Source organism: Dendrobates tinctorius, unplaced genomic scaffold, assembly GCF_039654945.1.
Source record: "Dendrobates tinctorius isolate UK_male_01 unplaced genomic scaffold, ASM3965494v1 ptg000032l, whole genome shotgun sequence".
NCBI lineage: Eukaryota > Metazoa > Chordata > Amphibia > Anura > Dendrobatidae > Dendrobates > Dendrobates tinctorius.
The window spans coordinates 17,640,420-18,695,921 of NW_027361700.1; the positions used below are offsets into that span (position 1 = coordinate 17,640,420).

A 1,055,502-nucleotide genomic window follows, 5' to 3' on the forward strand; every position below is an offset into this window, starting at 1 on the left:
ACGTCTGAGTCTTCACAGGTCTTCCGCCTCTAGTTATCCAAAATTCTAAAATAGCATGGTCGCTACCTCCTAGGGTCCCAGCCACTTTTACCTCCTCAACCATTTCCTCCCTGTTTATAAGGATTAGATCCAAGGTAGCAGTTCCCCTTGTTTTCTCCTTTACCTTTTGGAAGATAAAGTTGTCAGCAAGAGAGGATAAGAATTTCCTTGACCTGTTAGTTTTGCCTGAGAGAGATTCCCAACAAATGTCTGGATAGTTGAAATCTCCCATGACAACTATGTCATATTTTTTGGAGAACTTGGCCATTTGATGCATAAAGAGTTCATCCATATCTTCAGCTTGCACAGGCGGCCTGTAGTAAATGCCTACAATGGTGTCCTTTCCATTGTTCTGTCCTTGTATTCTTACCCAAACAGTTTCCACAGAACTCCCAGTCTCTGAAGCTTCAATCTCTGTGCAGATATACGCATTTCTAACATACAATGCGACACCCCCTCCTCGTTTATCAAGTCTGTTTCTTGCAAATAAGTTGTATCCTTCTAGTCTTGTATTCCAATCATGTGTATTGTCCCACCAAGTTTCAGTGATTCCAATGACATCATATTTCTTTTCCTGTGTTAGTAGTTCCAATTCTCCTTGTTTGTTGCCCATGCTTTGTGCATTAGTATAGAAACATTTTAGTTTGTGATTGGTTTCTCTTTCTCCAATATTTTTTTTAATTAGATTCTTTCGTCTTTGTTCTTCCTTTCCACTTCTAATAGCAGAGTTCTCAGTAGCATTTGTCAGGTGTATGGCTTTTTCTGGTCTTTTGCTTCCCTTCCCATGTTGTTCTAGTTTAAAGCTCTCCTTACAAGTGTAGCAAGGCGACTTCCAAATACCTGCTTTCCAGTCTTCGTAAGGTGCACCCCATCTCTAGCAAGTAGTCCATCGTATAAGTAGTTCACTCCGTGATCCAGAAATCCAAATCGTTGCTGACGGCACCATCGACGTAGCCAGTTGTTCACCTGCAGAATCTTATTCCACCTCCTTGTTCCATGGCCATCCACTGGGAGGATGGAAGAGAAGACCACCTGCGCTCCCAGTTCTTTCACTTTCTTGCCTAAGTCTTCAAAGTCTCTGCAGATGGTTTCCAGGTCGTTTCTTGCGGTGTCATTTGTCCCCACATGTAGTAGCAGGAATGGGTAGTCATCTGTAGGTCTGAAGAGTCCTGATATCCTGTCAGACACATCTTTAATTTTTGCACCTGGAAGACAGCACATTTCTCTTGAAGTTATATCCGGTCTGCAGATAGCGGCCTCTGTTCCTCTCAACAGGGAATCCCCCATGACCACCACTCTCCGTTTCTTCTTCACAACATTTTTCTTTCTCCATCCAGGAGGACTCTGAAGGCGTACAAGGTTGCTGTTTGTTGGCAAAGTCTTATCCTGATGTATTTCTTCATCGTTTTCCTGCGTGAGAGCCTGGTACTGGTTTCTGAGCAGTATGGGTGCTGACTGCCTCCTGATCCTCCTGCTTCTCTGGGTCACATGTCTCCAATCCTCTGTTTCTTCAGGTGCACTTCGAATTTCTTCTCTTTCTGTAACATGAAGAGATAATTCTGCTCTGTCCAAGAACTCTTCACCTTCCTTAATGATCTTCAACGTAGCTAACCTCTCTTCGAGATTTTGCAACTTTTCCTCCAACAGGGTCACAAGCTTGCATTTGTGGCATGTGAAGTTTGGCTTTTCCACTGGTAAATCTGTGAACATGTAGCAAGAAATGCAGCTCACCAAATGGCTCCTGGCCTCTTCCATCTTGAGATTTCTTAAAAAGATGAAAGATGAGCCAAAATTCGCGCGCCGATAGGCGCGCGGTTTCTCCGGTTTCCTCTTTTCAGCTGCAACGACACTTATCCCAGAAGGCACTGGGAATATGCAAATGATCTCCTCAAGACTCTTCCCCTGGTTTCTCCGATTTCCTCTTTTCAGCAACCCTCTAGAACGAGAACAGGGTTTAGACAGAGAACAAGTCCCACAGGACAGTACAAAAGTCCTGACGTCACGAGATAAGGCAGGCCACCAAAAGGACCGACTCACCAAATCTCTGGTACCAAAAATACCTGGATGACCAGCCAATGCAGAGCAATGAATTTCAGACATCACTCTCTTTCTCCACTGGTCGGGAACATACAATTTTCCCATAGGGCAACGCTCAGGTTTATCCTCCTGAAATTCCTCCAGGGCGCGTCTCAAATCGGGCGAAATGGCAGAAAGAACTACCCCCTCACCTAGGATGGTAGTAGGCTTGGTCACACTAAGAGAATCGGCAAAGAAACTCCTAGAAAGGGCGTCTGCCTTAACATTCTTAGTGCCCGGAAGAAAAGAGACCACAAAATTAAAACGCGTAAAAAAACAAGGCCCATCTAGCATGTCTAGGATTCAAGAGTTTGGCCGACTCCAGATAAATCAAATTCTTGTGATTGGTGAGGACCACAACTTGATGTCTAGCTCCCTCCAACCAATGTCTCCACTCCTCAAATGCCCACTTCATGGCCAACAATTCCCGAATCCCCACGTCATAGTTGCGTTCAGATGGGGAGAACTTTCGAGAAAAGAAGGCACAGGGATTCATCTTAGAAGTCACAGGGTCTTTTTGGGACAAAACAGCTCCTGCACCAATCTCAGAAGCATCTACCTCCACCTGAAATGGAAGTGAGACATCAGGTTGCTGTAAAACTGAAGCTGAAGTAAATCTCTGCTTAAGCTCCTGAAATAGCCTCAGGAGACCAATTCAGCACATCAGCGCCCTTCTTGGTCAGATCAGTCAGTGGTTTGACAATATCAGAAAAATTACCTATAAATTTACGATAGAAATTAGCAAAACCCAAAAACTTCTGGAGGGCCTTTAAAGAAGTAGGCTGAATCCAATCATAAATGGCCTGTACCTTGGCCGGGTCCATTTCAATAGTCGATGGAGATAAGATAACTCCCAAAAATTAAATCCTCTGTACACCAAAGAGGCATTTCGATCCCTTAACAAACAGGGAATTCTCTCTCAAAATCCAAAACACAGTCCGGACGTGTTCCACATGAGAATCCCAATCACTAGATAAGATCAAAATATCATCCAGATAGATGATCAAAAACTTATCCACAAAGTCATGGAAAATATCATTCATAAAGGACTGGAAGACAGAAGGGGCATTAGTGAGCCCAAAACGCATCACCAGGTACTCAAAATGTCCCTCCGGAGTATTATACGCCATCTTCCATTCATCCCCGTGCTTGATGCGAATAAGATTATACGCCCCCCTGAGGTCAAGCTTAGTAAACCAGCAGGCACTCATCTCTGGAGAATAAATCAGACATCAGAGGTAATGGGTACTGATATTTAACAGTCATCTTGTTAAGGGAACGATAATCAATACACGGTCTTAATGAACCATCTTTCTTGGCCACAAAAAAACCCAGCACCTAAAGGTGACGAGGATGGTCTAATATGACCCTTCTCCAATGACTCCTTAATATAGGATCGCATAGCATCATGTTCGGGTACTGATAAGTTGAAAAGCCAACCCTTGGGAAATTTACACCCATGCATCAACTCAATTGCACAGTCATAACTCCTATGAGGAGGCAAAGACGCAGACTTGCTCTCACTAAATACATCAGAAAAATCGGCTAGATAATCAGGAATATCATGAGACTGAGGAGAGGTGGAGAAAACAGGAGCATCTAAAAGAACACACTGACAACCCCAACTCACCACAGACCCAGATTCCCAATCCAAAACTGGATTATGAGTTTGCAGCAAAGTAAAACCCAGAACAATAGTATCATGCAAATTATGCAGCACCAAAAATGTACAATTTTCTTGGTGGTCTGGGGCAACCCGCATCGTCACCTGGGTCCAAAACTGAGGTTTATTCTCCGCCAAAGGAGTAGCATCAATACCCCTCAAAGGAATAGGCGTCCGCAGAGGCGTCATGGAAAAACCACAACGTTTAGCAAAATCCAAATCCATCAGATTCAACGCTGCTCCTGAATCCACAAAAGCCTTCGTGGAAAATGTGGATAAGGAGCAGATCAGTGTAATTGCCAAAAGAAACTTAGGTTGTATACTGCCCACAGCAAATGTGTGTGCAAAACGTCTCTCTCGTTTTGGGAAGACAGAAATAGTATGAGAGACGTCTCCACAGAAAAAACACAGCTTATTACGCCTTCTAAACTCCTGACGTTGCGCCCTAGACAAAACTCTATCACATTGCATAGGTTCAGACATTTGTCCAAAAGATGGCAACTCCTCTCGTGTAGTTTTGCATTCACGTAAACGCCGATCAATTTTAATGGCTAATGACATAGAATCGTCAAGACCAGAGGGAACAGGAAATCCCACCATAGTATCTTTTACGGTTTCTGACAAACCCTTCCGAAAGAGAGCTGCCAAGGCACCATCATTCCAGGTAGTAAGGACCGCCCACTTTCGGAATTTTTGACAGTATAACTCTGCAGAATCCTGACCCTGGTTCAATGCCAATAGGCCTTTCTCAGCTTGATCAATAACATTAGGTTCATCATACAACAACCCCAAGGCTTGAAAAAATGCATCCACATTAGTCAGAATAGGATCTTCAGCTGTCAAAGAAAACGCCCAATCCTGGGGATCGCCGTGCAGCAAAGAGATGACAATTTTAACCTGCTGTGCAGAGCTCCCCGATGAATTAGGCTTCAAGGCAAGAAATAATTTACAATTATTCTTAATTCAAAAATTTAGACCCATCCCCAAAAAACACATCAGGAGTAGGGATCCTTGGTTCAGCAGCATGTGAATGAGCGAGATAGGTGGAAATTCCCCGCACTTCAGCAGTGAGCTGCTCCACACGATCAGACAATTGCTTAATCTCCATTTAAAAAAAGAGAAAAAAAATCCTCCTACAGCCCCAGAGGAAAATTTTATAATATATATATATATATATATATATATATATATATATAAAAATTGACACTTTTTTTTTTTCTACAACTCTTTCCTGCTTTTGAGTACCCTAGAATCTGCGGTATGGCTGGTGATTCTGTTATGAATGGGTCACCGAGGAGAAAAACGCAAAACAAGCTAAGCCACAGAAAACCAGAGTGGTTGGTAACTATGCAGATTGCAGATCCCTGATTTTACCACACAACTAGCAATAGCCGTGGAGCGTGCCTACGATAAACCTAGACGCCTCGTCACGGCCGAAGGACTACATAAGCCTAAAGCAAGAAAAGGGAAAACTAACTGCCCCAGAGCAGACCCCAAAGGAATAGATAGCCCCCACACATATATTGACGGTGAAACAAGATGAAGGCACAAACACAGGCAGGAAAATAGGCTGAACAAATGATGGGGCCCAAACTAACAGGAAAGGAAAGTGAAGACACTATCTGCAACCTGCAAAAAACCCTACAAAAATAATGTCCAACACTTCTGATAGCAAAATTAACCCTGAAGTCACTAGACTTCTCCCACTAGATCATCACTCTGAAATATTCTGAGACAGAGCAAAAAGAGACCGAACTAGTAAGGAACAAAAAGCCAATTGGCAAAATACTAATAAATAAGAGTGGAAATTCAGCTCAGCCCCCAGCCGGGGCCGGCAGACCACACAAAAAACTGAATAGACCAACAAAATCAAGTGTGAACATTAGCAGAAAAACATCGCTTTAGATGACTGGAACAGAGCTGAAAACCAAGAGCTGACAAGCCAGAAGTAATCACCAGCAACTGAATAGGGCGTCGGCTGTCTTAAATCCAATCTGAGAATCCTGAGATCCAATCGTCATCCTCATTCTCAGGTGGCAGATCTCCACTGGTCAAACCAGCCGCACCACCTCCCGTCACCACCAGAGGGAGTCCAGAAAGGGAACTCACAACACATGGCTGAGCAGAGGGAGGGAGACCATGGGGCCTGAAGAGCTGCTCTTTTTCCTTTGGGGAGAAAGACCCTCTCTTTGCAGGTATTGAAAAGCAAGCCAAGGAATTTCAGATGCTGGGAAGTGACTAGACAGGATTTTGACCTTTTGACTATCCAGCTGAGCCGAGACAGGGTATCGAGAGTGATGGACAGGCTTTCCAGGGCTAGGGAAAAAGACAGAGCCTTGACGAGGATATCGTCAAGGTAAGGTATGACCATAAGACCTCTGATCTGTAGGATGGCCATTACTGCTAACATTATCTTTGTGAAGACCCTGGGAGCACTTGTAAGACCAAAGGGTAGGGCAACGAACTGAAAGTGGTCCTGCCGTACCGCAAAACGCCGGAATCTGTTGCCCTGGAAAAATTGGAACATGGAGAAAGACATCTTTGATATCTACCGAGCACAGGAACTCCTGATTCCATGGAGGCTATTACTGAGCGCAGGGATTCAATCCCGAAATGGCATGGCTGAACCCTTTTTTTCAGTAACTTGAGATCCATCCTTCTTTGGAACCACAAAGGAGTTAGAATAGAAACCTGCAAAAACGTTTCGGAGGTGGAACGGGAACGATGACGCCTGAATTGAGGAGAGAGGTGATGGCTGTGAAAAATCCCAGAATTAGAGGGGTCTCTCGGGGGGCGAGATTCGAAGAACCGATTTTGGGGGCTTGAGGTGAATTCTGTTTTGTATCTGACAAAGGTGTCCTCTACAAAGGCGAGCCAAGCATCCGTGAAAAACAGGAGATGACTGCCCACTCTGGGAGATCTATGGGCAGCGGGAAAACGTCATGCAGAGGAAAACCTGCCAGCTCTGCTGCTGGAGGATCTGTGTTGCGAGGACACCAGGAGGGTGTGTTTAAAGGTGGCCCTTTTTTCTTTCCTGTCGAGCCTGCAGCCTCTCCTGGTGGGGTAAACTTCTGCACACGTGAAGCGTTGAAAAGGCCGAAAGGGCAGAATCTTACGCTCCAGGGGAGGAAGCCGAGGTTTTGCCTGAGGAAGGAGAGAACTCATCCCACCAGTGGCCTCTTTTGTAATTTGGTTCAGCCTGGTTCCAACCAGTTTTGATCCCTGTAAGGGCAAATTGGTGAGAGATTTCTTAGAATAGAAATCCGCCTAACACGCCTTTAGCCAGATGGTTCTGAAGATGGCCACTATGATACTGGACACCTGAGCAGCACGAGGCCGCTTCGGGGGAGGCAGATACTACATAGTACTTTCCTGCATGAGATATCTGGTTTACTAGATCAGCTAAATCGGCAGGAGGAGCTCCAGGGAGGATGCCTTGTCGGAATTGTTTAGCCCATGCAGATATTGACTTTAACACCCATGTGGTAGCAAAGGCAGGGCATAATGAATAGCCTGTTGCGTTAAAGTCCGACTTAGCAAACGACTCTGAGTGTGGCATTGGAGTCCTAGAGGGATGCACCCTCCGTAAGTGGAAGGACTGTACTAGTGGATAACCTGGAGACTGGAAGATCCACCGTAGGGGAAATGGTCCAGTTTTCAGTTAGATCAGAGGCAAAAGGATACAGGATACGGAGTTGCTTCCCTCTCTGCAAACGTCTGTTAGGGTTTTCTATGGAGATGACCTCCTGAAATTCCTTATGGTAGGGCAAACACCCTAGGAGTTGGTCTTAATCAGTGTTTCTCAACTCCAGTTCTCAAGACCCACCAACAGGTCATGTTTTCAGGATTTCCTTAGTATTGCACAGGTGATAATTTCATCACCTGCTCAAGCATTAATTCCATCACCTATACAATACTAAGGAAACACTGGTCTCGATCGTCTGAAGGACACCGCCTGTTCTGCATGTTCCGTAGAAGTATCTTTGATTTTAAAGGTCTGGTTGACAGCCACAATAAGACTATGGACCATGTCTCCCATATTAGAGGCTTGATTAAAATCCAGGTCTGAGCCAGACTCGGAAATCGCATCCAAATCTGGCTCTGTTGGCAAGTCTGGGGAGGATGAACGGGAGGAAGTTGCCCGCCGAGAGGGGCTGGGAGGGGATCTGGAGTGGGAGGAGGACCTTGAGCGACTTTCCTGCCTAGTTCTCTTACGGCGATTTTTGGTAAAGTTAGACGGCGTATCCTGAGATACGTACGTAGCTGCAGAGGGAGCGTTAGGCAACCTGTTCAGCATGGATACCAGGGACTGGGATACCTTGGTAAGATCCGTAACAGATTGCGACAGAGGTCACACACGCTGGGATAAGGGGGGCACTCTCCCCAGAAGCGGTGGAGGACTCCTGGGTAATAAGAACAGGGGGGTTACTGCAGTCCTGACCTGAGGGAAGAAGACTGACCTAAGGGGAGTCTGCATCTCCAAGAGGAGCAAACAAAGTGTTTGACAAGTGTAGTAGAGGAAGGAGGGTGAGTGTGCTCTTCTTTAGGATTAGACATGACCAAGGTTATGTAGACTCACTAACAATTGCCAGAGGTAAAGGAACAGCAAGGAGAACTGCTGGGGAGAATTTCAGACTGCAAAGCAGAGCTTGCCCCCAGGAAAGATGAGGTTCTGAAGTCTGCTCCCCGAGAGCATGGACAAGAGGGATGGTTGGAGATGCTGCTGGGCTGGAGAGGCTACTGTCCTGATGCAGCAGTGTATGGATGCCAGAAAATGGAGACCGCAGGGAGGAACAGGCGGGCATCATGTGTGGAAAGGACACGCAGAGCTCAAGCCACTAGAAGAGGAACATAGGGCATGTCTGCGCAACCAGCACGATGACGCTGAGAGGGGGCAGAATTAAGCGCCGCGGCTAGGCTGTAAGGAAGCCGGGGCCTACATTAGTAAGTGAGGCTGGAAATGGAGGAAGGGGTGGTGTGGAGGCCTAGGAAAAAACAGGAAAGGCCTTGAGACTAAGTGATCCTGCTCACATATACACACACAAATAAAGGCCAGTAATATACCGATATAGAGAGTATATATCTATCTAATCTTCTTCTGTTCATTTTTCATCTTCTCTCTCTCTGGGATGTGATCTGGATGGGGAAGAAAAAAAAAAAAAAAGGAGTACCTCTCCATTCCTTTGAAGGACCGTCAGACGTCCGAGCCTTGTTGGATTGTGAGACGTCTGTTCCTCCTGAAACAGTCAAGTCTCTGGTGGGTGAACGGAGGGGGGGGGCAGGACCATTCTTCGGATCACCTAAACACTCTTCATGTGTTAGGGTCCTGCTGGATAGACAGATGAGGATACGAGGTGGCAGTTCACGCCGTACTCACCGTCTCTACGCATGAGAACAGTGTGACTATTCACATTGTTTCCCTCCAAAAGGTAGAGGAGAAGAAAATTCTGAAAAAATTTTAGAGAGGGGAAAAATTACTAGAAAACTACAAAAACTGAAGTAGATATGGATCTACTGAAAGATCCGTGTCCACCTCCTACTGACACTGAGATAAACTGATTATGGTAATCTAGTATCGGTCGGGTGTCAGCCTCCTAGTGGCAGCAGCATACACCTCCATTGTTTCCTGTGTCCCCCACCCAATTAAGCGATAGAGAAAGATATCTGCACAGAATTTTGGAACGATAAAAGATGGAAGATTTATATTAAATTCACAAATCATAACAGTACTGTATAACATCTTCTAAGAAGTGCTCACACGTTAGATTTTTCTTTTCACACAATGAACCATAATCAAATACACAAAAACAATTTTTATATATTTATTTATATTGACAGGTAGAGACACTCCACAACCCCAAAAATCCCACCCACCACAGGGACACAAAATGCTTGGTGGGCATCATATGAAATCTGGGGTTGGCGGACCCCGTTGTGCCATGTTATTGTGGTGCTACTGAGGGCACCTTGAAAAACATACATTCGATGGCGCAATAAGGAATGTTGCACCCCCCGGAGTGGATGTTGTACATAAATGCTAGCATTAAACAAGTCCTCCGGTCACATTACTGCTCAGGTCTTTCAAAGTTCACGCAAAGTAAATATCTTATACACCCGTCGAGGCCTGTTACCTTCATTCAGAGTACAAACGTGTAACAAAACTGGAATTAAGAACTCAACTGCTGTGGACTGGGCGGTGCTAAATTCATAAGAGAATGAAATAGACTCGTCCCAATCGCTTATAAATTATAAGAAAACATTACAAAAGATTTTAGGTATAAGGAGGGATTAAATTACTCTTGTCCATAGAAAATAAAAAAAAAGTTATTTTTTTTATAATATATACATATGTATAAAAGACTCTGGAATTAAAATTCTCAAGTGAGCGGGGGTCCAGGCACCCCATTGAGTGTAACTTTACGCCCTCGACTGGCAGAGTGCCCATTATGGATGGTGGATGGGGGAGCAAGTTCAGTGCTGGGATTTGGAGAGCCTTGGCATGGCGTGGCAGGGCTAGGAAGAGAAGAGGAGGTAGAAGGTATTGGCGCTGGGCTGCTGGCCTTGTCACTGGTCGATTCCCCCTCTGACGTTGTTCCACGGTTGGCTTCTTGCAGGCTCCTTGGACGACTGAATCGTAATCTCTTGCAGGTTGGTTGTACTCGATACTTGAGAGGTAGAGGACCAGTCTGACAAAAGAGGAGATATGTACAGGGATCAGATTCTTGGCACTGAATACTTGGTACCTTGGATTATTTTTGTTCCCTGTCTCAATGCCAAAGTTTGCCGTTAACCCACATAATGCCATAAGTGGAAATCCGTCTGTTTTTCATCTGAACCTGTCAACCCGCTAATGTATATGGAGGGGCCCTCCTGACTTCCTCTAATGGCAGAAGATAAGGACTGGATTACTATTGCCTGATCTTTTTATTCTCAGGAGAGATAGGTTGCTGCCAAAACATACTATGATAGCTGCATACTAACCCCCGGAGAACACGTTCACACTCAGCATGTGTATTTGGGTAGGTGTGAATGGTGAGAAAGTTAGCTGTCAGTCATGGATGAGCGGTCCGCTCATGGAAGTTCGGGTTCTGGTACCCGACCTGAATTTTATTCCAAAGTTCGGTTCGAGTAACAGAACCCTAACTCCATTGAAAACAGTAGGGACCCAAACTTTTGAGCAGGAAATCTCTCTCTCGGAACTCCAACCATTGCAACAACCTTTAGGGAGAAGTCCGTTTTTGGGGTTTAGCACCGAACACTAACTGTCCAGTACGAACACCAAACTTTTAAGTTTGGGTTCGCTCATCTCTATTAGCCTTACTGAGGATTTGACCAACAGCTGATATGTATGGACAGCCTCACACCATGGCAGATACCGGTTTAACATCACAATATTTCTTCCTTGAGGGCACCATAGCAGTAAAGAGGTCCAGAGGTGGACTCAGCGCAGTATAAAGTTGGGATATTTAGCTGACTGTCATCCATGCTTGGATTGGCTGAGTATTCATGTTTCTTGCAATAGGGAGAAGGTAAAAAGCATGCAGCAGTCACGAGGGCATGTTGAGATTTGAAGGGGACTAGTCCCCAGGATTGTCAGTGTGCACAAACAGTAACAGGCACATCATATGCCATGTTATAGCATAGCACTTACCCGCCCCCAGGGGTATATGTAAGCAATATCCATTAGTGTATAGTAGTCCTTCAGCAGCTCCTCCTCATACAGAATCTCAACCTGCAACCGAAAGTATAGGGTGAGACTTCACGCAAGGAATCAGGAACATAGCCATATCATGTAATATCCCAGAAGTCATAGTTTAGATAATTGTACTGCATTCTGTATTACCGAACTATTTAATATAAAGCTTTACATCCAATCACCAGACATACAGTATAATATAAGTACAGCTCTGTGCACTCGGACCTCCAAAGGTGGATAGGGCCTTTTCCATTTATTAATAGTCTGTAGTTAAGTGTTTCTACAAAGGTAAATTTGTTTTCCCACCTTAGAAAGTGATGGTGCAGCATTAGGATATAATGGTGGGGGTCCGACTGCACATACCCCTATCATTCCTGAGTCACCAGCAGCATCAACATGCTTAAGAGTCCCAATAGTTGATTCCTCATTGATGAGATATCCTAATAATCAGATTTACTCTCCTCAAAGCAGCCATTAGGTTTCTATTTTTGCCTTTACCTTATACTTGCTTGGGACGTCCATCTTGTTTCGCAAGAATTTAGCGAGGTGAGTTATAGTCATGGCTGCAGGACAGCGCAGGAAACGAAGACTGTTCCTCTATCAGGAGAGGGTGGAAAGTCAGCCATAAAAGCAAGTCCGCAAAATAATTCACATAGCACAGCTGTCATACAAGGGTCAGCTGGGTGACGACACATATATCCATGCCTTGCTGCTTACCTTCTCCAGATCTTCACTGTCTGCCAAGTCTTGTGTATCATCCCTGGTAGAATTAGAGATGGGACAACGGAATATTAGAACATAAGGACTGATGACAGCAACTACTCCACGCACAGTGTATTCTATATACCTTGCATCCTCGGAGAACTGGATTGATAGACTGATGCTCTCCTCCTCGTGTACCACCAGTTCTCCAGTCTCGGTGACTTTCTCCCCCTGCTCGGAGCTCGAGCCACTGTTAGCTGTAAAACATGCACAACCAACAGACTGATCAATAATGGCCGTGGTGTTATTCCATTAGATGGTCACAGAATCCCAACACATTTCGATGGTTAACCTATTAAAGCCAAAACGAAAAGTGGTACAAAAGAAGGATGCAATACAATAATATGGACCACACTAAACCAGCAAAAAAAAGTGAAACCTATCACAAGAGATATAGCCATAACTAGTGAATAAATATAAATTTTTATTTATGAAATGCAAGAAAATGTAAAAGATTTTTTTTTTTTTTTTTTACACAGGCACAGTGAGCTAGCACTAAGGTGAAAAAACAGCAGGAGATGAATGTGTTAATATTGTAAACAGCACATCAGGTAAATGAGTATATCAGAGCAGTATATAAGAGGATAATTATCCATACATCAATTGAGAAACCTGATGTACCAAAAATCTACATGGCTAAATATATAAGGCCTACAGTGTAAACGGATGCAGTGGATATAATATAAGAAATATAAACACTTGTAGTTCTCTCCTCCTGCTGGACTGGCACCAGATCCCAACATGTTTCGCATGTAGCCTTCGTCAGGGAGTGTGGCGTCAGACCAGCAGGAGGAGATGACTACAGGTACTTATATTTTCCTGCATTTGCTAAATAAAGATTTATATTTATTCACTAAATATGGCTATAACTCTTGTGAACAGGTTCTACATCTCGATGGTTGTGGTGTGTTACTGCATCCATTTTTTCTGTTTTGCTTGCACTCGGTCACATATATTTATTTCTGCATCCTACATTTTGAGAATGTTCGCAACATGTGAATTTCTCTTGCGGGAATGCTGAGTTTTAGGTGCGGCTTCCCCCCCCCCCCATTGCATTACATGAGGAAAATCCGCATGTAAAGAAATGCTTATGCGCTTCAGCTGCGTGCAGTCACTTTTTGTGTAATTTCAAATCTGTAGCATTGCAATTCTTTTAGAGCCTCTGCAGTGGTTTTCACCTATTCAAATGAATAGGAAAAATTGCAAGTAAAAACGTCCGCAGAAAAGGAGTAAAAAAAAAAATAAGAGCATATTCTAACCCTTGACAACATACAACGTACATTAACACGTCCGAGTCAGCGTCACAGCCAGCATTTTTCCCTGCGGATGACAGATAATCTAATCAGCTGCCGTGGCACATCATTACGATACTCCTGTGAACGGCATTCATAGGAGATTGTGATTTCTGCTATGCATAGCAGTGCTAAAGACTTGCTATGTATAGCACAGGCAATTGGACGATCGCAGCTTCAAGTCTACTAAGGAGACTATTAAAGGGATCTGTCACCACAAAACACGCTATTAACCTGCAGGTAGGTAGTTAATCTACAGATTAACAGGGTTACTAATCTGCCTGACGCTCGCACTTGCCCAAACGCTGCGGGGAGAAAACAAACATTCCACCCCGGCAGCGCCGATGCAGTCACTGCTCTGAGTATATAGAGCAGCTGCTGTAACTGCCCCCCCGTCCCTGACTGACACTGGCTCAGCATTGGGGACAGCTGGCATTCAGGGTCGGAGACACGGTTAGGCTATGTTCACATGTTACGTTTTTTTTTGTGCTGCTTTTATGCAAATTTTAAGTTGCATTTCACAGTACCAGCAAAACCTATGAGATTTCAGAAATCTCATGCACACATATTGTTATTTTTTCCTGACTGATTTGGAAAACTGCTTTGTTTTTTAAAATTGCAGAATGTCACTTCTTGCAGCGTTTTTTCACCCATAGAAAGCAATGAGTAAGTGCAAAAGTGCAGCAAAAAACACAAGTATCAGCCTTTGCTGAATTTTTGGAGCAAAAACCTTAAGGAAGTTGCATCATGATTTTTTTTTGGGGGGGACACTAAACTTTATCAGCATGCACAAGAGACAAGAAAAAAACGCAGCAAAAACAGCAAAACCTGCTTTTGGTAAGCAGACCTTATTGCCAAGGGAGCAGGTTTTACCTGCGGGAAAAAATACAGCAAAAAAAAACATGTGAACAAAGCCTTACAGGGCATAGCTGCCGGTTAATAGCATTTTTTTGTGGTGACAGGTTCCCTCTAAGTAAAAAAAAAAAAGATTTTAAAAATATGAAAAAATAATTTAAGAATTTAAAAAAAAAAAAAAATACACATTTGCTATGGCTATGTTCACAAATATCTGATCAAGATATAAAAGAAATTAATCATATCCGAAAACGGCGTAACGAGAAAGAAAGTAAAAACCAGAATGTCTTTCTTGCCCGCTGCAACCTTGTAATAAAATGCAACAAGAGGCGACAAAAACATCGCATATACCGCAAAATGATATCAATATCTCAGCTCAGGGAGCAAAAAATAACCCATTACCCAATCCCAGATCCCAAAAAATGGAGACGTTATGGGTCTCGGAAAATGGCGACAACCACAAAAACTTTTTTCATACAAATTTCAGATTTTTTTTCACCACTTAACCAACATATATAGTTTATTTTTTTATCTGCAAACTCATACTGACCTGGGGAATCATACTGACCATAGTGAACATGGTAAATAAAAAAAAATTTGTGAAACTGAAATTTTTTTGCAGTTTCACTGCACTGGGAATTTTTTGTTCTACCATATTCCGGTACACCATCTAGTAATATCAATGGTGCCAATCAAAACAACAACTCATCCCGCCAAAAAACAAACCCTCACATGGCTATATTGACTGAAATATAAAAAAAAAGTTATGTCTCTTGGCAAAAGAGGAGGAAAAAAGAAACAAACAAAAAAAGAAACAAACAGAAAATGGTCCAGGAGTGAAGGGGTAAGCAGCGGTTTCCCTGCCGACACTCTTGTTCTTGCAGCATAAAAATGTGCTGTAAATACGAAATGAGTGGTGACATTACTAACACGTGACACTATGTAGCAGAGCATTATCATGATATGTTGCATGCAAATATACTGTGAGAACACACAACGTTCCAGCTGTAGTAAATGACAACGTCATGAGAGCACGCACCTTCTTTACGAGCGTACGTGGAGTAGAACTCCCTTCTTCGCTTCATCTCACCTGTGGAGGAGACAATAAATGACCTTCAGATTTAACGGAGCAGCACATCACTACTATCAGTGTAAGTCTGCTCTTATAAGCTGTGCTTTTATTTCAGATTTAATCTTCTCAAAATTTGGAGCAGATCCCAGAGGATCTTGTTCTCCAGAAGGAAAAGAGTTTCCTACTTCTCTTTGATTGGATCCTGCACAGGCTGAAAATGTTATGTTCACTCATTAACCCCTTACCTACAATGGACGTAATATTCCGTCCATGTGACCCTGGACCTAATTCCCATGGACGGAATATTACGTCATAGCGATCAGCGGCGCCCACAAGGTGAGCGCCGCTGATCGCGGCCGGGTGTCAGCTGATTATCACAGCTGACACCCGGCACAATGTGTCAGGGGTGGTCACGGACCGCCCCCGACACATTAACCCCTTGCACACCACGATCAAACACAATCGCGGTGTACCGGGGGTTAAAGGGAAGCATCGGCAGGGAGGGGGCTCCCTCCTTGCTTCCCTGAGCCCCCCACAGCAGCGCAATGTGCAGCACACAGGCACTGCACAGGCTTTCCTCATGCCTGTGCTCTGCAGGCACTGAGGAAGCCAGCTCCCTGCAGGCCCCCGAAGGTCCCCGTCGCCATCTTGGATTCGGGGGCCTGCAGGGAGCTGGCTTCCTCAGTGCCTGCAGAGCGCAGGCATGAGGAAAGCCTGTGCAGTGCCTGTGACAGATCGCTGATCTGTCACAGTGATCTATGATGTGACAGATCAGCGATCTGTCACAGGACAGTGATGTCCCACCTGGGACAATGTAATAAAGTTAAAACAAAAAAAAAAGTGTAAAAATAATAAAAAAAAATAAATAAATTCCCAAATAAATTCATTTTTTGGAAATAAAAAAAAACAAAACAATAAAAGTACACATATTTGGTATCACCGCGCCCGTAACGACCTGCCCTATAAAACTGTCCCATTACTTAACCCCTTTAGCGAACCCCTTAAAAACTAAAAATAAAAAACGAAGCAAAAAAATAATGATTTATCATACCGCTGAACAAAAAGTGCAATAACGCGCGATCAAAAAGACGCATATAAATATCCATGGTACCGCTGAAAACGTCATCTTGACCCGCAAAAAACGAGCCACCATACAGCAAAAAAATAAAAAAGTTATAGCTCGCAGAATAAAGCGATGCAAAAATAATTATTTTTTATATAAAATTGTTTTCATTGCATGAAAGCGCCAAAACATAAAAAAACAACATAAATGAGGTATCGCTGTAACCGTACTGACCCGAAGAATAAAAGCGCTTTATCAATTTTACCGCATGCGGAACGGTGTAAACGCACCACCCAAAAGAAATTCATGAAACGCTGGTTTTTGTTCATTCTGCGTCCCAAAAATCGGAATAAAAAGCGATCAAAAAATGTCACGTGCCCGAAAATGATACCAATAAAAACGTCAACTCGTCCCGCATAAAATAAGACCTCGCATGACTCAGTGGGTCAAAATACGGAAAAATTATAGCTCTCAATATGTGGTGATGCAAAAACTATTTTTACAATAAAAAGCGTCTTTTAGCGTGCGACAGCTGCCAAACATAAAAACCGCCATAAATAGTAAATCAAACCCCCCGTTATCACCCCCTTAGTTAGGGAAAAATAATAAAATTAAAAAAAATGTATTTATTTCCATTTTCCCCATTAGGGTTAGTGCTAGGGTTAGGGCTGAGATTAGGGTTAGGGGTGTGTTGGGGTTAGGGTTGGAGTTATAATTGGGGGGTTTTCACTGTTTGGGCACATCAGGGGCTCTCCAAATGCAACATGGCGTCTGTTCTCAATTCCAGCCAATTCTGCGTTGAAAAAGTCAAATGGTGCTCCTTCCCTTCCAAGCTCTGCCATGCGCCCAAACAGTGGTTTACCCCCACATATAGGGTATCAGCCTACTCAGGACAAATTGTAAAACAACTTTTGGGGTCCAATTTCTCCTGTTACCCTTAGGAAAATAAAAAATTGGGGGCAAAAATCATTTTTGTGGAAAAAAATATGATTTTTATTTTCACGCCCGGGCGTTATAAACTTCTGTGAAGCACTTGGGGGTTCAAAGTGCTCACCACACATCTAGATAAGTTCCGTGGGGGGTCTAGTTTCCAAAATGGGGTCACTTGTGGGGAGTTTCAATAGTTTAGGTACATCAGGGGCTCTCCAAATGCACATGACACCCGCAGACCATTCCATCAAAGTCTGCATTCCAAAACGTTACTACTTCCCTTCCAAGCCCTGACGTGTGCCCATACAGTAGTTTTCTCCCACATATGGGGTATCAGCGTACTCAGGACAAATTGGACAACAACTTTTGGGGTCCAATTTCTCCTGGTACCCTTGGGAAAATAAAAAAATTGGTGGCTAAATGATCATGTTTGTGGAAAAAATACGATTTTTTTATTTTCACGCCCGGGCGTTATAAACTTCTGTGAAGCACTGGGGGGTTCAAAGTGCTCACCACACATCTAGATATGTTCCTTGGGGGGTCTAGTTTCCAAAATGGTGTCATTTGTGGGGGGGTTTCCACTGTTTTGGTACATCAGGGGCTTTCCAAACGCGACATGGTGTCCGATCTCAATTCCAGCCAAAAATGTCAATTGGCGCTGCTTCCCTTCTGAGCTCTGCCATGCGCCCAAATAGTGGTTTACCCCCACATATGGGGTATCAGCGTACTCAGGACAAATTGCACAATAACTTTTAGGGTCCTGTTGCCCTTGGAAAAATAAGAATTGAGGGTGAAAAGATCATTTTTGTGGAAAAAATATGATTTTTTAATTGTACGGCTGTACGTTATAAACTTCTGTGAAGCCCTTGTGGGTTCAAAGTTCTCACCACACATCTAGATAAGTTCCTTGGGGGGGTCTAGTTTCCAAAATGGGGTCACTTGTAGGGGCTTTCCACTGTTTAGGTACATTAGGGGCTGAATTCCAGATAATTTTGCATTTAAAAAGTCAAACGACGCTCCTTCCCCTCTGAGCTCTGCCATGCGCCGAAACAGTGGTTCCCCCCCACATATCAGGTAACAGCGTACTCAGGAAAAACTGCACAATAACTTTTGCAGTCCAATTTCTCCTGTTACCCTTGGTAAAATAAAAAAATTGAACCTGAAGTATTTTTTTTGTGAAAAAAAGTTAAATGGTCATTTTTTTTTTAAGTATTCAAAAAAAATTCCTGTGACGCACCTGAAGGGTTAATAAACTTCTTGAATGTGGTTTTGAGCACCTTATGGGGTGCAGATTTTAGAATGGTGTCAATTTGGGTATTTTCTATCATATAGACCCCTCAAAGTGGCTTCAAATGTGATGTGGTCCGTAAAAATAAAATGGTGTTGCAAAAATGAGAAATCGCTGCTCAACTTTTAACCCTTATAACTTCCTAACAAAAAAAATTTTGTTTCCAAAATTGTGCTGATGTAAAGTAAACATGTGGGAAATGTTATTTATTAAGTTTTTTGTGTGCCGTATCTGTGATTTAAGGGCATAAAAATTCAAAGTTGGAAAATTGCGAAATTTTAAAAATTTTCGCCAAATTTCCGTTTTTCTCACAAATAAACACAAGTTATTTGAATTAAATTTTACGACTAACATGAAGTACAATATGTCACGAGAAAACAATGTCAGAATCACCGGGATCCATGGAAGCGTTTCAGAGTTATTACCTCATAAAGGGACAGTGGTCAGAATTGTAAAAATTGGCCCGGGAGTTAACGTGCAAAACACCCTTGGTAGTGAAGGGGTTAAAGTAAATGGACACCTTTGGAGACATTTTTTTAAAATTAATAAGTATTTTTTTTTTTATTTTTTTTTTTAGATAAGAAGCATTTTTGCAACAAGGCTGTATTAAAAATGTGCGACTGTTCCACAGCCTCTATTTATCACAGTACAGACCATGGAAAGAGTTAATAGTCTAATACTTCAGTGAGATCATCTCTTCTGCTGAACCATCTTCTAAGCACATCAAAGTATTCAATTAGTCATAAAAGAAGTTGTCCACTACTTGGACAACTTCTTCTCCTACCCCTTGCTTGTCCCCCATAAAATAATAAAGCCTATAATCCTCTCCAGTGCCGGCGCTGTTCCCGTGGTGTAGGCAACTCAGTCTCCCGAGGCTCCCGTGCTGTTGTTGTGACACGTCACGCCGGTGCCCAATCAGCGCTGGCGTCACCAGCCCCGTCTACTGTCAAATTGAGCAGGAAAAGGAAGTCGGAGATCAGCTGCAGCCTGGACTTCCTCTTCATGTTTGATTTGTCAGAAGAGGGAGACAGACACCAGTGCACAACACCGCACGAGAGACCCCGGGAAAAAAAAGAGTGTCGGCACTGCGGAAACGACGTCGGCACAGGAGGCGAGTATAGGCTTTATTATTTTATGAGGGTCAAACATTTTGATCAAGAAAGGGTTGTCCTAGTAGTGGATTTTCGGGAAAATACCTCTCCTCTGGCTTTGTTTTTACTCACCCTCTCCAGGTCCGGTGATGAGCCTCCACCGCTGCTCCGAGTGGTAGCTATTGTCTGCAGCGCTGACATTACATCAACAGCATTGCAGTAAGTAACAAAGCTCAGCGCCTCAGCCCAAGTTGATGACACAAGACACTCGAGCAGCTGAGCTCACTCATTGGCTTTTGCAATAGAGATGTGACATCAGCACTGCAGACAGTAGCAGCCCCCCAGGAGATGCGGTGGAGACTCAGCTCTGGACCTGGAGAGGGTGAGTAATGATAAGTTTGTTTTTTGGTCAACAAACTATAGCTGGAGGACACTGGTTTTCCGAAACTAAAAAAAAAAAAATGTAATGACGAGTTGATAGCAAATTCGTTGTTAACTCATTATGCAGTCCTGTATGTACTGTGATACAGAGAGGCTGTAGAAGTAAAATTCTCCAAATTGTTTAAAATATACTTTCGAGCGAACAAGTGCATTGAAGTAAAAACAGTGTCCTTTAAGATTGTCAGAAATCTGTAGGCTATTTCCAAAATATATGTAAACTGAGCTGACGTCAGGAAAAAAAATTTGATAAGAAGCCTGTATTTTCTGCTTCAATTCCTGTTTCCCCAGCTACTGAGATAACACGCGAGTCCTGCAGCCATCTGTGCTTATTATTGGTGGCATTAAGAAAGAGCTACCCGTGATTATGACCAGATATATAATTAACGCTTTTCTCCTCCCCTTATCGTTACCACGACCCTCTCTCGGGCTATATGGAGAGTATGTAACTTTTCGGTCTTCTAATGTGCCAGGCAAACTGCTAGTGGGTTCACAGGGGCAGTCTGCAACTCTGTGCCATCACTCCCTGATCAGGGGACCCAGCTCTCTGTCTTGGTGCGGGTGGATGGCCCTATTCATACCCACATGTGATTCTGTCGTGGCTCTTCATCTATATTGATGAACTCACTATTACAAAGTTGAAATCAGTAAGAAAAAGAACAGGGCTGGATCAATGCAGATCATATTCATGGTTTCCAGATGCTGTAGTCAGAAATGATCTTTGGGGGCTATTGCACAATTAGTGTGGTAATGTAAGGGTAATATCAGGAATTCCTGATAGTAGCTCAGAAGTAAAGGAGTGAAACTCTTAGGCCTTTTTCACACTTCCGTTTTTTGTCAGTCAAAATCTGCCAGTTTTAGAAAAAAACGGATCCGCCCCTTTATTAGCGGATCCGTGTTTTTCCCCCATAGACTTGCATTTGCGGCGGATATTGACTGACGGTTGTCCATTGCATCCGTTTTTGGACGGATCCGTTAGAATTGTAGCGGCAGACCCCTATTTGCAAGTGCGCATGCCCTGCAGATTTGCTCGGACAAGCATTTTAACCCTCAATCTCCCCCTCTCTCTCTCTCTCCCTCCCTTTATCCCTCCCTCTCCCGTCAAACTGATCCGTTGTAGCCGTTTGTTATCACGGAAACGGATCCATTTTTTAACTCTTTCACGGATTTCAGCTGACGTAAAAAAACTGAAACGTGAAAAAGGCCTTACATGAAACTGAACCAGGGGCATAATTAGTGCAACCTGTGCAGCCACACTGCGACCCTAGAGAAAAGGAGGCCATATCTACCTCCACAGCAGCTATTGACCCAAATATGGTTCATTCACAGGATCCCTGTACTGCCTCATATATAGAAATGAACGCTCAGTCAGTAGACAACTTTCTCTCCCAACCGCTGCCAAGCTAAGCGTGAATGTGTTCTGTATGGGGAGATGAGAGTAAGTCGCCACTGGACACTCCTGCCCGCGACTTCTCTTCCCTGACATTACCTGTCGGAGAACAGCTGGAAGACCCCATACACATTAAATGGATGTCTGGTCCATCTGATATCGGCTATCGGCACATTCAGCTGACCGTGCTCTGATGTGCATGCGGCATGTAAAGGAACAGTCAGCACCGAATGACTGATCAAACCAAGCACAGGCGCTTGGTGGATCACGGCGGCGCTAAACATTTAAATACACCTTCCCACCTGCTTGCTTTTCCTGATCTGCACCATTCTCTTTTTGTGATTGACAACTCTGTCTTTATAGAGCCAGAGAAGAGCGGCGATAGATTGAAACCAAGCAGGTGAGATGGTGTATAAATGATTGGCCCCACCATGATGCCCCAAGTGCCTGTACTTGGTTTGATCAGTCATTCTATGCTGACAGAGTACCTTTAAGTAAAAGCAGAGGCTGGGACATGCAGAGTGAATCAGGCGATGGGGTTTTAACTTCTTGCTCTGGTTGGCCTCCGAAGGTCGTTCTGAACAGCAAAGCTATGAATTAGAATACCTAGAGAATTGGTCTCCACTATGATCTCAGCTTTACACACAGCTCTGGTACAAACAACATTTCACTAACTATTTAGCAAAGACTGAAGATAAACTTTTCCAGCCATATTGGCATCTAATAAGCCCATTGGTGTCACAAAACGTAGCTAATAGGTGCCTTATAATGGTCAAAATGATCCATCTCCATTCTCTAATGTGTGGCCAGTAGACGGGCCGGCTAGGCTCTGGGTCTTCATACAATGTCTATTAGTGACTGCATGACAACAGTCTGAGCCTGGCCAAGGTTTCAGATATGGATTATTGCTAGTGTCCCTTTACCATGTGAAAAGAAAGACTAATGATTATATCCAGACTGTGGCGCTGTTGTCCATTTCCCATTGAGTGATAATGGATGTTACAGATGCCAGAGGGAAGAAAACCTATACAGTCAGCCCCAGCCCACACATAATGTGCTCTCACCTCTGAAGAGTCCTGGCACCAGCTTATATACAATGTCTTGTAGTGTTTTATCCGACCTAAACAAGAACATAATGTAAAGACATGCACAATCCAAACTGACACAGCGTGTACCATATTGTACAGAAAGTTATTTCATAGAATCAACATTTTTAAGTACTCCGAGGATAATTACGGTAATCATTTTACAGGGGGGTATAATATAGTTTTCGGTTTTCAACACAGCGATTTGCAATACAAATGTCACACCCTAAGATTTCATACACGGAAATACAGTAATAATAAATACATAATGATAGACAAACAACTTGGATAAGGATGATGGACCCTACATGAGCTGTGATGGTAGCCATGTCAGTCACACAGCTGTTCTGGACACACACCCTAATAGATGAAGGCCCACAAGTGACACTAGCCCTATGGCTATGTAGGAGCTGACTTTATTAGGATCTGTCACGGCTCGGATACTTTTGATGACCAGAACAGGACAGCAGACTAGAATACTCAAGCCATCAACCAGTCATGCCCAGGTAGCAGCAAGAAACATGGCAGCCCCCAGCTGTGACATCAGGGATACCAACCTGATGCTCAGCAGTGGGCGTCCTTTGTGCACCTGAGAGTCACACATGGGGCAGAATTTGTGGGCTTCTAAGTAGCGCAGGATGCATGTCTTGCAAACTGTGGAAGGACAAGAAAAAAAATGAGATATTATTAGCGTGGTGGCATCATGGGAACAGACCACTAGTCAGGGCTGACAGACCCCACACCAAGGAGGATGCAGTAAAGCCTTATTACCATTTCTGGCTTTTTTGGCTATAAAGAAATCACACTGCATCTATTTTCGAACTGACAGCCAAATGTAAGGCAACTGCCATAATCGTTATGTGCTGGTAGTGATGTTTGACTACTCACAGGAATGCAGGCACTCCACAATGGTGGCAGCGTCGATGAAGTACCCTCCACACAGTGCACACATAAGGTGCGGGTTGAGCTCCGTCATTTTGATCCGCATGGTCCGATGCATTGTGCAGCAGGGGGAAGGGGTGTGGGGAGGGGGGACTCTGCAGACACAGAAGAATATAGAATTTATTAAGCATATGCAAATCTAAGCCGCAAGCAGTAACCTAAGGGTTAACAGCGGTAAGCCCTATGTAAATAAACACCGTCATCGGAAAGAAGTGAGCGCAGACATCGCCTGTGTTATCACTAGGCCTTTTCTTTTAGAAATGGTTGGAAACACTGCCCCCTGGAGAATGTAGAAGTGAAGGGAGGGAGGATAGACAGGAGCCAGGTACGATTTCTGGCCTGATCAGGATACAGATTTCTGCTGCTCAGAGGTGAATCATTATGTGACAAAGAGCATCAGCCATTATTAAACTGACACCCCAGATGCTGACTACCTGCGGGCAGGCTGGCATTTTACACACTGGCGGTCTCAGTTATGCATCTCCCTATGGCACCGCTCACATGCTCAGTATTTGGTCAGTATTTTACCTCAGTATTTGGTCGGTATTTTACCTCATTATCTGTAAGTCCAAACCAGAGTGAGTGATACATACAGAAGTGGTGACGTGTTTCTATTATACTTTTCCCCTGATTGCTCCACTCCTGGTTTTGGCGTACAAATACTGAGGTAAAAAACTCACCGAATAATGACAGTGTGCACGTGGCCTAACAGTCCAATTACAAGACTCTATGACATGACAGAGACTAGCAACAATACAGAGTAAGGCTGTGTTCACACTGCATCTTTTTCAGCTTTCAAAAATGTTAGTTTTTCATTTTTCGGATGCCTTTTTACTGGTGGTTTCCAGACATGTTAACTTTTTTGAAGCAAAAATGCTGACAAGACACTCAAAGAGTTTAAACCTTCCTATTGACTTCAATTGTAAAGTATTGAGCATATTTCTAGAAAAAAAAATTACTAAAGAATGAACATTTGACGACTTTTAACTACTTGGCATCTTTGAAAGCCTGAAGAGTTTGACATGTCCCCAAAACCTACTAACTTGGAGATATAAGGCTAATCTGCAGGCTATCAGTGTTACAATGCTGCCCAGCCACCGTATGGCTACTGAGAGGAAATTAACTTTATTCTTCCCAGAAGCTGCCGGCTTTCAGTTATACATGCGTTCCGACTCAGCTTTGGTCACAGCTGACAGCACAGAAGAGCGGCAGCTGTAAGCACGCCCTGGGAATTTGATTGACAGTCGACTCCTAAAAGCCGCCAGTTTTTAGTCATACAGGCATTCCGTGCGGCTTCAGTCACCACTGACAGTACGTTGAGCGGCAGCTCTAAGCACATCCCGGGACTTGGACTGACAACTGACTCTGAGAAGATGTGATGCACAGCCAGCTGCCAATCAATGTGCTGGATTGAGTGCTGAGAGCTGCCACTCACAGTATAGTAAGCAGTACTGTGCGCAATGACTGACGCCGCTCCATGCATACTCCTATGACTGAAAGACGGAAACTCCTGGGAGTAATAAAGCTCATTTTCTCCCGGTACCGGGCTTTCAGTAAAGCCACAAGACAACATTATAATGGCATTAAAATGTAATTGTATTTTTTTTACTATGAGCCTAAAAATGAACTGGCAAGTAGTTGCTAACAGAGGCAACTTCCTGCCTGTTCAACCCGGCACTGAAACACAACAGCAATCATTGACCTCTCATGCCGGCGATTCTGCTGCTTCACATCAACAGAGAACCTCTTTCTCTTCCGTGCTGCTCTGTTGACAGGTTGTGACTGCCAATGTCGTGCTGATTGACAACCGGGTCCCCACAGTTATGCAACAGGTACGCGGATGTCAATCAGCATGAAGTTGGCAGTGGTCCCCCATCAATAGAGCAGAGCCCAAGAGAAGTCACTGCTCTGTCGACAGGACATGAGCAGAAGCTGCAGAATTACCAGCAGGAGCAGCTTGTGACCACTCAGAGCCAGCAGTGAGCAGACAGAATAGATAGGTAGTTAGCAGCTATCTGCCTGTTAGTTGTTAGGCCCACAGTACCAAAAACTAAATAGTCCTGGAAACCCCCTTTAACTTGCAGATTAACCCTATATCTGCAGGCAAATAGAATTTGAGGACATGACAGGTTCCCTTTACAAAATGTTGAAAAACCTGAACATTTGGATAATAAGTCTTTTCCTGTACAAAATAAAAGGATCATTTTATTTTATTCATTTTGCTGGGGCTCAAAAAACAGTGAAAAAAGCAGTGTGAACATACCCTACAGATCCAATCTCTATAACAGGCCAGTAAACCTATAGTTTTCCTCTTAAAGAAGTACATGCTTGGTGAACACAAAGGCCCTCATTCACATGTTGCATGCAGTACATGTATACGTCACATTGTTATACCCCAGGGAGTAAACCTGACATATACCTGTGAAGGACGGATCTAGCACAATTGATTGGTCCTGAGTCATATCTTATAACACTTATAGAACTTTGGCTTCTGTGCCCCTTTAAAACTGATATACCATCCTTGCCAGAACCCTTTAGACCTTGTTCACACAATGTGTTTGCAAAACTTTTTTTTGCCACACTTTCTAAAAACACAAGACAATTTGCAGCATATTCTCTGAGGAAAAAAAAAGCATTGAGAACGCATTGTGTGAACACAGCCTAATGTATTGCACTGCGACTACTCTCCTACAATCCTTCTCCTGTTACCAAGCAAAGAGCAGAGGAAATAATAACCAGTGCAGCAGTTAGTGGTTGATGCCACAATTGGGTTAGTGGTATTATGTGGGATTCCCTCCCGGGAACCCTACAGAAACAGAACGCTCAGCTGAGTAATCATAATAGTTGTGGGGTCTTAACCAGCGTGTGTGCCGCTCACCTCCTCATACCCATGCATCGGTGACGATATACCTATATGCAGACAACATACTGTGCCAAGGAGGAGGTCACCCTGCTGTCTGCTGACCACAAGTCACATTTATACCTGATCCTTTACAACCTTTTCTCCTGCATCAGTGGAATTCTGGTATTATACCTGAAGCAGGAAGCTCAGGATGAACAAATACTCCACATATGGGGAGAACAGTAATACCGTACTGTTTGGATAAGTCATTGCAGCCATAAATGTAAATGAATAGTTCTAGGAAATGTTCTTATGCCTGCTTATATGGGTGATGACCCACAAGAACAGAACCTGCCTTCTACACTAGTCTTTAATACCTGGTCACATAAACAGGAAACCTCTGGTGCTAGATCAGCTGGTGCAACAACCAGACAGCTACACACGCACACATAATATATATATATATATATATATATATATATATATATATATATATATATATATATACCTGGGGGTCTGGGTGATCCTGAGATCAACACCGAAACCTTGGAGGTAGGTGGGCATGCTTCACCTACACTCCTTTCACTGTCTATGGGGCTGCAGGAATTAGCAGTGCTCTTGGCCAATAGATAAGGATCTTGAACAGTTATCTCCCCTAATAAAGAGGTATACCCGTCTCAGATACTTATGGCATATCCACAGGACATCCCAGCACTGAGATGAGCACCTTCATTGAGATTGACGGTCCCTGACCCTCATCACGCAGCTGTTGCAAATAGGGAAATGGCCGCGCATCATCACTCAGCTCTAAGGAAACTCCCGGAGAGGTGGAAGGTGAGAGCCACCACTGATGAGAAATCCTGTGGGTACGCCAGAAATGTCTATGATGAGAATGCCCCTTTAAGGCTTCAGACATCCATGTTTCATGATTTTCACAGACAGGCCAGGGTCAGACTTGCGAGTGCAATGCGAGAAACTCGCATCAATACCCGGCACTGCCGCTGGCACTCGGCACCAGAGTGTGCGGATGCATGTATTTCTATGCAGCTGAACGCTACGGTACGAACCGTCGGCGGCATTGAAGTGCGAGTTTCTCACATTGCACTCGCAAGTGTGACACCGGCCATAGACTATAATGGGTACATGTGCTATGGGGCTGTTCACATGTCCATGTTTTTTGTTGATCATGCGTCTGTGCAAAAACCTCAAACACATGTCCATTTTTTTTTTTACCAGCATAACAGATGAAAATTACCCATACAAATCTATGGATTCATTAAAATGATGGACTCCCATAGACGGCATCAATGTGCTGTCTTTGATTAAGGTTGGGTTCATACTGCGCTATGACAGTCCGTTTAACGGACTGCGTTACACCACAGTATGACGCGGTGTAACGTAGTCCGTTAATGCTGCCATAGCCTCCCATTAAATAGCGCATCGCGACGTATGCCGTAAAGCAGCACGCGTTCGCAATGTGGCGTTAAGCACTGACGGAGCCTCGGACACGGCCTGCAGCGTCTGAGGCTCAGTCACCGCTAGCGGTATAACATAACGCATATCACGTTATACTATAGCGTTAACGCAGCCCGTCAACGCTATGCGTTGATAGGGCTAGTTAACTCTATGTGAACCTGGCCTTACACTGAAATGTACACTTGGAGATTTGTCATTTATTTATCCATAAGTGGAAATCACTGATGAAATTAGGATCCAAATCAATGGTGACACTTGTCCCACTTTTAGGTGTATGCGAGTAACAGACATCTGAACGAGGCCTTGCAGAAAACTAAGAAATAAACTGTCCCATTCATCATTTGAGGCTTTTTAGTCACAATGTTTGTTCAGAAAATTCTGGCATAAAAAAAAACAACTCACTCCAGAGAGGAGGAGGGGGACATTTGAGCCAAAAGTTTGCGACCTTTTGAAAACTTGCAAACGATTAAGCTGCCAAAAACATTTGGAAACCCCAAATCCTGGCCACAGGGACATACATTAAAAAGACAAATAGAATAGGGTTCTAAAAAGGCACAAATGAAAAAAATCAGGTGAAGTACACAAAAAAATCAATGTGAAAAAAAAAGTTGCATATGTGATAATGAATGAGGCCCACAGTTGATGAAAATGAGTTTTCTAAAGCAGACGAGTGCTGAAGACATATTGTGGTGTCCGCTCATATGTCAAGTTATCAGGATTTCCAGCTCAACGTCCCAGAGTAAAAAATCTTCTGTTTGGAGGACTAGGATACAGCTGAGTATTCGGGTACAACCTAAGTAATCACCTTTCAATCAGTTAATCAAGTGATCAATTAGGGGAATGCAGAGTTTAATTGCCTCTTTCTCCCATTCTGATACTACAGCTCCTCTAGGCGTTGTCACCCAGCTTTCCCAGCGTCCTGATCAGCAAATCTGCCTAGATCCATAGCGGTGTAACTCCGGGACGTATCATGACTTAGGGCCTTTGTGTAGTGCGGGCCGGATGAGTGACAATCCTTGTGGGAACTGCGGCTACGGGTTATCACACAGCTTTCGCATAAGCATAGGCAGGTAGGATGATCCAGATGTAGTCCTGGGTTTCCCACTTTCCAGGTACTTTAGAACAGACAGCTCGAGCAGCGCTCACACGCTAAAAGGTCATCGCTTGATAAGAATGTTCTCCACTCAAAAACAGAAGTCCTTGAGACGTCCTCTTCTGTCAGTCTGTTCTTCATTACATCTGATCCGGGGAAAGCTGGGTGACACTGCGTGCTAGGGAAGCCACACTGGTTGTCACCCAGATATGGATAGAGCCCATCAGATGGAAGATTTACCAACCTGATACAATTTGTCGATCCTTGGATTTAGGTTTTTAGATTTTTTGGGGCTAAAGTTTATGATGACGGCAAAGGGTGACTGAATTGTTGGGGGGTAAGTGTCACCTCATTATGGAGCAGCCCGTCCTCGGTGACAGTCACCGACATTATTTAGTACAGTCTGATTCCCCCTTTACTTATGAGATGATGGAAGAAATGCTGTCCATAGCTGGGGACCCCAAAACAGCGCCGGAGGGGACCGATCTATAGGCGGCCATATATGTATAGGTTTACGACATGACGCGGACCACCAGAGATAAATCCTAATAATTCATCATTGTACCCGCCATGTATACATCAAAAGTTTGCCACCCAGCGAAGGGCATGGCGGCACGGCGCGCTCGGACGTCATCCGCACAGGTGAGCGGTACATCAAGTTCCTGGGAAGAATTGTCTGGCTACACGAGGGGGGGCCCAGGATTATATAGGGGGGCACACATCACCATCCCCCACATCATAAGGCCAGACCTGGGGAGGGGGCAGGGAAACCAGCACAAGACCCCATCTAATGCCAGGACATATGGGGCCCCCCAAACCCCAGCTGTGCCCCCACAAGGCGCCCATCCTGCAGGGTCCGCCCCCGGTGCCCTTACCTGATGATGCTGCTCTCTCTGTGGTCCGCCTGTCTCCAGGATTCTCTCTCCAAATGGCTCTCCCCTCCCCCTATGAGCGCTCTGCTGCCTGTCTCCCCCTCCCTTTGTCTCCCCTTCCTCCCTTCTTCTTCTTCTCCTCTCTTCTTTTTTTTTACCTTCTCTCTCAAAATGGCTTTTTTTTTTTTTGCAGACAAGGACAGGCCCCGCCTCCCGGTCATGTGACCTCCTCCTCCTCCCTGGGGATTTGAGCAAAGGGGGAGGAGAAGGAATGGAAAACAGGAGCTGGGATGTGTGGTGAGGAGGACAAAGAGCCAGACACTGCCAGACTGTGTGTCTAGTGCTGCCATCCTGTGCCCTGGCACCCTGAGGCAGCAGCAGGGGGCGCTCACCCCTATATACACCCCTAGCATTACAGACCACCTAATGCAGACGCTGCCCCCCATTCATCATCCTCTGCGGTTTTTTCTTTTAAGTTACTTTTTTCTGTATTTACGTGGTGTACGTTGCCACTTTTATCGCTAAATTCTTCAAGATGGCGCACGCGGGGTTAATTTTTGCATCAAATCACACTTTTTTTTTTTTGTTCTTTTGCTTTTCTTATGAGATAAGAGTTGCAGGATCCTGCAATTGCGCAGAATTAAAATTAGATTTAGGACTTTACTAATTGCACAAACACATTGTGACATTGCGCAAATGACGAATTAGGATAAAACATCTGGAGAAAGAAATCCCCATCCATAACGGCAAATAAAGGAAAAAGGGTGAAAAGGCGCATATTAAATAATGAGGCGCAAACATGAGGCTCGCGGCGACTTAGGCAGCAGCCCTCACATGGCCGCAGGTCACTCGTAGTACCATAGAAAAGGGGCCTGTTACATCTTATGTAGACATAAGCTCCCTACACAATGCGGATACCGCTGCCCACCACAATAGCTGCAGCTCTGGATTTGGTCGCCCTCTTAAACATACCAAAGCTCGCAAAATCAACAGACAGCCCTGGCACACCTGTCTGACCAAAGAACTGAGGTGGGCTTCCAGGGCTGCTGAGCGGAGGTGGAAAAGATCCCACTCCAATGAGGACTTCATGGCATTAAACAGTCCCTCACTACTTTCAAGGCCACACTCGCTGCACCAAAACAAACCTACTTCTCATCTCTCATATCCTCCCTGTCTCACAACCCTAAACAGCTATTCAACACCTTCAATTCTCTCCTCTACCCACCCCAGCACCTCCTCCCTCCCCACTCATCTCAGCTGAAGACTATGCCTCATTTTTCAAGGAGCAGATTGATAACATCAGAGACAGTTTCCGTCAACAACCTCCAGAGCCCTTCCTCCTAACTGCCCTGCCCTCCTCCTCCTCCAAAACCAACATCTCCAAGATTACAGAAGATTGACTCTCCACTCTACTCTCAAGATCACATCTCACTACCTGTGCACTTGACCCGATCCCATCCCACTTCATCCCAAACCTCACCACAGTCTTCATCCCAACCCTAACCCACCTCTTCAACCTATCACTAACAACTGTTTTTTTTTCCCCTCAAGCTTTAACTCCTTCCTGACATCAGACGTACTATCCCGTCCATGGGCCCCGGGCCCCTATGCCCATGGACGGGATAGTTTGTCTACCGCGATCAGCGGCGCCCAGTTGGTGAGCGCTGCTGATCGCGGCCGGGTGTCAGCTGATTATCACAGCTGACACCCGGCACAATGTGTCAGGGGCGGTCACGGACCGCCCCCGACACGTTAACCCCTTGCACCGGGGGTTAAAGGGAAGCATCGGCAGGGAGGGGGCTCCCTCCGTGCTTCCCTGAGCCCCCCACGGCAGTGCAATATGCAGCGCTGCTGCGGGGGGCTCCTTTCCTGCAGGCCCCCGAATCCAAGATGGCGACGGAGGCCTGCAGGAAGCTGGCTTCCTCAGTGCCTGCAAAGCACAGGCATGAGGAAGCCTTCTGCACTGCCTGTGACAGATTGCTGATCGGTCACAGTGATCTGTGATGTGACAGATCAGCGATCTGTCACAGGACAGTGATGTCCCACCTGGGACTATTTAATAAAGTTAAAAAAAAAGTGTTAAAATAAATTAAAAAAAATCGCCAAATAAATTAGAAAAAAAAAAAAAAAAATATTCCCCCAATAAATCCATTTTTTGGAAATAAAAAAACAAAACAATAAAAGTACACATATTGGGTATCGCCGCATCCGTAACGACCTGCCCTATAAAACTGTCCCATTAGTTAACCCCTTTAGCGAACCCCTTAAAAAATAAAAATAAAAAACAAAGCAAAAAATAATGATTTATTATCATACCGCCAAACAAAAAGTGCAATAACGCGCGATCAAAAAGACGCATATAAATATCCATGGTACCGCTGAAAACGTCATCTTGTCCCGCAAAAAACGAGCCACCATACAGCATCATCAGCAAAAAAATAAAAAAGTTATAGCTCGCACAATAAAGCGATGCAAAAATAATTATTTTTTATATAAAATAGTTTTCATTGCATAAAACCGACAAAACATAAAAAAAGACCTAAATGAGGTATCGCTGTAACCGTACTGACCCGAAGAATAAAACCGCTTTATCAATTTTATCGCACGCGGAACGGTGTAAACGCACCCCCCCAAAAGAAATTCATGAAAAGCTGGTTTTTGTTCATTCTGCGTCCCAAAAATCGGAATAAAAAGCGATCAAAAAAATGTCACGTGCCCGAAAATGGTAGCAATAAAAACGTCAACTCGTCCCGCAAAAAATAAGACCTCACATGACTCGGTGGGTCAAAATACGGAAAAATTATAGCTCTCAATATGTGGTGATGCAAAAACTATTTTTACAATAAAAAGCGTCTTTTAGCGTGCGACAGCTGCCAAACATAAAAACCGCCATAAATAGTAAATCAAACCCCCCGTTATCACCCCCTTAGTTAGGGAAAAATAATAAAATAAAATATATTTATTTCCATTTTTCCATTAGGGTTAGGGCTAGGGTTAGGGCTGAGATCAGGGTTAGGGGTGTGTTGGGGTTCGGGTTGGAGTTAGAATTAGGGTTTCCACTGTTTGGGCACATCAGGGGCTCTCCAAATGCAACATGGTGTCTGATCTCAATTCCAGCCAATTCTGAGTTGAAAAAGTCAAATGGTGCTCCTTCCCTTCCAAGCTCTGCCATGCGCCCAAACAGTGTTTTACCCCCACATCAGCCTACTCAGGTCAAATTGCAAAACAATTTTTGGGGTCCAATTTCTCCTGTTACCCTTAGGAAAATAAAAAATTGGGGGCAAAAATATCATTTTTGTGAAAAAAAATGATTTTTTTATTTTCACGTCCGAGCGTTATAAACTTCTGTGAAGCACTTGGGGGTTCAAAGTGCTCACCACACATCTAGATAAGTTCCGTGGGGGGTCTAGTGTCCAAAATGGGGTCACTTGTGGGGAGTTTCAATAGTTTAGGTACATCAGGGGCTCTCCAAAGGCAACATGACACCCGCAGACCATTCCATCAGTCTGCATTCCAAAACGTCACTACTTCCCTTCCGAGCCCTGACGTGTGTCCATACAGTAGTTTTTTCCCACATATGGGGTGTCAGCGTACTCAGGACAAATTGGACAACAACTTTTGGGGTTCAATTTCTCCTGTTACCCTTGGGAAAATAAAAAAATTGGGGACTAATTGATCATGTTTGTGGAAAAATTACGATTTTTTTATTTTCATGCCCTGGCATTATAAACTTCTGTGAAGCCTTTGGGTGTTCAAAGTGCTCACCTCACATCTAGATAAGTTCCTTAGGGGGTCTAGTTTTCAAAATGGGGTCATTTGTGGGGGGTTTCCACTGTTTAGGTACATTAGGGGCTCTCCAAAGGCAACATGACACCCGCAGACCATTCCATCAAAGTCTGCATTCCAAAACGTCACTACTTCCCTTTCGAGCCCCGACGTGTGCCCATACAGTAGTTTTCTCCCACATATGGGGTATCAGCATACTCAGGACAAATTGGACAACAACTTTTGGGGTCCAATTTCTCCTGGTACCCTTGGGAAAATAAAAAATGGTGACTAAAAGATCATGTTTGTGGAAAAAATACGAATTTTTTATTTTCACGCCCGGGCGTTATAAACTTCTGTGAAGCACTGGGGGGTTCAAAGTGCTCACCACACATCTAGATAAGTTCCTTGGGGGGTCTAGTTTACAAAATGGTGTCATTTGTGGGGGGTTTCCACTGTTTAGGTACATCAGGGGTTTTCCAATCGCGACATGGTGTCCGATCTCAATTCCAGCCAAAAATGTCAAATGGCGCTGCTTCCCTTCCGAGCTCTGCCATGCGCCCAAATAGTGGTTTACCCCCACAGGTGGGGTATCTGCGTACTCAGGACAAATTGCACAATAACTTTTAGGGTCCTGTTACCCTTGGCAAAATAAGAATTGAGGGTGAAAAGATCATTTTTGTGGAAAAAATATGATTTTTTAATTGTACGGCTGTATGTTATAAACTTCTGTGAAGCCCTTGGGGGTTGAAAGTTCTCACCACACATCTAGATAAGTTCCTTAGGGGGTCTAGTTTCCAAAATGGTGTCATTTGTGGGGGGTTTCCACTGTTTTGGTACATCAGGGGTTTTCCAATCGCGACATGATGTCCGATCTCAATTCCAGCCAAAAACGTCAAATGGCGCAGCTTCCCTTCCGAGCTCTGCCATGCGCCCAAATAGTGGTTTACCCCCACATGTGGGGTATCAGCGTACTCAGGACAAATTGCACAATAACTTTTAGGGTCCTGTTACCCTTGGGAAAATAAAAATTGGGGTGAAAAGATCATTTTTGTAGAAAAAATATGATTTTTTAATTGTACCGCTGTACGTTATAAACTTCTGTAAAGCCCTTGTGGGTTCAAAGTTCTCACCACATATCTAGATAAGTTCCTTGGGGGGTCTAGTTTCCAAAATGGGGTCACTTGTAGGGGGTTTCCACTGTTTAGGTACATCAGGGACTCTCCAAACGTGACATGGCGTCCGATCTGAATTCCAGCCAATTTTGCATTGAAAAAGTCAAACGGCGCTCCTTCCATTCTGAGCTCTGCCATGCGCCGAAACAGTCGTTCCCCCCCCCCACATATCAGGTATCAGCGTACTCAGGACAAATTGCACAATAACTTTTGCAGTCCAATTTCTCCTGTTACCCTTGGTAAAATAAAAAAAATTGAACCTGAAGTATTTTTTTTGTGAAAAAAAGTTAGATGTTTATTTTTTTTTAAATATTCAAAAAAATTCCTGTGACGCACCTAAAGGGTTAATAAACTTCTTGAATGTGGTTTTGAGCACCTTAAGGGGAGCAGTTTTTAGAATGGTGTCACTTTTGGGTATTTTCTATCCTATAGACCCCTCAAAGTGGCTTCAAATGTGATGTGGTCCTAAAAATAAAATGGTGTTGTAAAAATGAGAAATCGCTGGTCAACTTTTAACCCTTATAACTTCCTAACAAAAAAAAATTTTGGTTCCAAAATTGTGCTGATGTAACGTAAACATGTGGGAAATGTTAGTTATCAAGTTTTTTGTGTGCCGTATCTTTGTGATTTAAGGGCATAAAAATTCAAAGTTGGAAAATTGCGAAATTTTCTAAATTTTCGCCAAATTTCCGTTTTTCTCACAAATAAACGCAAGTTATTTGAATGTAATTTTACCACTAACATGAAGTACAATATGTCACGAGAAAACAATCTCAGAATCACCGGGATCCATGGAAGCGTTCCAGAGTTATGACCTCATAAAGGGACAGTGGTCAGAATTGTAAAAATTGGCCCGGTCATGAACGTGCAAACCACCCTTGGGGGTGAAGGGGTTAAACATGCCTCAATCACACCTATCCTCAAAAAGCCCTCTCTTGACCCATCCTCTGTATCTAGCTATCGTCCTACATCACTTCTACCCTATGCCTCAAAACTACTGGAATAACACGTCCATCTTGAACTGTCCTCCCACCTCACTTCTTGCTCCCTCCTTGACCGATTACAATCTGGCTTCCGGCCACACCACTCCACTGAAACTGCCCTAACTAAGGTCACCTTGACCTACTAGCCGCCAAGCCCAAACGACACTACTCTGTCCTCCTCCTCCTGGACCCTGTCCTCTGCCTTTGACACAGTGGACCATTCCCTATTACTACAGACCCTCTCATCTCTTGGTATCCCAGATTTGGCCCAATCTAGGATTGCGTTATAGCTAACAGACTGGACATTCAGCGTCTCCCATTCACACACCACCTCCTCACCGCGCCCCCTATCCGTCGGAGTCCCGCAAGGTTCAGTCCTAGGGCCCCTGCTTTTCTTCATTTACACTTTTGGCCTTGAACAGCTCATAGAATCTCATGGCTTTCAGTATCACCTCTATGCTGATGACACACAGATCTACATCTCTGGACCAGATATCACCTCCTTACTAAACAGAATCCCTCAATGTCTGTCTGCTATTTCATCCTTCTTCTCTGCTAGATTTCTAAAACTTAATATGGACAAAACAGAATTAATCATCTTTCCCCCCATCTCACATGACCCCCCCAACAGACCTATCCATTAAAGTAAACGGCTGCCCACTCTCTCCAGTCCCACAAGCACGCTGCCTCGGGGTTATCCTTGACACTGATCTCTCTTTCAAACCACATATCCAAGCCCTTTCCACTTCCTGCCGACTTCAACTCAGAAATATTTCACGGATCCGTACATTCCTCAATCAAGAATCTGCAAAAACCCTAGTCCATGCCCTCATCATCTCCCGCCTTGACTACTGCAACCTCCTGCTCTGTGGCCTCCCCTCTAACACTCTTGCACCCCTCCAATCTAGTCTAAACTCTGCTGCCCGACTAATACTCCTGCCCCCCCGCTATTCCCCAGCCTCTCCCCTCTGTCAATCCCTGCACTGGCTTCCCATTACCCAAAGACTCCAGTTCAAAACCCTAACCATGACATACAAAGCCATCCACAACGTGAGTCCTCCATACATCTGTGACCTCATCTCCCAATACTTACCTGCACAAAACCTCCGATCCTCACAAGATCTCCTTCTGTACGCCCCTCTTATCTCCTCTTCCCACAATCGCATACAAGATTTCTCCTGCGCATCCCCCCTACTCTGGAACTCTCTACCACAACATATCAAACTCTCGCCTACCATGGAAATCTTCAAAAAGAACCCGAAGACCTACCTCTTCCGACAAGCCTGCAACCTGCAGTATCCACCGATCCGCCAAACCGCTGCATGACCAGCTCTACCCTCGCCTACTGTATTATCAGCCATCCCTTGTAGATTGTGAGCCCTCACGGGCAGGGTCCTCTCTCCTCCTGTACCAGTCGTGACTTGTATCGTTTAAGATTACTGTACTTGTATGAATTATGTATACCCCTCCTCACATGTAAAGCGCCATGGAATAAATGGCGCTATAATAATAAATAATAATAATAACAACATTGCAACACCTGTACTACCGCGACAGGGCGCAAAAAATCATGATCACGGCTGTACAGGGGTTGCCATGTGGCCCCATTCACTTCTATAGCAGCAGCACCGAGTCCGTGTAACCGTAGCCTAAAAGTCGCCATTAGGGCTCACACACAACCGTATATTTGGTCCTAGTTCTGTTAAATGCAAAGGAAAAATGCGCATAACATACGGACGAAAAAATGTGAATTTTATGCAGCGTTTTTCCTGTCAACACTGTTTCTTGCAGCAAACTCTACACCTGGGCTCATACTCCATAGGTATGATAGGTTCACAATGCATTGCTGCTGTATTTTGCCCAAGTTTTTTTTCCTTGTTTTTCCCGCGAACAACGCAGCATTTTCCTGTTCCAGCCAAGTGAATGACATGTCTGGAATCTCATGCACACGTTGCTTATTTCTCTCCTTTCAGATGTGGAGCAGTTTCGTACCGGCAGCAGGTCACTGATTTCAGCTTTTTTTTTTTTGCAGCGTTTTTCACCCATTCAAATGAATTAGGAAAAGAACGGAGCACAAATGTGCATATTTTGCGCAGCGTTTTTCTTGCCAGCACTCTAGATTTTGCAGCAGATTTTTCTGTGCACATGGCCTTAGGTGTAATGGAAGAAAAATCTGTTGCGTATAGGACCTGTGTGCACATATCCTATTATGGCTGTTTTCTGTGTGTGAAGATTTCTCAGCTCCTGTGTGAATTAGGTCCTGGCTGATATATGTAAAAGGGCACGGTGGTTGGCACTATGAGCATGTGGTGTCTGGCACAGAGATGGAGTTGGGAGTCCATGTTATTATGCCCATGATCCTATTTAGGGTCAGTGTCATACTGTACCCCCATGTGCCAACAACTTGATATGGGGTCATTCCAAGGTACAGTTGTGGCCAAAAGTATTGACACCCCTGCAATTTTGTCAGATAATACTCAGTTTCTTCCTGAATATGATTGCAAACACAAATTCTTTGGTATTATTATCTTCATTTAATTTGTCTTAAATGAAAAAGCACAAAAAGGATTGTCCTAAGGCCAAATTGGATATAATTCCACACCAAAAATGAAAAAGAGGGTGGACAAAAGTACTGGCACTGTTCGAAAAATCATGTGATGCTTCTCTAGTTTGTGTAATTAACAGCACATGTAACTTACCTGTGGCACCTAACAGGTGTTGGCAATAACTAATCACACTTTCAGCCAGTTGACATGGATTAAAGTTGACTCAACCTCTGTCCTGTGTCCTTGTGTGTACCACATTGAGCATGGAGAAAAGAAAGAAGACCAAAGAACTGTCTGAGGACTTGAGAAACCAAATTGTGAGGAAGCATGAGCAATCTCAAGGCTACAAGTCCATCTCCAAAGACCTGAATGTTCCTGTGTCTACCGTGCGCAGTGTCATCAAGAAGTTTAAAGCCCATGGCACTATGGCTAACCTCCCTAGATGTGGACGGAAAAGAAAAATTGACAAGAGATTTCAACGCAAGATTGTGCGGATGTTGGATAAAGAACCTCGACTAACATCCAAACAAGTTCTAGCTGCTCTGCAGTCCGAGGGTACAACAGTGTCAACCCGTACTATCCGTTGGCGTCTGAATGAAAAGGGACTGTATGGTAGGAGACCCAGGAAGACCCCACTTCTTACCCCGAGACATAAAAAAAGCCAGGCTGGAGTTTGCCAAAACTTACCTGAAAAAGCCTAAAAAGTTTTGGAAGAATGTTCTCTGGTCAGATGAGACAAAAGTAGAGCTTTTTGGGCAAAGGCATCAACATAGAGTTTACAGGAGAAAAAAGAAGCATTCAAAGAAAAAAACACGGTACCTACAGTGAAACATGGCAGAGGTTCCCTTATGTTTTGGGGTTGCTTTGCTGCCTCTGGCACTGGACTGCTTGACCGTGGGCATGGCATTATGAAGTCTGAAGACTACCAACAAATTTTGCAGCATAATGTAGGGCCCAGTGTGAGAAAGCTGGGTCTCCCTCAGAGGTCATGGGTCTTCCAGCAGGACAATGACCCAAAACACACTTCAAAAAGCACTAGAAAATGGTTTGAGAGAAAGCACTGGAGAATTCTAAGGTGGCCAGCAATGAGTCCAGACCTGAATCCCATAGAACACCTGTGGAGAGATCTAAAAATGGCAGTTTGGTGAAGGCACCCTTCTAATATCAGGGACCTGGAGCAGTTTGCCAAAGAAGAATGGTCTAAAATTCCAGCAGAGCATTGTAAGAAACTCTTTGATGGTTACCGTAAGCGGTTGGTCACAGTTATTTTGGCTAAAGGTTGTGCAACCAAGTATTAGGCTGAGGGTGCCAATACTTTTGTCTGGCCCATTTTTGGAGTTTTGTGTGAAATGATCAATGTTTTGCTTTTTGCTTCATTCTCTTTTGTGTTTTTTCATTTAAGACAAATGAAATAAAGATAATAATACCAAAGAATTTGTGTTTGCAATCATTTTCAGGAAGAAACTGAGTATTATCTGACAAAATTGCAGGGGTGTCAATACTTTGGGCCACACCTGTATGTAAATGAATGAAGATTTGCAGAATTACACGCCATATTACAGAGATATTCTCCCCTATAAGTATTGCTTCTATGGTATATGGGGCATGACGAGACATCAGATGGTGGCACAATATAGATCCATCCATATATAATTACCTTTAGCCTGAGGGCACCTGCTTACTGCCACAATACAGATCAAGAATGTGGCATCTGTATTTTGATCTAGCTCTATACTGTCTTTTTTGTAGCTTTTCAATCTAACCTTACCATGGATATGTGTGAAGAATATATTGCCCCCTGGAGGAACTATATGGCGGAGCAAAGACAACGTACAGATCCATAACACCTATAAAAATAAGTGTATAATACGCTGCCGATTTTGCAAGTTTTCCCACCTACAAAGAATTGAACGGTCTGTGATTTGTATCGCAGGTACACTTCAACTGTGCAAGATAGAATCTAAAAATAAAAAACAGAATATCACATTGTATGATTTTTACATAACTAATTTGCATTTTATTGCATGAAATAAACATTTGATACAATAGAAAAACAGAACTTAATATTTGTTACAGAAACCTTTGTTTGCAATTACAGAGGTCAGACGTTTCCTGTAGTTCTTGACCAAGTTTGCACACACTGCAGCAGAGATTTTGACCCACTCCTCCATACAGATCTTCTCCAGATCTTTCCGGTTTTGAGGCTGTCACTGGGCAACATTGAGTTTCAGCTCCGTCCAAAGATTTTCTATTGGGTTCTGGTGTGGAGACAGGCTAGGCCACTCCAGGACCTTGAAATGCTTGTTATGGAGCCACTCCTTAGTTGCCCTGGCTGTGTGTTTCTGGTCATTGTCATGCTGGAAGACTCAGCCACGACCCATCTTCAATGCTCTTACTAATTGAGAGAGGTTTGTTGGCCAAAATCTCAGGATACATGACCCAATCCATCCTCTCTTCAATACAGTGCAGTCGTTCTGTTCCTGTTTCAGAAAAGCATCCACAAAGTATGAGGTTTGTCCCACTATGCTTCATGGTTGGGAGGGTGTTCGTAGGGTTGTCCTCATCCTTTTTCTTCCTCCAAATGTGACGAGTGGATTTGATATAAAAAAATTCTATTTTGGTCTCATCTGACCTCATGAGCTTCCCCATGCCTCCTCTAAATCATCCAGATGGTCATTTGCAAACTTCAAACAGGCCTCAACATGTTCTGGGGTGAGCAGAGGGACCTTGCATGCCCTGCAGGATTTTAATCCATGACAGCGTAGTGTGCTGCTAATGGTAATGTTTGAGATTGTGGCCCCAGCTCTCTTCAGGTTATTAACCAGGTCCTCCTGTGTAGTTCTGGGATAATTCCTGACCTTTCTCAGAATCACCCTTACCCCGTGAGATGAGATCTTGCATGGAGCCCCAGACCGAGGAAGACTGACAGTCATCTTGTGTTTCTTCCATTTTTTAACAATTCTGCCATTGTGGAGAGGTTGGAGTGTGATTGATTGAGTTGTGGACAGGTGTCTTTTATACAGGTAACGTGTTCAAACAGGTGCAATTAACACAGGTAATGAGTGCAGAATGGGAGGGTTTCTTAACTTAATTATCACAGCTGACACCCGGCACTGTGTGTCAGGAGCGGTCACGGACCGCCCCCGGCACATTAACCCCTGGCACACTGCGATCAAACATGATCGCAGTGTACCAGGGGCATAGGAGAGAAGCGCGCAGGGAGGGGGCTCGCTGTATGCTTCCCTGCGACCCCCAGAGCAACGCGATGTGCAGCGTCGCTCCGAGAGTCCTCCTCCCTGCAGGCCCCCGGATCCAATATGGCTGCGGGGACCTTCGGGGTCCTGCAGGGAGGCGACTTCCTCACAGCCTGCTGAGAACAGGCAGGAGGACGCCTGCAGAGCGCCTGTCAGATCGCCGATCTGACACAGCGCTGTTCTAAGTTTCAGATCGGCGATCTGACAGTGATGTCCCCCCTGGAACAATATAATAAAGTAAAAAAAAACACGTGTAAAAATAATTTTTAAAAAATCACAAAATTAAAAAAAAAAAATATTCCCTAATAAATTCTGTTTTTTCTAAATATAAAAAAAACAATAAAAGTACACAAATTTAGTATTGCCGTGTCCATAACAACCCGCTCTATAAAATTATCCCACTAGTGTACGCCGGTTTCCAAGGTAAACAGTGGGTAGCTAAGAGCCGCAGCTCCTGGATACCCGATGTTTACATTAGAAACCAGCGTCCAGCTTCGCTGATCGCTGGTCTCTCGCTGCCACACGCAGCGATGCGTGCTGGCCAGCGGGAGACCAACAATGAAAAATGGCCCAGGCTGATCGAGCACGATCAGCGATACCCGGCGGGGGGCTGGTCGCTGATCCCCGTCACACACAGCGATCTCGCTGGTGAGATCGCTGTGGCGTCACAAAATCAGTGATCTCACTAGCGAGATCGCTGTGTGTGACGGCGCCTTTAGCCGAAGGTCGGGGCCAATTATGCTAATGACACTCGGCTCAAACTCTGCCAGAGTGTTATCTTACTGTATCCAAATCTCTCGCATGAGAAAATCGCAGCACAGGTGCGGAGAAGATGGAGAACTTAATTTCTCCATCTTCTACGTTGTCTCTGTCCGCAGATGTCAGACAGCACTCGGATGACATCGGAGTGCAGTCCGATTGTATGGGTGCAAGTGAATCAATTATCGGATGTACTCTTAGCTTGCTGCAATTGTTTTTTTCATAACTAATTCACATGAGAAAATAGTCACAGATCTGCACTGCCCCATATTATAACATTTGGGCCGAGTGCTATGCGATAAAACATCAGATAGTACTCGGCCATGTTATATGCTTGTGCGAGTGAGCCCTGAGGCTATGTGCACATGCTGCGGAATGGGGTGCGGATTTGGCCGCGTGGATTTTGTCAAATCCGCAGGTCAAAAGACCTGCGGTTTATCTGTGGATTATCCTGCGGTTTGGCCCTGCGGTTTCATCATCTCCACAATGGTGGAGATAGGAAACCGCTGCGGATTCCGCAGAAAGAATTGACATGTCAATTCTTTCTGCGGTTTCAAAACCGCAGGAAAACCGTGTGGAAAAATCTGCACTGCAGTTTTGTATTCCCATAGGGAATAATGGTACTGTACACCGCAGCAAAAACTGCTGCGGATCCGCAGCGGCACCGCAGCAGAATCCGCAGCGTGTGCACACACCCTAAGGGTATGTGCACACAATTAGTAATCACTGTGGGTTTGATGCTGAGAACTTGTGCAGCGTCCAACCTGCAGCGTCCAGATGTTACAGCATAGTGGATGGGATTTCATGAAATCCCATGCCCACTATGTGTGCATAGATGCCCGCGGCTCACCAGCGGAGACGGACATGTGTTGCGTCTCTCCATACCGCAGAATGTCAATTTCTCTTGTGGAGACGCTAATCTCTGTGTTCTATCCTGTATATTGCTTATATCTGGTTACAGCTGTGCGATTGGGGTGCAGGTCTGACACCCCACACTGATCCGATATTGATAACCTATCCCATGGAAAAGTTACAGCAATGTAAGTCCTAGGCAAAAGCTCTGACTCTTCTCCAGCAGGCAAGGGAAAGATTGGGCAGTTTGACATCATGTTCTATCCTTTTGTTTTCACTCATCTCTTGACATATGTGACTTGCACCTTCATTTATGACGTGTTTACACCATAAGTGGTGTGCAGGAGATGATAAATTGCCTCTGGTAAGTTCTAAAGTGCATGTGTAATATGCAGATAATGACATACCTTAATCAGCAGACCGGGACAATCCAAGTATCTAATAGTTGTACATTTCCAGTTTTCAGGTCAGATGTAGAGGAAGGAGCATGAGCCATGCCCAAAGCCGCCAGTAACCAGGGCAAAGTCTCCTGTGTGTCGGGCTTTCTAACCAATAGTGGGAGATTGGCGAGTAGCATGAATGCCGCAGCCGGCATACGTTCTATCATTTGGATCTGCACTGATGGAAGTGTAAATATTAAGCACCTCATGGACGTGTTCCAGAAGATGCCGCTGACCCAGATAAACCAGTTCGGCCTCCTTACTCATCGCTAGTTTGCACTAATTAATACATGAAAGACTTTACAATTCTGTACACATACTCATACATTAGTCAGATGAGAAGGTATTTTGGCCACTGGCAGATAACTTTATGCAATTCTTTACAAAAAGAGAAAGAAGAAAATGAATGAGGCAGACTGAGGATGGATGAGGCGACCAGGAGACAACAGGGGATGAATAAACATGTCATGGTCATTTACAATTACACCGATGGGCTTCATTGACAAGCAGAACGTCTCACTCTGGCGGATTCTGTCTGTGCATTTATTGCATGGATTGACAGTCACCTGAATAGTCACCAAGTAATACTTTGGGAGTCACTGTGGGGGACATCTTGGTGCTCTACTGCTTTCCCCCCAGATCAGGGGTGGGGAACCTTTGTTTTGCCAAGGGCCATGCACATATTTTTACCATTCTTCAGGGCCATACAAAATTGCGCACTAACTTTCCCCAAAAAGTACGTCCTGATACTGGCACTGGTGTCAGAACGTAATCTTTCATCGCACGCACCTTAGCAGTCAGTACTGAACACTGTAAGTGCAAGGCAAAATTAGAAGTCCGGTGGCCATCAAAATACACCTGCCGACCTAAGCACCGTGGACCTCAGGAATCAGCCTGGGGCCGGAGGAAAGGTCATCGCGGGCCGTAAATGGCTCAGGGCCTGAGATTCATCACCCCTGCCCTAAATCAACACTTCTTGCCCAGTGGCCTGGCAGTTTAGTGATAATATATTAGTTTTATGTGGATCAAAATTAGTCTATCAATGTCCATACATATACCGTAGACAAATATCTACTGGTGTTGGCTTTTCAATGTTTTTCATCATGCTGTTCTGTGGCTGTTACTGCTTGCTGAGCATAGAGGTGGCCCTGCCATGATCACTACCTGTGTCTATTGGGGTGGGGGTGCAATTATGAATATGGAGAACTTGGGAGATACCTACAGATGTAACTACTGGGCCAGAATTAGGGGCTGACATGACTACTGCAAAAGATTGCTGTCACTACAGTACTTCTGCCTACTGGGGAAGAGAAGTCTGCTATGACTCCTGTAGTGGGGATGCCTGTGTACCTACTAGTATGTGACAGGCTGTTGTGACCACAGGAAAGTGCCAGGTTGCTGTGCCTAAAAAATAGGCAGTGGTCACTACTGGGGAAAAGAGGTCTGCGATGATTAAAGGGGAAGATAAGGGGTGCCTGCTGTGACTATTGGGAAAGAGTGAAGCTGCTGGGAGATTGGATAAGGGGGTTTCTGTGACTACTGTAGAGGGGTTTACTAAAAGGCCGGGATCACACATGCGAGAAACTCGACCGAGTCTCGCATGGTAATACCCGGCACTGCCGCCGGCTCTTGGATCAGAGCGTGTGACCGCATAGCAATACATGGAGCTGCACGCTACGCTCCCGAGTGCCATCGGCAGTGCAGGGTATAAAAATGCGAGACTCGGCCGTATTCCTCGCATGTGTGATCACGGCCTAACTAGTAGAAAAGTTGTGTGGTGCCTTCTTTGAGTGCTAGGAAAGTTAGGAGTCTCTTCTAACTAGAGGAGAGAAAAAGTACAGGACCCAGTGCTTATTACCAGTGGTAATGTGACATACGTGTAACTACTGGAGATGAGATGGGGACTATATTTAGACTATTTGGGGGTATAACCTAAAATGAGTAGCCATTTTCATGCATACCATTCTTTAAAGCGAAGACGGCTGGCATAAGAACCTGGATAATGTGTCAACGTCTGATACGAAGCCATGAAAATAAATAATTACAGTAGTAGTTAGGCCACATTCGTAACAACTCAGGATGTAAAAAATGTCTCAGTAGTTAACCCCTATGGAAAATGCTATATTAAATTAAAAAAAGGTAGAGCTGCTGCTTTTTGTTAAAAAAAAGTTGGGATATAAAGCGATTAAAAAAATCACACATTGTACTTATCAACTCATACTGATGGTGAAAAAAATTAGAGTTATGGCTCTCTGGGAATGGAACATCATGAAAAATTACTGTTTCGTGACTATCACGTCAGATGAGGCTATTAACCTGTGGCTCCTGGGAGAAAATGACTTTTACTGACACTGCAGAGCCAGCTGTCAATCAAAGTGCCAGGGCGTACTTACACCCGCTGCTCACAGTATAATGAGCAGTGCTGTGAGTGGTGACTGTAGACGAACCGGCACATCTGTATAACTGAAAGCAGGCAGTTCCTGGGAGGAATAAAGACAATTTTTTTTCCCCGAGCTGCACTTTCAGTGCTGCATCTGGGCACTTTTTTTTAACACTATTAACCTGCAGATTATCCCTATAACTGCAGGTTAATAGCATTATCCAACATGACAATTTCCTTTTGAATCCTCCCCCATACACATCAGAGAGCTGTTGGCTGAAGGATGGAATCTCTCCAACTTCTCCTTAGGGTATGTGCACATGTTGTGGATTGATGTGCGGATTTTTAGGCGTGGAATCTGCTATTTTTGGCAGAATCCGCAGGTCAAAATCCGCGCGTTTTACCTGCGGATTTTGTGCAGATTTGCCATGCGTTTTTACACCTGCGGATTCCTAAAATGGAATGGGTGAAAAAACGCTGCGGAATCTGCACAAAGAATCGACATGCGGAAAATAAACCACTGTGTTTCCACGCTGATTTTTCCGCAGCAGGTGCACAGTGTTTTTTATTTCCCATAGATTTACATTGTACTGTAAATCACTAGGAAATCTGCAGGGGATCCGCAGCAAATCCGCAACGTGTGCACATACCTTTACTGTGCCAGCATCATTGTCAGACTGCTCTGGCAGCAGCTTATCTCACCAGCAATAAAAGAATCCTTCATACACATTACAGTATCAGCAGATATCAGTAGGTTTGCCCATTCTTAGAATATTGTGTTTGGGGGCCGAAGTAGCAGTTAAGTGCTTTAACCAGATTTCACATGGATACTGGCTATTGACCCCATTTAGTAAATTATCATAATAGGTGACAACTTGATAATAGCTGCTGGGCCCCACCAATCTTGGGAAGGTGCTCTGAAGCTCCCTGCTTTAATAGAGTGATGACTGCACATGCCATAGTAAGAGATACTCTCAAGTTTGGAAATTATCCCCTATCCATTGGATAACTTCCAGATCACTGAATCTGACCACTAGTAACCCTGCCAATCCTGAGAACTGGGGCTCTAAAGAGACCCGTGTGGAGGTTGATCATGCGCAGTGTCGCTTCATTCATTCTGAATGGTCTGATGGAGATAGTACAGTGCTGCACTCACCTGGTCTTTGGCACTAAATGGAGCAACATTGTGCATGATTGACTCCTTTTCCATCCACATGAAAACCTATATAAGGCCGGAGTCAGACATGCGAGAAACTCGCACAAGTCTCACATGTCAGTACTCAGCACTGCCGCCGGCACTTGGTCCAGAGCATTCACCTGCATAGAAATACTTGCAGCCGTACACTCTGGTCCCAAGTGCTGGCGGCAGAGCCTGGTATTGACATGCGAGACTTGTGCATATTTCTCGCATGTCTGACCCCAGCCTAAGGCCTAAAAAAACAAAACAAAGGGTCTTCCAAAAGCCAAGAAATACCAAAGAAATGGGAAGCCACAACAACCCAGGTAAGAAGGAGGTAACAAACTTTATTGATATGAAACATAATCAAATATGATAAAATAAATTAAAATCAGAGGGAAAGTAGAACAGCAGAAATCCCTTTAGTCCAAGGACAAAATATGCAGACAAATAATAATAATACCATGCACGACAGGGATGAAAATATAAGTAGCTGACATCCATGACAGATAAACTAAATAAGGCCAAAATATAAGTAAATAAATCAGGAGTGAAGCAAAATTCTATAGTGGTGGAATCAGGATAAAATAGAAAAGTAGAAATGTTGATAAGTAATGGTCAAAGTGGATCCAAATCATCCACAATAGGATATGGGACAGAGAAACAACAACATAATAAAATAGAAATATTGATAAGTAATTGTCGAAATGGACCCAGATTCATCCACAATAGGACAGAGAACCAACAACATAATAAGAATGCCCTCTAGTGGTCAATGTACATGGAAAACAAGTAACCTGCAAAAAATAGAATGAACCGGCACTACAAAAATATAGACGTTAGGACCAGGGCTGTGGAGTCGGTAAGCCAAACCTGCGACTCCGACTCCGACTCCTCAATTTCCCTTACTCCGACTCCAACTCCGACTCCACGACTCCGACTCCGACTCCCACACATATTGCTTATATTTAAGTGAAAAATTTATTGTAGTACAATGTGAACCTCAGACATTTAATCATTTTTATGATCCAATAATCAAGATATTTAGATAGAACAGAATATATATTGGTGTACTACCCGGTTTTCATTCTTTTTGGTACAGATACGATATGGATAGACAGATATGGATAAATGGATAGAGCAGATTTCTAATCTGCTTTTGCTATTGAAAACATTATCTATGAGCTCAAAAACCTTTCAGGTGATGCAGTTTTTTAAAAAGATGATCAGCTTTTGCAGCTGAAAAACGTATCCTCAAAAAACACAGGGAAAAACGCTGTGTGTGAATGTAGCCTTAGATCAGGAATATAACAGCCATTTATAGGACATTTCATAACTTTCCCAAACTCCTATGAAAAAATATTCAGCACATCCTGCATTGAATTACTGTACCCAATTTATTATATATTTTAGGAGTCGGAGTCGGTCCATTATATACCGACTCCAACTCCGACTCCGACTCCACCAAAATGAGCTCAGACTCCGACTCTGACTCCACGACTCCGACTCCACAGCCCTGGTTAGGACGGATGCCGTGCAAACATCTATAAACAATAATTATGAAGAATGAAACAGAAAAGATATCTAACAGTCACAAAACTTCACAAATGATGGAATATATACCATAATAGGATGGAAAGTTATGCACATAAAACCTTTATTGATACAAAGCACAAGCACTAGGATGCATATATAAAACCATTTAAAAACAAAAAAGGTGCAAAAAATGATTACCTTCCAATAAGGCATTTTTATCATGTCACCATAGGCAGGGTGAGAACAAAACAAGCCGCTCCCACAGAAAATAATTGGTGCTGTATGGAGATAGATCAAATTTACAGATGGCACCATAAAGCAATTAGTATATGCAAAAATGCATCTATGCCTGAAAGTGAATATATAGCACCGCAGAACAATTTCTATGTCCAGAAAATCCACCTACACCCACTGATTTCTATATGGTACGGTAAATATATGTGCATCTGTAGCAGCGGATGTAACAGCTCATAAAGATTATTACACAAACACCATGCATATACCAACACTATACATGTTAGTAAAGAACTATTACATCAGCCCAAACTGAATTATATGTCTGGGTGCCCATAACAATACTAAACACATGTAAGTAAAAAAAAAAGATCAAATTATGACATGTGGAGTATTAAGATATTAAAATAAGATGCCCGCAACGTAGGCTTGTAGGGGAGTCACAGACCCTAGGCGTTTCGCCACAGCCATGTGGCTTCTTCAGGGGTAACGCCGATTCACAGAATCCAGACTTTAACGATTTAGTGAAATGTCAGCGCTCGTGATCCACTTCTGCTCCATTAACCCCAGGGCTCTTTAGGATTCTGGTTCTCTGTGGGGGTCCAAGCAGTCGGACCCCCAGAGATCAGGGTCTTTTCCCATTGATAGGGGAAAATGTCCATGCTTGAGCCTATCCCTTTAACTAGTTGAAAGGAAACTAAGCCTTTAAGACCGTCTCCATGGAAGATCCAGGACCATACCCTATACTGAACTCGTTTGGGTGCAGTTTTTCTAATCTCCTGTACCTTTCATATAATAGTGCGCAAACTTGTCAGTGCAAAAGTGGGAGTGATGCCAACTACAGCCATAGGGGCCAACATTCCGTCTCACAGACAGAAGACTCTGTATATCTGATCCCAAATGATTATTTCATGAAATGTGTTCAATTACTATAGCAACCAGTCCTCGGTCCTCCAGCATCCCATCGTGCTGCTACTTCCGGCGCTCTACATCTGCTGAGTCCCACAATGCACCAGTTCTTCCGGCTCCCCCATCACGCATTACGGCGCTCTATGACTTCGCTTATTTCATTTATTCCCGCCTCTTTCAGACAACGCGACCAATCATTGTTGACTGACAGGACTGTAATCGAATCAGCGCACGGACTGACTGGTGAAGCCGCCTATCAGCATTCAGTGGGCGGAGCAGTGCGCCAAGCGGTGCAGGAACCGGGGTGCTGCTTTCGGTTTTGAATAGACGGGAGGAAGACGTACCGGAGTCACCATGGTAAGAGAGCGGGGGGCACAGGCAAAGCGTGTAGTGATGAGACTGGAAGCTGCGGAGCCGGCGTTGTGCAGACGTCACGTGGGACTGTTAGAGGCGATACTACAGCTGATACCCTGGAGTGGTGGTTGCATTGTTCTCTGTTATCAGCCATTTCAAGCCTCACTATGTGAAAGTGGAGATGCAGAGTGAGAGTGACGGCCTTTCTCACATGAGCCTTTATTTTCTCAGGAATCATTTGCTCCCTATAATGATGGCACGTCCCCCAGTCACATGACTGCACCATTCAGTGGCTTAGAAGGGTTTTCAACTTCCTGTACAGGCTGTTTTTAAATGCAGTAGACCAGCTTATGAAGTAAACACAGAACCTTGCCCAATGCATCATGGTCACATGACATTCCTATGGCACCTGGGCCCTGCAGCCAATCAGCGGTCACATCGCACAAGTGAGTGTGGTTCCATGATACCGCTCGGTGATTGGCTGCAGGGCTCACATGGCATAATGTCACATGATGCCCAGCGCCAACATTGCTGGAACAGTGTCGCTCTGCATGGTGAGTATCCGGTATTTGTGTTTTATAAATAATCCCCTTTAGAGTTGTTTTAATTTCAGTTGTCATAGGAGCAGAAAAATGTAAACCGTCAGGAGCAGAATCCATCCCATAATGGACATCAGCAGTGACAGATGGTCCAATGACCAGTAATGATGCCTGTGAAACTGTCTGCTGTAGGCCACCTCCCATAGATTATGATGAAATCTGTCACGCTGGCTCCTGCTGAATCTTCATGTGGATGGGAACTGGGCTTTAAAGGGGTTGTCCTTTGTCAATCACAGTGGATTCCCCCAGTTAAAGGGAATCTGTCACCTACTTTTGGCGGGCGATGAAAACGAGGTCAGTCCGGTCCGATGTTCCCGATGTGTGCCGCCTCCCATTCATTGGCCGCCGTCCGCAGTTTTTTGAGGAATAGGAGTAGGTCTCCGCCATTTGTTGCGCGTGCGCTAAGCATTCTTGGCTAGCGCACACGCAGTATGCTTTGCCCAACTACGGGAAAAGCCTGACTGCTCATGCGCCGGTTAACTAAGCCCTGGAAGTATTTTGCTGTGTTCCGGGGCTTAGTTAGCCGGCGCATGCGTAGTCAGGCTTTTCCCGCAGTTGGGCAAAGCATACTGCGCGTGTGCTAGCCAAGAATACTTAGTGCACGCACAACAAATGGCGGAGACCTACTCCTATTCCTCAAAGAACTGCGGACGGCGGCCAAGGATGGGGAGGTGGCGCCCATCGGACCGGACCGACCTCGTTTTCATTGCCCGCCAAAACCAGGTGACAGATTCCCTTTAAATAATCACACCTATACCCACCTCCTGTGTTTGCACTGGCTCACCCCTGCAGCCAATCGGCACTGGCTTCACTTTCCCCACCTTTAGACAAGTCAGACATCCGGAGGCAGGTAGAGCTGTGACTCTCATGTATTTTGGGTGTGTTAATTGGTCCAAAGGAGGGGACAGTGAAGCCAGTGCTGATTGGCTGCAGAGATTATGTCACGTGAGCCCCAGGAGAACCACTGCAGACACCGCTGGATCGGGTCGGCACCAGAGGTGAGTATAGGTGTTATTAATTTACTTAGAAATACATGTTGATTGACAAGAGAGTTGTCCAAGTAGTGGGGAACCCCATTAAAGAAGCACTCCACTCAAAAATGTTATCCTCCTTATACATTGTCATCATATTACATAGCAGTGTGTACTTACAAGTGACTCATCACTAGAACTACAATTCTACTAACTGCAAAGTCTCTGGTAGTGGAAGGAGCGGAGCAGCTGTGTCAGAAGCTGATGAGGGCGGTGACTCATACAAGGAACAAGGAAAAGAGACCTCCTGTTTCTACTTAGAGCTTAGAAGGACTCGGCTAGACTGCTATTAATTTACGTGATGTCATAGAACTAATTGAAAACAGAAGCATTAGCTGGGGAGAAAGACAACATGAGCAATTGTAAGTACACAGTGCTATGTAATATGATGACTTGGATACGTTACGAGGGTAACATTTTGTTGCAAGTGCTTTTTTTTAAAACAAAAGTTGCAAGGGAGTGTTGTGACCCATTGAATTTTCTTGACGTTGTGTTTTTTTTCTGCAGTCTATTATGTCATATAACGGAGGGGCCGTCATGGCCATGAGAGGGAAGAACTGTGTGGCCATTGCTGCCGATAAACGCTACGGAGTGCAAGCCCAGATGGTAACAACCGACTTCCAGAAAATCTTCCCCATGGGAGAGCGCTTGTACATTGGATTAGCCGGACTAGCCACTGATGTGCAGACAGTGTACGGTTTGCCTTCTGCTTACGTGATATTAATATCTATTATATTGTAACTAGCATGTCTCAGGAATCAACAGCATTGCAGCATATTACAGCAGTAGCCAGAAACAGTGCCACTCTTGTCTATAGGCTGTGCAAGGTATTACAGCTCAACTCCTTTCCCTTCACTGCTGCGGTATAAAACCCAGCCCAAAGACTGACATGGTAAAACCAATGACCCCCCCCCCTTTTTTTTTAGTTGACAGGTCTAAGAATAGGTTGATGGAGAGCGGTGTTTCTCATAGGTAATCAAAGTTATTGTGAGCTGCTCAATTTCTGCAGGAGTAATAACCATCATATTGTACTCTTTCAAAAGGAGTAATATACAGCTTAAATGGGTTCCTTGGAAATAGAAAAAGAAACCGTCCATATTAATAATTTCAAAATGCGTTTAATTAGCAAATTACACTCACTATGTCTAGGGAGGTAATTGCCATATAATCAAAATGTCCTGTTACACTGCCAGAAGTTGTCCTACAATGTTAATAAAACTGGAGCATGTGCAGTAGGAAGGTATGCCCCTCCCTTCATATGTAGGAATATGTAATTTAATACTGGAGATACCAGTGCTGCAGAGATAAGATGCCGCTCACACTGCTGTCCACCATCTGTCGATGTAATACTGGAGATGCCAGAGGTGCGGAAATAAGAGGCTGCTCACACTGCTGTGCACCCTGTCTTTCTGATCTAATACTGGAGTTACAAGGGGTGAGATAAGAAGACACCGCTCACACTGCTGTCCACTGTCTGGCTCATCTAATACTAGAGATACCTCGGGTGCTTTGTTAAGAAGAGGCTGCTCCCACTGCTGTCCACCATCTGTCTGATCTAATACTGCAGATACCAGGGTTGCTGAGATAAGAAGAGGCTGCTCACACTGCCGTCCACTCTGTGTGTCTGATCTAATACTGGAGATACCTCGGGTGCTTTGTTAAGAAGAGGCTGCTCACACTGTGGCTGTTGTGACCTAGAGATTTAACATTGCATAGCATAGGTTTCTCCAGGTCACAGCAGTGAAACGTCCTATTGCATACGCTCATAGTCACCTCTGTCCTCTTAATGCAGTTGTCCGTTTTGTTTTCTTTTCCCAATAAGCACAGATAACTATTAAAAAAAACCCATAAAACAAACAACTTTACGTTACTTGCCCTCCCCGCATCTATTTCTGTGCGTCTGCTCCTGCCGCCCTGTCTCTTTTGTTTGGCTATAGCTGTGATGTCATATTGACAGCGCTAAAGCCAATCACTAACCTCAATTACCTACCTGATCAGTATTTAGTTGTTTTTATCATTATTTAATGTAATACACTGTAGCCAGTCATGAGTTTGTCCAACCGCTTTGATGTCCTTTACTTATTGCTATAGTATTTACAAAATGAGAATTATTTGGTAATTAGGAATTTATACTGACATTTCTTTATTTGGCTATTCTTGGAGAACCACTTAGTGCTCTATTACACAGTTGCGTCATGGAGCAGGCTCAGGAGCTGAGCCCACAACACCCTGGCAGGTTATACAGCCAATCGTATGCTTCTAATAGTGGTGATCCCTGTTGTTTAACTGCTTAAATGCCATCTAGTTACACTCATTAACCACCCTGTTACACGGACACTTCTGCTCCTTCATTACTGTTACTGTTAGTGTACAGCTGACCATGTGTGAGCGCTCGGCGTTTGTTTGACAGTCAGCTCTCTCCCGATTACCCTATACATATGTTCTTGTGTTTTACAACGGGAAAAGGGGCGAAAACAAAAGGATCGGACATTGAAATTCTAGTGTGCCGATCTTTCCCTCCCTCGACTTAATCCGTTGGTGAGGTCCTCATACACATCTGATGATCTGCGGGGCCAGATGACTTTCATCTAATGTATATGGAGACCTTCGGGCTATGGCCCCCATATAGCAACCAAATTTAGATACAGAATCGATACGTACAACATGAGCCTTTTTTCAGCAGTGCCACAATCTTATTCTTTAAACACGAAGCGCCTTGAGGTTCTCATTTTTTACTATTAGTATTCATTATGTATTACTAGATCTCTTGTGTTCATTTTCCAGGTCTCAGCGACTGAAGTTCAGACTGAATTTGTACGAGTTAAAAGAAGGGCGTCAGATTAAACCTAAAACTTTCATGAGCATGGTGTCTAACTTGTTGTATGAGAGAAGGTGAGACCATGGGAATTTATCTTGGCTTTCCCATATTTGTCATGGAAAAAAATCTATCAAGAGTTTTGATCTACAAGTTCAGACAATTTACTCTAAAAACTGATGAATGCGCCTTACACCACATTAAGAATGTTTTCCGGTTTCAGAAAACCCGTCACCCGGCTACAGTTTGTTGTAAAATTTATTCTTTTCTCACCCTCCCCGGGTCGAATGTATGTTATTATTTGCAATGTCAAGTCCTAAATGGATCAACCAGGTGGAGAGGCATAAAAAAAAAAAACAAGGGAAAAATAGCACACGTAACATGCTTTAAAGGGAATCTGTTACCTGGTTTTGGCGGGCTATTTAAATGAGGTCTGTCCGGTCCGATGGGCGGTGTTTCAGATCTTTGCCGCCTCCCCATCCTTGGCCGCCGTCCGCAGTTTTTTCATGAATAGGAGTAGGTGTCCGCCATCTTTCGTGCGTGCGCTAAGCATTCTTGGCTCGCGCAGTATGCTTTGCCCAACTGCGGGCAAAGCCAAAAAGCCTTACTGCGCATGCGCCGGTTAACTAAGCCCCAGAAGTATTTTGCTGTGTTCCGGGGCCTAGTTAACCGGCTCATGTGCAGTAAGGCTTTTCGGCTTTGCCCGCAGTTGGGCAAAGCATACTGCGCAAGCCAAGAATGCTTAGCTCACGCGCGAAAGATGGCGGACACCTACTCCTATTCATGGAAAAAACTGCGGACGGCGGTCAAGGATGGGGAGGTGGCAAAGATCCGAAACACCGCCCATCGGACCGGACAGACCTCATTTAAATAGCCCGCCAAAACCAGGTAACCGATTCCCTTTAAAGCATTACACTTTTTTTCCTGTCCAGTCAAATGACAGGTATATGATCTATTTTTATTTGGGCATAAAGGTTCAATAATGTACATATTTGTTCTTGTTAGGTTTGGCCCTTACTATGTTGAACCAGTTATTGCAGGACTGGACCCCAAAACCTTTGAGCCATTTATCTGCTCCCTGGACCTTATTGGATGTCCCATGGTGACTGAAGACTTTGTAGTGAGCGGTACGTGTTCAGAGCAGATGTACGGCATGTGCGAGTCTCTCTGGGAACCAGACCTGGTGAGTATGGTGTTATCCTCCCTGGCTTCGGTAGCAATAGACAAAACAAGATCATGGTTCTTGGGTTTTTATTCTTCATATATTACTTCCAGCAATTATGACAGTGGTTAAAGATGTAACTTGCATTGGATCTGGATCTGTCCCATTTTGGATCCCTGTCACTTAACCCCAGAAGTTTTGTACTTTCTTTTAATTTGATGCACAGATAAAGCCTTACTTGAGGTTGGAGTGTGAAATCACATGACCTCTAGGGACTGGCGATGTTTCCTGTTTTTTAAGCTCCAAACCTCCTTTTTATTCTCTGCAATGGCACCATATGAAAAAACAGTAGCTGAGACTAAGGGGAAGTGGAGTAGAAGATGGTGTTAGGACTTGCAGTCTCGCAGCACATGCTTAAAAAAAATTGGAAAAAATGCAGATCTGCTGTGATATTGGGGAGCAGTGAGCTACCCCAGATGTGGGGTTCCCATCAGTGCAGTCAGACCAAGCGATCAGCAAATTGGACCTCTCTCCGCTTTCCTAGATGATATGCACAACAGGAGAAATATGTCAGTCTAGGGGAGAGAAGCCTAGGGGTTGTTGCCTCTTAGTGTGAACGTAGCCTATCAGTATTTGTAAGCCAAAATCAAGAGTGGGTGATAAATGCAGAAGTGGTACACATTAGTTATGAGCGCGCACGGTCGTGTGCTAAGTATCTTTAGCGTGTTCGAATACTATGTTCGAGGTGCCATGGCTGCATGTGTCACCGCTATTCAACAGCCGTAACACATGCAGGGATTGCCTAACATACAGCCGATGTCGAACAGGCTCGTGATATGCCTCCACGGCGACTCGAACATAGTATTCGAGCACGCCGAAGATACTCAACGCACGAGCGTGCTCTGATAACTTATCCGAGCACGTTCACTCATCATTAGTGCACGTTTGTATTCTACTTTTCCTTTGATTGTTCCTCACCTGGTTTTGGCTTACACATACTGTTGTAAAATACTGACCATATACTCATAGTCTGACCGTAACCTTAGACTAGTCATGCAAGATGAATTGTCCCTGGCTGACTTTTCTTTCAAATGCTCAATAACTTAGCCAGATTTATTCATGCAGCCCATAGTTTTGGCGGTATGAATTAGCTGAAAGGTTCCCTTTTACCCCTTCTACATGTAAGGTATAGGAGATCTTTCCATTTACTTGGATACTAGAAGAGAATAAATTTCCTAGAATGAGTTTATTCATTTCAGTGGAAAAAAAACCCAGCAGTACCCTTTCAGACTTATGTGACCTACTGTGCGAAATTTTTTTTTTTTTTTTTTTTTTTCATTCAATAGCCATCTTTTATGATTTGTTTCCCATAGACTTCAATGTTTAAAGAAAAACAAAATTGGATCTGTTTCCCTAGGGTTTTTTTTTTTTTGTTATAACTCCAGCTACTCCATCCTGTTTTAGACTATTTTATTTCCACTTTTTATAATCCTAAAATGGAAATAACTGCTGGATATGTGCACATAGCCTTAATGGTGTCAATCATTCACAGCTACCAAGTCATCTGGCAGAAAAGAAGCAATATTTACCTATAGAAAAAATTAAAGTTAGGCCTCTTAGACAAAGGGGAGGAATAAACTAAATGAAAATTGGCTCCAGCAGGAAGAAAGTATCACATTCATCATGCTCCAAAGTGTAACCTTTTTATTCTTTTTCTCCCCACAAAAGGAACCTGAAGACTTATTTGAAACCATTTCCCAGGCCATGCTGAATGCTGTGGACAGAGATGCAATTTCTGGAATGGGTGTTGTTGTGCACATCATGTAAGTACACCCCTTGGGTAATCTGAAAAGGAACCTGTCACAGTTTTTCGTTATTAGACTGATCACCGTGTGTTGTTAGTGATGCAACGTGCATCACTAACAAGTTGTTTTCAAACAAAATCGTGCAGTCTTCATTCCAAAAAAAATCACTTTGTATATATTTTTATATTGTATATTCTACCTGGGCTTTCGCTGGTTTCAGTCGCACTCGCACACTTTGATTGATCTGCAGTACTGTTCTAATGTCACAGGATTCTTCTCTGTAATCCCATGCTTGCGCAGTGATGAGCAGCTGCCTGGGCATGCACACTGAACCGGAGTGTACGTCCCCAGCTTCATTTACCGTGTGTGCTCTGGAGCTGGCTTTGTGACATCGCAAGTGTATGTGGTACAAAAGCGGGACGCACGCTGTCTCTCCTCCACACTGACTGTGTCTCCGCTGCTCAGGAGCGTGCGCACACAGTAAAAGCTGGGCATGTACCCCCAGATTCAGTGCCCATGCCCTCCGTCTGGGCTGCTAGTCACTGCGCTAGCACATGATGACAGAGAAGATTCTCATAAATGTTGGGTCAGTACTGCAGATCAAGCATCTTGCATGGATGTGGATAAGATGATGAGACCATGGCTAAAACCAACAGAAGCCCCCACCTCTTTGACTGAAAGGTGCTGCCATCCTACACTGAAGTCGGTGTCTGCAGTGAACGATCGTCCAAGCTAATTTTACATGTGTAAGAATTAATTTTATGGTTTCACGAGGAGTTCACATGTCCGGATTACTAACAGTAAACGGAGGTTGATTTCCCACTAAGCAGCTTGTAATTCTCTGCATTAAATAATTTGTAGGGTAAGTAATCGTGGCTGCTCAGGAAAGAAGCAGCAGATGGTAAACTAGATTAATTGGTCAGCGGCAGCTGTCATCGGGGCTTTGTTTTGCTGAGACCGTTCTTGTGATCTGCATGAGGTTGGACACAGCAGTAACAATGTAAACACTTGTCATTTCAGAGAAAAGGATAAAATTACTACCCGGACACTGAAGGCACGGATGGATTAACTCTTAACTGGAGACTCAGTGATGATCAATGTTACTTTTTTTTTAAATTAAAAAAAAATCTAATCACACCGGTTCAGTCTTTGATTTATTATTTGGGGGCATGTATTGTGTTGATGCTTTAAAACCTGAGAGCAGAATTAGCACTTAACCCCCGGGGCTTTTTTCGGTTTTGCGTTTTCGTTTTTCACTCCCCTCCTTTCCAGAGCCATAACTATATTTTTCCCTTCACCCATGACAGCACCACATGAGAGGGATCCGCCCCGCCAGGACAGGAACCTACTGAAACATAAGGGGCGGCACCTCTCCCCCGCTTCAGTTGGGTTCCTGTCCTGGAAAGGAATCCCTCTGACAGCGGCGGCGCCTGTCAGGATGAAAGACCCAGGGCCGTCCCGGCGTTTAAATTGCAGGGCTGACTTACCTGCGACGCCGGCCGTCGGCAGCTGGTAGCGCAGTCCCCGGGGTGTTGCCTGATCCGGGCCCCGGGTTCGTGCGGGCACGTCCCGATGTCCTCCCTTCGGAGGTTTCCTCCACGTGCCGCCCTCCCCCTGCGCGCGCGCCCGTCCTTCGCCTGCATGCAGGGGAAGCCGGGGGCGGAGACCGGCGTCCGACGTCAGCGGCGCAGAGTATTCTGGGAGCGCAACCGCTGACGTCATCAGGACGCGACGATCATGGCGCCGGGCGCGACGCCGGCCAGGAGAAGCGGCTGGCGGTCGCGGGGGGGAGGGGTAATGAGGGGCACTCATCGATAAAGAAGGAGCAGAAGCGGCTGCAGGGGTGACAATGGCGTCTCAGGACGATCGCTCACCGTCCCCATTGTCTCTGCCCCCATCACAAGCTTCTGGTCGCAAGAGCCGCTCGAGCTGCAAAAGCAGCAGCCGTCCAAGTCACCGATCGAGGGATTCCTCGAGGTCTAAAGAACGCAGAACGCACGCTCCTTCGCAGCCCCAGAGCCCGGTATCGGTCTTTCCTGGGTGGTGAGTGATCTCCGTGAAAGTTGACAATGTTGTAATAGGGCTTCCTATGTCTTTTCTTTTTTAGGGAGGCAAAAAAGCTATATGCAAAAAGAAAAATAAAGTATGTGCCATATTCCACAGCCCTTTAGCAAAAGACTACCAAAAGGACTTATGTGTCAGCTGTATCCAGCGGACTATGGCTGAAGAGGCACCGAGCCTGGCAACAAACCTCAGATCAATAATTAAGTCGGAGGTACAGGGCTCACTTAAAAAATTATTAAAAAAGAAAAGTAAGAGTAGGAAAGCCTCCCCGAGTTCCTCGTCAGGCTCCTCCTCTTCGGAGTATCAAGTTGAGCACGGGTCATCTTCATCCTCAGACAGTGATACGGGGGGCAGACCTTGCTTTCCCGTAGAAGATACGGACGCCCTCCTTAAGGCCATCAGGTCCACTATGGGCCTACAGGAGGAGAAAGTAGAGAGATCACTGGAGGATGTGATGTTTGGCGGCCTACAAGAAAGGAAAAAGCGTACCTTTCCGGTCAATGACAAGATTCAGGCCCTAATCGAAAGAGAGTGGAAGAAACCGGAGAAGTCAGGTAGCCTTCCCTCCTCTTCAAAGCAAAGATACCCCTTTGAGGCTAAGGACACGGACATCTGGGACAAGGTCCCAAAGATTGACGCTGCAGTGTCTAGGTCTTCCAAGAAATCGGCCCTGCCCCTGGAGGATTCAGGGGTTTTGAGAGATCCCTTGGATAAAAAAGCGGACTCATACCTAAGGCATACTTGGGAGGCAGCGGCAGGCGGTCTAAAACCAGCAATAGCCGGCACCTGCACAGCCCGGTCATTAATGGTCTGGTTGCAACAACTGGAAGAAAAATTGGTCTCCAAAATACCAAGAGAGAAAATTTTAGGTGAAATGTACCTACTACACGGAGCTGCCGCCTTCTTGGCAGATACCTCCGCCGACTCGATGAGGTTAACGGCAAGAGCAGCGGGGCTGTCGAACGCCGCAAGACGGGCGTTATGGCTCAAAGGCTGCCCTGGGGACATTCAATCTAAGGCAAAATTATGCTCGTTACCATGTGATGGGCAGTTCTTGTTTGGAAAAGACCTGGATGACATCCTGGAAAAAGCCGGTGATAAAAAAGAAGGGCTTCCCCAGATTCATGGGTGATCAAAGGAGACCGCCCTTTCGGAGGGGAAGGTTCAATCGAGGCCGTCCCCCGGGAGAACGGAAAAGGTGGGACGACAAGAGGAAAAAAGAACCAGGGTTTATGTTTGGGGGAAATACCGCAACCGCCAAAAAATCCCCGCAATGACACCAGCCCTCCTGTGGGGGGAAGATTGAGGCCCTTTTCTCAAGAATGGGACAAAATATCGGCCAACAATTGGATCCTGAAAATTATAAAGAATGGCCTAAAAATCCCCTTCTTCCAGTATCCAAGAGCTTCATTTGTGGTGACCCCCGTCAGGAAGGATCCAGGAGAGCAATCAGCCATAGAAACAGAAATCTTAGGACTATTGGAGAAACAAGTTCTGGTAGAGGTCCCGAAAGATCAAGAAAGAAGGGGGTTCTCTTCTCCCCTCTTCCTAATAAAAAAACCCGACCTTTCCTTCAGAACGATAATAAATCTCAGGCGCCTCAATCAATGGATCATGAACCAAACATTCAAAATGGAATCAGTGACTTCGGCCATAAAGCTGTTACACCACAACTGCTTCATGGCCGTAATAGATTTGAAGGATGCCTATTACCATATCCCGATGCACCAAGAGTACCAAAAATACCTGAGGGTAGCCCTATACATCCAGGGCGACCTCAGGCATTTTCAATTTACGGCTCTTCCGTTTGGCATCTCCATAGCGCCAAGGATTTTTACAAAAGTAATAGCGGAAATGACAGCTTTCCTTCGAATCCACAATGTGATTATGGTGCCTTACTTGGACGATCTTCTGGTCATTGGCAATTCAGAACATCACTGCGCACATCAGGTAGAAAAGATAACAGAGACCCTGCAAAGACTGGGTTGGATGGTAAACTTAAAAAAATCAAAACTTCAACCCCTAAGGAAACAAACGTTTCTAGGTTTCGTCTTGGACTCCGACCGTCAAGTTTGTCTCTTGCCAGAGAAAAAACTAGAGAAGGTGAGCGAAATGACCCTTACGGCAATACAGCATCCTCACATGACCCTAAGAAGGGCAATGTCCCTGTTGGGCACGCTAACAGCCTGTATCCCAGCGGTCAACTGGGCACAGTTTCATACCCGACAACTGCAGGCGGAAATCTTGTCAGCCCAGAGACGATTGAAAGGGCGTTTAGAAGGGAAGCTGGAACTTTCCGAAAGGGGGAAAAACTCTCTCACTTGGTGGCTAGACGACACAAATTTAGCAGGGGGAACTTTGTGGCACAGGCCCGTGTCCGATGTAATATTGACGGACGCAAGCTCCTCGGGATGGGGGGCACACCTGAGAGAACATATGGCCCAAGGGTCCTGGGGTCACATAGAGCAGAAGGCTTCCTCCAACTTAAGAGAGTTGAGAGCGATAAACAGAGCCCTAGAGGCATTCATTCCCATGTTACAGGGTCAAAACGTCCGAATTATGTCAGACAACAGGGTGGCAGTGGCGTATGTCAACCACCAGGGAGGGACAAGGTCAAACTCCCTAATGGACGAAGCCAAAAGAATCTTCCTCAAAGCAGAGCAACACCTAACCTCCCTAACAGCCCTACACATCAAAGGGACAGAAAATGTTCAAGCCGACTTTCTAAGCCGCAACAAGTTAAAACAGGGAGAGTGGGCCTTAAATCGGGTAATATTCCGCAAAATAGTACAGTTATGGGGACAGCCAGTAATCGACCTCTTTGCCACCAAAAGCAACCGGCAAGTGAGAAGGTTCTGCTCATTAAACCCAGGGGAAAACCCGTTGGCAGTAGACGCTCTACAAATCCCGTGGCGGTTCAAACTGAGCTATGCCTTTCCCCCAGTAGCGTTAATCCCGACAGTAGTAAAAAAGATAAGAGACGAGCAAGCCAGAGTAATCCTCATAGCCCCGTTCTGGCCAAAAAGACCGTGGTTTTCACTACTACAAATGATGTCTCTCTCGGACCCGTGGGTACTGCCAGAGATTCCAGATTTGTTAGCTCAGGGGCCGATATTCCACAAACAAGTCAAGGGGCTCCATCTGACGGCGTGGAATTTGAGAGGTCACTTTTGAGGAATAAAGGTTTTTCCCCGGGGTTGGTGACTACTCTAATGAAAAGTAGGAAACCAATAACAACCAACATATATGGCAGGACGTGGAAGAAATTCCTACAATTCCTGGGAAAACCGTTAGGTCAAGAACCCCCAATCGAGTCCATCTTGGAGTTCTTCCAGGCAGGCCTACAGCTAGGCCTGGCGGTTAATACCCTCAAGGTACAGGTTTCAGCGCTGGGTGCATTATACAATTGCAATATAGCAGCAAACAGATGGGTAGCCAGGTTTATAAAATCTTGCCACAGATCTAGGCCAGTTTCCTTACCGAAAATAGCTCCATGGGATCTAAATCTGGTGCTGGAAGCCCTCACGAAAGAGCCGTTTGAACCCATACAGCAGATTTCAACTAAAAATCTCACTCTAAAAACCATCATTTTGGTAGCTCTAACGTCGGCACGTAGAGTTAGTGACTTACAGGCCCTTTCAGTCAACCCACCATATACCCAGATATACCAGGATAGGGTGGTTATGAGAACAGACCCGGCTTACTTGCCGAAAGTAGTAACTAACTTTCACCGAAACCAAGAGATTGTCCTCCCTTCCTTTTGCGAGAATCCGAAAAACCCAGGGGAGGAGAAATTTCATAGCCTAGATGTTAAAAGAACCCTAGTAGAGTATATGTCTATAACCAGCCAGTGGAGGAGGTCCCAGTCCCTATTTGTAGCCTTCCAGGGTGCTAGGAAAGGTTATGGAGTGTCAAAGGGGACTATTGCCCGATGGATTAGGGAGGCCATTAGTGTAGCCTATTCAGCTAGTGGCGTCCTGGTTCCTGACGGCATCAAGGCTCATTCCACCAGAGCCGTGGCGACCTCCTGGGCTGAGAAGGCAGAGGTATCGATAGAGCAAATTTGTAAGGCCGCTACCTGGGCCTCACCCTCAACTTTCTTTAGACACTATAGACTAAATCTGTCCTCTGCTGACTTGACCTTTGGTAGAAGGGTGCTGCAAGCGGTGGTCCCTCCCTAAGGTGTTCGAAGTCTCCAGAATCTCTCATGTGGTGCTCTCATGGGTGAAGGGAAAACCACCATGGTTACTTACCGGTAGCCGGTTTTTCCGGAACCCATGACAGCACCCGTATATTTCCCCCCCTTTTTCACCGTTTGGGTGTGCACAATAGTCGGGTGTATTTGTGTGATGTGGTGTTGGATAAATATGTAACTAACCGGGAAGTCCTCTCAAGTGCTCTGTAATCCAACTGAAGCGGGGGAGAGGTGCCGCCCCTTATGTTTCAGTAGGTTCCTGTCCTGGCGAGGCGGATCCCTCTCATGTGGTGCTGTCATGGGTTCCGGAAAAAACGGCTACCGGTAAGTAACCATGGTGGTTTTCTGTCAATATGGCCATGTGATGGCTTCTTTTTTGCGGGACAAGTTGTACTTTTGAATGACTCCATTGGTTTTACCATGTCATACTAGAAAATATCTAAGCGGTGTGAAAAAATTCCAAACTTTGCTAAAAAAAAAATTGCCATTTTCCGAGACGTTTAGCATCTCCATTTTATTGTGATCCCGGGTTGGATGAGGGCTTATTTTTTGCGGGCCGAGCTGATGTTTTTAATGATACCATTTTGGTGCAGATACAATCTTTTGATTTCCCGTTATTGCATTTTAATGAAATGTTGCAGTGACCAAAAAAAAGTAATTCTGGCGTTTTAATTTTTTTTTTTGCTACGCCGTTTAGCAATCAGGTTACTCCTTTTTTTATTGATAGATCAGGCGATTATGAACTCGGCGATACCAAATAGATGTATGTTTGATTTTTGATTTCTTTTGAATGGGGTGAAAGGGGGGGCAATTTGAACTTTTTATACAGTACAGACCAAAAGTTTGGACATACCTTCTCATTCAAAGAGTTTTTCTTTTTTCATGACTGAAAATTGTAGATTCACTCTGAAGGCATCAAAACTATGAATTAACACATATGGAATTACAGTGGGGAAAAAAAGTATTTAGTCAGTCAGCAATAGTGCAAGTTCCACCACTTAAAAAGATGAGAGGCGTCTGTAATTTACATCATAGGTAGACCTCAACTATGGGAGACAAACTGAGAAAAAAAAATCCAGAAAATCACATTCTGTTTTTTTTTTTCATTTTATTTGCATATTATGGTGGAAAATAAGTATTTGGTCAGAAACAAAATTTCATCTCAATACTTTGTGATATATCCTTTGTTGGCAATGACAGAGGTCAAACGTTTTCTGTAAGTCTTCACAAGGTTGCCACACACTGTTGGTATGTTGGCCCATTCCTCCATGCAGATCTCCTCTAGAGCAGTGATGTTTTTGGCTTTTCGCTTGGCAACACGGACTTTCAACTCCCTCCAAAGGTTTTCTATAGGGTTGAGATCTGGAGACTGGCTAGGCCACTCCAGGACCTTGAAATGCTTCTTACGAAGCCACTCCTTCGTTGCCCTGGCGGTGTGCTTTGGATCATTGTCATGTTGAAAGACCCAGCCACGTTTCATCTTCAATGCCCTTGCTGATGGAAGGAGGTTTGCACTCAAAATCTCACGATACATGGCCCCATTCATTCTTTCATGTACCCGGATCAGTCGTCCTGGCCCCTTTGCAGAGAAACAGCCCCAAAGCATGATATTTCCACCACCATGCTTTACAGTAGGTATGGTGTTTGATGGATGCAACTCAGTATTCTTTTTCCTCCAAACACGACAAGTTGTGTTTCTACCAAACAGTTCCAGTTTGGTTTCATCAGACCATAGGACATTCTCCCAAAACTCCTCTGGATCATCCAAATGCTCTCTAGCAAACTTCAGACGGGCCCGGACATGTACAGGCTTAAGCAGTGGGACACGTCTGGCACTGCAGGATCTGAGTCCATGGTGGCGTAGTGTGTTACTTATGGTAGGCCTTGTTACATTGGTCCTAGCTCTCTGCAGTTCATTCACTAGGTCCCCCCGCGTGGTTCTGGGATTTTTGCCCACCGTTCTTGTGATCATTCTGACCCCACGGGGTGGGATTTTGCGTGGAGCACCAAATCGAGGGAGATTATCAGTGGTCTTGTATGTCTTCCATTTTCTAATTATTGCTCCCACAGTTGATTTCTTCACTCCAAGCTGGTTGGCTATTGCAGATTCAGTCTTCCCAGCCTGGTGCAGGGCTACAATTGTTTCTGGTGTCCTTTGACAGCTCTTTGGTCTTCACCATAGTGGAGTTTGGAGTCAGACTGTTTGAGGGTGTGCACAGGTGTCTTTTTATACTGATAAGTTTAAACAGGTGCCATTACTACAGGTATGCAAATTGCCTCTTCAGAAAGAAAGAGGACTTTTACTCTACAGCGCCACCTATTGGTAGTAGCGATCCTACAAGTCACAATCAACCCTTTAACGAGTCTTGTAGTATGACTTGGGATACAAGCCAAATCAGAATCTCAATTTGCAGACACGGTGTTTCGAGCTGTTGGCTCTCGTCAGTGCAAAGTATGAGATCTGATTTGGCAAGGTGAGAGGCACTGGACTAGGGTCTAAGAAGTAAGGTTTCTCCTTGCGGAGAGTGACATGCCAGCTGTGGCTTGTCATTACTACAGGTAATGAGTGGAGGAAAGAGGAGACTCTTAAAGAAGAAGTTACAGGTCTGTGAGAGCCAGAAATCTTGATTGCTTGTTTCTGACCAAATACTTATTTTCCACCATAATATGCAAATAAAATGAAAAAAAAACAGACCATGTGATTTTCTGGATTTTTTTTTTCTCAGTTTGTCTCCCATAGTTGAGGTCTACCTATGATGTAAATTACAGACGCCTCTCATCTTTTTAAGTGGTGGAACTTGCACTATTGCTGACTGACTAAATACTTTTTTTCCCCACTGTATATAATTAACAAAAGTGTGAAACAACTGAAAATATGTCTTATATTCTAGGTTCTTCAAAGTAGCCACCTTATGCTTTGATTACTGCTTTGCACACTCTTGGCATTCTCTTGATGAGCTTGAAGAGGTGGTCACCGGAAATGGTCTTCCAACAGTCTTGAAGGAGTTCCCAGAGATACTTAGCACTTGTTGGCCCTTTTGCTTAACTATGCGGTCCAGCTCACCCCAAACCATCTCGATTGGATCCAGGTCTGGTGACTGGAGGCCAGGTCATCTGGCGTAGCACCCCATCACTCTCCTTCTTGGTCAAATAGCCCTTACACAGTCTGGAGGTGTTTTTGAGGTCATTGTCCTGTTGAAAAATAAATGATGGTCCAACTAAACGCAAACCGGACAGAATAGCATGCCGCTGCAAGATGCTGTGGTAGCCATGCTCGTTCAGTATGCCTTCAATTTTGAATAAATCCCCAACAGTGTCACCAGCAAAGCACCCCCACCATCACATCTCCTCCTCCATGCTTCACGGTGGGAACCAGGCATGTAGAGTCCATCCGTTCACCTTTTCTGCGTCGCACAAAGACACAGTGGTTGGAACCAAAGATCTCAAATTTGGACTCCTCAGACGAAAGCACAGATTTCCACTGGTCTAATGTCCATTCCTTGTGTTCTTTAGCCCAAACAAGTCTCTTCTGCTTGTTGCCTGTCCTTAGCAGTGGTTTCCTAGCAGCTCTTTTACCATGAAGGCCTGCTGCAGAAAGTCTCCTCTTAACAGTTGTTGTAGAGATGTGTCTGCTGCTAGAACTCTGTGGCATTGACCTGGTCTCTAATGTGAGCTGTTGTTAACCTGCGATTTCTGAGGCTGGTGACTCGGATGAACTTATCCTCCGCAGCAGAGGTGACTCTTGGTCTTCCTTTCCTGGAGCGGTCCTCATGTGAGCCAGTTTCTTTGTAGCGCTTGATGGTTTTTGCCACTGCACTTGGGGACACTTTCAAAGTTTTCCCAATTTTTCAGACTGACTGACCTTCATTTCTTATAGTAATGATGGCCACTCATTTTTCTTAGCTGCTTTTTTCTTGCCATAATACAAATTCTAACAGTCTATTCAGTAGGACTATCAGCTGTGTATCCACCAGACTTCTGCACAACACAACTGATGGTCCCAACCCCATTTATAAGGCAAGAAATCTGACTTATTAAACCTGGCAGGGCACACCTGTGAAGTGAAAAAGATTTCCGGTGACTACCTCTTTAAGCTCATCAAGAGAATGCCAAGAGTGCAAAGCAGTAATCAAAGCAAAAGGTGGCGACTTTGAAGAACCTAGAATATAGGACACAGTATTTTCAGTTGTTTCACACTTTTTTGTTAACTATATAATTCCACGTGTTAATTCATAGTTTTGATGCTTTCAGAGTGAATCTACAATTTTCATAGTCCTGAAAATAAAGAAAATTCTTTGAGGTGTGTCCAAACTTTTGGTCTGTACTTTTTTCATTTTTATATATTTTTAACTCCTTAACCCCCAAGGGTGGTTTGCACGTTCATGACCGGGCCAATTTTTACAATTCTGACAACTGTCCCTTTATGAGGTAATAACTGTGAAACGCTTCCATGGATCCCGGTGATTCTGACATGTCACGAGAAAACAATATTGTACTTCATGTTAGTGGTAAAATTTCATTCAAATAATTTGCGTTTATTTGTGAAAAATATGGAAATTTGACGAAAATTTTGAAAACTTCGAAGTTTTCCAACTTTGTGATTTAAGGGCATAAAAATTCAGAGATATGGCACCAAAAAAACTTAATAAATAACATTTCACATATGTTTACTTTACATCAGCACAATTTTGGAACCAAATTTTTTTTTTTATTAGGAAGTTAAGGGTTAGCAGTTGACCAGCTATTTCTCATTTTTGCAACACCATTTTATTTTTACAGACCACGTCACATTTGAAGTCGCTTTGAGGGGTCTATATGATAGAAAATACCCAAAAGTGACACCATTCTAAAAACTGCACCCCCTCAAGGTGCTCAAAACCATATTCAAGAAGTTTATTAACCCTTCATGTGCTTCACAGGAATTTTTTGAATGTTTAAAAAAAGAACATTTAACTTTTTTTCACAAAAATAATTTCAGGTCCAATTTTTTTTATTTTACCAAGATAACAGGAGAAATTGGACTGCAGAAGTTATTGTGCAATTTGTCCTGAGTACGCTGATACCTGACACGTGGGGGGAACCATTGTTTCGGCACATGGCAGAGCTCAGAAGGGAAGGAGCGCCGTTTGACTTTTTCAATCCAAAATTGGCTGGAATTCAGATCGGACACCATGTCACGTTTGGAGAGCCCTTGATGTACCTAAACGGTGGAAACCCCCACACGTAACCCTATTTTGGAAACTAGACCCCCCCGAGGAACTTATCTAGATATGTGGTGAGAACTTTGAACCCACAAGGGCTTCACAGAAGTTTATAACATACAGCCGTACAATTAAAAAATATTTTTTCTACAAAAATGATCTTTACACCCTCAATTTTTATTTTTCCAAGGGTAACAGGACCTCAAAAGTTATTGTGCAATTTGTCCTGAGTACGCTGATACCCCATACGTGGGGGGTAAACCACTATTTGGGCGCATGGCAGAGCTTGGAAGGGAAGCAGCTCCATTTGACTTTTTTGGCTGGAATTGGGATTGGACGCCATGCTGTGTTTGGAAAGCCCCTGATGTGCCTAAACAGTGGAAACCCCCCCAAGTGACCCCATTTTGGAAACTAGACCCCCAAGGAACTTATCTAGATGTGTGGTGAGCACTTTGAACCCCCAAGGGCTTCACAGAAGTTTATAACGCCCGGGCGTGAAAATAAAAATCATGTTTTCCACAAACATGATCTTTTAGCCCCCAATTTTTTTATTTTCCCAATGTTAGCAGGAGAAATTGGACCCCAAAAGTTGTTCTCCAATTTGTCCTGAGTACGCTGATACCTCATATGTGGGAGAAAACTACTGTATGGGCACACGTCAGGGCTCGGAAGGGAAGTAGTGACGTTTTGGAATGCAGACTTTGATGGAATGGTCTGCGGGTGTCCTGTTGCCTTTGGAGAGCCCCTGATGTACCTAAACAGTGGAAACCCCCCACAAGTGACCCCATTTTGGAAACTAGACCCCCCCCCCCTACGGAACTTATCTAGACGTGTGGTGAGCACTTTGAACCCCCAAGTGCTTCACAGAAGTTTATAACGCCTGGGCGTGAAAATAAAGAAGAAAATTTTTTTCCACAAAAATGATATTTTTGCCCCCAATTTTTTATTTTCCTACGGGTAACAGGAGAAATTGGACCCCAAAAAGTTGTTTTGCAATTTGTCCTGAGTAGGCTGATACCCTATATGTGGGGGTAAAACACTGTTTGGGCGCATGGCAGAGCTTGGAAGGGAAGGAGCACCATTTGACTTTTTCAACGCAGAATTGGCTGGAATTGAGATCAGACGCCATGTTGCGTTTGGAGAGCACCTGATGTGCCCAAACAGTGGAAACCCCCCAATTCTAACTCCAACACACCCCTAATGGGAAAATGGAAATAAATACATTTTTTTAATTTTATTATTTTTCCCTAACTAAGGGGGTGATAAAGGGGGGTTTGATTTACTGTTTATGGCAGGTTTTATGTTTGGCAGCTGTCATACGCTAAAAGACGCTTTTTATTGTAAAAATAGTTTCTCTATTGCTTCATTGGGGAACACAGAGACCATGGGTGTATGCTGCTGCCACTATGCAAATAAGAAAGATAGCTCTTCCTACGCAATATACACCTCACCGACAGGAAGTAAGATATCCACTTTAGCTTAGTGTCAGTAGGAGGTGGACACGGGTCTTTCATTAGACCCATATCTACCTCGATGTGCGTCGTTTCAGGTTTTCCGGAGGGATACAGAGTGAACAGTCACATCTGTAGTCCCACAAAGAGAGTGTGTACGGCGTGTACTGCCACCCCGTATCCTCACAGCTCTCCGGAGCAGAACCAGCAGCCTTCCAGCCTTCGTGTCGGCGATTCAGATGGTCCTTGTCGTCCCTCTCCCACCCACTCGCCTACCAGAGCCTGTCTGTTTTATGAGGCGCGGACATACTTCAATCCAGGACAAGCCTTTATTCAGCAGGTTACATTTGGGTCCGGGACAGGGTAAGTATTGGGCCCAATTCGCCTCAGACGGCACGGCCGCAGCTTAAGCGTTTTCTTTGGAGCGTGGCTGCGGTAGCGCTGCGGGCCTCCACGGCCGTCCCGCGCCTCCAGGCAGCCACCGCATTTGCCCTACAGCCCGCTCCCTTCACCCCGGCCAGGATTCTCTCGGTAGCGTTCATGCTGCGTCAGCCCCGCGCCACCCCGTGCTGACAGGCGGCCGCCGCTATTAATTTAGGTTCCGGCTTCGCTTTGGGCCTACTACAGCGTCGCGGCCACGACCCCGCCGTCATTCTCAGGCGGGCTTCTCTCCCGCCCGTCCTAGGCGCGCCCACCGCCTCTCCTCCTGCTCCTAGCGCCCTGACATCCACAACGCAGCGCTCAGTCCACCTTTTCCAGCGGGCGGTACTTTTCTCAGCGTGGCGATTAGCTCCGTCCTTCGCCTTCTCTGAAAGAGCGCGCTTCTCCCTCAGTCTCCTCTGGCGGCCGCCATTTTCTCTGACCAGTCAGCCGGACTCTACACGCTGCTGTGACCCTGCAAATCCACAAGCTGCGCAGCATCGCTTGCTGGGGTTATCCACAGGACTACGGACTGTGAGTAGCTCTGCTTCTGCAGACTGACACCCTCCTCCCTGTCCCCCAATCTTCCGGCACTCCTTCAGTGACTGTCCCTTCATTATGTCTTGCTCTGCCTCGACTGCAGCAATTCCATTCAACCCGTCGCCCAGGAGCCCCCTATGGCTACCCGTAAGAGTGAACCCCCCCCATTCCTGGCTGGGCTTCTTCTCTTTCACAATCAGTGGCGGATCTTACTAAGGTGTCTCAATTCCTAGTTGCCGTTCTTGATAAGCTGCCCCTGGACACTTCTACAGTATCCAGCAGGGCACAAGAGGTTCCATCCGAGCCAGCTACCATGAGCCGCTAAGGTCCAGGCAGGATCTCCGGACGGAATCCTCCCCTCGCCCCATCTCTCCTCATAGTCCTTCCCAGCAGTCTCCTCATGCCTTCTCACCCGAATCAGGCGAGGCGTACTCGGATGCGCCATCCGAAGAGATTTTAGAGCTGGCTTCGGCCCAGGATGCGGACATGAAGGTTACGGTACAGAACCTCATTGCTGCGACTTACCACACTTTCGAAATCACGGACTCCCCTGCGAAACCCTCAGATCAGGAGGTTTCGTTCAGACGGGCAGAAACACCTTCCCGAGTCTTCGCCCCGCACTCTGAGTTTGGCAAGCTCTTTACCAGGGAGAGAGAAAATCCAACCAGGCGCTTTCAAAGAGGGAAGCGCCTCGGCGTGCTGTATCCATTTTCTAAAGGAGCTCACCGACAATTGGTCGGCGTCTCCCTCTATAGACGCTCCCGTGTCCAGACTATCTAACAACACGGTCATCCCGATTTCAGGTGTGGCGTCTCTGAAGGATTCTAATGATAGGATCATAGAATCCTTAGCAAAGTCAGCGTTCGAAGCGGCTGCAATGGCGCTGAGCCCTGCTTTCGCTTCAACTTGGGTAGCTAAAGCCATAGCTACTTGGGCGGTGGATCTCCGCCAGGGCTTTTTAGATAAAGCCCAACCAGAGCGTTTGGCTGAGCTAGCCAGCCAGATCTCCCATGCAGGGGATTATCTGGTCTTGGCCTCCTTGGATGCTGCATCTGGCGCAGCTCAAGCGGCCAGCAACGTGGTAGCAATCCAGCGTACAATTTGGCTCAAGGCTTGGCAGGCGGATTTGTCTTCAGAAAAGTCCCTTACCAATCTGCCTTTTCAGGGAGCGCATCTTTTCGGATCCCAGCTGGACCAGATTATTAAGGACGCCACTGGAGGCACAAGCTCTCTTCTCCCACAGTCGAAGCCTCGTAGACCTCCTCCAAGGCGTCAGTTTCGGCCCTTTCGGTCTTTCCGCTGCTTCGCGACGGCAGAAACCTTTTCCAGCCAACAAAGGCCGCAAACACGCCAGGATAGCAAGAAGGTCTCCTTTAGGCCCACTCCCTCCTGGCGATCTCACTCCTCCCAGGGCAGATCCTCCAGGTCTAGAACTGGACGGTCCACATCAGCATGACTATCAACGAAACCCCGAGGTGCCTTCACAACTGGGTGGTTGACTCGTTTTCTTCAGAGACGTCTAGCTTGCCTCAGTAGAAGACTCTTGGGTCAGGGATGTTGTATCCTCAGGATACAAGATAGAGTTCGCTTCTCGGCCCCGGGATCGTTTCATCGAGTCCCGACCTCCATAAGACCCTGCCTTAGTTCCGGGTATCTTTGCATCCATCGCCTCCCTCCTCAGTTCCGGGGTGATCGTGCCCGTTCCCTAGTCAGAACGTTTCACAGGGTTTTATTCACACCTGTTTGTAGTACCAAAAAAAAAAAAAAAAAGGGGGCGGCGCGGTCCGGCCCATCCTGGACCTCAAGTTACTGAACAGGAGAGTCTGCCTACGACATTTCAGGATGGAGTCACTTCGTTAGTAATCGCTTCCATGGAAGCGCAGGAATTTATGTGCTCAAAAGACATTCAACATGTCTATCTGCATGTGCCCATCCTTTCTGGGCATCTGAAATTCCTGCATTTCGCGTTTCACCAGGACCACTACCAGTTTGTCGCCCTGCCGTTCGGTCTCGTCACCGCACCCAGAGTATTTACAAAGATCATGGCGTTTATCGCCTTGTTGAGGATCAGAGGTCTCGCCCTCTTTCCGTACCTCGATGACATTCTAATCAAAGTTCCGTTTTTTTTCACCAGACTCGCCAAAGTCTTCCCATCGTTCTCGACACCCTGTCCAATTTCGGGTGGCTCGTCGACAAACGATGTCCTGCCTTGTTCCGACACAACGTCTTGTGTTTCTAGGCCTATTGTTCGACACCCGTCGATCGAGGGTTTTTCTTCCACTAGAGAAAATGATCTCTCTGCGGCGAGATGTACGATCACTGCAGAGCACACTGCTTCCATCTCTCCAGTCAGCCATGAAAGTCTTGGGAAAGATGGTGGCAACGGCCGAAGCGGTTCCCTTTGCCCAATTTCACTCAAGACCACTTCAACAAGCCATCCTGTCTCGGTAGAACAGGTCTGTCCTTTCCCTGGATCGGCCAATTCACCTTTCGCCCTGGGTCAAACAATCCCTCAATTGGTGGCTGACGGCACCTCTCTTTTCTCTGGGCAGGTCATTCCTTCCAATTCACTAGCAGATTGTGACAACGGATGCCAGTCTTCTTGGCTGGGGTGCAGTGTTTCGCAATCACGCTGTTCAGGGTCGGTGGTCGACTCAATACACAACTCTGCCTACCAACGTCCTCAAGATACGGGCGATTTATCTGTCTCTCGTTCACTGGGAAAAGCTTCTCGGGTCTGCAATCGGAATTCAGACAGACAATGCCACAGCGGTGGCATATATCAATCTCCAAGGGGGGACACTAAGTTCCTCAGCTCTAGCGGAAGTGTCCAAGATTCTTCACTGGGCCCCAGAGGTATCAGTCCCAGCGATTTCCGCGGTGCACATTACCGGCGTGGACAACTGGGCCGCCGTTTTTCTCAGCCGCGAGGTCTCGCAGCGGAAGAGTGGTCCTTACATCCGGACGTCTTTCATCAGCTTTGCCGTCGTTGGGGGACTCTGGACGTAGATCTGCTGGCGTCACGCCTAAACAGCAAAGTCCCACAGTTCGTATCCAGGGCCCGAGATCCTCTCGAAGTGAGCGCCGATGCTCTGAACATTCCCTGGTCTCAGTTCAAGCTCCCCTACCTTTTCCCTCCCCTTCCTCTTCTTCCCAAGTTGTTGAAGAAAATCAAGGCAGCAGGGGTTCCAGTCATCATCATCGCTCCGGGTTGGCCCAGAAGATCTTGGTTCGTGGACATAGTCAACCTGCTCGAGGACGCCCCCTGGAAGCTTCCAGACCGGGCAGATCTGCTGTCTCAGGGTCCGATTTGCCACCCTAATTCTCAGCCGCTCTATTTAACGGTGTGGCTGTTGAGACCGCGGTTTTGAAACGGTCAGGTTTTTCGGATCGGGTTATTCACACCATGATCCGGGCTAGAAAGCCTTCGTCTTCCAAAATTTATCATCGTACGTGGAAGGCCTATTTCACTTGGTGCGAGGCCAATAACATTCCGCCCATGTCCTTTTTCATTCCCTTCTGTCCTGGCGTTCCTCCAGACAGACCTTGATGCGGGCCTTGCCCTCAGCTCTTTAAAAGGTCAAGTCTTGGCGCTTTCCATTCTGTTCCAGAAGTCGTTGGCCTCCCATCCGCAGGTCAAGATCTTCCTTCAGAGGTGGCTCATGCGGCACCTCCGTACCGTGCACCTGTGGATCCATGGGACCTTAGTCTGGTTCTCGAGGTTCTGCAAGGTCCACCCTTCCAACCTCTCAGGGAAGTTTCCCTATCCCTTCTCTCCTGGAAAGTAGCCTTCCTGGTGGCCATTACCTCATAGAATCATAGAATCGTAGAGTTGGAAGGGACCTCCTGGGCCATCTGGTCCAACCCCCTGCTCAAAGCAGGATTCGCTAAATCATCCCAGTCAGATGTCTGTCCAGCCTCTGTTTGAAGACTTCCATTGAAGGAGAACTCACCACTTCTCGTGGCAGCCTGTTCCACTCATTGATCACTCTAACTGTCAAAAAGTTTTTTCTAATATCTAATCTGTGTCTCCTCCCATTCAGTTTCATCCCATTGCTTCTAGTCTTTCCTTGTGCAAATGAGAATAAAGTTGATCCTTCTACAATGTGACAGCCCTTTAGATATTTGTAGACAGCTATTAAGTCTCCTCTCAGTCTTCTCTTTTGCAAACTAAACATTCCCAAATCCTGCAACCTTTCCTCATAAGACAGGGTTTGCAGACCGGTCACCATTCTGGTCGCTCTTTTCTGAACTTGCTCCAGTTTGTTGATGTCTTTTTTAAAATGTGGTGCCCAAAACTGGACACAATATTCCAGATGAGGTCTGACCAAAGAGGAGTAGAGGGAAATAATGACTTCACGTGATCTAGACTGTATGCTTCTGTTAATACATCCTAGAATTGCATTTGCCTTTTTTGCTGCTGCATCACACTGTTGACTCATATTCAGTCTGTGATCTATTAGTATACCCAAGTCTTTTTCACATGTGCTGTCACTTAGCCCTATTCCTCCCATTCTATATATGCTTTTTCCATTTTTATTGCCCAGATGTAGTACTTTGCATTTCTCCCTGTTAAAAACCATTCTGTTTGTTGCTGCCCACTTCTCCAGTTTATTTAAATCTTTTTGAATCCTCTCTCTCTCTTCTCTAGTATTAGCTATCCCTCCTAGCTTTGTGTCATCAGCAAATTTAATCAGTTTACCCTCAATTCCTTCATCTAAATCGTTGATAAAGATGTTGAACAATACAGGGCCCAGGACAGAGCCCTGTGGTACCCCACTTGAGACATTCTTCCAACTGGATGTGCAGCCATTTACGACCACTCTTTGGGTCCGATCACTAAGCCAGTTATGAATCCACCTAACAGTTGCCTTGTCCATTCCATACTTAATCATTTTTTCAATAAGGATTGTATGAGAGACTTTGTCAAATGCTTTGCTGAAGTCAAGATATACTATATCTACAGCATTTCCTTGATCCACCCAATCAGTGATACCGTCATAGAAGGAAATTAAGTTAGTCTGACATGACTTATTAGTTACAAACCCATGCTGACTCTGTTTAATCACTTCATTCTTATCCAGGTATTGACATACATGTTGTTTAATAATTTGTTCAAAGATCTTTCCTGGTATAGAAGTCAGACTCACCGGCCTATAGTTACCTGGGTCCACCTTCTTCCCCTTTTTGAAGATAGGAACAACATTTGCTCTTCTCCAGTCTTCTGGCACTTCTCCTGTTCTCCAAGAATTTTCAAAGATTATAGAGAGGGGTTCAAAAATTTCTTCTGCTATCTCCTTCAGTACTCTGGGGTGTAATTCATCTGGACCTGGAGACTTGAATTCATTTAGGCTAGCTAAGTGTTTCCTCACTATCTTTCTGTTTATAGATATCCTGGATTCTTCTATTCCCTTAATAGGACAGTGAAGAACAGTTGATGTTACATTTCCTTTCTGAGAGAAAACAGATGCAAAATAGGAATTTAAAAGTTCAGCCTTCTCAACATCCTGTCTTACCATTTCATCGTTTTCATCCTGTAAAAATCCTATAGCATCTTTGACTTTTCTTTTACTTTTGACATATCCCCAAAATCCTTTATTATTGCTTTTGACATCTCTTGCAAGCCTCAATTCATTTTCAGCTTTAGCTAATCTGATTTGTGCCCTGCAGGTTCTGCAGACAGCATTATATTCTTCTTTAGATATGCCTCCCTCTTTCCATTTTATAAACATTTTTTTCTTCCTTTTTAGCATGTGCTTAAGTTCTGTGTTCATCCATCCTGGTTTCCTTAACTGCTTCCTATTCTTCCCTCTTTTCGGAATTGTTAACAACTGTGCTTTGAGAATTTCATTTTTCAAGATTTCCCATCCTTCCTGGACATTTTTGTCTTTAAGGATATCCAGCCATTGGATTCCTCCAATTCTCTTTCTGAATCCCTTAAAATCTGCCTTTCTGAAATCTAACCTTGACGTCTGAGTCTTCACAGTTCTTCCGCCTCTAGTTATCCAAAATTCTAAAATAGCATGGTCGCTACCTCCTAGGGTCCCAGCCACTTTTACCTCCTCAACCATTTCCTCCCTGTTTATAAGGATTAGATCCAAGGTAGCAGTTCCCCTTGTTTTCTCCCTTACCTTTTGGAAGATAAAGTTGTCAGCAAGAGAGGATAAGAATTTCCTTGACCTGTTAGTTTTGCCTGAGAGAGATTCCCAACAAATGTCTGGATAGTTGAAATCTCCCATGACAACTATGTCATATTTTTTGGAGAACTTGGCCATTTGATGTATAAAGAGTTCATCCATAGCTTCAGCTTGCACAGGCGGCCTGTAGTAAATGCCTACAATGGTGTCCTTTCCATTGTTCTGTCCTTGTATTCTTACCCAAACAGTTTCCACAGAACTCCCAGTCTCTGAAGCTTCAATCTCTGTGCAGATATACGCGTTTCTAACATACAATGCGACACCCCCTCCTCGTTTATCAAGTCTGTTTCTTGCAAATAAGTTGTATCCTTCTAGTCTTGTATTCCAATCATGTGTATTGTCCCACCAAGTTTCAGTGATTCCAATGACATCATATTTCTTTTCCTGTGTTAGTAGTTCCAATTCTCCTTGTTTGTTGCCCATGCTTTGTGCATTAGTATAGAAACATTTTAGTTTGTGATTGGTTTCTCTTTCTCCAATATTTTTATTAATTAGATTCTTTCGTCTTTGTTCTTCCTTTCCACTTCTAATAGCAGAGTTCTCAATAGCATTTGTCAGGTGTATGGCTTTTTCTGGTCTTTTGCTTCCCTTCCCATGTTGTTCTAGTTTAAAGCTCTCCTTACAAGTGTAGCAAGGCGACTTCCAAATACATGCTTACCAGTCTTCGTAAGGTGCACCCCATCTCTAGCAAGTAGTCCATCGTATAAGTAGTTCACTCCGTGATCCAGAAATCCAAATCGTTGCTGACGGCACCATCGACGTAGCCAGTTGTTCACCTGCAGAATCTTATTCCACCTCCTTGTTCCATGGCCATCCACTGGGAGGATGGAAGAGAAGACCACCTGCGCTCCCAGTTCTTTCACTTTCTTGCCTAAGTCTTCAAAGTCTCTGCAGATGGTTTCCAGGTCGTTTCTTGCAGTGTCATTTGTCCCCACATGTAGTAGCAGGAATGGGTAGTCATCTGTAGGTCTGAAGAGTCCTGATATCCTGTCAGACACATCTTTAATTTTTGCACCTGGAAGACAACACATTTCTCTTGAAGTAATATCCGGTCTGCAGATAGCGGCCTCAGTTCCTCTCAACAGGGAATCCCCCATGACCACCACTCTCCGTTTCTTCTTCACAACATTTTTCTTTCTCCATCCAGGAGGACTCTGAAGGCGTACAAGGTTGCTGCTTGTTGGTAAAGTCTTATCCTGATGTATTTCTTCATTGTTTTCCTGCGTGAGAGCCTGGTACTGGTTTCTGAGCAGTATGGGTGCTGACTGCCTCCTGATCCTCCTGCTTCTCTGGGTCACATGTCTCCATTCCTCTGTTTCTTCAGGTGCACTTCGAATTTCTTCTCTTTCTGTAACATGAAGAGATAATTCTGCTCTGTCCAAGAACTCTTCACCTTCCTTAATGATCTTCAACGTAGCTAACCTCTCTTCGAGATTTTGCAACTTTTCCTCCAACAGGGACACAAGCTTGCATTTGTGGCATGTGAAGTTTGGCTTTTCCACTGGTAAGTCTGTGAACATGTAGCAAGAAATGCAGCTCACCAAATGGCTCCTGGCCTCTTCCATCTTGAGATTTCTTAAAAACGATGAAAGATGAGCCCTATCGGCGCGCGGTTTTGATGCCATCCGGCGCGTGTCGGAATTGGCGGCCCTTTCTTGTCGCTCCCCTTTCTTGGTACCCCACCAGGATAAGGTGGTCCTGCGGCCTCCGCCCTCTTTCCTTCCTAAGGTGGTGTCCACTTTCCACCTGTATGAGGATATTGTTCTCCCGTCCTTTTGTCCGGGTCCAACTCATCCTCTTGAACGCTCCTTGAACAAGCTAGACCTGGTGAGGGCGATGAAACTCTACCTCTCTAGGATGACTCCCTTGCGGGAGATAGACTCTCTTCATCATTCCAGATGATGCGCGGAAAGGTCAGCCGGCCTTCAAGGCTACTATTGCTCGCTGGATCAGATCGGCAATTCTGGAAGCCTACCGGGTCAAGCATCGAGTGGTCCCTCTTGGAATTAGAGCTCACTCTACCTGGGCAGTGAGTGCCTCCTAGGCGGTGCACCACACAGCTTCAGCTTTGCAAAGCTGCAACCTGGTCATCTGTTCACACGTTTGTGAAATTCTACAGGGTCTACACCTACGCTTCGGTGGATGCCAGCCTAGGAAGAAGGATCCTGCAGGCAGCGGTGGTGAGTCCGCTGGCCTGATGGAAGTTTAATTTCCCTCCCCAGGGACTGCTTTGGGACATCCCATGGTTTGTGTGTCCCCCAATGAAGCGATAGAGAAAACAGGATTTTTGGGTTGCTTACCGTAAAATGTTTCTCGGAGCCTTCATTGGGGGACACAGCACCCTCCCATGTTTTACAACTCCTGTTATTTGCCATTTGTCTTATGGTTACAGTTGAGTTGTCTGTTTATTCTCTATTCTGTTGTTTCTCCTACTGCTTTCTCACTAACTGGATATCTTACTTCCTGTCGGTGAGGTGTATACTGCGGAGGAGCTAACTTTCTTATTTGCATAGTGTCAGCCTCCTAGTGGCAGCAGCATACACTCATGGTCTCTGTGTCCCCCAATGAAGGCTCCGAGAAACAGATTTTACGGTAAACAACCCAAAAATCCTGTTTTTTGCATCACCACATTTTGAGAGCTATAATTTTTCCATATTTTGACCACTGAGTCATGTGAGGTCTTATTTTTTGCGGGACGAGTTGATGTTTTTAATGGTACCATCTTCGGGCATGTGACATTTTTTGATCGCTTTTTATTCTGATTTTTGGGACGCTGAATGAACAAAAACCAGCATTTCAAGAATTTCTTTTGGGGGGTGCGTTTACACCATTCCACGAGCGGTAAAATTGATACGGTGGTTTTATTCTTTGGGTCAGTACGGTTACAGCGATACCTCATTCATGTTTTTTTTATGTTTTGGCGCTTTTATGCAATGAAAACAATTTTATATAAAAAAATAATTATTTTTGCAGCGCTTTATTCTGCGAGCTATAACTTTATTTTTTCGCTGATGACGCTGTGTGGCGGCTCGTTTGTTGCGGGACAAGATGACTATTTCAGCGGTACCATGGTTATTTATATGCGTCTTTTTGATCGCGCGTTATTGCACTTTTTGTTTGGCGGTATGATAAAGCTTTATTTTTTGTTTAGTTTTATTTTTTAAGGGGTTCGCTAAGGGGGTTAACTAATGGGACAGTTTTATAGGGTGGGTCGTTACGGACGCGGCAATACCAAATATGTGTACTTTGATTGTTGTTTTTTTTCCAAAAAATGAATTGGGGAATTTTTTTTTTTTTAAATTTAGTGATTTTTTTATAAATTATTTTTACTTTTTTTTTTTTTTTAACTTTATTACAATGTCCCAGGGTGGACATAACTGTCATGTGACAGATCGCTGATCTGTCACATCACAGATCGCTGTGACAGATCAGCGATTTGTCACAGGCACTGCTGAAGGCTTCCTCATGCCTGCGCTCTGCGGGCAGTGAGGAAGCCAGCTCCCTGCAGGCCCCCAAAGGTCCCCGTCGCCTTATTGGATCCGGGGACCTGCAGGGAGGGAGGCCCCCACAGCAGCGCTGCACATTGCACTGCTGCGGGGGTCGCAGGGAAGCACGGAAGGAGCCCCCTCCCTGCCGATGCTTCCTTTAACCCCCAGTACACCTCGATCAAGTTTGATCGTGGTGTGCCAGGGGTTAACGTGTCGGGGGCGGTCTAGGACCGCCCCTGACACACAGTGCCAGGTGTCAGCTGTGGTAATCAGCTGACACCCCGCCGCTGATCGCTATGACATACTATCCCGTCCCAGGGCACATGGACGGGATAGTACGTCATATGGCAGAAAGGGGTTAAACTTTTTTTTTTTCCCTTTTGCCATGATTCAATAGTCTCCATGTAGGAGACTAGAAGCTGGCACAATTCGATCGGCTCAGCCACATAGAGGCGATGAGCAGATCGCCTCTACGTCGCTGAATTACTGACTTGCTATGAGTGCCGACCACCGGGTAGCGCTCATAGCAACTTGGCACTGACAACTACGTGATGCGAGTTACCGATGTTCGTATTTCCGGCTTTAGGGTATGTGCACACTAGGGTGACCGCAAAAAATCGATGTCGGAATTTTGTCCGTCTGGACCCCACAAAACGATTCCCCTTTCCAGATACTGAGAGAGCCAAAATTTGAGCTCGATCAAACGACGTTAACCCGTGCCGCTCGTCGCTCAAAGTTTGAAAAAATCCAAATTGAGGTATTTTAAGATTTAGGTATTTTGCATAGTCTGTTAGACTATAAAGAATGTGACAACAACATTGCAGAAATAGCCCTGACCAAATTTTCGAACCATTTGTGGTATTTGAATGCAGAGTTGGTGGGATTATCGTTTTTTGATCCCACCATTACAGACAATGAAAAGTAGTTAATGGCTAATAAATTGCTCAGTAGCACAGATGAACCATCAGAGCACGCTAGGGTTGTAAATCCAAAAGTTAGGAAAGAAAAATTAAAAGAGGTAGGAAGTAACCGACTTTAACGACCTTCTGACGAAAGATGAAGAACAAAAGCAATATGTCCTGCAAGTTGTAAGCAAATGCCGAGCATTATATTCTGACGTTTCAAAAACTACTTTAACAAAAGCTCTAGAATAGATAAGATAACTATGTAAAATTATCAACTCATGTAGGTTAGTGTGCTCTGATGGTTCATATGTGCTACTGAGCAATTTATTAGCCATTAACAACTTTTCATTGTCTGTAATGGTGGGATCAAAAAACGATAATCCCACCAACTCTGCATTCAAATACTACAAATGGTTCGAAAATTTGGTCAGGGCTATTTCTGCAATGTTGTTGTCACATTCTTTATAGTCTAACAGACTATGCAAAATACCTAAATCTTAAAATACCTCAATTTGGATTTTTTCAAACTTTGAGCGACGAGCGGCACGGGTTAACGTCGTTTGATCGAGCTCAAATTTTGGCTATCTCAATATCTGGAAAGGGGAATCTTTTTGTGGGGTCCAGACGAACAAGATTCTGACATTTTTTTCCCCCCCATATGAGATGCGGTCACCCTAGTGCATACGCTGCGGATCCGCTGTGGATTTGGCCTCTGCAGATTCGCAGCAGTTCTGCAGACAGTGTACAGTACCATGTAAGTCTATGGGATTTATAATCCGCAGTGCACATGCTGCGTTTTTATCACTGCAGAAAAGCTGCGGTTTTAAATCCGCAGAAAGAATTGACATGTCAATTCTTTCTGTGGATTCCGCTGCGGTTTGCCACCTATTCAATTGTCCAGGTGTCAAACCGCAGGGGAAAACCACTGGCCAATCCGCATGAAATCCGCAGGTCAATTTACCTGTGAATCAGCACGGAAAAATCCGCTGGTGAATCCGCAGCGTGTGCACATAGCCTAATAAATGCCGCTGTCAGCGTTTGACAGCGGTATTTAACTAGTTAAGAGCGACGGGTGGATCGCGATTCCACCCGTGGCTACTGCGGGCACATGTCAGCTGTTCAAAACAGCTGAGATGTCCCGGGAAAGATGTGGGTTCACCGCGTAATAATGCGTCCGATGTCGGTAAGGGGTTAAAAAATAAATGCAGTCATGTAATTAGTTATTGGTGATTCGTGAAAACATTGTTTGGGCAAAGTTCCCACTAGATCGTAATTACGGTAAAACCTTTTCAAAATACCTTCTCCATATATTTTAAGTAATAAGACTAGTCCATACACTACATTCTGACCTTTCTTGCCCCGGCTCCAGCTATGCCTCCCTATGTGTTGCGATCAGATCTGCCCTTACACTCTTTTCCCTGATTTCTAAATCATACAGATGCTCGTGAACACGTGACTATGAGCATGTGCACTGGACCTCAAGCCTCTGGTACGTAAGTAGAGGTCCACTGCACACTGTGAAAGCTAGTGTCCATGAGCATCTGTGGGATTTAGAATTCAGGTACGAGTGTAAGGCAGATCTGGGATGTTATGAGTCAGTGGGCATGTGATCGGGAGACTTTGGAAGACTGGGCCATTAGAATATGCAGAGAAAGTTTGGGCAAAAAGTTCACACTATATAGCAATTCTCACTTATTAAACCAACAGGGCTTACGGAGATCAACTTTAAGACAAACACAGAAATAGTTAATCAGTGTCAATCCTGCTATCATGTTCCTTTTAAAGCTGGCCTATGAAAATTGTCTGGTCAATTGGGAGCCGATCCCAAAAGAGAGAAGGCAAGTTTATCTTTTCACAAACCTTGATTAACTGGCTAAATAAAATAACAAAAATTGCACTATGACTGCGGCTTTAGACTAACTTAAATATTAACTCATGACCAATATCACAAAAGTATCTCAAAGGCTATACACTTTTTGCTATAAATGTGTAAATAAAAATCCTGGCAGAACTATTGTGACATGGGGGAACAAAGTAGCCATGGCAGTAGGTTATTCCTGCGTATTCCTCAATAAACTAGGCAAGAAAAAGACTTTATGGGGAATGCTCCAAATATCCATGAATTCTGCTCTTAGCAAAGCCATAACGGCTATTATGGTTCTCTGACAGTGTCTTGGTGTCCGCCTCCAGTAAGCGAAGGAGGAGGAAAGAGCGTCACAATGACAGCAGATGTGTTTACAAGACAGTTCATTGAGCTTTTTGTGGACTGTGTACCATTATCATTATTTGCGCGACCAGCTTTTACAGCTCTTAATGGAGAAATGGCCCGCAAACTTGGTTTTTCTCTGGAAAGAAAACCTATTAGAAACTTAGTGATTGAAGAAGCCCTTAACCAAAAGGAACATCTTAAAAAGGCTTTGTGTTTCTTAAAATGGTTGCCTGCACACATCACAGAGTAAACTATTTTGCTATCAACGTTTGATATGTTTGTGACAACAAAAACAGGGATTTTTGTGTACTCACTGTAAAATCCTTTTCTCTGAACCACTCATTGGGGGACACAGGACCATGGGTGTGTGCTGCTGCCACTAAGTGAATACAAAGAAAGTTAGCTCCTCCACTGCAGTATACACCCACCACTGGCTCCAGCCCGAACCAGTTCAGTGACAAAGCAGTAGGAGATCATAAACATCAAATACAGGTACAACATGTCCAACCAAAGACAAATAGCTATCAGGCCAAAAAGGGTGGGTGCTGTGTCCCCCCCCCCCCCCCCCACAATGAGTGGCTCTGAGAAAAGGATTTTACAGTGAGTACACAAAAATCCCTGTTCCTCCTCCGCCTCATTGGGGGACACAGGACCATGGGACGTCCTAAAGCAGTCCCTGGGTGTAGAACAACATGACTGATCAAGCCGCACGTATCAGCTGACCAGATGGGCAAATGTTTCTATCTTCAAAAAGGGGAAGAAGGTGGACCCAGGCAACTATAGGCCGGTGAGTCTGACTTCTATACCAGGAAAGATCTTTGAACAAATTATTAAACAACATGTATGTAAGTACCTGGATAAGAATGAAGTGATTAAACAGAGTCAGCATGGGTTTGTAACTAATAAGTCATGTCAGACTAACTTAATTTCCTTCTATGATGGAATCACTGATTGGGTGGATCAAGGAAATGCTGTAGATATAGTATATCTTGACTTCAGCAAAGCATTTGACAAAGTCTCTCATACAATCCTTATTGAAAAAATGACTAAGTATGGAATGGACAAGGCAACTGTTAGGTGGATTCATAACTGGCTTAGTGATCGGACCCAAAGAGTGGTTGTAAATGGCTGCACATCCAGTTGGAAGAATGTCTCAAGTGGGGTACCACAGGGCTCTGTCCTGGGCCCTGTATTGTTCAACATCTTTATCAACGATTTAGATGAAGGAATTGAGGGTAAATTGATTAAATTTGCTGATGACGCAAAGCTAGGAGAGAGCTAACACTAGAGAAGAGAGAGAGAGGATTCAAAAAGATATAAATAAACTGGAGAAGTGGGCAGCAACTAACAGAATGGTTTTTAATAGGGAAAAATGCAAAGTACTACATCTGGGCAATAAAAATGAAAAAAGCATATACAGAATGGGAGGAATAGGGCTAAGCAACAGCACATGTGAAAAAGACTTGGGTATACTAATAGATCACAGACTGAATATGAGTCAACAGTGTGATGCAGCAGCAAAAAAGGCAAATGCAATTCTAGGATGTATTAACAGAAGCATACAGTCTAGATCACGTGAAGTCATTATTTCCCTCTACTCCTCTTTGGTCAGACCTCATCTGGAATAGTGTGTCCAGTTTTGGGCACCACATTTTAAAAAAGACATTAACAAACTGGAGCAAGTTCAGAAAAGAGCGACCAGAATGGTGACCGGTCTGCAAACCCTGTCTTATGAGGAAAGGTTGCAGGATATGGGAATGTTTAGTTTGCAAAAGAGAAGACTGAGAGGAGACTTAATAGCCGTCTACAAATATCTAAAGGGCTGTCACATTGTAGAAGGATCAACTTTATTCTCATTTGCACAAGGAAAGACGAGAAGCAATGGGATGAAACTGAATGGGAGGAGACAGATTAGATATTAGAAAAAACTTTTTGACAGAGTGATCAATGAGTGGAACAAGCTGCCACGAGAAGTGGTGAGTTCTCCTTCAATGGAAGTCTTCGAACAGAGGCTGTGAAAAATGAGGATGAATGAACTCATGGAGATCAACATCCAACACTGCGGAGACACCATCACGTTTCTCAACGCAGTGATTCTAGAGCAATGCTCCCATCCCTTATGGGAAATATGCAAAAACATGCAAAACACAAGCCGCGGAGACACCATCACGTGTTTCTCAACGCAAGCAATGACTAGCCAGGTCTTTCCCCGGGAAGGAACAACCACGGGAAGGGCAGTCTCCAATGAAGGAAACCACCTATGCCAAAACATGGTATCCATCCACAGACAGCTGTTTCGGAGTATTGCCCCTCATCAGTGTGGAGTAGGAAACTGGCTAGTAGGAGCAATGCCTAGTAAAAGACTGTGAAAAAATGAAAAAAGAGGATGAATGAACTCATGGAGATCAACATCCAACACTGCGGAGACACCATCACATGGTTGTTCCTTCCCGGGGAAAGACCTGGCTAGTCATTGCTTGCGTTGAGAAACACGTTATGGTGTCTCCGCGGCTTGTGTTTTGCATGTTTTTGCATATTTCCCATAAGGGATGGGAGCATTGCTCTAGAATCACTGCGTTGAGAAACGTGATGGTGTCTCCGCAGTGTTGGATGTTGATCTCCATGAGTTCATTCATCCTCATTTTTCACAGTCTTTTACTAGGCATTGCTCCTACTAGCCAGTTTCCTACTCCACACTGATGAGGGGAAATACCCCGAAACAGCTGTCTGTGGATGGATACCATGTTGTGGCATAGGTGGTTTCCTTCATTGGAGACTGCCCTTCCCGTGGTTGTTCCTTCCCGGGGAAAGACCTGGTCATTGCTTGCGTTGAGAAACACATGATGGTGTCTCCGCGGCTTGTGTTTTGCATGTTCAAACAGAGGCTGGACAGACATCTGACTGGGATGATTTAGCGAATCCTGCTTTGAGCAGGGGGTTGGACCAGATGGCCCAGGAGGTCCCTTCCAACTCTACGATTCTATGAACTGTGGAAACCTGAGTGTGGATATGATAGTGCATAGAGTGTGCAGATTGGATCCAGCTGCAACCTTACAAACCTGCTTCCGCCAACGCCTGGTGACGAATGGCCCAAGCAACGTCCACCGACCAAGTGGAGTGTGCTTTAATCCTTGCTGGGATAGGTTTGCTTCAGACACGGTAGGAATCATGAATTGCTAAGGGAATCTACCAGGCTATAATGGACTTCAGGCGCAAGATTAAGAAGGGAGTTTCTGAAGAACACCCAGGATAAGGTCCCATACATCCAACAAATTCCTATAAGGGGACCACATGACAGACCCCTTGAAAAAAAGTTAAACAGCAAAGAGCAGCTGACAGCACAACGGAGGGGTGGATGCCAGTTCAAAGGTTCATGGACCCAAATGAACAGTAGTCCAAACAAGGAAAAGGAACAGCATCCGGTCCAGGTGAAAAATTGTATCAAAAATTTATTCTGCCAGTACAAAATACAACGTTTCAGCCATATTGTGGCCTTTTTCAAGTATAACATAGCAGCACAAATGGTGGCCTTTTATAGTGTGGCACAGCCAATCACCATTTCGGTAACACCCATCACAGAAAATCCATACATAGAATACATATAAATACATCCATCAGATACATATATATTCAATAGCACAGTTTATCCAATCGTTAACAATAATGATCATATTTATATTAGAAATATTGCAAAAACATTTCATACATAAACAACAATCCCCAAATCAGCCCACCAATGATCATAAAGCATCAAAGGTATCCATAGAAATAACACACCAATCACTTGCAGTAATACATATCCATATATAAACCGCCAATCCCTAATCACATAGTGGTGGCGCCAACCCCAATGGACCAATCATGTGAGGACTCACAAATCCCTATATCGGCAGAGCTCCCTCTCCCTCTATGACACCATCAGCCAGAGCCAGGCTGTATCAGGAGCGCAGTCCAATGACGCGCACCACCAGGTCACGGCACGCGCGCCGCCCTCCACCGCAGGTCCGGTCACATGACGTCTCCGTCACAGAGCACCGCGCATGCGCGGTGCTGTGCAAGGGATCAGCCACACGAACCGCCCACCGGGGAGGACCGCGCACGCGCAGAGGCCCAGAGCACGCAATCATACACCACACTCCCTCACAAGCCCGCGCATGCGCTGATTGACAGAAAACAATGTATTACCACACTTGAATAAATGAGCACACAGATAAGCCAGAATGCTTCCAAACAACGCAGCATATATAAAAAAATTGGAATCCAGGAAACATATCCATAGTAACTTTAATAATATACCATACTTTACGAGAATCGCATACGTTGCACATTATGTAGGGAGCAAAACTGGAATAATTACAAAAAGGAAAAAAAGAGGAAAAGAGGGCTCGGGGAATGACAGGCAAGAAATAACGACAAAAATTCATAAAGGACAGCATCCTCTTCGTAATTCAGGACTGCGCAGTGCTCTGTGACGTAGACGTCATGTGACCGGACCTGCGGTGGTGGGCGGCGTGCGCGCCGTGACCTGGTGGTGCGCGTCATTGGACTGCGCTCCTGATACAGCCTGGCTCTGGCTGATGGTGTCATAGAGGGAGAGGGAGCTCTGCCGATATAGGGATTTGTGAGTCCTCACATGATTGGTCCATTGGGGTTGGCGCCACCACTATGTGATTAGGGATTGGCGGTTTATATATGGATATGTATTACTGCAAGTGATTGGTGTTATTTCTATGGATACCTTTGATGCTTTATGATCATTGGTGGGCTGATTTGGGGATTGTTGTTTATGTATGAATTGTTTTTGCAATATTTCTAATATAAATATGATCATTATTGTTAACGATTGGATAAACTGTGCTATTGAATATATATGTATCTGATGGATGTATTTATATGTATTCTATGTATGGATTTTCTGTGATGGGTGTTACCGAAATGGTGATTGGCTGTGCCACACTATAAAAGGCCACCATTTGTGCTGCTATGTTATACTTGAAAAAGGCCACAATATGGCCGAAACGTTGTATTTTGTACTGACAGAATAAATTTTTGATACAATTTTTCACCTGGACCGGATGCTGTTCCTTTTCCTTGTTTGGACTACTGTTCATTTGGGTCCATGAACCTTTGAACTGGCATCCACCCCTCCGTTGTGCTGTCAGTTGCTCTTTGCTGTTTATCGTTTGGACTCTGGCGGGCTTGCACCGGATTGAATATGGAAACTACTAATCCAGAGGTGGGTGAACTGGATACTGCCATGATTTTTTCCTATACAGAGGATGATGCGAAAAGGATTTTGTCTGGAGCCCGGACAGATATGTCCTTTTTAAACAAACCTACTGCTGATATGCTTAAAAAGAAATATGAAACAGAAGGAAATGCATATCGTATGAATTGCATGCTACCACATTATGTGAATACTATAAAGTCCGTAGGATTCCACGTGGCTTAAGACTGCATTTACGTCCTACATTGCTTGCAGATAATTCACAATTTTGCAGCAGGTTTGAGTCTATTACAAATAAGTTTGCATTTGATTTAATGCTTCTGAATGTTGAGTTTCTCCATATAGAGGTTGAATCTGTGAAGAGAAACATTGCCGATCTGGAGCAGCAATTGACAGCTGAATTGACAACACAGGAGGTGGACTTATTTAAATCTCAGTTGGAGGATAAGTTGGTGAAATACCGAGGTGATATAGAGAAAACGAAACGTACTAAATGGTTTCGTGATGCTGATGATTACAGATCTGGTCGTGTTTTCTCATGGCAAATGGGTCAGCAGAATACTCCATACCCTAGGAGAGATCGGCCTTTGCCAATGCGTAGAAGGAGACCACCAGTTAAGGATCAAAGATTTGGGTTCATTATTGCTGAGTCTGATTCAACGGATGACTAATATGGGTGCAGCATCTTCATCTTCTATTTTTTTTTAGGAAAAGACAAGATGGACAATATGATAAGAAAAGGAGGACCCGTCGAGGAGGCAGAAAGCACAGGAGAAAGAGGAATGTCACGCAAAGCACCAATGCGAACGAGGAATATGGAGGTGAAAAAGAGAACCCAGTAACACAGAGAGACTTGGTGGTAAATATCTCGTCATGTGTGTTATCTGAAATGGACTATAAAGTATTGTCTAAGGGACTGTCATTTTGTCCCACAAATTCCCCTGATTGGTTTGAAATCGAGTGTGATTTGTTCTCTTTTTTTAGGAGGTTACGATTGGCATCCTTTTTCTCTGATAAGGAAGAAAAATCATGTGCAATTAGTGATGATGATAAGTTCATTGGTTTCACGCTCCAAGGTGTTGAGGTGTTGGATTATACAGTAAGAGTAATTTTCAACCACCTGTTAGGAATAACTTTGTTGAATCATATATTCAGTTAGTTGAGAGAGATATTGCACAATTGAAGGGAGAGTTTCGGGGTCAACATAGGGGGAATCTTACATACTCTGAAAAACAGGCATTGGATAATCTTTCAAAAAATACTGCTATTACGATAAAAGCTGCAGATAAAGGTGGTGCGGTAGTTGTTATGGATACAGACAAATATAAGATGGAGATTCTTGGCCAACTTTCTGATACTGCAGTTTATGCTAGATTGACTGGTGACCCCACCCCCCGTTTCTTGAGTGAATTGCGGCTCTTGATAGATGAGTCCTTGCTCAATGGACTCATTGATCAGAAGCTATCTGAATATTTGGTGGTGGATGCTCCTCAGACACCAATATTATACACGTTACCGAAAATACATAAAAGTTTGGAGAATCCACCGGGGCGTCCCATAGTATCCGGGAGGGGGTCATTATGTAGTAAGGTTTCGATTTTTCTTGATAAAGTATTGCGACGTTTTGCTACCTCAGCACGGTCTTATATTATAGACACGAATGATTTTTTGCAGAAAATTAGTGACATCAAAGTTACTCCTCATATGATGCTTGCATCCTTTGATGTGGTTTCCCTATATACATCCATTGAGCATGATAGGGGTTTGGAGGCCGTCGATGTGGTGCTGACAGGCTCGGACATGGCGCCAGAGTGTGCACAACTGGTCCTAGCACTGTTAGGTTTCAACCTCAGGAGAAATTTTTTTCTCTTTGGGGATGATTATTACCTACAGTTGCGGGGTACCGCCATGGGGTCCAATGTGGCCCCAACCTATGCTAACATCTATATGGCGGTATTCGAGGACCGGTATGTGTACAATTCCACCTATTGGTGCCATGTCCGGGCCTGGTGGCGCTACATCGACGATATCTTCTGTATCTGGGATGGTAGTCTGGAGGATCTTCTTGATGTTCAAAATGAATTAAACAATGTATTCTCTGAGCTGAAGTTCACATTGACCTACTCTTATGATCAGGTCCAATTTTTGGACACGCTGGTCTATAAGAAAGATGAGTATCTGTATACCGATCTTTTTGTAAAAGAGACAGATAGGAATAGCCTTTTGGTGTATGATAGTAATCACCCGAGACGGATGGTGGAGTCACTTCCATGGAGTCATATGTTACGTGTACGGAGGATTGTTAAAGAGGATGATAAGTTGGATTTAAGATTGGACCAGATGTGTACAAAATTTGTCAATAGGGGTTACCCGATGGATCGAGTTAATTCTTATAGAGTTAAGGCTCAAAATATATCGGTGGAGGACTCTAGCCGTAAGCGAATTAAAGGGCCTAGGAGACGTGTTCCTTTTGTCTCAACATATTGTCCAGTTAGTGGCAGGATTGGAGGTATCCTGAACAAACATTGGGGCCTCTTACAAAAGGGTCTGCCTCAGATATCAGAATTTGTGGACAGGCCATTGCTTTCATATAGACGTGGATACAATCTTAAAGATAGATTGGTAAGGTCAGATATTGGATCGTCAAAAGTCAATGTACAAAGGACAATATGTCCTCCTAAGATGGGCAATTTCCCATGCTTGGGATGTGCCTGTTGTGGCAATATGCTAAAAGGTGATAGTTTTAATCATCCTCGAACCGGAAAAAAGTTTTCTATTAAAGAGAGGTATACGTGTTCGTCAAGTTTTGTGATTTACTTGATTTTGTGCCCATGTGGGCTTATGTATATAGGAGAGACCACTATGGAGATTAGGGCCCGTATTAGTAAGCATAAGAGTACAATTAGGACTAAACTTGTGGAGTTGCCTATTCTGAAGCATTTTTTAGAGTGCAGACACTCAGTGAACCAGTTACGATTTAGCGTGATAGATGGGGTTCCTGTATTGAGACGTGGGGGTGATAGGGTTAAGATGTTGAAGAAAAAGGAGTTGAGATGGATATCAATTCTCGATACATTGCAACCAAGGGGTTTGAACTTGGATTACAATTTACATACTTGTGTCACCTAATCCCTCACTTCATGTCATTATTCTTTGTTGTGGGTATATACTTTTCTATGTGGCCTTTATGGTCCTTTTATCAAATGTTTTTGTATTTTTCATTTATTTTTCATTTTTTGTGTTTATAGGTAAACACAAAAAATGAAAAATAAATGAAAAATACAAAAACATTTGGATACATTTGGATGGAGTGGAGGACACGGGGACTGAACAGTCCTGAATTATGAAGAGGATGCTGTCCTTTATGAATTTTTGTCGTTATTTCTTGCCTGTCATTCCCCGTGCCCTCTTTTCCTTTTTGTAATTATTCCAGTTTTGCTCCCTACATAATGTGCAACGTATGCGATTCTCGTAAAGTATGGAATATTAAAGTTACTATGGATATGGTTCCTGGATTCCAATGTTTTTTATATATGCTGCGTTGTTTGGAAGCATTCTGGCTTATCTGTGTGGACTCATTTATTCAAGTGTCGTAATACATTGTTTTCTGTCAATCAGCGCATGCGCGGGCTTGTGAGGGAGTGTGGTGTATGATTGCGTGCGCGGTCCTCCTCGGAGGGCGGTTCGTGTGGCTGATCCCTTGCACAGCACCGCGCATGCGTGGTGCTCTGTGACGGAGACGTCATGTGACCGGACCTGCGGTGGTGGGCGGCGCGCGCGCCGTGACCTGGTGGTGCGTGTCATTGGACTGCGCTCCTGATACAGCCTGGCTCTGGCTGATGGTGTCATAGAGGGAGAGGGAGCTCTGCCGATATAGGGATTTGTGAGTCCTCACATGATTGGTCCATTGGGGTTGGCGCCACCACTATGTGATTAGGGATTGGCGGTTTATATATGGATATGTATTACTGCAAGTGATTGGTGTGTTATTTCTATGGATACCTTTGATGCTTTATGATCATTGGTGGGCTGATTTGGGGATTGTTGTTTATGTATGAATTGTTTTTGCAATATTTCTAATATAAATATGATCATTATTGTTAACGATTGGATAAACTGTGCTATTGAATATACACTCACTGGCCACTTTATTAGGTACACCTGTCCAACTGTGTGTTAAGACTTAATTTCTAATCAGCCAATCACATGGCGGCAACTCAGTGCATGTAGACATGGTCAAGACAATCTCCTGCAGTTCAAACCGAGCATCAGTATGGGGAAGAAAGGTGATTTGAGTGCCTTTAAACGTGGCATGATTGTTGGTGCCAGAAGGGCTGGTCTGAGAATTTCAGAAACTGCTGATCTACTGGGATTTTCAAGCACAACCATCTCTAGGGTTTACAGAGAATGGTCCGAAAAAGAAAAAAAATCCAGTGAGCGGCAGTTCTGTGGCCGGAAATGCCATGTTGATGCCAGAGGTCAGAGGAGAATGGGCAGACTGGTTCGAGCTGATAGAAAGGCAACAGTGACTCAAATTTCCACCCGTTACAACCAAGGTAGGCAGAAGAGCATCTCTGAACGCACAGTGCGTCGAACTTTGAGGCAGATGGGCTACAGCAGCAGAAGACCACACTGGGTACCACTCCTCTCAGCTAAGAACAGGAAACTGAGGCTACAATTTGCACAAGCTCATCGAAATTGGACAGTAGAAGATTGGAAAAACGTTGCCTGGTCTGATGAGTCTCGATTTCTGCTGCGACATTCGGATGGTAGGGTCAGAATTTGGCGTAAACAACATGAAAGCATGGATCCATCCTGCCTTGTATCAACGGTTCAGGCTGGTGGTGGTGGTGTCATGGTGTGTGGAATTTTTTCTGGGCACTCTTTGGGCCCCTTGGTACCAATTGAGCATCGTTGCAACGCCACAGCCTACCTGAGTATTGTTGCTGACCATGTCCATCCCTTTATGACCACAATGTACCCAACATCTGATGGCTACTTTCAGCAGGATAATGCGCCATGTCATAAAGCTCGAATCATCTCAGATTGGTTTCTTGAACATGACAATGAGTTTACTGTACTCAAATGGCCTCCTCAGTCACCAGATCTCAATCCAATAGAGCATCTTTGGGATGTGGTGGAACGGGAGATTCGCATCAGGGATGTGCAGCCGACAAATCTGCGCCAACTGTGTGATGCCATCATGTCAATATGGTCCAAAATCTCTGAGGAATGCTTCCAGCACCTTGTTGAATCTCTGCCACGAAGAATTGAGGCAGTTCTGAAGGCAAAAGGGGGTCCAACCCCTTACTAGCATGGTGTACCTAATAAAGTGGCCAGTGAGTGTATATGTATCTGATGGATGTATTTATATGTATTCTATGTATGGATTTTCTGTGATGGGTGTTACCGAAATGGTGATTGGCTGTGCCACACTATAAAAGGCCACCATTTGTGCTGCTATGTTATACTTGAAAAAGGCCACAATATGGCCGAAATGTTGTATTTTGTACTGGCAGAATAAATTTGATACAATTTTTCACCTGGACCGGATGCTGTTCCTTTTCCTCCCTTGAAAAAAAGTTGTCACCGCAGATTGGAAACAATCCTGCGCAGAAATAAAACCAATAAAGCCAAGAGCTGACCTTCCAAAGAGCTAAGCGCCATGCCTGACTGCAGGCTGGCTTGGAGGAACTCCAAAATGGTAAGAATGGAGAAGACTATGGACATCTGGTGTCTGCACCCTGAGAAAAGTTTTCCCAGGTGTGGTGACAGATGCACACTGACACAGGCTTCTGGGCGCGAACCATGGTCGAAACCACGTGATGGGAGAACCCCACCTGAGTTAGGACCGAGGATTCAACTGCCAACCATTAAGTACAGGGCCCCTGAAATCTGGTGGTAAATCGGAGTCTGAGCGATCAGAACTGGTCGATCAAGTAGCCTCTAGGGAACGTCAGCGACAAGCTGTGGCCAATCTGGAGTGACTGATGACTGGAAACACTTTACGCTCTAATCTATCTGATCCTCTTTGGAAGTAACAGAAGAAGAGGAAACATGTACGGAAGATGAAAATCAGTGCGTCCGCTCCTAAGACTCTTGGATCCCGAGACCGAAGAATGTACCCAGTACAGGAGTGGAGTGCCCAGTGTCAGGCAGCTGCCGCCAAAGCAAATAGGGTCATGGGATGCATTAGAAGAGGTCTGGGGACACGAGATGAAAACATAATTCTCCCTCTGTACAAATCACTCGTCAGACCACACTTGGGAGTATTGTGTGCAATTTTGGATGCCGGTGCTCAAGAAAGACATTACTGAACTTGAAAGGGTTCAAAGGCGGGCTATTAAAATGATAACTGGAGTTGGTTCACTACAATACCCAGAAAGGTTGTCAAAATTAGGTCTATTTACTCTATAAAAGAGAAGACTTAGGGGAGACCTAATATATAAATAATAAATAATCTTTATTTTTATATAGCGCTAACATATTCCGCAGCGCTTTACAGTTTTGCACAATTATATATGTACAAGTATATCAGAGGGCAATACAGAGATCTCTCCAATGAACTGCTTGTACCAAGGACTGTGACAAGAACAAGGGGGCATTCTCTTCGCTTGGAGGAAAGACAATTTCTGCACCAGCATAGAAGAGGGTTCTTCACGGTAAGAGCAGTGAGGTTCTGGAATTCTCTTCCTGAGGAAGTGGTGATGGCCAACTCACTGAATGAATTTAAGAAAGGAATGGATGCTTTTCTTGTGAGTAACAGTATAGAAGGTTACGAATAACATAATATTATAGGTAGATGGTTGACCCAGCTCAGGGGAAGGAATTTTTTTCCCTATGGAGAAAATTGGCTTCTACTCTGGGTTTTTTGCCTTCCCCCAGGATCAACAATGCAGAACAGCTGCACTAAAATAGGCTGAACTAGATGGACATAAGGTCTTCCCTCAGCCTTCAAAACTATGTTACTCGGGATCTTTGTTATTTTACTCTTGAAGTCATGAGATCCACATCCGGAGTCCTCCGGCGATGACAGATCTGCTGGAAGACCTCCAGGTTAAGAGAACACTCTCCCAAGGAGAGACCCTGACAGCTGAGGGAGACTGCCGCCCAGTATTCCATGTCCGGAATATGGGCTGCTGAAATGACCGAGTGGTTCCCTCCAGCGGAGGATGTGAATCGCCTCGCGCATTGGCTGCCCTGCTGCGAGTGCCCCTTGATGACTAATGTATGCCACAGCTGTGGCGTTGTCCGATTGAATTCGGATGGGGCGACCCAGCAGGAGATGAGGAACGGCCGTAGAGATAACGAACGCTCGAATCTCCTGGATTTTGATCGGTAGGGGAGACTCCCGAGGGACCAATGCCTCTGGACACAGTGGTAACGGACGATAGCCACCGAACCAAGAAGGCTGGCATTAGTAGTGAATTCTAGCCAATGGACCGGAAGAAAAGCTCTCCCCTGGATGCAGGAAGACTCCAATGTCTACCACCTAAGTACCTGCTTGACTCGCTGAGGCAAGCGGCACAGCCGATCAAAAGGAAACAAGACTCCTGTTTGAGACTGCCTGCAGCGCATGATGCAGAGGACTGAGGTATAGCTGGGTGAAAAGAACAGCTTCCATCACTGCCACCATATTTTCCCAGTGCCCTTGTAAAGAATCGGGAGGAATGAGGAAATAGACAACCAAGAGTCCAGGTTCCCTGCTGAAGGGGCAAAGATCTTGTCTCGAGGGAGAATCACTGACATTTAAGAGGTGTCCAGGATCATCTCTAAAAAGGATGTTCACAGAGCTGAAGCTGGGGAACTGTTTTTTTTTTTTAAATATCAACCAGCCTCAGTGTGGAAGAACATTCCAAGGAATACGCACGCGCCCCGCGCAGGTGTTGGAAGGACGGTCCTCTGATTAGGAAGTCTTCTGAGTATGGCAACACGACCATGTCCCGAGAGTCCTTAATGGCTGTGTCAGCCGTCATGACATTCATCAGCACTCTGGGAGCGGTTGTGAACTGGAATTGTTCCTTGCGAACAGCAAAAAACAGGAACTTCTGGAGAGTGGTAAGGATGTGGGTGTGAAGCCAAGCATCCCGGATGTCGATGGGTGCTAGCAACTCCCCTTATCCTTAGGGGTGATCACAGCACAAAGGGACTCAGACCTGAAGAGCCAAACACTGCCAAAACTTGTTTAGAAATTTGGGGTCCAGGATTGGCCGCACTGAACCGTCCCTTTCTTGGGATCACGGACAGGTTTGAGTATCACTCCTGGAATCTTTTGTTTTCTGGAACGAGGAGAGAAGTATTTTATATCCAGAAGACACCGGCCCTGGAATCTTTTGTTTTCTAGAACGAGGAGGGAAGTATTTTATATTCAGAAGACACCGGGTCCCAGACCCCATTTGTTGTACACAACAGAAAGCCAGACCTGACATTTGTGGCCCACTGGAGGTCATTTTGCAGGGCTCTGGCTGTGCTCCTCCTTGCACAAAGGCTGAGGTAGCGGTCCTGCTGCTGGGTTGTTGCCCTCCTACGGCCCCCTCCATGTCTCCTGGTAGCGCCTCCAGCCTCTGGACACTACCCTGACAGACACAGCAAACCTTCTGGTCACAGCTCATATTGATGTGCCACCCTGGATGAGCTGCACTACCTGAGCCACGCGTGTGTTGTAGCGTCCATCTCATGCTACAAGTGAAAGCACAACCAACATTCAAAAGTGACCAAAACATCAGTCAGAAAGCATTGGTATTGAGATGTGGTCTGTGGTCCCCACCTGTAGAACCACTCCTTTACTGAGGGTGTCTTGATAATTGCCAATAATTTACTTCTGTTGTCTATTCCATTTTCACAACAGCATGTGAAAATGCTTATTGTCAATCAGTGTTGCTTCCTAAGTGGACAGTTTGATTTCACAGAAGTATGATTTACTTGGAGTTATATTCTTTTATGTAAGTGTTCCCTTTATTTTTTTGAGCAGTGTATATTTATATAGGGCGCTGTACAGGTCTTACCCCAGTCCAGAGGCTCCAATCCCAGTTACTCGCGATTATGTCGCAGGTGCCATCAGAAAAGATGGTCACTGAGGGACCAGGAAGTCTCGCCGCGCACAAGACTTTGTAGACGGTGACAGCACCATCTCCCCCCTGGATGCGACAGGAACCAAGATGGCCGCCGAGACTGATCCGGAGGAAGTCTCGTACGGAGTGAGATGCGTCCAGAAACTTCCAAAAAGATGGGCGGAGTGCCACCGCGGTGTCATGACAGGGGATGGAGGGGGGCGGAGATTCTTTAAGGTAGGCCCAAGCCGGGGCCTAAATTATTTCAAGCCGGCCAGAGAGCACCCAGGGGAGGGGAGCGCTTCCTCCGCTGGTGCTGGAACTCGCCACTGCCTCCACTTCCTCCGGTGGTGCTCCTACTTACCGGAGGTGTGCGTCCCGGTCTGAAGACCGCAGCAGCGTATCGCCTTCAGGTCAGCTGGAATATGAACAGTGCAGAGAGCCCTCAATCCACCATCCCTTCGATAGAGAGGTAGAGAGGGACCGATCGCCCTCCATTCGTTCCCGCTGTTCACTCAGTGGCGATTCAGTGTGGGCCACACGGATGCCATGAGAGCCTCTACATCCAAGGGGTTCAAACCCCTAGGATAGGACAGGGCTGTAGCCTGGCTTCAGAAGGTGGTACATGGAGGCAACACACCATGTTCCCGTTTGTTGCTGGTGTGGGGAGAGTGGTGCCCTTAAAAGAAAGCTCAGGATGTGATACGTGGAGGCGACACTCCACGTGCTCGCCTGTTGTTGGTTTGGGGAGATCAGACCCTTGAAAGGATCCGTCGCCCCTGTAATCCATGGAAAAATAGTAAATAGAATAAAATAAATGATCTGAAGACCAGACCCATGTGCCTCCTACAGACACTAAGCAAGAACTGGTTCCTGCTGGAGCCAGTGGTGGGTGTATACTGCAGAGGAGTAGCTAACTTTCTTTGTATTCACTTAGTGTCAGCCTCCTAGTGGCAGCAGCATACACCCATGGTCCTGTGTCCCCCAATGAGGCGAAGGAGAAAAATTGTTACGAAGACGCTGTTTGAAGTCTTCAAACAGAGGCTGGACAGACATCTGACTGGGATGATTTAGCGAATCCTGCTTTGAGCAGGGGGTTGGACCAGATGGCCCAGGAGGTCCCTTCCAACTCTACGATTCTATGATTCTATGACGCTGGCAGTTAAAGATACTAAAGTGCATCACAGCCAGTTTCTCCAGACCTTAGTGAAAAAACTTCTGCAAGATTATGAACTCACAAAAGAACAGGTTCTTGCTATAACTGATAATGCTTCAAACATAAGTACAATTAAACAGATGAATGAGTATAATGAAGGTGAACAGCAGCTAGAACATTTCACATTCAGTATGTTGGAAATGGAAGGACATAGTCCTGTTCCCGTAACGGAATTAGATGATCCTATTGAGGCTGCCTCACACCTCTTTCCTATTCATCACATGCACCGTGTTGTGCACACGCTGCAACTGCCAATAAGAGAGTCTGCAAGAGGGACATGCTGGAACTCTGATTAGCAAAGTGAGGAAATTGACTATTGCAGCCAGAACCCCTAAAATTGATTCCATCTTGAAGAGACATGCTGCAAAAGGGGCAATTGTGGTTCAAGCCACTGGGTGGGGCAGCACTTATTTAATGATTGAGCGATTGCATGAGCTGAAACCCTTCCATGTAAATATGGCCAACCCTCAGGTAACATTACATGAAGGTCAATGGACACAGGTGGCTGAATTGAAGGAGTTGCCTCATCACCCATTTACAGTAACTAAAAAGTTACAAGCTGAGGATTTAACTCCTGGCATTTTTTAAAAAGGAGTGGAAGAACTTGTTGTTTTGCCTGTCCCAAAGAGGAAGTCTAATTATAGATGGCATTGCTGCTATTATCAAATAAAATTCTTCTCCCAGCTGTTTATGTGGACCCGAGTCGTCGTGTATTGCTGGATGATCAACAGCTTACTAAAGGAAAAGAAGCTCTGATTGAGGTAACAGTTAGGATGAGTGGGCTACAGGACGGCCAAGAGCAAGAGGACTCGGGTCCTTCCAGTGCTGCTGCCGTTTCTTCATCCTCATAAGATGAGGAGTTGGATTTTGACAAGTATTAGGATGACATGGACCAGGCAAAGCGTTGCTGCAGGGAAAAATATTCCACTCCCATAGAAAACAGTGACTATATTTCGGCAACACTTTTCACTTGCTCTCAAAGTAGAAGAGTTCAATCGTTCATCAAAACTGATTGTGCACAAGACAATTCCTTTACACCCTGAGAGATGTTGCCCATGTGGTTACTGCTTTGCCACCAACTGAAGTTAATGTAGAGAGGTTGTTCTCTAGCCTTAAAATAATGAGGTCAGATTTGAGGTCATCTATGAAGGAGGATCTGATGGAGGCGATACTATGAACAAATTCATAGACTGCACAAATGTTATTCAGTACGTTTCTGTTAAACTGCTTTTTTTCCAATATATACGGTTCAAAAATAATAAAGGGAACACAAAAAGTTGGATCAGCCTGTAATTTGTTCCATTTTTTTTTTGAGCAGTATATTTTATGTTCTATCTGAATGGCTTGATTATAGCATCATAATAATGATTAAAAGCCTGCTGTTACCAGTTTACTACAGTTAATTTATCACTTAAACATGAGCCACGTATGAGTCATGGAGTCGGAGTCGTGGAAATTGAGGAGACGGAGACTTGACTTACCGACTCCACAGCCCTGTAATATAAAAAAAACACCACAAGTAACCAAGAACACTGACTTTTATTGACAAGTTTTACATTTGATGAAGGAAAACAAAAATTTGGCAAAACTTCCGTTTGTGGGAATATTAACTCCTTCCCTGTGAATACATGACAATATTGTCTGTGCAGGAGCTGGAAAATATTCCCACTAATCTCCAGTCAATTTTTGAGCAACTTTGAATTGGTCTATGTACTTTTTTTTTTTTTTTTTTATATCTCCTTCCCCACCCACCCGTTTAAAAGAATGCTAGGGAGGACATCGGCATTCAAACCACAGATCATAAAAAATAAAAAAAAAGTCAGACAACCATATATACCATGATTAATATTCTTAAATACATATGTTCAATGAATAAAAGATAACCTAATAGTATAAGATGAGCCTTGGCTCCCCGGACTGTCCAGACTACAGGATCCCACACACTGCATGGCAGAACACTGGGTGGGGTGTGTAATTTAGCAGTGGACGAGAACCATAGGCTGCCTGACCCAATACCTAAAAGAGAAATTGACCCGAGAAAAGAAAATCCCTTTTTTCGTTCTTAAAAAAAAAAAATTAAAACAAATGCATCGCATTAATAAAAGAATACTGTCAAAACAATTAGCATTTATAACAGAATGCTACCTCATATGTAAACAGATTACAGAACACTTCTATTAAACCAGGTTTAGATCTGAGGGTGGGGGGTGCTAGAAGACACACAGTTGATGGTAGGGGGTTATGGCAAGAACCTTAGCTGCCAGGCAGGTTAGCCGTAGTACACCGGCAACGGTAACAAAATGTATTATGGGATTATATGTAACATTTTTGGAATTGCTTATGGATTAAGTGCAGCCCAGGTTTGCATGGTCTTCTGCAGTTAGCAGCCACAGTCCACTAGGGTCCATTTGATTAATCTGTAGGAGACCTCCTTCATGAAGAATTGCTGTAAGAGACGCTGTAGCCTTGCACTACACAGGTGCCTATTGGTCTAAACATAAGTCCTATAAATGATCATTTTTTCAAGCAAAATAAATTGACTACTACTAGTGCCCCTTGCAGAATGAACCGGCTTAAAGGAATTGTCCAGGATTGGAAATATGGCTACATTCATTCAATAACGGCACTTTAGCCATCAATGAGTTGTGTCTATTATTGCAACTGAACTCCATTGAAGTGAATAGAGCTGAGCCGAAACCATCCATGACCTGTGGATGAAAGTCGCAGTGTTTGCTAATCCTGGAAAATCCCTTTAATTAAAAAGAGGTCGTATAAGCTAAAACAGGTCAGCTTGGCTCCAGTTGGTGGGTGTATCCTAATTCGTTGGAGCTCATTTTCATATTGCCTAGTGATTGCAGAGGCATACACCCATGGTTTCCCGTGTTCCCCCCTAAATTAAGCAATAGAGAAAACAATCTTACACCATAATGCGAACCACCCCAGGAAATGCTTCTTTTGTGTGGACAGGGGTAGAGAGAGTTTTTCCTAAAGTTTTAGAAGTTTTTCTTGTAGCTTTTGGATTGGATAGTGCCTTTTTTTGGCGTAGAGGTTCATCAGAATACAAAAAAAAAAAAATCTGAATAGCAAAGTAAATTTCCAAAAGAAACTGAAGTGTTTTCTAAAAATTTTTGAGGACTTGCTAAAAGAACAAAACACAACAAAAAACCTCTGAACATAGCCATGTTACCAGTAGGAGGCAGTAAACTAAAAACAAATCTTTAGTGGTAACTAGACAAGCTGGACTTATTCATGGTCACCTGTCATAGCAACTACCGGGATGCTGGCCGCCATCTCGCCTGCAGGTATGGACTACACTGACAGTTTGCAGAGTGAAGTGTATAGACCCTAGTGCAGAGCTGTGGAGGCTTTCGCACTGTAATTTTGGCTCAGTAATTTGTGCTTCTTTGCCTGCAGAGGATATGCATCATGGTAAATGCTTGGTGAGATCTGTTTCCTGGCCCAAATGTACTTCACCTGAATACTAGCGCTTATAAAAAGGCAGTACTAGCAGCACGCAAGGCTTTCACTAACGGACTACAGAAGAGGACTCGGACAAGGAGCAGTCACACAATACTGCTATTTGTGCCAATTAAAAAAAAAAATAAATAAAAATAATGACGCTCTGTCTTACCTCGACCGATCACCTGCAGTACTGGTTTCTAATGACAGTCTCTACACTTATTCTTAGGCCGGGATCACACATGCGAGGAATACGGCTGAGTCTCGCATCTTAATACCAGGCACTTGGATCGGAGCATGTGGCCGTATAGCAATACATGGAGCCACACACTCCGCTACTGAGTGCCGGCGGCAGTGCCAGGTATTAAGATGCGAGACTTGGCCGTATTCTTCGCCTGTTTCATCCCGACCATCCCGAAGGAGGATTAATCATGAGGCAGTGGGAGCCAAGAAGATGATATGAGGTTATAAAACAAATGTAACATCGGTACAGAATTAATACGTAACATAACTATCCTTACATCCTGAATATTAAGAGACTTTCCTGGATTGAACACCAAATATTAAGTGCAATGGGAAAAAGTCTGAAAACAAATAGGCCAGCTGCTATGCAGACCTATGTATTTCCATGGTAACAGACCACAAACAAACCCCGTGTGTAGCTGATGCAGACATGTTTTTCCCCAACTCCCTTGCTTCTGAACTTGAGAGGCAGCAGATGGAAAAGTAACAATATTAGACTAACTACATCAAGGTTTGTTTGCAGTCTGTAACAAAGGACAGTGTTGCATACTGCTTAGGCCTGTTTCAAACTTCAGTTTTTCGACGTCAGTCAAAATCCGCCAATTTTCGAAAAAAAAAAAATGGATCCGCCAAAAAAGGGGCTTGATCCGTTTTTTTCCCCCAGACTTACATTAGTGGCGGCTCTTGACTTGACGGTCGTCCGTCCCACCCGTTTTTTGACGGATCTGTCAAAATTTTAGCGTCTCCCGGGCGGATGAGACGGACTCTGCAACGTCTTTTCCGAGCGACGGTCCGCTAATTTATATTGCGCATGCCCGGCAGATTAGCTGGAGCAGGGCTTTTAACCCCTGACTAGCGTTCCGGAACAGCCGTGCAAAGAAACAAAAATTCTCTCAGTCCTAAACTACTAAAGCGGATCCTTCAAAAACCGGATCCGGTGGCATCTGTTTATGCCACAACGGAAACGGATCTGTTTTTTCACAACCTGGCGGATTTTGACTGACGTCAAATAACTGAAATGTGAAACAGGCCTTACACAAAAGTTCAAGATATTTTTATTGAAAGGGGTGGTCCAGCACCTGAGGCTATGTGCACACGTAGTTTTTGGTGCTGCGGATATGGGAAAAAGCCTGCGGTTTAGCCCTGCGGTTTCACACCTCTACAATGGAGAAGGTGTGAAACCGCAGCGGAATCCGCACAAAGAATTGACATGCTGTGGATTTAAATCAGCGCGGAAAAATCCACAGCATGTGCACAGCGTTTTCCAGTTTCCCATTAAAAACGATGGTACTGTACAACGCAGCTAAATCTGCTGCGGACCCGCAGCTCCTGAAACGATGCGGATCCGCAGCAGAATCTGCACCGTGTGCACATAGCCTAAAATATATTTTCTACCTATCCTTACACCCCAAACACTTTTGGAATTTGCCTTATTACACAATACCCTACCACTTTACTTAATCTCTAAATGTGTTTTTTTTTTTTTTTTTTTTTAACTGTACTTCCTGTGACATCTTGTATGAGGAGTCTCTAACGTGATGTTTCAGGAGGCTAGGGCTGCACTCATTTCCCGTAGAATCCACCGTCCTTCCTGGAACAGGATGTCGCGGGCAGTGCTACAGTTACTAGTTTCTTGCATCACTGTCCCCCTCTGAAGACCATTATTGGTGATGGACATTGTGGCTGATGCAAGTGAAACGCCAGCTCCCTATATTTGTCTCCACCGTCGCGTCTGTGAATGAAGACATCAGGGAGTGGAGCTCTAGTGAGTGTTCACAGGAAATATGATTCTTAAAACTTGACGTTTATGGAATTGCCCATATTTACATATCTTTGCTTTTTAATATGATGATCAAATAAACGTCAAGTTTTAAGAATCATATTTCCTGTGGTCGCTGGAGACAACTTTTCTTGCACATTGGATTTCCATACCGCCGGGACCAGGGCGGCTCCGTACGAGATGACCAGCCATGGAACCAGGACATAAACGGGGTGAGCTTTACTTTTTCTCTTTTATATACGCTAGTGAGCGTTGGTGTCACTCACTGCTTCTAGCTCTGCCCTTGATAATCTTAACAGAAGATACAGTGGCAGCAATAGAAGCAGAGAGCCGGCACTGCGCTCGCCTCTCCCCACAGTGTTTATCACCCAGGTTCCAAGATGTCTTCAAAGGGAGTGTAGATGCAAGAAACTAGTGAGTACCTGCAGCACTGCCCCCTGTGACGTCCTATTTCAGAAGGGGCAATAGATGCTGCGAGATAAAGTGCAGCCCCAACCTCCTGTGATGTCACGCTTGAGACTTCTCTCAAACAGAACATCACAGGAAGTACAGTTAGAAAAAACTCTACATACATTTAGGGATTAGGTAGATGGGGAAAAGTGTAGGGTATTGCGTAATAACGCAAATTACAAAAACATTCCGATGTAAGGACAGATGGTTAGAAAATACCTTTAGGTGCCAGACCACCCTGTTAAAATGTTTTGAGTTCACTTTTGTGCATGAAGCCTTATGCTTCTCGAGGACAGAATATAGCAACAATCAAAATTAAGATTTTACAGTTACATGGATAAAGCCATGATACGGTATTGGTCAACGTTAAAATCCATAATGCAAACCCACATGTATAAATACAAGTAGAGAGTTTTCTGACACATTTTGGAATGCTCTGTCCCATCATTAGAATAGCAGATCCTGAATCGCATTACTGTGCCCCACTACCCACATTTCTATTGTTTTGTGATGTACATTTCATTGTGGACCAAGAAAAGATCATGGCTTTAGCCATCTAAATGATTGCTGGACGTCCTTTTGATACATGCGGGATTCAGCGTGTATCTCATATGTTTTAAGACATAATGGAAATCCAGACAGCGCTCAACATTGGGACTAGTAAGGGACAAACTAACATCTGATGTAAAACGATTAATTCCGAAAGATGAAGCATTTAACAGCTGTGAAGAGACCATAGTCAAACGGAGAAATCTGCTTTATACAGGGTCTCGCCACCTTCATGGCAATAAATAGTGCATTAATGCTGAAGCTTGTAATACCGGAATGGCAGCTCATCAAAAGAGCTCTGTAACAGCGAGGTGTACGGTTCACCGAGCAGGAGCACAGTACAAAATACTTTAAAAAGGAGTGTAAGGTTGGGGTATGGATGGGGGGATTTAACGTGACATTCACTGTGACCTCTCAGTAACCAGTTCGTCTATGACCTTTATACTCAGTATTACAAATTTAAAATTGAGGAGAAGGAAAAAAGACACTGAATCTTTTAGCAAAATGGGAGGGAGGAGTACAAATAGGATGGGCATGCAGCACGGACCAGCTCACTCACACTCATGCAGACGCTTGGACACACGCACACTCACATACTGACACACCGGGAGCAGGAGGCTAATCTCTCTGGACACAGATAATGGGGGAAGTGCAGAGAGCTATGCAAGGATGTTCGACATGAACTCAATGAAGCGTTTGGAATACTGCTCCGGATTCACCGTGGAGATTTCTGCTCCGGCCTACAAGACAGAAAAATATTAGGTGGATTAGCAGGTGGTAAACAATCTTTAGCTTAGTTTAAGTAGACGTACTGCTCCACGCTTACCCCATGTTTGACCGTTTTGGCGGCATGCGCAGCTTTCTTCTTGGCATCGTATGGCGTCAATATGTCAATGATCGCCATAAAATAGACTTCTTTCTTAGGGGCACCTTTCAGGAGAAAAAACAAGTTATAGATTACTTTTTTTTCATTAAAAAGTTAATGTGTGAGCATTCTAACCAAAACAAATCCAAACAAGGTTATGTCTACAATGAGAAGCAGATCGCGGGGTGCGCTACCTGTTGAGACATCAGAAAAACTGTGGCAACAAATGGAACAGGACAAAACAGAAGCATTACTTACACAGTTACCATAGTCTGCATAAGGAAGAAATCAGGACTGTCAGCATGAACATAATGAAAATCACAGGGACTGTTTAGCTAAAAGTTCCTTAAAAGAGGACTTGTCACTTGATCAAAAAATTGTAGTTAAATAGCTTGTAAAAATTCCTGATCGCCCCTGATTCTGCCACTGTCTTTCGTGTTGCATTGCATCGCACCATTGCAGAGCTATTCACATACGTTGCTTTTGGAACTCAGTATGTGAAATCTCTGCTTGCAGCCAAATGGCCGTTTCTCCTCCGGGGAACTATGTTTCCATCCTGTCAGATGCTGCCAATGTAGCAGTCTCAGGCGCTGGTAAGGTGTGATATGCAGAAACTGGGAGGAATGAGTGGAAGTACACCCCCACCATCTCCCCCCCAGAGAAGAGGCTGAAGAAACACCTAGTTGCACTACAAGCAGAGATTTCACATACTGCACTGCCAAAGCAATAAATTTGAATCTCTCTGCAATAGAGCAACGGAAGGGCAAAATGGAAAAGAGTTCCAGCATCAGGGGAGCTAGGTAACTTTTAAAATGTACTTTTTTTGAGAAAGTGACTGGTCCTCTTAATTTTTACAGCAGCAGTCTAAATTTTAACATGTAATTTATAATACTAGTCTCCTATGTGGGAGAAGCAGTATTTGACCGCCTCAGGCACTATTTCCCAGGAGCAACCTGTCCACTTCATATTCACACAGTGACGTTGCTGCACTTTAATTCTTCTTACAAATATGTAATAGCCTTAATGTGTCCTGTCACATGAATATAAAAGACATTTCACTTGATTTATTTAAACTGAGCACCTCCTCCAATTGCCGCTGCGCCATATATTTTGTAGCAGCTGCTTTATTTTTCTTTTCCTTCTACGCTGTGCCCCTATGTTTCAAACTTTTGCTCCGTGATAATAAAAGCGACCAGTCTGCCAAATGCTCCCCTTCATCCACCCGGGTGTATACCGCAGAACTCCTCTATGATGCTGGCCAATAAAATACACTGTCACATCTTTAGAAAGGAGAGAGCAAAACGTCCATGAAGAAGGAAGGTCACAGCTGTTGCCCGGCTGAGGGAGTTCTCGCCGGTTTTGCAATTGGCGCACCGGAGGTGTGGAGCGCCAGAGAAAAGTAAGACAGGACATCACATACAGGGCCGGAGCTTCGGCTCTACAGTGCCGTCACTTTCTTGTGCTCTGGCACACCAAAAGCAGAAAGGGAAATATTTATCAATCTGTCCCATTTTGTTCACTTAGGCGGCTGTTGGGCCTCCTCGGACTCCATTGTCTTCACTGCAACCCTACAGTTATGCCTTAGGGTGTCATGTCTCTGATCTATTTAGTTTTATCAAATAATGACTTATTCTGATCTCTTTCTGCAAAGGGGGCTTTACACATATCGATATCGCTAGCAATATCGCTAAAGCGTCACCGATTTTGTGACGCAGCAGCGATATTGCTAGCGATATCGCTACATGTGATACTCACCTCCGACCGGCTCCCCCGCTGGTTATCGCGCGAGATCGGCCTGGTCCATTTCTCGTCGGACGTCATCATCGCCGCGTCTGACAGGTAAGTAACGACCGCTGCCGCGTCGCTGCTGATATCTGCCTGTGTGGCAGCTCACTAGCGACCATTTAGCGATGCACCAGCGATCCTGATCGGGTCATATCGTGGTCGGGATCACTGGTGCATCGCTAAATGTAACGGACCCTAACACTCCTGGCTCCAGGGGGAGGGATGCTCAGGAATGACTAACACTTTGGACCAAGTGGCATGGATGGTATATCCACTATTAACTCCTTTATCCCCCAAGCCTGTTTTCACCTTCCTTATCAGGCCAAATCTTGCAATTCTGACTTTATGTGGTAATAACGCTGGAACCCTGCAACCGATCCCACTGATTCTGAGACTGTTTTTTCGTGACATTTTGTACTTCATGATAGTGGTAAAATTTGGTCAATATGACTTGCGTTTATTTGTGAAAAGAAAAAATTCCATCTTTAATTTTCATGCTCTTAAATCAGAGCGTTGTGTCACACCACATAGGTAATAAATAACATTTCCCACATGTCTACTTTACATCAGCACTATTTTTGAAACTGACGGGCTAGAAAGTGACCAGCGATTTCTAATTTTTCCAGCAAAACTTACAAAACCATTGTTTTTTTAGGCACCACATTACATTTGAAGTGGAGGGTCTATATGCAGAAAATACCTAAAAGTGACAAAGTTCTGAAAGTTGTATCCCTCAAGGTGCTCAAAACCACATTTAAGAAGTTTATTAACCCTTCAGGTGCTTCACAGGAACTAAAGCAATGTGGAGAGAAAAATTAACTAACTTTTTTTCACAAAATTTTTTACTTTAGACGCCAATTTTTTATTTTCATAAAGGCAATAGGAGAAAACAGACCTCAAAAACTGTTGTGCCATTTCACTTGAGCACAAGAAACCCCGTATGTGGTGGAAATCTACTGTTTGACATTTTGAACGCAAAATTTGATGGAATTAAGAGGGGCCGCTGTGTTGCGTTTGGAGAGCCCCTGATGTACTTAAACAGTGGAACCCCTTAACCCCCCCACCCACACGAGTTACCCCATGTTTGAAACTAAACCCCGCCTACAAGGAATTTATTTAGATGTGTGGTGAGCACCTTGAACCTCTAGGTGCTTCAGAGAAATTTATCACGCTGAGCCGTGAAAATTAAAATCAAAACTTTTCTCCACAAAAATGCTTTTGCCCCCAAATTTTTTTATATTCACAAGGGTAAAGAAAATGGACTCCAAAATTTGTTTTGCAATTTCTCCTGAGTACGCAGTTACCCTAAATGTGGGAGAAAACCACTGTTTTAAGGTTGGCATACATGAGTTTTGTACATCAGGTTAGCATACGTGAGTTGTCCAAAGCAGAAATGAATTCAGTAGTCCATGGATGTGTGGAACAGTTTGAAGCATTCTTTAATACACAAATCAGGTTTGTCGTGGCATGTACATTGCATTGATAAGGTGTCCTTACGTATCCCCCTTCTGTAACACACTCTGCACTTCTTTTGCGACCTTCCTTTCTTTAAGGTTTGAGGGACCTCACTGAGGAAATGTTGTCCTGGTAAGATACGAGCACCTTCAGGTCTGGAAGTACTGGGGCCCGCTCCTTCCCGACAGCCAAATATTTGGACCTTAATCACTACCTCATGGAAGTGAAGGTACGTACCGGTCTGGCCTGCACATCGTGATAGCACAAAAGAGTTATACATTGCCATCTGGACGATGTGCACGGCCAGCTTCTTGTACCACACCAAGGGTTTTCTCATGGCACTGTATGGCTGGAGGACTTGATCAGAGATGAACTCCATCTTCATGTTCTTGTTGTACCCCAGTACAGTATAATTTGTGAAAATGTGTAGAGGTACCTTGTACAGTGGTGGGGGTGCTGCCATCTCCATGTATGGTGGTAAAGACATTCCTTTTGTCCTTGTACTTGATCACAGCATGTTGTCGCTATATTGGGAGACCTCTATGATTTTTGCAGGCAGTACTTGCATGCTGCAGTATCTTGCGGAGAGGGACTTGGATGATGGTATAAAAGTTCTCTGCGTAGATGTGATAATCTTGATCCAGCAGTGGGTGCAGCAAATGCAACACAATTTTCCTGCTCACTCCTAGGACAGCGGGGTTTTCAGGGGGTTAAATATGGGTGGCCTTCCCTTAATATTTATAAACCTGTGGGTGTGTACCTTGAGGTACTCTCGAACAACTTGGTACAATTTAATTCTGTACCTGGCCCTCTTACTGGGCAGGTATTGCCAGAATTTGAGCCTCTCCTTGAAATGTACTAGCGACTCATCCACGCAGATGTCTCTTTGGGGAATGTACCACCTCAGCAAACTTGTTGCTGAAGTGCTCAATGATCGTCCGAACTTTGAAAAATTGGTCATAGATGGGGTCTTCTCGGGGAGGACACCATGCACTATATCTTTGTAATGCAAAAATTTGTGGATGGCCTCAAATAGTTTACGGCAGAGGTCTCAAACACGTGGCCCACGGTGCACCACATGTCTCACTCCCTGAGGCGGGGGAAAGCACGCATTCAGGAGCGTGCGATACGCGATGGCCGTTTTGCGTGCACACTCTGCCCAGGACCTGGGATGAGCTCACAGGAGGGGGAGGAGTCAGGGGTCACATGATCAGGGGCCTCCGTGTATGCAAGACGCTGCTGTCTGTGCTGGTTGTCATGGTGCTGGATGAGGTAAAGTTTCTGTGTGGGGTCAGGAGGCGTTTACAGGGTGGACATAGCAGAGCTGTTTGTGTATGAGGTGTATGGAGCCATGTGTGTATGGAGCGGAGCTGTGTATACAAGGTGTATGGAGCAGAGCCATGCCGTGTGTGTACAGAGAAGCATGTGAACGAGGTGTACGGAGCGGAGCCGTGTGTGTACGAGGTGTACGGAGCCGAGCCGTGTGTGTACGAGGTGTACGGAGCCGAGCCGTGTGTGTACGAGGTGTACGGAGCCGAGCCGTGTGTGTACGAGGTGTACGGAGCCGAGCCGTGTGTGTACGAGGTGTACGGAGCCGAGCCGTGTGTGTACGAGGTGTACGGAGCCGAGCCGTGTGTGTACGAGGTGTACGGAGCCGAGCCGTGTGTGTACGAGGTGTACGGAGCCGAGCCGTGTGTGTACGAGGTGTACGGAGCCGAGCCGTGTGTGTACGAGGTGTACGGAGCCGAGCCGTGTGTGTACGAGGTGTACGGAGCCGAGCCGTGTGTGTACGAGGTGTACGGAGCCGAGCCGTGTGTGTACGAGGTGTACGGAGCCGAGCCGTGTGTGTACGAGGTGTACGGAGCCGAGCCGTGTGTGTACGAGGTGTACAGAGCCGAGCCGTGTGTGTACGAGGTGTACAGAGCCGAGCCGTGTGTGTACGAGGTGTACAGAGCCGAGCCGTGTGTGTACGAGGTGTACAGAGCCGAGCCGTGTGTGTACGAGGTGTACAGAGCCGAGCCGTGTGTGTACGAGGTGTACAGAGCCGAGCCGTGTGTGTACGAGGTGTACAGAGCCGAGCCGTGTGTGTACGAGGTGTACAGAGCCGAGCCGTGTGTGTACGAGGTGTACAGAGCCGAGCCGTGTGTGTACGAGGTGTACAGAGCCGAGCCGTGTGTGTACGAGGTGTACAGAGCCGAGCCGTGTGTGTACGAGGTGTACAGAGCCGAGCCGTGTGTGTACGAGGTGTACAGAGCCGAGCCGTGTGTGTACGAGGTGTACAGAGCCGAGCCGTGTGTGTACGAGGTGTACAGAGCCGTGTGTGTACGAGGTGTACAGAGCCGTGTGTGTACGAGGTGTACAGAGCCGTGTGTGTACGAGGTGTACAGAGCCGTGTGCGTACGAGGTGTATTAAGTTTGATAGGAATGCGGCCCCCCAGCTCAAATTTTTTTTTTAAAGTGCGGCCCACATACTCTGCCGGGTTATAGCTATGCGGAACAGTGGAGTGTTGTATAAAACGTCAACACTCTAATATAGTCAAAGTTCTAGCTTCTTCACTCAACCCAGGTGAAGAACAAGTCACAAAATGTCTTCATTTCTTCTGTGTCCTACAGGGGTCCAGTTAGAAAATGAAGTAGTGGTGTTTTGGGCCAAAATTTGCTGGGCGTACAAATTTGTCTTGGCCGCCAAGAGGTTTACAAAATTCTCACAGATAAAGATGAAGAAATACGTAAGCAGAGCACCATATAACACCCCCGCCCCAAAGCACGAGAATCCCGTTAACTGAAAATAAAGATTAAACAACCACAAGACGAATTTCATCATATTTTAATCAGTATAACGTCGCCAACCTGATACTGTCTGTAGGTTACACAGCACAATCCTGATGACAGGTTCCCTTTAACAGATGTCATTAAAAAAAATTAATCAGCGCCCAGCGCGATTAAAAAACGCATTGAAAACGCACCACACGTGTGAATTGCGATTAAATCGCAAGACTTCTCCTGGTCACAGGAAAGAGCATCAGGCATTAGCATTGGATGTCAAATTGATGCTTAGATGCGAATAAAATCGGTTCCTCGCCGGAAAATGGGATGACAAGACGGATCCCTGGACAAGAAATCTTTGTGCGATTTCGTACCGTTAAAATCGGACCGATTTTTTATTCGTTGTGACTCCAGCCTAACCCTGACAATATTCAGTAAAAGACACTATAGTAGTTGTCAATTAACTCAAACCAAAAAGTAATCCCAAAAAATACTTGTGTGTCACTTTAACACGAAAATCCGTCTGTACCACTAAATTTCCCCATAAGGGAAGTGGACAGAATCAACATAAACTTCTCAAAAATGTCATAGAAATAATTTATTGACAACAATTTAATCACTTTCCAAATCAATAGTAATCTCATACATTGAGGGACACATCATGCTACTTGCTCCATTAGTCATACTATCATATACAGTTGTGGCCAAAAGTATTGACACCCCTGCAATTCTGTCAGATAATACTCAGTTTCTTCCTGAAAATGATACCAAAGAATTTGTGTTTGCAATTATTATCTTCATTTAATTTGTCTTAAATGAAAAAAACACAAACGAGAATGAAGCAATAAGCAAACCATTGATCATTTCACACAAAACTCCAAAAATGGGCCAGACAAAAGTATTAGCACCCTCAGCCTAATACTTGGTTGCACAACCTTTAGCCAAAATAACTGCAACCAACCGCTTCCGGTAACCATCAATGAGTTTCTTACAATGCTCTGCTGGAATTTTAGACCATTCTTCTTTGGCAAACTGCTCCAGGTCCCTGATATTAGAAGGGTGCCTTCTCCAAACTGCCATTTTTAGATCTCTCCACAGGTGTTCTATGGGATTCAGGTCTGGACTCATTGCTGGCCACCTTAGAAGTCTCCAGTGCTTTCTCTCAAACCATTTTCTAGTGCTTTTTGAAGTGTGTTTTGGGTCACTGTCCTTCTGGAAGAGCCATGACCTCTGAGGGAGACCCAGCTTTCTCACACTGGGCCCTACATTATGCTGCAAAATTTGTTGGTAGTCTTCAGACTTCATAATGCCATGCACACAGTCAAGCAGTCCAGTGCCAGAGGCAGCAAAGCAACCCCAAAACATCAGGGAACCTCCGCCATGTTTGACTGTATGGACAGTGTTCTTTTCTTTGAATGCCTCTTTTTTTCTCCTGTAAACTCTATGTTGATGCCTTTGCCCAAAAAGCTCTACTTTTGTCTCATCTGACCAGAGAACATTCTTCCAAAACGTTTTAGGCTTTTTCGGGTAAGTTTTGGCAAACTCCAGCCTGGCTTTTTTATGTCTCGGGGTAAGAAGTGTGGTCTTCCTGGGTCTCCTACCATACAGTCCCTTTTCATTTAGACGCCGGATAGTACGGGTTGACGCTGTTGTACCCTCGGACTGCAGGGCAGCTCGAACTTGTTTGGATGTTAGTCGAGGTTCTTTATCCAACATCCGCACAATCTTGCGTTGAAATCTCTTGTCAATTTTTCTTTTCCGTCCACATCTAGGGAGGTTAGCCACAGTGCCATGAGCTTTAAACTTCTTGATGACACTGCGCACGGTAGACACAGGAACATTCAGGTCTTTGGAGATGGACTTGTAGCCTTGAGATTGCTCATGCTTCCTCACAATTTGGTTTCTCAAGTCCTCAGTCAGTTCTTTGGTCTTCTTTCTTTTCTCCATGCTCAATGTGGTACACACAAGTACACAGGACAGAGGTTGAGTCAACTTTAATCCATGTCAACTGGCTGCAAGTGTGATTTAATTATTGCCAACACCTGTTAGGTGCCACAGGTAAGTTGCAGGTGCTGTTAATTACACAAATTAGAGGAGCATCATATGATTTTTCAAACAGTGCCAATACTTTTGTCCACCCTCTTTTTATGTTTGGTGTGGAATTATATCCAATTTGGCTTTAGGACAATTCTTTTTGTGTTTTTTCATTTAAGACAAATTAAATGTAGATATAATAACAAAGAATTTGTGTTTGCTATCATTTTCAGGAAGAAACTGAGTATTATCTGACAGAATTGCAGGGGTGTCGATACTTTTGGCCACAACTGTAAGATATGCTATACTTATTAAGGCCCATATATAAACCTATTGAAGTGCAAAGTGCAGAGGGGAAATATTAAAAAGCAACTAATAACCAAGAATATCCTAAGATTACTCCATTATATTTGCTGATCCACCATCTATTGCACAATAGCCCATATACATAAAAAAATTGAGCCCTGCATATGCTAACTTGCACAGTATGTGGAGACCGTGCTGTGTCCCTCCACCCTGACACGCGTTTCATCCACACTTCATCAGGGGCGTGTCTGGGAAGACACGCCCCCGGACACGTACCGTACGTTTTAACCAATCGCTATCCAATGAACTCTGCACAAAGCAGTCACGTGTAACGCTGCAGCTGTCATAGAAACGCGGCGCACGGACTTCCTCCTCCCTCCCGGAAATGACCCGTCACATCCGGTCCTTGGAACGCAAGCAAGCAAATGTCCATAGTAACGGCCAGCATGCGTGCCATCATGTTCCGATATGCTGAATGTAGATAGGTCTGGGGGAGAAAAGAAAAATCTACGCGCTCTATCCATGACCATGCAGCAGTATCACATGTTTTTACTATATATCCACAAATGTGTCTAATAAATAACAATTAATAAATAACTGGATGAAATTGACTATGTGTATATGAAAGGTTATATGTATATAAGCACAATCTAAAATACAATACATACAAGATTATACAATTATAAATATAAATATTCAGTGATAAAATATTACATATATTATATCTTTAATCTCATTATAGTCTAGACTAAAGTGCCAAATAATTTAATAAATGTGCAAAATTGCAAAGTTATAACCCTAATTCAAAATTACATTATATATACTATATTATATTAAAGTGCCAAGTGTATCATAATATGAATAATTGCATAATATTAATTTCTATATATAATTTGTTACACAAACATAGTGATAATTAATAACCCTCAATAAATTCAGCCAGTTATACTAATAACCCTCAAAGAAACTTAGTAATAATTTTATAAATAAAAATAAAATACTATTATTTATAAAAAATTATTACTAAGATTCTTGTGTAACAAATTATATATAGAAATATTATGCTATTATTCATATTATGATACACTTGGCACTTTAATATTATTATTATGCATTTATATAGCGCCATTTATTCCATGGCGCTTTACATGTGAAAAGGGGAAATATAGACAAGTATAATAAACACATGTAAGACAAGGGACACACAAGTACATAAGGAGAGGGGACCCTGCCCACGAGGGCTCACAGTCTACAGTGATGGGTGAGGATACAGTAGGAGAGGGTAAAGCAGGTCTTGCCGTGGTTCAGTAGACAGAGGATCATTGCAGGCTGTAGGCTTGTCGGAACAGGTGGGTCGTCAGGTTCTTCTTGAAGGTTTCCGTTGATGGGGAGAGTCTGATGTGTTGCGGCAGGGAGTTCCAGAGTATGGGGGAAGCACGGGAGAAGTCTTGTATGCGGTTGTGGGAAGAAGGGGGGAGTAGAGAAGGAGATCTTGAGATGATCGAAGGTTGGGTGCGGGTAGGTACCTGGAGACCATGTCACGGATGTATGGAGGAGACAGGTTGTGGATGGCTTTGTATGTCATGGTTAGGGTTTTGAACTGGAGCCTCTGGGGAATAGGAAGCCAGTGAAGGGCCTGGCATAGGGGAGAGGCTGGGGAATAGCGGGGAGACAGGTGGATTAGTCGGGCAGCAGAGTGTAGGATGGACTGGAGCGGACCCAGAGTGCTAGAGGGGAGGCCAGAGAGTAGGAGGTTGCAGTAGTCGAAGCGGGAGATAAGAGCATGCACTAGTGTTTTTGTGGTTTCGTGGTTGAGGAATGAGCGGATCCGGGAAATATTTTTGAGTTTGAGGCGGCAGGAGGAGGCAAGGGCTTGGATATGTGGTTTGAAAGAGAGCGCAGAGTCTTTTTGAATTAGGGTTATAACTTTGCAATTTTGACCATTTATTAAATTATTTGGCACTTTAGTTTACACTATAATGAGATTAAAGATATAATATATGTAATATTCTCTCATTGAATATTTATATTATTTATAATTGTTTCTATAATTGGTATGTATTGTATTTTAGATTGTGTATATGAAAAGTTATATGTATATAAGCACACAGTCACTTTCATCCAGTTATTTATTAATTGTTATTTATTAGACACATTTGTGGATACAGTGCCTACAAGTAGTATTCAACCCCCTGCAGATTTAGCAGGTTTGATAAGATGCAAATAAGTTAGAGCCTTCAAACTTCACACAAGAGCAGGATTTATTAACAGATGCATAAATCTTACAAAACAAAAAGTTATGTTGCTCAGTTAAATTTTAATAAATTTTAAACATACAAGTGTGGGTCAATTATTATTCAACCCCTAGGTTTAATATTTTGTGGAATAACCCTTGTTTGCAATTACAGCTAATAATCGTCTTTTATAAGACCTGATCAGGCCGGCACAGGTCTCTGGAGTTATCTTGGCCCACTCCTCCATGCAGATCTTCTCCAAGTTATCTAGGTTCTTTGGGTGTCTCATGTGGACTTTAATCTTGAGCTCCTTCCACAAGTTTTCAATTGGGTTAAGGTCAGGAGACTGACTAGGCCACTCCAACACCTTGATTTTTTGCCTCTTGAACCAGGCCTTGGTTTTCTTGGCTGTGTGCTTTGGGTCATTGTCTTGTTGGAAGATGAAATGACGACCCATCTTAAGATCCTTGATGGAGGAGCGGAGGTTCTTGGCCAAAATCTCCAGGTAGGCCGTGCTATCCATCTTCCCATGGATGCGGACCAGATGGCCAGGCCCCTTGGCTGAGAAACAGCCCCACAGCATGATGCTGCCACCACCATGCTTGACTGTAGGGATGGTATTCTTGGGGTCGTATGCAGTGCCATCCAGTCTCCAAACGTCACGTGTGTGGTTGGCACCAAAGATCTCGATCTTGGTCTCATCAGACCAGAGAACCTTGAACCAGTCTGTCTCAGAGTCCTCCAAGTGATCATGAGCAAACTGTAGACGAGCCTTGACATGACGCTTTGAAAGTAAAGGTACCTTACGGGCTCGTCTGGAACGGAGACCATTGCGGTGGAGTACGTTACTTATGGAATTGACTGAAACCAATGTCCCCACTGCCATGAGATCTTCCCGGAGCTCCTTCCTTGTTGTCCTTGGGTTAGCCTTGACTCTTCGGACAAGCCTGGCCTCGGCACGGGAGGAAACTTTCAAAGGCTGTCCAGGCCGTGGAAGGCTAACAGTAGTTCCATAAGCCTTCCACTTCCGGATGATGCTCCCAACAGTGGAGACAGGTAGGCCCAACTCCTTGGAAAGGGTTTTGTACCCCTTGCCAGCCTTGTGACCCTCCACGATCTTGTCTCTGATGGCCTTGGAATGCTCCTTTGTCTTTCCCATGTTGACCATGTATGAGTGCTGTTCACAAGTTTGGGGAGGGTCTTAAATAGTCAGAAAAGGCTGGAAAAAGAGATAATTAATCCAAACATGTGAAGCTCATTGTTCTTTGTGCCTGAAATACTTCTTAATACTTTAGGGGAACCAAACAGAATTCTGGTGGTTTGAGGGGTTGAATAATAAATGACCCTCTGAATAAACTTTTCACAATTTAAAAAAAAATTAAACAAAGAAATAACATTCTTTTTTGCTGCAGTGCATTTCACACTTCCAGGCTGATCTACAGTCCAAATGTTACAATGCCAAGTTAATACCGAATCTGTAAACCTGCTAAATCTGCAGGGGGTTGAATACTACTTGTAGGCACTGTATATAGTATAAACATGTGATACCGCTGCATGATCATGGATAGAGGGCGTGGATTTTTCTTTTCTCCCCCAGACCTATCTACATCGGGCATATCGGAACATGCTGGCACGCATGATGGCCGTTACTATGGCTATCTGCTTGCTGGCGTTCCAAGGACCGGATGTGACGGGTCATTTCTGGGAGGGAGGAGGAAGAAGTCCGTGTGCCGCGTTTCTATGACACCTGTAGCGTTGCACGTGACGGCTTTGGTGCAGAGTTCACTGGATAGTGGTTGGTTAAAACGTCCGGTCTCCCTCTTCCCCGACACGCCCCCGGAAGTGTGGACGAAACGCGCGTCGGGGTGGAGGGACACGGCACGGTCTCCACATATGTAAGCCTGCAAGGACAGTGTCCTCACCCCTATGTACCAGTCCGTCATTGTATATTTGTTTACCTTTAACGATATCTATAACTTTGTATGTAACCCCCCCTTGCAATGTACAGCACCATGGAATTAATGGTGCTATATAAACAAATAATAATGCTGGGCTCAATTTTTTTATGTATATGGGCTATTGTGTAATAGATGGTGGATCAGCAAATAACGGAGTAATCTTAGGATATTCTGGGTTATTAGTTGCTTTTTACTATTTCCCCTCTGCACTTTGCACTTCAATAGGTTTATATATAGGCCTTAATAAGTATAACATACCTTATATGATAGTATGACTAATGGAGCAAGTAGCATGATGTGTCCCTCAATGAATGAGATTACTATTGATTTGGAAAGTGATTAAATTGTTGTCAATAAATTATTTCTATGACATTTTTGAGAAGCTTGTGCTGATTCTGTCCACTTCCCTTATGGGGAAATTTAGTGGTACAGACGGATTTTCTAGTTGCCAATTAATACAGTATATTTTTACTGTCCCTAATCTAGTCCTATCAACTAAATTATTTTATTCTGTTTTTAAAAAAAATAAAAACAACACAACTACCGGAGGTTGATCAGTGAGGTGTCGCTGATCAGCGCTTGATGGCTATAGGATGGCATGCACGGATGTTTTGGTTTTTTTTTGCGCCCTAACACCAATTCACTAAATCTAAATTCAGTAAAAAATATTGTAGTAGTCATTGATTACTACCGTATATTTTACTGCCTGTAATCTAGCCCTATCAAGTAGTCTAAATTAATTTTATTCAGGTTTTTTTTGCCACATTCGGCTTAGCTCCCTCACTTCCTCTCCATTGCGTGAGCTTTCCTCACACCTGGCGCTTTCACGCCCCCCTTTCTCCTCACTAGCATGGGAGACTGCAGCTTTTTTCCTCCTATAAGCCCATCCCTTCCTCCAGCGGCCACCATTTTCCGGTATTCGGCCAAAGGCATCATAAGAGCCTCTCTAGCCAGCCTTCAGACCTTCATTATTGCGGACCTCTGAGATAAAATTACAGTACATAACATTCCCAGTGGGTAAGCTCTGCTCTACACACTGACACTATCCTCAGCAGACTTCCTTTCTGTCAACTAGCCACTTGTTATTGAGTCTAGTTATCTAAGGACTTTCACACGTCCAGTCCCTGTCTCCGGTACGTATGGTGACAGTTTTCATACGTACCGGTGTCACTTACACACGTAGACTCATTCAAGTGAATGGGTCTGTGCACATGTCAGTGTGTTTCCACTGATGAAGGCCATCTTCAGCACCCAGGGCAGGGGAACCAGGGTTAATAATTGAACCACTACTTCTCAGGCGCTGCGAGTGTTGTACTGATGCGGCACAAGTTGCCGCAAGTACTATCTAATAGACCTGACAGAATAATAAATCTGCAGGTCGTCGGGCATTTAGGAAATAGCGACCACAATATTGTACAGTTTCACTTGTCTTTCGCTAGGAAGACTTGTCAGGGAGTCACAAAAACACTAAACTTTAAAAAGGCAAAGTTTGACCAGCTTAGAGATGCCCTTAATCTGGTTGACTGGGACAATTCCTCAGAAATCAGAGATAATAAATGGGAAATGTTTAAAGGGAATCTGTCACCTCTTTTTGGCCTACCAGCTAAAAATATCAGTTAATTGAGTGTCAGCTCTTCATTCCACAACTGCTTCTGAAACACCTCGACTCCCCATGTATCACCCATAAAAACCTTTTTTCTTGCTCCCGCGCTGTATGGTAATGTGTTCGGTCCAGTCCTATGGGCATTGCTTCGGTTCCATCACTCCACCCCTCCTCGGCTTACTGTACGCATTCCTTGCAGTAAATATCGCAGATCGCGTAGAGATTTTGCGTGTGCGCATTCAAATGGGATCTCGCATGGGCAAAGCCGAAAAGCAGTAGTGCGCATGCGCTGCATCACTCAGAAGCTCGCAGGCACTATCTGTAGGGAGAGGGGGAGACAATCTGAAGATATACCACTTACTAAAAGAACAATGGAGTCTCTACTGGCCTCTGAGGAAATCTCTGTAGGCTGACCTGAGGGTGATTGTGGAAGATCTTAAAGGGGAAATATCTCTGGGTGAACGCATAGACCACCTTGAATCCAAAATGGCTGAGCTCACTAAATCACTTATCAGCCTGACTGATGAGCATGAAGCCCTAAAAGAAGAGATGATTGTAAGCCCGGAATAAGAACTGGGATCTGGAAGATAGGTCCCGTAGGAATAATGTTATCTTTGATAAATTCCTGGGGGAATTGCTGCCAGAAATGGAGCCACATAAAATAGTTACACCCATTCACAGAATACCCAAACCAAAAACCTTAAACCCCAGTCTCCCAAGAGATGTTTTGGCAAGAATACACTTTGCGGGCACTAAAGAAGCCTTTATGAAAGCTCTAAGGAAAAGGCCTGCTATCCCAGAGGAGTTCCAGCGTCTCTCTGTTTTCCGCGACCTATCAGCCGGGACACTTGCCAAAAGAAGGGAATTCAAACCATGAACTTCGGCTCTAATGAAGGAGGGCATAAGATACAGATGGGGCTTCCCAGTAAAGCTGATAATCCACAGAGGAGAAAACACCCATGTCTGCTTATTCTCACCCCAGGCAGAGAAATTGCTACTCTCATGGGGAATCAGGAGCATCGGCGATCCCCAAATATCAACCATTCCCAGAAGAAGCTGAACCCAGAACGGGGCACGGTCTATTACCCACTCACTTGAATGGCATATGTGTGCTTGCACCTTGCTTTTTGCTTGTCATATGGAGCTGGGGATTTGTGCTCCACTTGGTTTGATTGACAGATCATTGTTTTGATCTTCCCCCAATATAAGGTTTACTTCTATTACTGAACCATTGAACTGTCCACTTAGGCTATGTGCACACGTAGTTTTTTTGGTGTGCGGATTTTGGAGAGAAAACCGCAGGTAAATCCGCAGTACAAAAGTCCTGTGGTTTATCTGCGGTTTTGCCTGCGGTTTTACACCTCATAATGGATGAGGTGCAAAACTGCAGCGTTTCTGCACCAAACAATTGACATGCCGCGGATTGTAAACCACAGCAAAACCGCGCGGAAAAATCCGCAGCATGTGCACAGCGTTTTTAAATTTCCATAGGAAATAAAGGTACTGTACAACGCAGCAGAATCTGCGGACCCGCAGCTGCAGAAACGTAGCAGAATCCGCACCGTGTGCACATACCCTTAGGAAGCAACACTGATTGACAATTTCACATGCTGTTGTGCAAATGGAATAGACAACAGATGGAAATTATTGGCAATTATCAAGACACCCTCAATAAAAGGAGTGGTTCTGCAGGTGGGGACCACAGACCACTTCTCAGTACCAATGCTTTCTGGCTGATGTTTTGGTCACTTTTGAATGTTGGTTGTGCTTTCACACTAGTGGTAGCATGAGACGGACTCTACAACCCACACAAGTGGCGCAGGTAGTGTAGCTCATCCAGGATGGCACATCAATATGAGCTGTGGCAAGAAGGTTTGCTGTGTCTGCCAGCGTAGTGTCCAGAGACTGGAGGCGCTACCAGGAGACAGGCCAGTACACCAGGAGACGTGGAGGGGGCCGTAGGAGGGCACCAACCCAGCAGCAGGACCGCTACTTCAGCCTTTGTGCAAGGAGGAACAGGAGGAGCGCTGCCAGAGCCCTGCAAAATGACCTCCAACAGGCCACAAATGTGCATGTGTCTGCACAAATGGTTAGAAAGAGACTCCATGAGGATGGTGTGAGTGCCCGACGTCCACAGGTTGGGTTTGTTCCGGGACAGCAGGCCAAAGATGGAGTCCGATGCATCGTTAATATTCTGGAAACACTGGAAAAGCTGGAAGAGAAAGGCGGACCTGGTGTTCTCCTGAAACTTGATGCCGAAAAGGCGTTTGACAGGGTTTTCTGGGGCTACCTGGAGGAGGTTTTAAAGAAGTTTGGTTTGATAGGTCCAACTAAAGATGCAACTCTTTCCCTGTACTCAAACCCAGTTGCATCAGCTAATGTGGCAGGTTTCCACTCTGGGAGGTTCTCCATATCGAACGGGACTCGTCAGGGGTGCCCACTTTCACCAGTAATATTTGCGCTGGTGATGGAACCCCTGGCATTGTCCATAAAATCCAACCCTAAAATTCATGGAATTCAGATAGCGACTGTGTCCCAAGAGGTTGGTCTTTATGCTGATGACGTTATCGCATGTGAAAATGTTAGAACCTCGCTAGAGGCCATTTTTGGAGAACCTCTTGGATTTCTCTAAGGTGTCGTATTATAAATTGAATGCCACAAAATCCACGGTATATAGAGTGGGGATAGAAAAGGACCTGCAATCTGAACTTCAACGTACTTTATTTAGAATGAAGAAAATATGGTGTACTTGGGGGATTAAACTAACCAAAACTAAAAAAAAAAAAAAAACTAGTACAACAGAAAGGCCTCCTTTAAACCGACAATCTTCTGGTGTCTTTGCAATGCGAAGGCCATTACTCCGGGAGTAGACCTAGCAGATTCTCTTCCACATGACGTTTCTTTGCCCCCCCCAGGGAGTTTCCCAGGGTGGACGGTCGTCTTCTGTTCTTCAGAGATACTTGGATCGCCTCTATCAAGGACACCCGTTTCAGAGAGGTGGTACTGTCAGGATACAAGATAGTATTCACCTCACTGCACAGAGATCGTTTCTTCGAATTACACCCCCTCACGGGTTCCAGGCTTTTTCGCAGCCGTCTCCTCTTTCCTCTGAACAGGCGTCATCGTTCCTGCTCCATCTAACGAACATTTTACAGATTTCTATTCAAAGCTCTTCGTAGTTCCAAAGAAGGACGTGTCGGTCATACCCATCCTTGATCTCAAGTTACTGAAAAGGAGGGTCTACCTACACCATTTCAGGATGGAATCACTCCGCTCCGTAATAGCCTCCATGGAATTACAAGAGTTCCTGTGTTTGGTGGGTATCCATGACACCCATCTGTGTCCCCATTTTTCCGGGTAATCAGAGATTCCTACGATTCGCGGCACAGCAGGACCATTTTCTGTTTGTCGCTATGCCATTAGGGCTGGCAACTGCACCTAGGATCTTTACAAAAGATAATGGAAGCGGTCATGGCCATTCTGCGGATCAGGGGTCTAGTGTTCATAGCTTACCTGGGTGATATCTTCGTCAAAGCTCAGTCCTTCTGTCACGCTCACCTCCCCGGCGCCGACTCGCCCTGCAGCTTTGGCGGCTGCTGCTCTGACCACCGCCGCCGCAGCTCTCCCTATTCAGGCTCCTGCCACCGCCGCTCTGTCAGTCTCTGCTGCAGCTCCCTCCGTCATGGCACCGGCGGTCCCCGCTGCCTCCCGTGCCTCCACGCTGCTCTGCTCTCGCTGGCACCTCCGGTCCTCTCGGCCCTCCCCCTCTGCTGGCGCCTGTCCATCTGGTGCTTCTCCTCCTGTCTTGCGGCCGCCCTCTGCTCCCTCCCAGGTACACAGGTGCACGCCCCCCTAGACCAGGCGCCCTCTCTCTTGGTTCTATGACTCTGCCGCACCCTGACCCGGAAGTTCTACACCGTGCCCTATATCAGGCAGCCTCTCACTATGCTTGCTACCTGACTATCAATTGTGTTTCACGTTCTGATATCGGGTCTATGCTTTCCTGCTTTCCTTCTGTCTCCTCGCTTCGTAGCGTTCCTGGTTTCCTGCTAGCTTCCCTCCTTGTTACCCTCGTGTTGCCTTCCAGGTCCAGTCCGTTCCTGCCTTCATCTGCCTGTTCCTGTGCCTCATCCGCTACCCATTCCTGCCGGCTCCCTGGTCGTCCACCACCACCCTCGCGGCTACAGCAGTCTCCCCTGTGGTCGTCTCCCGTCTGGCCGCCTGCACGTCCTCTGCCTGTGTCTCCCTCCGGTTGTCCCCAGGTATCAGCTTCCGCGGCGATAGTCTCCCCTGGGTCTGCCCCTGACGCTCCCTGTATAGGGGGTGGTACACCTGGTCAGCTCGCCCTAGGGAGGTTCGTTGTCGCGGTCCTCAGGGTTCAGCTCCCGGAGCTCTCCTTACACCTTCTTTCTAACCCAGGAAAGTCTTACCATCACTCGCAATACCTTGCCTGGGCTCAGCTGGATTGTCAGCTGGTCTCCAAAGGGTGATGGGGTTCGCTCCCTACAAGGCCCTCAGTCTCACTCCTTTCACTCGGCAGCTGTGGAAGTGATATCCTTCACTCAGTTCTGCACCAGGCCACTCAAGCAGGCTATTCTGTCCCAATGGGACAGGTTTGTTTTCTCGCTGTATCCTCCAGTTTGAATTTCATTGCAAATCATAGCGGCCCTAAACTAGTGGCTGTTCTCCCCCTTCGTTTGCCAGGGTCGGTCCTTCCTCGCTGTCCACTGGCAAGTGGTTACAACAAATGCCAGTTTCCTTAGCTGGGGAGCTGTCTTCTGCAACCTCACAGTCAGTCTAGGGCCGTTGATCGTCAGAGGAAGCTTTGCTGCTAATATAAGTTTTCGAGATCAGAGCAATTCTTCTGTCCTTTCTCCACTGGCAAGACCTTCTCAGGGGCCTTCCAGTTTGAGGCCAGACACACAACGCCATGGCAGCGAGATAAATCAACCAACAGGGAGGAACTTTTTGAGTCCTCTGGCCATGACCGAAGTCTCCAAGATTCTGGTCTGGGCAGAGACCAAGGTTCCAGCAGTGCACAATTCCGATGTAGACAATTGGGCCGCCTTCTTTCTCAGTCGCGAGGGTGTTGCAGCGGGAGAATGGTCCCTGCATCAGGCAGTTTTTCATAAAATTTGTCTACGATGGGGCACTCTGGATGTGGATCTCATGAAATCCAGGATGAACAAATATGTCCCTGTCTTCAGGTCCCGTGATCATCTTGCGGTGGGTATTGACACTCCGGCAACACCCTGGTAGCAGTTTGCCCTTCCTTATCTGTTCCCGCCTCTTCCCAGACTGTTGAAGATGATCAAAGCACAAGGGGTGCTGGTCATCCTAATAGCATTGGATTGGCCCAGGAGGGCCTGGTATGCAAAGTTTGTCAACTTACTTGCAGATGCCCTGTGGAGAATACCAGACACACCACACTTTCTCAAGGACCCCTCTTCCATTAGATTTCTCAGTCGCTCGATCTGACAGCGTGGCTGTTGAAGCTGCAGGTTTTAAGAGCTTCCGTGTTCTCAGAGCGTGTAATTCAGATGATAATCAGTGCTCAGAGGCCGGCATCATCTCGAGTCTGATATCGGACAAGGAAGGCTTTTTTCCGTGGGTGTGAGACTAATCACACTGTGCCTATGGTTTTCTCTCATCCTTCTCTTCTAGCCTTCCTTCAAGCAGGGCTTGATGCAGATCTAGCTCTCAGTTCTCTGAAGGGCCAAGTCTCTGTGTTATACAGTTAGGTCCATACATATTTGGACAGAGACAACATTTTTCTAATTTTGGTTCTAGACATTACCACAATGAATTTTAAATAAAACAATTCAGATGCAGTTGAAGTTCAGACTTTCAGCTTTCATTTGAGGGTATCAACATTAAAATTGGATGAAGGGTTTAGGAGTTTCAGCTCCTTAACATGTGCCACCCTGTTTTTAAAGGGACCAAAAGTAATTGGACAATTGACGCCAAGGCTATTTCATGGACAGATGTAGGCAATTCCCTTCGTTATGTCATTCTCAATTAAGCAGATAAAAGGCCTGGAGTTGATTTGAGGTGTGGTGCTTGCATTTGGAAGGTTTGCTGTGAAGGAAACTCGCGGTCAAAGGAGCTCTCCATGCAGGTGAAACAAGCCATCCTTAAGCTGTAAAAACAGAAAAAACCCATCCGAGAAATTGCTACAACATTATAAGTGGCAAAATCTACAGTTTGGTACATCCTGAGAAAGAAAGCAAGCACTGGTGAACTCATCAATACAAAAAGACCTGGGCGCCCACAGAAGACAACAGTGGTGGATGATCGCAGAGTAAGCGAAACCCCTTCACAACAGCCAACCAAGTAAACAACACTCTCCAGGAGGTAGGCGTATCAATATCCAAATCTACCATAGAGAGAAGACTGCATGAAAGTAAATACAGAGGGTTCACTGCACGGTGCAAGCCACTGATAAGCATCAAGAATCAAAAGGCTAGACTGGACTTTGCTAAAAAAAAATCTAAAAAAGCCAGCACAGTTCTGGAAGAACATTCTTTGGACAGATGAAACCAAGATCAACCTCTACCAGAATGATGGAAAGAGAAAAAGTATGGCGAAGGCGTGGTACAGATCATGATCCAAATCATACCACATCATCTGTAAAACACGGTGAAGGCAGTGTAATGGCTTGGGCATGCATGGCTGCCAGTGGTACTGGGTCACTAGTGTTTATTGATGATGTGACACAGGACAGAAGCAGCCGAATGAATTCTGAGGTATTCAGAGCCATACTGTGTGCTCAGATCCAGCCAAATGCAGCCAAACTGATTGGTCGTCGTTTCATACTACAGATGGACAATGACCCAAAACAAAGCCAAAGCAACCCAGGAGTTTATTAAAGCAAAGAAGTGGAATATTCTTGAATGGCCAAGTCATTCACCTGATCTCAACCCAATTGAGCATGCATTTCACTTGTTAAAGACTAAACTTCAGACAGAATGGCCCAAAAACAAACAGCAACTGAAAACCACCACAGTGAAGGCCTGGCAGAGCATCAAAAAGGAGGAAACACAGCGTCTGGTGATGTCCATGAGTTCAAGACTTCAGGCAGTCATTGCCAACAAAGGGTTTTCAACCAAGTACTAGAAATGAACATTTTATTTACAATTATTTAATCTGTCCAATTACTTTTGGTCCCTTTAAAAAACAGGGTGGCACATGTTAAGGAGCTGAAACTCCTAAACCCTTCGTCCAATTTAAGGCTATGTGCACACGTAGCAGAAAATTTCTGCTTAAAAACCTGACTCCCTTCCCAGAAACCGCGGGGGGGGGGGGGTTTTGCGCAAAAAATGGGCGGTTTTATGCGTTTTTTTCTGCGCGGTTCCTGACACATAGAAATAGCCAAAAATGCAGAAAAATCCGCGAAATTAATGAGCATGCTGCGTTTTTAACGCGAAGCGGTTTTTCCGAGGTAAAAAAACGCATCAATATGCACAAAAAGTGCAAAATGCATAGAAATGAATGGGAAGCTTATTTTTAGCGTTTCTATAGCGGATTTATTGGCAAATCCGCTAAAAAAAAGGCTAAAAAAGCTGTGTGCACACAGCCTTAATGTGGATACCCTCAAATGAAAGCTGAAAGTCTGAACTTCAACTGCATCTGAATGGTTTTGTTTAAAATTCATTGTGGTAATGTCTAGAACCAAAATAAGAAAAATGTTGTCTCTGTCCAAATATATATGGACCTAACTGTACATTTTTTCCTAAAAAAATGTAACTTCACGTCTTCAGGTCAGAACTTTGTTTCAGGGGGTAGGTCATGCAGCTCCTCGTTTTGACTGTCAGATCGCTGAGACCTCAATCTGGTTTTGGAGGCTCTCAGGAGTTCCCCCATTGAACCGCTCTGGGAGGTCTCCCTGCTTCTTCTATCTTGAAAGGTTATTTTTCTCCTGGCCATCACTTCCATCAGGCGGGTTTTGGAGATGGTGGCTTTTTCCTATCGCTCACCCATCCTTATCTTGCACCATGATAAGGTAGTTTTGTTTCCTATATTTTCTTTTCTCCCCAAGGCTGTCTCCCCTACCACAAGACCCAGCACAGCGCGACAGAACGACAATATGACCGCCTTACAAACGTCCGAAGCAAGAACGAGGATGTGCAGAATGGTCATACTGAAGTCAGATTGCCTCTGTGCACTCTGATTGGTGTAATCTGGCGATGATGCCGATTGCACCAATCAGAGCAGTGTCGACATGTGATGACGAGCCAGGTGCCCTGCTGTAAGAATCAGCAGGCACCTTAATGCAATCAGTGCGGTGCGGCATTTTAGCCATGACATACCTAGTACGTCCAAGGTTGGTAAGAACTTATCAACCATGACGTACTGGGGACGTCCAAGGTCTTGAAGGGGTTAAATATAATAAAAAAAAAAGTTTAAAAAAAAAAAAACAACCTCAGTGAAATCAAGACGTAAGAAATTACACGAATGTACTCACTGTCATGGCTCTTCATTGCATAAACATCCACGGATGGATCAAATTCACCAGGTCCAAAAAAGCGAGGACAATTTAGCAGATTTCCTGGACTATCTGGGGGAGTGCCATATGAACATATGGGGTTGCCAGTGCCATCTTCGCACTCCTCTTCTTCGGCTCGTTCCTCCACTTCCATCTCTTCCTGCTCTGCACGATCCACATCATGTAAGCCCACCAAGAGACTGTAATCCATTATCTTAAGTACAGACAGGAACTGCAAAAAAAAGTCATTAGAAATTAGACTTGGTCATCTATCACAAGTCATTTTTTGTGGCAAAAAATATGCAAAAAAAAAAGTTTTACAGTACCAGCAAAGTGAATAAAATTTCAGAAATATGAGGCATGCTACCAATATAGGCCAACTATCTTAGATCACGTTACGCACATCTTGTTTTGCAGCCTTTGGACACACAGCTCTGGCAAAAATTAAGAGAACATTGTAAAATTTTCATTTTGTCCGATATTTCTCTTTATAGGTATATATTTTTGAGTAAAATGTAAAAGAATGATTTTTGGTACTCACTGTAAAATCTTTCTTTGAGCCTTCATTGGGGGACACAGGTAACCATGGGTGTATGTTGCTGTCGCTAGGAGGCTGACACTATGCAAATAAAGCAAAAACTGGCTCCTCCTTCGTAGCATACACTCACTGACCGGCAGGAAGTACCTCAGTTAAGTGTTAAGGCAGTAGGAGAAGCAACCAATAAACTCCACTTATGTACCGGCTCAACAACCAAGGCACGTAGGCCCAAAACCAGTACAAACAAATAGGGAGGGAGCTGTGTTCCCCAATGAAGGCTCCAAGAAAGAGATTTTACGGTGAATACCAAAAATCATTCTCTCTCTATCGCTTCATCGGGGGACAGGTAACCATGGGACGTCCTAAAGCAGTCCCCAAGGGTGGGAACAGAAAGAATGCAGGGAAAAAAAGGACTGAGGCCGGTCGGTGCATCACCGCCGCCTGCAGCATCTTTCCTTCCTAGGCCTACGTCAGACAAGACATAAGTGTGATCTTCGTAAAACTCTGCAAGAATGTGCGGAGATGATTAGGTTGCGGTCCTGAAACCTCTAAAGTCTATGTCTAGCGACAAAGTGCTCCAGGAGCTATCCAGAGTACGGACCAGAGAGGGACAAGCGGGACCTAGAGAAGAACGGACAATGTCTGCACTAAAGTGGAATGAAAGGACACAAAGGACGGCAGGATAATGCTGCCAACTCAGAACTCCCCTGATTTCTCTTTTGGTAGCCATAAGGCTAACGGAACCAAATAGTTGTACTTACGCCACCTGAATCAGATCTTCAGAAACTGTAGTAACTGTAGTAGAAACATCAGTAACTGTAGTAGAAACCTGAGGATGCAGGTTTTCTCGTCCAAAGCAAGGTCAGAGTGACCTGATGGGAAAAAAAAAAAGCCCAGTCCCTCTCAGAGGTAGGCCTCAGAGGCCATGGAGTTAAACTGAAACGACTGAACTGTGGCGGAAGAGGGGCCTTGCGGAAGAATATCCGGACGGACTGGAAAGCCCCAGGAGGCGTCCATGAGTATGTATGCCAGCTCCGGGTACCAGGTCTGACTTATCAGCTTGTAGTTGTCAAAAGTACTTTTGACTCTTGTGAATAAGGGAAGAGGCGGGGGGAGAGAAAAGACATCTGAAACTGGGACCTAGGAATCACAAGTGCGTCGCAACCGACTGCCCTGGGATCCTGGGACCTGGTAACGTGCTGGGGAACCCTTTGGTTTGTTAGATAAGTCATTAGGTGGGCATACAGAATGCCCCACCTCTGACAAATGTAGTCGAAGACGTCAGAGTTGAGGTCTACTCGCCTGACGCGAACCCCCCGATGATACAAAAAAATGGACCTTCCAGTAGGCTACCCCTGGAATGTGGGCGGCTGATATGGCAGGGACATGGCCTTCCGCCCAACGCAGGATCAATGCTACCTCTACCTCGATCTGTGTGTTGTGAGTCCCGCCTTGGTGGTTTTCTTAAGCAACAGCTGTGACATAGTCCGACTGCCTGCGGACTGGCTTGCCTGCGAGAAGAAACTGCCAGTGGAGGGGGCAAGAAGGATTGCCCTGATTGCCAAGAGATTGAAGGGGAGGAGGGTCTCCTGAACGTTACAGCGACTCTGTGCTGTGAAATTGAAGAAGACCGCTCCCCAATCCTAAAGGCTGGCATCAATGTTGATGAACTGCCAACAGAGCTGGAGAAATGACCTCCTGCGCAGGGCAGAGACGGATAGTGTCTACCAAGAGAGGGACTGCTTCACAATGAGAAGAAAAAGCTCTGGCTGATCAGGGAAACAGTCCAGGGAAACAATTCTCTTATCCCAGGTAGACCGGAGGGCCAACCGAAGAGGGCGGGAGTGACACTGGGCATAAGGCACAGTTTCCATGACCGCCGCCCTGACCTTCGTGAAGACCCTGGTAGCGGACGCCAGGCTGACCTGGAGTGCCGTCAACTGGTAATGGCGCTCCTGTATCGCAAACCGAAGGAACCTCCGATGCTGTACACAAACGGAAAAGTGCAGGAAAGCATCCTGAATGTCCACAGAGCAAAGAAAATCCCCTGCTCCATGGATGGGATCACCAAGCTCCAGGATTCCGTTCTGAGGAGACGAAACCAAAGGTGGTGGCAATTCAACAGCTGGAGTTCTAAGATCAGGTTTTTTGTTTTTTTTTGGGTGGGGGGAGGTATGAAGAGGTTCGAGCAGAACCCAGAACAAAACTTGTTCGTGACAAGGAACGTGTACAATGACACCTGAGCTTAGGGAGGGACAAGACGGCTTGGAGGTCCCATGAGAGTGCTGAATTGGCGAGAAAATTCCATCCTGTAGCAAGGTGTGACGATCACCCTGACCTAGGCGTCGTCGACCTAGGGCAACCAAGTTTCCGTAAAAAGACGAAGAAGAAGAAAACTGCCTTCCACCCTGGAAAGGAACCCAGGTAGGGATGACCCGTCATTAGAGGAGAATCTGTGATAAGGGGTTCCGGAGGACTTAGAGACGGGTCCTAGGCCTCCAGTGAGGAATAGCTTGAAGGAAGGTTTCCCTCTTTCCGCTTGTACAGGATAACGGTCCTGCTGTAAGGAACCACCAGAGAAAAGGCAGAGGTGCTTTCACCTCTGGTGGCATCAGAAGTGATCTGGACCAGTTAGGTCCCAAAGAGCTAGATCTGCATGACGCCTCCAAGGCCGATACAGTTAAGGCCACCATCTGTCTGTCCATAGAGTCCTTGAGAGACGCCGCATCAGGACTGGACAGAACTGTTTGAGAGGCTAAGTGTGAAAAGGGCGGATCCACCTTAGGGGGATCAGACCATATATGATGACCAGGTCTGAACGAAAAAAGGGTTTAGAATGTCCAGACGTTTTTGTCTCGGGAAGCGTTTGCCGAGATGTTTCCAGTGTCTAGAGGTGGTAGCCTCAAACTCTTTGGGAAAAAATGCTGGGGGGATATTTCATACTGTGGTGTAGTGACCACTGTGTCCGCTAGGGGGTGCTGTGTGGATGTCCCAGGACGAGAGTATAAGCATTTCCAGTGTCCTAAATGATTGTAATGTGTCTTAAGCTGAATGACCGTTATGTATCTCAAGGTGGGTGGCCTTGAGATGGAGACGTGTGTGTTGATCAGCAGTGATACTGCTGAGGTGCTGTTTCAATGTGTCAGGGACTAGTTACCTACAAACCCACCCAGGGGGTTTGTTTAAGAACGCGAGTATAAAGTGTGTATGAATGGTTCAAGGACTTATCAGATATGAAAGCAGCATGCCTTGGAGTATTCAATTTGATGTTTATTAGCCCATCCGGCTATGTGCCCATACAGTGCGACGTTTCGGTCCAAAAAGGGTGCGGACCTTTCTCAAGCAAAGTTTGGTATATACCTGGAAGCGTGCACCCACTTTTTTCTTTTGTGCTGCTTTTTCATTGGTTCAAGGACCTGTGATGAGGTCATAGCCATGTGACCTGGTGGGCGTGGCTACGGACCATATAAGGTGGCCAGGGTAGGTCACATGGGGTGAATGCAGGGACCTGGTTGGTCTGTTTTGGAAGGCCCCGTCTGAGTGAGATGGGGGCTGTCTTCCTGACAGTAAGGAACGCTGTGTTGAATGACTGCACGTGCCTGATGATTCCCTGTAGGGAATGGACGTCTGCAGCATGATGAAGGAACTATGAGGAAACCCTGACATGGGTGAGATAACTGAGGCTGAAGAGCCTGTGTATGCATAACCTGTGTGACCACTGGGATTACAAAGCTGAACTCTGTCAGACGCTTTGCTGATGTTATGAAGTTTATGTTGCTGCTGTGGGTTTATGATGCTAAATAAACCGCATGGACTAGGATTGTTTATAGAAAACCTGTGCCGGATCTGGTTTTGTGGCTGCTAAGCGAGTATCCCCTACCTGAATAACAGCGCTAACTTACAATACGTTTGAATGAAACGGAGATGTCCTGAGCAGTCACATGCTCCACTACTACTTCGAGGGTTTGTACAATAGCTGAAATAAGGCTGCCATGTCCAGCGTCCCAGAAGTCTGATCCACCTCCGAGTCAGACTGACTAAGAAGCTACATCCGACCCGACGTCCGCCTCCGAGGAGGAGGAACGGGTAGAGAGGGGCATTCTGGATGCCGCAGAGGCGGCCCGGTGAACTGGATGAGGAGCCAGACAGAGTCCGCTTCCGAGATCATTCTCCTGATCTGTCCCTGTGCAGGTCGTGGTTGGGTGCATGCGAATCACCATGGGAGGTGTTCGTAGCACTGGTGGCGGCAGACAGATGCGGCATAGATTCCAGGACCTGTACCAGGGACTGTGAATTTTCTAGTCAGGTCCGAGACCGACAGACATGGCAACAGCCCCTCCGGAGGGAGGGGAGCGTTTTCATCCCGGAAATTGAACCTTCTGTCCGGTTGGGGACCGGCTGGGACATGGCAACAGCCCACTCCGGAGGGAGGGGAGCGCCGTCCCCCTGCGCAGATGCCGAGGGACCTGGTCTCGCTTCCCTTGTTACGTACCAGATATGTCCTTGTGAACATAGCGGACAGGTGCGTGCGAACCACCATAAAAGGTGTTCGAAGCACTGGTGGCAGTAGACGGAAACCAAAGGCGTTCCAGGACCTAGGTCGTTGACTATGGAACCTCTGTCAGGTCGGATAACGACTAAGACATGGGAACAGCCCTCTCCGGAGGGAGGGGAGTGTTTTCATCCCGAAAATTGAATCTTCTGTCCGGTTGGAGACCGGCCGGGACATGGTAAGGGCCCACTCTGGAGGGAGGGGTGCCGTCCCCCTGGGCAGATGCCGAGGGACCTGGTCTCGCTTCCCTTGTTCCGTACCAGATATGTCCTTGTGAACATAGCGGACAGGTGCGTGCGAACCACCATTAGAGGTGTTCGGAGCACTGGTGGCAGTAGACGGAAACAAAAAGGCGTTCGAGGACCTGGGTCATGGACTGAAACCTCTGTCAGGTCGGATAACGACTGAGACATGGCAGCAGTCCACTCCGGGGGGGGGGGCTGTTGTCCTGGGTGTTAGGGGATTGTTATAGGGCAGACACGGTGGAAGACCTGCAGTACGAGCATAAATAATGCAGACTGGTCAGAAAGCCACTGCCTTTATACAGATGGTGGCCAAAGAAGAGACAAAACTTTTAAGGAGAGACGAAGACTGCTGCCGGGGATAGATAAGCCCCTATGAGGTAGAAAAAACAACCAGCCTGGGCTGGTCCTACCTGAACCCGAGATGGCGCTGCTCAGGCTGGAGTGTCTCCCAGATCCGAAGCCAGATAGAGATGGATGCTTGCTACACGAATCTTCGTCCGCTGTTACAGACAGACACACCGCCTGCTGTGCCCTCTGGGTCCTGAGGCAGATGGTGACAGACAGTGCAGAAAACTACAGATAGTGCATGATCACAAACTTGCGGCCTGAGACCCTATACTGGGGCCGTGTCTCGAGTGACAGGGAGAGAGGGCTGGAGAAGCACACTCACACATTAAATAAAAATAGACGCGGCCATCGGAAGGGGACGTGGTTAAGCCTAAGGTGCACTCCGATCTGGCTTGTAATGCTCAGGGCGTGCACTGATTGGCCTGAGGCCGGTAAGAGGGCGTGGCTACGCAGGGAGAGACGGCCCAAAGCCGGGGGTTCAATTAGCCGAAGAACCCGATAAGCCGCGCCGTCTCAAGTTAATGTGCCGGCGAAAACAAGGAAAGGGAGCCGGAAGTGACCGGACCTGTAGAGCCAGGGAGAGAGGTACACGCCACTCTACGGAGTGGTGGGCGTGATCCGGCCGGAGCTGCGCTTGGGGGCATGTCCTGGACCTAACCAGGATTAACTGACCCAGCGCCGCATCCCATCGAAAGAACGCGAAAGGCGGAAGCTGCGGCCTGAAAGGCTGACAAGCGGAGGAGGCGTGTGTCCCCTGCAAATAGCCCAAACACCGCTGGGTGACGTGCAGATAGGGGGGCGTGCCCGGCAGTGGAAAAGGTGAAATAAGATGGCGCCGGAGGGTCGTGTCCGGCAAACTAAACACGCCAGTAGGGGGCGTGTCTTGACGATGAGTACGGCTGATAGGAGACATGCCGGAGAGGAGGGGGCGTGCTCCTGACGTAAAATGGCCGAAGGGAAGACGACAACCTGCCGGGGCCGCGCGCTATGTAAAAAAGGGTGTGAAAACTGAACCTGACTGATAGGAGGACCCGGGAGGAAAGTGGCCTAAAAAGGGCGTGAAAACTGAACCTGACTGATAGGAGGACCCAGGAGGAAAGTGGCCTATCAGTCAGGTTCAGTTTTCACACCCTTTTTAGGCCACTTTCCTCCCGGGTCCTCCTATCTACAGTCTATACACCGGTAAACGGGGAAGCTGTGCACGGGGGGAGCGGCTGCAGGGGGGGGGGGGGAGGGGCTCGCTGGCTTACCACCTGCTTGAATCCGGCTCCTCTTGATAGATGAGGATCGCATCAGGAGCCCTCAGGAGTGAGAGGGTCCTGGGAATGAGGATCCTCCTTCCCGCACCGTCTCCGGACGGTGCAGAAGACGGCATCAACCCCTTAGCCAGAAGGGGGAAGGCCACCACCGGTGACCACCATCTTCCTCTCAGCCCTCTCCGAGGAGAGGGATGAGGAGGGGATAAAGCAAGGACTGGCCACCGAGAGTCACCCTGAAACACCCCGAAAGGGGGACAGGGGACAAAGTCCTGCCAGAGGGTCCGAGTTTGGGCGATGTGGGTGATACCACACTGCTCTCTCGGTCGCTTAAATGTGGGAAAACAGGGTGAGAATTCTGCACCATGTTACCCGACGAGCTGTATCTGAAAAAGGGAAAAGGATTATTAAATTCACACAGAAACCTGTGAAAGAAAAAACACTGCGGATCTGGTGTTAGATCCAGGTCCGCCTCCTACAGACACTAAGCTTAAACTGAGGTACTTCCTGCCGGTCAGTGAGTGTATGCTACGAAGGAGGAGCCAGTTTTTCATTTATTTGCATAGTGTCAGCCTCCTAGCGACAGCAGCATACACCCATGGTTACCCCAATGAAGCGATAGAGAAATTGCTCTTTTATTCTATAAACTACTAACAACAGGTCTTAGAATTTCCATGCACCACATTTTGTATTTACGTTCAGAAAATGAAAAATTATCAAAATAAGAGTTCAGAAGTCAATATTTTGTGGAATAACCATGATTTTTAATCACAGCTTTCATGTGTCTTGGCATGCTTTCCACCAGTCTTTCACACTGCTTTTGGGTGACCTTATGCCATTCCTGGTACAAAAATTTAAAGGGAAGGTGCCGTGGTTTTTTATAATTACATGTCAAAGATAAAACAGTATAAAACAATGTTGTCCAGTAAGCTGCAGTACGGGGAGGGTGTTGTTCAGATAGTATACCTGAGGAATGCAGTGACTGGAGGCCTCCATGTTTTTTTTGTGGCTGGTGAAGGACACACCCCTCTGCCTCTTGACGGCAGCAGTGGGGCATAAGTGTAACGGTCGGCTCCCGACCTCGTGCTTCATTTACGGCAGACGCAGCAGCTGAAGGAATTTGCCGGGGGGAGAAGGAGGGCTATGTCGCAGCAGCTGAAGTTATCGTAAGTGCCGTCCGGGGGGGAGAGAGAGAGAGACTGCTGAGCTGTGTATCTAATCCTATCCTGCGTGATACTGACTGCTGAGCCGTGTATCTAATCCTATCCTGCGTGATACTGACTGCTGAGCCATGTATCTAATCCTATCCTGCGTGATACTGACTGCTGAGCCATGTATCTAATCCTATCCTGCGTGATACTGACTGCTGAGCCGTGTATATAATCCTATCCGGCGTGATACTGACTGCTGAGCCGTGTATCTAATCCTATCCTGCGTGATACTGACTGCTGAGCCGTGTATATAATCCTATCCGGCGTGATACTGACTGCTGAGCCGTGTATCTAATCCTATCCTGCATGATACTGACTGCTGAGCCGTGTATATAATCCTATCCTGTGTGATACTGACTGCTGAGCCGTGTATCTAATCCTATCCTGCGTGATACTGACTGCTGAGCCGTGTATCTAATCCTATCCTGCGTGATACTGACTGCTGAGCCGTGTATCTAATCCTATCCTGCGTGATACTGACTGCTGAGCCGTGTATATAATCCTATCCTGCGTGATACTGACTGCTGAGCTGTGTATATAATCCTATCCTGCGTGATACTGACTGCTGAGCCGTGTATCTAATCCTATCCTGCGTGATACTGACTGCTGAGCCGTGTATCTAATCCTATCCTGCGTGATACTGACTGCTGAGCCATGTATCTAATCCTATCCTGTGTGATACTGACTGCTGAGCCGTGTATCTAATCCTATCCCATGTGATACTGCTCTCCTGAAATACTCTGTGCTGCTTTCACCCTGCTGGTTTTATGTGTGATCTACATGGTTGTATTGTGTATGATCTATATGGCGGTATTATGTGTGAAGTATATGGCGGTATTGTGTGAGAACACTGGCAGTATTATCTGCTAAAAGGGGATCCATTCTAGGGTGGTTCTGGCTGAACACCTGCACACGGATCAGGGGTAATAGTTAGGTGCATTCAGGGGAGGGCTGGTGAGGCAGCTGAAGAGAGGGGTCTCATTTTTATCGTTACTGTATGGCTACATTTCCCCCATCCTGCTTCCCAGCGTCAACCCGGACTGCGCCTGTCGCCTCGCTTTCACACATCGCCAGGACAGGATCTGTGGAGGGGAATGGGGTCTTTGCCTGCAAAGTCTGGATCAGAACAGGCCATCAATCAGCAGTCTATGGGGGGCACAGAGGGAGATACATGGTGGAGGGAGCAGGGTTACAGCAGCACAGAGTATTTCAGGAGAGCAGTGTGCTGGTCTATGGCACCCTGTTCGGTTCCAGGGATTATACATAGAGCGCTGTGTTTTATACACATGGATGGACCGTCTACTTGTCTGCTCCACAGAACATCAGAAAAAAATTCTGCTGATTGGTGACCTGTTCTGATCCAGAAGCAAGCACCCAGAAGGGGAGGAGAGGAGACATCACACCATGTCAGCAGACTCCGCCCATAATTACTGCAGTGCAGTAATGTGAGCTAGTTGTACACTAGGTTTTTGTGCCAAATTTCAGTAGCTGCTCCCCCTAGTGTTAACAAGTGGAAATGCCAAACTTTTTAAAATTATTTTTCATATTTTGTAAAATTAAAAACAAATGATAATATTTTTTAAGAAAATGTAAACATTAATTCTTTACATTTTTTCAATTGCTGAAAAAAATTTTTTGGATGGCACCTTCCCTTTAAGCAGTTATTTGTTTGATGGCTTGTGACTATCCATCTTCCTCTTGATTACATTCCAGAGCTTTTCAATGTGGATCAGGTCTGGAGAATGGGCTGGCCATGACAGGGATTTGATGTGGCAGTCCGTCATCCACACATTGATTGACCTAGCTGTGTGGAATGGCTCATTGTCCTGCTGGAAAAAACAGTCCTCAGAGTTGGGGAACATTGCCTGAGCAGAAGGAAACCACTATTTTTCCAGGATAACCTTGTATGCGGCTTGATTCATACGGCCTTCGCAAAGATTAACCTGCCCAATTCCAGCCTTGCTGAAGCATCCTCAGATCATCACCGATCCTCCACCAAATTTCTCAGTGGGTACAAGACACTGTGGCTTGTACGCCTCTCCAGGTCTCCATCTAACCATTAGACGACCAGGTGTTGGGCAAAGCTGAAAATTAAACTCAACAGAGAAGATTACCTTACTCCAGTCCTCTATGGTCCAATCCTTATGGTCTTTGGCAAACTTCAGCCTGGCTCTCTTTTGCTTCTCATTGATGAAAGGCTTTTTTCTAGCTTTACATGACTTGAGCCCTGCCTCTAGGAGCCAGTTACAAACTGTTATTGCCGTGCAGTTCACGCCAGCTGCCATTTCCCATTCCTTTTGTAGGTCACAAAGTCATCCTGCGGTTGCTGAGTGACATTCGAATAAGAGGACGGTCATCCCGGTCAGTGGAGAGTTGTTGTCGCCCTGTGCCGGTCTGTAGCTTTGTTGTTCCCAATGTCTGCTGCTTGACCTTTGTTGTAATGGATTGCTGTCTTAGAAATTTTAAGGATGGAGGCAACAGTACGCTCACTGTACCACTCTGCTAAAGCCAGAATTGAGCCCTTCTTTTCCTCACTCAAGCCTTTTCTTATCAACTCCTTTGGCATGGTTATTTTTTCATTTCTATTACTTTTGGGACATTACTAGCACTTGTTTTGCCATCCAGCTTGTCCTATTGCAAGAGGATTGTGAACACCACAGCAGGGTTTTTTATACTTTCCTTCATTAAATAAGATTTGGTTCAGGTGATCACCTAATCAGAAGCACATTAAGTAGAATTGGAATTCAACTGACACTGGAATGATATGGCTGTCAGACATGTAGAGAAGCTGATTTTTATAAAACTGTGCAGTGGTCTCTTAATTTTTGCCAGAACTGTAAATGTATTTTAAGATACTGGATTGCCATTTATAAATTTAATGACTAAAATATCCTAATATCAGAGTTAGGCTGTGTGCCCACGTTGCGTTTTTTTTAAGCGTTTTCGCAGCATTTGTACCGGCTCAGACACTGCAGAAACGCTTAAAAGATGCTTCAAATTAATTTGCATGCGTTTTTGGCTTTTTGTGTCAATGCATGCGTTTTTAAGCACTCAGGAATCGCTTAGCGGCTAAAAATGCAGCATGCTCATTAATTTCCGCATTGCTGAGCGTTTTTAGCCTTCCCCATTGTTCCCAGAAAACGCGTGTCAAAAAACGCATCAAAAACGTGCGGCTTTTTTGCACAAAACACGCCAGAATCGCGTGGAAAAAAGACGCGTGTTTTCTGGGAAGGGGATCAGTTTCCTGAGCATTTAAAAACGCTAGCGTGGGCACATAGCCTTATAAAGATTTCCCTTTTAATGTGCAAGAATAGGTTCTTGTTTTCATGACTGCCGCGTACCTGTGTAGTGTATAGCAAATCATTCTACCGTGTTCACCTTTTCATTTATCATCGATACTTGTAAGCATCGAATCCAATGTTTAAAAGGCCATGCATGGTCCTCAGCTCCATCACAAACAACCCTTTGTTACCATTTAACCCTGAGGACCTGTTAAGAAAATGCACTTTGCTGGGTGGTCTGCACAACAAATACACCCCTCGACATTTAAATTGCAACACCAAGAAGGAAGAGCAGTGGACTTCTGGAAATCACAGGACTGATAGGTTAATGATATGAAAATTAAGAAAAAAATGGAAATATGTTTAAAAAATCTCAATTTACTTGCATTTACATGCCTTGGCTGCTATTGATGTTTATCTGAAGAATGTTCTGACAGGGTGAATGCACACGAGTACCCAAATCAAGATCCGCTGCTGGCAGCTCCCTTTGATTGATGGGAGACAAGTCCAGAGACGCTGCAGGCTATGGTAAAGCGCTTAGGTCACACAGGCTGCTCATAGTAACAAAAGCAACATGCCGGCTGATGTTGTTGGGCTGAAAAACGGCATTTGGAACACTTTGGAGAAATGGCTGCAACATTGGTTCCACAGCCAAATTAATGCAACACTGAGCTGTTAGTGTAGCTGGAATGAAGACTTGAGGGATCCAACTACCATAGATTAATGCTACCCCACATCATAATCCTGGCCTTTTCAGTGACATCCCACCACTGCTCTCTCAAAGTCTATCAAGGTACAGAGCAAGACAGAATGGAGGCTGGAATATAGGTCTATCCTCTTCAGTGATGAGTCTTACTTTTGTCTTGGGCACAATAATGGCTAGAGATTGGTCTGTAGACAAAGTGAGCACACCATCAAGAGGGCTCCAAGAGGTAACATCTATGAATAAGCGAATAGCTTCAGATAAGAGCTTATACGAATAGTTATAGCACTTACTGAATAGCTGCTTCGGGAACCCGGATACCTGGAGTGCTCCCGATGATCAGCTGTTCGGTGCTGCAGCTGCATGTGTCGCGGCTGTGTGATAGTCACAACACATGCATGGAGAGCCTGTTTGTTGGGCTCTCCACACATGTGTTGTGACAGTGAAACAGCCACTACACATGCAGCTGCGGCTCCGAACAGCTGATCATCGGGAGCACTCCAGGTATCCGGGTTCCCGAAGCAGCTATTCAGTAAGTGCTATAACTATTCGTATAAGCTCTTATCCGAAGCTATTCGCTCATCACAACAGTCCTAATGCCCGGATTATGGTGTGGGGTGGTGTAATGCAGGGGTCCCCAACTCCAGTCCTCAAGGCCCACCAACAGATCATGTTTTCAGGATTCCCTTTGTATTGCACAGGTGATGCAATTATCACCTCAGCAACACTAAGGAAATCCTGAAAACATGATCTGTTGGTGGGCCTTGAGGACTGGAGTTGGGGAACCCTGGCGTAATGGACTGTAGCTGGCTCCCTCTAGTCTTCATTCCACTAACAGCTTGGCGTTACATTGATTTGGCCATTGAACAAGTGGTACGGCTATTTCTCCAAGGTGTCCCAGGAGTTATTTTTCAACATAACGCCAGACCACACATTCCTCATGCTGTGAGCAGCCTACGTGGCCTAAACGTGCTACCATGTTCTGTCCTGCATCGCCTCCACACTTGTCTGCCACTAAGTACATTTGGGACATCACTGATTGGCTATTGCCTAGTGAGCTGCCAGCAGCGGATGGTTATCAGTGAGGTGAAGTGTGAATATTTCTGCACATGGGCTCATATGTGGTACTGAATAGATAAAGATGCTTTAGAAATATTTCCATTTATTCATCATTTGACTATCACTAACATGTGTATCAATCCTGAGAGTTCCATAATTCCACAACTCTTCCCGATAGCTGCCAATACATATAAGTGTGGGGATTTCTATGTGTGGCGCTCATATGCAAAACTGAATAAAGCGATATATCATACATCATTTGCATATCATTAACACGGATATCACTTTTCCTTCTTGGTGTTCTAGTTTCAATGTTGAAAGGTGTATAATGTACCATCAGCAGAGATGTGCTAATCTAGGATTAAATGGGTGTTCAAGCTCTGCTCAATCCCGCGTCGGTGCACGCCACCTAGCAGGCATCAGCAGATCTGACATCACCACCCTTGCTCACCCCCTATTCTCTTGATTAAGAGCTATTCGGCAGCTCTTGGCAGTGACCATTACAGTAGACAGAGCTGTGCTCTTCTGCTCCATTCACCATTTGCATCCAGCTGCTGCCAGAACTGATCAAAGGGGGTAAACTGTACCCCCATCAATCTGATATTGATTAACCAGCCTCTTTAGTGATTTCCAATGTTTTTTTCTAAGATTGAAGGAAAAAAATATGAGGGAATAGGATAGTCCTGCAATATCACATGACTGTAATGCATAGTTATAAAACTTTCAAAATGCGGTTGTACCTTAGATAGTTGTCGGCTGTCCATTTATTCAGGAAACAATGAGTCCCTCTCTGACTGTGGTTTTGCAGGGCATGCATTTGATTTCTATAGGGTGAGGGGAATAAACCACCACTAAATACCTCTGTTGGTGAATTATCTCCCATAAGAATAAGAAAGTGGCCATTCATATTAGATTGTGTTACAGTGCCTCACCGATTAAGATTTCCCTTTGAGTACAGGTGACTGGAAACACTTCTTTAAATCGAGAAGTGGAAAACCCATCCAGATCATGTTGAATTCAATTCATGATGCTGTCTCTAAATGCAATCAAGAATATTTCTGTCTACTTACAGTGAGTACAAATCCTGAGGCATTTATTTTAAAATGAAGAATATTCCAAAAACACTTTTCTATTTAACCCAAACCTGGATGGAATCAAAAGGCCCTAGTTAGAGCTTTTCTGGAACAGATTTTTGTTTGTTTTGTCTTTATTACGCCCTGTGTTTTTTCTATGGCATATCCATGGAAGTGGTAGTGCTCAAACTTACACACAGATGAAACCAGAGGTTTACATAAGCTTTATAAGAAGACACATATACATGTTTTTCTCAATATCTGATATAAAATCAGGATAGACCTTTCCCGTTTTAGGTCAGTTAGGACTACCATAATTATTAATACTTGCAAAATGCCAGAATAATATGAGAGAGAGAGAGAGAGAGAGAGAGAGAGAGAGAGAGAGAGAGAGAGAGAGAGAGAGAGAGAGAGAGAGAGAGAGAGAGAGAGAGAGAGAGAGAATGTTTTAAGGCATTTTTATTACTCACTGCAAAGTCAAGTTTCCATACATTTCATAAGTATTTGGTACCATTGCCCTTACACTGAATGACTTGGGTCAAACGATTGGGATATCTTTCCACAAACTTCTCACAATAGTTGGTCGGAATTAGGGCCCATTCCTCCTGACAAAACTGGAGTAACTGATCCAGGTTTATTTGTCACCTTTCTCGCACCAGCCTTTCCAGCTTTGCCCATAAATTTTCAATAGGACTGAGATCAGGGCTTTGTGGTGGCCACTCCAAAACATTTACTTTGCTATCCTCAAGCCACTTTGTTACCAATTTGGCAGTATGCTTGGGGTCATTGTCCATTTGGAAGACCCATTTCCACCAAAGCTTTAACTTTCTGGCTGATGTCTTGAGATGTTGCTTCAGTACTGCCACACAATCTTCTTTTCTCATGATGCCATCTATTTTGTGAAGTGCACCAGTCCCTCCTGCAGCAAAACAGCCCCACACCATGATGAGGCCACCCCGTGTTTCACAGTTGGGATGGTGTTCTTAGGCTTCCAAGCTTCTCCCTTTTTCCGCTAAACGTCACGATGGTCATTATGCCCAAAAAGTTCAATTTTAGTTTCATCAGACCACAGGACGTCTCCAAAAATTAAGGTCTTTGTTCCTGTGTGCATTTGCAAACATTAATCTGGCTTTTTATGTTTCTTTTTGAGTAATGGCTGCTTCCTGGCAGAGTGGCCATTCAGCCCATGTTGATACAGTACTCATTTCACTGCGGATATTGACACAATCTTACCAGCTTCCATCATCATCTTCACAAGGTCTTTTGTCCTTGGGATATGCACATGTCAGACCAAAGCACGTTCATCTCTGAGACACAGAACTCGTCTTCTTCCTAAGCGGTAGGATGGCTGGACAATCCCATCTTGTTTGTACTTGCGTGTAATTGTTTTTACAGAGGAACGAGGCACCTTCAAGTATCTTGAAATTGTACCCAAGGATGAGCCATACTTGTGCAAGTCCACAATTCTCTTCTCGATATCTTGGCTGATTTTTTTTTAGACTTTCCCATGATGCTACACAAAGCAGCAGTGTGTTTCCGGTGTGCAATATCCCCTTAATGACCAAAGCTTTTTTTGGTTTTGAGGGTTTTTTGCGCTCCCCTTCTTCCCAGAGCCATAACTTTTTTATTTTTCCGTCAATATGGCCATGTGAGAGCTTATTTTTTGCGGGACGAGTTGTACTTTTGAAAAATATCATTGGTTTTAGCATGTCGTGTACTCAAAAATGGGAAAAAAATTTCCAAGTGCGGTGAAATTGCAAAAAAGTGCAATCCCACACGTTTTTTGTTTGGCTTTTTTGCTAGGTTCACCAAATGCTAAAACTGACCTGCCATTATGATTCTACAGGCCATTATGAGTTCATAGACACCAAACATGTCTAGGTTCTTTTTTATGTAAGTGGTGAAAAAAAAAATCCAAAGTTAGCTAAAAAAAATAAATAAAATTGCGCCATTTTCCGATACCTGTAGAGTCTCCATTTTTCGTGATCTGGGATTGGGTGAAGGCTTATTTTTTTGTGTGCCGAGCTGATATTTTTAAGGCTACCATTTATGTGCAGATACGATCTTTTGATCACCCGTTATTGCATTTTAATGCAATGTCGCTGTGACCAAAAAAATGTAATTCTGGCATTTTGATTTTTTTTCCCGCTACACCGTTTAGTGATCGGGTTAATCTTTTTTCTTATTGATAGAACGGGCGATTCTGAACGTGGCGATACCTAATATGTGTATGTGTGATTTTGTTTTTAATTGTTTTACTTTGAATGGAGGCGAAAGGGGAGTGATTTAAACTTATTTTTTTTTCTTTTTTTTCATATTTTTTTAAAACTTTTTTTTTTAAATTTTGGCATGCTTCAATCGCCTCCATGGGAGGCTAGAAGATGCCATAGCCTGGTCGGCTCTGCTACATATAGGCGATGAGCAGATCGCCTATATGTAGCTGAATTACTGCATTGCTATGAGCGAAGACCACCGGGTGACCATTGGTTGTTATGCCAACACATCGTTGACCTCCGATCACGTGACGGGGGTCAGAGATGTGCGTATTTCCGGCCCGGCATTTATCTAGTTAATAGGCGCGGGTGGATCGCAATTCCACCTGCGCCTATTGCGGGAACATGTCAGGTGACACGTCCCGGCTTTGATGCGAGCTCACCGCCGGAGACCTCAAAGCGGGGCATCTGACCTTGGACGTACTATTGTCGAAGGTCAGAAAGGGGTTAAATACACCCACAGGTGTGTCGTTAATTAACTCAGATGTTGCCAAAAAAGAAGCAGCTTCCAAATACATTATTCTGGCATTTGGCAAATATTAAAATTTATGGTAAAAGTAATTGACCTGAAACAGGAAAGGTCTATTCTGATTTCATGTCAGATATTGAGAAAAACATTCATATGTGTGTTTTATATAATGTATGTAAACTTCTAGTTTCAACTGTATGAACAGAAACTTACAGAAGAGTTGTACAGAAAAATAAAATAGTAATCATCAACCTGAATATTCTTGACACAGCAGGGAGCAGGCAGCTCCGTATTGGGCACTTTTGTAGCAAAGGTTGGATTTTATTGTACAAAACGATGGTCTTTGCTATGACATTCATACAGCTAGACTTCATTCAACCCCATGAATCTAGAAATTGAATATCTGTAGTAGACGAACAATGTGAAGGGTCAAACACAATAGTTATTTTCTGGGAACTAACATGAATGGCTAATTCTTGAGGTAAGCCCATCAATTCGAGTCTGGGACCCTCGATGTCTGACCCCAACGCTATGTTGATGTTCCAGTTTTTAGATTGCAGCAGCCCCGTGTCACTGCAATCTTTGCACTGTTTTTCTGCAGAATCATTTACCGTACATACTCGAGAATAAGTCAAGATTTTCAGCCCATTTTTTAAGGCTGAAAGTCTCCCTCTCTGCTTATACTCGAGTTATGTACGCCAGGGGGTCGGCAGGGAAAAAGGAGCGGGGGTGTCAGATCATACTTATCCCCCTTGGCACGTCTCTGTAGCCCCCCGCTTCTTCCACGCCTTCCTTCAGCGGTCACGTGGTACCGCTCATTAAAGTCATGAATATGCACATATTCATGCCTTTAATAAGCGGTACCACGTGCCCGCTGAAGGAAGGAAGAGCTGCCGGAGAACGTGGGAGGAGCGGGGCTGCAGAGACCACGCCAGTAAGTATATGCAATATTCACCTGTCCCCGTTCCACCGCGGCGTGCCGCTCTGTCCTCCGCCTGACACATTCAGGTCAGAGGGCGCGATGACATACCGGTGGAACGGGGACAGGTGAATATCTCAGCAGTGACACCAGCACCTGTCCCCCATAGCGCGTCGGAGTCCCCGCCTGCTCAGGACACCGGCACCTGGCCCCCAGCAAGGAGGTGAGTGTCATTTTTTTTTTTTTATTTGCAGTAGCAGCATATGGGGCCTATTTTATGGGGCATAATCGATGGAGCAGCATATGGGGCCTAATCTATGGAGTATCTTATGGAGCAGCATAAGGGGCATAATCTATGGAGCATAATCTATGGAACATCTTATGGGGCCATAACATTTATGGAGCATATTATTCTATGGAGAATCTTATAGGGTCATTATTAACCATTGTGCAGCGTTATATGGGGTGCATTTTGTATGGAACATCTAATGGGGCCCATCATGAACAGTAGGGAGCATTATATGGGGCTCCTGATTCAATATGGATATTCAAAAACATTTAACCTACTGATGTCTCAATTAATTTTACTTTTATTGGCATCTATTTTTATTTTTGAAATTTACCAGCAGCTGCTGCATTTTCCACCCTAGGCTTATGCACGAGTCAATAAGTTTTTTCCCAGTTTTTTGTGGCAAAATTAGGGGGGGGGTGGGAGGGGGGTCGGCTTATACTCAAGTATATACGGTAACCCCTTCACGACGCAGCCCATTTTCATTTTTGCATTTGTTTCTCGCTCCCCTTCTTCTCAGAGCCATATCTTTTTTATTTTTCCGTCAATATGGCTCACTGCCAGAGCCCATATCAAAGGGAAGGAGTCTGACATCGACGTAATTATACGTCCGATGTCGGAAAGAGGTCAAAGAGAATTCAGACGGAATCTCTGGACGCACTGGAGAGATGCAGTGTGAACACAGGCTAATCTGTAACACCACACCTTAACAGTGGATAGATGTGGCATCATTTTTAAAAGAAAACAGCCAAGTAGTTCTAGCTCTGTACAACCCTTTAAAGACCTGGAGTTCCTTGGCTGGAATCCCATCTACAGACAAATCATTATGTTGTCATTTATGTCCTTTATCGAAGCAGACTTGTCCCCTTCAATTGTAACCAGGATGCCAGGGTATTGTTTCTTTCCTTGCTAATGGACTCTATGCCTCTCACCCACTTACTGGAACAGCAGATATACAGTCATGGCCAAAAGTATTGACACCCCTGCAATTCTGTCAGATAATATTCAGTTTCTTCCTGGAAATGATTGCAAACACAAATTCTTTGGTATTATTATCTTCATTTAATTTGTCTTAAATGAAAAAACACAAAAGAGAATGAAGCAAAAAGCAAAACATTGATCATTTCACACAAAACTCCAAAAATGGGCCGGACAAAAGTATTGGCACCCTCAGCCTAATACTTGGTTGCACAACCTTTAGCCAAAATAACTGCGACCAACCGCTTCCGGTAACCATCAATGAGTTTCTTACAATGCTCTGCTGGAATTTTAGACCATTCTTCTTTGGCAAACTACTCCAGGTCCCTGATATTTGAAGGGTGCCTTCTCCAAACTGCCATTTTTAGATCTCTCCACAGGTGTTCTATGGGATTCAGGTCTGGACTCATAGCTGGCCACCTTAGAAGTCTCCAGTGCTTTCTCTCAAACCATTTTCTAGTGCTTTTTGAAGTGTGTTTTGGGTTATTGTCCTGCTGGAAGACCCATGACCTCTGAGGTAGACCCAGCTTTCTCACACTCGGCCCTAAATTATGCTGCAAAATTTGTTGGTAGTCTTCTGACTTCATAATGCCATGCACACGGTCAAGCAGTCCAGTGCCAGAGGCAGCAAAGCAACCCCAAAACATCAGGGAACCTCCGCCATGTTTGACTGTAGGAACCGTGTACTTTTCTTTGAATGCCTCTTTTTTCTCCTGTAAAATCTATGTTGATGCTTTTGTGCTTTTGCCCTAAAAGCTCTACTTTTGTCTCATCTGACCAGAGAACATTTTTCCAAAATGTTTTAGGCTTTTTCAGGTAAGTTTTGACAAACTCCAGCCTGGCTTTTTTATGTCTCGGGGTAAGAAGTGGAGTCTTCCTGGGTCTCCTACCATACAGTCCCTTTTCATTCAGATGCCGACGGATAGTACGGGTTGACACCGTTGTACCCTCGGACTGCAGGGCAGCTTGAACTTGTTTGGATGTTAGTGGAGGTTCTTTATCCAACATCCGCACAATCTTGCGTTGAAATCTCTTGTCAATTTTTCTTTTCCGGCCACATCTAGGGAGGTTAGCCACAGTGCCATGGGCTTTAAACTTCTTGATGACACTGCGCACGGTAGACACAGGAACATTCAGGTCTTTGGAGATGGAGTTGTAGCCTTAAGATTGCTCATGCTTCCTCACAATTTGGTTTCTCAAGTCCTCAGACAGTTCTTTGGTCTTCTTTCTTTTCTCCATGCTCAATGTGGTGCACTCAAGGACACAGGACAGAGGTTGAGTTAACTTTAATCCATGTCAACTGGCTGCAAGTGTGAATTAGTTATTGCCAACACCTGTTAGGTGCCACAGGTAAGTTATAGGTGCTGTTAATTACACAAATTAGAGAAGCATCACATGATTTTTCGAACAGTGCCAATACTTTTGTCCACCCTCTTTGTTATGTTTGGTGTGGAATTATATCCAATTTGGCTTTAGGACAATTCTTTTTGTGTTTTTTCATTTAAGACAAATTAAATGAAGATAATAATACCAAAGAATTTGTGTTTGCAATCATTTTCAGGAAGAAACTGAGTATTATCTGACAGAATTGCAGGGGTGTCAATACTTTTGGCCATGACTGTATGCTGCTCATTTACCAGAAAAACTTATTTAGACCGCAGACGCATTTCAAGCAGTTTTCACGTCGCAGTAATGTGTGCCAGTTCTCACCTCCACATCTCTTTTCAGCTTCTCAAGGAAAATCTTCTTGTTCTCCTCGCCCACATGCAACTTATGCCCTTCATTCAAGAAATCGTTATCTTTTAACGTGGGTAGATCCTTGGCCTGTGGATTAAGGGGGAATTAGTAATTGAAGAATACTCAGGTACAAAATTCCCTAAAGAAAGAAAAAAACTTTGGGTAATAGATACAATTAGGTAAATAAAAAGTAATGACTAGCTAAAGGGAAATGTCAAAATGGGTATTTAGAGGGGTGCTCCAGAGTCTGAATATTCTTGGTGTCTCCTTAGGACAATCGCTAGTTCTCCAAACTTGCAGTAGCACTGTGCTGACTGGAGGGGGTCCTGGGAGTTGGTCCCCCACTGATAAAACACTGAAGGCTTATTGTAAGATATGGCCATGAGGGTTTAAAGTCCCTCATAGAAACTTTAAACCCATATAAGTATCATCATAAGGGATCAGTTGGCGGCACTCCTGGCCCAAGCGTGACTGCTGCACAGAAATATATGAAGCTGCCACATTCGAGTGGGGAGAGCCGCCAGCCAGTCCGAGCATTGCATTCCGATCTTGCTCCAATTTATACAGCCGTCTGACTACAGCCTAAGAATGGACCATATATCTGGCCTACAAATGCCATTACCAACCTTTTCTTTATCACTGGCTTCTCTGCATACAGTGGAGCCCTGGGAAGACAACCAAAGACACAGATGAAGACCTGACCACTACAAGTCACACGCATCTCTCACAATATATGACATGTACCTTTAAGTCATATTTGCGGTGGACTCCGAGACGGTGGCTGAACACATTCCTGGTGACCACCATGTAGGTCTCTACTCCATCTACTGTGAGTCGGTACATGCCAAGGAACTGAGGAAGTAGAGTGTTCCCATGACACTCCACAATAAACTGCAAGCAAAGAGATGGCTATTGGTGAGAAGATCTAAGTATGGAGACACAGAAGGGAATATGCAACAGAGAATGATGGGAGAATGCATTTCTGCAAAGGAGAGACTACACTTTTCTCTAATTTTGCACCATTTTCAATACCTCTGATTGCTGATAGTAAAACACAAATTTTTCCACTTACTACCAGAGGCTGAAAACCTGCCCTGATCATCTGCAAATGAGAATATATTTCATAAGTGGCAGAGACAGAAAACTGTGGGTAAACTTAAACATTAAAAGGCATCACGTATGAAAAACAGTCCAAATAATCAGAATAAAGTTCTATGGGTTTTGTTTTTAAAAACAGGTCCTGATCTTTCCCATACTTACAACAGTAATTATAGTACAGTCTGTAGTAGTATTATTACCATTATTTTGTAAAAGGGGTATTCTCAAGTTTGGAAGTTAAGATAACTTCCTGATTGCAGGAGGACGAGACCACTGGGACCCACTCTAATCCCGAGGACCAGGACTTTGAACCGCCCCCTTTTATTGGGGCAATGGTCAATCATGGACCCGCAAGCAATAGCTGAGCATTGCCCTCCACTGGTCTTTGGCACTCCCATGAGAATGAATGGAGCGGCAGCAATGGGCATGATTGACCACAACTCCATTCACATGGGGCTCTCCAGAGCAAGGTAAGTGGATTAGTGCACCACTAACAATTTTGAAGTTATACTCCATCACGTGTGCAATAGTACCTGCCATTATCCTTTGACTTAATGCTAGAGTAAACAGAACCCTTTGTGTGGTTTATCATCTAGTTTTAAACTTTGAGGAAATGTAAAAGATCGCGTGTGAAAAGTCTGTATCAAAGAGAATCTGTCAGCTCTATTTTTTGCTATGGAATCTGAGCACTGCATGATGTATGGGCAAAGACTAAATGCAGCGATGTGTCACTTACTGGGCTGCTTGCTGCGGTTTTGCTAGAATGGGGTTCCCCTGCTGTAGTTGTAGCAGTGGTCAATGCTGAATATAGCCCCGCCCACACCACTGATTGACAGCTTCCTATGTACACTGTACTTAGTCCACAAGAAGCCAATCAGTGGTAGGGGCGGGGTTACATAGATTATCCTGACTGGCCAGCACGTGAAACCTAGTTCAACAGTGATAATCTCATGCTGGTAAAACATTGATTGTATTGAAACTACAGCCCACAGCCTAATATGTGACATATCCCTGGATTCAGGCTCTCTCCCCCTAAACTGTGCTGCTGTCAGATTAAATAGTAAAAAGTTGTTGGTAGATTCCCTTTAGAAGGACTGATAATTAGCTGACTGAAGAGCCTCAGCGATCTAGAGCTTCCTCAGTCATCTGATCGATGTGGGTGCTGGGAGTCCCAAAAATAGGCCAGGATTGTCATTCTAAAGACAACAGATGAGTAGATAGCATACGGCAGACTTGGTGCAAACAAGTTTACCACAATGGCAGCTACCTGGTGGTATTTCTTCAGAATATTGTGCATCTCAGCCACATCTTCACCAGATATTGTCTTGATAACAAACCGCCTGTCAAAGGTGATCAGAAATCGTGATCCAAAACGTCCCTGGTTCTCACTGTTCACAGGTGCGCTGCGGGTCAATGAGTTCTAGAAGGAAAATAACCATAAATCCCATCTCAAATAGGTGTCCAGTTTAAACTTCCCTAAAATATGGTACCAAAAGTTCTTAACTTCTATTCAGGAGCCAACCACAACTGCTTGCTGGGGGGCTGTGTGCTCCTTCATTGACAGTTCAGGCCATGGCTCAGGTGTTGGCATGAACTATGCGCTCGCCCATGCTGCTAGCAGAGGGACTGTATCTTCACAGCATCGAAGGAGTGCAACAACACTGGAGCAGGCTAGATACAAATACAGACCATACAGCAGCACTTACAAGCTCTATAGCAGTGTCACTCAGCCCTCAAGGCCCACCAACAGGTCATGTTTTCAGGATTTCCTTAGTATTGCCCAGGTGATAATTTCATCAGCTGCGCAAGCATTAATTCCATTATCTATGCAATACTAAGAAAATCCTGAAAACGTGACCTGCTGGTGGGTCTTGAGGACTGGCGTTGAGAATCACTGATCTATAGCAAATAAGGCTTTTCATTGACCAACAAAACTGCAGAAGAGGCCAGTTACTGAAACAATCTAATATATAAAGCTCAAGTGTGCGTATGTATGTGTGTGTGTGTATGTGTGTGTGTGTGTGTGTGTGTGTGTGTCTCCGTCCGGGATTGGCATCCGCACCGTCGCAGCTACAGCCACAAAATTTGGCACAGTCACACGTCTGGACCCCGAGTGTCCTAGGCTATGTTGTGAGGCGAAATTTTAACCCCGCGCATTCCAATTCACCAAACAATTTTGCCCCTATCTACATAATGGGGAAAAAAGTGTGTGTATCAAGCCCCGCCCCTCGTTATGATGTCAATGGTTGCCATGGCGACGCTGATATCATAGGTTGCAAGCCCCGCCGCTCATTATAATGTCATAATGGTTGACTATGGGATGGAGGATGTGTGATGGGTATATGGGCACTAGACTATGGGATGGAGGATATGTATGATGGGTATATGGGCACGGGACTATGGAATGGCGGATATGTATGATGGGTATATGGGCACGGGACTATGGGATGGCAGATATGTATGATGGGTATATGGGCATGGGACTGTGGAATAGAGGATATGTATGATGGGTATATGGGCATGGGACTGTGGAATAGAGGATATGTATGATGGGTATATGGGCATGGGACTATGAGATGGAGGATGTGTGATGGGTATATGGGCACTCGACTATGGGATGGCGAATATGTATGATGGGTATATGGGCATGGGACTATGGGATGGAGGATGTGTGATGGGTATATGGGCATGGGACTATGGGATGGAGGATATGTATGATGGGTATATGGGCATGGGACTATGGGATGGAGGATATGTATGATGGGTATATGGGCACGGGACTATGGGATGGAGGATAATTATAATTTGCTATAACAAACCACAGTTAGTTACTATGCCCGGGCAGCGCCGGGCTCTTCAGCTAGTATGTATGTATGTATGTATGTGTGTATATATATATATATATATATATATATATATTAATGTATGTATGTGTGTATCACCAACCAATCACGAAGCTTCTTTCATTTCACCAGAGCTGTTCAAAAGAAGCTGAGCTGTGATTGGTTGCTATGAGCAACAGTTTTCCTTGCAACCAATCACTAAGCATCTCTCATTTCACCAGAGCCGGTTAAAAGTAGCTGAGCTGTGATTGGTTGCTATGAGCAAGTTTTCCCACTTGACAACACCTCAGCAGACACTGACATGGTGGAAGAAAACTAGCATCCCTCTTCCCTCCACATCTTCCCTCTTAAAGAGATCTCCGGTATGGAAGTCAGGGCAAATCCATCCAGTGCTTTGGTTTTGACCCCAGGCCTCTATTAAAGGGATTTCCGGTATGGAAGTTAGGACCGTTCCACTCAGCTCTGTGGTTCTGACCCCAATTTCTCTTAAAGGGATCATTGGTATGGAATTTAGGGCAAATCCACTCTGCGCTTTGGTACTGACCCCAGGCCTTTATTAAAGGGATCTCAAATATGGAAGTCAGGGCAATTGCCTTCAAATGCTCTGGTACTGACCCCAGGCTCTCTTAAAGGGATCTCCTGTACGGAAGTTAGGGCAAATCCCTCAGCGCTCCGATTCTGACCCCAGGGTTCTATTAACGGGATCATTGGTATGGAAGTCAGGGCAAATCCATCCAGCGCTCTGGTTCTGATCCCAGGCTTTCTTAAAGGGATCCCCGGTATGGAAGTGAGGGTTATTGCCTTCAAATGCTCTGGTACTGACCCCAGGCTCTCTTAAAGAGATCTCCTGTACGGAAGTTAGGGTAAATCCCTCAGCGCTCATATTCTCACCCCAGGCTTCTATTAAAGGGATCTTTGGTATGGAAGTCAGGGCAAATCCACTCAGTGCTCTGGTTCTGACGCCAGGCCTCTTTTAAAGGGATCCCCGGTATGGAAGTTAGGACCGTTCCACTCAGCTTTCTGGTTCTGACCCCAGGCTGATAGGACGATGTGGGATATTAGGGGTAGTAGTCTGGTGGCTCTGGCTGACGGGATGATGTGGGATATTAGGGGGGGAGTAGTCTGGTGGCTCTGGCTGACGGGATTATGTGGGATATTAGGGGTAGTAGTCTGGTGGCTCTGGCTGATGGGACAATGTGGGATATTAGGGGTAGTAGTCCAGCGGCTGTGACGGAATGATGTGGGATATTAGGGGTAGTAAACCAGTGGCTCTGACTGACGGGACGATGTGGGATATTAGGGGTTCCGGTGGCTCTGGCTGACGGGACAATGTGGGATATTAGAGGTACTAGTCCGGTGGCTCTGGCTGACGGGACGATGTGGGATATTAGGGGTAGTAGTCCAGCGGCTGTCCCGGAATGATGTGGGATACTAGGGGTAGTAGTCCTGTGGCTCTGGCTGACGGAACGATGTGGGATATTAGAGGTAGTAGTCCGGTAGCTCTGGCTGATGGGATGATGTGGGATATTATAGAAAATGGGGCTATGCGGAGTGGGCGGGGCTATACACTCAGAGATATATATATATATATATATATATATATATATATATACACATACACACACATACATATATACACACACACACAGTACAGACCAAAAGTTTGGACACACCTTCTCATTCAAAGTTTTCTTTATTTTCATGACTATGAAAATTGTAGATTCACTCTGAAGGCATCAATACTATGAAATAAAACATGTGGAATTATATAATTAACAAAAAAAGTGTGAAACAACTGAAAATATGTCTTATATTCTATGTTCTTCAAAGTAGCCACCTTTTGCATTGATTACTGCTTTGCGCACTCTTGGCATTCTCTTCATGCGCTTCAAGAGGTAGTCACTGGAAATGGTTTTCACTTCACAGGTGTGCCCTGTCTGGTTTAATAAATGGGATTTCTTGCCTTATAAATGGGGTTGGGACAATCAGTTATGTTGTGCAGAAGTCTGGTGGATACACAGCTGATAGTCCTACTGAATAGACTGCTATAATTTGTATTATGGCAAGAAAAAAGCAGCCAAGTAAAGAAAAACGAGTTACTTTAAGAAATGAAGATCAGTCAGTCCGAAAAATTGGGAAAACTTTGAAAGTGTCCCCAACTGCAATGGCAAAAAACATCAAGCGCTACAAAGAAACTGGCTCACATGAACACCGCCCCAGGAAAGGAAGACCAAGAGTCACCTCTGCTGCGGAGGATAAGTTCATCCAAAACACCAGCTTTAGAAATCGCAGGTTAACAGCAGCTCAGATTAGAGACCAGGTCAATGCCACACAGAGTTCTAGCAGCAGACACATCTCTACAACAACTGTTAAGAGGAGACTTTGTGCAGCAGGCCTTCATGGTAAAATAGCTGCTAGGAAACCACTGCTAAGGACAGGCATCAAGCAGAAGAGACTTGTTTGGGCTAGAGAACACAAGGAATAGACATTAGACCAGTGGAAATCTGTGCTTTCGTCTGATGAGTCCAAATTTGAGATCTTTGGATCCAACCACCGTGTCTTTGTGCGACGCAGAAAAGGTGAACGGATGGACTCTACATGCCTGGTTCACACCGTAAAGCATGGAGGAGGAGGTGTGATGGTGTGGGGGTGCTTTGCTGGTGACACTTTTGGTGATTTATTCAAAATTGAAGGCATACTGAACCAGCATGGCTACCATAGCATCTTGCAGCGGCATGCTATTCCATCCGGTTTGCGTTTAGTTGGACCATCATTTATTTTTCAACAGGACAACGACCCCAAACACACCTCCAGGCTGTGTAAGGGCTATTTGACCAAGGAGAGTGATGGGGTGCTATGCCAGATGACCTGGCCTCCACAGTCATCAGACCTGAACCCAATCGAGATGGTTTGGGGTGAGCTGGACCGCAGAGTGAAGGCAAAAGGGCCAACAAGTGCTAAGCATCTCTGGCAACTCCTTCAAGACTGTTGGAAGACCATTTCCGGTGACTACCTCTTGAAGCTCATCAAGAGAATGCCAAGAGTGTGCAAAGCAGTAATCAAAGAAAAAGGTGGCTACTTTGAAGAAACTAGAATATAAGACATTTTCAGTTGTTTCACACTTTTTTGTTAATTATATAATTCCACATGTGTTAATTCATAGTTTTGATGCCTTCAGAGTGAATCTACAATTTTGATAGTCATGAAAATAAAGAAAACTCATTGAATGAGAAGGTGTGTAAAAACTTTTGGTCTGTACTGTATATAGATATAATCATTATTTGTTCTAACTAAGTGTAGTTAGTTACTATGCCCGGGCAGCGCCGGGCTCTTCAGCTAGTGCAATTATAAAAGCCTCCATTCTTGGGAATGAAGAGTACGCGATTTTAACAGTTTATCACCATGAGAATAAACCGCATGTATATGGCAAATGTATGTGCTCACAACTTGTACAGTGGCATTCCAAGTCCCTAAAAGTTCACTACCATGTTCTAAGCTGTATTTAGAAATATAGTCATGTCTGGAAAAACACCTACAAAGTCTGGGGCCTACATAGCAGCACAGTATTATATTGCAGACCCTAGCATCGGTCTTTAAAGGGATCCTCACAACTAATACATATGCTGACCAATCTACGAGCCGCATGTATTAGACATTGGCTGTATAATCTCAGCCAGGTATGTGTGACTCTGAAACGCTGCCAAGGACGGACCCTTGCTGTAAACTAGTCGGACAGATGGGTCCCCGGCGTCTTCTCCCCACCCCCTGCCCTGGAGTGACAGGTCGATTTATGTGTGCATATAGGCAGAGACCAGTCACTCCAGGTCAGCAGGCGGGGAGAAACCACTGGGGACTAGAGATGAGTGAATTTGATCGGGTCTCTGCTTATTCGTCAAGCTATAGCTCTTACCGAATAAGCTGCAGAGGGAACCCAGATACATGGAGCTCACCGGCTGATCAGCTGGCCGGCTCCGCAGCTGCATGTGTCGTGGCTGTGTGACAGTCACAATACTCAGGCTCTCAATGCATGTGTTGTGACAGTGACACAGCTGCGAGATATGCTGCTGCGACGCCGGACTTCTGATCAGACGGTGAGCTCCATGTATCTGGGTTCCCTATGCAGCTTATTTGGTAAGCGCTATAGCTTGCCGAATAAGCAGAAACCCGATCAAATTCGCTCATCTCTACTGGGGACCCGCTTGTCCGGCTAGTTTGAGCATGGCTCAGGCCACGGCAGCGGTTTAGCGTCAAACATACCTGGCTGAGATTATACAGCCAATGTCTGATACATGTGGCTCGTACATTGGGCAGCATATGTATTAGCTGTTAGGATCACTTTAAAGACCGGTGCTAGGGACTGCAATACAATACTGTGCTGCTTTATAGGCCCCAGACTTTGGAGGTCTCAGGAGAATCGCCAGCACACCCCATCATCAAGACCGGCGTTAAAACATTGATACTGATGAATAGGGCCCATTCTCTAAAGGAAGAATCATGATACTCTGCATCCAATTGAGTATGAAAACCATCTTGGTACGACATCAGAAGTATACAAGAGGTAAGGAACGGACCAGCAGATGCACAATGGCTGCCATGTTACCACTCTAGACTTAGAACCTGTATGGAGCTGCATTATATGTATTTACCTGGTAATCTTGGTCATCGATTCCAAATCTTTCTCGCAGATTCCGGAAGACCATGGGACAATATTCCTTAAATTTAAAACGGCTCGGAAGGTTCTCTCTGGAAATAAGAATTGATTCTTTGTAGAGACATGAAACCAGGTTTATAGTTGCACATTTAGAGCACATTAAATGTTTAGGGTCTATTTATACGGCACCATGGATTCCATTTATTACAGGACTGATCCTAATGGCAACTGACAAGCCCCATTTACTTAGAAATGAGTTCTGTCAGGGGTTAGGCATCTTAATAGCAAAAAATAATAGACAAGGAAACATCAACAAAATGGCAAAGTGTGCACAAAGCCGAACACAAACCCTGAGAACCACCTCGGAGTCAGGAACAGGACAGCTTGCCCTACACTGAGGCCATATGTAATTCTATCAGCTACATGGAAATACTCCAGAACAAGTACTTTAGTAGTAATCCATATTATATTTATGCAAGTATCTATTACAGAAAAAGAAAAAAGGCATTTCTTAATAAGAACAGAGGAAACCTCAACCTGGAATGAAGCCTTCTACATCAGCAAAAAAAAGCGATGACAGAAACCTATAAAGCTGCCTGATAAGAGATAAACCGCACAAGAACTAATGCAGCGTCTTCCCCTATCAATCTCTGCTACTAGCAATGAGAGGAAGGCCGTCTCATTACAATGTGTCATAATGCCTCCTATGAATTGCAATGCAGAAACAGTAGGTCAGGTCTGGCCGCACATTAAAGGTCAATTCTGACGTGTGGAAAATGAGCTGCAGCAATTGTCTCCTGCCTGTCTGCCAGGGACTTTATAGAGAGGAGCAGGCAGTATTAGCAATGCCTCCATTACATTGCACTTCTTTGGGAAGAATGGCTGCTGTTATTGAAACTACCAATAATAACCACTCACCTGAAACCTTAGATTATCTTCTAAACTATGTGTTTAAAGACGTTTTTATAGTTTGTTTTTTTCTAACTGCTCCCCCCACCTCAATTTGCACTTCTCTTATACATTGTGCACTTCTTGCCAAATAGTTCAGCCTTCAGTTTTCTTCCCTTCAGCCTTTTGATGTCTAGCGCCCATCCTGTATGTTATTACCTTATGCCCCACTATCAATCCCATGTTGCATCTTGACAGCATCACGTGATCTATTTCAGATGGGCAACAGTGCTACTATCCTCTCCTCTATATTCTCCTAAATAAACTAAGATTAGAAGCATACAATCAGGTCATCTGCACTGTGATCTCCTAGAACTGTGTGTGACAGGCACTGTGCAGTAATCATCATTATCTTTGATAAGAGCTGCCATTCCTCCTTACTTCTGTGGAAAGCTTCAATGGTATAGCCCATGCAATTGCTTCATATAAGAGCTTATGCTGACTGAGATGGCGACAACCGGCACAGAACTTAAAAAGGAACATGTCAGTCAATTCACGCTGCTGAACCACAATTCAAGCCAGGCATGTTTCCCTTTGAAATACTCTTGACGTTTCAGAGAAAACATAGTCTAAAGATCCAGGTGGGGACCAAAGGGAAAGATTAGACTAGTCTAGCACTGCCCCATCCCCAGTACACTTTGATTGACAGGTAAAGAGAGAGACCTGGAGCAGTGGAGAAAAGGGAGAAGCCGGTCATGGAGGCACCAACTTGTCCATTCCCTCTCTATTGGCCCCGGTCAGATCTTTCAGCTATTTATTTCTGATCAGAAAAAAATTGTAGGATCCAGCAGGAACAAAGGATGCTAAAAATTCCAATGTTTATTAATCCATATTAAAAAATATAACTTTAGGTAAAGCATGTTATTAAAAAATTGGTTATATTACAGCATTAGGCACATAGAGCAGCATTTAAAGGGAATCTGTCACCCCATTTTTCGAGTATCAGCTGCCGGCACCGCCATCAGGGGCTTATCTACAGCATGCTGTAGATAAGCCCCCCCCCCGATGTAACCTGAAAGATAAGAAAAATTAGTTAGATTATACTCACCGGGGGGTGGTCCGGTCTTGGTCCGATGGGTGTTGCAGTCCGGGGCTTCCCATCTTCTAACGATGACGTCCTCTTCTTTGCTGCCTGCCGTGGCTCCTGTGCAGGTGCAGTGCGCCTGCACTGGAGCCATGACGGGCAGCAAAGAAGAGGACGTCACCGTTAGAAGATGGAAGGCACCGGACCGCCCCTGGGTGAGTATAATCTAACTAATTTTTCTTATCTTTCAGGTTACATCAGGGGCTTATTTACAGCATTACAGAATGCTGTAGATAAGCCCCTGATGGCGGTGCCGGCAGCTGATACTCAAAAAATGGGGTGACAGATTCCCTTTAACCAACCCGTTTCGACAGACGTCTTAGTTTTTTTTTTTTTTAAGAGAAAAAAAAAAATTGGATCCACTTCGGCTCTTGTAACAATAAAAGCCATTGCATTAGTTAAGAGGGCCTAGTTCTCTAACCATTTACTACACACATTTGTATGCTTATAATCAGATGATCAAGTAAGGTCCTCTTGTTTAAAGTCCAAACAAGGTCAGAACAGAATGTTGGCTTTCCGTCGGACGTCTGAAAGCAATATCAAAGAGTCCCATTATAATCTGCTGATACTAATCCATCATGTCAAAATACCTAATGGGGAATTTTAAAAATAATCAACATTTACCCTTAAAGGGAACCTGTCAGTAGACCCCTGCTCCGCCACCCGATGGTCTTCCAACTTCCTTAATACCTCACTGCACATGTGCCACCCTGGGAAAGAGCACACTTGCAAAAGTTCTCGGGTAGGGAAAGCAGGTAACAGAGAAGAGTGACCTGTTTGACACGGGAGGTTGGCAGTAGGCGGTGATCGAATGCAAAGAGGTGCAACAGCAGGACCAACTCTCCTGCAGTTACGGGACAATAGCTTAAAAATTGGACAAGGGAATACTCCAAAACTGTAACAGATTATTAAAATGAACGTATGGATTTTTCAGCATTGCAGCAACTTAAAGGGGCTGTCCACTACTCAGACAACCCCTTCTCAATCTATATGTTTCCCCCTTTTAAAATAACACCACTTATACTCTACCTATGGTGCTGGTGCCTTTCTGAGTGATGTCGACACGGTCTCTGCCGGTGACAGTGTGACATTACGTGAAACCATCAGTGGCCCCTTCACTCTCACGGCCTTTGCCATATCACATTCAACTGGAGGAAGAGAGAGCAACAGCGCTCGCTTCCTCCAGATGTAAGGGAACTGTCAGAAAGCAGGGAGATCGAAGGGGCGAGTGATTGGCCGCAGGGTTCACGTGATGTCACACAACCAGCGGCAGAAACAGTGACGACACCGCAGGAAAGGCGCTAGCACTGGTGGGGAGTATAAGTGGTGCTATTTTAAAAGGGGGAAACATGGAAACATACGATTGAGAAGAAGTTTTCAAAGTAGTGGACAACCTCTAACATACTGTAGATGTATACTAGTCTGGGGCTCTCTTTATTTGAAGTACCTTGTAACTAGGATTCGCCCAGGCCTTCTTTACAGAGGAGAGCTGTACTGTATGCTGCCAAGATAGGCCATAGGATCAGATAAAGGAGGACACTTACTTGTTGAACAGGTGGTTATCCACTTTGATCTTGCTGTAGGCTTTAAAGTCATCTGGCATCAGCATGACCGGGACAGGGACATTACTCAGCTCATTGATCTACAGACCAAAAGGGAAAAAAAGAACTTGGTACAACAATGATAACATCTACATCCCAGAAGACCAATAGCCCTAAAAGAGAGGGAGACAAGGTCCAGCATGAGGTAGGTAAATGGCAGAATGGGTATTTTCCAACATACAGAGAAAGGTTTATTATAGGTCACGTACACAGATCTTTGAAGGCTTCGGCGTCCAATATGTTGCAACATAATAATACACTCACTTATCGGTCCACCTACAATACTTCACGAGCATCCAACCAGTTTTCATACTTCTTGTTCTAGACAGATGGGCATGCAAAAGCTGTAGTTAATCAGTGACCGCTACAGGTAATCACTGGCCAAAGAGGTGATGTGTTGGCCGTAATGGTGGCCAACACATCACCTCTTTGGCCAGTGATTACCTGTAGCGGTCACACACTGGTTTGACTAAGAGTTATGGAGTGTAACGGTGAACCTAGACAGTGTTAGAGGAGTGGTAAGGAGAGTAATCTTTATTTTACTAAATTATAGGAAATGCAGGATGGTTTGGGGTTTTTTTTCAATAACATTTTGGCTGATTGGCGTGGAGACACTACATGGATGGACTGCAGCACCATCGCTATGCTGCAAGCTCCACCAGTCAGCAGCTGACCGTGGCCAAAATCCCACCATCACGTGGCTAACTTTAAGGCTATGTGTACACGTAGTTTTTTGGGTGTGCGGATTTTGGAGAGAAAACCGCAGGTAAATCCGCAGGACAAAAGTCCTGCGGTTTATCTGCGGTTTTACACCTCATAATGGATGAGGTGTAAAACTGCAGCGTTTCTGCAACAATTGACATGCTGCGGATTGTAAACCGCGCGGAAAAATCAGCAGCATGTACAACGCAGCAGATTTCACTACGTGTGCATATACCCTGGGTAACGCCTCAGTCTACCTACAAAACTGAACCGCTGAGTTTCTGCTGCAGAGTGGTGATGGGTACAGACGCCATGGTTCCTTTTGCTACAGGAGTGGATCTGCAGTAACCCAAATGTGTGTTTGTTGGGCTCCTCTGGACCTTCTGACTTGGATTCCATTCATTATTATTGTGTATAAACCACTGCTAAGCAACATATGATGAGGGCCATGTGTGAACATGGCAGATCTATGTGCTCCTACCCCACGACAAAGTGTTGGCAGGTCATATGTTTACTCCAGAACGTCTGATCTTTGTGGAAAGTGAAAGAAAAATTATCAGCACATCTAAAAATCAGTCTCACCATTGACATTGCACATTTTGGCCACAACATAAAGCAGACACTTTTGCCCTTGTTCTGCAGGTATACATACATGCCCACAATGACCAAACCGTCTGACATGTTGCCAAAGCGACCAATCACAGGGCACCTTTCATTTTCCCAGAGCCGTATAGAGTAGAAAAGCTAAACGCTAATTGCGCATTAAGGCCAACAATGGCACAGAAAACTCTGCATGTGAACACCCATAGCTAATTTTGATAAGCGAGGACCACCAGCTATGGCTCTGCATGTAAAAGGCAATAAACCACTAATTCCCTATGTGACTCCAACATGTTCTCTATGACAACTACAACTCAGGCTCGTATAGGCCTCGTTACCCATAGCAACCAGTCTCCATCATATAACCTGCGCACAGTAACCGCAGTGAGGTGATCAGTGCTACGAGAGGTGACTGTTCCCAGCAGCACTAGCAGTGACAAGAGCCTGGGGTGCGGAGAGCCATGGTATTAGCTCGATCCCACAGAAAACTGGGAAACAAGCAGCTATAGAGAGGAGAAAATACATAGGTGTGCTGGAGTATTACTGCATGGAAGCCCCCGCACAGCAGCAGAAAGGGGAGCACGAGGTAGATAGTCTACCCCCCTATTACTAGTGCATGCAGGTATAGTGATATATAGCACACCTAATAAGGCATGTGTGCCCTGACCGATAGGATAAGGAACAAGATAGACATATTGGGGCCTGGAAATACAGAAGAGACAAACCAGGAGATACAAGTAGTGGTGGCGGCAGAGCTGCATACATGCACTAGGAGTATATAACACACACCGGAATACACAGACTTATGGTATACAGCTGTATAGATACACTAGATGATCAGTGAATATAGTGTATGGTATATAATGGATGTATCTGCAGATAAAACTAAAGTCACTAATGACTTACTAACCGCCAAGAGCAAGCGACACTACTCTATCCTCCTCCTCCTGGACCTGTCCTCTGCCTTCGATACTGTAGACCACTCCCTCCTGCTACAGACTCGCTCATCTCTTGGCATCACAGACTTGGCTCTATCCTGGATCTCATCATACCTAACAGACCGAACATTAAGTGTCTCCCTCTCACACACCACCTCCTCACCTCGCCCCCTGTCTGTCGGTGTTCCTCAAGACTCAGTTCTAGGACCCCTACTATTCTCCATATACACCTTCGGCCTGGGACAGCTCATAGAATCCCACGGTTTGCAGTATCACCTCTATGCTGATGACACGCAGATCTACCTATCTGGACCCAACCTCACCTCCTTACTGATTGAAATCCCACAATGTCTGTCTGCTATCTCAGCCTTCTTTTCTGCTCGCTTTCTCAAACTGAACATGGACAAAACAGAATTCATCATCTTTCCCCCATCTCACTCTACCCCTCAACCAGACCTATCCATCAACGTCAATGGCTGCTCTCTTTCCCCAATTCCCGCACGCTCGGTGCCTTGGGGTGATCCTCGACTCTGCGCTCTCTTTCTAACCACATATCCAAGCCCTCGCCTCCTCCTGCCACCTCAAACTCAAAAATATTTCCCGGATCCGCTCAATCCTCAACCACAAAAACACTAGTGCATGCTCTTATCTCCCGCCTCGACTACTGCAACCTCCTACTCTCTGGCCTCCCCTCTAGCACTCTGGCTCCGCTCCAGTCCATCCTACACTCTGCTGCCCGACTAATCCACCTGTCTCCCACCTATGCCAGGCCCTTCACTGGCTTCCTATTGCCCAGAGACTCCAATTCAAAACCCTAACCATGACATACAATGCCATCCACAACCTGTCTCCTCCATACATCCGTGACATGGTCTCCAGGTACCTACCCGCACGCAACCTTCGATCATCTCAAGATCTCCTTCTCTACTCCCCCCTTATCTCGTCTTCCCACAACCGCATACAAGACTTCTCCCGTGCTTCCCCCATACTCTGGAACTCCCTGCCGCAACACATCAGACTCTCACCATCAACGGAAACCTTCAAGAAGAACCTGAAGACCCACCTGTTCCGACAAGCCTACAGCCTGCAATGATCCTCGGTCTACACTGAACCACCGCACAACCAGCTCTACCCTCTCCTACTGTATCCTCACCCATCCCTGTAGACTGTGAGCCCTCACGGGCAGGGTCCCCTCTCCTTATGTACTTGTGTGTCCCTTGTCATACACATGTTTATTGAACCTGTCTATATTTCCCCTTTTCACAAGTAAAGCGCCATGGAATAAATGGCGCCATATAAATGCATAATAATAATAAAGAGGGTATTGGAGTGTACACGATATACAACAGACACAAGGATATATATATTTACAATACAGAGCGGTATATACACGCCAGGTGAGCAATACAAACAGTACATGAGAGATATATATATATATATATATATACATAAATATCTAATATATAAAGCTCAAGTGTGTATGTAATGTATGTATGTATGTATGTATGTATGTGTGTATGTATGTCCGGGATTGGCATCCGCACCGTCGCAGCTACAGCCACAAAATTTGGCAAAGTCACACGTCTGGACCCCGAGAGTGTCCTAGGCTATGTCGTGAGGCGAAATTTTAACCCCGCGCGTTCCAATTCACCAAACCATTTTGGCCCCTATCTACATAATGTGGAAAGTGTGTGTGTATCAAGCCACACCCCTCGTTATGATGTCATAATGGTTGCCATGGCGACGCTGATGTCATCATAGGTTGCAAGCCCCGCCGCTCATTATGACGTTATAATGGTTGACTATGGGAAGGAGGATGTGTGATGGGTATATGGGCACTGGACTATGGGATGGAGGATATGTATGAAGGGTATATGGGCACGGGACTATGGGATGGAGGATGTGTGATGGATATATGGGCACGGGACTAGGGGATGGAGGATGTGTATGAGGGGTATATGGGCACGGGACTATGGGATGGAGGATGTGTGATGGATATATGGGCACGGGACTATGGGATGGAGGATGTGTATGAGGGGTATATGGGCACGGGACTATGGGATGGCGGATATGTATGATGGGTATATGGGCACGGGACTATGGGATGGAGGATGTGTATGAGGGGTATATGGGCACGGGACTATGGGATGGCGGATGTGTATGATGGGTATATGGGCATGGGACTATGAGATGAAGGATGTGTGATGGGTATATGGGCACTCGACTATGGGATGGCGAATATGTATGATGGGTATATGGGCATGGGACTATGGGATGGAGGATGTGTGATGGGTATATGGGCATGGGACTATGGGATGGAGGATGTGTGATGGGTATATGGGCACTGGACTATGGGATGGAGGATATGTATGACGGGTATATGGGCATGGGACTATGGGATGGAGGATGTGTGATGGGTATATGGGCACTCTACTATGGGATGGAGGATATGTATGATGGGTATATGGGCATGGGACTATGGGATGGAGGATGTGTGATGGGTATATGGGCACTCGACTATGGGATGGAGGATATGTATGATGGGTATATGGGCATGGGACTATGGGATGGAGGATAATTATAATTTGCTATTACTAACCACAGTCAGTTACTATGCCCGGGCAGCGCCGGGCTCTTCAGCTAGTATATATATATATATATATATAAAATCTTCATATAATACATGGTATATACAGGGGTGAATATATCATTGGTGTAGTTGGTGCAGAAGCAAGGCTCTCACTGTGCGGCTCTGAATATATTTATATACACACGCACACCAGACATATTTGGGCTCTCAGTGTGGAGTGCTATACATTTACATGTACGCATATAGTATAAACTGTATACACATCAGGGCTCTTACCATGTGGCTCAGTATCATATTTACATGCACTTATACAGTACACGGTATACGCCGATACATCAGGGCTCTCATATACACACACTGTACATAGTATACACCGGATACATCAGCGCTCTCAGTATACAGACACACCGAACACGGTATACACCGATACATCAGCGCTCTCAGTATACAGATACACCGTACACGGTATACACCGGATACATCAAGGCTCTCAGTATACAGACACACCGAACACGGTATACACCGATACATCAGCGCTCTCAGTATACAGACACACCGAACACGGTATACACCGATACATCAGGGCTCTCAGTATACAGACACACCGAACACGGTATACACCGATACATCAGCGCTCTCAGTATACAGACACACCGAACACGGTATACACCGATACATCAGCGCGCTCAGTATACAGATACACCGTACACGGTATACACCGGATACATCAAGGCTCTCAGTATACAGACACACCGAACACGGTATACACCGATACATCAGCGCTCTCAGTATACAGACACACCGAACACGGTATACACCGATACATCAGGGCTCTCAGTATACAGACACACCGAACACGGTATACACCGATACATCAGCGCTCTCAGTATACAGACACACCGAACACGGTATACACCGATACATCAGGGCTCTCAGTATACAGACACACCGAACACGGTATACACCGGATACATCAGGGCTCTCAGTATACAGACACACTGAACACGGTATACACCGATACATCAGGGCTCTCATTATATACACACACTGTACATAGTATACACTGGATACATCAGGGCTCTCAGTATATAGACACATCGTATACGGCATACATCGATACATCAGGGCTCTCATTATATACACACCGTACACACTGGATACATCAGGGCGCTCAGTATATAGACACACCGTACACGGCATACATCGATACATCAGGGCTCTCATTATATACACACCGTACACACTATATACATCTGGGCTCTTAGTGTATATATACACATATAGTACACCATATACATCAGGGGTCTCAGCATACAGATACACCGCACACACCGGATACATCAGGGGTCTCAGCATACATACACGTGCACACACCGTACACAGTATACACTGGATACATCAGGGCTCTTAGTATATATACACATATAGTACACAATATACATCAGCGCTCTCAGTATACAGACACACCGTACACAGTATACACAGATACATCAGGGCTCTTAGTATATATACACATATAGTACACAATATACATCAGGGCTCTTAGTATATATACACATAGTACACCATAGACATCAGGGGTCTCAGCATACAGATACACCGCACACACCGGATACATCAGAGCTCTTAGTATATATACACATATAGTACACCATATACATCAGTGCTCTCAGAATACAGATACACCGTACATGGTATACACCAGGGCTCTCATTATATACACCCACTGTACATAGTATACACTGGATACATCAGCGCTCTCAGTATACAGACACACCGTACACAGTATACACCGATACATCAGGGCTCTCAGTATACAGACACACCGTACACAGTATACACCGGATACATCAGGGCTCTTAGTATATATACACATATAGTACACCATATACATCAGTGCTCTCAGAATACAGATACACCGTACATGGTATACACCAGGGCTCTCATTATATACACCCACTGTACATAGTATACACCGGATACATCAGCGCTCTCAGTATAGACACACCGTGCACGGTATACACCGGATACATCAGGGGGCTCCGCATACATACACCGCACACACCGGATACATCAGGGGGCTCCGCATACACCGCACACACCGGATACATCAGGGGCTCCGCATACATACACCGCACACACCGGATACATCAGGGGGCTCCGCATACACCGCACACACCGGATACATCAGGGGGCTCCGCATACACCGCACACACCGGATACATCAGGGGCTCCGCATACACCGCACACACCGGATACATCAGGGGCTCTGCATACATACACCGCACACACCGGATACATCAGGGGCTCCGCATACATACACCGCACACACCGGATACATCAGGGGCTCCGCATACATACACCGCACACACCGGATACATCAGGGGCTCCGCATACATATACCGCACACACCGGATACATCAGGGGCTCCGCATACATACACCGCACACACCGGATACATCAGGGGCTCCGCATACACCGCACACACCGGATACATCAGGGGCTCCGCATACATACACCGCACACATCAGGGGCTCCGCATACATACACCGCACACACCGGATACATCAGGGGGCTCCGCATACACCGCACACACCGGATACATCAGGGGCTCCGCATACATACACCGCACACACCGGATACATCAGGGGCTCCGCATACACCGCACACACCGGATACATCAGGGGCTCCGCATACATACACCGCACACACCGGATACATCAGGGCCTCCGCATACATACACCGCACACACCGGATACATCAGGGCCTCCGCATACATACACCGCACACACCGGATACATCAGGGGCTCCGCATACACCGCACACACCGGATACATCAGGGGCTCCGCATACATACACCGCACACACCGGATACATCAGGGCCTCCGCATACATACACGCGCACACACTGGATACATCAGGGGGCTCCGCATACATACACCGCACACACCGGATACATCAGGGGGCTCCGCATACATACACCGCACACACCGGATACATCAGGGGCTCCGCATACACCGCACACACCGGATACATCAGGGGCTCCGCATACATACACCGCACACACCGGATACATCAGGGGGCTCCGCATACACCGCACACACCGGATACATCAGGGGCTCCGCATACATACACCGCACACACCGGATACATCAGGGGCTCCGCATACACCGCACACACCGGATACATCAGGGGCTCCGCATACATACACCGCACACACCGGATACATCAGGGGCTCCGCATACACCGCACACACCGGATACATCAGGGGCTCCGCATACATACACCGCACACACCGGATACATCAGGGGCTCCGCATACATACACGCGCACACACCGTACACCCTATACACCAGGTCTCACCGTGTGGTTCACCCCCCACATGAGGACGCTGAGGAGGGGCTCGCTGGCTCGGAAGAGCTTCACCTTCTGACACACAAAATGCTTCTTCTTGGTCTTGGTCTTGCTGGCGCTGCCCGCCACGGCGCTGCTGCAGTTGGAGGCCATGATCGCGGATCTGTGATGGAAGCTCAGCGGGGACTCCCGGGCCGCGGGCACAAATCTAGTTACCGGGATCCCCCTCCGGGGGCATTGGCCCCAGCTACCAGGGGTTCATGTTCTCCGCAGTCTTCCGGTCCGGCCGTAGCGATGTGACCGATAGGCGGCGCTGGCGGCGGTAGCTCCCGGTGTTCTCAGCGCAGCTCCCGGGCTGTCAGTCCGCTAATGCTGGCTATGGTCCGGCTGTTACTGTAAGCCATGCAATTCCCCCAAACACTGAGCTCAGGAGATCGCCCACCCGTAGCTCCACCCTCTTTAGGCCTTCGGGCTGGTCTCGGTCCGCTGCTCCCGGTAGAGCCGGCCCGGTCCCCACTCCGGACAAGATGGCTGCCTGCAGCGGGCGGTGCGGGCCAGATCATGTTGTGAGAGAAGTAGAGGGGAACGTAATCGTCAGCACTGCGGACATTAGTGGGAATAGGAGAATACACCCGGAATGTATCTGTTCTCATCACGTTCGTGTTTGATAGATCAGGACGATAGCAGATAAGCAGTGCAGGCTGGATGACACGCCTCGCGGAATGAGGCCAGTGCATCAGCGCCCCCCGAACCAGAATGGTATGTTCCAAGAGAGACTGACAGATTGTGCAGACTGCGGAGTACGTGAAGCTAGCAGTGTGGCTGTGGCTCCGAGGGGGACCTGAGCTGGCACATGGGGTAATGCGGCTCATGGGAATACTGAGAAAATTGGTATTTTTTTCTACGTTCGAAAAATTATACAAAACTACTGCCAATCCCTTTATAACCGGTTACTACATTTTCTTTGGGAGTCGGGGTCATCATCAGTCCCATGTCTGAGAATATTGAGAAATCAGACCAATCTGGACTCTGTAGGATTGTTGTCACCTATAGGTGCAGCGACCCCGGCCATTCCAATCCTCCATATTATGCCTGGTGAGGAGCCAAGTATTGGGAATAGTAATATCATAAATCAACAGTGCTCATGGAAAAGGGAAACATTGTAATATATCTTAACAGAGAAACCCGCTTTGGTCTCCTCCAGGACTGATCAATTCAGTCTCAATTCATAGGTAAAATGTGTACTCAGGTTCCCCCATTACAGCAATAGATGACAGTTGGTGCTCATAACAGTCTATGGAGCCAGGAGGAGGTAGAGGCCGACTCAGACATTCTGCTGCAAGTTCTCCTGAAACAGTGTAATCCTGGTGTTTTGTGGCAAATGACAAGCATCCTGCACGGTGTTGGTGTGTGAGCACAACCCCCATCTGTGGACATCAGACCATCCTCATGGAGTCGGTTTCTAACCATTTGTGCAGACACATGCACATTTGTGCCCTGTTTGAGGTCATTTTGCAGGGCTCTGGCAGTGCTGCTCCTGTTCCTCCTTGCACAAAGGCTGAGGTAGCAGTCCTGCTGCTAGGTTATTGCCCTCCTACGGCCCCCTCCACATCTCCTGGTGTAATGGCCTGTCTCCTGGTAGCGCCTCCAGCCTCTGGACACTACGCTGACAGACACAGCAAACCTTCTTGCCACAGCTCGCATTGATGTGCCAACCTGGATGAGCTGCACTACCTGAGCTACTTGTGTGTGTTGTAGAATCCGTCTCATGCTACCACGAGTGTGAAAGCACAACTTTCAAAAGTGACCAAAACATCAGCCAGGAAGCATTGGTACTGAGATGTGGTCCCCACCTGCAGAACCACGCCTTTATTGAGGGTGTCTAGATAATTGCCAATAATTTCCATCTGTTGTCTATTCCATTTGCACAACAGCAGGTGAAATTGATTGTCAATCAGTGTTGCTTCCTAAGTGGACAGTTTGATTTCACAGAAAAAACACAGTATAGCAAACGTGCAAAAATACTCTATTGTAAAAAATATAACAGTAAACAGCAAGTGCTAGTAAAAAGTTGATAACAAAAACAGGGTATTTAGGTGATACATTAAATAGGACTGCTCCAAGATGGGTATACCATGACATTGGTCGAGTGGCTTAGTATACATTATTTGCAAAAAATGTATTTAAAACCTGATCATGTGAACAGTACCTATATGAGCAGGATTCAGAAAGGCGCTGGCCGATGTGGACACGCTGTGCAAGACGGCTTTTTATGTGCGTGTCTCACAAGAGAGGGCCGGGAATCTCCCAAAACTTGCATAAACAAAAAACTAATGGATTTTTAATCTATGAGACATGCACAAACGTGAACAAATCAGTAGGACAGTGTTCACTCCACCCAAAGACTGAAACACAGAAAAAACACAGTATAACAAACATGCAAAAATACTCTGTTGTAAAAAATATATATATAACAGTAAACAGTAAGTGCTAGCAAAAAGATAACAAAAACAGGGTATTTAGTTGATACATTTTTTTGCAAAAAATTTATACTAAGCCACTTCACCAACGTCACGGTATACCCATCTCGGAGCAGTCCTATCTAATGTATTTAAAACTAACGTATCAACTAAATACCCTGTTTTGTTATCTTTTTACTAGCACTTGCTGTTTACTGTTATATATATTTTACAACAGAGTATTTTTGCATGTTTGTTATACTGTGTTTTTTCTGTGTTTCAGTCTTTAGGTGGTGTGAACACTGTCCTACCGACTTGTTCACTTTTGTGCATGTCTCGTGTTTTTAATTGATTTCACAGAAGTTTGATTTACTTGGAGTTATATTCTGTTGTTTGTTTTCTCTTTATTTTTTTGAGCAATGTAGTATAAGCTACAGGCGATATATACCGTCCCTGTTATGAATGGGTCACCGAGGAGAAAAAAAACAAAACAAGCTAAGCCACAGAAAACCAGAGAAGTTGGTAACTATGCAGATTGCAGATCCCTGATCTTACCACACAACTAGCAGTAGCCGTGGAGCATGCCTACAATTTTCCTAGACGCCTCGTCACGGCCGGAGGACTACATAAGCCTAAAGCAAGAAAAGGGAAAACTAACTGCCACAGAGCAGACCCTAAAGGAATAGATAGCCCCCACACAGGTATTGACGGTGAAACAAGATGAAGGCACAAACACAGGCAGGAAAATAGCCTGAGCAAATGATGGGGCCCAAACTAACTAGACAGGAAAGGAAAGGCAAGTCACTGTCTGCAACCTGCAAAAAACCCTACAAAAATAATGTCCAACACTTCTGATAGCAAAATTAACCCTGAAGTCACTAGACTTCTCCCACTATATCAGCACTCTGGAATATTCTGAGACAGAGCAAAAAGAGACCGAACTAGTAAGGGACAAAAAGCCAATTGGCAAAATACTGATAAATAAGAGTGGAAATTCAGCTCAGCCCCCAGCCGGGGCTGGCAGACCACACAAAAAAACTGAATAGACCAACAAAATCATGTGTGAACATTAGCAGAAAAACTTAGCTTTAGATGACTAGAACAGAGCTGAAAACCAAGAGCTGACAAGCCAGAAGGAATCACCAGCAACTGAATAGGGCGTCGGCTGTCTTAACTCCAATCTGAGAATCCTGAGATCCAATCGTCATCCTCATTCTCAGGTGGCAGATCTCCACCGATCAAACCAGCCGCACCACCTCCCGTCACCACCAGAGGGAGTCCAGAAGGGGAACTCACAACTGGTGAACCAGAGAATGAACTCACAACAGTACCCCCCCTTGAGGCGGGGTCACCGAACCCTCATCCACGCCACCAGGCCGATCGGGATGGGCCCGGTGAAAAGCACGAACCAATCTATTGGCATGAATATCAGAGGCAGAGACCCAAGAAGTCTCCTCCTGACCATAACCCTTACATTTGACCGAATACTGGAGTCTCCGTCTAACCAAACGAGAATCCAATATCTTCTCTACCTCATATTCCACATTGCCTTTGACTAACACAGGGTCAGGAGGTGCTGCCATAGGAACCACTGGCTCAACAAACCTCTTCAACAGAGATTTGTGAAATACGTTATGGATCTTGAACGTAACTGGAAGAGCCAATCGAAACGAAACAGGATTAAGAATTTCCAAAATCTTATAAGGACCAATAAATCTTGGCTTAAATTTAGGAGATGCAACCTTCATAGGAATATTCTTAGATGACAACCAAACCATATCACCCACTTTAAACCCGGGACCAATAGTCCTATGCCGGTTGGAAAATCGCTGGGCCTTTTCCTGAGAGAGTGACAACTTATCCACCACTTGGTCCCATATCTGCTGCATTCTCTTAACCACAGTGTCCACACCTGGGCAGGATGAAGATTCCACTTGCCCTGAAGAGAATTGAGGATGAAACCCAAAATTACAGAAATAGGGTGACATTAAAGTGGCAGAACTAGCTCTATTGTTCAGTGAGAATTCGGCCAAGGGCAAAAATGAGACCCAATCATCTTGATCAGCAGATATAAAACATCTCAAATAAGACTCCAAGGTCTGGTTTGTTCTCTCAGTCTGTCCATTGGTCTGGGGATGAAACGCGGAGGAGAAGGATAACTGAATTCCCAGATTGGAACAAAAGGCTTTCCAGAATCTGGAAACAAACTGGACTCCACTGTCGGACACAATGTTCTCAGGAATCCCATGTAACCGAACCACCTGTTGTAAAAACAAGGGCACCAACTCAGCGGAAGATGGCAACTTTGGGAGTGGTACAAGATGGACCATCTTCGAAAATCTATCACAAATCACCCAGATAAGTCATTCTCTGAGAGACAGGAAGATCAGAAATAAAATCCATTGAGATATGGGTCCATGGCCTCTTGGGCACCGGCAAGGGCATCAGCAACCCACAGCACAGGGTTTAGACCGAGAACAAGTCCCACAGGACTGTACAAAGTTCCTGACGTCACGAGATAAGGCAGGCCACCAAAAGGACCGACTCACCAAATCTCTGGTACCAAAAATACCTGGATGACCAGCCAATGCGGAGCAATGAATTTCAGACATCACTCTCTTTCTCCACTGGTCAGGAACATACAATTTTCCCATAGGGCAACGCTCAGGTTTATCCTCCTGAAATTCCTCCAAGGCACGTCTCAAATCGGGCGAAATGGCAGACAGAACTACTCCCTCACCTAGGATAGTAGTAGGCTCAGTCACACTAAGAGAATCGGCAAAGAAACTCCTAGAAAGGGCGTCTGCCTTAACATTCTTAGTGCCCGGAAGAAAAGAGACCACAAAATTAAAACGTGTGAAAAACAAGGCCCATCTAGCCTATCTAGGATTCAAGCGTTTAGCCGACTCCAGATAAATCAAATTCTTGTGATCGGTGAGGACCACAACTTGATGTCTAGCTCTCTCCAACTAATGTCTCCACTCCTCAAATGCCCACTTCATGGCCAACAATTCCTGATTCCCCACATCATAGTTTCGTTCAGATGAGGAGAACTTTCGAGAAAAGAAGGCACAGGGATTCATCTAAGAAGTCACAGGGTCTTTTTAGGACAAAACAGCTCCTGCACCAATCTCAGAAGCATCTACCTCCACCTGAAATGGAAGTGAGACATCAGGTTGCCGTAAAACTGGAGCTGAAGTAAATCTCTGCTTAAGCTCCTGAATTGCTGAGATAGCCTCAGGAGACCAATTCAGCACATCAGCGCCCTTCTTGGTCAGATCAGTCAGTGGTTTGACAATACCAGAAAAATTACCTATAAATTTACGATAGAAATTAGCAAAACCCAAAAACTTCTGGACGGCCTTCAAAGAAGTAGGCTGAACCCAATCATAAATGGACTGTACCTTGGCCGGGTCCATTTCAATAGTCAATGGAGATAAGATAAAGCCCAAAAATAAAAATCCTCTATACACCAAAGAGGCATTTCGATCCCTTAACAAACGGAATTCTCCCTCAAAATCCGGAACACAGTCCGGACGTGTTCCACATGAGAATCCCAATCACTAGAAAAGATCAAAATATCATCCAGATAATAAAAACTTATCCACAAAGTCACGGAAAATATCGTTCATAAAGGACTGGAAGACAGAAGGGGCATTAGTGAGCCCAAAAGGCATCAACAGGTACTCAAAATGTCCCTCCGAAGTATTAAACGCCGTCTTCCATTCATCCCCGTGCTTGATGCAAATAAGATTATACGCCCCCCTGAGGTCAAGCTTGGTAAACCAGCAGGCACTCTTAACTCTGGAGAATAAATCAGACATCAGAGGTAACGGGTACTGATATTTAACCGTCATCTTGTTAAGGGAACGATAATCAATACACGGTCTTAATGAACCATCTTTCTTGGCCACAAAAAGAAAAAAACAGCACCTAAAGGAGACGAGGAAGGTCTAATATGACCCTTCTCCAATGACTCCTTAATATAGGATCGCATAACATCATGTTCGGGTACGGATAAGTTGAAAAGCCGACCCTTGGGAAATTTACACCCAGGCATCAACTCAATTGCACAGTCATAACTCCTATGAGAAGGCAAAGACGCAGACTTGCTCTCACTAAATACATCAGAAAAATCGGCTAGATAATCAGGAATATCATGAGACTGAGGAGAGGTGGAGAAAACAGGAGTGTCCCTAAGAACACACTGACAACCCTAACTCACCACAGACCCAGATTTCCAATCCAAAACTGGATTATGAGTTTGCAACCAGGGAAAACCCAGAACAATAGTATCATGCAAATTATGCAGCACCAAAAATTTACAATTTTGTTGGTGGTCTGGGTCCAAAACTGGAGGTTTATTCTCCTCCAAAGGAGTAGCATCAGTACCCCTCAAAGGAAGAGGCGTCATGGAAAAACCACAAAGTTTAGCAAAGTCCAAATCCATCAGATTCAATGCTGCTCCTGAATCCACAAAAGCCTTCGTGGAAAATGTGGATAAAGGAGCAGATCAGAGTAATTGCCAAAAGAAACTTAGGTTGTATACTGCCCACAGCAAATGTGTGTGCAAAACGTTTCTCTCGTTTTGGACAGACAGAAATAGTATGAGAGACGTCTCCACAGAAAAAACACAGCTTATTACGCCTTCTAAACTCCTGACGTGTGCCCTAGACAAAACTATCACATTGCATAGATTCAGACATTTGTCCAAAAGGTGGCAGCGCCTCTTGTGTAGTTTTGCGTTCACGTAAACGCCGATCAATTTGAATGGCTAATGACATAGAATCGTCAAGACCAGAGGGAACAGGAAATCCCACCATAGTATCTTTTACGGTTTCTGACAAACCCTTCTGAAAGAGAGCTGCCAATGCACTATCATTCCATGTAGTAAGAACCGCCCACTTTCGGAATTTTTGACAGTATAACTCTGCAAAATCCTGACCCTGGTTCAATGCCAATAGGGCTTTCTCAGCTTGATCAATAACATTAGGTTCATCATACAACAACCCCAAGGCTTGAAAAAATGCATCCACATTAGTCAGAATAGGATCTTCAGGTGTCAAAGAAAACGCCCAATCCTGGGGATCGCCGCGCAGCAAAGAGAAGACAATTTTAACCTGCTGCGCAGAGCTCCCCGATGAGTTAGGTTTCAAGGCAAGAAATTTACAATTATTCTTAAAATTCAAAAATTTAGACCGATCCCCAAAAAACACATCAGGAGTAGGGATCTTTGGTTCAGCAGCATGTGAATGAGCGAGATAGGCAGAAATTCCCCGCACTTCAGCAGTGAGCTGCTCCACACGATCAGACAATTGCTTAATCTCCATTAAGACAAAAAAAAAAAAAATCCTCCTACGGCCCCAGAGAAAAAGAGGAAAAAATATACATATAAAAAAAATTGACTTTTTTTTTTTACAATTCTTTCCTGCTTTTGAGTACCCTAGAATCTGCGGTATGGCTGGTGATTCTGTTATGAATGGGTCACCGAGGAGAAAAAAAACAAAACAAGCTAAGCCACAGAAAACCAGAGAAGTTGGTAACTATGCAGATTGCAGATCCCTGATCTTACCACACAACTAGCAGTAGCCGTGGAGCGTGCCTACGATGATCCTAGACGCCTCGTCACGGCCGGAGGACTACATAAGCATAAAGCAAGAAAAGGGAAAACTAACTGCCCCAGAGCAGACCCCAAAGGAATAGATAGCCCCCACACATGTATTGACGGTGAAACAAGATGAAGGCACAAACACAGGCAGGAAAATAGGCTGAGCAAATGATGGGGCCCAATCTAACTAGACAGGAAAGGAAAGGCAAGTTACTGCAACCTGCAAAAAACCCTACAAAAATAATGTCCAACACTTCTGATAGCAAAATTAACCCTGAAGTCACTAGACTTCTCCCACTATATCAGCACTCTGGAATATTCTGAGACAGAGCAAAAAGAGACCGAACTAGTAAGGGACAAAAAGCCAATTGGCAAAATACTGATAAATAAGAGTGGAAATTCAGCTCAGCCCCCAGCCGAGGCTGGCAGACCACACAAAAAACTGAATAGACCAACAAAATCAAGCGTGAACATTAGCAGAAAAACTTAGCTTTAGATGACTGGAACAGAGCTGAAAACCAAGAGCTGACAAGCCAGAAGGAATCACCAGCAACTGAATAGGGCGTCGACTGTCTTAAATCCAATCTGAGAATCCTGAGATCCAATCATCATCCTCATTCTCAGGTGGCAGATCTCCACCGATCAAACCAGCCGCACCACCTCCCGTCACCACCAGAGGGAGTCCAGAAGGGGAACTCTCAACTGGTGAACCAGAGAATGAACTCACAACACATCCCGCTGTCCACTCGTAGTCCCGCTGTCCACTCGTAGTCCCGCTCTCTCCCCGCAGCCCCCCTCCGCAGCTCAGCTCTTCATCCACCATCACGCTCTCTCCTTCCGCAGCCCCACTCTCCACTCGACTTCCTGCATTCTCCCTCCACAGCCCTGCTCTCTCCCTCAGCAGCCCCCGTCTCCATTGGCCGTCCCGCTCTCTCCCTCCGCAGCCCCGCTCTCCACTCGCCGTCCTGCTCTCTCCCTCAACAGCCCAGCTCTCCACCTGCGTCTCGCTCTCTCCCTTAACAGCCCCGCTTTTCCACCCGCATCATGCTCTCCACCCGCCGTCCCACACTCTCCCTCTGCAGCCCCGCTCTTTATGCGCCATGCCGTTCTATCCCTCCGCAGCACCGCTCACCATCCGTATCCCACTCTCCCTCCACAGCCCCGCTCTCCAGCCGCATCCCGCACTTTCCCTCTGCAACCCCACCCCAGTGGGTGGGGCTATGTGAAGTGGGTGTGGCACTCATCTTTATATAGATAGTATAAAGTTGCTTATTTTCATGTGTACTATTGACTAACCAAACAAATTAAAATGACTGCAACTCTTTAACCCCTTTACCCCCCTCCCCGCCAGCCTGTTTTCACCTTAATGACCACAAAAAAGTCTACAATGACCCGTGTCACTTTATGAGGTAATAACCCTGGGACGATTCAACGTACCTCACTGATTCTGAGGTTGTTTTTTGTGACATATTGTATTTCATGACAGTGGTAAAATTTTCAGTATGACTTGCATTTATTTGTGAAATAAGAAAATTTTCCAATTTTCAAACTTTTGTGCCCTTAAATCAGATATGTCACAAAAAAGTTAATAAAAAACATTTCCCACATTACTACTTTTCATCAGCACAATTCTTTAAACTTTTTTTTTGTTAGGCTAGTTTCACATCAGCGTTTGGAGGCATAGCGGCCGCTCGCCGTGAAGCTCCGCCCCCTGCCGCGCCTCCTCCGGTCAGCTTCGCCTATGGGCGCATGCCGCTGCATGTGGCCTGCGTACCCTATCTTTAGCATTGGGTACGCAGGCTGTGCGCAGGTATGCCCTTGCCGCTGTGCGCAGGTATGCCCTTGCCGCCGCATGCGTCGTTTTGAGGGTGCAGCGACCGCACCAAAATGCAACATGTTGCGTTTGGCGCAGGTCGCTGCACCGTCAAAACAATGCATGCGGCGGCAAATGCATACCTGCGCACGGCCTGCGTACCCTATCTTTAGCATCGGCATGCGCCCATAGGCGGAGCTGACCGGAGGGGGGCGGAGCTTCACAGCGAGCGTCTGCTGCGCCTCCAAAAGCTAATGTGAAACCAGCCTTAGAAAAGTTAAAATTTGACCAGCAATTTCTAATTTTTCCAACAAAATTTACAAAACCATTTTTTTTAGGGACCACATCATATTTGAAAAGACTGAGGGGCCTATATGACAGAAAATACCCAAAAGTGACACCATTCGAAAAACTCCACACCTCAAGGTGCTCAAAACTACAGTCAAGATGTTTATTAACCCTTCAGGTGCTTCACAGGAATTAATGGAATGTGGAAGAAAAAAAATGAACATTTAACTTTTTTTCACAAACATTTTACTTTAGACCCACATTTCTTTATTTTCACAAGGAAAATAGGAGGGAATGGACCCCAAATATTGTTGTGCAATTTCTTCTGAGCACGCCAATACCTCATATGTGGGGGGAAAATACTGTTTTGGTGCATGGCAGAGCTTGGAATGGAAGGATCACCAATGCACAATTGACTGAAGATATTTCTGAATACCATGGCCAGTTTGGAGAGCCACTGATGTGCCTAAACAGTAGAAACTCCCCAAAACTGACCCCCAGTTTGGAAACTAGATCCTCTCAAGAAATATATCAAGATGTCTGGTGACCACCTTGGAAAAAAAAAAAAAAAAATCACATTTTCTTCACAAAGTTATTTTAGCCCCAATGTTTTTATCTTCAGTAGGGCAACAGGACAAATTGTACCATACAAATCGTTGAGCAAATTTCTCCTGAGCATGCCAATACCCCATAAGCGGGGGAAAACTACTGTTTGGGCACACGGCAGGGCTCAGAAAGGAAGGAGTGACAATTTGGAACACAGACTTTGATGGAATTGTGTGCGGAAGTCATATCGTGTTTGGAGAGCCTCTGGTGTGCTTAAACAGTGGAAAATCCCCACAATTGACCCCATTTTAGAAAGTAGACCCCTCAAGGAATGTATCTAGATGTGTGGTGAACACCTTGAATTCCCAAGGTGCTTCAAAGAATTTTATAACGATCTGTGAAAATGGAAAAAGCAAATACCACAAATCCCCTCCATGGGTGTTTTCAATAAACAAGCAGCAGTGGATGTTGAGGAGTAAATTGCAATTCTAGTGCCAAGTACGTTGTATTGTCCAGTACATTATGCCCACCTCATGTTTCTGGAGACTCGCACTTGTAAATTAGGCAGGCTTTCTTCACTACAGAATTTCCAAACATATGGACACCAAATGTGGTTTAGGCACACTGGGACTCAGAAGGGAGGGGGCATTTGGATTTTGGAGTGCAGAATTCGCTGGATTTCTTTTGCGTTGCGAGGAGCCATAGTGCATTTCCAAATCCTTTGTACTAGCAAAGTATAAAACATCACTTATCACTCGGCCCAGTGTTATACTATGGGGCAGCTCAAATCTGCGATTATCTTCTCATGCTGATTCGGCATGAGAAGACAATCGCAGCATGCTGCGATTGGCAGTGAGACTCAGCTTACTCGCACCCATGCAAGTCAATAGGTGCGAGTGAACATCGCATTGCACTCGGATATTACCCGAGAGCAGTGCGATTCCTGCCGGCAGCGGCTGGGCTACAATCTTGTCATGTGAGAGAATCATGACACTCGGCTCCCACTTGCAGCAGCAGAGCAGAAGTCAAGGGTTATTAGCATATCGCATTTGATGCTCTCGCATGAGGATGCGATTCAGATGAAACCTCCAAGGGATGCATTCACTATAATAATGAGGATGCAGAATTAATATGGACTCAGTCTGGCCTCTTTTCAGAAGTGCACACAACTGTGGCGGACAGCACTCTTATGCATGCCAAAAAAGACGGATACCGCCAAATCATAGGCCAGACGGCTTCCACAGTGCCTCCATCTGCCACATTATAGGGAATTTTCCGTCTGAATCACGTATTTCAGAGATGTACACGTACATGTAAGTGCTCAGCGCAGAGCGCAGGATAAATGTGCGCTGAGCCTTACTGAAATCTTTGGGAGGCAGAATGAAAAAATCAACAGCAGGTGAAAAATTGTTTTTATTTTTTACGTCATTCCTTGTGTATAAGTGATCAGACGACTTTATTCTTCGGGTTGGTGCGGTGATAGCGATACCAGATTTATATTATTTTGTAAGTTTGGCTGCGGACTCTTTATTGCAAAAACTAGTTTTTGCATCGCCATATTTTGATAGCTATATTCTTTCCATATTTCTGCTGACAGTCATGTTATGGGCTTGTTTTTTGCGGGACGAGCCGACATTTTTATTTATACCATTTTTGGTCACATAACGTTTTTTGATAGCTTTCTATTCCAATTTTTGGGAGGCAGAGTAACCAGAATCCAGCAACTCAGGAATTTTTTGTTGTTTTTTTTTAAGCCGTTCCGAGTGTGATAGAATTCATAAGGCAACTTTCTTTTTCAGGACAGTACGATTACAGTGATACCACATTCATATTGCTTTTTATATTTTGGTGCTTTTGCACAATAAAAAAACTTTTACATAAAAAAATAATTTTTGCCTCGCTTCATTCTGAGAGCTATAACTTATTTTTCCGCTGATGGAGGTGTATGGCAGATTGTTTTTTGCAGGACAAGATGACTTTTCAGTAATACCATTTTTATTTACATTTGTCTTTTGGATAGTGTTTCATTGCACGTTTTTTGTTTGTCGATATGATGATAAGCATAGTCTTTTGCTCTATTTTTTTACGGTGTTAACTAGTGGGACAGTTCATGTATACTTTTTTTTTTTCTTACACAAAAATTGAAATTCATCAGTAAAAAAAATATATATTCTGATTTCTAAAACAATAGGTTTTACAATTTCTTTTAAAACCTTTTTATTTTATCCCGCTAAGGGACTTTCACATTCAGCAGCCTGATCACACTGTTATAATCAATTGCAATACTTGTGCATTACAACTGTCAGTGCTGCACTGACAAAAGCCCCTCCTGAGACTGTGCTCTGCGCATGGTCTATGCAAAATTGCCGGGACGTACTCAGCACGTCCAAGATTGGCAAGTACCTACTGACCAAGACGTACTGAGTACGTCCAAATTTGTGAAGGGGTTAAGGAATAAAGAATATAAATTGCCTGCAAATCAGTAGGGGTCCAGGTTCTGAGACCCCCCCCCCACTGAGTGCTCAAAACTGGCTGAAAATTGCGCAGCTCGAGAAGCCGAAGCATACAGATGACAGTAGAAAGTCATTCAATGTAAAAGTTTGGGCACGCCTGGTCAAACTTACTGTTATTGTTAACTTGAAGATGACATCATCTCTAAAAGGCCTAAAGTTAAAGATGACACATTTCTTTTTGTATTTTTTAGACATAAAAAAGATTGTCTTTTTTTTTTTTTTTTAAATAACAAAAAGGGAAATAGGCCGATGGGCACCCTTGGAGATTTGTGTGCTCACATAACTTTGATTAAGGTTTCAGACCTTAATTAACCTGTCAGGATTATGGCTTGTTCACGATCATAGTCAGGAAAGGCCAGGTGATGACAATTTCCCAGCTTAGTAAAAACCCAGCCTCCTCTAATCTTGTGCTAAAAAACAGCAGACATGGGTTCTTCTAAGCAGCTGCTTAGCACTCTGAAAATGAAAATGGTGGAGGCCTACAAAGAAGGAGAAGGCTATAAAAAGATAGCAAAGTGTTTTCAAGTTGCCCTTTCCTCAGTTTGAAATGTAATTAAGAAATCACAGTTAACAGGATCAGTGGAGGTCAAGATACGGTCTGGAAGACCAAGCAAAATTTCAGTGAGAGCCGCTTGTAGAGAGGCAAATCAGAAACCCTGCTTGACTGCAAAAGACTGTCAGGAAGATTTAACAGACTCTGGAGTTGTGGTACATTGTTCTACTGTTCCAAGACACCTGCAAAAATATGGCCATGGAAGAATCATCAGAAGAAAACCTCTCTTGCGTCCTTAACATAAAATTCAACGACATAAGTATGCAAAAGAACATCTAAACAAGCCTGATACATTTTGGAAACAAGTCTTTTTGACCGATGAGGTTAAAGTAGAACTCTGGCCACAATGATCAAAGGTATGTATGGAGAAAAAAAGGCCACAACTTCAGGAAAAGAACATATCATCAAGCATTAAGCATCAGGGTGGATCAATTATGCTTTGGGGTTGTGTAGCAACCCATGGAATGGGGAACACTTCATGGGTAGAGGGAAGAATGGATTCAATAAAATATCAACAAATTCTTTTTTTAAACCAAAGATTTTTTATTATATTCAAATGTCGTTATAATTACATTTAGGCAAAGCTTTAAAATCATCTGCACTGCATACAGAAAAAAAAAAAAAGGAAACACGACATTCAATTTCCTCCCCGTCACAAAAGAAGAAAATAAAAAAACAGAACCAACCTCCTCCCTCCTCCCTCCCCCCCTTCCCAACTGCAATACAGGCTTTCTCAATGTGATTGTCTCGACTGTAACCACATGGCCCAGAGTTTTTCAAAGTGTGCCTCTTTATGTCGTTTTCTATAAATTCTCTCTTCCAATCGGATTACAATATTCACACGAGTGACAAACTCCCCAATCGTTGGGGGTACAACATCAATCCATTTTTGTGCGATCAGCTTACGGGCAGTATATAAGAGTTTTGCTATGATGGACTTATAGGCATTTCCCACCGACACCTCCTCCACATATCCCAACACACACGTGATTGGATCTCTTCCTATATCACATCGGTATATCTTCTCAACAAGCCCTATAACCTCTTCCCAGTATGACAAAAGTCTTGGACAGGACCAGAGCATATGAAGCAGTCCCGCAGGTTCGTACCCACATCTTGGACACTCCGCGTTGTCCTTCAAGCCCATTTTCCTCATAAGTTCTGGGGTCTTATAAGTTCTATGAATGATATATAGTTGAGATATCCTACCCGGCTCACTCAAAGAGAGTTTAGGTATATACTCTAAGATGGTCTCCCATGTCTCATCTACTATGTCCCCCACTTCTCTCTCCCATTTAGATTTTACTGTTAGAGGAAACCCAGCCAAGTAAGAGTATAATAGATCTCTATAAATGGTAGAGATAGCACCTCTGGTACCCCCGGGTGCACACACATAATCCAGCACCACATCCCTCTGTACCGTCATATTCGTTGTCAGTTTCTGTGCTTGAAATGCATGCCTAAGACCAAAATATCGAAATTCCCCACTACATGAGAGTCCAAACTCTTCTTTTAGAACAGAGAAAGGCTTGATCTCAGACCCCTGCAATAGTTGCCACACATATTGCAAACCTCTACTCTCCCAATCGATAAAGTCCTTCAGTTTATATAGTTCCGATAGATTCACATTATCCCAAATAGGTGTGTATATCGTCAGTTCCTCAACTCGTCTAAGAAGTTTGAAATGCTGCCATATCTTGTGCATTAGTCCAAATGTGGGTATATCCTTCCCAAGTCTCCCAAAACTTCCTGCTTCCAAACTTTGTACCAATGTTCTCTTGTTGGTCAGTTGGACCAAAATTTCCCCCAAAACGCTCAAGTTCCCCTCCTCTCGCCAGCCCCTAAAGTGCTGCCCCTGCGTTGCTACAAAGTATATCCATGGATTTGGCGCAAAATATCAACAAATTCTTGATGCAAACATAACACTATGTGTAAAAAATAAAAAGCCGAAGTTGAAAAGAGGATGGCTTCTACAAATGGATAATGATCATAAACACACATCATAATCCACAATAGACTACCTCAAAAGGTGCAAGCTGAAGGTTTTACAATGGCCCTCACAGTCCCCTGATTTGAACGTAATTGAAACTCACTGCCTAGACCACAAAATAGCAGTGCCTGCAAGACGACCCAGGAATCTCACGGAACTGGAAGGATTTTTCAAGGAAGAATGGATAAAAATACCTCAAACAAGAATTGAAAGACTCTTAGCTGGCTACAAAAAGTGTTCACAAGCTGATACTTGCAAAGGGAGTGCTGTTAAGTGCTAACCATGCAGGGTGCACATACTTTTGCATCGGCCCATTTTCCTTATTGTGAATTTTAAAATGTAAGATTTTTTTTGTTAACTAAAATACAAAATGTGTCCTCTTCTAACTTTAGGCCTTTTAAAGATCATTTAATCTTCAACTTGCTTAACTGTTCACAATAACAGTAATTTTGACCAGGGATGCTCAAACTTTTGCATGACACTGTATGCTTTCTACTGTCTCCATACACCTATTTGTGTACCCTGCTGCCTCCTCAAGCTGTACAATTTTTACCCGTCTCTTCTGTAGTCCGTGGAGGTCTCAGAACTGGGATCCCCACCAATCTGTAGGCATGGAATCTCGCTCCAAAAAACAAATTATATATGTTTTTATTGTATATAAGATTAGTCACACATTAAAGAAATCCTGAAGTAATGAGAAAAGAAAAACTAAGCAACAAAAAAAATGAAAACATTTTTCTTTATGTACATATCATACCTGTTGTATAAATTTTAGTGGTTTAGTCCCCAGAAAAAAAACAAAACAATGTAAATGCGGGTTCCAGTGCACGCTTGGCGTGGTTTAGGGCTCAGTGCACCACTGCGCCCCCTCAATCTGCATACCAAGCACTGTGTCATATCTTGATTGAGTGCTGTCAATCAGACACAGACACTGCAGAAGCCCAGCCATAATCGTTGTCAGTGTGCGCTCTTATCTGCAGTACAGTACCATGTGGCAGCGGCAGACAGGAGCCAGCGATGAGAGCACACACTGACACTAGGCGAGTGTGGCTGGGCTCCGGCTGTGTCTGTGCTGAGCCGCTGATTAAGCTCAAGCAGCACTCTCAATCAATGATACATCGCTCTGTATAGGGGTGTAATAGGGCACTGAGCCCTCGGCCATGCCAAGGGTGGACCAAAGCCCCCTTTATTTGCATACAAAATAGATAATTATTTGTGGCAACTAAATCAGTGATTAATAATTGCAAGAGAACAAGTTTGTTTAGTAACCCTTTAATTAGGTAAAAAATAAGGCCACCTATGCCGTACACTGAATGGGTGCAGCATCCAATATCACCTACTGGTTACTAAGGACCTGCTACCTAGCAACCACATTTAAAAAGCTTCAGGTCTTAGACAGCGTATCCATGGAAACCAGACTGTTGCTGTAACTCCGCTCTACAGCTGAGTGTTAGATTGCCACTGTGCCGACAGGAAAGGGAAGGCGTCAGTAGGGTTATGTCACCGCTGTTCTAACCCTGCTCCATTCTTATCTCATCTTTAGGAGACTATGAGCACATCTCTCGATTGTAACTGGTAAAGAATTGCCAATACATCACTGGTCTCACACCTCCCAACCTTCCCGGATCCAGCAAAACCGTGACAAATTTGGCGCGTTTTTGCTGAAGTTTGGGAGTTTGTCCGCACTTCCAACTTCATATGTGTCCTTGGAATACAGATACAGGTGAACACAATGGTGGAGCAAGGAGGCAAGAGATTCCTGCTTCTAAATTCCATCTCTGTAGACGCTGATGGTCCTTGTTAGGCTGTGTTCACACACAGCGTTGTTTTAGCGGTGTTTTTAGCGTTTTTTCCAATAAAACCGCTAAAAATAAGCTGCCCATTCATTTCTATGCATTTTGCACTTTTTGTACATACTGATGCGTTTTTTACAGCGAAAAAAACGCATCGCGGTAAAAAACGCAGCGTGCTCATTAATCTTGCGGTTTTTTCTGCGTTTCTGGCTATTTCTATGCGTTTTGAAACCGTGCGGAAAAAAACGCATAAAAACCACGCGTTTCTGGGAAGGGAGTCAGCTTTTTGAGCAGAAATTTTCTGCTATGTGTGCACGTAGCCTAATACCTTCCAGCACTTTCCAGTCTGACAGTGGAGATCAGTTCAGTAACACAGGAGCAGCCAGCTTGGATGTGATGGGCAAGTGTGATGCTCATTTGGGGGGCATCATACTGCGAGTGCGTGTAGTTGGGGGCCATCATACTGTGTGGCATCGTGATGTGTAAGTGGGATCACAGAGTGTGAGGAAGGACTGTGGGGACATTACACTGTGTGTGGGGTGAGTGGGACTGTGGTGGGTATTGTTCTGTGTAGGATGGCTGTGGGGGCATCATACTGTTGGACATATAAAGAACTGAGGGCGGTTAGGGAAGTGGCTTAGCATTCAATAGAAATGGCCACGGCGAGCTACGTTCCCCACAGTTTGTGTCCCTCTTTCCTATCTTCCAATATAATAGGAAACTACAAATCCCAGCATGCACTGGCAATATGTGGGAGTTACTGCCTGCTAGGACTCTATAGCCACCACTGGCAGATACAGCAATTCAGTATAACTAGTCAATGCTTTCTTTTATCAGCAGGAATATGAAGACAGGTCATTTATTTGGTATCCATGTGCAACCCATAATAATGATTTACAGGGGAGATTAAGGGCTTGTGCAGATGAGTATTTTTAGTCCAAATGCGATCCAACAAAACATCGTATTGCACTCGGACCAATATTATTCTACGGGGCCATGCACATGTCTGATTTTTTTTTTCCTTAGACAGGGTCTGTACGAGGAAAAAAAATCATGTCATGCCCAATTTGCATTCAATATTCAGATCACACTCTGCCAAGCAAGTCAAGGAGTCCGTCTAAAGAAAAAAAAAAAAGTCGTACTGCACTCGGATGTCATCCGACTGCAGTGTAATTTATCCCGGACTGACAGAATGGAGAAGAGGGAGAATTTTTATCAGTCTTCTCCACACACGAAAAAATTGAATCAGAATGTGATTAGCATGGTTGGACTGATTCTCTCAGATGAGAGAAAATAGTGGTGTGACTCTAGCCTAAAGCCCCCGTTACACACTGCGATATCGCTAGCAATATCGCTGTAAAGTCACCGATTTTGTGACGTTGCAGCGATATTGCTAGCGATATCGCTGCATGTGATACTTACCTCTGACCGGCTCCCCCGCTGGTTATCGCTGATCGCACGAGAAGCTCCTGGATCATTTCTCGTCGTCCGCTTCCTGCTGTGACGACGAGCGACGCGTGGTGCCGGGCGGGAGGACGCAGGATCTCCGCGTCTGACAGGTAAGTAGCGATCCCCGTCCCCAGCGATGTCGCTAGTGAGATCTGCCTGAGTGGCAGCTCACTAGCGACCACTTAGCGATGTACCAGCGATCCTGACTGCGTCATATCGCTAGTCGGGATCGCTGGTGCATCGCTAGGTGTAACGGTACCCTTAGAGGCAGTACTATCAGCGCCAACATCACTTTCAAGGAACGACAAGGAGGCAGTATTATGTATGACCGCATCACTTACAGGCAGACAGTCTATGCCTTCATGGTTTATAAGGGAAGACAAGCAATCAGTAGCATCTATGCCTACAGCCCATCAGAGTGTGTAGAATTGTCTTCCCCTTTATTTAATTGTATCACGCACACATTAGCTGGTAACAGAGAACAAACCCTGTAAATAAGCCGAATTACTTATCGGTAATGCTCTTTTAATGAGTCCACGACAGCACCCACTGGAGGTATCGGATCCGCCCATTTGGAACAGGAAACCCTACAGGAAAGATAAAAGGGGCGGTCCGCCTTTCCTCCTCAGTTTTACGTTTCAGAGTACCAGAAGGACCGCCAAGGATTAGGCAATGTTCTCTTATTTTAACATCTTTCTTATCCATTATTTGGTTGATATACTTTAACTATTGATATCTTTAGGGAGGGAAGTGAGCGGGTGCTGTCGTGGACTCATTAAAAGAGCATTACCGGTAAGTAATCCGGCTTTTTACTCTTCGCCACAACAGCACCCACTGGAGAGATTCCAGAGACCATCACCTGGGTGGGACCACCGTGCCAAGGACAGTCCTGCCAAAGCTTAAGTCAGAGGTTGATGAAAGATCAAGTCTATAGTGGTTATAGAAGGTAGAAGGGGATGACCAAACTGCCGCCTTACATATAGTTTCAATCGGAACATCTCCCTTTTCCGCCCAAGAAGTTGCCATTGCCCTGGTGGAATGCGCCTGATGTTCCCTGGAGGATCTTCGTTTTTTGCGGAGTAGGCTAAACGAATGGCCTCTCTGATCCACCGGGAAATGGTGCTCTTCGTGACTCCATACCCCTTCTTACAGCCCTGAAATGAAACAAATAGGGCCCTACTCTGCCTCCAACTGTTGGACCTCTCAATATATTTTAGGACAGTTCTTTTGACGTCCAGATTGGGATTATCGGAACTTCTGCTGTATGAGGTACTGTATGGAATTGAAGAAATTTTTTCCATATTCTAGTGTAAATTTGGGTTGTGGACTGTTTTCTACTTTGTAGTAGTGTAGTAATTAAAGACTCAGAGAATCCTCTTGTCCTCAATAACTGCCTCTCAAATTCCACGCCGTCAAGTGCAAGCTGACCACTTGAGGGTGGAAAAAGGGGCCTTGGGAGAGTAGGTTGGGAGTCGAAGGAAGGACCCAAGGATCTGTTATTGACATAATTTGCAGCCACGAAAACCACGGTCTTTTTGGCCAGAACGGTGCTATTAAGATTATCCTTGCTTTGTCGTCTCTGATCTTCCGAATTACTTGAGGTAGGAGGATCAATGGAGGGAACGCATACGCCAGGTTGAAATTCCATGGAGCTAGAAGGGCGTCTAGTATGTCTGGGTGATCTGATGGAGATAGGGAGGCAAATGTTTTTATCTGCCTGTTCTCCTTTGTGGCGAAAAGGTCCACCTCGGGTTGTCCCCATAGGGCTACTATGTCCCTGAAGACCTTCTGATTGAGGCACCACTCTCCTTGCCGTAGAGTGTGTCGGCTTAGGAAGTCTGCCTTTTGATTGCTCTTGCCTCTGATATGAAGGGCCGAGAGGGACAAAAAAAAGTTTTCTGCTAAGTTTAAAATTCTTGCCGCTGAAGACATCAGAGTCTCTGATCGAGTCCCTCCTTGTCTGTTTATATAGGCCACTGTGGTGGTGTTGTCCGATAGGATCCTGACATGCTTCTGTTGGAGCTGTGGAAGGAAGTTGTATAGAGCATAGAACACTGCAGTCAGTTCTTTTAAATTGGATGAGTACTCGCATTCCTCTCTATTCCACCTTCCCTGATGAAACCCATTCTCCATGTGGGCTCCCCAGCCCTGGGGACTGGCATCGGTGGTTACGATACAGGATGGAACTATAACCCATGGAACTCCTGAACATAAATGGTCATCATCTAACCACCACTCTAGAGAAGTCAAGACTTCTTGTGACAGGGTTATTTTGCTCTGTAAATGACCACTATGTCGCTTATCCTCTTGGAGGATCTGGTGTTGTAGCGTACGGACATGGTACTGGGCCCACCGGACTGCAAGAATTTAGTGATCCTAATAGTGACATTGCTCCTCTCAAGGACACACGTGGTCTATCTATAGCTGCTCGTATTTTTTGTTTCGTGAGGGTGATTTTTACCTGAGGTAGTAGACATCTCTGGGTCAAGCAATCTAGTTGAAATCCTAGAAATGTCTGGAGAGATTGTGGATCGAGTCTGGACTTTTGGATATTGATGATCCAGCCAAGGCTCTGAAAAGAGGAGATTGCGTCAGTCACGCGTTCGGTACATTGTTTGACTGAATTCCCAATTATTAGGAAGTCGTCTAAATACGGCACGATCAGTGTGTCCTTTTGGCGAAGGTAGGCCATCACTTCTGCCATCACCTTGGTAAATATTCTTGGTGCCGTGGAAAGCCCGAAGGGCATGGCCGCGTATTGGAAATGACGAATCCTGCCCTCGACTTCCACTGCGACTCTTAGGTATTTCTGGAATCTATTGTGAATAGGGAGATGATAATAAGCATCTTTTAAATCAATCCCTGCCATTACGCAATTTGGGAAAAGAAGCTTTATAGTGGATCTAATTGATTCCATTTTGAAGTTATAATTTTTTATAAATGAATTAAGCTTCTTTAAATTAATAATGGTTCTAAACGTACCGTCTGGTTTAGAAACCAAAAACAGGGGAGAGTAAAAGCCTCTACCCTCTTGTTCCTCTGGGACGTCAACTAAAACTTTTTTAGCTAGTAGGACTTGAATCTCGTCTTCGAGAGCCTTTTGCTGAACTGAGGAATTAAGGCGAGTTATAACAAAGAACTCATAAGGGATCTGAAGGAATTCAATCTTTATTCCTTCCTTGATTATGTTCAAAATCCATGGGCTTAACGTAATTTGTTCCCATTTGGTAACAAAAAATTTTAATCTACCCCCAACTGGTGGGTCTAAACTCTTAATTTTTATCTCTCCTATATGTTGGCCCTCTGAAGATTGTACCCTTCTGCTTTTCGTCTTTCGTGGCCCATCTATTCGTTCTGTCCGACTGTCTTCTTCTCCCGAATGGCCGTCTCTTAAAGGTTTTCCTATAAAACGGAATGGGAGAATCACTGAAGGCCTTTTTCCTCTCTTTTGCCTTGGCGAGAATTTCGTCTAAGGCTTTCCCGAAGAGGAACTCACCCTCGCATGGGGTTGCACTAATTTTGGATTTTGATTGTGCGTCCCCTTTCCAGCTTTTTATCCACAGCGCGCGTCTGGCGTTATTCACCAGGGCTGCCGACCTCGCTGCCAGTCTTAGGGTGTCCGCTGAAGCATCTGCCATAAAGGCAGCTGCACCTCTTATCAACGGGATGGCTGCACGCAGTTTCTCCCTTGACACTCTTTGCTCGATCTGCTGATCTAATTGATCTAGCCATACCAGCATTGATCTAGCAGTACATGTGCTGGCTATTGCGGGTTTGAATACCCCGGTGGTGGACTCCCAGGACCTTTTGAGCGAAGATTATGCCTTTCGGTCTAATGGGTCTGCTAACAATCCTGCGTCCTCGACCGGGATCGAGGTCTGTTTGGAAGTGGAGGCTATGACGGCATCCACCTTTGGTATTTTAGTCCATTTCAATAGGTCTTCATCAGTGAACGGATACTTCCGTTTTGAGGCTGATGGGAGAAAACCCCTCTGGTCGTGTTTTTCCCACTCTCTTTTGATGAGGTCCTTAATTGCCGGTATCACCGGAAATGATCTCCTCTTTTTTTCTGCCAATCCCGCAAACATAATGTCCTGCGCGGTTTGGGCTCCCCTTTCCTCTTCACACCCCATAGTATTTCTAACCGCTTTTACTAGGTTATCTACGCTGTCCAGTGGAAAACATGCGCGTCCTTCCATCTCCGAGGATGACGATGAGGACGTGAATGCGGAGCCTGAATTTAACTCCTGTTCTTCCTCTGACTCTGAACTAACAACGACCTGTTTCTTATGACTGGACTCTGAGGGAGTGCTGGCGCGGTTGATGGCTTGTATCTCCTCCCTAATTATGGCTCGGATATCTTTAGAAGATATCGTCGACCCCTGCCTGGTCTCTTTCATGCATTGTTTGCAGAGTTTTTTGGGGTAGGAGTCAGGGAGAGGCTCTGAACATAATGCGCATTCTTTATGTTTAGTTTTTTCTTTTTTCTTTGACTGAAGTGGGAGGTCAAAGGTAAAGGGGGGGGGGAGGAGGTTAGCTTAATAGGTAGAGTATATACTTTGCACACTCACCCAGTGAAGCTTAATACCGGGTCGGATGGCTGAGACGGTCTGGATCTGGTTTCTGCTGCCTCGCTCCTGCGGGCAGTCTCTGTCCTGGCGCTGCGGTCCCTGGTGGAATTGCTGGGGCCTGCGACTCCGTGGGGGACGAAATGGTTCCATCGTTGCAGCGCTACAGCGCTGTTTTATCTTCACTCCTGTCGTGCCCCCGGAAGTCGCCCTGTGTCAGGGCGCATGCGCCGCGTCATCGCCATCCTACCCCGGAAGTTCAACCATTACTTCCGGGGTATAGGAGCGTCGGGCGCCGGCCGGCTCCTGCGCCACCGCTACTCACACGCGCGGTTCGCGCGCTCATGGCTTCACCTCCCACGCTGTATCCCCACCGATGGGGGGGGGGGGGGGGGGGGGGGGGGTGTTCTGCCTCCGGATGCCAGACCGGCCCGCTCCCTGGTAAGACCGGGCGGCCCTCCCCGGACCCGGTCATCACCGTTATGCAACCAGACGAGGGGGGAGCCGTCAAACGGAATCTCCCCCGACGCTGCTTCCGGCCCGCAGCCCCTGCCGTTCCCGAGGAGACCGCACAGGCGGATGCATGGCCCAGGTAAGATCCTGCAGGATCCTGCTCCATTTGGAACAGGAAACCAAAACTGAGGAGGAAAGGCGGACCGCCCCTTTTATCTTTCCTGTAGGGTTTCCTGTTCCAAATGGGCGGATCCGATATCTCCAGTGGGTGCTGTCGTGGCGAAGAGTAAAACAACCACTTTTAGATCTTATTGCTCAAGGTGTACATATCCACAACAGCATGGTATACTAACCTGTTAATGCTTCCGGTTCCCTTCTACTTCATACTGTAGACAGATGACAGCTGAACACAACTGAATGGATCAATAACTAAAAATGCAAATCTTGATAAAAACAGAAACTGTTTAATAAAAAAAATGCAACAGTTAATTCTGAAGATCAAAGCTGAATACACATGGTCTGTCCCACATGGAAACAGAATATGGGGAAGGAGATTAGGCTTTCACATACAGCCAACCAGCGATATAAAACATATTGGGCCCGATTTAGCAAAGCTTTTTGGGCAGAGCAGGAGTAAGATGGGGAATGGCGACCGCCACTAGTCAAATTCATAACGAGCAGCGACGCTAGCTATGCCGCAAATCTTACTCCAGCAGGGACTGGAGTAGGATTTGTGACGAGTTGCACAAAGAGGTGTACGACACTCGAGATGCTCCTGATTTACAAAAAGGTGTATGCCTCTCCATGAATCTGGAGCGGCTGACTCCATCACATCTTTTCATCAAGGCTGGTGTGCAGTGTGAACGACGGTTTTGATGAATTGGGCCCTGTGTCTTCTTCCACAGAACACTGCAATATATGCATAGACCTAAAGTGTTACCAAGTCTATGAAACAATAGATTAACAATATCGACAATAAGAGCAGAGCTCTAACAGTTATTTCTGTGAGGATGCATGTATAGGAAGTGAAGCTGGCTTGACAAGTGCACATTATCGTCTGATGAGCATCCTTACAGTGTATGCAGATATTAATATGCGCTGAGATTTTAAGGGAACTGTCACTAGGTTTTCCTGATATAAGCTGTATCCACCAACTTGTTGGATAGCATTCCTGCAACCCTTTCATAAGGGCCTGGCTGGTCCACATACCCAGGAAATAGACCTTCAGAATTGACTGTATATGCTAATTGGTGCCCAAGGGTCTGATGGGCATCTCTGGACCAAGCTTCACCCCTCCTCTTACCCCTCAATCACCGCCTGTGCAGGCAAGAGAGTTGAGCAGTGTGTGTGGATGACGTGGGAGTCTTCATCCGTATCAATCAAGGCAGAAGAGGTGGCAGCGAGCATGGTCCAGAGACACCCATTGGACCGCCTGGTGCTGATTAGCATGTGGAGTGTGAAATTTATAAATGGCATTTTCCCAGTAATGTGGGGCAGTTGGGCTCTTATGAATGGGTTACAAGAATGCCATTGAAGAAGTCTACGGTTTATATAGGAAAAACCTAGTACCGGGTTTTCTTTAAAAGGGGTTTTGTGGTTTCAGAAAGTCACTTTTCTCCAAGTTTACTCCCCCTTCCTGGGTCCAACTCTGAGTCGCCACTGCTATTCCCAGTGTCTGTTATTGTCTGCAACGCTAACATTATGTTTACAGCGCTGCAGCCTGTAATTGAGCTCCGCAGCACTGCCCAAGTTGACAGCTCAAACCACTGAGCTCACTGATTGGCTTCCGCGACACAATGTCAGCACTGCAGACAATCAGAGTCTCCGGGAGTAGTGGAGGGCACTCAGCCGCTCGACACAGGGAGGTTGAATGAAGCACAATTTTATTAAAAAAAAAAAAACAAAAACAAATTCTGCCGTCAAGGAACAGGGATGGTTTCCAAAACCACAAATCTCCTTTAACATCCTAATTAGTGTGAAACGCAATGCAACTAATCTTAAAGTGGTTGTCCACTACTTTAACATTGATAACCTATTCTTAGTGCAACGGACAACCTATTTAAAGGATCTTTTCAACTCCCACTGCAGGAGAAATGATAAATGTTAGATTGGGGATCCAAGTACTGTAAGACTTACAGGAACCAGGTCCAGCACTTACCTATAGCTCCGTATAACTACTTCCTATTATCACCTGCAAAAGGGGAGGCAGGAATCCCTTATAGAAGAGATGTGTGGTGGTCCCAGCAGTCAGACCTCCAAGCACCGATCACCCAGTGGATCCTCACAGTGATTCGACACTTAAGTCTTTGCCTAGTCCGGACTGACTAAGACTAAATCATAGAGGTCCATTTCTACTCTTCTATAGTATTGGTAAAATGGGACAAAAGTGATGGAAGGTTGGATTATTCTAACATAAAAGATGAAATTTTACATATTCTCAAGACTCTTTATACAAATATAATAATTATTGTGGCACCAGGAGAACAGAATAATGTACAAATAAAGGACCGATTAGGAAGATTACTGTCTAAAAAAATACAAATACAATGGAAATGGTCTATGGTTACAATATTATCTTTTCATGAAGTTTTTCTCCAAGGCTGAGGAGGTTCGCTGAATGCCATGAATATTGCGCTTCACTCGGTCCTCCAGAGAAGAGGACGCTGCACTATCCAGCTTCATCTGACTGTAGAAAGGGGAAAAAAAGAATTCAGAAGGTTTCAACAGGCAAAATATAATGACAAAGGCTATGGCAAAACTTAAAAGGACTGAGCAGCGTTTCGGTACTATCCCATATACGTACTGTAAGAATTTGCTGTCTTTTCTGTGCTGGTCCTTCTTTTCATCATTCTCCTCTTCTTGTTTGTATCTGAGTACATTACTTTCCCTATCTTTCTCCCTCTGCCGGGCGTCCTCCATCATATCCATCCTGCGACGCTCTAGCTCTTCAGCAGAGAGCTTCCTGGAGCACAGAGAAGACTTGAATGGTAAATGTCCGCAGTATATAAAAGCATGACTACAAGTTAAACTGGACACACAATTTAATAGTGGCTGCAGAGCAGAATAAAGTTTTTTTAGTATTTTCTAATTTCACCTTTGTTTCAGAAACATTAGTAATCAAAGTATTTGGCACCTAATGTGTTAACTTTTGTTAAGTCCAAGTGGGTGTAGTCAGACAGTTACACTGAGGGCGCGTACTTAGTCTCCCTGTATGGTGCTGACCAATCATAAAGAGGCAGCAACATTCAAAAGAAAGAACACACCCCCAGCAAAGCTTAGAGCAGATATCTTAGTGAGCCAGATGTTATGATACAGCTCTGATCTCCTGGTCTACCGTCCCGCATCAGTCAGTGTGGGATAGCAGCAGTACAGCTGAGTTCAGTTGTGTCACATTTCATACCCTTCTATCAGCTCTCCTAGCACTGACAGCTCTGCTGTACTGTTACATCCCCCACACTACCTGGCCAGAGATGTGTTAGTAGTCACACTTATATCTGTTGTGCTCTGCAGTGAGATCACAGCATGGTGTCACATCTCATGCAAGAGTAGTCAAAACAGGCAGATTACGCCAGGTTACTCCTGTGCGAGACAGGACAGCCTTGATCTGAAAGCGGAGCAAGTACAATCAGCTTCAGCCAAATATACATAAGTTTACACGCTCAGTAATCAAGAGAGCGGATAGAAAGGTTTGTAATGTGACACCGCTAAACTCCGCTGCACTGCCCCTGTATAATTACATCTCATGCATGGGAAACTTGCAGTAAACTATGGTGCTGGCGTGTTCTTCTTTCACTTGAGTGTTACTGCCTGCTTATGATTGGTCAGCATCATACTGGGAGAAGTACATGTCCCCAGTGAAAAACTTTGACACCCACACCCACTTGGACTTTAACAAAAGTTAAAGGGATATCCCCATCTCCAAGATCCTATCCTAATATGTAGTATATGTAGTAGGTGTAATAATAATACTATTAGCAAATATCTCCAAATAGAAATATAGTATAGTAGTGGTTGTAACCATAGTTATTTAAGATACTGCAATGCCTGTACATTAGGAAAAAGACAGAATCAGAAAAACTAACCTTCAATTAGAAATGTAGTAATTTGCTAATATTATTATTTTTACACCTACTACATATTGGGCTAGGATCTTGGAGATGGGAATATCCCTTTAAATTTTAGGTGCTAAATACTTGGATTTTTAATATTTCCACAACGAAGAGGTGAGATTTTACAAAAATAAATTATTCCGCTCTGCAGCCACTATTACATTGTGTCTCCATAACAACATGAAAAATTTGGTGACTGTTCTCTTTAAGTTGTTCACAATTGGGGATAATTATTTTTTTCTTAATTAAATGCATGTATTTTTGCAATTGGGCTACTTTACAAAATGGTGCAGTTATCAGTCTATAAACTCTGCGTTGCACTATTGCTGGCTGCATAATGAGTTAAGAGACTGTCAGCCCATTCTGACAGGGAGTTTGTAACGCTTATCTTTTTATGAATTCCTCTCAGCAGATGTATAACCACAGGCCACATCAAAGTTGAATGTGCAGGAAATCAAAGAACCTGTAAAAGCCAAATGGCGTTACAATATTTAATTAAACCAAAGTGTAAAAATGATTTTTAGCCCCAAATGCCTGCATTTAAGCGAAAAACTGTCCTCAAAGATGGACAACCCCTTTAATCACTTCACCAGACGATTTTTCAAATTTGTGCTTTGGATTTTTGTTCTCCTTCTTCCAAGAACTATAACTATTTTGTACTTTTCCATCAATACAACTGTATGAGGGCTTATTTCTTGCTGAGCCAATTGCAGTTTTAAATGACACAATTCATTTTGCCGCATCATGTACTAAAAAAAAAATGGGGGAAAAAAAAAAATTCAAGTGGGATGAACCTGTGATAAACTGCAATTCTGTCTTTTTTTTCAGGCGTTCTATTTACAAAGTTTATTTTGTAGTAAAAATCACCTGGAAACATGTTTCTCGAGGTCGGATTGATTACAGCGATACCAAACTTGTATTCATTTTTTTTTTTAAAATTTAGTAAAAAAAAAATACTGAAATCTGCAAAAAAAAGAAAACTCAGCCTCCTCTAACCTTGTGCCAAAAAAACAGCATCCATGGGTTCTTCTAAGCAGCAGCTTAGCGCTCTGACAATGAAAATGATGGAGGCCCACAAAGCAGGAGAAGCCTATAAGAAGATAGCAAAGCGTTTTCCAGTTGCCCTTTCCTCAGTTTGAAATGTACCGTATTTGGTGGATTATTAGATGCACCCCAAATTTTGGAGAGGAAAATAGGGAAACATTTTTTTAATAAAATGGTGGTGCATTTTATATTCCACTTTTACGGTAGATTACCAGGGAAGGTGACTGCACTGGAGCGCGGTCCCAGGGGGCAGGGTCGCTGCTGCAGGAAAGCTGGGTGGCAGGAGTGGGGCGATGCTGCGAGCCCCGGGCTGTAAGAAGAGGGTGTACAGTGGTGCGAGGCTGCAAGAGGCTCCAGGCTACGTCATCCACACAGTCTCCCCGGCATCGCGCTCCTGCGGAGGCGTACTTCTCCGCCCAGAGTAAACTACTGCTGTACACATGCGTTGGGGCTCTTTGACCATTCCCAGCGCCAGGGCACTGCAGTACTTTGCTCTGCCCTCAATAGGGCAGAGTACATCTGGGCACGAGCGCAATGCCAGGGAGACTGTGTGGATGACGTAGGGATGTGTCATCCACACACAGCCAGAAGGAGGACAGCGCCGGACTAGGACCAGCGAAGCCCTCAGTCAGGATCCCCCAGCAGGTGAGTATAATTAAAAGCTTTTTTTTCTTGTCTTCCAGGTCAGCCTGAAAGGTGGTGGCCATATCTCATATTGGTCAAACCTGGTGACAGGTTTGCTTTAAACCTTTATTTTTTAAAAACTTTTTTTTGTAATCTTTAATATTATTCTTCAGTCCCCATAAGGAACTTTAACCTACAATTATTAGGTGGCTTATACTATCTGCTGCAATACCACAGGATAAATAGAAGTTTCCATTAAAGTCTAGCATATATAACATTTCAGCAGGCCCCCCCATAGTAACCCATCGGTCCCTCGCAATTAAAACGACCCCTTACACACCGTCGACCGTGCTATTTAAATGCCACCGTCAATATGTGACAGCGGCATTTAAATAGGTTAACAGCAGTGATCGTGGCTAGTGCTAACTGCTGCTGTTAGAGGCAGATGTCGGCTATGTATTACAGCCAGCTCCTGTGCCTGTACATGTACCGTAGGGTGTGCGAGGGTTTTCAGGACATCACATTGATCCAAACAACCACAAAAGATACTCAATCTATCGGTGATGAATATGAGGCCATTGATGTGAGTGATAATTTGGATCAACAGTATGTGGTTGTGACAATGCCACCATGGGGACACTGGAGCACAACAGCAATAGGGTTTAGAAAACCTCAGAAAGAGGAAAAAATCCTCCAAAAAAATCAAGATAAAACCAGACAGGCCTAAATACATCTGCACTCACCAGGGTGCAGCGGACCCAAGTAAAATGGCAACTGCACAGGTGCATAAATACCAAATGAAATAGCTAGCCTACAATCAGGGATTGGCCATGTGGTACACCAGTGCAGAAAAATAATCAGCATGTGGCAGTGTTCACACAGGGAATGCAGAGCTTCTGGTTCACAGCCTCTTAGTAACACCATATAGGGGGGCTGCCCAGTGCTAACTACAATGCATCCCGTGTGAACAGAGGCCACAGTTAGCAGAACCATTTGGGCCCAACTGCACCCTGAAAAAAATATACAGGCTGTGAACCAGAAGCCCTGCATTCCCTGTGTGAACACTGCCACATGCTGATTATTTTTCTGCACTGGTGTACCACACGGCCAATCCCTGATTGTAGGCTGGCTGTTTCATTTGGTATTATTGCACCTGTGCAGTTGCCATTTTACTTGGGTCCGCTGCACCCTGGTGAGTGCAAATGTATTTAGGCCTGTCTGGTTTTAGCTATAGGGTTTAGGCCTGACACTTCAATCACTGATATATGAAGCGCTTGAGTACCATTAGAGAAAAGCATATTTATATTGTACATGACCAACCAGTAATGTATATCAACTAAGTAACTAAATAACGCTAATGTATTGCCACTTTCACCAGGCAGCGTAAGTGAGGATCAGATGATTTCCTTTTAACCAACTGATCAAGTTGCAGATTATATGTACTCACCCAAAAAAATTATTTGATGGAACACACCACCTTCTCTCCATTAATTGGAGCAATAGCTCTATTTAATAATGCAGTGTTTAATTACATATTAAATAATTTATTATTAGGGAATAATGCTACTGGATCAACTAGAAATAGCACTGGGAGATTATGAACCATTGCCCATTATTACACCTAATGCTCCCACAAGCATTTAAATGGGTTGCCCCATGTTCTCAATCGGGAGTGCTCTACTCCTCCTGCTTTTCAGGGGCAGTGCGACCCATCGGCATCATCATGATAGGTCACGTACCTACAAGCAGCTGTGCCTATGCAGAATTGGAGGAGAGCAGAGAAACTGAAACTGGTGGAATCCTGATATCCAGCTGTTACGTGTTACAGAACCACTCAGCACCCAGAATATGTTGTGCAGTTATATGTATGTATAATAGGTTCTATGTGAGATGCATGTCCCTAATGCATCAGCCCACAGGCTGCGCCCCTGGGCAGAGGGGACACGATATTCTCCTTTTGTCCGCCCTCCCCCCACCTTTGTAATTCCCACAGTAAACATCGGCAGGCTCCGGCCACCTGCGGCTTTTGTAATGCATGTCTGGCCTGCCGCTTTTCTATTGGCCTGCCCTCTGTATCTGTGTGATATATTCTGTGTCCTGTGAGTAAAGTGTTGTCAGACTGGAAATACGTGGAGAAGCAGTGATCTTTTATATGCGCCCATGTAACCAAGGAATTCCAGCCAGCGTCATTCATTCAGACTCCAGCCAACGCAGGGCGGACCTCCGAAAACACGGGGTGGTACTGAAAGAGGTACCCCAGCTTGGGTAGACCCAGTTACACCAGCTTATTTCAGAACAGTGTTTACAAGGACTACTACAAGGAGCTTGAAGGTGCTGCACTCCTTAGACAGGAGACAGGCCAGCACTACTAATCTGCATCGGTAGTCAGCAACCTAGAAAACTAGCAGTAAAAAATAAAACCCCTTCGTTCTTGAGCACTTTGCAATTTTGACCAATGAGGAGAATAACCCTTTAAAGTGCACTTACTTTGTGTACCCCGATACTCTCTGTCTTCTATATTTTTCTTCCTTTTTTGGGGAAGGATTCCGCTTATAGTTTCGATCCTCCTTCGATTTCTCCCTGAAACATTAAGATGGACATAAATATAATATTTCGGTCCACCAAAACCTTCTATCTTGGGTTGGCTTTTCCCTTACTTGCTATAAATAACCTGGAATAGCAATTACAGTACCAAGAGTCCATATACAAAGCAGGTCTGGAGTCTCATGCACATAACTGTCAGCATTTGGTAACAGAAGGAGTGGCAGACATGGTATTAAAAAAGCTGATTATTAAAAGCATGCACAGTATTAAAATATCCAAGGCAGCACGGTGACTTAGAGGTAATCGCTGTTGCTTTTCTATACTGGGGTCCATATGCAAGGAGGTTGCATATTCTTTCCAATTTGCGGGGGGTTTCCTCCGGGTAATGTGGTTTCCTCCTACACTCCAAAGATGCATAGTAATTTGGATTGTGAGTCCAGGGGCATAACGATAACGGTCGCAGAGGGTGTGACCACGACCGGACCCGTGCTGGAGGAAGGCCCACTGATGCCAGCGCCTATTTCAGCTGGATGTGTGTCCAACAACGCACATTCAGCTGAAATGAATGTATTGTTACACAGGGGCCCACTGCCTCCATGCACTGCAATAAGAGCCGCCAGTCAGTCAGAGCCCTGTAGCTGATGTTGCAGTGTTTATCATTGGCGGTGCACCGGAATCAGCTGTTGGCTTCTACACCGGTTACAGAAGAGGAAACTGCACGGCGTGGGAGTGGAGGAAGGTAAGAAGATTTGTTCTTTTTTTTTTTTAAAGAGCAGCAGAACGGGGAACATTATACCACGATGGGGGACATAATTACTAGAAGGGTCCCGAGATAGAAGACACAATACCAGGAAGGGTTCCAGTAAAAGGGACATTATACGAGGAAGGAGCCTAGTAAGGGCCCAGGAAGCGGCACGTTATTACAGGATGGGAGACATTATTTAAAGGGGGTGAGGGGCAAACACTTATAAAGATAAGATCTAGAATGGTACAAAGGACAGTCATCAGACTAACATGCAGCTGAGAACAAAGGTCCAAATTTTGCACTGAGGCCCATCGTACTCTAGTTACGCCACTCAGTGAACCCCAATGGGGACAGTGCTGATAATGTCTAAAGCGTTGTGGAATTAATGGTTCTATTAAAGTAAGTATAATAAATATGAAAAAAAATCAGATACTCACTGCAGTCTGTCATTATGGGGACTTCTGGAGCGGCCTCTGTGTCTGTCCTGTCCTACTGGCAGATCTCTTTTGTTACTCCTACTGGAATCCCGGATCTAGGAAATGGATAAGGACCATAAAATATCCAGAAATACTTTCCTTTATCGTAACCTACAATATCTATGTATCATTCCACTAAATACAGAACTTCACATTTAACTGTTTCTTCTGGGCACCACACTTACCATATTATTTGGGTGAACATATCTTACTAAATCTAACCACAGATTTAAAACGGTTAATAACAGATTATGAGATCATATCTCAGATCAGTCATCTTTTAGTTCCAAAATCTTGATTGCCAACATGTGGCAAAAATAGTTTCAAGCTAGATTACCACGAATCTGGTACTGAGCAGGTAAATTGTGGGTCTTCTGTCTCTGTGAAAGCACCAGTGCTATGGCTGAAGCGCATGTTCCAGAACTGTGGCTACTAGCAAACCAGCACATCAACTTTCACGAGCCACCTTAGAAAAGCCAAGCCCACACGTGTGCATGTGCTTGCAATGGAGTGTAAGGATTGTGCATATCTAAAAATTATGGGCACCAGGTTTTTTAGAAATTTGCTGTATAAGCTGGAAGTAAAAGAAATTAGAGTAAAGTAAGCACCTGTAATCCGTAGCCCTCTGCCATCTGGTGAGGTGGACGGGATGGGGAATGTTGTCGGTGTTTGGAAGCACTAAAAGAACAGGAATAATATATTTCTGTGTGTTACAGTGATAGCAATGCCTTTTCCAGGAGCTGGGATTCATTTCTCACCTGCTTCTGGATCTGTCATCCTGATCACTATTACTGTCTGCATCACTACTGCTGCTAGGACTTGATCGTCTCTCTTTCTTTCTCTTCTTTTTTTCCTTCTTCTTTTTGCTCTTTTTATCCAGGCTTGTTTGGAGCTATAAACATATAATTACTTTCTATTACCCAAATGTTCATAATAGCAAACAAAAAGTCAGAGGACCTTAGCCTTTCAGCTTATTCTAAACCACATCATCTTCTCCAATGAAAATACCCTTGTTTTCCACATTCAAGGAAATGCCCCCTAGTGACTAGATGGTAGCAGGGAGTCCACGCAGGAACCCCATAATCAGCTGTTATCCACTGGCAACTGCTCACTTTCCTTGCAATAAATGCTCTCTCTTTTATAATGTCTATTTGTTTGATGCAGAGAATTCTGTGGCGTAATAGCTTTTTTTTTTCCTTTTATAGGTTCTAAATCACCATAATTTTTGGGGAAAGATGGGTCCCAGACATTAATCCCCCTCAAATTGCTGTGTATGGAAATAGGTTGATAACAGAAAGCCCTTTTAAAGAGGACCTATTAACTCCAAGAAGCAAAAGGAGACCAATATAAAACTTCGCAAAAATATATACAGTACTGTACAAATGTTTTAGGCAGGTGTGGGGGAAAAATGCTGCAAAGTAAGAATACTTTCAAAAATAGAAGTATTAATAGTTTATTTTTATCAATTAAAACAAATGTATGAACACAGAGTCTGTCTGGGATTACATGAAGAGACAAAATGTTATACGCAAGCCTACATTCACAGATCTGTGGTTAATTCTCCAAGGTATAGTATACAAATGCAGTAGCACCCAAGGGGATGATGGGGAGAAGGTAATATAAGCTGCTGGCAGATCCATGGGGCCTGTAAATGAGGAATAACTATGTTAAATGAATAAGTGATCCTGCTGCGCTAATAGATTGAAAGGATTAGAAAGTTGAGAATGGGAGCACACACAAAAGAAGTTAGTATATGTAGCACTTCTCTGTATGGGTGGAAATGCACAGTAAGAATGCACTTAAACTGTAAAATGGTACTTACTATAGAGACGACTAGGTAATTATACATACACAAAAGGAATAAGTAGATGTAGTGCTTCTCTATATAGTTTGAAATACGCTTAAAACAGTAAAATACACTGGAGCTATAAAATTGTACTTTGCATAACTCCAGATAGTCCATAGTAAGTAAAAGAGTAATAAATGGTACTTTGTATAGACATACAATTAGTAGGGATGGTCAATAACTCGGAGTTCCCGGTAGAGGGTACTGCCATCTCCACTGGGCGCGCTCCAGTACACACAGATTTCTACAGTCAAACTCAATCCTGACGCGCTGTAATGAAGCGAGAAGCTGTAGTCTACAGGGTGGTATGTTGAACCATTTTCAAATTATAAGACGTATTTTTTTCTCCAAATTTGGGAGGAAAATGGGGGAGCGTTTTGTAATCCAAAGTGAGCTTGCCGGGGGGCGAGTGGGGTCGCTGCTCCAGGAGGCAGTGGCTGGGGTGTCCCTTTTCCCATTCAGTTCACTGATGTGGGCTTTGGGAAATTGTCCACCGGAGGTGGCACATGTGCTGCCTCCGCATCTAAACACCTAAACACATGTGATCCTAAACACATGTGAAAAACCACAATAGACTACCTCAAAAGGCGCAAGCTGAAGATTTTTCAATGGCCCTCACAGTTCCCTGATCTGAACATCATTGAAAATCTGTGACTAAACCTCAAAATAGCAGCGCATGCAAGATGACCTGGGAATCTCACAAATCAGGAAGAAATTTTGAAGGAAGAATGTATTAAAATCCCTCAAACAAGAACTATAGATAGCTAAGAAAATCCCAGTTTGTAGCCAGCGCTCCCATATAGAGATTTGCATAGATGTTATACTATATATAAATATCTGCTTTATTGAGGTAATAAAAAAATTACAGGACAACGCGTTTCGACTCCTACACCTTGGAGTCGTCTTCAGGTCATTAAAAAATAAATAATACAAAAAGATCATCCATACTCTCTTTTTATACATTCAACTTCCAAAGGATCAAATAGGGCGGAGTACTGGAGGAGCTCTAAAGCCCCTCCCAGATAAATGAAAAAAACACCCTATACCAAAGGGACAAATCCTCCCAGGACATGTTCTCATTAATTAACTAATTTACTTGTGTCTGTATACACACTGTGTATAAGGAACTAACATATAAAATACCATAAAAATAAAAAGCCAAAAGAAAAACATTTTTCTCAAAAAAAAATTTTAAATCCCTCCCAAATTTTTTTTTCCTTTCTTTCACTCATCCCTTGTCTTTACTTTTCTCTTTTTCCTTCTTTCCTTTTTCTCTCTCCTTTCAATTTCTCAAAAACAATCAAATATTTATAATAACAAAAGTAATCATAAAAAAGTATTCAACCAATATCAAAACCATTATACTGTCCCTTCTACAATATTATTCAGACTTTCTCTACCACATCATTCAAACAATTGGCAAACAAAGTTTGGAGCTGATAAATCCAAAAAAATTATTTTTCCTGTTTAGCACTTGGTTCCGATTTGGAATATTTTCAGGAACATGTTCTATAGGAATCACCGTAATATTAAACTTTTTTTGATGTTTAATTAACAAGTGCCTAGATAAACTGTGTTGGACTAAGCCGACTTTAGTGTTGTAGCGATGTCCATTCAGTCTAGCATGTAGCTCTTGGGTCGTGGGGCCGACATTTATTTCCCTGTATTGATTTTATGTATTATTTATAAAGTTTTTCCATTAATATTGCACTATTTTGTGAAGGGTTCCATTTCTTTGTATCAGTTTTTTCATGTCATTGTGAAGCCTGGATTCCATAGGGTGTACCTTGGTTCATCTGGCAGTATAGCAAGTACAATTTTACAGTTTAAACGTATTTCCAACTATATAGTACAGCATTACATCTATCAATTCCTTTTCTGTATATATCATTAACTAGTGATGAGCGAACTGTTATCCAAGTATCTTGTGTGTGCTTGGATAATGTGTTTGTTTGAGTCCCTGTGGTTGCATGATTCGTGGCTGTTAGACAGCCGCAACACATGCGGAGATTGCCTGTTTGATAGGCAATCGTTACATGTGTTGCGGCTGTCTAAGGGTAGGTGCACACGATAAGTAAACGCTGCGGGTTGGAAGCGGAATACTTGTGCAGCGTCCAATCTGCAGGGTCCAGATGTTAAATCATAATGGATGGGATATCAAGAAATCCCCATGTCCACTACGTGTCCACAGAAGCCCGCGGCTCACCCATAGAGAAGGACATGCGGCGTGTCTTTCCAGACCGCAGCATGTCAATTTATCTTGAAGACTCGCATAAATGTCACCCATACAATGTATTGGATAAGGTAAATCCGCACGGTTCAGTGAACACATGCGGAATCCCCTGCGTTCAATAGCCAGCAGCACTTTGGATGCAGTGGACATGTGCTGCGTCTAAAGTGCTGCCAATTCCTGATCATCTGCACATACCCTAACAGCCGCAAAACATGCAGCCGCAGGGACTATAACATATTACATATAAATGTAGTATCATTTTACAGTTTAAGTACATTCTTCATGTGCATTTCCACCCATACATATACTAACTTCATTTGTGTGTGCTCCCATTCTTTACTTTCCGCCCCTTTCCGATCCATTAGCGCAAGGATCATGTATTCCTTTATCGTAGTTCTCCAAGATGTTTGGAACAACCTCCCTCCTGAGAGCCTTCAAAAACTGTGCAAGTGTATGTAGAAGAATTGCTGCTGTTCTACAGGCAAAAGGCGGTCACACCAAGTATCGATTTGGTTTAAAATTCTGGGTTTCTTTTAATTTAATTTGCATTTAGTTAATTGATAAACACACACTACTATCACTTCTATTTTTCAAAATATTCTTCCTTTTTTCTTTTTCACACCTGCCCAAAGGTTTTGCACAGTGCAATATTTTAAGAAAACTAAAAAGGCCTGTCTAATTTAGGGATAAAAGCGATCACCCTTTAAATGAGGAATGCTGATGTCGGGGTTCACTGCTGTCTCACCGTTGGACAGCTTCATGAGACTTCCTGTGTCAGAGCGGGGAGACTAGGATTGTGAAGTATGGAAATACACAAAGAAATGTGCTGTCAATTATTTCATTTAGGACATAGCTACAGTACGAGATATATAAACTACATTACTCAGTATTATAAAGCATCACTCGGAGAAGAAGGAAGCTAGAAGCTTAAAAAGGGTATCCGGGACTTTCCGAAAAACAAAATATGTACCTAAGCACTAACAGTCGGGTAATTGAAACTTACCTGCCTGTTGTGCAAAGCACAGTTCTCCTCCGGAACAGAGAGGTCACAGACACTCCTGCTGGGGATTCAGCTGCCTCTGCTGAAGCGACGGGGCAGGATTTCCGATGTCATTCTGACAGCCAGCTCCCCCAGTTAGACAGCGGGATCCAGCTGTCAATCAGAATGACGCCAGAAGTCCCAACCCATCAACAAAGCGGAGAAGAAGCCTCTGCTTAGTAGACGTGATGTGAGCAGAGGCTTCTGAATCCCCAGCAGAAACAACTGTGACCGCTCTGTGCCGGGTAAGAACAGCGCCGTGCACAAAAAACATGTAAGTTGCAAATACCTGCCGGTTAGTGCTTATTTTTTTATTTAGTCCTGGATTCTCCCTTTAACAACAAAGAATGTGTTTATTTCAAGTCTAAACTACGCCCCCCCTTCCCACCTTTATTATCCCAGTGCAGAGAAAAGGTAAGGGACCCTATGGTTTAGACTTCGGTCATGTTTACGATTCTCTTTTGGTGACTTTGTGAAAAAAAAAAAAAAAAAAATAGGTGACTCAATCCCATCATAATATTCTACCGGCAAGTCAACAAGACTGCAAATCAGGTAAAAACACTGCCAGATCTGAGCACTAGGCTCCATTTACCCTGAATCCGCTCCCCAATAGTTGGCAACTCCCAGGGAAGAAAATCTGCCCAAATTTTAATCTCACTCCATAAAAATGAAGGTAAAACTTGTGTTCTTGTAATACTGAGCAAAATCATCCGAGTCAAGAAAAAGTCTATTAACTTTGAAATTCTCTCACTTTATGCTTTTCTTATAAAAAATAAAAAAAATGAAAAGGTGCCCTTTAAGTGTGTATATAATAAATATTTCTACTAAATATTTCACTACCAAAGTCCTAAAAAGCAAAAAGATTTAGTACAGTGCATTTAAAGTAAGAAATGAGCTACTGTTGAAATAAGTCCTGATTAAAAATATGTTCACTGTTTTTTTATGACTGTTACTATTATCTGCTGTGGTTTAATCATAACGCTAATATGTTATTGCATATTCAAAAAGAAATATACAATAAAAAATCCCACCATTTTGGGTATACAGATCCTGTACAGAATAATGTGTTCCTATGGATACAGACCACAAACAAGCCATCTTAAGGCCACCACTGCAGTCATAGACTCCAACTCTCCGGGACTTTTGGCCAGGGCTGTGGAATCTGTAAGCCAAACTTTCAATTCTTCAACTTCCCTGACTTCTGACCCCACAGTACTGCCCCCTACTGAGCATGTACATAAAGTGCAGCACAGATTCATCTCAACTAAAAGCCGAGATCCTCAGAGCAGGGACAGAACAGACATTTGTAGGATATTTCAGAACTTTCCCAAATTCTTATGCAAACATGTACAGCACATCCTGCATTGTACTACTGTATCCAATTTATTATATATTTTAGTAGTCGGAGTCAACCCATTTTATACCGACTCCAACTCCACCAAATGGACGCCGACTCCACAGCCCTGCTTTTAGCTACCATATAGTTATGGGTTTTTTTTTAACTGGTTACATTGAGCATTATACAGCATAAAAAGATTACATCACAAAACAAAAGACATTTCTCAATGCTCATTAATATTGTCTGACAAAGATAACCTTGATCTTAACATGCCATGAGTCTAATATCTTAACCCCACCACAAGACACCCATCTCAGGCACCAAATATCACATACTTTATCATGAGACAACACTCCTCATCACCTGGGGACTAATGTGAGCCAAAGGGGAATCAAACAAAGGCTTCCATACCTTATCAAAATTTTCAGGACAATTTCTATTTTATATTACATGCTCTCATAGGGAGTTGCAGTATGAGGATATGAGAAAGTTCACAGTGTCTGGGAACTGGGTATTTAGGACATGTCTTACCTGCAGATACCTAAAGAAAACATGTCGGGTGGCTTAATAGAACTGATGTTATTGATCAAACGAAAAAAATCCAGGATATATGACTGTGCCAGTGTCTTGACCCCCATGTTCCACCAAAATTGAGCATCTTGGGCATGTAGTAATTTGGTAAGAGCACTGTTAAGCCATAAGGGACATTCTACGGTGTCTGGAATTGAAATATCTTTTCGGTACCTCTCCACACTTAAATCCAAGTCTGTGAATTGGCAAGGAGGAGCCTTAATATTGTCCTGGTGCCTCCAAGACCCCTCTGAAGACTCAAATATTGTACAAGGTGGTGTTCAGAATTAGGCAAATGATTATCTGCTATCCAGTGTTCTAGAAAGTGACGTTAGTCGGCTAAGTAGTATAAAAAGAAGTCTGGGAATGCTGCACCTGCCTCACATCAGGTCTCTGAAGAGTGCTCAGTTTCAGTCTGTGTCGGTTTGAGCCTCATATGAAGGCTGCTAAATGGGAGATGATCATGGGAAAGACCTTTTGTGGGACTATGGAGGCTGAATATTCCATATGTGTAATGGGAACAATACAGACATGATGGACATATAACCGGTGTAACGTCAGCACTAAGGTAAATAGCAGACTGGCGATTACATTTTAATCCTGGAATAAAACGTTTCACATACCAGTTCTCTAATCATCTTCATTTTTACAGGATTCTTTAGAACTTCTCTCCTTTTCTCATCTTCTCGTTTCCTGAAGATTAAAAAAAAAATAATGGTGTGATTAAAATGTATGAAAATGAAAGAAGACTTCCAACTTTCAGAAGGAGCCTATAAAATATACAGCTCTGGTAAAAATTAAGAGACCACCACATCAAAACCCTGTCATAGGCAGCCCATTCTCCAGACCTGAACCCCACTGAAAACCTCTGGAATGTAATCGAGACTATGATGGATAGTCACAAGCCATCACACAAAGAAGAACTGCTTAAATATTTGCGCCAGAAGCAGTGTGAAAGACTGGTGGAAAGCAGCCAAGACGCATGAAAGCTGGTTTTAAAAATCATGGCTATTCCACAAAATATTGATTTCTGAACTCTTCCTGAGGTAAAACATTAGTATTGTTGTTTCTAAATGATTATGAACTGGTTTTCTTTGCCGTATTTGAGGTCTGAAAGCACTGGGTTTTTTTTTTTAAATTTTGACCAATTTTCTTTGTCAGATAAAAATACAAAATGTATTGCTTGGAAATTCGGAGACACGTTGTCAGAAGTTTGTAGACTAAAAGAACAATTTACATTTTACTCAAAAATATATATAAAGAGAAAAAGCAGACAAAGTGAACATTTGGAAGTGGTCTCTTATTTTTTGCCAGAGCTGTATAGTGATAGCCTAACTATAGATCAGGACAGTATCACACAGTGCTGGATCTCTACAGTGGGTACAGAAAGTATTCAGACCACTTTAAATTTTTAACTCTTTGTTTAATTGTAGCCATTTGGTAAAGTCAAAAAAAAGATCATTTTTTTCTCATTAATGTACACTGTGCACCCCCATCTTGACTGAAGAAAACAGAAATGTAGAAATTTTTGCAAATTTAGACTGAAATATCACAGTCATAAGTATTCAGACCCTTTGCTCAGACACTCATATTTAAGTCCCATGCTGTCCATTTCCTTGTGATCCTCCTTGAGACGGTTCTACTCCTTCACTGAAGTCCAACTGCGTTTAATTAAACCGATAGGATTTGATTTGTAAAGGCACACACCTGTCTATATAAGACCTCACAGCTCACAGTGCATGTCAGACCAAATGACAATCATGAGACCAAAGGAACTGACCAATGAGCTCAGACAGAATTGTGGCAAGGCACAGATCTGGCCAAGGTTACAAAAGAATTTCTGCAGTACTCAAGGTTCCTAAGAGCACAGTGGCCTCCACAATCCTTAAATGGAAGAAGTTTGGGACCACCAGAAGTCTTCCTAGACCTGTCCGTCCAGCCAAACTGAGCAAACGTGGGAGAAGAGCCTTGGTGAGAGAGGTAAAGAAGAACCCCAATATCACTGTGGCTAAGCTCCACAGATGCAGTAGGATGATGGGAGAAAGTTCCACAAAGTCAACTATCACTGCAGCCCTCCACTAGTTGGGCCTTTATGGCCTGACGGAAGCCTCTCCTCAGTGAAACATGGTGTTGGCAGCATCATGCTATGGGGGTGTTTTTCAGCTGCAGGGACAGGATGACTGGTTGCAATTAAAGGAAACATGAATGCGGCCAAGTACAGAGATATCCTGGATGAAAACCTCTTCCAGAGTGCTCTGTACCTCAGACTTTGCCAAAGGTTCACCTTTCAACAAGACAATGACCCTAAGCACACCAAGCTAAAATAACAAAGGAGTGGCTTCAGAACAACTCTGTGACCATTCTTGACTGGCCCCGCCAGAGTCCTGACCTATACCCAATTGAGCATCTCTGGAGAGACCTGAAAATGGCTGTCCACCAACGTTCACCATCCAACCTGACGGAACTGGAGAAGGTCTGCAAGGAAGAATGGCAGAGGATCCCCAAATTCAGGTGTGAAAAACTTGTTGCATCATTCCCAAGAAGACTCAAGGTTGTACTAGCTCAAAAGGGTGTGTCTACTCAATACTGAGCAAAGGGTCTGAATACTTATGACCATGCGATATTTCTGTTTTTCTTTTTTAATAAATTTGCAAAAATTTCTACATTTCTGTTTTTTTTCAGTCAAGATGAGGTGCAGAGTGTACATTAATGAGAAAAAATATGAACTTTTTTGAATTTACCAAATGGCTACAATGAAACAAAGAGTGAAAAATTTAAAGGGGTCTGAATACTTTCCATACCCACTGTATATAATGTACAGTGATCTCTAACTATAGACCACCTGGACAAGGTCAAGCAGTGCTGGATCTTTATGTAATGTACAATGATCTCCTGATTGTAAATTACCAGTACAGGATCACACAGTGCTGGATCTCTATATAAAGTACAGTGATCTCCTGACAATAGAGTATCAGGACAGGATCAAACATTGTACAGTGATCTGACTGTAGGTTACTAGGACAGGATCACGCAGTGCTGGGTCTCCATATAATATACAGTGATCTACTGACTGATTATCAGGACATGATCACAAAGTGCTGGATCTCTTTATAATGTACAATGATTTCCTGTCTGTGGATTATCAGGATAGGATCACACATTGTACAGTGATGGGTCTCCATATAATATACAGTGATCTACTGACTGTAGATTATTAGGACAGGATCACACAGTGCTGGATCTCTATATAATGTACAGTGATCTCCTGACTGTAGATTATCAGGAAAGGATCACGCAGCTCTGGGTTCTGATAAATTCTAGAGGCACAGAATATTCCAAAAGCTAAAGTCACCTAATCATAAAGAGCGGATCCTCACGAATCTTGTTTGCAATATCCAAGGTTGATACAGCTCCAGGTTTACTGAATATTGATCCTGGAAGAAGTCCAGTCTCAGTAGAAGGACCCGATTCTGGATCTTCCATTTTATCAAGGATGAATTTGTCCACTGGGCGTCCAAGAAGGTATTCATCTCTGTTCAACATCCCACCTGGCCCTTGGTACATCCAATCCAACTTCTCATCTTTTTTTCTGAGAAAGCATTAATAACACAAATTAACAGGTACTGACAACAGGAAATACAAATGTAAATGTATATATAAAAATGTTGTGCAATGTTTAATACATATTGCTCATCTTTAAAGGCGTCGAGTGACTGCAGACTTGTGAATCCGCACATTGCTAGCACTGCGGACTGTCAGGATTCTCTGGTGTTGGTGGTCATGTGACCACAAGTATGCAATTTGCATTCCATACACATTGCGACTAGAGTGTATCCGGCCTCGCTCATATCACTTGAGGGAGGTTGTGTGCATCTAGTCGGCAAGTGACCACATGTATGCGAATCACACTCATTACGGACATGAACTCTAGATTGTCTGATCGCTTAAACTATATACTGCAACTATACAGTATTGCAGCATATAATAAAAATCACGATCTCCTATGACGGACAGCCACAGGTCTTCACAGAAGCACTTACATGGCTGGAATGGGGGCCTTCCGAATGCCCAAGGCTATCATAGCATCCCATTGGCACACCCTCACAATTACATCTGAGGCGTGTATGTGTATATTGCAACAAGAGAAGGAAAGGGCAAATTCTGCACATCTATGAAACAACATTAACTAGCTTATCATCTGTTGAAATGGTAGACATTGCAATGTTAAATTGTTCTCCAGCTTTTGTGTAGCAGCTACATGCATATCTGACATTTTCCATAACTAAATCTACACAAAAGGCAATAAAGATTGCAGTAAACGGATTATCAAGCAGAAAAGCAATGAGGATCATTAAATGTGGGTGGTTCTAATTAAATGGTTCTACCCACCATAGATATTTATAGCTTACTTACAGGATATGGTATAAATGTCTGATAGATAGAAATCCCACCTATAAGACATGAACCTCTCTCCAAATACTGTCGCTCTGATCACTGTGAATGATGTGGATGGCATGACTCTCTCATTCACTTTTTTAGGAGTTCTGCAGGTGTGAGTGTAAAGCTATGCTCATCTATCAGATTCCTTGTCTATCAGATATTTATGGCATATCCTATGGAAAAGACCCTCTAAACAGTAGTTGAAATGTATATGCACAAGAACTGCTACATCAAATGGGCACACAACCCCAAACGAAAGCCTCAGCCTGAAAGAGTCTGTCAACCCCATTCCCAAAAAAATAAAATTCAGCCAGTCATACATTCATCTAAGGGACGTAGCCCCTATATAAACATAGTAGTTGTGTAGATTTTATTATTTTGCATAAAAACAATTTTATAGGAAATGTAAATGATAGGTCCTTGATGCACCTTTGGGGTGGCCAAGGACTCGGTGCACCGTTCTACCCCATCGATTACAATCCTCTGCAACCGCCCTTATGTTTATTGAAAGCAGTCACTTAGCAGCACTGCCAGAAATGAATCCTCAGCCCTACACATAGTGACAAGGCATGAGCTACAAGCAAACAGTGTCAGTCCGAGCAGGTCCACTCTCACATCCCCCTCTCCTGTCTACAGTGGCCACTCGCTGCACATAAGATGACACAGTAGCGGGCGGCCAATGTTACCATGAGATGAGGATGAGAGCACACAGTTTATGACACTGTGTGTGCATGCTGTCATCCCCCTCTCCAGTCACCATCAGTTGCCCTTACTATGTGATCTTATGTGCAGCACAGGAGAAGAATGCACCTGCTCAGACACTGTGTGCGCTCAGCTCATGCCTTATAAGTGTGTGCAGGGCCGAGTCCTGTATATGAATGGATAAATGGTTTAATATGAGTTTTGGGGATGACAGACTGTCTTTAAGGGTACACAGTGTCTTCATAAGTTGTTGCCATAATTGGACATATTCTTAAAAAACTGCCAAACAAATGATTTCCAGATGACATCTAAGTTTTGAAACATCAAATATGGAAAGAAGTGCTGAGAATCACTGTTTGGCAGCTCTATTATACAACAGTTTGGAAGGGTAAGAATGATTTCTCACAGAGGAGACAGCATTCTCACTCATCACCGCCGCTCACTTCACAGCTCCCGTATCCTCCGCATATTTTTGCATTTCCTCTCGAGCCCTCTCCTCCCGCAGCTCCTTCTGAAGCTCTTCGATTTTCTTCTGTTCCGCCTCATGTCTTTGCTCGGCTTTCCACACTTTCTCCACATTGCGCAATGTCTGGGGATGCCAGCTCTTCTTCAGATTCTAAGGAAATAAACAGATTTGACGAGGTTTATTGATACACATCTGTCTGGGCTAATTTTTTGAACTGTTCGAGACTGATAAATGGTTCAGAAACCCTGAGCTCATTAGATAATTCTGCATTGAGCTGCCATATCAAGCATTTATAGCCAAGACTTTCCTCCAGGAGGGAAAAAGGTTCAATCCTCTGCCCTGGACTTGTGCCAAATAGCCTGGCCATGGCAAAGAGGATGGCTGGAGCATCTCTGCCCTGGCAATTGCCCACCCCTAGCTGTGACCTTGGCAATTGGCAGCCCTTTTAACAAAGCCGCCATTGGGGCAGGACAAAAACTACTATAATACATTTTACCAAAAATGATATATATCTTGCATGAAAAAGCAGCAGATCAGGTGGGTTTACACAGCACTTTTACCTGTTATTACGTGTTCTTGAAAACAGTCAGTGAGAGCAGCAGGGGAAAGCCAATGAAGGGATAGACCCAGTTTCATTAATGGATATAGTTGGAGAGCACTTGTGAAAACAATCAACTTTCCAAATTACAGTTTATTAAAATTCTGCTTTCATCCCATGCAGATTAGCTTTGCTTAATCTTATATTTACTGTTAGTTGCCTAGGTTACCAGCCACTTATGTAGTCTAGCAGTGGTGGCCAAACACACAAATTGCTTAACCCCTTCAAGCAAAAGGGGAGAAACTGTACATCCTGCACTAAGGTGACTGGCAATATTAGATATGCTATATCTTACTCTAACAGCCGTGGCTGGAGCCGAGTTCCAGGCGTAGCTGTTAACCATTTACATGAAGCTCTCAATCACCAACAGCAGTATTTAAAGGGGTTATCCAGTACTAGGACAACCCCTACTCATTCCTCATGTTTAGCTGCGTTAAAGTTAAAACACCTAAACTCCCCTCCAGTGCCAATCCTGTTCCAGCGGCGTCGGCACTTGTGTTCCTTGGGCTCACGTGACCCATACAACCAATCAGTGCTGGATTTACGGTCTTCGCTTTCGGACATATTGAACATCAACAGGTAGTTAGAGTTGCGGCTGATTTCCGACTTCCTCTTGACGTTCGATTTGTCTATTGGTGAGGACAGTGACGCCAGCGCTGATTGGGCACCGGGGTCACATGTCATAAAAATCTGACATCGCTGGAAGAGCACCAAAAGTGAGTATAGGTGGTTTTATTTTAACAGAGCCAAATGTGAGGAATGAGAATGGGCTGTCTAAGTAGTGGACAACGCCTTTAAACGACATCACTGGTAGTGCATGCCTGCTTCCATCAGTCCACACTTGGGGTGAACAGTGTGACAGGTTACCATGGAATCCTGGTGTCTTTTGAAGGCACTGTTGCTGCCATCTACTTCCTCCTCTGCAGCTTAGCAATAATCAAAGGAGACGGTGATTTATACTATATACCACAATACTGTGGCATTCCAGTTTATAGTGTAAGTGATCAGATGATGGCAGGTTCAGGTGGCCCAAGGGGACTAATAAAAAATACAAAGACACAACAATTCTAATCAATGCCTTCTTCCCCCATTATAGATAAGGAAAACACATTAAAAATATCTGATATTGGCACGGCTGTAAAAATTCACTTAGTAATCAGCCTGTGAGAGCTGCTCAGAAGCCGTTCGGACCGTGACAGCGGCCGGTTCTACTGCTGCTGCAGAGGCAAAGCAGCTCATATAGCAGCGCCGGAGAGCGCTGGTGTCGTTTCCTCAGCTGCACTCTAATTAGACACTTAGTGACATATAAAGTACCGTACCAGGTCTCCTCCTCCCATGGTTAACCCCCGGCAGAAGCCGCTTCACTCCAGGAAGGGAAAATCCGTGTATGGAGGACTGCACGTGACGTCATAAACCCGAGCCGGAAACGGAAATCGCCGAACAGAGTGGAACACAAAGCGAAGGTCATGTGACTAGTTAAAGGGCCGTGTCACGTGGGCAATGTCAGTACACGTCTACTATGTGGAATTTGCGTGTTTCCAACCCTATGGTGGCCGTGGGAGGGAGCGGTGCAGCCATAGGCGGGAAATCTGCTTGTAGATGTATACGTCCACTGTACACGTCATCATTCTATGCTGCTGATCTGCTGAGGTCACCGTCGGTAGAGGGTGGACACCACACTGCCCGCCCTGCCTCCTGTATAAAGCAGCCGCCCCTGGCTCCTCCTACACTGATGGACACATAAAACATGGAATAATAGGGAAGATGTTATCGATCCATCATCAGAGCTGTAAATCCGACCCCCCACACAATATGATACCCTGTTTGGGTAGTTTTAATGTGTAAAATGGCATCAAAACATGATGAAGGGGGCACCCGGATTTGAACCAGGGACCTCTCGATCTGCAGTCGAATGCTCTACCACTGAGCTATACCCCCTCATGTGTGGTGAGCCTGGAGTGTGACTGTACAGGAGTTCAGGATGAGCAACAAGTGGATAATGTCTTCTTGCACCATCTATGTTACTTACTTAGGAAAAGTACTAACCTCGGATCTGGCAGATGCTGTACAATAGCGTAATAAATAGAGCCTGTACGTTTAATCTTTATACTGTTTTCGTGCTGCGCTATTTATCTGGAATTTGATACCCTGGTCAATAGGATTAATTCCCAGCTGTAGGTAATTAAAAAAACTGCATTTTTCTTACCTCCTGCTTTTAAGTAGTGATCTCCGAGGCAGAGGTGATACGCATCCTGAAGGGACTTAAGGTCAAAAAGGCACCTGGCCCTGATGGTGTATCTCCAATGTGTCTGAAAGTATGTGCTACCCAGCTTGCTCCTATACTGACAAATATATACAATGTGTCACTGAAAGAGTGCGTTGTACCTCAGTGTTGGAAAAATTTCACAAATATCCCTGTCCCCAAGAAAGTGGGATCCTCTGAGTTGAACGACTATAGACCAGTAGCACTCACATCTGTAGCTATGAAAGTCTTCGAAAGAATTATGATGTCCCACCTGATAAAATTCACGCAGAAGCTATGGGACCCGCTTCAGTTTGCCTATAAGGATTATCGTTCGGCAAACGACACTGTCAATCTGGCACTGAAGTACATTTTAGATCATACAGATGAACTGCACTCATATGTCCGGATTCTTTTCATGGACTTTAGCTCAGCGTTCAATACCATTGATCCGAATTTACTTCATAAGAAAATGGTAGCTCTTGGAGTCCCTCTCAACTTATGCTTGTGGATTTATAACTTCCTGACAGCCAGGATACAGAGTGTAAAAGTTGGACCATTCACTTCGGACACCTTGGTCACAAACATCGGGGCACCTCAGGGGTGTGTTTTGTCCCCGTTACTGTTTTCTCTCTATACGAATGATTGCATCTCTTCAGCAGACTCAGTAAAAATCTTGAAATTTGCCGATGATATGACACTGATTGGTCTCATCAGGGGAAATGCTGAAGACTTGTATCGGAGTGAGGTGGAAAGAATATGTGACTGGTGTAAAGCCAATAATCTTGTACTCAACACTAAAAAAAACTGCTGAGATGGTTGTGGATTTTAGGAAAGATCAACATGAGATACTTCCAATCTACATCCATGACGAAGTGGTTCTTAGGGTCACAGAGACCAAATTCCTTGGTGTTATCATCTCTCATGATTTTAAATGGGGGAAAAACGTGGATGCTGTTATAAGAAAAGCACAACAGAGGATGTTCTTCCTGCGTCAGCTGAAAAGATATGGTTTGTCTAAGAATCTGCTGATCTTATTCTTTAATGCTGTCATCAGATCTGTGATTTGTTCCTCTGTGATAGTCTGGTATGGGGGAGCCACTGCGCATGACAAACTCCGCTTACAAAGGACTTTCAGAACAGCAGAGAGAATTATAGGTTCCCCCCTGCCTAAAATCCAGGATCTTTATGATAAGAGTATTCGATCCTACGCATTGAAAATTTCATCCGATCCCTCTCACCCGGGACACTCCTCATTCCAACTACTCCCTTCAGGACGTCGCTTCAGAGTCCCCAAATGCAGCACCAACCGCCATATGAACAGCTTCTATCCACTCTCTGTTCAACAATTAAATCGTCATGTGTAGACTATATACTGTATCTGTCTTGTTAGATGTTACTTGTTGTATCTGTTGTTATATATTATGTTGCCTCTTTGCCACAAAGAATTCCTTGTATATATGTAATATGTACTTGGCGATAATAAATTTGATTTGATTTGATTTAAAACTAACTGTAGCTGCAGCACCCACGAGCTACCTGCTGTAAATCGGTCATTGATCAGCCATGTTGGATTTTTTTCAGCCTATGGCATAGCCAGTGACCAATAAAAAAATCCAACATGTCCAATCGTCCAAGGGATGCATGTTCTGTGGGAGTGCACACATTGTGGAATCATTGCTATTTATGGCTATTTACTTTAGTAACAGATGGCCTGAATTCTCTTTTCTTTCTTCTATAATGGTATTATTGAGTAAAAACAAATACACACGAAGGGGGCACCTGGATTTGAACCAGAGACCTCTCGATCTGCAGTCGAATGCTCTACCACTGAGCTATACCCCCTTTCTCAGAGGTAGTGCTCACACATATAACAATTATGCAGACAGAGCCTATCAACATTCATTTATTGGAGGAAAATTGTACAGATGTAGAAATGCACAAGACTTTGGCAGTCCATGCTTTTATGCACGCCTAAAAAGACAAACGCAACCAGATCACAGGCCGGACAGAGTCAACAGTGTCTTCATCTGCCTCATTTTAGGGAATCCCTGGTGTAGGCGCTCAGCGCAGAGAGCAGGATAAATGTGAGCCAAACCTTACTGTGATCTTTGGAAGGCAGAATAAACAAATCAACAGGTGACGTTTTGTTTTTTATTTTTTTACAGCCTTCCTCGTGTGGTAAAAGTGATTAGGTGACTTTATTCTTCAAGTCAGTGCGATTAAAAGCGTTACCAGATTTATATCGGGTTTTTCTGTTTGTCACACACTAAAAGACTTTTTTTTATTGCACATCGCCATATTTTGAGAGCTATAATTTTTCCATATTTCGTATAAAAAGTCATGTAAGGGCTTGTTTTTTGCGGGACAAGTTCACTTTTTTTGGTATCATTTTTGGACACATGACATTTTTTGATTGCTTTCTATTTGGATTTGTGTTACGCAGAATGAACTAAAACCAGCAACTGAGTAATTCTTGTTTGTTTGTTTTTTACACCGTTCCACGTGTGGTAAAATTGGTAAGGCAGTTTTATTCTTCGGGTCAGTACGATGACAGCGATACCTCATTTATATGGTTTTTTATGTTTTGGCCCTTTTACACAATAAAAACTATTTTATAGAAAAAAATTATTATTTTTGCATCGCTTTATTCTGCGAGCTCTAACTTTTTTTTATTTTTCCACTGATGACGCTGTATGGCGGCTCATTTTTTGCCGGACTAGATGACGGTTTCAGCAGTACCATGGATATTTACATTCATGTTTTTGATTGTGCTTTATTCCACTTTTTGTTCGGCGAGACATGATGATGAAACAAATTTTTTTTGTTTATTCCTTTTGCAGTGTTTGCTAAAGGGGTTAACTAGTCGGGCAGTTTTATAGGTTGGGTTGTTACGGACGAGGCGATACTAAATATGTGTACTTTTTTAAATTATTTATGGGTACAATATATTTAACTTTTTTTTCAATATTTTTTCACTTTCTTTGTGTCTCACTATGGGATTTTCACGTTTTGCAGTCTGATCGCTTGTAAGGTATAGCAAAGCAGGAGCATGATCTAGGACATTTACTAGCTCTGGTGACCCGGATATCGTCATGACAACATTGGGTCACCATGGCAAGGATCAGCCCTTCATGATGGCCCCGATCAGAGTGCAGAGGGGCCTCCCTGCCTCTGCTTGCCTAAATTATGCGATCGATCTATATCGCAGTATTTCAGGGGTTAAGGTGCCAGGATTGGTTCTGGCACTGCTCCTGTACTGAGTGCCAGGTGTCAATGACAGAATCAGCTGACACCCGGTGGCGATCACACGCCCACATCCTCTGCGTATACAAAATCGTCATGACATCATAGGTTGGTAAGTACTAGCCGACTGTCATGTATGGATATGTCCAGTCTGGAAGGGGTTAGGTTAAAGCACCACTCCGGCGTTTTTTTTTTATCGCAGAGCTATAGAGGTGTTTCTACTTTCATACTAACCAGCCGTGGTGAAAATGCCAGAGGTTATGTATAAAACTATGGGCTGGTACCTTAGATTATAAACACCATTCCAGCCCTTGAAATAAAGCTGGGGTGGTGAACACAGATTTAAGGAGAATAGAGAAATTACCCCTACAAGACAAGCTATAAAGTCCCCGGGATAAAAAGGTGCTATGATAATTTATGCAACATATCTCCTACTGAATAACAAGTTTTCTTTTTTTTTTTAAGATCTTAACAATTTATATATGTATTATTGAAGAAAAACAAGTGTCACACAAGGGGGCACCCGGATTTGAACCAGGGACCTCTCGATCTGCAGTCGAATGCTCTACCACTGAGCTATACCCCCTTTGGTGTGATCACATGCCCACAGGAAAACAAAAAAAAAATAGGAACACAAGGAATGCGCTTACAGGGAATCTGTCACCTACTTTTTTGTCTGTAAGATGCGGCCACCGGCTTTGTGCACACGTTGCGGATTTTGATGCGCTTCTGCAGCGTTTTTGGACACACAATATTGCATCAAATCCGCAGTATAGTGCACAAGCAATGTTAGTCAATGGGAAATTAAGAATTGGTGTGCACATGCTGCAGATTCGCTGTGTTTTATTTTCGGCAGCATGTCAATTCTTTTTGCAGATCTGCAGCCATTGACTACCACTGAGTCAGGCACATCCGCAGGGGTAAAAAGATTTGCAGACATGCAGCGAGAAACCTCTGCAACATATCTCCTTAGGCTACTTTCAGACTTCAGTTTTTAAGCATCAGGCGCGATGCGGCAAAAAATGTAAAAGCCGGATCCGGTGCCGATTGCCACCGGTTCCGGCTTTTCCCCCATAGACTAGCATTATCACCGCACTGCGCCTGATGGCCATGCGGCGTGTCCGGCTTTTGCCGGAAACGGCAAAAAATGCCTGTCCGGCATCTGCAAAAAAACTTTCCATGCAACGTTTTTTGACAGCGCCGGACCGCTTTTTTCCACTGCGCATGCCCGAAGACTCTCTCGCCCTCTCCTGCACCGTCTCCGGCCTCAACAGATGATCCGGGCGGGCTGCGACTTCTACCGGATCAGGTTTGACAACTTTTCGCCGCAGCCCGCCGGATTTAAAAATCTGAAGTCTGAAAGTAGCCTTTGTGAACAACAAGTTCCTTTTTTTTTTTTTAAGAATCTCAACAAATGTATTATTGAATAAAAACAGGTGCTTTAAAGGGGGCAACCAGATGTGAACCTGGGACCTCTCGATCTGCAGTCGAATGCTCTACCACTGAGTTATACCCCCTCTAATACTCCTAATCTGGTGCTCACACATGTAGGAAAATGTGCACAACACCTGAGCAGACACCAACTTTGAATAATCCTTGAAAACGTCTTTAGATTTATTCGAGTCTTTATAAACTTTAATCCTCAGTGCTGGCTTTTTACTGCGCTGAGAAATAGAGAAAAAAACATTACCAATGTGTAAGGATGCAGCGGGTGTTAGCAGTATAAGGCCGGTTTCACATTAGCGCTTTTTAAGCGCACGCACGGCCGGGGGTAGCTCCGCCCCCGAGCCGGCTCTCTGCCCGGCGTGCCCGCCCCTTGCTTATAGCGCCGCCTCCTAGCGGACAGCGGCGCCTGCGATCGGCGCACCCTATCTTTAGCATAGGGTGCGCAGATCGTGCGCAGGCCGTGCGCTAGTTGCGCTTTGACCTGCGCTGCGCACTATGCTAAAGATAGGGTGCGCCGATCGCAGGCGCCGCTGTCCGCTAGGAGGCGGCGCTATAAGCAAGGGGCGGGCACGCCGGGCAGAGAGCCGGCTCGGGGGCGGAGCTACCCCCGGCCGTGCGTGCGCTTAAAAAGCGCTAATGTGAAACCGGCCTAAGGCGTCTTTCACACATCAGTATTTTTGATCAGTATTTCATCAGTATTTGTATGAGAAAACCAGGAATGTCTCCAAAACAAAGAACAGACATCAGTCTTTCAATTATATTTTTTTCTCAGTAAGTTCCATTCCTGGATTTGGCATATAAACACTGATGCAAAATACTGACGTGTGTATGAGCCTTAACACAGCCACTGACCTTCTGCAGTGGCCACAGCCATAGTCATTTAACTCTATATATCAGCAGCTTCATGCTCCTGAAGTCAAATGTCCCCCCTTCCCTTTGAGCCCCCCTGGTGTGATTAAACAGCAGTTAAAGACTGAGTGGCATTGGGAAAACACAATTTACCGGGTGCTTGTCTCAGGAAAAACAAGTTGGGCACTAAAATTGCAACCTACAACATTGCAGTATTAACAGCGGGCTTATTTCTGAAACATAGCTGTGGGGTTAAAATAAATGGGATACCCTAAAGGATGTAATTTCCAAAATGGCATCACTTTGGTGGTTTTTCTGCTATTCAAGTACCTCAGACTATGAAAATAGCATGGGCAACTATTCCAGCAATAAAACAATAAAATATGTGTCATCAGGTTTTTTCATAGCACTATTCACTTTCATTGGAGAGTTTGAGCTGCAGCATAAACCAAATGATTAGATGTCTATGTTTTTTGGGGGGAGATTGCGAGCAAAAAATACAAGGAAACCCACACTGGTTTTTTTTTTAATTTATAGCGCATGAATACTCTCATCAGTCACTGTCTCGCTGTTATTAGCGGCAGCAGGTGTAGGCTGACTGGAGAAGTAGTCCCATCAGCCGCCGCCTGCTCTCCCTGTTATCAGTTGAATACAAATGTCATCAGCTGAATATAAATGTCATCATTCTTCCCTGCTCACGTTGATTTCAGCGCGAGCAGGGAAGAATGATGAGAGTGGTTTTCAGCACGTGGAGCCGGGTAACAGTGCGAACAGTACCGCTGCTTCCCAGGCGCCGTTACGTGTCACACTGATGCGAGACGTTTTGCGACCGTGCTGTTGTTAAAAAATGGACATGTGCACTGACCCATTTGAGAGACAGGAATAGGTATAGTGTTATGGCTAGGGTAGTAAAATAATAATTAAAAGAAAATGCACGCTAAAAATATATTTAAACAATGAAAAAAATAAATAACATTTTATGCCGGGTTTTAAAAAAAAAAAGAAGCCCAAGGGAAAGCAAACTATACCACCCATATGTATTTAGGTGAAAGTGTGAGTAATGCAAATAATGTGCTTTCTTTTTCTACCTTTATTCTAAGATCCGCAAAGCAATATGAGGATTTATTCAATTTTTAAAAATAAAATTTCCCTCTTAAATGTACATCACACCAATGTATTCTAGATCATTTACTAGAAACAACCCACACACCAACATATTTGGTATCCAACTATCCATGTAATCAGGAAAATTAGAGAAATAAATCAAGAGGCATAGAAATAAAAACTTTATTCCGTTAGGAAATGATTACACAAGTCGTTGAAGAAAGACTGCTTTTTGCCAACATTTTTTGAAAGAAGAAAAAAAAGGAATATCTAAAATATATGACATAAAGACACTTCTTTAAATAATTTTGTACAGCATGGAAAGTTTTGAAATTTTGTAAGTAGTGAATTTGTCTTCATTCCAATAAGACAAATTGCATACAAGTGGTTAGCAACCCCCTGCTTTTCCCTAGTCTATTTGTCATCAGCTGCATTGATATATCAGTATGTACCCATTTGGAGCACTGACACTGACAGTGAGAGGGTCAGTAGCTATCTCCTCCGAGTGTTGTACTTATCACAACAATCTCCTACAGCACTTTATCCTGAGTTAGGGCACAGTCACATGGCCAGATAACTCGGGCGAGGATCCCAATGCAATTCTCGGACTGGCCGTCAGCTTATGCCAACCTGAGCGTGAGAGCATGTATTCTATACAACTGACACGCTCGTCTTTCACTGCCATCATCTGTACTCCAAATGAGTATGTGCTGATATCAATGCAGCTGAAGGCAGGCACATAGACTGGAGAAAAGCAGTAGATAGGAAGACACGTACATGCAAGTCTTTTTGTTACAGGAATGCAGAAAATTGCCTCATAAAGTGACATTCAAAGTTTCATATATTTCAATGCTGGACAAAGTTATTAAAAACCAAAAAAATAAAAGATTAATTACTTTTTAATTTGCCCTGGATATTAAGGCCTTGAAAGCCTGAAATGGGAAGAGATTAAAGTGTTGTCTACTGCTATGACCTTGACGACTGATCTCGATGACTATGATATTGATGACTCCCACTAACTATGTGTTACCAGCTCAGACATCAGCCAGATGAAAACAATGTATGTGGTGGAACAGAACAGCTTTGTACGATCTATTGGCCACTGTTGGATACTGTAGAACAGCTTGTATCCATGTAAAAGTGAACCCTCATTTTGACAAGTCTGCATTTTATAGGAAAACCGTCAGAGCATTGTGGTTTAGCAAAAAACGCCAGTGCTGGAAAACAAATTAACGCCCTAAAAAAGTTTTGTAAGTAAGGTGCGTAACATGCATCATAGACTAAAAAGTAACATTTGGCTACATAAAAAAATATTATTTTTTTGCACCCCCAACATTCAGCTAACTGAAGGGACTTTGGCAAGCGTTGAGTCCCCTTCACTGTATACCAGGCACAGCTCCATACATCTTATAGCACCTGTACCATGTAGTGCTGGTCAGTTCTATTTATGAACTGACATCCTGTAGAATGTAAGGGTACCGTTACACTTAGCGATGCACCAGCGATTCCGACAACGATATGACCCGGTCAGGATCGCTGGTGCATCGCTAAGTGGTCGCTAGTGAGCTGCCACACAGGCAGATCTCACCAGCGACATCGCAGGGGTCAGGGGTCGCTACTTACCTGTCAGACGAGGCGATGAAGACGTCCTCCCGCCCGCGTCCACGCGTCGCCACAGCAGGAAGCCCAGCAGGAAGCAGATGACGAGAAACGGCCCAGGACGTTCTCGCGCGATCAGCGATAGCCAGCGGAGGAGCGGTCGGAGGTAAGTATCACATGTAGCGATATCGCTAGCAATATCGCTGCTGCGTCACAAAACCAGTGACATTATAGCGATATTGCCAGCGATATCGCTATGTGTAACGGGCCCTTAAGCCCGAAAGGGCAGGGTCCTCTCCCCTCTATATCAGTCTGTGATTGTTAGTTTGTTTACTGTAAGTGATATCTGTAATTTGTATGTAACCCCTTCTCATGTACAGCACCATGGAACCAATGGTGCTTTATAAATAAATAAATAATAATAATAATAATAATAATAATAATAATGTGAAGGGCACTGAGCTGTAATACCAGGCACAGCCACTACACAATGTATGGTGCTGTGCTGGGGAAATAATGAAGGCTGATGTGGCACTCAGAAGCACTGCTGGTACCTGTCTGTGGCCGCTGGGAGTTGGATAGGACAAAGAAAATTCCATTCATTATACTAAAAAAGAGAAACATAAATAGAGACCTGGACTCACCCAATGTATGCAAATGTTGGGACGTCATTAAACAGGATTCTAAACTGCTTCATTCATTTCTACTCCTTCCACGAGGGAAGAATGCGTGAGAAAGTTTGAGTAAACTTCACCCAATTCAGCCAAAATAACAAGCAGCTCCCATACAGATTGTTCAAAAGGTTGGATTATACTAAATCTATTGTAATATAGCATTCACAATTGAGGGCTGAGGTTGGGAAGGGGGCACCCGGATTTGAACCAGGGACCTCTCGATCTCTCCCTCTCTACCTCTGAGCTATACCCCCTTGATCACCAGGTCTCTTTTTTCCCTTATAAATTTTTTTGGAACATTGAGAAAAAATGTGTAGAACACTCCATGGTAATCACTGTTGTGGGGGATCTGTGGAAGACACGTGTGGGGCCCTCAGCAGCAGATCTTGCTGTTGTAGTGAGGCAGATAATATTGTGTGGGGGGCATCTGGGGCAGACTCTGATGTGGGGGCACACTGTGTTCCCACTATTGTGAGGCAGATAATATTGTGTGGGGTGCCTGTGCACTCACTGTTGTGAGGCAGATAATATTGTGTGGGGCGCCTGTGCACTCACTGTTGTGAGGCAGATAATATTGTGTGGGGCGCCTGTGCACTCACTGTTGTGAGGCAGATAATATTGTGTGGGGCGCCTGTGCACTCACTGTTGTGAGGCAGATAATATTGTGTGGGAGGCCTGTGTACACACTGTTGTGAGGCAGATAATATTGTGTGGGGCGTCTGTGCACTCACTGTTGTGATGAGGAAGATAGGATTGTGGGGGGGCGTCTGTGTACACACTGTTGTGATGAGGAAGATAGGATTGTGGGGGGGCATCTGTGTACACACTGTTGTGATGAGGAAGATAGGATTGTGGGGGGGCGTCTGTGTACACACTGTTGTGATGAGGAAGATAGGATTGTGGGGGGGCATCTGTGTACACACTGTTGTGATGAGGAAGATAGGATTGTGGGGGGGCGTCTGTGTACACACTGTTGTGATGAGGAAGATAGGATTGTGGGGGGGCGTCTGTGTACACACTGTTGTGATGAGGAAGATAGGATTGTGGGGGGGGCGTCTGTGTACACACTGTTGTGAGGCAGATAATATTGTGGTGGTCGTCTGTGTACACTGTTGTGATGAGGCAGATAACATTGTGGGGGTCGTCTGTACACACTATTGTGAGGCAGATAATATTGTGGGGGGCGTCTGTGTACACTGTTGTGATGAGGCAGATAACATTGTGGGGGTCGTCTGTACACACTATTGTGAGGCAGAAAATATTGTGGGGGGCGTCTGTGCGAACACTGTAGTGAGGCAGAAAGGATTGTGGGGGCGTCTGTGCACACACTGTTGTTGTGAGGCAGATAATATTGTGGGGAGCGTCTGTGCGAACACTGTAGTGAGGCAGAAAGGATTGTGGGGGCGTCTGTGCACACACTGTTGTTGTGAGGCAGATAATATTGTGGGGAGCGTCTGTGCGAACACTGTAGTGAGGCAGAAAGGATTGTGGGGGCGTCTGTGCACACACTGTTGTTGTGAGGTAGATAATATTGTGGGGGCGTCTGTACACACTGTTGTGAGGCAGATAATATTGTGGTGGTCGTCTGTGTACACTGTTGTGATGAGGCAGATAACATTGTGGGGGTCGTCCGTACACACTATTGTGAGGCAGATAATATTGTGGGGGCGTCTGTGTACACTGTTGTGATGAGGCAGATAACATTGTGGGGGTCGTCTGTACACACTATTGTGAGGCAGAAAATATTGTGGGGGGCGTCTGTGCGAACACTGTAGTGAGGCAGAAAGGATTGTGGGGGCGTCTGTGCACACACTGTTGTTGTGAGGCAGATAATATTGTGGGGAGCGTCTGTGCGAACACTGTAGTGAGGCAGAAAGGATTGTGGGGGCGTCTGTGCACACACTGTTGTTGTGAGGCAGATAATATTGTGGGGAGCGTCTGTGCACACACTGTTGTTGTGAGGAAGATAATATTGTGGGGAGCGTCTGTGCACACTGTTGTGATGAGGCAGATAGGATTGTTGGGGCGTCTGTGTAAAAACTGTTGTGATGAGGCAGATAGGATTGTTGGGGCGTCTGTGTAAAAACTGTTGTGATGAGGCAGATAGGATTGTTGGGGCGTCTGTGTAAAAACTGTTGTGATGAGGCAGATAGGATTGTGGGGGGCGTCTGTGAAACACACTGTAGGATTGCCATGAATGTCTGAGGCAGACTGTGATATTAAGTCAAATAGTGTATAGTCTGCATCTGCAGCAGACACTTGTGGTGGAGCAGATAATATTTTGGGAGGCAAAAAAAAGTAAAAGAAGGTAGCAAAGATACTACAATGTGTGATCAGCAACACTAACCATTAACCCCTTAATGACCGTCAATACGTCTTTTAACTGACCTGAGATATAAGAGAATAGCATTCCCATACAGGTGACAATCCAGCAGCTGTCAACTGTACACTATACCTGACAACTTGCTGCATCAGCCACAATCAGTGTTGTCACATCCATATCTCTTTAACCCCTTAGATGCTGCTGTCAATAATGACTACATCATATAAATGGTTAACAGAGTGTGGCTTCTCCCTCTTTATTCCCATCGACACCGAGATCATGATTGTGTGGTCCTCATGCTTGCCATGGCAATTCACGAGCAAATAGCAGCCTTAGGCTGTGTGCCCACGATGCGATTTTTAAGCATTTTTGCTGCGATTTTCGGCGCAAAAACGTTTAAAAAACTCGTACAGAGCGCCCCCCATGCATTCCTATGGCATTCCGCACATGCTGTGCTAATGCTGCACTTTTTTCCGCGGCGGAATCGCATCGAGGAAAAAAATCGCAGCATGCTCATTCTTTTTTGCGGAATCGCAAAGAATTTCCGCGATTCCGCACTCATAGGAATGCATCAGAACCGCTTACTTCCCACATGTGGCTATGCCCACCATGTGCGAAGTTAAGCGTCTCATGTGCGGTTGGTACCCACGGTGTGGAGAGGAGACTGTCCTCCAGGCCCTGGGTACCATACCCCTGTAAAAAAAAGAATAAAAAAAATCGGGGTATATTTACCTTCCGACGTCCCGCGCTGCCATCCCGGGCCTCAGCATTCCCAGTAATGCCTTGCGGCAAGGTCCTGTGATGACGTAGTCTCGCGTTACTCTAGCGGTCTCGTAAGATCGCTATAGCAACGCGAGACCAACGTCATCACAGGTCTCGCAAGGCATTGCTGGGAACGGGAGCGTCGCTGAGATTGTGCGGGACGTCGGAAGGTAAATATACCCCAATTTTTTATTTTTTTATCATTTTTAACATTCTATCTTTTACTATTGACGCCGCATAGGCGGCCTCAATAGTAAAAAGCTGTTAACACTTGTCAAACACTATGTTTGACAAGTGTGACCAACCTGTCAATCACTTTCCAAGCGATGCTTCAAATCGCTTGGAAAGTGCTTGAATATCGCACGCGAAAATCGCAAACATAATCGCTGTAAAATCGCGCGATTTCTGGGAAGGAGTCCAGTTTTGAGTGTCCGGATTAAAACGCAACGTGGGCACATAGCCTTAGAGTCTCCTGGCTCTAGCGACCTGTTCAGAAGTTAGTGACATTTAGGTGGTAAAATACATTTTTTCATTCCTGTCATGTCACTTTGTATTAATTCCTGAAAAGCACTTGAAGGGTTAATAAAGTACCTGACAGCAGTTTTCAGTATGTCGGGGGTGCCGTTTTTAAAATGGTATCACTTTTGTGGGTTTTCCAATATATAGGACCCCTAAAGTCACTTCAAATCTCGATAGGTCCCTCAAAAAAATAATTTTGTAAATTTCCATGAAAAAATGAAAACTTACTACTACATTTTTAAACCTCCTAAAATGCTAACAAAATAAAATAACATTTTACAAATGGTGCTGATGTACGGCCGGCATGTGGGAAATGTTATTTATTAATGTTTTGCTATAATGTGACTAACTGAATTAAAGGGATAATCAAAGTTTGAAAATTACTAATTTTTTTTTCATTTTTCAAATTTCTGATATTTTTTTTATAAATAAACACAAAACATATCAACCTAAATTTACCATTATAATAAAGTATAATGTGTCACGAAGAAACATTCTCAAAATGACTGGAATTTGTCTAAGTGTTCCAGAGTTATTACCACATAAAGTGACACTGGTCAGATTTTTTAAATTTGGCTCTGTCACTAAGGGGTTAAGAGAGTTTTGCCTTCTAATAAAAATGGTCCCAAAACAAAACAGTTACTCACCCTCCCTGAGTCCAGCGCTGTCTCTCCACCACCCAACCTTATGCGGTAAGACTATGTACAAATTTCTTGTAAAGGAGGTTGTCTCAATGACCATTAAATATTCTCTAACATTTCTAAAGGTACTGTCACACTTAGCGATGTACCAGCGATCCCGACCATCGCTAAGTGGTCGCTAGTGAGCTGCCACACAGGCAGATCTCACCAGCGACATCGCTGGGACGGGGGTCGCTACTTACCTGTCACACCAGGCGATCCTGCGTCCTCCCGCCCGGCTCCACGCTCGTCGCTCGTCTCTCCACAGGAAGCGCCGCAGGAAGCTGACGACGAGAAACGGTCCAGGACGTTCTCGCGCGATCAGCGATAACCAGCGGGGGAGCGGGTTGTAGGTAAGTATCAGACACAGCGATATCGCTAGCAATATCGCTATAACGTCACAAGTTATAGCGATATTGCTAGCGATATCGCTTAGTGTGACAGTACCTTTAGTGAGTAAAACTGTATTATTGTATCAAGCATTACAATTACTCTGGGAAACAAACCAATCACTACTGCAAGTGAACAAACTAGTCAGAGCTAACATCCAGCGTGAACACCCTTTTAATTAATCCAGACCACAATAGCAGTAACCAGCCTAATGAAAAGAGAAAGGGCTGATTTCACCAAAACAAGATGGCTTGCTGCGGAGTGTAGGAGTATTCCTCCGATATCCAAATCGTCCATTGTAACCAATTGGAGGGCGGACACTAGACAGGAAGCTGCTGTGACCGCTGATCAATGTCCGGCAGTGTCCTGACAGTACAAATGGAGATAAGAATGAGAAGTGAAGAGACAGGTAATGGCAAGGTCATTGTGTAATTTACAGATGGTAATAAAAAGGGTGAGAAAAAAAAAAATCAACTGAACAACATTACATATGGCCATATACGAAACAGACCAGAGCTATTTATTACCACTACAAAAGTATTTAGTAACTGCCTAAATTTTACTTTCACAAAATGTCTTAAAAATTAAACTTCACTCATCTGCAACCAAGGATCTATTCATACTGTGCTTTTTTCCAGCATTATTTTTTCTCATGAAAAATGCAGGGCTGGTAGGTAAAATGCTTCATACATTATGTGTGTTTTTGGTGCAGTTTTTTTTTTCCAAGTGTTTTTGAAACATTCATTTGAATGCAGCATAAAGAGTGGAAAGAGCTCACTTGCAGCATTTAAAAAAAATATCTCACACATGCTCAAAAACGCAAGAAGAATAATGCACTGTGAGAATGAGATTTTGGAAATCTCATCTACTTTACAAGTGAAAACATTGAGTTTTTCAGCATGGAATTACAATTTTTTTTTACCATTTCATCCCATTAGGAATTTTTTTGTCATTTCTCATTACATCATATGATAAAATGAACGGTGGCAATCAAAACTACAATTTGTCCCACAAAAAGCAAGACCTCACACGGCTATGTTGATGGAAAAAAAACAGTGCTGAATTGCCTTAGATAAGCTATAAAAACACAATGGCACCAATTGATCAAAGCTTTTACACCAAAAAAAAAAAGGATTTTTGGGTTGCTTACCGTAAAATCTGTTTCTTGAAGCCTTCATTGGGGGACACAGAAACCATGGGTGTATGCTGCCGCCACTAGGAGGCTGACACTATGCACAAAAAAAGGTTAGCTCCTCCTCCGCAGTATATACCCCACCGACCGGCACTAATTTCCTCAGTTAGTGAGAAGGCAGTAGGAGAAGTAACAACACAGAATGAAAACAGAACAAACAACTCAACTGGAATCAACAACAACATAAGAACAGGAGTTGCAGAACATGGGATGGTGCTGTGTCCCCCAATGAAGGCTTCGAGAAACAGATTTTACGGTAAGCAACCCAACAATCCTGTTTTCTCTATCGCTTCATTGGGGGACACAGAAACCATGGGACGTCCCAAAGCAGTCCCTGGGGAGGGAGAAGCAAACTTCCATTAGGTCTGAGGACTCACCACCGACGCCTTCAGGATCCTTCTGCCTAGGCTGGCGTCTGCCGAAGCGTAGGTGTGGACCTTGTAAAATTTGGCAAACGTGTGGATCGAAGACCAGGTTGCCGCTTTGCAGAGCTGCTGCGCGGAAGCTCTGTGGCGCACCGCCCAGGAGGCACCCACTGCCCGGGTAGAGTGAGCTCTATTTCCAGGAGGGGGCACTTGATGCTTGACCCGGTAGGCCTCCAAAATAGCTGATCTGATCCAGCGAGCAATGGTAGCCTTGGAGGCCGGCTGACCTTTCCGCGCACCATCTGGAATGATGAAAAGAGAGTCTGTCTTCCGCAAGGGAGACGTCCTAGCTAGGTAAACCTTCATTGCCCTGACCAGGTCTAGCTTGTTCAAGGAGCGCTCCAGAGGGTGGAGTGGACCTGGACAAAAAGATGGGAGAACAATGTCCTCATTTAGGTGGAAAGTGGACACCACCTTAGGAAGAAAGGAAGGCGGGGGCCGCAGGACCACCTTGTCCTGATGGAGCACCAAGAAAGGGGGGGCGACAAGAAAGGGCCGCCAATTCCGACACACGCCGGATGGAGGTGATGGCCACTAGAAAGGCTACTTTCCAGGAGAGAAGGGATAGGAAGACTTCTCTGAGAGGTTCAAAGGGTGACCGTTGAAGAGCCTCCAGAACCAGATTGAGATCCCAAGAATCCACGGGAACGCAGTACGGGGGTGCCGTATGAGCCACTCCCTGAAGAAAGGTTTTGACCTGCGGACGGGAGGCCAACGCCTTCTGAAAAAGGATGGAAAGCGCCGAGACCTGACCCTTCAAAGAGCTGAGGGCAAGGCCCGCATCTAGGCCTGCCTGGAGGAACGCCAGAATAGAAGGGAGAGAAAAGGACATGGGCAGAACGTCATTGGCCTCGCACCAAGTGAAATAGGCCTTCCACGTACGATAATAAATTCTGGAAGACAATGGTTTTCTAGCCCGGATCATGGTGTGAATAACCCGATCCGAAAAACCTGACCGCTTCAGAACCGTGGTTTCAACAGCCACGCCGTTAAATTGAGCGACAAAGAATTGGGGTGGCAGATTGGACCCTGAGACAGCAGATCTGCTCTGTCTGGAAGCTTCCAGGGGGCGTCCACGAGAAGGTTGACGATGTCCGCGAACCAAGCCCTTCTGGGCCAATCCGGAGCGATGAGGATGACTGGTACCTTGATTTTCTTCAACAGTTTGGGAAGAAGAGGAAGGGGAGGAAACAGACAGGGGAGCTTGAACTGAGACCAGGGAATAGTCAGAGCATCGGCACCCACTGCGAGAGGATTTTGGGCCCTGGATACGAACTGTGGGACCTTCCTGTTCAGGCGAGACACCAGAAGATCTACGTCCGGAGTCCCCCAACGATGGCAAAGCTGATGGAAGACGTCCGGATGTAAGGACCGCTCTCTCGCCGCGAGACCCTCGCGGCTGAGAAAATTGGCGGCCCAGTTGTCCACGCCGGGAATGTGCACTGCGGATATCGCTGGGACCGATACCTCTGTCCAGTGAAGAATCTTGGACACTTCCGCTAGAGCCGAGGAGCTCCGTGTCCCCCCTTGGTGGTTGACATATGCCACCGCTGTGGCATTGTCTGTCTGAATCCAGACCGGCAGACCCCTGAGAAGCATTTCCCAGTGAATGAGAGACAGATAAATCGCCCGAATCTCGAGGACGTTGATCGTCAGAGTTGTCTCTTGAGTCGACCACCGACCCTGAACAGTCTGATTGCGAAACACTGCACCCCAGCCGAGAAGGCTGGCGTCCGTGGTCACTATCTGCCAGTGAATCGGAAGGAATGACTGGCCCAGGGAAATGAGAGGTGACGTCAACCACTAATTGAGGGACCGTTTGACCCGAGGCGAGAGGTGAATTGGGCGATCCAGGGAGAGAACGGACCTGTTCCACCGAGATAGGATGGCCTGTTGAAGCAGTCTCGTGTGGAATTGAGCAAAGGGAATCGCTTCGGTCGTCGCTACCATCTTTCCCAAGACTTTCATAGCTGACCAGAAGGATGGAAGCTTTGTACTCTGCAGCGATCGTACATCTCGCCGCAGGGAGATCATTTTCTCTTCCGGAAGAAAGACCCTCGATTGACGGGTATCGAACAATAAGCCTAGAAACACAAGACGTTGGGTCGGAACGAGGCATGACTTTCTTTTGTTTACGAGCCACCCGAAACTGGACAGGGTGTCGAGAACGATGGTAAGGCTTTGGAGAGAGTCTGGTGAAAATACGGAGCTTTGATCAGAATGTCGTCGAGGTAGGGGAAAAGAACGAGACCTCTGATCCTCAACAGGGCCATCAACGCCACCATGATCTTCGTAAACACTCTGGGCGCGGTGGCGAGACCGAACGGCAGGGCGACAAACTGGTAGTGGTCCTGATGAATCGCGAAACGCAGGAATTTCTGATGCCCGTGAAAGATGGGGACATGCAGATAGGCATCTTGAATATCTATTGAGCACATGAATTCCTGCGCCTACATGGAAGCGATTACTGAACGAAGGGACTCCATCCTGAAGTGTCGCAGGCGGACCCTCTTGTTCAGTAGTTTGAGGTCCAGAATGGGCCGAACAGTGCCGCCTTTTTTCGGTACTACAAACAGGTTTGAGTAGAACCCTGTGAATCGTTCTGTTTCGGGAACGGGCACAATCACCCCGGTACTGAGAAGAGAGGCGATGGATGCAAAGAAGCCCGGAACTAAGGTGGGGTCTTTTGGAGGTCGGGACTCGAAGAAGCGATCCCGGGGCCGAGAAATGAACTCTATTTTGTATCCTGAGGATACAACCTCCCTGACCCAAGCGTCTTCCACCGAGGCAAGCCAGACATCTCTGAAGAAAAGTAGTCGGCCGCCCACTTGGGAAAGCGCCCCGGAACTTTGCTGATAGTCATGCCGATGTGGACCTTCCAGTTCTGGACCTGGAGGATCTGCCCTGGGAGGAGTGAGATCACCAGGGTGGAGTGGGCCTAAAGGAGACCTTCTTCCTATCCTGGCGTGCTTGCAGCCTTTATTGGTTGGAAAAAGGTTCTGCCGTCGCGACGCGGCGGAAAGACCGAAAGGGCCGAAACTGGCGCCTTGGAGGGGGCCTACGAGGCTTGGACTGAGGGAGAAGAGAGCTTGTGCCCCCAGTGGCGTCTTTGATAATCTGGTCCAGCTGGGATCCGAAGAGACGTGCACCCTGAAAAGGCAGATTGGTAAGGGACTTTTTTGAAGACAAATCCGCCTGCCAGGCCTTGAGCCAAATTGTTAGCCGGATTGCAACTAAGTTGCAGGACGCTTGAGCTGCGCAAGAGGCGGCATCTAAGGAGGCGGAGACCAAATATTCCCCTGCAGGGGAGATCTGGTTGGCTAGCTCTGCCAGTCGCTCTGGTTGGGCTCCATCAAGAATGCCTTGGCGGAGATCCTCCGCCCAAGTAGATATGGCCTTGGCTACCCAAGTGGAAGCAAAGCTTGGGCTTAGCACCGTCGCAGCCGCTTCGAATGCTGACTTTGCTAAGGATTCTATGATCCTGTTGTTAGAATCCTTCAGACGCCACGCCTGAAATCGGAAGGACCGTGTTGTTAGATAGTCTAGACACGGGAGCGTCTACAGAGGGGGAAGCCGATCAGTTGTCGGTGAGCTCCTGAGAAAATGGATATAGCATGCCAAAACGCTTCCCTCTTTGAAAGCGCCTGGTGGGATTTTCTCTTTCCCTGTTGAGGAGCTTGCCAAACTCAGAGTGAGAGGCGAAGACTCTGGAAGGTGTTTCTGCCCTTCTGAATGAAACCTCCTGATCTGAGGGTTTCGCAGGGGAGTCTGTAATCTCAAAAGTATGATTAATTGCTGCAATGAGGTTCTGTACCGTAACCTTTATGTCCGCGTCATGGTCCGATTCCAGCTCTAAAATCTCTTCGGATGGCGCATCCGAGAACTGACTCGGGTGAGGAGGCACAGGAAGGAGACTGCTGGGAAGGACTATGTGGTGAGATGGGGCGAGGAGAGGATTCCGGCCGGAGATCCTGCCTGGGCCTTTTGCGGCTCATGCTAGCTGTCTCAGATGGAGCCTCTTGTGACCTGCTGGATCCTGCAGAAGTGTCCAGGGGCAACTTATCAAGAACGGCCACTAGGGATTGAGACACCTTAGTAAGATCCGCCACCGATTGAGATAGAGAAGAAGCCCAGTCAGGAATGGGGGATTCACTCTCACGTGGAGCAATAGGTGGCTCCTGGGCAGCGGGCTGGATGGGATTGCTGCAATCAAGGCAGAGGGGAGTGGCCTGACCTGAGGGAAATTTGCGTTTGCAAGAAGAACATGCAAAAAACTTGACTAAAGTGCAAGTGGAAGAAGGGGGACGGGCCCGATCAGGCTTAGAGTTAGACATAATGAGGGATCAGTCACTGAAGGAGTGCCGGAAGGTTAGGGGACAGGAGGCAGAGGAGGGTATCAGTCTGCAGAGCAGAGCCTACTCACGGTCCGGTGTCCTGTGGCTGCTTCCAGCAAACACTTGCTGTGTCCCCCAATGCTGCACAGCTCGTCTGGATCTGCGGGGCCCCCGATGCTGACAGGCTGAGAAAATGGCGTCAGCCTGAGAAGATCCGGGTAGAAAAGCGCGCGCTTCCTGAGGAGACAGGGGAAAGGAGAGGGCGGGGCTGACCGCAGTAAGGAGGCGGAAGATGGCGCCGCCCGCTGCCTATAGGCAGGCTAGGGGGCTGAGCGCTGCCTCCGGGACGCAGACACCAAGGAAGAGAGCGGTGGGCGGGCCTAGAACGGGCGGGAGAGAAGCCCATCTAAGGCAGAAAGCGGGGGGCGTGGCCGCGACTCCGAGGTAGGCCCAAACTGAAGCCGGGGTCTGTAGTAGATGCGGCGGCCGCCGGAGAGCGCAGGGCGGCGCGGAGACAGCGCCGCTGCCGCGGCGATCGCCCCCATAATGGAGACATGACCGCAGCCCGGCTGCTAATCAGCACTAGGATAAGTGCAGCCGGGGAGGAGGAGAGGAAGGGGCTGCTGAAGGGAGCAGACACCTGGGGGAAAATGGAGCCATGACTGTAGCCCGGCTGCTAACAAGCCCTGAGATAAGTGCAGCCGGGGAAGGAGGAGGTGGGATACTTGAGGGAGATGCCACTCAGGGGTCTTATACTTACCCTGTAATCCTGCCGCTCTTCAGTGTCTTCTGAGCATGTACCTGTGGAGGAAGATGTACCTCTATCATCCAGCCGAAGGATGTCCGCGTCTCTTCCAGCCGACAGGCTCTGGCGGGCGAGTGGGTGGGAGACGGGGGCGAGGACCCGCTGGATCGCCTGACACGCATCCGTGCTTGGGGCTCTTGGTCCTGCCGTGGAGAGCTATGAGGATACGCCGTACTCATAGCGTCTTTGTGGTACTACAGATGTGACTGTTCACTCTGTATCCCTCCGGAAACTTGAAAAGAAAACGATGCACACTGAGGTACAGTGGGGAAAAAAAGTATTTAGTCAGTCAGCAATAGTGCAAGTTCCACCACTTAAAAAGATGAGAGGCGTCTGTAATTTACATCATAGGTAGACCTCAACTATGGGAGACAAACTGAGAAAAAAAATACCAGAAAATCACATTGTCTGTTTTTTTTTCATTTTATTTGCATATTATGGTGGAAAATAAGTATTTGGTCAGAAACAAAATTTCATCTCAATACTTTGTGATATATCCTTTGTTGGCAATGACAGAGGTCAAACGTTTTCTGTAAGTCTTCACAAGGTTGCCACACACTGTTGTTGGTATGTTGGCCCATTCCTCCATGCAGATCTCCTCTAGAGCAGTGATGTTTTTGGCTTTTCGCTTGGCAACACGGACTTTCAACTCCCTCCAAAGGTTTTCTATAGGGTTGAGATCTGGAGACTGGCTAGGCCACTCCAGGACCTTGAAATGCTTCTTACGAAGCCACTCCTTCGTTGCCCTGGCGGTGTGCTTTGGATCATTGTCATGTTGAAAGACCCAGCCACGTTTCATCTTCAGTGCCCGCCCTTGCTGATGGAAGGAGGTTTGCACTCAAAATCTCACGATACATGGCCCCATTCATTCTTTCATGTACCCGGATCAGTCGTCCTGGCCCCTTTGCAGAGAAACAGCCCCAAAGCATGATGTTTCCACCACCATGCTTTACAGTAGGTATGGTGTTTGATGGATGCAACTCAGTATTCTTTTTCCTCCAAACACGACAAGTTGTGTTTCTACCAAACAGTTCCAGTTTGGTTTCATCAGACCATAGGACATTCTCCCAAAACTCCTCTGGATCATCCAAATGCTCTCTAGCAAACTTCAGATGGGCCCGGACATGGACAGGCTTAAGCAGTGGGACACGTCTGGCACTGCAGGATCTGAGTCCATGGTGGCGTAGTGTGTTACTTATGGTAGGCCTTGTTACATTGGTCCCAGCTCTCTGCAGTTCATTCACTAGGTCCCCCCGTGTGGTTCTGGGATTTTTGCTCACCGTTCTTGTGATCATTCTGACCCCACAGGGTGGGATTTTGCGTGGAGCACCAGATCGAGGGAGATTATCAGTGGTCTTGTATGTCTTCCATTTTCTAATTATTGCTCCCACAGTTGATTTCTTCACTCCAAGCTGGTTGGCTATTGCAGATTCAGTCTTCCCAGCCTGGTGCAGGGCTACAATTTTGTTTCTGGTGTCCTTTGACAGCTCTTTGGTCTTCACCATAGTGGAGTTTGGAGTCAGACTGTTTGAGGGTGTGCACAGGTGTCTTTTTATACTGATAACAAGTTTAAACAGGTGCCATTACTACAGGTAATGAGTGGAGGAAAGAGGAGACTCTTAAAGAAGAAGTTACAGGTCTGTGAGAGCCAGAAATCTTGATTGCTTGTTTCTGACCAAATACTTATTTTCCACCATAATATGCAAATAAAATGAAAAAAAAAACAGACAATGTGATTTTCTGGATTTTTTTTTCTCAGTTTGTCTCCCATAGTTGAGGTCTACCTATGATGTAAATTACAGACGCCTCTCATCTTTTTAAGTGGTGGAACTTGCACTATTGCTGACTGACTAAATACTTTTTTGCCCCACTGTAGATATGGGTCTAATGAAAGACCCGTGTCCATCTCCTACTGACACTAAGTTAAACTGAGGAAATTAGTGCCGGTCGGTGGGGTGTATACTGCGGAGGAGGAGCTAACCTTTTTTTGTGCATAGTGTCAGCCTCCTAGTGGCAGCAGCATACACCCATGGTTTCTGTGTCCCCCAATGAAGCAATAGAGAAATATGGTATAATAACTTTGAGTTGCAACAAAATGTTGTGACTTTTGGCATCTTCACGACAGTTTCTCTCAGCTCTGATGAAATGGACAGAGGTGCAGTATGACGCCACTTGTCAAACACTCCAGATTCATGAGGAGAACGTATGACTCTACCACACCCCATCATCAAAACTGGTGAGAAAATCACAGGTCTTGATGAATCGGGGCCAAGGACACATATCCTGGACCTGCGTCGCTCTAGCAATGTTTGTGGCATGTATCTCGGCCATTATGTAATATTATTATCAGCGGATGTAGATTGGCTGCAGCCTTCACACTTCTGTCAGGCGTAACTGTGAATGTTGCAGCCCATTAATGGTCGCTGATAGCAAGCAAAGTTCATTATCCTTCTGAAATAAACATGCCCACCTATAGAAAGCCTGTCATTACATACCTGGTATATAGTATGTATAAGTATAGTATTATATTGAATGGTAACATGATTTTTTAAATGTCATTGTCTGAAATGTCCTCTGCATCATAAAGAAAAAAAGTAGAATTATAAAATAGTGCACCATACTTGCAAACAGTCATGACGGCAATCCCGTCTCTCAGGGGTCCTGCAGTCCCACCTGGATTGATTGATGCCCCTCTGGTGAGAGTATGTCATTACAAGTCAGCTGTAGCCACATCTGACACATGTCCAGTGCACAGATAAAGCCAAGGCACTATATATGCACGTGCCAGACCAGAGGCAACCATAACATTGGTGCAACCTATGCAGTCTTACAAGGTCCCAGACTGCATTATGATGATGATATTGGACTGCAAAGGTCCCACATTATGTTCTTGTAAAAAGGGGCCCTCTGCTGTCTGTGTCCACTCCTGCACCCAATGCTGCTGAAGCTGGCGTGTAATGATGCATCCTGGCCTGGATGTATATCAAGTCAGGTGGGGAATGGGACTTCACGACTCCTCGAAGACAGAGACTGCCCACATAACTATTGACAGGGAGTTTGAACTACTTTTTTTTCTTTACGCTAGAAAGGAAATTTTAGAAAACATTTTATCTAGCTTTTGAAATCTTCAGACACACTAAAAGAAGGTTGTCCAAGATAACACATTTCAGCAGGAGCAACTGACCATCTATTGTGTATGTAGATGTTCTGGCTCTCACCTAACAGCAGATGTTTAGGCTTTGTACCCACGTTGCATCTTTTATGCGTTTCCACCGTGTTTTTGCCGCTGCGGAAACGCTTAAAAACGCATTCCCATGCAATCCTATGGGATCCCGCACTTGCTGTGCCAATGCTGCGGATTTTTCCACTGCGGAATCGCATAGCGGTAAAATCCGCAGCATGTCCATTATTTCTGCGGAATCGCGGCGATTACGCCGCCATAGGATTGCATTGAAACGCTCACTTTACGCATGTGGCTATGCCCTCCATGCGTGAAGTGAGCACTTCATGTGCAGAGGTCATTCGCGCAATGCATCCCTGGGAACGGAAGTTGCCACCAGCGCCAATGAGGACCCGGACGACTCCTTGGGCCGACTAGAGGGTAAGTATATACCTATTTTTTATTTTTTTTATTATTTTAAACATTCTATCTTTTACTATTGATGCTGCATAGGCAGCATCAATAGTAAAATGTTGGTCACACTTGTCAAGCACTATGCTTGACAAGTGTGACCAACCAGTCGATCACTATTCCAAGCGATGCTTCAAATCGCTTGGAAAATCGCTAGCATTCTGCAAACTAAAAACGCTTACAAAACGCTTGCGTTTTGCGGGAAAATGCATGCAAATTTCGCATGCGTTTTACCGGCGGCGGGGAGTTGCGGAAATGCTGCAGACAATTCTGCAGCATTTCTGCAACGTGGGCACATAGCCTAAGGGGGTAAACAAACTGGGCATTGGATTTCAACATGTACAATCTTGTTCTTACTGGGAAGAGGGGAGTAGCCACCAGAGGTACCTGACATTGTCTTTTTTTCCTCACCCGATAAACAATAAATTTGTTTGAATGGGGAGGTCAGAAGGAATAGCTCCTGGGCAAACGAGCCATCAGCAGTATGCACCATGCACTAAACACCCTTCGCGAGCCTATGGCTATTTTCTTATAGCCCTAGAGCTGGAGATACCTTTTGGATGCCCTACTGATCTATCTCATCAACTCTGGAAAGTTGTGACCCTACTTTTTCAGAGCCCCCTCCTATAAAACAATGCTATTATTTTCACCTGCTCCGCTCCAGTTCCTCTGATTTAAGTAAATCTTCTCTTTTCCCCAAATGTTGTTATAGTCCACAATCCAACCTTCTGCTGAGGTTCCTCCATGATCCTGAAATTGAAGATAAAGATATAAGAAAAAAAATCAATTTTATCTCTAGGATATGCTATTACTTTATGATCAGTGTGGCTGACCTCTGGGACCCCCAATGATCATAAAGCTGAAGATGCCACATTGCTGATTTAGCATTGCATCCATTTCTAAGTTTTCCCTGCACAGCCAGAGCCTGACTCCTTGCAGGAATACCTAAGTGGAGACGCAGTGCTTTCCGTTGGATGGTGCTGTGATGCATTTTCCTGCATATGAGATGGTGGAGATACTGCAGTGTTGGAAAAACACTAAGGACAAGTTCACAACAGCGCATAAAAATTAGTCTATTTTTCATCCAGAAATTTTTTTTAATTTTTTCCTCCATATGGTGAGCCATATATCTCCCTTGTGTCTGTTTTGCCATCCATTTTCTACATTCACAATTAAAGACATAAAGGCCCAATATTTTTTTTTTTTTTATGTACGATAATCATGGCAAGGAATCTGTTACAAAACTATGTCATAAAGATGGTGCCCATATTGCATCAGGTTCTTTTAGCGCATTGAAGTCTACGAGCGAATTTCTTCCAAAAAACTGATCAGCGCAGCCGTCTACCAGGAAATTTTAGAGCACTTCATGCTTCCCTCTGCCAACAAGCTTTTTGGAGATGGAAATTTCATTCTCCAGCAGGACTTGGCACCTGTCCACACTGCCAAAAGTACCAATACCTGGTTTACAAACAACAGCATCACTTTGCTTGATTGGCCAGCAAACTCACCTGACCTTAACCCCATAGAGAATCTATAGGGTATTGTAAAGAGGAAGATGAGAGACACCAGACCCCACAGTGCAGACGAGCTGAAGGCTGCTATCAAAGCAACCTGGGCTTCCATAACACCTCAGCAGTGCTACAGGCTGATCGCCTCCATGCCACGCCGCATTGATGCAGTAATTGATGCAAAAGGAGCCCCAACCAAGTATTGAGTGCATTTACTGAATATACATTTCAGTAGGCCAACATTTCAGATTTTAAAATCATTTTTCAGTCTGGTGTTATAAAGTATTCTAATTTACTGAGATAATGACTTTTGGATTTTCATTGGCTGTAAGCCATAATCAGCAACATTAACAGAAATAAACACTTGAAATAGATCTCTGTTTGTAATGAATCTATATAGCATGAGTTTCACTTTTTGCATTGAAGAACTGAAATAAATTAACTTTTTGATGATATTCCAATTTTGTGAGATGCACCTGTATATAAAATGACGATGATGAGGTCACAGGAGTTCATGCAGTCAGTGAGCACAGACTCAGTGATGTCACCGCTCGTCACTGAGCCTGTGCGCGCTGCTTCCCATTCATTCCCTAGTTGTTTACAGCCTGAGCGGTTGCATTAGAACAGCTCCAGTTGTAAACTGATGATCCCCAGACATGGATTGCGCCGTGGGAATGACTGTACGTCGGACAGGTATTGTATATTGGGCCTTTTTATTTTTATTACAGGAGATCGAGGGATTCGAGGTGGAATTAGCAGTGTAATAAAGATGGAAAAAATGTGTGGTGTATTATTATATTAAAAGACTTTATTCTTACTGTGTGTGTTTATTTAACCCTTTTCTAACTATAGGATTAGTAATGGATAGGTGTCTTATTGATACCTTTCCATTACTAAGCCGGGCTTAATGTCTTTACCATAGGAAGGTTACATTAACTCCTTATTACCCCACTTGCCACCGCTACAGGGCAAGTGGGAAGAACCCGACAAAGCTCCAGAATAGGCGTATCTAATAGATGCGCCTTTTCTGGGCAGCTGCGGGATGCTGTTTTTAGGCTGGAAGGGGCCATATTCATGGCCCCTTACCAGCCTGAGAATAGCAGCCCGCACCTGTTAGTTTTGCCGGGTTGGTTCAAGATATAAGGGGGACCCCACGTCGTTTTTTTCATTCATTCTTCCCTGCTCGCGCTGTTGCCAACAGAGCAGGGAGAATGGCAGTCACGTTCAGCACCACATGCAGAGGAACAGCGCTTACTGTAGTGCTACTTCCCCTGCGGCTGTCCGTGTGGTACTGATGCGGCACACGGGCGACACACGGGCGCCAACCGTACAACACACACGGACACGGATATCTCCGGTACCGTGTTTTCCGGTACCAGAAATATCTGGACGAAACAGCCCTAACTTGTATTTTACATAGGTATTACATGTATGTAAACCCTCTTCACAAGTACCCAACCCTGGAATTAATGGTGGTTTGACGACCGCTGCTATGCCTTTTTACAGAGGTCACTAATGAGTTTTATTACCAAGCTACAACTTGTGTATTTTGGACACATCATGCGAATAGGGCAATCAGTGGAGAAGGACATCATGGTTGGAAGAATGGAAAGAAAAAGACTAAGAGGAAGACCAGCCAGCAGATGGCTTGATACAATCAAGACTAAGGTGGCGAAGACCCCGGTGGACCTATCTAGGCTTGCAAAAGATACATTTTCCTATAGAGTGCTCATTCATCAAGTCGCCATAGCTCGAGAACGAACCGAAGGCCATTAAACAATATTAATCGTTATTCAGCAATGCCTTTTTAACAGAATATTTAAGTACCGTATTTTACGGATTATAAGACGCATTTTTTCCCCAAAAATTTTGGGGGAAAATGGGGGTGCATCTTATAATGCGGATATACCTTACCGGCCGCTGTGGAGCAGGGTCCCAGGGTCGCAGCTGGAGGAGGAAAGAGTGGCACTTTGCTGCAGGCTGGGATGAAGGGGGTGTTCCGATGTGCGCCGCTGCGGTAAAAATGGCTGCGGTGCTCTGTGGTGCGGGGAGGCTCCGCCGGCATTTTGTGAAAGCCCAGAGGCCCCCGCATATCCATTACTGCGATGCGGTGGCCTCCTGGAAAATGGCCACCAGGGGCGGTGCATGGTCAGATTGAGAACGCGGCAACAAGATCTCGTCCCAAGATCTCGGGAGATGAGATCTTAATCTGAGCATGCGCCGCCCCCGGTGGCCATTTTCCCGGAGGCCACCGCATCGCAGTAATGGATGTGCGGGGGGGGCTCTGGGTATATGGCCGCCGGAGGCGGCGCATGCATTGAGATCCCAGCAATGTCATCTCGGGTGCCACATCGCAGTAATGGATATGCGGGAGGCTCTGGGCTTTCACAAAATGCCGGCAGAGCCACCCACACCACAATGCACCGCAGGCATTTTCACCTGCAGCAGCGCACATCGGAACACCCATTCATCCCAGCCTGCGGCCTGTAGCAACGCTCCACTCTTGCCTCCTCCAGCAGCGACCCTGGGACTCTGCTTCACCGCAGCCACCACCCCCCGGTAAGCAATAAGACGCATGGATTATAAGGGGCACCACCATTTTATTTAAAAAAAAAAAAAGGGGGGGGGGTTCCTATTTTTTTTTTCCTCAAAATTTGGGGTGTGTCTTATAATCAGCAAAATACGGTAAATAGCATCCCCTGCTAGATAAAAATACAAAAAGGGTGTAAGCTGTATATTAAAGCTAATACCATGATGTATCTGACACTATCGGCTTTAGAACTGATTGTGGTCGATAAATTCTCTACATGCCTCTGTCTATTGTGACCGCAGAATGCAGATGGTCAACAAAGGGACAGGGCTCCGGTTTTAACAATATCGTCACCCCACAATCGCATGTCATTTTAGTTGGCATGGCAGCTGGAGGTCAAGCCATGACTTTGGAGTATGGTGCCCTGTTGAGCCCTACCTTAACCATGGTCTAACTGACCTAGCTAAAAAGACAGTACACCGCGCAGATACTATACTAGACAGAGTCTAAGTGACTCCTTCTGTCGCATTAGGGTTACGTTTCATTATAGAGAAGGGCTCCATCAAGGGGTTTATCTGAATCACATTTTTGGGGGGATTTAGACAGAAACCTCAATGTAAGTGCTCAGTGTAGAGCACAGGATAAATGTGATCCAAGCTTTAAAACTCATCAAGAAATATTATGTACCATAAAACGCTACCAATAAAAATGTCAACTCATCCTGCAGAAAACATCCGTGCCAAAATATTTGTTTTCGACAAATGTTCCAGTTTCTCCAATTACACATTGTGAAAATGGCAAATTTTGAGCTAATGCAAAATTTTACATCCAATGTGAAGCACCTATGGGTTTAAAATATTCAACCCACCCCCCCCCCCCCGATTTTTTAAAGAGTATAGTATCAACTCTTCCATTCTAAGCTAGGCCATGTGCCCCAACAGTAGGTCTTAACCACTTATGGGATATCGGATACTTGGGAGAAATTAACTAAATTTTGGGGTCCATTCTTCTCTTACACACTGTGAAAAAGAAACATTTGGGGCTAAAACAATATTTTAGTGGAAAAAAATGTAATTCTTCATTTTTTTCATTCCACTTTGCGTCCTTTTCACCACGAGGGTTATCACATTTCCTGACAGCAGTTTTGAATTATTTGAGGGGTGCAGTTTTTAAACTGTCACTGTTGGGGGGGGGTTCTACTATATAGGCCCCTCAAAGTCACATCAAAATGAAATGGGTCATTAAAACAAATGGGGTTTGTAAGTTTCCTTAAAAAAAAAATCATAATAAAAAAAGGGTGTTAACAAAATGATGTTCTTGCAAAGTAGACAGATGTTATTAAGTAGTTTCTCTGGTCCGGGTACCGGTGTGTAATATGGAGGCTCCCTGACTTTGATGCAGGCTCGCACGAACGCCAAGCCCACACATGATGGCTGGAGGGGGCCACAGGCTTTGGAGAGGGTCCTGCCAAACGTTAATAAGTGCCAAGGATGAGGGACCTCCCCTGAGGATCACAGCTGCCCACAGTCTCCTCACTATAGGGAGGTGGGGTTACACTTTAATGGCAGGGTCTCTGTAATTCCCAGGTGGTCAGAGACCATGCTCTGTCATGTGCATTAAGCAGTGTGCTGCTGCTCTCTGGTATCTGCCAGTATAGCTAGCGTCTACAGATCTCTGCACATGAGCAAGAGAGGAGCTCCATCTTACAGTGTTCTCCTTTCTACCTGTCCGGTCTTCGTCAGCAGTGCTTGGACTGAGGGGCTCCAGAAATACGACAGAGTGTGGGGGTCCAGCTGGGCGTTATATGGAGGGATAGCCCCCCACAGACGGGGCAGTCTTCTACCACGCGCCAGGCTGCCCACTGCATTGCCATCCAGTATGAAGCCCTTCTCCCGGCATTCCCGCCATTGCTTCTCAGGGGTCGGAAACCTATTCCAGTTTATCAGCCCCGACGGCGGGAGCGCCATTGCGCCTGGAGCAGGAGAAGAGAACAGAGTGACGTCACAGGGACGCGTTCTATACAGCGCGAGCGGCGGCCGGCTCCGCGCAGATCTCACCAGGGCCAGTAAGTAGCCAATCAGATCGCAACTGGAAATGAAAGCAACCATCTGATTGGATGTGTAGTTATCGCATAGTACAGTGCTGTGCGACCTATGTGCATGCTGGGGGTTATAGTTCCACAGGTGAAACCCACTCAACATGCAAATGTAGACAGACTCCCTGTGACTTCTGGTACAGTACAGATTGTAGTAACCCCCTCAGTGTGAGCGTGCGAGTTATCACACAATTGAGCTAAAGTTACATAATTAGTCCCAAAATCCATCTCTCGGGTGCGGAAATTGCTTCTGATTTTTACCTCTTTCACACTGAATCCTCACCGCCAGATGTTTGGATTTCTCCATGGTGTAGAGTTAGGTCTTTGTGAATCCACACTAAGGATTTGTGAACTCGGCCTCATATGCAGGCGGATTCCACCTGAAACCAGCAAAGAAATGACCGTACGCACAGCAACGGAAAAGGCTGTCTTGTCTTTTCAGCTATCTGCACACATTGCAGTTTTTGATGCGTTTCCGCAACGATTTTGGACGCACGGAATTGCATCAAATCCGCAGTGTAGTACAGTACCAACGACAGTCAATGGGAATTTGAGAATTGTTGTGCACATGTTGCGGAAAAATCCACGCAGATTCGTTGCATTTTTTTTCCACAGCATGTCAATTCTTTGTGCGGAAACGCAGCGTTTCTGCACCCATTGACTATACATTGAATGTGGCTCCTCTGGCGTCTGAAGGCGTAGTGTGGACACACCCCAGGAACTTGTTTTACAATCCTAATTCTTGCTTTGGCTTAAAGGGGTTTTGTCACGGGGTTACAGCGACAGAAAGGAGCTAAAAGACTGCAGCATCTGATTTCTCCAACTTCTGCACCGATTAGAAGCACTTCAAATTCATATTAAAGTGTACATTTCGTTTGGCAGTGAAGGGGTTAATTTGCTCTGCTGATGTTGCATGGCTAGGATAGTTGGTGGTTATTTGAGTAGGTGTTTGGTTATCTGTGACTGCTGCTTGGTTTTGTGTGATAATTCCCTTTCTTCTACTTTGGTTTTACCCCATCCTCCACTCCCCCCAGTGCATACCTGTTATACAGGAGTGTATACCTCTGTCCCACCCACCTCTTCAGCTATCCATAATAGACCTAGCCCTGTCATGGCTGATTAACCCCTATCAGCAAATAATATGCTGGAGCAAAATTTGCAGGTTTATAACACTGAAGCTAATAACCTCAGTGAAACACATCTCCCCTCCAGCACATTACCAGTGACCCCTTACACGGGTCAGTAACAGTGGGCGCTGGTTCATTTTTTGGCCGTGGGGCGTCTGCGTTGCCGTTCAGTCTCATTTGAGGAAGAGGAGGAAAAGTAAAGGATAGTGACATCCTTTCCTTCACTATCAGTGGCGGAGGCAAGGAAGGCTTATGCCTCCTCTGCTGAATACCATGATTGGGACGAGTGGGACATATTTTCATTTGAGCAGTGTTTATGTGTACCAAATTGTATTCAGGCATGTGTGAGTGATTGGTGTAAACTTTTTTTATTTAAAAGATAAAAAATACAATAAAATAAAAATCAATCTCATTAAATGGACATTAGTAAAAAAAAATAAATACTGAACGCCTCCAACTATTTGACACTAACCCTGACTATATTCATTTACAATACTGTAGTAGTCTAATCAACTAATCTAAATTATTTTTTGTTTCTTCACACAGAAAAAAACAACCAGATGCCAATCAGTGATGGGCATCACTGATCAACGCTCAATGGCTGTAGGATGCTATTGTTTTGGGTTTTTTTACCCTTTGCTAGGAGACACTAACCCTGACTAAATTCAGTAAAAAATACTGTTGTTGACACTGTCCTATCAACTAATCTCCCATATTTTTCAGATTATAAAACGCACTTTTTTTCCTCCAAATCCGGGAGGAAAATGGGGGTGCGTTTTATAATCTGAAGTGAGCGTATGGGTGTGTGTGGTGGGGCTGGGTTGCGGCAGGACTGGGGAAATGCTACGGGCCCTGGATTCTCCCAAGACGTGGGCACGGGTGAGCAGAGTTCTCTTTCCAGTAGATTTCACTGTAGGCTTCGATAAAATGGCTGCTGCAAGGAACTCTACTGGAAAGGGAACTCTAATCACTGGCGTGGTGCTGCATTAAAGCTAGGACGTATTCCTATTTTCCAGATCGGTAAGTCTATATGGTCGTATGAATAAGATGGTTGCTCACTTTTAACCACTTGGCTTCTTTGAAAACCTTGAGATGCTAAAAATACTGACCATATGTGCAGCCAGTAGTTTTTACATAGAAATGCAGCTAACCATTCTTTTTGAGTGTTTATAGTCAGCGCCTTTTTATCAAGTGGTTTTTGATGCGGAATGTGCCTGAAAAAGATGGTGTGCACACTTACCCTTCTAGGGAATAGATATTAATGAAAATAAATGTGAGGTGGACTGCCCTGTCTTCCCTAGCAGTGTAAAAACAGACTGATGACAGTGGAAATATTACCTGTTTATTAGTAGCAGTAATTAATAATACAAAGTAGTTTTCAGTTCCTAACTGGACCCTTCATCAGGCTGTGTACCCACGTTGTTATCTACACCATGGGTCCACTTGGGTGTCTTGACAGCACCAGGGAAAGCTGAAGCAATCTTTGATCCACTCTGAAAGTGAGCAGCTATCATATTCATTATCTATTTCTGAAGAGCCTATGATTTTCCAGTTACTTCATACCCTTCTTATGTAGTCACTAGAGTTGGTACAAATCGATATAACAGGACCTGGTCCATCGGCTCCATGAATAATCTGTAACTCCTGCTCAAAAGCCCGGAGAACTGCCGCTTGCCTCCAGGGATCCGCACCTCTTCTTTTGGGCAGCTGGCTAGTCAGTGACGTAAAATGTGCACCAGGCCAGCTAATCAAAAGAGATGACAAGAGGCAGTTTTTTGGGCATCTGTCCAGCAGCCAGAATATTGACTTGGCTGATGGATCAGGCTGCTTCACCCCCTTTTGCATCACACAACCTTCTCCACTCAGATCAGTGTTTAATTCGCCCCCTACTGCAAAATGGACGCCAGTCATGGGCACTGCAGTGGAAAATCTAAACCAAGCCTCCCCTAAATTGCCTGATGTGGGATTGGGAAAAGGAGGAGTTTTAGACATAGGCTGGAATCACTGTAGAGTATGGCATCAGATGCGATATGCTACGTACATTCTGCTACAAGCCAGGGCCGGGTGCCATGCTACTGTGCTCCAATCCTCTTAATAAGAGAATCGCAGCACAGGTGGAAAGATGATGAAAGGCATTTCTCCATCTCCGCCCTGACTCGGCGAACATCAGACTGCACTGGGATGACATCAGAGTGGTCTGTTTCACTTTCACCCTTGGATGCGTGAGCAAAGTCTCACTACCAATTGCAGCATGCTGCTATCATTCTCTCGTTCCGAATCGGCAAGCGAAATCACATATGTGAGCTGCCCCACAGTATAGCACTGGGCCGAGTGCTATCCAATAGACCATCGAATTACGGTATCACCCAGCCTCTCCATTGCCCTGCAGCAGTCATCTTAGAAGCATATGGAACGCAATTCCAAGCTGAGAAAAGGAGGAAACCAGAAGGGGCCAGGTAGGAGGACTATAATATTAATCTTTATTTTTATATAGCGCTAACATATTCCGCAGCGCTTTACAGTTTGCACACATTTTCATCACTGTCCCCATTGGGGCTCACAATCTAAATTCCCTATCAGTATGTCTTTGGAGTGTGGGAGGAAACCGGAGTACCCGGAGGAAACCCACTCAAACACGGGGAGAACATACAAACTCCTTGCAGATGTTGTCCTTGGTGGGATTCGAACCCACTGTGCTAACCACTGAGCCACCGTGCTGCCCTAACTGACTATAGACATAGGACGTTAGTCCAGCACATCCATAAAATCTAGGCATTACAAGCCGATACACAGAGCCATTGTATCACATACAGAATTAGTGACTATGGATGACAAATGTAGTCTCACTTTTTAGTTCCAGGGTGGGAAAAGCGCTTTGATGTATTGATGAGCTATTCTATTTCAGACCAGTGGCGGTCCAACTCCCAGCAATCCAGATATAATCAGTGCACAGAGCTGGAACAACACAGTTATGTACTGTTTCATAGCCATTTTCACATTCTGCAGCTCATATCCTTTAGAATAGCAGTGGCGATGCAGCATCGGAAAAGGGCACTGCACTATGTTGAGAGCTATTCCATTCCAACTCCATTACTATTAAGCCGAGGTCACACTTGCAAGACACTCGCATCAATACCCGGCACTGCCGCCGGCACTCTGGATCGGAGCGCTCAGCTACATAGAAATACATGCAGCCGCACGCTCCAGTCCCGAGTTTCTAGCATTGCACTCGGCCTTAGCCTACTACTTCTTAAAAATAGTTCCTCAGTGGGGACCAGGCCCCCAAGTTCTGAATATATAAGGCTGTGTGCACACGCTGCGGATTCATCCGTGTGGATTTTGCAAAGTAAACCGCTGCGGAATCCGCAGAAAGAATTGACATGCAATTCTTTCGGCGGATTTGAAACCACACGGAAAATTCCGCAGCATCTGCACAGCGGTTTTTGATTTCCATAGGTTAGAATGCTACTGTACACCGCAGCAAAAACTACCTCACTTGCTATGAACGCCAACCACAGGGCAGCATTCACAGCAAGCCAGCAGTGACAAACAGGTTTCCAGGAGACCTCTAGTTGTCATGCCACTCCATCAGTGACCCGCAATCACTTGACGGGGGTCACCGATGGCTGGAAGCACGAGTTAAATACCGCTGTCAGAGTTGACAGTGGCATTTAACGGATTAATAGCCGCAGGTGGATCGCGATTCCACTCGCAGCTGTTACGGACACGTCAGCTGTTCAAAACGTGTCAGGAAAGACGTGGGCTCACCGGCAGAGCCCACATCAAAGGGAGAGAAGAGACTTGCCCTGTACTAGTACCACGCAGGTTGTAAAGGGAAATATGTAGGCATACTTAATATTAGGATGTATTTAATAGCAAAATACACCATGCGTGAGGGAACAAGTGCATTTATTATTGGCCTGTACCGTAGCATACGATGTAATAGTTTTCAGATTAGGGTACGTGCCCACAACCTGGAGTTGCTGCGGGTTTGAGGCTGCATACTTATGCAGCGTCAAAGCCGCAGCAGCCAGATGTTACAGCATAGTGGATGGAATTTAAAGAAATCCCATTTCCACTATGCGTCCAGATGCCCAGCGGAGACCGACATGTGGCGTGTCTTCCCAGCCCGCAGCATGGCAATTTCTTTTACGAAGACACTAGTCTCCACAAGAGAAATTACATCAATAGAATGTATTAAAACAAAGTGAGGCCGTACACATTTACCTGTGCTCAATAGAAAGCAGCGATATGGAAGCAGCAAAACATGCGCTGCTAGTTCCTGATGATGGGCACCTGACCTTAATGGGCCCACTTAAACACAGGATACCTATGAAACATTGTGGTCTGCATTTAAGCATCTATTTAATACATCCATCGATATGTGATCCACCCTGGCAAGTTATTTGGTATTTAACATTGTCTGGATGTTAGTGTTTTGGTCCCGTAATAGGGGCAGACAGGTTAAGCCGTTGTGTAGCAGGATTTCCCTTTGCATATTGTGTAGCGTGCCAACCTCCGCAGCAAGGCAGGGACAACAGATCTTAGGGTCCTTGAGCATCCTTTTTGCCATGGGGTATTTCCAGACACATCTAATGGCCTACTGTAGTTTCTCTTTTTTTGAAGCTATAATAAAAGTGATGTTATCATGACCATTTGTATACAGAGTATATTCGGTGAACTTGAATTATTTGTCTTGTACTTTTTGAATCTATACTCTGATCTCATAGTGAAGGTAGCAACAATGGCATTTGATCACAGGTATGGACCCCAAGTAGTCCTAACGTGTGCTATGCAGAACCTCACGTACTGGCATTAACACAACTTAGCATTTGTAAGATGCAAGTCATTTGTACAAAGCAAAGATTGTAACATCACGGATTGAAGCAGTACAGCACATGTAGCTGTCCCTTCACCCAAACGTAATGTATTCATCTCCTCTTCCACGACAACTCATTATGCCACTGTGAGGACACAACAAGTGCTTTAAGAAGAGGCAACAGAAACTGTGCATTTCCTTTCTAATAGGCAATTATCCCCCTCAGGTAACAAGTGAGGGTCTCATTCATTGTTTGCTAGTACATATTTTCCTAGCAGTATGCTAATAATACAAAAAGGGTTTTACAAGGGGAGGAAATAATGAAGAACCAAAAAACACAAATTAGCTATGTCTGAAAGAAATTAAGTATATAGGAAGAGAGGTCCACAAGTAGCTGTCAGACAAATGGTCTTGTTTGGGTAACCTAGTCTTTGTACAACGGGCCTCCTATGACACAAGTGGTGTTGTTCTTCCAGAAGTATCCAACATTGCAGGGCTGTAACTTTCTTTTTTTGTCCACAAACTTATGAGGATTTGTTTTTTGCGGGACAAGTTGTACTTTTGAATTACACCATTCATTTTACCATGGCAACAACAGACTTGTCTTTTATTTTAGTGGTGGCAAAAGAATAGTTGTGTAGCCATTTTCCTCAAGACCCATAACATTTTACATTTTTTGGTCAATGGAGCGGTTTGATACCAACTCACCATCAGCAGAGCTGTTGTAACCCCCCAGCCTACTACCGCCTCACCATTACCCCATAACACTAAGCCCACAAGAACAGGGTTCTCCCTCCTTTGTACCAGTCTGTTATTGTTAGTTTGTTCATTGTAAAATATATATTAGTATGCAAACCCTTTTCATGTCCAGCACCATGAAATCAATGGTACCCCAAAAATAGCAATTTAGCCTAACAACTCATTGCCTAAGGCTATGTGCACACACTTCGGTTTTTGCTGCGGATCCACTGCGGTTTTGGCCGCAACAGTTCTGCAGACCGTGTACAGTAGCATGCAAGTCTATGAGATTTACATTCTGCTGTGCACATGCTGCGGATTTTTAACTGCGGAAAAGCTGCGGTTTTGAATCCGCAGAAAGAAATGTGACTTCTTTTCTGCGGATTCTGCTGCGGTTTACCATCTCCTCCATTGTAGAGGTGATAAACTGCAGGGCAAAACCGCAGGTCATTTTACCTGCGGTTCCGCAGATAAAAATCCGCTGACCAATCCGCAGCGTGTGCACATAGCCTAATAGTTCTTACAATCACTACAAAAGCCCAATTAGCCTCCACATTTCTCAAATTCCTCCCTTATCAAATAAGAACACTCTTTGGTACAACCAGATTTTGATATTTTATTGTACAAAGGTATTGGGTTATGCAATGCTTCCTGCGTTGGAGGCGATCCTGGGCCACAGGTCAGCACACTCCTTTGCTACTGGGCCTGTGATAGCTGAACCTAGAAGAAAGAAAAGCACAGCATGAAGAACCTGAAAACTACCATATCTGACCTTCCAGACAGCAAATTAAAACAGTATAAAAAACAAGACATGTAATGTTTTGTTCAATCTATAGCACACACAAAAAAAATTCTATGTATTGTATTATGACACTATCACCTACACAAGTGGGTATTTGTACAAGGCAAAGATTGTAACATCACGGATTGAAGTAGTACAGCACATGTAGCTGCCCCTTCACCCAAACGTAATGTATTCATCTCCTCTTCCACGACAACTCATTATGCCACTGTGAGGACACAACAAGTGCTTTAAAGAAGAGGCAACAGAAATTATGCATTTCCCTTCTAATAGGTGATTATCTCCCTAGGCAACAAGTGTAGGTGAATCAGCTAGATGAGAATGGCAGCTGCTGCCAAGAATTATACAAGACAAATGCTAAAAAAGAAAATGGAAAGATGGTGAAAAAAAAAAAATATAATAGTAGTTGTTGAATGGCAAAAGGGACCTACCAACTATTTTGGTGCCTAAATTATAAAGTTCATAATAAATACATTTTGACATGTCATAAGGTTTGATTACTGGTGGTCTGGAGTAAGAGACTACTACCAATCAAAAATCACGAGGGCAAAAACTCAGGTACAGCTCTCCTCCGACACCAACGACTGGCTCTACAGACTTTCCATACTGCCCTTCTTCAGGGTGGGAGGAGAGCACTAATTATCTAAGCTTTTCTGCTCCTTCCTTTAAAAAAGATTGTCTCAGTTTCCACTTTAGAAGCGCACATATTCCCTTCCTCCTGGCTTCTTGCTTGATAGATCGTATCAATGACATCTGAGCACCTCTGTGCTCCCAATTCTGCTAGTAGTGACAGCTTGACCTCTGCAGCATCAGAGAAGTACAGGGCCACTAAAGCTGGAACAGCTCCATAGCAAAGAGTTTACATGCATGCACTCATCGCCTACAAAACCGATCTGATCAGAGACTGCAGTGGTGACAAGCAACTTCGGCAACAAGCATCACACAACAGAATGAAAAACCCCTCTGTTCTTGTGAGCACAGAATTTTTCAATTTTCTTCAATAGCATATTTCAAATTTATCTATTTGAAATGAAGAAATGTCTTTAGGGCGCAGTCAGACGGCCGTATTGCTCGGGTGTGGATCGCGTCGCAATCCTCGGATTGACCGGAGGCTCTTCTGACCGGAGAATGACAGCGAGTTTTTCTATGCAGCCGTCATGCTCCGATCAGGAGGGCAGACAGCCAGTCAGAGTATTGCGACGCGATCCTCAGGCAAGCAATACAACTATCTGACTGTGCCTTTATGCAAAGACATGCAGACCCTATTTGGTAAAAGTTTCTTTTTAAAATGACAAGTTATATGTTAAGGTATGGTCACCATGGGATTGAGAAGTCATCTTAATCCACTAACAGGCAATGGGGCTGTGGAACAATGTTCCTTTCAATGTAATCAATTTAATCTCAGAATCAGTTTATTTAGGAATAATGGGAACTGGACCATGCAAATAGTTTTACATCCCAGGAGCTATCTATTCTGGTGGTCATACCCAGAATATAAAGTCCAAAAGAGGAACTACTATACTGACCATGGAAACAGAAATCTAAATTTATTCATCTCTATTTTGCATACACTGAATTTCGTTCCAAACTATCATTAAACACAATAAAAGGATCCTTATCAATGCAATATTTTGCCTTATGCAAAGTGTGGGCAAATGTCCTCCTTTTTAATTTAAATGTGCTGTTCTTTTTAATATTGTAAATGTACAATGCAATGTCATGAACATGGGATACTAAAAGCAAAGACATGCATGAACCAGGAAGTTGTATCCTATTGACAATTTACAGATGAATTATGTAGTTTCACTGCCTTCAGTAGCCTTTAAGCAAATTTGGAAGTAGTTAGGTTATCTGAAGCTAGACAATACACTAGGCACTAAATTTGTACAATACATGGCTAAAAGTAACTTATTGCGTGACAAATAAGTTGAATGTAAAAGGTTTAATGATGCAACTTATCAGACTCCAAAAACGAATTTAGATGAAACAATCCATGCTCGAACAAACGTTAATGACAGTATTATTAGAGAGCCTGCAAAACAGAGGTTAAGGACCCCCAATCCATACATGGGTTCAGGAACTTGTAAACACGGCATAAAATTCTAATATGGGGATAACCCTTTGAAGCAGTCAACGGAGATTTTCCTGTGTAGCTACTTTTACACTGTGTTGCCAGTAAGCATATGCTCAGAAATAAGAGATAGCTAAAGTTTTGTTTCATAGAACTGCAGAGTTTCGTGTAGGCTGATTGTTTAGTGCTCTAATGGATGAGAAAATTGGAAACTACCATCTAAAAGCCTATCAACTCTATCAAACATTTCCTATAGGAGGTCATTGAATCATATCAAAATATAACTGACTGACCTAAATTTACAGATTCCAAGTAAACTCCTTATAATAAAGGAAACCACTACCAATTGTCAAGAGCTTTCTATAATCATATCAGGTGGCATGTTATCAGCAAGCCTAACATTGCCAACATACCTTTCATTTCCCCCTTATTGTTCACTATCACACCCGCATTGTCTTCAAAATACAGGAACACCCCGTCTTTTCTCCGGTATGATTTTCGTTGTCGTATTACCACTGCTGGATGCACTATAATGAGAAAAATTACAATTATTAGCAACAAGGTGAATATATCTACTGCTTCAATATTTACAAATATACCCTGAATGTGAGGAAATACAAGACGACTCATCTGAGCAAATACATAAAGTGTGTCCATAAAATAGTGTAGCAAGAGCAAATCAACAGTGCATTTTCACTTTTTTTTGTCAGTATGCAGATTTTTTCATTTCAATGGGGGGTTGGTAAACGACATATACAACTATGTAGAATAAAGTTTCAAATCAGGAATATAGCGATTTATAGGTACAATTGGGTAGGTAAGCCATGAAGCATGGAAACCAAAACAGAATCCATCAGCTCTTCAGTACCGGGTGTTATATGGACTAGGTTTTTCGATAAGAATACAATTAGATCAGGAAACCGTTGTCACCTCGGACTAAAAACTGGGGAAGTGCCTCATGGAGTCTTTGGTCCATGCAATCATAAGACTCCTGCCGTCCCATGGACATCCAGGATCAGGAATTGATGTCATACCAAATTATCAATAAGGATATACAGCATATGCAATTCTGGTCTTAAAAAGCATTTTGGAAAAGCATGGCAAAGTCACAGTGATCACTTTGAAATATTACTGAATGAAAACCTTGTTCTATTCACGTGTAACCAAAAAACGCAAAGACAAAAAAAACAAATGTAAACAACTTGACCTTAGATAGGCAGCTCACCCTTTTTCCTTAGTTCAGGCTTTCCTTTTTTAACTGTGGCCATCACCATATCACCAACACCAGCAGCTGGCAGTCTGTTCAGGCGACCCTTGATTCCCTTGACGGAGATGATGTACAGGTTCTTGGCACCTAGCAAATATGGACAGATATTAGTTATCAAAGTTACATAAAGGCTAATCCCTGAAAATACTATATTCATGATTAACACAGTGCCACCCCTATCAATCTTATAACCTGGCTGCTAATAAAAAAAAAAAAAAAAGTGTCACATTACTGATTGAAGTAGTACAGCACACGTGGCTGCCCCTTCACCCAAAAATAATGTATTCATCTCCTCTTCCACGACAACTCATTATGCCACTGTGAGGACACAACAAGTGCTTTAAGAAGAGGGAACAGTGTGCATGCCCATTCCAACATGTGGAAAGCCCTCGGGTACATAACAAAACTACTTCTTACATAATTACCTGTGTTATCAGCACAGTTAATGACTGCACCCACGGGGAGACCGAGGGAGATGCGAAACTTCGCACCAGAAGAACCTCCACGTCCTGAAGAAAGAAAAGGTCACATTTAATCATCTATCCCCTAGTACATCTTTATTTTTATTACTCTGTAGTGGCAGACCTCACAGGGGCTATTTCACTATGAATCTTGAGAAGCACATCACCCCTCTGCATCTCTGATTACCGATTTGCCGGAGGCAGCGTGATCCTGATAAAGGCTCAAACCAATGGTATGGTTGTGCTGTTGGTCCGAACTAAGCGCACTCTTCTAATTTGCAAGCAGATGCGGCTTTGCCTCCGCAGCATAGGACAAGTGTAGGGGGACTGAGGCTGGTCAGATACAGCGAGCTTCAGATGAGCACATGCTGTGAAGCATAGCGCATGCTTGTGCTTTGCACTCTTTCACATGAACTTTAAAATTAAAAGATTGCTCCGTTATTGAAAACTGATTTTTTTTTTTTAAAAGAGGTAAATTGCACAGTTGCTTGGTTTTACAAGCACTTAGTAATTTCACACATTCAGGAATCTGAAACAACCCATTTAAGGTTACACAACTCAAAACTACAAATGGGGGCTGATTAAAGGGTCATTCCCAAGATAGTAGTTATCACCTATCCCTAGGATAGGGGAAAAAAACTTAGTGATTGCATGTGGAATGCCCTGACTTCCATGACCCACAAGGATCTAGACGAGTAAGGGTACCGTTAGACTTAGCGATGCACCAGCGATCCCGACCAGCGATATGACGCGGTCAGGATCGCTGGTGCATCGCTAAGTGGTCGCTAGTGAGCTGCCACACAGGCAGATCTCACCAGCGGTTGGTACTTACCTGTCAGACGCGGTGATCCTGACGTCCTCATCCCGCGTCGCTCGTCGGCGCCACAGGAAGCGCCCGACGAGAAATGGTCCAGGACGATCTCGTGCGATCAGCGATAACCAGCGGGTGAGCCGGTCGGAGGAATCACATGTAGCGATATCGCTAGCAATATCACTGCTATGTCACAAAATCGGTGACTTTACAGCGATATTGCAGTGTGTAACGGGCGCTTAAGGGGCTCCCTGAACACAGGCTCTGAAAAGCCTCATCTTAAAACATTGTGGAGGTGCACACACTTGACCACCACTCCATTCATTGTTGAAGGAACTTCTAGAGGTAACCTAGTACAGCTCACATCCAAGCAAGGGCCCTGATCTTGGGATCGCTGAGGGATCAAGCCCTGGCAATAAATAAAATCTATCGTGTGTGTAGGGGACAACCTTTTAATGTATGGCGCGGTAGGAAGTGGCGGGGTTGCGCTCCCATCTCCACAGACACTACATATTACATAGGACAGCACATTCTGGCTACAGGATAAAACACCCGGTAAGGATGGGAGAATGGCCGGGTGACCATAGCCTGGCAAGATATGGGCACTTACCACATATGACATGTTACCAGCATGGCGGAAGCATACTGCACGCTGCATACCTCCAACACATACACTGGGGCCTCAAACATGGCTCTGCAGGCCTCCGTCCTCTGCTCCACTACTACAGCCTCAATGTCGGACCAGCCGTTCCGAACTCTCAACCCATAGTCACAGCCACAGCAAATAAAGAGGAGCGACGAAAGGAAGCGGTCAGACACGACTCGTGCTAAGAGGATGGCGGCGGATTACACCGCGGCGCTCGCGAACCTTACCTCTCTTAGACATCTTGGTTCCCGGAAAGAGAAAGCAGCGCGCAAAGGATGCCGGGATATAGCTGCAGCCACAGAGCGAGCAGGGTGGGTGTGTCACGTGACGCGTGGTTGGCGGCGCTCCTATTACGTATTGCCAATCTTCCTGTTAGTGAGACATAGTGACAAGGCTTCCACGGTTCTTAGCGTAAAGAAAGTAGAGTTTAGACGTTATGAAATGGAGTGAACTCATGACCGAAGCTGGTAGAGATTTCACTGAAGTAAATGAGGGTGTTACTTAATAAAGGCAACCTTGTGGTTTGTTGCAGTGTAATATAAGGGGATTTTTTGGAATTTTACAATCTGGGCAAAGCAACTAAGGCCACGTTCACACATTCAGTATTCAGTGAGTATTTTACCTCAGTATCTGTATGCCAAATCCAGGAGTGGGTGATAAATCCAGAAGTGGTGACGTGTTTCTATTATACTTTTCCTCTGACTGTTCCACTCCTGGTTTTGGCTTACAAATACTGAGGTAAAATACTGACCAAATACTGAACGTGTGAACGTGGCCCAGGAGTTGTGACAAACTTTTGCAACTTTCATTTTGATGCCACAGCTCATTCTGACTCAGGAGCATCTGACTCCACCACATAAGTTACGTAACCTCATCAAGACCAGTGGGAAAAATCACCAGTCTTGAACAATCGGTCCCTGGGGTTTTTAAGGTTTTTTGGAACCATAACTGAGCAAAAACGTTCCAAAACCTCTCCACGTCTCAAAACTCCAAAAAAACGTTGCGCTTCCACTCAGAAAACTCAGCAAAAACACTCGGTGTGAACATAGCCTTCAAAGGATTTTTAAGCGTTTTTTTCCCCACACAGTGTTTTGCCCACCTTCTGACTTGGCATTGTCAAGTTTGGAGCAGATTCCATGATGAATTCACGCCAAATAAGTGACGTCACTATTTTTTCTTTCCATTACAAGGATTTCAAAACCTCAAAAAAAAATCACTTTATAAACAGCAAAGTGGATTTTCCATCTAATTGAGTATTGAGAGAGTATATGAAGAATTTTTAAATGATTTTGAAACAATTAGCTCCCAAATCTTGCTAAGAAAAACACAAAAAAGCTTCATTTTGTTAACGTTCTTTTCACTTTGCATTCATTTTAATGGAAAATGCACTTTTCTATCCATTCAAAGATTTTTTTTAGTTTTTTTTTCCCCCATGGGGTTTTGAAAAACTTGCCACAGAAAAAATGACCTGCCACTTTTTTTAGGTAAACGTTTCATGGAAACTACTTCACACTGACAGTCATAACACTTCTGAAAAAAAAATCTGTCAAATTGCTCTTCAAGGAAAAAAAAAAAGAAAAGGAGCATTTCTTGATGAGGATTTCTCTTGAAAAAAATTGCCAAATTTTTCCTCCTCTTAAAATCAGTGTGCCTTCCCCTTGAATTACCAGTACAGCAGTGATAGCGTCCCGTCCATCATTCCTGTGACCAATGCAGCAATTCACAGGTCAGACATCATCACTGCAGTATCTGATTCTAGGGATAAATAATGTTGATCTCTTTATTTTTTTTAGCATTCCTTTCTCTTTGCTCTTTTTTAAAAAAAAAAAATAAAAGCTCGGAGAATCCTTTAGGCTTCACTGTTTTGTCAATATTTTACATCAGCATTTGTAAGCCAAAATCAGGAGTGGAACAGTCAGAAAAAGTATGATAGAAACACTGCTCCGCGTCTGCATTTTTCACCCACTCCTGGTTTGGGCTTATAAATACTGATGTAAAATACTGACCGTGTGAATATGGCCTAAGGCTAGTTTCACACTAGTGTTCGGGAGGACTGCGTACTTCCTCCTTTCGTCCTGTGTTAAGCCTCGCCCACTGCTGCACCTCTCCAATTCAGCTCCGCCTTTTGTCGGCATGCGTCCTGCATACCTATCTTTAGCATTGGGTACTCAGGCCATGCGAATGTATGTGGATGCCTGCGCATGCGTCGTTTTGACACTGCACCGACCACAACAAAATGCAACATTTTGTGTTCGGCGCAGTTCGGTTTGACGCTGTCATGGCTGCCTAACTTTACATCTCCCCGGTTTTAATCTGGTGTTGTCAGTGACAGACTGGGAGTGAAATTCAACCATGGCATTTGAAAACACATCAGTCGATACTGTTCCTCCCCGATTCTCCGTCTCAGCTGCACCCTGAGGACGCTGATGCTGTTAATAGGATAGCAGACAAATCAGCCCACAACTGGACCAGCCCGTCTGGCATTTGCCAGAATTGCCAGATGACCAGTCTGGCCCTGGGTGTTGTCCTTGTCAATCCACATGAAAGATTTAATTGCTAAAGACAGACTGTCAGTGTGTTCTGACTTCTCATTGCTCCTTAAAGAGGGTTGTTCACTGATAAGATATCGTTTACATCTTCCTAAGATTGGTCATCAATATCAGATTAGTGGGGGTCTGACTTCAGGGACTCTCACCGATCAGCTTTTATCAGCTTTGCAGAGCAGCTTCATAGGCTCAATGTTCAGAGCCAGAACATTATCTTTCCATACACCGTTCAGTAGCAGTTCATGAGTACTTCAGCTCAGGTAATACCGAAGTGAATTCATAGTGTGTCTGTAGGACTCTAAATGGCCAAAATTGTGCCTCCGACACAACTAAAACTTACTGTCCACAGTGACAAACTTGTATCTCTATCAGCGGATAAAACAACTCACAGTTCCTTTTCTTTAGAAGAATCATACTCCTTTGTGGCCACCTTAGCCACCAGATCTTTCTCTTGCATCATGGTGTTCAGTCAGACACCTCAGACCTTGCTCCAGATTCCCTGAGTCAGGCTGGCATCTGTCCACTCCCTGGGCAAATATTTACTTGAAGGTTATAAAGACTCTTTATGAGCTCAGGAGTGATGAGTATCATCATATGCCACAGGTCCTCTTTGCCAGACTAAGGCCTGTTTCACACATCCGTTTGACACCATCAGTCAAAATCCGCTGATTTGCAAAAAAAAACGGATCCGCCATTTATCTTGGCGGAGGATCCATAGAATCATAGAATCGTAGAGTTGGAAGGGACCTCCTAGGCCATCTGGTCCAACCCCCTGCTCAAAGCAGGATTCACTAAATCATCCCAGTCAGATGTCTGTCCAGCCTCTGTTTGAAGACTTCCATTGAAGGAGAACTCACCACTTCTCGTGGCAGCCTGTTCCACTCATTGATCACTCTAACTGTCAAAAAGTTTTTTCTAATATCTAATCTGTGTCTTCTCCCATTCAGTTTCATCCCATTGCTTCTAGTCTTTCCTTGTGCAAATGAGAATAAAGTTGATCCTTCTACAATGTGACAGCCCTTTAGATATTTGTAGACAGCTATTAAGTCTCCTCTCAGTCTTCTCTTTTGCAAACTAAACATTCCCAAATCCTGCAACCTTTCCTCATAAGACAGGGTTTGCAGACCGGTCACCATTCTGGTCGCTCTTTTCTGAACTTGCTCCAGTTTGTTGATGTCTTTTTTAAAATGTGGTGCCCAAAACTGGACACAATATTCCAGATGAGGTCTGACCAAAGAGGAGTAGAGGGAAATAATGACTTCACGTGATCTAGACTGTATGCTTCTGTTAATACATCCTAGAATTGCATTTGCCTTTTTTGCTGCTGCATCACACTGTTGACTCATATTCAGTCTGTGATCTATTAGTATACCCAAGTCTTTTTCACATGTGCTGTCACTTAGCCCTATTCCTCCCATTCTATATATGCTTTTTTCATTTTTATTGCCCAGATGTAGTACCTTGCATTTCTCCCTGTTAAAAACCATTCTGTTAGTTGCTGCCCACTTCTCCAGTTTATTTAAATCTTTTTGAATCCTCTCTCTCTCTTCTCTAGTATTAGCTATCCCTCCTAGCTTTGTGTCATCAGCAAATTTAATCAGTTTACCCTCAATTCCTTCATCTAAATCATTGATAAAGATGTTGAACAATACAGGGCCCAGGACAGAGCCCTGTGGTACCCCACTTGAGACATTCTTCCAACTGGATGTGCAGCCATTTACGACCACTCTTTGGGTCCGATCACTAAGCCAGTTATGAATCCACCTAACAGTTGCCTTGTCCATTCCATACTTAGTCATTTTTTCAATAAGGATAGTATGAGAGACTTTGTCAAATGCTTTGCTGAAGTCAAGATATACTATATCTACAGCATTTACTTGATCCACCCAATCAGTTATACCGTCATAGAAGGAAATTAAGTTAGTCTGACATGACTTATTAGTTACAAACCCATGCTGACTCTGTTTGATCACTTCATTCTTATCCAGGTATTGACATACATGTTGTCTAATAATTTGTTCAAAGATCTTTCCTGGTATAGAAGTCAGACTCACCGGCCTATAGTTGCCTGGGTCCACCTTCTTCCCCTTTTTGAAGATAGGAACAACATTTGCTCTTCTCCAGTCTTCTGGCACTTCTCCTTTTCTCCAAGAATTTTCAAAGATTATGGAGAGGGGTTCAAAAATTTCTTCTGCTATCTCCTTCAGTACTCTGGGGTGTAATTCATCTGGACCTGGAGACTTGAATTCATTTAGGTTAGCTAAGTGTTTCCTCACTATCTTTCTGTTTATAGATATCCTGGATTCTTCTATTCCCTTAATAGGACAGTGAATAACAGTTGGTGTTACATTTCCTTTCTGAGAGAAAACAGATGCAAAATAGGAATTTAAAAGTTCAGCCTTCTCAACATCCTGTCTTACCATTTCATCATTTTCATCCTGTAAAAATCCTATAGCATCTTTGACTTTTCTTTTACTTTTGACATATCCCCAAAATCCTTTATTATTGCTTTTGACATCTCTTGCAAGCCTCAATTCATTTTCAGCTTTAGATAATCTGATTTGTGCCCTGCAGGTTCTGCAGACAGCATTATATTCTTCTTTAGATATGCCTCCCTCTTTCCATTTTATAAACATTTTTTTCTTCCTTTTTAGCATGTGCTTAAGTTCTGTGTTCACCCATCCTGGTTTCCTTAAATGCTTCCTATTCTTCCCTCTTTTCGGAATTGTTAACAACTGTGCTTTGAGAATTTCATTTTTCAAGATTTCCCATCCTTCCTGGACATTTTTGTCTTTAAGGATATCAAGCCATTGGATCCCTCCAATTCTCTTTCTGAATCCCTTAAAATCTGCCTTTCTGAAATCTAACCTTGACGTCTGAGTCTTCACAGGTCTTCCACCTCTAGTTATCCAAAATTCTAAAATAGCATGGTCGCTACCTCCTAGGGTTCCAGCCACTTTTACCTCCTCAACCATTTCCTCCCTGTTTATAAGGATTAGATCCAAGGTAGCAGTTCCCCTTGTTTTCTCCCCTACCTTTTGGAAGATAAAGTTGTCAGCAAGAGAGGATAAGAATTTCCTTGACCTGTTAGTTTTGCCTGAGAGAGATTCCCAACAAATGTCTGGATAGTTGAAATCTCCCATGACAACTATGTCATATTTTTTGGAGAACTTGGCCATTTGATGCATAAAGAGTTCATCCATATCTTCAGCTTGCACAGGCGGCCTGTAGTAAATGCCTACAATGGTGTCCTTTCCATTGTTCTGTCCTTGTATTCTTACCCAAACAGTTTCCACAGAACTCCCAGTCTCTGAAGCTTCAATCTCTGTGCAGATATACGCGTTTCTAACATACAATGCAACACCCCCTCCTCGTTTATCAAGTCTGTTTCTTGCAAATAAGTTGTATCCTTCTAGTCTTGTATTCCAATCATGTGTATTGTCCCACCAAGTTTCAGTGATTCCAATGACATCATATTTCTTTTCCTGTGTTAGTAGTTCCAATTCTCCTTGTTTGTTGCCCATGCTTTGTGCATTAGTATAGAAACATTTTAGTTTGTGATTGGTTTCTCTTTCTCCAATATTTTTATTAATTAGATTCTTTCGTCCTTGTTCTTCCTTTCCACTTCTAATAGCAGAGTTCTCAATAGCATTTGTCAGGTGAATGGCTTTTTCTGGTCTTTTGCTTCCCTTCCCATGTTGTTCTAGTTTAAAGCTCTCCTTACAAGTGTAGCAAGGCGACTTCCAAATACATGCTTTCCAGTCTTCGTAAGGTGCACCCCATCTCTAGCAAGTAGTCCATCGTATAAGTAGTTCACTCCGTGATCCAGAAATCCAAATCGTTGCTGACGGCACCATCGACGTAGCCAGTTGTTCACCTGCAGAATCTTATTCCACCTCCTTGTTCCATGGCCATCCACTGGGAGGATGGAAGAGAAGACCACCTGCGCTCCCAGTTCTTTCACTTTCTTGCCTAAGTCTTCAAAGTCTCTGCAGATGGTTTCCAGGTCGTTTCTTGCGGTGTCATTTGTCCCCACATGTAGTAGCAGGAATGGGTAGTCATCTGTAGGTCTGAAGAGTCCTGAGATCCTGTCAGACACATCTTTAATTTTTGCACCTGGAAGACAGCACATTTCTCTTGAAGTTATATCCGGTCTGCAGATAGCGGCCTCTGTTCCTCTCAACAGGGAATCCCCCATGAACACCACTCTCCGTTTCTTCTTCACAACATTTCTCTTTCTCCATCCAGGAGGACTCTGAAGGCGTACAAGGTTGCTGTTTGTTGGCAAAGTCTTATCCTGATGTATTTCTTCATCGTTTTCCTGCGTGAGAGCCTGGTACTGGTTTCTGAGCAGTATGGGTGCTGACTGCCTCCTGATCCTCCTGCTTCTCTGGGTCACATGTCTCCATTCCTCTGTTTCTTCAGGTGCACTTCGAATTTCTTCTCTTTCTGTAACATGAAGAGATAATTCTGCTCTGTCCAAGAACTCTTCACCTTCCTTAATGATCTTCAACGTAGCTAACCTCTCTTCGAGATTTTGCAACTTTTCCTCCAACAGGGACACAAGCTTGCATTTGTGGCATGTGAAGTTTGGCTTTTCCACTGGTAAATCTGTGAACATGTAGCAAGAAATGCAGCTCACCAAATGGCTAATGGCCTCTTCCATCTTGAGATTTCTTAAAAACGATGAAAGATGAGCCAAAATTCGCGCGCCAATAGGCGCGTGGTTTTTCCGATTTCCTCTTTTCAGCTGCAACGGCCAAAACCCAGTGATCGTTGCGCTCGCGGAGACTCTTCACTTATCCCAGAAGGCACTGGGAATATGCAAATGATCTCATCAAGACTCTTCCCCTGGTTTTCCGATTTCCTCTTTTCAGCTGCAGCGACCAAAACCCAGTGATCGTTGAGCTCGCGGAGACTCTTCACTTATCCCAGAAGGCACTGGGAATATGCAAATGATCTCCTCAAGACTCTTCCCCTGGTTTTCCGATTTCCTCTTTTCAGCTGCAACGGCCAAAACCCAGTGATCGTTGAGCTCGCGGAGACTCTTCACTTATCCCAGAAGGCACTGGGAATATGCAAATGATCTCCTCAAGACTCTTCCCCTGGTTTGATCCGTTTTTTTCCCCATTGACTTTCATTATCGGCGGATTTTGACTGAGGATCGTCCGCTGCATCCGTATTTCTGCGGATCCGCCAAAATGTTGGCGTCCGCTGAGATCACCGAACGGACAATGCAACGTTTTTTTGGTGTCCTGATCCGTATTTTTCTCTTTTGCTACATGTTTAACCCTAAATCCAATCTGGCTGCTGGATAAAATCTCTCTCTCTCTCTCCGTTCGTTTACACTGAGTTGCCCGTTCACGCTCCACGATCCCGTGACGTAATCCCGCGAGATGCCCGTTCACGCTCCATGATCCCGCGAGATACCCATTCCTGCTCCATGATCCCGCGACATGCCTGTTCACGCTCCACGATCCCGCTCCATGATCCCGAGATATCCCGTTCACGCTCCATGATCCCGCGATATGCCCTCTCTTTCGGATACCGCTACATCGCCAGTATTTTTTTTTCGTTTTCGTTTTCAGGCGCGGTTCCTTTAAAATTACCGTATCGGCGGATCCCAGTGCATCAACGGTCTGGTGGCTCCCGTTGGTGTTTCATGGGCCACGGATCCGTTTTCCGCCATTTTGGTGGATTTCGACTGACCTGAAAAACTGAAGTGTGAAACAGGCCTAAACAGGAGGCCAAAATCTGATGGGACAAGGAATCAGATCCAGCCCTTATACAAGTCCAATACAATACAACACCAAAACAATAACACTATTAGGCTATGTGCCCACGTAGCAATTCTCATGCAGAATAAATCTGAGCAGAATCGCACACTCTGCTCCCGGGAAAACGCATGCGTTTTTTTACACGCTTTTATAAGCGTTTGTCAAGCGTTTTAGCATGCGTTTTCCTAAGCGTTTTTGCCCATATAATTGATGGTATGCGGAATCGCGGGCGATTCCGCAATATTAATGAACATGCTGCGTTTTTAACCGCTAAGCGTTTCCACAGCGGATAAAAACGCACCATTGGCACAACATGTGTGTTTTCCATTACAAAACCATTGGATGCTTTTTTTAAGCATTTCTGCAGCAGAAACGCTTGTCTAAAAGCGCTGCAGAAACGCTTAAAAACGCTACGTGGGCACACAGCCTTAATGCTCTCATCTCTAATACTTCATACGTCCATATAATATTGGTACCGGGAAAAAAAATGGTACCAGTGTCACCAGTGTGCCATCAATGAGCCATCAGTGTGTCATTGTCACAAATGTGGTTAGTGGAACCACTGTGCCATGGACCGTGGAAAGCCTGGAGGTGCGTGACTAAGCGATCACCTGACTGTTCACTAGAGCCCCTGATAGTGAGGTTAAACTTGGCTCCCGATGAACACCAGGTCCCAATCCAGGACATACCAACGGTTGTGCAGCAGCTGGACCCAGAAGGATAGACTGGGTGTAGCAACAGGCAGAGCTTGCAACAGAGTGCAGCTGACCAAGTTCGTATCTGAGTGCAGCAGACAGACTTTGTGTCAGAGTGCAGCAAGCGGGAATTGCACTAGAGTGCAGCAGGCAGGATTTGCACTTAGAGAGCAGCCGTCCGTCACTCCGTTACCCACGACGACGTCAGTACTGCTTGAGCCAACTCCGTCCCGTCCAGCCGCTTACCGCCTGTCAAGTTCTACACTACCTGTTATCCTTGTTTGTGCACCTGTTCCGCTGGGCCAGCTTCCTCGTGTCCGGGGTATAACTGGAGGTAGCACCTGTGTCCCTCGGACACTCCATTCTGATCCTGTTTGAGGGGTCTTACTATGGGTGTCTGGGGTTCGCATAGTCACGCCCCCTTCGGAGCCTCCCGGACCGTGGTCCCGTGGTTCCACAAAATTAGCAATAAACAAATGTGTACTTCAACATCTGTGCCACCGCTTCTATTCGTTACACTAACAGTATCCCCCTTTACGTCCCCTCCTTTTCAGGCCATCTAGGAAGTTCCGGAGAACAATCGGAGCGTGAATATTCTCCTTAGGCTCCCAAGATCTTTCTTCGGGACCAAAGCCTTTCCAGTCAACCAGGAAGAAGATCTTGCCTCTCACAATCTTCATGGCCAAGATGTTCTCCACTTCAAAAACATCATCTGAGGCAGTTGGCACGGGTTTGGTACTGGGATCCTTGAAGAAGGGGCTCAGGATGACCAGCTTCAGCAGAGATACATGGAAAGCATTCTTCGTAATGAAGAAGGTAACTTTAGTTTATAGGAGTCCTCATTGATCAGCTTCAGCACCTCGAAAGGCCCGATAAAACGAGGACCCAACTTGTAAGAGGGAATCTTCAGCCGGACATACCTGGACAAGAGCCACACCTTGTCACCAGAGTGTAAGCATGGAGGATCCAGGCGTCTTTTATCTGCATGTCTTTTCATACGGGTGGAGGATGCTTCTCAAGTGGCTTTGGTATCCTTCCACAACTTTGCAAAATCCTTGGAAAGGACAACTGCCGCAGGGACATCAGAAGGAACCGTTACCGGGAGGGGAACCTCGGGTTGCCGACCGAACACAATGTAGATTAGAGACTCTCCCAACATAATTGTTGTACAAGATCTCAGCCCAGGGAAGTAATTTCACCCAGTCATTATGATGGTCATTGACGAAGCGTCGCAGGTAGTTTACCCAGGACCTGGTTGACATGCTCCACTTGTCCATTGGACTGAGGGTGATAGGCCGAGGAGAAATCCAAGACTATATCCAGATGTTTACAGAGTACTCACCAGAATCTTAAAATGAACTGCGAACCTCGATTGGATACGATGTGACGAGGAAATCCGTGCAGGGGGAAAATATGCTTGATGAAGCTGTCAGCTAATTCAGGAGCGGAAGGAAGAGCAGACAACGGGGTAAAATGCACCATTTTGTAGAAGTGATCCACGACTACTCAGATGACGATGCAACCCTCGGAAACTGGCAAATCTGTAATGAAGTCCATTGCTTTGTGCTGCCATGGACCAGAAGGTACAGGTAACGGCAGGAAATCGTCTAGGAACTTTATTGTGGGCACAGATCGAACCAGCAGCCACATAAGCATAGATCTCCCTCCTCATGGATGGCCATCAGTAGCGACGAGAGAGCAATTGTAATGTCTTTCTTTGTCCCGCGTGACCAGCCACTTTAGACGAGTGGCCCCAAGAGCAAAAACCTGCTCCTTCTCAGTTTCACCCACAAGGGTCTTTCCTGGGGGAATTTGCGACAGGCTGACTGGGGCAACAGTAACCATCTTGGAGGGTTTGATGATAAATTGAGGGTCCTCCTCTTGGTCCTCAGACAGAAATGAGTGAGAGAGGGCATCAGCTCTGACATTCTTGTCACGGATCAGAAATGTAAAAGGAAGTTAAAGCGGGCAAAAAACCAAAACCATCTAGCTTTCCGAGGATTAAGCCTCTGGGCGGGCTGGAGATACGCCAAGTTCTTATGGTCTGTGTAAATAACTATTGGACAGACTGCGCCCTCCAGCAGGTATCGCCACTCCTCCAAAGCTATCTTAATGGTGAGCAACTCCCAGTCCCTGATGGAGTAGTTATGCTCTGGAGCGGAGAACGCCTTGGAGAAGAAACCACAGAACACACGGCAACCCGAGCAGGACTTCTGAGTAAGCACCGCTCCAGTCCCTAACGAGGATGCATCCACCTCAAGGAAGAATTGTTTGTTCAGATCCGGACGATGCAGAATGGGTACGGTGGAGAAGAACTGTTTAAGAGAGTGGAAGGCCTCTTCAACCTCAGAGGACCAGTTCTTTGGATCGGCTCCCTTTCGGGTGATAGCAGAGATGGAAGTAGTCAGAGTGGAGAAGTGATGAATAAATTGCTGATAATAATTAGCAAAGCCAAGGAATCTTTGGATTGCTTTGACTCCAACGGGCAGCGGCCACTTAAGGATGGAAGAGACTTTCTCAGAATCCATCCTGAGTCGGGTATCTGAGTCAATGTAACCCAAGAAGGGAAGAGAGGACTGTTCAAAAACACATTTCTCATACTTAACGTAGAGTCGATTTTCCCTACGACGCTAAAGAACTTGCCGAACTGCTCGTCCGTGGGAGGCCAGATCCGGGTAAAATATCAGAATATCGTCCAGGTACACCACAACACATGAATAAAGCAGGTCTGTTGTGAGTTCATTTTCCCCTTCACTACTGAGGCCCGAGGAACTCCCTCTTCTGGTAAAGAAAGGTAGTGAGCCTGATTACACAGGTCAACGAAAAAAAATTTTTTTTCTGGTGTCCAAAATATTTTAATGAATTTGGGGTATTTTTGGGGTGCTGATTCTGAATATGTCATCAGTTTTGCCAGATTGGCTCAAGTTTTTGAGATTTTTGGTATCTTATTTATAGCACTTGTTGGTAAATGCGACGCATCATCTCATTAATTTCTTTGGATTAGTACTTGAACTGAGCAGTTCTCAATATAGTTTTGTGTTAATTAGTGTTCTAAAAGTTTGTTCATAGCTTGATTTTTGCACTAACTTTATGTTGTTGTCTGTTTTCCAGTGAAAAGCATGAACTCATCATGAAGAAGTTGTCTTAACGATCCAGACTCATTCTGTTACATTTGTGGTGAATATACACTGCCAAAACATAGAAGAAACATAACACACTTCGTAAAAAAAGTGTATTTTGCCTATTTTGGGGTTATGCTTGGGGACCAAGACAAGTTTTGGGCACCACACATAGTGTGCAAAGCATGTATCGAATTATTACGAAAATGGAGCAAAGGACAAAGAAAAAGCTTCAAATTTGGTGTTCCAATGGTGTGGAGAGAGCCAAAAAATCATCATGATGACTGTTATTTCTGTGCAGTGCAAGTGCAAGGATTCAATAAGCATAAGAAACGAAAATGGGAGTAACATGGAATCTGCAAGAAGGCCTGTCCCTCATTGTGAAGATGTGCCTGTACCTGTGTTTACCATAAATAACAGTCATCATGATGATTTTTTGGCTCTCTCCACACCATTGGAACACCAAATTTGAAGCTTTTTCTTTGTCCTTTGCTCCATTTTCGTAATAATTCGATACATGCTTTGCACACTATGTGTGGTGCCCAAAACTTGTCTTGGTCCCCAAGCATAACCCCAAAATAGGCAAAATACACTTTTTTTACGAAGTGTGTTATGTTTCTTCTATGTTTTGGCAGTGTATATTCACCACAAATGTAACAGAATGAGTCTGGATCGTTAAGACAACTTCTTCATGATGAGTTCATGCTTTTCACTGGAAAACAGACAACAACATAAAGTTAGTGCAAAAATCAAGCTATGAACAAACTTTTAGAACACTAATTAACACAAAACTATATTGAGAACTGCTCAGTTCAAGTACTAATCCAAAGAAATTAATGAGATGATGCGTCGCATTTACCAACAAGTGCTATAAATAAGATACCAAAAATCTCAAAAACTTGAGCCAATCTGGCAAAACTGATGACATATTCAGAATCAGCACCCCAAAAATACCCTAAATTCGATGAAATATCTTTGGCACCAAAAATGCTGTTGACCAGTGTTATCAAACACCTGAGGCTGATGATGATGACTGGCTGAATGGAGTTACTGACTGGATATAAGGCTGCCGACGCCCTTCTGCCCTGCGGGTGATTTCTCTGTGGGATCCTTGGAGACCAGTCTGAATTCCTGCTCCTCTAAAGCTAAGTTTGCTGCTCGGCTTTTTGCATTTGTGCTTTGACTTTGTTTTGCTTTGTTTTTCTGGATTTCTGCCATTCCCTTCTGGGGTGTGCTGAATTCCTTTAGCTCTGTCTTCTGAAAATACCTAAGTGCTGATTTAGTTTTTGAAGCCTACCTGCTTCAGGGTCTTTTTCATATCAGCTTGTTGGCTTATGTCTTTGATAGGGTTTTGGCAGATTGCAGACAGCAGCCTTCCTGTCCTTTCCTATCTAGGTAGTTTTGGGCCCCGTCTTTGCTCAGTCTATCTTTCTGTCTGTGTTAGTGTTTTCATCTTGCTTCACCGTCATTATATGTTGGGGGCTGCCTTTTGCTTTGGGGTCTGCTCTGGGGCAGTTTAGATTTGCCCTTTCTTTCTTTAGGCCTAGTTAATTCTCTGGCTGTGATCGAGGGGTCTAGGGCATCGTAGGAACCCCCCACGGCTACTGCTAGTTGTGTTGATAGGTTCAGGGGTCTGCAATCTGATAGTTGCCAACTTCTCTGGTTTTCTGGACTTAGCTTGTATTTCTGCTTTTGCCTCCTACGGTGACTCATTCATAACAGAATCACCCGCCATACCGCAGATCCTAGGGTACTCAATAGCAGGAAAGAATTGTAAAAAAAAAAAAGTGTGTATATTTTTTCCTCTATATCTCTGAGGCCGTAAATTATTTTTTGCCTTGAAGCCTAACTCGTCAGGGAGCTCCGCGCAGCAGGTTAAAATTGTCATCTCTTTGCTGCATGGCGATCCCCAGGATTGGGCGTTTTCTTTGAAACCAGATGATCCTATTCTGACTAATGTGAACGCATTTTTTCAGGCCTTGGGGTTGTTGTATGACGAACCTAATGCCATTGATCAGGCTGAAAAGACCCTGCTGGCATTGAACCAGGGTCGTGATTCTGCAGAATTGTACTGTCAAAAATTCCGAAAGTGGGCAGTACTTACTACCTGGAATGATTATGCCTTGGCTGCTCTCTTTCGGAAGGGGTTGTCAGAAGCCGTAAAAGATACTATGGTGGGATTTCCTGTTTCCTCTGGTCTTGACGATTCTATGTCATTAGCCATTCAGGTTGATCGGCGTTTGCGCGAACGCAATGCTGCACGAGAGGTGTTGCCACCTGTTGATCAAATGTCTGAACCTATGCAATGTGATAGAGTTTTTTCCAGAGAGCAGCGTCAGGAGTTCAGAAGGCGTAATAAGTTGTGTTTTTTCTGTGGAGATGCCTCGCATATTATTTCTGTCTGTCCTAAACGAGAGAAACGCTTTGCACACACGTTTTCTGTTGGGGGTGTTCAACCTAAGTTTCTTCTGGCTATTACTCTGATCTGCTCCCTGTCCACATTTTCTGCCAAGGCTTTTGTGGATTCGGGAGCAGCCCTAAACCTAATGGACTTGGATTTTGCTAAACGTTGTCGATTTCCGATGACACCTCTGCAGACGCCTATCCCTTTGAGGGGGATTGATGCTACCCCTTTGGCTAAAAATAAACCTCAGTTTTGGACCCAGGTGGTAATGCGGGTCGCCCCAGACCATCAAGAAAATTGCAGATTTTTGGTGTTGCATAATCTGCACAATACTATTGTTCTGGGGTTTCCCTGGTTACAAATTCATAATCCAGTTTTGGATTGGAAATCTGTGTCTGTGGTGAGTTGGGGTTGTCGGTGTGCCTTTAGTGAGGCTCCGGTGTTTTCCACCTCTCCTCAGTCGCATGATGTTCCTGATTATTTGGCGGACTTTTATGATGTATTTAGTGAGAATGAGTCTGCGTCTCTGCCTCCTCATAGGAGTTATGACTGTGCAATTGAACTGAGCCCGGGGTGTAAATTTACCAAGGGTCGGCTCTTCAATTTATCTGTACCCGAGCACGAGGCTATGCGATCCTATATTAAGGAGGCGTTGGAGAAGGGTCATATTAGACCATCCTCGTCACCCTTAGGTGCCGTTTTTTTTTTTGCAGCCAAAAAGGATGGATCATTAAGACCTTGTATTGATTATTGTGCCCTCAACAAAATTACTGTTAAATATCAGAATCCGTTACCCCTGATTTCTGATCTATTCTCCAGAGTTAAAGGTGCTTGCTGGTTTACCAAGCTTGACCTCAGGGGGGCGTATAATCTTATTCGCATTAAGCATGGGGACGAATGGAAGACGGCGTTTAATACTCCGGAGGGACACTTTTAGTACCTGGTGATGCCTTTTGGGCTCACTAATGCCCCTTCTGTCTTCCAGTGCTTCATGAACGATATTTTCCGAGATTTTGTCGATAAATTTTTGATTATCTATCTGGATGATATTTTGATCTTCTCCAAGGATTGGGATTCTCATGTGGAACATATTCGGACTGTGTTCCGGATCTTGAGGGAGAATTCCCTGTATGTCAAAGGATCTAAATGCCTTTTTGGAGTACAGAGGATTTCTTTTTTGGGATTTATTTTGTCCCCGTCAACTATTGAAATGGACCCGGCCAAGGTACAGGCCATTTACGATTGGGTTCAGCCCACTTCTTTGAAGGCCCTCCAGATGTTTTTGGGTTTTGCTAATTTTTATCGGAAATTTATAGCAAAATTTTCTAGTATTGCCAAGCCATTGACTGATCTGACTAAGAAGGGTACTGATGTGTTAAATTGGTCTCCGGAGGCTGTTTCTTCCTTTCAGGAGCTGAAGCGAAGATTCACCTCCGCCCCGGTTTTGCGGCAACCTGATGTCTCACTTCCATTCCAGGTAGAGGTGGATGCTTCTGAGATTGGTGCAGGAGCTGTTTTGTCCCAAAAAGATCCTGTAACATCTAAAATGAATCCCTGTGCTTTCTTTTCCCGAAAGTTCTCTCCATCTGAACGTAACTATGATGTGGGGAATAGGGAACTGTTGGCCATGAAATGGGCATTTGAGGAGTGGAGACATTGGTTGGAGGGATCTAAGCATCAAGTCGTGGTCCTCACTGACCACAAGAATTTGATTTACCTAGAGTCGGTTAAGCGCTTGAACCCTAGACAGGCTAGGTGGGCCTTGTTTTTTACACGTTTTGATTTTGTGGTTTCTTTTCTTCCTGGAACGAAGAATGTCAAGGCAGACGCCCTCTCTAGGAGCTTCTTTGCTGATTCTCCTGTGGTGACCAAGCCTGCTACCATCTTAGGCGAAGGGGTAGTTCTTTCTGCCATCTCGCCCGATTTGAGACGTGCTCTGGAAGAGTTCCAGGAGGACAAACCTGAGCGTTGTCCCAGTGGAAAGTTGTATGTTCCTGACCAGTGGAAGAAGAGAGTGATGTCTGAGGTTCATTGCTCTGCATTGGCTGGTCATCCAGGTATTTTTGGTACTAGAGATCTGGTGAGTCGCTCTTTTTGGTGGCCCGCCTTGTCTCGTGATGTCAGGAATTTTGTGCAGTCCTGTGGGACGTGCTCCCGATCTAAATCGTGTTCTCGCTCTAGTGGGTTGTTGATGCCTTTGCCTGTCCCCAAGAGGCCATGGACCCATATTTCAATGGATTTCATCTCTGATATGCCTGTCTCTCAAAGGATGACTGTTATTTGGGTGATTTGTGATAGGTTCTCTAAGATGGTTCATCTTGTACCACTCCCTAAGTTGCCGTCTTCCTCTGAGTTGGTGCCCCTGTTTTTACAACAGGTGGTTCGTTTGCACGGGATTCCTGAGAACATTGTATCTGACAGAGGAGTCCAGTTTGTGTCTAGATTTTGGAGAACTTTCTGTTCCAGGCTGGGAATTCAGTTGTTCTTCTCCTCTGCTTTTCACCCTCAGACCAATGGGCAGACAGAGAGAACAAACCAGACCTTGGAGTCATATTTGAGATGTTTTATTTCTGCTGATCAGGACGATTGGGTTTCATTTTTGCCTTTGGCCTAATTTGCTTTAAATAATAGAGCTAGTTCTGCCACTTTGATGTCATCTTTTTTTTGTAACTTTGGGTTTCATCCTCGATTTTCTTCAGGGCAGGTGGAGCCCTCTGCCTGCCCAGGTGTTGACACTGTGGTGGAGAGAATGCACCAGATCTGGGACCAAGTGGTGGATAAGTTATCTCTCTCCCAGGAAAATGCCCAGCGGTTTTCCAACCGACATAGGACCATTGGTCCCCAGTTTAAGGTTGGTGATATGGTGTGGTTATCATCAAAAAATATTGCTATGAAGGTGGCTTCTCCTAAGTTTAAGCCTAGATTTATTGGACCTTACAAGATTGTGGAGATTATTAATCCGGTCTCTTTTCGTTTGGCTCTTCCTGTCACATTTAAAATCCATAATGTGTTCCATAAATCTTTGTTGAAGAGGTTTGTTGAACCTGTTGTTCCGGGGGTGGCACCTCCAGACCCTGTATTGGTTGAAGGTAACATGGAATATGAGGTAGAGAAAGTACTGGATTCCCGTCTGGCTAGACGGAGACTCCAGTATTTGGTTAAGTGGAAGGGTTATGGTCAGGAGGATAATTCCTGGGTCTCTGCCTCTGATATTCATGCCAAAAGATTGGTGCGTGCCTTTCATCGGGCTCACCCTTATCGCCCTGGTGGCGTAGTTGAGGGTTCGGTGACCCCTCCTCAAGGGGGAGGTACTGTTGTGAGTTCATTTTCCCCTTCATTACTGAGGCCCGAGGAACTCCCTCTTCTGGTAAAGAAAGGTAGTGAGCCTGCTTATCAAACACCTGAGTCTGATGATGATGACTGGTTGAGTGGAGTTACTGACTGGATATAAGGCTGCCGACGCCCTTCTGCCCTGCGGGTGATTTCTCTGTGGGATCCTTGGAGACTGAATTCCTGCTCCTCTAAAGCTAAGTTTACTGCTCGGCCTTTTGCATTTGTGCTTTGACTTTGTTTTGCTTTGTTTTTCTGGATTTCTGCCATTCCCTGCTGGGGTGTGCTGAATTCATTTAGCTCTGTCTTCTGAAAATACCTGAGTGCTGATTTAGTTTTTGAAGCCTAGCTGCTTCAGGGCCTTTTTCATATCAGCTTGTTGGCTTATGTCTTTGATAGGGTTTTGGCAGATTGCAGACAGCAGCCTTCCTGTCCTTTCCTATCTAGGTAGTTTTGGGCCCCGTCTTTGCTCAGTCTATCTTTCTGTCTGTGTTAGTGTTTTCATCTTGCTTCACCGTCATTATATGTTGGGGGCTGCCTTTTGCTTTGGGGTCTGCTCTGGGGCAGTTTAGATTTCCCCTTTGTTTCTTTAGGCCTAGTTAATTCTCCGGCTGTGATCGAGGGGTCTAGGGCATCGTAGGAACCCCCCACGGCTACTGCTAGTTGTGTTGATAGGTTCAGGGGTCTGCAATCTGATAGTTGCCAACTTCTCTGGTTTTCTGGACTTAGCTTGTATTTCTCCTTTTGCCTCCTACGGTGACTCATTCATAACATGTTACCCTTGGGAAAATAAAAAAATTGGGGACTAAAAGATCATGTTTGTGGATAAAAATATGATTTTTTTATTTGTATGTCTCTACGTTATGAAGTTCTGTGAAGCACTTGGGGGTTCAAAGTGCTCACCACACATCTAGATAAGTTTCTTGGGTGGTCTGGTTTCCAAAATCGGGTCACTTGTGGGGGGTTTCCACAGTTTAGGCACATCAGGAACTTTCCAAATGCGACATGACACCCGCAGAACATCCCATCAAAGTCTGCATTCCAAAACGTCACTACTTCCCTTCCAAGCAACGACGTGTCCCCATACAGTAGTTTTCTCCCACATATGGGGTATCAGCGTACTCACGACAAATTGGACAACATCTTTTTTGGTCTAATTTCTCCTGCTACCCTTGGGAAAATAAAAAAAATTTGGACTAAAAGGTCATGTTTGTGGAAAAAATATGATTTTTATATTTTCACGCCCGGGCGTTATAAACTTCTGTGAAGCACTTGGGGGTTCAAAGTGGTCACCACACATGTAGATAAGTTTCTTGGGTGGTCTAGTTTACAAAATGGGGTCACTTGTGGGGGGTTTCCACAGTTTAGGCACATCAGGGACTCTCCAAATGCGACATGACACCCGCAGACCATTCCATCAAAGTCTGCATTCCAAAACGTCACTACTTCCTTTCTGATCCCCGACGTGTGCCCATACAGTAGTTTTCTCCCACATATGGGGTATCAGCGTTTTCAGGACAAATTGTACAACAACTTTTGGAGTCCAATTTCTCCTGTTACCTTTGGGAAAATAAAAAAATTGTTTGTGGAAAATATATGATTTTTTTATTTTCACGCCCGGGCGTTATAAACTTCTGTGAAGCACTTGGGGTTTCAAAGTGCTCACCACACATCTAGATAAGTTCCTTTGGGGGTCTACTTTCCAAAATGGGGTCACTTGTGGGAGGTTTCCACTCTTCAGGCACATCAGGGGCTCTCCAAATGCGATATGGCGTCAAGCCAATTCTGCATTGAAAAAGTCAAATGGCGCTCATTCCCTTCCGAGCTCTGCCATATGCCCAAACAGTGGTTTACCCCCACATATAGAATATCAGTGTACTCAGGACAAATTGCACAATAACTTTTGGGGTCCTGTTTCCCTTGGGATAATAACAATTGGGGATAAAAAGATAATTTTCGTGGAAAAAAATATGATTTTTTTAATTTTACTGCTGTACACTATAAACTTATGTGAAGCCCATGGGGGTTCAAAGTTCTCACCACACATCTAGATAAGTTCTTTGGGGGGGGTCTAGTTTCCAAAATGGTGTCATTTTTGGGGGTTTCCACTGTTTAGGCACATCAGGGGCTCTCCAAATGCAACATGGCGTCCGATCTCAATTCCAGCCAAAAAAGTCAAATGGCGCTGCTTCCCTTCCGAGCTCTGCCATGCGTCTAAATAGTGATTTACCCCCACATATGGGGTATCAGCGTACTCAGGACAAATTGCACAATAACTTTTGGGATACTGTTTCCCTTGGAAAAATAAAAATTGGGGGCTAAAAGATCAATTTTAGGGAAAAAAAATTTGATTTTTTAATTTTACTGCTGTACGTTATAAATTTCTGTGAAGCCCTTGGGGGTTCAAAGTTCTCACCACATATCTAGATAAGATCCTTGGGGGATCTAGTTCCCAAACTTGGGTCACTACTGGAGGGTTTCCACTGTTTAGGCACATCAAGGGCTCTCCAAACGTGACATTGGGCCCGATCTCAGTTCCAGCCAATTTTGCATTGAAAAAGTCAAACGGCGCTCATTCCCTTCTGAGCTCTGCCATGCGCCAAAACAGTGGTTCCCCCCCACATATCAAGTATCGGTGTACTCAGGACAAATTGCGCAATAACTTTTGCAGTCCAATTTCTCCTGTTACCCTTGGTAAAATAAAAAAAATTGGACCTGAAGTAATTTTTATTGTGAAAAAAAGTTAAATGTTAATTTTTTTAAAAAAATTCCTGTGAAGCACCTGAAGGGTTAATAAGCTTCTTGAATGTGGTTTTGAGCACTTTGAGGGGTGCAGTTTTTAGAATGGTGTCACTTTTGGGTATTTTCTATCATATAGACCCCTCAAAGTGACTTCAAATGTGATGTGGTCCCTAAAAATAAAATGGTGTTGTAAAAATGAGAAATCAGTGGTCAAGTTTTAACCCTTATAACTTCCTAACAAAAACATTTTTGGTTCAAAAGCCCCTGATGTGCCAAAACAGTGGAAACCCCCACAAATGACACCACTATGGAAACTAGATCCCCACAAGGAACTTATCTAGATGTGTGGCGAGCACTTTGAACCCCCAAGGGCTTCACAGAAGTTTATAACGCCCGGGCGTGAAAATAGAAAAATCAAATTTTTTCCACAAACATGATCTTTTAGTCCCCAATTTTTTTATTTTCCCAAGGGTAACAGGAGAAATTGGACCCAAAAGTTGTTGTACAATTTGTCCTGAGTACGCTGATATCCCATATGTGGGAGAAAACTACTGTATGGGCACACGCCGGGGCTCGGAAGGGAAGTAGTGACTTTTTGGAATGCAGACTTTGATGGAATGGTCTGCGGGTGTCATGTTGCCTTTGGAGATCCCCTGATGTGCCTATACAGTGGAAACCCCCACAAGTTACCCCATTTTGGAAACTAGACCCCCCAAGGAACTTATTTAGATGTGTGGTGAGCATTTGAACCCCCAAGTGCTTCACAGATGTTTATAACACCTGGGCGTGAAAAAAAAATCATATTTTTTCCACAAACATGATCTTCTAGTCCCCAATTTTTTATTTTCCCAAGGGTAGGAGGAGAAATTAGACCCCAAAAGTTGTTGTCCAATTTGTCCTGAGTACGCTGATATCCCATATGTGGGAGAAAACTACTGTATGGGCACACGGCGGGGCTCAGAAGGGAAATAGTGACGTTTTGGAATGCAGACTTTGATGGAATGGTCTGCGGGTGTCATGTTGCCTTTGGAGAGCCCCTGAGGTGCCTAAATTGAGGAAACCCCCCACAATTGACCCCATTTTGGAAACTAGAACCCCAAGGAACTTATCTAGATGTGTGGTGAGCACTTTAAACCCCCAAGTGCTTCACAGAAGTTTATAACGCCCGGCGTGAAAATAAAAAAATCATATTTTTTCTACAAACATGATATTTTAGTCCCCAATTTTTTATTTTCCCAAGGGTAGTGTCATGATCCAGGTTGGATTATGACAGATTTTGCACAAGTAAGCTTTTTTTTTCCTTTAAGCTGTTTGCTTAAAGTTAGTTTTTCCCCCGGTGGCCATTAGGGTCATTACACTGTGGTTGTTTCAGTTCTAGTTTTGCCCCTGGTGGCCGTTAGGGTCATTACACTCTGGTTACTTTAGTTTAGTTGCCCCCGGTGGCCCCTAGTGTTATTGCACGTGATAATGAAGCAGTTGTGATTCCCTGGTTGCTACCTATAAAGGAGTAGCAGGTGGTCTCACTCACTGTTGGTGATATTGCTCATTTCCAACCAAATCTGGTGAAGGAAGGAACTACAGAGAGGAGTTCCTGGCAGCTCAGGGGAGCTCTGGTGTAATAGCTTCAGGCGGAAGCTGAATTCAGGTGTCGAGCTTCAGGGGTGAAGCTGAACTTTGGTGTCGTACTCTGTTGCTGGGAGCAATAGCAACAGAGCAAAGCTAAGTGGTGTTTTTCCCTGTTTGTTACTTTCCTTGTGTGTGTATTAGTGAATTGGTGGGATTAGTTTCTGCACCGTCCAATTCACTAGAAAGGGATAGGTGCAGGGCGAGCTAGGGATTTGAGGTATCCAGCTTGTCACCAGGTGCGGAACCTGCCTAGGGATCATCAGGAGTGTAGGGACACTGACTCAGGGGAGTGCAGGAGGTCTCCACGTCCCCGTTCCCTATTGTAGGGCCCTCCATTGTAACGGTTTCCCCGGTGTTCCCCTTAACTCCATTTAAATTCGCCCTGCTGGAGGCGGTGTATCCAGGTTCACGGGTGTTATAGAAATTCGCCTTGCTGGAGGCGGTGTATCCAGTCACACGTGAAATTACAGGTAGGAGGAGGAATTGGACCCCAAAAGTTGTTGTCCAATTTGTCCTGAGTACGCTGATATCCCATATGTGGGAGAAAACTACTGTATGGGCACACGGCGGGGCTCGGAAGGGAAGTAGTGAAGTTTTGGAATGCAGACTTTGATGGAATGGCCTGTGGGTGTCATGTTGCCTTTGGAGAGCCCCTGATGTGCCTAAACTGAGAAACCCCCCCACAAGTGACCCTATTTTGGAAACTAGACCCCCCAAGGAACTTATCTAGATGTGTGGTGAGCACTTTAAACCCCCAAGTGCTTCACAGAAGTTTATAACGCCCGGGCATAAAAATAAAAAAAATCATTTTTTCCACAAACATGACCTTTTAGTCCCCAATTTTTTTATTTTTCGAAGGGTAACAGGAGAAATTGGGCCACAAAAGTTGTTGTTCAATTTGTCCTGAGTATGCTGATACCCCATATGTGGGAGAAAACTACTGTATGGGCACACGTCAGGGCTTGGAAGGGAAGTAGTGATGTTTTGGAATGCAGACTTTGATGGAATGGTCTGCGGGTGTCATGTCGCATTTGGAGAGCCTCTGATGTTCCTAAACTGTTGAAACACCCCACAAGTGACCCCATTTTGGAAGCAAGACCCCCCTAAGGAACTTATCTAGATGTGTGGTGAGCATTTTGAACTCCCAAGTGCTTCCCATAAATTTATAACATAGAGCCATAAAAATAAGAAAATTATATTTTTTTTCAGCAAAAATGATATTTTTCTCCCAATTTTTTATTTTCCCAAGGGTAACAGGAGAAGTTGGTCCCCAAAAAGTTGTGCAATTTGTCCTGAGTAGGCTGATACCCCATATCTGGGGGTACACCACTGTTTGGGCGCATGGCAAAGCTTGGAAGGGAAGGAGCACCGTTTGACTTTTTCAACGCGGAATTGGCTGGAATTGAGATCAGACACTATGTTGCGTTTGAAGAGCACCTGATGTGCCTAAACAGTGGAAACCCCGCAATTCTAACTCCAATTCTATCCCCAACACACCCCTAACTGTTGTGAACTCCGTTGCTCGGATTTCTGAGTCGAAGCTCCCTCTGCTCCCTCTGGTGGTTACTGAGAGCAGTGGAGCTGGCCAGGTGGATGGATGTTCTTCACCTGACGATGATAATTGGGAATCTGGGATTGCTGGCTGGGAGCATATAATGGAGCTGGCTGCTCTTGAAGGTTGCTGGTGATTTTTTCCTCTGCCATTATTAACCTTTGTGCAGCATTATATGGGGTCTGTTGTGAATTCTCTTGCTTGGAGTTCTGAGCCGAAGCTCCCTCTGCTCCCTCTGGTGGTTGCTGAGAGTAGAGGCGCTGGCCAGGTGGATGGAAGTTCCCCACCTGATGATGATAATTGGAAACCTGGGATTACCGGCTGGGAGAATATAATTGAGCTGGCTGCTCTTGGAGGTTGCTGGTGATTTCTTCAGTGTGCATTTGGAGCTCTTTTGTCCCCTGCCTGATCTGCATGTTCAGCTAAGTGATTATTTTGCTAATCCTTTGCATCTAATCTGGTTGTGTCTTTTTTTGCTTTGATGCTAGGGTTCAGTGTGCTCCCTGCTGGGGGCAGCGCTGGGCCATGCTTCATATGTTGCAGCTTGTTCAGTTCCCTGTTATGATAGTATCTTTTTGCTCGCTGCCAGTTTATACCAGAGTGCTGATCTAGCCGGGGTGAGATCGTGTGATCTCAGGTTTTTTGTATATCAGAAGTGTTGGACTTTTTCAGGGTTTTGTGCGTGGTTGCAGACAGTATCTTTTTCTGTCCTGTCCTGTCTAGGCAGCCTGGGCCCCACCCTCAGTCTGTTCTCTGCCTGTGTTTGTGTCTCATCTTGTCTCACCAACAATATATGTTTGGGAGCTGTCTATTCCTTTGGGGATCTGCTCCCCAATTGCTAAGCAATTATCTGATCGCTGCTGAAGTGCGGTGAATTTCTGCCTATATCGCTCAATTATCTGCTGTAGAACCAAAGATCCCTACTCCTGATGTGTTTTCTGGGGATTTGTCTAAATTTTTGAATTCAAGAATAACTGTAAACTATTTCTTGCCTTGAAGCCAAATTCATCGGGGAGCTCGGTGCAGCAGGTTAAAATTGTCATCTCACTGCTGCGCGGCAACCCCCAGCATTGGGCTTTTTCTCTGACACCTGGAGATCCTATTCTGGCTAAAGTGGATGCGTTTTTTCAGGCCCTGGGGTTGTATGATGAACCTAATACTATTGATCAATCTGAGAAGAACTTATTGGCATTGAACCAGGGTCAGGATGCTGCGGAGTTATACTGCCGGAAGTTCCAAAACTGGGCGGTGCTTGCTAAATGGAATGATGATGCCCTAGCAGCTCTCTTTCGGAAAGGTCTGGCAGAAACCGTAAAAGATGTTGTGGTGGGATTTCCTGTCCCTTCTGGTCTTAACGGCTCCATGTCATTAGCCATTCAAATTGATCGACATTTATGTGAACGTAGAAGTACGCTAGAGGCGGTGCTGCCTTTTGAACAAACTTCTGAACCCATGCAATGTGATAGGGTTCTGTCTAGGACGCAATGTCAAGAGTTTAGAAGGCGTAATAAGTTATGCTTCTTTTGTGGGGACGCCTCTCATGTGATTTCTGTCTGCCCTAAATGAGAAAAATGTTTTGCTCACGCATTTGCGGTGGGCAGTGTACAGCCTAAGTTCCTTTTGGCGGTTACCTTGATCTGCTTCTTGTCTACTTTTTCTGCTAAGGCCTTTGTGGATTCAGGAGCAGCTTTGAATCTGATGGATCTTGACTTTGCCAAGCGTTGTGGTTTCCCCATGGTGCCCCTGAGAACCCCTATTCCCTTGAGGGGGATTGATGCTACCCCTTTGGCGGAGAATAAACCCCAGTTTTGGACCCAGGTGGTAATGCGGGTCACCCCGGACCATCAAGAGAATTGTAAATTTTTGGTGTTGCACAATTTACATGATACTATTGTACTGGGTTTTCCTTGGTTGCAAACCCATAATCCTGTTTTACATTGGAAATCTCTGTCTGTGGTGAGCTGGGGTTGTCAATGTGCTCTTAGTGACACTCCTGTTTTCTCCACCTCTCCCCAGTCTCAAGACGGTCCTGACTACTTGGCTGATTTTTCTGATGTATTTAGTGCGAGTAAGTCCACGTCTTTGCCTCCTCATAGGAGTTATGACTGCGCAATTGAGTTAATGCCCGGCTGTAAATTTCCCAAGGGTCAGCTTTTCAACTTATCTATACCTGAACATGATGCTGTAAGGCGTCAGGTTCCTGTAGCAGCACAGCGGGAATCCCAAGCCTTGCTTCCGATGGTCCCCCATTCCCCTCCAGCCGCAGAGGAGGCTGCTCAGCAGACTTGTCGGTCCTGGCGCTCTGCCCAGACTAGCTCCGTGGGTTTGGTTGCTGCTGCCCCCTCTGGTCCAGTTATAGCAACGCATGCTGGTCAGCAGCGATCTACTCCACGGGCTAAGTCCTCCTTTTGGTCTACTGAGCATGCCCGTGGGACGATCTCTCATTGGAGACCGGAGGTCACATGCTCAGGTCCTTCTCCAGCTCGGATTGGACCATCAGAAACGTCATGAAGGTCCCGGAAGGATGCGGCTATAAAAGGTTTGCATGGCCGCTCGGCCATGCGCTAGTATAAACTGTGTTCCAAATTATTATGCAAAAAGAGTTTAGGAGTGATAAGGTTAGAATTTTTTTGTTTGTCATTTAAACTCATTGATGGTGATGTGTGTCAGGGCTCTTTATATCACTGAAAGCAATTGCAGATACCTGTGCAAATTAGTTTGGCAGGTGTGTCCAAATAAAGGCAAGACTACTTAAGAAGGCTGTTCCACATTATTAAGCAGCCTACATTCTTTGCCAAAATGGGAAAGAAAAAGGATGTGTCGGCTGCTGAGAAGCAACAAATTGTGGAGTATTTAGGTCAAGGCATGACTACAAGCAACATTGCCAAGACACTTCATCGTGATCATCGCACAATCAAGAAGTATGTAGCTGATTCCCAGCACACACGTGTGCGTGCTGATAAGGAAAAATTGAGGACTCTTTCCAACAGGCAATTGCGTCAGGTTAAAAGAGCAGCTGCAAAAATGCCTTGTCATAGCAGCAGACAAGTTTTTGAAGCTGCTGGTGCCTCCAACATCCCCCAAACAACAAGATGCTGGGTCCTTCAGAGGTTTGCAGCTGTGCGTAAGCCATCCTGTCGACCACCTCTATCCACTGCACACAAGCAGAAACGGCTCCAGTGGGCCAAACGATACATGAAGACTGACTTCCAAACTGTTTTGTTCACCGATGAGTGCCGTGCAACGCTCGATGGTCTAGATGGATGGAGTGGAGGATGGCTGGTTGATGGACACCCCATGAAAAAACGGCTAAGGCGCCAACAAGGAGCAGATGGAGTAATGTTTTGGGCTGGAATCATGGGGAGAGAGATTGTCGGCCCCTTTAGGATCCCTGAAGGGGTAAAGATGAACTCCATAATCTATGTGGAGTTTCTAAAACAGCACTTCCTGCCATGGTTCAAGAGGAAGAACCGTGCTTTCCGCAGCCAGATCATTTTCATGCATGACAATGCACCGTCTCATGCTGCAAATAACACATCTGCATCTCTGGCTGCTATGGGTGGACAAACTTATAGTGTGGCCACCATCTTCCCCTGACCTCAACCCCATTGAGAACCTCTGGAGCATCATCAAAAGGAGTGTCTATGATGGCGGGAGGCAGTTCACATCTAAGCAACAGCTCTGAGAGTGTATTCTGTTCAACTGCAAAACAATTGAAGCACAAACCATCCAAAAACTGACAAATTCAATGGACGAGAGAGTTCAGAAGCTTCTTTCGAACAAGGGGTCCTATGTGCAAATGTAACATCACCTAGAATAAAGTTTTGACTTGAAAACGGTTTGATTTCATTTTGTAATAAGCTGATAATGCTTATAATTTCACAACTGACCATTTTTTTGTTCAAAATAAAAATAAAAAGGTTGAAAACTCTGCTGTGCATAATAATTTGGAACATGCATTTTGAGTGTTTATTATTTTAAAAAATATACTGTTTTCATAGGCAGTTTGTTCAAAAACATTGCAATTATACTAGAATAGTAGATGACTGGAAAATAACAATGACTGCAATTCATATAGGTAATTTAGAGAAAGTATGAGGAAATATTTTTTCATTAATAATAGGGAACACAGTGTAGACTGCATTACCAGACTATGAGGAGTGAGTGTTGTATGCAAGTATGAATGTCTCTGGTGACTGACTCATTTGAAACCCCTACCCTTGGTACGCATGTGTTGTGCAGCCTAGCCTGTTAAGCGCCCAGGCTTAGGTGTAGGTAGAGGCAGAGTCTGAGACTGACATCAGTGTCCACCGGTGGCTCTGCACGCCACGGTGCATGTGCTCGACACTCCACCATAGTCAGCATCTTATAGTGACGTCCGCAGGTGCAACGCCGCACGCTCAGTAGGTCTAGAAGGACTCAGATCTTGTATCCTTGGGGCTGAGTTCTGTGACCACATACTGTGCGCTCTCTTGCCGAGTGCTGTGATTTTAACAAGCTCTGGCATTTATTTTCAGCGGTGGCGCGGCTCTGTGTCGTAACAGAGTTCGCTTCTGTTCACACTGGGTGACGTTAACCCACTTGTGACCTCTTGTATACCACTTTATACTTCCACCATTACTAAGCAGCAGTTTACCACCCCTGCACAGTGGACCCCGGGCTGCGAACGCACCTTACTATTATTTTGTTATTTGGTGCGTTCCGCCGGCCCTAACATTATACTAGCACCAGGGTCTGGCTAGTAATGGCGGACGAACAATAACTGCAGCAGTACAACCAGCAGCTGGAGGGCAGGCTGGCGGCTCTTGAGCGCTCAGCCTCAGCTGTGGATGTTACCGCAGTTGCTGTTCAGGCAGCCACCGAGGCTGTCTCCCGTGTGTCCCCTGCCATCCCTGCCCTGACTTTGTCCCGCCTCCCATTGCCCGAAAAGTTCTCGGGCGATAGTGCTTCTTGTAGGAGTTTCGTGAGCCAGTGTGCAATACAGCTGGAGCTGCTGGCTGCACGATTCCCCTCCGAGCTGGCTAAAGTGGGATTTGTTATTTCCCTCTTGTCAGGCAGGGCTCTGGAGTGGGCCACACCGCTGTGGGAGCGTGGTGATCATGTGGTGCAGAGTGCCTCGCGGTTCTTGAGCACTCTGAAGCAGGTCTTTTTGGGACCGCGAGTCACCCATGATACCGCGCTCCAGCTGCTGGCATTATCGCAGGGCTCCCCTCTAGTTATCCATTATGCCATCCAGTCCCGGACACTGGCTTCAGAGCTGGAGTCGTCAGATAAGACCCTCATTCCGGTGTTCTGGAGAGGTCTGGCTGGCCATGTAAAGGATGCCCTGGCCACCAGGGAGATTCCAGCCACACTGGAGGAGCTTATCACCATCTACACCCGCATAGACCTTCGTTTTTCGGAGCGAAGGTTGGAGCGGTACTAGTGAGGGCAGAGGTTTAGGTTAGCACCTAATTTTACTAAACCTCCGGAAACTCCCGATCGGGCGTCCGAGCTCCAGGAGGCCATGGGGAGTCACATTTGCCGGCAGTCTGTTCGCCCTGCCAACAGATGCCCACAGCGGCCAGGAAAACGTTCACATCTAGTGGCTGTTGCAGGAGGCCTACTAGATACTGCAACGTTTTCCTCCAAGCTGTCCTTTGAGGTTTGAGGGCGCGCTTGAGTTTCGCTCTTCCACTCTGACGGTGGAAGTTTGCGTGGATTCCAGGGCGGAGGGCAATTTCATGTCGTCTGCCTTCGCCCAACGCCATGCAATGCCTCTGGTTTTACTACCTCAGCCAGTCACCATCAGAGTGGTGAATGGAGCGACACTACCTCTCAGATCACCCACCAGACCACCCCGCTGATACTCTCGCTGTCTCCTTCCCATCAGGAGACGCTATCTCTCCTTGTCATGCCCGAGGGTATCTGGGTCGCCATCCCAGGGCTGTGGGGTACTCGGTACCGGGCTGGTGTCAGTGGGATATGTCACGGCAGCTGTGACCCGGTCCGTGGCCCTGGGCACCCAAATCAATGGTGGTTTGTGATATAGTTTATGTGATAGTTCGTGACGCCACCTGTGGTGTTTGGCAAGCAAGATGTTAAGCCAACGCTGCGTGCAGATCCTCTGGGGCCGATGTTGTGTTGCAGCATAGATGGTGTAGCTTCCCACAGGTGAAGCTGTAACCCCAGGGCAGTGTATAGGCGCAGGCGGTGTGAGGAATGTTGGTACCCAGATGTAGCAGTGCTGAAGGTGTTGGCGCACAAAGGAATGGAGGACACCTGGGCCTGTAGTTCCAAAGCTTTACTCACAGTTCGTGGTACACACTGGTGCCTGCCTCCATGCCGTGTCCTCCGGGGTAGAGACTCAATCAACCTCCCGGGCAAGTCAGGATTCTCCTCTCCAACACCCCGCCAACATGTACCTCTCCTGAACGACTCCTCTATTGCGCCTTGTAGTGTGAAGAGCTCCAGTACCGTGGTACTCTGAAGTTCCTCCTGTCAGATGTTCCTAACAACTCTCCTTGTACTGCAGACAGCTGTAGCCCACTTCGGGGACTCCCTTTATCCTGAGTCCCGGCTCTCTATGCAGATGCTGTTGTGCCCCAAGTCTTGGATGGGAGTAGTGCATTTACAGCCAACTACTCCACCGGTGTCTGCTGCAGAACCATAAGTGTCCATACAACCTCGGGGACCGGGCCCCGGCCTTGCGCTGAGAACCTATAGGAAGGGTTCCTCTTCCAACCCACAACTCCTCTCTGTTCTCCTACTCCTTCGTTCCGCGCTGTTCCTTCTCTCTCTTATGGAAGCTTAGGTTGCAGTTCTACATCCTTCTCCTTCTGTTCCTTTCCCATGCCAGCTGGCTCAGGTCACTGAGGCAGCTGCAGCACTCCTTCCTCCATCCCTTCTTCCAGGGATCCCCACTCCTCCCGAGTGGCTTCCTTCCTCTCTGACCCTCTGTCAGACTGAACCCCAATCCTAAACTTTCCCACTCTTTTATATAAACTCCACCCACCTCCCAGCACGTCTCGTGTTACGAAACAAGGAACCACGAAAGGTGCTCTGCTACTCCCTAAGCTTGAAGCTGCAATGTGGTCAGTGCTGAACTATCCTGTGTGTGGGATGCAGGTGTTGGAGTGTGGACAGGAGTTCCCAACTTACCTAGGTGGTGGGGCACTACACCATAGGAGAAGGTGCAGTACCTCTGTGGCGACTGAGCCTCAGGGGCTCCACATATCGACCAGGTCCTCTTAGGGCTCCCCTGGTTGCGTCATCACTCTCCCCATATAGAGTGGTCCTCAGGGAGAATTCTCGGGTGGAGTAAATCCTGTGAGGGTAGATATCAGAGGGAGTGCGTTCAGGTTGCCTCCACTGAAGTCCCCACAGATCTTTCCTCTCTCCCCAAATGCTATCGACAGTATGCAGATGTCTTCTCCAAGAAGGCGAGACCCTTCCGCCTCACCGCCCTTACGACTGTCCTGTTGACCTCTTTCCTGGTGCTGAGCCTCCCCGGGGTCGAGTTTATCCCCTATCTCTCCCGGAGACAGAGGCCATGTCTCAGTATATCAGGGAGAATCTGGCAAGAGGATTCATTAGGAAGTCGGTGTCACCAGCGGGGGCGGGATTCTTCTTCGTCCAGAAGAAGAATGGAGAATTACGTCCCTGCATAGATTACAGTGGTCTTAATGTCATCCCTGTTAAGAATAAGTATCCTCAGACTATGATATCGGAACTGTTCGATAGGCTACGGGGAGCAAGAGTGTTTACTAAGCTTGATCTGCGGGGGGGCTTACAACCTGATTCGCATCCGTGAAGGGGACGAATGGAAGACAGCTTTTACCACCAGGGATGGGCACTATGAATACCTGGTGATGCCCTTCGGGCTCTGTAACGCTCCAGCTGTCTTCCAAGACTTTGTAAATGACATCTTCCGGGGTATGCTCACCACCTCGGTTGTAGTCTATCTGGATGATATCCTCATCTACTCTCCAGATATTGACTCTCACCAGAGAGATGTTTGCAAAGTTTTCGACCTCCTATGGGCAAACTCCCTCTACGCCAAGTTGGAGAAGTGTGTGTTTGAGCAGGAGTCTTTGCCTTTCCTGGGCTATATCATCTCCGCCCAGGGATTGGCCATGGATCCTGCCAAGCTACAGGTGGTGATGGATTGGCAGGAGCCCCATTCTCTCAAAGCGGTGCACTTCTCGACATTGGTAGCCCCTTTGGTGGCCCTCACCAAGAAGGGTGCAAATCCCAAGTTGTGGTCGGAACCTGTCTCCAAGGCCTTCTCCTCCATTAAGTCCCATTTCGCTAGCGCTCCCATTCTACATCGCCCCGATGTAGATAAACCCTTCATTCTGGAAGTGGATGCCTCTTCCGCCGGTGCTGGAGTGGTCCTGTTTCAGAAGGACACGCAAGGTCGGAAGCACCCATGCTTCTTTTTCTCCAAGACCTTCACACCGGCGGAGAGAAATTATTCCATCGGGGACAGGGAGTTGCTAGCGATGAAGTTGGCCTTCTTGGAGTGGAGACACCTCCTGGAGGGGGCTCGCCACCCTTTGCAGGTGTTCACCGACCACAAGAACTTGGTGTATTTGCAAACAGCCCAGTGGCTAAATTCTCGACAGGCCAGATGGTCCTTGTTCTTCTCCCGGTTACACTTCACCCTCCATTTTCTCTCCAAGGAGAAGAACGTCCGGGCCGATGCTCTCTCCCGCTCCATGGTGTCATCGGATGAAGAGGAGGAGGAGCCTCGGCTGATTGTGCCATCCGAGAGCCTGAGGACTGTGGCTCCAGTCGCCCTTGAGTCAATACCTCCAGGCAAGACATTTGTCCTTGCCCTTCTGCGACCGGAGGTCCTCTCTTGGGCTCATTCATCCAGGGTGGGTGGACATTTCGGGACAAAACGGACCTCTAAGCAGCTGGCAAGGATGTACTGGTGGCCGCATATGGCCTGTGACGTCAGGGACTATATTCAGGCATGCGTCTCTTGCGCCCAGAATAGGTCCTCTTGGCAGCGGCCCGCTGGGCTATTTTATCCCCTGCCGGTAGCGGGACAGGCCCTGGGAGATGGTCGGTATGGACTTTGTGGTGGGGCTACCCAAGTCCAGTGGCAGCATGGTCATTTGGGTTGTCACAGACCATTTCTCCAAGATAGTGCACCTGGTACCTCTCTCCCGGTTACCTTCTGCACGGGGCCTGGCAGCGTTGTTCATTAAGCATGTTTTCCACCTGCACGGCATGCCGGACAAGATTGTCAGCGACCGGGGTCCCCAGTTTGCGTCTTGGTTCTGGAGAGAGCTCTGTAGCCTGCTCAGCATTGATCTAAATCTCTCCTCGGCCTATCATCCCGAGACGAATTTTGTCTCGGCCAGGCAGGATGACTGGGCATTCTTGCTGCAGTGGGCGGAGTTCGCATTGAACAACGCTGTGGCTGACTCCACCGGTCAGACCCCATTCCTCCTAAATTACGGTCAGCATCCGCGCATCTCTGTGCCCATGCCCGTGTCGTCCACCGACTCTAGGGTGGCAGACTAGGCGGTGGAGGCACGTGACATTTGGGATCGCACTCAGGATGCCATCCGGGCCTCCAAGGAGAGAATGAGGGCATCCGCCAACACGCACCGGTGCCCTGCTCCGACCTTTGCTTCTGGTGACTTGGTGTGGCTCTCCGCCCGTAACATCAGGCTGCAGGTTGAGTCCACAAAATTCACACCTCGCTACATTGGCCCCTTCAAGGTCCTTGAGCAGCTAAACCCTGTGGTCTACCGTCTGGCCCTTCCACCACATTTAGCTACCTCCGACACCTTCCACGTATCCCTCCTTAAGCCTGTCCTAATGTCCCGGTTCTCCGAGTCATCTGCCGGAACATCTGACCTGTCCTCGGACGAGTTTGAGGTTAATGCCATCGTGGGATGCAGGGTGGTGTGTTATGACTGAGTCACCGAAGGAGGAAAAAACAAAAATACAAGCTAAGACCAGAAAACCGGAGATGTTGGTAGCTATCGGATTGCAGACCCCTGATCCTATTCACCACAACTAACAGTAGCCGTGGGGGGTTCCTACGGTGCCCTAGACCCCTCGTTCACAGCCGGAGAACTAAATAAGCCTAAAGAAAGAAAGGGGAAGTCTAAAGTGCCCCAGAGCAGACCCCAAAGCAATAGACAGCCCCCAACATGTATTGTCGGTGAAAAGTAGATGAAAACACAAACACAGACAGAAAGACAGGTTGAGCAAACGATGGGGCCCAACTAACTAAATAGGAAAGGACAGAAAAGATGCTGGCTGCAATCCGCAAAAAACCCTACCAAAAATGTCCCAACCGTCTGATAGGGAAAAAGGCCCTGAAGTCGCTAGACTTCAAAATCACTATATCAGAACTCAGGTATATTCTGAAAACAGAGCAAAGAGATAAACTGATCAGAGACAAAAATGGAGCTCAGCCCGTCCCAACAAAGGCAGGCTGAACACAAAACACGAAGCAAACAGACAAAATCTCATGGAAAAATAAGAGAGCAAAAACTTAGCTTTCAGTAGACAGGACTAACTGGTTGCAAGAGCTCAGAGCAGAAAGGATCACCAGCACCCCTGTAGGGCGTCGGCTGCCTTATATCCACTCAGTGATTCCGGGTGTCCAATCAGGCTCCACCTGTTCAGATGACAGGTTCTTCTCAACCCAATCAATTTCACTACCTCTCTTCACCAGCAGAGGGAGTTCATCAGACATCAACGGTGAAGGGGAAAATGAACTCACAACAGTGGTGCGTGGTAAAAAGTTTTATTTGGTGGATTGGAAGGGTCATGGTCCAGAGGCTCGGACCTGGGAGCCAGTGGAGAACATCCGCGCTCCACTTCTCACTGCGGAATTTGAGCGTAGCGAGGCTCAGAGAGGAGGGGGCCCTAGGAGGGGGGGTAATGTTAGGCGTCGGGTTCCTGTCACTGCACAGCGGGAATCCCAAGCCTTGCTTGCGGTGGTCCCCCATTCCTCTCCAGTTGCAGAGGAGGCTGCTCAGCAGACTCGTCGGTCCCGGCGCTCTGCCCAGACTAGCTCCATGGGTTTGGTTGCTGCTGCCACCTCTGGTCCAGTTATAGCAACGCATGCTGGTCAGCAGCGAGCTACTCCAGGGACTAAGTCCTCCTTTTGGTCTACTGAGCATGCCCGTGGGACGACCTCTCATTGGAGATCTGAGGTCACATGCTCAGGTCCTTCTCCAGCTCGAATTGGACCATCAGAAAGGTCAGGAAGGTCCCGGAAGGATGCGGCTATAAAAGGTTCACATGGCCGCTCGGCCATGCGCTAGTATAGACTGCATTGCCAGACTACGAGGAGTGAGTGTTGTATGCAAGTATGAATGTCTCTGGTGACTGACTCATTTGAAACCCCTACCCTTGGTACGCATGTGTTGTGCAGCCTAGCCTGTTAAGCGCCCATGCTTAGGTGTGTGTAGAGGCAGAGTCTGAGACTGACATCAGTGTCCACTGGTGGCTCTGCACGCCACGGTGCACGTGCTCGACACTCCACCATAGTCAGCATCTTATAGTGGCGTCCGCAGGTGCGACGCCGCGCACTCAGTAGGTCTAGAGGGACTCAGGACTTGTGTCCTTGGGGCTGAGTTCTGTGACTGCATACTGTACGCTCTCTTGCCGAGTGCTGTGATTTTAACAGGCTTTGGGATTTATGTTCAGCGGTGGCGCGGCTCTGTCGTAACAGAATTCGCTTCTGTTCACACTGGGTGACGTTAACCCTCGTGTGACCTCTTGTATACCACTTTATACTTGCGCCATTACTAAGCAGCAGTTTACCACCCCCTGCACGGTGGACCCCGGGCTGCGAACACACCTTACTATTATTTTATTATTTGGTGCGTTCCGCCAGCCTTAACAGATGCTATGCGATCTTATATCAAGGAATCATTGGTGAAGGGTTATATCAGACCATCCTCTTCGCCTTTGGGTGCTGGTTTTTTCTTTGTGGCCAAAAAAGATGGCTCATTAAGGCAATGTATTGACTATCGTTCCCTTAACAAGATCACTGTTAAATATCAGTACCCGTTACCCCTGATTTCTGATTTATTTTCCAGAGTTAAAAGTGCTTGTTGGTTTACCAAACTTGACCTCAGAGGGGTCCAGTTTGTTTCCAGATTTTGGAGGGCTTTTTGTTCCAAACTGGGAATTCAGCTGTCTTTCTCCTCTGCACTTCATCCTCAGACCAATGGGCACACTGAGAGAACAAACCAGATGTTGAAGTCCTATTTGAGATGTTTCATATCTGCTGATCAGAATGATTGGATCTCATTTTTGCCCTTGTCCAAATTCACGCTAAACAATAGGGCTAGCTCTGCCACTTTGATGTCTCCTTTCTTTTGTAACTTTGAGTTTCATCCTCGATTTTCTTCGGGGCAGGTAGAAGCTTCTGCCTGCCCAGGTGTGGATTCTGTGGTAGAGAGAATGCAGCAGATTTGGGACCAAGTAGTGGATAAGTTATCCCACGCTCAGGAAAAGGCCCAACGGTTTTCCAACCGGCATAGGACCATTGTTCCCCGGTTTAAAGTGGGTGATATGGTTTGGTTGTCCTCAAAAAATATTCCCATGAAGGTTGCATCTCCAAAATTCAAGCCAAAGTTTATTGGACCTTGTAAGATTTTGGAAATCCTTAACCCCGTTTCTTTTCGCTTGGCTCTTCCAGTTAGGTTTAAGATTCATAACGTCTTTCATAAATCTTTGTTGAAAAGGTTTGTGGAGCCAGTTGTTCCCATGGCAGCGCCCCCTGACCCTGTATTGGTTAAGGGTAATTTGGAGTATAAGGTAGAGAAGATATTGGATTCTCGTCTGGCTAGACGGAGGCTTCAGTACTTGGTCAAGTGGATGGGTTATGGCCAGGAGGATAATTCTTGGGTCTCTGCTTCTGACATCCATGCCAAGAGATTAATTCGTGCCTTTCACCGGGCCCATCCTGATCGGCCTGGTGGCATGGATGAGGGTTCGGTGACTCCTCAAGGGGGGGTATTGTTGTGAACTCGCTTGCTTGGATTTCTGAGCCGAAGCTCCCTCTGCTTCCTCTGGTGGTTACTGAGAGTAGTGGAGCTGGCCAGATGGATGGAGGTTCTCCACCTGACGATGATAATTGGGAATCTGGGATTGCATATAATGGAGCTGGCTGCTCTTGAAGGTTGCTGGTGATTTTTTCCTCTGTGTGCATTTGGAGCTTTTTTCTCACCTGCCCGATCTGCTTGTTCAGCTAGCGGGGGTGAGACCGTGTGATCTCAGGTTTTTTTGTATATCAGAAGTGTTGGACTTTTTCAGGGTTTTGTGCGTGATTGCAGACGGTATCTTTTTCTATCCTGTCCTGTCTAGACAGCATGGACCCCACCGTTTGCTCAGTCTGTTCTCTGCCTGTGCTTGTGTCTCATCTTGTCTCACCATCAGTATATGTTTGGGGGCTGTCTATTCCTTTGGGGATCTGCTCCGAGTCAGTTTAGATTTCATCTTTCCGTCTTTAGGCTTAGTTAATCCTCTGGCTGTGACGAAGCGTCTAGGGTATCGTAGGAACGCTCCACGGCTACTGCTAGTTGTGCGGATAGGATCAGGGGTCTGCAATCTGCTTAGTTACCAACCTTTCTGGTCCTCTGGTGGCTTAGCCTATTCCTGTCATCCTCCTCGGTGACCCATTCATAACACCTATCCCAAATCTCAGCCCTAACCCTAATGGGAAAATGGAAATAAAATTTTTTTTTTTGTTTTATTAGTTTTCCCTAACTAAGGGGGTGATAAAAGGGGGTTTGCTTTACTATTTATGGCGTGTTTTTATGTTTGGCAACTGTCATACGCTAACTAAAAGACACTTTTTATTGTAAAAATAGTTTTTGCATCACCACATTTTGAGAGCTATAATTTTTCCATATTTTGACCCACAGATTTATGTAAGATCTTATTTTTGACGGGACGAGTTGGCGTTTTTATTGGTACCATTTTCAGACACATGACATTTTTTGATTGCTTTTTATTCCGATTTTTGGGACGCAGAATGAACAAAAACCATCGTTTCATGAATTTCTTTTGAGGGGTGCGCTTAGGCTATGTGCACACATATGCAGAAAATTTCTGCATAAAAACCGGACTCCTTTCCAGAAAACGTGCATTTTTGCCTCGATTTTTGCGCGGTTTTGCCGCGATTTTTTCCAGAGAGTCCCCAGACACATAGAAAATAGCCAGAAATGCAGAATTTACCGCAAAATTAATGACCATGCTGCGTTTTTTACCGCAAAGCGTTTTTTTCACGGTAAAAAAACGCAGCAATATGCACAAAACGTGCAAAATGCATTAAAATGAATGGGAAGCTTCTTTTAGGCGTTTTTTGAGCGGATTTTTTGTAAATCCACAGGAAAAACGTGAAAAAAACCGCAACGTGTGAACACAGCCTTAGGCTATGTGCACACGTAGTTTTTTGGTGTGTGGATTTTGGAGAGAAAACTGCAGGTAAATCCGCAGGGCAAAAGTCCTGCGGTTTTGCCCTGCAGTTTTGCACCTCATAATAGATGAGTTGTAAAACTGCAGCGTTTCTGCACCAAACAATTGACATGCCGCGGATTGTAAACTGCAGCAAAACCGCGCGGAAAAATCTGCAGCATGTGCACAGCGTTTTTTAATTTCCATAGGAAATAAAGGTACTGTACAACGCAGCAAAATTATTATTATTATTATTATTTATTGTTATAGCGCCATTTGTCCATGGCACTGTACATGTAAGGAGGGGTATACATAATAAAAACAAGTACAATAATGTTAAAAAATACAAGTCATAACTGGTACAGGAGGAGAGAGGACCCTGCCCGTGAAGGCTCACAATCTATAAGAATCTGCTGTGGACCCGCAGCTGCAGAAACGCTGCGGAACTGCAGCAGAATCTGCACCGTGTGCACATACCCTTAGGCTAAGTGCACATGTAGCAGAAAATTTCTGCTGAAAAACCTGACTCCCTTCCCAGAAACCGCGCATTTTTTTCTGCGCGTTTTCTGCGCAAAAAACGTGCGGTTTTTATGCGGTTTTTTTTGCGTGTTTTCAAGACACATGGAAATAGCCAGAAATGTGGAAAAATCCACGAAATTAATGAGCATGCTGCGTTTTTTACCGCAAAGCATCAGTATGCACAAAAAGTGTAAAATGCATAGAAATGAATGGGAAGCTTATTTTGAGCGGTTTTATTAGAAAAACCACTAAAAATACAGCTAAAGCCGCTGTGTGTGAACACAGCCTTACACCGTTCCATGTGTGGTAAAATTGATAAAGCGGTTTTATTCTTCGGGTCAGTACGATTACAGGGGTCTGGTTGCCCAATGGATAGCAGTTCTGCCAGGAATTCTGTCACCGTGTGTACAAAAGGGGACAGAGATTTGGGAGGAGTACTGCAACTAAAAGCAATAATTAGGACTGAGCTGAAATACTGGGCACAGCTCTGACTACATGTTATATAGTCGTGTTAATCTCTTCTCACTTCTTGTAACCTGTAAGTTTTTCTTTCCACATTGCTTCAGTTCCTGTGAAGCAAGTAAAGGGTTAATAAACTTCTTGAATGTGGTTTTGAGCACCTTGAGGGGAGCAGTTTTTGGAATGGTGTCACTTTTGGGTATTTTCTGCCATATTGACCCCTCAAAGTGACTTTAAATGTGATGTGGTCCCTAAAAAAAATGATTTTGCAAATTTTGTTGTAAAAATGAGAAATCGCTGGTCAACTTTTAACCCTTATAATTTGTTTCCAAATTTGTGCTGATGTAAAGTAGACATGTGGGAAATGTTATTTATTAAGTAATTTGTTTGATATATCTCAATGATTTAAGGGCATAAAAATTAAAAGTAAATTGCAAAATTTTTGAAAATTTTCGCCATATTTCCATTTTTTTCATAAATAAACAAGTCATAGCGAAGAAATTTAACCACTAGCATGAAGTAAAATATGTCACGAAAAAACAGTCTCAGAATCAGCGGGATCTGTTAAAGCGTTCAAAAGTTGTAGTCTCATAAAGTGACATTTGTCAGAATTGTAAAAATTGGCCTGGTCATTAAGCTGCAAAATGGCTCTGTCACTAAAGGGTTAAACATTCCAAATACTCTTTAAATAATGATCCTACAGATTTCAATGGGAAAACACCCCTATAATGAACACATTGTTTCTGAATTAATTACAGGAAAAGGAAAAAATCTTTATGCACAAAAAAACGCAACCAAACAGCAACAGAACATACACCAAAAAAATGGTTTCTAAAGTATCTTTTTGAATTGGATTTTTCAGTCAGAGAAATTAAAAAAAAAAAAAAGCTTTAAAAACCACAGCATACTTGAGAACTTACAGAATCATGCAAAAAAAAACAAAAAATAAACATGTTGTTAAAAGCATTGTTCAGGAGGGTATTTTTTTTAGTTCAATGTGTCCAAAAATGTATTAAAAAAATCTGTGTGAACATAAAGAGACTCTGTCAACGCAGAATGGCAGCTGAAATCAAGTACAGGTGCTAGTGCACTATTGGCAGGGCCAATCATTTAAAAAGGTTGACCACTACTAGGACAATTCCTTCTCGAGCTGAATGTTTGGCGCCTATTAAATAAACACACCTATACTCCCCATCAGTTTACTTTATCGGCGTCAAACATTCAGATCGAGAAGAAATTGTCCTAGCAGTAGACAACCCCTTTAAGTGCACCTTCTCATCCTGCTTGATGTCCCTCTATCTCCCCCTTCCCTTCTTTGATTGACAGCTCTGGCTTCTAAGGGTATGTGCACACGGAGTTTTTTGGTGGTGCGGATTTTTAGTGAAATCCGCAGATAAATCCGCAGGACTAAATTTCTGCGGTTTTGCCCTGCGGTTTCACACCCCATAATGGATGATGTGTGAAACTGCAGCGTTTCTGCACAAAAGAATTGACATGCTGCGAATTGTAAACCGCAGCAAAACCGCGCGGAAAAATCCGCAGCATGTGCACAGCATTTTTTTTTTACATAGGAAATAAAGGTACTGTACAACGCAGCAGAATCCGCAGCGTGTGCACACACCCTTAGGCTGGTTTCACATTTGCGTTTTTTTGCGCTGGAAAAAAAACGCATACGTGCGCATGCGTTTTTTCCCCTATATTTAACATGGGTGCGCATACCTGCGCGCTGGTAAGCGCATGTATGCGATTTTCATGCGCTGCGTTTTTTTGGGGTGTGCGTTGGTATTTTCCAGACGCAGCATGTTGCATTTTTTGGCCCTTGAAAAAATCGCATGCGCACGTATGCGCACGTTTTGCGCTAAAAATGGCCATTATAGCCTATGGATGCGCATACGTGCGCACTGGCATGCGCAGGTATGCGTTTTTTTAGCGCTGCGTTTTTTTGGTGGTGTCCACTTGTTGTCCTAGTTATAATCTTCTAAAGTCAAAAAAAAAAAGTCTATATAAAGGAGGTGCCTGCCAAAACTCTGCCACTACTACACTGACAGATTGAAGAGCAGACAGTCAACCAAGAACCCATTATATCAGCGAAGAATGTGAGTATATTACATTATATGCCTGTCCTTTTAAATTATGTATGTACTAATGATTTTTATTATTTTTACATGCAGTATGTCTTCAGAATCAGAGTATTCCCCATCGCGGCAGGAATTAGCGCAAGCAGACCGTGAGGTGATTATTTTCGTGCATCTGGTAAGTATATCTGCTGCTTCTCCAAATCTCTTACGTTTTTTTCAACTTTTTTAAGACATCGTCATCATCATCTTCTGCGGACGGGACTAGTGAGGGCGAAGAGCAGGAGCAGCGAAGCCAAGTCCCGGTGGTGATACGGAATGTAAGTATCAAATGATTTGTAATGTTCTTTATTTTTTATCTTCTATTTTTACTCTTTTTTATGTTTCTTTTTTTGTAACTTTTTATTCAATTTAAATTTGATTATTCTAATGAATGTGTTTTGTCTAGGTTCCACAACGGGATGAAGACGTCTACCTGGATAATGAGCAGCTCATCAGCCTGGTCCAGGAGCGTTCGCCGTTGTGGGACAGCCGTGACCGGCTGCACAAGGACATTGTGGTGACCCGGCGGCTATGGAATGAGGTGGCCGCAGCGTTGATGGATGGCTGGGACAGCGCCACAGCATCCTCCAAAAAGGCGTTTAGTGAGTATTTCCCTGCTCTGTATTGTGCCTCAGTGACTGTTGTCCTTGACGGCACTGTTGGGTTTCGTGCTAGGCGTATTCTAGCAGGAAACCCAACAGTGTCATCGGAGTCTACAGTGACTGCTTTGAGTATTGTATTGCTACATTGTGCCGCAGTGACTGTTGTCCTTGACGGCACTGTTGGGTTTCGTGCTAGGCGTATTCTAGCAGGAAACCCAACAGTGTCATCGGGGTCTACAGTGACTGCTTTGAGTATTGTATTGCTACATTGTGCCGCTGTGACTGTTGTCCTTGACGGCACTGTTGGGTTTCGTGCTAGGCGTATTCTAGCAGGAAACCCAACAGTGTCATCGGGGTCTACAGTGACTGCTTTGAGTATTGTATTGCTACATTGTGCCGCAGTGACTGTTGTCCTTGACGGCACTGTTGGGTTTCGTGCTAGGCGTATTCTAGCAGGAAACCCAACAGTGTCATCGGGGTCTACAGTGACTGCTTTGAGTATTGTATTGCTACATTGTGCCGCAGTGACTGTTGTCCTTGACGGCACTGTTGGGTTTCGTGCTAGGCGTATTCTAGCAGGAAACCCAACAGTGTCATCGGGGTCTACAGTGACTGCTTTGAGTATTGTATTGCTACATTGTGCCGCAGTGACTGTTGTCCTTGACGGCACTGTTGGGTTTCGTGCTAGGCGTATTCTAGCAGGAAACCCAACAGTGTCATCGGGGTCTACAGTGACTGCTTTGAGTATTGTATTGCTACATTGTGCCGCAGTGACTGTTGTCCTTGACGGCACTGTTGGGTTTCGTGCTAGGCGTATTCTAGCAGGAAACCCAACAGTGTCATCGGGGTCTACAGTGACTGCTTTGAGTATTGTATTGCTACATTGTGCCGCAGTGACTGTTGTCCTTGACGGCACTGTTGGGTTTCGTGCTAGGCGTATTCTAGCAGGAAACCCAACAGTGTCATCGGGGTCTACAGTGACTGCTTTGAGTATTGTATTGCTACATTGTGCCGCAGTGACTGTTGTCCTTGACGGCACTGTTGGGTTTCGTGCTAGGCGTATTCTAGCAGGAAACCCAACAGTGTCATCGGGGTCTACAGTGACTGCTTTGAGTATTGTATTGCTACATTGTGCCGCAGTGACTGTTGTCCTTGACGGCACTATTGGGTTTCGTGCTAGGTGTATTCTAGCAGGAAACCCAACAGTGTCATCGGGGTCTACAGTGACTGCTTTGAGTATTGTATTGCTACATTGTGCCGCAGTGACTGTTGTCCTTGACGGCACTGTTTTTTTTTTATCAACAGTGGACAAAGTCCGAACACGTTGGCGTTCGATCAAGGACCGCTTCAACAGTGATGTTCGTGCTGAGGGCCAGGTTCGCAGTGGATCTGCGTCAAGGACCAGAACTAGATACCGTCACTATAACGCGTTGCAGTTCCTAAGACCGGTCCTTGCCACGAGATCGCAAGTATTATAAATTTTGGGTTTTTATTTTTATTAATCTGTGTTTTTCTAATCCACAGCTGATGCTTCTTGTAAAGGCATGGTAGTAATGATTTTCCTTTCTTCAACAGCACCTGGAGCAGCACCCTGCAACCTGGCCCTGGAGCGGTCCTTCCTCGGACGTCCTCTGACCCGTCCCAGCCATCCGACAGCCAGGAAGCACCTTGCAGGTCAACCACACACACAGCTGGTGACCAGGAAGCTGGGCCATCAGGTGTTCCCCTGTCCCAGGTCTCTGCCACTGGTTATGCGTGCACTACCCGCCAGCGGCAGAGGGCCTTGGACAGGAATGTCTTGCCCGAGTTTATGCATTTGAGCGAGACATTTAATTCCAGCCTCAAGTCACTGTCCGACAGAGTTGAAAGCGGTTTTGCACTCATGGAACGTGGTTTTAACCACTTTGAACACCGCTTCAATTCTGTAGAACAGCGCCTTGACCGTCTGGAGGCCGACCTCAACAGACCAGCACACCATTTTTTTAGTAAGATTGAAAAGGGCATGGCGGAACACCTTAGTCCTGATCAACAGCTGAATGTGCTGCAGGCCTGCAACAATGCTTTCTTGCAGGCTATGCAGCATAATCGGTACGGTCAGCAGTCAGTGGTGTCCTTTCCACCTGTGCCACCATTGACTCGCTTCACCTCACTACCGACTTGTGCTGCATACCACTGCACGGACACCTCTATTCAAAGCCAGGACACCCACCGTTACACCACCACAAGTCTGAGTGCAGCTGGTCACTTCACCGACACCACCATGGCAAGCGCTGCTCCTGTCTGGAGCACCACCGCCACTCCCATGCATGCGTGGAGCTCAGCCACCACTAGGCAAACATGGAACAGCCCTGCCGCTACAACAACGTGTAGTAGCCCTGCCACCACCACTCTGCAAACCTGGACCATCACTGCCGCCACCAGTCCTCCTGCAAGGACGAGCACTGACAACGAAGAGCAGCAGCAGCAGCCACCTCAGCAGCAGCTCCAGCCACCTCATCAGCAGCCACCTCAGCAGCAGCAGCAGCCACCTCAGCAGCAGCTGCAACCACCTCAGCAGCAGCAACCACCTCAGCAGCAGCAGCCACCTCAGCAGCAGCCGCCACCTCAGCAGCAGCCGCCACCTCAGCAGCAGCAGCAGCCACACCTGCAGACGGGGGACCTACACTCAATATTTGCCCCTAGTTCAAGGCGAAATCCATCAAGGCGGGCATTGGGCCAAAGTCGGTCCAGGCACACAAGCCTACGGCGACATGCCATTACAACTAATGTACCTGAACAGATTTCCTCTCCTCCAAGTGTTCCTAGTTTGATTCCCTTAACTGGACTACCTTCCCCCACAAGTTTTGTTGCCCCTTCCCCTCAAACACCGTCTTCAACAGCAAGTGTTGCATATTCCCTGCACACCCCCAAATTGAAACCATCTGCCCCCAAACGCCGGAAAAAATAATTTTTTGGTTTATTTTTGTGATAAAAAATAAATTTACATTTGTGGTTCACCATTACTAAGTTTCATTAATGTTGTTTGCGCCGCTCACACACACACTGATGGGTAAATACATGTTAAAAACCAACCCAAGGCCTAGTATAGTCATATGTGAAATAACACGGACTAGTATAGTCATACCAAGGCCTAGTGTAATAACTCGAGTTTTACCAACTTGGATCTGGTTTCATGAAAAACAAACTGTTGAAACTTGTCTTAAAAATAAGTTTCTTTCTAGTTTCACCAGTTTGTTTTTTGTGAAACAAGATGCTAGTTGTTAAAAATCGAGTTATTACAGTAGGCCTTGGTATGACTATACTAGGCCGTGGTATTTCACATATGACTATACTAGTAGGCCCAAGGCCTACTATACTCATATTTGAAATACCACGGCCTAGTATAGTCATTCCAAGGCCTAGTGTAATAACTCTAGTTTTACCAACTAGAATCTGGTTTCATGAAAAACAAACTGTTGAAACTTGTCTTAAAAATAAGTTTCTTTCTAGTTTCACCAGTTTGTTTTTTGTGAAACAAGATGCTAGTTGTTAAAAATCGAGTTATTACAGTAGGCCTTGGTATGACTATACTAGGCCGTAGTATTTCACATATGACTATACTAGTAGGCCCAAGGCCTACTATACTCATATTTGAAATACCACGGCCTAGTATAGTCATTCCAAGGCCTAGTGTAATAACTCTAGTTTTACCAACTAGAATCTGGTTTCATGAAAAACAAACTGTTGAAACTTGTCTTAAAAATAAGTTTCTTTCTAGTTTCACCAGTTTGTTTTTTTGTGAAACAAGATGCTAGTTGTTAAAAATCGAGTTATTACAGTAGGCCTTGGTATGACTATACTAGGCCGTGGTATTTCACATATGACTATACTAGTAGGCCCAAGGCCTACTATACTCATATTTGAAATACCACGGCCTAGTATAGTCATTCCAAGGCCTAGTGTAATAACTCTAGTTTTACCAACTAGAATCTGGTTTCATGAAAAACAAACTGTTGAAACTTGTCTTAAAAATAAGTTTCTTTCTAGTTTCACCAGTTTGTTTTTTTGTGAAACAAGATGCTAGTTGTTAAAAATCGAGTTATTACAGTAGGCCTTGGTATGACTATACTAGGCCGTGGTATTTCACATATGACTATACTAGTAGGCCCAAGGCCTACTATACTCATATTTGAAATACCACGGCCTAGTATAGTCATTCCAAGGCCTAGTGTAATAACTTGTAAGTTGGAATGGAGCAGATTACATTCATCCACTCAATGCTGACTTGTATTCCCCATGGACTTTCATTGGGGTTGGGTTTTGAGGGTTGTGTTTTGAGAAAATCACATACTTTGTTTTCAACTAGTTGCACAATTTTCTCTTGAAAAAAAATGGTTTCCTGATTCATGGCCTGCAGCTTTGCTCGTTCCAATATATTTCACGCAGACTAGCAATGCTGCATTTTAACTCATATGTGTATTTACCTGCCCAGGTGTGTGAACATCAAAAAATTCAGTTATACATGGGAAGTTTTTTATTAAATTGGAGTTTCAAAAATATAGTGCACTCAGTAATGGTATCAAATAAGGTTTTTTATTACCATAAACAAACAAAAACATTACACCATTTCATCTTGCCAGTGCACCCGTCCTACATCAGAAATAAAGTAGGCCGCAAATTGGTCCCTCATTTGGCCAACTTCAATGGATGACCTGAGAGTGTGCTGAGTGAATTCAGGCAATGGGTTAGGAGCATCATCGTCCAGTTCAAAGGTCGGGTGCTCTTTAGCCATCACAAAGTTATGTAGAACCACACAGGCCTTCACCACCTCATCGACTGTTTCAAGTTTAAGATTAATGGCCGTGCCCAGAATTCGCCATCTGGAAACAAGAATCCCAAAAGCACACTCGACAGTTCTTCTGGCCCTGGTCAGCCTGTAATTAAATATTTTTTTGGTGTGGTCCAAGTCCCGGCTGGAGTAGGGTTTCAGTAAGTTTCCGCACATTTGAAAAGCCTCATCGCCAACCATTACAAAGGGCAGTGGCGGAGCTTCGGTGTGAGGAAGAGGCCGTGGCATAGGGAAATTAAATTGGTTGCCATACAACCTCCGGCCCATGTCTGAGTTTTTAAAAGCCTGTGAGTCATTACCACGGCCAAATGCTCCAATGTCCACTGCTACAAACATACATCCGGCATCCGCAATCGCAATGAGTACTATTGAAAAGTACTTTTTGTAATTATAGTACTCAGATCCCGTTCTTTGGGGTTTGATGATCCGTATGTGTTTACCATCAACAGCTCCCAAACAGTTGGGAAAATTGCATACTGTCCAGAATTTGTCAGCAATTTCCATCCACTTTTCAGCGGTGGGCAGGGGCATAAATTCTGGGCAAAGAACATTCCAGAGAGCCCGGCAGGTGTCAGCAACAATTCCAGACAAGGTAGAGATTCCAATACGGTACTGGAAGTGTAGTGAAGATAGGGTTTCTCCAGTCGCCAGGAATCTGTGAACAGACAAAGAAGTAAAATTAATATTTATGTATATTATTTTAAAAAACTATAAAATAAAATATTAGTACATTCACGAAAACTAATTACCCACGGTTTTGAATACTAAATTTAAAAAAAACCCATCAGACCGCACCCCTTGGTTTTTAAAACATACCGTAATGTCACCAGTAGCCGTTCCTCAGGAGGAATCGCACGACGGAGCTGTGTGTCCTGTCTCCGGATGGATTGTTGGACACGAGCAAGCAAATCCATGAAACTTTCGTGGGACATCCTGATATAATCTGTAAATTTCTCCGGGTTTGCCTGTAGCTCGCTGTAGAGGGTGTGGTATGCCCCACGGCTCTCCCGGAGTTCAACAATCGGATGTATCCACATACGCCGCCGTCTTCGCTGCCTCTCTCTCTTCCTTTGTTCATGGCAAGCAACTGCATACGCCTGAGCCATCGCGATGTCCAAATCCAAGTTGAAGTGAAAACTCTTCCAGCGCAGATCCATGGTCACGAGAAGAATCAAGCAAATGTGAAGAATACTGTAGACAGGGTCTATATATTAACATACCACACCCACAATGAAGTCCCATTGGTCTTGTGTGTTGTTGAATGGTTGTTTTTTCATTTTTGTGGGGTTTTTCCAAAATCTGTAAAAAAACGCAAACGCACAAAAAACGCATACAAACGCGCAAAAACGCTGCGTTTTTTCCTGCATGCGCATAAAAATGCTTGAAAAAAAACGCAGCGTTTGTATGCATTTGTATGCGTTTTTTAAATGCGTTTTTTTGCGGGAAAAACGCGCTGCAAAAAAAAGCAAGTGTGAAACTAGCCTTAGAGCCTCAGAAGGGTGGAGATAGAGGGAAGCCAAGTAGATGGGGGAACTTCCACTACAATTTAAAATAAAACATCATCTGACTGGTTGCTAACACAATGCTGACACTTTTCTGAGTACAAAAGTCTAAGCGTGATGCATGAGAATTGTCAAAACTGTTGCAATGGAAAGTGGAGTCATTGTCCATAGCAACTAATCATCCTGTGTCTCCTACTTTGCAAAGGACCTGCACTAGAGATGAGTGAATTGATTAGCAGGACTATAACAGGTATATCAGACATGTCAGTAATCCATGGCCGCCGAGCCGGAGACCTGTGAGCCACCTCATACCGCTATCATTTTTCCACAACATTCCTTTTTGCGCTTTTGTATCCTTTAATAAGATGTGTAGTAGAGGGGTTACAAGGACACTAAACTTCAGGAAGGCAAATTTCCAACGGATGAGAGATGATCTTGGTGCAATTAACTGGGACGATATCCTGAGACATAAAAATACACAAAGAAAATGGGAGACGTTTATTAGCATCCTGAATAGGACCTGTGCACAATATATACCATATGGGAATAAACATGCTAGAAATAGGAGGAAACCACTATGGCTAAATAGAGCTGTAAGGGACGCAATAAGTGGCAAAAAGAAAGCATTTAGAGAATTAAAGCAAGTAGGTAGTGATGAGGCATTAACTAAATACAGAAAATTAAATAAATTCTGTAAAAAGCAAAGATTGAGACAGAGAGACTCATTGCCAGAGAAAGTAAAAATTATCCCAAATATTCTTTAACTACATAAATAGTAAGAAGCTAAAAAATGATAGTGTTGGTCCCCTTAAAAATAGTGTGGGTAAAATGGTGGATGAGGATGAGGAAAAAGCCAATATGCTAAATGACTTTTTTTCAACAGTATTTACACAAGAAAATCCCATGACGGATAACATGATCAGGGATAAAAATTCTCCGTTAAATGTCACCTGCTTAACCCAGCAGGAAGTACGGCGGCGTCTAAAAATCACTAAAATTGACAAATCCCCGGGCCAAGATGGGATACACCCCCGAGTACTGCAGGAATTAAGCACAGTCATTTATAGACCATTATTTTTAATCTTTAAAGATTCCATAATAACAGGGTCTGTACCACAGGACTGGCGTATAGCAAATGTGGTGCCAATATTCAAAAAGGGGACAAAAACTGAACTTGGAAATTATAGGCCAGTAAGTTTAACCTCAACTGTGGGTAAAATCCTGGAGGGTTTTCTAAGAGATACTATACTGGAGTATCTGAAGAAGAATAACCTCATGACCCAATATCAACATGGGTTTACAAGGGACCGTTCCTGTCAGACTAATCTGATAAGCTTTTATGAAGAGGTAAGTTCCGGACTGGACCAAGGGAATGCAGTGGACATGGTGTACATGGACTTTTCAAAAGCTTTTGATACGGTGCCACACGAAAGGTTGATACATTAAATGAGAACAATGGGGATAGGGGAAAATATGTGTAGGTGGGTTAAGAGCTGGCTCAGGGATAGGAAACAAAGGGTGGTTATTAATGGAGCACACTCGGACTGGGTCACGGTTAGCAGTGGGGTACCACAGGGGTCAGTATTGGGCCCGCTTCTTTTTACCATAATTATTAATGACCTTGTAGGGGGCATAGAGAGTAGAATTTCAATATTTGCAGATGATACTAAACTCTGCAGGGTAATCAATACAGCGGAGGACAATTTTATATTACAGGAGGATTTATGTAAACTAGAAGCTTGGGCTGATAAATGGCAAATGAGCTTTAATGGGGATAAATGTAAGGTCATGCACTTGGGTAGAACGAACAAGATGTATAATTATGTGCTTAATTGTAAAACACTGGGCAAAACAGTCACTGAAAAAGACCTGGGTGTATGGGTGGACGACAAACTCACATTTAGCGGCCCGTGTCAGGCAGCTGCTACAAAGGCAAATAAAATAATGGGATGCATTAAAAGAGGCATAGATGCTCATGAGGAGAACATAATTTTACCTCTATATAAGTCACTAGTGCGACCACACTTAGAATACTGTGTACAGTTCTGGTCTCCGATGTATAAGAAAGACATAGCTGAACTGGAGCGGGTGCAGAGAAGAGCGACCAAGGTTATTAGGGAACTGGGGGGTCTGCAATACCAAGACATTTTATTACACTTGGGGTTATTTAGTTTGGAGAATCGAAGGCTTAGGGGTGATCTTATTACAATGTATAAATATATGCGGGGACAGTACAAAGACCTTTCTAATGATCTTTTTACTCTTAGACCTGTGACGGGGACAAGGGGGCATCCTCTACGTCTGGAGGAAAGGTTTAAGCATACTCACAGACGCGGATTCTTTACTGTAAGAGCAGTGAGACTATGGAACTCTCTGCCATATGATGTTGTAATGAGTGATTCCCTACTAAAATTTAAGAAGGGCCTGGATGCCTTTCTTGAAAAGTATAATATTACAGGGTATATACACTAGTTTCCTTAATATTGCGTTGATCCAGGGAGCTAGTCTGATTGCCATATATGGAGTCGGGAAGGAATTTTTTTCCCCAATGTGAAGCTTACTGTTTGCCACATGGGTTTTTTTTGCCTTCCTCTGGATCAACATGTTAGGGCAAGTTAGGATAGGATATGGGTTGAACTAGATGGACTTAAAGTCTCCCTTCAACCTTAATAACTATGTTACTATGTTAATAACTATGTTACTATAATTTAACTGTGACATTACGTGTGCGTGCTATCTGCATGTGGATTAAAAAAAAATCTGTTTTTATTGCCCATAGTAGAATACAAAGTTAAAGTTTGTCATTTAGATGATTCATAAATCTCCCATTTGACTTTTTCAAACCAAAATTGGCTGGAATTGAGATTGGACGCCATGTCGCGTTTGGAGCTTCTGATGTGCCTAACCAGTGGAAACCCCCCCACAACTGACCCCATTTTGGAAACTAGACCCCCCCAAGGAACTTATGTAGATGTGTGTTGAGAACTTTGAACCCGCAAGTATTTCACAAAAGTTTATAACGCAGAGCTGTGAAAATAAAAAAATCCTATTTTTTTTCCACAAAAATGATTTTTAGTCCGCAATTTTTTATTTTCACAAGGGTAACAGGAGAAATTGGACCCCAAGACTTGTTTTCCAATTTGTCCTGAGTACGTTGGTACCCCATATGTGGGGGGAACCACTGTTTGGGCACACGTCAGGGCTTGAAAGGGAAGTAGTGACGCTTTGGAATGCAGACTTTGATGGAATGGTCTGCGGGCGTCATGTTACGTTTGGAGAGCCCCTGATTATTATTATTATTATTATTATTATTATTATACATTTATATAGCGCCATTTATTCCATGGTGCTTTACATGTGAAAAGGGGAAATATAGACAAGTATAATAAACATGTGTAAGACAAGGGACACACAAGTACAGAAGGAGAGAGGACCCTGCCCGCGAGGGCTCACAGTCTACAGGGATGGGTGAGGATACAGTAGGAGAGGGTAGAGCTGGTTGTGCGGTGGTTCAGTAGACCGAGGATCATTGCAGGCTGTAGGCTTGTCGGAACAGGTAGGTCTTCAAGTTCTTCTTGAAGGTTTCTGTTGTTGGTGAGAGTTTGATGTGTTGCGGCAGAGAGTTCCAGAGTATGGGGGAAGCACGGGAGAAGTCTTGTATGTGGTTGTGGGAAGAAGAGATAAGGGGGGAGTAGAGAAGGAGATCTTGAGATGATTGAAGGTTGCGTGCGGGTAGGTACCTGGAGACCATGTCACAGATGTATGGAGTAGACAGGATGTGGATGGTTTTGTATGTCATAGTTAGGGTTTTGAATTGGAGCCTCTGGACAATAGGAAGCCAGTGAAGGGCATGTCATAGGGGGGAGGCTGGGGAATAGTGGGGAGACAGGTGGATTAGTCGGGCAGCAGAGTGTAGGATAGACTGGAGTGGTGCCAGAGTGCTGAAGGGGAGGCCAGAGAGTAGGAGGTTGCAGTAGTCGAGGCGGGAGATGATAAGGGCGTGCACTAGTGTTTTTGTGGTTTCATGGTTGAGGAATGCGCGGAACCGGGAAATATTTTTGAGTTTGAGGCGGCAGGAGGAGGCAAGGGCTTGGATATGTGGTGTTTGAAAGAGAGGGCAGAGTTGAGGATCACCTGCCTAAACAGTAGAATCTCCCCACTAGTGACCCCATTTTGGAAACTAGACCCCCCCTGTGACACCGCTCCGTCATACTCACCCGGCCTCCGCTCCCACGCCGCAGCCGGCCTCCGCTCCCACGCCGCAGCCAGCCTCTGCTCCCACCCGCAGCCTCTCTCCACCCGACGGCCACGGCCGACGCCATCCCTGCATGCAATGCGCATGCGCCGTGGGCTGCGGCCGCGCCTCCCTGCTGCTTCTTGTGCTCTGGCTGTGCCATGAACCGGAAGCACCTTCGGACCAATGGCTGACCAGACGGGGCTATATCAGGCCGCTTCCCCCTGAGGGAGGCGCCTGATCGTTGTGTTACCTTGCACACTGGGCCCTGCTTCCTCCTGTGCTCTCTACAGTCTCTCGGTGCAGTCCTCTGTGTTTCCTGCAGCAGCCTCGCAGCTTGTCTTCCGTGTTCGCTAACAGTTATTCTCAGTCCTACTCCAGTGTTCCTTTTTCCTCCCTCTCCTGCCTCCGGTGGTTCTGATCCATCCTGCTCCAGTCCTGCCGTCCTACTCCAGTCCTGCCTCCGGTGTTCCTGATCCATCCTGCTCCAGTCCTGCCGTCCTACTCCACTCCTGCCTCCGGTGTTCCAGTTCCATCCTGCTCCAGTCCTTCCATCCTCCTTTATTCCTGTCTCCTGTGGTCCAACTCTGTCCTGTCATCTACACTTCAGTTTCTCCATGTTCCAGTCTATAGTCTTACTCCATTCCTGTCTCCTGTGTGCCAGTCCTGTTCTGTCATCTACACTTCAGTCCCACTGACCTACTCCAGTCCATCCTGAGCCGCCCTCTCGGTACCGGCTACCGTGGTACTCGAACTCCTGGGCCTGCTCCTAACGGTCCCTGTATTGGGGTCGGTTCCACCTGGCAGCTCGCCCAGGGCCCCTCGGTGCCACGGTCCAGATGGTCCACTCCTGGAGTTTCCGGCTCCAGACCATCCACTCTAATAAATACTCCTTTCCAACACTTCCCCAACATGTGTCTTTCTGAACGTCTCCTCTTATAGCGCCTTTAAATGAAGTACTCCTAGTACTGAGTTACACTGGAGTTCCTCCTGTCCGATGTTCTTATGAACTCTACTTGTACGGCAGACAGCTGTAGCCTGTTTCGGGGACTCCTTGCTACCAAGTATCAGCTCACTATCCAGTTGCTGTTGTGCCCCCAAGTCTTGTGTGGGAATAAAGTGGTGACAACTTCTATTCCTCCGGTGTCTGCTTCAGGACCATTAGTATCCATTCAACCTCGGGGACCGGGCCCCGGCCTTGCGCTTAGAACTTCTAGGAAGGGTTCTCTTCTAACCCAACTCTCTTCCTCTCACGTCCAGAGGGTCCACTCCTGGAGATTCCGGCTCCTGACCACCCACACTAACACCCCCAAGGAACTTATCTAGATGTGTGGTGAGCACTTTGAACCCGCAAGTGCTTCACAGAAGTTTAACCCTAACCCCAACCCTAACCCTAACTTTAGCCCAATTGTAACCCTAATGGAAAAATGGAAATAAATATGCATTTTTTATTTTATTATTTTTCCCTAACTAAGGGGGTGATAAAGGGGGGGTTTATTTACTTTTTTTATTTTGATCACTGTGATAAGGTCTATCACAGTGATCAAAATGTACCTGGAATGAATGAATGGAATCTGCTGGGTACCGGCCGGCAGATCTCGGCGGGCGCACTGCGCATGCGCCCGCCATTTTCTTTGCAGGAAGAAGATGCCGGGAGCTACGGGAGCCGTGAGAGGACAGGGGGGACACCAGGAGGTACAGGGGACAGATCGGGGGACCCGGGGACTCTATTTCTCTCTCCTGTGATGTGCGATTACATCGGAGGAGAGAGAAATTAAATGCAAAATCATGGCTTTTTTTTTTTTCCGGTCGCCGATATACGGTTAATAACGGCGATTGCAACACCGGGGTCGGTAAATACCGACCTGAATCATGTTCTCTGGGGTCTCGGCTACCCCCCGGTAGCCGAGACCCCAGAGAAAATCCAACTCTGGGGGGCGCTATTCACTTTTTCTACTGCACCGTTAATTAACGGCGTTAATTAACCGTTAATTAACGGTTAATTAAGATCCCACTCCAACGAGCACTTCATCGCATTCAAACAGTCCCTCACTACTTTCAAGACCACACTCGCCACAGCTAAACAAACCTACTTCTCATCTCTCATATCCTCCCTGTCTCACAACCCTAAACAGTTATTCAACACCTTCAATTCTCTCCTCCGCCCCCCAGCACCTCCTCCCTCCCCACTCATCTCAGCTGAAGACTTTGCCTCATTTTTCAAGCAGAAAATTGATAACATCAGGGACAGTTTTGGTCAACAACCCCCAGAGCCCTTCCTCCCGACTTCCCAGCCCTCCACCTTCAAAACCAACTTCTCCACCATTACAGAAGATCGACTCTCCACTCTACTCTCAAGATCACATCTCACCACCTGTGCACTCGACCCGATCCCATCCCACTTCATCCCAAACCTCACCACAGTCTTCATCCCAACCCTAACCCATCTCTTCAACCTATCACTAACAACTGGTGTTTTCCCCTCAAGCTTTAAACATGCCTCCATCACACCTATCCTCAAAAAGCCCTCTCTTGACCCATCCTCTGTATCTAGCTATCGCCCTATATCACTTCTCCCATACGCCTCCAAGCTACTGGAACAACACGTCTACCTTGAACTGTCCTCCCATCTCTCTTCTTGCTCCCTCTTGGACCGCTTACAATCTGGCTTCCGGTCACACCACTCCACTGAAACTGCCCTTACTAAGGTCACCAATGACCTCTTAACTGCCAAGAGCAAGCGACACTACTCTGTCCTCCTCCTCCTGGACCTGTCGGCTGCCTTTGACACAGTGGACCATTCCCTATTATTACAGACCCTCTCATCCCTCGGCATCACAGACTTGGCCCTCTCCTGGATCTCATCATACCTAACAGACCGGACATTCAGCGTCTCCCACTCACACACCACTTCCTCACCTCGCCCCCTATCTGTCGGAGTCCCACAAGGTTCAGTCCTTGGGCCCCTGCTGTTCTCTATTTACACCTTTGGCCTGGGACAGCTCATAGAATCTCATGGCTTTCAGTATCATCTTTATGCTGATGACACACAGATCTACATCTCTGGACCAGATATCACCTCCCTACTAACCAGAATCCCTCAATGTCTGTCCACTATTTCATCCTTCTTCTCCACTAGATATCTGAAACTCAACGTGGACAAAACAGAATTCATCATCTTTCCCCCATCTCACGTGACCCCCCCTACGAACCTATCAATTACAGTAAATGACTGCCCACTCTCCCCAGTCCCACAAGCTCGCTGCCTCGGAGTAATCCTTGACGCTGATCTCTCCTTCAAATCACATATCCAAACCCTTTCCACTTCCTGCCGACTTCAACTCAAAAATATTTCACGCATCCGTTCATTCCTCACCCAAGAATCTGCAAAAACCCTAGTCCATGCCCTCATCATCTCTCGCCTTGACTACTGCAACCTCCTGCTCTGTGGCCTCCCCTCAAACACTCTCGCACCCCTCCAATCTATTCTAAACTCTGCTGCCCGACTAATCCACCTGTCCCCCCGCTATTCCCCAGCTTCTCCCCTCTGTCAATCCCTTCAATTGCCCAGAGACTCCATTACAAAACCCTAACCATGACATACAAAGCCATCCACAACTTGTCTCCTCCATACATCTGTGACCTCGTCTCCTGGTACTTTCCTGCACGCAACCTCCGATCCTCACAAGATCTCCTTCTCTACTCCCGTCTTATCTCCTCTTCCCACAATCGCATACAAGATTTCTCTCGCGCATCCCCCCTACTCTGGAACTCTCTACCACAACATATCAGACTCTCACCTACCATCGAAACCTTCAAAAAGAGCCTGAAGACCCACCTCTTCCGACAAGTCTATAACCTGCAGTAACCACCGATCGACCAAACCGCTGCACGACCAGCTCTACCCTCGCCTACTGTATTATCACCCATCCCTTGAAGATTGTGAGCCCTCGCGGGCAGGGTCCTCTCTCCTCCTGTACCAGTTATGACTTGTATTGTTTAAGATTATTGTACTTGTTTTATGTATACCGCTCCTCACATGTAAAGCGCCATGGAATAAATGGCGCTAGAACAATAAATAATAATAATAATAATAATAATAATAATTAATGGCGCTGTGGTTTAATTACCGCCATTAAAAGGCGTATCGGTGATCGTTAAGGGGTTAAAAAGTGGATATTGAAGCAGAATCCAGAACAAAATACTCTCTGTGCACATACCGTTGGTATTTTTTTAACCTTTTTTGAATGATGGGTGTTTTTTTCTGCTTCTGTCCATCCAGGGTCCATTTGATACTATTTTTCCATGCAGAAATTGACATATTTTTTTTTTTACATGTGGAAAAAATAGCACCTTGTGCAACATAGGTTTATTCAAGGGGAAGTAATCCGATCAGACTTTTGATGTGTTTTTATAACAGAACTTGCTCCAAAATCCACGTCAATAACCTCTGTGTGACGTGGAGGTTGTAAAGGTTCAATTGGTTGTTATGGATGACATTGTACATAGCCTTATAGTCTATCTGTTTTTATGTGTGAGACCATGAGTATAATTATACATACCTATAAATAGATGGGGGAGACAGGGCAAAAGCTTAGAACAAGGATGAATGCTCATCGTCACACAATAAGAGAAAAAAGAATGGATCTACCTGTGGCAAAACATTTCTGTATCCCTGATCACAGCAGCATGGATATGAAATTACTGGTATTGAAAGGTAACTTCACATCTCAGATAGAGAGACGAGTTTGGGAGTACAAATTTATGACGAACTTTGACACTCTCAGTGCTGGAATGAATGTGTCGCATGGATTTATGTCTTTTTACATCAATTAAGGAATTTCCTTTTAAAACCTTGCAGGGCAACACAGAACTAGACCCCAATCAGAGGACCATAAAACATCCAGACTCCTTATCTATGAACTGGTCCAATGTTTATATTTATGTTTCTCCCTCTCCCATATTGATGGTTCTGCTTCACGTCACTTGTCTTATCTATTGCATTTTTTCTAGGCTGTATTGTGCATAAATATGTGACTTCAGATTTTGTATTAGTCTAGCCTGATGAAGAGACCTGAGTAGTCTCGAAAGCTTGCAATGTATTACCATCTTTTCAGTTAGCCATTAAAAGGTATCAACTACTGAGGACTCTCAATCCTGAATATTTTTCTATAAATAGATAATATCTCATTTATCTGAAGTAGCAAATGACAAAACATGATGAAGGGGGCACCCGGATTTGAACCAGGGACCTCTCGATCTGCAGTCGAATGCTCTACCACTGAGCTATACCCCCTCCTTATGGACAGACGGCTGCTGGCCTTCCCTGTGAAATAGCAATATCTTAACACTAGCCTGTTCTGTATTGAGGCATTATATGGGGGGCTTTATATGTGGGGAGCTCCATTCATTTTGTACCATAACACTATCAGTGCTCAGGTCGTTTCTGCACTAACACAATCCTGTCTAGTGCTTTGTATAAATAATTATATATTAAGTATAAATTATGAGATAATTCGTCTGAAAGAAAAGCCAATGGAAAAATAATATATTAAAAAAAATTAAAAGATTGAAGGGGGCACCCGGATTTGAACCAGGGACCTCTCGATCTGCAGTCGAATGCTCTACCACTGAGCTATACCCCCTTTGCTGCAGATGGCAGAGAAACATAGGTATGAGAGTCCGAACCGCTGACGGGGAATGTGCTCCTTCTTGTCTGTGTTCACGTCCAGCGTCCATTCTATACAGTGCACACATTTACCGGCCGTGTATCATCATATAGGACGCACACTACGGGGCCGCCGTTTATTATAGCACGGGAGAGAACATACAGGCCTCTGTCACCGGAAGCGTGCGCGTCCCCGTGCAGAACCGCCCACCGTGTGCGCGAATTTGCGCGTCCCCGACACCCCCACCCTCCTCCTGTGTTTGTCACCGACAGCGCGGCAAAGAGACAGCGAGAGACTGCTGGGGAGAGAGAAGGGGATAGAGAGACTGCAGGAGGAGAGCGGAGAGGGCAGGCACCTGAGACTGCAACATAATAGCGGCCACCACCACCCACATTACCTGGCACCATGAACCCGAGCTGTGCCCGCTGCGGCAAGATTGTCTACCCGACTGAGAAAGTCAACTGCCTGGACAAGGTACGAGACATCCCCGGTGTGAGGCGAGAATGGTGCAGGGTGACGCCGGGGAATGGAGGCTGTGTGTGGCCCGTACACAGAGAGAGGCAGACAGTGTGTGTAATAGGTGTGCATGTATCCTGTGGAGAGTGTGGAGAGATTGCAGCCTGCGCCTCACCTGTGTGTGTGATATGGGCAGAAATGTGTGTGTCTGTATATCACGCGCAATGTTTGTGTATGGTTCATGTGTGTAATATGCAGTATACATAGAGGTTGTGTACATATATAATTAGTGTGTAGTACACATAGGTGATGTGTACACATTATACCTGTATACTGCAGGTATACTGATAATACACATTGTATGCGCTATATATATATATATACACACACTGATTTCTGACCCTCTGCTGCGCCTTGGCCTTCTGCCCCTGCAGCACAGTCCCCACCGCTCTGTAGTATACTAGTGACATGTCAGGTACCTGCCCAGGCCTGTAGGGTACTAGAGAGAGGCTTGGCCAGTTATGGTGGTCTATGATTGAAGGTATCCTATATATTCCATATTTTTGGCTGTATATTTACAAGGCTAATGGGGTAGGGTGGTATCGCCTGTGTCCGCTTAATAATTGGGTGGCAAATTTCACTTCTTGCTCAATAGATTAGTACCTGTGTGGTAGGATTGGGCATCTTCTTTTAGCCTTGGCACTGGCAGTTTACTACAGTCAGTGTCACAGGGTTGCTCTGCAGTATGACCCCGTGCTCCCATGGCATTGGTGTAGATACCAGGGTGCTGCCCGCAGCGGCTGATCTTTTCATTAGCCCCATGCTTTCTGTGTAATAGCCTGAGATCCTATTACCCTATTAGATATCTTCATTTCATTTTGCAATGAATGTCTTCCTGTTGAGGCCAAATTACCAGATGAATTGCCCGTGGGTAGCAGCTGTCGCCTTCACCCGCAATCATATTTCGCCCTGCTGTCATCTGGGAAAGCTCCAGGTCTCTCCAGGTATCTGTTTACCTGGTGAGACCTATTATCACGTGTATATAGCAGTATTATCCAGTGAGAGGCGACATGGGGCCAGTGTGTATTTTGATCACATTGGCTTCTTTAGAAGAATGAATGTGTCCCTTGATGTATACATAGCCGTCAGATGTGGTGTATACGTGCACTACAGACAGGTGGTTGGGATAGATACAGCAGACACATGAATGACTGTGTCCTTCTGCTTTAATCCATCAGTTAGTGCAGTACACAGTGTGCCAGGCGGCTGATGGGGGGGGCGCACTTCCTGAGTGCCTTATTGCAGTCACTCTTTTTTTCTTAGGGCTGTGTCCTATAAAGTCCGGGCAGGCACAATGCCCTGCTATCCGAATATGCTTTATGTTAGTGATGCCCCTCTCTTAGCCCCATGTGAATGATGGCTTCCGCCCTCCCCTCACTAGCAGCCATGTATGCGGAAGTCAGACCATCCTGGCATCAACTGCACAACACTTATTTTCCCAGAATTAACCCTTTGATAGCGTCATCTGCTATCTTATTATGCTTCAGTGCTGAAGAATTTCTCCCCCCCCAAATACACAGATATTAGACCCCAAAACCTTCCTAACCACAGCAGAGTATACGCTGGGATGTTGTTCTGCATTGCTAGCTACAGTGGTTGCAGTCAGATCCTAACCGATCATGTCTTAGAAGTGGCAATGAATATATATATATTTTTTGGCTAGGTGTGGAGAATCCAGCTACGGTATTTTATCAACCAGGACAGGCCTAAAACACGCCTCATTCCACACCTGAGATACAGAGGCTGGGGGTGATCTTCACTTGTGGATTGTATGGGATTTCTGTTTTCTTGGAGGGGTTAAGTCAATTCATGGACCCCACCCTTTGCTGGGTTTGACCCTTGGAGTTCATTTTCCCAGGGCTAAAAAATCTTGCAGCAATCTTGCCACCCCTCCCCCGCTAAACGCCTCCTTTTGTGATTAGCTTCCGTTCATGTGAATAGAGACTTGTGTGTTTGTGTAAGTGCATTTCTGATGTTGCATTTTCACATTTCCTTATGTTCACATTTTTCACGGTCAGACCTGTTGCACAATCTGCTTCTCTGATTCTTGCTTGCTGGTGTTGGAATTCTTCCGGAGTCTCATGGGGACAGATAGGAAGACTGACGGGATTGAGGAGTTGCATTAACTGCTGTTTTCCTGCTTATCTGTTGAGTTGTTCCCATGTATTGGGGATTTATTTCTTTGGAAGTTCATTGCTCCCTTGTTAATTGTACCATCCGTCTGTTTCCGCACATAATACCTCCAAACATTAGCATCTGCATTAAGGCTGCAACTGGTGGCGTAACTTAAGGGAGGGAGATGTGAAAAAAGTTTGATTTGTGAGTCGATGTGATAGGCCTGTCTAAAAAGATGTATTTTTAGTGCACACTGGGAATCATCTGTCTGAAGTAGTGCAATCCAGAGAACTGGCGTAGCACAAGAAATGTTTTGGAGGTAGGAGTGAGATGTTCTGTTTAGGGAAGATGTTAGTTTAAATTGTTAGCGTAATAGAGAGAATGAGTAGGATTGTAGACCGATGAGGGGCAATATGTAGGGTGGTGCTAAACTGTGGAGAGTAGGTGAGACGTTTCTGCTGAATTCTGAAGATGGGTCACCAGTGCAAAGACTGGCACAGGGTGGAGGCCGCAGTGTAGTTGCTGGAGAGATAAATGCTGTTGTATTCAGGATAGATTGGAGTGGGGAGAGTGTACTGAGATGCAGTAGTCAGGAAGAGAATGAATCAGAGTGACAGCGTCTTTTCAGTTTCCATGGTAAGACAGGGAGCTGAAGATGACATGAGCATAGCTATGATTGGATATAGGGAGAGAAGGAAGAGTCTGAGTCCATTATATCATAAGACAGCTGTCAAGCTGCCTGAGAGTTATGGTAGCTGCCCCACCAGGGCTGTGGCGTCGGTAAGCCAAACCTCTGACTCCTCAATTTCCATGATTCCGACTCCACAGCACTGATCATTACTGAGCATGTACATAAAGTGCAGCACAGATTCATCTCACCTAAAAGCCGAGATCCTTGGATCAGGAACAGAACAGACATTTCATAACTTTCCCAAATTATGAAAACATTTACAGCACATCCTGCATTATACTACTGTACCCAATGTATTATATATTTTAGGAGTCAGACCATTTTATACCAACTCCACCAAAATGAACACCGACTCCATGACTCTGAATCCACAGCTCTGCACCCCACAATGGTATTTTGTAGTAAGGCAGTGTGTGATGTCAGGAGAAGACATATACAATAAGATGTAAGCTAAATCTGCTGATAGTTGGGGAAATAGTCAGCAAAAATAAGAGGGACTTGGTACTTAACAATGAGGAATCCAAATAGTAAGAAGAGAGGATGATGAGCCAACAAATGATACAATGAAGGAGCAGTTAGATAGGTAGAAAGAAAACAGAGGTAATATAATATATTTTTAGTGGTTTTCCAGGAATACCATGTCACAGCCTATCGGCATTCCCTATCTTAAAATATTACCAGAGTTTTTCCTCACTCTCCCTGGGTCATACGCTGCTTTTTTCAATGTTTCTTTGGTGCTTGTTTGCAGATAGTAGTGGTGACATCATGTCTATAGTGGTCATCACCTCTGCAGCCAATCATTGAACCAGTGTTTGGCTGCAGCGCTTATGTGTTCTGTAAGCATGAAGTCACAGCTGGAGCTTGCAATCAGCAAAGCAGTGGCGGAGTAAAAGAAGTTTGAAAAGGGGATGGTTTGTGACTTGTGATGAGCGAACGTGCTCGGATAACGTCTTATCTGAGCATTCTCGGGTGTTATCCTAGCATTTGGGAGAGCTCGTATATTATGTTCTAGTCGCTGCAGCTGCATGATTTGCTGCTGTTAGATTGTCAGTTTGTTAGGGAATCCTCACGGGTTTCGTCTAACAGCAGCAAATCATGCAGTTGCAGGGACTTGAACGTAATATACGAGTACTCCCCGATGCTCGGATAAGACGTTATCCAAGCACGTTCGTTCATCACTAGTTGTGACGACTGGGAGAGGGACTAGAAGAGGTATGAGGGAATAAGGTCAATAGTACTTGTAGAAGAGTGAGAAGAAGAGAGGACAACGACTTCTGTGACTGGGTCAAATGCAGAAAGTGAACTACATGAAGTGCGGGAGGGAAGGGAGATCAATGTTTTTAAGGGATTGCAAGATAATTTCCTTTCGGATGAAGAATTACAGCACCGAATAGATAGGCTTCAGTTTCTATGTGCATTTGTTAACTTGTTCTTAGGATGTGTAATGTATATATCTTTGGAGCCATAAGATGGCTCCTGAAGTGTTATTGGGTGCATATTGTAGACCAAGAAGGCACTTGGTGTGTCACCAAATGGTACCTCCATGCAGGGCATAGTACTTTTACATCCATGAGAAGAAAGTCTGTACTGACACAATCATACAGAACAGGCGAATAATAGCACTATTCTGCCATGAGAACAAGGCCTAACCCTGTGTTGGTTCTTGGGATCTGCACACTACATACCAGCCAGGTCGTTACATATACAGTGGCTTGAATTATAGATTGGTTTGTATATTGGAGGAGGTTTGGAACAAGGCCCAGATACCTGTGCATTAGTCTTTAGGGTGTTCTCCTTAAAACTGGTCCAAGTTCAACAGTTCTGTAATCTCCTTGCTATACAGACTGCTGTGCCAGGTGATTGAATTCCTTTTACCAGTCAGAGAATGAGTACATCCACTGGAGAGAGTGAAATGGCACCTTAGCGAGTGCCAGCACAATGATGCCAAAGAGGTACTGGCGTAAGTGAATAATGTGCATGTCCATGTAAATGTCCTTTGCCTCCAAAGCCATAAACAGGTGGTAGCTTTCACCTAAGGGACATAAATCTGCAACACGTCCACATTTTTCCCAGATGTGTAAAGCTGGCCATGCATAAGACAGATAAGACCGAACCTGCACATCTGTATGGGGACTGCTGGTGATAGATGTTGGGATGGTGCCCAACGCTTTGTTCCTGAGGTAGAGCGGCCAGAGTTGTATGGCCATCTTGCCTCTCCCCATTGACGATATGCTTGGCTGATCCGAGATTGGGGGGCGTGAAGTATGCAACACCCTCAACAATGGCTTGGTATAGCATGGAGAGCTCAGGATTTATATACATTTTGCAGTTTACAAGCATTTATCGTCCCTGCTAGGGCCCTGTATAGTGGGTGACCTTTTACATGTAAATGTAGGGAGGTGTGAGACTCTCAATAGTATCCCACACTGTTTTGACATTCAAGAAAAAAAGTTAGCTGTACAATAAAAGGAAGCAAAGACAATGAATAACGTCTATGCTGCTATATTTACCTATGCCCAGACTATTTTGGTGACTCCTAAGCTTGTGTTCTAAATTCTGGTCACAAAAGGGTAACCCAAGTTATGGAGTGTGTGCACTATGTATTCTCAGCATCTCTGCACCTTGTGCGACCTGATCTTCCAGCACATCCAGACAGTCACATGCTGGGAGTTCCAGTTTGACGACTGTTGGCGAGCCATGGGTTACAGATCACTTTTGTAGAGTGATGGGTTTCCTATTCCTCCTTTTAAGGACACATTTTAAAAATTCATTGTGAATAGTAAAGGTGTCCTGTGTCTCTACTCCCTGTTTACCTTCCAATAAACCACCTCTCATCAAAGTACACAAGGGAATCTTTTTTTTTTTCTTTTGGATAACCTGGATGACAAATTTTACAGCTGTCTAAGTCTGTAATCACACATCCAAGAAAAACGGACCGATTACTTTTTTTTTTTTTTTTTTTTTTTCCCTAAGGTGTTATCTTAATTGATTTTTTTTTATACTGAATCAGGTAGACTGAGTTATTATCCATTGATTCATAGCAATGGATTAGTTAAAACAGATTAAACTTGGATGGAAAACTAAAGTACATGTTCTATGTTCCATCCATTTTACACAGATCCCCATAGACTTTAATGTCAGAACCTGAACCACAAAACGGATGAGAATGACATGCTCGGAGTCTCGTGAACCGGAGACACAAGTCCGCTTTTAGAAAGGATGTGTGTTTGGATAAATGACCGTAAACGCTATTGGTCCGTGCGCTGTCCGAGAAAGCAAACGGGCCGCACACGGACGTGGTACCTAGATGAGTGAATGCAGCCTAAGGCAGGGCCACACATGGCAGATGTGCAGAGAATATTCCGCTCTGTAAATCCATGGCAGATTACAGTACAGTAAGGATGAGGTCGTCAAAACGCCATCAGCATGCTCATTATATTCTTGAAAAGCCTTAGAAATCCTTAGGGTGAATTCACATGGATTTTTCAGGGTATTCAGCAAGGATTTACATCAGAAATAATTTGCTACAACTGGACTTGTCCTTGGCTGCTATAAGGGTAAATGCTAAATCTGAATGATTATGGAATGATGTATTTCCTATAATTTATGCCTGAAAGTGCCGTAAGTAAATCTGTGCCAGTGAGGTGCGGAGATTTGCTTGTGCCTCTAAATCTGGTAAGTTCCAACCGGCAACCTAGTAAGTAAGGCGGGCGTGTGAAACCCTGGCCTCTGCAGTGTAGTGTATGGTGTTATTGGACAGGTGAGAAAAGCTGTGCATTTCTCTGACCTGGAAAGAGTCCGCTCCAAAGACACATGGGATAGGTGTAATATACACGCTGCTTATCCCCATCCATACAGCAGTCATGCATCAGGGAAGTCTGGATCGGAAATACGATGGCCCCATAATGTACCTTTGTGTATTTGCTGTTTTATTTTTCTCCTGTTCATAAAGAATTTTGTATTTCTTTTATAAACGCAGCAGCACAATCTGAATAACGGGTATACTCGTTAGATGCATCGCTTCTAAAGATGAGTACAGTTCTTCCCAGAGTCTGACACAAAAGCCTATGGGCCTATTATACGGACCTGTAGGGAGGAGACCCAAGAGCAAACACCGGCAGAGGAGGGCCCCTGTGCAGCAACAAGTCCACTAGGTCATAATGCACAATTCCACTTACTTTGGAGGTGGAAGTGGTCCCTCTTACCTCTTGTGCCCCAGTGCGATGGTCCAAGTTGCACCACTCGTATGTCCGCCCCTGAATGGACCCCTTTGGTATAGGGGCCATGTTTGTTACATAAAGGTTTTTCAGCACCAATACAATGCTCAGCCGAGTGCTGGATATATGGCACTATGCTCCCCTATTTTGTACAATCCGCAGGTGAAACCGCAGGTCAAAAGACCTGCGGATTGCTCTGCGGTTTTGCCCTGCGGTTTTTCATCTCCTCAATGGAGGAGATGGCAAACCGCAGCAGAATCCGCAGAAAGAATTGACATGTCAATTCTTTCTACGGATTGAAAACCGCAGATAATCCGCGCGGAAAATTCCGCACCATCTGCATTGCGGTTTTTGATTCCCATAGGGAATCATGGTACTGTACACCGCAGCAAAATCCGCAGCGTGTGCACACAGCCTTAGTGTTGGCAGTCTAGGAGGAAAGTGTGGAATTGATTTTTTTTTTTTTTTTTTTTAACCTCTTAGGGCCTATTAATATGGGGTTGTCCCAGGAGTCGATAGCCCCTCAATAGCACACATGGTTTATACCAGGGCTGTGGAGTCGGTAAGCCAAACCTGTGACTCCGACTCCTCAATTTCCCTTACACCGACTCCGACTCCACGACTCCGACTCCGACTCCCACACATATTGCTTATATTTAAGTGAAAAATTTATTGTAGTACAATGTGAACCTCAGACATTTAATCATTTTTATGATCCAATAATCAAGATATTTAGATAGAACAGAATATATATTGGTGTACTACCCGGTTTTCATTCTTTTTGGTACAGATACGATATGGATAGACAGATATGGATAAATGGATAGAGCAGATTTCTAATCTGCTTTTGCTATTGAAAACATTATCTATGAGCTCAAAAACCTTTCAGGTGATGCAGTTTTTTAAAAAGATGATCAGCTTTTGCAGCTGAAAAACGTATCCTCAAAAAACACAGGAAAAACGCTGTGTGTGAATGTAGCCTTAGATCAGGAATATAACAGCCATTTATAGGACATTTCATAACTTTCCCAAACTCCTATGAAAAAATATTCAGCACATCCTGCATTGAATTACTGTACCCAATTTATTATATATTTTAGGAGTCGGAGTCGGTCCATTTTACACCGACTCCAACTCCGACTCCGACTCCACCAAAATGAGCACCGACTCCACGACTCCGACTCCACAGCCCTGGTTTATACAAGTTTTTTTTCCCATTAAGCGAATATAATGAAATGTCATTAATTATGGGACCAATTGCCTGAGCTGCCCTTTAACACCACAAGATATTTTGGTAAGATGGAGTCCTTCTTTTTGTAGCAGAATCGTACCTTTTCTATTCAGACACATTAAAAGGGTGTTCCATCCTCCAACTTTGCTCCCCTCTAATGAATAGGACAGGTACACGATACCCGCCAGTCGCATGTCTTATCATATATTGGTAGATGTGACATCACAAGCCCTGATGCAGAAGTGAGCGGAGCTGGAATACCCCTTAATTATTCAGGAACAAAGAGTAAATGAATACGCGCCATATATTCAGTGCATATAGACATAGGTCACAGTGGGTATGGAGCTCTATATTAACCTATAGATTGTATTGCAGGAAGAAAATAATAAATGTAATTTTTTTTTTAATCAGTCATCACACTAAGGGTGTGTGCACACGCTGCGGAATTTTCTGCAGATTTTGCAAAATCTGCAGGTAAATCCGCAGGTCAAAAGATCTGCAGATTAGCCTGCGGTTTTCCCCTGCGGTTTGACACCTGTACAATGGAGCAGGTGTAAAACCGCTGCGGATTCCGCACAAAGAAATGACATGCTGTGGTTTGAAACCGCAGCCAATCCGCTTGGAAAATTCTGCACCGTGTGCACTGCAGTTTTTGTTTTCCATTAATTATAATGGTACTGTACACCGCAGCAGAAACTGCTGCAGATCCGCAGGGCCAAAACCGCTGCGGATCTGCAGCAGAATCCGCAGCTTGTGCACACACCCTTAAATGTAAATGACTATACATGCGTCCCTCACATCGCACAGATCCTGTAATCCTACATACCTTTTACTACTGGGCCACTGACAAGGTGGTCTATTGTGCCGCTGTGGACCAACTTGTGACAGTTACTGCTGATAAAATTAGCTAATGTAATTTCCTCTGAATCATTTGCTTATCAGATGCGCAGAGCTGAAATCAGTTTGATTTTTATATTAAAGCTCAGAAGGAAATGTTCAGAAGTGGAAGATTTGTTGGAAAACAGCCACTTTCATCTGGATGCAGCTTGCACATCCTGCAGAAATAACCCCAGTCGCATAGGTGTCATGGATTTTCAGTGTAGGGATAGCAGCAGCCATAGTTGTTCATCATGGGCCACCTGATGCACAAATCTAGTACATAGTGACCTGCCATTCAGTGTCTGTAGCACCTGGTGACAGCTCCTATGGGGATCGCAATGGCTGCTTTGTGGTTGTCTCCAAGTCCAGGAATGTACTGATCTCCTGGTGGTAGATGAGCAGTAGCGGTGATGTGAGATGATACCTAGTGATAACGTAACTGTTAGTCACAGAGTGCCTGTAAAGAGAAGTATGTACGTGAGACATTTCCTTTTATGTCTGTCCTCTGGGGTGAGCAATACATTACTCTTCAGGCCTTCCTATAACCAATGCCACAGACATACACGCCCAGTGTGAGGCAGCCAAAAAACACTCACCCGAGGGCGCAAAATTCCTCATTACCTTAGTTTTAATATTTTATTTTTTTTTTTAAACACGCTTTTCTTTAGGTTACTAAACACTTCACATTACAGTTGAGACATCATAGGATCCTTCCCCACAGCCGATTAGATATCTAATGGCAAACACAAATGGTGTCCGCTTCTAACAGGGTAGTCGGAGAAAATCAGTAAGCGGGGGAGGTATAAAGTCCCAGCTGGTGCCCTCAGTGGCTTACAGCACGGGATATACAGTTACTCATTAGTCTAAGAGGAATCATTTAAACAGGACCTGTCACTTGCCGTAAATATGTCACCTCGTGTAAATGCCGCTGTTGACTTGATTCTGGCGTGATTTTTCTCTTGCTTCCTGGGATATTCCCCTCTTTTCTGCATGTTAGTCTAGTCTTTTTAGCCACCTCAGCTTGTTCAACAAAGGCTCTCATTAGAAATAGTTGAGAAACACGCCCACTTGGCAAAAAAATTTGATTTGTACTGGATATAAGGAAGAGTTGCTGTATCTCGGGAACAGAGAGGCACAGGAACCAAAGACACAGTGCCAGATTCAGGAGAACATTGGTAGGAACACCAGGTGAAAAATAAATGATATATTTACAGGTCTTCATTAATAGATTAGGGACTTTTATAGTATTAAAACTGATTCAATTGAAGAGATGAACAAGGAGATAAGGGTAATAAGAGAATGGCCATCATAACTGTGCTTCCACTGATTGTGCCACTATTGTCTGTGAAGTACGTAGCCGGCTAAGAGCATAGACCTGTTCATTGTGGTTTGTCCTGATGAAGAGGTATGTGCACCTCGAAACACGCTGACCGATAAAACCGCATCCATACCGCTTCTGTCTTTTTGATCGTATACTAGATCCTTGGCAGTGTGGGTTGTATAGCCACGTTCATCTCCAAGTTTGCTTAGAATAGCCATCATAACTCTCCTTCCACAACTGTGCCACTATTGTCTGTGCTCAGTGGCTGAGAAGTATGTAGCCGCTAAGACCATAGGCCTGTATGTGTAATACACTAGTCTCTATAGTCGGTATATGGCGTGCTTGACCACATAGATGACCACCTCACAAGGTCATGGATAGTCTTCAAATGATTGTCTCAAAATTGGGAAGATTTTTGTCAGACTTGGGGTATAACGTGTCTCTATAGGTTAGAAATAAACCAGCGTATATCCAAGTGGACTGAGGTTTTAGTGTCTACATCATTGCCCATAAACATCTGTCCTGACTCCCCTCTGCCAAAGAGTATTGCAATAGGAGCCATGAAATATCTGCCAGGCACATCTAGTCCTGCTTGATTCATAGTTTAAAGGGTTGTTCACCCTTTGGGGGACCATTTTTTTTTCTTTTTATTTAATTGCATCTATTTGGGGCTAAAAATCATTTTTGCAAATTAGTTTCATTAAAAATGTTGTACCTTTTGACTTTGCTAGTGACTTCTCCTGGGTACTGGAGATCCTCTCATCCTATTAGCGGCAGATGTGCAGTATCCAGCTGTTACCACTATAGAGTTGGCTCCACAACTAATCGCATCCTACCGACAACACAAAAGCTGATCGGGGGTGATAGAGGGGTCGCATCCCCACCAATCTGATAGGCCATCGATATAGAAGTATCCCTTTATCCAAAAGGTTGGATGGATCACTGCTATTGACAGAAGTCGCTGAGTGTCAGTATGACTGTCTCAGTACTCAAGATTGTTAGCAGATCATAATGAAATTAGCAGTAACTGCAGACATGCACTACGTATTTGAAAGTAGAACCCCCATCATGCTTTCATTGTTGATATTCAACCATGATAATTGACTGGACATGGGTATTATAATTTCCTTATACTTCTTACACTAGTCCGTGCCCTACTATGTTCACACTAGGCGTTTTTGCTGCATTTTTTGTTGCACTTTTTAATGAAAATTTTAAGCTGTGTTTTACAGTACCAGCCAAGTCTGAGATTTCAGAAATCTCATGCACACAGCTTGTTTTTTTGTCGTCCGTATTTTGTGCTGTGCATGGTTTTTTGCAGAATAGAGCATGTCACTTATTTCAGCGTTTTTCACCCATTGAAAGTAATGGGTGGTTAAAAAAGCAGTTATCAGGTTTTGCTGCATTTTTGTGCCAAAACCTTATGAAGTAGAATGATTTAACTTTTTTTGTGTCACTAAACTTTATCAGCATGCACAAGAGACAAATGCTGCATGACAGAAATGCAGCAGAACCTTTTTTTTCCTTCAGTTTCTTTACTGCCAAGGTTTTGATGCAGAAAAAAGTAGCAAAAACGCCACTTGAGAACATACCCTTAGGCTGCATTGTGTGGGCCGAACCTCCTCCGGTCAGCTCCGCCTCTGTCGGCACGCGGCCTGCGTACCCTATCTTTAGCATTGGGTACGCAGGCCGTTCGGATGAATGCGGATGCGTCTTTTTGACTATGCAGCGACCTACGCCAAACGCAGCATGTTGCATTTTGGTGCGGTGACCGCACCATCAACAAGACTCATGCGCAGGCATCCGCATTCATCGCATGCCGACAGAGGCGGACCTGACCGGAGGAGGTTCAGCCCACACAATGCAGGGCGCCTCTCGCCAGCCTAACCTCTGAATTAAGTAACATGTTTTTGAACATCTTATTGCATTTAGTAGACCTGTTAGAAGAATGTTGTTGTCTTCATGAAATGATTTTGAAAACAATATTTTCATAAAAATTTGACCTGCAGTGTAAAGCATAAGGGGACTGAGCGACCACCTGAATGTCATTTCAATTTTAAACTCCCTCAGTTTCCCAATAGAAAGTACAGCTTAGTTAGCGTTTATACGTTTGTATCTTCTGTCCACGTTTCTCCATAGTTTTTGTTCTGAATGTAAGATAAAGTTACAGTTTGAAAATGGCAGCGCTGCATGGTGGTGGAGCAGCGCCCTGAACAGCCTTTCAGTTTTAAACTCCTTTGGTTTCCCAATATACAGTGCAGCTTACTTAGCCTGAGAATTCATCCTTGAAATGCTGTGTTTTATCAGCATTATCTATGCCATGAAGGGAAATGGATTCCAAATGGAGGAAGGAGGAGAAACGATCCTGAAGGATAACAAATTTTTTATGTGCATTCTGTTTTAATGACGTTGTTATTGTATGCGACCAATGATGTTCTATAGCAGGGGTGGGCAATTAATTTTCCCAAGGGGCCGCATGAGAAACTGGCACTCCTGTGGAGGGCCCAACCAATCGGCTGAACTTAAAGGGGCGGTCCAAAACCAAAGGTGAATTTCATATTAAATGTATATCTATTCAGTGTAATTCTCTAATCTTGTTTTCTAATATACTTCAATGAAACATTCTCTAATGTATCCTCTATATTCTGACTTCTTGTATTTATTTATTTATTTATTTTTTTACGTCCCATGACACTTTTTTTTTTTTGATTCACCAGTGCATGCTGGTATACTCAAATGAGCTGTCATCAGGGGGCAGATGCTGCGGACACTGCCACAGCCTCTGCCCCTCTCTGTACAAGTTTTCTGTGCTATATTCCTTTGAATGCACAGTGACAGTGCGCTCCCTTGCCGGTGCTAAGGGGAAGAGATGACCCGGCAGGCACCCGTCCTGTCTCTGAAACAGATGACACTTCATTTCATGATGAGGAAAGCAGCTGTGGCAGCTGCCTCCTAATGATGTCCTGTACCGCAAAATGCACTGGGATTCTCAAAAAAAAAAAAGTCATTGGAAGTAAACAAAAAAAAGTAGAGTGGGAAAGGGAGAAATTTTTTTATTTGAAATATATTAGAAAAGTGAATAGATTATTGAATTAAATTTAGCATGAAAGTCACCTTCGGTTTCGGATCACCCTTTAATTCTGCATAGTATTAATTTCATAACTTTATAAAAAGCAGTTGCTTATGTGATTAAGTTTACATGAGCATATAAAAAAAATCATTATTTTCATCCAGAAAAAGACGATTTTGCATCTGTATTGTCAACCGTATAGCATCCATTTTTATACATCAGAAGTGACTAAAATTTACAAATGGAACTGCAGCACAGTGGCTCAGTTTTCAGCACTGCAAAGCTGGGGTCCTGGGTTCAAATCCCACCAGGGACAACATCTGCAAGGAGTTTGTATGTTCTCCCCGTGTTTGTGTGGGTTTCCTCCGGGTACTCCGGTTTCCTCCCACATTCCAAAGACCTACTGATAGGGAATCTAGATTGTGAGCCCCAATGGGGACAGTGGTGATAATGTGTGTAAAGTGCTGTGGAATATGATAGCGCTATATAAAAAATAAAGATTATTATTTATTAAAAATCGGATGCTATATGGATGATTCATATGGGATTCATTTTTTTAGAAAATTTTTTGCACACCCATAGACTTCAACAAGCAAGTCTCATCCGAAATACAGAAGAGACCGGTTGGTGCTGTGATCTTTCTCACACAGACATTTTCTGACTGTAATCTGGATAACCCAATTCCAAAACATTGCTCCTAGTGCTCTGTCTGAGGTCGGGTTTATTTTTTTTTTTCCACAGACAGCACTTGGACAAATATTACATTCATGTGAACATAGCCTGACAATGCTTGTTGCAATGAAGCTTATCGTAACAAGTAATAGCAGTTGCTCAAGCAATAAATTGGGAACATTGGAAAAATGTTGTTCCCCACCTCTATTCCACATGCAGAGATCCACCTCACATAAGGGGCAGGAGCTGACAGGAATCCTTACTGCAGTCTATGGAGTGGATGTGATAAGTCACAGATCACAGGGGGGAGCACTATGGGGGACTTAACCCTTACCTCTCCTGCACAGGACATACAATAGCACAAGCTGGGAGCAAAGTGGGAGGTAAGGGTTAACCCTCGTACAAAGATGAGGAGGCAGCAGAATACATGGTGGGGGCAGAAGAGCAGTTTGGGGAGCACACAGAATATCCCCTCTGCAGGCTGCATGTAGTGAAGGTGAGGGGGCACTTCACTGCTGGACCCCATATTCAGTAGGAATACTGAGCCCCAGTGTTTTATCTTCTATCAGCTGCCAGGAAGATCCAGGGAGAATTAGTGGCCACTAAATAGCCGCTCTCCCTGAACATAAACTGCAGCCCCACAAATTTCACTCCACAGTGTGAAAGGCAACACAGGTGCAACAGTGATTCCAGTGGTGATAGGAGCACTTGGAGCAGTGACCCCTAAGTTGGAGGAATGGCTACAACAGATCCCAGGAGCAAAATCTGAGTTCTCTGTCCAGAAAAGCGCAATACTGGGAACAACTAAGATCCTGCGCAGAACCCTCAAACTCCCAGGCCTCTGGTAGAGGACCTTAGAATGAGAAAGGAGATGTATGTATATATATATATATATATATATATATTTTTTTTATCCGTTTGCATGCTAAAAAGAGACAGCTAGCACAGAATAACTGTTGAAACCAAGTGCAGGAGCTCAGTGCACCCTTGGTGTGGCCAAACAGTTAAGTGTGCCTCCCCACATCCTTGTTTTCCATCTATCTCCACCTTTCGTTGTCTCTGTAAAGCCAGATCTGTCAATTAAAATAGAAGTAAGGCAGAGATAGAAGGAAAAAAAAAGTAGATGGGAAGGTGCAATGAAATGTTTGGCCACACCAAGGGTGCACCAAGCAACTGTATTTGGTTTGAACAGTCATTCTTTGCTGACAAACTCCCTTTAAAAGGATTCGGTCTGCACAGTATGACTGTTCAAACCAAGTACAGGTGCTTAGTGCACAAAAGCTTGGCCAAACAATTAAGTGCACGTTTCCTTCTACTTGTTCTCCATTTATCTCTGCTCTCTATGATGCAGTGAAGAGCTAGAGCTGTCAGTCATAGAAAGTGGGGTGGAGATACAGGGAAAATGAGTGGGTGGGAAGGTGTACTTAATTTAGCTATACCTTTGTGCACAAAGCACCTATATGTGGTTTGAACAGTCATTCTATGGTTATAGTCCCTTTAAAAATGTATAAAATGTGTGTGTATATATAATATATGCATGTACACATACATAGATAAATACAATGATAGAACGGTCTACAGATCTGAGGATAGCCCTATGCATATCCTAGTGTCGTGTCATATGGATTTTATCCCTGCTGGATATCTGTCTCTCCAGCACATACTACTGGAGCTCCAGTAATCCAGTGTTTCGGCTTATAAGATTTATTGCCCACATGCATTTCTTAAAATGAGATTGAAATCCAAACTATTTGCTAGAGTCTGTGAATCTAGGTCACTTATGTGTGTTTTCTTTCTCTCCTAGTTTTGGCATAAAGCATGCTTCCACTGCGAGATCTGCAAGATGACTCTGAATATGAAGAACTACAAGGGATACGATAAGAAGCCATACTGTAGCGCGTGAGTGACAAATGACCAAATGTGTAGTCAGTTCTCAGCAGCTCACACGTCACTGCACAGCACTGCGCGCTCAATACCATGTGAAGGGAGCACAAGCTGCTGCTTGTAAAGGGATGGTGCCACCCACCACAATCTTACACACAGATCACATAGATCATTTTATCATTTGTATAGAAAAATGGCCTTGGGGCACTTCTTGTTGTTTTGTAATGGACACCCATTAAATCATTTAAGGATTATTGTGTTATTTTGGCAAAATAAAATAAATACCATAAATTAAACTGCCTGACACGAGAATCACAACACTACAGTATATTGTTAGGTTAATAACTCCTAAAGTGTCCAGTCACGCCACTTAGAATTGTAGGAAACCTATTCTACATTTGAAGTGAGACCTGTAATAGTGGCTGTTCTCAGGCTATGTGCGCCCACAATTTTTTAGACCTGAAATTAAGCAAAAACTCCAAGTCTTACAAAACTCCTCAAAATCTTTGAGTTTCCACACAGTTTTTGCTCTGAAAACTCAACTAAGTAAAAAGACTTGATGTGAACATAGCCTCATGCCTCCCAGTTTTCCGTGCCTTAAAATTGAGCTTTGTTAGGTGGGTTGGGAAGATTGATTTGAGCACAAATGGTTTGCGAATGGAGATTTGAAAGGGTTGTCTTTGTTTTATACAATCTAATTGTAATGTATATGAAAAATTAATTACGTTACTAATATGTAGTGATTAAAAGTTTGATATGTATTATTTCCCTGGGTAGCAAAGCCTTCGCTCCTTGCTATTGCAGCTCTGAAAATGGTTAGAGGTACAGTGCCTACAAGTAGTATTCAACCCCCTGCAGATTTAGCAGGTTTACACATTCGGAATTAACTTGGCATTGTGACATTTGGACTGTAGATCAGCCTGGAAGTGTGAAATGCACTGCAGCAAAAAAGAATGTTATTTCTTTGTTTAATTTTTTTTTAAATTGTGAAAAGTTTATTCAGAGGGTCATTTATTATTCAACCCCTCAAACCACCAGAATTCTGTTTGGTTCCCCTAAAGTATTAAGAAGTATTTCAGGCACAAAGAACAATGAGCTTCACATGTTTGGATTAATTATCTCTTTTTCCAGCCTTTTCTGACTATTTAAGACCCTCCCCAAACTTGTGAACAGCACTCATACATGGTCAACATGGGAAAGACAAAGGAGCATTCCAAGGCCATCAGAGACAAGATCGTGGAGGGTCACAAGGCTGGCAAGGGGTACAAAACCCTTTTCAAGGAGTTGGGCCTACCTGTCTCCACTGTTGGGAGCATCATCCGGAAGTGGAAGGCTTATGGAACTACTGTTAGCCTTCCACGGCCTGGACAGCCTTTGAAAGTTTCCTCCCGTGCCGAGGCCAGGCTTGTCCGAAGAGTCAAGGCTAACCCAAGGACAACAAGGAAGGAGCTCCGGGAAGATCTCATGGCAGTGGGGACATTGGTTTCAGTCAATACCATAAGTAACGTACTCCACCGCAATGGTCTTCGTTCCAGACGAGCCCGTAAGGTACGTTATTTTCAAAGCGTCATGTCAAGGCTCGTCTACAGTTTGCTCATGATCACTTGGAGGACTCTGAGACAGACTGGTTCAAGGTTCTCTGGTCTGATGAGACCAAGATCGAGATCTTTGGTGCCAACCACACACGTGACGTTTGGAGACTGGATGGCACTGCATACGACCCCAAGAATACCATCCCTACAGTCAAGCATGGTGGTGGCAGCATCATGCTGTGGGGCTGTTTCTCAGCCAAGGGGCCTGGCCATCTGGTCCGCATCCATGGGAAGATGGATAGCACGGCCTACCTGGAGATTTTGGCCAAGAACCTCCGCTCCTCCATCAAGGATCTTAAGATGGGTCGTCATTTCATCTTCCAACAAGACAACGACCCAAAGCACACAGCCAAGAAAACCAAGGCCTGGTTCAAGAGGCAAAAAATCAAGGTGTTGGAGTGGCCTAGTCAGTCTCCTGACCTTAACCCAATTGAAAACTTGTGGAAGGAGCTCAAGATTAAAGTCCACATGAGACACCCAAAGAACCTAGATAACTTGGAGAAGATCTGCATGGAGGAGTGGGCCAAGATAACTCCAGAGACCTGTGCCGGCCTGATCAGGTCTTATTAAAGAAGATTATTAGCTGTAATTGCAAACAAGGGTTATTCCACAAAATATTAAACCTAGGGGTTGAATAATAATTGACCCACACTTGTATGTTTAAAATTTACTAAAATTTAACTGAGCAACATAACTTTTTGGTTTGTAAGATTTATGCATCTGTTAATAAATCCTGCTCTTGTGTGAAGTTTGAAGGCTCTAACTTATTTGCATCTTATCAAACCTGCTAAATCTGCAGGGGGTTGAATACTACTTGTAGGCACTGTATGTCCGTCAGAGGGAATGTCGTGACGTGGCATGCCCATCAGAGGGAATGTTGTGATGTGTAATGCTCATCAGAGGGAGTATCATGACTTCGCATGCCAGTCAGAGAGAGTGTTGTGACGTGGCATGCCAGTCGAGAGGGAGTGTGGTGATGTGGTATGCCCCTCAGATGGAGTGTGGTGACGTGGTATGCCCCTCAGAGGGAGTGTTGTGATGTGGTATGCCCCTCAGAGGGCGTGTCGTGACGTGGCATGCCCGTCATAGGGAGTGTCGTGACATACCAGGAAGGATCTTTTATCAAATTCTTAAACAACATGTATGTCAGTACCTGGATAAGAATGAAGTGATTAAACAGAGTCAGCATGGGTTTGTAACTAAGTCATGTCAGACTAACTTAATTTCCTTCTATGACGGAATCACTGATTGGGTGGATCAAGGAAATGCTGTAGATATAGTATATCTTGACTTCAGCAAAGCATTTGACAAAGTCTCTCATACAATCCTTATTGAAAAAATGACTAAGTATGGAATGGACAAGGCAACTGTTAGGTGGATTCATAACTGGCTTAGTGATCGGACCCAAAGAGTGGTCGTAAATGGCTGCACATCCAGTTGGAAGAATGTCTCAAGTGGGGTACCACAGGGCTCTGTTCTGGGCCCAGTATTGTTCAACATCTTTATCAACGATTTAGATGAAGGAATTGAGGGTAAACTGATTAAATTTGCTGATGACACAAAGCTAGGAGGGATAGCTAATACTGGAGAAGAGAGAGAGAGGATTCAAAAAGATATAAATAAACTGGAGCAGTGGGCAGCAACTAACAGAATGGTTTTTAACAGGGAAAAATGCAAAGTACTACATCTGGGCAATAAAAATGAAAAAAGCATACACAGAATAGGAGGAATAGGGCTAAGCAACAGCACATGTGAAAAAGACTTGGGTATACTAATAGATCACAGACTGAATATGAGTCAACAGTGTGATGCAGCAGCAAAAAAGGCAAATGCAATTCTAGGATGTATTAACAGAAGCATACAGTCTAGATCACGTGAAGTCATTATTTCCCTCTACTCCTCTTTGGTCAGACCTCATCTGGAATATTGTGTCCAGTTTTGGGCACCCCTTTTTAAAAAAGACATAAACTGGAGCAAGTTCAGAAAAGAGCGACCAGAATGGTGACCGGTCTGCAAACCCTGTCTTATGAGGAAAGGTTGCAGGATTTGGGAATGTTTAGCTTGCAAAAGAGAAGACTGAGAGGAGACTTAATAGCTGTCTACAAATATCTAAAGGGCTGTCACATTGTAGAAGGATCATCTTTATTCTCATTTGCACAAGGAAAGACTAGAATCAATGGGATGAAACTGAATGGGAGGAGACAGAGATTAGATATTAGAAAAAACTTTTTGACAGTTAGTGATCAATGAGTGGAACAGGCTGCCACAAGAGGTGGTGAGTTCTCCTTCAATAGAAGTCTTCAAACAGAGGCTGGACGGTCATCTGTCGGGGATGATTTAGCGAATCCTGCTTTGAGCAGGGGGTTGGACCAGATGGCCCAAGAGGTCCCTTCCAACTCTACGATTCTATGATTCTATGTGACATGGCACGCCTGTCATAGGGAGTGTTGTGACGTATGCCCCTCAGCGGGAGTGTTGTGACGTGGCATGCCCGTCATAGGGCGTGTCGTGACGTGGCGTGCCCGTCAGAGGGCGTGTTGTGACGTGGCGTGCCCGTCAGAGGGCGTGTCGTGACGTGGCGTGCCCGTCAGAGGGCGTGTCGTGACGTGGCGTGCCCGTCAGAGGGCGTGTCGTGACGTGGCGTGCCCGTCAGAGGGCGTGTCGTGACGTGGCGTGCCCGTCAGAGGGCGTGTCGTGACGTGGCGTGCCCGTCAGAGGGCGTGTCGTGACGTGGCGTGCCCGTCAGAGGGCGTGTCGTGACGTGGCGTGCCCGTCAGAGGGCGTGTCGTGACGTGGCGTGCCCGTCAGAGGGAGTGTCGTGACGTGGCGTGCCCGTCAGAGGGAGTGTCGTGACGTGGCGTGCCCGTCAGAGGGAGTGTCGTGACGTGGCGTGCCCGTCAGCAACCGCCAGTGAAACACTGCACATTCACTATTTTCCTGAGCGGAGTACAAGTTTAAATGGTAATATTTGGTCACATTAGGAGAAAGATTTTTTTTTTTCCTGTTTTTTTTTTTTTTACGCTTGTGCAGGTTATTGACATACAAAACCTAGCGCGAGTACCAGTATCGCGATTGCTGATGGATGTATTGCTTTTCATGACCCTCCATCTGCAGCAATTTCTTATATTAGAAAGAAGGCATTGATGATTAGAGACAAAAATAGCTCGGAACTTCTACTTGATGTATACATTAGTAAGTTGGCAATATTAATGCTTCCCACACAGCTCTTTTAAAGCAGATCTGTCACCAGATTTCACAACATAAATTGCACACATTTACTAAATGGATCTTAGACCTGATGCACTGTATACTTAAGTTTTGGCCGATATAAGGTGTGGCCATCAATTTTCAGGGCTTATATACATCATTCAGTAATGCTGTATATAACCCCCTTACCTGACTTGGATGAGCTGAAAAATAAGTTTTATTACGCTCACCTGCGGGGCGGTCCGGTCTGATGGGTGTTGCGGGTCTTATTCCGGCGCCTCACAACTTCTTCTGATTGCTGCCCTCTGCTGCTTGCTTCTTGTGGATGACACGTCCTTGCATCATTCACACAGGCTCCCCGCCATCGCGCTCCTCCGCAGGCGTACTTCTCTGCCCTGTTGAGGGCAGAGCAAAGTACTGCCGTGTGCAGGTGCCGGGGCTCTTTGAGCTTTTCTAGCACTGCAGTACTTTGCCTGCCCTCAACAGGGCAGATCAGTACGCCTGCGCAGGAGTGCGATGGCGGGGAGCCTGTATGGATGATGCAGGGTCGCATCATCCACACAAAGCAAGCAGGAGGGTGGATGAATGTCATCTGCTCAATGCAGTCTTTTATTTCCCATTGACTTGCATTGGGGTCGGGTTTCGGGCGAAACTCCAACTTTTTTTTGCCCTAGTCGGACCAGTTTCATCTGAAACGAATTTTGTTTCATGAAACCCGATCCGACTAAAGTCGCTCAACTCTAGTGGAGATCATAAGAAGATGGGAGGCGCCAGACCAAGACCAACGACACCCATCGGACTGGACCGCCCTGCAGGTGAGTGCAATAAAACTTATTTTTCAGTTCTTCCAGGTCGGGTTGGGGGCTTATATCCAGCATTATTGAATGCTGTAGATAAGCCCTGAAAGGTGATGGCTGCATCTTTTATTGGCCAAAACTGCTGACAGGTTCCCTTTAACTCAGTCTCTGCCCACCCAGCCTGATTAACAGCTCCTCAGTGTCCCTCCTCCCTGCTGCTGCTTAGGTCTCACACTGCTCAGCACAAGCTTCAGCTGTAACTCAGGCTACGTCATCCGAGACTGAATACACTTGGATTCATGAGCTATTTAACTGTATAGTGAGACTCCTAAAGTGCACATTTTTATAACCAGAGTTATCCTGCCATTTTGACATAGATTGTTTTAAGCAGGGCTGTGGAGTCGGTAAGCCAAACCTGCGACTCCGACTTCTCAATTTCCCTTCCACCGACTCCACGACTCCAACATATATTGCTTATATTTAAGTGAAAAATTTATTGTAGTACAATGTGAACATCAGACATTTAATCATTTTTATGATACAATAATCAAGACATTTAGATCGAACATAATATATATCTATTGGAATACAACTTAAGAACACAAACTGTAATAAATTGTAAATATGTAATACACTGTAATATCTATTACATATGTACGTGTGTATGTATGTGTGTGTATATATATATATATATATATATATATATAGATAGATAGATAGATAGATAGAGAGATATATATCTATCTATGTAAGTGGCAAAAAACAGTTTTCAACAAAAACCTACTAAATAACATTTGTGCAGTCTATGAATTTGTTCTAAGAAATAGAATTGCCTCCATCAGATCCTCCTTCATAGATGACCTAAAATCTGACCTAGTAATTTTAAGGCCAGAGAACAACCTCTCTATACTAACTTGGGTTGGAGGCAAAGCTGTAACCACATGGGCAACATCTCTAACAATTTCCAAGTATAAAGGGATTGCCTCATGCACAGTCAGTTTTGATGAACGGTTGAATTTTTCTTTGAGAGCAAGTGAAACATTTTGCTGAAATATGGTCAATCTGCTTGCTATAGGAGACGGAGTGAAATCTTTTTCCTTGCAGCAACGCTTTGCCTGCTCCATATCATCCAAATACTTGTCAAAGTCAGACTACTCATCTTATGAGGATGAAGATATGGCAGCAGTTGCACTGTCAGGACCCAAGTCCTCTTGCACCTGGCAGTCCTCCTGTAGGCCACTCATCCTAACTGCTACCTCAGTCAGAGCTTCTTTTCCTTTAGTAAGCTGTTGATCATCAAGCAATATACGATGACTTGGGTCCACATAAACAGCTGCCAGAAAAATTTTATTTTCCAATAGCTGTGTCTCTCCCTTTCATTGAAGCAGAAATGCCATCTGCGATTAAATCTCCTCTTTGGGACAGGCAAAATAGCAAGTTCTTCCACTCCCTTATGAAAATGCCAGGAGTTAAATCCTCAGCTTGTAATTTTTTAGTCACGGTAAATAGGTGATTAAGCAATTCCTTCAATTCAGCCACCTGTGTCCATTGACCTTCATTTAGGGTTACCTTAGGGTTCGCCATATCTATAAGAAACGGTTTTAGCCAGGATCAAAACTAGGGGTCGGGGCAGAACCTCATACTGTTCCGCAGAATCTCATACTAAAAAAAAAAGGAGTGTTAAGGCCCTTTTACATTTAGCGATGCACCAGCGATACGACCCGGTCAGGATTGCTGGTGCATCGCTAAATGATCGCTAGTGAGCTTTCACACTGAAAGATCTCACAGCGATGCAGCAGCGACGCAGCGCACGATACTCACCTTTCACACACAGCGATCCTGACGTCCTCCCGCCCGGCTCCACGCGTCGCTCGTCGTCACAGCAGGAAGCGCCGCAGGAAGCAGACGACGAGAAATGGAGCCGGACATTCTCGCGCGATCAGCGATGGACAGCGGGGGAGCCGGTCGGAGGTAAGTATCACACATAGCGATATCGCTAGCGATATCGCTATAACGTCACAAAACCAGTGACGTTTTAGCGATATTGCTAGCGATATCGCTATTTGTAAAACCCCCCTTAGTCTGTGTGCTACCCGGCTTTCATTCTTTTTGGTACAGATAAGATATGGATAGACAGGTATAGATAAATGGATGGATAGAGCAGATTTCTAATCTGCTTTTGCTATTGAAAACATTATGAGCTCAAAAATCTTTCAGGTGATGCGGTTTTTTAAAAAGCTGAGCTGCTTTTGCAGCTGAAAAATGTATCCTCAAAAAACGCAGCAAAAACGCTGTGTGTGAATGTAGCCTTAGATCAGGAATAGAACAGTCATTTATAGGACATTTCATAACTTTCCCAAATTCCTATGAAAAAATATTCAGCACATTCTGCATTGAACTACTGTACCCAATTTATTATATATTTTAGGAGTCGGACCATTTTATTCCGACTCCAACAAAATGAGCTACGACTCCGACTCCTCAACCCTGGTTTTAAGTAACTACACCAGTCTCATTAGGTCTAAGATATCCATTTTATAATGCATACCATTTGTAGGGTGAAGTCTGGGGACAGATCCACTTTAAATGTTAGCAGGCATGCATGGCGATTGTCACTCAGCTTTCCCAGAAAGCAGTCGATTTACTTTTTTTTTTTTTTTTTTCTTGTTTTTTTTTGGGGGGGAGGCGGGGCATATATATTAAAGTGAATCTGTTGCTATATAAGTGAAACGGATTTCGGGACAACTTGACAATGAAAGAAGTGATCTGGTTGCTATAGGCACCTCCTCCATTTTCCTTTGCTCCAGTTTTGATGAGTCTCCCTTGTATTATCCCCGGGTGTTAAGCAGTGCAGCTCCCATGTCCATGTTGTCTGTGTAAATTATTGTTTGTCTGTCTGGGTTTCATCTGGCCACACAACAAGCGCCATGATTACCCATGCCGTTAATGACCATGAGCCTCGGAGAAAGCTTCCCTGAACGCCAATTAAAAGGGCGGCATAAATTGTAGGGCACTTGTAAAAACATTGAATCAAGTGGTTGACACATGCAGATAGGTCTGTGAGGCGGCCTGCGTTTACAGTGTTGAGTCTCCTTGTTATTGATGGCTTCTAAGCCTGCGGGATAGATAGGCCCAGGAGACTGATAGGCCTAATTGGTATTCAGTAGGCAGCACATGGCTGACTTTGGATGTGGCTCCACACTGTGGTAATGGTATCCTGTCACATACACTCGCATTTGACCACTTGCCATAGACCTGTTCATTGGTCAGGCTGAAATACACTGGTGAGCGAATAGCAGCTGTGGAGGTGCGGAAAGCTATGAAGGAGAATCCATGCATCAGTGGTATAAGGTGGTCATAAATGTAAAATCGCCCCCACCCCAATCTGGCAAACAGAAGATAATATTTTTGGTTGCTACGGGCAACTGCTCCTTTTTGCTTTGCCCAATTTTTAATAAATCACCTCCTAGCATCCCCTAGCAATATTACAGACTTTTATTTAGAAGGGTTATCCACCTTTTTTGTTAAATGCGTTTTTTTTACTAATAATTTATATTGTTGAGTTTTAAACATGTTACTGCTTGCCTTCTATAGCGTCAGTGTTGCACTGACTATTGATGGGCTGTAAAATGGCATAACTGAGAATCAGTCAGCGAGCGCATAATGATTGGCCAATGGGAGAGTTTGTAACTTTAGTCTGTTTTGAGCTGCTCTCACCTGATTCATGACCACAGGCCACGTGAAAGTTAAGTGTAGGGAAAAATAAAGAGCCAGTAAAAGCAAAATAGTGCAGCATTTTTAATGAAATCAAGTTTTTTAGCCCCAAATACATGCAATTAAAGGGGTATTTTCAAGTGTGAAAGTAATGCCCTATCCATTGGATATGGGATAGCTTCCCTAACACTGTTGGTCTGAGCACTGGGATCCCCACCGATAATGAGAACCTGGCTCTGAAGAACAGAGTATGGACCAGTGGGAGATCATGAGATCATGCACACCTCTGCTCCGTTCATTTTTAATGGGACCATCGGAGATAGCCAATTACTTCTCTTGGATGGTCTTCGACGCTTTCCATAAGACCAAATGGAGCTGCATTGTGAATAATCAACCACTGCTCCACTCTTCAAAGACCTGGTCCTTGGAATTGGTGGGGTGATGCATTGCATCAGCTAGGCAAAGGAAATCAGAGGGGCACATTGTGGGGTCCCGTTTTTTCCGTTATACAAAATCGAGCGCTAAAATAGTTATCGGTGCCCCCCCTGGTTTTGTTGGCATAGGTGATGCAATGGATGACTTATTCTGCAAGTCCATTCCTAAAACTGAGCAGACTGATGGACTGTCTGTCTTGCTTGTTTTGGTTGGCTCTGAAAATGTCACACAAACTTTATACATATGGAGCATCCTTGTGACAAATTAACACACGTACCTCCCAACCAACCTGCACTGAAAACAACTGGAGCTTAGGTAATACTGATTTGGTGCTCCTTGTGGGCACATGGCAAAAAAGGATCCCACCGTACGCACAGTTGTAGTGAGCTAGAGACAGTCTTGTGAAATACTCATCTCATGAATTTACCAGAGTTTCTAGAATTTAGCAGAAGTGCAAACGACCGGTATCATATCGGGGTAAACTACCTCATGCACACTTCCACATTACTGATTTGTGTTGCCATGTTTAATACATAGTGTGATTATACTGTCTCAGAATAAATGGAAATTATTGGATTAAATGGAATACATGAGGGGGGAAAACGGCTGCATGTTGCCTTGTACTCTGCATTATGAAGCGGTGAGATGCTAGCTCTGCGATAGTGAAAGGTTGGGACTTCATGTGTAGCTGTAAGGCTTTGGGTGAATCAGTGCCAATGCTGCCCATGGATCTCATCGTCCGCAGTGTATGACTGTAAATAATGACGTGTTAATTTGTGTTAATTATATAATTCCACATGTGTTAATTCATAGTTTTGATGCCATCAGAGTGAATCTACAATTTTCCTAGTCAAGAAAACTCTTTGAATGAGAAGGTGTGTCCAAACTTTTGGTCTGTACTGTACATTTTATATTTCTCCTCAAAACTCCTTTTAAATAGTACAAAATTAACCCCCCCAAAAAAGGAAATGAATGGATAGACTTCCCCTATAGTGTTCCACAATTGCTCTAACCACAGAACCAGCCTTTGTCATGATCAGTGCACCTCCACCTACCGGCTGCTGCTCCTTGTCAAAGGATGCATGTTATATGTGTATGTGATCTGAGCTGGCCATCGACATGAGATTTTTGATGGCCAAACTTTAGGGCTTGTCGGACTTATCCTATGTTTCTTGAGTTTTGCCTTTTACCTTCGTCTTTGCCTCCTCCAGAAATAATCATGTTAGATGTCTGGTGTCCACTTATCTCTTTGCTTTATTAAACTAAATGTGACATTCAACTGGGGCTATAAAGCAACGTATCCCATTCAAATACTAGTAGTACTGAACTAGAGGTGGGCATTTTGATTCTTGCTGCCATTTTCAGATGTTCAGTCCTCTGTGGCAGCTGGTCGTTAGTTCAGTGCCTGGTATCTTCCACACCTCTGGCACTTTAAGGCTCCATGATGTCACATAAAGATGAAGACCTCGTAATTGCAAGGGTTCCATAGAATGCCTGGTGTAATAGAGAAGACCGGCTGCCATGGAGGACCCGATAGGATGATAGACCAGGGCAGTGTCAGTCAAATTTGTTAATACTATGTCACTGGTGCTGAGCAACCTACTATTCCTTTCTATCCTGAGTACATAGCCAGGGGCATCATTGGTGACTTCTGTATAGGACAATAGTTCATCATTTGTTTCAGGCATGGGTACAGTGCCAGTAGCTACCTACTCGCACTTGAGTTTCCACGCTACACCTACAAACACATATGCAATACAAATACAGTCGTACTGTGTGACTGTTGCCTGCTGGTGCGACAGCTTCCTTCCTTCACGTAGTACTATTCACTATGAGCCACCGGCAGCAGTTAGGAAGCAGCGAGATTATCATCTGGTGCATTCAATACTGAAAAAAGAAACAGCACTCACCTTTGCTTCGTAAAGGTTAATGTCCTTTATTTCATGTGGCGGGACTATCCTTTAACATGCAGGGAGAGCGGGGAAGTGAAGGAGGACAGTATGGTGCTGTTATTTTGTTGTCACATGTTCTTAAACCTGAAATCTCTGCATTGGCAGTATGGTTGCATCTGTTGTTCCATTTTATCAGTCATGTTCAGCTCAATGGAGACTGACCTCTATACTGGAATTACTCACAAGTCTGGAAAAATATCTTCTCCCGTGACCATAACTGTATCTTAATTATTTCCAGTAACCTTCTCTTTTTTTATGCCGTTTACCTTGGTGCTAATTACGGGAGAAACAATAATTGGAGTAGTAGTAAAAAGAATGGAGTTGCAGTAAGGGTCTGGTTGGTGGGAGCCACATCGTACCTTTGGTACCCATTCCCAATCTTGTCCTCTATGATGGCTACTCATGAATCAGGCCCTCCCCGCTGATGTGTATAATGGCACAATTAGATGTGCTGCCTTTAACTTTTATACGACCACTGATTGATTATATGCAGGCCTGGCACCGGGTTGTGTAATGCTCTATTTGCACAGGCAATCGAGCGTTCTTGGCGCAGTTTTTTTTGTACACATCATCGTTCCTGTTAGCGCACAGACCCAAAGATGTGCTGCCGAGATCAGTTATATTTAAGCCTGTTTAAAAAGCTTGCATCCAGGAAATTTCTATTGCTTGTTCCGCTGATGTTTGGTGGCCAGTTTAGATACAGTAGTCAGATAATCTAGAATGATCATTCCTTGGAACACTCATTCCCCAATTTTTACCTTGTTTAAATGGGTCTTAAGGGACCATGGCCACCCCTTTGCTTTATAGGTTCATTGAGGAACCATCAGGGGCCTCTCTATTCTCCTGAAAGGTGGTGGACTTCGATATAAGCAGTAATATATACTATCCATATAAAGTAAAAATGCTGGGTGTAGAAGAACTGACCCAGATAGGAAGGTTAGGCGTTGAGGGCCCTTTGGGGTATGCGCATCCTTTGTCCCAGTCTAATTGACCATGCAGTAAGTTGTGTTTTAATATTGTGCACAACTCCTTGCCATTGTTGAGCTCAATGTTTGGACAATGTACGGTAGTTAGTAGGTAATATCTAACGTACGTCTATGCTAATCGGGGTGTGTCGGCTCTTTACGCTGCTTTGGCAGTGCAGCAACCTACCATTACAAGAGCAGGAGGGGATTGGGCAGATTCCAGTAATTCCAGAGACGTTAACATTTCACTCTCTCTGCTATGTCAGGTCATAGGGCTCCCAGGTCACAGACTGGCGTCTTCCACTAGAAATCTCATAGCCCCAGAGTCTTCATTAGATTTCATTGCTGTAAGGGGAGCACTCATGTCCACATTTTGCTCCTATTTGGTGTTAGTGTGATAATTTGCTCTTTTTCTGCCAAGCCCAGTGGTGCCTACAAACAATTAAGGAGTAAGTAAAGTTGACAGTTGAACATTTTTAGACCTTTTAATTTTTTACAGATCGGTGGGATTCCAGGTCCTAAGACAATATTCTAGGAAAGGATCCAGCTAAGCAGATATAAAATCTTCCTCTTTATCGGTTAAGTTATAAGAACATCTTTACTTTCAAAAACATTCGCTGATGGAGAGTGGATGCACAAATGTTTTTATAACTTTACCAATAAAGAGAGAGATTTTATATCTGCTTAGCTGGATCCTTTCTTACAATATTATGGCTGTTTCCGTCCTCAGCAATGACGCAGATCCAAGCTGTGGAAAGAAATAGGTTGTTACGGTGAGCTGGATTCTTGCTTCTACATTCTGGTCCTGAGACCCCCCCACTGATCTCTCTAAAGACCACTGAGAAATGCGCAACTCAGGAGACTGAAGTGCACAGCTCTGACCTGATCGTGGGTATGGAGCGGAGTACGGACTCAGTAGAAAGTTTCTGAATGTGTACTCCATTCAGTTCTGAATCTCTTACAGCCAATCACCGTTCTCCATCCTCTGGAAATAAGTCATCTATAAAAAATCATGTCCAGTGAAATCTGAAATGTGTGGCTACGAACAACTAAAAAGTGTATGATTGCATTAGCAAAACGTTCCTCAACCTGAAGAACATCCTTTTGATGAATGTTCAGCCGTCAACCTACCTCTATGGAACGTGTGTGGCCGCTTTTAGGGTTGGCGTCCAGTTTATAATCTGTGGTTGCATTAATGTTCCACAATCTAGAATGGTCTGCTGATGCCAAATACTGGGATGATTTGCTAAAGCACTAAACCTATAACCCATGTTATCTGCATCTAGCGTACAGTTGAATATGACCTATTGCTCTCTATCAGCCCATATGGTGCACGATAGTGATGCATTGCCTCAGTTATGGCTGCTTTACTTGTTCTCCATACTTTCCTCCCCACTCCTCATTATTGCTTATGTATTTCTGCATTTTCTCTTCTCTGATCTCTTGACTTGTAGGCCTGCTCTGCACGTCAGACTCTGCTGCAATCTCCACTGCCCCATTTCTATGACAGGATGTGTATCTTTGTGCTGCGGGTTATGACGCCCTGTACTGACTAAGCATCAGCTATGCAACTGCCTATAAATAGACATAAGGGTTGGAGAGGATGTGACTGTGGTCAGGGATGGAACGCCCCGTGTGATGCGAGTGGTCACCTACACGTAGGCCCATTCGCATCCTGTCACCCTGTGGACAGGATACAAATAGTTAGTGTGGCTACTTTTCCAGCCACCCACTGAGATCTGTATATGTCGCTGTGCATAATGCTGCTTCTCTATCCCTATGAGAAACTAGCTGCGAACTGATGAAAATATCATTTATAGAGCAGATTACTTGTGACTACCAGTGCCTCCTATTCTCAGGGGTCCAGTAAGCAGACGACGTGTTGAGGGCATTCGCATGGTAGTTTCAAAGTGATAATGTATAAGGCTGCGTTCACACGTGTGGTGTACATGCTTCGTTTTCTGCAGCTGTCCGCACCATAATGCACAATAAATCTCGATTATTGCTGATTTTTTTCCCTCATTTTTATTGTATTGGGTTTTTATTGTAGACTTGAAGCACCAATTTTAATGCTTTTTTTTAGCACAGAAAAACTTGATTCTGTGCTTAAAAACGCAACTTTTTTTACTTGTGTATTTTTTGGGGCTTCCCATAGAAGTCTATAGAGAAAAAATACTCTACAAAGACACACAGTTCAACAGCGTCTTTAGATGCACAGTGGGAAATCACATCCACTTTGCTTGGACAGTGAAGTGCAGCTGATTTTCTGTACAAAAAAATGCAGTAGAAAAGATAGTGAGGATTTTCCACGCGTTGTTGCATATGAAAATTGTGCAGTGTATTATAGTACTTATAGTAAATTTTAAAAACAAGTTACAGAAATTTTCTTAAATTGACTTGAAATCTGCAGCATGTGTAATTTCTCACCCTTTATGATGAATATATTGAAATCTGCAACAAATCCACCGCAAAATCTGCATGTCAGGATATGTGCACAGTTAATGATTTGCTGCAGACATTTCTGCATCAAAAACGTGTTTTGGCAGAAAAAACACTGAACAAAAAAAAGCCATTGACATTCCGCAGATTTGTAACTGCTTATTTTTCCTTGCAGATTTGAAACAATGTGTGCCAGAAATCTTACTCCCTTTGCAGAGACATTAAAACGCTGAAGCTTTTAATGCATGGGGCACGTGACGTGTAGACTACAGTTTTTGGTGCAGATTTTCTGGACATCGCACAAATGTTAGAAATTGGGCTGAGTCCTCAAAAAATTATCTCTTGTATTAATATCTGCTATCATGGGTCACAACCTGAATTGTATCTGGAAAGAACTAGGAGTCAACACTCTAGGGGACATTTATGATGGAAACAAATTCTTAAAATTTGCAAATTTAAAAAATAAACGCAATTGGTCATCAACAATTTTCCTTGAATATCAAATCTTAAAAGATAACATGTCGGCATTCCTCAAACTTAAACCAATTTTTACTGAGACGACTGTCAAAATCCTTAGTAATATAGATCACAAAATCTTCTGGAGTCATAAATTTATCTATGAATGTTTCAATCAAATGTCAACCCCCCAAAAAAGCGCCTTTATGCTAAGATGGGAGAAGGATGCTAGGTCTACGCACTCCCTGGACGAATGGGAAGAAGCTTTCACATTATCATATAACTCAACACTATCTATGCCACTTCAGGAGACCCATTTTAAGGTGGTATCTAGGTGGTATTTCACCCCGGTTAGAATGGCACACTTTGGGACATCCAACTCTCCATTGTGTTGGAGAAACTGTGGCAGCAGAGGTGACCTCTTCCACATATTCTGGGACTGTCCAATAACCAAATTGCTTTGGCATCAAGCATCCAAGGTTATTGGGAAACTGCTAGGTAAACCTTTTATACTCTCCCCCCATTTAGCATTACATTCGTTAAACTCAGATTGCATAGACTCTTCCTTGAAACCTTTAGTCCTACACATTTGTTTAATTATTAAGAACTCGATAGCATATCACTGGAGGGGACATTTCCTCCCAAAGATAGAAGACATCATATCTCTACTGGTTCAACACAGAACATATGAGCTCAAATTTGCTCTTGCACATGACCAATTTAAAAAATTCCACAATAAATGGTCAAGATGGGATCACACATTCCCATCGTCTATCCAATAAGTTACAATTTAGCTGTGTTTTACATTTTTCTGTTGGCGTTATACAAACCATTATGTTCAATGGTACCACATGTTTGCTTACTGTTTTTGTATGTTTTTATCCTATATTCCGCCTTCCTTCCCCTTCCTTGTCCTACCCTCCCCTCCCCTCCCCCTCCATTTCCAACTTCTTTCCCTGTTCAAGTCAAAAATAAAAAATTTTTTGGAAAAGAAATTGGGCTGGGATCATAACCACCTGATGCAGTATGGTAATGATATCAGTGACGAAATGGCGTAAAGTACCCTCACCCAAAAATATGAAAAATATAAAACTAAAATACTTTATTATTTCACAGCTGAACAAGTCCAACTTTTCCAACCAACCTCTCGTCACATGACAACTATATACACACTTACATGCTAAGCTTCTGAACTTTTCACTTGACGATAACATGTGCTTGCACTTTTTGGCTTTTTGTGTATTTTTGGAATTTTTCTTTTCTTTTTTTTTCGCAAAACTCCTACATTTGTATAGGGTGGCTGCCTGTGCATAGTATTTGTGATCTGTATGTATTGTAGGTGGATCATCCTGCCCTATCTTTACTTGTATTTTCATCTGTTTGACCTTATGATGTAAATTTTTAAATATATACATATTAAAATAATGTGCAATAATAAAGTTTTTTTTTGTGGAAAATTTGTAGCGAATCTGTTGTGTGCATTTACCCTACAGGGTTAAATCCAGGCAAGCACCTTTATCACCATAAAGGGAATTATGAAATTTAGACCCCTCTCATTCTACAAGCTGGAGATATTTTCTGCACGCATTCCCTTCCTCCTTTCCTGTATGTGGTCATAAAGGTTGAGTATTTTTGCTGCAGGCTCTAAAAAGAACAAAACTACATAGAGGTGTAATTTCTGGTATACAGCAGTATGAAGCCTGGTATAAAATACACTGCACCCTGCCAGTGATAAGGGTGAGACGGCTGTGTAGATAGCACAGTCTGGTATTAGTTACATGGTGGCTGGAAGAGACAAGAAACAATGAAACACTTGGCAGTGGCCTGTAATAGGTGTCTAATTACTGTGATATGGAGGGCAGTCGCATGTTTGGCCATCACACAATATTGTCTAGTAATGTTTTACAAGACTCCGTGGCCTAAAATACTGGATATACAAACCCTGGAACGTTACAGATTATCATTGGATTGATTGCTTTTGCTTCTGAAGAATGAAACTCCTAATATATTAGTAATCTCCTAGTCCAAGGATGCACATCCCCGGGTGAGTAGTACAGATGTAGATGAAGAAATTATAAAGTTGTGCAAAAAAATATTTGCAGCACCGTGGTCTAGCCACCATGTCAGTAGTCATACCAGAGCACTTCAAACCCCCTAATTACCTACGTCCTCTAGGAGCCGGGGATGGCACAGCTGATGGGAGGCTTTCAGTTCTATAGTCAGGTGGCAGAAGAATGAAAACGTGGCCTTTGCTGCTCATGTGTATTTGATTGTTAGCATCATGCCCTCTATTCCAGTATCCATTCCTCAATTTTTATGAAAATGTTTTTATTGATTAATAAACAGTAAGTTTTGATTTTTTTTTTTTGTAACTTCATATGTTCCAGATTAATTTTATTAGGGGCTATTCTGTTGTTGAATCTCTTTAAGGGTTGTAGACATGTATCACTTGTAATCTTAATGATTTCTTGTGTTTTTTCAATGTGTCCTTAAGAATTGTCAGCTGGCTGTGATTTTATTTCCGGCTTCCTACAGTCTCCGCTAGACGGAGCTTACTGTATACGATACAAAGTCATTAGAGGGGGAACCAATCCCTTGATTCATGTTGCCCAAACCACTGACAGCATGAGTCAGAGAATGGCTGCATCACTGCAGCCAGGTATGTTTTACACCGAGAAGTTCCAGTGTTTCAGAGAAAACATAGTTGTTACTGATTTGGCACAGTTCCTGGTCAACTTTCCTCCATACCGCTGCAAGTGATTGACCAGTCTCTCTTATGTGTACATAGGAAGAGATCTGTCAATCATCATGAGTAGTGCAGGGAGAACAATGTTTTGTGTGAAGGGCCGAAGCGTTTCAGAGAAAAGCAATCATGTTGCCATGCTCTGATTTATGCTTTCCATGTTTTGGGCAGCATGAATAGAGTTAGGCCTGTTTCACACTTCCGTTTTTGTGTCCGCCAAACGGATCCGTTTCCGTTTTTTTGACGGAAACTGATGCAAACGGATCCGTTTTTTTAAAAACGGATCCGTTTTTTTGACGGATCCGCGGTAACCGTAATGGAAGTCTATGGGACAAAAAAAACGGATCCTGCAAAAAATGGCGGATCCATTTTTTTATGGAAAACAACGGATTTTGACGGATTTGAAAAAACGGAAGTGTGAAACAGGCCTTACAGGTTCCCTTTAAGTAGTGATGAGCGAGTATACTCGTTAATAATATAATATAAAAACCTCAGTGGCGCTCAAGTATATATAGGGACTCCAGCAGCAAAAGCAGAAAGACACCAGTCACCATAGATGTCAAAGGGAAAGTCTGTATAGATAAATGAATTACTACTGAGCTTAGTCACTGGTATCTATTGTCTTAAATGGATTTGAAAAGAAAAGAAAAAATCAAAGTCCAGAGCACAATAAAAGAGCCAGGTTTGGACAGAGAATAGCAATAAGTAACACTAAAAAAGTCATATATATCCCTTTGGATGCTTAATGCCAATTGTAGAGCAAGAAACCAAGATTACCTTGTAAAGCAGTAGGGGTTAACAGCCACAGAGGGGGAGGGCGGGCTCAGTCTCACAAGTGAGGGCTGATTCTGTATTTGGAGATCCCAAAAGTCCTTCTGTAAGTAATAACACTCCTCGGGTGGGTTGCTGATTTAAATGCTTCTTGCTTAAGAACTGCAGTAATCCTGTTAGCGATGCTACCCCGGCCGGTGGCAGCAAGTCGCTCTAATGGCAGGCTGGGTGGGAAAACACACTGAACTAGGTGCCTGAACTTCACACTATGCTCGTCAGCACAGGACCTGTGTGAAGTCAGAGACACGTGATGCACTGGGCTGCAGCCTAGAGATTGCAATGAGGACCAAAAAGCTATCCTACATGTTTCAGAGACTCCTGTCTCCTTCCTCAGGGATGTGGTCCTGCTTGCAATCTCTGTAGTATATACAGTGGGGAAAAAAAGTATTTAGTCAGTCAGCAATAGTGCAAGTTCCACCACTTAAAAAGATGAGAGGCGTCTGTAATTTACATCATAGGTAGACCTCAACTATGGGAGACAAACTGAGAAAAAAAACCCCAGAAAATCACATTGTCTGTTTTTTTTTCATTTTATTTGCATATTATGGTGGAAAATAAGTATTTGGTCAGAAACAAAATTTCATCTCAATACTTTGTGATATATCCTTTGTTGGCAATGACAGAGGTCAAACGTTTTCTGTAAGTCTTCACAAGGTTGCCACACACTGTTGTTGGTATGTTGGCCCATTCCTCCATGCAGATCTCCTCTAGAGCAGTGATGTTTTTGGCTTTTCGCTTGGCAACACGGACTTTCAACTCCCTCCAAAGGTTTTCTATAGGGTTGAGATCTGGAGACTGGCTAGGCCACTCCAGGACCTTGAAATGCTTCTTACGAAGCCACTCCTTCGTTGCCCTGGCGGTGTGCTTTGGATCATTGTCATGTTGAAAGACCCAGCCACGTTTCATCTTCAATGCCCTTGCTGATGGAAGGAGGTTTGCACTCAAAATCTCACGATACATGGCCCCATTCATTCTTTCATGTACCCGGATCAGTCGTCCTGGCCCCTTTGCAGAGAAACAGCCCCAAAGCATGATGTTTCCACCACCATGCTTTACAGTAGGTATGATGTTTGATGGATGCAACTCAGTATTCTTTTTCCTCCAAACACGACAAGTTGTGTTTCTACCAAACGGTTCCAGTTTGGTTTCATCAGACCATAGGACATTCTCCCAAAACTCCTCTGGATCATCCAAATGCTCTCTAGCAAACTTCAGACGGGCCCGGACATGTACAGGCTTAAGCAGTGGGACACGTCTGGCACTGCAGGATCTGAATCCATGGTGGCGTAGTGTGTTACTTATGGTAGGCCTTGTTACATTGGTCCCAGCTCTCTGCAGTTCATTCACTAGGTCCCCCCGCGTGGTTCTGGGATTTTTGCTCACCGTTCTTGTGATCATTCTGACCCCCACGGGGTGGGATTTTGCGTGGAGCACCAGATCGAGGGAGATTATCAGTGGTCTTGTATGTCTTCCATTTTCTAATTATTGCTCCCACAGTTGATTTCTTCACTCCAAGCTGGTTGGCTATTGCAGATTCAGTCTTCCCAGCCTGGTGCAGGGCTACAATTTTGTTTCTGGTGTCCTTTGACAGCTCTTTGGTCTTCACCATAGTGGAGATTGGAGTCAGACTGTTTGAGGGTGTGCACAGGTGTCTTTTTATACTGATAACAAGTTTAAACAGGTGCCATTACTACAGGTAATGAGTGGAGGAAAGAGGAGACTCTTAAAGAAGAAGTTACAGGTCTGTGAGAGCCAGAAATCTTGATTGCTTGTTTCTGACCAAATACTTAATTTCCACCATAATATGCAAATAAAATGAAAAAAAAACAGACAATGTGATTTTCTGGATTTTTTTTTCTCAGTTTCTCTCCCATAGTTGAGGTCTACCTATGATGTAAATTACAGACGCCTCTCATCTTTTTAAGTGGTGGAACTTGCACTATTGCTGACTGACTAAATACTTTTTTTCCCCACTGTATGCACACACTCAATAGAAGTCAATAAATCAATTAAAAATGTCCATCATCACTGGAAGCCAAATAGTTCAATTTCACTATTGAGTCCTTTAGGAATGAGAGTATCAAGCATAAAAATCCAGCGTAACTCAGCGCGAGACATTAGTTTTATATGGTCTCCTTTGCGTGCCTGTTTATGAACAAGTTCAATCCCCATAACTGTCATATTAGACACCAAACCTTCATGATAATTAGCAAAGTGGCTTGACAGAGGATGGCCCATGAATTTCTTCTTTATATTCCAGATATGTTCGTTTATCCTTATTTTTAATGGGCGTTTAGTGTGCCCTATATAGATTTTTTTCACAGGGGCATTTTATCATGTAAATGACACACTCTGTAGCACAGGTGATGTAGTCATCAATCGTATATTCCTTGTTACCTTTAATAAAGGTTGATTGTTTGCCAGTTTTTGTTTGGCGGCAAATGCAGCAACTTCTGCAGGGAAAAAAATCTTTCAGACTGGCCAAAAAAGGAAGAGTGGATTTTTTTATACTATTTGAGGGCACGCTTGGAGCTATAATACTCTTAAGGTTACGTGCCTTCCTGTACACAAATCTTGGACCCTGTGGAATGATCGATCCCAGAGTTTTATCCTCTCTCAAAAGATTCCAATGTTTCTTCACTATTTTATTTAAAATGTGGGCGTAGGAGTTATACTCTGAAATGATAGGGACAAAGTCGTCCTGCATTTTATATGGAGGTTTGCTGGTATTACAACTTAGATCGGGTGAATCGGTCCTTAAAAGACTTCTCGCTGTTTTATCCCTCACGGAACATATAGCTTCCTCCAATAAAGCATCATTATACCCTTTTTCTAGGAATTGTTTTTTGAGTGACTGCTTCCAAGTCAAAATCCTGCACTTTTGAACAGTTGCGGCGAATCCTCGTAAATTGGCTCTTTGGTACATTTAATAGCCAACTAGGAAGATGTCAACTATCTATGGGGATAAAACTATTAGAATCTGTAGTTTTTCTAAAAGTCCGTGTTTTGAATTTTATTATTTTCAATAAAAATAGTCAGGTCTAAAAAGTTGACAGAGCTGGAGCTGATGGTGGAAGAAAAATTTAAAAAGTACTCATTTTTATTCAGTTAAAAATTGTTCAAGCTCCTTGTAACCCCCCGACCAGATAAAAATTACATCATCGATGAAACGTTGCCAGAGTACCAGGCCCGCGTGCATCCCTCCGGTAGGATAGATGGTCTCCTCTTCCCATCTACCCACATAGAGGTTAGCGTAGCTTGGCGCGAACCTGGTACCCATGGCAGTACCCCATTGCTGGAGTAGTAGTGCGTCTGATATTTAAAATAGTTGTGAGTAAGTATAAAAGACATGCAATTTTTTAAAAACTCAATTTGTCCTTCTGGTAGTAAATTCTGTTTAATTTAAAAAATGTGCAGCTGAATTGCATCCCTTATCATTTTGTATAACAGTATAGAGGGAGGCAATATCCAGGGTGCCTAGGATATAATGGTTTTTCCAATCAACACCCTCCAGAATTTTCAATATATGAGAAGTATCCTTCAGGTAGGCTGGTAATATGCAAACGATTTTTTGTAGGTGGCAATCAATATACTTGGATAAATTGGCTGTGAGGCACTGTATCCCGGAAATAATAGGACGGCCCGGTGGTTTAACTAGATCTTTATGGATTTTCGGTAAATAGTAGAACATGGCTACCCTTGGGTGTCTAGTGTAAATAAAATCATACTCCCTCTTCATCAAAAATCCCTCATTAAAACCCTTATCCACAAGTACTTTCAATTTGGCCAGAAACTTATCAGTGGGATCATTAGTAAGTTTTCTGTACGTGCGAGAATCACTCAATAGACGTATGGCTTCTTCATGGTAATTCTTTTCATCAACGATTACTATACCACCCCCTTTATCTGCTGGCCTAATGACAATTTTATTATTACCCTGTAAGGATGTAATAGCATTACGTTCGGAAAATGTAAGATTGTACTTGTATTTGGAACACCTTTTGTCACTGATCTTGCGAATGTCGGCTATCACGTTACTTTGAAACGTGTCCATTGCTTTAGAATACTCATTTAAGGGGTGGAAATTTGACCTGTTTCGCAGACCAGTGTGTGCAAAAGTATTGCTGCTGCAGGTATTCTCCTTTATTGGATTCTTCATAAAATGTTTTCTTATAGCTAATTTTCGCATGAACAATTTGATGCCGATAAATGCTTGAAATTTATTACATCGGCATGCTGGGGCATAATTGAGACCTTTATTCAGTAATGAAATTTCATTCTGACTCAATGTGTACGTACTAAGGTTAAAAATGGATTTCATGTCTTGTTTAATGATTGATTTCTTTTTCTTTTTGGAGAACTTCCCCCTCACGGCGACCCCTCCTATATATTTTTTTGGGACCACCTGAAAAAAAGTATACTCGTTACTTGAGATTTCCAAGCATGCTCGGGTGATCGCCAAGTATTTTGGGTGTGCTCGGAGATTTGGTTTGTGTCCCTGCAGCTACATGATTTGCGGCTGCTAGCCCACCTGAATACATGTGAGGAATGCCTGTTTCTTAGGAAATCCCCACATGTATTCAGGCTGTCAAGCAGCCACAAGTCATGCAGCTGCGGCGACACAAACTAAGTCTCCGAGCACACCTAAAATACTGAGAGAACACCCAAGCATGCTCGGAAATCTGGAGTAACGAGCATACTCGCTCATCACTACCTTTAAGGTGTTCGTTGTATCACCTGTATGAAGTAATCTCCTATGCTCCCTCTAGTGATGACTGGCTCCCTGCCTGTAACCTGATCACACTGATCCTTCCACAGAGGATCATCTAGCATGTGACTGGCACTACTGTGACTAACTTGTTCAGTTTCCAGTTTCCGGTCTGAGCTTCCTCATTCCCTCTCTTTAAGCGAGTTTGTCATGTCCTAATGTGCAAGTATCTTACTTTAGTCTAGCATAGTGGAAATGATCTTGAGTTTCATGTTTTCAGTGGGCAGTTTAACACTTTAGGTACACATTAGAGGGGTTCTCCATTGTCTCCAGAAAATAATATTCATATGTTTTTGGAATAATAACCAAGTTCTTGTCCTCTTCTTATTCCAGGCATTACCCCAAGCAGTCTTTCACTATGGTGGCTGACACTCCAGAAAACCTCCGCTTGAAGCAGCAAAGTGAGCTGCAGAGCCAGGTACAAAGTCTTCCATGTATCGTGTTTGTACATGTCCATAGTGTGGTGGCTCTGCACCTGCCTGAATGCCCCCTGGGTCACATTAATGAATGGGCCAATACATTTGACCTTAAAGAGAGTAGGTCACCCTAAATTCGCACTTAAAACTAACTACCACTTAGCCTTGCAGGAGATGTAGCTTCAATAAAAAAATGTTCTTTTTGTTTTTATGTGTTCCTCCATTGCCACCCTCCCCTCCCACCCCCCAAAAAAGCAACTTTATTGTAATGTGCAAATGAAGGTGCTCAGCGCACCCTTAAGGTGGCTAAAAGTTTTGGTGCACCATCTAACTCATTGTTAGATTACTACCAGTCCTATGTTGATAGCGCATGCTTGCCTAGAGACAGTGCTGTCTAAAGGTAAATCTCCATTGTGTGGTCACTGTCCCTGTGCAAGAGAGAGCACACAAATTATTCTCTCCATGCTCCTGACATTGCTCATCTCCTCTATTACTTCAGCGCACAAATCACTCGCTCTTCGCTCCTGACATTGCTTGTCTTCTCTGCTTTTACTTCAGCACAGTAGAGCACACAAATCACACTGTCCTCGCAGCAGACATTGCTACATAGCTGTACCTGAGCACCGTCATCAGCTAGGAGACAGTGATTACTGTGCTCTCTCCTGCATGATACCAGGTTAGACAAACAGAAGTGACGAGAGAGTGACCTCCTACACAGAGGAAGTGATCACATAATAGTGGTTTATTCCTTCTGTGCTATATAAAAGTATAGTTGCCAAGTTTAAAATTAACAAAGTTGTCTCAGGTTCATATTAGGGTAAAACTGAAAAGTACTTGCAAAAACAAGCAACTTTGCAGTTTATCTCCCACGAATGGAAGGATTTTTAAATGTTATAATGTGTAGCGCGTTACCTAGTTTAATGGACACTCTGCAGTGCCGGCCTGGTTACGTAGGCAAGGAGCATGTTGCATGAGCAGGCTGTATACTTTGCAACTGGCTATTGCCACTCTGAAGCTGGCCAGATGGCCCCTAGGAAAACAGGAAGCTGGGGTTTGGAAGGGTTGCGCTCCTGAAGGTACAACTTGCGAAAACCCTTTTAAAGGGAATCTGTTACCCCATTTTAGCCCTATCAGCAGCCTGCACCACCATCAGGGACTTATCTACAGTATTCTGTAATGCTGTAGATAAGCCCCCAATGAAACATGAAAGAGAAGAAAAACACGTTAATTATACTCACCGGGGGGGCGGAGTCAGGTGCAGTGGGTGTCGAGGTCCCATCTGGCGCCTCCCATCTTTATACGATGTCCTCCTCCTTGCTTCTCCCTTGACTCTTGTGCATGCGTACTTTATCTGCCCTGTTGAAGGCAGAGTAAAGTACTGCAGTGCGCAGGCGCCGGGAGAGGTCAGAGAGGTCCAGCGCCTTCGCACTGCAGTACTCTGCTCTGCCCTCAACAGGGCAGATAAAGTACGCTTGCACAGGAGCCGAGGGAAAAGCAAGGAGGAGGACATCATCGTATGAAGATGGGGGCACCGCACCGCGACACCCATCGGACCGGACTGAATGCCAGGGTGAGAATAATCGAACTTTTTTTTTTCTTATCTTTCAGGTTACATCGGGGGCTTATCTACAGCATTACAGAATGCTGTAGATAAGCCCCTGATGGCGGTGCCGGCAGCTGATAGGCCAAAAATGGGGTGACAGATTCCCTTAAAGACAATAACTTAAATATCCATCTGTAAAGGAAATGATGACTCTTTGAGATAACTCGCTGCAGTTTAACCTTTTAGATTAGTCAATAGCAACTCTGAGAAGGCCCCCATGTCTGCCATATTTGTACTTTTTTTTTAAACAAACATCTGGCAATAGTGCAAAAAAAAAATAAGTTAAACTCTTGTTTTGTTTTATTTTCTTTTTAAAGTTGTAAAATATAAAATCTATATAAATGTTTTATCTCCGAGTCGCACCGCGCCACAGAAAAAGGTTAATTTGTCATTGTGCCCTCTAAATGAATGCCATAAAAACAAAATTCGAGCAACAATGGCAGAATATTTTTTTCTCTATTCTTTTCTACAAATGTTTTTTGCTATTTTTTTTTCTTATGATGAATTAAATCGTAGCATTTAAAACTACAACTCCTCCTTGATAAAACAAGATCTCATATAGCACCATCATTGGAATAAAAAATGGATTGCTCCAAAGATGGTGATGAAAAAAAAAACAAAGCCAGAAAATGGCAAAGTCCTGTGATCATCACCTTGGTCCTCATCGCCCGGCTGCTTGGATTGAGCAAACAGTGAAATGACTTGCGCAGCTTGCTATAGAGGTCTGCAAGAAACGCTGCGTTCTCTGTATTCTTTTCCTTACTGCGCAGTCATAGCAACATGTTATAAGACGTCGCAGGTCATCCTTCATGTCACTACAAGGAGCCAGAGAGTCTCCTGAAAAGTGTGAAATTGTAATATTCAAAAGACTTTGGAAATGAAGGCTGAACGCGCATCCAGCCATACAGGGGTTAAATGCTTTTCCTGTTGTCATGGCTGCAGTGTCCAAGGAAACAGCAGCATTTCATCCCCCCATGTTATTATATAAATGGAAATAATTTGACATTTTCTATAATTCTATAGGTCTTCTGTCTGAGTGATCTATTGTTCTGTTATTACAGTGGGGGAGGGCTGAGTGAGGCCATATTACCTCTTCCATGAGTTTTACAATTACATAGATGGCCTATCTGGCTGAATCCATGCATTATAAGAGTACAGTCACCTATTGACTAAGCAACTTCAGTGAAAAACGAGGGGTAAATATTGGTTGGAGGCTGGTTCTCGTCTTAAAGTGACAGACCTCACGTTTGGGCTCGTCATGCCCTCGAGCTTCCTGTCAGTCTGCCTAAACAAGGCCACTAGGAGCCTCCATCGTCTGTGTCATACATGGGTCGATCAGGTGATGGTTCAGGTCTCTTGGTTTGTGTTTAGATGTGAACAAAGCAGGAAACCTCCAACAGATCCATCCTGGTGGCATAAAAGACTGCCATGGAAACTTTTTTTTTTTTGTTATTAAAAATCTGGCGTTTTCTTAATTTTTAGATTCGTTATAAGGAAGACTTTGAAAAGAATAAAGGCAAAGGATTCAGTGTGGTGGCTGATACTCCTGAGCTGCAGAGAATTAAGAAGACTCAGGACCAGATCAGTAATGTGAGTATGCCCAGTAGCCCTCACTAGGTTGTTATCCCCATGATGGGGGAAACTAAAGGCCCACCATAAACATAATAATGTAGCTGTAGGTCTAATGATCTGCTGACCTACAACTATCTCCCCTGACTCCAGCATAGACAGGAATGCTTGGTATGGCCAAGCGCTCCTGTGTTCTCGGAGAGCCGCTGCCAGACTCCACTGGTGGGGACTTCTCTCCAGCGGGAACAAAAGGGACAGATGTAGGAATTCCATCGTGCCGATCCTTCTCTTCTCCCAACGTCCTCTGTCGGCAGAGAGTCGACAGTCTCAGCTCACCATGCACATTAGATTATTGGAGGGTCCATCCGACTTGATTCCATTGGGTATGGGAGCCTTAACTGCACACAAGACCTAACAATCATCCTAATTCTGCACTTTACAATGCAAGTCACCCATGTTGATAGTGAGCGCCCGCATATTTTCATTGTACCCTGCCATAGCAAGTGCTGGTGTCATAAAATTACCATTGCACCAGACTTGATGACGAAAGCATTGCTGGCAAATATCTTTTGGTACTCCTAAAACTGTCTTCTCTCGTAGATAAAATATCATGAAGTGTTTGACAAAAGCCGGATGGGAAATCCCTCCATTGATGCGGGAGATATGGATCGCAGAGGATCAGATGATGTTGCCAATTACCGCCGACCCTCCTCAGACAGTATGCAGCCGCATCAGCCCCCGGCCAGTAGCTCAGGTAATCAAATTATAGGCATACAAACACAGTTGTTGGTCATGTGGGTAAAAGTCTATACACTTTAGATGTCTTAAAGAGTAGTCATCGCTTTAATTTCTATTTAATAAATCCTTAATACCCAAGAAAACAAGCAACTTTGTAATAGTTTTCTGAATGCTGAGCTTTGTATAATCCTGCCCAAACCACAGATTGACAGCTCTCTATGTACACTGTGCATAGGCAGAAAGCTGCCAATCAGTGGTGGGGGGCAGGGTGGGACTATGTGAAAGCAGGGTTACTAGTCCTCTAATGATGACCTGTTGGTGATAAAACAAAACAAAACACAGAGCTTTTATCAAAACCGCAGCAAGCAGCCCAGTAAGTGACACATCTGTGGAAGGCGACATGTAGGTGCAAATTTAACCCTTTGTAATGTAAATGGCGAAATAAGCAGATCTTCCGATCCTTCTTCAATAATGATATCTATAGCGGTAAGTGCTGTTGTGGATACCAGTTTGGCTTTTCCTCTGCCAGAAGTCTGCAGTGGAGATACTACGTGGGAACATAGCCTAAAAGGAACCTGACAGATAATTCATGCTTCCTGAACCACGGGCAGCAAGAATCAGTGACTGTGTGATTGCAGCCATGTGTTACTCTGAAACGCTGCAGTGTTTCTGATAAGACAATTCGAAGTGTCGGTTGATCACTAAGCATCTCGAATGACTATTATGAGGCAGGTCCCTCTGCATCTCCTACCTGTCATATTCCCCTGGACTGACAGGTTCTCTTTCTTTACGCACACACTTAGGAAGAAGCCTGTCAGTCATGTGGAGTGCGGCAGGGAGGAGCTGTCAGGGACCTGCCACAGACTAGTCATCAGAGATGCTTAGTCCTCAGCCTGCACACTACAAACACTACAGCGCTTCAGAGTAACACATACTCAGCTGCAATCACATAGTCACTGTCTCATTCTTGCTGGCCATGGTTCTGGCAGGAATCTGCAGTCAGGTTCACTTTAAGGTTACATCCCCACGATGAGCTTTTGGTGCGTCTATGGGGAAAATCAGCACAGAAACTCTGCGTACACGCAAGAGAAATTGATATGTGGCTATGAAGAACGCCCCACAAGTCAGTTTACGCAGCGTAAATAAGATGCACAGTGGTCATAAGATTTCTAGAAATCCCATCCACTTTTCTGGAACTGTAAGACGCTGCGTTTTTGAACCAGGGAAAATACTCAGCATCAAAAAACGTGCTAAAAGCTCATCGTCGTAACAAAATCTGAGGGCCTGTGCACACGCGTTTTTGTTGCATTTTTGTTGCATTTTTTTCTGCACAGTTCTGTCACAAAACCTGAAGGATTTCCTAATCCAAGCAAAGTGAATGAGATTCCTGAAGTTTCATGCACGCGGTGTTTTTTTCCTTGCAGATTTAAATTTAAAGCATGTCAATTCTTTCAGCGTTTTTGCTGCAGATTTCACCCATACTAATTAGTGGGGAGAAACTGCACCAAAAACGCATGTAACAGAGCGTATTTTAAGCCGCATTTTTCCTGCCAAGAAATAATACACTGTGTTCCAAATTATTATGCAAAAAAATATTTCCTCATGTTTTCTCTAAATTACCTATATGAATTGCAGTCATTGTTATTTTCCAGTCATCTAATATTCTAGTATAATTGCAATGTTTTTGAACAAACTGCCTATGAAAACAGTATATTTTTAAAAATAAGAAACACTCAAAATGCATGTTCCAAATTATTATGCACGGCAAAGTTTTCAACCTTTTTATTTTGAACAAAAAAATGGTCAATTGTGAAATGATAAGCATTATCAGCTTATTACAAAATGAAATCAAACAGTTTTCAAGTCAAAACTTTATTCTAGGTGATGTTACATTTACACATAGGACCCCTTGTTGGAAAGAAGCTTCTGAACTCTCTGGTCCATTGAATTTGTCAGTTTTTGGATGGTTTGTGCTTCAATTGTTTTGCATGTGGACAGAATACCCTCCCAGAGCTGTTGCTTAGATGTGAACTGCCTCCCGCCATCATAGACACTCCTTTTGATGATGCTCCAGAGGTTCTCAATGGGGTTGAGGTCAGGGGAAGATGGTGGCCACACCATAAGTTTGTCCTCTTTTATACCCATAGCAGCCAGAGATGCAGATGTGTTATTTGCAGCATGAGACGGTGCATTATCATGCATGAAAATGATCTTGCTGCCGAAAGCACGGTTCTTCCTCTTGAACCATGGCAGGAAGTGCTGTTTTAGAAACTCCACATAGATTATGGAGTTCATCTTTTTTTTTTTTTTTTTTTTTTTTAAACCAGTTATTTTTATTTAGGTTTCAAAAGATTTTAAACAAACAGTGGATATCAATATACATGTAACAATTCACATATCTTGTAGTAATACAATCAAAGCCACCCCCCCTCCCCCCTCCCCCAATACTCCTTATGCCGGATATACTTGAGAGTCTTAGCAATCATATCACCGCCATCCAGGCGGACCATATTTTTTCGAAAGTTCTTTCACCATGCCTTCGCCTGTAAATGCTTTCCTATGGAGTTCATCTTTACCCCTTCAGGGATCCTAAAGGGGCCCACAATCTCTCTCCCCATGATTCCAGCCCAAAACATTACTCCACCTCCTCCTTGTTGGCGCCTTAGCTGTGTTTTCATGGGGTGTCCATCAACCAGCCATCCTCCACTCCATCCATCTGGACCATCAAGCGTTGCACGGCACTCATCGGTGAACAAAACAGTTTGGAAGTCAGTCTTCATGTATCGTTTGGCCCACTGGAGCCATTTCTGCTTGTGTGCAGTGGATAGAGGTGGTTGACAGGATGGCTTACGCACAGCTGCAAACCTCTGAAGGACCCTGCATCTTGTTGTTCGGGGGATGTTGGAGGTACCAGCAGCTTCAAAAACTTGTCTGCTGCTATGACAAGGCATTTTTGCAGCTGCTCTTTTAATCTGACGCAATTGCCTGTTGGAAAGAGTCCTCAGTTTTTCCTTATCAGCACGCACACGTGTGTCCTGGGAATCAGCTACATACTTCTTGATTGTGCGATGATCACGATGAAGTGTCTTGGCAATGTTGATTGTAGTCATGCCTTGACCTAAATACTCCACAATTTGTTGCTTCTCAGCAGCCGACACATCCTTTTTCTTTCCCATTTTTGCATAATAATTTGGAACACAGTTTATGTAGCAGAAATTTCTGCTGCAAATGCGTAACGTGTGCATGTACCCTATAACTTATATTAATGCAATTATGTCAAACAACAACTAGAACATTGCCAAAATCACTAGATATTGTGTATGCAGAAAAATTATAAAATTAAATATACTGCTTACAGCTTACGTGATTCATACAATTTGGAGAAACTACATAGATGGACCACATCTGCAAGGAGTTTGTATGTTCTCTCTGTGTTTGCGTGGGTTTCCTCCGGGTTCTCCGGTTTCCTCCCACATTCCAAAGACCTACTGATATAGGGAATTTAGATTGTGAGCCCCATCGGGGACAGTGATGATAATGTCTGTAAAGCACTGTGGAATTAATGGCGCCATATAAATTAGTAAAATAAATAACATACATAGATGTTAGGCACTGTAATCTGAATAATTGCTATGCTATATATGTGTCTGCATATAAGACACATGTAGACACGTATGTTCTTTAGGAGTTGATCACAAATGATTTGCGCTGCCTTGGTCTCAAGTCCAGTCCTATATGGTAGCCAGCCCAATATAGTTTTCACTTCTGTGTCTGCCATCCTGGGCGCCTCATGTCACAAGGCCAGCAGAGGTGCCCAGGATGCTGACCGCAGAAGCGAAGACTGCCTTTGTCTGGCTGCCAATTGGACCGACTGGACTGAAAGCCAAAGAGGTGAGTTCAAATATTTTTGCTTAACTCTAATAAATGAAAATAAGTGTGCTATATTTTATACGTTATAGAGTAAAATTTGCGTATTAGTCATATCATCCAGATTGCACCAATAGCATACTATGTATACTACCTTATTCTGCAAACTACGATTCCCACCATGCTTGGCCAACCTATAGCTGTGCAGACATGCCAGTAGTTGTAGTTTTGCAAAAGGTAAAGCGCCACAAGATGGAGTAGAATAACGTATACACTCCTTTCACGTATAGTAAAAATATGTAGTAATCTATATATACGCTTCAGGGAATGTATAAGCCTTCACACATCATATACCGGTCTGCAACCACAATATCAGATTATATACAATAGCTCTGAAGCACAGTATTACACATTAGTTATAGTTTTACTGCACAGTATCACACATGAATGGTTTTGATACAGTATCTCTGTAGCACAATGTTATAAATGACACAATTCGATACAGCAGATCCTATTGCACATGTTGGACTTAGATACAACAGCTTAGTTGACAGTATCGCATTCAATAGGTTTCTTGTCACCCGAGAAACAGCCCAGCTCCACACGTAACACACTTAAGGTACTGTCACACTTAGCGATGTACCAGCGATCCCGACCAGCGATATGACGCGGTCAGGATCGCTGGTACATCGCTAAGTGGTCGCTAGTGAGCGGACTCACAGGCAGATCTCACCAGCAACATCGCTGGGGACGGGGGTCGCTACTTACCTGTCACACTAGGCGATCCTGCGTCCTTCCGCCCGGCTACACGCTAGTCTCTCCACAGGAAGCCCAGCAGGAAGCTGACGACGCGAAGCGGTCCTGAACGTTCTCGCGCGATCAGCGATAACCAGCGGGGGAGCGGGTCGTTGGTAAGTATCAGACACAGCGATATCGCTAGCAATATCACTATAACGTCACAAGTTATAGCGATATTGCTAGCGATATCGCTTAGTGTGACAGTACCTTTACTTTGCTGCTCAGATGCTGTACTTATCATTCAGTATAGGCTTGGATATACCAGATCAATGACTAAGTACCACTATTTGAATTACCATGCTATTAGATACAAGGACATACTGATATCCAACCAGACTATGACCCATGACACTGCTGATAAATACAAGACTAGATGTCTAGTAGAACACAGCAGGTGGAGCCCTCTATCCCAAGGTGGCTACTCCCATGGCTTGTATTCAGGATGGCCTTCTCATACCTGTAATGACCATATGCACAGTCATTATATGTCCGGTGGTCATTTATTCCATGAGTAGTTATATTTACTGGCTTCTTAATGATGTATAACTTGCTATGGTGGATGGCGATGGGTCCTGTTTAGAGAGATTATTCTATGCTCTTCTGCCATAAAACCTTTCTCTATTACGTGGGTCTATGGTGGATTGAATCAGCTAAATGGAGTTTGCATGCAGCACAGTTTGCTGAGTAAGAGGGAAATAGTCTGAACTTGTTTGAGCACTACAGGACATAAGTCCTTGCAGACAGAGACATATAGGGGTCTGACCTCTGAACCTGAATTTATATTTGTCCTTCACATGAGGGTTTGCTGCAGGTATTTAGATAGTAGTTCTGCATGTATGCAATAACGTATCCTCACTGGCCTTTTTATTTAGCACATAGGTAGTCTGAGGATGACTCCTGACAGCCATTATTGGGGTGTTTATTAGGTCATGTGTCACCAGAAGAGTACATGAATCAATTTTTGCTCGTTAATATTGTTTGGTCATTGAGGGTCAGCAATGGTTATGCTTTTTGATATGATTAAAGCTTTTCCATTATGATATTGATCCTGGTTGTATCTGCATGTAAGCATGGATGAACATTGCAGTCATTGGATTTCAGATCTGATCAGAGGGAAAGCTTTTACTGGACACAGCCTGAGTCTGCAGCTTCTCTGGGAAAATTAGAGAAGAGTCTGCTTTTATTTTTTTTTTTTGTTTTTTTTAGTATATATTTACTTTTTAAGAAATTGTGCTGCTCTTGGGCAAAGTCTATGCCAAGTATTGCAGCACAGTCCTTTTCAAGTAAAAGAGCAGGCTTTTTTTTTCTAAGCCTGGAAACTAGAGATGAGCGAGCATGCTCGCCACTACTCTGCTCGAGATGCTCGGAGCTAGCCGAGTATTTCCAGGGTTGCTCAGCGGGAGCTTGGGGCCCTGCATGTTTGTCGCTCTTTAGAGAGCTAATGAACATGCAGGGGATTGTCTGCCACACAATTTAATGCCGCAGCCATGTTAGCTGTGGCATTACAGTGATTGGCTGGCCGCACAGCATCATCAGTTCTATATCAGACCTGCAATCATGCAATGTAGGGAGAGTTGCTGCTGAGCTAGGGAGATATAAGCTTGTGTGTTAGTTAGTGTAGGTATACCACAATATATTAGACACATATCCATCTCAAATAACAGTCCTTCTGAGGACTAATCCAGCTGCATACATACCAGTGCTAGGCAGGCAGGTATCAGGGGCCAGGAATAATTTTTTTTGGATCTTAGTCCTGATCATTTGCTTAAAAAACAATCCAGAGAACATAGTTTTTCTTCTCCATTTGCTTGTTGACACTACAGAATACAGCCAGATCCTTTCCATATTACAGCGCTAAAAATCCCATCTATTTAAAACTGTGGTTTGTCCATTACACGGATCACATAAACGTGCGATCAAAACTCTGCCATTTCTGGCCTTCATTTAAATTTTGTTGCAGAGTGTTAGTGAAGTTATTGACATCAGTTTGCTGTTAAAAATAGTTACCTACAGGCCAGCTATTTAAAACTGTCGTTTTCCGTCACACGGATCATATATAAGTTTGCTCCAAATTCAGCCATTTGTAGTGATCGTGGAAAATATTGTCCTACATTTAAAATGGGCAAGGAGCGTGGCAAGGGACTGTGAACTGGACGTGATGGAGATGTGCACGCTAAGGCCGTGGGCAAGCTGAAATTGTGCCACAACAAACACCCACATCTTCTCACCAGACCTTCCTGTCCCAATTACTAGGGGACCGCAGCACACCTCTAATGAACCCAGAGCAGGGTCAAAAGGTTGTTGGTTGCATAGCGGATAATGCTTCCAGTTACTTTGCCGCTACCACCCTGTCTTCCACACAGTCTAGTCTCAGAAGCCATGAGTCTTGACCGCATATTCCTCTCCCTGATCCTCCTTCCTCCCACCAAGTGCCCGGAGACAGCTGATCCAACACTCGGACACTCCAAAGAGCTTTTCACTTTTCCATTTATACATTCGGGCCTCTCGCCCGGTCCACTTGAAGCGGGGCAAGAGGAGATCACATATAACGATGCCCAAATATTTGAGCAGCTACGGTCACACAAAGGCGATGGTGGAAAGTGTCACAAGAGGTGGAGGATGATGATACAATATTGCCAGAAAACCAGGAGGCAGACCAGGGTGCAGAAGTGGAAGACGAGGTGGTGGATGATATAGTAACTGACCCAATCTGGCAGGAGGACATGCAGAACGAAGACAGCAGCACACAGAGGGAGGGAGGCGTAGCACCCCAACAGGCAGGAAGAAGCAGTGTGGTGGCCGCAGACAGAAGGCGGGTAACCGTTCCCCCGTAACACCAACACGACGGAAGTTGCCAGTACAACTGTTAGGTCTTCCTGAGTTTGGTTGTTTTTTTAAATACTCTGCCGATAACCCCAAAAAGGCCATTTGCACCACCTGCCAGACCACTATCAGCAGGGGTAGCAAAATTACCAGCCTAACCACCATTAACATGATCAGGCACATGGCAGCAAAGCAGCTGACTTGGTGGGCCGAACCCCAGGATCCAGGAACAGTGTCTGTGGGTGACACCACTGCTTCTTGCACTGTTGTGCGTGCAAGCCAATCCCCTGTCCATTGTGCATGCGAAGATGCCTCCTGCCCTGCACCTGTCGTTGCACACACTCAACTAGCACCATCAGCAAGCACGTCCTTGTCCCAGCGCAGCGTTCAGTTGTCCATACCCCAGTCCTTGGAACGCAAGTGCAAATTCGCAGCCAACGCCCCGCAGGCCACACTACTAAATTCCCACATTTCATGACTGCTTGCGCTCGAAATGTTTCCTTTTAGGCTCGTGGAGACAGAAGCTTTCCGCAACCTAATGGCGGTGGCCGTCCCTCGGTACTCGGTCCCCAGCAGCCACTATTTCTCCCGGTGTGCCGTCCCCGCATTTACACAAGTACATGTCCCACAACATTAACCGTGCCCTCAATAATTCAGTTACTGGGAAAGTCCGTCCTAACCACGGACATGTGGACAAGTGCTTGTGGGCAGGGAGGGTACATCTCGCTGACGGCACACTGGGTTAACATAGTGGAAGCCAGGACCCAGTCGGACCTTGGGATGGAACACGTCCTCCTGACGCCAAGGATTGCGGGCCCTAGGTCAATCAGGGTTGCCCCCACAGTCTACAGCTCCTGCACCACCACCTCCTCCTCCTCTTCAGCCTCCATCTCCGAAATGACCACATCAGTCACAAGCTGGAAGCACTGCCTCATCCAAGCGGCAACAGGCTGTGCTGAAGCTAATATGCTTGGGTGACCGCACAATGCTGAAGAGTTGTGGACACTTCTGAAAGAGCAGGCAGATCTGTGGCTGACACTGCTGAACCTACAGCCAGGCATGGTCATGTGTGACAATGGCCGGAACCTGGTGGAGGCTCTGAGGCAAGGCGTGCTCACACACATACTGTACCATGCCTGGCCCATGTGCTTAACCTTGTGGTTCAGCAGTTTCTCAAAACCTACCTGGAGTTGCCGGATTTTCTTGTCAAAGTACGCAGCCTGTGTGCCCATTTTAGAACGTCAGCTACAGCTTCCGCTGCCCTTGCTGTGCTTCAGCAGCGTTTGCAGCTTCCAGCTCACCGACTGGTGATTGATATATCCCCACGCGTTGGAACTCTACACTGCAGATGTTGGAAAGGATTTGTGAGCAGAAGAGGGCAGTTGTTGACTACCAGCATCAACAAGGCCGTTGGTATTCAGTTCAGACTCCACACATAAGAACTCAGGATTGGACATGGATGTCAGACATATGTACCATCCTCCAAAACTTTGGGAACTCCACCAGGATGGTGAGTGGCGATGACTCCATAATTAGCATCACCATCCCGCTTCTCTGTGTTCTGAAATGTTCTCTGCTCACAATCAAAGAGGATGCATTGCATTGCAGGTGGAGCACGATGGGATGGAGCAAGGAACCATACAGAGTGATTAGACACAGCTCAGCCTCATCTCATCCCAACATGGATTGGGTGATGAGGAAGAGGAGGAAGAACATGAGGGGGAGCGCGGGAAAAATGCTGAAGTTTCCCATAGACTTACATTGGGCTTGTTGCTCAGGTCGAGCACCCGAGCATTTCAATTTGCTTGACCCGAGCGTTTTAGTGCTCGCCCATCACTACTGGAAACCCCTTTAAATAGGTCAGCTGATAATCATGGGTAATGAATGTGACATCAGAGACCGCTTGGCGATTAACATGGTGGCTGGCCATGCAATTTTCCCTTCTGGCAATTGCTGAAGGAGAACTGTAGAATTGCTTAGACGTGCTGGATCCAGCATAGTCGCAGCCACTCAGTGCCAAGCAGGGGACTCCTCTATGATTTTCATTATCAACTATACATATTACTAGCTGAAGAGTCTGACGCTGCCCGGGCATAGAAACTAACTACGGTTAGTTATAACAAATTATAATGTGTGTGTGTATATGTGTATGTATGTGTGTGTATATATATATATATATATATATATATATATATATATATATATACACATATATATACAGTCATGGCCAAAAGTATTGACACCCCTGCAATTCTGTCAGATAATATTCAGTTTCTTCCTGAAAATGATTGCAAACACAAATTCTTTGGTATTATTATCTTCATTTAATTTGTCTTAAATGAAAAAACACAAAAGAAACTGAGTATTATCTGACAGAATTGCAGGGGTGTCAATACTTTTGGCCATGACTGTGTGTATATATATATATATATATATATATATATATATATTTATTCTCTCTGAATGTATAGCCCCGCCCACGCCACATAGCCACATTCACTATAATATCCCACATCATCCCGTCAGCCAGAGCCACCGGACTACTACCCCTAATATCCCACATTGTCCCATCAGCCAGAGCCACCGGACTACTAATATCCCACATTATCCCGTCAAAGCCACCGGACTACTACCCCTAATATCCCACATCATCCAGTCAGCCATAGCCTCCGGACAACTACTCCTAATATCCCACATCATCCCATCAGCCTGGGGTCAGAACCAGAGTGCTGAGTGGAATGGCCCAAACTTCCATACCAGGGATCCCTTTAATAGAAGCCTGGGGTGAGAATCAGAGTACTGAGGGATTTACCCTAACTTCCATACCGGAGATCCCTTTAAGAGAGGCCTGGGGTCTGTACCAAAGCGCAGAGTGGATTTGCCCTCACTTCTATACTGGGGATCCCTTTAAGAGAGCCTGGGATCAGAACTAGAGCGCTGAGTGGATTTGCCCTGACTTCCATACCAGTGAACCTTTTAATAGAATCCTGGGGTCAGATACAGAGCGCTGAGGGATTTGCCCTAACTTCCATACAGGAGATCCCTTTAAGAGAGCCTGGGGTCAGTACCAGAGCATTTGAAGGCAATTGCCCTGACTTCCATACTGAGGATTCCTTTAAAAGAGGCCTGGGGTCAGAATCAGAGCGCTGAGTGGGATTGCCCTAACTTCCATACTGGGGATCCCTTTAAGAGAGGCCTGGGGTTAGAACCAAAGCGCTGGATGGATTTGCCCTGACTTCCATACGAATGATCCCTTTAAGAGGGAAGATGTGCCTATTGGATGGAGGATGTGTGATGTGTATATGGGCACGGGAGGGGGGGATTCATTTCTGTTGTGCTCTCTGCTCCTTTCTGGGGGCAGACAATGGCTGGGAGCTTATGTTCCCAGGGATGCTAGATTTCTCTTACCATGTCAGTGTCTGCTGAGGTGTTTTCTGGAGTGGGAAAACTGTTGCTCATAGCAACCAATCACAGCTCAGCTTCTTTTAAACAGCTCTAGTGAAATGAAAGATGCTTCGTGATTGGATGGTGATACACACACACACACACATTCATACATTCATTTTTATATATAGAGATAGGTAAAGTTAAATACAAAGATTTGCAGGACCCTGGTCCAGCATCCACGTCAGTACTGTTGGTAAGGCTGACCAGGGAAATGCGAAGTTGCTTGGAATTGTAGATCCACAGCAACTACAAACTTACAAGCAACCATTTTTGAGTTTTTAAAGTTTTGTGCAGTTAAACATTGATGCCAGAAAGGCTTTGTTCACACATTGCTTCTTTATCAACCTTTTTTGCTGCGTTTTTCAGGATCCAAAAGTACAGTTTTGCATCCGCCATGCAAGCATGAACAATACAAGGTGGTAGGCCACCAAACCATAAAACAATTTTGGGGGCAATATGAACATATTTAGTGGGGAAAAAGTATTTTTTGTGTGAAAAAATAGTGCCTATTATGAACAAAAATAGCGTCATGTATGAAGTGCAGCAGTGAACTAGAATGGAGTTAATGAAAAAATGCACTATTGCAAATGTAAACACAGCAGGGGAAGTTGAATTGGTTTGGCACTGTTTACCTAAGGCTGTGTGCACACGCTGCGGATTTTGCTGCGGTTCCGGCCGCTGCGGACCCGCAGCAGTTTTTGCTGCGATGTACAGTACCATGATTCCCTATGGGAATCAAAAACCGCAATGCAGATGGTGCGGAATTTTCCGCGCGGATTATCTGCGGTTTTCAATCCGCAGAAAGAATTGACATGTCAATTCTTTCTGCGGATTCCCCTGCGGTTTGCCATCTCCTCCATTGAGGAGATCAAAAACCGCAGGGCAAAACCGCAGAGCAATCCGCAGGTAAAACCGCAGGTATTTTGACCTGCGGTTTCACCTGCGGATTTTACAAAATCCGCGCGGATGAATCCGCACCTAATCCGCAGCGTGTGCACACAGCCTAACACATTGGTAGGGCATTGAATTGGTCAAGTATTGTTTATTTTCATACATATCGCTAATTTAAACTGAACTAATATCCATTCTCATGTGAGGATACCAGGAAGTTATGGTTTAAACTTGGGAAAACCACAAAAATAAATGGGTTTCACATGTTGCTGTACCTGCTTTTTTTCACCAAAAATGTTGCAAAAACCGATAGCTGCGTTTTTGCTGCTTTTATTTTTGCACTTATTGTTTTCTATTGGTTAAAAAAGCTACAAAAACTCTGAAAGAATTGACATTCGGCAGTTTTAAAAAAATGCAGCAGTTTTCCAATTCAATCAGGAGGAAGAAAAAGCTTCTGGATGAGATTTCTGAAATCTCGTAGCTTTTGCTGGTACTGTAAAAAGCAGCTTTTAATTTGCATGGAAAAAAACACAGCCAGGATCAACAATGCAGAACAGCTGCACTAAAAATAGGCTGAACTAGATGGACATAAGGTCTTCCTTCAGCCTTCAAAACTATGTTACTATGTTATGTTACAGCCAGAAAAGCTGCAAAAACGGAATGTGTGAACATAGCTTCACTTTTTAATTTTTCTCATTACTGTTTTATAGCTTATCAGCATCAAAGGCAACAACAGCCACAACAGCAGCAGCCCAAATACGGTTACCATGATCCAGTAGCCCCTGTCGCTACCCAACACAGCGCCCCAGCAGGAGGGGTAAGTACTCTTTCTCAGTAGTACTGGTGCTTGTATACTATTGCCATTTCATGGGATGGTCTGGTGAAATATGGTAATAAATCAGTCTAGATCACGTGAAGTCATTATTGCCCTCTACTCCTCTTTGGTCAGACCTCATCTGGAATACTGTGTCAAGTTTTGGGCACCACATTTTAAAAAAGACATCAACAAACTGGAGCAAGTTCAGAGAGGAGTGGTGACCGGTCTGCAAACCATGTGTTATGAGGAACGGTTGCAGGATTTGGGAATGTTTAGCTTGCAAAAGAGAAGACTGAGAGGAGACCTAATAGCTGTCTACAAATATCTAAAGGGCTGTCACATTGTAGAAGGATCAACTTTATTTTCATTTGCACAAGGAAAGACTAGAAGCAATGGGATGAAACTGAATGGGAGGAGACACAGATTAGATATTAGAAAAAACTTTTTGACAGGGTGATCAATGAGTGGAGCAGGCTGCCACGAGAGGTGGTGAGTTCTCCTTCAACAGAAGTTTTCAAACTGAGGTTGGATAGACATCTGTCTGGGATGATTTAGCGAATCCTGCTTTGAGCAGGGGGTTGGACCAGATCGCCCAGGAGGTCCCTTCCAACTCTACCATTCTATGATTCTAAAAGCAGTGACATCACTGTGGACGCACTTTTTTTCATTCTTAATTTTGGCTTCCTCAGTTCTGTTGGGGTGTAAAACAAAATAACTCTTCATTTCTATAGTTAAAACTTGGTTACTTAGTTTTGCTGTAAATTTTAAAGGGTTTGTTCACAACCTGCACAGCCCTTTTTTAAATTAAGTAAAATAAAAATAACAGATACTCATTTCCCAGACTGGCACCATTGCAGTGATGTAGGCGCCGGGTCTAACTGCTTCCATTTTTTCGACATTCTTCGAGAGAAGCAAAAGCATAGCAATAGTGGCCGTTGTATGTTTTTTGTTTTAAATGGGTGACTTCAATTTAAAAAGCGGCTCTCCAGTTAGTGGACAACCTCTTTAAGTTTTTCTTAAAATTACATCTCTAAACAGTTTGGTCCTAACAGCGATGGTGATCGCTCTTACTATCGTGCAAATAGCATGTCCCACATAGTCTCTGTAAAAGCTGCCAGGTTACATTATTGGGTATATGTGTAAGGGGTGAAGCCGTTCCAGCAGCAGGGCCCCAGTCCTTAAGTCAGCCAAGCCTTAAGGTCATGTCACACTAAGCAATATCGCTATAACTTGTGACGTTATAGCGATATTGCTAGCGATACCGCTGTGTCTGATACTTGCCTACAACCCGCTCCCCCGCTGGTTATCGCTGATCGCGCTAGAACAGGCTGGACTGTTTCTCGTCGTCAGCTTCCTGCTGTGACGACGAGCGACGTGTGGAGCCGGGCGGGAGGACGCAGGATCGCCTGGTGTGACAGGTAAGTAGCGACCCCCATCCCCAGCGATGTCGCTAGTGAGATCTGCCTGTGTGGCAGCTCACTAGCGACCACTTAGCGATGCACCAGCGATCCTGACCGGGTCATATCGCTGGTCGGGATCGCTGGTACATCGCTAAGTGTGACAGTACCCTAACATCGTATTATCATAGTAATAAGCAATTATCACTGGAGGGAAATTTGTTCCTTTCTTTGTATTGTTGCGTAACTCTTCAAGAACCCCCCTATTGTTGGCCCTGAAATCTTGGCAGTTTTTTCACTTTTTATCCCAAAGGCATTTTTTTCTCGGACAATAAAGCTATGTGAGAGCCGGACCAGTGATATTTTTTAACACAATTTTTTGATCATTTATTTTCTTGATTAAATAAAAAAAAACACAGCTAGTGTGCAATTTTTGACTATTTATTGTATGACATCCGTTATGCAGTAAATATGAAATGTTAACTTCATCCTGTATCAGAATAATTTCAGTAATGACATATTAATAGGGGTTGGGGTTTTTTTTTTTTTTTTACAGCTTGGCAAATTCAAAGCACTTTTAGTGCCATTTACTTCCATTTCTGACCAGGCACATCTTCAGGGTTTTATTTTCGTACATACTGACAATTTTTTGTGCTTGGATATTCAAATAGTTTATGCATCTTTTTTATTGATACAGGGGACTTAATTTTTCTGTTATTTTTATATACTTTTTTTTTTGCCAATACCACGCAATATCGGTGGTGAGATAAACAAAATATGTGCCTGTTTCTCACATCTTCTTTTTTTAATGACCGCAAAGGCTCACTAAAATGCATTTTAACTTTTGTTCCACTTTCTGTAATAATTATTTTTCTATATTAGAAGTAAAGGAGGGGCTAATAACAACATTTGGATTTGCAGTGTTTTTGTTCTTTGCATTTTTCTTTTCATTTATTTTACATATTGTGACGACCTTCATACAATAATCAAATACCTTTTGGGGGACATTTCAACTTAATACTTAAATACTTTTCTTTTAACCTGTTTTCATCCTTAACTGAAGCTGGTATATTAGCCCCAGTTACAGTGGAAATATCGCCTCCTGGATGCATAGCAGAGTTGACTTGGTCTCCTAGGACTCAGAATGTCTCTACCTACAAGCAGCAATTACATGATATACTGGGTCTGGAGGAAGAAGTACGGTCAGCGCTACTTATTACTGCACACCCAGCACTTGTTTAGTGCTGTGTATGTAGCGATTAGGGGAGCTGGGCTGTGTTTGACAGCTGGCTCCTCGCTACTGAATCTGTGCAATTGCGTGCAGCTGCTCTACCATGCAGAGTTACTGCAGAGTAAAACGCTGACTACCCAATTGTTTAAAGTCTAAAAGCAGCGCCGGAAGAAGTTAAGCATGTTGTCTGTGTCCAGGGACATACATAGAAATCATGGGGCCCCCCACCCCCATAGCAAAAAAAAGCAAACTTTAATATTCGGCAGGGTCACAGAAGAGCCGATTTCACAACGTATAGCCCTTCAAAGTAATTTTCCTCCCATTGAGTCCCCTAGATTGCCCTTTTATTTCCCCCATAAAGTATGATGCCAACAATCGTGTTCCCCCAAAACAGAGTATGATACCCCCACAGTGAATTCTTCCACATTATCCTCCACACACACGGTATGTTGACCCTACTGTGATCTCCACACAGCCCTCCATACAGTATAATGGGCCTCCATACAGTATAATGGCCACCACATTACTCCACTCAGTATGAGCATAGAATATTAGAGTTGGAAGGGACCTCCAGGGTCATCTGGTCCAACCCCCTGCGCAATGCAGGAATTCACTAAACCATCTTAGACAGATGTCTGTCCAGCCTCCATTTGAAGACTTCCATTGAAGGAGAACTCGCCACCTCTCGTGGCAGCTTGTTCCACTCATTGATCACTCTCACTGTCAAAAAGTTTTTTTTTTTCTAGTATCGAATCTGTATCTTTGCCCTTTCAGTTGCATTCAGTTTCATTCCATTGCTTCTCGTGTTTCCTGATGCAAATGAGAATAATGATGATCGCTCTACACTGTGACAGCCCTTCAGATATTTGTAGACAGCTATTAAGTCTCCTCTTAGCCTTCTTTTTTGCAAGCTAAACATTCCCAGACCCTTTAACGGTTCGTCATAGGACATAGTTTGCAGTCCACTCACCATTTTGTTAGCAGTTTTTCGATGTGTTTTTTGAAATGTAGTGCCCAGAACTAGACACAGTATTCCAGATGAAGTCTGACCAAGGTGGAGTAGAGTGGGATAATTTCATCATGTGATGATGACCCCAGCACAACCATCCAAACTATAGAACTAGCCCTCCAAACAGCATACTGACCCCTAAACAGCATGATGGACTCCACAAAAACCTTCACATTGTATAATTGCTTGTATACAGTATAATGGCCCCCACACAGTCCTCCAAATAGTATACTCGCCCCCACATGGTCCTTCAAATAGTATACTGGCCTTCATATTGCCTTGCATATAGTATAATGGGCCCCACATAGTTTTCCTTAGAGTACAATGGGCTCCACAAAGTCCTCTATACAGTATAGTGGGCCCCAAGTAGTCCTCCATACGGCATTACGGGCCCCACATAGTCCTCCATATGGCATTACTTGCCCTACATAGTCCTCCATATGGCATTACTTGCCCTACATAGTCCTCCATACGGCATTACGGGCCCCACAAAATCCTCCATACGGCATTACGGGCCCCACAAAGCCCTCCATGCGGCATTATGGGCCCCACAAAGCCCTCCATGCGGCATTACGGGCGCCACAAAGCCCTCCATACGGCATTAAGGGCCCCACAAAGCCCTCCATACGGCATTAAGGGCCCCACAAAGCCCTGCATACGGCATTAAGGGCCCCACAAAGCCCTCCATACGGCATTAAGGGCCCCACAAAGCCCTGCATACGGCATTAAGGGCCCCACAAAGCCCTCCATACGGCATTAAGGGCCCCACAAAGCCCTCCATACGGCATTAAGGGCCCCACAAAGCCCTCCATACGGCATGACAGACCCCGCAAAGCCCCTCCATACGGCATGACGGGACCCTCGATGCGGCATGACGGGCCCCGCAAAGCCCCTCGATGCGGCATGACGGGCCCCGCAAAGCCCCTCGATGCGGCATGACGGGCCCCGCAAAGCCCCTCGATGCGGCATGACGGGCCCCGCAAAGCCCCTCGATGCGGCATGACGGGCCCCGCAAAGCCCCTCGATGCGGCATGACGGGCCCCGCAAAGCCCCTCGATGCGGCATGACGGGCCCCATGTTATAAATAATAAATACTCCCCTCTCCCTGTTCCTCTAGCACTCCGGTATCTGCAGCGCGTCTTCTGACTGTCTGCACTGCTCTGAGACGTCACAGAGCTCAGACTCAAAGTAGAAATGATGCCAATACAGTTAAAAGTACGATGACATATGGGGGTGGTGCTGGCATCAGGCCCTCCCCATCCTATTTTTTTTTTTGAATCAGATCTTTTTTATTAAACATTCAGGAATCAATACAGAAAGAATATGACATCTTATATAGCTAGTAAAATTTACATTGAGAGCAGATATTATTTAAAGGGTAAAACTCTTCCTGTGTAAGAATAAATAAAAAGAAGAAATCTCAAAACACAGATATTTGCATAAAATTGAGCCTATAAACAACATGGCTCCACAAATAAACAAAAATCAAAATTATACATCAGTGCCTCATTTCAGCGGGAAAACCATCCCCGCCAGCCGCGCCACTCCGCATCATATTTCGCCCCCCCCCCCGCCCCCCACGGATATCAGGTCCAATCCACCCCAGCTCCCTCCCACCGCGCCACTCAAAATCTACTTCGCCACAAAGGGCACTAGACTTTATTTTCACCCCCCAAGCATCCCCTCATCGCAAGCACAACAGCAACTCCCCATCCTATTTACGAGCCCCATAGTGGCCACGTGGTCTGCTGCCAATGGCGGCACACCACTGTTTGTGTCTGTGTTCATATTTTGAGAGCCGTAACTTTTATACTTTTCTGGCCATGTAGCTACAAGACTTCTCGTTTACTGTAGGATTTCACATTATTAGCAGTTCTACCTTTATTTTTAAGGTTGCAGGTTTTGTTTTTAATATCTTTAATATTTTTAATATAGTCTTTCAAGGAAAGACTAGAAGCAATGGGATGAAACTGAATGGGAGGAGACACAGATTAGATATTAGAAAAAACTTTTTGACTGTTAGAGTGATCAATGAGTGGAACAGGCTGCCACGAGAAGTGGTGAGTTCTCCTTCAATGGAAGTCTTCAAACAGAGGCTGGACAGACATCTGACTGGGATGATTTAGCGAATCCTGCTTTGAGCAGGGGGTTGGACCAGATGGCCCAGGAGGTCCCTTCCAACTCTACGATTCTATGATAGTTGTATACTTCAAGCCATACGAATTGGGCAGGGAAGAAGGCCAGAGTACATATACTCGAGTATAAGCCGAGATTTTCAGCCCGTTTTTTTTTAGGCTGAAAGTGCCCCTCTCGGCTTATACACAAGTCATTGTCCCAGGGGGTCGGCGGGGGAGGGGGAGCGGCAGGAGCCGGCGGCTGTCAAATCACTCACCCACTCCTTGCTCGATCGCTGCAAGTCCTCCCTGCATTTCTCTGTTATCCGGCGAGGCAGCTTCTTCCTGTGTTCAGCGGTCACGTGGTACTGCTCATTAAAGTAATGAATAATACAAAATCTCAATGGCAAGAATCATAGTATAGGTAGTAGTCGGGACAATACCACCATCACCACCTAGCATTAGCTGCTGGAAAACTCCATCAACCATATGAACACACAGAAAGAAAGGAGTCTATATCCATATTGTAAAATCACCTCACTATTTTATTGGATAAATAATATCACACATTAAAGACAAAAGGATAGTGCAAAGTCATGGCAGAGTAAAACTCCGACAGACCAAGGTGCAACACTAGTGCAGTATTCCTGACAATAGGGTATTTAATTATGTATATTGCCAGTGCTACAATATATACAGGGCCCTACAAAATAAAACTAGGCGGAGGTGTGATAAACCCACAGTGAGGTGTGCACATAACCTAGTGATCCCTCCCCTATCTGTTAGGTTGTAACCCCAATCACTGTCTTACCCATGGCTGTCAGGAAGATCTGCACGCTGTGCCCCGACGCGCGTTTCGCGAGGGCTTCTTCCGGGGGCCGTTGCGATATTTGCTGTCTCTCTGTCCACCTTATATACCGCCACTCCATGTGTACCATATACCGCTAATTGCAGCGCATGTTTCCGGGAGAGAAACCAGATGTGACGTCGCGGCCGGCGCCGATGACTGAGCGCGCCGCAGGAAGTCCTGCTGATGTAATTGACACATCCAGCTCATCATAATGCGCCGCCGGGACTCACAATCCGGTCGCATCCAGAAGCATGCGCACAAGCAGCTAGCATAGTGCAGCACATCTCACCACGGGGTCGCGCCAACCGCCATCAAAACGGGATATAACTCCACTCACAATCCATTCTTTATATTCAAATTTTCAAAATCTTTTTTTTAAAAAACTTTAAATCAGGAAAGAGTATACCTATAGTTCTGTTCTCCACAGAGCATATTGTGATAAGTATCATAAATTCATCTACCAAAGTGCAACAATATATATAAAAATGTATATAAAATTATACAAAAAATGACAAGTGCCAATAATTATGTACATGGTAATACTACTACATAGATTTATAAGTAACCTGGCTACAAGCCAAGTTATATCAAAAGTGATACCTGATTAAAAATAAAGTAAAAAAGAGTAACAAAACAAAAAAGACCACATGAATCATATATCATCACCGCATAAACTATGATTACATGTATCGAAAAAAAGAGGTGTCAATACCACAGTGTTTCACACAATACACCTTAACAAGAGAAATATATCTTCCTGCATAATTAGGATATAAAAAATAAAATCCCGATATAATATTCTACGATGATTTCATAATGTATAAAGTCTTCATCCCGCAAATGGGGCAGCTTGATAATCACCATAAATGGTCCTGTAAATAAGATATGAGTAATTTAATGACATGTATGAAGTTTTCATTCTACACATGGAGCAGCATGATGGTCTTTAAAGGGAGGACATCATAACTCCAGAAATAAGACATACTAGAAAAAAGAGGAAACAGAACACATCAAAAACACATAATACAAAAAATAATTATAAAAAAGGGGAAGAACTAATCTGTTCATTTAAACCCGCCAGCGTTAGTGTGTTCAGGGAAATGATCCATTTACATTCCCTCTGAAGGAGGGAATGCATAGCATCACCTCCGCGAATACCTAATTTTATACAGTCAATTCCTCTAATTTTTAATTCCACAGGGTTGCATCCATGCTTGAAACGAAAATGCCTTGCAATATGCTTAAGGCCTTCCACGTCATCCACATCACGGGAGGCCTCAATATCTCTCACATGCTCTCTCGTACGTACACGTAATTCGCGAGATGTTAAACCCACGTAGACCAAATCTCAACTACATCTTGCGTAATATACTACATGGGTTGTAGTACATGTAATATACTCTCTAATGTCAAATTTTGTGAGGCCATCCGATGACATGAATGACGTGGATCGCTTGTGATTTTTGCAAGCCAAACAACTCCCACATAAAAAGAATCCTTTCCTTTTGTCAGAAATCCCAAATAGGGGAGATGGTTTGCTCACATAATGACTCCTGACCAACATATCTTTTAAATTCCTGCTCCTCCGTGCAGTCATCAAGGGGAAAGGGGATACACTCCTTCAACACCGAGTCTGTCATCAAAATTGGCCAGTGTTTTGTGAGAATCCCTCTCATCGTCTCCCATTGTTGATTGAAGACAGATATAAAGCGTGTTGCCCCAGTGCCCGTCTTTCTTTTTTTTGTTCACCAGACATCAACAATTCATCCCTTCTCACTTTCCTAGCCCTAGTCTAGCCCTTCTTAATTCTACGTCTGCTGTACCCTCGATCCATAAATCTTCGCCCAAGGTCACATGCCTGTCTCTCAAATTGTTGGTCAGATGTGCAGATCCTCCGTGCTCGGAGGAACTGACTTATGGGAATCGCATTGATCGTGGATGTACTGATGATGCTTGTAATAGCGCATTTACGGAGGTTTCTTTCCAATACAAATCTGTATGTATTGTCCCATCTGTTTGTACATTGAGCTCAGTATCAAGAAATGTTATTTTCTGCTGATTGTAGTTGTATGTCAACCTGATGTTGGACTCATTGCGATTCAAACCCGAAATAAAAGTATGCAACTGCTCAAATGTCCCTTGCCAAAAAAATAAAATGTCTATAAAACGAAACCATCCAAGGATCTGGGGAACAGCATGTGCGCCATCAATCATTATATTACGTTCCCAATATCCAAGAAATAAATTTGCGTAAGATGGCGCACATGCCGTGCCCATTGCAGTCCCCCACTTTTGCAAAAAATACCGCACTGAATGTAAAAAAGTTATGCGTCAGGATGAATCGCAACAAGTCCAACATCAGCTCACGTAAATCAGCATCCATGTTACTGGATTCCAAATAAAATTGTGCTGCTCTAAGTCCATCATGATGTATGCTCGTATAGAGCTGTATATATTGTAGCACTGGCAATATACATAATTAAATACCCTATTGTCTGGAATACTGCACTAGTGTTGCACCTTGGTCTCTCTGATTTTTACTCTGCCATGACTTTGCACTATCCTTTTGTCTTAAATGTGTGATTTTATTTATCCAATAAAATAGTGAGGTGATTTTACAATATGGATATAGACTCCTTTCTTTCTGTGTGTTCATATCATTAAAGTAATGAATATGCACTCCAGAAATAAGACATACTAGAAAAAAGAGGAAACAGAACACATCAAAAACACATAATACAAAAAATAATTATAAAAAAGGGGAAGAACTAATCTGTTCATTTAAACCCGCCAGCGTTAGTGTGTTCAGGGAAATGATCCATTTACATTCCCTCTGAAGGAGGGAATGCATAGCATCACCTCCGCGAATACCTAATTTTATACAGTCAATTCCTCTAATTTTTAATTCCACAGGGTTGCATCCATGCTTGAAACGAAAATGCCTTGCAATATGCTTAAGGCCTTCCACGTCATCCACATCACGGGAGGCCTCAATATCTCTCACATGCTCTCTCGTACGTACACGTAATTCGCGAGATGTTAAACCCACGTAGACCAAATCTCAACTACATCTTGCGTAATATACTACATGGGTTGTAGTACATGTAATATACTCTCTAATGTCAAATTTTGTGAGGCCATCCGATGACATGAATGACGTGGATCGCTTGTGATTTTTGCAAGCCAAACAACTCCCACATAAAAAGAATCCTTTCCTTTTGTCAGAAATCCCAAATAGGGGAGATGGTTTGCTCACATAATGACTCCTGACCAACATATCTTTTAAATTCCTGCTCCTCCGTGCAGTCATCAAGGGGAAAGGGGATACACTCCTTCAACACCGAGTCTGTCATCAAAATTGGCCAGTGTTTTGTGAGAATCCCTCTCATCGTCTCCCATTGTTGATTGAAGACAGATATAAAGCGTGTTGCCCCAGTGCACGTCTTTCTTTTTTTTGTTCACCAGACATCAACAATTCATCCCTTCTCACTTTCCTAGCCCTAGTCTAGCCCTTCTTAATTCTACGTCTGCTGTACCCTCGATCCATAAATCTTCGCCCAAGGTCACATGCCTGTCTCTCAAATTGTTGGTCAGATGTGCAGATCCTCCGTGCTCGGAGGAACTGACTTATGGGAATCGCATTGATCGTGGATGTACTGATGATGCTTGTAATAGCGCATTTACGGAGGTTTCTTTCCAATACAAATCTGTATGTATTGTCCCATCTGTTTGTACATTGAGCTCAGTATCAAGAAATGTTATTTTCTGCTGATTGTAGTTGTATGTCAACCTGATGTTGGACTCATTGCGATTCAAACCCGAAATAAAAGTATGCAACTGCTCAAATGTCCCTTGCCAAAAAAATAAAATGTCTATAAAACGAAACCATCCAAGGATCTGGGGAACAGCATGTGCGCCATCAATCATTATATTACGTTCCCAATATCCAAGAAATAAATTTGCGTAAGATGGCGCACATGCCGTGCCCATTGCAGTCCCCCACTTTTGCAAAAAATACCGCACTGAATGTAAAAAAGTTATGCGTCAGGATGAATCGCAACAAGTCCAACATCAGCTCACGTAAATCAGCATCCATGTTACTGGATTCCAAATAAAATTGTGCTGCTCTAAGTCCATCATGATGTATGCTCGTATAGAGCTGTATATATTGTAGCACTGGCAATATACATAATTAAATACCCTATTGTCTGGAATACTGCACTAGTGTTGCACCTTGGTCTCTCTGATTTTTACTCTGCCATGACTTTGCACTATCCTTTTGTCTTAAATGTGTGATTTTATTTATCCAATAAAATAGTGAGGTGATTTTACAATATGGATATAGACTCCTTTCTTTCTGTGTGTTCATATCATTAAAGTAATGAATATGCACGAGTCTCCACTCCCATAGGTGTGGAGCACATATTCATTACTTTAATGAGTGGTACCATGTGACCGCTGAACACAGGAAGAAGCTGCCGGCGCCGAAGACCATCAGAGAAGCAGGGAAGTGCAGAGATCGCACCAGGAGGGGGTGAGTAGGATGGGGGGGAGCCATGTCGAGCCATGCATACAACAGGGTGAGGACGGAGGAGCCATGCATACACGGGGGAGGATGGGGAGGACGGAGGAGCCATGCATACAGCAGGGGGAGGACGGAGGTGTCATGCATACAGCAGGGGGAGGATGGAGGTATCATGCATACAGCAGGGGGGAGGGCGGAGGAGCCATGCATACAGCAGGGGGGAGGGCGGAGGAGCCATGCATACAGCAGGGGGGAGGGCGGAGGAGCCATGCATGCAGCAGGGGGGAGGGCGGAGGAGCCATGCATGCAGCAGGGGGGAGGGCGGAGGAGCCATGCATGCAGCAGGGGGGAGGGCGGAGGAGCCATGCATGCAGCAGGGGGGATGACGGGGGGGGGGAGCCATGCATGCAGCAGGGGGGATGACGGGGGGGGGGAGCCATGCATGCAGCAGGGGGGATGACGGGGGGGGGAGCCATGCATGCAGCAGGGGGGATGACGGGGGGGGGGAGCCATGCATGCAGCAGGGATGGATGACGGGGGGGGGGGGGAGCCATGCATGCAGCAGGGGGGATGACGGGGGGGAGCCTTGCATGCAGCAGGTAGATGACGGGGGGGAGCCATGCATACAGCAGGGGCGGACGGAGGAGCCATGCATACAGCAGGGGGAGCCACACATACCAGGACAGGGAAGCGGGGACAATGCATACCCGGCTTATACTTGAGTCAATACGCTTACCCAGTTTTCCGTGGCAAAATTAGGGGCTTCGGCTTATAATCGAGTATATACGGTAGTTCTGTGTTATATTATAAAATGAGGGAAGGTGGCCTGGGATTTCCGAATGTGCATTTTTACTACAAAGCATGCATAATCGATTATTTGAGAGAGTGGTGGGATCCTAAATCTACCCACCGGTGGGTCCATATGGAAAAGTCACTAGTTAAGGGGCAGTCAACTAGGTTGCCAATGGAGGCAGAATATATACGTAGGAGCTTTCTCACATATATCCTACCAAACATAAGCAACACATAGAAGGTCTAGAAAGATCTGGTATCCCAAAAAGTAGTGACTTGATCATTCCGTTCTCTTACTTCTCACGTTGGGATGATCATGGCATTCCCAATTTGCAATCAGTTACTATGGTAAGAGAACTCGGAACGTTTGAGGACCTATCAGAATCATTTAATCTCCCTCAACATTTCTCTTTCCAATATATACAATTACGAAGTCTTCTAGCCTCCCGCCCCGACATCTTTATGCAAACAGGCCTTCTGATATCCTATCCTTCATTTTGAGGAAACAAGTATGCCAGAAAGGTATTACAATCGCCTACAACACATCCTCCCTACTGGACCAGACCAAACTTCAATACATGTCTAGATGGGAGAAAGACTTGGGTTTGTCATTTTTACATGAACAATGGCAATTAGTAATAACATGATCTACTAAATCTTCAGCCAGCATAAACCATTTAGAGATTATCCAAAAAGTCCATCTTAGATGGCACTTGGCTCCCAAGCACATTGCTCACATGTTCCCCACATGTTCTCAACTTTGTTGGTGGGGCTGCGGAGAGGTGGGATCACTCTTGCACGTATGGTGGTCCTGTCCATTAGCATTGCATCTTTGATGCCATTTCATGCTGCACTGAAACTCGTACTCCTCCCAACCCAGTCCTAGCTTTGTTAAACATCTGAGTCACAGACCTCCCCTACAGCACAAGATGGGTTTGTTCACTAATGTTAACCGCAGCCAGACAGGGTTTAGCCTCAAAATGGAAATCCACGTCACTGCCATCAATGGAGGAAATCTGGGCACTCATATTTTTCATATGAAAGTTTGCTAGCTCCAGACTGCCAAGAAAAACGACAAAGGTTGGGTCCTTGGCAAGCTATCAGACAGACACTATAACTTTACCCACTTCTAATCATTAGCCATCTGACCTAAACACTAATCCAATGCTTAGAGATCATGGCTGTTTCATACGCAACCTTAAGCACAATACCTCCCTTACTTATTGTATTACACTACATTTGAAACTAAAATTTCTGCATGATCAAGATAAGGTAATGTTTCATAGACCAATGTATACCTTACCCCCCCCCCCCCCCCTTAGTTCATATGATCCCTATTTTTTGTACTTCAGGTTTCCTTGGTTTTTAATTTTTTTCTAGGAACCAAGTCATATGTGATGTACCTATTGCCAACTCTATTATCTCTGTGCTGACTGTATGACTTGCATCGGTTTAATAAAAAAATGTAGTGGTTAAAAAGCCATACGAATAACATAGCATGGGTTTTTGTTTTTCTTTTAAAGGGGTTATCAATTACTAATATATTCACCCGTGAGTTGGGTCATTCATATCAGATTACTGGTGGTCAGCCAGTTTATTGCATCCTTGATATGATGCTGATCTTGCAGGTGCACTCACTGCTCCCATGAGATCACCATGGTGAAATTGTATAAATCCAAACAACCCTGAGGATAGGGAAAAAAGGGAACAACACCGCGCATGTTCTAAGTGCAGTGGAAACTAGGTGTAAATTGCACGCTTACATAATTGCACTCACCTAGTCAAAGGCGAAAATGAAGCATTGAAAGGGGATCCGACAGGAATCCAAGGGGGAACGGTCTGCAGCTCGGCCGACTGGGCACACGGAAAAGGCCCTCAGACATCCGTGGTAAAACTATAGCTAGGAAAATCGCAGTATGGGAGCACCGGTTACATACTGGGATTTTCCTAGCTATCCATGGTGAAAATGTATGCTACCAAGCTGGAATTGGCACTGAACATCAGCATACCTTGTTGTTGAGTATCGGTAAAAGGTTTTTTTTTTTCTCCCGGTGTCAGAATTGTGGCTTATACTCAATACCAATCAGCATTGTCTTGCAATCCCAGACACTGCATGTAGACTTCAGTGATACTAAGTTTCTCATTGCTTTTTTATGAGGAAATGCATACCCCACAGTTCACATAAATTGGAGTGAAGAGTAGGATCAACATTCCAAGTGAACAATCATTCCCATCGTTGTGAATGTAGTAATGTATGTCCCTCTAATAGCCTGCATCCTGTTAGTGAAAGGACAAGAGGGCTGGTTAGATTGGTTTCATATGGTTCAGAGGTAGAAATGACTTGCAGAAGTATTATGGGCTATCTAATGAGCATCTTCCTTTTTCTCTTGTCTGACAGAAACGTTTCAGAGCTGTGTATGATTACTCCGCTGCAGATGAAGATGAGGTTTCCTTCCAGGATGGTGACACTATTATTAATGTGCAGCAGATTGATGACGGATGGATGTATGGCACCGTGGAGCGAACAGGAGAGACGGGCATGCTTCCTGCCAATTACGTTGAATCCATCTGATTGGGGAGAAGTCTCCTCCTCTTTCTCACACAATCATGAAGCATTCCAGTGCAGCCCTGTCCCAGCTTTTGGAAGGGTGGTCTCCACCTCTCCCTGTCTCAGCATTCTCTCTCTTAACCCCTCTTTGCTGCCCTCTGGCACCAGAAGATAAAATGACCTCTTCCTTGGTCTTTTAGTCACTGGAGGGAGCACATTTAGGAGATGTCTCCCGCTTTACTTTACTTTCTGTTATGTCCGATTGTCTATGCGCTTTGCACTGGTATCATTTTTCTTTATCTTAAAAGAGACTTTTTTTTTTTTTTCCCTCTTTCCCCCCCAAAAAAAATTCCCAGTTAAAACATTCCCAAAAATCTGTGCACCCGTGGCGGTGGATTCTGTGTGCTACTCAATTTATAATGTAATGCTCAATGACTAACGGTTTGGTTTTTTTGTGACAGTGACCATCCTAAGTTGTTTTTTCTTTTTTTTTTTTTTCTTCTAAAATTCTTATGTATAGTATGAAGATATTTGCAGGGCTGCCTCTGACCTGCAAACCACACTTGACATTTCATTGCATTTCTTTTTTTTTCGTCTGTGTTCTGGTATAGCATCCTTGTGCAAGTTTCTTCCATATGTACAGCAAGCTCTAGCGATAGGTAACAGAAACCTGCACATCATTGATTTGTAGCTAAAAAGCAACACTCTCTCTGGTTAAGAAAGGGTGCATGAGGGGTCTCAGGAGGTATTTTTTCTAAAGTTAGCCCCTGCTACAGTCATGAACCTTGTTGGATATGTGCCATTTTATTTCAGAAAATACTATAAAATCTATGTAGAATTTAGCTGAATTGTAAACGGCCTGAAAGATTTAATTATAATATACTTTTTCGTTACATTCCTCTTTCCTTTTGTTTAACATCTAATTATATTTTATAAATATATATATTTTCCCTTTTCATTTTTTTGAATGTCACCTTAGAATTTAGAGGCTTAGTTAATAACAATCAATGAACATTAAAGGGACAGGTTTTGGTGAAAACCAATAAAAATAGTCTTCATACTTTTTAATGACAAACATTTCATCTGTAGGCCTTGAGCTTTGTGTGTTCTCCTCTATGACCGCTCCCTACATAAGTGACAGGGAGACCGTTGAGGTGGAGGTTACAAAGGTTTTCTAGTGGTTGAGAGCAGAGAGGTGATTGCTCGATCTCCCCAATGTCCCCTTCCCCAAACATCTCAGATATATAGAGACAGTAATGCTGGTGCTGATCACCTTTATTAATGAATTACTGGGATAACCAGGATTATTCCTTCTTATATCATAGGCGTTATGACCTTTGCGTTATGAAGAGCTGTGGCAGTCTTCTGGTGCTGACATTTAACCAAATGCGTCTTGAGCCAAATTTCCATTTTCTTTGCCTTATTTGCTTTGGCTTAATCCCTCGTACACAGACAGGTTTTGTTCTGTCTAGGGCCCGTCTTCACTTAAGTCCTGGTTCTGCACATGCTCTCTTTCTCCTTCTTTGGATATACTTCCTGCAGTAAGGGGAAGGGAGGTTCCCACATGCAGGGACCAAGCACAAGTCATTTCACTATACCTGAGGTCACATTTATTTAAAGCACAAAAAGTAAAGCAAATGTAACTGGAACCTAATGTGAAATCTGGGCGAGATGAGTAATTCCACAGAACTGTAACGATACTTCACACATTCCTTTACTACGTAGTGTAACATCTTTACCATCCGGTGGGGTGCCGTAGGCCAAGTGAAGTTCTCGTAGAGGCATACTGCCTCATTATACATATAAGCCTACTGGCAGAAGTTGGGCAGGGAGGTTCCCCTCTCCCACATCCCAAAAAAGAGAAGGACCAAGAAATTCTTTACTCTTACAGGGAAGGGATTAATATCTATTTCATTCATTCCTAACTGGACCAAACTCATTCCTTCCCTTCTATTATTCAATGCACTTTTACTCAGACCCAGTGCGGAATAGGGGAACAGAGAAAAGACACCCCTCCAAGTCGCCCTCCTTCCCTCCGCAGCCTTACTGTCTTGTGTACATGTCAATCAGTTTTATTTTTTTATTGTTTATCACACCCCCATGCTGGGAAGCCTTTGTATCGAATTGCTTGGGCCTATAATCATTTAGTAAAATAAAAAATAAAAAATCAAATCATGTCGCTACCAAGAAAAGCTTTCTCGGTTTACTTAAATTGAAATAAAAATATCATTTTTACCTGTGACTAATGTGTTTTATTTCTGGAGAACTCATATGTTGGACAGTGTCTGTGTAATACAGTATTTACCCATCTAGTCTGGATGTGAATCCACTATTTTGCCTGTTGCAAAACCTTTAGATTTCATTTTACATCTGTGGTAAATTAGGTGTTCTCTGACTGCTATGGGTAATTTCCGCTCTTTTTCCTTCCACTCACATATACTTCCTATTGGTAAGACTCACATTTTGGTCTCAGTTTTGACACATCGGATTATTTACTCTTTCAAAATGACTCGTAATTTTATCATTCAGCTTCTCTTACGCTGGGTTCACATAGTGTTTAGGGGGTGCGTTTAACGCATCCGTTACATAGCGGCATTAACGCTATGTAACGGATGCGATACCGCACCCATACACTGCTATAGACTAGCGCATCGCTAACACATGCCCTAATCGGCATGCGTTAGCAATGTACCATCATTCCGTGACGGACCCTCGGACGAGGTCTGCAGCGTCCAAGGGTCTGTCATTGCTAGCACAGATGAAGCATCTGCGCTAGCTGGATCGCATAACGCGATCGCGTTATGGGAGTAGCGTTAATGTAGTCCGTCAACGCTATGCGTTGAACGAACTGCATTAACGCTTTATGAACCTGGCCTTAAAGGCAATCTATCACCAACTTATTTCTACCCCATCTGCGATCAGCATGTTGCAGGAGTAGAGACTAGAAATGAGCGAACCAAAACTTAATGGTACTGAACACCAAACCCAGAGAGGCTTTTTTTCCAGCTCAAAACTTCAGATCCTCATTGTTTTCAATGGGGTTCAATTTCTGGTACTCGAACCAAACTTTGGAAAAAAAAGTTGGATCGTGCACCAGAACCCAGACTTCCAGGGGTCTGCTCATCCCTACAATAACCCTGATTCCAGCAATGTGTCACTTACTGGTCTGTGTGTTGTAATTTTTATAAAATCGCAGTTTTCTCTGCCGCAGATCTACCAGGTCTCTCAATGTTGAGTACTGTATAACCCCGCACACACCACCGAAAGTCAGCTTTCTTTGTACGCTGTGCATAAGCAGAAAACTGCTAATCTGTGTTGGGACTACATGGCAGCAGGAGCGCTAATCTCTTGCTGATCTCAGGGATTGTAGAAAAACTACACTAAGCAGCCCATAAGTGTTATGTTGCTGGAATTGGGTCTCTGTCTCTACAGTATGCCGACAGATTCTATTTAAAGGGGTTATCCAGGACATTTTTTTTTTTTTTAACAATGTGGCTAAGCACTAACAGGCAGGTTGTTGCTAACTATACATGTCTGTTGTGCTCAGCACCGATCTCTGCCTGCACAGAGCGGTCAGAGACTGCTCCTGTTGGCTATTCAGCTGCTCCGCTGACATCACGTCGACAGAGCAGCGGCTTTTCTACGTTGCTCTGTTCGTGGGGCTTGACTGCCTAACTGTGGTAAGCTGGCTGTCTGCATGACACCAGCAGTCACTCCCCATCTATAGCAGCCAGGAAGAATAGCTGCTCTGTTGACATGGAGCAGCTAATACGCCAGCAGGAATGGTTAGAGATCGCTCTGAGCTAGCGCCGCCGGGTACAGCAAGCAGGTAGTTGGCAAAAATGTGACTTAGTTTTTAGGTACATGGTAAAAAAAAAAAATCCTGGATCACCTCTTTAAAAGCGTTGTTCATTGCTCGGCAATTTTCCTTTAACCACGCTAACTGCTGTGGTTATGCATTCATTCTTAAAGTTAACTGTTTTGGGTTTACTAAAACGCAAATCACTGCAATCTAACATTACAAAAACATCTACACACTGGAGGAAATAACATGATCTTGCACACTTCGTACAGGGTGCATGATCAGGATATATGCTGGCACTGCTGTACATTTGCCACTATTACACTGCATTGTGTAGATTTTATAATGCAGCGCAATCAACAGGCATCCTAAGCTCTAGTTAATGAATGTGTTGTACATCCTTTTCTATAGAACGTGATATACTGGAGATGAGCATTGGCTCCATGATGTATCATGTCTATAGGGACTATACCTGTCCATGAGATTGCATTGTACAAACACTGATCTCTCCACCTCTCATTGTGCATCACATTATTATTAAATAAACAATTGAAATAGAAAGCTAACCTGTCAGCTGTCCTTAACGCTCCTAAACCACTGCCATAACTTTGTCAATAAACTCCTTGTCCTGCGGTTCAATAAGGTTCTTCACATACAGTTTACTTCCATTTATTATGGTATGTGCACACAATCAGGAATTGGCAGAGCTTTGGACGAAGTGCATGCTTGCTGCGTCCAAAGCGCTGCCGGCTATTGAACACCGCTGAATCCGAGTGTGTTCACTGAACCATTCAGATTCACTGCATCCAATACATTGTATGGGTGAAAATTCTCTTGCGGAGATTCGCATCTCCGCAAAATAAATGGACATTTTGCAGTTTGGAGAGATGCGCCGCATGTCTGTCTCCGCAGGTGAGCGGCGGGCATCTGTGGACACATAGTGGGCATGAGATTCTTTTAAATCCCATCCACTATGCTGTAACATCTGTATGCTGCGGTTTGGATGCTGCACAAGAACGTAGCATCCAACCCACAGCGATTACTGATCGTCTGCACATTCCCTTAAAAATAAAGTTCTAAATTTCGCCTGTGCAATACAAATTAGCCGCTACTGGACCCGTGGGGCAATTTTTTTTTAAGCATAGAAAGGATACTGCACATAAAGGAGTTTATTGTAATGCAGTAATTGGCTTCTATAAAGTTGTCAGAGTAGGGGAGGTTACAGGTTACGTTTAATAAACGCCTGGGTCTCAATACAAAATAAGTAATCGTATAGCCATGTATAATATTGGTGCTGTCCTAACTGGAGACTGTCGCCAGTTTTGACTCCTAAACACTAATATAGAGGATGGAGGGGCACCAGCGTAAATTTACCTTGGTGTTGGCTGTGCAGTTGCATAAACAAATCCACGTTTTAATACCTCTGGTGCCCTATTCATATGTAGGGCCTGTGGTTCTTTGCACTGATTGTTCCCCAGCCTCTCCCCTTTGCTTTGCGTGACTGCTCTTTAGTGCAGAAAGCACTGGACACTTGCAAATGTGCAACTGGGGACAATAAAACGCTTAGTTATGCTGAGGTAATGGACATGCACTTAGTATATCTATACTGCTATCTGTGTCCTCTGTATAGTGCTAGTAAGGCCGGAGTCACACTAAATGTATGAAAAATCGGTCCGAGTTTCCCTGCCGAGAGTCACACGAGTGTAATGCGACTGTCATGCGAGTACAGTCCGATTTTTAGCAACAACCAAGAAGATCATGCCCATATATCAAGGGAGCACCTCAATTGCATACAAAGTATAAATGTAACACTTTATTGACAAATATCAAAGTTACAAACACAGAACACACAAATTTTTTTGAAAACATTTAAAATACATACAAAAGGTCTATAATAAGTCATGTATAGTATAGAGGCAATGACCACCCACACAAAGAAATCCTCAAGATTAGAAAAAATATAAATAGAATAAAAGCCACTATCAAGTGTGTTATACATATATTAAACTATAACAGACACCATGTATGGGAATAGACATGCTGGAAATAGGAGGAAACCACTATGGCTAAATAGAGCTATAAGGGGCGCAATAAGTGACAAAAATAAAGCATTTAGGGAATTAAATTAAGTAGGTAGTGATGAGGCATTAAATAAATACAGAAGATTAAATCAATTTTGTAAGAAGCAAGTCAAGGCATCAAAGATTGAGACAGAGTGACTCATTGCCAGAGAGAGTAAAAATAATCCCAAGATATTCTTTAACTACATAAATAGTAAGAAACTAAAAAATGATAGTGTTGGTCCCCTTAAATATAGTCTGTGTGAAATGGTGAATGAGGATGAGGAAAAAGCCAATATGCTAAATGATTCTTTTTCAACAGTACACAAGAAAATCCTATGACGGATTACATGCAGGGATAAAAATTCTCCATTAAATGTCACCTGCTTAACCCAGCAGGAAGTACGGCAACGTCTAAAAATCACTAAAATTGACAAATCCCTGGGCCCGGATGGGATACACCCCAGAGTACTGCAGGAATTAAGTACAGTCATAGATAGACCATTATTTTTAATCTTTAAAGATTCCATAATAACAGGGTCTGCACCACAGGACTGGCATATAGCAAATGTGTTGCCAATATTCAAAAAGGGGACAAAAACTGAACTTGGAAATTATAGGCCAGTGAGCTTGACCCCTACGGTGAGTAAAATCCTGGAGGGTTTTCTAAGATACTATACTGGAGCATCTGAAGAAGAATCTCATGACCCAATATCAACATGGGTTTACGAGGGACCGTTCCTGTCAACCAAGTCTGATGAGTTTTTATGAAGAGTTAAGTTCCGGACTGGACCAAGGAAATGCAGTGGACGTGGTGTACATGGACTTTTCAAAAGCTTTTGATATGGTGCCACACAAAAGGTTGATACATAAAATGAGAACAATGGGGATAGGGGAAAATATGTGTAAGTGGGTTAAGAGCTGGCTCAGGGATAGGAAACAAAGGGTGGTTATTAATGGAGCACACTTGGACTGGGTCACAGCAGTGGGGTACCACAGGGGTCAGTATTGGGCCCCCTTCTTTTTAACATTTATTAATGACCTTGTAGGGGGCATAGAGAGTAGAATTTCAATATTTGCAGATGACATTAATCTCTGCAGGGTAATCAATACAGAGGAGGACAATTTTATATTACAGGAGGATTTATGTAAACTAGAAGCTTGGGCTGATAAATGGCAAATGAGCTTTAATGGGGATAAATGTAAGGTCATGCACTTGGGTAGAGTAAATAAGATGTATAATTATGTGCTTAGTTGTAAAACACTGGGCAAAACTGTCACTGAAAAAGACCTGGGTGTATGGGTGGATGACAAACTCACATTTAGTGGCCAGTGTCAGGCAGCTGCTGCAAAGACAAATAAAATAATGGGATGCATTAAAAGAGGCATAGATGCTCAAGAGAACATAATTTTACCTCTATACAAGTCAATAGTGCGACCACACTTAGAATACTGTGTACAGTTCTGGTCTCCGGTGTATAAGAAAGACATAGCTGAACTGGAGCGGGTGCAGAGAAGAGCGACCAAGGTTATTAGGGAACTGGGGGGGGTCTGCAATATCAAGACAGGTTATTACACTTGGGGTTATTTAGTTTGGAAAATCGAAGGTTTAGGGGTGGTCTTATTACAATGTATAAATATATGCGGGGACAATACAAAGACGTTTTTAATGATATTTTTACTCTTAGACCTGTGATGGGGACAAGGGGGCATCCTCTACGTCTGGAGGAAAGAAGGTTTAAGCATAATCACAGACGCAGATTCTTTACTGTAAGAGCAGTGAGGCTATGGAACTCTGCCATATGATGTAATGAGCGATTCCCTACTAAAATTTCAGAAGTGACTGGATGCTTTTCTTGAAAAGTATAATATTACATGGTATATACACTAGTTTCCTTGATAGGCCGGGGTCACACTGGCGAGGAATACGGGCGAGTGAGAGGCGCTAAAAGCACGCATTAGACACGGACAAATGATTCTCTATGGGGTCACTCGCACCAGGCGTATATTTTTCATTCGTGTCCTACGCTCTGTGCAAATCGCAGCATGCTGCGATTGTCAGCGTACTACGACCGTAGTACGCCAATGCAAGTCTATGGGTGCGCAAAAAATATGGATTACACATGGACCAGGCGTGTGACCTGCGAGAAATACGCAGGTCTTTTGGCTGGTGACAGGAAATGGGCCAATCCATCATCAGGAAGCCTAGACATGCAAATGAGCTCAAAAAGCGCTCCAGACATCCCGGAAGTACGCCTCCACGGAGTACAGCAGCAGCATGGCGTCCACTTACATAAATGTTGAGATGCTCATTGTCCTGGTGCAGGAGCGTCCTGAAATCTGGGACCAACGCGATGCAAATTATGCAAACCGGGCAAGAAAGGAGGCGTCATGGAGGCGCATCTGTCGCCAGATGTACCATGACTTTGGTGACCGACCACGTGAGGAGCAGCATAAAATTCGTAAGTACAACGCAAAACATGAGTAACCTTAGCGTGCAACAAAAAAGGAATATAGAATCAGCACCCCCCCTTCCTGTGCATGTATTTTTTTGCCTCATGAGGCCGTTAGATTTGGATGTGACACGAGGATTCACACAGCCATAATTTGGGGTTAGGCCACAAGCTCCTCATCCTCCTAGACAAAACAATTAAGTGTAGCTAAAGAGACCCTGTGTAACTCCCCAATTACATATGCCACCATGGGTAGAAAGCACACCCCAGAAGGCCCCATGCCTAGACTACTGGTAGCAAATGTGACCTCTCAAATATGTGAATTTGACAATATTTCCTGTCACATTGCAGTGGAAGATGTGATGAAACGCTGGCGAAGCATCCGGGACCAGTACCGCCGGGAACGCCAGCAGCGGTCCAGGAGTGGGGATGCTGGATATGTAAAAATGAAGTACATCTATTATGACCGGCTCTCCTTCCTTGCCCCAATTCTGGATCTGAGACCGTAAGTACATACCTCACACCACATTACACAAATACTTTACAGGGCCAAAAATATTGATGTATTTTTGCCTCTGTTCTATCATAACAGAACTCAATCCAACCTTACGGATCGAGGAACGGCCTCAGAGGCAGAGCCCATAATAGATCCTGTAGGGGATGAGGTGGCTGGCCCATCTTCTCCCCCTACAAGAAGGATGGCAGAAGATGAGGCATCACAGGACAACCCATTGGCTTCCCAACACACAACACCACCAGGACAGTCTGCTGCTGCCCCATCATCCATCCTGGAAGAGCCGGGCAACTTGAGCAGCAGCCCAACTGGCCAGATCACGGCATCCCCACAGGCTGCTCTTACATCACGGCAAACACGAAGAAGGCGCCAGGTCACTATTCAAGAGAGCAGGACCAATGTGGACACAGGGGTGCTCAATTATTTATCAAGAGTAACTACAGAGGAGGGGGAGGAAGCTTACTCACGTAGCCTCACCCTTTATCTCCGTGCCCTTACCCGTGAGGTCAGGCTCCGTATTAGGGGATGTTTTCAGATCCTGCTTGATGCAAGCACCCCCCCAATACCCAATATGAGCTATTCGAATATCTGGAGAGGTGGCAGCTCTCCCCCCGAAATCTAATGCGCATGAGACCATCCACACAGATGCTTGCTCAATTTGCTCAAGCAGGGTCCGAACATCCTCTAATACGTGGGCCTACACCTCAACCCCTTCCTCCCACTACCCAACCTTCTATTCAGCAGCCACAAATGTCAGCCTCTAGCCAACCCCACCAATATGGCCACTTGTACCCACCCAGTGTTGGAGGCTGGTCCTAACCTGGTTGAGGACGATCTGGCTATCTTGGTGGGTATGAGCCACGTGCCTACCACAGCCAACAAGATGCCCCTCACCATCATCATTACTCGGGCCAGTATCCCCAACAGTCCCAGGAGGTAGGACAATTTCAACATCATGGGCAACAGTATGGCCCCACACAGGGCGATGTTGGCCACAGTGTCCAGCAGCACCCACAGGCTGCTCTTCCACGTTCCCCTTCCCCAACCTATGAGGATTTAGAAGTCTGATGGCCGTAGATGTCTAGTGCGGTTTAACTGGTGCTCCAAATACAAAGGAAAAAACAGGTGTTCTCCATCACCAAACTTTGTTACCTAATTTAACATTCTAATTTTTTAACAATTTTTTCCAATCATATTAAAGAATACATCATGACAGGCAAGGTTACCTCACACCTTTCAGACAGATATTACATGTGTGTACAAAAGAGAATATTTAAAGGCGCTATACTGTAAAGTCAAAGGATGAAAATACACTACTCACTTGCTAATGCCTAGGAAAGGCGTGCTGGCCTTAGGAAGTAGTCACCTTTTTTGCTAGCAATCTATAGTAACAAATCAAGGCGACCAGCCTTCAGAATATCATGCTCTCTCTATGTCTTAACAAGTGAGTTTTGTGTTTTCATCCTTTCCAGTATAGCATGGTTAAATATTCTCTGTTCTACAGACAGGTAATATCTGTCTGAAAGCCGTGAGGTAGCCTTGCCTGTCCTGGTGGAATATTTCTATGATTGGAAAACATTCTGAAGAAATGTGAGTGTTATCTTTTAGCATTAATTTTGTTGATGGAGCTCACCTATTTTTTTCCTTTCTAGTTAAATATTCTAATGCAGCAATGTTGTTATTGCCTAATGTTTTTTTGGGTTAGGTTATGTAATGTTACTTTTCAAAAAAGTTTAAGAAGGCACAAAGGGCCATTTTGCCCATTGCCAAAATGTTCATATGGCAATATTATGTTTGCCTTTAAGAACCAAAAAAAAAAGGCAAAACTAAAAATTTGTCTACTATAGTTAACGTCTCTGTGTGATTTTTCAAAAACCCTGTCAACATACTAACATACACTAACTAATGCAATGAAACAGTCATACAATCATAAGGGATTGAGTAATATATATTTAGACACACTTAAAAAAAAATTATAACAGACACAGCATGCTTTTGCCAAGAAGTTGCCCCCTCAGGTGAGATAAAGTAATTAGTGAAAATATCACGCACTTTGAGGACAGAGAGCGGTCTATGTTGAGGGTTCATAGGTGGTCTCACCCTGCGCACATTGTCCGGTCTACGCACAACACCATCAGAGGAGGAACAATCATGTATCCTGGTGAAGTTATGCAGAACAACACAGGCTTTCACAACTTCATTCACATTTTGTTCACTCAACTGAATGGCAGACTGGAGTACCCGCCATTTGGCATAAAGAATCCCAAAGGAACACTCCACCAGTTGCCTAGCACGTGATAGGCGCAAGTTAAAAATTCTGCGCCCGTGGTCAAGGTTGCGCCGGGGATATGGCCTCTTGACATTGCGCGATAACTGAAAGGCCTCATCTGCCACAAGGACATAAGGGACGGATTCTTCAGTGGAGCCTGGTAGCTGGCGTGGTGGTGGTAGAACCAACTGGTTGGTGCATAGCCGCCGAGCCATTATGGAAGTATTGAAGACTCTAGAGTCTCCCGTCCTTCCATAGGCCCCAATGTCAACAATTATAAACTTGTATTGAGGGTCTACCAGAGCCAACAATACAACAGAAAAGTATTGTTTAAAATTGAAGAATTGGGAGCCAGAGTTCGGCGGCTTACGCACCCGGATATGTTTGCCATACAGGGCCCCAATACAATTTAGAAACTGGCAGTCCTCCTCAAAGTCCCTTGATATCCTCAACCAGTCTTCCATCCTGGGCTCGGGCATGACCACTTGATGGAGTCTTGTCCAGATTTCTGTACATGTAGACCTCACTATGCCTGAAATGGTTGATCTTCCAATGAGAAACTCATGGTGGAGGGCGGCATAAGACAGGCCAGTGGACAGGAAGCTGTAGAACAACATAAATTGATAAGTTTAGAATGCATAAAGTCCAAAAACATCAGTTACATGCCGACCAAACTTGGTAGGAATTGAGATAGAATAACACACATATTTGGTTGCACAATGACTAAGTGATATGCAGGACATATTAGAGCTAACATTCTGGTGTGTAAGTTGAAACATATTTGGAGTAAGATGAGGGCATTAAACTTTGTCCAAGAAGGCAAAAAAACAGACTTTAGCACACACATTATCAACATAGAGAATGTGGTTGTGTAGTACATACCGTATTGTGAGTAGAAGTCGCTCCTCTGCAGATATAGCTTTGCACATCCTTGTGTCCTGAAAGGTTATCCCAGGGCGCTCCAAGAGTCGATCAAATGTGGAAATGCTCATGCGACAGTACTGGTAAAATTTCTCAGGATCCTCCCGCAGAGAAGAATAGAGGCGGTGAAAATGACCTCTTGTGAGTCGTTGCCTCAAAAGTGGATGGACCCACATGCGTCTCCTCCTCCGCGGATCCACTATCACTGGGTATGGTTGCCCAAAGCGCCGTGACAAAAGCCAGTTAAACAGAACCTGCTCAGTTGTATTGAATCTCAGACCCTCTGCCATGTTGCACAAAGAACACCAACACACCTCATGAAAGCAAGCTCACAAATGGACAGAATGGCGGCAGCCACCTGTTTCTGAGTGTATAAATAGGGTGCAGGCTATTGATTTAAATTGTTAGCAGGCCTCAAAACCGTTAAATGTCCATTTTGCAAGGCTGCGAGAAAATCTCGCCATACGAATTACATACGGATGCCATACGGATTACATACAGATGCAGACATGCGCAAAATACGCGACCGCACCTGGCTTACGGATGACCTACGGAGCACTATTTAGGGGTCATTCATCCGTATTATGCATGTAAACTACGGACCGTATTTTGCGCTGGTTAGTGTGACTCCAGCCATATTGTGTTGATCCAGGGAGCTAGTCTGATTGCCGTATGTGGAGTCTGGGGAAAAAAATTCCTTCCCATGTGAAGCTTACTGATTGCCACATGGGTTTTTTTTGCCTTCCTCTGGATCAACTTGTTAGGATTGGGTATGGGTTGAACTAGATGGACTTAGGCTGTGTACACACGTTGCGGATTCTGCTGCGTTTCCGCAGCGGTGTTGGCCCTGCGGAAACGCAGCAGTTCCGCTGACATGGTACAGTACCATGTAACCCTATGGCTTTTCAAAACCGCTGTGCTCACACTGCGGTTTTTTCCGTGCGGTTTTGCTGCGGTTTACAAACCACAGCATGTCAATTGTTTGGGCGGTTTCACACCTTTAACATAGTAGAGGTGTGAAACTGCAGGTCTAAACCACAGGAAAACCGCAGGTCACTTTACCTGCGGTTTTACCTGCGGATCCGAGCGGAAAAACCCACAGCTGAATCTGCAACGAGTGCACATACCCTTAAAGTCTTCCTTCAACCTTAGTTACTATGTTACCATAAGGAATTCTGTATGGCTATAAGATATAGACAGTACCATATGGACCCAAGTAAACACACATGATGGCATATGAGAAAAAGAATTTTCACCTGATGGATTCAGGCTCCTCACCAAGTAGCCACAGATTTAAAGCTAATAAAGCACATGGTTTGGGAAAGATAATAAACCCATTCCTAAGATGTAGTGCACTCACACACCAGGGTAAGTGTGGATCCTGAGATTTAAGCCAAAGCCATAAGAGCAAGGGGAAAAGAAATGTGGGATAGGTTCCCACGCGTATTGCCACACAAATGTGGCCTCCTCAGGGAAGAAATAGCATGCTCTGCCTAAAAATCATAAGATATATACAGTATATACACACACATTCAAAATAATACAATATGTGATTCACCTGTGAACAGGGAGGCACGCAATGGAACACATGGAGAGACATGGACGCAGCCATCTTGTCCATGTCCGTATAAGGCCATTGTAAATAAAGTTGGCTCACGAATGTTCTGCGCACGCGCATTGTAAATAATGTAACGTTCATCCCAGAGCCAAACATATGTATCGGCTCAAGATTCTTAAGAACCTATGGGATATATATTTAATCTCATCCTTATTTAATTTATATTTGTCTAAGTTTCTGCCTGACTCATACGTGATGCGTCCTCCTTTGTTTTCCTATGCTGCACACCTGTTGAGAAAATGGTGCATTCGCTTTTAATCTTTGGCATTTGCCATAACTGCGCTTGCACCGATACATATGTATGGCTTTGGGATAATGACTTTGTGAGTGAACTGCGCAAGCGCGTTTGATTACTGGCATCTTGCAAGTCTGTATTCCAACTGCGCCTGTGCCGCCACATTATGTCTGACACGTGCGCGATGTACTGGTATTCATGACGTTATTTGATGCGCGCGCGCCCTTTGTTCTTTGCGCGTGTGCAGAACATTCTTGAGCCAACTTTATTTACAATGACCTTATACAGACATGTTCACAAGTGAATCACATATTGTATTATTATTTTGAATGTGTGTGTGTATATATATCTTATGATTGTTAGGCAGAGCATGCTATTTCTTCCCTGAAGAAGCCCAATTTGTGGCAATACGCATGGGAACCAATCCCACACTTCCTTTTTCCCCTTGCTCTTATGGCTTTGGCTTAAATCTCAGGATCCACACTTACTTTGGTGTATCAGTGCGCTACAACTTAGGAATGAGTTTATTAGCTTTCCCAATCCATGTGCTTTATTAGCTTTAAATCTGTGGCTACTTGGTGAGGAGCCTGAATCCATCAGGTGAAAATTCTTTAGTATATGTATAACACGCTTGATAGTGGCCTTTATTTTACTTACATTTTTTCTAGTCTTGGGGATATCTTTGTGTGGGTGGTCATTGCCCCTATACTAAGGCATGACTTATAGGTCCTTTTGTATGAATGTTTTTAACAAACTTTGTGTGTTATCTGTCTGTTTGTAACTTTGATATTTGTCAATAAAGTGTTACATTTATACTTTGTATGCCATTGAGGTGCTCCCTTGATATATGTGTATGATCTTTTCTTCTTGGTTGTTGCTATGTTTCTTCCCAAGCCCATGGTGAGCCCTCTTGCTCAGATTGATTAGCGGTGCCCTCCACCTTCTCTATACAATCCGATTTTTCACACCTAGTATCCGATTTACATCCGATTGCAATGCGATTTTAACATAAGTTTTACATAGAGCAATTCTGTCATTTACACATCGTTTTCAAAGGAAATATTCGTGAAAACACACATTATATATCTATAATAGAATAAAAGTGGCAATTCATGTGCCACGTTCAGTAAAATCAGAGTGACAGGTTAGAATAGATAGATATATACACATAGAATGCATAGATATATAGATGTCATTGACACACACATATATGTATATATTACATAGAAGAAAAGCCAGCAATTCATCTGCCGCGTACTGTAAAATCACAGCACGAGCCGTCAGGATAGAAGAGATGGATTACATACAGTAAATACAAATAGAATAGGTAGCTACTGTACATGTATTTAATTAATAATTTTTTCCCTTCACCCGTGACAGCACACCCTGAGAGAGGGATCCGCTCAGCCAGGACAGGAAGATAAGGCCTGGATCACACTTCCGTTTTTTAAAATCCGCCTAAATCCGTCATTTTCCGTTAAAAAATGGAGCCGCCATTTTTTTTGAGGATCCCTTTTTTGTCCCATAGACTTCCATTAGCGACTACCGCGGATCCGTCAAAATTTTCACACTTTGACGGATGCATGCGGATGCCAAAAACGAATGTGTGAAACAGGGCTTACTGAAATAAGACTGGTACCTCTCTCCCGATTCAACTGAGTTTCCGGTCCTGAATGGAACCCTCCTGCAGAGACCCGGGCGGGTTGAAGAGTTTATTTTGTTCATACTTGACCACTCATGTCCCGGCAATGGAAGAAGAGGCAGCGCGCCTGTATGCCGGCCTTCATATGCTGGAAGTGCCGTCCGCAGGTACAGGGGGCCTTAGCGTACGTGCAAGGCGTGGGCGGCACAGATGCGAGCCAGGTCTGTTCTTCTGCATCTACCTCGCCGCTCTTCCTCCTCCGTCTTCGACCACAGCAATGCAGTGAGTCTGGCTTCCAGGGGCGTGGTCCGCTGATGTCATTAGCTAGGCACGCTGGGAACGGGCGTGCTCGATTGATGTCGGAGGGGGCGCGCAGGAGGCAAGATGGCGGCGCTCTTGATTAAAAAACTGACCGGGACAGATGTGGAGATGTGGCACGCTCTGGCGGAGGCATTGGAGGGGGGAGGCAGCAGTGGATCCCTTATAAAATGGGGGATGACCACAGAAGTGCTTATGTCCAAAAGCTCCCCATCATCGAGTATTTCAGAGGCAACAACAGCAGCAGTCACCAGTATCTGTGTTTGGTTAACAACTTGAGTGCATTAAGAGGAGCAGCGGTCTCAATCGGAGGTTGCAGGGCTCCTCGATATCCAGGAAGGATGTCGTATGTATCAATGGTCAGCTTCTGAATCCTGTACCCTTGATATGACAGCAGGTGGTGAGTGATCTATGAGACTGTCACCTTTTGTTACTTAGGGCCATTTCTTGCTTACCCCCTTTTACCCCCAAGGGTGGTTTACATGTTAATGACCAGGTCAATTTTTACAATTCTGATCACTGTCCCTTTGAGGTAATAACTCTGGAACGCTTTCATGGATCCCGATGATCCTGACATTTTCTCGTGACATATTGTACTGTATTTATAGTGGTAAAATTTCTTTATAATAATAATCTTTTTATATAGCGCTAACATATTACGCAGCGCTTTACAGTTTTGCACACATTATCATCGCTGTCCCCAATGGGGCTCACAATCTAAATTCCCTATCAGTATGTCTTTGGAGTGTGGGAGGAAACCCACGCAAACACGGAGAAAACATACAAACTGTTTGCAGATATTCTTTGATATTGCTTGCATTTATTTGTGAAAAAAAACGGAATTTGGCAAAAATTTTGAAAATTTCACAATTTTCTAACTTTGAAATTTTTAGTGATGTTATTGTGCCAGGGTTGTCTATTGATTCGTCACACTTGGTTATGCATGACAGGGGCGACCGAGTCAATGGCTGATGCAAGAGTGGCATTGTAGAAAGTAGTGGCAGTGTCAGTTTCGTGGAGTGAAGATATGGAGGACAGTGGTAGAATAGAGTCAGAGAGTGTGCGAGTGTCTAGATGTGCAAGGTTTCTGCAGTGGCGCGCATGCTGCTGGACAGAGGTGACAGGTGAGGAGGACAGGGATGAGAAAGTGAGTAGATGGTGGTCAGATAGAGGAAGAGGGGAGGTGGTGAAGTTAGAAAGAGAGCAGAGGCGGGTGAAGACCAGGTCTAATGTATGTCCGTCTGTGTGAGTGGCTGAGGAGGACCACTGAGTAAGTCCAAAAGATGAAGTAAGGGACAGAAGTTTGGAGGCAGCTGACTGGTGAGTGTCAATGGTGTAAAAGTAAGAATTAAATAAAAGTTTATAAGTAATTGTAAAAATACTTGAAAAAATAAAAATAAAAAAAATATTTATTCCAGCAATAAATATTTGAATTAAAAAAAATCTAAACACTAAAAGTATTTCACATATTTGGTATCCCCGTGTCCGTAACCACCCGACTTATAAAACTGTCCCACTAGTTAACCCCTTTAGAGAAAACCAATTAAAAAAAAGACAAAAAATGCTTTATCATCATACCGCCGAACAAAAAGTGGAATAACACGCGATCAAAACGATGGATGTAAATGAACGTGGTACTGCTGAAAACGCTATCTTGTCCCACAAAAAACAAGCCCCCATACAGCTCCATCATCGGAAAAATAAAGTTATAGCTCTCAGAATAAAGCGATGCAAAAATAATAAAATAAAAAAAAGTATTTATTTCCATTTTCCCATTAGGGTTAGAGTTGGGGCTGGGGTTGGGGCTAAAGTTAGGGTAGGGATTAGTGTTAGGATTAGGGGTGTGTTAGGGTTTGGTTTGTGGTTAGGGTTATGGTTAGGGTTGGAATTAGGGTAAGGGGTGTGTTGGGGTTATGTTTGGAGTTAGAATTGGGGGGTTTCCACTATTTAGGCACATCAGGGGCTCTCCAAACGCGACATGGCGTCTGATCTCAATTCCAGCCAATTCTGCGTTGAAAAAGCCAAACGGTGCTCCTTCTCTTCCAAGCTCTGCCATGAGCCCAAACAGTGGTTTACCCCCACATATGGGGTATCAGCCTACTAAAGACAAATTGCACAACTCCTGTTACGGTTGGGAAAATAAAAAAAATGGGGGCGAAAAGATAATTTTTTGTGAAAAAAATATGATTTTTTATTTTTACAGCTCTACATTATAAACTTCTGTGAAGCACTTGGGGGTTCAAAGTGCTCACCAGACATCTAGATAAGTTCCTTAGGGGGTCTACTTTCCAAAATAGTGTCACTTGTGGGGGGTTTCCGCTGTTTAGGCACATCAGGGGCTCTCCAAACGCAACATGGCATCCGATCTCTAATTTCAGCCAATTTTGCATTGAAGAGTCAAATCGCGCTCCTTCCCTTCTGATCTCTGCCGTGCGCCCTAACAGTGGGTTACCTGCATATATGGGGTATCAGCGTACTCAGGACAAATCGTACAACAACTTTTAGGGTCCAATTTCTCCTGTTACCTTGGATAAAATAAAACAAATTGGATCTGAAGTTAATTTTTTGTGAAAAAAGTTAAATGTTCATTTTTTTAAACATTCCAAAAATTCCTGTGAAGCGCCTGAAGGGTTAATAAACTTCATGAATGTGGTTTTGAGCACCTTGAGAGGGTGCAGTTTTTAGAATGGTGTCACTTTTGGGTATTTTCTATCATATAGACCCCTCAAAGTGACTTCAAATGTGTTGTGGTCCCTGGGTTCACGAAAAAATGGCTACCGGTAAGTAACCTTGGTGTTTCTGAAAAAAATGGTGTGGGTTCCCACATAATTTTTGTAACCAGCAGATGGAAAGCCGATGGCTGGGGGCCAATGTTTTTAGCCTGGGAAGGGGGTAATACCCATTGAGCTTCCCAGGCTATTAATATCAGCTTACAACTGTATACTTAGCCTTTACTGGCTATTAAAATAAGGACCCTAAAAAAAATGACATAGGGTCCCCCTATAATTAATAACCAGCAAAGGCTATGCAGAGAACTGCAAGCTGATATATTAATAGCCTAGGAAGGGGCCATGGATACTGCCCCTCAGGCTAAAAACATCAGCTCTCAGCCGCCCCAGAAAAGGTGCATCTCTAAAATGCACCAATTCTGGCACTTTACCTCACTCTTCCCACTTACCCTGTAGTTGGGGGGGGAGACGGATTTCATCAACAAATGTATATTTTTAATCAGTATAACGGCGCCGACCTGACAGTGTCTGTAAGTTACTGTGCACAATCCTGCTAACAGGTTCCCTTTAAATAGAATTTTGTTCACTTTGCAACTAAAGTAATATTTAATGGACATTCTGCCCTTAAAATATGGACTATCAAATTGTAGCTTTTACTCTTCCAAAAACATAGGCCCTGATTCCTCAAGACTGGCAATTTTCTCTCCAGTCTTTGAGGGGGTGCAGACGAGTCAGACACTCTTAATTTATAAAGAGGTGCAGGTCTCTTCATGAATCAGGAGTGTCTGAAAAGTGACGTGCTTCTGTTCCATCCCAGAAATCTCACTCCAGTTGATGACTGGAGTGAGAGTGAGATATTTGGTGTGGGCAATGCCCCAGAATATCATGCATTCCTAGGTGCCCTAAAATTTAGTAACTTTTCAAAACATTCACGCCACTTTTTGGGCATAAAAGATTTGATAAATCGTCTCCATGGTTTCACCAGAGTATTAGAAATGTATATGTAAAATAGTTTAGTTTAGAAGAACCTGTTCACATGCGTTGACTTTGTAATTAGCAAATCTGCTATGAAATGTTCAAAAGAATCTGAGACTGGAACTCTGATATCTGAGGCACCTAATTTCTGAGAGAATCCTGAACATGTGAACATGGCCCTGTCTCGGAAGAGATTAACAAGAAGGCTGTGATCACACTTCTGTTTGGTTTAGAAGAATAAACATGCAATAAATCCATTTTGTATATTATTCCAAGTGATGAAAGCATAAGAAGCAGGACCCCCATTGAATTAGTAAGGGATTTGTCTGAGTGATGTGTCCAGTTCTAGTACTAAATAAGAGCATTATGCAGACTTTTTTCCGTTCTAAAAACATATATAACGGAATACAGTACGAATCTGTTATACAATGGATGTGTTTTGGGCATTTGGGGATCGTTCACACTGGAATATAAAAAATCGGTCTCATTCTGGAGAGTAGGACAATTCTCTCTCACTTGTCATCCGTGTGCAATCCATTTATTTTTACTCAGCAACTATTAGTCCTTTACAAGAATATTTACGTTTCTTATGCTATAGAATTGTAATGTATATGTAAAAATTGTTGCATGCGATTGTTTTTTTTTCCCTCGCACTGTACCAATTTCGGGGTAAAATGGCAGCATGCTGCAATTTTTTTTTTTTTTTCTTTCTCATGCTAAATACAGCTGAGAAAAAATACACTGATCAGTACTGAATCATTGAATAACATTTGGTTCGAGTGCAATCTAATTTTTTTTTATCGGGTTATTGCACTCTTCCGATTTATACAAAAGTGTCAGCAAACCCTAATTCAGTTTATGTTCCTCCAAACAGAATTCTTCATAAGTATTGAATTAGATGTGAAGCTACAGCTGCGCTCGCCTTTTGTATGGAAAGATAAATGTGAAAGGAGGAGGAGTGTGACAGAAGGAGCAGCTGCAGCTCACTCCCCTTGTAACCACTTTGCTTCCAGCCCCCACCAACAGCCTCTATCTCCCAAGGCCTCGAAGATGCTGGACATTTTCATCCTGATGTTTTTTGCCATCATTGGCTTAGTCCTTTTATCATACATCATCTACATATTGTGAGGATCATGCAAACCAAACAGCAAATTAAACCCTTGCTTGCAGGTGAGTCTACTTCCCTCTTTTTGGAAAACAACCCTTCCTGTTATGGCTCCAATGAATGGCAAGTTAAAGCCTTATTTTCTTACTAAATATGTAATGCCTGTAAAGAAGCCCTATGTCTGGTGTTGTATTGTGTTTTATATAACCTCAGTAAAGAGATCTGTCAACTGCATCATTTGTTCAGTGTACCGCCATACATGCATGTTGTATATTAAGCTGTATAATAGGGAGTGTGGCTCTCAACAATTAGTCATGTTCTAATGTCATTACCTAAGACTATAAGGTGACATTGTGATGGATCATCTTACTTAAGCCCTCATAACAATTTCCCACTGACCCCACCATACAAACACACACCTATATAAATGTATTTATTTTCTCATACATCATGAGGTAAAGGCATTATCCAGGACTTTGTCTAAAGCACCACTTCAGCGTTGCTTTTTTTTTTCACAGGTGGAGTGGTGCTTTTAAATGCAAGCCCCCTGACCACTGTCTGATACACCCCTTGCAGCATTTTCATCACCCCTCCCGTCAGTCACCGGCGAAAAGTGACCTGTCTACATCTCCAGTGTTTCATGGAGCTGAAAGAAGCTCACTTTTCAATACAAGTCTATGAGAGCCTTGTTCTGGCTCTCATAGACTTGCATTGAGAGTGTGTGACGTAGCTTCTGACTTCCAACCAGTCAGAACCTGTCACAAGATGGTGCCGCGGGATGGGAGCGATGTAAAAAAACAGGGAAGACGCCATAGAGTGAATATATGACCAGGAGCAAGGGGCTCACAATTAAAGCGCCACTCCAGTGGTGAACCCCCCCTCACGAACAATGGAACGGTGCTTTTTTTAACAGTAGGTAGTTGGCAACTACCTGCCGGTGATTATTTGCTAACTCACAGTGGTAACAAACTTCCCCTGCGAATGTCATCACCTTAACAGAGCAGCTAATTCTCTTCCTTTCTACTCGGGGTGTTACTGCCGTTGTCATGCTGATTGACATTTGGCTCCCTACTGCTAAACTGCGGGGAGCCAGATGTCAATCAGCATGACATAGGCAGTGTTGTCCCATCAACAGAGCAGAGCAGAAGAGCTGCTTTTTTGATGGTGATGTCATTGGAAGCAGGAGAATAAAAAAAAACAATGTTGGAGTAGTGCTTGAGGCAAAGTCCAGGATAATGCCTTTAACTTGTGATGTATGAAGAAATTATAGCCCTTATAAATTATTTTTATTCAGAATAATATGGATAGTTTTTACTCTGTACTGTTATCTGTATGGCATTCATTTTTATACATCAGCAGTTAAAAAATGTTCTAGACCACATAGTTTATTATATTAATAATTGCAATGTAGCCATAAAAATCGGATACTATATAGCATGATGTCAGTTTGTTTTTTTTTTGTTTTTATTACCAAGACAACATTGGGACTGACTGAGAGCCGGTTGCCAGTCAGTGCTGGGGTGTGGCTACAGCCAGTGCTCACTATGCACTGAGCGGGGACTCTGTGACTGAAAACCAGAGGCTGCCGTGAGGAATAAAGTTAATTTTCTCCTGACAACCATGCTTTAAATGCACTGTTTTAGAACGCTATTACCCTGCAGATTAACCCTATAGCTGCAGGTTAATAGTGTTTTTTGAGTATACAGGTTCCCTTTAACTCAGCTACAATTATGTAGTCTAGGATAACTTGAAACAAGATGCTTGCTAGGTCTCCATACAGAAGTGCCACTCTTCTCTGGTCCCGTTATGACAACATGGTTACTAAGCTTCGATCAGGTGGTCTTATCATAAGGGACAGTATTCATTACAAGTAAGGCTATATTGAACTACAGGTAAGTAATTTAAATGGGTTGGACAATTTTTCATGCAGTCTTCCAAAACCCCATAAATTAGTGTGTATTCATACAAATAACAACAACACCATAGGTGTATACTATGCTATTATCCAGTAAAAAAGATGGATGGGAACCGCTGGAAAGAAGGTCAAATGGAGTCCAAAGTTTCATATTCTAGACTCAGTTTGCCTCGTTTAGATGAATGGCTCAGTTGGGCATACAACTGAATATCTTCTTGCGGGGAGCAGAATATGATATGAACCAGCTTGACCATCTATACATCAGATAAGGTGACACCTTCTATTAAATGATATGTACAACCTTACACGTGTTTTTTTTTTTATGGTTCATTTGTCTCCTGAATGCAAAGATGACACTTCATTTCAGGTAAGAGGCAAGTGCTGCGGCAGTGACCACAGCTTCTGCTCCCTGATGATGCTTCTTTTGAGTATCTCAGCATGCACTGTGAATCTCAAACAAAGTGTCATCAAAAAGGAAGTGGAAAAAGAAAAAAGGCATTAGTGTAGTCATGGAGCTATAGTGAATTTTTAATGCAAGTATATTAGAAAATAGTTTAGATTATGGCATCAAATACTGTTGATATGGATTTAGGAGGAAAATTACTCTTTGTCTTTAGACCACCCCTTTAACTAAAAGTAACCACTATCATTTTTAAAATGTTTTTTTCTCCTTTTCAAAGGTGTCCGCAACCTTTTAAGAGATTTCAAAATTTGATCCACGTGTTTGAAGTTTGTGTCAGTAACAAAATGCTAGCAGTGGCATCTGAGTGCAGCCTGATTTCTTTCACAGATCCCTCATAGACTTCCCCATGGCCCCATAGACTATCACAGGTGTGAGTGCTATGGATAGCACTCACACACAAAAACCAGACATCTGAATGAAGGCTAACAGTGCAAACTCAAGCTGTGGGCTTGCAATGTACACTAAATGACCTCATACAGTGGGGGAAAAAGTATTTAGTCAGCCACCAACTGTGCAAGTTCTCCCACTTGGGGTGGCAACATCATGCTTTGGGGCTCTTTCTTTGCAAAGGGACCAGGACGACTGATCTGTGTACATGTAAGAATGAATGGGGCCATGTATCGTGAGATTTTGAGTGCAAACCTCCTTCCATCTGCAAGGTCATTGAAGATAAAATGTGGGTGGGTCTTTCAGCATGATAATGATCCCAAGCACACCACCAGGGCAACGAAGGAGTGGCTTCGTAAGAAGCATATGAAGGTCCTGGAGTGGCCTAGCCAGTATCCAGATCTCAACCCCATATAAAACCTTTGGAGGAATTTGAAAGTCCGTGTTGCCCAAAACATCACTGCTCTAGAGGAGATCTGCATGGAGGAGTGGGCCAACATACCACCAACAGTGTGTACCAACCTTGTGAAGACTTACAGAAAACGTTTGACCTCTGTTATTGCCAACAAAGGATATATAACAAAATATTGAGATGAACTTTTGTTAATGACCAAATACTTACTTTCCACCATAATTTGCAAAATAAATCTTGCCAAATCAGACAAGGTGATTTTCTGGATTTGTTTTCTCATTTTGACTCTCATAGTTGTGGTCTACCTATGATGTCAATTACAGGCCTCTCTCATCTTTTTAAGTGGGAGAACTTGCACAATTGGTGGCTGACTAAATACTTCTTTTCCACAATCATTAAACTATGTATTGTACAAAATTTCCACAATAAATCTGACCTCCTAGTGCTTTACTTAAATCAAAACATACACTAAAATAATATTTGTAAATATGTACAAGCTAATTAGACACTATATAGTAAACATGCATTATGGAATCATACTTGTAAATGCTAAACAGTTAAAAAAAACAAACTGTAATTATTTTAGCAGCATGGGATTAATGAATGGGTGTAATTTAGATATGAACCAAGCCTGCCTGATACAACAGCTCTCTCTAGTGTCTAATCTTGCACTCTACCTCCTTGTATGCTGCCTTGCATCTCATTAGAAGTTATCTTTGGGGAAGATTATAAATTTAAGAACAACATAGCTGAAGCCTAAGTATCACAAGGGCAGTCTGGTCCTAAGCATTTGAGAGGTACTGAAATATTCAGTTCCCTTCTGTGAATATAGAGTGCTCCATTGTTTATAGAAGCAGTAATGCTGTAGCACTGTTCTAGGTGAGGAACCTATACAGTCATGGCCAAAAGTTTTGAGAATGACACAAATATTAATTTTTACAAAGTCTACTGCTTCATTTTTTCTAATGGCAATTTGCATATACTCCAGAATGTTATAAAGAGTGATCAGCTTAACAGCAATTACTTGCAAAGTCAATATTTGCCTAGAAAATGAACTTTATCCCTCAAAACACATTTCAACATCATTGCAGCCCTGCCTTAAAAGGACCAGCTAACATCGTTTCAGTGATTGCTCCATTAACACAGGTGTGGGTGTTGATGAGGACAGGGCTGGAGATCAATCTGTCATGATTAAGTAAGAATGACACCACTGGACACTTTAAAAGGAGGCTGGTGCTTGGCATCATTGTTTCTCTTCTGGTAACCATGGTTATCTCTAAAGAAACACGTGCAGTCATCATTGCACTGCACAAAAATGGCCTAACAGGGAAGAGTATTGCAGCTAGAAAGATTGCACCTCTGTCAACAATCTATCGCATCATCAAGAACTTCAAGGAGAGAGGTTCCCTTGTTGCCAAAAAGGCTCCAGGGCGCCCAAGAAAGACCAGCAAGCGCCAGGACCGTCTCTTAAAAGTGATTCAGCTGCGGGATCGGCCTACCAGCAGTGCAGAGCTTGCTCAGGAATGGCAGCAGGCAGGTGTGAGTGCATCTGCACACACTGTGAGGCGGAGACTCTTGGAGCAAGGCCTGGTCTCAAGGAGGACAGCAAAGAAGCCACTTCTCTCCAGAAAAAACATCATGGACAGACTGATATTCTGCAAGAGGTACAGGGAGTGGACTGCTGAGGACTGGGGTAAAGTCATTTTCTCTGATGAATCCCCTTTTCGATTGTTTGGGACATCTGGAAAACGGCTTATTCGGAGAAGGCGAGGTGAGCGCTACCACCAGTCTTGTCTCATGCCAACTGTCAAGCATCCTGAAACCATTCATGTGTGGGGTTGCTTATCAGCCAAGGGAATGGGCTCTCTCTCAGTCTTGCCTAAAAACACAGCCATGAATAAAGAATGGTACCAGAATGTCCTCCAAGAGCAACTTCTCCCAACCGTCCAAGAGCAGTTTGGCGATCAACAATGCCTTTTTCAACATGATGGAGCACCTTGCCATAAAGCAAAGGTGATAACTAAATGGCTCAGGGAACAAAACATAGAGATTTTGGGACCATGGCCTGGAAACTCCCCAGATCTTAATCCCATTGAGAACTTGTGGTCAATCATCAAGAGACGGGTGGACAAACAAAAACCTTCAAATTCAGACAAAATAAAAGCATTGATTTTGCAAGAATGGACTGCTATCAGTCAGGATTTGATCCAGAAGTTGATTGAGAGCATGCCAGGGAGAATTGCAGCGGTCCTGAAGAAGGGTCAACACTGCAAATATTGACTTGCTGCATTAACTCATTCTAACTGTCAATATAACCTTTTGTTACTCATAATATTGTTGCAATTATATTTCTGTATGTGATAAAAACATCTGAAAAACACACATAAAAACCAGAGGGCAGCAGATCATGTGAAAATATAATATTTGTGTCATTCTCAAAACTTTTGGCCATGACTGTAGTATAGCCCAGTGGTGGGCAATTCATTTTATCAAGGGGTCACATGAGACCGTGACTGTTGTGGAAGGCCAAACTAATAGCTTCCCATATACAGCATGAGCCTCCACATAGCCTCCCGTATACAGTGGGGAAAATAAGTATTTGATACACTGAAGATTTTGCAAGTTTTCTCACCTACAAAGAATTGAGCGGTCTGTAATTTTTATCGTAGCTACACTTCAACTGTGAGAGACAGAATCTTAAAAAAAAATTCCAAAAAATCACATTGTATGATTTTTACATAATTTTAATTGCATTTTATTGAATGAAATAAGTATTTGATACAATAGAAAAACAGCTTAATATTTGGTACAGAAACCTTTGTTTGCAATTACAGAGCTCAGACATTTCCTGTGGTTCTTGACCAAGTTTGCACACACTGCAGCAGGAATTTTGGCCCACTCCACCATACAGATCTTCTCCAGATATTTCAGGTTTCGGGGCTGTCGCTGGGCAACATTGAGTTACAGCTCCCTCCCTTGATTTTCCATTGGGTTCAGGTCTGGAAACTGGCCAGGCCACTTCTGGACCTTGAAATGCTTACAGAGCCACTCCTTTGTTGCCCTGGCTGTGTATTTTGGGTCATTGTCATGCTGGAAGACCCAGCAACGACCCATCTTCAATACTTTTACTGAGGGAAGGAGGTTGTTGGCCAAAATCTCACAATACATAACCCCATCCATCCTCCCTTCAATACGAAGCTGTCCTGTTCCCTTTGCAGAAACGCATCCCCAAATTATGTTTCCTCCACCATGCTTCACGTTTGGGAGTGTTGTTGGGGTTGTACTCATCCTTCTTCTTCCGCCAAACATAACAAGTGGAGTTGATACCAAAAAGTTCTATTTTGGTTTCATCTGTCCACAGGACCTTCTTCTATGCCTCCTCTGGATCATCCAGATGGGGCCATTGGCAATCTTCAACCGAGCCTTGACGTGCTGGCATGAGGTTCGCATGTCCTGCAGGATTTTAAACAATGATGACCTAGTTTGTTGCTAACGGTAATGTATGAGACTTTAGTCCCAGCTCTCTTCAAGTCACTGACCAAGGCCTCCCGTATAGTTCTGGGCTAATTTCTATTCTTTCTCAGAATCAACTTTACCCCACAAGGCGAGCTACAGCATGGAGCCCCAGACCAAGGAAGATTGTCAGTCATCTGTTTCTTCCAATTTCTAATAATTGTGCCAACAGTTGTTTTCTTCTCACCAGCCTGCTTGCCTACTGTCCTGAAGTCCATCCTAGCCTTGTGCAGGTCTACAATTTTGTCCCTGGAATCCCTCTACTTAGAACTTCACACATTACATCCACAGTTGGCACATGATGGAATTGACTTGTTTCCTCATCTTTCCCTACTTCGCTGACGCTTCTGTGCGGCACACGTCTGAACCGGACCAGACTTAGACTGCTCCCAGATCCTTCCTGGCCTAACCTCTCCATGAAAATTGACAAAATGTAAAATATTATTTTTTTAATATTTGTTTTTAATTAAGTAAAATATGAAAAATAATTTGATTATTGATTATTATTGTTTGATATTTCCACTTTTAAACACTAGGGGGAGCAGCTGCTAGAATTTGCCATGAAAACCTAGTGTACAACTAGCTCACATTGTGATTTCAGCAAATGTGGGTGTCATCTGCTCTTGTGTGTGATGTCACCCCTCTCCTCCCCTTCTGGGTGTTTTAAAAAGGATAAGAAAGGATGAAGTGTAAGATCACATTGAGGAGCCATTTTGTGGGTGACTACAAAGTGATACTGACAAGCAGACTGTCACCGAAGATGGCTGGCAGTACGGACTCTGTTAGTTGGTGCTGCTTGCTGTATCATAAGCTGTCGTTAGATGCGTGGAGTGTATCACATGCTGCGGTTAGATAGAGTTAGGGCTGCTACCAGGTATTTCGGGACCTCATACAGGCAACATTTTCGGGCCCCCTTGGAACTCCACCCCAGCTCCACCTCCATACCTGAAACCTTCCACAGTCCCACTGCCCACTCTTAGAAAAACTCCACATCTGCACCACGTCCTCACCAATCACACATTATCAGTTCCCATCTAACTCCAGCAGAGGGAAAAGTGTAGCCCGCAGCATACGCTGTCGGCTACACAAAGATGGCGCTGATCTCCTCCAACAGCTGTGACCTGGACAGCTGAAAGGGAGTACCCATGTCACTGCCCATGCAGACTCCTATGTACTGGGGCTGCTGTGTTTGTGGTGTTTAACTGTCAGTACACACCAGTAAATGCAAATGGCAGCCCCCAGTGGCTGCAGAAAATAATAATTCAAAAAGAAACTATTGAAACAGCTAATTTAATTTAGCATTCAAAATAACTGATTATATAATCAATAATTATTAATACTAAAATAAAAATTGCGACACCTTCCTTTTTAAATTCCTTTTCTCTTTTTCTCTTGTTGCAATTGCTGATATTTTTTGTGCTGATTTCATGGCAAGTTATGCGCACGGTTCGCGGTTTTTTTTTAGAGCAGAAAGTCATGTTTTGGAAAATGTGGTGTACAAAAAATCACTCCAGGAGGGATACTGAAGTACATTTGAAGCAAATTTTGTGACTTTTTGAAATGTTGCAAATAATTAGGCAAAAACATCTGAAATCAATAAACCCTGACCACAGTAGTGAACTAAAAATAAAAACAGACTGACACATAATAGAGAGTAAAAAATAAAAATGGTGCAAATGGAAAGCTGAAGTTGTTTGAAACCAAAAAAGGCGCAAAACACCAAAAACTAAACAAAAAAACAGTTGGGCCTAATGTCCTTATGTGTAATTACAGCAGTGGCGCACCTTATTCTATTTTTGCAAGATCACTAACAGGTTATGGGCTCCATATTTAAGGTCATGAGTGATAGACATTGTGTAAATGGGCTATTAAACTAGGCACAGATTTTGCCACAATATTTCTTAACTTATTTTAACATGGATAGACATGACAAAAATTAGCAGCATAGCAATAGCCTCTTTCACAGCAGCTTGTGTACAAAGTGTTTTATCTGTGAGGTAAGATATTGGCGGAAATTTATATACTGATTTTCTTTTCTATTTTTTATCTAGGTAAACAAATGTGCCAACATCACCAAGACATACATGCAGTACTTTAATCCATTGTGTGTTAGAGAAGTGCAGTCCAGAGAACTCAGAAAGATGATGGGAGTTGTGGACTGAGAAAAACAATGTTCACTAAGGTGCCGCTCACTTACAGTGACCAAGATGAGCGTAAAGCAGGAGATAGCCAAGTGATTAAGCCAAATCTAAAATGTACAAGTTTACAACATTTCATGAATTGAAGACAATTCACAATAAACACAACTGAAAACAAAATAAGTTTTTCTACCTGAAAACTGTATTTGAGCACACAGCTGCCTGGTATTATACATGTTGCTTTATGGTTTAAAATTTCAGTAAATACTCGAGCCTAAAATCGTAATTCATTCTTGGGTCATGTTTTCATATACACTGGGAAGTTCTCCAAATGTGCCAATATACTATATTTTTCATTTTATAAGATGCACTCCAAATGTTGAGGGGAAAAATAGGAAAAAAAACTTGCTGAGATCTCATCTCCCGAGACATTGGTGCCGAGATCTCCATCTGCGCATGCGCCGCCTCCGGCCGGCAGGCAGGCATTTTCCCAGAGTCCAGTCTACCGCATAAGAAACTATGTACCGTAACTGCGTGGGCTCTGGGCTTTCACAAGTTGTTGGCAGAGACCCCGCAGCACCGAACACCTGCAGGACCGAAGACTCACAGCGGCACGTCGCAATGCACATCCGAACACCCCCTCATCCCAGCCTCTGCCCGGTAAGGTATATCCAAACTTGGGGGGAAAAAAGTGCGTCTTATAATTTAAAAAATACAGTAGTTGACAAACTTATGCCAAAGAGGTTTCCTTTTGACATACATTTTGTCCATATATATTAGGATCCCTCAGCTACTTACTATTGTATTACAAAATGCAGTTAAAAACAGTCTTGCCGCTTACCACTCCCTTCAATACACTCCTCAACAATGAAATTGCAACGAAAAGTGATGCAATTATGGAAATCACAGGATCTATAGACATGTTAATGATGAAAATTGTAAACCACATTTTTATAACTGATTTATTCAGTACAGAGTATGACCGTCAACTTCAGAAATTCTTCCCCTTTATGTGCTTTTTGCTATTAATGGTTGTCTGACAAATGTACTGCCTCACTGAATACACTTTGGTAGCAAATCACCAAGATCCGCTGCTGACAGCTCCCCAATGACTTCCCGGATGCGCACAATGGAGACGCCTTACTTTTGGGACACTTTGGAGAAAGGCCACACTGTTAATTTCACAACCAAGTCAATGTAACGCCGAGCTGCTAGTGTACCTTGAATGAAGACTAGAGGCGTCCTGCTACTACACATGATGCCACTCCACAACATAATCATGGGAGTAGGATTATTGGCATTGCTCACATGGTCCCCAGATCAATCTCCTCTCCGGCTATCATTTTGTCCAAGACAAAAATGGGACTCACTGCTGAAGAGGACAGAACTTCATTCCAGCCTCCATTGCTGTCCTAGTCTGCACTATGATAGCCTTTGAAAGAGTTGTCAATGGAACACCGGTGGTAGGACATCTGACTCATAGACCAATGTCTGATGGTTTGTGTAGACACTGACAACTTAGACTTGGTATGTAACATGCAATTTCGCTTGCAGTACAGAAAGCAACAATTGTAGAACCAGTGGTATGGCCCTAATATACAGCTGTCCACTGATGATTGTTTGGCCAAAGGCTATCTCCCCGACTCCTCTATGAAAGAGCTGCTACCAGAACAAGAAGATCAGCAGTCCAAATTGGACATGATGTGAGGTTTCCTACACATCAGACTGCTGGCCAAGCCTGCTGATATTGCCTGGTTCAGTCGATGTTAATCTAATGTATAGAGGGGCCCTTTAGTCTAAGGAAAAGTTTATCCTAAAAGGGTTATTCCCATCTTTGTCAGGAGCACACACCTCTCCAGCAACTGGCCTGACCTGCGCACTCTTCGATGCTGCTATATGAACAACTTTGCCTTTCCCCCATCAGTGAAGCAGCACTACGACTATTTTCATACAGTGATTTCAGGGTTCTTGACCCTCATTTGTGCAAAGCAAGAGACTGTTTAGCTTGGTGAGAGACCTGCAACGGGAGGTCTAATGAGTAAATTTCTCCTCTTCCTCAGTGAAGAGGCTATTGACACAATGAAACACACAAAGCAAATGGTCAAGGACAGGCTTATTCTCACATTTTCAGGTGAGTACAAATGTATCCTACAAAAATACAAGTACCAATATAGGAAATAATATTGTCATGCAGTAAACAAGCAAAAGTATGCAAGAGACTACAGCACAGATCAGCATAGTCATAAGCAGAATACGTAACAAATAGGAAATTATGATTCTGGAGCACATTTTCTAAAGAATGAAGCTTTGAGTAGTTCCTCTACGATTCGATTCCTCTTGAAAATGTATGAATAAAGCTGGAGAACTAGGCAGACTACTGTGTGTTTTGCCCAAAGTCATAGTATACCCACAGCTTTAACTGACCGTTATCATTTTATTGTCAAAGGGCTGTATCTTACATACTGACAAAGGAAAAGGTAACACCAACATATTTATTAGGCTGGAGTCACACACAACATATAAAAATATGGTCCGTTTTAAATGGACGAGAATCGCAGAAATGTTCCTTGAACGGTGATCCATATGTCATCCGTGTGCAATGCGAGTGTAGAGTCGGTGATGGGGTGCCGAGCTGGGGCGGGGGTGATAGGGGGTGATCCCACTTCTTACCGCGCAGAGATGATACAGAGACACGATGAGGCAGATTCTGGGTGCAACAGGTCCAAGTTTATTTCACACCGTCCGACTGACGGTCCTCGCGGTACACCGCGATATCTCTCTCTGCCCTCCGTGTTCAGGGCCGCTTCAACACCGTATGTTACACAAGGGACGTACTTACACGTCACGTCCCGTCTCACACTGTGACAATCCTGACAGCTCGGTTACTGTGGCCGCCTTAGGCCCATACACCAACAGCACTTTACTAATCAGTCTCGTCGTTACACATACGGTGTCTTCCACCCAGAGCCTTGTCTCTGCTGCGGTCCTTCCCTGTCAGGACCACCCCCCTGACGTTTCCTCTCCTCAGTCCCCCTGGTCGGATTCTCCTCAGGGCACACAGACTGGCGAAGTCCTCCTGTCACCTGGGCTCCCCCTGGGGACTGGAACCTTCTGGAACCCTCCCTCAGAATTTATAACTTCCCCGGTTCCTTGAAACTGTCACTAACTGTCACCACGCCCCCCATGACCAACGGTTTCTAAAGCCCTAAGCTGCTGTAAAGTCCTTTGCTCACACTCCACCCTGCCATCTAATGGTCATCCCAAGGTACTGCACGTCCACTACACTTTTCTAGTTGTTTCCCCACTGTAATCACTGTCTCCTACCTACACTGTGCAAACCTATCTTTCTTCACTCTGACTAGTCCGTCCGTCCGTCAGGTCACCTTCCCTACACGAGGATGCGATTTTCCTGCATCTAAGCATCTGTGTGACATCCGTATGGCATCTGTATGGTGAGATTTTCTCGCCGGCTTACAAAATGGACATATAATGGGTCCATAGCCTCAAATATTCGTGAAAACATTTACGATATACAGTATTTATATAATTGCATTGCAATCTTTTCATTTCCTGTTCTGTCCAGATGGCACCGTATCCCAGAATTCCAAGCGGAGGAAGTTCACCAACCGCCATATTGGGATACCCAAGTGGGTGTCTCAATATGGAAACTGCTGCTGGTACCAACCTATTGTGCGGTACCACCAGCAGAACACCGTTGCATCACACACACGCACACTCATGCAGCCTCTTGCGCGGTACCACCAGCGGAACACCATCGCACTGTGCCTCCGCAAATTCTGCGCAGGCGCAGTGAATCATTTGGCTGATCCCGGCGGCAGATGTGCGACGTGTCTACAGGCAGAGGAAGCCGGTCACATTAACCCCTTTCCGTACTATCCCGTCCATGTGCCCTGGGACTTAATTCCCAGGGACGGGATAGTACGTCACAGCGATCAGCGGCGCCCATGTGGTGAGCGCCGCTGATCGCGGCCGGGTATCAGCTGATTATCACAGCTGACACCCGGCACAATGTGTCATGGGCGGTCACGGACAGCCCCCCGACACGTTAACCCCTTGCACACTGGAATCAAACACGATCGCGGTGTACCGGGGGTTAAAGGGAAGCATCGGCAGGGAGGGGGGTCACTCCGTGCTTCCCTGAGCCCCCCACAGCAGCGCAATGTGCAGCGCTGCTGCGGAGGGCTCCATCCCTGCAGGTCCCCGAAACCAAGATGGCGACGGAGACCTTCGGGGGCTTGCAGGGAGCTGGCTTCCTCATGCCTGCAAAGCGCAGGCAAGGAGGAAGCCTTGTGCAGTGCCTGTGACAGATCGCTGATCTGTCACAGTGATCTGTGATGTGACAGATCAGCGATCTATCACAGGACAGTGATGTCCCACCTGGGACAATGTAATAAAGTTTAAAAAAATGTAAAAATAATTTTAAAAAAATCGCTAAATAGGTTTAAAAAAAATATTCCCTAATAAATTCATTTTTTGGAAATAAAAAAAAATCAATAAAAGTACACATATTTGGTATCGCTGCGTCCGTAACGACCCGCCCTATAAAACTGTCCCATTAGTTAACCCTTTTAGCGAACCCCTTAAAAAATAAAAATAAAAAACGAAGCAAAAAATAATGATTTATTATCATACCGCCGAACAAAAAGTGCAATAACGCGCGATCAAAAAGACGCATATAAATATGTATGGTACTGCTGAAAACGTCATCTTGTCCCGCAAAAAACGAGCCACCATATAATGTCATCAGTGAAAAATAAAGTTATAGCTCGCAGAATAAAGCGATGCACAAATAATTATTTTTTATATAAAATTGTTTTCATTGCATAAAAGCACCAAAACATAAAAAACGACCTAAATGAGGTATCGCTGTAACCATACTGACCCGAAGAATAAAAGGGCTTTATCAATTTTACCGCACGCGGAACGGTGTAAACGCACCCCCCAAAAGAAATTCATGAAAAGCTGGTTTCTGTTCATTCTGCGTCCCAAAAATCGGAATAAAAAGCGATCAAAAGATGTCACGTGCCCGAAAATGATACCAATAAAAACGTCAACTCGTCCCGCAAAAAATAAGACCTCACATGACTCGGTGGGTCAAAATATGGAAAAATTATAGCTCTCAATATGTAGTGATGCAAAAACTATTTTTACAATAAAAAGCGTCTTTTAGCGTGTGACAGCTGCCAAACATAAAAACCGCCATAAATAGTAAATCAAATCCCCCGTTATCACCCCCTTAATTAGGGAAAAATAATAAAATAAAAAAAATGTATTTATTTCCATTTTCCCATTAGGGTTAGGGCTGAGATTAGGGTTAGGGGTGTGTTGGGGTTAGGGTTGGAGTTAGAATTGTTTCCAGTTTGGGCACATCAGGTGCTCTCCAAATGCAACATGGCGTCTCAATTCCAGCCAATTCTGCTTTGAAAAAGTCAAATGGTGCTCCTTCCCTTCCAAGCTCTGCCATGAGCCCAAACAGTGTTTTACCCCCACAAATAGGGCATCGGCGTACTCAGGACAAATTGCAAAACAACTTTTGGGGTCCAATTTCACCTGTTACCCTTAGGAAAATAAAAAATTTGGGGCGAAAATATCATTTTTGTGGAAAAACATTTTTTTATATTTTCACGCCCGGGCGTTATAAACTTCTGTGAAGCACTTGGGGGTTCAAAGTGCTCACCACACATCTAGATAAGTTCCTTAGGGGGTCTAGTTTCCAAAATGGTGTCACTTATGGGGGGGGGTTCCCACTGTTTAGGTACATTCGGGGCTCTCCAAAGACAACATGACACCCGCAGAGCATTCCATCAAAGTCTGCATTCCAAAACATCACTACTTCCCTTCCAAGCCCCGACGTGTGCCCATACAGTAGTTTTCTCCCACATTTGGGGTATCAGTGTACTCAGGACAAATTGGACAACAACTTTTGGGGTCCAATTTCTCCTGGTACCCTTGGGAAAATAAAAAAATGGGGACTAAAAGATCATATTTGTTGAAAAAATACGATTTTTTTTATTTTCACGCCCGGTCGTTATAAACTTCTGTGAAGCACTGGGGGGTTCAAAGTGCTCACCACACATCTAGATAAGTTCCTTGGGGGGTCTAGTTTCCAAAATGGGGCCACTTGTGGGGGGTTTCCACTGTTTTGGTACATCAGGGGTTTTCCAATCGCGACATGGTGTCCGATCTCAATTCCAGCCAAAAAAGTCAAATGGCGCTGCTTCCCTTCTGAGCTCTGCCATGCGCCTAAATAGTCGTTTACACCAACATATGGGGTATCAGCGTACTCAGGACAAATTGCACAATAACTTTTAGGGTCCTGTTACCCTTGGGAAAATAAAAATTGGGGGTGAAAAGATCATTTTTGTGGAAAAAAATATGATTTTTTAATTGTACCGCTGTACGTTATAAACTTCTGTGAAGCCCTTCTTGGTTCAAAGTTCTCACCACATATCTAGATAAGTTCCTTGAGGGGTCTAGTTTCCAAAATGGGGTCACTTGTGGGGGGTTTCCACTGTTTAGGTACATCAGGGGCTCTCCAAACGTGACATGGCGTCCGATCTGAATTCTAGCCAATTTTGCATTGAAAAAGTCAAACGGCGCTCCTTCCCTTCTGAGCTCTGCCATGCGCCGAAACAGTGGTCCCCCCCACATATCAGGTATCAGCGTACTCAGGACAAACTGCACAATAACTTTTGCAGTCCAACTTCTCCTGTTACCCTTGGTAAAATAAAAAAAATTGAACCTGAAGTATTTTTTTTGTGAAAAAAAGTTAAATGTTCATTTTTTTAAATATTCAAAAAATTCCTGTGAAGCACCTGAAGGGTTAATAAACTTCTTGAATGTGGTTTTGAGCACCTTAAGGGGTGCAGTTTTTAGACCCCCTCAAAGTGGCTTCAAATGTGATGTGGTCCGTAAAAATAAAATGGTGTTGCAAAAATGAGAAATCGCTGGTCAACTTTTAACCCTTATAACTTTCTAAGAAAAAAAAAATTTGGGTTACAAAATTGTGCTGATGTAAAGTAAACATGTGGGAAATGTTACTTATTAAGTTTTTTGTGTGCCATATCTCTGTGATTTAAGGTCATAAAAATTGAAATTTGGAAAATTGCGAAATTTTCAAAATTTTCGCCAAATTTCCGTTTTTTTCACAAATAAACGCAAGTTATATGAATGAAATTTTACAACTAGCATGAAGTACAATATGTCACGAGAAAACAATGTCAGAATCACCAGGATCCTTGGAAGCGTTCCAGAGTTATTACCTCATAAAGGGACAGTGGTCAGAATTGTAAAAATTGGCCCGGTCATGAATGTGCAAACCACCCTTGGGGGTTAAGGGGTTAAAGGGGTTTTCCCACGAATGAAATTTCATTTTAAAAATTGTCTGTGTCTGACCGTGTACGGAGCATACCACATCTCCTGGGCAGGGGAGGAGGCAAAAGACAATACTGACATTACAGCAGGGGATCACAGAGGATTCATTTTGTGAGGTAAAATATTTCACTGACTGGATATTTAACTCACAAAATGTATCCTCTGCGATCTCCTGCTGTAATGTCAGTATTGTCTTTTGCTTCCTCCCCTGCACAGGAGCTGTGGTATATTCTCTACACGGTCAGACACGGGTGAGAGAGACAGAGCACAGTGGGGAGACAACTCAAATGGGACAGCATATGAGGGGAGAACACAGCACAGGAAGGAGAGAGACAGCAGACAAGGGGGGTAGCACATGGGGTAGACAGGTCAAAGAAGAGAGCACAGATGGGAGAAGTCAGCACATGGGGAAAGAGAGAGTGGATAGGTGGGTGAGCACATGGAGGTGAGAGATTCTCAAAGCCGCAAAGCCTGCCCCCATTGTGACATTACCGCCCTCCCAATGCAAAAGCATTGGGCCTCCATCTAGTATGTGTGTGTATATATATATATATATATATATATATATATACTAGATGGAGGCCCGAGGTCAGTGAGACACATATATATATTTATATTTGATACAGAGGTAGATAGCAGAATGGCTGATAATTCAATTGTCGGCTTCTGTAAAATCATTACAGAGCCCGACAGGATATGAGACACGGTTTACATACATAGCATAGCCGTTATTGCATAGCCGTTATATTTTTATATATCCTTCACTAATATTAGTAGTGTATATGTGTAAAATTTTGGAGCTGTGTTAAATTAAAGGATTAATTCACGGAAAAAACTGGCGTGGGCTCAATTTTCTCTGCCAGAGAGGGCAAGCCAGTGACTGAGGGCAGAAATTAATAACCTAGAGAGGGACCATTGTTTTTGGCCCCAATGGCTAAAAAAAATCTGCCCCCAGCCACCCCAGAAAAGGCGCATCTGTAAGATGCGCCAATTCCAGCACTTACCTGCTCTCTTCCCATTGCCCTGTAGCGGGTGGCATAAGGGGTAATAAGGGGTTAATGTCACCTGCTATTGAAAGGTGACATTAAGCCTGGTTAATAATGGAGAGGTGTCAATAAGACACCTATCCATTATTAATCCTCTAGTCTGAAAGGGGTTAAAACACACACACACATTAAGAAAAAAAACTTTTAATGAAATAATCACACATTTTGTCCATCTTTATTTAACTCCCAATCTGTCATGATCCCAGTGCGGGTTTTTGAGCTGCACACCGGGGGTTAATGTCTGGAGCTCTGTGCAGGTTTTGACCTGCACACTTGGGGTTAATGATTGTGGCCTCTTTCTGGTTCTGGGAGAGCTTCATAAACCCCTGGGTAGCTTCAATCCCTGCCAGTTATACTTTTGCCATTGGCCTAGTGTGCTGACCCCCGTGTGCCTGTTTGTTGCTATAGCTTGTTTATATGGTTCTGACCCGATTCTGTTTCCCGTTGTGAGTTTGCCTGTTGATTTTGTACTGCGTTATTATCTGTGTATGACTCATTGCATGTGACCTGACTACTCTCTGCTCGCCCCTCTTGTACCTTGCAACTATCTGTGTATGACTCATTGCATGTGACCTGACTACTCTCTGCTCGCCCCCTTTGGTACCCTACAGCTATCTCTGTGTGTGACTCATTGGCTACGTCCTGACTATTCTCACTGTCTATTCCCCTTGGTAACTTTGTCTCGCAGTTACTCTGCTAGGAATTGTCTTGCAGCTCCTAGCTCTGCGGAGTTTAGGCCACGCCCCCAGCAGTCACGTGCTTCAGGTCCTGCAGCTCTGAAGTACGCATCTATTCGGTTGCTGCCCGCTCCACAGGTAGCTTTGAGCACTGTTCGCTTTACTCAGGACACGTGCACTGGCTCAGTGAGCAAGTTCAGTGCGGTGTCTCTGACACAATCCAAGCGAATCCATCGTTCTCCTGTAAAAAAATCCAAAATAAAACCATGTATGTAAACCATATCTCATATCCTGTCGGGTTCTGTAATGATTTTACAGATGCCGACAATTGATTTTTCACCTATTCTGCTATCTATATCTCTATGAAATATAAATATATAAATATATATGTGTGTCAATGACATATATATATGTATACATGTATTCTTTATATTCTATTTTAACCTGTAAGGCTATGTGCCCACGTTAGCGTTTTTAAACGCTCAGAAAACCGGACTCCTTCCCAGAAACCACACGTTTTTGCGCGATTTTTGCCCAAAAACCGCGTGTTAGTGATGCGTTTTTTTCCGCGCGGTTTCTGGGGACATTAGCTAAAAACGCGGACCTATGCGGAAAATAATGACCATGCTGCGTTTTTAGCCGCTAAGCGTTTTCTGAGCGGTAAAAAACGGCATGCATTGGCACAAAAAGCCAAAAATGTGTTAAATTTAATGGCAAGCTTATTTTAAGCGCTTCTGAAGCGTCTGATTCGGCACAAACGCTTCAAAAATGCTTAAAAACGCAACGTGAGCACACAGCCTCAGTGTGATTTTACAGTATAGCACACTGAATTGCGGCTTTTCTAAAGGACACCGGTGTGTATTTCTTGCAAGTCACATGCATGGTCCATGTGTAATCCGTTTTTTTCTGGCACCCATAGACTTGCATTGGCGAGTCTCGGGCGTAATTCGGTGCAAGTCGCAGCATGCTGCGATTTCACCAGCACGTATAATACGGGCAAGAAAAAAAACAGATAATGGGAGCTGCCCCACAGGATAACATTGGTCCGAGTGCTATCCGATTTTTTCCTCGCATAGCACTCGTCCCTACTTCTCTCTAGTGTGATTCCGGCCTTAGGCTAGGGCTACAAAAAAACTATTTGTAAAAATACTGATTGATGTAACTATTGAGTCACAACTATAGTCCACAAGACAGCAAGCAACTCAATATTTTCTGTGTACAGCAGCTGCTCCATAATTAAAATTAATTAGTTGTCCTACAAAAATTCTCTGAGTAGGCCAGGCCTTATTCATACCTTTCTAGGAGGAATATCACAACAGAATTATTATCTAATGGATAATTAAAGGATTTCCTACAACAGACATGTCAGGAATATAATAGGTCCAGTATTCCACAAGTGCTGTCTTCAATGATTATTATTATAGTACCATTCCATGGTGCTTTACATACGAAAAAAGGGGTATACATAATAAAAAACAAGTACAATAATCATGAACTATTCACGTTACTGGCTGGTACAGGAGGAGAGAGGACCCCGTCTGCGAGGGCTCACAGATTACAACATTATAGATATCTTTCCGTTTCTTCTCCATCCAGCCCAGACAGTGTTTACGACCAGTGTTTGATGCACATATTTGGCCCCTTGCTTCTGCATCTATTTCAAGCATCTATAGCAACATAAAAATTCAGACCCCCAGATAAGACACCAAAATTTGATCAGAACTCCATATGATGTCAAAACAGGAAATTAGGCCAAATGGCCATTTTTCTCTTTTCTGCCCCTCCTCCACTGCAAAAAACATTCAAGTTGCATTGCTTTCCCTACCCTGACTATATACAGCATGCGCCCTCTTTTCCCATTAGTTGAAGCATTCAATTCCCCTATCCCACTTCATGCAGTATTTTCCTTTTTCCCCCACCGATCTCATAGTGGATGGAACATTCTCTCTCTTTCTACACTATTGCATGCAGGTTATTTTATCCACTTTCCTTTCTTTACTCTGAAGAAGCATACTCCCTCCTCCATTGGTAACAGCTTAGTCTACACCTCAACTGGCAACTGATTTCATTTCATTACTATCCGTCTCTGCCACTAATAGTAGCACGTTCCACTTCTTATCCCTCACGAAGGCAGCAGCTTTTTCACGAGAACCACCCCTCGAGGATTCTCTCCTATCTCCTTTGTGAACCATTTAAATGACTGCTGCTGTGTTGAGGACCTGTGTATATGTGATTATATAACTATGATGTCATAACAGGTACTCCACCTGTTTTAATCACTGATCTCTGCAGTCCGGGAAGAGCTCTGCCTGCTAATGTGCTTCTACCCTTCTAATGCCCCCTTCTTGTGCTGCGCTAAGAATGTTCCAAGAGAATGTGCAGTATGGAGATGTTTAATTGGTAGGTCAGGTCATGTGAGTGTTTAACTTGCAAAGTTAGGCCAGGTTCATACTGCGTTAGGCTGGTTTCACATTTGCGTTTTTTAGCGCTGGAAAAAAACGCACACCTGCGCATGCGTTTTTTCCCCTATATTTAACATGGGTGCGCATACCTGCGCACTGGTCAGCGCATGTATGCGATTTTCATGCGCTGCTTTTTTTGGGGTGTGCGTTGGTATTTTCCAGACGCAGCATGTTGCATTTTTTGGCCCTGCAAAAAAGCGCATGCGCACATATGCGCACGTTTTGCGCTAAAAATGGCCATTATAGCCTATGGATGCGCATATGTGCGCACTGGCATGCTCATGTATGCGTTTTTTTGCATATGCGTTTTTTTTTTTAAACCATGGAATTTAGGGGTTTGGGTTAGAGTTAGGGTTAGTTAAGGGGGTTTAGGGTTAGGGTTATGGTCAGGGTTAGGGTCAGGGTTAGGGTTAAGTATGGTTTTGTTAAGGATTAGGGTCATGGTTAGGGTCAGGATTAGGGTTAAGTATGGTTTTGTTAAGGGTTAGGGTCAGGGTTAGGGTCAGGGTTAGGGTCAGGATTAGGGTTAAGTATGGTTTTGTTAAGGATTAGGGTCAGGGTTAGGGTCAGGATTAGGGTTAAGTATGGTTTTAAGGGTTAGGGTCAGGGTTATGGTTAGGGTCAGGGTTAGGGTCAGGGTTAGGGTCAGGATTAGGGTTAAGTATGGTTTTGTTAAGGATTAGGGTCAGGGTTAGGGTCAGGATTAGGGTTAAGTATGGTTTTGTTAAGGGTTAGGGTCAGGGTTAGGGTTAGGGTCAGGGTCAGGATTAGGGTTAAGTATGGTTTGGTTAAGGGTTAGGGTCAGGGTTAGGGTTAGGGTCAGGGTTAGTAAAGTCATGGTTTGGGTAGTGTGAGGGGCCACCTAAAAATGTTGGAAAAAAACGCAAACGCGGTAAAAACGCGCTAAAAACGCATACAAACGCATAAAAACGCTGCGTTTTTTTCATGCATGCTCATAAAAATGCTTGAAAAAAACGCAGCAGTTGTATGCTTATGTATGCGTTTTTTCAATGCGTTTTTTTGCGGGAAAAACGCGCTGCAAAAAAAAGCAAGTGTGAAAGTAGCCTTAATGTAGTCCGTTTAACAGATTGCGTTACACTGCGGCATAACGTGATGTAACACAATCCGTTAACGCTGTCATTCACTCCCATTACCGAGCGCATCGCTAACGCATGCCATAATCGGCATGCACTAGCAATGTGCCGTCATTCTGTGACGGACCCTCAGATGCGGTTTGCAGCGTCCAAGGGTCTGTCACTGCTAGCGATTGCGTTATGCTATAGCGTTAACACAGTCCGTCAACGCTATGCGTTGAACGGACTGCATTAACGCAGTATGAACCTGGCCTTAGACAGTCAATGGTCAGGTAACGGATGTCAGTCAGAACCAGGTATGCAGTACAATGGGACAGATGACAGAGAAGTCAGTTAGGCTAGGGGTTGGTAAAAGTGATCAATCAGAATCGGTATGCAGTATAGTGGAGAATTCAAGATAATGATTGGGATAATCAGGTCACATACATAAAGTTTAAGTAGAAAAGCATGAATCGTGGAATCAAATATCTACAGCATATCTAGCACTGAGGATGGAGTACTGTCACTTTAAATACACCTCCTGTCATTATATTGGAGGACAGGCCACTATGCAGCAAGACTTAAGGCCCTTTTACATTTAGTGATGCACCAGCGATCCCGACCACGATATGACCCGGTCAGGATCGCTGGTGCATCGCTAATGATCGCTAGTGAGCTGCCAAACAGGCAGATCTCACAGTGATGCAGCAGCCATACAGCGGACGATACTTACCTTTCAGACGCGGCGATCCTGACGTCCTCCCGCCCGCCTCCACACGTCGCTCGTTGGCGCCACAGGAAGCCCAGCAGGAAGCGCCCGACGAGAAATGGAGCCGGCCGATCTCGCGCGATCAGAGATGGACAGCGGGGGAGCTGGTCGGAGGTAAGTATCACACATAGCGATATCGCTGCTGCGTCACAAAATCGGTGACGTTATAGCAATATTGCTAGCGATATCGCTATGTGTAAAACCCCCTTTATTGACACTAAAATATGGATTGTTAAGTACAGGACCAATCACTTGCTGTTCATACCTAGATAAATATTGGAGGGTTTAATTAGCTAATATATATGAGAAAAGTCAACTGTCCTTTGTCATCTGGCATAAAAATATGCCTCAGGCTTTGATCCCTGAGAGAGAAGTGTCACCAGAGTGACAATCATTGGCTTATAAGAACATCACTCTAATGTGCACAGGGTTGGACTGGCCCACGGGAGGATTTTCTAGTGGGCCCTGGCACCTGCTGGCAAAGCAAAGTGTGTTAGCGATCATGCACTCACTGCTCTCCCGGTTGTCTAACTCTAGAACTAGCGGTGACACAAAGACATCAGGATAGAACAGCGCTCTGTTATACAAAAATGATGAGCCGCAGTCTGCAGCAGGCAAGTGTGTCAGCTGTGATGCGTGCACTGCTCTCCCGGGTTGTCTCACGCTGGGAGGAGAGGCAAGCAGTAAGTACACATGACTCCTCCCAGCGTGTACGTTACTACTCCCCTCCCATCATTGTACAAACAGGGAGAGCAGTGCTCGCATCACAGCTGACACTCGCCTGTTGAAAACTGCGGCTCATCATTTATGTATAACAGAGCGCTGTTCCTTCCTGATGTCTCCATGTCACTGCTCAATGCTATTCGCTGCGTTGAGCCAGCAGTGAGAGCAGTGCTGCAGTTGGTAAGTCTACCACTGAATGGCCGTAACGTAGCCAATCAGGTTTAGGCTATATTCACATTAGCGTTTGAGTCCGCAGCATATCTACATCCGCATGCAAAACGCATGTTTACGCAGCGTTTTTTTATGCGCATCATCTTACGCATGATGGGAAAAACGCTGCATGTGCGTGCGTTGTATGCGTTTTTGCATGTGTTTGTGTTTATGAGCATGGGTTTGATATGAAATCAGACAAAAATGGGCATGTCTCATGGGATTTCTATATGTATTTTGAATAATGCATGCGTATCGAACGCATGCTGTTATGAATGGTAAACCGAGGAGGAAAAAAGACAACAAGCTAAGTCTCAGAAAACCAGAGAAGTTGGTAACTATGCAGATTGCAGATCCCTGATCTTAACCGCACAACTAGAAGCAGTCGTGGAGCGTTCCTACGTTGGTCCTAGACGCCTCATCACAACCGGAGAACTACATAAGCCTAAAGCAGGAAAAGAGGAAAACTAACTGCCCCAGAGCAGACCCCAAAGGAAAGACAGCCCCCCACATGTATTGACGGTGAAACAAGATGAAAATACAAACAAAGGCAGGAAAATAGGCTGAGCAAGCGATGGGGCCCGGCTAACTAAAAAGGACAGAAAAGGAAAGACACTGTCTGCAATCTGCCAAAAACAACCTACAAAAATATTGTCCAACACTTCTGATAGCAAAATTAACCCTGAAGTCACTAGACAGCACTCTGAAATATTCTGAGACAGAGCAAAAAAGAGACCAATCTAATAAGGGACAAAAAGCAGATTGGCAAATACTGATTAATAGGAGTGGAATTTCAGCATAGCCCCAGCAGGGGCAGGCTGATTACACAAAAAACTGAATTGACCAACAAGAGCAAGTGGGAACATTAGCAAAAAACCAACTTAACTTGAGAAGACTGGAAGAGAGCTGAAGTCCAGGACCTGAGAAGCAGACTGAATCACCAGCACCCGGATAGGGCGTCGGCTGTCTTATATCCAGTCTGATACTCCAGAGATCCAATCGTTATCTTCCTCATCAGGTGGCAAATCACTACCACTTAAACCAACTGCACTACCTCCTGTCACCACCAGAGGGAGAACGGAAGGGGAACTCTCAACTGGTGGAGCAGAAAATGAGCTCATGACAGCATGCGTACGCATGTCCTTGCATTCGCATGCGTTTACATAGACAGTAATGCGTTTTTTTATGCACCCATGCCTGCACATATTTGATGCTTTAAAAAATGCAACATGTTGCGTCTGCCGCACCCAACCGCAGACCACGAAACGACGTACGCATCCGCAAGCGAACGCATGCAAACGCATGTCCCTGCGTACACCATGTTAAATATATATACGCATGCAGATCTATGCAGATCAAACGCTGCGCGCAAAGACGCAAATGTGAAACCAGCCTTAGTCTTATCTGTATCATCTCCTCTGCTGTATGGCACAGCTCAAATAAAGAGTGCACGCCCCTCTCCTCCCCCGCACCAGCGCAGGAACAGTGTAAGGAGAGGAGGGAGATAGACGGCTCCTTGGTGGTGCAGCACAAAAGTGAGTCTGATCTATGCACCTGACTTACCTGATCATCAAATATAACTAACTGTAAGCCCCTGCCAAACCTAACAGTGAGTGACTAAAAATGGAGAGTGGCTTTAGTCATGAGTGATAGAGGGGGGATTAGTCACCTAAGGATGAATGAAGGCCCCATTCCCTTATTTCTCCTATCAACCCTGACTGACTGAGCCTGCACTCCCTGTATCTCACCCCTGACTGACTGCGGCTCCGCTCCCTGTATCACCCCTGACTAAGACCTCTCTCCATCTATCACCCCTGACTGAGCCCCCTCTCCCTGTATCGCCCCTGATTGACTGTGCCCCCTCTCCCTGTATCGCCCGACTGACTGCGCCTCCTCTCCCTGTCTCACCCGACTATGCCTACTCTCTCTGTATCGCCCGACTGTCTGAGCCCTTCTTCCTGTATCGCCCCTGACTGACTGCACCCCCTCTACCCGCATCACTCCTGACTGACTGAGTCTCTTCACCCTGTATCACCCCTGACTGACTGCGCCTCCTCTCCCTGTCTCACCCCTGATTGCACCTACTCTCTCTGTATCGCCCCTGACTGTCGGAGCCCTTCTTCCTGTATCACCCCTGACTGACTGTTCTCCCTCTCCCTGTATGACCCCTGACTGACTGTGCTCCCTCTACCTGTCTCATCCCTTACTGACTGCACCTACTCTCTCTGTATCGCCCGACTGTCTGAGCCCTTCTCCCTGTATCGCCCGTGACTGCGCCTCCTCTCCCTGTCACACCCCTGACTGACTGTGCCTACTCTCTGTATTGCCCTTGACTGTCTGAGCCCTTATCCTTGTAACGCCCCTGACTAACTGCACCCCCTCTACCTGTATCACTCCTGACTGACTGAGCCTCCTCACCATGTATCGCCCGACTGACTGCACCTCCTCTACCTGTATCACTCCTGAGTGCGCCTCCTCACCCCGTATCGCCCCTGACTGACTGCGCCTCCTCTCCCCGTGTCACCCGACTGACTGTGCCTACTCTCTTTGTATCGCCCCTGACTGTCTGAGCCCTTCTCCCTGTATCGCCCCTGACTGACTGCGCCCCCTCTACTTGTATCACTCCTGACTGACTGACCCTCCCCACCCTGTATCGCCCCTGACTGACTGCGCCTCCTCTCCCTGTCTCACGCCTGACTGACTGTGCCTACTCTCTTTGTATCGCCCCTGACAGTCTGAGCCCTTCTCCCTATATCGCCCCTGACTGACTGCGCCCTCTCCCTGTATCGCCCCTGACTGACTGTGCCCCCTCTACCTGTATCACTCCTGACTGACTGAGCCTCCTCACCCTGTATCACCCCTGAAAGACTGAGCCTCCTCACCCTGTATCACCCCTGAATGACAGAGCCTCCTATCCCTGTAGCGCCCTTGATTGACTGTGACCCCTTTCCCTGTATCGTCCCTGACTGACTGCGCGTCCTCTCCCTGTATCACCCCTGACTGCACAACCTCTTCTTGTATCACTCCTGACTGAATGAGCCTCCTCACCCTATATCACCACTGACTGACTGAGCCTCCTCTCCCTTTATCGCCCCTGACTGACTGCGCCTACTCTCTCTGTATCACCCCTGACTGAGCCCTTCTCCCTGTATCGCCCCTGACTGATTGCGCCCCCTCTCCCCGTATCACCCCTGCCTGACTGCAACCACTCTCTCAGCGTCGCCCCTGACTGGCTGCGCCCCCTCTCCCAGTATCATCCGACTGAATGAACCTCTCTCCCTTTAATATTACAGGGTATATACACTAGCTTCCTTAGTGTTGCGTTGATCCAGGGAGCTAGTCTGATTACCGTATGTGGAGTCGGGAAGGAATTTTTTTCCCCAATGTGAAGCTTACTGTTTGCCACATGGGTTTTTTTTGCCTTCCTCTGGATCAACATGTTAGGGCAAGTTAGGATAGGATATGGGTTGAACTAGATGGACTTAAAGTCTCCCTTCAACCTTAATAACTATGTTACTATGTATGTTTATCACCCCTGACTGTGTCCCCTCTCCCTGTATCACCACTGACTGCACCCCCTCTTCCTGTATCCCTTCTGACTGAATGAGCCTTCTCACCCTGCATCACCCCTGCCTGACGGCGCCTCCTCTTCCTGTATCGCCCGACTGACTGCGCTTACTCTCTCTGTATCGCCCCTGACTGACTGCGCACCCTCTCCCTGTATCGCCCCTGCCTGACTGCAACCACTCTCTCTGTGTCACCCCTGACTGGCTGCGCCCCCTCTCCCAGTATCACCCTTGACTGACTAAGCCCTGTTCCCCTGTATCACCCCTGAAGGACTAAAGTTTTTTCCCCCCACCACTATGAAAATGAGCCCTTCATAAAAAGTTATTGCCTTATAGGTAAGGCAAGGCTCTGTTCTAGGACCCCTTCTCTTCTCAATCTATACACTTTGCCTGGGGCAACTCAAAGTCCCACGGATTCCAGTACCACCTTTATGCCGATGATACTCAGATCTACCTCTCTGGCCCAGACATCACCCCTCTGCTCTCCAGAATCCCAGAGTGTCTATCAGCCATATCCTCCTTCTGTCATGGTCACGTGTGTCAGGACGCAGATGATGCCGCAAGGCGAACCCATAAAACACGTGACCCTGGATACACCGCCTCCAGTGGGGCGCATTTAAATAATAACACGTGCAGATGGATACACCACCTCCACCTGGCGAATTTAGGTATTACACGTTATACATACAATAATCAAATAATAAAGAGGGAACCTGGGAAACTATAACAATGGTGGGCCCTGCAATAGGGAAAAGGGAATTGGAGACCTCCTAAGCTCCCCTGAGCCAGTGTCCCTGCACTCCTTACGTTCCCTATGCCGGTTTCGCACCGGGCGCCGCACGCGTACCTTAACGCCCTTGCTCTCCCTGACCCTAAACCCTCACTAGGGAATGGGTCGGTGCGGAGACTAATCCCACCACTGCACTAATAACACACATGAGGAAAGAGACAATACAGGGGAAACACCACTTAGCTTTGCTCTGTTGCGTGCGCTCCTAGCAACAGAGCCCTCCACCTGAGTGCATCTTCTCCACCTGGATCCATCACCATAACAGGATCCTTCACCTTAGTGCAGCCTTGGAGCAGAGTCCAACACCAGTTGCAGCTGCTTAGAACCAGAGTCCCAAGGAAGTGTTCAGCTTCTGCCACGAAGTCAAGCATGCTTGAGTCCAGCTCAGCGGCCAAGTCCCACATGGTGAGTGCCACTCTCCATAGTAACTACTCCACCAGACCATGCAGACACTTCCCGCTGACTCCATCACTGCGACCCCACCACGCCATGCCAGCCCTTCGTCCAGACACCATAGCTGCAACACGTCCCCCCTGGCTAAGCTGTGCAGGACTCCTCACCAGCTCCATCCTTCCTCCAGGCTCTCCAAAAACAGAGTGAACACACTCTCACAATATCACAGGCAGTGATTGCACACCTCTAGCACACCTTTATAGGGTGTAACACCTGATACATGATTAAGTGCACAAAACCTAAAGTGCAATATCAAAACCACCACCGGGGACAGTCAAGACACCTTGGAACTTTCCAAAGTAAAAAAAGTTCACCCAGTGATTTAAAACTGTCAGATCACTTCAGATCATGACAGTACCCCCTCCTTAATGAGGGGCCTCTGGACCCTCAAGACCACCCCTCATTAGGGAAACACCTACAGCGGGGACGCCCAGACCCTGAGTTCACCCCACCATTACCTGACACTTCAGGTTTATGACAAACGCACCGCTGGTATTGGCAATACATGTTCATTTTGGAGGCACCACTCCTCTCCACAGCGCCGACCTGGGGAACGAGATTATGTATGTGTATGTATGCTAAGAGCTGATCAGACTCCACAACACATTTCCAAGATGTTTTTTGGTGGCACACATACACGCTCGTTCACACACAGGTCCGGACCTGAACGTTTATTACACACATTCGTTTGTCATTTTTTGGTGAACTCACTCTGGACTTGACAACAGAGGCGCCCCCCTGTGTCACCACACTCACACCCCCACTATTCACCAAGGGACACCACCCTCCAACCCTTTCACCATGAGGACTGCGCCTCCTACCGTTGGTTAATGGCGAGGGTAGAGATTTGTCCCTACTCAGCCGCAGCACACCTGCTGCACACACCAGGAGGAGAAGGGGACCGGGAAATGGAGGAAATATACTCTCGCTGGTCACCTCCACATGACCATGAGGGCGGCTTCTTCGATGGTATGAAGATTTGGCGTAAAACCCCGCGGACTATCACACCAGTCAGCTCACCACAGGGGAGTACCCCTTCACCTCAGGGAATACCAGGCAGCTCCGTGGGGCACCATTCCTCCCACCTGCCTGGGTGCACCCGCCTGCATGAACCAGTCCTGCTCCCCAGCAGCGACTCTAGGGGGTTTTAGTACCATAGCCGCAGGAATATGGAGGAAAATATATATATACTCGCTGGTCGCCTCCACACGACCAGGAGGGGCGGCATCGAAGATTTGGCATGAGCCCCGCGGACTATTCACCAATCTGCTCACTACAGGGACGTACCCCTTCACCTCGGGGAATACCAGGCAGCTCCGTGGGGCACCATTCCTCCCACCTGCCTGGGTGCGTCCCCTGTAAGAGCAAGTCCCGCTCCCCAGCAGCGACTACACACCTAGTCTGCTCACCACAGGGATGTACCCCTTCACCTCGGGGAATACCAGGCAGCTCCGTGGGGCACCATTCCTCCCACCTGCCTGGGTACCTCCCCGTGCGAGAGCAAGTCCCGCTCCCCAGCAGCGACTCTAGGGGCTTTTGCCAGACCGCAGCCACCATTTTTTTTCCTCTGGTTATCTGAGCAGAGGCCCCAGACCGTGATAACTGCTGCTGCAGCGGCTCTAAACACCTTGCCGCTCCCCACTCACATCAGTGAGGCCCGGCAGCAATTACTCAGCGGTCTCCACATGGCCAAAGCTCACCAGAAAAAAAAAACTGTAAGGCCTGTGATAATGTCATGGTCACGTGTGTCAGGACGCAGATGATGCCGCAAGGCGAACCCATAACACACGTGACCCTGGATACACCGCCTCCAGTGGGGCGCATTTAAATAATAACACGTGCAGGTGGATACACCGCCTCCACCTGGCGAATTTAGGTATTACACGTTATACATACAATAATCAAATAATAAAGGGGAACCTGGGAAACTATAACAATGGTGGGCCCTGCAATAGGGAAAAGGGAATTGGAGACCTCCTAAGCTCCCCTGAGCCAGTGTCCCTGCACTCCTTACGTTCCCTATGCCGGTTTCGCACCGGGCGCCGCACGCGTACCTTAACGCCCTTGCTCTCCCTGACCCTAAACCCTCACTAGTGAATGGGTCGGTGCGGAGACTAATCCCACCACTGCACTAATAACACACATGAGGAAAGAGACAATACAGGGGAAACACCACTTAGCTTTGCTCTGTTGCGTGCGCTCCTAGCAACAGAGCCCTCCACCTGAGTGCATCTTCTCCACCTGGATCCATCACCATAACAGGATCCTTCACCTTAGTGCAGCCTTGGAGCAGAGTCCAACACCAGTTGCAGCTGCTTAGAACCAGAGTCCCAAGGAAGTGTTCAGCTTCTGCCACGAAGTCAAGCATGCTTGAGTCCAGCTCAGCGGCCAAGTCCCACATGGTGAGTGCCACTCTCCATAGTAGCCACTCCACCAGACCATGCAGACACTTCCCGCTGACTCCATCACTGCGACCCCACCACGCCATGCCAGCCCTTCGTCCAGACACCATAGCTGCAACACGTCCCCCCTGGCTAAGCTGCGCAGGACTCCTCACCAGCTCCATCCTTCCTCCAGGCTCTCCAAAAACAGAGTGAACACACTCTCACAATATCACAGGCAGTGATTGCACACCTCTAGCACACCTTTATAGGGTGTAACACCTGATACATGATTAAGTGCACAAAACCTAAAGTGCAATATCAAAACCACCACCGGGGACAGTCAAGACACCGTGGAACTTTCCAAAGTAAAAAAAGTTCACCCAGTGATTTAAAACTGTCAGATCACTTCAGATCATGACACCTTCTTCTCCTCTCGCTTCCTCAAACTCAATGTGGACAAATCTGAACTAATCATCTTTCCCCCATCTCACTGATCTTCCTTACCCGACCTTTCTATAACAATTGACGACATCACGCTTTCCCCCGTACTGGAGGTCCGCTGCCTCGGAGTAACCCTTGACTCTAGCCTGTCCTTCAAACCGCACATCCAAGCTCTCTCCACCTCCTGTCGCCTCTAGCTCAAAGATATTTCCAGAATCCGTCCCTTCCTCAACCCTCAGTCTACTAAACTACTTGTGCATGCCCTCATCATCTCCCGCCTCGACTACTGCAACATCCTTTTCTGGGGCCTCCCTGCTAACACCCTTGCACCTCTCCAGTCCATCCTCAACTCTGCCGCCCGACTAATTCATCTCTCTCCTCGCTACTCCTCCGCTTCTCCCCTCTGCAAATCTCTTCACTGGCTCTCATTCACTCAGCGTATCCAATTCAAATTACTAATACTGACCTACAACTTGTCTCCTCCATACATCTCTGAACTAATCTCCCGATACCTTCCCTCACGTAATCTCCGGTCCTCCCAAGACCTCGTTCTCTCCTCCACACTTATTCGCTCCTCACCCAACCGCCTCCAAGACTTCTCCCGAATCCCGAATAGCCCCCATCCTCTGGAATTCCCTTCCCCAACACGTCCGGCTATCATCCACACTCGGATCCTTGAGACAGAACCTGAAAACCCACCTCTTCAGGAAATCCTACAGCCTGCAATGATCCCCACTGCCTCCTCACCACTACTGGAACTACCGCCTCATAATCACTGGAGCTGCTGCAACCCCCCCCCCCCCCAACCTAAAGGGCAGGGTCCTCTCTCCCCTCTAAATCTGTCCGTGATTGTTAGTTTGTTTACTGTAATTGATATTTGTAATTTGTATGTAACCCCTTCTCATGTACAGCACCATGGAACCAATGGTGCTTTATAAATAAATAATAATAATAATAATTATAGGTAGCAGAGAGATTTATGTAAAAAGTGTATGGGGGATGTGAGGGAATGCTCTTTTTCGATATCACTAATAATGCCATATATAAGTGATCTAAGACCCCCACCACTATTAGTTGGGAAATTCACATAATGTATTTGCTGCAGAATTTCTACAATGGAAATCCCACAGGAAATGAACAGTGGTTATATCCACACAGATATTGTGCAGATATTGCTGCATTTACTACTTTGTAATGGTGCACCTTTATCGCTGCCCTGATCCTCTGTATTGCAAAGGATAAAATCAGAGGTAAATATCTGCAGCATGAATTGGTAAATTGTTCATGTCAAATCTGTAGCGTCGGTCAATTCATGCTGTGGATTTTTTCAGCGTATAGTTGAGATGTCATGGTGCTATAAAACATTGGTTTAGTGGTTAATACACATCAGGGGACATTTATCATTGAGTCTGCACCAAAATGTCGGCACCAGCTCTTTCTATAACATTATGAAGTGTACTATCTTATATTATACACTGATATTAGCGTGTTTTACCACACAACTGGTGGTCTTATATTTATTTCTATGTAGCTACATAGTGGGCACCAAGAATGATTTTGTCTGGTTGACCCAAGGTGCTCGAGTCCGATGCTGAATGTGCACACAGCCTAAAGGAAACAAATAAAAAAGACATGGAGACTAAATTGAAATCACTGCATTACATATGGAACCACATTTTATAGGTGACTCTTGATCTCATATATGTCACTGCTCAGTAATACTTGGGAAATTCTATTATGCCTTATTCACTCATCATTATTTTATTCAGTGTTTCATTAAGTCAAGGAAGGAGTGGGTACAAAATATGGAAGACGGGCAAATCATTCCAGTAGTGGTTCACAAATACTGATGCAAAATACTAAAGTGTGGACAAGGCGTGTAGTGACAGTTTTCTCACGTACCGGAGACACTGACACACGTAGACCCATTCAAATGAATGGGGATGCAGAAGTCAGCGGGTTTTCACGGGCCGTGTGTCCGTGTGCAAAACACGGAGACATGTCCGTTTTAACACGGACACATAGCCCGCAACACGTGCTGCACATGTGCACACGGAGAACTGTTCACACAGTCCTTCGTGCTCACGGACAGCCGCCGGGAAGGAGAGCAGAATGAATGAAAACCCGACGTGGGGTCCCCCTCATTTTAATAACCAACCAGACTAAACTTACAGCTGGGGGCTGCATCCCTCAGCTGTCAGCTACAGCCAGGTTGGTTGTGAAGAATAGAGGGGTCCCCACGCTGTTTTTTTAAATTATTTAAATAAATTTTAAAAAACGGCATGAGATCCCCCCTATTTTTGACAACCAACTTGACTAAAGCTGACAGCTGAGGGCTGATATTCTCAGGCTGGTAAGGGGCCATTGATCTTGCCCCCCCAGCCTAAAAACAGCAGCCCCCAGCTGCCCAGAAAAGGCGCATCTATTAGATGCGCCCAATCTGGAGCTTTGCCCGGTTCTTCCCACTGCCCTTTCCCTGCCCTTTTTAATTAAATAATTAAAAAAACAGAGTGGGGACCCCTCTATTCTTACAGCCCCTAGCTGTAAGTTTCGTCTGGTTGGTTATGAAAATGAGGGGAACCCCAAGTCGGGTTTCCATTCATTCTTCTCTCCTGCCGGCAGAGCAGGAGAGCAGAATCACAGTTGCAGTCAGCATCAGCCGCCAGGAACAGCGCTTACTGTAGCACTTCTTCCCGGCGCCGTCCGTGTGGTCCTGATGCGCACACGTGCGGCACACGGTTGCCACACGGAGGTACCACGTGTCCACATGGACACACAGACACGGATAGCTCCGGTACCAGAATTATCTGGACGTGTAAAACCGCACTTACTCTGACATTGCTGCATCTGCTAAGTGTGTCACTACCAAATAAAACGCAGCAAAATATTATTTATTGCCTTCATATTATGGATTGGGTTTCCTGAAATATATATATTTTTATGTAACCCTCATATCAATGAAGAATAAGAGGAAGTTTTATTTGCCTTTTCTAACTGTGACCATAGGATGCATATATACACTAACATCTATATCTTGTAGAATGTATCCTTTTTACTACACAATTATACCAAAGTCATCAGTAAATAAAAAAAAATTACATTACAACGTTTCATAGTCTTTATTTTGTCTCCATTGACAAAACATAAATTATTTCTGAAAGTGATGATATGCATACATTCATATAGCTATATATTAGTATACTTCTGATTAAATGCAGAAAGTTTGTACTGTGTAAATGAAATAGTTCAGCAACCAAATGACACTGAATAGAGCAGAATAACACTGGTATTGACATAGCTCCATTAATAAATACTCATAAGCTTTGCATTCATTTTAAATTTACCTGATCTATTAAACAGTGGACAACTCGCTATTAATAATTAAAACATTGCTGAATTTAAAGTGAATGCAAAGATAAAATTTCCCAATATAAGGAAGAGCTTAACATTTTGTATTGAGTAAAAGTTGGCCAGAGAATATTAAAAATAAAAGTTTGAGTTTTCAGCTACTATCCTAGGAATGAACCTGTTAGTTATTCACTTGCCCCATATTGGTGTTAGTGTATGTATCATGCTTAAGTAAATGTCTCTACATACTGTTCCTCGTTCAGCATAAGTAGCAATTACACCATCACATTACAACTGCTGGAAACCCCTTAGAACCTTTTATTTAAGAACATGCAAGGATCTCTGAAGTTTTCTCTCAGACAGACGTAGAATTGAGTGTCAAATAAAGGACCTCTTTGTGGAAGTTTGCCTGAGCATTAACCAGATGGAATAGATTTAGAAAGCCACTGGCATCTTCATTGCGCCCCCCTGGAAAAAAAAATAACAAAAAAAAACTTTCAGTATTGTGGTGCAGGCTCGGACTGGCCCACAGAGTAATAGGGGAATCCCCCCCCGGTGGGCCCCTGTGCAGATCTGGGCGCCCCAACCGCACTATATGTATAGTACTTGGCATAATTCACTTGATTTACTCTGTACAGAAAAAAGCAGCATCTCATCATTCATTAACCAAACTACCTAGCTTATTATTATTTAGCTATATAGGTACATTTGTGAATGAGGGGAGTGTAATATTTGTATGCAGGTGAAAACTGGGCCCTCCAAGATCAATGTTACTGGTGGGCCCTTGGCACCCCAGTCCGACACTGCTGTGGTGCATATTTTATTTAAAGGGAACCTATCAGCAGGATCGTGCACAGTAATCTACACACAGTGTCAAGTCACCACCGTTATACTGAATAAAATTATACCTTGTTTGATTAAATCAGTCTTATGGTTGTTCTTTAATCTTTATTTTCAGTTTTGTGTTAATGATATGCTCATGAACCTAAGGTAGGGTTGGTGCATGTGGTGCTCTGATTAGCTATTCATAAAGCAGACTGCTGACAGGTCACTGATCCTTTGGTGACCTGCCCCCTAGTTTGCATAATGAATATCGGTATAAAAAAAACCCAAAACACTTCTGCAGGGCAGGTGCCAGCCGTGGCACCTGCTCTGCAACAAAATCACATGTTTTGTGTGCCAATATTATATTTTATTCAGGTTATTCAATTAAGATAGAGGGAAAAAAATGTATTTGAAAATAGTGCCCGTTGCGCCTGCGCCATAGCTGCTATTGGTGTCTAGCTGTGATCCGATAGCTGCTACTGCGCATGCGCCGGCAGCGCCGTCTTACTGAAGGAAAAAAAAATTCCTCCTCCAAGATAGCGCCGTCCGCGCCTACGCAGTAGCAGAACTGCTACTGCACGGGTGACGCCATCTTGGAGGAGGAATTTTTTGTCTACTCCTGTAAGATGGAGCCGCCGGCGCTTGCGCAGTAGCAGCTGTTGGATCACAGCTAGACACCGATAGCAGCTACGGTGCAGGTGCGGCGGCAGCCATTTTCAAATAGATTTTTTTTCCCTCCAGTTGAATAACCTGAATAAAATGTATTACCGGCACACAAAACATGTGTTTTTTTTGCGGAGCAGTTGTCACGGCTGGCACCTGCCTGCAGAAGCTTTTTTTTTTTCTTTTAAAGTATATACAGATATTCAATATGCAAACTAGGGGTCAGGTCACCGAGGGATCAGTGACCTTTCAGCAGTCTGCATTATGAATAGCTAATCAGAGCACCACATGCACCAACTCCACCTTAGGCCAGTTTCACACATCAGTGGCTCCGGTAAGTGTAGTGACAGTTTTCTCACGTACCGGAGACATTGACACACGTAGACCCATTCTAATGAATGGGTCTATGCAGATGTCAGCGGGTGCAAAATACGCAGACATGTCCATTTTTGTGCAACAGCACGGATCACACGGACCCATACAAGTCATTGGGTCCGTGTAAACACGTACCACACACGGATGGCATCTGTGTGCTGTCCGTGTGCGTATTTAAAAATATAGGGTTAAAGTTGAAACCAATTGTATCAATACCAGCCAGGTGTCTAGACATTGCCTGCAAAAAAGTTGGCTCACAGTATGGACAACATTTTTTGGAGTGAGGTGAAGTTGGACTCTTCTCACAGTGGTTGGAAGTTTGTTGTTTGGTCATTTTTCACAAAATTATGGCCCCACGTGTGGACACAGAACAGCTTATACGTCTGGTGGAGCAACATCCAGAACTTTGGGACACTCGATCTGACGGATACCATGACAGGCTGGCCATAGGACGTGCTTGGTTTGCTGTAGCTGAACAGCTCTACCCCAGACCTGGTTGGGCCACATATTCACCAGCCAAGCAGGCAAAGTTTGGTAAGTTACCCCATAGATGTTCCTTTTTAACAATCAAATTCCAAAATGTTTTCATATGAAAAGATTTTACATGGTTAGTTAGATTTGCAAGGTTACATGTGTAGCAAAAACACACATTAGCTTAACTTTTTGGGCATTTGTCTGTCGAATCACATTATCATATATATTACATTTAGTCCTAGGCTTATAGTCTGATCCCTCTATATAATCTACAAATTCATCATTAACCATGCTTGGTGAAAAGTTTAAAAACATGCAGTGTGTGTCTGTGTCAGTATTTTTGTGTTGCTCACTAGCTTCATGTCTGTCACACTTTTGTTTTAGGGATACTACATTTGTAAAAAAAAACCCATTTACCTTGCTAAATCAATGGGTACTTGTCAGACATGTGTTTACAATGTGAAGTTTTGCACTGTTCCATGGGATAACAATTGTGTTATATCATATTTAACAGTCTGTACTGTATAAAACCATATCTGTACAGATGTCTCACATTTTTGGGGCTTTGGCCTAACTAGGCTGCCATATTTTGCAATGTGTGAATTTCCGGAGCGAATTTAAAAAAAAAAAATTGCCTTGCAAGTGTAAATGACGTTGTTTATAAGGTGATCGCCTATGACTTAGTTTACATGTAAGGATCATCATGTGCTTCCTACTATTATTAACCGCCCATACACAACATATGGCCCAAAAAACCACACTTGTAGTGTTTGTATGTCACATTTGTTGGTTGACCCACCACTGAATCTGTCTGAGTGTGCTAAATTGAATATTTAGACTTAATTCTGGACACCACACAAAATGTTTTACACACTGCAAGCCCTTACTTATGTCTGCTGGTAATTTTTAATTGTGTAAAGGTTTGTGTTGTTCTACACACCACAAGTCTGGCAGGCTATGTTGTTTCTAACCGGATTTTATGCATGGGCATGGAGAACAAACATTGCATTTTGGGTGACAGGATGGATGAAAGTGGTCACACACTTCTTAGTCTTAGTGTCCAGGCCAAAAGTGTTTTGATTTTTTTGTGAAAATGTACTGCGCTCCCAAACTGCATACAAATTGGGCTACAATGTGTTTAGAAGTGAAACTGAAAGTAAATGAACTTCCAAAGTCTCACAAAAAGCCTACAGTTCTCATCATCCCAGCCTGCTCTGCACCCATTGTTTCCCATTGTGGCCTACTTACTGCGATCAGGACAGAGTTAGGAGTCAGGGTAAGCCTCTGTGTTGCAGCAGTAGCCTGTTACAGTGCACCAGTATTATAGCAGGCGTGTTTGATTATTATCTCCTTCACTCTCCTGAGAAGTGTAGGCTTTTTGTGATACATTTGAAGTTCATTTACTTTTAGTTTCACTTCTAAACACATTGTGCATTTGTGGCCCAATTTGTATGCAGTTTGGTAGCGCGGTAAATTATTTTCTCATTTATCTACGGTTTATTTTTACAGTTTGAGCACAGATTATGTCTACCCTAGGTACCACCATCCCGTCTCTTGTAGTGGTCAGCGCCAGTGTATTTTTTATTGTTTTGATATTTTTGTTAAGCCATCATGATCCAAAAGCAAAAAATAAGGAAATACAGCATAGCTGAAAATCTTATGTTGGTATTTAAGTAAGATTTTAATGTTGTGCTTTATGTAATTTTTTCTTTTTTAACACTTTACCAACAGATGATGTGGTCAAACGGCGTTGGCGCTCAGCGAGGGACCAGTTCAGTCGGGCATTTAATCCCCTACCCTCCACCATCTGTGCTTCCAAGACTAGGCAATATGTGTACTACCGCAATTTATCTTTCCTAAGGCCAATCTTGGAGCTAAATCCGTAAGTGACTGTGTTTTTGCCAAAACATAATAACCTTACAACAACTGTGGTTTTAGTTAAAACATTTCTTTACAAAAAGGTTTTAAAAGGCCCCCTAAAAATTGTGGACCCATAATTCCATAATATAAAGAATGTTCAAATTTTACACATACACAAGTGGATACTGTATGTGAAAATTTGAAGATTTTCCATAGTCAACACCTACCTTCATATGTTTGCAAAAATTACCACAATGTAACTAGTTAGTTTATTTAGTGTTTGTTGTCAATTATTTAGATTTATTCCACAATGTTTTATCTCCTAGGACGTCTGACAACCTAGATGACTCAGATGATTCGCCCACACCAGACAGATCATTGGCATGTACCTCAGCTTCGGAGACCAAACCCCCAACGGACCCCACTCCACCAACACAGCCTGAACAGGTGTATGATGCTGGTGAAGCCTCCAATGATGCTGCTCAGGGAGGCACACAACAATCTGGTGAAGCAACATCACAAGCAGCAGCAGCCGCAGCGCCACAGGCAGCATCAACATCATCAGCCCCAGCACCACAGGCAGCATCAACAGCCAATGTCCCTCGCTATGTTGCCCACACTCTCAGAGATCGACGAAACAGGCGACATGAAGACACACGAATGTTGCCTGAGCTGATTGATGAGCGAGTTTTGACCATCATGAATTCCCTGACACCCGAAAATTCAGTTGAGCGGTTTTGTAGGTCCCTCTCCCCCTGCCTAGCAAAAGTTCCTGAAGTACGGCAGGAACGTATACGGGCTGCTATATTGACCCTCATTGCTGCATGTCAGGGAGAGCAGGAACCCAACCATGTTCTAGGGCCCATAGAACAATGGCGAGCTGGCCAGCTTCCCATACAAATGGCATCTGATACCAACATCAGAGATGTGCCAAATGTTGGAACACTATCCTCACGGGCCGAACCTATCACAGCAACACAATAAGCTGAGAGCATGGCTGCATCCATTCCTGTGCCTCCAGCTCCTTCCCCTATACAACATTATGGCCCAATGTCCGGCCCTTATTCTGGCCCTCCTGCGCCTTCCTCAAGCCAACATTATGGCCAAATGTCCGGCACTTATTCTGGCCCTACTGCTCCTTCCTCAAGCCAACATTATGGCCAAATATCCGGCCCTTATTCTGGCCCTCCTGCTCCTTCCTCAAGCCAACATTATGGCCAAATGTCCGGCACTTATTCTGGCCCTACTGCTCCTTCCTCAAGCCAACATTATGGCCAAATGTCCGGCCCTTATTCTGGCCCTCCTGCTCCTTCCTCAAGCCAACATTATGGCCAAATGTCCGGCCCTTATTCTGGCCCCCCTGCTACTGCCGCTAGCCAATGTTATGGCCAAATGGCCGGCCATGCTTCTGTGTCTTTAGCTCCTGCCTCAAGACATTCTTCACAAAAAAGGTCTAGCAGTTTTTTGGTTCCTCATTCCCGTGCCTCCAGACATCATTATGGCCAAGGGTCTTCCCCCACCAGCACCTACAGCCAACAATCTCAAAACGTGCCTTCCATCATTTCTGTGGGGGATAGTAGTGCTGTTAGTTTTGCCCATCCACAGCCCTATACTCTACCATCAAGGCAGCAGACACCTGTGTTTGAGCATTTTGTTACACACAGCCATTTGACAAGAGGTGAGAATACTACATCACAATCCTATGCCAGCCAGATATCTGAGTCAGAAAGTACTTCAGTTCAACCACAACATGTCCAGTCATCCTTTTTGGGAGTGTCTTTGGAACCACAACCTTATCCACCATCTCCATATGTTTCCCCTACAATGTTCACATCCACACCTCATCAAACACCAACACTCTAGGGGCAATTGTCAGAGGCGTATCTAGGCTTTCTGGCACCCGGGGCAAGAATTCGGTTCGGCGCCCCCCCTCCCAAGTACACATGCGACTTGCACACTTAGCCATGTACCCACGAGCTGCTCTCCCTAATGCTCTCAATGTTCAGTAAAAAACTGAGAGAAGCAGGAAGAGAAGCTCGTTGTCACAGGACCATAACTATGAAAATCGCATATGAGTGAAGTGTCCATGTGATGAGTACTGGAACCTGCAGAGCTGAATCCTGACATTGCAGCTTCTGAATTCTCACAACAAATGCACTGCACACTTTTAGGATTCTCCCTTGCCGATGTACAATCATGTCAGCACAAGTATGTGATTTGTATACTTCTGGCCACACTCCGACTCGACGTGCCCGGCCTCGCTCTATTCATTTTCATTAAGTGAGGCCACACATGTCTAGTCAGCATGTGACCGCATGTATGTAAATTACCGGCACAAGAGAATCCTAACAGCGTTCAGTTAGCACTGTGAGAATTCAAAAGTCTGCAGTCACAAGGAATGACTGCAGAATCATCACAAACCTGGAGAACCCCTTTAATGTTCCTAACATAAATAAAAACTTGAGAATTAGTCAGTGTCACAAATAACATTTTACATCCATGTACCTTATAGATGTCGTCATCTCTGGAGTCGTTCTCCTTCTTTTCTTCTTCTTGTCCAGACCCCATGATGAGTTTTCTCAGCACCAGCCGACTCTGCAGACTTCCATCTTCTCCGGTCTTCTGCAGCAAATCTCCACACGATCCCTTTAACCCCTTCATGACCAAGCCTATTTTGACCTTAATGACCAGGCCATTTTTTGCAATTCTGACCAGTGTCCCTTTATGAGGTCATAACTCAGGAACGCTTCAACGGATCCTAGCGATTCTGAGATTGTTTTTTCCTGACATATTGGGCTTCATGTTAGTGGTAAATTTTGGTTGATAATTTTTGCGTTTATTTGTGAAAAAATCAGAAATTTGGCGAAAATTTCGCAATTTTCAAATTTTGAATTTTTTTTCTGTTAAACCAGAGTTATGTGACACAAAATAGTTACTAAATAACATTTCCCACATGTCTACTTTACATCAGCACAATTTTGTAAACAAGATATTTTTTTTGTTAGGAAGTTATAAGGGTTAAAAGTTGACCAGCGATTTCTCATTTTTACAATAAAATTTACAAAGCCACCTCACATTTGAAGTCACTTTGAGGGGTCTATATGGCAGAAAATACCCAAAAGTGACACCATTCTAAAAACTGCACCCCTCAAGCTACTCAAAACTACATTCAAGAAGATTATTAACCCTTCAGGTGTTTCACAGGAACTAAAGCAACGTGGAAAGAAAAAATGGACATTTTAATTTTTCCAACAAAACTTTTCTTTTAGCATCATTTTTTTCATTTTCACATGGGCAACAGGATAAAATGGATCCTAAAAATTGTTGGGAAATTTCTCCTGAGTACACTGATACCTCATATGTGGTCATAAACCACTGTTTGGGCGCACGGCAGGGCTCAGAAGGGAAGGAGCACCATTTGACTTTTTGAATGGAAAATATGCTGGAATATTTAGCGGTTGCCATGTCACGTTTGGAGAGCCCCTGTGTGCCTAAACATTGGAGCTCCCCCACAAGTGACCCCATTTTGGAAACTAGACCCCCTAAGGAACTTATCTAGATGTGTAGTGAGCACTTTGAACCCCCCAGTGCTTCACAAAAGTTTTTAACACAGAGCAGTGAAAATAAAAAATATTTTTTTTCCTCAAAAATGATTTTTAGCACACTATTTTTAATTTTCACAAGGCTAACAGGGGAAATTGGACCACAAAAGTTGTTGTCCAGTTTGTCCTGAGTATGCTGGTACCCCATATGTGGGGGGGGGACCACTGTTTGGGCACACGGCAGGGCTCAGAAAGGAAGGAGCGCCATTTGACTTTTTGAAATGCAAATTACTTCTAATCGTTAGCGGACACCATATCGTGTTTGGAGAGCCCCTGTGTGCCTAAACATTGGAGCTCCCCCACAAATGACCCCATTTTGGAAACTAGACCCCCTAAGGAACTTATCTAGATGCATGGTGAGTACTTTGAACCCCCAAGTGCTTCACAAAAGTTTATAACGCAGAGCCATGACAATAAAAAATATTTTTTTTTCCTCAAAAAATTATTTTTTAGTGCGCAATTTTTTATTTTCACAAGGGTACGAGGATAAATTAGACCCCAAAAGTTGTTATCCAGTTTGTCCTGAGTACACTGGTACCCCATATGTGGGTGGGGACCACTGTTTGGGTACATGTCGGGGCTCGGAAGGGAAGTAGTGACATTATGAAATGCTGACTTTGATGGAATGGTCTGCAGGCATCATGTAACATTTGCAGAGCCCCTGATGTACCTAAACTGTGGAACCCCCCCACAAGTGACCCCATTTTGGAAACTAGACCCCCCAAGGAACTTATCTAGATGCGTGGTGAGCACCTTGAACCCCCAAGCGCGTCACAGAAGTTTATAACGCAGAGCCGTGAAAATAAAAAATATTTTTTTTCCTCAAAAAATTATTTTTTAGTGCTCAATTTTTTATTTTCACAAGGGTACCAGGATAAATTGGACCCCAACCGTTGTTGTCCAGTTTGTCCTGAGTACATTGATACCCCATATGTGGGTGGGGACCACTGTTTGGGTACACGTCGGGGCTCGGAAGGGAAGTAGTGACATTATGAAATGCTGACTTTGATGGAATGGTCTGCGGGCATCATGTAACATTTGCAGAGCCCCTGATGTACCTAAACTGTGGAACCCCCCCACAAGTGACCCCATTTTGGAAACTAGACCCCCCAAGGAACTTATCTAGATGTGTGGTGAGCACTTTGAACCCCCAAGCGCGTCACAGAAGTTTATAACGCAGAGCCGTGAAAATAAAAAATATTTTTTTTCCTCAAAAAATTATTTTTTATTTTCACAAGGGTACCAGGATAAATTGGACCTCAAAAGTTGTTGTCCAGTTTGTCCTGAGTACATTGATACCCCATATGTGGGTGGGGACCACTGTTTGGGTACACGTCGGGGCTCGGAAGGGAAGTAGTGACATTATGAAATGCTGACTTTGATGGAATGGTCTGCGGGCACCATGTAACATTTGCAGAGCCCCTGATGTACCTAAACTGTGGAACCCCCCCACAAGTGACCCCATTTTGGAAACTAGACCCCCCAAAGAACTTATCTAGATGTGTGGTGAGCACCTTGAACCCCCAAGCGCATCACAGAAGTTTATAACGCAGAGCCGTGAAAATAAAAAATAATTTTTTTTCCTCAAAAAAAAGATTTTCAGCCAGCAATTTTTTATTTTCACAGGGGTAGCAGGATATATTGGACCCCAAACGTTGTTGTACAGTTTGTCCTGAGTACGCTGGTGCCCCATATATGGGGGGAACCATTGTTTGGGCACACATAAGGGCTCGGACTGGAAGTAGTGACGTTTTGAAATGCAGACTTTGATCGAATGGTCTGCGGTCGTCGTTAAGTTTGCAGAGCCCCTGATGTGCCTAAACAATAGAAACCCCCCACAAGTGACCCCATTTTGGAAACTAGACCTCCCAAGGAACCTATCTAGATGTCTGGTGAGCACTTTGAACCCCCTAGTGCTTCACAGAAGTTTATAACGCAGAGATGTGAAAATAAAAAAAAATTTTTTTCCACAAAAATATTTTTTTAGCCCCCAATTTTTTATTTTCCCAAGGGTACCAGGAGAAATTAGACCCCCAGAGTTGTTGTGCAATTTTTCCTGAGTACACTGATACCCCATATGTGGGGGTAAACCACTGTTTGGGCACACGTCGGGGCTTGGAAGGGAGGGAGCACCGTTTAACTTTTTGAACGCAAAATTGGCTGGAATCAATGGTTGCACCATGTCGCGTTTGGAGACCCCCTGATGTGCCTAAACAGTGGAAACCCCTCAATTCTAACTTCAACCCTAACCCCAACACACCCCTAACCACAGCCCTAACCCCAACACATCTCTAACCCTAATCCCAACCCTAACCCCAACACACCCCTAACCCTAATCCCAACCCTAACCACAAGCCTAACCCTAATTCCAACCCTAACCCTAATTCCAACCCTAACCCTAATTTCAACCCTAACCCTAATTCTAACCCTAATTCCAACCCTAACCCTAACCCTCTTTCCAACCCTAACCCTCTTCCCAACCCTAACCCTCTTCCCAACCCTAACCCTCTTTCCAACCCTAACCCTCTTTCCAACCCTAACCCGCTTTCCAACCCTAACCCTAACTCTCTTTCCAACCCTAACCCTAATGGAAAAATAAAAATAATTTCTTTATTTTATCAGTTGATCCTGCCTATGGGGGTGATAAACGGGGGGTTTATTTACATTTCATTCTATTTTGATCACTGTGAAAGTGATCAAAATGAATGAATGGAAATTGGAGCCGGCGGGCGCACTGCGCATGCGCCTGCCATTTTCCAATATGGCGGCGCCCATGGTCCGGGACCGCGGGACATCGGGAGCCATAATGGCACTCGGTGAGTACCGGGAGGTGGGAGGGGGGCAATCGGAAGCCGGGGGGAGCGGAGGGAAGGCGGGGGGGAGATGATGTCAGCGGCGGCACATCGCCGCTGTCATTCAGTGGCGGGGGGCAGATCGCCCCCGTTAACGGGTGGGGGGGGTTGGATCGTTGTCACCAGCCATGTCCGATGCTACAGCAACGTCGGACATTGCTGAATTGTAATATTTCATCAATTTTCATTGATGAAATATTACTATCGCTCTGATTGGCTGTTTCACTTTTAACAGCCAATCAGAGCGATCGTAGTCACGCCCCCTATGCTGAAGAACAAAGCCCCCTGTATCTGCGGGTCGGGTGACCTTTCAGTGACCTAGGTCACCCGACCCACAGGGGGGCTTTAAAGTCATGACGCCACATAGGCGTCACTGGTCAGATTTGTACCAGGTTTCATGACGCCTACGTGGCGTCATTGGTTGTGAAGGGGTTAAAGATAGAAGTGTCACTATAATGCCCCTAAATACAAATATCTGCAATATACTGTCGCCTCACACTATTCCCCTCCCTCCTCATACTGTCTCCTCTAACATCCCTCCTGTTCACCATACTGTCTCCTCATATATTTACCCCCTCACTTTCTATACTGTCTGCTCACACATACCCCCGACTCCCCATACTGTGTCTGCACACATCCCATCACCCTCACTCCCCATACTGTGTCCACTTACATTAACCCGTTCGCTCCCCATACTGTCTGCACCCATCATACTGTGTCTGCACCAATCCCCCATACTGTTTCCTCATACATACTCTTCATTTTGTGTCCTCAAATCTCCCCACATTAAATCCCCCCATCCCCACTCCAAATCCCCCCATCCCCAATCCCCCACACACATTAAGTACCCCCATCCCCACTCCAAATCCCCACACACACATTAAATCCCCATCCCCACTCCAAATCCCCCCCACACATTAAATCCCCCATCCCCACTCCAAATCCCCCCACACATTAAATCCCCCATCCACACTCCAAATCCCTCACACACACATTAAATCCCCCCACACACATTAAATAACCCCCATCCACACTCCAAATCCCTCATACACATTAAATAACCCCCATCCCCACTCCAAATCCCCCCCACACACATTAAATAACCCCCCATCCCCACTCCAAATTCCCCCACACACATTAAATCCCCCATCCCCACTCCAAAACCCCACACATTAACCCAATTCACACTCATTAACCCCCATCACCACTCTTTAACCCCCACACACATTAACCCCCATCCCCACTCATTAACCCCCCACACATTAACCCCCATCCCCATTCATTAACCCTCCCACACATTAACCCTTATCCCCACTCATTAACGCCCCCACTCATTAACCCCCATCCCCACTAATTAACGCCCCCACACATTAACCCCCATCCCCATTCATTAACCCCCCACACATTAACCCTTATCCCCACTCATTAACCCCCATCCCCACTCATTAATGCCCCCACACATTAACCCCCCACACATTAACCCTTATCCCCACTCATTAACCACCATGCCCCATTCATTAACGCTCCCCACACATTAATCCCATCCCCATTCATTAACCCCCATCCCTATTCATTAATGCCCCCACACATTAACCCCATCCCCACACATTAACCCCCATGCCCTCTACAAATCCCCCCACACATTAACCCCTATCCCCTCTACAAATCCCCCCATCTCCCATCTTCGGTGGTTCTTCAGCTCCACAGTGGAAGTTAAACAGTAGGGGATAAGGTCAAATATTACTATATCAAGATAAAAATAATTGGATACACAATTGAAATACCGAAACCCCTCTGAAACGAGTGGATGGCAGACCATCCGGTGTAGATACCACTATGCACTCTGGGTATGGTGGAAGATGAAACAGGCAGGGTGTAGGAATAAATGAAAAATAATAAAAAAAATTTATATAAAAATAATAAATAAAATTTAAAAAAAAGAAACATTTTATAAACAAAAATGAAACATATAAGAACAATAATAATAAATTACCTTTATTAAAAATGGCACAACAATTAGTGCAAACTTGATAATAAATAAAAAGGCACACAAATTTTAAACATGGTATCATATAATAAATAATAAGCTATATATTAAAGCTTTCCCAATAACCATGATAGACTGGCTCCATTGCTGACAGGTAAATATATTGCCATAAAGTAAACAAACCACAGCAGAAAAGTGCAATTGTGCAAAAACAATTATATTTAAATCACTGTGAGCAATGTTGCATTAAAGTTGAAAACTGATAGTGCTAACAAATAAACAATGAATGACCATCAGTGATTCAGTGAAGCACTACACAATTAAAAGACCAATTTACCTGATGAGCCAGCAATGAAATAAAGTGCCGATAAAACGCACCCCGACGCGCGTTTCAGAATTGTTCTCCTTCGTCAGGGGGTAGGTATACTGGTGATCGGTACATACATTTATAGTAAATTTAATTCCGGGCACAAAGCGCTACGGCGCATGCACCACCGCCGCGACCCGGAAACACAATGCACGGAGGCGTCACATGCGCCATAGCGCTTTGTGCCCGGAATTAAGTTTACTATAAATGTATGTACCGATCACCAGTATACGTACCCCCTGACGAAGGAGAGCAATTCCGAAATGCGCGTCGGGGCGCGTTTTATCGGCACTTTATTTCATTGCTGGCTCATCAGGTAAATTGGTCTTTTAATTGTGTAGTGTTTCACTGAATCACTGATGGTCATTCATTGTTTATTTGTTAGCACTATCATTTTTCAATTTTAATGCAACATTGCTCACAGTGATTTAAATATAATTTTTTTTGCACAATTGCACTTTTCCACTGTGGTTTGTTTACTTTATGGCAATATATTTACCTGTCAGCAATGGAGCCAGTCTATCATGGTTATTGGGAAAGCTTTAATATATAGCTTATTTATTATATGATACCATGTATAAAATTTGTGTGCCGTTTTATTTATTATCAAGATTGCACTAATTGTTGTGCCATTTTTAATAAAGGTAATTTATTCTTATTATTGTTCTTATATGTTTCATTTTTGTTTATAAAAAAAATTTTTTAACAAAATTTTTTATTATTTTTATATAATTTTTTTATTATTTTTCATTTATTCCTACACCCTGCCTGTTTTATCTTCCACCATACCCAGAGTGAATAGTGGTAGCTCCACAGTGGAGCACAGTTACCACCAGGGTTCTCTCTGGGTGTCGGGGAGTGACGTCAGCAGCGTGATCACATGACCTGACCACGCTGCTAACGTCGCTCTGACCCGGCGGTCAGAGCTACAATTTCACTGGCGTCGGTATAGACGCCAGTACAATTGCTCCCTGGGAGCCGGCACGCGCTCCTTCTCTGCGCCGGCTGTCAGCTTGACAGCTGACACAGAGAACCGCCGACTCCCAGGCCGGGGGGGCGGCAGAATGCAGCCGCCGGGGAGAACACTGCGGCCCGCTGCATTAGGCGGCCCGACTGCGCTCCCCTGCTGGCTGCGCCCGGGGCAAATGCTCCGGCTGCCCCCCTAGATACGCCGCTGCCAATTGTCTAAAGGTCGAATGGGCACACACTCTGCCAGCCCAGAACATGAAATCACACTCAATCCCAGCGAAGAGTCTTTCTCTAGTCAGAGTGATTTAGTTGATTTGTAACTAATCTTGCTAAATATGTTGAGTACCCAAAAAATGCAGCCAGAACAACATTCCCAAAAATTATAAAGGTGCTTTGTTTTAATAGGCCATCACATTGAGTTTTTGGCTCCTGTTTAGCCTTTCATTATCTGTAATAGTTTGGATATCAGCCTAAATGTTTGGTATATGTCTGGGTGTGTGTGGGCTTGCACCCTTTTTTTTGCGGGGGGGGGGGGGGTTGGAGGTGTGACTGTTTTGTTGTATTGTAAGCTAAATACATAGCTTTCTATTTTTTTCATTTTGGAATGGAAAACACATTTTGCAGCCATATGTTGGAACCAAAAATAAATAATTTAGGTAATTGTTCCTATGTATTTTGGTTTATTTTTACAAATGAATCTGTTACAACAAACAGGCATCAAAACACTCACATTTAGTACATAGTTTATTGTGTAAAAACTAAAATGTAATGGCACACACCAATTGCTAACAATGTAGATATAACAGATCATCTTTATTAAATGTGTGTACGTTTTGTTCACATGGCCAACAACATACATTACTGGAAATATACTATAATTAAAGAAGGTACAATCATGGGCACACAGTTTGTTCACACTTTGTCAGACTGGTACAGGGCATTCACACTGTGGTGTCAACTTGTGAAAGGCAACACAAATCCTAATGTATTGGCATTTACACCTATGTTGATCAATGATAGTGTGTGAATTTATTATTTAGTTAGCTTGCATTGGCTTAGGATACTAACGAAAACAAGTTTCAGCATGCTGCTATAGTAATTTTTAAGAAGATGACAACACACAATAGAAGTCCCTGGCTCAAACAAGTTCAGCAATCCAACACTTAACATTAGGCGAGGGCTGTTGGTATTGGACACACCAATTGCATTGTCAAAGGTGGCAAATCATGTGCCGCAGATAGTAAGCACAATGACAGCTTGCAATATCAATGAGATATATGTATGTATTGTATGTGTATACATACAATAAAATATATATATATATATAATATATATATATACAGGGGTTGGACAAAATAATAGAAACACCTGGAAACATCAACAAAAGTTAGTTAAATACGCTATAGGTCCACCTTTTGCGGCGATTACAGCCTCAATTCTCCGAGGCATGGATTCATACCAGATGTGAATTGTTTCCAAAGGAATTGTAGCCCATTCTTCAGTTAAAACACCCTCCAGTTCTTTGAGCGACGATGGCGGCGGAAATCGACGTCTAACTTGAATCTCTAAAATCGACCATAAATGCTCAATAATGTTGAGATCTGGGGATTGTGGGGGCCAGATGAGATGCTCAACTTCATTACAATGTTCCTCGTGCCATGCTTTTAACGATTCTAGCTGTATGAATTGGTGCATTATCATCCTGAAAGATGGCGTTCCCCTCCGGGAACAGTGCTTGAATCATAGGATGCACTTGGTCGCCCAAAATGCCTAAATAATCTCGGCTGTTAATTCTTCCATGAAGGGATATCACTGGCCCGGCGGATCTCCACGAAGTAGCACCCCAGATCATCACAGAACCTCCGCCATGTTTTACGGTTGGGAGAAGGCTGTCTGGATGGAATGCTTCTTTCGGCTGTCTCCAAACGTACACTCGGCCGGAGGTCGGAAATAGGGTAAACGATGATTCGTCTGAGAATATCACGTTTCCACTGCTCGAGGGACCAATTCTGGAGGTTTCTACACCACGCTAAACGCTTGGAAACATTTGTCATTGAGAGCAGCGGTTTTCGAATTGCAGCTCTTCCATGGAATCCAGATTTGTGCAGCTCCCGACGAACAGTTTTCGTGGAAACTGGGTTCTGTAGGTGTTCATTGAGCTCAGCAGTGATTTTCTTGCGATCCTCTCTCACAATTCGCTTTAGAGTCCGAAGGTCTCTCTCAGTTAACTTCGACTTTCGGCCGGACCTGTGCTTTGCTGCGGACGTTTTTCCTTCTCTTTCAAACGCAGTCATTACTTTGGAGACAGTACCTCTTGACACGCCAAGCATTCGGGCACTTTCTGTTACACTAGCGCCTGCCATACGAGCACCAACAATTTGGCCTCTTTGAAAATCCGAGAGGTCTGCCATTAGTACCAGGTTTTCATCAATGTTCTTACAATTCTGCAAAACAAACAGTTAATTTACATACACATATCACATAACACAAATAATCAACTACAAAACATTACCATATGTCACGGTTTGCATGTTTATAACATATTCGAAGATTATGATGCCAAAACGATAGGTGTTCCATTATTTTGTCCAATCCCTGTACATATATATATGATATAGAAACATATGTTGACACTATACATACATAGATGTATATATTTTCCACACTCACAAGGCAATCATTACTCTGGCGTGTTGGGTGGTAGAACATCAGGAGATGACAGGATAGAAGACATGCTTTGCACACAGTTCAAACATATATGTCACAGCCTCAAGTGTGATAAACTATAGAGCTTGGGAAAAGGCTATTTCTATTGTAATTATCAATGTCAGTATGTATGTTCAAGCTGATTGTCATGTGTCACACTAACATTCCAAACCACACACAATGCTTCAGGGTGTTCTTTATTTTGGCAGACACATTCTTTCTTGCTGCCGAAACATACTTTATTACAAGTAAGCATTAGCCTAAACCAAGACATAAATTAACCAAAATGAGGTATTAGTTATTTGGTATAGTTAACCATAAGACTTTGAGAAGGCTAGGTATCTGTTACCAACATAAAATTTTAGGCCGCAACCAACATCAAGGGTCCTCATTGTCTTGTGAGACCCTAACCAAATTATTAGCCAAATGCCACAAAAATTTCATAAAGTCACTTAGAAAATTCAGACATATGTAAAGCTAACATTAGTTGTTCAGCTCAGTTTGCCATGGTACACTACCCTCTGGTGTTATAAAATAATCAGCAAAAAGATTCCTGACTTGAAGGCCAGACTGAGCAACTTGGGTAGCACGCTGACCTTCCTCTGGTAATGTCACATTTACCACTCTCTCCTCATCCAAATCATCCAAGGATGGTTCTTGTTTTCTTGAAAAATTATGCAAAATCACCGCTGCCTTTATGACTGCCTGGACATTGTCTGGATGCATCTGGATTTGTGTTTCAAAGATACGCCATTTACTAGTAAAGATTCCAAGAGCACACTCAACCAATCGACGTGCTCTCATCAGTCGCATGTTAAAATTCGCCTACAGGTGTCCAAACGGACAATGGGCGAAGAACATGCCTGGACAGTGCAAAACCCTCATCAGCAACCATAATAAATGGTGCAGGTGGGGATGAGGCTCCGGGAAGCACACATGTTGGGGAATATTAAAATTTTGCTCAGCAAGTCGCCTAGCTAATCTGGAATATCGAAAGATGCGAGCATCAGAGGCACTCCCATATGCCCCAATCTCAGCAATTACAAAACAGTAGTTGCTGTCAGCTACAGCCAGCAGCACTACGGAAAAATATTTTTTGTAATTAAAGTAACGAGACCCTGATTTTGGGGGCTTCTTCACACGAATGTGTTTACCATTCAGGGCACCTATTCAATTTGGGAACTCTGTGGCTTCTATGAACCCCTGGGCAATTCTGACCCAGTCTTGCGTGGTTGGCTGAGGCATGAATCGGCTCTTCAGCTTGTCCCATATGAGATCACAGGTTGAGCGCACAATCCCGGATATGGTTGACGTTCCAAGGAGGAACTCAAAATGGAGGGAACAAAATGAATTGCCAGTAGCCAGGAATCTGTTCACAAAACAATAGTTTAGGTGTCTAACAATACTAAAAAGGTACAAAATATGATGGAAATGAAAACAATACTAGTATAGTGAATCTCAGACAGCACATATAATCATAACAGATATGTTGATTAAAATCTAAATAGCAACCATGAAGGAAGCACACAGGTGTAAGTTAGAATAGACAGCTCCGAAATTTGGCATGTTACTAGTTTGGGTGAGGGTAATAAGATTAGGTTAATAGTAATACGTCATAGCCAAATTGTTTTTTGGCCTGTAGTTGTAGGAGAATGTTAAGCAAGACATGCATGGCTGTTTAAATAATGTTTAGTGTGTAACCTAGGGAAATCAAACATTACACAATATGATGTGAAAGCCTGAGACAAATGTGTGATTTACAAAAGTTACCTCACGGTTACTAGCAAACGCTCCTCCGGAGAAATGCTTAGTCGCATGCAGGTGTCTTGTCTGAGAAGGTAAGGACGCAAAAACTAAAGAATTGTGTCAAATCCAGAAATGGATAGGCGACAGAAAGCCATAAACTTCAATGGGCATTGGCGAAGTTCAACGTAAAATGACCATGTGCCCCACGGAGTAATAGTATAGGATGAACCCATAGTCTTTTTTTCCCCGTGGTTCCTCACCAAGCATATGTTGGCGAACCCCAAAGCGACGTGACACAAGCCATGCCAACCACAACAATGCCTCATTTGAAATAGACATATTTGTGAGGCCTAAGGAATAATAACACACAACCCTAAGCTAATATGTCATTGTATTAAACCTTTTGGGCAATGTTTAAAACACTCATCACTAATGGCTCACGCCTTTCCCATTTTAAAGCATTAAATTGACGCATTAACCCTTCATTTGGACATAGAAACTTTAGGTTTGGATACGTATTCACACGGACAGCACACGGATGATACACGGACAGCACACGGATGAAAAACACGGACACACGGATCGCAAGCGGATGACACACGGATGGTATACGTGTCCACACGGACACGGATTGCTCCAGGAACGTGTTTACCGGTACCGGAAATATCTGGACGTGTGAAACTGCCCTTAGGGCATGAGCATATCGCTAACACAAAACTGAAAATAAAGATTAAAGAGCAACCATAAGATAGATTTCATCAACCAAGGTATCATTTTAATCAGTATAATGGCGCTGACCTAACACTGTGTGTAGGATACTGTGCACACTCGTGCTGACAGGTTCCCTTTAAAAAGATTTTCTTAAATTTGGAAGTTATACACTATCGGTGAGATAGGAGATAACTTCCCAGTGGGTCCAACAACTGGGAACACCATCCATCGATCCCTAAAAAAGCCTCATGTAAGGCTACTTTCAGACTTGCGTCAGGAGGCGCAGTGCAGGGCCGCCGCTAAGCTCCGCCCCCGGTCGTGCCTCCTCCGGTCAGCTCCTCCTATGTGCGCATGACGCTGCATGCGACCGGCGTACCCTATATTTAGAGCTGGGTACGCTGGCCGTGCGCTGGTATGTTTTTGCCTGCGCATGCGCCCTTTTTGCGCTGCGCCGACGTGCGCCAAACGCACCATGTTGCATTTTTGTGCGCTCGGCGCAGCGCAAAAAGGGCGCATGCGCTGGCAAAAGCATACCAGCGCACACCAAGCGTACCCAACGCTAAATATAGGGTATGCCGGTCGCATGCAGCATCATGCGCCCATAGGAGGAGCTGACCGGATGAGGTGAGGCCAGAGGCGGAGCTTAGCGGCAGTCCTGCGCTGCGCCTCCTAACGCAAGTCTGAAAGTAGCCTAAATGGGGTGGAGGTCAATCATGCGCATAGCATTCTTATGGAAGTGACAAAGACCCGCTGATTGCAGATAGTTTTAGACCCCCAGCAATGGGGAAGTTATCCCCTAGCTAATTGATATAGAATAACGTTTAAACTTTAAAATCTACATATTTTATGATGATAGCTGGTTTTGGAACAAACAGACATTAAAAATTAGGGATTTTTTTTTGAGTTCATGAAGCATTGAGGTCTTCGGAAGACACCAGTATTACAAGTGTTGATTGCAGTTAAAGATAGGGGCCAGGATCTTCTTGACTCTAGCTCTAACAATATTTGGCAATAAAGTCAAGGAGAGATGAAAAAACAATTGCTTATATAATGTGTATATTGTTATTTCAGTGAATTTAATAGTGGCCATTTCCACTTCACATACATGAGAAAGTTTCATAGGCAGAATTCAATGAAACTCTAAGGTTAAGTTCCCATGATAAGTTTTTTTGCTGAGTTTTTGGTGCTGCTTACAGTATTTTCACAGCATCTTACAGTTCCTGCAGTTCCAGCAAATATGGGATGGGATATATAGTAATATCCTGCAATGCGTGTTTCAAATCTGCATCATATCAAATTCCCCTTTGGGTACGTTGTTTCATGTGCAGACTGCAGAATTGCACTAGATGCATAAAATCTGCAGGCATAAAACACATAAAATGCACACATGACTGTATCAATATAGTTTGTCAAAGCCAAATACTAGGAAGTATCAAAAAGATTTAAAACATCACATACCAAAAGCAGGAAAAAAATGTAGGGTCAAAAACACAATAAAAAAGCCATCAAAACTGCAAAGAATAAACGGTAGTAACATAATTTATCTAATTGATGTAGAAATGCTGCAGAAAATCTACAACATCTAAACTCGCCAAATACTCATGAAGGGACTGAAGTCCATTTGCTTTCAGAGTGATGATTGTTAGGAGATTTTGGGGGTAATAGATGTTAGTTAAAATATTTACTAATGCAACATTTTAGGTCTGTGAGGATAAAAGAAAAATAGACACTAACCTGAGATGACTGATTGCAGCAAATCCACGATAATATGAGCAAAAGAGTTTTCTACGTTCTGCAGGAAGGTTTTTCTCTCTTGCTGAGTGCTAAAAACTTTACTAATTCTCTGCATCATTTTCACTGCCCAGTCCATACAGTACAAATCCTTTTCACAAACCTGACTCACACATAAAAAAGAAGTGTGCTAAGAAATGTTTGGACTGATGAGGGGAGCTAAGGAGCAACAGACATCTTTAAATATCTTATACAATCTAAACATTGGCCAGCTAGCATACTTGCTTAACAGTGCGCTAAAACTCCTTCACTAAACCATAATACAGCACATGCTATATGGAAACCTCTACGGAACAGTTCCATACATCTTTTTTCCGACAGTGCATCTACATTACTTGTTTTGTTACTGTTGCACTAATACAATTAGATCCTCTTTAACAAACTACGTTTAGACAAATTAAGGAAAAACAATCTATAATTCCCTTCTATCCCATTCAGCTCTAACTCCAGTTCAATTCTATGGCAGTGACTGAAACAGCACAGGCAATTAGCTCCATTAAATTATTGGAGTGACTCGGGAGCCAAAGCTGACCAATTCATAGGCCCAACAAAACTTTTACATACTCTTCTCCTATTAAAGCTCTACTCCAGCGTTTTTTCTCTCTTTCGCCGTTGGAGTGGTACATAAAATCTACGCACCCTGCCCCTGTCTGATACTTACCTTCCGGCGTTTTCATCTCTTTCAGCAGCCGCTGCGCTCCTTCCCCTGCAGTTTGTGACCTGCTGGCTGGTCCAGAGTTTCATGTAGTGAGCAGGAGATCACTAATCAATGTATGTCTATGAGAGACTCGTTCTGGCTCTCATGGACTTCCATTGAGAGCTTGTGACGTAGCTTCTTAGTTTCAGCCACTCAGGAGCTGCGCTGACTGGCATCGAAAAATGGTGAAGACGCCAGAGGGTGAATATATGACCGTGGGCAGGGTTGTCATGTCCCACGACTTGGGAAATCATTTAATATTTGCATTGTTTGCGTTGCATCATCTGTTGCTAGGCAGAAGTTTGCCTTTCCCTGTATTTTGTCCCAACTCTCTCCCTGTAGTCCTGTGATGTATGTTTGTTCCCTCCTTCATTCTCCATTTTGTGATCGTCCCTCCATCTGTATGCATCTTCTTACATGTCCTCTGAAGAATATTCCTTTTTACCTGCTGCTTTCATCATAATACAAGAATTTCAGTTAAAGCATCCCTCTTTTCCTGGAGTCTTCTTACATGAGATCGTGGCTGAGTTAAGCTGTCTGATTAATCGGTATGAACGTGAGTACAGGTCGATACGGAAGGGGCCCAGAAAGAGAGGTCTATCCAGGCACCATACGTTCTACATATCCATGAGTCAGAATAGTAAAAAGGAATAACCTGCCTTCAGAGACAGTAACTCAAGGTCTGTGCTAAATCTCAGTGGAAAAAGACATTTCCCAGACAGACTGTAACCCAGTTCCAGCCAGACCCCAGCGTGCATAGAAGCCACACACTGCAGCTGAACAGAGAGGAATATAACTCCCATCATTACACAAGACCCTGCAGCTGCTCCAGCATTAGATACAAAGTATCAACTCTGTGCAGAGTCTGTGTATTTCCTGTTGCTGAACAGTGGGAAGTATAACCCCCATCATCAACTCTTCCTGCCTGCAATCTAATCATGTCTGAAGCAAGGAATACAATGTCCCTACCAGACTTACAAGCACAGGAAAGAGACCCAGACCCCCATCCACCATCTAGTGAAAGGGGAAAACGTACAGTCAAACCCACATGGAAAGTCATGGAGAATTTAGAGACTGCAAAATGTGAATTATATAGTTATGTGTCTTCAGTATGGAAGAAAGTGCTGAGTCATATAGACACTGCATCAAGGCCTGCTTCTCATGAGTTACCACCAGAGGGAGTCCTAGAACAATTATGCACAGCATACCAAATGTATATGGAGAAGAGTGACCAATATATTATTCTCCTGAAGAAACTGAATCTCCCAGAGACTTTAAACGAATTGCAAGGTTTCCAGCAGCTTAATTCTGAAAGAGACTGCACTGTACGTGACATTAAAGCCAAGATAGAGGCTAGAATTGCACGAACACCAGATGCATCAACTCGCTCATCCAAATCGTGTAAGCCTCAAAACGTTCATCTAGGTCAAGTTCATCAAAATATTCTACTCTTACTGAGCAGCTTATAAGAGCACGTGCTAAGGCTGAAACTACTAAGGTACAAGCTGCCTTTGCACAAAAGAGAGCAGAAATGGATGCAGCTGCTGCACAAAAGAGAGCAGAAATGGATGCAGCTGCTGCACAAAAGAGAGCAGAAATGGATGCAGCTGCTGCACAAAATAGAGCAGAAATGGACGCTGAAGCGGCACGCATGGAAGCTCTAGAGAAGGAATGTGAGCATGCAACAGCCATGGCAGAATTAAAGGTACTCGAGCAGGCTATCAGTGGGAGTCAAAGAGACAGCGTCAGTTTGTGTGAAATGGAGGCAGAAGACCCTATTGAACGCACAAGAGACTACGTGCTAAGCCAAGATGGCGAACCGCAGATCATCACTAACACACCTGATGGTGTTGACGCTTCTCCAGAGCACCAGGATGCCGATCCACTTACAGAATCCTGCATTCAAGGTCAGTACAATGCTCCCAAACTTGAACTTCCTTCATATTCCAGTATGCGCCAAAACCCTGCATCTCACCAAACTCCACAGGCTAATACCTACATGCAACCCAATATGCCGGCAGGTCATTATACCCTCGACAACCACACAGTGCCACCTCCGCAGGTAGCAGAAACTATACCCACCAAACCAGTTGCTGGACTAAATGCATATGCCACTCCATACTTCCCCACGTTTCAAGGCCAGGACGTCTCCACCCCTATGTACAACACCGCTCAGCCTACAATTGTGCATCCTAAGTCAGAAAGAACAGACATGTCCGACTTCGCAAGGTACATGATTCGCCGTGAACTTACTAAAACCGGTCTCACAAGGTTCGACGACCAACCTGAAAATTACAGAGGTTGGAAAAGTGCCTTTAGAACCGTAACTAGTGACCTCGGCATCACTGCTGCGGAAGAGCTGGACCTGTTGATCAGATGGTTAGGACCACAATCCACAGAGCGTGTCAAGAGACTCAGGTCTGTACATATCAGTAATCCAACGGCTGGTCTCATGGCTGCATGGGAAAGACTAGAGAGAAACTTTGGCAGTCCAGAAGCCATAGAGGATGCACTGTTCAAGCGACTACAGAGTTTTCCAAAGATATCAAGCAAGGACAATTCAAAGTTCCTAGAGCTCAGTGACCTGCTGTTAGAGCTCCAGCTGGCCAAGGCAGACACCCACCTACCTGGCCTCAGCTACCTGGACACTGCTCGTGGAGTAAACCCCATTATTTCCAAGCTACCATACAATGTAAAAGAGAAGTGGACTGCAATAGGGTCAAAATACAAGAAAGACCATCAAGTGTCATTTCCTCCGTTCTCCTACTTCTGTGAGTTTATAAAAGACATTGCAGAGCGTAAGAACGACCCAAGCTTTTCCTACGGAGAATCCAGTGGCCCAGCTTCACCTCCTTCTAAATACGTGAGCACACGCTCGAATGACAGAAACCGCAGGGGTCCAGTATCAGTGAAGAAGACGGATATTCTTCCCTTACCAACATCAGCCCCAGGCAAGAACAACAAGGGTGAAAAGATAGAGAACCCAAATCGTGAGTGTCCCATCCACAAGAAGCCACATCCCTTAAAAAAGTGCATCGGCTTCAGGAAGAAACCGCTCCAAGAACGCAAGGAACTTCTAAAGAAGTTTGGGGTATGCTACAGATGTTGTGCTTCTACTGAACACCTTGCTAAAGACTGTAAAACTAAAATTAAGTGTATGGAGTGTGACAGTGAGGATCACGTACAAGCACTCCACCCATACCGTCCTGACTCTACACGTACTCCTTCCCCCACCACGAGCCATGGCGGGGAGGACGCAGCTCAAACTGCAAGTCATACCACAATATCTTCTTCATGCACAGAAGTCTGCGGAGAAGGTCTCTGGGACAAGTCCTGTGCGAAGATTTGTCTGGTGAACGTATATCCCAATGGTCACCCAGAGAAAGCCGTGAAGGTGTACGTCCTCTTGGATGATCAGAGCAACCGATCACTTGCAAGGTCAGAACTCTTTGATATGTTTAACTTAAAGGGAAATGCTTACCCTTACACCTTAAGTACCTGCAGCGGTGTTACAGAGGTCTCTGGGAGAAGGGCCAGTGGTCTTATAGCGACATCCCTCGACAACACCGTAGAGATACCCTTACCCACACTTGTCGAGTGCAACCAGATTCCATCCAATCGAGAAGAGATCCCAATGCCAGAGGCTGCTCTTCATCACCCACATCTCAAGGGAATAGCAAACAAGATACCAGCCCTCAACAACAGCGCAGATATCCTGATTCTGCTTGGCAGAGACATTCTCCGGCTGCACAAGGTACGTCAGCAAATTAACAGACCACACAACGCACCATTTGCCCAACGCTTTGATCTAGGCTGGGTAATTATAGGCGATGTTTGCATACACAAGATGAAGAGACCTAATAACATCTCCTCTTACAAAACACACATCTTGCCAAATGGTCGCTGCACTCATTTTCAGCCATGCCCACATCATTACTGGGTGAAAGAGAAAGTGAGCAACACCAAGAGGCAACAGGAATCCTTCAACAACATGAACATGCTCCAGCCCTGGGACGAAAACCTCGGGTCAACAGTGTTCGATTCCACAAGTGAAGACAACAAGTTAGCACCCACAAGGGAAGATAAAGAATTCATAAAGGTTATGGACAAAGAATTTGTTCAAGATGACTCCAACAGTTGGGTAGCTCCTTTACCCTTTCGTTTCCCAAGAGCGAGGTTGCCAAACAACCTGCAGCAAGCAACTGCAAGGTTCTCATCCTTAAAACGTACCCTAAAGAGGAAACCAGAAATGGAGAAGCATTTCATTGACTTTATGCAGAACATCTTTGACAAAGATCATGCTGAACCTGCGCCACCACTGAAGGAAGGAGAAGAATGTTGGTACCTTCCATCCTTTGGTGTCTATCACCCTCACAAGCCTAACCAGATCAGAGTGGTGTTTGACTCCAGTGCTCAGTATGAAGGCCTCTCTCTCAACAACCTGCTACTAACTGGACCCAACCTGAACAACAGCCTCCTTGGAGTATTGATCCGCTTCAGACAAGAACCTGTTGCTATAATGGCCGACATTCAGCAGATGTTTCATTGCTTCATCATGAAGGAAGACAGCAGAAACTATCTTAGGTTCCTATGGCACAAAGACAACAATGTCAACAATCAAGTCATAGACTACCGGATGAAGGTCCATGTCTTCGGCAACAGTCCTTCACCTGCTGTGGCGATCTACGGACTGAGACGGACAGCCCAGGAAGGTGAGAGAGAGTACGGATCCGATGCTCGTCAATTCGTAGAGAAGAACTTCTACGTAGACGACGGGCTCAAGTCCATGCCCACAAGTGAAGAGGCAATTGACCTACTCTCCAGGACACAGGAAATGCTATCCACATCAAACCTCAGACTCCACAAGATCATCTCTAACAGTCAAGAGGTAATGAGCGCGCTTCCATCTGAGGACCATGCCACGAAACTAAAGGACCTCAACCTAGGTTCTGATGTTCCTCCCACACAGCGCAGCCTTGGTCTACTGTGGGATATCAAACAGGACACCTTCACCTTCCAAGTGTCGCCCTGTGACAAACCCTTTACCAAACGAGGAGTCCTATCTGTCATAAACAGCATCTACGATCCTCTTGGGTTTGTAGCATCCATCACTATTCAAGGCAAGATACTGTTAAGACAGCTCACTGCCGAGAACACTGATTGGGACACCCCGCTTCCAACTCAGAAACAGCAAAGGTGGGAGACATGGAAGAAGTCATTGAAGTTCTTGGAGCAACTCCAAATCCCACGTTGTTATTCTCCAAGATCATCTTTGGCTGCAATCAGAAGAGAAGTTCATATTTTCTGTGATGCATCTACAGAAGCCATAGCCGCAGTAGCTTATCTGAAGACCTTAGAAGCTAATAAGGTGCATTGTGGTTTTATCCTGGGTAAGGCCAAATTAACCCCGAAGCCTGCACACTCTGTACCCAGACTCGAACTTTGCGCTGCAGTACTGGCAGTAGAAATTGCTGAAGTTGTAAGAGACGAAATGGACATTGCAATTGATTGGTTTACCTTCTACGGAGACCTTGTTCTCTTAAAAGACAAAGAGGCTCATCGTAACGACTGGCCAATGGGTCTTAACACCAAGGTCATGCCCAGCGAGGACGGAAAGACGCGTAAGACAGAAGTTAAGGTGACAAAAGGGGGCTCTACCCGAACCTTCCTCCGTCCGGTCACCGATCTCGTACTGCTACTGCCAAAGGAGGACGTCACATGAACTGAACATTGCTCCTGGACGTTGCTCACGGCGGGGAGCATACCTACTCATCCCCCAGTTTTATTGAACATTGACATTTTCCATTGGATTGAACTTTGAACATTGCATTGGATTGCTGGGTTGGTGGAAGAGTTGGCATGTTTGCGGCTTCCCCAATCCGAAGATGGGTTTAATAGACTTGGACTTATCTTCCGGTGTGATCTACGGATCAACAACAATGAGTTGGACTTTAAAAATGTTTGATGTTTATTATTGCATACATGTTTTTCTTTTCTCTTGTTTTTCAGGTTCGAACGACTTCGAAGAATTAAGGACATCGTGAAATCCAAGGATTTCAGACAGGGAGTGTCATGTCCCACGACTTGGGAAATCATTTAATATTTGCATTGTTTGCGTTGCATCATCTGTTGCTAGGCAGAAGTTTGCCTTTCCCTGTATTTTGTCCCAACTCTCTCCCTGTAGTCCTGTGATGTATGTTTGTTCCCTCCTTCATTCTCCATTTTGTGATCGTCCCTCCATCTGTATGCATCTTCTTACATGTCCTCTGAAGAATATTCCTTTTTACCTGCTGCTTTCATCATAATACAAGAATTTCAGTTAAAGCATCCCTCTTTTCCTGGAGTCTTCTTACATGAGATCGTGGCTGAGTTAAGCTGTCTGATTAATCGGTATGAACGTGAGTACAGGTCGATACGGAAGGGGCCCAGAAAGAGAGGTCTATCCAGGCACCATACGTTCTACCTATCCATGAGTCAGAATAAGGGTACTTACGTTTAAAGCACCACTCCAGCAGTGAAAAACAAAACCGCTGCAGTGGTGCTTTAACAAAAGAATAATTCTTAAATGTTTGTTAGAACTGATCACCCCCTCTTTACAGGAATTAATAAACTAAACTAAAACACCTTATAGAGGTGAAACAAGATGCGCCTATCAGCAAAAAGTCACAAGCAGGCAAATGTCCTCCAATATGGAAGTATTATACATTTTTGTACATACCATATGAGAAATTTGGAAATGTTGCCGAACCTTTCTTCAATACTGCATGGTATATCTTAGAAGACCTAAAAAATCACCTAGGCCAACTTTGCATTCATATTTAAGCACTAAAGGGAGTAGATCTAATGCTTCAACTGGAAATTTTCCCCTTTTTATATTTTAGAATTTTAATTTGACATTTTATTTATTTTTATATTTTCCCTTCCATACATATGTTAATTGACATTTTCTTGATAATTGTGGCTATCTTTAATCAGATATTTGTATATCATATTAACAATACCAACAATGTTAGTTGCCCAGTCTGCGTACTGGATGTGGTTCATTCAATTTGAAAATGATGTTAATTAGCAAAAATTCCAATAAATATGATAGATAAAAAAAAAAGAAACCGCACAACCCACCCGGCTTTATCTGTGCCATTAGCCACTTATGGCTGTCAGATATAAACATAGTCTGAGATAGGCATACCCCTTTACCTTTCTGATCAAGGTAAAGAAAAGATAAAAATATACATAGTTGTAAGGTTCCTATACACTTTAGACAAAAGTCATCCGAAACTGCTGATACTAACAAGATCATCTGAATGTTTAATCTGCATGACGGCCTCCTGACTCATGTCGGGGAAGAGAAGGATTCTGCTATTGGAATTTCAACAGTTGATACTTTTGTTTGGTATGGAGATAAGCCGCTGTCATATGAGTCTGCTAGTGCAGCTCTCCGGATTGATAGCAGTTTTTCAAGCAACAGTTATCAAATATGTATGGGGACCTTTAAAGTAAACATGTCAGGTCCCCCATGGCCTCCAATCCAGCAGCATTCACATATGTATTGTTACATATTATTCCCTGCCTGACAAGCTCACTATAAAGTTATTCACTTACATTCATGTTTAAAAAAGTATTTAGAACCTTTGCTTTTCCTATGCTAATTAGGCCTTTGACCAGTGGAAGGGGTGTTAGTTTCCCCAAACTATTCGGCCCCCTTTGCATGCTATCTTGCCCCTGTGGATGTGATAACATGATTTGCAAGAGCCAGTGTCATCACCAGCATCATTGAGCCTCTGAAACCAAGTATACGCTTCCCAGGCTTCAGAGGCACACAGTGCATAACCTACATCACTAAAGGAGAGCTTACTAATCTCCTTTCAAAATCACGCCTCACCACCTGTGCACTTGACCCCATCCCTTTCCACCTGCTCCCCAACCTCACTAACATGATCATTCCAGCCCTAACCATTCTCTTCAACCTATCCCTAACTTCTGGTACCTTCCCCTCTGCCTTCAAACATGCCACCATAACACCCATCCTCAAAAAATCAAACCTTGACCCAACTGCTATGCCCAGCTATTGCCCCATATCACTGCTCCCATTTGCTTCCAAACTCCTTGAACAGCATGTCCATGCTCAACTTTCCTCCCACCTCTCATCTAACTCCCTCCTTGACATCCTGCAATCTGGCTTCCGCCCCCACCACTCCACTGAAACTGCCCTGACCAAAATTACTAATGACTTACTCACAACCAAAGCTAACAGACAGTTCTCCATCCTCCTCCTTCTTGACCTGTCCTCTGCCTTTGACACAGTTGACCACTGCCTACTGCTACAGATTCTTTCTTCCCTTGGCATCAAAGACCTTGCCCTGTTCTGGATTTCCTCATACCTTTCTGACTGCACATTCAGCGTTTCCCACTCCCACACTACCCCCTCATCCCGCCCCCTCTCTGTTGGAGTCCCCCAAGGCTCTGTCCTGGGGCACCTACTTTTTTCCATCTATACTCTTGGCCTAGGACAACTCATAAAGTCCCATGGCTTCCAGTACCACCTGTGTTAGGCGTCAGGTTTCTGCGTCTGCTCTGCAGGAATCAAGAGCCTCACATTCTGCGGTCTCCTGCTGTCTTTCTACTACAGAGGAGATTACTTTGCAGCAGACCGCTCCAGAGACTAAGTCTCTCTGTGCTCCTACTGGGCATGCTCACGAGACGATCTCCCATTGGAGATCGGGAGTCATGTGCCCAGGTCCTGTTCCAGATCTCATTGGTCCATCTCGGAGATCTGGAAGGTCCCGCACGGCTATAAAAAGCGCGCATGGCCGTTCTGCCATGCGCTAGTATAGACTATACTGCTATGTGTGAATGGTGATGGATGTATGATTCTGGTGACTGACTTATTATGAAACCCCTTCCCTCTGATATTACGCATATGGTTAGGGAATTAGTTCAGTAGTGTGCGCCAGTCTGTGGCAAGCCTTAGGCCACTGTGCACACCGCACCTCTGCTCTAGTGTCCGACATAGCGCCTGCTTTGTAGCTTTATCGTCCAGCGGCAGTATCCTGCACCGCGCTGCAGCCCTTCTTGGAGTTCGCAGTAGCAACGCCGCACACACGGTAGGTCTAGATGGACGCAGCCCCTCTGTCTTAGTTCCTGCTCCTGTGACCTTATACCGTGTGTGCATTTACCTGAGGCCTGTGACTCTAACAGGCTCAGCCTTTTTGTATGTTTTTGCTGCGGCGCCTCTGTGTGTGAACAGAGCCCGCTTTGCGCACTTCGGGTGAAGTTGAACCCGTGCGCATTATATCGCCATATTGCTCGTCTGCCATTACTCAGCAGTGGTTGTAACACCTACTGCACGGTGGACCCCGATTGGCGAACGCACTTTATTATTATTTATTATTATTACCTGTGTGCAGATGACACTCAGATCTACCTCTCTGGCCCACAAGTCACCTCTCTGCTGTCCAGAATCCCGGAGTGTCTATCAGCCATATCCTCCTTTTTCACCTCTCCCTTCCTAAAACTCAATGTAGTCAAAACTGAACTCATTATCTTTCCTCCATCTTGCGTATCTTCCCTGCCCGATCTATCTATTATGGTAAACGGCATCACGCTCTCTCCCGCACCTGAAATCTGCTGCCTCGGAGAAACTCTCAACTCTGCCCTGTCCTTCAAACCACACGTCCAATCTCTTGCCACCTCCTGTCGCCTCCAACTCAAAAATATTTCCAGAATCCGTCCCTTCCTCAGTCCTCAATCTACTAAAACTCTTGTACATGCTCTCATCATCTCCCGCCTTGACTACTGCAACACTTTCCTCTGTGGTCTCCCTGCTAACTCTCTTGCATCATTCCAGTCTGTCCTCAAATCTGCTGCCTGACTAATCCACCTTTCTCCTCACTACTCCCCTGTCTCATCCCTCTGCAAATCTCTCCACTGGCTCCCAATTCCCCAACGAATCCAGTTCAAACTACTAACACTGACCTACAAAGCCATCCACAACCTTTCCCCTCCCTATATCTCTGAACTAATCTCCCAATATCTTCCCTCACGTAATCTTCGATCCTCCCAAGACCTCCTACTCTCCTCCACACTTATTCGTTCCTCACACAACTGCCTCCAAGATTTCTCCCGAATATCCCCTATCCTCTGGAATGCCATGCCTCAACACGTTCGATTATCCACCACCCTCGGATCCTTCAAACGGTACCTGAAAACCCATCTTTTCAGGAAAGCTTACAGCCTGCAATGACCATTCTGCCGCCTCACCACCGCCTGAGCTGCCGCCTCATCACCACCAGAGCTGCTTTACCCCCAACCTTCTGTCTCTTCCTTACTATCCCGTAGAATGTAAGTTCGCAAGGAGAGGGTCCCCTCCCCTTTGTACCAATCTGTCATTGTAAATTTGTTTACTGTTAACGATATCTATAACTTTGTATGGAACCCCCCTTCTCATGTACAGCACCATGGAATTAATGGCGCTATATAAATAAATAATATATGTGAGCAGTCTTCTGGACTTCACGTCATGTGCAGTATGCCCCTGAAGCAGGGAGCAGGGAACGATGGATGCAAAGAGGGACAACTAGTCTAGGGAAAACTAATACCCCATTAACTAGTCAAAAGACTAATTAGCATAGGAAAAGCAGAGTTTATTAAGGATTTAGGTGAATAACATCATAAATGGCTGGTTAGGCAGGGAATTTAGTCATACCTATGGGAATGCTGCTAGGATGGAGGGTATGGGGGACCTGACAGGTTCCCTTTAAGATGCGGTGAGACCACATATAGAAAGTTGCATCTCATTTTAATACCCTACTGCAACAAATCATTTTTGTAGTAGCTGTAATATGCTACTTATACTAAACACTCACCAGAGCAAGAAAGACTACTATTCTGGCTAGATCTGCTGTCCGTCCATTTATTGCTTTGCTAGCCATGAAAGTAAAACAGATACTGTTTCCGCTTAGGATGAGAAGGCGGGCATTGTTTTCTAGTAGCCATTCATGAGGAACCACTGCCGATGGAAAAAATAAGTCATGTTAACAATAGAAGTAAAGCTTCAAGTCTGCTGCCATATGGTGATCCAGTTTTCAAGAAAATGGAAGCATATGACAGTAATAATAATAATAATAATAATAATAATCTTTATTTATATAGCGCCAACATATTCCGCAGCGCTTTACAGTTTAACAGTTTCAAAACACAAGTCATAAGTAACAACGTTAACAATACAATAATTGAAGCAAAATAAGACGAAATGAGATGACCCTGCTCGTGAGCTTACAATCTACAATGAGGTGGGGGAGATACAAAGTACAGGTGTGTATTTACAATTGTGTATTTACAATGAAGGTCCAGCCATCTTGAGGGAGTGAAGGATGGATGGAGATAGTGAATGGGCTACACAAGCACACTTACACAGAGAATTACTTTGATCAGTGAACGCGATAGGCCGCTCTGAACAAGTGTGTTTTGAGGGAGCGCCTAAAACTATGCAAATTGTGGATAGTCCTGATTTCTTGGGGTAGAGCATTCCAGAGGACGCCGGGAAGATGGCCGCCAGTCCGGGAACGGCACATGCGCAGGTTCAGATCTCATCCCCTGAGATCTCGAGACGAGATCTGAACCTGCGCATGCGCCGTCCCCGGACCGGTGGCCATCTTCCCGGCGTCCATGTTCCCGGAGGCCACCGCAACATGGCGGCGGCCAGCAAGGGATGTGTGGGGGCCTCTGGGCTTGGAGGAAATGCCGGCGGCGCCGCTGCCCCTGCACCGGAGCACAGAGAGCCGCTACCCCTGCACCGGAGCACAGCCCGCTGCCACCACCGCACTACAGAGCCCCGCAGCACCCGCACCAGCCATGATCGGAGGTTAGTATATTGCGACCATAAGACGCACCCCCCACTTTCCCCAAAAATTTTTTTTGGAAAAAAGTGCGTCTTATGGTCCGAAAAATACGGTATATCCATATCTAACCCAAAGAGGGAGAGAAGAGGGAAATCAGTGGTTAGCAGGAGGTTTCAGCCATTACCCGTGCTAGTGTCCATATGCAAGCGCGTACCCCTACGCGTGTTTCGCGATAGCTTCCTCGGGGGTGTTGATGTCATTGGTGTCCCTCCAAGCCTCCTTAAAGACCGTGCTCAGGTTCACCTTAATTGGCGCATGCTACCGGAATATGGAGGCGGCGCCAGTCAGCCATCCAGGCGTCAAGATGGCAGCGCAACTCCCGCAAGACACAAGAGTGTCAGCGAGAATCGCGCGTCATCCTGTGATACCGGAAGCGCTGTAGGCGGCGCAACCAAACCGGAAGCAGGCGCACCAGTGGAACATTATACTAGGCGCCATCTTGATTGTGGGCAGGGGGAGACCCTTTCTGGCACTAATAGAACCTCCCCACTCTTGCCCGCAAGGGGTGTATATATATATATATATAATGCAACATCGCCCATATACATCTAAATATTATTAAAGACATGATATTATATATAAAACATGCAAAATTCATAAGTTTTACATTGACTTGTTGTCATGTTTATGGACTTTTGGCTCCGTTTTTTTGTGTCTTCTAGTTATTAGGGAGCTCCATAGGGAATTTTCCCATTAGCATCCTGGTGATATACCAGGACTCATTGCCACAAAGAATATGTGTGCTGCACTTGAGATGAAGTTATTCATTATTTATGTATACTGCCTAATAGCACATTCACAGAGTTAAAAAAAAAATAAGCGTATGACCTTTAGTAAGTAAATAAGTAAACAGTACTAGTACATGTAAATAATATAGGGTACTTAGTTAATGCTATTTTAAGCAAAACTTCATAAAAGCCATCCCGCCGCAACAAGGTGTACCCAGTCAGGGCCTGTCTATAGTGTTAAAACCTTACCTTGTCAGACAACCTCAATGTGAATAAGGGCAGAGCAGGACAGGGGTCCCAACTGTTCAGCCACCTGTGCATCATCATGGCAAGGTTTTAATACTAGACATAGGCTAGGACCGTCCCTATTGGGTACGTCTTGTCGCAATGGGATGGCTTTTATGCTTTTTTGATCATAATAGTATTAACTAAGTACCCTATGTTATTTACATCTACTATTATTGTTTACTTATTTACATACTATAGTACTATAGGGTATATATTCAGTTTGTTTTTTTTTCTAGGGATTTGTCTGTTAAATGACCAGTTATACCAACTTATGCTCTGGCTCACTTCTTAGGGTTTTGCTGAATTTCCTCGTTCTTTGTACAAACCGGGACATAGTCCTCCTTTCTGAGCTAGGCATTTATCTTTATAGCTTCTCATGGACAGGTGGCTAAATAGTCAGGACCCTGTCTTGTTCTTCACATATTCACATTTAGGAAGGTTAAAGGGAACCTGTCAGCAGTTTTGGCAGATATGAAGAAAGGCCACCACCTTTCGGGGTTGATATACAGCATTCTATAATGCTGTATAACGGCCCCCAACCCAACCTGTAAGAGAAGAAAAATAACTCTTATTATACTCACCAGCAGGGCAGTCTGGTCCGAGGGGTGTCACAGGTGTTGGTCCGGTGCCTCCAATCTTCTTACGATCACTATCCTCCTGATTGCTTCATGTGGATGACGTGTCCCTACGTTATCCACACAATCTCTTCAGCATTGCGCTCCTGCGCAGGCGTACTTCTTTGACCTTTCGCAGCACCTTCGCACTACAGTACTTTGCTCTGTCGTCAACAAGGCAAATAAGTACGTCCACGCAGGAGCGCAATGCCGAGGAGATTGTGTGGATGACGCAAGGACGCGTCATCCACATGAAGCAAGCAGGAGGACGGCATTGTCGAAAGAAGATGGGAGGAGCCGGACCAAGACCTGCGACACCCCTTGGACCGGACCGCTCTGCAGGTGAGTATAATAAAAGTTACAGTGGGCACGGAAAGTATTCAGACCCCTTTAAAATTTTCACTCTTTGTTTCATTGCAGCCATTTGGTAAATTTAAAAAAGTTCATTTTTTTCTCATTAATGTACACTCTGCACCCCATCTTGACTGAAAAAAAAAACAAAAAACAGAAATGTAGAAATTTTTGCAAATGTATTAAAAAAGAAAAACTTGCCGCCAAAAAATTGGCGGCAATGAAACAAAGAGTGAAAAATTTAAAGGGGTCTGAATACTTTCCGTACCCACTGTATTTTTCTACTCTTACAGTTCGGGTTGGGGGTAGATATACAGGATTATAGAATGGTCTCCCTGATGAAGGCACGCCGCCGAAATGCGCATAGGGGAAGTGGCACCATCACATGAGCTCTGGTAGATTCAATTATCATGTCTATTTGATACAATTTTATAAAACAAGATACTCATAAACACAATCAGACCAGGAGGGCATATTCCTGGCATAATAAATTACACCTAGATGCCTCCTCTGTTGTGTAAGACCTAAATATAGATCAGTCGCTAAAGACAAATATGAAAAGGGGGGAGTGGAAAACCACTAATATACGACCACAGATCCGATATGAAAAATATATATCTTTATTAAGACAAGTATACAGAATTTAGACAAAAACAGTGCTCAGTAGTACATTAGAACAACCCACGCAACATGGGAAACATAGCAGACCTCCCTAAAGAACTCAAATAATATAGTCCAAATGGACACCACAATCTCCTCACATTAATAGATGCACGGTATTATCACTATATCATCACTTATATGACACATCTTCAATATTACTTCATTAACACACCAGCCCTGATGACATATTGCACAAATATACATGACCAATAGATATATGTGAGTAAATATATATATATAGGGCACTGTATAAAAATATAGTATGACCTAATAGTATATATCTAGTGGTTACTATCAAAGAGCAGCTCTAAAGGTAGACAGAGGGTGTCACTATTAACATACACCACCAAGATGGTTATACAATTGCCTCATTAAAACTGTTATTTCTATATAGAGGACCTTATCTGGCCCAAAGAGGCAATAGAGTGACAACAAATCATCGTCTCCCCTGACGAAGGACGAGCATCCGAAACGCGCGTCGGGGCACACGCGCAGACCCCCCTGGGACTCCTTCACTACCGCCCTTTGCTGGTAAGAAATTACCGCTATGATCACCGCATGCGTCTTTGGGTTAGAGAGAAGCAACAATGGAACAGCGGCTATAAGATGATGTATGTTTTGGGATTTTTCCTATTTTGCCTTGTGTGTGGTGAGACGTTAGTTCCATGATTTGTTGTCACTCTATTGCCTCTTTGGGCCAGATAAGGTCCTCTATATAGAAATAACAGTTTTAATGAGGCAATTGTATAACCATCTTGGTGGTGTATGTTAATAGTGACACCCTCTGTCTACCTTTAGAGCTGCTCTTTGATAGTAACCACTAGATATATACTATTAGGTCATACTATATTTTTATACAGTGCCCTATATATATATATATTTACTCACATATATCTATTGGTCATGTATATTTGTGCAATATGTCATCAGGGCTGGTGTGTTAATGAAGTAATATTGAAGATGTGTCATATAAGTGATGATATAGTGATAATACCGTGCATCTATTAATGTGAGGAGATTGTGGTGTCCATTTGGACTATATTATTTGAGTTCTTTAGGGAGGTCTGCTATGTTTCCCATGTTGCATGGGTTGTTCTAATGCACTACTGAGCACTGTTTTTGTCTAAATTCTGTATACTTGTCTTAATAAAGATATATATTTTTTATATTGGATCTGTGGTCGTATATTAGTGGTTTTCCACTCCCCCCTTTTCATATTTGATGCAATTTTAGGATAATAGCAGCAAACTCTGTTAGCACTTAAGCATGAAATTTGATTTGCACTAAGGACGTTGCTATCATTGTCAGTGAACATAGCAGGTTAGGCCTGTTTCACACTTCCGTTTTTTCAAATCCGTCAAAATCCGTTGTTTTCCGTAAAAAAACGGATCCGCCATTTTTTGCAGGATCCGTTTTTTTTTGTCCCATAGACTTCCATTACGGTTACCGCGGATCCGTCAAAAAAACGGATCCGTTTTTTTAAAAACGGATCCGTTAGCATCCGTTTCCGTCAAAAAAACGGAAACGGATCCGTTTGGCGGACACAAAAACGGAAGTGTGAAACAGGCCTTATAGTTAATCCATGATTGATGCAATATTCTTTTCAGCATTATATAACTAGTATATGCCTGGTACTATAATCCACATTTTTTATGATTTTTGGTTTACATCTTCCTACCTGCCATCTGTTGGTGCCACTTATTTGTTTTCTTTGGGCTTATCAACATGCACTATTGGTATTTTTTTTAACCCCTTAGTGACAGAGCCATTTTGCAGCTTAATGACCAGGCCAATTTTTACAATTCTGACCCCTGTCACTTTATGAGGCTATAACTCTGGAACGCTTTAACGGATCCCGCTGATTCTGAGAATGTTTTGTCGTGACATATTTTACTTCATGTTAGTGGTAAAATTTCTTCTTTATGACTTGTATTTAGTTATGAATAAAACAAATATGGCAAAAATTTTGAAATTTTCAAACTTTAAAATTTTATGCCCTTAAATCAGAGATATATGTCACACAAATTTCTTATTAAATAACATTTCCCACATGTCTACTTTACATCAGCACAATTTTGGAAACAAATTTTTTTTTGTTAGGAAGTTATAAGGGTTAAAATTTGACCAGTGATTTCTCATTTTTACAACAAAATTTACAACACCATTTTTTTTAGGGACCACATCATATTTAAAGTCATTTTGAGGGGTGTACATAACAGAAAATACCCAAAAATGACACCATTCTAAAAACAAGACCCCTCAAGGTGCTCAAAACCACATTCAAGAAGTTTATTAACCCTTTAAGTGCTTCACAGGGACTGAAGCAATGTGGAAGGAAAAAATTAACATTTAACTTTTTTTTGCAAAAAATTTACTTCAGAACCAATTTTTTATTTTCACAACTGTTAAAAGGGAAAATTAACCACAAAATTTGTTGTGCAATTTCTCCTGAATATGCCGATACCCCATATGTGGGGGTAAACCACTTTTTGGGAGCACGGCAGAGCTCGCAAGGGAAGTAGCGCTGTTTGACTTTTTCAATGCAGAATTGACTGGAATTGAGATCGGACGCCATGTTGCATTTGGAGAGCCCCTGATGTGCCTAAACAGTGGAAACCCCCAACAAGTGAACCCATTTTGGAAACTAGACCCTTTAAGGAACTTATCTAGATGTGTGGTGAGCACTTTGAACCTCCAAGTGCTTCATAGAAGTTTATAACGTAGAGCCGTGAAAATAAAAAATCTTTTTTTTTCAACAAAAATGATCTTTTCGCCCCCAAATTTTTATTTCTACAAGGGTAACAGGAGAAATTAGAGCCCCAATGTTGTTGTGCAATTTGTCCTGAGTACGCCCACACCCCATATGTGGGGGTAAACCACTGTTTGGGTGCACGGCAGAGCTCAGAAGGGAAGGAGGACCGTTTGACTTTTTCAATGCATAATTGGCTGGAATTGAGATTGGATGCCATGTCATGTTTGGAGTGTCCCTGATGTGCCTAAACAGTGAAGAAAAAAAACCCCCACAAGTGACACCATTTTGGAAACTAGACCCCTTAAGGAACTTATCTAGATGTATGGTGAGCACTTTGAACCCCAACGTAACGCAGAGCAGTGAAAATAAAAAATCATTTTTTTTCCTCAAAAATGATTTTTTAGCCCGCTATTTTTTATTTTCACAAGGGTAACAGGAGAAATTGGACCACAAAAGTTTTTGTGCAATTTGTCCTGAGTACACCGATACCCTATATGTGGGGGGGACCACTGTTTGAGCGCATGGGAGAGCTCGGAACGGAAGGAGCGCTGTTTTGGAATGCAGACTTTGATGGAATGCTCTGTGGGCATCATGTTGCGTTTGCAGAGCCCCTAATGTGCCTAAACAGTAGAAACCCCCCACAAGTGACCCCATTTTGGAAACTAGACCCCCCAAGGAGCTTATGTAGATGTGTGGTGAGCACTTTGAACCTCAAGTGCTTCACAGAAGTTTATAACACAGCACTGTGAAAAGAAAAAATCTTTTTTTTTTCCACAAAAGTGATTTTTTAGCCCCCAATTCTTTTTGTTTTTTCAAGTGTAACAGGAGAAATTATACCCCCTATGTTGGTGTGCAATTTGTCCTGAGTACGCTGATGCCCCATATGTTGGGGTAAACCACTGTTTGAGCACACATCTGGGCTCGGAACGGAGGGAGCACCATTTGAATTTTTGAACGCAAAATTGGCTGGAATCAATGGTGGCGCCATGTCACGTTTGGAGACCCCCTGATGTGCCTAAATAGTGGAAACCCCTCAATTCTAGCTCCAACCCTAACCCCAACACACCCCTAACTCTAATCCCAATCCTAATCCTAGCTCTAATCCCAACCCTAATCCTAACCCTAATTCCAACCCTATCCCTAATTCTAACCCTAACCCTAATGGAAAAATGAAAATAAATATATTTTCTTTATTTCATTATATTTCCCTAACTAAGGGGGTGATAAAGGGGGGGGGTTATTTACTGTTTTTTTTATTTTGATCACTGTGATAAACCCTATCACTGTGATCAAAATGTACATTGAATGAATGAATGGAATCTGCCAGCCGGCAGATTTGGCGGGTGCACTGTGCATGCGCCCACCATTTTCTTCCCGGACCAAAATGCCGGCGCCCACAGGAGGAGGCAGGGGGTCCCGAGGACCACCGGGAGGTACCGGGGGGGATCGGGGACCCTATTTCTCTCTCCTCTGATGTGCGATCACAGAGAAAGCGAAAGCAAAATCGCGGCTTCTTTTTTTGTGGTCGATGTTATACGGTTAATAACGGCGATCGCAAAAGCAGGGTAAGTAAAAACCGACCTGAATCATGTTCTCTGGGGTCTCGGCTACCCCCGGCAGCCGAGACCCCGGAGAAAATCCAACTCTGTGGGGGCGCTATACACTTTTTCCACAGCGCCGTTAATTAAAGGTGCTGTGGTTTAAGTACCCTTAACTACCGCCGTTAAAACGCGTATCGGCGGTCGTTAAGGGGTTAATGTATGTCTGTTGTTTTTAATATATTATTATCAATAAAATATTGGTTTCTTTATGTTCAGTATACGCCTTTTTGTTGTATATGTTCTCTCATGTTTTGCGTAGAACAGCCTTCTAGATAGTCCTAATTGAGCATTGCTTTGTAAAGTTGCATGTTCACTTAGAAAAATGATTGGTATCACTTTATGCTTAGAGATATTTATCAATTTTCCTTGTTAGCATTATAGAATGCTGTATATCAGCCCTGAAAGGTGGTGGCCTTACTTCATATCGGCCAAAACTGGTGATAGTTTGCTTCAACACAACGCAAGGATTTAACACAAGAGACCAGCTAGGACCGTCCCGATTGGGTACACCTTGTAGCAGGGGGATAACTTTTTTTTTCTACATCAAAACAGCATTAACTATGTACCCAATGTTATTTACATGTACTTTTACTGTTTACTCATTATATGGTATACCCATAATTTCTTGTAACTTGTTTTTTTTTTTTCTAGAAGTACTTGCCTTATTCATCATTTGCAGCAAGGTCCTTCAGTTCCCTTGAAGATATTTTATGCACGCCAAAATATTTTGTACAACTCTAGTATATTTTGTGAAATATGCAATACTTTAGTGCAAAAACTCATATTTTGCAAACTGTCACACGAACTGTGCAAAAAATCAGTTAAAGACAAAAATTTTTTTTTTTTTTTTTTACTTTGCCCAAAATTCACTAATTGTAAGCGCCATTTAGAAGAATTAGAGGCAAGAAAAGTCAATGAAGAACAAAGCAGAATAAAACACTGACTTAAAAAATAGCAAATTATTAATTGTGGCCTATATGTAGTATTTTATGGAACAGTAAAACAGCATAACCTTTCTAATGTAATTTTTTTTCTCTGTGAAGCTAATATTAATACGAATAATTGTTATAAAGATCATCTAGTTTATTTTATAATGATATTAATATCATGGTATAAAGAGTATACTTTGTATTGTCAGCATTCATAATTGCCAAAAGATTAATGATATCAAGTATACATACTGACACTCAAAGATCATAATCGTCAGATCTGATTGTTATTGAGAAATTATAGAGCAAAGGACATCCAGCCCCATCCAAGTAAGGCCTCTTTCACACTTCAGTTTTTTGCATCAGTCAAAATCCGCCAAAAGGACGGATGGCGGATCCGTTTTAGTACTGATGACAACGGATGCCACCCGTCCGTTTTTTTGACGGATCCGACAAATGAAGCATTTTAAAGGAATCGCAGCCTGGAAAAGGAGAGAGAGAGAGAGAGAGAATACTTGATTTATCATAGTCTTATAATTTAATATAGAGCATTATTATAAAACTTGACTAGCAGCTTAGTATTATTAGGGGCTATTCACATTTATAATGTTGCCATTAGCGAAGCCCCCCCAAAAAATGAAAACAGTATACCATGTTTACTACACTTCTAGAAAATACCCTTTTTAGGTTTTATAGATGTTCTAGACATGCTTGCTCAGCTGATGCAGATATTGTAGTATGAACAGTCCACTGCAGGGTCCGCTGTAGTGGAGGAGATTAGTTCCTGCTGCCTTATAATATGTGTACACCAGCTATACCATCCACATGTGATACAGAGCATCACCATTAACTTCAGCTTCTAGCAGAGAATTGTTCAGCATACATCATCCAAAAGTACACATGCTACATTGCCTAAATTTGCGGAGGCAGTGGATGACACACAAACATCACCTAATTGAGTGTATGTTACTTTACCTGATAGCTCGTCCAATAGACTGATTACATCATCAGCGGTCCACTCTTTGGACACTGCGTCATAGAGCAGTTTAATGGCATCAGCTAGACCCTTAAGACTGTTCTCATCTGCCAGTCCTTCTGTCATCTTCAGCCATGATATATATCCTAAATACATATATGGAGCATAGTAAATGTAAGCAGTGACAGCATTTCTTAAAAACATGTATATATTGTTTCTTTGGTAGAGGTTATTTTTATGAAGTACTTTCTAACCACCTCTAGGTGGTGATAAGTGCATTGCTAAGTATGAACTATAGCTTATAAGCGCCAACATCTTAATAGTCAAGGTCAACCTCATTAAAGCATGTGATGTGTTTCATGTATTTCTACAAATAGTTTATTTTTGTTAGCCATTAAAAGGTATACTACCTACAAGATTATCTTGTTTTTAACACTGAGGGCATTATGTATTTCTACAGGTACATGTAGCAGTGGTTGCCTTTAAAGGTAAATCTGCTTTTTACCTACAGAAAAAAATACTGCTATTGCCAGTGAATATAGCTGAGGTCTGTATTTTTTTATAGGCTGCTACTCATAATATTACTGAGATTCACTTTCTAACCCAAAAGCAATAGGGCCATTTTTACTCTACAATTACCAACATTTAGAAGGATATGCTTTCTTTCTAGCACAAAAAAACAACAAACATTTTTGGCCAATAAGAAGAACACAAGGAAATACTGAAAAAAAAGTTTGAAAACCTGTCCAGGGTCCAGACATAAATAGTCTGGTGTGACCCCGGCCAGTCGGCCACTATGTGCATACATGGGATAGAACTGTCAATCAACTGGAGAGCAGGGAGAAAAGAGCCGAGACCGGTCACGTCTCTTAGGACCAGTCACGTCTCTTATTATGGTCCCCAGCTTGCTTTTCAAACTAAGTTTTCTCTGAAACAAAGACATAACTTTCTGCAATTAGGCAGTCAAAATCTGATTCATGCTACTCATGGTTTGGGCAGCATGAATCTAGTGACAGGCTCCGCTTTAAAGCCAGTTTAGTAAATCAGAAAAAAGTATCAAGAGACCACCACATCAAAACCCTGTCATGGGCAGCCCATTCTCCAGACCTGAACCCCATTGAAAATCTATGGAATGTTATCAAGAGGATGATGGATAGTCACAAGCCATCAAACAAAGAAGAACTGCTTAAATTTTTGCGCCAGGAGCAGTGTGAAATACTGGTGGAAAGCATGCCAAGACGCATGAAAGCTGTGAGTAAAATCATGATTATTCTACAAAATATTGATTTCTGAACTCTTCCTTAGTTAAAACATTAGTATTCTTGTTTCTAAATGATTATGAACGTGTTTTCTTTGCATTATTTGAGGGCTGGAAGCACTGGATCTTTTATTTATGGTAATTTTGAAAAAAATACAAAATTAATAGCTTGGAAATTTGGAGACATGTTGTCAGTGGTTTATAGAATAAAAGATCAATTTACATTTTACTCAAAAATATACCTATAAAGAGAAAAATCAGACAAACTGAAAATTTGCAGTGGTCTCTTAATTTTTGCCAGAGTTGTATATCAAATTGCATACTTTGACTTGTCTTCAAGTTCACACAAACAATCTATTTTTTTTATTTATAAAACAAAATTTCATAGCATTTTTAATCACTGTTTTATTTTGTTGCATCTAAATCATTTTCTCCATCGCTTCATTGGGGGACACAGGAACCATGAGTGTATGCTGCTGCCACTAGGAGGCTGACACTATGCAAATAAGAAAGTTAGCTCCTCCTCCGCAGTATACTGACTGGCGCTCAATTAATCAGTTTAGCTTAGTGTCAGTAGGAGGTGGACACGGGTTTTTAATTAGACCCTTATCTACCTCAGTGTGCGTCGTTTCCTTCCAGGTTTCTGGAGGGATACAGAGTGAATAGTCACATTTGTACTCCCACAAAGAGACTATGAGTACGGCGTGTACTGCCACCCCGTATCCTCATATGTCTACCCGGCAGGATCAAGAGCCTGACGATCCTGGCTCCCATCTTCCACCCACTCGCCCACCAGAGCCTGTCGGTCGATGGAGACACGGACGTCCACTAAAGGGGATTTTTCTTAGGGACATCCTGATTTCTTCTCCTGGATAATGAGATACCCTTTTTTCCTCAGGTTCTTAGGGAGAATGGACTTAGGACAAGACTACTGAAGGTAAGTATCCGCAGTCTGAACCCCCCGCCCGTTGCCCTGGCAATAGCGTTTTTCCTGGCCCCCACCCTGGGCGGTGGGGAACGGTATCAAAGATTCACTGTTTAGGGCAAGATAATTCACGCTCCGCTTGGCGGCGTCACCTGAACCCTGAGTTGTATCAGGCCGCTTAGCGCCGCGGCAGTGTCTCCTTTGGAATACCTCCGCACCACCCCGCGTCCTCCGGCGGCCACCGTTTCTAATCCAGGCCCCGGCTTCTATTCGGGCCATGTTCTGAGGCGAGGCCGCGCCCCTTCTTTCTCCCGGCTGTCTTGCGCCACCCACCGCTTCATTAAGGGTCTGGAGGCGGCTCATGGCCCCACCCACTCCTCCCTGTCATCCTATAGGCGTTTAGCAGCGCCATCTTTGTACTCCCGGGAGAGCGGTTAGCTCCGCCCCCCTTGCCGACCGCAGTGAGCTAATTACCGCCCACCGCATTCAGGAGCGCGCGCTTTTACCTCAGGCAGCTCCATTCTCCTCAGCCTGTGAGCTGGTCACCTTTTTCCTTCTGCGGGACCCGCATATACAAGCAAACTGGGCAGCCCTGCTTACTGGAAGTCGCTTCAGGACACCGGTTCCGTGAGTAGCTCTGCACTGAAGACTGGCACCCTCCTCAGCTCTCAGTCCCCTAACCATCTGGCGCTGTTTAGTGGGTTAGCTCACCATGTCTAATTTTAAACCTCTTCGCTCTCGTCCTCCAACTTCCTCTTCCTCCGTGGTGGTCAGTCTCTTTGCATGTTCTTCTTGTAAACACAAATTTTCATCAGGTCAGTCCTCTCCCCTCTGTCAGGACTGCAGCAACCCCATTGAACCCACCGCCCAGGAGCCCCCGGTTGTCCCAAGTGAGGGTGAGGCCCCTATCCCAGAGTGGGCTTCCTCTCTGTCACAATCTGTGGCGGATCTCACCAGGGTGTCTCAGACTATAGTGTCCGTACTGGATAGGTTGCCCCTGCAGGCTTCCACAGGAACTAGCAGGTCACAGAAAGCTCCGGTTGAGCCTACTAATATTAGCCGCAAAAGATCCAGACAGGAGCACCGTTCCGGTTCCTCTTACCGTTCCGTATCGACCCATAGTCTAGTATTGGTGGCCGGTCTCCTAGGCCCGGAGTGCAGCACTTGCACGCCCTGCTTTACTATAGAGTCTGCAAGCACTGCTCTGAGGCTGGATCACTGGAGGGCACTGTTATCTCCAGACCCCAACCAGCTTCAGAGCCTCTGTGCACCTCCTGTGCTTTATGGTCTGAGTTCTCAATCAAACAAGGGTGCACCATCCCCAGACAAGCAGGTAGTCAGGTGTTCTCCTGATTGAGAATTTGGGACAAACCCTTTAAAAGAGCAATTTGGAAATCAGTTTGGTCGGGTAATATTAAAATCAAATGGACATTAGTTTACAGGGCCTCATATGCAGAAGCCAGACATGTCAAAGACTATTTCATTAGTTGTGATATATCCATAGATAGCAATATCTGGAGCAAGCAGGGCTGATGTAAATTGTAAGGCCGGGGTCACACTTGCTAGTTTAATGTGAGAAACTCACCATCCATACCCGGCACTGCCACCAGCACTCGGGACCGGAGTGTGCAGCTGCATGTCTTTCTATGCAGCTGAGCGCTCCGATCCCGAGTGTCAGTGGAAGTGCCAGGGGTATTGATGTGAAAGACTTGCGCGAGTTTCTCTCATTGCACTTGCAAGTGTGATCCCGGCCTGAGCTAATTAAGCTGATGCTACCCCCTTGCTCTAGAGTTGAGAGTTGGGAGGTTACAAGCATGTTAACTCACGTAACACACTCTAGAACATTTAATAAGAAAACTTAATAACATAAACTTGGTATAAAAGTAAATGGTACATATCGTAGCAGTTTCTTACCATCTAGAGTAGAGACTGGTCCAAAAAGAATGTAAAGTAGGCGAGCCTGGTTAACCATTGGCCATGGCTTTAATAGTCTTGTGAGCCAAAAACCCGAGTCAGTGCGGTGGGTCCAATGGTCCAGAAATACATGACGACAAAAAAGCCGCACATGAAGTTCCAATTTATATGATGACCCTGAAATTGTTACAAGTCCATTTAAAGTAATGAGGAAGGTAAAGAATATTTGCTGTAGCAATTTTATTTATTACAAGAGCCTCTATATTAAAAAAAAATAATGCCATGACTACCATATATTAGCGTCAGAACCAATATGGATTTTGTCTGGACATCACGTTGCCTTTATTACCCCTTTATACGAAAGAGGGTGGATGAATTAACCAATTTGTGGAAGATCAAAGCTATACACAGTAATTACTGTATATACTCGTGTATAAGCTGACCCGAGTATAAGCCGACCCCCCTAATTATGCCACAAAAAAAACTGGGAAAACTTATTGACTCGAGTATAAGCCTAGGGTGGGAAATGAATCAGCTACTGGTAAATTTCAAAAATAAAAATAGATGCCAATAAAGTAAAATTAATTGAGACATCAGTAGGTTAAATGTTTTTGAATATCCATATTGAATCAGGAGCCCCATATAATGCTCCATACAGTTCATGAGGGGCCCCATAAGATGCTCCATACAAAATATTCCCCATATAATGCTCTATAAAGTTCATGATGGGCCCATAAGATGCTCCATACAAAAAATATGCCCCATATAATGCTGCACAAAGGCTGATAATAGAATAATATGCCCCATATGCTGCTCCATAAAGGTTGATGACCCCATAAGATGCTCCACAGAATAATATGCCCCATGTGCTGCTCAATAAAGGTTGATGGCCCAATAAGATGCTCCATAGATATATATATGCCCCATATGCTGCTCCATAAAGCTTGATGGCCAGATAAGATGCTCCATATAATAATATGCCCCATATGCTGCGCCATAATGTTTGATGGCCTCATAAGATGCTCCATAGAATAATGTGCCCCATAATGGTTGATGGCCCCATAAGATGCTCCATAGAATAATGCGCCCCATATGCTGCTGCGATTAAAAAAAAATGACATACTCACCTCTCGTCGCTGGGGACCAGGTGCCGGTGTCCTGAGCAGGCGGGGACACCAACGTGCTATGGGGGTCAGGTGCCAGTGCCGCCGCTGGCTCAGGGCCCCGGCACCTGCGATAATCACCTGTCCCCGTTCCGTCGCCGTGCGCCGCTCTGTTTTCCGGGTCTCTGCAGTGACTGTTCAGGCAGAGGGCACGCACTAACCACATCATCGCACCTTCTGACCTGAGCGGCACAGCCAGAGGATGCAGAAGACAGAGCAGAGCGCATGGCTCCCCCGTCCTCCCTGTCATACTCACCCCCTCCTGGCTTGTTTCTGTACTTGCTTCTCCGATGGTCTTCAGCGCCGGCAGCTCTTTCCAGTGTTCAGCGGTCACCTGGTACTGCTCATTAATGTAATGAATATGCCCTGCACGCCTATGTGAGCGGAGTTGCGTGCATATTCATTACTTTAACAAGCGGTACCACGTGACCATTGAACACAGGAAGAGCTGCGGCGCCGGAGACCATCTGTGAAGCAGGAAAGTGCAGAGACCTTGCCAGGAGGGGGTGAGTATGATCTGACAGCCTCCAGCTCCTGCGCTCCCCCTCCCCCGTCTACCCCCTGGGACAATGACTCAAGTGTAAGCCGAGAGGGGCACTTTCAGCCTAAAAAAATGGGCTGAAAATCTCGGCTTATAGTCAAGTATATATGGTAGCAATATTTGTGCATTCTAGTGCAAGTACTTATGCCTTTTCCATTGGGAAATCGTATTTGACGTTGACACATAATTTACTGTAACAGAACTTTGCTGCAAGCGCTCTGTGATGCAATACCATCAGAGAGGCTTCTGATTGGCTCCAAATGTATTCTGCAGCAGGACAATGACCCCAAACATACAGCCAATGTCATTAGGATCTACCTTCAGTGTAAAGAAGAACAAGCAATCCTGGAAGTGATGATATGGCTCATACCTAGCCCTGATCTCAACATCATCGAGTATCTCTGGGATTACATGAAGAAACAGATGGAATTGTGCAAGTCTATGTAAGGGGTTGCAAAGACTATCTTGTTCCCCACACACGTCTCAGTAAACTAATGGTTAAGGTTTTACACTTGTTTGCTGCTATATGTATATCTTGTAATTCTGTATAGTGTATTATATGTCAATAGATGTGTAGATAAAGTGTAGTACCTTAGTTAGGCCACTAGATGGGGGCACATGACACCTCAGTATTGTAAATAGATAACCTAGGAGCAGTCTGCTGTGGGTAAGCCAGAAACATTTCCTGTTTGTAGGGAGAAGGGCCAGGGATCTCACAGAGTCCGGTCGGGCTATAGAGCCCGGGACAGCTCAGTGACCCCGCAATGTTAAAATGAGAAGCCCAGCCGTCCAAAGCCAGTGGGCCAGAAGAGCAGCAGTGACAGCAACAGTGGGAACAGAAGCTGTAGCAGAAGTCACAGCAGAACAGAAACGCAGGTCTCTCCAATATGTGGCAGCTTACTACATGGGCAGATGCCCTCATGTCTGGGGCGAAACTGACAAGGGAACTCCTGAACGTAATGAAGCTGAACAGGGAGGACGCTGCGGCACTGGTCGAGATGAGACGTCATGGGTACAAACTGAAGGACATAGGGAAAAGCACTAGGAAAGTGAAGGATATGGTCTGTGCAGAACTCTGTGTTGATGCTGTAACTGATGTGGACATGCTGCGATTGAAAACAAGTAAAGTTCTATGTTTAAAGTTGGAATTAGACGTCGTCTTTCTGTGAAGAAGTGTCCCTTGATCTAAGGGAGGTCTCTGAGGACCAGGCAAGTGAGACTTTATATATGTGATGCAGGTGGCCAGGGTGCACTGAAGCAGACACCTATGCGGGCCATGACTACGGCCCTGGCTGCTGCTCACATCTACATCGACAGATTAGTTCACCAAGATATTTGGAACACGCTATAAGGATTCAGAAATCTGCAGGAACTCAACTTTCATCCCAAGGTTGGGCAAAACCCTTTAACCCCTTCCCGACATGCGACATACATATACTGCTATGCAGGAGCTGCGTTCCCGCTAAGAGAAGTATATGTATGGTTCCGCTAACACTGAGCACCGTGGTAATCGGGTGCAGGTGTCATTTCTATGTGAGAGCCGACACCCTGCAGCAAAGCCCACGATCGGTGCTAGCACCAATCGCAGGCATTTAACCCCCTCTATTGTCATTAGTGACAGCGACATCGAGGAGCATCGCACAGGGAGTGGGATCCCTGTCTTCTATCAGCACAACGCAATGTGATCATGTTGTGCTGATGGTCTCCATAGTAACCCCCTCGGCCGTAAGATGGCCTGAGGGTTCAGGGTTCTGGAGGTAACGTGGCTTGTGAGCGACTGCTTAGACGAGGAGATGACACATCTCCTTCCCTGCCTGTCAGATACTGATCTCATGCTCTGCAGTGCATAAGCACATCAATAAAACTATGTGTGCACATACCCTAAAAAGCAAGTCCGTCATCTATCAATGGAAATACAGGGCGCTTCCACGTTACTGATAGTACAAAGGCTCTGCAAAAGCACTATTGCTCCTCACCCCCCCAAAATATATTCAGTAAATTCTACAGTTCCAAATGCCCCCTTCCTTCTGAGCCCCAGTGTGTCTAAACCACATTTGGCGCCCACATATTTGGCATTTCTGTAGTGATGACAGCCCGCCTAATTTACCCGTGCGAGTCTCCAGACGCATGAGCTGGGCATAATGTACTGGTCACTACAGCGTACTCGTCACTTCAACATGCTGGTCACTACAATGGTAGTTTGCAATTTTCACCCAGCAACATCCACTACTGCTGGTTTCTGGAAAACATCCATGGAGTCAAAATCATCACTGTATCTGTAGATAAAGTCCCAAAGGGGTAAAATTTCCAAAATGGGGTCACTTGAGAGGGATTTCTGCTTTTCTAACACTTAGGGGCTCTGTCTATGGAGTCCGCAGGAGGCAAACAGCGCTCCTTTCCTCCCGAGTTACGTCATATGTCTAAGCAGTATTGTACAGCCATATACAGGGTATTTCTACATTCAGTAGAAATTGTGGGACAAATTGTGGTGCCATTTTTACCCATTTCCCAGTATGAAAATGCAAAATTTGGGGCTAATACACAATCTTAGTGGTAAAAATGTTAATTATTTTTTCTTCACTGCCCAATGATATAAAACTCTGTAACACACCTGTGGTGTCAATATCATTACTACACCCCAAGATTAATTAATTGAGAGGTGTAGTTTGTAAAGAGAGGAAACTTATGGGGGGTTCTGCGGTCCTGGCACTTCAGGGGCACTGCCAATGTGACATGGCACCCTCAAACCCTTGCAGCAAAATCTGCACTGTAATTTGGTGCTCCTTCCCTTCTAAGCTTTGCACTGTGCCTCAAAAGTAGTTTTCAGCTATATGTGGGGTATGAACTCAGGAGCGATTGCACAACAAATTTAAAGGTCTATTTTCTCATGTTACCCTTGTGAAAATACAAAATTTGGAGCTGAAAAACATTTTTTGTGTGAAAAATGTGATTTTTTTTATTTTCACGGCTCAAAGTTGTAAACTTCTGTGAATCACCTGGGGGGTTCAAGGTGCTCACTACACATAAATACATTCCTGGATCGGTCTAGTTTGCAAAATGGTGTCACTTGTGGGGGTTTCCACTGTTTAGGCACATCAGGGGCTCTTCAAACTCGACATGAAGTCCACTAATTATGTCAGCAAATATTCCATTCAAAAAGTCAAATGGTGCTCTTTCCATTCTGAGCCCTACCGTGCGCCCAAACAGTGGTTTTCCCCCACATATGGGGTATCGACATGCTCAAAAAAAATTTCACAACAAATTGTATGGTGCAATTTCTCCGGTTACCCTAATGAAAATGCAATATTTGGAGCTGATAAACATTTTTTGTGGATAAAATGTGATTTCTTTTTTTTTTCATTTTCACAGCTCAATGTTGTAAACTTCTGCGAATCACCTGGGGCTTCAATGTGCTCAATACACATCTAAATAAGTTTCCTGAGGGGTCTAGTTTCCAAACTGGTGTCACTTGGGGGGTGTTCCACTGTTTAGGCACATCATGAGCTCTCCAAATGCAACATGGCGTCCACTAATTATGCCAGCACATTTTACATTCAAAAAATCAAATGGAGCTCTTTCCATTCTGAGCCCTGCTGTACGCTCAGTGGTTTTCCCCCACATATGTGGTATCAGCATGTCCAGGACAAATTGTACAACAAATTGTATGTTCCATTTCTCCTGTTAACCTTGTGAAAGCAAAAAAAATTGGGTCTAAAGGAACATTTTTGTGAAAAAAAATTAAATGTTTATTTTTTCCTTCTACATTTCATTAATTCCTGTGAAGCACTTGAAGGGTTAATAAACTTCTTGAATGTGGTGATTTTCAGCACCTTGAGGTGTGCAATTTTTTGAATAGTGTCACTTTTTGGGTATTTTCTGTCATATACTGTAGGCCCCTCAAAGACACTTCTCAAATGTAATGTGGGCCATAAAAAATGGTTTTGTAAATTTTGTTGTAAAAATGAGAAATCGCTGGTCAACTTTTAACCCTTATAATGTGATTAAAAAATATGTTTCAAAAATTGTGCTGATGTGAAGTAGACATGTGGAAAATATTATTTATTAACTATTATAACTATTTTTTGTGACATGTGATTTAAGGGCATAAAAAATAAAAGTTTGAAAATTGCAACATTTTCTAAATTTTTGACAAATTTCCATTTTTTACACAGATAAACGGAAGTCATATCAAAGAAATGTTACCACTATCATGAAGTACAATATGTCATGAAAAAACAGTCTCAGAATCAGTGAGATCCATTGAAGTATTCCAGAGTTATTACCTCCTAAAATGACAGTGGTCAGAATTGAAAAAATTAGCCTGGTCAGGAAGGTGAAAACAGGGTTCGGGTTTAAGGAGTTATTGCAGTCTATATTAATTTGATATAGATTTCACTTTTGTTAATTTAGGTTGTATTTTGTTAATTGATAAAATAAACTATTAACGCTTCTATTTTTGTAAGCATTCTCACCTTGCAGCATTTTTTTTTCCTACATCTGCCTAAAACATTTGCACAGTACAGTATAACCAAGCATTTTCACAAACTCTTTATTTCAGGAGATATTTTACATTGCATTTAAAGGGATTGTTCACTACACGTACAACCTCTTCTTATTCACCATATTACCCCATTTAAAAAGAAAACAGCTTACACTCACCTACGGTGCCATTTCAGCGACTTCAGAGTTTGTTCTGCAGGGACATTATGTCTCATGAGCCCTGCAGCCAATCAGTGACCACTAATGGGTCTATCCACTCTCACTTTTTTTGGACAAAATTGATATCTGGAAGAAGTAAGAGCTGCTGCTGTTCTCAAATTTCCTATGGATGTTAGTTACATCCAGAGGAAGATGGAGTGAAGCGACCCATTACTGGTCACTAGTTGGCTGCATGTGACATAAGAAAGCCACGCATCATCGGAGGTAAATGCAAGCTGTTATTATCTTAGGTGGGGGAATATAATGACTGTGAAGTGGTTGTCTGAGTAGAGTACCCCTTTAATTTTCTGAGGTGCCAATAATGGTCACCACAATTGTAATTAATGCGAACCTGTCAGCAGGATTTTGCAAAGTAAACTACAGGCATTGTCATGTTGCCGCTGTTACACAGAAATAAAAATAATATCTGCTGTGAAGAAATTCATCCTGTGGTTCTTTTATAATCATTGTTAGAAGTTTTCAATTAATGAGATGCCAGTGCTCCGGGCGGGACTGTAGGCAGAGCCTTATCTTCCTTCACTAAGCCAGAGACACCAATGAAAGACCTGCCCACAGGCCACCTAGAAGCACAAACAGTCTGTCTCTATGATGAGGAACGTTTGTGCTTTGGGGCGGTCTGGGGGAAGGTCTCTTCTTGGTTTCTCTGGCCTGGCCTAAAGGCCCCGTTACACACAGCGATATCGCTGGCGAGATTGCTGATTTTGTGACACATCAGCGATCTCTCCAGCGATATCACTGTGTGTGACATCCAGCAGCGACCGCCCCCCCCGCCGGGTATCGCTGATCGTGCTGGATCGTCCTGTGCCGTTTTTCATCCCTGGTCTCCCGCTGCCCAGCACGCATCGCTGCGTGTGGCAGCGGGAGCCAGCGATCAGCGACGCTGCACGCTGGTATCCAACGTAAACATCGGGTTTCTAAAGGTACTGTCACACTTAGCGATGCACCAGCGATCCCGACCAGCGATATGACGCGGTCAGGATCGCTGGTGCATCGCTAAGTGGTCGCTAGTGAGTTGCCACACAGGCAGATCTCACCAGCGATATCGCAGGGGTCGGGGGTCGTTACTTACCTGTCAGACGAGCGATCCTGGCGTCCTCCCGCCCGCGTCCACGCGTCGCTCGTCTCCACAGCAGGAAGCTGACGACGAGAAACGGTCCAGGACGTTCTCGCGCGGTCAGCGATAACCAGCGGGGGAGCGGTCAGAGGTAAGTATCAGACATAGCGATATCGCTAGCAATCTCGCTATAACGTCACAAAAACCAGTGACTTTATAGCGATATTGCTAGCGATATCGCTTAGTGTGACAGGCCCTTTAGAGCCGCGCTGCTCTTAGAAACCCGATGTTTACCTTGGAAACCAGCGTCACACTGGTATCCAACATAGACAGCGGGTTTCTAATAGCAGCGTGGCTCTTAGAAACCCGCTATTTACGTTGGATACCAGCGTGACGCTGGTTCTGATCGCTGGAGGGGCTGTCTAACGATGTCCCAGCGATCCCATCCATGTCGAATCGTTGGTGGGATCGCTGGGACATCGTTATGTGTAACGGGGCCTTAAAACACCAATATAAGACTCTAAGTTAATAAACACAGTCTTATAACTAATCAATGGAGCAAACAAACGTCAATATTTTACACACAGATATATACACTCACTGGCCACTTTATTAGGTACACCTGTCCAACTGTGTGTTAAGACTTAATTTCTAATCAGCCAATCACATGGCGGCAACTCAGTGCATTTAGGCATGTAGACATGGTCAAGACAATCTCCTGCAGTTCAAACCGAGCATCAGTATGGGGAAGAAAGGTGATTTGAGTGCCTTTGAACGTGGCATGATTGTTGGTGCCAGAAGGGCTGGTCTGAGTATTTCAGAAACTGCTGATCTACTGGGATTTTCACGCACAACCATCTCTAGGGTTTACAGAGAATGGTCCGAAAAAGAAAAAAAATCCAGTGAGCGGCAGTTCTGTGGCCGGAAATGCCTTGTTGATGCCAGAGGTCAGAGGAGAATGGGCAGACTGGTTCGAGCTGATAGAAAGGCAACAGTGACTCAAATTGCCACCAGTTACAACCAAGGTAGGCAGAAGAGCATCTCTGAACGCACAGTGCGTCGAACTTTGAGGCAGATGGGCTACAGCAGCAGAAGACCACACCGGGTACCACTCCTCTCAGCTAAGAACAGGAAACTGAGGCTACAATTTGCACAAGCTCATCGAAATTGGACAGTAGAAGATTGGAAAAACGTTGCCTGGTCTGATGAGTCTCGATTTCTGCTGCGACATTCGGATGGTAGGGTCAGAATTTGGCGTAAACAACATGAAAGCATGGATCCATCCTGCCTTGTATCAACGGTTCAGGCTGGTGGTGGTGGTGTCATGGTGTGGGGAATTTTTTCTTGGCACTCTTTGGGCCCCTTGGTACCAATTGAGCATCGTTGCAACGCCACAGCCTACCTGAGTATTGTTGCTGACCATGTCCATCCCTTTATGACCACAATGTACCCAACATCTGATGGCTACTTTCAGCAGGATAATGCGCCATGTCATAAAGCTCGAATCATCTCAGATTGGTTTCTTGAACATGACAATGAGTTCACTGTACTCAAATGGCCACCTCAGTCACCAGATCTCAATCCAATAGAGCATCTTTGGGATGTGGTGGAACGGGAGATTCGCATCAGGGATGTGCAGCCGACAAATCTGCGCCAACTGTGTGATGCCATCATGTCAATATGGTCCAAAATCTCTGAGGAATGCTTCCAGCACCTTGTTGAATCTCTGCCACGAAGAATTGAGGCAGTTCTGAAGGCAAAAGTGGGTCCAACCCGTTACTAGCATGGTGTACCTAATAAAGTGGCCAGTGAGTGTATATATATATATATCTATATATATATATATATATATAACTATATATATACTGTATATATACACAACCTCCTGAAATTTGATTGGAGGTGAGACTAAAAAAAATGCCAAAAAGTATATACAGTCATATGTAAAAGTTTGAGCACCCCTATTAATGTTAACCTTTTTTCTTTATAACAATTTTGGTTTTTGCAACAGCTCTTTCAGTTTCATATATCTAATAACTGATGGACTCAGTTATATTTCTGGATTCAAATGAGGTTTATTGTACTAACAGAAAATGTGCAATCTGCATTTAAACAAAATTTGACCACTGCAAAAGTATGGGCACCTCAACATAAAAGTGACATTAATATTTCGTAGATCCTCCTTTTGCAAAAATAACAGCCTCTAGTCGCTTCCTGTAGCTATTAATGAGTTCCTGGATCCTGGATGAAGGTATTTGTGACCATTCCTGTTTACAAAACAATTCCAGTTCAGTTAAGTTTGATGGTCGCCGAGCATGGACAGCCCGCTTCAAATCATCCCACAGATGTTCAATGATATTCAGGTCTGGGGACTGGGATGGCCATTCCAGAACATTGTAATTGTTCCTCTGCATGAATGCCTGAGTAGATTTGGAGCGGTGTTTTGGATCATTGTCGTGCTGAAATATCCATCCCCTGCGTAACTTCAACTTCGTCACTGATTCTTGCACATTATTGTCAAGAATCTGCTGATACTGAGTTGAATCCATGCGACCCTCAACTTTAACAAGATTCCCGGTGCCGGCATTGGCCACACAGCCCCAAAGCATGATGGAACCTCCACCAAATTTTACTGTGGGTAGCAAGTGTTTTTCTTGGAATGCTGTGCTTTTTAGCCTCCATGCATAACGCCTTTTTGTATGACCAAACAACTCAATCTTTGTATCATCAGTCCACAGGACCTTCTTCCAAAATGTAACTGGCTTGTCCAAATGTGCTTTTGCATACCTCAGGCGACTCTGTTTGTGGCGTGCTTGCAGAAACGGCTTCTTTCACATCACTCTCCCATACAGCTTCTCCTTGTGCAAAGTGCGCTGTATTGTTGACCGATGCACAGTGACACCATCTGCAGCAAGATGATGCTGCAGGTCTTTGGAGGTGGTCTGTGGATTGTCCTTGACTGTTCTCACCATTCTTCTTCTCTGCCTTTCTGATATTTTTCTTGGCCTGCCACTTCTGGGCTTAACAAGAACTGTACCTGTGTTCTTCCATTTCCTTACTATGTTCCTCACAGTGGAAACTGACAGGTTAAATCTCTGAGACAACTTTTTGTATCCTTCCCCTGAAAAGCTATGTTGAATAATCTTTGTTTTCAGATCATTTGAGAGTTGTTTTGAGGAGCCTATGATGCCACTCTTCATAGGAGAATCAAATAGGAGAACTACTTGCAAGTGGCCACCTTAAATACCTTTTCTCATGATTTGATACACCTGGCTATGAAGTTCAAAACTCAATGAGGTTACAAAACCAATTTAGTGCTTCAGGAAGTCAGTAAAAAGTAGTTGGGAGTGTTCAAATCAAGAAAATGATAAGGGTGCCCACACTTTTGCATCGGTCAAATTTTGTTTAAATGCAGATTACACATTTTCTGTTAGTACAATAAACCTCATTTGAATCCAGAAATATAACTGAGTCCATCAGTTATTAGATATATGAAACTGAAATAGCTGTTGCAAAAACCAAAATTGTTATAAAGGAAAAAGGTTAACATTAATAGGGGTGCCCAAACTTTTACATATGACTGTATAAGATTAAAAAAATCTTTATTCATTAAAGTATAATAAAATTGTTTAAAATTATATACACATCAAGCTACAATGTGGGACTTGTAAAGCTTATTATTATTATTTATTATTATAGGACCATTTATTCCATGGCGCTTTACATGTGAGGAGGGGTATACATAATACATACAAGTACAGTAATCTTAAACTAATTAATGGCAACTAATTGTGGCAACTTAAGTAAAAGTAAGAATTTTTTTAATTATGATGGAACATAAGCTATGAAATACGCAAAACTTTAAACTGCTCCTCAAAAGGAGTCATCTATCATGCAGAATGTCCGTGCAAAAAAATTTACATAGGACTCACTACAAGAGAGTTAAAAATTTGCACAAGAGAACATGTGAGAGACATTCAAAAATCAATGACAATTGAGGAGGTAAGTACTTTAAAAACTTTACCACGACATTTTAGAATCCATCATAATGGCTATCCCACGGGTTTGAAAATAAAAGCAATAGATCAGATATCCTTTGGGAGTCAGGGGAGGTGATTTAGGGAAGACACTGGCTCAATTAGAAAGTAAATGGATTTATAGATTAGGCACATTATCCCCACAAGGTCTCAATGAAAATTTAGATTTCAATGCCTTTCTGTAGTTGTTATTTCCATTTTTTATAACTGTATTTTTTATAACTGCATTTTTGTCTTTCTTTTATTATACAGAATAATTTTTTCTGAGTATATTCTATGTTTTATATGGTTTTATCTTTAATCTTGCTAATATTATATTCATTATTAATTTTAGATATCTATGGTTTGGTGTTTTACTATTTATAAGATCGTCATCGCCCTATTTAGGATTTGTCCTTCACATTCTTTTGAAGAACAAAGAATAAGAAAAAAAAGGAAAAAAGAGAAAAAAGGAAAAGATTTTTATATTACTTGTTCACATGCATGGACTTATATGCATTATGATTATTATTTGTTATTTTTTATTTAATTTTAATTTCATTTTTTATATCATGTTATTCTATAATGCATTCATATTTTTTGAGCACATATTTGTACATTCATTATGAATAACAAACTCATTTAATCTTTTCTTTTTTTTTTCTTTTTTTCATGTACTAACATTTTACACATCTATTTTGAATGAGTTTTTAATATAAATGTATACATTGTATATGCACAGTATATATTTGTTAATTACTTATTGTATTTGTAACTTGTCACATTATAAAAGGAGAAAAAAAAAAATTATTTCACTACAATAAGGGTTATTAGTTATCAATGATATTTCATCACTAGGTGGTATTTTTCTTTGTTTATTGAAAACATTTTATCACTAAGCGGTATGCTTTTCCGCTTATTTGAGACATTTCATTATTGGGCGGTACGCTTTCCCGCTCATTAGAAATGTTCATTATAGGGCGGTATGCTTCTATGCTCTTTAGTAACATCTCATTACTGGGCGGTACGCTTCCCTGCTCTGAGGTCACCGTGACTTCCAGTCCTGCACACCAGGTCCCCATGCTTCTCAAGCGCGTGTTCCAGAGCTGACACTGGAAGTCTTTCCTTGCATTCGGAAAGACTGGAGTAGCGGTGAAGCATCATTTAGACGTCCAGGTGATGATATGACCTATTATAATATAAAACAGCACCTCCGTGGCCATTTCCTTCACGCCCCCATTAGAAGAAGCACTTCGCGAACGGGGTTGGAGGATATTCACTGGGAGCCCGAGCACACATGCACTTAAAGGTATATAGCTGCATGCCATACTCTCTTTATGCCTACTAGTCTGCAGATCATGATAGCGCACTGAAGCTCCTAATATCTATGCATCTGTCACTTTGAATTTATTTAATTGAAGAGTTTTATGGGCATATGCTTTATGCTTACTAGTCTGCAGATCATTATAGCGCACTGAAGCTCTTTATATCTATGCATATGTCACTTTGAATTCACTCTATTGAAAAGTTTTACTGGCACATAAGTATGTGTCTTATTTAACTATATAATTGCATGCAGTTTTTTGCATCTGTGTACTGAACACTCTTGTCTGCACACGCTGCGGATTCTGCTGCGGTTCCGCAGCGGATTTGGCCGCTGCGGGTCCGCAGTAGTTTTTGCTGCAGTGTACAGTACCATTATTCTCTATGGGAATAAAAAAACCGCAGTGCAGACGGTACGGATTTTTCCGCGCAGTTTTCCTGCAGTTTTGAAATCGCAGAAAGAATTGACATGTCAATTCTTTCTGCGGATTCCGCTGCGGTTTGCCATCTCCTCCATTGTGGAGATGAAAAACCGCAGGGCAAAACCGTAGGCTAATCCTCAGGTAAAACCGCAGGTCTTTTGACCTGCAGATTTACCTGCGGATTTTACAAAATCCGTGCGGCCAAATCCGCACCCGAATCCACAGCGTGTGCACATACCCTAAGACTTATTGCTATAACACATTTTGTTCATTTCTTTTTTCTATGCTTATTAGCTTCAGATTACGGGGACTGTAACATTTTGGTCCATGCAATTCATACTCTGACTTCACCTTAATGAGTTTTTTTTCAAACATATAAGCATTTGTCTTATTTAACTAATTTATTTATTTTGTTTTTTGCACATTTAGTATTATATGATACATTGTGTTGACACTATTTTTCATTCCTTTTTTTGCGCAACAGCTTGCATGCAATTATACTTTGATTTATATTAATGAGATTTTTCAGTGTTTTTGTCATTTGCATGATTATTTCATTATAAGCATGTGGTGAGCACATCTATCATCATTGATTAATTCTTATATCATTTTTTTCTGAGATATTCAGATAACGTATTTTCACATGCATTATGCATTTTGCATTAAATAATTTTTTACATATATATATTTTTTGCACTTTTTGTAATTTTCATGCACTGATTTTCAAACAAAGTATGTGTGTGTTTTTGGTACTTACCTCACATTTTCCCAGTGTTGTTCTTCATCAAGTTCCATTAGCTTGACGTGTATATAATTTTAAAAATTTTCATTATATTTTAATGAATAAAGTTTTTTTTAATCTTATATATACTTTTTGGCATTTTTTTCGTCTCCCCTCCAATATAAGACTCTGTCTACAGTCCCGCCCCAGAGCACGGGCATACCATTAACTGAAAACTTCTAACACTGATTACACAAGAACCACAAGACAGATTTCTTCACCCCAGATATCATTTTAATCAGTGTAACAGTGGTAACATGACAATTCCAGTAGTTTACTTAGCAAAATCCTGCTGACAGGTTTGCTTTAATGGTTGCAGGTGGTAAGTAACAAAGAGAATAATGGAATATAGTGCCATCTATGGGATAACTTTGTGATTTTTATAGCACAATAGTTTCCTTAAATAGCAGATAAATTCTCCACTTCATAAAGAATGGATTTACATATCAATCCATCATACTAATAATACTATTAAGCTATAGGGAAATAGTGAGAATGATGTTTGGTAAAAATTACATCTCTTAATTTTTATTACATATATGTAAAACTGCAATAAAAAAATAATATAATCACAACACTGTTCACACCATGGCCCCGATTTATCAAAGCTTTTATGCCCCAAAAAAGGGGCACTTGTTGTGAGTTCATTTTTCCCTTCACCGTTGAGGTCTGATGAACTCCCTCCTCTGGTGAAGGAAGGTAGTGAGGCTGATTATCAAACACCTGGGCAGCTAGATGATGACTGGGTGGCTGGAATTGAGGACTGGATATAAGGCAGCCGACGCCCTTCTGCCTTGCTGGTGATCCTCTGGATTCTTGGAGACCAGTCTGATTCCTGCGTCTCAAAGCTAAGTTTTTCTGCTCTGCTTTGTACACTTCTGTTTTGTTTTTGTTTTGCCTTGTTTTTTGGGAGTTCTGCCATCCCTGGCCGGGGGTGAGCTGAATTCCATTTTTGTCTCTGATCTGTTGCTCTGTCTTCAGAATATACCTGAGTGCTGATATAGTCTTTTGAAGCCTAGCGACTTCAGGGCCTGTTTTTCCTATCAGTCGGTTGGCACTTTTTGGATAGGGTTTTTGCGGATGGCAGACAGCGGCTTTCCTATCCTGTCCTATTGCTTTCCTATCCTGTCCTATTTAGTTAGCTTGGGCCCCATCATTTGCTCAACCTATTTTTCTATCTGTGTTAGTGTTTTCATCTTGCTTCACCGTCATTATATGTTGGGGGCTGCCTATTGCTTTGGGGTCTGCTCTGGGGCAGTAGTTTTTCCCCTTTCTGTCTTTATGCTATGTAGTTCTCCGGCTGTGATCGAGGGGTCTAGGGCACCGTAGGAACCCCCCACGGCTGCTGCTAGTTGTTGTGGATAGGTTCAGGGGTCTGCAATCCGATAGCTGCCAACCTCTCTGGTTTTCCTGGACTTAGCTAGTATTTTTTTTTTCCTCCTTCGGTGACTCATCATAACAGGCACTGAAGCTTTGAAAAGTCACTAAATTTTGGCACAACTCAGAGTTGGCCTAAAATATTGTGGCTTTGACATTTTCACGCAAGTTTCTCTCAGATCCACCAAAATAGGCAGACCTGGAGCAAGACTGGGAAGCGCCGACGGTAAGCCTCTCAATGGGTCAGGATTGTTTGACTTCATCACATACCCCTCATCAAGATCAGCAAGAAAGTCACCAGTCAGGATGAATCAAGATCCATATCGATTAAATAACAACATTAATGAAAATTCATTATGAAAATATGATTACACAACTTTTAAAATAGCTATCTATAAATGTCTTTCTTATGTTATGTGAGCCCTGCAATCAGAGAACATTAATGGGCCACTTCACTCTCACTTCCTTCAGATGTAACCGACATCAAGAGAAAAACAGAGAGCAGCAGCAGCTCTTCTTCCGGATGTTAAGTTTGTCCAAAGCGACCCATTAGTGGTCGCTGATTGACTGCAGGGCTCATATGCCATAACAACGTCCTACCAGAACACACCAAAGTTGCTGAAATGACGCCAGCATCGGAGGTGAGTATAAGTAAGCTGTTATTGTTTTACATGGGAGAACATGGTGATTGATTGAAAAGGGGTTGTCTGTGTACTTAACAAACCATTTAAATACACCGAGTAAAATATCTCCTGAAACATAATTACATAACTCTTACAGTAATTTTGCTGTCTATAAATGTCATACAAATGTTACAGAACTTTAAATGTCACTATTCTGCATTTACAGTGGGTTCAGAAAGTATTCAGACCCCTTTAAATTTTTCCCTCTTTGTTTCATTGCAGCCATTTGGTAAATACAAAAAAGTTAATTTTTTCTCATTAATGTACACTCTGCACCCCATCTTGACTGAAAACCCCCCAGAAATGTAGAATTTTTTGCGAATTTATTAAAAAAAGAAAAACTGAAATATCACATGGTCATAAGTATTCAGACCATTTGCTCACACATTCATATTTAAGTCACATGCTCTCCATTTCCTTGTGATCCTCCTTGAGATGTTCTACTCCTTCATTAGACTCCAGCTGTGTTTAATTAAACTGATAGGACTTGATTTGTAAAGGCACACACCTGTACACACCTATATAAGACCTCACAGCTCACTGCATGTCAGGCCAAATGAGAATCATGAGGTCAAAAGGAATTGGCCAAGGAGCTCAGAGACAGAAATGTGGCAAGGCACACATCTGGCCAAGGTTACAAAAGAATTTCTGCAGTACTTAAGGTTCCTAAGAGCACAGTGGCCTCCATAGTCCTTAAATGGAAGAAGTTTGGGACCACCAGAAGTCTTCCTAGATCTGGCCATCCAGCGAAACTGAGCAATTGTGGGAGAAGAGCCTTGGTGAGAGAGGTAAAGAAGAACCCCAATATCACTGTGACTGAGCTCCACAAATGCAGTAGGGAGATGGGAGAAAGTTCCACAAAGTCAACTATCATTGCAGCCATACACCATTCGGGCCTTTATTCCAGAGTGGCCCAACGGAAGCCTCTCCTCGGTGCCAGACATATGAAAGCCAGCATAGAGTTTGCTAAAAACACATGAAGAACTCCCAGACTATGAGAAGGTGATAATCCTAAGCTGTATGTGTGGAGAAAACCAGGTACTGCTCATCACCTGCCCAATACAATCCCAACAGTGAAACATGGTGTTGCAACATCATGCTATGGGAGTGTTTTTCAGCTGCAGGGACAGGACGATTGGTTGCAATTGAAGGAAACATGAATGCGGCCAAGTACAGAGATATCCTGGATGAAAACCTCTTCCAGAGTGATCTGGACCTCAGACAATGACCCTAAGCACACAGCTAAAATAACAAAGGAGTGGCTTCAGAACAACTTTGTGACGATTCTTGACTGGCCCAGGCAGAGCCCTGACCTTAACCTAATTGAGCATCTCTGGAGAGACCTGAAAATGGCTGTCCATCAATGTTCACCCTCCAACCTGACAGAACTGGAGAGGATCCGCTAGGAAGAATGTCAGACGATCCCCAAATGCCGGTGTGAAAAACTTGTGTAAGATATCGATTGTAGTCATGGCCCCATTTTCAGGGCTTCGCTTACTCCAACTCTTCTCCTCGGACAGTCAGGGTCTCTCCGTCATATCAGCACAACCCATACTCACTGTGCTGGCAGCTACTTCTTCACTGCTGTGTTCCCCATTCTTCCCTGCATTCCAATCACAGGAGGCAGAGTCCAAAGCAACTTTAAACAACACAGGTTTATTATCCTCAGGACACAGCACATCCATTGCACTTCCAGCACATTCTTCACAATACTAGCAGCACATTTCTCTGTCTTTCCCTGCTTCTTCCTCCACGTCACGGAATAAGCCACAAAGATATAATGGGACGAGGTGCCCAGTGAAAACGCCACTGCAATATATTCCCCTTCAACCTGCTTCGTCTCAGTCTCAGAAATACTGTCTACAGGGTCATCCACCACGTCAACGGTTAACCTGCCTGCGCACTTTTATGGTACCCTACTCTATCTTCATCTGCTACTCAATTCACTTTCCACACCACTGCTGTGCATACTGTGCTCTTTAATCTCCTCTTCCTTTCTTACTCTTTTACTACTTTACAGGGATAGCTGGGTTTCTGCTTATAACGTTATGTGGTAGCTGAGCAGCCCAGGCCATAGGCCACCTGAGCACACACAGGGGTCTACCCCTGACTGGCTATGTACAGAAAAACTCTCTATCTTATTCCCAACTAACCCTCCTATTGTTAACTCCTAAGTGTTCTACAGCTAAACCTTACTATGCAGTGTACTCAGCACCCCCATCTAGTGTCCCTTTTCCCTAACTGCACAATCCCTATCTTACATATAGTATAAATATACGAAAACATGTCACAGTGAGATACATAGCAATTATATACATGTACATATAAATAGTACCATAAGAATTTAAAGGGGTAAAGCGCACACCCCCTTACAGTTGCATCATTCTCAAGAAGACTCATGGTGTACTAGCTCAAAAGGGGCTTCTACTCAATACAGAGCAAAGGGTCAGTATTGAATACTTATGACCATGTGATATTTCATTTTTTCAGTTTTTTTTTCTGTCAAGATGGTTTGCAGTGTACATTAATGAGAAAAAAAAAGTTTTGATAGAAAAACTCCTGTAGTATAACTTAATGTAATTTAGAGGTGGAATGACTTTAAGACTGCAGTAACAGAATGATGCTCACACTAATGGATATAAAAGCTATGTCATAAGTCTGCCGAGGTGCTAAATAGTTTTAAGATTAACATGTTTCTTTTAGGCCTCTTTCACACTTCCGTTTTTGACCATCAGTCAAAATCCGCCAGTTTTTGAAAAAAACGGATCCGTCAATTTTTTAGGCAGATCCGTTTTTTCCCCCATTGAGTTGCATTACTGGCGGATCTTGACGGATGGCCATCCGTTGGATCCGTTTTTTTGCGGATCCGCCAAAATGTTTGCGTCCGCCGGCATGCCTGGACGGCCCCTGCAACGTTTTTTTATCAGCCGGCGATTTAACCCTGAAATCCTTTCTGGCGGTGGAAAAAATTCTCTCTTTCTCTCTCTCGCCTGCGGTTCCTTTAAAATTCTGCATTCAACGGATCCGTCAAAAAACCGGTCCGGTGGCATCCGTTTGCATCAGCTACAGACGGATCCGCTTTCCGCCATTTTGGCGGATTTTAACTGACAAGAAAAAACGGAAGTGTGAAAGAGGCCTTAGAGGAAACATGCACGATCTAGCCTTTTGCATCTGGGGCCCCGCCACACAAACCATGGAGATTACTAGGCCTCAATATTGGATGATGTAAAATATGTTCAACTGATGTTTTTTATTCGATTCTTGAACACAATATCACATAAAAGGAAGTGTGTCATCGGAAAATGATCTTATGTTTTAATAAAATTGTAAGGCTAAACAAATACAGAATTTTTTTTTTCTCCACATCCACTGGAACTAGCATTTTTTTCTGTCTGGTAATTGATCCTCATAATACACTTTAGAAATCTCTGTTCAGCAGTCTTCTCATTATCATCACTAGCAGGATTACAATGACTTGTAACATCTATAGATAACACAGGACCATCCATTTACAGCTGGTCATAATTGTAGAACATGCCTGGAAAACTAACATAGAAGTCAAAACTACCATAGAAGTCAATATTATTTAATGAGGTTCATGTAGCTACTGTAGATTAGCTAAATTAGAGAATCATCATACTATCATTTCTGTCACTTTATCCCCAGTTACATGTTATTAGTAACTGGAGAGCACCTTATTAGTGTGGCACTTCACATAGTTGGAGAGTTGGAAAAACAATAATAAAGAGATATTGAACCTCCAATATGACAAGTTAAAAAAAAGAATCAGAAAGACTGGGAATGAATATTACAATAGTGATTAAAGGGTAATTCATGCTATCCAAACCACACGCACCATCAATCACATCCTGGCTACACGGTTACAACCAGGTATATTGTTTTATTAAATACTCAGGCATTTCAGAGAATATATACTTTATAGCGGTTTTCTGGGACAATTTTTTTTCCTAATGGATTAAGAATGGGCAGGCAAATAGTTGCTAACTACCTGCCTGTTCTGCCCAGCAATCATAGACTGCTCCTTTCTAGAATTTTGCTGCTTCACTTAAAAAAAACCCACAAAAATTGAGCTTGGTTTGAGTTGGTATACATGCAGCACATCAACGCATGTTCACATTGGCCATAAAACATACAAAACCTACAAGAGATAAAATGAGCAAAAACCCTGCTGTAACTAAATAAGTAAAAAGAAAAAATGCATTTAAATAACACAGAGTTCTTAGTAATACTGTTTTTGATCAAAAATAGCATAAAAGCCGTCCCACCGTCGACAAGGTGACTCTGATCGGCACGGTCCTACACTGTCTAATATTAAAAACCTTACCACGTGTCAGAGTTGACCTCAATGTGTGACTAACAGAGCAGCTCTCCCTCTTCTGGGCTGCTATGTCAAAAGGGCGTGGCTGACATCATGGTGATTGACAGCTGGCTCACTGCAGTTATGCAGCGAGGAGTCGGCTGTCAATCATCTTGATATCGTCAGTCATGCCCATCCACAGAACAGAGAGGAAGAGAAGCTGCTGCTCTGTCGAAGTGACATCACCGGAAGCCACAGAATCACCGGCAGAAGCAGTCTGTGACCACTCTGAGTGGGCAGAGATCGCCACCGGGCACAACAGATAGGTAGTTAGCAACTACCTGCCTATAAATTCTTAGGCACATAGGAAAAAATTAAATAGTCCAGGATAACCACTTTAAAGATCTGGGGTCCAGACTAGTCTGGCTCCACACCCTTCTGGCTCTTCCCAGCACGTGATTGACAAGTCTTTCTTTATGTACACGACTGAGATACCTGTCAATCACCTGCAGTGGCAATGGAAGAGTGGCCGGGACAGAGTCAAACTAGTCTGGTCTTTGGCTATGGTCCTTGTCTGGATTTTAAAACTATATTATTTCTGAAAAACAAGAGAGTTTGAGAAAAAAAATATATCTGCCTGGAATCATGCAATCAGGCTTCGATTCATGCTGCCCTTTGCAACAGGGGCATGTGGGTCGCCCCCCCACCAGGGCTATGGGGTACTCGGTACTGGGCCGGTATCAGCAGGATGTGTCACAGCAGCAGTGCCCGATCCGTGGCCCTGGGCGCCCAAGTAATGGGGGAAATTGAATGGTGGAAATGCAATGGATTAGATGAATAGTTCGTGACGCCACCTGTGGTGTTCGGCAATTGAGGTGTTGGGCCGACGCTGCATGCAGATCCTCTGGGACGGGTGGTGTGGTGCAGCCAAGATGTTGAAGCTCCCCACAGGTGGAGCTGTAGTCCCAGGGCAGTGTAAAAAGGAGATAATAGTTGGGAGACGTGGATGGTGCAGAAATGTAGCAGTGTTGAGGATGTTGGCGCCGGAATGAGTGGAGGACACAAGGGCTTGTAGTTCCAAAGCTTTACTCACAGTCTGTAGTACGTACAGGTGCCTGCCTCCTTGCTGTGTCCTCCGGGTCAGGGGCTCAGTCAACCTCCAAGCAAGATGGAATGCTCCCTTCCAACACTCCGCCAACATGTGCCTTTCTGAACGTCTCCTCTATAGCGCCTTTGAATTAAGTACTCCCAGTACTGAGTTACACTGGAGTTCCTCCTGTCAGATGTTCCCAAGAACTCTACTTGTACGGCAGACAGCTGTAGCCTCTTAACTCATAAGTCCCGGCTCACTATCAATGTTGCTGTTGTGCCCTCAAGTCTTAGATGGGAGTAGTGCATTTACAGCCCACTACTCCACCGGTGTCTGCTGTAGGACGCTTAGTATCCATACAACCTCGGGGACCGGGCCCCGGCCTTGCTCTTAGAACTTCTAGGCAGGGTTCTCTTCTAACCCACGTCCTCTGTTCCCTTTTACTCCTACGTTCCGTACTAGTCTTTCCTTCTTATGGAAGATCAGGTTTCTCTTCAATGTCTGTCCCTTTCTTTCCTTTCCCATGCCAGCAGACCCAGGTCACTGTGATCTGCTGCAGCACTTCCTTCCTCCATCCCTCTCTCAGGGATCTCCTCTCTTCTCTCTCCACTGAACTGAACTCAACTGAACTCAACTGAACTCAACTCCTAAACCTTCTCACTCTTTTATGTCTTCTAACTCCACCCGTCTCCCAGCACGTTTCGTGTTCCAAGCAAGGAGCCACCAAAGGTGCTCTGCTACACTCCAAGCAGGGAGCTGCAATGTGGCTTTGCTACACTACTTTGTGATGATGGGTGCAGGTGTTGGAGCGTGGTCAGGAGCCTCCAACTTACCTGAATGGTGGGGCACCACACCTCAGGAAGAGGTGCAGTACCTCTGTGGCAACTGAACCCTCAGGGGCGCCACACATGAATCACCTGACAGGTTCTCTTTAACCCCTTAACGTCCATTGACGGACATAGTCCGTTATGGCTGGGTATAAGTTCCTGCACCATGACGGACTTTGCCTGTAATGCATTTAAACTGTCAATGCGTGTTTCCCTGTGAACCCCTATTCCCTGTATGACGGCACCGCAAGCAGGAGAACTTTCTCATGCTCGCGATGCCCTCAGACAGGGAATAGGATTTCAAAGGGAGACACTAGGCAGCGGTAGCACATGCTGTTCAGTGTCTCTGCTGGATGACAGGCTCTATGGTCGCATCATGCAACCATGATGTAGCAGGACTAGAACCATCATGGGATAAATGGATTATCAGCTTCTCTGTGGAAAGGTGAGGAATATTGTTGTTTTCTTTTCCTGTCTTATTGACACCTAACAATACTAAGGTGACATCAATGCCAATCCCGAGAGTGTCCTAGGCTATGTTGTGAGGCACACATACATACACACACTTGAGCTTTATATATTAGATATACTAGCTGAAGAGCACGGCGCCGCCCGGGCATAGTAACTAACTGTGGTTAGTTATAGCAAATTATAATTATCCTCCATCCCATAGTCCCGTGCCTATATACCCATCATACATATCCACGATCCCATAGGCCCGTGCCCATATACCCATCATACATATCCTCCATCCCATAGTCGATTGCCCAAATACCCATCACACATCCTCCATCCCATAGTCTCATGCCCATATACCCATCACACATCCTCCATCCCATAGTCCCATGCCCATATACCCATCATACATATTCGCCATCCCATAGTCGAGTGCCCATATACCCATCACACATCCTTCATCTCAGAGTCCCATGCCCATATACCCATCATACATATCCGCCATCCCATAGTCCCGTGCCCATATACCCGTCATACATACAGTATCCTCCATCCCATAGTCCAGTGCTCATATACCCATCACACATCCTCCATCCCATAGTCCCGACCCCATATATCCGTCAAACATATCCTTCATCCCATAGTCCAGTGCCCATATACCCATCACACATCCTCCTTCCCATAGTCAACCATTATGACATCATAATGAGTGGCGGGGCTTGCAACCTATGATGACATCAGCGTCGCCATGGCAACCATTATGACATCATAATGGGGGGGACTGATACACACACTTTTTCCCCATTATGTAGATAGGGGCAAAATTGTTTGGTGAATTGGAACGCGCGGGGTTAAAATTTCGCCTCACAACATAGCCTAGGACACTCTCGGGGTCCAGACGTGTGACTGTGCCAAATTTTGTGGCTGTTGCTGCGACGGTGCGGATGCCAATCCCGGACATACACACATACATACAGTCATGGCCAAAAGTATTGACACCCCTGCAATTCTGTCAGATAATACTCAGTTTCTTCCTGAAAATGATTGCAAACACAAATTCTTTGGTATTATTATCTTCATTTAATTTGTCTTAAATGAAAAAACACAAAAAGAATTGTCCTAAAGCCAAATTGGATATAATTCCACACCAAACATAAAAAAGAGGGTGGACAAAAGTATTGGCACTGTGCGAAAAATCATGTGATGCTTCTCTAATTTGTGTAATTAACAGCACCTGTAACTTACCTGTGGCACCTAACAGGTGTTAGCAATAACTAAATCACACTTGCAGCCAGTTGATATGGATTAAAGTTGACTCAACCTCTGTCCTGTGTCCTTGTGTGTACCACATTGAGCATGGAGAAAAGAAAGAAGACCAAAGAACTGTCTGAGGACTTGAGAAACCAAATTGTGAGGAAGCATGAGCAATCTCAAGGCTACAAGTCCATCTCCAAAGACCTGAATGTTCCTGTGTCTACCGTGCGCAGTGTCAACAAGAAGTTTAAAGCCCATGGCACTGTGGCTAACCTCCCTAGATGTGGACGGAAAAGAAAAATTGACAAGAGATTTCAACGCAAGATTGTGCGGATGTTGGATAAAGAACCTCCACTAACATTCAAACAAGTTCAAGCTGCCCTGCAGTCCGAGGGTACAACGGTGTCAACCCGTACTATCCGTCGGCATCTGAATGAAAAGGGACTGTATGGTAGGAGACCCAGGAAGACTCCACTTCTTACCCCAAGACATAAAAAAGCCAGGCTGGAGTTTGCCAAAACTTACCTGAAAAAGCCTAAAACATTTTGGAAGAATGTTCTTTGGTCAGATGAGACAAAAGTAGAGCTTTTAGGGCAAAAGCATCAACATAGAGTTTACAGGAGAAAAAAGAGGCATTCAAAGAAAAGTACACAGTCCCTACAGTCAAACATGGCGGAGGTTCCCTGATGTTTTGGGGTTGCTTTGCTGCCTCTGGCACTGGACTGCTTGACCGTGTGCATGGCATTATGAAGTCAGAAGACTACCAACAAATTTTGCAGCATAATTTAGGGCCCAGTGTGAGAAAGCTGGGTCTACCTCAGAGGTCATGGGTCTTCCAGCAGGACAATAACCCAAAACACACTTCAAAAAGCACTAGAAAATGGTTTGAGAGAAAGCACTGGAGACTTCTAAGGTGGCCAGCAATGAGTCCAGACCTGAATCCCATAGAACACCTGTGGAGAGATCTAAAAATGGCACTTTGGAGAAGGCACCCTTCAAATATCAGGGACCTGGAGTAGTTTGCCAAAGAAGAATGGTCTAAAATTCCAGCAGAGCATTGTAAGAAACTCATTGATGGTTACCGGAAGCGGTTGGTGGCAGTTATTTTGGCTAAAGGTTGTGCAACCAAGTATTAGGCTGAGGGTGCCAATACTTTTGTCCAGCCCATTTTTGGAGTTTTGTGTGAAATGATCAATGTTTTGCTTCATTCTCTTTTGTGTTTTTTCATTTAAGACAAATTAAATGAAGATAATAATACCAAAGAATTTGTGTTTGCAATCATTTTCAGGAAGAAACTGAATATTATCTGACAGAATTTCAGGGGTGTCAATACTTTTGGCCATGACTGTACATACATACACACACTTGAGCTTTATATATTCGATATATATCAAGAAAACACTGTATATAGTGACAGGGACATTCCCATAAAAATGGAGGAGTCTGAAGCGTATAATTGATCAGAACACATGTAATAATTAAAATAATAGTGACTTTACAATTCACACTATTTGCAATATATCAACATACCGTACATATTTTGATTTTATGGGTTTTATTAAGGAATTTGAAGAGAGTGTAAATTCAGACCATGCTGACAAAAGACAAATGTCTGGGATAAACGTAATCCACCAAGTTTGTCATTTTCCAGCAATATTCATGTATAGGTATTATTATTAATAATATGTTAGGAACAATTAGTTTCCCAAATCAAAATCAATGATCTGTTGCCAGCTTTCCTTATATCTAATAAAATTGCTCAGTAATTATCAAATTTAGTGATTTCCGAAGATTTTTTGGAAACTTAAACAAGTTTTGTGCAAGTTTTCCTGCAGTATTATTAACTTATTATTTTATAGTAATATTAATTTTATCACATAATACTGAGCAAAAGTAAGTATGCTGACTATCTGCTACTGCTAATACATGTTTGCAATATAACATATTGTAACATATAATATAGTAGTGGCTAATCAAAACCATAGAATTTACAGGTTTTTATATAGTTTATCTAAAGCAGTAAATCATACTGCTCCTGTTATTCAGCTATTGTACATTGATCATCAGCTCTCCTCACATAGCAGTTTGATGCCACCACAGTCTTAAAAAAACAGTATGATTCCTCCACAGACTTCCCACACACAACGATGGCCCACCCAGTATGATGGACCCTTCACAAAGTGTGATGGCCCACAATTCCCCACATTGTATGATGGCCCAGCAGAACCCCACACAGTATACAGCTCCTACAGCCTCCCAAATAGTGTGATCCCTCACATCCCCCACACAGTATGATGGCCCTCACAGCCCTCCCACACATACAGTATAAGGATCCCACACATTATGATGTCCTCTCACATAGTATAATCCACCACAGCCTCCCAATATGATCCCCAACAGTTTGGCAAAGAGTATAATGATAACCCACAGCCCTGCACACAGTATGATGCCCCCCACTAGATCCACCCCCACAAGTACTGCCTGACAAGAAAACTAAAAACAAATACTACTTTACCTAGCCCTGTTTTTCAGAAGTGCTGCTCTGTTCTGTATTATGTGTGGACTGAGGCTCTGTGTAGCAGGAGCAATCTAGTGATGTCATAACACCTGACTCAGATGCACAGGCTTATTGATAGAACAAGAAGCTGACAACTCCTTATTTTACCATTGTATTCAACTGTATCAACATCCTGAGGATACAGATTCAGTTGAAATTGAGATGCTAGGCAGGGTTATAGTCATGGCTATCGGCATAGGGCTCCTGCAACTCACAGGTGGTGAGCCATTGTTTCCAGCCCTTTGGCTGCCCTAGTCAGCAAAATGGACTGACACAGCCAAAAGGCTCCATGTATGTAGGAGGGAGAGTCCCCACTGTGTAACCGGGCCGGAACCAAGGGGACTGTCACTTCACCAAGGTTCCTAGGGAGACTGTTTCCGGGGGACACTATTAGAGGACGGGCCGGAGAAAGTTCTAGAAGGAGTGGGGGCGGAGCCAATATAAAAGGAGCTGAGAACGCCAGCAGGGGGCACTTGACAAAGCAGGGGAGAAGGAGCAGGAAGACTGGAGGGCGCCAGAGAGCCAGACCAGAGCTAGAAGGAGACGACTAGATGGACTGGAGAGAGACTCACTACGGGCAGGAAGGAGACGGCACCAAGTCGACCAGCAGAGGGATCCCGACTGCACGACCACGCTTCCCACGGCCGTCATTGCCCGACTCCAGCCCGTGGCTGCGGCCCCGCCACAGCCCGACTCCAGCCCGCGGCTGCGGCCTACATGCTGCCACCCATGGCCGCCACAGCCCGACTCCATCCCACGGCTGCGGCCTACCTGCTGCTGCCCATGGCCGCCACAGCCCGACTCCAGCCCACGGCTGCGGCCTACTCGCTGTTGCTCGCGGCCGCCACAGCCCGACACCAACCTGTGGCTGTGACCTGCCCGCTGCCACCTGAGGCCGCCGCTGTCCAGATCCCACTCGCGGCTGCGGCCTGCCCGCTGCCACCCACCGCTGCCCAGATCCAGCCCGCGGTCACGGCCCACCCGTCACCTCCCGTGGCCGCCGCCGCTGCCCAAATCCAGCCCGCGTTTGCGGCCTGCCCGTCGCCACCCGTGGCCGCCGCTGCCCAAATCCAGCTCGCGGTTGTGGCCTTCCTGTCGCCACCCGCGGCCGCAACCGCTGCGGCCTGCCCGTCACCACCCGCGTCCAGCTCCAGTCCGCGGCTGCGGCCTGTCCGTTTCTACCCGCGGCCGCCGCTGTCCGGGCCCAGCCCGCGGCCCACACGTCTCGGGCCCCGGCTGCCGCCATCCCGCCTCCGCCGGGAGGCGCAATGCAGAGGAACTCTACCGGGGCCTGTTGTACCCACACTCCACCTGGGCATAGGAACGCCAGAAGCCTGCGTCAGATCTTCATCGGCTGGGTCCAGCTACTGAGACACCGAAGAGATAATGACCACCACTCTGCCGGACGTCAGAGGAGGATAAGTATATATAGGAAGGAGAGAAGTCCGGCTTTCAGGATCGCGCTGTTCCAGTCCAAAGTTCACAAGGAGTTAATCCAAGGACCAAGCAGTGATTATAACATTCTTTTTATTCCATAAACTCTATGCGTTTCGTGTACACACTGTACACTTCCTCAGGAGCAAAGTTACACTGGCATCACATTCCATTCTCCTTATTCGCACAGACACAATATAATTGAAGGTTTTATGTTCCATGGAGTATCAAAACATTGCACTATAAAACATGGGAAGAAACCATGTATTAAAGTGGCCCCAATTGATTATGTTTCAGAAGACACTGTGAACAGGAGTGTCATTCTGATGAGAAAGGAAATTTACTGGATTCATAGGTTGCAGACTGCAACCATACGGTTTAAATGAAATATCTGACATCTTTAAATAATTTTGGTGCTCTGCATATTTGTCTGCTAAGGATTAGAGTAGTATTGGCATCTGATAATTGTGTGATGTCCATGCTATAACATTACAGCAAGGGAATGATCATATCGCTAACATATAAAGAGATACAATCGGCGGTATTTTACTATGATTGGAACAGTTGGCTGGTGCCTTGAAAAGGAACTGACAGCTCTGGAGATGTGGAGCCTTTGGCTGAGAGAACAGAAACGTTTCTTGAGTGCAGAGCATGGGTCTGGGTCGAATCCGCATAGGAGTACATACATTAATTAGTATATGATCATCTGCCTGAAATATAAGGAAAGTAAAAGTATAATATGTTGAATGAAGGGTTAATACTGAAAGGAAAATATAAGTGCGGTTATATAAGAGATTTGTGTATGTTGTTCTGCTAATTGATATGATGTACCAAGAATTTTAGATTTTTATTGAGTATAATCATAATTTTATTATAATGTTTTACATTTTTTCTAGTGTGAAGTTTTACATATGTGTGTTTTTATAGAAGTGTGTTTTATAGATGAATTTTAGTGATTTTTGTGATTTTACATTATGTTGATAGTTATGTGTGAATTTTTTTAAGTGCAATGAGCACCTACCTCACTTCCTGGGGGAGTTAGTATATAAGGAGAATGGAATGTGATGCCAGTGTAACTTTGCTCCTGAGGAAGTGTACAGTGTGTACACGAAACGCGTAGAGTTTATGGAATAAAAAGAAAGTTATAATCACTGCTTGGTCCTTGGATTAACTCCTTGTGAACTTTGGACTGGAACAGCGCGATCCTGAAAGCCGGACTTCTCTCCTTCCTATATATGCAATTCTAGTGACCGGCTGATTGCTGCAGTTCATCGGATCCTACCCATTTGTGCTTATGGTTGTTGTGTTCCACACAACTGAACCAGGTGAGTGGATCCATATCTGTGAAACGTTTATATCATTGGATAAGACCCTATTGTGCGCTTCTGTCTCCCCCTTTTTTTTAGAGGAGGATAAGTGACACGTTGTGGTTGATAACCTGTAGTTACACCGCGGCCCCCATAGTTACCGGTTCCGACCGGGTAGTTGTGTTCGAGTTACCTGTGTATTATTGTTCTGATCCATGCGAGGATAACTGTTGTTAGCTTTTCGGTTACTCAAGATAGCCCTTATAGATACAAATATATATATAAAAGTTACATTTTAAGTTCACTCTGACTCCTGTCTCATCACTGCATCCTGCGTACCTGCGATACCTACATGTAGCCTGCAGGACACAGTTCGGCAGGGTCTGCTTTGTAGGATTATTGAGGAGGCAGCTATAAGACCTACCCATGAGTGCATCCTCACTATGTCCCCAAGCTTTGTTATGCTTTGAGAACTGAACGTAAATCATAAAGCACTTTGGGCATAGAAAAATCATTTTTCTTTTGGATAGGATGGTATGTTTAAGATCACGCCGCAGCTCATATTCCTTACAACACAATTCCTTGTAGAATTAGTATTAACATTCTTCAGAGACAGCTAACATAATAAGCTGTAAAGAGTCAAGCACATTTACCTTGCCTAAAATGGGAATATGTATACAGTATATATCTTGTATGATGGTCACATTCCTAGACCTGAAATTATGTGTAAAGACTGTAATTTCAAAATGTGCAAACATAAGTTCATGGGAGGTGATTTATAAAAAAGGGAAACACTGGGGACAGTTTACACTTCATTGCTCCTTTCAATTCTCTCCACCATTAAAGATAAAATGTCAACGGAAAACTGACATCAATATTAGTAAATCTGGTTGATCTTGAATTCATTATTACTTCTCAGACTAGATTAGTTGGAAAAATGTGTTAGACTGTTTTATTATACATAGGTTTTAAATATACAAATACATTTTGTGCCTTTACAAGCACATAAAGCTTTACATATGGTGATTTCTAAAATCCTCCCCCTATCTTATCTGGAATACATCAAGGTCCAAAGGCTTTTGGAAGCAATATCAGAATGTTATAAATTATGTTGCAAGAGTTTCCGCCCATTCAGAAATTTTCATATGCCTCTTGGGAAACATTTTCAATGCAAGACTGCCAAAATACTCACAAGACACAGTCTGTGAACCCCTATTGTATGCTTGCACTGTCGGTATCTGTATCTTGTACATCTCTCTTCTCCCACATGCTTAACTGTCTCTGAGAATTGTATGCAGCTTACTCAAAGGCTGTTATATGAATAGTGTATTCAGGGTCAGAACATACTGCATATTGTGTAACACAAAAATAATACACATTTAGTGAACTTTCTTCTGGAAGGTTAAGGGTCCAGAAAGACATTTTACTAGATTATAATTGTATGGAAGGGACCACGAGAAGGGTTATTTCCACGATCTATGAAGACCTGTTACACTCCTTTTTAATGCGGCACCCTATTTGGGCGCAGGACAAATGGGAGGAAGAACTGGGAGCATTGGAAGATGAAGTCTGGCAGTCTATTTTAGAATATATTCCGAAATTGTCACTTAGTGAACCTGGTCGTATGTCGCAATTATTTACCGTTCATAGAGGTTACAGATCACCTGAGTTTTTATATAGGGTTGGTGTGAGAAGTACTTCTGAATGTCCGAGATGCATGAATGAGGGCGCGGGTATTTTGCATATGTTGTGGGAATGTCCGCGGTTACAAGCTTTTTGGGATGTGGTGATTAGTCTGATTGAGGGGAGATATGAATATGTAGTGCCTAGTACTCTGTTGGTGTGCGTGTTGGGGTATGTTGAAGAAATTGGAATTACCATCTCAAAGAAGTTGGCCGTGGCTAGGTTGATGTTCATGACCAGGAAATTAATTGCCAGATAATGGGTGAGGGCTGAACCACCCTCTAGAAAGGAATATATTCAGCATGTGGATTATACAGTTTGTATGGAAGAAAGTATATATTGGAGAAGGAATGCATTAAAAAAGTTTGAACAAATTTGGGCATCATGGTTGCAGATAACGTAGGTGTGTGGACAGTTGAGACGGATTGCAGATCGCGTAGGGTGCCCTGATTAAGCTGCATATTACAGGGTGGTGCTTATATTGCTAATTTAATTTTTTGGTTTCCAAAAGGAGTTGGAAAATGTGATTGCTGTCTACTGAGGGGGGGAGGGTGGACAAAAAACAAAATCTTATAAATTGTATGTTTTTTGGTCTAAGTTGTATTTGCTTTACTTGTTGAATAAAAATTATCTGATTTAAAAAAAAAAAAACAACTTTCTTCTAGAAGATGTTAAGAACCATTTAACCCTTTAGCGCCAGAACCTGTTTTTGCCTTCGTGACCGGGCCGATTTTTTCAATTCTGACCACTGTCACTTTATGAGGTCATAACTCTAGAACGCTTCAACAGATCCTGGTGATTCTGACATTCTTTTCTCTTGACAGATTGTACTTCATGATAGGGGTAAAATTTCTTTGATATGACTTGTGTTTATTTGTTAAAAAAATGGAAATCTGGCGAAAATTTTGAAAATTTCGCAATTTTCAAACTTTTAATTTTTATGCCCTTAAATCAGAGAGTGATATCGCACAAAATAGTTAATAAATAAAATTTCCCACATGTCTACTTTACATCAGCACAATTTTGGAAACAATTTTTTTTGTTAGTATGTTATAAGGGTTATAAGTTGACCAGTGATTTCTCACTTTTACAACAAAATTTACAAAACCATTTTTTTAGGGACCACCTCACATTTGAAGTGAGTTTCGGGGGTCAATATGACATAAAATACCCAAAAGTGACACCATTCTAAAAACTGCACCCCTCAAGGTACTCAAAACCACATTTAAGAAGTCTATTAACCCTTCAGGTGCTTCACATGAATTAATGGAATGTGGAAGGAAAAAATAAACATTTACTTTTCTTTCACAAAAATTTTCCTGTAGACCTAGTTGTTTTTTACTTCCGCAAGGGTAACAGGAGAAAATGGACTATACATTTTGTTTTGCAATTTCTCCTGAACACGCCAGTACCCCATATGTGGGAAAATACTACTGTTTGGGCGCACGGCAGGGCTTCAAAGGGAAGGAGCGCCATTTGACTTTTGGAATGGAAAATTGGCTGGAATATATTGCGGACGCCATGTTGCATTTGGAGAGCCCCTGACGTGCCTAAACAGTGGAAACCCCCAACAAGCAACACCTCTTTGGAAACTAGACCCCTCAAGGAAATTACAAGTGACGCCATTTTGGAAACTAGACCCCTTAGGGAACTTATCTAGATGTGTACTGAGCACCTTGAACCCACAGGTGCTTCATAGAACTTTATAACGTAGAGCCGTGGAAATAAAAAAACAACGTTTTTCACATATAAATCGTATTAGCTCCATATTTCACATTTAAATAAGGGTAACAGGAGAAATTGCTCCATACAAATTGTTTAGCAATTTCTCCTGAGCACGCCGATACCCAATATGTGGGAGAATACTACTGTTTGGGCGCACGGCAGGGCTTGAAAGGGAAGGAGCGCCATTTGACTTTTGGAATGCAAAATTGACTGGAATCGATAGCGGACGTCATGTTGCGTTTGGAGAGCCCCTGATGTGCCTAAACAGTGGAAACCCCCAACAAGCAACACCTCTTTGGAAACTAGACCTCTCAAGGAAATTATCTAGATGTCTGGTGAGCACCTTGAATCTCCAGGGACTTGAAAGAATTTTATAATATTGAGCCTTCAAAATTAAAAAAAAACATTTTTACCACAAAAATGCTATTTTAGCCCCCACTTTATTATTTTCATAAGGGTAGCAAGAAAAAATGGACCCCAAAATTTGTTGTGGAATTTCTCCTGAGTATGCCAATACCCTGTATGTGGTGGAAAACTACTGTCTGGGAGCACGGCAGGCCATGAAAGGGAAGGAGCGCAATATTACCATGCAGGTTTTGGTTGGAGGGGGCCATGTCACATTGGCAGAGTGCCAGAACAGCAGAAACCACCATAAGTGATCCCATTTTACAAACTACACCTCTCAGTGAGTTCAGCTAGGGGTGCAGTGATCATATTGACATCACAAGTGTGTCACAGAATTTGATACCATTGGGCAGTGAAGAAAAAATAATTACATTTTTACCACAAAAAATTGTTTTAGCCCCAGATTTTACATTTTCACACTGGGAAATGGGTAAAAATGATGCCAAAATGTGTTACACAATTTCTTCTGAACTTGGCAATGCACCATATGTGGCTGTACAGTACTGCTTAGCCATACAGCAAGACTTTGGAGGGACGGAGCGCTATTTGACTCTGGGAGAACAAATTAAGATAGTTTCCAGACTAAATAAAGAGCCCCTAAATGCCAGAAAAGCACAATCCCCCCCTCAAGTGACCCCAGTTTGGAAATTACACCCATTTAGAAATTTATCTACAAGTGTAGTGATGATTTTGACTCCATAAATGTTTTCCAGAAACAAGCAGCAGTGGATGTTGCAGAGTGAAAAATGCAAATTGCCATTGTAGTGACCAGTATGTTGCAGTCACCAGTACGTTATGCCCAGCCCGTGCTTCTGGATACATGCACCCATAAATTTGGCGGGCTCTCATCACTACAGAAATGCCAAACGTGGATGATATATGTGGTTTAGGTACACTGTGGGGCTCAGAAGGGAGGGGGGCATTTGAATTTGGGAGGGCAAAATTTCTTTTAGCAGGTGAGAAGCCATTTCGCTTTTCCAGAGCCTTTGTGCTACTAGTAACGTGGAAGTCCCCTATATTTCCATTAACAGATGATGGACCTGAGTGAGGACTTGTTTTTTTGTGGAATGAGTTGAAGCTTTTATTGGGAACATTTTACATAACGTTTGGGATCACATTTATCCGGCACTCTACGCAGAGCACTTACTTTCGGGTTTCTATCTAAATCTCTGAGTGACGTGACAGATGAAACCCCCGATCCATTCACTATAATGAGGCAGCAGAGTTACTCTGGACTCCGCCTGGCCTCTGTTCAGCGGTGTCCTTCTTTTCAGAGGTGCACAAAACAGGCTGACTGCGCTTTTTTGTATGACTAAAAAGACGGACACCGCCAGATCACAGGTCTTATGGCGTCCACAGTGTCTCCATCTGCCTCATTATATGGAATATTCTGCCGGGGGTTCCGTCTGAATCACCTATTTCAGAGATTTACACAGAAACCCTGGTGTAAGCGCTCAGTGCAAAGCGCAGGATAAATGAGTGCCGATCCTTACTGCGATCTTTGGGAGGCAGAATGAAAAAAGCAATAGCATGTGTATAATTAGTTTTATTTATTTTTTACGCAGTTTCTCATGCGGTATAAGTGATTAGGTGACTTTTTTCTTCGAGTTGGTGCGATTACAGCGATACCAGATTTATACCAGGTTTTTATGCTTGGCTGCTGTCACACACTAAATGACGCTTTTTATTGCAAAAACAAGTTTTTGCATCACTATATTTTGAGAGCTATAATTTTTCCATATTTCGGCCGACAGAGTCATGTGACGGCTTGTTTTTTTGTGGGACGAGGTGACATTATTATTGGTACCATTTTCGGGCACATGAAAATTTTTGATCGCTTTCTATTCCGATTTTTGGGAGACAGAATGATCAAACACCAGGAATTCAGGATTTATTTTTTTTAATGACGTTCTGTGTGTAGTAAAATTAATAAGGCAGCTTTATTCTTCAGGTCAGTACGATTACACTGATACCACATTTATATATTTTTTTTACGTTTTGCCGCTTTTTCACAATAAAAACTATTTTATAGAAAAAATTATTGCTTTGCATTGCTTTATTCTGAAAGCTATTACTTTTTTATTTTTCTGCTGTTGGAGCTGTATGGTGGCTTTTTTTTGTGGGACAAGATGTCGTTTTCATCGCTACCATTTTTATTCTGATATGACTTTTTGATCGCGTCGTAATCTTCCTTTTGTGTGGTGACATGATGAAAAAGCAAAGGTTTTTCCTCCTTTTTTTTTTTCTTTTTACAATATGCACCGAAGGCGTGAACAAGTGTGACTGTTTTATAGGTTGGCTCGTTCCGGACGTGGCGATACCAAATATGTGTTCTTTTTTGTTCTTAAAAATATATATATGTATTTATTGGTTTAATATTTTTTCTTTTTTTTTATTTATGTTTGTTTTTTTACAGTTTTAAAACTTTTTTTTTTTTTTTTACTTAGGCTGGTTTCACATTTGCGTTAAAACAACGCTGCGCCCTGCATCGTTAAGCCCCGCCCCGAGCCGGCTCCCTGCCCGCCCCATCCGGGATCACCGCCTACTTTCGCATTTGCACGCATGCGATCGGCGCACCCTATCTTTAGCATAGGGTGCGCAGATCATGCGCTGCCAGTGTGAAAGTAGCGTGCTGCGCACTTTTGACATGCTGCATTTCGGCGCGCACGGCGCACCGTCAAAAGTGCGCAGCATGCTACTTTCACACTGGCAGCGCATGATCTGCGCACCCTATGCTAAAGATAGGGTGCGCCGATCGCATGCGTGCAAATGCGAAAGTAGGCGGTGATCCCGGATGGGGCGGGCAGGGAGCCGGCTCGGGGCGGGGCTTAACGACGCAGGGCGCAGCGTTGTTTTAACGCAAATGTGAAACCAGCCTAAGTCCCTGTATTTGTCTGATCACTGGTCTCTTACAATGCAAAACATATGTATTGCATTGCAAGAGACCTGTCAGCGTTGCACAGGCAGATCGCTTGTTAGACTCAGCTGCAGCCACCGTAGCTGACAGACCCGGAGGACATCACGTGACCTCTGGCTGCCAGGACAACGTAGATCTGATCACGGGAGGCGTCGGAGAGGTGAGTATAACAGGGGTCTCCTCCTGCTACCTTCTAAATGCCGCGATCGTGGCATCTAGAAGATAGCAAATGGTTAACATCATTGGGACCTGATCTAATCAGGTCCCGATGATGTCACCTCTCAGTGCAACGGCTCTGCACATGAATCGCAGCGCGTGCAGGACCTTGGTCTGCGCTGCACAAAGCCCAGCTAGCGCCGACGTATATCTACCGTGGACGGTCATGAAGAGGTTAAGAGGCACTGATCCTTAAACAACATTATGTTTTACTGAAATGGCCATGAGCAATAAACGTAGCATTGTTCATGCAGTAACAAAATCTGAAATTTGTTATAAAGTATAATAATGCAATTTTCAGATACTGCATTCTCTGTTTACACCATATGTGTGCTGCAGATTAAATATATAGTTCCAACATATGGAAATGTATACAGATCAATGAAATGTCTGACTATGCATGCAGCCCGTATTATGTGAAATTCCTTGTGTAATCCAGATATTTTTCCAGTTGGTACCTGAAACATGCAAACATAGCCTAAGATTATCTTTAAAAAAAAAGTAAAGGAAATTCCCACACTTTAAAAAGGATCTGCGAAAGGTTCAAATGCATTAATATCAGTCATTCACTACTTACTCTGCAAGCAAGTACCATACTCAGGGTACTTGTGTTACTTCACAACTCTAAACACATGAATATCTCCCCTTTCTCTATCTCTATGGAAGGAGAGGTTCCACGTCACATGTTATTTTCTCCACTGCTCTGTGACTGCCACCCCTAGTATTTCTAGATGGATCCTGTTTAGCTGAACCAAAAAGATAGCCTCACCGTGTCCTATAGTATAATTCAGTCCGTCTTGCCATGTAATGGGTCTCCAGCCAATAGTCGTGACTTGTGGCTTATCATAGGAAAGAAATTTTGGTGACTCCCAAAATAAATAAAATCCTTAATTTATTTCAATTTATATTAAAGATCACACAGGTTGGAGATACAGCTCAACGCGTTTCTGGCAAAAGTCCTTATTCACTGAATAAGGGCTTTTGCCAGAAATGCGCTGAGATGTATCCCCAACCTGTGTGATCTTTTATATAAATTGAAATAAATTGAGGATTTTATTTATTTTGGGACTCGCCAAAATTTCTTTCCTGTTTAGCTGAGCAGCTAATAATGCAGATCAACAGGTAAATAGCAAAAACCTGCTGACAGAGTCCCTTTAAACAAGAATATGACTAATAAGGAAGAAAAGATGTAGGGAGACATTACAGCCGATTAAGGGAAAAATTCCATTAATAGCTACTGTATATAGTATGGAAGTTCAGCAAAAACAAACATCTGTTTACTATTTTCCTGTCATTGATAACCCATCTTCATCATCTTCAATCAAATGTTTCAAGTTTCTTTCTAGAATTCATCACACATTTAAATATTTACCCCTTTCCCACTGTCATTTTATACCCTCTTAAACTTCTTCATACATAACCTATAAAGTTTTAACCCAAACCTTTTTAAGATGCCACTACTGGAAATTTTTCCATGAGGCGGCTAATCATGCAAACAGAAAAACGGCATGAAGCTTCCAGGACATACAGATGCACATAGAGATATAAAAAGATAGCATACGAATCTACATCCCTGCCAAATGTAATACTCATGGAGTAAATGGATATGTATATATATATATATATTTTGTATATTATTATTTTAGACCACTAAGCATCTTACCTGGCTTGCTACTAACCAGACTTTGCATCTTCCGAGGTAAATTGGTCACATCGCAAAGAAAGATGTAGACTCTTTGACACTCCAGTTCATCCCAGCCAGCTGTTAGAATCTGAAGCAAAGAATTAATTTGTTTATAAACATGTTATCAATAGCAAAGGTTAATCTGATATAAACTACATATAAATCTAATTTCCTAGGAAGAATAACAGAGGAATAGCACAATTGAGAACTTTCAAAATATGTATTATTTACAAAACAGACATATCCAGAATAACAGCTCCTCTTTAATCACACTTTAGCATCCCTCTGTAAAATGTTATATATCTCCCTATTAGAGTAACTATCATTTTAATTTTTTTTTCATAAATCAATAGTACACATGAAAATTAGAAACTTTGTAAGAAATCTTATCAGTGAAATCCGCTTCTTTCTCCTCCTGGTCTGATCATTCATTTTCAAAATTCTCAATTCACGTGTAAAATGTGTATTTGTTGAAGAGATTAAGATAACTGAGATACTAGATGGCAGTTGGTGCTCATCATGTTCTATGTACACAGGAGAGGGGGTTGACATCTACATAGAATCTTATATTAGCAATGTGAATTAAGAATTTTGAAAATGAATGATCAGTTCTGGAGAAGTAAAACGCAGATTTCTCTGATAAGATATCTTGTAAAAAAAAAATTAATTGGTTTGTGTCACCATTTTTTTTGAGACCTGTAACTTTTTTTTTACATTACCATCAATGGAGCTGTGTGGGGGCTTGTTCTTTTAGAATGGCTAGCTAGAATTTTTATCTATGCAAATTTTTCACCTTTTGATTTTTATTGTATTTTTTAGCGTTTTGTGGAGACCGAAAAACAAAAATTGTGGTGTTTTGATCATCTTGTTATGGCATTTACCAATCAGCTTAACTTTATATGTTGATAGATCAAACTTTTCTGGATACAGCAATACCAAATATGTATTTTTTTATTTCCTACATTTTTTATTGTTATCTGGGAAAAAGAGAAATCATTTGATTTCTTACTTTTTTATATTCTGAAATACTGTATATATTCGAGTATAAGCCGACTCGAGTATAAGCCAAGGCACATAATTTTGCCACGGAAAACTGGGTAATCTTATTGACTCGAGTATAAGCCGGGTATGCATTGACCTCTCATTCCTGTCCTGCTATGTGTCGCTCCCCCCTCCTGTCCTGCTCTGTGTGACTCCCCCTGTTGTAAGCATGGCTCCCCAGTCCCCTCATTGCATGCATGACTCCCCCCTGTCTCATCTTGTATGCATGGCTCGGCTCCCCCATCCCATCGTTGTATGCATGGCTGGGCTCCCCCGTCCCATCCTTGTATGAATGGCTCAGCTCAGCTCGACTCCCCCCCCGTCATACTCACCCTCCTCGCGCCATCGCTGCACGTCCCTGCATCTTCCTGTGATGAGCGGTCACATTGTACTGCTCATTGAGGTAATGAATATGCACTCCACGCCTGTGGGAGTGGAGACGCGTGCATATTCATTACCTTAATGAGCGGTACCACATGACCACTCAGCACAGGAAGAGCTGCTGCACAGGGACAACGGAGATACAGGGACGTTCAGTGACGACGCGAGGAGGGTGAGTATGATGTCACAGCTGCCGGCTCCTGCCGCTGCTCCGTCACTCCCCTCCCCCGTCAGCTTTATGGACAATTACTCGTGTATAAGCCGTGGGGAGCGTTTTCAACACAAAAAAGAGCTGAAAACTTGGGATTATACACGAGTATATATTCTTAGTCCAGTTAGGGGACTCAACCTCACGATTGTTTGATCGCTTGTAATATATACAGCAACGCCACAATATTATTATTATTATTTATTTATAAAGCATCATTGGTTCCATGGTGCTGTACATGAGAAGGGGTTACATACAAATTACAGATATCACTTACAGTAAACAAACTAACAATCACAGACTGATACAGAGGGGAGAGAGGACCCTGCCCTTTCGGGCTTATGGGTCGCCCTCCCAGGGCTGGCGGGGGTTACTTGGTACCTGGCCCGATGAGCTTCAATGGGAGATGTCACGGCAGCTGGGACCCGGCCCGTGGCCTTGGGCGCCCAGTGTAAAAGGGGGAAAATTTCAGTGTGCTTATGTGGATTAAAGTTTGAGTTGATTCGTGACGCCACCTGTGGTGTTCGGCAATGAAAATGTTAAGCCGACGCTGCAGACAGATACTCTGGGACAGATGGTGTGGTGCAGCAATGATGTTATAGCCCTCCACAGGCAGGGCTGTAGTCCCAGGGCAGTGTAGGTGAAGTGACAAGTAGATGGTGCAGTGTCAGGCGAAGGAGGGGATGTAGCAGTGCTGAGCAGGTTGACGCAGGAATAAGTGGAGGACACCAGGGTATGTAGTTCCAATGCTTTACTCACAGTCTGTTGTAGCACAAGAGCCCGCATCCGTGCCGTGTCCTCCGGGTCAGGAGCACAGCCAACCTCCAAGCAAGATGAAGTCCTCCTTTCCAACACTCCGCCAACATGTGCCTTTTCTGAACGTCTCGCTTATTGCGCCTTTAGTGAAGTACTCACAATACTGAGTTACACTGCAGTTCCTCCTGTCAGATGTTCCTATGAACTCTACTTGTACGGCAGACAGCTGTAGCCTGCTTCGGGGACTCCTTACTACCTAGTCCCGGCTCACTCACGATGCTGTTGTGCCCCAAAGTCTGGTGTGGGAATAAAGTAGTGACAACTTCTATTCCTCCGGTGTCTGCTGCAGGACCATTAGTATCCATACAACCTCGGGGACCGGACACCGGCCTTTCGCTTAGAACTTGGGAAGGGTTATCCTCTAACCCTAATCCTTAGTTCTCTTCTTCTCCTCACGTTCCGTACTAATCCTTTCCTTCTTATGGAGAGTCAGGCTTTCTATCAATGTTCCTTTCCTGTGCCAGCGGACCCAGGTCACTGAGGTCGGATGCAGCACTTCCTTCACCCATCCCACTCCGGGGATCTTCTCTCACTGACTGACCTAGTCAGACTGAGTAAATCCTAAACTCTTCCCGCTCTTTTGGTGCTAACTAAACTCCACCCGCCTCCCAGTACGCTTCGTGTTCCAAGCAGGGAGCCACCAAAGGGTGCTTTGCTACACTACTATGTTGTGTGGGATGCAGGTGTTGGAGTGTGGTCAGGTGTCTCCACCTTACCTGGATGGTGGGGTACCACACCTCAGGAGCAGGTGCAGTACCTCTGTGGCGACTGAACCCTCAGGGGCGCCACACTTACATGCTACAGGATGGTGGGGAAGGAGACAGTAGGTTGGGGGGTTGCAGCAGCTCCAGTGATGGTGAGGCGGTAGCTCCAGTAGTGGTGAGGAGGCAGCGGGGATCATTACAGGCTGTAGGCTTTCCTGAAGAGGTGGGTTTTCCGTCTGAAGGATCCGAGTGTGGTTGATAGCCGGACGTGTTGGGGCAGGGAATTCCAGAAGATGGGGGCTATTTGGGAGAAGTCTTGGAGGCGGTTGGGTGAGGAGCGAATAAGTGTGGAGGAGAGAAGGAGGTCTTGGGAGGACCGGAGATTACGTGAGGGAAGGTATCCGGAGATTAGTTCAGAGATATTTGGACGAGACAGGTTGTAGATGGCCTTGTAGGTCAGTATTAGTAATTTGAATTGGATACGCTGAGGGAATGGGAGCCAGTGAAGAGATTTGCAGAGGGGAGAAGCGGAGGAGTAGCGAGGAGAGAGATGAATTAGTCGGGCGGCAGAGTTGAGGATGGACTGGATAGGTGCAAGGGTGTTAGCAGGGAGGCCACAGAAAAAGATATTGCAATAGTCGAGGCAGGAGATGATGAGGGTGTGCACAAGCATTTTAGTAGATTGAGGGTTGAGGAAGGGACGGATTCTGGAAATATTTTTGAGCTGGTGGCGACAGAAGGTGGAGAGAGCTTGGATGTGCGGCTTGAAGGACAGTGCAGAGTCAAGGGTTACTCCGAGGCAGCGGACCTCCGGTACGGGGGAAAGCGTGATGTTGTCAATTGTTATAGAAAGGTCGGGTAAGGAAGATCTGTGAGATGGGGGAAAGATGATCAGTTCAGATTTGTCCACATTGAGTTTGAGGAAGCGAGAGGAGAAGAAGGAGGATATGGCTGATAGACACTCTGGGATTCTGGAGAGCAGTGAGGTGATCTCTGGGCCAGAGATGTAGATCTGAGTATCATCGGCATAAAGGTGGTACTGGAATCTGTGGGACTTTATGAGTTGCCCCAGGCCAAGTGTGTAGATTGAGAAGAGTAGGGGTCCTAGAACAGAGCCTTGGGGGACTCCAACAGAGAGAGGGTGGGATGAGGAAGTGGTGTGGGAGTGGGAGACGCTGAATATGCAGTTGGAAAGGTATGAGGAGATCCAGGATAGGGGAGGTCTTTGATGCCAAAGGAGGAGAGGATCTGTAGTAGGAGGCAGCTACTGGTCAACTGAGTCGAAAGCAGAGGACAGGTCTAGAAGCAGGAGTATAGAGTATTGTCCGTTAGCTTTGGCTGTATGTAGGTCGTTGGTAATGTTGGTCAGGGCTGTCTCAGTGGAATGATGGGGGTGGAAGCCAGATTGTAGACTATCAAAGAGCAAGTTAGATGAGAGGCGGGAGGAAAGTTCAGTGTGGACATGCTGCTCCAGGAGTTTAGAAGTGAATGGGAAAAGCGATATTGGGCGATAGCTGGACGTGGCTGTTGGATCGAAGATTGGCTTTTTAAGGATAGGAGTGATTGTGGCATGTTTGAAAGCAGAAGGGAAGGTACCAGAAGTTAGTGATAGTTTGAAGAGGTGGGTTAGGGATGGGTTAAGAGTGGTGGTGATGTTGGGGAGGAGGTGGGATGGGATAGGGTCAAGTGCACAAGTGGTGAGGTGTGATTTGGAGAGAAGATGAGCAAGCTCCCCTTCAGTGATGTTAGATAAGGAGGTTATGGGGTTTGGGCATTGGTCTGGTATATAAAGGGGTTGTGGTGGTTGAGCAATAAAGACTTGCCGTGTTTAGTCTATCTTGTTTTTGAAGTGTGCGGCAAAGTCCTCGGCGGAGATTAGTGAAGTCGGAGGGGGCAGTGGTGGGCAGAGGAGGGAGTTAAAAGTATTGAACTGTTTGGGGTTGTGGGATAAGGAAGATACAAGGGATGTAAAGAATGCCTGTTTAGCAGAGGTGAGAGCTGATTTGAATGCAAGTGTTGCTTGTTTGAGTGCAGTGAAATCATCTTGCGAATGCTGTCGTATTGCTGTATATTATGAAAAGAACAGTCTTCTATGTCCATCAGCCATAGACTAAACAGCACAGATGAGATCACATGACAAGCATTGAAGAATTCAGAAAACAGCCTCTGGGTGTCATATGAACCAATTGGCTACCCGCGATTGTGAAACAGGAGAGAGGAGCAATGGGAGCCTGAATTAATGTCCAGAATGCGGCACTTAAATGCAAGTGAGTGATTGAAGGGGGCATTTAAGCGATGAACAGAAGCAGTTGGTGGGCATGCCACTTGCTGCTGTTAGAGGCAGACGTCAGTGATACAACATAGTTGGCATCTGCCCTCTGTGGAGTTCTGAAGTCCCTGGCAACGCTCCATGACATACTGTACTGTGCAAATTAATTGGGACAAAGCATTTTTTTTAAGTAAAATCGTAAGTTGGTTACCAGTCAGTGATTCAAACCAGTTTTAACTGCTTTGAACAGATGTGAGTGCCTGTTCAAAGCAGTTAAAACTGGTTTGAATCACTGACTGGTAACCAACTTACGATTTTACGTAAAAAAAAAATGCTTTGTCCCAATTAATTTGCACAGCACTGTATGTTTATTAACCCCTTTCCTTCATTGGACGTAATATTCCGTCCATGTGCCCTGGGCCCTAATTACCATGGACGGAATATTACGTCATAGCGATAAGCGGCGCCCACGTGGTGAGCGCCGCTTATCGCGGCCGGGTGTCAGCTAATTATCATAGCTGACACCCGGCACAATGTGTCAGGGGCGGTCACAGACCACCCCCCCGACATGTTAACCCCTTGTACATCGCGATCAAACACGATCGCGGTGTACTGGGGGTTAAAGGGAAGCATCGGCAGGGAGGGGGCTCCCTCCGTGCTTCCCTGAGCCCCCCACGGCAGCGCAACGTGCAGTGCTGCTGCGGGGGGCTCCTTTCCTGCAGGTCCCTGGATCCAATATGGCGGCGGGGACCTCCGGGGGCCTGCGGGAAGCTGGCTTCCTCACTGCCCGCAGAGCGCAGGCATGAGGAAGCCTGCTGCACTGCTTGTGACAGATCGCTGATCTGTCACAGCGATCTGTGATGTGACAGATCAGCGATCTGTCACATGACAGTTATGTCCTCCCTGGGACATTGTAATAAAGTTAAAAAAAAAAGTGTAAAAATGTTTAAAAAATCGCTAAGGGGGCGTGGCATGGCGAGCGAGGAGTGAGGACGCATGTGAGAGAGCTCCCGCTCCCACACCGGTGACCGACCCGAACAGAGCCCAATATACTTACCCCATCTACCGATGACGGCTAGGAGGACCAGGGGGAACACGTCCGCGGGTCCCTCAGCACCCGACAGCACTCCCAGAGGCATCTCCCGCTACCTTATAGGAGCGGGAAAAGGGAAGGCCGCGGGCGCCATGACCGGAGCGCAGCAGGCCCCGCCGCCACCAGGAAGTAAGATGCAGGCGGGGAGAGAGAGATCCGGAGAGACGGCAGGCCGTGGGGGACCCCCTGGGAGAAACGGTGGCGCACCCACGGGGGCCCCGCGGTCGGGGAGTCGCTCTCCTCCACATAAATCCACTGGGGCTCGGGAGGCCTGTCACTCACAGGGGAGTCACGCGGTCGGACCCGCGCAGCCACAGGTCGGTGGGTCAGACGGGAACCCCGGGGGGATGAATACAGAGCTCCCCACATCACAGAGAGGCGGCAGTGTCCCCCCAGATGCCGATATAGCCACTGCAGTTGCCTCTGCAGCAATAGGAGCGGCGGACCCCATGATGACGGACACTGCAGTATCAGATCCGCAATATAACACAGCTCACCGACCAGACGCACCCCTAGCACCGCAGCACGGGACATCGCCCTCTTTCTCCACAGGGTATTCCGCAGTACCCATGGGAGCTGATTTCAGTCTATTATACAACAAGATAAAAGATATCCCGACGAAGCAGGATATGGAGCAGTATATTGCTCGTTTGGAATGCTCCTACAAGGCTGAACTTTCCGTACTAAGAGATGATATTCAACAATGTGGTGAGAAAGTGGAATCTCATGACCAGCTTATAGCCTCTCTGACCGAAAGAATGGAGGCTCAGGAAACTGCCACAGCCGCACAAGCAAGACAGCTGCAAACTCTAGCAGAAATGCTGGATGATTCCGAGAACAGGGGGTGCAGAAATAATATTAGAGTAAGAGGACTGCCTGAATCTATACCCCCCCAGGAGTTGACCACCACTTTGAGAGACATTTTTAACTCGGTACTAGACAGGCCTCAGGACCCTCCATTGGAACTGGATCGTGCCCACAGGTCCCTGGGCCCGCGTCCCGGCGAGCAAGACCCACCAAGAGATGTGATATGTCGGGTTCACAAGTACCAACTTAAAGATGCGGTCATGGGAGCAGCAAGGCGAGTAAAATCCATAAACCACTCGGGATCTCGTATACAGCTGTTTGCAGATCTGTCCAGATGGACACTACAGAGACGCAGGGCTCTCCGCCCCCTCTTGGATGAACTACAACGACGCGGCCTTTCCTATACTTGGGGATTTCCATTCTGTCTTCGGGTTCGGAAGGGAGGTAGAGTGCATTGTTTGAGCCATCCTGGCGGAGTTCCGGCATTCTCGGCTGCCTTGGATCTAACAGAAGTGGATATACCTGACTGGCCAACCTTGCCATCATGCTATAGTCTTGAGGGTCTCCAAAGAGGCCAGAACCCTCAGCAGCAACGCCGTCGCAGGGGTCGGCCCAATGGTCCAGGGCATATGCATCCGGTAGACGACGAGGCTGGTTAGCATGCCTTGTCCTGAGATGCGGGTGGTCCTGTGGTGTCATGTTTTGAGGGTTAACTTACAGTCTAAAAGGTTATATTGGTTTTGAGTTTAATAAGCGAAGTATCCATAATACTATCAGTGTTGTTTACATTGAAAATGGTTAAGAATTGGGGCATGCTTCACCTGCCTATAATTAGATAATATATGTATATTCTCTATCTGTTTAATCCTCGTTATAAAGGGAATACGATGGTTAGATCATTACGGGGTTGGGAACCGGGGGGAGACGGTGTCTCCAACTCCTCTTTTTGCTGTACACTTAACCCCTGGAGGCGCTATTTTGCCATTGAGGCACGCAGCTGTAATAGTTTACCTCCAACAGGTTTTACTGGAGTGTGCTTACTTACACTCGTATAGTTAAAATTTCCTATATTTTCGTCCTTTTTCCCCTTTTTTTTTTTCTCTAACTTTTCATCTACTTTCTTTGTTAATACCCACTCCCTTTACTAGCTTTCCCTCCCTCGTCAACAGCGGGCGTAAGACTCCGAAGCCGATCCATCTTGGTAGCCGTAACCTGCATCCTCGACCTCACGCTGCAGATACAATGTCGGGTAAGACCACTGCACAAAAGATAACACTGGGCTCTTTGAATACTAGAGGCTTTAACACCCCACAGAAGCGGTCACATATTTTATATGGTATGCACAAGAAAAGAGTAAATATAGTAATCTTACAAGAGACACATTTTAAAGTTGGACATATCCCTAATATTCACGACCGATATTACACAACCTGGTTCCATAGTGCTAATCCGGATTCACGATCCTGTGGGGTATCTATAGCGCTCCATAAATCTCTCCAGCATACCATATTGGACACTTTGGTTGATGCGGAGGGCAGATACGTGCTTTTGAAAATTCAAATTTTCTCAACCACATATACTGTACTATAGCGGGTTGGTACGCCCCCGGCCGAGACCAAATACGAGCTGCTAGATCTTTCTTGAAGATCGTGGCTGAGTTTGCTGAGGGGGTGATCGTATTGGGAGGCGACTTTAACATGACTCTTAACCCGACTCTAGACTCCACGGCAGCGAAGTCTTATCTATCATATCGGCAGCTGTCCTCATTGAAAAGGGATCTCCAGGATTTACGACTCACTGACGTCTGGAGACTTTGTAATCCCAATGAAAGAGACTATACGTTTTTTTCCACACCGCATAACTCATATGGTAGGATTGATTTCTTTCTCCTTAGTCACTGTGCATTGGCCTGGAACCCGAGACCTTCTATCGGGAGTTTTCTATGGTCGGATCATGCTCCAGTGTTTCTGGACATTAGTCCTCCTGACTCAGGGCTGCGGCAGTGGACGTGGAGATTGAACGACAATCTTTTAAAAGATAATACTTGCGTGGCCGACATCAAGTCTACCATAGCAGACTTTCTAGAAGACCATGCACATGATACTACTGCCACCCCTGTTAAATGGGAGGCCCTTAAATGCGTTCTTAGAGGGGTTCTCATTAAGCATGGATCTCGCTTGAAACAAATAAAAAGTAAAGAGATTATAGACTTGACAGAAAAGATATTGACGTTAGAGACGAAGCATAAGACGGACAAGGATACGGAAACGCTGACTGACCTGATTAAATACAGAGACGATCTGAAGTCCCTACTGAGTGAAAAATACCGACAGCACAGAAACCGCTTTAAAAGTATATTATACGGTCAAGCTAACAAATGCGGACGTCTGCTGGCCAGGTTCTTGCATCCACGTAACCAGACTACATACATCTCATCTCTCTAGCAAAAAGGGGGTCGAACGACGTCAAACCCGACAGAAATTTTGGACATAATGAGGCGTTACTATCATGCATTATATAATATCGGTGGAGATTGTCCCCCTTAGTCACCCTTGGATCCTCAACCACGCATAGAATCTTATATTCACGACACCGCCCTTCCCACACTGGCCACAGAGTTAACTATCCCGTTGGACTCGGACTTTACGACAGAGGAGATTGTTGAAGTCATCCAAAATACTCCGGCTGGTAAAAGCCCGGGACCGGATGGGTTTTCCCCTCATTTTTATAAGATGTTTCAAGAACAACTTAGCCCTATTATGACGTGGGTGTTTAACTCTATCACAGCTGAGTCCCCGTTCACCCCACAGTCTTTAGAGGCTTTTATTACGGTGTTGCCGAAGCCGGGGAGGGACCCTAAATTAGTAACAAATTACCGCCCAATATCTCTCATCAATGTTGACGTAAAACTATATGCCAAAATTCTGGCGAATCGGCTGGCTCCTCTCTTGCCCTCGGTAATACATTCAGATCAGGTGGGGTTTGTGCGGGGAAGGGAGGCGAGAGACGGCATTAGTAAGACCCTCAACCTGACTGCCTATTGCTAAATCAAAATGTAAACCGTTGGTCGTACTGTCGGTGGATGCGGAGAAAGCCTTTGACCGTGTGCAGTGGGGCTTCATGTTCTCGGCCCTACGACAGATGGGCCTGGGAAACCGCTTCCTGCATAGGGTTGCGGCCCTATACTCTGGCCCGTCGGCTAGGGTCAAGGTAAATGGAGCAATTTCGGACGCTCTGATCATTGAAAACGGGACTAGGCAAGGGTGCCCTTTGTCGCCCCTTTTATACGCAATAGTTATGGAGCACTTGGCAGTGGGGATCAGGAAGAACCCTAGTGTACACGGTCTATGGGTAGACAATATTCATTATAAGGTCTCTCTCTATGCGGACGACCCCTTACTGTATATATCCCAGCCACATATTACTCTCCCATCATTGATGGAAGAGTTCCAAAAATACGGAGCGGTCAGTAATTTTAAGATTAACTTTCAAAAAACAGAGGCCCTTAACATATCCCTAGGACAGACAGAACTTACAAGACTTATGGGAAATTTCCCCTTCCGGTGGAAGACTGGGGCCATTCAATATTTAGGCATTCAAATCCCTACTGACACGACTGACTTATATAAATTAAATTATGTGCCTTTGTTGGAATCGACTCTGAAACGGTTGAGGGAATACGGACGGAAGAACATCTCATGGTTTGGCAGGATGAATTCATTTAAAATGGACATTCTTCCTAGGTTCTTGTACCTATTTCAGGCGGTCCCGATTGTGCCGCCGAGGACATTCTTTCAGACCATTAGATCTGCGTTAATCCGATTTACCTGGCAGGCATCTAAACCTCGTCTTAAATATTCTATTCTAACCACCCCGAAACCCAGAGGTGGAGCGGGCCTCCCTGACCTGGAACTCTATCATAGAGCTTCCCTACTTGCACGTCTGTTTGACTGGCAGTTCGGCCACCGTTCTAAACAATGGGTTCAATTGGAACAGACGTCTTTCGGCCTCCCACTGCGTCATCTCCCGTGGATCAGACGTTCTGAACAGGTCGCAAATGACTATAAGGGACCTACAGGCTTCTTGACTCGAGAGGTTCTACAGACCTGGAATCGTGTTAAATATAAAACGAAACTGATCAGCAATTTGAACCCACTGTCACCGATATTTGGTAATCCGGACTTTCCTCCAGGATGTCACAGAGACCGATTTTTGGGTTGGCATAGGAGTTCTGACTTACGACTGGGACAGATACTAGTAGACGGAAAATATCCGACATGGGATGCCTTACGGGAAAAGTTCCCCAATAGGTCGCTCTCCTGGTTGGAATATAACCAGTTGGGATCGTTTATACGGGGACGTTTGGTCGACCGTACCTCTCGTCCTCCCATGACGCGGCTGGAAGCTCTCTTACAAATGCAGGATCCTCCCTCACACCTGATTTCCTTTTTATATAAGGAACTTCATTCGGGGGACTCGGAAGGGGTTCCAAGTTACATCCGCGCATGGGAGGAGGAGATGGGTTGCAAATTTTTGACGGAAGACCTTGACAAAGCCTTTCTTTTTACACATAAAATGTCTCCGGCCGGGGGCGCTCAGGAGAAAAATTATAAGATACTGACTAGGTGGTATCTGTCTCCCGTTAGATTGAAGTCCATCTTCCCAACAGTGGATGATATATGCTAGCGCTGTACAATGGAGAGGGGCACGCGATACCATATATGGTGGCAATGCCCTGCTGTACGACCCTTCTGGGAAGGGGTGTTTCGGGCCTACCAGGAGATCTCTGGAAAATGTGCCCTTCCCTCCCCACAAATTGCCATTTTGTCAATTCTCCCGGGTTCCATATCCACACAAAAGAAGAGCCTTCTCCGGTTTTGTATTACTGCAGCAAGGATGGTGATCCCACGCCACTGGCGTACGACGACAAAGCCAACTATAGCAGAGTGGTTATCAGAGTTTATAGACATCTTTCGTATGGAGGAGTTGATGGCTGAATTGGAGGGAGATAATTCCCGTTTGATTCGAACATGGCAGCCCTGGATCGTGTTCAGGGAGACGCCTGGACTACTCCGACTGATGGAAAACGCTTCTTAGAGGCCGGCTCGGAGGTCTGAAACCCATCCCCCTGTTCCCCCCCCCTTTTTTTTTTCTTTTTCTCTCTCTGCCTCTCTCCCCTTTCTCTTTCTATCTATACCTTTTGTGAGTTTTCTTTCTCTCTCTGATTCTTCTCTCTCTTAGGTATTTGCAATACACCTTCACAGGTTATGGGCAAACTGTTGTTGAACACGAACCACTGTTGCTGTGATCCAGTAGGGCTTGGTGTATATCCGCGTATAAACTTGCATCTTGTACTTTTTGTCCTGTATGTTATATGTTAAATTCTTTTTCAATAAAAATAGATTCAACATAAAAAAAAATCGCTAAATAAATAAATAAAAAAAAAAAATTCCCCAATAAAATCATTTTTTGGAAATAAAAAAAAAACAACAATAAAAGTACACATATTTGGTATCACCGCGTCCGTAACGACCCGCCCTATAAAACTGTCCCATTAGTTAACCCCTTAAGCGAACCCCTTAAAAAATAAAAATAAAAAACGAAGCAAAAAATAATGATTTATTATCATACCGCTGAACAAAAAGTGCAATAACGCGCGATCAAAAAGACGCATATAAATATCCATGGTACCATCATCAGCGAAAAAATAAAAAAGTTATAGCTCGCAGAATAAAGCAATACAAAAATAATTATTTTTTATATAAAATTGTTTTCATTGCATAAAAGCGCCAAAACATAAAAAAAAGACATAAATGAGGTATCGCTGTAACCGTACTGACCCGAAGAAGAAAACTGCTTTATCAATTTTATTGCACGCGGAACGGCGTAAACGCACCACCCAAAAGAAATTCATGAGACGCTGGTTTTTGTAAATTATGCGTCCCAAAAAACGAAATAAAAAGCGATAAAAAAAGTCACATGCCCGAACATGGTACCAAATAAAACGTCAACTCATCCCGCAAAAAATAAGACCTCACATGACTCGGTGGGTCAAAATATGGAAAAATTATAGCTTTCAATATGTGGTGATGCAAAAATTATTTTTACAATAAAAGGCATCTTTTAGCGTGTGACAGCTGCCAAATATAAATACCGCCATAAATAGTAAATCAAACCCCCGTTATCACCCCCTTAGTTAGGGAAAAATAATACAATTAAAAAATGTATTTATTTCCATTTTCCCATTAGGATTAGGACTAGGGTTAGGGCTAGGGGTGTGTTGGGTTTAGGGCTGGAGTTATAATTGGGGGTTTCCACTATTTGCGAACATCAGGTGCTCGCCAAACGCAACATGGCGTCTGATCTCAATTCCAGCCAATTCTGCGTTGAAAAAGTCAAATGGTGCTCCTTCCCTTCCAAGCTCTGCCATGCACCCAAACAGTGTTTTACCCCCTCATATGGGGTATCAGTGTACTCAGGACAATTTGCAAAACAACTTTTGGGGTCCTATTTCTCCTGTTGCCCTTAGGAAAATAAAAAATTGGGGGCAAAAATATCATTTTTGTGGAAAAAAAATATGATTTTTTCATTTTCACGCCTGGGCGTTATAAACTTCTGTGAAGCACTTGGGGGTTCAAAGTTCTCACCACACATCTAGATAATTTCCTTGGGGGGTCTAGTTTCCAAAATGGTGTCATTTGTGGCGGGATTCCACGGTTTTGGTACATCAGGGGCTTTCCAAACGCAACATGGTGTCCGATCTCAATTCCAGCCAAAAAAGTCAAATGGCGCTGCTTCCCTTCCAAGCTCTGCCATGCGCCCAAATAGTCGTTTACACCCACACGAGGGGTATCAGCGTACTCAGGACAAATTGCATAATAACTTTTAGGTTCCTGTTACCCTTGGGAAAATAAAAATTGGGGGTGAAAAGATCATTTTGTGGAACAAATATGATTTTTTAATTGTACCGCTGTACGTTATAAACTTCTGTGGGAAGCCCTTGTGGGTTCAAAGTTTTCACCACATATCTAGATAAGTTCCTTGGGAGATCTAGTTTCCAAAATGGGGTCACTTGTGGGGGGTTTCCACTGTTTAGGTACATCAGGGGCTCTCCAAACGTGACATGGCGTCCGATCTGAATTCCAGCCAATTTTGCATTGTAAAAGTCAAACGGCGCTCCTTCCCTTCTGAGCTCTGCCATGCGCCGAAACAGTGGTTTCCCCACATATCAGGTATCAGCGTACTCAGGACAAATTGCACAATAATTTTTGCAGTCCAGTTTCTCCTGTTACCCTTGGTCAAATAAAAAAAATTGAACCTGAAGTATTTTTTTTGTGAAAAAAAGTTAAATGTTCATTTTTTTTTTAAATATTCAAAAAATTCCTGTGAAGCACCTGAAGGGTTAATAAACTCCTTGAATGTGGTTTTGAGCACCTTAAGGGGTGCAGTTTTTAGAATGGTGTCACTTTTGGGTATTTTCTATCATATAGACCCTTCAAAGTGACTTCAAATGTGATGTGGTCCGTAAAAATAAAAAGGTGTTGCAAAAATGAGAAATCGTTGGTCAACTTTTAACCCTTATAACTTCCTAACAAAAAAAATTTTGGTTCCAAAATTGTGCTGATGTAAAGTAAACATGTGGGAAATGTTACTTATTAAGTTTGTTGTCTGACATATCTCTGTCATTTAAGGGCATAAAAATTCAAAGTTGGAAAATTGCGAAATTTTCAAAATTCTTGCCAAATTTCCGTTTTTTTCACAAATAAACGCAAGTTATATGAATGAAATTTTACCACTAACATGAAATACAATATTGTCACGAGAAAACAATGTCAGAATCACCGAGATCCATGGAAGCGTTCCAGAGTTATGGCCTCATAAAAGGACAGTGGTCAGAATTGTAAAAATTGGCCCGGGAGTTAACGTGCAAACCACCCTTGGTAGTGAAGGGGTTAAGGAGCGAAAAGGGGTTAAAGAACTTGCAGATAAATATTTATTCTTTAACCTCTTCACGACATGTGCCTTATATGCATGGCGCAAGTTGGAAATGTGTGTATGGAGCGAGCTCCCGCAGCGAGCCCACCCCAAACCCAGCAGGCGATGGCTGAGTATTACGACCAAGACCTGCTGCTAACAATCATGGGTGGAGCAGAGCTTCACCAATGATTGTTAACCTGTTAAATGAGACTGAGGCCTTCCGCCCATCGGCATGCCTGTGATGTGATCGTGGGTCAACAATGGGTTGTCATGACAGCCAGGGGTCAGCTGATGACCCCCGTGCTTGTCATTACAGAATAAGGAGACTGTGATTTCTGCTATATTCAGCGATGCTGTGGCACAAGCGATCGAACGATTGCATCTTCAAGCCCTCTAAGGTGGGAACAAAAACAGTAAAAAGTAAAAAAAACAACCTAAAATCAACCCCATATCCGCCATTGAAAATAAAGATATAAAAAACAGTTTACAAAATACAAAATGCTTCAGTAGGGGTTACCTTGACGAGGTGGAGCAGCTTGGTATACATTTTTTTTGCAAAAAAAACGTATCGACTAAATACCCTGTATTTGTTATCATCTTTTTATCAGCACTTGCTGACTACTGTTATATGTTTTACTGCAGGATATTTCTGCACAATTGTCATTCTGTGCTCTCTGTTTGTGTTTGAGTCAGTGGGTGGTGTGAACATTGTCCTACTGACTTGTTCATATGTGTGCATGTCACATGTGTTTTTAATCCAGTTTGTTCCGTGCCTATGCATGATTTGAGAGACCCCACCCTTCTCTTGTGTGACATGCACATAAAGAGCTGGCTTGCACCACGTGCCCATACTGGGAAGCGCCTGTTTTCATCCTGTTCATTTAGACACTGTTCACATGTTCAGGTTTTAAATACATTAGATAGGGACTGCTTCAATAGTGGTTACCTTGACGCGGTGGAGCAGCTTGGTATACATTTTTTTTGCAAAAAAAACGTATCGACTAAATACCCTGTATTTGTTATCATGTTTTTATCAGCACTTGCTGACTACTGTTATATGTTTTGCTGCAGGATATTTCTGCGCAATTGTCATTCTGTGCTCTCTGTTTGTGTTTTAAAATACACATGTGGTATCGCCGCATTCAGAAAACTCCGATCTATCAAAACATATACTCAATTAACCTGATTGGTAAATACTGTAAACGGAAAAAATTCATAAATGCCAAAATTACGTTTTTTTGGTCGCCACAATTCCACAAAAAATGCTGTACTAAGCGATCGAAACGTCACATCTATCCCAAAATGGTACCATTAGAAATGTTGTCTCGCCCCGCCAAAAATAAGCTATTATACAGCACCATCGGGTGAAAATTCGAGTACACTCTGTGGTAAAATGAATGGTGTCATTCAAAAGTATATCTCATCCTGCAAAAAACAAACTCTCAAATGTCTATGTTGACAGAAAAATAAAAGAATAACGACTTTGGGAAAAAATGGAAACGAAAAAACGAAAATAGGCCCCGTCGTGAAGGGGTTAATCCATTATCAATACATAGTGTGCATGAGCTCAAATACATACTAAACTTCGTCATCTCTGGTACCTAGCGCTATTCTGGTCCTTGTGACAGCAATTCAGACTAGCTGGCTCACACTGCGTCTTGTGTTGCTTTCCCAATGTACGTCTATGACAGCCTCATTGTACATCTCACATGCTTAACTTTTTGATGATATTCTTATTTTATGAGAAGCAACTACAAGTGCTTCTCATAAAATAAGAATATCATCAAAAAGTTAATTTACTTCAGTTCTTCAAGACAAAAAGTGAAACTCATATTACATAGAGTCATTAAAAACAGAGTGATTTATTTCTAGTGTTTATTTCTGTTAATGTTGATGATTATGGCTTACAGCCAATGAAAACCCAAAAATCATTATCTCAGTAAATTAGAATACTGTATAAAAACAGCTTCAAAAATTATTTTAAAATCTGAAATGTTGGCCTACTGAAATGTATGTTCAGTATATGCACTCAATACTTGGTCGGGGCTCCTTTTGCAACAAATACTGCATCAATGCCACATGGCATGGAGGCGATCAGCCTGTGGCACTGCTCAGGTGTTATGGAAGCCCAGGTTGATTTGATAGCAGCCTTTAGCTCATCTGCATTGTTGGGTCTGGTGTCTCTCATCTTCCTGCTGACAATACCCAATAGATTCTCTAGGTCAGGCGAGTTTGCTGGCCAATCAAGCACAGTGATACTGTTGTTTTTAAACCAGGTATTGGTACTTTTGGCAGTGTGAACAGGTGCCAAGTCCTGCTGGAGAATGAAATTTCCATCTCCAAAAAGCTTGTCGGCAGAGGGAAGCATGAAGTGCTCTAAAATTTCCTGGTAGACGGCTGCGCTGACTTTGGACTTGATAAAACACAGTGGACCTAGACCAGCAGATGAGATGGCTCCCCAAACCATCATTGATTGTGGGAACTTCACACTAGACCTTGGAAATCCAGGTCCCAGAGTCTGGATTAAGAGTGTAGAGGCAAACAATCCAAGCTGCTTGACGTCTAGTGCTTACTTGCTATGAGCGCTGAACACCAGACAACACTCATAGCAATCCGGCTATGACAACCATAGAAGTCTGCTGGATACCTCTGGTTGTCATGCTAACCCATCGGTGACCCGCAATCACGTGATGTGGTCACCGATGGGCGGAATCTCCTGCACGCTTCCGGTTAAGCGCAAGTTAAATGCCACTGTCAGAGATTGACAGCGGCATTTAACAAGTTAAAAGCCACGGGTGGATCGCGATTCCACTCGTGGCTGTTAGAGGCACATGTCAGCTGTTCAAAACAGCTGACATATGCTGGGAAAGATGTGGGCTCAGCGCCGGAGCCCACATCAAAGGGGAAGACACAACATGCGCAGTACATGTATGGTGCATGTCATGAAGGGGTTAAAATCATTTTTCAAGCTGGTGTTATAAAGTATTCTAATTTACTGAGTTAATGGCTTTTGTGCTTTCATTGGCTGTAAGCCATAATCATCAACATTAACAGAAAAACACTTGAAATAAATCAGCTGCTTGTTATGGGGGACTTTAACTACCCGGATATCAACTGGGAAACAGAGATCTGCGAAACCCATAAAGGCAACGGGTGTCTGCTAATAGCCAAGAATAATTATCTTTCACAATTGGTGCAGAATCCAACCAGAGGAGCAACACTTTTAGACCTAATACTATCTAACAGACGTGACAGAATAACAAATCTGCAGGTCGTTGGGCATCTAGGAAATAGCAACCACAATATTGTACAGTTTCACTTGTCTTTCGCTAGGGGGACATGTCAGAGAGTCACAAAAACACTGAACTTTAGGAAGGCAAAGTTTGACCAGCTTAGAGATGCCCTTAATCTGGTTGACTGGGACAATGTCCTCAGAAATAAGAATACAGAAAATAAATGGGAAATGTTTAAGAACATCCTTAATAGGCACTGTAAGCGGTTTATACCTGGTGGGAATAAAAGGACAAGAAATAGGAAAAACCCAATGTGACTAAAACAATGAAGTAAGAGGGGCAATTAACAGTAAAAATAAAGCATTTAAACTACTAAAGCAGGATGGCACCGTTGAAGCTCTAAAAAACCATAAGGAGAAAAATTCTCTATCTAAAAAAATAATTAAAGCTGCCAAAAAGGAAACAGAGAAGCACATTGCTAAGGAGAGTAAAACTAATCCCAAGCTGTTCTTCAACTATATCAATAGTAAAAGAATCAAAAGTGAAAGTGTAGGCCCATTAAAAAATTGTGAGGAAAGTATGGTTTTAGATGATGAGGAAAAAGCTAATATATTAAACACCTTCTTCTCCACGGTATTCACGGTGAAAAATGAAATGCTAGGTGAAATGCAGAGAGACAAAGAAAACCCTATATTAACCCCTTCATGACCCAGCCTATTTTGACCTTAATGACCTGGCCATTTTTTGCAATTCTGACCAGTGTCCCTTTATGAGGTAATAACTCTGGAACGCTTCAACGCATCCTAGCGATTCTGGGATTGTTTTTTCGTGACATATTGGGCTTCATGTTAGTGGTAAATTTAGGTTGATAATTTTTGCGTTTATTTGTGAAAAAATCAGAAATTTGGTGAAAATTTTGAAAATTTCGCAATTTTCAAATTTTGAATTTTTATTCTATTAAACTAGAGAGTTATGTGACACAAAATAGTTACTAAATAACATTTCCCACATGTCTACTTTACATCAGCACAATTTTGGAAGCAAAATATTTTTTGTTAGGAAGTTATAAGGGTTAAAAGTTGACCAGCGATTTCTCATTTTTACAACAAAATTTACAAAACCATTTTTTTTAGGGACCACCTCACATTTGAAGTCACTTTGAGGGGTCTATATGGCAGAAAATACCCAAAAGTGACACCATTCTAAAAACTGCACCCCTCAAGCTACTCAAAACCACATTCAAGAAGATTATTAACCCTTCAGGTGTTTCACAACAGCTAAGGCAATGTGGAAGGAAAAAATGGACATTTTAATTTTTCCAACACAAATTTCCTATCAGCATCAATTTTTTCATTTTCACATGGGCAACAGGATAAAATGGATCCTAAAATTTGTTGGGCAATTTCCCCTGAGTACACCGATACCTCATATGTGGTCATAAACCACTGTTTGGGCGTACAGCAGGGCTCAGAAGGGAAGGAGCACCATTTGACTTTTTGAATGGAAAATATGCTGGAATATTTAGCGCTTGCCATGTCGCGTTTGGAGAGTCCCTGTGTGCCTAAACACTGGAGCTCCCCCACAATTGACCCCATTTTGGAAACTAGACCCCCCAAGGAACTTATCTAGATGCATAGTGATCACTTTGAACCCCCAGGTGCTTCTCAAATTGATCTGTAAAAAAAAAAGTACTTTTTTTTCACAAAAATTATCTTTTAGCCTCAGTTTTTTAAATTTTCACATGGGCAACAGGATAAAATAGATCCTAAAATTTGTTGGGCAATTTCTCCTGAGCACACCAATACCTCATTTGTGGTCATAAACCACTGTTTGGGTGCAGGGCAGGGCCCGGAAGGGAAGGAGCACCATTTGACTTTTTGAATGGAAAATTAGCTTCAATCGTTATCGGACACCATGTCGCGTTTGGAGAGCCCCTGTGTGCCTAAACATTGGAGCTCCCCCACAAGTGACACCATTTTGGTAACTAGACCCCTTAAGGAACTTATCTAGATGTGTAGTGAGCACTTTGAACCCCCAAGTGCCTCACAAAAGTTTATAACATAGAGCAGTGAAAATAAAAAATCATTTTTTTTTCCTCAAAAATGATTTTTTAGCACGCTATTTTTTATTTTCACAAGGGTAACAGGAGAAATTGGACCACAAAAGTTGTTGTCCAGATTGTCCTGAGTATGCTGGTACCCCATATGTGGGGGGGCACTGTTTGGGTGCACGGCAGGGCGCAGAAGGGAATGAGCGCCATTTGACTTTTTGAAATGAAAATTAGCTCCAATCGTTAGCGGACACCATGTCGTGTTTGGAGATCCCCAGTGTGCCTAAACTTTGGAGCTCCCCCACAAATGACCCCATTTTGGAAACTAGACCCCCTAAGGAACTTATCTAGATGCATAGTGAGCACTTTGAACCCCCAGGTGATTCACAGAAGTTTATAATGCAGAGCAGTGAAAATAAAAAATCTTTTTTTTTTCCTAAAAAAAAATTTTTTAGTCCGCAATTTTTTATTTTCACAAGGGTACCAGGATAAATTGGACCCCAAAAGTTGTTTTCCAGTTTGTCCTGAGTACGCTGGTACCCCATATGTGGGGGGGACCACTGTTTGGGCACACGTCGGGGCTCGGAAGGGAAGTAGTGACATTTTGAAATGCTGACTTTGATGGAATGGTCTGCGGGCATCATGTTACATTTGCTGAGCCCCTGTGTGCCTAAACAGTAGAAACCCCCCACAAGGGACCCCATTTTGGAAACTAGACCCCCCAAGGAACTTATCTAGATGTGTGGTGAGCACCTTGAACCCCCAAGTGCTTCACAGAAGATTGTAACGCAGAGCCGTGAAAATAAAAAAATCATTTTTTTCCCTCAAAAAAAATGATTTTTAGCCCGCAATTTTTTTTTTCACAAGGGTAACAGGAGAAATTGGACCCCAAAAGTTGTTGTCTAGTTTGTCCTGAGTACGCTGGTACCCCATATGTGGGAGGGACCACTGTTTGGGCACACGTCGGGGCTCGGAAGGGAAGTAGTGACATTTTGAAATGCTGACTTTGATGGAATGGTCTGCGGGCATCATGTTACATTTGCAGAGCCCTTGATGTTCCTAAACTGTGGAAACCCCCCACAAGTGACCCCATTTTGGAAACTAGACCCCATAAGGAACTTGCCTAGATGTGTGGTGAGCACCTTGAACCCCGAAGTGCTTCACAGAAGATTGTAACGCAGAGCCATGAAAATAAAAAATCTTTTTTTTTCCTCAAAAAATGAATTTTTAGCTCGCAATTTTTTATTTTCACAAGGGTAACAGGAGAAATTGGACCCCAAAAGTTGTTGTCCAGTTTGTCCTGAGTACGCTGGTACCCCATATGTGGGGGGAAACCACTGTTTGGGCACACGTTGGGTCTCAGCAGGGAAGTAGTGACATTTTGAAATGCTGACTTTGATGGAATGGTCTGCGGGCGTCATATTACATTTGCTGAGGCCCTGTGTGCCTAAACAGTAGAAACCTCCCACAAGTGACCCCATTTTGGAAACTAGACCCCCCCAGGGAACTTATCTAGATGTATGGTGAGCACCTTGAACCCCCAAGTGCTTCACAGAAGTTTATAACGCAGAGCCGTGAAAATAAAAAATCATTTTTTCCCTCAAAAAAAATGATTTTTAGCCCGCAATTTTTTTTTCACAAGGGTAACAGGATAAATTGGACCCCAAAAGTTGTTGTCCAGTTTGTCCTGAGTACGCTGATGCCCCATATGTGTGGGGGAACCATTGTTTGGGCACACGTCAGGGCTCGGAATGGAAGTAGTGACGTTTTGAAATGCAGACTTTGATGGAATAGTCTGCAGTCGTCATTACGTTTGCAGAGCCCCTGATGTGCCTAAACAGTGGAAACCCCCCACAAGTGACCCCATTTTGGAAACTAGACCTTCCAAGGAACTTATGTAGATGTATGGTGAGCACTTTCAACCCCCAAGTGCTTCACAGAAGTTTATAATGCAGAGACATGAAAATGAAAAAAACAATTTTTTTCCACAAAAATAATTTTTTAGCCCCCAATTTTTTATTTTCCCAAGGGTAACAGGAGAAATTAGACCCCAAAAGTTGTTGTGCAATTTTTCCTGAGTACGCTGATACCCCATATGTGGGGGTAAACCACTGTTTGGGCACACGTCGGGGCTTGGAAGGGAGTGAGCACCGTTTGACTTTTTGAACGCAAAATTGGCTGGAATCAAAGGTTGCACAATGTCGCGTTTGGAGACCCCCTGATGTGGCTAAACAGTGGAAACCCCTCAATTCTAACTCCAACCCTAACCCCAACACACCCCTAACCACAACCCTAACCCCTACACATCCCTAACCCTAATCCCAACCCTAACCCTAACACACCCCTAACCCCAACACTAACCATAACACTAACCACAAGCCTAACCCTAATTCTAACCCTAACCCTCTTTTCAATCCTAACCCTCTTTTCAACCCTAACCCTCTTTTCAACCCTAACCCTCTTTCCAACCCTAACCCTCTTTCCAACCCTAACCCTAACCCTCTTTCCAACCCTAACCCTCTTTCCAACCCTAACCCTCTTTCCAACCCTAACCCTAACCCTCTTTCCAACCCTAACCCTAACCCTGATGGAAAAATAAAAATAAAAATATTTTCTTTATTTTATTAGTTCTGCCTACCTATGGGGGTGATAATCGGGGGGTTTATTTACTTTTTATTTCATTTTGATCACTCTGAGAGTGATCAAAATGAAATAATGGAATCTGCAGCCGGCAGATTCGGGCGGGCGCACTGCGCATGCGCCCGCCATTTTCCAAGATGGCGGCGCCCATGAACCGGACCCGCCGGACACCGGGAGCGATGGGGGGACTTGGAAGGTGCCAGGGGCGGTGAGTGGGTGAGGGGGGGATCGGAAGCTGGCGGGGAGCGAAGGGAATGGGAGGGGGGGCAGATGATGACAGCGGCGGCAGATCGCCGCTGTCATTCAGTGGCAGGGGGGGCGATCGCCGGTGGGGGGGGTCAAATCGGTGTCTCCAGCCATGTCCGATGCTACTGCAGCATCGGCCATGGCTGGATTGTAATATTTCATCAATTTTCATTGATGAAATATTACTATCGCTCTGATTGGCTGTTTCACTTTTAACAGCCAATCAGAGCGATCGTAGCCACGTGGGGGCGAAGCCACGCCCCCTGTTGTGAATTACAAAGCCCCCTGTATCTGCGGGTCAGGTGACCTTTCATTGACCCCGGTCACCCGACCCGCAGGGGGGCTTTGAATTCATGACACAGGGTATGCGTCATAGGTCGGATTGGCACCGACTTTCATGACGCATACGCTGTGTCACAGGTCGGGAAGGGGTTAAGGGTCACCAATCTAACCCAAGAAGAGGTGCAAAACCGGCTAAATAAGATTAAAATAGATAAATCTCCGGGTCCGGATGGCATACACACACGAGTACTAAGAGAACTAAGTAATGTAATAGACAAACCATTATTTCTTATATTTAGAGACTCTATAGCGACGGGGTCTGTTCCACAGGACTGGCGCATAGCAAATGTGGTACCAATATTCAAAAAGGGCTCTAAAAGTGAACCTGGAAATTATACGCCAGTAAGTCTAACCTCTATTGTTGGTAAAATATTTGAAGGGTTTCTGAGGGATGTTATTCTGGATTATCTCAATGAGAATAACTGTTTAACGCCATATCAGCATGGGTTTATGAGGAATCGCTCCTGTCAAACCAATCTAATCAGTTTTTTATGAAGAGGTAAGCTATAGACTGGACCAAGGTGAGTCATTAGATGTGGCATATCTTGATTTTTCCAAAGCGTTTGATACCGTGCCACACAAGAGGTTGGTACACAAAATGAGAATGCTGGATCTGGGGGAAAATGTGTGTAAATGGGTAAATAACTGGCTTAGTGATAGAAAGCAGAGGGTGGTTATAAATGGTATATTCTCTAGCTGGGTCACTGTGATCTGTGGTGTACCGCAGGGGTCGGTGTTGGGACCTATTCTCTTCAACATATTTATTAACGATCTGGTAGAAGGTTTGCACAGTAAAATATCGATATTTGCAGATGATACAAAACTATGTAAAGCAGTCAATACAAGAGAAGATAGTATTCTGCTACAGATGGATCTGGATAAGTTGGGAACTTGGGCCGAAAGGAGGCAGATGCAGTTTAACAATGATAAATGTAAGGTTATACACATGGGAAGAAGGAATCAATATCACCATTAACCACTGAACAGTAAACCACTGGGTAAATCTGACATGGAGAAGGACTTGGGGATCCTAGTTAATGATAAACTTACCTGGAGCAGCCAGTGCCAGGCAGCAGCTGCCAAGGCAAACAGCATCATGGGGTGCATTAAAAGAGGTCTGGATACACATGATGAGAGCATTATACTGCCTCTGTACAAATCTCTGGATAGACCACACATGGAGTACTGTGTACAGTTTTGGGCACCGGTGCTCAGGAAGGATATAATGGAACTAGAGCGGGCACAAAGGAGGGCAACAAAATTAATAAAGGGGATGGGGAACTACAATACCCAGAGAGATTAGCAAAATTAGGATTATTTAGTCTAGAAAAAAGAAGACTGAGGGGCGATCTAATAACCTTGTATAAGTATATACACTCACTGGCCACTTTATTAGGTACACCTGTCCAACTGTGTGTTAAGACTTAATTTCTAATCAGCCAATCACATGGCGGCAACTCAGTGCATTTAGGCATGTAGACATGGTCAAGACAATCTCCTGCAGTTCAAACCGAGCATCAGTATGGGGAAGAAAGGTGATTTGAGTGCCTTTGAACGTGGCATGATTGTTGGTGCCAGAAGGGCTGGTCTGAGTATTTCAGAAACTGCTGATCTACTGGGATTTTCACGCACAACCATCTCTAGGGTTTACAGAGAATGGTCCGAAAAAGAAAAAAAATCCAGTGAGCGGCAGTTCTGTGGGCGGAAATGCCTTGTTGATGCCAGAGGTCAGAGAAGAATGGGCATACTGGTTCGAGCTGATAGAAAGGCAACAGTGACTCAAATTGCCACCCGTTACAACCAAGGTAGGCAGAAGAGCATCTCTGAACGCACAGTGCGTCGAACTTTGAGGCAGATGGGCTACAGCAGCAGAAGACCACACTGGGTACCACTCCTCTCAGCTAAGAACAGGAAACTGAGGCTACAATTTGCACAAGCTCATCGAAATTGGACAGTAGAAGATTGGAAAAACGTTGCCTGGTCTGATGAGTCTCGATTTCTGCTGCGACATTCGGATGGTAGGGTCAGAATTTGGCGTAAACAACATGAAAGCATGGATCCATCCAGCCTTGTATCAACGGTTCAGGCTGGTGGTGGTGGTGTCATGGTGTGGGGAATTTTTTCTTGGCACTCTTTGGGCCCCTTGGTACCAATTGAGCATCGTTGCAACGCCACAGCCTACCTGAGTATTGTTGCTGACCATGTCCATCCCTTTATGACCACAATGTACCCAACATCTGATGGCTACTTTCAGCAGGATAATGCGCCATGTCATAAAGCTCGAATCATCTCAGATTGGTTTCTTGACCATGACAATGAGTTCACTGTACTCAAATGGCCTCCTCAGTCACCAGATCTCAATCCAATAGAGCATCTTTGGGATGTGGTGGAACGGGAGATTCGCATCAGGGATGTGCAGCCGACAAATCTGCGCCAACTGTGTGATGCCATCATGTCAATATGGTCCAAAATCTCTGAGGAATGCTTCCAGCACCTTGTTGAATCTCTGCCACGAAGAATTGAGGCAGTTCTGAAGGCAAAAGGGGGTCCAACCCGTTACTAGCATGGTGTACCTAATAAAGTGGCCAGTGAGTGTAAGGGGACAATACAAATATCTCTCCGAGGATCTGTTTATACCAAGGAATGTGACGGTCACAAGGGGACATTCTCTGCGTCTGGAGGAGAAAAGGTTTTTCCACCAACATAGAAAAGGATTTTTTACTCTTAGGGCAGTGAGAATCTGGAATTCCCTGCCTGAGAAGGTGGTGATGGCGAACTCAGTCGAAGGGTTCAAGAGAGGCCTGGATGTCTTCCTGGAGCGTAACAATATTGTATCTTACAGTTATTGTTAGGTTCTTTAGAAGGACGTAGATCTGGGGATTTATTCTGACAGAATTTTATAGGCTGAACTGGATGGACTAATGTCTTTTTTTCGGCCTTACTAACTCTCTATGCTGATGACACCCAATTATACACTTCTTCTCCTGACATCACGCCAGCCTTTCTAGAAAACACCAGCGATTGTCTAAACGCTGTGTCTAACATCATGTCCTCACTATATCTGAAACTGAACCTGTGAAAGACTGAACTCCTTGTGTTTCCTACCTCTACTAATGTACCTATACCCGACATTGCCATTTCTGTGTGTGGTTCCACTATTACTCCCCAGCAACATGCCCGCTGTCTTGGGGTCATACTTGATTCCGAGCTTTCCTTTGCCCCCCACATTCGATCACTGGCTCGCTCATGTCATCTGCACCTCAAAAACATTTCTAGAATTCGACCTTTTCTTACTTTTGACTCTGCAAAAACTCTTACTGTTTCTCTTATTCATTCTCGTCTCGACTATTGTAACTCTCTTCTAATCGGTCTCCCTCTTACCATACTCTCCCCTCAAAAACATTTCTAGAATTCGACCTTTTCTTACTTTTGACTATGCAAAAACTCTTAGGCTAAGTGCACACGTACCGGAACTCTCGCGGAAATTACCGCGAGAATTCTGGAATTCCAGTCCGCGGGAAAATCGCATTTTAAATTCCCGCGATTTTCCCGCGGAAAAACTAGCATTTTGCAAGCGTATTTAGCTTGCAAAATGCTAGCGTTTTCCAAGCGATCTGGAGCATCGCTTGGAGAACTGATTGACAGGTTGGTCACACTCGTCAAACATTGTGTTTGACGAGTGTGACCAACTTTTTACTATTGAGGCCGCCTATGCAGCATCAGTAATAAAAGATAGAATGTAAAAAAAAAAAAAAAAATAGTGTTATTCTCACCCTCCGACGTCCCGCGCATCCGTTCCCAGTAATCCTTTGCGAAAATGCCCGCGATGACGTCAGTTCTCGCGGGATCGCGATGTCTCGCGGTAATTCGCGATGACGTCGCGCGAATGACCGCGAGACTTCGCGATCCCGCGAGAAGGGACGTCATCGCGAGCATTTTCGCAAACGACTACTGGGAACGAGAGCGTGAAGAGAAGCGGGAAGGCTGCGCGGGACGCCGGAGGGTGAGAATAACAATATTTTTTATTTTTAAATTCTATTTTTTACAGGGATATGGTACCCAAAGCCCGGAGGACAGTCTCCTCTCCTCCGGACCATGGGTACCATCCGCAATTGTTCTGCTTACTTTCCGCATGGTGTGCACAGCCACATGCGGGAAATAAGCGGAACAATGCATTCCTATGGGTGCGGGATCGCCGCGATTCCGCAAATTAATGAGCATGCTGCGGTTTTTACCGCAAAGCGATTCCGCCACGGTAAAAACCGCAGCATTAGCACAGCATTGCGGAATCCCATAGGAATGCATGGGATGCTTATTTTTCGCGTTTTTGCGGCAAAATCGCGCGGTTAAAACCGCCGCGGAAACGCGAAAAAAACGCCACGTGTGAACTCAGCCTTACTGTTTCTCTTATTCATTCTCGTCTCGACTATTGTAACTCTCTTCTAATCGGTCTCCCTCTTACCATACTCTCCCCTCTCCAATCCGTCTTGAATGCTGCAGCCAGCATCATATTCCTCACCAATCGTTACACCGATGCCTCTACCTTGTGCCAGTCATTACACTGGCTACCCATCCACTCCAGAATTCAGTATAAACTTATTACCCTCACCCACAAAGCCCTCCCTGACTCAGCACCACCCTACATCTCCCTTGTTTATACCACCCTACCCGCGCCCTCCGTCCTGCTGATGACCTGAGGTTAGCATCCTCAATAATCAGAACCTCCCACTCCCGTCTCCAAGACTTTACACGTGCTGCGCCAATTCTTTGGAATGCACTTCCCAGGTCAATACGATTAGTCCCCAATCCCCACAATTTTAAGCGTGCCCTGAAAACGCATTTATTCAGACTGGCCTATCGCCTCAACACATTAACCCTCTGTGTCTGTACTGTTACACACTTAACATTATGGCTGGTCCATACAATCAGGGCAACTGTTACCACCCACCTTTCGTGTCTACCTCTTTCCTCATAGACTGTAAGCTTACGAGCAGGGCCCTCACTCCTCTTGGTATTTGTTATAATCTATGTGATTATTGTTATGCTGTAATGTCTATTGTCTGTACAAATCCCCTCTAAAATGTAAAGTGCTGCGGAATATGTCGGCGCTATAGAAATAAAATTTATTATTATTATTATGTTACTATGTTACTCTGTAATGACTCTATATAATACATGAGTTTCACTTTCTGTATTGAAGAACAGAAATAAATTAACTTTTTGATGATATTCTAATTTTGTGAGAAACACCTGTACCCCTGCACACAGGAAAAGTTGTGTGAGCCAGCTGGTGTGAATTACCGTCACGTGGTTCAGAAGAGGATTGGAATGGAAATGGGAGAAAACAGCGATTGATAATTATTTTAACACATGTGCAATACACTCTTTCATATTGCTAAGGAATAAAAATTTGTCTGGAAGTTCTTCTTTAGGCTGTGCCCACGTTGCATTTTTTTAAGCATTTTTCGGGGTCAAACCGCATCAAAAACGCTTAAAAGAAGCATCCCATTCATTTTAATGCATTTTGGCCTTTTTGTGCCAATGGATGGGTTTTTTACCGCTAAGGAAACGCTTAGCGGTAAAAAACGCAGCATGTTCATTAATTTCCGCTTAGGTCCGCGTTTTTGGCTATTTCCTATAGCCCAGAAGACGCGCGGAAAAAAAGCATCAAAAACGCGCGTTTTTTCCGCAAAAAAACCGCGCGTTTTTTTTCTGCGCGTTTTCTGGGAAGGTGACCCGTTTCCTGAGCATTTAAAAACGCTAATGTGGGCACATAGCCTTAAGGCCACATTCACACGGTCAGTAATTTTACCTCAGTATTTGTAAGCCAAAACCAGGAGTGGGTGATAAATACAGAAGTGGTGACGTGTTACTATTATACTTTTCCTCTGACTGTTACACTCCTGTTTTTGGCTTACAAATACTGGGGTAAAAAAAACTCATCAAATACTAAATATGTGAACATGTCCTTATGGTTCAATGTCTGGATTAATATAAGTACTTTGTTGGATTCAATATTTTCCTGCTCATTCTTGGGACAGTGCTATAACGCAGTTGAAAGTGAAAACAAAACCAATATACTGTTTTACCCTCATTAGGCAGGGTAAACTATTACAGATTTCCACTGTGGGGCGATCCACAATAGTGTTTGCAGTTTTGACACTTTCAACTGGCTTGCCAAACAGAATAGCATTGAAATTTGTTTCTTAGTTCAATGGAAAAAGACACATCATTCTCTGGATGTGGAAGATTGTTCATATATTTACAAACTGAGCAATGTCAAAATCAAGGCCAGACATCAAGTGTGAAATATTTCTGTTCATAAAATATGCTAGTTATGCAAATTGTCTCTTCAGAGAGGAAGAGGACTAGAACTCTAGTGCCACCTATTGGAAGTAGCAATCCTAAAAGTCAATGTCGACCCTTTGACGAGCCTTGTTACATGACTAAGGATAAAAGCCAAGCCAGAATCTCAATTTGCAGACACTGTGTTTCTTTTTTTGTTTTTTTTTGTTAAAACCATTCAGGTTAGTTATAAACAACTCAATATAAGCTCATCAACTTCAACGTCGTTGTTTCAACTCTCATCATCATGGTTCATATTTATTTTAGTATAGCAAACCAAGGGTGTACACAAAAAACATCCTAAACATCAATAAACATCATTAGAATTCATTGATATTTTATCAGGTGCTGCCATTTTTTAAATTTCCAGACACCCTCTGCATCAGAACCACCACCGCCTTTGCTGTCTAATTTATAAATCAAGTATAATCTAGAAAGGACCAGCCCGACACACTTATTCACAGATACATCCTTCTCTTTGAAAATTCCTAAATTCCTCACATCCCACAAACTCTGCATCACACAAGTCATAATTAACCATAGGATTCTATTTTTCACACGACGACATGCACCAATTCCAAACATCGCAACACGCCAGTCAATAAAACTCACACCTGCTAAGTCCTTACACAACCCACCTACACACTTCCACACACTGCTCTCGTAATCAAAGTCTGACATAATATGCTACACAGTCTCATATCCACCACATCCTTCCCTCGGGCACACATCAGTTCTGGTCCGACCTCGTCTCTTCTGAACCTGTCGCACAGGCAAAATATTGTGCAAGGACATCCATACAATATCCCTTTGTCTATTAGACATCCCGTGCGTTCCCAAACTCTTCCATGCAACCGAAACTTAATTCCCTCTCAACCCCACAATATTGCATTCCACATCATTCTTACGTATTATTTTCATCACATTCTTAGCCATTCTAAAATCATTCATCGGCACACTCAGTAAATCATGCTTCCTCACAAACTTCTCAATCACCTCATACCAGACCGGACACTGGAAAGCAACAGGCACTCTAGCATCCCTCTTTCTCCAACATAAGCCATATAACATCCAACCAGCAGAATAGCTTGCCATATACGCTCCCTTATTTCCTTTATTCAGCAAAATAACAACAGTTTTGATATACTGAAGCCCCAGAAAAATCTCAATGTTTGGAAAGGCCATGCCACCATGGTGACACGCCTTAAAAAGACTTTCTCTCTTAAGTTTATCTATTTTACTGCTCCAGACAAAAGTAAAAACTTTTCCACTCTTTTTATTTTCCTACACGATGGTGGAAAAACTGTTGCAATAAAAAGCAAAATCAGAAGAATCACCGCTTTTATGACCAAAATCTTACCACTCAAGGTCAAGTCTCTCAGTCGCCAAAAATTTAACTTACGTTCTATGCGCAATCCACACTCCTCCCAGCTCTCCTTACATTCCAAGTCCTTATTAAATAATACTCCCAGCACTTTGATAGCACCCTCCTGACAATTTACCCCTCCATTTTAACCCTGTCATCCCCAAAACATTTAAAACTACATTTATTCCAATTCACTCTAAAGCCAGATGCACCACAGAAAAACTTCTGTATCATTTCTCCTTGCGGAGAGTGACATGCTAAGCATGTCGAGATGAGGAGTTCTAGTCCTCTTCCTCTCTGAAGAGACAATTTGCATAATTAGCATATTTCCCAGAGGACCATTGCGGCTTTTAAGTCTCCTCATCTCGACATGCTTAGCATGTCACTCTTCGCAAGGAGAAATTATACTTTTTGGATATTGTTCTTAAAATAAAAATCTTATTGGGCACATATACCATAGTTGTTCTTTACTGGAATCCAGTTTTTAGGTAATGTAATGATTTCCTTTCCATTAAGTCATTACACATAATGAATTAATAAAATTGAAACACTCTCATACAGCATCTGTTTGCTTGTGATTTTGTTTCTATACTGTGTACATGCATGTGTGTTTCTTTATAAGCACGTCTCATCAACACTATCTGTAGAAGTGCTGTCCATAAGGAAGATAACAATCGGTTAAATCCTTTCATATTATCTAGCAGAAACACACCTTTAAAAATGCACCATAGCACAGGAGACCCAGACACTGTATTGGAGATGTACAGCCACATAATTTAAAACATGAAATCTGCAGAAGAAAACAAAGGTAAATTTCTTAAACATACTAAAGGGCCCAAACTCAGTAAGCTTCTGATTTTACGTGGAATGCAATCTTGTCATTAACGTCTGGATGCTATAATATTTAGGCACTCACAATATTGAGGTATCATTCATATATCACAAGAAGCTGCCAAATGGCTGTTTAGCCTATATTTGTTCTGCATTTGCCCCCACATTGTTCCTCCCCCTGGTTGTCATTATTGCTATAAATATTGTGCACTTGCTTCCATTGTGAACTGAGCTTAAAATTCCATAAATGACTTCCAGGCAGTGATACTTCCATAAAGGAATTCCAATCTAGCAAAAGTCTTAAAAGGCCACAACTCATTTTTATCACGGTTGATTGCCAGAGATAGATAACTGGCTTCAAAGTAATAGCAATTATCCAGATGCAAAATGACAAGAACATTTCCAACATTATATTAAAATATTATTTTCCAACATAAAATATCCAGATAAAAGTAAAGTGCAAAAGATAAAAAAAAAAAAAAGAAAAACATAAGAATTTCACATTTTACTTTGTCAATGAAAATACATTGAAGGAATTAAATTAAAGGGACCTTGCCATCCAAAAATTATATTTAATTGCAGATATAGTGGTATTCTGAAAATAAAATTCAGTTTAACCCCTTAACAACCAGGGGTATTTTTGGTTTTGCATTTTCATTTTTTGCTCCCCTTCTTCCTAGAGCCATAACATTTTTATTTTTTGCTCAAAATGGCCATGTGAGAGCTTATTTTTGCGAGATGAGTTGTACTTTTGAACTACACTATTCGTTTTACCATGTTGTGTAACAGAAAACGGGAATAAAATTTACAGGTGCAGTGAAATTGCAAAAAAATAGTGCAATCCCACACTTGTTTTTTGTTTGGCTTTTTTACTAAGTTCACTACATGGTAAAACAGACCTGCCATTATGATTCTCCAGGTCATTACAAGTTCATAAACACCAAACATGTCTAGGTTCTTTTTTATGTAAGTGGTGAAATAAAATTCCAAAGTTTGTAAAAAAAAAAAGAAAAAAAAAGTTGCCATTTTCCGAGACCCGTAACGTCTCCATTTTTCGGGATCTGTGGACGGGTGAGGACTTATTTTTTGCGAGCCGAGCTGATGTTTTTATTGTGATACCATTTTGATGCAGATACGTTCTTTTGATCACCCGTTATTGCATTTTATTGCAATGTTTCAGCGACCAAAAAAATATAATTCTGGCGGTTCAATTTTTTTATCGCTACGCCGTTTACCGATTTGATTAATTCTTTTTTTATATTGATAGGTCAGGCGATTTTGAACGCGGCAATACCAAATATGTGTATATTTGATTTTTTTTTTAATTGTTTAATTTTGAATGGGGTGAAAGGGGAGTGGTTTGAACTTTTTTTTATTTTTTTAATATTTTTAAAAACATTTTTTTTTTACTTTTTGCAAGCTTCAGTAGTCTCCATGGGAGACTAGAAGCTGCACTTGTCCGATCACCTCTGATACATACAGCTGGGTTGCAGCCCTGCTCTATGTATCAGAAATGCTCACTTGCTATGAGCGCCAACCACCAGGCGGCGCTCATTGCGATCCAGCAATGACAACCACAGGGGTCTTCTCCTGACCCTGGGTTGTCATGGCAACCCATCGGCGACCCGCAGTCATGTGACACGGGCGCCGATGGGAGGAAGAAAGGACGCGCTTCCTGTGCGTGCATGTTAAATGCCGCTGTCAGAGTTTGACAGCGGCATTTAACATGTTAACAGCCGGAGTGAATCATGATTTCACCCACAGCTGTTCCGAGCACATGTCAGCTGATCTACCTGAGCCACTTGTGTGGGTTGTAGAGTCCGTCTCATGCTACCACGAGTGTGAAAGCACAACCAACATTCAAATGTGACCAAAACATCAACCAGAAAGCATTGGTACTGAGATGTGGTCTGTGGTCCCCACCTGCAGAACCACTCCTTTATTGAGTGTGTCTTGATAATTGCCAATAATTTCCATCTGTTGTCTATTCCATTTGCGCAACAGCATGTGAAATTGATTGTCAAACAGTGTTGCTTCCTAAGTTTCCCAGAAGTTTGATTTACTTGGAGTTATATTCTGTTGTTAAGTGATCCCTTTATTTTTTTGAGCAGTGTACTTTAATGCTGATCAATGGTGTTGTTGGGAGTCAAACCCCCATGAATCAAACATTGATGGATAATTTGGGGCCATCAATGTTATTTTTTACATTAAAAAGTGCATACATTATTAAATTAAGTTCTTAGACCTTATAAGGCTGGTATACTTACTTTGAAAATCTGTGTCAGAATGGTTGCATGAAAGTTTATACTTAATCTTAACCCACCTAGCTTGAAGCACAGCTCATCAGTGTCCCTTCTGCTGCTGAGCTTTCACACATTTTATTTACATGCTACCGCTATCAGTCACGTTGGGTGACCAGAGACAGAATATATTGAGACCCATGAGCTTTTATCTTTTTTGCTGAACTTTAAAATGTTCATCTTAATATCAGGATTATATAATCATTCTAACATTGATTTTCTAAGAAAGTACATCAGCCTCGTCAGGTCTATGTGCTCTATTTAATAATGTATACAGTCTGTTTTCTAACAGTAATTCTGAAAAATATTTTCAAAAATGTTACAAGAATCTTACTTCAGAAACAGTCTTATGAATAAACTTGAGCCTCTCTCTGGTGGGTAGTAGTAGTGTACACCTCTTAAACAACAAACCTGCAAAATAGAAGAATACACTGACTAAGTCTCAGTAAATCAGGGTTAAGCCGGCGTCACACTAGAGAGGAATACGGATGAGTGAGAGGCATTAAAAACACGCATTGCACACGGACCAATGATTCTCTATGAGTTAGCTCCCATCAGCCGTATTTTTGTTGCATATTTTTTACGGGCCGAGCCAATCGCAGCATGCTGCGATTGTCAGCGTACTACGACTGTAGTACGCCAATGCAAGTCTATGGGTGCGCAAAAACAACGCATTACACACGGACCACACATGTGACTTGCGAGAAATACGCGAGACTTCTCCTGGTGACAGGAAATGGGCCAATCCATCATCAGGAAGCTTAGACATGCAAATTAGCTCAAAAAGCGCTCCAGACATCCAGGAAGTATGCCTCCATGGAGTACAGCATCATGTCTAGCCACATTAATGTGGAGCTCTTAATTGTTTTGGTCCAGGAAAGGCCCAAACTTTGGGACCAACGGGATGCCCATTATTCTGACCGGGTCCGAAAAGAGGCGGCATGGAGGCGCATCTGTGTGCACGTTTCCAGACTTTGCCCAACGGCCACGTGAGGAGCAACAACAAATTCGTAAGTAATTGCCGTTTTACCAATCAGCTTAAAGGCCAGAAGTGAGCTTTTTGAAAAGTAGCCCCTACAATCCTATACTGTGTATGTAGGTATCCCTGTTTGCTAACGAAAAATTTAGCTAAAAAGCACCCCCTACTAGGCCACATGACTATGCGAAATATTAGGAATATTGCTTGGCACATTTCACAAAGTTAAAGTCCATTTTCACTTCACATTGCAGTTGAGGATGTGATGAGATGCTGGCGCAGCATCCGCGACCAGTACCGGCGGGAAAGACAGCAGAGGGCCAGGAGTGGGGCAGCAGCACCGACCAAGCGGAAATACATATATTTTGACCGCTTGTGATTTTTGGCACCCAGTATGGATCTCAGACCGTAAGTACAGACATCACACCACATGACACATATGCTTTTTAGGGTGAGAGCTACATTTTTTTTTGTACATTTCCTAACAGAACTCAGTCCATCCTCACAGAGAGGGAGACAGGGTCGGATACTGAGCCCATTATGGACCCGGACGGGGGATGTGAAGAGGTGGCTGGCCCATGTTCTGACCCGAGCTTTTGCAACCCCCAAGCTCCACCAGCACCAGGACCAGCATCAGGTTCTGGACCTGGTCCAGAACCAGCAGAGCCACCAGCAGCCAGCAACATGGAAGACCCCGGCAACAGCAGCAGCCCTACTGGCCGTCTTGAGGGGTCCCCCCAGCCTGCAGCCGTAGGCCACCGTGGGAGACGGAGAAGAGACAACACTGCCTCTGACACCTGGAGGCATGTAGACACAGGTGTCCTAAATTAACTGTCCAGGGCTGCCCAGGATGAGGGTGAAGAGGCATATTCCCGAAGCCTGGTCCTGTAGCTCCGTCCCCTACCCTGTGATGTGAGGCTACGTGTGCGAGGATCCATTCAGATCCTAATTGAAGCATGCACCCACCCCAATGACCCATATGAGTTGTTTGAGTATCTTGAGAGGTGGCAGCTCTCAACCCGTAACCGTCTCCGCCTTGCCCGACAACCAGATGTGCATGCTCAATTAGGATCTGAAGTTCCGCCTGCACGTGTGCCTACACCTACACGCATTCCCCCCCAAAACCAACCTTGGCAACAACAGGGACAAATGGCAGCCTATAACCAACCTGCCCAATATGGCCACTTGTACAGACCCGGTGTTGGAGGCTGGCCCCAACCTGGGTTTGGACGACATGGTCATATTGGGGGGTATGATGGACGTGGCTACAATCAGCAACAGGATTTTAATCGCCATTATCCTTATGGTCTCTTTGGTATGCAGCTACATGACCATGGCCACATATTCCCACAGGGCCAAGAACAACCACCCCAACAGGGTGATGGTCAAGCTGGGCACCCCAACCTCCAACAAAGAGATGAAGGCCTCCCGCCATCACCTCCGCCAAGCTACCAGCAGTTATAAAAACAAAAAGTTGTGTATGTTTTTGTGTTAGAAAATTATTTTTTCTTGTTACCTATTTGGGTGTCCAAATAATATAATGTTCTATACAGAAAAGGCTAAATGGCCAAGGCAATATCTGCCATATGACCAAAATATGGTCAACAGTATTCTAAGTTATTTTTTGCATTTATAAAAAATTTGAAAATGCAACTTTGGCCCTCTTCTTGAATTATTTTAGGCATTCGAATAAGTAAGTCAACTTTAGCCCATATAAACCGAACACACAAATCATAGAACAGAAAAAAAATAGATTTATATACAAACACACACATAAGAACATCACAACATAGATACAGCCTGATCTTGCCAGGTAGTAGCACCATGAGGTGAAACAAAATACTGGGTGAACACATCCCGTACTTTGAGTACTGAGAGAGGACGCCGTAAAGGGGGCACATGTGGCCTAGGCCTATCCCCATTGTCCACCACACCTTCAGTCACATCAGATGAGGAGCAATCATGCAGTCTAGTGAAGTTATGGAGGATCACACAAGCTTTGATGACTTCATTGACGTTGGCTTCACTCAGCTGAATGGCAGACTGGAGGACACACCATTTGGCACAAAGAATGATGAAGGCGCACTCCACCAGTCTTCGGGCACATGAAAGGCGCAAATTAAAAATCCTGTGCCGGTGGTAAAGGTTTCTGCGTGGGTATGGCCTCATGACATGCCTGGTCAATTGGAAGGCTTCATCCCCCACTAGGACATAAGGCACCGCTTCTTGATTTGAGCCTGGCAGCTGACGTGGTGGTGGTAGGTGCAACTGGTTATTGCGCAGTCGCCGACCCATAATGGAAGAATTGAAGACTCGAGAGTCTCCAGTTCTTCCATAAGCCCCAATGTCTACAATTATAAACCTGTAGTTACTGTCAACCAGAGCCAACAAAACTACAGAAAAATATTGTTTATAATTATAGAATTGGGACCCTGAGTTCAGCGGCTTACGCACACGGATGTGCTTCCCATCCAGGGCTCCAATACAATTGGGGAATTGGCAGTGCAACTCAAATCCCCTGGCAATCCTCAACTATGTCTCCCATCTTGGGCTCTGGCATGACCAGATGATGAAGTCTGGACCAGATTTCAGAACATGTAGCACGAACGATGCCAGATATTGTTGATCGCCCAATCAAAAACTCCAGATGGAGTGCGGCATAGGAAAGGCCAGTTGTGAGGAACCTACAATTAAACAAATGTAGAAAATATATACATTAATACATGCTAAAGGATGCACACATTACATATAGATCACCAGAACAGTGTGTAAGTAAGAAGCTAGGCGAACAATACATATACACATGTATCACAGCTATGTAATGTGGAATAACACATCAAAGTCTTCTAACTTTTAGAGTATATATTTGGTACCAATTCATAATGTTACTCGGCCAAAAAGGTGTTACTGAGTAAAAGAATTCTTTTGGAAATTAATCATCTACATACATTCTGTAGCTGAGGAAAACATATCATAACGTAAGGAGAAGCCGCTCCTCCGCAGAGATACATTTGCGCATCCGGGTGTCCTGGAAGGTGATCCCTGGGTGCACTGTCTCCAACAAAACATCAAAGGTAGAAACGGTCAGCTGACAATAGAGGAAGAACTTGTCGGGATGTGTCCTCAGAGCTGCATAAAGCTTGTGAAAATGGCCTTTATTGAGGCGTTGTCTCAAATGCGGATGCACCCAGATTTGTCTCCTCCTCGGATCCACAATCACTGGGTATGGCTGGCCAAAGCGCCGGGACAAAACCCAGTTGAACAGAACATGGTCAGTTGGGGTGAACTGAAGTGTGTCTGACATGTTTGCTAACAACCACCAAGACACCAACACAAGCACAGCACCAAAATGGGCAGATTGGAGGCTGTCACCTGATGTTGAGGCAATAAATAGGGTTGGTGCTGATGATTTAAATTATGTACAGGCCTCAAAACCGTTAAATGTCCATTTTGCAAGATTGCGAGAAAAAAACGCTATACGGATCACATACGGATGCTTACATGAGAAAAATACACGGCAACATCCTGACAACGGATGACATACGGATCACTATTTAGGGACCATTTATGCATATTACGGCCGCACAATACGGTCCATATTTTTCGGCATTGTGTGTGACTCCAGCCTTAGGGTGAGTGCACACAGTGCGGATTGAGCTGCAGATTTTTCCGCGCGGATTTGCAGGTAAAACCGCAGGTAAAGTGATCTGCGGTTTACCTGCGGATTTGCCTGCAGTTTTCCCCTGCGGTTTGACACCTGGACAATGGAACAGGTGTCAAACCGCTGCAGAATCCGCTGAAAGAATTGACATGCTGCGGATTTAAAACCGCAGCAAATCTGCGCGGAAAAATCCGCAGCATGTGCACTGCGAATTTGAAATCCCATTGAATTGCTTTGTACTGTACAATGCCTGCGGATCTGCTGCGGATCCGCAGCAGAATCTGCAACGTATGCACATACCCTTATGTGATCCTATGTACAGAAGCAGCCGCTGAAGGCAGTACAGGGTGGGGGGTCAGGAAGCGTCCTAACACACTGACTTTGTGTGAGCTCTCAGCTCACTACGTGCAGGGCTGATGATTCGTTAGAACCAATCATAATGAATGGAGTTAAGTGGTACCGTTCACCAAGCACTAAAGGTACTGTCACACTTAGCGATGTACCAGCGATCCCGACCAGCGATATGACGCGGTCAGGATCGCTGGTACATCGCTAAGTGGTCGCTAGTGAGCTGCCACACAGGCAGATCTCACCAGCGACATCGCTGGGGACGGGGATCGCTACTTACCTGTCACACCAGGCGATCCTGCGTCCTCCCGCCCGGCTCCACGCGTCGCTTGTCCTCACAGCAGGAAGCGCCGCAGGAAGCTGACGACGAGAAACAGTCCTGGACGTTCTCGCGCGATCAGCGATAACCAGCGGGGGAGCCGGTCGTAGGTAAGTATCACACATAGCGATATCGCTAGCAATATCGCTATAACGTCACTAGTTATAGCGATATTGCTAGCGATATCTCTTAGTGTGACATGCCCTTTAGTCATGCCAAGGGTGCACCGAAGCCCCCTCATTTAAATATATAGTAAAACTGTATTCAGATAAACCAAAATAATTAAAATCTGTACAACAAATATAATGTTTATATGATCTACAGTTGTGGCCAAAAGTATTGACACCCCGGCAATTTTGTCAGCTAATACTCAGTTTCTTCCTGAAAATTATTGCAAACACAAATTCTTTGTTGTTATTATTATCTTCATTTAATTTGTCTTAAATGAAAAAACACAAAAATAATTGTCCTAAAGCCAAATTGGATATAATTCCACACCAAACATAAAAAAGAGGGTGGACAAAAGTATTGGCACTGTTCAAAAAATCATGTGATGCTTCTCTAATTTGTGTAATTAACAGCACCTGTAACTTACCTGTGGCACCTAACAGGTGTTGGTAATAACTAAATCACACTTGCAGCCAGTTGACATGGATTAAAGTTGACTCAACCTCTGTCCTGTGTCCTTGTTTGTACCACATTGAGCATGGAGAAAAGAAAGACCAAAGAACTGTCTGAGGACTTGAGAAACCAAATTGTGAGGAAGCATGAGCAATCTCAAGGCTACAAGTCCATCTCCAAAGACCTGAATGTTCCTGTGTCTACCGTGCGCAGTGTCATCAAGAAGTTTAAAGCTCATGGCATTGTGGCTAACCTCCCTAGATGTGGACGGAAAAGAAAAATTGACAAGAGATTTCAACGCAAGATTGTGCGGATGTTGGATAATGAACCTCCACTAACATCCAAACAAGTTCAAGCTGCCCTGCAGTCCGAGGGTACAACAGTGTCAACCCGTACTATCCGTTGGCATCTGAATGAAAAGGGACTGTATGGTAGGAGACCCAGGAAGACCCCACTTCTTACCCCGAGACATAAAAAAGCCAGGCTGGAGTTTGCCAAAACTTACCTGAAAAAGCCAAAACGTTTTGGAAGAATCTTCTCTCGTCAGATGAGACAAAAGTAGAGCTTTTTGGGCAAAGGCATCAACATAGCATTTACAGGAGAAAAAAAGAGGCATTCAAAGAAAAAAAACACGGTCCCTACAGTCAAACATGGCGGAGGTTCCCTGATGTTTTGGGGTTGCTTTGCTGCTTCTGGCACTGGACTGCTTGACCGTGTGCATGGCATTATGAAGTCTGAAGACGACCAACAAATTTTGCAGCATAATGTAGGGCTCAGTGTGAGAAAGCTGGGTCTCCCTCAGAGGTCATGGGTCTTCCAGCAGGACAATGACCCAAAACACACTTCAAAAAGCACTAGAAAATGGTTTGAGAGAAAGCACTGGAGACTTCTAAGGTGGCCAGCAATAAGTCCAGACCTGAATCCCATAGAACACCTGTGGAGAGATCTAAAAATGGCAGTTTGGAGAAGGCACCCTTCTAATATCAGGGACCTGGAGCAGTTTGCCAAAGAAGAATGGTCTAAAATTCCAGCAGAGCATTGTAAGAAACTCATTGATGGTTACCGGAAGCGGTTGGTCGCAGTTATTTTGGCGAAAGGTTGTGCAACCAAGTATTAGGCTGAGGGTGCCAATACTTTTGTCTGGTCCATTTTTGGAATTTTGTGTGAAATGATCAATGTTTGCTTTTTGCTTCATTCTCTTTTGTGTTTTTTCATTTAAGACAAATTAAATGAAGATAATTAATACCAAAGAATTTGTGATTGCAATCATTTTCAGGAAGAAACTGAGTATTATCTGACAAAATTGCAGGGGTGTCAATACTTTTGGCCACAACTGTAAGTCCCCTATATGAATGTAGGAATTGTATAATTTCAGTTTTCAGGATGACAGATTCGTTTTTGATTGAGTCCCACCTCTTTTTCTTCCCAAACTAATTTCTAATTTAGTGTACCTGCAAACCATTAACTATTTCAATGTATTTGGTGCGTAAAGGAGTTGTTCCTCCTAATACATTTTAATTTTGTCTGCAACTTCTTATACATGGTGGGAGGGCATTGTGCAGGGTAGGCCATAAAAATTCAGTGTTAGAAGATGCTTCTTCCCATCATCACTGACCATATAAGGTTCGAAAAGGAAATAATTTTGTTAAAAAGTTATCTAACCAGATATGGAGTCCCCTAGGAGCTTTCGATTATGGATCGCTGCAGGGATCATTAGAGTCCACCATCTCTTAATTTCCAGCTCTGCAAGAGAAATATAATTTCCTCCCCGGAGAGGTGTTCCGCTTTCTGCAACTTAAAAACTATGTCATTTCATTAATATAAAACTCCACTCTAACCTTATACTTTCACTCCCTTCGAGGAAAGATGTCGCCAAAACCCACACGCCCCAGGTACTACAGGGTGGGACATTTATATGGATACACCTAAATAAAATGGGAATGGCTGGTGAGATCAACTTCCTGTTTGTGGAACATTAGTATATGGGAGCAGTAAAACTTTTCAAGATGGGTGGTGACCATGGCTGCCATTTTGAAGTCGGCCATTTTGGATCCAACTTTATTTTTTCCAATGGGAAGAGGGTCATGTGACACATCAAACTTATTGAGAATTTCACAAGAAAAACAATGGTGTGCTTGGTTTTAACGTAACTTTATGGCCGTGTCATGATCCAGTGTTGGATCTGGCGGTATTAAAAGCACAAAGTGAACTTTTTTTACTATGGTTAAGTTCATAGGTGTTTTGACTGTCCCCGGTGGTGGTTAGTGGTATTGCACCTTAGGTTAGGTTGCACTTAATTATGGTTCAGGTGTGGGGCTCTATAAATGGGTCTCAGGGTGTTCACTCGCTGGTGGTGATATTCCTTGCTTAGTTGTTGGAGAGCCTGGTGGAAGGATGGAGCTGGATAGGAGTCCTGCGCAGTCAGCCAGAGAGAACGAGTGCCAGCTAATGGTGTCTGCAGGAAGGACTGGCATGGTCTGGTGGAGTCGCAGTTTATGGTGTCGGCGGGAAGTGCGGGCATGGCTTAGAGGAGTGGCAACTTGGAAGAGAGTTGCACTCAGCATGTTCGACTTGGTTGCTGAGAACTGGACTCGAGCATGCTTGGATTCTTGGCAGAGGCTGGACTCATCTTGGGACTCTGTGTACTGGACTGCTGCAAGTGGTGATGGACTCTGCTCCCAGGCTGCACGATGGTGATGGATCCGGTTATGGAGATGGATCAGGGTGGAGGAGAAGATGCACACAGGTGGTGGGCTCTGTTGCTAGGAGCGTACGCAACAGAGCAAAGATAAGTGGTGTTTCCCCTGTATTGTCTCTTTCCTCATGTGTGTTATTAGTGCAGTGGTGGGATTAGTCTCCGCACCGACCTATTCCCTAGTGAGGGTTTAGGCGCAGGGCGAGCCAGGGTTTTGAGGCACGCGTGCGGCGACAGGTTCGGAGCCTGTTTAGGGAATGTGAGGAGTTCAGGGACACTGGCTCAGGGGAGTGCAGGAGGTCTCCATGTCCCCATTCCTTATCGCAGGGCCCACCATTGTTAAAGTTTCCCAGGTTCCCCCCTTATTATTTAAATTCGCCGTACTGGAGGCGGTGTTTCCAGAAATGTATATGTTAACGTGTAATTCCTAAATTCGCCAGGTGGTGGCGGCGTATCCACCTGCACGTGCTATTATTTAAATTCGCCCCACTGGAGGCGGTGTATCCAGGGTCACGTGTGTTATGGGTTCGCCTTGCGGCATCATCTGTGACCAGACACACGTGACCATGACATTATCACCAGCCCTTACTTTTTTTTTCTGGTGAGCTTTGGCCATGTGGAGACCTGTGGTAATTGCTGCCGGGCCTCACTGAGGTGCAGTGGGGAGCGGCAAGGTATGTTTAAGCCGCTGCAGCAGCAGTTATCAGGGTCTGGGGCCTCTGCTCAGATAACGAGAGAAACAAAAATGGCGGCTGCGGTCTGGCAAAAGCCCCTAGAGTCGCTGCTGGGGAGTGGGACTTGCTCTTACAGGGGACGCACCCAGGCAGGTGGGAGGAATGGTGCCCCACGGAACTGCCTGGTATTCCCCGAGGTGAAGGGGTACGTCCCTGTAGTGAGCAGATTGGTGAATAGTCCGCGGGGCTCATGCCAAATCTTCGATGCCGCCCCTCCTGGTCGTGTGGAGGCGACCAGCGAGTATATATATTTTCCTCCATATTCCTGCGGCTATGGTACTAAAACCCCCTAGAGTCGCTGCTGGGGAGCAGGACTGGTTCATGCAGGCGGGCGCACCCAGGCAGGTGGGAGGAACGGTGCCCCACGGAGCTGCCTGGTATTCCCCGAGGTGAAGGGATACGCCCCTGTGGTGAGCTGACTGGTGTGATAGTCCGCGGGGTTTTACTTCAAGTCTTCATACCATCGAAGAAGCCGCCTTCCTGGTCGTGTGGAGGCGACCAGCGAGAGTATATTTCCTCCATTTCCCGGTCCCCTTCTCCTCCTGGTGTGTGCAGCAGGTGTGCTGCGGGGGAGTAGGGACAAATCTCTACCCTCGCCATTAACCAACCCTAGGAGGCGCAGTCCACATGGTGAAAGGGTTGGAGGGTGGTGTCCCTTGGTGAATAGCGGGGGTATGAGTGTGGTGACACAGGGGGACGCCTCTGTTGTCAAGTCCAGAGTGAGTTCACCAAAAAATGACAAATGTATGTGTGCAATAAACGTTCAGGTCCGGACCTGTGTGTGAACGAGCATGTATGGGTGCCACCAAAAAACATCTTGTGGAAATGTGTTGTGGAGTCTGATCAGCTCTGAGCAAACATACACATACATTAACTCGTTCCCCAGGTCGGCGCTGTGGAGATGAGTGGTGCCTCCAAAAGGAACTTTTTTGCCAATATCAGCGCTGTTTGTCATAAACCTGAAGTGTCAGGTAGTGGTGGGGTGAACTCAGGGTCTGGGCGTCCCCGCTGTAGGTGATTCCCTAATGAGGGGTGGTCTTGAGGGTCCAGAGGCCCCTCATTAAGGAGGGGGCACTGTCATGATCCAGTGTTGGATCTGGCGGTATTAAAAGCACAAAGTGAACTTTTTTTACTTTGGTTAAGTTCATAGGTGTTTTGACTGTCCCCGGTGGTGGTTAGTGGTATTGCACCTTAGGTTAGGTTGCACTTAATTATGGTTCAGGTGTGGGGCTCTATAAATGGGTCTCAGGGTGTTCACTCGCTGGTGGTGATATTCCTTGCTTAGTTGTTGGAGAGCCTGGTGGAAGGATGGAGCTGGATAGGAGTCCTGCGCAGTCAGCCAGAGAGAACGAGTGCCAGCTAATGGTGTCTGCAGGAAGGACTGGCATGGCCTGGTGGAGTCGCAGTTTATGGTGTCGGCGGGAAGTGCGAGCATGGCTTAGAGGAGTGGCAACTTGGAAGAGAGTTGCACTCAGCATGTTCGACTTGGTTGCTGAGAACTGGACTCGAGCATGCTTGGATTCTTGGCAGAGGCTGGACTCATCTTGGGACTCTGTGTACTGGACTGCTGCAAGTGGTGATGGACTCTGCTCCCAGGCTGCACGATGGTGATGGATCCGGTTATGGAGATGGATCAGGGTGGAGAAGATGCACACAGGTGGTGGGCTCTGTTGCTAGGAGCGTACGCAACAGAGCAAAGATAAGTGGTGTTTCCCCTGTATTGTCTCTTTCCTCATGTGTGTTATTAGTGCAGTGGTGGGATTAGTCTCCGCACCGACCTATTCCCTAGTGAGCGTTTAGGCGCAGGGCGAGCCAGGGTTTTGAGGCACGCGTGCGGCGACAGGTTCGGAGCCTGTTTAGGGAATGTGAGGAGTTCAGGGACACTGGCTCAGGGGAGTGCAGGAGGTCTACATGTCCCCATTCCTTATCGCAGGGCCCACCATTGTTAAAGTTTCCCAGGTTCCCCCCTTATTATTTAAATTCGCCGTACTGGAGGCGGTGTTTCCAGAAATGTATATGTTAACGTGTAATTCCTAAATTCGCCAGGTGGTGGCGGTGTATCCACCTGCACGTGCTATTATTTAAATTCGCCCCACTGGAGGCGGTGTATCCAGGGTCACGTGTGTTATGGGTTCGCCTTGCGGCATCATTTGCGACCAGACACACGTGACCATGACAGGCCGACTTCGAAATGGCCACCATGGTCACCACCCATCTTGAAAAGTTTCCCCCTCCCATATACTATTGTTCCACAAAGAGGAAGTTGATATCACCTACCATTTCCATTTTATTTAGGTGTATCCATATAAATGGCTTACCCTGTATATCACTTTTCTACTCCCATATTAACTCCCCCTCGCATAGGTGTTGCTTAAGCTATACTTCCCGTTGGGAGTCTGATATTGGTTCCACTCTAACAGATTCGGAGTGGTCCCAAGTTTGGTTCTGCTCTAGTGGAGGAATACTAAACACCTTAATGCTGGAAACAAATTATACGGTGCTGACTAGATGGTACCTGACCCCAGCTAGAGTGGCCAAGGCAGTCGCCAACTACTCCCCTAATTGCTTTAGAGGGTGCAATTCTACAGGAGATATGTTCTATATATGGTGGTTATGCCCGATAGTATACAGATTTTGGATCAGAGTATACCACCTGATCTTTTCAATAACAAATACTAACCATAAAAAACCCTTGGAAAGCTTTACTTAACAAACGTATCCTCAATGTACCTAGTCACACTCAAACCCTCATCACATTTATATTTTTGGCAGCTAAACAAACCATAGCATAAGCTTGGAAAAAAACAAGACTAGATTTATCTGATGTTAAAAAGCATCTATCCTGGTATATGATTAATGAAAAACTATCATCCATACTTACAGACAAAGTACGTAAATTTGAGAAAGTATGGCTTCCCTGGGCAGAATATGCCAATCATACCGCCTTTGCCACTCTTGTATTTTGTCTAATCGCTTCTGATTCCCCTGACTCTGGTTGAGTCATATTATTGGACTTGGGCATATTACATCCCCTCCTTGGGCTCAACCCCCCCTCTGCCCTCTTACCCTGTTGTTTAATTGTTTGTATCTCTTTCTATATGTATCCTTAAGTATATGTCTGTATTGAGATTTCCTTTATTTACCTTATCTGTAAAATTCAATTAAAAATTACTTTTGAAAAAAACTTATCTAAGGGCCCCGTTTCACTTAGCGACGCACCAGCGATCCCGACAACGATACGTCCTGTAGGGATCGCTGGTGCGTCTCTAAATGATCGCTAGTAAGCTGCCAAACAGGCAGATCTCTTCAGCGACGCAGCAACTATCCAGCGATCAAACACAGCGATGCGCGCTGGCCAGCCGATGACGAAAAAATGGCCCAGGACATTCCTGCACGATCAGTGATATCCAGCAGGTGGGCCGGTCGCTGCTGCGTGTCACATGTAGCGAGATCGCAGGCAAGATCGCTGTTGCGTCACAAAATCGGTGACACATTAGCGATCTCGCTGCGATCTCGCTATGTGAGACAAGGCCTTAACAAAGTCAATAGTTTGTACAGTGTTTAACGGATAACTGTCCTTTCAAGTAACTTTTCAACATAAACAGTCCCATGAATACATGAGGAACAACAATATTTCTAACCATGATATGAATTGTAGCTTATATTTTACCAGTTTCTCTTCTGTATACCATATCTTTAATTTGCATTCTACTCTGAGTTGCTGGGAGGAGATAAGCTGCTGTGATCTCTGCCATAAACATTACATAACACAGAGAGAGATTCCTGTTTTCCTTCCTTTTCTAGCACAATGAAACAAGCCGCAGAAACATGGAGGACATTACATAGCTCTAGTCATCAGTATAGAAATTATTCCAGCTCCGCACTAAGGTAAAATATGTGTTAGAAAACTCAGCACAAACTTTATATGTCTCCCTCTGTTTCCTCACTATTCTCTTCACTCCACCTACACCTTCCACGGTTTATGATGTGTAATCAACCTCATCACATGATACTACAGGTAGCTGTTGGTCCGTCCTGGCTGAGCAACATGGATTTGAACAGTTTTGTTTCATTTTCCATAGTGGATGAAAAATTTAGGAGGAGGAGTGAGGAAGAATTGTCCAATATGCAAGGAAGGAAGCATATCTGATAAGATACATTACAGAGTTTCTTATATTCACCTGTTTTGTTGATTAATAGAAAACCTGTTGAAAGTACAATTCCCATTTAACACTCATTTCTGGTATTTAGGACACAGGCAACAGCACCATTTCCAGGAACAAGCAAATAAAATAACAATGCCAACATGAAACAATAAAACTATTCTTGTTCCTATTTTTGTGTGTCTTAAAAGAAAACTGTTAGGAAAATGTCCAAGAAGTTCCTTTTGTGTTTACATTGGCTAACAGCCACAACATTTGAAGCCTAAAGTGAAAATCCATGTTAAGGACAGTGTTTACTTTTACAATAAATTCAATTTCATTAGGCTAGATTCATATAGAGGTTTTATTTTCAGATTTTTTTTGCATTTAAACTAATCCAATAATTTATCCAATCCATTTTAACTTAAATAATATACACCAAAATGCTCATTTTTAATCAGCAGACACTTGTCTTGGATCAAAATGGATTGAATTCCATATATTGATTGTCAAGCCTACTGGGTCTTTTGTTTAACCCCTTAGGGACAGAGCCAGTTTGCAGCTTAATGACCAGGCCAATTTTTACAATTCTGACCACTGTCCCTTTATGAGGTTATAACTCTGGAACGCTTTAATGGACCCCGCTGATTCTGAGACTGTTTTTTCGTGACATATTGTACTTCATGTTAGTGATAAAATTTCTTCGATAAGTCTTGTGTTTATTTATGAAAAAAACGGAAATATGGCGAAAATTTAGAAAATTTTGCTATTTTAAAACTTTAAATTTTTATGCCCTTAAATCAGAGAGATGTGTCACACAAATTTCTTAATAAATAACATTTCCCACATGTCTGCTTTGGAAGCAAAATTTTTCTTTGTTAGGAAGCTATAAGGGTTAAAAGTTGACCAGCGATTTCTCATTTTTACAACAAAATTTACAAAACCATTTTTTTTTAGGGACCACATCATATTTAAAGTCATTTTGAGGGGTGTACATGACAGAAAATACCCAAAAGTGGCACCATTCTAAAAACTAGACCCCTCAAGGTGCTCAAAACCACTTTCAAGAAGTTTATTAACCCTTTAAGTGCTTCACAGGAACTAAAGCAATGTGGAAGGAATTAACATTTAACTTTTTTTGCGAAAAATTTACTTCAGAACCAATTTTTTTTATTTTCACAAGTGTTAAAAGAGAAAATCAACCACAAAATTTGTTGTACAAATTCTCCTGAATACGCCGATACCCCATATGTGGGGGTAAACAACTTTTTCAGCACACGGCAGAGCTCGCAAGGGATGGAGCGCCGTTTGACTTTTTCAACGCAGAATTGGCTGGAATTGAGATCGGATGCCATGTTGTGTTCGGAGAGCCCTTAATGTGCTTAAACACTGGAAAACTCCAACAAGTGACCCCATTTTGGAAACTAGACCCATTAAGGAACTTATCTAAATGTGTGATGAGCACTTTGAACCTTCAAGTGCTTCACAGAAGTTTATAACGTAGAGCCGTGAAAATAAGAAATCCATTTTTTTTCCACAAAAATGATCTTTTCGCCCCCAAATTTTTATTTTTACAAGGGTAACAGGAGAAATCATACCCCCACAGTTATTGTGCGATTTGTCCTGAGTACGCTGATACCCCATATGTGGGGGGAACCACTGTTTGGGCGCATGGGAGAGCTTGGAAGGGAAGGAGTGCCATTTTGGAATGCAGACTTTGATGGAATGGTCTGCGGGCATCATGTTGCGTTTGCTGAGCCCCTGATGGGCCTAAACAGTGGAAACCCCCCACAAGGGACCCCATTTTGGAAATTAGACCCCCTAAGGAACTTATCTAGATGTGTGGTGAGCACTTTGAACCCCCAAGCGCTTCACAGAAGTTTATAAACGCAGAGCCGTTAAAATAAAGTCTTTTTTATTTCCACAAAAGTGATTTTTTTTAGACCCCAATTTTTAGACCCCTCAAAGTTGGTAAATAGTGGTAACCCCTCAATTCTTGCTCCAACCCTAACCCCAACACACCCCTAACCCTAATCCCAACCCTAATCCCTAATCCTAACCCTAATTCTAACCCTAGCCCTAACCCTAGCCCAACCCTAACCCTAGCCCTAACCCTAGCCCAACCCTAACCCTAGCCCAACCCTAGCCCTAACCCCAGCCCAACCCTAACCCTAGCCATAGCCCTAACCCTAGCCCAGCCCTAACCCTAGCCCAACCCTAACCCTAACGGAAAACTGAAAAAAAAATAATTTCTTTATTCCATTATGTTTGCCTATATAAGGGGGTGATAAACGGGGGTGTTATGTACTTTTTTTTTATTTTGATCACTATGATCGTTTATCATAGTGATCAAAATAATGAATGGAATCTGCCAGCCGGAGCCGGCAGATTCCCGACGGGCGCACTGCGCATGCGCCCGCCATTTTCAAGATGGCGGCGCCCATCAGAGGACGCTGGCGGGACGCGGGACCACCGGGAGGGAAGTGAGGACCACGGAGAGGTACCGGGGGGGATCGGGGACCCTATTTCTCTCTCCTCTGATGTGCGATCACATCAGAGGAAAGAGAAATTTAATGCATAATCGCGACTTTTTTTTTGTAGTCGCCGTTATAGGGTTAATAACGGCGATTGCAAAAGCGGGGTCGGTAAAAACCGACCGATTCATGTTCTCTGGGACCCCGGAGAAAATCCGACACTGGGCGGCGCTATGTACTTTCTCCACAGCGCCGTGAATTAACGGCGCTGTGGTTTTAGTACACTCAATTACCGCCGTTAAAAGGCGTATCGGCGGTCGTTAAGGGGTTAAAAATATACGCTAAAATGCCCCATAATTTTGGTTTATTTATTTATTTAGTTTGTTTTTACTTTAGTGTAGAAAATAAACTGTTACTGCCTGGAATCCATCAAAAAGCAGGTTACCGATATTATGGCGGGGTCACACTTGTGAGAAACTCGCACAAGTCTCTCGCCTCAATATCCGGCACTGCCGCCAGCACTTAGGACTGCAGCGTTCAGCTGAACAGAAATACATGCAGCCGCACACTCCGGTTCCGAGTACCGGGGGGCAGTGCCGGGTAAGCTACTCGTGCGAGAACCCGGCCAATAACTGTATCTTGTGTGAACATCTATTGATAAAAAAGTTTATTACATTTGTGCTTTTTTTATAGTAAACCCCCCATCATGCCCCCGAACTCCTCCCTCTCCTTAACCCCCCAAAATGCTCTCTTTATTCTCCACTGCTCTCCAGGTCTGCTCTTCCAGCAGAAGCACAATATGAAAGCTGAAGCGATGAACAAATCATCAGTATATCCATACAATTAGAAACCAAACAAGATGGAGAAGAATGGGCATGGATAGTGAGGCTAGACAGACATCTGACTGAGATGATTTAGCGAATCCTGCTTTGAGCAGGGGGTTGGACCAGATGGCCCAGGAGGTCCCTTCCAACTCTACGATTCTATGATTTATTTGTTTTAATTTTTGGATGATTGACAAACCCTTAAAGAGAACCTTTCACCGAATTGTTCATATTGAACTGGGCACACAATGTAATAGTTGTTACAGACTAGATTAAAACCTTTTTTCTATTTAATCTCTCGGATGTAGAGATATTGGCAGTCAAAGTGTTTGGCACTTAATGAGTTAATTTTTGTTAAGTCCAAGTGGTCGTTATTACATTAAAGAGTTCACTGAGGGCTGTACTTCTTCCCCTTGTATGATGTTGCCCAATCATAAGCAGACAGCAAGAAAAAGATGACACCACAATAACTTAAGGCAGGTCTCTCATTGTATGAGAGTTATAAAGTCAGACAGCCTGATGACCTGGTCTACCCTCCTGCATAATTAAAGGGAATCTGTCACCTATTTTTTCGTATATAAGCTGCAGCCACCGCCATCAGGGGCTTATCTACACCATACTGTAAGGGTGTGTGCACACGCTGCGAATCCGCAGCAGTTTTGGTCCTGCGGATGTGCAGCAGTTTTTGCTGCAGTGTACAGTACCATTATAACCTATGTAAAATGAAAACTGCAGTGCAGACACTGTGGAATTTTCCGCGCGGTTTTTCTGCGGTTTCAAATCCGGAGCATGTCAATTCTTTGTGCGGATTCCACTGCGGTTTGGCACCTGCTCCATGGCAGGTGTCAAATCGCAGGCTAAACCACAGAAAAACTGCAGATTTCCCTGCGGTTTTCATCAAATCCGCGCAGAAAATTCCACAGAGCAATACGCAGCGTGTGCACACACCCTAATGATGTAGATAAGCCCCCGATGTAACATGAAAGATAAGAAAAACGAGTTATATTAAACTCACCCAGGAGGTGGTCCGGTCCGATGGGTGTCGCGGTCCGGGTCCGATGCCTCCCATCTTCTAGCCATATTACTCACCTCCGGGTGAGTATAATAAAACTTCTTATCTTTCAGGTTACATCGGGGGCCTATCTACAGCATTGCAGAATGCTATAGATAAGCCCCTGATGGTGGTGGCTGTAGCTTATATACGAAAAAAATAGGTGACAGATTTAGGCTATGTGCCCACGTAGTGTTTTATTTCGGACACTAAAAACCGGACTACTTCCCAGAAATCGCGCGTTTATTTTCCACGCGATTTCACCGTGTGTTTACGACGATTATGATCGTGATTTTGCCGCGATTTTCGCGTGCGATATTCAAGCACATTCCAAGCGATTTGAAGCATCGCTTGGAAAGTGATTGACAGGTTGGTTACACTCGTCAAACATAGTGTTTGACAAGTGTGAGCAGCTTTTTACTATTGAGGCCACCTATGCGGCATCAATAGTAAAAGATAGAATGTTAAAAAAGCTAAAAAAAATTAAAAAATCGGGGTATATTTACCTTCCTGCGTCACGCGCTGCATTCCCGGCCTCAGCGTTCCCAGTAATGCCTTGCGAGACCTGTGATAACGTTGGTCTCGCGTTGCTATAGCGATCTCGCGAGACCGCTAGAGTCACGCGAGACTACGTCATCACAGGACCTTGCCGCAAGGCATTACTGGGAACGCTGAGGCCGGGAATGCAGCGCGTGACGCCGGAAGGTAAATATACCCCGATTTTTTATTTTTTAATCTTTTTCTTACAGGTGTATGGTACCCAGGGCCTGGAGGACAGTCTCCTCTCCTCCACACCGTGGGTACCAACCACACGAGACGCTTAACTTCCTGCATGGTGGGCATAGCCACATGCGGGAAGTAAGCGATTCTCATGCATTCCTATGGGTGTGGAATCGCAGCAATTCTTTGCGATTCCGCACAAAAGAATGGCCATGCTGCGATTTTTTCCGCAATGCGATTCCGCCACGGAAAAAAGCGCAGCATTAGCACAGCATGTGCGGAATGCCATAGGAATGCATGGGGGGCTGTTGTGAGTTCATTTTCCCCTTCGTCACTGAGGTCTGGTGAACTCCCTATTCTGGTAAAGGAAGGTAATGAGCCTGATTATCAGGCACCTGAGCCTAATGAGGATGACTGGCTGAGTGGAGTCACGGACTGGATATAAGGCTGCCGACGCCCTTCTGCCCTGCGGGTGATTTCTCTGTGGACTTCTAGGACACCAGTCTGATTCCTGCTCCTCTAAAGCTAAGTTTTCTGCTTTGCCTGTTAGCATTTGTGTTTTGTTTTTGTTTTCCTTGCTTTTCTGGATTCTGCCATTCCCTGCTGGGGTGAGCTGAATCTCCTTTTGCCGGTTGCTCTGTCTCCAGAATATTCCTGAGTACTGACATAGCTTTTTTGAACCCTAGCGTCTTCAAGGCCTTTTTCACTGTCAGTCTGTTGGCTCTTATTTTCATAGGGTTTTTCACGGATTGCAGACAGCAGCCTTCCTGTCCTTTCCTATCTAGTTAGCTTGGGCCCCGTCTTTGCTCAGTCTACCTTTCTGTCTGTTAGTGTTTTCATCTTGCTTCACCGTCATTATATGTTGGGGGCTGCCTATTGCTTTGGGGTCTGCTCTGGGGCAGTTTAGATTTCCCCTTTCTTTCTCTCAATGGAGATAAAGCAATTGTCTGATCGTGTGGAGCAGCTCGCTGCGGAAGTGCGGGGAATTTCCGCCTACCTTGCTCGTTCGCATGCTGTTGAACCAAAGATCCCTACACCTGATGTATTTTTTGGGGATCGATCTAAATTTTTGAGTTTCAAAAATAATTGTAAATTATTTTTTGCCTTGAAGCCTAACTCGTCAGGGAGCTCCGCGCAGCAGGTTAAAATTGTCATCTCTTTGCTGCGTGGCGATCCCCAGGATTGGGCGTTTTCTTTGAAACCAGATGATCCTATTCTGACTAATGTGAACGCATTCTTTCAAGCTTTGGGGTTGTTGTATGACGAACCTAATGCTATTGATCAGGCTGAAAAGACCCTGTTGGCATTGAACCAGGGTCGAGATTCTGCAGAGTTGTACTGTCAAAAGTTCCGAAAGTGGGCGGTCCTTACTGCCTGGAATGATAATGCCTTGGCTGCTCTCTTTCGGAAGGGTTTGTCAGAAGCCGTAAAGGATACTATGGTGGGATTTCCTGTTCCCTCTGGTCTGGACGATTCTATGTCATTAGCCATTCAGGTTGATCGGCGTTTACGTGAACGCAGGATTGCACGAGAGGTGTTGCCACCGGTTGAACAGATGTCTGAACCTATGCAATGTGATAGAGTTTTGTCTAAGGCGCAACGTCAGGAGTTCAGAAGGCGTAATAACTTGTGTTTTTTCTGTGGAGATGCCTCGCATATTATTTCTGTTTGTCCTAAACGAGAGAAGCGCTTTGCACACACGTTTTCTGTTGGTGGTGTTCAACCTAAGTTTCTTCTGGCAATTACTCTGATCTGCTCCCTGTCCACATTTTCCGCCAAGGCTTTTGTGGATTCGGGGGCAGCGCTAAACCTAATGGACTTGGATTTTGCTAAACGTTGTGGATTTCCGATGACACCTCTGCAGACGCCTATCCCTTTGAGGGGGATTGATGCTACTCCTTTGGCTTAAAATACACCTCAGTTTTGGACCCAGGTGGTCATGCGTGTCGCCCCAGACCATCAAGAAAATTGCAGATTTTTGGTGTTGCATGGTCTGCATGATGCCGTTGTTCTGGGGTTTCCCTGGTTGCAAATTCATAATCCAGTTTTGGATTGGAAATCTGTGTCTGTGGTGAGTTGGGGTTGTCGGTGTGCCTTTAGTGAGGCTCCGGTTTTTTCCACCTCTCCTCAGTCGCATGATGTTCCTGACTATTTGGCGGACTTTTATGATGTATTTAGTGAGAAGGAGTCTGCGTCCTTGCCTCCTCATAGGAGTTATGACTGTGCAATTGAACTAAGCCCGGGGTGTAAATTTCCCAAGGGTCGGCTCTTCAATTTATCTGTACCCGAGCACGAGGCTATGTGGTCCTATATTAAGGAGGCGTTGGAGAAGGGTCATATTAGACCATCCTCTTCACCCTTAGGTGCCGGTTTTTTTTTTGTGGACAAAAAGGATGGTTCTTTAAGGCCTTGTATTGATTATCGTGCCCTCAATAAAATTACTATTAAATATCAGAATCCATTACCCCTGATTTCGGATCTATTCTCTAGAGTTAGAGGTGCTTGCTGGTTTACCAAGCTTGACCTCAGGGGGGCGTATAATCTTATCCGCATTAGGCAGGGGGATGAATGGAAGACGGCGTTTAATACTCCGGAGGGACATTTTGAGTACCTGGTGATGCCTTTTGGGCTCACTAATGCCCCTTCTGTCTTCCAGTGCTTCATGAACGATATTTTCCGAGACTTTGTCGATAAATTTTTGATTATCTATCTGGATGATATTTTGATCTTCTCCAAGGATTGGGATTCTCATGTGGAACATATTCGGACTGTGTTCCGGATCTTGAGGGAGAATTCCCTGTATGTCAAAGGATCGAAATGCCTTTTTGGAGTACAGAGGATTTCATTTTTGGGATTTATTTTGTCTCCGTCAACTATTGAAATGGACCCGGCCAAGGTACAGGCCATTTATGATTGGGTTCAGCCCACTTCTTTGAAGTCCCTCCAGAAGTTTTTGGGTTTTGCTAATTTTTATCGGAAATTTATAGCAAAATTTTCTAGTATTGCCAAGCCATTGACTGATCTGACTAAGAAGGGTGCTGATGTGTTGAATTGGTCTCCGGAGGCTGTTGCTTCCTTTCAGGAGCTGAAGCGAAGATTTACGGTACCTCCGCCCCGGTTTTGCGGCAACCTGATGTCTCACTCCCGTTCCAGGTAGAGGTGGATGCTTCTGAGATTGGTGCAGGAGCTGTTTTGTCCCAAAAGGATCCTGTAACATCTAAAATGAATCCCTGTGCTTTCTTTTCCCGAAAGTTCTCTCCATCTGAACGTAACTATGATGTGGGGAATCGGGAACTGTTGGCCATGAAATGGGCATTTGAGGAGTAGAGACATTGGTTGGAGGGAGCTAAACATCAAGTTGTGGTCCTCACTGACCACAAGAATTTGATTTACCTAGAGTCGGCTAAACGCTTGAACCCTAGACAGGCTAGGTGGGCCTTGTTTTTTACACGTTTTGATTTTGTGGTCTCTTTTCTTCCTGGAACTAAGAATGTCAAGGCAGACGCCCTCTCTAGGAGTTTCTTTGTTGATTCTCCTGTGGTGACCAAGCCTGCTACCATCTTAGGCGAAGGGGTAGTTCTTTCTGCCATCTCGCCCGATTTGAGACTTGCTCTGCAAGAGTTCCAGGAGGACAAACCTGAGCATTGTCCCAGTGGAAAGTTGTATGTTCCTGACCAGTGGAAGAAGAGAGTGATGTCTGAAGTTCATTGCTCTGCATTGGCTGGTCATCCAGGTATTTTTGGTACTAGAGATCTGGTGAGTCGCTCTTTTTGGTGGCCCACCCTTGTCTCATGATGTCAGGAATTTTGTGCAGTCCTGTGGGACTTGCTCCCGGTCTAAATCTTGTTCTCGCTCTAGTGGGTTGTTGATGCCTTTGCCGGTCCCCAGGAGTCCATGGACCCATATTTTAATGGATTTCATCTCTGATATGCCGGTCTCTCAAAGAATGACTGTTATTTGGGTGATTTGTGATAGGTTCTCTAAGATGGTTCATCTTGTACCACTCCCTAAGTTGCCATCTTCCTCTGAGTTGGTGCCCCTGTTTTTGCAACAGGTGGTTCACTTACACGGGATTCCTGAGAACATTGTATCTGACAGAGGAGTACAGTTTGTGTCTAGATTTTGGAGGACTTTCTGTTCCAAGCTGGGAATTCAGTTGTCCTTCTCCTCTGCTTTTCACCCTCAGACCAATGGGCAGACAGAGAGAACAAACCAGACCTTGGAGTCGTATTTGAGATGTTTTATTTCCGCTGATCAGGATGATTGGGTTTCATTTTTGCCCTTGGCCGAATTTGCTTTAAATAATAGAGCTAGTTCTGCCACTTTGATGTCACCTTTTTTTTGTAACTTTGGGTTTCATCATCGATTTTCTTCAGGGCAGGTGGAGCCTTCTGCATGCCCAGGTGTTGACACTGTGGTGGAGAGAATGCACCAGATCTGGGACCAAGTGGTGGATAAGTTATCTCTCTCCCAGGAAAAGGCCCAGCGGTTTTCCAATCGACATAGGACCATTGGTCCCCAGTTTAAGATTGGTGATATGGTGTGGTTATCATCAAAAAATATTGCTATGAAGGTGGCTTCTCCTAAGTTTCAGCCCAGATTTATTGGACCTTACAAGATTTTGGAGATTATTAATCCGGTCTCTTTTCGTTTGGCTCTTCCTGTCACATTTAAAATCCATAATGTGTTTTATAAGTCCTTGTTGAAGAGGTTTGTTGAACCAGTTGTTCCTGGGGTGGCACCTCCAGACCCTGTATTGGTTGAAGGTAACATGGAATATGAGGTAGAGAAAATACTGGATTCCCGTCTGGCTAGACGGAGACGCCAGTATTTGGTTAAGTGGAAGGGTTATGGTCAGGAGGATAATTCCTGGGTCTCTGCCTCTGATATTCATGCCAAAAGATTGGTGCGTGCCTTTCATCGGGCTCACCCTGATCGCCCTGGTGGCGTGGTTGAGGGTTCGGTGACCCCTCCTCAAGGGGGAGGTACTGTTGTGAGTTCATTTTCCCCTTCGTCACCGAGGTCTGGTGAACTCCCTATTCTGGTAAAGGAAGGTAATGAGCCTGATTATCAGGCACCTGAGCCTAATGAGGATGACTGGCTGAGTGGAGTCATGGACTGGATATAAGGCTGCCGACGCCCTTCTGCCCTGCGGGTGATTTCTCTGTGGACTTCTAGGACACCAGTCTGATTCCTGCTCCTCTAAAGCTAAGTTTTCTGCTTTGCCTGTTAGCATTTGTGTTTTGTTTTTGTTTTCCTTGCTTTTCTGGATTCTGCCATTCCCTGCTGGGGTGAGCTGAATCTCCTTTTGCCGGTTGCTCTGTCTCCAGAATATTCCTGAGTACTGACATAGCTTTTTTGAAGCCTAGCGTCTTCAGGGCCTTTTTCACTGTCAGTCTGTTGGCTCTGATTTTCATAGGGTTTTTCACGGATTGCAGACAGCAGCCTTCCTATCCTTTCCTATCTAGTTAGCTTGGGCCCCGTCTTTGCTCAGTCTATCTTTCTGTCTGTGTTAGTGTTTTCATCTTGCTTCACCGTCATTATATGTTGGGGGCTGCCTATTGCTTTGGGGTCTGCTCTGGGGCAGTTTAGATTTCCCCTTTCTTTATGCCTATTTAATTCTCCGGCTGTGATCGAGGGGTCTAGGGCATCGTAGGAACCCCCCACGGCTACTGTTAGTTGTTGTGGATAGGATCAGGGGTCTGCAATCCGATAGTTGCCAACCTCTCTGGTTTTCTGGACTTAGCTAGCATTTCTGTTTTTGCCTCCTACGGTGACTCAATCATAACAGGGGGCATTCTGTACACGATTTTTAAACGTTTTCACGCCGAAAATCACGGCAAAAACGCTTAAAAATTGCTACGTGGGCACACAGCCTTAAAGTGCTGGTAAGGCATCGTTGAAAAATACCTGGTCCCACCAGTCTGTGTAGGCAACTGTGCTGTGTTACGTTACAAACCTTTCTATCAACAACTCTTGGGTTCTAATTTCTCTGGCGGTTACCCTTGTGAAAATAAAAAATTGGAGGCTAAAAAAATCATTTTTATGTAAAAAAAAATATTTTTTATTTTCACGGCTCTGCGTTATAAACTTTAGTGAAACACTTGGGGGTTCAAAGTTCTCACAGCATATCTAGATAATTTCACTGGGAGGTCTAGTTTACAAAATGGGGTCACTTGTGGGGGGTTTCTACTGTTTAGGCACATCAGGGTCTCTGCAAACGCAACATTACACCCGCAGACCATTCCATCAAAGTCTGCATTCCAAAAAGGCGACCCTTCCCTTACGAGCTCTGCCATGCGCCCAAACAGTGGTTCCCCCTGACATATGGGGTATCAGCGTACTCAGGACAAATTGCACAACAACTTTTGGGGTACAATTTCTCCAGATACCATATCTAGATAAGTTCCTTGGGTGGTCTAGTTTCCAAAATGGGGTCACTTGTGGGGTGTTTCCACTGTTTAGGCACATCAGGGGCTCTCCAAATGTGACATGGCGTCCGATCTCAATTCCAGCCAATTCTACATTGAAAAACTCAAACGGTGATCCTTTCCTTCCGAGCTCTGTCATGTGCCCAATCAGTGGTTTACCCCAACATATGGGGTATCAGCGTATTCAGGAGAAATTGCACAACAAATTTTGTGGTTCATTTTCTCTTTTTACATTTGTGAAAATAAAAAAAAACTGGTTCTGATGTAAAATGTTTGTGAAAAAAAGTTAAATGTTCCTACCACATTCCATTAATTCCTGTGAAGCACGTAAAGGGTTAATTAACTTATTGTATGTGGTTTTGAGTACCTTGAGGGGTGCAGTTTTTACAATGGTGTCACTTTTGGGTATTTTCTGTCATGTACACCCCTCAAACTGACTTCAAATGTGAGGTGGTCCCCAAGAAAATTTTTTTTGTAAATTTTGTTGTAAAAATGAAAAATCGCTGGTCAACTTTTAACCCTTACAATTGTGGCCAAAAGTATTGACACCCCTTCAATTCTGTCAGATAATACTCAGTTTCTTCCTGAAAATGATTGCAAACACAAATTCTTTGGTATTATTATCTTCATTTAATTTGTCTTAAATGAAAAAACACAAAAATAATTGTCCTAAAGCCAAATTGGACATAATTCCACACCAAACATAAAAAGAGGGTGGACAAAAGTATTGGCACTGTTTGAAAAATCATGTGATGCTTCTCTAATTTGTGCAATTAACAGCACCTGTAACTTACCTGTGGCACCTAACAGGTGTTGGCAATAACTAAATCACACTTGTAGCCAGTTGACATGGATTAAAGTTGACTCAACCTCTGTCCTGTGTCCTTGTGTGTACCACATTGAGCATGGAGAAAAGAAAGAAGACCAAAGAACTGTCTGAGGACTTGAGAAACCAAGGACCAGGACAATGACCCAAAACACACTTCAAAAAGCACTAGAAAATAGTTTGAGAGAAAGCACTGGACACTTCTAAGGTGGCCAGAAATGAGTCCAGACCTGTATCCCACAGAACACATGTGGAGAGATCTAAAAATGGCAGTTAGGAGAAGGCACCCTTCAAATATCAGGGACCTGGAGCAGTTTGCCAAAGAAGAATGGTCTAAAATTCCAGCAGAGCATTGTAAGAACCTCATTGATGGTTACCGGAAGCAGTTGGTCGCAGTTATTTTGGCTAAAAGTTGTGCAACCAAGTATTAGGCTGCCCATTTTTGGAGTTTTGTGTGAAATGATCAATGTTTTGCTTTTTGCTTCATTCTCTTTTGTGTTTTTTCATTTAAGACAAATTAAATGAAGATAATAACACCAAAGAATTTGTGTTTGTAATCATTTTCAGGAAGAAACCGAGTATTATCTGACAGAATTGCAGGGGTGTCAATACTTTTGGCCACAACTGTATAACTTCCAAACAAAAAAAATTGTTTCCAAAATTGTACTAATGTAAAGTAGACATGTGGGAAATGTTATGTATTAACTATTTTGTGTGACATATCTGTCTGATTTAAGGGCATAAAAATTTAAGTTTGAAAATTGTGACATTTTTAAAATTTTCGCCATATTTCCATTTTTTTTTCATAAATAAACTCAAGTCATATTAAAGAAATTTTACCACTAACATGAAGTACTATATCTCACGAAAAAAAACAACCTCAGAATCAGACTCCGTTAAAGCGTTTCAGAGTTATAACCCCATAAAGTGACAGTGATCAGAATTGTAAAAATTGGCCTAGTCATTAAGTAGCAAATTGGCTCCATCACTAAGGGGTTAATTATTTTTATATTTTGATAGACCGGGCATTTCTGAACAGACTGACCTGCAGGGGGGACTTCATCTCATTTCCTTACAGATTCACAGTTGTAAGTTCTGAGCAAGGGCTTGACCTTCTCTCCCACTAACCGATTTAATTATTTCACAGCCCTGAAGGATCTACATCTCTTCTCCCGCAAATTGATTCTTAAAATGCTCCATACCAAAAAAGATACTTTTGAAGCCATGAGTGAGATTGAGAGGGACACACTTCGTCACTTGGAGGATCTACTTGAGGAACAAAATACTCCACATACAAGGAAGTTCCCTTCTTTTGCTTTGCCCAGATCTACCAGGATCCCCTCCTTGTCCTTATGCCCGGCAGTAGAAATGTTCACAAAGCTGGTGAGTGAGGATCTTAAAAACTCTTCTCGAGGTGTACTTATGATATCTGACTTTTGCACAGCGTCAAGCTATTACACAATTGCAATCTTTGAAAGACGTGTTTAAACCTGCGGACAAGGGGAGGAATGTGGTTGTCTGTCCAAATGAGAAGTACGAGCGGGAGGCTTTCCGCCAACTTAAAGATCCTAATACATACCTCAAGTTGTCTTCCAATCCCATGGCTTCCTATTTGCGGGAGCTGCAACAGATCCTGATCAGGGCTTTTGAAGGGAATGTTATCACTAAGGGTGTTTTTGACGGTTTCATGGTCAAGTTCCCCAGAACTCCAACATTCTACTTGTTACCCAAGGACCACAAGGATGCCTTTGACTCTCCAGGGCATCTTATTGTGTCGGGGATTGGTGGTAATTGCGATCCTGTTTGTCAATTCATTGACTTTTATCTCAAATCTTTTTACCTTCCTATGTACGAGACACTACGGACATCCTGACGCGGGTCGATGGCATCCTTGTGGACCCCAATACTCTCGTCACTATTGATGTGGAGAGTTTATATACGTGTATTGATCATTCCCAGGGTCTGGATGCTGTCCATCTCTTCCTGGAGGCCTCCGACCTGGACAGCCCTTTATGTGAGCTAATCTGAGCTGGCGGACTATATCCTTACCCACAATTTCTTTGTCATCAAGGACAACTTTTACTTGCAGAGGTGTGGCACAGCCATGGGCGCGGCCTATGCGCCCTTGTACGTCAATCTCTTCCTTGGCGCCTGGGAGAGATTCATTTTTGGTGACGTGGGCCCACTGGCCGCTTCCCATGTGTTGTGCTGGTATCGCTATATTGATGATATCTTCTTTTTGTGGGATGGAGCGGTCCAGCAGTAAGAGGACTTCATGAAAACTCTCAATAATAATGCCTTTCAATATTTGACTTACTCATATTTTTGATGACAAGGTAGTTGACTTTCTGGACGTCCGCCTGGAGGTTGATGCTGACCGGCGCATCCAGATGGACATTTCCAGGAAACCTACTTCCGTCAACTCCTTACTTCATGCTTCTTCAGCTCATGACCCAGCCACTATTAGGGCTGTCCCGGTCATGCAGTTCCTCAGGATGTGACATATATATGCTCTTCCGATACCAAATTTTAATCACCGGCAACGGATTTAAAAAATCGATTTATGGCTCGGGGTTATAGCCGCAGATCTATTAAATTTGGGTTGATCATGCTAGAAAGACTCTGCACAATGATTTGTTACATCCAGCTAAAAAATATATTGTAGGTGGCGATAGATCTATTCGGTTCATCTCCACCTACAACCATGAATGGAACAATATACGCATCATTCTGAGAAAACATTGGTCTGTTCTTGGGAAGGAGCCCTCCCTGACGGCTGTCTTGGGCAGTTCTCCCCTTATGACTCCTAAGAGATGCAAGAATCTTAATGATTTACTGGAGCCACTACATCCCAGCTCCTAACAATCCTTTTGGTACGAGTGGTCCTTGTCCTGGGTCCTTCCCATGTGGTCACTGTCTTGCCTGCGCCAATGTCCTGCGTTGCTCCAACTTTGTCTCCACTGACGGCTCTAAAGAATTTCAGATAAGACAGCGTATAACCTGTGGCACCATGAACGTGATATATTACGCTACATGTCCATGCCCCAGGGTATACGTTGGCTTCACTACCCGAGAACTCAGAGTTTGTGTGCGGGACATTGGCGCGGCCAAGACAGTACCAGACATTTCTGACCTGAAAACGACCCCCCGCCATTTTATATCACATCACAATTGTGATGGAAGGTTGCTTCGGATTAGGGGAATTGATGCCCTTCATATGGGCATTAGGGGAGGCGACAATAAAAAACTCCTGGCACAAATTGAAACCAGGTGGATTGTCCTGCTGGACACTATGACTCCGAGGGGTCTTAACAAATCTTTGAGTTTTGTACCTTACCTTTAAAGTCCCTTTAATTTTAGATTTCTTTGTCTCCTGTTCCAATCATTTTAATCCCTCCCTTTTCCTGATCCCCCATTTTTCTTTTGTTGCTGGATTTGTCTTTGTTTTTATTCTTGTTTTAAAATAGCTTTATGTCTAATGCTTTTTGCTCTTTCATTACCAGTAACTTTCTGATTTTGGTTTCTGTTATGGTCTTCATCTGCTCTCTGTGGATCTGTGAAAATGAATTTGAATGATTTTTCTAATCATCATGGATCACTGCCACGCAATATGGACAAGAATTTGCCATCATTCTATTCATCATGGATGACAGCTGCACAAATCGAATGGTTCTCTATGCACCTGATTTTTTAATCTGCGTAATATTGTATATCAAAGTTGCCCTTATTTTATATGGGCGCAAAGGAATATTTATTACACTGTATATTATTATTTTTTGCGGTGTATCTTTTGTATGTGCGGCCATTATATTCATATTTCTGTGTCCTCCTCATTGTGGACATACGCGTCGCGTTGTTGATGGCCGGCTCCCTGTCTGTGGTTGGGCGTCTTAGTGCTCCGTGCGCCCGCTCTGGGGAATTTCCAGAAGAGTGGCAGACAATGCGGGTGGTTAGACCACCCGCATTGTCTGCCACTCTTCAGTGCCTGCTGTTATAGCTCCATGGCCTAGGTAATATGTTTTTACTTCATATGTAATACTGCATCTTGTCATGTTTACCTCTGTTCAAATTGAAGCTTTGACGTGGTCATAGTTACGGTAGTAAAAGATGCCTTTGGTACTCTGTCACAGTATTAATTCTTTGTACCATGTCAAAACTATTTGCTTACCTACAAGAGCAATATCTTAAAGTGAATATTGTATTTGCATTGTTTTCTATGGAAATAATTCCTGCTTTATTTGGAGCTACCTATATGCACATATATTTATGTCTTGTTTCCCTTATTTTACCTATTTATCAATAAAAATTACATTTTAATTTGATATTTTGATTCTCTTCGCTCAGCCTGCTGTTTAATTACAGCTTGGCTGCCTGTGATTCTATTATTCTGAAGTGCCATCTTGTATAGTATATAGGACAGTTTTTTTATGTAATTTTATATTTGTTGCCTGTTATGCAAGAAGAGCAAAGGCAAATAAGGGCACAAGTTTTTCGATAACACCTCAGAGTTATGACAAACTTGTGCGCAAATTTGCCCTTGCAGCCTAATGGGCTCCAGCACCCCAGCACTTATACTTAGCAAAGGCAGAATTTTGTTCGAGAGTTAGAAGGGATGTTACATTTTTCCATTTTATGTTGTTTACAAAAACTCCCCCACAAGCCACATGAGATGAGTGCTCCCAGTACAAAAAGAGAAAATGACAACAGAAAGCCAAAACCAGGATTTTCTTTTCCTTCTTTATCCTAGTTATTGCTCACAGCTGTGAGTTAGTGTAGGAAGGTTGGAAAAACTACAAGATGTGCTAGTAAGATTTTGTTTATCCATGACATCTTGGAAAATAAAGCTCTAGTGGATTTTTCAGTGAAACCATATGCTTGCTATATAGATTGCCACAAAGTTCTGTTTTATCTTAATCATGGCTTCCATGCAAAATTAATACAGCATCATATTTTGTGTGTATTCTTTTCCAATGACCTGCACATCTTACAAAGTTGTTTTCTTGGCAGTAGCAATTGTTTATCACTAAAGTGGCTTGATTTCTTACAAGACCCATTTAAACAGGTTTTTCAAGATTTAGTTTTATTTGCCCATAAGAATGTAGAAAATAATAACCCAATAATGGCAATCCAGTAGTCCAATGCCGCCAATAGCTTGTGCAAACAAGCATAGAAATCAGGTGTGTGCGATTTTCTTTAGCAGATAGCACACTGACTGTTATGCAATGAGGCTGTGCAGAGAAAGATTTTTTTTTTCTCAAACCGATTAGGTGTGAGAAAAAACTTGTATCATGCTGTGATTTGACTCTGTAATTGAATGAAATTCACCCATTCAAGTGTATGGGTGCGAGTAAAAATATCGGATTACCACAGTATAGCATTCAATATTTACGGTTACATTACAATTCTGTAACATAGGCAACTGTAAATGATTAATAGCTGCTGAGAGAAAATACTGACAGCACACGGATGTCAAGTGAGCAGAAAACTGTCCCACTTTTCTGATGAAAATAACAGATACCGTACTTACATATGATACACAGGTACAGCAGAGAAATATAGGTGTAGTATAATGCCAAAGATTTCACTTACTTCTTACATTACATGAGTGGTATCGATTGTAAATTCTACAAAAGCTCAGAAACAGGCAACTCCTCGAAGTGTAGAGTGCAAGCCCTGAGGGGACTCAAAAGTCTGCTGTCACACATCAGTGACATGTCCTGCTATCAACCTGAGTTGTAAGATAAGTAGTACAGCATGCTGTGTGTGCTGCTCCTGGGGAAAATGGCTCCTGTCCTTCTATCGGCTCCTTCTCTTGTGGGCAGTCACAGCACAGGAGAGGGCAGGGAGCTGTCTGCTGGGACAGTGAGGCTGGGAGCAGGAGAATCTGCAGCTGATAGTGTGGAATATCTCATTCAATCCAGCATAAAGCAGTGTGTGTATCTCCTGTGTGCAGGTCCTCAACCAGTCTCTACATCCGAAGCTTTACTGAAAATGCTATAATAATAACAACATAACACATTATCATCACTGTCCCCGATGGGGTTCACAATCTAGATTCCCTATCAGTATGTTTTTGGAGTGTGGGAGGAAACCGGAGTACCCAGAGGAAACCCACGCAAACACGGGGAGAACATACAAACTCCTTGCAGATGTTGTCCTTGGTGGGATTTAAACCCAGGACTCCAGCGCTGCAAGGCTGCAGTGCTATCCACTGAGCCGCCCTATTATCAGAGAAGCTTCTGCTGTAGATGCTAGGGGCCCCCAAGGGAGTGGGATCCCTAGGCAGTTGCCTAGTCTATCTTGCCCTAATGCTGGTCCTGCCTCCTGGGTCATTGGGTCCAAACCCCTGCTCAAAGCAGGATTCACTAAATCATCCCAGACAGATGTCTGTCCAGCCTCTGTTTGAAGACTTCCATGGAAGGCGAACTCACCACCTCTCTTGGCAGCCTGTTCCACTCATTGATCACCCTGTTAAAAAAGTTTTTTTCTAATATATAATCTGTGTCTCCTCCTTCAGTTTCATCCCATTGCTTCTAGTCTTTCCTTGTGCAAATGAGAATAAAGATGATCCTTCTACAATGTGACAGCCCTTGAGATATTTGTAGACAGCTATTAAGTCTGTTCTCAGTCTTCTTTTCTGCAAGCTAAACATTCCCAAATCCTATAACCGTTCCTCATAGGAGATGATTTGCAGACTGATCACCATTCTAGCTGCTCTTCTCTGAACTTGTTCCAGTTTGCTGATGTCTTTTTTAAAATGTGGTGCCCAAAACTGGACACATTATTCCAGATGAGGTTTGACCAAAGAGGAGTAGAGGGGGATAATGAATTCACGTGAACTTGACTGTATGCTTCTTTTAATGCTTCCCAGAATTGTATTTGCTTTTTCAGCCGCTGCATCACACTGTTGACTCATGTTCAGTCTGTGATCTATTAGTATAACCAAGACTTTTTCACATGTGCTGTTGCTTAGCCCTATTTCTTCCATTCTGTGTATACTTTTTTTCAGTTTTATTGCCCAGATGTAGTACTTTGCATTTTCCTTGTTAAAAACTATTCTGTTAGTTGCTGCCCACTGCTCCAGTTTATTAATATCTTTTTGAATGCTCTCTATCTTCTCTAGAATTAGTTATCCCTCCTAGCTTTGTGTCATCAGCAAATTTAATCAGTGTACCCTCAATTCCTTAATCTAAATCATTGATAAAGATGTTGAACAATACAGGGCCCAGGACATAACCCTGTTGTACCTCACTTAAGACATTCTTCTAACTGTATGTGCAGCCATTTACGATCACTCTTTGGGTCCGATCACTTAGCCAGTTATGAATCCACCTAACAGTTGCCTTGTCCATTCCATACTTAGTCATTTTTTCAATAAGATTGGTGTGAGATACTTTGTTAAATGCTTTGCTGAAGTCAAGATATACTATATCTACAGTATTTCCCTGATCCACCCAGTAAGTGATTCTGTCATAGAAGAAAATTAAGTTTGTCTGACATGACTTATTAGTTACAAACCCATGCTGACTCTGGTTAATCACTTAATTCTTATCCAGGTACTTACATACAGTACATGTTGTTTAATAATTTGTTCAAAGATCGTTAATGGTGGGGTGTGGCGATGTAGTGGAGCCGGACAGATTTGTGGCTCCGGTGGGTCGGGCTCTGGAGGGACACCGGCGTGAATGCAGGGCCTGGGTTAGGTGGCGGCCATCTTTTGCTGTGCGCTCCGACAGGAAGGAGGCACAGGGCTGAAGATCCCAGTCTCGGGGGAGCCGCTGGAGCAGTGCAACCACCCACTGGAGGTACAGAAAGGGGAGACACAGTGAGAGCTCTGGAAAATGAGCCCCGCACTCCCTCACTGACATTTTAGCTGCCCCTGGTGCTTGTGCCCCCCCGCCATCTTAGGAATCTAGGATCTCTTGCTACTGCCCCCATACAGGCGCTGTGTCACAACAACCAAGTCTGATTCACAGGACTTATATGAAACTTTTAACCTGCTGCAGCACTCAACATTTCACTTAATTAAAATAATTGTAGCCACCTGTACTCCTTCACATTACGGAGTCGAGCAAGTATATATATATATATATATATATATATATATACACACAGTGTATATATATATATATATATATATATATACACTCCTTTGCAACAGTGCTTCTGCTCCTGGAAGAGGGGACTTTATCCTTATATGGTCACTGAACTTGCCACACTTCATTATTGTTAACCATGAATCGCTCAAGGGGGTCAGAAGTGGCAGACAAGCTAAAAGAATTTGCAAGGATTGATCCATCTGATAATGTACGCTCTCTCAGGAATAATCCTAAGGCTGGAAATCAGCGTGAAAGCCATATTTCTAATAATCCGAGCAGCTAATGGAGGCCATTTCCCTGACTAGAACATCTCTGACCGGGGAAATAGAAGATGTGCACTTTGAGGTGGGGCGGCTCAGGCAGGACATGCAGGCCGTGAGGGGGCACATTACAGAGGTGAAATCAAGGGTGTCCCGCCTGGAGGATAATCTTCCACCTATGGAGGCCAAACTAACAAAAATTTCTGACACTATAAATGCCTGGAGACAGACGGCGGATGATCTAGATAATAGAATGCGCCGAAACAATATTCGAGTCATTGGGTTGCTGGAGTGCTCTGAAGGCCAGCAACCTGAGCAATTCCTTAAAAGCTGGCTTAAGCACACTCTAGGAGATGAATTCTCCTCTACATTTTCTGTGGAGAGGGCTCATCGGGTCCCTACGAAACCAGTTCCTCTGGGCGGTCCACCTAGACCCTTCCCAGGCGAGGCTCCTGTAGTGCGTCTCCACAAATAGTTCTAAGTTTCTATGTTTGTTATTGTAAGAACATTAAGGTTTGTCTGTGGTAGCTTTATCTAAATCCATTGTGGCTTTTATATTCTAAGGGTCTATGACCCATTGTCTGATGATTCCATGATATCTCAGTTTCATCCAATCTTGAAAGCTGGCCACTGAAAGGGCTGGATGAAACTAGTGGTTACTCATTAGTGTAATTTATTATATAAGGCCAGAGAAACATGACTTAACGCCCCTTTACATTTAGCGACGCACCAGCGATCCGACCAGCGATCCGACCTGGTCAAGATCGCTGGTGCATCGCTAAATGATCGCTAGTGAGCTGTCACACAGGCAGACCTCACAGCGATGCAGCAGCGACGCAGCGCACGATACTCACCTTTCACACACAGCGATCCTGACGTCCTCTCGCCCGCCTCCACGCGTCGCTCGTCGGCGCCAGCAGGAAGCCCAGCAGGAAGCTGACGACGAGAAAAGGAGCCGGACATTCTCGCGCGATCAGCGATGGACAGTGGGGGAGCCAGTCGGAGGTAAGTATCACACATAGCGATATCGCTAGCGATATCGCTATAACGTCACAAAATCGGTGACGTTATAGCGATATCGCTAGCGATATCGCTATTTGTAAAACCCCCTTTAGACAGAAGCAACAACCCTGTACACCTGTACACATGTACAGTGTTGTGAAGCCTGCATAATTGGGGACGCCCATGCAGTGCTGTGAATCTTCCAGGGGCTCTCTGTCTTGGTGAATGCTTCTCTGATATTCCAGACGGATGTTTAAAAGCCTCTTGGTGATTGATGATGTGAGTATACTGTATATACAGTGGGGCAAAAAAGTATTTAGTCAGTCAGCAATAGTGCAAGTTCCACCACTTAAAAAGATGAGAGGCGTCTGTAATTTACATCATAGGTAGACCTCAACTATGGTAGACAAACTGAGAAAAAAAAATCCAGAAAATCACATTATCTGTTTTTTTTTCCTTTTATTTGCATATTATGGTGGAAAATAAGTATTTGGTCAGAAACAAAATTTCATCTCAATACTTTGTGATATATCCTTTGTTGGCAATGACAGAGGTCAAACGTTTTCTGTCAGGCTGTGTGCACACGCTGCGGATTAGGTGCGGATTCATCCGCGCGGATTTTGTAAAATCCGCAGGTGAAACCGCAGGTCAAAAGACCTGCGGTTTTACCTGCGGATTGCTCTGCGGTTTTGCCCTGCGGTTTTTCATCTCCTCAATAGAGGAGATGGCAAACCGCAGGAGAATCCGCAGAAAGAATTGACATGTCAATTCTTTCTGCGGATTGAAAACCGCAGATAATCCGCGCGGAAAATTCCGCACCGTCTGCACTGCGGTTTTTGATTCCCATAGGGAATCATAGTACTGTACACTGCAGCAAAAACTGCTGCGGGTCCGCAGCGGCCAAAACCGCTGCGGAACCGCAGCAAAATCCGCAGCGTGTGCACACAGCCTAAGTCTTCACAAGGTTGCCACACACTGTTGTTGGTATGTTGGCCCATTCCTCCATGCAGATCTCCTCTAGAGCAGTGATGTTTTTGGCTTTTCGCTTGGCAACACGGACTTTCAACTCCCTCCAAAGGTTTTCTATAGGGTTGAGATCTGGAGACTGGCTAGGCCACTCCAGGACCTTGAAATGCTTCTTACGAAGCCACTCCTTCGTTGCCCTGGCGGTGTGCTTTGGATCATTGTCATGTTGAAAGACCCAGCCACGTTTCATCATCAATGCCCTTGCTGATGGAAGGAGGTTTGCATTCAAAATCTCACGATACATGGCCCCATTCATTCTTTCATGTACCCGGATCAGTCGTCCTGGCCCCTTTGCAGAGAAACAGCCCCAAAGCATGATGTTTCCACCACCATGCTTTACAGTAGGTATGGTGTTTGATGGATGCAACTCAGTATTCTTTTTCCTCCAAACACGACAAGTTGTGTTTCTACCAAACAGTTCCAGTTTGGTTTCATCAGACCATAGGACATTCTCCCAAAACTCCTCTGGATCATCCAAATGCTCTCTAGCAAACTTCAGACGGGCCCGGACATGTACAGGCTTAAGCAGTGGGACACGTCTGGCACTGCAGGATCTGAGTCCATGGTGGCGTAGTGTGTTACTTATGGTAGGCCTTGTTACATTGGTCCCAGCTCTCTGCAGTTCATTCACTAGGTCCCCCCGCGTGGTTCTGGGATTTTTGCTCACCGTTCTTGTGATCATTCTGACCCCACGGGGTGGGATTTTGCGTGGAGCACCAGATCGAGGGAGATTATCAGTGGTCTTGTATGTCTTCCATTTTCTAATTATTGCTCCCACAGTTGATTTCTTCACTCCAAGCTGGTTGGCTATTGCAGATTCAGTCTTCCCAGCCTGGTGCAGGGCTACAATTTTGTTTCTGGTGTCCTTTGACAGCTCTTTGGTCTTCACCATAGTGGAGTTTGGAGTCAGACTGTTTGAGGGTGTGCACAGGTGTCTTTTAATACTGATAACAAGTTTAAACAGGTGCCATTACTACAGGTAATGAGTGGAGGAAAGAGGAGACTCTTAAAGAAGAAGTTACAGGTCTGTGAGAGCCAGAAATCTTGATTGCTTGTTTCTGACCAAATACTTATTTTCCACCATAATATGCAAATAAAAGGAAAAAAAAAACAGACAATGTGATTTTCTGGATTTTTTTTTCTCAGTTTGTCTCCCATAGTTGAGGTCTACCTATGATGTAAATTACAGACGCCTATCATCTTTTTAAGTGGTGGAACTTGCACTATTGCTGACTGACTAAATACTTTTTTGCCTCACTGTAGTTAACCTTTATATATATTTAATCATTATATGTATTCAATCTTTATATGTATTTAACCTTTGTATCTTAAAATATACAAAAGTGTACGCAATCATACTATCTAATCATACCATTTCTTTAATTTTGTACTGTGAAATAAAATTGCGTTATATCGCAAGCAGTAGCCTTCTTTAAAGCCGTATCCGAACCTTAGTGTTAAAAACTTGGCAATACAGCTCCTTAATTGCAAGGACAAAGATGCTATATTACGTATGGTGCAGCAAAAAAGCCCTATCAAATTTAACAACGCCATGATTTTGATGTTCCCTGATTTCTCCATGGAACTCCAGAAGCAGAGGGCCCAATTCACAGAGATCAAGAAATAGTTTAGAGAAAATAATGTTCTATACGCCATGATTTATCCAGCTCGACTCCGAATTGTCCATGAAGGTTCTTCCGTATTTTTTACAGATCCGGCAGAGGCATCTGAGTGGCTACGGTCCCATATGGGATCTCGTGAACAGAAGTCCTGATATGTGTGCGGTCACATGGAATTCTTTTACTAAATATAAGATCGGAGCTCTCTCCACTAGTGTCCAACTCAACAACAATACCGGATGCTGTTTTCAGTGAAGGTATCCACTTGTTTAACTCACAATAGGAGCACAGAACTTTGCTCCTTTATTTTTGAACTCTTCTCTGTTTTTTCTTCTTTTGTATTAAATCTGTTTGATGTTAGTTATGTAGAAGCAACTGTCAAGAATCACTACATGATGCCTGTAAATGCAGCCATTATGAAAAGTATATCATATCTAGATGAGGTGACATGGGTTCTGATATTATATGTATGACCTGGAATGTGAGGGGTCTTAAGTCCTCTCGTAAAAGAATCAAGGTATTTTCCCAAATTAGACGATACCATCCTCATATTGTAGCCCAGGTTGAGACACACTTAACCAGAGATTCTGCTCGGTATATACAAAAGCCATGGGTACAATGGTTCACTCATGCATTCCATACTAGCTATTCAAGGGGGGTTTCAATCCTGATTCACAGAGACGTCAGATAGGAGGTCAGAGAGGCTTGGAGGGACCCTGAAGGTCGTTTCATATTTGTACACGCATTGATAAACTCTAGAGGATATGTGATACTGTGTATTTATAATCCTCCCCCAGCTAATGTGTCAATTCTTCAAAAGGCATTGAGTTTTGCCCTAAATTACCCAGATGCACGTTATATGTATGGGTGACTTTAAACTGGTTATGGACAATGGCCTTGACAGAATTAGATTGGATGGTGGGATTTCCGGGGCGACCCCTTCTTCATCTTCATCTCAATTGGCACTGTTCATGGAGGGTAGTGGCTGGCGTGATCCGTGGAGGGTGCGCCACCCCACGATGCAGGAATACACTTGTCACTCGTCTACTAAATGCACATTATCTCGTATAGATTACATATTTGTTTCCAGCAGTTTAGCGATGTGAGTGGGTGGCATAGAACACGGTAACGAGGGGATCTCAGATCACAGTCCGATTATACTCAGACTTAGCTTTGGCCAGTTAAACCACACTATATTCTGGAAATTAAATCCATTCTGGCTAAAGCTAATGCATTCTAATGATAGAACTGTGGATCAAATAAATAGTTTTGTCTTAACCCATCCTGAACCCCGGTATGTTAACCTGTTTTAGAATGCCCTCAAGGTATACTTGAGAGGATGCCTATCATCTACAATCTCCTATATCAAAAGGGTGACTTCGGGGGAGGATGGTAAAATGGAACAACGACTTAGGCTACTTTCACACTTCAGGTTTTTGCCGTCAGTTGCAAACCGGCAGTCTGAAAAAACGGATCAGTTTCCTTCTTGCAACAACCTGATGTAACCGGATCCGTTTTTTGGAAGGATACGGCACACTAGAAATGTAAAGGAACAGTGAAAGAGAGACAGAGGATACTTTCACACTTCCGTTTTTTTGCTGCGCGTTTTTCGCGCACACAAACGCATGAAAAAAACGCATCAATCGTTTGTGTGCGGTTTTTTGCGGGTTTTGGTGCATTTTTTTAAAAACGCATGCTTTTCTTGCGCATACGTGCGCATTACAATGCGCAAGTATGCGCACCCATAGACTTTAATGAATGTTTTGCTGTAAAAAACCGCATTGCATGCGCATGCGTTTTTTGGGGGCAAGTCGGACGCACAAAAAATGCAACAGGATGCGTTTTGTGCGCCCGAGCGCACACTGCAAAAAACGCATGCGCATACAAACGCGTATGTGCGCATATGTTTGCGCACATATGCGAACCCATGTTAAAGTATAGGGGAAAAACGCATGCTTTTTTTGCGCTAAAAAGCAGCGCAAAAAAACGCAAGTGTGAAACCAGCCAGAGAGAGATTTTTCAGCCGCTTCCAGAGTTAATCATGCCAGAGGAAATTTGTCGGGCATGCGCAGTAGAAAAAAAGCAGTCCGGCACAGGAAAAAACAGTTGCATGGAACGTTTTTTCATGACGCCGCACCTTCACTTTTTGCCGTATCCGGCAAAAGCCGGACGCGCCGCGTATCCATGCGGCACTAATGTATGTCAATGGGGAAAAACCTGGTGTTAGGAGTCGGATTTCTTTGTTTTCTCAGCAGGGATCCAGATCCTCACATTCTGCACTCTCCTCCTATTTATCCACTGCAGAGGAGATTGCAGAGGAGATTGCCTTGCAGCAAATCTCTCCTGAGGCTAAGTCCTTCTGTCCTCTTACTGGGCATGCTCATGGGACGATCTCCCATTGGAGATCGGGAGTCATGTGCTCAGGTCCCGCTCCAGTTCTCATTGGTCCATCTCAGAGATCTGGAAGCGTGCAAAAGGTCCCGGCTGCTATAAAAGGCGCGCATGGCTGTTCCGCCATGCGCTAGTATACACTTACTTGCTGCTGCTGTGTGTGTAGACGGATGAATGATTCTAGTGACTGACTCATTTGAAACCCCTTCCCTCTGATATTAAGCATGTGGATAGGGACTGAGTTAGAAACAGCGTCAGCGCTCCTCTGCTTCTACAGCTGCTAGCGTCCGACATTGCGCTTGCACCTTGCCTTTGTCGTTTAGTGTCAGTGTTCACGCCGCGCTGCAGTAGCAGCCTCCTTTGCGTTCGCAGTTGCAACGCCGCGCACACGGTAGGTCTAGACGGACGTAGTGCCGCCGTCTTGGGCTACTCCTGTGACCTTATACCGTGTGTGCGTTTTTTACTGAGTACTGTGACTACAACAGGCTCAGCCATTTGTGTTTGTACTTTTGGCATCTCTGTGAGTTTAACTGAGATTGCTCTGCGCACCTGGGTGAAGTTTAACCCTGTGTGCATTTCCGCCATATTGCTCCTGCCACCACTTAGCAGCGGTTATATCACCTACTGCACACGGTGGACCCCGAGCGGTGAATGAACTTTATTATTATTTTTATTTAGTGCGTTCCGCTGTTCCTAACACCGGGATTCGGCACCACATATCACCGGATCTGGTTTTGCAAATTTTCGCCGCATTCAAAAAGCCGGAAATGTGAAAGTAGCCTAAGGGACTCAGAAGCAGCTTATATATCCAATCAGACTACCAAGAATAGAGTTGCATGGTTGACTTCCCATAGGTTATATTCTCAATACATGGATACCAAATCTAAACGCAAATTATTTTTTACCCATCAGTCCTACTTTTTTTTTTTAAATTCGTTTATTAAACCATAAACAGAATATACAGCATACATACTGTATTTTCCGGCGTATAAGATGACTTTTTAACCCCTGAAAATCTGCTTAAAAGTCAGGGGTCGTCTTATACGCCGGAAGTCGTCTTATACGCCGAGTACATATGGGGGGAGTGGTCCCGATGAACAAGGGAGGGTGTAAGTGGTGTTATCATCCCCCTTTTGTTTGTTTTAAACATCTTTTTATTGGTTTAACAAAGAGAAATAACATTACATGTGACTGATATGATCAAGCATTATTAGTTTCTTACATTTCCAGTTTGATCTTACTAATCGTATATTCACATCTCATATATTACTGCTTGATACTTGTTGCTATGCAGTAAACCAGGTAGTATCCGTCTAAGTTTTATTGCTTAACCCCTTCCTGACATCAGACGTACTATCCCGTCCATGGGACCCGGGCCCCTATGCCCATGGACGGGATAGTACGTCTACCGCGATCAGCGGCGCCCACGTGGTGAGCGCCGCTGATCGCGGCCGGGTGTCAGCTGATTATCACAGCTGACACCCGGCACTATGTGTCAGGGGCGGTCACGGACCGCCCCCGACACGTTAACCCCTTGCACACCGCGATCAAACATGATCGCGGTGTACCGGGGGTTAAAGGGAAGCATCGGCAGGGATGGGGCTCCCTCCGTGCTTCCCTGAGCCCCCCACGGCAGCGCAATGTGCAGCGCTGCTGCGGGGGTCTCTTTCCCTACAGGCCCCCGAATCCAAGATGGCGATGGGGGCCTTCGGGGGCCTGTAGGGAGCTGACTTTCTCAGTGCCTGCAAAGCGTAGGCATGAGGAAGTCTGCAGAACTGCCTGTGACAGATTGCTGTTCTGTCACAGTGATCTGTGATGTGACAGATCAGCGATCTGTCACAGGACAGTGATGTCCCACCTGGGACTATGTAATAAAGTTAAAAAAAAAAAAGTGTTAAAATAATTTAAAAAAAATCGCCAAATAAATTAGAAAAAAAAAAAATATTCCCCCAATAAATCCATTTTTTTAAATAAAAAAAAACAAACAATAAAAGTACACATATTAGGTATCGCCGCGTCCGTAACGACCTGCCCTATAAAACTATCCCATTAGTTAACCCCTTTAGCGAACCCCTTAAAAAATAAAAATAAAAAACGAAGCAAAAAATGATTTATTATCATACCGCCAAACAAAAAGTGCAATAACGCGCGATCAAAAAGACGCATATAAATAGCCATGGTACCGCTGAAAACGACATCTTGTCCCGCAAAAAACGAGCCGCTATACAGCATCGTCAGCGAAAAAGTAAAAAAGTTATAGCTTGCAGAATAAAGCGATACAAAAATAATTATTTTTTATATAAAATAGTTTTCATTGCATAAAACCGACAAAACATAAAAAAACGACCTAAATGAGGTATCGCTGTAACCGTACTGACCGGAAGAATAAAACCGCTTTATCAATTTTACCACACGCGGAACAGTGTAAACGCACCCCCCCCAAAAGATATTCATGAAACGCTGGTTTTTGTTCATTCTGCATCCCAAAAATCGGAATAAAAAGCGATCAAAAAATGTCACGTGCCCGAAAATGGTACCAATAAAAACGTCAACTCGTCCCGCAAAAAATAAGACCTCATATGACTCAGTGAGTCAAAATACGGAAAAATTATAGCTCTCAATATGTGGTGATGCAAAAACTATTTTTTACAATAAAAAGCGTCTTTTAGCGTGCGACAGCCGCCAAAAATAAATACCGCCATAAGTAGTAAATCAAACCCCCTGTTATCACCCCCTTAGTAAGGGAAAAATAATAAAATTAAAAGAAAATGTATTTATTTCCATTTTCCCATTAGGGTTAGGGCTAGGGTTAGGGCTGAGATTAGGGTTAGGGGTGTGTTGGCGTTAGGGTTGGAGTTAGAATTGGGGGTTTCCACTGTTTTGGCACATCAGGTGCTCTCCAAATGCAACATGGCGTCTGATCTCAATTCCAGCCAATTCTGAGTTGAAAAAGACAAATGGTGCTCCTTCCCTTCCAAGCTCTGCCATGCGCCCAAACAGTGTTTTACCCCCACATGTAGGGTATCAGTCTACTCAGGACAAATTGCAAAACAACTTTTGGGGTCCAATTTCTCCTGTTACCGTTAGGAAAATAAAAAATTGGGGGCAAAAATATCATTTTTGTGGAAAAAAATGATTTTTTTTATTTTCACGCCCGGGCGTTATAAACTTCTGTGAAGCACTTGGGGGTTCAAAGTGCTCACCACACATCTAGATAAGTTCCGTGGGGGGTCTAGTGTCCAAAATGGGGTCACTTGTGGGGAGTTTCAATAGTTTAGGTAGATCAGGGGCTCTCCAAACGCACATGACACCCGCAGACCATTCCATCAAAGTCTGCATTCCAAAACGTCACTACTTCCCTTCCGAGCCCCAACGTGTGCCCATGCAGTAGTTTTCTCCCAAAAATGGGGTGTCAGCGTACTCAGGACAAATTGGACAACAACTTTTGGGGTCCAATTTCTCCTGTTACCCTTGGGAAAATAAAAAAATTGGGGACTAATTGATCATGTTTGTGGAAAAAATACGATTTTTCTATTTTCATGCCCGGGCATTATAAACTTCTGTGAAGCCCTTGGGGGTTCAAAGTGCTAACCACGCATCTAGATAAGTTCCATAGGGGGTCTAGTTTCCAAAATGGGGTCATTTGTGGGGGGGTTTCCACTGTTTTGGTACATCAGGGGCTTTCCAAACGCGACATGGTGTCAGATCTCAATTCCAGCCAAAAACGTCAAATGGCGCTGCTTCCCTTCCGAGCTCTGCCATGCGCCCAAATAGTGGTTTACCCCCACATGTGGGGTATCAGCGTACTCAGGACAAATTGCACAATACCTTTTAGGGCCCTGTTACCATTGGAAAAATAAGAATTGAGGGTGAAAAGATCATTTTTGTGGAAAAAATATGATTTTTTAATTGTACGGCTGTATGTTATAAACTTCTATGAAGCCCTTGGGGGGTTCAAAGTTCTCACCACACATCTAGATAATTTCCTTGGGGGGGTCTAGTTTCCAAAATGGTGTCATTTGTGGGAGGTTTCCACTGTTTTGGTACATCAGGGGCTTTCCAAACGCGACATGGTGTCAGATCTCAATTCCAGCCAAAAACGTCAAATGGTGCTGCTTCCCTTCCGAGCTCTGCCATGCACCCAAATAGTGGTTTACCCCCACATGTGGGGTATCAGCGTACTCAGGACAAATTGCACAATAACTTTTAGGGTCCTGTTACCCTTGGAAAAATAAGAATTGAGGGTGAAAAGATCATTTTTGTGGAAAAAATATGATTTTTTAATTGTACGGCTGTATGTTATAAACTTCTATGAAGCCCTTGGGGGGTTCAAAGTTCTCACCACACATCTAGATAAGTTCCTTGGGGGGTCTAGTTTCCAAAATGGTGTCATTTGTGGGGGGTTTCCACTGTTTTGGTACATCAGGGGTTTTCCAATCGCGACATGGTGTCCGATCTCAATTCCAGCCAAAAACGTCAAATGGCGCTGCTTCCCTTCCGAGCTCTGCCATGCGCCCAAATAGTGGTTTACCCCCACATGTGGGGTATCAGCGTACTCAGTACAAATGGCACAATAACTTTTAGTGTCCTGTTACCCTTGGGAAAATAAAAATTGGGGGTGAAAAGATCATTTTTGTGGAAAAAATATGATTTTTTAATTGTACCGCTGTACGTTATAAACTTCTGTGAAGCCCTTGTGGGTTCCAAGTTCTCACCACATATCTAGATAAGTTCCTTGGGGGGTCTAGTTTCCAAAATGGGGTCACTTGTGGGGGGTTTTCACTGTTTAGGTACATCAGGGACTCTCCAAACGTGACATGGCGTCCGATCTGAATTCCAGCCAATTTTGCATTGAAAAAGTCAAACGGCGCTCCTTCCCTTCTGAGCTCTGCCATGCGCCGAAACAGTGGTTCCCCCCAACATATCAGGTATCAGCGTACTCAGGAAAAATTGCACAATAACTTTTGCAGTCCAATTTGTCCTGTTACCCTTGGTGAAATAAAAAAAATTGAACCTGAAGTATTTTTTTTGTGAAAGTTAGATATTCATTTTTTTTTAAATATTCAAAAAATTCTTGTGACGCACCTAAAGGGTTAATAAACTTCTTGAATGTGGTTTTGAGCACCTTAAGGGGTGCAGTTTTTAGAATGGTGTCAATTTGGAGTATTTTCTATCATATAGACCCCTCAAAGTGGCTTCAAATGTGATGTGGTCCGTAAAAATGAAATGGTGTTGCAAAAATGAGAAATCGCTGGTCAATTTTTAACCCTTATAACTTCCTAACAAAAAAAATTTTGGTTCCAAAATTGTGCTGATGTAAAGTAAACATGTGGGAAATGTTACTTATCAAGTTTTTTGTGTGCTGTATCTCTGTGATTTAAGGGCATAAAAATTAAAAGTTAGAAATTTGTGAAATTTTCAAAATTTTCGCCAAATTTCCATTTTTTTCGCAAATAAACGCAAGTTATTTGAATGAAATTTTACCACTATCATGAAGTACAATATGTCACGAGAAAACAATGTCAGAATCACCGGGATCCATAGAAGCGTTCCAGAGTTATGACCTCATAAAGGGACAGTGGTCAGAATTGTAAAAATTGGCCCGGTCATGAACGTGCAAACCACCCTTGGGGGTGAAGGGGTTAAACTCATGAGTCACAGGCAAAATCTTTGACGTAGATCCCTGGATCATCCCCCTTTTACCTCATTGGTGGCAGCGGTGCGGCGGCTCCTCCTTCAGCACTGTGGCAGCTCCTCCTTCAGCAGTGTGGCGGCTCCTCTTTGTCCAGCGTGGGGGCGCTGTGCTGGAGGGCGGCTGCGGTAGCTCTCTGTCCAGCGTCGGGGCTCCTCCGGCATTTCCCCCAAGCCCGGAGGCCCAGGCAGCTCCATTGCTGCGATGTGGTGGCCTCTGGGAAAATGGCCACCGGAGCCCGCGCGAGCTCAGATTCAGATCTCGTCCCGAGATCTCAGGAGACGAGATCTGAATCTGAGCATACATGGGCTCCGGCGGCCATTTTCAGGGAGGCCACCGCATCGCAGCAATGGCGCTGCCTTGGCCTCCGGGCATTGGGGAAATGCCGGAGGAGCCCCGACGCTGGACAGAGAGCCTCCGCAGCTGCCCCCAGCACAGCGCCCCCACGCTTGACAAAGAGGAGCCGCCGCCAACCCCCAGCACAGAGACACGCAGACAGCACTGCTGCCACCAATGAGGTAAAAGGGGGATGATAACTCCACGTACACCCTCCCTTTGTCATCGGGACCACTCCCCCGCACCCGGCATATGAGTTGACACATGGCATATAAGAAGACCCCCGACTTTTAAGAAAATTTTCTATTTTAGCTGGAAAAGTTGGGGGGTCGTCTTATACGCCGGAAAATACGGTACTTGTATATGGTGATAAGCACTGTAAAAGTACATATATTTCTCACAGTATTAGATGCAAAGCAAAATGTGCATACCGGTTTACATACGGGATAAAATGTTATATCAATTAAATTATACAAGCCTTTATATTATTGATCAAGTAATAAAACCTATTTAACTTTTCTAAACCACAACTATAACTACAAAAACTACTGTTTCGCAGCCTGGTTCCGCACAATCAACTATTTATTATGCGATGTCTCCACTCTACAGAGTAAAATGAGAGGAATTCCACCCCTCCCAGATCTTCTCAAATTTACCTGGGCACCCTCTATTTCGATACAGTGTACGCTCATATGGAATAATCGAATTCACCAAATCAATCCAGATCCTAAGGGAGGGACATGAGCCCCCCATCCACCGCAGTGCTAGTACCTTTCGTGCCATAAATAGCATCTCCCACAAAAAGATCCCGATATAGTGACCCCATGACTCTTCATCCCATACCCCAAACAAACAAACCAGTGGCTCAAGGGAAACAGGAGCTTGTACCAGGGAAGTTAATAATGACGTCACCTCCTTCCAATATTGTATAAATAGGACACTGCCAGATCATGTGAATAAAGTCTGCATCTAATGAATGACATCTTAAGCATTCCGATGACTGGAATTGGCCCATCTTGAAGAGTCGAGTCGGAGTCAGATATGATTGGTTTATAATATATAGCTGTATCATTCTGTTATTAATAGACGGAGACACCCCGATCAGAGACTCCAGAATTTCTTCCCACTCCTCTCCCTGTATATCGGGGATGAGCCTTTCCCATTTCCCTTTAACTGAGTTTATGGCGGATTCTGCCCCTACTGACAGCATATATGTATACAAAGAGGAGATGAGACCTTGGGAACCTTGCGATTTAAGGATTCCTATCAAGGGTAGAGATGATATAGCTTTGTTTACCCCCGCACCTCTCATGTGCGACTGAAAGGTCGACCTTAATTGCAAATAACGGAAGAATTGGGATCTCGGGATGCTGCATTTAACCTGCAATTGTTCAAAGACAACAGGGTTCCATGATCATGCAAATCACCTATCGAAGAGACATTATGTTGAGTCCAGAATTCGGCAGACGGGTGGTCAAGTAGTACCAGAAGATAACCATTATTCCACAAGGGCATTTCAGCTACAATGTCTCCAAATTCAATCACTTTAATCTGTCTCCACACTGATCGCGCTAGACGATGTATGGGCAGCAAACGGGGGACATTTATTTTTTCCAATTCCAGAAAGCTCAGTGGGCAGTTAGCTCATGCAGCATGGAGCAGGTGGTTTTCAGAGTTAGGGAGATGATTATCAGGCATCCACTTGCTTATAGCTCTGGCCGGTCCAGCCAGATGATATAGAAAAAAAATCTGGTAACGCTGCCCCACCCCCCTTTTTAGGTCTTTGCATGGTGGATAGCCTGAGCTTGGGCCTATTTTTCCCCCATATAAAGGACGCAATTTGGGAGTTCAAATTCGCAAAGAAGGACCGGGGTACAACCACAGCACTATGTTGAAGAGAGTAGCTGACCTTAGGGAGCAATATCATTTTGATTAAGTTAATACGTCCGGCTACAGATAGCAGGAGTTTACTCCAAATTGTAAATTTAACTTTAACCATTTCCAGCAATGGGTGTATGTTAAGCTGCAAATCCAGCGTGCTGCCTTGAGATACGACACCCAGATATTTAAAACTGGGTACAATAGGCAATGAGGAGAGAGTCTCAAGTCGTGGCATCAGGGCATGGGAGAGGGGCTTCAGAGCAGATTTCTCCCAATTTATATACAAGCCAGAATATTTACTGAATTCATTTATAGTGTCAGCGTTTCCTCCACTCTATCCATAAATATCACCATATCGTCAGCATATAAGCCTATGGTGTCTACCCGAACTGGGGAAAGGGGACATCCCTGACGGGTTCCCCTATGTAGTGAAAAGGACTCAGATATGGAACTATTTACAATGACACGGGCTTTGGGTTTCATATATAGTATATTAACCCATTTTAGAAACCTGTCACCAAATCCACATTTCTGTAAACATGCACATAGGAAGGGCCACTCAAGGGAGTCAAAAGCCTTGGCCGCATCCAGCGGATGCCAATGCCCATTTATTGTCTGGTACTAGAGAGCTATATAGGACCACCGACAGGACTCGTCTAATATTAATGGAAGTGCTCTTACCAGGTATAGAACCAGTTTGGTCAGGGTGTATAAGTCATCAGTCCTACTTTGAATTGGGAAACCAGGCAAGTAAATTTTTGGCCTTCTTGGTATGCCAGCATAACACATCTAACTCGATACTTCAAATTCGGAAACAGGATAACTCAATAATAAGCTCAACTGAAGATATACTTCATTGCTTTTCTGACTATTAGAATACATTATACACTTCTAGGAGTGGTCTTGGTATCTCAGAATGTCTGGACTATTTATCAGACATAAAATTCCCCACGATAGACTACTCAGCGAGCCCTTTTGGATGCTGACTTCACTATAGAAGAAATAGCAAGTGCTATGATAGATATGGCCTCTGGGAAAGCTCTTGGACCGGATGGGTTCCCTATTGAACTAAACAGAAAGTATAAGGATGTATTGGCGCCACTTCTCCTGGAGGTGTTTCAGGGGGATCTTTAGGGAGGGAGGGGTGTGTCGGGTTCCTTTTATGAAGCCAATATTATTGTACTTAAAAAAGAAAGGAAGGACCCCCTTGAATGTGGGTCGTACCGCCCCATATCTCTGGTAAATGTAGATTATAAAATTTTTACTAAGGTTCTAGCCATTAGACGGAACATGGCTATATTGCATCTATCTCATACATCCTGACCAAACTGGTTTCATGCCTGGCAAAAGCACCTCCATTAATATTAGGTGGGTCCAGTCGGTGGTTCAATATAGTTCTTTGGTATCAGACAATACCGGGGCTTTGGCGTCGTTAGACGCTGCTAAGGCCTTTGACTCCCTTGAGTGGCCTTTCCTACTTGCGCGTTTGCGGAAATATGGTTTTGGTAATAGATTTCAAAAATGGATTGGCACAATATACGCAAAGCCTAAGGCTCGTATAATCATAAATAACTCTACATCGGAACCATTTTCTCTGTCTATAGGGACATGGCAGGGGTGCCCCCTCTCCCCGGCCCTCTTCGCCCTTGTGATCGAGGCCTTGGCAATACGCATATGGTCCTCTCTGAATATCAAGGGAATAAACATAGCAGACAGTCTAGATACTATCGACCTTTATGCCGACAACTAGAGTTGAGCGACTTTGGTCGGATCGGGTTTCATGAAACAAAATTTGAGTCAGATTAAACTGGTCCGACTAGGGCAAAAAAAAGTCGGGAGTTTCGTCCGAAACTCGACCCCAATGCAAGTCAATGTGGAATAAAAGTTGGCATCTAAATTCTCTACTCACGTCCTTTATATGGGGGAAACCCAGACCCAAGCTTAAATTATCTACCTTGCAAAAATCTAAGCAAATGGGCGGGGCGGCTGTCAGATTTCTATTTATATTATCTTGCTGGGCAGATTAAGGCCTTGAGTAGATCGATGGAAGCCTGATAACCGCTTACCTGAGGGTCCCGTTTCACTTAGCGACGCACCAGCAATCCCAACAATGAAACGACCTGGTAAGGATCGCTGGTGGATCGCTAAATGATCGCTAGTAAGCTGCCAAACAGGCAGATCTCTTCAGCGACGCAGCAACCATCCAGCGATCCTTGGCGGTCATTGGTACCTTGTCACACAGCAGCGATTCAGAATGATTCCAGCCTATGTCCCTGAGTCTTGCGTGTTGCTAACGAGGTCGCTCGACAGGTCAAACACAGCGATGCGCGCTGGTCAGCGGGATGCGGCCGACGAAAAAATGGCCCAGGACATTCGAGCACGATCAGCGATATCCAGCGGGGGGGCCGGTCACTGCAGCGTGTCACATGTAGAGAGATCACACTAGCGTTCTCGCTATGTGAGAAGGGGGCTTAACTCTGAAAGTTACTTGGCCCATGCTGCAAGAATTGACTGTCCGCTGGGTTTTTTAGAAATGAATAAACCTGTCACCACCCGATTATTACCTTTACTCCTATTAGAGAGGTCTGTTTGGAGATGGACCACCTTTTTAATCTATTTTGGGGATATTATAGCTGAAATGCCATAATGGAACAATGCTTATTTCCCGCTGCTGTTAAACCACCCATCCGCTGAGTTCTGGATTTTACATGGTGTCTCCTCGGTCAGAGATTTATATGTAGATGGTGTCCTAATGTCCTTCAAACAAATTCAGTCTAAAAACAACATCCTGAGGTCCCAAGTTTTTCACTACTTTCAGCTTAGATCAGCCTTCCAGTCATATTTGCGCTCTGCGGGTGAGATCCAAACTATTTCATCTTTCCCGTTAATAGGAATTCTTATGTCACAGGGGCCACAAGGTCTCATTTCCGCTCTATACACTTATGCTGTCTGTGGCAGCTGGCTCTGCCGTGGTGGCAATTAGGAGGAAGTGGGAGGGTCTCATTCCTGATGCTCAGTGTCATGATACCAGTGCTGGGTGACGGCACTTCTGGGGTTAATGTTCTGATCGCAGTGCAGACTCTCACCTGCACACCTGGGACCTATTAGGGTGGCCTCTCATTGGTTCTGGAGAGGCTTCTTATAGCCTCAGGAAGCTCCCATCCCCCGTCAGTTATACTTTCGCCCTTGGCATTGTGTGGTGACCCCTGAGTGTTAGTGCTGTGTTCTGGTTGCTTGATTCCCTGTGTATGACTCGGTCTGTTCTCTGGATATCGCTTTGGATTCTGCTTGGTATCTTCTATGTCCGTTTGGTTTTTGATCTCTGCTTGGCCCTGACTGTCTGTTCTGTCTCATCCCTGGTACTGTATTGATATCTTGTGTATGACCTTGGCTTTGTCTGACCTCCCGTCTGTTTATCCCTCCTGTACCTCGCTTGCCTGTATTGTGCCTGACCTCTGCTTTGCCCGACTCTGAGTTTTCTTCCCCCTCTGAAAGCAGGACGCTAAGCCCCGCCCCCTTGCAGTCACATGACCGTTCACATGACCGTAGGTCCTGTGCCGGCTTTCTAATCTTCTACATTCAGGTCCCGTGCATCTTTATTGTCTGGCTATTCTTGTCCCCAGGGGTCCCTACGGTGCGGGTGAGTCCCTGCTCAGCGGAGGCTGTACGCCGGCGCTGTCAGGACCCTGACATTAGAACTGACCATTAAGTTTTTTGGGGGTTTTTTATTCAGAGAGTTATGGATCCCATACAGTCTCTGGCTGACCGGATGAAAAGTCTGAGTCAGATGTTTCAGGGTTTATCTCTGGAGCAGCAAGCTCTGGCTCGTTCTCAGCAGCAGGTTTCTGAGACAGTGCGGGGAGCTCTAGCTGCTGGGTCTCTGGGGGCTGGGATGAGTGATGTTGTTTTGGTGTCCCCAGAACCACCTGTTAAATGGCCTGACTTTTTTTCTGGAAACCAAAAGGAGTTCAGGGTCTTCATGGAGGGGTGCAAACTTTTTTTTTAGTATGAGACCACGTTCCTCTGGGGATGAAAGTCAGAAGGTCAGGGTTGTTATGTCTCTATTAAGAGGGTCCCCACAAGCTTGGGCTTTCTCCCTTTCTCCCACTGCCCCTGAGAATGCATTTTTTGAGGCCCTCGGGCACATTTATGATGAGCCTGACCAAGTGCGATTGGTAGAGGACATGGTGATGAGTGTCTGTCAGGGGAAACAATCAGCTGAGTGGTTTTGTACTGAGTTCCGCCGCTGGGCCGCAGAGGTCTCTTGGAACGACGCCGCACTCCGAGGATTCTTTCGCAGAGGGTTGTCCAAGCGGCTGCAGGATGCCTTAGCGTTACATTCCCCACCTAACTCTCTCGAGGACGCCATGACCCAGGCCGTCCGGATGGACCGCAGGCTGCGGGCCAGAGGGGTGATGCAGGTGAAAACTCCATTGTTCCCCAGTGGAAAAGAGACTGCCCCTGAGCTCATGGATGTAGGCGCCCTCTCCCTGAAGGATACGGAGAGGAAACGCCGGAAGGACAAGCAGTTATGCTTTTACTGCGGTAAAACGGGACATTGGAAAAGGGAGTGTCCTGATTGCCCGTCTTCAAACCCGGTCGGCGGGAAACGACTAGGTCTGGGTAGTCAACGGGGAGACTGCTCAGACCCTCAGGTACCCTTTTCCTCGTTTTCTAAAGTGTTACTGCCTGTGGAACTGTTTGTGGACGGTAGTTCTTTTTCCTCTACAGCCTTCGTGGACTGCGAGTCATCGATTAATCTCATTGACTCCCAATTGGTCACATACTGCAAGATAGGGACAGTTAGGCTCAAGGTTCCGATCAAGGTGATGGCCATTGACTCCTCTCCCCTCACTAAGGAGGGAATTCGCTTTATTTCTGACTTGTTTTCGCTCAGAGTGGGCGCTACTCATGTGGAAAACCTAAATTGTTTTGTGCTGGACAATCTACCTGCAGGGTTGGTGTTGGGCATGCCCTGGTTACAACGCCATAACCCAGTTAATAACTGGAAAACGGGGGAGATTGATCAATGGGGGTTTAATGATTTTGAGTTATGTGATAAATCCGCACTGCTGGTTGAACCTGTTAAATCTGTGTCTGTGTCATCTGTCGAGCTGGAAGGTATTCCGGAATGCCTGAAGGACTTCGAAGATGTATTCTCCGAAAGCGAGGCTGAGACGTTACCGCCACATAGACCCTTTGGCTGCGCTAGTGAGCTGGTTACATAAAGCCCGTCTGTTTAATTTGTCCGGTCCTGAGCGCTTGGCTATGAAGGAGTACATTGCTGAAAGTCTGCGCAAAGGACACATACGTCCTTCAGTCTCACCTGTGGCGACAGGTTTCTTTTTTGTAAAGAAAAAAGATGGCGGGTTACGTCCCTGTCTCGACTTCCGGGAGCTTAATCAGATTACTGTACGGAATACGTACCCCTTTCCGTTGATTCCCGATTTATGTAACCAACTATCAGGGGCAAAGTGGTTTTCTAAACTGGATCTTCGGGGGGCATATAATGTGATAAGGGTCCGAGAGGGGGATGAATGGAAAACCGCGTTCCTCACGACCGAGGGACTATTTGAAAATTTAGTCATGCCGTCTGGTCTTACCAACGCCCCCGCCATATTTCAGAATTTCATCAACGTGGTATTCTCGGATCTCATTGGTCATTTTGTCGTTATCTATTTAGATGATATTTTGATATACTCCACCGACAAGTATTCTCATTTGGAACATGTACGAACAGTTCTCCAAAGACTGAGAGAAAATCATCTGTATGCCAAATTGGAGAAATGTGTATTCTGTGTGCAAGAATTGTCTTTTTTGGGGTTAATTGTATCCGGGGAGGGTTTTTGCATGGACCCCAAGAAGGTGCAGGCCATTGCGGATTGGGTGCAACCCCGAGATCTTAAGGGTCTTCAGCGCTTCTTGGGGTTTGCCAGTTATTACCGCAAATTTATCCGGGGGTTTTCGCAAGTGGTCAAACCTCTCACGGATCTAACATGCAAAGGTGCGGATGTGAGAAATTGATCCTCACTCGCAAAAGAGGCCTTTGCGAAGCTGAAAAAATGTTTTATGTCTGCTCCTGTCTTGATACAGCCAGATCCTTCCAAGCCATTTGTGGTGGATGTGGACGCCTCCGAGGTGGGGGTGAGGGTGGTGTTGTCTCAAGGGCCTGCCACTCTAACCAAACTCAGGCCATGTGCCTTCTTTTCCAAGAAGTTCTCTGCTGCTGAAATTATGATGTAGGCAATAGGGAGCTTCTTGCGGTTAAGTTGGCGTTTGAGGAATGGAGGCACTTTTTGGAGGGGGCAAGTCACCCGGTTACTGTGATCACTGATCACAAAAATTTGTCTTACATCGAGTCTGCTAAAAGATTAACGTCCAGACAGGCCCGTTGTTCACTTTTTTTTTCTCGTTTCCAGTTTACTATTACATTCCGTCCAGGGTCAAAGAATGTCAAGGCTGACGCCTTATCTCGTAGATTTCACCCTGTGTCTGTCCCTGAGCCACCGTCCTCCATTCTGCACCCTGGGGTGATGTTAGCAGGGATCTCGTCTGAATTGGAATGGAAAATTGAGGGGGCCCAGTTGCTGGCTCCTGCGGCCAAACCAGGGGGCAAGTTGTTTGTCCCAGAACAACTTGGCCTTAAACTCTTGCAAGAGTTCCACGAATCCAAGTTGTGTGCTCACCCTGGTATATCAGCCACGCGACTGGCGGTGGCTAGGATCTTCTGGTGGCCTACTCTGGGTTCTGATATAAAGAAATTCATTTCTGGTTGTGGGGTCTGCGCTCGTTCTAAAAGCTCCCATAGCCAGCCGGCGGGGGAGCTGATGCCCTTGGAAGTTCCCGAAAGACCGTGGACCCATCTGTCCATGGATTTTATTACCAATCTTCCCTCCTCCAGGGGTAATATGGTGGTATGGGTAGTGGTGGACAGATTTTCTAAGCAGGCTCATTTTGTACCCCTGTCCGCATTACCTTCTGCTGAGATCTTATCCAGATTGTTTGTGCAGCATGTGGTCCGCTTGCATGGGGTACCCCTGAATGTGGTGTCTGATCGTGGTGTGCAGTTTGTGGCTAAGTTTTGGCGTGTTTTCTGTAAAAAATTAGGGATATCTCTGTCCTTTTCGTCTGCATACCATCCAGAGAGTAATGATCAGACGGAACGCACTAATCAGTCTCTGGAACAGATCCTCAGATGTCTGACTTCTGCTAGACAGAATGACTGGTGTGATATACTGCCGTTGGCTGAATTCGCCTTCAATAGTCAGGTGAGTCAATCCACTGGTATGTCCCCTTTCTTCATCAACTATGGGTTCAGTCCTCATTTTGGTGAGTTTTCTCGTCAGGATTCGGGGTGCCCCAGGGCTGAGGACTCTGTTCAGCGGTTAAAAGATACATGGGCAGAAGTCCAGCGGCGTATATCTAGGTCTCAAGGCAGGTATAAGTTTTTCGCGGACAGGAAACGAACACCTGGTCCCATGTTTCAGGTGGGAGAGAAAGTTTGGCTCTCCACGCGAAACATTAAGTTAAAGGTTCCGTCAGCCTAGTTGGGCCCCAAATTCATTGGCCCATACAAGATTGTGGAAAAAATCAACCCGGTAGCGTACAGGCTGTGCCTTCCAGCCTCTTTCAAGATCCCTAACGTCTTCCATAGATCATTACTGAAGCCGTTTGAAGCAGTCCGGGGAGAATCCGAGTCCGCTGCTCCTCCGGTTTCGGTTGAGGGACATGTAGAATATGAGATTGGTCACATTGTAGATTCTAGGTTGGTACGGCGGTCAGTACAGTACCTAGTTCATTGGAAGGGGTATGGGCAGAAGGACAGGTCCTGGGTGCCGGCCCAGTTGATGCATGCGGATCGTCTGGTTCGGGCTTTCCATGCTAGGTACCCAGGCAAGCCTGGGGGTTCAGAGGCCCCCCGTTGAGAGGGGGGTACTGTCATGATACCAGTGCTGGGTGACCGGCACTTCTGGGGTTAATGTTCTGATCGCAGTGCAGACTCTCACCTGCACACCTGGGACCAATTAGGGTGGCCTCTCATTGGTTCTGGGGAGGCTTCTTATAGCCTCAGGAAGCTTCCATCCCCCGTCAGTTATACTTTCGCCCTTGGCATTGTGTGGTGACCCCTGAGTGTGTTAGTGCTGTGTTCTGGTTGCTTGAGTCCCTGTGTATGATTCGGTCTGTTCTCTGGATATCGCTTTTGGATTTTGCTTGGTACCTTCTATGTCCGTTTGGTTTTTGATCTCTGCTTGGCCCTGACTGTCCATTCTGTCTCATCCCTGGTACTGTATTGATATCTTGTGTATGACCTTTGGCTTTGTCTGACCTCCCGTCTGTTTATCCCTCCTGTACATCGCTTGCCTGTATTGTGCCTGACCTCTGCTTTGCCCGACTCTGAGTTTTCTTCCCCCTCTGAAAGCAGGACGCTAAGCCCCACCCCCTTGCAGTCACATGACCGTTCACATGACCGTAGGTCCTGTGCCGGCTTTCTAATCTTCTACATTCAGGTCCCGTGCATCTTTATTGTCCAGCTGTTCTTGTCCCCAGGAGTCCCCACGGTGCGGGTGAGTCCCTGCTTAGCGGAGGCTGTACGCCGGCGCTGTCAGGACCCTGACACTCAGGAAGAGGATTGGGAAAAGGTTCTTGAGTCTTCAATCGGGGTATCTCCATCAATCAATAATAGAATGATTCAATTATATATGATACACCACTCATATTTAACCCTGTCACGACTCTTCAGAATGGGTTGACTCCAGTCTTCGGAATAGCTGAGATGTCGTTTGACGGAGGCAGATTTAGCTATGGTGTGGAATTGCACTATTATCCTCTCCTACTGGAATGAGGTAGCATCACTGTTGACCTCATTAGTACAGATCCTGTTCCCCTTAACCCACTGGTCTGTTTGTTTGGGGTGTTGGACGGGGAGATGTGGGGACATTATGTTAGAATTTTCTTGCAGGAGACACTCTTTGTGGCTAGAAAGATATTGGCATTACGTTGGATGGGTGGTGCACATCCTTCTCTCAGCGCCTGGATTGAACTGGTAAATTCGGTTATACCGTACGAGCGAACGCTGTATCAGAATCGGGGTTGTCTGGGGAAGTTTGATAAAATTTGGGATAGATGGAACTCCTCTCATCTCACCATTCTAGTATGTAGTGGTTCGGCTCCACCGTAAATATTATGATTAAAATTCCTTGGGTTATCTTATGGCATCAAATGGCTATTAATAATACATATCGGTGCTTGGCAGTGTGTTAATAGCTGTAGTTTTAGCTTGATTAGAGGTGTAGTATTATTTTGAGATATATGTCACCAAGTGGTTACACAGACATAAAGTTCTGCTCATCTGTTCATTTGCACACACAGATCTACATCTCTGGACCAGACATCACATCCCTACTAACCAGAATCCCTCAATGTCTGTCCACTATTTCATCCTTCTTCTCCGCTAGATTTCTGAAACTTAACATGGACAAAACAGAATTCTTCATCTTTCCCCCATCTCACGTGACCCCCCCAATGAACCTATCCATTACAGTAAATGGCTGCCCACTCTCCCCAGTCCCACAAGCTCGCTGCCTCGGGGTAATCCTTGACGCTGATCTCTCCTTCAAACCAAATATCCAAGCCCTTTCCACTTCCTACCGACTTCAACTCAAAAATATTTCACGAATCCGTTCATTCCTCAAACAAAAATCTGCAAAAACCCTAGTCCATGCCCTCATCATCTCTCGCCTTGACTACTGCAACCTCCTGCTCTGTGGCCTCCCCTCGAACACTCTCGCACCCCTCCAATCTATTCTAAACTCTGCTGCCCGACTAATCCACCTGTCCCCCCCGCTATTCCCCAGCTTCTCCCCTCTGTCAATCCCTTCACTGGCTCCCCATTGCCCAGAGACTCCAGTACAAAACCCTAACCATGACATACAAAGCCATCCACAACCTGTCTCCTCCATACATCTGTGACCTCGTCTCCCGGTACTTTCCTGCACGCAACCTCCGATCCTCACAAGATCTCTTTCTCTACTCCCCTCTTATCTCCTCTTCCCACAATCGCATACAAGATTTCTCTCACGCATCACCCCTACTCTGGAACTCTCTACCACAACATATCAGACTCTCACCTACCATCGAAACCTTCAAAAAGAGCCTGAAGACCCACCTCTTCCGAGAAGCCTATAACCTGCAGTAACCACCGATCGACCAAACCGCTGCATGACCAGCTCTACCCTCGCCTACTGTATTCTCACCCATCCCTTGTAGATTGTGAGCCTTCGCGGGCAGGGTCCTCTCTCCTCCTGTACCAGTTATGACTTGTATTGTTTAACATTATTGTACTTGTTTTTATTATGTATACCCCTCCTTACATGTAAAGCGCCATGGAATAAATGGCGCTATAACAATAAATAATAATAATAATAATTTGCTTTATTTATGAAACCAAAAAGTTGTATCAAAAATCTAATATGCAAAGTTGCTGTTTCTTTATGGTTGTTTGGACATGTGCATATGTACTACTTGGCTATATACATATGTGTATATGTTGTTTCATGGTTAATAAACTAATTTAAAGAAAAAGAAAAAAAAAGATCTTTAATGGTATAGAAGTCAGACTCACCGGCCTACAATTCCCTGAGTCCACCTTCTTCCCCTTTTTTAAGCTAGGAACAACATTTGCTCTTCTCCAGTCTTCTGGGACTTCTCCTGTTCTCCAAGAATTTTCAAAGATTATGGAGAGTGGTTCAAAAAATTATTCTGCTATCTCCTTCAGTACTCTGGGGTGTAAATCATCTGGACCTGGAGACTTGAATTCATTTATGTTTGCTAAATGTTTCCTCACTATCTTTCTGTTTATAGATATCCTGGATTCTTCTATTCCTTTAATAGGACAGTGAAGATCAGTTGATGTTACTTTTCCTTTCTGAGAGAAAACAGATGCAAAATAGGAATTTAAAAGTTCGGCCTTCTCAACAACCTTTCTTACCATTTCATTATTTTCATACTGTAGAAATCCTATAGCATCTTTGACTTTTCTTTAACTTTTGACATTTCCCCAAAATCCTTTCTTATTGCTTTTGACATCTCTTGCAAGCCTTAATTCATTGTGAGCTTTACTAATCTGATTGGTGCCCTGCAGGTTTTGCAGACAGCATTATATTCTTCTTTAAATATGCCTCCCTCTTTCCATTTGATAAACATTTCTTTCTTCCTTTTTAGGATGTGCTTAAGTTCTGTGTTCATCCATCCTGGTTTCCTTAAATGCTTTGTATTCTTCCCTCTTTTTGGAATTGTTAACGATTGTACTTTGAGAATCTCATTTTTCAAGATTTCCCATCCTTCCTGGACATTTTTGTCCTTAAGGATATCCAGCCATTGGATCCCTCCGATTCTCTTTCTGAGTCCGTTAAATTCTGCCTGCCTTTCTGAAATCTAACTTTGAAGTCTGAGTCTTCACAGGTCTTCCTCCTCTAGTTATCCAAAATTCTAAAATAGCATGGTCGCTAACTCCTAGGGTCCCAGCCACTCTTACCTCCTCAACCATTTCCTCCCTGTTTATAAGGATTAGATCCAAGGTAGCAGATCCCCATAGTAGAAGTATGGAAAAATAAGTTTCTAATAGAATTATAAATAGTTTACTTACTATTGTTAGAAAAGGTGGCAGGTTCATTAGCGATCATCCCTGGTCCAGATTTCAGCACTTTCACTTTTGTTCATGTGTTCATAACAGGAAATTTAAGGTCAGTACATAGTTCGACATAGGATCTGGCTTAGCTACTGAAATTAGCAGGTAGTATACAGCCCCCTTCACACAAAGCAGTAATTATGTGCTGACACAGGAACCACTTATCCAGTGTCATGCACATGGAGAAGCCGAAACAAGAACCAAGGCTGAAAGCCTTCCAAAAGTAATTTTTGGAAGTAGACAACCACTTCAAAGCACCTCATAAAATTAAAATGGCCTTCATTCCCTGATACATCTTCAATGCCAAAACAGATTCACCACCAATTTCATGCAAACATCCATAATAATCTGTATATGTTACCACTAAGAAATCTGTGCATCATATATTAAAAGATGGCAAGCACTAGAAGTGTCATCTGAAATAATGCGGTTTCTTCTCCATATTTTGTCCTGTTCCTTATTACCACAATGCTTAGAAGTCATACACATTTTGTGCAGAAGAATGTGCAGAGCTCAGAAAGAGAAGAAACGGTCCTGTGCTTGTCACATTATCGAATTATGTTAATTTCCTGCAATTTTTTATGTCACCACAATCTAGACAGTTTAGTTTTCAGAGAACAATATGTGCACAAGGCCTCCTAACATTATACTAAGGACTACAGTATATCTGCTAATCCTAAAAGGATTATTTCACTGGTGTCGTACTGGTCTTTGAGTGGTGCAGACAATCTGTATTATGTTGTGAATAAAAGTTTGATACCAATAAATTAATTAACCCAATAGCGACCAAGCACTGTCATTTTATAACACTTGGTCCTGGGTTTCGGCCCGCTGCCACTGTAAATATACAGCACAAGGTTAAAACTTCTGCAATCTAGTAAGAGCAGGTTCAGTGCCAGGGTACCAGACACAACCAAGGACCCTAGAGAGAAGATTTAAGTGGTTTATACAGATGTGGCCTGGCTTGGCACATGGAAAGGTAAGACATATAGTGATTATGGACTATTCATATTTAGGTACATCATGACATGGTTGGATGGCTTTTGCAATCTTTGATCAAAAAATGCTAAAGTTTACAGCAATAACAGCGTTCCTGTATTAATTAGTTGCAGTGTATAATGTATGTATATTAAGGCTTCTGTCTTCTCTTTTGCCAGCTACACAGCGCTATGCCGCAAATAGAAGCATCTGCCAAATTCCTGACGTTCCTGCAGGACAAGGCAATCACTGGATCTCTCCTTGGCAAGCAGAGCTGGTGGGTCTTGGCAAATCCAGATCAGTTCTGCCAAACACTTCTGTTACAATAAGGCCTCTTTCACACATCAGTGTCTCCTGTACGTGTGGTGACAGTTTTCACACGTACCGGAGACACTGACACACGTGAACCCATTCGAATGTGTCTGTGCACATGTCAGTGTGTTTCCACGGACTGTGTGTCCGTGGGAAAAACACACTGACATGTCCGTTTTTTACCACCAGCACGGGCCGCAAAACGTCCCGCACACGTGCATACACATAACACACATTGATCGGCACAGGGGAAGAAGCACTACAGTAAGCGCTGTTCCCTGGCGGTAGGTGCTGAAGACGTTCTTATCATTCTGATATCTATATCTCTGTGGAGGGGTAGTGTCCCTGCTGTGATTAAAAACGCCTGCGGCAAAGAGATTTCAGTCTAAAGAGAGGATTCATATTAGGTTCCCATAGATGAAGATTTTAGTCTAAGCGAGGATTGGCATTAGGGTCCTGGAAAACGAGAAACGCCTTAACGTGACTTCCAGGTACACGTAAATTGGCCAATTTATGTGCTAAGCTTTCTCAATTTTTCATATTTCTAATGCAATTCATTTTTCATATTTCATGTTTGCATACTATGGCTCTACAGTGTGCTACTTATTTTGTTTGAATGTATGTGAGCTGGTGACTCAAGGTTAATCACCTGTTTACACTTAGTTTATGTTTTGGATGTGATGGTCTGTTTTTGAAATATGTATTACTCCCATCAACCTACACCTGCTGCTGCTAAGAACAGTGTCAGCAGGAGCGGATGATAGGGGTATTCCTCACCAGCTGCCTGTGCTATAACTAAATAAATGAATGAAAAACCCAGCATGGGTTCCCTCTATTTCCTATAACCAGCCTGGCAAAACTCACAGCTGGGGGCTGCAACCCTCAGCTGTCAGTTTCAGCAAGGTTGGTTATCAAGAATAGAGGGGTCCCCACTCTGTTTTTTTAATTATTTAAATAAATCACTTAAAAAAACGGTGTGGGGTCCCCCCATTTTTGATAAACAGCCTTGCTAAAGCTCACAGCTAGAGGCTGGTGTTCTCAGGCTGGGTTCTTCATGAATTTATTTAATCATAGTGCAGGCAGCAAGTGAAGAATACCCCTATCATCCGCTCCAGCTGTCATTGTTCTTAGCGGCAGCAGGTGTACAGTGGGTACGGAAAGTATTCAGACCCCTTTAAATTATTCACTCCGTTTCATTGCAGCCATTTTTTTCTCATTAATGTACACTCTGCACCCCATCTTGACTGAAAAAAAAACAGAAATGTAGAAATTTTTGCAAATTTATAAAAAAAAAAACCTGAAATATCACATGGTCATAAGTATTCAGACCCGTTGCTCAGTATTGCGTAGAAGCACCCTTTTGAGCTAGTATAGACATAAGTCTTCTTGGGAATGATGCAACAAGTTTTTCACACCTGGATTTGGGGATCCTCTGCAATTCTTCCTTGTAGATCCTCTCCAGTTCCCTCTGTTTGGATGGGGAACGTTGGTGGACAGCCATTTTCAGGTCTCTCCAGAGATGCTCAATTGGGTTTAGGTCAGGGCTCTGGCCGGGCCAGGCAAGAATGGTCACAGAGTTGTTCTGAAGCAACTCCTTTGTTATTTTAGCTGTGTGCTTAGAGTCATTGTCTTGTTGGAAGGTGAACCTTCGGCCAAGTCTGAGGTCCAGAGCACTCTGGAAGAGGTTTTCATCCAGGATATCTCCGTACATTCATGTTTCCTTCAATTGAAACCAGTCGTGCTGTCCCTGCAGCTGAGAAACACCCCCATAGCATGATGATGCCACCACCGCCACCACCATGTTTCAATGTTGGGATTGTATTGGGCAGGTGATGAGCAGGGTCTGAATACTTATGACCATGTGATATTTCAGTTTTTCTTTTTTAATAAATTTGCAAACATTTCTACATTTCTGGGGTTTTTTTCAGTCAAGATGGGGTGCAGAGTGTACATTAATGAGAAAAAAATGAACTTTTTTGAATTTACCAAATGGCTGCAATGAAACAAAAAGTGTAAAATTTAAAGGGGTCTGAATATTTTCCGTACCCACTGTTCATACAAAGTAATGTACAGTGGGTACCTACACCTACCTACAAAACTATAAAAAGAAATCTGTCAGTGTTTTTTTGCGATGTACCGTAATCTGAGAGCTGCATGATGTATGCACAGAGAGCCTGATTTCAGCGATGTATCACTTTCTGAGTTTTGAGTTACTGTTTCAATAAAATCAGTATTTTATCAGCAGAAGATTATCACTACAGAACTAGGTGTTTCCTGTCTCCTAATCAACTGGTGTGCGAAACCCTGCCCCACCACTCATTAGCAGCTATCACTGCAAAGTGTACGCAGAAAGCTGCCATTCAGGGAGTTTGATGGGGTTATACAGGGCTCAGCACACACTGCTAGATTTGCAGCAGAGAAAACAGGGATTCTATCAAAATGACAGCATGCAATCCAGAGGCATAGCTAGGGTTTTGGTTCGGGTGGGGGGGGGGGGGCAAAACTTCTGAGTGGGCCCCTAACTAGGTAACCATGATTACAATTGGGTGATGGACCCTAATAGTGGATGTAGGAGAACCTCAGCAGATGACTGCGATGTTACTGAAAATAATCTCTATATAAAGAACATTGATATTACCGCCATATCGTCAGTGGTGAATACAAGTCCTACGGAACGTGTAAGTGATTCCCGCACAGTTATATATAGTGACTTACAGCTGATGTTCTGATGGAATCGTTCACATTTCCCGTCTTTTCCATCTGGCCCACACCGACATGACAATGTCTTCCAGCCAGGACTCGGCTGCAGAGATTACAACAAAGACACATTTCACTTCTCATATTTTCAGCACCGTCACCATCTTTCCCCAACCTGCACAAACTCCTTTTTCTGCTGATACCCCAATGCTGGGCTGCTGCTGCTGTACTTGACTATATTACTGCACCTACTGTGTGGTTCTGTGCCCTCTAAATTCTAAAGCAACCCTCTGGAATATAGTAATGCTGGGTTGCAAGTCCGCTAGAATACAGTGCCCACATTTTGAACCGCAGAAAGTAATAATACCCTCTGTGTGCTCTTTTGACATTCACAGTAGCCTGAGTTCCCCTATAATAAGTGCCCACTTTACATTTAATTATGTCCCGAGTCTCCCACCTGCGCAGCTCCCCTATACACAGTAAGATGCTCTCCGATACATAGTATAATGCCTCCTCACTGTATATATTGACCTCTTAGTATCCCCCAAACTGTTTGATGACTCCAATACTGCATGCTCCTCCTCACTCTCCCTTATCAGGCCGCCTCTCCCTATTGACTCTGCCTGATCGTCACTTGCATTCCTAGTGATTCCGGCCCCACACTTGCTGGCGTTCTCCGCTCCTTCCTCCGCTTCCTTCATCCCCGTATTACCCCCCATCCGTGTTACCTTCACCATCCTGTCTGTTTTTATGTGTTCCAGCCGTGCCATCCTGTGTTACCATCCTCCCTGTGTTCCTGCTGTGCCAGCCTGTGCCTTTGCCCTGCCTGTGCTCCTGTGTTCCTGCTGTGCCATCCAGTGTCTCTGTCCTGCCTGTGCTCCTGTGTTCCAGCCGTGCCATCCTGTGTCTCCATCCTGCCCATGTTCCTGCCGTGCCAGCTTGTGCCTTTGCCCTGCCAGTGCTCCTGTGTTCCTGCCGTGCCACCGTGTCTCCGTCCTGCTCGAGTTCCTGTGTTCCCGCCATGCCTGCCCGTATCTCCGCATTTCCTGATTCTGGTCTCACCACTCAATCCAGCTGCCTTGCCTACCACCAGTTTGGTCTCCCCCGTCTGCCCTGGGTACCAGCTGCCGCGGTAAAAGATTCCCCAGGGGAGGTTCGTTGCCGTGGTCCAGTGGGTTCACCCTTGGGGGATCCTCACAGTACGATCAGGCCATGGACCCTGCTGGTACCTCAGCAACCACCCAAAAGGAACTAGCGATCCTACGGGAGAATCAGTCCCGGATCATGGCCTTCCTAAAGACCATGGAATCCCAGCTATCAGCACTACAGCCCTCTGACCCCGGAAGTGCGTCCCAGCTGGCCAGTCTCCAGCAGGAGCTCGCCCAGCAACGCGATACTCAGGCTCATATTTTAAATTATATGGCTTCGGTGGATAACTGACTCCTCTCTCTCCAGTCTGCCGCCGCTGCCCCTGTTCAGGCTCTGGTTCCACATCCACCGCCCCGTTTAGCTAAGCCTCCGCGGTATGGTGGAGACCCCAGATTGTGCCGGGGGTTCCTTAATCAGTGCCAATTGCACTTTGAATTGCTGCCTCAGCAATACCCTACTGCCCGTGCCAAGGTGGCCTTTATGATATCCCACTTGGAGGGCGAAGTGTTGGCCTGGGTAAACCCCCTCTGGGAGAGAGACAATCCATTGGTTTCCCAACTCTCCACGTTCCTAGAGACCTTTCGCAAGGTTTTTGACGAACCGGGACGCCTGGCCTCTACCACCGAGTCCCTTTTTAATCTCCGCCAGGGTACTCTTTCAGTGGGCCGATATGCCATTCAGTTTCGCACCCTGTCCTCTGAGCTCAGGTGGAACAACGAGGCCTTGGTGGGAGCATTTTGGCGGGGTTTGTCTGCTCATATCAAGGACAAGCTGGCGGGTCGTGATACACCAACGTCCCTGGAGGATCTCATTTCCCTGGCGACTCGCATTGACTTGCGCTTCCAGGAGCGCTCCCGCGAGTCTGCCAGGGAGAGAAGACTCTCCCGCGTTTCTCTAGCAACACGCAGTCCCTCCGGCTCATGATTCGGCTCTACCTCCGCTGCCCCGGCGTCTGAACCTATGCAGGTAGATCGCCTCAGACCGGCAGAGCAGCGCCGCCAGGAGAGACTCGACAAGGGTCTCTGTCTTTACTGCGGCAGTTCCTCCCATCTTCTGCTCTCATGTCCGGTGAGGCCGGGAAATGCCTCCGCCTAGGACAGGTAAGAGAGGCCTCTCTAGGTGTTAGCGATACCTCTCTACCCTTGACCCTCTCTGTCCTGTTGAATCTTGGTTCCACCCGCGTCTCTGAGCTGGCCTATATTGATTCTGGAGCCGCCGGGAACGTCATCCAGCTCGAGGCAGTCAAAAAGTTGCAGATACCTGTCAGATCCTTGGAGTCTCCTCAGCAGTTAGCTTCAGTCGACGGCGCTGCCCTGCGGGAGGTCGTTACCCTGGTCACCGAAGAAGTGGAGTTACAAGTCAGAGCTCTGCATCGGGAGAAGATAGCCTTCTTTGTACTGCCCTCGCTATCCCATACGCTCCTCTTAGGCCTTCCGTGGTTAAGGACTCGATTGGCGATCTGGGGACATTCTTCGATGGGGTCAATCGTGCCACTCGACGAGTCTACTTCCCTGTGTGCTCCTTTGACATTCACAGTAGCCCGAGTTCCTCTATAATAAGTGCCCACTTTACATTTAATAATGTCCCGAGTCTCCCACCTGCGCAGCTCCCCTATACACAGTAAGATGCTCTCTGATACACAGTATAATGCCTCCTCACTGTATATATTGACCTCTTAGTATCCCCCAAACTGTTTGATGACTCCAACACGGCATGATGGCCCCCTCACTGTAATCTCCACTGTATGATGGCCCCCTAGATAGCCTCTGTCACGCCGACGCTCGCACCGCCGCCCCCCGTGCCCCATCATACTCACCAGACCGCGGCTTACCGGAGTGTCCCCGTCCGTTCTCCTGCCCTGACAGCGGCGCTTGCTTCCTCTCGGGTGCGCGCTCACTGCAGGCCTCGCCGCGTACGCGCACTTCCTCCCTTGTGAGCCGGCCGCTCCTCCCGGTCCTCTCTATGATCAGGTGGACCCTGACCCGGAAGCTCCTCCTCACTCTCCCTTATCAGGCCGCCTCTCCCTATTGACACTGCCTGATCGTCACTTGTATTCCTAGTGATTCCGGCGCCACACTTGCTGGCGTTCTCCGCTCCTTCCTCCGCTTCCTTCAGCCCCGTATTACCCCCCATCCGTGTTACCTTCACCATCCTGTCTGTGTTTGTGTTCCAGCCGTGCCATCCTGTGTTACCATCCTGCCTGTGTTCCTGCCGTGCCAGCCTGTGCCTTTGCCCTGCCTGTGCTCCTGCCGTGCCATCCAGTGTCTCTGTCCTGTCTGTGCTCCTGTGTTCCAGCCGTGCCATCCTGTGTCTCCATCCTGCCCGTGTTCCTGCCGTGCCAGCCTGTGCCTTTGCCCTGCCGGTGCTCCAGTGTTCCTGCCGTGCCCCCATGTCTTCGTTCTGCTCAAGTTCCTGTGTTCCCGCTGTGCCTGCCCATATCTCCGCATTTCCTGATTCTGGTCTCACCGCTCAATCCGGCTGCCTTGCCTACCACCAGTTTGGTCTCCCCCGTCTACCCTGGGTACCAGCTGTTGTGGTAATTGTTTCCCCTGGGCCTATCCCTAATGCTCCCTGTATAGGGGGTGGTCCACCTGGCCCGCTCGCCCAGGGGAGGTTCGTTGCCGTGGTCCAGTGGGTTCACCCTTGGGAGATCCTCACAGTCTCCATATAGTATAATGCACCAGATAGTCCTCAATATAATATAAAGCACTCCTCATAGGCCTCCATATAGTATAATGCACTCCCCATAGGCAGACTCTATATGGTATAATGCTGCCCCCATAGGCGGACTCTATAGGATAATGCAGCCCCCCCATAGGCAAACTCTAGCTTGTATAATGTAGCCCACATAGGCAGACTCTATAGTCTAATGCAGTCCACCATAGGCAGACTCTATAGAATAATGCAGCCCCCACAGGCAGGCTCAATAGAACAATGCAGCCCCTCATAGGCAAACTCTATAGTATAATGCACTCCCCATAAGCAGACACTAAAGTATAATGCAGCCCCTCATAGGGAGACTCTATATAGTAATGACGCCCCCCATAGGCAGACTCTATAGTATAATGCAACCCCCCCATAGGCAGACTCTATAGAGTCGGCTTTTATGCTATATTTGATGAAATACAGTATCACTAAGAACTCTGCATTACTTAAATGCACTTTTGCTTTTTATTTATTTAATTACAGCAGGGTTATTCTCATTTTGTCTTTTGTAGGTTTTGTATGCTTTATGGCCAATGTGAACATGCGTTTATATGGTGCATGTATACCAACTCAAACCAAGCTCAATTTTTGTGTTTTATTTTTCTTTGTATTCTGTGCAAGCTGGGGTGTGGCCTCCCTCTCCAGAGCTGGAAATTGTATTTAAAGGCTTCCCCCGACTGGTGTCCACTGGTTGGGACCTTGTCCTTTTGTCTTATTCACACACTGACGTCAATTTTAACACATGATAAGGTTTTTAATATTAGACAGTGTAGGACCACCCTGACCACAGAGTCACCTTGTCGATGGTGGGACGGCTTTTATGCTGTATTTGATCAAATACAGTATCACTAAAAGCTCTGTATTACTTAAATGCACTTTTGCTTTTTATTTAATTACAGCAGGGTTATTCTCATTTTGTCTTTTGTAGGTTTTGTATGCTTTATGGCCAATGTGAACATGCGTTTGTATGCTGCATGTACTATATACCAAATCAAACCAAGCTCAATTTTTGTGTTTTCAGACACTATAGTATAATGCAGACCCCATAGGCAGACTCTATAGTATAATGCAGGCTCCATAGGCAGACCCTATATAGTATAATGGAACCACCCCATAGGCAGACTATAGTATAATGCAGCCCCCATAGGCAGACTGTAATATAATACAGCTACCCATAGGCAGACTGTAATATAATGCACCCACCCAGGGCCAGCGTCAGCACCCGGCATAACCGGGCAAGTGCCGAGGCCCTGGCAAGACCGGGGGGCCCATTCACGCTGTCTGGCATACAGTGCGCCGCACCGTGCAGTGACCATCCGCCTCGCCGCACACACCTGGAAGATGTAGTGTGTGCGGCGGAGTAGATGTATCCTTGCATGCACTGCTACACCAGAGACGCTCCACACTCTCGCTCATCGCGGAGCTTGTCTACAAGCACCTTTTCCTCTATGGTTCTTCAGTTAACCGGTTGTGCATTACCCTGCGATCCCGGAAGTTCTGACATATTACCGGCGACCCTGAAAGGAGAGGTACTGTGTGAGTGTACTGGAGTGTACTGGACGTGGACGGCCCCTAGCTCGGCGGGAGGGTGAGCCTGGGCGGGGACTGCCGGCTCCGGGGCTGTAATGTGCAGCAACAGAGGGGGATGGCCGCACACTATGAGGACACGGCTGTGTCTGCTGCAGGTACGTGGTCACACACAGCCTTGGCATGTCAGATTGTGCAGTAAACATGTAGGTCACGCCTGCACCGTGTAGATCCATATGCAGTGTGATGCTGCTGTTCTCTGTTATCAGCCTCAGGCTGGGGAGAGACTGACCTCTGGCAGGACAGCACCCTAGAGATCTCTAGATGGGTCTATGCAGGGTCCTCTGGGCTGGTGGCGGGGCCCTGTGACTTGCTCCAAGATATGTATATTTTTTTGTTACCCTTGTATGTGAGTCAGGATTATTCCTTGTGTGTACCTTGTATTATATATAGTCTACGTCAAGACCGCCGAGTGAGGGTCTCCTGACCCAAATGTACGTTTTCTACTTCCTAAACGTGATGACTTGAGCATTTGGACCCTCACTGATCAGCAGAACAGAGATTTTTAGCCACATTAGAAATTGGAGCAGCAGGTCGAGTGCTCCATTCATTCTGTATAGGGCTACGGGAAAAATCTCAGAGCAGTGCTTGGAAATCCCATAAGAGATTAGAGGAGCTGCCGCTACTTGGACAACCTCTTTTCAATTGCCATATTCCCCTTTTAAAAACAAACTAACAAAAAAAGCAGCCTGCACTCTCCTCGGGTGCTGGTGCTGTTCCAGCGATGGCTGAACTGGCGCTCACATGACCTTCTGTCCCGCAAGCACTGGAGCCAATCAGTGGCTGCGTCACTCTCCCTTCCTTCGGAAGAAGCTTTTATTCTGAAGTGGTCGGAGCTGCTGCTCTCTGGCTTTCCTTGAATGTCAGCTACATTCGACAAAAAGGGAGAGTAAAGCTGCAACTGATTGACTGCAGGAAACCCTGGGAGAGCCAGTGCAGTCAGGGCCGGCGTTACCACCTGGGCAAGTGCCAGGGTCCTAAGCAAGCAGGGGGCGGTCCACTCGCCGTTGTGGACATCGGAACGCACTGTGCCCCCCCGTGCTTTATACTGTTTGAAATACTTACCTCTCCTCGTTCCCCATTGGCTGTGGGTCCGGTCTCTTCAGCGTCACATCTCTGCAACATCTGAGGGTGCAATGACATCACTACAGCATGCCCACTGCATTGGGCAGTGCAGAGAGACAGAAGAGGCTGAGGACACCGGAGCTGAGGAGACCGACGCTGCAGCTAGCGAAGAATGAGAGGTAAGTATTTGATTATTTATTTTTTTATGTATGGAGCCCATTCTCTATGAAGCATTATATGGTGCCCATCATTCTTTATGGAGTATTATATGGAGCCCATTATTCTGCATGGAGCATTATATGGGGCCCATTGTTTTGTATGGAGCAACATATGGGGCTCATGATACCGTATGGAACAATATATGGGGATCATGATACTGCATGGAGCAATACATGGGGCTCATTATACTGTATGGAGCAATATATGGGGCTCATGATACTGTATGGAGCAATATATGGGGCTCATGATACTGTATGGAGGACTATACTGTCCAGTCTGAGATGAAAACTTTTGAGTCACCCCCAGGGCATGCACTGTGCGCTGCGAGGATTCACTGGCTTCTGAGCTATTATAGAATGTACAATAGATAACACTCATGTTACTGTAATGTAAGAAGTAAGTGAAACCTTTGTCATTGTACTATACCTATATTTTTCTGCTGTATCTGTGCATCAAGAGTCGTGGTATGTGTTAAAGGGGCCCACTGAGACTTTTTCGCTCGGGGCCCACCAAAACCTCAAGCCGGCCCTGCACCCACCCATAGGCAGTTTCTAATATAACGCAGCCCCCCCATAGGCAGACTCTAATAGAATGCAGCCCACCAGAGGCAGACTAATATAATGCAGCCCCCCATAGGCAGACTCTAAAATAATGCACCCCTTAGGCCTCTATAGTATAATGCACCTCCATAAAAAAATAAATAAATCCAATACTCACCTCTCTTTCTCCTGGTTCCTCCGCTGCTCTGAGCTCCCGCATATCTCTGGACCGCAGACGCTGAGTAATAACATCGTCACGCCCGCTGTCAGTGTCTAAATCAGGGACGTCAGACGCTGACCGGGGGATGATGAGAGAGGGAGTGTAACTCTCCCTCTCTCATCAATGCGGTCAGCTGTATCGGCATCCAGACAATACAGTTGAACCTGCAATGATGGGCGGGAAGGGAGTCCACTGCTGGCACCGCCCCCCCACCTGCTCAGGGGTCTCATAGCGGCCGGGTAGCAAAGCAGGGAGATCGATTCTCCCTGATCTGTCGCAGAAAATAACTGTATCGGCGTTCAGCAACAATAGCCTAGCTCTGGGTGGGCCCCATCAGTGCGCAGGGCCCCTTCTGCCCCCATCGGTAGCTACATTACTCATGCAGACCAGCAAGTGACACATTGTTGGAATTAGGATATCATCCCCTACATCACGCTACTCTCAGATTACATGTAAAAATCTGCTAACACATTCCCTTTAAATAGTAATTAAATGTGAATACATGAGTCATGCACGAGGAGTAATCTTTTACACCCCAAACAAAAAGAGAACGATAAATTTATACGTATTATTGGTAACTGCGACAGACGTTCATGGGAAGTACGTAGGATAATCAGCAAATATTGGGGAATCTTGAAAGCTGATAGCGAGATCTGTGACTTTTTACCGGATAAGCCTGCCATTACCTATAGAAGAGGTAGATCCATTGGGGATCAATTAGTGCACAGCCTATATACTCCATTAACAAAAAAGAACACCTGGTTAGATAGGTCTGTGGGAACCTTTAGATGTGGAGGCTGTTCCTTCTGTAGGTTTATTTGAGGTTGGGAAAGATTTCTGCAGTGTATCTGTAGGGAAGGAGGACTGACATACGGATCTGTCTGCAGCAGGAGGGCAAAGGTATAGTGTATTGTAGGTGGACTGTTATAGTGAAAGATGGGAAACAGCTGGAGATAAACAGAAAGAGTGTAATATTGGAGTTTGACCACAAGAGGGCAGTGGAGAGTTGTGAGAATAGGACTAAACAGCAGCCATTGGCTAAAGAAACTCGCAAGTCATGGGGGGCGGGGTTACCAGAACGAGAAGGATAAAAGAGGGAGAGAAGGTTCTGGAAGGGTCCGTCAGCGAGAGGAGCACAGGAGATCCGCTGAGGAGAAAAGACAGGAAAGAAGCTCCGGAGGGGACTAATAGCTGAGACGGTCACGGGGGGGTGGCCCAAACGACAGAAGCCGCAGAGACAGCCTGGGGGTACCACAAGGTGGACAGACTCGGATTGGTGAAGCGCTGCAGTAGATAGGCCTAGGGTGGCTGCAGTGAAAGGTCCGCGAGGGTCGTCACACGGAAGTAAGGAGAAAGTGAAGGTACCCTGTGTGCGGAGAGTGTGAACTGCTGTCGTGTGTTGCTGTGGTCGTCGTGACGATGGCTAATAAAGAAGACATGTTGGATACGATTCTGTCTCTGTCTCAAGTCTGTTTGCGGCAAGAATCGGGCCACCGCCATGTCGGTTACCCTACCTACATATCCACGGGCAGAGATTGTCGGAACAGACATTTTGCCAACTGTAAGACGAGTGGGGTGATCTATTTATTTAAATGCTCATGCCCACTTAATTATGTGGGCAAAACGAACAGAGAACTAAGGAGACGGATCGGTGATCATGTGGGTGACATACGTCATGCCAGGGACACCCCAATTTCCAGGCACATCAGAGAGGTACATCAGGGTAATCTGGACTCATTTTCTTTTTGTGTCATTGAAGTGATCACTCCATCAATACGACGTGGTGACTGGAATAAGAAAATCCTACAAAAGAAATTAAGGTGGATCCATAGGTTGGAGACGGTGTCTCCAAAGGGTCTTAATGAACAAATGCAATTCAACTGTTTCCTTTAAAGGCATGACTTGATATATATCTTTTGCCTCCAATGCTTCCTTACCCTATTGGACTTTAAGTTATTTGCCCTCCGCCCCATGATCATCGGCCTGAAGTGGCCATCATGGCTATATCTGCACTTACTATGGGTATATTATATCTATTGTTTCCGCAGATATCGTGCTGGAAAGAATTTTTGTTATTTTGGAGCACAATGTGTGATCTGGTCTGCTTTGAGATTTCATATGCTATATGAATGACTATATCTTGTAAACGAGAGTCATCTATTTAGTCAAATTGTCCCATTGTAAGGTAGCCCCACTATAGTACTAAGCCTATGATGGTTCAATCTTTGTGTAAAATATCACTTGTTATACTAGAATAAATGGGATGCCAAAAGTATCGCTATTGAATACGGGGCGTATTATTTCTATATTCCGATTTAATATATCCATATAGATCATATGCCCAGGAGATAAATATTGGTTTTCCCTGGGCACCAATGGGATACTTGTATGACTTTGCTGTGGCCTATCAGATTACTATGTGTGTATGGCATACATGCGATATAGAGATGGCAGGCATGCGCAGTTCACTATTTGAAACCTATTTTGGCCATGGGTATGGATGGTTGGATGGCCGGACATACGCACCTCCGTTGTTAGGATAGCGCTATGCAGAGTGTACCGGACATGCGCAGTTCATTGAGTGAGTCTTCATATGAGATGGGTATGGGCATAGGGAGGATGCAATTCCGGTCCTGCGCACTGTAAAGCGGCATGATGCTGATAATTAGCTCATGCGCAGTAGTGCTTCCAGGGCCCTACACCTCCCATTGACAGTATCAACGCACGGTAAGACGGCTGATATAATTCCAGTTTAAGTTATACACACCTTGTTGCCCTCCCAAAACCGAAAGCAAAACACAGCGAACAATCATCTGATGTGCATGTAAATTAATGGGCCGAGACACAGGCCATACCAGCTGATTCATTCTCGGCACTTTATAAAATGGCGGTCAGTGATCACAAGCTTTAGGCATCATACTGGAGCGCCCTCACACGCCAGGGCAGTGAGGTACTCGGTACCGGGCCGTTTGATCTTCTCAACGGGAGTTGTCAGGGCAGCGGTGACCCGATCCGTGGCCCTGGGGCTCCATTGTCAAAGGGGTTGTTTCAGTGTGCTTATGGTGATGAAGGTTTGTAAGTCATTCGTGACACCACCTGTGGTATTTGGCAATGAAGATGTTAAGCGGACGCTGCAGACAGATCCTCTGGGACAGATGGTGGGGTGCAGCAGTGATGTTGTCATGATCCAGGACGGGGCTTCGCTTTGACCCGTCCTGATCAGACTGGGGGTTAATTGTTCTGCCTCTCTCTGGCAGAGGGCGGCTATTTAATGCTCACTGGACCTAGGTCCGGTGTCAGTTATACTCCTAACCTTGGCTGAGTTAGTTGACCTTGTGCGTACGTGTGCCTTGTGCCTGATATCTTGCTTGCTTGGTTTTGATCCGGTTCTGTCCCTGTTACGAGTTCTGCCTGTCCCTCTTGTACTGCGCTACCTCTCGTGTATGACTCTCTGCTTGTGACCCGACTTCTCTCTGCTCGTCCCCTTGGTACCACGTCGCCCTCTTGTGTATGACCTTTGGCTTTGTCTGACCACCCATCTGTTTGTCCCTCCTGTGCCTCGTTTGCCCGTACTGTGTGTGACCTCCATTTTGCCTGACTCTGAGTTGTTGTATGGTGTCCTGTCATCTCTGAAAGCAGGACGCTAAGCCCCTCCCCCTTGCAGTCACATGGCCATAGGTCCTGTGCCAGCTTGCTAACTTCAGTGTCCTCAGGTCCTGTGCATCTTTACTTTCCGGCGCTGACAGGATCCTGACACCGATAGTTTGAAGCACGCATTGTCACCTCTGCTGCCCTGCTCCACAGGTATCTTTTAGCACTGTTTCTGTACTCAGGACACACGCACTGGCTCAGTGAGCGAGTGTAGTGCGGTGTTCCTGACAGATGTTATAGCCCTCCACATGCAGGGCTGTAGTCCCAGGGCAGTGTAGGTGAAGTGACACGTAGATGGTGTAGTGTCAGGCGCAGGGGATGTAGTGGTGCTGAGCAGGTTGGCGTAGGAATAAGTGGAGGACACCAGGGCATGCAGTTCCAAAGCTTTACTTAGTCTGTTGTGGTACAGGTGCCCGCATCCGTGCCGTGTCCTCCGGGGCAGGAGCTCAGTCAACCTCCAGGCAAGATGAAGTACTCCCTTCCAACACTCCACCAACATGTGCCTTTTCTAAACGTCTCCTCTTATAGCGCCTTTAAAATGAAGTACTCCAGCACTGAGTTACACTGGGGTTCCTCGTGTCCGATGTTCTTATGAACTCTACTTGTACGGGATACAGCAGTAACCTGCTTCGGGGACTCCTTGCTACTAAGTCCCGGCTCACTATCGTTGCTGTTGTGCCCCCAAGTCTTGTGTGGGAATAAAGTGGTGACTACTTCTATTCCTCCGGTGTCTGCTGAAGGACCATTAGCATCCATACAACCTCGGGGACCGGACCCCGGCCTTGCGCTGTGAACTTGGGAAGGGTTCTAATCCAACCCTAATCTTTAGTTCTCCTTACGTTCCGTACAAATCCTTTCTTTCATATGGAGAATCAGGCTTTCGTCCTAATGTCTCTTCCCTGTGCCAGCGGACCCAGATCACTGAGGTCGGCTGCAGCACTTCCTTCATCCATCCCTCTCAGGGGATCTTCTTTCTCAGACTGACTAAACCCTAAACTCTTCCCGCTCTTTTGAGTGCAGACTAAACTCCACCTGCCTCCCAGCACGCTTCGTGTTCCAAGCAGGGAGCCACCAAAGGGTGCTTTGCTACACTACTATGTTGTGTGGGATGCAGGTGTTGGAGCGTGGTCAGGTGTCTCCACCTTACCTGGATGATGGGGTACCACACCCAAGGAGGAGGTGCAGTACCTCTGTGGCGACTGAACCCTCAGGGGCGCCACATAACCATTAGAGGGGACTGTCCCAGGCTATCGAACTGCATCTCTTATCATTACACACAAAAGCTAAGTACTCCATTTCATCTTATTACTCCTGATGAACCTCGGAAGCGGGGAAACGCGTTGAGTTTGTTTTTGGAGTTATTTTTGTTTTGTTGCTTATTTTAGTACCGATTTGATTATGTAATAAGCTGTATGTTTTCAGATAAACTTTTGGAGCTAAGGTTGGGCCACTGAATTGGTTTGTGCCATGAACCGTATGATCACATACAAATGGGGCCTTTATATCTAGAGTCCACCGGTAGAATTAATGCTGCTCTGTTTTAAAAATCAATTCTTCTTTTGTGGTGTGAACTGTATGAACACAGTCAAACTATACCAATTTGGGGTCATGAACAACCCCTTCTATTTTTCATTTTTTATGATTGGGTTACCTAACCCTTGTGTGTTGTAAATTGTGTGAGTTCATGCAAATCATATATTTATATCTATATACTATAGATTGTTATGGACATTTGCTTTCACTTTCTGACTATTATATACGGCTCAGGTGAATTTTTTACAGGTATAGGGGTTTGCTGTGTATTGGTAAATCTATCAGTGACCTGTGTGTCACATGCTTGGTGAGAGACTTGGATTGGCTAAGTTATATCTGGTTATGTTTGTCCCCATAAACTTTACACTGCTGGAGAACTTCACTGAACAATATCTTAGTCCCTGAGTAGGATATCAGATATATCAGATCTTCAGTAATATAGGTACTAAGAAAAAGAGGATTCATTTAGAATATGGACAAAGAAAGAATAATCGATCAAAATTTGATAGTCTAATCTAGCAGAGCAGTATCCTTGAAGATAAGCCAAGATTTTATTTTAACCATCTTATTCTTTCTCACCTAGTGTTTCAACTCTTTAGCACATCCCTGCCACTATAGGGCCCTATAGGGTTAGCAGGGAGAGCCGTCGTGGAGTGGGGGGGCCAACTGTGCAGGTCCTAGGGCTCCAACCTCTGCTGCCAGGAAGGGACACACAGGCCAGTGTAGGGATAGGCATCTGCCCAGGGTGTTCATTCCTTTGGGTATGATGCAATACTTATTTTAGTGTCATTTATTTTGTATTTTTGTAATAAAGTTTTAAACTTCTGTGAAACAGAAGCCGCGGAAACACCATCACGTGTTTCTCAACGCAAGCAATGACCAGCCAGGTTTTGGCATAGGTGGTTTCCTTCATTGGAGACTGCCCTTCCCGTGGTTGTTCCTTCCCGGGCAAAGACCTGGCTGGTCATTGCTTGCGTTGAGAAACACGTGATGGTGTCTCCGCGACTTCTGTTTTGCATGTTTTACATATTTCCCATAAGGGATGGGGGCAGTGCTCTAGAATCACTGTGTTGAGAAACACGTGATGGTGTCTCCGCAGTGTCGGATGTTGATCTCCATGAGTTCATTCATCCTCCTTTTCATAGTCTTTTTACTAGGCATTGCTCCTACCAGCCAGTTTCCTACTCCACACTGATGAGGGGCAATACCCCGAAACAGCTGTATGTGGATGGATACCATGTTTTGGCATAGGTGGTTTCCTTCATTGGAGACTGCCCTTCCCGTGGTTGTTCCTTCCCGGGCAAAGACCTGGCTGGTCATTGCTTGCGTTGAGAAACACGTGATGGTGTCTCCGCGGCTTCTGTTTTGCATGTTTTACATATTTCCCATAAGGGATGGGGGCAGTGCTCTAGAATCACTACGTTGAGAAACACGTGATGGTGTCTCCGCAGTGTCGGATGTTGATCTCCATGAGTTCATTCATCCTCCTTTTCTTAAACTTCTGTGAAGCACATGAGGGTTCAAAGTGCTCACCACACATCTAGATAAGTTCCTTAGGGGGTCTCGTTTCCAAAATGATGTCACTTGTGGGGGGTTTCCACTGTTTAGGCACATGAGAGGCTCTCCAAACGCAACATGGTGTCCGATCTCAATACCATGCGACCAAACAGTGGGTTACCTGCATATATGGGGTATCAAGGTACTCAGGACAAATTGGACAACAACTTTTGGGGTTCAATTTCTCTTGTTACCCTTGGGAAAATAAAAAATTGGGGACTAAAAGATCATGTTTGTGGAAAAAATATAATTTTTTATTTTCACACCCGGGCATTATAAACTTTAGTGAAACATCAGGGGATTCAAAGTTCTCACCACACATCTAAATACTTTCCTTGGGGGGTCTAGTTTCCAAAATGGTGTCACTTGTGGTGAGTTTCCACTGTTTAGGCACATTAGAGGCTCTCCAAAAGCGACATGGCGTCCAATCTGAATTCCAGTCAATTTTGCGTTGAAAAAGTAAAACTGCTCTCCTTCCCTTCCGAGCTCTGCCATGCGCCCAAACAGTGGTTTACCCCGACATATGGGGTATCAGCATACTCAGGACAAATTGCACAACAATTTTTGTTGTCCTATTTCTCCTGTTACCCTTGGGAAAATAAAAAAATTGAGGGCGAAAACATCATTTTGTAAAAAAAATATGATTTTTTATTTTTACGGCTCTACGTTATAAACTTCTGTGAAGCACTTGGGGGTTCAAAGTGCTCACCACACATCTAAATAAGGTCCTTAGGGGGTTTAGTTTCCAAAATGGTGTCACTTGTTGTGGGTTTCCACTGTTTAGGCATATCAGGGGCTCTCCAAACGCGACAAGGCGTCCAATCTCAATTCCAGCCAATATTGCATTGAAAAGTCTAACGGCGCTCCTTCCCCGCCATGCGCCCAAACAGTGGTTTACCTGCATATATGGGGTATCAGTGTACTCAGGACAAATTGTACAACAATTTTTGGGGTCCAATTTCTCCTGTTACCCTTGGTAAAATACAAAAAAATGGATCTGAAGTAAATTTTTAGTGAAAAAGTTAAATGTTCATTTTTTTTAAAAATATTCAGGATTGAGAGTCCTCAGTAGTTGATACCTTTTAATGGCTAACTGAAAAGATGGTAACACATTGCAAGCTTTCGAGACTACTCAGGTCTCTTCATGAAGAGACCTGAGTAGTCTCGAAAGCTTGCAATGTGTTACCATCTTTTCAGTTAGCCATTAAAAGGTATCAACTACTGAGGACTCTCAATCCTGAATATTTTTCTATCTACTGGCTAACACGGTACAAAGATATACATTTTTTTTAAACATTCCAGAAATTCCTGTGAAGCACCTGAAGGGTTAATAAACTTCTTGAATGTGGTTTTGAGCACCTTCAGGGTGCAGTTTTTAGAATAGTGTCACTTTTGGGTATTTTCTATCATATAGACCCCTCAAAGTGACTTCAAATGTGATGTGGTCCCCCCAAAAAAATGATGTTGTAAACATGAGAAATCGCTTTAACTTTTAACCCTTATAACTTCCTAACAAAAAAAATTTGGTTCCAAAATTGGACTGATGCAAATTATACATGTAGGAAATGTTAATTATTAAGTATTTTGTGTGACATATCTCTATGATTTTAGGACATGAAAATTCAAAGTTGGAAAATTGCGACATTTTCAAAATTTTTGCCAAATTTCCGGGTTTTTTTGGACACATAAACGCAAGTCGTATAAAAGAAATTTTACCACTATCATGACGTACAATAAGTAACGAGAAAACAATGTCAGAATCACCGAGATCCATGGAAGCGTTCCAGAGTTATGACCTCATAAAGGGACAGTGGTCAGAATTGTAAAAATTGGCCTGGTCATTGACATGCAAACCACCCTTTGGGGTAAAGGGGATAATAGCCTAGGAAGAGACCATGGATATTCCCACCCTTCCAGACTAAAAACATTAGCTCTCAACCGCCTCAGAAAAGCGCATCCTTAACATGCACCAAATCTGGCACTTACCCTCGCTCTTCCCACTTGCCCTGATGAGGTGTCAAGAGGGGTGCTAGTTGGGGATGTTGATGTCACCTTTTTATCGTCAGATGACAACAAGCCCAGATGTTAGTAATGGAGAGGCGTCTACAAGACAGGGACAATACTAAGGCCTCTTTCACACGTCAGTGTCTCTGGAACGTGTGGTGACAGTTTTCGCACGTACCGGAGATATTAACACATGTAGACCCATTCAAATGAATGGGTCTACGCACACGTCAGCGTGTTTTCATGGACTGTGTGTCCGTGTGCAAAACACGCAGACATGTCCGTTTTCACCTGGACACATGGGTTGCAAAACATGCACGGACGGCCGCCGGGAAGTAGCGCTACTGTAAGTCGCTGTTCCCCGGCGGCTGGTGCTGAACACAGCTGTCATCATTTTCCCCTGCTCTGCCGTGATCTGCGCGAGCAGAGGAGAATGAATGAATGAATGAAAAACTGACCTACTGTGACCTCAGGACCGTAGAAGAATGCGAGTGATGAGGTCACTGTGACAGAGCTTGAACTTCCGTGACGTTTGCCACACGTGTGCCGCACGTAGTACACACATGGACACATGGATACTGTTATCTCCGGTACTGGTTTTTCCGGTACCAGAAATATCAGGACGTGTGAAACCGGCCTAACCCATAGAGATAATGTAGAAAAAAAACACACATCCAGAATAAAGTCCTTTAATTGAAAGAATAAAACAGTCTCCTTTATTGAACCTAAATTAAACCATACTCACGTCATCGCACAGTCCACTGAAGTCAATGTCTCCTGAAACAGAATTAAAATAATAAACAACCATATTCCTCACCTGTCTGCCAAGAAGAAGATAATCCATTTGACCAGCGACGCGTCTAGCTGTACTAATTATATACACTGCTCAAAAAATAAAGGGAACACTAAGTTACCACATAGTAGATATTACTGAATGAAATATCGCAGCTGCAAATCTTTATTCATTACATAGTGGCATGCGTTTAGAAGAAAACATAAAAATGATCAATGTAAATCAAAATTAATATCCCATGGAGCTCTGGATTTGGAAGGATACTCAAAATCAAAGCGGAAAATCAAAATACAGGCTGATCCAACTTCAGTGGAAATGCCTCAAGACAAGGAAATGATGCTCAGTAGTGTTTGTGGCCTCCACGTGCCTGTTTGACCTCCCTACGACACCTGGACATGCTCCTGATGAGTCGGTGGATGTTGTCATGAGGGATCTCCTCCTAAACCTGGACTAAAGCATCCACTAACTCCTGGACAGTCTGTGGTGCAACATGACATTGGTGGATGCAACGAGACATGATGTCCCAGATGTGCTCAATCGGATTCAGGTCTGGGGAACGGGCAGGCCAGTCCGTAGCTTTAATGCCTTCATCTTGCAGGAACTGCAGACACACTCCAGCCACATGAGGTCTGGCATTATCCTGCATTAGGAGGTTAGGGCCAACCGCACCAGCATATGGTCTCACAAGGGGTCTGAGGATCTCATCTCGGTACCTAATGGTAGTCAGGCTACCTCTGGTGAGCACATGGAGGGCTGTGCGGCCCTCCAAAGAAATGCCACCCCACACCATTACTGACCCACTGCCAAACCGGTCATGCTGAAGGATGTTGCAGGCAGCAGATCGCTCTCCACGGCATCTCCAGACTTTGTCACGTCTGTCACATGTGCTCAGTGTGAACCTGCTTTCATCTGTGAAGAGCACAGGGCACCAGTGGCGAATTTGCCAATCCTGGTGTTCTGTGGCAAATGCCAAGCGTCCTGCACGGTGTTGGGCTGTGAGCACAACCCCCATATGTGGACGTCGGGCCCCCAGACCATCCTCATGGAGTCGGTTTCTTACCGTTTGTGCAGACACATGCACATTTGTGCCCTGCTGGAGGTCATTTTGCAGGGCTCTGGCAGTGCTCCTCTTGTTCCTCCTTGCACAAAGGCAGAGGAACTGGTACTGCTGCTGGGTTGTTGCCCTCCTACGGCCCCATTCACATCTCATGGTGTACTGGCCTGTCTTCTGGTAGCGCCTACAGCCTCTGGACACTACGCTGAAAGACACAGCAAACCTTCTTGCCACAGCTCGTATGGATGTGCCATCCTGGATGAGCTGCACTACCTGAGCCACTTGTGTGGGTTGTAGAGTCCGTCTCCTGCTACCACGAGTGTGAAAGCACAAACAACATTCAAAAGTGACTAAAACATCAGCCAGAAAGCATTGGTACTGAGGTGTGTTCTGTGGTTCCCACCTGCAGAACCACTCCTTTATTGAGGGTGTCTTGATAATTGCCAATAATTTCATCTGTTGTCTATTCCATTTGCACAACAGCATGTGAAATTAATTGTCAATCTGTGTTGCTTCCTAAGTGGACAGTTTGATTTCACATAAGTTTGATTTACTTGGAGTTATATTCTGTTGTTTAAGTGCTCCCTTTATTTTTTTGAGCAGTGTATATTAGCTAATTAAACCCACCAATGTTTATCTAGGTATAAACAGCAAGTGTTGGGTCCCGTACTTAACAATCCACATTTCATTTCTCATCTTTGAGTGGACGGTCTGACCTTTCTTCTGCTTTTACAGCAACTACTGAAACTAATGAAAGTACAAGACTCCTTGACCACTCGTATCATCCATATAAAATGAGTATGGTGTCTTTGGCTGTCAAACGAGATAATAAGGTGATTAACCTGAGCCAACAAAAGCTCTTTGATGTTGATCTGCAGCTTCTCAGTAGAGGCCTCTCTTTTTCACCTGCATGCAGTTTTAATCTATTTGACACCATTAAAGATTTGCATTCATTTGCGAGGTGATTTTTATTTAAGAGACATTTTTTTTTTAACAACGATCTTCATTCCTTGTTCCCTACATAGGAGGAAGAAGAGGCACTGAAAATACTGGAGGAGTTGTCTTCTGAAAATATCTACGAAGGAGGTAAGATTCCTCCCTCGATCCGCCCGCGCTCTGGTAAGTTCCCTCCATTATCATTGTGCGCCAATATAGACCTATTTGTCCAGGTGGTCACGGAGGAATTATATAAAATTCCTAAATTCATCTATAATGATAATCTGACACAGGATGAAAGGTGCAGGTTGAGATTTCTTCAGGAGATGCCAGATGTCATTATAAAACCAGCTGACAAGGGTGGTAATGTCGTCCTATGGCCTATTAATATGTATGAGAGAGAAGTGTTCCGACAATTAAACAATACTACCTGTTATAGGAAACTTACCTACAATCATCTCTCTTCATATTGTTCTCAATTGGATATTATCCTTACAAGATCTCTACAGGACGGCATTATCACCAAAGAATTGTCAACTGCACTGGTTGTTCCTGAACCTACAATCTCGACTCTGTACCTTCTTCCGAAGATTCATAAAAATCCCTCCGTGCCACCTGGAAGACCAATTGTCTCTGGCAGAGGGAACTTTCTGGAGAACGTTAATAGGTGGATTGACTATCACTTACAACCTCTGATTGCTAATCTCCCCTCCTTCCTTAGGGATACAAGTGATATGCTGCGCAGGGTCGATGGGTTATGCCTTGAGGGTGACACTCTACTAGTTTCAGCAGATGTTGAGTCCCTCTATACCAGTATAAGACACAGAGATGGCTTGAATGCTGTGAGATATTTGCAGCTCCAGGTGACAGCAATGAGGGCGGTGTTTGAGCCCTCATATGCTAACCTCTTCCTGGGGCTGTGGGAGAGGGACCTCTTTTTGTCAGATGAGAGGGTTTCAATGTGCCGTATTCCTTTTTGGATGTGGTACATTGACGACATCTTCGTCTGGCATGGCACACCCATCGACCTTGAGCAGCTGATTTCCATCCTGAATGACAATGACCTCAACATCCGTTTGACCTTTGTGTATGATGTAAATTCTTTAGATTTTCTGGATGTTACCATTAAGAGGGACTCTGCTGGGTTGCTGCAGACCGATATTTTTAAGAAGGCAACCGCTACTAACTCATTGCTCCATGCATCTTCTGGGCACCCTGATCACATGATTCGAGCAGTCCCAGTAGGACAATTTCTACGGCTACGCTGTATTTGTTCTACGGACGGTGATTTTTTTGCATAGAGCTGAGGAACTCCGTCAGCGATTTTTTGCACGCGGCTATAGCCGCAGATCAATCAAGAGGGCATTTAACAGGGCCAAGCATGCATCCCATCAAGATCTCTTACACAGATCAAAACCATTGGTGACATCTATTAAGGATCAAAAGGTGAGGTTTGTCACCACTTTTAACTCTCGGTCTAACAGGGTACGTGCAATTTTGCAAAAAGCATGACCCATTCTTAGGGTTGATCCCATCATTGGTAAATTCATCACTGAAAGGCCATCGATGTCTTTCAGGCGAGCTAAAAACTTGAGAGACTATCTTGTCTCAAGTCATTTCTCCGGCCATCAACCATCTACATTCTTGGATAGTTTCACTGTTAGGGGTGGTTGTGTTCCGTGTGGCCGTTGCGTCGCCTGTCCCAAAATTGTCCATTGCGATTCTTTTACCAATTCAGATGGTAGCAAGACATAAATGATCAGACAGCGTATTACGTGCACAACAAGATACGTAGTCTACTATGCTACTTGCCCATGTGGCTTAATTTATGTTGGACTGACAACACTTCAGTTAAAAGTCCGAATAAGGGAACATGTTTTGGGGATCCAGGCGGCGATCGGCCATACGGACACTTCCACCCTTAAGACAATACCATGCCATTTTAAAAACTTTCACAATAGTCATGGCACCCTACTAAAAGTACGTGGTATTGATGCCCTGAGGATAGACATCAGGGGTGGTGGACTGTCCAAGAGGCTAGGTCGACTTGAGGCAAGGTGGATCTGGCAACTCAAGACCACGCAACCACATGGCCTAAATGAGTGCCTCTCATTTGCTCCTTTTCTCTAAATCACTCACTTGCTGCATTATCTTTCAGTGATACTGATTCTGCTTTGTTCTAGTTTTAGCGTATTTTAATTATGTTATTTTATTTCTAGTGACGATATCTATCGCTTTTCGTTGTGTTGTTGAGTGTTTGAAAACTTTGGAAAAACGTCTGGTTATTCTTTCCATCATGAAGAGGACGTATCAGCCTTATTTTTTACTTCAACCGTGAAGGAGTGTTTTCATCCATATACATGAATTCTTCTAATTCTATGGTCCCTTGCAGTTGCTAAGTGGCATCTGTTTATATATCACTGCACTCTGTTTATTATTATATATTATATACTATTTATTATTATTTATTATATTCCTGTATATGAGTGTATATATATGTATACGTTTGGGCAGCTCTTTTGACCATTATAATGAACAAACTATCTGTATATTTTCCCTTGGCTGAATATAGGACTATAATGAGCTCTTCTTTGATTCAATTGTTCCATTTCTCTCCAATGCTCCCCCTCTTTTTTTGCTTGGCTATTTTTAATGCATATTAATATATGATGTATTATACCATATATTGTTTTCTCTAAACATATGGCATGCCCCATTTCTAATTTCATGTTTTGTTTGTTTTTTCCACTCATTAGTATACATCCTTATGTTTTCCCTCACTTTTGTCCTTATCCAATATGGCCGCCGCATGCCGATTCTCTACTGCGCATGTGCGGCTTTGCCCTGGTTCCGCTTCCTTCACTTCCGCCCGCTGTCCGGCGTCTGACCTCACGGGGACCCGTGCTTATGTCAGCGTCAGCTGCTGTGGCGATAAGGGGATGGGGGGCGCGACCACGCGTGGCCTATGATCGGCTGCAATTTTAAATAGGCACCTATAAATAGCCATAGCGCTGGCAACACTATATGCCCCCTGACGAAGGAATTTTCTGAAACGTGCGATGGTGTAGGAGGTGGACAGCGTGGTGTCTCCATCCACAACCCTGGTATGTGTTTCCCTGCTTGGTACCTGTTTATATGGCCATAAATAGTATGCTGTCTGTTACTGGTGCATGTCAGCCTGGATACCTTTCTATGTACTTGATATAATGTGGTGTTTGTTCATCTGATTACACTTAAAGAGACTGGCTGTCTGCTACTGGTACATGTCAGCTTGAATAACATTCTATGTACCTGACATATAATGTGTTAATTGCTTATTTGACTACAGCTAAAGAGGCTGGCTGTGGTTTGTGCAGTCAGTCAGGGTTACCTTTCTATGCACTCTTTATAATCCTGTCTTAATCTATATGCTGGCCATTTGTACATTTGTATAGGGTCCTTCATACAATTCTGATGGTATTATTTAGGCTATGTACTCACGTATGCAGAAAAAAAACTGACTCCTTCCCAGGAAAAACGCGCATTTTTTTGCGCAATTTTTGCACGATTTTTGTGTGTTTTTTTTATGCGTTTTTTACAGGAGCATCCTCCTGCTCATGTGAAGTACAGTATTCAGATGTATAGGACATCTTGTTCTCCAGACTCCATTTTTGTGCTTGCGACGCCATTTTGTTGTTTAGGAGTTAAATTTTGGAACTTAACTAGATGAAAGTTCACGGTTGTTATGAAACCAGACTGTTCCAGCTTGTACAAGATATGAGACCCTGAAGAATGTGTTATTTTCTACGTCACGCAGCTAGGGACATAGAATCATAGAATCGTAGAGTTGGAAGGGACCTCCTGGGCCATCTGGTCCAACCCCCTGCTCAAAGCAGGATTCGCTAAATCATCCCAGTTAGATGTCTGTCCAGCCTCTGTTTGAAGACTTCCATTGAAGGAGAACTCACCACTTCTCGTGGCAGCCTGTTCCACTCATTGATCACTCTAACTGTCAAAAAGTTTTTTCTAATATCTAATCTGTGTCTCCTCCCATTCAGCTTCATCCCATTGCTTCTAGTCTTTCCTTGTGCAAATGAGAATAAAGTTGATCCTTCTACAATGTGACAGCCCTTTAGATATTTGTAGACAGCTATTAAGTCTCCTCTCAGTCTTCTCTTTTGCAAACTAAACATTCCCAAATCCTGCAACCTTTCCTCATAAGACAGGGTTTGCAGACCGGTCACCATTCTGGTCGCTCTTTTCTGAACTTGCTCCAGTTTGTTGATGTCTTTTTTAAAATGTGGTGCCCAAAATTGGACACAATATTCCAGATGAGGTCTGACCAAAGAGGAGTAGAGGGAAATAATTACTTCACGTGATCTAGACTGTATGCTTCTGTTAATACATCCTAGAATTGCATTTGCCTTTTTTGCTGCTGCATCACACTGTTGACTCATATTCAGTCTGTGATCTATTTGTATACCCAAGTCTTTTTCACATGTGCTGTCACTTAGCCCTATTCCTCCCATTCTATATATGCTTTTTTCATTTTTATTGCCCAGATGTAGTACTTTGCATTTCTCCCTGTTAAAAACCATTCTGTTAGTTGCTGCCCACTTCTCCAGTTTATTTAAATCTTTTTGAATCCTCTCTCTCTCTTCTCTAGTATTAGCTATCCCTCCTAGCTTTGTGTCATCAGCAAATTTAATCAGTTTACCCTCAATTCCTTCATCTAAATCGTTGATAAAGATGTTGAACAATACAGGGCCCAGGACAGAGCCCTGTGGTACCCCACTTGAGACATTCTTCCAACTGGATGTGCAGCCATTTACGACCACTCTTTGGGTCCGATCACTAAGCCAGTTATGAATCCAACTAACAGTTGCCTTGTCCATTCCATACTTAGTCATTTTTTCAATAAGGATTGTATGAGAGACTTTGTCAAATGCTTTGCTGAAGTCAAGATATACTATATCTACAGCATTTCCTTGATCCACCCAATCAGTAATACCATCATAGAAGGAAATTAAATTAGTCTGACATGACTTATTAGTTACAAACCCATGCTGACTCTGTTTAATCACTTCATTCTTATCCAGGTATTGACATACATGTTGTTTAATAATTTGTTCAAAGATCTTTCCTGGTATAGAAGTCAGACTCACCGGCCTATAGTTGCCTGGGTCCACCTTCTTCCCCTTTTTGAAGATAGGAACAACATTTGCTCTTCTCCAGTCTTCTGGCACTTCTCCTGTTCTCCAAGAATTTTCAAAGATTATGGAGAGGGGTTCAAAAATTTCTTCTGCTATCTCCTTCAGTACTCTGGGGTGCAATTCATCTGGACCTGGAGACTTGAATACATTTAGGTTAGCTAAGTGTTTCCTCACTATCTTTATGTTTATAGATATCCTGGATTCTTCTATTCCCTTAATAGGACAGTGAATAACAGTTGATGTTACATTTCCTTTCTGAGAGAAAACAGATGCAAAATAGGAATTTAAAAGTTCAGCCTTCTCAACATCCTGTCTTACCATTTCATCATTTTCATCCTGTAAAAATCCTATAGCATCTTTGACTTTTCTTTTACTTTTGACATATCCCCAAAATCCTTTATTATTGCTTTTGACATCTCTTGCAAGCCTCAATTCATTTTCAGCTTTAGATAATCTGATTTGTGCCTTGCAGGTTCTGCAGACAGCATTATATTCTTCTTTAGATATGCCTCCTTCTTTCCATTTTATAAACATTTTTTGCTTCCTTTTTAGCATGTGCTTAAGTTCTGTGTTCATCCATCCTGGTTTCCTTAAATGCTTCCTATTCTTCCCTCTTTTCGGAATAGTTAACAACTGTGCTTTGAGAATCTCATTTTTCAAGATTTCCCATCCTTCCTGGACATTTTTGTCTTTAAGGATATCCAGCCATTGGATCCCTCCAATTCTCTTTCTGAATCCCTTAAAATCTGCCTTTCTGAAATCTAACCTTGACGTCTGAGTCTTCACAGGTCTTCCGCCTCTAGTTATCCAAAATTCTAAAATAGCATGGTCGCTACCTCCTAGGGTCCCAGCCACTTTTACCTCCTCAACCATTTCCTCCCTGTTTATAAGGATTAGATCCAAGGTAGCAGTTCCCCTTGTTTTCTCCTTTACCTTTTGGAAGATAAAGTTGTCAGCAAGAGAGGATAAGAATTTCCTTGACCTGTTAGTTTTGCCTGAGAGAGATTCCCAACAAATGTCTGGATAGTTGAAATCTCCCATGACAACTATGTCATATTTTTTGGAGAACTTGGCCATTTGATGCATAAAGAGTTCATCCATATCTTCAGCTTGCACAGGCGGCCTGTAGTAAATGCCTACAATGGTGTCCTTTCCATTGTTCTGTCCTTGTATTCTTACCCAAACAGTTTCCACAGAACTCCCAGTCTCTGAAGCTTCAATCTCTGTGCAGATATACGCATTTCTAACATACAATGCGACACCCCCTCCTCGTTTATCAAGTCTGTTTCTTGCAAATAAGTTGTATCCTTCTAGTCTTGTATTCCAATCATGTGTATTGTCCCACCAAGTTTCAGTGATTCCAATGACATCATATTTCTTTTCCTGTGTTAGTAGTTCCAATTCTCCTTGTTTGTTGCCCATGCTTTGTGCATTAGTATAGAAACATTTTAGTTTGTGATTGGTTTCTCCTTCTCCAATATTTTTTTTAATTAGATTCTTTCGTCTTTGTTCTTCCTTTCCACTTCTAATAGCAGAGTTCTCAGTAGCATTTGTCAGGTGTATGGCTTTTTCTGGTCTTTTGCTTCCCTTCCCATGTTGTTCTAGTTTAAAGCTCTCCTTACAAGTGTAGCAAGGCGACTTCCAAATACCTGCTTTCCAGTCTTCGTAAGGTGCACCCCATCTCTAGCAAGTAGTCCATCGTATAAGTAGTTCACTCCGTGATCCAGAAATCCAAATCGTTGCTGACGGCACCATCGACATAGCCAGTTGTTCACCTGCAGAATCTTATTCCACCTCCTTGTTCCATGGCCATCCACTGGGAGGATGGAAGAGAAGACCACCTGCGCTCCCAGTTCTTTCACTTTCTTGCCTAAGTCTTCAAAGTCTCTGCAGATGGTTTCCAGGTCGTTTCTTGCGGTGTCATTTGTCCCCACATGTAGTAGCAGGAATGGGTAGTCATCTGTAGGTCTGAAGAGTCCTGATATCCTGTCAGACACATCTTTAATTTTTGCACCTGGAAGACAGCACATTTCTCTTGAAGTTATATCCGGTCTGCAGATAGCGGCCTCTGTTCCTCTCAACAGGGAATCCCCCATGACCACCACTCTCCGTTTCTTCTTCACAACATTTTTCTTTCTCCATCCAGGAGGACTCTGAAGGCGTACAAGGTTGCTGTTTGTTGGCAAAGTCTTATCCTGATGTATTTCTTCATCATTTTCCTGCGTGAGAGCCTGGTACTGGTTTCTGAGCAGTATGGGTGCTGACTGCCTCCTGATCCTCCTGCTTCTCTGGGTCACATGTCTCCATTCCTCTGTTTCTTCAGGTGCACTTCGAATTTCTTCTCTTTCTGTAACATGAAGAGATAATTCTGCTCTGTCCAAGAACTCTTCACCTTCCTTAATGATCTTCAACGTAGCTAACCTCTCTTCGAGATTTTGCAACTTTTCCTCCAACAGGGTCACAAGCTTGCATTTGTGGCATGTGAAGTTTGGCTTTTCCACTGGTAAATCTGTGAACATGTAGCAAGAAATGCAGCTCACCAAATGGCTCCTGGCCTCTTCCATCTTGAGATTTCTTAAAAAGATGAAAGATGAGCCAAAATTCGCGCGCCGACAGGCGCGCGGTTTCTCCGATTTCCTCTTTTCAGCTGCAACGGCCAAAACCCAGTGATCGTTGAGCTCGCGGAGACTCTTCACTTATCCCAGAAGGCACTTGGAATATGCAAATGATCTCCTCAAGACTCTTCCCCTGGTTTCTCCGATTTCCTCTTTTCAGCTGCAACGGCCAAAACCCAGTGATCGTTGAGCTCGCGGAGACTCTTCACTTATCCCAGAAGGCACTTGGAATATGCAAATGATCTCCTCAAGACTCTTCCCCTGGTTTCTCCGATTTCCTCTTTTCAGCTGCAACGGCCAAAACCCAGTGATCGTTGAGCTCGCGGAGACTCTTCACTTATCCCAGAAGGCACTTGGAATATGCAAATGATCTCCTCAAGACTCTTCCCCTGGTTTCTCCGATTTCCTCTTTTCAGCTGCAACGGCCAAAACCCAGTGATCGTTGAGCTCGCGGAGACTCTTCACTTATCCCAGAAGGCACTTGGAATATGCAAATGATCTCCTCAAGACTCTTCCCCTGGTTTCTCCGATTTCCTCTTTTCAGCTGCAACGGCCAAAACCCAGTGATCGTTGAGCTCGCGGAGACTCTTCACTTATCCCAGAAGGCACTTGGAATATGCAAATGATCTCCTCAAGACTCTTCCCCTGGTTTCTCCGATTTCCTCTTTTCAGCTGCAACGGCCAAAACCCAGTGATCGTTGAGCTCGCGGAGACTCTTCACTTATCCCAGAAGGCACTTGGAATATGCAAATGATCTCCTCAAGACTCTTCCCCTGGTTTCTCCGATTTCCTCTTTTCAGCTGCAACGGCCAAAACCCAGTGATCGTTGAGCTCGCGGAGACTCTTCACTTATCCCAGAAGGCACTTGGAATATGCAAATGATCTCCTCAAGACTCTTCCCCTGGTTTCTCCGATTTCCTCTTTTCAGCTGCAACGGCCAAAACCCAGTGATCGTTGAGCTCGCGGAGACTCTTCACTTATCCCAGAAGGCACTTGGAATATGCAAATGATCTCCTCAAGACTCTTCCCCTGGTTTCTCCGATTTCCTCTTTTCAGCTGCAACGGCCAAAACCCAGTGATCGTTGAGCTCGCGGAGACTCTTCACTTATCCCAGAAGGCACTTGGAATATGCAAATGATCTCCTCAAGACTCTTCCCCTGGTTTCTCCGATTTCCTCTTTTCAGCTGCAACGGCCAAAACCCAGTGATCGTTGAGCTCGCGGAGACTCTTCACTTATCCCAGAAGGCACTTGGAATATGCAAATGATCTCCTCAAGACTCTTCCCCTGGTTTCTCCGATTTCCTCTTTTCAGCTGCAACGGCCAAAACCCAGTGATCGTTGAGCTCGCGGAGACTCTTCACTTATCCCAGAAGGCACTTGGAATATGCAAATGATCTCCTCAAGACTCTTCCCCTGGTTTCTCCGATTTCCTCTTTTCAGCTGCAACGGCCAAAACCCAGTGATCGTTGAGCTCGCGGAGACTCTTCACTTATCCCAGAAGGCACTTGGAATATGCAAATGATCTCCTCAAGACTCTTCCCCTGGTTTCTCCGATTTCCTCTTTTCAGCTGCAACGGCCAAAACCCAGTGATCGTTGAGCTCGCGGAGACTCTTCACTTATCCCAGAAGGCACTTGGAATATGCAAATGATCTCCTCAAGACTCTTCCCCTGGTTTCTCCGATTTCCTCTTTTCAGCTGCAACGGCCAAAACCCAGTGATCGTTGAGCTCGCGGAGACTCTTCACTTATCCCAGAAGGCACTTGGAATATGCAAATGATCTCCTCAAGACTCTTCCCCTGGTTTCTCCGATTTCCTCTTTTCAGCTGCAACGGCCAAAACCCAGTGATCGTTGAGCTCGCGGAGACTCTTCACTTATCCCAGAAGGCACTTGGAATATGCAAATGATCTCCTCAAGACTCTTCCCCTGGTTTCTCCGATTTCCTCTTTTCAGCTGCAACGGCCAAAACCCAGTGATCGTTGAGCTCGCGGAGACTCTTCACTTATCCCAGAAGGCACTTGGAATATGCAAATGATCTCCTCAAGACTCTTCCCCTGGTTTCTCCGATTTCCTCTTTTCAGCTGCAACGGCCAAAACCCAGTGATCGTTGAGCTCGCGGAGACTCTTCACTTATCCCAGAAGGCACTTGGAATATGCAAATGATCTCCTCAAGACTCTTCCCCTGGTTTCTCCGATTTCCTCTTTTCAGCTGCAACGGCCAAAACCCAGTGATCGTTGAGCTCGCGGAGACTCTTCACTTATCCCAGAAGGCACTTGGAATATGCAAATGATCTCCTCAAGACTCTTCCCCTGGTTTCGATATTCCGATTTTCTTGCAATACTATTGGCTTATAAAGTAAATGTATTACGATAATGTTATTTGTAGCTATGTACTTTGCATAATTAATCAAAATACAATAAAAAGAGGTGACAATAATAAACGGGCTTAGTGATCTGCCTTGATCCTCCCATACAGAGACTCCCATCTCCGTCTGGTCATTCCCAGTTGCTAGCAACGCCCCGTGGATTAATTTGGAAATCACTTGGTCAACCGTGAAAGGTTAATTTAGCCCTCCCTCAAAAGCTACCTCAACAGTTTGGCACCCAACGTGGTTGCCCCCGAATAGGGACGCCTCTGCCCCCCGGAGGACAACAAGACAAAGGACCCTCGGACCCATGACAACCACGGTAAGTTGGCAGTTATACTGTTCAGACTGACCGTTGGTGTGGTTTTCCTGTGCTTGTTGCTGCAAAGAGGATCTGAGGTTTGTCCTTGATGGTGGGGTGATTCTTTGGTGGAATCATATAGAGGTGCAGTCCCGTTGGGGGCCCAGTGCTCGAACCATACCTCATAAGGGATGGACACGCTGGATTGCCCAGTGATTGTGACTCTCTTTATAGTCAAAATATCCTGAAATCCTGATCACTGTTAGAGTCAGGCGTGGTGAGGTGATCGAAGATTGGGTAGGATACGTAACTCAGGTGTATATGTACATATATATATATATATATATATATATATATATATATATATATATATATATATATATATATAAAACCAGAGGTGTCCGGAGGGATAGTCTGAGACGCCCTCCTCCTTTCACTGCGTACCGCTTTGAATTTTGGGTATCCCAGAGGGGGATTGACCCTGTGGAGCAGACTGAACGGCCGCTCCAGTACTGTGCACAACTGAAGTAAGGATATTTAGCTCTAAAGGTGAGAATCCGTGAAGGAAAAGAAGAATTTTGTGGCTTGGCACATTAATTGTGTGACGAAGGTGTTAGGAAGAACAGAGGAAGTGAATTCTGATTGTTTCTGTTACTACTATGTTCAAGAAGGAAAAATTGTCCATTATTATGGCAAGGACTGGATGTTCTGTGGTACAAGAAAGTGACTGTGGTGTAAGAAAGTGATTGATTAAGAAGGAACTGAGATTGAGACTAATGTGTCAAGCAGACAAACAGTTAAAACTGATGATTTAAAACAAGAGGTCTCCCTGCTAGATAAGGTCCCTCCCCAGGAAATCAAGCCTCTCCTCCGGACTGTAAGCTCTGTGCCCCTTAACCCCAGGGCACCAATATATCCTGGACTACCAAAACTCAGTACGCCCCCACCCTATGATCCTGCTGGGTGGATTTGAGCCGTATGCGGAGTTACTAATCCTCAGTGGAGAGAGGTCTGTTACAATTGTGGAGCGAGGAGACCCAGAGTCGCAGCCCCCACCTTTCCCTTGCTAAACACTGACGGTACCTATTATCAGCCACTGCCAGCCTTAGTCCCTGCTATGCCTAGTATTGCTAGCTATGAGTACCCACCCCCTCCCACTTTAGTCACTCGGTCAGACACAGGATACACAGAGGAGATAGAAGATTTCCAGGAAATGTATTCCAATGTTATTCCTGGATCCCACCGTCATGATGTGCTCTTTAGGATAGGGAAAGGGAATCTCACGAAACAGCACATTGGGGCCATAGTAAATGCTGCAAACAATCAACTCCACCATGCTGGAGGACTGGCCGCAAAAATTTCACAGAAAGGCAGACCCATGATACAGGAAGAATCTGATTCGTATATACAAACGTATGGCCAGGTAGAAACAGGACAGGTCGCAGCAACCAGAGCAGGACAGCTGCCGTGTCAACATGTAATACATGCAGTGGGACCACGATATGATACATTTCTAGGTCCCAACAATTGCTTACTGAGGCTGTCCAGAATGCAGTGGCCATACCATTAATCTCTGCCGATATCTTTCAATATTTCAGGAAGGATGCCGCCATGGTTATAGTATCAGCAATAGAGCGGTGTATACAGGAAAACCCCATAAAATTGGAGGAGGTCCGATTTGTCCTCGACAGCCGGCTAACGGCCCATCAGACAATACAATCTTTAACTGTAACAGAGCCTCCTGCCCCGCTTCCACAGCAGATGCCTCTTGTGCCCGTACTACCGCTACCTCCTCCCCCCGTGTCAGTAATATCCGAATTTGAAGAGGATAATGTGGAAACTACTCCTGACAGGTCAAAGTATACCCCCTTTACCCCATCCCAAATAGACACCCTTTGCAATCAATTGCTCGATCCAGAGACTTCTCCCATGGCCTTCTACAGGCAAATGGCAGCAAATCAAGAGATTTATTCCAATCCGGACGATGCATTAAAAGTAGAAAAAAAAGTTTCCAAAAGAAATAAACAAGCTCTGTATCAGCAGGGAAAGAAAAAAAAAAAAAAAAAAAAGCAAACCAGCAGCTGTCCCAGCATCCCCCACTGCCCCCACCACAGCTGCAGGCACATAGCTCTTCCTTATCAGTGGCACACAGCAAACTCAGCTCCCGCACTCCAACCATACACAAATTCAGCTCCCTACTCCAATATCTCTCCCAATCCTATGACTGGGAACCTTACTCCCCAGATCCGCTGTGCCAATTCTCGTCTGCAATGCTGGCGCTGTGGCCAACTCGGTCACTTTCAGAGAGATTGTCATATGCCCGTTGATAGATGCTACCCTCAAGTTTCTTTTTCCAATCTTATCCTACATACTGGGAATTCTAAAGGATACCTCAGTTACGGACAGCCCCAAAATCCTGATAATTGTCCATACTGAAGGGGTGGCCAACCAGAGTCTGCTATCACAATGTCCTCCACCAAACCTGGGGCATGCTCATCTGTCATGCTCCCTGTAGGGGACACTCTTGTTAAGTTCATGGTAGACACTGGGGCGGCCAATTCTATAATCAAGTCATAAGATGTACCTACGGATATCCCTATTCAATTCTCAGATCAAGAGCTTGTTTTAATCGGAGTAGATGGCAGACCCAATAAACATACTCTTACAAAACCCATCCCGGTGGGACCCTTCCCCGAGGTTACTGCTCAGTTTGTAATCTCTCCCACATGTCCAGTAAATTTACTAGGGGCAGATTTATTATCACAGTTCCGCTCCAGAATAACCAGTTTGCAAAAAATATGAGCAAGTGTCTCTTGCCCTGGCAGTAAAACCACCCCCAGGTCACACTATTTCAGTATGTGGATGATTTTTTGTTGTGTGCACGAACGGAGCAGGAAGCCATTGCTGCCACTGTTAGCCTCCTCAAGCATCTTGGGTCACTGTCTCCTTCATGGTGTCAGACACCTCACAGAAGAAAGAAAAATAGCTGTCAGCTCACTTCCTTTCCCAAAAGATGAAGCTGAACTCCAGCGTTTTCTTGGACTATGTATTTATTGTTGTCAGTGGATACCGGATGCATCCCGCATAATGCAACCCCTTTACAATGCCTTAAAAGATGGTATAATGAACTATAAGGAAAGATGGCAGTGATGAGGATTATCTCCAATATGATTGTTCCCAATTTGTGACTGAAGGAACAGCTACTCTATCAAATGTCAGTAAAAATCCATTTCCAAATCCTGATCTGGTGTTATACAAGGATGGTTCAAGATATGCTGATGACTTTGGTAGATTCCATAAAGGATATGCTGTTACCACAGAGGACACTGCAGTGCACGCAGCTGCGCTCCCGCCCTGACAGTCAGCACAAGAAGCAGAACTCCAGGCTCTGTCTACTGCATGTACTTTGGCCAAGAACAGACGGGCTAATATATACACGGACTCACGGTATGCATTTGATATTGCTCACGATTTTGGGGCTCTATGGGCCAATCAAGGGTTTATTACTACTGCCGGAACCCCAGTGAAAAATGCTGAAGCTGCTAAAACCCTAATGGACTCGATCAAATGACCTACTCAGGTGGCTATTATCAAAGTTAAGGCGCACAGTCCTAGGAACAGTTCACAGACTGTTGGCAACGCATTTGCGATGCAAGCAAAGTCACTGCTCTTTTACCCATTGAACCAACCATACCAACTATGGTGACCACATGCTCTCAGCATAGAACAGTTACAAGAAGCTTTGACCCTTCAAGAACCTGATGATCTACAAAAGACTGAAGTTTTCTGTCGGACCCCGCGAGACCGCTTAATGACGATGCAGAGAATGTCTCCAAAGGAAGAGATGAAGCAATGGAAGACTGATGGGGCACATATGGATAATGGTCTCTGGAAAAAAGATCAACTCGTGTGTCTCCCTAAGCGGATGTACCCTGCTATTGCCACATGGGCCTACACATTGAGGAAAAATCAGGCCCTCGCACTGGTGCAAAAATTCTACTGGGCCCCAGGAATTTCCACAGTTTTGACAGCGTTTAACGGTGCCTGTAATATCTGTCAGACCTGCAATCCTGGTCAACTTCAATGTGTACCCCCGAAGTATCTTGCTAAGCCCGACTATATTTTCCAAAGGCTCCAGGTGGACCATATCACGTTACCTAAGTCTGGAAGGTACGAATACTGTTTAGTTGTTGTTGACATGTTCTCCAGTTGGCCGGAAGCATTCCCTGTTACCAACATGACTGCAAAAACCACAGCGAAGAAACTGGTGATGGAAGTCATATGCAGGTACGGGGTTCCAGAAGTTGTTGAACATGATCAAGGTCCAGCCTTTTCTTCTCATGTGTACCAAGAAGTTCTGACAATGCTTGGATCCACTTTAGCCCTCCATACTCCGTACCACCCACAATCTAGTGGGAAAGTTGAGAGGCTAAATGGCACACTGAAGGGACAATTGACCAAAATGATGCAGGAGACTACGGCTCCACGGCCACAGCTCCTGCCCATTGTATTATACCACATTCGTACTACCCCTATTGCAAAACATGGCCTGTCCCCATATGAGATATTGTTTGGTGCTAGGCCCCCAGTTGCAAATTTCCAGCCTCAGCAGTTAACAGAAGAAACTGACTGTGTTGTTCAATATGTTATTCAGCTTAGTAAAAATTTTGATAACACCCATGCTCTAGTTTCCTCTTCTTTTCCAGATTCAGCAGAAACCGACACCTGTCATAACCTGAAGACTGGTGATTTTGTAGTCGTGAAAAGGCATGTCAGAAGGCACGGACTAGAACCCTTGTATGACGGTCCCTATCAAGTCCTCCTCATCACCCAACAAGCCAATAGCAAATAAGGGGGCATAATGTTTTGGTTTTTCGTATTTTCCATATTATTATTGGTAACCGCACGGGACAATTCACCCCGTTTTTCAGGGAGACCACATATAGTACAGATGAGTGTGGCCAATAAAGTGGTCAGTTCTATTTTCATTTACCCTATGATTACACAAATATGGGATAAATTGGTTAGGGCCACAGACTATCTAGATGATCAAATTTGGGATATATTGGACATACTTAATACTACTGTTGCTGTCCAAAATCAACTTATCATAGTCACAAATCAACATACTATAGTGCTGGACTACTTAACAGCAGCACAAGGTGGTATGTGTCAGGTTATTGGACCCGCTTGCTGTCATTATATAGATCTTAACAGTACTGTGAAGTTAAAGTTAGAAGATATTCAAAGACTCAGAGATCAATATGATAAAGACGATGATCGTAATAAGGACAATCAGACACATTCTCCTTTCTCAATCCAGCCAATTGGTTTAAGGGAATTGGGGGCTGGATAGCTGGGATCTTGCAAAGATTGTTATACATTGCTGCCTGTATCCTTAAAAAAAGAGAAATTAATCCAGCTCACCGCACTGCCTTGCTGGTAGGATCCAGATCCTGCGCACGGATTTGACTAGGCAGTCAATCAATAATAGGAAAGAAAAAAGAAGTTCCAGCGCCAGGAATGGAAAATTAAAAATCCATTTTATTGTGCCATTGCATATTAAAATTCCAGCAGGTACAGCATATCTGTCGGATGACTACAGAACAACGCGTTTCGACGTCTCAGGTCTTAATCATAAATAATTTTTTTTTTTTTTTTCTTGCCTGTATCCTTGTTGCATATGTGATACTAAAACTTGTTCTTTGGTGTATTTCTGTATGTATTAGGAAATTCTGCACTAGGACAGGTAATGATGATACCAAAGGAGTCGTCGCCCCTGGTCTTCTCTGCACCGATCTCAAAAGGTTACTTGATGAAGATGTAGAAGCCAAGCGCATGGCTACCTTCAAAAGATCTCACCACCATCATCAAAAATTGTTATTCGTAAATTGCAGCATACAGGGTGGATGGGTGCGCCGCAACAGACATGACGGATAACAAGGCATCAGCTATGTGAAGACCTGTACCCCTCAAACTTATGGCTTGGGATAGCACCTCTGATGCTGCATATTAGTTAACAAAATTTATATAGGGGGGATTGTGAAGTACAGTATTCAGATGTACGGGACATCTTGTTCTCCAGACTCCATTTTTGTGCTTGCGACGCCATTTTGTTGTTTACAAGTTAAATTTTGTAACTTAACTAGATGAAAGTTCACGGCTGTTATGAAACCAGACTGTTCCAGCTTGTACAAGATATGAGACCCTGAAGAATGTGCTATTTTCTACGTCACACAGCTAGGGACATATTCCGATTTTCTTGCAATACTATTGGCTTATAAAGTAAATGTATTACAACAATGTTACTGGTTGCTATGTACTTTGCATAATTAAGCAAAATACTATAAAGAGAGGTGACAAAATAAACGGGCTTAGTGATCTGCCTTGATCCTCCCATACAGAGACCCCTGTTATCATGTTCAGGTACCAATAAGTTGAAAAGCCGACCCTTGGGAAATTTACACCCGGGCATCAATTGCACAGTCATAACTCCTATGAGGAGGCAAAGATGCAGACTTACTCTCACTAAATACATCAGAAAAATCAGCCAAATAATCAGGATCATCATGAGACTGGGGAGAGGTGGAGAAAACAGGAGTGTCATTAAGAACACACTGACAACCCCAACTCACCACAGACAAAGATTTCCAATCCAAAACAGGATTATGAATTTGCAACCAAGGAAAACCCAGAACAATAGTATCATGCAAATTGTGCAGCACCAAAAATTTACAATTTTCTTGGTGGTCCGGGGCAACCCGCATTATCACCTGGGTCCAAAACTGGGGTTTATTCTCCGCCAAAGGAGTAGCATCAATACCCCTCAAAGGGATAGGAGTCCGCAGTGGTATCAAGGGAAAACCACAACGTTTAGCAAAGTCCAAATCCATCAGATTCAAAGCTGCTCCTGAATCCACAAAACCCTTAGCGGAAAATGTAGATAAGGAGCAGATCAGAGTAATTGCCAAAAGAAACTTAGGTTGTACACTACCCACAGCAAATGTGTGCGCAAAACGTTTCTCTCGTTTAGGGCAGACAGAAATAGTATGAGAGGCGTCGCCACAGAAAAAACACAGCTTATTACGTCTTCTAAACTCCCGACGTTGCGCCCTAGACAAAACCCTATCACACTGCATGGGTTCAGACGTTTGTTCAAAAGGCGGCAACGCCTCTCGTGTAGTTTTACATTCACGTAAACGCCGATCAACTTGAATGGCTAATGACATAGAATCATCAAGACCAGAGGGAACAGGAAATTGCACCATAACATCTTTTACGGTTTCTGATAAACCCTTCCGAAAGAGAGCTGCTAAGGCACCATCATTCCATGTAGTAAGGACGGCCCACTTTCGAAATTTTTGACAGTATAACTCTGCAGAATCCTGACCGTGGTTCAATGCCAACAATAGGGTTTACTCAGCTTGACCAATAGCATTAGGTTCATCATACAATCATACAACAACAATCATACAACTTAATCTCCATTAAAGAAAAAAAAAATCCTCCTACGGCCCCAGAGAAAAAGAGGAATATATATATATATATAGAATTTTTTATATATATATATATATATATATATATATATATATATATATATATATATATATATATATATATATATATATTCTGACACTTTATTTTTTTTTTTTTTTTACAATTCTCGCCTTCTTTTGAGTACCCTAGAATCTGCGGTTTAGGCTGGTGAGCCACAGAAAACCAGAGAGGTTGGTAACTAAGCAGATTGCAGATCCCTGATCCTATCCACACAACTAGCAGTAGCCGTGGAGCGTACCTAAGATGATTCTAGATGCCTCAACACAGCCGGAGAACTAAATAAGCCTAAAGCAAGAAAGGGGAAATCTAAACTGCCCCAGAGCAGACCCCAAAGGAATAGATAGCCCCCAAACATATTGTCGGTGAGACAAGATGAAGACACAAACGCAGGTAGGAAAATAGGCTGAGCGAACGATGGGGCCCAAACTAATTAGACAGGACAGGAAAGAAAAGACACTGTCTGCAATCACGCAAAAAAACCTGCAAAAAATGCCCAACACGTCTGATAGAAAAAACACTGAAGTCACTAGACTTTGCCCACTATATCAGCACTCTGGTATATTCTGAAAGCATAGCAAAGAGAGGCCAATCTAATAAGCGACAAAAACAAACTGACACAAACAGTAACATAAGGATGGAAATTCAGCACAGCCCCAGCTGGGGCTGGCTTACCACACAAAACTGAAATAAACAAAACCAAATCAAATGTGAACAATAGCAAAAGAACACTTAGCTTGAGCATGCAGGGACTGAGCTGGAAACTAAGACCTCAGGAGGCAGGAAAAAATCACCAGCAGGGATAGAGGGAGTCGGCTGTCTAAAATCCAATCAGAAACTCCAGATGTCCAATCTTCCTCCTCATTATCAGGTGGCAGACCTCTGTTAATTAGATCAGCTCCATTACCTCCTGTAACCACCAGAGGGAGCCCGCAAAGAGAACTCGCGACCCCTCTGTCAATACAACCAGCTCCACTACCTTCACTAGTAACCAGAGGTAGGCCAGAAAGTGAATTCACAACAGACTCCCGTCTCTGTCTGGTTATTCCCAGTTGCTAGCAACGCCCCGTGGATTAATTTGGAAATCACTTGGTCAACCGTGAAGGGTTAATTTAACCCTCCCTCAAAAGCTACCTCAAAACTCATAGATTACAGTTAGAAATGTGGAAATTAATGAGCATGCTGTGTTTTTTTACCGCAATGTGCTTTGTTCGCGGTAAAAAACGCATCAATGTGCACAAAAAGTGCGGAATTCATTAAAATGAATGGGATGCTTCTTGTAAGCTTTTTTTAAGCGTTTTTGCCGGTAAAAACGCTTAAAAAAAGCGAAAAGACGATTACGTGGGTACACAGCCTTAGGGAGTCACCTCTCACTGTTCCACTGCTTTTTTTGCAGATATTGTCTGTCACTTTTTAGCCCATATGTTGCCTACCTGGTTTTCTAATAAAGATTTTCAACTTTTGATATAATACTTTTGTCTTTGGACTTTTTGCATTGCGGTTTCTTTTTGTGGTTTACCCTTTGTTTTTTGAGCAGTGTATGTGACTGACATATTTATATCTATCTATTCTGTGTGTATATCTATTCTAGCTATTCTATTTTGTCACGTCACGCTGTGATTTTACTGTATGAGGTAGATGAATTGCTGGCTTTTGAAATTACATTGGTGTGTAAAAATCGGACAGCAAATGCATGGTCCGAGAGCCATGCAATTTTTTTCTCGCACCCATTGTCTTGCTGCAATTTTTTTCTTAGTCCAATATCAGTTGAGAAAAAACTCGCAGATGAGCTGTAATTCATAGCTTAACATTGGTCAACAATGCAATCTGATTTTTTATCGGCCGTTTTCTTTGCAGATGAGTATGAGCCCTAAGATAATGCGTGCTCCAGCTGCAATCATTTACAACTTCTCAACATTATGACTTTCTCAGGCTTTGTCTCCACGATGAGCTTTTGGAGAGTTATTGATGTTGTGTATTTTTGCTATGTCAAAAATGCAGCGTCTTACAGTTCCATCAAAGTGGATGTGATTTATAGAAATCTAATGCTCATTGTGCTTAGTTTTTGCTCAGCGTAAACTGACCTTCGGTGCGAGCAACATGTCAACTTCTCTTGCAGGTACTGTCACGTCACTGTTGGATTCGAGGCCTGCTGTTCCGGTCACGGCAACTAGGAGGCGCCGGACCGCCACTTCACCGTCAGACTCGGGGACGGCTGTTCCTGCCTCGGCCACTGGGAGGCGCCGTGGTCCGCCCGTGAGTTATGGTGGTGACAGAGAAGTGGCTCCTGCGCAGGCATCTGGTGGGCGCAGGCTCCGCCCCTCTGTCAGTCATCAGGGGGTTACTGCATCACCATCTGGCCTGGTCCTGGGGGCGGCCCTAATGACATCACCAGTCCAGGAACCTGTGAGGGATGACCTGATCCCTCAAATACCTTGGGACTGGTCTTGCAAGCCGCCGGATATATTCTTGGTTCCCCTGTGTGTTACTTAGTGATTGATTTCTGTTTGACTCTGACACCTCTTTTGCCTGGCGATTCTGTACTTCTGCTACTCTCCTGGTTTGTGACCTTGGCCTGGATATTCTGACTCTGCTACTTCCTAATGATTCTGTACCTCTGCTGCCCTCCTGGTTTTTTACTCTGACCTTGGCCTGAATTTGACTTTGCTATTGCCTGCCGTTTTTGTACTTCACTCTGACGACCGTCCTGCTCTGGCCGCTGCTCTTATTCAGACAGCTACCTCCTGGGCTCTGTTGTAAATCCAGATCCCTGTTTAGGGGTAAAGGGTAACAGTGTTCTCGGGGTGTTGCCTGGCTGCAGCCCGGAACCGCAGACGGACGTTACATTATATCCGGCCAATAAAATTAACTGCTTCTTGTGTATATACCCAACATATACAAAAGCAGTCTCCCTGAACTTTTTTTTTTCCCTTCTTCTGACTGAGCTGATTTTTAGTCTGATCACCTGTTGCATTGCCCAGCCTGGAAGATCACTCTCATTTTCCTGGACAACTATGCGGCAGTCGAGTCTTCAGGGAGAGAGCTGCACCTCAGAGATCCATGCTCCTGGCACGTCGGCCTCTGGGCAACTACTCTGGCTATGGTTGCCCAGAGGTTCAGGTATTGCCCGCAGATGCGGCTAAAGTTTTATTACCCATTTCAGTTTCATGTGGTCAGAAAACGCTGTGTTTAAACGCATATGTGGATAGTGGCTCTGAAGGAAATTTTATGGATTCCTTGACTGCTAGGAATCTGGGTGTAACACTACTAAAACTTAACGCCCCTATTAAAACCACGGCTATTAATGGCACATCCATTATTCAGGAGGGGGTTAAGTTTGTTACTGCCAAGGTTGCCATGTCTGTGGGAGCCTTACACACTGAGCTTGTGTCATTTTTTGTGATGGACAATTTAACCTCTGCAGTTATTCTAGGTATGCCATGGTTACGCCAGCACAATCCTGTTATCGACTGGCACTTGGGTGACGTTGTACGCTGGAGCCCACAGTGTCAGAAAAATTGCATATCCTTGGCAGTAAACCAAGTTAAGGTTAAAACCCCCTCATACCGTTTGCTTTCAGAGATTTTAAGGATGTATTTTCTATTGTAGAATCTGAAAAGCTACCTCCTCACAGAGAGTATGATTGCCCTATTGATCTAATTCCGGATGCCCGTCTCCCTATGGGAAGAATATTTAATCTCTCTGGCCCAGAGCGTCAGGCCATGAATGACTATATTGCAGATAGCCTAAGAAAAGGGTTTATCAGACCGTCCATTTCTTCAGTTGGGGCCGGGTTCTTCTTTGTGTTGAAGAAAGATGGTGGTCTCACACCCTGCATTGATTATCGGGAGTTGAATGCAATCACTATAAAAAAACAGTATCCGCTTCGACTCATCCCTGATCTTTTTAATCAGCTAACAGGAGCCCGTTGGTTTACTAAACTTGACCTCCGGGGGGCATATAATCTGGTCCGCATAAGAAAGGGAGATGAGTGGAAAACGGCCTTCAATACACCCCTTGGCCATTTTGAGTACCTGGTAATGCCGTTCGGACTCAGCAACGCACCTGCCGTATTTCAGCACTTTGTTAATGATATTTTCAGAGACATTTGTGGGGTGTATGTCGTGGTGTATTTAGATGACATTCTGATTTACTCTGCTGACCCTGTGACACACTCAACACGTCTGTTCTGTGCTACAAAGACTACGTGAACACTCCTTGTTTGCTAAACTGGAGAAATGTGCCTTTTTTGCTGAGGAGGTACAGTTTTTAGGATACATGGTTTCAGGTAAAGGCTTCCGCATGGATCCTGCCAAGGTCCAGCCTATTAAGGCTTGGGTGCAACCCAAATCGCTGAAAGCGCTGCAGCGATTTTTGGGGTTCGCTAATTATTACCGCAAGTTTATTAGAGGTTTCTCAGAGATTGCCAAGCCACTCACGGATCTGACCCGAAAAGGGGCGGACGTGGCCAACTGGAATCCTGAGGCAATTCAGGCGTTTCTTACGTTAAAAGAGTGCTTTGTGGCCAACCCAGTTTTGGTTCAGCCGGATCTGGACCGTCCATTTATTGTGGAGGTGGATGCCTCTGAAGTCGGAGTGGGAGCAGTGCTATCACAAGGCACTACATCCCTCACTCAGCTTCGTCCATGTGCTTTTTTCCTGCAAATTCTCTTCCACAGAGAAAAACTATGATATAGGGAATCGGGAACTATTGGCAATTAAATGGGCCTTCGAGGCATGGCGTCACTTCCTCGAGGGCGCCAAACACAAGATCACGGTAATTACCGATCATAAGAACCTGACATACCTAGAATCAGCAAAAAGGTTAAATCCTAGACAAGCAAGGTGGGCATTGTTTTTCTCTAGGTTTAATTTTATAATCACCTTCCGCCCTGGTACAAAAAATGTGAGGGCCGATGCCCTCTCTCACAGTTTCTGCCCCTCACAAGCTGAGGACTGTGAACCAGTTCCGATATTGGCCACTGGGATCGTTGTGTCCGCAGTGTCATTGGATCTTCTGGAGGAGATCCGTAAATCCCCAGAACAAGCCCCTGACACTACGCCACCCAACAAATTGTTCGTTCCGCCTGCGTTTCGCCTACAAGTGCTTAGAGAATCACATGACTCTGTCTTGGCAGGCCATCCTGGTCTCAATAATACCGCCAGATTGATAACTAGGAATTTTTGGTGGCCGACGGTGGTTAAGGACCGCAAAGAATATGTCTTAGCATGTGAGGTCTGTGCCCGCGCCAAGTCCTCCCATAATCGCCCTGCTGGCTGGCTCCAGTCCTTGCCCACCCCCGAGAGTCCATGGACCCACATCTCCATAGACTTCATTACGGACCTACCGTCTTCAGATGGAAAGACGTGTATCTGGGTGGTGGTGGACAGGTTCAGTAAACAATGTCATTTTGTCCCCCTGTCGGGGTTACCTAACTCGGAAACATTGAGTAAACTGTTTATTGTACATGTGGTACGTTTACACGGTGCCCCGGTCAATATTGTGTCTGACAGGGGTACCCAATTCGTGTCAAAGTTCTGGAGGGCGTTCTGTAAACGCATTGGTATTGAGCTATCTTTTTCCTCGGCTTACCACCCTGAAACCAATGGTCAAACCGAACGTGTCAACCAGGCTCTGGAGCAATACCTTCGTTGCTACGTTTCAGAACACCAGTCCGATTGGGCAGAACATCTGCCACTAGCCGAGTTTGCCCTAAATAATCAGTATCAGGACTCCATTAAGTCTACCCCCTTTTTCTGCAACCACGGGCTGCATCCGCGCTTTGGCTCATTCTCGGCCAGAATGTCGGAGCTTCCTGAGGTAGAGAAAAATATACATCGTTTAAAAACCATTTGGTCTGAGGTAAACTCGAACTTGAAAGAGGCCCAGGTTAGACAGACCTCGGCAGCGAACAAACGGCAATCCAAAGGACCGCACTTGGGAGTTGGAGACAAGGTTTGGCTCTCCACCAAAAACATCAAGCTTAAAGTACCGTCTGCCAAACTGGGTCCCAGATTTATTGGTCCATACGAGATTATAGAGGTGATTAACCCGGTGGCCTTCCGTTTAAAACTCCCTCAGTCTTTCAAATTACCCAATGTCTTCCACAAGTCTCTCCTCAAGTTATATCGCTCCCCAATTCACCCTGTCCCGTCCACTCCTCCTCCCGTTTCGGTCGGAGGGTCCTTGGAGTATGAAGTCCAGGGTGTCCTTGACTCCCGCCTTGTAAGAGGGTCCGTACAGTATCTGGTACACTGGAAGGGCTACGGCCCGGAGGAGAGGTCCTGGGTCCTGCGAGGGACATCCATGCAAAAGCACTAATTAGAAGGTTTCACCTCCTTCACCCTGACAAACCAGGTTTTGAGGGTCCGGAGGCCCCTCTTGGAAGGGGGGGTACTGTCACGTCTCTGTCAGATTTGGGGCCTGCTGTTCCGGTCGCAGCCACTAGGAGGCGCCGGACCGCCACTTCGCCGTCAGACTCGGGGACGGCTGTTCCTGCCTCGGCCACTGGGAGGCGCTGTGGTTCTATTTCGTCGCCGTCAGACTCAGGGCCTATGGTCCCAGCTTTAGCCACTAGGAGGCACCGGTCTGTCACGTCACCGTTGGATTCGAGGCCTGCTGTTCCGGTCACGGCCACTAGGAGGCGCCGTACCGCCACTTCACCGTCAGACTCGGGGACGGCTGTTCCTGCCTCGGCCACTGGGAGGCGCCGTGGTCCGCCCGTGAGTTATGGTGGTGACAGAGAAGTGGCTCCTGCGCAGGCATCTGGTGGGCGCAGGCTCCGCCCCTCTGTCAGTCATCAGGGGGTTACTGCATCACCATCTGGCCTGGTCCTGGGGGCGGCCCTAATGACATCACCAGTCCAGGAACCTGTGAGGGATGACCTGATCCCTCAAATACCTTGGGACTGGTCTTGCAAGCCGCCGGATATATTCTTGGTTCCCCTGTGTGTTACTTAGTGATTGATTTCTGTGACGTGACGTCATCACAGGTCTCGCAAGGCATCGCTGGGAACGCTGAGGCCCGGGAATGCAGCGCGGGACGTCGGAAGGTAAATATACCCCAATTTTTTATTTTTTTATCATTTTTAACATTCTATCTTTTACTATTGATGCCGCATAGGCGGCCTCAATAGTAAAAAGCTGCTCACACTTGTCAAACACTGTTTGACGAGTGTGACCAACCTGTCAATCACTTTCCAAGCGATGCTTCAAGTCGCTTGGAAAGTGCTTGAGAAAGTCGCGGCAAAATCGCGGTGAAATCGCGCGGAAAAAAACGCGCGATTTCTGGGAAGGAGTCCGGTTTTTACTGTGCGTTTTAAAACGCTATGTGGGCACATAGCCTAAAAAAGATGATAAAAACATACTAAAAAACGCATTTAAACAAAATGCAAGTAACCTAATTTATTTAAACCTATGTATGCTTGTCTATAGCTATAAAATATTGAATACCAATCTTTTACCATGGCAAACGATCGAGAATCACACTGATAAACACCAAATGGTCACACCACAGGTACAAGTATGGCTATCTTCATGCGGTTATTGTTTTTGCCAAGGTTAGAGCTTGAAAAGGAAATTAGCTATCTCACTAATACAGAACTCAGGAGGTATGACCTAGAAACCGGCTCAAGTATAACAATCATTTTTTAAGCTGTACAGAGCCTGACAACGTAATCTGTCCTTCTCTTTGCTACAAGCAATCTCAAAGGAAGAAAACTAATTTAGTATTTGTGTCAAATAATTTTAATACATTCTTGTGCATTTTCTAATTTATTTGGAGGCAATATGTATTTTTAGAGTATAGTTAATTGGAATCTAACTTTGCACTGCAAGTCACTTTTCACAAACTTATTTTTATGCAAAATCCTTGTTTATCAGGCAGGAACATTCTATGACCACTGCATTAGTTGACTAGGGGTATATTCATATGAAGCAATTTTACAACATTTTGAGTTTTCTTTCAGCAATTTTCCCAAACTGCGGTTAAAATGCATAATTTTTGTTACACTTTTCTATGTTTTAATTCCAGTTTTGGAAAATCACAGCAAAAAAGGAAGTGTGATTACATTGTATAAACAAACCCTTAGGGTATGTCTTCACGTTCTGTTATGGCAGCGCTTTGGAAGCAGATCCTCCCAAAGCGCTGCCCCCTTTTGCATGCGCGGTGATTCTGCATGTGTTCATTAAACACATGAGGAATCATTGCATCCTACACAATAGACTGTTATTTATCTTGTGGAGACTGAGCGTCTCCACAAGATAAATAGACATGCTGCGGTCTATAAAGAAGGGCCGCATGTGCGTATACACAGGTCTGCCACCTGCGTCTTTGAACGCATACTGGAGATGGGATTTTATAAAATCCCAACCACTGTGCTGTAACATCTGGCCGCTGCGGATTGGACGCTGGGGCTGTACGCAGCGTCCGATCCGCAGCAAATACTGAACATGGAAACATACCCTTAGACTGTGTGCCAACGACTTTTCGTGAGTTTTTGATGCTGCATATTTTTGCTGTGTCAAAAATGCAACCTCTTACGGTTCCAGTCAAGTGAATGGGATTTATAGAAAATTATATCAGACCTTTTAATGTTTTTAAGCAAGGCTAGAAATATACAGTGACTCTGCATATCATGTGTTCACATAGTAACAACATGCTTGTTGTAGCCACATGTAACGTGATGGTATAGTCGGTTGACTAAGCAAAAACAAGCATTTTAAAAATTCCAGAAACATCATATGCTTTCTATGCTACAGCAACATTGCTTCCAGTATCCCTGGAGAACTTTACAGTCAGCCTGCCCAAATATGAGGTAGCTGCTTACTCCAAAATATAGGTTGCATACAGAGCCATAATTCAATCTCGTACATGATGTCCACATGATGCCATTCTTTAATGCAAAAGTAGATGATAAAAAAATTAGTTGGTGTTGACAATATTTAGGCTGCTGATGTATGGATGACACAGGTCGTGTGTCCAAACTTCGCGGTATGCTGCTGCTACATCACAGGATAGTGCAAGTGAATGGCCTTACATTGCTACCAGCAAAGTACCAATACTGCGACAAGCTAATCACAAAAATCTAACTTGATTAATCTTTTTGAGATTTGCTTGTCATGGTCGCAGTACCTTGTGGATTGTTATATGACCCTACTGATTTCCGATATGCTGCAATGTATCAGCGGCATACAGCAATCTTTTGGCCACACGATCCGTGTCGTGGCCAAAATTGCTGTGTAGCCTCCAGCCTTAATGGGTGAGTTAGTGAAATAGCCTATGTTTTGTATAGAACTAATTTTACAAAGTAGAATAATGTTCACCTAATGCTCTGTAATGTTCCAGGATTGGAGCTTCGCTTCTTCCTCCCACAAAACCAGCACAGTGGAAGTCTTGGCACAACAGTCGCTGATTTCCTGCTGTTGAGGAGATGTAACTGATAAGCTGCCTGCTGATGGCTTTAGAGACCATACTCATGACGCTGATATCCTTTACTGTAACAGAAAAAAAGGACAAGTCATGTAATTCATACAACACAAAACAAATCTACAGTTAATTCATTCATTTATACGATGAAACACCAATATGTGTTTATTTTTCCTGCTTTCTCAATAGAAAAGGTTTATAATTTCTTATACTTTTGCCAATTAGTGATTATCACTGCCCGGACTGGTTTCTGCATAAGACCTAGTCCGACCACCAGCCCTGATTAGCAGCTTACTGTCCATATACAATGTACACAGAAAGCTGTGGTGTAGGCAAGGTTGCTTTTCGAGTTCCCCTACATCAAAAAACTCTGATTGTATGTATCACAACCGCTGCACCCAGTAAACTAAGTAACACATCACTGAAATCAGGTTCTCTTTTCCTACATTTTGCCCGTCTCAGATGAGGTAGCAAAAACCTGCTGACAGATTCCATTTTAGATCACACAGGCATATTTTTGGACATGTTGCATAAATGACCAATTTTAAGTCAATGCACCAGGGCTATTTTTTCACACATACCTCAGGTCTGCTAGGAAATATCGCAGAATACACTAGTTTTGCTTGATTTATGGACCAGACTAAGGCATGAAGTGATATTCTTCACATGACTTCAGGTCACCATGTGAAAAATCGCAGCATTCGCTAGTCTGGTCTAGTTTATTCATCAGAAAAGTGCATGTCAGTAGGCTATGCAACCGAGCACGTGGAGCTGCACCGTGAAACCAGTCAAGAAGTGCACTAAGCCTTACTGACACTTTTATGATGTCAGTTTGTCATAAATAAATCATGTTACAGTACTGTTCTTCTATTTGCATCATACAAGCCGTTTTAAAATATAGATACATTCCCTGTGCTAGTAATGCGACATTTACACATCTTTTTAAGTGTTACCCTCCAAAAGAAATGGACCAATGTTTATTTCTGGTGTCATCCTTGTTGCTTCAGTTTTTTCTTATAGTTCCTTCATTTTTTACGTTGCAGGTGGACACAAGTCCAACAAGTTTAACCTATCGAACCTATAGCCTAACATGTTGATGCAGAGAAAGGCAAAAACCCCATAAGCCCCTCTTCAAACATCAGTGTTTCCAGTACGTGTGACAGTTTTCACACGACAGGAAACACAAGCACACCCATTATAATCTATGGAGATGCACAAGTCCCTGTATTCACACTGACCGTATGTTCGTGTGACCCACACGTGGCCATGTTTGTTTCTTGGCAGCAGCACGGAGGTCAATATGTCCCGCACAAGCGCACATGGATGACATAAGGTGTGACGTCTCTGTGCAGTCTATGTGAGAAGCACCAGAATAGAATGCAGAATAAGGCTGTGTACCCACGTAAGCGCTTTTTTCGCATAAAAAAAGCACGTTTTTCCTGGGAAGGAGTCAGTTTTTTTCTGCATACGTGGGTACATAGCCTTAACATGACAAATATTTAGATGTGCAAAGATAGAGATAGATATGGTGTAGATAGAAAGATATCTGAGAGATATATAGCTAGTGCCGTGCTTGTGTAGTTTACTTTTTATCTAACTCTATCTCTGCACATCTAACACCAAACATATGTGATTTCTCTTATGCATTCTATTCCAGTACGTGTCACTCGAATGGTGCACACAGATGGCACACTGATGCCACACACTGATAGCACCAGTATTGGTTTTTCCAGTACCGGAAATATTAGGACATGTGAAGCGGACCTAAGGGTATGTGCACAGGCTGCGGATTCTGCTGTGGATCCGCAGCAGTTCTGCAGACAGTGTACAGTACCATGTGAGTCTATGGGATTTACAATCCGCAGTGCACATACTGCGGTTTTTCCACTGCGGATTCCGCTGCGGTTTTAAATCCACAGAAAGAATTGACATGTCAATTCTTTCTGCGGATTCCGCTGCGGTTTGCCACCTATTCCATTGTCCAGGTGTCAAACCGCAGGGGAAAACCGCTGGACAATCCGCAGGTCAATTTAACTGCAGTTTTACCTGCGGATCCACACCGAAAAATCCGCTGGTGAATCCGCAGCATGTGCACATAGCCTAAGGCAGTTGTTAATTGACCCACATTAGGGATTTCATCCTTTATTATTCAACTGAAGCAGATGGACTGTCTAAACTTTTGTGTAAAACTCAGATAACCTCTGAAGTACAAAGTCTGTCTTCCCTGTTTAATCCTTCTCTTACAGATCCCCATAGGCATTATTGGTCAAGTTTGAGTCTCAAAAGAGATGATAATCCTTATTTGAGACTCCTGGACTTAAGACATGAACCCATTTTTAAAATTGATGTGTTTATGGATCAAAGAAACTATGACTTAGGGCTCCTTTCACGTTTAATACTTGGCCACGTTCAGTGGTCTTATTAGGGCTTGAGTCCAAACCCCCCGCAAAATGGGAGGAGAGTATGTGTTGATAGAACCATAACCTAATAGTGCAGAGTAAACATGTGCTTCGACGTGCATCATTTTCGAACATATATGCCTAATGGAGGTGGACACTCACACATAAAAGTGTGAGTGAGCAAGAACGGAGTGTGAAAGCACCCTAAGTCTGCTGTCCGAGAGAAAAGCAGCATAAGAACGTGTCACACAGTTGTGTGAATGTAGCATTGAGCCGAGTTCGTATTTTTATTGCGATATACTGCATGTACCTTATACAGTATATTTCAGTAAATTCTTTGTACTAGGTTTAAGGTGAACCAACTTTGAACTGTTGAGTGGTTGCAAGCATGCATTACAAGGTTGAATATTGATTTGAATAGGAGCCATGTAATTTTCAATTTCAATTGCAAAATGTATGGCCATCTCCAGCTTCCCAAGTGCAATATCAGCAGCTACACCCCAAGACTTGCATTTGATATGTAAACCCATTTTAAATATTCTGTCAAATAAATAACTTTATATTACTTTATGTCAAACATAAACAATGACAACACTGGTGGTATTTTGCTTTAAATTCAGCTTTGAAAGATAATGAGCTTGTTCTTTTTCACTTCTTTTAGTTATTACTTGAAATTTTAACAATAAAACAGATAAAAGCAAGAATAATATTTATGTTTTGCACCTTTCTATGTGTATAAAATTTTTTACTATATACCGTACTGGGTACTCCCAAAAGTGCTACGATGTGCCACATGCCAAATTTTTGCTCAAGAAATCCAATTGTCTATTTGCTATACCATCACTCTTAGATGTGCCTGATATTGACATTTTGCATGTTCTTTAAGCAAAGTGGAATGTTACTGAGCTATATGGTTTTAATAATCCTTTTTTTCTATAGCATCTGCATCTAATAATCTGAGCTCTGAACCTGATTATTGGCTTCATTTATTCTGAACATTTTAGAGAAGCATGACTAATGTTTGGACAAATACTCAGCAGCATAAGAATCTATTATTCCAAAGCTGATCAGTCTGTTAACCTTTGCTTAGCTAGTCCTGATAGTGATACCTTTATTGGCTAACCAGAAGAATTATGTTTGCAAGCTTTCAGAGCACAGAGGCTCCTTTAGGCCGAGTGCACACATACTTTTTTGCCCTGCGGATTTTTCCGTGCAGAATGGAAGAAATCTGCATTTTTCCTGCGGACTTCTTCCATTTTTCATGTGGTTTTCTTGCGGTTTTCCCCCTGCGGATTTGGTGACAGGGGAGATGGAAAACTGGACAAAAGAAGTAACATGCTGCGGGTTTTGTACCGCGGGAAAACCGCGCGGAAAAAATCTGCAGCGTCTGCACAGCGGTTTTTTTTTTCCATTCATTTTAAGGCTACTGTACATCACAATGCGGATATGCAACGTTTCTGCGCTGTAAAATCCGCTGCGGAACCGCTGCAAATCTGCATCGTGTGCACAGTCTTAAACTCCTTAGTGACCGAGCCAATTTTGACCTTAAAGACCAAGCCAAATTTTAAAATTCTGACCAGTGTCACTTTATGAGGCAATAACTCTGGAACACTTCAATGTATCTCACTGATTCTGAGACTGTTTTTTGTGGCATATTGTATTTCAAGGTAGTGGTAAAATGTATTCGATATGACATGCATTTATTTGTGCAAAAAAAGGAAATTTAAGCGAAAATGTAGCAATTTTCAAACTTTTAATTCTTATGCCCTTAAATCAGAGTTATGTCACACAGAAATAGTTAATAAATAACATTTCCCACATGCCTACTTTACATCAGCATTATTTTTTTGAAACGTAAATTTTTTTTTTTGTTAGAAAGGTTAAAAGTTGACCAGCGATTTCTCATTTTTCCAACAAAATTTCCAAAACCATTATCTTAAGGACCACATCACATTTGAGTGGCTTTGAGGGGTCTATATGACAGAAAGTACCCAAAAGTTCCACCATTCTAAAGCGTGCACCCCTCAAGGTGCACAAAACAACATTCAAGAAGTATATTAACCCTTCAGGGTTAATGTGGAAGGAAAAAAAATGAACATTTAATTTCTTCACAAAAATTTTACTTTAGCTCCAATTTTTTTATTTTCATAATGGTAACAGTAAAAAATGGACCATAAAACTTGATGTATAATTTTTCTGACTATGCCGATACCTCAAATGTGGTGGAAAACCATTGAGTGCACGGCAGAGAAGGAGCACTGTCTGGAATCGAGAGTGGACGTCATGTCGTGTTTGGAGAGCCCCTGAAGTGCCTGAAAAGTGGAAGCCCCATTTTGGAAACTAGACCTCTTAGGCTAGTTTCACACTAGCGTTTATGAGCGCAGCAATGGCCTGCGCACGGCCGCCGCTAAGCCCCGCCCCCTGCCGCGCCTCCGCCGGTAGCTCCGCCTACCGGCACATGACGCTGCATGCGCCCTGCGTCCCCTATCTTTATCACTGGGGGCGCAGGCCGGGAGCAATATGCGTTTGGCGGCGCATGCGTCCTTTTGACGATGCGACGACCTGCGCCAAACGCAACCTGCTGCAGTTTGGTTGCGCCGGCGCACCGTCAAAAAGGAGCATGCGCCGCCAAACGCATATTGCGCAGGCCGTCGCTGCGCTCATAAACGCTAGTGTGAAACTAGCCTTAGGAAACTTATCTGGATGTGTCATGAGCACCTGGAACCCCCAGGTGCTTCACAGAAGTTTATAATGTAGACCTGTGAAAATACAAAGTTACATTTTACCCACAAAAAATGTATTTTTAGCCAAATTTTTTATTTTCACAAGGGTAACAGTAAAAAATGGACCCAAAAAATTGTTGTGTAATATCTCCTGAGTACGCTGATACCCCATGTTAAGGAAAACCACTGTTTGGGTGCAAAAGATGGCTTGGAAGGGAAGGAGTGATATTTTGGTACGCAGACTTTGATAGAATGGTCTGCGGGTGTCATGTAGCGTTTGGAGAGCACCTGATGTGCCTAAAGAGTATAAAAAAAAAAAGACAAGTGACCCCATTTCGGATACTACACCCCTCAAGGATTTTATCCGGGGTATAGTGAGCGTTTTGAACCCACAGGTACTACACAGATTTTGACAGCGTTAGGTCTTCGTATTGAAATTTTTCATTTTTTTCATGCAAATGATGTTTTAGCCCCAAATTTGTAATTTTCACAATGGATAAAGGGAAAAAGGACTCCATAATTTGCTTTGAAATTTGTCCCGAAGGGGACTATACCCAATATGTGGTCAAAAACTTCTGCTTGGGCACATGGCAGTGCTAGGAAAGGAAAGAGCTATTTGCCTGGGATAGATTGCGAATGCTGTGTCGCATTTGAAGAGCCCCTGACATGTGAAAACAGCATAAACCCCCATGAGTGACCCCATTTTGTAAACTAGACCCCTCAAGGAATTCATCTAAGGGTGTAGTGAGTATTTTTAACTCATCGGTGCCTCATAAAATTTTATAACATTGAGACGTCGAAATGTGAGATTTTAGTGGTAAAAATGCAATTTTTGTGTTTGCATCGAATTTGTCAGGTGCACAAGGATTAATAGGTGAAACTGGACCCATAATTTCTTGCGCAATTTCTCCTGAACACGGTGCTGCTCCATATATTGTCAGAAATTACTGGTAGGCTACACGTCAGGGCTGAGAAGGAAGGAGCACTATTTGGCTTTTGGAGCACAAATTTTGCTAGAATAGTTTACAGACGACATTTGCGGAGCCCCAAAGGTGTCAGAACAGCAGGAAAACCCCAAAAGTGACCCCACTGTAGAAACTGCACCTCTCAAAGAATTCATCTATGGTTGCAGTGACTATTTTGTAACCTCCATGCCAGGCTTTATTCTGGAGAATTGAAAATCTGCCAGTCTAGTACTCACACATTGTGTCCCCATATAGCGTAGAGCCCCCATATGTTGTGACCCGTTTGTGCTTCTGGCGATACGCACCCGTAAATTAAGAGCCTTCGCTCCATTACAATAATGCCAATTATGTGATTGCTTACTGTGGTTTAGACACAGTGGGGTTCAGAAGATGGGGGGTAGTTGGAATCGGGAGCACAGAATTCACTGGATTTTATTTGAGGGGGCGGGAGTCATGTCACTTTACCAGAGTGTCTGTTCTAGCACTAATGTGGTAACCCCCTATAGTTCCAGTGACAGATGACGGACTTGAGTGGGGTCTGGTTTTGTGCGCAATAGATTAGGTGTTTTATTGGTAACATTTTGGGGTACGTAATATTTTTATAGAATAAGGCTGGATCACATTCTTGTGTTCTACGCTGAGCACTTATGTCAGGGATTCCATGTAGATCCCACAAAAATGCGATTCAGACCCACCATAATGAGGCAGATGGAGACCCTTCATACTCTATGTTTGGTGTCTGTTCCGGTGGTGGTCATCTTTTTAGGTGTGCACACATCTGTGATCACCCACACTTGTGTGCTAAAAAGACACCTAAAATGATGGGGCACTGCCAGCACACAGAACAGTACAAAGTGACTCCATCTGCCTCATAAGTGAGTGGTTCCGTCCGGGGTTTTGTATGAATCACGGTTTTGGGAAATTTACACGGAAACCCTGACGTAAGCGCTCAGCAGAGAGCGCAGGATAAATGTGAGTCGAGCCTTATTCCGATTTTTTTTTGGAGGTAGAGTGAACAAATAGACAACAGTAGTTCTCATTTTTATGTTTACACGGTTCACTGTGATATAACTGATCCGGCAGATTTATTTTTCGGTTTGGTGCGATTACAGCGATACCAGAATTATGTTTTTTTTTAGGTTTATATTCTATCACACAGTAAAAATGCTTTTTTATATAAAAAAAAGCTGTAACTTTTATTCTTTGTCGAACGGAGCTGGATGTGAGCTTATTTTTTGCGAGTTGCAGATTTTTTTGGTACCATTTTTGGGCGCATAATATTTTTGGATCGCTTTTTATTCAGATTTTTCAGACACAGAATGAACAAAACCCAGCAATTCCATTGTTTTTATTTTATTTTTTTTGTGTCATTCACCGTGCGGTAAAAGTTATTAGATTGATTTCTTCATCAGCTCAGTACGATTACAGTAATACCAAGTTCATATTGGTTTTTTTATGCTTTGCTATTTTTACACAAAAAAAAACCAATACTTTAGCAAAACAAATTTGTTTTAGCATCATCATCATAAGAGTTGTAACCTTTTTATTTTTTTGTTGAATGAACCATATTAAAGAGAACCTGTCAGCAGGATTGTGCACACTAACCTACAGTGTCTGGTTGATGCCGTTATACTGATTAACATCTTTACCCCCAAGGGTGGTTTCCATGTTAATGACCAGGCTAATTTTTAAAATTCTGACCACTGTCTCTTTATGAGGTAATAACTTTGGAACTCTTCTATGGAGCCTGGTGATTCTGACAATATTTTCTCGTGAAATATTGTACTTCATGATGGTGGTAAAATTTCTTTGATATTACTTATCTTTTTGTGGAAAAAAAAGGAAATTTGGCGAAAATGTTTAAAATGTCTCAATTTTCCAAATTTGAATTTTCATGCCCTTAAAATCACAGAGATATGTCACACAAAATACTTAAGTAATATTTCCCACATGTCTACTTTACATCAGCACAATTTTGGAACCAAAATTTTTTTTTTTGTTAGGAAGTTATAAGGGTTAAAATTTGACCAGTGATTTCTCATTTTTACAACAAAATTTACAAACCATTTTTTTAGGGACCACATCACATTTGAAGTCACTTTCAGGGGTCTATATGATAGAAAATACCCAAAAGTGCCACCATTCTAAAAACTACACCCCTCAAGGTGCTCAAAACCACATTCAAGAAGTTTATTAACCATTCAGGTTCGTCACAGGAATTTTTGAAATGTTTAAAAAAAAAAAAATGAACATTTAACTTTTTTTCCACAAAAAATTTATTCAGATCCAATTTGTTTTATTTTACCAAGAGTAACAGGAGAAATTGGACACCAAAAGTTGTTGTACAATTTGTCCTGAGTACGTCGATACCCCATATATGCAGGTAAACCGCTGTTTGGGCGCATGACAGAGCCCAGAAGTGAAGGAGCGCCGTTTGACTTTTCAATGCAAAATTGGCTGGAAATGCGATTGGACGCCATGTCACGTTTTGAGAGCCCCTGATGTGCCTAAACAATGGAAACCCCCCCACAAGTGACACCATTTTGGAAAGTAGACCCCCTAAGGAACTTATCTAGATGTGTGGTGATCACTCTGAACCCCCAAGTGCTTCACAGAAGTTTATAATGTAGAGCTGTACAATCATTTTTTTTTTTTCACAAAAATGACCTTTCGCCCCAAATTTTTTATTTTCCCAAGGGTAACAGGAGAAATTGGACCCCAAAATTTGTTGTGCAATTTGTCCTGAGTATGCTGATACCCTATATGTGGGGGTAAACCAATGTTTGGGTGCATGGCAGAGCTCAGAAGGGAAGGAGCGCCGTTTGACTTTTCAATGCAAAATTGGCTGTAATTGAGATCAGACGCCATGTCGTTTTTGGAGAGCCCCTGATGTGCCTAACGGTAAAAACCCCCCAGTTCAAACTCCAACCCTAACCCCAACACACCCCTAACCTTAATCCCAACCCTAACCATAACCCTAACCACAAACATAACCCTAACCCAACCCTAACTTTATCCCCAACCCTAACTCTAACCCCAAACTTAACCCTATTCCTAATGAGAAAATGGAAATACATACTTTTTTTTATTTTATTATTTTTCCCTAAGGGTTGATAAAGGGGGGTTTGATTCACTATTTATAGCTTGTTTTTATAGCGGGTTTTTATGTTTGGCAACTGTTACACACTAAAAGATGCTTTTTATTGCAAAAAATAGTTTTTGTATCACATTTTGAGAGCTATAATTTTTCCATATTTTGGCCCACAGAGTCATGTGGGGTCTTGTTTTTTTTCGGGACGAGTTGACGTTTTTATTGGTACCATTTTCGGGCACATGACATTTTTTGATCGCTTTTATTTACGATTTTTGGGACGCAGAATGAACAAAAACCATCAATTCATGAATTTCTTCGGGGGGGGGGGGGGGGGGGGGCGTTTATACCGTTCCGTGTGTGGTAAAATTAATAAAGCAGTTTTATTCTTCGGGTCAGTATGATGACAGCGATACCTCATTTATATCATTTTTTCTGTTTTAGTGCTTTTAGACAATAAAAACTATTTTATAGAAAAAGTAATAATTTTTGCACCACTTTTTTTCTGAGAGCTATAACTTTTTCATATTTCCGGTGATTGAGCTATATGGCGGCTTGTTTTTTTTTTTGCGAGACAAGATTACATTTTCAGCGGTACCATGTTTATTTATATCTGGCTTTTTGATTGCGTTTTATTCCACTTTTTGTTCGGCGGTATGATGATAAAGCTTTTTTTTGCATTGCCTTTTTTTTAATGGTGTTCACTAAAGAGGTTAACTAGTGGGACAGTTTTATAGGACGGGTTGTTACGGACGCGGCGATACTAAATATGTGTACTTTTATTGTTTAGATTTTTATGTAAATATTTATTGATGGAATATTGTTTTATTATTTTTTATAATATTTTTACAATTCTTTAAATTGTCTTTTTTTTTATTTAATTCTTAGTTTTACACCTTGTCCCACTATGGGACACTCATTTTATGCAGGCTGATCGCTTCTATAGCATGCAGGTGTACATGCTATAGAAGCTGTCAGCACTGTAAATTCTATGCACTAACCTGAGAGACTTCCTGACATGCACTGTGCATGACAGGAAATCTCTCAGCTTTGGAGACCCGGATGTCATCATGACGACATCTGGTCTCCATGGCAGTGATCGGGACCCCGCATCATCCCGTGGGGTCTCCGATCCAAAGGCAGAGGGGCTGTCAGAGCTGACAGTCCCTCTGCCTGCTCCCGAAACGTTGCGATCATATTTGATCGCAGTGTCCCACGGGTTAAAGTGCCGAGAGCGGTCCGTGATGGCGTCAGTTGTAAGAATCAGCTGCCACCCGGCTGCGATCAGCCGCGCTCCCCCCATGAGCGCGGCTGATTGCGTATAACATACTATCCCGTCCATAGGCATTAAGACCCAAGGCACATGGACGGGTTAGTACGTCATGTCGGAAAAGGGTTAAAATGATATCTTGGTTGATGAAATCTGTCTTGTGGTTGTTGTTTAATCTTCATTTTCAGCTTTAAGTTAACAATATGCTCGTGCTTCGGGGCGTGCCTGTGGGGGGGTCTTCATGTGGTGCTCTCATGAGGTATTCATGTGTATGGCTTCTGACAAGTCACTGATCCCTCAGTAACCTGCTCCTTAGTTTACATAATGAATATTATATACAGTATATCTTGGGAAAAAACCTACACTACTCGTGTACAGCAGTGCATGAGAGCAATTAGTGTCTCACTGATACAGCCTGTTACATCACATGACCGCAGAGTACCATGGTAACCATCTAGACTTGCGATTCTCATCGCGGGGGTCTGATGGCTACTAAGGGGGTCTTGTGATCCCCTTTTAATACTTAAATACAGCTGCCGCGATTGACAGCGGTATTGAAGGGGTTAATCGGCCCTGATTGGTTGCAAAACCAGTCAAGTCCAATACTGCAGGGTGTCAGCTGTCATGTACAGCTGACACCCGCGGGAATGGCCACCGTGTGGCGCTATTCTCTTATTCCCATTTGCTGTTAAAATGGCAATGAGGGAATAAGTACCTTTAAGTTATATGCAGTTGTCAATCACTGACAGCGGGATTTAACACGCGCAGACAGGAAGCATGTCAATGATCACGCATACCAGTGCCCCGTCACATGATCGTGGGGTGCCGATGGGTTGTCCTGACAGCTGGGGGTCTGCTGAAGACACCTTGTTTACATTTATGTAGCTATTTGCAGGGCACCCCCTTGAAAAATGGGTTCTACAGATTCAGTAAACCCTTCCATAAGGGTCTTTTATTCTGCTAAATAAGCTGCCAGTAACAAGCACTCAATGAAAACAGGGGAAGTCACTTGTCATATGTTTACTTTTATTTACATGTAAAAGTGATCAAGAAGGAGGTTTCCATGAATAATTTCTCCCCACTTATAAAATTCGCTTTATTTTATTTTGGCATCACATCCTTCTCTTCATGAACGAACATGATGACCATCAAATATAATTTCCATGTGTACATAAAAGATTCAACCAAAAGAAAAGGACTGTTTTGGGCAGGTTTACACTGTGAAATGACCAAATGAATGTTTGTTGAATGTTAATATTTGGTGATGATCAGGTCAAGTTTAAAGGGTTGTCCAAGTATGTTATGAAAGTCTACGTTCACTTTGACGGCAGACTTCTGAATACTCAGAGTGTGCTAATTTCATGTTGTCAGGATTCTCCTGCACCATCGGGAGAGCGGGCAGTTATGTGACTGCTAGTAGGCGACTTGCATACTTCTAGCCACATTCTGACTAAACGTGTGCGGCCTCACTCTATACAGGTGAATTAGGCGAGCACATTTAGTTGACACGTGACCACATGTACGAAATTTGCAGACTTCTGGCCACTCTTGCCAACTGCATCGGAGAATCCTGAATCCAAATCTGAACAACAATTTTAAACTCTTCTCAACATTTGCAAAATATATACGTCAAGGTCGGGAAGTACTTCCATACCAATGCAGTATATATACGCTATGGTGATCACCCATGCACAGGAGGTTATGTGCAGGTGATTACTGCTGAGTGTCAGCTGATTCTAACAGGCCCCTATGCCCTTCGATCGGTGCCACCATGACATCATTACCACACAAGAAACAACCTAAAAAAAAATAAAAATAAGTCATCAGCTGCTGTTGATTTGCTCACTCTGCCTCCTAAAGATCATAGTACAGCTCAGCTCACATTTATCCTGCACTCTATGCTGAGCATTTACACAGGGATTTCCATGTAAATATCTGAAATATGCAATTGAAACGGAACCCCAGGAGGAAGATTCCATATGATGGGGCAAATGGAGGCACTGTGGATGCCGTCTGGCCTGTGATCCGGCGGTGGACGTCTTTTTAGGCATGCATAAAAGTGCCGTCGGCCACAGTTTTTTGCAGTTATGGAAAAAAGGACAATGCTGAACAGAGACCTGAAGGAGTCCAGAGTAACTCTGCTGCCTCATTATAGAAAGTGGCTTCTTGTTTCATCTGAATCACCGGAGCTCCAGATAAATGTGATCCCAAACTTTATGTGAAATGTTCCAAATAAAAGCTTCAACTAAATTCAATAAAAAAAGCAATCCTCACTCAGGTACGTCATAATTTAACAAAAATATAAGTGGCTTCAACGTTACTTGTAGTACAAAGGCTATGGAAAAGCAATATGGCTCCTCGCCCTCAAAACAAATTCAGAAAATTCTACACTCCAAAATCCAAGTGCATCCACATGTTTGGCATTTCTGTTGTGATGTACAGGTGGATTAGCTGGGCACAATGTATGGGCACTACAACGTACTGGTCACTTCAATGTACTGGTGACTTCAACGTACTAGTCACTACAACAGCAGTTTGCAATTTTCACTGCTGCTTGTTTCTGGAAAACACCCATATAGTCAAAATCGTCACTACACTTGAAGAATATAATTTCCAAAATGTGGTCACTTGAATCAAATGGTGCTCCTTCCCTTCCAAGTGCTGCTGTGTGCCCAAACAGTAGTTTTCGTCTACATATTTGGTATCGGCGTTCTCAGGATAAATTTCACAACACACTGTATCGTGCAATTTCTCCTGTGACCCTTGTGAATATGCAAAGTTTGGATCAAAATTTTTTTTCTATGGAAAAATTTTCACCACTCAACGTTATGAACTTCTGTGAAGCACCTCGGGGTTCAAGATGCTCACCACACATCTAGATAAGTTTCTTGAAGGGTCTAGTTTCCAAACTGATGTCATTTCTGGGGGTTTCTACACATCAGGGGCTCTCCAAAGATGACATGGCACTAATTCAAGCCAATTTTACATTCAAAAAGTCAAATGGCGCTCCTTCCCTTCTGAGCCCTGCAGTGCGCCAGAACATTGGTGCAAGCACAACTTTCTCACACTTGCGGTGCGCTCAGTAAATAGGAGTTCACAGGGAGACATTGAGCACTCGCTGCTCAGTGTGTCTCTGCTGGATGACAGGTTGTATGGTCGCATCATGCAACCTCGCAGCCAGCCATCTAGATGTAGCAGAGCTAGAACCGTTGTGGGACAAATGGATTACCATCATCTCTGCGGAAAGGTGGGGAATAGAGTTGAGCGACTTTGGTCGGATCAGGTTTCATGAAACAAAATTTGTTTCAGATGAAACTGGTCCGACTAGGGCAAAAAAAGTCGGAGTTTCGCCCGAAACCCGACCCCAATGCAAGTCAATGGGAAATAAAAGTCGGCATTGAGCAGATGACATTCATCCACTCAATGCCGACTTTTAATCCCCATTGACTTGCATTGGGGTCGGGTTTCGGACGAAACTCCGACTTTTTTTTGCCCTAGTCGGACCAGTTACATCTGAAACAAATTTTGTTTCATGAAACCCGATCCGACCAAAGTCGCTCAACTCTAGTGGGGAATATTGTTTTTTTAAAAAAATCTTTTGCAGACGACGATGGCGTTGGTGGAATGGGTGAGGTCGTAAGTATGGTTTAGTTAAGATTTATCAATGGAGTTCCTGGCATTCTTTCAATTAAGGGACTTTTTTCTGGGTGTGTGTTTTTAAACGATATGACTATGAAGTTAGTAATTGGGTGTATTATTGACGCCTCTACATTACTACCCTCAGGGCTTGCTGTCACCTGACAATACAAAGGTGACATCAACCCCTCAACCATCACCCCACTTGCCACCGCTACAAGGCAAGTGGGAAGAGCGAGACTAAGTGCCAGAATTGGCACATCCTATTGATGCACCTTTTCTGGGGTGGCTGAGGGATCATGTTTTTAGCTGAGGGGGGGCAGTATCCATGGCCCCTTCCTATGCTATTAATATCAGCCTGCAGCTGTCTGCATAACCTTGCTGGTTAATTATAGGGGGCTTTACACATAGCGATATCGCTTACAATATCGCTAAAGCGTCACCGATTTGGGACGCAGCAGCGATATTGCTAGCGATATCACTACATGTGATACTCACCTCCGACTGGCTCCCCCGCTGGTTATCGGTGATCGCACGAGATCGGCCTGGCCCATTTCTCGTCGCCGGCTTCCTGCTGGCGCCGACGAGCGACGCGTGGACGCGGGCGGAGAACGTCATCATTGCAGCGTCTGACCGGTAACGACCGCTGCTGCTGAGATCTGCCTGTTTGGCAGCTCACTAGCGACCATTTAGCGATGCACCAGCGATCCTGACGGGGTCATATCGTGATCGGGATCGCTGGTGCATTGCTAAATGTAACGGGGCCTTATGTCATATTTTCTTAGGGTTCCATATTTTATCCCCTTCATGACCCAGCCTATTTTGACCTTAATGACCTGCCTTTTTTTTTTGCAATTCTGACCAGCGTCCCTTTATGAAGTAATAACTCAGGAACGCTTCAACGCATCCTAGCGATTCTGAGACTGTTTTTTCGTGACATATTGGGCTTCATGTTAGTGGTAAATTTAGGTCGATAATTTTTGCGCTTAGTTATGAAAAAAAATGAAAATTGGTGAAAGTTTTGAAAAATTCGCAATTTTCAATTTTTATTCTGTTAAACCAGAGAGTTATGTGACACAAAATAGTTATTAAATAACATTTCCCACATGTCTACTTTACATCAGCACAATTTTGGAAACAAATTTTTTTTTTTGCAAGTAATAAGGGTTAAAAGTTGACCAGCGATTTCTCATTTTTACAAAACCATTTTTTTTTTTTTTTTAGGGACCACCTCACATTTGAAGTCACTTTGAGGGGTCTATATGGCAGAAAATACCCCAAAATGACACCATTCTAAAAAATGCACCCCTCAAGCTACTCAAAACTACATTCAAGAAGATTATTAACCCTTCAGGTGCTTCACAGGAACTAAAGAAACATGGAAGGAAAAAATGGACATTTTTATTTTTCCAACAAAAATTTTCTTTCAGCATCAATTTTTTCATTTTCACATGGGTAAAGGGATAAAATGGATCCAAAAATTTGTTGGGCAATTTCTCCTGAGTACACCGATACCTCATACATTGGAGCTCCCCTACAAGTGACCACATTTTGGAAACTAGACCCTCCAAGGAACTTATCCAGATGCATAGTGAGCACTTTGAACCCCCAGGTGCTTCACAAATTGATCCGTAAACAAAAAGTACTTTTTTTTCACAAAAATTTTCTTTTAGCCTGTTTTTTCATTTTCACATGGGCAACAGGATAAAATGGATCCTAACATTTGTTGGGCAATTTCTCCTGAGTACACCGATACCTCATATGTGGTCATAAACCACTGTTTGGGCGCATGGCAGGGCTCAGAAAGGAAGGAGCGCCATTTGACTTTTTGAATGGAAAATTAGCGCCAATCATTAGCGGACTCCATATCGCGTTTGGAGAGCCCCTGTGTGCCTAAACATTGGAGCTCCCCACAAGTGACCCCATTTTGGAAACTAGACTCCCCAAGGAACTTATCTAGATGTGTGGTGACTGGTGAGCACTTTGAACCCCAAGTGCTTCACAGAAGTTTATAATGCAGATCAGTGAAAATAAAAAATCATTTTTTTTCCTCAAAAATGATTTTTTAGCCCGCTATTTTTTATTTTTACAAGGCTAACAGGAGAAATTGGACCACAAACGTTGTTGTGCAATTTGTCTTGAGTACAACGATACCCCATATGTGGGGGGAACCACTGTTTGGGCGCATGCGCATGGGAAAGCTCAGAAGGGAAGGATTGCCATTTTGGAATGCTGACTTTGATGGAATGTTCTGCGGGCGTCATGTTGCATTTGCAGAGCCCCTGATGTGCCTAAACAGTAGAAACCCCCCACAAGTGACTCCATTTTGGAAACTAGACTCCCCAAGGAGCTTATCTAGATGTGTAGTGAGCTCTTTGAACCCCCAAGTGCTTCACAGAAGCTTATAAATGCAGAGCCATGAAAATAAAAAATCATTTTTTTCCTCAAAAATGACGTTTTAGCCCGCTATTTTTTATTTTCCCAAGGGTAACAGGATAAATTGGACCCCAAAAGTTGTTGTCTAGTTTGTCCTGAGTACGCTGGTACCCCATATGTGGGGAGCACCATTTGACTTTTTGAATGGAAAATTAGCTCCAATCGTTAGCGGACACCATGTCGTATTTGGAGAGCCCCTGTGTGCCTAAACATTGGAGCTCCCCCACAAATGACCCCATTTTGGAAACTAGAACCCCTAAGGAACTTATCTAGATGCATAGTGAGCACTTTGAAAACCCAGGTGCTTCACAGAAGTTTATAACGCAGAGCTGTGAAAATAAAAAAAATTTTTTCCTCAAAAAATTATTTTTTAGCCTATTTTTTATTTTCACAATGAGAACAGGCGAAATTGGACCCCTAAAGTTGTTGTACAGTTTGTCGTGAGTACGCTGGTACCCCATATGTGGGGGGAACCACTGTTCGGGCACACGTTGGGGCTTGGAAGGGAAGTAGTGACGTTTTGAAATGACGACTTTGATGGAATTGCCTGCGGGCATCATGTAGAGCCCCTGATGTGCCTAAACATTACAAACTCCCAAGTGACCCCATTTTGGAAACTAGACCGCCCAAGGAACTTATCTAGATGTGTGGTGAACACTTTGAACCCCCAAGTGCTTCACAGAAGTTTATAACGCAGAGCCGTGAAAATAATTTTCACAAGGGTAACAGGAGAAATTCGACCCCAAAAGTTGTTGTCCAGTTTGTCCTGAGTACGCTGGTACCCCATATGTGGGGGGGAACCACTGTATGGGCACACGTCGGGGCTCGGAAGGGAAGTAGTGACGTTTTGAAATGCCAACTTGATGGAATGGTGTGCGGGCGTCATGTTATGCTTGCAGAGCCTCTGCTGTGCCTAAACAGTGGAAACCCCCCACAAGTGATCCCATTTTGGAAACTAGACCCCCAAGGAACTTATCTAGATGTGTGGTGAGCACTTTGAACCCCAGAGTGCTTCACAGAAGTTTATATCCCAGACCGGTGAAAATAAAAAATCATTTTTTCCCACAAAAATAATTGTTTTAGCCCCCAAATTTTTACTTTCCCAAGGGTAACAGGAGAAATTAGGCCCCCAAAGTTGTGTAATTTCTCCTGAGTACGCTGATACCCCATATGTGGGGGTAAACCACTGTTTGGGCATACGTCAGGGCTCGGAATGGAGGGACCACTGTTTGACTTTTTTAATGCAAAATTGGCTGGAATAAATGGTGGCACCATGTCGCATTTGGAGACTCCGTGATGTGCCTAAACAGTAGAAACCCCTCAATTCTAACTCCAACCTTAACCCCAACACACCCCTAACCACAACGCTAACTCTAACCACAAGCCTAACCCTAATCCCAACCCACCCCTAATCTTAACCCTAATTCCAACCCTAACCCCAACGCTAATTCTAACCCTAATTCCAACCCTAAGGCCTGTTTCACACATCAGTTTTTGTCCATCAATCAAGATCCGACGTTTTGCAAAAAAAACGGATCCGATTTTGCTTGGCGGATCCGTTTTTTTTCCCATTGAGTTGCATTACCGGCAGATCTTGATGGACGGCCATCCGTTAGATCCGTTTTTTTGCGGATCCGCCAAAATTTTGACGTCCGCCGACATGCCCGAACGGAGCATGTAACGTTTTTTTCGGGCAGCAGGATCCGCACTTCTCACTGCGCATGGCTGAAAGACTTCACTCAGCCTGAAATTTAACCCTAAACTCTGTTCTGGCGGCTGGAAAAAAATCTCTCCTCTCCTCTTCCCAAGGCAGCGGTTTCTTTAAAATTATTCCTTTCACGGATCCGTTAAAATAACGGTCCGGTGACAAACGTTGTGGTCAGTTCAGAAACGGATCTGCTGTCTGCCATTTAGCGGATTTTGACTGAACACAAAAACTGATGTGTGAAACAGACCTTACCCTATTTCTAACCCTAACCCTATTTCTAACCCTAACCCTAATGGAAAAATAAAAATATTTTCTTTATTTTATTGTTTGTGCCTACCTATGGGGGTGATACACAGGGTTTATTTACTTTTTTTTTTATCTTGATCACCGTGAGAGATTATCACAGTGATCAAAATGACTGAATCTGCAGCCGACAGATTCTGGCGGGCGCACTGCGCCCGCCATTTTCCAAGATGGCAGCTGTAATAAGTAAGATATGACTGTAAGGTATGACTTAAGGTTCCCTGATTCTTACACTACAGATGATAACCAGCCTGTCACATCGCTCCTCTTTTCGCCCACAGCTTACACTCACACCGCAGCTATGTGTCTGCTTGTAAACCCAACAACCGGATACTTCCTGTGCAAACATTCTCCACGCCACAGCTAAGGAATGTTAATTAAGCTAAGGGGGAAGAATGTCTTTGAAGCACCATGCGGCTGGATATAAGAATGGGCAATATTAAAAAGACTGGACCGCGAAAACGATACGCGACAGAGATATAAAAATCACATATCTGCATAGGACACGAAGCCGGCGTTCTGGCCCATAATTTTCACGGTTCCAGCACCCACAGAAACCGAGAATTGGATTTCTCCTAAACGGTGGGACATAATTACTGCATGTTTGTCTTTGTCAGCGAGGCTAAAAAGAATGATATCATGTGCGTGTTTATACGAGGTACCCTCTGCGAGATAGTCATTATAAGTCTTGTAGTCAGAATTGTAACCCATAGAGCACACAGAGGAAGGTTTGATGCCAAAAGGACCCCAGATGCAGGGCGACGTGTGGCCCCGCCTCCCCACATGGTTAGCCTAAAGACCATTAAGCAACTGTAAGTGTTGATTTTCTATGTTAATCCCATTTATTTTATATTTGCATTGTACATACCTAATGTCTCAACTTTGTAACATCTTTTATGTGTAATCACTTCCCCCCTAATGGGGAATAAATTATAACTTTATTAGTCTGTCTTCATGCTCTAAAAACGAACACATGTATTTAAGATAATTGCTACTGAATTGGGTTGGCTTCAAACCCCTCTGTTAAGTTTATAACTTAATCAGAGAAACTCTGGGGCTGGTGGCGGCAAAGTTTGATCTGGGCCCTGGGTACTGCTGAGAGTGACGGAAGGGATTTTATAAGCTAATTGGGTGACTGCGGCCAGAGCATTTTATAATTCCCTCACTGCAGCGTGCCGGGTGGCCAGACCTCATTGAAGCAGCCGGCCGGTGACCAATTATCTCAGGTGTAGTTCCCTGACTGACCTGAGGGTAAGAGGGGTGCCGGAGAGCTGAGTTCTAAAGTGGAACTGAAAAGTTTCGTGAAGTATTGTGGGCAGTGGTGGGACAACCAAAATAACCCCCCCCTGCGATAAATTGTTAGGGCAAGGCTAGCTTGCTGTTTTTTTTTTTATCACATGGTGCCAGCGGTGGGATAACCAAGATAAGCCCCCCCATGCCTGTAATAGCCGTGTGCCAGCAGTGCGTTGCATCCCTCCGTCCGTGATACCGGTGTCAGAGGCGGGTCTATGACAGCAGCGGCCATGATCTGGGACACCGGGATGGCCAGAGGGACATAGGAGGTACTGGGGGGGTGAGGGGGGGATCGGAAGACAGGAGGAGCGGAGGGAAGGGTGAGGGGAGCAGATGTTAACGGCGGAGGCAGATTGCAGTCGGTATCAGGGGCTGGGGGGGGTCAGATCGATGTCTCCAGCCATGCCCGATGCTATTGCAGCATCGGTCATGGCTGGATTACAATATTTCACCAAATTTAATTGGGGTGAAGCACAAAGGGACCGGTGTGTGCGGGTCGTGTGACCTTTCAGTGACCCCGGTCACCCGAGCCGCAGGGGGGCAATCAATTCATGACGCCACATAAGCGTCATGGGTTGGATTGGCACAGACTTTCATGACTCCTACATGGCGTCAAAGGTCAGGAAGAGGTTAATAGTCAGTAAAGGCTAAGTATACAGTTGTGAGCTGATACTAATAGCCTGGGAAGTTCCAATGGGTATTAAGGCTAAGTATACAGTTGAGCTGATATTAATAGCCTGGGAAGTTCCAATGGGTATTAAGGCTAAGTATACAGTTGAGCTGATATTAAATAGCCTGGGAAGTTCCAATGGGTATTAAGGCTAAGTATACAGTTAAGCTGATATTAATAGCCTGGGAAGTTCCATAGGTAATTCCCCCTTCCCAGGCTATAAACATCAGCCCCAAGCCATCGGCATTCCCTCTGCTGGATAAGAAAATTACGTGGGAACCCACGCCATTTTGTTCAGAAAAATAATCTTTTATTAGCAAAATGCATGTACAGTAAGCTGCACACACACTGTACTAATTGTATATGTCACTGACATCTATATATCTACGTACTTTGTGTATTTACTGTGTGTAATCCATCTATTCTATGCTGTTGGCACTTTTCTTCTATGCAATATATATATATATATATATATATATATATATATATATATATATCTGACTACACATTTATGTATTCTATGTGTATATATCACTCCTGATTTTGGCTTAAAAATTGAGATTTGTGAATAAGGTCTAATAGATGAAATTTCATCCCTATATTATCAGTATATCATTTTTACTACTGGTCATAAAAACTATTAAAATTTCTTCTGGTACAGGGCCGCCATCAGGGAATTACTGTCCTTACTGGCTTATGGGGCCCGATGAACAGTAAGTGCCCGGTTCAGTAATATGGGGTTCGATGAAGATATCAGATGGGTCAGGATGGAGATGTCAAATGGGGATGGATGGGAGATCAAAAGGGGCAGGATGGAACATCACATCGGGGCAGAATGGAGACGCATGGGGACATGAGCAGAGGGGGCCAGTTCAGTAACTGAACGTGCATCCTCAGGCACACATGGCAATAGTTACAAACCGACAGCTAATCACAGGATGGCAGCTGATGTTGGCACACATCTCACCGGTGTATGACAACAGTGTCATGCGCCGGTGAGTCTACGCCTCAAATGGATAGGGGAGATGATGCCGCTTGACTGCGTGAAGATGAGAACTTTTTTTTTTTTTTTTTGCTGAAAGCAGCAAGCCTCAATATGTAAGCAGATTGGGCAGGATCATGGGATACATAGAGCAGGTTAATGGGGCAGGATGAAGATAGATGGGGCAGGATGGGACAGATGGATTAGGATGGAGACACATGGAGCAGGATCATGGGACACATTGGGCAGGATCATGGGGCATATGGGGCAGGATCATATGACACATGGGGCAGGGTCATAGGACACATGGAGCACGATCATGGGACACATGGGGCAGGATGGAGACAGATGAAGCACGATCATTTGGCAGGATGTAGAAAGATGAGGCAGGAACATGGGGCACATGGGACAGGATGGAGATAGATGGGTCAGGATCATGGGCCAGGATGGATACATCAGAAGGGGCAGGATGGAGACGTCAGACAGATGGGGCTGGATGAGAGATCAGATGGGGCAGGACGGGACATCCTAGGGGGCAGAATGGAGACACATGAGGCCAGGAAGGGGGAACAAAGGGCTGGAGTCAGGAACGAGAAACAAGTGGATAGGAATGAGACAAGAGGGCCAGGATGTGGGACATTATTATTGTGGGGGTTAATTAAGGAATATCATTACTGCCGTGATGCATTTTATTTTTGAGGATACTCTTTTCAATGGGTGGGAGGAGTCCTGTTACTGTGCAGGGCAGCCTTTTTTTCTTCTGGTGTAGTGTAGAAGTTAGGAAAAAATGAAGGAATGTGTTCTGCAAGCGGTGCTCTAGTTAGCTGTGTTATTTTCTGCAGAGACGAGCATTGGTTGGAAGAAGTGATAGTGGTCTGTGCTGGATAAAGAAAAGTAAAGATGAATTACTTCAACTAGAGATGTCACTGGTGAGTCAGTGTTAATACAATACATACAGGTGCTTCTCACAAAATTAAAATATCAAAAAGTTAATTTATTTCAGTTCTTCAATACAATAAGTGAAACTCATCATATAGAGAGAGTCATTACAAACAGAGTGATCTATTTCAAGTGTTTATTTCTGTTAATGTTGATGATTATGGCTTACAGCCAATGAAAACCCTAAAGTCATTATCTCAGTAAATTAGAATTAACTAAAACACCGCAAAAACACCTACAAAGGTTTCCTAAGTGTTTAAAAAGGTCCCTTAGTCTGTTTCAGTAGGCTTCACAATCATGGGGAAGACTACTGACTTGACACATGTCCAGAAGGCAGTCATTGACACACTCCACAAGGAGGGTAAGCCACAAAAGGTCATTACTAAAGAAGGTGACTGTTCACAGATTGCTGCATCCAAGAATATTAATGGAATGCTGAGTGGAAGGAAAAAGTGTGGTAGAGAAATGTGCACAAGCAACTGGGATAACCGCAGCCTTGAAAGGCTTGTTAAGAAAAGGCCATTCAAAAATTGGGGGGAGATTTACAAGGATGGACTGCTGTTGGAGTCATTGTTTCAAGAGCCACCAGATACAGACGTATCCAGGACATGGGCTACAATTGTCTCATTCCTTGTGTCAAGCCACTCATGACCAATAGACAACACCAGAAGTGTCTTACCTGGGCCAAGGAGAAAAAGAACTGGACTGTTGCTCAGTGGTCTGCGGTGTTGTTTTCAGATGAAGGTAAATTTTGCATTTCTGGAACGCTTTAACGAAGCCCACTGATTCTGAGACTTTTTTTGTGTCATATTGTATTTCATGATAGTGGTAACATTTCTTATATATGACTTGCATTTATTTGTGCAAAAAATGGAAATTTGGCAAAAATTTTGTAATGAATAACATTTCCCACATGTCTACTTTACATCAGCACAATTTTTAAAACTACATTTTTTTGTTAGGAAGTTTCAAAGGCTAAAAGTTGACCAATGATTTCTCATTTTTCCAACAAAATTTACAAAACCATTTTTTAGGAACCATATCATATTTGAAGTGACTTTGAGGGGGTCTATATGATATAAAAGACTCAAAAGGGACAACTCTAAAAACTGCACCACCCAGGGTGCTCAAAACCACATTCAAGAAGTTTAATTAACCTTTTAAGTGCTTCACAGGAATTTTTGAAATGTGAAGAAAAAAATTAACATGTAACTTTTTTCACAATTTACTTCAGATTCAATTTTTTTTTATTTTGACAAGGGTAACAGAAAAAAATGGATCCCAAAATTAGTTGTATAATTTCTCCTGAGTATGCTGATACCTCATATAAGGCCACAAGCACACATCCAGTATTTGGTGATTTTTTTACCCCAATATTTGTAAGCCAAAACCAGGAGTGGGTGAAAAATGCAGAAGTGGTGCAAATGTTTCTATTATGCTTTTCCTCTGACTGTTCCACTCCGGGTTCTGGCTTACAAATACTGGGGGAGAAAAAAAAAAAAAAAAAAAAAAAATCACCAAATACTCTGTGTGCACATGGCCTAAGGCCGGCGTCACACTTGCCAAATGAAAAAAAAAATCGGGCCGATTTTCTCGGACGAGAATCGCCGGAGCATTCTCCGCATGGTGGTGCGTATGCAATGCGATTTTAACATGAGCTTTTACATACAGCAGTTCGCTGTCAATGACAGTTTTAAAATGAAATATTCTTCAAAACATATACATAAATGTATATAAATAAATATTAGCTTGATAGATACAGTATATAGATAGATTAAAAGCTGGCAAATGATCTGCCGCATACAGTATAAACACAGAGTGACAGGTTAGAATAGATATATACACATTGAAATATAAAGACATATATACCTATTCTAAGAGAGATAGATAGAATAGCCGGTAAAATAGCTTCTGTAAAATCACTGAAAAAGAGCCGACAGGATAGGAGATATGGTTTACATACAGTAAATCCATACAGAATAGGTAGATATATAGATATCAGTGACAAATACCATTAGTATACTGTGTGTGCAAAATTCAGGACATTTAATGAATAAAAGATTCTTTGATGGAAAAAATGGCGTAGTCCCCCTATAATTAATAGCCAGCAATGGCTATGCAGACAGCTGAGGGCTGATGTTAATAGCCTTGAAAGGGAGCATGGATCCTGCCTCCCCCCGGCTGAAAACACCAGCTCTCAGCTGCCCCAGAAAAGGCACATATCTAAGATGCGCCAATTCTGGCACATAGCCTTGCTCTTCCCACTGTCCTGTAGCGGTGGTATATGGGGTAATAGTTGGGGGTTGATGTCACCTTTGAGGTGACATCAAGCCCCGAGGTTAATAAGACGCCTCTATTACTAACTCCATAGTCAAATTGTAAAGAAAACAGACACCCAGTAAAAAATCCTTTAATTGCCAGTTCATTTTCCCACGCTCTAGACTTCAGCACGGGTCAGGCTGGGAGGGAGCACAGACTCAGTGAGGTCACCGCTAGTCACTGAGGCTGCGCTGGCAGCATTTCCTCATTCACCAGTGGTTTTCAGCCAGGACGGTTGCATCTTAGCACTGTCCAGGTTGGAAAATGTATATCCCCAGATATGGACCATGGCGTGGGACGCAACGACGGACAGGTATGGTATATTGTTGCTTCTTTATTTTATATTTATTACAGGAGAACGAGAGCTTCACATGGATTAGGTGTGTTTGTAAGTATGGTTTAATTAAGAATAATAAAGGAGTCTGTGTCTCTATTTCAATTAAAAATAAAGATGTGCCTTTTCTGGGGCGGCTCAGAGCTGATGTTTTTAGCCAGAGGGGCCAGGATCCATGTCCCTTTTCTAGGCTATTAACATCAGCCCTCAGCGGTGTGCATAGCCATTGCTGGCTATTAATTATAGGAGGATCCCATGCCATTTTTTTCCGTAAAAGAATCTTTTATTCAGCTTCTGCAGTGATTTTACAGAAGCTGGCAAATGAATTACCGGCTATTATTCTCTCTTTCCAATCAATATATATATATATATATGTCACTGACATATATATATATATATATATATATATATATATATATATATATATATATATATATATATATATATATATATATATATATATCTCTATCTATTCTTTTCTAACCTGTCAGTGTGATTTTACCGCACATAAGTTGCCGGCTTTTCAAAGGCAACCAGTGCATATTTCTTGAAGTCACACAGATGGTCCGAGTGGTGTGCGATTTTTTTTCTCACAACCATAGACTTACATTGGTGAGTCTCGGCCGATATACGCAGCTAATCGCAACATGCTGCGATTTCACTAGCACGTATAATATGGCCGAGAAAAAAAAAAAAAAAAAAAAAAAAAAAAAAAAAAAAAAAAAAAAAAAAGTGATGGGAGCTGCCCCATAGATTAACAGCGACCCCAGTGCTATGCGATGCTTTATCGCATAGCACTCGTTCGTATTCCTCACTAGTGTGACGCCGGTCTAAAGGAGAAAACCACTGTTTGGGCACACAGCAGAGCTTGTAAGGGAAGGAGCGCCATTTAACTTTTTGAATGCAAAATTTTGTCGCATTTGGAGAGTCTCTGATATGCCTAAACAGTGAAAATCCCCCAAGAGTGACAACATTTTGGAAACAAGTGCTTCACAGAATTTTATAATGTTGAGCTGTGAAAATAATAAAATCAAACTTTCCCCAAAAAATGTTATTTTAGCACCAAATTTTGCATTTTCATAAGGGTAACAGGAGAAATTGAACCATACAATTTGTTATGCAATTTCTCCTGAGTACGCCATCAGCAGAGGTGTGAGTATTTACATTGTAAAAAGCCCCACGAAAGTGTTACGGGATGACCAGGTTGCAGCTTTGCAGGGTCGAAACTTGGCGACGAACGGCCCAGGAAGCTCCCACGGCCTGGGTAGAGTGAGCCCTTACCCCTGGAGGAGGCTGTTCGTCCTGAACGCGGTATGCTTCAAGAACCGCTGAACAGATCCAACGAACGATGGTGGATTCAGACGCTGGGAGCCCCTTTCGACGACTTTCAGAGACGACAAACAGGGAATCAGACTGATGGAAGCAGTCCTAGCAAGGTAGACACGAATAGCCCTAAGCCAGGAGGGAGTCTCCAAGAGATGAACTGGAGAGGGACACAGAGAAGGGAGGACGATGCCCTCGTTGACGTGAAATGTAGAAACTACCTTTGGCAGAAAGAAAGTACTGGTCTGAGAACCACCTTATCCTGGTGCAAAGTCAGAAAGGAAGAAACGGCAGGACAATGCTGCCAACTCAGAAACCCTCCTGATAGAGGTGATGATGGCGATCAGGAAGGCCGCCTTCCAAGATAGGAGGGTAAAGGAAATATCCTGATTTGGTTCAAAGGGCGCACGCTGGAGGGCTATGTGAGCGACGCTCTGAAGAGAGGTCTTCACTTGGGGAAGTGAAGCCAGATCCCTTTAGAAGAGAACAGCCAGAGCAGAAACCTGACCCTTTAAGGAACTGAGGGAAAGGCCCGAATTGAGACCCGTTGTCACGTGTACCTGTCCTGTGTGACACGACCCTCAGGTTGGTAACTGAAACAAGACAAAAGGGGAACACCGAAGAAACCGTTACAACGGTTGGCCCTGCAATAGGGAACGGGGACGTGGAGACCTCCTGCACTCCCCTGAGGCAGTGTCCCTGAACACTAACATTCCCTATACAGGCTCTTCACCTGTCGCCGACCAGAATCCCACACTAGCCCTTGCACCTATCACTTACTAGGGAACTGGATAGTGCGGATACTGGTCCCACCGCTGCACTAATACACACAAAGGAAAATACACCAAACGGGGGAAAACAACAAAACACTTATTTTTCTCTGCTGCAGTCACCATCGGATTAGCTTTCAGCAGTGGCTCGACACCTCAGAGCCAGCTGCTACCTGAGCCTGCTGCTACCTTCATCATCTTTCTCTGCTGCAGACACCGGGCAGTAGAGTTCAGAACCAGAACAGCTTTCAGCCGTGGCTTGACACGTAAGAGCCAGCTGCTAACTTCACCGTGGTTGGAATCCACCAAGGACCTGCTATAACCAACACCAGCTGATACACCAGGTGACCTTATATAGCAAAGGAGGAGTGGTCACCATCAGCAGAGAACCCAAAAATATGTAATAACCCCAGTGACCACCGGGGGCAAAAGGTAAAGCAAAGAAAATTATCAGACATGTAATAACACCTGTGGCCACCGGGGCAAAAACCCATATTAAGGCCCCAAAGGAAAAAAAAGGTTTAAATGAGGGAATCCAGAATCTGACACAGATCCAAGAACTGGATTGTGACACCCTTTTGTAGAAAATCAAGAACGGTGGGGAGGGAAAAAGGTCATGGGAAACAAACTGTTGTCCTCACACCACCAGAAGGCCTTCCAACCTCTGTGATAGATGCATGAAGATGCCAGTTTACTTGCTTTAATCATGGTTTGTATGACCTTGTGAGAAACACCTGCGTCCCTCAGGACCGCGGCCTCAACAACCACGCCATTAAATTCAGGGACCGAGATTTCGGGTAGAAGAGGGGCCCTTGTGATAGATCTGGACGGTCTGGAAGCCTTTAGGGGATGTTCGAGAGCATGTTCAGTAGCTCCTTGTACCAGGCCCTCTGTGGCCAGTCTGGAGCTGCTAACAAACGGGGACCCGCTCTGCCTTTTTTTTTTTTTTTTTTTTTATGACTCTTGTGATCAAGGGAAGAGATGGGAGCAGAAAAGGCATCTGAAACTGGGACCACGGGATCACAAGTGTGTCGCAACCGACGGCCATCGGATCCTGGAACCTGGTGACGTACCGGGGAACCTTTTGGTTTGCGTGAGAAGTCATTAGGTGGGCATCCGGAACGCCCCACCTCCAACAAATTTTGCCGAAGACAGCGGGGGTTGAGGGACTACTCGCCTGACCTGAACCCCCGACGATAAAAAAAAAAAAAAAAAAAAAAGAAGGTCGGCGTCCCATTTGTACACCCCTGGAACGTGGACGGCTGAAATGGCAGGGACATGGCTTTCCGCCCAACGCAGGATCTTTGCTACCTCTACCCTGATCTGCGTTTTGCGAGTCCCACCTTGGTGGTTTATGTAAGCCACGGCTGTGACATAGTCCAACTGAATGCGGACTGACTTGCCTGCGAGGAGAGACTGCCAGCGGAGGAGGGCAAGAAGGATTGCCCTGATCCTCAAGAGATTGATGGGGAGGAGGGTCTCCTGAATGTTCCAGCGACCCTGCACTGTGAGACTGAGGAAGACCGCTCCCCATCCCTGAAGACTGGCATCGGTGGTGATGATCTGCCAACAGAGCAGGAGAAATGAGCTCCCGCGCAGGGCAGAGGTGGATAGAGTCCACCAAGACAGGGACTGCTTCACATTGAGAGGTAAAAGCACTGAGGATCTAGGGAAGCAGTTCTCTTGTCCCAGGTAGATAGGAGGGCCATCTGAAGAGGGTGGGTGCGAAACTGGGCATAAAGGCACAGCTGCCATGGAGGCGATCATCTTCCCCAGTACTCTCATGCAGAACTGGAGGGGAAGAGGGACCGGACACTTTTGGACTTTGATCCCCTGTCGGAGAGATGAGAACTACTCTGTGGGAAGGAAGACTCGAGCTTGAATGGTGTCGAATTCCATGCCCAGGAATATGAGACGCTGAGTTGGGATCATGGTCGACTTCTCTCTGTTGATTATCCGACTGAGACAGACCAGCGTGTCCAGAGTGATCTGGAGGCTCTGATCGCAGTCTCAGCGAGACAGGCCCTTGACCAGGAGATCGTCGAGATAAGGGATTATGAGAGACCCCCTTGGAACGAAGGATGGCCATGACCACCGCCATTACCTTCGTGAAGACCCTGGTAGCGGACGCTAGGCCGAACTGGAGTGCCATGAACTGGTAATGGTGCTCCTGTATGGCAAACCGAAGGACCCTCCGATGCTGTACACAAACAGGAACGTGCAGGTAAGCATCCTGAATGACCACAGAGCAAAGCTAATCCCCCTGCTCCATGGAGGGGATCACCGAGTGCAAGGACTCCATTCTGAAGAAGCGAATCCGAATTCAACTGCTCCGAGGTCTAAGATCGGGCGGAGAGAAATATCATCTTTCGGGAGTTCGAAGAGGTTTGAGTAGAACCAGGAAAACCGTTCGTGCCAACGAACTGGTACAATGACTTCTGAGCTTAGGCAGGGCAGAGATGGCCTGGAGAACCCATGAGAGGGTTGATTTGGCGGGAGGGAGAAACATCTTCCTGAGGGCAAAGAAAATTCTATCTTGTGGCCGGATGTAAAGATCTCCCTGACCGAGGCGTCGTCGACCGCCGACAACCAAGTCTCCCTGAAAAGAAGAAGCCTGCCTCCCACCCTGGAAAGATTCCCAGGTGGGGGTGACCTGTCAGAGGAGAATCTGTGACAACGGGATCCAGAGGACTTGAGACGGGTCCTAGGTGAGAAGTAGTTTGAAGGAAGGTTTCCTTCTTTCCCCTTGTGCAGAAGAATGGTCCTGCTGGAAGGAACCGCCAGAGGAAAGGCAGAGAGGTGCTTTTACCTCCGGTAGCGTCGGAAATTATCTGGACCAGCTTGGTCCCAAAGAGCCTGGATTCCTGGAACAGCAGGCCAGTGCTAGATCTGCTAGCGCCTCTTTAGGAGCCGCCGCCACAATTCCCCGGCGAAGTATCTTGGCTCAGGCCGATATGGCTTTCACCACTCAAGTGGCGGCGAAATTAGGTCAGTGAGAAGCGCATGACGCCTCTAAGGCCGATTTGGTTAAAGCCTCAATCTGTCTGTCCGTTGCGTCCTTGAGAGATGCCGCATCAGGACTGGACAGAACTGATTGAGAGGTTAAGCGTGAAAAAGGCGGATCCATCTTAGGGGAATCGGACCATATGCTGACAAGGTCTGAACTAAAAGGGTATAGAATGTCCAGACATTTTCTTCCCGGGAAGAGTTTGCCGGGATGTTCCCAGTGTCTAAAGGTGGTAGCCTCAAACTCTTTGTGATTGGGGAAAAAAATGCTGGTGGGACGTTTCACCAATCTGAATGAAACGAAGTCGTCCTAAGCAGCCGCATGTTCCTTTTTTATTTCGAGGGTTTGAACAAAAGCCAAAATAAGGCTACCTACCATGTCCAGAGTCCCAGAAGTCTGATCCACATCCGAGTCAGACTCTGACTGAGAAGCTACATCCGACCCGACGTCCGCCTCCGAGGGGGAATGGGTAGAGATGGGAATTCTGGATGCCGCAGTGGGGCCCTGTGAACTGGATGAGGAGCTAGACAGAGTGTGCTTCCTAGATCTTTTTCCTGTTGTCCCTGTGGAGGTCATGGTCGGGTGCATGCGAATCACCATACGAGGTGTTCGGAGCACTGGTGGCGGCAGACAGATGCGGCATACTTTTCTAGTCAGGTCTGAGATCGACTGAGACATGGCAACAGCCCACACCGGAGTGGGGTATGTGCTCTCATCCCAGGCGAAGATGGCTGGCCTGAGGCTCACTTTCTCTTACAGTGTCCGCAATCGTAATGAACCACCGTGGGTTTATGATCAGAGGCCCCAGTGGGGTTGGGCATAGGTAGAGCCTGTGCGCAGCTTGCAGTGGGGCACTATGAGGGCGACTCTGCAGAGGAGAGCTTTTATTGCAGAGGGGCAGCTATCTAGAAGATATGTGACCAGGGAGTAGGGACAGGGCAGAGCCTACCAGCTTCCAGCGAAATGCAGCTGCAGAGCGGGGTACTGCATCCCCCGGAAAATTCATGCAGTTAGGTGACTGCAGGTGCTGCGGGGGTTCTTCTCAAGGTGGGCGCTGATTCCCCATGGCCAAGCGACGAGCTGGAGCAGTGGTGTCCGGCCAGGGCGTGCAGGGAGGTGGGCGACAGATGAAAAAGCAAGCCGCGTTCCAATAGGCTGACACGCCGGAGGGGCGTGCCCAACATAAAAATGGGTCAAATGCCGACGCCTGACCCACGTGCAGAAAGAGGGGTGTGCCCGGCAACCAAAAGTGAAAGCGGCGATGAGAGAGGCTGTGGAACTGAACGCGCCAAGCGGGGGGCATGTCCGCAGGTGAGAGGTGTAGGCTGATAGCATACATTCCGGGGGGAGGTTACATGCCGGATGACAGCCGCAGGAAAGAAGGAGACTTGAAAATGGCAAAGGGCTGCGCGCACAGAGAAAAAAAAAGGGGCACGGAAATCGAAAATGGAGCTGCGGGACCTATAAACCGGTAAACGGGAGATCCGCTGCGGGGGCTGGAAAGGTCGCTGCAGGAAGCGCTGTTGGGGAGAGGGGGGTACCTGCTGTGTGTGCGGCTCCTTTTCAGAGATGATGATCGCATCAGGTGCCCTCGGTAGAGAGAGCGGGGCCTGGAAATGAAGATCCTCCTTCCCCCACCGTCTCCAGACGGTGCAGAAGACAGTGTCAACCCCTTACAAGAAGGGGGGAGGCCACCACCAGCCCTCTACCTTTCAGCCCTCTCCGAGGAGAGGGGTGAGGAGGGGATAAAGCAAGGACTTGCCACTAAGAGTCACCATTAAACACCCCAAAAGTGGGACAGGGGCAAAGTCCTGCCAGCGGGTCTGAGAGTGGGCGGTGGGTGATACCACACTGCTCTCTCGGGTCGCATAAATGTGGGAAAACAGGGTGAGAAATCTGCTATTTTAGTGCCCAGTACACTATGTCCAGCCTGTGCTTCTAGAGGCATACACCCGTAAGTTAGGCGGGCTCTCATCGCTTCAGAAATGCCAAACATGTGGATGCTATATGTGGTTTAGGTACACTGAGGCTCAGAAGGGAAGGGGGCATTTGGATTTGGGAGTGCAGAATTTTCTGAATTTGTTTTGGAGGGTGAGTAGCCATTTCACTTTTCCAGAGCCTTTGTACTACCAGTAATGTGGAAGCCCCCTATATTTCCATTAACAGATGACAGACCTGAGTGGCGACTTGCTTTTTTTTGTGGACTGAGTTGAAGCTTTTATTAGGAACATTTTACATTACGTTTGAGATCACATTTATCCAACGTTCTATGCTGAGCACTTACTTTGGGGTCTCCATTTAAATCTCTGAGTGACGTGATTCAGATGAAACCCCTGAGGGATCCATTCACTATAATGAGGCTTAAGAGTTACTCTGGACTAAGTTTGGCCTCTGTTCAGCGGTAGAATTCTTTTCAGAAGTGCACAAAACTGTGGCAGGTGGAACTTTTATGCATTCCTAAAAAGACGGACACCGCGGAATCACAGGTCAGATGGCGTTAACAGTGCCTCCATCTGCATCTTTAAAGGTAATCTTCCGCCACAGGTTCTGTCTGACTCACGTATTTCAGAGATTTACACGGAAACCCCTGTGTAAACGCTCAACGCAGAGCGTAGGATAAATGTGCGCTGAGCCTTACTGCAATCTTTGGGTGGCAGAATGAAAAAGTCAACAGCAGGTAGAGAATTGGTTTTATTTTTTTTATGCCGTTCCTCGAGCGGTATAAGTGATTAGGCGACTTTATTCTTCGGGTCGGCTCAATTACAGAGATACCAGATTTATATCGGGTTTTTATGTTTGGCTGCTGTCACACACTAAAAGACGCTTTTTATTGCAAAAAATAGTTTCTGCATCACCATATTTTGAGAGCTATAAGTTTTCCATATTATGGTCCACAGAGTCATGTGAGGGCTTGTTTTTGGCAGAACGTGTTGATGTTTTTATTGGTACCATTTTCTGATGCATCACGATTTTTGATCGCTTTCTATTACGATTTATGGGAGGCAGAATGAACAAAAAACAGCAATTCAGGAATTTTTTTGGGGGGTTATGTCATTCCACTTGGGGTAAAATTGATAAGGCAGCTTTATTCTTCGGGTCAGTATGATTACAGCGATACCACATTTATATAGTTTATGTTTTGGCGCTCTTACACAATAAAAACTATTTTATAGAAAAATTAATTCTTTTTGCATCGCTTTAATCTGAGAGCTATAACTTTATTTTGCCGCTGATGGAGCTGTATGTTTTTTGTGGGACAAGATGACGTTTTCAGCGGTACCGTGTTTATGTATATTCGTCTTCTTGATTGCGTTTTATTCCACTTTTTGTTTGGCGGTATGATAAAGCATTGATTTTTATTTATGTTTTATATGCTGTTCAAAAGGGATTATCTAGTGGGATAGTTTTATAGGTCGTGACATTCTGGAGGTGGCAATACTAAAAAAAAGTTTACTTTCATTGCTTATTTTTTTTTCATAAAAATATTTATGGATACAATAGCTTTTGATTTTTTTATATTTTTACAATTAATTTAAAAAGTTTTACTTTTTTTTTTTTTTTTTAACTTGTTTACTTTGTCCCAACCTTGGGACTATCATTTTTTGGAGGATGATACTTGTATAGCATGGGGCTGCAGTAGCATCCCCATGCTTTGCAATCTGTCAGCTCTGCACTGAGAAAGTTGCTGATGATGCACTGCACATGATCAAGCAACGTTCCTATCTCTGGTGACCCGTATGTTGTCATGACAGCATCGGGTCACCGTGGCAACGATCTGGACTCCGCGTCATATAACGGGGTCACCGATCTGAGGGCTGTCATCCCTCTGCCGGCTCACAGAATGCTGAAATTGAGTTTGATAGCAGCATTTAGGGGGTCAAACTGTCGGGTGTCAGCTGTCAGAATCAGTTGACACTCGGCGGTGATTGTGTGCGCACAGCCTGTGTGCGCATATGATTGAACAGTCGTAATAATCCGTCCCTGGTCAATAAGGCCCAGGGCACAGGGACGTATCATTACACTCAATATCAGAAAGGGGATAATAAGTATAACGGCGCCGACCTTAAACAGTCTGTAGGTTCCTGTGCACATTACTGCTGACAGGTTCTCTTTAAATTACTTTCACTGCTACTAACATCATAGTTCCAGGACAATACTGGCTGTGAAGCTGGAGATAAGGTTTTAATGTATGCCAATAGAAATTCTGCAGAAATGCACATGACTCTGCATGTCTTCATAGCAGCAAGAATGAAGAACCCCCAGGTTAAAGGGAATCTGTCACCCTTTTTTGAGATATCATATAATGATATCATTCAATTGTGTCACATAAGGATGCTCTTAGTACTTTTGCTTCGCCCTGACCCCGCACCTTTCATGCATAAATACCTTTTTTATATCGTTTCAGATGTATGCACACTGCCACCGGACAGCGGCAGTTTACATACATCTGAACCGATGTAAAAAGGTATTTATGCATGAAAGGTGCGGGGTCAGGGGGAAGCTAAAGTACTAAGAGAATCCTTATGTGACACACAATTGAATGATATCATTATATGATATCTCAAAAAAGGGGTGACAGATTCCCTTTAAAGAGTAAACATTTTAATTTTTATTTCATAAACAATAGTGCACATGAAAGTAAGAAACTGTTTAATATATCTTATCAGAGAAGTCTCCTTCTTACGCCATCAGTACTGATCATTCATTTTCAAAATTCTCAATTCCTGGGTAAAATTTCTATTCAGTGAATACGCTATTGCAAGGAACATATGTCTTATATAAAATGGTAATCCAAAAAGCACTCAGGTAATACTATGCATTAAGTATGCAATCCAATGCCAAAGAATATGACTTACACAAAGGAATCAAATAAAGATGAAAAGATGAGACTGTTTATATACTCATACATATACAGGGAGGTATGCACATAGTGAAAAATTACCTATGAAATGAGCTAGGGCATAAGATGGCCAGCATACATATGAATTGCACAATGCCTATATAAATTGGTCCAAGGACCTATCAGAAATGCTGCCCCTATATCCCTTGTACAGTAAAACCAGTATGCAATAGTAGACCCATGTGTGGTATGGTCAGCATGTAAAGTGCCACAGTGCTTAAATGTCCACGTCTTAAGACCTATAAGTAATGCTGCCCCCACAATATATACCAACCAGTGTAAAAGTGCAATAAAAGATAAAGTGAACATATGACCTTGTCAAAGTAGCGCAAGTTCCCAACGCGTGTTTCGTGTTAGCGTCGTCCCTAAGCATACTGGATATGTATCTCATTTTTATGGTTCTTTTATGTTGGTATATATAAATACTTTGTAATTTTATGGCGGAAGGCTTCCTATACCTCATTGGATGTTTTGTAATGTGGGAAGTGCCACTTATCTAGGTCCATTATACTTGGATATATATAGAACCTTATCAGTAGCAACTGACATCTTCTATCTCAGTAATGAAACAATCACTATTCACTGAATAGAGATTCTACCGGAGAATTGAGAACTTGGTGCCCTATTTTCTTACAAATGTTACTTTTTATTTACTTAGTGCAGTTTGCTTTCGTTTCTCGTATTGAGTACATTATAGTGTGTTGCCGTCCACTTGGGCTGTGCACCTAATGTTCTTTTCCCTCAGATATAATTCAGGAATAAAAAATAATTTCTGCATTTTTTTGTTACCTGCTAAATGTATTCTCTTGATAAGCCGCCATTTGCTGGTCAGTATTTGTTTACCGCTCTTGTTTGTTCCAAGTTGCTTCAAACTGGCCGTGGCTTTTCATGGCAATTGGTGGGTCACTTGTTCTAGGCATCCATTTTATAGTCTGAGTTGCTGTGACACAGGGGGCCACATGTGCTGGGCTTATGAAGTTATCAGCAACCAACGTCAGCGGTTACAGAGAAAGTTACAGTATTGTACCGACAAGTATTATTTCTGTATCCAGTTTTTAATAAACCAAGTTTTGAATTGTACCCACACTGAGGTTCTACATTTGATGCTGAGTGGATGCTGAGTTTGCGATGGTCCTGTCTGCTCTCCATCTTGGATACGGAGGCAGGAACATCTTACAGCATCCATCTTAGCATTCAGCTGTACCTCCATTCGTGTTGTGTGGAGACAGAACACCTAATAACAGCTTTCCATAGGCAGGTGTTAAACACAGTCAGGCACAGGTCCATCATCTCTACCAGTCTATTTTGAGGTCCGCTGGCACAAAGCGACATGACTAGTGATAGTGACCATCCTAATTGGGTATGCTTTGTACAAGTGGGATGGTTTTTACACGTCTTTAAATCAATAATTGTCAACTAAGTGGCTTATGTTTTTTACATGTGTTACTTTTTACGTCACTATTTCTAACATAAGAGTCAGACTATAAAAGCTTCTTAGCCAGGATTCTGAAAGAAAAGGCTTTGAAAAGTCACAATTTTTTTGGTGCCAAAAATTGCAACTTCTGGCATTTTCTCGCCATTTTCACCCCAGCTCCAACAAAATGGGCGGACCTGGGGAAGGCGCCCACCACTTGTCAAATTTGCGATGAATGGCAGTGTTTGATATGCTACAAATCTTACTCCAGCAGAGTTTGGAGTAAGATTTGTGCGAGGTGCGCATAAAGGGTAATGCCACTTTGCGCCTCGCCTGATTCATTAAGAGGTGTTAAAAAACGCCGCCTCATCAAGATCGGTGAGAGAATTGGAGGTCTTGATGAATCACCTAATTGTTTACATTTTAGGTTATATTTGTCTGTTAATGGCCACAGTGTATATGTGTACCTACATATTACACTTAGATTAACAAGAGTGCTATCCCTTGTTTTTGATAGAATCTTATTAATAGCAATGGCCATCTCCTATCTCAGTAATGTAAAAATTTGTCTTCAATTAAAACAGATTTTAGCTGTGAATTTAGAATAATGGACTGATTTTTCTTTTTCAAGAGGAGAAAGTGTCAGGAACACCGCACTGCACCTGCTCACTGAGCAAGTACGCGTGTCCTGAGTACAAAACTGTGCACAAAGATACCTGTGGAATGGGGCAGCAGTGGTGACGATGCATGCTCCAGGCTCACAGGACCTGAAGCATGTGACTTCTGAGGGCGTGGTCTAAACTCCAGAGAGCTAGGAGCTGAGGAAAACTCCTAGAAAGGTAACTACAGGATAAGGTTACCAAGGGGCATAGACAGAGACAGAAACCAGATCAAGCCAGGGTCAAAGCACAAGATAGCACGACAGTACCAAAGGGTTAGGCAGAATGGATAGTCAGGACGCAGCAATAGATCAGAAAACCAGAACGGGCAATAGATGGTACAATAGGGACAAACTTTAACGGAGTAACGATAGCCAAGCCAGGAGGTCAGAACCGGAAAAGACAATAATACCAAAACAAGAGACGGAGTACAGAGTGAGGGGCAGACCGGGTCATACACGGGAAGCAAACAAGCAGTGCAGTGCACATTCACACCAGGGTGGTCAGACACACAATCAGAACAGTATAGCTGACAGAGAACCCTGATAAAGAGTGAGTATAAATACCCCTCCCAAGATCCAGAAAGAAGCCATGTACACTTAACCCTGTGAGTGCAGGGAAGAACACTGTCCAAACCATGACAGAAAGAAGCAGATTTATCTGATAAGATATATTGTAAAGTTGCTTATTTTCACGTGTACTAATAATTTATTACGTTAAGTAACTAAAAGATGATTACTCTAATAAAAAAAAAAAAAAAAAAAAATCATCACAGAAACCCCAGACAATATTTTTGAAATTCAGCAGCAACAAGTTATATAACTAAACAATAAATATTACATTTTAGTATCAGTACATTAGTCACCTGATAGATACTGCAATAACATGTGAAAAATCTCTATAGGCAAGACTCTAAAATGACCCAAAGTTGATGCATCTGCAGTATCTGTGCCCTCAATTATGGGCAGTGCAAGGCGTTGGTTACTTCTTTTAAACTTCGGATTAGGAATAGCAGTAAAAGAGCCACTGGAGGAGACTGCCATTGGTACTAGTCCTAACACAATGATTCTGAAAAACATGTAAAGACATCTGGTTAACACAGGAAATTGTGCAATTTTTTTCCCCATTAACACTTTGTTTGTTACATACATGTCAATGCAATACAACACAAATAATGCAAATATTTTGCAACCTTTGAAAAATTATACTTTAGTACTTTTCATAATTTATCAATAGCAAAGCTGGTTCTCCTTTTATACTTAAAATATTGATGGAACAGTCCAAAATATTTTCTTAAAGAGAACCTGTCAGCACAATTCAAACCCAGACCCTTGGCCTGGGTCAACTCAAAGTCCCATGGATTTCAGTACCACCTTTATGCTGACGACTCAGATCTACCTCTCTGGCCCAGACGTCACCTCTCTGCTGTCCAGAATCCCAGAGTGTCTATCAGCCATATCCTCCTTCTCCTCCTCTCGCTTCCTCAAGCTCAATGTGGGCAAATCCGAACTCATCATCTTTCCTCCATCTCACAGATCTTCCTTACCTGACCTATCACAATTAATGACACCACACTTTCCCCAGTACCGGAAGTCCGCTGCCTCGGAGTAACCCTGGACTCTGCCCTGTCCTTCAAACCACACATCCAAGCTCTTTCTACCTCCTGTTGCCTCCAGCTCAAAAATATTTCCAGAATCCGTCCTTTCCTAACCCTCAATCCACTAAAATGCTTGTGCACGCCCTCATCATCTCCCGCCTCGACTACTGCAACATCCTTTTCTGTGGTCTCCATGCTAACACCCTCGCACCTCTCCAGTCCATCCTTAACTCCGCTGCCTGACTAATCCAGCTCTCACCTCTGCAAATCTTTTCACTGGCTCCCATTCCCTCAGCGTATCCAGTTCAAATTACTAATACTGACCTAAAAGGCCATCTATAACCTGTCTCCCCCATATGTCTCTGAACTAATTTCCCCATACCTTCCTTCACGTAATATCCGATCCTCCCAAGACCTCCTTCTCTCCTCCACACTTATTCGCTCCTCACCCAACCGCCTCCAAGACTTCTCCCGAATAGCACCCATCCTCTGGAATTCTTTGCCCCAACATCTCCGACTATCAACCACTTTCGGATCCTTCAGACGGAACCTAAAAACCCACCTCTTCAAGAAAGCCTACAGCCTGCAATGACCCCGCTACCTCCTCACCACTACTGGAGATATCACCTCAACCAACACCGGAACTGCTGCAACCCCCCTACCTACTGTCTCCTTCCCCACCATCCTGTAGCATGTAAGCCCGAAAGGGCAGGGTCCTCTCCCCTCTGTATCAGTCTGTGATTGTAAGTTTGTTTACTGTAAGTGATATCTGTAATTTGTATGTAACCCCTTCTTATATACAGCACCATGGAATCAATGGTGCTATATAAATAAATAATAATAAAAAAAAATAATAAATTCAGCAAAAATAAGAGCATTTCTTATGCCATAAATTCTATTTCAGTCCCTGACTGGAGTAGCATTTCTGGGGAGGCGCACGCCATAGAGAAGATGCATCAAATTAATTGAGTGGCGTAAGTCTGTTTAAGAATTCGGCCCGTCATACTCATGTAAGACTTTCATTAAGAATGGCGTGCGCTATTTGGAGTTACTTTTTATGCTGTTTTAAAGGGAATCTGTCACCCTTTTTTTGGACTATCAGCTGCCGGCATTGACATCAGGGGCTTATCTACAGCATTCTGTAATGCTGTAGATAAGCCCCCAATGTAACCTGAAAGATAAGAAAAACACGTTAGATCATACTCACTGGAGGGGGCGGTCCGGTCCGATGGGTGTCGTGCTCCGGCGCCTCCCATCTTCATACGATGCCGTCCTCTTCTTTCCTTCCTGTAGTGGCTCCGGCGCACTGCTCTGCCCTGTTGAGGGCTGAGCAGAATACTGCAGTGTGCAGGTGCCAGACCTCTCCAAACGCCTGCGCACTGCAGGACTCTGCTCTCAACAGGGCAGAGCAGTGCGCCTGCATCGGAGCCACTACAGGAAGGGAAGAAGAGGACGGCATCGTATGAAGATGAGAGGTGCCAGACCGGACCGCGACACCCATCGAACCGGACCGCCCCCTCCGGTGAGTATAATCTAATGTGTTTTTCTTATCTTTCAGGTTACGTCGGGGGCTTATCTATAGCATTTCAGAATGCTGTTGATAAGCCCCTGATGTCAATGCCGGCAGCTGATAGTCCAAAAATAGGGTGACAGATTCCCTTTAACTTGTCTGCCTTTTGTGTATACTGGATCATATACAGCTCTCACAAAAATTAAGAGACCACTGCAAAATGTTCAGCTTGTCTGATTTTTCCCTTTATAGGTATATTTTTTAGTAAAATGTAAATTGCTCTTTTATTCTATAAACTACTGACATGTCTTTGAATTTCCAAGCACTAAATTTTGTATTTATTTTCAGAAAATGAGAAATGGTCAAAAGAACGAAGAAATGCAGTGCTTGCAGACCTCAAATAATGCTAAGAAAACAAGTTCATAATCATTTAGAAACAACAATACTAATGTTTTAACTCAGGAAGAGTTCAGAAATCAATATTTTGTGGAATAACCATGATTTTTAATCACAGCTTTCATGCGTCTTGGTATGCTTTCCACCAGTCTTTCACGCTGCTTTTGGGTGACCTTATGCCACTCCTGGTACAAAAATTTAAGCAGTTCGTCTTTTTAAGCTATATACACTGCTCAAAAAAAATAAAGGGAACACTTAAACAGAATATAACTCAAACAGAATATAACTCCAAGCAAATCAAACTTCTGTGAAATCAAACTGTCCAATTAGGAAGCACACTGATTGACAATCAATTTCACATGATGTTGTGCAAGTGGAATAGACAACAGATGGAAGTTATTGGCAATTATCAAGACACCCTCAATAAAGGAGTGGTTCTGCAGGTGGGGACCACAGACCACATCTCACTACCAATGCTTTCTGGCTGATGTTCTGGTCACTTTTGAATGTTGGTTGTGCTTTTACACTCGTGGTAGCATGAGACGGACTCTACAACCCACACAAGTGGCTCAGGTAGTGCAGCTCATCCAGGATGGCACAACAATGCGAGCTGTGGCAAGAAGGTTTGCTGTGTCTGTCAGCGTAGTGTCCAGAGCCTGGAGACGCTACCAGGAGACAGGCCAGTATACCAGGAGATATGGAGGGGCCACAGGAGGGCAACAACCCAGCAGCAGGACCGCTACCTCAGCCTTTGTGCAACGAGGAACAGGAGGAGCACTGCCAAAGCACTGCAAAATGACCTCCAGCAGGCCACAAATGTGCATGTGTCTGCACAAATGGTTAGAAACCGACTCCATGAGAATGGTCTGAGTGCCCGACGTCCACAGATGGGGGATGTGCTCACAGCGCAACACCGTGCAGGACACTTGTCATTTGCCACAGAACACCAGGAATGGCAAATTCGCCACTTGTGCAAGTATGTTAGCACAGCTGAAAACAGTTTGGCTGATTAGAGAAGCTATAAACCTTACCTTCCTTTGAAGATTTTCTACAACGGTGTGTACTACTCCCTTCAGAGGAGAGCACAAACAGGCTCTAACCAGAGTAGAAAGAAGTGGAAGGCCCCGCTGCACAACTGAGCAACAAGACAAGTACTTTAGAGTCTGCAGTTTGAGAAATCGACGCCTCACAGGTCCTCAACTGGCAGCTTCATTAAATAGTACACGCAAAACGCCAGTGTCAATGTATACAGTGAAGAGGCGATGGGATGCTTGCCTTCAGGGCAGAGTGGCAAAGAAAAAACCATATCTGAGACTGGCTAATAAAAGGAAAAGATTAATATGGACAAAAGAACAGACATTGGACAGAAGAAGATTGGAAAAAAGTGTTATGGAAGTGTTTGGATCACACAGAAGAACATTTGTGAGATGCAGAACAACTGAAAAGATGCTGGAAGAATGCCTGAAGCCATCTGTCAAGTATGGTGGAGGTAATGTGATGGTCTGGGGTTGCTTTGGTGCTGGTAAAGTGGGAGATTTGTACAAGGTAAAAGGGATTTTGAGGAAGGAAGGTTATCAATCCATTTTGCAACGCCATGCCATACGCTGTGGACAGCGCTTGATTGGAGCCAATTTCATCCTACAACAGGACAATGACCCTACGCACAACTCCAAATTATGCAAGAACTATTTAGGGAAGAAGTTGACAGCTGGTATTCTATCTGTAATGGAGTGGCCAGCGCAGTCATCAGATCTCAACCCCACTGAGCTGTTGTGGGAGCAGCTTGGCCGTATGGTATGCAAAAAGTGCCCATCAAGCCAAACCAACTTGTGTGAGGGGCTTCTGGAAGCATGGGGTGAAATTTCTCCAGATTACCTCAGCAAATTAACTGCTAGAATGCCAAAGGTCTGCAATGCTGTAATTGCTGCAAAGGGAGCATTCTTTGACAAAAGCAAAGTTTGAAGGAGAAAAATTGTTTCAAATAAAAATGTTTTGAACCTTGTCAATGTCTGGACTAGATTTTAAATTTATTCGGCAACTCATTTGATTAATAGAAGTATGAGTTTTCATGGAAAACACAAAATTGTCTGGGTGACCCCAAACTTTTGAACGGTAGTGTGTGTAATATATATATATATATATATATATATATATATATATATATATATATATATATATATATATATATATATATATATATATATATATATATATACACACACACTCACTGGCCACTTTATTAGGTACACCATGCTAGTAACGGGTTGGACCCCCTTTTGCCTTCAGAACTGCCTCAATTCTTCGTGGCAGAGATTCAACAAGGTGCTGGAAGCATTCCTCAGAGATTTTGGACCATATTGACATGATGGCATCACACAGTTGGCGCAGATTTGTCGGCTGCACATCCCTGATGCGAATCTCCCGTTCCACCACATCCCAAAGATGCTCTATTGGATTGAGATCTGGTGACTGAGGAGGCCATTTGAGTACAGTGAACTCATTGTCATGTTCAAGAAACCAATCTGAGATGATTCGAGCTTTATGACATGGCGCATTATCCTGCTGAAAGTAGCCATCAGATGCCTGTTCTTAGCTGAGAGGAGTGGTACCCAGTGTGGTCTTCTGCTGCTGTAGCCCATCTGCCTCAAAGTTCGACGCACTGTGCGTTCAGAGATGCTCTTCTGCCTACCTTGGTTGTAACGGGTGGCAATTTGAGTCACTGTTGCCTTTCTATCAGCTCGAACCAGTCTGCCCATTCTCCTCTGACCTCTGGCATCAACATGGCATTTCCGGCCACAGAACTGCCGCTCACTGGATTTTTTTTCTTTTTCGGACCATTCTCTGTAAACCCTAGAGATGGTTGTGCGTGAAAATCCCAGTAGATCAGCAGTTTCTGAAATACTCAGACCAGCCCTTCTGGCACCAACAATCATGCCACGTTCAAAGGCACTCAAATCACCTTTCTTCCCCATACTGATGCTCGGTTTGAACTGCAGGAGATTGTCTTGACCATGTCTACATGCCTAAATGCACTGAGTTGCCGCCATGTGATTGGCTGATTAGAAATTAAGTCTTAACACACAGTTGGACAGGTGTACCTAATAAAGTGGCCAGTGAGTGTATTATATATATATATATATATATATATATATATATATATATTTTTTTTTTTTTTTTTATTTATTTATTTATTTTTCATAACTTACTAAATTGCTGGGATATTGGCCTAACATGTTTTGAACAAAACAGATCCAGACAAAAAAAAAAAAGGAGACATGCCAAGAAAAAGACAGCAATGTTGAAATGGTAAAAAAATAATATATATAAAATGTATTTTTTAATGTGTAGCACCTCTTAAGGCAATCCAGAAGTAGCAGCATTTGGGACGCAGCATATGTTCGCTGCGTCCAAAGCGCTGCTTTCTATTGAATGCAGGTAAATCCACATGTGCTTACTGAACCATGCAGATTTACTGCATTCAATACATTCTACAGATTAAATTTCTGGTGGGGAGATTAAGGTCTCTGCAAGAGAATTTGACTTGCTGTGGTCTTGAAAGAAGCACCGCATGTCAGTGTCTGCAAGGGATCCAAAGGTGCACTTAACGCATAGTGGACATGGGATTTCTAGAAATCCCATCCACTATGCTGTGTCACGCCGGAGGCGGGGAGTGCCAAGAGTGGACCCACTGGACCATGATACCGAACCTCCCCCGAGCGAGCGCACCAGGTTCGACCAATCCTTATACAGGGGTTGTTTGGGAGCAAGCTCAGGGACCTCAAGTACCACGGATGCCAGGACCAAGGGTCGGCTCAGGGAAAAAAACGTAAAAGCGAAGATGAAACTGGGAGTAAGGAAGTGGGTAGGAACAGAGCAGGAAAGGAGCGAGTGTGGTACGGAGGTGGTAAGGAACCAGATGAGCGTTAACAGGGCAGAGGAGAGCGGAGGTGGAGATGGTTGCTGGACAGAGGAAAGCAGAGGTGGAGATAGTTACTGGACTGAGGAGAGATGGAGGGCGGAGATGGTTGCTGGACTGAGGAGAGTGGAGGGCAGACACCAGGAGGACATGGGGCAGGAGCGGACTCTGGGAGAGAGGATGAAAAACAGGGTTAAGATGCAGGACAGAACTGGCGGCAGCAAGGCGGCCTAGATATAGCATATGAAACACGATAATCAGGCGCCTCCACTAAGGGAGGGCGGCCTGAAATACCCGGCGCCTGTCCTTCTTTGGACAGGCAGTGCTTCCGGGTCAGGTCACTTAGGGGCATAAGAGGGGGGAGTGCATGCGCGGTCGCCCCTTAGGGCGCATGCTCGAATAGCAGGAGTGCGCAGCCGGCGGCAAAGGGAGAGTGCGCTGGAGTGCCCGTGCAGGCGCCCAATGGGGAGCACGAGCAGGAGGCTGAGACAGCGTGGGAGCAGCAGTGCAAGTGGCAGTAGACCCGGGCCCGGCAAGAGAGTGCGGAGGTAACAGTACCCCCTCTCTTACTCCCCCCTCCTCTACTCTTGGACAAAAAACTTTAAGAATGCGGAGAGCATTAATTTTCTCCCGAGGTTCCCAAGACTTCTCCACGGGACCGAACCCCTTCGAATCAATTAAAAAGAACGTCTTTCCCCTGACCCTCTTGGAGGCTAGAATATCCTTCACTTCAAAAACGTTATCTGCACTGACTGGGGGAGGAGAGGAGCCGGGAGCAGAATGGAAATGATTCAGTATGACTGGCTTCAGGAGAGAGACGTGGAAGACATTGGGAACGCGGAGCGAGGCAGGGAACTTCAGCTTATAGGCCACACTGTTGATGCGCCGTAGGACTTCAAAAGGGCTGATGTAACGAGGTCCTAACTTGTAGGTGTGCATCTTCAATCTAATATACTTAGACGAAAGCCAAACCTTCACACCCGGAAGATAAGTTGGGACATCCAGGCGCCTCTTGTCAGCGTGCCTCTTCAGTCGTTCTCCAGCTCTCTCGAGCGGCTCCTTAGTCTCTTGCCAAATTTTGGAGAATTCCAAGGACGCCGAGTCGGCTGCAGGCACTCCGGAAGTGGCAGAGACTAGCAACGGAATACCAGGATGCATGTCAAAAACCACAAAGAAGGGAGACTTAGCAGAGGACTCATTGGGATGATTATTAGAGGCGAACTCAGCCCATGGGAGAAGGCAGGACCAGTCATCTTGATATGAGTTGGTGAAGAAGAAAGGACGCCAACACTTGATTGACATGCTCCATTTGGCCGTTGGTTTGTGGGTGGTAGGCAGAAGAGAAGTCCAAGTTTACTTCCAAGAGACCACACAAGGCTCTCCAAAATCGAGAGGTAAATTGCACTCCACGATCAGACACAATGTATAGCGGGAATCCATGAAGTCGGAAGACATGCTGGATGAAGATCCTTGCCAACTCCGGAGGGGAAGGGTGTCCTTGTAGCAGGACAAAGTGTGCCATATTAGAGAACCAGTCTACTACCACCAGGATCGTTGTGTAACCGGAAGAGCGGGGCAGGTCCGTGATAAAGTCCAAGGCAATGTGTTGCCATGGAGATGAAGGAACAGGTAGCGGAAGCAAAAGCCCCAAAGGCAAGCGTCTGGGGACCTTGGCACAGGAGGGGCACGAGGCAGTGAAGTCAGCCACGTCTTAGCGGAGGGAGGGTCATCTGTAAAACCGGGAGATGAGGTTCAGTATCTTTTTAACCCCGACATGACAAGAGATCTTGGAGGAGTGTCCCCAATGCAACACCTTTGTCCTATCAGCCTCCTGAACGAAAGTTTTACCTGGCGGTGGGGTAATTAGCCTCACGGGAGCCACCATGATGATTTTGTACAGATCAATGATGTGAGACGGCTCCTCTTCTAAGTCTGGGGGCTGAAGAGACCGCGATAACGCATCTGCCTTGACATTCTTCTGACCAGGAAGGAAATGCAACTCAAAGTCGAAGCGAGCAAAAAACAGGGACCACCTGGCCTGTCGGGGGTTGAGTCTCCGGGCTGACTGAATGTATGCTAGGTTTTTGTGGTCTGTAAAGAAGGTAAATAGATGGATAGCCCCCTCCAGCAGATAGCCATCAAGATGGCCCTGGAGGAGTGGCGCTAACAGTTCCCAATCCCTGATAGAATAGTTGCACTCAGCAGGAGAAAAGGCCTTAGAAAAGAATCCGCAGGAGACCAACCGACCAGAAGAAGACCTCTAAGACAGCACTCTGCCAGCCGCTGTGGAAGACGCGTCCACTTCCAGGACAAATGGTTTGTTCGCCTCGGGCCAATGTAACACGGGCGCAGCCGCAAAAGCTCGTTTTAGGCTTAGAAAGGCTTCTTCGGCCAACGGAGACCAGGTTGCGGGGCTGACTCCTTTCCGAGTGAGGCACCAGATTGGTTTGGTCAGAGAGGAGAAATGCGGGATAAACTGTCGGTACTAGTTGGCAAATCCGAGGAAGCGTTGGATAGCCTTTACCCCTACCAGACGAGGCCACTGGAGGATCTCAGACAATTTTTCAGCATCCATCTCCAGTCCAGACTCAGAGACGATATACCCTAAAAAGGGCAAGGAAGGCTGCTCGAAGAGGCATTTCTCCATCTTAACGTAAAGTCGGTTCTCCCGCAGGCGCTGCAGGACCAGGCGGACGCACCTCCTGTGAGATGACAAATCCGGAGAGAAGACGAGGATGTTGTCTAGGTAGACCACAACCCAGGAGTATAGCAGGTCCCAGAAGATGTCGTTGAAAAATTCTTGAAATACTGCAGGGGCGTTACACAGGCCAAAGGGCATGACGAGATACTCAGTGTCCGTCCCGGGTGTTAAAAGCAGTCTTCCACTCGTCTCCAGAGCGGATATGAATGAGGTTTAGGCTACACGTAGATCAAACTTAGAAAAGATCCAAGCACCTCTCAGGTGATCGAAGAGCTCCGGGATTAGAGGCAGAGGATACTTATTTTTTATTGTGATGTCATTCAGGCCTCTGTAACCGATGCACGGCTGAAGAGAGCCATCCTTTTTCACAAAGAAAAAACCGGCACCGGTGGACGAGGAGGAGAATTTTCGAATAAATCCCTTGGCAAAGTTCTCTCGGACGTATTCAGATATAGCAGATGTCTCAGCCGGTGAGAGTGGATAGATTCGGCCCCTAGGCGGGGTGGTTCCTGGCCGTAGTTCGACTGGGCAGTCATAGGGACTATGGGGCGGAAGGGTCTCAGCCTCGTTATCAAACACGTCTGCAAAGGACCAGTAGGTGGGAGGCAACCCCACAGGAACAGAAGAGGGTTGAAAGGCAGTCACCGGACAGACAGATCCTAGGCACCTCTCGACACGAATGCCTCCACCGGAGAATTTCACCGGAACGAAAAAACAAAACGGGCTCGTGTGTCTGAAGCCAAGGAAGGCAAAGAAGCAATGTATGCGACAGGATGGGCAGAACATAAAAGGCAATCTTCTCTTGATGCAGGGCCCCAATCTGCAGAAGCACTTCCTCAGTAACCATAGAGACGTCTTTTGTAGGGGTTTACCGTCCACGGAGGCAATCACACGAGGGCACTTTAACCCCTTCCTGACCTTTGACGCCACGTAGGCGTCATGAAAGTCGGTGCCAATCCGACCCATGATGCCTATGTGGCATCATGAATTAATAGCCCCCCTGCAGGTAGGGTGACCGGGGTCACTGAAAGGTCACCTGACCCGCACACAAAGGACCCTTTCTACTTCACCCCGGGGGGGTGGCTTACCAAACACGTGGCTACGATCGTTCTGATTGGCTGTTAAAAGTGAAACAGCCATTCAGAGCGATTGTAATATTTCACCAATGAAATGTGGTGAAATATTACAATCCTGCCATGGCCGATGCTGCAATAGCATCTGACATGGCTGGAGACACCGATCAGACCCCCCCCACCCCACGACTGACGGTACTGATCGGCCGCCGCCACCGACTGACGGCGCCGATCGGCCGCCGCTGTCATCTGCTCCCCCTTCCGATCTCCCCCTCACTCCCCCGGTACCTCCTATGTCCCTCTGGCCATCCCGGTGTCCCGCCGTCCCGGATCATGGGCGCCGCCATCTTGAAAAATGGCGTGAGCATGCACAGTTCGCCCGCTGGAATCTGCCGGCTGCAAATTCATTTATTTATTTTGATCACTGTGATAAACTCTCACAGATCAATATAAAAAAAGTAAGTAAACCCCCACTTTATCACCCCCATAGTTAGGGACAAATAATAAAATAAAGAAAATATTTTTATTTTTCCATTAGGGTTAGAATTAGGGTTAGAGTTGGAATTAGGGTTAAGATTAGGGTTAGGGGTGGGTTGGGATTAGGATTAGGCTTGTGGTTAGGATTAGGGTTAGTGGTGTGTTGGGGTTAGGGTTGGGATTAGGGTGAGAGTTAGAATTGAGGGGTTTCCACTCTTTAGGTACATCACAGGGTCTCCAAATGCGACATGGTGCCACCATTTATTCCAGCCAATTTTGCGTTCAAAAAGTCAAACAGTGCTCCCTCCATTCCGAGCCCAGACATGTGCCAAAACAGTGGTTTACCCCCACGTATGGGGTATCAGCGTACTCAGGAAACATTGCACAACAACTTGGGGGGGTCTAATTTTTTCCTGTTACCCTTGGGAAAATATAAAATTTGGGGCTGAAAAAATCATTTTTGTGGAAAAAAAATGATTTTTTATTTTCATGGCTCTGCGTTATAAACTTCTGTGAAGCACTTGGGGGTGCAAAGTGCTCACCACACATCTAGATTAGTTCCTTGGGCGGTCTAGTTTCCAAAATGGGGTCACTTGTGGGGGTTTCCACTGTTTACGCACATCAGGGGCTCTGCAAACGTAACATGACACCCGCAAACCATTCCATCAAGTCTGCATTTCAAAATGTCACTACTCCCTTCCGAGCCCCGACGTGTGCCCAAACAGTGGTTCCCCCCCCCCCCCACATATGGGGTACCAGCGTACTCAGGACAAACTGGAAAACAACTTTAGGGGTCCAATTTCTCCTGTTACCATTGTGAAAATAAAAAATAGCGGGCTAAAAAAAAAAATCATTTTTTGAGGAAAAAAAATTATTTTTATTTTCACGGCTCTGCGTTATAAACTTCTGTGAAGCACCTGGGGGTTCAAAGTGCTCACTATGCATCTAGATAAGTTCCTTAGGGGGTCTAGTTTCCAAAATGGGATCATTTGTGGGGGAGCTCCAAAGTTTAGGCACACAGGGGCTCTCCAAACACGACATGGTGTCCGCTGATTGGAGCTAATTTTCCATTCAAAAAGTCAAATGACGCTCCTTCCCTTCTGAGCCCTGCCGTACGCCCAAACAGTGGTTCCCCCCCACATATGGGGTACCAGAGTACTCAGGACAAACTGGAAAACAACTTTTGGGGTCCAATTTATCCTGTTACCCTTGGGAAAATAAAAAAGATAGTGGGCTAAAAAAAAATCATTTTTGCGGAAAAAAAATGATATTTTTCACTGCTCTGCGTCATAAACTTCTGTGAAGCACTTGGGCGTTCAAAGTGCTCACCACACATCTAGATAGACCCCCGAAGGAAGTTAGTTTCCAAAACGGGGTCACATGTGGGGGAGGTCCAATGTTTAGGCACACAGGGGCTCTCCAAACGCGACATGGTGTCCGCTAACGATTGGAGATAATTTTCCATTCAAAAAGTCAAAATGGCGCTCCTTCCCTTCCGGGCCCCGCCGTGCACCCAAACAGTGGTTTATGACCACATATGAGGTATCGGTGAACTCAGGAGAAATTGGCCAACAAATTTTAGGATCCATTTTATCATGTTGCCCATGTGAAAATGAAAAAACTGAGGCTGAAAGAAAATGTTTGTGAAAAAAAAAGTACTTTTTTTTTTTTACAGATCAATTTGTGAAGCACCTGGGGGTTCAAAGTGCTCACTATGCATCTAGATAAGTGCTTTGGAGGGTCTAGTTTCCAAAATGTGGTCACTTGTGGGGGAGCTCCAATGTTTAGGCACACAGGGACTCTCCAAACGCGACATGGCAACAGCTAAATATTCCAGCATATTTTCCATTCAAAAAGTCAAATGGCATTCCTTCCCTTCTGAGCCCTGCCGTGCACCCAAACAATGCTTTATGACCACATGAGGTATCGGTGTACTCAGGAGAAATTGCCCAACATATTTTAGGATCCATTTTATCCTGTTACCCACGTGAAAATGAAAAAACTGATGCTAAAATAAAATTTTTGTTGGAAAAATTAAAATGTCCATTTTTTCCTTACACGTTGCTTTAGTTCCTGTGAGGGGTTAATCTTCTTGAATGTAGTTTTGAGTAGCTTGAGGGGTGCAGTTTTTAGAATGGTGTCACTTTTGGGTATTTTCTGCCATATAGACCTCTCAAAGTGACTTCAGATGTGAGGTGGTCCCTAAAAAAAAAATGGTTTTGTAAATTTTGTTGTAGAAATGAGAAATCACTGGTCAACAAAAAAAAAAAAAATTTTGCTTCCAAAATTGCGCTGACATGTGGGAAATGTTATTTATTAACTATTTTGTGTCACATAACTCTCTGGTATAACAAAATAAAAATTCAAAATTTGTAAATTGCAAAGTTGTCTCCAAATTTCCATTTTTTTTCCCCACAAATAAACGCCATTGATTTGCGGCGGATACTGCGCCCATCAGCCACATCTAACAACGAGAGACGGCCCTCGGTGCCTCCTCACCCACCGTTTTTTTCTTTATGCCCAGTTACTTTTGAGCTCACAGTACAGCATATAGTACATTGATGAAGGTCATAGACCGAAACGTCTAAATGTATGTACTGTACTTTATTTAAACCACCTTTCTGCATCAGAATCTATTAGTGTGTGCAAAGTTTCTACATATAACCGTGAATCCATTGTCTTCATAAAAGACATGATGCGAGTCTGGTTCTCTCGCAAAAATACCAGTTCCCTCTGGGAAGCGACCCCGGAGGGGTCGATGGCCTGATTATGCTGTTACGCCAGAGGCGGCGAGTGCCAAGAGTGGATCCACTGGACCTTGATACTAAACCTCCCCCGAGCGAGCACACCAGGTTCGACCAATCCCTATACAGGGATCGTTTGGGAGCAAGCTAAGGGACCTCAAGTACCATGGATGCCAGGACCAGGGGTCGGCTCAGGGAAAAAGAACATAAAAATGGAGATGAAACTGGGAGTAAGGAAGTGGGTAGGAACAGAGCAGGAAAGCAGCGAGGGCGGTACGGAACCAGATGAGCGTTAACAGGGCCGAGGAGAGCGGAGGTGGAGACGGTAGCTGGACTGAGGAGAGCGGCGGTGGAGATGGTTGTTGGACAGAGGAGAGCGGAGGTGGAGATGGTTGCTGGACAGAGGAGAGCGGAGGTGGAGATGGTTGCTGGACAGAGGAGAGCGGAGGTGGAGATGGTTGCTGGACAGAGGAGAGACGTAGGACAGTCACCAGGAGGACACGGGGCAGGAGCAGACTCTGGGAGAGAGGATGAAAAACAGGGTTAAGATGCAGGCTGTGCAGGACAGAACTGGCGGTAGCGAGGCGGCCTAGATATAGCATATGAAACACGATAATCAGGCGCCTCTACTAGGGGAGGGCTGCCTGAAATACCTGGCACCTGTCCTCCATTGGACAGGCAGTGCGGCTGGGTCAGGTCACTTAGGGGCATAAGAGTGCGGAGTGCACGCGCGGTCGCCCCTAAGTCCGCATGCGCGAACAGCAGGAGCGTGCGGCCGGTGGCAGAGGGAGAGCGTGCTGGAGTGCCCGTGCAGGCGCCTGGCGGGGAGCACGAGCAGGAGGCAGAGAGAGCATGGGAGCAGCGGCGCAAGTGGCGGTAGACCCGGGCCCGGCGAGGGAGCGCGGAGAGGTAACATGCTGTAACATCTGGCCGCTGCAGGTTTGACGCTGCATCAATACTCTGTGTTAAACCAGCAGCAATTCCTGATTGTGGGCACGTACCCGGAGCCAGTTATGACAGTGGTTTATTGAAGCTCAAACTGGTGTAGAATGGCATACAAGAATAAGTACATGAATAGGTCACTAGATACAGATTTCATAATCACTACTACAAGCCTGAGAAATAATCCAAAAGGTAGGTGACTTTTCAAGATCAAATAATGTGCAATAATTTTAAAGGAGTCTCACAGCTCCAGCGCAGCATGTTCTGGCCAAACATAATCACGACAGTGAAAGGACTTCAGCTATAAAAAAAAAAAATTGCCAGATCACGTTGTATATCTTCTCATACTGCAATTAATTAAATTAATTAAATCCTCTTTGGGTAGGTTCACATGATCAGTAAATGCTGTGAGTTGGACGCTGCGCACTTGTGCAGCATGCAAATGTTACAGAATAGTGGATGGGATTTCAAGTAATTCCATGTCCACTATGCGTTTAAGGACTCCCGCTGCTCACCCACGGAGACAGACATGTGGCACATCTTTCCAGACCACAGCATGTCTATTTATATCATGGAGACACAAGCCTCCGCAAGACAAATTTCACCTGTACAATGTATTGAACGACGTGAATCCGCACGGTTCAGTGAACACACGCGGATTCACCTGTGTTCAATAGCCGCCAGCGCTTTGGAGGCAGCGGACATGTGCTGCGTCCAAAGTGCTGCCAATTCCTGAACGGCTGCACGTACCCTTTCAAGTCAAAAAAAATGAGGAACGCCTCCAAATGGTTGTAACAGGCAACAATTTGTAAGTTTACATGAAGAGCGCCACAGTGACCGAGTTAGGAACCTATTAAGACGAGAATTAGATTGTATGTACATAGAGACAAATAAGTAAAATCCTTTAGTGTGGATGTGGGCTTTTTTTTTAAGTGTGCACTTACTGTATTTTCCGGCGTATAAGACGACTTTTTAACCCCTGAAAAAAAATTCTTAAAAGTCAGGGGTCGTCTTATACGCCGGGTGCAGACCAATCTCTGCATATAGTGGGGGAGTGGTCTCAATAACAAAAGGGAGGGGGCGTCTCACAGGGAAGATGTAACTAGAGTTATCCCCCTTTTACCTCATTGGTGGCAGCGCTGCACATAGAGCCGCTGCCGCCCCCCAGCTTCACAAAAAGGAGCCGCCGTCGACCCCCTGCACAGAGCCGCAGATAGCACCGCTGCCACCAATAAGGTAAAAGGGGGGGGGGGGGATGATAACTCCAGTTACATCTTCCCTGTGAGACGCCCCCTCCCTTCGTCATCGGGACCACTCCCCCACTATATGCAGATTGCTCCGCACCCAGTGTATAAGATGACACGGGGTATAAGAAGATCCCCCCCTCCCCCGACTTTTAAGAAGATGTTATATTTTAACTGGAAAAGTTGGGGGGTCGTCTTATAAGCCCAGTCGTCTCATACGCCGGAAAATACAGTATGTTAATTTTTTTAAATGGCTTCCAGGCAGCTCATGAGTGTGGTGCATCAAATGCAGTGTACAACATTTTTTTCTCTTTACCATGCCCCGTCTCCTGCCTTCTGAATGTGCACTTCAGCATCAAAAATCTCGGTGTTACACACAAAAAAAAAAAAAAAAAAAAAAAAAAAAAAAAAAAAAACTATTGGCAGTGCTAAAAATGCCAAGGCGTCTGGGAGATTCATTGTAAAAAAAAGAAATTAAAGCCATAAGCTTTCTCAATGTAAGTTTGAGGGATAGAAGGAATTACAGCTGGCATTTTCAACACACAGTAAAAGGAGCAACTGCAGCACAAGCACTATAAGAACAGAGTGAGCTGAGGCAATAAAGTGGGTATCTGCAGCAAAACTACTAAAGCCAGTTAAAGTAAACGATACACCTGAAATGGAGGTATGGGCCAGCACCAGCACCTGGCAAACCATGTGAAGAGCCCACTCTGCCCAGGTTTCAATTTGTGACATAAAAAAAGCAGTACAGAACGTTATGCTTACCACAGGGGAGAATGAGCTAGCCTCAGCTATTAAGTCGATGGTTCAACATTTGACGCGCCCATGCGGTTCAAATGACAACAATACGACACCTCAGTCAACAAGCTTACACAAAGATGCATTTTTCTGTGGAATTAGCCCGCTCGGTGCGCACATAGATCATGAGACTTGCCATAAAATATAGTACGATTATGTAGACATATGGTCGTTATTATCAGCCGACCAACAGACAGTAGATAAGGAAGAGAGGACAAGCAAACGGTTATATGATAGAAATAGACCGAAAATAGCTCAAACAATGAATAACTGGCTTCAGGCGTTTGCAGTTCTAGGCCGCATTATGGGCCAAAAGCATCCGGTACGTTGCACCAAATTATACATATACCAGGACCTGATAGTGATTAAACAGAGTCAGCATGGGTTTGTAACTAATAAGTCATGTCAGCCTAATTTAATTTCCTTCTATGACGGTATTACTGATTGGGTGGATCAAGGAAATGCTGTAGATATAGTATATCTTGACTTCAGCAAAGCATTTGACAAAGTCTCTCATACATCCTTATTGATTACAATCCTTATACGATTCTATGATATATAATTCATATAAATCTCATGGCGGTTCCGACTGGCGGTGGCATGACGAGGAGTTCCGCAGATGGTTGGCTCTACAGCCCGATATAGCTTGGGGAGTAAAAACAACAGATGTGTTGCTACGACTGATGCTGTCACAGACGCAGCCCCTTTTTCCATCTACGACCACTAACTACTCCTCAGCCGCAAGTCAATACTCAGTGGTCGCTTGAAAACCAGGTGCCTGCTGGCTATTTAACGAGGGAAACTGCACACGTCATGCAGATATAGGCATGACTGCTCAGCTTGTGGGGGCACTTAGCAGCAAGGCGTACTCATCAAGCAAACAAAGCGCTTATAAGGCTTAACCCCAACGAGCATGACCGCGATGGGACCTGGCTGAACCACAACTCTACCCCAATAAAGAAGCGACACTGCAATGATACTCTGGTTTCAAAGACGTTGTTTTTTTATCTCTTTCAATTTCAGTAGAACACTAACCCTGGCTAATAACCTAAAATCCGCTCGCAAATTCCCCGAAATCTTGCACCAAACACTCAAAAAGCAGGTTGAACTAGGTAGAAGGGCTGGCCCGTTTCAATAACTGCCTTTTCAAAATATTTGAATATTGTCATTAGGCATTATTCCGAAAAAAGAATCCGGTGAATATCGTCTGATCCATTACCTGTCACACCCAAGGGGCGAATGAATCGGTTAACGACGCTATCCCCCCAGAGGAAGTTTCCATGACATACGTGCCTTTTGACATAGTGGTAGAATTAGTGCTTCGCAGCCGGGCCCGACGCACTGTTAGCAAAATCATAGAGTAGGCATTCCGCCTATTACCCGTGCACCCCGAATGCTTCCACATGTTAGGTTGCAAAGTGGACCAGCACTGTTAGTTTGATATGTGCCTGCCAATGGGATGTTCCATTTCGCGTCACTATTTCAAGCTATTCAGTACTTTCCTGGACTGTGTAGTCTGTTATGAAGCATGCAGCAATTCTCCGATTCATAACCGCAACGATTTTTTGGTCGTCGGCCCCAAAAATTCTAAACGCTGCTCCTTACTTCTCGAAAAATTTTAATTTACATCTCGGCATTTTGGCGAACCGTTATCACCAGAAAAACCAGTCGGCCCATATAATGTATTGCCTTTTCTAGAAATCAAAATAGATACCAATTTGATGGTTTTTCGCTTACCAGCCGAAAAAGTACAGAAAACACTGCAAATGTTGGAAGGTTTCTGCAAAGTAAAAAAAAAGTTACCCTCCAACAGATGCAGTTCTTGCTGGGTCTGCTCACATTCGCCAGCCACGTAATGCCGGTCAGCAGAGCCTTCTCTCGCCGTTTATCGTTAGCAACAAAGGGCATTTCCCAACCCGGCCATGGAATTAGGCTCACTCGCTCGTTGAAGGCAGACTTACTAGTCTGGAAAACATTCCTACAATGGTCACACCCGTATCATGGCAAAAAAACCCATCAAGCAAGGACCTAGGGCTCGCGGTAGGAGGGCGTAACAAAGAGGGTTTTGCAGCAATCTACAAGAACCAACGGTGCAAAGGCAGCTGGCTGGAGCTATGGACCAAAGCAAGCTGGGGGTGCGATCCAGCGCTGTTAGAAATTTTCGCAATAGCATCATCAGTAGAGCTACGGCGTACTCAGTTGAGAAACGCTAACATTCGATTTCAAAAGAAAAATCCGAGAACCACAAGGAGCTTAAACTATAAGTCATCTGCATCCCTGCCCTTACTCGCTCTTTTACGCCGGCTAGCTCTACTATGCTTGAAACACATCTGGTCTCGAGTCACATTATTGGCAAATGTTTACGATAATCTTGTTAACTCATGGTTTATTATTATTTATTTATATTGCGCCATTAATTCCATGGTGCTGTACATGAGAAGGGGGGTTACATACAAAGTTATAGATATCGTTAACAGTAAACAAATTTACAATGACAGACTGGTACAGAGGGCAGAGGACCCTGTCCTTGCGGACTTACATTCTATGTTATATTCCGATTGGCAGGCTTTCAAAGTCCTTCTTCCCAATGCGCAACCATTGGGTATCCAGTGTCATCCATCCCTTTGGGACTCAGTGGTCAATCACTGATGCCCTTAATCCGCCCCTCCTTTACACCGGCTACCTGGCAGGTCTATGGTAAGGCTTGGGAGGAGTGGTGCTCTCTAATTCAGGGTAGGCCCGTCAATAAATGCGATCGAGTGAGATACGAAGTGACAACGGAATTTTTGATTCAGCTCAAGGAAAGAGGGGTGTCAGGTACATCGACACAACAGCATTTATCGGGAATAGCCTTTTTCTTTCAACTAACGGGGGTGGGTGGATGTTACAAAGTTCTTTTTTATCAAACAAGCCATTAAAGGCTGGAAACATCTTCAACCGAGTCAGGAATGTCGTCGCCCCATTTCGTTGAGATTATTTCAATATCCCCATCGGTATGCAAGTTGCAATATGAGACAATCCTTATATCAGCAGCTTTCACTATTGCTTTTTTTCGACGCGCTGCGCAATAGTGAAATGTTGCCGCGGTCAAAAATAGCGATGGAAGGAGGTTTAATCAACGAGGACTTCGTCATATGCAACGATGCACTGCAGATTCGCATGCGAAAATCCAAGTACGATCCCACCGGTAGGGGCACATGGGTCCTGATTAACTCATCATCAGTATGCCCACTAAAAATAGTCAAACGCTACACGGTAAAAAGGCATGCAAGCAGTTTTTTCTCTCACATACAGACGAGAACCCTCTTACCAAGTATCAATTTCAGGCAATCTTCAAGCTGTGCTTGGAAAAAAACGCGCTAATCCAAAGGAATACGGGACACATTCTTTCTGAATCGGGGCAGCCATCGAAGCAGCTAGGGCAGGAGTATCGGAGGCCGAAGTGCAGAGAATGGGTCGTTGGAATTCCGCATGCTTCGCCAGATATATAAGAAAAAACCTACAAGAAGCAAAATAAACAAAAACCTTACTTAATTATTTAGTTATAGCAGGGCTGTTTATTTTGCTTCTTGTAGGTTTTTTCAATGTTTTATGGCCAAAGTGAACATGTGTTTATATGTTGCATGTATACCAACTTTAAATAAACTCAATTTTTTTTTGTTTTTGCCAGCTATATAAGACCTGATTTGCTGAAGTAACACACTTTGTCTCTTACAGGCATCCGTAAGTCCGCAGTTTGGGTATTAGGACATCCATATCTCTACTGGGTGGCAAAAAGGGCTGAGCGTCGGCCTGGAGGAAATAATATAGGCTTCCCGAGACTAGAGGTCAACTGGAGAGGTATCAGAGGTCTCCAATGGCAACAGGTGTTCCCGGAGATAGTTGACATCTCCAGGCGAGCTAAAGAGCCAGTAATATTAGTGATACACGCCGGTGGTAATGATCTGGGCAAATGCAAAAATCGCTAAACTTTACACTGTAATAAAAACAAACATAGAACGTTTTACCTGTTTCTTCCCAGATATGGTTTTGGCGTGGTCAGAGATAGTAACACGAGCCGCCTGGCGTGGCGCAAAGGGATGCAAAAGCCATAGAGCGTGCAAGGAGAAAGATCAATGTGCAAATGGTGAAATTCGTGAGGGGTAAATGTGGTATTATGGTTCGCCACCACCAGCTGGAAGGTGATAACTCGGCACTATTGATACTGGATTGAGTTCACCTTACGGACATTGGTCTCGACATATTTTTGTCTGGCTTGCAGGACGAGTTGAACAGGCCCTAATGTTGATGGGTGGGGGTCGGAGTCCTGTGTAGGTCATACACATGATCCTCTGTGGCGGAAGATGCGGAGAAGGGCAAAGGTTCGTAACCGCTCACCTGTCTGTTGCAGACAGGGCCTTCGTTTATGAGCTTATGTAATTAATAAACTGTGACCGACCTGTTTCAACCAATCTAGGCCTGTCTGTGTTTTCATTACAGGATTTTTGGGAGGGGGGGAAGGCACTGTTTGAGACACACAGGTCCCCACAGTCTGGTAGGCACGGTACTAAATAAGGAACGTGCCTCTGACTGGGAGGCCCATACGGCCAACGCCAGAAAAAAAAAAAAAAAAAATACGGTTCAGTGCCCAATTCCCCGCTCCCACTACTTCCCAGGTGATGCACTAATTGGGATGCCCAGCTGTCCAATGGGATTAAAAAGGAAGGGTCCTCCAGCAGCACCTGTTAATGTTACTAAGTCACAGCGGAAGATGAGGAGAAGGGCAAAGGTTCGTAATCGCTCATTGGTCACTCACCTGTCTGTCGCAGACAGGGCCTTTGGCTATGAGCCCGTCTTGAAATGTAAGTGCCTTTCTCTGCTTATGTAATTAAAGGGAATCTGTCACCCCTTTTTTCGAGTGAGCTGCCGGCACCAACATCAGGGGATTATCTACAGCATTCTGTAATGCTGTAGATAAGCCCCCGATCTAACCTGAAAGATAATAAAAAGAGTTTGATTACACTCACCCAGGCATCCGGTCCGGTCCGTGTCGCCGTCCGGTCCAGCGGCTCCCATCTTCATACGATGCCGTCCTTTTCTTTCCTTCCTGCTGTGGCTCCTGCACAGGCGCACTGCTCTGCCCTCTTGAGGGCAGAGCAGAGTCCTGCAGTGCGCAGTCACCGGGACAGGTCCGGCGACTGCGCACTGCAGTATTCTGCTCTACCCTCAACAGGGCAGAGCAGTGCGCCTGCGTCAAAGCCAAGACAGGAAGGAAAGAAGAGGACGGCATCGTATGAAGATGGGAGGCGCCGGACCGCAACACCCATCGGACCAAGACCGGACCGCCCCCCAGGTGAGTATAATCTAACTCCTTTTTCTTCTCTTTCAGGTTACACCGGGGGCTTATCTACAGCATTACAGAATGCTGTAGATAAGCCCCTCATGTTGGTGCTAGCAGCTCATATTCGAAAAAGGGGTGACAGATTCCCTTTAATAAACTGTGACTGACCTGTTTCAACCCATCTAGGTCCGTCTGTGTCTTCATTACGGGATTGGTGGGAGGTAGAGTTGAGCGACTTTGGTCGGATCGGGTTTCATGAAACAAAATTTGAGTCGGATGAAACTGGTCCGACCAGAGCAAAAAAAAGTCGGGAGTTTTGTCCGAAACCCGACCCCAATGCAAGTCAATGGGAAATAAAAGTCGGCATTGATAGGATGACATTCATCCACTCAATGCCGACTTTTATTCCCCATTGACTTGCATTGGGGTCGGGTTTTGGATGAAACTCCGAATTTTTTTTGCCCTAGTCGGACCAGTTTCATCCGACTCAAATTTTGTTACATAAAACCCAATCCGACCAAAGTCGCTCAACTCTAGTGGGAGGTACTGTTTGAGACACACGGGTCCCCACAGTCAGGGAGCATCTGCGGCACAAATACTATAAAAGCACATGCAAATTGCCCCTTCAGAAAGAAAGAGGACTTTTACTCTACAGCGCCACCTATTGGTAGTAGCGATCCTACAAGTCACAATCAACCCTTTAACGAGTCTTGTAATATGACTTAGGATAAAAGCCAAATCAGAATCTCAATTTGCAGACACGGTGTTTCGAGCTGTTGGCTCTCGTCAGTGCAAAGTATGAGATCTGATTAGGCTAGGTGAGAGGCTCTGGACTAAGGTCTAAGAGGTAAGGTTTCTCCTTGCGGAGAGTGACATGCCAGCACAGTGAGCTGAGGGCAAGTGGATACATGAGGCAGAACTACTAAAGCCAGTTAATGTAAATGTACACCTGAAGTGGAGGTACGGGCCAGCACCAGCACCTGGCAAACCATGTGAAGAGCCCACTCTGCCCAGGTTTTAATTTGTGACATTAACTATTTATCTACAGCGGATGTTCATACTGTATAATGTTCCCGGGGCTCACAGTGGTGTCACTGTCCCTGCCTTTAGGTGTATAAGCAACCAGGAGCAAGTGAGCGGACAACCACAGTTCTCACTTCCTCTTGTTTACCTACACGTTGGAAGGCAGGGACAGTGACATTTGCGCTGAATGGGCACAGGGCTCACGAGACATACCCTGTGGGCCCGTCCGAGCCTGTATGAGGTTAACGGGAGAATCCCATGGTGGGCCCTTGTGCAGATCTGGGCCCCCAACCCCACTATATGGATAGTACTTGGCATAATTCACTTGATTTACTCTGTACAGAAAAAAACAGCATCTCATCATTCATTAACCAAAAAAAACTATCTTATTATTATTTAGGCTATGTGCACACGTTGCGGATTCTGCTGCGTTTCCGCAGCGTTTTTGCCGCTGCGGAAACGCAGCAGTTCCGCTGACCAAGTACAGTACAATGAAACCCTATGGAATTTCAAAAACGCTGTGCTGACGGTGCGTTTTTTTCCGCGCGGTTTTTTTTCCGCAGCATGTCAATTGTTTCTGCGGATTCCGCTGCGGTTTCACACCTTTAGCATAGTAGAGGTGTGAAACCGCAGGGCAAAACCGCAGGTCACTTTACCTGCGTTTCCGCGCGGAAAAAACCGCAGCGGAATCCGCAACGTGTGCACATAGCCTTAGAGATATAGGTACATTTGTAAATGAGGGGAGTTTAATATTTGTATGCAGGTGAAAAGTGGGCACCTCAAAGTCAATGTTACTGGTGGACCCTTGGCCCCTCAGTCCGACACTAACCTCATGAGACCCGGAAACCTGAGGGCTGACACTGCTGGGACAGTGTCGACAAGGCGAGCAAGTATAAGGCTGTGTGTGCACACGCTGCGGATTAGGTGCGGATTCATCCGCGCGGATTTTATAAAATCCGCAGGTGAAACCGCAGGTCAAAATACCTGCGGTTTTACCTGTGGATTGCTCTGCGGTTTTTCATCTCCTCAATGGAGGAGATGGCAAACCCGCTGGAGAATCCGCAGAAAGAATTGACATGTCAATTCTTTCTGCGGATTGAAAATCGCAGACAATCCGCGCGGAAAATTCCGCACCGTCTGCATTGCGGTTTTTGATTCCCATAGGTAATCATTGTACTGTACACCGCAGCAAAAACTGCTGCGGGTACGGAGCGGCCAAAACCGCTGCGGAACCGCAGCAAAATCCGCAGCGTGTGCACACAGCCTAAGTGTTTTTTGTGTAACAGGGGGGGGCTGATTGAGAAGGGGTTGTCCTAGTATTTGAGCTATAGCATCTAGCTCAAATGTCAGCAGCTTACCCTCTTACATGCCACTGTAAATCGTGACAGCACAGTGTTGGGAAATGAAGGGAGATGTCCCTTCTGATGTCCATCAACGCTACTTCCTCACTGTATATGACCTTCCTTTTCGCAAAATGTAAGTAAAATACATAGAGATTAACTTGGCATACAATATCCTGCATTTCTACAATATTGTATCGGATCAGGTTGTCGCAGGTTAAAGGGGTTATCTGGAACTTTCAGGGTATTTGGCTATGGGAGTAAGAACTTATTGACAGGTAGCTGCTAACTACCTGCCTGTTCTGCACTGTGACAATATATTCCGCCTCAGACGGGGATTTCCTGGCTTCATTTGACCTCACGTCAACAGAGAAGCTTCTTCTCTTCAGCTCTGATGTGTCGACAGGGCGTAATTGCTGATGTCATGCTGACTTGACAGCCGCTTCCCTGTAGTTAGGCAGCTTGGGGCAGACTGTCAATAAGGCAGGGATCACACATGCGAGAAACACGGCCGAGTCTTTCATATTAATAGCTGGCACTCAAATTGGAGCGTGCGGCCGCATAGTAATACATGCAGCCGCAGGCTCCGCTCCCGAGTGCCGGGTGTTAACATGCGAGACTCGGCCGTACTTCTCACGTGTGATTCCAGCCTTAGCATGACAATGGCTGTGACATCCCGTTGACACAAAAGAGCAGAAAAAATGCTGCTCTGTTGATACGTCGCAAGAAGCATCAGAATCGCTGACAGGATTGGTCCATTACTCCTGAGCTGGAACACAAGGTGGCAGGGCAGAACAGGCAGGTTTTTAGCAACCACTGTACCTGCCTGTAAATTCTTAGCCCCACAACTGAAAAAAATCTAAAGTCCAGGATAATCCCTTTAATAACAAAGACATTTTTTTTTTTTTATCAAAGCTCCTTTTCCGAGAATGTTAATAAAATCTAAAAAAAAAAAAAAAAATAAAGACACATAATATTGCTGCGTGTCTGAACTAATAGAATACAAAAATAAAATTAAGAACAAGATATTTGACTGAACCACAGAACGGTTAGGTTAAAAACTACAGCTCCGTACTGCAAAAAACGAGCCCTCATACAACGCCAGCTGCAAAAACATTAAAAACTTACTGATCTTGGCAGGAGAGGAGGAAAAATGGAAAGCTATGAGGAGACACCATAAGCCTACCTGAGCTGCCATGGCGGAGGTGCTATAGTGGGCAGAATGTTTGGAGTGGGAGGGGTGTAGGAATTAGAAGGGGCATACACTGACGTTACCACCTTCGGGCATTCTGTGGATAGGGAGCCGATGGTTACTGTTTCTTCTCCTCACAGAATTATATGAAAATAGTTTTAATTTACCAGAAATCTTCTAGAACCATCAGACTATGACAGGAATGGCAGAACCGCACTAAAGTACGTACTTCTAGTAATGTGATAGTTCAATAACGCACCCTACTAAATACACTGCACGGCGATAAGACCGGACGTGATTCGGCTGCTCACAGGGAAGGATGATGGCAGCACCGCAGACAACAGCTGGAGGCAGAGGAAGGACACGCGAGCATTTCCCGCGCTTTCTCCTCACATTCCGCTCGCGCTCATTCTTGGCTCCAAGTCTCAAGCGGAACCCCAAAGGCAAAGTCAAGGCGGAGCTATAGAGGTGAAGAACCAATGAGAGTAAAGCTTGTAGTGAAGTAGCATGATTGGCGGGCTGTACGCCCAATGATGATGTTATTGTATTATTTTAGCTTCTCCCTCCTGCAGGTAATTAGCTGATGATGCTGGTGCTGACTCTGAGAGGTGGAGTGGAGACACGTCGCTTCTGGAGAGGTACCTCTGCGCAGCAGTGGTCTGTGTGCGCGCTCGCTGTGTATAGACCAGGCTGATATAGCTAGTGTTGTGCTTCACAGCAACGTCTACCAGTGCCAGTCCAAAGAACATGCCCAATAATTCTGCCATGATAACAGCTGAGCACCACAGGCTAAATACTATGGTGCCAGTGACCAGTCAGTAAGGCCAGTGTGTGGTCAGATAATAAATCCCCAGATGGCGACCTCAAAGAGGTGGAGTTTCCATGGAAACGACCCCATTACCTGAGCCTGGCAGCAGGTTTTGTGTGGTGACTGATATTTATCCAGTTCCAGATCGTCTGTGGCCCCCATTCCTGACCAGGCACATTTGCAAGGGTTTTTTTTTGTGTCTTTTTGATTTTATATGCAGCTTTAAGTGCTGACGTTTTTTTCTCTCTTAGGCTGAGTTCACACGTGGCGTTTTTTTTCGCGTTTCCGCGGCGGTTTTAACCGCGCGATTTTGCCGCGGAAAATAAGCATCCTATGCATTCCTATGGGATTCCGCAATGCTGTGCTAATGCTGCGGTTTTTACCGCGGCGGAATCGCTTCGCGGTAAAAACCGCAGCATGCTCATTAATTTTGCGGAATCGCGGCGATCCCGCACCCATAGGAATGCATTATTCCGCATACTTTCCGCATGTGGCTGTGCACACCATGCGAAAAGTAAGCAGAACAATTGCGGATGGTAACCACGGTCCAGAGGAGAGGAGACTGTCCTCCAGGCTGTGGGTACCATATCCCTGTAAAGAATAGAATTTAAAATAAAAAATATTGTTATTCTCACCTTCCGACGTCCCGCGCAGCCTTCCCGCCTCTCTACGCTCTCCCGTTCCCAGTAAGCCTTTGCGAAAATGCCCACGATGGCGTCCGTTCATCGCGAATTACCGCGAGATGTCGCGATCCCGCGAGAACGTACGTCATTGCGGGTATTTTCGCAAAGGCTTACTGGGAACGGGAGCGTGGAGACAGGCGGGAAGGCTGCGCGGGACGTCGGAAGGTAAGAACATCATTTTTAAATTTTTTTTATTATTTTTTACATTTTATCTTTGGTCACACTTGTCAAACACTATGTTTGACGAGTGTGACCAACCTGTCAATCAGTTCTCCAAGCGATGCTACAGATCGCTTGGAAAACGCTAGCATTTTGCAAGCTAATTACGCTTGCAAAATGCTAGTTTTTCCGCAGGAAAATCGCGGGAATTTAAAATGCGATTTTCCCGCGGAATGGAATTCCAGAACTCTCGCGGTAATTTCCGTGAGAGTTCCGCTACGTGTGAACCCAGCCTTACAGATATTGCCTATTTTCATTATACACAAGGCCTAATCTTTATGTCATGAAAATACAAAAAGGAAATACGAGTCTTTCAGGTATTTTAGTTTTGCTCTATGACTACTAAATCACTCTTTAAACTATGTACCCCTTTCCTAACATTTTTATAGGACATTTTTTTTTATTTTTCTGACGGTGTGTGGGGCGAGAGCCATTTGAATTAGCAGTGGCTTTTGTTTTAAAGGGGTTGTCCACTACAAGGACAACCCTTTCTTGATCTGAATGTTTGCCCCCATGAAAATGAAAAGACTAAGGCTAAGTGCACACGTTGCAGAAAATTTCTGCTCAAAAACCTGAATCCCTTCCCAGAAACCGCACCTATTTTTCCCGCTGCGTTTTTGATGCTTTTTTTTCCGCAGCGGTTTCTAAACACATAGAAGAAGCCAAAACCGCAGAAAAATCCGCAAAATTAATGTGCATGCTGCATTTTTTACTGCAATGCGGTTTTTTCGCAGTAAAAAACGCATCAATGTGCACAAAAAGTGCAAAATGCATAGAAATGACTGTGCAGCTTATTTTTAGCGGTTTTATAGTGAAAACCGCGGTAAAAACCGCTAAAAAAACGCTGTGTGTGAACACAGCCTTATACTCACTTCACATACCGACGCTGTTTCAGCATTGTCGTCACTCGCATACCTGGGGCTCACGTGAGGTTGTTATGACACGTGAGCCCAATAAGCGCTGGCGTCACTGTCCCCTCCTTCAGACAGGTAAGTAATCAAGGGGAATTCAGACAGCGACCACAACCCTCACTTCTTCTTTATTACATACAGCTCTGGCAAAAATTAAAAGGGAATCTGTCACCCTTTTTTTTTGGACTATGAGCTGCCGGCATCGACATCAGGGGCTTATCTACAGCATTCTATAACGCTGTAGATAAGCCCCTGATGTTACCTGAAAGAGAAGAAAAAAGAAATTATGCTCACTCCGGCGTCCGGTCCAGACGGATGGGTGTCGTGGTTCGGTCCGACGCCTCCCATCTTCATACGATGCCATCTTCTTCTTCCCTTCCTGTCTTGGCTCCGGCACAGGCATACTGCTCTGCCCTGTTGAGGGCAGAGCAGAATACTGCAGTGCGCAGGTGCCGGACCTCTCCCGACGCCTGCGCACTGCAGCAGGGCTGTGGAGTCGGTAAGCCAAACCTGCGACTCCGACTCCTCAATTTCCCTTACACCGACTCCACGACTCCGACTCCCACACATATTGCTTATATTTAAGTGAAAAATTTATTGTAGTACAATGTGAACCTCAGACATTTAATCATTTTTATGATCCAATAATCAAGATATTTAGATAGAACAGAATATATATTGGTGTACTACCCGGTTTTCATTCTTTTTGGTACAGATACGATATGGATAGACAGATATGGATAAATGGATAGATAGAGCAGATTTCTAATCTGCTTTTGCTATTGAGTAACATTATCTATGAGCTCAAAAACCTTTCAGGTGATGCAGTTTTTTAAAAAGATGATCAACTTTTGCAGCTTAAAAACGTATCCTCAAAAAACACAGGAAAAACGCTGTGTGTGAATGTAGCCTTAGATCAGGAATATAACAGCCATTTATAGGACATTTCATAACTTTCCCAAACTCCTATGAAAAAATATTCAGCACATCCTGCATTGAATTACTGTACCCAATTTATTATATATTTTAGGAGTCGGAGTCGGTCCATTTTATACCGACTCCGACTCCACAGCCCTGCACTGCAGGACTCTGCTCTGCCCTCATCAGGGCAGAGCAGTGCGCCGGAGCCACGACAGGAAGGAAAGAAGAGGACGGCATCGTATGAAGATGGGAGGTGCTGGACCGGACGGCGACACCTATCGGACCAGATACCGGGGTGAGTATAATCTAAGGCTTTTTTCTTCTCTTTCAGGTTACATCGGGGGCTTATCTACAGCATTACAGAATGCTGTAGATAAGCCCCTGATGTCGATGCCGGCAGGTCATAATCCAAAAAAAAGAGTGACAGATTCCCTTTAAGAGACCACTGCAAAATTTTCAGTTTGCCTGATTTTTCTCTTTATAGGTATATTTTTGAGTAAAATGTAAATTGCTCTTTTTTTTTTCTATAAACAACTGACGACATGTCTTCAAATTTCCAAGCACTAAATTTTGTATTTATTTTCAAAAAATGAGAAATGGTCAAAATAACAAAAAAATGAAGCTTGGAGACCTCAAATAATGCTAAGAAAACAAGTTCATAATCATTTTGAAACATAAAATACTGCTTTTGGGTGACCTTATGCCACTGCTGGTACCAACATTTAAGCAGTTCTTTGTTTGATGGCTTGCGACTATCCATCTTCCTCTTGATTACATTCCAGAAGTTTTCAGTGGGGTTCAGGTCTGGAGATTAGACTGGCCATGACAGGGATTTGATGTGGTGGTCCTTCATCCACACATTGATTGTCCTGTTGGAAAAAACAGTCCTCAGCGTTGGGGAACATTGCCTGAACAGAAGGAATCAACTGTTTTTCCATGATAACCTTGTATGCGGCTTGATTCATACGTCCTTCGCAAAGATTCACCTGCTAAATTCCAGTTTTGCTGAAGCATCCCCAGAACATCACCGATCCTCCACCAAATTTCGCAGTGGGTGCAAAACACTGTGGCTTGTACGCCTCTCCAGGTCTCCGTCTAACCATTAGACGACCAGGTGTTGGGCAAAGCTGAAAATTAGACTAATCAGAGAAGATTACCTTACTCCAATCCTTATTGTCTTTGTGTCAGGAACACCGCACTGAACTTGCTCACTGAGCCAGTGCGCGAGTCCTGAGTAAAGTGAACTGTGCTCAAAGATACCTGTGGAGCGGGCAGCAGCCGAGTAGATGCATACTTCAGAACAGCAGGACCTGAAGCACGTGACTGCTAGGGGCGTGGCCTAAACTCCAGAGAGCTAGGAGCTGCAAGAGAACTCCTAGCAGGGTAACTGCAAGCTACCAAAGGGCATAGACAGGGAGGATAGTCAGGACGTAGCCAATGAGTCATACACAGAGATAGCTGCAAGGTACAAGAGGGGCGAGCAGAGAGTAGTCAGATCACAGGCAATGAGTCATACACAGAGAGGGTAGCGCAGTACAGAATCAACAGGCAAACTCACAACGGGAAACAGAACCGGGTCAGAACCATAAAAACAAGCTATAACAACGAACAGGCACACTCGGCCAAAGGCAAAAGTATAACTGGTAGGGATTGGAGCTTCCCAGGGTTTTAAGAAGCTCTCCCAGAACCAAAAAGAGGCCACAATCATTAACCCCAGGTTTGCAGGTCAAAACCTGCACTGAGCTCCAGACATTAACCCCTGACGTGCAGCTCAAAAACCTGCACTGGGATCATGACAGTACCCCCCTCTCAACGGGGGGCCTCTGGACCCCCAGGCTTTCCCGGGAACTTGGCATGGAAAGCCCGAACCAGGCGATCTGCATGTACAGAGCGAGCAGGGACCCATGAGCGCTCTTCTGGTCCATATCCCTTCCAGTGGACCAGGAACTGCAAAGAGCGGCGCACCCGCCGAGAGTTCACAATATGTCCGACCTCATACTCCAATTGACCCTCCACCAGCACGTGAGGAATAACAGGCTCGGAGTCCTCTTTGACAGACCCTACGGATTTCAACAGAGATTTATGGAACACATTGGCTATTTTTAAGGAGGCGGAGAGACGCAACCTATATGCCACTGGGTTGACTATCTCCATAATCTCGTACGGACCAATGAACTTTGGTCCCAACTTAGCTGATGGTACCTTTAAGTTGATGTTACGTGTGGAAAGCCAAACCTTCTCTCCCACCTGAAACATGTCTCCCGAGGCTCTCTTTTTGTCAGCAAAATATTTGTACCTCCCCTGGGCCCGAGAGATATTACGCTGGAATTCAGCCAAGAGGTTTTTTAACTGTTGAACGGACCCCTCTAACCCTGGACAATCGGAAACCACCCGTGAAAACTCCCCAAAATGCGGATTAAACCCATAATTAATCAGGAATGGGGACATGTTGGTGGACTGACTCACCCGCTTGTTAAAAGAGAATTTCGCCAATGGTAACGCATCACACCAATCCTCCTGTCTGGCGGAGGTCAGACCAGGGCTGTGGAGTCGGTAAGCCAAACCTGCGACTCTGACTCCTCAATTTCCCTTACACCGACTCCAACTCCAACTCCACAACTCCGACTCCCACATATATTGCTTATATTTAAGTGAAAAATTTATTGTAGTACAATGTGAACATCAGACATTTAATCATTTCTATGATCCAATAATCAAGATATTTAGATAGAACATAATATATATTGGAATACAACTTTAGAACACAAAAAACTGTAATAAATTGTAAATATGTAATACACTGTATAATATCGATTACATCCATACCTACAGACCAAAGTTTGGACACACCTTCTCATTCAAAGAGTTTTCTTTATTTTCATGACTATGAAAATTGTAGATTCACTCTGAAGGCATCAAAGCTATGAAATACCACAAGTGGAATTATATAATTAGCAAAAAAGTGTGAAACAACTGAAAATATGTCTTATATTCTAGGTTCTTCAAAGTAGCCACCTTTTGCTTTGATTACTGCTTTGCACACTCTTGGCATTCTCTTGATGAGCTTCAATAGGTAGTCACTGGAAATGGTCTTCCAACAGTCTTGAAGGAGTTCCCACAGGTGCTTAGCACTTGTTGGCCCTTTTGCCTTCACTCTGTGGTCCAGCTCACCCCAAACCATCTCGATTGGGTTCAGGTCTGGTGACTGTGGAGGTCAGGTCATCTGGCGTAGCACCCCATCACTCTCCTTCTTGGTCATATAGCCCTTAGTAACACCAGAAGCACAAAACAAAGGAATAACCCCTAAAATTTAGCTTTTAATACAATGACTAAAAACATTAGTGAAAATGACTAAAAGAAGGAGTAGTAGAGGACAAAAAATGAAGGGAGAAAAATACTGTTTTAGTTCTCTTCAATAATCACATAATGGGCCACCGGCTAAATTACCCTAGTCAGCCCTAGTTTCACCCTTCCTTACCGCGGAGGTTGGCACCCTAGTTGTAGACGATATGGCGCCCCCGCTCAACGTCGGTATCCCTAATAGCCCCTACGTCTCCCTGCATATACAAAAAGGGACACAAAAAAGAAACACACACACACTTGTAATACCGAAAAAATAAAGAGACATGAATAGTCTCATAGATAATACTAAATTGCTATGAACTTATCTCGTAGTATTTCTAATAGTATAAGAACCCCAAAAAGAGTTATCTCGGAGTCAAAAAAAATGATAGATGGGGTTAATATCCGGCAGCTTAGGGAAGGACAAAGAGGACAAAAGAGGAGTTATGAAATGAAAAGCTTTGCAAATTGTAAAACCACTGGAGTTGTTTATCTGTGTACTTGTACTTGCCCCCTTGACTATGTTGGCAAAACAAAGCGTGAATTACGTGTCCGCATAGGTGAACATTTGGGGGACATTAGACACAAAAGAGATACCCCTTTAGCCCGTCATGTCAATATGGTGCATGGAGGGGATGATAAACATATTAATTTTCGTGTTATAGAGAGAGTGCAGCCCGCAGTCAGACAGGGAGACTGGGATAATAGAATCTTACAGTGTGAGACACGCTGGATTTTTTGGCTTGAATCACAGAGTCCAAAAGGCCTTAATGAACAGCTAAATTTTAGTAGTTATCTATAATCAGTGTGTTTCACATTTTCCCAGCCAGCTCTTTATAGGGTTTTTGATAATTTGGTCGGTATATTATTACTATTGGAATTTTTTTTTATTTTATTTTTTATTTATTCTATTTAGGGATACAATTATTCCACTCCATGCCTTTGAGGACTATTGTTATCTATTTTCTTGAAGTTTTGCGCGTTCTGAACAGTGAGGCTGTTGAATTGATCGGCCGCATATTGCTTGCGAGATATGGTGTTTCTATTGAGAGGGACGTATTGCCCTATTTGGTCATTTTGTTTTAGGCACCATTTTTTTAATTCCTGTTTCTATCCGTGCTGTTTAGTAAGGTGCGCGGCGTCTACGTCATTCAGGTGGCTGCTGCACCGCATGTCCGTCCTCAATATGATCCCTTCCGGTTTGGACCTCCATCTTGGATTGTGGTAACCGGAAGTGGGCGTTCTATATCGGCGCGGAATCTTTAAACAATGGCGGTGAACGCGCTTGGAGTAAAGCCGCACACTGTATTGCTCTCTCGGCCAGGGGTAATGAGACCCCACTTTTTGACCCCTGATGAACCCTCAGCGGATTAAGAGGGGGAAACGCGTCGGGTTTCCATATGCATCAAGTGGCTGATAAGTATAATGTTGTACATGATTTTTTGGCAGATCCTGCGGTGGTACTATCTATTTAGATTTAATCTACTGAGCAATTATGCTATGTGATTTTGTATGCATTGCTACTTGAATATTGGTGTACCACGCTGTATAATCAGAGATGAATATGGTAGCCTTATTATTTTTTATTGTATTTTTTGTGAATTAGGGTGATTTTACCCTCACTTGCAAGGTAATGGCTGCCGCATGTGCTATATAGGCTTTTTTTCACTGCCTCTAGTGTGCAATGTTTGTACTATTTTCCAATGTGTGTCCGGGGTTCCGGACAATATATTAGTTGATGTGCTTTTTCATTGAATTTTCTTGTAGTCGTTTGTTAATTTTGCTATCTGGTAATTGGGTCTGCCATTTGCAGCTTATTAGCACTTTTGTGACTACGAGATAAGTCCTTCCCTAAGCTGCCGGATATTAACCCCATCTAACATTTTTTTGACTCCGAGATAACTCTTTTTGGGGTTCTTATACTATTAGAAATACTACGAGATAAGTTCATAGCAATTTAGTATTATCTATGAGACTATTCATGTCTCTTTATTTTTTCGGTATTAAGTGTGTGTGTGTTTCTTTTTTGTGTCCCTTTTTGTATATGCAGGGAGACGTAGGGGCTATTAGGGATACCGACGTTGAGCGGGGGCGCCATATCGTCTACAACTAGGGTGCCAACCTCCGCGGTAAGGAAGGGTGAAACTAGGGCTGACTAGGGTAATTTAGCCTGTGGCCCATTATGAGATTATTGAAGAGAATTAAAACAGTATTTTTCTCCCTTCATTTTTTGTTCTCTACTACTCCTTCTTTTAGTCATTTTCACTAATGTTTTTAGTCATTGAATTAAAAGCTAAATTTTAGGGGTTATTCCTTTGTTTTGTGCTTCTGGTGTTACTACTGAATATATAATCCCATTGATTAGTTTTGAGGTCTGTCTCAAATAGCCCTTACACAGCCTGGAAGTGTGTTTGAGGTCATTGTCCTGTTGAAAAATAAATGATTGTCCAACTAAACGCAAACCGGATGGAATAGCATGCCGCTGCAAGATGCTGTGGTAGCCATGCTGGCTAGGTATGCCTTCAATTTTGAATAAATCCCCAACAGTGTCACCAGCAAAGCACCCCCACACCATCACACCTCCTCCTCCATGCTTCACGGTGGGAACCAGGCATGTAGAGTCCATCCGGGTCACCTTTTCTGCATCGCACAAAGACATGGTGGTTGGAACCAAAGATCTCAAATTTGGACTCATCAGACCAAAGCACAGGTCTAATGTCCAATCCTTGTGTTCTTTAGCCCAAACAAGTCTCTTCTGCTTGTTGCCTGTCCTTAGCAGTGGTTTCCTAGCAGCTATTTTACCATGAAGGCCTGCTGCACAAAGTCTACTCTTAACAGTTGTTGTAGAGATGTGTCTGCTGCTAGAACTCTGTGTGGCATTGACCTGTTCTCTAATCTGAGCTGCTGTTAACCTGCGATTTCTGAGGCTGGTGACTCGGATGAACTTATCCTCCGCAGCAGAGGTGACTCTTGGTCTTCCTTACCTGGGGCGGTCCTCATGTGAGCCAGTTTCTTTGTAGCGCTTGATGGTTTTTGCCAATGCACTTGGGGACACTTTCAAAGTTTTCCCAATTTTTCGGACTGACTGACCTTCATTTCTTAAAGTAATGATGGCCACTCGTTTTTCTTTACTCAGCTGCTTTTTTCTTGCCATAATACAAATTCTAACAGTCTATTCAGTAGGACTATCACCTGTGTATCCACCAGACTTCTACACAACACAACTGATGGTCCCAACCTCATTTATAAGGCAAGAAATCCCACTTATTAAACCTGACAGGGCACACCTGTGAAGTGAAAACCATTTCCGGTGACTACCTCTTGAAGCGCTTCAAGAGAATGCCAAGAGTGTGCAAAGCAGAAATCAAAGCAAAAGGTGGCTACTTTGAAGAACCTAGAATATAAGACATACAGTATTTTCAGTTGTTTCACATTTTTTTTGTTAATTATATAATTCCACATGTGTTAATTCATAGTTTTGATGCCTTCAGAGTGAATCTACAATTTTCATAGTCATGAAAATAAAGAAAACGCTTTGATTGAGAAGGTGTGTCCAAAGTTTTTGTCTTTACTGTGTGTGTGTATATATATATATATATATATATATACTGTGTGTGTGTATATGTGTATATATATATATATATATATATATATATACACACACACACACTATGACTTATCTCGGCTAAGATAAAGCCTAGATCCTCAGGCTACATTCACACTATGGGCGTAGCCAGGATCAAACCTGGGGGGGGGGGGGGGCAGAACCTCATACTGTTCCGCAGAATTTCATACTGCACACCTCAGCTGCTGCAGAACCTCATACTTCACACCCCTACACTTGAAAATAAAGCCTGCACCTTAAGAAAATGTGGTGATGAATGCAGTCTATTTATTCCAACTATCAATTGATGTTGATGTGTTACTGAAGACGAGCAATGCCTGCCCTGGGCGTCCTTTTGGGCAGCTATGAGGTGTACCTGACTGGTGCTAAAGAAAGGAGTGTTAGTCTGTGTGCTATCCGACTTTCATTCTTTTTGGTACAAATATGATATGGATAGACAGATATGGATAAATGGATAGATAGAGAAGATTTCTAATCTGCTTTTGCTATTGAAAACATTATCTATGAGCTCAAAAACCTTTCAGGTGATGTGGTTTTTTAAAAAGCTGGTCTGCTTTTGCAACTGAAAAACGTATCCTCAAACGCAGGAAAAACGCTGTGTGTGAATGTAGCCTTAGATCAGGAATAGAACAGCCATTTATAGGACATTTCATAACTTTCCCAAATTCCAATGAAACAATATTCAGAACATTCTGCATTGAACTACTGTACCCAATTTATCATATATTTTAGGAGTCGGAGTCGGTCCATTTTATATCGACTCCAACTCCACCAAAATGAGCACCGACTCCGACTCCACAGCCCTGGGTCAGACACCTGAGAATTTGTTCCAGGGATTGATTGGTGCATTCTGTCTGACCATTAATCTCCGGGTGATATGCCGACGAGAAGGAGAGTGAGATGCCCAATTTCATACAGAACGCCCTCCAAAATTTGGCCACAAACTGCACACCTCTGTCAGACACCACATTCAGGGGTACCCCACGCAATCGGACCACATGCTGCACAAACAACCTTGACAATGTTTCTGCTGAGGGTAATGCTGCCAAGGGAATGAAATGGGCCTGTTTAGAAAACCTATCCACCACCACCCAGATCACGGTATTGCCCCTGGAAGGTGGAAGGCCGGTAATAAAATCCATGGAAAGATGAGTCCATGGCCTATCAGGAATGAGTAAAGGTATGAGTTCCCCAGCCAGCCGGTTATGCAAGCTTTTGGAATGGGCACACACACCACAAGCAGAAACAAATTTCTTGACATTGGACCTTAGTGAAGGCCACCAAATACCCCTGGCTACTGCCTCTCTAGTGGCCGTGATACCTAGACGAGCACTCAGCCTAGACTCATGAAACTCCTGCAGAAATCTAGGCCGCAATAAATCTGGAACAAACAATTTATCCCCTGGCCTGGTTGCCGGACCTAGGGCCTGAGCCCTTAGAATTTCTTGATCCAACTCAGATGAGACATGGCATCTTGGCAGCTTCACGCTTGATTTTCCTCAATTCATGGGCAGTTATTTTGCGCCTTTTTTATTAACACGTTTCTTGCGACCCTGTTGGATATTTGCCATGAAACGCTTGATTGTTCGGTGATCACGCTTCAAAAGTTTGGCAATTTCAAGACTGCTGCATCCCTCTGCAAGACATCTCACAATTTTTGACTTTTCAGAGTCCGTCAATTCTCTTTTCTGTCCCATTTTGCCAAAGGAAAGGAAGTTGCCTAATAATTAAGCACACCTTATATAGGGTTTTGATGTCATTCGACCACACCCCTTCTCATTACAGAGATGCAAATCACCTGATTTACATAATTGGCAGTTGGCTTTCAAGCCTATACAGCTTGGAGTAGGACAACATGTATAGAAAGGATGATGTGATCAAAATACTCATTTGCCTAATAATTCTTCACACAGTGTATACCAACCAGCCTTTTTCTCTGCATAGTTGTCGCCGCTTTTTTCTACATCAAATGATCACTTGATATCATTGTTTTATACCTGTCTGTTTCTATTTGTGCCTAATATTTAATAAAAAGTATTGTATTTTTTAGAAGATCTGACTCATTTTTTCCTCCTGTTTTCAAATACTGAAAGTGTCAAAGTAGCTTTACTGGTGATTTTAGCTATGGTTCAGTGTGTGACTTATCATTAGTCTATGTGAATACCAATGATGTTTTCTATTGAGATTTCCTTTCTTATCTTTGGCCTATTTATATTTATCGCCCTATGAGAAAGCATATGTGATGTATTTTTGTCTACATATTTGTCACATGACATGATTTTTGTATGTGTATGGGCTTTTGGGTTTTGTACAATTTCTATTCACAATTTTACTGATGAAAATCTGATGTGTAGACCGAAACATCTTGTTTGTACCATTGCAGTTACTTTATAAGAAACCCAACAATTAATTAGTCCTCTTAGGCTACTTTCACATTAGCTTTTTTTTGCCCAGCGCATCGTGCGCAAAAGAAAAGCATTTGTTTGCGTTTTTTATGCACATTCGTTCTCTAGGGGTTAAAACCAATGTCTACACATTTTTACGCCAAAAACGCATGCGCACGAAAACGCAGACGAACGCATGTCCATGCGCACACCTGCATTCCCATAGACTGTAATGCGTTATTTTGTCGCATTCCATGCGCAAGCGTGCGCATGCTGTTTTTTTACGCCTTTTGGGGGACCCAAAAATGCAACAGGCTGCGTCTGGCGCGCCTAGGCGCACACCTTGAAAAACGCATGCGCACGAAAACGCATGCAAACCCAAGACCATGCGCCCCCCCATGTTAAACATAGGTACACATGTGCATGGATGCACTCGATGCGCTGCGCAAAAAAACGCTAATGTGAAACCAGCCTTAGTGCCATGTTTTACATTTCAGTGTTCTAGAATATACTTGAGATGTAACGTGAGTAATAAATAATCCACAATGAATCAGGGAAAAATTTGCATGACAAGCTTACCAGTGGTGGAAATGTTTGCTGGTGGTCCCCCTCTGGCTGTCTTTGCTGAAGGCCTATTCATAAAAATGCAAAGTCCCTGTTAAATTAAGACACTTTTTTTATGTTTATGTCCTAGTTAACAGATTTTAGTGCCCAGGGACATTGCATGTTGTATGCATGGACAATGTACGAAGTCCCACTCCATGTGTCAACAAGCAGTGGGGCATCATATCTGCCCGTGAAAACAGTTATTCTATATTCAGGGGGTTTTATAGGTTTAATTTGGCTTCAGAAAATAATTGAAAGTTTTAATGATTGTCTGATAATATTGGTATGGTTAAAACCAGCTGTGAGATACTACATCATTGTTTTGATCTTTCCTGGCTATGTTTATGAACCTCTCATGATTTTGCTATTGTCTGAGCCTTGTTTTCTTGTCCCTTTTTGCTGTGTTGCTTTTTGCTTTTTAATTTTCTGTTATGAATTAAAAAAATATGATAAATAGATTATTTATTAAAACTGGTAAGTATGATGACCTCTTAGTTATTATATATGGGATGCCAGGATTCATCATGTGTCAGCCAGTTCTACACCTGAAGTCTTCTTCCTTGTAGCTGTGTCCAGCAAACAGTAAGCTATGACCACCAAATTTAGCATCTAAGAAATAATAGAAGTCTGATCTCTCTGGTTTCCTCTTAGGAAAAAACTTTGGGAGTATAACTACCCAAAAACTTGGTGCTGGATTCTGCTGATGTAGTCAACACGACCCGCAGAGCTTGTTGATTGTTTACAGCGCTGTCTACATTATGTCACTGCTGCAGCTAAATATCAAAAATCAGGATTGCAATAGAGATACGATACAGTGCTGTAGCCAGGGTCGGTAAGTAAAGATAAATTTGTTTTTTTTTTTCCCCACAAATAGCTCAGCATATTATCAAAAGATTCCTGAAAAGAGACAACCCCTTTAAGAAACAATGAAATGATTGTCCATCTGAAACGTTCTATGCTTAAGAGACTAAAAGACAAGGTCGCTGCTGAAATCCCTGTTTTGGGCAGAGAGAGTTGGTTTACCTCTGCGTAATAGACTACCAGCATTTATCATTAGTTTACGCTGAAACAAGTTTTGTGCAACAGTGTGTTACAGTTTTGCCAATGTATATTCATGAAGTTATGTCCCTAATTTAATGACAGAACAGGACATTCACTTTCTTGTGGAGCTCTCTTCTGTGTCTAATTGTTCCCTCATCTGCTGACCACATGCAGTTTTTCTTGAACTCTACCACAGTTGTGTTACATGCAGAGGATTCTGGGTACTGGCATGCAAATTAGAACATTTTGTCCAGTGCTGCTTCCAGAGATTGAGTGTCATGGGTTTACCGCGACAAAGAGGAGCCAGAAGACCGCAGCGTCCTGCACTGAATAGAAGCACTTCACCTTCTTATTAAATGGTGTAAATTTATTTTGGCAGTGCAGGGGTTAATCTGCTCTGTTGAGAGCTCCTGGAGTGTTGAGGCTCTCATCTATTCAGTTAGCCACTCCCATCCACTATATAATCTAGGCCAGTGGCAGGAAACCTATGGCACATGTGCCAGATGGGGCATGCAGAGCTCTCCCGGTGTGCACGCACGCCATCTCCTCAGGACTAGAAGACGGCGGGGAGGGGGAGCTGCAAGTCAAAGATGCAGGAGCCGGCTGCTGCAGCTAACTCCTGTGCCCGCTGCTAAAGAATAATGAATATTCACTGCACTGGACAGTAAGAAGGATTTTTTAATGCTTTTCTCATGGGGGCTATACATACAAGGATAGAGATGAGGAACCATGCATACCAGGATAGGGATGAGGAACCATGCATGCAAGGATGGGGATGAAGAGCCATGCTTACCAGGACATGTATGAGGAACCATGCATGCAAGGATAGGGATAAGGAGCCATGCAGACAAGGATGGGGATAAGGGACCATTCAGACAAGGATGGAGATAAAGAGCCATGCAGACAAGGATGGGGATAAAAAGCAATACAGATAAGAATAGGGATGAGGAACCATGCATACAAGGATAGGGATATGGAGCCATGCAGACAAGGATGGGGATAAGGAACCATGCAGACAAGGATGGGGATAAGGAACCATGCAGACAAGGATGGGGATAAGGAGCCATGCATACAAAGATGGGGATGAAGAACCATGCATACCATAATAGGGATTAGGGGACAATGCATATCTGGTTTATATTCGAGTCAACAAGTTTTCCCAGTTTTTAGTGTCAAAATTAGGTGCCTCGGCTTTTACTCGGGTTGGCTTATACACGAGTATATACGGTATTTATTTATTTTTCAGTGTAAGGCCATTATACTGTATGGAGCACTATGTGAGCACATTATACATTATGAAACACTGTGTGGGGCCATTATACAGTATGGAGCATTGTGTGGGGCCATTATACAGTATGGAGCATTGTGTGAGGCCATTATACAGTATGGAGCAGTATGTGAGGCCATTTTACAGTACGGAGCTTTGTGTGGGGCCATTATACTGCATGGAGCACTATTGTGGCCTATTACACTGTATGGAGGATTATGTGGAGCCTTTATACTTTATGGAGATCTATGTGGAGCCATTGTACTGTATGGAGGACTTTATGTGCCTTTTATACTGTATGGAGGACTGTGTGGGGATTACAGTTGGAGAATCATACTGTGATAGGGTCACCATTCTTTGTTGGGGGAACAGAGATGGGGGTACAGTAGGGTCTTCATACTGTGCGTGTGGAGGAGTTCACTGTGGGAGGATCATACTGTGTTTTGGAGCACTTTTGTTTCCCACCTCCTCCCCAACCTCACCACCACACTCATCCCATCCCTAACCCACCTCTTTAACCTATTGCTAACGTCCGCTACCTTCCCTTCTGCTTTTAAACATGCCACAATCACGCCTATCCTTAAAAAGCCAACCCTCGACCCAACAGCTATGTCCAGCTATCGCCCAATATCACTGCTCCCATTCCCTTCCAAACTCCTGGAGCTTCCACCTCTCATCTAACTTGCTCTTCCACAATCTACAATCTGGTTTCCGCCCTCATCACTCCACTGAGACAGCCCTGAGCAAAATTACTAACGACTTACTTACAGCCAAAGCAAACGGACGATACTCTATACTACTGCTTCTAGACCTGTCCTCTGCTTTCGACACAGTTGACCACTGCCTCCTACTACAAATCCTCTCCTCCTTTGGCATCAAAGACCTCGCCCTATACTGGATCTCATACCTTTCAAACCGCACATTAAGCGTCTCCCACTCCCACACTACCTCCTCATCCCACCCTCTCTCTGTTGGAGTCCCCCAAGGCTCTGTTCTAGGACCCCTACTCTTCTCAATGTATACCCTTTGCCTGGGTCAACTCATAAAGTCCCATGGATTCCAGTACCACCTTTATGCTGACGACACTCAGATCTACCTCTCTGGCCCAGACGTCACCTCTCTGCTGTCCAGAATACCGGAGTGTCTATCAGCCATATCCTCCTTCTCCTCTCGCTTCCTCAAGCTCAATGTGGACAAATCTGAAGTCATCATCTTTCCTCCATCTCACAGATCTTCCTTACCTGACCTATCTATCACAATTAATGACATCACGCTTTCCCCAGTACCGGAAGTCTGCTGCCTCAGAGTAACCTTAACTTTGCCCTGTCCTTCAAACCACACATCCAAGCTCTTTCTACCTCCTGTCGCCTCCAGCTCAAAAATATTTCCAGAATCCGTACTTTCCTCAACCCTCAATCTACTAAAATGCTTGTGCACGCCCTCATCATCTCCCGCCTCGACTACTGCAACATCCTTTTTCTGTGGTCTCCCTGCTAACACCATCGCACCTCTCCAGTCCATCTTTAACTCTGCTGCCAGACTAATTCATCTCTCTCCTCGCTACTCCTCCGCAAATCATTACTGCAACATCCTTTTCTGTGGTCTCCCTGCTAACACCCTCGCACCTCTCCAGTCCATCTTTAACTCTGCTGCCAGACTAATTCATCTCTTTCATCGCTACTCCTCCGCAAATCACTTCACTGGCTTCCATTCCCTCAGCGTATCCAGTTCAAATTACTAATACTGACCTACAAGGCCATCCATCTATAACCTGTCTCCACATGTGTCTCTGAACTAATCTCCCGATGCCTTCCCTCACGTAATGTCCAGTCATCCCAAGACCTCCTTCTTTTCTCCACACTTATTCGCTTCTCACCCAACCGCCTCCAAGACTTCTCCCGAATAGCCCCCATCCTCTGGAATTCTTTGCCCCAACATGTCTGACTATCAACCACATTCGGATCCTTCAGACAGAACCTGAAAATCCACCTCTTCAAGAAAGCCTACAGCCTGTAGTGACCACATTACCTCCTCACCACTACCGGAGATATCATCTCAACCAACACCGGAACTGCTGCAACCCACCAACCTACTGTCTCCTTCCCCACCATCCTGTAGCATTTAAGCCCGAAAGGGCAGGGTCCTCTCCCCTCTGTATCAGTCTGTCATTGTAAGTTTGTTTACTGTGATATCTGTAATTTGTATGTAACCCCTTCTTTTGTACATCACCATGGAATTAATGGTGCTATATAAATAATAATAATCATACTTTATTATCTGTTTTATTCAAGGTTTTTTATCCTTTATTAAATATTTAAATTATGCCATTGAGCCATAAACTTTTTACTGCTGTTACATAACATATTATATTATTCCACTATAATTCCAAAAGTTAATCGTTTTATTTGAAAAGGAAAAACTACAATTGCCAAGAGGTTGTAAAAACAAACAATTTTACAATGCAATTTTACTTTTGATTAAAAATACTCTCCATTCTCAAGAACAGACCTTCACGACAATTGGTGGCTAGTATCTTAGACTTGGAGTGCAGCGCTTACAAGCTTTTTGATATTGTCTCTATAGCACACTAATGTACGAGTTGTCTTTCTAATCTCACCTCTAACCTCAGTATTCAGGGCACTTTGCGAAAAATAAGTGGGTTTTGAATTGCAGTTTGGGCTCTCGCCATCATTGATCTAGGCCCAGGCTAGCACTTATTGTCAGAGTTAGCTTGTACTGCATGGCGGGACGTTGTTGTTTGTTATTATAGCTGAAGGCGTTTGGTGTGTTTATCTGAGACTATTGCTAGGTTTTGAGTGTGTGATTCCCTTCTCCTACATTGATTTAACCCCATCCTCCACTCCCTGGTGCATTCCTCTGTTATATATATGAGTATATTTGTATGTTTGGTATTTTTCATTACTCTTGTTCGTATTACTTTGTTAGTCTGGTTGGTGTACTACGGTATTCTACTACTCCCCTATTCCATGGGTGGGTCAAGGGTACAGACTGAGGATGGATTCAAGAGCTAAGGCAAGGTACGTGGCCCCAGCATCTTCACCATCTGAAGTAATCCGGGGAACAGGGCGAGCTGGGGCTCCCCTAGCTTTAGGGACAGGAAAGGAGACCCTGGTCCTGGGACATCTGACAACAGAGTCGTAATATTGATTTTGCCAATGTTTTCCACTAATTAAAAGTATGAGCAAGTCTGGTATTTTTATTGACGTTATCAACAAGAGAACCATGTTTGTTATTCTCAGGTAGAAAAGTGACACTGAACTTTTTAAACCATAATTTTTCTGTATGCCTCCATGGGCAGATCCACATTATAGTTTATCGAGCGTTATTATATCAATGCAGGAGAAAGATCACGTAGTGACTCTGTTTATGTAGATGATTTGCAAACTCAATATACAGTGTGGTCAAAAGTTTGTTGTCACTTGAATGTAACACCCATATGAACTTGTACATCCGATTCCCAGATCATGGATGTAATATAGAGTTGCCCCCTTTTCCACCTATTCCAACCTCCACTCTTCCAGGACAGATTTTCTGAAAAATTGTGCTCTGTGTAGAAATTTGTGCCAATTCAACCAAATCTGTTGGTGAACCACAGATATTGGGCTAGAAAAGTCATTTGTAATTGCTATGGAGTTCATGGCATTGAGGTCAGGGCTTAGTCGTCAGGGTACAGGAAAAGGCTTCTCAAACTGTTGCGAAAAAGGTGGTAACCCACAAATATCTGAGATGTATTTGTATATGGTATTTACATTACCCCTCAAATAAGGGCCCAGACCAAAGCTGGATTATAACCTCATCCCATTGTCCCTCCACCAAATTATCCGGTAACCACTATGAATTCATGTATGTAGCATTGTCGGAGTCTTAATGGCGTACTTCAGAGCACACCACCTGACTCTTGTGCATGAGGATCAAAGACTTGTATAGAGCTGCTTGACCATGAATTCTATGTGATAAGGTCCTGATGCACAGTTTTTTGTATTGATGTCAAATTCAGAGGCAGTTTAGAGCAATATAAGCAACTTATGTGACTGATGCTTCATTATTAAGAGTGTATTCGCTTATCTCTAGTCTCCTCCACTTCTCAAAATCTTTCAATAATTTCACACACTGACTTGTGGCAAAGGTGGCAGACTATGCCAGTGCCCTGTTTAAAGCTACTGAGCTCTCTTGTATACACCAAAACCAGGTTAAAATTCAATAAATAACACATGTGCTATGAACATTAGGTTTCAGACGAGCGAGATGGTGCTGTAGACCACAATTAGGCAAACAGTCCAAAATATGCAACTTTGGGCTCTGTCTTCCGTTTTTTTTTCTGTGGCTTCAGATGAAAGAATTGGTGGCTGAGTTTAATTCCAACCTTATATTTGCAATTGGTGCTCATTCGCTTTTAATGTTTTGCAGAGTTGTTTTTCTTTAAAGTTTTAGTTTATTGAAGATTATGCATGGCTGGTTCCTAGAGAGATGTTATTTGGGATCTGTTCCCACTTTGATTTTGAATAAGAGCAATTAATGGGAAAACCATGCCTTTCTACACTACCTGTGAAAAAATTCTGACCAGTAGCACCAAACTATTCTTTATTCACGTTTTGTGAGCTACATGAATCTATTCCTACATATTCATAATCGTGAGAAGAGGCAGATACAACTAACTTCCCTGTCAAGATTTTCAAAACAATAGGAAAGAAATATCTTCTTATACTTTGGGCCAGTTGCTTTGGAAGAAGTAACATTTACTGCCCACTCTGACCCATTTCCAGATTAATTAGGATTCCTTGTTTCTGAGAGTATTATTTGGCTTCAAAATGTAGGAGATTTGCTGGCATGAACATAGTGAGGACTGACCTCCTGAGATTAACCCTGATAATGCTGGATAATAGCACTGAGATATAAACTTACAATGAGCTTACAAATATATGTGTCTTTCTCATCAGTATTTTTTCAGATTTGCACAAATCTGATGTTTCCTCCATTGTACCTGTACTGGTTTCACAATGCAGGTGGTTTGGGGACATGTTTTAAAAAGTGACGTGGAATAAGGAAACATGCACTTGGAAAAATGTAAGTTTGTTACTACTTGGATGCTTGACATTCATTAAGTCTGGTGCCTCCTGTTAGTCATTGTGTTGACTTGTGTCTCTCCTTTCCTGTGGCTCTCCTAAGGAAATAACAAGTACAGGGCACAGTTCAATTTTGGTAATTGTCTACCACAGATACTTCTGTTGACATGTTGTAAATTCACTTTATTATATGTTTTCATATACCAATCACTTCATCAGTTAAGCTAAATACTTCAATATCAATACAAAACATATTGTTTTTATAGCTTAACATCTTAGTGACCTAGCCAATTTTGACCTTAATGACCAAGCCAATTTTTACAATTGTGACCACTATCACTTTATGAGGTTATATCTCTGGAACGCTTCAACGGATTCCACTGATTCTGAGACTTTTTTCATGACATGTTGTACTTCATGTTAGTGATCACATTTCTTCAATATGACTCGTTTATGAAAAAAAATGGAAATTTGGCAAAAAGTTTGAAAAATTAGCAATTTTCTAATATTTGTGCCCTTTAATCAGAGTCGTGTCACACCATTTAGTTAATAAATAACATTTCCCACATGTCAACTTTACATCAGCACAATTTTGGAAGCATAATTTTGTTATAAGTTATAAGCAGGGCTGTGGAGTTGGTAAGCGAAACCTCAGACTCCTCAATTTCCATAAGTCCAACTCCACCAAACTAGGCTCCGATTCCACGACTCTGACTCCACATCCCTGGTTATAAGGGTTTCCAACCAAATTGACAAAAGCATTTTTTTAGTGACCACCTCACATTTGAAGTGACTTTGGGGTATTAATATGACAGAAAATATCCAAAAAGTACACCATTCTAAAAACTGCACCCTTCAGGTGCTTCATGAGAACTAAAGCAATGCGTAAGGAAAATAATTAAAATTTAACTTTTTTAACAAAAAATTAACTTTAGACCAGGGCTGTGGAGTCGGTAAGCCACAGTTGCGACTCCGACTCCTGGATTTTATCAGGCTCCGACTCCGACTCCTTCATAAATGGCCAATTCATAACAACAAATTTATTGTTGTAAAATATTAAACATCGTGCTTATTCAGTTTCTCACCATCATATAAGTAATCAGACCACTTAGAGCAAAAACTACATTTATTAGAATACAATTAGAATATAGCAAATAACTTTTATAAACTTTTCTAAACTGTAAGTAAATATGCAATAAACACTTTTATGCAGTTAATAAGAAGACATCTATAAATTTGTCATCAGAAAAAGTATTGCCTCTGTCAGATCCTCCTTCATGGATGCCCTCAAATCTGATCTAATTATATTAAGAGCAGAGTCTCTACACTAACTTGTGTTGGTGGCAAAGCAGTAACCACTCGGGCAACATCTCTGACAATGTCAGGATACAGAGGAATCGCTTGTTGCACTGTTATTTTTGATGAACGGTCAAATTTCTCAATTTCTTTTAGTGCACATGAAAAATTCTGCTGAAATGTACTGGCTGTGTTGCTTGATGGGGATGACTCTTCTTCTATGCGGGAACGCTTTGCACGGTCCTTGTGATCCAAATATTTTTCGAAATTAAATTCTTCATCAGTTGATGATGAGGGTGAAGATGTGGCAGGACGACCAAATTCTTCTTGTTCCTCCTGACTGTTCTGAAACCCTTTCATCCTTACTGCTATTTCAAACAGAGCTTATTTTCCTTTACTTAGCTATTGATCATCTAGAAGAATCCGATGCATTGGGTCTACATAAACAGCTGCCAAAAGAATGTTATTTTGTAATAGTAGCTCCTCTCTGATGTAGCAATGCCACTTGCAATTAACCCTCCTCTTTGGGACAGGCGAAACATAAGGTTCTTCCACTCCTTTAAGAAAATACCTGGAGTTAAGTCCTCTGCTTGTAATTTTTTAGTCACTGTAAATGGGTGCCCTAGCAATTTTTCCAGCTCAGTCACCTGATTCCACTGACTTTCATTTAGCGTCAGTTGAGGGTTAGCCATGTCTACAAGAAAGGTTTTCAGTTCAACCAAGCGCTAAATCATTAAGTAAGTACTGCCCCATCGTGTGGCTTGATCAATAAATGCCCCTTTTCCAGCACGTCTCTTCAAAATTGAGTCAACTTTAGGGGTTCTGGCAACAGTAGCCAATTTTCTCACCTTGCCAATCAGTGCAGCAGCATGTCCTTCATGCAGACTGTCTCTTATAGCCAGCTGTAGCGTATGCACAACACAGCGCATGTGATGAATGAAAGAACATATTGACACAGTTTCAACAAGATCATCTAAACTATCATGTTGCTGTTAATCTGAAGCAACTTCAGTTTGTGTCAGGACTCTGGACACTTTTGCTATGTTCTGGAATTTTGCCCTTCTCCAAGATGGTGGTCTGGCCTTCATGTGTTCCTGTCTGCTGCCTTTAAGACTCCACCCCAGTCATTAATCAATGCTGGAGTATTCTGCCTGTGTTCCTTTGAGTACTGGGTTGTCCTGGCTTCTCAGCTGCTGTAGCTTGCTGAGGTTGTTCCATTCGTGGTTGCTTCAAGAGACTATACTGCACTCCCCTGCTGCTGCCCGCTCCACAGCCGCTGGCTGTCTCCGCTGCTCTGCTGTCCTGTTACCTGCTGCCACTTGATCGGTGAGACTTACTGTTTGCTCCGTCCTAAAGAATCTACCGTGTGCTTGCTACTTGTGGTTCTGCGATTCCGGCTGACTCAGCGGCCCTGCCGTGCCCTAACCGGACCAGGGTTAGGGTACCTACTGGATAGACTTTCTGAGAACTATACCGTACTGATAACGGCATCTGTTTCCATAGTGACCGGCTATAACGTTCTGGACTTTGTTTCTAAACTATGCTCCAAGCATTCGATACTTTGAAAGGCGTATACCCTGCAACTGGCCGCTGACCTCTAGCGGCAGTTTATTGACTTTTATGTTTGCCTTGTTCACACTGTGCACGCATGGTTTTGCTGCGTTCTTATATAAACTCGATTCACTTAACTCTGGACTCTGCTGTGATTGTGCTTCTTGCCAAGAAACCCCTGTAGTATCCACTATAATTGTTACAGGATACTCCAGCCCAAAAAGAGGGGTTTGCAGGAGCTATGTCAGACAGCAAGATGGAACAGGTGTACACCATGCTCCGTTCCCTGCAGCAGGATATGAATGTTCTGCAAAAGAAAGTTGAAAGCGTGGAACGTAATCAACGGGGTTTTGGGCAGAACCTGCAGGACTTAGACGCTCGAGTTGCAGCACAGGAAAGCAGATTGACTGGATTGGAGACCCAGTGTGGACAAAACTTCCAGGACATCAGTACACAGATGGCAGCTCAGGGGGCTCGACCTGTGACTTTGCCTGCAGGGCACGTACCACCACCTAGCCTTCCTAAATTACCACCATTTAGATACAATGGCGACCGCGACAAGTTTCGTGGATTCGTGAACCAATGTATGCTGTACTTTGACATCCATGCTGATCACTTCCCAACGGGTCGCTCTAAAGTGCTATGTATAATCATGCTGCTGACCTCATGTGCGCTTGCTTGGGCGAATCCTATGATCGAGTCTTGTGACCCACGCCTGAATGTGCTGGATGATTTTTTGGCCGCCATGGCACTAATGTTTGACGATCCAAATATGCGACCGACTTCAGGCGACTAGCAGTAGATACTAATTGGGACCTTTATGCACAGGTTCCCATTTTTAAGAGAGGCCTGTCCAGCGTGGTAAAGGATCAATTAGCCCGCTCAGAATCCCCACAGGAGCTCGAGGCTTTTATACAGCATTGCGTGCGCATAGACATTCGCCTTACTGAGCGCAGGCAGGAAAAGCTGGCTGTGTATAACCGCATGTCTAATTTTTCCCTTCCTCCCAAAGAAACTGCAGGTAAGACATCTCGGGGTGTGGAGGAGGTACCGATGCAGATTGACTCAGTTCAGAGGCGTGATAGTAATGAACGCCGGGAACATCGCCTTCGGGAGAGTTTGTGTTTTTATTGCGGCCAGTCAGATCACTTCCTGATTAACTGCCCAAAATGTTCTAAACGTCAGAACAAAGTGGTAGCTGCAATTGGGGAGCTGGATGGCAGTGATACGGAATCCGACACTTCTGAGTGTAGCCTGCCTATAGATGCAGTGTTTCAGTCGCTTGCTATGACCACACCCCCCCCTGGGAAGTGAAGGAAAAGAGCTCTCATTGTTCCCTCCCTATTAAAATCTTGTGTGCTGGAAGATGGATTTCCAGCTCAGCTATGATCGACTCAGGGGCGGGGGGCAATTTTATGGACATTTCCTTTGCCAAGGAACATGGCATTCAGTCTTGTCATAAGGCTTCTCCAATTAATTTGGAGACAGTAGATGGCTCACCCCTAATCTCTGGCCCTGTAGACCAGGAGACAATACCTCTCACGATCTTATTGGAGCCGGATCATCAGGAGCAATTGTCGTTCTTATTAATCTCTTCTCCACATTTTCCCGTGATCCTAGGTATTCCCTGGTTGCGCTCTCAGAACCCGACCATCAACTGGGAGACCAAGGCGATCACTTTCCCAACAAGGGAGAAGTCTGCTACGGAGACAATCTCTACATCCTTGAAGGCCGAATCTCCTATACAGGTAGTGGGGATACCAACTGTCTATAAGGAATTTTCTGATGTGTGTGACAAGGAGAAGGCGGACCAGCTCCCACCACACAGACACTATGACTGCCCTATTGAACTCCTTCCCGGGGCAGCGATCCCCTTTAGTAATGTCTACCCTCTGGCTGCACCAGAACTTCAGGCCCTAAAAGAGTACATCGATAAAAATCTGGCCAAGGGCTTCATACGCCCTTCTTCCTCGCCAGCTGGGGCGCCTATATTCTTTGTGAAAAAGAAGGATGGGACACTAAGACCATGCATCGATTATCGGGGACTTAATAAGGTAACCATACGTAACCGCTACCCTCTACCGCTAATACCTGAATTAATGGAGAGAGTCCGCCAAGCAAAAGTCTTTTCCAAATTAGACCTTCGTGGGGCGTATAATCTAGTGCGTATTCGCCCTGGGGATGAGTGGAAGACAGCTTTCAGATGCCGTTATGGACATTTTGAATATCTAGTAATGCCCTTTGGACTGTGTAACGCGCCAGCGACCTTCCAACACCTTGTCAATGATATTTTCAGGGATCTATTGGACCAGTTTGTGGTCATATACTTGGACGACATTTTGATTTTTTTCAGACTCATTGCAGGAACATGAGGAACATGTCAAGACGGTTTTAAGACGGCTGAAGGAGAACCACCTATATATTAAACTGGAGAAATGCGAGTTCCATCGCTCCGAGATACAGTTTCTGGGCTATGTCATCTCCCCTCGGGCTGAATATGGAATCTGGAAAGATCCAGGCAATCACCGACTGGCCGGTACCCAAAAATATAAAACAGGTACAACGTTTTATCGGTTTTGCCAATTTTTATAGACGTTTTATCCGAAATTTTTCTGATATTGTCCGTCCCATCACTGCATTGACAAAGAAGGAGAATCCATTTAAATGGTCCGCACAAGCTCAGGAAGCATTTATTCGGCTCAAGACCTGGTTTACTTCAGCTCCACTGTTGGTCCACCCTGATCCGACACTTCCATTTATCGTGGAAGTGGACGCCTCAGACAACGCCTTGGGGGCCATCCTTTCGCAGAGAGTCGGAGAGAAAGCCTTACTTCATCCATGTGCTTTCTTTTCTCGTAGGCTGACCTCAGCAGAGAAGAACTATGACGTAGGGGATAAGGAGCTGCTGGCCATTATTGCGGCTTTTAAAGAATGGAGGCACCATCTCCAAGGAGCCGCTCAACAAGTTATTGTGTTGACAGACCATCGTAACCTGGAGTTTCTTAGATCCGCGAAATGTCTCTCTCCTCATCAGGCCCGCTGGAGCTTATTTCTGAATCAATTCGATTTTATTATCTCCTTTCGACCAGGTTCTCGCAATGGAAAAGCAGATGCACTATCTCGGATTCATGCTTCAGATGCCTTACCAGGACCCTCGCCGAAAACGATTCTTTCCGATGCCAATTTCATCGGGGTCATCCAGGATAAGGACTTGTGGAAGGACATCAAGGAAGCGTATGTAGGTGACGTACTCTTGACTAACCCACCTGCTGATATCAATCTGGTCCTTAAAAGTGGCATGTGGTTCAGAGGACAACGTGTTTACATCCCAGAGGCGGTCCGTCTCAAAATCTTCAGAGTGGTTCACGATTCCAAGGTGGCAGGTCATAGGGGGGTACAGAAGACCCAAGAGTTCCTAAGTCGCTTCTTCTGGTGGCCAACATGCCTGAAAGACACAAAGGACTACGTTCTCTCGTGCGAGGTATGTGCTCGTCATAAGACCCCGCGTATGTCACCTACGGGCCTCCTGCAACCTTTACCTATTCCATCCCGCCCATGGGGGTCGATATCTATGGACTTTATTGTGGAGCTGCCCATCTCTAAAGGCATGAATACGATCTTAGTGGTTGTAGACCGTTTAACAAAGGCCGCCCATTTCGTCCCATGCGCCGGTCTTCCCTCAGCTAAAGAGACTGGAGATCTGGTCCTACAGAATGTGTTTCGGCTGCATGGGGTCCCAGATGAGATCATCTCTGATCGAGGCTCCCAATTTACATCAAGATTCTGGAAAGAGTTCTGTTCTGCACTCAATATTGATGTGTGCCTTTCTTCCGCCTATCACCCCCAGACAAATGGTCAGACAGAACGGACCAATCAGACCTTGGAACAGTATCTTCGGTGCTACGTCAGCCACCTTCAAGATGATTGGCTGGACTTACTTCCTTTGGCGGAGTTTTCTTATAACAACTCTCAGAACGCCTCTACTAAGGTTACACCGTTTTTTGCAAACCTGGGTTACCATCCCAGTATCTTTCCCAGGTCTCCAATAAAGTCTCCGGTTCCGGCTGTAGAGGAAAGGCTTACTACGATGAAACAGAATATGGAGGTCCTAAAAGAGACCCTGACTTCAGCCGAAGAGCGCTACAAAAGATCGGCAGATAGATTCCGCAAACTAGCACCTGTGTTCAAGGTAGGGGATTCCGTATGGTTATCCACCAAGAATTTAAAATTGAATGTTCCTTCACAGAAGCTGGGACAGAAGTTCATCGGCCCTTTCAGGATTAATGGCATTGTGAGCTCTGTGGCCTGTCGCCTGAAGTTACCTAGGACTATGAAGGTACATCCCTTATTTCATGTTTCCCTACTAAAGGCTGTCTCACCTAATACTTTTCAGGGTCGTGTTGTGCCACCTCCACGGCCGGTGATAATTGATGGGCAAGAGGAATTTGTGGTCGATGACATTATTGACTCCAGAACTCGCAGAGGTCGGCTCCAGTATCTGATTAGATGGCAGGGGTATCCCCCTGAAGAGCACTCTTGGGAACCGGTGGAGAACATCAGCGCTCAAAGGAAGATTTCTCTTTTCCATCAGAGATTCCCCGAGAAACCGGGTTCGGGATCGTCCTGAGGCCGCTTCTAAGGAGAGAGTAATGTCAGGACTCTGGACACTTTTGCTATGTTCTGGAATTTTGCCCTTCTCCAAGATGGTGGTCTGGCCTTCATGTGTTCCTGTCTGCTGCCTTTAAGACTCCACCCCAGTCATTAATCAATGCTGGAGTATTCTGCCTGTGTTCCTTTGAGTACTGGGTTGTCCTGGCTTCTCAGCTGCTGTAGCTTGCTGAGGTTGTTCCATTCGTGGTTGCTTCAAGAGACTATACTGCACTCCCCTGCTGCTGCCCGCTCCACAGCCGCTGGCTGTCTCCGCTGCACTGCTGTCCTGTTACCTGCTGCCACTTGATCGGTGAGACTTACTGTTTGCTCCGTCCTAAAGAATCTACCGTGTGCTTGCTACTTGTGGTTCTGCGATTCCGGCTGACTCAGCGGCCCTGCCGTGCCCTAACCGGACCAGGGTTAGGGTACCTACTGGATAGACTTTCTGAGAACTATACTGTACTGATAACGGCATCTGTTTCCATAGTGACCGGCTATAACGTTCTGGACTTTGTTTCTAAACTATGCTCCAAGCATTCGATACTTTGAAAGGCGTATACCCTGCAACTGGCCGCTGACCTCTAGCGGCAGTTTATTGACTTTTATGTTTGCCTTGTTCACACTGTGCACGCATGGTTTTGCTGCGTTCTTATATAAACTCGATTCACTTAACTCTGGACTCTGCTGTGATTGTGCTTCTTGCCCAGAAACCCCTGTAGTATCCACTATAATTGTTACAGTTTGCTCCTCAGTTACAATACTGTGTTCCTCTATTTCAAACATTTCTGTGTCTGTGGACCCAGAATGTTCTTCTAGCTGCTGGTCACCATCATTACTCTCATTCATTAGCTTAATAGTACTTATCATATTTGAAGCATTGTCAGTTACGACAGAAAGAACTTGCTCTTTTTTAAGTTCATAGTCTTGCAGAACCTTTTCCACCAAGACCTGGAGAAACTCACTGGTGTGATGAGCTTTGGTGTCTTTTACTGCCAATGTCTTGGTAACTATTTCATTTTTGTCACAAACAAATCGGACATTGATGGCAAAATAGTTCACTCTGTGACGTGTGCAGGCATCCATTTTAAGAAACAGAAAGCGTCCCTTGAGAGTTTTTTTTAAGTTCTTCCTTTTGTTTAAAAGCTTCTTCGATTACTAATTTTCTAATACTCTCTCTCTCTAGAGAAACACCAAGCTTGCGGGCCATTTCCCCATTCAGACACATAAAAGCTGGTCGTGAAAATAATGAAATAGGCACACTATCCTTTACAACAAGCTCTATGATCTGTTTTTTAAATGTATCTACTGTCATTGTCACAGTAACTTTGTCACTGACAAAATATCTTGCAACTGATGGCTGCAAAGTTCTCTGCTCCTTTGTTTGGCTGGAAGAGCTGGGCACTGGTTCATTGGTTTGGATGCAGTCTTTCTCATCCACTTCTTTCAGTACTTCTGGATGAAAGCACTGTAAATGTCTCTTTAGATTAGAAGCTCTGGTAGGAGCATTTTTATCTTTGCCTGAATATGCACTCATCTTGGCTTCACAGCATTTGTTTTCGTCTGGATCATTTGTCATACACTGACAGACATAATGTTTTCTATCTTGAGTGATGGTGAAATGTTCAAATACAGCTGATTTAATTCTTTGACATTCTCAGGTTTTTAATTCTGCATTCACAATCCAAATGACAATTGTTTTTCCTAAAAACAATTGTACAAAATTATTGCCAGGTCGTACAACTGATATAGTGGTCAGTAATACTGTTATTATTCCTCATGTACTCACAGTTAACTGATGCAAAGTTTGTTGAAAGGATAATACTTCTTACAGTCTTCCTCTTCTGAGTAGCAGGCAGCTGTGAGATGCTTGGAAGACGCACAGCTAGTATGATCTAGTCTAGAGGAGGAGCTTTACTACTAAGAATTTGCAACACATTTTCACTTTCAGTTTCATACATTGTAATTAGGGGTGTTGGGGCAGCATGAGGTTAACCAAGTATAAGATTAGATAAGGGCAGTGGAGAACAGTGACACACAAGAAGTAAGAAATGTCTCTATTTCCAGCAGAACTGCTTATCACTGTTGTTTATAGTTTGATAGAACATATATATTTGAGTAACATTTATAAAATTTATATGAAAGTTCAATTATGAAATATTAATACATTTTTTTTAAAGCTTGAATCGGAGTCGGTACATTTCTACCGACTCCGACTCCAACCAAAACTAACTCCGACTCCACAGCCCTGCTTTAGACAGAAACTTTTTTATTTTCACAAGGGTATCAGGAGAAAATGTAACAAAAAATTTGTTGTGCAATTTCCCCTGAGTATGCCGATATTATTTACGTGAGGGAAAGCCACTGTTCTGGCGCATGGCAGCAGGGTTCAGAAGAGAGGGCACTATTTGACTTTTTGAACGCAAAATTGTCTGGAATAGATCTCGAGCACCATGCCGTGTTTGGAGACCCCTTGCTGTGCATACACAGTGGAAACCCCCCCAATTCTAACTCCAACTGTAAGGCCAGGTTCATACTGCATTAATGCAGTCCATTCAGCGCATAGCGTTGACGGACTGCGTTAACGCTACTGCATAACGCCATCGCGTTATGCTATTCCACTAGCACAGATGCTTCATCTGTGCTAGCAGTGACGGACCCTCGGACGCTGCAGACTGCGTCCGAGGGTCAGTCACAGAATGAGGGCACATCGCTAACACATGCCGCTTATGACATGTGTTAGCGATGCGCTCGTTAATGGCAGCTTATGGCAGGGTTAACGGATGCATTACATCGTGTTATGCCGCGGTGTAACGCAGTCCGTTAAACGGACTTCCTAAACGCAGTATGAACCCAGCCTAGCAGCCCTAACCCCAACACACCCCTAATCCCAACCCTAACCACAACCATAACCCCAACACCACCCTAACCACAACCGTAACCCCAACCCTAACCCTAGCACCAACTCTTACCCCAACCCCTAACTGCAAAGAATGGAAAAAAATACAATTTTTTGTTTCAAATAATCTTTATTAACCCCTTCACGACCTTTGACGCCACGTAGGCATCATGAAAAGTCGTGCCAGAACGACCCATGACGCCTATGTGGCGTCATGACTTTAAAGCCCCCCTGCGGGTCGGGTGACCTAGGTCACTGAAAGGTCACCCGACCCGCAGATACAGGGGGCTTTGTTCTTCGCCACAGGGGGCGTGGCTTCGCCCCCACGTGGCTACGATCGCTCTGATTGGCTGTTAAAAGTGAAACAGCCAATCAGAGCGATAGTAATATTTCATCAATGAAAATTGATGAAATATTACAATCCAGCCATGGCCGATGCTGCTGTAGCATCGGACATGGCTGGAGACACCGATTCCACCCCCCCCCCCCACCGGCGATCGCCCCCCCGCAACTGAATGACAGCGGCGATCTGCCGCCGCTGTCATCATCTGCCCCCCTCCCATTCCCTCTGCTCCCCGCCAGCTTCCGATAACCCCCTCACCCCATCTCACCTCCCCCGGCACCTTCTAAGTCCCCCTGTCGCTCCCGGTGTCCGGTGGGACCGGTTCATGGGCGCCGCCATCTTGAAAATGGCGGGCGCATGCGCAGTGCGCCCGCCCGAATCTGCCGGCTGCAGATTCCATTCTTTCATTTTGATCACTCTCACAGTGATCAAAATGAAAGAAAAAGTAAATAAACCCCCCGATTATCACCCCCATAGGTAGGCACAACTAATAAGGTAAAGAAAATATTTTTATTTTTCCATTAGGGTTAGGGTTGAAAAGAGGGTTAGGGTTAGGGTTGAAAAGAGGGTTAGGGTTAGGGTTGGAAAGAGGGTTAGGGTTGGAAAGAGGGTTAGGGTTAGGATTGGAAAGAGGGTTAGGGTTGGAAAGAGGGTTAGGGTTGGAAAGAGGGTTAGGGTTGGAATTAGGGTTAGGGTTGGAATTAGGATTAGAATTAGGGTTAGGGTTGGAATTAGTGTCAGAGTTGGAATTAGGGTTAGACTTGTGGTTAGGGATGTGTTAGGGTTAGGGCTGTGGTTAGGGGTGTGTTGGGGTTAGGGTTGGAGTTAGAATTGAGGGGTTTCCACTGTTTAGGCACATCAGGGGGTCTCCAAACGCAACATGGTGCAACCATTGATTCCAGCCAATTTTGCGTTCAAAAAGTCAAACTGTGCACCCTCCCTTCCAAGCCCTGACATGTGCCCAAACAGTGGTTTACCCCAACATATGGGGTATCAGCGTACTCAGGAAAAATTGCACAACAACTTTTGGGGACTAATTTCCCGTGTTACCCTTGGGGAAATAAAAAATTGGGGGCTAAAAAATTATTTTTGTGGAAAAAAATGATTTTTTCATTTTCACGTCTCTGCATTATAAACTTCTGTGAAGCACTTGGGGGTTCAAAGTGCTCACAACACATCTTACATACGTTCCTTGGAAGGGCTAGTTTCCAAAATGTGGTCACTTGTTGGGGGTTTCCACTGTTTAGGCACATCAGGGGCTCTGCAAACGTAATTACTACCGCAGACTATTCCATCAAAGTCTGCATTTCAAAACGTCACTACTTCCATTCCGAGCCCTGACGTGTGCCCAAACAATGGTTCCCCCCCACATATGGGGTACCAGCGTACTCAGGACAAACTGGACAACAACTTTTGGGGTCCAAATTCTCCTGTTACCCTTGTGAAAATAAAAAATTGAGAGCTAAAAAATCATTTTTTGAGGAAAAAAAAAATATTTTTTATTTTCATGGCTCTGCGTTATAATCTTCTGTGAAGCACTTGGGGGTTCGGTGTGCTCACTACACATCTAGGCAACTTCCTTATGGGGTATGGTTTCCAAAATGGGGTCACTTGTGGGGGGTTTCAACAGTTTAGGTACATCAAGGGCTCTGCAAATGTAACATGACGCCCGCAGACCATGCCATCAAAGTCAGCATTTCAAAATGTCACTACTTCCCTTCCGAGCCCTGACGTGTACCCATACAGTGGTTTTCCCCCCACATATGGGGTACCAGCATACTCAGGACAAACTGTACAACAACTTTTGGGGTCCAATTCATCCTGTTACTGTTGTGAAAAAAAATTGCGGGCTAAAAATCTTTTTTTTGTGAGGAAAAAAAATGATTTTTTATTTTCACGGCTCTGCGTTATAAACTTCTGTGAAGCACTTGGGGCTTCAAGGTGCTCACCACACATCTAGATAAGTTCCTTGGGGGGTCTAGTTTCCAAAATGAGGTCACATGCCGGGGGTTTCTACTGTTTAGGCACACAGGGGCTCTGCAAATGTAACATGACACCCTCAGACCATGCCATCAAAGTCAGCATTTCAAAATGTCACTACCTCCCTGCTGAGCCCCGACGTGTGCCCAAACAGTTGTCCCCCCCGACATATGGGGTACCAGTGTACTCAGGACTAACTGTACAACAACTTTTGGGGTCCAATTTATCCTGGTACCCCTGTGAAAATAAAAAATTGCGGACTAAAAATATTTTTTTTAAGAAAAAAAAATATTTTTTATTTTTACGGCTCTGCGTTATAAACTTCTGTGAAGCACCTGGGGGTTCAAAGTGCTCACTATGCATCTAGATAAGTTCCTTAGGGGGTCTAGTTTCCATACTGGGGTCATTTGTGGGGGAGCTCCAAAGTTTAGGCACACAGGGGCTCTCCAAACACGACATGGTGTCCGCTAACGATTGGAGCTAATTTTCATTTCAAAAAGTCAAATGGCACTCCTTCCCTTCTGAGCCCTGCCGTGCGCCCAAACAGTGGTTCCCCCCCACATATGGGGTACCAGCGTACTCAGGACAAACTGTACAACAACTTTTGGGGTCCAATTTATCCTGGTACCCCTGTGAAAATAAAAAATTGCGGACTAAAAATATTTTTTTTAAGAAAAAAAAATATTTTTTATTTTCACGGCTCTGCGTTATAAACTTCTGTGAAGCACCTGGGGGTTCAAAGTGCTCACTATGCATCTAGATAAGTTCCTTAGGGGGTCTAGTTTCCATACTGGGGTCATTTGTGGGGGAGCTCCAAAGTTTAGGCACACAGGGGCTCTCCAAACACGACATGGTGTCCGCTAACGATTGGAGCTAATTTTCATTTCAAAAAGTCAAATGGCACTCCTTCCCTTCTGAGCCCTGCCGTGCGCCCAAACAGTGGTTCCCCCCCACATATGGGGTACCAGCATACTCAGGACAAACTGTACAACAACTTTTGGGGTCCAATTCATCCTGTTACTGTTGTGAAAAAAAATTGCGGGCTAAAAATCTTTTTTTTGTGAGGAAAAAAAATGATTTTTTATTTTCACGGCTCTGCGTTATAAACTTCTGTGAAGCACTTGGGGCTTCAAGGTGCTCACCACACATCTAGATAAGTTCCTTGGGGGGTCTAGTTTCCAAAATGAGGTCACATGCCGGGGGTTTCTACTGTTTAGGCACACAGGGGCTCTGCAAATGTAACATGACACCCTCAGACCATGCCATCAAAGTCAGCATTTCAAAATGTCACTACCTCCCTGCTGAGCCCCGACGTGTGCCCAAACAGTTGTCCCCCCCGACATATGGGGTACCAGTGTACTCAGGACTAACTGTACAACAACTTTTGGGGTCCAATTTATCCTGGTACCCCTGTGAAAATAAAAAATTGCGGACTAAAAATATTTTTTTTAAGAAAAAAAAATATTTTTTATTTTCACGGCTCTGCGTTATAAACTTCTGTGAAGCACCTGGGGGTTCAAAGTGCTCACTATGCATCTAGATAAGTTCCTTAGGGGGTCTAGTTTCCATACTGGGGTCATTTGTGGGGGAGCTCCAAAGTTTAGGCACACAGGGGCTCTCCAAACACGACATGGTGTCCGCTAACGATTGGAGCTAATTTTCATTTCAAAAAGTCAAATGGCACTCCTTCCCTTCTGAGCCCTGCCGTGCGCCCAAACAGTGGTTCCCCCCCACATATGGGGTACCAGCGTACTCAGGACAAACTGAACAACTTTTGTGGTCCAATTTCTCCTGTTACCCTTGTGAAAATAAAAAATAGCGTGCTAAAAAATCTTTTTTGAAGAAAAAAATGATTTTTTATTTTCACTGCTCTACGTTATAAACTTTTGTGAAGCACTTGGGGGTTCAAAGTGCTCCCTACACATCTAGATAAGTTCCTTAAGGGGTCTAGTTTCCAAAATGGTGTCACTTGTGGGGGAGCTCCAATGTTTAGGTACACAGGGGCTCTCCAAACGCGACATGGTGTCCGATAACGATTGGAGCGAATTTTCCATTCAAAAAGTCAAATAGCGCTCCTTCACTTACGGACCCTGCCGTGCGCCCAAAGAGTGGTTTATGACCACATATAAGGTATCTGTGCACTCAGGAGAAATTGCCCAACACATTTTAGGATCCATTTTATCCTGTTGCCCATGTGAAAATGAAAAAACACCAAAAGAAAATTTTTGTGAAAAAAAAAGTACTTTTTTTTTTACCGATCAATTTGTGAAGCACCTGGGGGGTTCAAAGTGATCACTATGCATGTAGATAAGTTCCTTGGGGGGTCTAGTTTCCAAAATGGGGTCACTTGTGGGGAAGCTCCAGTGCTTAGGCGCACAGCGACTCTCCAAACGCGACATGGCAAGCGCTAAATATTCCAGCATATTTTCCATTCAAAAAGTCAAATGTGCTCCTTCCCTTCCGAGCCCTGCCGTGCGCCCAAACAGTGGTTTATGACCACATATGAGGTATCAGTGTACTCAGGAGAAATTGCCCAACAAATTTTAGGATCCATTTTATCCTGTAGCCCATGTGAAAATGAAAAAAAATAATGATAAAAGAAAATTTGTGGTGCAAAAAATAAAATGTCCATTTTTTCCTTCCACGTTGCTTTAGTTCCTGTGAAGCACCTGAAGGGTTAATAATCTCCTAGAATGTAGTTTTGAGTAGCTTGAGGGGTGCAGTTTTTAGAATGGTGTCACTTTTGGGTATTTTCTGCCATATAGACCCCTCAAAGTGACTTCAAATGTGAGGTGGTCCCTAAAAAAAATGGTTTTGTAAATATTGTTGTAAAAATGAGAAATCGCTGGTCAACTTTTAACCCTTACAACTTCCTAACAAAAAAAAAAATTGTTTCCAAAATTGTGCTGATGTAAAGTAGACATGTGGGAAATGTTATTTAGTAACTATTTTGTGTCACATCACTCTCTGGTTTAACAGAATAAAAATTCAAAATTTGAAAATTGCGAAATTTTCAAAATTTTCGCCAAATTTCTGTTTTTTTCACAAATAAACGCAAAAATTATCGACCTAAGTTTACCACTAACATGAAGCCCAATATGTCACGAAAAAACAATCTCAGAATCGCTAAGATGCGTTGAAGTGTTCCAGAGTTATTACCTCATAAAGGGACACTGGTCAGAATTGCAAAAAATGGCCAGGTCATTAAGGTCAAAATAGGCTGGGTCATGAAGGGGTTAAATTTTAAATTTTCTCAGGGATTGGGGATGGAAGGGAAAAAATACAGGGAAGAGACTTAAAGGAAATAATTAGAGAACCCATATTACACAATTTCAAGTGGTAATACAGAAAAGAACATCTAGTCAGATTAGATAAATATTTTACAGGAAGAGAAAAAAAGAGAAAAAAAATGTTGAAGTTAAAATTTAGTAACCTAAAAATGTAACAATTACATGAATAAATATTACATATTTAACCAGCCTAACCTAGCAACTGGAAGAAAGTTTCAGAACCCAATCATCCTAAATATTAGTCTTCTAAAAACTTCAAATTCCACTTATGCCACTTGTTATGATATTTATTAAGAAAGTTGTTATTAATAGAAAACTTATGCTCCAAATGGCTGTGTTGGCGTAAACTGTCTAGAATATCCAAAAATTTTGGTACCTCTAACTTCTTCCACCAAGAAACCAACAATTTCTTAGTTACCAGAAAAATATGTATAATAACTGGTTTTATGGAAGGGTCAAAACTTTCGAGATTCAATGAAAGCAATGCCATCTGGGGGGTAATTTTGATATTACTATTCGTTAAAGTTTTAATATGTTGTATAACCTCCATCCTCAGATTCCTTATTTTAGGACAACTCCAAAATATATGGAGTAGGTTTCCAGGTAAACCACAACTCCTCCAGCAGAGAGGAGAATTATAATATTAATACAATTTTTTAATTTTATTATGTTTACCTAACTAAGGTGGTGACAAAGGGAGGTTTAATTTACTTTTTTTGTGATAGGGTCTATCACAGTGATCAAAATGAGCCAATAGGAAAATTCTTCTATTGTTGCCAGGTAACAGCCAGCAGATCTCAGCGGGCGCACTGCGCATGCACCCGCCATTTTCTTCCAGGAGAACCCAGAGATTTTCCCATGCTGGGGGTTGCTATACACTTATTTCTCAGCATTGTTAAAAAGCGGCGCTGAGAAATAAAGCCCCTTAACTGCCGCCATTAAAAGACTTATCGGCAGTCGTTAAGGTGAAAGTAAGCAGAACAATGCATTCCTATGTGGGCAGAATCGCCGCGATTCCGCTAAATTAATGAGCATGCTGCGTTTTTTACCACTAAGCGATTCCGCCGCGGATTAGCACAGTGTTCAGGAATCCCATATGATTGCATGGGATGCTTATTTTTCGCGTTTTCGCGCCAAAATCGTGCGTTTAAAACCACCGCGAAAACATGAAAAAACCGCGACGTGTGAACGCAGCCTAACTGATCCAGGTTTATAGGTCGGCTTGCTCGTCTTTTAAGGTGTGCCCATAAATTTTCAATAGGATTGAGATCAGGGATTTGTGTTGGCCACTCCAAAACATTAACTTTGTCATCCTTAAGCCACTTTGTTACTATTTTGGACGGTATGCTTCAGGTCATTGTGCTTTTGAAAAACTCATTTCTGCCCAAGCTTTAACTTCCTGGCTGATGTCTTGAGAAGTTGCTTCAGTATTGCCACATAATCTTCTTTTCTTGTGATGCCATCTATTTTGTGAAGTGCACCAGTTCTTAGTGCAGCAAAGCAACCCCACAACATAGTGCTACCACCCCCGACGTGTTTCACAGTTGGGATGGTGTTCTTAGGCTTCCAAGCTTGTCCCTTTTTCCTCCAAATTTAGCGATGGTCATTATGCCCAAAAAGTTAAATTTTCGTTTCATTAGACCACAGGGCATGTCTCCAAAAATTAAGGTCTTTGTTCCTGTGTACATTTGCAAACATTAATCTGGCTTTTTGGAATAATGGCTTCTTCCTGGCAGAGTGGCCTTTCAGCCCATGTTGATCCAGTACTCGTTTCACTGTGGATATTGACACAATCTTGCCAGCTTCCGCCATCCTCTTCACAAGGTCTTTTGGTTTTGTCCTTGGGTTGATATGCACATATTGCACCAAAGCACGTTCATCTCTTGAGACACAGAACCCGTCTTCTTCCTGAATGGTATGATCGCTGGACACTCCCATCTTGTTTGTAGTTGCACATAATTGTTTGTACAGATGAACGAGGCACCTTCAGGTATCTTGAAATTGTACCTAAGGATGAGTCAGACTTGTGCAAGTCCAAAATTCTCTTCTTGATATCTTTGCTGAATTTTTTGTTTTTGCCTGTTTGTTTTTTTCCTCACTTTCTGCACCATTTCTGGGGTGACTGAGAGCTAATGTTTTTAGTCTGGGAGGGGGCCGATCTCCATGATCCCTTTCCTAGGCTATTGATATCAGCCCACAGCGGTCTGCCTAGCTTTTGCTGGTTATTAATTATAGGGGGACCCTACATCATTCTTTTGGGGGGTCCCCAATTTTAATAACCAGTAAAGGCTAAGAATACAGATATGAGCTGATATTAATAGCCTGGGAAGCTCCATGGGTATTACCCCCTTCCCAACCTATAACTATATGCCCCCAGCTGTCTACTTTCCCTCTGTTGGTTAAAATTTGGGGGGATCTCACGTCTTTTTTTTTTTTTTTTCAGAAAACAACATATTTAGTAAAAAAAAATACATATACAGTAAGCTACAGAAGCACTGTACTAATTATATCTCATTGACCTCTTTATATCGATCTATTCCATGTGTATATATCTATTCTATCCATTCTATTTTGTCGGCACACGCTGTGATTTTACTGTACGTTGGGGCTGAAATGTTGGGTTTTCAAGGACATGGTGTGTAAAAATTGGACGGCCCTCGCATGGTCCGTGTGTTGTGCAATTTTTTTTTTCTTGCACCCATTGACTTCGACTTGTGAATGCAACATGCTGCATGCTGCGATTTTTTTTTTTTTTTCTTTTTTTTTTTTTTCCAGTCTGATCGTGATCCGATCGAAGCTGGAAAAAAATTGCAGGTGAACACATAATCCTAGAATAACATTGGACCGAATGCAACCCAATTTTTAAAATCCAAATGCAAATGCCCCCCTCCCTTCTGAGCCCAAGTGTGCCTAAACCACATATAGCACCCACATTTTTTGTCATTTCTGTAGTGATGAGAGCCCACCTAATTTACAGGTGCATGTCTCCAGAAGCACGGGCTGGGCATAATGTACTGGTCACTACAACGTACTGGTAACTACAACGGCAGTTTATAATTTTCACTCAGCAACATCCACTGCTGCCTGTTTCTGGAAAACACCCATGGAGTCAAAATCGTCACTACATCTGTTAAATTCCCAAAAGGTTATAATTTCCAAAATGGGGTCACTTGAGGGGGATTCTGCTTTTCTAGCACTTAGAGGCTCTTTATATGGAAACCACAAACTAGTCTAGGAAAATCTGCGCTCCAGGAGGCAAATAGCGCTCTCTCTCCCTAGTCATTCTGTATGGCAAAGTAGTACTGTACAGCCACATATGGAGTATTTCTACATTCAGCAGCAATTGTGGGACATATTCTGGTGCCATTTTTACCCATTTTCCAGTGTGAAAATGTAGAACTTGGGGCTAACACACAGTCTTGGTGGTAAAAATGTAAATTATTTTTTCTTCACTGTCCAATGGTATGAAAGTTTGTGACACACCTGTGGTGTCAATATAATCACTGCACCCCTAGATGAATTCATTGAGAGATTTAATTGGTAAAATCGGGTCACTTATGCACGGTTCTGCTGTTCTGGCGCCTCAGGGGCTCTGTCATTGTAACATGGCACCCTCAAACAAGTGCAACAAAATCTACACTGTAATATGGCTCTACTTCCCTTCTGAGCTTTGCAAGGTGCCTCAAAAGTAGTTTTCGATCAGATATGGGGTATCGGTGAACTCAGGAGAAATTGCGCAACAAACTTTGGGGTCCATTTTCTCCTTTTGCCCTTGGGGAAAATACAAAATTTGTAGCTAAAAAAGATTTTTGTGGGAAAAATGTGTTTTGGTTTTTTTTTGGTTTTTTTACAGCTTAATGTTATAAACGTCTGTGAAGCACCTTGGGGGTTCAAGGTGCTCAATACACATCTAGTTAAGTTCCATAAGGAATCTAGATTCCAAAATAATGTCACTTGTGGGGGTTTCCACTTTTTAGGCACATCAGGGGCTCTCCAAACGCAACATGGCATCCGCTAATTAGTCCATCCAATTTTGCATTCAAAAAGTCAAATGGTGCTCCTACCTTTCCAAGCCCTGCCGTGTGCCCAAACAGTAGATTTTCCCCACATATGGTGTATCGGCATGCTCAGGATAAATTGCACAACAACATTTATGGTCCATTTTTTCCTGTTACCCTTGCAAAAGTAAAAAAAAAAAAAAAAAAAAAGGTCTAAAGGAACATTTTTGTGAAACAAAAGTAAATGTTTATTTTTTTCCTTCCACATTCCAAAAAATCCTGTGAAGCACCTGAAGGATTAATAAACTTCATGAATGTGGTTTTGCGCACCTTGATGGGTGCAGTTTTTAGAATGGTGTCATTTTTGGGTATTTTCTATCATGTATGCCCCTCAAAGTCACTTCAAGTGTGAGGTGGTCCCTAAAAAATGGTTTTGCAAATTTTGTTGTAAAAATGAGAAATCGCTGATCACATTTTAACCCTTATAACTTCCTAACAAAAAAAAATTACGGTATGTTTTTTTAAAAATTGTGGTGATGTAAAGTAGACATGTGGGAAATGTTATCTATTAACTATTTTGTGTGATATGACTCTCTGATTCAAGGGCATAAAATTATAAAGTCATATCAAAGAAATTTTACCACTATAAAGAAGTACAATATGTCACGAGAAAACATTCTCAGAATCATCAGGATCCATTGAAGTGTTCCTACCTCATATTACCTCATAAAGTGACACTGGTCAGAATTGTAAAAAATTGGCCCGATCATTAAGGTGAAAACAGTCTTCATCTCAAAGGAGTTAATGCAATGTTGTGGCAACCAAAAAACGTAATTCTGACGTTTTGACTTTTTTTCTATTTACGCAGTTTAGTGATTGGGTTAATTTATTTTTTAGATTGAAAGATCGGGCAATTCTGAACGCGACGATACCAAATATGTGTATATTTGATTTTTTTATTTTATTTTGAATGGGGCAAAAAGGGAGTGATATGAACTTTGTATATTTTTTAAAAACGTTTTTTATTACTTTTTGCGTGCTTCAATAGTCTCCATGGGAGACTAGAAGCTGCACTTGTCTGATCAGCTCTGCTACACACAGGCGATGATCATATCGCCTGTATGTAGCAGAATTGCTCACTTGCTATGAGCGCCTACCACTTAGCGGCGCTCATAGCAATCTGACTATGACAACCATAGAATCGTAGAGTTGTAAGGGACCTCCTGGGGCATCTGGTCCAAACCCCTGCTCAAAGCAGGATTCGCTAAATCATCCCAGACAGATGTCTGTCCAGCCTCTGTTTGAAGGAGAACTCACCACCTCTCGTGTCAGTCTGTTCCAATCATTGATCACTCTAACTGTCAAAAAGTTTTTTCTAATATCTAATCTGTGTCTCCTCCCATTCAGTTTCATCCCATTGCTTCTAGTCTTTCCTTGTGCAAATGAGAATAAAGATGATCCTTCTACAATGTGACAGCCCTTGAGATATTTGTAGACAGCTATTAAGTCTCCTCTCAGTCTTCTCTTCTGCAAGCTAAACATTCCCAAATCCTGCAACCTTTCCTCATAAAACAGGGTTTGCAGACCGGTCACCATTCTGGTCGCTCTTTTCTGAACTTGCTCCAGTTTGTTGATGTCTTTTTTAAAATGGGGCGCCCAAAACTGGACACAGTATTCCAGATGAGGTCTGACCAAAGAGGAGTAGAGGGCAATAATGACTTCACGTGACCTAGACTGTATGCTTCTGTTAATACATCCTAGAATTGCATTTAACTTTTTTGCTTCAGCATTACACTGTTGACTCATATTCAGTCTGTGATCTATTAGTATACCCAAGTCTTTTTCACATGTGCTATTGCTTAGCCCTATTCCTCCCATTCTGTATAAGCTGTTTTCATTTTTATTGCCCAGATGTAGTACTTTGCATTTTTCCCTGTTAAAAACCATTCTGTTAGTTGTTGCCCACTGCTCCAGTTTATTTATATCTTTTTGAATCCTTTCTCTCTTCTCTAGTATTAGCTATCCCTCCTAGCTTTGTGTCATCAGCAAATGTAATCAGTTTACCCTCAATTCCTTCATCTAAATCGTTGATAAAGATGTTGAACAATACAGGGCCCAGGACAGAACCCTGTGGTACCCCACTTGAGACATTCTTCCAACTGGATGTGCAGCCATTTACGACCACTCTTTGGGTCCGATCACTAAGCCAGTTATGAATACACCTAACAGTTGCCTTGTCCATTCCATACTTAGACATTTCTTCAATAAGGATTGTGTGAGATACTTTGTCAAATGCTTTGCTGAAGTCAAGATATACTATATCTACAGCATTTCCCTGATACGCCCAATCAGTGATTCTGTCATAGAAGGAAATTAAGTTAGAGGTCTGCTGTACACCTCTGGTTGTAATGCCAGCCCATCGGTGAACCATGATCATGTGACGGGGGTTACCGATGGGCGAGATTTCCGGCACGCTTGCTGGGAGCAAGAGAGTTAATTGCCGCTGTCAGGCAGGAAATGGTCTGTGGTCACCACCTGCAGAACCACCCCTTTATGGGGATTGTGTTGCTAATTGCCTATCATTTCTACCTGATGTCTGTTCCATTTGCACAACAGCAGGAGAAATTTATTGACAATCAGTGTTGCTTCATAACTGGACAGGTTAATTTCAGGGAAGTGTGATAGACTTGAAGTTACATTGTGTTGTTTAAGTGTTGTCTTTAGTTTTTTGACCAGTGTATATAACAAAAAAATAACCAGGACTAGCAATAGAAAACGTTTAATACAATAAAACATGGCCATGCTCTATCTGTAAATCTGACCAGCAGGAATAGTTGAAGTGTTAAAGGGAATCTGTCACCCCTTTTTTGAGATATCATATAATGATATCACTCAATTGTGTGTCACATAAGGATTCTCTTATTACTTTTGCTTCCCCCTGACCCCGCACCTTTCATGCATAAATACCTTTTTATATCGGTTCAGATGTATGTAAACTGTCGCTGTCCGGTCCGCTGGGCGGGGCTTATTCACCTGTTCCCCCCTCCCTGTCTTGCTCTACACAAGAAGAAATGCGTAGAGCAAGACAGGGAGGGGGGGAGCAGGTGAATAAGTCCCGCCCAGCGGACCGGACAGCGGCAGTTTACATACATCTGAACCGATATAAAAAGGTATTTATGCATGAAAGGTGCGGGGTCAGGGGGAAGCAAAAGTACTAAGAGAATCCTTATGTGATACATGAATGATATCTCAAAAAAGGGGTGACAGATTCCCTTTAATGCATGCCATAGGACAAGACTGCAGTGGTTTCCCAGGTACAAAGAACAATAACATTTAGAAACATTGACACAGGTAAAAATATATAATTATAACCTTAAATAGGACCGGTCACCAAGTCAGAAGTGTGCAGTTTTTACTTTTATTGTATTCCTGCTGCTTTCTTTCTTTTTTTAATTTGCCTTACAATTTCAGAAATCTGGGCCTTTTTATTTGGTGCTAATTTTAGTAGCCATTGTCAAGGGGATGGTGCTCACAAGGTAATAGTTCTTAGTAAGCTGAAGACATCAAAACCCCCCACCTCATTCCCGGAATCCTGTGAGCCGCACCCCCTTGGTAAAGGCCAAAAAATGTAACACTTAAAAAAGGGCCATATTTCTGGAACTGTATGGTGGATGTGAAAAAATAAAAAAGCGGACTTAGGGTAGCGGCACGAATACAATTAGAGAAAAAATTGCTCACTCATGACCAACTTTCTAAACACTTTTAGAAAAATACTGTGTGCTTAAATTGCAGTGGAGAAGGTAGCTAGACTGGTAGCAAGGGTTGGTGAATGTAGATCGCTGAAGATAATAACTTATAATTAAGCTAACTAAAAACTGCAGTCCAGGACATGTACCCTGAGATTTATGTATGTGCCTACACGTCAGCTTTCCTGTGATGTATATTGCTCTATAGTGTGCTAGCAGCTAAGCATTTATGATATTTAGCAAAGTAGCATGGGGAAGGTACTCTATTAATGATTGATGAGCAGTAGGGTTTCTGAAAAGGTAATTATAAGCAAAGAAAAATGAAGGGAATAATAATCTTCTGTTTTCAGTAGATTTAACGCTGTGTTAATATAATATATCATCAGCAGAGATAAAATTGTGAACAGAAAAGATTTACATCATTGAGACAGAAGGGATCAACATTTCTTGGCCCATTTAGCATGCCTGTATTATAAGGGGAAAAGACAGTGAGGATGCCCATTAACCCTCTGTTTGCTTTAAAGGCATGATGGGAGAGAAAGTAAAGATGCATGAGTGTCAGAGGGAGTGTTGGGCAAGCCTTGGACCCCACAGCAGCTTGGAGGGCAGACAGTGATAAGTAGATATGTGTAGGAGCCATTGGTTGGTTGAAATGTTCTTCATACATTCATGGATACAATTTTTGTATTTATAATTTTTAGTATTTTACTGGACAGCTGTGCGATCTGGTCTGTTTACAGCAATAAAAAATAATTATGTTTAGCAAGTTTGTCTTGTTAGAGACTTGACGTGAACCTTGACATAAGATTCATTCTGCCCAAAGCACAGGCTGTATAATTCAGAATCTGGCTGCGTTATTGTGTTATGTTTTCTTGCTGCGCATTTCAGAGAAAAAATCCTTTGGAAAGCCAACTAGGGACCAGATTACTAGTCCAAGAGACTGGTTTACAGCAGCGTCTTCCCGCTATATTCACACACAGGGAGAGTCCAGTCAGTCAAGGAAAGTGGTACAGAGTGAAGCCCACAGTGACTTACCTCAGAAAAGTCATCTGGAAAGTATATTCCCCAGTCGGCTTTTTAAAGACTCAACACTTCCAAGTATAGCACACACATCAGCAATAACGTAGCCAGTATCTCGACTCATAAAATGTATTGATCCTTGTGTGGTTGCCATTTATCCTAGCTCTGTAGCAGATATAAGGTAATTAATTGTCCAAAGTTGGCGTATGATCTTATTTTGATAGGCAATTATATAATGATTAACTAAAAACCATGTTCTCTCTCTGTATATAATGTTGTGTTTTCCTAGCAAATTACTTGGCCTTCCTGTCAGAGCACGGATATAACAACTATATTGGGAACTTTCTGAGAATCAAGTAAATTGTACAGAGCTTTGCAGTCCTGTGGCAGGTATCAGACTATGTGTACATTTTTCCAGATGAGATGCATTTCTTCCCAGTTGTCAGATAACCAGGAGTAATATTTTGGTGATGGCATACGGTGCAACTTTTCAGTTCACATCACTTGTAAATAATGCATTATAATCTCTTCTTTTACTGGAAACTGAGATGTCTTGCTGTGCAGGAAAATTGTAAAATATTCTGGAGTTAATAATACAGGTCAATAGTGATTTCTTCTTCATTTATAGTCTTTCAGGGTGTAGTTAGCAATCGTTTCTGCTGGGATGTAATGAGCATGTTGGGAGGTTCCAGCCCTTCCTTATCCCTTACTTAAAAGGATTCAAGGGCTCTTATTGTTCTGTTTCCATGAAGCCGTCTTTATCAAGTCCTGGTGTTGGGTCCACCACTGTGTACACCCCAGGGCTGCCATGGTTGTTGAACTTCGTAACTGCCCAGTGGTGTGGATGATACTGCAAACAGTAAAAAGCTTATTTTAATGGTGCATTATAGAGAAGTCATGGTTTAGAATAAAAATGCACTAATTTAAATTTTTTATACTTTTTAGTTTCAATTCTATTGACATCAGCAAGGATGCAAGACAAAAACAAGGAATTAATATTAAGGAAGATATTACTGCAGCTGGGAATAAGTGCCCTGTACAGCTTAGTGGTTGTATTCTCACTCCATGTATCCATGTTGTATACACATACAGGTAAAAAGTAATGAATTCTTGAAAGTCTTTTATCCGATGTATAACATTTTATGTGATTTAAGCTTATTTTACTTGTTTTACAAGCTTATTTTACAAACAATTATAGACTCATATCCCAGGATTCTGTCAGCATAAGATGCTTTAACTAAATTAGGAACATATTTCCTCTAGAAAGTTAGCCCAATGTTAATTAATACTATTAAAGCACCACGCCAGCGTTTATTTTTATTTTACCGCTGGAGTGGTGCCACTTAACTAAGTTCCATGACCCCAGTCTCATACTTATTAGGCACTTCTCCAGCTCTTCCTGGTGAAAAAGTCAGAGGTAACAGTCACAAGATCTCACTGTAAGTCCATGAGAGCCTCGTTCTGGGTCTCGTAGGCATTGAATTGTGACTTCTGGATCGTGCAGCAATGCTTCAGTGAGGCGATTTCCTGGCGCTCTTGAACACTATCATGTGACTGTGTCACGAGATGTTATGATGCACCATTTCTGGGTCACGGGGATAGGAGTGGACACTATCTATAATCCCTCCCCCTTTTATCCACAGTCACCTGATTGAATGACGCTGGCGGTGTACTTTAAAATTACTGGATGATGCCGGTGTTGTAATTTAAAATTCCCTTACGGCGTAAAGTATACAACCTGTGGTGCCCCAAATACCACGTGAGTGCGATTTAGCCCTATGTAGGTATGCGATCATGTACACAAGGTACTCTTTTTTTTTAAAAAAAAAAAAATTGTTTATTAACCGTAAAACATATACACACATGAATACGGCCAAAGTGATACATATGCATTTGTCCAAGCAACTATAAAGGAACAGCAACCTTACATGTTAGATCCTTAGTACATCTATTGAACTCATAAGTCCATGTACTGCTGCAGTGATAATAAACCAAATAAACAAGTGATCAGAACATTTTGTTTTATATCCATTTGGCGATATATATCTCAAAATGACACTACATATCTAATTATCCTACAACTACTACTAACACACTGACAAGCATATTTATACAGTATTAATAGCCATTCGGTGCCATAAGGTAACCTAAAACATTTTAACCATAGTATTTACGGTGGTATTGAACCACTACGCACTAGAATGGGGAGATGAGAGGAGTTTCACCTATCCCAGATTTTATCAAATTTCCCTGGACAGCCTCGGTTCTGATATAGCGTTCGTTCAAACGGTATAACTGAGTTTACCAATTCAATCCATGCTCTAAGACGCACACCACCCATCTACCGTAACGCCAGCATCTTTCTAGTCAGAAAGAGTGTCTCCCGCAAGAAAATTATAACATAGTGTCCTGACATCTCCCCGTCCAGCACCCCAATTAAACAGACCAATGGGTTAAGGGGAACCGGGATTTGTACTAGTGAAGTCAGCAACGATGTTACCTCACTCCAGTAGGAGAGGATAATAGGACAACTCCATACCATATGAGTAAAGTCTGCCTCTGCTGAGTGGCATCTCAAACAATCCGAAGACTGGAGTCGACCCCTTTTGAAGAGTCATGATGCGGTTAAATATGACTGGTGTATCATATATAATTGAATCATTTTATTATTGATCGATAGAGACACCCTAATCGAAGACTCAAACAAGGTACTCTTTAGTTGATCGACAATGTAGACTTTTCTAATAACTATACTCATGAGGACTTTAAAATTATTATTTTTTCAGAACTCTTGCCATTCTGGTTTGATCAACACTCCATTTCCTTTTGGATACAGTATGTGAGTGTGTATATGTATGTGTATATATATATATATATATATATATATGTATGTATGTACATTATTTGATGATTAGATAGCTGTCATGACCAGGGCTGTGGAGTCGGAGTCGTGGAGTCGGAGTCGGTGCTCATTTTGGTGGAGTCGGAGTTGGAGTCGGTATAAAATGGACCGACTCCGACTCCTAAAATATATAATAAATTGGGTACAGTAATTCAATGCAGAATATGCTGAATATTTTTTCATAGGAGTTTGGGAAAGTTATGAAATGTCCTATAAATGGCTGTTATATTCCTGATCTAAGGCTACATTCACACACAGCGTTTTTCCTGTGTTTTTTGAGGATACGTTTTTCAGCTGCAAAAGCTGATCATCTTTTTAAAAAACTGCATCACCTGAAAGGTTTTTGAGCTCATAGATAATGTTTTCAATAGCAAAAGCAGATTAGAAATCTGCTCTATCTATCCATTTATCCATATCTGTCTATCCATATCGTATCTGTACCAAAAAGAATGAAAACCGGGTAGTACACCAATATATATTCTGTTCTATCTAAATATCTTGATTATTGGATCATAAAAATGATTAAATGTCTGAGGTTCACATTGTACTACAATAAATTTTTCACTTAAATATAAGCAATATGTGTGGGAGTCGTAGTCGTGGAGTCGGAGTTGGAGTCGGAGTCGGTGTAAGGGAAATTGAGGAGTCGGAGTCGCAGGTTTGGCTTACCGACTCCACAGCCCTGGTCATGACAACCGGGAGGGACTCTGAGAAGGAGAAACAGGTGGAGCCCAATTCCTCAAATATATAAGAGACCTCAATGTTGTCATTTCCACTTTATAGATGTACTAGCTTGGCCCGTGCAAAATTTTCGCACATTGGTCGTCAGGGGCGCAGGCAATTTCAGAAAAAGCAAGCTGGTCAAATGTAAATGTATTTCATGAGCTGATGAACACAGACAAGTATTTATATATGTAGATTGGTAATACAATAAATTGTTTGGATAAGTAGAAGCCAAAAAATGTTTTCCGGTTGAGGTGCCACCTGCAGGTCATTGTGTCTTTTTGCAGGTTTATGAAAATGAATGTTTAAACTGTATTTAGTGATAAAATCGTGAATGTGTGGTTTGTTTGGCTGTTTTCTTGCTGAAGGGAGCAAGTTTACCTTTCAAATGGTGCATCGTGTGTGTGGGGCGAAGTAATCAGCGAAAAAGCAGTGCATATTTACAAATTTGTTGGTAGTGTGCTTTGGGGTACTGTGGTGCCACCTGCAGATCATTTTTTCTCTTCGCCATGACAGCACCCACTGAGAGAGGGGATCCGCCCCTAGGAACAGGAAACCTACAGAGAGATAAAAGGGGCAGTCCCCCTCGCTCCCTCAGTTGGTTTCCTGTTCCTGGAAGGAACCCATAGAGAGAAGAGGATACCTGGCCTGGTTGCCGCGTGTACAGCGTCCATATGAGCTGCAGGGGCCCCAGCGCTGGAAGCAGTGTCGGGGGAGGTCTGATATTCAACTCCTTGCTCAGCTGGTAATGCAGCGTGAGGCCTGGTAACGATGTGCCTGGCTCACGTACGGTGCATAGAGCGGCAGGAGCCGACACCTATGGAGGCTCCCCTTGGGGGACGCAGCATAATAGACCAGAGCGTCCTGGCTCAGGGTAAGAATGCGACTCAGCGTCAAGGCTACCGGCACCCCCAGGTATGATGCGAGGCCAGGAATGGAACACCGAGCTCGCAAAGAGCGTGGAAAGATCCTGAACGCTGATTCCATACCTGACTCCTTGTGGATGGTCAGCGGTATGGTCTGGTCCGGCTGCGCAGGCCAGAGAGACCGTCCTGGCGTGTATGAGAGGCGCAGAAGGTCAGCAGCCAGGGGCTTGGCATTGTAGAGCAGGGGTCCGGTGGGGCCGTCCTCGCTCACGTACGCAGCATGATACGGCTGGAGTGACTGGCGCACGTTTGCGCAGATGGTCTGCAGTTGAAGGCCTTGTATGGCAGTGCAACGTACACCCACATGTAGAGGTGGAGGTGCTACCGCAGAGCAGCAACAGAGTGGACGCTCTAGACAGAGAGGTTCCACGGATAAAGGTGGTAGACGGAAAAGCGAACCACCTTTCTGAACGCCTTGTATGGCGGTGCAAGGTACACCCACATGAAGTGGTGTAGGTGCTACCGTAGAGCAGCAGAAACAATGGCCGCTCTAGACAGAGTGGTTCCACGGAAAAAAGTGGTAAACGGGAAAGTAACCACGTCTTAGACTGAGTTCCCACAGCCGGTACCATGTGTAAATCATCAAGGAGACGCTGGGCTGCTCTCTTTAGGTGGCTGCTGAGCAGATGAAGGCCGAGCAATTACCGGGGTAGGAGACCAGCTGAAAATCCCTGGTCCGGTTGATGTGTGTGGTAAAAAAAAAAAAAAGATGCCCGGCCTGGTAGCCGCCCGCGAGCGTTATATGAGCAGCGGGGGCCCCAGAGCTGGAAGCGGCGTCGGGCGGATCAGAGGATGGACCCCCCCTCAGCTGGTAATGCGGGTGAGGCCTTGGCGAAGTGTGCCTGGCTCACTTTTTGATGTGTGGAGAGCCGACACCAGGAATCTCCCTATAAAAGGGATGCACGCATTACAGAGCGCGGCGCAGCGTCGGGGCGGCTATGGATGGTCTCCCCCCCCCCCCCCCCCCCCCCAAAAAAAAAAAAGCACCCTGCTCCCTGGAGGGGAGTATAGCTGGACCCTCAGCTTGCAATTGGCGTCGTTAGCCATTCTAGGCTGAAAGTGACTGCTCCTGCCAGATGACAGCAGCTAAGTAGCTGGAGGCCAGGCAAGTACCAGTATGGAATACCAGTTGTAGATCCTGGTAAACAGCAGCATGCTGGTAGCAGTCCTTGGAGCACACAGTTTCATGTGCTGAGGTATGCTTACAGAGATGGGCTTCTAGGCCTTGCTAAGGCTACATCTTTTGATCTGACTTCAGTTAACTGCATGTTTGTCTGCACAGAGCCCTATGGGGGACTTCAGAATGACTCTGTGAAGCGTATGTTTCAATTTTATAGTTCAGTAAACAGGGTTTACCTTTTCTTGCAACTTAACTACTCCACCCATAAAAGGGCATAAGGAGTTAATCCAGCACGTTGTCTCCATGAAGATTGCCAGCTGTGGCTCGTTAATTGGCTCCTTCGGGTAAGTTCACTCTTGAGATGTACCATTCAGAGTGGAGGTTATCTGGAACTCTGAGAGGGCGCCCTCTTAAATGTAACTGTGGGGCACCTTCAAGCGGGGCCGTAAGTCTATCTGTACCCCATGGGGCCTATGTATATCATATGGTATAATAGAGTCTGGATACATCGTATTACATCATAGCGCCTCTATAAATGATACTGCATCATAGTATGTCATAGTACTTCATGGTACTTCATAGTACGAAAGATATGCAGTGAAAGGTGGACACCACTGTATAAATTGCCAAATACTGCAGTCCGGTGCAAAGATGCGCCAAAGATGAATCAAAAAAAAAAAAAGCACAAATAGTGATGCACACACAGCCAATAATATAATTCATTGTACGTCATATCGCTTCATGCTTCATGATATGTCATAGTACGGCATTGTATGTCATAGTACTTCATAGTACTTCTGGTTGCATCATAGTATGCCATAGCGCATCATATTGCTTCATGGTACTTCAGGGTACTCCATGAAAACCACAGAACAGAGGAAAAAATCCTCCAATATTTGAGAAAAAAACAAAAACAGGCAGAGATGCTTACCTGTATAGACAGACCTCAATACAAATGCACTATCAGGGTGCAGCGGACCCAAGTAAAATGGCAACTACACAAGGGCAATAATACCTAATGAAACAGCCAGCCTACAATCAGGGATTGGCCGTGTGGCACACCAGTACAAAAAAATAATCCGTATGTGACAATGTTCACACAGGGAATGCAGAGCATATGGTTCACATCCTCTTAGTAACACCATATAGGGGGGCTGCTCAGTGCTAACTATAATGCATCCCGTGTGAATAGAGGCCACAGTTTACAGAACCATTTGGGCCCAACTGCACCCTGAAAAGATAAAAAGTGCACAAAAACATATAAATATATGTAAGGTATTGGTTAATATTATGGCCATAATACGTAAGCTGGCAAACTAACGTCAAAGTTCCTTACACTTGCCTGTCCTACTGTAACATGAAAACCACAGAACATAGGAAAAAATCCTCCAATATTTGAGAAAAAAACAAAAACAGGCAGAGATGCTTACCTGTATAGACAGGCCTCAATACAAATGCACTATCAGGGTGCACTTCAGGGTACTCCATGGTACGTCATTGTATGTCATAGTACTTCTGGTTGCATCATAGTATGCCATAGCGCATCATATTGCTCCATGGTACTTCAGGGTACTCCATGGTACGTCATTGTATGTCATAGTACTTCATAGTACTTCTGGTTGCATCATAGTATAGCATAGCGCATCATATTGCTTCATGGTAACGTCATTGTATGTCATAATACTTCATAGTACTTCTGGTTGCATCATAGTATGCCATAGCGCATCATATTACTTCATGGTACTTCATGGTACTCCATGGTACATCATTGTATGTCATAGTACTTCATAGTACTTCTGGTTGCATCATAGTATGCCATAGCGCATCATATTACTTCATGGTACGTCAGGGTACTCCATGGTACGTCATTGTATGTCATAGTACTTCATAGTACTTCTGGTTCCATCATAGTATGCCATAGCGCATCATATTACTTCATGGTACTCCATGGTTGCATCATAGTATGTCATAGCGCATCATATTGCTTCATGGTACTTCATGGTACTTCAGGGTACTCCATGGTACGTCATTGTATGTCATAATACTTCATAGTACTTCTGGTTGCATCATAGTATGCCATAGCGCATCATATTGCTTCATGGTACGCCATGGTACTTCATAATATGTCATAGTACTTCATAGTACTTCCTATTGCATAATATTACATCATAGTATATCATAGTGCTTCATGGTACGCCATGGTACTTCATAAGATGTCTTAGTACGTCATCGTAAATCATAGTACTTCTTATTGCATCATAGTACATCATAGTGTCATAGCACATCATGTTGCTGCATGGTACTTCATGGTACTCCATAGTACTTCATGATATGTCATAGTACGCCATAGTATGTCATAGGACGACTTAGTGCTTCAGGGTACTTCATAGTACTTCATCATATTTAGTATTGCATCATAGTACTTCAGATGGCATCATAGTACTGCATAGTGCTTCATAGTGCATCATTTTGCTTCAAAATACTTCATATCGCTTCATGATACTTCGTAGTACTACGTCATACTTAGTATTGCATCATAGTAATTCGTATTGCTTCATAGTGCATCATTTTGCTTCATAATACTTCATATTGCTTCAGGGTACTTCATAGTACTAAATCATATTTAGTGTTGAATCATAGTACTTCATATTGCATCATAGTACTTCAGATTTCTTCATAGTACTTCACAGTGCTTCATATTACCTCATGGTACTTCATGGTACTTAGTGCTTCATGGCACTTCATATGTCCTCACATTACTTCATGATGCTTCATGGTACGGTATAGTACCTTCATAGTACGAGGAGGAACACGGTCAAGAACTCTGATATCTACCGCGGAGGGAATTCTGCAGAGAGCCAAAACATACAGTTGTGGCCAAAAGTATTGACACCCCTGCAATTTTGTCAGATAATACTCAGTTTCTTCCTGAAAATGATTGCAACCACAAATTCTTTGGTATTATTATCTTCATTTAATTTTTCTTAAATGAAAAAACACAAAAGAGAATGAAGCAAAAAGCAAAACATTGATCATTTCACACAAAACTCCAAAAATTGGCCAGACAAAGGTATTGGCACCCTCAGCCTAATACTTGGTTGCACAACCTTTAGCCAAAATAACTGCGACCAACCGCTTCCGGTTACCATCAATGAGTTTCTTACAATGCTCTGCTGGAATTTTAGACCATTCTTCTTTGGCAAACTGCTCCAGGTCCCTGATATTAGAAGGGTGCCTTCTCCAAACTGCCATTTTAAGATCTCTCCACAGGTGTTCTATGGGATTCAGGTCTGGACTCATTGCTGGCCTCCTTAGAGGTCTCCAGTGCTTTCTCTCAAACCATTTTCTAGTGCTTTTTGAAGTGTGTTTTGGGTCATTGTCCTGCTGGAAGACCCATGACCTCTGAGGGAGACCCAGCTTTCTCACACTGGGCCCTACATTATGCTGCAAAATTTGTTGGTAGTCATCAGACTTCATAATGTCATGCACACGGTCAAGCAGTCCAGTGCCAGAGGCAGCAAAGCAACCCCAAAACATCAGGGAACCTCCGCCATGTTTGACTGTAGGTACCGTGTTTTTTTCTTTGAATGCCTCTTTTTTTTCTCCTGTAAACTCTATGTTGATGCCTTTGCCCAAAAAACTCTACTTTTGTCTCATCTGACCAGAGAACATTCTTCCAAAACGTTTTAGGCTTTTTCAGGTAAGTTTTGGCAAACTCCAGCCTGGCTTTTTTAAGTCTTGGGTAAGAAGTGGGGTCTTCCTGGGTCTCCTACCATACAGTCCCTTTTCATTCAGACGCCGACGGATAGTACGGGTTGACACTGTTGTACCCTCGGACTGCAGGGCAGCTTGAACTTGTTTGGATGTTAGTCGAGGTTCTTTATCCAACATCCGCACAATCTTGCGTTGAAATCTCTTGTCAATTTTTCTTTTCCGTCCACATCTAGGGAGGTTAGCCACAGTGCCATGGGCTTTAAACTTCTTGATGACACTGCGCACGGTAGACACAGGAACATTCAGGTCTTTGGAGATGAACTTGTAACCTTGAGATTGCTAATGCTTCCTCACAATTTGGTTTCTCAAGTCCTCAGACAGTTCTTTGGTCTTCTTTCTTTTCTCCATGCTCAATGTGGTACACACAAGGACACAGGACAGAGGTTGAGTCAACTTTAATCCATGTCAACTGGCTGCAAGTGTGATTTAGTTATTGCCAACACCTGTTAGATGCCACAGGTAAGTTACAGGTGCTGTTAATTACACAAATTGGAGAAGCATCACATGATTTTTCGAACGGTGCCAATACTTTTGTCCACCCTCTTTTTTATGTTTGGTGTGGAATTATATCCAATTTGGCTTTAGGACAATTTTTTTTGTGTTTTTTTCATTTAAGACAAAATAACAAAGAATTTGTGTTTGCAATAATTTTCAGGAAAAAACTGAGTATTATCTGACAAAATTGCAGGGGTGTCAATACTTTTGGCCACAACTGTACATGTTGTCCCTATTGGCCCTCCTCATCAGGGTAATAAACAACTTCAGAGCCTGTCCCTGTCTGCTCTCCATGTCAGAGGAGTGGACAACTCCAGAGCACACCTCCCCAGCCACCATACCCTGCATCAAAGAGAATGGGTGCTCAACCGGCGCATCTTCAGGATGATAGCGGCTATGTGGGGCATGCCGGAGATAGACCTGTTCGCTACAAGGGCCAATAGGCTGGTCGAACGATTCGCTCCACTGTACAGAACAGACGTTCAGATGTACTCAACGCCCTTCAAACCCTTTGGATGATCCACCAGACCCTCTGATGTTACTATCACTGATTGTTATCGGGATGATAAGGTAATAAGGAGCGAGAGGCATCTTAATAGCCCGTTTGGGCCAAAAAGCCGTGGGTTTCATGGCTGAAAGCCATATCAATTTCCGATCTATGGGTTCTCCCTCTGGATCGGGACCTACACTCGCAAGGACCCTGTTACCACCCTCAGGTCAAAAGGTCTACGCCTCACGGCATGGAATTTGAGAGAGTTCCTGCAGAAAGGGTGTGAGTTCGGACTTGCAGTTAACACCCTAAAAGTCCAAGTTTTGGTTCTGGAGGCCTCGTATAATTATGACGTGCGGGCAACGAAGGGGTAGCGCGATCTATTTCTGCTTGCCAGCAAGCAAACCAGGTTCGCATTCTTCAAAAACCGCCTTGGGACCTTAGCTTAGTCCTATCTGCTTTCACACAGGGGCCATTTGAGCCCATACACTCGGCTTCAATAAAGTGCATTTCATTGAAAGCCGCCTTATTGGTAGCTTTGGTATCAGCCGGGAGAATGCATGATCTCCAGGCCCTATCAGTAGATCCTCCTTCCTGGCAGAATAGTGGCAAAGACAGACCCGTCCTACCTCCCTAGAAGGGCTGCTACATTCCATAGATCCAAGAAATCTACCTTCCCTCCTTTTTTTTTTTTGATAGCCCTGCAACACCAGAGCAGGAGAGATATCATTGCCTAGACGTAACGGAGACCGTCTTAGTCTATATAGATAACTCTAAGCCCTGGAGGCAGAACAGGGCTCTTTGTGTCTCTTCTTGTCTCTTTCCAGGGTAACAAGAAGGGGCCGAAAATTACGAGAGGCAGGCAGTCCCGATAGATCAGAAACGCAACTACATTGGCATATTCGGCAAAAGGAGAAAACCCGCCACAGGGCGTGAGGGCACATTCTGCAAGAGCCATATCTACTTCCTGGGCCGAAAGGGCGGATGTCCCGATGGAGCTAATATGTAAGGCCGCAACCTGGTCCTCTCCTTCTACCTTTTATAGTCACTACAGGCTGGATTTATCTTCTTACGATGATTTAGCCTTTGGTAGATCTGTCCTTGACACGGTGGGCCCTCCCAGGTGATTGTCTCTGGAAATCTCTCAGTGGGTGCTGTCGTGGCGAAGAGAAAAAAAACAGATTACTTACCGGCAATACTCTTTTGTAGAGCCACGACAGCACCCGCTCACTTCCCTCCCTTAGTATATGTACATGTGGTTCACGCTGGTGGGTGATGGATAGAGACTGTATATAAATATGTGAAGTGTATACAGCAAAAGATATAAGTGTGTGTGTGTGTGTATATATATATATATATATATATATATATATATATATATATATATATATATATATATATATATATATACTGGAATCGCTTACTGAACAAATTGACTAAAGCATGTGTGGCGGTTCCTCTTGTTCTCTGTAATCCAACTGAGGGATCGAGGGGGACCGCCCCATTTATCTCTCTGTAGGTTTCCTGTTCCTAGGGGCGGATCCCTTCTCTCAGTGGGCGCTGTCGTGGCTCTACAAGAGTATTACCGGTAAGTAATCTGGTTTTTCCTTACTGCAGGTTTATGAAAATTAATGTTTAAACTGTATTTTGGGATCAAATCGGAAAACCAGGGGAAGAGTCCTGAGGAGATCATTTGCATATTCCCAGTGCCTTCTGGGATAAGTGAAGAGTCTCCGCGACCTCAACGATCACTGTGTTTTGGCCGTTGCAGCTGAAAAGAGGAAATCGGAAAACCAGGGGAAGAGTCCTGTGGAGATCATTTGCATATTCCCAGTGCCTTCTGGGATAAGTGAAGAGTCTCTGCGACCTCAACGATCACTGGGTTTTGGCCGTTGCAGCTGAAAAGAGGAAATTGGAAAACCAGGGGAAGAGTCCTGAGGAGATCTTGGCTCATCTTTCATCGTTTTTAAGAAATCTCAATATGGAAGAGGCCAGAAGCCATTTGGTGAGCTGCATTTCTTGCTACATGTTCACAGACTTACCAGTGGAATAGCCAAACTTCACATGCCACAAATGCAAGCTTGTGTCCCTGTTGGAGGAAAAGTTGCAAAATCTCGAAGAGAGGTTAGCTACGTTGAAGATCATTAAGGAAGGTGAAGAGTTCTTGGACAGAGCAGAATTATCTCTTCATGTTACAGAAAGAGAAGAAATTCGAAGTGCACCTGAAGAAACAGAGGAATGGAAACATGTGACCCTGAGAAGCAGGAGGATCAGGAGACAGTCAGCACCCATACTTCTCAGGAACCAGTACCAGCCTCTCACGCACGAAAACGAAGAAATACATCAGGATAAGACTTTGCCCACAAACAGCAACCTTGTACGCCTCCAGAGTCCTCCTGGATGGAGAAAGAAAAATGTTGTGAAGAAGAAACGGAGAGTGGTGGTCATGGGGGATTCCTTGTTGAGAGGAACAGAGGCCGCTATCTGCAGACCGGATATAACTTCAAGAGAAATGTGCTGTCTTCCAGGTGCAAAAATTAAAGATGTGTCTGACAGGATATCAGGACTCTTCAGACCTACAGATGACTACCCATTCCTGCTACTACATGTGGGGACAAATGACACCGCAAGAAACGACCTGGAAACCATCTGCAGAGACTTTGAAAACTTAGACAAGAAAGTGAAAGGACTGGGAGCGCAGGTGGTCTTCTCTTCCATCCTCCCAGTGGATGGCCATGGAACAAGGAGGTGGAATAAGATTCTGCAGGTGAACAACTGGCTACGTCGATGGTGCCGTCAGCAGCGATTTGGATTTCTGGATCACGGAGTGAATTACCTATACGATGGACTACTTGCTAGAGATGGGGTGCACCTTACGAAGACTGGAAAACAAGTATTTGGAAGTTGCCTTGCTATACTTGTAAGGAGAGCTTTAAACTAGAACAACATTAGAAGGGAAGCAAAAGACCAGAAAAAAACATACACCTGACAAATGCTATTGAGAATCTAAATAATAAAAATATTGGAGAAAGAGAAACCAATCACAAACTAAAATGTTTCTATACTAATGCACAAAGCATGGGCAACAAACAAGGAGAATTGGAACTACTAACGCAGGAAAATAAATATGATGTCATTGGAATCACTGAAACTTGGTGGGACGATACACATGATTGGAATACAAGACTAGAAGGATACAACTGATTTGCAAGAAACAGACTTGATAAACGAGTAGGGGGTGTCGCATTGTATGTTAGAAATGCGTATATCTGCACAGAGATTGAAGCTTCAGAGACTGGGAGTTCTGTGGAAACTGTTTGGGTAAGAATACAAGGACAGAACAATGGAAAGGACACCATTGTAGGCATTTACTACAGGCCGCCTGTGCAAGCTGAAGATATGGATGAACTCTTTACGCATCAAATGGCCAAGTTCTCCAAAAAATATGGCATAGTTGTCATGGGAGATTTCAACTATCCAGACATTTGTTGGGAATCTCTCTCAGGCAAAACTAACAGGTCAAGGAAATTCTTATCCTCTCTTGCTGACAACTTTATCTTCCAAAGGTAGGGGAGAAAACAAGGGGAACTGCTACCTTGGATCTAATCCTTAGAAACAGGGAGGAAATGGTTGAGGAGGTAAAAGTGGCTGGGACCCTAGGAGGTAGCGACCATGCTATTTTAGAATAGAGGAGGAAGACCTGTGAAGACTCAGACTTCAAGGTTAGATTTCAGAAAGGCAGATTTTAAGGGTTTCAGAAAGAGAATTTGAGGGATCCAATGGCTGGATATCCTTAAAGACAAAAATGTCCAGGAAGGTTGGGAAATCTTGAAAAATGAAATTCTCAAAGCCCAATTGTTAACAATTCCGAAAAGAGGGAAGAATAGGAAGCATTTAAGGAAACCAGGATGGATGAACACAGAACTTAAGCACATGCTAAAAAGGAAGAAAGAAATGTTTATAAAATGGAAAGAGGGAGGCATATCTAAAGAAGAATATAATGATGTCTGCAGAACCTGCAGGGCACAAATCAGATTATCTAAAGCTGACAATGAATTGAGGCTTGCAAGAGATGTCAAAAGCAATAATAAAGGATTTTGGGGATATGTCAAAAGTAAAAGAAAAGTCAGATGCTATAGGATTTTTACAGGATGAAAATGATGAAATGGTAAGACGAGATGTTCAGAAGGCTGAACGTTTAAATTCATATTTTGCATCTGTTTTCTCAGAAAGGAAATGTAACATCAACTGTTCTTCACTGTCCTATTAAGGGAATAGAAGAATTCAGGATATCTATAAACATAAAGATAGTGAGGAAACACTTAGCTAACCTAAATGAATTCAAGTCTCCAGGTCCAGATGAATTACACCCCAGAGTACTGAAGGAGATAGCAGAAGAAATTTTTGAACCCCTCTCCATAATCTTTGAAAATTCTTGGAGAACAGGAGAAGTCCCAAAAGACTGGAGAAGAGCAAATGTTGTTCCTATCTTCAAAAAGGGGAAGGTGGACCCAGGCAACTATAGGCCGGTGAGTCTGACTTCTATACCAGGAAAGATGTTTGAACAAATTATTAAACATGTTTGTCAGTACCTGGATAAGAATGAAGTGATTAAACAGAGTCAGCATGGGTTTGTAACTAATAAGTCATGTCAGACTAACTTAATTTCCTTCTATGACGGAATCACTGATTGAGTGGATCAAGGAAATGCTGTAGATATAGTATATCTTGACTTCAGCAAAGCATTTGACAAAGTATCTCATACAATTCTTATAGAAAAAATGACTAAGTATGGAATGGACAAGGCAACTGTTAGGTGGATTCATAACTGGCTTAGTGATCGGACCCAAAGAGTGGTCGTAAATGGCTGCACATCCAGTTGGAAGAATGTCTCAAGTGGGGTACCACAGGGCTCTGTCCTGGGCACTGTATTGTTCAACATCTTTATCAACGATTTAGATGAAGGAATTGAGGATAAACTGATTAAATTTACTGATGACACAAAGCTAGGAGGGATGGCTAATACTAGAGAAGAGAGAGAGAGGATTCAAAAAGTTATAAATAAACTGGAGCAGTGGGCAGCAACTAACAGAATGGTTTTTAACAGGGAAAAATGCAAAGTACTACATCTGGGCAATAAAAATGAAAAAAGCATATACAGAATGCGAGGAATAGGGCTAAGCAACAGCACATGTGAAAAAGACTTGGGTATACTAATAGATCACAGACTGAATATGAGTCAACAGTGTGATGCAGCAGCAAAAAATGCAAATCCAATTCTAGGATGTATTAACAGAAGCATACAGTCTAGATCACGTGAAGTCATTACTGCCCTCTACTCCTCTTTGGTCAGACCTCATCTGGAATATTGTGTCCAGTTTTGGGCACCACATTTTAAAAAAGACATCAACAAACTGGAGCAAGTTCAGAAAAGAGCGACCAGAATGGTGACCGGTCTGCAAACCCTGTCTTATGAGGAAAGGTTGCAGGATTTGGGAATGTTTAGTTTGCAAAAGAGAAGACTGAGAGGAGACTTAATAGCTGTCTACAAATATCTAAAGGGCTGTCACATTGTAGAAGGATCATCTTTATTCTCATTTGCGCGAGGAAAGACTAGAAGCAATGGGATGAAACTGAATGGGAGGAGACACTGATTAGATATTAGAAAAAACTTTTTGACAGTGATCAATGAGTGGAACAGGTTGCCACGAGAAGTGGTGAGTTCTCCTTCAATGGAAGTCTTCAAACAGAGGCTGGACAGACATCTGCCTGGGATGATTTAGCGAATCCTGCTTTGAGCAGGAGGTTGGACCAGATGGCCCAGGAGGTCCCTTCCAACTCTACGATTCTATGATTCTATGAATATTGTAGAGATCCACCAAATGAGTGGATGGAGATTTACTCGCTTGACCGTTCTTTAAGGCATACGTGGGGACTCTCCGGGTTAAACAGTTCATTCGGTTTATTAAACATCAGCATAAACCGCTCTTCATGAACATAATAGCATGCAGCTTCCAGTACAACGTCCGTTAAACATGCAGCTTTACCACATAAAGCATACAAAGTCTCTTACTGTCCCCGGTCAGAGTTAATCACGGTTTATCCCTCACGGGTTATCGGGGAAGCGGCCGCACTGGGATCACTGTTCCAGACAGTGACTTGCTCACTAGGCCGTCTACAGTTGCAGACCTGCAGCCGGGCAGTAGCTTCCCTACACAGAGCCATCACAGACTCTACCAGGTCCGGGCCTTTCCATGTGCTCTTCCGGGAAGTTCAGTCCCAGACACTTCCAACACACCCAGGCCTTCTGGGACCTTGCACTCTGACCACTCAGGATCAAACACACACAACCCCATGTGACCCGACCTCAGTCACTATATGGTACGTGACCACACCCACAAGTGAGGTATGGATCACATGGTCAGCCAGACACATACAGGCTTTATCCTGGGCGTTCAGACACATGCCCACATGCATATTCTGAGTAGCATATACAGCGCCCCCTAGCTTTAACAGAGGTTACAGCACCACTATATATATAGATAGATAGATACACATACATATTGTGAGGTAGCGCTGTCATCTAAGTTAGGGGATCCAGCAAACAAAACACATCCGGCACCAGGTTTTCATCAACCATAACATAGTCCATGCGGTTTATTCAGCAGCATAAACCCATAGCAGCAATATAAACTTCATATACAGCATAGCGTCCATAGAGTTTCACTCTGGTTATCTTGTAGTCACACAGGTTAAACTTACACAGGCTTTCTAGCCTCCGTTATCTCACCCACGTCAGGGTCACTCAAGGTTCCTTTAGCATACTGCAGACGTCCATTCCCTCCAGGGAACTATCAGGCACGTGCAGCCATTCAACACAGCGTTCCCTGCTGTCAGGAAGACGCCCCCATCTCTCTGACAGGGCCTTCCACACTGGACCAACCAGGTCCCAGCATTCACCACATGTGACCTACCCTGGCCACATTATATGGTATATAGCCACGCCCACCGGGTGACATGACTATGACCTCATCACAGGTCCTTCACACACTCACATAGCCTTTTACTACAGGCGTTTTCAGACCCACCCCTGGGTGGGTTTGTAGGTAACCAGACCCGCCCATCTCTCTAGTTACCTGGAGACTTCTCCCTCACATATTAACGCAGCACCTCAGCAATGCCCTTGCTGATCACACATACAGTACATAAGTCTCCATCTCAAAGCCACCCACTTTGAGATACATTACCGTCCTTGAGGATTCTGCCACTCATCCTCTCTCTTGGGACATCCACACAGCTCCCCCTAGCGGACACAGAGGTTACTACACAATATATGTATATACACACTGTATATGTATGTGTGTGTGTGTGTGTGTGTGTGTGTGTATATATATATATATATATATATATATATATATATATATATATATATATATAATTTTATGTAATACCGAGCCCGAGGTTTAGTAATTAACAGGTGTCAGCCAGATAACCTCATTAATAAAACGGTACATAAAGAGTTAAATAAAGACACACACACGAACGCACAGAAAAAAATCGATATGTGGCCCCCCTATAAAGTCGCACCAGCAAAGGCTAGGCATACAGCTGTGGGCTGATATTAATAGCCTAGGAAGTGGCCATGTATATTGGCACCCCCTAGGCCAGGCTAAAAAAACAGCAGCTCTCAGCCACCCCAGAAATGGTGCATCTTATAGATGAGCCAATTTTGGCACTTAGCTTCCCTCTTCCTACTTGCCCTGTAGCGGTGGCAAGTGGAGTTCATATTTGTGGGGCTTTGTATTGTCAGGTGACATCAAGCACACAAGATAGCAATGGAGAGGCACCAATAAGACACCTATCCATTACTAATCCTATAGTTACATGGTAAATAAAGACACAGTCAGAATAAAGTCCTTTATTTTAAATAATTACACAGACTCCTTTATTGAATCTTAATTAACCATACTTACTGAACGCCTAATCCTCGACGCCCTCATCTCCTGCAACAAAAATAAAATAATAAACCAACATATAATACTATCGTGTCCGTAAGTGAGAGCACCGGAGCTGATCAGCTGAAGTACTCTGGTGAACGCTCACGGCGACTCAGTGATACACTGCGGGAGCGAGTACTTCCTGTCAGTGTATCGCCGGCGGCCTGGTGACATCGATGTGGGACACTCGGTATTAAATGGACTACACCGGACAGGGAGTATATGGTGGTGTATTATTTTTAATTGCTTGCAGGGGACGCTGGCTTCGGTGATTAGGTGTTCGATGAGTATGTTTATTGTATGTGAATATGTATGTGATTATGTCAATGTTTTGATTTTTTTTTTTATAATTGAGCTCAGGCGCCGGATGATGAGACTATTCTCCCATTATCGGCTCCTGCTGTCTGTTATACGTGACAGCAGACATAGCCAGATGGGAGTAGTAGTCAGTGGCGGATTATAATGAGGTCAATTTGGGCAGTTGCCCCGGGCCCAGTGGGGTTAAGGGGCCCACAGCCCAGGCCAGTAAATTGCCCCATTATAATCCGCCACCGCGCAGGGCCGGATTATAGGCAGGGCAGGCGGGGCTTCAGCCCCGGGGCCCCCACCACAAGAGCTTCTAAGGGGGCCCCCACCACATTCCTGCTGGCTGCTGCAATGGCACTCCATCTTCTCCCCACCTAAAAGTGAGTGACCGTGGGGGCGGCATTATGTGCTCTGCTACCAGCAGCATCTACAAGTAGCGTGAACGCTGATGCTGCTGGTAGCGTGCAAAGGCTTGTGATGAGATCACAGGAGGTAAGGTGTCAGGGCCTGCGATCATGTGACCCCTGTCTCCTCCCCTCCTGTGACCTCATCACAGGTCCTGTGCGCATAGCACAGAGCACTGAGAGCAGCCATGTATGTGGAGTGCGGCTCTGCGGGTGGAGGTCGGTGCTGGAGGCCCCATTATTCTCTATGTGGAGTGTGGCTCTGCGGGTGGAGGTCGGTGCTGGAGGCTCCATTATTCTCTATGTGGAGTGCGGCTCTGCGGGTGGAGGTCGGTGCTGGAGGCTCCATTATTCTCTGTGGAGTGCGGCTCTGCAGGTGGAGGTCGGTGCTGGAGGCTCCATTATTCTCTATGTGGAGTGCGGCTCTGTGGGTGGAGGTCGGTGCTGGAGGCCCCATTATTCTCTATGTGGAGTGCGGCTCTGTGGGTGGAGGTCGGTGCTGGAGGCTCCATTATTCTCTATGTGGAGTGCGGCTCTGCGGGTGGAGGTCGGTGCTGGAGGCTCCATTATTCTCTATGTGGAGTGCGGCTCTGCGGGTGGAGGTCAGTGCTGGAGGCTCCATTATTCTCTATGTGGAGTGTGGCTCTGCGGGAGGAGGTCGGTGCTGGAGGCTCCATTATTCTCTATGTGGAGTGTGGCTCTGCGGGTGGAGGTCGGTGCTGGAGGCCCCATTATTCTCTATGTGGAGTGTGGCTCTGCGGGTGGAGGTCGGTGCTGGAGGCCCCATTATTCTCTATGTAGAGTGTGGCTCTGCGGGTGGAGGTCGGTGCTGGAGGCCCCATTATTCTCTATGTGGAGTGCGGGTGGAGGTCGGTGCTGGAGGCTGCATTATTCTCTATGTGGAGTGCGGCTCTGCGGGTGGAGGTCGGTGCTGAAGGCCCCATTATTCTCTATGTGGAGTGTGGCTCTGCGGGTGGAGGTCGGTGCTGGAGGCCCCATTATTCTCTATGTGGAGTGTGGCTCTGCGGGTGGAGGTCAGTGCTGGAGGCTCCATTATTCTCTATGTGGAGTGCGGCTCTGCGGGTGGAGGTCGGTGCTGGAGGCCCCATTATTCTCTATATGGAGTGTGGCTCTGCGGGTGGAGGTCAGTGCTGGAGGCTCCATTATTCTCTATGTGGAGTGCGGCTCTGCGGGTGGAGGTCGGTGCTGGAGGCTCCATTATTCTCTATGTGGAGTGTGGCTCTGCGGGTGGAGGTAGGTGATGGAGGCCCCATTATTCTCTATGTGGAGTGCGGCTCTGCAGGTGGAGGTCGGTGCTGGAGGCTCCATTATTCTCTATGTAGAGTGCGGCTCTGCGGGTGGAGGTAGGTGCTGGAGGCCCCATTATTCTCTATGTGGAGTGCGGCTCTGCGGGTGGAGGTCGGTGCTGGAGGCTCCATTATTCTCTATGTGGAGTGCGGGTGGAGGTCGGTGCTGGAGGCCCCATTATTCTCTATGTGGAGTGCGGGTGGAGGTCGGTGCTGGAGGCTCCATTATTCTCTATGTGGAGTGCGGCTCTGTGGGTGGAGGTCGGTGCTGGAGGCCCCATTATCCTCTATGTGGAGTGCGGGTGGAGGTAGGTGCTGGAGGCTCCATTATTCTCTATGTGGAGTGTGGCTCTGCGGGTGGAGGTCGGTGCTGGAGGCTCCATTCTGTATGTGGAGTGCGGGTGGAGGTTGGTGCTGGAGGCTCCATTATTCTCTATGTGGAGTGCGGGTGGAGGTCGGTGCTGGAGGCCCCATTATTCTCTATGTGGAGTGCGGGTGGAGGTCGGTGCTGGAGGCTCCATTATTCTCTATGTGGAGTGCGGCTCTGCGGGTGGAGGTCGGTGCTGGAGGCCCCATTATTCTCTATGTAGAGTGCGGCTCTGCGGGTGGAGGTCGGTGCTGGAGGCCCCATTATTCTCTATGTAGAGTGTGGCTCTGCGGGTGGAGGTCGGTGCTGGAGGCTCCATTATTCTCTATGTGGAGTGCGGCTCTGCGGGTGGAGGTCGGTGCTGGAGGCCCCATTATTCTCTATGTGGAGTGCGGCTCTGCGGGTGGAGGTCGGTGCTGGAGGCTCCATTATTCTCTATGTGGAGTGCGGCTCTGCGGGTGGAGGTCGGTGCTGGAGGCTCCATTATTCTCTATGTAGAGTGTGGCTCTACGATTCGTGACCCCCGTCACGTGACGAGGGGGGCCCACAGAGTCTGAACTGCCCCGGGCCCTGGCTACCCTTAATCCACCCCTGGTAGTAGTCCCTTCAGACAATGCCTAAGTACAATCACTATGGACTGTTCATCGCATGGGTACACACCCACACACACACGCAGACACCTGCGCACGTCCTCCGCGCACGTGCTCTGCTCACGCGTTCGTCCTCCGCTCACGCGCTCGTCCTCCGCTCACGTGCACATCCTCCGCTCACACGCACATTTTCCGCTTACACACCAGGTTTAGATTACCTTATCTGCGGCCCCTCTATAGATTCCTGGGGACCACAGTGCTCGAGCTGACAGCCACGCTTTGACGGCTGTCAGCCTTTTAAACCCTCACTTTCACTGCGCATGCTACGGCACATGCATTGAAGGATTACATGTTCACGCTGGCTGGAACAGTGTGATATCTATGCTCCCAGTGATATCTATACCACCATCCCTTTCCAGTGATGCCTCTGCCCCCCCCCCCAGCCCTCCCCAGTGATGCATCTGGCCCCCCCAGCCCTCCTCAGTGATGCCTTTGCCCCCCCAGCCCTCCCCAGTGATGTCTATTCCCCCTCAGCCCACCCCAGTGATGTCTATGCCCCTCCCAGTGATGTCTATGCCCCCCAGCCCACCCCAGTGATGTCTGTGCCCCCCAGCCCTCCCCAGTATGTCTATGCCCTCCCCAGTGATGTCTATGCCCCCCAGCCCTCCCCAGTGATGTCTATGCCCCCCCAGCCCTCTTTAGTGATTTCTATGCCCCCCCAGCCCTCCCTAGTGATGTCTATGCCCCCCCAGCCCTCCCTAGTGATGTCTATGCCCCCCCAGCCCTCCCTAGTGATGTCTATGCCCCCCCAGCCCTCCCTAGTGATGTCTATGCCCCCCCAGCCCTCCCCAGTGATGTCTATGCCCCCCAGCCCTCCCCAGTGATATCTATGCCCCCCTAGCCCTCCCCAGTGATGTCTATGCCACCCCCAGCCCACCCCAGTGATGTCTATGCCCACCCCAGTGATGTCTCTGCCCACCCCAGTAATGTCTATGCCCCCCAGCCCACCCCAATGATGCCTATATGTATATAACCCCAGTGTCTCATGTGATGTATATGCCCCCACCGTCTCCTGTGATGTATATACTGCAGTCCCAGCATCTCCTGTGATGTATATAGTGCAGTCCCAGCGTCTCCTGTGATGTATACACAGCAGTCCCAGTCTCCTATGTGACATATATGCTTTACAAAACTTATTATCACAAAGAGTTAACTGTGCTCCAGACCGATGCAAACCTGGAAAAGCAGTTCTGAGGAGCAACATGCTCTCAATATCACAGCAACACCAAAGAGAAGCATCTTCAGTCACCACATTAGGGCAAATTAATTAATGGTTTGACCAAATATACTGTAGTACGGTAATTTTCAAGTTGATAATATTGTGCAGCACCTGTTTGATGGCAGAAATTTCCAAATGGCCCTTGGCAGAAAAAGGGTTCCCAACCCCTGCTGTATACTGTCAGTATTCGGCAATTGACAGTCACATAGAGAGACTACATAAATGTATGAGCTTGGAAAACCCCTTTAAGCCCGCAAATAAGTATTCACTTTCAGATCACTTCATCAATCATTTGATCAACTTTTGTAGCATTGCGTGTATTTTAGAGAAAATATATAAAATATTTATATCTATGCATCTATCTCAAACGTTTTTTTACACCCTTATAACAAATGTGTTTGAGATTTGGCACCGTGCAAACAATTTTCACCCTCACCTCTATACAACAGTGTCTCCCTTGTTTTCCTTTATGATGGTTTATATAGATGACAGTCAGGATTATGACAGTGATCAGCAGCATAGCCAGTATTATACCCACAATTGTGCCAGAATGCACATGGGATGCACTTTTCTTTGGAACCTCCTCAAGTGGTTCTGAAAGAGTAAATTATATACATTTAGTTAAAGGGAACCTGTCAGCAGGTTTTTGCTACCTCCTCTGAGAGCAGCCTGATGTAGACAAAGATAAGCTAAATAATACATTGTTGGATTCAGATTACTGGGTGCATCCACTGTGATACAAACAGAGTTTTTAGATTTATCTTGAAGCAGAGACGAGGAAGCTAACCCTGGTGTATAAAGTCCATAGACAGTGAGCTGCCTATCACAGGAGGGGGCGTGTAGGACCAGGGCTCACATGACCAGTTAGTTACAGCAATTATAAGCTACTAGTGCTAAAACAGTCATTGTAAGCCAGAAAAAGCTCGAGCTTGATAGAAGAGGCATCGCTGAAATCTGTGTTTTAACCTCAAATCATTCTATCTTCAGATTACATAGCTAAAACCAGCTCATACATTCCCTTTAAAGGAGTTTTACACTCTTTCGGGCAGGTTATCAATACTGAGCTCAACATATTCCACAAGAAGGTGTATCATGTGGAAAAAAAGTGAAAATAAGAGAAAATATTGATTGCTAAAAAATGATTCTTTATTAAATATTATTTAAAAGAGAACTTAAAAAGACAGGGCAAAAGGCCTCCAAAAAAGGGGGATAGGCTGCGGCAAAACAGTATACAATGATGTAAAAAAAATAATAATACACACAATAATAACCCTGTAGATTTAAATATAAATACAAAAATGGTTCTTGCATGCAAAAGTAATAATAATAATTCCTGCCACAGTCAGTCCACCTTAGTAGATAACAATGAACACATTGCTTGTTACTACTAGGTTTTGCAAAAAAGACAATATTGCACGTTGCCCGTGTGGTTGTAGAAAAAGTAGATGTAAATATAAAGAGGTATTGACATGCAAATTAATCACTGCAGGGTTCAACATGCCTCAGTAGACAAAAGCCATTGTTTGTTACTGCTGAGTATCTGCAAAGGAAACAGTATTGCACATTGCCCATGTGACTATTAGCGTCCTGAGTGTGCTAAAGGGTTAATGAGTAAAGTGTGCCAGGGAGCTGCACAGAGTATAATAGAAATAAAATGCCTGGTATAAACCCGGGACTGGTTGTTAGTATCTGAGCTAGAAGAATGTGCCGGATTCGGTGCAGCGTCCACCGGTAACAGCTGAGGGAATGCCGCAGGAGTATCCCACCGCCCGACGAGCGCCGTTTCGCTATGTAGCTTCTTCCAGGGGCGTGGAGATAAGGAGGTGTCAGCCGGGTATTTGTAGTGAGGTGCGAGAAGCCGGGGAGGAGTGTGGAGGAACTTCCATTGGTCTGTTGTAGCGCACGTCAGAAAGTCCCACCTTTTGCTAAGGAGACTTCCGCAGTTGAGCTCTGTGGCACGCAGGTGAAATACACAGCGTGTCACTGTTCAGAGCACTTCCGGTGGTCCCTAGGAGGATACAGGGCTAACGCGTGCGCATTAGACACTTGGAAATGTGAACATAGACAGGACTGGGTATGGTGGAGAAACCGAAAGAAGAAAAAAAAAAAAGTGATTGAATGTGAGCAGGGGATGTATGAAGCGAGGGCTGTGTGTGAATGTGAAATGGGGGAAAGAAACAAAAAGTGAACGTGAAAAGCTTGTTGGGGATAGTGTATACATAAAAGGAGGACGTGTTGCTGCACAGTGGTTTAAAGGGCATGTAATGAATAATCAATTGCCAGCATAATAAATGAGAGGGAGAGTGGAGGCATATCATGAGGTGCATAAATTGCATAAATAAACACAAGGCAATGATGAACATATACAAGTATGCAGGGTGTAGTGAAAAAAGGGGGAATGTATATAAATACAGAATTGTGTGTATCCAGTACACTGAAAAAGGGGTGCATGGATAAGATGAAAAGAGGAACAAGCAAAAAATTACACAAAAAGTGCACATAAGGAAGTCCATATTATTACTTCCACAGTCGGTTGTTATTGCCCATTTTTCTTTATCACTTACTCCCGGAGAGTATTCTTCTCCTGAGATGATAGCTTTTAGTAAGGTGGATGAAAAACACCGTCAGGAGGCAACATACGAACAGAGCGCCTTAAAATTAAATAAATAAAAAATTGAATGAGTAGGACCCTAAAAATTATTGAATAAAGCAAAGAGGAGGAAAAAGGGAAAAAAAATAAGAAGACATTTAAAAAGACACCTTAAAAACTCCGCACCCAGAAGTGCTATGTATTAACGGAATTATAAGAAGTAGTTAAAACCAAAATTCTCATTGAGGCCATGTGGAGTGATGGTGCCTAAGCTGTAGATCCACTTGCTTTCCAGCTGGGCTAGGGATTTGCCCAAGTCACCGCCACGTATTCCCAGGTTAATTTGATCAATGCCTTTGAAAACAAGATTTTTGGGATCCGAATTATGGTGGCTTTTGAAGTGACGGGGCAAGGTTTTCAGGAGAGAATAATCATCTATTGATTTGACTTTCTCAATGTCCCGAATATGTTCTCTTACCCTGATTTTTAGCTCCCGAGCGGTTAGGCTGATATGAATTAAATTACAGGAGCAGGTGGCATATGGTATATGACACCTAGGGATGCGCAGGTGAGATGTTTCCTGATTTCAAAATTTTTTGATCCATCGGCATTAGAAAAGGTGTGTGATTTTTTTCATATTGGCACAGGCTTTGCAAAAGCCGCACGGGAAAAAGTCATTTGATAAAGGTTGCTTGAGGCTTGATGGATGGGGGTCATAGTGTCTATGAACTAAAATGTCCCCCAAGTTGCGGCTTTTTCTGGCTACAACGGAAGGACCAGAGGGAAGGATTTTACGCAAGACTGGATCCGTTAATAAAATATTCCAATGTTTTTGTAATAATTTTTTAATCTAATCCCACTGTGTTAAAGGTGGAGATGGATCTCACTTGATTATCATTTATATTGAAATTTTTGGAAACGGAATAGAGTAAATGTTCCATAGATATTTGTTTTGCCCGACTGTATCCGTGTTTTATGCTCCTTTTACTATAACCTCGGTTTAAGAATCTTTTTGTAAGATCCACAGCTTGTTCCTCAAAATCTGATGGTTTGGAGCAGATACGTTTGGCTCTTAGGAATTGACCGGTTAGTATGCCCCTGATTGTTGCAGGTGGATGGGATGATGTGTCATGTAGTAGGGAATTGGTGGCTTCGGGTTTCCTGTAAAGATTTGTATTAATCATTCCATCAGCGGACACTCCCAGTTTTAGGTCTATACAATCCAATTCTCTGCCAAATTTATATGTTAATTTGATGTTAAGACTGTTTTAATTTAATTTGCTCATTAAGGTATGGAGGGTGTCAGCTGTTTCTTCCCATATGAACCATACATCATCGATGTACCTCATCCACCCTTGTACATTATGTATTCCAGGAATCCAATCACTTTGGAAAATGTCCCTTTCCCATGCCCGTAAGAAGAGGTCAGCGTATGATGGGGCACAGGAAGCCCCCATTGCGGTGCTTTGTGTTTGTAGATAAATTTGTTTGTCAAATGTAAAAACATTATGATTGAGCACAAAATCAAGGAGGCATAAAATCAATTCAATCATGTCCAGTTCAATATTACTGTTTCTAAGAAACCAGTACACAGCTTTAATGCCATCCTCATGCCTGATGGAGGTATACAATGCCTCAACATCAGCAGTTACCATTATCATGTGTTCTTCGAGGTATACATGGTTTAGTTTTTGTAAGGCTGTTGTTGTGTCCTGGATGTAAGATGGAAGTGTGATTCAAAAGCTTTTTCAACAATGGAATTTATCTACAAACACAAGGCATCAGTGGGATGAGATTAAAAAATTATTACAAAAACATTGGAATATTTTATTAACGGATCCAGTCTTCCCTCTGGTCCTTCCGTTGTAGCCAGAAGAAGCCGCAACTTGGGAGACATTTTAGTTCATAGTCACTATGACCCCCATCCATCAAGCCTCAAGCAACCTTTATCAAATGGCTTTTTCCCATGCTGCTTTTGCAAAGCCTGTGCCAATTTGAAAAAATCACACACCTTTTCTAATGCCGATGGATCAAAAAATTTTGAAATCAGGAAACATCTCACCTGCGCATCCCTAGGTGTCATATACCATGCCACCTGCTCCTGTAATTTAATTTATATCGGCCTAACCACTCGGGAGCTAAAAATCAGGGTAAAAGAACATATTCGGGACATTGAGAAAGCCAAATCAATAGATGATTATTCTCTCCTGAAAACCTTGCTCCGTCATTTCAAAAGCCACCATAATTCGGATTCCAAAAATCTTGTTTTCAAAGGCATTGATCAAATTAACCTGGGAATACGTGGCGGTGACTTGGGCAAATCCCTAGCCCAGCTGGAAAGCAAGTGGATCTACCGCTTAGGCACCATCACTCCACATGGCCTCAATGAGAATTTTGGTTTTAATTCCTTTTTATAATTCCTTTAATACATAGCACTTCTGGGTGCGGAGTTTTTTAAGGTGTCTTTTTATGTTTTTTTTTAATGTCTTCTTATTATTTTTCCATTTTTCCTCCTCTTTGCTTTATTCAATAATTTTAGGGTCCTACTCATTCAATTTTTTATTTAATTTTAAGGCGCTCTGTTCGTATGTTGCCTCCTGACGGTGTTTTTCATCCACCTTACTAAAAGCTATCATCTCAGGAGAAGAATACTCTCTGGGAGTAAGTGATAAAGAAAAATGGGCAATAACAACCGACTGTGGAAGTAATAATATGGACTTCCTTATGTGCACTTTTTGTGTAATTTTTTGCTTGTTCCTCTTTTCATCTTATCCATGCACCCCTTTTTCAGTGTACTGGATACACACAATTCTGTATTTATATACATTCCCCCTTTTTTCACTACACCCTGCATACTTGTATATGTTCATCATTGCCTTGTGTTTATTTATGCAATTTATGCACCTCATGATATGCCTCCACTCTCCCTCTCATTTATTATGCTGGCAATTGATTATTCATTACATGCCCTTTAAACCACTGTGCAGCAACACGTCCTCCTTTTATGTATACACTATCCCCAACAAGCTTTTCACGTTCACTTTTTGTTTCTTTCCCCCATTTCACATTCACACACAGCCCTCGCTTCATACATCCCCTGCTCACATTCAATCACATTTTTTTTTTCGGTTTCTCCACCATACCCAGTCCTGTCCATGTTCACATTTCCAAGTGTCTAATGCGCACGCGTTAGCCCTGTATCCTCCTAGGGACCACCGGAAGTGCTCTGAACAGTGACACGCTGTGTATTTCACCTGCGTGCCACAGAGCTCAACTGTCCCCTTAGCAAAAGGAGGCGGGAATTTCTGACGTGCGCTACAACAGACCAATGGAAGTTCCTCCACACTCCTCCCCGGCTTCTCGCACCTCACTACAAATACCCGGCTGACACCTCCTTATCTCCACGCCCCTGGAAGAAGCTACATAGCGAAACAGCGCTCGTCTGGCGGGGGGAGACACCTGCGGCATTCCCTCAGCTGTTACCGGTGGACGCTGCACCGAATCCGGCACATTCTTCTAGCTCAAGTACTAACAACCAGTCCCTGGTTTATACCAGACACTTTATTTCTATTATACTCTGTGCAGCTCCCTGGCACACTTTACTCATTAACCCTTTAGCACACTCGGGACGCTAATAGTCACACGGGCAATGTGCAATACTGTTTCCTTTGTAGATACTCAGAAGTAACAAACTGGCTTTTGTCTACTGAGGCATGTTGAACCCTGCAGTGATTAATTTGCATGTCAATACCTCTTTATATTTACATCTAATTTATATCTACTTTTTCCACAGCCACAGGGGCAACGTGCAATATTGCCTTTTTTGCAAAACCTAGTAGTAACAAGCAATGTGTTCATTGTCATCTACATTGGTGCACGGACTCTGGCAGGAATTATTATTATTACTTTTGCATGCAAGAACCATTTTTGTATTTATATTTAAATCTACAGGGTTATTATTGTGTGTGTATTATTTTTTTACATCATTGTATACTGTTTTGCCGCAGCCTATCCCGCTTTTTTGGAGGCCTTTTGCCCTGTCTTTTTAAGTTCTCTTTTTAATAATATTTAATAAAGAATCATTTTTTAGCAATCAATATTTTCTCTTATTTTCACTTTTTTCCTCATGATATACCTTCTTGTGGAATATGTTGAGCTCAGTATTGAAGTGACTTTGCCTTTCTAAAAAAGGACTATGAGATTTATTAGGTTATCAATACTGTAGATCAGCTCCTATTCAAGAGAGCAGGATATGATGTGCAGTATGTAGCAGCAGTCACTAAACAGTGTATGGGGTGTGGTTTTCTACTCTGGCCACAGTTTACACCTGGCTCCTGCTGAAGATAGTGACAGCTGATCGGTGCAAGTGTCGGGCCCCACTGACTTTACATGGATGACCTAACATATTTATAAGACATCAATATATTAATTGTGGACGTCCTCTTTAAGTGTTATTCATTTAATAATAGATGAACGATCCACATATCCATTTACTTACCGTTTCCCTCATGCTCCTTTTTTGTGTCATCTACTTGAAAACAAAATAGCATATTAAAGAATAGGGTAAAAATGTTGTGGTTTTGTTTTTGATTATTAAAATTACAAAATAAAACTTTTTTGTGACGTATGACATACTCTTACATCATATGTCAGGTATCAATCATCAGATAATGACTGACACGCTGCCATGGATATAACCTTTAACAGGAAATGTGGGGGATGGGTAATGTGAAAGAAAAATAGAAAACAAAAGAATAGAATTGTACATTTAGTTGACATTGCCGCCTTTAAAAAATGTAGAAGTTAAAACAAATGAATAAAATGAATATGTAACATGCAAGGTATGGCGGCAGATGGAAAAATCTATCCTTCTTCGCTGGCCACCGTAGGCAGGGCTCTGTGCTGTTCTACACTTTTTCTATAAAGGGCATGTCACACTAAGAGATATCGCTAGCAATATCGCTATAACTAGTGACGTAGCAGCGATATTGCTAGCGATATCTCTGTGTCTGATACTTACCTACGACCGGCTCCCCCCGCTGGTTATCGCTGATCGCGCGAGAACGTTCAGGACTGTTTCTCGTCGTCAGCTTCCTGCGGCGCTTCCTGCTGTGAGGACGAGCGACGCGTGGAGCCAGGCGGGAGGACGCAGGATCGCCTGGTGTGACAGGTAAGAAGCGACCCCCGTCCCCAGCGATGTCGCTAGTGAGATCTGCCTATGTGGCAGCTCACTAGCGACCACTTAGCGATGTACCAGCGATCCTGACCGCGTCATATCGCTGGTCGGGATCGCTGGTACATCGCTAAGTGTGACGGTGCCATAACTCCAATTGAAGTTAAAGTTAATCTAGCAGTTGATTCATGCTGCGCAAACAATAGGCAGCATTAATTAGATCCTGGCTGCCCGATTGCAGACAGGTATGTTTTCCTCTGACACATTCTGGCATTTCAAAGAACACATAGTTTTAAGATCCAGCCGGGGACCACAGTAAGAGACTAGTCTGCCACCGCCACCAGCCGGCTTCTTGTACTTATCCACTTGAATGACAAGTTTATCCTAGGTGTGGACATTGGGAAAGAACAGTAATTCAGCTATGAGGCAAAACTGGCTGAGAAAAAAGCACACCTGGCTGCAGTCGGGCAGCTAGGCTCTAATTCATGCTCCTCGTGATTTGCGCAGCATGAAGTGAATAATAATAAATAATAATAAATTTTATTTCTATAGCGCCGACATATTCCGCAGCTCTTTACATTTCGGAGGGGATTTGTACAGACAATATACATTACAGCATAACAGTAATCACATAGATTATAACAAATACCAAGAGGAATGAGGGCCCTGCTCGCAAGCTTACAATCTATGAGGAAAAAAAGGGAGACACGAAAGGTGGGTGGTAACAGTTGCCCTGATTGTATGGACCAGCCATAATGTTAAGTGTGTATCAGTACAGACACAGAGGGCTAATGGATGCATAAAGCATGTGGGAACATGATGCGGGGAACCTGGTTATGGTAAAACTTTTGGCTGTGCCACACAGGGATAGATTAGGTTAATATGTTGAGGCGATAAGCCAGTCTGAATAAATGCGTTTTCAGGGCACGCTTAAAATTGTGGGGATTGGGGACTAATCGTATTGACCTGGGAAGTGCATTCCAAAGAATTGGCGCAGCACGTGTAAAGTCTTGGAGACAGGAGTGGGAGGTTCTAATTATTGAGGATGCTAGCCTCAGGTCATCAGCAGAACGGAGGGCATGGGTTGGGTGGTATACTGAAACAAGGAAGGAGATGTAGGGTGGTGCTGAGTCAGGGAGGGCTTGTGGGTGAGGGTAATAAGTTTATACTGAATTCTGGAGTGGATGGGTAGCCAGTGTAATGAATGGCACAAGGTAGAGGCATCGGTGTAACGATTGGTGAGGAATATGATCCTGGCTGCAGCATTCAAGACAGACTGGAGAGGGGAGAGTTTGGTAAGAGGGAGACCGATTAGAAGAGAGTTACAATAGTCGAGGCGAGAATGAATAAGAGAAACAGTAAGAGTTTTTGCAGACTCAAAAGTAAGAAAAGGTCAAATTCTAGAAATGTTTTTGAGGTGCAGATGACAAGAGCGAGCCAGTGATCGAATGTGGGGGGCAAAGGAAAGCTCGGAATCAAGTATGACCCCAAAACAGCGGGCATGTTGCTGGGGAGTGATAGTGGAGCCACACACAGAAATGGCAATGTCGGGTATAGGAACATTAGTAGAGGGAGGAAACACAAGGAGTTCAGTCTTTGACAGGTACAGTTTCAGATATAGTGAGGACATGAGGTTAGACACAGCGTTTAGACAATCGCCGGTGTTTTCTAGAAAGGCTGGCGTGATGTCAGGAGAAGAAGCGTATAATTGGGTGTCATCAGCATAGAGATGGTACTGGAAACCAAATCTACTGATTGTTTGACCAATAGGGTCAGTGTACAAGGAGAAGAGGAGGGGGCCTAGGACTGATCCTTGAGGAACCCCAACAGTAAGGGGAAGGTGAGAGGAGGAGGAACCGGCAAAAGATACAGTAAAGGAGAGGTCAGAGAGATAGGAGGAGAACCAGGAGAGAACGGTGTCCTTGAGACCAATGGAACGGAGCATAGTGAGGAGGATCTGATGATCCACAGTGTTGAATGCTGCAGAGAGATCCAAGAGAATTAGCATGGAGTAATGACCATTAGATTTAGCTGTTAGTAGATTAGAGACTTTAGTGAGGGCAGTTTCAGTAGAGTGTAAGGAGCGGAAGCCGGATTGGAGAGGGTCGAGAAGAGAGTTAACAGAGAGATAGCGGATAAGACGAGAGTGGACCAGGCGTTCCAGGAGTTTAGAGATGAAGGGAAGAATTAGAGACAGGTCTATAGTTAGCGGCACAGTTTTGGTCGAGGGATGGTTTTTTAAGTAGTGGATGTATGATGGCTTGCTTAAATGAGGAGGGAAAGATACCAGAAGAGAGAGAGGTTAAATATTTTAGTTAGGTGAGTGGTGACAGCAGGGGAAAGGGACTGGAGGAGATGTGACGGAAATGGGTCACTGATGCAAGTGGTTGGGCGAGAAGATGCAAGGAGCCTGCTTACTACTTCTTCTGTGACTGGTTCAAAATCGGAGAGCGAGCTAGATGCAGTGGGGGAGGGAGGACAGTGCATGGTATGAGGTGATTGGGAGATAATTTCCTGTCGGATCTGGTCAATTTTTTCTTTTAAGTAATTGGCCAGTTCGTCAGCTCGGAGCTCCGTGGTTGGGGCCTGTACTCTTGGGTTGAGTTAAGTGAATGACACATTCCCTTTAATCAAATCTATTTGCAGTTTTCCTCAACTCTGTTTATATACTCTAGAGTGATGAGCCCATAAAGCTAATAAAATCAATACTTTTTCTTATGCCTTGCGGACATAACATGTAATAATTGTGCAGTATTCACCTCATAAACCAGCTCGAATAGATACTAATTCATTCATTACCTTCTGTAGTGAGGTCTATGGAGGCTGTTGTTGTGGATAAGTTCATTGTAAGGGAGGTGGTTTGGATTGTAGTGTCAGCTGGGGTGTAAAAATCCATATAATCCTCACATGATATGCGTGATGCCTTCAAGGTATAGTAATGAGGAGAAAAAATACTTTATACAATTAGGTTTATATAATAGATTATTTCAATTACTCTGAGACTAAATAATACGGACCTCTTTCTCACATCCATATGTCATCCAGTCCTGTCGATAACGGTCAATGCCACTGGAACATCTACATGTCATTACACAGAAAATAATCTGCATTAAATACCGTAACTGTATATATGCATATGGTGCCTGTGCTGTTATGTCTACTTTCAAATTGATCACCCCAATAAATAAATGTTTTGGCACACTTAAAATGTTCTGCAAGGAAGAATGGCAGAGTATCCCCAAATCCAGATGTGAAAAACTTGTTGCATCATTCCCAAGAAGACTCATGGCTGTACAAGCTCAAAAGAGGGCTTCTACTCAATACTGAGCAAAGGGTCTGCATACTTATGACCATGTGATATTTCAGTTTTTTTCTTTTTTATTAAATTTGCAAACATTTCTACATTTCTGTTTTTTTTCAGTAAACATGTGGTGCAGAGTGTACATTAATGAGAAAAGAAAAACTTTTTTGAATTTGCCAAATGGCTGCAATGAAACAAAGAGTGAAAAATTTAAAGGGGTCTGAATGCTTCCCGTACCCACTGTACATTCGCGCTCAACGATGTGTGCATGTGTTCTTAATAGGAGAAGGGAATAAGTAGTTGTCCATCTATTGTTGGGGAAGATTTGGGACAACCTCATATATATCAGAAGACTGGCCTAATTTGGCAGCATCTAATGTGTATGGGTATCTTAAAATGCCCCCTGTCATGAAATTCAAACAGCAGGTCATTCTAGTCACTTCTCAGGGCATACTGCAGTCTGAAGAAACACAATTTCTGAGACGTGTCTCAACTGATAGAGGAGCTGCATAGTAAGTGTGCATAGTGGAGGAGGGCTGTGACAGGACAAGAAAAAAATCTTTTTAGCTGACTGAGCATAGAGGACTGAGGCTAGGGAAAAAAAATCCTTTGTGCTCAGTCTGCCGGGGAAGAGACTTTTTTGTACTCTTGTCACACACTGTTCCGACAGCTCTGTCTCTTCAGACTTCAGCCTTTTTGTGACACGTGACTGGACTTGTTGTCATTTGAATTATGTGACGAGGCCAGTTTATTACATTCTTTTAGAACTCTTTAAACAAATATAATAATTGAGTCTGTTTTATTAAACATAAAGGGATTGTCTACCACTTTCAAATATTTTCTAAATGAGCTCAAGGTGTGGAGAAAGGAAAAAAAAAAAAGGATATTCATTTATTACAAAGGCAGGACTCCTCCACACCAGCTCCTGTGCTGCCCGCCAGTCTCTAAGCATCCACATGTGGTGGGGTTTCATGTGACCATTGCTACCACTTGGAAGCTGATGACTGACTGCAGTGTTCACATTGCTTACTAGCGAAATAAGCCAGCTCAGACACAATGCGAAAGCTGCAGCTCATCTGCGGTTGTTACTGCGGTTGTTACCATACGTCTGCTGCTTTACCATTTTGCTGCATATTTTAATGTGCTTGCTAAAGCTTTGGTATAATTCATTTGTTGCACTGTATGTAATACTTACTGCTTTAGATCTGTTACTGGGGCCTTCCTAGATCTTATCAGGTGGAAGGTGCTATAGCATATTGACACATCTTGGTCTAGTGCCTTTGATCATCTAACCATCCCCTGGTCTGCTGGCCCCAGCTGCCAAATTATACCCAACCAGCTCCCACAATCCCTTTCTCCTGACCCTGTAGTGTGGCCTATATATTTAGTAGTTCCTAAGGGGAAGCACGCAAGTGTGGGGTGCAGCACGCAAGCATCCCATAAACAAAGCATCACAGAAGCTAAGCATCCAGCAAAACGGCAGTTATACATGGCAGTTAGTCAGGGCAGGGGTCAGGTAACCCACACTTTGCTCTCCCCTTTAACCATGTGCATTATTTTTATCCTCCTGTGTTCCCTTGCCATCCACATTCACAACCCTATCCGCCCTCCATCACGACTCGTACACATCAGCCCCTCTATACTTCCCTTTCCCATGTACAGCTCCCATGCACTCCTCACCTTCCTGAGAAACCTCAGCCCATCTTGCCCAAACACATCGCAGAAAAAAACTACTTACAATTCCAACTACTATTTGCTCTTTATCTTCCTACTCCTACTGATTTCAGGGGACATCTCCCCCAACCCTGGTCCACCATCCCCCAACCTCAACCCCTACCCTACCTCATATCGAAACCATAATAATCTTATTAATATTACTTGCACTCCCTCATCTCCATCTTTTAATTGTGCCCTATGGAATCCACGGTCTGCTTGTAACAAGCTTCCTTTCCTACACAACTACTTTCTGAACAACTTTCTTAATCTGTTGGCCCTCACTGAAACTTGGATTCAGGATTCTGACGCTGTCTCTCCTGCTGCCATTTCTTACGGTGGCTTACAATTCTCTCACTCCCCGAGACCCACAAACAGACATGGTGGTGGAGTCGGCATACTCCTGTCCCCACAATGCACTTTCCAGGTCATCCCCCCAGTTCCATCACTCTTATTCCCTTCTTTTGAGGTCCACACCATCAGGCTCTTCCGTCCCCTCTCCCTAAGTGTAGCGGTCATATACCGGCCCCCAGGCTCACCCACCCACTTCCTTGACCACTTTTCAGCCTGGCTGCCGCACTTCATGTCCTCAGAACTCCCAACCCTCATCCTGGGAGACTTCAACATCCCCATTAACAGCCCTACTTCCACATCTGCATCCCAGCTTCTATCACTAACCACCTCTCTAGGCCTCTCACAGCTTTCAACCTCTGAGACACACAAGGACGGTAACACCCTTGATCTGGTCGGCTCTGTTCAATCCCCCACCTAAATAACTCACTGCTTCTACTCTCTGACCACAACATTCTCTACTTCACACTCTCAAATCCTCGCCCACCCCAGCTCACTCCTACCTACCACACAGTCAGAAATCTGCAAGCCATTAACCCTCAGACACTTTCAGATTCCCTACACTCATCACTGTCCCCTATCTCTTTTTCCTGTCCTAATCTGGCTGTTCATCACTACAATGACACTCTTAGAAGCACCCTTGACCAAGTAGCTCCCCTCACCCAAAGAACCTCCAAACACAGAGTAAAACAGCCCTGGCTCACATCACAAACTCAACTCCAGCGATGCTCTAGAAGTGCTGAACGCCTATGGAGAAAAACCCGCACACCAGAAGACTTCATCCACTTCAAATTTATGTTAAGAACCTATAACGCTGCCCTTCACCTCGCCAAACAGACCTACTTCACCCTGATCTCCTCACTAGCCAACAACCCCAAGAAACTTTTTGACACTTTTCACTCCCTCCTCAGGCCAAAAGCACAAGCCCCTATCACAGACATTTGTGCTGATGACCTGGCCTCCCACTTTACAGAAAAAATAGATAATATCCGTCAGGAAATCTGCTCCCAACCACCAAGTGCTGTGACTCCCATCCCTTCCTGCATCTCCCCTGGCTCACTTTCCACATTTGATCCCATCACAGAAGAAGAAGTCTCCAGACTCCTCTTCTTCTCGTCTGACTACATGCACTACTGACCCCATGCCCTCACATCTCCTCCAGTCTCTCTCCAGTCGTCACAACCCACCTAACTACAATCTTTAATCTCTCCCTCTCCTCGAGCATTTTCCCATCCTCCTTCAAACACGCCATTGTTACTCCATTACTAAAGAAACCCGCTCTCGACCCATCCTGCTCAAAGAACTACAGACCAGTCTCCAATCTCCCCTTCATCTCTAAACTTTTGGAACGCCTAGTTTACTCCCGCCTTACCCTTCTAGACCCTTCACAGTCCGGCTTCCGCCCCCTACATTCGACGGAAACTGCACTCATCAAAGTGACCAATGACCTTCTGACAGCAAAACGTAACGGTGACCACTCTCTGCTCATTCTTCTTGACCTATCTGCAGCTTTCGATACTGTTGACCACCATCTCCTACTCTCTAGGCTCCAGTCACTAGGCATTAAGGACACTGCACTCTCCTGGTTCTCTTCCTATCTCTCTGACCGCTCCTTCAGTGTTTTGTTCTCTGGCTCCATTTCATCTCCTCTTCCTCTTGCTGTCGGGGTACCTCAGGGTTCAGTCCTTGGCCCCCGTCTTTTCTCTCTCTACACGGCCCCAATTGGACAGACCATCAGCAGATGTGGCTTTCAGTACCATCTTTATGCTGATGACACACAACTATATACGTCTTCCCCGACCTTACCCCCGCTGTACTACAGAACGCCAGTGACTGTCCGCAGTCTCCAATATCATGTCCACTCTCTATCTGAAACTCAACCTCTCTAAAACTGAACTTCTTCTGCTCCCGCCGTCTACTAACCTCCCTAAATCTGACATTTCCCTCTCCGTGGGTGGTACCACAATAACACCCCGGCAGCAGGCGCGCTGTCTGGGTGTTATGTTTGACACCAATCTCTCCTTCACATCCCATATACAATCTCTTGCCCGCTCTTGCTGCTTACACCTAAAGAACATCTCTAGAATCCGCCCTTTTCTCACTATGGAAACAACAAGAACCCTCACTGTTGCATTGATCCACTCCCGCCTGGATTACTGCAACGCTCTATTAATTGGCCTCCCCATCACTCGACTATCCCCTCTCCAGTCCATACTTAATGCAGCGGCCAGGATCGTCCATCTGGCTAATCGGTACTCGGACGCATCCGCTCTTCGCCAGTCCTTACATTGGCTGCCCATTCATTATAGGATCCAATTCAAAGTACTTGTTCTCACCCACAAAGCTCTCCACAGTGCGGCACCCCCTTACATCTCTTCCCTCATCTCTGTCTATCGGCCTAGCCGACCGCTGCGCTCTGCAAACGACTTTCGACTAACCTCTGCAGTAATCCGTACCTCCCACTCCCGACTCCAAGACTTCTCCCGTGCTGCTCCTATCCTCTGGAATGCTCTACCCCAAGAAATCAGGACTATCCACAATTTGCATAGTTTTAGGCGCTCCCTCAAAACACTTGTTCAGAGCGGCCTATCACGTTCACTAATCAAAGTCATTCTATGTGTAAGTGTGCGTGTGTAGCCCATTCACTATCGCCATCCATCCTTCACTCCCTCAAGATGGCTGGATCTTCATTGTAATTACACACCTGTACTTTGTATCTCCCTCATCTCATTGTAGATTGTAAGCTCTCACGAGCAGGGTCGTCTTATTTCGTCTTATTTTGCTTTAATTATTGTATTGTTAATGTTGTTACTTATGACTTGTGTTTTGAAACTGTTAAACTGTAAAGCGCTGCGGAATATGCTGGCGCTATATAAATAAAGATTGTTATTATTACTTGGTTGCAGCTATCATGTGACTGACTGGAAAGATGTTGATGCCAGGAGAAAATGTTTAAAAGTTCCAGACAATCCCTTTAACCTAAACTCTAATCCTAGCCCCCAGCACTGTTGGTAACATAATTATATAGGCTTACCTTTGTAGCACATGACACCAGCTGCAGTTGAGGCTAGAAGCAGAGGTCAGACACTGGTCACAGGTTGTGTACTGCAGGCATGCTGTATTCAAGGAGAGCATAGTTTACTGTCATTAAACTACACCAAGTAACAAATCACCTGTTTGTTTCCTGCATGGTCATTCATTTTTATAGAAACAATGCCATGTACTTCATGTTTTGTATTTGGCATTGAACTTTTATGATAAAGGCAGGAAATATACAGGAACAAAGGGAAATGCCAACAATATACATTATAAAACATACCAGCAGTGCCTAATAGTTTTGTAATTCTATTGTAATTCTCTCCTTTTAGCCATGTAAGGAAATTTCCTGAGAGGCTTAACCCCAAGTATGAGAATGATTTCAAGATGATGTATGAGTCTGTTCACTATTTATAAGTTTGATCTGGTGTTGTATGAAGCTGAATACTGCCCTCACACCTAATGTAACCTACTAAACCTAATCCATGAAGCAAAAGAAGCAGTGCTGACTGGGAAAAGCCTGCTATTTGCTATCTGTATTTAGCCTCCTGCTGAAGATTATTTAAACCATAAAAGCAACAACTTTTGGCCACATTTTATTTAGACTGGTGTTTTGCACTCCAGTCTTGAAGAGTGTGCTAGAGTAAGATGCACCAAATTTATTAAGGGTATACGTAGACGATCAGTAAACGCTGTAGGTTGTACGCTGAGTACTTGTGCAGCATCCAACCCCCAGTGGCCAGATGTTACAGCATAGTGAATGGTATTCCAAGAAATCCTATGCCCACATTGCGTCCACAGACACCCGCGGCTTACCCGCGGAGATGGACATGCGACGCGTCTCCACCAAATTTCACCAGAAGAATGTATTTGGAAATTAAGAAAACCAGGCGCACCAACATGTGTAATCAACTAACAAGAATAGGGAGGTGCAGCATCAGTAGTGAAGTAACATGAACCAAAAAAAAGAAGAGAAAGCACTACTGCAAAATGCTCACACTAAACCCAAAATACTTGGTAATAATAAATAGATTTTACTAGCACACTTGTGGGCTTCCACCCATGGTCCTGCTCTTTTGATCTGCGGTACATGATTCCACCCTGGTAATATCCCTCTACCTATCCCCTACCTTTGGCCCTCTCATGTATTGGGTCCGTATGTATTGAATGGGCTCAGCTCTCTTTATAATTTTCTATTTGGGGTTTATTGTAGCTCCAGTTGGGCTATCTTTACCCTGAACCTTGAGTACCTTTGCATTGGGTTCGTATTGTGATCGTGGTCCATGGTCCTTTATACCAGGTCTTTTTGAGGCTTTATTGTTTCATGTTAGTTCCATGTACCTTGATCATGTCCTCATGAGCCATATTGGGATTGGTTGGGGGTTTTCTATTCATAATTGTGATAGTTGTGATACTCAGACACCCTATTATGTTTTGTGTCATGTTATTATGCAGATGATTATGGGTGGTTACAGCCATGTCTTTTTACTTATGTTTTAAATGCATGGTCTTTTGTGTTCTAATAAAATCTATTTGTTATTACCAAGTGTTTTGGGTTTAGAAGAATGTAATTGGATGCGGTAAATCCATACGATTCAGTGAACGTATGTGGATTAACCTGTGTTCAATAGACAGCAGCGCTTTGGACACAGCAAACGTGCTGCGTCCAAAGCGCTACTACTTCTGGATCATCTGCACATACCCTAAGAGGTGTACTACACCTACACAATTCTGTGCACGACTGCGCATAATGTAATCTTTTCAGGGACTTGAGTACATTTCTTTTGTAATATCTCACTTTTCAGGCATAAATTATGATAAATTAGTTGACCGTGCTTGGCCCTGCCTCTTCCTGGCTAAGTTGTGCTCACTTTTCAAATAGTGGAGATTGTCCAGCAATGAGGTAGAAAAAGGCAAAAGACTAACATTTTCTTAGAATGGTAAAGTTGGAAGGGACCTCCTGGGTCATCTGGTCCATCCCCCTGCTCAAAGCAGGTGTCATTATCCATGCTGGATCATGACAGATAAAAGCATGTAACCTTTTTTTTCCTTAAGCTGTGTGCTTAAGTTTGGTTTTTCCCCCGGTGGCCATTAGGATTATTACACAGTGGTGTTTTTTGTTCTAGTTTGCCCCCGGTGGTGGTGAGCGTCATTGCACTCTGGTTTCTTTAGTGCATGTGATATAAAGCAGGTGTGATTCCTGGCTCTTCCTATAAAAGAGATTCAGGTGTTGCAATCACTGTTGGTGATAGTGTTCATTTCAACCATCTTTGGTGGAGGAAGGATCTAGAGAGAGGTCCTGGCAGCTCAGTCAGAGCCCTGTTGTGGAAGGAGTCAGAGGGAATTTCCTTGCAGCTCTGACAGAACTTGGTGGCAGCTATTCAGGAGGAAAGCTGCATTCTGGTGGTGGACTCTTGCTGGGAGCAAGAGCAACAGAGCAAAGGTAAGTGGTGTTTCCCTGTCTGTATTTTTCCTGGTGTGTATTAGTGCAGCGGTGGGGCCAGTGCCTGCATCACCCAGCTCCCTAGCAAGGGATAGGTGTAGGGTGGTGTGCTAGGGTGACAGGTATCCTGATCGGCACCCGGTGCGGAACCGGCCTAGGGAACGTTAGGAGTGTGAGGGACACTGACTCAGGGGAGTGCAGGAGGTCTCCATGTCCCCGCTCCCTATCGCAGGGCCCACCGTTGTAACTGTTTCCCCTTCCCCATGTCTTGTTGTTTTAGTTACCGGCCTGCGGGCTGTGTCACACAGGACAGTTTCACGTGCCGTGTCTTGTTGTTTCAGTTACCGGCCTGCTGGTCGCGTCACACAGGACGGGTCCACGTGACAGCAGGATTCACTAAATCATCCCAGACAGATGTCTGTCCAGCCTCTGTTTGAAGGCTTCCATTGAAGGAGAACTCGCCACCTCTCGTGGCAGCCTGTTCCACTCATTGATCCCCCTAACTGTCAAAAAGTTTTTTCTAATACCTAATCTGTGTCTCCTCCCATTCAGTTTCATCCCATTGCTTCTAGTCTTTCCTTGTGCAAATGAGAATAAAGATGATCCTTCTACAATGTGACAGCCCTTGAGATATTTGGAGACAACTATTAAGTCTCCTCTCAGTCTTCTTTTTTGCAAGCTAAACATTCCCAAATCCGGTAAGTTTATGATCTATTAGTATACCCAAGTCTTTTTCTCATGTGCTGTTGCTTAGCCCTAATCCTCCCATGCTGTATATGCTTTTTTCATTTTTATTGCCCAGATGTAGTACTTTGCATTTTCCCCTGTTAAAAACCATTCTCTTAGTTACTTCCCACTGCTCCATCTTTTTGAATCCTCTTTCTCTCTTCTCTTGTATTAGCCATCCCTCCTAACTTTGTGTCATCAGCAAATATAATCAGTGTACCTTCAATTCCTTCTAAATCATTGATAAAGATGTTGAACAATACAGGGCCCAGAACAGAACCCTGTGGTACCCCACTTGAGACTTTCTTCCAACTTGGATGTGCAGGCATTTACGACAACTCTTTGTGTCTGATCACTAAGCCAGTTATGAATCCTCCTAACAGTTGCCTTGTCCATTCCATACTTAGTCATTTTTTTTAATAAGGATTGTGTGAAATACTTTGTCAAATCCTTTGCTGAAGTCAAGATATACTATATCTACAGCATGTCCCTGATCCGCCCAGTCAGTGATTCTGTCATAGAAGGCAATTAAGTTAGTCTGACATGACTTATTAGTTACAAACCCATGCTAGTTAATCACTTCATTCTTGTAATACTGGTGATATTTTCACAGAGTCACGGCTGTACTGCTGGGTGATCATTCGGATTTTCATAAATTTAAAACAGTTTAATGAAGAACTAGAATGAGATTCATTCTGTGCTGGCATTTGTTGTGTCTTTGATTACTTGGTAGAGGAGTGAATTCCACAACTGTTTGACTCTTAATCCTATCGAGGTCCACCTGTACCCGATGATACTCGTAGATAGATCGCCTCCGGGATTCTGCATGGTAGGAGAAAACAAAAATGTCTTTAGAAGTGATTTTCAAAAGTTCATTCAGGGAATGTGTTACCAAATTTTTGCTATGTACTTTGAGAGCAGCATAATGTAGTGGCTGAGACTCTGATCCCAAGGATGTGTCCTTTTCTGGTCAGTTTGATACCATCCATGTTTTCTCTTCTGCAGATTTAGCAGTGCTCAAATGCTGAGCTGTGTACAACCCTGCTCACACCACTGATTGAAAGTTTTCTGTGTACTCTGTACATTGATAGAAAGCTGCTAATTAGTGATGGGTTTGGGGTTATACGGAGCAGTTGACTGAGGCATAAGCGAACTAGACCTGTGGTGATAATCTGCTGATAAAATGCTGCTTTTATTGAAACAGTTTAGTAAATTATTGCTGGAGTCTGGGTCTCAGGCGCTATATTATGCTGCTCTCAGATTACACAGCAAAAACTTTTTGACAAACTCTTTTAATTACATTTACTAGAATTACTATTCCTTGGATGCCATTGTCTAAGTTGAACAAACCTTATTTATTTAATGACTATTTTTACATTTACCAGCATAGGTATAAGGATGTTGTTTTGTGGGAGACCAAGATGCTGAGGAAGCTAGAATGCTGTATGGATGCCATACTTTCATTTAAATCTTCACATGTTGAATTTCCATTGAACCAAGTTGCAGCTTTTGCTTAAACCCTTCCTGACATAAGACGTAATGGTATATCCTATATTGGGTCAGCATGTATGGAGCAGGCTCAGGAACTGACAGGGTGAATATTATTTTATTAATATGGAGAATATACAGAGTCAAATGAAAGTGTTTGCCCGGTTATCGCCTAGCGACAGATGCTTTATTAATTGTTGGGAGTCCTGTTACTGAGACCACCATGAATTAGTGCACATGCTCGACCGCTCCTCCATTTATTCTCTATGGAGCTGCTGACGGCTTCACTTGGCTTTTTCCAGAAAGCCTATGAATAGTGAATAGAGTTCTTGTCGGGCGTCCGGCCTGTTTCTTCATTTTGTAGCGGGAGAAAAGTTACCAGTTGGTTACCTGTTCTGGCGATCGGTCTGAATCATAACACTTGAACACACACCGATCAGGAAGTTATCACCTGTTGTTCAATAGGTGATAGCTTGCTTTCACTGGTCAAACCCTTTAAGTATCAATGTGACAATCTGTTTACTTCACATATACGTGCAGTATGAGGAAATAGGAGAGACAAGAAAGGTAAATGGTAAAAAGTGCTTGTATTGAATGGTCCAGCCATCAATATAATAAATAAAGGCGGGCTACTAAAATGATAAATGGAGTTGGTTCACTACAATACCCAGAAAGGTTATCAAAATTACGTCTATTTACTCTAGAAAAGAGAAGACTTAGGGAAGACCTAATATATATGTACAAGTATATCAGAGGGCAATACAAAGATCTCTCCAATGAACTGTTTGTACCAAGGACTGTGACAAGAACAAGGGGGCATTCTCTTCGTTTGGAGGAAAGACAATTTCTGCACCAGCATAGAAGAGGGTTGTTCACGGTAAGAGTAGTGAGGCTCTAGAATTCTCTTCCTGAGGAAGTGGTGATGGCCAACTCACTGAATGAATTTAAGAAAGGAATGGATGCTTTTCTTGCGAGTAACAGTATAGAAGGTTACGAATAGCATAATATTATAGGTGGAGATTGTTTACCCAGCTTAGGGGAAGGAATTTTTTTCTCTATGGAGAAAATTGGCTTCTACTCTGTGGGTTTTTTGCCTTCCCCAGGATCAACAATGCAGAACAGCTGCACTAAAAGTAGGCTGAACTAGATGGTCATAAGGTCTTCCTTCAGCCTTCAAAACTATGTTACTATGTTAAAGTATTCACATAACGCTGAATGAACCGGTAACCAGCCAGTATGTGTACAAGTATAGGTACAAAGTGCATGAAGGATGTGTAAACAGATATAATGAGGGACCAGGATTGGCAAAAAAGTTTGGAAGGGCAAAAGTGGAATAGTTAGTGAGGTGAGGAGATAGGCCGGTATAAAGAAGTGCATTTTTAGGGCTTGCTTAAAACTGTATGTATTGGGAATTAATCAAATTGCCCTGGGTAGTTGGTTCCAGAGAAGTGACACAGCTTGTGAGAATTCTTGGAGATAGGAGTGAGAGGTTCGGATTATTGAGGATGTTAGTCTTGGGTCATTAGTGGATTGGAGGGCATGGGTAAGGTGATAGACAGATGAGGAAGGAGATATAGGCTGGTGCAGAACTGTGTAGAGAGTTGGGGATGACAGTGATAAGTTTTGGACTCTGTAGCGGATGCGCAACCAGTGCAATGGTATGGCAGTTGGAGAGGAATATGATCCTGGCTGCTGCATTCAGGACAGATTGGAGAGGGGAGAGTTTAGTAAGAAGGAGACCGATTAGCAAAGAGCTGCAGTCGTCCAGACGAGAATGAATAAGAGCAACAGTTAGCGTTATTGCAGAGTCAAAGGTAGGAAATGGTCAAATTCTAGAGATGTTTTTGAGGTGCAGACAACAAGAGCGAGCCAGTGATCGGATGTGGGGGGTGAATGAAAGATCTGAGTCATCTATAACGCCAAACAGAGGGCATGTTACTGGAAAGTAATGGTAAAACCACACATGGAAATGGCAGTATTAGGTTTGGGAAGGGTAGTAGAGAGAGAAAATACAAGTGGTTCAGATTTTGACCAATTCAGTTTGAGATAGAGGGAGGACATGATGTTCTAGACAGTAATACAGGGGTGATGTCAGGAGACGATGTGTATAATTGGGTGTGATCAAAATAGAGATGGTACTGGAAACCGAATCTACTGATTGTTCAGTAGGAGCAGTATACAAAGAGAAAAGGTGAAGACCTAGGACTGAGCCCTGAGAAACCCCAACAGTAAGGAGGAAAGAAAAGGAAGCGAAACCAGCAAAAGATAGTGAAGGAATGGTCAGAGAGGTAGGGGGAAAACCAAGGGAGAGCTGTATCCTTGAATCTGATAGAATGGAGCACAGTGAGGAGGAGCTGGTGATCCACAGTGTTGAATGCTGCAGAGAGATCTAGTAGCACCAGCAGGGAGTAGTGACCTATAGCTTTAGCTGTTAGTAGATCATTAGAGACTTTGGTAAAAGGCAGTTTCAATGGAGTGTAAAGAGCGGAAACCGGATTGTAAAGGGTCAAGAAGAGCAACATCTAAGAGATAGCAGATTAGATGGGAGTGGACCAAATATACCAGAAGTTTAGAATTGACGGGGAGATTAGAGAGTGATCTGTAGTTAGCAGCCCTGCTCTGGTCGAGGGAAATTTTTTTTAAGTAATGGGTGTATGCTGGCATGTTAGAAGGAGGAAGGAAAGATACCAGATGAGAAAAACAGGCTAAATATTTTAGTTGGGTGAGTGTTGACAGCCAGGGAAAGGGACTGAAGGAGCTATTAGGGAATAGGGTCACTGGTGTAGGATGTAGGGCGAGAAGATGCAAGGAGCTGGGTAACGTCTTCTTCCGTGATAGGTTCAAAGACAGACAGCTAGATCAAGTGCAAGAGGGAAGTGAATTCATGATATTAGGGAATTAGGAAAAAAATCCTGTTTACATATGGTCAATTTTTTTCTTCAAAATAATTGGCCATAGGTCAGCGCTGAGGTTGGTTGTTGGGGCCTCAACTATTTGGCAATTTTCAGTCCCTCCTCAGTCCAAGAGTCGTTTTAGGATTGATTGATTTTGGTGAGCCCGTGGGCAGTTACTGTTGCTATTGCTGCAGGTTAGGGTATGCAGGTCACTTATGGTCTTGTAATATTGCGATTGTCTACAAGTTGTTCTTAGATTTGTACCTTTTATAAACTTATTTGGGGTCTTTATTTCCAGAAATAGTGAATATTTAGTACATCAACTTTATACCTATATTTTATCTCCATAGAATAATGTTAACATTTTACAACTAACCTGGAACTTCTAAGAAAGGATCAAGAACCATAAAAGCATCAGAGAGCCCAGATTTCACAGGATGCTGATCAGAGCTGATGTTTTGTACTGGTAGGGGTATCTGCATAATCAATATAATTGTACATTAGTGTGTGAACATAGTACTTATGTAATCTTTAGGATTACTAATACAAAAGTAACACATTTTTTCAACCCTTTAAGTCCCCCATACACAACAGTTGTCAGTAAAGCAATCGTTTTGCTGACAGTTGTCTCTCCCGTGTCCCCCATGCACAGCAACACTCAACTTGGCTGAGTGTTTTCATGTTCTCTATGAGAGAGCAGCTGCCAGACTTCTCTGCTGGAGCCTTATCACCATGGAGAACAAAAGTATCGGCAGCTGAAATCCAACTGGCTGAGTTTCAATGGACAGGTATGTTTTAGACTACATTCCTATGATGAGTACTTGATGCGTTTTAGATGTTGCAGATTTGCATCACGATTTTTGCACCTATTAAGTAAATTATCTTACTTGTGTTTTTTTGTTTTTTTTCATTGCGCTTTTGAATGTGTTTTCTTACATATGTTTTTATTGCGTTTTTGGCTCTACTTTTTTATTTCTTGTTGGTATGTCTTATTTTAAAGTGCATCTGTCACCTGTTTTGTCACTAAGATGCGGCTACTGCTTTTCAGGGTTTATCTACAGCATTCTATAATGCTGTAGATAGGCCCCCCGGTCCGATCTGCAAGATAAGACAAATAAGTTTTATTATATTCACACGGGTGGGGGGAGGAAGTGGTTCGATGCGGTCCGGTCCGATGGGTGTCGCAGGTAAGTGACTTTCACAGAACTTTATTGATATCGTCATGTACGGATCACATTTATTGTTTGTATACGCTGCGGTAACTCATTAAAAACGCATATGCATTTTTTTTTACCTGCAGATTTTCTGAAAATAATGCAAGTCTATGGGAACAATCAGCGTACCTACATGAGAAATTAAAATGTTGTGTATTTGAAACATGCACCACAGATCAGTTTTACACTGAATAAAAAATAAGCACAGTGGGCATGAAATTTCTATAAATCGCATTCAACTCTCTGGAACTGCGTTTTTTTTTGTGATGCAGTGAAAATTTGCTGCTTCAAAAACTCATCATGGGGGCACAGCATTAAAGAGGTTGTCCACTACTTTACATTGAGGTCCCGTTGAAGCGCAATGTAAGCGCGAAACGATCGTCGTCTGTATTTGCTCCAGCGTTTTATCTGCCTGCTGTTGGTAACATGATGCCACAATAAAGGATTTTTTTTTGCATGGGACAGATTGTGCCTTTCCGCTTTCTTCTCTATGGTCCTATTTTTAAGATGACCTATTCAGGTTAATAGTGGGTGCAGTACCTTGCGGCGGCCACTATCAGAAGACTGGTAGCTCCACAAGCGAGTAATTCCGGCCGACAACACGAATAACGGCTGATCGATGGGGCTGCCGTGTGTTGGACCCATAAGGATAGGTCATCAATGATAAAGTAGTTAACCTCTTTAAGGTTTTCAACCTAAATTAAGTTCATTTAGGCCTATGAAGACATCCAGTAGTCGTCGGGTTGCCTTTCTTTTTTGTAACCAAAATTTAAACTTCCCTGGGTTTGTGAAGTCCACAAACACCACATATCAACATCTCGACAGATTATTCTATAAAAATCAGTATTGAGTTTAAAAATACATAACAAAAAGTTCAGCTGTCTGCAAACATAGCCAGAATAATGACTTCTTAATCTATTGGTCTAGTTTGGCCTGCTTAAAAGGGTCCCTTTGGCTAAGAAAACCCATATTCAGTTGAGGTTAAAAAAAAAAAAAAAAAAAAAACTACATATAGAAGATTGGCTACATAGAGTCTGGAGCTTAACCCCTTAGTGACAGAGCCAGTTTGGTACTTAATGACCAAGCCAATTTTTCCAATTCTGACCACTGTCACTTTATGAGGTTTCTAGCTCTAGAATGCTTCAATGGTTCCCACTGATTCTGAGACTGGTTTTTCGTGACCTATTGTACTTCATGTTAGTGGTAACATTTCTTCGATCTGACTTGCGATTATTTATTTAAAAAACGGACATTTGGCAAAAATTTAGAAAATTTTGCAATTTTCAAACTTTTAATTTTTGTGCCCTTAACCCCTTCACTACCAAGGGTGGTTTGCACGTTAACTCCCGGGCCAATTTTTACAATTCTGACCACTGTACCTTTATGAGGTAATAACTCTGGAACGCTTTCATGGATCCCGGTGATTCTGACATTGTTTTCTCGTGACATATTGTACTTCATGTTAGTGGTAAAATTGCATTCAAATAACTTGCGTTTATTTGTGAAAAAAACGGAAATTTGGCGAAAATTTTGAAAATTTCGCAATTTTCCAACTTTAAATTTTTATGCCCTTAAATCACAGCGATACGGCACACAAAAAACTTAATACATAACATTTCCCACATGTTTACTTTACATCAGCACAATTTTGGAAGCAAAATTTTTTTTTGTTAGGAAGTTATAAGGGTTAAAAATTGACCAGCGATTTCTCATTTTTGCAACACCATTTTATTTTTAGGGACCACTTCACATTTGAAGCCACTTTGAGGGGTCTATATGATAGAAAATACCCAAAAGTGACACCATTCTAAAAACTGCACCCCTTAAGGTGCTTAAAACCACATTCAAGAAGTTTATTAACCCTTTAGGTGCGTCACAGGAATTTTTTGAATATTAAAAAAAAAATGAACATTTAACTTTTTTTCACAAAAAAAATACTTCAGGTTCAATTTTCTTTATTTTACCAAGGGTAACAGGAGAAATTGGACTGCAAAAGTTATTGTGCAATTTGTCCTGAGTACGCTGATACCTGATATGTGGGGGGGAACCACTGTTTCGGCGCATGGCAGACCTCAGTAGGGAAGGAGCGCCGTTTGACTTTTTCAATGCAAAATTGGCTGGAATTCAGATCGGACGCCATGTCGCGTTTGGAGAGCCCCTGATGTACCTAAACAGTGGAAACCCCCCAAGTGACCCCATTTTGGAAACTAGACCCCCCCAAGGAACTTATCTAGATATGTGGTGAGAACTTTGAACCCACAAGGGCTTCACAGAAGTTTATAACGTACAGCGGTACAATTAAAAAATCATATTTTTTCCACAAAAATGATCTTTTCACCCCCAATTTTTATTTTTCCAAGGGTAACAGTACCCTAAAAGTTATTGTGCAATTTGTCCTGAGTACGCTGATACCCCATATGTGGGTGTAAATGACTATTTGGGCGCATAGCAGAGCTCGGAAGGGAAGCAGCGCCATTTGACGTTTTTGGCTAGAATTGAGATCGGACACCATGTCGCGATTGGAAAACCCCTGATGTACCAAAACAGTGGAAACCCCCCACAAATGACACCATTTTGGAATCTAGACCCCCCAAGGAACTTATCTAGATGTGTGGTGAGAACTTTGAACCCCCAAGGGCTTCACAGAAGTTTATAACGTACAGCAGTACAATTAAAAAATCATATTTTTTCCACAAAAATGATCTTTTCACCCTCAATTCTTATTTTTCCAAAAGTAACAGGACCATAAAAGATATTGTGCAATTTATCCTGAGTACGCTGATACCCCACATGTGGGTGTAAACCACTATTTGGGCGCATGGCAGAGCTCGGAAGGGAAGCAGCGCCATTTGACGTTTTGGGCTGGAATTGAGATCGGACACCATGTCGCGTTAGGAAAGCCCCTGATGTACCAAAACAGTAGAAACCCCCCACAAATGACACCATTTTGGAAACTAGACCCCCCAAGGAACTTATCTAGATGTGTGGTGAGCACTTTGAACCCCCCAGTGCTTCACTGAAGTTTATAACGTCCGGGCATGAAAATAAAAAAATCGTATTTTTTCCACAAACATGATCTTTTGGTCCCCATTTTTTTATTTTCCCAAGGGTAACAGGAGAAATTGGACCCCAAAAGCTGTTGTCCAATTTGTCCTGAGTACGCTGATACCTCATATGTGGGAGAAAACTACTGTATGGGCACACGTCGGGGCTCGGAAGGGAAGTAGTGACGTTTTGGAATGCAGACTTTGATGGATTGGTATGCGGGTGTCATGTGCGTTTGGAGAGCCCCTGATGTACCTAAACTATTGAAACTCCCCACAAGTGACCGCATTTTGGAAACTAGACCCCCCACGGAGCTTATCTAGATGTGTGGAGAGCACTTTGAACCCCCAAGTGCTTCACAGAAGTTTATAACGCCTGGGCGTGAAAATAAAAAAAACATTTTTTTCTGCAAAATTATATTTTTGCCCCCAATTTTTTATTTTCCTAAGGGTAACAGGAGAAATTGGACCCCAAAAGTTGTTTTGTAATTTGTCCTGAGTAGGCTGATACCCTACATGTGGGGGTAAAACACTGTTTGGGCACATGGCAGAGCTTGGAAGGGAAGGAGCACCATTTGACTTTTTCAACGCAGAATTGGCTGGAATTGAGATCAGACGCCATGTTGCCTTTGGAGAGCACCTGATGTGCCCAAACAGTGGAAACCCCCAATTATAACTCCAACCCTAACCTCAACACACCCCTAACCCTAGCCCTAACCCTACCCTAACCCTAGCGAGAAAATGGAAATAAATACATTTTCTTTTAGTTTTATTATTTTTCCCTAACTAAGGGGGTGATAACGGGGGTTTGATTTACGATTTATGGCGGTTTTTATGTTTGGCGGCTGTCGCACGCTAAAAGACGCGTTTTATTGTAAAAATAGTTTTTGCATCACCACATATTGTGAGCTATAATTTTTCCGTATTTTGACCCACCGAGTCATGTGAGGTCTTATTTTTTGCGGGACGAGTTGACGTTTTTATTGGTACCATTTCCGGGCACGTGACATTTTTTGATCGCTTTTTATTCCGATTTTTGGGACGCAGAATTAATTTCTTTTGGGGGGGTGCGTTTACACCGTTCCGCGTGCGGTAAAATTAATAACGCGTTTTTATTCTTCGGGTCAGTACGGTTACAGCAATACCTCATTTAGGTCGTTTTTTTATGTTTTGTCGGTTTTTTGCAATGAAAACAATTTTATATAAAAAATAATTATTTTTGTATCGCTTTATTCTGCGAGCTATAACTTTTTTATTTTTTTGCGGATGATGCTGTATGGCGGCTCGTTTTTTGCGGGACAAGATGACGTTTTCAGCGGTACCATGCATATTTATATGCGTCTTTTTGATCGCGCGTTATTGCACTTTTTGTTCGGTGGTATAATAAATCATTATTTTTTGCTTCGTTTTTTATTTTTTAAGGGGTTCGCTAAAGGGGTTAACTAATGGGACAGTTTTATAGGGCAGGTCATTACGGACGCGGCGATACCAAATATGTGTACTTTTATTGTTTTTGGTTTTTTTTATTTTGAAAAAATGGATTTATTGGGGAATATTTTTTTTTTTTTTACTAATTTATTTAGCGATTTATTTTTAACACTTTTTTTTTTTTTTTTTTTTACTTTATTACCTTGTCCCAGGTGGGACATCACTGTCCTGTGACAGATCACTGTGACAGATCAGCGATCTGTCACAGGCACTGCTGCAGACTTCCTCATGCCTGTGCTTTGCAGGCAGTGAGGAAGTCAGCTCCCTGCAGGCCCCCGTCGCCATCTTGGATCCGGGGGCCTGTAGGGAAAGAGCCCCCCGCAGCAGCGCTGCACATTGCGCTGCCGTGGGGGGCTCAGGGATGCACGGAGGGAGCCCCCTCCCTGCCGATGCTTCCCTTTAACCCCCGGTACACCGCGATCGCGTTTGATCGCGGTGTGCAAGGGGTTAACGTGTCGGGGGCGGTCCGTGACCGCCCCTGACACATTGTGCCGGGTGTCAGCTATGATAATTAGCTGACACTCGGCCGCGATCAGCGGCGCTCACCACGTGGGCGCCGCTGATCGCGATGACGTAATATTCCGTCCATGGTAATTAGGTCCATGGTCACATGGACGGAATATTACGTCAATTGTAGGTAAGGGGTTAAATCAGAGACATCGCGCACAAAATAGCTAATAAATAACATTTTCCACATATCTTCTTTACATCAGCACAATTTTGGAAACATTTTTTTCTGTCATGAAGTTATAAGGGTTAATAGTTGATCAGCGATTTCTCATTTTTTCCAACAAAATTTACAAAACCATTTTATTTAGGGACCACCTCACATTTGAAGTGAGTTTGGGGGTCAGTATGACATAACATACCCAAAAGTGACACCATTCTAAAAACTGCACCCCTGATGGTGCACAAAACCACATTCAAGAAGTTTATTAACCTTTCAGGTGTTGCATGAGAACTAAAGCAATGTGGAAGGAAAAAAATGAACATTTTACTTCAGAAAAAATTTACTCTGGAACCAACCTTTTTTTTTTTTTTTTTTTTTTTAAGGGTAACAAGAGAATATAGACCACAAAATTTGTCATGCAATTTCTCTTGAGTACGCCAATACCCCGTATGTGGGGGAAAGCCACTGTTTGGGACGCATGGCAGGGCCCAGAAGGGAGGGAGCACCGTTTTACTTTTTGAACGCAAAATTGGCTGGAATCAATGGTGGTTGCCATGTCGCATATGGAGACCCCCTGATGTACCGAAATAGTGGAAAACCCCAATTCTAACTCCAACCCTAACACAGCTTCTAACCCCAACACACCCCAATCCCTAATCACGACCCTAACCCTAATCACAACCCTAGCTATAACCCCAACTATTATCCAAACCCTAACCCATAGAGCTTAAATTTCTGAATAATATGTGCAACAGGAACATCAAGCTGCTTGCAGATGATCTTATAACTTTTACCTTTTAACATGTTTGTCATATACACTCAAACAAAAAAGGAAGCACTCTGTAGCGCCATAGCACGCAAACGTGAAATATGAAAAATGAATTGCATTACTGCATTAGAAATATGAAAAATTTGCGCTAAGCGTTCTCAGTTTTTCATATTTCTAATGCAGTAATGCATTACAAATATGCGGCATGAGCCCCACACAGCCTCTAAAACCAAAAAAACAACACATAACCTCAGTTCCATTCCCCGGTGCTCTGCTTCTCTCCCTGCCTCCGGTGCGCTGACTCTCCACAGTACACAGCTGACAAGATGAAATGAAGTCATCGTGTCAGCTGTTTCACACGCTGATTGATATAGGAAGTGGCTGGAGGCCCCTAGTCCACTAATGCAGTCCGCCTATGGAGACAACAGAGACAGCAGGCAGGCACGGTGCGGACCGTGGGCCTCTGATTTTCAGCCCCTCAGCTGTCTTGGTCCGCAGGCCGGACTGAGACAGCCAGAGGGCCGGATGTAGCCCGCGGGTCGCACTTTGCCCAGGTCTGCACTAGACCTCAAACAGCTTGGATTGTGTACCACTGTACTCTTCCTTCAGATTCTAGGACCTTAATTTCCAAATTAAATGCAACATTTACTTTCATCTGAAAACAACACCTTGGACCACTGAGCAACAATCCAGTTCTTTTTCTCCTTGGCCCAGGTAAGACGCATCTATTGTCTATTGGTTATGAGTGGCTTGACACAAGGAATGCGACACTTGTAGCCCATGTCCTGGATATGTCTGTGTGTGGTGGCTCTTGAAACAATGACTCCAACAGCGGTCCACTCCTTGGGAATCTCCCCCTAATTTTTAAATGGCCTTTTCTTAACAATCCTTTTAAGGCTGCGGTTATCCTGGTTGCTTGTGCACATTTTTCTACCACACGTTTTCCTTCCACTCAGCTTTCCATTAATGTGCTTGGATACAGCACTCTGTGACCAGTCAGCTTCTTTAGCAATGACCTTTTGTGGCTTACCCTCCTCGTGGAGTGTGTCAATGACTGCCTTCTGAAGTTCAGGCTTCCAGGTACACATAAATTGACAATTTTATGCGCTAAACTTTCTCAAATTTTCATACTTCTAATGCAGTAATGCAATTCATTTTTCATATTTCATCTTTGCATGTTATGGCGCTACAGTATGCTTTCTTTTTTCCTTGAATGTATATGAGTTGGTGACTCTAGGTTAAGCACCTGTTCACACTATGTTTATGCTTGGATGTGATGATCAGTTTTTTGAAATTTGTATTCATTAACCTTCTGACTGAGCACTCCACCTGTTAGCCGCAGGCATTATTAAAACAGGGCCACCACCCCTCCACAGAGATAAAGATTTCAGTCTAAGGAGAGGATTTACATAGGTTCCCATTCAGATGAAGACTTTAGTCTAAGTGAGGATTGGCATTAGGTTAGGGTCCTGGAAAGCGAGAAATGCCTTACCGTGGCTTCCAGGTGCACATAAATTGGCCAATTTATGCGCTAAACTTTCATACATAATGCAGTAATGCAATTCATTTTTCATATTTCATGTTTGCATGTTGTGGCGCTACAGTGTGCTTCCTTTTTTCTTTGAATGACTGCCTTCTGGACATCTGTCCAGTCAGAAGTGTTCCCCATAATTGTGGAGCCTAATGAAACAGACTAAGGCTGGTTTCACATTCGCGCTTTTTAAGCGCACGCACGGCCGGGGGTAGCTCCGCCCCCGAGCCGGCTCTCTGCCCGGCGTGCCCGCCCCTTCCTTGTAGCGCCGCCTCCTAGCGCACAGCGGCGCCAGCGATCGGCGCACCCTATCTTTAGCATAGGGTGCGCAGATCGTGCGCAGGCCGTGCGCTAGTTGCGCTTTGACCTGCGCTGCGCACTTTTGACGGTGCGCCGTGCGCGCCAAAATCCGAAAAGTTTGATTTTGGCGCGCACGGCGCACCGTCAAAAGTGCGCAGCGCATGTCAAAGCGCAACTAGCGCACGGCCTGCGCACGATCTGCGCACCCTATGCTAAAGATAGGGTGCGCCGATCGCTGGCGCCGCTGTGCGCTAGGAGGCGGCGCTACAAGGAAGGGGCGGGCACGCCGGGCAGAGAGCCGGCTCGGGGGCGGAGCTACCCCCGGCCGTGCGTGCGCTTAAAAAGCGCGAATGTGAAACCAGCCTAAGGGACCTTTTTAAACCCTTAGGAAGCCTTTGCAAGTGTTTTTCTTTAATTATTCTAATTTACTGAGATAGTGACTTTGGGGTTTTCATTGGCTGTAAGCCATAATCATTAACATTAACAGAAATAAACACATGAAATAGATCACTCTGTTAGTAATGGCTCTATATAATGAGTTTTACTTTTTGTATTGAAGAACTGAAATAAATTAACTTTTTGATTATATTCTAATTTAGTGAGAAGTATTTGTATGCCTGTGTGTAGACGCAGCATGACACTCTGATGTGGTACACTGATATTGAAGTAATTTATTTCAGTTCTCCCAAGAGAATATGTTGCAGTAAAATATTTATTATACGTCAGAAGATGGTAACTGAGTCTCTTGAACTTTAGGTTTGTACATTACTGATATTTATGGAATATGGGGACTTTCAATTTATGGGATTATGATTAGAAAGCATTGTAGTTTTCCAGCTGTCAGCATGTAAAAAGCACAAAATGTAAATGCCTGCAGTGTATAGTTCAATATTGATGAATGTTATTTTATGCTTAGTAATAAAAGGTAATATGTTCTCTGAAAATGGCACAGACATTTGTTGCTGCGTACATTAAAATTCTTATTTCCTTTCTAAATACTTCTGTATGTCAGAGAGATAATTCTTCCATGGGAACTGAATGCCACTCATTTGGAGCCTCTTAATTCTAGTACAACTTCGCCTGGTACGAGGGGGCAGGGGTGAAGCATGGCGCCAGTGAGTGAGGGCCAAATGAGTAATGCACAGTACGCTCACCACCACCCCACATATTTCATGGCAACAGGAGGGTCAAAGGAATGCACAGCATTATGACAATTCACTATATCATGACTGCAAATATTTATTGTGCAATTTATGAACATGTTTGATCTGATTTTAGTATTGCAGACAGGACACATTTAAATTTTCCTAAGTTTTCTAACAGAAATATATATATATATATATATATATATATATATTTTTTACCCAAATACAAATATATTGGTGCAGTAGAATAAAAATAATAAGAATAGCAGGAATGTACCTCTTTGTACCCAAACACAATCCGTCCATCATTATACAACGCAGCTAGAAATGTGAAGTTTCCTGCGCTTTCTCTCTCATGGAGGCGCACTTTGTTCCACTGAACTACAACACATGTTCCTGTCAATGAGAAAATCCGGAGAAAATGTAATTTTTCTTATATATCATGCCCGGATAATTGTTCCATTCACATTTATGTGTATTCTAGTACAGTGAAATTTCTTGAAATGACCATCAATGGGAGAAATGGTCTCCTAGAAAGATGTGGATCTTTACCCTTTCGCTCCAGAGCCTGGTTTCGCCTTCGTGACCAGGCCAAATTTTTCAATTCTGATGTTACTTTATGACGTAATAACTCTGGAACACTTCAACGTATCCTTGTGATTCTGAGATTGTTTTTCGTGACATATTGTACTTTATGATAGTGGTAAAATCTGTTCTCGATATAACTTTACGTTTATTTCTGAAAATATCAGAAATTTGGTGAAAATGTAGCAAATTTTCAGCCTTTTATTTTTTATGTCCTTAGACCAGAGTTACGGCATACAAAATAGGTAATAAATAACATTTACTACTTGTCTACTTTACATCAGCACAATTTATGAAACCTGATTTTTTTTGTTACAAAGCTAGGTTTAAAAATTGATCAGCAATTTCTAATTTTTCCTTAAAATTTATAAAACCTTTTTTTTTTTTTTTTACAGACCGCATCACATTTGAAATGACTGAAGGGCCTATATGACAGAAAATACCCAAAAGTGACACCATTCTAAAAACTGCACTACTTAAGACTACATTTAAGAAGTTTATTAACCCTTCAGGTGCTTAACAGGAATTAATGGAATGTGTAAGGAAAAAATGAACATTTAACTTTTTCCCACAAAAATGTTATTTTAGCCTCATTTTTTAATTTTCACAAGGGTAGCAAGAAAAAATAGACCACAAAATTTGATGTGCAATTTCTCCTGAGTATGCTGATACCACATATGTGGAGGAAAACTACTGTTTGGGCGCACAGCAGAACTTGGAAGGGAAGAAGCGCCATTTGACTTTTGGAATACAAAATTGCCTGGAATCGATAGCCGACACCATGTCAAGTTTGGAGAGCCCCTGAGGTGCCTAAACAGTAGAAACCCTCCACAAAATACCCAGTCTTGGAAACTAGACCCCTCAAGGAATTTAGTTGTGTGGTGAGCACCATGAACCCTCAGGGACTTAACAGAATTATAATGTTGAGTCATGAAAATAAAAAAAATTAAAAAAAAATCACATTTTTCCCGCAAAAATGTTATTTTAACACCATTTTTTTAATTTTCAAAATGCTAACAGGAAAAATTGCGCAACAAATTTTGGCATCCATTTTCTCCTGAGTACGCCGATAACCCATATTTGTTGGAAAATAGCTGCTTGGGCACACAGCAGGGCTCGGAATGGAATAAGTGCTATTTTGGATGGAATACCATGTCACATTTGAAGAACCCCTGCCAAAACAGCAGAAACCCCCACAAGTGATCCAGTTTTATAAAATACACCAAGATTTTCATATAGGGGAGAAGTGAGTATTTTTAACCCTCAATCAAATCACAAACTTATATAATATTGTGCTGAATAAATGATATATTTCTATTTTTTCCACTAAAATGTTGCTTTGACTCCAAGTTTGCAATTTTCAAAAGGGGTAATAGGAGGAAAAACGAACAGTACAATTTGATACCCTTTATGTGGTCAAAAACTGCTTTTGAGGCACAGTGCAAAGCTCAGAAGGAAAGTAACATAGTTGTTAAGGTTGAAGGAAGACTTTAAGTCCATCTAGTTCAACCCATATCCTATCCTAACATGTTGATCCAGAGGAAGACAAAAAAACCCATGTGGCAAACAGTAAGCTTCACATTGGGGAAAAAAATTCCTTCCCGACTCCACATACGGCAATCAGACTAGCTCCATGGATCAACGCAATATTAAGGAAACTAGTGTATATACTCTAATATTATACTTTTCAAGAAAGGCATCCAGTCCCTTCTTAAATTTTAGTAGGGAATCACTCATTACAACATCATATGGCAGAGAGTTCCATAGTCTCACTGCTCTTACAGTAAAAAAAGATCGGCGTCTGTGATTATGCTTAAACCTTCTTTCTTCCAGATGTAGAGGATGCCCCCTTGTCCCTGTCACAGGTCTAAGAGTAAAAAGATCATTAGAAAGGTCTTTGTACTGTCCTCGTATATATTTATACATTGTAATAAGATCACCCCTCATCCTTCGATTTTCCAAACTAAATAACCCCAAGTGAAATAACCTATCTTGGTATTGCAGACCCCCCCAGTTCCCTCATAACCTTGGTCGCTCTTCTCTGCACCCGCTCCAGTTCAGCTATGTCTTTCTTATACACTGGAGATCAGAACTGTACACAGTATTCTAAGTGTGGTCGCACTAGTGACATATAGAGGTAAAATTATGTTCTCCTCATGAGCATCTATGCCTCTTTTAATGCATCCCATTATTTTATTTGCCTTTGCAGCAGCTGCCTGACACTGGCCACTAAATGTGAGTTTGTCGTCCACCCATACACCCAGGTCTTTTTCAGTGTCAGTTTTGCCCAGTGTTTTATAATTAAGCACATAATTATACATCTTGTTTGTTCTACCCAAGTGCATGACCTTACATTTATCCCCATTAAAGCTCATTTGCCATTTATCAGCCCAAGCCTCTAGTTTACATAAATCCTCCTATAATATCAAATTGTCCTCCTCTGTATTGCTTACCCTGCAGAGTTTAGTGTCATCTGCAAATATTGAAATTCTACTCTCTAGGCCCCCTACAAGGTCATTAATAAATATGTTAAAAAGAAGCAGGCCCAATACTGACCCCCGTGGTACCCCCACTGTTAACTGTGACCCAGTCTGAGTGTGCTCCATTAATAACCACCCTTTGTTTCCTATCACTGAGCCAGCTCATAACCCACTTACACATATTTTCCCCTATCCCAATTGTTCTCATTTTATGTAACAACCTTTTGTGTGGCACCGTATCAAAAGCTTTTGAAAAGTCCATGTACACCACGTCCACTGCATTCCCTTGGTCCAGTCCGGAACATACGTCTTCATAAAAGCTTATCAGATTAGTCTGACAGGAACGGTCCCTTGTAAACCCATGTTGATATTGGGAGCACCATATTACAGTGCACTGGTCTGTGGATGATATGTCACACTGGCAGAGCCCCTGGGGTTCCTGAATAGCAAAAACCTCTCAATTAATTAATCTTGGGGTGCAATGATGTTATTAGCCCCACAAGTGTGTAACACAATTTTATACCATTGGGCAATGAAGAAAAAATAATTACATTTTTACCACAAAAAAAATTTTTTAGTCCCAAATTTTACATTTTCACACAGGGAAATGGGTGAAAATGCTGCCAGAATGTGTCAAGCAATTTCTGCTGAATGTAGCAATACCCCATATGTGGATGTACAATACTGCTTAGGCACACAGTGAGACTCTGGAGGGACAGAGCGCTATTTGACTCTTGGAGAAAAAATTATTGTAAAATAGTTTGCATACTCCATATACAGAGCCCCTAAGCGCCAGGAGAGAAGAGTCCCCCATCAAGTGACACATTCTAGAAATTATATCCCTCTGGGAGTTTATATACAGGTGTATTGACAATTTTGACTCCATAAGTGTTTTCCAGAAACAAGCAGCAGTGGATGTTACTGAGTGAAAATTGGAAACTGCTGTTGTAGTGACCAATACATTGTAGTGACCAGTATATTGCAGTGACCAGTACATTGTAGTGACTAGTATATTATGCCCAGCTCATGCTTCTGGAGACATGCCCCGTAAATTAGGCAGGCTCTCATTGCTACAGAAAAGCGAAACATGTGGATAGGCACACTGTGGGGCTCGGAATAGATCGGGGACATTTGGATTTGGGAGCGCAGAATTTGTTGGATTTCTTTTGGGGAGTGAGGAGCTATAGTGCTTTTCCAGAGCCTTTATACCAGGGTTCCCCAACTCCAGTCCTCAAGGCCCACCAACAGATCATGTTTTCAGGATTTCCTTAGTATTGCTCAGGTGATAATTACATCACCTGTGCAATACAAAGGAAATCCTGAAAACATGATCTGTTGGTGGGCCTTTTGGACTGGAGTTGGAGAACCCTGCTTTATACCACCAGTAACGTGGAAGCCCCATATATTTCAGTTAACTGATGACGGACCTGAGTTGGGGTAGGGGTGTTTTTGTGTGGATTGAGTTGAAGCTTTTATTGTGAACATTTTACAGAGCATTTTGGATCACATATGTCCTGCGCTCTACGCTGATCACTTACTTTGGGATTTCCATCTAAATCTCTGAGTGATGTGATTCAGGTGAAACCCCCAAGGGATCCATTCACTATAATGAGGCAGCAGAGTTACTCTGGAACTCCCATCTGGCCTCTGTTCAGCATTTTCCTTTTTAGAAGTACACAAAACTGACCTAGAGCACTTCTTTGCACACCTCAAAAGACGGACACCGCCAGATCACAGGTCAGACAACGTGCACAGTGCTTCCATTTGCCTCTTTATAGGGAATATTACCCTGGGGATTCCGTCTGATTCATGCATTTTAGAGATTTACATGGAAACTCAGGTGTAAGTGCTCAGCGCAGAGCACAGGATAAATGTGAACCGAGCCTTACTGCGATCTTTGGGAGGCAGAATGAACAAATCAATAGCAGGTGAAGAATTGGTTTTATTTATTTTTTACGCCGTTCCTCGTGTGGTAAGTGTTTAGATGACTTTATATCGGGTTTTTATGTTTGACTGCTGTAACATACTAAAAAAAATGCTTTTTTCTTACAAAAACAAGTCTTTGCATTGCCATATTTGGGTAGCTATAATTTTTCATATTTCTGCCGACCGTCATGTGAGGGCTTGTATTTTGTGGTATGAGTTGACGTTTTTCTTGGTATCATTTTTGAGCACATGACATTTTTTGATCGCTTTCTATTCATATTTTTGGGAGCAAAAACCAGCAAATTCAGCAATTGCTTTTTTTTTCATTGCCGTTCCACGTGTGGGAAAAATTAATAAGGCTGCTTACACAGCGATGCCACATTTATTTTTTTTTTTATGTTTTGCCACTTTTAATAATAAAAAAAAAATATTTTTGCATCACTTTATTCTGATAGCTATAACTTTTTTATTTTTTCACTGATTGAGCTGTAAGGCAGTTTGTTTTTATGGGACAAGATGAGGTTTTCATCGGTACCATTTTTATTTCCATTTGACGTTTTGACTGCGTTTTACGCCACTTTGTGTTTGGTGGTATGATGAAAAAGCAACATTTTTTGTCCCTTTTTTACGGTGGTCACTGAAGGGGTTAACTATTGTTCGGGACACAGACAAACCAAATATATTTGTTTACTTTTTTTGTTTTTTACATAAATATACATATTTATTGGTTTAATGTTTATTTTTTCATTTATTTTGTGTTGTTTTTTTAGTTTCTAAAACTTTTTTCCTTCAGTTTTTATTTTTCTGATCACTGATCACTGAAATACACATGTATTTCAATGCATAAGACCTGTCAGTGTTACACTGGCAGATCGCCTGTTAGACTAAGCTGCTGGCTGAGTACAGCAGGCCACCGTAGCTGGTAGACCCAGAGGTCATCTGACCTTGGGCTGCCATGACAGTGCTCGACTCCCCCGTGATGTGATCTAGAAGATAGCAAAAGGTTAGCATCTTTGGGATCCTGATCTAATCAGGTCCTGATGATGTCACGTGTCAGTGCTACCGCTCTGCACTGGAATTACAGCGCTTACAGAACCCTAGTTCGAGACTACTGACTGTAGAGAAACATTGGTTCTGCACAAAGCACCATTGTTTATCTACAGTGGGCGGTCGGGAAGGGGTTAAAGTGAACCTGTAAGCAGGATTGTGCACAGTAACCTACACACAGTGTCAGGTTGGTGCCGTTATACTGATTAGGGCTCATACCCATATGCAAGAAAAAAGGTCCGATTTCCAGACCGAAAAAAATGGAAAAGCGTCATGCGATTTCTGGGCGATTTTTAAACGAAACATCCGTATGACATGCGTATGCAATGCTATTTTAACATGAACTTTTACATACAGCAGTTCTCTGTCCTTTACACATCGTTTTACAACAATATGTTATGCAAACCACACACACATATGTATATATAGATAGATTAAATGCTGGCAAATGATCTGCCGTGTGCAGTATAATCACAGAGTGACAGGTTAAAATAGAATAGATAATACACATACAGCTCTGGCAAAAATTAAGAGACCACCACATCAAAACCCTGTCATGGGCAGCCCATTCTCCAGACCTGAACCCCATTGAAAAACTCTGGAATGTAATCAAGAGGATGATAGATAGTCACAAGTCATCAAACAAAGAAGAACTGCTTACATTTTTGCGCCAGAAGCAATGTGAAAGACTGGTGGAAAGCATGCCAAGACGTATGAAAGCTGTTTTTAAAAATCATGGATATTCCACAAAATATTGATTTCTGAACTCTTCCTGAGTTAAAACATTAGTATTGTTTCTAAATTATTATGAACTTATTTTCTTAGCATTATTTGTCATCTGAAAGCACTGTTTTTTGTTTGTTTTTTTAAAAATATGCAAAATGTATTCCTTGGAAATTCGGAGACATGTCAGAAGTTTATAGACTAAAAGAATAATTTACATTTTACTCAAAAATATACCTATAAAGAGAAAAATCAGACAAACTGAACATTTGAAAGTAGTCTCTTAATTTTTGCCAGAGCTGTAGAATATATATATGTGTGTGTGTGTGTGTGTGTGTGTGTGTGTGTATATTTTATGTGTGTGAAAAAGCAGCACAAAAAAAAAACAATCAGGCGCAAGCCTTCCAAGTATGTACCAAACCTCACAAATAGTCCTTCAAAGATGAAAGCAGCACACCATGGTAAAGTCAATTTGAGTGCAGTTTAATTGCCCATCTGGCGACGTTTCAGTCCCAAGTATATGAACCTTTTTCCCTTCACCCATGACAGCACACCTGAAAGAGGGATCTGCCACGCCAGGACAGGAACCTACTGAAATATAAGGGGTGGCACCTCTCCCCCGCTTTAGTTGGGTTCCTGTCCTGGAAGGGAATCCCACTTACAGCGGCGGTGCCTGTCATAGGTGAAAGGTCCCAGGCCCGTCCCAGAGCGGGAAGAACAGGGTGCCTCACCTGTAGCGTCGGGTGTCTGGAAGCGCAGTCCCCGGAGGTCCCTGGGGCTCCGGGTTCGTGCGGGTGGAGGCTCCACCGCCCCCCTCGCGCGTGCCTGCGGTCTCGCTCCCTAGCGAGGGAGAGCCGTGGGCGTCTTCCGGCCGCTGACGTCAGCGGCGCAGGACATCCTGGGAGCACGCCGGCTGACGTCAGTTAGGCGACGGTAACATGGCGCCTGGTGTGACGCCGGACGGTCTTTCCTAAGCAGGAAGATGCAGCGCTCAGCCGGCAGTCGCAGGGGGAGGGGAGGAAATGCTCACAGGACCGAGGCAGACTATTTAAAGGAGGATGGCGGTCGGTACGGATGGGTAACCATGGGGTCAGAGCAGGAACGGTCGCCGTCTCCACTCTATGCCTCCTTCACAACCCTGCTTCCACAAGCATGGCAGCCGATCAAGCAGCAGTCGCCCCAGCCGTAGGTCGGGGGGAATCATCGAGATCCAGAGAGCACAGATCACGTGCTCCTCCACAGCCTCCGAGTCCGGTACCCTTGATTACGGGTGGTGAATGATCTTCATGAATGTTAGCAAGCTGTTAATTTCGGCCTTCTTTTGTATGTTTAAATTCCTTAGGAAAAATCTAAGAAAGCAGGGAGTAAGAGGAACAATAGAGGTTGTGCCATATGTAAAAGCCCCCTAGCAAGATACTGGCAGAAAGACCTTTGCGCCAGCTGCAACCAGCGTACCATGGCAGAGGAAGCGCCTAGTTTCGCAACCAACCTTATATCAGGTTATCAGGTCGGAGATGGAAGGCTTGCTTAAAGCATTGTTAAAAAAAGGGAAAAAGTAGGAAGAATCCCCCTAGCTCTATCTCAGACTCTTCCTCGGCCTTATCTCAGGCTGAACACCCATTCTCCTCAGACAGTGACACGGGTGGCAAACCGTGTTTCCCAGTAGAAGATACGGATGCTCTCAAGGCCATCAGAGTGACGATGGGCCTACAGGAGGAAAAAAACGGCTAAGTCCCTGGAGGACGTCATGTTTGGGGGACTACAAGAGAGGAAGAAACGGACCTTTTCAGTCAATGAAAAGGTCCAAGCACTCATTGAGAGAATCGAGGAAGCCTGAGAGGATAGGGGCTCTTCCCTCCTCCTCTAAGAGGAGGTACCCCTTTGAGCATAAGGACACGGAAATATGGGACAAAGTCCCAAAGATTGACGCGGCGGTGTCCAGGTCATCCAAAAAAATCGGCTCTGCCCTTAGAGGACTCAGGGGTGCTTAGGGACCCGCTAGATAAAAAAGCGGATTCCTACTTGAGACATGCATGGGAAGCAGCAGCAGGAGGATTGAAGCCTGCAATAGCCGGCACCTGCATGGCGCGTTCCCTAATGATTTGGCTGCAGCAATTAGAAGAGAGTCTGGCTTCACAAGTCTCGAGAGAAAAAATACTGACAGATATGTACCTTCTGCATGGGGCAGCAGCTTTTTTGGCGGACACCTCTGCTGACTCTATGAGGTTGACAGCTAGGGCGGCAGGATTATCAAACGCCGCCAGGCAAGCATTGTGGCTTAAGGGGCTGTCCAGGAGATCTGCAGTCTAAAGCTAAGCTGTGTTCTCTCCCATGCGATGGTCGGTTTTTATAAGGGAAAAACCTAGATGACATCCTAGAAAAGGCAAGTGACAGAAAGAAGGGCTTCCCCAGGTTTCCAGCAGATCAGAGGAGGCCGCCCTTTCGGAGAGGAAAATTCAACAGGGGCCGTCCCCTGGGGGATAGAAGGAGATGGGAGGATAAAAGGAGATGGGAGGATAAAAGGAGTCCGGATTTATGTTTTGGTGGAGCCACCTCCACTTCCAGGGGGGAGATTGGCGCTCTTTTCCCAGGCATGGGAAAACATCTCTTCCAATGCCTGGATCTTAAGCATCATAAGGGAAGGCCTGAATATTCCTTTTTCGCATCAGCCAAAAACAGCATTTGTCATTACCCCTTATCGGGAAGGCGATAGAAGAACAGTTGGCCTTAGAATCGGAAATCCTGAGCCTGCTACACAAGCAGGTTCTTTCCGAAGTCCCGAACAAACAGGAGAGATCAGGGTTCTACTCGCCCCTCTTCCTGATAAAAAAAAAACGGACCCATCATTCAGAGCAATCATAAACCTCAGAGGCCTCAATCAGTGGTTAAAAAAAAAATCAGACTTTCAAGATGGAGTCGGTAGCTACAGCCATAAAACTGCTGCATCAAGATTGTTTTATGGCTGTAGTCGATTTAAAGGATGCATACTATCACATCCCCATCCACCCAGGCTATCAAAAATACTTAAGAGTGGCCCTCTATATCCAGGGCATTCTCAGACATTTTCAATTCAGGGCCCTTCCATTCGGCATATTCATAGCCCCAAGAGTTTTACCAAAGTTGTAGTGGAAATGACAGCCTTCCTCCGAATTCACGACACGATCATAATACCCTATTTGGACGATTTCCTGATAGTGGGCAGCTCAGAAGACCACTGTACTGTACAGTTGAGATGAGTGACCGACACCCTACAGAAACTGGGGTGGATGGTAAATGTCAAAAAATTAAAGGTTACAGCCCCTAAAAAAAGCAGACTTTTATCCTGGATTCCGAGCAACAAGCCTGTCTACTACCAGAGGCCAAGATAGAGAAGGTGAGGAATGTGACCTTCCAGAGAATATGGGAAGCAAGATGTGCCACAGTCCGCGCTGCTGAATCCACAAAATCACCTGGGATGCAAGATGTAGTAACAAAGTACTGCTTTAAAGCAGTACTTTGTTACTACATCTTGCATCCCAGGTGATTTTGTGGATTCAGCAGCGCGGACTGTGGCACATCTTGCTTCCCATATTCTCTGGCAGTTTTTCCACTTTGGAGTGGTCGGTGGAGGTCCTGCAGCAGCTGATACTGTGTTATGTCTTCAAGCCAGTTGTGGGTCACACAACCGGAATAGGTGAGTGGAACTGCATTACACCACTCACATCGTAGTGTCACTAGTGATAGGGCACTATTGCACCTCTTGTTCCCCCACCCTTTTTGTAGGAATGTGACCTTGGCTGCCCTAGACCAACCCCACATGACCCTGAGGAACGCGATGTCCTTGCTAGGTACCCTGACGTTCTCTATCCTGGTGGTCAGGTGGGCACAATTCTACACCCGACAGCTTCAAGGGGAAATTCTAGCATCACAAAGATCGCTGAGAGGGCGTTTAGAAGGAAGACTGTAGCTTTCCTTAGAGGTCAGGAACTCTCAACTGGTGGTTAGACAGAACAAACTTGACATCAGGGATGCTATGGGACAAACCAGTGACCGAAATCATTCTGACATGCGAGGTCCTCAGGGTGGGGGGGCGCACCTAAGGGGTCATGCGACCCTGGGGGCCTCAAGAACGAGGCGCATCTTCCAACTTGAGAGAACTGTGGGCAGTGAGCAAAGCCCTAAGAGACTTTATTCCCCTCCTCAGTGGCTACAATGTCCGTATCATGTCGGACAACAAAGTAACAGTGGCATACATCAATCACTAGGGGGGGGGTACAAGATCACACTCCCTAATGAAGGCAGCCAGCGAAATTTTTCGGAGAACAGCACCTACTCTCTCTGACGGCATTGCATATAAAGGGGGTAGAGAATATAGAAGCCGATTTTCCTGAGCCGCAATATACTAAGGCAAGGGGAATGGGCTCTAAATCGGTCCATTTTTCAAAAGATAACACAGCTATGGGGGGAACCGGTGATAGACCTCTTCGCCAACAAAAACAACAGGCAAGTGGAGAGATTCTATTCATTAAACCCAAGGGAAAAGCCATGGGCGGTGGACTCATTGCAGATTCCGTGGGACTTCAGGCTAGCCTATGCGTTCCCCCCAAGAGGCTCTGATCCCAACAGTAGTGAGAAAAATCAGGAAGGATCAAGCCAGGGTGATCCAAATAGCCCCATTCTGGCCCAAAAGACCCTGGTTCTCTCTGTTTCGAATGATATCCATCTCAGATCCATGGATTCTGCCGGAAACCCCAGACCTGCTAACTCAGGGTCCAATATTCCACGCTCAGGTCAAGGGATTCCATCTGACGGCGTGGAATTTGAAAGGTCGCTTCTAATGGATAGAGTGTTCTCTCCCGGGTTGGTGGCCACCCTGCTAAAAATTAGGAAACCGGTAACGACAATATGTTTTTTTTCAAGCTCAAAATATGAAAAGCTGAAAAAGAACATATTGTTCGATACACGTTGCTGTGTCTTTCCGCTATGATGGGGCATGTCCGTTTATCCTTGTTCTTATGCATTGAATACATTTTTGAATATTTGGAAGCTGGAAACTTTTTCTTTATTGATTTACTCCACATGTGGCTTCATGAAATATCCGAGCTTCCACGCACCACTACTAGCCAAGAAAGCAGGTGAGCTGGTTACCTTTATTTTTTGCACAAGTCCTCTCATGCTCTGTAACCAACTGAAGCGGGGGAGAGGTGCCGCCCCTTAAATTTCAGTAGGTTCCTGTCCTGGTGGGGCGGATCCCTCTCTCAGGTGTGCTGTCATGAGTGCCGGAAAAACCGGCTACCGGTAAGTAACCATGGTGGTTTTCAAGCCAAGCTTAGCACTGTCCAGGTTGAAAACTATATCCCCCAGATATGGATTACGGCATGGGGCACAACGACGGACAGGTATGGTATATTGTTGCTTTTTTATTTTATATTTATTACAGGAGAACGAGGGCTTTGCATGGATTAGGTGTGTTTGTAAGTATGGTTTAATTAAGAATAATAAAGGAGTCTGTGTCTTTATTTCAAATAAAGGATTTTTTACTGGGTGTCTGTGTTTTCTTTACAATTTGACTGTGGGGTTAGTAATAGGGGCGTCTAATTGACACCTCTCCATTACTAACCTCGGGGCTTGATGCACCTTTTCTGGGGCGGCTGAGAGCTGATGTTTTTAGCCGGGGAGGGGGGGGGGCACTATCCATGGTCCCTTCTTTGGCTAGTGACATCAGCCCTCAGCTATCTGCATACAGTTGTGGCCAAAAGTATTGACACCCCTGCAATTCTGTCAGATAATACTCAGTTTCTTCCTGAAAATGATTGAAAACACAAATTCTTTGGTATTATTATCTTAATTTAATTTGTCTTAAATGAAAAAACACAAAAGAGAATGAAGCAAAAAGCAAAACATTGATCATTGCACACAAAACTCCAAAAATGGGCCAGACAAAAGTATTGGCACCCTCAGCCTAATACTTGGTTGCACAACCTTTAACCAAAATAACTGCGACCAACCGCTTCCGGTTACCATCAATGAGTTTCTTACAATGCTCTGCTGGAATTTTAGACCATTCTTCTTTGGCAAACTGCTCCAGGTCCCTGATATTTGAAGGGTGCCTTCTCCAAACTGCCATTTTTAGATCTCTCCACAGGTGTTCTATGGGATTCAGGTCTGGACTCATTGCTGGCCACCTTAGAAGACTCCAGTGCTTTCTCTCAAACCATTTTCTAGTGCTTTTTGAAGTGTGTTTTGGGTCATTGTCCTGCTGGAAGACCCATGACCTCTGAGGGAGACCCATCTTTCTCACACTGGGCCCTACATTATGCTGCAAAATTTGTTGGTAGTCTTCAGACTTCATAAAGCCATGCACACGGTCAAGCAGTCCAGTGCCAGAGGCAGCAAAGCAACCCCAAAACATCAGGGAACCTCCGCCATGTTTGACTGTAGGGACCGTGTTCTTTTCTTTGAATGCCTCTTTTTTTTCTCCTGTAAACTCTATATTGATGCCTTTGCCCAAAAAGCTCTACTTTTGTCTCATCTGACCAGAGAACATTCTTCCAAAACGTTTTAGGCTTTTTCAGGTAAGTTTTGGCAAATTCCAGCCTGGCTTTTTTATGTCTCAGGCTAAGAAGTGGGGTCTTCCTAGGTTTCCTACCATACAGTCCCTTTTCATTCAGATGCCGATGGATAGTACGGGTTGACACTGTTGCACCCTCGGACTGCAGGGCAGCTTGAACTTGTTTGGATGTTAGGCGAGGTTCTTTATCCAACATCCGCACAATCTTGCGTTGAAATCTCTTGTCAATTTTTCTTTTCCGTCCACATCTAGGGAGGTCAGCCACAGTGCCATGGGCTTTAAACTTCTTCATGACACTGCGCACAGTAGACACAGGAACATTCAGATCTTTGGAGATGGACTTGTAGCCTTGAGATTGTTCATGCTTCCTCACAAGTTGGTTTCTCAAGTCCTCAGACAGTTCTTTGGTCTTCTTTCTTTTCTCCATGCTCAATGTGGTACACACAAGGACACAGGACAGAGGTTGAGTCAACTTTAATCCATGTTAACTGGCTGCAAGTGTGATTTAATTATTGCCAACACCTGTTAGGTGCCACAGGGAAGTTACAGGTGCTGTTAATTACACAAATTAGAGAAGCATCACATGATTTTTCGAACAGTGCCAATACTTTTGTCCACCCTCTTTGTTTATGTTTGGTGTGGAATTATATCCAATTTGGCATTAGGACAATTCTTTGTGTTTTTTCATTTAAGACAAATTAAAAGAAGATAATAATACCAAAGAATTTGTGTTTGCAATCATTTTCAGGAAGAAACTGAGTATTATCTGACAGAATTGCAGGGGTGTCAATACTTTTGGCCACAACTGTAGCTAATGCTGGATAATAATTATAGGGAGACCCCATGCCATTTTTTTTTCTGTGAAATAATCATTTATTAAATACATGTCCAGAATTTTTCACACACAGTATACTAATTGTATTTGTCACTGACATGTATATAACTACCTATTGTATATGGTTTTTCTGTATGTAATCCATCTCTCCTATCCTGTCGGCTCCTGTAGTGATTTTACAGAAGTCGGCAAATGAATTACAGGCTATTCTTCTATATGTCCCTCTCTGCAATATATATATATATATATATATATATATATATATATATATATATATATATATATATATATATATATATATATATATATATATATATATATATATATATACGGTACAGACCAAAAGTTTGGACACACCTCATTCAAAGAGTTTTTCTTTATTTTCATGACTATGAAAATTGTAGATTCACTCTGAAGGCATCAAAACTATGAATTATCACATGTGGAATTATATAATTAACAAAAAGTGTGAAACAACTGAAAATATGTCTTCTATTCTAGGTTCTTCAAAGTAGCCACCTTTTGCTTTGATTACTGATTTGCACACTCTTGGCATTCTCTTGATGAGCTTCAAGAGGTAGTCACCGGAAATAGCCTTCCAACAGTCTTGAAGGAGTTTCCCAGGGATGCTTAGCACTTGGCCCTTTTGCCTTCACTCTGTGGTCCAGCTCACCCCAAACCATCTCGATTGGGTTCAGGTCTGGTGACTGTGGAGGCCAGGTCATATGGCGTAGCACCCCATCACTCTCCTTCTTGGTCAAATAGCCCTTACACAGCCTGGAGGTGTGTTTGAGGTCATTGTCCTGTTGAAAAATAAAAGATGGTCCAACTAAATGCAAACCGGATGTAATAGTATGCCGCTGCAAGATGCTGTGGTAGCCATGCTGGTTCAGTATGCTTTCAATTTTGAATAAATCCCCAACAGTGTCACCAGCAAAGCATCCCCACACCATCACACCTCCATGTTTCACGGTGGGAACCAGGCATGTAGAGTCCATCCGTTCACCATATCTGCGTCGCACAAAGACACTGGTTGGAACCAAAGATCTCAAATTTGGACTCATCAGAGCAAAGCACAGACTTCCACTGGTCTAATGTCCATTCCTTGTGTTCTTTAGCCCAAACGAGTCTCTTCTGCTTGTTGCCTGTCCTTTGCAGTTGTTTCCTAGCAGCTGTTTTACCATGAATGCCTGCTGCACAAAGTCTCCTCTTAACAGTTGTTGTAGAGATTTGTCTGCTGCTAGAACTCTGTGTGGCATTGACCTGGTCTCTAATCTGAGCTGCTGTTAACCTGCGATTTCTGAGGCTGGTGACTCGGATGAATTTATCCTCCGCAGCAGAGGTGACTCTTGGTCTTCCTTTCCTGGGGCGGGCCTCATGTGAGCCAGTTTCTTTTTAGCGCTTGATGGTGTTTGACACTGCATTTGGGGACACTTTCAAAGTTTTCCCAATTTTTCGGACTGACTGACCTCCATTTCTTAAAGTAATGATGGCCATTCGTTTTTCTTTACTCAGCTGCTTTTTTCTTGCCATAATACAAATTCTAACAGTCTATTCAGTAGGACTATCAGCTGTGTATCCACCAGACTTCTGTACAACACAACTGATGGTCCCAACCCCATTTATAAGGCAAGAAATCCCACTTATTAAACCTGACAGGGCACACCTGTGAAGTGAAAACCATTTCCCGTGACTACCTCTTGAAGCTCATCAAGAGAATGCCAAGAGTGTGCAAAGCAGTAATCAAAGCAAAAGGTGGCTACTTTGAAGAACCTAGAATAAAAGACATGCAGTATTCAGTTGTTTCACACTTGTTTGTTAATTATATATTCCACATGTGTTAATTCATAGTTTTGATGCCTTCAGAGTGAATCTACAATTTTCATAGTCATGAAAATAAAGAAAACTCTTTGAATGAGAAGGTGTGCCCAAACTTTTGGTCTTTACTGTATAGATAATATGTGTGTCACTGACATTCTATGTGTATATATCTATTCTATCTATTGTTTTCTAAGCTGTCAGTGTGATTTTACTGTAGCCGCATATGAACTGCCAGCTTTTCAAAGGACACCGGCACGTAATAATTGGTCAGCACTCGCATGGTGCGAGTGCTGTGCGATTTTTTTATTTTTTTTTTTCTTGCACCCATTGACTTGCATTGGCGAGTCTTGTCTGAGATTCACAGCAAATCGCATCATGCTGTAATTTTACTCTCAGTCCGATTTCAGCTGAGAAAAAAAAATCACAAATGAGATGTAACCCATTGAATAACATTGGTCCGAGTGCAATCCTATTTTTTTTTTATCAAATTGCACTCGTTCGTATTTCTTGCAAATGGGTATGAGCCCTGAAAATGATACCTTGGGTGATGAAATCCATCTTTTGGTTGTTGTTTAAACTTTATTTTCAGTTTTGAGTTAATGATATGCTCGTGCTCCGGGGCTGCCTGTGGGGGATCTTCATGCGATGCTCTGATTAGGTGTTCATAATGCAGACTGCTGACAGGTCACTCATCCGTCACTGACCTGCCCCCTAGTTTACATAATGAATACATGTACATACTGTAAGGTAGCGCTCACTGAGTGCATTGGGGAAAGCCCGCTTGGCAGCACTATAACATACAGGAAGATTCAATTTCCTTAAAAGTTCTCCTGGGTTTATTGCTCCATATCCCCAACAGCACAAACAGAGTAGTCAACCTTTAGGTCCTGCAACATAAAGCAATAATGTCCATAAACAGGGCTTTGCTCCCTCAGACCCTGTTAACACATAGGCCAGGGCAATGTCCGTTAAACACTCAGTTCCATAGGACATTACAGTCTCTTACTGACCGGGGTCAGTGCCACTCACGGTTGTCCGACCGTCCATTCTGGAGGTATCTCACAGACCTCGTTCCTTTGGTTCAGGAAAGCCAGCACTGCTTCCCCAGGCTGTGCGATATCCAGCAAGCAGGGTTGGCCTTGAACCACACACACAGGAGGCCTTCTACTTCCCAGGTCACAGACAACTTTGTAGTGTCCCACCTGGACACATGGGAGTCTGTGCACAATCCAGACTCCCAACACTCTCGTGCTAAACACACCTTCATTATGTAGGCTGTAACCCTACCCCCAGGTGAGGTATGGATCACATGGCTGGTCACCTGGTCATGACCTCACGGCAGGTCCTGAAAATACCTGCAGGTCCTGAAGGAAAACGGGTACAGCCAGCACCCTCACCCAAAGGTGAGGTAATATGGGTAGCCTGACCCTCCCATCTCTCATAGCTACCCGCAACTCGGACCCAGGTGCACTAACTGTTATATTAGTGCTCATGTGCACTAGTAATAAAACACTCCTGGTTGGATCTCAGGGAGCATCCATCCTGTGACATATGTCGGCCATTCACAATCCTGCCAGTTACTGTTTCTGCATCATCACAGAGAGAACACCTGTATGCATGACCTGGGGAGCCCACATAGCGCCCCCTAGCTGTCACAGGGGTCACTGCATAACAATATATTAAAAAAAAAAAAAACCTTCGGCAGGCAGGTGCCAGCCGTGGCACCTGCGCTGCAGCATAATTGCATGTTTAATGTGTTTAATAACTGCTTGATGTTTTCCTGTGGAGTATAACAAAAAAAAAAATCATTTCAAAATGGCGCACGCCGCGCAGTAGTAGCTATTGGTGTATACAGAGGTGATCTGATATCTGCTACTCGGCATGGCGCCGCCGGCACAATAGCAGCAATTGGATCACCTCTGTAAACACTGATAGCTGCTACTGCAAAAATTGATTTTTTTTTTTATACTCCTTAGCAAAACATCAAGCACATTCATTAACTGCACATTAAAAATGCGATTATGCGGATTATGAGTATCATGATTACATCAAACAAATTATATACACAGTATATATGCAATCATACTGGCACCTGCCTGCAAAATGTTTTGTTTTTTTTTTAAGTATGTACATGTATTCATTATGTAAACTAGGGAACAGGTCACTGAGGGATCAGTCTGCATTATGAATACCTAAGAAGAGCAACACATGAAGAAACCTTCACAGGCCGCCCCGCCGGATGGGCATATCATTAACTCAAAACTGAATATAAAGATTGAACAACAACCACAAGACGGATTTCATCAACCAAGGTATCATTTTATTAAGTATAACGGCGCCGACCTGACACTGTGTGTGGGTTGCTGTGCACAATCCTGCTGACAGGTTACCATTAAGAAAGATGTGCATAGGATATAAGGGAATTGCGAAGCGATCACAGAATAATTTGCTCTAGATCAGTAGTAATCTATTAAAGAAGTTTGCAGCGTTTCTATAATATTGCACTTACCATTGTCTCTGTACCTGATTGTAGAATCCTTGGAGAAACTTGGGTTGAAATTTGCCATGAGAGGCGCTACATACTGTGTTGCTGTTAGCATGCTGTGAAGGATATCACCCATAAAGATAAAACCTGAAAGTAATCCAGATATTGTTTAGAACTTAATACCCGATGTGTAAATAATTAAATTATTAAACAGTATTTAATTTCTTTTTACCTCCAGTAGCTATTGTGATGTGTCTCAATGGATGCCCATAAAAAGGGAAATCAAAGGAAAGAAGAACTCTCTGTGGACAAGTGAATAAAAAAAAAAATTGATAATATATAGATTTCAGATTGAAAATGAGTAACTATTAACAAAAGTAAACGTTTTATCCAACGATGCCTTTAGCTTTTTAAGGATATGTTCACACAGTTTTGCTGGGTTTTTTTTTTTCTCTAGGGAAAATGTAAATGTAATCAAAAGAAAAATGCAGTTGCAATCCCACATTAAAATGCACATTTTTGGTGCTTTTTTTGCTAAGCAACCTCATTGATCTCAGTGGGGTAAAATACAATAAAGAGTTCAAAATAAATGTCACAGAGTTTTAAAATATACGCTGCAAGACAAAAAAAATGCAAAGAAAATTTTAAAAATTCATTTATTTTGCTGCAAGAGTAACACGCTGCAGATTTTTATTTTAAGTTCAAAGAAAGGATGAGCAAAAAAAGCAACAAAAGTGATGTGAACACCGCTGTATGTCTACCACCCTGCCAATCACATTTAAGTTTAGATTCATCTGCATCTATCATCAGTCTTAGGCCTCATTCAGACATCCAATGTTCACATACAAGTGCTATCCGTGATTTTCACAGATAGCACTCCTACATCTATTGGGCAATTCACATGTCAGATTTTTTATCCTCTGTCCGAGTAGTCCGCGGAAAATATCAGAGACATGTACGATTTTGATTTGAGGGTCAGATCAAAATCAGCAATGCAAGTCAATGGGTCCATGAAATGATCTGAGTGCTGTCTGATTTTCAAAGACTGTCAGAATGGGGACATTTTTTTTTTAATTTCTCCACTTACAAGAAAATCGGATGACATTCGAACAACACTCTGATCAGAGTCTGATCAAGCTAATCAGTCTGATTTTCCCGTATGCGTAAAACATCGGATGTCTGAATGAGGCCTTAATTTTTCTATCCATGTCATATTCACAGGAATCCAAGAAGCCAAGATCTATGGTGTTGTCTGAAAGCGTCTTTTAATTATGTAGCTGTTCCTGTGTCTGATTTAGATGACCACCAATTTTTTTTGCAGGAAAATCACTGGTTCAGCAGCATATGTATTATCATTTTTTATACCTTGACCCAGAAGAGCCATAGTTATATTAATCATGGAAAAAGATTGAAACATGGCTATTTGGATCTTTTTATGTTGATTTTCTCATCTTAACCCCTTAGTGACCACCAATACGTCTTTTTACTGACCTCACATATCAGACAGCAGCTGTCGAACTGTACACTATAGCTGACACCTTGCTATATCAGCATTGATTGGTGTTGGCACCAACCATGGTTTTTTAACCCCTTAGATGCTGCTGTCAAAAGTGACGGCATCTAAATGCTTAACAGAATGTGAGGGCTCCCTCTTTAACCCCATCGGCATTCTGAGATTTTGATTGTGAGTTCCTGGTGTCCATGGCAATTCACGGCCAAGTAACGGCCTTAGACTCTATCGGCTATTGCGGCCTGTTCAAATGTTATACAAATTTAGGTGGTAAAAATAAAAATTTTTCTTCCTGTCACGCCATTTTGTATTAATTCCTGAAAAGCACCTGAAGTGTTAATAAACTACCAGACAGCAGTTTTGAATACCTTGAGGATTTTACTACATATAGGTTAGGTAAAGTCACTTCAAAACTGAATGGGTCCCTAAAAAAGTAAATTTTGTAAATTTCCTTGGAAAAAATGAAAAATTACTGCTACAGTTTTAACCCTTCTAGCATCCTAACAAAATAAAAGGATATTTTAAAAATGGTGCTGATGTAAAGCATACATGAGGTAAATGCTATTTAACAACTATTTTATGTGGTGTGACTATCTGGATTAGGTCGGGATCACACATGCTAGAAACTCGAACGAGTCTCGCATCTAAATACTTGGCACTGCCGCTGGCACTCAGGAGCGGAGCGTGCGGCTGCATGTATTTCTATTCACCCGCATGCTCCGCTCCCCAGTGCCGGGGGCAGTGCTGGGTATTAAGATGTGAAACTCATCCGAGTTTCTTGCATGTGTGATCCTGGCCTTAAAGGGATAATCAATCAAAGTGTTAGAATGTTTTGACACATTTCTGATATTTTTCTAAATACAGAAAATAGACAGAAATTTACTATTAGCATAAAGTACAATGTGTCACGAAAAAACATTCTCAAAATAAATGACATCTGTTGAAATGTTCTAAAATTATTACCACATAAAGTGACAATGGTCAGATTTCAAATATTTGGCCCGGTCAATAAGGGGTTAAGCTAATGCAGTCTGCTTAAAGAGGTTGTCCATTACTAGGACAACCCCTTCTCAATCTGAATGTTTGTTACTTTATAGTCTTCATGCACACAACCTTTTATCATTGTGTATGTGATGTTTTGAAAGGTTAACCACTTAGTGACAGAGCCGATTTGGTGACCAAGCCAATTTTTACAATTCTGACCACTTTAACTTTATGAGGTTATAGCTCGAGAACGCTTCTATGGATCCCACTGATTCTGAGATTGTTTTTTCATAACATATTGTACTTGTTAGCGGTAAAATTTCTTCGACATGACTTGCGTTTATTTATGGAAAAAAAAGGAAATTTGACAAAAATTTAGAAAATTTTGCAATTTTCAAACTTTTAATCTTTGTGCCCTTAACCCCTTAACTCCCAAGGGTGGTTTGCACGTTAATGACTGGGCCAATTTTTACAATTCTGACCACTGTCCCTTTGAGGTAATAACTCTGGAGCGCTTCCATGGATCCCGGTGATTCTGACATGATTTCTCGTAACATATTGTACTGAATGTGAGTGGTAAAATTTTGTTGCTATATCTTGCGCTTATTTGTGAAAAAAACAGAAAAACAGAAATTTGGCAAAAATTTAGAAAATTTAACATTTTTCCAACTTTGAATTTTTATGCCCTTAAATCACAGAGATATAGCACACAAAAAACTTAATAAATAACATTTATTCGGTCGTCCATGACAGCACCACCTGAGAGAGGGGATCCACCCCTTAGGAACAGGAAACCTACAGATACAAAAGGGTGGCACCTCTCCCACGCATCAGTTGGTTTCCTGTTCCTAGAGGACAGGACTCTCTACAGATCGTCCGTCATGGAGTCGTCGTTGAGTACCCAGGCCGGCTGACCGACTCAGGTAGCGAGGGGGTCTCCTACCTCGGTCAGTGCGGGGTCCCTGGAGGCGCCACGGTGGGGCCGGGTAGGTCACCACGGCAGTGGAAGGAGCAGGTGGAGCAGGGGTCCGGTGGATGCCGTCTCCAAAAACGCCAGCACCTGGTATGTATGCCCCGGTCCTGCTGCGCTTCCCCAGGCCCGGTCCTCCCGGTCAGTGCTGGCCCCTGGCGGGCTCATGGCGGCGTGCGCAGAGGGGCAGTGGGGCATTCCGGCCAGGAGGCGCTGCGCGGCTCCTTCGCGCGCGCTCCCGCAGGGCTCTGATGAGCGGCGGAAGTGACGCGGCGGAAGGGGCGGAGCGATAGCGCCAATACCGGAAGTCGGGTGCCGGCCGGCCTCCGGCGCGCGCCGCGGGTGCATGCCCGTCCGGGGGTCGCGCGGCGACCCGGGTAAGGCGAGGGGGGCCGGAGCATGGGGGAGGGAGTGCGGAAAGCCGGGTGGGTGGTGCTATGGCAGGATACCTGCTGACCCGGACACCAGGAGGCCATATAAGGCAGATGGGGATGCCGCTGGGGTGCTTCTGAAGGCCCCAGCAATGGATTCAACGGAAGCCCCCTTGGACCAGCAGGACGAGGCGCAGGAGCGCCCGCAAAAACAGGCCACGACAAAACCGCTTGCGAGTGGCCAGCAGAAAAAACAGAGACGAACTAGCGACCAGAGCCGCGAAAGTTCCTCCAGAAAGGACCCCCCCTGCCTCCCTCCGTGATCCGGTACCTGCTTCATCTGCATGGGTAAGAGATCTCCGTGAATGTACCCTGATGCAGTGTTCCCTTATGTTTTTTTTTCAGGGGAAGAAGGCTTCGGGAAAACAGAAGCACAGGGAATGTGCCCTCTGTAGTTCCCCCCTACCAGATGGCCACCCTAAAAAATTATGCCAACCATGCATTCGGCAAACGGTAGGGGTTAATAAAGACAGGGAGTCCAGGGGTAGATTGTCAGGCCCTTATACTCTCCCCCGTTTATGCAGGTAGCGGAAGAGACACCTGACTTCACTTCGAACCTGAGAGAGATGATCAGGGCAGAAATGAAAGTCTTACCTCAAAGAGAACCTTCTAGAAGAAGAGAGGCTAGTGGTTCAGGCTCGGAGACCTCAGTCGCCCCTGGGAAAGGCGATAATTCCTTGGACTCCTCGGCCTCCTCCTCGTCTTCCTCGGATGAAGACTCTAGCCGGTTCTGCTTCCCCTTAGACCAGATGGACAGATTAGTGAAAGCAATACGGTCCACCATGGGGGTAGCGGACAAAAAACGGGAACTCTCAGCACAGGACATAATGTTTGGGGGTCTAGACCCCAAAAAACGCAAAGCTTTTCCATTAAACGATAAGGTTCAGAACCTAATTGACAGAGAATGGAAGAGACCGGAAAAAAGGGGCTCCACATGCCACCAGCCTTTAAGCGGAGATACCCCTTTGATAACCCGGTAGTAAACAGATGGGATAAAGCCCCGAAACTAGACGCAGCAGTAGCCAAAGCATCTAAAAAATCTGCCATACCATTTGACGATATGGCCTCCTTGAAAGATCCGCTAGATAAAAAAGCGGATTCTTTTCTTAAAGGGACATGGGAGATGTCAGCAGGCGCGTTAAGACCAGCGGTAGCTGCCACCTGTACAGCCAGATCGATGATGGTCTGGCTAGATCAGCTGGATTCCGAGCTAAAAGACGGAGCTTCAAGATCATCTATTCGGAAAAGTTTGCCGATCATTCAGAATGCCGCGGCGTTTTTAGCCGATGCTTCTGCAGACTCTGCAAGAATGGCGGCTAAAGCCGCGGGTCTATCTAATGCAGCGCGAAGAGCGCTCTGGTTAAAATGTTGGCCAGGAGATATTCAAGCCCGGTCCCATCTCTGTTCCTTTCCCTGCGAGGGGGAGTACCTATTCGGCCCTGTCTTGGACGAATTGTTAGAGAAAGCTGGAGATGACAAAAAGAAATTTCCCAGTCTCCCGAACCCCTCGTACAGACATCCTTTTACCAGAAAAGGTTTTTTCCGGAGAAGGCTGTCCAGAGATCAGGGCAGATGGGAGGAGAAAAAAAGGAAAGGTACAGGATTCATGTTTGGAGGGGGGCGCCAGGAAGGTCCAGCTCGAGATACGAAAAAGCCGCCCCAATGACTAGTTACCCCGGTAGGAGGGAGACTAGCTGCCTTCTACCCATCCTGGTCTCTGATCTCTAATAGCAGCTGGATATTGGGGATAATAGCCGTGGGACTACGACTAGAGTTTTCTAGGGTTCCCCTTGATCAATTTAAAATCACCCCACTCAGGTCGTCTGCTTCAGAACAAGCTGCCCTGGAGGCCGAGGTTCATGACCTGTGCGCCAAAAAAGTCCTGATAGAGGTTCCAGAGGAAGAATGGGGGAAGGGATTCTACTCCCCTCTGTTCCTGGTCCGCAAACCAGACAGCTCCTTTAGGACAATAATAAACCTTAAGGCCCTCAACAAGTTTTTGGTCATACGTCCTTTTAAAATGGAAACAATTAAATCTGCAATAAAATTGCTGTTCCAAAACTGCTTTATGGTGGTGTTAGATCTGAAAGACGCATACTACCTTATACCCATCCATGCAGGCCATCAGCGGTTTCTCAGAGTGGCGGTTCAGTTGGATGGGTCAATTCGACATTTCCAATATGCGGCCCTCCCTTTTGGAGTGGCAGTCGCTCCCCGAGTGTTTACTAAAGTAATAGCGGAGGTCATGGCCCATCTACGTGAATCGAACATTCTGGTGATCCCCTACCTGGACGATTTTCTTATTGTAGGTAAAACGGCGAATCATTGTTTACAACAGCTACAAAAGGCAATGTCCGCCCTAGAACGGTTAGGATGGTTGCTGAACGTCAAAAAGTCTCGGTTGCAACCAACAATTCTTGGGCCTAACCCTGGATTCTGAAAAACAGGAATGCCGTCTGCCTCCGGAGAAGCTTGTTCGCCTCCATTATCAGATCCTGAACGCCTCCAATAACCCCACCATGTCCCTCAGGAAAGCCATGTCCCTTCTAGGCTCTCTTTCGGCCTGTATCCCGGCAGTCCAGTGGGCCCAGTTTCACGCAAGGAAACTACAGAGCGAAGTCTTATTACATCAAAAGGTCCTTGGGGGTTACTTGGAGGGTCAGCTAACCTTGTCCCGTAACACAAGGGAGTCCCTAGAGTGGTGGTTAGACAAGGATAACTTGTCTAAAGGGGTGCCCTGGGAGTATAACGTAACCCGCATAGTCACCACGGATGCTAGTCCTTACGGTTGGGGAGCTCATATGGGTGAAATATTAGTCCAGGACCAATGGCAACATGATCAGTTAGGAATGTCATCTAACCTAAAAGAATTGACAGCAGTAGAACAGGCGGCTAAAAAGCTCCTTGTGTATCTACAGGGCCATCACGTGCGGGTGTTCTCCGACAATCAGGTCGCCGTGGCATATATCAATCACCAAGGCGGGACCCGTTCCAGACCCCTGATGATTGTAGCAGAGCGGTTGTTCCATCTAGCAGAACAATACTTTCTATCTTTAACAGCGTTGCATATAAAAGGAAGAGACAACATCACGGCAGACTTTTTAAGCCGCAATCCGCTAAAGCAAGGGGAATGGTCCCTAAACTCCTCCATATTCAATCTGATTGTTCAAAAGTGGGGATATCCAGAGGTAGACCTCTTCGCCACCAGAGACAACAGGCAATTGAAACAATTCTGCTCCCTAAATCCCAGAGAGAATCCTCTGGCGGTAGATGCCTTCCTGATAAAGTGGGACTTCAAAATAGCCTACGCCTTCCCTCCCCTATCTCTTCTACCCCTGGTGATGAGGAAAATCAGGAAAGACAGAGCGAGGGTTATAGTCATCGCTCCATTTTGGCCCAGGAGAGCATGGTTCTCATGCCTCAGGACCATGTCGGTGTCCGATCCTTGGGTTCTGCCGGACATCCCGGATCTCCTGTCCCAGGGCCCAGTCTTCCATCCTCAGGTGGCTGGCCTTCATCTGACGGCGTGGAGTTTGAACGGTCATTATTAGAAGAGAAGGGCTTCTCCACAGTCCTAATTAACACCCTACTTAAGAGTAGAAAAATCATTACCACAAAAATTTATGTCAGAATTTGGAAGAAATTCCTTCAAAACTCAGGAGTAGTCGCTGGGGATTCAGCGCCTATAATGCAGATATTAGAGTTCCTACAAAAAGGTCTGGACATGGGGCTCTCTACCAGTACCCTTAAAGTACAAGTGTCAGCCTTGGGGGCTCTGTTTAGCTGTAACATCGCTGGTAATTATTGGGTAAGCCGGTTCATTAAGGCGGCAGGTAGATCCAGGCCAATAATGAAGGATAGGTTCATGCCGTGGGACTTGAACCTAGTCCTCACTGCTATGACAGAGACCCCATTCGAACCTATCTCGTCGGCTTCCCTAAAAAACCTGTCCCTCAAGGTAGCCTTCCTGGTAGCTCTAACATCAGCCCGCAGAATAAGCGATATCCAGGCTTTATCTAGGTGTCCTCCTTATTTACAGTTCAAAGAGGATAGGGTAATACTTAGACCTGACCCAGCGTACTTGCCGAAGGTAGTGTCTAGTTTCCATAGGACACAGGAAATAGTTCTTCCATCCTTCCTACCTAATCCAACTAACGAGAAAGAAAAGAAACTACACACCCTGGATGTCAGGAGAGGCCTCATAGAATATCTGTCAGTCACCGATCCCTGGAAGAAAGATAATGCCCTATTTATCTCTCATCAAGGCCCCAGAAAAGGTTGTAGAGCATCACTAGCTAGATGGATTAGAGAGGCGATTTCAATAGCATACACCTCAAAGGGCAGGTCGCCACCCGGGAAGCTGAGGGCGCATTCCACCAGAGCCATGGCAACCTCATGGGCCGAAAGATCAGAAGTCTCCATTGACCAGATTTGTAAGGCGGCTACTTGGTCCTCTCCGAGCACCTTTTATAGTCATTATAGGCTAGACCTGGGTGCTTCCACAGACCTCTCTTTTGGTATAAGGGTGCTGCAGGCTGTAGTCCCTCCCTAAAGCTGATATTACTCTCTGTAAATCTCTCAGGTGGTGCTGTCATGGACGACCGAATAAAGTCTTAGTTACTCACAGGTTAACGGTATTTTTCGGAGTCCATGACAGCACCCGTATATTCCCTCCCTTATAGTTTGATTGGGGTGTGCACGTCTATTTCTTGTATATGCTCACTGGTGGTAAAAGTTTATAATTGTAAAGAATACTGTACATAAATCATGCATTAACCTTGGAAGTCCTCTTGTGCTCTGTAATCCAACTGATGCGTGGGAGAGGTGCCACCCTTTTGTATCTGTAGGTTTCCTGTTCCTAAGGGGTGGATCCCCTCTCTCAGGTGGTGCTGTCATGGACTCCGAAAAATACCGTTAACCGGTGAGTAACTAAGACTTTCCCACATGTTTACTTTACATCAGCACAATTTTGGAACCAAATTTTTTTTTTTGTTAGGAAGTTAGAAATTTTAAAAGTTGCGTTATATAAAGAAGAACAAAAGGGATGGCACTCACCGTTCTGAAGTAGTCAATTTATTATAGGATAAAAAATCATAGTCTCGGGAGAGATGTCTGAACTGTTAAAAGTTGATCAGCGATTTTTCATTTTTACAACACCATTTTTTTTTAGGGCCAACATCACATTTTATATCACTTTGTGGGGTGAGAACTTTGAACCCCCATGGGCTTCACAGACGTTTATAACGTATAGCCGTACAATTAAAAAATAATTTTTTCCAAAAAAATGATCTTTTCACCCCCAATTTTTATTTTCCAAACAGAAACAGGACCCCAAAACTTATTGTGCAATTTGTCCAGAGTACGCTAATACCCCATATGTGGGGGTAAACCACTGTTTGGGCGCATGGCAGTGCTTGGAAGGGAATGTGCGCCGTTAGACCTTTTCAACGCAGAATTGGCTTGACGCCATATCGCATTTGGAAACCCCCCACAAATGACCCCCCAAGGAACTTATCTAGATATGTGGTGAGCACTTTGAACCCCCAAGTGCTTCACAGATGTTTATAACGCCTGGGCATGAATATAAAAAATCATATTTTTTCTGCAAACATGATCTTTTAGTCCCCAATTTTTTTTATTTTCCCAAGGGTAACATGAGAAATTGGACCATAAAAGTTGTTGTGCAATTTGTCCTAAGTAGGCTGATACTCCATATGTGGGAGAAAACTATTGTATGGGCACACGTTGGGGCTCGGAAGGGAAGTAGTGACGTTTTGGAATGCAGACTTTAATGGAATTGTCTGCAGGTGTCATGTCGCATTTGGAGAGCCCCTGATGTGCCTAAACTATGGAAACCCCCCACAAGTGACCCCATTTTGGAAACTAGACCCCCCCAAAGGAACTTATCTAGATGTATGGCGAGCACTTTGAACCACCAAGTGCTTTGTAGAAGTTTATAACGTAGAGCCATAAAAATAAAAAATATTTTTTTCCACAAAAATATTTTTGCCCCCAATTTTTTATTTTTCCAAGGGTAACAGGAGAAATTGGACCCTAAAGGTTTTTTGTGCAATTTGTCCTGAGTAGGCTGATACCCCATATGTGGGGGTAAACCACTGTTTGGGCGCATGGCAGAGCTTGGAAGGGAAGGAGCACCGTTTGACTTTTTCAATGCAGAATTGGCTGGAATTGAGATCAGATGCCATGTTGCGTTTCGAGAGCCCATGATGTGCCTAAACAGTGGAAACCCCCCAATTCTAACTCCAACCCTAACCCCAACCCACGTCTAACCCTAATGGGAAAATGGAAATAAAGACATTTTTTTTTAATTTTATTATTTTTCCCTAACTAAGGGGGTGATAAAGGGGGGTTTGATTTACTATTTATGGCGGGTTTATGTTTGGCAGCTGTCACACGCTAAAAGATGCTTTTTATTGTAAAAATAGTTTTTGCATCACCACATTTTGAGAGCTATAATTTTTTGATATTTTGACCCACAGATTCATGTGAGGTCTTATTTTTTGCGGGACGAGTTGACGTTTTTATTGGTGCCATGTTCGGGCACGTGACCTTTTTTTTATCGCTTTTTATTCTGATTTTTGGGACGCAGAATGAACAAGAACCAGCATTTCATGAATTTCTTTGGGGGGTGGCGTTTACACCATTCCGCGTGTAGTAAAACTGATAAAGGGGTTTTATTCTTCAGGTCAGTACGATTACAGTGATACCTCATTTATATCATTTTTTTGGCGCTTTATATAAAATTGTTTTTATTGAAAACAATAATTATTTTTGCATCACTTTTTTCTGCAAGCTATCACTTTTTTATTTTTTGCTGATGACGCTGTATGGCAGCTCATTTTTTGTGGGACAAGATTGTTTTCAGCGGTACCATGTTTATTTATATACGTCTTTTTGATCGCGCGTTATTGCACTTTTTCGTTCGGCGTTATGATAAAGCATTGTTTTTTGCTTTTCTTTTTTGAAGGGGTCACTAAAGGGGTTAACTAGTGGGACAGTTTTATAGGGCATATTGTTACGGACGCGGCAATACTAAATATGTGTATTTTTATTGTTTTTTTTATTTACAAAAAAATAATTTATTAAGGGAATTTTTTTTTACATTTATTTAGGAATTTTTTTTATTTTTACACGTGATTTTTTTTTTAACTTTTTTACATTGTCCCAAGGGGGGACATTACAATAAAGTGTCAGATCGCTGATCTGACACTTTGCCACTTTGCACAGCACTGTGTCAGATCAGCGATCTGGCAGGTGCTGCACAGGCTTTCTCAGTGCCTGCTCTCAGCAGGCACTGAGGAAGCCTCATCCCTGCAGGACCCCGAAGGCCCCCGCAGCCATATTGGATCCGGGGGCCTGCAGGGAGGAGACCATCGCGCTGCTTCGAGGGTCATAGGGATTCTTCCCTATGCCCCCGGTACACTGCAATAATGTTTGATCGCAGTGTGCCAGGGGTTAATGTGCCAGGGGCGGTCCATGACCGCTCCTGACACATAGTGCCGGGTGTCAGCTGTGATAATCAGCTGACACCCAGACGCAATCAGCGGCGCTCCCCCCGTGAGCGCCGCTGATCGCGTGTGACGTACTATTCCAAAATACAAGGTGCAATTATGGGCGCACCCAGCTGTGCACAATTGCAACATCAATGATATGGCCAGGTGCCGCAGCAGTGGAATAATAACAATAGGAAAAAAAAAAAAAAAGGAGAGAAAGCACCACTGCACAAAAGCGCACACTGCACCAATTATAATTAAGACTGAAATAAGTAATTTTTATTGATACAAAAGAGTTATACACAATAAAAACATGATAAAATCACAAAACTATGGCTTCCATAGTACCCATAATACATATCAACACGTAAATATCATACATATAAGCACATATAATGTGAGCATATGATCCAGCAACACTCTGGCACTATAGCAGTATCCCTACCTATTCCTATGCTCATGAGGACTATATAACCCTAGACAAAGCCCAGCCCATAGATGAATTGGAGCAACCACACACAAAAATCAATGTTATATAATTTTCATACCAGGACCCTAATAAGCCCAGATAGCAAGAAAGGGGGGAAAAAGTTAAACCCTCCACATATCAGTGGTGCCAAAACACATAGTATCAAAAACTGTCATAAAAACGTACTATTCCGTCCATGGGATTTAAGTCCCAGGTCACATGGACGGAATAGTACGTTCAATGTAAGGAAGGGGTTAAATCAGAGTTATATCACACAAAATAGTTAATAAATAACATTTCCCACCTGTCTACTTTACATCAGTACAAATTTGGAAACATAATTTTTTTTGTTAGTACATTATAAGGGTTAAATGTTGACCAACGATTTCTCATTTTTCCAACAAAATTTACAAAGCCATTTTTTTTAGGGACCACCTCACATTTGAAGTGAGTTTAGGGGGTGAATATGTCAGAAAATACCCAAAAGTGACACCACTCTAAAAACGTCACCCCTCAAGGTACGCAAAACCACATTCAACATGTTTATTAACCTTTCAGGTGCTTCACGGAACTAAAGCAGTGTGGAAGGAAACAATGAACATTGTACTTTTTTCACAAAAAAATTACATTGGAACCCAACTTTTTTTTATTTTCACAAGGGTATCAGGAGAAAATGTACCACAAAATTTGTTGGGCAATTGCTCCTGAGTATGCCGATACCCCATATGTGGGGGAAAGCCAACGTATGGGCGCATTGCAGGGCCCAGAAGGGAGGGAGCACCGTTTGACTTTTTGAACGCAAAATTGGCTGGAATCAAAGGTGGTTACCATGTCGCTTTTGGAAACCCCCTGATGTACCTAAACAATGGAAACCCCCCAATTCTAACTCCAACGCTAACCCCAACACACCCCTAATCCCAACCCTAACCACAACCCAAACCCCAACACCACAATCTTAACCCCAACACAGCCCTAACCCCAAAACAACACTAACCCTAGCTATAACCCTAGCCTAAGCCTAACCCTCAACTATAACACCAACCATAGCCCTAGCTATAATCCCAACCATAACCCTTTCTCTAACCCTAATGGAAAAATTAGATAGCCGAGACTCCTGAGAATTTCTGACGCTGGGGAGGGCTATAACCTTATTTCTCAGTGCAGTTAAAAAGTGGCGCTGAGGACTAAGTATCCTTAATTGCCGCCGATAAACGGCGTATCGACGGTCTTTACACGGTTAAAACACTTATATTCTCCTCCCATGCCGGTGCAGTTCCAGTGGCATCAGCACTCGTGTTCCCAGGGCACATGTGCGGTTATTATGTCATGTGAGTCAAATCAGCTCTGGTGTCACTGTCCTCGTCTTTGGACGTATACGTAATCAAGTGGGAAGGAGAACTCCGGCTGGCTGCTCACCTCCTCTGGATTACTTATGCGTCCAAAAGAGGAGACAGTGAAGCCAGTGCTGATCAGATGCAAAGAATGGAAGAGAGGTGCCAACACCACTTTAATGGCGGTGGCACAGCAGGTATGTAAAGATGTTTTTATTTTAACAGGGGCAAACATTCAGATTGAGAAGGGGTTGTCTTAGTAGTGGACAAAGAAACATCACAAATACAGTGATAAAAGGTTGTGAGTGCATGGAGACTATAAGGTGACACATTATTCCTGCTGCTTCTTGCTTTTCACTACAAAGCTGTGAACCTGTGTGTGCTTTGCGGGAAATTACTTTCTTCCCCAGAAGCGAAATGGCTTAAAATGTGGAACTGTAGACATACGGTAATGGTATGTGCACACGTTGCAGATTTTGATGCAGATCCGCAGCATTTATGGAGACGCGGAACTGCATCAAATCCGCAGTATAATGCACAACCAATGTTAGTCAATGGGAAATTCAGAATTGGTGTGCACATGCTACAGAAAAATATGTGCGGATTTGCACTGTTTTGTTTTCCACAGCGTGTCAATTCTTTTTGCTGATCTGCAGTGTTTCTGCACCCATTGACTTCCATTGAGTCAGTCAAAACCGAAGGTGTAAAAAGGTTTGCGGTTTTGCTGCGGAGATGCGTGCGAAAAATGCTGCAGAACGGGAGGAGGAAGAGTGTGTGGGCAGAGACTGTGTGTGCGGGTCTGTCTGCGGGTGTCTGTGTGTGCGGGGGTCTGCGGCTGTGTGTATGTGTGCACGTGCGCAGGTCTGTGTGTAGGCAGGCATCGTCCGATGAGACTACTAGACCCATCCGTCTATGTCTGCTACAGTGACAGCATTAGCCGATGATGGGATAGTAGTCCCATCATCCGGCTACTGTGTTGAATAGTAAAAATAAAAAAAACACATACACACATAGAGTACGCATAATCACCATACAGCTAATCCCCAACGCCCTCAGTCACCTGCAAAAAAAAAAATAATAAGCCAACACAAATACTCTCTGTTCTGATGTAATCCATTTAATAGCGATTGTCCCATGGCGATCTCCCGTGTAGAGCGGTCACATCAGGAGATGTGACCGCTCTACAGGGGTATCGGTGTACAGTGACCCGAGATAATCCTTCCACAGTGGATCACTCCTCTGCCTAGAGGTCACTGGAGTTCATCCTGTCACTTGCGGCACCGCTGCATGAGAAAATTCTCACACAGCAGTAGTGCCGTAAAGTGAGAGCACGAACTCTGATGAAGTACACTGCGGGAGTATTATCTCCGGTCAGTGTGTCATCGGAGCCCCTGTAGAGCAGTACATCTCCTGATGTGACAGCTCTACACGCGAGATCGTCGTGGGACACTCGTTATTGGATTACGTCGGAACAGGGAGTATTTGTGTTTTTATTATTTTATTTTTTTTGCAGGTGATCTAGGGCATCGCAGGAATTAGGCTTATAATAAATATGCAAACTATGTTGTGTTATATTTCATTAAAATACTTTATTCTGGCTGTCTTTATTTAAACCCTTAACAAATATAGGATTAGTAATGGATAGGTGTCTTATTACAAGCCGGGCTTGATGTTACCTCACACTACAATACAAAGATGACGTCAACCCCACAATTATTACCCCATATGCCACCGTTACAGGTCAGTGCGAAGAGAGGCTAAGTGCCGGAATTGGTGGATGGAGTTGTTGCACGATGTATTAATTGATAAAATCATGTATAAATTGCACATTGTACTGTAACTATGAATAATTATGGATTGTTAAGTAACTTGTATTTATACTCGCCTGTGAGTGAGACTCACTGCTTGAGAAAGGCTCAGTAAGAGCCAAAACGTCACCATGCTATGTGGGTCTAATTAAAGTCCACTTTTTTCACTTTTGAAATTATGGAGTGCTGCCTCCTTTTTTGTTTTTATCTATAGATCTATCTATCTATAGATCTATAGCTACAGTGAGGCAAAAAAGTATTTAGTCAGTCAGCAATAGTGCAAGTTCCACCACTTAAAAAGATGAGGTGTCTGTAATTTACATCATAGGTAGACCTCAACTATGGGAGACAAACTGAGAAAAAAAAATCCAGAAAATCACATTGTCTGTTTTTTTTTTCCTTTTATTTGCATATTATGGTGGAAAATAAGTATTTGGTCAGAAACAAGCAATCAAGATTTCTGGCTCTCACAGACCTGTAACTTCTTCTTTAAGAGTCTCCTATTTCCTCCACTCATTACCTGTAGTAATGGCACCTGTTTAAACTTGTTATCAGTATAAAAAGACACCTGTGCACACCCTCAAACAGTCTGACTCCAAACTCCACTATGGTGAAGACCAAAGAGCTGTCAAAGGACACCAGAAACAAAATTGTAGCCCTGCACCAGGCTGGGAAGACTGAATCTGCAATAGCCAACCAGCTTGGAGTGAAGAAATCAACTGTGGGAGCAATAATTAGAAAATGGAAGACATACAAGACCACTGATAATCTCCCTCGATCTGGTGCTCCACGCAAAATCCCACCCCGTGGGGTCAGAATGATCACAAGAACGGTGAGCAAAAATCCCAGAACCACGCGGGGGGACCTAGTGAATGAACTGCAGAGAGCTGGGACCAATGTAACAAGGCCTACCATAAGTAACACACTACGCCACCATGGACTCAGATCCTGCAGTGCCAGACGTGTCCCACTGCTTAAGCCTGTACATGTCCGGGCCCGTCTGAAGTTTGCTAGAGAGCATTTGGATGATCCAGAGGAGTTTTGGGAGAATGTCCTATGGTCTGATGAAACCAAACTGGAACTGTTTGGTAGAAACACAACTTGTCGTGTTTGGAGGAAAAAGAATACTGAGTTGCATCCATCAAACACCATACCTACTGTAAAGCATGGTGGTGGAAACATCATGCTTTGGGGCTGTTTCTCTGCAAAGGGGCCAGGACGACTGATCCGGGTACATGAAAGAATGAATGGGGCCATGTATCGTGAGATTTTGAGTGCAAACCTCCTTCCATCAGCAAGGGCATTGATGATGAAATGTGGCTGGGTCTTTCAACATGACAATGATCCAAAGCACACCGCCAGGGCAACGAAGGAGTGGCTTCGTAAGAAGCATTTCAAGGTCCTGGAGTGGCCTAGCCAGTCTCCCGATCTCAACCCTATAGAAAACCTTTGGAGAGAGTTGAAAGTCCGTGTTGCCAAGCGAAAAGCCAAAAACATCACTGCTCTAGAGGAGATCTGCATGGAGGAATGGGCCAACATACCAACAACAGTGTGTGGCAACCTTGTGAAGACTTACAGAAAACGTTTGACCTCTGTCATTGCCAACAAAGGATATATCACAAAGTATTGAGATGAAATTTTGTTTCTGACCAAATACTTATTTTCCACCATAATATGCAAATTTTCTCAGTTTGTCTCCCATAGTTGAGGTCTACCTATGATGTAAATTACAGACGCCTCTCATCTTTTTAAGTGGTGGAACTTGCACTATTGCTGACTGACTAAATACTTTTTTGCCCCACTGTATATCTATTTTATCAATTAATACATTGTGCAACAACTCCATGTTGTATTAGACCATACAAAGTGCTATTGTGCATAAAGTGCCATATAAATATACTGTATCAATAATAGTCCACAGTCCATAAATGTATGATTAATAGTGAAATTAGTGCAGCTGAGTACATATTCACATAATTAACTCACCCAAATAAGGATATGATTTAGAACATGGAGGACACCATGAATGCTGTGTCCGGCATTCTAAAATATCAAATGGGGAGACCTGCCCTATAATGGGCTAGAGATATGTGTCTGATGAAAGTCCCATCCAAAATAACACCGATATTTCAATTGTGCGCATTAACGGAAGAAAAGTATGATGTATACCGTTCTGTGCCTCATCGAAGATGGTGCCGGGACATCCAGAATGGAGATGCGCGAATAGGGAATTTGCCACACACACTCCGACATTGGCAGTCATCCTATGTATGTGTAATGAAGCGCTTGTACATGCGCAGTTGATATTTTAGAACGCCGGACACAGCGTTCATGGTGTCCTCCACGTGCTAAATCATATCCCTACTTGCACAATGTATTAATTGATAAAATCATGTATGAATTGCACATTGTAATTGTAACTATGAATAATTATGGATTGTTAAGTAACTTGTATTTATACTCTCCTGTGAGTGAGACTCACTGCTTGAGAAAGGCTCAGTATGAGCCGAAACGTAGCCATGCTATGTGGGTCTAATTAAAGTCCACTTTTTTCACTTTTGAAATTTTGGAGTGCTGCCTTCTTTTTTGTTTTTGTCTGGATTTGGCAAGTTTTGGATTTATTGCTGAGGAGGCCTGGGCACCCACCATATGGTATTGTGCTGTTTCTACTGTATAGATCTATAGATAGATCTATAGATAGATAGATAGATAGATATTCACTTATAATTGTATTGTGTACATTATATGTGAACATGGTATGTGATGATATGGCATTCAATGGAGTATGTAAAAGAAGAGGTTGGGCAATTCTTTTTTTTTTGTTAAATGATAGATCTTTATTTAGCTTAAAAAAACGCATACAAAGCTATATGAAAAAAACGCATGAAAATCTGAATCAAAAACTCATGGATTTTTAACTGCTTTCTCTGGCAAGAGAGGAAAAATCTGCGCAGAATATTCCACAGGAAAATCCGCAACGTGTGCACATACCTTAAAGCTGCCACGCACATTAGACTGGAGCCGGCCAACTATCCGATGTACGTATATGGGAGCCTTCCTGCTCTCATGCAACAGATGATGTCAGATGAGAGAAGTGTTGGACGGTTGAAATGTAAATTCTCAATGCTTTAGTTTTCAGGAGAGATTAACCGCAGTCAGTGATTTCAGGCATTTTTTTTTTCGCTTTTCTCCTGATTGAATGCAATTAATTGTTCGGACCACATTCACATGTGTAGATACCTATATTATCTGATTGTGTCTTTTGGTGTCATATCTCAGCTCTCTACAACTTGGAGCTTGCGTGTAGCAGTAATACATACATCAACCTTTTCATTTTGATTTTACATTCAAATCCATCAAACAGGCTACCATGCAACACATACAAAAATCTCAGACCCTCGGCACTACTAAGGCTAATCGTGTAAAACGGATTATCTGCAATTTTTCCATGAACAGCAACAGTTTCTGTCCATCCTGGGTAGTATGAGCTCAAATGTACTGTTTGTCGAGGCTAAACAGCACAGGGGAGGTCTCACCGAGGCTTGCCTGTGTGCACTGGATAGGATGGTAAGCACTATGGCTTTTTTGGTGTCCTCTTGCAGTAGATCCACCAACATGTTCTGACCTTGCAACTCCAAAGGTCCCAGCACTCTGGACGAATAGTATCTGTGACTGTTTTCCTGTGGAGAAAAAACAACCAAATATTTGACTATCATAAAAACAGTTAAACAATTCCTCCACTTCTGGTTGCAGTGGAGACCTTTGTCTTATTTCATTTCAAAGGGTTCTTACAAAATAGTAAGTAATCCCCTAAAACTTACGATACTGATAGCTGTGGTCCGCTACTGGGACCCCAAGGATACTGAGAATAGGGTTGTGAAACCTGCAGAACAGTGTCTTGAATGGAGCGATGGTGCACATGATCGACTTCAACTTCATTTATTGTCTATTTGTTATATATCTGACTGCTAAAACAGTTTGCCTTTAGAAAATAGGTGTAATCATGAAATTATTTTTTCACTAGAAATCAAATCAGTTGGAGATAAAAACATTTTTACAGCTAATGTTCTGTTTGCAGATATTAAAAAAGAGATGGAGTGCTAAAATTAAATGTAGAATACTACAAAATCAAAACCACATAGGTCAAGTTTGTTTAAGAGCTCCACAACAAGCATAAGAAAGCTGCCAATCCACCCCATCAGTGGCGGGCAAACTCCTGTACATTCTTTTCTCTCCTCCAGTGCCAGGCAATGTATTACATACACCACTGAATCAGCATTGCTTTGCTCTAAGTCAAAATGTTGAAAACCAGCCGGGCACCAACTGTGACCTTTCCAGTGTTATTTGATATGCCGTTATAACTTTATTTAATTCTGTTAGTATAATGAAGTACAAGCAGGATTCACTTAGAGTAATGCTGCACAGATTCAGATTAAACTATGTTCTTTGTGATATTTAGATTTTAGCAGGAGCTCAAGCAATGTAAATGTACTGTAGAAGTACAGTATACAGAAACCCGTGGTTTAGAGATGAGGTGCTCAAGTAGGGTTCCAAGCCGTCTACAAGCAAGTAAGGGACTCTGCATTCAAATTGCACTGAAACAAATTCTTTTTGATATCAATCCAAACAGTATGTTTCCGTCCTAATTATTAGACCTTCAGAACTGATTGTCATGCGGTATCCTCTTATGTCCTGCCAAATAGTAGCAGAGAGGAATGCAACATGTGTCTCCTCTCCTTTAACCATCATGATGGTAGCAGGTTATGTTATTGCTCTTATATTATCATGAGGCCTCATGTGCCTCCACACTGGTTCTTCCTCCACGGCTTTAACTCCTACATAAGCGTATTTATTGCTCATGCTTTCACTCTTGGATACGTATAGGCTCATGTTTTGCTTTATTTTTTTCACCTTGATTAATGGGCTTGTTTGTGGTCATGTGCATATGTTTTCCACCAGCCATGATTTCTTGACATTGGATCTTCTCACATTAGGCTCCACATAGCCCTTTACTAGAGTGCCATTGCGGGAATTGGCAGGTTAGCCACATACCGTCTTAAGTCTTTTTTTATGTAACGTGCCTCTTTTGATATAACAACCTTAGGATTATTATCATATTATCAGCATTATATTGGGTACATGTGTATATAAATAAAATTCTATAATTTATCTATAAAGCATTCAGTCTTTTTGATCTATATAACCTGTAACCAGCACATGGGAGGAGGTCACTGATTAGTCCCTATACACACAGTAATGTGTGTTTTATGCATAGGCTTTTTTAATTGTTTCACATGATGGGAAAAGTCACATGGTCTATGGTGTAAGTAAATGGGCTCTACAGGCAGTCTGGGATCAACTAGCCTGGAGAGAGGAGTCTCCAGTGGCTTTGTGGCTTGGCAAGCACAGACTGAGCCTGTATTGCTCCAGAGTGGGGTGCCACCTGCAACGTATGGACTGTGTTGCAGCGTTTTATTTCCTTTCTTGTTTTAGCCAGAAAGGCTGGGTTTATTTCCCAACGTGTTGGTTTATGCTGCCTTAAAATAAATCAATGACGATTTAAAGAGACCGTGTTCCCATTTTTCTACCTCTATATACCGCCACGTGAGCTGAGCTACCACAAATGGTGTTTCGAATGCAGGCAATGTTCCGGGAACGCCAGTAGCAGCTGTGGGCAAACCGCATGTCCTTGGTAATGGAGGCCACAAGCCAGTGGACAACGTGAGGCACAATAGAGAACCTGCTCAAGCATCTGGTGAGCACGCAGCAGCAACAGCTACATCAGGAGACAAGTTGCTTATCCTGCAACAGCATCAGGACCAGTTCAGACTACAACAGCACCAGATAGAGTTGTTTGCCGACGCAATTCGTGGGAGACCGGAAGCCCAGCCCTCAAGTCCAGCTGATGACACGCACGTCCGGAAGGCGGTAAGATGAGCAATGCAGAAAATGACCCCGGGTGATGATATAGAGGCATTTCTGACTTTTTGAGCGGATAGCGGATCGCGAGAGACTGCCGCCAGACCAGTGGATAGAGGTGATGGCTCCCTAACCATCCCGCGAGCCCCAGAAGGCTTATTACGACCTGACTTTACAAGATGCCCGGGAATATGCCAAACTAAAAACTGAGTTACTGGCGTGCTCGGGGGGACTAAGTCTGTCTGAGCACGAAGGGTTCTTCACCCTTTGCAGTGAGAAACCTCCACACTCACAAATGTTCAACTTGCTGCATCTGGTGCAGAAATAGTTGCAGCCAGAGTCCTCCACCCCAGCTCAGACTGGAGCGGGTTGTAATGGACAGGTTTATCCATTCCCTTCCAAGGCTGGAAGAGACATGGTTTGCCCAGGGGGATCCCCGGAATGCAGATGACCTGGTTGGCCTAGTAGAAAGTTACCATTTGGTCGACAGGTCCCTAAGGAAGCCGAGGGGTGTTGCATCTCCATACTGAGGTACCCAGTGGGAGCCCGAGTCCCAAAAGAGGGGTAGCAGAGCCACCACTGGGAGAAGTCCGAGGACCCAAGGAGCCATTGAAGGGTTGCAAAAGGCTGCTGGTAAAGACCTGATCTGTTGGCGGTGTCACGGTCCTGTACACATCGCTGCCCATTGTCCTTTGTCTTCTGAGCAGATAGATTGCAGCCTAGGCAGACGATGCTCTTATTTTGCTTATCCTGCTTGCAGTGTGGACCTTCAGCCCGTAGAGGGGCCTCCGTCATGTCCCGTGTCCATAAATTGGGTGCTGGTGTCAGGACTATTGGACTCGGGGAGTTTGGTGACCCTGATAAGGGCCACACTTCCCTACCAGTTGATCCCAGGGAAACATGTGCATGTCCGCTGTATCCACGGAGATGCCAAGGAATACCCCGTGCCAGAGTGTATATAAAAACAATGGCACTGAGCCCCATAAGGTCAGGGTTGTGAGAGATTTGCTACACCCCGTGATATTCAGGTGGGACTTCAGCCTGTTTTGGGACTTGTGAGGAAAGGTGGGAATGCTAAGCGACTCAGGGGCCAACTCAACCCTGATCAATCCCCATCACAGCCAGAGGTGGAGGAGTTCCCCTTGTGCGTCCTGTCCGGTAACCAGGATTAGACAGTAATCAGTGAGTCTGAGGTTCCTGATCTCGGGGTTTCTGGGGGAAATTTTGCTTCGACTCAGATGCGGGATGTTACTCTAAAAAATGCATTTGAAAATGTGTCTGTGATAGATGGGTTTGCTCAAGAGCCGGGGGCTGACACCAGGTTCCCACACTTCACCGTTAATGGTTAATTACTGTTTTGGGTGACCACACTGAGGCAAGGGGAGATAGTGGAGCAGCTCTTGGTTCCAGGTCCCTACCTGAGGAGGATTTTAGACATGGCCCATTCACATGTTTTGGGGGGACATCTGGAGGTAGAGAAAACAGGAAAGAATCATACAGAGGTTCTATTGGCCCAGGGTGTTACTGGGAAATCTAAATTATTCTAGGTCCTGCCCTACCTGTCAGATAACCACTCTCTACTCACTTCCGAAGTCCCCTAGTTCTGTTATCATTGATAGCGGTCCCACTTGAAAGGATTGCCATGGATCTAGTATGTCCTCTTGTTAAATCTGCACGAGGGCACCAAAACATGTTAGTGGTAATGGACTATGCGGCTCAGTACCCTGAAGCCGTACTACTAAGAAACTCCTTGTCCAAGAGTATCGCCCTGGAACTTGTTTATATTTTTGCACGGATGGGTCTGCCGAAGGAGATTTTGACAGATCAGGGAATCCCTTTCATGAGCAAGGTAATGAGGGACTTGTGGAAGGTCCTTCAGATTAATCAGCTGCGAACCTCAGTCTACCATCCACAGGCAGAAGGCCCAGTAGAGTGCTTCAATAAGACCTTGAAGGCGATGTTCAAGAAGGTAACTGAGAATCAAGGTTGATACTGGGACTATCTGTTTCCATTCCTGCTCTTCTCAATCAGAGAAGTTCCACAATTTTCTACTGGCTTCTCACCATTCGAGCTTCTGTATGGTCGATATCCGCAAGGGCTCCTGGACATTGCCAAGGAAACCTGGGAAGCCGAGGTCACGCCACACCGGAGCGTCATAGAGCATATTGCCCAGTTACAGAAGAGGATGGTGAAAGTGATGTTAATCATGAAAGAGCATCTTCTGCATGTGTAAGGGGTACGGGGGCCAGTTTAATGTCCTGCGCTCCTTGTATATGTCCTAGGTAGAATGTCATATGGCTTGTAAATATGTTCTTGATAGAAACAGTGTATTTCATATAATGTGTGTGTGTATTGTGGTGCAGTGACCACTGTGTCCACTAGGGGGCACTGTGTGGGTGTCCCAGGACAGGCATACAGGCATGTACATTGTGCAAATGGAAATAGGATGAATGGCAGGATGGTAAATGACCATTATGTATCCCAGGGTGGGTGGCCCTGGGATGGAAGCTTGAATGTGTGTTAATCAGCAGAGGTACTGCTGAGGTTTCTGTTTCAGTGTATCAGGGAAGAGCTTCCAGGTGGCTGGTGAGATGGGTGGGACCAGTCACCTACAAACCCACCCAGGGGAGTGTGGCTAAATGCCCATATTAAGCATGTATATGTCTGGGTTAGGACCTGCGATGAGGTCATAGCCATGTGATCTGGTGGGCGTGGCTACGGACCATATAAGGTGACCAGGGTAGGTCACATGGGAGTGAATGCCTGGATCTGATTGGTCCGTGTGGAAGGTCCCAGAAGGCCGACGTGCTAGAAGGCATGCTACCTTCCTGATGCGCACATGTGGACGCCGCTGACCGTGTGTGACCTGTGTGTAACAGCCTGTGAGTGCTGGCCAGTCCTCAGGAGGAAAGGGACGTCAGGACTGAGAAGCAGCTAAGAGGTAACCCCCAGACAGAGGGGGAATTATCTGAGACTGTAGAGCCTGTTTGCTGGATAAAGCACAGCCTGTGTGAACACAGGACTAAGGGAGCGGTGCTCCACTATGAACATTCGTTTTTGTCTGCTGTAAGACTTATCGTTTTCCTCATGCTGCTATGGTTTATGTTGCATAATAAACCGTATGGACTATTATATGAAAAAGCCTGTGCCGGACCTGGTCTACCTGCAGCCAAGTGAGTGTTCCCCAATACCCTCAATAAGCGCTACCTTACAATTTGTGGAGAATGCTAAGGGCACTGTTGTAGCCTTGTTGCTAGGGGGCAACGGACGAGGACTACAAAATCGGTTGCTAGGGTCAACTGTCTCAAGAAGCACATGTTGCAGTGCTGGCATCGCTGAGCCAGGGAAGTAAACAGTCGTGAAAACCGTGAGTTATGCTGACCGAGGTCAGAGAAAGAGACTGTTGGTAATTTGTGGGATACCTCTGAGGAGAAGAGGTGTCCGGGAACCTGTGTGGCCGACACCAGCAGGTAACGGACAGGTGTCTGTGTTGTACTGACCGGGGTCACTGAGAAAGACTACCTGAATTGTTCAGAGCGCCAGGTCCTGGAGGGTCAATGTTGGGAAATTCTGGGAGAACAATTGGATCCATGGAGCACGTGCTGCGACGCTGGAACTGGTGAGGCCGGTGTGTTCGGAAACCCTGGGAGCAGGGTCAGATCCCAGAATAGCACCCGGTGAGGCCTGTGTGTTGGACGGTTCCATGTGGGACGGACGTCCTAAATAGCACTCAGACAGGCCACGTGTGTTTTTGTGTTGTGTTTTTTTCTTCTCCCATTCAAGTCAGCTTGCGGTGACTCAGTGGGATCACGAAGGTGACAAGCGGCTTGCTGTAACTTGCGGTTACGAAGGTGATGCCAGCAACTGTTTGTGAGCGGCAGCCGGAGGTGCCGGTGCTTTGCGGCTACAGCAGGAGCTGTGGCAGTGCCATCATTTGCTGGTGTGGTATCGTAAGAGGACAGACAATTCATCTTCTTAAAGGGTAAGTTTTAAGCCCAAAAGACATAAGCGGTACCGTGTGAACTCTAGACTAAGAAGGCCTGTAGAGGGGACATGGGGAAATCCCGAAAGGGGGCGGTGGCCCAAATCGGGGTGGTGACCCAAAAAGGGGTGGAGTCCCAGAGGGAGGCGGTGACCCAAATCGGGGTGGTAACACAAAAATGGGTGGAGTCCCATGGGGAGGCGAAGTCCAAAAGGGATAGTGGTCCAAAAAGAGGTGGAGTTTTCAAAGGGGGCAGCACTAGTTACCTCAGTGGACATGTCTGGGGAACAGCGGTGATTGTGTATGACTTTCTGAGTGCGGCACATTCTTTCCAGATGATGACGGGCCGCAGGTGTGTATTGTGATGCTACACCATGAAGGAGTCTCTGGACGGCTGGACTCAGAATCAGGTGACTCTGACAGGAACTCCTCTCGTTTTCTGTCTGACCGAGAAAAAGGTCAAGGTTCGCTGCCACTATGGGGTCACTGTGGACTATACTGTGGACAGAGTAATGATTGAGGGGTCCAAAAGGGTTGAGTGCCAAGGTGGCAGTATACCACCAAACTTAGTGTATCCCTTTGAGAGGGGCCAGGACTTTGTCTTGTTTGAAGATGCATGGGAAGTTGATGAAAGGTGGGGTGGCTCAAAGGAGGAGGTAGCACCAACCTAAGGTCGGTAGTCCAGAGCTCCGGATGAACGAGAGAAAGTGTGGGTCTGACCAACTCGGGGATTTGGCTGGGGTGACCAAACGTGTGACTGTGAGCAATGTGGGTACCTCCAGAAAAGGGGTCCGACACCTGTGTGAATGGGGGCTTGCTGTTCCTGGATGACGGTGAGTGATGACTCCAATTTGACCGCTATCACCCGACAGCTAGAGGGTCAAGTTGACAACCTGACCAAGGAAGTGTGCATGTGGAAAGAGCGAGTTGACAGTTTTCACCAGGTAGAAGTGCACCTACAAGACTTGGAGCAAGGGCACGAAGAGATGTGTCAACAGCTCGCGAAAGAATGTTTAAAGGTGGCGAGTATGGAAGTTGCCAACTCCACGCAGTTGGAGCGGCTGCGCCACCTAGAGTCCGAGCTCTCGGGAGTCAAGGCCCTGAGACAAACGGCCAAGCACAAAGTAGATGTGCTGGAGAAAGAAGTATTGGAGCTCAGAGGTCACCTGTCAACGTGGCAAAATATGAATAAGACCCTCAGAGAAGATGTGGAAGTGCTCAAAGAAACTGTAAGAGGTCTTCTGCGGGAGAAGTTGGTGGACAAAGACGTACAGCAGCCGTGCCTGAGTGATAGCAAGGCGGAGCTGCAAATGCCCATCTTGGCAAGGTGTCCTGAAGAGGGTAACTCAGGAAGAGTGTGAGCTAAGAGCTGGAAAAGACAGTCACCCGGTCATGGCAGATGTCTTGAGGGAAGTGTCCGAGGTAAACCAGGAGCCATCTGCCCATGAAGAGAGCAAGTCCATGATCTTCAAATACGTGATTGATGTACCTGAATACGTGCAAGAAGCCTGTACCGGTGAAGGTATACATGAGGCTTTTAAAAAGGTGGTCAAAGCGTGTAGGGTGCACTGGGCACCTGATACTCGGCAGTTGATGGTACTATCAGCCAGTGAAGACAGCAAAGCGGGTAGCTGTCCTGACAGATATGCATCTGCAATGTCTCCACGCTAAACAGATGTTCAGGTGGAGTAATGTGAAAGCTGCTCAATGTCTAGAGCTGGCAAGGGAAGCTAAGAATCGGCTGGGATTGGGGGAAGATGTAATTCCGGTACCCAAATATCTGGTGGGGAGAGTCGTTGGAAGGCTCGGGAAGGTAATGCAAAACCTTGTGGATATCTCCGGTGTGGCGAGGGTGAGGATCCCTCCTGATGGTGAAGTCCAGGTATCTGGTGAAGAAGGCATGATTTCCATCATTGTGGTTGGCTCCATGGAAAGCCTTAGTAACTTTCGGATGCTCCTGGAGTATCGAGTGACGTACCTGCAAGAGATAGAACAGTTGAGACTGGACTGACTGCAGGTTACTAAAGAGATGCGGAACATCAGATGGTGACAGCCAGCATTCTGGGGTATAAGGACTAGAAGGTACCCTCCAAATAATGAGATGGCGGGTAGCCAAAGACTTTCTGCAAGTGGCAGTTCTACTCATAGTATGAGACAGAGAGACCTTAGCTCCTGTGAGACACTAAATGGGTCAGATTCAGGCCAGACAGTTGACGCGACTAAGTGGGACTTCTGACTGTACCCACCGGGAGCGCCGGCCAGTGAGAGAAAGGTCAGGTGACGGAGCGCACTGCAGAAAGGTGGAGACTAAAGAGTGTCTGGTGATGCAGATGGACTTTGACTGGAAGACCAAAGCCCAAGACCGATATACTGACCGCTGGGGGTGGGCGAGGCCTAACGTAAAAATGATGCCCAAAACAGGCTGAGACGGTCCTCTCGACTCGTAGGGCAAGGTGACATGGGTTCCCGTTCTCAAGACCCCTGGGTGATGTCATGTGTTCAACCCCACAAGTTTGAACAGAGGGGGGAGGTATGTGGTGCAGTGACCACTGTGTCCACTAGGGGACGCTGTGTGGGTGTCCCAGGACAGGCATGTACATTGTGCTAATGGAAATAGAATGAATGGCAGGATGGTAAATGACCGTTATGTATCCCAGGGTGGGTAGCCCTGGGATGGAAGCTTGAATGTGTGTTAATCAGCAGAGGTACTGCTGAGGTTTCTGTTACAGTGTGTCACAGAAGAGCCTCCAGGTGGCTGGTGAGACGGGTGGGACCAGTCACCTACAAACCCACCCAGGGGCGTGTGGCTAAACACCCATATTAAGCATGTATATGTGTGTGTATGGCTGGGTTAGGACCTGCGATGAGGTCATAGCCATGTGATCTGGTGGACGTGGCTACGGACCATATAAGTTGACCAGGATAGGTCACATGGGAGTGAATGCCTGGATCTGATTGGTCCGTGTGGAAGGTCCCGGAAGGCCGACGTGCTAGAAGGTATGCTACCTTCCTGACGCGCACATGTGGACGCCGCTGACCGTGTGTGACCTGTGTGTAACAGCCTGTGAGTGCTGGCCGGTCCCCAGAAGGAAAGGGATGTCAGGAGCGAGAAGCAGCTAAGAGGTAACCCCAGACAGAGGGGGAATTTTCTGAGAGACTGTAGAGCCTGTTTGCTGGATAAAGCACAGCCTGTGTGAACACAGGGCTAAGGGAGCGGAGCTCCACTATGAACATTAATTTTTGTCTGCTGTAAAACTGTTATCGTTTTCCTCATGCTGCTATGGTTTATGCTGCATAATAAACCGTATGGACTATGTTATATAAAAAAGCCTGTGCCGGACCTGGTCTATCTGCAGCCAAGAGAGTGTTCCCCAATACCCTCAGTAAGCCCTACCTTACAGTGTATATATATATATACACTCACTGGCCACTTTATTAGGTACACCTGTCCAACTGTGTGTTAAGACTTAATTTCTAATCAGCCAATCACATGGCGGCAACTCAGTGCATTTAGGCATGTAGACATGGTCAAGACAATCTCCTGCAGTTCAAACCGAGCATCAGTATGGGGAAGAAAGGTGATTTGAGTGCCTTTGAACGTGGCATGATTGTTGGTGCCAGAAGGGCTGGTCTGAGAATTTCAGAAACTGCTGATCTACTGGGATTTTCACGCACAACCATCTCTAGGGTTTACAGAGAATGGTCCGAAAAAGAAAAAAAATCCAGTGAGCGGCAGTTCTGTGGCCGGAAATGCCATGTTGATGCCAGAGGTCAGAGGAGAATGGGCAGACTGGTTCGAGCTGATAGAAAGGCAACAGTGACTCAAATTGCCACCCGTTACAACCAAGGTAGGCAGAAGAGCATCTCTGAACGCACAGTGCGTCGAACTTTGAGGCAGATGGGCTACAGCAGCAGAAGACCACACTGGGTACCACTCCTCTCAGCTAAGAACAGGAAACTGAGGCTACAATTTGCACAAGCTCATCGAAATTGGACAGTAGAAGATTGGAAAAACGTTGCCTGGTCTGATGAGTCTCGATTTCTGCTGCGACATTGGGATGGTAGGGTCAGAATTTGACGTAAACAACATGAAAGCATGGATCCATCCTGCCTTGTATCAACGGTTCAGGCTGGTGGTGGTGGTGTCATGGTGTGGGGAATTTTTTCTGGGCACTCTTTGGGCCCCTTGGTACCAATTGAGCATCGTTGCAACGCCACAGCCTACCTGAGTATTGTTGCTGACCATGTCCATCCCTTTATGACCACAATGTACCCAACATCTGATGGCTACTTTCAGCAGGATAATGCGCCATGTCATAAAGCTCGAATCATCTCAGATTGGTTTCTTGAACATGACAATGAGTTTACTGTACTCAAATGGCCTCCTCAGTCACCAGATCTCAATCCAATAGAGCATCTTTGGGATGTGGTGGAACGGGAGATTCGCATCAGGGATGTGCAGCCGACAAATCTGCGCCAACTGTGTGATGCCATCATGTCAATATGGTCCAAAATCTCTGAGGAATGCTTCCAGCACCTTGTTGAATCTCTGCCACGAAGAATTGAGGCAGTTCTGAAGGCAAAAGGGGGTCCAACCCCTTACTAGCATGGTGTACCTAATAAAGTGGCCAGTGAGTGTGTGTATATATATATATATATATATATATCGACCATCATCTCCTAGTGTGAACACGTGCAAGCTGCAAAAACTGCACAATATAGATAAAAAGAATACAACAGCAATGTGCATGAATCTAGGCCATGTGAAAACACAGAAAAACATTAAAACCATTAAATTTAGATAATCCTCAAAAATATTTTTCGAAAAAAATTTTAAACTTACAGTAATACATGAAAATTAAGGTTCTTAGTGCACAAATTGGCCAATTCATGTAAGCCCATCAACCATGGCAAGGTGACCTCCCTCTGATGGGTCCCTGTTCTACCGTACATAAGCCACTTTTGGGCCACCAGCCTACAATTTTGGACAAACATGTCACTACTGGGCTAAGCCTACAATTTATGTGCAGGTAGAGCTGATTGCGGCCACCTGCAAGGCCAATGGGAGGGGTGCAAGATCAGACTGGAGGCAGATAGCATCCAGTAACTAAATATACAAAAAAAGACCAGCACCTCCTAGTGTGAACATGTGCAAGCTGCAAAAACTGCACAATATAGATAAAAAGAATACAGCAGCACATGTGCATGAATCTAGGCCATGTGAAAACACAGAAAAACATTAAAACCATTCAATTTAGATAATCTCAAAAATGTATTTATAAAAAAAAAGTTAAACAGATGAAAATAAAGGTTCTTAATGCACAAATTGGCCAATTCATGTAAGCCCATCAACCATGGCAAGGTGACCTCCCTCTGATGGTTCCCTGCTCTACTGTACATAAGCCACTTACATGAGCTTACATGAATTGGTCTATTTGTGCATTAAGAACCTTCATTTTCATCTATTACTGTAAGTTTAAAACATTTTTTTGAAAAAACTATTTTTGAGGATTATCTAAATTGAATGGTTTTAATGTTTTTCTGTGTTTTCACATGGCCTAGATTCATGCACATGTGCTGCTGTATTCTTTTGATCTATATTTTGCAGTTTTTGCAGCTTGCACGTGTTCACACTAGGAGGTGCTGGTAGTTTTTTTTGTCTATTTAGTTACTGGATGCTATCTGCCTCCAGTCTGATCTTGCACCCCTCCCATTGGCCTTACAGGTGGCCGCAATCACCTCTACCTGCCCATAAATTGTAGGCTTAGCCCAATAGTGACATGTTTGTCCAAAATTGTATTCTGGTGGCCCAGAAGTGGCATATGTACGGTAGAGCAGGGACCCATCAGAGGGAGGTCTGATGGGTCCCTCTGCTGGGTCTTGATGGCTAAACATTCCTTTTCCACTATGGAATAGTTTTTCTCGTCGCAGGATGACAACTTCTGGCTAAGATACATTGTGGGGTACTCTAACTCGTTCACCTCTTGAGATAAGACAGCACCCAGCCCAACATCCGACCCATCCGTCTCGACCACAAACTCCTCGGAGAAATCAGGTGCTACCAGCACCGGCTGTTTACACAGTGCCAGCTTCAGTTCCTAGAAGGCCGCATCTCCGCTTCTGGAGACCACTTAGCCATAGCCGACTTTGTCTTTTAAGGAGGTCTGTCAGAGAGGCGGCTACTATGGCGAAGTTTAGGATAAATCTGTGGTAATAGCCCACAATGCCCAGGAACGCCCTGGCCTGCGTCTTTGAGAAGGGTTCTGGCCAGCCCTGAATCGCCTCAACTTTACCTGGGGCTTTATTTCACCCCTGACTACAGTGTATCCCAAGTATTGTGCTTCCTCCATTCCCAAGGCACATTTGTTCAGGTTTACGGAGAAACCCACCTTCCGTAGAGCATCAAATATCGCCTGGACCTTGCTCAGATGGCTTTCCCAGTCCTGCCTGAAGATGACAATATCGTCCAGGTAGGCCGCTGCCTACCTCTTGTGGGGAGCTAGGATCCAGTCCATGGCTCTCTGGAATATGTCAGGAGCGCCTTGTAACCCAAACGGTATCCTAGTATATTGGAAGCATCCATTTGGCATTGAAAAGGTAGTCTTGGGACATGAGGATTTGCCAATACCCTTTCTTGAGGTCAGTGGTAGCAATGTAACGAGCCGGCCCTAGCCTCTCAACTAATTCATCGATCCGGGGCATTGGGTAAGCATCAGTCTTAGAAACCTTGTTCAGCTTCCGATAGTCATTGCAAAATTACCATTCCCCATTTGGTTTCGACACTAGGATTATTTGTCTGGACCAGCCATTCTTAGATTCCTTGATGACTCCCAGGCTCAGCATCCACTTTATCTCCTTTGAGATAACCGCTGGGCATGCTTCGGGAATCCGGTCTGGCTTCAGATTGACCCAGACATGAAGTTCTGTCAGGACGACATGCTCTTTAACCTTTGCACAACCTGTAAGTTCTGAGAACAGGTTCCTGTTACACTAGCAACTTTCGGCACAGCTGCTTCTGCGAGTGAGACAAGTTGCTTGCGACCTTAACATCCTCCACACCAACATCGCACTTGGCCAGCAGACGAGGAGCTTACATGGGTTCTCGGTCCTGCCACGGTTTAATCAGGTTCACGTGAAACACCTGGTAGGGCTTCCACTTCCCCGGTTGGTGTATTTTGTAGTTGACATCACCACCTTTAACCACCACCTAATAAGAACCCTTCCACTTGGCCAGAAATTTGGTCTCCACCATGGGTATCAGCACCTGTATTGAATCCCCTGGGTTGAACTGTCTTACCCTGGCTGACCTATTATAAACTCTAGACTGGGCTTCCTGAGCCTTGAGGAGGTGCTCCTTCACAATGGGCATCACATTGGCGATCTTCTCTTGCATCTGGGTGACATGCTCTATCATTCTTCTTTAGGGGGTGGTTTCACCTTCCCAGGATTCCTTCGCTACATCCAGGAGTCCTTGAGGGTGTTGTCCATAGAGCAGTTCACACGGGGAGAAGCTGGTGGATTCTTGGGGAACTTCCCTGATGGATAACTGCAGGTAAGGATACAGACAGTCCCATTCTTGGCCGTCCTTCTCCACTGCTTTTTTTTTAGCATCGCCTTCATAGTTTTGTTAAACCTCTCCTCCAGTCCAGTCTGGGGATGGTATACTGAGGTTTTGAGCTGGGAAATTTGCAGTCTTTCACAGCTCCCTCTTGGCCTTCGACATTAAGGGGGTCCCTTGGTACATTAGTATCTCATTCGGTAGCCCGCTTCGGGAGAAGATTTGGATCAGCTCCTTAGAGATACACTTGGCAGAGGCATTACTTAAGGGTACCGCCTCTGGGTACCAGGTAGCATAATCCAAGACCACCAATATATATTGATGTCCTCTTGTAGATTTCACCAGGGGTCCCACCAGATCCATCACTGTCCGCTCGAATGGCACCTCGATGACGGGCAACGGTACCAGAGGACTATGGAAGTGGGCTACTGGGGAGGTCAGCTGGCACGTGGAGCAGAAATGACAATAGTTTAATAATTTCTCTGTAACACCCCGGTCAGTAGAATCTCTGTAGAATGCGTTCCTGGGTCTTATCTGTTCCCAGGTGACCACCCAACACATTAAATGAGCTATGTGTAACACCCTGCATCTATATGGCCCTGCTACCAATAACTGCTCTATCACCTCACCTCTTGGCTTGGTTACCCTATAAAGCAGATCCCTAATCAAAGCAAAATGAGGAACCGACTGCCCCGTTCCTGAGACACACCACTTAATACAGTAACATTTTCAATCGCCCCTTTAAGAGTAAAGGCCCCGTCACACTAAGCAATGCACCAGAGATCCCGACAACGATGTGACCCAGTCAGGATCGCTGGTGCATCGCTAAGTGGTCACTAGTGAGCTGCCAAACAGGCAGATCTCACTAGCAATGTAGCGATGCAGCAGCGGTCATTACCTGTCAGACGCGGCGATGAAGACGTCCTCCCGCCCGCTTCCACGCGTCGTTCGCCGGCGCCAGCAGGAAGCGGCTGATGAGAAACGGCCCAGTACGTTCTCACGCGATCAGCGATAACCAGCGGGGGAGCCGGTCAGAGGTAAGTATCACATAGCGATATTGCTAGCAATATCGCTGCTGCGTCACAAAATCGGTGTGACGGGGCCTTTAGGTCCCTGAGTTGGGCAGTTCCAAAGATTCCCCCGGACACCTCCAGTTCAGGGATGTTGGCCTCAGTGGATGCTGCCTCATCCTCATAGCCAACAAGCATGCAAAATGGAAACCTGTCATCCTCAGCCCACAATGAGGGTTTTTTTGGGAGCAACCTGGCTGTTGTCCGGACAACCAGACGTCCTACCTTTTCCCCACAAGTCCCAAAATAATACAAAGTCCTGCCCTATTATAATAGGGTGAAATAGGTCCTTGACCATGCCGACCGCATGTGACTTGGTGCCACAGTTTGTGTTTATGACCACTTGAGCCAAAGGATAGTCCTTAGCGTCGCTTTTGCTTTGTGGTTTGCAACACAGTCAGGCTGGAACAGAAAAGGACCTTCTCTAGACTTCCCACAAAGTTGGAAGTATACAAGTGTCCAAAATGAATTGCTGTTCTGAAACACCTAGGCTGACCCCCAAAAACAACCACTTAGCATTATCCCTCCTACATCAACTTTGCAGTCATGCAGGTAACGTTCTTTGTGATTAATCACTCCACAGAACACATTTTCACTGCTCCAGATTTCAGTAGTGGCTGCTGTACTCCACTCCATCTGATTATTGGCATCGTGTTTGTGTTGTAAGGATGCATACAGCTTCTCATCCATGGCATATAGCTCCTAGCACACTGTTTTTGTACTTATGTTAATGCCAGAGGAGGTTTGAATCTCTGTAGTTAATGTGTCAGCAGAGCATTGGCGACTTTTATGTACTATGCAACTCCAGCTCTGTGATTATTACATGGTTGCTGTGGTTCCCAATTGCTTCTACTTTTAAATAATACTACTCACAGCTGACTGTGGAATATTTAGAGGCAAAGAAATGTCATGAACTGACTTATTAAACCAGTGGCGCTTATTATATGACCAGGCTTGCATCAGTGAGCTCTTTAACAAACTTTTGAAGTCAGTCTGGCTATGGGCTCAGTTATATACACGTCTGCCAATGTGGCTAACTGGTGAACCTGAATTGCATGATTAAGACATATGTCTCAATACATTTCTACATATACAGTCATGACCCAAAGTGTTGGCAAACTTGAAATTGTTCCAGAAAATGAAGTATTTCTCCCAGAATATTATTGCAAATACACCTGTTTTGTTCTACACATGTTTATTTCCTTTGTGTGTATTGGAACAACATAAAAAAACTGAGAAAAATAGACAAATTGGATACAATTCATGCAAACCCCCAAAAATGGGCTGACAAAATTGTTGGCACGTATCCAAAATTGTGAATAAACAACTTAAAAACCAAATTGTCACGATCACAAGGGTCGGTCCAGCGGACGGCACAACAAACACCAACGACAGGATGGGAAAAGGGGAAGGAAGGACCTAATACTAGGGAATGACAGATGGGGCACCTCCTAACTCAGCTCGTTCCTATCCCTAAGCTCTCCTAACGCCCTATGTGGGTGTTTCTCCCAGCCGCCGTCACTTATCTGGTCACCTCACTAAACGCTGGCTACTGCACTGGCCGGCAAGGACCCTAGCATCACCACTGAAGATAGTACAGACATGGGATAGTGATAAGCGTGAGACAGACAAGGTAAATAAACAAGCAACTTAGCTCCAGGCTCCGCTGCTAAGCTCCACACCGCAGAGGATATGGAAGCAGGACCCAGAACTCCACAGCAGATTCAGCGTTGACACCAGAGAGCTGCAACTCCAAGGCTGGCATACATAGAAAACTATTACCAACAGTCAGCTGATGCATCATGTGACAATTTAAAGGATGGTGGGAGTGGTCACTACCCACATCAGCTGTCCATCAAAACAGCAGCTTCTAGGGAATGAAAACTGACATCCCTTGCTGCAATGAAAGCAGAAAACAATGTTTAACCCCTTCCTGACATGAGACGTACTATCCCGGGCCCCTATGCCCATGGACGGGATAGTACGTCTAGCGCGATCAGCGGCGCCCACGTGGTGCGCGCTGCTGATCGCGGCCGGGTGTCAGCTGATTATCACAGCTGACACCCGGCACAATGTGTCAGGGGCGGTCACGGACCGCCCCCGACACGTTAACCCCTTGCACACTGCGATCAAACATGATCGCGGTGTACCGGGGGTTAAAGGGAAGCATCGGCAGGGAGGGGGCTCCCTCCGTGCTTCCCTGAGCCCCCCACGGCAGCGCAAAGTGCAGCGCTGCTGCGGGGGGCTCCTTTCCTCCAGGCCCCCCAATCCAAGATGGCGACGGGGGCCTGAGGAAGCTGGCTTCCTCAGTGCCTGCAAAGCGCAGGCATGAGGAAGCCTTCTGCAGTGCCTGTGTCAGATCGCTGATCTGTCACAGTGATCTGTGATGTGACAGATCAGCGATCTGTCACAGGACAGTGATGTCCCACCTGGGACTATTTAATAAAGTAAAAAAAAAAAAAAAAAAAGTGTTAAAATAATTAAAAAAAAATCGTCAAATAAATTAGAAAAAAAAAAAAATTTTCCCCCAATAAATCCATTTTTTGGAAATAATAAAAAAACAAACAATAAAAGTACACATATTAGGTATCGCCGCGTCCGTAATGACCCACCCTATAAAACTGTCCCATTAGTTAACCCCTTTAGCGAACCCCTTAAAAAATAAAAATAAAAAACGAAGCAAAAAATAATTATTATCATACCGCCAAACAAAAAGTGTAATAACGCGCGATCAAAAAGACGCATATAAATATCCATGGTACCGCTGAAAACGTCATCTTGTCCCGCAAAAAACGAGCCGACACACAGCATCATCAGCAAAAAAATAAAAAAGTTATAGCTCGCAGAATAAAGCGATGCAAAAATAATTATTTTTTATATAAAATAGTTTTCATTGCATAAAACCGACAAAAACATAAAAAAATGACATAAATGAGGTATCGCTGTAACCGTACTGACCCGAAGAATTAAACCGCTTTATCAATTTTACCGCACGCGGAACGGTGTAAACGCACCCCCCCAAAAGAAATTCATGAAACGCTGGTTTTTGTTCATTCTGTGTCCCAAAAATAGGAATAAAAAGCGATCAAAAAATGTCACGTGCCTGAAAATGGTATCAATAAAAACGTCAACTCGTCCCGCAAAAAATAAGACCTCACATGACTCGGTGGGTCAAAATACGGAAAAATTATAGCTCTCAATATGTGGTGATGCAAAAACTATTTTTACAATAAAAAGCGTCTTTTAGCGTGCGACAGCTGCCAAATATAAAAACCGCCATAAATAGTAAATCAAACCCCCCGTCATCACCCCCTTAGTTAGGGAAAAATAATAAAATTAAAAAAAAAGTATTTATCTCCATTTTCCCGTTAGGGTTAGGGCTCAGATTAGGGTTAGGGGTGTGTTGGGGTTAGGGTTGGAGTTATAATTGGGGGGTTTCCACTGTTTGGGCACATCAGGGGCTCTCCAAATGCAACATGGCGTCTGATCTCAATTCCAGCCAATTCTGAGTTGAAAAAGTCAAATGTTGCTCCTTCCCTTCCAAGCTCTGCCATGCGCCCAAACAGTGTTTTACCCCACATGTAGGGTATCAACCTACTCAGGACAAATTGCAAAACAATTTTTGGGGTCCAATTTCTCCTGTTACCCTTAGGAAATTAAAAAATTGGGGGCAAAAATATCATTTTTGTGGAAAAAAATGATTTTTTTATTTTCACGTCCGAGTGTTATAAACTTCTGTGAAGCACTTGGGGGTTCAAAGTGCTCACCACACATCTAGATAAGTTCTGTGGGGGGTCTAGTGTCCAAAATGGGGTCACTTGTGGGGAGTTTCAATAGTTTAGGTACATCAGGGGCTCTCCAAACGCACATGACACCCGCAGACCATTCCATAAAAGTCTGCATTCCAAAACGTCACTGCTTCCCTTCCGAGCCCCGACGTGTGTCCATACAGTAGTTTTCTCCCACATATGGGGTGTCAGCGTACTCAGGCCAAATTGGACAACAACTTTTGGGGGTCCAATTTCTCCTGTTACCCTTGGGAAAATGAAAAAATTGGGGACTAATTGATCATGTTTCTGGAAAAAATACGATTTTTTTATTTTCATGCCCTGGCATTATAAACTTCTGTGAAGCTCTTGGGGGTTCAAAGTGCTCACCTCACATCTAGATAAGTTCCTTAGTGGGTCTAGTTTTCAAAATGGGGTCATTTGTGGGGGGTTTCCACTGTTTAGGTACATTAGGGGTTCTCCAAAGGCAACATGACACCCGCAGACCATTCCATCAAAGTCTGCATTCCAAAACGTCACTACTTCCCTTCCGAGCCCCGACGTGTGCCCATACAGTAGTTTTCTCCCACATATGGGGTATCAGCATACTCAGGACAAATTGGACAACAACTTTTGGGGTCCAATTTCTCCTGGTACCCTTGGGAAAATAAAAAAATGGTGACTAAAAGATCATGTTTGTGGAAAAAATACGAATTTTTTATTTTCACGCCCGGGCGTTATAAACTTCTGTGAAGCACTGGGGGGTTCAAAGTGCTCACCACACATCTAGATAAGTTCCTTGGGGGGTCTAGTTTACAAAATGGTGTCATTTGTGGGGGGTTTCCACTGTTTAGGTACATTAGGGGCTCTCCAAAGGCAACATGACACCCGCAGACCATTCCATCAAAGTCTGCATTCCAAAACGTCACTACTTCCCTTCCGATCCCCGACGTGTGCCCATACAGTAGTTTTCTCCCACATATGGGGTATCAGCATACTCAGGACAAATTGGACAACAACTTTTGGGGTCCAATTTCTCCTGGTACCCTTGGGAAAATAAAAAAATGGTGACTAAAAGATCATGTTTGTGGAAAAACGAATTTTTTATTTTCACGCCCGGGCATTATAAACTTCTGTGAAGCACTGGGGGGGTCAAAGTGCTCACCACACATCTAGATAAGTTCCTTAGGGGGTCTAGTTTCCAAAATGGTGTCATTTGTGGGGGGTTTCCACTGTTTTGGTACATCAGGAGTTTTCCAAACGCGACATGGTGTCCGATCTCAATTCCAGCCAAAAACGTCAAATGGCGCTGCTTCCCTTCCGAGCTCTGCCATGCGCCCAAATAGTGGTTTACCCCCACATGTGGGGTATCAGCGTACTCAGGACAAATTGCACAATAACTTTTAGGGTCCTGTTACCCTTGGAAAAATAAGAATTGAGGGTGAAAAGATCATTTTTGTGGAAAAAATATGATTTTTTAATTGTATGGCTTTATGTTATAAACTTCTGTGAAGCCCATGGGGGTTCAAAGTTCTCACCACACATCTAGATAAGTTCCTTAGGGCTCTAGTTTCCAAAATGGTGTCATTTGTGGGGGGTTTCCACTGTTTTGGTACATCAGGGGTTTTCCAAACGCGACATGGTGTCCGATCTCAATTCCAGCCAAAAACGTCAAATGGCGCTGCTTCCCTTCCGAGCTCTGCCATGCGCCCAAATAGTGGTTTACCCCCACATGTGGAGTATCAGCGTACTCAGGACAAATTGCACAATAACTTTTAGGGTCCTGTTACCCTTGGGAAAATAAAAATTGGGGTGAAAAGATCATTTTTGTGGAAAAAATATGATTTTTTAATTGTACGGCTGTACGTTATAAACTTCTGTAAAGCCCTTGTGGGTTCAAAGTTCTCACCACATATCTAGATAAGTTCCTTGGGGGGTCTAGTTTCCAAAATGGGGTCACTTGTAGGGGGTTTCCACTGTTTAGGTACATCAGGGACTCTCCAAACGTGACATGGCGTCCAATCTGAATTCCAGCCAATTTTGCATTGAAAAAGTCAAACGGCGCTCCTTCCATTCTGAGCTCTGCCATGCACCGAAACAGTGGTTCCCCCCACATATCAGGTATCTGCGTACTCAGGACAAATTGCACAATAACTTTTGCAGTCCAATTTCTCCTGTTACCCTTGGTAAAATAAAAAAAATTGAACCTGAAGTATTTTTTTTATGAAAAAAAGTTAGATGTTCATTTTTTTTTTAAATATTCAAAAAAATTCCTGTGACGCACCTAAAGGGTTAATAAACTTCTTGAATGTGGTTTTGAGCACTTTAAGGGGTGCAGTTTTTAGAATGGTGTCACTTTTGGGTATTTTCTATCATATAGATCTATCATAAGTGGCTTCAAATGTGATGTGGTCCTAAAAATAAAATGGTGTTGTAAAAATGAGAAATCGCTGGTCAACTTTTAACCCTTATAACTTCCTAACAAAAAAAAATTTTGGTTCCAAAATTGTGCTGATGTAAAGTAAACATGTGGGAAATGTTAGTTATCAAGTTTTTTGTGTGCCGTATCTCTGTGATTTAAGGGCATAAAAATTCAAAGTTGGAAAATTGCGAAATTTTCAAAATTTTCGCCAAATTTCCGTTTTTCTCACAAATAAACGCAAGTTATTTGAATGAAATTTTACCACTAACATGAAGTACAATATGTCACGAGAAAACAATGTCAGAATCACCGGGATCCATGGAAGCGTTCCAGAGTTATGACCTCATAAAGGTACAGTGGTCAGAATTGTAAAAATTGGCCCGGTCATGAACATGCAAACCACCCTTGGGGGTGAAGGGGTTAAATTAATGCAGAGCCAGAGCTGTCACAAATCCAAAAATGAATTGTGACACAAAATTGTTGAAAAATAACAATCTCAAGGTTACAAGTCTCTATTTCCAGAGATCTTGATGTTCCTTTGTCCACGGTGCGCAACATAATCACAATCTTTTTAATCCATGAAACTGTATATAATCTCTCTGGACGTGGACGGCAGAGAAAAATGAATGATGAAAGGTTGCAACGCAGGATAGTCTGGATGGTGGATAAGCAACACCAATCAATTTCAAAGAAATTCAAGCTGTCCTGCAGTCTCAGGGTGCATCAGTGTTAGTGTTAACTATCTTGTCGACATTTGAATGAAATTAAATGCTATGGCAGAAGATGCAGGAGGACCCCACTGCTGACACAGACATAAAAAAGTAGACTGCAATTTGCCAAAATGTATGTGAGCAAGCCAAAATCCTTCTGAGAAAGTGTCTTGTGGATAGATAACACCAAGATAGAGCTTTTAAGTAAAGCACATCATTCTGTTTACCAAAAACGGAATGAGACCTACAAAGAAAAGAACACAGCACCTACATTCAAATAAGGTGGAATTCAAAGATGTTTTTGGGTTGTTTTGCTGTCTCTAGCACTAGGTGCCTTGTCTGTGTGCAATGCATCATGAAATCTGAAGATTAACAAAGGATTTTGGGTCACAATGTAGTTCCCAATGTCAGAAAGCTGGGTTTGCATCCCAGGTCATGGGTCTTCCAGCAGGACAATGACCCCAAACATACTTTAACCCCTTACCTACAAGGGACGTAATATTCCATCCATGTGACCCTGGACCTAATTACCATGGACGGAATATTACGTCCCAGCGATCAGCGGCGCCCACGTGGTGAGCGCCGCTAATCGCGGCCGGGTGTCAGCTGATTATCACAGCTGACACCCGGCACAATGTGTCAGGGGTGGTCACGGACCGCCCCCGACACGTTAACCCCTTGTACACCGCAATCAATCGCGATTGCGGTGTACTGGGGGTTAAAGGGAAGCATCGGCAGGGAGGGGGCTCCCTCCTTGCTTCCCTGAGCCCCCCCACGGCAGCGCAATTTGCAGCACTGCTGCGGGGGTCTCTTTCCCTACAGGCCCCCGGATCCAAGATGGCGACAGGGGCCTTCGGGAGCCTGTAGGGAGCTGACTTCCTCACTGCCTGCAAAGCGCAGGCATGAGGAAGTCTGCAGAACTGCCTGTGACAGATTACTGATCTGTCACAGTGATCTGTGATGTGACAGATCAGCGATCTGTCACAGGACAGTGATGTCCCACCTGGGACAAGGTAATAAAGTAAAAAAAAAAAAAAGTGTTAAAAATAATTTTAAAAAAATCGCTAAATAAATTAGTAAAAAAAAAAAAATATTCCCCAATAAATCCATTTTTTCAAAATAAAAAAAAAAACAATAAAAGTACACATATTTGGTATCGCCGCGTCCGTAGCGACCCGCCCTATAAAACTGTCCCATTAGTTAACCCCTTTAGCGAACCCCTTAAAAAATAAAAATAAAAAACGAAGCAAAAAATAAAGATTTATTATCATACCACCGAACAAAAAGTACAATAATGCGCGATCAAAAAGACGCATATAAATATCCATGGTACCGCTGAAAACATCATCTTGTCCCGCAAAAAATGAGCCACCATACAGCGTCATCCGCAAAAAATTTAAAAAGTTATAGCTCGCAGAATAAAGCGATACAAAAATAATTATTTTTTATATAAAATTGTTTTCATTGCAAAAAAACGACAAAACATAAAAAAACGACCTAAATGAGGTAACACTGTAACCGTACTGACCCGAAGAATAAAACCGCTTGATCAATTTTATCGCACGTGGTACGGCGTAAACGCACCACCCAAAAGAAATTCATGAAACGCTGGTTTTTGTTCATTCTGCGTCCCAAAAATCGGAATAAAAAGCGATCAAAAAATGTCACGTGCACGAAAATGGTACCAATGAAAACGTCAACTCGTCCCGCAAAAAATAAGACCTCACATGACTCGGTGGGTCAAAATACGGAAAAATTATAGCTCACAATATGTGGTGATGCAAAAACTATTTTTACAATAAAAAGCGTCTTTTAGCGTCTGACAGCTGCCAAACATAAAAACCCGCCATAAATAGTAAATCAAACCCCCCGTTATCACCCCCTTAGTTAGGGAAAAATAATAAAACTAAAAGAAAATGTATTTATTTCCATTTTCCCATTAGGGTTAGGGCTCAGATTAGGGTTAGGAGTGTGTTGGGGTTAGGGTTGGAGTTATAATTGGGGGGTTTCCACTGTTTGGGCACATCAGGTGCTCTCCAAAGGCAACATGGCGTCTGATCTCAATTCCAGCCAATTCTGCGTTGAAAAAGTCAAATGGTGCTCCTTCCCTTCCAAGCTCTGCCATGCGCCCAAACAGTGTTTTACCCCTACATATGGGGTATCAGCCTACTCAGGACAAATTACAAAACAACTTTTGAGGTCCAATTTCTCCTGTTACCCTTAGGAAAATAAAAAATTGGGGGCAAAAATATCATTTTTGCGGAAAAAAATGATTTTTTTATTTTCACGCCCAGGCGTTATAAACTTCTGTGAAGCACTTGGGGGTTCAAAGTGCTCACCACACATCTAGATAAGTTCCGCGGGGGGTCTAGTTTCCAAAATGGGGTCACTTGTGGGGAGTTTCAGTAGTTTAGGTACATCAGGGGCTCTCCAAACGCACATGACACCCACAGACCAATCCATCAAAGTCTGCATTCCAAAACGTCACTACTTCCCTTCCGAGTCCTGACGTGTGCCCATACAGTAGTTTTCTCCCACATATGAGGTATCAGCGTACTCAGGACAAATTGGACAACAACTTTTGGGGTCCAATTTCTCCTATTACCCTTGGGAAAATAAAAAAATGGGGACTAAAAGATGATGTTTGTTGAAAAAATACGATATTTTTATTTTCACGCCTGGTCGTTATAAACTTCTGTGAAGCACTGGGGGGGTCAAAGTGCTCACCACACATCTAGATAAGTTCCTTGGGGGGTCTAGTTTACAAAATGGTGTCATTTGTGGGGGGTTTCCACTGTTTAGGTACATTAGGGGCTCTCCAAAGGCAACATGACACCCGCAGACCATTCCATCAAAGTCTGCATTCCAAAACGTCACTACTTCCCTTCCGAGCCCCGACGTGTGCCCATACAGTAGTTTTCTCCCACATATGGGGTATCAGCATACTCAGGACAAATTGGACAACAACTTTTGGGGTCCAATTTCTCCTGGTACCCTTGGGAAAATAAAAAAATGGTGACTAAAAGATCATGTTTGTGGAAAAACGAATTTTTTATTTTCACGCCCGGGCATTATAAACTTCTGTGAAGCACTGGGGGGGTCAAAGTGCTCACCACACATCTAGATAAGTTCCTTAGGGGGTCTAGTTTCCAAAATGGTGTCATTTGTGGGGGGTTTCCACTGTTTTGGTACATCAGGAGTTTTCCAAACGCGACATGGTGTCCGATCTCAATTCCAGCCAAAAACGTCAAATGGCGCTGCTTCCCTTCCGAGCTCTGCCATGCGCCCAAATAGTGGTTTACCCCCACATGTGGGGTATCAGCGTACTCAGGACAAATTGCACAATAACTTTTACGGTCCTGTTACCCTTGGAAAAATAAGAATTGAGGGTGAAAAGATCATTTTTGTGGAAAAAATATGATTTTTTAATTGTATGGCTTTGTTATAAACTTCTGTGAAGCCCATGGGGGTTCAAAGTTCTCACCACACATCTAGATAAGTTCCTTAGGGGGTCTAGTTTCCAAAATGGTGTCATTTGTGGGGGGTTTCCACTGTTTTGGTACATCAGGGGTTTTCCAAACGCGACATGGTGTCCGATCTCAATTCCAGCCAAAAACGTCAAATGGCGCTGCTTCCCTTCCGAGCTCTGCCATGCGCCCAAATAGTGGTTTACCCCCACATGTGGGGTATCAGCGTACTCAGGACAAATTGCACAATAACTTTTAGGGTCCTGTTACCCTTGGGAAAATAAAAATTGGGGTGAAAAGATCATTTTTGTGGAAAAAATATGATTTTTTAATTGTACCGCTGTACGTTATAAACTTCTGTAAAGCCCTTGTGGGTTCAAAGTTCTCACCACATATCTAGATAAGTTCCTTGGGGGGTCTAGTTTCCAAAATGGGGTCACTTGTAGGGGGTTTCCACTGTTTAGGTACATCAGGGACTCTCCAAACGTGACATGGCGTCCAATCTGAATTCCAGCCAATTTTGCATTGAAAAAGTCAAACAGCGCTCCTTCCATTCTGAGCTCTGCCATGCACCGAAACAGTGGTTCCCCCCACATATCAGGTATCTGCGTACTCAGGACAAATTGCACAATAACTTTTGCAGTCCAATTTCTCCTGTTACCCTTGGTAAAATAAAAAAATGTGAACCTGAAGTATTTTTTTTATGAAAAAAAGTTAGATGTTCATTTTTTTTTTAAATATTAAAAAAAATTCCTGTGACGCACCTAAAGGGTTAATAAACTTCTTGAATGTGGTTTTGAGCACTTTAAGGGGTGCAGTTTTTAGAATGGTGTCACTTTTGGGTATTTTCTATCATATAGATCTATCATAAGTGGCTTCAAATGTGATGTGGTCCTAAAAATAAAATGGTGTTGTAAAAATGAGAAATCGCTGGTCAACTTTTAACCCTTATAACTTCCTAACAAAAAAAAATTTTGGTTCCAAAATTGTGCTGATGTAAAGTAAACATGTGGGAAATGTTAGTTATCAAGTTTTTTGTGTGCCGTATCTCTGTGATTTAAGGGCATAAAAATTCAAAGTTGGAAAATTGCGAAATTTTCAAAATTTTCGCCAAATTTCCGTTTTTCTCACAAATAAACGCAAGTTATTTGAATGAAATTTTACCACTAACATGAAGTACAATATGTCACGAGAAAACAATGTCAGAATCACCGGGATCCATGGAAGCGTTCCAGAGTTATGACCTCATAAAGGTACAGTGGTCAGAATTGTAAAAATTGGCCCGGTCATGAACATGCAAACCACCCTTGGGGGTGAAGGGGTTAAATTAATGCAGAGCCAGAGCTGTCACAAATCCAAAAATGAATTGTGACACAAAATTGTTGAAAAATAACAATCTCAAGGTTACAAGTCTCTATTTCCAGAGATCTTGATGTTCCTTTGTCCACGGTGCGCAACATAATCACAATCTTTTTAATCCATGAAACTGTATATAATCTCTCTGGACGTGGACGGCAGAGAAAAATGAATGATGAAAGGTTGCAACGCAGGATAGTCTGGATGGTGGATAAGCAACCCCAATCAATTTCAAAGAAATTCAAGCTGTCCTGCAGTCTCAGGGTGCATCAGTGTTAGTGTTAACTATCTTGTCGACATTTGAATGAAATTAAATGCTATGGCAGAAGATGCAGGAGGACCCCACTGCTGACACAGACATAAAAAAGTAGACTGCAATTTGCCAAAATGTATGTGAGCAAGCCAAAATCCTTCTGAGAAAGTGTCTTGTGGATAGATAACACCAAGATAGAGCTTTTAAGTAAAGCACATCATTCTGTTTACCAAAAACGGAATGAGACCTACAAAGAAAAGAACACAGCACCTACATTCAAATAAGGTGGAATTCAAAGATGTTTTTGGGTTGTTTTGCTGTCTCTAGCACTAGGTGCCTTGTCTGTGTGCAATGCATCATGAAATCTGAAGATTAACAAAGGATTTTGGGTCACAATGTAGTTCCCAATGTCAGAAAGCTGGGTTTGCATCCCAGGTCATGGGTCTTCCAGCAGGACAATGACCCCAAACATACTTTAACCCCTTACCTACAAGGGACGTAATATTCCATCCATGTGACCCTGGACCTAATTACCATGGACGGAATATTACGTCCCAGCGATCAGCGGCGCCCACGTGGTGAGCGCCGCTAATCGCGGCCGGGTGTCAGCTGATTATCACAGCTGACACCCGGCACAATGTGTCAGGGGCGGTCACGGACCGCCCCCGACACGTTAACCCCTTGTACACCGCAATCAATCGCGATTGCGGTGTACTGGGGGTTAAAGGGAAGCATCGGCAGGGAGGGGGCTCCCTCCTTGCTTCCCTGAGCCCCCCACGGCAGCGCAATTTGCAGCACTGCTGCGGGGGTCTCTTTCCCTACAGGCCCCCGGATCCAAGATGGCGACAGGGGCCTTCGGGAGCCTGTAGGGAGCTGACTTCCTCACTGCCTGCAAAGCGCAGGCATGAGGAAGTCTGCAGAACTGCCTGTGACAGATTACTGATCTGTCACAGTGATCTGTGATGTGACAGATCAGCGATCTGTCACAGGACAGTGATGTCCCACCTGGGACAAGGTAATAAAGTAAAAAAAAAAAAAGTGTTAAAAATAATTTTAAAAAAATCGCTAAATAAATTAGTAAAAAAAAAAAAAATATTCCCCAATAAATCCATTTTTTCAAAATAAAAAAAAAAACAATAAAAGTACACATATTTGGTATCGCCGCGTCCGTAGCGACCCACCCTATAAAACTGTCCCATTAGTTAACCCCTTTAGCGAACCCCTTAAAAAATAAAAATAAAAAACGAAGCAAAAAATAAAGATTTATTATCATACCACCGAACAAAAAGTACAATAATGCGCGATCAAAAAGACGCATATAAATATCCATGGTACCGCTGAAAACATCATCTTGTCCCGCAAAAAATGAGCCACCATACAGCGTCATCCGCAAAAAATTTAAAAAGTTATAGCTCGCAGAATAAAGCGATACAAAAATAATTATTTTTTATATAAAATTGTTTTCATTGCAAAAAAACGACAAAACATAAAAAAACGACCTAAATGAGGTAACACTGTAACCGTACTGACCCGAAGAATAAAACCGCTTGATCAATTTTATCGCACGTGGTACGGCGTAAACGCACCACCCAAAAGAAATTCATGAAACGCTGGTTTTTGTTCATTCTGCGTCCCAAAAATCGGAATAAAAAGCGATCAAAAAATGTCACGTGCACGAAAATGGTACCAATGAAAACGTCAACTCGTCCCGCAAAAAATAAGACCTCACATGACTCGGTGGGTCAAAATACGGAAAAATTATAGCTCACAATATGTGGTGATGCAAAAACTATTTTTACAATAAAAAGCGTCTTTTAGCGTCTGACAGCTGCCAAACATAAAAACCCGCCATAAATAGTAAATCAAACCCCCCGTTATCACCCCCTTAGTTAGGGAAAAATAATAAAACTAAAAGAAAATGTATTTATTTCCATTTTCCCATTAGGGTTAGGGCTCAGATTAGGGTTAGGAGTGTGTTGGGGTTAGGGTTGGAGTTATAATTGGGGGGTTTCCACTGTTTGGGCACATCAGGTGCTCTCCAAAGGCAACATGGCGTCTGATCTCAATTCCAGCCAATTCTGCGTTGAAAAAGTCAAATGGTGCTCCTTCCCTTCCAAGCTCTGCCATGCGCCCAAACAGTGTTTTACCCCTACATATGGGGTATCAGCCTACTCAGGACAAATTACAAAACAACTTTTGAGGTCCAATTTCTCCTGTTACCCTTAGGAAAATAAAAAATTGGGGGCAAAAATATCATTTTTGCGGAAAAAAATGATTTTTTTATTTTCACGCCCAGGCGTTATAAACTTCTGTGAAGCACTTGGGGGTTCAAAGTGCTCACCACACATCTAGATAAGTTCCGCGGGGGGTCTAGTTTCCAAAATGGGGTCACTTGTGGGGAGTTTCAGTAGTTTAGGTACATCAGGGGCTCTCCAAACGCACATGACACCCACAGACCAATCCATCAAAGTCTGCATTCCAAAACGTCACTACTTCCCTTCCGAGTCCTGACGTGTGCCCATACAGTAGTTTTCTCCCACATATGAGGTATCAGCGTACTCAGGACAAATTGGACAACAACTTTTGGGGTCCAATTTCTCCTATTACCCTTGGGAAAATAAAAAAATGGGGACTAAAAGATGATGTTTGTTGAAAAAATACGATATTTTTATTTTCACGCCTGGTCGTTATAAACTTCTGTGAAGCACTGGGGGGTTCAAAGTGCTCACCACACATCTAGATAAGTTCCTTGGGGGGTCTAGTTTACAAAATGGTGTCATTTGTGGGGGGTTTACACTGTTTAGGTACATTAGGGGCTCTCCAAAGGCAACATGACACCCGCAGACCATTCCATCAAAGTCTGCATTCCAAAACGTCACTACTTCCCTTCCGAGCCCCGACGTGTGCCCATACAGTAGTTTTCTCCCACATATGGGGTATCAGCATACTCAGGACAAATTGGACAACAACTTTTGGGGTCCAATTTCTCCTGGTACCCTTGGGAAAATAAAAAAATGGTGACTAAAAGATCATGTTTGTGGAAAAACGAATTTTTTATTTTCACGCCCGGGCATTATAAACTTCTGTGAAGCACTGGGGGGGTCAAAGTGCTCACCACACATCTAGATAAGTTCCTTAGGGGGTCTAGTTTCCAAAATGGTGTCATTTGTGGGGGGTTTCCACTGTTTTGGTACATCAGGAGTTTTCCAAACGCGACATGGTGTCCGATCTCAATTCCAGCCAAAAACGTCAAATGGCGCTGCTTCCCTTCCGAGCTCTGCCATGCGCCCAAATAGTGGTTTACCCCCACATGTGGGGTATCAGCGTACTCAGGACAAATTGCACAATAACTTTTACGGTCCTGTTACCCTTGGAAAAATAAGAATTGAGGGTGAAAAGATCATTTTTGTGGAAAAAATATGATTTTTTAATTGTATGGCTTTGTTATAAACTTCTGTGAAGCCCATGGGGGTTCAAAGTTCTCACCACACATCTAGATAAGTTCCTTAGGGGGTCTAGTTTCCAAAATGGTGTCATTTGTGGGGGGTTTCCACTGTTTTGGTACATCAGGGGTTTTCCAAACGCGACATGGTGTCCGATCTCAATTCCAGCCAAAAACGTCAAATGGCGCTGCTTCCCTTCCGAGCTCTGCCATGCGCCCAAATAGTGGTTTACCCCCACATGTGGGGTATCAGCGTACTCAGGACAAATTGCACAATAACTTTTAGGGTCCTGTTACCCTTGGAAAAATAAGAATTGAGGGTGAAAAGATCATTTTTGTGGAAAAAATATGATTTTTTAATTGTATGGCTTTATGTTATAAACTTCTGTGAAGCCCATGGGGGTTCAAAGTTCTCACCACACATCTAGATAAGTTCCTTAGGGCTCTAGTTTCCAAAATGGTGTCATTTGTGGGGGGTTTCCACTGTTTTGGTACATCAGGGGTTTTCCAAACGCGACATGGTGTCCGATCTCAATTCCAGCCAAAAACGTCAAATGGCGCTGCTTCCCTTCCGAGCTCTGCCATGCGCCCAAATAGTGGTTTACCCCCACATGTGGGGTATCAGCGTACTCAGGACAAATTGCACAATAACTTTTAGGGTCCTGTTACCCTTGGGAAAATAAAAATTGGGGTGAAAAGATCATTTTTGTGGAAAAAATATGATTTTTTAATTGTACCGCTGTACGTTATAAACTTCTGTAAAGCCCTTGTGGGTTCAAAGTTCTCACCACATATCTAGATAAGTTCCTTGGGGGGTCTAGTTTCCAAAATGGGGTCACTTGTAGGGGGTTTCCACTGTTTAGGTACATCAGGGACTCTCCAAACGTGACATGGCGTCCAATCTGAATTCCAGCCAATTTTGCATTGAAAAAGTCAAACAGCGCTCCTTCCATTCTGAGCTCTGCCATGCACCGAAACAGTGGTTCCCCCCACATATCAGGTATCTGCGTACTCAGGACAAATTGCACAATAACTTTTGCAGTCCAATTTCTCCTGTTACCCTTGGTAAAATAAAAAAATGTGAACCTGAAGTATTTTTTTTATGAAAAAAAGTTAGATGTTCATTTTTTTTTTAAATATTAAAAAAAATTCCTGTGACGCACCTAAAGGGTTAATAAACTTCTTGAATGTGGTTTTGAGCACTTTAAGGGGTGCAGTTTTTAGAATGGTGTCACTTTTGGGTATTTTCTATCATATAGATCTATCATAAGTGGCTTCAAATGTGATGTGGTCCTAAAAATAAAATGGTGTTGTAAAAATGAGAAATCGCTGGTCAACTTTTAACCCTTATAACTTCCTAACAAAAAAAAATTTTGGTTCCAAAATTGTGCTGATGTAAAGTAAACATGTGGGAAATGTTAGTTATCAAGTTTTTTGTGTGCCGTATCTCTGTGATTTAAGGGCATAAAAATTCAAAGTTGGAAAATTGCGAAATTTTCAAAATTTTCGCCAAATTTCCGTTTTTCTCACAAATAAACGCAAGTTATTTGAATGAAATTTTACCACTAACATGAAGTACAATATGTCACGAGAAAACAATGTCAGAATCACCGGGATCCATGGAAGCGTTCCAGAGTTATGACCTCATAAAGGTACAGTGGTCAGAATTGTAAAAATTGGCCCGGTCATGAACATGCAAACCACCCTTGGGGGTGAAGGGGTTAAATTAATGCAGAGCCAGAGCTGTCACAAATCCAAAAATGAATTGTGACACAAAATTGTTGAAAAATAACAATCTCAAGGTTACAAGTCTCTATTTCCAGAGATCTTGATGTTCCTTTGTCCACGGTGCGCAACATAATCACAATCTTTTTAATCCATGAAACTGTATATAATCTCTCTGGACGTGGACGGCAGAGAAAAATGAATGATGAAAGGTTGCAACGCAGGATAGTCTGGATGGTGGATAAGCAACCCCAATCAATTTCAAAGAAATTCAAGCTGTCCTGCAGTCTCAGGGTGCATCAGTGTTAGTGTTAACTATCTTGTCGACATTTGAATGAAATTAAATGCTATGGCAGAAGATGCAGGAGGACCCCACTGCTGACACAGACATAAAAAAGTAGACTGCAATTTGCCAAAATGTATGTGAGCAAGCCAAAATCCTTCTGAGAAAGTGTCTTGTGGATAGATAACACCAAGATAGAGCTTTTAAGTAAAGCACATCATTCTGTTTACCAAAAACGGAATGAGACCTACAAAGAAAAGAACACAGCACCTACATTCAAATAAGGTGGAATTCAAAGATGTTTTTGGGTTGTTTTGCTGTCTCTAGCACTAGGTGCCTTGTCTGTGTGCAATGCATCATGAAATCTGAAGATTAACAAAGGATTTTGGGTCACAATGTAGTTCCCAATGTCAGAAAGCTGGGTTTGCATCCCAGGTCATGGGTCTTCCAGCAGGACAATGACCCCAAACATACTTTAACCCCTTACCTACAAGGGACGTAATATTCCATCCATGTGACCCTGGACCTAATTACCATGGACGGAATATTACGTCCCAGCGATCAGCGGCGCCCACGTGGTGAGCGCCGCTAATCGCGGCCGGGTGTCAGCTGATTATCACAGCTGACACCCGGCACAATGTGTCAGGGGCGGTCACGGACCGCCCCCGACACGTTAACCCCTTGTACACCGCAATCAATCGCGATTGCGGTGTACTGGGGGTTAAAGGGAAGCATCGGCAGGGAGGGGGCTCCCTCCTTGCTTCCCTGAGCCCCCCACGGCAGCGCAATTTGCAGCACTGCTGCGGGGGTCTCTTTCCCTACAGGCCCCCGGATCCAAGATGGCGACAGGGGCCTTCGGGAGCCTGTAGGGAGCTGACTTCCTCACTGCCTGCAAAGCGCAGGCATGAGGAAGTCTGCAGAACTGCCTGTGACAGATTACTGATCTGTCACAGTGATCTGTGATGTGACAGATCAGCGATCTGTCACAGGACAGTGATGTCCCACCTGGGACAAGGTAATAAAGTAAAAAAAAAAAAAGTGTTAAAAATAATTTTAAAAAAATCGCTAAATAAATTAGTAAAAAAAAAAAAAATATTCCCCAATAAATCCATTTTTTCAAAATAAAAAAAAAAACAATAAAAGTACACATATTTGGTATCGCCGCGTCCGTAGCGACCCACCCTATAAAACTGTCCCATTAGTTAACCCCTTTAGCGAACCCCTTAAAAAATAAAAATAAAAAACGAAGCAAAAAATAAAGATTTATTATCATACCACCGAACAAAAAGTACAATAATGCGCGATCAAAAAGACGCATATAAATATCCATGGTACCGCTGAAAACATCATCTTGTCCCGCAAAAAATGAGCCACCATACAGCGTCATCCGCAAAAAATTTAAAAAGTTATAGCTCGCAGAATAAAGCGATACAAAAATAATTATTTTTTATATAAAATTGTTTTCATTGCAAAAAAACGACAAAACATAAAAAAACGACCTAAATGAGGTAACACTGTAACCGTACTGACCCGAAGAATAAAACCGCTTGATCAATTTTATCGCACGTGGTACGGCGTAAACGCACCACCCAAAAGAAATTCATGAAACGCTGGTTTTTGTTCATTCTGCGTCCCAAAAATCGGAATAAAAAGCGATCAAAAAATGTCACGTGCACGAAAATGGTACCAATGAAAACGTCAACTCGTCCCGCAAAAAATAAGACCTCACATGACTCGGTGGGTCAAAATACGGAAAAATTATAGCTCACAATATGTGGTGATGCAAAAACTATTTTTACAATAAAAAGCGTCTTTTAGCGTCTGACAGCTGCCAAACATAAAAACCCGCCATAAATAGTAAATCAAACCCCCCGTTATCACCCCCTTAGTTAGGGAAAAATAATAAAACTAAAAGAAAATGTATTTATTTCCATTTTCCCATTAGGGTTAGGGCTCAGATTAGGGTTAGGAGTGTGTTGGGGTTAGGGTTGGAGTTATAATTGGGGGGTTTCCACTGTTTGGGCACATCAGGTGCTCTCCAAAGGCAACATGGCGTCTGATCTCAATTCCAGCCAATTCTGCGTTGAAAAAGTCAAATGGTGCTCCTTCCCTTCCAAGCTCTGCCATGCGCCCAAACAGTGTTTTACCCCTACATATGGGGTATCAGCCTACTCAGGACAAATTACAAAACAACTTTTGAGGTCCAATTTCTCCTGTTACCCTTAGGAAAATAAAAAATTGGGGGCAAAAATATCATTTTTGCGGAAAAAAATGATTTTTTTATTTTCACGCCCAGGCGTTATAAACTTCTGTGAAGCACTTGGGGGTTCAAAGTGCTCACCACACATCTAGATAAGTTCCGCGGGGGGTCTAGTTTCCAAAATGGGGTCACTTGTGGGGAGTTTCAGTAGTTTAGGTACATCAGGGGCTCTCCAAACGCACATGACACCCACAGACCAATCCATCAAAGTCTGCATTCCAAAACGTCACTACTTCCCTTCCGAGTCCTGACGTGTGCCCATGCAGTAGTTTTCTCCCACATATGAGGTATCAGCGTACTCAGGACAAATTGGACAACAACTTTTGGGGTCCAATTTCTCCTATTACCCTTGGGAAAATAAAAAAATGGGGACTAAAAGATGATGTTTGTTGAAAAAATACGATATTTTTATTTTCACGCCTGGTCGTTATAAACTTCTGTGAAGCACTGGGGGGTTCAAAGTGCTCACCACACATCTAGATAAGTTCATTAGGGGGTCTAGTTTCCAAAATGGGGTCACTTGTGGGGGGTTTCCACTGTTTAGGTACATCAGGGGCTCTCCAAAAGCAACATGACACCCGCAGACCATGCCATCAAAGTCTGCATTCCAAAACGTCACTACTTCCCTTCCGAGCCCCGACGTGTGCCCATACAGTAGTTTTCTCCCACATATGAGGTATCAGCGTACTCAGGACAAATTGGACAACAACTTTTGGGGTCCAATTTCTCCTGTTACCCTTGGGAAAATAAAAAAATTGGAGACTAATTGATCATGTTTGTGGAAAAAATACGATTTTTTTATTTTCTTGCCTGGGCATTATAAACTTCTGTTCAAAGTGCTCACCACACATCTAGATAAGTTCCTCAGGGGGTCTAGTTTCCAAAATGGTGTCATTTGTGGGGGGTTTCTACTGTTTTGGTACATCAGGGGCTTTCCAAACGCGACATGGTGTCCGATCTCAATTCCAGCCAAAAACGTCAAATGGTGCTGCTTCCCTTCCGAGCTCTGCCATGTGCCCAAATAGTGGTTTAGCCCCACATGTGGGGTATCAGCGTACTCAGGATAAATTGCACAATATCTTTTAGGGTCCTGTTACTCTTGGAAAAATAAGAATTTAGGGTGAAAAGATCATTTTTGTGGAAAAAATATGATTTTTTAATTGTACGACTGTATGTTATAAACTTCTGTGAAGCCCTTGGGGGTTCAAAGTTCTCACCACACATCTAGATAAGTTCCTTGGGGGGTCTAGATTCCAAAATGGTGTCATTTGTGGGGGGTTTCCACTGTTTTGGTACATCAGGGGTTTTCCAATCGCGACATGGTGTTCGATCTCAATTCTAGCCACAAACGTCAAATGGCGCTGCTTCCCTTCCGAGCTCTGCTATGTGCCCAAATAGTCATTTACACCCACATATGGGGTATCAGCGTACTCAGGACAAATTGCACAATAACTTTTAGGGTCCTGTTACCCTTGGAAAAATAAGAATTGAGGGTGAAAAGATCATTTTTGTGGAAAAAATATGATTTTTTAATTGTACCGCTGTTCGTTTTAAACTTCTGTGAAGCCCTTGTGGGTTCAAAGTTCTCACCACATATCTAGATAAGTTCCTTGGGGGGTCTAGTTTCCAAAATGGGGTCACTTGGGGGGGTTTCCACTGTTTAGGTACATCAGGGGCTCTCCAAACGCGACATGGCGTCCGATCTGAATTCCAGCCAATTTTGCATTGAAAAAGTCAAACGATGCTCCTTCCCTACTGAGGTCTGCCATGCGCCGAAACAGTGGTTCCCCCCCACATATCAGGTATCAGCGTACTCAGGACAAATTGCACAATAACTTTTGCAGTCCAATTTCTACTGTTACCCTTGGTAAAATAAAGAATTGAACCTGAAGTATTTTTTTTGTGAAAAAACTTTAAATGTTCATTTTTTTTTTTAAATATTCAAAAAATTCCTGTGACGCACCTAAAGGGTTAATAAACTTCTTGAATGTGGTTTTAAGCACCTTAAGGGGTGCAGTTTTTAGAATGGTGTCTCTTTTGGGTATTTTCTATCATATAGACCCCTCAAAGTGGCTTCAAATGTGATGTGGTCTCTAAAAATAAAATGGTGTTGCAAAAATGAGAAATCGCTGGTCAATTTTTAACCCTTATAACTTCCTAACAAAAAAAAATTTTGGTTCCAAAATTGTGCTGATGTAAAGTAAACATGTGGGAAATGTTATTTATTAAGTTTTTTGTGTGCCGTATCGCTGTGATTTAAGGGCATAAAAATTCAAAGTTGGAAAATTGCGAAATTTTGAACATTTTCGCCAAATTTCCGTTTTTTTCACAAATAAACGCAAGTTATTTGAATGAAATTTTACCACTAACATGAAGTACAATATGTCACGAAAAAACATTGTCACAATCACCGGGATCCATGGAAGCGTTTCAGAGTTATGACCTCATAAAGGGACAGTGGTCAGAATTGTAAAAATTGGCCCGGGAGTTAACGTGCAAACCACCCTTGGTAGTGAAGGGGTTAAGAAGCACACAGAAATTGATGGAAACAAAGTGATGGAGAGTTCTAAAGTGGCCAGCAAGGATTCCGGATCCAAATCCCATTGAACACTTGTGCAGAGATTTAAAAATAGTTGTTGGGAGAAGACATTCTTCAAATATGAGAGACCTGGAGCAGTTTACAAAGCAAGAGTGGTCCAAAATTCCAGTTGAGAGGTGAAAGAAGCTTGTTGATGGGTCATAGGAAACGAAAGGATGTGCAACCAAATATTGTGTTTAGGATGCCATTAATTTACTCCGATCAGTTTTAGTTTTTTTAAATTATGTCCAATTTGCCTTTTCTTTGTTTGTTTCAGTACATGCAAACGAAATAAACATGTGTATAACACAAAGTGTAATTGCAATAATTGTCTGGGAAAAATACTTTAGTCTCTGGAAAAATTTCAAGAGTGTCAACACTTTTGGCTATGACTTTAGTATTTTTGTAGTACTGGAGTTAATTTATGCTACCTTTAAGTACCGTATATACTCGCATATAAGCTAAGATTTTCATCCCATTTTTTTGTACTGAAAGTCCCCCTCTTGGCTTATACGCAAGTCATATATGCCAGGGGTTCGGCGGGGGAGGGAGATCTGGGGTGTCAGATCATACTCTCCCCCCCGCTTCTCCCACGGTCTCAGACTCCTTCCTTCAGCGGTCACGTGGTACCGTATGAATGAATATGCGCATATTCATGACTTTAATGAGCGGTACCACGTGACCGCTGAAGGAAGGAGCCTGAGACCTTGGGAGAAGCGGGGCTGCAGAGACCATGCCAGGAGGCATGCAATAACTATACGGAATATTCACCTGTCCCCGGTCCACCGCTGCGCGCCGCTCTGTCCTCCGAGTCCTCTGGCTGTGATCTTCAGGTCAGAGGGCGCGGTGACGTGGTTAGTGCGTGTCGCGCCCTCTGCTGCCTGAACAACATTGACAGAGGACTCGGAAGACAGCGGCAGCGGTGGAACGGGGACAGGTGAATAGCTGAGGTGCCGGGGCCCTGAGCCAGCGGTGACACCGGCACCTGTCCACATAGCGCGCCGGTGTCACCGCCTGCTCAGGTCACCAGCATCTGGCCCCCAACGACAAGGGGTGAGTATGTCATTTTTTTTTGCAGCAGCGGCCTATTCTATGGAGCATCTTATGGGGCAGCATATGCGGGCATAATCTATGGAGCATCTCATGGGGGCATAATCTGTGGAGCATCTTATAGGGCCATAACCTTAATGGAGCAGCATATGGGGCATATTATTCTATGGAGCAGCTTATGGGGCCATTATTAACCTTTGTGCAGCATTATATGGGGTGTATTTTGTATGGAACATCTTATGAGGCCCATCATGAACTGTATGGATCATTATATGGGGCTCCTGATTCAATATGGATATTCAAAAACATTTAACCCACTGATGTCTCAATTAATTTTACTTTTATTAGTATCTATTTTTATTTTTGAAATTTACCAGTAGCTGCTGCATTTTCCACCCTAGGCTTATACGTGAGTCAATCATTTTTCTCAGTTTTTTTTGTGGCAAAATTAGGGGTGGTCTGCTTATACTTGGGTCGGCTTATTCATGAGTATATACGGTAACACTGCAACCCCTGGCAAAAATTATGGAATCACCAGCCTTGGAGGATGTTCATTCAGAACAAAAAATGTGGTAGTCAGTAATGGTTACTTTTTTAGACCAAGCAGAGGGGAAAAATTATGGAATCACTCAATTTTGCAAGCTGTTATAAAAGACAGAGGTGGTGCAACAAAATACTAGTGATGTGTTGGAGTGTTTTTTTTGTTTGTTTTCCATGATTCCTTAATTTAATTTTTTCCCACAGAATTGAGTGACTCCATATTTTTTCCCCTCTGCTTGGTCTAAAAAAGTAACCATTACTGACTACCACATTTTTTGTATTTGATTACTTTTAGTGTTTCTTAAAGCCAGAAAGTTGCCATTTGAAATGACTTTAGTTTTGTGCCATGTCTGTGATCTGCTTTTTTTCTACAAAACTAAACAACTGAATGAACATCCTCCAAGGCCGGTGATTCCATAATTTTTGCCAGGGGTTGTATATCTCTAAGGAAGTCTTTCCTTTTATGTCACGGTCATGAGCTGATAATTGACATATTTTACTCTTACTAAATTATCTTGCCATCAAACATTTTCTATCAATCTATTAAGTTTTTTTTAAAATGTGTACATTGTTACAAGCATAATATGTAAAATATTTCACTTGATGGTACATTACACTTATAAAAACAAGATTTTCTCTGCATGTATGTTTCTTTAACACTTATCAGGCTGTTGAGTAAAGTCTAAATGGCTCCATTTTTATTTTTGTCAGCTGCTTGCGGTTTTAAGCGCCAGATTATTGAACAGATGTTACATGTAATTGAATAATATTGCACAAATTCCCATCACTATGTGGCAGAGAACCACATGTTTTTAAGAGAATATCATAATGACTGCAGCTCTGTACTTGATTCTTTGCTACTGATTCATCAAACAGTTTATTCCAGAGTTCTAATACAAAACTGAAATGTCTTTACACCAGTCCCGGCCAGCTTTGCCAACTCTTAATTTAAAAAAAAAATGGGTGTGACTTAACGCAGGCTACAAATTCATCATAATTTACACCATAAAGGTGGCATTAATTATGACAGAAAAATAATCTATTCGCTTACTGGAGTAGATTTCTTGCAGTGGCACACATCAGCTAAAAGATGCACCAAATTAATTAAAAAGGCAGATGCCTCTTAATGAGTTAGGTGCATTTTACCCTAGTGACCTTTTTATCAAGACTGTCATGGAAAACATGATGAATCAGGCCCTCTATGTACCACTGATTAGTGTAGAATACCTATCCGATATGCCATTTGATGAAGCAGGCCAGGGTTTTAAGGCATATAGCATTACAGTAAGGCACCAGTTTTTAACAGTTGAGATGCATGAACTGTTCAGGCCCAGAGATTCAAGAGGTATTTCATACAGGTTACACTAGTGAGCTAGTGTGTAAAATCATCATTGTCATATACTCACTAGGATTTGAGTCTGGTTATCCGGTAGAGTGTCAATAGATAGGCTGTCACCTCCAAGACCGTGGATGACACGTGTAGCGATCTTGTTCTGCCCATTGCTAATATCACGCTGAAGCCTCACTAAGTGATTGTCCCTTCGTTTAATCCTTAAAAGGCTGAGACCTGAAAAATATTGATGTAGAGATGATTTTGTGATTTATTTTACAAAGCCTCAAACATGGAAAACCCTATGGAAAAATATCTGATTTTTTTCAAATCTACAGTTTTCCTGAGTTTTTTACCAATACTATGCAACTGCTTACTAAAATTTCAACCATTCTTTTGCAACCATTTTCCAAGATTTAATTTATTCTTATGCAAAGGGTAAAATAAATGGTAAAGTTGGCATCATAGTCCATGGCAAAAATCACTATAAAGAGTTGTGAGTAGAAACAAGGAACATCCAAACGCTTACATTCTGAAAGATGTACTAATTCTTGATTTTCATTGACGACAACTTACAGAACAGACTTTTTTCTTAGATTGTGGGAGAAAACTTGGAGTGCCCAGAGGAAATCCACCAAAACAAGAGGAATTATATACAAATAACATGCAGATGTTAGCTTGGTAGGAAACCAAACCCAGAGCATATTGTCACTGCCACTATGTAAGGGGGTTTAAAAATGAACCATTACGTTTACTCTCTCTGAAATCCATTCTTAGGCTATGTGCACACGCTGCGGATTCTGCTGCGGATCCGCTGCGGATTTGGCCTCTGCGGATCCGCAGCAGTTCCGCAGACAGTGTACAGTACAATGTAAGTCTATGTGACTTACAATCCACAGTGCACATGCTGCGGGTTTTCAACTGCGGAAAAGCTGCGGTTTTGAATCCGCAGAAAGAATTGGCATGTCAATTCTTTCTGCAGATTCCGCTGCGGTTTGCCACCTATTCCATTGTCCAGGTGGCAAACCGAAGGCCAATCCACAGGTCATTTTACCTGCAGTTTTACCTGCGGATCCGCAGATACAAATCCGCGGGTGAATCCGCAACGTGTGCACATAGCCTAAGGGTATGTGCACACGTTGCGGATTGCTGTGCACATGCTACGTAAAATTCCGCGCGGAAATGCAGCGGTTTATTTTCCATAGCATGTCAATTCTTTGTGCGAATTCCACAGCGTTTTTACACACATTCCATTCTAGGAATCCGCAGGTGTAAAAACACAGGCCAAATCCGCACAAAATCCGCTAGAAATCCGCAGGTAAAACGCAGGCATTGTGACCTGCGGATTCTGCCAAAAATAGCAGATTCTGAACGGAAAATTCCGCACAGCAATCCGCAACGTGTGCACATACCCTGACGTCACATGAAAGCCACTCTTACCTTCTGCTTTGAGTTACAGTTGATTGAATTGTGAAATTCTACCTGGCTACCTACATGATGTCATTACTATCTATGAGAGTGAGTCAAAAATTAAAATTAACCGCATTCTGAGGAAGGCCGATTAGGCCGAAATATCAACACTTTTTATGTGGATCTTTCTGTTTTTTCTATTTGTGCAATAAATATATTATTTCATCATTGAAAAGGAGTGCCAAGTTTTTATTTTTCTTCAACCTTATGGAGAGAGATGAGTGATGATAGCATAGTTAGACATTTGCGCTGGGTCAAGAATCATCTCATAAAGTGTGTCTCTAGATTGCAGGTCAAGATTCTGTATACCGCCAGAAGTGGGTGATTGTATTGCTCTGTATCCTAAAAGTTAAATGTGAGGTATAAATCAGCCAGGGATCAGCATGGCATGGTGGATTAAAGAAGGGGATTATCCTGCCAGAAGTAAGACACTGGACACCAATAGGCACAGGGGGAGTCTGGGATAAGGATCACCAGCGCCATAGCTAATAAAGGGAATGGAACATCAGAAAATAATAAATCATATAAATCAGGTTTTAGTATTAAATTTATTTTATTTTTCTTTGCATTTATTTTCATTACATTTCATTACAATCTTTAAAAGAAACCATATAATTCATAAGAAACAACTTTATCCCAGTTTTCCGCAGGATAATACCTATACTATTGCAAAGTTATTTTCTCTGATGAAGCCCCCTTCGGACTGTTTGGGACATTTTGAAAAATGATTGTCCGGAGAAGATAAGGTGAGAACTACCATGAGTCCTGTGTCGTGGCAAAAGTAGAGCATCCTAAGATCAATCGTGTGTGGTTGCGTTTCATCTAAGGTAAGGAGCTGACTGACAATTTTGCCTATAAACAATGCCGTGAATAAAGAATGGGGAGCTAAACATCCTGCAAGAGCAACTTCTCCCAACGATCCAAGAGGAATTTGGTGATGAACAATTATTTTTTCAGTATGATGGGAGACCGTGTCACAATCTATAAAAGTTTAAAAATGCACTGAATGCTGATAATTTTACTTCAGTAGCCATAGAAACATCTTCTGACTAAAAGATTTAAAAACATTGAAGCTGAAAATTTTGTGTCAGTCACAAAACGTCTGGCTGCAACTGTACACAGCTGATAACACAGGATCCACCATTCACACCATGTGATGTCACAATACATAAGATAAAGTCCAAGTCTTTGACTACTAGAATAGCCCCAGTGGCCAGTATAAAATTGCAAGATGTCGGTAAAGAAACAAAGGCTGATCATGATATGAAGAAAAAATGATTACCCACATTTTTTTCTAAAATAAATCTAACATAAAAACCAGATTTAAACAGTAAGTCATTTTCTGATGATACATACCTAATAAGGTGCACCACTTTAGGTCTCAAAGGGAACCTGTCAGGACACTGGACTGAGTACAGTAACCTGCAGATAGTGTCAGGTCGGCGCCCTTATACTGATTAAAATGATACATTGGTTGATTAAATCTGTCTTGTGGTTGTTGATTAATCTTTATTTTCAGTTTTCAGTTAGTGATATGCCCGTGCTCCAGGGCGGCTTGTGGGAGGTCTTCATGTGGTGCGATGACTAGCTATTCATAATGAAGTCTGCTGACGGGTCACTGATCCCTCACTGACCTGCTCCCTAATTTATTTGATGTACTCCTGATATTCCTTAAATAAAAGTGTTTGAAAATGGCGCCTGCCGTGTAAGCATGAAGATGCCGCACAGGCCTTCCCGAAGCCTGAGCATATTATTAACTCAAAACTGAAAATAAAGATTAAACAACAACCACAAGACGGATTTCATCAACCAAAGTATCATTTTAATTAGCATAACGGCGCTGACCTGACACTCTCTTTAGGTTACTGTGCACAATCCTGATGAAAGTTTCTCTTTAAAGCCACTGAGGGCTTAGGCCCCTTTTACACATCAGTTTTTTGCCATCAGTCACAATCCATCGAATTTTGAAAAAACAGATCCGGCGTCTGATGCCGCTGGATCCGTTTTTTTCTCATAGCGACAGATTGCGATGGATAGCCGCACATTTCATCCGTCGACGGATCCGTCGGAAATTGTCCGGCAGCCGGAGACGACGGACATAGAACGTTTTTTGTCGTCTACGTCAAAAAATCGGACGGCGACGGATTTTTGCTAGAATGGAAGTCTATGGGCGACAGATCCGTCGCTGTTTGGCAAATGACGGAATCCGGCGACGGAATCCGTTTTTTTAACTGTGCATGCTCCGACACTGCGTGTATGCTGTGTGCGGGCTATGTGTGTATGCGTGTGTGTGGGGGTTGCGGGCCTGTGCGGGGTGTGGTGTAATGACCACTGTATCCACTAGGGGGCGCTGTGTGGATGTCCCAAGAGAGAGGATGAGTGGCAGAATATGGATGGACCGTTATGTATCTCAAAGTGGGTGGCCTTGAGATGGAGACTGATGCGTGTGTTGAGCAGCAGTGATACTGTGAGCAGGGACCTGGTTGGTCCAGTGTGGAAGGTCCCGCTAGGAGAAGTGTCTCCTGGCTAACAGCCTGTGGAGTGACTGTGTCACTGGATGCTATGCTGTTATGAACTTTATGTTGCTTGCTTTGGTTGATGCTGCATAAAAAAACCGCATGGACTATACTGGTTTTATGGAAAAACCCATGCCGGATCTGGTTTTGTGGCGGTTAAGCGAGAATTCCCTATGTGAATGACAGCGCTACCTCACAATTGGTGGAGAATTGCTATGGGCAGTATAGTAGCCTTGTTGCTAGGGGCAATGAAAGAGGACTGTGGATTGTGATAGGGTGCCTCTGCGGATAAGAGGTACCCGAGGACCTGTGTGGCCGACACAGGTAATGGACTGGTGTTCGTGTGGTACTGACCAGGGTCAATGAGTAAGACGGTGACCCGTGTGGCCAACACAGGTATCGGACAGTTGTTCGGGTGGTACTGACCTGGGTCAGTGAGGAAGACTGTGTACCTGGAGGGTTCAGTGAGGAAAGGTCCTGGAGGGTCAGCCCTGGGAGAAGAGTCGGATCCCAGGAGCACGTGGTGTGACCTTGGACCTGGTGAGGCGCGAGTGTTGGGCAGTCTCAGGCGGAGACAGATGTCCTGAAGAGCACCCGCCGAGCCCCTGGACCTGGTGAGGGCAGTGTGTGGGGAGACCCTGGGAGGAGGGTCGCTCCCTGAATCGCACCCGGTTCGCCCTGTGTGTTGGTCTCAGGTGGAGACAGGAGTGTCCTGAATAGCACACAGTCAGGACACGTGAGTTTTTGTGTGGTGTGTTTTTTCTTAACTCAGCCTGCGGTGGCTCAGTGGGAGTCAAGAAGGTGACAAGCAGCTTCCGGTAACTCGGCGAATTACGAAGGGGACAAGCGGCTTCCAGTAACTCGGCGGGGTTATGAAGAGGACACCAGCAGCGGTGTGTCAACAGCAGCGGGTAGTGACGGTGATCGGTGACAGCAGGAGCAGTGGTGGTGCCACTAAGGACTTGTGTGGTATCGTAAGAGACACAAACTGTGTGGTGTGAACTGTGGTCTGAGAAGACCGGTATAGCGGACATGGGGAGATCCCGAAAGGGGGTTGAGTCCCAGAAGGGGGCGGTGACCCAAATCGGGGTGGTAGCCCAAAAGGGGGTGGAGTCCCAAATTGGGGTGGTAACCCAAAAAGAGGTGGAGTCCCAGAGGGGGGCGGTGACCCAAATTGGGGTGGTGGTCCAGAAAGGGGCCGAGTTTGAAGAAATGGCAACACTGGTTGGCTCAGTGGGTATGTCTGGAAAATTGCAGTGTTCATGTATGTCATTTCCAGAATGTGGGATATTCTTTCCGGGTGATGACTGGCCGCAAGTGTGTACCGTGATGCTATACTGGGAAGGGATCTCGGGACGGTTGGACTCAAAGAAGAGTCAGGTGACTCTGGTAGGAGCTCCTCTCACTTTCTGTCTGACCGAGAAAATGGTTCAGGTTTGCTGTAAACATGAGTTAATGTTTGAGGGGCTCGGAGGCAGTGAGTGCCAAGGTGACAGTATACCATCAGACTTAGTGTATGCCTTGGAGCGGGGCCGGGACTTTGTCAGGTTTGATGATATATGCCAGGAGGGTGGAGACATTCCTACTGTTGGGCTAACCAATACGAAGACTGTGACGGCTCCTGACATGGAGAGATCAGAGGTGGAAGTATCCGCGGTAACGCCAGAACCTTCCGTCCAGGAGTAGAGCAAAACGACGACCTTCCAGTCTGTGATTAATGTACCAGAAGATATGCAAGATGCCTGTGCTGAGGATGGTGTGCATGAGGCTTTCAAAGAGGCGGTCAAAGAGTGTAAGGTGCACTGGGCACCTGAAACTCGGCAGTTGGTGTTAGTAATCAGCCAGAGAATATACATCAAACCGAGTAGCTGTCCTGAAAGAGATGCATCTGCAATGTCTCCACGCCAAACAGCAGGTCAGGCGGAGTAATATGAAGGTTGCTCGATGCCTAGAGTTAGCGAAGGAGGCTATGGATCAGCTGGGTTTGCAGAAAGATGTGGCTCCGGTACCCAAAGCTCTGATTGGAAGAATCATTGGAAGATCCGAGAAGGTAATGCAATACCTTGTGAATATCTCCGGTGTGGTGAGGGTGAGGATCCCTCCTGATGATGAAGACCAGGTATCCAGTGGGTAGAATTCCCATCATGGTGGTTGGCTCCGCGGAGAGCCTGAGAGACTTTTGGATGCTCGTAGAGTATCGAGTGGGGTACCTGCAAGAGATTGAGCAGTTGAGGCGGGACCATCGGCGAATCAATAAAGAAGTGCGGAACACCAGGTGGCGGCCGCCTTCGACCCAAGATGTAAGGATCCGAACGGTTCCTCCAAGTAGTGACATGGCAGGTGGCCGAAGATTGTCAGCAAGTGGCAGTTCGACGGGCCGTGCGAGGCTGAGAGACATTAGTTCCTGTGAGACGCTGAATGGGTCAGACTCAGGCCAGACAGTAGGCCCGATTAAGACTGATGACCGTACCAACCGGGAGAGCCGGTCAGTGGGAGAAAGGTCAGGTGACGAAGCGCACTGTAGGAGGGTGGTGACTAAACAGTGTCTGATGTCGCAGACAGACCATGACTAGAGGGTCAAAGACAATGACCAATATGCTGACCGCTGGGGCGGGGGAGGCTTATCGCAGAGATGAGGCCGTATGACAGATGGAGACGGTTCTCTCCACCTGGGGGGCAAGGTGTAGTGAGTGCCCGGTCACAAGATCCTGGGGTGATGCTATGTGTTCAACCCCACAGGTTTGAACAGAGGGGGGAGGTATGTGGTGTAATGACCACTGTGTCCGCTAGGGGGCGCTGTGTGGATGTCCCAAGAGAGAGGATGAGTGGCAGAATATGGAAGGACCGTTATGTATCTCAAGGTGGGTGGCCTTGAGATGGAGACTGATGCATGTGTTGAGCAGCAGTGATACTGCGAGGTGCTGTGTCAATGTGTCAGTGAGAAGTCTCCAGGTAACTAGGGAGATGGGCGGCCCTAGTTACCTACAAACCCACCCAGGGGGTGTGTTTAGTACACTATAGTAAATGACTGAGTGTGTGAAAGACCTGTGATGAGGTATAGCCATGTGAACCGGTGGACGTGGCTACGGACCATATATGGTGGCCAGGGTAGGTCACATGTGGTGAATGCAGGGACCTGGTTGGTCCAGTGTGGAAGGTCCCGTTAGGAGAATAGGAGAAGTGTCTCCTGGATAACAGCCTGTGGAGTGGCTGTGTGTAATGGCTACCAGCGTCTGAGAGTCCCAGAGGAGAGAGTGGATGTCTGCAGCGTGGAGAAACAGCCATGAGGAAACCCTGACGTGGGTGAGATAACTGTGAGGCTGAAGAGCCTGTGTATGCCAACCTGTGTGACCACAGGGAGGACAGAGAGAAGCTCTGTCAAGGATGCTATGCTGTTATGAACTTTATGTTGCTTGCTTTGGTTGATGCTGCATAATAAATCGCATGAACTATACTGGTTTTATGGAAAAACCAGTGCCGGATCTGGTTTTGTGGCGGCTAAGCGAGAATCCCCTATTTGAATGACAGCGCTACCTCACAGGGGGTATGCAGGGCTGTGCAGGGGTATGCGGGGCTGTGCGGGGGTCTTCGTGGCTGTGCGGGGGCCTGCGTGTGTGTTTGTGTGTGCATGTGTGTGTATGCAGGCATCGTCCGATGGTACTACAAGTCCTATCGGGCTATGCCTGCTACAGTGATTGATTGACACATTAACCAATGATGTGACCGCTCTCCAGGGGCTCCAGTGATACAATGACGGCGATAAACCTCCGCATTGTATCACTCCGCCGACGACAGGTCACCGGAGTTCACCTGTCACTTTGCGGTTCTACAGCATGAGAATTTTCTCTCACGCTATAGTGCCGTAAAGTGAGAGGCTTATCTCCAATGACACACTGCTGGAGGGTTATCTCCGGTCAGTGTGTCATTGGAGGCCTATAGAGAGGTCACATCTGCTGATTACGTCGGACAGGGAGTATATTGTTTTTTTTTTTTGTTTTTTTTTTTTGCTTCATTCTTATGTGTGTGGGTTTTTTTTAACCCTTTATTAATATAAGATTAATAATGGATAGGCGTCATTTTGACGCCTCTCCATTATTAAACGGGCTTAATGTCACCTTACAATAGCAAGGTGACACTAACCCCTTATTACCCCATATGCCACCGCTACACGGCACGGGGAAGAGAGGAGCTAAGTGCCAGAATTGCCGCATCTTAGAGATGCGCCATTTCTGGGGCAGCTGCAGGCTGGTATTTGTAGCCAGGGGAGGCCAATATCCATGGCCCCTTCCTAGGCTATGAATATAGCCTTTCTGGCTATAAAATATAGGGGGACCACATGTCATTTTTTATGGAGTCCCCCTATTTTAATAGCCAGTAAAGGCTATGCAGATGGCTGCGGGCTGATATTCATAGCCTGGGAAGAGGCCATGGGTATTACCCCCTTCCCAGGCTACAAATATTGACCCCGGCCGTTGGCTTTCACCCTCTGGCGCAGAAAATTGCGTGGGAACCCACGCCGTTTTTTTTTTTTGTTTGTTTGTTTTTTTAATAAAACATTGTTCATTAATAAACATCAGCCTTGCTATTATTTATCTATGTATGTCTATCCATAGATATATCTATGGATATATCTAAAAATTAGAAAATAGAGGCAGCACTCCTTTTTAGAAAGTTGAAAAAAATGTAGCTTATATTTCCGACCCACATGGTAAGCCAACCTTGTGGGTCTGAAATAAAAGCCACATTTATGGAAAAGCTCCAAATCTAGACTTAATTTTAAGACACTATCGCTCCCTCGTTCTAAAGAAGGCATGGGAGCTCCTGATCCACAGAGGTATCAAATAACAGCGACGCTATCTCTGGTAGTTGACTGTGCAAGAAACTACGAACATAAATTATGGGTACAGGTAGCAAAGGAATCAATATCAATACCGATCTCCACCATACTCCACGCATCCAAGGAATTTATAAATTAGACATACCCAATGCTATTACTAGGAATATAGTGCAAACTTGGGCGAATCATTCGACTTCACTAATGCCACTCCCGTCACCTTTAGCCAGAATTGTGGACTTGCCGGGATTGTATCTGGATCAGGTCAAAATTAAGTCTATTGACTCCTTGCACCAAATTAGAGCTGAAATAGGAATTTTTTTTGGCAGAACGCACCCTACTCCCGTTACCAGAATTACAAAATAAGTTCCCAAATTACCATCTAAATTTTCTTAACTATCACAGACTCAAAAATGCCATGGAATTGTAACTGAAACCTGGAGTCCCAACCAGGAGATTAACGGTCTTTGAATCGTTAATAATCCAGACCAAACGCCCAAGAGATATACTGGCAAAATTGTACCAGATACTCATGGCCAATTCAATCTCTATAAAAAGAGCGTATATACTGGCGTGGGAGAAAGAACTGGGCATCACACTGCAGGACTGGGAAGTTGAACATATATATAAAAATTCATATGGCCTGTCCGGATGCCTATAAGATTGTTACAAAGTGGTACATCACTCCAGTAATAACACATAGATGGTATCCCAATATTCCTCCAATTTGCTGGAGATGTGCTACAGATAAGGAATCATTCCTTCACTTATGGTGGTCTTGCAATATAATAAAGCTGTTCTGGGAAGGTGTCCTGAAAATTATCACAAAATTGTGCAAGCTTACAAAACCTCCACAACCGAATCTTATTTTCCTGAACTGGTCCAGTGATTTCCCGCAAACAATGTATAAGTCCTTATTGTTATTTCTGGTGGCGGCAGCTAAATTACTTATTCCTCCAAAATGGAGCTCCCAGAGTTGCCCGTGCACTTCAGAGTGGATACAAAAAGTAGATCAGTTGTACTATATAGAAGAAATAGTCGCATATACAAACCTCTCCCATGCTAAATTTAGGGAAATTGGGCTCCATGAATATCATATAGAGAGTCTGATGAATATTACGGACTTCTTCAAAGATAGTAAGTTGAAAGAGTCAAGAAAATGGTCTTCCTCTTATACTAAAACTAGACCAGATACTAAGGCAATGATAACACTATCCCTGAAATCCTTCTGGGATAGTCTGAATTTAGGTGTCATTACGCCCCCCTCCCCAGCCTTGGGAACTTTTCTATCACTCCATTCCTATCTTCTGTTTATTCTTTTTATATCTGTATTTTATACTGTTTAGCTTTTAGAAATGTATGTAAAAGAATTAGTTTACTAGAGAATAATTGTACAGGAGACCGAACTACATGGCTTTACAATAGGATATCGGATCTCTACTGAGGAATTATTACGGTATATATGAACGAATATGATTTAGGTCATGCTTTGTATACTTACCTATGATTTAATCAACAAAGGACTTTCAATACTCCATTGTAAGACTATATACATTTCAAAGAATGTTCTTTTTTGTTTTGCATTTAAAAATCAATAAAAAGATATTAAAAAAAATGCACTTTTTTTTCAACTTTCTAAAAATAAGTGCTGCCTCTATTTTCTAATTTTTGGATTCTTGGCATGTGGGATCATTGCTGAAGAGGCCTGTGCACCCGCATATACTGTATAGGATTGTGCTGTTCCATTTTTGTATTTTTGTATGGATATATCTATGGATATCTATAGATATATTTATATATACTATCTATCTATAGATCTGTCTATCTATCTGTCTGTGGGCGTTTTTAATGATGAAGCCTACACGAAACGAGCGTAGGGGCTACACGTGCGGCACATAAGGCAACCATGGGTAAGTTTACTTAACTATGACCTGTGTTGTGGTCGTTTTTTTCTATTTTTAAGTATGCTACTAAGCTGGACTAAGTACTTCTTTTTTTGGCCACACACTGAGTGTTATGTTTACTTCTGATTTAAATTGAAGCACTGTCACTTTACTGCCTTGTTGTACTGTGTGGCCGCATGTGCTTTTCTGCACCTGTTCCCTCTGGAAAAAATTCTGAACAATTGTGACCTTGTATTGTGTTTATATGTAAGGGTGATTTATTTTGTGTAGATTAATAAAAATATTCTATTTATACTATTTTACTTGTGGATTTTTTACTCTAATTTTCTCCTTTTATACAAAACTCTGATTTACTTGTTGCCATACACTGTTGTAACTGTAGTTATGCAAGCTGAAGATGAAATGATCTCTAAAAGTGCTAAAGTTAAAGATAACACATTTCCTTTGTATTTTAGGCAAAAGCAAAATTAAATATTTTCATCTTTTACATTTTAAAAATTACATTATTGTATTTTTGTACAAGCAAAAGATTAATGCTGTGTGGAGAAAATTCAAGTTAGCACTCAGTAAATTATAGTGCACAACTTTTATAGGATATCACATACAAACACGTTAAAATTTAGAGCAAAAAACTCATAAGTTTGAAATCACTTTTTCATGCAGTAGTTTTCCTTGTTCACATTAGAAAGTGCAAATTGTAGATTCAGACTGAAAGCAGCCATTAAGGTACATTGGATTAACTAAACATGTTTGAAACTAACCAGAAAATATATTAAACTTTACACTCCTCAAGTACCCCAGTTTACTTTGATGTCTTGCATTTTCTCAAGCTGCTTCATTACGTAGTTTTTAACAGTCTTGAAGGAGTTTCCAGAGGTGCTGAGCACTTGTTGGCTGTTTTGCCTTCACTCTGCAATCAGTCTTATCGCAAACTATCCTGATAGGGTTGAGGTTTGTTGATTGTGAAGGCCATGTCATCTGACACATCAATACATGCCTCTCCTTCTTGGTCACATAGCCTGAAGTTATGTTTTGGGTCATTGTTATGTTGCAGCACAAATAATGGTCACACGAACTGCAAACCAGATGGGATGGTATGTCATGCATAATGCTGCAGTAGCCTTGCTGAGTAAGTGTGCCTTGAATTTTGAATAAATTGCCAACATTGTCACCAGCAAAGCACCATCACACCTCCCCCACCTCAAAAAGTCATGACTGTTGATGCCAAAAATCTCAAACTTTGACTCATCAGACCACAGGATAGATTTCCACATATATAATCTCCAGTCATTGTGTTGCTTGGTCCATCCAAGTCAATTTTTTTTGTTTGCGGTCCTCAGAAGTTGGGTCTTTGCTGCGATTAGGCCATAAAGCTTTACTTTTGAACAGTTGACGTTGAGATGTGTTTGCTAATTGATATTTCTGCATCATTTATAAAGGCTGTTATCTGAGCTGTTGTCAATTTTTAATTTCTGTGGGTAGCAACTCTGATGAACTTACCCCCTGCATCAGCTGTAATTCTTGGTCTTCCTTTCCTGGAGTTCATGAGTTTCATTATAGCTATTTATGGTTTTCATGAATACAATTGAAGGTAACTTTATGGTTCTAGCCATTTTAAAATTTGGTCTTCATATCATACCTTACCATACCTTAAAGTAACGATCAGCTCTCATTTATGTTAACTTAGTTACAGTTGTGGCCAAAAGTATTGACACCAGTGCAATTTTTGTCAGATAATACTCAGTTTCTTCCTGAAAATGATCGCAAACACAAATTCTTTGGTATTATTATCTTAATTCCACACCAAACATAAAAAAGAGGGTGGACAAAAGTATTGGCACTGTTCGAAAAATCATGTGAGGCTTCTCTAATTTGTGTAATTAACAGCACCTGTAACTTACCTGTGGCACCTAACAGGTGTTGGCAATAACTAAATCAGACTTGCAGCCAGTTGACATGGATTAAAGTTGACTCAACCTCTGTCCTGTGTCCTTGTGTGTACCACATTGAGCATGGAGAAAAGAAAGAAGACCAAAGAACTGTCTGAGGACTTGAGAAACCAAATTGTGAGGAAGCATGAGCAATCTCAAGGCTACACGTCCATCTCCAAAGACCTGAATGTTCCTGTGTCTACCGTGCGCAGTGTCATCAAGAAGTTTAAAGCCCATGGCACTGTGGCTACCCTCCCTACAGGTGGACGGAAAAGAAAAATTGACAAGAGATTTCAACGCAAGATTGTGCGGATGTTGGATAAAGAACCTCGACTAACATCCAAACAAGTTCAAGCTGCCCTGCAGTCCGATGGTACAGCAGTGTCAACCCGTACTATCTGTCGGCGTCTGAATGAAAAGGGACTGTATGGTAGGAGACCCAGGAAGACCCCACTTCTTACCCCAAGACATAAAAAAGCCAGGCTGGAGTTTGCCAAAACTTACCTGAAAAAGCCTAAAACGTTTTGGAAGAATGTTCCCTGGTCAGATGAGACAAAAGTAGAGCTTTTTGGGCAAAGGCATCAACATACAGTTTACAGGAGAAAAAAGAGGCATTCAAAGAAAAAAACACGGTACCTACAGTCATGGCGGAGGTTCCCTGATGTTTTGGGGTTGCTTTGCTGCCTCTGGCACTGGACTGCTTGACCGTGTGCATGGCATTATGAAGTCTGAAGACTACCAACAAATTTTGCAGCATAATGTAGGGTCCAGTGTGAAAAAACTGGGTCTCCCTTAGAGGTCATGGGTCTTCCAGCAGGACAATGACCCAAAACACACTTCAAAAAGCACTAGAAAATGGTTTGAGAGAAAGCACTGGAGACTTCTAAGGTGGCCAGCAATGAGTCCAGACCTGAATCCCATAGAACACCTGTGGAGAGATCTAAAAATGGCAGTTTGGAGAAGGCACCCTTCTAATATCAGGGACCTGGAGCAGTTTGCCAAAGAAGAATGGTCTAAAATTCCAGCAGAGCATTGTAAGAAACTCATTGATGGTTACCGGAAGCGGTTGGTCACCGTTATTTTAGCTAAAGGTTGTGCAACCAAGTATTAGGCTGAGGGTGCCAATACTTTTGTCTGGCCCATATTTGGAGTTTTGTGTGAAATGATCAATGTTTTGCGTTTTCTTCATTCTCTTTTGTGTTTTTTCATTTAAGACAAAATAAATGAAGATAATAATACCAAAGAATTTGTGTTTGCAATCTTTTTCAGGAAGAAACTGAGTATTATCTGACAAAATTGCAGGGGTGTCAATACTTTTGGTCACAACTGTAAGTGGTTATTGATGTATTCTGGCTTAGAACAATGATGGAATAGGGCTCAGCACTGTGTACCAACACTGCCTTTGCAAAACAGCTGATGGTCGCAAACGCTTTCTGAAGTCTGGTGATTCCACAAATTATCTCTTGGCAAGGCATACCTAGAATTGAAGGTCAAGTCAGGCAACTTTCTGATGAGGATGCCTGACTGATGAAGATGCCTGGGAAAATGCCAGTGGGGTGTAAAGGTGTCATAAGATTATAAGGGGGATACTTTGAGGAAACTAAAGTTTAACACAAATTCTAGTTTGTTTTACACGTGTTTCTTGTGTTTCTTTACTCCTTCTTTTCATGTGTGTTCCCTCGTGGTTTTGCTGTCTTCAGTCTGAAGCCACATTCTGCACATTACAAGAAGAACAAGCAAAACCATTGTATGAATAGATATTTTCAAACTTTTTACCAGTACTGTACCCTGAAAACAGATAACATAGACACTTGATGGTACGAACTTCAGTAAGTAGTTAACTCTCCCTCCACCATCACCCTGAACCTACGCTCTAAAAATTATACATCAGATACATTAAAACATATAGGCATAATGAATGAATACGCAAATAGCTATTTGTACATAGTATTAAATATAATCTATTCTATTATTTCTAAACACTGTTTTTCGGTGATTCCTTTGTATCCCCGTTCATACTGCACCCACACACACAAATGATAAACCATTTGAAAGGTAAACTTGCCCCCTTCAGCAAGAAAATAGCCAAACAAGCCACACATCCACGATTTGATCACAAAATACAGTTTAAACATTAATTTTCATAAACCTGCAGTAAGGAAAAATGACCTGGAGATGGCACCACAGGACCCCAAAGCACACTACCAACACATTTCAAAACATGCACTGCTTTTTCGCTAATTACTTCGCCCCCACACACACATTATACACTATTTGAAAGGTAAACTGCTCCCTTCAGCAAGATAACAGCCAAACAAAACACTCACGATTTTATCACTAAATACAGTTTAAGCATTCATTTTCATAAACCTGCAGAAAGACACATTGACCTGCAGGTAGCACCTCAACCGGAAAACATTTTTTGGCAACTACTTATCAAAACAATTTATTGTATTACCAATCTACATATATAAATACCTGTCTGTGTTCATGAAATACATTTACATTTGATCAGCTTGCTTTTTCTGAAATTAGAAATATAATACATTGGATCCTAAAGTACAAGAAATACAGTGCAATGTAATTGAATAAGAGTAGTGAATACCACCTATATCCAGATTAATACGTAAGTTAATAATTCCAGTCTCTTATGATAAAAATGTATAAAACACACCAAATAGAATGAGATAACAAGGAATATAATGCATCAGATGATACAGACATAAGGCCCCGCAACACACAGCGATTTCGCTGGCGAGAGCGCTGATTTTGTGACACATCAGCGATCTCTCCAGCGATATCGCTGTGTGTGACATCCAGCAGCGACCGGCCCCCCTGCCGGGTAACGCTGATCGTGCTGGATCGACCTGGGCCGTTTTTCATCACTGGTCTCCTGCTGGCCAGCGCGCATCGCTGCGTGTGGCAGCGGAAGCTAGCGATCAACGACGCTGCACGCTGGTATCCAATGTAAACATCGGGTTTCTAAGAGCCACGCTGCTCTTAGAACCCCAATGTTTACGTTGAATACCAGCTTGCTCGCTGGGCCTGATCGCTGTAGGGGCTGTCTAACATGTTCCAGCGATCCCATCCATGACGGATCGTTGGTGGGATCGCTGGGACATCCTTATGTGTAACGGGGCCCATAGAGTGACTGCATTGGAAATGTCACCAATCATTATATTGTAAAGTCCTTAGAGGGGCCAATAAATGGTGTTGAAAGCAAGAAACAATGAGCAAGAGTAAGGCCAAATTGAGATGCCTACATCAGTGGGTCAGAGAATTTTCAAATCAGCAGGTCTTATGTGGTATTTTCATAGGTAAGAGCCTATTGAAAATGGTCCATTGAACGGAAACCAGTAAACTGGTAACAGGATCATTGACACACAAGGCTAATTAATTCATCTGGGGAGCAAAGGCTAGCCCTTTTAGTCCAATCGCACAGAAGAGGCACTACAGTACAAATTGCTGAAAAAGTAACTGCTGGATGTAATAGACATGTGTCATAGCACACAGAGCATTGCAATTTGCTGAAATTCATAGTGGAAAGTGTAGTCACAGACTAGTCAAAGTACTTATGTTCTCGCTGATGATAGTGCCTAAAGTGATAATGTAAGTCACAGAACTGGATTGCAGAGCAGAGATAACCTTGTCTGATTTTTACACATATATGTCATGTGAATGGCCAGGTGCATCTGCATCACTTTCCTGAGGAGTATACAAATATCTTCTTCAGTGAAGAAGAGGACTAGAACTCTAGTGCCACCTATTGGGGTAGGAATCCTTAAAGTCAATATTGACCCTTTAATGAGCCTTTCCTTATGACTTAGGCTTTATTCACACATCAGTACTATTTGATCACTATTTGATAAGTGTTTGTATGACAAAACCAGAAGTGTCTCCAAAACTCAAAACAGTTTCAATCGTTCAGTTACAGTTTTTCTGTAAAAATTCCACTCCTGGTTTTGATACACAAACACTTATGCAAAATACTGACTAAATGCTGAAAAGTGGAATAAACCCTTAGGATAAAAAATAAATAAATAAAACACTCCATTTGCACACATATGTTTCAGGTTGCTTGCCTCTCATCATTGTAAACAGAGCTGTGGAGTCAGTAAGCCAAACCTCCGACTCCTCAATTTCCTTGACTCCTGACTCCCCAGCCCTAGCTCACTACTGAGCATGTACATAAAGTGCAGCACAGATTCATCTCTACTAAAATCCTAGATCCTTAGATCAGGAACAGAACAGACATTTACAGGACATTTCATAACTTTCCCAAATTGTTATGAAAAAATATACAGCACATACTGCACTGAAGTTCTGTACCCAATGTATTATATATTTTAGGAGTCAGATTTGACCCATTTTATACAGACTCCACAGTGCTGCTTGTAAAGCAGGAGGTCTGTTTTGCCTAGGTTAGAGGCCTCTGACATCGCATCTAAGGGGGTACGTTTCTCCTTGTGAAGAGTGCCAAGCTGTGTACGGAAACTTTAAGCCATGCAATGTTTCTCTGGGAATGTAAATATGCAAATATCCTCTTTTCAGAGAGGAAGGGAGCTTCATATCTAGTGCCACCTATTGGGGATATAGTTGCTACGACTTGGCTTTCAAGTTCTCCAGAACTTTTTCTGATCATACAACTGATTGTAAAGCAGGAGGTCTGTTTTGTCTAGGTTAAAGGCCTCTCTGACATCTGATCTATGGGGGAATGTTTCTCCTTGTGGAGACTGCCAAGATGTGTAAAGAGACTTATAGGCTATGCAATGTTTCTCTGGGAATGTAAATATGCAAGTATCCTCTTTTCAGAGAGAGGAAGGGAACTTGATATCTTGTGCCTCCTATTGGGGGTATAATTGCTACCACTTGGCTTTCAAGTTCTCCAGATCTTTTTCTGATCATACATCTATATTTTGCTGGAAAATAAATTCTATGCACTATTAGGCAGAAACTTTTAGTGTTATGGCTGAATGGTGCTTATGGCCAGAATGTGATTTTACATCATTCTTAACTTTGCCTTATTCTTCTATGTGTGATGCTCTTTTTATGTTACATAGATTTTCCCTCATCTAGCAGTAATAGTTTATTCATGATTTTTTTTCAATTTGTTAATCGTTGAATCAGTTTTTGATCTGGTTTCAATCCAGTAAAATCCCAAATACCCAGCATCTGGCCTGTCAGCTTTATGACATAGATTTGATTTATAAAAATACCACATCCCACAGGCCTGCGGTCTCATCTGAGCTCCGGAGTGTAATTAGGTGTGCTGAGATACTATCAGTCTTCTCTTGCTAATTATTGTTGCTATAAATATTACACTGGATGAAAATCGTTGTTCTAGCAGATGTCCCAGATGTCTTCATTCCTTCAGCCTCTAGTTCAAGTCTACTATAGGAGACTTCCTGCCAATGCCAATTGATTACATTAAATTGCACTCAGAACATGTCATTTTTTTAAGCCATGTTCCCTTGTAGCATAAACTCTGCATTTTGTCTGCTGCATTTTTCTTTGTGCAGAAAAGCCGTTGTGTTTAAGGCTGTGTGCCCACGCTGCGTTTTTTTAAGCGTTTCCGCAGCGTATGTGCTGGCTCAGACGCTGCAGAAACGCTTAAAAGAAGCTTCAAATTAATTTGCATGCGTTTTTGTTTTTTTGTGCCAATGCATGCGTTTTAAACGCTCAGGAATCGCTTAGCGGCTAAAAATGCAGCATGCTCATTAATTTGAGCGTTTTTAGCCTTCTCCAATGTTCCCAGAAAACGCGCGTCAAAAAACACGTAAAAAACGGATGTCTTTTGTGCAAAAAACGCACAAGAAATGCTCGGAAAAAAAGACGCGCGTTTTCTGGGAAGGGGATCAGTTTCCTGAGTGTTTAAAAACGCTAACGTGGGCACATAGCCTAACAGTTCAAGCAACGTAGATGTGATTTCAAAAAAACTTATGCCCACTGCACATTTAAAGAGAATCTGTCAGCAGGATTGTGCTGACTAATCTACAGACAGTATCAAGTTGGCGTTATATTGATTAAAATGACACATTGGTTGATGAAATCCGTCTTGTGGTTGTTGTTTAATCTTTATTTTCAGTTTTTAGTTAATGATATGCTCGTGCTGTGGGGCCTTGATACATCCGTGTGTGTTGGCTCTTGAAACAATGACTCCAGCAGCAGTCCACTCCTTGTGAATCTCCCCCAAATTTTTGAATGGCCTTTTCTTAACAATCCTTTCAAGGCTGCGTTTATCCCGGTTGCTTGTGCACCTTTTTCTACCACACTTTTTCCTTCCACTCAACTTTCCATTATTATGCTTGGATACAGCACTCTGTGACCAGCCGGCTTCTTTAGTAATGACCTTTTGTGGCTGACCCTTCATGTGGAGTGTGTCAATGATTGCCTTCTGGACAAATGTCAAGTCAGTCGTCTTCCCCATGATTGTGGAGCCTACTGAAACAGACTAAAGGACCTTTTTTAAATGCTTAGGAAGCCTTTACAGGTGTTTTTTTTTATTAATTATTCTAATTTACTGAGATCATGACTTTTGGGTTTTTATTGGCTGTAAGCCATAATCAACAACATAAACAGAAATAAGCACTTGAAAAAGATCACTCTGTTTGTAATGACTACTCTATATAATATGAGTTTCACTTTTTGTATTGAAGAACTGAAATAAATTAACTTTTTGATGATACTGTATTCTAATTTTGTGAGAAACACTTGTAATGAAAAAAAAAATCATGCACAGTAGCAGCTATCAACGATGCAACAGATGCTACTGCGCAGATGCCAGCTGTGCCATCTTGCTAGAGAGAAAAAAATATTGCTTCCTCCAAGGCAATGATCGCTAAGATGGCGCCGGCTGCGCCTGCACTATGGCATCTACCGTGGATCCGATAGATTCTACTGCGCAGTCGGCACCATCTTGGTGGAGGCAATTTTTTTTCTCTAGCAGAAAAATTGGATCTCCGATAGCTGCTACTGCACAGGTGCAGCCGACGCCATTTTGAGACTTTTTTTAAATGAATTTATTTATATAAGCAGAATTAAATGCACATTATACATGCAGCAGTGCCGGCACTTGCCTGCTAAAGGTGATTTTTGTTTCACTATATATAATATTCAATATTTAAAATAGAGGTCATGTCACTGAGGGACTCAAAACTAAAAATGAAGATTAAACAACAACCACAAGACAGATATAATCAATAAAGGTATCATTTTAATCAGTATAACAGCACCCACCTGACACTGTCTGTAGGTTACTCAGCAAAATCCTGCTGACAGATTCCCTTTAAGGCTGGAGTCACACACAACGTAGAAAAATACGGACCGTATTGTACGGCCGTAATACGCATAAATGGTCCCTAAATAGTGCTCCGTATGTCATCCGTTGTCAGGGTGTGGCCGCGTATTTTTCTCATGTAAGCATCCGTATGTAATCCGTATGGCATCCGTATACCGTTTTTTTCTCGCAGGCTTGCAAAACGGACATATAATGGAGCCCAATGACATGTTTTCAAATCCGAACGAAAGAAGAGATCTAGACACATAGAATACACACATATATATATATACAGTCATATGTTAAAGTTTGGGCACCCCTATTAATGTTAACCTTTTTTCTTTATAACTATTTTGGTTTTTTCAACAGCTATTTCAGTTTCATATATCTAATAACTGATGGACTCCGTTATATTTCTGGATTCAAATGAGGTTTATTGTACTAACAGAAAATGTGCAATCTGCATTTAAACAAAATTTGACCGGTGCAAAAGTATGGGCACCTCAACATAAAAGTGACATTAATATTTCGTAGATCCTCCCTTTGCAAAAATAACAGCCTCTAGTCGCTTCCTGTAGCTATTAATGAGTTCCTGGATCCTAGATGAAGGTATTTGTGACCATTCCTGTTTACAAAACAATTCCAGTTCAGTTAAGTTTGATGGTCGCCGAGCATGGACAGCCCACTTCAAATCATCCCACAGATGTTCAATGATATTCAGGTCTGGGGACTGGGATGGCCATTCCAGAACATTGTAATTGTTCCTCTGCATGAATGCCTGAGTAGATTTGGAGAGGTGTTTTGGATCATTGTCTTGCTGAAATATCCATCCCCTGCGTAACTTCAACTTCGTCACTGATTCTTGCACATTATTGTCAAATTTTGTTTAAATGCAGATTGCACATTTTCTGTTAGTACAATAAACCTCATTTTAATCCAGAAATATAACTAAGTCCATCAGTTATTAGATATATGAAACTGAAATAGCTGTTGCAAAAACCAAAATTGCTATAAAGAAAAAAGGTTAACATTAATAGGGGTGCCCAAACTTTAACATATGACTGTATACACGTTATTGAGACACACATATATTTATATTTCACAGAGTTCTTCATAGCAGAATAGCCGCTAATTCAATTGCCGGCTTCTGTCAAATCATTCCCCAACCCGACATGAAATGACACATGGTTTACATACAGTAAAACATTTCATTTCATGGTCTTTTTTATACGTCCCTGACTAATAATTAGATGAGGGTTTGTGTGCAAGATTTGGGAGGTGTAGGTGTTAATTGTAAAAAATATTGTATTTTGTCAACCAGAGAGGTAAAGCAGGTGAGTGAGGGCAGATTTTAATAGCCATGAGAGGGACCATTGTTTTTGCCCCCCCCGGCTACAAAAATCTGCCCCCAGACACCCCAGAAATGGCGCATCTATAAGATGTGCCAATTCTGGCACTTATCCTCTCTATTCCCATTGCCCTGTAGCGGTGGCGAATGGGTTAATATAACAAAGGGTTAATGTCAGCATTCGATTGTAAGGTGACATTAAGCCGATTAATAATGGAGAGGTGTCAATAAGACACCGATCCATTATTAACCCTATACTAAGAAAGGGTTAAAAACCACACACAGACATTAATTAAAAAGTCTTTTAATGAAATAAAGACACCAAGTTTTTGACAAATTTTTATTAGTCTGGTAATCCCCAAAAAAAATGACCTGCAACAAAAATTAAAAAATCACCAATATCCTTACCTCTCTGCCGTTCAGTCATGTCCCACGCTGCAATCCATCAGAAGGGGTTAAATAGTTTACAATGATGATTGGTGCTAATGCGACCAGCCTCATTGTAATCTACTACAAAATGAATTGATTCAGCTCTGCGCAGCCTCAATGACTGCCTATAGATGAACTAATTACCGTGGGAAAGTTTCTGATTTTTTTCCCACGGTCATTAGTTCATTCACAGATCAGCCGGGGACTCCTGCTGACGTCACTGAGGCTGAGACTCCTAGCTTTCTGTGGAAACTCCATCGGACAACACAATCAACCCCTCGGATCAGCAAGTTAATTTTGGTCGCCCTGCTGCAGCTGCATTCACAATTCGAGAGGTTTTTGCAGCAGATTTTGTGTCTTCCCAGGGAGCCATCTCTGGGCAGCAGGAGGCCATTTCATCAAATGAATATTAAGACCCAAAGTGTGGATTGTGGCAGTGGATTACCCTGGACTTACATATCACAATAAAAAAACATAGTAACATAGTAAGGCCGAAAAAAAACATTAGTCCATCCAGTTCAGCCTATAAAATCCTGTCAGAATAAATCCCCAGATCTACGTCTAGTTTTACTTTGCTAAAGCTTTATTTAACAATTTTTTTGTTTTGGTAAAAAGAATTTGTACAGAAATATTTCTTTTAAATACAAAAAAAAATTCCCCAATTGCCCTTACAAAAGGGCTTTTGTAATTACAAAGGTCAGGTTGCATGTCCATTCACTTATTTAGGAAATTGGGGATGTCATGTTCAAGCATTCCCGTCTGGGAATGCTCTGAGGATTGAGGCATGCTAAAAAGACTTAGATGAGCCCTGAAATTGCAATGTACCCCCGAAAGACTGTGGCAGAGTTGCACTAGCCTGACGCTGCATGAAAGAATTGCGTACTCTACGCCTCGTTGACTGTTTGAACCCATCAGTAGCCTACTCCAAATCAATTGGATGAGGTTCGTGATAACATACGTAGATTACACTGTTGATCATGTTAATGCAGCTCTGTTTGTTTTCCGGGAGCACATTGCGAAAATAGGGGCTGAAGCTTCTTAATAGCTTCTCCTCTGGACCTTCTGTTTTGTTTTTTTTTTCGCAAAAATTCAAGTATCTCTTGTGATAAGCAGTAGCAGCAGCAGCAGCTCTCCTGTTCCCACGGCTCCCTCCACTTGTGCTTGGCTGAGATGGAATGTCCACACTGACCACCCTTTCTGTAGGACATTTGGAACTGTCTTCTGCAATCATGCTTGTTTCGCTTGACTCAAAAGAAGTTGTTGCACCACTGCTGCTAGACTGCTGCAGCTGGATGGTGTAGACTCTGCCGGTGAAAACAGACAATTTAAGTAGCTAGACAACAAACACCAACATGGAGGATACATATATATGTATACTTACTCGCGCATGCCAAGTACAGGAAGCAGAAACTGCAGCTGTTTAGTAAATCTGGATGGCTTTTTTCTTTACCACCAGCCTCTCCAGACCTCTCCCTCTCTGCTTTGACCTTTAACTCTCTTTTGAATTGGTCCCTGGCAGATCTCCACTTGGTCTTAATGGATTTCACTGTAATGGAAGAAAAAACATAACTGAATTTTACACTGTTTAAATTGTAAAAAACAAGTATATCATGTCATGTGCTGAGTACTTACATATAAAGTCTTGCTCCATATCATCTGCGCGCTGCCAGCGGTAAGGGATGAGGGATTGGGTCACATCCTCTCAGGCCCGCTCTTTCATGTCCCGGTCGTGATAGCTCTAATGCCTGGAATCCCAAATGCAGGGATGATCCTGAAGCAGAAAAAGGGGTTGATCAGCAATAGCATATTTTGGGAAAGAAAACAGCACTTAAATAACATGACTAATCCGCAATCCCTCTTTTGCACTCTGACAACCCCGCTTTTGCACACCCAGCCAATTCTTCATTTGCACTCTCTGCAACCCCTCTTTTGCGCTCTGACAACCCTGCTTTTGCACACTCAACCAACCCTTTATTTGCACTCTCTGCAACCCCTATTTTTCACTCTGACAACCCTGTTTTGGCACACTCAGCCAACCCTTCTTTTGCACTCTGACAACCCTGCTTTTGCACACCCAGCCAATCCTTCATTTGCACTCTCTGCAACTCCTTTTGCACTCTGACAACCCCGCTTTTGCACACTCAGCCAACCCTTCATTTGCACTCTCTGCAACCCCTATTTTGCACTCTGACAACCCCGCTTTTGCACACTCCGCCAACCCTTCATTTGCAGTCTATGCAACCCCTCTATCTTTTAACACCCCCCTCCCCTCTCTGTATGGCCCCATCACAACAAAAAACAACAGTACCCACAGTCCCCCATAACTGCAGACTCCCCTACACTCCTCTACAATGAAGGGAGGGCTTTTGAGCACCCCTACATACCTGAACCAGAACGATGATTCTCTCCAGATCTTATCTTGTTTCTCTGCAAGCATGTACTAATAAACTTCATAGTGATAAACAGGAATCACATGGGAGTGTCTTATTAAAATACAGCGTTCCACAAAAACGGTCTTCACGGTGTTCTGCAAAATGAACACACTGGGCAAGCTTCCGTTGTTTTTGCAGCCCCATTATTTCAATGGGGGCCGTGTCCGTAAGCAGTGAAAAATATCGAGCAAGCTAGACATTTTTTCCCGGCCGTAAATACGGCCATATGGCGTACGGCGCTCCTACTGTTTTTAGCTGCCCATTTTTGCGGCCCCATAGAAATCTATTGGGGATGCAAAAACACAGCAAGTGTAAAAGCAGCCTTAACAGGAACACATTTCTATTGTGTATTTTGGTGCAGAAAAAAAAAGCTGCGTTTTTGTATTTGGGAACATGACCTTAGTCTTTTTCCATATGAATACACATGAACTCTAGATTCGTTATGTTTTAACACATTAAAGGGGTTGTCTGGTTTACAAAACGCATTTTGAAAGTTTGCTCACAGTGCCATATAACACGGCCAAGAGTTATCTTATTTTTTAGCGGATAGCCCTTGGCCCAATCCTTTACTATGGGGAAGTGCATATCTGCAATTATTTTCTCATGCCGATTCAGCATGAAAAAACAATGCTGTGAGTGCATTGAATAACCGGATCACACGCACCCAACATGTCTGAGTCATGTGTAATATTGGACTGCGTTGGATGTCACTCGAGTCTATCTTCTCCGCACCTGTGCTGCGAATCTCTCATGCGAGAGTATCGGATCACACTCAGATGACACTCGGATCAAACTCTGACAGAGTTTGAGCCGATTGTTATTAGTATAATCGTGAGAGAATATACAACAGTGTGAGTGAACCCTTAGACTTTGTTAGTTTATTCCTATTTAAAGGGAATCTGTCACCCCCTGGGACACTTTTCAGCTATTACTATGGGCATACAGGTAATAGAAATGTTATTTCAGTCTTACCTGCATGCCTCGTAGTTGCTGTCTAGATGTAGAGAAATAGACTTTTATTTCATTATGCTCATGATTTCTTCCAGGCTCCTGGGTGTGCGGTGCCTGGAAGAAATCCCTGCTTCCGCTCTTCATTATACTATCATCCCCCTCCCATGCATGTCACTAATCTGTGACGTGCAGTTGTGGTGCTTATATCCAGCTCTGGAATCCCGCCCTTACACCCTGCTCTTCTTTGACAATCTGTACCTCTTCCTTCTTTCTATGGTCCGAAAAGTGTGCCAGGGGATGACAAATTCCCTTTTAAAGATTCGTCCCTTACTTAGAAAGTTGATTGATAAGCTAGAGCAGCTACAATGAATATGTCTGTTGTTCTGAAGGGCTTTAACACATCTGTGTCTGACTAGGACAGCCATTTAATTTGAGACTGGGCCCTGCTCTATTTTTGCTGTGGTGCTGCTGAAGGGAAGTAGAAGATCCAATTCCCAGTTTCCCAACAAACTACAACTAAGACTATATTCACATCTTTATTTGTTTCTTTCTGTTGTTCTGTTCTGTCAGAGAAGCAGAATAACAAAATTTGTGACACTGGGGGATCTGTCTCACTGCAGACATCAATGGAGCTCGATGGACCCCATTTACTACAGTACAGTCAATTAAGTGTACATCATGGTGTCTGTATTTTTACAGCATGCTGCAATATTTTTCCAGTATTTTTGACAGAATCTCCAATGGAGGCTCCAACACAGATGTGAGTGAGACCTCACAATGTTTGTTTTTCTATGGAGATCTCCTTTCAGAATCCAAGGAATTATTGGCAGGTCAATGTTGTTGCGGTCACCCTGATATGTTCATGATGTTAGGAAATTACATTGTGGCGTTGTAATTTTACAGATGATTTCATTCTTATCAGTGTTGGGGACATATCAGGTTTTTAGTATATATGCTCCAAAACATTGTACTAAATAGAATCATAGAGTGCTAGAGTTGGAAGGGACCTCAAGGCTAATCATGTCCAACCCCCTGTTCAATGCAGCGCAGGATTCACTAAACAATTTATATGCATATATCATATAAATAAGTTACAATGTAAAATGAATAAATGAACGAAATAAGAATAATGTAATAAGTTGTTAAAATATAGTTATATCAGGTCTCAGGATAGCTGGGCAAAGAAATTGCCTTTAAAGCTCCTGCATGCATTGTCACCAAATTTTTTTGGCATGTAGTAACATTTTGAAAGAAGATATCCAAATGTTGTCTCAAAAAGTGGCTGATAAAAAAACATTCCTTTTCAATTTCCCTTGAACCCTGTGGAAATATAAGATTAGCTCAATAACAGAAAGTTTCTTTTTCCCTGACGGGCCTGCAAAAAGGTTGATCTGAAGTCAACTTAATGTGTCATTGAAATATATGTATTTCTGCCCTGAAGAACTTGGAAATCTGGCACATGCATTATTTTCAGCTTTTTAGTATGGGATCACTATCTTCATATACTGTAGTAACATCAATTGCTTCTTTCATGTACATAAGGGATTCAGAAAGAGAATTGGAGGGATCCAATGGCTGGATATCCTTAAAGACAAAAATGTCCAGGAAGGATGGGAAATCTTGAAAAATGAAATTCTCAAAGCACAGTTGTTAACAATTCCGAAAAGAGGGAAGAATAGGAAGCAGTTAAGGAAACCAGGATGGATGAACACAGAACTTAAGCACATGCTAAAAAGGAAGAAAAAAATGTTTATAAAATGGAAAGAGGGAGGCATATCTAAAGAAGAATATAATGCTGTCTGCAGAACCTGCAGGGCACAAATCAGATTATCTAAAGCTGAAAATGAATTGAGGCTTGCAAGAGATGTCAAAAGCAATAATAAAGGATTTTGGGGATATGTCAAAAGTAAAAGAAAAGTCAAAGATGCTATAGGATTTTTACAGGATGAAAATGATGAAATGGTAAGACAGGATGTTGAGAAGGCTGAACTTTTAAATTCCTATTTTGCATCTGTTTTCTCTCAGAAAGGAAATGTAACATCAACTGTTATTCACTGTCCTATTAAGGGAATAGAAGAATCCAGGATATCTATAAACAGAAAGATAGTGAGGAAACACTTAGCTAGCCTAAATGAATTCAAGTCTCCAGGTCCAGATGAATTACACCCCAGAGTACTGAAGGAGATAGCAGAAGAAATTTTTGAACCCCTCTCTATAATCTTTGAAAATTCTTGGAGAACAGGAGAAGTGCCAGAAGACTGGAGAAGAGCAAATGTTGTTCCTATCTTCAAAAAGGGGAAGAAGGTGGACCCAGGTAACTATAGGCCGGTGAGTCTGACTTCTATACCAGGAAAGATCTTTGAACAAATTATTAAACAACATGTATGTCAATACCTGGATAAGAATGAAGTGATTAAACAGAGTCAGCATGGGTTTGTAACTAATAAGTCATGTCAGACTAACTTAATTTCCTTCTATGACGGTATCACTGATTGGGTGGATCAAGGAAATGCTGTAGATATAGTATATCTTGACTTCAGCAAAGCATTTGACAAAGTCTCTCATACAATCCTTATTGAAAAAATGATTAAGTATGGAATGGACAAGGCAACTGTTTGGTGGATTCATAACTGGCTTAGTGATCGGACCCAAAGAGTGGTCGTAAATGGCTGCACATCCAGTTGGAAGAATGTCTCAAGTGGGGTACCACAGGGCTCTGTCCTGGGCCCTGTATTGTTCAACATCTTTATCAACGATTTAGATGAAGGAATTGAGGGTAAACTGATTAAATTTGCTGATGACACAAAGCTAGGAGGGATAGCTAATACTAGAGAAGAGAGAGAGAGGATTCAAAAAGATTTAAATAAACTGGAGAAGTGGGCAGCAACTAACAGAATGGTTTTTAACAGGGAGAAATGCAAAGTACTACATCTGGGCAATAAAAATGGAAAAAACATATATAGAATGGGAGGAATAGGGCTAAGTGACAGCACATGTGAAAAAGACTTGGGTATACTAATAGATCACAGACTGAATATGAGTCAACAGTGTGATGCAGCAGCAAAAAAGGCAAATGCAATTCTAGGATGTATTAACAGAAGCATACAGTCTAGATCACGTGAAGTCATTATTTCCCTCTACTCCTCTTTGGTCAGACCTCATCTGGAATATTGTGTCCAGTTTTGGGCACCACATTTTAAAAAAGACATCAACAAACTGGAGCAAGTTCAGAAAAGAGCGACCAGAATGGTGACCGGTCTGCAAACCCTGTCTTATGAGGAAAGGTTGCAGAATTTGGGAATGTTTAGTTTGCAAAAGAGAAGACTGAGAGGAGACTTAATAGCTGTCTACAAATATCTAAAGGGCTGTCACATTGTAGAAGGATCAACTTTATTCTCATTTGCACAAGGAAAGACTAGAAGCAATGGGATGAAACTGAATGGGAGGAGACACAGATTAGATATTAGAAAAAACTTTTTGACAGTTAGAGTGATCAATGAGTGGAACAGGCTGCCACGAGAAGTGGTGAGTTCTCCTTCAATGGAAGTCTTCAAACAGAGGCTGGACAGACATCTGACTGGGATGATTTAGCGAATCCTGCTTTGAGCAGGGGGTTGGACCAGATGGCCCAGGAGGTCCCTTCCAACTCTACGATTCTATGATTCTATGATTCTATGAGGCCTTATGCTCATACATTGATAAATTCACCCCAATACCTCTTGCAATAGGCTGATCTATGATAATGATAAAATATACACTGCTCAAAAAAATAAAGGGAACACTAAAATACCACATCCTATGTTATAGTGTTCCCTTTATTTTTTTGAGCGGTATATATTATTTTTGATCTTTTTATGTTATGGATTAGTAAGTATAATCATATATTTAGTCCTTTTCTTCAGTATTTCTAGATTTAATAAAATCATCTCCAATATGCTGTGATTCCCAGGAACCATAAACCAATGAATTTCTTCTGAAAACTAACATTTTAAAACGACATATATTGCAGTCACCTAGTAATGTTGGGTAGATGGCATTTGGTTGCCTAGTATCTTATTAATGTTTCTCAAATTCTCTTTATCGCCAAAAAATCTTGCTTAAATCCTATATATTTGGTAAATGGGTTATCCGGAAACATTATTTTGATTACCCTTAAAGGGAATCTGTCAGGTCATTTTTTGTGAGTAAACACACCACAGCCTGTCAAAGTTCTTGAAATGCTGTTTCAGTACATTCAAATTTTACTTACTCTGTAGTGCCCTATAAAAGCCTCTGAAGAAAGCATGCTGGTGAAAAAAGTCTCATTATCTGGCACATGCCTCCTAGTCCTCCATATGCTAATGCTCCACTCGGATCCACGCCTATCATCATTCCCTCCAGCCCATTGTTCCTCCCATTTCACCATGTCTAGTTTTATAAATCCTGCGCATGCGCAGTTAATGGGAGCACAGTGCGGGTTCAATGTGAGATCGCAGAGTGAAGGAGGAGAGAAAAGGGAGAATGAGGAGGTGCAGTGTGCAGGCGCAAGATCTCGCTCTGACGTTGCAGTGCATGACAGAGATGTCGCTGTATTCATTACTCATGAGTGAGTGAGCACAGCCAAGGATGGGCCGCCTGACACTATGATTGGAAGCATATTATGAAGCTCTCTTTGGGCGCTTTACAGAGGACAACAGGTGATTTGCGCTAAACGAAACACATGACAGGAAATGAGATCACCTGAAGTATTATCTAATTATATGAGTTATATGGCTTTTTTATGTTCCTAAAAAGTTTCCCTTGAAATAGCCAGAAGACCCAATTGATAGAATGTAGTTATAGGGGGAGACAAATGTGGGGGTGTTAGTTCACTTAAGGTACTGTCACACTAAGCGATATCGCTAGCAATATCGCTATAACTTGTGACGTTATAGCGATATTGCTAGCGACATCGCTGTGTCTGATACTTACCTACGACCGGCTCCCCCGCTGGTTATCGCTGATCGCGCGAGAACGTTCAGGACTGTTTCTCGTCGTCAGCTTCCTGCGGCGCTTCCTGTGGAGAGACGAGCGACGCGTGGAGCCGGGCGGGAGGACGCAGGATCGCCTGGTGTGACAGGTAAGTAGCGACCCCCGTCCCCAGCGATGTCGCTGGTGAGATTTGCCTGTGTGGCAGCTCACTAGCGACCACTTAGCGATGTACCAGCGATCCTGACCGCGTCATATCGCTGGTCGGGATCGCTGGTACATCACGAAGTGTGACAGTACCTTAAGCCACATAAAAGGACATTCACCAATGCTCTAAATATTAGGTGTGGACCTTATTAGAGATTTTGCATTGTGGCCCAAGCAACCTGCCACAATATACATGCAATCTAATATGCCTGCACTATGTTATAGAACACAAGGAGCTGAGCAGAGTAATATATTCTTATGGGATAAAATTAAATGTATCTTGGTATTTTTGCTTTAAAATCCCTGTTCATTCTTGAGTTTAGGAGTCCAGGGGGCGGTTCTAATGAGTAATTGACAGCTATTTCTGTTAGCACAATTATACAGGGAAAACAGTCAACTGATTATTAGGCCAATCTCCTTCATTGTTAAGTCCAGAATGAGAATAAATCACAAATTATACTAAATCTTTTCCCACAAATGTATAAATTAATCTACTCTGCTTCACCAGTTGTATACCATGCTGCCTGCAGATAGCATATCGCCCACCTGCCAGGATCCCTGCAGTTCAGCTTCTACACATAGACCACACAGAGCCATTCTTATATCCCTTGGTTGTGATAATCAAATAGATAAAACTGCAGTAAAGACTGACACCTACACAGACTGATCAGAAAAACGGAGAAATACTGTAGGAGTATAACTGCTAAATTAGACAGATTTTACTTATTTATTTTGTATTAATTTTACTCATTTATATAGCACCAGTAATTCCACAGCGCTTTACAGACATTATCATCTCTGTCCCCAAAGGGGCTCACAATCTAGATTCCCTATCAGTATGTCTTTGGAGTATGGGAGGAAACCCACGCAAACACTGGGAGAACATACAAACTGCTTGCAGATGTTGTCCTTGGTTGCTACGTCGTTAGTGATTGTGGGTAATATAATGGCTGCCACTATTAGTTGTCACTGAGTTTTGCTACCAATTTAGTAGTACATAATTCACATCCAGACTTCACATGAAATTACAAATTAGGGAAAATGCTGTTTAATAAAGTTTACAACATGTATATAAAGAGTTAAGTCTCTGTACTTTCATGACTTCTTGTTTTTACCTTTTGCTAACTTTTTTCCCTAGAGAGTTAATAATCTGTGTATTATTCAACTTCCTACACTTTGAATTTTTGTCTTGTTCTTTGCAGCTCTTTGTTTCTATATACCGTAATATCTATTTTTCTTAATGTACTGAAAATAAAATAAGACTGGGAAATATAATATTGGCATCTGCTTAGATGGAGAATTATGAGATATGGAGCAGGCACACGTACAGACAGAATTAGGCCTCTTTCACACATCAGTATTTTTGATCAGTATTTGTATGACAAAACCAGGAGTGTCTCGAAAACAAAGAACAGACATCAGTCTTTCAATTATATTTTTTTCTTGGTAAGTTCCATTCCTGGCTTTGGCTTACAAACACTGATGCAAAATACTGACCAAATACTGACATGTGAATGAGCCTTTAAAGTGCAGTACTCTTCAGTGCATGCATGTTCTTTCCGTATACACAATAACTATCTGGAAATTAGGTACTGTCTAAAGTTACTAGGGTTAGTGTACCACCCTAATATGTCAGAGTTTATGGCACGCCACTAACAGTCCTTGCTGCCTGGTTGATAATGAAAACATAACATTTTAACTTTACACAAGAGAAAAAAAACTAGTGTAGATATGAAGACTTACCTGATAGAGGTGAGTAGTCCCAAGTCTTAATAATACCCTCCGTGGTAACTAGCAGAGTCAGGAAGATGAAAGGGATCCAAAACATCCTCGCACACCAGAGGTGGAACCCTGCCCCAACTCCTCAGTGCTTCACTGTTCTTACCTCTTTGCTGCTACCTCCTCTGACCATACCCTGTACAAAGGTAGACCCTCTGTTGTAATATATGATCCCCTCCCTGAGCATCTGAAGGAGAAAGCTAAGTGTAGGATGTTCTGTTTGCTAAATCCAACTGGAGACCGAGATTGGACGTGTTACTTCACCCCATCTAGTGGCCAGCTCAATCTACACACAGCTTCGTTCCTAAATAACATTCAGTTTAACCGGTGCACCACATGCGATTGTTAGGCCAACAGCTGTCTTTGCTTGTTCAGCTCAGCCAAGCAGACATATGGTTTCAGAAAAGGCAAGATTAAGGGGCTTCCAGAAATATTATGTGCCGCTTATCTTCAAAAGATTGGATCATTACAATAAAACCAGCCTGGCTGTTACATCTCTTGAAGAAAGTTATCATGGCAAAGTCAGAATACTGTCAAGATATGAAGAGCTGACGTCAGATATATGATGTGGCCATGACCAGGTCGTAACTAAAACACCAATGAGAATGCTAAGCACTTCTTTTATATTCTGTGTCTTAATAGGGCAGAAACATATAAGCCATTGACATGAACCTCATAGAATAGACATAACAGTAAATAAAAGCCACAGTCATCTTGGGTTTCTCACATACTGTATATATTTGGGAAAGTTTGGTGACAGTTATTATGGCTACCATTAATGTATCAGGGTTTGTGCCGTGTGCTCAAGGGTTTCTGTACCATGAAAGAAAACCATGCAACTGCTATTCCTTTGGAGAGAGAAAGGGGCACAGCAATAGTGTAACTTGAAGCTTGTGGGCCCAATGCAAAATCTTCCACAGAACCTCTAACCATCATAGGTCTGTTGTAGTATTGGTCTTCTAATATGGGCCAAAAAATTATTTGAGCCTCTTTGAGTCCAAGGCCCAGATGCAATTTCAACCCCTGCACCAATTGTAGTTACACCCCTGGGGCCCAGCCATAATTGGTTCTATTCTCTTCAGGATGGCGAGAAGCCATAGAGGGTTCACGTCTACATGTACATCTACATTGCAAGTGAGGGGTGAGAAAAGGTCCCAAGCATCATGAAAAAGACACAAAGAGGGAACTAAGCATCGGACCAGTCTGCCCTGAGTTTTTCAAAGCCAGGCACCTAAACTGAGGCCTATTTGAGATTCATATGGGGCCCAATATCTTCTTTGTAGACCACAGGACAGTCTAATATACACAAATCATGAGGCTAAGAGAAGTTTGCCCTATGCCACATTAAAAGAAATCACTGTTAAAAATGGTACATGATGGGGGACACTTCCAAATTTTGCATTGACACTTTATTTTAGGCCTACAATACCCTTATAGTCCAGTTTTGACCGCAATATCTGGTGGTCACCTATCCTTCTAACATGTACACATGGATGTACATTTTTATTAGACAGGCAGATGAGACAGCTGTACTTTTAGACATCCTGTGTGTATGGATGGCATTGGCACCATGATAACTCATCTTTGCAATGAGGATATGGGTGGGTGTTACAACTAAAGATTATCACAAGTGCTTCTTATGTTACCTAAATAACCCTTACATCATGTGTTATCCGGCCTAGAAATGTATACATCTGTCTGTTAATATTATCAATGCAGCATTTCTTTATATCACAGAGAAGGAGATTCTGCAATAGTTCACTGTGCAGAGGATTGTTTTCACAGGAACTTTACCCAGTGACCTCCTCCGCTTACCATTCAGAGAAGTGGATTGTTGCTATGTAATTAAAAGTAACATCTTTTCTTTAGCAGGCAGATATAATTACAGAAGATTTCAGAATTGCATGGGTGGTTATATCGCAAACATCCAGAATACACCCTAAGTGGCCCTAGAAAATGGGGGCTAATTCTTCATCATTTGAGGAGTTTCTTACTTAAACTTTCTTTTGCTTGCCGTTTCTTCTGTAGTAGAGACAGGCATCTGTAACCGCAAGTCATCAACCAAAAGAATGCTTGTGATTCTGTTTATATTGTACGGTATGTTTTTTTTTTAAAGCAATGTGTTACTTTCCTCTTAGGCTGTGTGCCCACGTAAGCATTTTTCACGTTTTTTAAGCGTTTTTACCAGCAAAAACGCTTAAAAACAGCTTAAAAGAAGCATCCCATTCATTATAATGCATTCTGCACTTTTTGTGCATATTGATGCGTTTTTTTCTGCGAAAAAAACACATTGCGGTAAAAACGCAGCATGCTCATTAATTTTGCGGAAAAGTCCGCGTTTTTAGCTATTTTCTATGAGTCTGGGGACGCGCGGAAAAAAACGCATCATTTTTTGCACAAAAAAAGCGCGGAAAACGTGCAAAAAACGCACGGAAAAAAAGCGTGTTTTCTGGGAAGGAGTCCGGTTTTCATGCAGAAATTTTCTGCATACGTGGGCACATAGCCTTAGTGTGATTATTGAAGGGACACTGTCTAAAATGAATAGAGAAATTAAAGAAAGAAAACTTTCTTCTGCTTACTCTCCTGGTCTCCTCCAGCTTTGCTTGTGGACTGGCTGAGGGGGAGAACTTGGCTAATGAGATCTATTCTTTTTTGTTAATCTTTTATTTTGTTTCACTGGCAGATGGTATTTTTACAGCAAAGCCAAAATATGTACATCTGATGCGTACCGGAAAACCTGTTAATGTCATGAACTATCGGTGATTTTGCTGTACTGGTCTGAGTGCTGTGAAACATGTGGATTAGTTGTGATATAGCTAAAAGAGTTGTAGCATGTTTACACTGCAGTGTTTAGAGTAATATTTTTTGCAAACTTATTGACTACAATATAAATTACCACAGTGATATGATTGGGGTTGAACGAATACTAATTATCCTCAGTAAATTATGTGAGTTTTTTTCATATTTTATTTGCTGACGTTAAGAATTATTATTATTTATTATTATTATTTATTATAATAGCGACATTTATTCCATGGCGCTTTACATGTGAGGAGGGGTATACATAATAAAAAAAACAAGTACAATAATGTTAAACAATACAAGTCATGACTGGTACAGGAGGATAGAGGACCCTGCCCGCGAGGGCTCACAATCTACAAGGGATGGGTGAGAATACAGTAGGTGAGGGTAGAGCTGGTCGTGCAGCGGTTTGGTGAATCGGTGGTTGCTGCAGGTTGTAGGCTTGTTGGAAGAGGTAGGTCCTCAGGTTCCTTTTGAAGGTTTCTATGGTAGGCAAGAGTCTGATATGTTGTAGTAGATAGTTCCAGAGTAGGGGGATGCGCGGGAGAAATCTTATATGCGATTGTGGGAAGAGGAGATAAGAGGGGAGTAGAGAAGGAGATCTTGTGAGGATCGGAGGTTGTGTGCAGGTAAGTACCGGGAGACGAGGTCACAGATGTATGGAGGACACAGGTTGTGGATGGCTTTGTATGCCATGGTTAGGGTTTTGAACTGGAGTCTTTGGGTAATGGGGAGCCAGTGCATTGATTGACAGAAGGGAGAGGCCAGGGAATAGCAGGGGGACAGGTGGATTAGTCGGGCAGCAGAGTTTAGAATAGATTGGAGGGGTGCGAGAGTGTTAGAGGGGAGGCCACAGAGCAAGAGGTTGCAGTAGTCAAGGTGGGAGATGATGATGGCATGGACTAGGGTTTTTGCAGATTCTTTAATGGGACAACTTGGCACACTGAAAATAATGAATGCTTTAGTCAAACGTTACATTATTAGGATCTGCATCAATTGCACAACCACAACACGCAACCTAGAGTTTTCCTACAGGAGACTTTAAGTTAACCCACTTTTAAGGAGTTTCTATTTGTCATGCACAAATCAAGAATAGTACAGTTTTTGGATTATCTTTTTGACCAAGCCAAATGATATTTTGGCCACTTAGTACCTTTAGTAAGCAACAAATAAGAGAAAAACTCCATGTATGTAACGCACAGAACAACATGTTTCATACAATTCAAAATATATAGATTTCTTTTTAAAAAAATTTTAGCTTTTATTTTTCCTTCCCCTTAACCATAATGTTATTTTTCTGTCAAGATGTCCATATGAAGGTTTGTTTTTTTTGCCAGAAAATTTGTAGTTTTGCACCACACCCTTCTTTTTTTTTTTTTACTTATTTTGACTTGAACCTGTTTAATCGCTTATTAGTATACTGAAATATCACACTATTGCAATATACAGGGAAATTATGGCTCTTCAATGCAGTGCACAGGAGCAGACCCTTGGCTGCCATGGTAACCCAATGGTTCCCCACAATCACATTGCGGGGCCATTGGGAACTAATGCACACTTGCAATGGAGTGAGTCAAGTGCTGCTGTCAGACAGCGTCTTTTAAATAGTTAAGCTGCAGCGATTGGAAAAATTAATGTAACTAGAATCTGTTCCATTAAAGTGGGAATTGCAGAAGTCCCCAGATATATGGAATTGATTTTCAGCCACAAATCTGTGCAATAAAACTGCTATATATGAATAGACCCTTGCAGCTCCCACAGCAGTTCTCAATTACCCAACTTTAATTTTTTACTGAATCTGCCAGCAATATGGGAGTTTAGGACGTCATGTTGCATCCAATTAAACAGTGTTAACAGTGACTATAATAGTTAGAAGGCATTGAGTCAAATTTTAAAACAACTTGACATGAGCAAGACACGGACTAATTTTTCTATATACGAAGGGGTACCTATCAACAGATTATTTTTTCTAATTTCTAAAAAATTTTTGCTGCAGAGGTCCTTTACTCGGAAAAATGTTGTAAATGTGTCAGAGTCCTGCTCTTTCAGCTCTCTGCTCACTTTGCCCCTTCTGTTAGTATCAGGTCATTTTCATACATCTTTGTTACATAGTCCAGATGCACTAGCCACAGGTATCCTGACCCAAATATGGCAACCTCATATACAGTATGGCTATGAGGCGGTTGAGTTTGTATCAGGAGATCAGCAGCAAGTCTGTGCGTTGTGGTAATAGAAGTAAATGTAAAAAAAAAAAATCTGAAACTTGGCCTAGGATCAGACTCAAACTGTATATCAGGGGGAATGAAAATTACAGCCTGAAACCATTTAGATGAGTCACTATTTGGGGAATGAGCATTGCCTACTATTGGCCCCTATAAACAAGCGGGCAATCTCCCACTGAATGAGCTGTAGCCACTTCGGCAAGCTTAGAGATTATTATTCTCCGACAGCACATTGTACTGAAAATAGGGTTGTCAACTACTGGGCAATCCATGATTAATCACTTCAGAAAATAAAAACAATCTTTACTCAACTCCCACAACGGCCCCATTCCAGCAGTGTTGATCCTGCTATTCCTGACAGGTCACAGATATGCTCTTTAATGAAATATTTATGAGCGACAACCAATCAGCAGCCGGACAATGTCACATGCCCTACCGACTGCAACAATGCGGCTTCGGGAGGTTAGTATAGTTTCATCTTATTTTTTATAGGGCCTAGAAATGATTAAAGAAGTTGTCCACTACTTGAACAACTTCTTCTAATACCCCTTGCTTGTCCCCCATAAAATAAAAAAGCTTGTACTCAACTCCCGTACAGGCTCCATTCCTGCGGTGTCAGCACTCGCGGTCCCGGTGTTCCAGTGCGAGTGTTGTGACGCCAGCACCCAATCAGTGATGATGTCACTGACCCCACCTCCTGTCAAATTGAGCATGAAGAGGAATTCTTGAGATCAGCTGCAGCCTGGACTTCCTTTTCATGTTCGATTTGTGCAAAGTGGCACCAGCGCTGATTGAGCGCCAGCGTCACATGTCACAACAACAGCATGGGAGCAGCGGGACCACGAGTGCTGATACTTCAGGAGCGGCGCTGGCACAGGAGCTGAGTATAAGGTTTATTATTTTATGGGGGGCAAACATTTTGATCAAGTAGTGGGCAACCCCTTTAAGCAGGGCTTGGTTGTCTAGTAGTGAACAACTCTTTTCAGTAAAGATTAAGTTATGGTAGAAAGAAAAAAATTTTTTTTTAAATGTCAAATGTGTTCATAGCTTTTACCACATATCCTTGTTTCCAATGATGTGGCTATAATCACTGCATAAACACAATCTCGTTTTTTCCTAGTTAATTCTTTTCTGAATTGTGCTATGAATAATTCTGCAGTTTTTTAGGACTTGTACACAGTTGCAGAAAAAGTACGACTCTCCAACATGTGGGCATTAACTAGGAAACTAAATTTCATTTTGAAGCTTCAGTCCGGCACCTCTTGGTTAAGGCCCCATTACATTTAGCGATGTACCAGAGATCCCGACCACGATATGACCTGATCAGGATCGCTGGTGCATCGCTAAATGGTCACTAGTGAGCTGCCAAACAGGCAGATCTCACCAGCGACGCAGCGATGCTCGGCGGTCATTATTCACCTGTTAGACGCAGCGATGATGACCGTCTTCCTCCCGCGTCCATTGTTCGCTCCTGGCAATCAGCGATAGCCAGCGAGGGGGCCGGTCAGAGGTGAGTGTCACATGTAGTGATATCGCTAGCAGTATCGCTGCTGCGTCACAAAATCGGTGATGCTTTAGCGATATCGCTATGTGTAAAAGGCCCTTTAGGCTTGATCTTTATAGCGGAAATGACTAAAGCATATGTTGCCATTTAACAGAGTATTATAAAACCTAATTTGTTGTTTATTTTTTGCTTTTTCTTAATACTTAACTCTTTGAATGCAAAATTAGTAAAAAAAAAAATGGAAAGGTTCCTGCTGACAGATGCCCCTTAAAGGTGTTGTCCAGTGAAAACAAGTTACCACTTATCCACATTAATACAGTTAGGTCCATATATATTTGGACAGAGACAACATTTTTCTAATTTTGGTTCTAGACATTACCACAATGAATTTTAAACAAAACAATTCAGATGCAGTTGAAGTTCAGACTTTCAGCTTTCATTTGAAATAGCCTTGGAGTCAATTGTCCAATTACTTTTGGTCCCTTTAAAAACAGGGTGGCACATGTTAAGGAGCTGAAACTCCTAAACCCTTCATCCAATTTTAATGTGGATACCCTCAAATGAAAGCTGAAAGTCTGAACTTCAACTACATCTGAAATTGTTTTGTTTAAAATTCATTGTGGTAATGTCTAGAACCAAAATTAGAAAAATATTGTCTCTGTCCAAATATATATGGACCTAACTGTAGGTGATAACTTGGTAATTGGTGGGGGTCCAACTGCTGGGACCTGCACCAAACGGCACCAAACAGCAAGACGGTGCACTTTAAATTACTGTTAGAACCTAGCAGCAGTGCACATCCTCTATTCATTTTCTATGGGCCTGCTGAGCACTGTGATTGGCTCTTTCCGGAACCTCATAGAGAATGAATGATGCAATGGTCTGGCAACCGATCTTTCCCTGCATTTTGTAACAAGAATGAAAATTCCATGTTGGGGGATAAAAGTTGCCCGCTCTGTCAATTCGTCTGGATAGGTGATAATTCGTTTTCATTGGCCAACCTCTTTAAGTACGTATCATCATGTCAAAGTATGTTATATCATGTCCGAATAATTCAGTCCAGTATTTTATTTGAAGCAGCTTCATCTTGCACTTGCTGTGGCACTGATAGATGGTTAACATCTGGGATGATTTAGAGAAATCTTTTTCCATTAAAGACTTGGGTTTCAACTATTTTAGATAAACACGTCAAAAGCTTGATTTATGAAGACTTTAAAAAGTGCAGCTATCTTGCTGTACAGTAGATACTTGTGTTGGTATAATGGTAGCTTCAGTTTACTCCTTTACGACTAATGATGGACATAGCATGTCATGAGAAGGTGTCAGTTCCTGCATCATGACATGCTATGTCTGTCATGATTTTAACCCCTTTACCCCCAATGGCAGTTGGCATGTTACTGACCAGGCCAATTTTTACAATTCTGACCACTGTCCCTTTATGAGGTTATAACTCTGGAACTCTTCAATGGATTCTGGTGATTCTGACACTGTTTTCTTGTGACATATTGTACTTTATGTTAGTGGTAAAATTTATTTGCGTTTATTTGTGGAAAACACAGAAATTTTGCAAAAATTTTGAGAATTTTGCAATTTTCCTACTTTGAATTTTCATGCTCTTAAAACAGAGAAATATGTCACACAACATAGACAATAAATAACATTTCCCACATGTCTACTTTACATCAGCACAATTTTGGATCCAAAATTTTTTTTATAGGGAGTTATAAGGGTTAAAAGTTGACCAGTGATTTCTCATTTTTACAACACCATTTTTTTTTAGGGACCACATCACATTTGAAGTCACTTTGAGGGGTCTATATGATAGAAAATACCCAAAAGTGACACCATTCTAAAAACTGCTCCCCTGAAGGTGCTCAAAACCACATTAAATAATGTTATTAACCCTTTAGGAGCTTCACAGGAATTTTTGGAATGTTTTAAAAAAATGAACATTTAACTTTATTTCACAAAAAAAATAATTCAGATCCAATTTGTTTTATTTTACCAAGGGTAACAGGAGAAATTGGACACCAAAAGTTGTTGTACAATTTGTCCTGAGTACGCGGATACCCCATATATGCAGGTAAACCACTGTTTGGGCGCATGGCAGAGCTTGGAAGGGAAGGAACGCCATTTGACTTTTCAATGCAAAATTGGCTGGAATTGAGATCGGACGCCATTTCGCGTTTGGAGATCTCCTGATGTGCCTGATATCGTCATATTCTAGTACCCATGGGCTCATTATAGGTTAGGTCCTGATCTTTTGGTTGTTTATTATCTTGCCAAACAATCTGTATTCATCTTTGACCTTTAGGGGGCCTATATCAGCAGCATACCAATATTATTCTATATGTACCTGTATGCTATTTATTTATCAAGCGGCTAGTGGCTATATTATTATGACCATCTTTGATTATAGGGACTACATTTGTTTCAGCCCCTTGAATTGTTTTTAAGTGTTCTTAATTGTGTGCAGTGTTTTTTGGTCCTGTAAACAATAAATTATATTTTATTATATCTATTGGTAATTTGTGAGGTGATCCTAAAAAACTCTTTGCATGGCTTTTTCTATTGATTGGTATGGATTTTTTGTATGCATTTTAGTGATCCCAGTGGGACTCATTTCCCCTATTATTTAATAATGGTGCCCGCTTAAGTACTTTATACATTTGAGATCAGACATATGTCGCGTTTGGAGGGCCCCTCATTGTGCCTAAACAGTGGAAACCCCCCAATTTTAACTCCAATCCTAACCCCAACACACCCCTAACCCTAATCCCAGCCCTAACCCTAATCAAAAACCTAACCCTAATCCCAACCCTAACTTTAGCCCCAACCTTAACCCTAACTTTAGCCCCAGCCCTAACCCTAACTTTAGCCCCAACCCTAACTTTAGACCCAACCCTAACCATAACTATAGTCCCAACCCTAACGGGAAAATTTACATAAATACTTTTTTTATTTTATTGTTCTTCTTTATCTAAGGCTAGGTGCACATGTATGCAGAAATTTCCTGAGAAAAACCGGACTCCTTCCCAGGAAATCTGCAATTTTTTTTGCTTTTTTTTACGTTTTTATCTGGGGGTTTTGCGCTTTTTTTTGCGGATTTTTCAAGTTTTTTCCGGAGCATCCTAATACAATGAAATCCGCAGATTTTCTGTAAAATTAATGAACATGCTGCGCTTTTTTCTGCAATGCGTTTTTTTTGCGGAAAAAAACGCATCATGGGCACAAATATTGTGGATTTCATTCTAATAATAGGATGCTTAATGTATGCATTTTTTAAGCATTTTTGCAGCGGAAAAACACAGCAAAAACACAAAAAAATGCGAAAAATCCTGAACGTGCACACACAGCCTAAGGGAGTGATAAAGGGGGGTTTATTTACTATTTATAGCAGGTTTTTATAGTGAGTTTTTATGTTTGGCAGCTGTCACATGCTAAAAGACGCTTTTATTGCAAAAAATAGTTTTTGCATCAGCATATTTTGAGAGCTATAATTTTCCATATTTTGGCCCACAGAGTCATGTGAGGTCTGGTTCTTTGTGGAACGAGTTGGCGTTTTTATTTTATTTTGGTACCATTTTTGGGCACATGATATTTTTTGGTCTCATTTTATTCCAATTTTTGGGAGGCAGAATTAACAAAAAACAGCAATTCATGAGTTTCTTTTTTTGTGGGGGGGGCGTTTATACCGTTCCGCGTGTGGTAAAATTGATAAAGCAGCTTTATACTTCTGATCAGTACAATAACAGCGATACCTCATTTATATCATTTTTTATGTTTTGGCGCTTTTATACAATAAAAGCTATTTTATAGAAAAAATTATTATTTTTGCATCGCTTTATTCTGAGAGCTATAACTTTTTTATTTTTCCGGTGATGGAGCTACATGGCAGCTTGTTTTATTGCGGGACATTATCAGCTGTACCACGTTTATTTATATCTGTTTTTTTTGATCGCGTGTTATTCCTCTTTTTGTTTGGCGGTATGATGATAAAGCATTGTTTTTTTGCCTTTTTTTAATGGTGTTTGCTAAAGGGGTTAACTAGTGGGATAGTTTTATAGGGCGGGTCGTTACGGACACGGCGATACTAAATATGTGTACTTTTATTGTTTTTAGATTTTTTTTATTCAAATATTGATTTAATGATAGATTAAATATTGATTTTTTTTTATTATTTTTTTAAAAATTGTTTTACAATTATTTAATTTTTTTATCTCATTTTATGTTTTACACTGTGTCCCACTATGGGACACTCATTTTGTGCAGGCTGATCGCTTATATGGCATGCAGATCTGCATGCCATATAAGATGTCAGCGCTGCCAGGGGTGTAACTACCGCGGTCTCAGCGGTCGCAGTTGTGAAGGGGCCCGGAGTACTTAGGGGCCCGATTGCGAGTTTGCACTTTGAAGGTGAGCTGTGTAGTGGGCGTGTCAGGGGAGTAGCAGCCTCTAGGAGCTGCAGCCGCTCATTGGCTGTGCAGCTCCATGCTTTGATTGGCTGCCAGGCTGCGATGGCTGTTCTGTGCGCACAGGACCTTTGATGAGATCACAGGAGGGGAAGAGTCAGGGGTCACATGATCTGGAGCCTCCGTGTATGCAGAACTCTGCTGTGCTGGTTGTCATGGTGCTGGATGAGGGTAAGTTTATGTTTGGGATCAGGAGGGTGGATGTAGCAGAGCTGTGTGTGTACAAAGTGTGTGGAGCAGAGCCCTGTGTGTACAAAGTGTATGGAGCACAGCCGCGTGTGTACGAGGTGTACGGAGCGGAGCCGCGTGTGTACGAGGTGTGTGGAGTGGAGATGTGCTTGTACGAGGTGTGCGGAGCAGAGCCACGTGTGTACGAGGTGTACTAACCGGAGATGTGCGTGTATTTTGGCATGGGGGGGCCCATTTGTAAGTTCACACTGGGATCCATAACTTTTTAGTTACGCCACTGAGCGCTGCACTCTGTGCACACTGACCTCAAAGACTTCCTGACATGCATGTTTGATCGCAGTGTTCCGGGGGTTAAAGTGCAGGGAGCGATCCGCGGCTGATCGCGTATGGCGTACTATTCTGTCCATGAGCATTAAGTCCCAGGGCACATGGACGGAATAGACCGTCCATTGTCACAAAAGGGTTAAACTGTCACTGCGTGTAGACAGATCTGCCAAGAACTGTCACTAACAGCTGAGTTGCACGGGAAAAAGTGCTGGGACACTTGTCATTGGTCCTCATACTCAGAGGGCTGTGATTGGTAAATTAATCTAAATCTAACTGACCAATCACAGCATGATCTCACAGGAGGTGCTGAAATATGAAAATGAAAGCTACACTGTGTGCACAACTATGAGGCAATATGTATTTTTCAAAATTCATTTTATTATTGAACAACTACAGTGTTTTCTGTCAATCCAAAAGGTTAATAAACCTGATTCATGAATATTTAAGAAAGTAAAAGTGAGGTTTTGTCTTAGGCCGGAGTCACACTAGCGAAAAAAGCGGACGAGTGCTATGTGATAAAAAAATCGCATTGCACTCGTACCAATATTAATCTATGGGGCTGCTCCCATCATCTGATTTTTTTTCTCGTCCGTTTTAATCCAGCTCAGAAAATCGCAGCATTCTTCGATTGTCACCGATTCTCGGCCCTGACTCGCCAATGCAAGTCTATGGGTGCGAGAAAAAAATCGGATTACACACGGACCACAAGTGTGACTTGCGAGAAATACGCATCGGTGTCCTTTAACAAAAGCCGGCAATTCATTTTGCGATACAGTAAAATCACACTGACATGTTTAATAAATAATACATATAGACACATAGAATACATGTATATATATTTCATAGAGTTCTACATAGCATAACAGCCGCTAAATCAATTGCCAGCTTCTGTAAAATCATTACAAAACCCGACATGAAATGACACATGGTTTACATACAGTAAACCATTTCATTTCATTTAGTTTTTTATATGTCTTTGATTAATATTTAGATTAAGGAATGTGTGTAAAATTTTGGACACGTAGGTGTTAAATTAGGTAAATTTGTTGAAAAAATTGCTTGCACTCCCGCGGTAGTTTCTCCGCCAGAGAGGGAAAACCAGTGAGTGAAGTCAGATATTAATAGCCTAGAGAGGGACCATTATTTTTGCCCCCCCCCCGCTAAAAAAAACCTGCCCCCAGCCACCCCAGGAAAGGCACATCTATAAGATGCGCCTTTTCTGGCACTTAGCCTCTCTATTCCCATTGCCTTTAGTGGTGGCTAATGGGTTAATGTCACCTTGCTATTGAAGGACGTATGAATCAAGCTACATACAAGGTTATGCTTGAAAAACAGTTGATTCCTTCTGCTCAGGCAATGTTCCCCAACTCTGATGACTGGTTTTTCCAGTAGGACAATGCCCAATGCCACACAGCTAGATCAATCAATGTGTGGATGAAGGACCACCACATCAAATCCCTGTCATGGTCAGCCCAATCTCCACACCTGAACCCCATTGAAAACCTCTGGAATGTAATCAAGAGGAAGATGGATAGTCATAAGCCATCAAACAAAGAAGAACTGCTTAAATGTTTGTACCAGGAGTGGCATAAGGTCACCGAAAAGCAGTGTGAAAGACTAGTGGAAAGCATACCAAGACACATGAAAGCTGGGATTAAAAATCAAGGTTATTCCACAAAATATTGATTTTTGAACTCTTCCTGAGTTAAAACATTAGCATTGTTGTTTCTAAATGATTATGAACTTGTTTTCTTAGCATTATTTGAGGTCTGCAAGCACTGCAATTTTTTTTTGTTTTGACCATTTCTCATTTTCTGAAAATAAATAAAATTTTTATTGTTTGAAAATTCGAAGACATGTTGTCAGTAGTTTATAGAATAAAAGAGCAATTTATATTTTACTCAAAAATATACCTATAAAGAGAAAAATCAGACAAACTGAAAATTTTGTAGTGGTCTCTTAATTTTTGCCAGAGCGGTATATCCACCATGACTTTTTTAAGTAAAAAATGTGTTATCGTACAGATATCTAGGCATATTACTGCTTTGTCCATGTAAACGAGATCACCCATTTCTATTTTCAGTCCTGGCCTGGAAAACAAAAGTGCCAATCTGATTAGTTTCTGTGGGCAACCAATGACATTTATTCTAAGAAGTGTTTTTATGGAAAAAGTTCCATTGTCTGACCTATACCAATAAACATACAAACATCTTGTACTAATTTATTGGGTAGTAGTTAATATGGAAAATGTTTTGCTTCAGTAATTTTACAAATGTCAAGTTTTTTCCGTAGAGGAGCTTAGACTGGGTTCACATCTGTACTGTCGATTCAATTTATAACAGAAGTCACCACTCTGTGCCAAATCTATGGTAAAATTGATTTAAACCGCACCCGACAGACCATATCAACCTAAATTCATATTGGGTTTACATAATTTTAGTTCGGAATTCTGCGCTTTTCTTGTGTTCTCTGAGCAGAACATCAGCAATCAGTGTGAACAAAGATGTAGCCACTATGTTTTAATCTTTTTTAAAGAAAGATAGAAACCTGCTTGTTGAAGGTTAATATAATAATATAATATAATATCATATTACCATATGAACTGGTTATACATTTTTTATGTATCTCTAAACATCTATCCAGGTACCAGAAGACTTTCAAGCCACACCATACCACACCACAATAGGCTGTTCTTCCTTCAACACATGCCTGACCATGGGCAACATCCAAAATTTGATGTTAACACCTGACACTAAGTTTCCAAATGTGTAATTTCTGCACTTAAAAGCAAACTTCCTGTTCTCATTAAATATGACTATAGATTTCCAATATATGGTCACTATACTTATGAGCTCAGCTGTTGCTCCATCTGTCTTGGAGGTCCTCATTATTTTATGTCCAGAATGGCTGCTGCAAGGTGAGTGTTGCAGTAAGGCTGAACCATGCCACATCTGATTTTATCACCTTGTGATGAACACAGTGCTAATGTCACTATAGTTTTTTGTAGAAGTCTGTTGAGAAGTGGTCTTCATGGAAAATTTGGAAGAAAATAAATATCTTGTAAACAAGGCCAAGCAACTCCATTATTCATGAAAATATAACAACCTGGGCTCAGACAAATGGCAGCAGGTGCTCTTGACTGACTAGTCAAATCTGAAATGTTTGGCTGTAGCAAACGGAAGTGTGTTTGCTGAAGGGCGGTACAATAATGAGTGTTGGCAGATAACAGTCAAGCATGGTGGAGGTTCCTTGCAAGTTTGGGGATGCATTTGAACAAATGGAGTTGGGTCTTTAGTCAGGATTAATGGTATGCTGAAAAATACAGATACATAGCTATCATGCAGTACCATCAGGGAAGCATATCATTGTTTTTCTTGTGAAATTCTCAGTAAGTTTGATGTGTCACATGACCCTCTTCCCACTGGAAAAAAAATGTTGGATCCAAAATGGCCAACTTCAAAATCGTCACCACCCATCTTGAAAAGTTTCCCTCCCATATACTAGTGTGCCACAAACAGGAATATATTACCAACCATTCCCATTTTATTTAGGTGTATCCATATAAATGGCCCACCCTGTATATGACAGGTAATGGAAGACCCCATTATACTGTATGGAGGACTATGTGGTACCCATTATACTGTATGGAGCACTTTTTGTGGCCATTATACTGTATGGAGCACTATGTGGGGCCCATTATACTATATGGAGCACTTTTTTTGTGGCCATTACACTATATGGAAGTCTTTAAAGGGAATCTGTCACCCTTTTTTCGGCTTGCAGCTGCTGGCATAGACATCGGGGGCTTATCTACAGCATTCTGTAATGCTGTAGATAAGCCTCCGATGTAACCTGAAAGATAAGAAAAACACGTTATATCATACTCACCGGGGTGGGCGGTCCGGTCCGGTGGGCGTTGCGGTCCGGTCCGACGCTTCCCTTCTTCATGTGAGGACATCCTCTTCTCCCGTCCTGTAATGGCTGCGGCGCAAGCGCACTGCTCTGCCCTGTTGAGGGCAGAGCAGAATTCTGAAGTGCGCAGGCGCCGGACCTCTCCCGACACCTGCGCACTGCAGGACTCTGCTCTGCCCTCAACAGGGCAGAGCAATGCGCCTGCACCGGAGCCATTACAGGATGGGAGAAGAGGACGTCATCGCATGAAGAAGGGAGGCGTCGGACCAGACCGCAACGCCCACCGGACCGGACCGCCCACCCCGGTGAGTATAATATAACGTGTTTTTCTTCTCTTTCAGGTTACATCGGAGGCTTATCTACAGCACAACAGAATGCTGAAGATAAGCCCCCGATGTCTATGCCGGCAGCTGCAAGCCGAAAAAAATGGTGAAAGATTCCCTTTAAGGGGATTACAGTTTGTGAATCATACTGTGATGGGGTCACAAATCTTTGCCAGACGATTGAAGAAGGGGGTTATAGTAGGGTCATAATATTGTGTGTGTGGAGGGTACTGTGGAGGAATTCACTGTGGGGGTATCATACTGTGTTTGGGGGCACTTTTGTTGGCATCATACTTTATTATCTGTAATATTCCAGGTTTATCTTTGTTATTACATATTTAAATTAGGTCATTGCACCATTTGCTTCTCACTAATCTTCCATAACATGTTACATTGTTCCAATATTTTTTCTAAGATCTCTTAATTCAAATGTACTTTGTTCGTGGGACAACCCCTTTATGTTGGTTTCCATGTGTAAAGGTTCATCATTGTATTTGATGATTAAGAAAAACTACCTCAATTGTAGGAATTTTCTAATAAATATCAGGGTTGGCCTGCGACTGTGTCAAAGCTTTTAATTTTGGCCTTCTGTGTATTTGAGTTTGACATCCCTACTATAGGGTGAAAACTTCTGGTATGCTGTACAGCTACATTTGCATTGCAATAAGTCTTAACCATCTTGCACGCTGACAAATGCAGGAGAAAAATGCTGTTGGCGATTATCTCTCCTCCAATTACTTGCAGGCAATGCGGGTAGTACATGCAGAACCTAAGAAGAGTACGACTGCTGGATTTCATTTTTATAATCAGAACCAATAAGTGTCTTTTCCCAAGAAATGTTGGGGATTATTATCAACTACTCACATGCCATCTGGTGGCCTAAGAATAAAATGCAAGGGCCAATAGCTTGAAATTAATAGCTCTGAGCATTATCTTGGCACTGAAAGGTAAACTAGCAAAGGGGGAGAGTAAACAATGTGTTAGCAGCTCATTAGTAGACAGGCAGGGAGCAGGAGACAGACTGACTGACCATAATCCCAAGGACAAATTTAGAAGGGTGCTATGCGCTTAACTGTTTCATTGCATCCGATCTAGTCAAGGCATATTACACAGGTGTTAAGAGCAATCGAACATGCATCTCAATACAATGCTAGTCACAGATATTGGTAATTTATTATCTGTTTATTCTAGGCAATAATCTGTGCGTCTCTGTAACAAATCATTAGTAAAGATCTTGGTGTGATTTTATCTTGATTCCACTTATTAGTTGTAAAAACGCGTTCATTGTGGTTTCTTCATGACACCTGTGAGTAGCCAGCATTTGCCAAGAGCTATGGAGGTCTCATACTGTTTGGATATTGTCCTATTTGGATCCCCCATTTAAGCAGGACCAGTCTTTTTTTTTTTCCAATAAATAAATATGTTTAATTAGACAGTGGTCACTAAAGTGAGATTGTCCAAAGCAACTCCAGTAATGATCTGAAAGAAAAGACTGCAAAATCTGTGTTAATACAAATATTTATATATGTATTATAAATTACAGATAAAGAGCCCGTACTATATCTCCGTGTACCTTTTATATTTAATACTGATCTTTGCCGTACAGAAGATCTCTGGTGAAGCCTTGACAAGCTGTGATTCTGTGATATGTAAGTATAGTATGTGGTCCTACTGTCCTATACATCAGTCCTTAATGTACATTTATACTGGCATCCAAAATGTTACATTTGGTCCCTATTTGCATTTCAAATATTGTTGGCCACACTTCACTACCAGAACCAGACTGTGTTGAGATTCAACATATTCTTACCCTATGTCCAGAGCAGCACAATATAGGGTTACCATGCCCCTGCGCGCTAACGGGACAAAGTGGGATATTTTAATGATTTTTAGTAGCCCCACCCCCAGGATAAAGGGGGAAGCATCCTAGAAGCCATCAGTTCTGGAAGATCCCCCTCCAACAGAACCTGATTTCTCAGGGGCCGGTTCTCTGTCAAACCCTGAGAGCTCTCAATGTGACAGTACGGAAGTTGACCGCCCCCTATTGAAAACTAAGGGTTTTTCAAATAGGATGTTGGATACGCTAGCTCACTGTAGCAGTGATGCAACCAACAGGTCGTACGCACGGATAAAGAAAATCTTTTCCTCTTGGTGCTCAAGAAGATCCATCAACCCTGGGGAACCATCCATCCCAGAGATCTTGGAATTTTTGCAGGATGGATTTGACAGAGGACTTAAACCTAGTACCATCAGAGTCCAGGTTTCGGCTATCTCTGCTTGCCTTAGAAGACCCCTTGCAGAATCTCCAGAGATCAGGGATTATCTGAAGACCATTTCAAGAATAAGACCTCGAATTTCTAAACCAGTTACCCAGTGGGACCTTGGCTTGGTGCTCAAACAGTTTACTAAGCCACTATTTGAACCCCTGATCTCTCTGTTGGGGTTCCTAGGGATAAGTCCTACGCCCCCTCCTCTTCTCCTTGTATACTGCCCCTATTAGACAAACAGTAGATTTTGGTTTCCAGTACCATCTCTATGCTGATGACACCCAATTATACACCTCTACTCCTGACATAGTGCCTGCATTATTACAAAACACCAGTGATTGTCTTACTGCTGTCTTCAACATCATGTCCTCCCTCTATCTGAAACTGAACCTGTCAAAAACTGAACTCCCTGTGTTTCCGCGCTCTACTATCCTACCTATGCCTGACATTCCCATCTCCGTGTGTGGTTCTACAACTACTCCCCAGCAACATGCCCGCTATCTTGGGGTTATATTTGATTCAGAGCTTTCATCCCCCCCATATCCGATCACTGACTTGCTTTTGTTATCTGCACCTCAAAAACATTTCTAGAATTCAACCTTTTGTTACTTTCAATTCTGCCAATTCTGCAAAAACTCTAACTGTTGCTCTTATTCAATCTGTTCTGGACTATTGTAACTCTCTACTATTCAGTCTCCTTCTTACCAAACTCTCCAATCTGTCTTGAATGCTAAAGTCAGGATCATATTCCTCATGAACCGTTTCACCGATGCCTCTACCTTGTGCCAGTCATTGCACTGGTTACCCATCCACTCCGGAATTCAATATAAACTTATCACTCTCACCCACAAAGCACTCCATGGTTCAGCACCACCCTACATCTCCTCCCTCCTCTCAGTCTACCACCCTACATGTGCCCTCCGTTCTGCTATTAACCAGAGGTTAACATCCTCAATAATCAGAACCACCCACTCCTGTCTCCAAGACTTCTCACATGCTGTGTCCATTTTTTGGAATGAACCACCGAGGACACTTTGATTAATCTCCAATCCCCACAGTTTTAAGCGTGCCCTAAAATCACATTTCTTAAGACTGGCCTATCGCCTCAACACATTAATCTAACTATCCCTCTATAGCCCATTCAAAAATTTTACCATAACCAAGTTCCTCATATCATGTTCTCACACGCGTTATGCATTTAACCCCTTTCTGCCATGTGACGTACTATCCCGTCCATGTGCCCTGGGACTTAATTCCCAGGGACGGGATAGTACATCACAGCGATCAGCGGCGCCCGCGTGGTGAGCGCTGCTGATCGTGGCCGGGTGTCAGCTGATTATCACAGCTGACACCCGGCACAATGTGTCAGGGGCGGTCACGGACCGCCCCCGACACATTATCCCCTTGCACACCGCGATCAAACACGATCGCGGTGTACCGGGGGTTAAAGAGAAGCATCGGCAGGGAGGGGTCTCCCGCCGTGCTTCCCTGAGCCCCCCACAGCAGCGCAATGTGCAGCGCTGCTGCGGGGGGTTCCATCCCTGCAGGTCCCCGAATCCAAGATGGCGACGGGGACCTTCGGGGGCCTGCGGGGAGCTGGCTTCCTCAGTGACTGCAAAGGGCAGGCACGAGGAAGCCTTGTGCAGTGCCTGTGACAGATCGCTGATCTGTCACAGTGATCTGTGTTGTGACAGATCAGATCAGCGATCTGTCTCATGACAGTTATGTCCCCCCTGGGACAATGTAATAAAGTTAAAAAAAGTGTAAAAATAATTTTAAAAAAATCGCTAAATAGATAAAAAAAAATATTCCCTAATAAATTCATTTTTTGGAAATAAAAAACAATAAAAGTACACATATTTGGTATCTCCGCGTTCCGTAATGACCTGCCCTATAAAACTGTCCCATTATTTAACCCCTTTAGCGAACTCCTTAAAAAATAAAAATAAAAAACGAAGCAAAAAATAATGATTTATTATCATACCAACGAACAAAAAGTGCAATAACACGCGATCAAAAAGATGCATATAAATATCCATGGTACCGCTGAAAACATCATCTTGTCCCGCAAAAAACGAGCCATGATACAGCATCATCAGCAAAAAAATAAAAAAGTTATAGCTCGCTGAATAAAGCGATGCAAAAATAATTATTTTTTATATAAAATTGTTTTCATTGCATAAAAGCGCCAAAACATAAAAAAACCTAAATGAGGTATCGCTGTAACCGTACTGACCTGAAGAATAAAACCGCTTTATCAATTTTATCGCAGGCGGAACGGTGTAAACGCACCCCCCAAAAGAAATTCATGAAACGCTGGTTTTTGTTCATTCTGCGTCCCAAAAATCAGAATAAAAAGCGATCAAAAGATGTCACGTGCCCGAAAATGATAACAATAAAAACGTCAACTCGTCACGCAAAAAATAAGACCTCACATGACTCGGTGAGTCAAAATATGGAAAAATTATAGCTCTCAAAATGTGGTGATGCAAAAACTATTTTTACAATAAAAAGCGTCTTTTAGCATGCGACAGCTGCCAAACATAAAAACCGCCATAAATAGTAAATCAAACCCCCCCGTTATCACCCCCCTAGTTAGGGAAAAATAATAAAATGAAAAAAAAAATGTTTTTATTTCCATTTTCCCATTAGGGTTAGGGCTAGGGTTAGGGTTAGGGGTGTGTTGGGGTTAGGGTTGGAGTTATAATTGGGGGGGTTTCCACTGTTTGGGCACATCAGGTGCTCTCCAAATGCAACATGGCATCTGATCTCATTTCCAGCCAACTCTGCGTTGAAAAAGTCAAATGGTGCTCCTTCCCTTCCAAGCTCTGCCATGCGCCCACATATAGGGTATCAGCCTACTCAGGACAAATTGCAAAACAACTTTTGGGGTCCAATTTCCCCTGTTACCCTTAGGAAAATAAAAAATTGGGGGCAAAAATATCATTTTTGTGGAAAAAAAATGATTTTTTTATTTTCACGCCCGGGCGTTATAAACTTCTGTGAAGCACTGGGGGGGGTTTCAAAGTGCTCACCACACATCTAGATAAGTTCCTTAGGGGGTCTAGTTTCCAAAATGGGGTCACTTGTGGGGGGTTTCCACTGTTTAGGTACATCAGGGGCCCTCCAAAAGCAACATGACACGTCACTACTTCCCTTCTGAGCCCTGACGTGTGCCCATACAGTAGTTTTCTCCCACATATGGGGTATCAGCGTACTCAGGACAAATTGGACAACAACTTTTGGCGTCCAATTTCTCCTGTTACCCTTGGGAAAATTAAAAAAATGGGGACTAAAAGATCATGTTTGTTGAAAAAATGCGATTTTTTTTTTTTTATTTTCACGCCCGGTCGTTATAAACTTTTGTGAAGCACTGGGGGGGTTCAAAGTGCTCACCACACATCTAAATAAGTTCCTTGGGGGTCTAGTTTCCAAAATGGTGTCATTTGTAGGGGGTTTTCACTGTTCTGGTACATCAGGGGCTTTCCAAACGCGACATGGTGCCCGATCTCAATTCCAGCCAAAAGCGTCAAATGCCGCTGCTTCCCTTCCGAGCTCTGCCATGCGCCCAAATAGTGGTTTACCCCCACATGTGGGGTATCAGTGTACTCAGGACAAATTGCACAATAACTTTTAAGGTCCTGTTACCCTTGGAAAAATAAGAATTGAGGGTGAAAAGATCATTTTTGTGGAAAAAATATGATTTTTTAATTGTACGGCTGTACGTTATAAGCTTCTGTGAAGCCCTTGGGGGTTCAAAGTTCTCACCACACATCTAGATAAGTTCCTTGGGGGGTCTAGTTTCCAAAATGGTGTTATTTGTTGGGGGTTTCCACTGTTTTGGTACATCAGGGGATTTCCAATCGCGACATGGTGTCCGATCTCAATTCCAGCCAAAAAATTCAAATGGCGCTGCTTCCCTTCTGAGCTCTTCCATGTGCCCAAATAGTCGTTTACACCCACATATGGGGTATCCGCGTACTCAGGACAAATTGCACAATAACTTTTAGGGTCCTGTTACCCTTGGGAAAATAAAAATTGGGGGTGAAAAGATCATTTTTGTGAAAAAAATATGATTTTTAATTGTACCGCTGTATGTTATAAACTTCTGTGAAGCTCTTGTGGGTTCAAAGTTCTCACCACATATCTAGATAAGTTCCTTGGGGGGTCTAGTTTCCAAAATGGGGGTCACTTGTGGGGTGTTTCCACTGTTTAGGTACATCAGGGGCTCTCCAAACGTGACATGGCATCAGATCTGAATTCCAGCCAATTTTGCATTGAAAAAGTCAAACGGCGCTCCTTCCCTTCTGAGGTCTGCCATGCGCCAAAACAGTGGTCCCCCCACATATCGGGTATCAGCGTACTCAGGACAAACTGCACAATAACTTTTGCAGTCCAATTTCTCCTGTTACCCTTGGTAAAATAAAAAAAATTGAACCTGAAGTATTTTTTTTGTGAAAAAAAGTTAAATGTTCATTTTTTTTAAATATTCAAAAAATTCCTGTGACGCACCTAAAGGGTTAATAAACTTCTTGAATATCGTTTTGAGCACCTTAAGGGGTGCAGTTTTTAGAATGGTGTCACTTTTGGGTATTTTCTATCATATAGACCCCTCAAAGTGGCTTCAAATGTGATGTGGTCCGTAAAAATAAAATGGTGTTGCAAAAATGAGAAATCGCTGGTCAACTTTTAACCCTTATAACTTCCTAACAAAAAAAAATGTTGGTTCCAAAATTGTGCTGATGTAAAGTAAACATGTGGGAAATGTTACTTATTAAGTTTTTTGTGTGCCATATCTCTGTGATTTAAGGGCATAAAAATTCAAAGTTGGAAAATTACGAAATTTTAAAAATTTTCGCCAAATTTCCGTTTTTTTCACAAATAAACGCAAGTTATTTGAATGAAATTTTACCACTAACATGAAGTACAATATGTCACGAGAAAACACTGTCAGAATCACTGGGATCCATGGAAGCATTTCAGAGTTATTAGCTCATAAAGGGACAGTTGTCAGAATTGTAAAAATTGGCCCGGTCTTGAACGTGCAAACCACCCTTGGGGGTTAAGGGGTTAATAGCCTTGTGTGTCTGTACTTTTACATATTCTGGCTGATAACCGGTTCATGCAGCATTACATGAACACCCGATCTATTACATTATGAGTGGTCAGAAAAATGAAAGCAATTGTTACCATCCACCTTTCATGTCTCCCGTATTTCCTTATAGATTGTAAGCTTGCAAGCAGGGCCCCCACTCCTCTAGGTATCTGCTGATTTATGTGATTATTGTTATGCTGTAATGTCTTTTATTGTTTGCACAAGTCCCCTCTAAAATGTAAAGTGCTGTGGAATATGTTGGCGCTATAGAAATAAAATTATTATTACCATTATTTCTTAGACGTTTCTGATTTTTCTTGTATGTAAAATGAAAGACTACTGTTCATCAGTGCTTTGGATCCAAATTTCATCAGTCTTTGTGATCAGTGTGCCTGTTGTTACATTCTTTGCTTCATCAATGATTTTTAAAGTAAAAAAAAATTACTAAGCATCTCCTAGCAATGATAATCACAGACAGCACACTGACAGAACTCTGATGCCATCCGCATGCTGGCCTTGATTTTTCACAAGCCCCTAGACTTGTATGGATAATGTTGATCTGTGACTAACATCAGAGATGGACATGTCTCTGTGATTTTTTGCCGATCACTTGCGCCACAAAAAACACAGGCATCTGAATAGTTTCATAGACTAGAATAGGTGCTTGTTTTGTCCGTGAAAAACATGGATAGAACATGTACGTGACTCATGGATATCTGAATAAGACCTTAAGTCAGTGCACTTATTTTTATATCGACATGTATATTGATATTGATGAACATGTTTTAAAACTGTGAATGCCTATTTTCAGGCGATTCATCAAAGAGTTGTCCACCACCTGATAATGCCTTCTTAACCCCTTAACGATCGCCGATGCGCCTTTTAACGGCGGCAGATAAGGGTACTTATTCCTCAGCGCCGCTTTTTACCAGCACTGAGAAATAAGTGTATAGCGTCCCCCATCGTTGGTAATCTCTGGGGTTTTGGCTACCGGGGGTAGCTGAGACCCCGGAGAACATAATTCGGGTCAGCTACTGATTGGCTGCAGCCTTCACAGCTCTCTCAGGCTGAGTGCAGACGTAGTTTTTAGCCCTGCGGATCTTTCCGCACAGAATTGAAGAAATCCGCAGGTCAAATGACCTGCATTTTTCCTGCGGATTTCTTCCTGTTTTTTTGCGGTTTTCTTGCGGTTTTCGTGCTGTTTTCCCCTGCAGAATTCCCCCTGCGGATTTGGTGAATGGAGCAGGTGGAAAACCGCACAAAAGTAGTGACATGCTGCATATTTTGAACCACAAGAAAACCGCGCGGAAACATCCGCAGCGTCTGCACAGCGTTTTTTTTTTTCTATTGATTAACATGCTACTGTACATCACAATGCGGATATGCAACGTTTCTGCGCGGTAAAATCCGCTGCGGATCCGCTGGATATCTGCATCGTGTGCACATGGCCTCAGAATGAACAGACAATTTGCAGCACTCACGTGACATAACAATGTCACATTAAAGCCCAAAGAGACAGCAACAATATTGCTAGAATGTCTTTCGTGTTTATTAGTGAAACTGTAGAATTTAAGAAGGCGTTCTTAAAGTAAGGAAATCACAGGCGCCAGTTACTTTTAGAGTATTTTTATCATCTGCTTGTTTGTTTTTTCTCACATTTTTAGTTTGACAATGGCTATTTGTAGCTAAAACGTCACTTAGTTTTCCTCTTTGGTTTTTCTAATGGAATAAAAATCTTCTGAGAGCAAATCTGGTGTCTTGGAATTTTCTTATTTTGCACACTTGGCAGTTGGTTATGGAGTCACCACCAAGAAAAGCACAAATTTTCAGAAGTGGTACAGGAGAACTTTTTGCTCCCAATGAGGTTCATAGAAACACATTTTATCAATGTATCTTAGATTGCACTATATTCAATAAAAGGTAACAACATTTTAGTAGCAAAGAAGTCTGAGAAACAAGTGCAAATGATGAATTAGGAAAAACTTGATAAGATGCCGCTTATTCATGCCTGAGATCAGCTCATGCTTGTGCTCATGCTTGCGTTTCCGCTATTATTACCCATTATACACTTTGCTATTTGGACATGATCTGCTATAACTGGAAGTTCATGATTGGACTCATTACTAGACCTAGACTCGGTTTCATAGATAAATTGTGATTACTTGCTCAAACCTCTGGATTATTATGGCTCAGATTTACCATATCAGGAGAGTAAATAATGGTGCAGAAAGTATTATGCTGGTGTGAACGCTGTTAATGGCTGAGTGTTTACAAACGCCTATAAGAGCGCAGTGGACCCCCACCAAGTCTACTGTTCCGCGCTTATCTTCTACACACATCACCCAGCAGGATCTTGTCTCCAGGAGGGTCTGAAGAGAAGGAGTGCACAATTAATGATCCCATCACTAATTACCTGCAAAGCCAGGAGAGGAGGGGTCTGCGTACATACATGCACTCCTTCCTGTACTACATCTCCATTAGGCCATGATTCTCCTATATCAACATTCCCTAAGGACCTCCATGCACTTGTTGGATGTCACATATCATGGAGGCCAGGTTGTAAACTGACATTTGCAATCCAAGTCATACAAAGGTGATCAATACCTACTAACCGCCAAACCCTCTGTGCTCTCCTTCAAACCACTTATTCAAGCTCTTTCCACCTCCTACCGACTCTTACGCAAAAAATGTTTTCCGGATCCAAATATTCCCTAACCAAGAATCTGCAAAAACACTAGTGCATGCCCTCATCATCTGCCGCCTTGACTACTGCAACCTGCTCTGTGGCCTCCCTTCTAACACTCTTGCACCCATCCAATCTATCCAAAACTCTGCTGCCTGACTTATACACCTGTCCCCCTGCTATTCCCCAGCCTCTCCTCTCTGCCAATCCATTCACTGGCTCCCCATTTCCCAGAGAAACCAGTTGAAATCCCTAACCACGAAATTCAAATCCATCCATAACTTGTCTCCTTCATGCATCTGTGACCTAGTCTCCCTGTACTTACCTGCATGCAACCTCCGATCCTCACAAGATCTCCTTCCCTACTCCCCTCTTATCTCCTCTTCCTACAATTGCATACAAGATTTCTCCCATGCATCCCAGAGAAGGGAGTTCTCTGGAACTTTCTATCTCAAGATATCAGACTCTCACCTGCCATGAAAACCTTCATAAGGAACTTGCAGACCCGCCTCTTCCGACAAGCATAAAGCCTGCAGTAACCCTTGTTCCACTATACTGCTGTACGGCCAGCTCTATCTTCACCTACCGTATCCTTAACCATCCGTTATAGACTGTGAGCCCTTGCGGGCAGGGTCCTCTCTCCTCCTGTACCAGTCAGTGACTTGTATTGTTCAAGTTTATTGTACTTGGTTTTTTTAACATGTAAAGCTCCATGGAATAAATGGCGCTATAATAATAACAATAATATGGTAACATTCAGTGCACAGATTTGAATGTTCTTAATTACTATATAAGTTATTAGACAGTACATTGCTAGTGTTCACTTATTTTCACATCCACAAGCCTCAGGTTCATCTTTGGCAGTACAGACCTATCACTTCATTGTACTTCACAATACCTAGTAAATGAATTTGGTTTAAATTTAAAATCAAGAGCTAAAGAATATTAGGTAAAAGCAAAACTGCAAAATAAATTTATGAAAGAGGTATTCTGGTAAGATGTTACCTCCTATCTACGAGATAGGTAATAACTTCTAAATCAGTGGGTGACTGACCATTGAGACCCCATCGATTGCCATAAATTGGAACTTTGTGTGCGTGTTTCACTGCTGCGCTATTTGTTCTCTGCAGGACTGCCAAAGATAACCAACACTGCACTGTGATCAGTTTTTGCCACAAATCATTAGGGTATTTGTGGCAGCTCTAGGTCTGCTGGAATTTAAATGTAGTTTTTTCCTTTGGTCCAGCAAGAGTTAATGTCAGTCTCTTGCTGACAGCTTCTTTTAGGCTGTCAGCTGTTGTTGGTTGGTATCCACTCCCACCTCCTTTTAAATAGTCACATGACCCATCAGCTGATCATTGGTCATAGAGTTTATTTCTATGCAGACCAGCTTGGTCTGTGGAGAACTCCTGTGACTGAGGTATTGCTGCTGTTAGAGTCCAGTTTACCTGGTGCCGTTTTCTTTGCTGCTGTAGGGCATAACAGCAGATTCTGAGCTGAGTTGTATCCTTTTTGTCACTCCCTTGTTTGTCTCTTTCCCTGCGTTATATTACCTGCAGTGGCAAAGCTAGCGTCCTTATCGGTCAGTGCACTAGCCAGGGTTAGCTGAGGTGATAGCCAGGGACTAGGCACATGATGGCGGCGGGGGGAAGGACCTGCATAGGGTGTTAGGGGGAGCTTAGGGACAGACACAGGTTGGTAACAGTAGGTGTCTCATCCCTCACTCCCTACCGTTAGGGTCTTCCTCTCCCTTTATCATCTCATTGTACCTTTGTGTTGTGTCGTCTGCCAAACATATCCGTGTGTGTTGATCTGACTGCTTTAGAGGTAACCATGTAACCTGCCAGTATGGGAAGAAAATTAAGTACTCAGGACAACTACCTGCATACAAGCTCAAGTGCTAGATAGTGCACACAGATATAAGGACATGCACATGAAATCTCTTTAAGATGACTATCCAAAATTGTGTTTAGTTTCGACGGCTAGTATGCATAGTATATGATAACACTGAAAAGTTCTGCTTTGTAAAGTGTCAACTTGAAAACTAAATTTATAAAAAGTGTTGCTGGCAGATTGATTCATAAAAAGTAGTAGAAGCATCTCATAAAATAAAAAGGAGAATGAAAGAGAAAGGGTAAAGGCCCCGTCACACACAGCGAGATCACTGATTTTGTGATGCATCAGCGACCAACCCCCCACTGGGTATCGCTGATCGTGCAGGAGTGTCCTGTGCCATTTTTTGATCGTTGGTCTCCCGCTGGCCAGCATGCATCGCTGCGTGTGGCAGCGGGAGACCAATGATCAGCGAGCTCCCAGCGCTGTAAGCAGATGCTGGGAGCAGGTATCTAAGGTAAATATCGGGTAACTAAGCGTGTGCGTCGCTTAGTTACCCGCTGTGTACCTTGGATACCTGCGTGCTGGTGCTGGGAGCTGGTATCCAAGGTACACAGCGGGAAACTAAGTGACGCGTGCACTTAGTTACCCGATATTTACCTTGGATACCAGCCCCCAGCGCGAGCACGCAGGTATCCAAGGTACACAGCTGGTAACTAAGCGACGCGCTCGCTTAGTTACCCGATATTTACCTTGGATACCAGCATCCTCGCTGGTCCTGATCGCTGGTGAAATCTGCCTGTTTGACAGCTCACCAGCGATCATGTAGCGAGGCACCAGCGATCCTGACAAGGTCGTATCGTTGTCAGGATCGCTGGTGCATCGTTTAGTGTGACGGGACCCTTAAGTAATGTGCTTCTGGATTCTAAAAGCCCAATAATCTGAGTGCCAGCTCATGAGCTGAAAAACATTATTATGGAAAAAGAGAAAATTTGAAGTAAACAACAAAAGGTGTATACGATTATTGCATGTTATAGTAATGGGTTAACTGCTGACAAACTACTCCAAATTATCAGTGTACACATTCATGTCTGGGTAAACTATGAAATCTTGTGCACAGACAGGAAATGTCCATTATTGTACCTTTTGTTAACAACAATGGTAATCTTAGAAAAGATGAATAGAACGCAACAGATTTTACCTAAGGATGGCCATACATATTGGCTAGCTGTCGGCGTAACGATGTTTCGGATGATCGATCGGTTGACAGTCATTTCAGCTGATGAGCTCCTGTGTTCGCTATGAGAAAGGCACCTACTGACATGTCTCCTTATATCAGGTAAAACAATGTCAATATCAGTCTGAAATCAGACATGCGCGAGCAGCATCTCCCCTACCATTAGGCAGTTGGCGCCCCCATACACATTACTCTGTCGGCTGAACCCGTCGATATCTATGGGTTCAGCTGACTTTAGCCTAATGTATATGGGCTCCTAACTAAAATTTTTGATATAAGAGGTTCTGGTGTAGACGGAATATTTTTCAATTAGTCACAGTTTCTGAAACTGTATATATCTGTACTGTATTCTAATACATTAAATGAAAATAGATTTTCTATGTACTGTATATATTATACCATATAAGCTGTTCTTTTGTTTAGAAACAACATAACATTTATCCACTTTATTATCAAACATGTATTCGACTTTTAATGAGTAGATTTAAAGGGTTTTTCACCTTGACAACCATTGTTGATTAAGTTGTCAACCACACTGGTACAAAACTGCACATTTGTCTAAGGTTTGGGCTACAGGGAGACACTGAAATCACAGTGTCACATTGTGACATCACATCTAATGGTTTCCTATGGTGTCACATTGCGACCTGCGACATCCTGCAACACAGAACCGAAAGTGTTTCCATATGCCAAAATCTTCAATGCATGCCGCTTGTGACTTAATATAACTTGGCTGTTTTATTTAAGGCAAAATCAGAACTCTAAAACAGTTGTGTAATGGCAAGTCGCGACAGATTACACAGATGGCTTTTGTCACCCAGTAGCGCTAGCCTAAAGGCCCTCATACACATTAGACTGATGGTGGCCAAAGTCACCAATATCTGCAGCATCGGCTGACAATCTAATGTGTATCAAGCCTCATGACTCTCACTCGACAGATGATGTCGGGGTAGAAAAGGATCTACTACCCTTTTGCATTTCCAACAATGTATCTTTTTGTTCTGCATAAAATAAGTTGCTGTCAGTGGAGTCTTTTCCAAGCTGAGCATTCCTGTGTGTGGGAGAGTCGGGAGAGATCGCTGCTCATTTGTCCGATAACTATCTAAGGGTATGTGCACACATTGCAGATTAGTCAGCGTAATTTTCTGCACAAAATCCGCATCTCTCGGCAGAAACTGCAGGTGAAAACGCTTTCTGATTTCATGCGGAATTGATGCGTATTTCAATGTGTTTTTGTTTTTCGGAATTTGGTTATGTACGTTTTCTCCCTCGTGGTTGTGGGGGAGAGAGAGACTGGAAAACGCTGCTGCGGATCCGCAAAAAGAATTGACATGCTGCCGAAAAAATTTTCCGCAGCATGTGCTCAACGATTCTTTTTTTACCATAGACTAGCATTGGCTGTGCACTGCACTGCAGATTTGATGCAAATCCGAGCAGCAAAAACCTCTGCGGATCCGCATCAAAATCCGCAACGTGTGCACATACCCTAATGTGTATGAACGGTTCTGTGGCATACTAATTCCTAATGAGATGTTCTGTAGAACTAGTCCTTTGTGGTTGCATTAGTTTTACGTGTAGTCAAGGTTGGTAGTTACGGTATATTACATTCTGACTACAAGAATATAATTTTGTGAATATATCTGCCATTAAAAAGATACTGACTCCCCCCACCCCTGACGGAAGCAGACCCTATAATAGGGCATTAAACACAGATTAACTCATTTAAAGCATGCATATACACTATAATCCAGAGGTTATAACTCAATATTGACAGAACATAACTACTGGCACTCATAACAATTCCAACAACCAGAGAGTATTTATCAATAGGGCTATGTACCCACATAGTGATTCTGAAGCAGAATAAACCTGAGCAGAATCGCACACTCTGCTCCCGGGAAAACGCATGCGTTTTTTGACGCGCTTTTGTAAGCGTTTGTCAAGCGTTTTTGCATGCGTTTTTGCCAATATAATTGATGGTATGCGGAATCGCGTGCGATTCCGCAAAATTAATGAACATGCTGGGTTTTGAATCGGTAAGCGTTTCCGCAGCAGTTAAAAACGCACCATTGGCACAACATGTGCGTTTTTCATTAAAAATCAATTGGATGCTTTTCTTAAGCATTTCTGCAGCAGAAACGCTTGTCTAAAAGCGCTGCGGAAATGTTTAAAAAACGCTACGTGGGCACACAGCCTTAATCTTTCTTTATCACATAAAATTTAAACAAGATTCAAATTAAACCCAGTGCTCCTAGAGAGTGTGGGGGTCAACACTCTTTCTACCATATATAGCCACAATTATGTTAATTCTACTGTAATGATTTGAACAGTAAATTACAATAACAAAACATTCCATCTATTTAGCACACTCAAAACACATAGGGTATATTTATACATGCCAAGAAATGACAGCCGACTGTAAAGTGGCAGGGGCAATAAATCCCAATTAAATTCTGACTATGCTATCATAGTATATTACATCGTTACTCAGTGTATAAGTGTGATAAAGTGACAAGTGCATATTATCCCAGCAATCCATAGTGTTTCAGCTGTTATCCAAACAATGCTTCTAAATGTGGCACCTTTATGGGGTTGTAGTAAGCTGCAGAGCGGCATGTGCCAAAATGTCATATATTGCAGGTTTGCAGTATACATGTTCAATGCTACAAAAATCAGTTGTAATAAAAATGTAGTTGCACTTAGATGTATAAATGAGGTCCCCTGCACCCCAACACGTGTTTCACCCTTTTTTCATTTCCGTTTGCAAGTACTTGAGAAATTTTTTGTTGCATGGGACAAAACAACAAGAATTTTTCATTCACGAGTCCCCTTGGCACTTGTCACTATTAACAGTTGTGCTTAGTAGTAATGGTGAATGCACAACCCTTATTACAATGCTTTAAATGGGTTTAGAATGAACCCTGCATTGTCACGTGAAAATGGAACTCAATTTCCCGAAAACATTTTTGCCACTTGTATTTTTATGTCCAATCTCCCATATTCGGCCTTGTCCTGAATGTATATGCTTCACAGCAAATTCCCGTTCGGCGTCCCCGCTCGGCGTCGTTCCCCGCTCGGCATCGCTGTGCTGATCGCTGGTGAAGCTGTCTGTGTGACAGCTCACCAGCGATCACATAGTGACTCACCAGCGATCCTGACACGTTGATATCGTTGTCGGGATCGCTGGTGAGTCGCTATGTGTGACTCCAGCTTTAGTAAGGGTGCGAGTGACACTAATGAATCCCCTGCAGGTTGCTATGTAATTGGGTTTGTTTTTCTACATGGTGGGAGATTGTTCTAGAGACTGAAAGAGGGGGGGGGGCAGTGATTAGGGTAAGCTGATAAATACTGATTGCCCCATTAGGTTAGCAAACAGATCGCAGGGTGTAGTGAGGGCGGGGGAGGACCCCACACCAAGTATATATTCTAGGTCACAGTCAACTGGGTGTCCCATCATTCGATATCACCATGAAGCTGCTGGTATCTCTTCTTCTCTCACTCCTTCCTTACACACATGCCTATATTTGGGCCTGGATGTTATCAATGCCATATAATAATCCTGAAGATGCAGCCGGTCTCACAAGAAGCCCGACAACCAAGGGATCCATGGTAAGTATTTTGTAATGGTTATTGAAATCCTCAGAACTTTGCTTCTACTATAATACTGATTTGCATGATTGTAGCAGAGCTGAAGTTGTCATCTGTTTCCTGGGTGCGTCACAATAATTATGGTAAATGACAAACTCGGCTCTGTTGCACTGGATGTATGTTATAGTTTTATAACCTTCTGGATTTATTCTCTCTTTTTTTTTTTTTTTTTTACTTTTACACTTTACATCATATACGATAATTCACTAGGGATAAATGTAGACGCCTAGTATTGCGGCTGCTGTAGCCTTATCCGTATATGTTAATGCAATCATCCATTGTACCATACAACTTCACCCTTATCCATCCATCTTAGTGCTGTGACTATTGTGAGGTGCTAAAAATGTTTCTCATAACAGGAAGTTTGCTTTGTGTAATGGGCACTAGACATGTTGCATAACACTTTCGACTATTAGTAACTTGTTCAAACACATAAAACTTAGTTAAAGGATGATTATAGTTGTAGAACTCTACAACTATATAGGCCACGTTCACATGTTCAGTATTTGGTCAGTATTTTAAATCAGGTCTTTGTAAGCCAAAACCAGGAGAGGAACAATCACAGGAAAAGTATAATAGAAACACATCACCACACTGTATTTATCACCCACTCCGGGTTTTGGCTTACAGATACTGATTGTGTGAACGTGGCCTTACTTGTAGTTTGTATACAGTGGTTTACAACGACATTGAGATATATCCCGATACCTGAAATTGATCCTTTTTTTTCTAGGTAACATGTGACCATGACCGTGGTTGTGCACGTGGCTTGTTCTGCGATCGCCATTTCGGTCTGTGTGTGGCACTACGTCATGAAAGTCAATACTGTCGAAAGGATTCCCAGTGCATTCGTGGCCTCGGCTGTATGTTTGGGCGATGCCAGCGTATTATACCAGTTGGAAATGAAGGTAGGATTTCATAGAATCATAGAATCATAGAATCGTAGAGTTGGAAGGGACCTCCTGGGCCATCTGGTCCAACCCCCTGCTCAAAGCAGGATTCGCTAAATCATCCCAGTCAGATGTCTGTCCAGCCTCTGTTTGAAGACTTCCATTGAAGGAGAACTCACCACTTCTCGTGGCAGCCTGTTCCACTCATTGATCACTCTAACTGTCAAAAAGTTTTTTCTAATATCTAATCTGTGTCTCCTCCCATTCAGTTTCATCCCATTGCTTCTAGTCTTTCCTTGTGCAAATGAGAATAAAGTTGATCCTTCTACAATGTGACAGCCCTTTAGATATTTGTAGACAGCTATTAAGTCTCCTCTCAGTCTTCTCTTTTGCAAACTAAACATTCCCAAATCCTGCAACCTTTCCTCATAAGACAGGGTTTGCAGACCGGTCACCATTCTTCTGGTCGCTCTTTTCTGAACTTGCTCCAGTTTGTTGATGTCTTTTTTAAAATTTGTAATAAGATTTGTTTTGTCATACGACATTACACTCGACTGAAGTGACATCACTGCTCCTCATATACATCTTATGTCTTAGTCCGGGATCACACATGCGAGAAACTCAGCCGAGTCTCGCATGTTAATATCCGGCACTGCTGCCGGGATCGGAGCGTGCGGCCGCATAGCAATACATGGAGCCGTACGCTCCGCTCCCGAGTGCCAGCGGCAGTGCCGGGTATTAATATGCGAGACTCGTGCGAGTTTCTCGCATGTGTGATCCCGGCCTTACAGACATAATATCACAGATAGCAAATTGTTGAATAATTGATGAACCGTTATTATTCTTATCAGGGTCCAGATGCCGTCAAGATAAGGATTGCTCTCCTTCTATGTGTTGTGCCAGACACCATGGAGAGATGATCTGCAAACGCAAGCTACCTGCTGGGGGCAGTTGTTATGTTCCAGAAGGGGGGTTAGCATTCAGCATCAATCAGCTGTGCCCTTGTGAAGAAGGACTGGTGTGCAGTTCTGTACACCCTTCTCGAGAGTGAGTACCAGTCATGCATAGCAATGCTATTATGCCATATATATATTATACCTTCCATAGATTTTCTTGTAAAGCAAAGCCAAACATGACGGGTTAGGTAGATGTGTATAACAAGAAAGAGCATGCATAGTGTATTGTAATATGGATTGCATTACTATTTGCCCTAAACCACATTTAAAAGGGATCCGCTTTTATTGACATGCACATATACACAAATACAATGTGATATATAAACATGGAATATCTATTTGAACAAAAATTGCCTCTTCTTTTGGCCACATCTCCTAAAATGACACAATTATAAAGTTATAGTACATGTTTTTTTTTGCAGTCTTGTAAGGCAAGGTTAACACTTTGCAGATTTTGTGCTGATTTTATGCTGAAATCTGCATCAAGTGTCCGCAAGTGTTTTATGCACTTAAAAGGCTTTTTACCACGAACAAAGTTAATTTGAAAGTTGATTTTAATCAATAGCTCTTCGAATAATGATGGTTTTCTCAATTGGATGTGTTTAGAAAAAATGTTCCTGTGCTGAGATAATCTTAGAAATGTGCCCCTGCTGTGTACTGTGTAATGGCTGTGTCTGACCGTACAGGAACATGGTCTGATCATACCACAGCTCCTGGGCGGGGGAGGAAGCAAAAGAGAATATAGACATTACAGCATGGGATCACAGCTGATTCTTTTTGACGTAAAACATTTCTCTGCCTGTTATTAAACAATGCTTTACCTCAGATTATTATCTGCTATCCCAACCTGTAATGTCTGTTACTTCTTTTGCTTCCTCCCCTACCCAGGATATGATTTATGATCAGACCTGCAAGGTCAGACACAGCCATTACACAGTACACAGCAGAGACACATTTAGAAGATTATGTCATCCAATTGTGAAATTTATTATTATTGATTAAAATGAATATTGTTTGTGGGAAACCTCTTTAATTGTGTGATTTTATGTGCAATTTTTGTTGCCGAAATACACAAAAGACAAACACCACAAAACAATAGCGTGTCAGGGATTTAACCTGTGGATTTAGGATCTCCACTGAATGAATGCGTAAAATCTGCCCCAAAAAGGTGCCTCTCTGTAACATCATGCAGATTTTAAGAAGCACAGCAAAGGCAATTTCCGTGCTGAATCCCTACAAAATTATAAAGCAGCACCTGGATGAGATTAAGTTACAAATCATCCACTTTATTGGTGCTGTAAAACGCAGCCGATTTTACTGTGTAAAATCTGAGCAAAATACAAAATGTGTAGGTTTAGAATTAAAGCAACAACACAGGGAAAAAAATGATATTCTACGTTAGGTCCGAAGATCATAGCAGCAAACATTTAGATACATTTTATAGCAGATAAAAAATGACTTCAGTTTATATTTGATGTGTTGTTTGCAAATTGGAAAATAGGTCTCTGTTGTAGAAAGAAAGGTGTTTTCATGGTATCACAAATGTAAAGTTACACCAACAAACAATAGCTTTCCCTAGCGCTCTATATCGGCATAGGAACTTTTATAGCCCGAATAAGATTTGTGACCTCTTATACTCATACCCCCTGTGTGTTTATTTCCGCAGGAAGGAATTTGTTTACAGTCCCAACACAGACTGGAAATGCGTGGTTCCCTCCCAGTGATGCCCCTGCTGTATGACTCTCCCTCCTAGACTCTGTAAATATCCTGTACATACAAATTATATAAATAAAGAGTTTTATTGTTTCACTCCGGTGTGCCATTCTTATTCAAAATCCTAAATCCAGCTGGTATTAGCAGGAGAAAGGTTCCACATGGTGGGCAACCTGAGATATTTTAGGAGCCATCTTTCTGTTTACCATCTTGCAGATGGGCTGGATTTTCTTCTAGCAGGTGCAGGCAGTATTCAAGGATTCTCATTTAGGAATGTACTACGTTTAAGGCTCAGTTCACATATCAGTGCTTCATGAACTCGCCACTGGTCTCTTCACCTGAACTCAACCTCCTCATAGGCAAATATGGATTCGAGACCAGTCCGTGCATTTGTATTTTTCAACCAAGAGACAGATATGTGAAACCAGCCTAAAAGAAATATTTTGATGGCATTGTTTAAACAAGTTGTAAGGCAATTGGTTAAACAGCAATTTTTTAATTTGTTATTATTAATACTTTAATTATCATTGGAATCTACCGTGTTTTTTGGACTATAAGACTCACTTTTTCCCCAAAATTTTTTGGGGAAAATGGGGGTGCATCTTATAGTCAGAATATACTTACAAATACTGTGGCAGCAGCAGCAGTATGGCAATTCTGCAGCGGTACCAGTCCGACGCTGCCAGGCGATGATCACCCTCCCTTCCCAGGCTGGTGCAGCAGTTTTGGCAGTGGTGCTCTTGGTGCGGGGGGCTCTGCCGGCATTTTGTGAAAGCCCCACACAACCATTTCTGCGATGCGGTGGCCTCCAGGAAAATGGCTGCCAGGGGCAGCGCATGCTCAGATTGAGATCTCGGCAACGAAATCATGTCCCAAGATCTCGTCTCGCGAGATCTTGTTGCAGAGTTCTCAATCTGAGCATACACCTCCCCCAGTGCCCATTTTCCCGGAGGCCATCGCATCACAGCAATGGATATGCGGGGCCTCCGGGCTTTCACAAGATGCCAGCGGAGCCCCAAGCACTATCGTCGAACCAGCCTGGGATGGGATTTCCCGGAAGCCACTGCACCTGCCTGGGACGGGAGTCATATCGTCGGACCCCTGTGACCCCGCTCCACCAGCGCTGCTGATCCCCCTAAGGGTGAGCTGAATTCAGTCTGTAAGACGGACCTCCATTTGACACATTAATTTTTTTCCCTATTTTCCTTCTGAAAATTTGGGGTGCGTCTTATAGTCCAAAAAATACGGTATATAGGCATAATATTAATTCCAATGGTTAAAGACTTGTTCCAAATGTTTTAATCTGCATCATATTTGATTGACTGATGTTTCATAGCCTGTTTATACAGGCAGACCGCACGTCAGATGCACACAGTGATCAGTAATAGGTCGCTCAGTGCACATAGACTGAGGGGGACTGAAAAAGATAAAAAAAAAAACAGATCATATTTTTAAAAAACATACGGTACTTGTAACCCTCTTTCTCCATTCATTAAATGAAAAAAAAAACTAGCAATTTTATTGCTACTCTCTAAAATAAAAATCAGTCTTTGTTGCTCATACCAACCAAAAAGAGCACAATCTTCATTTGTTTGATAGTAACCATCACTTTTTTTGTTTTACCTAAATCAATAGTACACGTCAAAACAAAAAGAAATTGTAATATATGTTATTGGAGGAATCCACAGCTTTCTCCTCTTGAAACAATATTTTATTCTGAATTCATTGGTAAATTCTTTAAGATACGAGATGACAGTTGGTGCTTACAAAGTTCCATGGAGAATTGTAACTGTGGTTTCAGGAGAACTTGCAGCAGAATGTCTGTCTGCCTCTAGCTCCTCCCGCTTCCTGCTCCATGTAATTTTAAAAGCACCAACTGTCATCTCCTCTTTCAGTAGTGGAGAAATCTATTTTAAATTACGGTAATACCAATTTTACCCATGAATTGATATCGAAAGATCAGTCCAGGAATGTAAAGAAGGAAATTCTTTGGTAAGATATATCAAAAAGTTGCTTTTTTCATGTGTTCTATTGATTTATGAAATAAAAATGAATTGGTAATAATTGGTTGATGATTAGTTGGTGTGGGCAAGAAAGAAAACTTTACTGTTAAGCAGTGTTGATAAGTCTGCCCCAATAAGTATTAACACATCTGTAAATGTCCATACTTTTAAAATACTATGATCTCGATAGGTGAATGCTGTAAAAAAAAAAATTAAAAAAAAATTAAAAAAATGAAGAATTGCAATTTTCTCAGTCACGTTTCATCCCACAAAACAAAAAGCAATCACAAAATTGTGGGTATCTAAAAATGGGACAATTTTCCCCTATTTAAGTATATTATATGATTAATTAAGTGGTTGCATTCAAAACTCCAATTTAGGGCTCTTTCACACATCCGTGTCTGCCAAACATGTGGTGACCGTTTTCACACGTACTGGAGACACTGGCACACATAGATCCATTCAAGTGAATGGGTCTGTGCACATGTCAGTGTGTTTCCACGAACAATGTGTCAGAGGGCAAAACACGCTGACATGTCTGTTTTTTACCGTCAGCACAGGCCACAAAATGTGGTGCACACAGAGAACACACATGGATGTCTTCTGTGTGACACGCACCAGAGCCTGATAGCTGTCTTCAACACCTGGCGCAGGCGATCAGCGCTAGCAGGGGAGGATGATGAGAGTTGTATCCAGGTGATCACAATGACAGCAGGCGGTGTCGGATGGGACTATTAGAATTTTTCATGATGATCTGCTGTGAAGACACTGAGCTTGAACTGCGGTGACCTCATGACTGACTTTTTCCCATGGTGCTGAGGTCACCGCAGTTCAACCCTGTTGGGAACGCAGTCTCACTAACCGGCAGTAACCTCGATGACGTCACTGATGCTGCCCTCGCAGCAGCTCATTCACCAATGGTTCTCAGCCTGGATGGTCGCATCTTGGCACCGTTCAGGTTGAAAATTATTTATCCCCCAGACATGGATTATGGCGAGGGACAGAATGACGGAGCGGTGAGGGATATTGTTTTTTTATTTTAGTTTTATTACAGAAGTCGAGGGCTTCGGTGGAATTAGTATAACTGTGTTTATTATTTTTAAATAAAAATGGAAAACTGTTGTGTTTTATTTCTAATAAAAGACTTTATTCTGGCTGTGTCTTTAACATGTAACTATAGGATTAGTAATGGAGAAGTGTCTTATAGACATCTCTCCATTACTAAGCCATGGGCTTGATGTCACCTGACAATACAAAGGTGACATCAACCCCACAAATATGAACCCCACTTGCCGCGGCTACAGGGAAAGTGGGAAGAGCCGGGCAAAGCACCAGAATTAGCACATCTAATAGATATGACTTTTCTGGGCAGCTGCAGGCTGCTATTTTTAGGCTGGGGAGGGGTCAATATCCATGGTCCCTTACCAGCCTGAGAATACCAGCCCCCAGCTGTCAGCTTTAGCAAGGCTAGTTGTCAAAAATGGGGGGACTTCACGTCATTTTTTTAATTTATTTAAATTATTAAACAGCGTGGGGACTCCTCTATTCTTGATAACTAGCCTTGCTGAAGCTGACAGGTGAGGGTTGCAGCCCCCATCTGTCAGTTTTGCCTGGCTAGTTATAGAAAATAGATGGAAACCCATGCCGAGTTTTTTAATTTATTTATTTACTCTCATCAGCTGCTCCTCCTGTCACTGTTATTAGCAGCAGCAGGTGTAGGCTGATAGAAATAATAGTCCCATCAGCTGCCACCTGCTTTCATTGTTATCACTTGTATACAACTCTCATTATTCTACCCTGCTCTCGCTGATTGCCAGCAGAACAGGGGAGAATGATGAGAGAGTCTTCAGCACCCGGTGCCGGGGAACATCGCTTACTGTAGCGATTCTTCCCTGGCACCCGTTGTGTGGTACTGATGCAACACACAGTTGCCACTCATGTGCTGCAAGTATTACACACATGGACATTGTCTGTTGTGAGTTAATTTTCCCCTTCGTCACTGAGGTCTGGTGAACTCCCTATTCTGTTGAGGGAAGGTAGTGAGCCTGATTATCAGGCACCTGAGCCTAAAGATGATGATTGGCTGAGTGGAGTCACTGACTGGATATAAGGCTGCTGACGCCCTTCTGCCCTGCGGGTGATTTCTCTGTGGACTTCTAGGACACCAGTCTGATTCCTGCTCCTCTAAAGCTAAGTTTGCTGCCTTGCCTTTTTGCATTTGTGTTTTGCTTTTTGCCTTGCTTTGCTGATTCTGCCATTCCCTGCTGGGGTGAGCTGAATCTCCTTTTGCCTGTTGCTCTGTCTTCAGAATATTCCTGAGTACTGACATAGTCTTTTTGAAGCCTAGCGTCTTCAGGGCCTTTTTGACTGTCAGTCTGTTGGCTCTTATTTTCATAGGGTTTTTCACGGATTGCAGACAGCAGCCTTCCTGTCCTTTCCTATCTAGTTAGCTTGGGCCCCGTCTTTGCTCAGTCTATCTTTCTGTCTGTGTTGTGTTCTTTCTTCTTGCTTCACGTCATTATATGTGGGGGGCTGCCTTTTGCTTTGGGGTCTGCTCTGGGGCAGTTTAGATTTCCCTTTCTGTCTTTAGGCTATCTAGTTCTCCGGCTGTGATCGAGGGGTCTAGGGCATCGTAGGAACCCCCCACGGCTACTGCTAGTTGTGTTGATAGGTTCAGGGGTCTGCAATCCGATAGCTGCCAACCTCTCTGGTTTTCTGGACTTGGCTTGCATTTCTGTTTTTGCCTCCTGCGGTGACTCAATCATAACAGTTGTCATCTCCGGTACCGTTTTGTTTCCGGTACCGGAAATATCAGGACATGTGAAACCGACCTTACCCACAAAAAAGAAGCTTGCACACAGCTATGTTGATGTAAAATAAACACAAAAAAGTTATAGCCCTTAGAAGACGGGGATGAAAAAAAACGAAAGCAAAAACGAGTATTAAAGTGGCAGTTCAGACTTCTGGATCTTGACAGATTGTGGCATGCACACTGTCAGGATTTTCTGGTATTGCCTGTGCGAGCAATCGGTAACTTGACCGAAGGTATGATATTTGAATACTTGGCATTTTCCAACTAGATGTGCTCGGCCTCTGTAGGTGCACGTCTATTGATAGAGGACGAGCACGTCTAGTTGGCACGTGACCACAAGTGTGATATTCACATATCTGAGATCACTTGACTGTCTACTCACGCTAGCAAAATTGGATAATCCTGATTGCAAACTTTCATCCCAGGTCTGGGCAACCCCTTTAAATTAGTGACCTAAGGTATTAACCGTAAATTAAAACTTTCATTAAAATTGTCAAACAGAACTGAAACAACCAATTTGTTTGCACTTTGAGGTCCATGTTACCAGAATTATTGTACACTTCTCTTTTCTTAAACAACCATAAAATTGTAAAATGATTTCAGTTTAGTACAGTACAACTGCAGGACTTTTGGGTTATAAAGCCTTAAAGGGGTTGAGCAGCACAAATCAATAAATCAGCAGTCACTCTGACTGCAAACTCATGAATCCCCCCAGTGCATGCACTGTGCGCTGCGAGGCTGTGCCGGTTTCTGAGCCAGGACCAGGTATGTATGAGTTATGCACACTCCCAGTCAGGGCCCATTCAGTGGGGGCATCCTTGCTCCATGCAACTGTATAGAGCGAGGCCAAGCCCGACTAGTGACATAGCCAACAAGAAGGTGCGGTCATGCTCCATATGCTTGTATGCAGCGATGTCGCCAGCACTGGACGGGTTATGGCCTGGAGTATGTTCAACGTATACATAGCCTCCAGTCCTGGCTCACAAACTGCACACAGCTCGTTCACTGGGGGGGGGATTCATAAGTCTGCAATCACACAGACTGTAGGCTTATCGATTTGAACCGGATAACCCCTTTAGCATTAGTCAAATCTAGAGAACTCCACAAAACCAGCATGTATTGACAAGTACTGTATGTGCCACAGATTTCACTGTAATTACATTAATGCATGCTCTTTTTAAATAGGCCTAGAAATATATAACCCAGATGCATGGATTTACTGTACATATCTGCAGCATGTGAATGTACACTGAAGCTCCCCATGGAGTTGTAATCAAAATTAATTATTCAAAACTGGTGATGAGCGAAAACGATCACCAAACAAAAATTTGTCACAAATATGCACATTCGGATTCGCGATCGGAAACAAGAGCAAAATTTGATAAAATCAGTAACATTCGGTAACAAGTGCAGGAAAATATTTGCATTGCCACAAAAGTATTTTCAGCACTTTAGCAATGATAATGGTGGTGTATCATGAGCGTTTGGCACGTGTTTGATGAGGAGAGTGGGTTTGCAGTCAGATAGTTTAGCTAGCTACTGTCCAGTGTGGCTGTGAAAGTGACCTTCTAGCATTTTTTTTGCCATTACAAAGCCAGCAGAGCACATGTCATACAAGTGTGTTGTGCACTGCTTCTATTGTGCTCATGCACCGTGAGTGTCTGTGAGACCCTGTATTGCAGGTGTGACAGTTCAAGAGACAGACACTGCAATTGTTAGGCAAGGACTGCAACGAGATCCATACTAAAATACAATATGTGGAGCTGGTGAAAATTTCACAATGTGACAGTCTTTGGTAAGGAAGGGGGGACTCAAACTGTCCCTGAAACTGGTACCCTAACTATCCCTGTCCCGGCGTACTCTAGAAGGTAGAGAGGCCCGAATCTCCGACCTTACTATGCTCCTGTTAAACCCTAATCTGTCCACTCCCCCACCCCATGAGGCGTCGGACAGAAATGTAATGTAAACAAGACACGAAGACAAAACAGGGATAGCAGAAATCATCTATCGTAAAAAAAGCACTAACCAACAATAGGGAAGAGGATAGGGACAGTGAGGAATAAACTAAATGGGACCAGGAGATAAACCCACATACTACAGCAAACCACAGAACATTGCTACAACAACTCTACTCCAACCACTTAGCTTTAGCACAAAGCACAGGAAGATTATTCTTTCACCAGCGGGGACAGGAATGTCTGACCAGTTTATATAGGAAGTGGTATTGATAATAATGCTTTTGTTTTTACTGATGTATGAATTCATAATGTGGTGGTGCCTGTAAGTTGTGTGGAGTGCATGAGATTGTAAAACTGTGTTGTGTCAACAGGGTGAAAATAAATTTTTTTTAATTTATGGATGTGTGGTACGCTTCAAAGCAATCCTTAATGCAAAGGCCAGGTTTCTCAGGGCAGATTTCACAATGATAAATTGTGTCTTTTTGGATTCCCACTTGGAGCATACTCTGCACCTTTTAGTGGTTTTCTCTTCTTCCCTGTTTCCTTTTTGTGGTTTTCCCTACCCTGTTTGGGGAACCTCTGCTGGAAAATGTTGACCTAGTACGATACAGGCACCATCAGTTTCAGAAATATTGGGACCCTCACTGTCCTGAGTGCCAAACATTAGGGCCTTGATGTCTACCTCCTGAAACTGAAGGAAGGTCCCTGCATTGCCTCCAGATCGAAACAGTACAAAAGCATTGTACAGTGCCATCTCTACAATGTGCACTGCTAATTTTTTGCAACATACTTTAGCTTTTCGCATGACACTGTATGATTTGAGGACCTGATCTGAGTGGTATACACTACCCATGTACTTATTATAATCCAAATACAACCAGGCTTTGGAACTTGTGTTGTTGTACCTCTGACAGTGGTGAAAATAAGAACAGTCCTCTTGTCTTTATACTTGACCACTAACATGTTGTCGCACTTGGCTCTGCTTTTGCCCTTTCTCAGCAGTCGCCCAATTAGTTGCTTAGGGAGGCCTCTCTGACTTTTTCACACAGTGCCGCATGCAACTGTACCTCTGACAGAAAGGGTCTTGAGGAGTGGGATGCTAATGTAAAAAGCATATATGTAGAGGTGATAGCCCTTATCCAGCAGTAGGTACAGCAATTCCCACACAATTTTCTCACTCAACACCAGGACGGGGACATTCAGTAGTGTCAGTCTGGGTTCCCTTCCCTTCATAGACACTAAATTTGTGGGTGTACCCCGAGGTACTTTTTCACAGCTTGTACAGTTTAATTACATACCTGGCCCTCTTACAGGGCAGGTATTGTCGGAATTTTAACCTCTCTTTGAAATGAACCCAAAGATTTATCTATACAAATGTTACTTTGGGGGTTGTATGCCTCAGCAGATTTTCTGCTGAAGTGCTCAACAACTGGCCGAATTTTAAGTAAACGATCAAAGTTAGGATTATCTCGGGGACGACACTGTGCATTATCACTATAATGCAAACATTTTTGGATAGCTTCAAATTGTGTCCTTCTCATGGCCATATGGAATACTGGTGTGCTGTAGAGTATATCAGTAATAATAATAATCTTTATTTATATAGCGCCAACATATCCCGCAGCGCTTTACAATTTAACAGTTTCAAAACACAAGTCATAAGTAACAACGTTAACAATACAATTAAAACAAAATTAGACAACCCTGCTTGTGAGAGCTTACAATCTACAATGAGGTGGGGGAGATGCAGAGTACAGGTGTGTATTTACAATGATGGTCCAGCCATCTTGAGGGAGTGAGGGATAGATAGAGATAGTGAATGGGCTACACGTGCACACTTCCACATAAAATGACATTGATTAGTGAACGTGATAGGCCGCTCTGAACAAATGTGTTTAGAGGGAGCGCCTAAAACTATGCAAATTGGGGATAGTCCTAATTTCTTGGGGTAAAGTATTCCAGAGGATTGGTGCAGCGTGGGAGAAGTCTTGGTGTCGGGAGTGGGAGGTGTGGATTAGTGCAGAGGTTAGTCGAAAGTCGTTTGCAGAGTGCAGCAGTCGGTTAGGCCGATAGACAGAAATGAGGGAGATTTAGGGGGGTGCAGCACTGTGGAGAGCTTTGTGGGTGAGAACAAATACTATGAATTGGATCCCATAATGAATGGGCAGCCAATGTAGCGATTGGCGAAGAGCGGACGCGTCCAAGTACCGATTACTCCAGTATTGATGAATCTCTGGTTTTCCCACTATGCCCATATGCAGCACAATGCCCCAAAATGTCATAATTTCTGCTGCATTTACAAGGGTTCATCTGGCGTATGATGACGTGAGATTTTGGGTGAAAATTGATGGGCATACAAATTTTTATTGGTCACTATAAGATTTATTATTTCCTTCGCTGAAAAGAAGGGATCATCCTCACTCCCTAAGGCTATGTGCATACGTTGCGTATTTGCTTGCAGAAATTTCTCCAAGGTTTCTGCATCTCTTGGAAGAAAAGCGCAGTGGAAAATCCGTGCTTTTTTTTTTTTTACACGTTTTTGTTGCGTTTTTCATGTGTTTTTATATGGGCTTTTGAAGCTAAAGACATATTATTAAAAAAAAAGTGATGTCATCTCCTTGTTCAACCTCTTCTTTTTCATTCTCCATTGAAGACCATAATATCATTACATACCATGTTCAAATTTCTACTGTTTACACACAGAAAACAAATATAAGTGAACAAATATATATGTATATATATATATATACACACAAAAAAAAAACACAGCAGCACATGTGCATGAATCTAGGCCATGTGAAAACACAGAAAAACATTAAAAACATTCAATTTAGATTATACTTCTCAAGATGTAAAATAAAAATGTTTTCAGAAATTTATTTTTACTTACAGTAAGAGATGAAAATTAAGGTTCTTGGCGCACAAATTGGCCAATTCATGTATGCCCATCAACCATGGCAAGATGACCTCCCTCTGATGGGTCCCTTCTCTACAGTATAAGCCACTTCTGGGCCACCAGCCTACAATTTTGGACAAATATGTTACTACCAGGCTAAGGCTGGTTTCACATTTGCGTTTTTTAGCGCTGGAAAAAAACGCATACCTGCGCATGCGTTTTTCCCCCTATATTTAACATGGGTGCGCATACCTGCGCGCTGGTAAGCGCATGTATGCGATTTTCATGCGCTGCGTTTTTTTGGGGTGTGCGTTGGTATTTTCCAGACGCAGCATGTTGCATTTTTTGGCCCTGGAAAAAAGCGCATGCGCACATATGCGCACGTTTTGCGCTAAAAATGGCCATTATAGCCTATGGATGCGCATATGTGCGCACTGGCATGCTCATGTATGCGTTTTTTTGCACATGCGTTTTTTTTTGATAACCATGGAATTTAGGGGTTTGGGTTAGAGTTAGGGTTAGTTAAGGGGGTTTAGGGTTAGGGTTAGGGTCAGGGTCAGGGTTAGGGTTGGGGTTTGGGTCAGGGTTAGGGTTAAGTATGGTTTGGTTAAGGGTTAGGGTCAGGGTTAGGGTCAGGGTTAGGGTTAAGTATGGTTTGGTTAAGGGTTAGGGTTAGGGTCAGGGTTAGGGTCAAGTATGGTTTGGTTAAGGTTTAGGGTCAAGGTTAGGGTCAGGGTTAGGGTTAAGTATGGTTTGGTTAAGGGTTAGGGTCAGGGTTAGGGTTAGGGTCAGGGTTAGGGTTAGGGTCAGGGTTAGGGTTAAGTATGGTTTGGTTAAGGGTTAGGGTCAGGGTTAGGGTCAGGGTTAGGGTTAAGTATGGTTTGGTTAAGGGTTAGGGTCAGGGTTAGGGTTAGGGTCAGGGTTAGGGTTAAGTATGGTTTGGTTAAGGGTTAGGGTCAGGGTTAGGGTCAGGGTTAGGGTTAAGTATGGTTTGGTTAAGGGTTAGGGTCAGGGTTAGGGTTAGGGTCAGGGTTAGGGTCAGGGTTAGGGTTAGGGTTAGTTAGGGTTTAGGGTTTGGGTTAGGGTTAAGTATGATTTGGTTAAGGGTTAGGGTCAGGGTTAGGGTTAGGGTCAGGGTTAGGGTTAGGGTTAGGGTTAGGGTTAGTAAAGTCATGGTTTGGGTTAGTGTGAGGGGCCACCTAATGTTGGAAAAAAACGCAAACGCGGTAAAAACGCACTAAAAACGCATACAAACGCATAAAAACGCTGCGTTTTTTTCATGCATGCTCATAAAAATGCTTGAAAAAAACGCAGCAGTTGTATGCTTTTGTATGCGTTTTTTCAATGCGTTTTTTTGCGGGAAAAACGCGCTGCAAAAAAAAGCAAGTGTGATACTAGCCTAAGCCTACAATTTATGGGCAGGTAGAGCTGATTACAGCACCTGCAAGGCCAATGAGAGGAGAGCAAGATCAGACTGGAGGCAGCCAGCATACAGTAATAAAATTACATGTTTGACATGTTTGTCCAAAATTGTAGGCTGGTGGCCCAGTAGTGGCTTATACTGTAGAGTAGGGACCCATCAGAGGGAGGTCACCTTGCCGTGGTTGATGGGCATACATGAATTGGCCAATTGAAGAATTTTTCTCAATTCTCCCATCATCGACTCATGCTGTCTCTGTTATATGTGACAGCAAACCTAGCCAGATGGGAGTAGTAGTCCCATCAGACGACGCCTAAGTACAATCCCTATGGGCTGTTCGTCGCATGGGTACACACACAGACAGACAGACACAGACAACTGCAGACAGACACACACATATTCTCCGCTCACACACATATTCTCTGTCCACACACTCTTCCACCTTCTGACATCATTTCCTTTGACTATTCTGCAGCGTTTTTGGCAGCAAATCTGCAGCAAATCCGCAAACCTTTTTACACCTCCGTTTTTGCTGCAGATTTGACTGACTCAATGAGTCAAAAACGCTGCAGAAATGCAAAAAGAATTGACATGCTGCAGAAAATAAAACGCTGCAAATATGGACAGAAATTTATGGATCATGTGCACAACACTTCAGGATTGTCATTGCATTACCTTGCTTTAGTATTCCATTGCGTTTTTGGAGCATTTCCGCTCGTAAAAAAATGCCACGAAAACACATCGTGTGCACATAGCCCAAATATGTGTCTGAAGCAAGGAAAGTGTATGCCTCCTCTGGTGAATAGCATCTTCATGACAGATGGGTTATTTTTATTTTATTCTTCAAAACACTAGGGGTGTGAGTGTGTGTGTGTGAGTAAGTTTTGCTTTTACACGTATTGTGTGGTGCTTGTGTAAGGTTACTATTTATTATAAAAAGTAGAGAGAAAGAAGTAAAAAGCAAAAATTTAGAAGAAACACTTAGGCTGCGTTCACACGTCGCTTTTTTTTGCGTTTTCGCAGCGGTTTTAAACGCGCGATTTTGCTGCGAAAAATAAGCATCCCATGCATTCCTATGGGATGCCGCAATGCTGTGCTAATGCTGTGTTTTTTTTCGACGGCGGAATCGCTTCGCGGTAAAAAACGCAGCATGCTCTTTAATTTAGTGGAATCGCGGCGATTCCGCCCACATAGGAATGCATTGTTCTGCTTACTTTCCGCATGTGGCTGTGCCCACCATGCGAAAAGTAAGCAGAACACTTGCGTATGGCACCCACGGTCCGGAGGAGAGGAGACTGTCCTCCAGGCTGTGGGTACCATATCCCTGTAAAAAATAGAATTAAAATAAAAAATATTGTTATTCTCACCTTCTGGCGTCCCGCGCAGCCTTCCCGCCTCTCTCCACGCTCCTTGCATCTTCCGGGCCCAGTAATCCTTTGCGAGAATGACCGCGATGACGTCATGGGAGTGCGATGTCTCGCGGTCATTCGCGCAAAGGATTACTAGGACCGGAAGATGCCGGGAGCGTGGAGTGAGGCGGGAAGGCTGCGCGGAACGCCGGAAGGTGAGTAACAATATTTTTTATTTTTTTATATCCTATCTTTTACTACTGATGCTGCATAGGCAGCATCAGTAGTAAAAAGTTGGTCACACTTGTCAAACACTGTGTTTGACGAGTGTGACCAACCTGTCAATCAGTTCTCCAAGCGATGCTCCAGATCGCTTGGAAAACGCTCGCATTCTGCAAGCTAATTACCCTTGCAAATCGCTAGTTTTTCCACGGGAAAATCGCGGGAATTTAAAATGCGATTTTCCCGCGGAATGAATTCCGGAACTCTCGCGGTAACGTCCACGGAAATTCCGCTACGTGTGAACTTAACCTTTGAAGAAAAAAAATGAGAAGAAAAAACAGTAGATGTAAGAAAAAAAAGTTTGTTTAAAAAAATTACAGTGTAGTTCACTACACTAAGGCCGGGGTCACACTGTCGAGGAATACGGGCGAGTGAGATGTACTAAAAGCACGCATTAGACACAGACAAATGATTCTCTATGGGGTCACTCGCACCAGGCGTATATTTCTCATCCGTATCCTACGCTCCGTGCCAATCGCAGAATGCTGCGATTGTCAGCGTACTACGCCCGTAGTACGCCAATGCATGTCTATGGGTGCGCAAAAAATACGGATTACAAACGGACCAGACGTGTGACCTGTGAGCAATACGCAGGTCTTTTGGCTGGTGACAGGAAATGGGCCAATCCATCATCAGGAAGCCTAGACATGCAAATGAGCTCAAAAAGCGCTCCAGACATCCAGGAAGTACGCCTCCACGGAGTACAGCAGCAGCATGGCGTCCACGTACATAAATGTGGAGATGCTCATTGTCCTGGTGCAGGAGCGTCCCGAAATCTGGGACCAACGCGATGCAAATTATGCAAACCGGGCAAGAAAGGAGGCGTCATGGAGGCACATCTGTCGCCAGATGTACCATGACTTTGGTGACCGACCACGTGAGGAGCAGCATAAAATTCGTAAGTACAACGCAAAACATGAGTAACCTTAGCGCGCAACAAAAAAGGAATATAGAATCAGCACCCCCCCTTCCTGTGCATGTAGTTTTTGCCTCATGAGGCCGTTAGATTTGGATGTGACACGTGGCTTCACACAGCCATAATTTGGAGTTAGGCCACAAGCTCCTCATCCTCCTAGACAAAACAATTATTAAGTGTAGCTAAAGAGACCCTGTGTATCTGCCCAATTACATATGCCACCATGGGTAGAAAGCACACCCCAGAAGGCCCCATGCCTAGACTACTGGTAGCAAATGTGACCTATCAAAAATGTGAATTTGACAATATTTCCTGTCACATTGCAGTGGAAGATGTGATGAAACTGTGGCGAAGCATCCGGGACCAGTACCGCCGGGAACGCCAGCAGTGGTCCAGGAGTGGGGATGCTGGATATGTAAAAAGAAAATACATCTATTATGACCGGCTCTCCTTCCTCGCCCCAATTCTGGATCTGAGACCGTAAGTAGATAACTCACACCACATTACACAAATACTTTACAGGGCCAAAAATATTGATGTATTTTTGCCTCTGTTCTATTTCATAACAGAACTCAATCCAACCTTACGGATCGAGGACAACCCATTGGCTGCCCAACACACAACACCACCAGGACGGTCTGCTGCTGCCCCATCACCCATCCTGGAAGAGCCGGGCAACTTGAGCAACAGCCCAACTGGCCATATCAGGGCATCCCCACAGGCTGCTGTTACGTCCCGGCGAACACGAAGAAGGCGCCAGGTCACTGTTCAAGAGAGCAGGACCAGTGTGGACACAGGGGTGCTCAATTATTTATCAAGAGTAAGTACAGATGATGGGGAGGAGGCCTACTCACGTAGCCTCACCCTTTATCTCCGTGCCCTTACCCGTGAGGTCAGGCTCTGTATTAGGGGATGTTTTCAGATCCTGCTTGATGCAGCTATTCGAATATCTGGAGAGGTGGCAGCTCTCTCCCCGAAATCTAATGCACATGAGACCATCCACACAGATGCTTGCTCAAGCAGGGTCCGAACATCCTCTAATACGTGGGCCTACACCTCAACCCCTTCCTCCCACTACCCAACCTTCTATTCAGCAGCCACAAATGTCAGCCTCTAGCCAACCCCACCAATATGGCCACTTGTACCCACCCAGTGTTGGAGGCTGGTCCCAACCTGGTTGGGGACAATCTGGCTATCTTGGTGGGTATGAGCCACGTGCCTACCACAGCCAACAACATGCCCCTCACCATCATCATTACTCTGGCCAGTATCCCCAACAGTCCCAGGAGGCAGGACAATTCCAACATCATGGGCAACAGTATGGCCCCACACAGGGCGATGTTGGCCACAGTGTCCAGCAGCACCCACAGGCTGCTCTTCCACGTTCCCCTTCCCCAACCTATGAGAATTTATAAGTCTGATGGCCGTAGATGTCCAGTGCGGTTTAACTTGTGCTCCAAATACAAAGGAAAAAACAGGTGTTCTCCATCACCAAACTTTGTTACCTAATTTAACATTCAAATTTTTTTACAATGTTGTCCAATCATATTAAAGAATCCATCATGACAGGCAAGGCTACCTCACACCTTTCAGACAGATATTACATGTATGTACAAAAGAGAATATGTAAACGCGCTATACTGTAAAGTCAAAGGATGAAAATACACTACTCACTTGCTAATGCCTAGGAAAGGCGTGCTGTCCTTAGTGAAGTAGTCACCTTTTTTGCTAGCAATCTATAGGAACAAATCAAGGCGACCAGCCTTCAGAATATCACGCTCTCTCTATGTCTTAACAAGTGAGTTTTGTTGTTTCATCCTTTCCAGTATAGCATGGTTAAATATTCTCTGTTCTACAGACAGGTAATATCTGTCTGAAAGCCGTGAGGTAGCCTTGCCTGTCATGGTGGAATCTTTCTATGATTGGAAAACATTCTGAAGAAATGTGAGTGTTATCTTTTAGCATTAATTTTGTGGATGGAGCTCACCTATTTTTTTTCCTTTCTAGTTTAATATTCTCAGGCAGCAATGTTGTTATTGCCTAATGTTTTTTTGGGTTATGTTATGTAATGTTACTTTTCAAAAAAGTTTAAGAAGGCACAAAGGGCCATTTTGCCCATTGCCAAAATGTTCATATGGCAATATTATGTTTGCCTTTAAGAAACAAAAAAAAAAAGGCAAAACTAAAAATGTGTCTACTATAGTTAACGTCTCTGTGTGATTTTTCAAAAACCCTGTCAACATACTAACATACACTAACTATTAGTCATAGAATCATAAGGGGTTGAGTAATATATATTTAGACACACTTAAAGAAACAAATTATAACATAGACACATCATGCTCTTGCCAAGAAGCTTCCCCCTCAGGTGAGATAAAGTAATTAGTGAAAATATCACGCACTTTGAGGCCAGAGAGCGGTCTACGTTGAGGGTTCATAGGTGGTCTCACCCTGCGCACATTGTCCGGCCTACGCACAACACCATCAGAGGAGGAACAATCATGTATCCTGGTAAAGTTATGAAGAACCACACAGGCTTTCACAACTTCATTCACATTTTGTTCACTCAACTGAATGGCAGACTGGAGTACACGCCATTTGGCACAAAGAATCCCAAAGGAACACTCCATCAGTCGCCTAGCATGTGATAGGCGCAAGTTAAAAATTCTGCGCCTGTGGTCAAGGTTGCGCCGGGGATATGGCCTCATGACATTGCGCGATAACTGAAAGGCCTCATCTGCCACAAGGACATAAGGGACTGATTCTTCAGGGGAGCCTGGTAGCTGTCGTGGTGGTGGTAGATCCAACTGGTTGGTGCGTAGCCGCCGAGCCATTATGGAAGTATTGAAGACTCTAGAGTCTCCCGTCCTTCCATAGGCCCCAATGTCAACAATTATAAACTTGTATTGAGGGTCTACCAGAGCCAACAATACAACAGAAAAGTATTGTTTATAATTGAAGAATTGGGAGCCAGAGTTCGGCGGCTTACGCACCCGGATGTTTGCCATCCAGGGCCCCAATACAATTTGGAAACTGGCAGTCCTCCTCAAAGTCCCTTGATATCCTCAACCAGTCTTCCATCCTGGGCTCGGGCATGACCAATTGATGGAGTCTTGTCCAGATTTCTGTACATGTAGACCTCACTATGCCAGAAATGGTTGATCTTCCAATGAGAAACTCATGGTGGAGGGCGGCATAAGACAGGCCAGTGGACAGGAAGCTGTAGAACAACATAAATTGATAAGTTTAGAATGCATAAAGTCCAAAAACATCAGTTACATGCCGACCAAACTTGGTAGGAATTGAGATAGAATAACACACACATATTTGGTTGCACAATGACTAAGTGATATGCAGTACATATTAGAGCTAACATTCTGGTGTGTAAGTTGAAACATATTTTGAGTAAGATGAGGGCATTAAACTTAGTCCAAGAAGGCAAAAAAACATACTTTAGCACACACATTATGAACATAGAGAATGTGGTTGTGTAGTACATACCGTATTCTGAGTAGAAGTCGCTCCTCTGCAGATATAGCTTTGGGCATCCTTGTTTCCTGAAAGGTTATCCCAGGGCGCACTGTCTCCAAGAGTCGATCAAATGTGGAAATGCTCATGCGACAGTACTGGTAAAATTTCTCAGGATGCTCCCGCAGAGAAGAATAGAGGCGGTGAAAATGACCTCTTGTGAGTCGTTGCCTCAAAAGTGGATGGACCCACATGCGTCTCCTCCTCCGCGGATCCACTATCACTGGGTATGGTTACCCAAAGCGCCGTGACAAAAGCCAGTTAAAGAGAACCTGCTCAGTTGTATTGAATCTCAGACCCTCTGCCATGTTGCACAAAGAACACCAACACATCTCGTGAAAGCAAGCTCACAAATGGACAGAATGGAGGCAGCCACCTGTTTCTGAGTGTATAAATAGGGTGCAGGCTAATTATTTAAATTGTTAGCAGGCCTCAAAACCGTTAAATGTCCATTTTGCAAGGCTGTGAGAAAATCTCGCCATACGGATTGCATACGGATGCCATACGGATTACATACGGATGCAGACATGCGCAAAATACGCGACCGCACCTGGCTTACGGATGACCTACGGAGCACTATTTAGGGGTCATTCATCCGTATTACGCATGTAAACTACGGACCGTATTTTGCGCTGGTTAGTGTGACTCCAGCCTAATGCCCTACCTATTAAGTTACTCGGTGCCAGCTATTCTTTTTTTGCAAAAGAAAAACGGACATCACTAACACTGCGACGTACGCTCTCCTAGTGCGTAAGCTAAAAATTTACTAGGCACTAACTAATCTTTTTTTTTTTTTTTGCAAGAGAAAAATGGACTTCACTAACACTTTGACGTACGCTCCCCTAATGCACTAGCTATACATTTACTCGGCACTAGTTCTTTGTTATGCAAAAGAAAAATGGACTTTACTAAGGCCTCTTTCACACATCAGTATTTTTGATCAGTATTTCATCAGTATTTGTATGCCAAAACCAGGAATGTCTCCAAAATAAAGAACAGGAGTCAGTCTTTCAATTATATTTTTTTCTCGGTAAGTTCCATTCCTGGCTTTGGCATACAAACACTGATGCAAAATACTGACCAAATACTAACGTGTGAATGAGCCTTAACTCTGCAACATACGCTCCCCTAATGCACTAGCTAAAAATTTACTCAGTGCAACTAATTTTTTTGGTTTGCAAAAGAAAAACAGACATCACTTACAATGTGACGTCCGCTATTGTAATGTGCTGCCCTCTTATCTATGAGGTTACACTGTATTAACTACTAATTTTTTTCTCTAAAAAAAAATAATCGGACATCACTTACGCTGCGACGTCTGCTACTCTAACTTGGTGCAGACTCTGATCAGCAGCGATACAGATCAAAGCTCTGCGGCCATGGGAAGAGCACAAATGGTCAGTGCAGGACGCCATGAACATGAAAAAAGTGCAAAAAAAGAGTGGATAAAATACATTGGGAGTGGGGGAATTGGTGATGGGGGAGCTGTAACAGAGATTGGGGCACAGCTGCTTCTGTGATTAGAGATCAGTCACAAAGCAGCCAACACACAGCACAGATCGCAGGAGGAAGGAGATCGCAGGAAGATCGCTCTGGCCACCAACGATTTTCTCTCTGTCAAGTACACAAAGCGAGTATATAACTGCTCTGCACTCCAACTCTGATATAAAGATGGAGTGCAGAGCGGTGATTGCTATTTTAGATTAAGCCCTTTGGCATTGATTGGACAAGTAACTATTGTTTAGCCAATTAGCGCCAAAGGGTTTAATCAGGAGAGGTGACGTTGTATTCACCCCATCGATTGAGCCAGCAGGGAATCCTCCATGAAAAATGACTGGCCATAAAATAGGCTTAATAAGATAATCCAGTCTATATAGAGACCAGTAACAGTAGTAGAGAGTTAAGGGGGCTTCACACATAACGATATCGCTAGCAATATCGCTAAAGCGATTTTGTGACGCAGCAGCATGTGATACTTACCTCCAACCAGCTCCCCCGCTGGCTATCGCTGATCGCGCGAGAACGTCCTGGGCCGTTTCTCGTCGGCGGCTTCCTGCTGGCGCTGACAGGCGGAAGACTTCATCATCGCCGCGTCTGACAGGTAAGTAACGACCGCTGCTGCATCGCTGTTGAGATCTGCCTGTTTGGCAGCTCACTAGCAACCATTTAGCGATGCACCAGCGATCCTGGCTGGGTCGCATCGTTGTCGGGATCGCTGGACTGGTGCATCGCTAAATGTAACGGGGCTCTTAAGTACACATGAGAAGTGAATCACAGTGGAGTGCCAGAAAGGTAACTCCCCAAAACAAAATGAAAAATAAAGTACAGTGGCAAGATATGGCTGCTCACTTATCAAGCACACCAGGCATGTCTTTTTAAATCCATATATATATTTTATTCAGTACTGTCATTCTACAGTGAGCAGTCTGCGCGGGGAAAACATTCTACAATGGCCTGCAGCGTCTCTGGACTTGTCACTCATTGAGAATATCTTGGACATCATTGGCTGGCAATTATAAGGTGAGCTGCCTAAAGCGGAAGTTGGTGATTTCCATGACCAAGTGCATTCAGCACTTGTCAGTAAAAAAAAAATAACAAACTAAGCAGTATCATTTCAGAATTTTTTCCACCTTTAATGTCACCCACAATTATTCTAAGGGCTCATACTTGCGAGAGACTCGCACGAAAACTTGACACTGCCACCGGCACTCGGAACGGAGCGTGCGGCTACATGTATTTCTATGCAGCCGCATGGTCCTGTGCGAGTGCCGGCGGCAGTGTCAGGTTTTCATGCGAGAGACTCGCACAAGGATCGTGCGAGTCTCTTGTAAGTGAGTATGAGCCCTAAATCCATTGAGGGGAAAAAACGAAAATAATTTTGAGGGGGTAAATAAAACAAACTTAAAATAATGTGGTTGCATAAGTGTGAGCACCCCCTTATAATTGGGGATGTGATAGTGTTCAAAATTAGCCAATCACCATAAGAGTATGTTTCCACGTGGCGTATTCCGAGTGCTGTGACTTTTGTATGCGCAGTGAGGATCTCGTTGCTGAAAATTATCAAGTCAAGAACAGAGTACACATTTTTTTCCCAAAGTATCAAATATATCATGGAATACTTTGAAGAAGGTCATCAAGAATCGGCTTAAATTTGGCATAACAGTGATGGTACCTAGAACTGGATGTCCCTCAAGAATTGATGAAAAGATAAGAATAAAATTGGTCCAAGAGGCGACCAAAAGGCCTACAGCAAAATTAAAGGAGATGCGATAATTTCTTGCCAAAACCTACATAAAGTCTGTCAAAAGCATATGGGAAAATGTATTACGGTCTGATGAAAGCAAGGTTTAAATTTTTGGTCATAATATTTTTTTCACAAAGCCAGCACTCTACAGCATCAAAAGAATATCATACCCACAGTGAAGCATGGTGAAAGCAACTGCTTTAGGGGTGTTTTTCAGCAGCTGGAACTGGCGCTTTAGTCAAGGTGGAGGGAATTCTTAACAGGTTCAAATATCAGTCAGTTTTGTAACAAAACCTTTAGGCCTATACTATGGAAGAGGAATATCACCTTTCAGCACAACAACAAGTATACCTCCAAACAGGGTCATACTGGCCCACCGGAGAATTCTCCGGTGGGCCCAGACACTGACACCTGCTGGCATATTGGCCAGCAGCTGCCTAGGACCCCCACTGCTCCAGGGGTCCCCAGCCAGTAGTGTGTCACTAATAGCATCACACCGAGCTGCTAAGGAGCCCCTGAGTCAAAGGGGGCCCTCCCGGTGCCAGAGAGCAGCAGCTGGAGACAGGAGCCTGTCCCTGCTGCTAAAGAGAAATGAATATTCATGCTTCCTCATGCCCTCATGAGCGTGGAGAGGAGTGAATACTACTTCACTTTAATAGCGGGCAGCGATAGCCGCAGGCTAACCCTGACTGCCGATGCTGCTGAATCGGGGACCCTAAAGGGTGAAGAACCCTGATTGCGATCCCTACAGTTTGGGACCAGAGCGGAGGTGCAGGGATCCGACGCCATCCTCCTAACTGCCTGCTTGCCCGGCACTTCCTGTCTGATTCAGCGTGGCTGGATGACATCATCATTCAGCACGGCTGTTTCAGAGAGGAAGCTGCCGGGATGTGCTGCAGCTGCTGGGAATGTGCAGAGAGGTGAGTGGGTGCTGTGTGTGTGTGTGTGCCTGCCTGGCCTGCCTGCATGTGTGCGGCTGTGTGTGTATGTGGTGCGGTGCTGTGTGTGAGAGAGTGGTGCGGTGCTGTATGTGTGATAGTGGTGTTGTGTGTGTGTATTGGAGATTGGCAATGATGTGGGTGATGGAGAGAGCAGTGATGCGGGTGGTGGGGGAGAAGGCAATGTTCGTGGTGGAAAGGACGATGGGGGTGGTGGGGGAGGAGGCAATGATGGAATGGGCAATGATGGGGTGGTGGGGAGAAGGCAATGCTGGTGGTGGGGGGAGGCAATGATGATGGTGGTGGAATGGGCAATGATGATGGTGGGGGGCAGTGATGGAGATGTTGGAAAGGGCAATGATGGGGGTGGTGGGGGAGAAAGCAATGATGGTTGTGGTGTATAGGACAATAACGGTAGTGGTGCAAATGACAATGGTGGTGGGGGAGGAAGCAATGATGGGGTGGAGAACAATGATGGAGGTGGAGGGGGGCTGCATTATACCCTTTCAGGGTGGCTGCTTTATTTTCTGTAGAAGGGCTGCATTATACTATTTGAGGGGGGCTGCATTATTCTCTCAGGGGGCTACATCATACTATACGAGGGGAGCTGCATTATGCCCTATGAGGGGGGCTACAGTATATTCTATGGGGGGCTTCCTTATGAAGGGGTTGCATTATACTCTGAGGGGCGACATTATATTCTATTCGGGGCTGCATTATACCTTATGAGGGGGTTACATTATATTTTGGGGGGTGCTATATTATACCCTATGAGGGGGGCTGCATTATATTCTATGGTGGGGGTCTGCATTATATTACATGAGGGAGGCTACATTATACTCTATGAAGGGGGCTACCCCAACCCCTGCTACATAATTAAGACGTGTACTACCTTATGTTATACTCTATTAGCCCGTTTTGCCACACAATTGGTGGCCAAGAATTTATTTCTATGTAGCTACATAGTGGGCCCCAAAATGATTTTCTCTGGTGGGCTCAAGGTGCGCCTGTCAGACGCTGACTCCAAATCAATAAAACAAAGGATTCACTAAGTTTTGGAATGGCTTAGCCTAGCTAAAGCCCAGGCCTGAATCCAATGGAAAATCTGTGGGGTGACGTGAACAGGATGCTGTACACAGCAAGTTCCTAAACAATCTGATTTGATGCACTGCTGCAAAGAAGAGTGGGCAAAGATAGAAAATAGTAGAAATGCAATGCTGATAGACTCCTATCCAAAAAGATTTAATGCTGTAATAAATTTAAAGGGTACCTCAACAATGTATTAATTTAAGGGTGTGGTTATTTATGCAACCATATATTTCCAAACGAAAAGTTTCAGTTTATTTTTCACTTCAATTGTACACATTATGGGCGACAATAACCACTTTACGACATTGGACGTATAGGTACGTCCAAGGTCGCCTCCATCTCTTGGATGCGGGTTCAGGCGAAGAGCCAACTTTTCTGGCACATGTCTGCTGTTCCCATCAGCTGACATGTGCCCCTAACAGCTGCTGGTGGAATAGTGATCCACCCCCGGATGTTAACATGTTAAATGCCGCTGTCAATATATGACTGTAGCTTTGAACCTGATTGCACCAGAAGAGTTTCCCAAACGCCGCCCATCGGCACCCATGTCACATGACCACGGGTTGCCAATGGGTTGACATGACAAACCAGGGTCTGGCTTCTAGTCTCCCATGAAAACTATTGAAGCCAGAAAAGAAAAAAAAAAAACATTTTAAAAACTATAAAAGTTTAAATCACCCCCCATTTACCCCATTCAAAATATAAAAAAATTCACATTTGTATTGACGTGTTCAGAATCGCCATTTCAATACATTAAAAAAAATTGTTTTGCAGTTTCACTGCAATTGGAATTTTTTTCCTCCGTTTTCCAGTACATTATATTGTAAAACCAATAGTGTTGTTCTAAAGTGTGGCTTGTCCCGCAAAAAAACAAGCCCTCACATGGCCATATTGATGGAAAAATAAAAAATGTTATGGCTCTGGGAAGAAGGGGAGGAAAAAAAACAAAAAAGCAAGAAACCCAAGGTGGTGAAGGGGTTAAAGGTGGAAAAAGATCTGAAATTATTCTTCTTGGTAAGATTTTTATTTTGCTGAAATTTGTGTGTGTATATATACTGTGATGTAAAATAAAGAGCATATACAGTGGGGCAAAAAAAGTATTTAGTCAGTCAGCAATAGTGCAAGTTCCACCACTTAAAAAGATGAGAGGCGTCTGTAATTTACATCATACGTAGACCTCAACTATGGGAGACAAACTGAGAAAAAAAAATCCAGAAAATCACATTGTCTGTTTTTTTTCATTTTATTTGCATATTATGGTGGAAAATAAGTATTTGGTCAGAAATAAGCAATCAAGATTTCTGGCTCTCACAGACCTGTAACTTCTTCTTTAAGAGTCTCCTCTTTCCTCCACTCATTACCTGTAGTAATGGCACCTGTTTAAACTTGTTATCAGTATAAAAAGACACCTGTGCACACCCTCAAACAGTCTGACTCCAAACTCCACTATGGTGAAGACCAAAGAGCTGTCAAAGGACACCAGAAACAAAATTGTAGCCCTGCACCAGGCTGGGAAGACTGAATCTGCAATAGCCAACCAGCTTGGAGTGAAGAAATCAACTGTGGGAGCAATAATTAGAAAATGGAAGACATACAAGACCACTGATAATCTCCCTTGATCTGGTGCTCCACGCAAAATCCCAGCCCGTGGGGTCAGAATAATCACAAGAACGGTGAGCAAAAATCCCAGAACCACGCGGGGGGACCTAGTGAATGAACTGCAGAGAGCTGGGACCAATGTAACAAGGCCTACCATAAGTAACACACTACGCCACCATGGACTCAGATCCTTCAGTGCCAGACGTGTCCCACTGCTTAAGCCTGTACATGTCCGGGCCCGTCTGAAGTTTGCTAGAGAGCATTTGGATGATCCAGAGGAGTTTTGGGAGAATGTCCTATGGTCTGATGAAACCAAACTGGAACTGTTTGGTAGAAACACAACTTGTCATGTTTGGAGGAAAAAGAATACTGAGTTGCATCCATCAAACACCATACCTACTGTAAAGCATGGTGGTGGAAACATCATGCTTTGGGGCTGTTTCTCTGCAAAGGGGCCAGGACGACTGATCCAGGTACATGAAAGAATGAATGGGGCCATGTATCGTGAGATTTTGAGTGCAAACCTCCTTCCATCAGCAAGGGCATTGATGATGAAACGTGGCTGGGTCTTTCAACATGACAATGATCCAAAGCACACCGCCAGGGCAACGAAGGAGTGGCTTCGTAAGAAGCATTTCAAGGTCCTGGAGTGGCCTAGCCAGTCTCCAGATCTCAACCCTATAGAAAACCTTTGGAGGGAGTTGAAAGTCCGTGTTGCCAAGCGAAAAGCCAAAAACATCACTGCTCTAGAGGAGATCGGCATGGAGGAATGGGCCAACATACCAACAACAGTGTGTGGCAACCTTGTGAAGACTTACAGAAAACATTTGACCTCTGTCATTGCCAACAAAGGATATATCACAAAGTATTGAGATGAAATTTTGTTTCTGACCAAATACTTATTTTCCACCATAATATGCAAATAAAATGAAAAAAAAAAAAACAATGTGATTTTCTGGATTTTTTTTTATCAGTTTGTCTCCCATAGTTGAGGTCTACCTATGATGTAAATTACAGATGCCTCTCATCTTTTTAAGTGGTGGAACTTGCACTATTGCTGACTGACTAAATACTTTTTTGCCCCACTGTATAAGATTGCATTGTGTGTCAGTGAGTTCTATAGCACCTGCAATAAACACATACTATGTACTAGTTATGGGGTCTTCGCCTTTATTAGCCAAGCAGCACCACACGTGAGCAATCTTTGGCTGGGATTCTGTGGTGCCTTTTGGTCAATCAGTGCTGGAGTTGCTAAAATTCACATGCTTATTAAAGGTGAAGAAGAAACCGCTGAAGTGCAATGTCTTCTGTATAATGAGACAGTCACTTTCAGGGCTCACTCACACAGCAGCCAATTCTTTTATGCAAAAGAATCACGTTGATTATGCAAATTAAATTTGGCTCTTAAGGGCCCGTTACACATAGCGATATCGCTAGCGATATCGCTGTAACGTCACTGGTTTTGTGACGCAGCAGCGATATCGCTATGTGTGATACTTACCTCCGACCGGCTCATCGCTGGTCGCGCGAGAAGCTCCTGGACCGTTTCTCATCGGGCGCTTCCTGCTGGGCTTCCTGTGGCGCCGACGACCGACGCGTGGACGCGGGCGGGCGGACGTCAGGATCGCCGCGTCTGACAGGTAAGTAGCGACCCCCGACCGCTGCTATGTCGCTGGTGAGATCTGCCTGTTTGGCAGCTCACTAGCGACCACTTAGCAATGCATCAGCGATCCATATCGTTGTCAGGATCGCTGGTGCATCGCTAAGTGTAACGGTACCCTTACACTGTCATGGTTTGAGCTGAGTGTCAGTGCACTGTTCTCCGATTCTCTCGCATGAGAGAATTGCAGCACATGTGCGGAGGAGATAGAGAAAGTAATTTCTCTGTCTCCTCCATTGCTGGTGTCTGCGGTAATCGGACTGCTCTCAGATGACAGCAGAGTGTAGTCCGTTGTTTTACGCGCATGCATAGACTTGATGGGTGCATGCAATCAGATTCTGGGATGCACTCGAGCATGCTGCGTTTACTTTCTCATGCAGATTTGAGCGACCCGGAATATTAGTAGAACCAAACCTCCTTAACCTTTTATAAGGGTTTGTAGGTCATAGAAAGGTGACTAAAATGACATTTTGATATCTGAAATCTGATGTTTTTTTTCAGAGAATTCCACATTTTTCTTAATATGTACATTACATGTTAAGATCTCTGGGCGGGACATAGAACCTGTCTCCAGAGCTCATTTTCAATTAAAAGGGTGTTACCAGGGTGTGACATGTGTATCAGGAGAGCAGACTGCCAGTCAATAGATGTCTCACACTGGTAACGCCCCCTTTCAGTGAAAATAAGCTCTGGAGGTATATTTTCAGTGAGATCTATGTCCTGCCTATAGATCTTACCAGCTCATTTACATAAAAAAAAAAAAAAAAGATTTCTCTGGAATAAGACATCGGATCACAGATATTAAGTTATCATGTTGACCTACATACCCATATAGGAGGGTTGATCTTACTGACAGATTCTCTTTAAGGTTGTGATCACACACGCGAGAAACTCGGATGAATCTTGCATGTTAATACCCGGCACTGCCGTCGGCACTCAGGAGCGGAGCATATGGCTCCATGTATTGCTATGCGGCCGCACACTCCGATCCGAGGGCCGGCGTCAGTGCCGGGTATTAACATGTGAGATTCGTCCGAGTTTCTTGCATGTGTGATCCGGGCCTAAAAGCTCCACTAGCACAATGAATAAATATGGAGACACATGCCCATACATGTGAAAAACAGATTATCAAGATGATTAATCGATCTCAGCTGCTAAACTGGCTACAATAACAGAATTCTATCCACTTCTATAGCCCCCTAATAATCTGTGACGTTACATCAAAATGGTATGTACACACACACAAGTGGGACAAAAGCATCACGGTGTCACAAGGTGTCACATGATCAGCATTATAATTAAGCACCGCAAGACTGTACTTCAAGTCCTCAACTTCCTTACGTCTTTGCGCAACCTTCAGACCAGCTCTGTATGATCCAAGGTTACATCAGTACAGAATATGCAGTCACAGCAGGACAAAGGGTAACGCCCTTAGATTAAGCACAAACTTATTCATCTGTCTCCAGTCATGCAGACTCTTTACTCTCCACACGCTCCACTTCCCAAATTTAAAAAAAAAAAAAAAGACACAGTTGGTATAAGAATAAAACATTGTTTAATACTCCCTGACTGAGGCCCCGTGTGCAGACAATGCCAGCACACTGCACCGTCAGGCACAGAAAGGGTTAATACTATACAAAACCATCCCCCCCTTCGTATCAGGGGTTCATAGCACCAATGAAATGTCTTGAAAAGTGAACATCTTTCCTTCTTTGAGATGTCTGAGACTTAATGAGTTAATGGAAGAGGTTGTCATGAGTTACAAAATAAATAAACTTTCACATGGAGGGGAAATATACATATACACTGTGACAGAAATGTAACCTATTGCCCATCTAAGGGGTCCGTGGTGCACTTAAGACCTCTGTCAACAAAGTAAGGTACAGATTAAAAAACGCAGCACATAATAGGGTTAATAAAAAAAAAAAAAACATGTGGTGCAGCTGTGGTTACTGTGAACCAGATGTAAATTCTTGTTCCTCTTAAAGCAAACATGGGTCGTTTCATAGCAGAAAATGCTCTGTAGGCAGAACAGTCCTGGAGAAAGCTGAGGTAGTCAAATAGGAGTTACAAAAATATACACATGGCTGGATGAAAATGTTCACCGCTCAACATCCCCAGAATCTGAGAAGGAGCGGCAAGAAAAAATCCACTATTTTTTTTTTTTTTGCCAGTTACATGCAATAGACTGTAGTTGGCATGGCTGGTTGCATTAAAATCCTTCTTCTCGGTCCCTCTACTATTGTACCATGATAGGAAATCTTGAGTTCTTGCACATTCTGAGTTAACCTGATGCAGTTCCTCTCTCCACCCTCTTGGCCCGAGTTATCCACAATCCACGTCATGATGTCCACAGCTGCGTCTCTTTTCACATAAAATAAGTCAGTATAAAAAGGAGTCCATTTTGTACAAAAGTAATGCGAAAAGTGTCCAGCGTATGTAAAATAAATATAAAGGCTTCCATCAAAGTCAGTTTGCGGTAACTTGAGACTTCAGCCAGTCTAATCCAGCAGGCAGCCTGGAGAGGAAAAGCAAACAAGATCAATCATTAACGTTAGGAGGGGGGGAATGTAATGTTCAGCAAAACGATCAACTCTCTCAGTGTTCTGCAATAGTCACAAATTATAGATTCTATAAGGGAGAAGTTCTATTAAACTCTTTCACTTCTTTCTACTGAATGTTGCAATAGGTTTGCCAGATACAAATTTAAAGCCATATTTATTGCCTTATTGAAAAACAAAGTAATCTCACATTTTCATAGATGCAAGCACCTTACCTGTTAGGTTTGCCATAGAGTCAAGTCTATAGTGCCTGACCCCAGATTTATTGCTGTGCCAGTATTCCTGAAGCAAATTGCATCAGAGAGGAAGAAGACATGAACTATAGTGCCACTTATTGTATGTAGCAATCCTAAAAGTCAATGGACCCTTTAACGAGCCTTGTTACATTTTTTTTAGGTTAAAAGCCAAACCAGAATCTCAATATGCAGACACTTGTTTCGGGGGTGTTGCACCTCCTCAGTGCATAGCATGAGACTTGCAACTTTCTTTCTAGTAAGAAATACTGAATTTGTATGAGTAGCAGTAGTGCTACAGTTTTACGGCAAATGGCACACCACTACAAGTTGTAAAAAAAGAAAAAAAAACATTTAGGGATTAGCTGGATATGGAGGAGCGCAGGGTATTTTATAATAGTATTAAAAGTGATTAGCGTGTAAAGATAGATATTTAGAAAGGACATTTTAGATGCTGGACCAGGCTCTGAATTCTCATTCCTACATCATTTCAGTGACTGCTGGGGTTCAGATTTAGTTTCCCTCTCTAACAATCAGCATAAGTGCCAGAACACAAAGCAAGGATAGTTCAACAACACATTTTGAAAATTCTTTGGGATTTCTAAAGGAACGAAGTAGGAAGAACAACATGATGGGACAGTAAAAGGTTTATAGATCAAAGTTTCTGAGAATCTACACAAGATGTCAGAAGAATTCTCCAGTACTAAGGCTAATGCCCATTTCAAATGCACAGGATACAGCTATAGTTTAGGGCAGTGTTTCCCAAACTCCAGTCCTCGCGGACCCCAACAGGTCATGTTTTCAGGATTTCCTTAGTATTTCACAGGTGATGGAAGGATCAAGGCATCAGGAATTCTCCCTCACATGTGTAACACTATGTAAATCCTGAAAACATGACCTGTTGGGGTCCACGAGGACTGGAGTTTGGGAACCACTGGTTTAGGGTGTATATATCACTAAACTAAACTATGACTGCAAAAAACTAATCCTGTTCTGGCATAATATATAGTCATTCTTTATTAATATGGCCAACAAACACTTTGAGTCCCTGTAACACTACATGTCACGTCTGTACTCCATATCAGTCTGCTAAACATCTTCTAGTCAACAAAGGTACGTCTATTGAAAAAATGACTAAGTATGGAATGGACAAGGCAACTGTTAGGTGGATTCATAGCTGGCTTAGTGATTGGACCCAAAGAGTGGTCGTAAATGGCTGCACATCCAGTTGGAAGAATGTCTCAAGTGGGGTACCACAGGGCTCTGTCCTGGGCCCTGTATTGTTCAACATCTTTATCAATGATTTAGATGAAGGAATTGAGGGTAAACTGATTAAATTTGCTGATGACACAAAGCTAGGAGGGATAGCTAATACTAGAGAAGAGAGAGAGAGGATTCAAAAAGATATAAATACACTGGAGAAGTGGGCAGCAACTAACAGAATGGTTTTTAACAGGGAAAAATGCAAAGTACTACATCTGGGCAATAAAAATGAAAAAAGCATATACAGAATGGGAGGAATAGGGCTAAGCAACAGCACATGTGAAAAAGACTTGGGTATACTAATAGATCACAGACTGAATATGAGTCAACAGTGTGATGCAGCAGCAAAAAAGGCAAATGCAATTCTAGGATGTATTAACAGAAGCATACAGTCTAGATCACGTGAAGTCATTATTGCCCTCTACTCCTCTTTGGTCAGACCTCATCTGGAATATTGTGTCCAGTTTTGGGCACCACATTTTAAAAAAGACATCAACAAACTGGAGCAAGTTCAGAAAAGAGCGACCAGAATGGTGACTGGTCTGCAAACCCTGTCTTATGAGGAAAGGTTGCAGGATTTGGGAATGTTTAGTTTGCAAAAGAGAAGACTGAGAGGAGACTTAATAGCTGTCTACAAATATCTAAAGGGCTGTCACATTGTAGAAGGATCAACTTTATTCTCATTTGCACAAGGAAAGACTAGAAGCAATGGGATGAAACTGAATGGGAGGAGACACAGATTAGATATTAGAAAATTTTTTTTGACAGTTAGAGTGATCAATGAGTGGAACAAGCTGCCACGAGAAGTGGTGAGTTCTCCTTCAATGGAAGTCTTCAAACAGAGGCTGGACAGACATCTGACTGGGATGATTTAGCGAATCCTGCTTTGAGCAGGGGGTTGGACCAGATGGCCCAGGAGGTCCCTTCCAACTCTACGAGTCTATGATTCTATGACAAGGACCTCAAAGATGGCCGAGATGCAACATATTCTTCAATGTACAGTAATGGCCAGAAGTGTTGGCACTCTTGAAATTGTTCCAGAAAATGAAGTATTTCTCCCAGAAAATTATTGCAACTACACGTTTATTTCCTTTGTGTGTATTAGAACAACAAAAAGAAAAAACAAACAAAAAAACAGCAAATTGGACATAATTTCACACAAAACCCCCAAAATGGGTCTGACGAAATTGTTGACACTCTCAACTTAATATTCGGTTGCATACCCTTTGGAATAAATAACTGCAATTAATCGCTTCCTATAACCATCAACAAGCTTCTTACACCTCTCAACTGGAATTCTTCTTTTGCAAACTGCTCCAGGTCTCTAATATTTGAAGGATGCCTTCTCCCAACTGCAATTTTAAGATCTTTCCACAGATGTTCAATGGAATATAGATCCGGACCCATTGCTGGCCACTTCTGTTTCTATCCATTTCTGGGTGAGTCTTGAAGTATGTTTGGTGTCATTGTGCTGCTGAAAAATCAACGACCAAGGATGCAAACCCAGCTTTCTGACACTGGGCACTACATTGCAACCTAAAATCCATTGGTAATCTTCATAATTCATGATGCTTTGCACACAGGTAAGGAACCTAGTGCCAGAAGCAGCGAAACAACCGCAAAACGTTTTTGATCCCCCCACCATATTTGACTGTAGGTGCTGTGTTATTTTCTTTGTAGTTCTCATTCTGTTATTGGTAAACAGTAGAATGATGTGCTTTACAAAAAAACTCCATCTTGGTCTCATTTGTCCACAAGATGTTTTCCTAGAAGGATTTTGGCTTACATACATTTTTAACAAACTGCAATCTAGCTTTTTAATGTCTCTGTGTCAGCAGTGGGGTCCTTCTGGGTCTCTTGCAAATAGTGTTTCATTTCATTCAAATGTCGATGGATAGATCGCGCTGACACCGATGCACCCTGAGCCTACAGGACAGCTTAAATTTCTTAAGAACTTGCCTATCTATCATCGGGACTATCCTGCGTTGCAACCTTTCATTAATTTTTCTCTGCCGTCCACATCCAGAGAGATTAGCTACAGTGCCATGGGTTGTAAATTACTTGATTATGTTGTGCACCGTGGACAAAAGAACATCAAGATCTCTGTAGATGAACTTGTAAGTCCTCAGAGAATTCTCTTCTCCTCTTTCTGTTCTCCATGCTTAGTGTGGCACACACAGACAAACAATGCAAAGATTGAGTCAATGTCTCCCCTTTTTACATGGTTTCAGGTGAGAATTTTCATGTTGCTCACACCTGCTACTTGCCACAGGTGAGTATGAACGTGCATCACATGCTTGAAACAAATACGTTTACCCACAGTTTTGGAAATGTGCCAACAATTTTTTTTTGGGGGGGGGGGGTTTCTGTGAAATTATGTCCAATTTGCCTCTTTTTTGTGATGTTCCAATACACACAAAGGAAATAAACAAAGTATATAACTAAACATCTGTAATTGCAATAATTTTCTAGGAGAAATATTTCATTTTCTGAAACAATTTGGGCGTCAACAGTTTCGACCATGACCAGAGGCATAGCGAACGCGATTGCAGCAGGTCAAGGGCCCGCCGACGCCAGCAGAAATATATACACACATACATGATTTATTCAGGATGGGTGCGGGCACACAGACTCTAGTTATGCCACTGGCCATGACTGTACTGTATGTGGGGACTATGGGAAGGTCAGAATTTGCCATTAGAAACTGACTTACCCCTCTCCAGTGAGCGCACAGCATCCCTGAATGTGCCAGGCTCTGTCTTTGATAGCGCTAAGTGCCAACATAGTGGAGATCTCCGAGGCTGACATGGAATCCTTCACATCCTGTTTGTTTGCAAAGATTAACACAGACGCATTCTGCAGGTCCTATGTGGAAAAAGGACAATTGCTCAGAAGCAGAAAAAATAAAAATAAAAAAAAAAAAAAACAGCTAAAGGGATTTTTTATAAAAAATTTTTAAAGGAGTTTGGGAGCAAAAACTTGGAGGTTCTGCTCACTTCTGGCTACGAAAACCGAGCAAAGAAAAAAAAAAAAAAGACTCCATGTGCACATACCCTTATTATGCTTGAATTAATGATTTATTTTGTGCGAGTTATTTTGGTAGGCTATGCTGTATGTGCTTAGTTTTTGCAAAACAGCCAGCACAAAACCATCATTCATTAGGGGGATCTGTAGGACTAATGAATGACTACAATGAGAGTCTGCTCTTGTTTGGGCTGATGCTTCATTTATTTCTAACCTGGCATTGAAAAGGTGGGGACTGGGGACTCCTTGCCTCCCTGCTGGAGTCCCTCCTAATTCATTAAGACCTACTTATCTAGTAACCCTGAAGACCCAGCATAAAATCTACAAGAAAGTGGGCAGATGACTCACCTCATGTGCCAGCATCTTGTACAGCTCATCCCGCGTCTCTGGCAAGCGTTCACGATCAGTGCTGTCAATCACTAGAATGACAAACTGAAAAAAAAAACCCAAAATGAAACATCCAGACCCTCAGAGTGGAGGCTACGGCAAACTAGAGGAATGTGTCCATCATTGCTCCAGAAAGGCTCAAAGTGGAGCCATCTTTAGAAAGGATATTAGATAAATACAGAAATAGCAAGGCTATAATATAATTCTCAAACTTGGCCCATTTATTGCGGACCTCCAATGGGCATTCTTGCCACGTCCAATAATAGAGACGTACAAAGAAATGCCTTACCTCCAGAACACCTTTGTCTAGAGATAAAGCAGCGATCACTGCTGTAGGTGATACTGACGTGGCATCCATCCTTCCCTTGCCAGGTTTTATGCATCTGTCCTATTCATTGGAATAGGAGGAAAGCCTGATATTTGCTGGGTGTGCCCAATACCTGGCAAGCGGCCATAAGACTGACGGCCGGATGTTTAGCCCAACATATTTCTAAGGAGCGTGCCTGATCCCTTACCTCAGTATTGGAGTAGTAACTGTTCCATGTTGCTCGAAGGGTCTCCTGCCCCCCAATATCCCACATCAGGAAGTGTGTGTTCCGCATGACAATCTCTTCTACGTTACTGCCAATAGTGGGCGCTGTATGAACCACTTCATTCATAAGACTAGAAAAGAGAAGGAATCGTATAGATAAAGGAGCACTTGTACTGTGTGGAGGAGACCACAATTGAAATCTATCGCTAAGTGCCACTGGTGCGATAGGAGGGTCCGAACTGAACACACTTTACGTGCCGTTCTTGATGCGTGGTGCAGCCATCTAGCTATAGATCAACGCACTGGTGGGCCCAGACAGAAAAGGGCCCCTGTGCAAGAACAATATATGGGCCCTTTGCAGCTCAATATCTCCTAAAAATTCAAAACTGCACCAGCTTTGGAGGTATAAATGGGCCCCTTCACCTTCTGGGCCCCTGTGCGGCTGCACAGATTGCACCAATGATATGTCTGCCCCTGGATCAATGGCTCCCCGGCTCTGGAAAAGCTGTAACTGGTCGCATGTAATGAGGTGTTCTCAGCATGCTGGGGGAGAAAGTTTTTGCAGCAGGTCGGTAGATCACTGCATTAGGAAAGCGCACATCTACCAGCCATTATTACCGCCTCGTGGTCATAAAGAATAGACCTTTCTAGGATGACAACAGGTCATACTGCAGTGAAGAGCCCTACTGAGCACAATCTGCTGTTTTCACACCCTGTCAAGTGCCATCTCCGAACTGGACAAGTGTCTGTCATTTCCTCTATTGTCCCTGGACCATCTGCTGGGGGTGGGAATACTCACAATTGGTACAGGATGGTGGTCTTCCCAGCATTGTCCAGCCCAACAATGATGACTTTGTGCTCTGTGGAAAAGAGACAAGTATTTACTGGTTATGATTTATCTATACAGAGCGCAGCTGTCATGTTACACGCAGGAGCCGTGGCCGCTGTGATCTGGTTTTATGCCCATTGATGTGGCCGACCTTCACTAACCAGAGTGTGATGTATACCATGGCCTTCACGTGCCACACATAGCGCAAACAGGGCAGAATACATATTCAGCAGGATAGATCACCGCCATTATATGTATTCATAGGATCTGCCTGGAAGACTGACAAACGCGACTCCTTCCTCCCCTAGAGACAGATGTGGAGAGAATGGAATGTGAGCGATGTCTGAACTCAGCCAGGGCGAAGAGGGAGAGGAACTCGCCAAGAACCGAACAAAACTCTCCCAACAGGCGCCCCCTCCTCCATAACAGGGCCAGAATCCTATTCACACCCAGCTGGGTCCAGATAATAGAGGATCAGACACTGGAGGGGCACAAAGGCCGGAAGGCACAGTGCGGGCCCCCAGGGCATTGGGGATGTGGCCGCCTGCCTGTTGTATGGAGGGGCCCGGAGTGTAACAAACAGCAGGGCCACAATCACCGTCCAAGCAGATCTGTGAGGTCTGATGGGGGGGTCCCCGCAATATTGGGGGGAGGGTAACTGTGCTTTGCCCGACATGTGAAGAACAGGAATTGTTGGAGCGACGCAGCAGATTATATGGGAAATAATCAGTGCCATGAGGTGAATGGCTCCTGGACATTACACAACGGCGTCACAAATACAGAAAGTGACGCCAGAGCCAGTGTCACCGGGATGACGGCTTATTGCAGGGGGGTGATAACCGTGCAATGATATCAAAGGGCAGAAGAACTACAAGTCTCAGTATCCATACACCCCATCCAGTCAATAGCAGAGCACATCAATGGCTAGCCCAGATAATATATATATATGCTTATACGCCACAAGGATCTCTCAGCTGTCAGACCGGCGACTGTCAATCCTAATCCCTATTAAGGGATAATCCGGTTGTCCAGCAGAGCACGGTGCAGATTATGATCCCCTCCCGGATCCCCGGTAAGTGAACAGCTCTTCTTCTTACCTTTGTTACCAAAGATGCTCATGAGTCTAGTGAACAGTTGCCCCATCGTTGTAGCTCACAGGATAATCCAACCAAGCGAGCGAGCGATCGATATCGGAGGTGCCGCCTGCGACCCGTCTGTCGCGATGTGATACTCGGAAGCCGACGATTCGCCCGAATACAGCGATCTGTTCTTCAGAGTATTTAAACAGCGGTGACGTAGTCGGAAGCCCCGCCCATCGGAACGTTCCGGTGGAGTCCCCGTGACGTCAGTGACTGGGGAAGGAGATGGGGCGGGGCCGCTGTGCACGCTAGAAGTATCGGGGAGGGAACCAGCTGGTGACGTCACACTGACGAGCGTCTTGCTGACTTCCTCCCTGTTGTTGAGGGCCCCTCCTGACTCCTGAGGCGCCGACCTGGATACACTGCAGCAAATTGAGGAAACACGTCCGATTACATGATCGCTTCATGTAAACAGACCTCTAGTCCAGAAATCCCAGCATGCTTCACGTGGCCATAATATTCTTTATTATGTCATTCTTTGGTCTTGACATCACACAAGCTACTCATAAATGCAAATCAGCGCAGACACCGTAACCTGTGCCCACCGTACACCAGCAGCAGCACCTGGGTACCCCCTCTCCTGGCATCATCTGCCTCTACCCTCTGTGCCCCCTGTACACCAGCACCTGGGTACCCCCTCTCCTGGCATCATCTGCCTCTACCCTCTGTGCCCCCTGTACACCAGCACCTGGGTACCCCCTCTCCTGGCATCATCTGCCTCTACCCTCTGTGCCCCCTGTACACCAGCAGCAGCACCTGGGTACCCCCTCTCCTGGCATCATCTGCCTCTACCCTCTGTGCCCCCTGTACACCAGCACCTGAGTACCCCCTCTCCTGGCATCATCTGCCTCTACCCTCTGTGCCCCCTGTACACCAGCAGCAGCATCTGGGTACCCCCTCTCCTGGCATCATCTGCCTCTACCCTCTGTGCCCCCTGTACACCAGCGCATCACCTGGGTACTCCCTCTCCTGGCATCATCTGCCTCTACCCTCTGTGCCCCCTGTACACCAGCAGCAGCACCTGGGTAACCCCTCTCCTGGCATCATCTGCCTCTACCCTCTGTGCCACCTGTACACCAGCAGCAGCACCTGGGTACCCCCTCTCCTGGCATCATCTGCCTCTACCCTCTGTGCCCCCCCCCCGTACACCAGCAGCAGCATCTGGGTATCCCCTCTCCTGGCATCATCTGCCTCTACCCTCTGTGCCCCCTGTACACAGCGCATCACCTGGGTACTCCCTCTCCAGGCATCATCTGCCTCTACCCTCTGTGCCCCCTGTACACCAGCAGCAGCATCTGGGTACCCCCTCTCCTGGCATCATCTGCCTCTACCCTCTGTGCCCCCTGTACACCAGCACCTGAGTACCCCCTCTCCTGGCATCATCTGCCTCTACCCTCTGTGCCCCCTGTACACCAGCAGCAGCATCTGGGTACCCCCTCTCCTGGCATCATCTGCCTCTACCGTCTGTGCCCCCTGTACACCAGCGCATCACCTGGGTACTCCCTCTCCAGGCATCATCTGCCTCTACCCTCTGTGCCCCCTGTACACCAGCAGCAGCACCTGGGTACCCCCTCTCCTGGCATCATCTGCCTCTACCCTCTGTGCCCACCGTACACCAGCAGCAGCACCTGGGTACCCCCTCTCCTGGCATCATCTGCCTCTACCCTCTGTGCCCCCTGTACACCAGCAGCAGCACCTGGGTACTCCCTCTCCTGGCATCATCTGCCTCTACCCTCTGTGCCCCCTGTACACCAGCAGCAGCACCTGGGTAACCCCTCTCCTGGCATCATCTGCCTCTACCCTCTGTGCCACCTGTACACCAGCAGCAGCACCTGGGTACCCCCTCTCCTGGCATCATCTGCCTCTACCCTCTGTGCCCCCCCCCGTACACCAGCAGCAGCATCTGGGTATCCCCTCTCCTGGCATCATCTGCCTCTACCCTCTGTGCCCCCTGTACACAGCGCATCACCTGGGTACTCCCTCTCCAGGCATCATCTGCCTCTACCCTCTGTGCCCCCTGTACACCAGCAGCAGCATCTGGGTACCCCCTCTCCTGGCATCATCTGCCTCTACCCTCTGTGCCCCCTGTACACCAGCACCTGAGTACCCCCTCTCCTGGCATCATCTGCCTCTACCCTCTGTGCCCCCTGTACACCAGCAGCAGCATCTGGGTACCCCCTCTCCTGGCATCATCTGCCTCTACCGTCTGTGCCCCCTGTACACCAGCGCATCACCTGGGTACTCCCTCTCCAGGCATCATCTGCCTCTACCCTCTGTGCCCCCTGTACACCAGCAGCAGCACCTGGGTACCCCCTCTCCTGGCATCATCTGCCTCTACCCTCTGTGCCCACCGTACACCAGCAGCAGCACCTGGGTACCCCCTCTCCTGGCATCATCTGCCTCTACCCTCTGTGCCCCCTGTACACCAGCAGCAGCACCTGGGTACTCCCTCTCCTGGCATCATCTGCCTCTACCCTCTGTGCCCCCTGTACACCAGCAGCAGCATCTGGGTATCCCCTCTCCTGGCATCATCTGCCTCTACCCTCTGTGCCCCCTGTACACAGCGCATCACCTGGGTACTCCCTCTCCAGGCATCATCTGCCTCTACCCTCTGTGCCCCCTGTACACCAGCAGCAGCATCTGGGTACCCCCTCTCCTGGCATCATCTGCCTCTACCCTCTGTGCCCCCTGTACACCAGCACCTGAGTACCCCTCTCCTGGCATCATCTGCCTCTACCCTCTGTGCCCCCTGTACACCAGCAGCAGCATCTGGGTACCCCCTCTCCTGGCATCATCTGCCTCTACCGTCTGTGCCCCCTGTACACCAGCGCATCACCTGGGTACTCCCTCTCCAGGCATCATCTGCCTCTACCCTCTGTGCCCCCTGTACACCAGCAGCAGCACCTGGGTACCCCTCTCCTGGCATCATCTGCCTCTACCCTCTGTGCCCCCTGTACACCAGCACCTGGGTACCCCCTCTCCTGGCATCATCTGCCTCTACCCTCTGTGCCCCCTGCACAACAGCAGCAGCACCTGGGTACCCCCTCTCCTGGCATCATCTGCCTCTACCCTCTGTGCCCCCTGTACACCAGCACCTGGGTACCCCCTCTCCTGGCATCATCTGCCTCTACCCTCTGTGCCCCCTGTACACCAGCAGCAGCACCTGGGTACCCCCTCTCCTGGCATCATCTGCCTCTACCCTATGTGCCCCCTGTACACCAGCACCTGAGTACCCCCTCTCCTGGCATCATCTGCCTCTACCCTCTGTGCCCCCTGTACACCAGCAGCAGCATCTGGGTACCCCCTCTCCTGGCATCATCTGCCTCTACCCTCTGTGCCCCCTGTACACCAACGCATCACCTGGGTACTCCCTCTCCTGGCATCATCTGCCTCTACCCTCTGTGCCCCCTGTACACCAGCAGCAGCACCTGGGTACCCCCTCTCCTGGCATCATCTGCCTCTACCCTCTGTGCCCACCGTACACCAGCAGCAGCACCTGGGTACCCCCTCTCCTGGCATCATCTGCCTCTACCCTCTGTGCCCCCTGTACACCAGCAGCAGCACCTGGGTACTCCCTCTCCTGGCATCATCTGCCTCTACCCTCTGTGCCCCCTGTACACCAGCAGCAGCACCTGGGTACCCCCTCTCCTGGCATCATCTGCCTCTACCCTCTGTGCCCCCTGTACACCAGCAGCAGCACCTGGGTACTCCCTCTCCTGGCATCATCTGCCTCTACCCTCTGTGCCCCCTGTACACCAGCAGCAGCACCTGGGTAACCCCTCTCCTGGCATCATCTGCCTCTACCCTCTGTGCCACCTGTACACCAGCAGCAGCACCTGGGTACCCCCTCTCCTGGCATCATCTGCCTCTACCCTCTGTGCCCCCCCCCCGTACACCAGCAGCAGCATCTGGGTATCCCCTCTCCTGGCATCATCTGCCTCTACCCTCTGTGCCCCCTGTACACAGCGCATCACCTGGGTACTCCCTCTCCAGGCATCATCTGCCTCTACCCTCTGTGCCCCCTGTACACCAGCAGCAGCATCTGGGTACCCCCTCTCCTGGCATCATCTGCCTCTACCCTCTGTGCCCCCTGTACACCAGCACCTGAGTACCCCCTCTCCTGGCATCATCTGCCTCTACCCTCTGTGCCCCCTGTACACCAGCAGCAGCATCTGGGTACCCCCTCTCCTGGCATCATCTGCCTCTACCGTCTGTGCCCCCTGTACACCAGCGCATCACCTGGGTACTCCCTCTCCAGGCATCATCTGCCTCTACCCTCTGTGCCCCCTGTACACCAGCAGCAGCACCTGGGTACCCCCTCTCCTGGCATCATCTGCCTCTACCCTCTGTGCCCACCGTACACCAGCAGCAGCACCTGGGTACCCCCTCTCCTGGCATCATCTGCCTCTACCCTCTGTGCCCCCTGTACACCAGCAGCAGCACCTGGGTACTCCCTCTCCTGGCATCATCTGCCTCTACCCTCTGTGCCCCCTGTACACCAGCAGCAGCACCTGGGTAACCCCTCTCCTGGCATCATCTGCCTCTACCCTCTGTGCCACCTGTACACCAGCAGCAGCACCTGGGTACCCCCTCTCCTGGCATCATCTGCCTCTACCCTCTGTGCCCCCCCCCGTACACCAGCAGCAGCATCTGGGTATCCCCTCTCCTGGCATCATCTGCCTCTACCCTCTGTGCCCCCTGTACACAGCGCATCACCTGGGTACTCCCTCTCCAGGCATCATCTGCCTCTACCCTCTGTGCCCCCTGTACACCAGCAGCAGCATCTGGGTACCCCCTCTCCTGGCATCATCTGCCTCTACCCTCTGTGCCCCCTGTACACCAGCACCTGAGTACCCCCTCTCCTGGCATCATCTGCCTCTACCCTCTGTGCCCCCTGTACACCAGCAGCAGCATCTGGGTACCCCCTCTCCTGGCATCATCTGCCTCTACCGTCTGTGCCCCCTGTACACCAGCGCATCACCTGGGTACTCCCTCTCCAGGCATCATCTGCCTCTACCCTCTGTGCCCCCTGTACACCAGCAGCAGCACCTGGGTACCCCCTCTCCTGGCATCATCTGCCTCTACCCTCTGTGCCCACCGTACACCAGCAGCAGCACCTGGGTACCCCCTCTCCTGGCATCATCTGCCTCTACCCTCTGTGCCCCCTGTACACCAGCAGCAGCACCTGGGTACTCCCTCTCCTGGCATCATCTGCCTCTACCCTCTGTGCCCCCTGTACACCAGCAGCAGCACCTGGGTAACCCCTCTCCTGGCATCATCTGCCTCTACCCTCTGTGCCACCTGTACACCAGCAGCAGCACCTGGGTACCCCCTCTCCTGGCATCATCTGCCTCTACCCTCTGTGCCCCCCCCCGTACACCAGCAGCAGCATCTGGGTATCCCCTCTCCTGGCATCATCTGCCTCTACCCTCTGTGCCCCCTGTACACAGCGCATCACCTGGGTACTCCCTCTCCAGGCATCATCTGCCTCTACCCTCTGTGCCCCCTGTACACCAGCAGCAGCATCTGGGTACCCCCTCTCCTGGCATCATCTGCCTCTACCCTCTGTGCCCCCTGTACACCAGCACCTGAGTACCCCTCTCCTGGCATCATCTGCCTCTACCCTCTGTGCCCCCTGTACACCAGCAGCAGCATCTGGGTACCCCCTCTCCTGGCATCATCTGCCTCTACCGTCTGTGCCCCCTGTACACCAGCGCATCACCTGGGTACTCCCTCTCCAGGCATCATCTGCCTCTACCCTCTGTGCCCCCTGTACACCAGCAGCAGCACCTGGGTACCCCCTCTCCTGGCATCATCTGCCTCTACCCTCTGTGCCCCCTGTACACCAGCAGCAGCACCTGGGTACCCCCTCTCCTGGCATCATCTGCCTCTACCCTCTGTGCCCCCTGTACACCAGCAGCAGCACCTGGGTACTCCCTCTCCTGGCATCATCTGCCTCTACCCTCTGTGCCCCCTGTACACCAGCAGCAGCACCTGGGTAACCCCTCTCCTGGCATCATCTGCCTCTACCCTCTGTGCCAACTGTACACCAGCAGCAGCACCTGGGTACCCCCCTCCTGGCATCATCTGCCTCTACCCTCTGTGCCCCCTGTACACCAGCATCAGCATCTGGGTATCACTTCTCCTGGCATCATCTGCCTCTACCCTCTGTGTCCCCCCCCGTACACCAGCAGCAGCATCTGGGTATCCCCTCTCCTGGCATCATCTGCCTCTACCCTCTGTGCCCCCTGTACACAGCGCATCACCTGGGTACTCCCTCTCCAGGCATCATCTGCCTCTACCCTCTGTGCCCCCTGTACACCAGCAGCAGCATCTGGGTACCCCCTCTCCTGGCATCATCTGCCTCTACCCTCTGTGCCCCCTGTACACCAGCACCTGGGTACCCCCTCTCCTGGCATCATCTGCCTCTACCCTCTGTGCCCCCTGTACACCAGCAGCAGCATCTGGGTACCCCCTCTCCTGGCATCATCTGCCTCTACCGTCTGTGCCCCCTGTACACCAGCACCTGGGTACCCCCTCTCCTGGCATCATCTGCCTCTACCCTCTGTGCCCCCTGTACACCAGCAGCAGCACCTGGGTACCCCCTCTCCTGGCATCATCTGCCTCTACCCTCTGTGCCCCCTGTACACCAGCAGCAGCATCTGGGTACCCCCTCTCCAGGCATCATCTGCCTCTACCCTCTGTGCCCCCTGTACACCAGCAGCAGCACCTGGGTACCCCCTCTCCTGGCATCATCTGCCTCTACCCTCTGTGCCACCTGTACACCAGCAGCAGCACCTGGGTACCCCCTCTCCTGGCATCATCTGCCTCTACCCTCTGTTCCCCCTGTACACCAGCAGCAGCATCTGGGTATCCCCTCTCCTGGCATCATCTGCCTCTACCCTCTGTGCCCCCTGTACACCAGCAGCAGCACCTGGGTACCCCCTCTCCTGGCATCATCTGCCTCTACCCTCTGTGCCCCCTGTACACCAGCGCATCACCTGGGTACTCCCTCTCCAGGCATCATCTGCCTCTACCCTCTGTGCCCCCTGTACACCAGCAGCAGCACCTGGGTACCCCCTCTCCTGGCATCATCTGCCTCTACCCTCTGTGCCCCCTGTACACCAGCAGCAGCACCTGGGTAACCCCTCTCCTGGCATCATCTGCCTCTACCCTCTGTGCCACCTGTACACCAGCAGCAGCACCTGGGTACCCCCCTCCTGGCATCATCTGCCTCTACCCTCTGTGCCCCCTGTACACCAGCAGCAGCATCTGGGTATCACCTCTCCTGGCATCATCTGCCTCTACCCTCTGTGCCCCCCCCCGTACACCAGCAGCAGCATCTGGGTATCCCCTCTCCTGGCATCATCTGCCTCTACCCTCTGTGCCCCCTGTACACAGCGCATCACCTGGGTACTCCCTCTCCAGGCATCATCTGCCTCTACCCTCTGTGCCCCCTGTACACCAGCAGCAGCATCTGGGTACCCCCTCTCCTGGCATCATCTGCCTCTACCCTCTGTGCCCCCTGTACACCAGCACCTGAGTACCCCCTCTCCTGGCATCATCTGCCTCTACCCTCTGTGCCCCCTGTACACCAGCAGCAGCATCTGGGTACCCCCTCTCCTGGCATCATCTGCCTCTACCGTCTGTGCCCCCTGTACACCAGCGCATCACCTGGGTACTCCCTCTCCAGGCATCATCTGCCTCTACCCTCTGTGCCCCCTGTACACCAGCAGCAGCACCTGGGTACCCCCTCTCCTGGCATCATCTGCCTCTACCCTCTGTGCCCCCTGTACACCAGCAGCAGCACCTGGGTACCCCCTCTCCTGGCATCATCTGCCTCTACCCTCTGTGCCCCCTGTACACCAGCAGCAGCACCTGGGTACTCCCTCTCCTGGCATCATCTGCCTCTACCCTCTGTGCCCCCTGTACACCAGCAGCAGCACCTGGGTACCCCCTCTCCTGGCATCATCTGCCTCTACCCTCTGTGCCCACCGTACACCAGCAGCAGCACCTGGGTACCCCCTCTCCTGGCATCATCTGCCTCTACCCTCTGTGCCCCCTGTACACCAGCAGCAGCACCTGGGTACTCCCTCTCCTGGCATCATCTGCCTCTACCCTCTGTGCCCCCTGTACACCAGCAGCAGCACCTGGGTACCCCCTCTCCTGGCATCATCTGCCTCTACCCTCTGTGCCCCCTGTACACCAGCAGCAGCACATGGGTACCCCCTCTCCTGGCATCATCTGCCTCTACCCTCTGTGCCCCCTGTACACAGCAGCAGCACCTGGGTACTCCCTCTCCTGGCATCATCTGCCTCTACCCTCTGTGCCCCCTGTACACCAGCAGCAGCACCTGGGTACCCCCTCTCCTGGCATCATCTGCCTCTACCCTCTGTGCCCACCGTACACCAGCAGCAGCACCTGGGTACCCCCTCTCCTGGCATCATCTGCCTCTACCCTCTGTGCCCCCTGTACACCAGCAGCAGCACCTGGGTACTCCCTCTCCTGGCATCATCTGCCTCTACCCTCTGTGCCCCCTGTACACCAGCAGCAGCACCTGGGTACCCCCTCTCCTGGCATCATCTGCCTCTACCCTCTGTGCCCCCTGTACACCAGCAGCAGCACCTGGGTACCCCCTCTCCTGGCATCATCTGCCTCTACCCTCTGTGCCCCCTGTACACCAGCAGCAGGACCTGGGTACTCCCTCTCCAGGCATCATCTGCCTCTACCCTCTGTGCCCCCTGTACACCAGCAGCAGCACCTGGGTACCCCCTCTCCTGGCATCATCTGCCTCTACCCTCTGTGCCACCTGTACACAGCAGCAGCACCTGGGTACCCCCTCTCCTGGCATCATCTGCCTCTACCCTCTGTGCCCCCTGTACACCAGCAGCAGCACCTGGGTACTCCCTCTCCTGGCATCATCTGCCTCTACCCTCTGTGCCCCCTGTACACCAGCAGCAGCACCTGGGTACCCCCTCTCCTGGCATCATCTGCCTCTACCCTCTGTGCCCCCTGTACACTAGCAGCAGCACCTGGGTACCCCCTCTCCTGGCATCATCTGCCTCTACCCTCTGTGCCCCCTGTACACCAGCAGCAGGGCCTGGGTACTCCCTCTCCAGGCATCATCTGCCTCTACCCTCTGTGCCCCCTGTACACCAGCAGCAGCACCTGGGTACCCCCTCTCCTGGCATCATCTGCCTCTACCCTCTGTGCCCCTTGTACACCAGCGCATCACCTGGGTACTCCCTCTCCAGGCATCATCTGCCTCTACCCTCTGTGCCCCCTGTACACCAGCAGCAGCACCTGGGTACCCCCTCTCCTGGCATCATCTGCCTCTACCCTCTGTGCCCCCTGTACACCAGCAGCAGCACCTGGGTAACCCCTCTCCTGGCATCATCTGCCTCTACCCTCTGTGCCAACTGTACACCAGCAGCAGCACCTGGGTACCCCCCTCCTGGCATCATCTGTCTCTACCCTCTGTGCCCCCTGTACACCAGCATCAGCATCTGGGTATCACTTCTCCTGGCATCATCTGCCTCTACCCTCTGTGTCCCCCCCCCGTACACCAGCAGCAGCATCTGGGTATCCCCTCTCCTGGCATCATCTGCCTCTACCCTCTGTGCCCCCTGTACACAGCGCATCACATGGGTACTCCCTCTCCAGGCATCATCTGCCTCTACCCTCTGTGCCCCCTGTACACCAGCAGCAGCATCTGGGTACCCCCTCTCCTGGCATCATCTGCCTCTACCCTCTGTGCCCCCTGTACACCAGCACCTGGGTACCCCCTCTCCTGGCATCATCTGCCTCTACCCTCTGTGCCCCCTGTACACCAGCAGCAGCATCTGGGTACCCCCTCTCCTGGCATCATCTGCCTCTACCGTCTGTGCCCCCTGTACACCAGCGCATCACCTGGGTACTCCCTCTCCAGGCATCATCTGCCTCTACCCTCTGTGCCCCCTGTACACCAGCAGCAGCACCTGGGTACCCCCTCTCCTGGCATCATCTGCCTCTACCCTCTGTGCCCCCTGTACACCAACAGCAGCACCTGGGTACCCCCTCTCCTGGCATCATCTGCCTCTACCCTCTGTGCCCCCTGTACACCAGCAGCAGCACCTGGGTACCCCCTCTCCTGGCATCATCTGCCTCTACCCTCTGTGCCCCCTGTACACCAGCAGCAGCACCTGGGTACCCCCTCTCCTGGCATCATCTGCCTCTACCCTCTGTGCCCCCTGTACACCAGCAGCAGCATCTTGGTACCCCCTCTTCTGGCATCATCTGCCTCTACCCTCTGTGCCCCCTGTACACCAGCAGCAGAATCTGGGTACCCCCTCTCCTGGCATCATCTGCCTCTACCCTCTGTGCCCCCTGTACACCAGCAGCATCACCTGGGTACTCTCTCTCCTGGCATCATCTGCCTCTACCCTCTGTGCCACCTGTACACCAGCAGCAGCATCTGGGTACCCCCTCTCCTGGCATCATCTGTGTCATGGTTAGGACATGGTTAATGTCCTGTTCTCACAGGGTTAACTTTTGCCGGCCTCTCTTTGGATCTGGGAGGGGTATTTATACTCACTCCAGACAAGCATTCTCTGTCAGCTAAACTGTTACTCTGGCTGTGTGTCTGACCGATCCCCCCTGGTGTGCGTGTATTCTGCATTGCTTGTTTGATTCCCGTGTATGACCCGGCCTGTCCCCTCACTCTGAAATCCATCTCACGTTTTAGGCACTATTGTCTTCTCCGGTTCTGACCTCCTGGCTTGGCTATTGTTACTCCGCTACCGTTTGCCCCTATTGTACCGTCTATTGCCCGTTCTGGTTTTCTGATCTATTGCTGCGTCCTGACTATCCGCTCTGTCTAACCCTTTGGTACTGTCCTGCTATATTGTGCATTGACCCCAGCTTGATCTGTTTTCCTCCCCTGTCTATGCCCCTTGGTAACTTGTCCCATAGTTACCTTTCTAGGAGTTTCCCTGCAGCTCCTAGCTCTGTGGAGCTTAGGCCATGCCCCCAGCAGTCACGTGCTTCAGGTCCTGATAGTTTGAAGCACGCATTGTCACCACTGCTACCCGCTCCACAGGTATCTTTCAGCACGGTTTTTTGTACTCAGGACATGCGCACTGGCTCAGTGAGCAAGTGCAGTGCAGTGTTCCTGACAATCTGCCTCTAGCCTCTGTGCCCCCAGTACACCAGCAGCACCTGGGTACCCCCTCTCCTTGCATCATCTGCCTCTAGCCTCATGTCCTGATACAGAATCTTTCCAGAACTGGACACCTGATGTTGATTTCCATGTGTGGTTCTGCCATGGCTCCCGTGCATCTCTCTTACATCATGGTCTGAAAAGAATAATGTGATTGTTATAATGATGAAGGTTGAAAACAGAAAGATTTCAGTAAACCTAAGTACAAAATTTACTACGGCCTTAAAGTGGCACCTAGGCAGGACAATCACCTATAATAATAATAATAATACATTTTATTTCTATAGCGCCGACATATTCCGCAGCACTTTACATTTCAGAGGGGACATGTACAGACAATAGACATTACAGCATAACAATAATCACATAGATCATAACAGATACCAAGAGGAATGAGGGCCCTGCTCGCAAGCTTACAGTCTATGAGGAAAGATGTAGACACGAAAGGTGGGTGGTAACAGTTGCCCTGATTGTATGGACCAGCCATAATGTTAAGTGTGTAACAGGCACACTGTCACCAGGATTTCACCCTCCCCCTAAACTACAGTATTTATGTGAGCATATAACACAGACACAAGTCCAGCTATACCTGTATATGGGCAGTCCACATCTCCGTTACTGAGAAATCAGTGTTTTCATGGATATGCAAGCGAGGGTGTAGATCTGAAACCTCTGTCACTCCAGCTCTACCCCCCCCCCCAGTGCCTCCTTGCTGTGTGATTTTAGGTGAAGGAGCTCAGTCAATCAGGAGGAGGCGGGGAAAAGAGCTGGAGTGGCATAGGCTTCAGATCCCCCATATGCATATCAGTTCCATTATCAGTAATGGAAGAGTGGACTGGCCAGTAAAGGTATTGCTGCAATTGTCTTTCAAGCTCATACAAATCGTTTGGGGTATGAAATTCTGCTGACACATTCCCTTTACGTTAGACAATAGTTTCCTCACAAGTGAAGACAGTTCCTCTATACTAATACTTATAAATAGTAATTGTTACACAATTAGGGAAAGCTATTCTTGACTTCCTGAGCAGAGAATGGAAAATTGAGAAGACATAATTCTAGGAAATTCCCAGTATACGTCCACTCAGGAAAGCCTGTCTTATATCATCTGTACTTGTGACAATTTGTAGGGCGGGTATCTATATGGGAATTCATGCAGAGATCTATTTATTGTGGTAACCTGACAGCTGATTCGTGCTGTCCGATCCACAGGCAGCCTGTATCCAACACGTTCTGCCAGGTATGTTTGGCTCTGAATTGAGTTGACAGTCAGGTCCCCAATGGCTTCTCCCCTCCCACTTCTGTGGGCTGACAGGTCACCCCCTATAAATGCACGCAGGGAAAGACCTGTCAGTCAAAGGGAGCTGGTGGGGAGGAGCTTTCAGGGACATGCCTGTCCTTCTAGACTCCCGTGCCGCTCGGTCCCTGGGGGGTTTTAAAGTATGTTTCTCTCTGAAATGGCGCAGGGTTTCAGAGTCAAACACACCTGGCTAAAACTATACAGACAATGTCTTATGTATGGATCGTCAGCATGGATCAGCTGTCAGGTTCCTCTTAAGGAAGCATGGGCAAAAATTTAAAGTGATTTCCCTTCTATAGGATAGGGGATAACTTACTAATCAATGGACATCCAACCACGGATACCTGCAGTGATCCCCAGATTTGGGCTCGGCAGAACAATATTGAATGGTGCCAGGGGCGTAACGACCTTGGTCGCTGCTGCAAGCGGGCAGGGGAGGGGCCCACTGGCGACAGCCCCTACTTCTGCTGGGCGTGCGTACTCAGACCAACATTCAGCTGAAGTGTATGGCAGCATAACAGACCCATCAGGTCTGGGCGCAGCAGTATACGCTGCCGACCAGTTAGAGGCCGGCAGATGATATCGGCATGCATGTGGCTGGGGACACATTGCAGTGGTGTTATGTCCCGTTGCATGCCAAGGTAAGCTGCTGGCATCAGAAGCAGATGCCATGCGGCATTGTAGCGCTGGGAAGGTGAGTAGGTGGCGCGTTTATTTTTTATTTTTTTCTGTGAATTGAACAACAGCAAGGCCACATACCAGGATGGGGGCAATATACCATGATGAGAGACATATACCAGGACAAGGGGCGTATACACAGAGGCTCATTTATACATGGGTCCCTTACTCAGAATACATTTAAAAGGCCTAACGAGATATACCTTTGTATTCAATTACTTATAGCTTGATGTTTATATGAGTCGTCTATGATTACCCATATGGTCTTTTGACAAAAGACAAGTATAATAGGGAGGCAAAGAGTATTTTGTGCTTCTGCTCCTCAGTCCCATTAGTATCTGTGTAATTTTCTTTGTAGATATGGTACTTATCTTATCTTACGAGTAATAATATGTGTAACATTGTAATTTTATTATGTGTCAATAAACTTTCTGATATATGAATTTGCAAAATTTGGATCCCAGCACCTCTTTTTTATTAATGAATAGGCTTCATATTCCTGGATACTTGTCGGCGAAAGCTTCTTGCGTTTCCTTAATCCATCTGCTTCGCGCATAGATTTCCACAATCACTATTCGCTGTTCCAACATCATTCTGATACAATGTACACGGAAAAACTGAACAGGAAGACAAAATAAAGCTGGACCCCTGCTCAAGGGGCGACAGCAGGTCACCAGAGCGCGAGGGGCTACGGCCTCCTCCAAAGAGCGTGGCACTGTTAATGGAGGAAGGCTACTTTTTCATGGGTCACCCTGTAGAAATAATGCACTCATTTTCTGTATCCAAAGGCAATGTGGAGACTTTATATTTGCTGTCTCTAGTTCTCTCAGTATCATGTTTTTTATGGAGGGTCTCTAAAAATCCCCTCGCTGATTTATCTGTGGTTACCGGGAATGCCCTTGAGTGATGGGAAGAACCAAAATTCCTGCCTGATGCTTGTAAAAAGCACAGATGTATTGCCAGCTCTGTCAGCAGCTCATGTGCTGGATAAACTAGTTATGTGGTTACACACAACAGTAGAGAAATGACTATGGCTGCACGTGTGTACCTCAGGGAGATGGCTGTGTGCTCTGAGCCCAAGAACATTCAGTGAAATGCATTGCGATTATGTAACAATGGTAGAGTGATGCGTATGTATAACTATCCGAACGTTCACAAGTATAAAGTGACATAGTATGACAAGGGCTGAGGTGGACTTATGCCTGTTAGATGTGGGTGTCTAAGGCCACGTTCACACGTTTAATATTTGTTTGTTTTTTACCTCAGTATGTGTAAGCCAATACCAGGAGCGTGTGATAAATACAGAAGTGGTGACGTGTTTCTATTATACTTTTCCTCTGATTGTTCCACACCGATTTTTCGCTTACAGATACTGAGGTAAAATACTGACCAAATACTGAATGTGTGAACGTGGCTTTAGTTGGCTGTGGTAGGTACGTGTCCTTATGTGTCTCATACCCCTTATAACTCTCAGTATTAGCAGTATAGTAATGGCCTGCTCAAGTTTGTGAATAACAGGAAAACATAAGATGGATATCTTGTAGGTGAAGTATCAGAGGGAGATGTGAGGTAAATGTCCCTCATTTATGTATGAGAATGATGTGTGAGGTACAGTACATGTCGTATACCCTGTGTATTACAGTAGGTACAGGTCTTACTATGTATTAGAAGATGAAAGGTACATGCCCTAGGGTATATCTGTTAGGAAATGTGAGGTACATGTAGAATTAGGAGGTGAGGAAAAGTACATGTCCTGATCTACAGCTCTGGCATAAATTAAGAGACTACTTTCAAATGTACAGTTTGTCTGATTTTTCTCTTTATAGGTATAGTTTTGAGTAAATGTAAATTGTTCTTTTAGTCTATAAACTTCTGACAACATATCTACGAATTTCAAAGCAATAATTGTTGTATTTTTTTTCTGACAAAGAAAAATGGTCAAAATTAAAAAACAAACAAAAAAACAGTGCTTTCAGACCTCAAATAATGCAAAGAAAACAAGTTCATAATCATTTAGAAACAACAATACTAATGTTTTAACTCAGGAAGAGTTCTGAAATCAATATTTTTTGGAATAACCATGATTTTTAAAAACAGCTTTTATGCATCTTGGCATGCTTGCCAAAAGTCTTTCACACTGCTTCTGGCGCAAAAAATGTAAGCAGTTCTTTGTTTGATGGCTTGTGACTATCCATCATCCTCTTGATTACAACTTCCACAGGTTTTCAATGGGGTTCAGTTCTGGAGAATGGGCTGCCCATGACAGTGCTTTGATGTGGTGGTCCTACGGGATACACTAGAGGAAATGGAATTCATGGCCTTAGCATTCACTGTATAGAAAATAAATCTGATGCTCTTGGCTTAAGGGGGCTTTACACATAGCGATATCGCTAGCAATATCGCTAATGCGTCACCAATTTTGTGACACAGCAGCAATATTGCTAGCAATATCGCTACATGTGATAATAACCTCCGACCGGCTCCCCTGCTGGCTATCGCTGATCGCGGGAGATCGACCTGGTCCATTTCCCGTCGTCGGCTTCCTGCTGGTGCCGATGAGCGAGCCATGGATGCAGGCTGAAGACGGACACCCGCGCCACGTCTGAAAGGTAAGTGCGACCGCCGACTGCTGCTGCATCGCTAGTGAGATCTGCCTGTTTGGCAGCTCACTAGCGACCATTTAGCGATGCACCAGCGATCCTGACCGGGTCATATCGTGGTCGGGATCGCTGGTGCATCGCTAAATGTAAAGGGACCTTTAGAAGCACAAGTATTGATGCCTCTGCACTAAAAGAGTGTGTCCACACTGAGACTTTTGCTGAGTATTTGGAGCGGAAGCTGAGCAGAAACTCCCAAGTTTTTGAAGAGTTTTAAATTTTTGACGAGGATTTTGAATTGTTCCCGCTCAGTTTCCATTCCAAAAACTCAACGAAAAGACTCAGTTTGAACATATCCTAAGACTACGTTACCACGATGAGCTTTTGGTGCGTTTTGACGCTGCATGTTTTTGCGGCGTCAAAGTGGATGGGATTTATAAAATTCTCATGCCCATGTGCTTTTTTCTAAAGCTGCGTAAACTGACCTGCAGTGCGTTTTTCAAATCCACAGCATGTTCATTTCTCTAGTGAGTACGCTGTGTTTACTGTGTGGCATTTCCTCATAGACTTGCATTAGGTGCGGAAATTCCACAGGTAGAAAACAGTGCGTTTGTGAGGTGGAAACGAACCAAAAGTGTATGGAATCCGCACCTAAGTATGTGAATGAAGTTGTGTGAAAGTAAAAAAAACCCAGGAAGTATCAAAAACAAAGCAGCTTTATTAACTCCCCTTAACGACCACTGATACGCCTTTTAACGGTGCAGATAAGGGTACTTATTCCTCAGTGCTGCTTTTTAACGGCGCTGAGAATTAAGGGTATAGCGCCCCCCAGCGTCGGAATTTCTCCAGGGTCTCGGCTACAGGGGGTAGCTGAGACCCCAGAGAACATGATTCGGGTCATTTTTTACCGACCCCGATGTTGAGATCGCCGTTATTCACGGAATAATAGTGACCGCAAAAAGTCAGATTTCCCATTAATTTATCTCTCCTCTGATGTGATCTAGCACATTAGAGGTGAGAGAAATGGGGTCCCCTAGTACCTTCGGTATCTGCGATGTCCCCCGATCCCTCCAGCTCTGTCCCCCGGCCCTCTGCTTCTTCTGGGAAAAAAATGGCGGGCGCTTGCACTGTGCGTCCGCCAAGATCTGCCGGCCGGCACCCTTCAGCAGTAGGAGATTTCTCCTATTGGTTCATTTTGATCACTGTTATACACCCTATCACAGTGATCAAAATAAAAAATATAGTAAATCAAACCCCACTTTATCACTCCCTTAGGTAAAAATAATAAATAAAAAAATGCATTTATTTGCATTTTTACATTAGGGTAGGGTTATGGTTGAGCTTATAGTTGGGGTTTTAGCTAGGGTTAGGGTTGGGGTTGTAGTTAGGGTTCTAGCTAGGGTTAGGTTTGGGATTAGGCTTAGAGGTGTGTTGAGGTTAGCATTGGGGTTAGGGCTGTGTTAGGGTTGGAGTTAGAATTGGGGGGTTTCCACTGTTTAGGTACACCAGCGGGTGTCCAAACACGACATGGCGCCCGCCATTAATTCCAGCCAATTTTGCGCTAAAAAAGTCAAATGGTGCTCCCTCTCTTCTGAGCCCTGCCATGCGCCCAAACAGTGGCTTTCCCCCACATACGGGATATCGGTATACTCAGGAGAAATTGCACATCAAATTTTGTGGTCCATTTTCTCTTGTTAACATTATAAAAATAAAAAAGTTTGGTTCCAAAGTAAATTTATTGGGAAAAAAGTAAAATGTTCATTTTTTCCTTCCACATTGCTTTAGTTCTCGTGAAGCACCTGAAGGGTTAATAAACTTCTTAAATGTGGCTTTGCGCACCTTGAGGGGTGCAGTTTTTAGAATGGTGTCACTTTTGGGTATTTTCTGTCATGTTGACCCCCCAAACTCACTTCAAATGTGAGGTGGTCCCTAAAAAATGGTTTTGTTAATTTTGTTGTAAAAATGAGAAATCGCTGATCAATTTTTAACCCTTATAACGTCCTAACAAAAAAATTATGTTTTCAAAATTGTGCTGATGTAAAGTAGACATGTGGGAAATGTTATTTATTAACTCTTTTGTCCGATATGTCTCTCCGATTTAAGGGCACAAAAATTAAAAGTTTGAAAATTGCAAACTTTTCTAAATTTTTGCCAAATTTCCATTTTTTTCATAAATAAACACAAGTCACATCGAATAAATATTAGCACTAGCATGAAGTACAATATGTCACGAAAAAAACACTCTCAGAATCAGTGGGATCTGTTGAAGAGTTCCAGAGTTATAATCTCAGAAAATGACAGTGGCCAGAATTGTAAAAATTGGCTTGGTGATTAAGTACCAAATAGGCTCCGTCACTAAGGGGTTAAAGTAGGTACGGACTGGGGTTGAAATTCAGCCCTGACATTTGAAATCACACAGGCCCATGCTGTCCCTGTCCCCAAGCACCAGATGGGGATATATTGCTAATATTACCCTGGATGGAGGAGAGCAAGATTTACTACAAGACCAATATTTCTAATTATAATTGTGGCCTGCTGGGGTAAGTGACAGAGTCAGCGACTTTGTGCTCCGTCACAACTCAACAGTATGGATGTCTTGAGAACACTGATTCTGTTAACAACGTAGCAGACAAGGCAGCCCACAACCAGACAGGTCCTTCTGGCATTTGCCAGAATTGCCAGATGGACAGTCTGGCCCTGGGTTAAAGCATGACACACCAAACAGAGGCAAAAACCGCAGTGTCAAAAACGCAATTAAAGCGCCTGGTTAAAAATAAAACACAATGAAAAAAATGCACTGAATCTAGTTTAACCCCTTTCCTACATTAGACGTACTATTCCGTCCATGTGACCTGGGACCTAAGTCCCAAGGACGGAATAGTACGTCTAGCGCGATCAGCTGCGCTCACGGGGGGAGCGCAGCTGATCGCGGCCGGGTGTCAGCTGATTATCACAGCTCACACCCGTCACTATGTGTCAGGGCGGTCACGGACCGCCCCCGACACGTTAACCCCTGGCACACTGCGATCAAACACGATCGCAGTGTATCGGGGGTTTAGGGAAGCATCGGGAGTGAGGGGGCTCCCTCCGTGCTTCCCTGAGACCCCCGCAGCAGCGCTGCACATTGCCTCCTTCCCTGCAGGTCCCCGGATCCAGGGAGGCGGCTTCTTCATGCATGCAAAGCACCGGCATGAGGAAGCCTGCAGCACTGCCTGTGACAGATCGCTGATGTGACAGATCAGCAATCTGTCACATGACAGTGATGTGCCCCCTGGGACAATGTAATAAAGTTAAAAAAAAAGTGTAAAAATAATTTCTAAAAAATCGCTAAATAAATTTAAAAAAAAATTCCCTAATAAATTCATTTTTTGAAAATAAAAAAAATATATATATAAAAGTACACATATTTGGTATTGCCGCGTCCGTAACGACCCACCCTATAAAACTGGCACACTAGTTAACCCCTTTATTGAACCCCTTAAAAAATAAAAATAAAAAAACGAAGCAAAAAATAAAGTCTTATCATCATACCGCCGAACAAAAAGTGCAATAACGCGCGATCAAAAAGACAGATATAAATAACCATGATACCACTGAAAACGTCATCTTGTCCCGCAAAAAACGAGCCGCCATACAGCGTCATCAGCGAAAAAATTAAAAAATGTATAGCTCGCAGAATAAAGCGATGCAAAAATAATTATTTTTTATATAAAATTGTTTTCATTGCATTAAAGCGGCAAAACATAAAAAAAAATAAATGAGGTATCGCTGTAACCGTACTGATCCGAAGAATCAATTTTACTGCACGCGGAACGGTGTAAACGCACCCCCCAAAAGAAATTCTTGAAATGTTGGTTTTTGTTCATTCTGCGTCCCAAAAATCGGAATAAAAAGCGATCAAAAAAGTCACGTGCCCGAAAATGGTACCAATAAAAACATCAACTCGTCCCGCAAAAAATAAGATGTCACATGACTCTGTGGGTCAAAATATGGAAACATTATAGCTCTCAAAATGTGGTGATGCATAAACTATTTTTAAAAAGTGTCTTTTAGCGTGCGACAGCTGCCAAACATAAAAACTGCCATAAATAGTAAATCAAACCCCCCCCGTTATCACCCCCTTAGTTAGGGAAAAATAATAAAATAAAAAAAAGGTATTTATTTCCATTTTCCTATTAGGGCTAGGGTTAGGGTTAGGGGTGTGTTGGGGATAGGGTTAGGGCTAGGGTTAGGGGTGTGTTGGGGTTAGGGTTGGAGTTAGAATTGGGGGGTTTCCACTGTTTTGGCACATCAGGGGCTTTCCAAACGTGACATGGCGTCCGATCTCAATTCCAGCCAAAAAAGTCAAATTGCGCTGCTTCCCTTCCGAGCTCAGCCATGCGCCCAAATAGTGGTTTACCCCCACATATGGGGTATCAGCGTACTCAGGACAAATTGCACAATAACTTTTGGGGTCCTGTTACTCTTGGGAAAATAAAAATTGGAGGTGAAAAGATCTTTTTTGTGGAAAAAATATGATTTTTTAATTGTACGGCTGTACGTTATAAACTTCTGTGAAGCCCTTGGGAGTTCAAAGTGCTCACCACATATCTAGATAAGTTCCTTGGGGGGTCTAGTTTCCAAAATGGGGTCACTTGTGGGGGGTTTCCACTGTTTAGGCACATCAGGAGCTCTCCAAACTTGACATGGCATCCGATCTGAATTCCAGCCAATTTTGCAGTGAAAAAGTCGAGCTCTGCCATGCGCCAAAACAGAGGTTCCCCACCATATATCAGGTATCTTTTCCAGTCCAATTTCTCCTGTTACCCTTGGTAAAATAAAAAAATTTAACCTGAAGTAATTTTTTGTGTGAAAAAAAGTTAAATGTTCATTTTTTTTAAACATTCAAAAAATTCCTGTGAAGCACCTGAAGGGTTAATAAACTTCTTGAATCTGGTTTTAAGCACCTTGAGGGTTGCAGTTTTTAGAGTGGTGTCACTTTTGGGTATTTTCTATCATATAGACCCCTCAAAGTGACTTCAAATGTGATGTGGTCCCTAAAAATAAAATGGTGTTGTAAAAATGAGAAATCACTGGTCAACTTTTAACCCTTATAACTTCCTAACAAAAAAAAATTTGGGTTCCCAAATTGTGCGGATGTAAAGTAAACATGTGGGAAATGTTACTTATTAAGTTTTTTTTCCGGGATCCATGGAAGCATTTCAGAGTTATTACCTCATAAAGGGATAGTGGTCAGAATTGTAAAAATTGACCCGGTCATTAACATGCAAATCACCCTTGGGAGTAAAGGGGTTAAATAATAGGTGCAGAAATTCTGCAACATCAAAAAATGCAGCAAAAGCTCATTGTGGGGATGTAGCCTAAGGCTATGTGCACACTTATGCAGAAAATTTCTGCATAAAATCCTGAATCCTTCCCAGAAAATGCGCGTTTTTTTCCCGCACAGTTTTTGCGCTTTTTTTTGCGGTTTATTTCTGCGCGGTTCCAGACCCATAGAAAATATCTAAAATGCGGAATTTTCCGCGAATTAATGAGCACGCTGCGTTTTTTTACCACAAAGCTTTTTTTTCGCGGTAAAAAACGCATACATCTGCACAAAAATTGCGGAATTCATTTAAATGAATGGTAAGCTTCTAAGCGTTTTTGACGCGGTTTATTTGGTAAAACAGCGAAAAAAACGCCACGTGTGAACACAACCTAAGGGTAAGGCCAGATGGAACAGCCATGACAGGGTCAAAAAATGCCGTAGCCGTTAGACCGTGCAATTTCCCTATAAAATCATGTAATTGAAAACCCTGTGTTGCACCACGGCCCGGACTTAGCTGCTTCACCTGGACTGACTTACCCTCAGGAGATGTGAGGTTTGTGTCATTTTACCGTGTGCAAATGCAGACTTCAGATGATCGCACCAATAATAATTTGGGCTTTGATTCCGATGGGCTGTAATCCTATAAGTCATTACATGTGACTGCTGGGTATTGTAGTCTGGCACTAGTTCTAGCCTAGAGCTGTGTCCTTTATGTCAGTGCATTCTCTGTAGTCTGCGCTGTTTACAGAACATTTTTACAGGATAACTCAGAGCAGATTCTAGGAAACAAGAGCACATATTATCCCTCCTCTTCTGCACACTTTCTTCCTTGTATTTTTGTGAGGGTTATGTGCTCAGCTGTGCATTTTGTTTTGTAGAAGAGAAAGCCGCATGCCCGTATCATTCACATTTATTTTTCTTTACAAAGCAATATTATTTTTAAACAACCATGTTTTTCAGCCATGACATTACAGGATATTAAAGGGGTTTTCCTCTTTTAGAAAACTAGTCTATGCCATATGCTACAATAATTAAAAAAAAAAAAAATCAAATTAACTACTACTTACCCTTCCCGGCTCTTTGCCGGTGCCCTGGTCTCAGCAGCCAATCACTTAGCTCAATGACTTGTGCCGTCAACAGGGCCAGAGCCCCCGAGCACAGTGATTGGCTGCAGTGCAATCAACGGGATATCACCGCTGCAGTCAAAACACACAGTACAAGCCAATGACCTCAATGATTGGCTGCAGTCAACAGAGACTGGGGCAGTGGGGTGGAGACTTGGCGATGGACATGGGAAGGGTAAGTAGTACCTTGGTTTTTATAACTCTTGAAACCTATGGCAGAAAGTTTTCTAAAAGAGGACAACCCATTTAATGTTGCTTTTGAACTCTCAGCTTAGCAGTCCCTAATCAGTTATCTCTATGCACATTAATACAAGAAGGCTGCCAATAACTTTTTATGACCGCCCCTTGAGATGTAAGCGCAGAATGATCTGGAAATTCAGTTATTGAAATACAAATTAGGTTAAATATTTTCCCACAAACTGATATATCAGGCTACTCTGCCCCTCCTGATTTATGACAAGCTTCGCTTAGAAGATTGAACATCATTTTCAAGCTGACTGGTTCCCTTTAAATTGTAATTCCCTGCTATAGATTCTTTTCCTTACTCCTGCAGCGATGTCAGCAAATTACAGGTAGTCCTTAGGTTGAAAGGAAAGCTGCAAAAAAAATCTCTTCCTCTGTCAGCCTTGCTATATTGTCATTTGCTCCCAATGCAAAACAGATCCATTCAGATTTTATCATATATTCAGGAAATCCTATTTATGGATATAAATATGTGCCGAAACACCAGAGGAGTACCTACAGTTTACAGCTGGTCATAGACACAAGTCTTCTGCCAGCATTTCTGAACAGTTTCCACTTTCCACTAGATCTGCCGACATTCAACAGACCAACTCCAACAGAACACAAGCCATAGAGGTTGAATCATTCAATCCTGTTTTTCCAACAACCATAAGTGCTGCCAGAGGTTTCTGGCGGCAGCTTACTCTTATTTCCACCCACCTAATCATGTATTTTTCATACTGGAGCAGAGGCGTGTCTAGGGGGGAGCAGTCGGGGCATGTGCCCCGGGTGCAGCCGGCAGGGGCAGAAGCTGCAGCGCACCATCTCCCAGGGATCAATTGTACTGGCGTCTATACAATTGAAGCTCAGACTGCCGGGTCAGAGCGACGCCAGCAGCGTGTTCAGGTAATTTGGAGTTGGGATGGGGGGATACTTTATGTGTGGGGGGATTTGGAGTGGGGATGGGGGGGTTACTTTATGTGTGGGGGGATTTGGAGTGGGGATGGGGGGGTTACTTTATGTGTGGGGGGATTTGGAGTGGGGATGGGGGGGTTACTTTATGTGTGGGGGGATTTGGAGTGGGGATGGGGGGTTACTTTATGTGTGTGGGGATTTGGAGTGGGGATGGGGGGATACTTTATGTGTGGGGGGATTTGGAGTGGGGATGGGGGGATTTAATGTGTGGGGGGATTTGGAGTAGGGATGGGGGATTTAATGTGTGTGGGGATATTTAAGGACACAAAATGAAGAGTATGTATGAGGAAACAGAATGGGGGATGGGTGCAAGTATGTTGAGTGGGGAGGATGGGGGCAGACAGTATGGGGAGCGAACGGGTAAATGTATGTGGACACAGTGAGTAGCGATGCGAAAAAAGTACGTGGACACAGTATGGGGAGTGAGGGTGATGGCATGTGTGCAGACACAGTATGAGGAGTCAGGGGTATGTGTGAGCAGACAGTATGGAGACTGAGGGGGTCGGTAAATAAATGAGGAGACAGTATGGTGATCAAGGGGGATGTTAGAGGAGACGGTATGAGGAGGGAGGGGAATAGTGTGAGACGACAGTATATTGCAGATATTTTTATTCCGGAGCATTATAATGACACTTCTATCTTTAAGGGCATCGTGTGGAGATTTGCTGCAGAAGACCAGAGAAGATGGAAGTCTGCAGAGACGGCTGTGGATGAGAAAACTCATCTTGGGGTCCGGACAAGAAGAAGAAAAGAAGGAGAACGACTCCAGAGACGACATCATCTATAAGGTACCTAGATGTAAATATTATATGTGATACTGACTAATTCTCATGTTTTTATTTGTTAGGAGCAATAAAGGGGTTGTCCTGGCTTTTGCTGAGTCTGCAGTCATTCTGTGTAACTGCAGACTTCTGAATTCTCACAGTGCTCACTGAACACTGTTAGGATTCTCTCGTGCCGGTAATTTACATACATGCGGTCACATGCTGACTAGACAGTCGTGGCCTCACTCAATGAAAATGAATGGAGCGAGGCCGGGCACGTCTAGTCCGAATGTGGCCAGAAGTATATAACTCACATGCTTGTGCTGACATGACCGTGTACTCTTGCCACCGGTAAAGGAGAATCCTAAATGAGTGCAGTGCATTAGTTGTGAGAATTCAGAAGTCTGCAATGTTAGGATTCAGCTCTGCAGGTTCCAGTAGTCATCACATGGACACTTCACTCATATGCGATTTTCATACTTATGGTCCTGTGATAGTGAGCTTCTCTTCCTGCTCTCAGTTTTTCACTGATCATTGAGAGCATTAGCGAAAGCAGCTTGTCGGTACATGACTAAGTGTGCAAATTGCATATGTACTGGGGGGGCGCCGAACCGAATTCTTGCCCTTGGTGCCAGAAAGCCAAGATACACCTCTGTACTGGAGAGAGGGAGATTTCTCAAATATATGTCCATTATGAGCTTTTGATACAACTTTGTTTTTGGTACTAGAGGAACAGAGAATGCATTAAAAGAAACACGTTTCTGATGTCTTAAATAAGCACTCCCATCGACATTTTTATCCTCCTTAATATATAGCACTGTGTACTTACAATTGCTCATTTTGCACTTCTACCCAGTTAATTCTTCTGTTTTCCATTAGGTCTATGGCATCACATGATTAAAAACAGACTTGCTGAATCTTAAGCTCTATGTAGAAACAGGAGGTCAATTTTCACTGTATGAGTCATAATCACTGCAAGAGTCTATGGCAGGGGAGGAGAGGGGAATGATTTTGCATGGACAAAATACTTCCTGATTCTACATAAAGCACAGAAAAGAGAAGAATTAACTGGGTAGAAGGGCAAAATGAGCAATTGTAAGAGCACAGCGCTATATAATATGATAACTGCAATATATTAAGAGGATAAAAACTTTGATGTAATGCATCTTTAGACATTAACTTCTCATAATGTGAAAACAGCAAATGTTCTTCATGAGTATATCTGTTATTGGTTACATTAGTTTTTTTAACTTCTGGCTTTCCAGCTCATTTGCGAATTTGTCATAATATTTAATCTACTCTGAAGCAAATAACCATTCCGTAAACAGTGAGATAATCCACCGAAGGGCTGAGCAGCTCAAACAATCCAGAGATGGCTTCAGTATTGTGGGTGGTAGATATCTTCCTGAAATTTGAACCAGCAGCAAAACATCAACTTCCTTTTCAAAACATCATAGAGGAAATAAATAGGCATTTCATTGTATGCTACTAGGAGTACAGCAATAGCCTACAGAAAGGTAAAATATGTTGGGCATGTGTCTCTGTATCAGTCTTAAAGTAGTAGTGCACTTTTAACAATCTGTTCTTGTTAGAAGTGATACAAAGCTGATCACAGTGTATAAGACGATAGGACCCTCATTGTTTAGCTGTTACCTATGGAAAAACCTGGACTGAAGCAGTGAAAGTGAACCTGACAGCTAATTAATGCTGCCCAATCCACGGGCAGCATGCATCAGGCCCTGACTATATGATCTCAGCTAGGTATGTTTGACTCTAAAACGCTGAAGCGTTTCAGATAAAAAACATACTTTAAAAAGCCACCAAGGTAAAAACCGCGTTGGAAACTAGTCGGATAAGCAGGTCCCTGGTTGCTTTTCCCCACCCTCTGTCCTGGATTGACAGTTTTCTTCCTACACACACACATAGCGAGATACCTGACAGTTCAGGGCAGTGGGCGGGGAAAAGCCGCCAGGGACTCGCTTATCCGACTAGTCTCCAGTACGGCTTGGTACCCAGTGGCAGTTAAAATATGTATCTCTCTAAAAACACAGCAGCGTTCCAGAGTGAAATATTCCTGTCTAAGATCATAGGTGCCTGTTACATGGTGCCAGTGCATCAGGCAGCATGTGTCAGCTGTCAAGTTCACTTTAAAGAGAATCTGTCAACAGGCTTTCACCTCACGAACTATATGCGTATGTAGCTCTTTCAAAGATAAGTCCAATGTCGGGGACATATCACCCTCACATTGAACATAAAGGATTAATTATAACTGGGGAAGTGAGAAAGAGCCTCCATGAAGTAGGACCTTCTGCAAGGGGAGGTATTTGTGCATAACCTTGATCTAATAAAAATCAGAGTTTGGATTTTTGTCACTTGTCAGTTCTGGAAGACACAGTGCTCTGTGGTTCTGTCCATTGCTCTAAGCAGTTTCTCTAAGGAGTGCTTCCCTCCGCTAACCTCTGAGCCACTTCCATGACACAGGTTTACTACTGTTATCCATTTTATTCCATGTGATTGTATATACTACATTATTTTTATCCCGTTTTGTAACATCTTTTAATTTTTTCTTTTATAGAAGCTGCTTACTTTTCTGGATTAAAACGTAATATCTCCGTTCCTCTTGCTCTGTAAAAGCTATACGCTTCCTTCCAGGTGTCCAATCAGCTTGTATAAATGATTGGTGGTGGCAGTTAGTTTTTCATGGGTTATTGGGAGACTTGGCAGTGTCTGTACCGGAGTGTATATAGATGTATTCCATGTGTTGGACTATACGTTCACTGTGAGCTCCCTAATATCTAGCCTAGTGGAGAAAGCAGCCGTGGCCTTGTCCATCAATAATCAGCCAATTGCGAAATTGTCTTGACGATTGGAGGCAGCGGAGTGCTGGTTTGTGAACATCGGGCAAACGGCGGGGAAATACCTGTGGGATATCCCAACTGTTTCCTGACAGCCAGCAATACCATTACATCACTAGTCCGTTTCTCCATTATTGAGTAATCAGTGATTAAACTGATATGCAAATGAGGCAATTGGACAATGGTAGATCTGAAGCCTCAGTCACTGCAACTCTATTTCCCCACCCAGAACCTCCTCCTGCTTGACTGTCAGTCACTATGCTATGTGACTTCAGGCAAAGAGCCATCAGTCAAGAAGGAGAAAGCAGTGAACGGCAGAGAATAGAGCTGGAGTGACAGAGGTTTCAGATCTACAATAGCTCTATAGCCTTATTTGAGTATCAATTAAAATGCTGATTTCTCAGTAACAAAGGAACAGACTGTCCATGTAAAGATATTGCTGGACTTGTATTTGAAAGAGCAATGTGTACCTATTTAATTTACTATTCTGCAAATGCAGAAGAAAGGAAGCATTACACAGTGGCTATAGTAATCAATGAGCTGTAATATGAAGTTGGACCAAAGCCTCCAGAGGGAGAAACACTCCACAGCTGGCTAATAGTTGAGGGTCCTGAACAGAAGACCCGTGCTTGCATTACCAAAAATCCTGCTTCTGATGCACCGTTACAATCTTGTTTTGAACCCCTTAATTGGCTGTCTTGATCAGCCATCAGAAAGTGGACTACATTATAGACAGATACAGTTGTGGCCAAAAGTATTGAAACCCCTGCAATTCTGTCAGATAATACTCAGTTTCTTCCTGAAAATGATTGCAAACACAAATTCTTTGTTATTATTATCTTCATTTAATTTGTCTTAAATGAAAAAACACAAAAAGAATTGTCCTAAAGCCAAATTGGATATAATTCCACACCAAACATAAAAAAGAGGGTGGACAAAAGTATTGGCACTGTTTGAAAAATCATGTGATGCTTCTCTAATTTGTGTAATTAACAGCACCTGTAACTTACCTGTGGCACCTAACAGGTGTTGGCAATAACTAAATCACACTTGCAGCCAGTTGACATGGATTAAAGTTGACTCAACCTCTGTCCTGTGTCCTTGTGTGTACCACATTGAGCATGGAGAAAAGAAAGAAGACCAAAGAACTGTCTGAGGACTTGAGAAACCAAATTGTGAGGAAGCATGAGCAATCTCAAGGCTACCAGTCCATCTCCAAAGACCTGAATGTTCCTGTGTCTACCGTGCGCAGTGTCATCAAGAAGTTTAAAGCCCATGGCACTGTGGCTACCCTCCCTACAGGTGGACGGAAAAGAAAAATTGACAAGAGATTTCAACGCAAGATTGTGCGGATGTTGGATAAAGAACCTCGACTAACATCCAAACAAGTTCAAGCTGCCCTGCAGTCTGAGGGTACAACAGTGTCAGCCCGTACTATCCATCGGTGTCTGAATGAAAAGGGACTGTATGGTAGGAGACCTAGGAAGACCCCACTTCTTACCCCGAGACATAAAAAAGCCAGGCTGAAGTTTGCCAAAACTTACCTGAAAAAGCCTAAAATGTTTTGGAAGAATGTTCTCTGGTCAGATGAGACAAAAGTAGAGCTTTTTGGGCAAAGGCATCAACATAGAGTTTACAGGAGAAAAAAAGAGGCATTCAAAGAAAAAAACACGGTCCCTACAGTCAAACATGGCGGAGGTTCCCTGATGTTTTGGAGTTGCTTTCCTGCCTCTGGCACTGGACTGCTTGACCGTGTGCATGGCATTATGAAGTCTGAAGACTGCCAACAAATTTTGCAGCATAATGTAGGGCCCAGTGTGAGAAAGCTGGGTCTCCCTCAGAGGTCATGGGTCTTCCCGCAGGACAATGACCCAAAACACACTTCAAAAAGCACTAGAAAATGGTTTGAGAGAAAGCACTGGAGACTTCTAAGGTGGCCAGCAATGAGTCCAGACCTGAATCCCATAGAACACCTGTGGAGATATCTAAAAATGGCAGTTTGGAGAAGGCACCCTTCAAATATCAGGGACCTGGAGCAGTTTGCCAAAGAAGAATGGTCTAAAATTCCAGCAGAGCATTGTAAGAAACTCATTGATGGTTACCGGAAGCGGTTGGTGCAACCAAGTATTAGGCTGAGGGTGCCAATACTTTTGTCTGGCCCATTTTTGGAGTTTTGTGTGAAATGATCAATGTTTTGCTTTTTGCTTCATTCTCTTTTGTGTTTTTTCATTTAAGACAAATTAAATGAAGATAATAATACCGAAGAATTTGTGTTTGCAATCATTTTCAGGAAGAAACTGAGTATTATCTGACAAAACTGCAGGGGTGTCAATACTTTTGGCCACAACTGTAGCTGTCAATCACTGATTAGGACTACCCACTGGTCTCCTAAGCACAGAACAAGCATGGATTATAGTGAATTTTTTCACACATATCCTAGAATACAAAATTGTCCTGTAAATGATGCAGCGCTACTGTGGGATTGAGAAGATGAACTGATTATCCTGATGCTAGACCAGACCTATATTGGCTTTAATAAAGAGAAGGAAACATTCAGCTCTTTCAAAATGAATTTATTTTTAATCACATTTAAAAGAGAAAGCACTTTACAAGTTGGAGCCCTGCAAGGGTAAGTCTTGCGTACTTGCCTGCCTGTGCACATTTGACCAGTTTACCCCTTAAGCCCAAGCACGATCCCTAAGACACTGGAACCAACTGCAGTAATTCCGGGGTTTATAGACTGGTGGTGCATGTGGCTCCTCCTAGTGATGCATTGCTCCCATGTCATGCAGTAGGCAGCTTGGTTGCTTGACGGCATTTGTGGTATTTACATTGAAAGCCACTGTCCATGTGGGATTTTGGCACTGGATGCTTGGTGGCAGGGAAGACTACTCCACCTCAGTAGCCCCTTTATCCAGAACAAGTTATGGATTACATGGAGTAAAAAGCGACAGAATGTCGTCACTAAGAGGCAGCGGTATAGCCCCAGTTCTTTTACTTTGACATACTGGTATTTATCAAAACATTGAGAAAACTTGTCAAAATGTAAAACAGTTTACATATACATACATATATAAACATGCAGCAAGAAAATCTGTATCTGAAGCACAGGAAAAAGGGGAAAAAAGATTAAAAAAAAAGAAGGCCATAGTCCACTGTGGTATAATAGACCACAAATTAGTAAATAAATGATGTAATATAGGGTTTGCTTAGGGGACGGTGCCATACGAGCTAATGATTACCTGTGTAATCCCTGACCCACCTGGACACTCATGTGTAGAACTCAGCAGTCAAGCCGGCCTTCAGTGACCACAATGTCTGGGCATCATCGTATTATCAATATTCAGATCTGACTTCTTTAAAAGGAAGAACAAAGGCTGTATATATAAAGCTGGCCTTACAAGAGGAGACGTAAGAAAAGGGAAAGATCACTTAATAGCAAGCACCAGCTCCCCAAACATGCTGTAAAATACTGACCAGCTTCAGATAAACTGCACAATGGAGAAGTTCAGTACAAACTATCCATTTATATTATAGAGGCACTTCATGACTAGAAGGCATGAGGCAATGACTCGTAGATAGCATCTCCTTGGTTTAGTCTCCAAGATGGATGTATCTAAAAAGTAAAGTCAATTGCACTTTTTCTATGGATTATCGTTCTAGGGGAATTGTTGATATCACACGCGCTATGACAGTGGCCATATTTCCCATAGACATGTAAGGGGCTCTTGTCAGTAGTAGAACACTTGTGGCCTAGTTCTCTCTATATGCAAAACAGTTATAGCAAAGAGGATAAAAAGGGAACAAGACAGAAGGCCTGTCCTTAGGACTCCTACATGTAGCCATGAGAATTTCCTGCAGTCCTTTTATCTTCCTTAAAGGGAATCTGTCACCCTTTTTTTCGTCTTGCAGCTGCCGGCATAGACATTGGGGGCTTATCTACAGCGTTCTGTAGTGCTGTAGATAAGCCTCCGATGTAACCTGAAAGATAAGAAAAACACGTTATATTATACTCACCGGGGTGGGCGGTCCGGTGGGCGTTGCAGTCTGGTCCGACGCCTCCCTTCTTCATGCAATGACATCCTCTTCTCCCGTCCTGTAATGGCTGCGGCGCAAGCGCACTGCTCTGCCCTGTTGAGGACAGAGCAGAGTCCTGCAGTGCGCAGGCGTCGGGATTGGTCCGGCGCCTGCGCACTGCAGAATTCTGCTCTGCCCTCAACAGGGCAGAGCAGTGCGCTTGCGCTGCGGCCATTACAGGACGGGAGAAGAGGATGTCATCGCATGAAGAAGGGAGGCGTCGGACCGGACCACAATGCCCACCGGACCGGACCACCCACCCCGGTGAGTATAATATAACGTGTTTTTCTTATCTTTCAGGTTACATCGGAGGCTTATCTACAGCATTACAGAATGCTGTAGATAAGCCCCCGATGTCAATGCCAGCAGCTGCAAGCCGAAAAAAAGGGTGACAGATTCCCTTTAAAGGGGTATTCTCATCTCCAAGATCCTATCCAAATATG

At 44.1% G+C, this 1,055,502-nt stretch overlaps 11 protein-coding genes, 2 long non-coding RNA genes and 7 other non-coding genes across 36 annotated transcripts; 5 read left to right on the top strand and 15 right to left on the bottom strand.

Moving 5' to 3' along the window:
• Window positions 1-9,586: 9,586 nt before the first annotated feature.
• Window positions 9,587-30,117, bottom strand: PCGF2 (polycomb group ring finger 2). Of its 2 annotated transcripts, none has more exons than XM_073572512.1 (10): window positions 29,969-30,117; window positions 23,629-23,777; window positions 23,298-23,394; window positions 22,720-22,775; window positions 15,423-15,473; window positions 12,322-12,433; window positions 12,192-12,234; window positions 11,973-12,071; window positions 11,430-11,510; window positions 9,587-10,464 (listed from the first exon to the last, which is right to left on the bottom strand). In XM_073572512.1, the coding sequence occupies exons 2-10, from the start codon at window positions 23,738-23,740 to the stop codon at window positions 10,156-10,158; spliced, it is 960 nt and encodes a 319-aa protein (XP_073428613.1). In that variant the 5' UTR covers window positions 23,741-23,777; window positions 29,969-30,117; the 3' UTR covers window positions 9,587-10,155. The 2 variants fall into 2 exon arrangements, with proteins under 2 accessions (XP_073428613.1, XP_073428612.1); XM_073572511.1 differs by lacking the exon at window positions 29,969-30,117 and adding an exon at window positions 28,403-28,440.
• A 20,031-nt stretch (window positions 30,118-50,148) lies between these two features.
• Window positions 50,149-90,667, top strand: PSMB3 (proteasome 20S subunit beta 3). Of its 3 annotated transcripts, none has more exons than XM_073572515.1 (7): window positions 50,149-50,332; window positions 52,467-52,651; window positions 54,744-54,851; window positions 55,780-55,957; window positions 57,665-57,759; window positions 90,347-90,497; window positions 90,623-90,667. In XM_073572515.1, the coding sequence occupies exons 1-7, from the start codon at window positions 50,330-50,332 to the stop codon at window positions 90,650-90,652; spliced, it is 750 nt and encodes a 249-aa protein (XP_073428616.1). In that variant the 5' UTR covers window positions 50,149-50,329; the 3' UTR covers window positions 90,653-90,667. The 3 variants fall into 3 exon arrangements, with proteins under 3 accessions (XP_073428616.1, XP_073428615.1, XP_073428617.1); XM_073572514.1 differs by lacking the exon at window positions 50,149-50,332 and adding an exon at window positions 50,827-50,883; XM_073572516.1 differs by lacking the exons at window positions 50,149-50,332; window positions 90,347-90,497; window positions 90,623-90,667 and adding exons at window positions 50,827-50,883; window positions 58,762-58,878.
• Window positions 90,668-101,424: 10,757 nt separating this feature from the next.
• On the bottom strand, window positions 101,425-171,822 carry PIP4K2B (phosphatidylinositol-5-phosphate 4-kinase type 2 beta). Its single transcript, XM_073572517.1, has 10 exons — window positions 171,226-171,822; window positions 162,976-163,073; window positions 159,395-159,491; window positions 153,173-153,325; window positions 151,552-151,698; window positions 151,434-151,472; window positions 150,781-150,894; window positions 129,856-130,108; window positions 107,212-107,315; window positions 101,425-107,125 (listed from the first exon to the last, which is right to left on the bottom strand). The coding sequence occupies exons 1-10, from the start codon at window positions 171,367-171,369 to the stop codon at window positions 107,045-107,047; spliced, it is 1,230 nt and encodes a 409-aa protein (XP_073428618.1). The 5' UTR covers window positions 171,370-171,822; the 3' UTR covers window positions 101,425-107,044.
• A 23,869-nt stretch (window positions 171,823-195,691) lies between these two features.
• Window positions 195,692-219,511, bottom strand: CWC25 (CWC25 spliceosome associated protein homolog). Its single transcript, XM_073572518.1, has 10 exons — window positions 219,344-219,511; window positions 217,404-217,576; window positions 215,171-215,407; window positions 212,442-212,511; window positions 205,550-205,683; window positions 205,400-205,469; window positions 204,753-204,847; window positions 203,514-203,606; window positions 198,053-198,211; window positions 195,692-197,935 (listed from the first exon to the last, which is right to left on the bottom strand). The coding sequence occupies exons 1-10, from the start codon at window positions 219,359-219,361 to the stop codon at window positions 197,821-197,823; spliced, it is 1,164 nt and encodes a 387-aa protein (XP_073428619.1). The 5' UTR covers window positions 219,362-219,511; the 3' UTR covers window positions 195,692-197,820.
• Window positions 219,512-219,890: 379 nt separating this feature from the next.
• On the bottom strand, window positions 219,891-219,962 carry TRNAC-GCA (transfer RNA cysteine (anticodon GCA)). The gene has a single exon. It is a non-coding gene; the product is annotated as a tRNA-Cys (tRNA).
• A 2,077-nt stretch (window positions 219,963-222,039) lies between these two features.
• TRNAC-GCA (transfer RNA cysteine (anticodon GCA)) lies at window positions 222,040-222,111 on the bottom strand. The gene has a single exon. It is a non-coding gene; the product is annotated as a tRNA-Cys (tRNA).
• A 1,915-nt stretch (window positions 222,112-224,026) lies between these two features.
• On the bottom strand, window positions 224,027-224,098 carry TRNAC-GCA (transfer RNA cysteine (anticodon GCA)). Its single transcript has one exon. It is a non-coding gene; the product is annotated as a tRNA-Cys (tRNA).
• A 9,918-nt stretch (window positions 224,099-234,016) lies between these two features.
• SPMAP1 (sperm microtubule associated protein 1) lies at window positions 234,017-250,278 on the bottom strand. Its single transcript, XM_073572906.1, has 3 exons — window positions 250,008-250,278; window positions 244,896-244,995; window positions 234,017-234,224 (listed from the first exon to the last, which is right to left on the bottom strand). The coding sequence occupies exons 1-3, from the start codon at window positions 250,248-250,250 to the stop codon at window positions 234,067-234,069; spliced, it is 501 nt and encodes a 166-aa protein (XP_073429007.1). The 5' UTR covers window positions 250,251-250,278; the 3' UTR covers window positions 234,017-234,066.
• Window positions 250,279-256,369: 6,091 nt separating this feature from the next.
• Window positions 256,370-256,502, bottom strand: LOC141086704 (small nucleolar RNA SNORA21). Its single transcript, XR_012231649.1, has one exon. It is a non-coding gene; the product is annotated as a small nucleolar RNA SNORA21 (small nucleolar RNA).
• A 1,162-nt stretch (window positions 256,503-257,664) lies between these two features.
• Window positions 257,665-263,501, bottom strand: RPL23 (ribosomal protein L23). The gene is made up of 5 exons (XM_073572519.1): window positions 263,348-263,501; window positions 261,628-261,711; window positions 261,161-261,289; window positions 260,349-260,462; window positions 257,665-257,782 (listed from the first exon to the last, which is right to left on the bottom strand). Exons 1-5 carry the CDS (start codon window positions 263,358-263,360, stop codon window positions 257,700-257,702), a joined length of 423 nt encoding a protein of 140 aa, XP_073428620.1. The 5' UTR covers window positions 263,361-263,501; the 3' UTR covers window positions 257,665-257,699.
• On the bottom strand, window positions 261,421-261,553 carry LOC141086705 (small nucleolar RNA SNORA21). The gene has a single exon (XR_012231650.1). It is a non-coding gene; the product is annotated as a small nucleolar RNA SNORA21 (small nucleolar RNA).
• A 57,319-nt stretch (window positions 263,502-320,820) lies between the features above and the next one.
• Window positions 320,821-320,892, bottom strand: TRNAC-GCA (transfer RNA cysteine (anticodon GCA)). Its single transcript has one exon. It is a non-coding gene; the product is annotated as a tRNA-Cys (tRNA).
• A 277-nt stretch (window positions 320,893-321,169) lies between these two features.
• On the bottom strand, window positions 321,170-321,241 carry TRNAC-GCA (transfer RNA cysteine (anticodon GCA)). The gene has a single exon. It is a non-coding gene; the product is annotated as a tRNA-Cys (tRNA).
• Window positions 321,242-321,423: 182 nt separating this feature from the next.
• Window positions 321,424-395,430, top strand: LASP1 (LIM and SH3 protein 1). The gene is made up of 7 exons (XM_073572521.1): window positions 321,424-321,739; window positions 337,782-337,876; window positions 362,094-362,178; window positions 365,262-365,369; window positions 365,949-366,102; window positions 378,623-378,729; window positions 393,046-395,430. The coding sequence occupies exons 1-7, from the start codon at window positions 321,671-321,673 to the stop codon at window positions 393,217-393,219; spliced, it is 792 nt and encodes a 263-aa protein (XP_073428622.1). The 5' UTR covers window positions 321,424-321,670; the 3' UTR covers window positions 393,220-395,430.
• Window positions 395,431-447,757: 52,327 nt separating this feature from the next.
• On the bottom strand, window positions 447,758-741,309 carry FBXO47 (F-box protein 47). Of its 11 annotated transcripts, none has more exons than XM_073572529.1 (13): window positions 741,068-741,251; window positions 735,244-735,432; window positions 728,264-728,407; window positions 715,401-715,603; window positions 677,292-677,462; window positions 567,461-567,537; window positions 564,708-564,785; window positions 532,457-532,565; window positions 494,526-494,702; window positions 490,428-490,574; window positions 480,492-480,634; window positions 468,873-469,032; window positions 447,758-448,469 (listed from the first exon to the last, which is right to left on the bottom strand). In XM_073572529.1, the coding sequence occupies exons 4-13, from the start codon at window positions 715,576-715,578 to the stop codon at window positions 448,357-448,359; spliced, it is 1,353 nt and encodes a 450-aa protein (XP_073428630.1). In that variant the 5' UTR covers window positions 715,579-715,603; window positions 728,264-728,407; window positions 735,244-735,432; window positions 741,068-741,251; the 3' UTR covers window positions 447,758-448,356. The 11 variants fall into 11 exon arrangements, with proteins under 11 accessions (XP_073428630.1, XP_073428634.1, XP_073428635.1 ...); XM_073572533.1 differs by having other exon boundaries at window positions 741,120-741,242; XM_073572534.1 differs by lacking the exon at window positions 735,244-735,432 and having other exon boundaries at window positions 741,120-741,257.
• Window positions 636,159-667,950, top strand: LOC141086461 (uncharacterized). The gene is made up of 3 exons (XR_012231593.1): window positions 636,159-636,467; window positions 650,030-650,090; window positions 666,143-667,950. It is a non-coding gene; the product is annotated as an uncharacterized lncRNA (long non-coding RNA).
• An 80-nt stretch (window positions 741,310-741,389) lies between the features above and the next one.
• On the top strand, window positions 741,390-844,942 carry LOC141086465 (uncharacterized). Its single transcript, XR_012231594.1, has 4 exons — window positions 741,390-741,446; window positions 754,959-755,139; window positions 787,415-787,561; window positions 844,006-844,942. It is a non-coding gene; the product is annotated as an uncharacterized lncRNA (long non-coding RNA).
• PLXDC1 (plexin domain containing 1) lies at window positions 784,901-952,482 on the bottom strand. Of its 4 annotated transcripts, none has more exons than XM_073572523.1 (14): window positions 952,195-952,481; window positions 920,283-920,443; window positions 880,031-880,174; window positions 861,710-861,779; window positions 861,502-861,624; window positions 843,303-843,421; window positions 833,241-833,340; window positions 829,209-829,304; window positions 825,312-825,393; window positions 819,930-819,990; window positions 819,712-819,835; window positions 816,238-816,267; window positions 809,586-809,743; window positions 784,902-787,319 (listed from the first exon to the last, which is right to left on the bottom strand). In XM_073572523.1, exons 1-14 carry the CDS (start codon window positions 952,277-952,279, stop codon window positions 787,200-787,202), a joined length of 1,473 nt encoding a protein of 490 aa, XP_073428624.1. In that variant the 5' UTR covers window positions 952,280-952,481; the 3' UTR covers window positions 784,902-787,199. The 4 variants fall into 4 exon arrangements, with proteins under 4 accessions (XP_073428626.1, XP_073428624.1, XP_073428623.1 ...); XM_073572522.1 differs by having other exon boundaries at window positions 816,238-816,270; XM_073572525.1 differs by lacking the exon at window positions 880,031-880,174 and having other exon boundaries at window positions 784,901-787,319; window positions 816,238-816,270; window positions 952,195-952,482.
• A 31,985-nt stretch (window positions 952,483-984,467) lies between these two features.
• LOC141086464 (dickkopf-related protein 3-like) lies at window positions 984,468-988,399 on the top strand. Its single transcript, XM_073572539.1, has 4 exons — window positions 984,468-984,705; window positions 985,478-985,652; window positions 986,486-986,681; window positions 988,257-988,399. Exons 1-4 carry the CDS (start codon window positions 984,565-984,567, stop codon window positions 988,312-988,314), a joined length of 570 nt encoding a protein of 189 aa, XP_073428640.1. The 5' UTR covers window positions 984,468-984,564; the 3' UTR covers window positions 988,315-988,399.
• A 27,136-nt stretch (window positions 988,400-1,015,535) lies between these two features.
• Window positions 1,015,536-1,024,323, bottom strand: ARL5C (ARF like GTPase 5C). The gene is made up of 6 exons (XM_073572540.1): window positions 1,023,924-1,024,323; window positions 1,022,797-1,022,857; window positions 1,021,981-1,022,128; window positions 1,021,427-1,021,510; window positions 1,020,768-1,020,919; window positions 1,015,536-1,016,515 (listed from the first exon to the last, which is right to left on the bottom strand). Exons 1-6 carry the CDS (start codon window positions 1,023,967-1,023,969, stop codon window positions 1,016,467-1,016,469), a joined length of 540 nt encoding a protein of 179 aa, XP_073428641.1. The 5' UTR covers window positions 1,023,970-1,024,323; the 3' UTR covers window positions 1,015,536-1,016,466.
• Window positions 1,024,324-1,055,502: the final 31,179 nt, after the last annotated feature.

Coding starts and splice junctions, on each gene's coding strand:
- CWC25 (XM_073572518.1), bottom strand. Junction 212,512..215,170: donor GATCCGCTCTTTATGATTAG/GTGACTTTAGCT, acceptor TTTAATCTTCAG/GAAACGAGAAGATGAGAAAA. Junction 205,470..205,549: donor GATGACAGATCCAGAAGCAG/GTGAGAAATGAA, acceptor CTGTTCTTTTAG/TGCTTCCAAACACCGACAAC.
- PCGF2 (XM_073572511.1), bottom strand. CDS start 28,425: ATGTCCCCCTCCTCCTCTCTGGA. Junction 12,434..15,422: donor CACGTACGCTCGTAAAGAAG/GTGCGTGCTCTC, acceptor CATGTTTTACAG/CTAACAGTGGCTCGAGCTCC. Junction 11,511..11,972: donor ACGTCCCAAGCAAGTATAAG/GTAAAGGCAAAA, acceptor TTTCGGTTGCAG/GTTGAGATTCTGTATGAGGA.
- LOC141086464 (XM_073572539.1), top strand. CDS start 984,565: ATGAAGCTGCTGGTATCTCTTCTTCTCTCACTCCTTCCTTACACACAT. Junction 985,653..986,485: donor TATACCAGTTGGAAATGAAG/GTAGGATTTCAT, acceptor TATTCTTATCAG/GGTCCAGATGCCGTCAAGAT. Junction 986,682..988,256: donor TCTGTACACCCTTCTCGAGA/GTGAGTACCAGT, acceptor TTATTTCCGCAG/GAAGGAATTTGTTTACAGTC.
- FBXO47 (XM_073572527.1), bottom strand. CDS start 741,181: ATGCTCGCGTGTCCTTCCTCTGCCTCCAGCTGTTGTCTGCGGTGCTGC. Junction 677,463..715,400: donor GTTATTGCAGTATCTATCAG/GTGACTAATGTA, acceptor TTTCTGTTACAG/TAAAGGATATCAGCGTCATG. Junction 480,635..490,427: donor TCTATTGGACGAGCTATCAG/GTAAAGTAACAT, acceptor TTCCATCGGCAG/TGGTTCCTCATGAATGGCTA.
- PLXDC1 (XM_073572522.1), bottom strand. CDS start 952,279: ATGTTTTGGATCCCTTTCATCTTCCTGACTCTGCTAGTTACCACGGAG. Junction 843,422..861,501: donor AATCAGGTACAGAGACAATG/GTAAGTGCAATA, acceptor TCTCATTGACAG/GAACATGTGTTGTAGTTCAG. Junction 825,394..829,208: donor GGAATTCACTCCTCTACCAA/GTAATCAAAGAC, acceptor CCTTGAATACAG/CATGCCTGCAGTACACAACC.
- PSMB3 (XM_073572514.1), top strand. CDS start 50,839: ATGATGCCCAGCGCCAACATTGCTGGAACAGTGTCGCTCTGCATG. Junction 52,652..54,743: donor GCCACTGATGTGCAGACAGT/GTACGGTTTGCC, acceptor TTCATTTTCCAG/GTCTCAGCGACTGAAGTTCA. Junction 55,958..57,664: donor CTCTCTGGGAACCAGACCTG/GTGAGTATGGTG, acceptor TCCCCACAAAAG/GAACCTGAAGACTTATTTGA.
- SPMAP1 (XM_073572906.1), bottom strand. CDS start 250,250: ATGGCGCTCCCGCCGTCGGGGCTGATAAACTGGAATAGGTTTCCGACC. Junction 244,996..250,007: donor TGCTGACGAAGACCGGACAG/GTAGAAAGGAGA, acceptor CTTCAATTTCAG/GATCATGGAGGAACCTCAGC. Junction 234,225..244,895: donor GAGGAACTGGAGCGGAGCAG/GTGAAAATAATA, acceptor TTGTACTGTCAG/GACACTGCCGGACATTGATC.
- LASP1 (XM_073572521.1), top strand. CDS start 321,671: ATGAACCCGAGCTGTGCCCGCTGCGGCAAGATTGTCTACCCGACTGAG. Junction 321,740..337,781: donor AAGTCAACTGCCTGGACAAG/GTACGAGACATC, acceptor TTTCTCTCCTAG/TTTTGGCATAAAGCATGCTT. Junction 378,730..393,045: donor ACAGCGCCCCAGCAGGAGGG/GTAAGTACTCTT, acceptor CTTGTCTGACAG/AAACGTTTCAGAGCTGTGTA.
- ARL5C (XM_073572540.1), bottom strand. CDS start 1,023,969: ATGGGGCAACTGTTCACTAGACTCATGAGCATCTTTGGTAACAAAG. Junction 1,022,858..1,023,923: donor GAGCATCTTTGGTAACAAAG/GTAAGAAGAAGA, acceptor TCTTTTCCACAG/AGCACAAAGTCATCATTGTT. Junction 1,016,516..1,020,767: donor TGTGCGCTCACTGGAGAGGG/GTAAGTCAGTTT, acceptor TTTCCTCTCCAG/GCTGCCTGCTGGATTAGACT.
- PIP4K2B (XM_073572517.1), bottom strand. CDS start 171,369: ATGGCCTCCAACTGCAGCAGCGCCGTGGCGGGCAGCGCCAGCAAGACC. Junction 163,074..171,225: donor TGTGGGGGGTGAACCACACG/GTGAGACCTGGT, acceptor TTTGGTCTGTAG/ATCAATGAGCTGAGTAATGT. Junction 153,326..159,394: donor TCGATGACCAAGATTACCAG/GTAAATACATAT, acceptor TTTTCCTTCTAG/AACTCATTGACCCGCAGCGC.
- RPL23 (XM_073572519.1), bottom strand. Junction 261,290..261,627: donor TAACTGTGCTGATAACACAG/GTAATTATGTAA, acceptor CATATTTGCTAG/GTGCCAAGAACCTGTACATC. Junction 260,463..261,160: donor GCCTGAACTAAGGAAAAAGG/GTGAGCTGCCTA, acceptor TTCTCATTATAG/TGCATCCAGCAGTGGTAATA.